Source organism: Carcharodon carcharias, chromosome 15, assembly GCF_017639515.1.
Source record: "Carcharodon carcharias isolate sCarCar2 chromosome 15, sCarCar2.pri, whole genome shotgun sequence".
NCBI lineage: Eukaryota > Metazoa > Chordata > Chondrichthyes > Lamniformes > Lamnidae > Carcharodon > Carcharodon carcharias.
Genome location: NC_054481.1, coordinates 6996921 through 8150353, shown reverse-complemented (window position 1 = coordinate 8150353; position 1153433 = coordinate 6996921). Strand labels below are relative to the sequence as shown.

Here is a 1153433-nt window from a genome sequence, read left to right as displayed (position 1 = left end):
TAAGAAATTATCCCAAAAACATTCTATGAATTCATCTATGCTACCTTTGCCCCATCAGACTTTCCCAGCCTTTTTTTTTTATTCGTTCATGGGATGTGGGCATCACTTGCTAGGCCAGCATTTACTGCCCATCCCTAATTGCCCTTGTTCAGAGGGCATATAAGAGTCAACCACATTGCTGTGGGTCTGGAGTCACGTGTAAGCCAGAGGACAGCAGATTTCCTTCCCTAAACGATAATTGGCAATGGTTTCATAGCCATCATTAGACTTTTAATTTCAGATATTTATTGAATTCAATTTTTAGGACAGGGTAAAAGGTAGAGATAATGGGAGCTTGTCAGAAATATAATCATGGGGGATTTTAATCTACATATAGAAGGCAGTGGAGTAGTGGTATTGTCACTAGACCAGTGTTCCAGAGACCCAGAGTAATGCTCTGGGGACCCGGGTTCGGGCTTTCCACTGGTTGGAGTCATACCTAGCACAAAGGAAGATAGTTGTGATTGTTGGAGGTCAGTCATCTCAGCTCCAGGACATCACTGCAAGAGTTCCCCAGGGTAGTGTCCTTGGCCCAACCATCTTCAGCTGCTTCATCAATGACCTTCCTTCCAAAATAAGGCCAGAAATGGGGATGTTCGCTGATGATTGCACAATATTCAGTACCATTCATGGCTCCTCAGATTCTGAAGCAGTCCATGTCCAAATGCAGCAAGACCTGGACAATATCCAGGCTTGGGCTGACAAGTGGCAAGTAACATTCACGCTACACAAGTGCCAGGCAATGACCACCTCCAACAAGAGAGAATCTAACCATCACCCCTTGATGTTCAATGGCATTACCATCACTAAAATCCCCCACTATCAACATCCTGGGGGTTACCTTTGACCAGAAACTGAACTGGACTAGCCATATAAATACGGTGGCTTCAAGAGCAGGTTGGAGGCGAGGAATCCTGTGACGAGTAACTCACCTCCTGACTCCCCAAAGCCTGTCCACCATCTACAAGGCACAAGTGGAGTGTGATGGAATACTCCCCATTTGCCTGGATGAGTGCAGCTCCCACAACACTCAAGAAGCTTGACACCTTCCAGGACAAAGCAGCCACTTGATTGGCACCACATCCACAAACATTCACTCTCTCCTCCACTGTTGCACAGTAGTAGCAGTGTGCACCATCTACAAGATGCACTGCAGCAACTCACCAAGGCTCCTTCAACAGCACCTTCCAAATCCCACAACCACTGCCACCTAGAAGGATAAGGGCAGCAGGTAGATGGGAACACCACCACCTGGAAGTTCCCCTCCAAGTTACTCACCATCCTGTCTTTGAAATATATCACCGTTCCTTCACTGTCACTGGGTCAAAATCTTGGAACTCCCTTCCTAACAGCACTGTGGGTGTACCTACACCACATGGACTGCAACAGTACAGGAAGGCAGCTCACCACCACCTTCTCAAGGGCAATTAGGGATGGGCAATAAATGTTGGCCCAGACAGCAAAGCCCATACCCCATGAATGAATGAAAAGAAGGTAAGGGAGAACCAGTAGATGTGGTGTATTTGGATTTTCCGAAAGCTTTTGATTAAGTCCCACATAAGAGGTTAGTGTTAAAAATTTAAAGCACATGGGATTGGGGGTAATATATTGGCATGGATCAAGAATTGGTTAGCAGACAGGAAACAGAGAGTAGGAATAAATGGGTCTTTTTCAGATTGACAGGCGGTGACTAGTGGGGTACCGCAGGGATCAGTGCTTGGGCTCCAGCTATTCACAATATATATCAATGATTTGGATGAGGGAACCAAATATAACATTTCCAAGTTTGCTTATGACACAAAACTAGTTGGGAACGTGAGTGATGAGTAGGATATTAAGAGGCTTCAACGTGACTTAGACAAGTTGAGTGAGTGGTCAAATACATGGCAGATGCAATATAATGTGGATAAATGTGAAGTTATCCACTTCAGTCGGAAAAACAGGAAGGCAGAGAATGATTTAAATGGTGATAGGTTGAGAGATGTTGATGTATAAAGGGACCTGGGTGTCCCTGTACACCAGTCACTGAAAGCAAGCATGCAGGTGCAGCAAGCAGTTAAGAAGGCAAATGGTATGTTGGCCTTCATTGTGAGAGGACTTGAGCACAGGAGCAAGGGTGTCTTTACTGCAGTTGTACAGGGCCTTGGTGAGACCACACCTGGCGTACTGTGTGCACCTTTGGTCTCCTTACCTAATAAAGGATATACTTGCCATAGAGGGAGTGAGCAAAGGTTCACCAGACTGATTCCTGGGATGGCAGGATTGTTGTATGAGGAGAGATTGAGGGGAACTGGGCCTGTATTCACTGGAGTTTAGAACAATGAGAGAGGATCTCATTGAATCGTGTAAAATTCTGACAGGGATGGACAGACCGGATGCAGGTATGATGTTTCCTCTGGCTGGAGGAGCCTAGAACAAGGGGTCACAGTCTCAGGACAGGAGGTAGACCATTTAGGACCGAGATGAGGAGAAACCTCTTCACTCAGAGGGTGATGAACCTATGGAATTCTCCACCACAGAAGCTGTGGAGGCCAAGTCACTGAATATATTTAAGAAGGAAATAGATTTCTAGACTCTAAAGGCATCAAGGGTATGGGGAGGGAGTACGGCATTGAAATAAAGGATCAGCCATGATCATATTGAATGGCGGAGCAGGCTTGAAGGGCCAAATGACCTACTCCTGCTTCTATTTTACTATGTTTCTATGTTTCTTAATTTGATGCCTAGCTCCTCATACTGACTATGCAGTATCCTTCCTCATCCTGCCTATGTCCTTGGCACCTACATGGACCATGAACCATTGGATCCTCCCCCCCTCAATGCAAGTTCCTCTCCAGCACTGAGCAGATGAACCAAATCCTGGCACTGGGCAGGCAACACAGCTGTCTGGACTCTCGCTCTTTGCTGAAGAGAACAGTGTCAATCTCCTGCACTATACTGTCCCCCACTGTCCTTTTTGCTTCCCCTGCTTGGATGGATTCCTGTACCACAGTGTCATGGTCAGTCAGCTCATCCACCCTGTAGCCCCCACTCTCATCCAAACAAGCTGAAAGAACCTCAAACCTACTGGACAATTGCAGAGGCTCACACACTCCAGCCCTCTGGGTCCCTGTACATCCCTCAGCTACAGTCACACCCTCTTGTCCCTGACCACCTTCCAAATAAGAAGACCCTATCCTAAGGGGTGTGGCCGCCTCCTGGTAACTTTCCCCCTCCCTGATGTGTCGCAGTGTCTGCAGCTCAGCCTCCAGCTCAATGACTCTGAGCCGCAGCTCCTCAAGCCGCAGGCACTGACTGCAGACGTGTTTGTCCTGGATCAAACTGGTGTCTAGGAGCTCCCACATGCTGCAGCCATGACACGTGACCTGTCCTGCCATCCTTATGTGGTTTAATCAACTACTTCATTATACTATACAATTATTTATATTATTTTATGTATTCCATTAATCTTACTACAAATTCCTGTACTATTTTAAACCTTAGGAATAGAATAGACCTTAAGCACTCATCAGACACTTATCAAATACTCACCAAACAGTTAGCTTCTCCCCCTATGTAGAGCAAAAAAAAATTTCCTACAGGGTGAAATAGTTAGAAAAAGCGAAGAAACACCTCTCATCCCTCCTCACCTAACTCTCCCAACTCACCAAACTCCCAGCACTCTGTTGAGGCCACACTCAGTGTTAGGTCGCACTCTCCTTATTTGGATCAGTGAGCATTTTTATTCGTTTGTCATTCTGTGAAGCACCTGCGGACGTTTTTCAAAGTTAGGGTCTTGAGATGTTACCTATAGCCCCAAAAGGTCACAGAAATACATGTAGCTACATTAAAACTTGTGAAAATATGAAATCACTAGGATTGTATTCACTCATAATGGCTTATATTATAGATGCGCATGCAAAGCACACAGCCTTGTCCACTGAGGGGAGTGGGGGTTTGATATTAATGCACAGAAAAATCGGCATGCCCCCCCCCCCCCCCCACAACCTTCTGTCTGAGTGGATAGCTGGACGCAAGATCATAAAAATGTATAAGGAGAGATTACACTGTCTACAACGTCCCTTCCAGAAATATATAGGGCACAACAAACAGATTGAAATGTCTTTTATCATGTTGCATACTGTGCATGTGGCATACATTCTCTTGATGTGATGTTACTTCAAACAGAAGCTATTCTTCGAATAAACAAGAGCCTATGAAATCCAATGATGATTCTGCTACAACTGTTTATTTAGTCTCTCATCCATAAGATACATTCTATATTTATTTATTTCCCAAAAAGGTAACTTCCATTTCAAACATACTGTCCTTCAAAATACCACAGTAACAACTATTGCTATGGGTCAGTTATCAATTAAGCACACGTTATTTCTATAACGTTAGAATAGAAATATAAACAGAAAATGCTGGAAATACTCAGCAGCTCTGGCAGCATCTGGAGAGAGAGAGAGAGAGAGAGAGAAACAGAGTTAATGTTTTAGTTCTGACAAAAGGTCGTCGATTTATAAAGTTAACCGATTCTCTCTCCACAGTTGCTGCCTGGCCTGCTGAGTATTTCCAGAAATTTCTGTTTCTATTTTAGATTTCCAGGATCTGCAATCTTTTGCTTGTGCTGCATTGGAACAGAGCAGGTTTCACACTATTGTGTGTTTCCATAAATGGACTAAATACAAACCAGATAAATTATTCAAAACAGAAATGCAATTTAATCATCTGAAGACAGAGGTACTTTCTATATCTGCAATAATCACCAACAATAATAATCTTCACACAGATCCTGTTGCATTATGTGGAACAGGAATTGCAAAATGATTGGTTACACAGCTCTGTGCCTTGCAGCAGGAGACAACATCATTTCAGCCGGTTATGTGTGACATCCTATTCAAGTCAGTTTAGTTTGGAAGAACATTTAAGTGCTGTGAGTCGCTATAATAAAGGCAGAATATTACTGGAAGATGTATGTCTTCATTCCTGTGCGAGGAAGAGTATCTGAAGCCACTGAATGGGGCAGTTGAGCATGTTCCTTTTTATGAACATATAAACAGTCAGTGTGCCATTCAGTTTTCTTTTGGTTAACCAGATATTGGGAACATGAGGAAGTGCACCAAGACCTAGCCCTGCCTGCTGAGACAGAGAGCTGAGCCATGGGTCGACAGAGTCGAATTTAAGGGCTCTGAAGTGTGCACAGAGCTGTTCCTGGACAGGAACAGGCTATAATACTGCACAGCTTACTAGCACAGACCACTGACAAGTCTCCTGCCACTTGTCCAACTAGGACCACCAGGATGATCAGGGCATTGGCCTTTAGGGTTAACTGAGGTCGAGCAGAAAAATTCCAGCCCGACCTAGTGATGGACCAGGCTCAATGGGCCATGTGGTCCACTCCTGCTCCTACTTCTTATGTTCTTTTCAGAGCCTACCATTCCAGATTACTTTCATGTCTTCAGAAAGAGAAAACGGTCCCTGGTTTAACGCCCAACCCGAAGTTCAGCACCTCCGACAGCGCAGCTCTCTCTGTGTAGAGCACTGAAGCACCAAGCTGGGTAATGTGCTCAAGTTTCTGGATGGGACTTGGATGTACTTTCTGACTTAAAACTAAAAGTGCTGCCACTGAGCTAAAAGGACTAACTTGCCTGCAAGCCTCCATCGGCAGGTACGTCAGCTTGGAGCCACTGTGATCCCAAAAAGGCTTTACATATCTGCTCCCAACCACAAGAGAGATATTTGCGAGTTGGTCATTAGACAACCACCCTGGGCAGCTTTCAGTCTACAATCAGCAGGAAGCAGCTACCAGGAACTGTTCACGACAGTACAACTCACCACAGAATGGGTGAACGCACTGTCAAAATCCACCTGACCACACCAAAGAGACACAGGAATGGGAACTGGGTGCTGTTAGAGTCTGTTCCTCCAGTCCATAGACCATAGCTCATTTGTACCTGAACTCCAGTAACCTGCCCTTGCTCCCAATAGCTTGATATCCATATGGAACAAAAATCTACTGATCTCAGTCTTCAAATATCAATAGACCCAGGTTATAAAGCTTTGAGTAGAGTGTTCCATGTTGCCACTGCACTGTGTGTGAAAAAGTGCTTCATCTACAAACATTCACTCCCTCCACCACTGACGCACAGTAGCAGCAGTGTGTCCAATCTACAAGATGCACTGCACAAACTCACCAAGGCTCCTTCAACAGCACCTTCCAAACCCACGACCACTACCATCTAGAAGGACAAGGAAGTTGGACAAGGACAAGGAACCACCTGGAAGTTCTCTCCAAGCCACTCAGAACTTGGAAACATATCGCTGTTCCTTCACTGTCAATGGGTCAAAATCCTGGAACTCCCTTCCTAACAGCACTGTGGGTGTACCTACACCACAGGGACTGCGCAGTTCAAGAAGGCAGCTCACCACCACCTTCTCAAGGGCAACTAGGGATGGGCAATAAATGCTGGCCCAGCCAGCGAAGCCCACATCCCATGAATGAATGAAAAAAAATTCACTCTTTAAATGTAAGATTAACCTTCCCCCCCACATCAACTGAAATAATTTCTCAATATCTAATCGATTGAACCCCTCTACCATTTAAAAGGCCTCACTTATATTGCCCCTTGACCTTCTGAACTTAACCACACCATACCCCTTTAAATCTCTAATGCGTTTGGAAGATGCAATTTTTTTTTTTATAAGTGACTGCTTTTGCCTTCACAACTAAACCATGACAGACCAAGGAACAGAGACATACGGTTTTATACTCTCAGTCCTTCATGTAACATCTCAGATGTTGTCGTGAGAGTTGCCCCTTCAGTTACCCAGCATTGAGGGATGATCTGTATGGGGCACAGCTTGAGAGACCAGCCACCTTGGTGTTCCTGACATTCAGATTCAATACCATTTACAAGGCTGGTTTGTTACCAACTTTGCAAAGAGACCTGGCTGTCACGAGGCCAACTTTCCCTCCAGAACACACAGCGACAGCGGTTCAGCCCACAATAACCTCTCTCTCTCACTGGTCGTTATTTCTTCCATTTGCCAGAGGCTAGATCAGAAGTGGCTTCGTAGCGAGAGCTCCGAGCAGAGACTCGGTTGTGGGTTAAGTTTATTTGCTGGCCGTAACTCTCAAAGGATCTATCCTGAGGCAGCAGGCCCAACATTGCAGACGCTTCATCAAGGCCGATGTCTCTGTGAATGTTTGCCCTTCAGTAGCAGCCACTTCCCTCCCACTGCAGGTGCCTCCATGGAGCTCTGCTGTCACCCCTGCTGAAGACCTGGCAAAGGAAGAAGGGGCACAACAGACCTCCCGACTCTGGGGCCTGGCTGCTGTCCCTAACTGGGCAGGGCTGCTGGGTGAGGCTTTTTAATTGGCCGCCTCCAGAAAAATTGCATCATATGCCCCCACCAAAGCCACTTCAGGGTTTTCGAACCGGAATTCATCCCGACACCAGGATCGGCAAAATTCAGCCCAACATTTCAGGTCAATGATCTTTCATCGGAACCCAGGTCATCGGCCTGAAACATTAACTCTGTTTCTCTCTCCGCAGATGCTGCCAGACCTGCTGACTACTTCCAGCATTTTCTGTTTTGTTTTAATTGCCACTGTTATCACTAAGGTTCCTCTAATAGTTTCTCAGCTAGCTGGAATTCCAAATCACATGGTTACAAATCATCTCGGTGCTGTGGCACACGTAGGGTGTGCAGAATTTTATTTAATACTATAAAAAGGGTGCATTGAGGGCAAATCAATTGCTGCTAATTCTGTTGCCTAAAGAGGCTTTTAGGAACTTGGCATGAATAATACCCACACCTGCAGTCCCACTGCAAGCAAGGTGATTTAGAGTAGAGTCAACCTCCTCGAATTAACTGGTTTCACCAAGGCCTTCTACGAATTAGCATTTCATAATTGCTTTCCCAGTTAGCTGGTTGATGGGTCTACGCAAGGTTAGTATCGTGCCCTACCCAAACCCCAAGGGTTTGTCAGTGCCAGGAATGCATGGAATGGGTACTAGTCCAGAGGAACTTTCTTACAGTCATGATTTATGACAGACGTTGGCCAACAAAAAAATGATTGAGGATCACTTTTGTGCAACTGCAGACCTTGCAAATGGACACAATCCACTGATTTCACCTCATCTCCCTAACAACGATTCTAGCCTCACAACACATTGCACTGCAATCTAATCTTACAGCAGGGCTTCATTTTCCCACAGAGGCTTTGAGTGTCACTTACAAAGCTATCTCTTTTGTCTAGAAACATTTATGCCCTTTTACAGTGACCTCAACAGCATTCTGTTTAGTGGATGCATGATTAGCAGACTCTCTAGCTGCAGCTTTTTATTAATAACTCCAACTGCAAAGGAAAGGAAATTGTATGTGTCATTCCTGGTTAATGCAGTTGCAGAATAAATAAATAAACATCGACAGGTGTAGAATTATTTTAGTGCAGGTTTGGGTTATAAAACTAAAGTTGTGTGTCCATGGATAAAATTAATTGTGGGAAATTGATTTTTTTTTTAATTTATTTGTTCATGGGATGTGGGCATTACTGAGAAGGCCAGCATTTATTACCCATACTTAATTGCCCTTGAGAAGGTGATGGTGAGCTGCCTCTTTAAATCACTGCAGCCCATGCGTAAGTACTCCCACAGTGCTGCTAGGGAGAGAGCTCCAGGACTATGATGCTGTGATGATGAACAAACAGTGATATATTTCCAAGTCAAGATGGTGAATGACTTGGAGGGGAACTTGCAGGTGGCGATGTTCCCATGACCTGCCCTTGTCCTAGGTGGTAGAGGTCATGAATTTGGGAGGTTCTACTGAAGGATCCTTGGTGAGTTACTGCAATGCATCTTGTAGATGGTACAACACTGCTGCTACTGTGTGTCAGTGGTGGAGGGAGTGAATGTTTAAGGTGGTGGATAGAGTGCCAAACAAGCAGGCTGCTTTGTCCCTGATGGTGTCGAGCTTCCTGAGTGTTGTGGGAGTTGCACTCATCCAGGCAAGTGGGGAGTGATCCATCACACTCCGGGCTTGTACCTTGTAGATGGTGGACAGATTTTGGGGAGTCAGGAGGTGAGTTACTCAGCACAGAAATCCCAGCCTCCGACCTGCTCTTGTGACCATTGTATTTACGTACTGGTCCAATTAAGTTTTCTGGTTTGAGGTTGGTGGTGGGGGTTTCAGCGATGGTAATACCATTGAATGTCAAGGAGGCAAAATTCAGATTCTTCCTTGTTGGAGGTCATTGCCTTGTGCTTGTGCAGCATGAATGTTACTTGCCCCTTACCAACCCTAGCTTGAATGCTGCCCAGGTCTTGCTGCATGTGGTCACAAATTAATGCATTGTCTGAATGGAACTGAACACAGCAATCAACAGCGAACATCCCCACTTCTGACCTTATGATGGAAGGAAGGTCATTGGTGAAGCAGCTGAAGATGGTTGGGCCGAGGACACTACCCTGAGGAACTCCTGCAGTGATGTCCTGGAACTGAGATGTCTGACCTCCAACAACCACAACCATCTTCCGTTGTGCTAGGTATGACTCCAACCAGTAGAGAGTTTTCCCCCCGATTCCCATTGGCTCCAGTTTTGCTGAGACTCTTTGATGCCACATTCAGTCAATGCTGCCTTGATGTCCAAGAGAAGTCACTCTCGCCTCACCTCTGGAATTCAGCTCTTTTGTTTGTGATTGGACCAAGGCTGTAACGAGGTCTGGCACTGAGTAAACTTGGCAGAACCCAAAGTGAGCATCAGTGAGCAGTTTATTGGTAAGTGCCATTAGATAGCACTGTTGATGACTTCTTCAATCACTTTGCTGCTGATTGAGAGCAGACTGATGGGGCAGTAATTGGACAGCTTGGATTTATCCTGCTTTCTGCGAAGGGTATGACTGGGCATTTTTCCACATAGCCGGGTAGATGCCAGTGTTGTAGCTGTACTGGAACAGCTTGGCTAGTTGTGGAGCACAAGTCTTCAGTACTATTGCCAGAATGTTGTCAGGGCTCATATTCTTTTCTGTATCCAGCACCTTCAGCTATTTCAACATCACAGAGTGAATTGAATTGGTTGAAGGCTAACATTTGGTGTTGGTGAAGTCCTCAGAACGTAGCCAAGATGGATCATCCACTTGGCACTTTGGCTGAAGGTGGTTGCAAATGATTAAGACTTATCTATTTCTGGGCTCCCCCATCATTGAGGATGGGGATGTTCATGAAGCCTCCTCCTCCAGTCAGTTGTTTAATTGTCCTTCACCATTCACGACTGGGTGTGGCAGGACTGCGGAGCTTAGATCTGATTTGTTGCTTTTGGGAGCCCTTGGCTCTGTCTCTAACATGATGCTTCCACGGTTTGGCTGCCAGTAAGTCCTGTATTTCAGCTTTACCAGGATGACACCTCATTTTTTATGTGTGCCCGGTGCAGCTCCTGCACGCCCTCCTGCACTCTTCATTGAACCAGGGTCGATTCCCCCAGCTTGGTGGTAATGGTAGAGCGGGGAATGTGCTGGGCTGTGCGGTTACTGCTTGTGTCGAGTACAATTCTGCTCATGCCGATGGCCCACAGCCTTATGGATGGTCAGTTTTGTGCTGCCAGGTCAATACTGAATCGACCCTATTTAACGCGGTGGTAGTGCCACACAACACGATGGAGGGTGAGCCTAGTGTTAAGACAAGACTTTGTCTTCACAAGGCCTGTGGGGTGGTCACTCCTAGCAATAGTGTCATGGACGAATACATCTGCAGCAGGTAGATTAGTGAGGACCACAACAAGTAGGTTTTTCCCTTGTGTTGTTGGTTCTATCATCTCCTGACACAGGTTTGGCAAATGCATCCCTCAGAGGTTACCCAGCTCAGTCGGTTGTGTTGCTACCGAGCCACTCTTGGTTATGAACATCGTTGCCCTCCACCCAGGCAACAATATGCCTTTGCCACCCTCCAAGCTTCTTCCGAGTGACATTGAACATGGAGAAGCACTGATTCATCTGCTGAGAGAGTGGGGGTGGGGGTGATAATCAGCAGGAAGTTTCCTTGCCCATGTCTGACCTGATGCTATGATATTTCATAGGACCTGAAATCAATATTAAAGATTCTAAGGGCCACTCCCGCCGACTGTATACCACTGCACCCACCACCTCTGCTGGGACAGCCCTGCCGGTGGGACAGGACATACCCAGTGATGGCGATGGAGGAGAATAGGGTGTTGACTTTAGTGTAAGGTATGATTCCATGAGTATGAGTGTATCAGGCTGTTGCTTGACTGCCTGTGGGACAACTCTCCCAATTTTGTTTCAAGTCTCTAAATGTTAGTGAGAAGGACTTTGAGGGGTCCCGTGGGCTGGGTGTGTCTTTGTCATGGTCAGTGTCTATTGATTCCAATGATCTATCTAGTTTTATTCTTATTACACTTCTTTGCACAGGAAGATCTGTTATTGAGCATGCTCCAGGAGTGTGAGGTACCCGCTAATTAAGAATGCAGTTAACTGGGATGGAAGGTGAGTTCTGCGTTTTAACCCAATCAAAAAGCTCACGGGTGTTCACACAGGTCTTCAGGTCTTGTGAGAGGTGCAAGAGTGTGCAACATGAGTGAGCGACGCTAAGGGAAGATGTCACTGCAGAACACGGGAGGCTGAGATAAGAGTGAGGACAGGCCGCTGATGACTATTACCGATGAGTTTGACATCCCCCTTCAAAAAACAGACCCGACTCCAGAATTCCGGTTGGTAGAATGCCGGATAACAGAAATGTTACTGTATTGATAAAATAACCAGTTATCATTGCCCACAGAATGTTCGGATGGAGGAGCATGCCAGCGCTCTCTCATACATTAGGTTTGTGATCATAGCTACCAAGTTGAAGGCATGAATTAGAAAGTGATAGTTCCCTGTAGGAATGTACCAAAAAGCTTAAAATCAAATTCCTCAGGTTTTGTGGAGATGGATAGTTATAGTTACCAGGGCCTAGGAGAGCACAATGCTTTTTAATCAGGAAGACGTGGACTGCATGGGAGACTCAAAGAAAAGAAACTAGTCAAGGTAATATGTTACAGTTCCAAATGCAATTGATGTGAGGAGTAGAGTCTTATAGAGTCAGTTCAAAACATAAAACACAAAGCAGGCTGAAGTGGCTTTGTACCTTTAATGAATCAGAGTATTTCAGTCCATTGGAACCAGAAGGTCCACAGTTTTGACAGGATATCAAGTTATCTCAAGCTTAAAGCACAGAAATGAGTCATTCGGTCTAACTGGAGTGTGCTGCTGTTTATGCTGCACAAAAACCTCCTCCAAAAAAGAAACCCCAATCCGAATGGTTAAAGGAGAAAACTTGAAGCATGTAAGATGTACTGAAACGTTTAAGTTGCATTCTATACCTTACCGTTTGATGGTAAATTAAAACGTCAGAATTAACGTGTGTGCAGTACAGTTAAAAGTTTCATTTGCCAATTTGGTTTAATGTCTATTGAGGTCAACCTAGTTTTTGAAAGAGGGCGACATTGTACAGCTCTCCAAATTAATAAATGCAATCATGCAATTTGTTCCCTTAGTTGATCACCCCTCAGTATAATGAAGTGCCTACAGGGTCACTGGCTTCTGAAGATGATTGCAGTTTCTCTGCTTTAGTGGTTCCTCAATACTCATAATGAAAAGGTACTGTGCATTATTATATTCAAAAAGCCTGGCCTTTGGAATAGTGCAATTACCTTGGAAAATGGCCTGAAGGCTCTTAGACTCTTAGGCCAGAGTTTTCATTAGTGTGGGCATTATGGTGGGCAGGAGGGTGGGGGGGGGGGGGGGGGGGGGGGGGGGGGGGGTGGGTGGGTGGGGGGGTGTGGTGGGAAGAACATATGGCGAGAAGGCCAAAGATCAGTTTCACCTTGGTGTGAAATCATCTGATGGTGTCCACCATGACAGAGCGCCAATCCCGCTGGAGGCCAGCGTGAACCTGCTTTGCATCCCACTAAATCCTGCCAACCCAGAACACCCTCTGGACAAATGTGACATTCGGAAGCCGGGACTTACTGTTAGGGCATTGCTCAGATCATGAACATCCGAGGAACAGGAGATGCTGGGAGCCCTACAGCTACCGGACCCTGGAGGAACATGTGCGTTGCACGCCAGGTGTTTTCTCACCATGAAGCAGCTCACGGAAGGTGGGAGGTCTCCGGTGATGTCTCAGGTCTGCCTTGGAACATCACAGACGCACCGGGCAGGGGGTGAGACAGTGCGAAAAGCCGCTCTGCCACCACACCTTGTGCAAATCTGAGACAGTTCCACCTTTAGCCTACAGGGTATTATAAATACAACCTAACATATCTAAGCATCTTCATTCTTTAGCAGCTGCTTTCCTGTTTGAGGGCCTTGTTTAGCAAATTCATGGTTGCATTGGAACAGAATGAAACAAAGAGCAGAGAGAGAGAGTCAGACAGATAGCAAGACAAGAGATTTAAAGCAGAGGGAAAGCCAAAGACCAAATAAAAAGCAGAAAGCCAATTAGCAGACAGGGGATAAAGCACACTGTCTGGTAAAGTGATGATGCCAACTGACCCCATTCCTTCAAAAAGCTGTTTCTCATCACAGATGGGGGCTGTTTTGAAATTTTAAAAAAAGTATCTTTGGCTTTGCACAGTTGGTGGCAAAATTAATGGAAAACAATTTTGGTCTTTCATTTTTACACCATTTTCTCCCTTTCTGGCCTTACTGAGCTGCCCATCACTTCTGACCAGTCTAAGGAGCCCTTCCCTACAACTATGACCAACATGCTCTCAACTGAAATGAAATCCCACTCTTTCATCCTTTCCCTCTTTCACCTCCGCTGCTACCCAATGAAAAGCCTTTTCTTTAGGTTTTCACCTCCCTTCACAATCTGTACATGGGGCCTCAAGTTAAGTGGAGGAAGCAATTTAGCACCATCGCTGCAGCACCACAATCCTAGCGAAAGCAGTTTTAAAACTACACTTTGGTTTTGAATTGAAAGCCTGTGTGTGTCAGGACACATGTTTTCTAAAATCTTTAAATACATACAATTCCTTTCAAAATACTAAGATTGCTTCCATCAAATTCGGTATTGGAGAAAACAAAGTTTGGTTGGATTGTAGGTTCATATGGGTAAGCCTCAAGAATGTCGAACGGTGAAATCCACTTCTCAACTCCCACTGATGCCTGATATTGTGTAATTTATATAACTCCAGTAATATTTAGAAATTAACACCTTATGAGAGGGTGGTGACCGATGATACTTTCCTCAAGATGATTGCTGATGCAATACTGCATTGCCCTGGTCTGTTGGGTGGTGCCATCGCACCAGGGGACTGACTGACTGTGCGATGCAAAGTGACCCCATTGCCAAGGCGACGGGATGCAGATTTGGGTAGGGCGTTTGTGAGCTCAGCTCATCCAAATAATCCGAATCCAATCTCTATGGACTTTGGCCTGAGCACAAGGAGCGATTGATGAGTGGGTAGGTCATCCAGTCTGACCCAACAGGCCTTCCTTAACTTGAACATGTAGAAGTGGGCACCCATCCAAAGGGAAGTGATTCGAAGGGATTTCAGCTTCTACATGTTTTCCATTTTACCATAGGCTGTATGGGGGACAGATGTAGCAAGCTAAAAGCAAAGGAAGACAAATCACACAAAATGGAGTCTGTGGGCATAGATTGACTGAAGCACAGGGGGAAGCCATTCAGCCTGTTGAGCCCATGCCGAGAGCAACTTAGCTAGTCCCACGTCCCCACCCTTTCCCTGTAGCCCTGCAAATCCTTTCCCCTTCAGGTACTTATCCAGTTCCTTATCAAAAGCCATGATTAAATCTGCCTCCAGCCCTTTCAGGCACTGCATTCCAGATTGCAACCATTGCTGCTGCCCAAAAAAGTTTCTCCTCATGTTGCCATTGCTTCTTTTGCCAATCACTTTAAATCTGTATCCAAGTGTTAGGGCAAAACTACGTCCAATTTCATCTTGGTTAGATGTTATACTGTGTCTGTCAATGCTGGAAGTGGGTGTAAGGAACGTTGCCCTCTTTGGCACTTCAGGCCATCCTCCTTACAAGAACGCCTGGCACAGTGTACCACGCCTGATACAGTGTACCATGCCTGGCACAGTGTACCACGCCTGATACAGTGTACCACGCCTGATACAGTGTACCACGCCTGGCACAGTGTACCATGCCTGATACAGTGTACCACGCCTGGCACAGTGTACCACGCCTGGCACAGTGTACCACGCCTGGCACAGTGTACCACGCCTGGCACAGTGTACCACGCCTGGCACAAGCCAACCAGACTCAACAAAGTGCACATACCTTCAGGAGCTGTGAACAAATGCAGGAGCAGACAGCATATTGTAAAGAACCTGGCGTGGTGAAACTATTCAACAGTACTCTGCGCCAAAGCACTGCCATAAAGTGTTGCCTGGCAACTTGTTCCACATTTGACCACCTATGCCAAGCTGTCAGCAACCTCACTGCTCATTAGCAGAATCGAATGCACACTCTTTCCTCAGTGGGGCTCACATTCAAATTGTAATTTACAACCGAAAGCCTTTACACGTTGACATTTCCCAAGAGCTTCATACGTTAGATCATCGTAACACACTGTGTGAGATCAATAACAGACATTAAAATGGGCAGTAATGTAGTTAACACATTCCTGTTAACTTATATCTCAAATTACCACTCTGCTTGCACAAGGTGGCACATAATTAAAAAGGAAGATACAAAAGGGCTCAGGAATCACAAGTCCATGATGCTGTTACACTTAACACCTTGGGTATTCTTGTCTTGAACAGCAAGGTGCACCAAGGGATATTGGAGTAATAGGCATCCGCTTGGCGGTAGCACTATTTTCTTCTTATGTCTTGTCCCCTCTCACATCCATTGCTACACAAGGATACACACACCACACAAACGTCACTTAGCTGAGATGTTCTTGCAGAGAGTCGACGTAGACACAATGGGCCAAATTTCCTCCTCCTGTCCTGTAACCATTCTTATGATCCTATCACACACTGCATTTTGCAAGGAGTGTTCAGTTTGAAGCTATCTTTCATACTCAACATTCCTTTTCAATGTTATTCTTCTTTCACTGTAAGCCTGGAAACTTCCAGGCACTGCCAACAATATAGTTCCAGGAACCACCCTGCACCCTAGATCCCTACAATGTCAGCTACAGCTCAGTGGCAACATTCTCACCTCAAGTCACACTCCAGACACTTGGGCACATATTGCACACAAACACTTGCAGTACTGAGGAGATGCTGCACTGTCGGAGGTGCCGTATTTCAGATGAGGCGTTAAACCAACAGGCTGCTCAGTTGAATATAAAATATCCCATGATACTATTTTGGAGAGGAGCACAGAAGATCTCTCCAGCATCCTGGTCAATATTTATCCCTCAAACATCATTGAAAATTTAGTTATCTGATCAGTTGCTCAAAGTTGTTTCTGGGAGCTTGCTGTGTACAAATTGACTGCCATGTTTCTTAAATTACAATGACTGCATTTCAAAAGTACTTAATTATCTGCTATGCTTGGGGAGTCCTATGGTCATGAAAGGTGCTATAGAAATGAAAGTCTTTTGTTCTCCCTTCTCTCAAATGTTTGTAAGCACCAGCACAATGAGTTTCAAGCCAGTCACAAGTGAGGAACCTCAAGTGGTGGTTCCAGAAGGGGAGCTAAATTCATCTGGCTAGACGGCCATGGAGTTACCACCAATAATCCCCAATACCACCAATAATCCCCAATACCACCAATAATCCCCAATACTATTAATAATCCCCAATACCATCAATAATCCCCAATACCATTAATAATCCCCAATACCATTAATAATCCCCAATATTATTAATAATCCCCAATACCACCAATAATCCCCAATACCATTAATAATCCCCAATTACACCGATAATGCCCAATACCATTAATAACCCCCAATACCATTAATAATCCCCAATACCATTAATAACCCCCAATAGACCAATAATCCCCAATACTTTCCCAACGGTAGCTGCAGGGTGAACTTGGGCTCCTGGTGCTCTTCAATGGCAAAGGGAAAGAAAGTGCTGCCATGTTGACTGATACACCAGTTATTTGTTTGATATGCCCGCCCAGCATATTAGCTAACGTAGCACAACTAGCCTGAAATATTGAGCAGGTTGAAACGCTGAGGGAGTTGGTAACTTAGGCAGGCACGCCTGTGTTACAGGTTGTCTACAGGTGTGCTTGCAAAAGACAGTAAAGCTCTGCAGCTAACGCCCAGTGAGCTATTGCATGTGGTTGTCCTCAGTGATTGACACCAGGGCCTATACATCTGGTTGGCAGCAGAATGGCAGATGTGGTTGGGGTAGCTCAGATCCCTGCTGGCCTCCCTTCTTTCATCTTGTTCCACTTCAACTATGAAATGCTGCATTTGGCACATAGCCAATCTCCATCATAAACTTTACCTTCATTTCATACCCAACATAGGAGCTGCCTATATGCACCACTAAACTTTCCCCTGTACCAAGACCCAGTGATAGCCAACACTGGAAGGAATTCTCTTCACACGCCCTCTATCTTTTCCTATTTTGCTGAAGCTTTGGAAATGATTCACAGACAACCTGCCTTTACAGGGACTTAACAGGCAATTATGGACAACTGTTGTTCTGAGGGCATTGAAAAAAAAATTATGAGTAACTAAAATTAATCCTAAAATATATGTTCATAAAAGCATTAGAAATATTTCAGAAATTTGTACTAAATGCACAAAACAAAATGGTCTGTAAAAGCCACACAAAAATAAAAACGCCTAAATTCTACTTCCCAGTGTCAGCTCCAACACACCAGGAGCCCCCATTGCACTCGTTAAAATGGGTTTTGAGGTAAAAAGCACAAATCTGGCACAAAAACCAGGGAAATGGGCCAGGTTGTATTATGAATATTTTTGCATGCAATCTGTGACCCTAATGAGGCTATGGAATGAAAGAATTGGGCCCAGAACCTGCCTACTTGTCCAATTCTCTCATCCCTTGGTGTCATACTGCCCATGCACAGATGAGCACAAAATTGGCCCCTAATTTACATAGCAAGCATCAAGCCGTGCAATGGGAGTCAATGTATCAAGTATTCATACAAGTATCACAAATAAATCACACATAAATTATTATCTGTAACCAAAACGACTCAACCTTTAAAACTTTATCACTTCACCTTGCAGCTGCAACTCTTAAAATAAGGGAGTCCACCCAGTCTCTTGTATCAATTGAATTCAAGGAGACAAAGCTGACAAAATGCTGGAGTGATCATGATTGACTACGGTATCTTCAGTGTGCTTATAAGTATTCTTTGACAGAGATTTATTAAATGTGTTACTGGCACCTAGAAGCAGATAGTTACATTTTAATTTTATCTTTATCTTAGGGTTGGCCTGGGCCATTCTATAAGGTTTAGCTGGAATGTAAGACAATTGAAAATTTAATTTGGACTTGCGATGACAGCTGGGTACACCTTCAGAGGTAGTAATGCCCAACTTATGACATAAATGAGAATTTTCAATTGTTTACCATCATTAGAAAAAAAATCGTAAAAAACGAATTTTGAAAAATGACCATTCCATTTTTCAATAAAATTATCTTTACCCCACTTTTCAGAAAGAATAATGAACTTATCACTGTGAAGAATTCCATTTATACTCATTGTAAAGGAAGACATCTAACTCATTTATGCTTTTGTCCTTCAAGTTGTGGAATGAACTGTTTAATCCCTCTTCACTCGTCTAACACTCCGTATATACCAATGAAAATCTAGGAGTGTGCATTCCCTACATGGACCCTTGTCTGCCGGAAACATATATTGCCAAGTTGCAGATGCTGTCCACATATTTTGCACCCATTAATTTTACACATTGGGGTCAATTTGATGGATGAGAAACAGATGAAGGATTATGAGGGGCATATCTTTGATTTCCCATTAAGTTATTCTGGCAGTAAGGCTCCCACTGGGAGGGGTATTCATAAATCACCCCAAGACGACAGTTTGAAACTTTGCTTTGGTCTAGATTTGGCCTAGATGTTATGGGTAAGATACAAAGAAAAGCTAGCACTGGCATAGCCATCTGAATGTCATCCCACACCCCACCCACCTTGTTGTAGGTTTCTGAGAAATCCAGACTCACCGATGGTTTGCATACTTCAGAATGTGCATAAATGGAGGTGACAGAGAAAATAAATGGTTTGCTCCTTTACATTGCATTATGTTTAAGGGGTGATACTTTTATTTGATTTGAACACTAACATAGATTCTAACAGTGCCTTTCCAATCCGTTCAATTATCTGCTGAAATCAGGTTCCTAAGGATATGATAGAATGTCTTTAGCTGAGATATGAATCGTGAATAATTAACTAAGTCATCAGCAGGAGAGTTGTGCAAATCAGTTGTAATTCTATTATGACCGATCAAGACAGTGAAGGATAAAAGGGAGGTCAAATCAGATTGTATAATGGCCTATAAATGTTAGCAGCTTCTGCCTTAATCCATTTATTTAGTGATTGACCATGTTATGTCTACACTGCAAATACATATCTCCCCAAACTAAATGGTGTAGGGCTGGTGTGCAAATGCGACGTGTTCAGACACATGGTCCAGGTCAATACCAGGGCACATATATTCATTCTGGTGAATCTAGTAGAAGAATTTTTACTCTTTTCATTAATTTTTCATTATCGCATTTAAGAGGAAGCTTAAAGCTTGGAGCTTGGGGAAAGGTGAAGGTTGTTGTATTCCACATTCCTTTTCAGCAATAGCTCATGGAGATAGGAGCAGAAAAGAATCAAATTACCCCTGGCGAAGGACAACTATTTCTACTTTAATTAATACACAGAAAGCATGATGTATCCCAGTTAATCAGGCAAATCCTCTTGACCATATTGTACAAGTGGATCCTAAAGTTAAATTACGACTGCCTCCAGTTTAAAAGCAACATGTATCAAGTTGAACAGTCACACAGAGAGGGCCTGAAGTTAGCTGAGGTCAGTTAATGGGTCAGAACACTAGAGCCTCTCTTCAAATTTGTTACCTGTTGCCACCCTGTATTTTGAGGTGGTGCTTGCTGAAATGATCTCAATAACACTAAAGCAGAACAAATAAAAAAGATTTCACGACAAAATTGAACTGTAGGACTTGTAAATTTTGAAAGCAGCAATCCTGACATCCCACCATCTATTATGGCAGTGTCAAAGAGTGTCCCAGTTTCAAACGGTCTGTGGAGCTTTTTCACTTCAACGTATGGAACAAAAACGTGTTTACAACTCCAACAAACTCAAGCTTTGCAATGGTTTACGCTAACAAAAGAGTGGAACTCCAAAATAAATCAAGGCATTCATAAGCAAGTTTCTTCTTTGTAGACAGTTAAAAGAGGATTCTGGAAACATTTGAACAAATTGTCGACGTTTCCAGAGGAGAATCTTTCAGCTATTCCTTATTTCCCAAGAAAAGCCTGCAGTGTCCATGAACCTAAGTCTAATGCTCTGAAACCAGTTCTGGCAACTTGAGAAAATCAGAAAGGAGGCCCACAATATGGCCTGTAAGAATTATGCAAACAGTAGCCTGGCCATAAGATGGAAAATGGACTGTACTTGGTTCTGTATCTCTACTCAGGGTAATCTGTTTGCTTTTAGTGTAAGCACATCATTTTAATTTGTATTGAACGTAACATCCTGCTAAGTTAGCTTTTTTTTTAAGAAATGTGTATTTATACAGTGCCTTTCACAGCCATTGGATGCTTCAAACTGCTTTATCGTAGCGTCCTCACCTCCGAGTCAGAAACTTGGGCTTCGAGCCCTGCTTCAGCACTTCACAGGAGCTACTTTTCAGATGAGACGGTAAACCACAGCCCTGCCTGCTCTCTCTCAGGTGGACGTAAAAGATTCCGCGGGCCAGGATTTTACAGCCCTGCCGCAGCGCGTCTCCACCCCCAGCGAGGCATTTAAATCTCCGTTCAACTCAGCTCTTTTGTTGGTGCAAACCATTGCAAAGTTTGAGCTTGTTGGAGTTGTAAACAACAGTTTTGTTCCAGACATTGAAGTGAAAAAGAGCTCCACAGGCCATTCAAAACCGGGACACTTTTTGACATTGCTAAAATAGATGGAGGGATGTCAGAATTGCTGCTTTCAAAATTGATAAGTCCCACAGTTGTTGTGAAATGTAGTCACTGTTACAAATGTAGGAAAAGCAGCCAATTTGCATACAGTAAAACTCCCACAAACAGCAATGTGATAATAACCTGATAATCTGCTTTTGTGGGGTTGAGTGAGCAGGACACCAGGGATAACGCCCTTACTCACGGGCCAGGATTTTACAGCTCCTCCAGCCCAACTGGATATTATAGTCCCGCCGAGCTGAATGGAGATTTAAATGGGTCACCACATATGCCAGGGTGGGGGAGGTACACACACACACACACACGCTGTGGCAGGGCCATAAAATCCTGGCCTATGGAATCTTTTACATCCACCTGAGAGAGAGCAGGCAGGGCTGTGGTTTAATGTCTCATCTGAAAGGTAGCTCCTATGAAGTGCTAAAGTGGGGCTCGAAGCCCAACCTTCTGACGCTGAGGCGAGGGCGCTACAAACCGAGTCACGGCTTTGAGAGAAAATAGTTAAATAGGTTGGAAGATGAAGGTAATACATCAGTTCTGGTTCCTGAACTTCAGGTTTTAGGGTTTTCAGACCATTACAATCCAATCTCAAGCTTCACCACTCAGCATTATTACTGAGCTGGAATGAGGATGTGGCCTTAAAGTGAACAGAAATGAACAGGAAAAAAAAAAATCAAGGAATTTTTTTATCCCCCACCCGAAATGCATTAACCAAGCAGTGATTCAACACTGAGCAATGTGAAAAGATAAAGATGGAACAGTGAGCTGCAGAGACACTGTGAGACAGTGATTCTTTTCCCTAAACAGGCATATTTAGTGAAAATGAAAATACATGTTTATGAAGTTGAAAAGATCAAGGCTCACAGAAGCAACCGTCTCCAAAAAGGCAACTCATGTGCAGCTTATAAATCATTAGGATCAGATCAATGACAATTGTTTTGTGGTATCCTGAGTATTGCAACAACTCATTGTGAGCTCCTGAAGAATTGACTGAACACACTTGTTTCAAAAAGGATGTCAAAATTACAACCTGGTCTCTTTGTTTATCAAAACGTTTCACTCCTAAAAGGATTTTGCTCCACTAACTAAGGACAGCCACTTCAACGAGTCTTAACAACTTCAACGGAAATGTTGATCCTCTGCATTTTTTAAAGACATGATGGCATGAGCTTGTGGTATAATAATCTTCAGACTGTGTTTCATGTTATTACTGCCAAGAAGGGTTTTATCACCTGTTTTCATGCCACACTCATTTATAACCTTGAAATTCTTCTCGTGGAAAGTAACTAGCCTATTAACAATGTCATGACTGGGGAGGACACGTGTCAGGACCCACCCATCCTTTTGCACTCTTTGATTGATCATAACGGGTGGGTTTTTTTTTGTAACTTACAAGGATGAAGGTCTTAATTCAATGTCTGTGCATAATCATTCATGTGCTGATTGCAAAGCACTCAGTCTGACAGGCTTCAAATTTGAAGACAAAAGGGACACACTCACACGCAAATGATATGGTAGGCAGTTACTTTCTGGCCAAAGTAAAATTCAATAATAAAAGGCAAAAAAATAGGGAGTTCACTGTTCGAGTCTTTCACTGGTGTCCATGGCTGAGGTAGTGTTGTTTCCACGGTGGTCTTGAAATTCTAGTGGAGTTGAGGCCGGTGTGAGCTGCAATTTCTGGAGATAGTCTCTTTTTATCTGTCATTTCCAAAAGTTTATGATATTGCACCTGACTCTCACTTGGATGGAAATTCTCTATTATTGTAGTGGATTTCAAACCGTAACAAAGATAGGGTCCTGAACTTGAGAGAGAAGGGGAGAGAGATGGTGTTACTGCTTCACTGGCAGATTTGCTCTTTGTTCTGTTTTTAGCAGCTTGGGTGGTGTACTAAAAGACATTTTAAAAATGATTATTTTCAGGTCACATGACCTGTCCTCCCATCATGATTTCAGAAGGCAATCGATTAGTTCATGTCTGGATAGACCATGGCTATTGTTTTATGGCCTAGGTGATCAGATTCTGTAACTTTGCAGCTATACTTCTGAATGGGCCACCCTTCTCTGTGATCAGCTAGGAAGAACACCTTCAGCATAGCCATTGTCCTGGTAGGCAGTCTCTGCCTGAAATGCAAATGGTAAAAGCCAGTACATTTTCAGTTCATCTTTTGTAGCAGTTTGGTAGTGCAGGACTTGAGCATTGCTGAAAAAAAGAGGCATGTCTTGCACTCATCAGGACACTTCACAAGAATACCATTATAAGGGGAAAACAACAATTTGTACTGTATGTGAAGAGAGTGCTGATTGGTTGGCAAGTGGTGTAGCTATGGAGAATGCACCAGTGATGGTGACTGACAACTTCCAAGCAGTGTTTGAAATTTAAACCAGGCAGCTTGACTCTAATTGGTCAAGGCATTGCCCTGGGGAATAAGTCAGCAAATGGCTGTCATTTATTTTGTTTAGCTGGATCAGGCGCAATGTTCTTTCTGTCTGAAAAGAACAGGGCCCTTTGTATTAATATATGTAGCTTCCAGTACACACAAATGCGCCACACAGAGAGCATGACTGACAATCTTAAATTGGTTGTCAGCGTAATTCTTAACACACTGAGGATTATTTAGCAAATGTTGTAAAATCACGGAATCACATCTAATGTTGGACACTGCAGGATAATGGCTATTCTGATCATTTCATTCTGTGCTGTATATCACACAAACTCATGAACAGGCCTAAGACCGTCACTTTCGGCCCTGCAAAGTGCCCAGTCTACCTCAGGTTGCCCTGGAAGGGCAAGGCATCTCGAAAGTTTGAGCAACAGGTGAAGCTAGCTGTTTCACGCTGCTACTATGTAGTAGCAACACAATTGGTATCCACCACTAACAGGATGCTGCTGTCAAGCCAAAATGTCATTCTGCTTACCACACAAATGAGTGATGTGGTATATGAATTTCAGGACCAGGGTGATGCCGTATGTCCCAGGGACTGGTGGATTGTATCAAACAGCAAGTCCCAGCTGCTGTTTGCAACGGGCAGGGTACGTGGCCGTAACCAACCAGCCTGTGCTTGCAAAACTCAGAACACAGTGTCCAACATTAGATGTGATTCTGCGATTGGACAACAGTTGCTAAATAATCCTCAGTGCGCTAAGAATTACGCTGAAAACCAGTTTAAGATTGTCAGTCAGCCTCGCAGTGTTGCGCTTTTGTGTGTACTGGAAGCTGCACATATTAATACACAGGGCCCTGTTCTTTGTAGACAGAAAGAACATGTACACAAACTGTGCCTGTTTCAGCTAAACAAAATAAGTGACAGCCGTTCGTTGACTCATTCCTCAGGGAATGCCTTTACCTACCAGGGTCAAACTGCCTGGTTTAAATTTCAAAATGCTTGACAGTAAACAGTCAGTCACCACCATTGGCGCATTCTCCATGGCAATGCCAGTTGCCATCCAATCAGCACTCTCTTAATGTACAGAATAAATTGCCATTATATTGCTAAGTGTCCTGATGAGTACAAGATGAAAAGCTTAGACATCTCTTTCATCTGCAATACTTTGTAGTAGTTCTTGACATCAGGAGGTGTAAATTTCCGTAAGTAGTTGTTTTGGCACGTCTTAACTGTAACTCACATTGGAAATTTCCAGAAACTGGCCAACTTATAATACTAGACATTAGGTGGCCTGTGGCAGCCATCTTAAGTCAGTGTCTGTGCTTGCTAGCAGTCCTTTCAAAGCAGTTGAATATATATTTAACTGGTTGATGGAATTAAAGATTAACATCGCACATGCACACATTGTATCATCGTGACAAACAGTGTCATCTAAATCTGACAAAAAATGGCCCTGATATTTATGATTATACTTTCATTACAAAATTAAAATATAACCTAATCTGTAATTTATTACTGAAAATAATTGATGGAAAAAGTCCGTTTCGGCTTGCAGACTTATCAGTTCATCAAAACACCTGCCAGTTCAAAGATGCTCTCCAAAGTTGCGCTGAATTATCCATTTTGGTCTATCCTTGAGTATTTAATTTTGTTTCTTGTCCTAAAAAAACTGGCAATAGTTTGAATTAAACATAAACAACATAGAAAAGTGAAAATTTAGTGTTTTTTTTATTATCAAATAATTGGAATTAATCAACTGTGAGCTGGAAGTAGAAGACTGTTTTCTATTTCCATCAGCAAGAGACTGCAGAGCTTTAGTTTCATTACATACGAATCAGCAACTCACATCCAGAAATTTTCACTTCTTTGCTATTTATCAGATCTACCACCAGTAATCAAATCAGTGGACTTCAGTTCAGCCTATCTATATAACTAGTCATAGATTGACAGGGTTATTTTAATACATTTGTTTTCATAAGTTAAATAAAATAAATGGTGCAGCGATAACCGATTTCATTTTATTTCCAGGACATCCAGAATTGACCTTCAAAAGAATGACAAAGATATAAAACAGACGCTGAATTGCTAAAATGTACTCACTCCCATCAGGGGGCTGTGGAGTGCTCGCTCAGCTGTATGTAAGTAGCAAATGTAACATCTCCCCCCTCAGACTTACAAAGTGAAAATAATTTTCTCCAAGAATGGGCTTTGGTAACAGCTAAAAAAAAACACCATTAAGAAATTTAGTAACTTACAATAACATAGTAAAAAAAAATAACCATGGCTGGCCTCAGGGCTTTCACTTTCAGAAGCAATCACGGAATTGCACCAAGCTTAGAAAACGTTGACAGTGCCTTCTCGTTTACATGAAGGTAACTTACATGAAATGTGCTTTGTTGTACTAGGTTTCAAACTGAATATGGACTTAATTCTTCCCCGAGTTTGTCTGCAGGGCTTTGACTCCAGGCTACAAAGCCAATGTCAACTATTAATGAGGGATCTTCATCCCTTACCTACAATTACAGACAATTGTTTTAACTGGTTTTAGTATTATACTTGAACGTTTTACTTTTCTAGTAGCTGGCAAAGGATATCTAAAATAACCTTTCAGTAAAATCTAGACTTTTTTTGTGTTGAATCATTTTCTAAAGCTTTCCATCATAAACTTTTGATAACATAACTGCCCCAGGTGTCTAATAAAGGTTCACATTTAACATCTAAATGAGAACGAGCATCTTGCACTGCTCCTTTTTACAGTTATGGAATATACAGGAAAATGCATCCCTTCCAAAGTACACCACAATCCCCATCCAAAGGGCCATTCTAAGAGCTCTAGTAGACATGGATCTGTCCTCTACCAACAGTTAGTTCTGTACCAATGTTTCCTTCAATAGCAGGCAAAGCAATAAGAAATGCCTTATTGAGAAGCTCGCTAAAGCAATGTTTTGGACAGTTTGCTCAGTTCAGGCTTGAACTGAGAAATATTTTTATCATCTCCTTGCCTCCTTTAGTTAAACGTGAACCATCCAGCAATGGTTTTGGGCTGAGATGTTCTTGGGCCACGTGGAGAAAGGTCTTACACATTTTGTCTTTATGTTGGGCAGACGCGATCAGCTCCTTCATCACGGTGTATGCTGCAGATCCACAGAAAGGAAGCAAAGGCAACTTCTCTTGGGCATCTACTGCAAATTCATTGGTGTCAAGATCAAAAAAGTCTTTCTGCATAGTCACTTCAGTTCCACCCCATTCAATACTCTTGGACTTTCTCAACTAAAACTGACATGACTAACAAATGTGACAATGTAGACCATTAAGTAACTAAAATGTCCAATATTAAATCCTAATACATAGTTCTTTATCCTGATCATCACTGTTAAATCCAAATAAACACTCAAACTGGTTGGAAAATAACTGACTGTGTTTATTTTAGACCCCCTGAAATCTCACATCCCAAAATTACTAAGAAATACAAGAGAAATGCAATTGCTACCACACGCATACTCCCAACAAGGGGCCAACTCGTGTTAACAAAATGCAAACACCAAACTATCATCCCTCACCTTCAGCATTGCTCCATTCCTGGTGCTGGTCATTTCAATATGTGGAAGGGGCAGTTGCAAATAACATTCAGATATAATGTGCGCAGACACTGGCAGATCTGCCACCGATTGCAACTCATTACTCTTAACCCAAAGGAGAACCCAGGTCACACCATGGGGTTCAGCTGCCACAAGTTACAGAAAGCTTACAGAAAAAAAATCTAAATGAAATACAAATATTTAGTTATCTTTTTCTGGTAAGGTGGTGTTGCAAATAGCAATTGACACTGCTGCATTTTGGCAGTCCTGTCTTAATGTTTTCCCAGTGTATTGGGAACAGAGAGAAACAAAACCTATCAAAAAACCTTATCAAATTTTAAGTTACTATAAATTAACTCCTTATCAGGTGTTCTCGCACTGTACTTCTGCTGCCGTGGGTTACGTTTATTACATTTTGTTACTCACAACAGTCTCCTAAATTTACAAACTCATAAGCATGCCTGAACACAACACAATGCAACAGAAATTTCACTAGTTACGCCAATAATCTATATGGATACTATTTGCATATAGATTTCATGCATAATGAGGCTTCGTATTAGACGGCAGTGGGAATCACAAATGCTTTGGGCAGAATATTAGCTGCCAAGGAGAGGTGGGCTCAATCCTCAAAAAGTGATGCTAGGTTGCGAACCTGATAGGCCACCCTCCAGGTTTGCAGGCAAGTAGGGAACACCCATGCATTTGTCAGGAAAGCCATTGAAATATGTAAAACAAGTGATTAATTCCTAATTGAATCCTGCCTTCTGGCTTTAAAGAGCCAACACACGGGTTTCGTGAGCTGTATGGAACTTACCAGGGTCAACAAGGGGACAGCACAGCAGGGAGTGCTTCTTCGGTAAAACTGACAGGCTAGGAAGCCTTCAAATAGTGGCCCAGGTTTTCGCTCCTGCGTCGGGTGCACAGTGATGGGAGGATTCATGGCTCTGCAAACCCTACCTTTAAAAATTGGCCGCCTGGGCATCAGATTTTCAGACGGGTTGCGGGGTGGGGGGGGGGGGTGGTCGGCGGTGGTTGGAATGCCGGATTAGAAGTTGGGGGAAGCCACCTCAGAAGAACTGAGGAGGCTGCCACTTGCGGATACAGATTGGGTGGTAGGCCTGTATTTGTGTCCCAATTTTTAAAATAAATAAAAGATAAAACATCCCTCTATCCCTCACCTCTCACACACCACCAACTCCGCCCCCCCCCCCCACCAAGCAAATTTTGGAAAATTAACACCAGCGCATCGACTACCTTATTAGACACCTCTTTCCAGACCCTAGGATGTAGTCCATCAGAACCCGGAGACTTGTCAACCCCTAGCTCCCTTACTTACTTACTTTCCCACTTATGCTCAATTTTCTCGCCTTTTCTTCTGAAGACACTGTGACTAATCTGCACCTTCACCACATGAACGATAATCTGGTGGAGTGAATCACTTGCGTTGTAAAATGAGCTTCGTTTTCATTCCAATTAAATGAAAATTGGCCAGGTTCTACTGTGAATGGTAATTTGACGAATCAGATTACAGCCCAGACAGCAAAAGGTGAAAATAATTCCACTAACTCTTATTCTGAAACTTTGGTCAAGTGGCCATTTTAATGGGTTTGTCAACATAGCTTTGATTTGTTTCTACATGTTGAGATGGAATATAAATGATGTGACTAATACACCAAGTTTTCATATAGTGATGATCTGCAATTCAATGCTCTCACTGAGGAGCGGCACTCTCAGGTCAGCAGGTTACAATCTGCCTCTTATGACTTTCTAGCTACACAGGATCCAGCACGTGCAATTTCTGCGAATTCCATTTCGCATTGTGGAGTGTCTGATCATGGAATCACCGCAAAAATGTTGTGCACTAAAATAAGGAGATATAGCTCACAATTTTATTTGTCTCCCCTTCCTTGATACATAATAATTCCCTGATTGACAGGCGCCTTCTGATACCTCACCTAACTGATCATTATTCATGAGCAAGCCTTGAGAGTAATGCCTGAAGATTATTTGAAAGCAGGGGGTAATTTCTGACCATTGTGTGATAATGATTTGATTTTCTTGTTCCAGGACTTGTTCTGTTCTGATCCAATCAACAGGGGCATTATACCAATACACGTCACTACAAGTGATCAGGAGTAGGAACTCGGGTCAATTTCCCCTTCTATGGCCAAGAGTGCTGAGTTGAATTGTGGACACCCTTCACTGTCATCTGTATGTGATCACATCAGGGAGGGGATTGTGCCCATGAATATCCTAATGTAATGATGATGTCCTGCTCATAAAACTAAAAAGTAAGGTGTCCATTGCCTAATTAAATTAAAGAAGAGAGCGACATGAAATATTAACACCATACCGTCACAAAATAGACTCCAGAAAATCAGGTGACTTCTGTTGTGCTTTCTGGATGGACAGATAAAGACAATATGTCTGGAAAGTTACTTAAGAATGCATATGGCTTTCCCAGATGCTAATTGACTACCCCTCACCGTTTCAGTGGAAGAGCTTTAAAATGACAATTGGCCTCATGAAGATGGTATTTCAAATAAACTCAGTGAGATTATCACATCTGGAATATCTGATGGGATAGCAAACGTTTCCCCATTGTTTGTCAAGTACATTGGAATACATTGATACCACCATCAAATGACTGAAACTGGCTGGAGAGGGAGCCGATACTTTATTAATTCACAAGGGAGCCCAGTAAGGCAGTCTGGAACCAGTATCTCAGACAGAAACATCATACCCAGCTAAAGGAAAAAACTCACCTTGAAAAGCCAGTCATCCCAAATAGTGAAAAAGGGGCTACCTTGTTTTACCTACAAGATTATAACTCTTCACTACAGAGGCTCATACACAATTTCGACAGAAAAGCCAGAAACTTCCAACTTCCATTTGTTCTTTAAGAACCAGGAGAGAATCCTTCAGGCCTACAACATTTTCAGCCACCATCTTAAGGACCATAAACAAGTGACCTATTTCTTGTTCTTCTGATAGTAATCTAAGTGCATGTTACATCCCTGCTAATCACCTTTTCTTGTGCGTGTGTGTGTGCGTGCGTGCATTTGGGGCGAGTCTTATTGTGTTTATATTTAAGGTGTTGTGAAAATAGATATTTATCTTTTCTTTTAATTTAAACGTACAAGAAAGCCTGTTAGTGTCTATTCTTTTATAATAACAACACTCAAAACAGTTAAAACACTTCTCAGAAATACATCTTGTTATGGCCTGGCAAGAGGTGAGGAAAGGGCAAGAAATACCCCACATCTCTCCCTGTCAGTAACACTAACCACTCCATGGTTCATGTACTTAAGGAATAAATTCACTAAGCCACCCATCAGGGCAATTTACATTCATTGTTTAATTATATATAACATGGCTACCATTTCAATCACAGTCTTTATTCCTACAGTTAATTTTTGAGATGATAGTTAAAGTGAGAAAAGCACTGAAACAGTTCAGTCACAAGGCTTAACTATTACTAATCCTTTGGTGGTAAATGTTAAAAAAAAAGGCTGACTATTTGACTACCTCGACAACAACTCTGCCAATGATCTGAAGAATGGCAAAAGCTCCAGCTATGCTTACAATCTGTTTGACATATTATTGTCTTTGAAACTGAGAGGTCCTGATTGATCTGTCAGGCTGCAGGACCAAGGACAGTGCCACTAAAATCACCAGTGTTGACAGAAAACATGTCCTGGCTGAATCAACCTCTGCATTTAACTACTGTCAACCAGCATGTAGAAAGTGATCATCAACATTTGGAGTGATCTTCTATAGTGAATATTTCACAATGGATTTGATAATAGTGCACTCCTGTTTAATCTGTAGAGGGGGAAAGGGCGAGATGTCGAACTTGTTAGTCAAAAGCAGACAGCAGAATGTTTTCAGATGTGAATAATAGACAAATTAACAATCCTTTAAAAGAAATAACTAGTGTCTATAATGCATTATTAACCAAACAATGCTGGACTTACGGTACCCAGTTTAAAAACATGTAAATCTTCCAATACAAAACCAGCCTGGGATCTCTGGAGATATTTTATCCGTAACATTGTTCAATGAAGAAAGAAATAAAGGCTTGAATTGTCCATAAACAACAGGTTGAAATGTGCAAGGAAGCTATTCCCAATAATAAGTAGAAAATTACCCTTCCAACTCAATCATGCAATAAAAGAGTATAATTGTCACCACAATTATGCAGATTCCTTTACTAATTGTTAGAAGCAATAGAAGCTTTTACCTGCCATTAGTTTAAGCACCAGACTAGCTAAACATTATTCTGCACAACAGCTAAGAGGCTGAGCGACGCAGCTAAGGACTTTCAAATGTATTTCTTCCCTATTTATAGCAAGCCTTTAAGTACACCCTATTTCAGAAGTCAATTACTTGCAGGATTGTTTCAGATGGTAAGTACAGATGCCTTTCAGTTTGCAGACAGTGATGCAACTGTTGTAATTCGATTCAGGAGAAGCACATGTAATTATCCTAAACAAAAGACAAGTTGTCAGATGTTTATTAGCCTGCAAGGCACACCAGTTAATAAATTAGCAATTTACTGAGGCGAGAAACATGAAAAGTCCAAAATATATAAAGGTTCTTTTTAATCCAGTCCACCTACTTCAGATCAATCCTGTGAAACTGGTACTGTTGAGTGCTGCATCTCGACTTCTATTATCAGATGTAAATCACAAGCTTCTAAGTCCTCTTGCAGATGCTACAAATTTGATTCAGGTGTTAATGACAATTGCTTCTGATCTTAAAAAGAAATTACGAATGCTGTCACTGTCTGGTTGGCCCCCCCAATGAATTCAAGTAGGAAATACCTGCCTCGACTGTCTGATTAGCTGCAAGCTTCTTGTCAAGAAGACAGCTGTATCCATACATACTTATTTATTCATATGCACAGAGCTCCCTTCCCAGTGGGTAACTTTTAATGACAGGAACATGCATGAATGTTTGCACTCCAAACATTGAAGTCAGTGCTCAGCATACCTTAAAAAAGGTATTCATGAGGGTCAAGTACTTTTGAATCCAGGTTTGACATTAACCTGGAGTTTTACTTTACTCCATGTATTGTTGACAAGCCTACTTCCCTGGGGGGTGGGGGGCTAATACTACATTGCCCCAGAGTCAGTTAGGGTCACTTCATAGTGATTCAATACTAGATATTGCATAGAATCTAAAGCACTGAAACAGGCCACTTGGCCCAATTGATCTTATTTTATTTTACTTCATCTTAGCACTTATCAGCATATCCTTCTATTCTCACTTAAATATTCACTTAGCTCCTCCTTAAATTTCTCATTTAAGGTTGAGCAGAAGTGATGACAACTGTGACAAAGATAGGCTGCATTAAACAGATGAGCACACATCATTTGCCACTTGTGTGCTAATGTCTCTTGCTGCAGAACTGCAGACTGCTCAAATGACAGTCATTCTGAAGCTCTCAATGTTGTTTTTCCTCCAAATCAACCGAGGCCACAGAGGCAGGAATGTCCACATGCAGGCAGAGTTCTTCTGGGCACAGCAGGCTACAACTATTTGGGAGAATGTGCACTATGTGGAGGCCCTCCTGGCCGATCAAGGTCACAAAAGCACCTTTTTGAGATCCCAATGGTCCTTTCACTGACAGAATTTGATAGAGGCGTGTACCTCGTTGTGGTGCTCCTCAGCTGCTGTACATGCTACTCTTACAGAGGTCATTACTTATTACAGCAAGGCAGTCTCAAACCCTCTACACACAGTTGATCTTGTGTGAAGTGTTCAGGGAGGGTAGAATTGCTAAAGACGAATGCTACCATACAACATGGAGCAAAATCTTGTTGTTACCATGGCAGATCCTTTGCACACTTTCTCACCTAGACAAGACATTAAGGGGATGGTTGCCCTTTTGGCTTGAGAAGTTGAGTAGGTTCGCAACACGAGTGCCACCCATTGCTCTTCAGGAAACCCAGCAGCCTAGCTGGATGGTCCCTGTCTGCCACCATCTTGTTCAGATGCCAAACCAAATGAATTCCTCAGCATTCCTAAAAGCTGTGACCGTTGTTTGGTAAATATATGCCCGCGTGGCACCCTGGCAGACACTGCCCAGATCTCTCAAGTAACCTGGAGATATAAAAATGGTGTGAAGCTGTAACCATGGCAACCACAGATGACCATGGCAGCAGCATCATCATCATGCAACAACTGGCATAGATTTCCTGTTGCTTCTTTGGTAAAGGACACTTATTGAACACAGTGCTCTTTGTTAATTTCCAATAGCTGTTTAAAAAAGACTGAAACCAAGACAGACTCCTTCAGACAGAGTTTTATTGCTCTTTATAAGACTCTCCACAGTCTCAGCTGTCATCCCTTTTACACAACCAGATGGGTACTTAGTTAAACAACCTAATAATTAGCAATTGAACTTCTTTAACTGTTTCCTTCCCTAATGATCCTCGCTAAAGGTCTTCATAGGACCTGTGTGGTCTGTAGCTGCTTTGCAGGAGTATTACCTTGAGGACAAATCACCATTGTATGCTGCCACACCACCTTTCCTCCAACCAGTCCTGCTGATCCTCTATTAGAATGGCAAACAAAACAATATCCATTGGGAATTTCACATCTCTTCCTTGGAATCATTCACAGCGGATGCGAACAAAAATGATCCCAGCAGTCTCAGTCCCCCGGGCAGTCAGAACCAACTCCTGAACTGTCCAGGTGTAAAGCCAAAACAAAACGCTCAAAAAACTCTTTCTCAGGCCCAGTAACTTATAGGCAAAGCTTGCTCATTCATCAAACTCAACAGATCCTCACTTCCACTAGCCTCAGCTGTTACTGGCCTTTACATATCTCATTCTAAGTTACCCTGGTGCATTGTGAGTGCGATCTCCTGGATTTTGGCCTGCCAGTGATGTTGGTAAGCTTTGTGGAGACTTGGTGAAAGCTAAAATGAGCGCTGCGGACTCAGCTGCTTCAACTTGGAATGGAAAAATAATGGAAATGGCAATTGTCTTTATTTTCAGACCTTAGAAAAAAATCAGGTTATTGTGTGCCACAGAAAAAACAAAAACAATTACATTCAAGGCTTTGTGTTTATTGATAGTCAGCAGTTTTAGTGGCTTTCCCTCAAGAGCAGTTGATTTTCCCTTTCCCCAAAGAATACTACAGTATTCTTTTCAAGTTACACAAAGGGGAAGGCAAAAAACTCAACAGCAATTTATGTTAAAAGAACATTTTAACGATAATTCTAGATTGCTCTTATGGGGACTAGCCTCTATTAAAACCCACGCATGCAAAAATCAAAGATAATAGATCTATTCCAATGGCTTAATACATACACAAAGCATTTAATTTGTTAATAGAAAGCAACTACTCATCATTAATCAGCGTTTTCCTGTAAATTATACTTTTCTCTTTTTACAAGTTACCTGTTCCTTTATACATATATCATGCACACAAGGATGTACATGAGAGTACAGTACACAAGTAGAAGTAGGGAATGAACTGAACTGTCCATACATCTTGATCTACGATATATTCATACAGGAAGGTCACCAAGGAATTAACAGGGATGTGTGCACACCACACAAGGAAAGTTAATCATGGAAACTTAACTAAAGTTCACTTTAGGAATTACTGACTACACTTACCAGATTGGTATCATCATTGATCCAATTCTCTTTCCTAGTTCTCTGCCTCTCCTTTCCTTCTTCAGCACCTGCTTCGCTTTCCTACACCCCTAACCCAAAGTGCAACGTGAGACGCGAGTCTGATTCAGAGCAGAATCATAATCCATTCGGACTGGGGACAAGTAGTGAGGCTGCCAAGATTGTCAGAGACTGGAGAACCTCAGTCAATATTCAATGAGCTTCTGACCTGCCTGGCTGAATGTCAGATTTTGACAGCAGACATTTTGCAAATGAGAACTGGATAACCTTAGAGCAAAACCCAGCAAAATTGTATATTATGCCATTTTACAAAATGAGGAACCTCTTAACACTTGAAATATTGTCAAGCCTAAAGTATTAATTATTATTTCTAAAGTATATCTCAGGAAAGTCGTCACCAAAAAAGATTAAACAATAATGCCAATAATTCATTGAGTTCCACTGCTCCACACCAGCCTGTCAAATCGTGCTACTTACCAAAGTTGTTCCTTGAGCTTGTCGGTTGCATGGTTTCATGTTGCACGTGAATCGCAACCTTCCCATCTCTTTCCACGTGATTGCTGGTAGACTGACCCTGCTGTTTCAGAACATCAGTCAGAGCCCTGGAAAGGGAGAAAGAAAGTGTTTCAGAAATAAACGGAGCCTCTCACTATCCAGGCTGGTCTGTGGACAGAGTGCCCTCCAGCTACTTTGTGTTTCTAACATTAGTGCAGTGCAACTCATATTGTTATTGGAGCTGTTGCAGGATAATTTTATTTTAATGAGGTGCTAGCTACAGAGTGAACACCTGCTTCCACCTGAAATGCCGGGCACGCTTAAGCAAGGTGTAGGCGCAGACTTTGTAAGTGACTATGTAGGAAATGCAAATCATTAGTGACATTTCCCGCCCCCCACCCCCATTTAAACAATTGCCCAATTTAAACACGGGATGTTTTAAGTACTGGGGACTGTACTTAAAACTACCAGAAAGGAGGTTGTAAGTGGTGCCTCATGCTGCAAGATTACTTGCAGTCAAGTTTGTAGTCAGTGGATAGTCTGCATAGATGAATAAAGCAAATTACCAATGCATTGATTGCTCAAGCGAGCAATTTCATCTTGTTCTCCATGGACATCTGGCAGCAACATAAGGGGATATACAATTTTATTGAATGGCAAGAATTCCGTAGACACGGGGAATTGTAGATTGCACCACGTGGCCTTACATGCTCTGTTGCACAAAGCCACGAGCTATATGAATCAGAAAGGATTCCACTTGCTTGATGTTCAACTCATTTGCAATTATCAACGCTGAATTACACAAATCAATGGGTGCTTTGCGGACAGCTCATCACAAAGCCTTCATTTAAGGTAGACCATGGTTCCACAAATAATCAAACCACAAAAGAAATCTCAGTGACTCCTGCATGATCAAGGCTCAAGGATCTCAGGATACCAGTAGAATGGTGTACATGTAGGGGAGATGGTGGCATAATGGTAATGTCACTGGACTAGTAATCCAGAGTCCCAGGTTAATGCTCTAGGGGCATGGGCTCAAATTAATAAAAATCTGGAATTATAAAGCTAGTCTCGGTAATGGGCTGTTATAAAAACCCATCTGGTTCACTAATGTCCTTTAGGGAAGGAAGTCTGCCACCCTTGCCTGGTCTGGTCTACATGTGACTCCAGGCCACAGCAGTGTGGTTGACTCTTAACTGCCGTCTGAAATGGCCTAGCGAGGCACTCAGTTCAAGGGCAATTAGGGACGGTCAACAAATGCTGAACTTGTCAGTGACGTCCACACCCCATGAAAGAATAAATTTTAAAAATTTAGAAGCAATGCTTCAGTGCATTTCAGATCTGGCAATGCGTGTCAGACCAGACTATCAAGGGATGTGGTCCATGCATTGCATGATTCAAAACTCTGCCCGGCTGCACAGTGTATAATCACGGAAGCACAAAAAGAGGAAAGCCCCCAGATGCAGGAGGAGTCAGTTTAGGTTAGTGACCCGTAAACATGAGTTCAAATCCTACCATGGCAGCTGCAGAATTTAAACCCAATTAATTCAAACCTGGAATAAAAAAGCCAGCATCAATAATGGTGACCACGAAACTACCAGATTGTTGTAAGAACTAATTTACATTTACTAACGCCCTTTAAGGAAGGAAATCTGCCATCCTTACTCGGCCTGACCTATATGTGATACTTACACCCACGGCTGTGCCTCTTAACTGCCCTGGTAATCCATTCAATTGTATTCAAGAAGGCTGCTCACCACCATCTTCTCAAGGGCAATTAGAGAGAGGCAATAAATTCGAGCCTTGCCAGCGATGCCCACATCTCATGAACGAATAAATAAAAAGGGGCTGTAACAGAACTCGAGAGCTCTCATACACAAGACCATCTCTTAACTTTGAGAAGATCTCGCCAGTGTGAGGAGCTGGAAAATTCCTGCCTTTAAATCTATTTTCTTTGGTTCTTAACCCCTCCACCAATGGGAACTATTTTTCTCTATCTAGTCTGTCTGGACCCGTCGTGATTTTGAATACCTTTATCAAATCTCCTTTCAACCTCCTCTTCTCTAAGGAATTCAACCCCAGCTCTCCAATCTATCCACATAAATGAAGTTCCTCATCCCTGGAACCATTCTTGTAAATCTTTTCTGTCCCCTTTCTAATGCCTTAAATGTGGTACCCAGAACTGGACACAATACTCCAGCTGAGACCAAACCACTGTTTTATAAAGGTTCATCATAACTTCCTTGCTTTTGTACTAAATGTCTCTATTTATAAAGCTCAGAATCCCATATGTCTTATTAACTGCTCCCTCAATCTGCCCTTTGCGCACATTAATCCTAGCATTCTCTGTTCCAGCACCAGCTTTTAGAATTGTACCCTTTATTTTATATTTATATACTCTTCATTCTTCCTGCCAAAATGCACCACTTCACACTCCTTTGCATTGAAGTTCATCTGTCGTGTGAATTTTTTTCATATTTGTTCATGGGGTGTGGATGTCACTGTCTAGGCCAGCATTTATTGACCATCCCTAATTGCAGAGGGAACTTTTAAAAGTCAACCACATTGCTGGGGGTCTGGAGTCACATGTAGGCCAGACCAGGTGAGGACAGCAGATTTCCTTCCCTAAAAGACATTAGTGAACCAGATGGGTTTTTACGACAATGGTTTCATTAGACTTTTAATTCCAGATGTTTATTGAATTCAAATTCCACCATCTGCCGCAGTGGGATTTGAGCCCAGGTCTCTGGGTTACCAGTCCAGTGACATTACGACTGTGCCACCGCCTCCCCATTCCATGCCCATTCCACCAACCTGTCTACGTCCGCTTGAGGTCTATCACTATCTTTCTCAGTTTGCAATACTTCCAACTTTTGTGTCACCTGCAAATTTTGAAATTATGTCCTGCACACCCAAGTCAAGGACAATAATAAATAACAAGAAACAGTGATGCTCATACTGATCCCTGATACTGTATACCTTCCTCCAATTTGATAAATAACCCTTTACCACTGCTCTCTGTTGCTGTCACTCAGCCAACTTCGTATTCATGCTCCCAATGTCCATTTTTATTCCATGGGCTTCAACATTGCTGACAAGCCTAATATGTGGCACTTCCTCAAGCACTTTGTGGAAGTCCATACACAGTGCATCAACCGCCTTACCTGCATCAACCACCTTCCCTCATCAATCCTCTTGCTACCTCATCAAAAAACTCGATCAAGTTAGTTAAACGTAATTTGCCTTTAACAAATCCATATGAACTTTCTTTAATTAATCCATTTTTGTCCAGGTGACTTAACTTTGTGCCAGTTTTATCATTTCTAAAAACCTTCCCACGACAAGGTTATACTGGCCGGCTTGTAGTTGCTGGGCTTATCCTTACACCCTATTTTAGAAAAAGGGTGTAACATTTGCAATTCTCCAGTCCCCTGGCACCACCCCCATTTGTTCGGAGAATTAGAAGTTTATGGCCAGTATTTCTGCAATTTCCACCCTAACATCCCATAGCAATCTTCCGATGCCTCTGATCCAGTCCAGGTGATTTAACAACTGTAAACCCGCTTTTCTAATACTTCCTCTATCAATGTTTAGCCCACCAGTATCTCAATTAACTCATCCTTCATGATGATTTTGGCAGCATCTTCCTCCTTGGTAAGGGCAGGTGCAAAGTGCTTATTTACTTCCTCGGCCAGGCCCTCTGCTTCCATATGTAGATCCTCTTTTAGGTCCCCAGACAGCACCACTGCTCCTCTTATCACGTATATATCTAGAGAAGACTTTTGTTTTCTCCTTTATGTTAGTTCCTCTCTTATTCCTACATTTAGCCTGGTTCTTACTTGTATTATCTACCTGGAATCGATCATATGGCCCTTTGTATTCTCTCTTTTGCCATCCAGAAGCCCTGGCTTTGGCTTCCCTGCCTTCCCCTCCTTGTGAGAATGTACCTCAACTGTACCCAAACTATCTCCTCCTTAAGGCAACCCATTGTTCCGTTATAGCTTTGCCTACCAATATTTCATTCCAATTTACCTGGACAGGTCAATTTTCAACCCTGCAGTTGGCCCTCCTCTAATTAAGGATTTACTTTACATTGTTCCTTGTCTTTTTCCATGGTGTGATACTATGATCATTGATCCCTAAATGCACTTGATCCACTTAACCTACCTCATACCACAGAACCAGATCCAGCTTCCTCATTGGGTCAGAAACATACCCACCCAGTAAGTTCACCTGAACACACTTCTGAAACTTTTTCCCTTCTTTTTCCTGTACACTATTGCTGTCCCAGTTTATATTAGGATAAGAGAAGTTCCACATTACCAATACCCTATAATTCTTGCAATTCGCTGATTTCCCTGCAATTTTAAAGCAAAATGTATTTGTACAAATCAAAAAAGGTGATTAAAATACTAATTTACATGGTTTTGAATTTGTTTCCCTGAAGATTATAAACAATGAGCAATTTGTTAGCTTGCCTCCATAATCACTAAATACCTAACAACCATTGTGCTGGAAGATCTCTCATCCTGGGCACCCAGCAGGGGTTGTTTGGCATAGGCTATTCTTTCTTGTAAGCACAAAAAGATTAAAAAACAGAGGCAGAGGCCTAAGCAGACAGTCAAGTTTTAAATGGAAAGACAGGTTTTCAGCAAGCTCACGGCAGTTATTTTGTTCAAGTCACGCAAGATGATCCACTGATACTGGGAGAGGTAGCCTGTTCATTATTTTGTAATTATTTGTAAAAACAGTTTGTACTGACAGAGTTAAGTAACTCCACTCATAACTATTCCTCTCTAGGTTCAATTACTGTGAAACAAAGTAGCTTAAAGTTTGTAATTGACCGCATCCTCCGCATCTCGCTCCACTTTGAGTTTGGGAGGGTATTTGGGAATATATGCAAAAGACACATCACAAAGGTGTGCAATTGTTACACCCTGGATCATAGTATCATATAGTGAGGAACTGGACATTCTGGACACACTGAGATGCAGGATGCTTAAATGGTTTATGGGACGTAACAAGCATTTGTTGTATCCAGGAAAATACCGCGACATGATCTGAATTCGTAACATGCAGATAATGGATAAACCGGTGTCCATTACCCACGTGTGCAGGCACCTTCTTTCCTCAGTTGTCTATTGTCAATTGCGAGTATGGACAATGGATGTCAGTGTGCTGATTGACAGAGAGAGCCATCAGTTACGACTGACATCAACCAGAAATTGTATTTCTGTAATTTCTGCTGGAGTCTAAGGTTATCAAGTTGTGAGACAGCTGTGCAACTAGTGTAAAAAACGACCAGGAGAGAAATTCAACAAATAAATCTGGAATTATAAAGCTTGTCCCAGTAATAGTGGCCATGGGAACTATCAATTGTTGTAAAAATCCATCTGGTTCACTAATGTCCTTTAGGGGAGGAAATCTGGTGTCCTTACCTGGTCTGGCCTGCATGTGATTCCAGACCCACAGCAATGTGGTTGGCTCTTAACTGCCCTCTGAAATGGCCTAGCAAGCCACTCAGTTCAAGGGCAATTATGGATGGGCAACAAATGCTGGCCTTGCCAGAGATGCCCACATCCCAGGAGACAATAATAAAAAGACATGGCCGAGCATAAATAAAGAGGATCCTGTGCTGACAAATGAGGGATTAGTTTCAGGGAAAACACAGACTTATGGAGGAAGGTAATACTCTAAAAACAGCCTATTGGATCTTTTTATTAGTATTTTGTGTTGAAAGCTATTCAAATACAATCCTAAAACAATAAGGTGGTATAAGTTTGTTAAAAGAATCAACTGGAGGTGGTGGAAAACCAAAGACAGATCAATGGGTGCTAAAAGTCACAGGAAAAAGAAGGCATAAGTATCAGTAAGAGTGGAAACAGTTTAAAAATTCAGAAATCCAATTTCATGCAAAAGATAAATGTCATTACAGAATGCCACACTAATGGTCGAACTAAATAAAGCAGGCTGAAAGGTTTAAAATTACTCTGCATTTAGATAAATATGTAATCTGAATCAGGATAACACATTGATATATTTAAAGAAAGAGGAGCCTAAAGATATTGACTTCCTTCAAATGGTTTGCAGGGGGATTTATAAAACAGCACTGGACAGATGGGAAAGCATAGAAGCCTGATTATGAATAATAAAACTTCAACCGAAAGAAAGCAGAAAGACAGGGGGGGATTGGCACAATGTTTTGTTACAGCTCAAAACTGTTGGGCTCAACGCAATGGATGCAGTTCTTTGTGTGATGGGATAACTCATGCTCATATTGGAACAATGAGATTGGAGACTGTCAGAGGCTGCAATTAGATAACTCAGCAGAGACCAGCTGAAGTTAGTAAGAAGGATAAATGAAGGACGGGGAGCAATATTAGCCAATTGAAAATGTGGGGGAGATTACTACAGAGTGGAAAAGAATCCCAGGCCAAAGAATAATCCTAAATAAAGCTACAGGAGAGAAGAGAGAAAGGTCCTAAGAAACACGATCCACAATAAGAAGTGGAAGATTCTGAATACATGCCAGACATTTATGCCTGGTAGAGGCGCAAGTCACCATTTTATCAGGAGAGAACTTCAAAACTGCGTGTCATAAAGGGAAGGTGGTCGCAGAAACAAAAATGCTTTTCGAAAGCTCGTAGACAGTGGAGCTGAATTGTCGGAAAAGCCCACTTTGCTTTTCAAATTGACACAAGGATAGCTGAAACAAAAACAGAATTACCTGGAAAAACTCAGCAGGTCTGGCAGCATCGGCGGAGAAGAAAAGAGTTGACGTTTCGAGTCCTCATGACCCTTCGACAGAACTTGAGTTCGAGTCCAAGAAAGAGTTGAAATATAAGCTGGTTTAAGGTGTGTGTGTGGGGGGCAGAGAGATAGAGAGAGAGAGGTTGGGGGGGGTGTGGTTGTAGGGACAAACAAGCAGTGATAGAAGCAGATCATCAAAAGATGTCAACGACAATAGTACAATAGAACACATAGGTGTTAAAGTTAAAGTTGGTGATATTATCTAAACGAATGTGCTAATTAAGAATGGATGGTAGGGCACTCAAGGTATAGCTCTAGTGGGGGTTTTTTTTTAAATAATGGAAATAGGTGGGAAAAGGAAAATCTTTATAATTTATTGGAAAAAAAAGGAAGGGGGAAACAGAAAGGGGGTGGGGATGGGGGAGGGAGCTCACGACCTAAAGTTGTTGAATTCAATATTCAGTCCGGAAGGCTGTAAAGTGCCTAGTCGGAAGATGAGGTGTTGTTCCTCCAGTTTGCGTTGGGCTTCACTGGAACAATGCAGCAAGCCAAGGACAGACATGTGGGCAAGAGAGCAGGGTGGAGTGTTAAAATGGCAAGCGACAGGGAGGTTTGGGTCATTCTTGCAGACAGACAGGATAGCTGTCTCTCTATTAGCCAATTTGCAACATGTTTAAAAGGCCATCTCAAAAAACAATAAAAATAAATAAAGCTGGGTACAATGCTTTTGTGTACAAATTGAGTTTGTGGCCTCCTAGCTTCAAGAAAAAAAATACAGAGAAAAACATATGCCATTCCAGAGCTGAGAGATGCTCTGCTAAAGTGCCCTGCAACACAAACCCTTGAACTTCCATCCCAGGTGGACACAATCGAAACCGAACAGGCGTTTCCGAAGCTTTTCGAAGACCAGGGTGAACTCACAGGTGAACAGCGCATTAAATTAAGCTTGATGAAAAACCTTTTCTGTAGCAGTTCTTAGAAAACTCTCTGTTTCAATTTTCTTCATAATGGAACAAGAAAGAATCAGGATGGGGAAACTGGATATATCAAGAGTGGGGGGGAAACTACAGGCTGTTGTGCAGTAATAGTTGTCATCCAGACAGCCAGCTTTGTACAATGTGATTTTGACCAAGAATTGTGCACTTGTCTATTGGAAAAAGAGGTGATGCACTCACTCAGTCAGACTCCAGCACCTTTTGGAGGAAAAGAGAACACTTCTTGTCCTATAATTAGTTAACAATTCTGGATTCTGACGAATCCACCTTTTGAAAGGATCCGCTCTGGTAACAACATCTATCATATCAAATGCAGAACATTTCCAGACGCATATGTCAATGTTCACAGAAGGCTGCCAAGAGGTTGCATGTCAGACAGATAATATTCTAGTAAAAAGAAAGGTCCAATCGGAGCACAATGTGTTGAAGGAAATATAAACAGAAAAATTAACTTGAATGATTCGTTTAGGTTTCAAAGAGCAGAATCAAATTCCTGGAACACATAATTGTTTCTATAGGTATTAAAGTGGGTCTCGACTATGCTCAAGAAGTCTGGCTAATGAACATGAAAGACTGTTCCTTACTGGGATAGTGAATTAGTTAAGCATGATTTCTCCCCATCTTCAAAGGGACTTTCTAAGCAAAACCAAATCATAAATATGGATTAGTAATTGATTGAGATAGCCTTTTCTTTAAGTCTCTTTGAACTAAGTACCTCACAGATAGTTATGCGACAGGAATCTATCATTGGGGATATATTTTCATCTGGACTAGGAATCGTCCAACTACAAAAATCTCAGCAATGAATATCACAGACTTTTCAGTACGAGGAAATAGAACCGATCAAAACTTCCAAAGATAAATTCATATGTAGATGTTATTTTACAAGCATTGCAGTGACAGCAAAATTGGTTACATGAATCAAGCAATAAGCTTGAAGATGAGTCAATCTGATTGAAGTCAACAACATTGGTGGAAATAGAATCAGGGTTAGGCAGCAGGTGATTAGCGGATTGGACCTTAATAGAAAAACCAATAGTTCAAGATGAGTTGCTTTAGCAGGCATCTATTTGGTTATTCCTGCATCGTGCACTCTGAAGTGTTTAACTCTATAGGAAAGCAAGGGATCCAAAAAATGCAGAAAAATTACTCGAGAAGTATCGATGGTGACCAGATTTGAGCAAGCGACTTGGGCAAATCATCAGGAACCACACAAATTTCACAAAAGTACATCAAAAATGTAGTTCCGCTCATGATACTTTCTGTCCTACCAGATCCACAAAAGATCAAAACTAATCCATTCAAACTACAAACTGTTACCTATCTTCAGACTGTAGATTGCTTCTCAATGTATCGGAATCATTGTAATAACCAAAGTGGCAGCTCAGGCAGGAGTGACAAAGCTGAAATCTATATTTTCTTGCAATGGGATGTCTGAGCAAGTACTTTTGGAGAATGGACAGTTCTCATGGAAGGATTTGTTCATTTCCAGAAGGAGTTTGGTTTTACTCAGCTTAGAAATAGCCTTAAATATCCACAAAGTAGAAGAAGTAAAAATGGAGGGAAAACTATAAAGGATCTAAGAAAATGAAAAATTCTATATTTAGCTCTGCTCAATTATGATGACCCATAATTGGCAAATAATGTAACCATGCTACCATGCTTAACTGCAAATGGGAAGGCAACCCAAAGTAACCTTAACGATTCTGCCAGAAATCTATACACAATTTTCTCAAAAGAGCATTTATTGGAATAATTCTTTGAATGGAGAATGTAGGGGATTATTGGGTAACTGATGATATCAGTTGTATATGATTTAATAAATACCAGAAAATGTATTTATGGAGTGAGCATAACTAGAGACTGTGCAGACTGGTTATTGGGAGAAGAACATCATGTTGAAAAGAGGTTAGACACCATAAGAGAAACTTTTTGGCATAAAAATCATACCCAATGGCTGGATGCGATGTAACGACCTCACAGATTTTATGTTTACCCACCTTACCCCTAGCACACTGAATGAAGCCAGTCGCATTGTGCCTACTCTGTGCAGGCTGAGATCAGCCCTTGAGGCATATTGGACCGTGGGGTTTGTAGACGGACAATTCAGTGCCACATTAGACACTGAATAGTTCACATGGAGGTAGTGTATATTGCTATTGTGATACGGTATTTATATTTTGCGGATTAGCACATAGACCCCATCTAGTGGATGATGTGTGAGGAGTGATTTCCTTTTCATGAATATTGACGCTGACAAGGGACCATCATAAACAAGACTATTGAAAATGCTGCCCTCTGTCTGCTGGTGGCACAGTATTTGGTTTTCTGTGGAGGGGCAGAACTTGCACCATGTGCTGGAGGCTCTTGTAATGATCATCAAACTAACCTGGAGGGGTTACTGGTCTGCATGTGGACAATCTATAGGACGAGGGTCACAAAGGTTCAACCTAATTAAACAATAGCTTTAATACAGCCAAGAAGCTCTTCCTCCACATAAAATGGGACCAACAGGTGCAATGGGTTTACAGGACGGAGCAGTGGAGTAGAAAACCCGCAAAACAATTCAAGAAGCAATTAGATGGGCGTTAAGGGCTGGGGGAATTGTCGGGTCTTTCATGCAGAATGGAGCCAATAGTCTTCTTCAGCTGCAGTTACCTCTCGTGGCCAAACCGGCAAGTTAAAGAAAAGCTTGGCGGGGGGTGAGGAAGGCAGTTGGGGGTAAAACAGCGCGGAGGAGCAATTGCTGGTTCACTAATCCCGATGTGAGCGACACCTTCGTGAAGAGACGAGGCTCCTGAGCAAAGCAGCGCCTTCTAGCGAGCTGCCATTGGATTAACCCATTAAACTGATGGAGATGGGAGGAAGAGCTGACCAGGAAGGGGGAATTGAGAGAGATGTGAAGCGGTGACTCAGTGTGACAGTCAGGCCCTGGTCTGATTAAGGTTCAGCTGGCTGTTACATGTTGTGACGGGCTGTTGCACATCGCCCTGGGCAGAAAGTTTGTTTGTTTGTCTGTTGTCGATTAACCTCCTCCGTTACTTCCTCAGTGATTGGCTGCAGCAAATCCTACCCCCCACCCCCCTCTCTCTCTGGCGTTAAGAGAGTTTCCCAGGTAACAGACCCACCATGTCCACACACACACACACACACACACACACCCATGTGCATTCTGTTTGTCTCTGAGTATCAGGACCATCGTGCGGTCCAGTTGCACCGATTAAGAATCGTGGAAAGCACCCGGCTTCGTGCCTCCTAAACCCCAGCTCTCTCCATCCGAGGCAACCGTTAGAACTAAGTCGAAAGTGTAAACTATCTGCGTCCAGCTGCGGCTGACGGGTATCGCCCAGGGGAAAAATCAAATGGCTTTTCCAGATCTCGCTAAATTGGACAGGTTTTATCCTTCGAGATGATACTGTAGGGAGACGGCGGGAAGTGATGCTCTGGGTTAAAGCCATTGTGGCTTAAACAGATAACTTAAAACATTGTGAATTTTGGGAGGAAGGTGCGGTGGAGTCGGCAACTCGAGGGGAGTCAAAGGGCAAGTCTTTATTTGGGTTCCTGCGGGACGGGAAACGTATTATCCGTCTGATTAGTCATTTGGGATAGGAATAGCTCGGAGACTGGGAGGGTTTTGATATTTCTTTGTGGGCACATTTCTTGGGGAGGCGCGGTTTGGTGGTTGGGGGGGTGGTGGTGAAGCGGGACACTGAGCGGCTCTCACACCTTTACCAAGCCGCCCTGGAGCCGCTAATTCCGGACTCAAAACCCTGCCCAGGGGTTGGTGGGGGGGTGGGGGGTCTTTGCACAGGTACAGATGGTGAGAGAAGCTCCTCAGAGCAACAAGTCTGCCTCTCTCCCTGTGCAGGGGCAGCACTAACAACACCTACAATTCCAGAACCTCTCCAAGGCTGAGATGCCTTTGTTTTGGTGCAAGATTTGGAAACAACCCCCTGCCGCCTCAAAAATAAAGTTAAGTTTCGTTGCGTGACCTTTAACCTGGTTGGCTAATTTTGGAAAACCGCTAGTTTATCATTCCCGTTATTCCAACCACACATCCCCCCAACCCCCCCCCCCCCCCCCACCCAAAAAAAAACAGGTCTTTCCTGCGACAACAATCTCCAACATGAAAGAGGTTTGAGATAGTGTTTGTCTTCAAGGGGAAGATTGTAGGGAGACGATTTCAAACGCAGCGGCCGAAGAACAAATCGAAGAACAGGCTGGGGTTTTTTTATATCTATAAACTGTTAAACAGCCAGGTACAAATGCAGGAGAAATCCGACCAGATATTTCACCCCCCCACCCACAAGTTCTGTTCTCGGGCCTTTTAACACACCAGGTTCCCAGTCTCTCATCACTGCTGCTCTCCTTCATCAGAGAGGCTTCATAACAGGCTCCGTTCACGCAAGACTCCTCTTCACAAGAGGAGGGAAGGAGAGGACTCGTGAACCCTTGATGCCGAGCCGCGGTCAAAGCCAGGGAGAGAGAATTGGGGGGTGGTGAGGGAGAAAGGGGGATGAGGGAGGGAGGGAGAAAGGGGGGTGAGGGAGGGAGGGGGTGAGGGGGGTGAGGGAGGGAGGGGGTGAGGGAGGGAGGGAGGGAAAAACGGGGGTGAGGGAGGGAGGGAGGGAAAAACGGGGGTGAGGGAGGGAGGGAAAAACGGGGGTGAGGGAGGGAGGGAAAAACGGGGGTGAGGGAGGGAGGGAGGGAAAAACGGGGGTGAGGGAGGGAGGGAGGGAGAAAGGGGGGTTGAGGGAGGGAGGGAGAAAGGGGGGTTGAGGGAGGGAGGGAGAAAGGGGGTTGAGGGAGGGAGGGAGAAAGGGGGGAGGGAGGAAGGGGGGAGGGAGGGAGAAAGGGGGGAGGGAGGGAGAAAGGGGGGATGATGAGGGAGGGAGGGAGAAAGGGGGGTTGAGGGAGGGAGGGAGAAAGGGGGGTTGAGGGAGGGAGGAAGGGGGGTTGAGGGAGGGAGAAGGGGGGTTGAGGGAGGGAGAAGGGGGATGAGGGAGGGAGGGAGAAAGGGGGTGAGGGAGGGAGGGAGAAAGGGGGTGAGGGAGGGAGGGAGAAAGGCGGGGGTGAGGGGTGGGGGAGAAAGGCGGGGGTGAGGGGTGGGGGAGAAAGGGATGGATGAGAATGGTCCGGCAGGAGCCTTACCTGGACACGTTCAGCTCCCGCTGAGGCCTCTGCGATTTCTCCAGCCCAAGTTTGGTGAAGATACCGACCAGAACCATGACGGCCACCACGCCGCAAATGAAATAAACGATTAAGTTTGTTTTATCCCGGGTGTGATCAAAAGCCGTCTCATCGGGTCTCTGGGGCGGTTTGCCCACGTTGGCCCAGTTCGGGGTGTCATAGTTGGAGCAGATGCTTTGGTCCAGCCTGGACTCCTTGAACTGGCAGCAGTATCTGTAACCGCATGTCCCACAGCAGTACTGGTAAATACTTGTGTTGCAATTGAAGGCTGCGTCGAACTGGCCCATCACGTCGAAGTAGCCCCGGCAGCGGTCCGGAGTGGCCGGGAGCTCGGGGCTGCCGGGTCCTTTCGACGTGTTCTGGCCGGAGACCACCTGGACGCCCCCGAGCCGCTGCCCGGCTTTGCCCGGGGCCACGCAGTCCAGCGCCGGACACCACAAACCCAACAGGTCCAGCAACAAGTAGCGCATGAGACGGAGGCTCATCGCCTTCCTCGGCGGCATCGTTTGTGTGTGTGTGTGTGGGTTGGGGGGGGGGGCGGTGTGTGGAGACAGAGAGAGAAGCCGGCTCTGGACTCTTCAGGGTTCAGGCACTAGCCCTGGGCTGGAAGGGGGGGCGGGGGAAGCAGACGCATCGCCGCCTGGTACGCAACCCGGAGCCTCCTCAAGTTGCGGCTTGACCCCGCACCCTCCTCCCTCCCTCTCTACCTCTGCTTGGGCGTCCGTCTTCCAGTTTACACATGTAAAGTGGGGGGGGGGGGGGGGTTGGAGGGTTGGGAGAGGGTTAGGGTTGGGGGTTGGGTTTGGGGAGAGGGTTGGGAAGAGGGTTGGGGTTAGGGTTGCGGTTGGGTTTGGGGAGAGGGTTGCGGTTGGGTTTGGGGAGAGGGTTGCGGTTGGGTTTGGGGAGAGGGTTGGGGGTTGGGTTTGGGGAGAGGGTTGGAAAGAGGGTTGGGGTTAGGGGGAGGGTTGGGTTTGGGGAGAGGGTTGGGGGTTGGGTTTGGGGAGAGGGTTGGGAAGAGGGTTGGGGTTAGGGGGAGGGTTGGGTTTGGGGAGAGGGTTGGGGGTTGGGTTTGGGAAGAGGGTTGGGGTTAGGGGGAGGGTTGGGTTTGGGGAGAGGGTTGGGAAGAGGGTTGGGGTTAGGGGGAGGGTTGGGTTTGGGGAGAGGGTTGGGGGTTGGGTTTGGGGAGAGGGTTGGGAAGAGGGTTGGGGTTAGGGGGAGGGTTGGGTTTGGGGAGAGGGTTGGGGTTGGGGTTGGGTTTGGGGGAGGGTTGGGGTTGGGAAGAGGGTTGGAGTTTGGACGGAATGGCTTCTGAGGTGGGAGCTGGCCGAGGGGTGGTCAGTGCCTGGTCACTCCACTCCCGGCGGGGGGACTGGGCACACCCTGGCGTCCGACCGAGGTGGGTAGGTAGGTTGGGGGGGGGGGGGGTGGGGTCATCCAGAAACCCCCCTCAGCCTCAGGTTAAAGCCGAGCCAAGACCATCCGGACCGCTAACGCCTGCTCCACATTCCCAAAGCGCCTCCGTCCAGTTGCAGCCGATCAGTCGCTGCCGGTCATCGTCTTAAAGTTACAGCCCTTCCTCCCGTCCCTTCGCCTTGTGTCCAGGGCGAGGTTTAAAATCCTTCACCGTGGCACCAGTCCATCCATCTCCCCCTCCCCGCTTTCCCCCTTCTCCTGCGGGCTAATATCCTCCAGGTCTTCAGACGGTGAACAGGGAGTTGAGAGCAGCTTCGCTGGAGATGCTGCTGGATCGTTACTGCCGTGTGAGAAAAGGGCATCGAGTAAGTAACTCGCCGCGGTTCCTCTTAGCTCCAGACAGGAGACTGGAGCTCCCGGGACTCAATTAAAGGGGCAATGCCTGTGTTGCTCTCCATCCGTCACATTTAGCAGCCAGCGAATCAACCAAGATGTTCACACGGCGGAGTGGCTTCGTCTTGTTTATTTACACACACACACACACACACACACACAAAATGAACTTTTAAAAAGTTGTCCCCGTGCCTTTAGAAAAGGGCTCGGTTCTCCCCCACCCCACCCTTGAGGTGCTGGGACCTACAATGGACTGATGCCACTTTTAGAGAGGAAGGTAAACAAACATCCGCAACTATACACCCCACTGGCACTGAAACTACAAACTAAAAGGTATTGGATCCCACTTATTTTTAATCCGGAGGGTCTGCGCGTGGATTCGGAGCTGGTTAAAATGATTGCGAAAAACTGCCCCCCCCAACTTATTTTTTTGATCATTCTGCTGACTTGAAAGTTTCTGGGTGCCCCACGGCTTTGACCTTGTTCCGCACACACTTGTCAACACTTACAGATAGAGAGAGAGAGAGAGAGAGAGAGAGAGTCATCATTAGGAGCATTTCCTAATTAAGAAAAAAGGAGGTGGGTGGGGGGGGGGGGAGTTGGAGTCACAGATTTTTCGGTATCATTCCAACAATCAGCAGAGATTCAGCATCAACCCGTATCTGAATTTCTGTTTTACACGGGTGACCAGGAGCTGAGCACCAGTGACTGACCCCGGGATCCCAAACACTGGCCAGAATGGCAGTGAATGTGCGTGAGCAAATAAAATGTGTAAAATGTGGAAGTGGTCACGTTATTTGGAGATCGTAAATTCGCCGAATCAAATCCGGAAGAAAGTGGCTCCTGGATTCCTGCGGTGACTTCGTATAATCATCGTGCGATGGAGAATAATAACCTCCAATCCGCAAAAAGGTTTGTCAAGTTCTGGGGGTGGGGGGGGGGGGGGGGAAATGTTATTTCAGAAACACTTTTGAAGCTAAACGATTGAAATGCAGTCATCAGGACGGTTTGGGTGGTGTGGGTTTTGTTTTGCTAGTTGCTCAGACAGCAAATAACTGGAGCCCTAAACATGTTATGTAAATTTCATCCTGAATACTGAGCTTTCCACTTCCTCTCAAACACCAGTCTCACTGGGCTGGTGTTGAAAAATCGGACAGGTGGGCAATGTCTCAATAATAGCGTCTTAGCAACCACACTCTGAGCTAACAAAAACCCAGGGCGGGCGATTTCACAGTGGAAAATTTCACCTGATCGGCTAGAATTGCGCCAGACATCCCGCCTCTCGCTTTGCTCTATGCCGGGCAAGAGGAGTTTGCACAAATCACGCCCCGTGTTGTTTTAAAATGCCGTGAAACTTATTGCAGCTATAATGAGTTCTCTGCAGGGGGAGGTGGTGACATGATGATATTCCCACCGTTCTGGAAATCCAGGGTAATTCAGGGCAGACGATGGAATTTGAATTCAATAAAAATCTGGAATTAAAAGTCTAATGATGACCATGACAATCCACCATTGTGGATTGTCATAAAAACCACATCTGGTTCACTAATGTCCTTTAGGGAAGGAAATCTGCTGCCCTTACCTGGTCTGGCCTACATGTGACTCCAGACCCATAGCAATGTGGTTCAGTCTTTAAAATGCCCTCAGAAATGGCACCACCACCTTCTCAAGGGCAGTTAGGGATGGTTAGTAAATGTTGGCCTGGGCAGTGATGACCACATCCTCCAATGAATGAATACAGAAAAAATTGAGATGTACAAGTTCATAACTGAGAGGTTTGACTGAAGTATACCAGTGTTGAAATGATGTTTCTAATATCAAAATGCAGCAGCGAAGTCTTGTTTATCTAGTAGGAACTAGAAGTCTTGTTTGTCAATAGTCTTGAAGCCAACAGTGAACCTTTCGAACCTGGCTGATAGCTGCAATTTTTCATTTATTTAAACTAATGTTTTGAAAGTTCCCCTTAGTGCAAAAATATTTAAATTGACAGGCTGAGATGTGGGGTTGTGAACAGTCAAGTAAATACAGACACACAGAGCTCTCTTCTGACTGAGGATCCAATTCAGTCATACAGGATGAATCAGGTGTTGCAGCTTTGCATTAATTGGTGACACAATATAACCTCAGCCAATCCAACACTGAGCAGTCCTGACTTGGCAAATCAGTGCCTTGTTAACAGGGATTCCTATTATTCACTCCTTTTCCAGGGGTTTGCCAATTCACAGCCATAGACCACACAATCTTTACAATTCTTTGAATTAATTTCTGAATGTTCCCCCATTATTTACCAAACTAACCTTGTGTGTCTGCTGAATAACTGCGCGTGTGAGGCACTGCTGATTATGAACAGTAATCCAGTGGACTAGTTCAAATATCACAAATCATAACTGTCTATCTTCCACCATCCGCCACTGTTTCTTCGGCAAAGCTTCAGATCAGCTTCCAGGCTTCTGCTAGTGTTAGTGTCGCCCTGTAATTAGCTGCCAGTATCCTGAGTCAGTTGGCAACTGATGTTCCTTTGCTTTGTGGAACAGCACCTTGCATCAGTTCAGTGCCTGATCTGAGAGACTGCAAACTCACTGTTTGAAGAATCAGTGAAGTAAGAAAAAAGCACCATGCATTTATATGGCACTTTTCGTGGCATCAGGATGTCTTGAAGTGTTTTGCACTCAACAATATTCTCAAAGTACTGGCACCATTGCAATGTAGGGAGGTGCAGCAGCCAATGTGGGCACAGCAAGGACCAACAACAACAAAAGATAAATGAACATATGATTTCTTTTAATGACTGATTGAAGGTAAATGTTGGCCCAGTTCACTGGGTGAACTCTCCGACATGGTCTTCTTCATCCTTTGAGGCTATCATTTTGGTTGTTTGGCAGTGTTCCAGTGGGTACAATGTGTGCCAGGAAGGTTCTGCTGTAAATAGGACAGGGTACTGCAGATGATTGAGTTTTGGATGAGTTGCTGGCTCACGTTCTCCTCTCTTTGTGTTTTCCCTCTGCCTTTGATATGTATTTGTTTTCAAAGGAGGAAGCAGTTGCAGCAAAATGGGTGAGCTTCTCCCAGGATTCACGGTCAATCTCAAAACTCCTAAATGAAGCCTTCAGAGTGTCCTTGTAGCACTTCCTTTGACTGTTATGAGACTCAATCTCTCTGCAAAAAAAATGTGCTTTGATAAGCAAGTGTCAGGCATTCTGGCTACATGACCAGCCCAACTCATTTGTGACTGTCTCAAAATGGCATGGGTGCTTCGCATGCCAGCTCGGAGTGCACCTTGGTGTCTGATATTTTGTCCTGTCCTCTGATCTTCAGAAGCTTCTGAAGGCAACTCAAGTGAAAGTGATTGAGCTTCTTGGCTTGACACAATCCTGTTCATCCCCAGACAGATATTCAAAGACTGCCAAAGGCTACACTTGCTTTGGCATTTGTTCCATGTATCTTGTCATCGAAATAGACAGCTAGAGAGAGTGTGCTGCTGAGATAGAGGCCACAATCAGATCAGCCATGATCTTATTAAGCGGTGGAGCATGTGGCAAGAGGCCAAATGGCCGACTCCTGCTTCTAATTCGTCTGTTTGATTGAGATAATTGGACTTCTCTGCTGCTGACAGGTTCTGGTGGTAGACTGAAAGCTTGGGCTTGAGATAGGGCTTCCCTGGACCAGGTTGGTACATTACATCGGTTTTCTTCATGCTGATTTCATAAGGCTGTAGTTGTCATGTGCACCGAAGAATAAGTCCATGTTATGTTGCATGTCCGGCTCCAATACAGCAGCTAGACCCTCCAGACCCACAGTAATGTGGTTGACTCTTAAATGCCCTGTGAACTGGCCTAGCAAACCACTCAGTTGTATCAAACCATTGTACCCTTACAGCTCACTGAGTTGAAGGCCTTGGTCAACATATGTGGTTCTTGGCATTTCACTTGGAGCTGTCTAACTGCAAATACCCTATTAATGGTTCCTCAACCTTTTCTGAAACTGCACTGTCTCCCTGGCAGCAGATCCTGGTCAAGATGTTGCACTAAGAGGTTCAAAAGGAACTTGGTGAAGATTTTGCCTGCAATGAAGAGGAGTGAGATTTCTCTATGATTGTCACAAGATTGTCAAATTCCATTTCACTTGTACAGGTGGACACTGGAGGCATCTTTATATTCTTACAGGATGGCTCTTTGCTCCCACATAGACTGAAAGAGTTCAGTGAGCTCCTTGACCAGGCACTGAACCTTGCTGGGCTCAGCTGGGATAACATCAGCTCCTGGAAATTTGCCTCTAGACAGGAGTATGAGTACTTTTGTCATTTCTAACAGCATGGGAGGGTCATCAAGAGAACAGTTAATGGCAAATTGTGGCAGCCGGTTGATAGGTTCTTTATGTTGCATTTCTGGGTCCTTTCCACAAACTCACCAGTCACACACACTGGATTGGTAAACTATAAGTGGGTGTGATTTATTTGAATGTTCCAGCTGATATATATACACATTGCAGGGTAGCTCAGCAGACAGATCTACTCTTGGGATTCAGCAACCATTACTCACAGCACCAGCTGCAACTCCTGCACTACTAACTGGCTTCTGGTCACATACTGCTTTGCATCCTGGTTCCTTGATCATTTGCATATTCTCTTAAAAATGATAACACAACAATCCCACTTTTTTCTAAGATACCATTACACACATTAAGAGTAAAAATGCATACACAGGAAGGGGTTGCAGAAATTACATAAATGATGAACAGAGATCTATCTTTTAAAAGCTTAAGAGTCCATATAACGTATAGGTGTCTTTCCAATCTTCCCAGATCTTGTGATGATATCACCTTCCTGAGATCTAGACTTATCACTTAGGTGTTCTTGACTTGCAGGTGCATTGGCATTCTGTGTATTACTGGAGTGCTGATCATTTTCATGGCGATCTTCCACAATTTCACTTTCCAAGTTCATCTTATGCTGCGTTTTAGACACAGCTGGAGTATTGGGTGTTATGCTGTTGTACAGTTCCCTTAGCTAGCTACTGTTTCTCCTGAACATCACTGTAACACCTCCTTAACCTCACAGGATCTAGGCTCACTGCACACTTTGGATACTTCCACAGGGAGCCAGGTTGCCTGGGTAGGACGTATGACCCGAACATTTGTCCTACACCCAGCCTAGGCAGTCCTGCACCTGCCTGCGGGTCACATGCTGTCTTTATTCTCCTTTGCTTTTCAAGAAGTTTCTCCAGTATTCCTGAGAATTTGGGCTGCTGTTGGCTTGGCAATGTTGTCCTAACCTGCCTGCCAAACATGATTTCCACTGGTGATGGTAAGCCCATATCTAAAGGCGTCACTCTCAAGTGTAACATGGCAACATGAAGATCTTGCTTTGTTTCTCTTCACTTCACAGTTAATGCTTTAATGGTGCAAACCATTCGCTTGGCAAGACCACTAGATCTGGGATGGTATGGTGAGGTGTCACATGGTTTATGCCTCATTTAGCTCACATGTCCCAAAAATGTCTGCCAGGACATTGTGTGGCCCCTTGTCCAATATAATCTCTTCAGCTGTACCAAACAAACCAAATATTGCACTTATTGTATCTGCCACAGAAGCACTCGAGGTATCCTTCAATTGTCAGATGATTGGAAACTTGGAAAAGTAGTCAGTGAGTAGGAGAACGTTGTCACCATGGATAGTGAGTAAACCTATTCCAATTTTGGACCAAGGATAAGATGGAACCTTCTAAGGGTGTAGCAATTCTTTGCGTTGATGTGGTTGGTGATTCTGGCATGCTTCACATATCCCCATTACCTTCTCATTGTCATTGTTGATTCTTGGCCACACAGTTTCCCTTTCCAGGTGCCTCACCTGCTCTGCGCCCATATGCTCCTGGTGTAACTGGTGAAGAGCTTCAGGTACAAGCACCTGTTTTTCTTTGAAAATCACACCTCTTGAAATACCTAGTTCATCTCTGTATAGCCAGAAACATCTTAGGGTGTCTGGCACTTCTTATAGCTTATCAGGCCATTCTTCTACAATAACATTCCATAGTGCCTTCAGTCATGGATCATTTACTGTTTCCTCCTGAGGTTAGCTGTATTTGCATTGACCAATACTCATCAGATCAACACTGAGTACATCTTCAACATCTACACCATCTACTTGTAGGTCTAGCAAAACATCTGCACTTTTTTTTTGGATTCGGTAACCTGCTCAGTGTCTGATCTAACCATTTTGCTACCTGGTTTATAACAAAGTTCGAAGTTGTATCCCTGTATTTTTAGTAGAAGTCACTGTAGTCTGTGTGGTGCACTCATCAGTGGCTTACAACAAATCATCTCCAGTAATTTGTGGTCGGTTTCCACAATGAATCATTTACCAAAACATGTGGAATCTTGTGATACCGAATGCCAGGGTGAGTGTCTCACTCTCTATGTTTGAATAATTGGATTGCACTTGCAATAGATTTTTGAAACCAAATGCAATTGGTTTTCCATCTTACATAATGCATGCTCCCAATCCTTTCTGAGATGTGTGACCTCCAAAAGCATCTTTTTTCTTGGATCTTAGTATTGTAGAACACATATCTCTTCTGACAACGCCTGTGTAGGTGACTCAAACACACGCTGATGGTCCTCCTGCCATACATATGGAACATCCTTCCTAACAGCTCTCTAAGCGATGATGCTCCAACGATAAAGTTGGGTATGAACGGCACTAATAAGGTAAAGAATACTGTCCCGTCTGTCCAGGGGAGTAGGCATATGCCGTACATCTCCAAGTCTGCCAGGGTCAGGGTGGGTCCTAGAACTTGACTAAATAGAGCCACAAATGTTAATCTGACCCATGTTCACCTGGTATTTCTTGCTGTTGAAGATGAGTCCTTCACAATGAGCTGTTGCTATCAGTGAGTGTAGATTTCGGTCTTGCTCTTCAGCAATATCTTCAGCACTGGGTACGCATCCAGGAACACTTTCTGTAATTCTGCCCATGTGCTGCTGCAACAAATCCTGACTTATGGATAAACCAGAAGGTAGTCACTGGAAGCAGCATCTTCCGATTGGTGCCCTGAAAATAGTGATTTCATGAGATCCCTCTGCCAAATGAACCAACAATATGGCATCCAGCTTGGAGAAAACCTTTGCTGCTGTGAATTTGGGATTCAATTCCTCTGATGTTGGAATCTTGTGTGGGCATCTCTTTAGAGTGAGATGTAGATGGGTCCAAGCTTACCCAGATTGTGCCATCTTTTTTCAGTACGCTTGTGAAAGAGCTAATCAGTCAGCATGCTGATGCACACAGCCGATAATGTCAACACGCTCTAGCTCTTCCTAAATGTGGGCACTGCACTGCCTAGGAGGGTTGATTGACGGAATTGCATCTTCTCTGGGGTGTGATATAACGCTACCTTTGAAGATATCTATGGCGTCAAATCTGTCTGGGTTCTTCTCTTGGACTGACTCAATGTAACTATTTTTGGCCTCTCCTGCTGCAATTGATGATCTTGTGTATGTGCACAATGCACAATGTTGAGTTCCAAATGCACTGGTAACCCTGCTACTGTTGGCCCGCTCGTGTCTACCAGGTAGAATATTGTGGTCTCCATACAGACATACATAGCTGTATTTCAATGCCAGTGTAACAATGCAATGCATGGGTGACCCACTGTACGCAGTTAGTTTGGCTGTCATAGGTTGTATCATTGACTCCCACTGATCTAGATACATATCCTTCAGTATTCTGACTGGTAAGATATCTGTGCTCACCCCCGTGTCGACTTTGGCTGAGAGCATGTGTTCACCGCTCTTCCTCAGGAATATAATGCTAACTTCATCCACATGTTGTGTCACATTTACAAAGTGGAAAGCTGCTCACTTTTGGATAGAAGATTTCTCCACTCTGAAGCTTCACCCTAGTCTGTCTTGCCACTAACCTTGTTTAAGTGCTTGCGTTTATGCAGGTTTCTGGTGCACTCCTTATTGTTGCTGCCAGTATCCTGTACGTACTTTTTGTTTGGTTGTATGGCCTTCCAATTCATGCTGGGGAAATTGGTAGTCATCTTCCTAATGTTCCCTGCCTTTTACAGATGCTCACGATTTATAATGGACATGTAACCTCTCTAAAACAAAAACAGAATTACCTGGAAAAACTCAGCAGGTCTGGCAGCATCGGCGGAGAAGAAAAGAGTTGACGTTTCGAGTCCTCATGACCCTTCGACAGAACTTGCGTTCGAGTCCAAGAAAGAGTTGAAATATAAGCTGGTTTAAGGTGTGTGTGTGGGGGGCAGAGAGATAGAGAGACAAAGAGGTGGAGGGGGGGGTGGTGGTTGTAGGGACAAACAAGCAGTGATAGAAGCAGATCATCAAAAGATGTCAACGACAATAGTACAATAGAACACATAGGTGTTAAAATTAAAGTTGGTGATATTATCTAAACGAATGTGCTAATTAAGAATGGATGGTAGGGCACTCAAGGTATAGCTCTAGTGGGGTTTTTTTTTATATAATGGAAATAGGTGGGAAAAGGAAAATCTTTATAATTTATTGGAAAAAAAAGGGAAGGGGGAAACAGAAAGGGGGTGGGGATGGGGGAGGGAGCTTACGACCTAAAGTTGTTGAATTCAATATTCAGTCCGAAAGGCTGTAAAGTCCCTAGTCGGAAGATGAGGTGTTGTTCCTCCAGTTTGCGTTGGGCTTCACTGGAACAATGCAGCAAGCCAAGGACAGACATGTGGGCAAGAGAGCAGGGTGGAGTGTTGAAATGGCAAGCGACAGGGAGATTTGGGTCATTCTTGCGGACAGACCGCAGGTGTTCTGCAAAGCGGTCGCCCAGTTTACGTTTGGTCTCTCCAATGTAGAGGAGCCCTCTATATGGGGAGAAAGCGGGAGCAAGCTGTTGATTTGGATGATCAGCCATGACCATAATGAATGGCAGAGCAGGCTTGAAGGGCCGAATGGCCTACTCCTGCTCTTAGTTTCTATGTTTACACTGTGGAGAGACTCAGCCTTGCAGCCTCTGGTTTTTTTATTGTAATCTCTTGTCACATCTCCAGAATCAAATCTCCTGCATTGGCAAGCCCAATGTCCTCTTATGGCACATTCCTTGCAAGGGTCTTGGAATGCAGGACAGCTTTGCGGTTGGTACAGCGGACTACACTTCCCACACGGCTTGCTTACTTTCTGCATCCTGGCTGCTGTGCCAATGCTGATAGCTGCAGCCAATGTTTGCAGGTGTTGTTGCCCAGCCACAATAGCTTCATATTTTCTGCCAGATTTTAGCAGTGTGTCAATATCATGACCTTTTTCTCCAAAAGGTCTTTTTGGAAGGCTTCGATGGGTGTTGAAGCTGTAACTAGCTCCATTACCCTTTCAGAAAGTTCAGCTTCCAAAAAATCACAGTCCTTGCCCTTATCACGGCACCTACTGACGAACTGATCAATTGATTCTCGTGGCTGTTGTCAATAAGCCACCAGCTGCAATCAGTGTATTCTGAAGTTCACCTTTACACAAAACTGATCCTCCAGTGTGTTCCACAGCTTAACAAGGTCCTTCTGATCCTCCTTAGACAGGCTTGAAGTACTGACTCAATGCAACCCCTCGTTTCCAATAGCTATCTTTATTACCACTGCCTGGTTATCCGGTTCTGTCAGATAAAGCTCAAAAGCATAATTCCATCCTTTGTTAAAAGAGCCTAAATTTGGATAGTACATTATGGCCTTCCAATTCATGCTGGGGAAATTGGAGATCATCTCTCTGACATACCCTGCCTTTACAGATGCTCATGATTTATAGGGGATATGTAACCTCTTTACTCCATGGAGAGATTCAGCAATACAGTCTCTGCTTTTTTAATTCTCTTCCCTCTCTTTTTTGGCTGCAGTTCAGATTTCTGCCACACACATCCCAGTGGCACTGTTTTCCAATTTTGCACTTTTTTCATCTTTTGGGTAGGAATGGCACTCAAGGATGACTCAATGTCCCTGCAGATTTGCTGCCCAATTCAAAACCAGCTGCAGTGTGACTCTGGGCTGACTCATTGCTCCCATTCACCACCGATTTGGCAATCTCACAAACCAGGTACTCACTGTTCTGCAAACTACCATAGGGGGACTCTGTCTCCTGGGGTTTCAATGCACAAATAGCCTCTGCATTGTCCTGAATTGTGTTTCTGGCTTTTCCTGTGGTCTTCAAATTCACACCGCTGCCACCCTGTTGCATTCCTGGCTTCTTTACAAAAACCCACCAGTCACACACACTGGATTGGTAAACTATAAGTAAGTTTGATTTATTCGAAGACTCCAAGTGATATATATATATCATTACAGGATAGCTCAGCAAACAGGTCTATTGTAGAGGTTCAACAACTATTACTCACAGCAACAGCTACAACTCCTACACTACTACAAGCTGCTGGTCACGTGCTACTTTACATCCAGGTTCCTTGATTATTTGTATATTCTCTTAAAGTGATATCGCAACACTTTATTGATGGATGAAGGCTGATTGTGGATGTGATTAAAGTGCTCTACCAATCTTTCTAGAATTGGATTTAGAATATGAACATAAAAAAATAGAAGCAGGCCTAAGCCATGTGATTCCTGCTCTGCCATTCAATCAGATTGAGCCTGACCTTCTACCTAAATTCCACTTTCCCACCCTATCGTCATGTTCCTTGATTCCCTTGGCATCCAAAAATCTACCAACCTCAGTCTTGAGCATATTCAACAACTGAGCATCCAAAGCTCTCTGGGATAGAGTATTCCAAAGATTCACAAACCTCTGAGTAAGAAATTTCTCCTCCTCCCTACCGAAATGGCTGTCCCCTTATCCAGGACATTGACCTCTGGTTCTAGACTCCCCAACCAGGTGAAACATTCTCTCAACAACCCTGTCGTGTATTCTAAGAATTTTATACTTTTCAATAAGATCACCTTTCATTCTTCTAAATAAGAAAATATAGGCCCAGTCTACTCAATCTTTCCTCATAGACAATCATTCACGTCCACCTGAGCAAGCCGTGGGGCCTTGGTTTAATGTCTCACCCAAAAGACTGCACCTCTAACAGTGCAGCACCCACTCAGTACCACACTGAAGTATCAGCTGATTTGATGTGTTCCGGACTCTGGAGTGGGGCCTAAACCTACAACCTTCTGAGGTACAGGCAAGAGTATAAAATCCCAAGTTTCTTGAACAGCACATTCATGCGTCAATCCATGAGGCTGTTGGATTGCCTCCCTCACTTATTATTTATAATTGACCGTGGGCATTGCTGCTTTGTCATTAAAATTGGCATCTTACCACTGATACTGATATTTTCAGCCAGCAGTGAACAGATACTAACCTGAAAATGCAACATTAATGCTTGTTACAATAGTGGCTATGTGTCCAGTGAACTGTGCTCCCTGTGTGATTAATCTATGTCAGTAGTGTATGGATGGCATAGTACTTAATCTGTTTTTAAAATTCAGAAGGAACTCATTGAACTATCCAGACTTTTATAAAACATGCTTTGGATAAAGCTGGAGATGGGTTTTATATTGGTTATAGTTCAAGTAGTTTGAGTACTCATTGCTAGTTGCTTCACATTCCCTAGGCACTGACGTATCAGATCGCCAACCTGAGTCCTAAATTGTACACAAATGGGTCAATATGCACCCAGAATCATGTCACATGAATGTAAAAGCAAGGGTATAAGAAAATCCAGAGCCAGAGAAAGCCATTTATCCCATTCAGCCCTCTCCATTCACAGTCCATGTATGCTATCATGAATTCCCCTCCCACAATGACCATTGATCTCCTACTTCAGAGAAGAATAAAAATCCTTGCACAGCCTCCCTGATAAAAATGGCATCAAAGCAAATGAAAATGAAGAACAGGCAAAGATCAACTGTCCATTAATCCTACCCAAGGGTCTGGAGAATCATGGTGAGACACTTCGTATTCCTCAGAAACCACATCATCTCCTGGGAGAGACAAACAAAGGGCACAAAATGCGAGGGCCGAAAGAGGGGGGGAAGTCCAAAATATTCCTCTCTAACCTCCTCACAAGCAATCAAAAACAGTTCTGGAGTCTTGTTATGATTTGGTAGAGACCAGTAACCTTTTGTTTAGAGTTGACAAAGTGTGAAATCCCAGCTACCCACTAGAAGAATGAAGCACAAGATTCCAGTTTTAAACAACAAAATAAATTTTACCATACAAAGTCAGGAAAGTGAAATAATTTACAATATCTATCTTATACTCTAACATTTAGAATTAACATGAGGTAAATATAAGTTAATAGGCAAACTGTGGTCAAACACACCACACTGCACAGTAAATGGCAGATGTGACCAAGACAGATCCCATAGATTTCTCTGCAATCCACCCAGACATTAGTGACCACTGTGAGTCACAAAATCTCATTAAAATTCTGTCTCCCTCATGAGGGATTTTAACTCTTCACTTTCAAAGATTTAGGCTCTGAACTCCCTCAAAAACCATTCCTCAACCTTCCTCAATGATTGATCACATCACAATGGTACAATCTCTTCTCCTGAGACTGTGTTCCACAGGATTCACAATGCTACACTCCCTCCTTGAATTACCAATTCACTTCCAACTCTTTCATAGACCAATAGTTTCCCTAAGCTGGAACTACCCCTGGGTTTCTCCAAACTCCAGTCTCCCAGCTGCATTGAGTTATAAATGGCCTGAAGGCCTCTTTTGAGCCCCAACTGCTTGGCATGGAACCAGTGACCTTCAGCCACCTTCTCAGCTCCCCAGTGCTTCTCTTGAGCCCTCACTGCCTGGAACCTGCTAACAGCTCTCAGCGCTTCTCTGTGAACTGCAAATCACGCAAGGTCCAAACTGCAACCAACCCCTCTCCCAGCGAACAGATACATTGAAACCAGAGAACTTTCTTGATCTCGACCCATCTCCATGACTTCAGCATCCACTGGATGCTTTTATTCTCATTTAGCTCTAACTCCCAAAATCTGTCTCTGGACTGCACATGTTTGCAAGTGGTATACACATCACATCTCCAATGTCCCCAGCTAACTAAGCCCACCTACTGTTTTATGGCTCCATCTCTTCTATTCTGACATTATTAAACAAACATGGGTAACTTCTGAACTGCCATTTTCTTTTAGGTGCTCAATCTCTAAAACCCAGCATTTTAGTTACTTTAACAGCTGTTGGACTGGGTCTGCGGCAGGTGGTGAGGGAACCAACAAAAGGGAAAAACACACTTGACCTCATCCTCACCAACCTGCCTGCTACAGATGCATCTGTCCATGACAGTATTGATAGGAGTGACCACTGCACAGTCGTTGTGGAGACAAAGTCCTGCCTTCACATTAAGGATACCATCCATCATGTTGTGTGGCACTACCACCGTGCTAAATGAGATAGATTTCAAACAGATCTAGCAACTCAAGACTAGGGATCCATGAGGCACTGTGGGCCATCAGCAGCAGCAGAATTATACTCAAACACAATCTGTAACCTCATGGCCCGGCATACCCCCCACTCTACCATTACCATCAAGTCAGGGGATCAACCCTGTTTCAATGAAGAGTGCAGGAGAACATGCCAGGAGCACCACTAGGCATACCTAAAATGAGGTGTCAACCTGGTGAAGCTATAACACAGGACTACTTGCCAAACAGCATAAGCAGCAAGTGATAGACAGAGCTCAGCGATCCCACAATCAATGGATCAGATCTAAGCTCTGCAGCCCTGCTACATCCAGTCGTGAATGGTGGTGGGCAATTAAACAACTCACTGGAGGAGGAGGCTCCACAAGTATCCCCATCCTCAATGTTGGGGGAGCCCAGCACATCAGTGCAAAAGATAAGGCTGAAGCATTTATTACAACCTACAGCCAGAAGTGCAGAGTGGATGATCCATCTTGGCCTCCTCTGGAGGTCCCCAGCATCACAGATGCCAATCTTCAGCCAATTCGATTCACTCCACGTGATATCAAGAAATGGCTGAAGGCACTGGATACTGCAAAGGCTATAGGCCCTCACAGTATTCCAGTAATAGTACTAAAGACTTGTGCTCCAGAACTTGCTGCGCCCCTAGCCAAGCTGTTCCAGTACAGCTACAACACCTGTATCTACCCAGCTATGTGGAAAATTGCTCAGATATGCCCTGTACACAAAAAGCAGGAAAGCAGGATAAATCCAACTCAGCCAATTACCGTCCCATTAATCTACTCTCGAACATCAGTAAGGTAATGAAAGGGGTCACCAAAAGTGCTATCAAGCAGCACTTGTTTAGCAATAACCTGCTCACTGGCACCCAGTTTGGGTTCCAACAGGGCCACTCAGCTCCTGACCTCATAACAGCCTTGGTTCAAACATGGGCAAAAGAGCTGAACTCCTAAGGTGAAGTGAGAGTGACTGCCCTTGACATTAAGGCCACATTTTACTAACTGCGGCATCAAGGAGCCCTAGCAAAACTGGAGTCAATAGGAATCAGGGGGAAAACTCTACACTGGCTGATGTCATACCTAGCACAAAGGTTGTGGTTGTTGGAGGTCAGTCATCTCAGCTCCAGGACATCACTGCAGGAATTCCCCAGGATAGTGTCCTCGGCCCAACCATCTTCAGCTATTTCATCAATGACCTTCCTTCCATCATAAGGTCAGAAGTGGGGATGTTCGCTGATGTTTGCATAATGTTCAGCACCAATCGTGACTCCTCAGATACTGAAGCAGTCCGTGTCCAAATGCAGCAAGACCTGGACAATATCCAGGTTGGGCTGACAAGTGGCAAGAAACATTTGTGCCACAGAACTGCCAGGCAATGACCATCTCCAACAAGAGAGAACCTAACCATCACCCCTTGACATTCAATGGCATTAACAACACTGAATCCCCCATTATCAACATCTTGGGGTTACCATTGACCAGAAACTAAACCAGACAAATACTATGGCTACAAGAGCTAGACAGAGGCTAGGAATCCTGTGACAGGTAACTCACCTCCTGACTCCACAAAGCCTATCCACCATCTACAAGGCACAAGTCAGGAGTGTGATGGAATACTCCCCACTTGCCTGGATGAGTGCAGCTCCCACAACACTGAAGAAACTCAACACCATCCAGGACAAAGCAGCCCGCTTGATTGGCACCCCATCCACAAACATTCACTCCCTCCACCATGACACACAGTAGCAGCAGTGTGTACCATCTACAAAACGCACTGCAGGAATTCACCAAGGCTCTTTAGACAGCACCTTCCAAACCCACAACCACTACCATCTAGAAGGACAAGGGCAGTAGATAGATGGGAACACCACCACCTGGAAATTCCCCTTCAAGTCACTCAGCATCCTGACTTGGAAATATATTTGGCATTCCTTCACTGTTGCAGTGTCAAAATCCTGGAACTCTCTTCCTAACAGCACTGTGGGTGTACCTACACCACATGGACTGCAGCGATTCAAGAAGGCAGCTCACCACCAGCTTCTCAAGGGCAACTAGGGATGGGCAATAAATGCTGGCCCAGCCAGCGAAGCCCACATCGCATGAATGTTTAGAAAAGAAAATTCCATAAGGTCACAGGTCTCTGTGATGACCTCTTGGTAAAGCAAAGCCTTGTCATACACTGGTCTTGGGTGTGTGAATGTAGGAATAGTGTTAGCTGAAGACCCTGTGTGGATAGGGCATCCTGCCAACAGTTCTCCTCTCTCTTGCAAGAGCTGGTGCTGCTCTGCCTAGCATCACCTCCTCCTTTGGTTCATCGTTCAGAGCAAAGAGAGCCTCTAGAAAGGTGTCCATGACCAAACATTCCCTTTCTCCTGGTGATTCCTGAAGTGCAGCACAGCACGCCCTCTCTTTACATGTAGTCCCGAGAGACCTTCCAGGAGAAATGTCGATAGAGTGTTGGTGAGCTTTGACAAGGTATCCAAGAAAGACTCCCATTGTGTCTCAAAATTCTTCTTCAAATACAATCGTCAGTCGATCTCCATCAACAAGTGAACATTGAGCGTTGAGCACAGCTCCATGTAATGCTCAAGATCCTCAGTGACAATCCTGTTCAGCTGCTCTCTGTCAGGCAAGGTCATTAAATGAAATGTTACTCACTGTACGGCCTCTTTAATGCATTCTTTCGGCAGTCTAATTATCTAACATGCCCCTTAATGAGCCTTTGAGCAGCAATGCCTAGTACATGCTTTAAGTTCTCTACCAAGATGTCATCTTGCACTAAACATGGGCTGGAATTGCAGCTGAACTATCTTAGTGCCTAAAATATCCAGAAAAATTGCCTCCTGGGAAAAGGAGAGCCACCTTACATCTCACCTGTTCATCTTCTTCATCCACTTAATAGCTTGATCCCTGTCCTCCCAAACATTACTATTAAATATCTTGACAACTCTCAATCTTAATTCTCAACAAATACCTATCCAATTCCTTTCTAAAAGTGTAAAATGGCCCCGATTTAATTACCTTCCCAGAGAGTTTGATTATATTCACTGTCCCATTGAAAATAAATCTTTTCTTGTCTTGCTGAAGGTTTGTGAATTCGTATTTGTGTTCTATTATCCTATTGTCATGTCCCTAAGACATGAAAGAGATCATAAACTGTTTTAAATCAAACCTTGCTTTCTGTTTAAAAAATGGACTTTGCTGGACCAAAAACATGGCTGCTACAGGTCACATGATTTAAAAGTTGGCTACATATCTGGAAACCTCCAACAGTAATTACAAGACAAAGCTCAACCCTCCTCCTTGTGAAATCTCACACCTGTCATTGTGTGTGTGAGCCTTTTACAATCAATGAAACAAGGGAGTAGTAGATAGACTGTCTCCCCAGCCTGGTCTTATACCAAAGAGAGAGCCATCGAAAGATGTTATACCTGCAGAGGTGCTAATAACCACCACCTATCCTCCTAAGATGAACAATGGATTTTAACCAGAGGCATAGAAACTGATTGTTACCCTGAAACTGATTCATCAATGGGAAACACTACATGACATAAGCTCCTTTGGCTTTGGAAAGTTTTAATGTTACATTCCTGGACTCCCAGGGTAGTCTTTTGTTAAACATTCAGCCTATCAACACCAAGCTGGACTCCAGGCTGACAGCAAAGCCTGCCTCAAGTCTAAACTTCTTCGAGACCTGGTTCTCTGGAAGACTCCTGCCATTGCCTGTAGAGTGGACCAAGTCTCTGGATACCAACCTCACCTTGCTGCACCATCACCAACTTTGAAGGGATTCAGCAAACTCCTGCTTTCGGCTAGCTGAACCCACCTGAACTTTAACTCCAACGTGAATGAGCACTCACTGGACTCTAACATTCATATCAATATTTTTGGGGCTTTTTTGTTTTAAGTTATTCCTAGTTACAAAACTCTTTTCTTTCCTATCTGCTTCTTCTGTGTGTGCATGTAATTGTGACAACCATCCCCAAGGTTTGAATGTATGAATAAACTATACTTCTGATTCAATCCTAAAGAGTGTTTGCTGTGAGCCACTTTAAAATTGACTTTACAAACAGAGGGTTTGGGGGAAAATCGCCACAGCCTATTTCAGAAATTGAAACACCTCTGCTTATGGGCAGATGGCGAGGAAAAATAAAGGAGTTCAGCTTGTCTCTCTCCCCTGTCTGTAACACTGAGTGGGATTTCCCAGTAAGTTCCTGCCTAAAGTCAATGGACCTTTGGCTCATCCGTCAAGTTTTCCATCCCACTCGCGACAACTCCCGCGGGAGGTGGGACCGGAAAATTCCGCCTGCTATGTTGATTGCTTGTTGTTTACTGCAACCTTCTATCATTTGGAAAATCTGTTTCATGTCTCCCCTCAATCTTTACTCCAGGTTTTTTTTTCTGTTTGTCAATTGTTAAGAAGAAATCATGCATGCGCCTATAAGGCCTGGAATCATTTTGGCCTCTCCTCTCTGAATCTTTTTTTCTTACTGCACCATGTGTTTTCTGGAGGTATGGTGAGTGCCAGTCCATACAATATTCTAGAACTGACCTCACATAGATCTGTGCAGCATCAATATAATTGGCTTTGATCTGCAATCTGATCAGCACCTTTTTATCCTCAATAACCATCGCACACGAAACCAGGGTGCTTTCGCACCATAATCAGCCATCACTCCCAAATCCCCAAGGAAATGAGTAAGCAAATTATAGCACTGCCTGAGGTGAAGAAGTTGCAGAGAAGTTTATTTTGGCAATGGATTAAAAAAAAGTTGCAGCACTTCTGCTGGGGAATAAAAATACCGTATTTATTTTCCTGTGTTACACCAAGGCAGCAAGAAGAGGCAAAAGCCAACAGTCCTTTACATATTATTTTAATTAAACAGTTTTTGGAAAAACTCCTTTTTAAAATTATCTTACTTGGTTTTTACCTATTTACAGCAGGTTGCACTGAAATAATCTCCAGATGGATACCGGGAAATAACCTTTGATGTATATTGTAGCACAATTTTACAGATGAACACAATATTTACTCTGTAACAGTTGCTTTCTTACTGACCCCAGCATGGTCGCCTGCTATCTCCTGAAACACTGACAGTGCAGAGCTTCAGCAGCACCTGCTTGCTCTCCCCTACCCGATCATGGTAGCTACCAGACTCTGCATTTGTGAGTGTATCTTCTCATGCCTAGGCTCCTGCCTTCCTTCTTGCAGCAGTTGTGCCAGGTTTCAGTGCATGCATCATCCACTCTAGGATGGGCGTCTCTCTTTAGCATGAAGGAAGAACCTGTATAGGACAGCTGGCATTATGCCAACCACCTTGATGTTCTAAACATCAAAGTCTAATTCTGCATGAAGAGCTTTGATACCTACTGGTCATCGAGTGACATCTGTGATTGTCATTTGTATAATGACTCATTCATGACTGTTCTTCTCTGTAGCAGCTCCAATGATACTGTGGATTTGGAAGCTGAGAGTTATGCCAGCCCCATGTGATAGACTCAGTAATCCAATGCCTGAACTAAGAGAGCCAGTAGCACTCCAGAAAACTATGGATAATTAGCCAACTGACCCAGCTCATTATTGGAACCTGGAGGGGTAGATCTATCACTTGGAATGGGATTCTTACTGCTTCCTAATACCACAGCCAATGTATTAATGTATAGAATGATCCAAGTTAGACAAACAACAGGAAACCTATCAGTACTGACAAGCTGCATGGTTTTAGATAGTTCATCAAAGGTTTTTGGGGTTAGATGGGAATGTGGAAATCGAAACACAAGAAAATCAGCCATGATCTTATTGAATGGCGGAGTAGGCTCGAGGGGTGAATGGTCTACTCCTGTTCCTATTTCTTATGTTCTTAAACATTCCCCATGATATTAACATGACTTGACTGCTGCAAGTGGTGCATTGTAAAACCATACCAGGTTGTAGCAAAGAAACAACAATAACTTGCATTTATATAGCACCTTTAATGTAGTAAAATGTCCTGAGGTGCCTTACAGTAGCATAATCAGACAAAAACCTGACACCAAGCTGCATAACCAGATCTTAACCTGGTGGCCAAAAGCTTGGACAAAGAATGGGTTTTAAGGAGAGTATTAAAGGAGGAGAGAGAGGTAGAGAGGCAGACAGAGTTAGAGAAGTATTTCCAGAGTTTAGGGCATATGCAGCTAAGACACAGTCACCAATGTGGGAGCAAGGAAAATCCGGTATGCGAAAGGTCAGAACTAGAGGAGTGCAGTGCTCTTGGAGGGTTGTAGGGCGAGAGGAGATTATAGTGACAGGAAGAGGGTGAGGCCATGGGAGAATCTGGACTTTTGATTAGTGTAGCTTGTCATTTCAGATCCCAGCTACTTTGAAAGCTAATAGCGTAATTGTCACTTCTCATTTGTTGTGGTGTATGTGGTTTTCCCTGTTGCAAAACATGAACTAATTGTCCATTTTGACCAAGAACATTCATTGTTATTGCTTTCTAAAATTAACAGAAACAACTCAGAAATGTTTTCTATATAATAGATAATTACAGTGCCTTTGCTGCTGCTCAAATGCCATTGCTTTTATTCCAAATGAGCAATGCATACTCATTAGTTGGAATCCATCAGCACAATCTGGGCAGCTTAAAGTTTATACAGTCCCCATCACTCATGAAGCTGAGATAAGTGGCAGTAAGCACCACTTCTGTTTGAATGTCACCTTCGTATGGATTTTTAGTTTTGATATATAGAAAAACTGGAATTTTGTTACTGAATTGGTAAATACTAGGGATTAACATGGAACATAGAACCTAGTGAACTGTTTTAAATAGCTGGTATACTTAATACATGTGCCACCTTTGTAAATATACACAATTCTCATACAATCTATGGTTAGTGATGGTTAGTGTCCCTTGGTTTAAACTGAATGTTCAGCCTGATACTAAAAGAACCTAGTCATGAAAGTAGAGTATCCTGCTAAAATGTTACCTTATTTAGAAATAACTGGTTCAAGACAATACAACGATCTTGTAACAATGCACCACTGATTGTATCTGCTGCTATTTATTTTGCTGAACTTTTTGTGGGGACTGTATAAACTTTCAGAGTGAGATTTTAACACATTGAAAACACGGAGTTAAAATCAGCCCTGAAAGGTCAGCCATAGCTCTCTTGGTAGCACTTTTGCCTCTGAGTGAAAAGGTTGTGGGATCAAGTCCCAATCAAGGCCGGTGCCGTACTGAGGGAATGCTGCACTGCCGGAAGTGCTGTTTCTTGGGTGAGACATTGGGCAGAAATTTGCGCTAAGTGGGTGGGCAGGTGCACGCCCGACACACTCGAGCGTAGAGTGATGCCCGATGAGGTTGGGCGAGTATCCCGACATCATCGCGCACTCGTGCAATATTTCGGTTGGCGGGATGAGGTTTCTAAGACCAATTGAATGTTGAATAAAAATCTTTACATTTCATTTATTACCTTTCCCTGCTCACGTGACAGAGTCACATGAGGGGACATGTTTTTTAAGAAAGCGAAGTTATCTATTTCTGATTTTTAAAATCTTCAGCTCCCTGAGGCAGCTCCGTGCCTCAAGGAGCTTTCATTGTATGCACTCGTACGCATGTGTGAACTCCCACGTTCGCCCTCCTCCTGCTACCACCCCGGCAGCGCTGTAGCGCGCCTTTCACACTGGCTGGCTGTTAATTGGCCAGCCAGCATGAAATCGATGTTGGGGCCCAATCGGGGGCAGGGGGGTCAGCTTCACAACCGCTCCTGGGCCCGCTTGACATGCCCACCCAACATGGTCAAAATCCTGGCCATTAAATCAAGGCCCTCTCCAGCCTCTCAGGTAGGTATATAAGACCCTATGACCATGTTATGAGGAAGAGAGGGTGTAATGACCTGATGTGCCCGACATGTTTCTTACTCAGAACAATCGCGTGACCCCTAACATGCAGTAGGAAAGGTTATACCTTCCATCACTACATTTCCTCCCCCTTTAGTTTTTTTTTATATTTCCTATTTACAAAGAATGTTTTAATCCACAACATATACATATATACACAGGTCAGGCGATTAAAGATTAAGTCTCTGAGGTGTTTTTTTAACTCTAAGGTCAGAAGTGGGGATGTTCGCTGATGTTTGCACAGATACTAAAACAGCCCAAGTCCAAATGCAGCAAGTCCTGGACAATATCCAGGCTTGGGCTGACAAGCGGCAAGTAATATTCGTGCCATACAAGTGCCAGGCAATGACCATCTCCAATAAGAGAGAATCCAACCATTGCCCCCTTGATGTTCAATGGCATTACCATCACTGAATCCCTCACTATCAACATCCTGGGGGTTACCATTGACCAGAAACTGAACTGGACCAGCTATATAAATACTATGGCTACAAGAGCAGGTCAGAGACTAGGAATCGTGTGACGAGTAACTCAGCTCCTGACTCCCCAAAACCCGTCCACCGTCTACAAGGCACAAGTCAGGAGTGTGATGGAATACTCCCCACTTGCCTGGATGAGTGCAGCTCCGACAACACTGAAGAAGCTTGACACCATCCAGGCAAAGCAACCCGTTTGATTGGCACCATATCCACAAACATTCACTTCCTCCACTACTGACGCACAGTGTGTACCATCTACAAGATGTACTGCAGAAATTCACCAAGGCTCCTTAGACAGCATCTTCCAAACCGATGACCACCACCATCTAGAAGGACTAGGGCAGCAGATGCAAGGGAACACCACCACCTGCAAGTTCCCCTTCAAGTCACTCAGTATGACTTGGAAATATATTTGGCATTCCTTCACTATTGCAGTGTCAAAATCCTGGAACTCCCTCTCTAACAGTACTGTGGGTGTACCTACACCACATGGACTGCAGAAGTTCAAGAAGGCAGCTCACCACCACCTTCTCAAGGGCAACTAGGGATGGGCAATAAATAGCCCACAACCCATTAATGAATTTTTTAAAATTAGCTGGAACAGCATAGCTCTACCACTTGAGATTCTCCCACTGGATCGACATGACCAGGAACTGTAGAATCGGGTACATCATCAGAAAGTGGCAGTTCAGGATTAGACAATTTAACAGAGTCATCAGGTATGTCTGTTCTCATTGATCTGTCACCTCAGAGGTTAATGGTTCAACATTAATTGCAGGCAGAATAGCTGGTTGTTGGAATGTCCCTCTACTCCTAAGATGATCCACATATTTTTGAACAATCCGGTCTTCCACTTCCACTTGGAATGACAAGGGTCCAGTTTCTGAGACAATTATACCAGGAACCCAAGTAGGTCCATTTCCAAATTTCCTCACAAAAGCTGTATTTCCCACAGTGAATCTTCGAGCTTTGCTATGAATATTGTGATTCAATTTTTGATTACTCTGATTCTTTTCTACCATCCCCCCTAAGTTTGGAAACACCAGACTTAACCCTGTACGAAGGTGGCGTTTCATCAGTAATTCAGACGGAGTTGAAACCATAGTTGCACGAGGAGTCATACTTAAAATGTGAAGGAAGGGTGAAAGTCGAGTTTCTAATAACCTGTTCATCCTTGATTTGAAAGTTTGCACGGCTCTTTCAGCTAACCCATTGGATGAGGGATGATATGGTGATGTTTTAATATGTTTGATTCCATTTAAACTCATGAATCTCTGGAATTCTGTGCTAGTGAAGACTGTACCATTAAACGAAACACTCCCGGTCGGCCATATACGCTAAAACATTGGCGCAGCTTTTCTATAGTTGCACTTGATGCTGGTGATCTAACTTCAAACACATCCATCCACTTAGAATGCGCATTGGCGATCCAATAAAAACACGGTACTAAAAATGGACCTACATAATCAATATCTGGTCTAACCCAGGATCGACGAGGCCACTGGATGCAGTGGAGCTGAAAGGGACAACCTCTTTTGTTGCTGACAGTGGAGACAGTGCTTGACCGTGCTTTCAATCTCACTATTTATGCCTGGCCACCAGACATAGCTTCATGCAAGCTTCTCCATCTTCGAGATGCCGGGATGCGGACAGTGAAGCTCTGTCGAGAGTTGGTTCTCTTCCTTGCAAAGGGGTGACAGCTCTTGATCCCCACAATGAGATTCCATCTTGACAACTTAACTCTCTCTTACAGGCCTGGAATGGTCTTATCTCTTCAGACACTGGTGAATTTGACAACCCCTTACAATATCAGGTCTCAGACTTTTGACAAAATTGGATCCCTGTTTGTCCGATTCCTTATTTGCTTAACACACACAGGCAAAGAGTCCAAGAAATTCAGCACAAGCACAACTTCTTGTGGCACTGCAGCATGTACAATGTACAACAGGCCCTTGTGCGTGTTGATGGTTACATCCCCTCTAGACCTGCTGTCCAGCTCTAGCTATTGGTATGCATGGCTCATGTCCAGTTTGGAGTAGGATTTGCCTCCAGCTAGCTTGGCATACAAGTCTTCTATCCTTGGGATAGGATATATATCTAGCTTAGCTGCCTTGTTCATGGTTAATTTGTAGTCCCCACAAATGCAAATAGTTTCATCATAGGGACTATGGGGATTCATGCCGAAAATTGGACTGGTTGGTTGATGCCTAGCACAATTCTGCATCCACCTTCTCTTTTAAGGCATAAGGCACAGGTCTGGCCTTAAAGAACCGGGGTGTTGCCTCCGAATCTATATATATTTATATCTTTTCCAAATCATCACAAAATACACTGTTGTATTTTCTTAACAACTCAGGGATTCCTCCTTTTTTTAATTATTAATTCATGTGGGTGTCACTGGCTAGGTCAGCATTTATTGCCCATCCCCAACTGCCCTTGTTCAGAGGCATTTAAGAGTCAACCACATTGCTTTGAGGCGAGAGTCACATGTAGGCCAGACCAAGTAAAAACAGCAGATTTCCTTCTCTAATGGACACTAGTGAACCAGATGGGTTTTTATGACAATGGTTTCATGGTCATCATTAGACTTTTAATTCCAGATTTTTACTGAATTCAAGTTCCACCGTCTGCCATGGTGGGATTCGAATCCCGGCCCCTAGAGGATGACCCCTGGGTCTCTGGATTACTAGTCCAGCGACAATACCACATTGAGATCACCTCCCCTGTTCTCACTTGAAATACTTCTGACCAATTGACCTTAATTTTTTGTAACCAGTCTCGGCCCAGAAGACTAGGTGCTTCACCTGTCACTATGATCACTGGAAGCTGGGCTGTCTGTTGCCTATAGGACACAGGTACTGTGGCGATGCCCTTTACCTGTATGGACTCTCCAGTGTATGTCTTCAACTGAGCCGCGGTTTACTCCAGATTCAGTGGCTGAGTACCTTCATTTAGGTATCTAAATGTGTGTTCTCCCACTACTGTGGTTGATGCTCCCCTATCTAACCTCATGACTAATGGCTTCCCATTCACTTCAATGGTGATGGTTATTGGTTTTGTTTTTACTGCTTTGACATTATACAGGAAATAGATATTAGTATCAGCAGCTTCATGTTCTGTTATATTATTCACTTCATTCATTTTGGTTTGCTGTCCTATGGGCTGTCTTGATTATGCCCTGCATTGCTTTGTTACCTGCCCTTTCTTGTGGCAGTAATGGCATTCTGCCTCCTTGAATCTGCAGGTTTCCGGTGTGTGTTTACCCCCATATCTGTAACAGGTTAACTTTGGAATCGCTGCTGAAATGCTTCCAGTAGTTCTTTTCGTTTATTGAGCAGCAGGGGCTGACTCTCTGGTTTTCACGCCATGCCCGACAGTAGGTTCCCTCCCCAACTGAAGAGCGGCGTCTCTGTAAGGCCTGAGTGTCCCTCTCGTCACTTTCCATCGCCAGCGCTATTTCCGTGCGCGCGTCAAATCTTTGTTAACTTCTGCGAGTAAACGGCTCTGAATGGTGTTGTCATGAACACCACAAACCAACCCGTCCCACAACATGTCATTGAGTGTATCTCCGAGGTCACAGTGCTTAGTCAACTGCTTCAGCTTCACTATATAAGTTGCGATGAACTCTCCCGTGGTCCTTACTCTGGAGTTATACTTAAACCTCTGCACTATTACCGACGGCTTCAATTGAAAATATGTCTTCATGAGGTCTACCAATTCGTTAAAAGATTTAGAGTTGGGCGCATTCAAGGCTGTCAGACTGTGGATGAGGTTAGATGTCTTGCTACCACAGACGCATAAAAGAATTGCTTTCTGCTCCTCCTCCATGGTTATTTCATTCACCACAAAATAAAAACCAAGGCACTCCACATACTGGCTCTAGTCTTCCATGGACACATCATAAGGGTCGATTCTGCAGAAAAGCGGCATGACTGGTGAGTATACTTTTCTTTTCTCCTTACAAACTGATGCACTCACATTCACAAGGTGAGGTGCAGCGTTGGAGCTATCTTACCCTCATCACCAAATGTAATGACTTGATGTACTGGACAGGTTTCTTACTTGAAACAGATAGCTTTATGACAGAATTCTTTTAGAAGCTACATGCTTGAACCAGGTCCATGACTAGAAAGCTCCACTCTTCCCGGATTACCCGTGCTTTGGGCTCATTCGTCAGAACAATCACGTGACCCCCAGTATGCAGTGGGAAAGCTTGTACCCTCAATCACTACAGCAGGGGAGTTAGTGTCCTGGCCGATATTTATCCCTTAATCAACATCACAAAACCAGATTATCTGGTCATGATAGTATTGCTGTTTGTGGGAGCTTGCTGTGTGCATATTGGCTGCCATGTTTTCTACATTACAGCAATTATTACACTTCAAAAGTATTTAATTGGCTGTAAAGCACCTTGGAACATTCTGAGGTTGTGAAAGGCGCTACATAAATGCAAGTCTTTTTTAATAAAGAGACATTAACCCTTAAAAGAACTAAGATTAAAATAAATGAAAGAAGTTTGCCCTGTGCAGGCACTGACCACAGTGACTGACAGAGGAGGACAGTGGGAATTTTCAAAGCAATGAAACGCGTGAACCAAACCAAAACTTTTACTTTTCTACAGAACTTTTGAGGTATTAAAACATTGCAAGGCTGATAAAGGCAAAACTCTTAAGAAACAAACTGAGTGCATTCAGAATGTAAATACCTGTTGATGAGAAACCTCCCAGTGCTAGATTATTGAAGATGGAAAACTAAACTTTCAACTCTTGCTTTCATTTAAAGTATTTATATCTGGTAATCCAGAATCCAACTAGTTCCAGTGCTACTGAAGGGTCATGCATATGAACTGTTGCTATCAAGGCAGTGACTTATACAATTAATCTGCACTCAGGCCAGAATTCCGTAAACTGCCTGTTCATGTCAGCCAGCATGAATTATGCAAGTAATTGGAACCAGTAAGTCAAGTAAGCCACATTTATAGAAAGACACTATTTCCAGCCACAATTTTGAATGTCATTCTTCCACAAGATATGATGATGATGGGCACATTAGCACAAGGTTGCCTCCAGCATGTCAGTTACACTAATAGGCTTCAGCATCAGATCAAGCCTCCATGGCAGCAAGCTATAAATAGATGCATCCAACACCTCAATGTTAATTGTTCTGCCAATAAAAGATACAGGAAACGTAGAGCAGTGCAGCATGGAATGTAAATTGGTATGAAAATTAATTTGCTTATGGAATTATTTGGGAAAGTGATATTAGAATTAATAGAAACAACAAAACCAGAAAATCCTAAGGGAGGTTCTTTAAAAAATAACTACGTGCTGAGGCAGCCTCATTCAAAACATTCTAGGTGCTTGTGAAACTTAAAAGATCTGACACCGTGAATTCAGAACAAAAGGTGAAGAATTAACATGCAAACGAGAAGTAGAAATACCAGGAAAGTGCAAAACCAATATGAATATTCCCAATGGCTTCTTGAGAGAAATAATGGAAGAATACACCAAAGGAAATATATTGTCCAAACCTAATGAAATAATTTGTACTTTCATTCCAGAAGAAATCTAAAGGAAAAGGTCTTGCCTTAAGGCTGTCAAGCTAACAATTCTCCTGATGATGTCCAATAACCCTATGTAGCACAATTGTCCTTCGGGGACCCCAGACTCTCCTATTACCTGGGATCAAGTTTACAGAACCTGGTTCTACAATAGTCCTGCTTCAAATTCAAAGAGATTGGGAATAATAAACTGGATAATATAATTAAAACAAGGCATTGTGAGAGGAGGAAGACATCTAAGACACCACAGTGTAGGAGACCCGGCCTCCACTGCTGCCCCAGGGAAGAGAATTCCACAGACTAACAACCCCCCTGAGAGAGAGAAAAAATCCTCCTCACCTGAGTCTTAAATGGGAGGCCCTTTCATTTTAAACAGTGTTCCCTAGTTCTAAAACAAAAACAGAATTACCTGGAAAAACCCAGCAGGTCTGGCAGCATCGGCGGAGAAGAAAAGAGTTGACGTTTCGAGTCCTCATGACCCTTCGACAGAACTCCCTAGTTCTAGTCTCTCCCACAAGGGGATACATCCTCTCAGCATCCACCCTGTGAACCACTCAAATCACTCAAACATTCCACCAAAAATAAGTTCTGAAAGTGAATACCTGGCCTACAATCGGTAAAAAGCAAAGGCAAACAAATCAACATAATACTGCAACTGATAATATATCAACTTACCAATGTTGCAAAGTCAGCTGTACACCTGCTATAACTAATTCTCACTATTGAAAGGCTGATATTTGTGTTTTAATTTTTCATTATGAGTAAGAGCTACCCGGTCCAGCAGCAAATTGAAAACTGAGTGGACAAAATATAAAAGCAACCTTCAAATATTTTTCAAGACTTGCCTCCCAAGAGCCATCCAAACATACAGCGGAAGTGTTACACTAATGAGACCCTTACTCCAAATGTGTCAGGGGCCACTACAACTAAAAAGAAACAAAGCATTTGTAGTGCTGAATTTGAGTTATTCGTCTCCTCATCACTGATGTTTATCAAAAATTCAAAGTCGTAGTAAATAGTAATCAGCTCGTCATCGGTAATAGGAAAGGGTCTGGAATCTGTGCTAAAAGAAGTTATAGGAGAGCATCTAGAGACAGAAAATACAACAAAAACAGTCAACACGGATCTCAAAAGGCTCAGTCATGCGTGACTAATCTGATAAAATTATTTGAACAGAAGGAGTGGAAAAGAGTAATGTAGATGATATCATATAGTTGGATTTTCAGAAGGCCTTCTACAAGGTACCAACCATCTGGTAGATTCATGACAAAGGTCAGTGCATGTGGAGCCAGGAGAAACCGATAAAAAATATAGAAAGCAAAGTGTAGGGTGAAAGGGTAGTCACTCAGCTTGGAGGATGATTGACAGCAGTGCTCCATAAGGATTAGCGCTGGCACCACTGTTACTCATAATTTACATTAATGATTTAGACTTAGAAGCAGGTAACTCAAAATCAAAATTTGCAGACGATAAGAAAGTGGAGGGATAGCTAACAGTGAGGAAAAGTGCAACATAATACAGGAAGGTCATAGATGGGTGACAAATGGACATTTACATAGATAAACATGAGGTGATGCACTTAGGAAAAATAGAAACATCACCTACACCTTAGAACATAACTACATAGGATTACATGGAATATACAGCACAGAAACAGGCCATTTGGCCCAATCAGTCCATGCAGATGTTTGTACTCCACTTGAGTCTCCTCCCATCTTTTCTCATCTAAATCTGACATTGTAACCATCTATTCCCTTCTCCCCGCTAAATGCTTCTATTCTACTCATTTCAGCCACTCCCTGTGGTAGCAAGTTACACATTCTCACCATTCCTTGAATAAAGAAATTTCTTCTGTAACACAATGAATGACATGGAAGAGCAAAGGGAGCTAGGGAGGAGACTCGAGTGGAGCATAAACATCTACATGGGCTGAATGGCCTGTATACCCTATGTAATCCTATGTAATTATGTTCTAAGGTGTCGGTAATGTTTCTATTTTTCCTAAGTGCATCATCTCATCATCTCACCTCAACTAAGGATACAAAAAAAACTGTTTGGGAGTCGACCAAATAAACTAAATTAACAAAATGAGGGGTAAAGTAAACACAGCCCCTAACTTAGGGTAGCTGTAAAACCCAAGACAAAGTTTAAAGTAAACTTACAAACATCAAATCAAAATGTGGTTAAGGGGGTCGATAAAACACCCCAGACCCCACGGTGCCCACCAGGCATGGAAGGCCTCGACGGTGCCGGCAGACACCGCGTGCTCCCTCTCCAGGGACACCCGGGCACGAACGTAGCCGCGGGAGAGGGGCAGACAGTCGGGTGGGACGACCCCCTCGATCGCCTGCTGCCTGGGCCTGTTAATGACCAACTTGGCCAGGCCCTGTAGCAGGTTCACGAGGAGGTCCTCCCCACCCCCCCCCCCCACCCCCCCACCCACCCCCCGCACCGGGTGTCCGTAGATCAGGAGCGTGGGGCTGAAGTGCAAACAAAACAGTAATAAAAGGTTCTTTAAATAACCGAAAAGGGAGTGCAGCCTACAACAACCTACGTAAACGTGGTCCATGGACTCCGCAAGACCGCAAATAGGGCAGGTATCTTGGGAGTCCATGAACCGACACATTCGATGATTATATGGGACTGCTGCATGCAACACCCTCCACCCCAGGTCCCCGATGGAAAGCGGGAGGACATGACGCACCCCACCCCCCCCCCCCCGCCCCCGCCCAAATGGGGACCTCCGCCACCGGATAGCAACAAGGCACACCAGGGTGTGTCCAGGCGACGGGCAAGGGCAAGGAAGTGAAGGGTATGCAGCAACAGCCCATACTGGAAACCCCTCTGCGCCGTGCTAAAGGGATACAACTAGGGATACAGGTGAACAAATCCTTAAAAGCAGCATTGCATTTCAACAAAGATATTTAAAAATGCTAACAAAGCACTGGGATTTATCTCTTGGGGCAAAGAATTGGAAAGTAGTGAATTAGGATAAACTTGTATAAGGCTCTGGCCAGGCTGTACTTAGAACACGCTGCTCAGTTTTGGCTTCCTTACTATAAAAATGACTTAGAAGCATCAGTAAAAGTGTATAAAAGTGGTGCCAGCACCAATCCTTATGGAGCACTGCTTTCAATCATCCTCCGGACTGAATAAATTCTGACTTTTTTTTTTACTTAGAAAAGAGAATACCTTAGCGAAGAGTCCCAGATTTGCACTAAGTGTGGTAACAGGTGTAAAAAAAGGGTGTTTTACACACCGGCCGCAATGGCAGGGTCGTTGCACCTTCCCACCATTACCGGTCTCATCAATAATGCATTCATGGGAAACATGCTGGATTGCTGGCAGGTAGACCATGACCACAGTGCTTCCTTGCTCCGGGTCCCATGGTTAAAGCGTGCCAGAGGGCATCCCTACTTCATCTCTCCAGACCAGGGCTGCTCCAGGTGACAGGTGACCTTGAAAGCCAGGAAGACAGCAGCCCCCACCACCCCCCCCCCCCACCCCCCCCAATTTAGTGACGCCTCTCTGGGGCGCCTGCTGGACACAGTGGAAGGCCGCTCTGATGCCCTCTACTCCCACTCTGGCTACACGAGGTCCGCCAGAGTCACCAATCCGGCCTGGGAGGCTGTGGTCAGCGCCGCCGGAGCACAGAGGAGGTCAGCCATCCAGTGCAGGAAGAAGATGAATGGTCTCATCTGTTCCGCCAGAGTAAGTCGACCACCTCATCACTCCCAACTCACACACTCACAAAGCCATCACACCACAAGGGACAACACCACTAACTCTCACACTCACACCCTCACATCTCCATCAGGCCCTTATCCTCTGAAGCTTGCATCCTCATCCCATCCAAACACTCCACACATCCTTATTACCCACCACGCCATGTCCTGCTCACCCTCTCTCTATCTGTTTTCATGCTGGAGAAGCTGGCTTACAACAGCAGGAAGATGTCCCAGACTTGGCGGAGGGGTGGGGGGGGGGGGGGGGTGGTGGTGGAATGGCCCACATTAGACCCCTTACTCACTCAGAGGAACCTGCCATTGCGTTGACTGGTGAGGATGTGCACCGTGCCCGCAGTGACAGTGAGGTCAGTGGTGAACACCCGCATGAGCATCCTGCACCACATCATCCCTCTCTCAACACAACTGCAAGTGCTTTCTGCCTGCTTTTGACTCTGCTACCATGCACCAATTATCTCTACTTTGGGTCACAGGAAACTCTGTCAAGTGACTGATACCCTCAGCCAGCCAGTCCCTCAAATCCATCCAGGTCCTCACCTCCAGCCAAGAGGACACCTCCTCCATTGAAGAACTAGAGGACCCATCACAGCGCTTACCCACACCCTCCACCAGCGCAGAGACACACACCTCAGTGGGACCTAGATCTAGAGCAGGCTCAGGTTCACAATCTGGTGGTCACCACATGGACACATGTCTGCAGCAGGAGGAGGCAGCTCAGCTGAGCTCCACAGCACTCGGAGGACTGCTGGAGAAGAGGCATCTGCGAGGTCCGGATCAGGTGATGAGCCTCTGGATTCAGCCTTCCAACTCATCATCGAGAGTCAGCGGAAGGCAGGGGAACATCACGTAGAGCTGTTGGAAGCCCTCAACAGCGAGACACATGAGTTGGAGGAGTGTGTCCGCCTGCTCTCTGATGAAGTGGCGCCCACATGTTTGTGTATGGTGGTCTCCATGGGAAGGATGGTGGATGCCATGGAGATCCAGCAGAACACGGAGATGCGCTTGGACCTACACTCTATCGCAGAAGCTATGGGTAAGTTCCTGCAGTGGCAATGCAGGGGGGGAGGGAAATGGGGCACCTCAACATCCCTCCAGGTGTTCCTTCCCCTCAAGGAGTCAGGCCAAAGCCCTCAGGCACCCAAAGGGAGGAGGAGCGGCAGCTGGACACCCCTGGGTCATCCACTCAGGAATCTCAGAGGCTGTCCTTTCCCTCCGAGTCCCCTTTGCCTGTGACCCCCTCACCCCCTCAACCTCATCCTCTGTCACCGCAGAAGGAGCAGCTGACACACAGGAGGACAGCCAAAGCAAGCCGGGGCCCCCAAGGCCTCAGCTCTCCAGAGGACAAACGCCAAAGTCATCAGAGGCAACAGGGCCAACCATTGCACAGGTTGTCTCCACCCCTGCTGCAGATGTCAGGGCAGCACCTAGAAGAAGTGGTAGGCTGGAAAAATTAAATTCTGATCACAAGTGGTTGCACGGGTGAACGCGTTTTGTCATTTTATAATCTGAAGATATATTCACTTCACTGAGTAATGTGTAACAGTGTCTTTCAGCTTCATTGGCAAGCTTCACGAGTCCTCCCACTGCTATCCCACCCCGCCACGAGTAGATCAACTGCGTGCAGCCTGACCATGAGTGATTCTGGAGGGTGAAGTGTGTGTGTGGCAGTGCCTATCAGAGCCTTGTGCAAGCATTCTCCCACGCACACAGATCCTTGCTCCATCACACTCATCCCAATGTCCCGAGCATTTTCAATGTTGGCTGCTGGGGTTCACTTTCAGTTGTCCATCTGAGCTGACCTGCATCTCCGTCCACCCACTGATCACACTCCCATGCAGCTCCACTCACTTTTGATTTGAAAATCATAGCTGTAGCCAAGTTTTTGATTAGCTTCCCCGTCCTTTCCACTCTGCCAGTCACCCATGTACTTTCCCCCATCACTGTGGAGCCCCCTGGCATCACCTTCCACCGCCCCACCATCACCTAACAACCCGAACCCTTGTCATTCCAGAATATCCAGGTGAACATGCACATTCCCTACCTCCCGGAGAACCCCACCCCCTCTCCCCAACCTCCTCCCACATACCCACAGAGTCCGTGTCTGCCTCCATGTCTCCACCAATCACCCTCACTTTCTGTTAAACCATGACCAACGCACCCTCAGCCCCCTCCCCCCCCCCCCCGCCATCTTACCGGCTCCCTCTGCCCCCTCTCACACTCACCATTTCCTCCTACCATGCCCACCCTCAATTTGCTCCCCAGGACGCAGTCATTGACCCCACAAACCCCTCCTTTGCACGTTCACCTGGACATCCCCTCCTTACTCCCTCCTCCATCCTTACTCCCTCCTCCGCCCTTACTCCCCCCCTCCCCACCCATGCCCGGACACCTTCCCCTCTCCGAACTCCCTCCTCCCCTGGACACCTTCCCCTCTCCAAACTCCCTCCTTTACACCTTCCTCCCCTCTTATACCTTCCTCACCCTTACACTTACCTCTCCACTTGCAGCATTCTCCTCCATTAGACACCATCCTGCCCCCAGTACTCCCTCCTCACGCAGACATGTTCGACCACCCCCCATTCCAACCTCAACGCCCCCCCCGACACTTTCATTCCCCCCAACCTCAACCCCTCGACTACTTTGTTGCCCTCCCTCCCAACCTCACCAGCGCCCGCCCCCCCCCCACCCTCCCTGCCACCACCCCAGCACATCTTCCTGTCCCACTCACAGCTGGACCTTCATCTCCCTCACTCGCCGATCACCCATAGCAGTCCATGGCCAAGGCCCGGAGCATCAGCTGAGACATCCTGCCTTCCGTGAGCTGCTTCGTGGCAGGACTATGTGAATTCGGATCCACCCAGCATGCAGTGCACGTGTTCCTCCTCGGTCCAGTAGCCGTAGGCCTCCAGCATCTTCTTCTCCTTGGATGCCTGCGATCTAAGCAAGGCCCTAACGGTAAGCCCTGACTTCTGCACACCACGCTTGTCCAGCCGTGTTCTGGACCTGCGTGTTTTCCTGCCGGTGTCACGGTAAACCAGGCATGGGGAGGGACAAGTCAGGTTGGGCCTTATTTTTCACCCCATTAGCAGGATGTGTATCGTGTTCACACTGGCCTCCAGTGGGATTCGCATCCCATCATCGGACGATGCCTCTATGATTTCACACCGGCCTGAAACTGATTTCTGCCCTTCACGCCAAGTTCTAACCCCACCGTCGCCATGATGTCTGCTGCCAAAGGGACCAGGTGATTCCTCCCTTAGAGTTTACCGATTACACAATGTTCGGTGCCATTTGTGGCTCCTCGGATAATGAAACAGACATGTCTGCGCACAGCAAGACCTGGACAACATTCAAGCTTGGGCTGATAGTTGGCAAAAAACTCACCACACAAGTGCCAGGTAAGGACTGTCTTCAACAAGAGAGAATCTGACTACTTCCCCTTGACGCGCAATGGCATTACCTTCGCTGAATCACCCACCACCATCCTGGGGGGTTATCATTGACCATAAACTTAACTGGACCAACCATATAAATACTGTGACTACGGGAGCAGAACAGAGGCTGGTAATACTGTGGCGAGTAACTCCTGACTCTTCAAAGCCTGTCCACCATCTACAAGGGACAAATCAGGAGAATAATGGAGTAGTCCCCACTTGCCTGGATGAGTTCAGCTCCAACAACATGCAAGAAGTTCTAAACCATCCAGGAACTGGTACAAGGGCAGTAGGTGCATCGGCAGACGACGACCTGCAAGTTCCCCTCCAAGCCACACATCATCTTGACTTGGAAATATATCACTGTCCCTTCTCTGTCGCTGGGTCAAAACCCTGGAACTCCCTCCCTAACAGCACTGTGGGTGTACCTATAGCAGGTGGACTGCAGCGGTTCAAGAAGGTGGCTCACCACTACCTGCTCAAGGGCAAATAGAGATGGGCAACAAATGCTGGCCTAGCCAGCGATGCCCACATCCTAAGAACGAATAAAAAAAAAACTTGACAAATAAAAATAGCAAGGACAAAAGCACCTGGATTCGGATTTCATGGCAACAACAGTCAGCAATCCCTACTGTGTTTATATTGTCTCCGTGCTTGGTGGTCTGAGTGTTACATGTTGAGTGGGGCTACTTCCTAAAATCATTACGCATACTCTAATCTCCACTTATGCCTCATAGCTGACCTTGTGCAATAATCTCTCAGTTTCTTAAAAGTCAGTTATGATATACCTCCAAGCAAGTTCAGAAATGTGGACTTCTCTCTGCCTTTCCTCTTATTTGCGGTGGCTTGTTTCTTTATCCAAGCTGTTGTTTCCTGCTATAGCTCGTAATTATTTGATAAATGACATAATAAAATGAATTAGCATCTGAACTGTATATTCACTTTTGTGTTTGAATTATAGCAATAGTTTTCTGTAAGAATTTTATATCATACATAAATAAGAGATTTTATTGCGCTGTTTTAGCATCCTGTCTTACATGGGATACTGGGACTACTTACACTGGAGAAGAGAAGAAGATTGAATTGAAGATTTTATAATTAGCAAGGCCTTTGATAATGAGAATGGGGGAAGACGATTTTGTCTGGTTGCTCAGTCGGTGACAAGAGATCATCAATTTAATATTGTCACTGCATCTAAGGAACAAAGTTAGGATTTTTTTAAATACAGAGTTGTTGGAGCAGCAGGTGCTTTTGCAAAGGGAATAGATGAGACAGAGATCATTATGTCTTTTAAATGAAAAATGGATAAAGCAAAGCAAGATACAAGGCTGTGGGAAAGAGCAGAACAGTGGGATTGATACTGGACTTAAATAAAAACAGAAAGTGCTGGAAATACTCAGCAGGTCTGAGAGCATCTGTGGAGAGAGAAACAGAATTAATGTTTTGAGTTGAATATGACTCTTCTTTGGACTCTTCTGTTCCAAAGAAGAACCATAGTTGACTCGAAATGTTAACTCTGTTTCTCTCTCCACAGATGCTGCCAAACCTCAGTATTTCTAGCATTTTCTGTTTTTACTTCAGATTTCCAGCATTCACAGTATTTTGTTTTTATTATACTATTGGACTGTTCTAACAAAAAGCTGGCACAGACATAATGGGCTGAGTAGCTTCTTTCTGTGTTGTAAAATTAAATAGTTGTATACTTGGGGATGAAGGAGTAAAATAAAGAAGCTTACAGTGAGTATAACCTGGCTGACTCACTTTTTAAAAAATATTCAGATGTGTTGGTTTTGCTGCACAAGTTCAACCATTACAATAATATTTTTAATGCTTTCATAGAAAATAAAGTCATGTCAAGCTTTGGACCATTTGTTTGTGTTTCAGTCATTTATATAACAATAGAACACAAGGCAAATGGCTTCTGGTATTTCTTGCTCAGATAGTTGCAAAAGTCTTTATGTACATGTAATGACTGGTTTTTCATTTTTTCAATGATCAACAAGAGTGTTGCAGATGTATCAAAAACAACACTGCCATTCATCTCACACTAGTGTTAATACTAACTGTACAAATTGTGATTCTACAATTTTATACTTGTCTGTTTTGAAGTAAAATATAATTACAGTACATCACTATACTAATTGATCTTTAATCCAGCTTTTCGTGTTTTATCCACTGTTATCTGCTCAAACTACTCCTAGTCAATTCCTTGACTCAGTTTAAATAAAAATACTTAATCACTTCAAATTGTAACAGCAAAGGAAAATTAACACTAATTTGTTTCATTTTTAGCAAATAGCAATGTTGGGATGATTTGTTTCAGTGCAATGCATCCTACAATCTCTACAGAGGTGCTGTGTAAGGGTCGTATAATCCACTGTGCGATAAAATGATTGGACACAGATTCGTAACGGTGATTCTCCTGTTGTGAGCCTTTGATTTTGTCCGAACCAGCAGGGAAATTCAACAAACAGAGGCTAGGCACTTTGCCATAGGTAGGGAAGCTCAAGGGCAATATTGACAGAAGCCTTTACCTGCCATTCCCTGAGCCATGAAAATATGTGGCATTCCTAAAGAGAAAAAGACAAAATGAACACAAGCAAAACCCATCAGCCACTCAGTACTTTTGAAGTACAAACCCCTTAATTATGAGCGCCAATTATTCATTTTGAGAATAATGCCCGAGTTCGCTTTAGAAGGTTTAAAATTGAGAGATTTGCCAAAACTAATTCAAACCAAATGGGCTTCATTCACCTTTTTCGAATTGAATTTGACAGATGTGATGAACAAATCATTTTCTGGATGCCAGCTCTGCAGTAAGATCTCAGGGTTCGGAAAGCTGTGGAAGGCATCCTGTTTATCTTTTGGATGTTTTTTTGCAACAGTCAAACTGGAAAATCTACAGCAGATGTACCAAGAAAATATCTGTTTTCAATGGCTGAGATTGATAGATTTTTATTTATGTTGCACTGCTGTTTGGAATAGCAGAGCCTCAAGTAGCATTGATGAAAAATTTGGGAGCTTGCCAAACCTCCAGAGGTATTAGCACTTTCTCATTTAACTTACCATCCAACTGACACACACTCAAAGCCCTTTATGAAGTTCCAGCATAAAACAGTTCTTATTTTTTGAATAATGGTTTTATCTTTTTATAAACTTTTCTCAACTGCTTGCTTCTAATAAGGTAATATAAAATGAAGGGGGGTCAATTATACACTTAACTGTACTCTATGGATTTTCTGTTCTGCTCCATGTGAAAGGTTGCAAATAAATTGAATCTTATAAGCTTCGTTCAAGTCATTACTCTTTATGGTTTCCATCATCCTAATAGTCACAATTGACTGCTCATGCATTATTCAAATATAGTTACATCTGAATCACGAAACGATTTGAATACTTGTTTATACAAAATTTAAAGTAACAAACTGAATAAAAGTTTTAAATGGTTAAATTATAGGAACAGGTTGCTTGGATTAGGCTTGTATCCCCTTGAGAATAGAAGATTAAGGGGTGATCTAATTGAGATGTGAAGGTGATTAAAGAATTTGATGGGGGAGATAGAGAGAAATTATTTCCTCTGGTGAACAAGGAGGCATTCCCTTAAAATAAGAGCTAAGCCATTCAGGGGTGATATCAGGAAGCATTTCCACGGAAAGTGTAATGGAAAGCTGGATCTCCCTGTTCCAGCTACAACTTTTTGGAGGAGTCATTGAAAATTTTAAAAATCCAGATCGATAGATTTTTGATAAGCAAGGATTTTGGGACGAAGACAGGTAAATAGAATTAAGATAAAGATCAACCATGATCTAACAAATGGGGAAACAGACTGAAGGAGCTGAATGGACAATTCCCTTTTGTCCAACAAAAATTAATAGTGCTGGACTGACATCTTAAAATGAGATATTTTCACCTTTCCCATTGGAGTATACTAATTTAACGTTCTGTAAGGCAGTACTTTATGTGAATACTACTAACTCCTGCCTCATCTACTTTAACCCACTGATAGTAGGCAAAATACCATCTTCATTCCTTATGTTAACAGACTGAACTTGTTAATCGCACCATCATCCTATTACTGGGCAGCAACATCTTGGGATAAGATTTTTATTTAAAAGCAAAATACTGTGGATGCTGGAAATCTGAAACAAAAGCAGAAAATGCTGGAAAAACTCAGCAGGTCTGGCAGCGTCTGTGGAGAGAGAAAAACAGAGTTACCATTTCGAGTCCGTGTGACTCTTCTTCAGAGCTCAGTCATTATTTTCCTAGATCCATGGTTGTCCCTAAGAGAAGCTACAGCTATTGATGCAGTGGCAGCCTGGGCATGTATGCTTTATAGCCCATTTATTTGAGCATGGCGACGAGGTGTTACGAATGTGACATTGCCTTGAGGATCAGTTCCACTTTTTCTGCACATTTCCTCTGCTGGTCATTTGCTCCACACGTAAAGGGATCTGCAATGGCACCTAACTTCAGATTCAGGGCTCTAATGTGGCAGATAAGCATTGCTAATAGCAAAATACTGCAGATGCTGGAAATCTGAAAAATGCTGGAAAAACTCAGCAGATCTGACAGCATCTGTGCAGAGAAAGACAGAGGTTACATTTCGAGTCTGTATGATTCTTCCTCAGACTCTTCTTCTTCAAACATTGCTGTTGGTTTTAACCATGCCCACCTGACTTCCATGTTTAACGCAGATTGAGATTGAGAGACACAGAGATTGATTTTGAGATCAAGGTTGATAGAGTGAGAGTGTAGAGGGAGGAAAAGAAGCTTTATCAGGTTGCCCAGCACTTAAAACATATACATTCCTCTCTGTAGTATCTCCTGTAGAAACCCCACCGAAGCAACAACTAGAATGGTGTTCTGCCATTGTACTTGGCTTGTTGTGTTCCAAATTTAAAAACTGGTGGCTTTTAAGAACCCACTGGTGCCAGGTAACCCAACCCTGATCTTTGTGTGTTCCCAGTGCATTATAGCCAGGGTTGCCAAAAATGTTGTACAAAGTTAGCTCATCGGAGTGCAGAAGCATATAGCAGCTAAAGACCGGAGGTTCCAGCATCGTGACACAAGCACTTCATTATTACTCCTTGTTTCGATGCCTTTGAACTGAAGTCTTAAACAATTCTTTCCAAATTCTTTCACAGGAGATGCACAATTCTCCCTCACATCCACAACCCCTGCCACCTTCTTTCAACGATGAAATCACTGTCCCTCTATAATTGGAAATTTTTCATCCAGCATTCACCTGACATGTCTATCTGGCATCATCATATTTTAGAGTGTCACTTTTGAAGCTGTTGCACAACCTAGAGCAAAACTTAGGGACTAGCTGAAATAGGGACTTAGCTATTAATCATCAGTCAAATATTTGATTAATTAAACATGAACAGATTGAAAGCATTCAATTCAGTTGATAAATATCAATGAGGAATAGAGGTCTTGTGATGCAGTGGTAGTGTCTCTATCTCTGGGCCAGAAGCACCAGGTTCAAGTCTGACACAAGGGACTTACTGGATGCAGAAGAAGCATTTGTGACACGGTTCAACAGGCTGATAATCAGTCTGGGAATCCTTCACCCTCTCTCCTCACCCTACCACTATTTCCCAAAGGATTAAGAAGTGTGTGTAGATAGGTGAAAATTGATTATTTCTTTTCCCCAAAGCTGCCATCGACTTAGTAGAAATACCTCAGAATGATAAAAAATCTTCAAATAATTTCTTAAAATGGTTCTTTCCTACCATTTTTCTTCTTAATGATGTGAGCCTAAAGCTATTTATAATCTAACAACTGTATCAAAACTTAGAAAATTATGAAAAGGAAATGACTAAACTTGGTTAATTGGAAATGACTGAAGGACAGTTGTCTCGAATAGGTCTATTCTTGTGTCTGAAGCCTGGGAATGAGTTAGATATTTCACTTCAGGTGTCATGAAATTTTTCAGCTGCTTTTCTCAGTTCATTTTGCTTTGACCCATTACCATGTGCCTTTCTCAAAAATGGCCCCTATTTTGGTGCTCGCCAATTAGAAAATCCTTTCAATATTGAGTGTCCATAGTAGCTTTTTTAAAAAACCTTTGCTTCTTCCTCTATAGTTTATTCATCAAATCTAGTCTGTCTATGCTGGTAACTCTTTGAAATGTAAATGTCATGCTCTAAGTAAAAAATATGTAATTAAATGGTTTGCTCTGAGAATAAAGAGGGCTATTTTGAATCTACATTTCATATAAGGATTCTTACCATCAGTCTTTCTGCCAACATGAGAAACATTAGAAGTAAAATTAGGATTAGCTTTCATATTCTTTGTTTAATCACAATTACTGATTACATGAGGTGAAATGTCTCAATGGAGATACTGAGACTGACAGCATGGGGACGTGAATTAACAAAATTGGAATTAAAGGATCAATTCGCTGATCCTAACTCCCAACAGAGAGCAATGCTTGAAGGGAGGATAAGTTGGAGAATCAGGACTACCATGTTACAGTCCTATGTCCAATCAGCACTCCTACTGGGCATGGAACACACTCAGTGAAGTTTCATGTCAGCACTGCTAGACCTTGGGCCGTAACCTCCGAGCTCCCCAAAGACATGCTGGGGAACCCCTCTCGGAACTTCAAGGTTCAGGGTTTGCACAGCAATTGCGCAAACTCCCTCCAGGCAATTGCCTTGCTCTGGGAACCATCCAAATATGTGATTTAAATCACTAACTTTGGATGGTTCTGGCTCTGTTACACTCAGAAAAAGTTAGAAAAATTAAAACCTCTTTGAACTTCTGGATAACAATTGTAAAGGCTGGAGACTGGACCCCACGCAGCTCCCCCCAACCACCCCCCACCCTGCCCCCCAGGGGATTCTCCCACATACCCGACCCCCTGAGGTCTCCACCCATCCCCCAACTAACACACCTCTGCATGGTATTCCCCAACCTGCACCGACTCCCCATGGGATACCCCTGGCCCAATCTGACTCGATCCCCTCACCTGGAGGCCAGAACCCCCCTCCAACCTCCTCCCTGCAGTACCGACACCCACCCGACCCCTCAGGCCTGACCACCCCCCTCCCAACCCGACAACCAGCTCCCCCGCCGTCCCGACACCCTCGACCTGACCTGACCCAACCGGACCTCCATTGCCTCCCCACTCCGAACTTCCCCACCGATGTCTGTCACTCTACTCCCCACAACCCCAATGTCTAGCCCACCACAAACCACCCCCCATGTCCGATCTACCCCCCCAGCCCCCCACCTCCCTGATGTCCAGCACCCCTCATCCCTTTGATGTTTGACCCCCAACCCTCCACCAATGTCCCGCACCCCCACCGATGTCCAACTCCCTCACCCCTGATGTCCGACCACCATCGCCACCCCCCCCCCCCCCCCCCCCGCCGCCCCCCCCCACCCCCCAATCCAATTACTTAGAGCCTTACCTTCTCCCTGGCCTGCCAATTTCAATCAGACCTTTAAACTTACCCGGTTTATGGTAGCTAGTGCTTCTTCAATCCAACGGAGCTGGACTGTGATCCTGGGCTTCAGAGACAGCTGCGCTGCCTGGATCTTGCCTGGCCTGTGTCAGAAGGTCAGGCCAGATGGCATGGAAGAAATTTTGCATCAGTAATTGGGCACAGAGTGGCAATCCAGCACTGACCGCTGCTCCAAGGAAGTTAGGGCACATTGCCTTCACGACCACATCTCAACCAACACTCGTTCAGCATTTGCACTGTTGGATTCAGTAACTGGGCTAAGTTAGCTCTCAATGAGGCTGTCAGCGCTAAATGTGCAAACCAAAACAAAAAATGAATAGGGATAATTATTTTCTAAAGCTGATTCTGATTGCAAGGTGCCTGCTTAGATATCCTTGAGCATACCTTACCTCATACTTTATGTTTGGAATTCCACAGCTATTTCCTCATTTATGTTATAATAATAATTATTTGGATAAACTGTGTCTGGTTATTGTGTATATGATTGATAGTAATTCCTTTCCTTTAGTGATCTGATATGCACATAATTAAAAGTGATTAGAAATAGAATACTTTCAAGTTGATCAATAAATGCCACCAGGGGTATTAATTGAGCAAAACAAAGATTATTCTTGCTCATTTAAATTGCTTATTTATTCAATATTCTTTTATAGAATCATTGGATGGTTACAGCATAGGAGGCCATTCAGCCCATTATGTTAGTTTTACAGTTCATGGAGTGCAGCCGATTATGATATGAGGTTATGAAGGCTGTACATGTGTGGTGAAAATAGTCTTTGATGGCAATGCAAAATGGGTGATGGCAAAGCAGTGGTTCTTTGAAATTCCACCCAACTTTCTTTTCCATTAACTGCTGCATTACCACTGCAGGTTCATGGGCAGCTTGGTTTTATATCCTTGCACCTACATGACCAGGCATCTGAGCAAGCTGGCTGGAAAAGTAACATGAGTTGTCAGTTGGAAGAAGCAGGGCATATCTGTCAGGGGGAGTGGTTGGGCAAGGGTTACCACCCACCAAATATTACGTTAAATTAATTTATTCATTTTGGATATTTGCATTGAGCATGGTGTGGGACTCAGCTGTGGACCCCCCCCGCCCCCCCCCCACAATATAGATCTCAGTTTCTGCAAGATGGTACTCAGTACCTCCAAATGACTATGGGCAGAATTTTGCCATCGGCGAGCAGGGGGCAGAACCCCCTGATGTCACCCCACCCCATTTAAATTTTCAGGAAGGCAAGGGCGCAGCAAAATCAGCTGCGGGCCCACCAACCTGTCAATGGCCAATTGAGGCCATTGAGAGGATCATTGAAACAATTAAAGGACCCGCCCGTCCGACCTTAAGGTTGCTGGGCAGGCCAGGAGCCCCGGCGGGCAATAGAGAAAACATGAAACCTCATCCACCGGCGGATTGAGGTTTCATGCAGGGTTTTTAAAAAGTTTAATAAAGTTATAGTGTAAATTATGAACATGTCCCATCTCATGTGACATTGTCACATAAGGGGGACATGTTAGGGAATTTTTTTTTCTATTTTTAATCTTTTTCAAAGTGGAAGCGATCTCCCTGAGGCAGCACTTAGCCTCAGGGAGATGTGCGCTCTTTCGTGCGCATGTGTGAAAGAGCTCAGTCTCGCTTTTGGGGAATCCCTCCCGGCTCGCACATGAAGTGCACAGCGCTTCCCCGTGGACGTCACGCTGGGTGGGCCTTAATTGCCCGCCCACTTAAAATGGCAGTGGGGCCCGCTTCTCTGGCAGGGATCGGCTCCCCACCCGCCGGAGATTGGGTCAGGCCCGCCCGCCTGACAGGCAGATAATTCTGCCCTGTGATTCAACCTCTTTCCTTTTGCTGCAGGAGCCTAGAGAGGTGAGTTCACAGGTTCTGCAGCCTGCTGAAGATTGCTGTCAGGGGAAAAAAAACACTTACAAAAATGCAAGTATACTGGGCTGGACAGTTTCTGCAGCTACCAAAGGACAAATATGTTGATATAGAAATAAAGGGGTATTTTAACCTAAAAGATTATTAATGCTTCCACAGCATAAAATAGTGCTAGTTCTTCACAAAAAATATAATGATTTCTGAAGGCACTCTAAAAGCACACTGTCCTCATTAAAATTGTGCTGTACAATAGGCTTCCTTTATGAGATTCTCCAAATTGCTCACGGTCACACAATTAGAGTTAAATGTGGAAGTGAAGGCAACATTTAGGTGTGAGCTGTGGAAAGGATTGTTTACATGGCAGCAATTGAAGTCACAACAAATCAACCCCAAACTCACCCAGAAGGACACCTCCAAATCTGCCCTGAGTTCATTAGGGCTCACTTACGCGGCGAAATGATTAAGTTTGCATGATGACATCACGCCAGCATGACACTGGTATAAAAGTTATATCAGTTTGCGAGGCATTAAAAATATTCAGGAATTCAAGAGAAGCAACGCATGGCGTCATTTATTTTAACAACATGCAGAAAATTAAAAAGGTCTAAGCTTAAGTAGAATATTTTAATCAGGTTGGCAATAAGGAACCCTAAAAGCTTAGAGCAAAATTTTAATTCCAGATTTTTCTTGCAGCAAAACTCAGCACAGCTTGCAAAAGTTGGGTTAAAGTAAACTCAGATTCAGGGACATCAAAGGAATCTAATTAGCAGGCTTTATTCATATATTATACTTAATTTCCTTTGAGTTTCATAAAAATATGGTTTGCAGTGTCTGCATTAAAGTCTATTTTCTAATTAATATAATCTGATAATGTAAATTAGTTTTAATATGCATAATTTAATGCTATATTAATTCTAATAGCACACTGGTTACAGGACATTGACCCAGATTCACACTGGAGTGTGCATCAAACAATAGAATTGTAAGTAATTCTAAGTAATGCAAATAGAAATGCAAAACATTTTTGAAGAGACTGAACACTGCATACTGTCATTTTGCCTCCCATCAGTAATGTAGGAGGCCCTTTGGTCGTTTCCCTGTAATCTATGGCCACTGATATATAGTACATTCTTTTTCTGTAGATTGACAGTAACTTGTATTTCCATAGTGCTTCTCTTAGTCATAGGGCCAGATTTTTGTGAAATCTGCCTGACTCCGGACACCTTTAAGAAAGGCGGGCAGGACCCAGATGCATAGTCCAGCCCCCACTTCCGACAGGTCCAAGTTGGCTGACAGGGGCAAGGCAGGGGTGGGGGTTGCGGTGCTGGGTGGTGGTCTCAATCACACAGGAGGGAAACCCAAACTCAGCAGAGCCATTTGAAATTAATGCTGAGTTCAAACGGACCCCATTTTTGCTGTTCCGAGGGCCTTAACCTGCAGTGTGGGAACCACAAATTTATGGAGTAGATTTAAACGTTCTTGAAGGGTGGCCTAGATCTATTTTTTGTCTCAAGATCTGAAGTTATTTAAATTCCCAGCCCTTTAAACAGTAAATAATAAGTAAATTGATACTTTAATAATTTTACTTTAATAGGTAAATTGGGATTATATTCTCTGGCATTTAGAAGAATGAAAGACAATCTCATCGAAATCTACAAAATTCTGAAGGGGTTTGATCGGGTAGACACTGAGCGATTGTTTCCGCTGGTTAGGGAATCGAAAACATGGGGGCACAGTCTCAGGATAAGGGGCCGACCATTTAGGACTGTATGAAGAGAAATTTCTTCACTCAAAGGGTTGTGAATCTTTGGAATTCTCTACCCCAGAGGGTTTGGATACTCCATTGTTGAATACATTTAAGGCTGGGATAGACAGATTTTTGGTCTCTTGGGGAATTAAAGGTTTTGAGGAGCAGGCGGGAAAATGGAGTTGAAGATCAAGATCAGCCATGACCATATTGAATGGCAGAGCAGGCTCAACAGGCCATATAGTCTACTCCTGCTCCTATTTCTTTTGTTTAAAATTACAGCTACAGTAATACTGAAGACTTGTGCTTCAGAACTTGCCGCATCCCTAGCCAAGCTGTTTCTGCACAACTACAACACTGACATCTATGTGACAATGTGGAAAATTGCCTAGGTATGTTTTTTTATTTATTCTTTCATGGGATGTGGGTGTCACTGGCTAGGCCAACATTTATTGCTCATCCCTAATTGCCCTTGAGAAGGTGATGGTTAGCTGCCTCCTTGAACCTTTGCTGTCCATTTGGCATAGGTACACCCACAGTGCTGTTCGGGAGGGTGTTCCAGGATTTTGACCCAGCAACAGTGAAGGAACTGCGATATAGCTCCCAGTCAGTTTGGTGTGTGGCTTGGAAGGGAACTTGCAGGTGGTGGTGTTCCCACGCATCAGCGGCCCTTGTCCTGTTGGTAAAGGTCATGGGTTTGGAAGGTGCTGCCAAAGGAGTCTTAATGAGTTGCTGCAGGGAATCTTGTAGATGGTACACACTGCTGCCACTCTGCATCGGTGGTGGAGGGTGAGAATGTTTATAGTGGTGGATGGGGTGCCAATCAAATGGGCTGATTTGTCCTGTTAGAAGAGTTATGCTACAGGCGACTGCGTTTTTTATTTTGTATTAAGTACTCCATTTTGTGGTTAAAAATAGTTTCAGCAGAAATTACGGAAACAATTGCGGAAAACGTCAATCAGCGTATTCAAAACACCATGTGAGGTTGATACAAGCTGGCTTCATAATTTTCTGTTCTTTGTGTATTCTGACCTCCTTGTGTTATACCGATCCGTCTTACAACTATATACTTAATCTTTTCTGTAGATGTAGGTAGGCAAACAACTTATGTGATATCTTAATCCTATCACTGACGTGGTAAGTAATGGAGCTTTCACCCATTTCACCCAGGGATGGCAAATCTCTGGGTTACTGAGCTGAGCCAAGTTAACTTAAACAGGGAGGAAAGTTCATGGAATGAAAGACATAGGGCAGAATTTTCCATTCTGGAGTCCAGTGGCTGGCAGGAAAGTTGATGTGATTCCTGCTGGGCAGCAGGGCAGGTGAACACGTGCAATCTTCTGCTTTTGAGCACATTAATTATACATCAGCGAGGAGCTTGGCAAATCTCGTGGAGAAGCGGGCAAGAAGTTGCCTGCCCTGCCGTCACTTCATGGGGTCAAAGGTCCTGGCACTATTTTTAAAGGGCACCCGAACACTTGTTCAGTCAGTGCAGGTCAGGAGCTCCGCACTACTCCCCCAGTGTCCTTGCAGCCACAGCTCGTACTGGAGAAGCTGGCAGATGTGAGTAACCACATCCCGGGACAAACAAGAACGCCTCCAGCATCGCCTTTTGCTCATTGCTAGATTAGAGCAGCGCCATGGTTGTGCCAATGCTCACCATTGCAGTGGCCCATATTCACCAGCATCTTCACCTTCCTGAGGCCCTGCTAGCTCTTGCTGCTCAGGCTCTTGCTCCTCCTGGCCCTGTACCAACCAGCAATGGGCCCTCCTTCTCCTCATCTGGATGAGAGCCAGTACTAAGGTAGTTTTGCCTACAGTGTGCATCAATGACGCCTCAGTGGACTTGTGAACAAACTGAAGTGATACATTAAGTGAGCATGTCAGTTACAGGTTTCCCTCCATCTCAAAGCCAGCAGGCAAGTGTTGAGTGCTTCATCTGGCCTCTGTCTAGATATGACATTCCCACCCCACCCCTTCCAGGTAAAGGACATCCTGGAGGAGCAGAGATGGGTGTTCCTCCTGTTCATACATGACTACGTATGGAGACATTGCATTTTGATCAGAGTGATGAGAAATATGCACAAGAAACCTCACTCTGACATTTTTCTGCTTGTCTCCATTATCCTCAAAACTCCATAAAGAGACCATTGCCTTGGCAGCATAGAAAGACTAACCGCATCATCCCTTGTTGGCCATATCCATTCACCTGGGAGGATGGAGGTTTGGAGTCGCTAGTTGGCTTCCCTCCACAGCCATGCCCCTTGGAGACATCCACCTCCCTCACTTGCTTCATCCCTGTCTCCGAGTGCAGTCAATGGCAAATGGCACAGAATGAACGACAACTCCACACCTTGCAGATCTTGATGTTATGAGACCTATGAGTCAGGAACAAACCTGCTGCAACATGGGCTTTAAAGAATAGGACACAGCTGAGCACGGTTGACATCCAATTGCCTCATAATTATTAGTGTGTCCCTTTAGACGGCCATGTGCTGACCTTGAACTCCACCCAAAAAAGACTTTCCTCTCAGCTTGCGGGATCTCACTGCCTGACTAACTGCATAGTCAAGGTTGGTTTGGAAAAATAGTGCGTTTCAACTTTCAAACCCACTCCACCACTTTCTTTCCTCCCCCTGACATCCACCAACTTCCCCACATCATAGGCCCACCCAATATCACCATTCCTCCCCCCTCTGTCACCTTTAAATCTCCCCCGTTACAAGTCACCTCCTTCATGCCTTTCCTCCTCTCAGAGCTAAAACCGTCCCTATGCTCACTCTGACACTGCCCCCCCCCCCCCCCATTATTCAAGCCACCTGTCTTGTCCCCCTCCATGACCCACCTGATGAGCCCTTCACCTACCAGATGCTCACCCTGAACCTGCCACCCTGCTGCATCCCACTCCCCTCTCTGACTGTGTGTTCCCCCCCTATCACCACTACTCTTCCCCCAGGACCCTGCCGATGACACCACCGACCCTGCTCTCTAGGATACTTTCCCCAACCTTCCCAAACACTCTCCCCTCCTTCTCCGGTAAGCCTGTGCATTCACCTGTCTCCCACGTCTAGGATCGGGGCACTCGCGTGACGTAATGTGAGGTCCCCAAGAAAGAGAAAGCAACATCTATGGACCTCAGTTGTGGAAGAGGTTGTGCTCGCCAGGTACACACCACTTACATAGAGCCGTAAAACTGAACGTTCTAAATTCTCGCTGGCGGGGAACTTAATTTGAAAGGAGAACTTAATTCCGGCGAGGTGGCCTTTTAATTAGCATGCATAAGCATGCACAGGAAAGTGGGGTTTCCAAAATTGTCAGGAAACTTGATCCACCTTGAAAGTCAGAAGAACAAAATTCCAACAATTTATCCCGCCGTTGGGAAACAATTCGCTAAATTAAGTGCCCCCGCTTGCCATGATTCCTGCTGCTGGAGGGAGTGGAAAATTCCACCCATAATATAACAGGGCAGCTAAGGAATAGAAGTGAAACTCTGTAGGTGCAAAGTTATCAAGACCTGAGGTGATGATCCTGCTACTAAATTTATTAACTGTAACGTGAAATCTCCACAGCCTCTTCACAACATGGCTTCAAGTATCATTTCCTGTAGCAAATCTGTAAGCAAAAGACTCTGCATCTATATCTCATTCCTAGCACAGAGCTTGCTTCTCTCGAATCTATTGAGAGCGTGGGAAATTGGGCCTCAGGCCTCATCTCTATAAACCCAAGTGCTAAAAGCAAATGGCGGCCCGATGAAGCCTGCCAGTCAGGCCGTCAGGAAGATTGACCTGCTCTGGCACTGTGCTGGCCCACAAGAAGTAGGTCTGCAAAGGTGGAGAGGTGGGGCTGAATCGGAGAGTGGAGCGAGCCTGGGCTGATGGTGACTTGTGGTGCTGTTGTGAAGCTAGAAGGAGCAAGTCAAAAATATAAAACAGTGCTTTTAGCCAACAGCATCCAGTGGTTTCCATAACTACTGCCGTTCAAGCCACCTAGCCAATACTAAACTTGGGAGCGGGGTCTTAAAACCTGTGTTAGAACCCTAGCTCTCAACTGTTTCAAATGGGTGCCCTGGATGCTTGGCATTTGGTAGTTCCAGTTTGGCAGTTGCTGCACTTTCAGAAGGGATTGGGAGCAAGAGAACTCTCAACTTGTCCAAAAAACAGGCACAACAGAGACTTAAGAAATTTTGGAAGAGACCACTTTTATCATGGAGCATCATCGATGGTAGTAGAACCATAAACTATCTGTGAAACATCACTTAATCAGTGCAAAAACACTTTATACTTACCATTGAATCCTTATCTAAGCTATTTGATGTGATGTCAGACAAATAAGACTTGAGTTTGCTCCTATTCTTAAATCAGGCACTTTGAAAGAATATTTTAATGCTGGTTTGAATAGGCAGGTCTGGAAAAGAAGAGACATTGCGTTAGGGTTAGGATTAGGGTTACATTTACATGCCGATTAACTTCATTGTGCAACAGGAATTCAGATCCACGGACATTTCTGCCTTAATATCCAACAATTCTCAATGTTATTTGTTTCACTAGGGTTTGGTCTGGACTAATGACTTTTTGATGCCCACTTCCTATGTAGGAACTGGATTATCACACTTGCAAACCACTATGTTTTTGTTTATCTGGCTTGAAACACTTCATGGCTATAATTAGTTTTAATAATTAAAAGACATGATTCATCCTTTTTGCATGAAAGTTTGGCATTTCACAGCAAAGTAGTTTCGATATGGATTCAGTGGTAACTGTATGGTGCTTCTATAGTGATCGAGTGCTGTTATGAATCTGATTTATGGTACTTCTGTCACTGGAATTGCATATATACTTGAAAAGGAAAAATTTGCAGGGCTGTGGGGAAAGAGCATGGGAGTGGGATTAATTGGATAGCTCTTTCAAAGAACTGGCCCAGGCACAACAGGCCAAGCTACCTCCTTCTGTGCTGTGAGATTCTATGATTCTACTTTTTCAAGGACAACAGCTATGTGTAGCCTGTAAAACAGAAGAAATTATACGATGTTCGTAGTGCGGGTAAAACTTAAAAAAAAAACATACTTATCTCACAGCCATATAGCAGCTGTGATTTACAATATAAAGAAGTCATCTCTCAGCGTAAAGTAGTTATTGCAACACATACAATGTGAAGCTGTTACCATTTTGTCTTCGTTCCAGCAGAACATTTTCAAAATATCATCAATATGATACAACAGCAATAATATCACTCAAAATTGATCACGTTGAATTGGCAGGAGACATGGCAATTATTAATATAACAAATATAATTAACAGTTGACTAGGCTGAATTAATGTACAGTACATATTCGTGATAATTGCTGCGGCACTTTGGGTTAATGAGTCTAAGTTAATTCTACTCCCCCATGTTAACAGACTCAGTCACCATTTCAAGCCAATTTGATCACCAATGATTTTAACATTTGAAAATTCAATTTTGAAAAGGAGATTTTTTTCAAAGAAAACATTACTCATAATTCTTTGAGGGAAAAAAAATGGTTTCCATGGTGAACATTAAGGAATAAGTCAGCACATTCTTATAGCCTGCTACTGCTGAGGGAGTTCAAAGCCGTGGTCCAGTTTCTGGGTTGTAAGCTTAGTCAGAATTCAAATTGATCAATCTGTTCACAGATGACTAGCCCAGGTTCTGTAGCATTTTTTTTTTTGGACACTTAGGCTTGAATTTTGGTATGGGCACTCCAATGTCAGGGTGAAAAGGGGGAAACAGGGCTGCAGTGGTAAAGTCACTGGACTAGCAATCCAGAGGCACAGGCTAATTCTCTGGGGACATGGCTTCAAATCCCACCCTGGCAACTTCAAAAAAGGAGAAAATATGAAATCGAAAGCTAACCTCAGTAATGGTGACCATGACAACTATCATCGATTGTTGCAAAAAAACCCACTAATGCCCCTTTTAGGAAAGGAAATCTGCCGTGCTTACCCAATCTGGCCTACACGTGACTTCAGGCCCACAGCAATGTGGGTTGACTCTTAATTGCCCCGTGAAATGGACCAGTAAGCCACTTGGTTCATGGGCTATTAAGGACGGGCAACAAAAGCTGGTCTTGGCTGCGATGCCCACATCTCATCAAAGAATTTTTTTAAAAGTGGGTCCCAAGCTCACATTTGTCAGCAGCGGAACTGTCTCAGCAATTTTACACCAGGCGGCTTCCTAATTGGCCATGTGTGGGCCAGCCCGCAGTCCAATTAAGGATGCCAGACAGGCCTCTGATGTTGCCAACCCAATCAGAGGGCTAGCCGTGCCACTGCGGGGACACGGTCACTGCTGAGGAAAGAAGGAGACCTCAGGAGCTGTGCCAGGTAAGTTTAAAATGAATAAAAAAATTCAGGGGCCCAAGGGTCAAAGGGGAAACCCTTCTGGGAAGACCACTGGGGCCAAGGGGGTACTCTCTTCCCTACTCATAGCAATCTCATTGGGCTTCTGATGGCCTTCCCACCCCCATTTAAGCTGCTGGCCTCTCCACGGATGAATAATCACCCCCACCATCAGCTAAATGCCAGCTGCCCCATAAAATGACCCCTAATTGGGCCTTTAATTATGCTAATTAGCTGCCCACCATCTTGGAGCGGGGAACTCCTCCGCAACTGGTCCTGCTGCTGGGAAAATGACCCACTTAAGGGAGCCACGCCCCACCTCACCTCACAGCCCACCTCCCCGGGCAAGGAAAATTCTGCCCTTAGCGAGTGCATGGAAGTGAGGAAGAGGCGGAACAGTCATTTGCCTCAATTTAATTTTTTTTCCAGATTTTTGTTTTTCTGATTTGTATATCATTTCTCAATAAACAATGTCACAGAAAAAAAAAATTCTGCTTCAGATTTTATTTCCCGGCTGAGAACTAACGATCAAAACGTAAGGAAGAAAAAGAAATTAAATTTTAAAAAAAGTTCCCACCTGTTTGATGTACTCTAACCTGTTTGTCCCTGATTTTCTTCTTCCACATCTCCAGAATTTGTATATTGATATATTCACTCGCCCTCTCCTGGCATCTCACCAAATTAGCCATGCTTGGATGGTGAGCATTAGGTGCTTTTGACTTGGCAAGATTTACAGCCTACCTTATAACTGTTCACACCTATAGAAATACCAATGGTTGTTGCCATCCTTGATAATATAACTTAAGTAGATAACACTGAGCTCAGATCAGTGAATTTCAACTTTCACTCAAAATGGGCATGGGATTGGCAAAGCAACCATATTGCATGCCCATTGCTATTGGCATGAGGCTCCATCTATTTGAGGCCTTGGCTGCAGAAGGTTGGGAAATTGGCCAGTTCCCAGAATGAGCTAACCATTGGGAGAAGCACCGCTTGACATAGGATCATAGAGATACTGATATCCAATAATAGACCACCTATTTAACACCAGAGCTCCATTTCTTGGGAATAGAAATTATAGCCGATGCATCAGGGCCCCAGTTACTGGCTATGGTAACCATGTATTAATAGGAGAGTTTAATTGTTGTTGCCTGAGGGAGATGTTATTCTGAGGGTGCCTTGAGCAGGCTGGCAGAGTGCTGGACTTTGTATCCCACACAAAAAAAAAATAACTTCCAGGGCAGTTTTGTGAGCAGCCTCCAGAGGTCCTTTAAAGGGTCACTGGTTAGATGCTTAATATCTGGTACAAATGTGTGGAGCACACATGGTACCCATTTGTTTCTCTTACCTCTGCTTTTGAATTCCTGGCCACAAACTTTTCAAGTGTGAAATGGACATCTGTGGTTGAAAAGTGCCTCCAGGATAACCAAAGGACCTCTTGTATTATTGACGTGAGCCTCGTGATATTCACAAACACTTTTCAGGAGAAACCACTCGATAGCAATCAACAACACTGGCTGATCTTGTTTTCTGCCACTCCTTAGCTAAGGTGAACTAACCTTTACATTCAGCTTCCCACCACATGGAAGCATGCCACTTTCAACCTCCTCTCTCTGCAAGGATACTTCAATAACAAAGCTTGTTTGCATATGCTGGAAATTCTAAAGATTGCCATCTGGACTAGGCCAGGGATCAAGGTCCCTGTTCTTGGTGATGCGCCACACCATTAATACTGGAAGAGATTAGTGGGTGTTAGTGTGACTGCGATAAATATTGCTGCATAAATTATTCCTCTCTTCACTCCTGCTAACATAAAAATAGCCAATGAGTAAGTAGGTTGTTTGGCACCTCTTACTAATCCTAATAACTGACAAAGAAGCAGTAATCAAAACTGGATGTTTGAAAATTCTCATGGAAGCAAGATATATGAGGAAAATATCACTTAGAGACCATGCTGTTTCAGTCTGGGTGGATACAATGCTGCAGTGACAATGAGCCGTCTCAGGTCTGCGGGTTATATTACTGCAAAGGCTCACGCACTTTATTCCTTTGAAGAGGTCATCCAGAGAATCAATGCAGTGTCCTCGACCAGGCTAACATTAGAGGATTTGGTAAGAATAAATGACTTGAATGGGGAGTAAAAAGTGCTCTGTGTCGTATTACATAATAGGGGGAGATATCTGCTTTGTGATCAGTCAATAGAATTCAGAGTATCCTGTTGCTATAGCCACAGTTGGTAAATATGATGTGTCTTAAAGGGGAAAAAAAAAACAAGGGAGTGAAGCTACCATATTACCATATGTAAGGCTTTATAGTTATGAATGGATGAACACATACCAAACAAACCTGCCACATAAACAATCTAAGGATTTCTCGAATATTTTGGAAGATTATGTCAATCAGAAAAGGCAGTTATTCTATTCATACCTACCTGATGGTAGGGAATTCTACCTGGTAAAATTAAACTTTTGAAGATGTTTCAGGTTAGCTTATCTGAATAGTAGACATATAACTAAATATATGCAAATATATATACACTTACTGGGGCCCGTTAGCTCAGTCGACTAGTGTGTGGTTCAGAATAACACCAACAACATGGGTTTGATTTCCATTCCGGCTGAGGTGAACTTGGGACCTGCCTCCTTGTCCTGTCCCTGAAAGTGGAAGGCACTGACAAACTATTGCCAACAAAAACTGCCAAAAATTCAGGGCGAAGCATCAACAGACAATGAGTCAAGGACCTGCCTTTGGGCAGAGTACACATGGCAAGACACGCACCTTCTATCATCATTTCAGGCACTACAGCATGATAAAAACATGCCTGCTTATGGTTAATGGTATCTACCACCTTGGCAATATACGGTGTTTTTGCTGTCATTCTGCTTGCTGTGGGCCATGGTTATAAACAATGCCAAGGTACAAATAAAAATGTGTGGTGACTGCTAAAATAAGGGCCAGCCTCTGGGTTGGTGGTTACTATAATATTATTGTATAATATTATTGTATATTATTGTATACAATTGTACTCACCCACTAAGAACTCCATGTTTACCAAAGAAAATTTTCCACAAACGCACAGCAAAGTAGACATTATCCACTATATCCATTTCTGATGAAAACAAATTATTTCCTCCCCCCCACCTCCCATTTTAATAAAGAAGAAGACCATTAAAATGCTAATGTTCAAAAATTGTTATAGAGACCAAAGAAATTGGAGACCTGGATTTTTTGCCAATGCAGAAAAGCATTCTAGAGTCTAGAGATGAAAGCCATGTTAAGACGTTTTTAGCATTTCTCTGCTAATAGGTTTTGAACAGGAAATAACTTTGAAGTGACAGTCACAAAATAAGCAGGGGTTCTCCTATGGCAGTACATTCAAGAGGTTTTATAAAGGAAAGCATATTGCTATGATGGTATGTGACTGGGTCACAAAGACACCACTTACCTAATTTCCCATTCCCTCTCAGGCCCTCTTAAAATACTACCATTATGTTGATAGAAAAGGCAGATGTGGGATAAACTATATATTTTTCAAGCAGCTATTTTCGGAGTATTTTATGGATTTCAATGTGGTTACTTGCAATTCCATCACTAGTATTTTGCAGATGTCTAGAGTGCAAAAGGCCTGAGACAAATGTAATAGTTTGGAAAAATTAAGAGCATAAGAAATATCAAATTACAGGGTACAATGTTAAGTTTACAAAAAGAAAATAAATTTTCATTGAGCTTACTGGTGTTTGAAAATAAAAGAAATACAGTGTCTTTCACAATCTCAGGATGTCTCAAAACATTTTGCAGCTGATGAGGTACTTTTGGAGCGTAGTAACTGTTTTAATGTAGGAAATACAGCAGCCAATATGAATACAAACAGAAACGTGATAATGACCAGATAATCTATTTTTGTGATGTTGATTGAGGGATGAATTAGCCAGTACATCTGGGATAATTCTGCTTCTCTTCTTTGAAATAGTGTAATGGAATCTTCTATATATCCATCTGAAAGGGCAGACAGGGACCTCAGTATAGCAGCTCGTCTGCTGGGGGCGGGGGGTGGGGAGGGGGGGGGGGGGTAAGGGATCGAAATTGGCTAAAAGGTAGAGATGAAACAATGTATGGAAATACATTTAAAAATAATGGAAATAGGTGGGAAAAGAAAAATCTATATGAATTACTGGGAAAAAAAGGGGGATCGGAAAGGGGTGGGGATAGAGGAGAGAGTTCATGACCTAAAATTGTTGAACTCAATATTCAGTCCGGAAGGTTGTAAAGTGCCTAGTCGGAAGATGAGGTGCTGTTCCTCCAGTTTGCATTGAGCTTCACTGGAACAATGCAGCAGGCTAAGGATGGACATGTGGGCATGAGAGCAGGGTGGAGTGTTAAAATGGCAAGCCACAGGGAGGTCTGGATTATGCTTGCGGACAGACCAAAGGTGTTCTGCAAAGCAGTCACCCGGTCTGCGTTTGGTCTCTCCAATGTAGAGGAAACCGCATTGGGAGCAACGAATGCAGTAGACTAAATTGAGGGCAGTGCAAGTGAAATGCTGCTTCACTTGAAAGGAGTGTTTGGGCCCTTGGACGGTGAGGAGAGAGGAAGTAAAGGGGCAGGTGTTGCACCTTCTGTGGTTGAATGGGAAGGTGCCATGGGAGGGGGTTGAGGTTTAAGGGGTGATGATAGAGTGGACCAAGGTGTCCCGGAGAGAACGATCCCTGTGGAATGCCACTGGGGGGGATGAAGGGAAGATGTGTTTGGTGGTGGCATCATGCTGGAGTTGGCGGAAATGTTGGAGGATGATCCTTTGAATGCGAAGGCTGGTGGGGTGATAAGTGAGGACAAGGGGAACCCTATCATGGTTCTGGGAGGGAGAGGAAGGTGTGAGGGCGGATGCACAGGAGATGGGCCGGACATGGTTGAGGGCCCTGTCAACCACCGTGCGTGGAAAACCTAAATTAAGGAAGAAGGAAGACATGTCAGAGGAACTGTTTTTGAAAGTGGCATCATCAGAACAGATGCGACGGAGGCGAAGGAACTGAGAGAATGGGATGGAGTCCTTACAGGAAGCGGGGTGTGAGGAGCTGTAGTCGAGGTAGCTGTGGGAGTTGGTAGGCTTGCAATAGATATTGGTGGACAGTCTAACACCAGAAATTGAGACAGAGAGGTCAGGGAAGGGAAGTGTCAGAGATGGACCATGTGAAAATGATGGAGGGGTGGAGATTGGAAGCAAAATTAATAAATTTTTCCAGGTCCAGACGAGAGCATGAAGCAGCACTGAAGAAATCACCAAAGTACCGGAGTTGTGGGACAGAGTTGTATCCCTAGTTAGCTAGGCTTGCCAAAGTTGCAGCGCACTAGGCTGATTAAAGCATTATAGAATTAGGAACAATGTATAGCTTTAAGTTTAAGTTATTTTTGTATGTGTGTTAAGAAAGGTGGAACATAGTTTCAGTTTCATTGAGGTGTTTTTTTTTGTGAGCTTGGTGCCAGGAAGTCTGGAGGGCCTCCTAGCAAAAAGATCAGGTTTTCTGGAATTCTTTTTATACATGCATTTTAAATGAGATTTTACAACCCCTAAAGTGAAGAGCTGGTTACAAAGGGTTTAGTAGTTTAGTGATTTGGGGTAAAAACACAAGGTAGAAAAAAAACTGTGCTGTTGTCTAACGATAGGGGTCTAGTGAAACACACAGTAACAGGGAAAAACAAAAAAGTAGTTCAGAGTGTGTACGTCAGAGAGAGAAGACAGGAGTTCTAAGCACTCTGATAAATACTGCAAAGTTGCTGTGGAACTGAGTTTTGGGAACTCATGTTTGCTCTGCAGTGGAAGTAATAGTGAGTTTAGAGTGTGGTTTTGGGTGTCTCAGGGAGAGATCCCAGCTGCGGAAAGAGCATCTAGTGAATACTCAGAAATCCACCAGAAGAACTCTTGGTGTTAAGATAGTGGTAAATCTTTACTGGGTTTTTGTGTCTGTAAGAGTTGGGATAAAAGAAATAATGTGAGATTGAATCATTTCAAACCAGGTTTCGTTCTGGGATCTGACTTGTCCAGTATTAACATCAGCTGGGATCATAACAATAGTGAAATAATATATGTACTAGAGATCAAAATAGAACGTCTTTTTTAAAATAATGGCATTTAATCTTTCCTTCCTCTCTCTTCTCTATCCTAAATGATCTCTCTATTAATCTTATACTATTATCCAATTCGTCCATTTTATTGCTCTCTCAATGAGCCAGATCTTCTGGTGCCAACAGTGGCGAATGTTGAGATGGCCACCACTGTTGCACTTTAGGACCCATCAGAAGCCCTGGTCCATAGACATGTGTGGTAATTGTGAGGGAACTTTAAACTTTTGATGGGCAGGTTTATACTGCCTCAGACCCTCCAGGAATATTTCCAACACTTAGATCAACGTTGGATACTTGGGCTAGACACACGCAACTTACCTGAATATGCACGCTAGAACTTTTACACTGTTTAAACTCTGGTTTAATTCAGTGATTAAAAGCGTAACTCAACTTACCACCCTCCACACATAACAAAACCCCCAACCAACCCTCCCCAACTCAGCTACCCACCCTACCAACCTGACTACTCCCCCCAACTACCCACACCCCAACCCACTACCCAAACCCTTGATGTCCCTGACCCAATTACCCACATCCCTGGACCAGACCACCCACCCTCCCAACGCAACTACCCAACCCCCAACCTGACTGCCAACTCTCAACTACCCCCCACACGCTCACCCACCCGCATAGCCACCTAATCACCCACTTACTCACCCGTCCAGACATTCTTCTACTCATCCATCCACTCACCCACCCACACACACATCCACCCACTCACCAACTTACTCACTCCCCAACATATACACCCACTCGCTCACTTACTCACCCACTCACTAATCCACCTATTCACTAACCCATTCATTCTCTCACCCATTCACTCACTAACCCACGGTAAACCTTATTGAGAACTTTAAAGACTTAACTGAATACGGCAGCTGATGTCATAAAAAGTGGGTGTGTCCTTTGCGCTGACGCTCTTTTGCCAGTTTTCTCTGTGGGTGGTTACACTGCAGCATCACTGCTTTAGCTGGGAAAGGGAGTTCTGGCTCCAAGGATGCAAAAAGGTTAGGACTCAGCAATCGTCACAGTGAGCAATCGCCTCAGCATCACTGCTGACTGGAGGATCTGGACCAGTGACTTTTTCCAGCTGTGAATACTATTATCTTGACTGTTAAAGCATTTGAGGTCTCCCGAGGTGGTGAAGGCTCTGTATAAATGCAAGTTATTTCTTTAATTTCCTTCTTTCATTGTATCGTTTCCACCTTGACTCTTTACCAGTCTTAACTCAATATCCCTTGATACATAGGTGCAAAAATCTATTAATCTCAATCTTGAAAGCTGCAATTGACCTGATATGCACAGCCTTTGGTGATTGAGAATTCCAGATATCTACTATCCTTTGGCTTGACCAGGGAGGTCAAAAGTTCGGCACCTGGAGGTGCTGTATTTAATGATTAGGGAGAGAGGAGGGCAAAATTATCAGTGTCCCTGCTGCCTGATCATTGTACCATGAACCCTTTTTGGAAGTGTGTGGATGTGAGACCAGGACAGAATAATGCTCAGCTGTGATCACCACAACCAACTAACATGTCAACGTTCATTGTTAAGCTTGTACATAAACAATCACCTGAGCGAGGTGCTGGAGCACTGATGACACTTACGTAACCATACCCCAGCATGAGTCATTGTCTTCAGAAGAGAAGTAGTAAAATTAGGACAAAAGGCGTAATGTTTCTATCAGACTGCTGCAATGAAATATAAAAAAAATCAGATTTTCTTTTACATGTAACAAAATCTTTAACCCCAAGCACGTAGCAAAACAATCTCCCGATAACTGACAGCATATTCAAGAAGGGTATATCCAACAGGAAGTCTGTCTATTTTAATTAAAGAGCATTTCAATAAACAAGTATTATGGAACTGACAAAATGCACAAAATTAAGAATCAGATCAACTTTTAGCAACCGCCTTTCTTTAAACTTAAATTCTATTGTTTTTACAAATGCCTCCTGGTGACCTTTTACAAATCCTGGAAAATATTTCCCACAAGCTGTCCTCACTCCTTCTCCCTTATCCTCCAGCACGACTCTCACCAAGTCAAGGTACCTGTATTATATTCCTTCATTTTTCAGCCCACAGTTTTACAATGTCAAGACAGAACAACACTGGTATTTTACCAGGGTTGTTTCTACAGGAGCAGGCCAGGATTAGAAACATTTCTATTTGTAATTCGGGGAAATCTATAAATTGAAACATTGAATTAGCATGCAAACATTAATAGAGACATAGGTTTGAGTTACTGAAGAATGTTTTCTTGCCAATTTAATTTTAATATACAGATTAAGCCTATCTTGCTTAAATGTTGACTTCGTGGGTGCTTATAACAAATACACCAAAGAGTAACCCTCAATTACCTATATGGTGTGGTGAAAGTGAAAAGATCCCTTCACTTCACAGATAAGTAAAGGGAAAACAAATGCCAAATCAGGAAGGGGTGAATGAAATAGATGTTGCAAAGGCTTTTAGAAGTATTATGGCACAGCCAATGATAAAGGCTGAGTTGATCAAATCCCAGTGGGAAACTTGAAACAACTGTCATAACCCATTTTTGCAATTTGCATGTTTCGAGATGCAGACTTTGAATTCAGTAGTAATAAGACCACCAAGTCTCAAGAGGTTTTTTATAAAACTAAATTAAACATTTATTAATATAAGAAAAACTGTAAGCACGTACATATTTCTACAAAATTTCTGCTATAATATCTACAAAAGTCCCCTAATTAATCTGACTGTCAGTTACAATCCCATTAAGGCAACAGTAAATTCATAGATTTAAGGATACACCTGGCCGAGCACACCCTGGACTGTCGCATTCAAACTGAGTTTCTTTTAATCCTGGGTCCTTGCAGATAGACTTGAGGTTTACAGGCTGGAGGCTTCTCACACTTGAAGGATTTTAAAATGCCTCTACCTTACACACAATCTCCTTTCTCCTTTACACATATCTTTCTCTTTGTAATTTTTCCATTGTATTGCTAGGTTTTTAATTTTACCTCTTCTAATAATAACATCCTTTGATTCCACCAATTCTGTTAGTAAGCTGAAAAAAATAAACACATTGCTTGGCATCTTCTAGCTAGGTGCAAGATTTCGCTCATTCTTTTGAATGCTTTATTTAAAAATGCAAATTGTCTACTTGACACCTATGTTTCTAAACGTCTCCATGGGCAGAATTTTCTGCCTGTCAGGCGGGCAGAGCAGGAGCGTGGGTGTGGACCCGATCAGCGCCCGCGATTGGGGCCGCGCTGCCATTTTGCACGGGCAGGCCAATTAAGGCCTGCCCAGCGTATTTCCAACTCCCGTGAATAGCGGGAGTGTGCAGGCTGTGGCGGGGGTGCACAGACCGCCGGGTCCAATGGTGACCTGGCGGTCTGTTTAAAGGAAGGCCTGGCAGCCTCTTATAGGCTGCTCACAATGGCCACCTCGATGTCACACCGCAGGGTGTCTGCTGAGCAGGGAACGCTGGAGGGAAGGGCACAGGAGCAGGGCAGGCTGCAGGGTAGCACAGCGGGGGGGCCAATGTGCCCCTCGCTTTTCTGATGACTGCCTATCTGCTCTCCTCGAGGAGGTGGCAGCACGGCGGGAGGTGTTGGTCTGCCAGGGTGGGAAGAGGAGGCCCTCCCACTTGACCAATGCCTGGGAGGAGGTGGTGAGCTCCCACGATGTGGTGTGGTGCACCTGGATCCAATGTCGCAAGCACTTCAACGATTTGTTGCGCTCTGTAAGGGTGAGTACCATGTTGGCATTGGTCACTTAACCCAGCAGGTAGCCGTAGCCTTTGAGGGCACTCCCCCCCCGACCCCCCAAGTCTTACTGTTGTGACCGCATTGAATCATGTTGGGCATTTCTCGTACACTGGGTGGGCAAGCAGATAGTGACCATGCTTACATCAGACTGAGTGGTTCATGAGGAGATGAGTTCTCCCCTGCACCATGTGCTGCTCTTAGTTGCACATGACTAGTCTGGGGGCAACCTGCAGGAGATGCATCTAGGCATGTATTCAGAACTCCAACACATGTCCTATTCACGGTGATGAGATTGCGGAAAGGGAACCTCAAGGTCATGTGGCCGAGAGCCATCTGCTGCCCTTGATGCTGCATGTAGTTGCGCCTCCTTGCTATGGAAGCTAAGACCGTGTGTTTCCTAAAGTGATGGACGCAGAATGTGTCTAAGAGGCCGTTGTGGGGGGTTGGGAGCAGGCATACTATCTTTGTGTGACTGATCAGCAGTAGCAGGGAGAGGAGGCACTGGAGGCCTGAGACAGGCCACTGTGGTTGGGGTGCGGCGTGCACGTGCAGAGTACATGCGCGATTAGTCATGATGAATGGTCTTCTCTGTTTTTCAGGAGAAGAATGCTCACAGTGCCTGTGAGTGTTTGCAGACTGGAGGCAGTCAGGCCCAGCTCACGATTTTAAGCTGTTTTGAGCAGGAGGCCCTGGAGCTTGAGAGGTGCCATGTGCCCAGGTTCACAGGTGTCGGTGAGGCTTGGGTGGAGCGGCCAGGTATTTGAGGTCAACAGTGACATCCACTCTATCTTCCCACCATCCATAGCACCGATGATTGTTTAATTTGTTATTGTTGCAACATTGCTCATTCACAGACTGATAGAGTCAGAGGTGTGGATCATAGACAAAGGTCGCTCGGCCCTTCGAGGATGCGTGTGTCCAGCACCTTCCAAAGTCGCCTTATCCCATTTCTGACCACTATCCCCATGGCCTTGTATGCAATGGCATCGCTACTGTACATCCAAATGCTTATTACATGTTAGGAGGGTTTCTGCGTCCACCACCACCAGCGCGTCCCACATTACTGTGTGCAAAAGTTGCTTATCACCTCACCTGTCAACCTCATGCCCCTTACCTTAAATCAATGCCACCAGGTTACTCATCCCTCTGCCAAGGGGAAAAGTTCCTTTCTGTCGACCCTATCTATGCCCCTCATAGTGTTATAAACCTCAATAATGTCACCCCTCAATCTCCTCTGCTCCAAGGGAAATAACCCCAGTCTCTTCTCATAAGTCAAATTCTCCAGCCCAGCCAGCATCCTGGTCAACGACCTCTGCACTCTCTCCACTCAAATCACATACCTCCTGTGAAGCACATATCACAACTGCACGCAGAACTATAGCTGTGGCCTAGGCAGCATTTTCTGCACTTGCAACATGGCCTTCCTGTTCCTATATTCTATTCCTCGGTTAATGAAGGCAAGTACGGCATTTACCTTCTTAAACGCCTTATGTACCTGTCCCACTACCTTAACGGGTCTGTCAACATGCCCAGCAAGGTCCCTCTGATGACTTTCCATGCTCCTACTATTCCTCGTGTATTCCCGTATCTTGTTTCTCATGCCCAAGTGCATCACCTCACACTTATCCACATAACATTCCGTTTGGTATTCCTTAGGCCATCTGACCAGCCCATCTGTATCCGCCTGTAATGTCAGGGTATCCTCTTGACTATTTGCCACCCCATCAATATTCATCTCCATAAGTTCTGGAAGGTTGAGCGCATAATGGGCCAGGGAGAAAGGGATTAAGTGTGTCACTGTGTGCACGCTAACTGATCCACTGTCCTTGTTGTTAATTCCAGCATCATCAGACCCTGTCCGCCAGGAGCAATTCCAGATGCTCCCTCTCACACCTGAGGGTCCTCATCTGTCACCTGCATCACACCATTTCTGCGAGGCAGGCACCAGCGCAGATATTAGCACCTCGGGTGGGCATTGTAACATCAGCTGGTGTCCCGGGGCACAGTGGACAGGGCACTTCACAAACACTGGAGGAACTGGCAGAGACAGAGTGTGCCAATGGCGCCAGCAGTCGGAGGACTGCAGGGGACCAGGCATATGCTTAGTTGGTGTGTGATGATGTGCCTCTGGAATCGTCTGTGATGCAACAGCTGCAGGAAATGTGGCTGGGTGTGCGGGAGCATCTGGGAGTGTTACATGAGACTATGCTTCGTTTGGTATCTGTGGTGGAAGAGTCCACGCAAAGCATGAGTGATGCAATGAGCCTCATGGCAGAGCGTCATGCTTCATCCGTGGAGAGAGTGGTGACTCACGTGGAGAGGGGCTTCCAGGAGAACAAGCAACTTCTCCTGGGGTTACGCTCGGACTTGCAAGCCCTCACAGCACCAGTGGCCACAGCTGGTCCTTGCCAATGTGGGAGATGGTGTTGGCTTCAAGCTTCCTAGCTCATTGCCATCCATCGACGGTGAGCAGAGAGGTCTGGAGTGACCTCACGTTGGCGGAGCAGCTGCCTGTCGTATCTGCGGGCTCCTCTCAGGGCGCTCCGGATGAGGGCAACAGCTGCTCCACCCCTCTCCCAGTGACCGCTTCATCGGGTGAGGCTGCGACGACTGGGGAGATGCCAGCTGTGGACCTGGTAGCTCCCTCCCAGGCAGGACCAGCACAGGCTCCACGGGCCAGAGGACGGCCGCCAAGGTCATCGAGGCCAACAGGACAGCAGAGTCAGCAAGCTGTCTCAGATGCCACTCCAAGCGATGGGGCGGCACCAAGACGTAGCACCTGTAAACGTAAGCATAAGGCACCTTAGGCACACCACGGGTTTCTCACTGGTGTTTTTTTGTTGGCCCGAGATTAGGGAATTATTATTTGTTTATGCTTGGAAAACATTTTAGTTTGACTTTGTGTGACCTTATGATGGTAAAAATTAAAACCAGATGTGTTGCCATGGCTGAGAGTGGCTCCTTTGTTCTGCATTTGTATGTTTCACATACATGTTATGAGTATTTGAGTGGACATTGCAGTTTATGTCCAAAGCCCTTAGTTGTAGCTGATGAAGTGGCAGATTTAGCACTTAAGTGCTAAGTGTGGAATCGCCAGGCAAGGCTGGTCCTCCTGATCCATTTGTGTGGAGCTAGGTGAAGGTTCATTGGATTAAAGTCTCCCGGATGTCCCTGCCTCCTTGGTGTAATCCCGGGTCAGCGTCTACCCCCTCATCATTCCCTTGTGCTTCCTCGTCGTCAGAATCAGTGCTGGACTCGTGTGCAGCCGCATCCACTGCGTCAACGTCTTCATCGTCCACTGCGTCCCCCCTTTCCAGCGCAAGATTGTGCAGAGCGCAGCACGCAACCACTATCACCGAGGTACGATCTGGGGGGTACTGGAGCGTGCCCAGTGCCGTCTGGGCATCAGAAGTGCATCTTGAGAAGACCGATGGTTCTCTCCGCCAAAGCCTTGTGGAGCCGTGGCTCCTATTGTACCGCTGCTCAGCTTCTGTTCTTGGATGGTGGAGAGGCATCATGAGCCACCTTCTGAGGGGTTGGCCTTGTCACCCAGCAGCCATCCATCCAGCCGGGCTGGAGCACTGAAGAGCCCCAGCATCTGGGAGTGTCTGAGGATGTGGGCGTCGTGGGAGCTGCCTGGGTACCTTGCACAGACTTGTAGAATCAGCATCCTGTGGTCACATACTATCTGCACGTTCATAGAGTGGAAGCCTTTCCTGTTGATGAAGGCACTGGGCTCACCTGCTGGCACCTTGATGGCCACATGTGTACAGTCTATAGCACCCTGGACACAGGGGAAGCCAGCAATGGCTGCAAAGCCTCTGGCTCACTGTGTCTAGCTTGCCTGGTCACAGCGGAAGTGGATGAAGGTCAATGCACGCCTGAACAGAGCATCTGTAACCTGACTGAGATGAGTGTGCACAGCTGATTGAGAGTCACTGCAAAAATCATCCACCTGAGCCCTGGAAGGAGCCAGGGGCAGAGAAGTTGAGGGCAGCTGTGACCTTCAGAGCCACTGGCATGGGGTGTCCACCCACACAGTTAGGAGAGATCTCAGGGCCAATCATCTGACAGATGTAGCTGACTGTCTCCCTTGACAGTCAGAGCCTCCTTCGGCACTGCACCTCAGACATATTGGGGTAGCTGCTTCACTGCCTGTATACTCTGGCAGCAGGATAGTGGCGTCTTCTGCAGCTCCTTCCACCTTGGACTACCTCTTGGCCCTGTGCCCCTTGTGCCTGCGTCTGTCCTCCCAAAGGTGGCTCCCCCGGAGGCTGATTGTGCACTGCTGGCCTCCTTATTCTATCCCTCCCTTCCTCCTCAGAGAAGCTGCCTCCAGTGGACATGTCAGAACTCATAACCAAGCTAAAGGGAGGCCTCCGGAAAGCTCAGACCCAATAATGATTACTGACTGCAGAGTGCTGAGCTGAAGGTTCAAAGTACACAGAAAGCTGCTGGAATTCGTTCTGAACTGCTACAGATCACACATGCCAGTTTAAAAACCTTTCTGCGATAAATACTCACAGACCAGACTGACAACCCCACTGAGCCCTCTTATCCCGCCCGTGGATGAGTTTTATTAAAAAGTCTCTTACTGCCTGCCCATCACGCCCGTGCACCGACCTGAAGATCGCACAGCGCCTGAAAATCGGCGTCGGTTGACGATTTAAGGGCCTTAAGTAGCCCATTAATTAAAGGCGGGCACGGGTCGAACTTCATCCCACGGCTGCCCAGCGAAATGGTGCGTGGTGATGTCGAGACGCTCCCCCGATGTCACTGCACGTCAGGCAGAAAATTCTGCCCCATGTTTATCTAATTACCATTTCAAACATATTTCTTTTTATACATCAAAGCCTCTAGACCAGCTGGCTTTAATCCAATTAAGACATACACACCATTAAACTCTATCTTTTAAAAAATAATTTCCAATAACATTATAAACATTAATCTCTTCATGACAAGAAGAGCTTTAGGAAGGGAATTTCAGTGAATAGGAACCTTGGCTCTTCTACCAGTGAGAGGGCCTGGATGTATTGAGGCCGAAGAGGTGGGGGAGAGATGGTGCATGGGAGAAGATTCTGAGTCAGAGAAGCAGAATGTTTGGGACAGCTCAAGGCTGAACGAGATTGTGGAGGTCGGGTGGGGCAAGGCCATGAGAGAAAAAGAGATGAGATTTTAAACTTAATTTAGGTCAACAATGACTGGGTGATGAACTTAGTGTGGGACAGGGTATATTTTGCATGGTTTCGATATGGAGTTCATAGAGATGGAAGGTGGGAAGCCAGCAAGAAGGCTGTTGGAGTCTTCAGGATTGACAGTGATGAAGAGACTTACCAAGGATTTAGCAAACTAATGGCTGAGGTAGGCAATGTGACAGAGGTGGATGTCTGCAGCCAGGTTTGAGTTGGGGTTAATGTCCACTGGGCACAATCACAGAGGATGCTATTCGTGACTTAAATATTTTTAGAACTAGTTTTGGACATCCCAAAAGTAACAAAGTAATTTCACACATAGTTCTGGTTCCAAAATTGAAGAAATTATTTGGCAGGGTACACTATGGGTTGGATTTTGCTGTCACTGGCAAAGAAATGGTACTTGCCACTGACCTTGAAGAAAACTGCCCATAAAGATCTAGCAACTTCTTGGTGGTACAGAATTTGGATAATGCTGAAAAGAAGCAACATACATTCATACACAGAGGCCTGTTCTCTTCAAACAAAGGAATATGTTCAAGCCTTGTGGCTTTGTTGAATTACACGCGGGCTCGGATAGCCTATAGTTCCCCATTACTTTCTCCATGGCAATGCCTCAGTCAACTAAGAGTTGCCTTGACAACCAATCAGCACCTTTTTCTCCTGTAGTATAAATAGTTGTGATCATTTGAAGTTTGACGTTCTTGCATTTGTCCTGATGAGTGCAAGATGAAAATCTTCGGCAACTTGTCTCTCTTTTCAGCGATACTTGATTAAGATTCTTTGAATAGTATTTCAGAACGGACTTTTCATAGTAGACTTTTCCTGGTAGCACTGTAATCCCTGCCAGTTGTAATAAGCGTTCCTGCTTATGGAGTTTATATCTTACTTCCACTTTGGTCAAAATCATAAGCAAAGATCTAGAGCTTATACTTTCAGCACTCTTGAAATGCAGTTTGTAAAAGGGAAATTATGTTTACTCAACTTGTTGAAGTTTTTGATGAGGTAACAGAGAGGGTTGATGAAGGCAATGCATTTGCTGTGTTGTATAGATGCTTCCAAAGGCTTTTGACAAAGTGCCCCATAATGAACTTGAGTGTACTCGGGAATCCAGGGAAACAGAATCTCGGAAGACAAGATTGAAACCCTGCAAAGTGGGCTGTTGTTGAAACCATCCGAGTGGGAGCAACTTTTGGAGGGAATTCCAAGGTGAGATGTTTGAAGGTGAAGTTTGGAAACCCTTGTGAGAAAGACTAAGTTTCAGTGAGATTAATTGGCTCACAATGTAACAGACCTGAGAAAGATAGAGATAAACTTCAAGAGGATGTAGACAAGCTGGTAAAATGGGCATGTAGCAGATGAACTTTAATGCAGTGAATGATACATTTGAGTAGGAAGAACAAGGAGAGGCAATGTAAAGGATACAGTTCTAAAAGGGAAACAAGAGCAGAGGGCTATGGGGAAATGTGGCTGAGTGGGACTGGCTGAGTTTCTCTTGCAGGCTGCCAGCTTAACCACAACAGGCCAAATGGCCTACTTATGTGCTCTAACCTTTCAATAGCTATGAAAACTGTGTGAAGTTCTGGTTGCTAAACCTGTATTATAAAAAGGATATATAGTGTGAGAGAGAGAGAGAGAGAGGCAGGGTACAGTTAAAATTTACAAGGATGATACCAGAAATGCCTGGGTATACATATCAGGAAAGGGTTAACAAGATGGGTCTCTTTTCTCTTGAAAAAAGGCTGAGGGGTGACCTAATGGGGGTCTTCAAAATGATGAAATGTTTTGATTGAGTGGATAGAGGGAAAATGTTTCCTCTTGTGAGGAAGAGCATAAATAAAGGTCTTCAATATAAGATGGTCACCAAGAAATCCAACAGGGAATTCAGAAACTTCTTTACCCGAAGAGTAGTAAGAATGTGAACTCATTACCACAGGGAGTGGTTGAAACTAATGGTATTGACCATTTAAGGGGAAGCTAGACAAGGATTTGGGGGAGAAGGGGATAGACGGTTAGGATGGTAGATGTTGATGAGAAAAGATGGGAGGAGGCTCGAATGGAGAAATATGTAATGGTGGAAAGCGGAGCAAGGAACGTGTCACTGCTATGGTTGGCGCCAACATGGTCGCGCTGAAAAACTGCTGCTTCTTGTGGTAGGAAAGTCCCAGAAGCCACATGGCTTTGCAAATGTCACAACACTACCCACACTGTATAAGGCTAACAAAACCACTTGGATGTACCCTAGCATTTTTCAATGCAAAGCCCTAGCCTTTTGCAAGGCCAGGTCACTGGAAGGTGTGAACAAATTGAATAAGGATTTTTTTCACACATTTAAAGCTTTACTGTTTCTTCATTTGGCATCTGAATCTGTTGTTTTTGACATAGACCGTGTTTGTTGGCATATCAGGTTACATAGGGCCGCATTCATGTGGGAATGGGGCCTCCTCAGCTATCACGAAGCTCCACTTAACATGAATTTGGAGGTGGCACCCCTGGGGTTCACCTCATCGAGATTTTACTGTATATCCCATTAAGGAGGCCTGTCAACGACCATCTTAGAGGGGATGGCAGGGGGACTGTTGGATGAGGAGTACATAAACTAAAGTTGTCCTAAGAAGATTGTGGAATTAATTATGTGCCATTCGATATATGCTAAATGTTGCTGGGGATGGATCACTGTTTTTCCTCAGCATTATATCTCTTTGATTTGGCTTCTTTCTGGAGTGTTTTGAGTGAGGCCAAAGAAAATTAGTTAATTTCCACAAAAGCAGTTGTGGAAACCATTTGAGGGTGGCACCTTCTCAAGAAAATCTGTTTACCAAATAGCGCTACATTCTGCACAAAAAAGACCTACAAATACTTCTGTCACTGACCATTTCCTGTACACACCCATCTCAAAATGAAGTGGCCAGAAAATAACCTTCTCCTTCCAGGACCTTCTCTTTCACTGAAAAGCAAAATTAGGCGGGTAGGTAATTAACCACGGTCCATGAGGGACTCTCTCTCTCAATTAGAGAGCAACAATTGGTCACATGGCTTGAGGAGCCCCATTCCATACCAAGCGTGGAATGGGTGAGGCGGCAGGTCCCAAGTCTACTTCAGCCGGAACAGGAATTGAACCCACGCTGTTGGTGTTATCCCTGGACCACACGCTAGCCAACCGAGCTAACCAGCCCCCTACAATAATTACTGCGCTTCAAAATACTCAACAACACTGAGATTTTGATAGATACAGTGCTAAGTCAATTCAATTGTCATTTTCTTCTTTACAAAAAGCAGCAATTTTCCTCACATGCCATAGGTGGCAGTGGAATAACTGACACTGTTTTGTGAATTAAATTAAAACATTTTTCAAGCTGCCAGCTCTTCTACCACCTTGCCAAAGTCCAATTTCTCTTAATCTCTAGTTTGATCAAAGGGTACACATACCCAAAATGGGTTATGACCTGACTTTGCTCTTTATGGTTACTGACAGAACTGCTGGGTATTACCAACATTTTGGGATCTTATTTCCCAATTCCCCATGCCCCTTTTTTGCCTTTTCTCACTCAAAGAAACGGACTCTCAGTGGGAGCACAGGACACCCCATGGGTACCAGTGTAACTCCATTTAACCAAAAGCGTGCAATGTTGGCTGAGGGCGAGTCTACAGTCCACCTTTATTTACATTGATAAAACACAGAAATGCATATCTTGCCTGAAGACAAGATAATTTCAGATGAGGAAGACCATTCAGCTCATCTTAGTTTATCATTCGAGCGATCCTATTATTCCCTCCCCATTTAGGGAATTCAACTGTTTCTGATATAATTGCACCTTTAACTTAGAAAAGATGCTTAAGAGTGCTTGACAGAGGTACAATCAGAAAAAATAGCCACAGCCCATTAAGTGGGTTTTGCAAAAACTTTGGTCTTTAAGGAGAATCATAAAGAAGTGGTTTGAGTGATTTAGGGAGGGAATTCCAGAACTTGGAATCCAAGTGACTACAGGTATGGCCACCAATGTTGGGCAAATATTGGGCCAAAGTTATATGATTGAAGAGTTCAATAGGAGGGAGGGAGTTTCTTGAAATAATGAGGACCATAAGATGTAGGTGCAGAAGTAGGAAATTCGGCCCAATGAGTCTGCTCCGCCGTTCAATAGGATCATAGCTGATGTGATAATCCTTAACTCCACTTTCCTGCCTTTTCCCCATAACCCTTGATTCCCTTACTGATTAAAATTCTGTCTATCTCAGCCTTGAATATACTTAATGACCCAACGTCTACAGCCCTCTGCGGTAAAGAATTCCACAGATTCACTACCCTCTGAGAGAAGAAATTCCTCCTCATCTCTGTTTTAAATGAGTGACCCCTTACTTTGAGATTATGTCCTCTGGTCTTAGACTCTCCCAGAAGGGGAAACAATCTCTCAGCATCTACCCTGTCAAGCCCCCTAAGAATCTTATGTTTCAATAATGTCATCTCTCATTCTTCTAAATTCCAAAGAGTACTGATCCAACCTACTCAACCTCTCCTCACAAGAAACTCCCTAGTGAACCTTCTCTGGACTCCATTCAATGCCAGTATATCTTTCCTTAGATAAGGGGACCAAAACTGTTCACAGTATTCTAAGTGTGGTCTAACTAGTGCCTTGTATAGTTTTAGCAAGACTTCCCTATTTTTATACTCCATTCTCTTTGAAATAAAGGCCAACATTCAATTTGCCTTCCCTATTGCCTGCTGAACTTGTATGTTAGCTTTTTGGGATTCATGCATAAGGACTCCCAAATCCTTCTGTGCTGCAGGTTTCTGCAGTATTTCTCCATTTGAATAATATTCAGCTCCTCTATTTTTCCTGCCAAAGTGCATAACCTCATATTTTCCCACATTATATTCCATCTGCCAAGTTTTTGTCCACTCACTCTGTAGACTCTGTGTCATCCTCACCACTTGCCTTTCCACCTATTTTTGTGTCATCCACAATCTTGGCGATAGCACATTCACTTCCCTTATCCAAGTCATTAATATATATTGTAAATAATTGAGGCCCCAGCAATGATCCCTGTGGCACTCCACTAGTTACAGGTTGCCATCCTGAAATTCCAACTCTCTGTCTTCTATTAGTTAGCCAATCCTCAATCCATGCAAATATACTACACCCAACACCATGGACTCATCTTATTAAGTAGCCTATTTGCGATACCTTATCAAACACCTTTTGGAAATCCAAATATATTACATCTACTGGTTCCCTTTTATCTATCCAGCTTGCTACCTCCTCAAAGAATTCTAATAAATTTGTTAGGCATGATTTCCCCTTCATGAAGCCATGCTGACTCTGCTTGATTATATTATGCATTTCTAAATGTCATGATGATGCAGGGCGTTAGACACATGGATGAGAATTTTAAATTTGATGTTACAAGGGTTTAGAGACAGTAGAGTCAATGCAGTTCAAGTCTGAGGGGGATGACTGAGTGGGACCTGATGCTGGACAGATACGGGCAGGGATCTGGAGAGCCCAATGCTCACAGGAATGGAGGATGGGAGGTTGGTTGGGGGAGCATGGAAATCGTCGAGTTTGGAGGAGACAAAGATACACATCATCTCCTAGAAACCTCCAATCTGAAAAGCCCTGGTTCTCCAGCTTTTTCACATAGCAAAGTCCGACACTGGCGGTCAGCCTGCCATCTCTCTACTGCACTACCTCCAGCTCTTGTACTGTATTTCTTAAGTGACTAGAACTGAATGCATATTCAACAAATGGCATGACCAGAACACTGTAATATTTGATCATTACCTTCTCTGACATGTTCTATTGTTTTGGTTATATAGTTCCACGTCCTGTTAGCTTTGTTGATTTCGGTTCTGCATTGGTTGAGTATATTTAGTATCAAAACCACCAAAACCCCTAGGTTTACTTCAGCTTGTTGCTTAACAATTTCAACAACATTCATGAAGTACACATATCATCTATATTTCCATCCACTACATTTAATTTGCTATTGTGCTGCCCACTTACACATCTTGCATAACTCACTCTGTAATTTCTGAGCTGCCTCCTCCAATTCCATCGCCCCTCCTATAAGAACGTAGAAACAGGAAAAAGGCCATTCAGTCCCTCCAGCTGATTCAACCATTCAATTAGATCATGGCTGTTCTGTACTTAATCCTGGCTTTGCTCCGTATCCCTTACCCATCTAAAGTTTGGTTTCACCTGTAGATGTTTATAGAATTTAAGAGTACAAAAACTGGCCAATTGACCCAACTGGTTGGTCTCTGCCAGCGTTCATGTTCCACATGAGCTTCCTCCCACCTTATTCCATCTAACCCTGACCACATAATCCATTTCCCCCCCACCACCCCCACTTCACATACTTATTCAACAGTTGCCTAGAGTTTGTGAATCCAGGTCATTTATAAATGTTGGCAACCATGACGTTTCCAGCTCTGAGCCCTGAGATAACCCACTCATTCTGATGTGTCACACAGCTCGCAATAACCGACTGTTTTCCTGTACTTAACTAGTCTTTAAACAAAAAAAACCCCAGCAAAACCATAAACAGTTCTGGGGTGTCTCCAGTTTAGTTCAGTGCATTAATAGAATACGGGACATCCGATCTATTTCACGTATTTCATATGAAGACACTTTTTTTGTTATATAAAAGTACAGGGAGTACGAAACATTTTGTGGGGGCAGCATTGACGATGTAATCTGGGGGTGGAAAGGGTTCAGGACCAGGAACAGTGAAAGCAATTCCAAATCCAAATCCCGATTGCAATCCAATCCCAAATCCAAATCCCAATCCCAAATCCCAATTCCCATTCCAAATCCCAATTCCAAATCCCAATTTCAAATCCCAATCCCAATTCCAAATCCAATTCCAATCCGAAATCCAAATCCCAAATCCCAATTCCAAATCTCAATTCAAATCCAATTCCAAATCCAATTCCAATCCCAAATCCCAATTCCAAATCCCAATTCCAAATCCAAATCCAATTCCAAATCCAAATCCAAATCCAAATCCAATTCCAATTCCAATTCCAAATGACAACAGCTTGGGTGGGAGGAAGGCCAGCTTCAGCCAGTGAGCAGGAGAGTTTCTTTAAAACTCTGGAAAGTGAGTGAGGGGAGGGTTTGACCTGCAGACATTCCCATTGCTCCCCGCGCCTCCTCCCCAGTCGGACCGATTGAGGGAAGTCAGGTTCAAGAGAAGTCGCTCGTTACGGAACCGGTTTCACTCTGGATCAGCGGATATAGAGCGGGTGGTGTCAGCAGGAGGAGGAAGTGCAAATTAAAAGAAAGCGACGATGGCGGCACAGGCGGAGGAGTCCATTTTCCACAGAGCCCACTGCCGGCGCTTCGAGGAGCTGAGGGAAGGTGAGAGCGCGCGCGCCCGACCACCCGCGCGCGCGCGCGCGCGCGCACACACCTACCCACCCCGCGACCTAGAACCCGCCGGCGGCTCTTTCTCGCGCGGGGCGGGGCGGGGGTTGCAGAACCCGGTGACGTCTCGCGCCCCCTCCCCGCGTTCTAGAACCCGCTGACGTGCATTCCCGCGCGCTCTCCGCCCAGGTGTTGTCCGTTGGGTTTTGAGGAGAGAGGAGAGAGGAGGAGGAGGAGGAGGAGGGGGGGGGACAATTACCTCAGAGCGGCCGCCGGGTGGTGGAACCTCTCGTCAGCTTATACATATATATTATATATGATTTTTCTATATGAGGGAGGGCAGGACCGGCGCCAGTCGGCATAAAAACGTCGGCCTACAAACTTGTTGACGAGCAGAAACTTCCCGCCGAGTGTGGGTCAGCGAACAGCTGTGAGTGAGTGAGTGAGCGTCCGTCCCGGCCCGTCCGACCATCCGAATAGCTGCATCTTAGTGCGCCAGCCTTGTTGGGGAAATTTACTTTAACGCGAATTGATAAGTTTAAATTAATCACATTTTTTTTTGGGGGGGGGGGGGGGGTTGGGGGAGAAGGTGTTTGGAGGTTTGATCACGTGACATCGGTCACCTGACACCTGCAGATGTCTATTGCATTTCACTTTATAAAGATTTTATTGCGTTTATAGGTTTTAAAGGTTGGGGACCCACCCCCCCCCCCCGCCCCTTCCCCCGCCCCGTTGTGATTCGCTATTTTTTTTTTGGTTTTGCTGGGAAGGAAAAATTGGTTCAAGGTTGAACTGGCAGGAGCTGGTTTTGAACCGGGATAACTGGATCCTACTGGAGCCAACTGGAGAACACTGTAATTCTACTGGCGAACACTAATTCTACTGGTAAACACTGTAATTCTACTGGTAAACACTGTAATTCAACTGGTAAACACTGTAATTCAACTGGTAAACACTAATTCTATTGGTAAACACTGTAATTCAACTGGCGAACACTAATTCAACTGGTAAACACTGTAATTCAACAACTGGTAAACACTGTAATTCAACTGGCGAACACTAATTCTATTGGTAAACACTGTAATTCAACTGGCGAACACTAATTCTATTGGTAAACACTAATTCAACTGGTAAACACTGTAATTCAACTGGCGAACACTAATTCTATTGGTAAACACTAATTCAACTGGTAAACACTGTAATTCAACTGGCGAACACTAATTCTATTGGTAAACACTGTAATTCAACTGGCGAACACTGTAATTCAACTGGCGAACACTGTAATTCAACTGGCGAACACTGTAATTCTACTGGCGAACACTGTAATTCTACTGGCAAACACTGTAATTCAACTGGCAAACACTGTAATTCAACTGGCAAACACTGTAATTCAACTGGTAAACACTGTAATTCAACTGGCGAACACTAATTCTACTGGTAAACACTGTAATTCTACTGGAATCAGGCTCCCAGTTGCACCTGTTGGCACCTGCACTTTTCAGCGGACTTCAGCTGGGACCAGTTTGTTCACCTGTTGTCAGTTTTTTACTAAAACCAGTGAAAACATCTCTCCGTCATCCCTTCCACCTTTCCCTCTCCCTCTCCCTCAGTGACCCTCTGCCAGCAGCAGTTGTGTGAGAGCTTCTGATAGTCGGGAGGACACTGGCCAAACTGAAGGTGGGAGGAACTTGCATTCCATGAGTAAACACACTTGAGGGTCGCACCAATAACTAATAGCAAAAGAACCCGAAAGAAAATGAGTACTTTAAACTTAATGAGTTGTCATGATCTGCCATACGCTACCTGAAAGGCGATGGGAGCAGAATCAGTTGTAATTTTCAAAAGGGCGTTGAATGTATACTCCTCACATATTTAAAGCAAAAATTGCAGATTATGGGGTAACTTCATATCCAATTGGATCGATTTCTGTAAAAGCCAGTGTAGGCATGAGGGACCCAATGGCAGTCTCCTGTGCTATGATCTGAGCTGCTGACTGCAGTGTCTAAATGTATTTCCCATTCTGGGAAACTACTTAAGAATGAAAAACACATCTTATAAAAAAAAGTTGGAAAAATATCTTTCCTTCCTGTCTCTTTTCTCTTTGTTAATCCAATCTTTTTTTATTTCTGTTTCTATACATGATGTGATTTAATTCACCCACTCAGTCACCCTCTTTCCTGGCCTTGCCTATTTATTTCTGAGTCCTTTAATTTTATTAATTTAAAGAGATAGACAATTGTGCACTATGCCGCTCTGTTGCCCTTGCTGTGCTTGATCGGCTCGCAATTTCAACAATTTACCAGGCAAAATGTTTTTGAAGCTGAAGAGTTCAGGAAAAATCTTAACTGGGTGTACTGTGAGATGCCCTGTTCCAGCAAATTGCACCTCATTCATTGAAATTTGTACACAGCTAAGGCAAATGCTCTGGAATGACATCTTTAACTTATTGGACTGACAGTTCACAGTCCATAATAACAAAAGGTCATGTTGGGAATGCAGCACATGCTCTGCAGGAATTCGCCAAGGCTCCTTAGACAGCACCTTCCAAACCCACGGCCACTACCATCTAGAAGGACACAGGCAGCAGATACATGGGAACGCCACTACCTGGAAGTTCCCCTCTAAGCCACTCACCATCCTGACTTGGCAATAAATTGCTGTTCCTGGGTCAAAATCCTGGAACTCCCTCCCTAACAGCAATGTGTGTGTATCTATGCCATATGGACTGCAGCGGTTCAAAAAGACAGCTCATCAACACCTTCTCTAGGGCAATTAGGGATGGGCAAAGCCCACATCCCATGGGTGAATAACAAAAAAGGCATGAATGAGGGTTTAAGCAGCAGATGAGCGGAAAAGGGCAAAGTCAGGCAATGTTACAGAGGAAATAGGCAGCCTTAGTGATTGCATGAATATGAGGTTGGTAGTACACCTTGGGATAAAATGTGACTCAAGGTTGTGAGCAGACTAGTTTAATCTCAGACTGTTGCCAGGGAGGGGGCTGGAATTGGTAGCCAAGAAATAGAGTTTGGAGCAGGGACTGAAAAAAAATGGCTCCCACTTCCCAATTTAATTGGAGGAACTTTCTGCCCATCCCTCACTGGAATTTATTATTACTTTTGTTTAATTTGTTGCATATTTAGTGTTTTGGTGCTCTTTGTTTCAAAAGCAGACAATTTTGTGCATAAAATGCCCCCAATAAATATTTGTAAAGCTACCCTGTATCTTACAATTCAAATAATTTACAATAATGTGAGTCCCGTGAGTAGTAAGCTATTGTGGTTTTGGGATGTGAGAACAATTCCATTCTTGGTTGCAGCAAAAATTGCCGGGGAGAATATTATTTGATACAGTAATTCCTCATTTAGCGTTGTAGTTGCATTCCTGAAAAGTGCAACTTCAAATGAAACAACATTAAGCGAATCACATTTCTCATTACAACCAATGTAAAAGCTTTAGTTAAATTCTGAGGGACCTTTTCTGTCAGAAAAAAATCTTTAAAACTTTATACCCTGTAAGTTTAAATATTATATACTGTTGCTAAATTACTACATTTGTGGACAAAATAACTTTTAAATTAAAATATATTTTAAAATATAGAAGAAACATGCAAAGCATTTCTACTTGCCCCCCCCACTCCCTGTCACTCCTGTCAGTCGTGCTCCCTGACTCTTTTGCTGGCTGCCTCTCCTCCTGTTGGCTGACCCTGCTGTTCGCTGCTTCCCTCTCCCGAACCCTTGCTGTGAGTGAGGGCTTGGAAGATGAGGAGTGAGACGCAGGATGCAACCTATGGAGTGAGAATGGCTTTTGAGTTGCAGGGTCACGGGGGTGAGCCACAAGTTTGAGAGGTGACGAGTGGGAATGTTGGCAGCAAGCAGGAGGCTTGATTTGGAACTGGAGGGTCGGCGAGTGGGAGAGGCTTCTCCAAAATGGTACTGATTGGGCTCCGTGACCCTGCATCTCTCCTGGCGTGAAACAACATTAATGCGAACCCACAACGGTAAATGCAAATACCAGCTTCATTAAAAACACAATGTTAAATCGAAATGACTTAAAACGGTCAACTTAAAGCAAAGACTTACTGTATTTTAATAACTTAATATAATTCTTACTTAAATGAAATAAAAGCATATGGGGAAAGAACAGGGAAATGGGAGTGGAGTCAACAAACTTTTATGAATAGTGAGTACTGACACAGGCATGATGAATTGTATGGCTACCACCTGTGGTTACATCGATTTTATGATTGTTATCTTTAGTTCACAAACAATCATTCTGAGCGGTTGGGATCCATCTGTAAAAGTGGAATTGGAATATCAGATCAACGATGAGCTGTAAGTGTTTCCACTAAGGGACTGGAGTAATGAGTGGGTTATAGTCAGCCTCAGAATGGTAATATATTTATTTTTTTCTCAGTGTCATGATTTGTCCTACATGTATCAATTGTATGTTGGTACTTTGGTTAGTCTTTTTCATATTCGTGAATTTCATATTAATGATTAAAAAAAATGGGACTTGCACATGGAGGCAGAAGAAATAGCGGAGGTATTAAACGAGCACTTTGAATCTATCTTTGCAAAGGGAGAAGATGCTGTCTCCAAGGTGGGAGAGGAAGTAATTGGTACACTAGAAGAATTTACAATTGAGAAGGAGGTGTTAGAAAGGCTATCTTTACTTAAAATAGATAAGGTACGAGAACCGGACGAGGTGCATCTAAGGATACTGAGGGAAGTAGGGTGGAAATTGCAGAGGCATGAGTGATAATCTTCCAGACTTCCTTAGACACAGGGGTGGTGTCAGAGTACTGGAGAATTGCAAATGTTACACCGTTGTTCAAAAAGGGGTGCAAGGATAAAGCTGGCAACTGCAATCCGGTCAGTTTGACTTCAGTGGTAGGGAAACTTCTAGAAACTATAGTTCGGGACAAAAGTCAACAGTCAATTAGACAAGTGCAGGATAGTTAAGGGAAGCCAGCATAGATTCATCAAGGGAAAATCGTATTTAACTAACTTGCTGGAGTTTTTAAGGAGCTAACAGAGAAGATTGATAAGGGAAATGCTGTTGATGTGGAGTATATGGATTTTCAGAAGGCATTTGATATAGTGCCACACAACAGACTTATGAGCAAAATTCTAGATCATTGAATAAAAGGGAAAGTAGGCACTTGGAAAAAATAAATGGCTCAGTAGCAGGAAGAATAACAAAGAGTAGTGATAAATGGCTGTCTTTCAGATTGGAAGGTTTGTAGTGGAGTTCCTCAGGGGTCAGTGTTCTTTCTGATATATATTAATGATCTACCCTGTTCTGTTTAGGGCATGATTTCAAAATTTGCAGATGATACGAAGATTGGAAATGTTGTTAACTGTGATAAGAATAGTTTTGAACTTCAAAAGGACGTAGACATATTGATGGATTGGGCAGGCAAGTGGCAGATGAAGTTCAATGCAGAGAAACGTGCAGTGATTAATTTTGGCAGGAAAAATATGGAGACAGTATAAGATAAAGGGAGAAACTCTAAAGGAGGTGCAGGAACAGAGGGACCTCGCTATATATGTACATTAGTCATTGAAGATGGCAGGGGATGTTGAGAAATAAGTAAATAAAGCATATAATATCTTAGGCTGTTCTGGGCACCACACTTGAGGAAGGATGTGAAGGCATTGGAGAGAGTACAGAGGAGATTCACGAGAATGATTCCAGGGATAAAGAACTGTAGCTATGAGGATAAATTGGAGAGATTGAATCTGTTTCCCTTAAAGAAAAGAAGGCAGATAGAGGTGTTCAAGATCCTGAGAAGTATGGACAGGGTAAATAGTGAGAAATTGTTCCCATCAAGAGAGCATCAAGAACTAGAGAAAACAGATTCAAAATAATTGGCAAAAGGAGTAAAAGTGAGGTGAGGAAAAGTTTTTTCACCCAGAGGGTAATTGGAGTCTGGAACGAACTTCCTAAGAGAGTGTTGGAGGCAGGTTCGATCGAGGTATTCAAAAGGGAATTGGACTGCTACCTGAAAAGAGCAAATGTTTAAGGTTACGTGGATAAGGCAGGGGAGTGGGACTTGGTAGGATGCTCTTTCAGAGAACCAGTGCAGACTTGATGGGCTGAATGGCATCTTTCTGCACTGTAAAGTTTCTGTGATGCTAATTTGTTGTCACATCTGTAGAAATAAACAAAAACTTGATTAACTTAAACCACAAACTGTGAGAAGAGAAACAAACAAGTATTTATTGGTCAAGTAAGGATTATGCCTTGCTGTGGGAATTCAGTTGAACCATGCATAGAATTGTGGTGTATCATTCTCATTTACTATCATTAAATTAGAATCGGTATGTTTGTTTTATAGCGTTAGCCAAGCTGAAAAGGTTTGGCCAATATTTTGTCCTATATAGTTCTCCCTTAACAAGGGAATGTTTTCAGAAACTTGCTATTTGTTGTTACTGTGTTGTCAGCTTGGCAGCTGCTAATGCTCTCGCCTCTGAGTCAGATGATTGTGATTTCAAACCCCACCATGTTTATAAGCCCTTGGTTTAAGCAGCCACTTAAGTGCAGTACTGAGAGAATGCTGCGCGGTGGTGGAATTCTTTGAATGAGACAGCGTGCCACAACTTATTACCCTTTTTGGGTAAATATAACCAGTCTTGCAGTACTATTAGAAGAACAGGAGGTTCCTCTGGCATCAACATTCCTCCTTCAACCAACAACTCCAGTAGCATTATCTGATCATTCATAACCATCATGTTGGAGGAGGGATGTTTAATATTGACCCCAAAATTCCTCCAACCTCTGGTTACTCTGCCCTCAGTTTACCTGCTTTCCTGGTTAGCTTTGAGTTTCTTGGAACTTTTTTGCACAACGGCTGCTGTTAGAAAACCACGAGCAAAGATACTCACCCGTTTGGAGGGGTGTGGTGGGGGAGGCAACTTTTATAAGGAAAATGCATTAACATTTGTAGATGTCAAATGGTCAGAATGTCTTGTGATCAAACTTCTAGAAATTCCATATACATAAATGATTATTCCTTCACTGGTTTCTTACAATTGTTCCTGTTGAAACTATTCCGGACAAGTTTATTAATGACATTTTGTAATTGAACTGAGATTCTGGATTAGTGCCAGAAACAACATGAAAATCTTTACATAAGAAGTAATCTAAATTATTTGAACAAAATAAACCCACTGGATATTTCACTAGACAATAACTACAGCTATGCAGGCACTTAAATAATTTTTCTAGCATTTAATATGTTTACAATTTGCCAATTTTAACTATTCCTTGTACATAATTCACTTCATGTACTATAACTAATCTTAGCAAACCTATGTGTATTGCATAAAGAAGCCATATTTATATTCGATTCTAATCCTGCAAGAGTAAGTGTATTTTCCTTTATAAGTGGAGAATGAAGCAATGGTGGAAGTACTGTGTGTTTTTTGTTACAGTTTGTCAGAGAGGTCTGGTACTGGAAATGCTGCAGGAGGTAAAGATGCAGGAGTTAGTTAGGTTAGCTGTAGATAAAGATGTAGTGCTGGAAAAATTGGTAGACCCCAAAGCGGAAAAGACACTAGGGTCTGATGTATTTTCCTTCCAGAGAGGGAATAGCAAAGGCTCTGACTACAATCTTTTCAAGCATCCTTGGATATGAAGTTTGTGGCAGATGACTGTAGGGTTGTCAATGTAAAACCTCTGCTCAAATGTGAAGAAAGAGATAAAGAAAGTAACTTTAAACCAAGAAACCTAATATTAGTTATGGGCAAGCTTCAAGAAGCGATGATAATATAGGATAAAATTAATGCTCCCATAGAAAAAGGGAAGTTAATTGAGGCTACTCAATATGGATCTGTAAAAGCTAACTCATGCCTGAAAAAGATCTTTGAAGAAATAAGTGAGCTTATTGATAAAGCAGAAGTTTTGATTTTAAAATTCTCATCTTGTTTTCAAACCCCTCCATGGCCTCACCCCTTCCTTTCTCTTATACCACCTCCAGCCCTGCAACCCTTAGATATCTATGCTCCTCCAAATCTGGCCTCTTTGTGCACCACCAATTTTAATCGCTTTGTCATTGACATTCATGACTTCAGCTGCCAAGACCCTAAGCTCTGGAATTTCCTCCCTAAACTTCCCAGATCTCCACGATTCCTCTTTTAATAAATTCCTTAAAACCTACTTCTTTCACCAAGCTTCTGGTTACCTGTCTTAATATTTTAACAATGCTCCTGTGAAGCACCGTGGGACATTTTACTGTTTTACTGTATTAAAGGAACTATGTAAACACTTGTGTTGTGCTTCATTCTCCACTTATAAAGGAAAATACACTTATTCTTGCAGGATTAGAATCGAATATAAATTTGGCTTCTTTATGCAGTACACATAGGTTTGCTAAGATTAGTTATAGTACTTGATGTGAATTATGTACAAGGAATAGTTAAGATTGGCAAATGGTAAACATATTAAATGCTTCTAGAAAAATTTCTTAAGTGCCTGCATGGCTGTAGTTATTGTCTAGTGAAATATCCAGTGGGTTTATTTTGTTCAAGTAATTTAGATCACTTCTTATGTAAAGATTTTCATGTTGTTTCTGGCACTAGTCCAGAATCTCAGTTCAATTACAAAATGTCATTAATAAACCTGTCCAGAATAATTTCAACAGGAACAATTGTAAGAAGCCAGTGAAGAATTTATGTTTATGGAATTTCTAGAAGTTTGATCACAAGACATTCTGACCATTTCACATCTACAAATGTTATTGCTATGTTGGAAGGTTGAACATTTGAAAAGGTGCTATGTTATAGGTTTGTCAATTTAAAATTAAGGCACAAGGATTAAAGGGAATGTGATGCCATGCATAGACAGTTGGTTAAAGATCAGAAAACTGAGAGGGGTGATTACTGAATATATTTGGACTGGAGGGATCTGAACAGTGGTGTCCATGAAGTGATTATTGCCACCTCTTCTCTATATAAATGATCTGAAATATCAATTTGTAGGCAAAGACTGAGTTTTGTTAACAGTGAAGACAGACAAATTAGTAAATTGGGATGATAGCTGCCTATAGCGATAATACAGAAATGTGATGGGATGCGTTCCACAAGGATGAACAAGGAGGGGAAATGTACCCAATAGTAGTATTTAAAAGTGGAAGAACAGAGAGACTTAGTGATTCTGATACAATTCTTTAAAAGCGGGAGGACACATTGATTCCGTAAAATACATGGTATCCTAGGTTAGACCAGGGTACAAAAGGATAGAGGTAATGCTGAATCTATACAAATCATTGGTAGACTGAAGATAAACCAATGGATGGGAATTTCCTCATGGTTGCCTCTGCCCCATGTTTTTAATATTGTGGGATAAATTTCTGCTAAGGTAGATGGAATGGTGCGGGGGTGGGATGGGGGCCGTAGGTTGCTGTCTGAAGTGATCATGCACGTCCAGGGTGCAGTGGCCCAACAATTTCTTGTTGGGCACTAGTGTTATTCCTGCCCATAGAAATATTTTTAAACAAAGTAATTAAGAAGCTTACCTTTCTGGCCCTTTTCTGCTTGCTAAGTTTTCCTGGGAAGGCTGGCACTCTGCACTGACTTCACAGCTACAGGTTAAAATATAGTCAGAAGCTGATTTACATCAGATTGTGGTGTTTGAGTGACAGTGAGGTCATCAACAGCTTCATAGTATTAAAAACAATGATGGTAATTTTAACCTTCAGTGGTGCAAAGTGAGTGATATAAGATCAGCCACTAATTATATCCCTTGCACAATTTTGCTATCAACTTTAATCAGGCAGGATGTGTAATAGGGCGGGGTGTATAATGGACAGCTGTTCTGTTTTCACCTATTTTGCGCATCAGTTCATTCCAATAAGTGATGCTCCAGAAAGCCAGTTGATCTAGGATAGTAACTCTTTCGAGTACAAACACGTTTCCATCTGTTCCTATTCAGATGAAGTTACATTGTTTCATAGTTTGCCATTGTGAGATTTGAACTCTTGATGAAGTTACATTGTTTCATAGTTTGCCATTGTGAGATTTGAACTCTTGATAATCTTTTAAATCTAGATGTAACTCTTTCGAGTACAAACCCGTTTCCATCTGTTTCAGATGAAGTTACATTGTTTCATAGTTTGCCATTGTGAGATTTGAACTTTTGATAATCTTTTAAATGAACGAATGTGTATTCCGCAGCTGCAGAAATGGCGAGTGCAAATCTGAGCACTCTTCAGATCAGCAGGTTTTCACTTATAACTCTTTCCAGTACAAACACGTTTCCATCTGTTCCTATTCAGATGAAATTACATTGTTTCATAATTTGCCATGGTGAGATTTGAACTCTTGATAGTTTTGCCATTGTGAGATTTGAACTCTTGATCTTAGGGTTACAAACCCAGTACCATAACCACTTGGCTATTTAGGCCAATCTTTACTCAATCTTCCATTTATTTACAAAGTGAAACATTCCAAACATATGCTTCCTAACTCAACCACATAGTTTAGTAAGTGTATCTTTATGTATGCTCAAGTGAAACCCAATTAATGTCCTCCACCTGCATATAATTAAACAGAATTGATATACAATTAACACTTTTTAAAGTATGGGATGACCTTTAAAGGCACCCTGATCATTCAGCAGGAAGCATAATTTTTGTGATTTTTTTTGAAAAATATACTTTATTCATAAAATATCTGGAAGAACATTACAAAGCATTTCTAAATCGACATCACAAAAAGTGCAATCGGATTCAACTTTTACACATGGATCACGAGGTGCATCAATACAATCAATGAATATTACAATCATTTCAATATGGTCATTACAAACAGTCAGACAACTTCAGTACCATTGCACTATCAACATATATCATACATTTATTGTGAGCCATACAGCTCGAGGAGCCTATACCTTTCCCAGCCCCTCGGTGCACTGTGGCAGAAAGGTCTTAGACAGCAACCTTTCCCCATTGTGCCTTTGCGGTGGCTGCCCCAAACTTTACTGCGTCCCTCAGCACGTAGTCCTGGACCTTGGAATGTGCCAGTCTGCAACACTTGGTCGGGGATGACTCTATGCACTGGAAGAGCAACAAGTTTCGGGCAGACTAAAGAGCGTCTTTTACCGAGTTGATGATCCTCCAGCTGCAGTTGATGTTTGTCTCAGTGTGTGCACCTGGGAACAGCCCATACAGCACAGTCTTGTATCACAGCACTCCTCAGGATGAACCTCGACAAAAACCACTGCGTTTCTCTCCATACCTTCTTTGCAAAGGCACATTCCACAAGGAGGTGAACAACGGTCTCTTCCCCACCACAGCCACCTTGAGGGCAATGTGCAGAGAAGGTGAGACTCCTGGCGCATTGGAATGATCTGACAGGGAGGGCCTTTCTCACCACCAGCCAAGCTACGTCTTGGTGCTTGTTGGACAGTTCTGGTGATGAGGCATTCTGCCAAATGACTTTGACAGTCTGCTCGGGGAACCATCCGACAGGATCCACCCTCTCCTTTTCCCTCAGGGCCTCTAAGACGTTACGTGCCAACTGCTGCCTGATGGACTTGTGGTCAAAGGTGTTTCTCTGCATAAATTTTTCCATGAGGGACAGGTGGTACGGCACGGTCCAACTACTTGGAGCGTTCTGCGGCAGCGTGGCCAGACCCATCCTTCGCAACACCAGGGACAGGTAGAACCTCAGCACGTAGTGACACTTGGTGTTTGTGTACCGAGGGTCTACGCACAGCTTGATGCAGCCGCACACATGGGTGGCCATCAGGATGAGGGCAATGTTGGGCACGTTTTTTTCTCCCCTTTATCTAGAGGCTTGTACATCGCATCGCTGCAGACACGATCCATTTTCGACCTCCAGCTGAGGCGAAAGATGGCTTGGGTGATCACCATGGTGCAGGAGTGAGGAATGGCCCAGACCTGCGCCACGTACAGCAACACCGAGAGTGCCTCACACCTGATGATGAGGTTCTTACCCTCAATAGAGAGGGAGTGTTGCTCCCACATGCCCAGTTTTCTTTCCACCATAGCCACTTGCTCATTCCAGTTTCTAACGCATGCCCTGGTCCCTCTGAACCATATCCCCAGCAGCTTCAGGCCGTCTGACCTGACGGTGAAGGGGACAAAGGATCGGTCAGCCCAGTTCCCAAAGAACATGGCCTCGCTCTTCCCATGATTTACCTTGGTTCCCGAGGCCAGTTTGAACTGGCCGCAGATGTGGATCAGTCTGCGCACCAACGGCGGATCCGAGCAGAAGACAGTGACGTCGCCCATGTACAGGGAGGCTTTGACTTGAGTGCCTCCACTGCCTGGATCGCCACTCCTCTTATGCCTGTATCCTTCCTGATTAGCTCAGCAAAGGGTTCTATGCAACACACAAACAGGACAGGGGAGAGAGGGCAGCCCTGCCTGACTCCAGATTTAATTGGAAAGCTTTCTGATTCCCACTCATTGATTGAGACTGCGCTACTGATGTTAGTGTGGAGTAGTTGGATCCAGTTGCGGATTCCCTCTCCAAACCCCATTTTGGAGAGCACATCCACCATGCAGGTGTGTGATATTCTGTCAAAGGTTTTTGTGATTAGTCATGAAATATTATTGCCGCCTTTTGCCCAACAGTCCTCCCCAGTCAGGCCCATTTGAGAATCAATAAACTGCCTTCAAGTGATGGTTGTTGAATATTCTCAATGTTATGTTGTTATGAATAGATTTATATTTTGGCTTTTATCACAGTTTTATTTCATTTCTTTGTTCTCCTTCCTTTTGGTTTTCTGCACTACCCACTTTGCCCAGACAGCAACCCAGGTCTTAGTCATTGTCATCTTGTAATCTGCCAGATGGAGGGATACTAAAGAGGCCCAGGATGACCATGCTCATCCTAGCCTTATGTGCTGATGGTATCTAGAATTTGGTTTGTGCAGAATTGCAGATCTTTAAGTTGCATGTCTGTGGGTCTCAGTATACTGGAGAACCAATTTGCTTTGCCACTCTCCTTTTCGTATAAAAGCAGTTTTATATAAAAAAAATAATAATTCCACTGCACCTGTTGTGAGGCAGATTGATCCTCAGTATTGGTACTGTCTCATCCAATTCTGTTTCTAATCAATTTGTTTTGTCAGCAATCCTCTTGCACAAAAAGTGATTTGATGACATTTCGGTTTTATTGCTTTCATCTCTTTCTAGTTCAATCGCTGATTGATTTTTTTTTCAGTGTATAAGTGGAGATGTATCTGAAGGGATTTGGTGGTTTTTATAAAACTTCTGAAGTAGCAAAAATTTAGTAGAAATGCAGATTGGTCTTGATAGCTTTAGTTTCAATGGGGATGATTTTGTAAATGGGACAAGTTCTTTTGTATTTAAGTGTCCCAGGTGATGGGTTTCAGTTGTCTGGTTTGCTTCTATATGATGAAATAATTATTGATTAAGATAAGTGGGTATCACATTTGATTGTGATGTTCTTAAAAGACTTGGGATAGAGTTTAAATCAAGAATGAACTCTAGGGTCATAATTGTAATGAATTAGTCGGAGGGTGCTAGCACTGAGCATTGAAAATATTGTAGTGCACCCAACTGCTTTGGTCCATAAAATATTCTACTCCTTGATCTCCTGTAACACCGTGCATAGTTAGTGTGGAGTCTGAAGCATAATTGTGATATTTCACTGCTAACACGGCCTGTCATTTGTAGTGCAGCTGGCTAGTTACTCTGTGTGGGAACCTAGGAAATCATAGCAGCTTATAAATCCCTAGGATGATTTAGTCAGTGCACCGCTTGTAACCTTCAGATTCTATGTCTGAGCTCAGAATGAATTGCTTGGCTTTCTTCCCCTCATTAAGGTTGCTTTGCACCTATGCATAAATAGGCTATCAAGTGTGTCACAAATCCATGCTGAACACCAGGAATGTTTAAATATGATGTTGGATGTCCTGCGACATTGTTTGCGATGAGTGGGAGGGACATGCTTGTTTTATACCAGTTGGGTATATTATGCCATTGTAATGTACATCTTAATCAAGGCAACTGATGTACAGTGCCTCACCAAGTAAAATTTCATATTTATTATTTGGTATTCTGAAAATTATACTCGTACTTTCAGGATCAAACTGTTCATTTTTCTGTGAAAATTGTAAATGAATGACCTTGATTATTTATTGTAAGACTCTTTAACCATGCATTCAATTTTTACTTCTTGCCTTATCTAAACCATGTTGGTAAACATTGCTCAGGATGATGTTTGTAATCTAGTTTATTACTCTAAGGAGGGGGAGCTTGTGAAATTTAGTTCTATTGGGAGGGGTGGGGGGGGGGGTTGGTGGTGGTGTGGGGCGGGGCGGTGACATAGCAGAAATCTGTGGCCCTGCGGTTTTGCATCAATGTAGTGGGAATCAATTGTAGTTTTTAATCTGAAAAATTTCTTCAGGAGATTTAAACATTCCCTTATCCCCACCGTTCCATGAATTAGAATATTTTTATGTTAAAAGTTTAAACTAGGCACAGGCTGCTTGGTCTTTGTGGAACCTTCTAATGAAAAACTTTCAGAATTCGGTTTTGGTTTGCTTCTTGTTTGAAGGAGAAGCTCGCAGCATGAGGAAAGGATGATTAAAATATTTTCATTAACAGCCATTGATTTTAAATTTAACTACTTTTTAATCCACTTGAAAGTGGAATACGAAATAGACAGGCTTTTCTGAAGTTCCATTGCACAACCTGTTTTAATTCACAATTATTTTAGACAATTTGCAAGAACAACAATGCCTTAAAACATTTACTTTTAAAATCTGTCTTTTAGATGCCTTTTTATCTGAAGGCCCACCCTTTCCACCAGATTTCTTGGATATGCTAGAAACTTGGCTACCTTCAAGTTCTCCCTTCCCCTGTTTAATGCAACATTGGGACCACAGAAATTATCTGAGTTTTCTTTGTATCTGCTGCTGAAACTCCTGCATTCTCCGATGGGTGGGTGCATCCAACAAGCAACCCAGGTCCTACTGTGAAAAGGACTGGCATTGAAAATTGTCATTAACCAAAAGAACTCCTTTCTTTCTATGACATTCCACAGAGCAGTATACCTTATATGCATACCAGACACTAAAAGCAACTCCTTAATGTTGGTAATCAATATAGTGGAAAGAAATAGGTCACCTTTTTCGAGTTTCTTCCCTTAAATCTCGGTGACATACCTTGGGATTTATTTTTCCTATGCTAGAGGCACTCTATAAATGCAAGCTGTTGATTAAGTGTTTTTGGAGTTGTTAACCATTTTTTAAAATTCATTATATGGATCACTGCTTCATGAAAGATTATATTAGGATTAGTATTTACAACTGGGAGGCAGGACATTGATTTAGCACTTACAATTTATTCTAATTTCTCAGAAAATAAGTAGAACATTGTAAGCCTTTCAAAATGAGGAACATGCGTTAGAAGATTCAGGATTATATCATTAAAGGGTTTCAAGGAAGAGATCATACTCTGTTTAGAGATTTAGAACACGAGTACAGAATTTAAATCTGAGCATTTGCACCATTAAAAGGTGACTATTAAAAACCTGGTACAAGTTGTGTAAATGGATCTTTCAATTTAAACTCTTGTGGAGGCGTATCCCATGGATGAAATTCTGATCCATAATGTTAAACAAGATAAAGCACCAGGATATGAATCTAATATTACAATCTGTTATGAGAAAACCTTGATCATTTCAAGAATGACATTTCTATGCTCCCAGTAGTGCAGTAACCATAATTAAAGCAATCAAAATAAACATTTGGATTACAACTGGTGTGTGTAATGTTATTCTACTATTTACCGTTTGTATCCAGATCATAAATGTACATTTAAAAAGGTTATTTTGATAACTTTAGATTTGATTTTAGCTTCATGAAGCCTAATTACTGGATTCCAAATTAACCCTTTTAAACAATTAGTTTGACAGAGATATAACCATCAGGCAAAGACACTGAATTAACAAATAATACCATGATTTATTAAAAATTAGCAAAATAAAACAATATACTTATGAACTAAAGACTAATCAATTAAGTATAATTTTGTTTTCTTTTTTATTACTTATCAACCAAATCCTACAGACAACCCCCAGGATGAGAGGAAACTTCCTCTGTCTCCCAGGATATCAATTATCTCAACATGTCACATGGACAGATATTCACATCTGCCGCTAAAGGAGGCTGCTCTATCTGGGATCCACGCTGACAGAAATTCCACCTCTGTCCTTGAAGATCTTCACCTGGTGTACACACCAAGGTGGTTAATTAATACTTAATTGATAAGTCTTTAGTTCATAAGTGTATAACAGAAGGGTGTTGTCACTGCACTTTAGCCCATGTTGCAGGAAAAATGGCTAATTGGTCAATAATGTTGTAAAGGCTAATTTAATTGATTGTAGCTAATTGTGCAAATTGCCTTAAATTTAAGACAATAGCTTGCTTCAAGCTGTGTCCCTTATCTTTGTTTTGGATTTCCAGCATCCGCAGTTTTTTGTTTTTATCCCTTATCTTAAGACTTACAGACAACCCATTAATCAAACTAAGACTGAGTCAGTCAAGGCCAAAACAAAAACAGAATTACCTGGAAAAACTCAGCAGGTCTGGCAGCATCGGCGGAGAAGAAAAGAGTTGACGTTTCGAGTCCTCATGACCCTTCAGCAGAACTCGAAAGGACTCGAAACATCAACTCTTTTCTTCTCCGCCGATGCTGCCAGACCTGCTGAGTTTTTCCAGGTAATTCTGTATTTGTTTTGGATTTCCAGCATCCGCAGTTTTTTGTTTTTATCAGTCAAGGCCAATGTGTTCTGGATATGTGAGAGTTCCATGGATCTTTCTTTCCCAGATCCTGTGACAGCACTTTTAATCCTTACTTGGGGTGTTAATGGAAAAATACAGAAATCCAATTTATTTGATCATTAATCACTTATCCTTCAATTAAAGGGTAATTGAGGTATTTCCTCTTAATAAAGTTATCTGCTGCTAGTCGGTGACTACTTTACAGTACTATATTAAGTTAGCTTGTTGTAAAAAGCAACATCAACTTGGTTTCTTCGGTGCGGAAGGGGGTCGGGAAGGAGGAGGACCTCCTCGTGAACCTGCTCCTGGGCCTGGCCAAGTTGGCCATTAACAGGTCCAGGCAGCGGGCGATCGACGGGGGAGTCCCGCCCGATTGTTTGTCCCTCTTCCGCGGCTACGTTCGCTGCCGGATGTCCCTGGAGAAGGAGCACGCGGTGTCTGCTGGCACTCTCGAGGCCTTCCGTGCTCGGTGGGCACCGCGGGGACTGGGGTGTTTTGTTGACCCCTTTAATCACATTTTGATTTAAAGTTTGTAAGTTTCCTTTAAAACTTTGTTCTTGGTTTTACAGCTGACCTGAATTAGGGGCTGTGCCTGATTTATCCCAATTTTGTTGATTTGGTTTTCATTTAAAAGATTATCAACTTGGTTTCTTTTCCTGTTCTTGTTAGTACAAAATGGTCATTTTTTTTAGCAAGCACAGTAAATTCTACTAAAATAAAATATAAAATCTAGGCCACTTACCTTCCCAGATGAAGGTGAAATGTATCACCAATATATTGATTGCTCACTACTTAATTATTCTTCTTCAAAATGGAAAAATAGTTTTCCAACTCCCAATATTAGGCAGTTCTTTTGTGATGTTCACATTTTGTTGTTGCATAGTATGAAAGTGTTTGTTGAAGGAATCAATCCTTTCCATCAATTCAGTCAGGTGTTCAGGCACTGAGAGAACATGATATCTAAATCTAGTAACGTACTCGTGCAGCTGTTCCTTCATATCATCCCTGGTTAAATTGTTGGTGATCGTACATACTGTGTAGAATGTGTGAGTTTATCTGAACTAGTGAGGTAGGGGTAAAGCAAATGTATCTGAATGAATGGGGCAGGTCACATTTCCAAATTGATGTTCTTTATGACCATTTATATGGGAAATTCTCTTCCTCCAGTGACTAATAGTACAATAAGGTCCTTGTTGATCTCAGGTAAAACCATATGTTGGTTTTGTGCATTCAGTTACGTTGTAAGGGCAGACCAAGGTGTGACCTCCTGCAGGTACAAGCTTTCAAGTCAGACGCCACCCACATTGTTCCATTTATCAGGGTTATGTACTCTGGGTGTTGATGGTACTGAAGTATGTGATCTTTGTTTTCTATTCCAATCTTCTCAATCCTAAACAGGGGACTGATTCTTTCATTTTCTTTCAATATGGAGTAATACAATTAAAATATGCTAACTTCTCACTGTGGCTTTTGTGCCTCTTAGTTTAAATTAACAACATTCCATAACAAACTTTCAAGCATTTACTCTACTATTTAATGCTAATCAGTATAAAAAATTGAATAAATTATTAGAATACCATTCACTGTCCTCAGATGTGACATCTGTATTTTTGAGCTCCTGAAGACAATCATCAAAGCTTCACGTATTTCCCTGGTCAGGAGCAAGCCTTTGGCTTAATGATAATATTGCAGCCTCTTAGTCAGGAGGAACATGCTCCAACCAGTCCTAGTGAGTGGACAGCAAAGTTCCAGTGCTGAATTCTAGATTATTTTTTAGCGTTCACATAGTCACAGAGCCAAGCAATAGCCTGTCAGTGGCTAGATGAAGTTCTTTTATCCTGCCTTCAAGTTTAGTCAGCAAACACTCCTCAACAACGTGAGTCATTGTTTGGACTGCACCACAGCCTGGATGGTCTGGGTGACCCCACTGATGTTGGGTGGCTGCACAGAGGCCGTGGCCAGCCTGGAGATGGTTTTAAAAGTGTCCACTGTCGCCGTGGGAAATCAAAGTCAGGTGGATGAGCAGTGGGGTTTAAAATGAGACAGTGGTTTCTTGTATTGAGTTCTTGTGGACAAAACTCCCACCACTGTTTTTTTGCAATGTTAGCCCACAACTCCCTTTCTCTTGTTCCCAGGCCTCAAGATTCTCCTCAGTGCTACTCCTCCCACCTTCCCCTGTTCCTATGGTCTCTGCCACCAGAATTTCAGTGCTCCCTCAGCTGAAAAACAATCTGCTGACATCAACTAACCACATGCCCCTCTTACTCCTGCAGTATCTATAAACTGCTGGCTATCTACATACCTCCATTGTGAAACATTTTTCCTAACATCATCTTTTCAAACCTAAACAAGTGGCTATGATTAGCTATATATTTACATGAAACACCTAGTAATAATCAAGGCCACTGACCTGAAAATACCATTAACATTTGCACCATACTGTGTAGTAATACAAAATTGAACTTCATCAATCACTAAAACTCAGTGGTACTGTTAACTTATACTTTATGTGGAATAAAACAGAATAACATCTGACTGAGCAATGCTTTGGGGGATACTCAATACAAAAAAAAATTCATGAACCAATTGGTCTCAATGGTGCTATTTATGAACAATTAACTTGAAGTTTTTGTGACTTGTTTCCTCTATAATTTTTCTACCCTTTCCCAATCTGGTATTTAATGCTCTATTCACTTTGCATATAGCTACAATTTGCTTGCAATTTACAATCTCTCTTTCTATTAATTGTTTCTTATACTTATTTTAATTATTTTCAACTGGCTTTTGTATTAATTATGATTCAACAGCAACTTGCATTTATACAGCACCCATTAACATAGCCAAACATCACAAGGCACTTCACAGGTGTACGGTCAGATAGAAACAAATACTGAGGCAAAGAATACAGATTAGGACAGGTCACCCAATATTTAATCAGAGAGGGCCTTAAAGGAGAAGCGAGAGGCAAAGAAGTTTAGAAAGGAAATTCCAGAGCATGAAGCCTAAGCCCCTGAGGATTGCAGGGGTTGAGGCAGGGTGCAGGAAACAGTGGGAGAGATATAGCAATTAGGGGTGGAATGGGGAAGGGAAAGAGACCAAAAGAGAAAGGAGCAGAAATTAGGCCATTCAATCATGGCGGATAAGTTTCTCAGCCCCATTCTTCCGCCTTCTCCCTGTAACCTTTGATCCCCTTACCAATCAAGAACCTATCTATCTCGGTCTTAAATACACTCAATGACCTGGCCTCTACAGCCTTCTGTGGCAATGAATTTCATAGATTCATCACTCTCTGGCTAAATAAGTTTCTCCTCATCTCTGTTCTAAAAGGTCTTCCCTTTACTCTGAGGCTGTGCCCTTGAATCCTAGTTTCTCCTATTAATGGAAACATCTTCCCCACGTCCAATCTGTCCAGGCCTTTGAAACTTACAGCATACTGAATCAGATCCCCCTCATCCTTCTAAACTCCATCGAGTATAGACCCAGGGTCCTCAAATGTTCCTCATATGTTAAGCCTTTCATTCCTGGGATCGTTCTCGTGAACTTCCTCTGGACCCTCTCCAGGGCCAGAACATCCTTCCTGAGATACGGGGCCCAAAATTGCTCACAATATTCTAAATGTGGTCTGACCAGAGCCTTATAAAGCCTCAGCAGCACATCCCTCTTTTATATTCTACTCTTCTCGAAATAAATGCCAACATTGCATTTGCCTTCCTAACTACCGACTCAACCTGCAAGTTAACCTCAAGAGAATCCTGGACTAGGACTCCCAAGTCCCTTTGCACTCCATATTTCTGAATTCTCTCTCCATTTACAAAATAGTCTATGCCTCCATTCTTCCTACCAAAGTGCATGACCTCACATTTGTCCACGTTGTATTCCATCTGCCACTTCTTTGCCCATTCTCCCAACCTGTCCAAATCCTTCTGCAGCCTCCCCGCCTCCTCAATGCTACCTGTCCCTCCACCTATCTTTGTATCATCTGCAAACTTAGCCAGGATTCCCTCAGTTCCTTCATCTAGATCATTAACGTATAAAGTGAAAAGTTGTGGTCCCAACACTGACCCCTGCGGAACTCCACTAGTCACCGGCCGCCATCCTGAGAAGGACCCCCTTAAGCCCACTCTCTGCCTCCTGCCAGACAGCCAATCTTCTATCCATGTTAGTACCTTGCCTCTAAAACCATGGGCTCTTATCTTACTGAGCAGCCTCCTGTGCGGCACCTTGTCAAAGGCCTTCTGGAAGTCCAAGTAGATAACATCCATTGGCTCTCCTTTGTCTAACCTACTCGTTACCTCCTCAAAGAATTCTAACAGATTTGTCAGGCATGACCTCCCCTTGATGAAACCGTGCTGACTTTGCCCTATTTTACCATGCACTTCCAAGTATTCTGAAATCTCATCCTTAATAATGGACTCTAAAATCTTACCAACGACCGAGGTCAGGCTAATCGGCCTGTAATTTCTCGTCTTTTGCCTCACTCCCTTCTTATACAGGGGGGTTACATTTGCGATTTTCCAGTCCTCTGGGACCCTCCCTGACTCCAGTGATTCCTGAAAGATCACCACTAACGCCTCCACTATCTCTTCAGCTATCTCCTTCAGAACTCTGGGGTGTAATCCATCTGGTCCAGGTGATTTATCCACCTTCAGATCTTTCAGTTTTCTTAGCATCTTCTCCTTGGTAATGGCCACCATGCCCACCTCTGCCCCCCAACTCTCTTGAACTTTGGGGACGTTACTTGTGTCTTCCACCTTGAAGACTGACACAAAGTACCTATTCAGTTCCTCCACCATTTCTTTGTCCCCCACTACTACTTCTCCAGTGTCATTTTCCAGTGGCCCAATGTCCACTTTTGCCTCTCTCTTACCCTTTATATATCTTATAAAAGAAGATTGCAAGAGTTTTTTAAATTACTGGCTAGTTTACCCTCATATTTAATCTTCTCCCTCCTTATTTCTTTTTTAGTTGTTCTCTGTTGTTCTTTGTAGGCTTCCCAATCCCCTGGTTTCCCACTGCTCTTCGCTGCATTGTATGCTTTCTCTTTAGCTTTTATGCGGTCCCTAACTTCCCTTGTCAGCCATGGTTGCCTCGTCCTCCCTTTAGTATGCTTCTTCTTCCGAGGGATGAATTTTTGCTGTGTCTCCCAAATTACTCCCAGAAACTCCTGCCATTGCTGTTCCACTGTCTTTCCTGCTAGGCTCATCTCCCAGTCAATTCTGGCCAGCTCCTCCCTCATGCCTCTGTAGTTGCCTTTATTCAACTGTAAAACCGTTACATCTGATTCCAGCTTTTTCCTCTCAAATTGCAGGGTAAATTCTATCATATTATGGTCACTTCCTCCTAAGGGTTCCTTCATCTTAAGCTCCTTTATCAAATCTGCCTCATTACACATCACTAAATCTAGAATTGCCTGTTCCCTAGTGGGTTCCACCACAAGCTGCTCCAAAAAGCCATTTCGTAGACATTCCACAAATTCCTTTTCTTGGCATCCACTACCAACCTGATTTTCCCAGTCTACCTGCATATTGAAATCCCCCATGATCTCCTTGCCTTTCTTACACACTTTTTCTATCTCCTGGTGTATCTTGTGCCCCACATCCTGACTACTGTTCGGAGGTCTGTACATAACTTCCATTATGGTTTTTTTACCTTTGCGGTTCCCCAACTCTACCCACACAGATTCTACATCATCTGACCTTACGGCATTTTTTGCTATCGATTTAATTTAATTTCTTACTAACAAAGCAACCCCACCCCCTCTGCCAACCTGCCTATCTTTTTGATAGGATGTATATCCTTGGTTATTTAGCTCCCAGTCCTGATCCCCTTGCAGCCATGTCTCTGTGATGCCCACCACATCATACCTGCCAATTTCAATCTGTGCCACAAGCTCATTTACCTTATTTCGTATACTGCGTGCATTCAGATAGAACACCATCAGTCCTGTATTTTCCGTCCCCTTTCTCATTGTCGTCCCTTTATCTGATGTGCTTGAAGTTAGATTCCCAGCTCTTTCCAAACACTCTGTCCTATTTTGTGTTCTGGGGACTTTAATAGCTTCTCCTGGGCTCTCCTTTCTTTTCAGTTTTTTCATAATTTTCCATGAAGTTGAATCCACCCCCCCCCACACGCTAACCTGCTGCTTTATTTCCCATCAGTCATACTTCTTGGAGTTTTACCCTTCCCTCCTCCTCCTCCTCCTCCTCTCCCCCCCCCCCCCCCCCCCCCCCACCCCCCACCTTTTTGGTTTAAAGTCCTGTTGACCACCCTATTTATCCTTTTCGCTAGAACAGTGGTCCCAGATCGGTTCAGGTGGAGACCGTCCCAACGGTACAGATCCCTCCTGTTCCTCCTGGCACTGATGCCAGTGCCCCACAAAATGGAACCCCTCTTTCCCACACCACTCCTTTAGCCACATGTTTGCTTCCCTTATTCGCACGTCCCTATGCCAATTTGCAAATGGCTTGGATAGTAATCCGAGGATTATGACCCTTGAGGACCTGTTCTTTAATTTAGTTCCTAGTTCCTGATAATCCCCAAAAAGGTCCTCTTTCCTAGTCTTACCTATGTTATTTGTCCCGACGTGAACCACAACAACTGGATCCTCCCCCTCTCTCTCCAATATCCTTTAAAGCCGGTCAGAGATGTCCCTCACCCTGACACCAGGCAGGCAACATACCATCCGGGACTCTCAATCCTGCTTACAAAGGATGCTATCAAAGAGAAATGGTGGGGAGCGAGGGAGAGATGGTAAGCGGGGGAGAGATGCTGGGGAAGGGAGGAAAGGTGTGGGGTCGATTGGTCACTGGGGTGGGGCAGGGAGGGAGAGATTGCAGCGGGGAGAAATTGCCTGTTGGCACCAGATTGGCTGTGGTGAGATATCAGATTGCTTGGGGCCCCTGTGAGGTGCTTGGAGGGGTGGTGGTGGTGGGGAGTGTTGCGGAGTGCTTCTGCTTCTCCTGGTGCATAAGCTGTGCTGGAAAATCAGGTACCTGCTTGATCTCACAGTTCCTATCTCTAGCTGCTAGCTTTCCTGAGCCCTGGGAACCCATTCTGCAGCCGCTTTGTCCACGTGGCTGTTTGAATCTGAGAAATGCAGTGTCATTTTAATATTATGATTCCTGACCTGCATCTCTCAAATGTATGATATTTGTGCAGGGTTGGAAAGAGAAGCCATTGCAGAGAATTCTTCAGCTCTGACTGGGTGGGTAAAAATGGAATCAGACAAGGACAATTCCACTCAGCTAGAAAGCTGAGAGAAGGATTGTGTGGTCAACTGAGTCAGTCTGCAAGCAGGTTTGGAAAAGTGAGGGGAGATATGAAACACTGTCATGTCACAGAGAATGGAATTTGTGATGTTGAGAGCCAAATACTGTGGCAGAAACCTGATTGGAGAGGTTCAAACATGTAGTTGTGGGAAAGACGGGCACAGATTTGGGAAGCAACAACATGTTTGGAGACTTTGAAGAGGAAAGTGAGGTTGGAGATAATTTTCAAGGACAGAAGGGTTAAGGATTTATTTTGAGGAAGGAGATTGATGATAGAATATTTGAATGGGAGGGAGACTATCCCTGAGGAATGGGAACCGTTTCCAAAAAGGTATGTGTGTGAGCACGTGTGTATTAGGTGGGCGGAGGGGTTTACACATCTCAAGGATAGACCTGTTAGGTTTGAGGTACAAGTGAATAGATTAAATTTAACATTTGCATTTTTAGATAAGTTCAGAGTTTGTTTCATTATATCAAAGAGGAGTCGGAGGTAACAAGAAACAAGTTTGCATCTTGCAGGTGTTCCATGGGTACAAAGAAGGGGGAATGTTATATCTTATTGACCCGAAAGCAAAGACGAGGTGGAAACTTTTAAGACCTTATATTTGGAAGGGTTTGAGTTTCAAAGAGATACAAGAACAATGGAAGCTGCAATGAAAGGGGGGGGAAAAGGTATTTTAGAGTTACTGTGTAGAGCCTAGGGTAGCTGTTTTGAAATGTAGCAGCTGGAGCTGTGGCCGAGTGAGGATGCAGTTTGAATCAACCATCCAGTCAAGCCAGAAAAGCCTTGGGTTGCAAAAAGCAAATTTATTCAGAAGTTTAGATTCTCACAGAGTAAAAAAGAGTTACAGGTCATGGAGTATACCTTTTATTGAAGCTACAGCAGTTTGCCTTGGGTAACATTACTGGATATTTTATAGTTAAACATCTATAAGGGAGTGTTACCTGGAAGGTGTTTATTTGTGGGTCTGACCAAGTAGAGTGTATTTTTGGGGGACTGTTTGCTAAGACTAGTTTAACTGTCTTGTGTGCTTAAGTTTTCTTTCATTCTTGTTAATAAAACTTTTATCTTTAATTTTTAAAATCCCAGAAGTGTTATTTGGACGACTTACTGTTGAGATCTGTACGTCCCCTTCTCGTTTTCAGAATGCAAAGAAACGGGAACGGCCTGTAAGACAAGTTTCCCTCCGAGATTGGTTTGCTCAGCAATTAACATCAGCTGCTGTCATAACAACAGCCAGGAAAGGAAGTTGGGTCTTCAGCAGATTAGTGGGAATAGGGTCAAGAGAGCAGGCGATGGATCTCAAGGACTAGATGACATTGGAGCGGGCATGAGGGGAGATAGGAGGTAAACTAGAATAAGTTGAACATTTGGAGCTGGAGTAGGAAAGAAGCCTGCCCTGATAAGGGGAAGGGAGAAATGTGGCACAAGCAACTGAGTGGATGATCTCAATCTTGGTGACAAAGAAATCCATGCTGGAGGTGAGGTTGAGAAGTCTTGAATGAGATGCTTTTGGAGAAAAGAAGCAAGGAGTTATCATTGCACTCCAGTATGATATTGAAGTAGTGAGAAGTTTTGCCAGAGGACAGCAGGGCCTGATGATGCTTTATATTGTCCATCCAGATGTGGCTCACTACTTTTAAGATTCCTTGTACCTTTAAAAAAAAAATAATTCTTACTTTCTAGGCTACTTTAAATCTCCTTTATTCAAATCTGTTTTCCTTGTAGGAACATACTTCCTTTGCATAGCCCTTAAAATCTTTATAAGCATGTATATTTTCATCTGTTTTATTTTCTGATTTTGTTTCCCATTTAATTACACCTAAAACTTGTCTCTTTGTCCCAAAGTCTATGTTTCTTATGTCTTGAACAGCTGTGTTGATTCTTGATATTAGCCTTTATTAGCTTGTAAAGAATCCACCTGCTCATCCACTTCTGCATCACTGCTTGCTTTGTGTGAGATACTGAACATTAAATCTAGCATTGGTTTACAAAGTGCAATATGAAGGATCATGCTTTATGTTAAACTATATGAAATGGTTGTCTAAATGAGTTAGTCCATCAAGTTGGTGTTCTTTATGTTTCCATGCGATTTGCATTCTTAAGATATTGGTTTTACTAGTGAAATGAAAGATTTGGTATAGAAATATTTTTAACCCCATTTCATTCAAGTTATGCCAAACTTGGCAAAGTTGATCCTGATTGTAATGTTAGAAAATAAGGATACATTGCAATAGATGTCAGAGAAATTTTTTGGAGTCTATTAGTTGATAGAATATTTATTAACAGCAAACTTCCCACACATTCCCATGAAATCCCATGGATAGCCATGCAGGTCTGAGTGTGAGTTAAGAGCAGAAGTCTGTGTGCCAATCACTGCTTACATTGGGAAAATTCATTGGCACAAATTGCTGAAGTGTGTCATAAGTGATTGGCTGAATGCTCTAGTACCTATTATAGTGCGATCTGATTAGTTGCAAGAATTCTATACATTACCTCATGTGCAGGCAAAACTTTTTATATTGTACGAGTCAACATCCTGTGATGTTGTGCAAGGAGGGAATCATGTTGGACAGTCATTTATCTTAAGGTTTGTAAAGAATGTGAAGGCACTGTAAAGCAGTAGCCGAAATGTCAGCAGGATGCATGCACTAATGCTTTAGGTTGCTGGTGGGTCTCTGGCCTCTGAGTGCTAAGGTTGTGCATTCAAACTGCACTCCAGCGCATAACATAGGCTGACATGTCATTTCAGTACTGGGCAAGTACTGTTTTATCATAGAGTCATTGAGGCACAGAAGGAGGCCATTCAGTCAGTTGAGTCCATGCTGGCTGTCTGTAGGACTACCCAGCCAGTCCCCTTCCCCTGCTCTATCCCTGTGGCCCTGCAGGTTTATTTTCGTCAAGTCCACTCAGTTTTCTTTTGAAATCATTGATCATTTCCACTTCCACCACCTTCATAGGCAGTGAGTTCCAGGTCATTCCCATATTCCCCCTGAATCTCTTGTCCAAAACCTTAAATCTATGACCCCAAGTCCTTGTGCCATCATCTAATGAGAATAGCTTTTCTTTGTCACCTTATCTAAACCTGTCATAATCCTGTACACCTCTACACTCATTTCTCCCTATTTACTCTATCAAAACCTTTCATGATTTTGAACACTGCTATTAAATCTCCCCTTAATCTTCTTTGCTCTAAGGAGAACAACCCCAGCTTGTCCAGTCTCTACATAACTTTCCACATTTCTGGTGCCATTCTCCTCTGCGCCCTCTCCATGATTTCTGGAATTAATTAGCCAAATGTATTGATTTAAACATGATTAATCTGAAAGAAAAACAGAATTACCTGGAAAAATCAGCAGGTCTGGCAGCATCGGCGGAGAAGGAAAGAGAGGACGTTTCGAGTCCTCATGACCCTTTTTTTATGATTAACCTGAAGTTGTGTAACTGTTCTATCAAAATTTGTCATTATTGTTTCAATTCTTGCATTGTTTTCCTTGCCTTTGTGCTTCATGTTTAGCAATCTGAGGATCCCATAGGTTTTTTAACAGTCTTCTCAATTTGTGTACATACGTTCTCAGGCCTCTCCGTTCCTACATGACTTTAAAATTGTACCATTACTTTCCCCTGCAAAAACTGTGTGTTGGGGTATTTTAAAAGAGATAGTTAGTTACACTTCCAGATTACAATTGTGTGTTAACCATTTCTTCAACTTGTTTTAAAAAGAAAGTTTGTTTTATAATAAATCAATAATTCTGAGTTTGTTGAAAGAAGCCTGGTTACAGTCTCTCTTATTCTGGGTCTAGCAGTAGCGAAGGTGAATAATTGGCTATTTTGGTGAGTGAATTAAACTTTTAAATTAGTGGTGCGCCCTGTGGAGTAGTGGGGCTAGATAATCTGCGCACTCCTCCCATCCCAGTTATAATAAATGTCAGAAGCTGGAATATTCACCCAGTGAGCGGCTCAGTGATACTATCCTGGTCGCACTTAATACTTTGCTCCAGTGTAGGTTAGGTGAGCACAGGGGTGATAGGTGAACAGGACTTGGTGCAAGTTAAGGTATGCGCAGCAGAGTTTTGAATGACCTCATGCTTACGGAGGGTAGAATGTTGGAGACCAGTCAGGAGTGCATTTGAATAGTCAAATCCAAAGATAACAAATACATGATTCAGAGTTTCAGCAACAAATGAGCAGAAATGGGGTGAAGTTGGGCAATGTTAAGGAGATTGAAATAGGCGGTCTCAGTAATGACATGAATATATGGTCGGAAGTTCGTCTTATCATCAAATATGACATCAAGGTTGCGAACAGATTTTTTTCCCAAGGGAGAGGAATGGAGTCAAATGGAGTTTGGAGCAGGGACTGAAAACAATGGCTCCAGTCTTTCCAATAGTTAGGGAGAGGAAATTTCTGCTCATCCACTACTGGATGTCAGAAAGTCTGGAGGAGTCAAGAGAGACGGTAGTATGTTTTGTCCACATACATGTGAAAACAAACACAGTGCTATTAGATGATGTTGCTAAGGGGCAACATGTGATGAGAAATAGGAAGGGTTCAAGAATTACCAGAGGTAATTGTGCAGGAGTAGGAAGAGGAGCCATTCCAAGTGATGTTCTGGCACCAGTTTGATAGATAAGAATGGAACCAGGTGGGAGCAGTCCCACTAAAGCATTGGATGACAATGAAGGGGTGTTGGAGGAGGATGGTTTGGTCAACCCAGTCAAAAGCTTGAAAAGGATGAGTCACAATAACAAGGATGTTATTTGTGACACATTTTGGTACCGTGGTAGGGCAGAAACGTGATTGAAGGAAATATGGGAACAAATTTGGGAGGCGACAACATGTTCAAGGACTTTGGAGATGAAAGAGAGGTTGGAGATGGCACAATAGTTTGCGAGGACAGTGGGGCCAACAATTGTTTTTTGAGGAGAGGAGTAATAGTGTCAGATTTCAAGGAGAGAGGGACACCCTGAAAAGAGAGAACCATTAGCAATATTGACTAATATGGAGAACAGGTAAAGAAGTTGGGTGGTCAGCCGTTTAGTGGGAATAGGGTCAAGGGATAGGGATTGGTAGGATGAGCTCAGAGGACAACTGGTGAAAGAAACCAGAGAAAGGTGCATGTTCAGTCTTAAATGGTGCAAACTGCCACTTTAAATCAGATCGTTTAATTTCACTAAACTCCGGAGAGTTTTTTTTTAAAAAAGGTTAGTTCAAACCATTGGTTACTAACCTTCTAACATGCATCATCACAGCATCATGTGCCATTTGAACTGACAGAAATAGAGCACTGTGTCAATCTCTCTGATCTTCCATTTCTTCTTGGACCGCAGGTGGGCAAAAATTAGGTTCAAAAAAGGCCCAGTGGATTTTTAAGTCTAAACTGATGGAAAAACACTTCTTCTGTCTTCCAGCTCCAAAGGCCTTATGTCAAATGAACTTGAATTATCTAAATCCAGAAATTATGTTCATTCATGGGTGTGGGTGTCGCTGGATAGAGCAACATTTGTTGCCCATACCTAATTGCCCTTTAGAAGGTGGTAGTGAGCTGCCTGCTTGAATTGCTGTAGTCACTGCGGTGTAGGAACACCCACAGTGCTGTTAGGAAGGGAGTTCTAGGATTTCCAGGAACCCAGCAACAGTGAAGGAATGGCGATTATAGTTCCAAGTCAGGATGGTGAGTGGCTTGGAGGGGACCTTGCAGGTTTCCATGCATTTGCTGCCCTTGTCCTTCTAAGTGGTAGTGGATGTGGTTTTGGAAGGTGCTGGTGAGTTGCTGCAATGGAATCTTGTAGATGGTGTACACTGCTGCCACTGTGGATCTTTGGTGGAGGGAATGAATGTTGAAGGTGGTGAATGGGGTGCAGATCAAGCGGGTTGCTTTGTTCTGGAACTGTGAAATAAAAGTAGAAAATGCTCAGCAGGTCAGGTAGCACCTGTAGAGGGGGGAAACAAAGTTAACCTTTCAGGTCAGTGACCTTTAATCAGAACTTTCTTTGGCTCAAGGGTCTGTCACTGATCAAGCAACGGAGGGAGAAGGGATGAATATTACGAACATACGAAAGAGGAGCAAAAGTAGGCCATTTGGCCCCTCGAGCCTGCTCCGCCATTCATTAAGATCAAGGCTGAGCTGTTTGTGTTTAGAATTCCACATTCCGATCTACACTTGATAACCTTTTGATTCCTTGCCTAACAAGAATCCATCTGTCTCCACCTTAAGAATATTCAATGACCCCACCTCCACCACCTTATGAGGGCAGAAGCTCCAAAGATGCCCAACCCTCATCTCTATCCTGAAAGGGTGACCCCCCCAGTTTTAAAGCAGTGCCCCCCTAGTTCTGGACTCACCCACAAGAGGAAACATCCTTTCTATGTCCACCTTATCAATACCATTCAGGATCTCAAATACTTCACTCAAGTCACCCCTCACTCTCTCTCCTAAACCCCAGTGGAAACAAGCACAGTCTGCCTAACATTTCTTCAGAAGACAATCCGCTCACTCCAGGCATAGTGTTGAAAGAGCTAGGAAGCAAGCTGGAACATATGGTGAAATTTGCAGAGGTTAGCTGAGTTGAGGTTGTGGAGGGATTTATAAATGAGGGTGAAGACTTTGAGTTAATTATATTGATGGATTGGAAGCCAATAGAGATAAACAATGAATAGTAAGTGAGCAGAGCCTTGGTATGGGATATGCTGTGGACAATGCAACTTTGAACAAATTGAAATTTATTTAGTATGGCACTCAGGAGATTGATGAGGAGAGTGTTGTGGAAGTTGGGCCTTAATATGATAAAGGTATGGATGTGATTTTTGGCAGGGATGAGGTAAGGGAGAAGATAGGCAATAGTTCAAGATGAAAATAGCACCTAGGGAGAGATAGGATATGTGGTTCATGGCTCAGTTTAGGATCAAACAAGTTGCAGATTGGACTCCACATAAACGAACATCCAGGAAAGTGAATGGATTCACAGGTGAGAATGTTGAGGTTTTTTTAACTTGGAGTTGAACAGGATTATTTTGTTTTTACCCATGTTGATTTGGAGAACGTTCTGTGTGACCATGCTTCGGTTGAACAAACAGTCAAACAGCACAAGTGATTACTCATAGACTAGGGGGCATTGATGAAGAGGTGGAGATGGTTATCATCAGTATTGGTATGGAGGCTGACTTGTAATTAATGGATAATGCTATCAAGCATCAGCATTGGAGAGGGGGCAAGGATGAAAGCTGGAGTTGATTTCATAGGCTGAGGAGTTCAAGGTGTATAATACACCATGATCGCAGTCAGAAAGGATGTCATTGGTGACTTTGACCAGTGCACAGGCCAGAAACCAGATATTAAGTTGGGGGCAGGAATGGCAGAGGTGGTGTTGAGTTATAGAGCATAGAAGTCTACAGCACAGAAAAAGGCCCTTTGGCTCACCGAGTCTGCGCCGGTCAGACAAGTACCTAGCTATTCTAATTTTTCATTTTCCAGCACTAGGCCCATAGCCTTGTATGCCATGGCATCACAAGTGCACATCCAAATAATTATTAAATATTATGAGGGTTTCTGCCTCTACCACCCTTGCAGGCAGTGAGTTCCAGATTCTGGGTAGAAAAAATTCTTCCTCACATCCCCTCTAAACCTCCTGCCCCTGACCTTAAATCTATGCCCCCTCGTTATTGATCCTTTCTGTCTATCCTATCTATGCCCCTCATAATTTTATATACCTCAATCATGTCCCCCTTCATTCTCCTCTGCTCCAGGGAAAATAACCCCAGTCTATCCAATCTCTCCTCATAACTAAAACTCTCCAGCCCAGGCAACATCCTGGTAAATCTCCTCTGCACTCTCTCTAGTGCGATAACATCCTTCCTATAATGCGGATTCCAGAACTGCACACAATACTCTAGCTGTGGCCTAACCAGCATTTTATACAGTTCCAGCATAGCCTCCCAGCTCTTATATTCTATGCCTCGACTAATAAAGGCAAGTATCCCATATGCCTTCTTAACCACCTGATCTACCTGTCCCGCTACCTTAAGGGACCGGTGGACATGCACACCAAGGTCTCTCTGATCCACGGTACTTCCCAGGGTCCTACCATTCATTGTGTATTCCTATGCCATGTTTGTCCTGCCCTAGTGCATCACTCACATTTATCTGGATTAAATTCCATTTGCCACTGATCAGCCTATCTCACCAGCCCGTCTATATCCTCCTGTAATCTAAGGCTATCCTCCTCACTATTTACCACCCCACCAATTTTTGTGTCGTCTGCGAATTGACTGATCAATCCTCCTACATTCAAGTCTAAATTGTTTATATATACCACAAACAGCAAGGGACCCAACACCGATCCCTGTGGAACCCCATTGGACACAGGCACCCCGCCACAAAAACACCCCTCAACCATCACTCTCTGCTTCTTGCCACTCAGCCAATTCTGGATCCAATTTGCCACATTGCCTTGGATCCCATGGGCTTTTACCTTCGTTATCAGTCTCCCACGCAGGACCCTATCAAAAGCCTTGCTGAAGTCCAAGTAGACTACGTCAAATGCATTGCCCTCGTCTACACACCTGGTCACGGGACATGACCTCCCCTTAACATGTGCAGCTGGGGGTGGGTATTTTACAATTCTGAATGACCACAGGTGTCTTTGTGCATTCAGTGATGTCAATCACTTCCTTAAGCAGTTTTCTGTTTTTTTTATTTGGCAGTTGACACCCATTACTCTATTTATTAGCACTGTACTAGAACTTAGGGGTATAACAATGAAGCTTCCTTATTTCTATATGTAATGCTGTTAACACTATGCAAGGTGTCATTTGGTTTGATTTGTAAACTGCTTTAAGCCACAATCGGCAAAACAATACAGAACACTGAGAAAAATAAGAAATGTTTGATGCAGTTAATACAGCTTGTATTTGCATACTATTTAATAAAGGGTGCTAGACAACTCTAGTGGGCCCTTACTTAATATAAAAAGTTATTCTCACTCTCTGCCACCTGGTCTAATGACCAAGGCAGAGGCCATCTTTCTTTAGCCGGTTGCTTCTATCCGATTCCTTTTGTGTCTTATGTTCCAATTTTCTTTTTATGAAAGGTCTTTCTCACAGCCCCCAGAGAATATCAAAAACAATTTCTAGCACCAAGGTCTGAATAACCAGACTTGGCTAACTATTGATTGTACCTCTAAGAGGAATGACTTCCAATCTGGCATTACAATACCACTTGTCTACCTACTATTAGCATGCAGCAGGGCTGAATTGAAGCTCATGTCCAAGTTACTGCATGAAAGGAACCCAAATCATGATAAAGAGGGCTTAGGCGGCAGAACAGATAGTCCGTCTTGGCAGAAAGCAAACAATGAGCTCCTCGTACTGGTTTGCACTTGGTTTGGAGCACTTGATTCTGGTACTTAAGAAGAGTTGTATTGTTATGGCAGGCAGATGGTAAATGCCAAGCTGCCCAAATCCTAGAGGGAAACTTGAAGGCGTTGCCACAACTATTTGCAATTAGCACTTATTTTGAGATGCAGGTGTTGAATTCAGTAAAAAGGCCACCAAGTCTTATAGGTTTCTTATAAAACTAAATTAAACATTTATTAATAGAAGAAATGTTTTAAGCACATACATAGATCTATAAGTTATGATAACTGATAAATATGATAACTTCTAAATCCCCTAATTAATCTTAGCCCCAGTTACACCTCCATTAGGGCAACTGTGAGACACACAGATTTTAAAAGACCCAGGCAAAGTAATACACAATACCCTGTACAGTTGAATTCAAAGTGAATATTTCCTTAGCTTCCCTTCCTTGTAGACAGCAGCTTGAGGCTTAGATGCTGGAGGCTTTTCACACTTGCGTTAGATCTTAGAATGCCTGCCCTTACACACAACCTTCGCTCCTTTAAAAATGTTTTCCCCTTTGCAAATTCCCATTGTTTCACAATGTATTTTTACTTTACCTCTCTAGTAATAAAATCCATCTAAGTACCAATTTTACCAATAATCTTTGGGAAAAATAAACACAGTTTCTTAACTTCTACTGGCTAGGTGCAACATTTCACCCCCTCTTTTGAAATCAAACTAGTCTAGTTTATTTAAAAATGCAAATGTTCCCTTTACACCTTTACATTCTAAACTTCCCCATGTTTACCTGCTTAACATTTCAAACCTAGCTTATCTTCTGATACATCAAAGTCTTCAGACCAGCTACCTTTAATTCAATTAAGTTACGCACGCGCGCACATACACACACAGACCCCACTGTTATTCTACTTTACAATAAATTCTAATAGTATTATGAAAATTATTATATCCTCTTGACAGTATGGTATTCCATTTGCTTGCACTGACATCCCTGACCTTGATAAGCATAAAATAATTCCAATGAAACGTGCTCTTTTATGATTTTTATGTTCTCTAGTTAAAAATTTTGATTTTTAAGGGAAAACACCAATACCAGGAAGCTGCATTTAAATTACTGCTACATTCACTGGGCAAACTAATCGCCAGTAATCTGTGTTTTCCCCTCTCACCTGCTCCTCCTGCCCCTTTTCTGCACTATGCTCACCTATACACGTTTCCCTCTTGCTTCCTGTCTCAGTTTAATATAGCAGCTGATGTAGCCATATTGAGGGAAACAACTTCTCTATATATGTTATGTCTGTACGCTGGTCTCATGAGTCTGAATGCAAATTGGTTTTTAACTGTTCTCTAGGGAAAGAAAGTGATTGGAAAGGACCTTTCTATTTCATACAAGGAGCCGACCCACAGCTTGGTCTTATGAAAGCATGGAAGATTGGAGATTGTGATAATGGAGGTGATGAATGGCAGGAAGAGATCAAGCTTACAGAGCAAGCAGTGCAGTCTATCAACAAGCTAACATTGAAACCCAGGTTCTTTGTCCTTTGTGGAGATCTTGTTCATGCAATGCCAGGTAATCATTGTCAACAAAATTTACAGCAGATGCCATAGTGTCTGACGATTAATATATTTACATCACTTTGAGAAATGCATTCAACTTTTCTACTCTATTTCCAAAATACAATGTACAGAGATAAAGAAATGCCTTATTGATTCTTCCAATATTCAATATTATGGCTGAAGAATACGGTGCTCAACAAACTTCTTCATGAGAAGGGGCTGAACTTTTTTTGGGGCTCTCCTTGTCCGTCTGCCAAAATTACAGCCGAAGATCCATTCAAATCACTGTTCTGTGACTCTTCTACTGAAGTTGCAGTGAAAACACACAGAATACCAGCTGTGCCCTCCCTACCACCAAAACCCACCAAAAAGATCACCATAGTGCTGCGATGCTGGGTATTTATGCTTCAGTTTACCAGAATGATAGAGAGTGTGGGTCACTCTTTACCTCCCTATTCTGATGAGTTAATCCCACCAGTGGAAAAGGTAAATATTTTCCAGGTGCTTTCTCATCAGAGGGAAGGTAGAGGGTGAGTCCGTATATATCTGCTGGTTACTGGTTACAGCCCTTCATTGATAAAGCTTTATTCATGCTTGGAAGTACATTTCAATTTGAGAAGAACTAGATGCATTTTTTTAAAAAAAGGAGGCAAGGAAAGAAGCTATTTAGTCCCGAAGGGACTGCACAACTGGTTTATTTGCCAGGTATCACTCTTAGGTTCAACTTTGGCCTTTTCCATTCAAACAATGCAAATTACCGAATAAATACTGTATCTGTCAGGTTGAAATTGGGTTAAAAAGTTTTCTTCTGTTCTTTTCTGCCAAAACCATATGACTCATCTTTTCCCCGGGTACATGTGACAGTTTGGTGGACATCTGATAGGTTGTCTTCTACTTAAAGATTTAATTGGTTATATGTAATGGTGACCTGATCTTAGGAAGAACGCACATCAAAACCAAAAACAGCTTGCTGTCAGCAACAACAAATTGTGTTTATATAGTGCCTTTAACAAAGATGCATAAACATACAAAAACTGGCTAAATAAAAGAATAAATTAATTGGAGAGGTCAGAGCCATGGTCAATGAGTTTGGTTTTAAGCATGGTCTTAAGGCAGGAGAGGAAGATAGATCCATCTTAGGCTCTAGATGGCAGAAGACACAGCTGCCAGTGTTGGGGCAAAATATATAGGAAGTCAGAGTTGGAGGAGCGTGGTTTTCTTGGAGAGTTCTAAGGCTGGAGAAGGTTACGGAGATGGGGATAGTTGAGGCCAAAAAAGGACTCAATCATGAGGATGGGAATTTTAAATTTCAGGTTTCAGGGCACTGAAAGTCAAAATAGGTTAGCGAATACAGAATGATGGATGAGTGAGATGTGGTGCGGAATAGATTATGGGTAGCAGAGTTTTAATGATCTGAAGACTATGGGGGGATGGGAGACTGGTCAGGAGCATTTTAGAATAGTCAAGCCTGGAGATGACAAAAGGTTGAGGTTGCTAGCAACAGACTGCCCATCTCTGCACCTACCTTAATCATTATCACAGAGATTGAGGATGATATGGAGGTGGAAGCAGCCCATCTTTGAAATGGTGAAGATATCAGCCACTGATGGTCAGCTGTTTGAATGAACAGAGAATTGTCCATAACATGGAGCTGACCACAAAGGAGCAAAACTAATGGTGCAACAATGTTAGAAAATCAGGGACAAAGTTCAAACTCTGAGGGAAGGCATTTGCAAGAAAACTACCCTCCTCTCCCTCAGACAAGTCACAGTAATCTACAGGGCACGACACCTTCGTATTCTGAATTTGTGGAGAATCATTAATATAACATCTCATATCCCGTGTTAGTAAACGTTAAAGCCTCCATTGCAACTAATTTATCCATGTAATTTCTATTGGATTCTTTTTAAACCACTTGATGACTCGTTGGGTAATTATTCATTTGGAAGGACAAATTTTTACTTGTAGCAAACCTCCACTTTATAAGCAGTGGGAGCTGACTGTTGCCTTTCAGTGCGATTCGTTGGGAAAGGGTTACTCCTGATTTGATTTTGCTGCAGCTGTATTGCAGTCATAACTGTCAGAAGAGAAACTAAATTACCAGTCTCTTGGTGCTTTAGAGAGCTGGCCCATTATCTCCCAACCTATCCTGTCACATTCTACATGGCATGTAAAAGATGGTGCCGGTGGTTGTTATTACCTGTGCTCAGGACATTGTTATTTTTTATCTGTTAATTTGTGTTACTGCTGCACTTAGATGCCCTACAAAAATATTTTCACAGTTGTTGGATGGGAGAGAGCTGACTGCATTTATACATTAGCTGTGCTGATAAATCCATATTAGAAGTTGAGTGAAGTACTGTGGTCTGACTCAAATGACAGAAGATGTTAATCTTCTGAATACCTAGGGTGAGGCATATTCATGTGTATTAAACTCATTTTTGTACAAAATGGAGGGAACAGCATCTTCATCGCATTTTTCTCTTGTATATGAATAACTCAAAATATTCCTGGGTATTCTATTGGATCCTTTATTGTATATTTTTATATCCACAATTAACCATAAATGGGGAAATTTCGCATTTCATAACTTAAGTCCACTTGTACTGAAATTGCAAAAGGAACAGTTGTATGAAACAGTGTTCTCACCACCTAGGACAAGTCGTGTGTGCATGTGAGAAAAAGAACATTGCAGCATTGAATAGTAATGACTGTGGGCTGGTTAGGCTCGAGTAGACTGAGATGCATGATCAATTGTACAAATTAAAAAATGCTGTTTGCCAAATCGATCACACTCAACCCACTTGATGAGCATAAGCAGTCCTTACTGCAGCCACTGTATTTCATCATTGCTGAAATGAACTTGAATATTTATTTAACCTTGACTTGTGTACTGTTTATAAGCATCTAAGTAAGTGCTATCCTAGTAGACAATAGGAAACATATAATTCACTTGCACAGCATGGCTTTGCTTTGAAGCTTTCGGATAGGTTTAAAAAAGAAACAATGGGTGGGATTTTCCAGTCCTGCCTGCAGTGGGACTGGAAATTTCCACCCGAAGTCAGTGGACCTTTTGCTGGTCCATCAAATTTTACGTCCCGTCCGTGATGATTCCCGTGGCAGGCAGGATTAGAAAATGCACCCCCCCCCCCCCACCAACAAATAAATCTGTCATATGCACCACACTATTGTTCTGGCCTATGTTGAATTTCACATTGCAACTGACATGTAATCCAAAATTACTTTCTCCCAATCTAGTGACCTTGCCAATAAATGGTATTTAAAATATATACATTGTTTATTCATGGTAGGTTGAGGGGGCACGGAGCACTTTTCTATTTAGGGCACTGTCATTCATCTCAGGTATTTCATGCTAAATCTTTCCAAAATGTGCCTTATTTAACCTCAAAGGAACATCTCTTAGTTCATTTTGTGAAATTGAACTTTTCTAGTGACAGCCGTCATTAGACTCTTCCAATGTGATTTGCAGCTGTGGGTATAAACACCGCTAGAACTTTGGTTGAGATTGACCATGTGGAACCTTTACAGCTAGCTGAGAGAGGAGATTTAATCCCATCAGTCTGGGTGGCTGGTGAAACCACATTTCAGAGGTAAAACCACAATGTTGTAACAAATTACACCACCAGCCTCAAACAGTGGCCAGCGAAGGGAATGGAGTTAATTATTAGGGCAATAAATTTAGGGCAGGGGCTGAAAACAATGGCCTCAATCTTCCCAACATTTGTCAGATGAATTGTTGGACAAGCAGTTAGGCAATTTAAGGACAGAGGAGGGGTCACGAATGATATTGGTGAGGTAGAGCCGGGTGTCTTCAACAAACATTTGGAACCTGACACTGTTTTCAGATAATATTACCAAGGGATAGTGTGTGGATGAGAATTGGAGAGGCCCAAGGATGGACCCTTGGGGGTCACCAGTGTTATGACGTGACAGGTGATCTGTGCCGGGTGGACCAAATTCACAAGCGAAACTTGGCCATGCTATTACAACATTTTTGCAATTTGTATTTATTGCGATAAGATTTGTGCAGTGAATTCAGAAGTAATGAGCCCACTAACACCTTTAGAGATTTAAAAAATTAAATTAAATCATTTATTAAAAGATTTCAAGCACATACATAAGGTTACAGTTACTTAATACTATAACAAGTGCCAAAATTCCTAATTAACCTGACTCCCAACTACACATCCTCTGTAAAGGAACAGTCCAAAATAGATTTTAAATTTAAATAGGCAACACAGCAAGTTTACCACAGCACCCACTCAACAGTGGAATTCCAAAGGCTTTTTGCCAACTTTGGTTACCGGACACAACAGACTTCTGCAAAAGTGGCCGGAGACTTTCCCCTGAGGCTGTTTTACACGGTCCTTTTAGATCTTACATGGCCCCCCGTCATAGCCTCCATCCTTTACCTGTGTTTCTCTTTTTAATCTGTAAATTCCATTGTTCTATACATCTTTGGAAATTTACATTTCCCATATATAAAAATCTTTCATGTTGCCCATCTGGTCAGTGCCTTTGGGAAAAATAAACATACTACTTGGCCTTGTTTATCTTGATGGTTGTAAATATCCTATAACCCCTTTGAAACCTAAGCAACCCCTTTGCTTATCTAAAAATGCAAATTTCCTTCACACCCTACAAGCTGCCTTCAGCCATGTTTACTCATTAGCACTTCAAATGCCTCTTACGCCTAATTTCTTTTAATAATTTTAACCTTGCAGTCTATCTGACTCCAATTCAATTAAATCACACACAACCACACACACTCACACTCTCAAACCTACTTTACAATAAACCACAATAATATAATTAAAAATATGATAGTTATCTTTGGTGTCATGAAACTATATGGGAGCAGGAAAAGAAGTCATCCCAGGTAATTCTCTGGCTGTGTTTGAATTGATAAGAATGGGACCAGGTGAGTGCAGTACCACCAGTTGGCCCACAGTGGAGAGATGTTAGATGAGGATGGTGTGGCCAACTGTGTTAAAGGCTGCAGACAGATTGAAAAGGGTGAGGTGGGATTGTTTATTTTTGTCACAGGCACATGGGATGTCATTGTGATTTTGTAAGAGGCTGTTTTGGTACTATGGCCAGGGCAGAAACCTAAATTATTGATCAGAAGGTTGATGTTGGCAGATTTGAAGGAGAGTGAGACTGTACACGAGGAGAGAGAATGGTTAACAATGTCAGCCTAGGTAGAGACTAGGAATGGAAGTTCGATGTTTAGTGGGAGTAAAGCTGAGGGAGCAGGATGTGGATCATGTGAGCAAGGTGAGCTTGCAGAGGGCATGAGGGGAGGTAGGAGAGAAACTGGATAAAAACTTGAGTTCAGGGCTAGCCAGGTCTAAGAGGGCATCTTAGAGGAAGTATGACCCAGTGGTGGGCTAGGAAAAGGGAGAGAAGCAATTGAACAAATGGCCTCAACCTTAGTGACAAAAAGTCCATGTGCTCTTTGTGCTTGTTGTTAATCCATATTGTAGGACTTCACAAATAGTGAAAAGAGTAAAAGAAAATTTGGGAACTAGCAATTAGGATTGCCAGGCTTTAAAAGCTTTAAGATGGTAGAGGAAAGTAAGAGTGAAGAAGGTAAAGACAATCCAAAGTTTCAAGGGTGAGAAAGAATGAGTTAGGTTAGAAGGCTACCATGAGACTTGATTTCAGTACTGCTGAGATGTAGAGAGGAGGAAACTGTCGTAAGACGGTAAATTTAGAGCTTAGAAAGGACAAAGGAGGAAAGTTTGATCGATTACAAAGCCAAGAGAGGTGGTGATGGAGAAAGAATGGTTAAAAGCTAGAGATAAGAGAGGGGTTGCCCATGTGATAATCCTATACTTGTATCCTGCCTTGGTGTAAAAGAGGTAGTAGAGGTGCTTTTATCAAAATTTGGAGCAACACTTAATTTTTGGATGCACTTGGGCTTTATAGAGTTAAGAAATTTTGAGAGGAAAAGAGTTAGAGACTTACTTGCTTTTCACAACTTTGGGACGTCCCAAAGCGCTTTACAGCCAATTAAGTATTTTTGAAGTGTAGTCACTATTATAATGTAAGAAATGCAGCAGCCAGTTTAACAGCAAAGTTCCACAACAGCAATGTGATGATTACCAGATAATCTGCTGTTTTTTTTTTAGTTTGGTTCAGGGATGAGAACTGGGCAGGTCACTGGGGACTTCCCTTCTCTTCAGAATAGTATTATGGAATCTTTTATGCCCGCTTGAGAGGACAGCTGGGGCTTTGGTTTAACTTCTCAACTAAAATGCAGCACATCCGACAGTCCAACACTCCTTCAATACTGCACTGGAAGTGCCAGACATGATTGTGTTGTCAGATCTCTGGAGTAGGACCTGAAGCCACAGCCTTCTGATTCAGAGGTGAAGGTGCTTTGGCTGAGTCATAGCAAACCCTGACAAGAGATGTAACTGGGAGTTAGAAAGACGCAATGAGTTCCTGGAGGCAGCATTAGCAAGAGTGGCAATGAGGTCAGATGAAATAGCAAGGCCAAGAATGTTGATAGCTGGACTGAAATGATGTCAAATATAAGGTATGAAATGATGGTTGATGTTTATACTTCTAAAATATATGAAGAAACTAACCATCTTCAAAGGAATTGATACAGGATCATCAATGCCCCATTATAGGTCATGGAGGAAATCAAGATGTAATGATTTAGCAATTGTCATGAAAATATAATAATTTTTACAATCAAAAGGCATTCTAAGATCCAACGGGTGTGAAAAGCCTCCAGCCTCTATGTACCAAGCTACTGTCTCCAGGAACCGAAGCTAAGAGAATTAATTTTAAATATCTCTGTCCAGAGTATTGTGTGCTTTGCCTGGGTCTCTTTGAAATCTATGTTGTTTTACTGTTGCCTTAACGGAGATGTAACTGGGAGTTAGCTTAATTAGGGGAGCTAGGAGTTATCACAGTAGTAATTTGTAGACCAATGTGTGTGTTTAAAATCATTTACTAATAAATGTTTAATTTAGTTTTGTAAAAAACCTCTCTAATACTCAGAGGACTTATTCCTATTGAACTCAAGGCGCGCATCTTGAAATAAAAATACAAATTGCAAAACAGTTGAGGCAGCTGTTTCAAGTTTCCCTCTGGGATTTGAGCAGCTCAGCATTTACCATCCACTGTGCCATAACACTTCTGTGACAAGTGGGTTAGATACTGTTAGAACTGATGATGTGCAATCAGAAACAGGTTAATGAATGTAGAGTGAAATCATTTCTAAAAGAATAGATAAGCTTGAACAATGAATGCAGGAGATGACTGATATAAAAAATGAATAGAGAGGATAGAGGCCTGTATTATATTAATTACATAACTGGTAATATTGATATTCGCCTGGATAGATTTATCGGTGGCAGTTTCACAGCTCAGAGCAGCTGTGGGCCAAGCTGTCAAAAAATTTAACCTATGTGTGGCTCTGGGGTATGCAGCTTGACATGTCATCTTGGATGCTTTTTGAAGGGTTTTCTCAAGCTTCCTTTTGGGCTTTTTGCAATGGTTGGTGTTTTAATGAATAATGATCTGTGCTAAACCCAGCATTGAACCGTTTCTTCATATCTGCTTGACCAGCCCACTTACCTCCATTTTATTTGCTAATTGAATGAAGGTTGAAGTTGTACGTAGTTAATAATTTCATTATACTGCTGTACACAAATGATGACAATCTTGTTCTGCAAAGGTTAAATTTGGTCTATTCAAGTGCAGCAGAGCAGAATAAATTGAAGAGTACTGAGCTATGAACTGATACAACAGCTGGTGCTTACATGAGATTCATAGCATTACAAACGGAAAGACGAAACTTAAATAGAAATGATCAACCCAGCAATTAAGGTCATTAGGATGCATTTACTAGACAAAATATATACAATCATATTGGAGTTAATGGTATGCGTTAAATTTGGCGGGAACCTCTATAGGTACAGTATCTATGGATAAACAATTTCAAGCACATTGCAAAAGCTTTTGTTTAAATTAAATGAGAGAAAGGAATCCAGGAATTCCTGCTGATCTAGAAACGATCTTGATTGTTATTGTGACTGAAGTTTGGGCAACATTGATTCACCGTTAAGAAACAAATATCATACATTGTTGTACTTGAGCTTGAAGTGCTTTAGTGGATTCAATTTAGAGCATATTTTCTACTCTGAATAAAGAATCTGACGTTCCTACCCTTTGAGCTAGCTTTGAAATGATTATTTAAGTGGATAGTCAATGAACAGCTTCTTGCCATTAATTTGAGTGGCTTTGTTTTAACTAATATACATATTCGTAATAAAGCTAAAGGAACCACAGCAATCAGCAAAAAGGTGGCCTCTCTTCACCAAACTGCAGTTCAAGTTTCTTAATTTTCTCCTTCAGGAAGATGCCTTGACACTCATGTTATGGTGGAACTGAAGGATTCAGGCAAGATAATAATTATGGATGTGAGTTACATCCTATCGGAAGAAGATAAATAGTGACACTTACATGAAGTTTCTTCAAAATTAATAAGACAGTGGGGGTAGGATGAGAAATCAGGATTTTTGGTGGATGGAAAACTTATACCTGATCAGGTTGCAAACTGTATGAAAAAGTGTACACTTCGAATTAACAGGAAAATGTATTGGAGCAGGTCAACGTGTTGAGTGTTGGTAGAGAGCCGGATAAATAACAAAGAAGAAAAGTAAACATTTTTATTGCATCATGCCCAGTGAAGGCATGTTATATTCATAACTCTAAATATGAACTCTTGCGTTCATATAAAAATTTCTGGAATTGTCTTTAATTTAAAATGGACGCTGATGAACTGTTAAGATGGCTGCCAAGGGTCAGGTGACCTTTGCAACTTTAACACAAACTATATGAAGCTCCCGGAAAGTTCTTAATTGCATCACCCTGGGTGGGGACTTCCCCCTAGAATGGATATGACAAATCACACTGATTATGGACAGTAAAGGGAATTGGAGGTTTCATCTCTCTATCTGTAACAATTGACGCAACAAACTTGGGGACAAGAAGCAATATAACATAGCTGTACTGCATCAGCTTTAAAGTATACACTTAATGGGCGGAATTCTCCCATCTGGGACTAAGTCCCATGGTGGGGCGGGAAATGTCTCTCACTGCAGAGGCCGATGGGAAACCACGCTATACTTTCCAGCCCTGAGGTCATTAATTATGCAGCTGGGGGTTTCACACTGCCTTCCATTGCAGGGCGGACCTGATGGCACGAGTCCTGCCACCATATCTGGACACCACATTTAAAAGGTGCCGGACATCCACAATGTCAGACCAAAAAAAGAGAGATGTCTTCAAGGTCGTCTGCTGGCCCATCTCTGAAATTTAGTGACGTTTCCCTGTGCATCCCCCCCCACCCCGGAACATGTCAAGGTGTGCAGGAATGTGCTGTACCCGCCTGATGGGAGGAGGCGGCCAAGCAGGTCTACCAACACTGCATGGGCGCAGATCCCCATGCCTGGGGTGCACAAAAGGTCAGCAGCACAGCGCCGAAAGAGGATAAACGTTCTTATTCATTCTGCCAAAGTGTCTCACATCAGATGGTCGCATAAAGCACAAAAACTCCAATATGTCATATTTTTAAAAATTCATTCACAGGATGTGGGCTTCGCTGGCTGGGCCAGCATTTATTGCCCATCCCTAGTTGCTCTTGAGAAGGTGGTGGTGAGCTGCCTCCTTGAACTGCTGCAGACCATATGGTGTAGGTACACCCACAGTGCTGTTAGGAAGGGAGTTCCAGGATTTTGACCCAGTGACAGTGAAGGAACGGTGAGATATTTCCAAGTCAGGTTGGTGACTGACTTGGAGGGGAACTTCCAGGTGGTGGTGTTCCCATCTACCTGCTGCCCTTGTCCTTCTAGGTAGCCGTGGGCTTGGAAGCTGTCTAAGGAGCCTTGGTGAATTCCTATTCAAGGCCCAGTGGCCTGCCTCACAGTCCCACCTCAGATCATCTGCGCTGTGGTGGAGTGCCCGCTGTCCCTTTGTCACCCTTCAGCAGACATGGAACATGGCATGGATGGTCGGGGGTGGATGGGGGGAGGAAGGTGGGAACTGGTTTTAGCCACAGCCGGAACCAGCAACCTCCGCAAATCACATGCCTGTCTGAGCTTTGCCTTTGAATGTAGATTTGCTTAGCACTCCGGTGGGAACTGGTCCACAATCCTCCCAATTCACACCAGTGATGATGTGCCACAAAAGTGGGTTATCTTACAAGGGGAAGTAGGATAAATGAACTAATTTTCACTGCTTCAATCCATGCAACATGCAACTCCTCGCAAACATGTTCTCTTCTTTGAGCAGTAGAAGCTCCATCACAGAGAACTTGAGAAGATGGGAAGGGGGATGGGGACCATTTTTCATGTCTCTGACGGAATCCAAGGAGGGGGCATGTGAGCTCGCAGGAATGGAGCAGGACAGAGCCATTGGCAATGGGGAGCTCAGTTTTGGGCATCCACCTAGTAAGGATTCATCCATTGAATGCAAACCTGAGGGTCGAATGTGTCTGCATATTGGAGGCAGCTGGTGCTGTCACTCGCACTCTTCTGCCTCACTTACAGGTGCCTCCAGGAAGAGACCAAGGCCTGAGGAAGAGGAGGACCCCAACCCCAGCTTAGATATATGCCAGGAGGGAACAAAAGGGGAGAGCCCCACAACTGTAGTGGCATCACAGCGGTCACTTGCACCCTCCACTAGGTGCTCATGAACATACATCTCGGCAGGTTATTAGTTCTAGTTTAGGAAGGGGGGTCTCAATCTGGTGCTCACTGCACAGACAAGTGTTCGCAGCAGGAGGAGGCTGCTTCAGCCGAGCTCCCTGGCTCTGAGGACTGCTGGGGAAGAGGCATCTGTGAGGTCCAACTCAGACGATGAGCCTCTGGAATTGGTCTTCCAACTCACAGTGGAGAGTCAGCAGAGGCTGTTGGAAGCCCTCAACAGAGTGGTACAGGACTCGGAGGAGTCTGGCCACCTGGTCTCTGAAGTGGTGCCCACTTGTGCGCGCATGGATGTCTCTGTGGGGAGGCTGGTGGACTCCATAGAGACCCTTTTCTAGCAGAATGTCCAGTTTCTGCCAGAGTTGTGAGCAGTCCTGCACTCCATTGCTGTTGCCATGTGTGAGTTCATGCAGTGGTAACGCGAGAGGAGAATGGGCACCTCAATGTCCTTCCAGGCTCCCCTTACCCTCAAAGAGTCAGGCTTGGACTCCCAGGAAGGGAGAGGCAGCAGCAGCTGGACAGCCCTGGGTCATCTACTCGGGACTCTCAGGGGGTTCTCTGCTTCCTCCAAATCCACTTTGCCTGTGGCCCCTTCCACCTCGTCTTCTGTAACTGCAGAGGGAGCAGCTGGGCCACAGAGGTACAGCCAAAGTAAACCGGGGCCCTCCAGGCCTCAGCCCTTCAGAGAACGGCTGCCGAAATCATCAAAGGCAACAGGGCAAACAGCTTCACAGGCTGCCTCCACCCTTGTTGAGGATGTCAGGGCAGCACCTAGAAGAAGGGGTAGGCAAAGTAAAATTAAGGAAATTTGATCTGAAGTGGTTTCACAGGTGAACACTTACTGTATTATCTGCAAATATATCCACTCTCACTAAATAATATCTACTGTTGTCATACAATATCATTATATAGGCTTCGCGAGACCCCCTACACCCCAAACGCTCTCTCTCTCTTTCCCCGCCCCCCCCAACGAGTGAATTTGGAGGGAGAAGTATCTGTGGCAGGGCCTTTCAGCGCCTTGGCAAACACTCTCCCCTGCACGCAGAGCCTTTATCATCTACCACATTCATTTTACTGTCCCGAGCACTTTCAGTGCTGCCTGTTGAGGTTCTCTTTCAGCTGTCCAGCTGAGCTGACCTGCATCTGCGCCCACCCACTGATCGCACTCCCAGCAGCACCTGTGCCCCTCCAACACAAGGCTCCGCTCACTTTCGATTATTTCAAGGATGGCGGTAGTCCGATTTCTGATGAGCTACCCCATCATTTCCCCTCCCCCAGTCACTCATGCCCTTTTCCCCCATAATAGATACCCTTGGCATAACGTTTGACCTCTCTAACATCACCTTCCAGCCTAAACCCTTCTCATTCCAGGATGTTCAGGTGAACGTACACATTCCCTACCTACCAGTGAGCCCCACTCCGGTCCACGTTGAACCCCCCAATCTCCTTCCCATCCCCAGGGTCTGTGTTTTCCCCCATGTCCCCACCAAGCACCCTCGCTGCCCCTTCTACTTCTACAGACACATCCTCACCCTCCCACCCTACTGGGTCCTCCACCGTCTGTTACGCTAACCATCCCCTCCTACCACACTCACCCTGAGTTCGCTCCCTAAGAGGAAGTCATTGACTCCACAAACCCCTCCTTTGCATGTTCACCTTGGGCATTCCACCACCACAACCACCACACACACACACAAACCCCACCGCCCCCCCCCACGGCCCCCCCACCACCCCTCACACCTTCCTTCACCTTTACTCCTCCTTCCACCATTCAACCCCTTTATTTCCACCACCTCCCAGACACCTTCACCCCCCTCCAAACTCACCTCCCCCTGCCCCATTACACCTACCTCCACACTTGCACCATTCTCCCCCATTACTTCTTCCCTCCTCCGAATTCCCTCCCCCCACTCCCACCTTCACCAGCAAACCCCCCCCCTCCCCCAAAGACCCTCCTCCACTCACACACCTGAACCTTCCTCTTTGCCCCCCCTGCCTCCCACTGCTAACCTTGCCATATCCACACCAGCCCGTGGCGAAGTTCCGAAATAGGGCTAAAGTACCAGTGAAGTCAAAGCTGTTGCGTGGAGTTTTCCCACCTTCTGGGAGCTGTTTTGTGGTGGAGCCAGATGCACAAGGATCCACCCACCATGCGATGCATGTGTTCCTTGAGGGTCTGGTAGCTGTAGGCCTCCTGCATCATCATCTCAAATGCCTGCGATCTGAGCAAAGACTTAAAGGGAAGCCCTGACTCCTGCATGTCATGCTTGTCCGGACCTGTGTTGGACCGGCTGTGGTTTCCTACTGGCATAATGGAGAATCGGGTGTGGGATCGTGATTCTGGTCAGGCCTTCATTTGCATCCATTAGTGGAATGCGAATTGGCCTCACGCCAGCTTCCAACAGCGTTCCCGATTCACCGTGGCGAAGATCCTGTATTGGAAGATCCCGCTGAAAATTCACACCGGCATGAAGCCGATTTTTGGGCCTCCGACTAAATTCTAACCCCCTGTCCCCCCTTTGCACGCCATTGATCCTGCCGCTGGGAGCATGGGGGAATTCCGCCCAATGTTTCTCCTCTTAAATAAAACTACCAACTAGATTCTTTGCAACTGATTACTTAGAAAACAAGCAAATTATTATGCATATCGGGTCTGCTGCTGAATTAGTTGTGGAGCAGGCAGTTGAACTTCATCATCAAAGTATTGTGCTTTACAAAAAATGTTCATCATCACATTAAGGCTATGTTGTTTTGCTGTTCGATTTGCTGATGTTTATTTGCTTGATAAAACTGAACGCATTTACATGCTTTTATTGAAGTGCATCTGTTTTATATTTATTGAAGAAGACCGAGACCCAGAGGGAGGTCTGGTGAGTACCTTCACTTTAGGATATCATGGTGAGTCAGTGGGATTTGTTGCAGGTTTAAATGGGCAAAATTCCAAGTGCGTTGGGAAGCTGGATCAAACCTGCTGACTTTCTGCTTTTACTGAGGTGGAATAAAGGTTGGACAGCCAACCCACTCCCAGGAGGTGGGTTGACATTTTCAGTGTGTTAATGAGGCTGGAAGCTTCGTATTTAACCTGCTTTGTAGATTTAACTGTGGCAGACTGGGTTCCCTTGGCCACAGGAAGCCTGGCAAATGTAGCAAGTGGAGGAGAACAGTTTCTGGGAGAACTATATGTGGGCCAGGAAGAGCAAGAGTATTTCAAACAACCACACCATTTCCACCTCCCTTACCTTTCCAAATCTCTGAAACATGATGACACAACCCAGATCATTATTTTCAGTTTGAATCCCTCCAAGCAAGCTTCCAGTATTTGATTTTTATTACCACTGGGCTGGCTTTGTATCGCTAGTATATGACATGCCCAGCTCACACAAATTTGGAATATAAACCCCTTGACTAGGTTGCGCTCTGGTAACAAACTTGTAATTGTCTTATATTCTTTATGGTCAGAATCTTCTGTTCGTCACCACACATCATTCTGATCTTGCGTTCGGCGGGCGCGCATTGGAGTCGGCTGTGTGCCTGCCGAACTGTCGAAGGCCTGTTAAGGCCATTAATAAACTAATTAACCCTATTGAGAAAGCTGCCCGTCCAACCTTAAGGTTGGCAGGCCGGCAAAGAGCTTAGGCGGCCTCACATTTTTCATGAAACCTCATCCATGGGCGGGATGAGGTTTCATAAAGGTTTAATTAATTAAATAAAATTTTTAATGAACATTCATAAACATGTTCCAGCTCATGTGACACTGACACATGAGGGGACTTGTTTGAATAATTTTATTTTAAAAATTTTTTCCAAGTTTAAAACTTAAGTTAATCTCCCTGAGGCAGCACCATGCCTCAGGGAGATTTCTGCGCTCTTTTGCGTGTATGTGTGAAAGAGCGCAGGCCCTGACTCTCCCTCCTCCCCCTGCACGCACAGGTAGCACTGAGCGTTTCTGGACTGATGTCACACTGGGTGGGCTTTAATTGGCCCTTCCACATAAAATGGCAGCGTGCAGCCAATCACGGGCGGCGATCAGCTCTGCGCCCGCTCCCAACCGGCCCGCCTGAAGGGGAGAAAATCCTCCCCTATATAATCTGGCAGTTGTATCAGGACATTTTAGTATCAATGTATTTCCCTCTACCATCACAATCAATGTCTTTACATGACGAGCATCCTCCTCACACAACCTCAGCATGAAGAAAATCAAACGGTCAAGGAATTATTGTCAAGTTTTGTGTGAGATCATGAATTCATAATCAGGAATAAATGTAGATGAGCTTTTTGGTTTGTGGTATTACTGTGTGACCTTTGTGCCTACGTGTTCTTTAAAATGTGCAAGTATCATCATTAAGTCAGCATATTCCTTTCCTATTTCAGAAATGGGAGCTTCTTTCTACTACAACCTATCTGGGCATCTTCACTGGTGATATCCTAAATATCACTGATTGACCATGGGAGCTATAATCCAGAAAGAAACTTGTTGCTACAGTGTGCTTGTCCAGCATAGTTAAGAATTGACAACTATCGAACAGAGTCATGTGAGTCCGAAAGGCAGGCGGACTTATGATGTGGGGCCAGATTTTTCACTTGCTGATGTGCTGGGAGAGGTGGGATCCGATAGCGTAAGGAAATCTGGGCTTCCCTATGTGTTGTGGGGTTTTAACTATGGAGCTTTCAATTTCTAGCCCTGACATGTTTCCCTGTCTGGACGTCAGGCTCACTGATGGGCTTGGGCTTAACTTCCAGTAGGTTTGGAAACAAAAGAGATAAAAAAACAAAAAACTACGGATGCTGGAAATCCAAAACAAAAACAGAAATACCTGGAAAAACTCAGCAGGTCTGGCAGCATCGGCGGAGAAGAACAAAGTTGACGTTTCGAGTCCTCATGACTCTTCAACAGAACTAAGCAAAAATAGGAGAGGGTGAAATGCTGCCAGACCTGCTGAGTTTTTGCAGGTATTTCTGTTTAGGTTGGGGAACACTCCAGAGGAGGCCGCACGATAAGGTAGGTCCAGTTTCCAGTCAAGGAGGCAGATGATGACGGCACTTTTGAAAGAGAGGGCTTGGTGGATGCTTGGAAGGAACCCAATAAAATTCTGTCTTTGCTAACTCCTTTCAGCAGGTAGTGTAATGCTGTGTTAAATTTTCAATATTGTAAAATGATATTTTAGGTCTGGTCTGTGAGGCCACTGGTATCTAGTCCCCAGAGGCTCTATAGGATCACCGTATATAGAGAAAATGTTTAGCACCCATCCTCCCCACCCCCAATTTTGTTTTTTGGAAGGGAGAAGAGTTGCGTGTAATTTTAGTCAAGATCGTGGACTGTTGTTATTTATTTACTGCACACCGCTAATTGCTCTTGCCGAGAACTGGTACAGACATTAACATAAAAGCAAAAAACTACGAATGCTGGAAATCCAAAACAAAAATAAAAATACCTGGAAAAACTCAGCAGATCTGGCAGCAGGTGCGGAGAGGAACACAGATAATGTTTCAAGTCCATATGACTCTTCAACAGAACTGAGGAAAAATAGAAAAGAGGTGAAATATAAGCTGGTTTAAGGTGGGTGGGGGGGTGGCGGGGCAGTGGGACAAGTAGAACTGGATAGAGGGCCAGTGATAGGTGGAGATAACCAAAAGATGTCACAGACAAAAGGGCAAAGAGGTGTTGAAGGTGGTGATATTATCTAAGGAATGTGCTAATTAAGGGTAGAAAGCAGGACAAACAAGGTACAGATCGCCCTAGTGGGGGTGGGGTGGGGTGAAGGAATCAAAAAAGGCTAAAAGGTAGAGATAAAACAATGGATGGAAATACATTTAAAAATAATGGAAATAGGTGGGAAAAGGAAAATCTATATAAATTATTGGAAAAAAAAGGGGGAGAATCGGAAATTGTTGAACTCAGTATTCAGTCCGGAAGGCTGTAAAGTGCCTAGTCGGAAGATGAGGTGCTGTTCCTCCAGTTTGCGTTGAGCTTCACCGGAACAATGCAGCAGGCCAAGGACAGACATGTGGGCATGAGAGCAGGGTGGAGTGTTGAAATGGCAAGCAACAGGGAGGTTTGGGTAATGCTTGTGGACAGACCGAAGGTGTTCTGCAAAGCGGTCACCCAGTCTGCGTTTGGCCTCTCCAATGTAGAGGAAACCGCATTGGGAGCAACGAATGCAGTAGACTAAATTGAGGGAAGTGCAAGTGAAATGCTGCTTCACTTGAAGGGAGTGTTTGGGCCCTTGGACGGTGAGGAGAGGGGAAGTAAAGGGGCAGGTATTGCACCTTCTGCGGTTGCATGGGAAGGTGCCTTGGGAGGGGGTTGAGGTGTAGGGGGTGATGGAGGAGTGGACCAGGGTGTCCGGGAGGGAACGATCCCTGCGGAATGCCGCCGGGGGGGATGAAGGGAAGATGTGTTTGGTGGTGGCATCATGCTGGAGTTGGCCGAAATGGCGGAGGATGATTCTTTAAATGCGGAGGCTGCTGGGGTGATAAGTGAGGACAAAGGGGACCCTATCATGTTTCTGGGAGGGAGAGGAAGGTGTGAGGGCGGATACACGAGAGATAGGCTGGAAGTGGTTGAGGGCCCTGTCAACCACCATGGGTGGAAAACCTCGGTTAAGGAAGAAGGAAGACATGTCAGAGGAACTGTTTTTGAAAGTGGCATCATCAGAACAGATGTGACGGAGGCAAAGGAACTGAGAGAATGGGATCGAGTCCTTACAGGAAACGGGGTGTGAGGAGCTGTAGTCAAGGTAGCTGTGGGAGTCGGTAGGCTTGTAATGGATATTGGTGGACAGTCTATCACCAGAAATTGAGACAGAGAGGTCAAGGAAGGGAAGGGAAGTGTCAGAGATGGACAATGTGAAAATGATGGAGGGGTGGAACTGTCCCTCTGTCCCCATCTTGTCTTCCAATCCCAGCCCCGGCCATGTATTCACCATACCCTCTGACCTTCCCCTCTCCGATATGAACATTCAGTGCTCAGCAAAGGACTTAGTTTCGTACCCTTATGCCTTCATCTCAATTAATTTCAGGCTCGGCACAATGCTGAACTCTTCTTCTGCCGCCTTCATCTCCGTGCTCACTACTTTGGGCAGGAGTCCTCTTCCTGTTCAAAGGATCCTTTTACCCACCTCCAATATTCTCCCTACACCTGGACCCCTCCCTCTGGATTCTTAACTTCTCTTGATCTTTTCATTGAGAACTGTCAGCGTGACATTAGTCGTCTCAATTTCTCTGCCCCTTTCACCCACTCTAACCTTTCTCACTCTCAACTTGCTGTACTCCGTTCTCTCAGGTCCAACCCTGACATTGTCATCAAACCCGCTGACAAGGGTGGTGCTGTTGTTGTCTGGCGCACTGACTTCTACCTTGCAGAGGCTGAGCATCAACTCGCAGACACTTCCTCCTACCTCTCCCTGGACCATGACCCCACCACTGAACATCAAGCCATTGTTTCCAGGACCGTTACTGACCTCATCTCCTCTGGAGAGCTTCCTTCCACAAATTCCAACCTGATAGTCTCCCAACCTCGAACGGCCTGCTTCTACCTCCTACCCAAAATCCACAAACAGGACTGTCCCAGCAGATGGATCGTGTCAGCCTGTTCCTGCCCCACGGAACTCATTTCTTGCTATCTTGACTCCATTCTCTCTCCCCTTGTCCAGTCCCTTCCCACTTACATCCCTGATTCCTCTGACACCCTACATCATATCAACAGTTTCCAGTTCCCTGGCCCCAACCGCCTCCCCCTCACACCTTGGATGTCCAATCCCTCTACACCTCCATCCCCTACCGGGATGGTCTGATGGCTCTCTGCTTCTTCCTCGAACAGAGTCCCGAACAATCCCCATCCACCACTACTCTCCTCCATCTGGCTGAACTTGTTCTCTCACTGAAGAATTTCTCCTTAAACTCCTCTCACTTTCTCCAAATAAAAGGTGTGGCTATGGGTACCTGCACGGGCCCCAGCTATGCCTGTCTCTTTATAGGGTATGTGGAACATTCCTTCTTCCAGTCCTATTCAGGCACTCTCCCACAACTTTCTCCAGTACATCGATGATTACTTCGGTGCTGCTTCATGCTCTTGCCTGGAGCTGGAAAAATTTATTAATTTTGCTTCCAATTTCCACCCCTCCATCATTTTCACATGGTCCATCTCTGACACTTCCCTTCCCTTCCTTGATCTCTCTGTCTCAATTTCTGGTGATAGGCTTGTAATGAATATTGGTGGACAGTCGTAATGACTCCCACAGCTACCTCGAGTACAGCTGCTCACACCCCACTTCCTGTAAGGACTCCATCCCATTCTCTCAGTTCCTTCACCTCCGTCGCATCTGTTCTGATGTTGCCACTTTCAAAAACAGTTCCTCTGACATGTCTTCCTTCTTCCTTTAACCTGTTTATTTATTCAAAAATTCAACTACCATCTTTAAGATTAGTTGCATTAAAATCAAAAGATCACAAACATGGTTGTTATGTGCATTGCAGTTCCTAATGACCTTAGCCAGCTGATTCCTTCCCCAACTTCAAAAAATGTCTACCTAGACCTAGGATTGAATAAAACCCTTGACTGCACAGGATCAGCCAGCATGATTAATATCCCTTGGTTCTGAATCGATGCAAGTCTTTTCTTTTCAAAAGATCCAGGGTGAATTCAAGAGATTCACCCTGGGCAGGCAAATGCAAAATAAATTTAACAGTGGAAAAGTACTGTCTCTAGCACCACTTTGAATGCCAGATGCAGATGCACAGGTAGGGATCTCGATTGGATGAAGCCATTGTCAGCCGTTGGAAGCGGGCATGATAGGTGGCATGCATGGACAATATGGCACGATCTGGTTCATGACGGCAGGAAGGCAAGTTGTGATCCTCTGCTCAGCCTACCAATGGCGAGCCTGCGTTTCCCGCCAACAGTCATTGGGGAGCTCATTGGAATGCATCAGCGTATCACGAAAAGGCCATCCCGCCAGGCTGTTGGACCCCAGCTGGATTGTCCGCCCACGTCGGCGGCAAAGCACGCCGGTGTGTTTCACAACGGCAGACAGGTGACTTGCACTTAGCAGCTTTCACTTTGGGGGCACTGGAGATGAGTGACGAGCATCGTTCTGCAAAGATCGTCTCTTGCTTTGCAGACTTCAGGGGCGCCGGGAGGCTGGTGTGAAGTGCTGCCCAGCCTCGGAGGTGACTGTTGTTGAGGGGTCAGGGGGGTGGCGGGGCAACTGATGCGTTGGATCTCATGCAACACACCAGAAATCGAGGTGGGGGTGGGGGCAGGGGCAGGATAGGTGAGGGAAGTGGCCACACAGTAGGGACACGTGTAAACTGACCATTCCTCTCCAACTGAGACAGTTCAGGCACAGCCACAGTGATATGATTGGGGTCGGGCTCCTAAGCTGCCCACACATGCAAACTACGCGGAGGCACCAAATTGGCACCAAGTGCTCCAGATCTTACCCCAGCCCCACCCCCCAGCACAGACTGCGAGTCTGCAACCACTTTACTGGACCACGCAGCAGTTGGACTGCACACGTTGTACAATCTCCTCACCAATGCTGGCCATGTAGGAGTCACTGCTGGAGGCACTCGCGACCTCTTGCAATCTCAACATCCCGTTTAAGAGCAGTCTTCCCCCGTGTCGCAGGCTGACAGGACAGCCATGCAGCGCACTCATCTGAGGCCAACCGAGGAGTGACCAGCACACTCCAGGAAGCATTAAGGGGTTGCCACACAGGGCCAGGAAAGGTGCTAAGTACACCCATGCTAACCACGTCTCTCTCTCTCTCTCTGCCACACGAAGACAACATCAGGAGTGGCCTACAGAGAGCGAAGGAGACTGAGAAGAGAGCGACTGAGGTTCCTGGTGGCGCAAAGGCAGGAGCAGCAACCTGAGAAAGAAGAGGCTGGTGGGGCTCCGGCACACCCTGCCCAGGAGTGACACTGAGCCGTGGCTGATTGGCACCCAGCGACACCCAAGGTCTATAGACTCCGCCTGTTATTCCTGCAGATGACCGAGAACCAGTGTCACTGACGACTGCTCATGTCTAGGGACCTGGTCACTCACATCTGCCACTTACTGCAGGACTTGACGCCAAGGGGACATGGAGGGCATCCACTGTCAGTGGCTGTGAAAGTGACCGCGGCACTCAATTTCTATGCCAGTGGCTCCCTTCAGGGCTCCACAGATGACCTCTGTGGGATATCACAAGCCGCCACCCACAAATGCATCCACGAGGTCTCGCATGCCATCTTCTCGAGGGCACACAACTTTATGCATTTTCTCCGGGACCGTGGCAGCCAGGATGCAAGGGCCATTGGATTCTCTGAGATCTTGAGATTCCCACAGGTGCAGGGTGCAATTGACTGCACCCATGTGCTGCTCAGGTTTCCATCACTGCACATGTGGACTATATCAACCGCAAGGGATTCCATTCACTGAATGTGCAGCTGCTTTGCAACCACCAGAAAAGCATCCTGTAGATGTGCGCACGGTTCCCAGAGAGTGTGCACGATGCCTACATCCTCGGTCGGTCACAGATCCCTGGAGTCTCCCAAGGTCCACAGAGGCTGCAGGGATGGCTCCTTGGGAACATGGGCGACCCTCAGAGGTCGTGGCTGATGACACCCATGCGGTGGTCTCAGACTGCAGCAGAGCAATATATAATGAGGCTCGTGCTGCAGCTCGCAACTTTGGTGAAGCAGACCACCAGGATGCTGAAGATGAGGTTCCTGTGCCTAGACCAGTCTGATGCAGCCCTGCAATACAGCCTGGAGAGGATGACACGCATCGCCTGCTGTGCCTTTTACAACTTGGCGTTCCAAGGGGGAGATGAGCTGGCTGAGGAGGAGATGGAGGAACCTCACATCCCTCTGATGAGGTGGATGCCGTTGGGGATGAGGGTGATTTGGCTCTCGGAGGCAACAATAATGGGGATGAAGCCCTTGCACTGGCTAGATGAAGCAGGCGCTCTTGGGAGGCCCTCATAGCTGCCAGATTTGTGGAGGATGATGATGACATGAAACGAGGTGACCCCATTGATCCTGAATGTTTGACTCCAGTCTGGCTTATGGCAGTGCAAATGCCCCCTGAGAATGCTCCTGTCATGACGATGCAGTGGAGACCCTAATAGTAGCGCGATTACAAGAGGATGATGACGACGTGCAGTGAGGACACTCCATAGATCTTCACACAGCCTCTGAGAATGTCTGGCCAAGGCAACTCACTTGTGCTCCGTGATCAAGGTCATACCGTGGAGATGCAGCCACGAAACTTTAGAAGCATCTGATGCTTTGCTCATCTTCAGTACCTGAGCCTTTCAGGAGCTGGAGCACAGCATCACTGGTCAGAAATGCTGAAGAGATGGCAGCCAGCCCCAGCTTAAAGGTGCTGAGAGCACATCAAGAGAATGAGAACTCTGTGGTGCCTGCCCACTACATTCTGGCAGCAATGACGAGCAGCGCCGAGGTGCAGGCATCAGTAATGTTTCCAAGGAGTGTAGGGCCGGACCAACACTTTGGCCTGAAGGCTGCACAGAGAACAGGGAAGCGGTCCTGGACTGAGACACCTGCCTTTATCTTGAGCAGAAAGGTTTCACATCCTGAGTGACACGACACTGCTCATCAGAACAAGGAGCCGTAGGCAGGAAGATATTCTTGGGAATTTATTGACAACAGTGAACAGTACGTACAAGTGATTAACACCTGTGCCCAGGTCGTGCAGCTAATTCTCCTTAACTTTTCTAACCATGCAGCTACGTCTTATTGCTCCCAGACATCCACAGTGGATGTGGAGGCAGCCTGCTGACTATGACGCCCTGTCTGTGATGACTTTGGTGGGCATCCTCTGGAGGGCCCCGGCCTGCTTTCGGGGGTCATGCTTTGGAGCAGTGGCACCCTCCTTGGCCTGTGGAGCAGTTGAGGTCACAGAAAGAGGGGAGTTGCATGGGCTGGATACTGAGTCACCTGGATGGATGGGCCCGGAGTGCGCACCTGCTGATCCTCCTCCCTATGGGTGCCCAGATGCCCCAGGCTAACTCCCTGAGGAGCAGGGGTAGCTGGAGTGAGATCGAGTTACCTGGCATCCCTCTCGCATACATACTTGGGAGGCCAACTATGGCAGCAACGATGGAATTAAGTCCTTGTAGGACTGATGTCCTGGACTATGGTCTCCATGGCGACCGCCACTCTACCAGTGTTGACTTCGGTGCGTTGGCATGCTGGCGCTATCACCTCAGCCTGAAGGCAAATGGACTGCTCCATCATGCCATGCAATCTGAGGAGTGCAGCGGGCATCCCTTCCTGATGCTCTGGAGCCTGCCTTTGCAGCTCCAGAAACTGTAACATGACCCAATCTGGAGGCTCATCATCTGCCTCCGACTCAGCAACATTCTACCCTCCAGGAGTCCTCTTGAGTGCTGGACACCTGACAAGTCCCTGCCATCACCTGCTGTGGATCAGATAGTGTGATGTGTTCACCAGATTGTGATCCCGAGGCTACTTTAAAGCTAGGTCCCACTGAGGTGTGTGTCTCTGTGCTAGTGGAGGGTATGGGTGAGCGCTGTGATGGGACTTCAGGGAGGGTGCTTCCAGATTCCTTTTCAGAGGTTTCTTTGGGGCTTGAGTCGAGGACCTGGGTCATGGATTCCGTCATTGGCTATTTGGCAGATGTGAGAGCTTCAGGCCAATCCACATCCAATAACCTGCTCTGTAAACTCTGCTCACATTCTGACAGCTGAGACAACTCAGAATATTCTGAATAATTAAAGCACTCTAGATAAAACAACCCCAACATTCTTAAAGAAGAAAGTCAATTCACCAATACCTCCCAATGTTAACGGATCCTTTAAAAAATCCAGGATCCACATCTGGATCTGCATATTCACCAAAAACTGATCAGCTTTTTAGTCCATACCCTATCTTTGTACCAATTTTTGTTGAAATCGTCCATTAGTTTTTTATATATATTGTTTACAGACTAACAGGGATGAAAACATTACCTCTGCCCATCTTCAGTGGCAGAGATAGTTAAGTGAAATGCCCATGTTTATGTTTGGAACACAAGAGTTGTTGTGAATGTGTACCTCAATGATTTTGCATCAATGGAAAAGTTTAAAATTAGCAGCAAAGATATGCAACTAGAATATGCAAGGTATTGTGTCATTATGACTATCCAAATCTCTGTTCCTGTGTATGAACATAGGATGTCCCATCGTGTCCACAATCTTGATATTTTGAGTGTGCATTAGGTTTTGAAAAATCTCCAATTTACCTACTAGCACCCAGAGCAATTTCTTCCAAGTCTTCCTACATTCAACTGCCAGGGTCAAAACCCTGAGACAGATGGAGAGATAGAGAGAAGAATTCTTTTGGATTATGATTTAAGTAAAGCATATATTTAAAATAAAAGAAAGGCCAATGGCCTCCAGTTTAGCTTGTATGTTTAGCTGGTAGAGTTATTCATAGAGATTGTCCGAAGTAATAGGAAAGTAGCCAAGAGGGATGATGAATTGAATCCTGATTAGCTAATTCAGGAAGTAATCAAACGTTGTGAACAGAATTAGCATCACTTCATTATTATTGACACTGCTCATAAAGAAGACAAATAATCTGTAATCAGGTGCTGCTTTGGTTACAGATTTGAGGTGTTCTTAATTGATTAGAAAACCAAACTTGTGCTCAATAGGACAAGTGAACGAATTGCAATTATAGTGTAGCTAATAAATTGCAGTATATATTTGGCATTACTTTAGATCAAGTCAAACCAGACATCCATCACGAGAAAATATCCTTTGAAGGAAAAACCCGACAATGTAAAAGGAACATAAATACTTTTGGCAAAATAGAAGCCTTTTTTATTATAACCACCAGACCATTTGTGGTATTGGCCATGGCAAATCAATTGAATGATTGTTTTATAAATATAAAAATGTTATGTATATAACACATGATTATATTATTAGGGAAACTTTTCTTTTATGGTAACTGAATCAGTCACAGTGTTCTATTACATGGAATTTAGGAAGTTTTTACCAGAATTTCAGGAAATAATTCTGCAATTGTGTCCTCAAAGTCACAAATGAGTGGCCTTTATTATTATAATTACCATCTGCCCCTCTACTTAGTCTTTGTTTTATCTTTTTCGGATACACAGCAATATAGCAGACAATGTGTACATTGGAAGTAGGTATGTGGGATTTAGTAACACTAGCCAGTACGAGGTTCTGAAGTGAGAAAGTTGGGGTTGCTTTGGGGATTGGCTTTCGAGTCTGGCAACAACAGCCTGCATTTATACACTTTTAATGTATTCCAAGGCACTTCACAGTAATCAGACAAAAATTGACATGGAGCCAAAGAAAGAGATATTAGGACACTTGACTTAACGCTCTGTTAAAGAGGTAGGTTTTTAAGTAATGTATTAAAGGAGGAGAGATAGAGAGGTTTAGGGAGTGAATTCCAGAATTTAGGGCCTGGATGGCTGATGGCATAGTTACCTGTGGTGAAGTAAAGAAAGCAGGGTATGTAGTGGAGAAACAGAATCCTCAGAGGGTTCTAGGACTGGATAAGGTTACAAATGGGGAAGGGTAAGGTCGTGGAGGGATTTGAACATGGAAGAAAATTTAAATTTGGGGTGTTGGTGGATCTGGAGATAGTGTAGGTCAGAGGGTACAGGAGTGATGGATGAATGGAATTTGGTATAAAGTTAGGATACAAGGAGCAAAGTTTTGAATGCACTCATGTTTACGGAGATGGAAGATGGGAGGCTACCCAGTAGAGTTGAGGCTGGAGGTAACAATAGCATGGATGACGGTTTGAGCAGCAGGTGCAGTGATGGATGTATGCAATAGTGGAAAGGATATGAGATATGTAGCTTAGCTCTAGGTCAAATAGGATGTTGAGAGTTTGATTCCATCTGAGACAGTGGCCAGGGAAGGAGATGGAATTGGTGTGTAGGGAATGGAGTTTGTGGTGGGGGTAGAAGGTAATGGTTTCATTCTTTCTAGTAAATTTTACTAGATACATTGCTTTAGATTTTTTTTAAATGTTCTATTGCATTTGGATGCTGTGGTGCAATCTGCAACAGTGGAATTTGGGGAACTACCATAGGTGATCTGAAATCCTTGTAAAGTTTAGGAGGATACAGTGACAGTGTACTCACAGTATCCAGAGATTAGTAATCTGTGTGAGTGCACTCTCCTGACTCCATCCCTACGTTTCCTCTTTGTTCCTAATGCATTGAATGTAAAATTAATTAATGTCATAATTAAATGAGTTCGTGACCTCACCCCCACCCTATCTTTGCAGCCTTATATTACCCCTCTTATCCGTCTGGTTTTTTTTTAATCAATAATTCAATATTATGCTTCAGTAAGCCAGTGGTGATGGATACTAAAGGTTTTTTTTAAACCTATAGATTGGGGCTGACCATTTAGACCACCATTGCTACCAGTAATTCATTTCGAAATAATTTACAATCCTCCTGTCAGAGCATCAGTCCTGAATTATATTTTCATTTATTTGAACCTATATGCCTTGTGCCAGCTCTCAGTAGCCCCGTTTTATGACTGAACAACCCAAGTTTATTTCTTACAATTCAAGTTACCTAAAGATCAGTATGTGATTTTTATAACAAAAACAGAATTACCTGGAAAAACTCAGCAGGTCTGGCAGCATCGGCGGAGAAGAAAAGAGTTGATGTTTCGAGTCTTCACGACCCTTCAACAGAACTGAAGGCTCATGAGGACTCGAAACATCAACTCTTTTCTTCTCCGCCGATGCTGCCAGACCTGCTGAGTTTTTCCAGGTAATTCTGATTTTGTTTTGGATTTCCAGCATCCGCAGTTTTTTGTTTTTATCTCTGTGATTTTTATATATGGAAACTGTGGTTTCCAAAGTTTATTCCAACAGTGAAGAGGACTTGAACTCCAAAACTATTTGCAACATTTTTAAAGCAGTTTTCTTTCAATGAATAAATTTTGATTTGAGTTACTCTGCCTGTGGTAAAATGAAGAAAAGAAGGAAATGAACAGTCATTCCAATTCATCTCCATCGAGAAATATTAAATGAGCAGTGGGTATCTTTCTCTGTTCCAGCAGCCTGCAGGTGTATCACTCTGCAGAAAATAATGTGTGTATTGCTTAATAACAAATGTTTTTAATTCTTGGATGTGCCAGATTCTCTTTCTCTTAGTGGAAAGAACAGTGTTGACAGGATGGAGTTGGAATAAAGTTTCATATATCTCTAACTTGTATCAGGCATATGTATGACCTCATTTTTTAAAGGGAATTTGGCTGACAGTAAACTTTCCATTCCATCTTTGATTCTATATGGCAGATAAATGCAGTTTTCATTTTTTTTCCTCTCCGCTTTGAGCCATGTCAATGAGATTAAAACCTCATTAGTTCAAAGAATGTGTCTTGTTTCCACTTGTGCCTCACCCTGTCCAGAAGTGTGAATTCACTGTAGGAAAATCATGGGGTGAACTTTTTCTCGCTCTCTCAATGTATTAATAATAACTATATCTCAAAAATGTTCTAGGAGTGGATGCTTTATTTTACAGAAAGTGACCACAAAATAACTACAAAAAATATCTTTCCACTCTTCTGAGGAAACTATTTCCGAATTTGTCTTGAGGATTTTGAAGGAATAGAATATTAGAATGTTACAGCAGAGAATTAGATTATTTAACTAGTCAATCCTGTGTTGGTGTTTTTCTCTAGATGATTCACTTGGTCCAGTCCAATTCTTCTGTCCACTTTTCATACTCTTTTACAAGCAATTGGTTGGGGTCATACCTAGCACAAAGGAAGATGGTTGTAGTTGCTGGTCAGTCATCTCAGTCCTGGGACATCGCTGCAGGAATTCCTCAGGGTGGTGTTCTAGGCCGAACCATCTTCACCTATTGCATCATAGGGTCAGAAGTGAGAATGTTCATGGCTAATTGCGCAATGTTCAGCACCATTCGCAACTTCTCAGATACTGAAGCAGACTGTGTCCATATGCAGCAAGACCTGGACAAAATGCAGGCTTGGGCTGATAAGTGACAGGTAACATTTGCAGCACACAAATGCCAGGCAATGACTATATCCAACAAGAGAGAATCTAAATATCTGCCTTGACATTCAGTGGCATTGCCATCTCTGAATCCCACACTATATACATCCTTGGAGTTACCACTGACCGGAAACTGAACTGGGCGAGCCACATAAATACTGTGGCTACAAGACCAGGTCAGAGGCTGGGAATTCTGCAGCAAGTAAGTCCCCTCCTAACTTTCCAAAGCCAGTCCACCATCTACAAGGCATAGCCAAGAGTGTGATGGAATACTCTCCACTTGATAAGTGCAGCTTCAACAATACTCAAGGAACTGGACACCATCCAGGACAAAACAGCCAGTTTGATTGACACCCCATCCACCACCACCTACATTCACTTCCTCCACCACTAACACACAGTGTTATGTACCATCTACAAGATGCACTGCAGGAACACATCAGGGCTCCTTTGACAGCATCTTGCAAACCCGCGATCTCTAGCACCTAGAAGGGCAGAGGCAGCAAATGCATGGGAACACCACCACTTGCAGATTCCCTTCCAAACCACACACCATACTGACTTGGAACTATACTGCCATTCCTTCATCTGGCTGGGTCAAAATCCTGGAACTCCCTTCCTTACTGCATTGTGGGTGTATCTATAATACATGGACTGCAGCGGTTCAAGAAGGCAGCTCACCACTGCCTTCTCAAGGTAACATAGGGATGGGCAATAAATGCTGCTGGCCTAGCCTGCAATGTCCACATCCCATGAAAAAAACGAAAAAACTAGTTTAATTTCCTTTGTAAAAAACATAAGGACGATACTTCAGCAACAGTTTGTGGCAGAGAATCTCACATTTTGACAACTCTTTGGTGTAAAGAATGTTTTTCTAACCCCCTTTCCATTGCCAAACAGTGAAATAATGTAAAACAAAAATAAAAATACCTGGAAAAACTCAGCAGGTCTGACAACATCTGTGGAGAGGAACACAGTTAACGTTTCGAGTCAGTACGACTTTTCAACAGAACTAAGGAAAAATAGAAAAGAGGTGAAATATAAGCTGGTTTAATGGGGGGTGGGACAGGTAGAGCTGGATAGAAGGCCAGTGATAGGTGGAGATGGACAAAGAGGTGTTGAAGGTTGAAGTAGGACGAGCAAGGTACAGATAGCCCTAGTGGGGGTGGGGTGAGGGGAAGAGATCGAAATAGGCTAAAAGGTAGAGATAAAACAATGGATGGAAATACATTTAAAAATAATGGAAATGGGTGGGAAAAGAAAAATCTATATAAATTATTGGAAAAAAGGGGGATCGGAAAGGGGGTGGGGATGGAGGAGAGAGTTCATGATCTAAAATTGTTGAACTCAATATTCAGTCCGGAAGGCTGTAAAGTGTCAAGTCGGAAGATGAGGTGCTGTTCCTCCAGTTTGCGTTGAGTTTCACTGGAACAATGCAGCAGGCCAATGACGGACATGTGGGCATGAGAGCAGGGTGGAGTGTTGAAAATGGCAAGCGACAGGGAGGTCTGGGTCATGCTTGTGGACAAGACCGAAGGACAGACTTCATTCGTTGCTCCCAATGTGGTTTCCTCTACATTGGAGAGACCAAACGCAGACTGGGTGACCGCTTTGTGGAACTTGTAATTTCTTCAAAGAAAGATTAGCTTAGGATGACGTGGCCTTTAAAAATCCATGCTGATTGCCTCTGACTCTGATGAACCTATGTTTCTTCAAATAATTAGTAAGCTTCATCCCATATTATAGCCTCCAGTGCCTGGAATTTCTGCAGTGTTTCTGCTGATCTCCCACTGTAGCTACTGCTGAAACTCTGCAGAAATGGCTCTTTACTCTCTTTCTCTGTTCTTTCTGCTGATCTTCCGCCAAAGTTATGGCAGGAGATTGGGAGAACTTTGCGAAAACTCCACCTTTGATAGTTTACCAACAGCTGAAGCAAAATGGGCAGCGCTATGATTTCCTGCCTTCTCCCTGTCTCCTTTATTGAAGGACCTTGTCACAATTGCCATGCTCCAGACTTCTAATGCAACTTCCCTTTTCAGTTTTTAAAAAGTTATAGTTGGCTCCCTGCTATATTTTTTTTTTAGTTTCATTCAGGGTCTTCAGACACCATCAGGTCCTTGGTATTTCCGCCCCTTAAATTTGAATAAGCCATCTCACTTCGAATAATAACTGTCACTGCATATGTTGTAGCCACCTCTGGCTCTACAATATCCATCTCCTTGTGAATCCTGAGACAATGCACTTGTTATCCTCTCACTGCCTATTACAGTTCTGTCTTTATCTCTTATGAACACTACCCCAACTTGAATGTCCTTTTATATTTGTAGAAAGACTGGCACTGCTTATATGATTTTTTTTAAAACTATGATTTCCGTGGATTGTATTTCATTGCTCTGCCTATTTGTATGTATGTAGAGAATTAAAGGAACAAAGCCAAATGGGCACAAAAATGTAATGAGATCAAATGGAATCATGATTAGATATGACAGTGATGAACCTGACATAAAGGTCATATTCCCATGATCAGTAATATATTGCAAAAACCTAAATCCTGTTATACTTAAATGGAGCCTAAACTTGAATATTCAAGGCTTAAATTTAAACTTCCACTTATTTTTGAAAACCCCCTACTCAGATTTTTTTTAAAAATTCATTCATGGGATGTGGGCTTCACTGACTGGGCCAGCATTTATTGCCCACCCCTAATTGCCCTTAAGAGGGTGGTGGTGAGCTGCCTTCTTGAACCGCTGCAGTCCAGGTGGTGTAGGTACACCCACAGTGCTGTTAGGGAGGAAGTTCCAGGATTTTGAATCAGCGACAGTGAAGGAACAGCGATATATATCCAAGTCAGGATGGTGTGTGGCTTGGAGGGGAGCTTCCAGAGGGTGGTGTTCCCATATGCCTGCTACCCTTGTCCTTCGAGATGGTAGAGACTGTGGGCTTGGAAAGTGCTGTCTAAGGAGCCTTGATGAGTTCTTGCAGTGCACCTTCCAGATGGCACACACTGCTGCTACTGTGCGTTGGTGGTGGAAGGAGTGAATGTTTGCAGACAGGGTGCCAATTAAGCGGGCTGTTTTGTCCTGGATGGTGTCGAGCTTCTTGAGTGTTGCTGGAGCTGCACTCATCCAGGCAAGATAATACATGTTCACTCACCATGCCTAAGATTTCTTCTACACGGTGAGTCCCTGTCACTGGGAAGGAATCACTGAACAGCAGACAGTCAATTCTCAGGATATCTGATGGTGCATATTACCAGGGCATTCTCTTGGCTAGAGCATATTATATGATATGAAGATAAAAGTCTCAAAAGTGTTGCAGGGCGAAAACGCCACAGACAACATTTCCTGAGCAGTAAGTTACCCTTGACGAATTACAACGAATTCCAGTGTGTTCCCATGAAGATGCTTAGCCATATGTTATATCTAAGCTTGACTGTCAGTAAGGGACACCATGGTTGTCGCTGCTCTTGCCATCATACGCATTATGGATTGATTACGTTGTTATTTAGGATGAACAGCTGGCTCTGACACCCCAGTGTATACAAATGCTGTTTTTTGTAATATTCTAAAAATCTTGCGAATAATTCTAATTTGAAAATATGATGTTTAGATTTAGAATGCAATTCCAGATGAAACTGCGACACTAAAAATTGATGGGAAATACAATTTAAAATTTTCATTGTTTTGCTTGTGCCTTGATTGTTCTGACATGTATGTTTATGGAGCATTTAATTGGGATGATTAAGTGTAATAACTTTGAATAACTATGTACTTTGTTTTCCAGTGATTCATGTAGGAGTTTTAGTGGTACAAAGGTTTGTCTTTTACTCGAGTGTAAACTGCTCAGTATGTATAGTGTGTCCAGGTGTGTTGACTCCCTGCTCTGTTCCTTTAGATTGCCCCATGGTGGCATTGGTCTCCGCAGTGTCCTCTTCATTTGGTAGGCTAAAGGCTTCTCTATGACAAGTACCATGTCCACATTTACTTTTTTGCTTCAAAGGTTCGCAATGCTTTAGACTGTTTGCTCAATATTCTCAGCCAGGTCAGTGACCTGCATCTGTAGGATTCAGGCTTTGGAACATCTGGATTGTGAACCAGTGTTAATGTTGAATGCACTGGTAGCTTATCTCTCTCCCAGTGGAACTGATGTTGTTGTAAAACTTGGGCGGAATTTTATGTGCCCTCTGGCATCGGGCATGTTCAGCGGCATGAGCGGACAATATGGTGAGAAGGCCAAAAATCGGTTTCACCACGTCACAAAACCAGTTTGTGATCGTCCACTCATCCCATCGATGGCAGGCCAAGTTTCCCACCATCCGATGTCGGGAACCTCATTGTAATACACCTGCATATCATAAGGTCAGCCTGCCAGAGTCATCCTCGCAATGCGGCTTGTCTGCCCACTTCGGCAGGAAAGTACGCCGGTGCAGAACCCATCTTGATAAATGTGACGTGCAGAAGTTGGGACTTACCACCAGGGCCTTGCTCACATCGTGGACACCTGAGGCGCAGAAGACGATGGAGCCTGACACCAACTGGAGGAACATCCATGGCATGCTGGGTGGATTCTCCTGGACATGGCTCTGCTGTGAATGAAGTGCAAATGAACTCACAGAAGTTGGAAAGTCACTGTTGAGGGTCTGTTCACGACAGATGATGGTAAAGGGGGTGGAGTGGAAGGTCCAGCTGTGTTTGGGTGAGGAAGATGTACGGTGGGGGGTGCGGGGCAGAGGTCTAGGATCGACTGGGAGAGGAAGAGGTGTCGGGGGGGATTGAAATTGGGAGGGGAGAAAGGAAGGTGTCAGGGAGTTGAGTGTGGGGGTGGGGGACCGAAGGTGTCGGTAGGGTGAGGTTGGGAAGGGGTGGAGGAGTACCGGAAGGAGGAGGTAACGGGGGATAAGGTGGTGTAAGAGGGGGTGGAAGGTTTAAGGGAAGGAGTTCGGTGGGGGGGAAATGAGTGTGGAGGGGGGGGGGCAGTCTGGGGGAGGAAGGATGTGGAGAAAGGAGGGAATGAGGGTGGAGGAAGAAGTGAGGGTGGAGGAAGGAGTCGGGAAGGAGTAAGGCTGGGGGAAGGGGTCTGGAGGGGGATGTCCAAGTTAACTTGCAAGGAGGTTCTGAGGAGTCAGTGACAGTTCGGTCCCCAGGGGGCAGAGGGTGGGCGTGGTACAAGGGAATTGTGAGAATGACCGAGGGCAGAGTGAGGCAGTAGGGTGTGAGGGTGACAGTTTGATAGTAGCATTAGAGGGGATGGTGAGGGCGATTGGTGGGGATTCAGAGGCAGACGTGGACCCTGCGGATGAGAAGGAGGATTTTCGGGAAGCAAGGGAGCGTGCACATTGACCTGGACGCCCTGGAAAAAAAGTGTTGTGACTGGTAGGTAATGGAGGGGAGGTGGAAGGTGATGCCAGGGGAGTCAACAGTGATGGGGGAAAGGAAATGGGTGACTGGGGGAGGGGAAAGGATGGGGGAGTGAATGAAACAATTGAATCACCACCTTGCTGTCATGGGAGGTGAGATCAGGTGCTGCATGGGAATGTGATCAGTGGGTAGGTGGAGATGCAGGTCAGCTCTAATGGACGACTGAAAGCGAAACCCGGCAGGCAGCAATGAAAATGCTCAGGACATTGAGGTGAGTGTCATACGCAAAGGGCCTGCATGCATGGGAGAGCACTTGCATGAGGCTCCTAAAGGCTCTGCCCCACACACTTTTCTCTCCAGAATCACTCGTTCACCAGCTGCTCCATCTGCGGTGACAGAGGACAAGGTTGGGGGGCTCACAGGCAAAGGGGACTCGGAGGGAGAGGACAGCCTCTTGAGATTCCTGAGTGGATGACCCAGGGGTGTTCAGCTGCTTCTCCTTCTCCCTACGGGTGCCCGAGTGCCCCAGTCTGACTCCTTGAGGGAAAGGAACATCTGGAGGGATGCTGAGGTGCTCCATTCCTCCCCCCCTCCATGTTGCCACTGCAGGAACTCATCCATCGCTGCTGTGATGGAGTGCAGGTCTGCACACATCTCCGTGTTCTGCTGGACCAGGGTGTCCATGGAGTCTGCCATTCTTCCAATGGAGGCCTCCATATGCGCACATGTGGGCAGTACTTCATCAGAGAGCAGGTGGACACACTCCAACTCGTGAGCCACTCGGTGAGCACTTCCAACAGCTCTGCGTAATGTTTCCACGCCTTCTGCCGACTCTGCAGGATGAGTTGGAAGGCCAAATCCAGAGGTTCATAATCTGACTCAGACCTCACAGATGCCTGTTCCCCAGCGGTCCTCCGAGTGCCGGGGATCTTCGCTGAACCTGTTTCCTCCTGCTGCGGACATGTGCCTGTACGGTGACCATCACACTGTGAACTCAAGCCAGCTCTAGATCTAGGTGCCACTGAGGTGTGTATCTGTCCACTGATGGAGGGTTTGGGTAAGAACAAAGAAATGTACGGCCCTCCAAGCCTGCGCCGATCATATTGCCCGTCAACTAAAACATTTTGCACTTCCGGAGTCTATTCCCATCCTATTCGTATATTTGTCAAGCTGCCTCTTAAACACTACTATCGTACCTGCTTCCACCACCTCTTCTGGCAGCGAATTCCAAACACTTACTACCCTCTGCATAAAAAAACTTGCCCCGCACATCACCTTTATAGTTTTCTCCTCTCACCTTAAATCTATGTCCCCTAGTAATTGACTTTTCCACCCTGGGAAAAAGCTTCTGACTAAGCGCTGTGACGGGTCTTTCATGCTGCTTATTTCCAACTTTTCAATGAAGGAAGTGACCTCATGGCTGGAGATGAGGACCTGGATGGAGCTGAGGGACTGGCTGGCTGTGGGTATCAGTTGCTTAGCAGAGCTCCCTGTGAACCAAAGTAGAGAGAAGTAGCGCATGGCAGCAGAGTCAAAAACAGGAGAGAGAGCACTCGCATTTGCATTGAGGGAGGGATCATGTGGTGCAGGATCCTCATGAGGATGTTCACCACCAACCTCACTGTCACCGCAGGCACGGTCCTTGTCCTTACCTGTCAGTGTGATGGCATGCTCCTCAATGTGAAAGAGGGACTTGATGTGGGCCACTCCACCCTGGTCTGGAACCTCTCCCTGTCAATGTGAACAGGCTTCTCATGCATGGAAACCGATGGAGAGAGTGTGAGCAAGACACTTGACACTACATGGAATGTTTGTGTGATGACTAGAGCCTTGGACAGGATGAGGATGCGAGCTCAAGAGGATATGAGCCTGATGGAGATGTGAGGGTGTGTGTGAGAGTTAGTGGTGATGTCCCTTGAGGTGAGCGATCCCTGTGGATGTGTGATGGGTTTGTGAGTTGAGAGTGATGAGAAGAGTGAGTTACCCTGGCAGAACACATGAGACCATTCAACCGGTAGTGGCACTGGGTGGCTGTCCTCTTTTGCAGGTCATTGGCACTTATCACCGCTGTCACCACCTCCCACGCTGGGCTGGTAATGCCCCTGCCCCTCCTGTGGCCAGAATGGGGATAGAGGACATCATGGTGTCTAAAATGCGCTCGAGGGAAGCGTCACTAAACAGCTGGGGGGGGGGGGGGGGGGGGGGGGGGGTGCGGGGTGATGCAGTCATTTTGCCTTTCAGGGTCATCCTATCTTCTGTGCAGTAGCCGTGGGCTAGAAGCACTGAGAGTTGTGCGTGTGGCTGCACTTCAAATGTGACGCCTGGCGTGATGAAACAGCGAGGTGATGACGTGGAGGGTGAATGAAAGCCCGTCTGCCATCAAAACAGCATGTTTCCATGGAATGCATAATTAATGTGGCGGGATTGGGATGATACGGTGTGAGAAGCCGCCATGCAGCCGGCGGGTAATACTTTGTTTCCCCCGCCAGCTACCGCACTTGGTGCAAATCTGTGTCGATTCCGCCCCTTGTTAGATTGTACAAGGTGTACTTCTGCAGAACTGCGTCTCACACTAGAGAGACTGCAGAAGAACTGCAGTGCAAAGTATATCAGGGTGACAGTTTGAAATCTCTGTCGTGGTAGGGATTGCTATTGCCTAGCAACATGGATTTAGCAAGACAATGTTGCTCAGCTGTCACCCTCGTGTAGCATTTATCTGCAAATCGGTGGTGGATCATGATGTTTGTGGCATCAGTAGGACACATTGCACTGATTTCTGAAATATAGTATAAACTGCACTGTGTTTACTCCATAACATAAAAGCAAAATACTACAAATGGTGGAAATCTCAAATACAAACAGAAAATGCTAGAAAGTACTCCATAGATCCAGCAGCATCTGAGGAGAGAGAAACAGAGTTAACATTTGATGTAGTGATTTTTCAACAAGTCATCAACCTGAAATGTTTACTTTTTCTCTCTTCATAAATGCTACCAGAGCTGTTGGGTATTTTGTGTTTGTATTTCTGGGTTTACTCCAGTCTGGTTCATGTAGCAGTCTCATGCTCAGTTTTTCTGATCCACAATCTTCTGTTAAACCCCTTCAGTGTTAAATATTATGTGTTCCATAAACATCTGAAAAATAATTGTAAATTTGCTTCATGTTATGGAATGAGCATAATAAACTGAGAGTCACTAAGCATTTCTTAACTCAGAATTTCTTTTTTTAAATGGTTGCCTTTACAGAAAATATATGACCTCGCTGACAATTTAGTACAGAAACTCCTATTAGCATTGTATTTTTTTATTTAGCACGACTGTAAGAAAACTACTTGTATATTCAGTGTTTTAAAACTTGTCATTTGGAGTAATTGAACAGCAGCTTTTATTTTCAACAATTCTGAAGGTGTCTCAGTCCAAGCCAAAGCAGAGCGTAGTTTGAAATATCTATTTGGAGATAATTCATGTAATGTTACATTTGTGCCATTAATATCTTTACTTTAATTGAAGGGTTTAATATTGTTGCAGTGGACATTTAATTACTGCAAAATTTAAGAGGTCCAGTAAAATAGTCTTGATTTCCAGCAAGATCTCTGTTCAGTTATAAGGAGGGGCAGCATAGAAACAGGGGAAGATGTGTTACGTCATGGGCCTATCGTCTAAAAGAAGAAGAAAGACCTCCAAGTGTTTGATTTTTCTTTTATCCATTCACAGGATGTGGGCTTCGCTGGCTGGGCCAGCATTTATTGCCTATCTCTAGTTGTCCTTGAGAAGGTGATGGTGAGCTGCCTTCTTAAACTGCTGCAGCCCATGTGGTGTAGGTGCACCCACAGTGCTGTTAGGAAAGGAGTTCCAGGATTTTGACCCAGTGAGTGAAGGAATGGCAATATATTTCCAAGTCAGGATAGTGAGTGGCTTGGAGGGGAACTTCCAGATAGTGGTGTTCCCGTCTATCTGCTGCCCTTGTCCTTCGAGATGGTAGTAGTTGTGGGTTTGGAAGGTGGTGTCGAAGGAGCCTTGGTGAATTCCTGCAGTGCATCTTATAGATGGTACACACTGTGCAGCGGTGGTGGAGGGAGTGAATATTTGTGGATGTGGTGCCAATCAAGCGGGCTGCTTTGCCCTGAATAGTGTCAAGCTTCTTGAGTGTTGTGGGAGCTACATTCGTCCAGGCAAGTGGGGAGTATTCCATCACACTCCTGAGTTGTGCCTTGTAGATGGTGGACAGGCTTTGGGGAGTCAGGAGGTGAATTACTCTTTGCACTATTCCTAGCCTGTGACCTGCTCCTAGTCCATAACTCTCCAGACCTCTCCCATCCATGTATCTATCTAATTTATTCTTAAAACTTAAGAGTGAGCCCGCATTTACCACGTCAGATGGTAGCTCGTTCCACACTCTCACCACTTTGAGTGAAGAAGTTCCCCTTAAACCTTTCCCCTTTCACCCTAAAGCCATGTCCTCTCATGTTAAATAGCTAGTCCAATTCAGTTTCTGGTCAATGGTAACCCCCAGGATGTTGATAGTGGGGGATTCAGTGATGATAATGGCATTGAACATCAAGCCGCGATGATTGGATTCTCTCTTGTTGGAGATGGTCATTGCCTGGCACTTGTGTGGCGCGAATGTTACTTGCCACTTGTCAGCCTAAGCCTGGATATTGTCCAGGTCTTGATGCATTTGGACATGGGCTGCTTCAGTATCTGAGGAGTCGTGATTAGAACCATAGAACACTACAGCACAGAAAACAGGCCATTCAGCCCTTCTAGTCTGTGCCGAAATATTATTCCGCTAGTCCCATTGACCTGCACCTAGTCCATAACCCTCCAGACCTCTCCCATCCATGTATCTATCTAATTTATTCTTAAAACTTAAGAGTGAGCCCGCATTTACCACGTCAGATGGTAGCTTGTTCCACACTCTCACCACTCTGAGTGAAGAAGTTCCCCCTTTCCCCTTTCACCCTAAAGCCATGTCCTCTCATGTTTATCTCTCCTAATCTAAGTGGAAAGAGCCTACTCGCATTTACTGTCTATACCCCTCATAATTTTGTAAACTTCTATCATATCTCCCCTCATTCTTCTACGCTCCAAGGAATAAAGTCCTAACTTGTTTAATCTTTCCCTGTAACTCAACTCCTTAAGACCCGGCAACATCCTAGTAAATCTTCTCTGCACTCTCTCAATCTTACTGATATCCTTCTTGTATTTAGGCGACCAGAACTGCATACAATACTCCAAAGTTGGCCTCACCAATGTCTTATACAACCTCACCATAACATCCCAACTCCTATACTCAATACTTTGATTTATGAAGGCCAGTATGCCAAAAGCTTTCTTTACAACTTTGTCTACCTGTGATGCCACTTTCAGGGAACTATGTATCTGAGCTCCCAGATTCCTTTGTTCCTCTGCACTCCTCAGTGCCCTACCATTTACTGTGTATGTCCTACCTTGGTTTGACCTTCCAAAATGTAACACCTCACACTTTTCCGCTTTAAGTTCCATCTGCCATTTTCTGGCCCATTTTTCCAGTTGGTCCAAATCCCTCTGCAAGCTTTGAAAGCCTTCCTCGCTGTCCACAACGCCTCCAATCTTAGTGTCATCAGCAAACTTGCTGATCCAATTCACCACATTATCATCCAAATCATTGATATAGACAACAAACAACAATGGTCCCAGCACAGATCCCTGAGGCACAACACTAGTCACAGACCTCCAGTCTGAGAAGCAATCAAGCACTACCACTCTCTGTCTTCTCTCACACAGCCAATTTCGAATCCAGTTTACAACCTCTCCAGGGATACCAAGTGTCTGTACCTTCTGAACTAACCTCCCATGTGGGACCTTGTCAAAAGCCTTACTAAAGTCCATGTAGACAACATCCACAGCCTTTCCTTCATCTACTTTTTTGGTAACCTCCTCGAAAAATTCTTCAAGGTTCGTTAAACACGACCTACCACACACAAAGTCATGCTGACTATCCTTAATCAGCCCTTGGCTGTCCAAATAATTACATATCCGATCTCTCAGAACACCTTCCAATAATTTACCTACTACTGATGTCAGGCTCACCGGCCTGTAATTACCTGGTTTACTTTTGGAGCCTTTTTTAAACAACGGAACAACATGAGCTACCCTCCAATTCCTCCGGCACCTGTGGCTAAGGACATTTTAAATATTTCTGCCAGGGCCCCTGCAATTTCTACACTAGTCTCCCTCAAGGTCCAAGGGAATATCATGTCAGGCCCGGGGGATTTATCTACCCTTATTCGCTGTAAGACAGCAAGCACCTCCTCCTCTTTAATCTCTATATGTTCCATGAAACTACTGCTTGTTTCCCTTCCTTCTTTATACACTATGCCAGTTTCCTGAGTAAATACTGATGCAAAAAAACTGTTTAAGATCTCCCCCATCTCGTGAGGCTCCACACATAGATGACCACTCTGATCTTCAAGGGGACCAATTGTGTCCCTTACTATCCTTTTACTCTTAATATACTTGTAGAAACCCTTCGGGTTTACCTTCACATTATCTGCCAAAGCAACCTCATGTCTTCTTTTTGCCTTCCTGACTTCCTTTTTTAGAATTTTCTTACATTTTCTTTACTCTACAAGTACCTCATTTGCTTCTTGTTGCCTATACCTGCTATACACCTCTCTCTTCTTCTTAACCAGATCGACGATATCCCTTGAAAACCAAGGTTCCCTATGCCTATTAACTTTGCCTTTAATCCTGACAAGAACATGCAAACTCTGCACTCTCAAAATTTCGCCTTTGAATACCTTCCACTTACTGAACACATCCTTGCCAGGAAACAATTTATGCCAATCCACTCTTCCTAGATCCTTTCTCATTTCCACAAAAATTGGCCTTTCTCCACTTTAGAATCTCAATTTGGGGACCAGACCTATCCTTATCCATAATTAGCTTAAAACTAATGACATTATGGTCACTGGACCCAAAATGTTCGCCTACACATACTTGTGTCACCTGACCTGTCTGGTTCCCTAATAGGAGATCAAGTATTGCATCCTCTCTCGTTGGTACCTCTATATATTGATTTAGAAAACTTTCCTGAACACATTTGACAAACTCCAAGCCATCCAGCCCTTTTACAGTATGGGAATCCCAGTCAAGATTGGTGCTAATATTGTGCAATCATCAGCGAACATCCCCACTTCTGACCTTATGATGGAAGGAAGGTCATTGATGAAGCAGCTGAAGATGGTTGGGCCTAGGACACTACCCTGAGGAACTCCTGCAGTGATGCCCTGGAGCTGAGATGATTGACCTTCAACAGCCACAACCATCTTCCTTTTGTGCTAAGTATGACTCCAACCAGTGTAGAGTTTTCCCTGTCATTTCATTGACTCCAGTTTTGCTAGGGCTCCTTGATGCCACACTGTTAAGTGTGGCCTTGATGTCAAAGGTAGTCACTCTCACCTCACCTCGGGAGTTCAGCTCTTTTGTCCATGTTTGAACCAAGGCCATAATGAGGCCAGGAGCTAAGTGGCCCTGGCGGAACCCAAACTGGGTGTCAGTGAGCAGGTTATTGCTGAGCAAGTGCCGCTTCATAGCACTGTTGATGACCCCTTCCATTACTTTACTAATGATGGTGAATAGACTGATGGGGTGGTAATTGGCCAGGTTGGATTTGTCCTGCTTTTGGTGCACAGGACATACCTGGGCAATTTTCCACATAGCCAGGTAGATGCCAGTGTTGTAGCTGTACTGAAACAGCTTGGCTAGGGTCGCGGCAAGTTCTGGAGCACAAGTCTTCAGTACTATTGCCAGAATATTGTCAGGGCCCATAGCCTTTGCAGTATCCAGTGTCTTCAGCCGTTTCTTGATATCATGTGGAGTGAATCGAATTGGCTGAAGACTGGCATCTGTGATGCTGGGGACCTCCGGAGGAGGCCGAGATGGATCATGCACTCGGCACTTCTGGCTGAAGATTGTAGCAAATGTTTCAGCCTTATCTTTTGCACTGATGTGCTGGGCTCCTTCATCATTGAGGATGGGGGTATTTGTGGAGCCTCCTCCTCCAGTGAGTTGTTTAATTATCTACCACCATTCATGACTGACTGTGGCAGGACTGCAGAGCTTAGATTTGACTGATTTTGTTGTGGAATTACTTAGCCCTGTCTATCACTTGCTGCTTATGCTGTCTGGCACGCAAGTAGTCCTGTGTTATAGTTTCACCAGGTTGACACCTCATTTTTTGGTATGCCTGGTGCTGCTCCTGGCATGTTCTCCTGCACTCTTCATTGAACCAGGGTTGATCCCCTGACTTGATGGTAATGGTAGAGTGGGGGTATACCGGACCATGAGGTCACAGATTGTGCTCGAATACAATTCTGCTGATGGCCCACGGCGCACCATGGATGCCCAGTCTTGAGTTGCTAGATCTGTTTGAAATGCATCCCATTTAGCACGGTGGTAGTGCCATACAACACGATAGAGGATATCCTCACTGTGAAGGTGGGATTTTGTCTCTGCAACGACTGTGCTGTGGTCACTCCTACCGATACTGTCATGGACAGATGCATCTGTGGCGGGCAGGTTGGTGAGGATGAAGTCAAGTATGTTTTTCCCTCTTATTGGTTCCCTCACCACCTACCACAGACCCAGTCTAGCACTATGTCCTTTAGGTTGATGTTGAGAAGATGTTTTGAGTTACTGGTGAGAGTAGAATTAGGGACCATAAATATTAGACGCCAATAAATCAATAAGGAATTCAGGAGAAACTTCTTTACCCAGGGAGTAGTTTGATTTGTGTAAATCGCTGTCACGATGAATAGTTGAGGTGAATGCCATAGATGCATTGAAGGGGAAGCTAGATCAATGCATGATAGGAATAGAAGGATATGTTGATGAGACTAGGTGAAGAAGTGTGAGAGGAGACTGATTTGGAGCATAAACACCAGCATGCACCTGTTGGGCTGAAAATTCTATTTTCTGCTGTATATATTATACAATAGAAAGTAACTAACATTGATGCAGTACCCTTCACAACCTTGGGAAGTTCTAGAATTCTTTACAGTTAAGTAGTTTTTGAAGTATAATTACTGCAAGATATCTGTACTTCTCTAATTCTGATCTCTTGAGCATCCTTGACTTCAGCAGCACCGTCATTGATAGCTGTGCTTCCAGCTGCTGAGGCCCTAAGTTCTGAAATTCCCTCCCTAAATCTCTCTGCCTGCCTACTATTCTTTCTTCCTTTAAGACATTCCTTAAAAACTACCTCTTTAACCAAGAAGCTTGGTGTCAAGTTTTGTTTGATAAAGCTCCTGTGAAAGTTTTATTACATGAAAAGTGCTATACAAATACTATTAAAATTAGTTTTTAATTAAATGGCTGCAGTTTGAAAGACATGTCCACTGGGACAAGGTGAGAGGTATGTACAATGTTACAGTCCTGGAACAGAGCGTGCCATGAAAGACAGGATGGTGCTGGAAAGGGAGTCCTGGACTAAGGGAGCTGCCTGACGACAGTGTTTTAATTGGCATCCTTACCAGGTGACCAGGGTTTTGTGTGGTCGCCGTGCAGCAGAAAGCTCATGGCCTGCAAACAGAAAACATCTGAAATCTCTTTTCCTTATATCTCTATAACCTGCTCTCTTTTTGAGGAAACCCCTGTAAAAAGGAAAAGGGGAAAACCGCTGTTAGAGACACTGAAAGGCAAGTACTCAAACAGTAAAATACTGAAAGTGCTGGAAGACCACCTTGTGTCATCAACAAGAACTGAAAGGAATTTAGAAGACATCGATCAAAATCAACCCATCGGATCCTGTACTCCGGATTGGTGCTATTGAACTGTTTTATCCCACCCTTAAAATCCATGTTGTGTGCACGCGCGTGTGCGTGCGGTTTGCAGTCGGACATTGAGGGCATTGCGGGAGCTGGCTCCGGCTCAGGATGGTGCATGTTTCGTTTTATACTGCGTGTACCGCCTTTTATCTTACCCCTGTCATCCACCAGCTTCCACCCCCCCCTCCCGCCCCATCACTGTTGATCACATTCCCCCCCCACCCCTGCCCTGATGACACCTTCACTCTCTCTGCCCCGCCCCCCAACTGGCCACCCTAGGATGAGAACTATACCTGGCAAACATGGACCCTGAACCTCCTATCCTACTGTGACCTACTCTCACAGTCACTGTCTTCTCATATCACCAGCATCCCCACTTCTTCCCCCAGGACCCCAACATCCACCCAATGGGCCTCTCCCTCTGAAGCACCCTAGCCCCACCCCACGCCCCCTCCCTCCTGCCTCCTTCCAGTTCATGCCTTCCTTCCCCCTCATGCCTCCTTTTCCTGCCCCCCCCCCCTCACTCCATCCATACCTCCTCCCTTGTTCTCACCTGGACCCTCCCCCTTCCCTCTTCTGTGGCTTCCCCTTCTCCTCTGGACCCTCCCCACCTCCTTTTTGTGTCTTCCACCTGCACCAAATCTTGACCAGCTCCAGTTACGCAACCAACTTTGACTCCAAGGTGAATGCTTAACAATTTTCCTTCACCAAGAGCACGTCACGAATGTCCTGTCGGGTACAGAGTGGCATAAATTCCCGCTGGTGGGGTGCAAGATTTGACAGCGGTGCATGATTCCAGTCGGTTGGGGTTTTAATGAGAATGCATGAAATGCAAAGTGGGTTCCCACCAAGCTTCAGCAGGAGATCCGATAGGCCACGAACATCAGGAGGGGATGATCCCGACCTGGTTTCCTGATGTAAGGAAACTGACTTTTCACTCCCCGCCATATTTTCTGCCTCTGTCCGCCACGAATCTCACTGATGGGAGTGGAAGATTCCGCCCACAATTTCTACCCTTTTTCCCCACAAGGAATGAGAGGAGCCAGCACATGAAAAGATGTAGCTTTATAGTCAACTTGCTTTGAACAAGTGTTGCCCCCTGCAGCGCACAGGCTAGTACAGCTCCAACCGCTGGATGTAAGAAGGTCCGGTCGGGTTACAGAATGGCATAAATTCCCACTGGTGGGGTGCAAGATTTGGTGGGGGTGAGCGATTCCAGTTGGTTGGGGTTTTAATGAGCACCCTGTCAAAACAAAAGTAGCGTAAGTATCTGTAGCTTCTGCCCTATGCAAAGTAGTCATCTCAGCCACTGCCTGGTATTTGGGAAATACTGAACACGCTGGAGCTTATTCAGTTGCTGATTTAACATAAACTCCCCAGCACTCAAACCACCTCATAACAGGAGGGACCATAAACCAGCAATAGTGACCAAAACAATGTAAAGTTTAGGGCAGCAAACTCAACTAACAGGACCACCATATGCCAAACTTTATATTGTCAACGTACTCTTCCTGTAAGTACCATGCAATTAAACATATTTTACTAAAAATCTTGGCCTGGAAATTCAGCAGAGCTGTACTGTTTTATACTTATTTTGATCGAATCAATAATGAGGAGCTAAGTGCCCCTTCTGAAAGAGGCACCACTGATGTATTGGAAGAAAAAGACAAAACTTAGCTAACCTTCTAAAGTGACATTCCCAGAGATGATACACTCCAATCCCCCTAATACCCACTGGTTGCAGAAGGCCTCAAGCATACTGGTGGACGCCATGCCAGGGATGTCCAAGGACACCCAGGCTCAGATGTAGCCAAGGAAATGAGGCTGGCAGCTGGGCTGAATGACCCCCTAGACTGTTTGCTGCCTGGATCTGTTGATGGCAACCTTGGCCAGGCCCAGGAGCACTCCCATAAAGAAGTCTGCCTGCTCCCCTCCGCACAGGGTAGGCAAAGATCAGGAGTATGGGACTGAAGTGCAACGAGGAATTGAGGAGCAGCGTTCTCAGATAATAATCAACCTCACACATTCTACATAAATGTGAAACATGGACTCCTCCAGGCCGCAGAAATTACAGGCGGCTCAGGAGTCCATGAATTGACTAAACAGTCATGGGACTGCCATGTGCAACATCCTCCATGCCCTGATGGATGAAGGACACCTGCACAGAGAACTTCTCACTGAGGACCCCTGCCTCCTATGGACGGTAGGATGAAATATCAGGGTGTGCTTGGATAGCCAAAGAGGGTGAGAAAGTGGAGGGTGTGCAGGAGTAACCAGTACAGGAAAACCCTCCTCGCTGAGTGCAATGGCATGGAGGGGCTTTCCGAGAGACGGTTCAGGTTGTGCATCAGAGGCTACTGAGGGAGGTTTTGAGGCCTAGCACCAATGAGAAATTCTCCCTGAGCGGAGGTCAGCTTGAACAGGAATGCTCCACGCTCCTGAGCCATCTCAAAACCTCAAGTGAAGCCAGGGCTGAGCGCCACCTTTTCAGGATTTTGAAAGGTTTGACCACGAGCTGGACACTACCCAAGGATGCATATCATGCTAGCTTGTCCAGCGACATCCAGCCCACTCCTCCATCATCCAATACACCCCTGACTCTGGTCACCTTGACAGCCAAAGTCCCCTCCTCAGCTAGCAACATGAACATCTACTGATCGAGGAGCGGATTCCTGAGCAGTGGCTCCCGGAGGATGACCACTACTCAAGATGACAGTGAGGGGGATCTCAGGGTAAAGGCTCCTCTGCAAGTACCTGGGGGGCTTTGCATTTGCAAATAGGGGGCCTAATAACAGCTTCATGTCCTCTTTGCAAAATTTGGTTTGTGACTCACCACACTATGGCGTGCAGTTTCTCCAGGCACTTGGTAGCCAAATTGGTGATCCTTAAAGGGATCCCTGGAGGCTGCTATTGGAAAAGCAAACTTTAATCTTCTTTCACAGAAATAAAAAATGCTGGAAAAACTCAGCAGAGTTTTAGCTTTGAAGAAGAGTCATACGGACTTGAAACGTTAACTCTGTCTTTCTCTCTACAGATGCTGTCAGACCTGCTGAGTTTTTCCAGCATTTTTTGTTTTTGTTTCAGATTTCCAGCATCCGCAGTATTTTGCTTTTAGCTTTAACCTCCTTTCTTTAGCTTATCGTATAACACTTGCTCTTCCTGGCTCCACATTAATTCTCGGGCCATTGATAGAAACTTCTCTTTCAACCCCCCCCTCCCAATTAGCACACCCCCCCCCCTCCCAACTCTGACTTTCTTACTGACCTCAGCTGGAATCCCAGTCGGCCAACCTTTCTGCCCCTTGGGACCAGCTTTGCCTCTAGAGCCACAACTGCTGTCAGCAGCTCGCCATTCATAAGCAAATAAGGCCAGTGGACCAATTTCCTTTGATCTTGGGTGCAAGACAGATTCACAATCTATAGGGAGGTAATAAAATTTAAAATTTATTGCAGCAGCAGCTCATGAGCTATAAAAACAATTGGATGGAGAGAATGACTGGAACTAGCACATGTTTAGAGTTTTTAAAATATATATAAGGAACTACTTTGCAGTCTGGCAATGTAGTCGTTATTCACTGTTCTTGCGTTACTGTTTTGCAAGTTAAAATTTAAAATCTGTATGCAGTTACAGTGTGGTAACGTCTTGTGTAGTTGTACACTTCTAGTTCGCATCTGCTTTTAGTATTCTGTTTTAATGAGCTCTCCTGAGATGATTCTGTGCAGCAAAAGTATTAAAGTGAATAGGCTGTATTCCTTGACTGTCACAGAAAGCACTTTCACTTGATTAAACGTTTCATGATGTCAAATTACATTTTAATGGGCTGGGATACTTTCTGGTAGCTTTTAAGACTTCAGCCGCCATTTGCACCCTTATCAATTGATCTTTAACACAGAATAATGTAAATTGCCGAGGATCAACTTTGTAATAATTTTGAATTAGCATAAATACGCCACAAATTTTGCATTTCAGTTGGCAGTGATGTTTAATTATAAAAAAAACAATGAAAGTACAATGCCAGGATGATGGCCTCCAGTGGTTGACCCTTTGATCAGAATTTCCATTTCTGTAAGATTAGGGGCAGCGGGGTGAAACATGAGGTTCTTAATCATCATGCTTCAGCTGCCCATCATTTACAACTGCTCCACTGATGCAGTTAGTGCCTAGCTTCAGAAAGCGGACCTCGGAACTTAAGGGGAACAGCTACACTGTGTGGTGAGTTGTTTTGTTGCTGAAACATATTCCAAGGTGGTGCGATAACATAATTAGCAACCTGCAGCTTAAAGATGCCCAACCTACTGAACTAAACATGATTCAGTAGATTTTTGTAGAATGAGGAGAATAGCAGGTGCCCAAACCAAGAAGCCTGGGGATTGTCTGGAATTGGTGCTCAGATTCTTGTCTACGAATTGTGATGAGTGGAGCCAATAATCGCACCTGCTTGGGGAGCAAGCCTCATAAGACAATTTTGAGCCATCTGCTCTGCCAGCAGTGACCTTTAAATTGTCTTCCACTGGTGGTGGTAGGGCCTTCTGTAGAACCCCTTTTGAAACAGGCCCGATACCAGCCCTGCTCATCAGCAACAAACTTTGTGGGGGTGGTCCTTCAACAGGTTCTTTATTAACAGTTCCAGGAGGATTAATGTCTGTTTTAGGCAGACAGCTGGAATGACTTAAAAAAAAAAGCCCACCAATATAGTGGTGAACAGCATCTATGCAGGTCGGGTGCAGGCTGTCCCAGTGCTAATACTTTGCACCTGTTTTGCACCTGAAAAATAGCCACAGCACATCCCCAATGGATTTTTAAAATATCTGTCAGAAAGAATTTGTTCTTCCTAATTATGTTATTTTGTTTAAACGTGGAAACAAACCCATTTTTTTTTCTCTCTACTTTTTAGCTGGACTTCCTAAGCCACATGCCCAGTTCTTTCCAAATGTTGCTGTGAATAGGCCTGCAAGAGACACCTAGATATTAGTTTTGACTTTCCCTGATTTTTTTTCACTCTTGTTACCTCTTCTATGATGATGATTTTGATTGAAATCAGGAATACAATGCCACACGGAAGAATTGTGTTCTTCACACAAAATACTCATAAGGCCCATTCTAAGGTGAACTTCTCACCTTCTAAGCAGAAAATGTAGTACATTTTATGTCCTCGGGATTTCCTAAAGAGCTTCTAAAACAACTAACCCCTTTTGCTTTTGAGGCGTAGACTGCATTACGAAGCAAGCGATCCTGGCAGCCATTTTTTTGGCACAGCAATATCCCACAGTCATCAAATAAGATAAATGACCAGTTCATTCGTGCTTGTGGTTTTGATTGCAGGATGAAGATTGGTCAGCACGGTGAAAGAATTCCCACAACTTGTTGTAATGGTGCCCATACTTTTGTTCACCTAAGCAGCCAGGCAGCGCCTTAGTGTAATATCTCACCTGGTAGACAAGGCAGCGCGTCTTTACCCTGCAGAATAGTGGGTGAATTTAGGTAGAGCAGTCGTGAATTTATTCCGCTCTGTGAAACAGTAAGGAAGGGGAGATTCAGAATGTGCCGTGAATGATACTCAAGATTCAAGTGATAAAATGCCAATGGAGCAAGCCTAAGTGGAAAGCATATTTTAGTTATTAATCGAAATGTGAAATGTAAAAACAAAAACAGTTTTTGAACTTAAAAGCAGAAACCACAGGGGCAGCTTTAACCTGGCCAGCACAACAATTAAAATTGCCTGAGAGACAAGACACTTGCTAGCCAATATATTATTTTCTTCCTGCAATCCTTATCTTTAACCGGCTCTTCTGTGCCAGCAGCAAAGACAGCCATAAGAAACCAGCTGAATCCTTCTCTAAAAATCAGGATCTGACTGATATTTTACATGAGAGGGAAAGCTGGCAGTATGATGCATCAAAGCCAGAGTAGGCCTAAAGAGACAAGGTTTTTTTTAAAAAAAATTTTTTAAGCTTTCTGGGGAAAGTTGAGGCCTCTGCTGTCCTCAGCTGCTTCCTATCCTGTTCATGAGGCCCCTTCTTCTAACAGAGTGCCGGGGACTGTTCCTTCACTCATTCCTGCTGTCTGACATTCCACTCCCAGTTTCCTGTCACTTTCTAAAACAAAAACAGAAGCTGAAATACCTGGAAAAACTCAGCAGGTCTGGCAGCATTGGCGGAGAAGAGCACAGTTGACATTTCGAGTCCTCATGACCCTTCAACAGAACTAAGTAAAAATAGGAAAGGGGTGAAATATAAGCTGGTTTGGGGGTGGGGGTGGCTGTTGGGACAAGAAGAGCTAGGTAAAGAGCCAGTGATAGGTGGAGATAACCAAAAGATGTCACAGACAAAAGGACAAAGAGGGTTGAAGGTTGTGATATTATCTAAAGGAATGTGCTAATTAAGGGTAGAAAGTGGGAAAAACAAGGTACAGATAGCCCTAGTGGGGGTGGGGTGAGGTGAAGGAATACTAAAATGGCTGAAAGGTAGAGATAAAACAATGGGTGGAAATACATTTAAAAATAATGGAAATAGGGGGGAAAAGAAAAATCTATCTAAATTATTGGATAAAACAAAAAGGAGGGGGAAGAAACGGAAAGGGGGTGGGGATGGAGGAGAGAGTTAATTTTGCTTCCAATTTCCACCTCTCCATCATTTTCACATGGTCCATCACTGACACTTCCCTTCCCTTCCTTGATCTCTCTGTCTCAATTTCTGGTGATAGACTGTCCACAATATTCATTACAAGCCTACTGACTCCCACAGCTACCTCGACTACAGCTCCTCACACCCCGCTTCCTGTAAGGACTCCATCCCATTCTCCCAGTTCCTTTGCCTCCGTCGCACCTGTTCTGATGACGACACTTTCAAAAACAGTTCCTCTGACATGTCCTCCTTCTTCCTTAACCGAGGTTTTCCACCCACGGTGGTTGACAGGGCCCTCAACCGTGTCCGGCCCATCTCCTGTGCATCCGCCCTCACGCCTTCTCCTCCCTCCCAGAAACAGATAGGGTCCCCCTTGTCCTCACTTATCACCCCAGCAGCCTCCTCATTCAAAGGATCATCCTCCACCATTTCCGCTAACTCCAGCATGATGCCACCACCAAACACATCTTCCCTTCACCCCCCCGTCGGCATTCTGTAGGGATTGTTCCCTCCGTGACATCCTGGTCCACTCCTCCATCACCCCCTACTCCTCAACCCCTCCCAAGGCACCTTCCCATGCAACCGCAGAAGATGCAACACCTGCTCCCTCACTTCCCCTGTCCTCACTGTCCAAGGGCCCAAACACTCCTTTCAAGTGAAGCAGCATTTCACTTGCACTTCCCTCAACTTAGTCTACTGCATTCGTCGCTCCCAATGCGGTTTCCTCTACATTGGAGAGACCAAATGCAGACTGGTTGATTGCTTTGCAGAACATCTTCGGTCTGTCCGCAAGCATTACCCAGACCTCCCTGTCGCTTGCCATTTCAGCACTCCACACTGCTCTCATGCCCACATGTCTGTCCTTGGCTTGCTGCATTGTTCCAGTGAAGCTCAATGCTAACTGGAGGAACAGCACCTCATCTTCCGACTAGGCACTTTACAGCCTTCCAGACTGAATATTGAATTCAACAATTTTAGATCATGAACTCTCTCCTCCATCCCCACCCCCTTTCCATTTCTTCCCCTCCTTTTTGTTTTTTCCAATAATTTATATAGATTTTTCTTTTCCCACCTATTTCCATTATTTTTAAATGTATTTCCATCCATTGTTTTATCTCTGCCTTTTAGCCGTTTTAGTATTCCTTCACCCCACCCCCACTAGGGCTATCTGTACCTTGTTTGTCCTGCTTTCTACCCTTAATTAGCACATTTCTTTAGATAATACCACCACCTTCAACACCTCTTTGACCTTTTGTCTGCGACATCTTTTGGTTATCTCTACCTATCACTGGCTCTTTACCTAGCTCTTCTTGTCCCAAACACACCACCCCCCCACTTAAACCAGCTTATTTTTCACCCCTTTCCTACTTTTACTTAAGTATGTTGAAGGGTGATGAAGACTCGAAACGTCAGCTGTGTTCTTCCCCACCGATGCTGCCAGACCTACTGAGTTTTTCCAGGTATTTCTGTTCTTGTTTTGGATTTCCAGCATCCGCAGTTCTTTGCTTTTATCCAGTCACTTTCTGTTGATTTGGGATGGACAACTGAATACGGGCATTCAAATGAGGCCCAGGAGTTCAAATCACCCCAGCCTCATAATGCCAAAGCCGTGGTGGAGGGGTTGGGGTGGTGGTGTGACACTCATTCATCTTGGCTCCAACTGATCTGATTCCCACGCCAAGTGAAAACTGAGCCTTGAATTTGACATAAACATATGAAGAAAAGTACTTTGAAAAAAATCAAGATGGTGCTAGAGTCACAAGTAATCCCACAGCAATACGATTGCATAATAATTGTAACAATTTAACAGAGGTGATTCCCTTTATTAATGTGGACATCATAATTTATAATGGGATAAGTTGACAAAAATATGAAGAGCAGTCAAGTGGCACAGACACATGGGGCAGAACTTTCTGCCTGCCTGGTGGGTGGGCCAGACCCAATCTCCGGCGGGTGGGGAGCAAATCCCTGCTGGAGAAGCGGGCTCCGCTGCCATTTTACGTGGGCGGCCAATTAATTGTCCGCTGGGAAGAGCTATGCGCTTCCTGTGTGGGCAGGAGGGGATTCCCCAAATGTGAGAGTGTGCTCTTTCACGTATGCGCACAAAAGAGCGCACATCTCTCAGAGGTTAAGTGCTGCCTCAGGGAGATCGCTGACAGTTTCAAAAACGTTAAAAATAGAAAAATATCCTTAACATGTCCCCTTCACGTGACAATGTCACATGAGATGGGACATGTTCATAAATTACACTAAAACTTTATTAAACTTTTAAAATCCCCACAAGAAACCTCATCCCGCCGGTGGATGAAGTTTCATGTTTTCTCTATTGCCCGCCGGAGCTCCTGGTCTGCCCAGCAACCTTAAGGTTGGACAGGCAGGTCCTATAATTGTTTCAATGATCCTGTCAATGGCCTCAATTGGCCGTTGACAGGTCGGCAGGCTGTCAGCTGATTTTGCTGCGCCCCTGCCTTCCTGAAAATTTAAATGTGGGGGATGACACCCCGCCCCCTGCTCGCCAATGGCAAAATTCAGCCCATGGAGTGAGTGAAGATGTTTATGAAATGCAATATGGTGAGAGTGAAGCAGGATCACACCCAAGTGACAGTGTCACTTAAGTTATGCATATTTCTGGATCTAAGGACACAACAATTATAAGAAGTATTGATAGAATGCAGATATGTAACTTCTGTGTTTTATAACACTGGCCAAAATTCTCTGATGTCTCATTGATTAAAACAAGAAGCTGAGCCACTCTGATCACCCTCATCCTGATGGCCACCTTTGTGTGCGGCTGCATCAAGCTGTGCATAGACCCTCGGTACGCAAACACCAAGTGTCATTACGTGCTGAGGTTCTACCTGTCCCCGGTGTTGAGATGGATGGGTCTGGCCACGCTGCTGCGGAATGCTCCAAGTAGTTGGACCTTGCAGCACCACCTGTCCCTGGTGGAAAAATTTATGCAGAGAAACACCTTTGACCACAAGTCCATCAGGCAATGGTCAGCACATAACGTCTTAGAGGTCCTGCGGGAAAAGGAGAGGGTGGATCCTGTGGGATACTTCCCTGAGCAGACTGTCAAAGTCATTTGGCAGAATGCCTCATCGCCAGAACTTTCCAACAAGCACCAAGTTGACGTAGCTTGGCTGGTGGTGAGAAAGGCCCTCCCCGTCAGATCCTGCCTACATGCCAGGAGTTTCCCCCCTCTGCGCATTGCCCTCAAGGTGGCTGTGGTGGGGAAGAGACCGTTGTTCACCTCTTTGTGGATTGTGCCTTTGCAAAGAAGGTCTGGAGAGAGATGCAGTGGTTTCTGTCGAGGTTCATCCCGAGCAGTTCTGTGACACAGGACTCTGTGCTCTACGGGCTGTTCCCAGGGACACACACCGAGACAAACATCAGCTGCAGCTGGAGGATCATCAACTCGGTAAAAGATGCTCTTTGGTCTGCCCGAAACTTGTTGGTTTTCCAGCGCAAAGAGTTGTCCCCTACCGAGTGTTGCAGACTGGCACATTCCAAGGTCCAGGACTACGTGCTGAGGGACGCACTAAAGCTTGGAGCAGCTGCCGCAAAGGTGCAATGGGGAAGGGTCGCTGCCTAAGACCTTTCTTCCACAGTGCACCGAGGGGCTGGGAACTGTTGAGAGCCCCTCGGGCTGCATAGCTCAAAATGAATGTCTGCATTGAATACTAATTGTATTATAATTGTATTGAAGCACCTCAGAGTGCAACATGATGTATGTTGATAACTCCAGTACCACTGTCTGATTGTCTGCATTGACCATATTGAAATGATTGTAATATTCATTGATTGTATTGATGCACCTCGTGATCCATGTGTAAAAGTTGAATCTGATTGCACTTTTGTGATGGTGATTTTGAAATGATTTGTAATGTTCTTCGAGATATTTTATGAATAAAGTATATTTTTCAAAAAAAAAGCTGAGCCATTCTGGCCAGGAAGGCCACAATTTTGATCATTCAATTCTGAAACAGAAGGTATATGAGCTAGTTATTGGAACGTGAGTTTGGCCGCAGGTTTGTGGTTATCTTAGTGATGTCTGTATAAGTTTGTTAGGTATGGTGTTGCTGAGCTAAGCTTTGTTGCACCAGTATGGAATGCTCCAGAATGCGCACCGGCAGTCACAGTGAGAAGTTGCCATGGTTACCTGGCCTTTGCTGACAGTGAGAGCAAATGAACCACTTTTTAATTTGAAATCAGAATAAATAACCTATGGGGGAAGTGATCCTGGTTGGATCATTACCATAGTATATTTGGGGGGAAAATTTGTAAGGAAAGAAAGATATGCATAATAACTTATAGAAACAAAGAATGATACAAATGGAGGCCATTCAGCCCATCTTACCCTTTGCAAAAGAGCCATCCAATTAGTTCTTTTTCCCCTCTCCTTTCCTTCGAGCCATGCAAATTTTCCTCTTCAATATTTATCCAGTTCTCCATTGAAAATTATTACTGAATCTGCTACTACCACCCTTTCAGACAATGTATTCCAGATTGCTGTGGTACAATAAATTTCTCCTCATTCAACAACGTGCCTCTAATTATTTTGCTAACTACTGTTAAATCTGTGCCCTCTGGTTATTGACCTTTCTGCCATTCTATTTACTCTATCAAATGTTCATGATCTTGAACATCTATTAAATCGCCCCTTAACCTTCTCTGCTCTAAGGAGAACAAACACAGGGTTTCGCTATAACTCCCGGAAATCTCCTCTGCACTCTCCCTTGCGCCTTGATATCCTTACTAGAATATATTTCCCTGAATTCAATATAGTACTTCAGTTGGTGGCAAACCAGGGTTTTATAAAGGTTTAACATTGCTTTTCTATGCTTTTGATTATAAAATCAAGGACCCCATCTCAATTTGCCCTGCCCATCAAAGATCTGTGTACACATACGTGTTCCTGCACTTCCTTCTAAATTCTACCATTTAGTTCATATTGCTTCTCCTCATTCTTCCTACTAAGATGCATCACCTAACACTTCTGTGTTAAGTTGCAACTGCCATGTGTCAGCTCATTTAATTGCTTTGTCTGTGTTCCCCTGAAATCTGTTATTTTCAAGTGTTGTGTCATCTGAGAAGTTTGGAATTATACCCAGTATACCCCAAGCCCAGGCCACTAATATATATCAAAAAGCTTCCCCAACACCAACTTCTGGGGTGGACCACACTGTAAACTTCCCTCCAGTCTTAGGAAAAAACAACTGCTCACCACTGTTCCCTGCATTCTCTCCCATATGTAATTTTGAATCCATGCTGCTGCTGCCGCTTTAATCCCATAGGTTTCAAATTTGTTAACAAGTCAAATATGTGGGCACTTTGTGAAACTTCTTTTGAAGTCCACATAAAGAACATCCGTACTGCTCTCATCAACCTTCTGTTACTTCGTCAGTGACATCGAAATGCCTTAAAGTCCTTCACACAAATAGATTACTTTGTGAATGTAACAGGTTCTGCAGTATCTATGACCAACAAAAAACATCAATGCGATGAATGACCAGTTGTTTAATCTGTATTGTTTTGGTGTCATTGGCCAGGGCACCAGGACCCTTTGTTGTTCTTTTAATAGTGCCTTCTGATCTTCAAATGCAGAACCTTCATTTATTGTGTTACCTGAAGGCTTGCACCTCCAACAAGCTTCACTCAACAGCAATATCAGCCTAGGGTATTCACTCATGGGCTTCAAATGCACACCTCTGATCCAATGGCTGCTGACGTAGCAAAGTTGACACAAACATTTCCAGCATGCATGAAATTCTGGGCATATCCCACAATTAAATCTCTCACGTTGTACAAATTGAACATGTTTGTCTGCTGGCTGTGGGGCATTCCATTTATGTCGACTTTTAAATTTCAAGCAGTTCAATGTGCAAAATAAGGTTGAAACAGAGAAGTGTTCAAAGCCTGTGCCTCAGTATTTTTTTGATGTGGGGTTTGTGGCAAGATTGAGAGTGCTAGGAAGGAAATATAGAATCTTATAGGTGCCTAGGAAGTCCCAAAGCTCTTCACAGACAGTGAAGTGCCCTTGACTTTTGGCTGCTGTTGTTATGCAGGTAAACATTGCTGAGAATGCCTCAGGCTGTATTCCAATGATTCACATTGATTCTAATAATCGTCTTATGATAAGAAATGGGTGATAATACACAAGTAACAGCTTTTTACTCACTGCTTAAAAAAATCATACCGAACGAAGCTCCTGTAATTCATACCGCAAATTCAAAGCAGAACTTTAATTGCCATTGAACTTCCCTGTGTAAAATAAGGCAACTTTTGGCCTTGCTAGATAGCTTTAAATCATTATTGCCATGGTCGTTGTAAAAAATGCACCAGAATTACCCTCTGATACAATAGTTACTATTGGAACTGCATATTCAAAATAAACTTTTATCAGGTACCATGCAATATTGTTACTACTGTCTATAGCTAATGGTATTTTTTGTGACAAGCTTAGTTGGAATGCAAATAAAATTCCAGTTTCTTTTTTGAAGTTTACATAGTTATTTAGCAATAGATTCAATGTTTATTAGGATGCACTTGCTCAGCACTGCTGGCAGAATATTACCGTCGACATGTGGGGCGGGCCCAACACACCAACTAGTAAAACGAGGCGCAATGACCTCGGGCCTGAGTCCTGACGTTCATCGCGCATCATTTCAATATTTCGTTCAACGGGTGCGCGCCGGCCAAACTGTCGACAGCCAATTAAGGTCATTAAAAAAGCTATTAAAGTTGTTAACCACACTGCCCGTCCAACCTTAAGGCTGGCGGGCAGGCAAAGAGCCCAAGTGGTCTTCGCGTTTTTTGGTGGGGGGGTGGGGGGGTGAAGTTTCCAGAAGCTTGTATAAAACAATGAATTAAAATTTAGCAAAATTCACAAACATGTCCCAGCTCATGTGACACTGTCACATGATGGGACATGTTTAAATTTTTTTTTCTTCCTTTTATTAAAAAGTTTCATTATCAACTTAATCTCCCTGAGGCAGCCCCGTGCCTCAGGGAGATTGCTGCGCTCTTTGGTGCACGTACGCGAATGAGCGTAGGCCCTGACTCTCCCTCCTCCCCGCCCGCACAGGTAGCACTGAGCACAATGGAATGCGTAGGTCGCGGGTGGTGATTGGCTCTGCGCCCGCTTCCACCCATCCCACCCGACATAGGTAAGATTCCGCCCTGTGTGTGTGTGTGAGAGAGAGGATAGTTAGCAGTGACCAACAGCTGCAGTGTCTGATTAACATGGGTGGGATTTGATGGGCAATGCAAGGTTTTGAAAATTAACATTCTTTAGTTGTTACGTCTTGTCAGACTGATAGTGATAAGCGACCATCAAATGCTGGACGATGGCAAACTTAAAGATTCAGCCATGAAGCCATTGTTACCTTAAAAAGGAGATTACCTGTTAATCTGATTTATGTCACAACAGGTTATGTTCAGTTGACCAAACCATACAAGGCAATAAAAGCAAAAAAACTGTGGATGCTGAAAATCTGAAACAAAAACAAAAATAAAAATACCTGGAAAAACTCAGCAGGTCTGACAGCATCTGTGGAGAGAAACACACTTTTGAGTCCGTATGACTCTTCAACAGAACTAAGGAAAAATAGAAGAAAGGTGAAATATAAACTGGTTTAAGGGGGAGTGGGACAAGTAGAGCTGGATAGAGAGCCAGTGATAGATGGAGATTGCCAAAAGATGTCATAGACAAAAGGACAAAGAGGTGTTGATGGTGGTGATATTAGCTAAGAAATGTACTAATAGGTGACATTAAGGGTAGACAGCAGGACGAGCAAGGTGCAGATAGCCCTAGTGGGGGTGGGTTGGGGTGGGGGGAAGGAATCAAAATAGGCTAAAAGGTAGAGATAAAACAATGGATGGAAATACATTTAAAAATAATGGAAATTGGTGGGAAAGAAAAATCTATATAAATTATTGAAAAAAGGGGGGATCGGAAAGGGGGTGGGGATGGAGGCGAGAGTTCATGATCTAAAATTGTTGAACTCAATATTCAGTCCGGAAGGCTGTAAAGTGCCTAGTCAGAAGATGAGGTGCTGTTCCTCCTGTTTGCGTTGAGCTTCACTGGAACATTGCAGCAGGCCAAGGATGGACATGTGGGCATGAGAGCAGGGTGGAGTGTTGAAATGGCAAGCAACAGGGAGGTCTGAGTCATGTTTGTCAGCAGACCGAAGGTGTTCCAGTCTGCGTTTGGTCTCTCCAATGTAGAGGAAACCGCATTGGGAGCAGCGAATGCAGTAGACTAAATTGAGGGAAGTGCAAGTGAAATGCTGCTTCACTTGAAAGGAGTGTTTGGGCCCTTGGACGGTGAGGGGAGGGGAAGTAAAGGAGCAGGTGTAGCCTTCTGTAGTTGCATGGGAAGGTGCCTTGGGAGGAGGTTGAGGTGTAGGGGGTGATGAAGGAGTGGACCAGGATGTCCCGGAGGGAACGATCCCTGCGGAATGCTGCCGGGGGGTGTAGGGAAAATGTGTTTGGTGGTGGCATCATGCTGGAGTTGGCCAAAATGGCAGAGGATGATCCTTTAAATGCAGAGGCTGGTGGGGTGATAAGTGAGGACAAGGGGGACCCTATCATGGTTCTGAGAGGGAGGGGAAGGTGTGAGGACGGATGCGCGGGAGATGGGCCGGACATGGTTGAGGGCCCTGTCAACCACTGTGGGTGGGAAAACCTCAGTTAAGGACGAAGGAGGACATGTCAGAGGAACTGTTTTTAAAAGTGGCATCATCAGAACAGATGCGACGGAGGCGAAGGAACTAAGAGAATGGAATGGAGTCCTTACAGGAACTGGGGTGTGAGGAGCTGTAGTCGAGGTAGCTGTGGGAGTCGGTAGGCTTGTACTGAATATTGGTGGGCAGTCTATCACCAGAAATTGAGACAGAGGTCAAGGAAAGGAAGGGAAGTGTCAGAGATAGACCATGTGAAAATGATAGAGGGGTAGAAATTGGAAACAAAATTAACAAATTTTTCCAGATCCAGACGAGAGCATGAAGCAACACCAAAGCAGTCATTGATGTACTGGAGAAAGAGTTGTGGGAGGGGGCCTGAGTAGGACTGGAACAAGGAATGTTCCACAAACCCCATAAAAAGACAGGCATAACTGGGGCCCATGCGGGTGCCCATAGCCACACCTTTTATTTGGAGGAAGTGAGAGGAGTTTAAGGAGAAATTGTTCAGTGAGAGAACAATTTCAGCCAGACAGAGGAGAGTAGTGGTGGATGGGGATTGTTTGGGCCTCTGTTCGAGGAAGAAGTGGAAAGCCCTCAGACCATCCCAGTGGGGGATGGAGGTGTAGAGGGATTGGACGTCCATGGTGAAGTGGCATGGGGCCAGAGAACTGGAAATTGTTGATATGATGTAGGGTGTCAGAGGAATCATGGATGTAGGTGGGAAGAGACTGGACAAGGGGAGAAAGAATGGAGTCAAGATAGCAAGAAATGAGTTCCGTGGGGCAGGTTCAGGCTGACACGATCCGTCTGCCGGGACAATCCTGTTTGTGGATTTTGGGTAGGAGATAGAAGCGGGCCATCCGAGGTTGAGAGACTGTGAGTTTGGAAGCTGTGAAAGGAAGATATCCAGGGGGAAGAGGTCAGTGACAGTGCTGGAAACAATGGTTTGATGTTCACTGGTGGGCTCAAGGTCCAGGGGGAGTTAGGAGGAAGTGTCTGCGAGATGACGCTCAGCCTGTGCGAGGTAGAGGTTAGTGCGCCAGACAACAACAGCACCACCCTTGTCAGCGGGTTTGATGACAATGTCAGGGTTGGACCTGAGAGAACGGAATGCAGCAAGTTCAGAGACAGACAGGTTAAAGTGGGTGAGAGGAGCAGAGAAATTGAGACGACTGATTTCATGCCGACAGTTCTCAATGAAAAGATCAAGAGAAGGTAATAATCCAGAGGGAGGGATCCAGGTGTAGGAAGTGTATTGAAGGGGGTAAAAGGATCCGTTGAACGGGGAGAGGACTCCTGCCAAAGAAGTGAGCCCGGAGACAAAGGCGGCGGAAGAAGAGTTCAGCATCGTGCTGAGCCCGAAATTCATTGAGATGAGGGCGTAAGGGTATGAAACTGAGTCCTTTGCTGAGCACTGCGGGTGTTGAAAACCTGAGATAAAAATAGAAAATGCTAGAAAAACTCAGCAGGCCTGGCAGCATCTAGGGATAGAGAAACAGAGTTAATGTTTTGAGTCCGTATTGCTCTTCTCCAGAGCTCAAGAGAAGTAGAAATGTGATGGAGTACTTTTTTTTGCCCCCTTCCCCAAACCCCCGACAGTCATCTGTCATTTCTTTTGATGTTCTGTTTTCAAAGAGTGCTGACCCTCGTTCTGCTATTGGCACATTTTGCTCTTACCTTTATGCTGCTATCAGCATCTTCCTTAGTCTTTAACACTACCATTTACAGCCCCTTTGTCCTGTGACATCTTTGTCAAATTTCTCCCTAGCTCCCTCTACCCCTGACCTTCTATTTCACCCCACATGCTCCACCCCCTCTTAACAATATAAAATCCATCACATTTCTACTCTTTAACTCTGAAGAGTCAGACAGACTCGAAACATTAGCTTTGTTTCTCTCTCTACAGAGTTTTCCCAGCATTTTCTGTTTTCATTTTATATTAGGGCATGCCATTAGCTTGCTTAGAGAAAAGTAAAAAAAAAAAAGCACTTGCATTTATATAGCACCTTACCACAGCATCAACTGTCCCAAATTGCTTGGTGTACATTGACTTACTCTGAAGTGTAGTCACTGTAGTTTGTATGCAAACACTGCAGCCATTTCTCACATAGCAATGTCCCATTAAAAAAAATTCGGCTAGTTTTGTGGTGCTGATCGGAAGAAGAATGTTGGCTAAAATACACCTGCAGAATTCCCTGCTCCTATTGAACCATGGAATCTTTTACTTCCACCTGGACAGGCAAATTTGGCTTTCTTTCAGTGTGTCACCTGAAATACAGCAACCCTGGCAATGCAGCATTTGCTCAGAACTGTAGTCAAATGCCAGCCAGGGTTATGTGCTCAAGTCCTGAATGCAGCTTTAACCCACCATCTTTTATTTGAAAGATGAGAGTACTACTAGTTGAGGCAAACAAACAGATGTACGTTTAACGGTGATTAAGGAGTTAACTGTCTCTATTGGCTTTTAGATTAATCTCTCATCACCAGTGCATTAAATTCAAAATCATTGTCCCTGACTATAAATTCCTTAGTAAGATACATTTACATTTATAAAGAAATGACATAAATGACCGGATAATCTGTTTTTAGTGAAGTTACTTGAGGGATAAAATTGGCTAGGACAACAGGGAGAATTCCCCTGCTGCTCTTCGAAACAGTATAATGGAATTGTTACACCCACTTGAGGGGGCAGATGGGACTTCAGTTTAGCACCCCATCTGAAGGACAGCGCTGGAATGGTGGCCTAGATTGTACACTCAAGTCTCTGGAGTGAGTTTTGAACCCACAACCTTCTGACTTGGGTACCACCACCCAAGCCACTCCATTTCTTTATTCATTAAAAATAATTGTAAAGTTTTAGGTCAATTTCAGGGTCCATGAAAAGAGTTATCCAAGAAAAAATTGCTAAGATCATTTGCATTCAAACATTATTTTCTCCTAAAGTTTCGTGTATAAGTTAGTTAGCCCCACTTACAAAAAAAAAAATTCCAGAGTCTATTCCATTTATAGTCTAGGAAATGATATTTATGAACAGAATTGTGACCCTAAACACAATCTACATGCACTCTCAGTAAAAGCTATGCATTTCTGTTTGCATGTCATGTAAATTACGGTTTTTTATTTTTCCAACAGCTGTGCCACCATCTTCCCTGATTTTTGAAGCGCTCAGCTAGGATGTGGTCTGATGCATCAGTGCGTAAGCACCAAGTAGCTGCTCCTACCCGTTCAGTTCTGCACCTGGTCCTTCCTTGCCTCTAAATATGATGTTAAACACGTGTCACCCTCTCAGACTAGAGAAGAGAAATGAAGCTGATTCTCGGCAGGAGGGCAGCAAGTTCTTAAAATGAGAAGCTATTGTGAGGAAGGAGGAGGTTCAGCATTGAAATGAGTGAAGCAGAAAATAAGTGCTCTTGGTTAGGAAAGCGTGCTAGTTCTGCTAAGGGTCTGCTTTTTATAGAGTTACCTCCTTTTGTTTTAAATTGCCAGTGCAATCGTAATTTGCAAGCTGCATAGAAAATAAATCACTGGAAAACTTGCTGAATTAAAATGAATTTAATGCATTTTCTTTTATCAAATGGATCTTTTTTCCAAAGCATGATCTACTTTTCTTGATGCAAGCTAGCAACTTAAATTATTTGGGGAAATGTACTTTTAATTTGCACTGACAGCAAGGGACTATAGCTCGCCTCCACCTCCTCAAGGGCAATTAGGGATGGGAAATAAATGCTGGCCTAGCCAGTGCCAACCACATCCCGTGAATAAATTTAAAAAAACATTGTCTAGAAATAAATTTTGCTATGACTTTTCAAAAAAATCTTAGGCCAGGGTTTTTCATTGGTCAGGTGGGTTTGACGGGAGGCAGCCATGGAGCTGATCACCAATTAAGGCCCCGCCCTGTGTGGATCGCGAGTGGTAGCGCTGAGCGCTACCTGTGCGGGCGGGGGGAGGAGGAGGAGGGAGAGTTGTGTCCAGTAGTCTTTCGTACACGCGCGCGAATGAGCGCTTCAATACCCCTGAGGCACGGAGCTGTCTCAGGGAGGTTGAAGCGCTTTTCAAAAAAATAAACGAAAACATTAAAAATTTAATGGCACCTCCCCCTCCCCCGTGATTCTGTCGCATGAGACGGGACATGTTTTTATTTTTCAAGAACCTTTTTATTTAATTTGTAAAAGCTTTAGGAAACCTCATCCTGATCGTGAATGAGATTTCCTAAAAAAAAAGTAAAGGCCGCTTGTGGCCTTTTCGCCTGCCCGCCAACTGTAAGGTTGGACGGGCGACGTAAAGTTAAGGTTAATTACCTAGTTAATGGCCTTAATAGGCCTTTCAATTATCGGTGGGCGCGCAGCCGACTCCGGCTTGCGCCCACCGATCGAAATATCGCGGGACAGTAGGACAACATTGGGACGCACGCCCGACATCATCGCGCGTCATTTCACACCCCAGCGTGAATGTAAAATTCTGCCCTCGGTATTTTTAAAAACACATGCATCATACATGATTAAATATGCCTTCACACTGACTCGTGTCTAAAGACAGTGGGAATCACATCACTGTAGGTAGATAAGTTCAAAAGTCATTGGGGTTGCAGGGAGATGTTGAGGACCCACAGAAACCTCCATCGGTGCGGACACGGAATTGGGATCAGAAAATCTTCAATCAGGATTGGGGATGGCGGTCCACGATAGGGGAGACCAGCAGTACCCTTATGAGGTCAGGAGGAGCACTCATGCCAAGAAAGAACATTTAAAACATTTTAAAAAGTAGCATCTGGATTTTCTGTGGACAGGAATCTGGCTGCCACCATTTTGCTGGCAGGTTTAAGACTATGCATGGTTAAAATGGCGTTCATGACCCAATTGTTAATTGTATATCAATTATGTTGATTATATGCAGGCAGAGGGCGTTTACTGGGGTTTTACTTGAGCACGTGTAAAGAGACACTTACTGAAACAAGGGTGGGTGGGAGTTGATTAGGAGGTATATGCTTGTGATGCTTCACTCTGTAAATAAATATAAGACTGAGTTAAGATTGGCTGTAGTAGCATCGCCAGCTGGCTTTGTGCACTGCAACACTGATTATATCACTGGGACATGACATTGCCATTTAAATTAGAACCCTGCTCCTTTGGAGTGGGCTGCTTCCCATGCCCAATTTCAAGCCAGTAGAATGGTTAAGGGGTGGGAACTAAGTGCATTGCAGGAGGGACAGCTATATTCCCTTAATTATAAATGAATAGCAGTTAACAATTATATGAAATCTAAGGCTTAAAATTAGTTTAAAATGAATTGGCAAATATTCAAACATTTTGTCATGTGAGAAACAAGCTAACTTCCATCTTCTCAAAACAATGGGTCATGTGTTCAGTTTTGCAAACAGCCCCTGAAAATGAATGTGGAGGGATTGTTCAGTCATGGACATCTTTTTCTGAGCAGCACCACAAGCCATTTGTGCCCTTTAAAGACTCTAATCCCCAAGGTGATCAGCAAGATCAGTTCAGAATTGGTTTGAAATACCAAACTGAGATGTAATCAGAAATCTGTACCCTAAAGAGGAAAGGCTCCTGGAATACGTGAGACTTTATGAAAGAACTTGAAATTATATGCTGCTTTTCACACTCTTAGGACATCTCAAAGTGCTTTACAGTCTTTTGAAGTGTAATCGCTCCTTTGTAGGCAAATGTAGCAATCATGTTGTGCAAAGCAAGGTTCTGCAAACAGTAGTAAGACACATGGCCAGTTAATTAATTTGTTTTTGATGGTGCTGGTGTTCACACTCCGTTCACACTCCCGCCCGGATTCGTTCACAAGCCCCCCCCGGACACGTTCACACTCCCCCCGGACAGTTAGGGGAACAAATTTTGGCCTTAACACCAGAGAAATCCCCTGCGCTTCTTCAGATGGTGTTATGGGATGTTACATTCCATCTATCTGGGTAGGCATACGGGGCCTCGATTTAAATGTCTTGAAAGATGTAATCTCTGATAATCAGGAATCCCTCAGTATTGTACTGAGGTATCAGCTAACATGTATTTAAATCCTGGAGTGGCAAATGAAGCCACAGCATTCTGACTCAGAGGCAAGAGTTAAGGCTGATTCCTAAATAAAAATTGGCTAAACACAGCTTTATGGCAAGTTCACTAAACAGCACAGCTAGTCTCTTTATGTTGCCTAGTATTTTACAGACAAAGCTAATTCATACAAGTTGACAGTAATAGAATCTTGGATATCCAGGGACAATACTTGGATATGGCCAGCAAAGTTGGTAACTTAAAGGGCACGGTATTCATGGAACAAGCTGTGGGCAATTTTATATTATGTGTAGAGAGGAAGAAAGTTCTTATGCCATCTTACCCAAAAATATGTCTCCAAAAAAAGAAAATATAATGAAATTTATTTTCGCGGTCAGAGCCTCTTTAAATTGGAGGTGTCGTGGTGTTCTTGCTGGTTTTGTACCTGCACTGCATAATGAAGTTTTTACCTAAGTAAAGTTTGACATGTATAATCTGTACTATTGTTATTGATGTAAAATGGGTAATCTTTTAAAGCAACTCATAATCAGGGTAACAGGAGATGCACAGAGGGCACTGGTGAGAAGTGACTGAAGCATTCTGGGAGAAGTCACCACAGCCACCACGACTCAGGAGAGAATTGAGGAGAAGGACTCCTGCACTCGACAGGAGGAAGAGCGTCCAACAGAGGGCGCTGGTGAGAAGTGACTGGAGCATTCTGGGAGACGTCACACCGCAGCCACGGCAACTGAGGACGGAATCGAGGAGAAGGACTCTTGCACTCAACAGGAGGAAGAGCATCCAACAGAGGGTGCTGGTGAGAAGTGACTGGAGCATTCTGGGAGAAGTCACACCGCAGCCACCGCAACTGAGGACGGAATCAAGGAGAAGGACTCTTGCACTCAACAAGAGGAAGAGCATCCAACAGAGGGCGCTGGTGAGAAGTGACTGAAGCATTCTGGGAGAAGTCACCGCAGCCACCGCGACACAGGAGGGAATTGAGGAGGGCCCACTGTCAAAGAAAAGAATAGCCCCAAACATTACATTGCTGTAGTGTTTCCATCCCGCCCTCCTCAAACCTAAAAAAGAGAGGAAAAGGCAGTGCCTTCAGGAGTGCACCAGTTTTGCAAGGGACACTCTTCGGAAAGTGGATTTTAAAGAAAAAGCAGCTGATTGGTGAGTAAGTCCTGGGAGCAGACTCGGAGGGAGGAGCACCGGAGAGGTGACCTCGGAGCACAGAGTAACTGAAGCCAAAGCTGAAAAAGTGACATCACAGGAAAGCTGTGACCAGATTGGTTGGTAGGAAATCTGCACCAAATTTAAAAAAATAAACACTGCAAAGCTAGTTAATAAATTAATTATCTAAGTCGAGATGACTGGGCAGGTGATTTGCTGTAGCTGTATGATGTGGGAGCTGGCAAATCCCATTGCGAGCCGCAGTGACCACATCTGCAGCAAGCGTTGGTTGCCAGAGGAACTCCGGCTCAGAATTGATGAGCTGGAGTCCGAGCTGCGGACGCTGCGGCACATCCGGGAGGAGGAGAGTTACCTGGACGCTTTGTTTTAGAAGGCAGTCACACCCGGTAGATTAAGTACCACAAGTTCGGTCAGTGGTCAGGGTCAGCAGGGTGTGACTGCAAGTGAGGCAGGCAGAGGGATCCTGTGTTCAGGAACAGAGGAGCCTCACCTCTTAACCGTGTCCAACATGTTTAAGGTACTTGCTCCCTGTGTGGATGAGGAACAGGGCTGTAGGGAGGATGAGCCAGCTGACCAGGGCACCATGGCACAGGAGGCCATCCAAAGGGAGGAGCAAAAAGATAAATGGTAGTTGTAGAGGATTCTATAATTAGGGGAATTGATAGCATACTTTGTAAGCAGGATTGAGAGTCCCGGATGGTATGTTGCCTGCCTGGTGCCAGGGTGAGGGACATCTCTGACCGGCTTGAAAGGATATTGGAGAGGGAGGGGGAGGATCCAGTTGTTGTGGTCCATTTCGGGACAAGTAACATAGGTAAGACTAGGAAAGAGGACCTGTTTGGGGTTTATCAGGAACTAGGAACTAAAGTAAAGAACAGGTCCTCAAGGGTTATAATCTCCGGATTACTACCCGACCCACGTGCAAATTGGCATAGGGAAGCGAGAATTAGGAAAGTAAACATGTGGCTAAAGGAGTGGTGTGGGAAAGAGAAATTCCATTTCGTGAGGCACTGGCATCAGTATTGGAACAGGAGGGATCTGTACCGTTGGGACGGTCTCCACCTGAACTGATCTGGGACCAATGTTCTAGCGAAAAGGGTAAATAGGGTGGTCAACAGGACTTTAAACTAGAAAGTTGGGGTGGGGGGGTGAGGGTAAAACTCCAAGAAGTATGACTAATAGGAACAAAGCAGTTTAGCATGTGGGGGGGTGGATTTAACTTCATGGAAAATTATGAAAAAACTGAAAAGAAAGGAGAGCCCAGGAAAGGCTATTAAAGTCCCCAGAACACAAAATAGGACAAAGTGTTTGGAAAGGGCTATGAATCTAACTTCAAGCACATCAGATAAAGGGACGACAATGAGAAAGGGGTCGAGAAATACAGGACTGAAGGTATCTGATTGCACGCAGTATATGAAATAAGGTAAATGAGCTTGTGGCGCAGATTGAAATTGGAAGGTATGATGTGGTGGGCATCACGGAGACACAGCTGCAAGGGGATCAGGACTGGGAGCTAAATATCTAAGGATATACATCCTATGGAAAAAATAGGCAGGTTGGCAGAGGGGGTGGGGTTGCTTTGTTAATAAGAAATTAAATTAAATCGATAGCAAGAAATGACGTAGAATCAGATGATGTAGAATCTGTGTGGGTAGAGTTCAGGAAATGCAAAGGTAAAAAAACCATAATGGGAGTTATGTACATGCCTCCGAACAGTGGTCAGGATGTGGGGTACAAGATACACCAGGAGATAGAAAAGGCGTGTAAGAAAGGCAAGATTACAGTGATCATGGGGGATTTCAATATGCAGGTAGACTGGGAGAATCAGGTTGGTAGTGGATCCCAAGAAAAGGAATTTGTGGAATGTCTACGAGATGGCTTTTTGGAGCAGTTTGTGGTGGAGCCCACTAGAGAACAGGCAATTCTAGATTTAGTGATGTGTAATGAGGCAGATTTGATAAAGGAGCTTAAGATGAAGGAACCCTTAGGAGGAAGTGACCATAATATGATAGAATTTACACTGCAATTTGAGAGGAAAAAGCTGGAATCAGAGGTAACGATATTACAGTTGAATAAAGGCAACTACAGAGGCATGAGGGAGGAGCTGGCCAGAATTGACTGGGAGATGAGCCTAGCAGGAAAGACAGTGGAACAGCAATGGCAGGAGTTTCTGGGAGTAATCTGGGAGACACAGCAAAAATTCATCCCTAGGAAGGAGAAGCATACTAAAGGGAGGACGAGGCAACCATGGCTGACAAGGGAAGTCAGGGACAGCATAAAAGCTAAAGAGAAAGCATACAATGCGGCGAAGAGCAGGGGATTGGGGAGCCTACAAAGACCAACAGAGAACAATTAAAAAAGAAATAAGGAGGGAGAAGATTAAATATGAGGGTAAACTAGTCAGTAATATAAAAGAAGATTGCAAGAGTTTTTTTAGATATATAAAGGGTAAGAGAGAGGCAAAAGTGGACATTGGGCCACTAGAAAATGACACTGGAGAAGTAGTAGTGGGGAACAAAGAAATGGCCGAGGAACTGAATAGGTACTTTGTGTCAGTTTTCACGGTGGAAGACATGAGTAACATCCCCAAAGTTCAAGAGAGTCGAGGGGGCAGAGGTGAGTATGGTGGCCATTACCAAGGAGAAGGTGCTAGGAAAACTGAAAGGTCTAAAGGTGGATAAATCACCTGGACCAGATGGATTACACCCCAGAGTTCTGAAGGAGATAGCTGAAGAGATAGTGGAGGCGTTAGTGGTGATCTTTCAGGAATCACTGGAGTCAGGGAGGGTCCCAGAGGACTGGAAAATCGCTAATGTAACCCCCCCTGTTTAAGAAGGGAGTGAGGCAAAAGACGGGAAATTACAGGCCGATTAGCCTGACCTTGGTCGTTGGTAAGATTTTAGAGTCCATTATTAAGGATGAGATTTCAGAATACTTGGAAGTGAATGGTAAAATAGGGCAAAGTCAGCATGGTTTCATCAAGGGGAGGTCATGCCTGACAAATCTGTTAGAATTCTTTGAGGAGGTAACGAGTAGGTTAGACAAAGGAGAGCCAATGGATATTATCTACTTGGACTTCCAGAAGGCCTTTGACAAGGTGCCGCACAGGAGGCTGCTCAGTAAGGTAAGAGCCCATGGTGTTAGAGGTAAGGTACTAGCATGGATAGAAGATTGGCTGTCTGGCAGGAGGCAGAGAGTGGGGATAAGGGAGTCCTTCTCAGGATGGTGGCCGGTGACTAGTGGAGTTCCAGAGGGGTCAGAGTTGGGGACCACAACTTTTCACTTTATACATTAATGATCTAGATGAAGGAACTGAGGGCATCTTGGCTAAGTTTGCAGATGATACAAAGATAGGTGGAGGGACAGGTAGTGTTGAGGAGGCGGGGAGGCTGCAGAAGGATTTGGACAGGTTGGGAGAATGGGCAAAGAAGTGGCAGATGGAATACAATGTGAGCAAGTGTGAGGTCATGCACTTTGGTAGGAAAAACAGAGGCATAGAATATTTTATAAATGGGGAGAAAATTCAGAAATCCTGAGTGCAGAGGGACTTGGGAGTCCTAGTCCAGGATTTTCTTAAGGTTAACTTGCAGGTTGAGTCTGTAGTTAGAAAGGCAAATGCAATGTTGGCATTTATTTCGAGAAGACTAGAATATAAAAGCAGGAATGTGCTGCTGAGGCTTTATAAGGCTCTGGTCAGACCACATTTAGAATATTGTGAGCAATTTTGGGCCCTGTATCTCAGGAAGGATGTTCTGGCCCAGGAATGAAAGGCTTAACATATGAGGAACGTTGAGGACTCTGGGTCTATACTCGAAGGAGTTTAGAAGGATGAGGAGGGATCTGATTGAAACTTACAGAATACTGAAAGGCCTGGATAGATTGGACTTGGGGAAGATGTTTCCATTAGTTGGAGAGACTAGGACCCAAGGGCACAGCCTCAGAGTAAAGGGAAGACCTTTTAGAACAGAGATGAGGAGAAACTTCTTTAGCCAGAGAGTGGTGAATCTATGGAATGCATCGCCACAGAAGGCTGTGGAGGCCAGGTCATTGAAAGTGTTTAGGACCGAGATAGATAGGTTCTTGATTGGTAAGGGGATCAAAGGTTACAGGGAGAAGGTGGGAGAATGGGTTTGAGAAACTTATCAGCCATGATTGAATGGCCTAAATTCTGCTCCTATGTCTTATGGTCTACAAGTAACTTGTAGACCCTGGCACCTGCTTGGATAATCAAACTGAAAACCCTGCTTGGGAAGTACCAACACTACTGGACTGTATTAAGCCTCCATAACATTTCATTTCACGTTTTGAAGTTGAAATTTAAACTGTGATGCAAATTATAGATTATTCACTTGCTCATTATTTAAATAATATGAAGTATGCCTTTTATCTCACCCCCCGAGTAGATAAAAGAATAAAAGATCCCAATTGTATGAAATAACCTAATCCTCTGCAAATACTTTTTAAATACATAGTTCTGAAAGATGGGAAAAATACCATCGCTTCTCTCATGAGATTTTCAGGCCATTTGTTTTTCTAAGGTTTCAAATGATTATCTCCCTCATGCACTTTTCCAAGTGCCAACTGGAAATCTTATGTGGATTGCCTCTGAAACCTGTTACTAAGTCTATAACCACAAACTATGTCACAGTATACCAGGATAGGCTTTGAATGAAATTTTGGTTGTTACAGACTTAACTTTCCAAAGCACGATGGAATTTTAAAGAAGCTAAATTAAACCTTGGACAACCATATATATTAGTAGTTTCTAATTCTTTGCCATTGTCCGTTATTACCTTAAAATATTGGCAATGACAAAGGATTAGAAAAGGCCTACAATTACTGAACTGTAAATAGTTTTATATTACTGCAGTGGCTTCATGTTTGTGCTAACAGCTTTGAAAGTGGAAGATAGAAGATGATTTCAGGTTTTAAAAATAAGTATAAAGTGTTTCTGAAAGAAGGTAGTTTATGGACCAACTTACAGTAACTTAATTTACCAGTACACACTGGCACTATAAGCGAAGGTGGCTGAGGTACATACATTAGGTTTAGTCACATTAGCGTATGTCAACATGGAAAAGCATGTTGAGGTTTAATAATCCTTTAACAGAAGCCAAAAGCTGTCACTGTGGGGTATTATTTAATTATTTTACTCTATATTGTATTCTTGCGATGGCTGACAGGACGAGTATGTGACAGCAACTGTACTGTTGTGACCTCCCACAGGTTTCCTTCAGTCCATGATGTAATAGGATGTAGCTATTACTGTTCTCCAAATAAGATCTTTTTTGTCTAATAATCTGGATAATCGGGAAACCTGTGGAATTTATATTGAGCTTGATTTGTAAGTGGTCTGATGATGAAAAAAAATGAGCAGGTAAACGGCTCCTCATAAATGGCCCCTTTTAACAAATGTAATTAAAAGCAAATTGTGGTGGTGCAGAACCCATTGGTGCTATATAAGCAATCAATGATGTAACAAGTGTCGCCATTTTGAGATGGTAAGACAGATCACCCCAGCATCAACACAGATGTTCATTTGAAAATATAATTGCATTTCAAAAATTAAGCGAGACAGTTGTTGGTTTTGAAGGGCACTGCAGTGCACTTTTACAGAGCAACATGAACAGCTTTTATTGTAGTAAATGGTAATTTTGCACACCACTTCTCATTAGATTCATGGTACAGAGTTAGATTTCCAATTATCAGCAGCTCCTTCTTCAAGCGTAAAGAGATTTTCTCGAATCCAAGTGGTTTATCCCTCAAACTATTAAACTTTCTCTGTCAAGTTATCGAGTTAAACTGAATGGATCAAGAGTAATACAAAAATAATACAAAAGCAAAATACTGTGGATGCTGAAAATTTGAAATAAAAACAGCAAATGCTGGAAATACTCAGTAGATCTGGTAGCATCTGTAGAGAGAGAAACAGAGTTAATATTTCAGGCCTGTGACCTTTCCTCAGAGTATCAAACCTGCTTCCAGTTCTCCATGACTGCAACTAAGAACTCCTTTAGCTTTCGTTCAAAATAGCTGTCTCCCCCTGCCTTGGAGGGCGGGATCAAGAACTGGTGACAGCAGCACGAGCAGAAATCAAAATGGTGTCAGAGATCTCAAGTACATTGATTTGATCCTGATTTACACAACTTCATCAGGTGGCCCCAGCTTCCTCCCAGTCTAAATGAAGATCTGCCCAAAACTTGGGGGAGAATTTTCTCTCCGTCGGACGGGCCAGTTAGGAGCAGGCGCGGAGCCGATTGCCGCCCGCAATCGGCTGCACACTGCCATGTGTGCGAAAGAGAGCAGAAATGCACCTGAGGCATGAGGCTGCCTCAGGGAGATTAGTTTAAGTCTTAAACGTGGGGGGAAAATAAATTATTCAGACATGTCCCCTCATGTGACACTGTCACATGAGCTGGGGCATGTTTATGAATTTTCATAAAAATTTATATTTAATTAATGAATGAAACCTTCATGAAACCTCATCCCACTCGTGGATGAAATTTCATGAAAAATGCAAAGGCCACCTGGGCTCTTTGGCTGCCTACCAACCTTAAGGTTGGATGGGCAGCTTTCTCAATAGGCTTAATTAGCTCTTTAATGGCCTTAACAGACCTTTGACAGTTCAGCGGACACGCAGCCGACTCCGCTGCGTGCCCACCAAATGGAAGATCAGAATGATGCGCAGTGACGTCAGGATGCATGCCTCGGCAAGCGGGGGCAGTCCTCGCATGCTGAACAAAAGATTCTGCCCTTGGAATGGACAAACAGTAAATGGACACTTTAATCAGCACTGTGACGGTTAAAATAAACTTCAAGAACCGATCAACAATGCAAAATTTAGTCCAACAGAGAATTTTGTGTCTCCTGTTGAGGCTCTGTACCCAGTGAGCGTTTTTGCCATTCTAAAACAGTCACACTGGGTGGGTGTCCTGGGATCCAGGTCTACTCACATAGGTTCTTAAAAGACTGTGGTTGGATTGTCACAAGTGTTGGTATGTTTGTAAATACATCTGATTCTGTAGATGGATTAGTTTTTTCTCATTTTGCTATTTCTGTTTAATTTCTTCACACTTTTCCTTCATTCTTTTTTGGTCATTGCTGCCATTTTAGTATCAGTAAAGATGAGGAAGGTACATCCTTGATGAGACAACAATTGCAGTTGTGCCAGCAACTGAGGCATTTTATCTCCATCTGTCACTACGCTGAAAACAATGCTCAGAACTCATCTCCGCAGTTACTTGGATATTTCAAAGGGGACAGGTCTGTGACAAGACAGGCTGTGTTATAAATTTAATTATGCTGTACTTACCTTTTTGGGCTCAATAGCATAAATTGCTCCCATAAGCAGATCCCACGTCCCTTATGTTCTGACAGCAAGGTAAATCATGAGGGGAGGAGTGCAGTTGGCAGCATGGAGTGGGGAGCAGCTGTCCAGATTATTTTCATGAGGTTTGGAGGACACTCGTGCTCACGTGGCCCCAAAAAATACTTTGTTCACCTAACTTTGAGAACCTCTGCTTCTCGGCTGATGGATGTTCTAACCAGTGGGCTGAAAAAATGGCTTTAGGGTCCTGTCTTTGTAATGAAATTGCAATTTAAATGTATTTGTAAGTTTGCTGCCTGACTCAGGTTAGTGCCTTGACAGTCTATTAAATGTAAAACGGACAGTGAGCTCATGCAAGTATATAAAAAGGAAGAGAGTAGCTAAAGTAAACATTGGCCCCTAGGAGGATGAGACTGGGGAATTGATAATGGGAAGCCAGGGAATGGAAGAGACTTCGAACAAGTACTTTATATCTGTCCTCACTGCAAAAAGACATTAAAAGTAACCCAGGAAAAAGAGAAAATCAAGGGACAAAGGGATGGAGAGACTTAAAACAATCACTATCTTTAGAGAAAAAGTACTAGGAAAGCTAATGGATCTAAAGGCTGACAAGTGCCCTGGACCTTATGGCCAGCATCCTAGTGTTTTATAAGAAGTCACTGCAGAGATAATGGATGCATTGGTTGGAATCTTCCAAAATGTCCTTGATTCTGGAAAGGTCCCAGTGGATTTGAAAACTGCAAATGTAATGCCCCTAATCGGAAAAGGGGGGCCATGGTTAGACATGCTAGAATTATTAGGGAAGTAGTAGCATGAGCATTTAGAAAATCATAATGCTGTCAAACAGAGTCAGCATGGTTTTATGAAGAGAAAATCATGTTTGACATATTTATTAGAGTTATTTGAGGATGTAACAAGTAGACTGGTTAAGGGGGAATCAGTAGAAATGGGGCAAGCTTTTGCCCTTGGTGGAGGTGCTTGACGGGGGCAGTTGGGAAGCCAACTGTTGCTCGCGATCGGCACCACAACCCGATTTTACACGGGTGGACCAATTAAGGCCCACCCAGTGTGGAACGTGAGCGGCAGCACTTAGTGCTGCTTGTGTAGGTGGGTGGGGTTGGGGGGGTTGTGGAGGCAGGAGGAGGGTGAGCGGGCCTAGCGTGAACTTCACACATGCGAAGCTGCTTCAGGCAGATGAGGCGCCCTTTAAAAAAACTTAATGAACAAAATAGAAATGTCATAAGACATGTCCCCTCATGTGACTCTGTCACAGGGACATGTTTTTAATTCAAGTGTAATATTTTTACTTTACTTTTTATTTGCTTTAGGCAACCTCATCCCGCCTGTGGATGAGGTTTCCTTAAAAAGTGCAAAGGCCGCTTGGCATTTTCACCTGCCCGCCAAACATAAGGTTGGACAGGCAGCATAAATTTGAATTTAAATACCTTTTTAATAGCCTTAATAGGCCATTTAATTGTCGGCTGGTGCGCTACCAACTCAGTGCGCCTGCCGAACAAAACGTTGCAGGATTGCGCGATGACATCAGGACTCTCGCCCGACATCATTGCGCATCATTTTACACTCGGCCGGGTCGGGCGTGCTTCTGCCCGCCGAGCTCAATCTTCTGCCCGTTGTATATTTGGATTTCCAAAAGACATTTGATAAGGTGTCACATGAGAGGTTACCACAAAGAGCGGATGGTGTTGTGGTGGGAAATATCTTCGCTTAAATAGTGGATTGGCTAACTAACGGAACAGAGTCGAGATGAACGGGTGATTTTCAGTTTGGCAAACTGTAACTAGTGGGCTGCCACAGGGATCAGTGCTGGGGTTTCAACTATTTATAATCTATATTAATGACTTGGATGAAGAGACAGAGTGTATTGTAGCAAATATGCTGATGCTGCAAAGGTAGGAGGACACAAAGGCCCAGGTTTTCGTCCCCGGGTTGGGTTGCACAGAGTCGGGAGAATTCCCGGCACTGTGAACCTGACCTTTAAAAATGTCTGTCTGCAGGTTGGAATTTCGGTCGGAGTGAGGGGGCGGGCAGGCTGAAATAGGAGTCAGGGCGGGCGACCCTGGAACGAGGGCAGAGGTTGCTGGGTGCAGAGGCTGGCTGAGCTGAAGGCCTGCCTCTTTCACCGGCACTGTGTTTAAATAAATAAAAGAAAAGATTAAAACGAAAAATAACCCTCACTCCCTCACCCCCACACACTAAGTTATGCCCCATCCAAGCCAACCTATTCCCCACCTAACTCCATGGTCCCTCATACCCCCATGTCCTTACCCATCACCCTTTGCTCTTACCCCCCTCCTTGCCAACTTACCTAATATCCTTGGACACTGCCTTGACAGCTTTGACACTTTATTAACAGTTTTCATTTCCTTGACAGCTGTACATCTCTTTGATAGTTCCTTGACAGCTGTATAGTTTTTGACAGCTTGACAGTTCCAATGAGTTTGCGTGTAAAAAGCACTGTCATGTTTAATGTTAGCAATCCCAAAGAGTGCCTGGCTTCTCCCAAAGGTGTCCTGGGACCCTATGCAATGAGGTAACTTAGCTCTCCAAAGGGGTAGCCTGGCTATCTAAATGAATCCATCAAGTTCAGACCTCCTCTTACCTATTGTAATCTGCACACTCTGGGTTTTACACTCCTGGTCTTCCAAGATTCCAGTTCAGTGGAGGCAGCTGGTGATTTAAATGGCCAGCTGCCACTGTGAATTGCACATACATGAACCCCGGCCCGATTCCAGTCACACCCCCCCCTCCCCCCCAAACACACACACACACACACACACACACACACACAAAGATGGGCAATGTTGGGTTTGGGGGTGGGACTTAGAATTTTTGGTCATTTCTAGGATCTTTACCATGATGGAGCGCCTCTCCATTGTGGCAAAAATCTGAGCCAAAGTGTTTACAAAAGGTTATAGACAGGTTAAGTGGGCAAAAATTTGACAGATGGAGTATAATGTGAGGGTTATCCACTTTGGTGAGAAGAATAGAAAAACAAAATATTATTTAAATGAAGGAAGACAACAGAATACTATGGTACAGAGGGATCTGGGTGTCCTCCAGCAAGTAATTAGGAAGGCAAATGGAAAGCTATGCTTTATTATAAGGGGAATGGAGTATAAAAGTAGGCAAGTCTTGGACATTGGTGAGATCACAGTCCTGTGTACAGTTTTGGTCTCCTTATTTAAGAAGAGTTGCATTAGAGGCAGTTCAGAGAAGGTTCACTAGGTCTTGAGGAATGATTGAGTAAAGTTTCAAAATCTGCCAATGATATCAAACTTGAAGGGTTGGCATACAGTGAGGATTGACTGCAACAGGACATAGGCCTGCAGAATGAGCAGACAAGTGGCAGATGGAATTTAATACAGCGAGGTATGAGGTGATGCATTTTGGCAGAAGGCATCAGGAGGCGTAATATAGGCTTGATGACACAATTATGAAGAGTGTGCAGGAACTTGGGGGTACATGTGCATAAATCTTTGAAGGTGGCAGGACATATTGAGAGAATGGTTAACAAAGTAAAAGGAATCTTAGGCTTCATAAATAAGTATCGTGTACAAAAGCAAGGAAGCTATGCTGAACCTTTTATAAAGCTGTGGTTTGGCCACAACTAAATTGTTGTGTTCAGTTCTGGTCACTGGTCCTTGAGAGGGTGTAGAGGAGATTTGCCAGAATGGCTTCATGGATGTGGGATTTTGGCTGTAAGGTTAAGTTGGCGAAGCTGGCATTTTTCTCCTTGGAGCACAGGAGATTAAAGGAAGATCTGATAGAGGTGTGCAAGATTACAACAGATGTGGATACGGTAGACAAGGAAATATCTCCCATTAGCTGATGGTATAAGGACTACTGGACACAGATATAAGGTTTGGGGCAAGAGATGCAGTGGGAATGCAAGGAAGAACTTTTCACAGAGCAAGTGATAATGACCTTGCTGTCTGCAAGGATGGTAGAATCAGAGATAATAAATGATTTCAAGAGAAAATTGGAAGGGCACTTAAAGGAAATAAACTGATAGGGCTATGGGAAAAGAGTAGGGTAATGGAACTGACTAGATTGCTCCATGGAGTGCTGACACAGGCTCAATGGGCTGAATGGCCTCAGTCTGTACTGTAAATGACTAAAAATAACGTAAAATTCTTCTTAAAAAATAGGTTGAGTATGTTGGGACTATACTCACTGGAGTTTAGAAGAATGAGAGGCGATCTTATTGAACTTTATAAGATTCTGAGGGAACTTGACAGGGTAGATACTGAGAGGATGTTTCTCCTCATGGGGGAATCTAGAACTAGGGGGCACAGTTTCAGAGTAAGGGGGCTCCCATTTAAGACTGCGATGAGTAGAAATTTCTTCTCTCAAAGGATCACTAATCTTTGAATTCTCTACCATAGGAAGCAGGGTCATTGAACATATTCAAGGCTGGGTTAGAGAGACTTTTGACCTACAAGGGAGTAAAGGGTTAAGGAGGAGCACGCAGGAAAGTGGAGTTATGGCCCTGATCAAACCAGCCATTTCTGAACGATGGAGCAGGCTTGAGGGACCTAGTGACCTACCCCTGCTCCTATTATGTTCTTATTGCAGGGACAGAAAACCAATAGCGCATTTACCATTTTGATGTTAACTTCCCTATCTTCAGGTTTCCACCATCTGGAAGAAGTTAAAATCTATCCCCCGCTCTCTAAGATGGCTTAATGTTTCATTTGTTCTCCTCTCAGTAAAGCATAGACCATTTACTTAAGTAATCAGAAGGACACGTGGGAGATACCGTTATTGAGTTTTATGTCAAGAGAGACACAGTACTCATCCCCTGACTTAGATTTGCTTTATTTGCTGGCGTAAGATGAAGCAAGTAAAACCAAGCAAAGAAAACCATCTTGGGAGACACCAGGCACCTGGAAGACACCTGACCTGGTATTGGATCTGCATGGCCGTAATGATACAGGAGTTCCTGGCGGTCAGCTAAAATGGATGTTAGGAGTCAAACATCTGTGTTGGGTCACCTGGCAGATGATGTTTTAGATGTCACTGGAAGAGAAAATAGTGCATGGTGTAAATGGGGTTGCCAGTTTACTGATTTTTGTTTTTCAGTGCTGTCCAAAACCAATTTTACCCCCAATGAGCCAAATATTGATTTATCATGGGACATCCTGCTCAAACCACCTTGATGGTATATTTAGTTTTCACTCCCCTTTAATGCTGGCTAAAATATAATTGTCAAATTATTGCTGGAAGAAAAGCTGTTCACTTTGCCAATTTTTAAAAAAAGTGATTTCAATTGTATAATAAGCTGTCACTTTCTCTCTCTGTGACTTCTCTATTGTGGATCAGCTGTTGACCAGCGCACCCCATGCTCTCCTGTCTCTTTGCATAGTCCTTGATGTTACATGCATTCCATCACTTGTCTAAGCATAATCATGTTTGTCTCCTTCAACAATTGTTTCCAGTTAATGACAATGTCAACTGGCTGCCAAACAATGGCCCACAGTTTGTCATTTTTCTCACCTATAATCAGCCTCATCTCTTCTCTTGTGCTAGTTCAAGGACCCAGTTATTATTCTTGTCCAACTTATTTTCAGCATGTCTGTAGCACCATTAATCAAATGTCTCCAGTATTAAATAAGCAATCCAAGTCCTATTTTCACATTCTTTATAAACACTTTTATCAACACACAGTTCTACTTCTTATCGCCAGCATGATTTTCTGATAGCATATAAAATCTTTTGCAATGGCTTTTTCCTGTTTAACTTTTTTATCATCTCAGACATCTGATGTTATTGTGCCTAACTAGGTCAACAATATTATCCAGTTGCTCAATTCCCATATCGTTAAATCAAAGGTCAATTTTAGGGGGTCCATCGACTTCTTAGTATTTTTCAAAGCTGTTATCACAAAAAATGCTAAATATTTACATATTCATGGTTTACAGAAATAAGAAATGCACAGCGCTGTTGTCTTCCACTTAATGTTGCCTGCAGGGACTCTAGTCTTCAAACCATTAATTCTCCCATATGGAGAAGTGTAAGGCAGTAGAAATGATACAGATCATTCTACCTGACATCAAAACTGTTCCCATATTGAAGAAAAGAAAGTAGTAAAGAGCAAATTCTAAAAAATCTGTCAATATTAAGTAAAACCACCAGGCTTGGGAGAGTTTAGGATTAGCCTGTAATCGTCAGATGTCTGGTAATCATATATGAAATGAGAACTTTGAAACAAAATTCCTGAAGCAAATTTCAGAATGGCTATTTATGTACAGCATATATTTAATGCTAAATTTTATTTAGGGTTGGTAAAATGTCGCTGTTGCTATCCTGGAATATCTTATTTTTAAACACTAAAATGAGTAATATAAGCATCGGAGATCACACTAGAATGAATGTAAATGGTAGCTTGTCACCAGTTTTTGAAGTAATGTATTGATAATTATTGTTGATCAATACATTTTAGTTGAAGATTATACACATAGGCAAACTGTTAGTACGCTCATGACATATTAAGGGCTGGTTTACTTTTACCTTGTGTTTCTCTCTTGTCTTCATCCATTTGATGCATCAAACACACTGCCTGTTCTCTATGGTTACTCCACCTGAAATAGACAGAAGCACTTACATCAAATATTAGCGCCATGGTATTGATTCCCAAATGAATGCCTCCAAGGTCGTTCTTCTGGACTTTTCGAAACTGATGGAGGCCCCAAAACTGCTGCACCCAATGAAAATGGGCCTTTGATGGTTATGTCCAACCTCACTGTTTTGAGCATTAGAAAATGGGCTCATAGAAACTTCCCTACATTTCCAAACAGGTAACTGCTTCTTTCTTGGGGCAGCAAGAAGAATTAGCAAAGTTTAAAATCTTCTAATGCTTTTGGATAGCCGCCAGCAGGACCCAAAGCTGATATCCATAAGCCTGGAACATCATTTAATTTTTCTCCTATGGTTTGGTTGTATACTCAAAAGGGTGTTCATATGCTGAGGGATGCTGAGACCATATGGGTACGTTCAGGTCCATTAAGACAGAGCACATTTCGAGTGCATGCCATCTGATGTGCCCAGGCAGGGGTGGGAGTTCAGAAAATTGGTCCAAGTGACTTTCAATCAGTTGATCTTTGTGAAATGTTTTTGGAGAAAAACTTTGGATAGAAAGGAAAACTCAAAACTGGCACCTCTTGATGAATTAATGGCTTTAGAAAGATTGTTGATGTATATGGTAGGATTAGGAGCACCTTGCCGGAGCCAATGTCGATACTAGGAATAAGATATAAATACAGTAATGGGGCACCCCTTTGGATGAAAGAGAGAAAGTCTTGTATGTTTTATTGTCCTTAAGAGGTTGCAGCACTGTTCTTAACCCATTGCAGAGCCAACATCAGCATTTGTGTTCAAGAAGTATACTGTGTAAAATTCATGCAATTTAACCAGAAACGATTTTCTGTAAAGCAGGAGATGAATGATGTTAGTTGTGATTCCGTGATAGCAGGTTGCGGGTTCAAACCCCACCAGGGACTTGAGGACAGCATCTAGACTGACACTACAGTGCAGAGGGAGTGCTGCACAGTTGGAGATACTGTCCTTCATTGAGATGTTAAGCTGAGGCCCCATCTACCTTCTCAGGTAGATATAAGAAACCTTTTGCACTATTCTGAAAAGAGCAGTAAGCTTACCCCCTGTCCTGGCTGATATTGATTTAACCCTCAACTGACTTCCTTAAAATCAATTATCTAGTCCTAGTCACATTGCTACTTGTGGGATCTTGCTGTGCACTAATTGGCTGCCACTTTTCCTACATTACAATAGTGCCTAGACTTCAGAAGGTACTTCAGTGGCTTTGAAGTGTTTTGGGATGTCCTGTGCTCGCAAAGGCACTGGGTAAATGGAAACCTCTGAACACATAGGCAATCTAATAGGTTACATCAGTTATCGTGCAAGATTTTAATTTGGGTTTTTAATCAATGCCATTTTTCCCCGTGATTCAGAGAAATTGGGGTTCTGTTGCAACATCTGTATGCCAAAAGGAATGCGTTTTTTATACAGAATGCAAAATTGTTTAGATTTGCCACTTTCAACGACATACACTGACTTGAGAATCAAATGATGAGTTCATCACAACTATATGAGTGCAAGTAAATTTGTTGTAACCTCCTCCAGTGACCGGTTACTTGTAAAGGATTAATTTATCAGTTTTTAGTTCTTTACAGAGAAATAGGCTCATTATGACTTGAGCACTAAATATACACAAATTAATCAGTAAACGAAAGTTGCCTCCTATAGTAACCGTTGCTCTATAATTAATGTGGCTGAGGTCTTGCTGAAAGCGAATATTCTGCCCTCCGCAGTTAGTTAAGGTAAGACACCGCTGAGGTGATGGGGAGATGCTGACTTAAAACTGCTTAGATGCAACACAATTATTATTATCACTGTTGAAGACTGAGGAGGAAAGTGTTGTGACGGATGGCTATATGGACACCTCTGTAGTTTGCATGGAGAAACTGGGAAGAAGTCACACAGACAGGCAAGTGCACTTATGTAATTGGAACTAGTGAATAGCTTAATGTTGATGTGGAAGCTGTTTTATATTCTCCTGTGGTGCTAAACAAGTAACAAGATCACTTGCTGGCACACACAGTGGGAAAGAAGTGGAGAGGCCACATGGCCTTACTTTTTCAAGACTAATCTGCCCTTTTCCAGAGAATCTTTTCTGCATTTGGGAGTACAATGCCTTTTTTTCCCTTTTAAAAAGTGAGCCTTAAACTTTACGCTACACGGTGCTGGGATTAGACTTCTGAAAAGAATATGGGGATACTTTGTGTCTTTGGTTGAAGCAGCAACAGCTGGTTTTCGTAGGGTTTTTAAACTTCTAAATTGAAACCTCTTTAAAACATAAATAGTTCATTAATAATGTTCAGACCATAACCTCAGCACAGCAGATTGGGAGATTTACACCTTAAAAAATTCCTAAGCAGATAGTTTGACAATCTCAGCCTTGGGGTTGGAAGGGAACATTGAGCATAATGGAGCTTCCCAAAGTGAGGAATGAAATCTGCAGCTGAGATTGTTCTCATTTATCTCCAATCGGAAATTTTTTCCACAACCTTAACTCTCAATAGGTGGTTAGAGTGGGAACTATGACTAAAAAGGGGCAGAGAAGGAGAAAAGTATTGTTAATTTTGAAAAATTATTTTAGCATTCTTAAGGTAGCATTCTATTTTTTTTTAAATCTTTGCTCTTTGATGTAGTGCTTAACCAAAGAAAAATCAATCAGGAGAAGATTCAAGAAGGTTAAAGCTACATTGTGATCACAAGCACCTGGTGGGCAGATAACCAAGGCTGGTTTAATCCTTTCAGAGATAGGTCTGTTACATCTAAATAAAGCAACTGTGCGTTTTCACCTCAGGTTAAAGTTGTCAAGACACCGGCATTTATAGCAGACTCCAAGCATGTAATAATTGAATACAATCTCAAATTGATCTACATTTCACCTTTTAGATGTCTGAATCAACAAAATATTTAAAAGCGATGATTGATGGACTTTACGCAGATACAACCCAATTTTTAAAACCTTTCAAAACTGGTGAAATTATGAAACAGACCTTATAACTGTGAACATATTATACTCATCACAGATGTTCAGATAGGTCATTCTTAAGTCTTAAACCGATACGTTGTTTGGAAATACTTTTATTTGGCTTAAAATAATAGATTTTAAATGGTCCTTGGAGATAGTGATCCAGGAAGAACCTGGAGCATAGCTAGACTCACCCAGAGGTTGAAATGCTGAGCTCTTGTGTTTTAATTTTAATTTTGATTTTCAATTGTGGACTGCACCAATGAATTCATAGAGATGTACCAAAATCCCCCACAAGTTTAAATATGAGAATTACAGTTTGGGCTCTGTTCCCAATTTACTAGATTCCTGTTTACAGTCTAAATCTTGCAACTATATCTGCGACAAGAAAGAATTATGTTTGGAAGATGTGGATGTTTTTTGAGGTAGGGCGCATTTAAGTGAGTTGTGCCGGATTTTATATTGGTGAGGACATCCAGTACATGCAGTGAACCTCTGCCGAAACATGCAGGGTAGGCAGTTCAGGATGTCAGTCCTTGTGCAACTAATTTGATGTCAACACTATCATTTTAGAGTTCAATGCTCCACCTAACACCACCTCTTAATCATGCACAGCTGAACACATCTTCACTGGTTGGAAGAACTACTCCAACACTATTTAAAGGGATTATCAAGTACTTATGGGTTAGTTGCTGGGTGATTTCTTCTGGCTGTTGCTGCAATTTGGCAAGTGTTTGATGCTTCCCATCCCTAAGCTTCTCCACCTCTTCACCTTTTTCTCCTCCTTTTAAGAGTTCCTTAAAGCCGAGCTCTTTGACCAAAATTTTAGTCCCCTATCCTCTGTCTCAATGTCCATTTTTGACTGAACCCACTTTTGTGAAGCTTTTTTGAGATAGTTGGCTGTTTTAAAGGATCTATATAAATGCAAGTTGTTCTTGAATGCAACTTGGGTGCTTTAGCATCATTGCCTCACAGGCAAAAAGGAAACTAAAACATTTTATTCCTGTCAAGTACTCCAAGGTTCAGCACTAGGACCAAAATGGTTTCTGATGTTCATTAATGAATTAGACTTGATAATGAAAATAAATGGAAAAAATAAAAAAAATTAAGAATAAAAATGAATATAGAAAAGGGGGAGTCAAAAAAAAAGGTGAAGATGGAGGAGAGTTTCCATGGCCTGAAGTTGTTGAACTTAATGTTAAATCCGGAAGGCTCTAAAGTGCCTTACTGGAAGGAGGTGCTGTTCCTCCAGTTTGCGTTGAGCTTCACTGGAACATTGCAGCAGGCCAAGGATGGACATGTGGGCGTGAGAGCAAGATGATGTGTTGAAATGGCAAGCGACAAGAAGATCTGAGTCATACCTGCACTGGCGTATTTTGCCGCTGATGTGGACGGACGGTCCGGGGGCTGATGGGAATGAGTCCGGCAGGCTAGCCGTATAACGATATGTTGATGTATTACAATGAGATTCCCGACGTCCGATGGTGGAAAACACGGCCCGTCATTGATGGGCTGAGTGTACGATCGCAAACTGGTTTCACGAGATTTTGAAACCGATTTTTGGCCTTCTCGCCATATTGTCCACTCATGCCACTAAACACGCCCGATGCCAGTGGGCACAGAAAATTCCGCCCTGTTTTGAGTTTTGCAAGCACGGGCTGATTGGGTACGGTCTGTACAGTATCCAACACGCTGTTCAACATTAGATATGATACCGCGATTTCACATTTGCTGAATAATGCTCAGTGTTAAAAATTATGTGGACAACCAATTTAAGATCGTCAGTCTGGCATGGAGTGTGGCACATTTGTGTGTACTGGAAGCTACATATATTAATACATAGGGCCCTGTTCGCTGCAGACAGAACACATACACACACATTGCGCCTGTTTCAGCTGAACAAAATAAGTAACAGCCATTCGCTGGTTCATTCCTCAGGCAATGAATTGACCAATCAGAATTAAGCTGCTTGGTCTAATTAAAATTTTAAACAATGCTTGACAGTTAACTGTCAGTCATCATTAACTGCTGTATTTTCCATGGCAGTGCCTCTACCAATCAGAGCCCACTTGCCAACCAATCAGCACCCTCTCTTATCCAGTATAGAGTTGTTGCTTCCCCTGACATTGGCATTCTTGCAATTGTCCTGATGAATGCAAGACAAAAAGCTTTAAACAAAATGTCTTTTTTCACCAATACATCTTCTCTCTTTGTTCTGTTTCTTTTCATTCATAATCCTGTTAAAGTATTGCCCCCACTTTGCTTTGATTCCATCCTCTTACAATCAAGGAGGAGTAGCCTTATTGAATGTATATTTCCCACATCTTTAGTTAACCTATCTCTGGCAGCTGCTATTCTGAAGATATCTTTTTGTCCCTCTTTGGAATCCAGACTCCCACATATTCCTTCCATGGCCAGGGACCTTCCTCCAGCAGTCACTTTATTTGCATTCTTTTTTGCATTTTGACACAGTTCTTTATCTTCTTTTCAGCCCTGACTGTTTTCACTTCTTTAACAAACCCAAACCTGTTCTCACATGATTTTATATATATTTCTGATTATTATTTTGGAAAGAAAGTCTTGAATTTATTTATGCTTTTCGCAACTTCAGGATGTCCTAAAGAGCTTTACAACCAATGAAGTACTTTTGAAGTGCAGTGTTATATTAAGGTATATGTAGAGCAGGAACTGTGGCAGTTTTCTGTCCAACTTAACCCAAGGTAACAATCCAAACGTTTTTAATATTCTACTTGCATTCCTTCATTTTCAGTTATATATTTATACAGTGTTATAATAAAATATTTGAATGGGGGTTTGAAAATATCCATTTTTATTGTAGGCTGCAATGCACCTATTCCTTATTATGGGGACATCCTTTGAATGTAAATGAGTTGATTTGTGTTTTTTTTTTGGAGTGTTTTATTGTGTAATCAAATACAGGCACCTGATAAAGTCTCACTGACTGTAGGTATTTTAATTACTAAAGTGCCATCTTCATGAATAGTATAAAGTAAATCGTTCTTGTTCTAAGAAGAGCAAAGTGTCATTTTAATTAGGGCAATAACATGTCAAAACAGTTTAAATCATTGAAGTGTTTGAAAACAAATGCAAAGAGGCTCCCCTAGTATTTTTTCTTGAAGACACTGGCCATTTAATGCAGATCTTTCTCATTGTCCAAATGCAGCACCCAATTAGCCAACTTCGGAGTTCATTACCATCTGGGAATCAAGTGTCCAGAAATATCTGTGACAAAGAAATTTGATTGGAATTATAATATTATTGCTACAACAGAGACCTGGCTCAAAGCAGGGCAGGACAGGCCGATAAATATTCCTGGGTACACGATGTTTAGGAGAGACCGGAAAGGAAGAAAAATGGGGGGTGGCAGAATTGATATAAGATGACCTTACAGTACTGGAGAGAGAGGATGTTCCAGAGGGATCAAGGATGGAGTCCCTCTGGCTAGAGGTAAGGAATGAAAAAGGTGCAAATAACATTGATCGGTGTAGCATATAGACCACCAACTAGTAGATGCTACATAGAGAAACAAATTTGCAAAGAAATTACGGAGGTGCAAGAATTATAGACCGGGATTTTCCCTGAAATCGGAAAGTCCGATATTGGGCGGGGAAATCGGTGTTGACCTGCCGACGGTAATGACGGCGTTTCACCCTGTATCGAGTGGAACATTGTGGAAAAAGATCAGAGGCACGGGTGTTATGTTGCATCACTGGCGGAGCGGCCTCAGAGTCGCCCACCCCTACCATGACCTCAGAGCTTCAATAATTCAGGCACCATATTTAAAGGCTGCCCCTAGCACTCTACAAGAGATAGGAAGCTGCTGGGAACTGATGGTTACTAAAGCTTGGAAACATGCTGCCCCCATATTTAACAACACCTCCCTCGAGCGCCTGCTAGATGCAGTGGAGGCGCACTGCGATGTCTTCTACCCCTACTCTGGGCAAAGACCAGCAAGCAAGGTCACCAATCCAGCATGGGAGGCAGCGGCAGCGGTGGTCATCACCAACACCCTCCAAAAGAGGACAGCCATCCAGTGCTGAAAGAGGATGAATAATCTCCTCTGTTCTGTCAGGGTAAGACACTCTTCTCATCACTCTCAACCCTCACACTCACAAACCCATCACACATCCACAGGGATCTTACTCACTCCCAGCTCAAGGGACATCACCATTCACTCTCTCACACACCTCACCTGCCCTGCGGTATCCTCATGCAGTCCAGGACACCACTCACCATCCAAACACCAGGCATCCTTCTCATCTGGCCGGGCAGGTGTCCTGCTTATACTCTCTCCATCTGTCTTCATGCAGGACAAGCTGGCACACAACAAAAGGAAGAGGTCCCAGACTGGTGGAGGAATTCCTGACCTCAAGTTCCTGACAGACTTTGAAAATAGAGCAACTCCTGTGCTGACAGTGAGGTCAGCGGCACTCAACTAAGTGAGGAGCCGGTGCTGCAACATCCATCAGACAGGAGTGAAGTCTCCTGTTTCACAGACCACTGCCATGCACTAATTGTGTCTCCTTTCTTTCACCGGCGGTGGCATAGTGGTATTGTCACTGGGCTAGTATTCCAGAGACCCAGGGTAATGCTCTGGAGACCCGGGTTCGAATCCCACCACGGCAGATGGTGAAATTTGAATTCAATAACAATCTGGAATTAAAAGCCTGATGACCACAGAACCATTGCCGATTGGTGCAAAAACCCGTCTGGTTCACTGCTGCCCTTTAGGGAAGGAAATCTGCCATCCTTACCTGGTCTGGCCTACATGTGACTCCAGACCCACAGCAATGTGGTTGACTCTTAAATGGCCTCTGAACAGGGCAATTAGGGATGGACAATAAATGCTGGCCTAGCCAGTGACACCCACATCCCCAGCCCTGAGAACACCACAGAAGAGGAATCCACAGACACTGAAGACCCCTCACAGTGCTCACCCCCATCCTCTATCAGCACTGTGACACACACCTCAGTGGGATCTAGTTCTTGAGCAGCCTATGGGTGACAATCTGTGAGCACAATGAACTGTCTGATCCACAGCAGGCGGATTGCTCGAGGCCAGAAATCTGTTGAATCTGAGTCAGATGACAAGCCTCTGGACACGGTCACACCTCAGTTGCTGCAAAGACAAGCTTGGGAACATCCGGAAGGGATGTCTGTTGTACTCCTAAGATTGCAAGGCACGATGGAGGAATCCATTCACCTTCAAACAGAGGTGATAGCACATGACGCAGCAAGGTTAACACTGGTAGGGTAGAGGCCGCCATGGAGACTTTGGTCCAGGCCATCGATCCTGCACTGCTGCAGGAGCTGCACTCCATCGCTGAGGCACTTGATGACATCCATCAGTGTCAACGCAAAATGGAGCTCACTCTACCTGCCCTTTCCTCTCATGGAGTCAGCCAGAGCCCTCGGATCAGCAGGTGCATGCCCTGGGGCATCCACCCAGGTGACTCCACGAGTAACTGGCCCATCTGAATCTTGTCTTCCTGTGACCCCAGCAGTTTCGGCTCCGCAGGCTGAGGAGGGTGGCACTCCACATTGCAGGACTCCGAAAACAGGTTGGGGCCCTCCAGGTCTTGGCCTTCCAGAGGATGCCTGCCAAGGTCATCACAGACAACAGGGTGTAGCAGTCAGCAGGCCACCTCCACTGTGGATGTCGGGATGCAAGGTCAAAAAGATATTGTTGCATAACGTGGGCATGGGTGTTAATCATTTATATGTAATGTTGACCATTGTAAATACACTCCCAAGAATGTCTCCTTGTCTATGGCTCCTTATTGTGTTGGACAGTGATCATGTCAGTCAGATGTGAGACCTTGGTTCCTGCACGAAATGAAGGCAAGTGTTGCAGTCCAGGGCCTCTTCCCTGTGTAGTCTGTAACCTTCTGAGCATAGTGATTGTCTGGCTTCAAAGTCAATCTCCAGATCAGTGATATCTGCACCTTGATGTGACATGTGTTTGCTGCAAGAATCTCGTACCCATGTGTCACTGGGTTCTGTGATGTTCCCTGTGTGCTCTCAGCACCTTATAGGCAGGGCTGCCCCCCCCCCCATCTCGTCAGCTTTCCTGACAGGTGAAGGTGTGGTGCTGAAGGGAACAGGTGATGAAGCCTGCCAAAGGATCAAAGTGCTGTTAAAGTCCATGTGCCAGCTGTATTTCAGCAACGTCTCCATGATATAACCCTCTTCACAGAGCATATGTGTGCTTCCCTCAGCCAGACAGATTTCAAAAGCTCCCAGATGCAATGTGAAAATCTCAGGAGTGTCCTCACTGCATCTCATCACCATCTTTCTGGAATCTTGTGGCAATGAGGGCCTCACGAGCATACCTGCCTCATCTGGCCAGTGTAATGGCCTCATTGCCTGCATCCTCCCCTTCCAGCACCTCATCACCCTCATCCCCTTTGACTTCCTCCTCATCAGAGGAGACGTGCAGCTCTTCCATCTCCTCATTATCCAGGTCCCCCTCCCTTTGCATTGCCAGGTTGTGTAGCATGCAGCATACCACACTGCTGCGTGACACCCTCTGGGGAGTGTACAGGAGTGCTCCCCCAGATCTGTTGAGGCAACAGAACCTAATTTTCAGGATCATTGTGGTGTGCTGCACCAAACTCCAGGAGGTGACATGGTCCTCGTTGTACCTTCCTTCACCAGCTGTCTGATGCTGCTGCAAGGGTATCATCTGCCACGTACTTTGTGGGTAGCCCTTGTCCCCAAGGAGCCAAACCTGAGGCCTGTGTTGTCCCTGAAAGATATCATGGATCTGGGACCTCCTGAGGATGTACAAGTCGTGGATGCTACCAGGGTATCTTACACAAACATGCACGTTCTGTTTGTTATGGTTGCAGACCAGCTGAACATTGAGAGAGTGGAAGCCTTTGCAGCTCACAGACTGGACTGCTTGTTGCCAGGAAGATTTAAAAGCCATGTGAGTCTAGTCGATGACACCCTGTACCTGTGGTAATTCGGAAGTCTCAGCAACTCCCAACGCTCCCACTTCCTGGCTCGCCTGATCTCTGTCGAATTTGACAAAGTGGTGTTCCTTGGCAAAAAGGATGGCGATGACCTCCTGGATACATTTGTGGGTGGAGGCCTGCAAGATCTTGCACGGGTCCTCATTGGAGCCCTGGAAGGAGCCACTGCTGTAGAAATTGAGCATGGTGGTTATGTTCACGGCCTCTGGCAGTTGATGCCCTCCGAGTCTCCGTGGTGCTAAATCCTGCAGAAAGTGGTATATATGAGTGATCAGTTCCCTTGACATGCGCACCACTTTTTAAAAAAAGAATCTTAAATGAAGAAATGTGATCAACTTTAGAATCACTTCTTTTGTTGGGGGGAATGAAGAAGTACTTGTATTTCAGTTAGGCCAATAGAATTAAGAAGACCCCACAGAGTGGGGCGAATATCCTTCTGACCCCGCAGACGGCAGAGCAGAGACTAAATGCCCCTCCACAGGGAAGGGAATAGAAGGAGAAGAATTGGCTTTGGCCTGGTGCAACTTTCCAAAGGATCCAGAAAATCAGAAAAGTATTTTACCAGAGAAAAGTCATTCGATGCGCCTCCAGAATAAATTAAATATCAAACTTTCGGGGGTTTTTGTCTTTACTGTAGCTAAAAATACTGGCATCGCCCTCTGAGGATTTAAATAAAGCATGCATAATATGATCATTTTGAAAGATAATTGGTGAGTGCAATCAAGGAAAGATGATAGAGAAGCATAGAGCTAAATGAAACAGGCTGCCAGCTTTAAGTTCCTGCCTGTCAGAATGATAATTGTGTACTTTTTCTACACACAGTGCACAGCATTTCAGGAGGCTGGAGTACGTTCGGAGGGATTGCTTTGGCTTTTCATTTAACTCCTTCATCCCCCTAATGTAGGTGAATGTGTTCCTGGAGGTTTCATCACGTGATCCACCTCCCCCCCCACACCACCACCCCCCCCCCCCACCCCGCCCACCCCACACACTCCCATCACTGATCCCCTGATACATCTAACTTTGAGGTGCCCTGAATTCCCATGCCAATTGGAAAATAAATAGACAGTTACCTGATTGGATGATTCTTGACTTTGTCAAACAAACTTTTTAATCCATCATCAATATTTTTATAACTAAGAAACAAAACTGTCGAACGTCATCTTCTAAACTTTGATAAGTAATTACAGATTATTTTGAACTTTATTCATTAAGAAGTATAGCTTTTAATAGTATAGCTGAATTCTAGAGATGAGATGAGAGTGGCTATCTTTGACATCAAGGCAGCATTTGACCAAGTGTGGCATCAATTTGCCCTAGCAAAACTGGAATTGATGGGAATCGGGGGAATAAACTCTGCTGGTTGGAGTCATACCTAGCACAAAGGACGATAGTTGTGGTTGTTGGAAGTCAATCACCTCCATTCCAGAACATCACTGCAGGAGTTCCTCAATGTAGTCCCTCAGTCCCACCATCTTCAGCTGCTTCATCAATGACCTTCCTTCCATCATAAGGTCAGAAGTGGGATTGTTCGTTGATGATTGCACAATGTTCAGCACCATTTGCAACTCCTCAGATACTGAAGCAGTCCATGTCCAAATGCAGCAAGACCTGGACAATATCCAGGCTTGGGCTGAAAAGTGGCAAGTAACATTCATGCCACACAAGTGCAAGGTAATGACCATCTCCGATGAGAGATTCTAACATCGACCCTTGACATTCAATGGCATTACTATCGCTGAATCTCCCACTATCAACATCCTGTGGGTTACCATTGACCAGAAACTGAACTGGACTAGCAATACAAATACTGTGGCTACAAAGGCAGGTCAGAGGCTAGGAATCCTGCAGTTAGTAACTTACCACCTAACTCCCTAAACCCGTCCACCATCTACAAAGCACAAGTCATGAGTGTGATGGAATACTCTCCACTTGCCTGGATGAGTGTAGCTCCAACAACATTTAAGAAACTCGACACCATCCAGGGCAAAGCAGCTCACTTGATTGGCACCCCATCCACAAACATTCACTCCCTCCACCACTGACGCATGGTGGCAGCAGTGTGTATCATCTACAAGATGCATTGCAGGAACTCACCAAGACTCCTTACTCAGCACCTTCCAAACCTATAACCGCTACCATCCAGAAGGGCAAGGGCAGCAGATGCATGGGAACGCCACCACCTGGAAGTTCTGCTCCAAGCCACACACCATCCTGACTTGGAAATATATCGCCATTCCTTCACTGTCGCTGGGCCAAGATTCTGGAGCTTCCTCCCTAACAACACTGTGGGTGTACCTACACCACATGTCCTGTAGCAGCTCAAGAAGACAGCTCACCACCACCTTCTCAAGTGCATTTGGGGATGGGCAATAAATGCTGGCCCAGCCAGTGACACCCACATCCTATGAATAAATAAAAGAAACATAAAACAGGTGTGTCTATTTTTTATTTGTGGTGATGGGGGGCTGCATTGAATGTAGCAGAAACGCTACCGGATGGACAAAGTTTAAAAAATTCTTATTATTGGAATGCATCTGAGTGTGGTTGGCGTTACAAGACTTATATTTAACCATTTCATGAGAACATAGGAACACATCTAGGCCTTTTAACCCATTCAGGCTGTTCTGCCATTCAGTGAAATAATGGCTGATCTGCGACCTAATTTCATATTTGCACCTTTGCCCTATATCCCTTAATACCTTTGGCTAAAAAAACTTATTAATCTCAGCTTTAAAGTTAACAATTGATCTGGCATCAATTGCTGTTTGCAGAAGAGAGTTCCAAACTTCTACCACCCTTTGTATGTTGAAGTGTTTCCTGATTTCATTTCTGAAAGGGTTGGCTCTAATATATTGACTATGCTGCCTAGTTCTAGACTTCCCACTCTATGGAAATAGTTTTTCTCTATTTCCGCTATCTGATTATCTTAATATATTTAAAATGCCAATCAAAACATCCATTAAACTTCTAAATTCCAGGGAATCCTTGTCGATTAACCCTTGAAGCCCATATTTCATTCTGGTAAACCTATCCTCCAGGGCCAATGTATCCTTTTTAAGGTACAATAATCAGAACTGCTTACAGTACTCCAGGTGTGATCTAACCAGGACTTTATCTGGTTGAAACATGACATGTACCCCTTGTATCCTAGTCCTCTAGATTTAAAGGACAGGATACTATTAGCCTTTTAGATTATTTTCTGAATCTGTTCATGATATTTGGCTGATTGATGTAACTGTCTCACCTCCCCAAAGCCTTTTTGAACCTCGAGCTTTTCACCATTTAGCTAATACCTTGTCCTAACCTTTATAGATCCAAAGTGGATGACCTCATATCTGCCTACATTGAAATCCATCTGTCACAGTTTTGCCCATTTGCTATTAGCTACAGTCTTCTTTACACTATGAAATTAATAGGTCCACCCTTATTCCCTTAAAGAAACTTTGGCTTCATGAAAGCGTATAAACAAAAATAAAAGATTGCCAAGTACAGGATGCTGGAGTCGGGAGACTACATCAAAGAACCTTGCATCAGATGCACTATGAAAATAGTGATCATCCAGCTGTTTGCTGTTCCAAGCAAACACTTTTTCATTGAGCCAATGAGGATGAAATTCAACGTCAACAGTGGCAGAAAGTGGCCAGTACTGTGTTCCAAGAAACGGGCTGAGTACATAACCGATGAGAAACCTGAGAATGCTTACTTTGCATCCCAACAAAAGGCGAATTTCATCCATGTTGTCTCTTTAAAACATGGTATTTGATACACCTCTGTATAATTTTTGTGATTCATGTACCAGGACATCTAGCTATCTATGCACCACAGTGTCCTGCAATCTCTCTCCATTTAAATAGTATACTGCTTTTCTATTCTTCCTGCCAAAGTGGACAAGTTAACAATTTTGTACATTATGCTCCATCTGTCAAATTTTTGCCCACTCAATTAACCTCTCTATATCCCTTTGTAGATTCTTTATCTTCTCTTGGCAACTTATTTTCCTACCTACCTTGGGGTCATTGGCAAATTTAGCTCTTACATTCGGTCCCCTCATCCAAGTCATTGATATAGATTGTATGTTGTTGAGGCCCCAATACTGATCCCTGTGGCACTCCATTAGTTAGAGCTTGCCAACCCAAAACTGCTTTATACGTACTCTGTGCTTCCTGTTAGCAAATCAGTTCTCTACCCATGCCAATATGTTACCCTCTGCACCATGAGCTCATATTTTGTGTAGCATCCTTTCATTTGGCACCTTATCAAATGCCTTATCAAAATCCAAGCACACCACGCCTACAGGTTCCCCTTATCCACTTTGCTTGTTATGTCGTCAAAGAACGCTAATAAATTAGTCAGACAGCATTTTCCTTTCACAAAACCATGTTGACTCTGCCTGATCCCATTATGATGATCTAAGTATCCTGCTATAACCTCCATACTAATGGATTCTAGCAATTTCCCTATGACAGGTGTTAGGCTAACTGGCCTATAGTTTCCTGCTCTTTTTGCCACCCACCTTTCTTGAAAACTGGCAATTATCCGGTGCCTTGGAAGCAGAATATAGCCTGAGACACTTTACATTGTGGGGTGACGGGGGATAGGAATGGCAGGGGAGAAAAATTAGAAATATATACAGGAATGGGCACTAAGCTGTAGATAGAGAAATTAGGAGGCTGAAAGATATGCTGAAATACTAGGTTTGAAGAAGATTCCTCAAGGTGGTGAGAAAACTGAAGTAGCAGTGTTTAGGGAGGGAGCTCTGGAAAGTAGGACTCGGGGGGGGTTTAAAGCCATGTTGGCAGTGCTGGAGCAATATGAGCGAGAGATGAGAAAAGATTGGAGTTGGAAATGCAGAAGGTGCAGGAGGAAGGAAGTTGTAGAAGTTGGGTGGGATGAGAATAAGGACGGATCTGAAAATGAAGATTTAAACAATATTCACCTTATCCTTGACACAGATTAATATTGCATCGTAATTTTGCACCTAACTTTAGGATACAAATGGTGGAAAAATATCTGAAAATAAAATCAATATTAGATGGTTAGACAGATGATAAAGATTTTTAACTGGTGAAATATTGGCCTGAAGCCCTGGGGAAGAAAAGTGTTCTTGCTAAAACAAAAGTCATTTTGGGAAATAAAGATTAAAATTACGTAATGGAAATCAGCTATATTAATGGTGTCTTTGGTTAAAATGCGAAAGTAGCAAAATCTGTAACAATAATACGGAATCCAAGAATGATACGGATTAATTTTGTCAGCAAACATAAATAAATTTTTAACAGGCACCATAATCTTTCTGCTGGGTTTAATTTTTACTTTTACAAGGTATAAATATTTTGTGTGGAAATGTAGATACACATCTGCCCTGAATATTTTATGTAACAGTTAATTGTTCACGATTAGAAGTATTTGCTATTTCTCAATGCAATATTCCAGCTCATGTGCATTTTAAAACTACTTGCTGAGTATGTAGTATTACATTTTAAAGCCATAAAAATATTTTGCATGCTTTATAATTTTATAAATGCTACAGCAGTTGTATACCATGTTCAGATTCTATACAATAGTGAACAAAATATTCTGTAAAGCAGTAGAGTGGCACAGCTTATTAGTGGTACAGCTTATAGGCAGAGTGGCATCACCAATGTTCCTTTGAAGCTGCTAATACAGAATGTACTGCGCAGGCAACAGTCAGGCTGGCACAGCAAAGAAAAATTAGTGGAAACATTGGTCATAAACCTGGTTCTCTGCTGGGCTATCACTTATGGATTCTGGATGAGGTCACATCATCTGGAGACATGATGCAGTAGATGTTACGCACGGAGGCATAAATTTTGAGTTTGTTTGGTACTGCAAAACAGGTGTTATAACTGTCAGCAGCCATTACACATCTTTGCTGATTTTAATTACCATTGAATCAATTGAAAATTGGGAGAGATGGCCCACTCACCAATTCCCTTTTTACTCTGTTGCAGAAAGTCAAGATCTACTGCATTAAGGGAGGAAAATTTGCAGCAGCGTTACTCAAACTGCACTCTCATTTATAGGTTCACAATGTATAACTACATTAGGGGAAAAAATAAGCTCACATAACTCTTAGCTTTTCTTTAATTTTCAGGTACACCTTTGCGTGATGAGCAAACGTTTGATCTCAAGCATGTTCTGAAGGGCATTGATCCTAGCATTCCATTGGTATTCGTCAGTGGCAACCATGATATAGGAAACGCCCCAACCCCAGACACTATTTCTGAATATTGCAAGAGCTGGGGAGACGATTACTTCAGTTTCTGGGTTGGGGGAGTGTTGTTCCTTGTGCTGAACTCCCAGTTTTTTCAAGATGCCTCCAATTGCCCTGAACTAAAGCAAGCCCATGACCTCTGGCTGGATAACCAACTTGCTGCCACTCAACAGTTGAAGAGCAAACATGTGATTGTGTTCCAGCACATCCCTCTATTTCTCCAGACCCCTGAAGAAGAGAATAACTATTTTAACCTGGAAAAGTCAAAACGGCTGGATCTTCTGCAGAGATTTGAGAAAGCAGGTATTGTGGGTTTTTTTCCTTCCTTCCACTTGTAGTATCTTTTAATTTATTCTTCCATGGGATGTAGGCATCGCGGACAAAGGATTTGTTGCCCATTCCTAGGCCATTTCAAGGCAGCTAAGTGTTAACCACATTGCTGTGGATCTGAAGGCACATGCAGACCAGACCAGTCAGATTTCCTTCCCTAAAGGACATTAGTGAACCAGATGAGTTTTTACAAATAACCAATGATAGTTTCATGGTCATCATTACTGAGACGAACTTTCAATTCCATTTTGATTCCAGATTTTATTCATTGAATTTAAAGTCCACCAGCTGCCACGGTGGAATTTGAACCCCAGAGCATTAGCCTGGGTCTCTGGATTACTAGTGTGGCACTATTACCACTATGCCACTGTCTCCCCCTCAAATTATTATTGCATTCATTCAGTAACAAGCTAGAAAAGACTTCAGAAGTGAAAAACCCGAATGTAGATTTTTTTCTCTTTGAGTACGCGAACTTTACACCGTTCCTGAGGTGTACTCCGTCATTTATAGATGGAGAATACTCAGGTTTCCTGTGCTAGCTCTTTGCTTGACCCAGCTGCACACATGGGCCTGGACTTGAAATGACCAAAAAATTCTAAGTCCTTTCCCTGAACCGGTATTTCCCAACTTCGTGGTGGCGGGGCTGGAGTCAGGCTGAGGTTCACAAATGCACAATTCGTGGTGGCAGCTGGCTATTTAAATCACTGGCTGCCTCAACTGAAGTGGGATTTTGGAAGAACAGGACTGTGGAATCTGGCGTGTGAGGATTGGAGCAGGTAAGAGGGTGTCTGAACTTGATGGATGCATTTGGATAAGCACCCCTTTGGAGACGTAAGATGCCCTTTGGATAGGACGCCAGGACACCTTTGGGAGAGGTAAGGCACACTTTGGGATTGTTAAAAGTGAACATGATAATGCACTTTTTATGTACAAACTCATTGCAACTGTCCAGCTGTCAAGAAACTGTCCAGCTGTTAAAGAGCAGTCCAGCTATCAAAGTTGTCCAGAGAGTGTCAAATCTACCAAAGCTATCCAGTGTTATGGTACAGCTGATGGCAAATGCTGAGCTGCTCAAATCCCAAAGGGAAACTTGAAACAACTGCCGCAACTTGTTTTGCAATTTGTATAAATTTCGAGCCTTGAATTTAGTAATAATAAAACTACTGAGTCTTATAGGTTACTTACTGAATTAAACCTTTATTAATAGAAGCAATCATTTTAAATACATACGTAGATCTACAAATTACTACTATGATAACTTCTAAATCCCCTAATTAACCTAATTCCCAGTTACACTTTCATTAGGGCAACAGTTTGACACACAGATTTTAAAAGACCCAGGCAAGGTGACACACAATACCCTGAACAGTCAAACTCAAAGTGAGTTTTCTTATCTTCAGTTCTTTTTAAACAACAGCTTGAGGCTTAGATGCTGAAGGCATTTCACACTTGTTAGTACTTAGAATGCCTACCCTTACACACAGCCTTCGCTCCTTTATACATATTTTTGCCTTTGAATGCAAATTCCCATTTTTTCACTATGTCTTTGGACTTTACCTCTCTGACGATAAAAATCTGTCATAATACTAATCTTACCAGTAATCTTTGGGGAAAAAAACCCACTTTCTTAACTTCTCCTGGCTAGGTGACACATTTCACCCCTCCTTTGAAAACAATCTAGCCTGGTTTATTTAAAAATATAAATGTTCCTTTTACATCTGTGTCTACCTACTTAACATTTGAAACCCAGCTTATCTTCTAATATATCAAAGCCTTCAGACCAGCTACCTTTAATTCAATTAAATCACACACACAGACACAGACCCCGCTATTACTCTACTTAACAATAAATTCCAATGACATTATGACAATTATTTTTTTTCACTGACACCAGGAAGTGTCAAAGCTGTCAAGGAACTGTTGAAAGGATACTAGGTGAGTTGGCATGAAGGGGGTAAGTGCAAAGGGTGGTGGGTGGGGGGCATAGGTTTGTATGAGTTGGCAACGTTGGCACTGGAGATGGAGGCAATGGTGGTGGGTCGAGAGACACAGTTGGCTTGGGGGTATGCTGCAGTGGGAGGTGAGTAGAGGGGCACTGTTAGCATAGGGGTGTGAGGGGCCATTGGGTTAGCATAGATGGGGCATAGGGAGTTTCTAGGGGATGAGGGCTGGAGGGATGTTTTTTGTTTTATTACTTTTTGTGTAGTTAAACACAGTGCCAGAGCACAGAGACAGGCCTTGCGCCCAGCCTGCCTCCACACTTGTTCCAGGATGGCCCGCCCCAACTCCTTTCCAGCCTGCCCCCACTCAGACTGAAAATCTGACTTGTGGGTGGACGTTTTGAAAGGTTGGGTTCGCCGTGCCAGGAAATCTTCCAGCTCAGCGAACCTGACCTGGGACGAAAATCTGGCCCATGGGATCTGGTTCACTCCCAACAGGGCCTTGCACTGGTATTTCAAGGCAGAGACAAGGGTGTCTATTGCCCTTCACATCCTTGTTGCCTTCTCTACTTTTTGTTGCACAACTAACTGCATTCAGCTGTCAATCAAGGAAAGGCTGCGAGTTTTGAGGGAGACTTCCTATCTTCAGCTTTCAGCATGTGGGATCATGTTTTTGCACTGTAATACTTCTGATCGCTTATAGCTAAATTCTAACAATTTCCTTTTTTTAAAGAGTTTTAAAATTTTTGTTATTAGAAGGAAACCTGTTTGTCTTTTCTAAGATATTGATTTCTTTTTTACATTACTTACTAGCCAAGCTTTCAGAAATTATCTTGCCATAGGGAGGAGTTTCCTGGTTCATCAGGCAAATGTTTTTTGAGCAGGTGCGTTGTCCAGTATCCCTCGGTAAACTGTTCTGTTTAAAATAGGCTTGGTTAAGTTCTGTGGCGAAATTGTGTGCTCTTTCTGTGAATACCATTGCAATTTTAGCAGCAGTTGCTGCCTTACTGTTTGACTGTGTTACCTTGATGAGCTAGGACAAGATTGAACTGATCTTTTGTGCAAACTGTTGGTATTTCCGTCATTTAAACAGTGGTGCCTTATCTAGTTTAACCTCTTCTGGAATGTCGTGAGCTGCAAAATGCATCTTCATCTCAGCCATGACCTCGTTCCCTTTTTTTAAGAAGTAGTTAATCAGTTTCAAAGAAATCAGAGTGATAGTCTTACTGTGGGAAATATTTTCATCCATCCACTTCTGTAATATGTTCAAACCTTGTGCCTTTTATGGATTAAATGGGAGCTTGGGGAGCCTATAGCTTCCTGTTGCTTTCTCCGTGGCAATGCCTTGGCCAGTCAGAATCAGCTTGCAAACCAGTCAGCACCCTTTTCTCCTGTAGTATAAGTTGGTCTGTTCATGTGAAATTTGACATTCTTGTGTTTGTCCTGATGAGTGCAAAATGAAAAGCATCAGCAATATTCCCATTCTTATTCTTTTCTACCAAAATGTATGGCTAAGTATACTCTGTGCTCTTGGGCCTGTGCAGTGGGGAGTGATGCAGAGCAAGGTCGAGATACATTGGAGCACACCCTCAAGCAATTTTTCACCCAACCTATATCTGCTGAAAAATAGACATGGAGACCCAAAGAAGCAAATCTCAATCAGGAATTAAACACCAAAAGATATAAAATACAATCCACAGGTCAAAAATATATCGGTCATTAATATATGATAGAACTGAATTCATGGAAGGATTTGCAAAGGGATCTGAGAATAACAATAGACTGAGTATCCACTTTCAGTATGAAAGCAATTTTAAAGAGTAATGAAATATATGCCATTAAAAGTGGGATATATATGCCATTAAAAATATAGTCAACGTTGATCCTAATTATGCATATCACCCCTGTCATACCACGCAAACAAAATAAACATACATTAGAACAGGGCATCAGAAAGCTGGAGGACTGTAAAAGGTGATGACATTTGAGGAAAGATTAGAGATACTTAAACATTAAATGCTGGAAAGAAGACCAAGGAAAAGTTCAAACTATATTACATAATAAATGATATAGATCAGGTAAAGCCCTATTATTGCACTTAACCAGTAAACTGAAGCCAGAAGGTCTAAACTGAAAATTTCCTCAGCACTACTCCTGTTTTATCATGTGTAAATGGGATTTCCATCACACTTCTGGTGAAGGTACCATTGAAGAGCTGCTGCTCCTGCTCTGAGGAAATTCCCAACTTAAGTTAACATCAGAAAGGATTTATTTACTCAGAGTGAAAAACATTTGGAATATTCTGCTGAGCGGGATATCGAAGTAAAAGTAACATTGCAGCTTTCCAACATGCAGTTGGATGCTTATGAAGGAATGAGGAATAATTATTGAACCTGTTTCAGTGAGTTTTTTGGCCTGGATTTTTGTGCTCTTAAGTTATATGCATGAAGTTACAGGACGTACAGTGGAAGAGGGAGAAAATTTGATTTTGGAGAATTTGGGAGCTTATTGTAGTCACTTTTCAATACATACCTACACACTTAATATCTAGGAATGATCTCAGCTCTCAACGGAGAGAACTGCTTCGAACAAAAAAAAGTAATTATGTGTCCAGCTTCTGACATGTTAATTTGAAAAATAAATCCTTGGGAACTGGAGACTTGTTTTTGCAACAATTTATGAAAGACAGATCGATGAAGAGAACAGATTGGGTCAGATCAGAGGCAACAAAGGGCACTGGCGAAGAATTAATTAATAGTAAATGGTTAAAATGCATGTAGACATACACTGGTGAGGCTGCTAGGTTTGTACAATGTGACGGAGCTATTGACAGCCTTGTTAGATGACAGTTGTTAGTTTAAAGAAAGGGAAGGTAAATCTGAATAAAGACTCATGACTTATGAGCAGATTCTTTAATGGATTTGGTTCCACTGGGAAGTGGAGTAACTTTAATGCTAATGTAAATTTAATAAAGTTGATGCCAGCACAATACAGCAGAAGCTATAAAAATCAATGTGTAGATGATATCAGTCCCTTCTGCTAAAGAAACAGTGGGAGGCTACAGCACACTGGTAATAAAGATTTCCCCAACTGTGCAGTATATTGATTTTTGTGGACCAGACTGTCTTTGCTAGATTCCATTTTACTTGCAGTCTTAGGATTTATTCGAGGTAGCATTTGATTATTATTCCCAAGATGACTACTTTCATCTTTTACAGCATCGGGAGCCATTCTGTCCACATCAACATACTCGGTTGTAAATTATAACAGGATTTTAATTACACAGCCTTTTGCAAGCTCACAGGAAAGGCAGATAAAGAAGTATAGTGTAGTTCTGTGGAAATCCTAATGAATTGAAGTGTAAGGTAAAAGTATCTAATACCCACTGAGTGACATGAATTATACAAGGGTCACGTTGAAGGCTGTTCACTAACTGCTGCATCAAAGTTTGAGTTATTTTAGATGATGTCAGTTCAAAAGATTAAAATGATTCGACCCTTGGATTTAATTGGCAGCATTTGTCCCTTTAAATTTGAAAAAAATGAGTTCTTCCAATAATATTCAGTGCAGATTATGTAAAGCATTCATTCCTATGACATGCTCATAGTATATTTGGAACATGTTCCCTTACAGAGCAATACATACATATGTGATATAATTTTATGCATGCCTGGAAACCTCTACTTCATAGTGCTGATAGAATTGTTGATTTTGACACCCAAAGCAAAATTGATTATGTATGTACTTACGAAATAGATGAACAAAAGGTAATACCATCCTTTGTATCAGAAGTTAACACACAGGCTTATGAGAAAACAGAACTGACAGATTTCATCCAATCAGTAGGAACGGTTGTCAGTTCAATACCATTCTTATGAAATGGCAATTAACACATTATGAATGTTATGTTCTTGGGTTGACTTGGATATTTCTGTGCCATCATTTTTGTACAATGGTATTCATTAGAAAAATAGTGAGGGCCAATTATGATATTGGAAAATTTTAATCGGGCTGCAAGTAGAATTTTTAAAATACTTTTAGATTCATTTTGATTTATTTCTTCAAAAAGGTACTTTGCTATGTAAATTTATTATAAAAGAAAAACACAATAATAACTACACAATACACCGAGCATTCTTAACTTACTAATTCTTTCTACTTAACTCCTACTCATCACCCTTCCACTCACCATCTCTCCCCCGCCACCCCCTCCCACCACTCTCCGCCTCTCCCCCTTCCCAACCTTCCCACTTGCCATTTCCCTCAATATCCTTTCCTCTTGCTCGCCACTTCCCTCTCCCGAACCCTAGCTGTGAGCGAGGGAGTGAGAAGGGCTATGAATGGGAGGGTTGGCAAGCAGGAAAGAGGTGGCAAACAGGAAGATTTGTGAGGGGAAGGGGCTATGGTCAGAAGTGAAGCAGTATATGGGAGGGAGGCAGTGAGTGGGAGGGTGGCAAGCAGGAAGGCCGGTGAGCAAGATAGGAAGAACCAGGTCATTCCCAGGTTGGTGGTCTGTGACTAGTGGGGTACTGCAAGGATCAGGGCTTGAGCCCCAGCTATTCACAATCTATATAAATGATTTGGACGTGGGGGCCAAATGTAATATTTCCAAGTTTAATGATAACTCAAAACTAGGTGGGAAAGTGAGTTGTGAGGAGGATGCAAAGAGGCTTCAAGGGGATTTGGGCTGAAAGGAACAGGCTTGTAGATCTTAAGATGTTGCCATCTCCACTTTTTAAAGGTGTACATGTTGCTGCCCTTTTCTGCTGCTGACTCTGCAGTTGTTGTTCTGTCTGCAGACAAACACTAAGGCTTTTTTAAACTGAGTGACCAACATGGCTGCCTTACCATGTGGTCTTTCACAGTTTCCTTCCAAATATGGTATTGGGCTTAAGTTAATTAACCACAACCTGAGTCTTTGTGTGCAGGCATTCACCCTGGGGGTCTGAGACAATTACTGGTTTTTCTTCTGTAAAGACCCATTCAAGTCAGGAAATCTCTTCTGGATGGTCTCAGGATATGGATAATGATAATTCTTAGCTTAGAATGTGTCCTTTTAACCTTTCGAGACAGTGCGGCAATCTGAATCCGCAGATCAAGTCAGGTGACTCTTAACAGTCATTTTTTTCAGCATTTTAATGTCCATTCTTAAAAGAAAAGTTTGTTCCAAAAAATTCCAAACTGATTTCAGTTCATAAGAACATAAGACATAGGAGCAGAAATTAGGCCATTCGGCCCATCGAGTCTGCCCCGCCATTCAATCATGGCTAAGTTTCTCAACCCCATTCTCCCACCTTCTCCCCATAACCTTTGATCCCCTTACCAATCAAGAAACTATCTATCTCGGTCTTAAATACACTCAATGACCTGGCCTCCACAGCTTCTGTGGCAATGAATTCCATAGATTCACCACTCTCTGGCTAAAGAAGTTTCTCCTCATTTCTGTTCTGAATGGTCTTCCCTTTACTCTGAGGCTGTGCCCTCGGGTCCTGGTCTCTCCTACTAATGGAAACATCTTCCCAACGTCCACTCTATCCAGGCCTTTCAGTATTCTGTAAGTTTCAATCAGATCCCCCCTCATCCTTCTAAACGCCATCGAGTACAGACCCAGAGTCCTCAAATGTTCCTCATATGTTAAGCCTTTCATTCCTGGGATCATTCTCATGAACCTCCTCTGGATCCTCTCCAGGGCCAGAACATCCTTCCTGAGATACAGGGCCCAAAATTGCTCACAATATTCTAAATGTGGTCTGACCAGAGCCTTATAAAGCCTCAGCAGCACATCCCTGCTTTTATATTCTAGTCCTCTCAAAATAAATGCCAACCTTGCATTTGCCTTCCTAACTACCAACTCAACCTGCAAGTTAACCTTAAGAGAATCCTGGACTAGGTCTTCCAAGTCCCTTTGCACTCCAGATTTCTGAATTCTCTCCTCATTTAGGAAATAGTCTATACCTCTGTTCTTCCTACCAAAGTGCATGGCCTCATACTTGCCCATGTTGTATTCCATCTGCCACTTCTTTGCCCATTCTCCCAACCTGTCCAAATCCTTCTGCAGCCTCCCCGCCTCCTCAATGCTACCTGTCCCTCCACCTATCTTTGTATCATCTGCAAACCTGGCCAGGATGCCCTCAGTTCCTTCATCTAGATCATTAACGTATAAAGTGAAAAGTTGTGGTCCCAACACTGACCCCTGCGGAACTCCACTAGTCACCGGCCGCCATCCTGAGAAGGACCCCCTTAAGCCCACTCTCTGCCTCCTGCCAGACAGCCAATCTTCTATCCATGTTAGTACCTTGTCTCTAACACCATGGCCTCTTACCTTACTGAGCAGCCTCCTGTGCGGCACCTTGTCAAAGGCCTTCTGGAAGTCCAAGTAGATAACATCCATTGGCTCTCCTTTGTCTAAACTACTCGTTACCTCCTCAAAGAATTCTAACAGATTTGTCAGGCATGACCTCCCCTTGATGAAACCATGCTGACTTTGCCCTATTTTACCATGCACTTCCAAGTATTCTGAAATCTCATCCTTAATAATGGACTCTAAAATCTTACCAACGACCAAGGTCAGGCTAATCGACCTGTAATTTCCCGTCTTTTGCCTCACTCCCTTCTTAAACATGGGGGTTACATTAACAATTTTCCAGTCTTCTGGGACCCTCCCTGACTCCAGTGATTCCTGAAAGATCACCACTAACGCCTCCACTATCTCTTCAGCTATCTCCTTCAGAACTCTGGGGTGTAATTCATCTGGTCCAGGTGATTTATCCACCTTCAGACCTTTCAGTTTTCCTATCACCTTCTCCTTGGTAATGGCCACCATACTCAGCTCTGACCCCCAACTCTCTTGAACTTTGGGGATGTTACTTGTGTCTTCCACCGTGAAAACTGACGCAAAGTACCTATTCAGTTCCTCCGCCATTTCTTTGTTCCCCACTATTACTTCTCCAGCGTCATTTTCCAGCGGCCCAATGTCCACTTTTTCCTCTCTCTTACCCTTTATATATCTAAAAAAAACTCTTTTATATTACTGGCAAGTTTACCCTCAAGTTTAATCTCCCTCCTTATTTCTTTTTTAGTTGTCCTCTGTTGGTCTTTGTAGGCTTCCCAATCCCCTGGTTTCCCACTGCTCTTCGCCGCATTGTATGCTTTCTCTTTAGCTTTTATGCTGTCCCTAACTTCCCTTGTCAGCCATGGTTGCCTCGTCCTCCCTTTAGTATGCTTTTTCCTAGGGGTGAATTTTTACTGTGTCTTCCAAATTACTCCCAGAAACTCCTGCCATTGCTGTTCCACTATCTTTCCTGCTAGGCTCATCTCCCAGTCAATTCTGGCCAGCTCCTCCCTCATGCCTCTGTAGTTGCCTTTATTCACCTGTAATACCGTTACATCTGATTCCAGCTTTTTCCTCTCAAATTGCAGGGTAAATTCTATCATATTATGGTCCCTTCCTCCTAAGGGTTCCTTCACCTTAAGCTCCCTTATCAAATCTGCCTCATTACATATCACTAAATCTAGAATTGCCTGTTCTCTAGTGGGCTCCACCACAAGCTGCTCCAAAAAGCCATTTCGTAGACATTCCACAAATTCCTTTTCTTGGGATCCACTACCAACCTGATTTTCCCAGTCTACCTGCATATTGAAAACCCCCACGATCACTGTAACCTTGCCTTTCTTACGCGCCTTTTCTATCTCCTGGTGTATCTTGTGCCCCACATCCTGACTAATGTTCGGAGGCCTGTACGTAACTCCCATTATGGTTTTTTTACCTTTGCGGCTCCTCAACTCTACCCACACAGATTCTACATCATCTGACCCTATGTCATTTCTTGCTATCGATTTAATTTCCTTTCTTACCAACATAAGCAACCCCACCCCCTCTGCCAACCTGCCTATCTTTTCAATAGGATGTATATCCTTGGATATTTAGCTCCCAGTGCTGATCCTCTTGCAGCTGTGTCTCCGTGATGCCCAGCACATCATACCTTCCAATTTCAATCTGCGCCACAAGCTCATTTACCTTATTTCGTATACTGCGTGCATTCAGATACCTTTAGTCCTGTATTTCCCGACCCCTTTCTCATTGTCGTCCCTTTATCTGATGTGCTTGAAGTTAGATTCCTAGCCCTTTCCAAACACTCTGTCCTATTTTGTGTTCTGGGAACTTTAATAGCCTCTCCTGGGCTCTCCTTTCTTTTCAGTTTTTTCTCAGTTTTCTATGAAGTTGAATCCACCCCCCCACACGCTAACCTGCTGCTTTGTTTCCTATTAGTCATACTTCTTGGAGATTTACCCTTCCCTCCCATCCCCCCCCCCCCCCACTTTTTAGTTTAAAGTCCTGTTGACCACCCTATTTACCCTTTTCGCTAGAACATTGGTCCCAGGTCGGTTCAGGTGGAGACCGTCCCAATGGTACAGATCCCTCCTGTTCCAATACTGATGCCAGTGCCCCACGAAATGGAATTTCTCTTTCCCGCACCACTCCTTTAGCCACGTGTTTACTTTCCTTATTCTCGCGTCCCTATGCCAATTTGCACGTGGCTCAGGTAGTAATCTGGAGATTATAATCCTTGAGGACCTTTAATTTAGTTCCCAGTTCCTGATAAACCCCAAACAGGTCCTCTTTCCTAGTCTTACCTATGTTACTTGTCCCGGCATGGACCACAACAACTGGATTCTCTCCCTCCCTCTTCACTATCCTTTCAAGTCGGTTAGTGATGTCTCTCAACTGGCACCAGACAGGCAACATACCATGCGGGACTCTCGATCCTGCTTACAAAGGAAGCTATCAATTCCCCTAATTATAGAATCCTCTACAACTACCACTAGTCTTTTTGCTCCCCCCTCTTGAATGGCCTCCTGTGCCACGGTGCCGTGGTCAGCTGGCTCATCCTCCCTACAGCCCTGTTCCTCATCCACACAGGGAGCTAGTACCTCATACCTGTTGGGCAAGGTCAAGAGCTGAGGCTCTTCTGTTCCTGAATACAGGATCCCTCTGCCTGCCTCACTTGTAGTCACACCCTGCTGACCCTGACCACTTAAGTACTGAGGTACTTAATCTACCGGGTGTGACCGCCTCCTGAAACAAAGCGTCCAGGTAACTCTCCCCCTCCTGGATGTGCCGCAGCGTCCGGAGCTCGGACTCCAGCTCATCAATTCTTAGCCGGAGTTTCTCCGGCAACCAACATTTGCTGCAAATGTGGTCACTGCGGCTCGCAATGGGATTTGCCAGCTCCCACATCATACAGCTACAACACATCACCTGCCCAGCTACCTCGACTTAGATAATTAATTTATTAATTAGCTTTGCAGTGTTTATTTTTTCAAATTTGGTGCAGATTTCCTACCAACCAATCAGGTCACAGCTTTCCTGTGATGTCACTTTTTCAGTTTTGGCTTCAGTTACTCTGTGCCCTGAGGTAACCACTCTGGTGCTCCTCACTCTGAGTCTGCTCCCTGGAGACAAGGTCGCGAATCCCCGAGGTAAGCTAGATTTATACTCATTTCTCCGGTGCTCCTGCCTCCGAGTCTGCTCCCAGGATTTACTCACCAATCAGCTGCTTTTTCTTTAAAATCCACTTGCAGAAGAGAGTGACCTTCACAGGTATGGTGCACTCCTGGAGGCACTGTCTCTTCCTCTCTTTTTTAGGTTTGAGGAGGAGGGAGGGATGGAAACACTACAGCAATGTAATGTTTGGGGCTATTCCGTTCTTTGACAGTGGGTCCTCTTCAATTCCCTCCTGTGTCGCGGTGTCTGCAGTGACTTCTCGCAGAATGTTTGTCACTTCTCACCAGTACCCTCTGTTGGATGCTTTTCCTACTGTTGAGTGCAAGAGTCCTTCTCCTCGATTCCCTCCTGAGTCGTGGTGGCAGCGGTGACTTTTCCCAGAATGCTTCAGTCACTTCTCACCAGCGCCCTCTGTTGGATGCTCTTCCTACTGTTGAGTGCAAGAGTCCTTCTCCTCGATTCACTCCTGAGTCGCGGTGGCTGTGGTGACTTCTCCTAGAATTTTTTTTGTTTTTTTTGAAAAATATACTTTATTCATAAAATATCTGGAAGAACATTTCAAAATCACAATCAGAAAAGTACAATCAGATTCAACTTTTACACACAGATCACAAGTTGCATCAATACAATCAATGAATATTATAATAATTTCAATATTGTCAATGCAGACAGTCAGACAATGGTATTGGAGTTATCAACATACATCATGTTGCACTCTGAGGTGCTTCAATACAATTATAATACAATTAGTATTCAATGCAGACATTCATTTTGAGCTCTGCAGCCCGAGGGGCTCTCAGCAGTTCCCAGCCCCTCAGTGCACTGTGGCAGAAAGGTCTTAGACAGCGACCCTTCCCCATTGCGCCTTTGCGTCAGCTGCCCCAAGCTTTAGTGCATCCCTCAGCACATAGTCCTGGACCTTGGAATATGCCAGCCTGCAACACTCGGTAGGGGACAACTCTCTGCTCTGGAAGACCAACAGGTTTCGGGCAGACCAAAGAGCATCTTTCACCAAGTTGATGATCCTCCAGCTGCAGCTGATGTTTTTGCGGTGTGTGTCCCTGGGAACAGCCTGTGCAGCACAGAGTCCTGTGTCACAGAACTGCTCGGGATGAACCTTGACAGAAACCACTGCATCTCTCTCCAGACCTTTTTTGCAAAGGCACAATCCACAAGGAGGTGAACAACGGTCTCGTCCCCACCACAGCCACCTTGAGGGCAACGTGCAGAGGTGGTGAGACTCCTGGTGTGTAGGAAGGATCTGATGGGGACGGCCTTTCTCACCACCAGCCAAGCTACGTCTTGGTGCTTGTTGGAAAGATCTGGCGATGAGGCATTCTGCCAAATGACTTTGACAGTCTGCTCAGGGAACCATCCCACAGGATCCACCCTCTCCTTTTCCCGCAGGGGTTCTAAGACGCTACATGCCGACCATTGCCTGATGGACTTGTGGTCAAAGGTGTTTCTCTGCATAAATTTTTCCTTGTGGTACGGCATGGTCCAACTACTTGGAGCGTTCCACAGCAGCATGGCCAGACCCATCCTTTGCAACATTGGGGACAGGTAGAACCTCAGCATGTAGTGACACTTGGTGTTTGCATACCGAGGATCTACGCACAGCTTGATGCAGCCACACACAAAGGTGGCCATCAATTTGAGGGCGATGTTGGGCACGTTTTTCCCCCTTTATCTAGAGGCTTGTACATCGTGTCCCTGCGGACACGATCCATTTTCGACCTCCAGATAAAGCGAAAGATGGCTTGGGTGATCGCCATCGCACAGTAGTCTGGAATGTGCCAGACCTGCTCCACGTATAGCAACAGCAAGAGTGCCTCACACTTAATGACCAGGTTCTTAACCGCAATGGAGAGGGGCGTCGCTCCCACATGCCCAGTTTTCTTTTCACCATAGACATTCGCTCCTTCCATTTTCTAACGCATGCCCCGGTCCCTCTGAACCATATCCCCAGCACCTTCAGGCCATCAGCCCTTATGGTGAAGGGGACAAAGAATCGGTCAGCCCAGTTCCCAAAGAACATGGCCTCGCTCTTCCCATGATTTACCTTGGCTCCCGAGGCTAATTCGAACTGATCGCAGATGTTAATCAGTCTGCGCACCAACAGTGGATCCGAACAGAAGACGGCGACATTGTCCATGCACAGGGAGGCTTTGACCTGAATGCCTCCGCTGCCTGGGATCATCACTCCTCTTATGCCTGGATCCTTCCTGATGGACTCAGCAAAGGGTTCTATGCAACACACAAACAGGACAGGGGAGAGAGGGCAGCCCTGCCTGAATCCAGATTTAATAGGAAAGCTATCTGATTCCCACCCTTTGATTGAGACTGCGCTACTGATGTTAGTGTAGAGCAGTTGATCCAATTGCGAATTCTCTCCCCAAACCCCATTTTGGAGAGCACATCCACCATGTAGGTGTGCAATATTCTGTCAAAAGCCTTCTCCTGATCCAGGCTGATGAGGCAGGTGTCCACACCCCTGTCCTGCACATAGGCAATTGTATCCCTGAGCAGCGCGAGGCTGACAGAGATCTTCCTGCCGGGTACATTGCAGGTCTGGTCAGGGTGGATCACCAATTCCAGAGCGGACTTGACCTGATTGGCGATAACCTTGGACAGAATCTTATAGTCCACATTCAACAGTGAAATGGGTCGCCAATTTCTAATTTCCTCCATTTCCCCCTTGTGCTTGGAGATGAGGGTGATGATGCCTTTCCTCATGGATTCTGACAAGCTGCCAGCCAGAAGCAAAGCCTCGTACACTTCTACCAGGTCTGGGCCCATCCAGTCCCACAGAGCCGAATACAACTCCGCCGGAAAGCCCTCGCTTCCGGGAATCTTACTCTTCTCGAAGGACTCAAGGGCCTTAGTCAGTTCGTCAGGAGTTAGCGGTTTGTCCAGGCTCTCCCGTGTACTGTCGTCTAAGACCTCCATGATAGAGGACACAAAGGACTGGGAGGCCGTGCTGTCTGTGGGCTTCATGTCATACAATATGGCATAAAAGGATTTGCTGATCCTCAAAATGTCGGACTGCGATGACTTTACTGAGCCGTCTTCTTCCTTCAGGCTGCTGATCACAGAGCTCTCTCTGTGTACCTTTTGGAAGAAGAAACGTGAGCACATCTCATCCTGCTTCACGGAGCAGACTCTGGAACGGAAGATGATCTTGGAGGCCTCCGAGGCAAAGAGCAAGGCTTGCTGGCTCTTCACCTCTTGGAGTTCCTCCTTGACATCGACCCCCATCGACTACAGCCGGAGCAGATTCTGCATGTTTTTCTGGAGTCGGGACATTTCCCTCTGTTCCTTTCTAGCTTTTTGGGCACCCTTTGAGGATGAAAAACCTCTTGATGTTCCCCTTGATCGATTCCCACCAGTATGTCAGTGACTCAAAGAGGGGTTTCACGGTTCTCCAATCTTAGTAATCCCTCTTGAGCTCCTCAATGTTCTCTGGGGTCAGCAGTTGCACGTTTAGCTTCCATGCCCCCCTGCCCACCCTCTGGTCTTCCTCTAAGTGACAGTCAGCCAGTAGGAGGCAGTGGTCAGAGAAGAACACCGGCTTGACGTCGGTAGATCTGACTGCGAACGCATGGGACACAAACAGGAAGTCTATCCTGGAACGGATGGACCCGTCTGGCCGCGACCAGGTGTATCTACGCTGCGCTCCATCTGCAGGGTTGCTGAAGACATCGTGCAGCTTGGCATCCTTAACTGTTTCCATCAGGGATCTGGACGTAGCGTCCAATCTGCTGTCGGCCCTGCCGGATTGTCCAGCTGCATCAATGATACCGTTGAAGTCACCGCCCAGAATGACCGGCCTGGAGGTCACCAACAGCACTGGGAGCTGCTGAAAAACCTGCAGCTGCTTGCCCTTTCGTAACGGGGCATACACGTTAATTAACCGGAGTGGAGCATTTTTGTACATTACGTCTGCTACGAGGAGGCGCCTGCCCATCACCTCCTTAATCTGGGAGACAGTGAAGTTGCCTCCCCGCAGCAGAATACCCAGGCCGGAGGAACGAGAGTCGTTTCCTCCCGATCAGATCGATGGCCCATGGGACCACCATCGTGACCATTGCCTGTAGGAGCTGAGGTGCGGTATCGCACACTCCTGCAGAAACAGCAGGTCAGCTCTGATCTTGGCAAGGTAGTCCAAGGTCGCAACACATCACGTAGTAAATTTAATGCTACGCACATTTATGGATACAATCTTTACACCCATTTTAAAGCATTTAGTCTCTTACCAAACCTGTTGTCTCTGAGAGTCCCAGACCTTTGGTCTGCTCCTGCATACCCCTAGTGTTCACAAATTGCCTCACTTTGGATGGGCTGACGAAACTATCCTGAAACTCCCCATTGGAGATGTTCTGCTCAGGTGGCATCTGGGGGTCCGTGCAGAGAACGGGATTTGAAATGTCCTCAGTTGGAGAAGCTTCTCCAATCCTCTCCCCCTCTGGGGCGTTGCTGCTCCCAGCTTCCCGGAGCTGGGTTGTGCTGAGTGCTTCACTGCTCCCAGATTCCTGGGGCTGGGGTGTGCTGGCCTCTTCGGGTTGTGGGCAAAGTTGGGGTGCGCTGGTCTCCTCACTGTCTCCAATGTTCTGGAGCTCGGGTGTCTTGTCCTCCAACTCCTTAGAGCTTTGCCACTTCTTTTGTAGATGCCGCCCTTTCCCTTCTTCGTCCGAAGAGCAGCTGCCCTTGTCATCCGTGTCGGATGGGAGATGCCTCTTGTCACTCATCTGGGAAGTGGCTTGGTCCCTTCTTAGCCCCTTCTTCCTTTTGGCTCTCTTCACCAGCTGCCCCTCCCCCTGCTGATTTTCCGCTGCCTCCTCCTCCTCCATTGATTTGCTGTCCTGAGGAGTGGGAGGTTCAGGGGGCAGTGTTGTTGATTGGCTGTCTGATGCCTCAATCTTTTCCTCCACCTCGTCTCTCTCTGTGTCCTCCTTTGTCCCGTTGTTCTCACTGTGGGTCATGGTGGTTGGAGTGTTGCAAGTGTCCTTGGTGGTAGTGACACGAAGCATTTCCTCTGCTTCCCCCTCGTTGGCTTTGGCTGCCTGTGCATACGTGAGGCAGCGTTTGGGGTAGGTCCTATTAGAGGTGGCCTGCCTCGCCACACAGGTTGCAGCACTTAGTCTGTTTGCAGTCCTTTGTCTGGTGCCCTTCCTGTTTGCAGTTCTTGCAGAAGGCAGCACTGCAGTTGGCCGCCACATGACCAGATTTGCCGCATGAGCGACAAAGTTTGGGCTGCCCATTGTGGACAAGGTAGCCACGGCTTCCCCCGATAGCGAAGCTGGAAGGAGGGTGGAAGACGGCTCCCTTACCGTCGGTCTTGAGCGTGACATTAACCTGACGTTTGCATGTCCAAATCTCGAAGGTGCAGCTTCCAACCTTGTCGACGTACCTGGCGAGGAAGGTGAACACAGCGGCGACAGGGACGTAGGGGTTGTAGAGATGCACATTCACCACACGGTCCCGTTACAACAGCAGAGCAAAGAGCAGCTCCATCGTCGGGATCTTCATCTCCGGCTGGTCTCTCTTCTCCTCAAACACCTTCAGGAACTTGATGCAAGCTGCCACACACTTGAAAGTCACGTCGAAACATCCAGTGCTGGGGAAGTCTTGCAGGGAGTAGATCTCCTCTGCTTCAAATCCACATGCCTTCAACAGGATCCTCTTGATGAAGAAGGCCCGATCCATGGGTGCTCCTCCTTCGCTGTCTTTCACTGTTACCCGGACGGTATTAGGTACCCCATGGTATGGGGCTCGACTGGTTATAGCCATCGCTTCACAACTACACTTGATCTTAGCCAAAAGGCCGAGAAACGATAACATAACTTCTCCCAGAATGCTTCAGTCACTTCTCACCAGCGCACTCTGTTGAATGCTCTTCCTCCTGTTGAGTGCAAGAGTCCTTCTCCTCTATTCCCTCCTGAGTTGCGGTGGCTGTGGTGACTTCTCCCAGAATGCTTAAGTCACTTCTCACCAGCGCCCTCTGTTGGATGCTCTTCCTCCTGTTGAATGCAAGAGTCCTTCTCCTCGATTCCCTCCTGAGTTGCGGTGGCTGTGGTGACTTCTCCCAGAATGCTTCAGTCACTTCTCACCAGCGCCCTCTGTTGGAGCGCCCTCTGTATATCTCCTGTTACCCTGATTATGTGTTACTTTAATGTTTTAAAAGTGATAGATAGGACATGTCTTTACTGGGCAGGACACCCTGAAATTACTGAAGTTCCACTGTGCCAGTGAAAGCAGAAAAGTGCTCCTGTCCTGGCTGCAGATCCAGTACCAGATCGCAGGGGCGAGGTCATTAACATAATTGGGATGGGTGTCCCATGCCTGTATGTGTGGCCCAAAGTTGTCTTCTCCATTCTGCTGCTGGAGGTCAGAGCTGCCCCAGTAGGAGAGACTTAAAGGCCTGGGAGCAGCCAAAGATGAACATGACAGATTTTTTTTCTTCAGTTCCTAAGCGCTTTTTTTTAATAAAAGGCAGTGAATTCCCCCTTAGGTCTATCACCTTGTCTAGCCAACTCTTGAATCCAACTAGGTCTTAGTTGGCAAGATTGCCATAAACCTTATGAGGGCATAACGAGTGAAATTCCCAGAGTGGACCAGGAGCTCCACCAGATACACCCCGCTAGGTGAATATGAAAGGATCATTTGCTCCTCAGAGCCTTATTTTGATCCAAATTGATCAGGCAATCTGTCTGATTTTCAGCCTGGCACCCCATTAGAATTTTAGGCTCAAAGCAGCCTGCACACGTGCTTGGATACAGGCATCAAATTCCACTGAACAGCAATTTACTTTTAACAATGTAGCATTGTAGGAGAGAATACCTGCTTCATCCAAACATGCAAAAATTGAAATTTTCCCATATTAAATACAAATGTTGCTTTGTGCAGGGATGGCATTTTATACTGCCATTGGTGCCGTGCAGTGTGGCACTAATTTATTTTCCCAAAAATATATTTTATTCATTAAATTTGTAAAGATACATGTGACAGTGCAATTCAAAGCACGCAATACACATAGTGCAATGTGAATCAACTTGATTAAGTACAGTACTTAGCCCTCAGGGGTGCCTAACCCCACTTAGAGTATAGATTGCATCGATATTTACCTTATTCCACATTTCATAGAGTTTCACACTGGTTCTAGCCACTTGGCATACCATTGGGCATGGTGGGGGTTGAGGTATGGGGATGACCCCAAACCGTGGTCTTTCCCCATTGAGTCTCTGTGATGACTCACCAAGCTTCGGTGCACCTCCGAGTACGTAGTCCTGGATCTTGGAATGTGTCTGCCTGCAATATTTGGTGATGGACAAATCCTTTGAATTGGATGTCCAGTTTGTTTCAGGCACACTGAAGAGCATCTTTCGCTGACTTGATGGTTTCTCGAAACACTTGATGTTTGTACCAGTGTGTGCTCCAGGGAGCAACCCGTTGAGCACAGATTCCTGTGTTAGAGAGCTGCTCGGAATGAAACTTAACAAAAACCACTGCATTTCTTTCCAGATTTTCTTTGAGAATGCACATTATTCCACATAGTTTTATATCTTTCACCCTAGAGCATTTGTGCGTCAAACTGCCAAGCCTGACTCACTAGTTGTCCTACCACATTTGCATGGATATGTCCCTGAAATTACTTTCCATTGTGGCAGTATATGGCTTTTGATAATATCATTTGGAGATTATTATGTGCTAAATTGCTGATATTTCTTCAGAACTGCTGGCAATTGATTTTTATGTTGCTTAGAGCTGAATCATTTGCAAGAGGAAATGGTGTATGGTAGTGACTTTATGAAGATATTGCATTTCCAAGGATAAGTTAATTGTTATCTTCATTAGAAGTTCAATTCTAAAACCTTATTAACTAGATTGGAAAATTATGCCTACATTCATCTAATTAATGACTAGTGTTTTTTTTGTTTTACTGATTTTTTTCAACAAATTATGTCAGCACAGTAAAAAAAAGTAGATGTTTCGAGTCCTCATGACCCTTCAACAGAACTGTTGTGTTCAACAGTTCTGTTGAAGGGTCATGAGGACTTGAAACGTCAGCTTTGCTCTTCGCCGATGCTGCCAGACCTGCTGAGTTTTTCCAGGTAATTCTGTTTTTGTTTTGGATTTCCAGCATCCGCAGTTTTTTGTTTTTATATATATTTTTTTAAAAAGTATGTCATACAAATAGATTGTCATATTGAAAATTGCATAATGGCCAACTCAGTCCCTTTTTATGTAGCTAGTGAATTGTGCAGCAATGACAGTATATTCATCACCAATTACACCTATAAAAGGTCAAAAATGAATATCCTAGGAGCAAATCTTAAACCAAATAGTGCTGCTTTGGGAATAGTATGGAGTACAGGTGTGCAAGCTCCACGAAGTGACAGCAGGTCCAGGAACATTCCAGTCTCTTTGTACAGACATAATTTTCTGCTCATGTTGTCTCCCTACATAAATGCCAATATGTTGGTAATAAAGCTAGTTGAAGCTTCAGTACTAAAGCTACTAGTAATTAAAGAGGATGTTTCAGCGTATCCATTTTAGTTCTTCATATTCTCTTCTTTCCATTCTTAGAATCGTTGAATTTTACAGGACAGATGGAACCATTTGGCCCATTCTGTCGCTGCCAGGACACCTGAAAGAGCTTTTCTCTTGTTCTTTCCTCATATCTTTTTAAATGTTTCAGTTTCAAATTCAAATATATATTCACTGCCTTAATTCAGACTCCATCACTGCCCTAACAACAAGCACAAAGCAAAATACTGCGGGTGAAATAGAGGAAACACTGGGAATACTCAGCAGGTCCAGCAGCCTCTATGGTGAGAGAAGCAGGGTTAATGGCCAGAATTTTTCCCTCGGCAGGAGCTGGGCAGGGACGGTCAGGAAGCCAGCCACCGCCCGTGATCGGCTCCGCTGCACAATTTCACGCAGGCGGGTCAATTAAGGCCCGCCCTGCACGGATCACGAGCGGCAGCGCTGAGCATCGCTTATGCGGGCGTTTGGGGGGGGGGGTGGAGGAGGGAGAGCGAGCGGTTAACTCATACGCGGGAAGGAGTGTGCCTCAAGGAGATTGAAGAGCTTTTTTAAAAAAATTAATAAATACAATAAACATTTAATGAAAAATGTTCCATCTCATTTGACTATGTCACATGAGATGGGACGTGTTCTTAATTTCAAAATAAAGTTTTTTATTTAATTTGTATTAGCTTTAGGAAACCTCATCCCCGCCTTTTCGCCTGCCCGCCAACCATCAGGTTGGACGGGTAGCGTAAACTTTAACTTAATTACCTTGTTAATGGCCTTAATAGGTCTTTCAATTATTGGCGGGCGCACAGCCGACTCCAGCGCGTCCCTCCAACCGAAATATCGGCCAAGTTATATTACGTTCATGCGTGTCGGCCGTGCACCCGCATGCCAAAGGTAAAATTCTGGCCAATGTTTCAGCTCGTGACCTTTCCATCACTATATTCACCCTGTTTTTATGTCGACTGCAAATTAATGTGTCTGCTGCACTTAGAAAGGAAGAGAGAGAGTGAGAGAGATAGAATGATAGCTCTAATATTGATCCCTGGCGGAAATCCCTCCAGTCTGAAAATATTTCCCCTGAAGTTAGTGCGGCCAATTATGGGCGACTTCTCAATCTTGCCATCCAAGTGTCCTGTGCGTCTGTGTCCACTACGTGCCCAAAAATGGACACATCTGAATTTCTAGGCCAGTGAGTTGAAAAAATATTTTTCATAATGAATCATTCTCCTGGTTTATATGTAATATTAAATATTTGCAATAAATGCAAGCAACAGTTAAATTGTGGGGCCAAATATTCCAGTCTGTGGATATTTAAAATTGTTTGGATTGTTATGTGATGCTAAATGCAGCAGCTAGAATTGTTTAAATCTACTGTCTCAACATATGCAAATGAACCCTTCTATCCTTAACAGCTCTTATGGATGGGAAGATGCTTATAGCTGTTCAGGGGGTCCTTGAAGAGTTTTACAGTGAGTTCTGGGACAAGCAACCAACTCTTTTGTGGAATTCACTACCCAGAGTGCAGTGGATGCCGGGATGCTGAATAAATTTAAGGAGGAGATAGACAGATTTTTAATTCGTAATGGGTTGAAATGTTATGGGGAGAGGGCAGGAAATTGGGTTGAGGCCAAAATGAGATCAGCCATGATCATGTTGAATGGCAGGGCAGGCTTGAGGGGCTGAATTGCCTACTCCTACTCCTGCTCCTAGTTCTTATGTTCTTATGATAGATGGATAAAGATTCAGTGGACTGCTGTTGTTCCTGTTAAACCCATTTAATGTCCTGAAAGCTGGGGAGGAAGGTAAACAGGGTCTCTTTGGTTGAGTTGCCTGTTAAGATTTGTTTGGTAATAATTATCATCTCTATGCTATCAGCCTATTACAATGCATATGTTGTAAAGTATCTACTCTTAGTCTCAGGATTGAGAGAATGTCCAAAACATGGGGCGGAATTGTCCCAGGTCTGCACTAAGTGCAGTAGCGGGCATCTGCCACAATTGCGGCTTCTTACGCTGTATCGTCCCAAACCTGCCACATTAATTATGTATTCCTGGGAAAGGCACCGTTTCCATGGCAGACAGGCTCTCATTCGTCCCCACTCCATTACCTTGCCACTTCATCAAGCCAGGCACCACATCTAAAGTGCAGAAGCGGGCATAGCTCTCAGTGCTTCCGGCCCAATACTGCCGCATGGAAAACAGTGTGGCCCCAAAAGACTGTAGCCCCCCACTTTAGTGATGTGCCCCTTGAGCTCCTTTTGAATGCCTTGGAGGCCCGCCATGATGTGTTCTACCCCTTCTCTGGCCACAGGATGGGCAGCTGCACCACCATGGGAGGCAGTAGCAGCAGTGGTCAATGGCAATGCCCTGCAAAGCCAGCCATCCAGTGACACTTCAGGGTGAATGGCCTCATCCGTTCCGTCAGGGTAACTCACTCTTCTCCTCACTCTCAACTCTCTCACCCACAAATCCATCACACATCCACAGGGATCTCACACCTCAAGGGACAACATCACTAACTCTCACACGCACACACTCACATCTCCATCAGGCTCATATCCTCCATGCATTGCCATGTGTCCCGCTCTCACACTCTCCATCTGTTTCCACGTAGGAAAAGCCTGCTCACATCAGTGGGAAGAGGTCCCAGACCCGGGGTGGAGTGACCCACATTAGGCCCCTCACTCACTTTGAGGAATGTGCCATCGCACTGACTGGCAAGGACATAGACTGTGCCTGCAGTGACAGTGAGGTTAGCAGCGAACACCCTTGTGAGGATCCTACACCACGCCATTCCTCTCTCAACGCAACTGTGAGTGCTCTCTCTCTCCTGCTTTTGACTGTGCTGCCATGCACTACCTATCTATACTTTGGTTCACAGGGAGCTCTGCCAAGCAACCAACACCTCCTCCATTGAAGAGCTGGAAATAAGCAGCCTGGAAGACCCGTCACAGCGCTTACCCACACCCTGCACCAGCGCAGAGACACACATCACGATGGAACCTAGATCTAGAGCAGGCTCGGGTTCACAATCTGGTGGTTCCCGCATGGACACGTCCGCAGGAGGAGGAGACAAGTTCGACCAAGCTCCCTGACACTCGGAGGACTGCTGGGGAAGAGGCATCTGTGAGGTCCGAATCAGATAATGAGTCTCTGGATTTGGTCTTCCAGCACATTGTGGAGAGTCAGCAGAAGGCATGAGAACATCGTGCAGAGCTGTTGGAAGCCCTCAGCAGAGTGGCACATGAGTGTGAGGAGTGCGTCCACCTGCCCTCTGATGAAGTGGTGCCCACATGTGCGTGTGCATGTGCATGTGTATGGGGTGAATGGCATGGAGACCCTGGTCCAGCAGAATGCGGAGATGTGTGCAGACCTGCACTCCATCACGGGAGCCATGGGTGAGTTCCTGCAGTGGCCATGCAAGGTGGAATCAGGATCAGGGCACCTGGACGTCCCTCCAGGTGCTCCTTCCCCTCAAGGAGTCAGGCTTGGGCCTTCGGGCACCCGAAGGGAGGAGGAAGGGCAGCTGAACACCCCTGGGTCTTCTGCTCAGGAATCTCAGAGGCTGTCCTCTCCACCTGAGTCCCCTTTGCCTGTGAGCCCCTCAACCTTGTCCTCTGTCACTGCAGAGGGAGCAGCTCGCCAACGAGTGATCCTGCCCGGAGAAGTGTGTTTGTGGCAGGTCCTTTCGGAGCCTCGTGCACGCATTCTCCTGTTCACACGGACCCTTCACATATCATTCTCCCCTCGATGTCCTGAGCATTTTCAATGCTGCCTCCTGGGGTTTGCTTTCAGTTTTCCATTAGAGCTGACTGGCATCTCCACTCACCCAATGATCACACTCTCATGCAGCACCTGATCTCACCCACAATGGCTGTTGTTTCACTTTCAATTTAGACAGAATAGTTTTGATTCAGTTTTTCATGCACTACCCTGGGGATGGAGAGGAAGGTCTCATTGTGTTTGGGAAAGATGATGTACCTGGGGTGGGAGAGGAAGGTCTAGGATCGACTGGGAGAGGAAGATGTGCCAGGATGAGGTGAGATTGGGAGGGGGTAATGAAGATGACGAGGGGAGGAGGTTTAGTTGGGAGAGGGGGAAGGAACAGGGGATACGGTGGCAACTGGGGAGATAGGTGTAGGGGAGGTGGAAGGTGCAAGGGAAAGGGTTCAAGGAAGGAAGGAGTGCGGAGCGTGGAGAGAGTAAAGCTAGAGGAAGAAGTCAGAGCGGAGGAAGGAGTCAGGAAGGGAAAAGGACTAAGGGTGGAAGAAGAAGGCGAATAGGTAGTGTCATAGCTTTGTACACAGTAAGTTTTGCTGTAAGTTTGATACCTCATTTCCTCCACAGTCTCTTGTGTAAACGGACAAATGCTGAGCAAGCAGGGCAGGTGCGTACCTGAAAACCTCCCTGAGGCGTACAGCTGCCTCAGGGAGTTGAAGAGTCATAAAAAAAAGACATTAAAAATGTAATATAACATGATCCCTCAAATGACTCTCTGAACAGGCACATGTTATTAATTAAGTTTTAAAATGTTTATTTTATTTTTATTTGCTTTAGGATACCCCATCCCGCCCATGGATGAGGTTTCCTAAAAAGTTCTAAGGCCGCTTTGCCTTTTCGCCTGCTGGCCAAACATAAGGCTGGACGGGCAACGAAAAATTTAACTTAATTGATAATTTAATGGCCTTAACACGCCTTTTAATTGTCAGCGGGCATGTTTCTGACCCGCTGACCGAAATATCGCCCAACTGCGCGTTGACATCAGGATGCGCGTCAACGCACGTCATTTCACGCTCGAGCGGGTCGGGTTTGCGCCTGCCCTAAGTGTCTTACTGTTGCCTTAATGAAAGTGTAATTGGGAGTTAGATCGATTAGGAGATTTAGAAGTTATCACAGTAGTAATTTGTAGATCTATGTATGTAGTTAAAGTCATTTCTTCTATTTATAAATGTTTAATCTAGTTTTGTAAAAATCCAAATTACTACTGAATTCAGGGCTCACATCTCAAAATTTATACAAATTGCAAAACAAGTTGTGGCAGTTGTTTCAAGTTTCCCTAAGGGATTTGAACAACTCAGCATTTACCATCGGCTGTGCCATAACATGGTGTGTGTAATATTATTGCTCTTTGTTCATTTAATACATTTGCGTCTTATTTTAAAATTAGAACTTGAAATTAAACTTCATTCTATCACTAGTCAAGGGCTAGAGGCATAAGATTAATTGCAATATCTTAAGAATAAAGGCTCAAGAATTTCTATTCATTACCTAAGGTGTGTTGCTGAATGTTATACCTAGACAGTAAGGCTCTTGAAAAAATTCTCGAAAGCATAGGCTCTTAGGATTTACTGATGAACAAGAGCACTCAAAGATACCAGATACATGAAATCTGAAGTAAAAAGGAATAGATAAGTGTGTGTGCGTGTGTGTGTGTTTACCACCCCAGGAAATGCTGGTCTTATGATTGAACTGTATCTATAAAACTGAATATTGGCCTGTTCTTTACTCCACAGAAGAAAGGGATTCTTAGAGCTGCAAATTTAGTTATTCACTTAAGCTGTCTCCTAAAGTTAACAGCCACTTTAGTTGATTTTCCAAATCTGCGCAAACTGCTTCAAAAACAAATCAGCTGAAGTAATCAGCGGAGATTTCTGTCTGTTTCAGCAGTTTGCCTGGATCAGTAGACATGAACCGTGCCAGATGGAAGCACTGCTGTATGTACTTGTTTCGTGCCTCAATTCTACCAGGATCCGCATAATAGATTACCAGAGCCCTCCACCAGTACTTGGACTTCTGCATCAACGTTTATTTTTTAAATTGCTTTTAAATTACAATAACACTTTACTTAAATCCCAGGGTTCATGTTCTTTTCATTATTGCTTCAGGTTATTAACAGTTTCCTTGTTGAATGCACGACAGCGACCAGTGCTCAGAAGCAGCCAGAAAAATAAAATGATAGAAGGAAAGGAAAAGCTTGTAATATATTCAGTGCCTTTCACAACCTGAGGGCGTCCCATGTTTTCTCAGTCAAAAGAAAGAGGAAAGTCCAGAGCAAAAGATTATGCTTTAGCTATGTAATATGCAGAATTTTAATGCAACGGGCCATGCTAATTGTGTGATTAAAGAAATGAGAAGGACCAATTCCTGTAAGGTGAAAAATTGTCAAGCATTTTGCTAATGTTTATAGGCAGATCAATAAAAGATGTGCTGTTTGCTTGATTAGACATGTTACAGGATCTTCGCAATAGCATGGGGGTTCTGTTTTATCACGAATAGGCTAAAATTGCCTTCACTTAAAAGTTAATTGTCTCATTCTGTTGAAGATATGAAATGTATCCCAGCTGTAATTGAATTTCAAGTCATAAGCTGTAGAAAGTGTGTGGGAGGGCAGTTGGATCAGGCTTGAGAAATTTGTGAAGATTTTGTCAAAGTCTGTTATTTGAAATTAGTGAGCATGATGAAAGTTGTCTTTCTGCCTTTGCTTTTTTCTATTTTGTTTTATCTGATGGGTTTTGTTTTATCTGATGACTGAGGTTCCAATCTTTAATACTACTGGATCCAGTAATGAGAAATTAATCAGAACAGATAAGAGAAATAATCATTGGAGAACATCTAGACAATGGTGATCATAACATAATAAGGTTTAAAATAATAATTGAGCAAGGTATAACTAAAACATAAAACAACTAATAGATTGGGAAAGACTAATTATAAGGGGATGAGAATGGAACTAAGGAAGGTAAACTAGAAAAAAAAGACTCAGAAATAAAACAGCAGTGGGAAGTACTTAAAACTGTGATCAGCAGAGTTCATGAGAAATATATTCTGTTAAATACAAGAAAAACTAGTAGTGAAATAGCATGGTGGTATAAAAAGATAAGGGTAAAATTGAAACTAAAGAATAAGGCATACACTAACTATGTAGTAAATGATAAGGAATTGGATGTGCACGTGAAGAGAAAACATTTCCAGGGCTACAGGGTAGGAGCAGGTAAGCAGGATTAGCCGAGTTGCTTTTGAAAAGAGCTGGCACAGGCATAACAGGTTGATTGGCCTTTTGTGTGCTGTAGCCATTCTACAATCCTGTGATATGATAAGCAAAGAGTTAGGAAAGAAGTCAAAAAATTAGCAAGGCAAAAAGGAACCATGAAACTAAATTATCAAAGAATAGAAAAATAAATAATGTATTCTACAGATGCATAAATAACAAATTTAAAAATCAGGATAGGAATAGGGCCACTAAACTCACAGATAACAGCGGAATGTTAAATATTTACTTTGCCTCAGTATCTACCAGGGCAACTAATGAGGTGGACATGACAGAAAAATAAATCAGAAAAGATATAAAGACATTTAAGAGGGAAAGGGTGAGATAATTGATCAACTAATCAAGCCTTTAGAGAGGATAAAACACCTCCTGGATGCATTGGATCCATGTGTATTAAAAGAAATAAGGGAAAAGATAGCAGAGGCACTATTACATATGCCCAGCCACTTAGTAGAAAAGGGAATATTGCCAGAGGCCTGGTGTAATTATATATAAAACCTAATGTAATTATATATAAAAATGGAGATAGAACAGTCGAGGGAACTATAAACAATTTAGCTTAATGTCAGTGGTAGGAATAATAATGGAATCTTTAGTTAAAGATATAATGGATAACATCTAGAAACTGAAATTATGATAGAGTAGTCTGCATGACTATCAAAAGAGAAGGTCACACTTGACCAATCTTATTGAATGCTTTGAAGAAACTATGAAAAGAGGAGATGGGTAATGCATTAGATGTAATACATTTGGGGCAGGATTTTCACCTCATCAGGCAGCTCGGAGATCGGCTGCAAAGCCACCCGCCAACCGCAATTTCACACTAGCTGAAGGCACAAAGCTGCCTCGGAGCCTGAAGATTTATAACATTACAAATAAAGATTTGAAAAGTATGGTAAACATGCCCCCTCATCTGACTCTGTCACATGAGCAGCGACATGTTATAAATGAGATTTAAACATTGTTATTTTATTTTTAATTAACATCAGAAACCTCATCCCACCCATGGATGAGGTTTCCTCAAAAATCCAAAGGCTGCTCGGCGTTTTTGCCCACCCGGCAACCAAACGGTTGGACAGGCAGTGAGAAGTCTGATTTAATTAATTGATTAAGGGCCTTGAAAGGCCCCTTAATCGCTGGCGGGTGCACTGCTGCCTCTCGCCTGCGCCCGCCGAGCAAAATATCATGAGAGTGCGCGATGACGTCAGGACGCTTGCCCGACGTCATTGTGCACTATTTTACTCTCTGTAAAGGCCTGCGCGACAAGGGAAAAATTCTGCCCTTGGATTTTCCAAAGACCTTTGATAAGAGCAGAGCGCATGGAGTTGGAACAGATAGCAGAATAGTTAGTAAGCCACCTACAAGACCGAAAACAGAGGGTAGGGTTAAGGGTAGCTAGTCTGACTGACAAAAAAATGTTACTCTGTAGGGATCGGTGATGGAACAACTGTAGTTCACCATTTACATTAATGATTTCAACTTGGGAATTTGAACAATAATTTCAAGATTTGCAAATGACACCAAATTGCACAGAGTAATTAATGCAAAGGGCAAATGTGACAAAATAAATGAAGATATTAATAAGCTTGTAGAATAGATGTGCAATTGGCAAAGTTAAATGTGAGATGGTGAGTCTTGGTAGGAGGAATAAGCAGGCCATATACTGCTTAGCTAATAGGAGTTTGTTTGGATAGAGGAGCAATGAGATTTAGCGATACAGATAAGCAAATCACTAAAAGTAAAGACACAGGCTAATAAGGCCATATCCCCTAGAGTGATAACATTAAAAAGCAGAGATGCTATGTTAAATTTAAATTGAGCCTTAGTTGGGCCATGTTTGAAGTACTGTGCACAGTTCTGGTTTCCATATTTTTTTTTTATTCATTCACGGGATATGGGTTTCACTGGCTGGGCCAGCATTTATTGCCCTTGAGAAGGTGGTGGTGAACTGCCTTCTTGAACCGCTGCAGTCCATGTGGTGTAGGTACACCCACAGTGCTGTTAGGAAGGGAGTTCCAGGATTTTGACCCAGCGACAGTAAAGGAACGGCGACATATTTCAAAGTCAGGATGGTGAATGACTTGGAGGGGATCTTCCAGGTGGTGGTGTTCTCATCTATCTGCTGCCCTTGTCCTTCTAGATGGTAGCAGTCATGGGTTTGGAAGGTGCTGTCTAAGGAGCCTTGGTGAATCCCTGCAATGTATCTTGTAGATGGTACACACCGCTGCTACTGTGTGATGATGTCGGAGGGAGTGAATGTTTGTTGAAGTGATGCCAATCAAGCGGGAAAGGATATAAAGCCACAGGAGAAGATGCATAAAAGATTCACAAGAATGGTACCAGAACTGAGAGAATATGCTTATGAAGAAAGGTTGAACAGACTTGGGTCTCTTATCTCTAGAAAAGAGTAGGTTGAGGGACGACCTGATAAGGTTCGTTAAGGTAATGGAAAGGCTTGATAGAGTGGATGCAGTAATAACATTTCCACATGTGGAGAAATCCTAAAATAGAGCCATAAAAAAAGATGGTCACTAATAAATTCAATTGGAGAAATTTCCATATTCGCAGAGCGGTAAGAATGTGAAACATTGTAGCACAAGTTGTGGTTAAGGCAAATAGTTTAGGTGCATTTAAGTGGAAGCTTAATAAACATGTTGTGACGGAGAAGGGGACAGAAGGATATGCTGGCAGGGTTAGATGGAAGAGGGTGGCAGGAGGTTTGAGTGGAGCATTAACAATGGCATGGACCAGTTGGGCCAAATGGCCTGTTTCTGTGCTGTGTATGCCATGTAACCCAAAGTAACACTCCAATTTTCTTTGGTGTGGATTTGGGGATGAATGTTGGCCAGGACATTGGGAAACCATTTCAACCTCATGGAATCCATTCCACAGGGCAGACATGCCTCGGTTTGCCATCTCTTCTGAACGGCTTTACTTGCAACAATACAGCACTCTCTTCATGCTCAAGTCTCTGGAGTGGGACGTGCACTCAGGACTTTCTGATTCAGATGTCTACCAAAGAACCGAGTCTATATTCCGAAAAGGGAGGATATAATCACATGATTCTAAAAGCTGTCAGAATCACTGGGAGGAGCTTGTCACCATAAGTATAGTTCTTCGCCCATAGTTCAGATTATGGGAGTTTTACATCAAGCTTAGTTCTAGTATATTTTATGCAATATGACAAAGCCTATCGTCCAACCTCCACACAAAGTGATATAATACCCAGCAGATATTTTGAAGCTTTTTGCAAAGACTTGTTGCATAATTTAATTTTGTTTCTCTGCTAATTATTCAAATGGCAGATTCAACAGCCAATATTCAAAATTATATATTTGGGAATCTCATACTTAAACATGGAGGAATAATAATGCAAAGTTCACCCTGTATTCTGTCACACTGCTGGTAAATCATCTGAACGTATTCGTTAACAAGACAAATGGAATGTGCTAATGACTGACAGAAACACAGGGATGAGCAGCTCGTGTGATTATGGGCTGCAAAATTTTAATAGGTAATTTACTCTATTGCTATGCTTCCGTACTGTTCTATTTCCTATTCCCAACAGGAGGAGACAAGAAAAATCATAAAGCCTAGGTTTATGAGCACAGTGGAAATGTGAGGTAAAAGCAGAAAATGCTGGAAATACTCCAGGTTAGACAGCATCTGTGGAGAGAGAAACAGTTAACATTTCAGGTGCATGACTCTTCACCAGAACTGGGCAAGGTTAGAAAAGTAATAGGTTTCGAGCAAGCAGTGGGTGGGACAAGGACAAAAGAGAAGGTATGTGAATTTGAGCAACAGCACCTCATCTTTCAATTCAGCACTTTACAGCTTCTGAACTCAACATTGATTTCAACAATTTCAGACCGTAATCTCTGCCCCATTTTGTTTCCTTTTCTTTGCTTGTTTCAGTTTTTCTCTCATTTTTGCTTTTCGACAGCAACGTAGCTGCTCCAGGCACATCTTCCTTTCAAAGCAAAATACTGCAGATGCAGGGAATTTGAAATAAAAGAAAGTGCTGGTAAAACTCAGCAGGCTTGGCAGCATCTTGAGGAGAGGGAAATAGAGCTAACGCTTCAAGTCGAATATGACTCTGCTTGCACTGAGGTAGAGCTCCACGTTTCTGGCCCGGTCTTCCGAACCGGGTCTCTTTAGAAATGCTGAGCGTACTGTTCGTGGAGTCCTTACTTATGGTGCAGGATCATCGGGGGAAGCCATGCCTTGCCCCTTTTTTCACAGCGGTAGCTGCCATATTTTGGTATGTCTTAATTCACTAACACGCTGAAAAGCTTTGGGATATATAAATAGCTTTCCAGGTTGTTGGTGAATGAGTATGGGTGAGGCTGGATGGTTTTGGTGGATAGGGTAAGGTGTGGGGGTTTGTAGGGTGCCAGCTGGATAGGGTGCCAGGGTTGTAAGTAGCAGGATGGAAGGGGGCAGGTGCCAGTGGGTAGAGTGGAAGGTTGCCAGCTAGTAGGGTAGTGAGGTGACAGGGTGGATAGGATGGTGAGGTGGGGTCAGGGGGGTGTTGGCGGATCGGGGGGCAGAGTCGTGGGTGGAGTCGGAGGATCAGTGGGGGTCAGGGGGTGTCAGTGGGGAGTCAGAGGGGGAGGTGTGTGGGGTAGTGTCAGTTTTATAGCTACCCAGGAGTTAAGCATGGTTTTTATCTGTCTAATATCTCCTGGGTAACTATTCAGGTAAGTAAGTCGGAATCCTCTGAAGTCTCAAACTTTAACTGAGAGTTGGAGATATTTTCGTAAGGTCCTGGCAGTTGGGGAATTACGCGTTGGAAGTTGAAACTTCCCAGGCAATTCCCTCGGAGTCAGTGCATAGGACCTTCTGTGTGGGGCCGGTAGCGCATCCTCTGGGGTACTTCTGGTCTCCCACCACCTGGGGACTAGAAGATCTGCGCCTCTGTTTTTCCCTTCACAGATGCTGCCAGACCTGCTGAGTTTTTCCAGCACTTTCTGTTTTTATTTCTTTTGTTTCTTTCCTTGCCCTTTGACCCTGGAAGACTAACTCTTCTGTCATTCACCTGTCCTGTCTTTCACCCGATCACAGACCTTCCATTTGTCCTTGTCCCACCCATTGATTCCTTGCTCAAAACCTATTACCTTTCGAACTTTCCCTAGTTCGAATTAAAAATCATCAACCTGAAATGTTAACTCTGATTCCCTCTGCACAGATGCTTCCTGACCTGCTGAGTTTTTCCAGCATTTTCTGTTTTATTTCAGATTTCCAGCATCTGCAGTATTCAACTTTTCAATTAGTGGAAATGTGAAGACCTGACTCTGAGGTAGGACTCTTATTCACTGAGCATGGGACCCTGAGTTTTTGAACATGCTCACTGATAAATAATTATATTTAAATACAATGGCCCTAAATCATTCACAAAACCTTTCTAGTAAAGTTTCCCATCTGCTGAATATGCACGAGCTTTGCAACTGCCACTTTCATTCAAAGAGAAAGCTGTATGTCAAAGAAACTAATGGAGAAGGAGTGGAGCAACCTCACAACTAACATCACCTCTTTTGACACTGATTAGGGAGTGTCTCCTTTTTGAATATCCTACATATTAAGAAAACATATGCTGTGATCTGCTTTTTGACAATTTTGTAGTCGTGCAAGCGAGCTATGTAACCTATTGCTTTCCATATGTAGCACCCTCACATTAATATTAATGTAAAATTATACCAAAGCTTCTCAGATCACGAGGTTAAATTGAGATCCTAAAACTACTGGATTCTGGCTCATGCACTGAATAGCATATGTATATTGCCACTTCTAGCTGGAAGTTAAGTGCACTCACATAGCACATGCTTAACTTCAAATAAATTTCATTAAATTTCCTGTTCATCTTGCAAGTTGTCAAAGCATTCAGATTTATTAAATGCTGCTTTGATTTAGTGATCATTAGTTGGAGCAATTGCAGTAAATTTTGGATGTGCCTGCAACAGTCATCTACATTAGAGGGAGACTTACTAATACAGAGGTTTGTGCTGATGTTCAAATTATGGTGTTGCCTTATAGGTTTGGAGGGCTTATTGCCAAGTGTGGAAACCGTATTTTGCATGATGGCAATGGCCAGTTTTGTCAAGACCACATTTTCTGGTGAGATAGCTCAGTAAAGATCAGGGTTGATCGTTTCCATGGAAGCAGAGCCTTAAATTTTCAGATGTCTTGTTCTTCCTGCACTTACCTTGTCAAATTTGCATCAAGGCGGAATTATTGTGGTGGGACAGATGCAGTGACACCAATTATTTTTGCTCTGAATTGGTGGCTGGGGGGCAATAAACTGCCACAGTCATGATCAGAGATGTTTTATATATGGGAGAGAGTGCTTTATTTATGGAAAGCTAAGAAAGCCCAGCCTTTGGAGGACAATTATCTGGATCAGCAACACATATTTGTTTTGTCTCCTTTCAATGTGCAATCTCAAAACCTTCAGAAAATTGCACATTGCAAACCGTGCTACGTTTTTGTATGGGAAGAGGTGAAACAACCAACCACTTCCCTACAAATCACCTCTTGTCATATAGTATATGAATAGCTTGGCACGAGTACTTTATTTCAGTCAGGTAAATGCATTGTAAAATGTAAGAATACTATGTGAATAAAATGCTATTTGTAATACTGTGGGACTCTAATGCTAAGATTGTTCAAATTTATATTCATGGCCATGATTTATTTACAGTCTAGGTTAAGTAATTTATTACATTTGCTTCATCCTTCCCTGATATTTACAATACAGTTACACATCAAACGAGCATCTGCCTAGACTGTACCTGGAATGCTGTGCACAAACTGACCACGATATCATTGATTGATGTTACTTCTTTGCAATGATTTTAACTTTGGTGTAAAACTGGCAATATCAAGTCGGCCACCCCGTCATACAAAATGTTATTTTCATATCCACTGCTGTAAATGAAAGGAAAAATTGGACGTGGTGTATAACGGGTGGCCAATTTGATATTGCCTGTTTTACACCATTGACCATAACTTAAGTGATTCCCCCATTAAGCATGTGCAGGAGTCTTAAAGTCTCAGAAGCAAATATGGTTCAGCTACCAGTTTGAGGCCAATAGCTGTAGTTCTATTCCAGCCAGGCAGAACCATGTTTCCATTTTTTGGGTTCTGCCTGTGTGAAACTCACTCTGACCAGGAGCGTGAGGTCTGGCCCATTTTAACTCTTGGGCCTCACTACCATATTTTAGACTCAACTACTGCTTAAACCTGATGGAAATGTTGCGGAGAAGGCAAGTGGGAATGGGCCCAGCATGGCAGGAGACTGTCATCAGGGAACCATAAGAATAGTCCCTGGAAGTCAGGTAAGCAGCAGGACTGGGAAGAAGGCAATTGCAGTCAGTGGAGTGGGAGGAAACCCAGGGCAGTGAAGGCCCCAGTTTTCCTTGTGTTTTTGCTCCTCCTTGGCGAAATCGTGCATTGTGCAACTGCTGCTAAAATTCATGTCAGAGTCCAAATGATGTAATAGGAATTTTACTTGTAAATATTGGAACACTTTTTATGATGTTAAAACCGCTATATAAATGCAAGCTGTTGTTGTAGTTTATGAGGCAATCACCCTGCCTCTGTAAAGGACCTCAAATGCTACCCAAGTGTGCTTTTAAAAGTGGCGTGAACTGTAAGTGCATTGCCCTTCCTGGTTCAGAGCTGCCTCTATTTTAACCCCCTCTGCCAGCCCCATTCTCACCAAAATGGGGGAGGCAGTTAAAATCAACCCTTAGGGACTACTCTGCACAGGCCTTGTTACATTTGTGCACAGTCTCTCTCAATGGTTATAAATTTAAATATTAAAAACTGTAGGGAGGCGACAGGAAGGTAAGGATCCTTTCTGTCTCATAAACGGGCTCTCGTCAGGTTTAAAAATTATCTGGAGGCCCATTGAACCATCTGGTCGTTTTGTAAATTAGGTTTATCACAGCTTTGAGTTTACACTGCACGTGGCACCAAACCAATGGAATGCGCAACTCCTGTCATGGAGTCTCATTCTATAGTGAGCTTCGGCCCTAACCACGGATTTACCCTGCAACTTTAGCATTGGTGCAAAGTGAAAATACTTTGCGCAGGTGTTAAACCTGCTGTGTGAATGCACCCTAAGTTACAAAGAAAAAAATTAATAAAGTTGGGCTTGTTCTCATTGGCAGTGGGAACCTCGAGGTAACTCAGTAGGTTTCCAAAATTACGAAAAGGATTCATTCTAAACTGGAATTGCATTTGAAAATTAATTTGGATGGCCTATGTTTTTTAAAAATAATGGAAAATGCTGGAAACACTCAGCACAGGCTTCCCAAACTGAGAGTAATGACCACCCCAGTGGGGCCATGAGACGAGATTTTGGGGCCATGAGCTCTGAGGCAGCAACGGCTGCCTCGGAGCTTGGACTGAGTGCTAACAGCTGAGAGGCCCCTCTAAATCCTCACTTTGTTTTCTATTGATGGTTATGGCCTAACAGACAGATCTTTGAGGCCTGATTGCTGCTGGGAAAAAAAATGCTGCAGGCGCTTGTGTTTTTAAAAAAAAACCCTGCAATTTAAACGCTTCCTACGATGCTCAACCTCACTCCTCCCCCACTCAGCAGATGGCAGCCTCTCACCACCACCCAACAACTCTTGTACTCCCAAACTTTCACTCTGGGGTGACGTGAAGCCTGGGGAGTTAAAATGGGATCACACTGGGGAAGAAGTTTGGGAAGCATTGACTTAGCAGGTCTGGCAGCATCTGTGGGAAGAGAAACAAGGCTTGAATTTTTGCTACTGAGGCGAGTAACTTGAGTCAGGAAATTTCCTTGGTTTTAAGTGCCCCATTACGCTAAATCTTTGATCTGGGGAGACCGGGGTGGGAAAGAGCTGGATCCACCGACCCCAGAAGCAGATCGTAGATGACCACGGGGACAGGCGAGTGCTAACGCAGGCTTGTTAGAAGGCCCACATTGGTTCTCTAGGACTTCATCTCAGTTGTTTTAGAAGCTGTTACACCTTTTAGCCCTTACCCCTGCCACACCCTACCCACTCCCCATGCCTGCTGCATGCCATCTTCTTGTCCTCTATGCCCTCCATGTCACCCAGTTTTTACTGCATACAGAACCAATGAGCCAAATAATAACAATGGTAAGTGTTGAAATGCTGAGGGGGAAAAAATCTTTAAAGAAACTGGTGTTCTACAACCCTAATTCACTTTAATCACATAATGATGTCAATCAAGCAAGATCAACACTCCACTCAGTTGTTAAAAACGAATCCCTGCTGAGCGAATGCATATGAGAATCCTGGAGCTCAGACAAGCATTCATAATGAGGCCATCTGGGAACTGTTTAAGTACGAACAGATGGCCAGGCATCTAGATTCTCCACCTATGCTCATTATGAATTCTTGGCTCAGCTGAGTTATTTTTTCTGTGTTCTCTTTTGTCAATGTCTGAATGTTTATTTGGACTAGATTAGGAAGTGTGAAGTGGTTAAAGCCTCTGTTACTGATACTATAATTGCCCTGTCTGATTGACACTTTTAAAGGGTTGTAGGAACAGCAGTTTTTTTTCCCAAAGCAGTTTTCTGAATGGGTGTCTTTGTTCTCAGCATTCCAACACTTGCCGTTGTTATTATATGGTTTATTGATTCTGTGCATTGTGCACACTGGATAAATTGGCATGGAGAGGGCATAGCGGCATGGGTAGGGTCTTTTGAGCTTATCTTTCAAAGGGTTCCTGAATCCAGAATAAGGTTCACCACTCCTTTGTGAACCACAAATCAGGGAAAAACTGGCCCCACTCCATGAAAAATGCGGGGAGCTATGAGATGCCTATCCCCACAGTGGAGCCAGCCGGGTTGGGAGGGAAGGGTGTAGACTTGACACCGCCACCTTTATCACATACCCGCGAAAATAGCCAGTGTCTTAGAAACATAGAAATCTCGGAATGTGCTCAATTCCATGCAAATCTGGGCCACAGAGTTAATGGGCAGAATCATCCAGATTTGCACTAATTGTGGTAGTGGGCGGGTAAAATGACGGCCATGATAGCAGGTTTTCATAGCATTTTGTCCCAAACCCACCACATTACTTATGCATTCCTGGGAAAGACGCCCTTTCCATGGCGAGTGGGCTGTCATTCACCACACCATCACCCCGCTACTTCATCACACCAGGCACCACATTTAACGTACGGTGGTGTTCAGTGCTTCCAGCCCAGGACTGCAGCAAAGAAGACATGGTCCCAAAAGGCAAGAAGACTGCAGCCCTTGAATGCCTTTGGATGCCTGGAGGCCCACTGTGATGTCTTCTACCCCCGCTCTGGCCACAGGAGGGGCAGCTACATTACCCCTCCGGCTTGGTAGACGATGGCAGTGGTGGTCAGTGCCAATGCTGCACTGAAGAGGTCAGCCATTCAATGCAGTTGGGGTATCACAACCATCTCATCATTCTAAACTCTCACACTCAAACCCATCACACATTCTCTGGCATCTTACTGCCAACTCAAGGGGCATCACCACCCATTCTCACACACATACCCTCACATGTCCATCTGGCCTCACCTCCTCTGGAGACTGCCTCCTCAGCCCTCACCAATTCGTGGCCACTTGCACAGCTCAACATGTGCCCCTGCACACACCCTGGGATACCCTCCTTCCCCAGTACAGCTTTCGTCCTGCAGCCTGAGGCCACTTCTTCCCCTTCCCCAAGCAAGACCTTACATTACCCTGCAGCCTTTGAAAAGTCACCCACATATGGTTGATCTGATAGGTAGAGACCTGCCCGTGAGCCCCCCCTAAAAGTGATGTGGTGCTGTCTGTGAAGCCTGGTGCGGATGACTGCGATTGCTGATCAAAGCAAGGCAGGCAAGCAAACCTTAAAGTCCTGAGCGAAGTGTAGCCTGCCAAGTGCATGCCTTATATATGCTGTTATGAAACACATCAACATGTTTTCAAACCAACATGGGTGGACAATCCACTGGGGTGGAGTGGCGGGGTTGGGGGGGGGGGCGGCAGTTGAGTCCGGCGGTCTGGTCATATAATGATAAGCTGACGTATTACAATGACTCTCCCGACATCTGATGGCGCCATCGGTGGACGGAACAGACAATCACAAACTGGTTTCACAAAGTTGTGAAACCAATTTTTGGCCTTCTCACCATATTGTCTGCTCATGCCACCAAACACGCCCGACACCGGTGGGCACATAAAATCCCAGCCAATGTTTCAGACCAATGACCTTTTGTCAGAATTGGAAGAAATGACAGATTTAATAGTTTGCAAGCAAGTACTGAATCAGGGAAAGAAAGGGGGAGGAAAGAACAAATGGGAAGGTCTTTGATAAGGTGGATGACAGGAGTGATTAAATAACAACAGAGTTTACAGTGCCACAGAAAAGGGGATGGTAATGGGAAGAACAAAGAAACTCTCCTGCCTTCCGTCCCATCACAGCGCTCCCCTTTTGTTCTTTTCTCATTCTCTTGCTTAAAACCTATGATATCTGTAACATTTCCCGGTTTTGATGAGAGACCGTGGAACTGAAACATTAGCTCTGTTTCTCTCTCCATAGATGCTGCCTGAACTGCTGAATATTTCCAGCGGTTTTCTGTTTTTATTTCAGATTTCAAGCATCCACAACATTTGGTTTTGAATCAGAAGCTGGATCTGAAGGAGCTGTAAATGTTAACAGCAGAAACATTACCAGTACTCGCTATCGAAAAATGGGAGTTGTAGTTATGACCTGAAGTTATTGAAGCCAGTGTCAAGCCCAGAAAGTGACTAATTTTTAAAAGTTTATTCACGGGGCATGAATGTCACTGGCTAGGCCAGCATTTTTATTGCCCATCCCCAGTTGCCCTTGAGAAACTGGTGCTGAGCCGCTACCTTGACTGCAGTCCATGTTGTGTAGGTACACCCACAGTGCTGTTTGGGAGGGAGTTCCAAGATTTTGACCCAGCGACAATATAGTTAGTAAGGCGATATAGTTCGAAGTCCACCTTCCAAACCCATGACCTCTGCCATCTAGAAGGACAAGGGCAGCAGATGCATGGGAACACCTTCACCTGCAAGTTCCCCTTCAAGCCACACACCATCCTGACTTGGAAATATCCTGGAACATCCTCCCTAACAGCACTGTGGATGTACCTACATCACATGAACTGCAGCGGATCAAGAAGGAAACTCACCACCATCCCCTCAAAGGCAGTTAGGGATGGGCAATGAAATTTTGGCCTAGCCAGCGATACCCATGTCCCATGAAAAGAAAAAAAAAAGTTGGGATGATGTGTGTCTTGGAGGGGATCTTGCACGTGGTGATGGTGTTCCCATGCATCTGCAGCTCTTGTTTTCTAGGTGGTAGAGTTCGCGGGTTTGGAAGGTGCTGTTGAAGGAACCTTGGTGAGTTGCTTCAATGCATCTTTGTAGATGGTATACACTGCTGCCACTGTACGTTGATGGTGAAGGGAGTGAATGTTGGACATGATGGATGGGGTGCATGTCAAGCGGGCTGCTTTGCCCTGGAGGGGTTGAATTGTTGGATCTGAACTCATCCAAGCAAGTGGAGAGTATTCTATCACACTCCTGACTTATGCCTTGTAGATGGTGGACAGGCTTTAGGGAGTCGGGAAGTGAGTTACTTGCTGCAGAATTCCCAGCCTCTGACCTGCTCTTGTAGCCACAGTATTTATATGGCAATCAATTTGAGTAATCAAAAGATATGGGGCTTCTCCTCAAGCCTCCATTGAGTTTCAGTGGAAAAAGTGTAAGAGGCTAAGGACAGACTAGATGTGGGACAGAGAATTAAAATAGCAAGTAACCAGAAACTCAGGGTTATGTTTGGAGGAAAGAGGATTGAGGGACATGATGAAATAGGCAGAGTTCACCCAAAAAGACACAAAATGCTTGTTAGGCCGAATGATCTTTACACAAAAATTCCTATGGGCTGAATTTTATGCCAGCGGGAATTTACATTCCCGCTGAAGTCAATGGAGTTTATAATAGCTCACTGTATTTTATGGCCCCATCCCCACCCCAATGGGACTGTAAAATTCCGGCCTATGTTTCTAACAAGCTGTTAAAAATTCTAATTAAGTGCCATTGTTATTCATTTCTACACTTGATTAACGTTGTTGGCTATAAATTCTGATTGGATACTTTTAGTGTAGGATAAGCATTCACATTAGTGATACCCTGCATACATACTCATGTTTCACATCTGCTAATATGTACAATATTAGCATACATTTTCCATATGAAATTCCATCTGCTATTTTTGACTGTTCCCTTGAATACTCTTTCCCTTCTATTTGTTTTATGATCACATAGCTTGGTATTATCAACAAATATTGTGATACAAGTGTTTATGAATAATGCAAATAGGTAACCCAGAACAGATCCTGAAATAGTGCATTCAAGGACACAGCTCACAACTTGAAGTGTATTTTATATTCTTATGAAGCATTTTGATAATGCTTACAAAATTTGAAAGTTATGCAACGATTTAAAATACCAAAACAGAAGGAAAATGACAACTAATGAAAACAGAAAATGACCTTACATTAAAAATTACAGCACAAAGGAACTGAAATATATTTTATATCAGCATAATTGCATGTGAAAAGTTGAAAACTCTTCTCTTGCAGCAATGTATTCCATTAAAATAGTGCTAAACAAACCAAACTATTAAATAAAGTACATTACTTCCATTAAAGCTTTGGTAGATAAAGGGGAACCGGTAGATGTACAATACTTGAATTTCCAAAAATAATTTGATAAGGTGCCACACAAAAGATGAATAGGCAAGATAAGGATGTTTGGAGTTGGGGTTAATATATTAGCATAGAGAGAGGATTGGTTAATGGACAGTAAGCAAAGAATGGGCATAAATGCAGCATTTTCAAGTTGGAAGGTTGTGATTAGTGGAGTGCCACAAGTATCAGCCTCAGCTATTTACAATCTACATTAATGACTTGGATGCAGAGACGGAGTAACATATCTGAGTTTGCATGATGGTACAAAACTCGGTTGAAATGTAAGCTATGAAGAGGACACAAAGAAACTGCAAAGAGGTATAGGCAAGCTAAATGAGTAGGCAACAAGATGGTAAATGGAGAATAATGTCGGTAAGTGTGAAGCTATTCACTTTGGTCATAAGATCGGACACGCAGAATGTTTTTTGAAAGGTGTGAAACTTGTAAATGCTGAGGTTCAGTGAGACTTGGGTGTGCTTGTATAAGGAATGCAGAAAGTTAGTATCTAGATATAGCAATCAATTAGGAAGGCAAATGGCATGTTGGCCTTTATTGTAAGGGCATTGGAGTACAGGAAAAAGAAGTCTTGCTGCAATTGTACAGGGCTTTGGTGAGACCACACCAGGGATACTATGTGCAGTTTTGATCTCCATGTTTAAGGAAGGATATACTTGCACTGGAGGCAGTACATTGAAGGTTCACTAGGTTGGTCCCTGGGATGAGAGGGCTGTCCTATGATGAGAGGCTAAGTAAATTGGGCCTGTATTCTCTGGAGTTTAGAAACGCACAAGATTCTGAAGGAGCTTGACAGAGTAAATACTGAGAAATTGTTACAGCTAGTCAAGAATTACTTCACTCAAAGAGGTTGTGAATCTTTGTAGTTCTCTACCTCAAAGGATTGTGGATGCTCCATTGTTTAATACTTTTAATGCTGGGATAGACAGATTTTTGGTCTCTTAGGGAATCAAGGAATATGGGGAGTGGGCGGGATTGTGGAGTTGAAGCCCGAGATCAGCCATGATCGTATTGAACAGGCTCAACAGGGGATGGTTAAATCCTACTTGCACTTATATAGATGTCACTATTTCTCAGCCTGAACTCCAATTGTTGTGCATTTTATTAGAGAATGACACAAGATATAATAAATGCTACATCCTATGCTTTCAATCAGGCCAATACTTAACTTCAATATATTGCTATGACCCAAGCAGGTGGTAAAGCGGAGTTATTTAAACATCCCAGAGGGAAACTTTAAACAACTGTCATAACCAATAATTTTAAGTGTTTTGTTTGAGATGTGACTCTAAACCCAGGAATCAGACCACTAGTTCTCGAGGTTTTACATTAACTAATTGAAACATTTTATTAATTTACACTAGTTAAAATATATGTACACATGGCTACAAATTACTACTATCATAAATTTTAACAAATTCCCAAACTAACCTCCATTAAGGCAACAACAATCCATAGACTTAACCAAAACACTAGGCAAAGCATTTTCACCTTACAAGTTCAAAATGAGGCTCTTTTCACTGTGGGACCAGTTGGAGGCCTGCAGCTGCCTTTTGATCTTACATTGCCTCTGCCTGCACACCCGAAAACTACTAAAGTTATGCCTACCAGTCCCATTGAATGTTAATTCTCATTGTATCATCAGTCTCTTTGAACTTTATCTTTTGACAATAAAACCCCATTCATTATACCAATTTTATTAGTAACATAAACATATTGCTTGTTAGCTTTTAGAAAAGTGTCAAATTTTCACCCCACTTCTTGAATGCTCCATTCAAAAAATGCAAATATGCTCGACCTCTCTGTTTACATCTCAAACTAGCAGATATCAATGCACCCAGACTAGCTGGCTTTAATCCAATTAAGACATATCCGCAGACCAAACCTCTATTTTAAAAGAAAAATATTTTCCAAAATTATATATACATTAATAGCTTCATAACATATCTTGAATTTGTTAGTGCAACAAAGAACCCAGAATTAGGAGAGAGGAGAGAGAGAATTATGTAAGATCAACAGGAATACAGAGAAACCCATTTACAAGCAGCAGATAACAAAAAATTAGTTTAATAGGAAACAAGTGAGATCTCCTGTTTTTAGAGATGCAATTTTTAATAAAAAGTATTTTAATGAAAATCTGAATTTCATTAAATGACCAATTAAGCCTGAGTAGTTTTTTTATGACCATTGTTACATGATTAATGGAAGAAAATGTCATACTGAAAACACAGATTAATGTCGAAAATGACCTGTGACCGATACGTGTGTAGGACCAAACAGCTTAATTAGAGCTATATTCAAATCCATCTGTCATCCAAACATGAATGGAGTTTTACAAATTACAATTTATGGAACATATGAGGAGTTAAGCAATGAGGTGATCAATTTCCTTAAATTAGATTTGAAAAGATTTGGCTTGCTCTGGTGGTATAGAACTTTCCTGTTGCGCTATATTACCAGCAATGAGTAGCATTTAGTTGGCAATAATTCTCATTAGGAAATTCAGTTGTGTATTGTGACAACAGATAACATATAAAACTCCAATTAAAATTCAGTAAACTGATGCTAAACCTGAATTTCTTACAAATTATATCCATGTGTTGTAACTGATTATTCAGAACCCTGCAAGATTGGAGGTGTCACTGGAAGTTGCAGAGCCATTTATGCTGTTGTTTTGAGGCTTACTTCTACAGTGCAGGAAAAGTGTAGAACCAGGTTAAGGGATCTCCCAACAACACTTGAACAATTTTTATGGCAGTTAAACTGGCTTAATTTTATTAATCATGCCTCTGGATTTTGAAATTCTGTGCTTCAAAAATCTACAAGTTTGAAGGACAGATAAATAATTAATGGTTCCCTTCACATTCACCCTGTCTATATTATACAAATGAGACATGCCCACTACCTAGCTGCCAGGACGCAGAGGAATTTATGAAGTTTACTAAAACCAGTGATGGTACTTCGAATTCAGGTAGTCTGTCACCAGTGACCTATGGTGTTGCCCATTAAACCTTTGGATCTGTTGATCCAACACGGATTTTTGGGAGGAAAGAAGGAAAATTCATTAGGGCTGAGATTAGATTTGGAGCCAGAGCACTGGAGATGAGCTTTTCTGGGTAAGAGAGGTAGAATTGCTGCTGGGAGAAATGGATTGAGGTGGCAGCCAATGTGGGAATGGAGTAAAGAGCAAAGGTGGGATAAGTTCTGAATGGAAATAACACCTGATTACAGGAACCCAAAAGACTTGCTAAAGAAAACATGGAGTGAATACATGTTCACAGTAAGATCTATGCTCATTATCAGCAACAACAACTTATATATTGTCTTTAAGGTAATATATTGTCTTTAAGGTAATAAGATGTTCCAAGGTACTTCACAAGAACATTATTAACAAAATATGACAGTGATCCACATAAGGAGATAACCAAAAACTTAGTCAAAGAGGTAGTTTTTAAGGAGTATCTTAAAGGAGGAAAAGGAGATAGAGAGGCAGAGGGGTGTGGGGAAGGAATTCTAGCATTTAAGACCGAGGGTGCAACCACTAATGGTGGAGCGATTTAAATTTGGGATGCTTAAGAGTCCAGAACCAGATGAGTTTCGATATCTTTACAGAGGACGTTTACAAGAATGTTGCCAGGGCTGGAAAACTGTAGCTATGAAGGAAGATTGAACAGGCTAGGGGTGTTTTCCTTAGAATAGAGGAGACTGGGTTGGGGGTGGGGCACGGGGGGGACATATTTGAGGTGCGCAAAATTAAGACAGGAAAGATCTGTTTCACCTAGCTGAAGGATCGAATACTAAGGGGCATAGATTTAAGGTGATTGGTAGAAGGATTAGAGTGGACATGAGGAAAATCTTTTCCACCAAAAGGGTGATGGGTGTCTGGAATTCACTGTCTAAATTGACACTTGAGGCTGAAACATCCAACTCATTTAAAAGATATCTGGATCTTCACCTGAACTACTGTAACCTGCAAGGCTATGGACCAGGTGCTGGAAAATGGGATTTAAAAAAAGTGGCTAGTTCCTGTTCTCTCTTTTTTGGCCAGCGCAGACACGATGGGCTGAATGGCCTCTTTCTGTGCCGTAACCTTTCTATGGTTCTATCCAGAAGGAGATAATGGAGATGGGGAGGCCACGGAGGGATTTAAAAACAAGGATGAAAATATCAAAATCAAGCCATTGCTTGACTGGGAGCAAATGTAGGTCAGAAAGCAGTGGGCTGTTGGGGGAATGGGACTTGGTACAAGTAAGGACATGGGTAGCAGAGTTTTGGATGACCACAAGTTTAGGGAGGGTAGAATGTGAGAGACTAGCAGGAGTGCATTAGATTAGTCAAATCTAGAGGTAACAAAATGAGGGTTTCATCAACAGATGGGCAGGGGAAAAGGTGACTGGTGTTACAGAGGTGGAAATGGGCAGTCTTTAGTGATAGTGTGAATATGTGGTCAGATAATGAAGCAGTCCATGCCCTCATGCAGCAAGGCCTGGACAGCATTCAGAGTTGGGGTGATAAATGGCAAGTACCATTTGTGCCACACAAGTGCCAGACCATAACCATCTCCAACAAGAGAGATTCTCTAACCATCTTCACTAACGTTCAACGGCATCACCATTGCTGAAACCCTCACCATTGACCAGAAACTGAACTGGACCAGCCACATAAATACTTTGGCTATAACAGCAGGTCAGAAGCTGGGCATTCTTTGGCGAATAACTTGTGTCCTGACTCCCCAAAGCCTGTTCACCATCTACAAGGCAAGATTCAGGGACATGATGGAAGACTCTCCTTTTGCCTGGAAGCATGCAGCTCCAACAACTTACAAGAAGCCCGACACCATCCAGGGCTAACCAGGCTGCTTGATTGGCACCCAATCACCTTAAACATTCGCCACTGTGGCTGCAGTGTGTTTTTTCTTATTCCTTCATGGGATGTGAGTGCCATTGGCAGAGCCAAAACTATTGCCCTTACCTTCTCACCTGTTGCGGTTCTTCTGATGAAGGTATACCTACAGTGCAGTTACGAAGGGATTTCTAGGTTTTCGGCCCAATTACAGTGAAGGATCAGCAACATAGTTCCAAGTCGTGGGGGGGGGGGGTCAGTGTCTTGGAAGGGAGCTTGCAAGTGGTTGTGTTCCCATGCATCAGCTACCCTTGTTCTTCTAGATGTGTTGGGAAGACGCTGTCAAAGAAGGCTTGGTAAGTTGCTTGTGTGCATCATGTAGATGGTACACACTGCTGCCACTATGCATCATTGGTAGAGGGAGTGAATGTTGAGGGTAGTGAATGGGGTGCCAATCAAGCAGGTGGCTTTGTCCTGAATGGTGTTGAACTTCTTCAGTGTTGTGGGAGCTGCACTCATCTAGGCAAGTGGAGAGTATTTCATCAGACTCCTGACTTGTGCCTTGTAGTTGGTGGACAGACTTTGGGGAGTTATTCACCACAGAATTCCCAACCTCTGACCTGCTGTTCTAACCACAATATTTATATTGGTGAGGACATGGGTGACTAAGGGAGCTCATAAAAAATGTCATGTCTACCATGTTGGTCAAATCGAAACTGAGAGGAACTTTGTGTTGGATGGGCACAGATGCTGCATGGGAGTGCAATCAGTGTGGGCGGAGATGCAGGACATCTCAGCTAGACAACTGAAAGGGAACCCCAGCAAGCAAAATGCTGGGTCCAGTGAAGTGAATGTGATGGACAAAGTCTCCGGGTACGCTGGAGAGTGTTTGCACAAGGCTCCGAAAGGCCCTGCCACAGACACTTCTCCCTCCAGAATCACTTGTGTTCCGGCTGCATGCAGCTGAGCTCCTAGTAGTGGTAGGAGACCTCTTGAAGCCTATATAATGACGCTGAAAGGAAACAGTAGACATTATGCAGTGAAAGTGAATATATTTGCAAATTAATTAGTGACAAAATTGTGTGCATCTGTGCAACCGCTTGTGATCAAAATTTTGTGATTTTTCTTGGCCTACCACTTCTTCTAGGTGCTGCCCTGGCATCCACAGCAGGGGTGGAGACAGCCTGTGGAGTTGTTTGCCCTGTTGCCTTTGATGACTTACACAGTCTTCCTCTGGCGCGTGGAGACCTGAAGGGCCCTGGCTTCCTTTGGCTGCCCTGTGGCCCAGCTGCTCCCTCTGCGGTGACAGAGGACGAGTTGAAGAGGTCACAGGCAATGAAGATTTTGAGGAAGCAGACAATCTCTGAGATTCCTGAGTGGATGATGCAGGGGTATCCAGCTGCATCTCCTCCTCCCTGTGGGTGCCTGAGGGCCCTACCCTGACCCTTTATGAGGAAGGAGCACCTGGAGGGAGGTCGAGGTGCCAAGTTCCCCTCCCACATTGCCACTGCAGGAACTCACGCATGGCTACTGTGATGGAGTGCAGGTCTGCGCACACCTCCATCAGCAACAAGGCAATCTGCTGGACCTGGGTCTCCATGGCATCTGCCATCCTCCCCATGGAGACCCCCATGCATGCACATGTGGGCACCACTTTATCAAAGACCAGGTGGGCACACTCCTCCGACTCATGTGCCACTCTGTTGAAGGCTTCCAACAGCTCTGCATGATGTACTCCGCCATTTGCTGACTCTCCATCATGAGTTGGAAGGACGATTCCAGAGACTCATCATCTGACATGGACCTCACAGCAGTCCTCCAAGAGCCGGGGTGCTCGGCTGAAGCTGCTTCCTCCTGCTGCAGACACGTGACAGTGCGATGACCACCAGATTGTGAGACCCTTCCTAAACCAGCACTAATAGCCACCAAGGTGTGTGGTGTCCCCGAGCTGATGGAGAGTGCAAGTGACCGCAGTGATGCCACTACAGGTGTGGAGCGCTCCTCTTCTGCTTTCTCGGCTGGGGGTTGGGCTGAAGCCTGACAGCGAGTCCTCCTCTTCCTCCTCGGGACGTGGTCTCATCCTGGAGCCACCTGTAAGTGAGAGAGGAGAGTGCAAGTGACAGCATCAGCTGCCTCCAGCTTGGAGGCACAATCGACACTCATGTTTGCATTGAATAGTTGAATCCTTACGAGATGGATGCCCAACTCCGAGCTCCCCACTGCCAACGGCTCAGTCCCACTCCACTCCTGCGAGCTCAGATGCCCTCTCCTCGAAATTTGTGAGAGACTTGAGAAATGGGCACCCTCACCCCCAATCTTCTCACGCTCTCTTTGGTTGTGTCAAACCCTTTCCTGCTCAAAGGGAACAGCGTGTTTGAGAGAAGTTGCATGTTGCGTGGTTTGGAGCTGTGGCAATTGGTTCATTTGTCATACCTCCTCTTGTAAGATAGCTCACTTTTGTGGTAGGTTATCACTGATGCGAATTGGGCAGAAGGGTTGTGGACCAGTTCTCTCCAGAGCACTGAGCACATCCACATGCAAGGGGAAGGTTCAGACAGACAGGCATGTGATTAGCAGAGTTTACTGGTACCCTCTGCACCTAAGCCGGTTCACTCCCCTCGCCCCCACCCCCTTTCCATGCAGTGTTCATGTCTGCTGAAGGATGAAGGAGGCACAATGGTCACTCCACTGCAGCGTGGATACACTGAAATGGGGCAGTGAGGCAGGATATGCCATTGCCACTGGGCCTTGGACCCTGACATATTGGAGTCTTTGTAGTTTATGCAACCATCTGATGAGACTTACTCTGGCGGAGCGAATAAGGTCGTGCATCCTCTTCTAGCACTATGTTGCCGACCTCTTGTGCACCTCCTGGGCACTGACTGCTTTGGACACCTGCACCCATGCAGTGTTGTTATCCCAGCTTGGCCTGTTCCTCCCATCAGACGGGTAGAGTACATTCCTGCGTACCTCAACATGGTCCAGGAGGATGCGCAGGGAGGCATCACTAAATTTCGGGAGCTGGGCCGGCAGATGACCTTGCAGACATCTCCCTGTTTTTGGTCCGATATTGTGGATGTTGGGCACCTTTTAAATATGGCACCTGGAAATCATTTCCAAGTTCCCCTCCAAGTCGTACACTATCCTGCCTTGGAACTATATCGCCACCCCTTCACTGTCGCTGGGTCAAGTTCCTGGAACACCCCTCTAATAGCACAGTGGGTGTACCTACACCATATGTACTGTAGTGATTCAAGTAGGTGGATAATCACCACCCTTCTCCAGGACATTAGGTATGGATAATAAGTATTGGCCTTACCAACAATGCTTACACCTTATGAATGACTAAAAGATATTTGTCCAGCAGAAACTGTATTTTTCAGAGGACAAGGTCTTAAATGTTTCAAACGCAATAGTTTTCAGTAAATCATTGCAACAGTATTTTTTAAATTCGAAAATAATGAGTTGTTGACAATTACAATGCATTTCTAATTAACATGATTAGCGAGTTATTAGCACCCGTGGACAGCCAAGAATAAAGGCAATCTCAAATAGCTGCTGCCAAACCCCAAAACTCTGTTCGATTATTCTTGTGAGATCTTCTCATTCATATAAATCCCAATGTTGATTGATTAACATCGATGTGATGATTTAGAAATATGTGTTTAATAAACATATTGTCAATAAATGGTACAATGGATTAGTGATTACCTTTTCAAATCACCTTCCAGATGTGACTTTCACTAGGTGAGTCAATACTCTTGTCTCCAATTAAGGAGATTTTTATACCATAAGCAATGCCAAGCTTTTATGTCATGGAATATTGAAGTAACAAGCTGAATGTATTCAATGAAATGTTAGGTCATGTCAAGGTTCTATTTCATAAGTAAAATTGACTTACCATTGATTTGTATATTGCATGGAATTGTGTTTCAGGAAATTCAATTGTAACCTATAGTTTTTATTAAATGTTGTAAATAACACTTCTAATTCAAAATGTTACACACAGAGGAACTATTTATGTGGGAACTAATTGCACTCCAGTTTAAACATTAAGTGAACTGCAGTGTTTCAATAATAAAAATGGAAGTTTTGGGAATACTCAGGTCAGGCAGCATTAGTAGAGAGAAACATATTTAACATTTCGAGTCGAATATGACTTCTTCAGAATCTGGCAGTGTTTTAATCTTGGTCAGACTTTTTACCCCTTCATTATACTTCAGCTAATCTATCAGAAAAATAAATTGGAAATCCGAAAGATTCCATACCTTTAATCCAGTCAAATGTGTTATAGCCAGAATCAAGCATTGAGCTAGCCAGTGAGGAACAACAGAGGTGCCGGTGAAGGTATATCATTCTGATCGATTGATAGAAAATCTGATGGATCTTCCTAGTACAATTAATATGCATCCAGCATGGAAGGATTTTAACTACATTTCTCATGGGATTTTGCACACAAACCAAATGGAGTAAACCATAAAATTTCATCAAATATTATTGTTTGAACTTGCAGTAGATACATGACAGTATTTGAGTGTTACCTGGATAGTGTTGGGCCAACTCCAATTCTTTCCGAACTCTTTAATGTGCAACTTTAAAAGAGCTAAATGTAGGTTACTTTCTTTTCATTCATTCACAGGACATGGGCTTCACTGGCTGGGCCAGCATTTAGTGCCCATCCCTAGTTGCCCTTGAGAAGGCGGTGGTGAGCTGCCTCCTTGAACCACTGCAGTCCATGTGGTATAGGTATGCCCACAGCACTGTTAGGGAGGGAATTCCAGGATTTTGACCCAGTGATAGTGAAGGAACGGCGATATATTTCCAAGTCAGGATGATGAGTGACTTGGAGGGGAACTTCTAAGTGATGGTGTTCCCATCTATCTGCTGCCCTTGTCCTTCTAGATGGTAGTGATCATGGGTTTGGAAGGTGCTGTTGAAGGAACCTTGGTGAATTCCTGCAGTTCATCTTGTAGGTGGTACACACTGCTGCTACTGTGCATCGGTGGTGCAGGGAGTGAATGTTTTGGATGTGGTGCCAATCAAGTGGGCTGCTTTGTCCTGGACAGTAACAAGCTTCTTGAGTGCTGTGGGAGATGCACTCATCCAGACGAGTGGGGAATATTCCATCGCACTCCTGACTTGTGCCTTGTAGATAGTGGGCAGGCTTTGGGGAGTCACGAGGTGAGTTACTTGTCACACAATTCCTAGCCTCTGAGCTGTTCTTGTAGCCACAGTATTTATATGGCTAGTCCAATTCAGTTTCTGGTCAATAGTAACCCCCAGGATGTGGATAGTGGGGGATTTAGTGATGGTAATACCATTGAACGGCAAGGGGCGATGGTTAGACTCTCTCTTGTTGGAGATGGACATTGCCTGACACTTGTGTGGTGTGAATGTTACATGCCACTTGTCAGCCCAAGCCTGGATATTGTCCAGACCTTGCTGCATTTGGACATGGACAGCTTCAGTATCTGAGGAGTCGCAAATGGTGCTGTACATTGTGCAATCATCAGCGAACATGCCCACTTCTGACCTTATGGTAGAAGGAAGGTAATTGATGAAGTAGCTGAAGATGTTGAGCCAAGGACACTACCCTGAGGAACTGCAGTGATGTCCTGGAACTGAGATCACTGACCTCCAGCAACCACAACCATCTTCCTTTTTGCTAGGTATGACCATTATCGTAGTCATTCTCATTTTTAAAATAAATTCTCTACCTTCCTCTTCTTTGTACTTGCTTTAAGACTGAGAGGCATAGGTGGAGATAGGAAAATAGTTTAGAAATATGAGGAATGTTTAAAATTTGTTCATTTCATTCACAAGCTGGCTATGATTTTCTATGATAAAAAACAATATTTTCTTTTAAAAAGGCATATCAAAAACACAGGTAAATCTATTTAGTACAAAAAGTATAATAGGGAGGCAGGAGCTGTGTGCTTGTAAATCAGATTAAGACTTGAGAAGTTACAATATCTGTTGTCTTTTGGCTGTTTGTCGTGGGTGTAAGAGCTCTAGCAGCTTCCGCAGGGAGCTTTGACGACATTAGCTTAGTCTTAGTACAAGCAAAACCTGTTGCATCATCATTAGTTCAGCAGTGGAAACTAGCCCATTGGGATCACTTCAGATTAGCAGCAGATTTACTGATGGTTTGTTTAACATATGCTCTGGATACTGGAGAGATGCGGCAAATCTACCATACGGAATACCATTGAAAGGGGTTTCTGTTGTTGCCATTTCAGTTTGCACTGCATTAAAACTCCAAATAATTGAAAAAAAAACCCTTTACTCTTTGGAGGTATGAGAGGTGGAACTCAACTTTTGCTGTCGTCACGAAGGAATAACAATGAGTGTGGTTTTTAACTGGAGTTGCTAACAAGTGGATAGAGGGCAGTTCATATTCCCAGGAATCAGACTGGAATTGGCCTATTCTTACAAGTCAGATTAAAACCAGCAGCATCAAAGCATGGCTAGTTTTGTTAATCAAACGCTGATGGGTCAACAATACTTCAGATACCTTCAAAAGATGATTAACTTTCCAGATGTTTTTGGAATTGATGTTTTCCACCATAAATTGATTCCAATTTCCCCTTTTAAGGTGAGAAAGGAAATATTGTGGCGCTTTATTTTGAGCAAAAAAGCCCAACGTTGAGGAGATAAATTTGAGTGTCAATCTCCTGCAGCCCATCTTTCCTGGAATGAACTGGCTGTCAAATTGTAAGTTTGAAACAGGCATGAGGCGGCTTGCAAATGCAGTTCTGGTCCCAGATGCCAATTGTAGGATCGCAATGCAAAAACTGATCACCCAATGGGCAGAGCTTGTGCCAGCCCTCAACTGCCTAAACACATGTCCAGCTGGTTGGTGCTCACAAAATCTAAGAAAGTTTGCTGGTGATAGAACAGAATGTATATGAATCGAGGGCCTAAAGCCTGTTTCAGGCCCTTGCTGCAAACTCAGCAAAGGGTTGGTGGAATGCGCTGCACATGCTCTGCTCAATTTTTTCTGGGTCAGCAGCGAACCCAAAGGGGCTACTGTACATTGCCGAAGTAGAAAAGTTTTATACTTTCTTCACGTACCTCAATGTGGCGATCGTAGGAGGAGGAGGAGTGTCCTGCAACTTCAGTGTAATCCTGAAAGCCATTGAGCAGAATTTTACGTAGTCGGGCACCGACCGATCCAATCAGGTGTAAAATTGCGTGTGATGATGTCGGGCGAGCGTCCCAACGTCATCGCGTGATATTTCACTCGGGCACGCGCGGGTGCCGGAGCAGCGCCTGCCATTAATTAAGCGGCCACTCAAGGTCCTTAAGAGTCCAACTGAGCGCGATTCTTCTTTGACCATGCAATTTCCAGCTCGCCACACAGGCAGACAGACAGCCAACATTTTCAGAAACCTCATCCACAGGCAGGATAAATAGGGTCAGCAGCATTGCCGGTGTGAGTAGTGAGGGGTTTTGGAGATAGTTTGCTCCTGGTTGTTTATTGGCACTTGGCAGCCTCATCTCTGGTCGGGGCTTCAGTCTTAGCATTTCCAGGCTTCATTTCAGGACTCATTGCTGTCTGCAAGGCTGTTGGAGGATTCAGACTGTGTGGACCCTTCCAGGAATCAGACAGCTTTCCCTTACCCTGGGAATGGGGAATATGGTCTCCGCTGGAGGCACCTCCTCTGAGGAGGAAGAGAGGGGAAGAAGGATGAAGAGGCCACGTGTCCCTATGCAACTTCCAGGGTAGGGATCTGTGGGAAGAGGGGCGCAGGGCCAGCAGATAGTCCAAGGCGAGAGGGGCCACGACAGACGCCACTATCCTGCTGCCAGGGTTTACAGGCAGCGATGCAGCTACCTCAATATTTCCAAGGTGCAGTGCCGAAGGAGGCTCCAAGGGAGAGCAAGACCTCCATTTGCCAGATGTTTGGGCCTGACATCACCTCCAACTGTGTGGGTGGACGCCCCATGCCTGTGGCCCTCAACTTCTATGCCTCCAGCTCTTTCCAGGGCTCAGTGGGGGATCTGTGTGGAGTCTCCCAATCAGCTGTCCATGTTACGTCAAGCTGGTGACAGAAGCTCTGTTCAGGCGGGTACTGACCCTTATTCTTTACCATACGGACGAGGCCAGCCAGGCAGAGTGAGCCAGAGGCTTTGTAGCGATTGCTGGGTTCCCCTGTGTTCAGGGTGACATCGACTGCACACATGTAGCCATTGAGGCACCAGCGGGTCAGCCGGGTGCCTTCATCAATAGGAAGGATTCCACTCCATGAACGTACAGATAATGTGTGATCACAGGATGCTGATTCTGCAAGTCTGTGCAAGGTACCCTGGCAGCTCCCATGATGCTTACATCCTGAGAAACTCCCAGGTGCCAAGGCTCTTCAGTGCTCCAGCCCAGCTGGATGGATGGCTGCTGGGTGACAAGGGCTATCCCTTGAAAAGGTAGCTCATGGCGTCTCTTTGCCAACCAAGGACAGAGGCAGAGAGGCATTATAATACGAGTCATGTCTCCACAAGGGCGATGATAGAGAAGACCATAGGCCTTCTCAAGATGCGCTTCTGATGCCTGGACCATTCAGGGGGAGCACTAGAATACCCTCCAGAGTGGGTGTCACTGATAGTGGTTGCATGCTGCACTCTCCACAATCTGACACTGGCAAGGGGGTCCCACTGGAGGAAGAGGATCTTAATGCAACTGCACAGGCAACAGAGGATGAATCCAGTAGTGAGTGAGAAGAGGAGCTCGGCGAGGACAATGCTGAGGGTGTGGAGCCAGACCTCGGTAACCTCCAGGGAGGCAGGGACACCAGGGACACCTTGATCCAACGCTCCTTCAGCTAGGCTGCCAAAGATCAGCTTCAAACACATGCCAGGGCTGCTGCCTCCATCCCGGATGTCTGAAAGGACCCTTTCATTTGAACACAAAGAACACTCACTGCCTGTGCAATTAAATTCAGAGCCACCAACGTCCAGCATTACATACTGGCGTTCCCCACACCAATGAAATTAAAAAGTGAAGCATACTCAGGCAGTGGCAACAAAAACACAATTTATCTCATTCTGACAGTTCAAAAATCTTAACAGAAACGTTTCTGGTATTCAGCATCAGACCTATATAGACAAAGTAAACAAAATGAACTTAAAATCACCTGTGACCTGTCCCTCTTGTACTCATGGTGCTTTAACTTACGTTTGCGAGTGCTACATCTAGGAGCTCCCCCCTCACTGGCACCGGCACTGGAGCCAGCCTGCTGACTCTGCTGTCTTGTTGGCCTTGATGACCTTGACGGTCGTCCTCTGGCCAGTGGAGCCTGTGCTGGCCCTGCCTGGGTGGGAGCGGCCAGGGCCATGGCTGGCATCTCCCCAGTCACCGCAGCCTCATCAGATACCACAGTCAGTGGTGGATGGGCAGAGGAGCTGCTGTCGTCATCCGGAGAGCCCCGAGAGGAGCCCGGAGAGACAACAGGCAGGCTCTGGACGGGCACCTAGCTGGGATACTGGGTGCCTCATCCATCCCCCACACTGACACTGACCACCTGAGGTCATTGCCTGTGTGAAGGTTTGCAGTCCAAGTGCAATCCCAGGAACCCTTATTCTGTCCTTGGAGTTGCCTCTCCATGAGAGTCGCTACTCTCTCAATGGAGGAGGCAGTGCGCTCGACTGTGGCGGTCACCGCAGTGCTCATGCTCCACATGGATTCCTCCACAAAAGGGAGCATGGCATGCAGACCTTCGTGGATCTCCACCAGATCCTCCAGCACATTCCGCTGGACATCCAGCATCTGCTGCCTAATGGACAACTCCAGAACCTCATCATCAGCCTTTGACTCAGCATCATCCTGGTCCCCAGCAGCCCTCTGACTGCCGGCACCCTGGTCACTCTCTGTCTCCGCCTGCACCTCAAGCGATTATGAAGTGCCCTCACCAATGTGCACTAGCCACTGCTCTCATGTCCACCGAGGTGCTGGTATCTGCGCTGTTGCTTGCTTCAGAGAGTGGGTACAAATGACGCCTGGTGGTCCTCCGGTGTCAGGGGGTGGCCCCTCGGAGTCTGGAGAGTGAACGCTTGCTGGCAAACCTGAATGGGAGAACAAGGGAATGTCATTAGTTAAAGTTATCACACTGTCACTGTGTATGCCAGGTACCCTGGTGAGACATTGGAGATCTGCATCACAGAGCCATCGTCTTCCAATGATCAATGGGGACTCCAGGTTCGAGGCTCACATCAATGAACAGCTACACTAGAATGGTTGCACAGTCTGAAAGTCTCTCCTCTGTGCTCTGCACTCTTACCATTGTCTGGTACCCCTGCGTCTCCACACCCGGTTGCACAAGGGACATGCTGGCTCTCGATCATTTAAGACAGAGATGTGGAGAAATTTTTTTCCCTCAGAGAATTGTGAGTTTTTGGAATTCCCTCCCTCAAAAGGTGGTTGAGGCAGAGGGCGGAATCATCCCAGATTTGCACTAAGTGTAGTAGCAGGTGGAAAAAAGAATGCTTTACCTTCTGGCTGCAATGGCAGCTTTTCATGCTGTATTGTCCCAATCCTGCCTCATTAACCATGCATTCGCAGGAAATGCGCTGTTTTATTGTCAGACAGCCTCTGATTTGCCCGCCACACTGTCACCTCGTTGCTTCCTAATGCCAGGCGTCATATTTAAAGTGCAGCCGCGCACACACCTCCCTGTGCTTTCAGCCCAGGGCTGCTGCACAGCAGACATGACTCTGAAAGGCAAGAAAACTGCAGGCCCCCCGATTCAGTGACGCTTCCCTGGAATGGCTTTTGGACACAGTGGAGGCACATCGTGATGTCCTCTACCCCCACTCTGAGTGAAGACCAGCAAGCAAGGTCACCAATCCAGCATGAGAAGCAATGGCAGCAGTGGTCAGTGCCAGCACCAATGCCTTACAAAGAGAACAGCCTTCCACTGCCGCAAGAGGATGAATGGCCTTATCTGTTCCACTAGGGTAAGTCATCCTTCTCATCACTTTCAACTCTCTCACACATACAAACTCATTACAATTCCACAGGGATCTCACACCTTAAAGGACAACACCACTAACTCTCACACACATCCTCACATCTCCATCAGGCTCATCTCCTATCAACCTTGTGTCTTCATCTCATCCATGGCTCTGCTCACTACACAAGCAGTCAATGCAGTACCATGTGTCGACGTCCCTCCAGGTGCTTCTCCCGCTCAAGGAGTCAGGCCGGGGCCCTCGGGCACCCGAAGGGAGGAGGAGCAGAAGCTGGACACTCCTAGCTCATCCACTCAGGAATCTCAGAGGCTGTCCTCTACCTTCGAGTCCCCCTTGCCTGTGACCCCCCCCCCCCCCCAAAAAAAACTCATCCTCTGTCACCAAAGAGGGAACAGGAGGAAAGCCAAGGCAAGCTGGAGCCCCCCAAGATCTCTACTCTCATGCTGAAGTCATCAAAGGCAACCATTGCACGGGCTGTCTCCACCCCCGCTGTGGATGTCAGGGCAGCACCTAGGTCGAGAAAAATTAAGAAATTGTGATCACAATTGGTTGTACAGTTGAACACATTTTGTCACTTTTTAATCTGAAAATATATTCACTTTCACTGAATAATGTGTAGTGGTGTCTTTCAGCTTCATTTATAAGTTTTGTGAGTCCTCCCACTGCATCCCACCACACACCCACCTGCCCCCTCACCACTAGCCGTCCGGTTGTATGCAGCTGGACCATGATTGACCATCACACTCTTCTCAGTGTCCTGAGCATTTTCAATGCTGCCTACTGGGGTTCTCTTTCAATTGCCCATCTGAGCTGACCTGCATCTCTGCCCACCCACTGATCACGCTCCCATGCAGACACAGACCCTAGGGGTAGGAAGGAGGAGGTCGGGGAGGTTAATGTGGATAGGGCTGGGATTTTCGGGAAGGTAGAGAATGTGCACTATCACCTGGACCTCCCTGAAAGAAAAGGGTTGTGGCTTGTAGGTGGGGGTGGGGAGATGAAAGGTCGTGCCAGGGAAACCGACAGTGATAGGGGAAGGGACGTGGGTAACTGAGGAAGGAAAGGTCGGGGGAGCTAAAGAAGAATGTTACACACCCATGCTTCTAAATGTGAAAGTGAAAGGAGACTTCCTCCCCACTTACACCTACCTCTCAGTTGCTGTATTCTTCCCATTACCCCCCTCCCCCCGCACTCCCTTACCCCCTCAACCTCTCAACCCGACACCTTTGTTCTCCCCCCAACCTCAACTCCCTGACACCATCGTTCCCTCACTCCCAACCTCACCTCCCCCCTGCCACACCCACCAGTACACCTGCCTCTCCCACTCTCAGCTGGACCTTCCTCTCCACACCCTCGATGATCATCTGTAGCAGACCATGGCTTAAGTCCCGAAGCAGATCCTGAACGCTGACTTTCCACCTTCCAGGAGCTGCTTTGCAACGGAGCCATGTCCATGAGAACCCATCCAGCATGCAATGGACATTCCTCCCAGGTTCCATCTATTGTCGGGCTCCAGCATCTTATGCACCCCTGGATGTCCGCGATGTAATGTAATGATACACAGATGTATTACAATGAAGTTCCCAACATCCAGTGGTGAGAAATGGGCTCGCCATTGACAGGCAAAGTGGATGGTTGCAAACTGGTTTCAGTGTGAAATTGATTTTTGGTCTTCCAGCCATATTGTCTTCCTCACGCCTGCCATGATGCCTGACGTCAGTAGGCACGGAAAATTCCGCCCAGAGTCTTTGAATACCTTTAAGGCAGAGGTAGATAGATTCTTGATGAGCAAGGGGTGGGGGGGTGTAAAAGGATATCGGGGGTAGGCAGGAATGTGGATTTGAGGTTAAAATTGGATCAGCTATGATCTTATTGAATGGTGGAGCTGGCTCGAGGGGGTGGGTGGCCTACTCCTGCTCCTGATTTGTACATTCGTTTGAGTTCCACATTTTTGAGTTCATTCCAAAATAGTAATTTTTAAAAAGTTGGAACTCATTTATTGGTCTTTAACTCCTTAAAATATGGTGTAGACTTGAACCATTTCAAACTGACCAAATGCTGATCTAATTTGTTTTCTCTTTACGTGTTAAATCACCCATACTATATTGATTTAATTACTTTTGTTTTTAAAGTTGCTCATGATTCATTCATATATAAAAACAAAAAAACTGCGGATGCTGGAAATCCAAAACAAAAACAGAATTACCTGGAAAAACTCAGCAGGTCTGGCAGCATCGGCGGAGAAGAACGTCAACTCTTTTCTTCTCCGCCGATGCTGCCAGACCTGCTGAGTTTTTCCAGGTAATTCCATGATTCATTCATAGCTGAGTCCATTTTGAAAGCTCGGATGATTTAACCTGTAAAGGGACAAGATCAGCATTTGTTCAGTTTAAAAAAGATTCAAGTCTATACCACATTTTAAGGACTCAATGGTTAATAAGCTAACTCCAAGTTTTTTAAAATTACAATTTTGGAATAAATTCAAAAATGTTAATCATGTTAATTTTTATGGCCAGATTATAAGAATCAGGCCATCAACCCTTTTGTAAAGCATTTGTAGTCTGCAGAGTCCAAAGTATACATACAAATAACAAAAGGGGCAATGCAAAGTGTAGAAATGCAGTGGTCTGAGAGGATTCAATAATCAAAGAGAGACGGGTGTTGCTGCAACCACCAACGTGAGTCTCACATGATACATTGCCTCTCTCATGCCAGGGTAAAGGGCATCACCGAGCAGGTGTAGAACATTTTAGGTGGGGAAGGGGAAAGCATGGTCATTGTTAGAACCAACATCATGGATAGGAAAAGGACTGAAGTCCAATATATAGAGTTTGAGCAAGTAAGCAGGAAGTTAAAGAGCAGATGCTCAAAGGTTGTAATTTCTGGATAACTCCAGTACCACAAGCTAGTGAGCATCGGAGCAGCAGTATAAAACTGGTTAACGCATGATTGAAAAAATGGTGCAGGAGGGAGGGCTTCAGAGGGGCATTGGGACCAAGAGGATCCTGTGCAAGACTTACGAGTTGCTAGGACCAATACTTGTGCAGGAAGGTTAACTAATATAGCAAGGGAGGTACACCAGGGTGAAATATTAGAGAGGAAATATAGGATGCACAAAGGTCTAGGAGAGACGAATAACATTAGAATAAAGTGTAATTAAGAAATTGGGTAGATCAGATGGGAGGGAAATATGAGGCAAACTAAGATGGTTTTAGAGTGCATGTGCGTAAGTGCACATAACATGGTCAGTAAGGTTGGTGAGCTACAGGCACAGGTAATCATGTGGAATTGATATAATGGCATCAGCTGAGACCTGGATTGAAGAAGGGGAAAAATGGGCACTTAACGTTCTTGATTGCAAAGTATTCAGGAAAGTTAGGGAAGGGAAAAAGGAGGAGGGTGGCAGTAAAGATACAGCATTAGAAAGGGATGATGTACTTGAGGATTCAAAGACAGAATCTATTTAGTTGGAATTAATGAACAAGTGAGCTGGATGTATACATAGGCCACCAAATAGAGGGAAGGTGAGATAGAAGAACTAATTTGCAAACAAATTGTAGGGAAAATGTGAGTACTTTAGAGTAGTGATCATGGAAGACCATATCCTCCTAATACAGACTCGCAAAATAACAGTGTAAAAGTGGGAAGGAATTCCTGAAATGTGTGCAAGGGGAGTTTCTTGATCAGTTTATGTTTTATGCCTAATGAGGAAGGAAAATGTGCTGGATCTAATCCTGACAAATGAAATGGAGCATGTTTCAGTGGGTGAGCATTTGGGAAACAGTGATCACAATATCATTAAGTTGAGAGTAGTTATGGAATAGGACAAGTAAAAATCAAATGTGGAAATATTCAACAGAGAGCTAATTTCAATGAGTTGAAAGAGAATGTGGCCCATGTGTATTGCAATCAAAATTTAGTTGGTAAAATGGTAAATGAGTATTAGGAGACCTTCAAAGACAAGATAATTCAGGTATTGAGTATTCAGGTACACGTTTCCTCGAGGGTGATAGAAAGGAAATCCAACGCTAGAATTACGGGCGCGACTAAAGATATGGATTAAAATTAAGAAGTGAGAATAAGCTGATGATAAATATTGGGCTTATAATTCAGTAGAAACCAAGCTGAATACAAAAAGTACAGGGAAGAACTGGAAAAGGAACTAAGGGGACAAAGAGAGTGTATGTAAATAGATAAGTGGGTAACACAAATGCCTTTTATAAATAAATAAATAGTGAAAGGGTAGTCAAAGGAAAGGGACCAAGAAGGAGAACTTATAGAGGCACAGGGCTTGGCTGAGGTACTAAATGAGTACCTGGCATTTGTCTTCACTCTAGAAGAGGATGTTACCAATCTCCCAATAAAGGAAGCGGTAGGATATGATAACAATGTGTAGAGGAGGTACTAAAAAAGTTGGCAATGCTCAGAAGTGGATAAGTCGCCTGGTCCGAATCAGATGTTTCCTAGGTTGCTGAAGGGAGAGATAGTGGAAATTGCAAAGGCTTTGATTACAATCTTCCTCCTTAGATATGGGAATGGTGCCAGAGAATTGGAGGACAGCAAATGTTACACCCCTGTTTTTTTTTAAAAAGAGAGATAAACCCAAAATTACAAGCCAATCAATCAGTGGTGCGAAACCTCTAGAGGCATAAATCCAGGACAAAATTAATCAGCAGTTGTAAAAATATGGCTTAATAAATAAGTCAGTATGGATTTGTAAAGAACAAATTGTGTTTGACTAACTTCACTCCAGTTCTTTTACAAGTCTGTGTCCTCTGGTTATAGACACTTTGAGAAGCAGCTTCCCCTGTTCTTTAATGAAGTAACAGAGAGGCTTGATGGATGTTGAGCATATGGACGTTCAAAAGATTTTTTAGTAAAGTACCTATAATAGACTTGTTAGCAAAATTGAAACCTATGGGATTCAAGGGCTTGCATGGTTATGAAATTGATAAGGGACAGAAAGCAAAGGGTCGTGATGAAAGCGTGTATTTCAGACTGGAGGAAAATGTGCAATGGTACCCTCCAAGGATTGGTGTTGGGACCACTGGTCTTTCTGATATATACTGATAACCTGGACTTAGACACACAAGGCATAAACTCAAACTCTGCAGCTGACGTGAAAGTCGAGACATGTAGTAAATGGTGAGGAGGATGGTAGAGAGACTGGGGAAATGGGCAGGCGCATGCAGATGAAATTTAACACACAAGTGTGGAATGATTCATTTTGATAGGCAGAATGAGGAGATTCAATATAAACTACATTGTTCAATTTTAAATGGGTGCAGAAACTGAGAGATCTGGGGGTGTATATACACAGATCACTGAAGCTGTTGAAGAAGTTGAGAAGGTTGTTAAAAAGGCATACAGGATTCTTGACTTTATAAATAGGGGCATTAAATACAAAAATGAGGAAGCTATGTTAAACCTTTATATAACACAGATTAGATCAGCTGAAGTATTGTACCCAATTCTGGACACCACGCTTTAGGAATAATGTTAAAATCTTGGAAAGGCTGGAGAGGAGATTTACTTGTGTGGTAGCAGGGCCGAGAGACCTCAGCTATGTGGAGATGCTAGAGAAACTGAGGTTGTTCTCCTTAGAGCATAGAAGGTTAAGAAGAGATTTGATATAGTTGTTCAAAGTCTAATAGTGTTTTAATAGAGTAAATTAGGGGAAGCTGCTTCTCAAAGTGTCTATAACCAGAGGACACAGACTTGTAAAAGAACTGGAGACAAAATGAGGAAAAAAACACTTTTTGTAGCGAGTTGTTATGATCTAGAATGTACAGTTGAAGCAGATTCACTAATAAATTTCAAAAAGGAATTGGATAAATACTTTAAAAATTGCTGGATTGTGGGAAAGGAGCAGAGGAGTGAGACAAATTGGATAGCTTTTTCAAAGATGTGGTTCAGGCACAATGGGCTGAATGGCTTCCATCAATGTTGTATCGTTCTATGACCTTTATGATTCTAGGTGGTAAATCTCCTGTGACACAATGGGCCAGAACTTCTCACACATTGTATTTGAGCAGTTCTTTTCATCAGTAAGTGCAGAATGCAATGTAATCCACAGATTGGCAACAAATTCTAGCAAAGCTGTTTGTTTTGTCAGCTACATTTATGATTTCCATATAAAGAACAGTCTTGGATCCCCCATCGAAGACTCATGCAATCTTACCGTACAGAAGGAGGATATTTTTCTTTACAAGTATTATCAAATTACCCTTTGAAAGTTACTCATCGCCATTTCAGCTAGTAAATCCCAGATCCTTTTGGTGTCCAAATGCAAAAAGCCTCTCCCATGCTTCCATAAGCAAAGTTTTGCTTCCTTTAAACTGAGAAGTGACCTTGTGTACATGATCTGTTAGTATTATATGCTTGGTGTGCACGATATAGCTTTTAATCTGCTGATAAGCCACTGGATAAACAGCATGAAGCAACTTGTACTCTCCTGATCTCTGTAACCAATGAACCCTTTGTTATCCTGTACACTGAAAATCAAGTTATTTTAAGAACTAAAATTAGCAAAAGAAAAATTTGAGCAGCAACAGTTTGATACAGTAGGAGTGGCTCACTTAACTTGGAGTCTGAGAAAAAGCTTATAGTTGAAATGACACATTCACAGTATTGCCATTCATACCAGCTCATTGATTGTGGAGCAGAAATTCACTAAAATTACAGGAAACAGTTGCACCTCTTGGCTGCTTTGAGGTCTGAATGAAGGCAAAAGAAGATCAGACAGGATACTTTCATAATAAATATGTCAATCAAAATAGAGCAAGAAAACATTAGTCAATGCTAGCCAACATTCTCTTATAAATGATTTGCAGTGCAAGACAAAGCAACCCTTACACAAGTGGGGTTAGATCCCCATCCCCAGTGAGTTCAATCTTAAAATGATTAGTACTGACTCTTCCATGCAATCTGATCATAAATATTTGCCTTCTGCCACCTAGATAAACCTAGTAAATAACTATCATCATACAGACTACCTACTAGTCTGAGATGACTAATCTTGTCCTTCAACATGACATTGACACAATTCAAATAGAGTAACACACACACAAAATGGTAAATAAATGAATGTGGGAATCATTTGGCCAAATATCAAAATTCTATCAGGGTATTTCTGCTGAGAAAAGGTAGGGATCTGTCTCATAGTGCTGCTATCAGGCAAATCAATAGGACATGAAGTGACTGTTTCTATATGTGGAATATAATAATTCACTTTTTCTGCTGTCAGGCGAATTGCTGTATGCACTGATGCCCTCTGACATTTGTAAAGAGAACTTATCTATACTAAAAAGGTATAATTCAATATTAAACTCTATCTGAGCGATTGAGCAAGTCAAAATTTTCATTTTGGAAAATGACCACCATGAAATCAAGTGTATATGTCACACCTGTATTTTTATGTATGCTTTACAGAATCATTGCTTGGATTGTAGCAAGGTGTGATGCCATGAAAATTCTGAAACAAAGTAGAATACAATCGTGGCTTTGTTCTTTCAATCTTTGATTGTGTGTGGAGAGAAGATTTTGAGCTGTAGGATACTGGATGAAGTAGAGATGATTACAGATTTACCCTTGACATAGACTGTATCGAGATCCTGCTGATGTGCTCCTCCTGCTCTATATGGGAAGCCATTTCCAGTGCCCGGGGCCAGCATGTGTGCGGGAAGTGTTCCCAGCTGCAGCTCCTGGAAGCCTGCGTTTTGGAGCTGAAGCGGATGCTGGGGACACTGTGGCGCATCCGCGAGGCAGAGAGTATCGTGGATAGCACATATAGAGGTGGTCACATTGCAGGCTGAGTCCACAGGCAGGAAGGGAATGGGTGACCACCAAGCAGAGCAAGAGGACTAGGCAGGCAGTGCAGGAATTTCCTGTGGCAATTCCCCTGCAAAACAGATATACCGCTTTGGATACTGTTGAGGGGAATGGCTTCTCAGAGGAAAGCAGCAACAGCCAAATTTGTTGCACCACAGTTGGCTCTGCTGCACAGAGGAGTAAAAAATGTGGGAATGCAATGGTTATAGGGGATTCCATTGTAAGGGGAATAGATAGGCATTTCTTTGGCTGCAAATGAGACTCCAGCATGGTATGTTGCCTCCTTGGTGCTAGGGTCAAGGATGTCTCAAAGCGGCTACAGCATATTCTGAAGGGGGCGGGTAGGGTGAACAGCCAGTGGTTGTGGTACACATTGGTACAAACGACACAGGTTAAAAAAAGGGATGAGGTCCTAAAAGCAGAATATAGGGAGTTAGAAAGTAAGTTGAAAAGTAGGACCTCAAAGGTAATGATCTCAGGATTACCACCAGTGCCACGTGCTAGTCAGAGTAGAAATAGCAGGATATATCAGATGAATATGTGGCTGAAGAGTTGGTGTGAGGGGGAGGGTTTCAGATTCCTGGGACGTTGGGACCGGTTCTGGGGGAGGTGGGATCAGTACAACCTGGACAGGTTACACCTGGGCAGGACCAGGACTGATGTCCTAGGGGGAACATTTGCTAGAGTGGTTTGGGAGGGTTTAAACAAAAATGGCAGGGGGATGGGAACCTATGCAAGGAGTCAGAGGAGGGGAATCAAGGACAAGAACAAAAGACAAAGGGAAATAAGAAAAGTGATCGTCAGAGAAATCAAGGGCAAGAGTCAAACAGGGCCTCAGTGAAAAATAGTGGGAATGGGACAAGTAATGTTAAAAAGATAAACCTTAAGGCTTTGTGTCTTAATGCAAGGAGCATTCGCAATAAAGTGGATGAATTAACCGCGCAAATAGATGTAAACAGGTATGATATAGTCGGGATTACAGAGACATGGCTGCAGGGTGACCAGGGATGGGAACTATTAGGAAGAACAAACAAAAAGGAAAAGGTGGTGGGAGTTGCACTGCTGGTTAAAGAGGAAATTAACGCAACAGTGAGGAAAGATATTAGCTCCGACGATGTGGAATCTGTATGGGTAGAGCTGAGAAACACTAAGGGGCAAAAAACATTAGAAGGGGTTGTATATAGACCCCCAAACTGTAGTGGTGATGTTGGGAATGGCATTAAAACAGGAAATTAGAGACGCATGCAATAAAGCAACATCTATAATTATGGGTGACTTTAATCTGCATGTAGATTGGGCAAATCAAATTAGTAACAATACCATAGAGCCACAGAGGAGGAATTCCTGGAGTGTGTACGGGATGTTTTTCTGGACCAATACGTTGATGAACCAACTAGAGAACAGGCCATCCTAGACTGGGTATTGTGTAATGAGAAAGGAATAATTGCAACTAGTTGTGCAAGACTCCTTGGGGATGAGCGACCATAATATGATAGAATTCTTCATCAAGATGGAGAGTGATGGCGTGGATTCTGAGACTAGGGTCCTAAATCTTAATAAAGATTATTATGATGGTATGAGGTGCAAGTTGGCTATGATGGATTGGGAAATGCTACTTAAAGGGATGACGGTGGATAGGCAATGGCAAACATTCAAAGAGTGCATGAGTGAACTGCAATAATTGTTTATTCCTGTCTGGCGCAAAACTAAAACAAGAAAAGTGGCCAAACTATGGCTTACAAGGGAAATTAGAGATAATATTAGATCCAAGGAAGAGACATACAAATTGGCCAGAAAAAAACAACAGATCTGGGGATTAGGAGCAGTTTAGAATTCAGCAAAGGAGGACTAAGGTATTGACTAAGAAGGGGAAAATAGAGTACGAGAGTAAGCTTGCGGGGAACATAAAAACTGACTGTAAAAGTTTCTAAAGGTATGTGAAGAGAAAAAGATTGAAAGAGATGAAGACAAATATAGGTCCCTTACAGTCAGAAACAGGGGAATTTATAATGGGGAACAAAAAAATGGCTGACCGACTAAATACATACTTTGGTTCTGTCTTCACAAAGGAGGACACGAATAACATACCAGAAATGTTGCGGAACACAGAGAGAGAGAGAGGAACTGAAAGAAATCAGTATTAGTAGGGAAATGGTGTTGGGGAAATTGATGGGATTGAAGGCTGATAAATCCCCAGGGCCTGATAATCTACATCCCAGAGTACTTAAGGAAGTGGCCCTAGAAATAGTGGATGCATTGATGGTCATCTTCCAAGATTCTATAGAATCTGGTACAGTTCCTACAGATTGGAAGGTAGCTAATATAACCCCACTATTTAAAAGAGGAAGCAGAGAGAAAACAGGGAATTATAGACCAGTCAGCCTGACGTCAGTAGGGGGGAGAATTCTAGAGTTGATTATAAAAGATTTAATAGTTGAGCACTTGGAAAACAGTAGCTGAATCGGACAGAGTCAGCATGGATTTACGAAAGGGAAATCATGCTTGATAAATCTACTGGAATTTTTCAAGTAGAGTAGAGTTGATGAAGGGAGCCAGCGAATGTGGTTTATTTGGACTTTCAGAAGGCTTTCGACAAAGTCTCACATAAGAGGTTAGTGTGTAAAGTTAATGCACACGGGATTGGGGGTAGTGTATTGAGGTGGATAGAAAACTGGTTGGCAGACAGAAAAAGAGTAGGAATAAACAGGTCTTTTTCCAAATGGCAGGCAGTGACTAGTGGGATACCGCAGGGATCAGTGCTGGGACCCCAGCTATTCACAATATATATTAATGATTTAGATGAGGGAACTAAATGCAATATCTCCAACTTTGCAGATGAGACAAAGCTGGGTGAGAGGGTGAGCTGTGAGGAGGATGTAGAGATGCTTCAGTGTGATTTGGACAAGCTGAGTGAGTGGAAAAATGCTTGGCAGGTGCAATATAATGTGGATAAATGTGACGTTATCCACTTTGGTAGCAAAGACAGAAAGGCAGATTATTATCTGAATGGCTATAAATTGAGAGAGAGGAATGTACAACGAGACCTGGGTGTCCTCGTACTCCAGTCACTGAAGGTAAGCATGCAGGTGCAGCAGGCAGTAAAGAAGGCAAATGGTTTGTTGGTCTTCATAGCCAGAGGATTCGAGTACAGGAGCAGGGATGTCTTGCTGCAATTACACAGGGCCTTGGTGAGACCACAACTGGAATATTGTGTGCAGTTTTGGTCTCCTTATCTGAGGAAGGATGTTCTTGCTATAGAGGGAGTGCAGCGAAGGTTTACCAGACTGAGTCCTGGGATGGCAGGACTGACATATGAGGAGAGATTGAGTCGGTTAGGATTATATTCGCTGGAGTTCAGAAGAATGAGGGGGAATTTCATAGAAACTATAAAATTCTAACATGACTAGACAGGGTAGATGCAGGAAGGATGTTCTTGATGGTGGGGGAGTCCAGAACCAAGGGTCACAGTCTGAAGATACGAGTAGACCATTTAAGACTGAGATGAAGAGAAATTTCTTCATCCAGAGAGTGGTGAGCCTGTGGATTTCGCTACCACAGAAGGTAGTTGAGGCCAAAACATTGTATGTTCTGTGAATTCGCTACCACAGAAAATAGTTGAGGCCAAAACATTGTTTTCGAGAAGGAGTTAGATATAGCTCTTAGGGCGAAAAGGATCAAAGGATATGGGAAGAAAGCGGGAGCAGGCTATGGAGTTGGATGATCAGCCATGATCATAATGAATGACAGAGCAGGCTCGAAGGGCCGAATGGCCTACTCCTGCTCCTAGTTTCTATGTTTCTATGATCCACTTGAGATAAAGAATTATGAGCATCACACAAGAAATGTCTCGCATAACATTAAGAGAGAGTCAGCTTAGCTCAGTTTATGGCATTGGTACCTCTCACCAGCATGTTATAGATTCTGGCCTTGTTCCAGGACTTTAGTGTGTCACTAAGGGACTATTGCATTGGTGGAACTGCCATCTTTCAGAGATGCTCAGCCATCTACCTGTTCCTGAATGTTAAATATCCCATGACGCTTTTTGAAGAAGAGCATGGGGCTCCTTCAGCATTCTTGCCAACAGTCCTCCCTAACCCAATGCCAAACAAAGCTGAGATTATCTGATCATTGTGGAACCTAGTTGTGCTTGTATTGACTGTTATATTTACTTACATTATTACAGCCGTTGAATTTCAATAAATAAATCATGTGAAGTGCTTTGAGACATTTCTCAGAGAAATTTTAAGGCTCTAAGTAAATAAGATCCACCCTTTCTTCCATGTTATTTTATGAGCACTTTAAACATGATGACAAGACCTAGTCCCAGTGATGTAAAATTACCAGCACATAATTCATTCCCTGATGTATGTTATGATCTGCATAGAGACTGTTAACTTTTAAAAAGAAATTCGAACTTCGAGTTGATCGCTGAAAGACACAAGAAGATTTCAGGTTTTAAGATGTTTACTGTCACAGACTAAAAACACTTGACTAAATACTGTCTTTATAGGCAACTTATGTTTTAAACATCAAATTAGAATATTCCCCTTTTTCTTTTAACACAGCTGAAAACAAACTTCACAGATATACTTTACACTGTCCTTTAAGTAGACATTCAATTCTCCCAGAACCAGTCCAAGGTGATTCTTAGCTCCCGGGGTTTTCCCCAACCTGGGAACTTTAATCTCAGATCTGTCTTTCACAGTGAGGTTTCTTCCCCCTGGCGATTCTTCCTTTAGTGCAAGCTTTTTCAATCTTAATGCGAGCTTCCACCCACATTCCTGCATGGTGAACCTCCGTGTCTTGCTGCCTATAGCTGCTCCCTCTCTCCTGGATCCCGGTAGACAACCTTATTTGTAAGTACTTGGGGATATCTTAGACCCTTTCCGTCTCAAAGACCATCTCCATGGCAACATAAATCACATGGGCCTTAAATGCCAGTAGAAATGATGATTGGCTATCCTTAATCTCCAACTCTCTTTTTATCTTGGAAATTAATGGTCCGTTTAAAGCACAACTGTTTACAACCTGACATTCTCAGCACTTCTGGGACTTTGGAGACTCACAGTCTATCCATTGTTGGCACATAGGTTGCTGTCATTGTCACCGAGCATAAACGCCTTACACCTTCTTACCAGTAAAACAATCTGGGACCCCTTTAATATCTAACGATCAAACCGCCCAGGCTTGCTGTCAGGCAGACTTCAGAACAAGTCAAGTGACCCCCTTCATTTTACCTTAAAGGCACAGACCCAGAACATAACAATCTTATAAACTTCATAATTGTAACATGTAGGGCATATAATATGCAGGTAACTGTACCACTTGCGCAGTAGATATGTATATAACTAAACCCATATTCTAAGGAGTCCAGTATTGCCAAGTTAATTCAAACCAGAACTGATCTGGTTTAGAATAAGATGCATTGATGAAAAAGAACTGAGTTTACCTTCCATGTTAGGCAACAACTCCATGAGGTACATTTATTTTGAAGCATAAAACAAAACATCACTTCCATTTAAAATATGGTCATACTTTTTTGTGCCATGAAAAAATCAGTTTAAGTTAATTTTGATGAACAGCCATTTTAAAGTGCTGATATAAGTGCAGTTAAATCACGTTGCTGCATCTTGCTTCAGCTTGTAGCTCTAAAAGCAAAACCCCACACATTGTTAGATGCAGTGATCTTAGTCTTTACATTGTACATCCATGAATGCCCAGAATTTCTCACTAGGATTTGAGTTCAGAAAAGCTTGAAGTCTGAGAGCTTATAAACTTTTCTTCCTCACAAAATCCCTGACATAGCAGTTTGCTGCTGGTTATTATAGCACAAAATCCTGTAGCTGGAAAGGACCTGCCTGAATTGTAACCTCTCATGTATATCTATAAACATTTAGAAAACACCTTGGCCATGTATTTGCACCCCCCATTTTTTGGCCTTTCTGAAACTTACCCAGGAACAGAAGAACTGGAGCAAGAGTAGGCCATTCGGCCCCTCGAGCCTGTTTCATCATTCAATAAGATCATGGTTGATTTGATTGTGGCCTCAACTCCACCCACCTCTGTCCCCATAACACCTGACTCCTTTGTTGATTAAAAAAGAAACCTACCTAATCAGCCCTGAGAGCAGCCTCTACTGCTGAGAATTCCACGGAAGAGAATTCCACAGACTAACCATACCCTGAGAAAAAGTTCTCATCTCAGTCTTAAATGGGAAACCCCTAATTTTTAAATTGTCCCCTAATTCTAGACTTACCCACAAGGGGAAATAACCTCTCAGGATCTTATGTTTCAATAAGATCACCTCTCATTCTTCTAAACCCCAATGGAATAAGCCCAACCTACTCAACCTTTCTGCATAAGCTAACTCATACCAGAAATCAGTTGAGTGAACTGTGAGAATGGATTTATAAAATATTTTGGGGAATATTGTGTTATTCTGTAAAGAAAGCTGGGTGTGTGTGTGTGTGAGATTTAATTAAGCTGGGCAAGAGGTTGATAGGAGTCAGGCTGTCTGGGTGTTTGGAAACATGAAAAAGTTAAAGATATTAAGTTTGAGGTGCAAGTAAATAGGTTAGATCTAACATTTGCATTTTTAGATAAGTTGGGAGGTTGTTGAATTTCAAAGAAAAATTAGAGGTTTCAAGGAAAATGTTTGCATCTTGCAGGAGTCCATAGATGAATAGTAGTTGGGATATTATAATTTTGTTAACCCCAGAAACAAAGACAAGATGGAAACATAAAAGATCATATATGGAGAAGGGTTTGAGTTTCAAAGGGGTTTGAGAACAATGGGACTGAGATGAAAGAGAAAAAAGGTATATTGGAGTTACTGTGGATAGCTGTTGAAGTAGAGAGAGCTAGAGATAGCTGTTGAGCTGGATAGCTGTTGAGCTGTTAAGCTGGAGATAGCTGGAGCTGTTTGAGCTGTTGAGAAGTCTTGGACTGCAGCAAATAGTTTTATTCTGAAGTGAATTCCAAAGTGGAAGCAGGTGCAGGTTATGTGACAGATCTTTATTGAAGCTACAGCAGCCTGTCCTGTGTGATGTTACTGGATTTCATATTTAAATATCTGTAAGGGAGTGTTGCCTGGAAGGTGTTTACTTGTGGGATTGCTCGAGCAGAGAGTTTTGGGGGAATGTTTTGTAAGACTAACCATAATTGTGTAACTGTAATCTCGTGTGCTTAAGTTTACTTTTTTTTTGTTAATAACGCTTTTACTTTTATTTTTAAAAAAACCAGAAGTGTTATTGGACCCCTCACTGTGATTACTGGACCCCTCTCTCTCTCTTTCTGCTGAGATTGGTACATCATCTTCTCCTTATTAGAATGCAAAAAAAAGCTTGTGGTCTATAAACCAAATTTCCCTCTGGGATTTGGTTTGGACAGCAATTAACACCGGCTGTGGTCATAACAGAACCTTCTCTGAACTGCTCCTTGTGCAATTATATCCTCTCTTAAGTAAAGGGACCAAAACTCTACACAGTACTCCAGATGGAGTTTCATGAAGCTCATGTACAGCTTTAGCACCACTTCTCTACTTTTATATCAAAAACAGAATTAGTTCTGAAAAACAGAACTAGTTCTGTCGAAGGGTCATGAGGACTCGAAACGTCAACTCTTTTCTTCTCCGCCGATGCTGCCAGACCTGCTGAGTTTTTCCAGGTAATTCTGTTTTTGTTTTGGATTTCCAGCATCCGCAGTTTTTTTGTTTTTATCCCTACTTTTATACTTGATTCCCTTTGCAATAAATGCCAAAATTCCATTTGTCTTCCTAATCACTTGCTGTATCTGCATACTAACTTTTTGTGATTCATGTAGCAGGACACCCAGATCCCTCTGCTCCGTAGTGCTCTGCGGTCTCCATTTAAATATTATGCTGATTTTCTGTTCTTATCAAAGTGGACAAATTCACATTTTGCCACATTATACACTATCTGCCAAATTTTTGCCCACTCACTTAAACTGTCTAAATCCCTTTATAGACTCTTTATGTCCCTCAGCAATTTACTTTCCCACTTATCTTTGTATGATCAGCAAATTTAGCAATCATACGTTCGGTCCCTTCATTCAAGTCACTGATGTAGATTGTAAATAGTTCAGGCCCCAGCACTGATCCACTAGTTACAGCTTGTGAACCTGAAAATCACCCATTTATCCTTATCTGCTTCCTTCTAGCTAATCAATCATCTATCCATGCTAATCCGTTACCCCCTACAGCACGAGCTCTTATTTTACATAGTAACCTTTGATGTGGCACGTTATTGAATGCCTTTTGGAAATCCAAGTTCACCACATTTACACCACCTTGCCTGTTACTTCCACAAGAACTCTAATAAATTAGTCAAACATGAATTCCCTTTCACCAAACCATGTTGACTCTGCCTGATTACATTACGATTTTCCAACTGTCCTGCTATTACCACCTTAGAGGATAAGACCGGGGAATTAATAATGAGAACGAGGTAATGGTGCCAGCGTTGAGCAGGTATTTTCTTCATCCTCTGACATAATTGAAGTAAATTGGGAGGATCACAACTGTAATAAAGCCTGTCTAATTATCATCTCTATGGTCCGCTCAGAGGAAACAGCTGAAAATCTACCCAAAAGTAATGGATTTTTACGAAAGTTAAACTGAGGAAGCTCTGCTGGAAGGAACAAGGCTTTAAACATATCAATGATGTTATCAATGATGTGACTATCCCTCATTAAGGCACAAGTATGTGTTGGGATTTGGACTATACCAAATTCCAGAGTTAATAAATTCTTGTCGAGGAAATAACCTTATTGGCAACAAGGACAATCACTAATGTAGAATGTAAACTAACAAGGTTTATTGAATAACAAAGGTTAATACTTAACAATCCAACTAGTCGAGGCATGGTGCAAGACACAAGCTCAACACGTGTCAGCCTGTATTCGCTGTGGATCCTGGGACTTCTGGGGTCGCCTGGTTCCTTGAACCTGGCTCTTGACTCTCAATGTCCTTCAATATTTCAACTTAGTCAACTTAACTCTTACGTGCGTACAAATCCCTTTACAGCTTTAAAACTTCAATTCTAGTTTCCCAGTCTACATTAACTGCTGTAGCTTTCAGCTCACCTTAACTGCTGAAGCTGCAAATTTCACAGCTGTTTGCTGAATGTTTCTTGCGCTCTCTCTCTCAAGCTTAAAGCAAATTCTTAACAAAGACTACTCACTTTCTCTTAAGGCAATTACCTTTAGCCCGAATACTGGATTCTTAAGGCAATCCCTAAGCTGTGCCAATTATTTTAGCCACTTCTGGGTTTTTTATGGTAACCTCCAACCCATGACAATTACCCGTCGACTGGCAATGTCCTCTGCAAGTGTGAACTTCCTAGCAAGTGCTCTACTTCTAACTCCTAACTCTCTGTCCCGATAAAAGCCCTCCCAGGAAGTGTCCTCTGACAAATGCTATCCCCTGGCAAGTGCAAAATGCACATTCTTCTTGCTGGTAATTTTGCAACATTTAGCCTAATTTTGTGCAACAGTGTCAACACAGCTAACAACTTGTAATCAAAATTTGCAACTCTTGACCAGTGGGAAGGGCCTAGCTCCCCCACAACAAATTGAGCCAATCAACTTTGCAGCACTGCCGTCCCTTCTAACTGCTAACTATAACTCGTATCCTTTAACAGAATATCTGGTGCTCTGACCAACTTCCTGACCATAACTTGTTTTTTTCCTTGAAGCCACATCACAGTAATTGGCACTTAAAGAGATGCCAACTTTAAGACTTCTTAACAACATACCCCAAAATTCATGAATTATCCCCCCAATAATACATACAAATTAAGACTGTTCATCCCTAAGCCTATGTACAGTATAATTTGGTTACTTAAGCCTTAATTTACATAAACACGCCAATACTCCTCTTATTTTCCATGTTATGTTTCGATGAGGTGAAGTCTAACGCACGGTTCACTTCAACATATGAATTAAGAGCAAATAGAATGAGATCATGGGGAGGGCGGACGGCTTGACCTCTGGAAGCAAAGTTGGTGTGGAACTGACCCGCTCCACGCCAGCCCACTCTGCAGCCATAGTGTGCAGCGGGTGGGCTAAATAGTGCCAGTCTGGGACCTCCAGCCCTCGGGAGTTGTCGGCCAATCCAATTGGCTGACAGCTCCATCAGTCCCAGCAGCGCCAAGAACGCATTAGTGGGCGCTGCCGGGACTGCAGGAGGAGAAGAAAGAAAGCCTATGGATCCCTGGTAAAAGGTAAATCCAGGGTTTGGGCAGGTCAAGGAGAGGAGTGGGGTTCAGTTTAAGGCTATGAGCGGGTAGGAAGTAAGGGGGGGATTCTTTCTTTGGGGGGGGTGGTGGGGAGGGCATCACCCACTCCTCCTCCCCAGCCCTAATCAGCAAATGTAGGCCCCCTGACTGGCAAAGGGCAGTCCCCGAAGATAGAACCCCCCACCCCTGCCTCCTTTCCGGCCCTTTGAAAAAATTATTTTAAAAATCGGGCTGCCCAACTGCCCATGGCTTGTTACCAAGCCAATTAACACTAATTGACCCTTGATCAGCTATTTAAATATGGTGGCTGGGCTTCCAATTTTAGCGCACACCCATTCTCCTCCCCCCCACCGTGTTATGGGGGTGAGCTTGGGGGTGGGTGGGAAGGCGGTGGGTGGGCACCAGCCCTATTATACATGCCTCCCTGCTGGCCAAACACATGCCCAGCGGGACACGTAAAATGCAGCCCAATGTATACAAATTCATAGGTGCATCTATTCATAAAGCGGAAGATGTAATGACTGAGATTTAAAGAGACATTCATCACAAATGGATTCAAACCTGGTACACACGAAAGAATAAAAAATATTCTGATGTACTGCACCATTAAAGAAACTAAGCTGTGAGATGAAGGTTCTAGGCTGCCTGCTTTTGTGAAATTTATGCATGCCTATACTAACCACAGGGACAAACAATGCTGGTTTTCCCCTGTGATTCTCCACTTGGTGCCTTCTGCATCTCAGTTGTGCCTTCAGGATGTGTTGCAGGAAAGATAGGTCTACGGAAAGAGGAATCTAAAGGCTAATAAATTTAACCATTTAAATCTCCCATACATTTCTCTAATGGTTTGACTCCATGTCAGTGACAGACAAATGGAAAAGTTAGTAGGTTGTCTGCTTTCTCAGTTGAATAACTCATTTTGGATGTAGGGAGAAATCCAGGGATGAACAGGAAATAATTAACATAAATTAGAATGGAAGGATGAGAAATATATTCTGAAAGAAATATTAATTTTCATGCCCTTGAACCATGTGTGCTATTTAGAAGGTTTAATAACAGTATAACCTGCTTTTTTAATTTGTCATTTTGATATAACCAACTATGGCACAAGAATATTCTACGTCATTTGCAATTGAATTGCAGCTAAATTTCATCCCTAAAGCAGGGCAGAAATAAAGCTAATTAAGTTTGAGCTGAAAGCAATGACCTTTCAGCTTCTTATTAATTTATTAATTTAAAATTTTTGATTTATTGAGAGAACTTAAGTCCACACTCATTGCACACAGGGATTTAAAAAGATGTGGTTTTGTTAGAGAAATAATCCAGAGCTAAATAGGCATCCGTTTACTCCTGTGATGTGATTAGGCATTGTATTATAAATATAAAGCCTGGTAGACATGAATTTACTTTGAAAGTGAGTACATGTAAGATACTAGTTGCAGTGCCTCCTGGGTAAGATTGCATAACTTCTGGTAGAGTCATTTTAGTTTAATTTGTGCTCACGTGAATGTCATTCAGTATTTGAGGATAAAACTGGATAATCAAGCAGCTTAAGCCAACAAACTTTAAGAGGATAACCACCCTCCTAACATGCCCTTGAATTATGTGTTACAATGGTTGTATATTTGGTAAATGTGCCTGGTACAAAATGTCAAAATGAGAAGCGAGATGAGTACAAATTTCAAATTGCAGAGTTTCAAATCGCAGAGGTAGTATTGTAACAGAATATTAGAATGTGGGAGGCATACGAGCCAAATGGCCTGCTTGGATTCCTATTATCTACACATCTCAGTTTTTAAAGAGCTGGATTATGTCTGCTTTCAATCGTTTTTTTTGCATTGAAAACAAAGTTACTTCTGTTGGTAAATTGCTGTTGCAAGTCCCAAAACAATCTTGGAAAAAGTTTCCAAGAATAGTCAATAATCACACACACATCCTATGCAAACAGAGGCATATTTATTGTGATTGCATGCTTTCTGTTTCAATATTTATCATCTACCTTGAAAGACAACTGCAATTACATTGTATAAATTGCCCATCTCCTTCCTAAAGCTATTAATCTCCTTTATACTAGTTGCAATGTTTGGCGTCTTAGGCAGATTTCCTGCTAATTGATGTCATTACTGAGGGGTAACCAAGAGTTGGGATGGAAGTAAACCAATAGAGGACATGTACTTAGAATCATGTACTGCATCTTAGGTTTGACTGCATTCTCAATCTTCAAGTTTCTGCCTCCATTTATTACACATTTAGGCAAATAAGACTACTTACTCATCATCATCCCTAGATTATTGAGTGTTCACCAGATCCATTTTTAGGTGTGTAGATAACTTGGGGTCCAGCCTTAGAGCCATTTCCATTAGAACTCTTGAAACTTTTCCTACGTTTCTAAACTTGACCACGTAACAGGTTTAATCTAAACATTTAGCTCACTGAGCACTTACTTCTGGGAATGTGCTAACTGATTGATTGTCTCCTTACGTCAGTTTGCCTGAAAAACTCATAGACGTTTACAACACAGAAGGAGGCCATTCGGCCCATCTGTCTGCACTGGTCAACAAGGATCTGACTACTCTAATTGCATTTTCCAGTGCTTGGCCCATAGCCCTGGAGGCTATGGCAATGCAAGTGAATATCTAAATACTTCTTAAATGTTACGAGAGTTTCTGACTCAGCCGTCCTTTCAGACAGTGAGTTCCAGCCTCCCACCACTCTCTGGGTGAAAAGATTTCTCCTCAACTCCCCTCTTAGCCTCCTACCTCTTATCTTTAATCTATGTCCCCTGGTTATTGACCCCTCTACTAATGGAAAAAGTGCCTTCCTATCTATGCCCCTCATAACCTTATACACCTCTATCAGGTCCCCTCTCAACCTTCACTGCTCCAAGGAAAACAACCCCAACCAATCCAATATTCCTCATAGCTCAGACTCTCCAGCCCAGGCAGCATCCTGGTAAATCTCCGCTGCACCCTCTCCAGTGCAATCATATCCTTCCTATCATGTGGTGACCAGAACTGCACATAGTACTCCAGCTGTGGCCTAACCAGCGTTTTATACTGTTCCAGCATAACCTCCCTGCTCTTGTCTTCTACGCCTTGGCTAATAAAGGCAAGTATCCCATATGCTTTCTTAACTGCCTTATCTACCTGCTCTGGCACCTTCAGGGATCTGTGGTTATGTACACCAAGGTCCCTCTGATCTTTAGTACTTTCCAGGGTCCTACCATTCATAGTGCAATCTCTTGCATTGTTAGCCCTCCCCAAGTGGATTACCTCGCATTTTTCCAGATTGAATTCCATTTGCCATTCCTCTGCCCACCTGACCAGTCCATTGATATCCTCCTGCACTTTATGGCTATCCTGCTCACTATTTACCACCCTACCAATTCTCGTGTCATCCACTAACTTCTTGATCATACTCTCTACATTTAAGTCCACATCTTTAATGTACACCTCAGACAGCAAGGGTCTCAGCACTGAACCCTGCAGAACCCCACTGGAAACAGACTCACAGAAATATCCCTCTACCATCACCCTTTGCTACCTGCCTCTCAGCCAATTTTGGATCTAATGTGCCACTTTGCCTTGGATCCCATGAGCTCTTACTTTCTTGACCAGTCTGCCATGAGGGACCTTATCAAAAGCCTTGCTAAAGTCCATGTAGACCACATCAACACTCCTGGTTACCTCGTCAAAAAATTCGATCAAATTTGTCAAACACGAACTTCGTTTAACAAATCCATGCAGCCCTGATTAATCTGTGTCTCTCCAAGTGCAGATATATACTGTCCCTGAGAATTCTTTCTAGCAACTTCCCCACCACCAAGGTTAGACTGACTGCCCTGTAATTCCCTGGTCTGCCCCTTCCTCCCTTTTTTAATAATGGGACAACGTTAGCAGTACTCCAGTCCTCTGGCACCTCACCTGTGGCCCAAGGATTTGAAAATTACTGCCAGTACCTCTGATATCTCTTCCCTTGCCTCCCTCAACAGCCTGGCATTCATCTCATCCAGGCCTGTGGACTTATCCCCTTTAAAGGCCACTAAACCTGCTAGTATCTCCTCTCTCTCTGTTCATTTTCTCTAATATTTCACAGTACTCCACCCTGATGTCTATACTTGCATTGTCCTTTTCTTTTGTGAAGACCGACGCAAATTATTCATTGGGGACTGTACCCACATCTTCAGGGTCCACACACAGACTATGATCTCTAATTGACCCTACTCTTCCCTAGTTACACATTTAAAAAACCTCTTTCGGTTTTCCTTTATTCTAACCACCAATGCTTTCTCATGCACTCTCTTAGCTTCCCTAATTTCCTGTTTAAGTTCCCCCCTGCACTTTTTATACTCCTCTCGGGACTCTGCCGCATTGAGCCCTTGGTATCTGCCATAAGCCTTTCTTTTTTTTTTAATCCTAACCTTTATGTCCCTTGACATCCAGGGTTCTCCGGACTTGGTCCCCCCCCCCCCGTCTTTGTATTTACGGAAACATATTTGCCCTGTACTGTTGCTATTTCCTCCTTGAATGCCTCCCACTACCCTGACGTAGTTTTATCTGCAAGTAGCTGCTCCCAGTCCACTTGGATTAAATCATATCTCACTTAGTAAAATTAGCCTTTCCCCAATTTAGAACTTTTATTCCCGGTCCAACCTTATCCTTTTCCATAACTATCTTAAATCTAACTGAGTTATGCTCACTATCTCCAAAATGCTCCCTTACTGATATGCCTTCCACCTGCCTGGGCTCATTTCCGAAAATTAGGTCCAGAACTGCCCCCTCCCTGTTGGGCTTTCTACGTACTGGCTAAAAAAAGTTCTCCTGGATGCAACTTAAGAATTTTGCTCCCTCCCTATCTTGCACACTAAAACTATCCCAGTTAATATTTGGGTAGTTAAAATCCCCATATTATTATCGCCTTATTATTCTTACAATTCTCTGAAATTTGGTTAGATATTTGATCCTCTATTTCTTCCTGACTGGGAGGTTAAAGGAAAGAAAGATTAAGGAAGACCAGAAAAAGTTTAGTGCCTAGTACCTTGTATTACAAAGGGCTGTTTCCTCAAATGGTCACTGTCTTTACGTAGTTAAGAGATTTTTATAAAATGCCCTTGTGCATATATGACACAGTAACAGAATTATAGTATTTTATGACAACAAAACTGAAACGCTTGTCCAAATCTCTTAATAAAAGGTTTAGCAAACACTTTTTCATGACGGTTACACAGACCTTTAACAAATCAGCTATCCACTCAACAGTAACATCAGAAAATCTATTACTAAGAATTGAAACCTAATGGCCTGGATTTTACAGCCAGCAGCAAAGCAAAGGTGCCCACCGCTGACCTCAAAGAAAGCCTCACTGACAGATCTAACGATCTCCGTGGTGAGAATTTTACCTCCACTTGGTGTGCAATGAATTGCAGCACTCTTTAACGGGAATTCCCAATGTGGAGCTGCAGTTGTGCCACCTCAATCGCCAAGCACCCAACCACACTGAGGAATTCTCACAGGTAGCCAACCAAGAAATGAAAAGTATTAATAATCAAATCACTTTTCAAAAAAATTTACACGAAATAAAGGTTGGGACATACACATGGGGCTAATGTGGAAAGCTGAAATATCATTAGCAAAGCTTTAAATTTATTTCAATTTAAAAAAAATTCTACTTTTAAAAATCCAGTAATTAATCCTAATAGAGGCATTTAATAAGATCCCACTATTTTTCCAGGCAGGTAGCAGAGCATGCAGTGAGTGACATACCACAAATTCAGGATTAATCTGTTAATCTGCATTTATACTAAATCCTGAAGGTCAGGTTCAGGGGGGTAACAACAGCAAATGCCGACAGTTCACCGTCTAAAAGCCCTGCAATCTCCAGGCTAGCACTTTTGTTCTTTTTTGCACTTAATACAAGAATTTACATTTATATGCTTTAATGTACTAAATTCACGATGGCTACACAGCAATTTTTTTTTATTCGTTCATGGGATGTGGGCTGCCTAGTTTTTGATCTGTAAAAGGATATTTTATATAAAAAATAAATCAGCTGCCTTCAGCACACCTCTCTGTATAAATGCAAAGTGGCTTACTGTCAAGGTGGCCATTTGTTCTGGCCAGAAGCGGTCATGTAGGATCCATGTCCTACAAAACCAGAAGTTTGACCTAAACTGCAAGGAAGTAGAATTAGTATACTAATGAAGAAGGGAAAACCTGCTTTATGGTAAATTGATGCCTGTGATCTGTCTAGTGGATTTGGAGTCACATGGAGGCCAGACCAGGCTGGATAAGATTTCCTTCCAGATTAGTGAACCAGATGGGTTTTTTATAGTCATCAACAGACTTTTAATTCCAGATTTTTACTGAATTCAAATTTCACCATCTACTGTGGTGGGATTTGAACCCAGGTCCCCAGAGAATTATCCTGGGTGTCTAGTCCAGTGCCAAAACTCTATGCCACTGCCTCCCCTGATCGAAGAACATGAGTGCATATACTGTCCATGTTTATTTGAACCTAACTGAGAGGCACTGAGAAGAATGTTTGTCATTGTAACACAGTTTTTCTCAAAGGAAAGTCTTTTTTCTGCAGTTGTTAATAAGAATCGTTACTGTGAAATAAGTGTAATAAACATTTTAACCTCTCACTGAAGCTTTGTAGGATGGTATATCCATAGCTGCATAGCCTTCCCCTCCAGTGGAAAGATAGACGACAATATTTAAAAACTAAGGAGAAATTAGATTACGTAACATTAGCTTTTTATTGGATTCTGCTTTTTTTAAAAAATGGTTTATATAATTTTATACCAAGTTGTGATAATTGTGCAACCTGAGGTATCAGTGAAACCAACTTGTCATGGGAAATATAACATGGGAAATTGGAATTTTTGGGTAGCACCAGCCCCTGAACAGAACCTGCTTGCTGACTGATTCCTGCTCCTTGCTGCCGTGACAACTATGCTGGAGGGAAAAGATTATATATCAATTGGTGTTTTTGTATAGTGTAGTAGACTAATTATATGACTTAATAAGATATTCTACATCTAATGTAAATTAACTGAATAATAAATAAGTACTTATGAAGTGCTTAACTGATGGTACTTTGTTTAGCAAAGTAGCAATCCCTACTTTTTGATGGCATTTGTCTTTTGACAAAATATCTAGGAAAGCATGTCCAGTTTTTGATCTGTAAAAGGAGATTTTATATAAAAATAAACCAGCTGCCTTCAGCACACCTTGCTGTATAAATGCAAAGTGGCTTGCTATCAAGGTGGCTATTTGTTCTGGCCACAAGTGAGTTGAGCATATGGGAAATATTCATACTCATGTCCTACAAAACCAGAAGCTTGACTTAAGTGTTGTGAACTTCTGAACTAAACTGCAAGGAAGTAGAATTTGTGGAACATTTTCCAAAGGAGATACCCAGGAGGACAGACTTGGTGCTGGAGGAAGAACAAGCAATGAAAATGGTATAATTATGAAGAAGGAAAAGTCTGCTTTATGTTAAATTGATGCCTGTGATCTCAGGGTCACCAGATTTCACGGAAGTAATTATTAACAAGAAAGGTTGCAAGAAGCAAAGGACATTGTAATCTTGTGGGAAAGTTTGTATTTTACATACGACGTATATTAAAAATTAATTTGGTGAAGGATTAAAATTAGTTAAAGAGGTAATGAGATGTGTTTAACGATAGATTACATCCCTCAGTGCCAATGCTAATTAGCTTCTTGTTGTGGGGATGGGATTAGAATGTTTGTGTTTTAAATGTTCATTTTATAGGAAAACTAATCCCATTAATTACAATGTGAGGTCACCTCCACAAAACATTTTCTGAAAATTATGCCATGATGTACAATATAAAATATTTAACAGGGAGTACAATCCTGGTATTTTTTTCTCATTTTTCGTTTGCTGTATGTTGGAAGGCAGGAGACAGGGGAAGGGACTACTAGCGGTAGATTTTCACCACCCGGGGCAGTAATTTGGCCGAAAAAATTTGCCCACCTGTTGTAGAACCTTCCCATTTTACTTCACATTGATTTCAGATTACCGTCCAGACAATGGAGACAATGACCTATCCTGGAAAGTTGCTAGGCTGAGGTAAGGAAGGTTGCTTCATCAAGGCAAAGGAAGACCGATTATTTTGCCCCACCCCTGGACTGGAGCTTTATTCACAGCTTCTAGTTGTCAGCTGACACTTCACCCATATTTCCATTACTCGAGTGAGCCTTGACAATGATGGTCACCAGGTTATTCAGTGATAGTGAATCCTAATTGAGACAGCTTCTCTTCTCAACTGATACCCATACACGTGAGCTCCCAGCAGGTTTTGATCACTAGATAGTGATCAGAGATGTGCACCTTGGTTGGTTTTCCTCTCCTTAAGCCTAGTATCACTACAATTGCCTCAGTTGAGATCAGTTAGTTACCTTTGCGTAGACCAGAAATCAATTGTAGGATTTACCTGGTCTATGTCGTTCAGCTGTTCACCAAATAGACTCATTGGGCCAGGATTTAACCTTAAAATAACGCTGAGGGTAAGAATGCTCACTATTATTGCAAATCAGACAGCAACTACAGGTGAAGGCAGATATGCAAAAATTGAAATGTGCTGTGTGCGATGCTCTATTCCTATATAAGCTCCACAAAAACGGCATCTCACCTCCCAGCTCCCCATTCATATATAATGAGCAGTATGAGGTTCCTGTTCCTGCACTGTAAGTATGGACTAAATTCACCATAGAAAGTTGGGGCTTGGCCATGTCAGTGATAAATCTTAACTACTGCCAAGCAACTCGTCTGAAAATAAACTTTTACAAGTGTGGAGGTTCTTTCTTCGACTTTTAATTTTTGTTCAAGATTTTAAAACAAAAAATTAATTCAGTTTTTTTAAATCCTTTACTTTTCATCTATTTTATTTCTCACTCTTAACTTCATCTTTCTTTTGCTCTCTGCAATTGGCTTCCCATACCTAATTTGACACTCAGTTCAATATTCTGACTACTCATTAATGATTCTTCAATCTGATTTATTAAAGAGATACGTAATCGCTTGTTCTATTCATACAGGTTCCAGTTGCCATGATGTTCCCTTTGCAGAAATTTGCCTTGCTCTTGGAAATTAAATGGGCAAGAGCATGTCTCACAAATAGCAGGCACTGTTTGTTCACTGGTCACAGTACATTTTGGCCCAGTATGTTTTTGGTGGCCAGGAAGAGGGTCTTTGACGAGGCATTTTTTCCCCCAAATTATCAGTGCCTTTTATTCGGACGCCTATTCGAAATGCTCTTTATTAATTATTGACCTTTACTTTCTCATTCTAAATTATTTTGGTGAGCACGAGGATTTCTCATTGCCACCATGCAGTGTGTCCAAGTTTCTTGGCACCGTAGTGAGAGTGGCCACACGGAATGTCAAATGCTCGAATAAGCTGATTAAACACCATAAAATGTTATCAAGCTGAATAAATTGAAATGTCAAATGGCATTACCACAGAACTGCCTTGAGTGACACTGAATTGCAGAAAGTCCCAAATTCCAAATTGTTCAGTGAAGTCCTGTTAAAATTTTCATTTTGCATTAGTTCTTTCATTTAATTCAAGTGATCAAGAATTTTTTGATCAATGATTTTCGCTGTAAACTAACCTTCAGGCTGGATATATAGACGTGTGTAATAGGCAGAAACTGAGTACGAATAGGTAAACTATTTTTCTATGTGATCCCTTTGAAATTCTCTGGTACAATGATCAATCTTGGTAGGTCAGCACAAAAGGGAAATTCAAATAAATTATAAGATTAATAATCAATTCTGGGCTAATTTTTAAAAAGAGAATAAATGATGGGCGGAATTTTCCGAGCTCGCTGGCAGCGGGCATGATGAGTGGTGTGCTTGGAAAATATGGCACGGGCCTGCTTCATGATGGCGTGAAGACAAGTCGCAATTGTCCACATGCATTTCCTACCATCTGTCAGCAGGGAGCTAATTGTAATACATCAGCATGTAATGAAAAGGCCATCCCACCAGGCTCTTGAAACTCCGCCTTATCATCCATCCGCGTTGGCGGGAAAGCACGCAGGCAACCTGCACTGGGCGACCTTCACTTTGGGAGAACTGAGGTGAGTGAGCAGCAGCGTTCTCCACAGCTCGCCCGTTGTCTACAGGCCTCGGGCGCATGGGGGCCGGGGCAAGTGCCGGCCAGCCTTGGAGGTGACCATTGTCGGTCGGGGGGTTGGGGTCAAGTGCTACCCTGGCACTGCATCCCATGCACAGGCAATTGAGGTGGAGGTTAGGGTAAGCAAGGGAAGTGCCCATGCATTAGGGACACCTGTATAAACTGGCCATACTTCTGCAACTGAGACAGATCAGGCTTAGCCACCGTGACATGATTGGAGTCGAGTTCCTAGCCTGCTCGCCCAACGCGGAGGCATCAAAGGACCACCAAGCGCTCCATACCTTACCCACCTCGGGGACAAGGGCTACCCACAGAGGACATGGCTGATGACACCCTTGCGGTGCAGCAGAGCGATGCTATAATGAGGCTCATGCAGCAGCTCGCAGTTTGGTGGAGTAAACTATTGGGGTGTTGAAGATGCGGTTCCAGTGCCTGGACCGGTCTGCTGGAGCCCTGCAATACCATCCGCAGAAGTTGTCATGCATCATCGTCATCTGCTGCGCCCTTTACAACCTGACATTCCATCGGGGACACGAGCTGGCTGAGGAGGAGCTGGAGGTCTCCTCGGATGAGGACGCTGACGGGAATGAGGATGAGGAGGTCCTCAGTGGTGATGATGACAGAGATGAGGCTGTCGTATCGGCTAGATGAGGTATGCTTTCTCAGGAGGCCCTCCTAGCTACCAGGCTTGTGAGGGATGATGATGACATGCAGTGAGGTGCCCCCATAGATACTCACATTGCAGTTGTGAGCATTTGACTCCAGTCTGGCTTATGGCAGTGCTAAAACCCTCTGTGAGAATGCTCCTGTCATGGAGATGCAGTGGAGGCCATAATAGTTGCTCAATTGCAGGAGGATGATGACAACATGCAGTGAGGACACTCCATAGATCTTCACGTAGCTTCTGTGAATGTCTGACTCCTATCTGGCCGAAGGCAGTTTGCTTGCGCTCCATGATCAGGGCCATCTCAGAGACGCAGCCATGAAACTTTAGATGCATCTGATGCTGTGTCCACTTTCAGCACATCAGTCCTTCAGGAGCTGGTGCACATCATTACTGGTCGCAGAGCTGGTGTGATGGGAGCCAGCCCCACCTTAAAGGTGCTGAGAACACACAGAGAGAATGAGAACACTCTGTGGCTCCTACCCTCTACATTCTGGCAGCAATGACAAGCACTGCCAAGGTGCAGGCATCAGTAATGTGTCCAGGGAGTGTGAGGCTGGACCATCACTTTGGGCTGAAGATTACACACTGCACAGGAAGAGGCCCTGGACTGAGACACCTGCCTTTATCTTGTGCAGAAAGGTTTCACATCTGAGTGACACGAACACTGCTCATCAGAACAAGGAGCCACAGGCAGGGAGACATTCTTGGGAGTTTATTGACAATAGTGAACAGTATGTACAAGTGATTAACACCCGTGCCCAGGCTGAGCAACTACTTTGACCTAAGGCTTGGCCTAAATAGCCAAGTGGTTATGGTACTGGGTTTGTAACCCCAAGATCAAGAGTTCAAATCTCACAATGGCAAACTATGAAACAATGTAACTTCATCTGAAACAGATGGAAACGGGTTTGTACTCGAAAGAGTTACTTTGACCTAATGCTTGGCCTAAATAGCCAAGTGGTTATGGTACTGGGTTTGTAACCCCAAGATCTAGAGTTCAAATCTCACATTGTTTCATAGTTTGCCATTGTGAGATTTGAACTCTAGATCTTGGGGTTACAAACCCAGTACCATAACCACTTGGCTATTTAGGCCAAGCAAGAAGGTGTAACTCTTTCGAGTACAAACCCGTTTCCATCTGTTTTTCAGATGAAGTTACATTGTTTCATAGTTTGCCATTGTAACTTCATCTGAAACAGATGGAAACGGTTTGTACTCGAAAGAGTTACTTTGACCTAACTTTCCTAACCCTACCGCTACGTCTTGGTGCTCCCCGGACATCCACAGCGGAGGTGGAGGCAGTCTGCTGACTGTGACGTGTCCTGCCTGTGATGATTTTGGTGGGCTTCCTCTGGAGGGCCGAGACTTGGAGGACCCTGGCCAGCTTTCGGGGTCCTGCTATGTGGCAGTGGCACCCTCCTTAGCCTGTGAAGCTCAGGCTAAGGAGGTCACAGGAATAGGGGATTCGGATGGGCCGGTCACAACCAGTCACCTGGATGGATGGCCCCAGAATGTGCACCTGCTGATCCTCCTCCCTTTGAGTACCCGAGGGCCCCTGGCTGACTCCATGAGCAGAATCACACAGTGCAGAAGAAGCCCTTCGAAGGGGTAACTGCTGTGAGATCGAGCTGCCTGGCACCCCTCTCGTGTACACACTTTTGGAGGCCAACTATGGCTTCAGCGATGAAATTAAGCCCATGCAGGAGTGACGTCCTGGACCAAGGTCTCCATGGCGGCTGCCATCCTGCCAGTATTGACCTCAGTGTGTTGCAATGCCGGCGCTATTACCTCAGCCTGAAGATGGGCGGACTCCTCCATCATGCTTGCAATCTGAGGAGTGCAGTGGACATCCCTTCCTGAAGTTCCCTAGCTTGCCTTTGCAGCTCCAGCAACTGTGACATGATTAAGTCCAGAGGCTCATCTAACTCGGACTCAGCAACGTTCTGGTCTCCAGCCGTCCTTGGAGTGCAGGGGGCCTGGGAAGTCCCTGCCTCCACCTGCTGTGGATCAGGGAGTGCAATGTGCTCACCAGATTGTGATCCCAAGGCTATTCTAAAGCTAGGTCCCACCGAGGTGTGTGGCACTGAGCTGGTGGAAAGCGTGGGTGAGCTGTGATGGATCTTCAGGGAGGGTGCCTTCAGATTCCTCTTCAGAAGTTTCTTCAGGGCTTGATTGGAGGCCCCGGGTCATGGACTCTGTCGGCTATTTGGCAGATGTGCCTGCGATAGCAAGGGGGGATAATTAGTGCACGACATGGTTGTCTGATGGACGTTGCATTGCTGGATCCTCACTTGGTAGAGCAGCGCCGACCTCACTGTCATCACAGGACCCAGTCCCAGTCATCGACAGCCAGTGTTTTCAAATTCTGTCAGAACTTTGATCTCTGGCATTCCTCCACCTGTCTGTGACCTTTCCCTCCTGTTGTGAGCCAGTTTGTCCTGTATGGACAGAGATGGGGAGAGTGTATCAGGACACCTGCCGGGCCAGATGATAAGTATGCCTGGCCTGTGTGGATGGTGAGTGTTCTCATCCCATCCATGGGACCAATGACTGTGTGTGTGAGAGAGAGAGTGAATGGTGATGTCCCTTGCACTGGCAGTGAGTGAGGGCCCTGTGGGTGTGTGATGGGTTTGTGAGTGTGAGAGTTGGGAGGGATGAAAAGAGCGACTTACCCTGGTGGAATGGAGGAGATCATTCATCCTTTGTGGCACTGGGTAGCTGTCCTCCTCTGCAGGGCATTTGCACTGACCACTGTTGCCACCGCCTCCCAAGCCAGGTTGGTGGCTTCGCTGCCCATCCTGCGGCCAAAGCAGGGGTAGAGCACATCCCGGGGGCCTCCACAGCACCCAGCAGTCGCTCACGGGACCTGTCGTTGAAGCGGTGGGGGGAGTCTGCAGTCTTTTTTCCCTTTGCTGGCCATGTCTCCCGGGCAGAGGTGGTGAACTGGTGGCGATGAGCGCTTTGCTGGCGGCTGCCTTTTAAAGATGGTGGCCAGTGTGACGATGGCGAGCGGTCGAATGAGACCCCGCTCGCCATGGGAATGGCCTGTTTCGCAGGAGTGAATAAATAACGAGGCGGGCTCTGGACGATATGGCATGAAAACCCGCCATTTTCGTCAGCGGGTAGGAGGACTCCATGATACCCGCCCGCTACCGCACTTAGTGCAACTCTGGGAAAATTCCGCCCTATGTACTTAGGAAACCATCTTTCATTCTTCTGTTATGAAATATTTAAATATGACATTTATCTGAGAGAAATGATCTGTGGTTCTCGTAGATAGAATTTCAAAGGGCAAGATGTTGATGAGTGAAGCTGTCACCTGAATATGGGAGTATCAGACTGTCTGTGCACTGACCCTTAGGTTTTCCATATCCCATTTACCTCATGCGTTTTACTTCCTTTGCTAATGGCAGGTTCTTTGTTCCATTAATGTCTTAATGTTTCTATTACTTGGCTGTGACAGTTTGATACATTATTCTTCCAATGTTTCCTCCCTGTGGTTGTTATATATTTTTTGCATATTTATAAATTTTGCCCTTTTTCAGATTTGCTTGTTCACCTCTTGCTTTTCAATTTTGAAGACGGGTACGTAGCCAAAAAGTCAATTGACTGTCCTCTGTGTTGCTGATTGGCCTCTTGCATCTTTCTGTTAATTTCTCTGTTATTATTCCTTATTGTTGCTGTATGAGTTTCCACTGATTCACTCATGGTCAAAAATTTCCAGGTAATTTTTGATACAAAGCTGTTCGACTTGAAGGGTCATCCCCCCTCTACTGCCCCATCCCTCAAAGAGAAGTGCAACTCCCAAATTGAACAAAGTTAAATACCTCTCTCAGGACTGACAAGGCGGAAGCGTTTAAAACAGTGGTGGCTGATAAAGGTAGCGGTGTGAATGGACTTTTTACAGTTTTAAAGGCACAATTTCTCCCTGCCTCAAGGCAAGCTCAGCAAATCACTGGGAGGATTAACAATGCCACAACAGGCGATCACTCTGTTCTGCTACACGGTGGCCCAGGTGATGAACTTGAAAATTGACCCCTGAATTTTTATTTATCTCCTGGATAAAACTGAGGAACTTTTTTTTTCTCAAACCAACTCTCCTTCTTCTTGCACTGAAATACCAGGATTGCAGGAGACTCCCACTTTTTCCTCACTTACATCCTGCCTCTGGGCGACATCATCTGAAAACAGCATTAGCTGACGATACCTAGCTCTATCTCACCACCACCACCACCACCTCTGTCAACGGCTCCGCTGTCTCAAAATTATCAGACTGCATGTCTGACGTCTAGCACTGGATGAGCAGAAACTTGCTCCAACTACATATTGGGAAGACCAAAGCCATAGTCCTTGACCCTGCTGCAAAATCCATTCCCTAGCCACTGACTCCATTCCTCCCACCGGAAATTGTTTGAGACTAAACCAAACTGTTCATAACTTTGTGACGAGCTTCCCTTCACACATCAATAAGGCCACCTATTTCTAAGTCAGTGATGTTGCCCGACTCCTCCCCTGCCTTAGCTCATCTGCTTGGGAAGCCTCAATTCATTCCTTTGTTACCTCTAAACTTGACTATTCCAATGCGCACCTGACTGGTCTCCTACATTCTACCCTCTGTAAGCATGATGCAATCCAAAGCTCTGTTTCTTGTGATCTTACTCACACAAAGTCCTGTTCACCCATCTCACCCATGTGCTTGCTGACTTACACTGGCTCCTGGTTAAGCAATGTCTTGACTTTAAAATTCTCATTCCTATTTTCAAATCTGTCCATGGCCTCGCCCTCCCCTATTTTTTAATCTCCTGGAGCCCTTACAACCCTCAGATATCTGCGCCCCTCTAATTCTAGCTTCTTCAGCAACCCCTATTTTAATTGCCCCACCATTGGTGGCCGTAGCTTCAGCTGCCTCGGTCCTAAGCTCTGGAATTCCCTTTCTTAACCTTTCCATCTTTCTCTTCCCCCCCTTTTACAATGCTCCTTAAAACTTGGACATCTGCTGAAATATTGCTTTACGTGACTCAATGTCAAATTTTGCATATAACACTTTTATGAAGTACCTTGGGACATTTTATTATGTTAATGATGTCCATCCATGTGCTTTCTTTAATGGCAAACATTAAAAGAAGGTAAACATTAAACAAATACTGAAGGCCTTTTGGTGCAGCCTAGGATACCACAGCATAACTCTCACATGCAGCAAGTAGCAGAAACCACTGGGATTTTCTGTCAACATAGTGAGGCCTTCCCCAGGATCCGAGCACACACTGACTTGGTTCACTCCTTCAAAAACCAAAAGAAAACATGTTGTGGAAAAGAAAGCGTCGCTTTCCCTTCAAAGAGAATGTTGCAAACTAAATTCACTGCATAGGATTCTCCACCAGCCCTTTACCTTTAAACTGCACAGCAGTTTCCATGTTGATTACAGTCACTGAAACCCAATGCAACACAGTGGCAACTAAGTGTAATTATTAACATGTGTTTTCTACATTTTACAGCCATTCTTAAGCTTCGAGAAACTAAATTCTTTGTGCGGCTGACGTAGAGACCGAACATTGTCAAGAATTTTAGCACCAGTATGACTGTCAAAGGAAATGGGATTGAGAAGTGAAATGTATCATTATGATATTACGCAGACTGATTGTTTTTATTTGTTTTATTAGGTGTAAAAGCGGTCTTTTCTTTGTTTTATTAGGTGTAAAAGCGGTCTTTTCTGGCCACTACCACCAAAACGCTGGTGGTATGTTTAACAATCTGGATATGGTGGTGACTTCAGCTATAGGCTGCCAGTTGGGAGAGGACAAGCACGGAGTGCGAGTAGTGGTGGTGACAGAGGAGAAGATCCATCACAAGTACATCAATTTGGAAGAACTAAGTGACCTTACTGTTAAGAATGTGATTTCAGACCTTTTTGAAGTAAGTGCCCCGAACCCCTGCCTTTAATGAAAAGTGGTAAGAAGAGGCCATTTAATCAGTGCACGTAAGGACCATCACAAGATGAGAGGCATAAATTTGTAAATTTGCATATCTGTTGAAGTCCATTATAGCCAGAAAGATTTGTCCTGCTGCATTAAGCTGGGAGCACCAATATATGTGAATTCTACCAAATCAACTGTACGTTTTTCTGTATATTTAGGTAGATGTCTGTTATCTCTCGAAGTTACACACACAATCTTGAAACTTTTATAGCACTATTTTTGTTACCATCTGTGGCAACATTCAACCAGCTGTCATTGCTTTCATCCATGATCTGTACTCAAGCTGTACATTATCTGAGCACGTTGAAGTACCTGAAATAATAAAAGATATGTAAACAAGAACACCAAACATGCTTTCTTTAATTAACAAAAAAATCATAATAAGGATTTTGTTTTTGAAATGTTCATGGCTGGGCTAATTAACAATTATAGCAACAGTTTTGCTGTGTAAGGCACAGTTTGCAGGATTCCACCTATGGTGAATTTTAATTATCACTTCAAAAGCTCGTCGATAGGGCAGAACCTCAGGCAGACACTTTGGTGTGTGTGTCCGACCAGGGTGTTAATTAGGTGTCACTGTGCTAACAAGACAGCTTGGACCCATCACTACTTTCACTCCTGTCATAAATGCAAAGAACAGGCATTCTCGAGAACTCCGCAATCTGCAAACCATTCTATTTGTTGGAAATTGGTGGGTACTTAAGATTCAGATCAGCACAACTTTCAAAATCTAAGCGGCTTTAACATCAATCATTTCAAAATAATCAGAATTTTTGCATTAAGAGCACTGAATGCAAAATTAACAACATCTCTAAATGATATTCCTTCATAACAGACAGACTTGGTCTTTAGTTCAATTGAATTGCACTATCGAAAGGAACACGTTTAAATTTGACTTAATGGAGCATTATCATGTTGCGATCTTGCTAATTCGTTACTGCTTCCTATCACTTGATCTCCCAGCACGTAACTATCCAGCCTGTGCCTGATCTATACAACCAACACAATATATGTAATAATATAAAAACAAAAAACAGCGGATGCTGGAAATCCAAAACAAAAACAGAATTACCTGGAAAAACTCAGCAGGTCTGGCAGCATCGGCGGAGAAGAAAAGCGTTGATGTTTCGAGTCTTCATGACCCTTCAACAGAACTGATTTTTGTAAAATCAGTTCTGTTGAAGGGTCATGAAGACTCGAAATGTCAACAATATATGTAAGCTTATAGAGGCACCTTGCTTCAGATCATTTAATCTGACAAATGGAATAGAAATCATTCAAATGGAGAAACACGATTGTTGTAATGCTTTAATCTGAGAACTGAAGGTTTATATTATTTTATGGGTAATAAAGTTTGGGAAGTAATATTGTAAATGGGGGGCACAAAGCTTTCGTTGAAGCTGACCTGATACAACAGCCCGAGACTGAATTTTACATGCTTTCTTAAACCCAGGGTTCACTGTCAGTGGAAGTGGATTCAGGTTTTAAGCTTGAATGTTATATAAATCTTGCTTGGAGTCCTATTTCTGAGGACATTGGGCTGGATATTAACCTGAGGATGGGAGTGGGTGGTGGGGGGGGTGGGGGGGGCGGTGGGGTGCTGCTTTGAGGTTGGGAAGCTCTGAATGGGCTCCCCCTACAGGTCCTGACAAATTTCACAGCAGGGAATGGTTAGCATTTTTTAAAATTTCTGTTTCCTGGCTGCAGCCAGCCAGTATGAGAGGCAGGCAAGGCAAGGCTGGCTGTCAGAGAGATGGGAAAGAGACCATAGAGGCTGAAATTGTAAGTTGGGGGGGGGTGGTGGTGGTGTGGAAAATCCCAGGCCTTGTGGGAGGGATTGGAAAGGCCTGGGAACTGGGTCAGATTTGGTGCACGTGAGAGATGAGAAGGGTCATGTTGAGGAGGATGTCTGATCATTGATGTGGAGGAGTGCGGTGTGGGGGGAGATGTGGGGGGGACACGGGGGAGATGTGGGGGGTGGGGGCGTGGGATGTGGGGGGGGGGCAGGGTGGTGCGTTGCTGAGCGGGTAACTTGGAGCCAGTATTTAAATGGAAAGGCACTGCCCTCCTTGATCCAGCAGTCCTCACCTTCCTCCAGCTGCTGGGCTTTCCAAGACCTGGTCCAGCCAAGATTAAATTTAATATAAAACAAAAATAAAAATACCTGGAAAAACTCAGCAAGTCTGGAAATTTAATATGATGGGTCAGTGTGAGACGTTCCAGTATTTAAGTTGGCCGATGCCTCCTGGGAGCAGGTTGGTTGCGCCCCACCCCCCCCCCACTAACCCTACTAATCCCACCTCCATTAACCTCCGAGCTGGGCGGGTTTGGGTCAGGTTTGGAGTTTTGATATTTTAACATCCCACCCAACCCATTAACTGTATTCCAGCTTTGCCTGTTGCACCAGGGGCTCAAGATAGCTTCTGTCGCGGCATTTTTCTGAGCCATTCTCTGTCAGTTAATGAGAAACTTAATCATGTTAAGTATTGCGCTGTGATGTGCACAAGAGATTCACATCTCTCCTGACATCTGTACCTGAAATCACAAGTATTTCAGCCCCAGCAACCAGTTTCATTTCATGAACTGGTTCGAGTATTTGGTGCTGACTGTGTCCCACTGAGATCACAGTCACCAACATTCCATAAGAATCAGGTTACAGAATTTTCACATTCATATGTTAACTCATATGACCATTATTTCATGCTGAGTTTTTTTAGCACTCATGTCATGTGTGCTGTGCCTGACAGGACCTTGGCTAATTGTCTGCTGATGCTTCTGCCTGAGCCATTTTTTTTTGGCATAGGTGGTTTGCTATTGCCTTTCACTCTCAGGGGTGGGGTGAGGATACAGGTCCCAAAGATTAACTCAACCAGAATGGGAATTGAAGCTGTTGCTGTTATTCTGAACCACATGTTAGCCAATTGAGCTAACTGCCCCCCCTCCCCACCCACTCAGTATACTTGTACTAAATTTGTACCAGCAATTTACACATGGCTTAGCATGTTAACTAATTTGTCAGCTAATGTTACTTTTTTAAAAGGTAATATTTACACCACAGAAACAGGCCATTAGTGCCACTGTTTATGCTCCAAACAAACCATATTTCACCTAACCCAGTCTGTATTCCCCTCTGTTCCTCTCTCCCTCATATATGTATCTAGCTTCCTCCTGAAGACATCTACATTGCTCACCCCAAGTACTCCATGTGGCAGAAAGTTCCACATTCTCACCACTTTCTTCATATGGAGCCTAGGGAATGAGCATTGCTTGAACATGATGTAAAAAATCAGTCAAACTTGACACTTTTTACACCATAGCCACCAAATCTCATTTTGAAATAAGAATGATAAATCATCTTCTCGCCATCCTAGACACAATGATCCAATGGTAATATCTCCATTGCAAGGATCAACCAACTCACACACCCCCCTTGCCAACCTAGAGTCTTTGCTCAGGTCTTTTACTCCACATTTTTATTCATTCACGGGACATGGGCTTTGCTGGCTGGGCCAGCATTTATTGCCCATCCCTAGTTGCCCTTGAGAAGATGGTGGCGAGCTGCCTTCTTGAATCGCTGCAGTCCATGTGGTGTAGGTACACCAACAGTGCTGTTAGGGAGGGAGTTCCAGGATTTTGACCCAGCGACAGTGAAGGAATGGTGATATATTTCCAAGTCAGTCTGGTGAGTGGCTTGGAGGTGAACCTCCAGGTGGTGGTGTTACCATCTATCTGCTGCCCTTGTCCTTCTAGATGATAGCAGTTGTGGGTTTGAAAGGTGCTGTCTAAGGAACCTTGGTAAATTCCTGCAGTGCATCTTGCAGATGGTACACACTGCTGCTACTGTGCATCGGTGATGGAGGGAATGTTTGTGGATGTGGTGCCAATCAAGCAGGCTGCTTTGTCCTGGATAGTGTCAAGTTTCTTGTGTTGTGGGAGCTGCACTCATCCAGGCAAGTAAGGAATATTCCATCACACTCCTAACTTGTGCCTTGTAGATGGTGGACAGGCTTTGGGGAATCAGGAGATGAGTTACTGGATTCCTAGCCTCTGTCCTGTTCTTGTAGCCACAGTATTTATATTTCTAGTCCAGTTCAGTTTCTGGTCAATGGTAACCCTCAGGATGTTGATAGTGGGGGATTCAGAGATGATAATGCCATTGAACATCAAGGGGTGATGGTTACATTCTCTCTTGATGGAGATGGTCCCTGGTTGCACTTGTGTGGCGTGAATTGTTACTTGCCACTTGTCAGTCCAAGCCTGGATATTGTCCAGGTCTTGCTGCATTTGGACATGGACTGCTTCAGTATCTGAGGAGTGACAAATGGTGCTGAACATTGTGCAATCATCAGCGAACATCCCCACTTCTGACCTTATGATGGAAGGAAGGTCATTGATGAAGCAGCTGAAGATGGTTGGGCTGAGGACACTACCTTGAGGAACTCCTGCAGTGATGTCCTGGAACTGAGATGACTGATCTCCAACAACCACAACCATCTTCCTTTGTGCTAGGTATGAATCCAATCAGTGGAGAGTTTTCCCCCTGATTCCCATTGACTCCAGTTTTGCTAGGGCTCCTTGATGCCACACTCGGTAAATTTGTGGCTTTGATGTCAAGGGCAGTCACTCTCACCTCACCTCGGGAGTTCAGCTCTTTTGTCCATATTTGAACCAAGGCTGTAATGAAGTCAGGAGCTGAGTTGCCCTGGCGGAACCAAACTGGGCATCAATGAGCAGGTTATTGCTAAGCAAGTGCCGCTTGATAGCACTGTTGATGACCTCTTCCATTACTTTACTGATGATGGAGAGTAGACTGATGGAGCGGTAATTGACCATGTTGAATTTGTTCTGCTTTCTGTGTACAGGACATAACCTGTGCAATTTTCCACATAGCCGGGTAGATGCCAGTATTGTAGCTGTACTGGAACAGCTTGGCTAGGGGTGCGGCAAGTTCTGGAGCACAAATCTTCAATACTATTGCTGGAATATTAACAGTGTCCATAGCCTTTGCAGTATCCAGTGCCTTCAGCCATTTCTTGATATCACATGGAGTGAATCGAATTGGCTGAAGACTGGCATCTGTGATGCTGGGGATCTCCAGAGGAGACCAAGATGGATCATCCACGCAGCACTCCTGGCTGAAGATTGTAGCAAATGCTTCAGCCTTATCTTTTGCACTGATGTGCTGGGTTCCCCCATCATTGAGGATACTTGTGGAGCCTCTTCCTCCAGTGAGTTGTTTAATTGTCCATCACCATTCAGGACTGGATGTGACAGGATGCCAGAGCTCAGATCTGATCTGTTGGTTGTGGGAGCACCTAGCTCTGTCTAACACCTGCTGTTTAGCTTCACCAGATTGATGCCTCATTTTTAGGTATGCCTGGTTCTGCTCCTGACATGCCCTCCTGCACTTTTCGTTGAGCCAGTGTTGATCCCCTGGCTTGATGGTAATGGTAGAGTGGGGGATATGTCGAACCACGAGGTTACAGATTGTGTTCGAGTACAATTCTGCTGCTGCTGATGCCCACAGCACCTCATTGCTGCCCATTCTTGAGTTGCTATATCTGTTCAAAATCTATCCCATTTAATACAGTGGTAGTGCCAAGCAACACGATGGAGGGTATCCTCAGTGTGAAAGCAGGACTTCATTTCCACAACGACTGTGCAGTGGTCACTCCTACTGACACAATCATGGACAGATCCGTCTGCGGCAGGCAGGTTGGTGAGGATGAGGTCAAGTATGTTTTTCCCTCTTGGCTCCCTTACCACCTGCTGCAGGCCCAGTCTAGCAGCTATGTCCTTTAGGACTTGCCCAGCTTGGTCAGTAGTGGTGCTACCAAGCCACTTTGGTGATGGAACATTGAAGTCCCCCACCCAGAGTACATTCTGCGCCCTTGCCACCCTCAGTGCTTCCTCCAAGTGGTGTTCAACATGGAGGAGCACTGATTCATCAGCTGAGGCGGGGCTGGTATGTGGTAATCAGCAGGAGGCTTCCTTGCCCTTGTTTGACCTGATGCCATGAGAATTGATGGGACCCGGAGTCGATGTTGAGGACTCCCAGGGCAACTCCATCCCGACTGTATACCACTATACTGCCACCTCTGCTGGTGAGGGTGGTGTCTGGGACGTTACCTGTAAGGCATGAGTGGATGACTGTGTCAGGCTGTTGCTTGACTAGTCTGTGAGACAGCTCTCCCAATTTAGGCACCAGCCAGATATTAGTAAGGAGGACTTTGCAGGATCAATAGGGCTGAGTTTGCCGTTGGCTTTTCCGGTGCCGAGATTGATGCCGGGTGATCAGCCCAGATTCATTCCTTTTTTGAGACTTTGTAGCCATTTGATACATCATTTCAGATGCCAGTTAAGAGTCAACCACATTGCTGTGGGTTGGAGTCACATGTAGGCCAGACCAGGTAAGGATGGCAGATTTCCTTCCCTAAAGGACGTTAGTGACCCAGATGGGTCTTTACACCAATCGACATTGGTTCCATGATCATCATTAGACTTTTAATTTCAGGTTTTTATGAATTCAAATTCCACCATCTGCTGTGGCGGGATTCGAATCCAGGTCCCCAGAGCATTACCTTGGGTCTCTGATTTACTCGTCCATCGCCTCCCTATGGCTCATTATCAACTCATGGTGAACTTACCAATGGGGTAATTAGGGAGGATGCAAGGAATTATTTTAATGGCATGTAGTGAGACTGAGGCCTGATGATTGTGACATCAGCACCAACTGAGGTGGGGGTGTCATTATTTGTCAGTTTGCAGCACACGGCACTGAAATAGCGGGACTGGAAAAACTGGGGCCCTGTTCAGTCACGACAAGATGGTTAAGAGGAGATCTAACGGTGATGATCAGGCACGTTGTAAAATAGCTGTTTCCACTACTAAGTTGGTACTGCAGGGGCGTTAAATTAAAGCTCATCGACACAACAAAAGGGCAGGTAGGGATTTTATTTTTACATGCAGGATTGAAGAGGAAAGAAAGATTTGTGCCTCGTTCATCATCTTTTACCACCTCAGAACATCCAAAAGTGCTTTACGACCAAGAAGTGTTTTGAAGTGCAGTTGTTGGAGAAGCGTGGACACCAGTTTGCTCACAGCACATTTCCATAAACAGCCATGTGCTAATGACCGGAGAACCTGATTCAGCGGACGTTGGTTATTAGTCAGGACACTGGGGATAACTGCTCTGCTTTTCTTCCAAATACTCACACCTGATCTTTGAAGCCTCTTTGCGAGATCAGACGGGGTATTTGAGTTTCACGATTTCCCTGTTTAACATCTTGTCCAACAAACACTTTTTAATCGCACGCAGGCCTATACATTGGATCACATCCAAAACTGGGGACATTACTTGTGCCAGGAGCAGGTTAACTGGGTGCACTGGAGTCATTGGGATAAGCGCCAGCGAGCTGTGGCCGCCGTTCACAGCCAGAGGAGCAGCTCAGCAGTGGCAGGGGAACAGCACAATTATCAGCCCCTACGCCAGCTATCAGGAGGAAGGTGAGCGGGCAAGCTGCAGGTTTAATGTCGAGATGGAGAAGTAATCCTGCTCCTCCCGGCTCCACCATAAGGTACATAATGAATGGTAAACATTCCTTTTTGAATGGCAGCTTCCGGCGGCTCTGTAAGGAATGGCAAGTTTGGTTGCTGAGCACCTGTAAAGTACTGGCCCCCATCCTCACAGCCCATGGTGTGGTCAGTCACCACTGAATTTCTCCAGGGGCCATGAACCAGGTTTTAGGCCTGATTTGAAAATGAGTCATGGCAGTTTTGCACATAAACCCTGGACCACCTATCAAGCTGCTCAATCCAAAATGGTGGGCAAGCTACTTCTGGTGTGAAATGAACACACGAATGTCACCCTCCATATTTGATCCTTGGACACCTGTAAAACGAGTAGCAGCATGAACCAATTTCTAGGCTGCAAATGCCTTGCCAGAAACAATGGTGGAAGCAGAATCCATTATAATTTTAAATGGGGAGTAAAGTGCATTTCGCAATCCCAAACAGTGCTAAAGCACTTCACAGACAGTTAGGTACTGTTGTAATGTGCAATTTGCAGATATCAAGGTCCCATAAAGTGCAATGAGATAAATGGTCAGCTAATATGTTGCTTTGGTGGTGTGGGTTCAGTGATATATGGTCAGGGGAATTTATCTGTTGTTTTCAAATAGTATCATGGAATGTTTCCATTCCTCTGAGGGGACCTCAGTTTAATGTTACATCCAGAAGCCTCAAACAGTATTAAATCATCTCAGTACTGCAGTGAAAAGCCAGCCTAGATTATGTGCTCAAGTCCTTCCGGCCTGCAGCCACAACCTTTTGACTCCAAGTCAAGAGAAGCGAGGCCATGAATAGATTGGAACAAGAAATACGTAAAAGGGTATGGGGACCAGAGGGGAAAATAAAATTGAGCGGATAACTCTGTCAAAGAGCTGGACAAGTTCAGTGAGCTGAATGGCAGCTTACAGCCGCTCTGTAAGGAATGACAAGTTTGGTTGCTGAGCACCTGGAAAATACCGGCCCCATCCTCTGCTCAAAAATTCCTCGGTTCTGTATATGCTGCACAGCTTCCCATTAATCACCTGCAAAATGTTTCTTTGCAAACTTGGCTGCAGTGAGACTAAAATACACTGGTTATACTTGTGGTATGCATCATTCACTTTTACTGCAGCTTCAGCATCGAAACCTATGTGAGATTGGTAAAAACTAAATAGCCTTGCAATAGCAACAATGGGGATTCCCAAATTTAAAGACAAATCAGAACACAGCACCGATGTCAAAAAGTGTCTAAATCTGTCGTCTAACACCAAGACTGAGCAGACAGCAATAAAAACCCACATTTGTGTCACGCCGTTAGCCCAGCAAAACATCCTGTGGCATTTCAGAGAAGCAAAAGGAGGGGAAAAAAAGTGTTTCAGCTTCACCTTTATTGTCTGTGATATAATTTGGTTAATTAAATTCCGACTGTGTAATCTATCCCACATACCCATTCGTGGTATTGTCACTCGCTAGTATTCCAGAGACCCAGGGTAATGCTTTTGGGACCCAGTATTGAATCCCATCACTGTGGATGGTGAAACTTGAATTCAATAAACGTCTGATGATGACCATGAAACGATTGGTGTAAAAAAAACCCATCTGGTTCACTGCTGCCCTTCAGGGAAGGAATTCTGCTGTCCTTACCTGGTCTGGCCTATATGTGACTCCAGACCCACAGCAATGTGGTTGACTTTTAAATGCCATCTGAACAAGGGCAATTAGGGATTGGCAGTAAGCCATCAATTTACCCGAATAAGATAAAGGACCAAAAAAGTAAGGTTTTTCCTAACAAACTCAATTTTGTTGTATTTACTCTTTTTGTTTTTTTATTTATTTTCAGGATGAAGCCGTTGCTAGCGAAGCCTCCACTTAATGCCCATCCTTTAGATTTGCTGTCAAAAATAAATGGTAAAACTTTCCATAGTAATTAAAACTTAAATGGTTTGAAATGTATTTTTAACGTTCACTCCTCTTAGACTTTGAGTGAGTTAACTATCTATCTGGCTCTTCTCTGAACAAAATCATCAGACCAATCATCTCCTTATCTGTGATACACATTAGTGGCTTATATTATTTCTTGGGCTCAGTTCCTCTACGTACTGCGTAAACTGTATGGTCACTATGTGCTCACATAGGCTTAAGATGACAAGTTGGTGGTGAAGAAGCCAGTAAAGAAAAAGACCTGCATTTATATAGTGCCTTTCACACCCTCAGAGCTTCTCAAAGTGCTTTACAGCCAATGAAGTACTTTTTGAAGTTTAGGAAATGTAACAGCACATTTACACACAGCAACCTCACAGAAACAGCAATGAAATAAATGACCAGCTCATCAGATTAAGGTGTTAGTTGAGGAATAAATGTTGGGCAGGACACAGGGAGAAATCCACTGTTGTTCTTCAATTACTGCCACAGAACCTTTTACCTTCATCTGAGATGGCAGATGGGGTTTCGTTTTAATATCTCATCCAAATGACGGCACCTTTGATAGTGAAGCTCAACGCAAGCAGGACGAACAGCACCACATCTTCCGACTAGGCACTTTGCAGCCTTCCAGACTGAATATTGAGTTTAACAATTTTAGATCATGAACTCTCTCCTCCATCCCCACCCCCTTTCTGATTTTCCCCCTCCTTTTTGTTTTTTTCCAATAATTTATATAGATTTTTCTTTTGCCACCTATTTCCATTATTTTTAAATGTATTTCCATCCATTGTTTTATCTCTACCTTTTAGCCTATTTCGATCCCTTCCCTCCACTCCACCCCCACTAGGACTATCTGTACCTTGCTCGTCCTGCTTTCTACCCTTAATTAGCACATTCCTTTAGATAATATCACCACCTTCAACACCTCTTTGTCCTTTTGTCTGTGACATCTTTTGGTTATCTCCACCTATCACTGGCCCTCTATCCAGCTCTTCTTGTCCCACTCCCCTTTAAACCAGCTTATATTTCACCCCTTTTCTATTTTTCCTTAGTTCTGTTGGAGTCATGCGGACTCGAAATGCTAACTGTGTTCCTCTCTGCAGATGCTGCCAGACCTGCTGAGTTTTTCCAGGTATTTTTGTTTTTGTTTTTGATAGTGTAACAATCCCTCAGTATTGCACTGAAGTGTTAGCCTAGATCATGTGCTAGGTCTCTGGAGTTGGTCTTGAATCCACAATCTTCTGCCTCAGAGGTGAGAGTTCCAAAGCTGCAACAGATTAGTATTTGTTAACGTGCCCTGTCTTTCATAGATAGACTATGTGTCTCAGATACAAATGGCTAGAACGTGCCATGCATTGTGGGTAATGGTGCCAACTTTCACACAGTATTGATAATGAAGTGTATCAGTGCTGATCCCTTTCAAAGAATCCACTGCTTATTATATATTTAGATGCTAAAATATGTAAGGGAACATTGTTTATATTTCTTTGTTCTTGTTCCTGTTCATTTCAGTGGAAACACCTTTTTAATGATGTGATAATTGTTCATTGTCAATCAACCTCTCTGGCAATGAAAATCAATATTACAATTGTGAAATCTCATTCCTTCACATTTTAATTGCTGCTGAAGATCTTAAAAATGTAAAGTTTAAAGTTATTTTTTTCCCTCTCAGTCCAATTTTTATTCTTCTCCCTGATGTGATGTAGAATCCACCGAGACTAATTTATACTTCCTTTTCAGTCCTTGCACTGTTAATTTCACAATCCTTCAATCTGATTGGTTGATTGTCTTGTTTACTCAGATCCCTAATACCCAGTATCCCTTTCAGCGCTGTCATCAGCTCCACTTTCAGCAACGTGAAACACAAAAAATTGAAAATCCTAAACTTGTAAAGACAAGTCTAGCAGCAGACACCGTTAGATGCAGTCCTACAACAAATTATGAGCCAAACTTTTACTCATGAAATCAATCTCTTTGCACCACTTCAAATATATTCTCTTGTTCAAGATGGTATACTGTAAATGAAATACGTTCTAACCAATGAACAAAAAATTTCACCATAGCTATCAGATTTATCCATTTATCTAGCTACATAATCTCAGTCAACATTCTTTCTGTTTTTATGTACTTATCCCCATTCTCCAAATTGAAAACCTCCCAATCCCCTTTCAAAGTCTCCAGTGCCAATTCTATGCCCTTCATCGAGTACATATTTGACTACATTTGGCCTATATGCAATAATTTTTATTTTCTGATATGGAGTTTCATTTGTCATTTGTCTGCCCAATTACATCACAGAAGTAAATCCTTCCATAGGATATTAGGGGTCGTGAACCTTTGGAATCCGCTACCCCGAGAGTTGTGGATGATCCATTGTTGAATCCATTTAAGGCTGACAGGTTCGTGGTTTCTCAGGGAATGTGATGAGTGGGTGGGAAAATGGACTTGAAGCCCAGGATCAGATATGATCACATTGAATGACTCAATGGCACGATGCTCCTGCTCATATTTCTTATCTTTTTGTATAAACTAGATCCTGGTCCTTTTCTCCTTATTTTGGTATCATCTTATTTCAGTGCAATTTTAACCAGTTTACAATCTGTGTTATTCATATAGCTGGGGAGCAAACGTTCTGAATGTATGCAGCATTTTTCAGCATATAAATAATATCATTTATTGAACATGATATCCAAATAAACGCAAGTCTGGTCCTGAAGATTTGCAGCTGCACTTAGTTTTTCTGTCTTCCTTTATAATAGCGGCCTGCATTATGTGCTATGGACATGAATATGTAATAGATCCAATTCTGTCAGCGGGCTCCACATACCAACAGTTAGGATAGCAACCATTCCTAATAATTAATGAAGCTGAAGGAAATGTAATTAAACCCTCTCATGATTCAAGGATTGTTGCCCATTAATGTTCTGATTACTTAAACTTACATTCTAAATTTATGAGACAAAACTACTAAAGCTAATATAAAGATATGGTAACATGAGCCTAGGCATCGTTAAAAAGTGTTGTATCAAAATAAAATCAGAGAAACAGAAGAAACCCTCCAGTGCCTCAACTGATAAACATGCTGTGCAACTGCAACACAGAGCCACGCAGTTCAGAAGGATCACAGATTCGATTTGTCATCTCTACGCATTAGCTGAACTTGGCTCAATGGAATGCTACAATTGATGTTCGTGTCTCAAGTTAGGGAGGAGAAAAAATCAAATGAACTAGTGACCCTTGCTGTATGTAACTAAGGACCAATAATTCAACAATTGATCATTATTTTCTCTGTGAAATTAAGGACCAGGGCTGAACTCCGCTGTGATGACCCTGTGACACAACAGTCCATTCATTGACATTCACTGATCAGGCACATACATGACGAGCAGCTGGTGGAGCAACAGGATTCACAGCCGCTGGTAGAAAGGGAAGATACACCAGATTCATGAAGACAAAACTATTCAGCGAGGAGGAAGGCTTAAACAGCACGGATAATGCACACTATACTTGGAATGTCAATTTCTAAAGATAATATTTTGGAAAGCTAACATGAAACTCACACAGATGGCTAAAAACTCAACAGAACTTCTGTTATCAAATGTTCTTGCCAAATCAGTTGGAAATTGTACGTTATCTCATTCAGATTTTTGACGCTGGTTCTATTTTTTCCAATTCTTTGTTCACACAACACTACATACAGAGCCAAGTCTATACATAGATTTTGGTTGTTTTGTTACATAAATTTAACATTTTTTTCGTACAATTACAGAGAGATTTCTACTGGAGCTGGTGAATAATGTGGAAGTCAATTTATTCGATTTCCTGAATTGTGTCATGGGGGAATTGCTTTGCACAATTTTACATTTAAAGAGCTACCACGTGTTTGTAAAATGGTATGTACAACAACATCCCTGCCTATACAACACTCTAATAGCATCATCACTCATAGCACATTAGTCATTTTGAATATAATTAAATTGTGAATAATTCCAATGGAAACAACTCAGTGGAAAGTACTTCATCCATTCTGTTAGACACAGACAGTATCTCAACATAAATTAATCCAGTTTTACGACACATATTTTCAAACACACAATCTCAATGGAAGTTCCAGGTGACAAACCAGTTCCTGTAAATCAAAAGTTTTCTCATTAAGATTAGACTTGTTAGCAATAAGTAGCTACGTAGATTGCGTCTGTAGACGCAAGGAGAGTTCCCTAATGATTAACTTGAACCAAATTAAAACATAGCACACCACTGTGTGGGAACGAGAACCAGCACACACAAGCCTCCTCATTCAAAACAAGCTTCTTTCTGTACAGTAAGCCTCGGGGTCTGTTGACATATTCATGTCATGGGCTACATTGTCAAAATCAAAATACATTGAAAGGATCTGCACTTTTTGTGACACCAAAATCAGTTTGTCAAGAACCATCAGCATTATCTGTTTAGACTTTTCAGTCATTTCTTGTTCTCAGTAATTAAGAATGAAAAATTTTCTAACTACTCTTACTTCTGGTTTGGTGTTTGGATTTTGTATAGAACGTGCTGTAATGAAAATGCAAAATAATGACTGCAATAGTTACAAGGGAGGAAGCATGCAAGCTTGCTTGCAGCGAGGGGTGAGATTAGGGGACCAGAAATACCAGGAACATGGTGGTTCTGCTGAGTTTAATCACAGGGCCTCATTACAATGTTTTTTTCCCCTACTTGCCACCTGAAAGCAGGTTGACTAGTTGATGGATGGGAAAAAGCCAGCGGTAGTGTCACAATTGGGGACAGTTCCTGGGAAAGATCAGGGTTGATGAGGTGGCGATCAGACCTGCAATCGGCAGGGAAGAGATAACAGGAAAGATCTGGGTTTGGTGGTGGTGGCGGGGGGGTGGGGGGGGGGGGGGGGGGGGGGGGGGCGGGGGGGGGGGGGGGGGTGGCGTAGTTGATTGGTCGCAGCAGAAGATTTGCTTGATGGTGGGAAGTGAAGCAGAAAGCACTCCTGCTTCTCCTGACCCACAAGCAGTGCTATAAAAAGTACTTGCTCGCTGGATCTCACAGCTGCTGGATTTTCTGAGCCGTGGGAAAACTCTTCCTTTGCTAATTTCAAATCGCTGCTAAAATATCAGGAAAGAAGTTTCATTTAAATACTCTTCCTGCACCTCCAGAGTTGTAAGCCTTCCCAACCCTCTGCTGCCCGTTGTGAGGGTGAAGGTTAAAATTCCACCCCTCCCTCCAATGTGTCACAGTTAAACAAAGTAACATAACTATGAAAATAATGCACAGGATGGAAAAGGACAGAGTGTTCTGACTGTACGTGAGATAATGTCTTAATCTTAATCTAAAAAACACAATGGAGCTGGAAAGGAGGACATGACATTCTCATGAATAAATACAATGAACTTTCGTGCCACACAAGTGTCAGGCAATGACCATCTCCAACAAGAGAGAATCTAACCATCTGCCCTTGACGTTCAATGGCACTACGATCACTGAATCCCCCACCATCAACTTCATGGGGGTTACCATTGACCAGAAACTGAACTGGACTAGCCATATAAATACTGTGGCTACAAAAGCAGGTCAGAGACTGGGAATTCTGCAGTGAGTAACTCATCTCCTGACTCCCCAAAGCCTGTCCACCATCTACAAGGCATAAGTCAGGATTATGATGTGTGTGATCTACTTTCCTGGATGACAGCAGTTCCAACAACAGTCAAGAAGCTCGACACTATCCAAGACAAAGCCACCTGATTGATCGGCACCCCATCCACCACCTTAAACACTTTCTCCCTCTACCATTGGCACACAATTTCTACCATCTATAAGAAGCATTGCAGCAACTCACCAAAGCTTCCAAATCCATGACCTCTACCACCTGGAAGGCCAAGGGCAGCAGATAGATGGGAGCACCACCACTTGCGCATACCCTCCAAGCCACACACCATCCTGGCTTGGAACCGTTCACCATTGTTGGGTCAAAAACTTGAAACTCCTAACAGCACTGTGTGTTTAACTACACCACATGGACTGCAGTGGTTCAAGGCGACAGAGTTCACCACCACCTTCTCAAGCGCATTAGTGTTGAACAACAAATCCTGGCCTTCCCAGCGACACTCACATTCCGCAAAAGAATAAAAAAAAGTTTACGAATACTACTTTTGCCGAAATGTAAACAAGCGGGTGCTGAGCGTTCAAAGGAGAGGGGTGACAAGAGGAGGCCTCAGTGGGAAGAAACGACAAGGTATGATAAGCCGGGCAAAGAATAGAAGGGCTGAAGAGCCTTTTGAGCAGAATACAGGATCTCCTGGAGGATAGCAAACAAAAAGGTTATATTATATGATGGCTCATATATTAAGGAATCACAAGTAAACTTTGAAGCAGAAGAAACCAGAATCTCTGTCTCGTTTTGTTCCGGAGTGGCACAAAAACCAAAACAAACACAGCAGCAGGTTAACTGGGATGATACAGAGATAAAGGGTCAAGGCTGGGGAATCCTGGCCTTAACCAGGGCTAATCTCGCCTTTGTCCAACAGTCAGTGATGCTGGAGGGAACGGGAATATCTCTTTCTGGGTTGCAATTTTATTCTTCAATTGTTTTTGTGGTTCTCCTCACATTGTCTAAAGCGGAAATGTTGGATTATTTGTCCCACAATACACTCCTCCAGCAAAATCGTGTGAAAAAATAAGTTTGCCCAGTTCAATGTTGGGGTGCATAAATTTCCTGATAAAGCTGCTGGCAAAGGTCATAACATCACTGGAAGCCTGAAAATAATTTGGGTGAGTTTTTGAATACCTCAAAGTTGAAGAAATCAGGGCTAGGATACCAACATTTTATATTCCAGGCAGGCATTCAGTGTCAAGTGTTTCCAGGTTAGATTGCCACAGCAATATGCGAGTGCAAGTGTTTGCATTTCCCATCCTAGCCACTATTTTTATGAAATTAGAGACAATTTTATACTTTACCTGCACAAGAGGCCAGTACTGTGCACGAACAAGGCTTCTGGAGCTAGAGAAAAATACGTCTGTAATGCACGTTTCTTGACACAGTTAAAACAAGAATTTAACAACTGCTAAAGTGGAGAAGACAGACGTGATATTCTGCTGTTTGCTTATTGGGAAACGCATTAAAATGTAATTAAGGTTTAGTGAAATTTTTCAGGTTCTACACTTCATTATGTTTTTCATTTAAATGATTAAGCAGCAATTTCTAAAACTCTGCTGTCAGAAGCTTATTAAAAATGAACTAGAACAATCAAGTACATGTAACATAGCTACCAAGAACCACTTTGCACTACTATAATCTGAATATCAATGGTCAACTGCCTAATGACCCCAATATGTTGCTTCTTAATAAAATTGTTTGCAATGGTTCCATTTGAGCAGCATGCAGTGTCTCATTTACCATTTACAACCCATCACTGCTGATATTTCACCACAGGTAGTGCCCTGCTTATTTTACTTTTTATTTCATCAAATAAAACCCATAGATACTTCCTGACTGCCTCATCAGACAAACAAACTATAGTCTTGACTGCGGTTCAGTCTCAGCAGCAGAGAGACACAAGTTCCCTTATTAATCATGCAGCTTTTCTCCTTCATCCACCCTGTGGTACTATTAGATCTAATTCTGCAATTGCACCACTTTCAGCAACAGAAGACATTTGAGCCATTTTAAGGTGGTTGGTTAACAGGCAACAAAAGTAAAATAGCAAGTCATAAAGAGAACAAGGGCACGGAGGGAACTTTATAAGTTGAACTCTCTTCAAGGACATTCATACCCACAGTAGGTGATCAGGGGAATGAAATCTGTGCACTGTATGTAGCTGTTTCACAAGGGAAATGCTTTTGCTAAATGGCCCATTTTGTGTGTACAGAATGTCTGTGTGACCCTTATTTTTATGCAGTTCAGGACTGCTGAAGAATAAGATGCATTTCTGATGCCCACTTTGCTGAACATAATTGGTGGTGATTTCCTAAAACTTGTTAGCAAACTCTGCTGAATGTTATTGGTTACAAATTAATAAAACATCTAGTCTCCAAGAAACATCAGCAGAATGTTTTAAACTGAAACAAAAGGGTGGGAGAAGGGGAAACACATAATATACATTTCCAAAATTACCAAAGGGGTCAGGAGAGATGAAAGTAAACAAGCTACTTAACATTGATCATGACCACGGACTAGAACAAAATGTACAAGCCTTGAGCTAAAAGGTTCCCCATCGCTTGGAAATGTGGAACAGCCTCCCAAAGATGGTGGTTGAGTTGGGGTAAATTGGTACTTTAGGAAAATAAACTGGGTGAATACCTGCTGATAAATGGAATTGAGAGTTAGGGAGATATTTAACAACATCATGTAATTTTCTTTTTCGGAGAAGGTCACTGAAAAAACTACACCGCCTTCCACACAACACCCCCACCCTCCCATCCACTGCACATTACCTGTTGATCCCTTAGTTACATCAACATGTATTGTGAGAGGGAAGTTTATGATAATCATTGGTGGACTGAATGGAGCAGGTTTGATTGATAAGATACATTTTGACACCACCATTCTCTGAGAAAAGTTCAACTAGAATTTTTTTTTATTTGGATGTGGTTTTATGAGTATTGTATTGTGTGAAAGTTAAACATGATAAAGTGGGTCTACTACTTCAGGTAAATCCTGCAACGCAAAATAAGTCCAGCCAAGTAACAATTTTAGAAGTAGGGGAATAAGTCCGCAAGAAATCTTAGGGCATCTTACAAATGATCATAACATCCTTGGCCAAAATTGCTGGAAATACAAATGCATTTGCAGACAGTTTTCATTAATATTGATGCCAGTGGATGTTCACTTGCTAGACTTTCTGCTAAAAACTAGTACCAGGTCCCAATAGCTTATTTTGTGAAATTTTGAGGAGATTAGTGACAGGTCAGTTTATACTGCAGGTATGTGAGTTGAGCTGAAAAATCATAGCTCAGAATGTTTCATTCATTATTCTGGTACAAATGAACACACTATTTTCATGTGGATGAGTTCCGATGGCCCTCTCAAGACTCAAATCTTCAAATGGATGTTCCAATGACCTGTATTCCCTCCCTATGACAACAATACTATGGGCCAGTCAATGGTCAGCTTGAGCAGATCCATAAATTAAGTCTTGCTTGGCCAATGCTGGATTACCACTCTCGGTACTGTCTTTTCATCTTATGAATAACCCTAGCATATGGATAAATCAGTAGAGGACTGGGAGAAATCAGATATCTTTGAAAAATAGTTGCTGCATTGGTTATAACTGGGATTTTTCTTGATTTGTGGGAATTCCAGCTTCCTAATACACTCAAGACGCCTTCTATACCGGATCCAGGACCTGTGTGAACAGGGAAAACAACAGTATGCTTCCCTGACCAATCAGATTGAAGAATCCTTAATTAGACTTGCAGAGTCTGAATCAGGAAGTGTAAATTAGAATATTGAATTTGTGGTAATCTGATGTATAATATACCTTTAAGAAGAATGTTGATCTTAGTATCCAATAGCAGAGTAGTGCAGGCTACTTTATTAGTCAGTAGACAGTAGGAGTAGTCTAGAGTTAGAATCTGTAATGTAAAGACAGGGTTTGAGTTGTAAGTACACAAGTGTAACTGCTGAGTTCCTTTGTAAATAAATAGCATGTGTTCTACATAAGAACTGTCTACTGATCTGCTCTGTCTATGGTACCAGCTCGGTCATCCTGAAACAAGAGTGCAGCCCGGATCCATTAGTCCAACTAAACTAGTGACCAAGGATCCAACAAACTGGTGATGAGAGAAAAAACAAGAAAAGGCAGGGAAGGATGAGAAAAAGCAAGAAAAACGAGGAAAGATATCAAGTGAACCAAAATCGGGCCATACCTCGCATGGTAGTTGTAAGTAGAATTTCCATCCTAATCGTTGAAGCAGTCCCCTCAAAGTGTGCCGCAGTTTGGAAGAGTTGATTCTTTCGACCCAACTGTGGACAATTGGTCTCATTGTGTTGAATGCCTCGCGTTCTATTTTCCAAGCTAATGACATTGCGGGGAAGGAGAAGAGGCGAGCAATCCTCTTACCCACATGTGGGAGTAAGACCTATGGATTGATTCAAAGTTTGACAGCACTCAGTGCCCTGGATTCAAAAAGCTTTGATGACTTTGTGAACCTCGTAAAGGGTCATTACCAGCCCAAGCCCTCAGTAATGATACAACGGTTCAAATTTAATTCAAGAAATAGAGCCCCAGGGAGACAGTTGCTTATTGTGTGGCAAGTCCAAAAGAGTTAACAGAATATTGCGAGTTTGGTACATCTTTAAATAATATGCTTAGGGATCATTTGGTGTGCGGTATAAATGAAGATACGATTCAGAAGAGATTACCGTCTGAAACAAATTTGGATTTTCAGAAGGCGCGAGAAATAGCCCTGGCTGTGGAAGGCACAGTGAGGGACTCGAAAGCCATACAGGGAGCGCAAAATGGTGCCGTTCTCCAAATTGGGCGGGGAGCCCCAGCCAAAAAAGGCTCAAAAATGCAAGGCTCTGATGAGAGCGGGAAGCAGCCACCACTTTCAGACAAATAAAAAGAAATGACTCAGCAGCGAAAACATGGAATAATGCTAACAGAGGTGGAAGCAGATAACCTCGTAATGAATGGAAATTTTTAAAAAATCGAATGTTTTTACTGTCATCGAAATGGACACCTCATGAGATATTGCAAGGATAGAATCAGGCAAACTTTTAATCAAAAGAAAAATCCCCGTGGAGATCCATAATATAGAAAAGCCTGAAGTAACAGATTCAGATATTTATTCATTGTATAATTTAAGGGTAGGGAGAACAGAACCTATGTAACAGTGATGGTGAATGATAGGCCTATCAGAATGGAGATGGACACAGGAGCATCCACTATGGTAATAGGTGAGCATACCTTCAAATACCTGAATTATGGAGAATGTAAATTAAGTTTGGAAGAAACAGATGCCAAATCGAAAACTTACACAAGAGAAGACATCAAAATCAAAGGCATAAGTAGGGTTACTGCATAGTACGGAAATCAATCAGTAAAATTACCCTTGATGGTGGTAGCAGGTGAGGGGCCAAGTCTCCAAGGGTGAAACTGGTTGAAAGAAATTAAATTGGATTGGACTGAGATCTTCCAGCTGAGAGCCAGTTGGTTACTGGAGCTACTACAAAAATACACCTCAGTTTTCCAAGATGAACTTGTGAAGATCCAGGGACTACAAGCAAAAATTCATGTGGATCCTGATGCTACCCCCTGATTTTTGAAGGCAAGACCAGTACCTTATGTAATGCGGGAAAAGGTAAGAAGCCGAATTGGACAGATTAGAGAAAATGGAAGTGATACAACCTGTGCAGTTCTCAGAATGGGCAGCACCGACAGTCCCTGTACTGAAACCTGACCAAAGCGTTTGAATTTATGGGGACTACAAATTGACTGTCAATGAAGTGGTTAAGTTGGACAGACATCCTATACCAAAAATTGAAGACCCGTAAGCTAAGCTGGTAGGTGGAACTGTGCACAGAAGCTTGACATGAGTCATGCTTATCAACAATGGAAGTTAGAGAAGGCCTCCCAGAAATTCGTCACAGTTAATACAACAAAGGGTTGTACCAATACACCCATTTGCCTTTTGGCATATCCTCAGCTCATGCCATATTCCAGAGAACAACAGAAAATTTACTGCAGGGGTTGCCTCACGTTATAGTTTACTTAGGACTCACTGAGAAGGAGCATTTGGCAAACTTGGAAGAAGTTTTGAAATGGTTCTCACAGGTGGGAGTTTTAAAAAGCTCACATTCCTAGTGAGAGAGGTAATTTTAGATCACAGGGTAGATTCACAGGGCCTCCACCCAGGTGAATAAAAAGTGAGGGGCCATTAGAGAGGCACCAGCACCAAAAAACACTTCCGAGCTCAAATCATTCTTGGGAATGATCAATTACCATGGACACTTCTTGCCTAATTTGTCTACAGAACTGGCACCCCTGTATTATCTACTCAAGGAAAACCAATGTTGGTCTCGTCAAACACCACAGAAAGAAACTTTCACAAAGGTGAAACAACTGTTACACTCATCCACCCTATTAGTACATTTTGACCAAAGAAAATAGTTTTGATATGTGATGCATCACTCTATGGGGTGGGAGCAGTGCTCTCCCATAGAATGGACGATGGATCAGAGCAACCTATAGGATATGTATCAAGAATGCTCAACACAGCGGAAAAGGGACACTCACAGATAGAAAAAGGTGGCTAATCAATCATCTTTGGTGTCAACAAATTTCACCAGTTTGTACACGGTCTTCTTTTACTATTATTTCAGACCACAAGCCTTTACTAGGATTGTTCAGCAAGGACAGGGCTATAACACCAATAGCCGCATCAAGAATACAAAGATGGGTGTTGATCCTGGCAGTGTATACTTTCATCCACAGGCCTGGAAACCAGATTGCAAACACTGATGCACTTAGTCGTTTGCCTTTGAAATAAAACGATGAGGATGTTCCAGTTCCTCAAGAGCTCATTTTATTATTGAACTTCTTAGATTCATCCCCAGTGTGTGCGAAACAAATCAGAGATTGGACAAGTCGGGACCCAGTCTTATCCAAAACAGGAGAACAAGCTCTTCACGGTTGGTCACAAGAACAGGAATCTAAGGAATTGAAACCGTATTTCCACAGAAGATATGAGAAAACCAGCCAGGATGGTATCTTATTGTGGGGAGATCGAATGATTGTTTTTCCAAAAAGACTAAAGCCTTTGTTAACTGAATTACATAGCACACATCCAGGTATTTCCCGAATGAAGACCATAGCACACAGCTATCTATGGTGACCTGGAATGGATGGAGAAATAGACAGCTTAGTGAGATGTTGTATTCAATGTCAACAAGTGCAAAGGTTACCTCCAGCAGCTCCATAACACACTTGGGAGTGGCAGGAAGGCCATGGGTGCGATTACACATTGACTATGTGGGACCTTTTACAGGAACAATGTTTCTCCTTATTGTTGTCGCTCACTCAAAATGGATGGACATATAAGAGGTGAAGTCGCCAACATCTTCTGCTACAATTGACAAGCTACGTCAAAGTTTCGCCATCAATGGACTACCAGAAGTGGTCGTATCAGATAATGGCACGGCATTTACGAGTGCTGAGTTTCAACGGTTTATCAGCCTCAACGGTATCACTCATGTAAAAACTTCACCGTACCACCCTTCTTCCTATGGACTGGCCGAGAGAGGTGTTCAAATATTCAAAACTGGCATGAAGAAATTAACTGGAGACTCCATAACGACCAAGTGAGCACATCTTCTTTTCCATTATAGAACCACCCCTCACATGACAACAGGTGTCACACCTGTGCCATCTCCGATCAAGACTGAGCTTAATAATGCCGAACTTGAGGGGGGTAAGGTGGAATCAGGGAAGTCAGAAAACTGGACATGACTGGCATAGTCGTGACAGAAAGTTTACCATAGGAGAGATGGTATATGTGAAACATTTTGGAGAAGGACCCAAGTGGTTATCAGGTGAAATAAGTGCAGTGACTGGACCTCATTCTTACCACATGAAAGTAGAAGACCAAGTCATACGGAGACAAATAGATCATATAAGGAGAGAAACAAAGTATCAGGAGTATTTCTGAGTAAAGGTGGAAGAATGTGATAACCTGATGTGTAATATACTTTTAAGAATGTTATAATGGAAGATCACATGATATTAGTATCCAATAGCAGAGTAGCATGTGCTACCTTAGTAGTCAGTAATCAGTAGCTGGTAGTCTAGAGTTAAAGTTTGTAATGTAGAGACAGGGTTTAAGTTGTGAGTACACAAGTGTAACTGCTGAGTTCCTTTGTAAATAAATAGAATGTGTTCTACATAAGAACCGTCTGCTGAGCTGCTCTGTCTATGGCACCAAATTGGTCATCCCAAAACAAGTGTGCAACCTGGATCCATTAGTCCAACTAGACCTAGGATCAGATCCAACAGGATTCAATGCCAAATCATGTACAGAAAATGAAATAAAAAGAGGGAAAGAAAGATTGATTAAGAGGGAGAGATAAAAAAAACAGAAAAGTAAAAGTTAAATTTTGTTTAAATTTCCAACAATTAAATTCTAAAGGTATGAGACTCCGGACATTAAAGTTAAATTTTGAGTGCCAGGGAGGTTGTTTGACAATACTTAAGATCTATCACACTGTTAAAAATTTTCTTACATTTGAATGCACCAGCTCTAACTTTTTCTATCATGTGTAATGGATTCCATCCCATTCCATTGAGTGCTCTGCCCAGAGGCAGGCCCTTGACTAATTGTATGCTGATGCTTCATTCTGAGCTATTTTCTTGGCAGTTTTTTTTTGTCAGTGGTGGTTTGTATTTGCCTTTCACTGTCAGGGACAAGGTAAGGAGGTAGGTCCCAAGCCTATTTCAGCTGGGGCAGGAATCAAACCTGCACTGTTGGCATTATTCTGAAGCACATGCTAGTCACCTAGTCATCTGAGCTAACCAGCCACATTCAGTCGGTATCTAGTGAGTAAGTATAACAACTTCATAACCTTACATGTCTTTGGCAAGATACTGTTATAGCGAAGTTTCTGGAGGAGCATTGTAACCTGGACAGCAACACCCTGATTTCCATGTTTAACTGCACATGTGCAGTCACCTGAAGTTATTATCTGATTTACTCTTTAATAACTGTGAACATTGATAGCCTCACTATTCATCTTACCACAAAATCTGGGCCATTAGGTCTTTTTATCTACCATTTCTGAAATATTGCAGTATAGTCATAGAAAAAAAACTGGTAATAAATCAAAGTAACACTTAAAATACCAGCCTTATGATATTTAGACATTTCCAGCATAATATTGAGTCTTGTCCCTAATAAGGTCATCTACAAAAACATTTCCTTGCATTCGAGTGCAGTACTCAACCCACCTAACCTACTGGAATCTGTACTTAAATAAAGTGTAGCTGGTAACAAGCTCCATTTCATGTGGTACTTTTCACTGAGAAGCATATCTTCAATACAAGAAAATTTTAATAGGATGCCTGGGCACCCTCCTGCTTCTACTCACCATTTTGTGTTCTCTTCGCCTGTAGCTGTTCCTTGTACCAGCTCACTCATCTGGACTGGTGGGTTTACCTCCCACCCGCTTTCTGGACTTCACTAATGTTTCATTCTTGGGTTTGAATCTCACTATTCCTCTCTCCTCAGCTGGTTTATTGGAGCCCACTACCTACCCACTGGCTAGATTCCTGGTTCATGATCAAATTTCCATCCCTCCTTTGTCCTCCTAGGCGATGTCCAACAGTGGCCCCTGAGACTCCTCCCCTCAAATGGCTCCTAGGTCCACTCACTTTCTCTAAATAAATTTCAACCTGAACATTATGTTATGGACACTCCGAGTTGACTGTATGCAATCCACAAGTTGACCTCATCCCATCACGGGGCTTCAGTCTTTAACTTTGGACTCTTTCTGAATATCTTTGCTCTCTGTTTATGACAAAGTGAAGTCTCTTCTCTGGAACAGAAAAGGCTGAGAGGGGACCTAATTGAGGTGTACAAAATTATAAGGGGCCTTGACAGAGTGGACGGGGAGGGTTTATTTCTCTCAGCAGAGAAATCAATAGCCAGGGAGCATAGATTTCAAGCAATTGGCAGGAGGATTAGAGGGGAGTTGAGGAGGATTTTTTTTCACCCAGAGAGGTGGGTCTGGAACCCACTTGTCAAAAAGGTAATAGAGGGAGACATCCTCATCAGACGGTGGTATAATGTCACTGAGGCTCTGGCTAATGCTCTGGGTTCAAATCTCACCAGGGCAGCTGGCGGAATTTAAATTCAATGAATAAAATCTGAAATTGAAGGCTAGCTTCATGGTCACGTTTACTGTCATTGGTTGTTGTAAAAACCCATTTGGTTCATTATGGTCCTTTAGGGAAGGAAATCTACTGTCCTGGTCTGGCCTACATGTGACTCCAGATCCACAGCAATGTGGTTTACTCTTAACCTCTTTCTGAAATGGCCTAGCAAGCCAAGGGCAATTAGGGACGGACAACAAACGCTGGCTTTGCCAGCGACAGCCACATCTCATGAAAGAATAAAGGAAAATAAAAACCTATTACTGGAAGAGAGCGACATGGAAAATGGGGTCGTCCGTAATCCTGTCAGTGCATGATAATGTAGAGGAGGGATCAGTATTGTCCAAGACATGTTATTTAACCAAATCAAGGCAGGTCAGTACCATCATGACTTCTGAAGTGGAAAACCGACTAACCTCCATAATGGGCATAAATACAAAAGAATGTAAACCAAAGGAAGATATATGCTTCACACAGACTGAAACTTGAAATGAGAATGGTTTACTTTCCATTAAACAATTCAATTCGTACGAGTGAAAAATAATTAAATCCAACTTAATCAGAGAAGTTACATATGTGTGTGTATATATATATATATATATATATACATATATATGTATCACAGTATATATCATGCAAACAAATATGATACAGAACTGCAAAATAAAGCAGATTCCCACAGGACTGGAGGTAATAGTAACACACAGTGCTTCCAATTTGTCGAATATAACATGTAGGTTTCCTTAAAATACATGTAATGATTCATGAAACATTGACATATTTGTATTGAAACGTACTTAAATTGCACTTATAAAAGTGAAGTGTTTCAAGCCCAGGTGTATTTTCACTCAGCAACATTCAGTTATTCAGTTAGGTACCTCTGCAAATCTGGAGAAACAAAATGTCACTGAGCTCCTCAAATCAGTTGTAGTAAATTTTAAAATTCATTTGGTCCAATTTTGAAATTCATCATATCAAACTTTCTTTCATTCAATTTAAGAAAACAAAGTAATGATACACTGAGGAAGTCCAGTTAATAAACAGTTTTAGTGTACACATCATCTAAACAACAGATGTACAGCATTTTCATCTCAGTTTGAAAACACAAAAAAATTCAAAGACAATGATTGAATAATTATTTCAGCAACCTTGCGATTTCCTTGTGAAGAAATAAAAATCTTCAACAGAATTTTATTGTTTAAATGTTTTTGATTTTGAATAAAGGCAAAAGTTTAAGTAATACACAACAATATCTAATAAAAACTATCCCAGCTGAGGCTTAACCACACAGCACCACTGTGTAGGATTTCCTGGAGGCGTGTTGGAACCATAGTTTGAAATAAATCTTCAAATGCTGGAATACAAGCAGAAAACACTAGGAATACAGAGCTGGTCAGTCACCAGCTGCCAAAAGGAAGTTAACGTTTCAACAGCACTTCTGCAAAAAATGATACGCACCTGGAACATTGACCCATCCTTTCTACTTACACAGTCAGCCTAGCCTGCCACCAACTTAAAACTAGTCACATTCTTTTATACATTTTCAGAAAAAGACATTCTTGTCTATTTAAAATGAGTTTAATGCAAAGGTAGATGGCATTATAACCTTTCAAAAACTTTGTCTTGTCCTTAAGCTCCAGCATCATTTGACAGCATGTGGGTGGAACTGGTGTTCACCGGCATATGCTCCCAATTCACCCATAATTTCACATCACTGCTAAAGACCAATTTCACCCCCACCTTCGCCCAGCTGTTGGACTGCACAGAAAGCTAAAAGAAATAAAAAAATAGAAAATAAAAACAACAAAAGCAGGAGCACTGTAACTAAATTAAAATGTGTCTGCACACTGCTTTTCTCATCCGGAGGTTTTTCTGAAGCATGTTTATTTTGTAAATAATAAATGAAATTAAATTCCATTATTACATTATAGCACAGCAACATTAACATTTCAACATACTGGCCTCAAGTTCAGAATAAATATGTACCAGGACCAACACAGCAGCCATCGGCTCATTTAGGTTTAGCCTCAGAGAAAAAAAGACCTGCTAAATATTAAGGGCCACACCAAAGAAATATTTTGTACTTGATTCATTTAGCAGCTGCAATGGCTACTAAAAGTCACTTTCCTGTATGTCAATGAGGTAAGAAATTTTAACAGGAAAAACCAGGAACAGACTAATAAGAATAATTTTTAAAAAACTTTTTGACAAAGTGGCAGAAAATGGCCCAACTCCAGACTGACAAACCTCAAAATTTCAATGCAAACAATTTTCTTTAAACTTTTTTCATGGTTAAGGAAAATGTCCCCTTAAACTTCAATCATGGAGACTGACCTTTGGCAATAAATCTCTGAAGAGGAATTTCAGCTCTCCTTGTCTGGCAGAAAAGGTGCTTTTAAGATGAAGAAATTCCGTTTATTCTTCATTTGACCTCCCCACCCCCGATTTGCAAATCGGTGGATTTGGACCCATTGAACTCCAGAAGCAGCCTTTGTAATGAATGCAAATCAGGGTTGAACAACCTACATGGGAGTCCAATGGGATTTAAACCTCCATTTAAATGTAGCCACCCATGTCAGGTAAAGCTGATGGGAATCTAATGAAGCCCTCTTGGGTAAACTTTCCTTAATGGGATTAGGAGGAGCAGGAACCCCTGTTGCAGTCATCGCCCCACTAACTTACACAATCACTATCAGTACCAGCGGGCTACCTGATCTTTGTTGACCCTTTTCCTGGCCCTCTACCCCAACCCTACTCCCATCAGCCAGTTACTCCTTGCCTTGGCAGCACTAGCATTCATGTGGGGCTCAGCAGTTTAAAATCTGTCAGGCTTCCGATGAAGGCTCCGGCAGGGGGATTACTGGCCGCTCCCATCTACTAGATAAGCGTTTGAGGGAGAAGATAATTATGATGATAGAGTTAGATGAGTAAACATGGGAGGGGGCTCAAGTGGAGCATAAACACTGGCATAGGCTGGTTAGACCAAATGGCCTGTTTCTGTGCTGTCTATCCAATGTAATTAAAATCATTACCTTAGTGCCCAGCAAGATTTAACAATTCAAAGGCCACTGCGATTAATTTTACAAGCTTCTCTTTTCATTATTAAGCTACTGATGCTTCAACATGATACGCTAATGAATATTTGTGCACTTTGCAGAAAAATCATAGAATATTCTTTCAATTTACTTAAATTTAATTTGCCTTTTTAGACATCTCTTATCTTCCATGATGTTAAATGTCTTAAAATCACGGACAAAAAATAAACAAGAGTGGGGCATTGAAAGCAGTTTTGAGCATCAAGTGGTCCCAATTGATTTTGATTTGCAATTTCCTCCAAGCATCTTTGGTTGGTCAATAGCTTGTGAAACTGCAGGCAACAAACTGAAAGCTGACGTAAACACTTGACATCGGAGTAAAGCCTGGGCTTTGTATGCAAGTTCGAGAATGTTCCAAATAGCAAGAAACGAATGAGAAATATGTGTGACATCGGTTGGGTTTCCTGAATGTAAAGTGATTGCTGCCAGAGAGCACAATGTGCAATTGGCCATGAACAATTGATTTATTTTAACACCCATTGTGACAACGGTTGTAAATCATTAGCATTAGTAAATGGAAGCTGTGCACAGTTTAATAAATCTGATTAAATGGTAACAGTACTTTTTTTTTTAAAAAAGAACCTTTATTCAAAGTAGACCCATCAATAAACTTCCCAACGCTGATGAAGCAAACAAAATGACAGACAGAATGGCCTTCTCCTGTTATTATACTCCTCGTGAGGGTGCACTTTTTCTGCCCAAAATACTCAAGTTAACCTGGTCTTAAAAAGACTTTTGCCGGAATTTTCCACACCCGGCCACCGCCACAATCTTCCGGTCCCGCCGCAAGTCAATGGAGTCCTGGCTGGGGCACCACCTCTCCCGCGGGGGGGGGGGGGGGGGGGGGGGGGGGGTCCCACCTGTGATGGGGCCGGAAAATCCCGGCCGTAGAAATAGATACATTCAACAGGGGCCAGAACAACCTGAGAGCCAACTTTCAGTGACCTGCTTCTGGAAAACTTTCCAACGTTGAAGTCTAGAGCAGCACCCAATCAACGAGCGTTTTCTTGTGATCGGGTCTCTAGATCAGTTCCCAGGTTCGTCGTTAATTTTGCTGAAGTGAACAGTTCACATCTGGGATACATAAGGTTTTTCGTCGTAACTGAATCAACCAGGGGAGTTGAGAAGTGCCAAGAAAACAAGAAATTGCAAAACTTTTCTTCTGTTAATAACTCTGTCATATTTATTATGCACTGGAAGACAGGCTGTTGGGGGTATAAATATGGTAATTGGAGTAAGAGTCTGAAGCTAAAAGTAAGTGGTTTTGATATGTTAATGAACCAAGAGGAACTTCAATCGGAGTTTTACATAAAACAATAACAGTAATAGTTTGAAATGAATTGTTTTAGTTCAAAGGGGGGGTATATGCAGGTTGTAAAAAGGTGTAAGCAAATGAGGTAAAGATAGGGCTTACCCTAAGAGCTAAAGTAGAGTCTGGGAAGAAAGCATGGTTGAAACGATAGAGAGATCAAAGGGAAGGAATGCATTTAAGGAAATACTGAAGCCTGTGAGGGGGTAGCTGTTTAGATCTCCCTGAAGACAGCAGGATAGCTGGTCAGAACTCCCAGCAGACAGTGTGAACAAGGCCAGACCTGAAGACCCAGTTGCTGTCAGCCTCAGAGAACACCAAGGGAAAAAGGCACGTGTGGTAAAAAGTACTGGAATTCTATAGATTTTGAAAATCTATAAGGATTGCTGCGGAACAGAAAAGGGGAAGGTTAGTTCAGAGGGTAATTAAGTTAAGATACTGTGGAACTATTTTAAAGTAACGTTTACTGTGGGAAGCCATATTTGTGTTTAAGTGTAATTATGTTTTTTTTTCTCTATTTTCTTTTAATAAACGTTTACTCTACTATAAAATCATCACAAGTAGCTGGGGACATCATTTCCTGATTCCAGAACCTTTCCTCAATACAAATTGCAAAAACCATTTTGGCACCTGTTTCACGTCTCCCTTTGGGATTTGGACAGCTCAGCATTTACCATCAGTCATTCCATAACAAAAGGCAGCACAAATCATCTATCTCCATGATGGCATGAAAAATGGCATGTATTTATTATTATACAGTTTATTAAGACAGGGCTAGAGGAAATATTTAGAACAGAAAGTCCACCCTTTAGATTGCCCTGGCTCTTTAATGATGCTATAGTCAGTGTTGAATTTTAGCACGGAAAATCTGTATAAGAAATGTCACAAACCAACCTCTCTAAAAGTTCCAGTAGTCCAAAAATGGAAACTTAATAAAGATGATCTACTGAAAGTATAAAACTTCAGTACCTTACACTTAATCATGATCATGCATATTTATTAATTATTCTTATGTTTGTTTGTGTGCTCCCAAAGGCAAAAAAAGCACTTTTAAACAGAATATCTCATTAATTTCTGGCAGAACTAATGTTTAACTTTTGAACTGAGAGTCCTGAATACATACACTTCCACTGTTAAAATTACATTACATTTTTTTCCCAGAACACATTTTGGTCCATGTAGCATATATCCTTTAAGCAGAAGCAGTTGTAATGAAACACTTTTCTCAATGCATTTCTAATAAAAAAAAAATAAATTTTAACAGCAGTGCTACATTCTCCACACGTTGACAGGACAGAGATTAATCTGTTTAATATCATGTCTAACCTGCATCATGTACAACTGAACAGATGCTAACACAGGAGCCAATGACTTCAACTTCTTCCTACGTAATGAATCACCAAAAGTGTGTGTAGAAAATGTCAGCACTGCTCACTTTGCTCTCTCACCATTTCTCTGTCACTAGATCTAAGCTTGTTTTCATCGAGACTGCATCCAAGTGAATGGGGAAGCGCACTCACAAACTTGTTGGATGATGAGCGTAAAATGTGACGTGATGATAGGTAGGCTTTGGTGAAAATAAATGAGAGAAGTCTGGGCAGTTACAATTCTAGGTAAATGGGTTGGCGGAAGCGGGCTGTTAGTGGGATACAGATTTGATAGCACAGAGCTGAATGGAGAACAGGAAGTCTTGCTACAGTATAAACAATGAGGCTATTAAAACAGCTTGGTTTAGGAAACTTGAGGCATTCGGGAACTGAAAAAAAGAGAATAAACAGAGGTGCAAAAAATAATTGTGGTCTGACGTTAGTCTCAGTGGCAATTCTGGCACGTACGTTACCCAAAGTGAATTGTGACTGAGTCTTGTGGGTCAGAATGTTCAAAAAACGCTCTGAAGCAGAAAGATTAAACATTTAATGTAACAGATAATATGGAATTCAAGAGGAAAAGTATTTTCTTGCGTTGCAATTCATGCTATTCACATTTACAGTGTAAACGTTAAGACAAACAGTCATTACAACCGATGTATATTTTGGTAGAATTCACGTAAGCACAATGTTGAGGAAAATCACTTTGGGCTCCAGAATTTGCTGGAGAATTACAATGGACCTTATCTACTTTAATTAAAAACATCAACCTTAAAGTATCAAGAGGTTGGATCTAAAATAACCTCAACAATCTTGTTTTCAGAAATTGATACTAGCAGATTTAATTTTTTAAGCTGTTCTTGAATGGGTTTATTTGCTTTCCAAATAATTTTATGGTTGCTGTGTCTGATTGTGGAAAACAATTTTGTTTGTTAATGGTATCAGATTGGAAAAAAGAGGATTCTACATAGGGAGATAGGAAAGTTTATCCAACTGTGTGCCTTAGTCATGCCTTCATGCACTTGGAAATGTGATTCGAGGACTGGGTGCCAGTGTTAGCTTACAGTTACTGATCTGAAACCTCTACATTACTTTTTCTGCCCTACTATAAATTTAATTATAAAGTTAATATTATCTTACAAAAAATCTTACAAAAAAATTAAGATGCTATTGTTTATATCCATATGTTAGGGTTAATCATTATTCATGTATAAGAAGCATTTTTACTGCTCTGCTCTTTACCAGGCCCACAGAAGATCTTGTGTGACTTATAATGATGCTCTCTAGTAAGATTTGATGATCTCATACTGCAGTCATTTCACAACCTATCACAATATAAATTTACAATGACCGTGAAAACTGCTTAAGGAACCAAATTTGAGAATTAAACTGTGAGATGAGGAATCAGGTAGTTATAATGCATTTCAGAGTTTGAAGATTGTGCGTACTTTACATTAAAAAAACGGTTTCTGAAGTAAATGGGTTTCCAGTTTATATTGAACATCTTGTCATCACCAAAGTAAAACTTCTCTTCAATCGTTTTTTTAAAGTGGGAGATAGAGAAATAGCACCAAGCACCTCTTAATGTCAAGAAATTAAATCTGGCTTGAAATTTTTTCTGTTTGACATTCACTGATCAAGTCTCTGGCATCTAATTGGTGTGAAATGTAATAACAGTGTTTTCATAAACTGGTGCAGGATTTTTTTTATCCCACCAGATACTGTCTACAGACAAAGAAGCAGTCATTATTCTGCTCAACAAGTGAGCACTAAGAAGCTGACATGGCTTTGATGCTTGGGGCATTAGAAATTAGTGGCTAAAAATTAACAAATAAATCTTCCAATTGTGCCATCACAATAAATAATCAATACAGACTGTAAACATTTCAAACTGTGCAAGTGAAAGGGAATCTTATCTCATATTGGTGTTTCTTTAAAGCGAATTATGCATTCCAAATTACCAACAATGCAGGACCCATGAGAACATGCCATTTTCCAAATCATTTCCCAAGAAGTGACCATGTAGCTCTATCTTCCTCTGCTTAACTCAGCTGTGTATTCAAAGGTTGTCTGATGTTTCAAATAAACGGTGGTTATGAAGTATGCTGGAATCTTGAGTCAGTTCGTGGGTCATAAGTCACCACTCTGAGGCTCTGGGTTTCGTGTCTCCCTGTGGTGAGTCCTGCTCAATCTAGAAAACTTAGAGATGGCCTTTGACTGTGCCTTACTTGCAGGTTCCCCAGTTGGCTGTACATCACTGTAGAGATAAAAACAATGAATTATTTGTCTGCTGAAAAATGACGAAGTTTTAATAATTTAAGCTCATGATGTGTTAAAGTTTAAAGTGGATGAGTGGCAACTGCAAGAAAGATATTTCTCTTTTTTAATTATTTCAGTTCAGAGCACTGACATTTTGCAGATGCTATTGTCAAAAACATTTCAGCGAGAGTTACTAATTAAAAATGTTTTCATCAGCGTTTCCTGAAGCCATGTTTGTACTCCACAAGGGACCAGTTCTATGGATAGGAGGCATCCACTTGATGTGGTCTACGTGTTGCTCTGACACAGAATCTTAAATCCAACTAGTTCGAGGCAGTGGATCTCGGTAGAATTCAGTTACGAGAAATGGTGAGAGCCTACCTCAGGGACCAGTCTTTCATTACTTTGAATCAGATGTAGTATGGTTCCAACTGACGAGCAATGTAACACGCATGAGAACATGCCAGTTTTCCAAACTATTTCCCATGAAATATGACTGCAACTCTATTTTCCTCTGCTTAAGTTGGCTTTCTTGAACTACTTCAACTGACAGCAGCAAGCTCATTATTTTCCTTGTGCTCTGAACATAGAATCCTTAGACGCTGTCCCCGATGCTTACAGGAGCTGGGAGGGTGCAGGTGAGGTCACAAATCTCAGATGTTCTCAAAAAGGCTCGGACAGGCTGGACCTCATTAACATCTTCTAGCTCCAACTCCTGCCCAGGAGATGGACAATGGGTTGGGAGGGAACACGAGCCTCAGGAAGCTGAAGCCAGGGACCCTTAAAATGACAATCTGGGAGCTGGGGGTGAAGGATGGAGGAGGGGTTGGGGGGGGGGGGGCGCTGGAAGTGGGTAGATAGGACTGTGAATGGGATGGCTGGGAAGAAGCGAGAGATCGGGGTTGGGAAGGCTGAAGGTTTCCTTGAGGAGCCTTGGGGAGAATTCCTACTACTACTGGCTCAAAAAGAGCCACTTACTTTGGGGAACTCCCCACTCTGTTTCACTTTTGTGTTTCTCAGCCGCTGCAAAACCCATGCAGTGGTCTTTGTTATCTCGAGACGTGACTTCCCTAATGCTTTCCTGCTCAGCCTCCCATCTTCCATCCTACATAAACTTCAACCTTATCCAAAACTCTGCTACCCATACCATGACTTGCAGCAACTCCTGTGCACCCATCACCCCTGAGACCACTGACCTACAGTGGCTCCAGGTCTGACAACACTTCAATTCAAAAATTCTCACCTTCATTTTCAAATCACTCCAATGGCTTCGACCCACACTATCTTGGTAACCTCCTCCACCCCTACTACCCTCTGCGATCTCCATGTCCCTCTTATTCCAGCTTCTTCTGTACCTCTGATTCTAAACGCATCCATCATTGGTGTCTGTGCCTTCAGCTGCCTTGGCCCGAAACATTGGAACATGTTTTCTTGGCCTCGCTGCTTCTCGACCTCTCTCCCCTCCCTTGAGTGGGGCTTCTCCATTATCACTGTGTGTCTTTGCATGCTTCATCCATCATGTGTACAGGTTCAGTGTGAAGTTAATCTATAGCGTTTAGTATCAACAGTGGTTCTTGGTTTTGTGATGCTTTTAAATTGGCAGTGAGCCTTAATCAAGTTCACTTGGTACTGATATAAAAAAAAAAGATTGACCTGAAAGGCTAGATGAGTAAGTACCAGTCTATTCCTATGATAAATTGCAATAATTCTATCAATTATATTTTCTCAGTAAATTTAACAAAGGCAAGTATGAATTTGAAATCATAAACATCAATCACAGCTGTGTTTTTGATATGCAAAATAAAGGAATGACTTTGATGTATTACCTTCTCTCACCTGGGACATGGGTTTAATTATGTAACTGTCAATTTAAAACAAAAGCACTTTGAACTGCACATTACTGAGATTCACAGTTCCAAATCGGGTTACTGTTTATAATGTATCCAGGACACATGGAATGGCCCAACTGTCTCTTGCAGCTGGATTGCAAGGAAATTTCTAGCAGTTTAGGGGAGCTGATTGCAATAATGTTTGCTGAGAATGGAAGATTTTAATGTTTTACACAACGACTGAAGAAATACAACTGAGGACATTAAAACCTGTAATCACCATTTTTCTGCCGATACCACTTTGCCCCAGACTACGAAGTGATTTTTGTTTTCAAGCAGAATCCATACTGCACAGCCTCCATAATAATGCCAGCTTTACAGACATTCATTCTTTTCTACACTTCAAACTCAAAGCCAGTAAATTTACAATTTAGTCCCAAGCCAATTTAGACCAACTCTTGGAACACAGGGCATCAATATTGTTATTGCTCCAACAATCTCAGAAAGTTCCTCAGCCAATGGCACATTTCAGCAAAACAACAACAACTTGCATTTACATAGGGCCTCTAACGTAGTAAAGCATCTCAAGGCACTCCGCAGACTTGATTGTCAAACAGAATTTGACACCCAGCCACCTAAGGAGGTATAAGGACAGGTGATCAAAAGCTTGGTCGAAGAGGGAAGGATTGTCTTGATGGAGGGGGGAGAGAGGTAGAGACTGACAAACAGTTATCAAAGAGCCTGTTTTTGCTGCTGAAGAGTGTTTGGCAATGGGCTGAATCTTATCCCCAAAACAGGTGGGTGGGGGTTGAGTGAGATGTTAAAAGGCAAAGAATCTCATTGGGGTTGGGACAAGAGTTGGGCAGCTAACCTGCTCTCAAGAGCCGCGTTGGCCAGTTAAGTATTTTAATGAGGCTGAACCCTCTGATTTAAATCACCTTGCAGTTTTCACCTTCGCTGGGTGTGGATTACCCAGGCCTTGGGAAACGTGACAGCCAAAGGGAGAAGCTTAGTGCTTTGCCATCACACCCCAACTACCACAGAGATCAGGAATCAGATCCCCTTTCCTGAGGTCAGGAATCTGAACCCCCTGGATCAGAACCCCAGGCAGCAAGAGGCGACACAAGCTGCAGCTGTGACCTCCTTCAGAGTGTTCCCCTCGCAGCCCGAGGCCAAGCCTGTCTGTCAAGCTGACTCGCGGCCGGAGAACCTGTTAAAGCAAAATGTTGCACGGGGGAAAGAGTCACAACATGCAGTGAAACCTGAACTGCTCCCCATCCCTATATAGTCTGCCCTGTCAAGATCGGGGGCCAATATGTTTCACTGGTATTCATAAGCATGTGGTGAAATGATGGGTTTCTGAAAAAAACAGTAAATTTAAAAAATGGCATTGTATTCCTTTAAGAGGTTGTAAAAGATTGCACCACAATAAGAGCTTTTCTGGAAGTCTGATTGGCACCTCCAAACCATAGTTTTCAGAGCTGGCTGATTCAGGAACTGAGCCCATCAAATTCCCCAAAGATCCAACACTGTCCTTTTAAACACCATCACTGAATTCACCTTCACTTGCTCTACTTTAAAATAAAACCCAAAGGAAGCCACGTGTGACTAAATGTGGTATCATTCCTGGAGTTTCAGTCACCTAGTTTTCAATTGCAAGGGTACAAAGTAGTCCATGTGACAGGTTCTCCAAATCACGGAGAGCTCACCCACTGACTATTAAAACAAAAGTATTACATGAAATGACAGTAAGAATGTGACAAGTCACAAGAAGTTCCATAACCATTTGGCGGTTTTGACTTAGTGAGCAGAATTATATTGTGCATGTCTTATTGTCAGAACAATAGAACTATTACACCTTTTTTTAAACACATATCAAATTACCTACAATTTCTGAACGTACAAAGTGAGGTGTAGCTGGTTATTACACCAACACTAACAGGCTAGAACAAATCAGAAGTAATTTTGATATTGAAGGTATTAAGTACATGGGCACTTGCAGTAATGATGTGGAGCCAAATGTCAGTCACCTTCTCACTGTTGAATCAGAAGGTTCTGGGTTGAAGCCCCACTCCAGGTCTCAAGATGGCAATATTCGAAAAGCAGAGAGTTTCTAATTAACAATATTTATCCCTCAATCCATGTTGCCAAAAACAAATTAACGGATCATTTATCACTGGGTACAAATTAGCAGCCACGTTTGCCTACAAAAGAACCAGCACTGCACTTCAAAATAATTCATTGGCTATGAGGTGCCTTGGGTAATTCTGAGGGTGTGTGAAAGACAATATATAAATGTAAGATCTTAATTTTTCTTTGAAAGTCATGCTTTTTTTTTAAGGGTTACCTAAAATCATGAAATACTTCACTCCTGATCAAAATGCCTTCTTTGTGTCTTCCCAGTTTTATTTATTGTACTTTGTTCCATGCATCATACCTCGAACACGAGGGTGGACAAACAACGTGCTGAGAGCTCCTGCTTCGGACACTGGCTTAAATAAATAAATAAGAATAAAAAAATGTTGGAAGCAAGCCTGCCAGTAACAGCAAGAAGGAAAAACAGTTTTCATGTTTTGGGTATAGTTCCTCTGTCAGAACTGGAAATAGTAAACAGGTGAAAAATAAGCTGGAAGGGAATGAAAAGTGCCAGACAAGATATGAAAACACCTTAGTTAAGCAATCAAAATGCATTAGAAACATAGAAACATGCGTACAATTAGAAACAAGCCAAACGGGATGCCAATGGAAGGAACTGCCAGGTTAATGGGGGAAACAAGCAAGGTCTGTGGTTGGAATACCAAATTGAGGCTACAACAGGTGCAGGTGGAAGCTATTGTTCCTGGTTTACTCTGCGTTTGATGATCACGCTAAAGATAGAAAGGATGGGGTAGGAATGAAGGTGAAGTTACGTGGTCAGCTAAGGGATAATAAGACAATACTTGTAGAGAGTGTAGAAATAGTCAGTTAAGCAATCAATCTGCATTTAATCTCAAAATCAAGAGTCCAGTGTGCTGGATCATACTGATTTTTCTAATCCACTGAGATTCTCAGGTCCCAAATTCCGAGCAACATTGCATAATCATTTTCTCAGCCTGTATGGCAGTACTATATGTTATATGTATTGGGCCTCAAGAACAGGACTTGTTTTAAAAGGAGAAGGATAATAATGCATTAGGTTTGAGGATGGGATGGTGATAAATCTTGCGATGGCAGGCAGAGTGGAGAGTGTTCAAAATTAGATTTCCTGTAAGATTTCTGATTTACTGTCAGCCTTGTCAATTTTTGTTACTGCCATGTGTGTAGACAGTTCTTGTTAACACAATGGATAAAAATGGATTTGAAGAAAAATAGAAACCTTTCCCGGAAACAATGGTGCTGGTGAGAAGAGTGTTGTAGAGCCTCGTGGCTTCTGTGATTATCACCTTGACTCACTGAATGAAATCAGGTTTTACTAACGTGTGATGGTCTGCCTCTTGTTGTCAGTCTCATTCTTACAAATTTCTTCTGTCTTCCTGGGATGGGCGTTAATGCTAGGAAATATTTTTTTTATTTGTTCACGAGGTGTGGGTGTTGCTGGCTGGGCCAGCATTTATTGCCCATCCCTAAATGCCCTTGAGAAGGTGGTGGTGAAATGGTGCAATCTGTCTGTCAGTCACCGATCAGCTGGTAGCGCTCTCGCCAATGTCCCCGATTCAAGGCCCATTCCTAGGCTGGAGCACAAAAATCTACGCTCCAGTGAAATACTGAGAGAGTGTTGCACTGTCATAGGTGCAGTCTTTCAGATGAGACGTTAAACCGAGGCCCCATCTGCCTGCTCGGGTAGATTTTCAAGATCCCATGGCACTATTTTGAAGAAATTAAGAGTTAATCCTGGTGTCCTGTCCACTATTCATCCCTCAACCAACGCCACAAAAACAGATCATCTGGTCATTATCACACAGCTGTTTGTGGGAATTTGCTGTGGGAAATTTAGCTGCTGTGTTGTCTACATTACAGTGACTACCAGGACCAGAGAGAGAAATCATGGGTCCTGGTGCTTCTGCTGTTTCCAGGCCCCTTAATCCCCACAATCCCCCCACTTTAACCCTCCCCTCAATCATGCATGATATTGCTTCTCCCTTTCAAGATTCACCAATCAATTCACCAGTCACAGAAAGGACCTAACAAAATGATGCTAGAAGACGATGACGACTTTCTCCTGCCTGGGTGCATGATATCATTCAATATAACTATTTCATACAAGGGGTGTGATTGGATTCTGTTTTATCAGTAATCTCACAGGGTAGAAAGATTATATGACTCCTGAACAACAAAGTGCAACGATTGAATAACACAGGCTTTCACTGTCAGTGAGAAGCATCAGAGCCCCCAGGTGCCTCTGTGCAACACAACTTTTAAGAGGCCAGAGGACAATGACTGAATGGTTCACATTTGCATCTATGTTTTCTTGATTAGCAAGTCTGAAGACTCTGCTGATTGCTGCTTCTCACGTTAATATATTTTCAATACCTACTATGCAACACAACTTTATCACGATATTTCAAAGTCTCATAAAAGCTCATAAAATCATCAAGATAGAATAGGTAAGTAGACAGAAGGACAAGATTGAAGTCGATGGAAAAGTCTCTTGAGAATCATTTGCAGTGTAAAACAGGTTGCTGATTCACGATGAGTCCATTACACACTTCTGGCCTGGCCATTTCACCTGACAAAGCCTGTTCACACTAAACCTCTATTAGCAACAAAGTAATCCACCCTCTGTTTGCAAGATAATTATGGATGACAAAGGCCATCTAGCCCAGCTCATCTCATCCATCCAGAATGACATATGAACATAAGTATTTGGGACAGGAATAGGCCATTCTGCCCCTTGAGCCTGCTCGTTATTTGATAACATTGCCTATGTTATACCAGTGACAACTCAAAAGTACTGAATTGGCTGTAAAGAGATTTGGAAGATTGTGAAAAGTGTCATATAAATGTAGGTTTTGTCTTGCTTTCATTACACTTGCGTGCACTAGGCAGAGTGGCTGCAACAATGGTGAAATTGGAGGCCCAATGCTGATTCTCTAAGGATAATTAATCACAGAGCAGTCAACTGATGTTAGGAAAGTGGCTATGAAGAAATCACTACACTTACAAAACAATTCAACTCTGTAGCTAATACAACCATACCATTCTGACTTCTATGGTGCCAACCCACAATATACCATAAATGGCATCTGCCCCTTTTACTCTAATGACACAATCCCCAGGATCCGTCAATCAGACATGTACCAGCAGCTCAGGAAATATGTAGATTGAATTGTTGAAATTTTCAAAGAAGAATGATACATGGCACAAAGATTCAGTGTGGCCTTAACTTGAGAACTGGATTGTTTCTCCTTCCCCCAGAAGCTGTCACACAAATTGTGTTGTACACTGTGAATTTACAGTATATCTGGGGTGAACCTAGGATGGAGGAACTTTTCTTTAAACAATCTCCTAGTGACAAATAGAGATTTCATTCCCAGATTATGCAAGAGTGATAAAACGGATGATAGTGAATCAATATTCTGCTTTGCATCACTCGCAGTTTTTAATTTCCTACATTTATTTTGATGAGGCCCAATATTCTCAAGCCTCTGGAACATCAAGAAAAATGCCATCAGAATTGTGCATACCGACTTTGGGGCATAATAAAAAATTAGGCTGCTATTTATGTGCCGGTTTAAATTCAAAAAGAAAATTTTGGGAAGAGTGACGCATTTAATTTTGTGGCACTAGATCTTAAAAGTGATCCCCCCACCAATCCCAGGACGATGAGAAACTCAGTTTGTAACACCAAGCCCAGCCCCACCCTCAGGCCCCAGTGTTTGACACTCTCAGCACCGCCCTCTCCTGGCCCCTGGTAACTACATTTCAAAAGTGCTTAATTGGCTGTAAAGTGCTTTGAGATGTCCAGAGGTTGTGAAAGTGCTGTATAAATGCCAGTCTATTTGTATATATTTTTTTCTTTCATGTATGTAGACCCACAGTGATGTTCAGGAGCGAATTCCAAGGTTTTGACCAAACAGCAGTGAAGGAACAGTAAGATGGCAAGTCAGGATGCTGAGTGACTTGGAGGGGGACTTGCAGGGGGTGGTGTTCCCATGTGCCTGCTGCCCTTGTCCTTCTAGCTGGTAAAGGTCTTGAGTTTGGAAGGTGCTGTCTAAGGAGCCTTTGTAAGTAGTTGCAGTGCATCTTGTAGATGGTGCATTGGAGATGGAGAGAGTGAATGCTTAAGGTGGTGGTTGGGATGATGATCAAGGGGGCTGCTTTGGCCCTGATGACTCCAACCTGCGGAGTGTTTCATCCGATTCCCAATTTTGCCAAGCTCCTTGATGCCACATCTGGCCAAATGTTGCCTTGATGTCAAGGGCAGTGACTTTCACCTCACCTCTTGTATTCAGCTCTTTTGCCCACCTTTGGACTAAGGATCATGGAATAATGGAATGCTTACAACACAGAATTCAGCCCATGGTGCCAATGCTGACTCTTTGCAAGAGCAACTCACTTAGTTCTAGTTTCCTGCCTCTTCCCCGCAGCCCTGTAATTGTTCTTTCTTCATATAATTATCCAATTCTCTTTTGAAGGTCTCGATTGAATCTGCCTCAACCACACTCTCAGGCAGCGCTTTTCAAATCCTAACCGTTTGCTGCGTAAAAAAGGTTTTCCCTCATTACCTGTTGCTTCTTTTGCCAAATCATCTTAAATAGGCATCCTCTGGTTTTCAATCATACTGCCAACAGAAGCAGTTTCTCCCCATCTACTCTGTCCACACCCCTCATGACTTTGAAGACATCTATCAAACCTTAATCTTCTCTTCTTCAAGGATAACAACCCCAGCTTCTCCAATCTATTCACGTAACTGAAGTCCCTCATGCCTGGAACCATTCCCGTAAATCTTTTCTGCACCCTCTCTAATACCTTCACATCCTTCCTAAGGTCTGGTGCCTAGAACTGATGCAATACTCCAGTTGAAACTGAACCAGTGTTTTATGCAGGTGTATCATAGCTTCTTTGCTTTTGTACTCTATGCCCCTATTGATCAAGCCCATTCCCCATAGGCTTCCTTAACCACTCTCTCAACCTGACTTGCCACTTCAATGATTTGTGCACATATATGCCCAGGTCCCTCTGCTCCTGCACCCCCTATAAAATTGCAACCTTTAGTTTACATTGCCTCTCCTCATTCTTCCTGCCACTTCACACTTCTCTGTATTAAATTTCATCTGCTACTTGTTGTCCTTTTGAAGTTCTACACTATCCTCCTCACAGTTCATTATGTTTCCAAGTTTTGATTCACTTGCACATTTTGAAATTCCACTCTGTACACCGAAGTCTAGGTCATTAATATACATCTAGAAAAGCACGGGTCCTAACATCAACCCTGGGGAACCCCACTGTAAACCTTTCTCCAGTCCAAAGAACAATAATTTGCCACTGCTCTGTTTCCTGTCACCTAGCTAATTTTGTGTCCACGTTGCTACTGTTCCTTTTATTCCATGAGCTCTAACTTTGCAGATAAGTCTGTTCTGCGGCACATCATCACACACCTTCTGGAAGTTCACATACACCATGTCAACTGCATTAACCTCATCCAACCATCCCAGTTACCTCAAAAAAGTCAAGCAAGTTGGTGAAACTCAACGGGCACATGCCAAATCTGTGCTGATTTTCCTTAATTGCCCAAGTGACATGTTAATTTTGCTCAGATTATTGTTTCTAGCGGGCTACCATGAGTTCTGATAGAGAAGCAGCCCTGGCAGAAACCAAACTGATCAGCAGTGAACAGGTTGTTGCAGAGTAAGTGCCTCTTGATAACTCTTGTGGACGACACATTCCATCACTTTGCTGATAATTGCGAGTAGAGCGATGGGGTGGTAATGGGCCAGATAGGATTTGTCCTGCTTTTTGTGGACAGGATATACCTAGGCAAATTTCCACTTTGTCGGATAGATGCCAATGTTGTCGCTGGACTGGAACAGCTTGGCGAGGGGTGCAGCTAGATTTGGAAGATAAGTCTTCCAAATGGGATGTTATCAGGGGACAAAGCCTTTTTCTGTATCCTGTGTGTTCATTCTTTCTTGATCTCATGTCTGCATTTACTGAAAAGGTGAAAGTGGAACTTCATGAGTCGCTGCAATCCTTGTGGTGATGCTGCCATCTCAAAGAAAACAAGTTAGTAATAAGCCTTTGTCTAAGATAAAATTATCTGAGCACATACATCAATGAAATTCTTTTCTGAGAATGGAGAGTTAATGATAGTTCTGAGAAACACTCAGAATGTGTTTCAGAGCAGAAACCATTTTTATGTTATCGTGTTAGCATGATGAAACTCCCACTTCAGTTGGCCATTTTCAAACATATTTCAAAGAAATGGATTTTTCCTCATTCCTTTTCTTTCCTGTTTGCTCTGTTGTCAAACCCATGTTTCTGCAGATAATGAGAAAAGATTTGTACTGTATAAAGCAAATTGAAAACTCAAACCACCCAAGAATGGATTAGTGTGTATGTATTGAAACCACCAGGGCAACAAACTGGTAATTAAAGGGAGCAGAGATTAAAGAAAAATATCACTAAACTTGAAAGAAGCATAATAAATTTACAGTAAAGATTTTTATACTCACCTTAGATAGTGAAAAATGATAATGGAATACAAAAAAAGAGTGGCTAAGGGTTTCAAATATTGACAATGAATTTTAGATCCCAATTTAAAATAGAATTTACAGAAGTTATAGCTTCAGTCCTCCCAGATTAGATGTTCTAACAACACATTCAATAACTCAGAACTAGGAATGTATTTCCTAAAAACATTGGGCACAAGTGTAAACAGTCATGAATCATGACATCCCAATCTCAAAAACTGGAAACACATTTTTTTAAATTCATTCATGGGATGTGGGTGTCGCTGGCTAGGCCAGCATTTATTGGCTATCCCTAATTGCCTTTAAGAGGCATTTAAGAGTCAACCATATTGCTGAGAGTCTAGAGACACATGCAGGCCACAAGGACAGCAGCTCTCATTCCCTGAAGGACATTAGTGAATCAGATGGGTTTTTACAACATTCAACAATGGTCTCATGGTCATCATTAGACTCTTAATTCCAGATTTTTATTGAATTAAAATTCCACCATCTGTCGCGGCGGGATTCGAACCCAGGTCCCCAGAGTATTACCCTGGGTCTCTGGAATACTAGCCCAGTGACAACACCACTACGTCACCGCCTCCCCTACAGGTACCAGACTCCTTTTCCAGGAAGCACAGAACCCTGTGCCAGATTTGGGAATTTTATGGATTTTGGGTCCTAGGCCTAGCATGTACTTATAATAAATAAAGTATGAAAAAATAAAGAATAAAAGGATTTTATTCAAATTGCTTCCTAGGTTATCAGCTTTGAATATAGCCAGTTTTCGGGTCCTTCCAGATTTTGGGAAGCCGGATAAGGGTTCCGGTGCGTTCAGATGTCAACAGAATTTATTGAGGTAATTGTAAGACATTAAGCCATTGCTTTATTAATGCGATATATCATTACGGAACCGAACCGCAAAGCATCCCTTTATGATCAACCAAATAGTACAAAGAATTTTAAAAATAGACCGTCTAGTTCTACTCATTCGCTGTTCTTACTTTATACCTTAGATTTCAATGAAATACTTATTCCTTCTCCAAATATTGAGAGTATTAACATAGGATTGAAAATGGGTAAAAGTCAGATGGTACTGAATTATGAACTGACAATTAACAGAAGGGAAGTTATGCCCAATGAATTTAATTCATTCGCTTTTTAAAAAAAACCTCAACCAGAGGAAACAAAGGAACATGTACTTCATTGGCAATGATGGTGAATGCTGGTGGGAAGACAGGACAGAAATAAAGCTGCTGATAATATTTTTTATTTGTTCATGGGATGTGAGTGTAGCTGGCCAGCATTTATTGCCCATCCCTAATTGCCCTAATTCAAAGGGCACTTAAGAGTCTGGAGTCACATGTAGGCCAGACCAAGTAAGGATGGCAGATATCCTTCCATAAAGGACATCAGTGGACCAGATGGGTTTTTTTTTTTACCACAATTGACAATGGTTTCATTTTATTGAATTCAAATTTCACCATCTGCCATGGTGGGATTTGAACCTGAGTCCCCAAAGCATTACCCTGGGTCTCTGGAATGCTGGTCCAGTGACAATACCACTATACCACCACCTTCGCCCACAACGCCCCCCCACCCCAATTTAATCAAGTACAAAAAGGATCTGAATAGATTAAGAAGCTAGGATGACAAGGGACAGGCACTCTTATAATGTGGAAAAAAAATCAACATTATGAGATTAGGAAAAGAGAATAAGCAGTGATAATATAAGCTAATTAGTATTAATTTGTAAGAGTTTGTTGTAGCTTATTGAAACCAATGGCACAGGTGTATGGCTAAAGCAAAAGAAAAGATAATTTTGGCTCTGTAGCCAGGGAGATAAAACACAAAAACCAAGGAGAAATTGCTTGAGGAGACCTCAAGAGACCTCCCTCCCTCACAGCTCTGTGGGAGCACTTACACCACACAGGCTGCAATGGTTCAAGACGCTCACCACCACCTTCTCATGGGACAATTAGGTAAGGGCAATAAATGCTGTCCTTGCCAGTGATGTTCACAGGTTCATTCCCACTTTAAGTAATATGTGAATTTTGACCATCTTGCCGCAATGGGGCATCTTGGCCCTAGTGAGAGGGTATTGCGAAAGGTAATTAAATTGATATTTTGAGTTGGGCACTGAGCAATGAGGAGATACCATGGTTACTGGATATGTTTACTTACACTGGAAAGACTTAGCTTGGGGAAGCATTTTTTACTGAGGTATTCAAGATTCTAGGGAGCATAGATAAATTGAACGCTAATAATATGCTTAATGTCACAAATTCTACAACAAAGGCATATGGACTTGAGCTCAAAGAGGGAAAGCGAGTTGAGAACAAAAATGTAACAACATTACTCATCAGGTGGAGAATATATGGAAGACATCATCTGGGTAAACAGTGGAGGAAACAATATCAGCAAATTCAAATGGGAACTGGGTAGGCATTTAGCAGAGGAAGAGGTTGAATGGTCCGAGAAGGTGAGTAGTGCAAGACATCTCCAGACTCTCATTCACACACACATAACCATAATGTGAAATCTATGCATTGGGAAATACAATGTATATTAAACAACAAGGTCACTATCCTGTGTGGTACATGATTTCACCTTATGTATAAAATATTCTAATTTTACTCAAGTAACCCATGGCTTCGTCCCAAGTGTGTTTGCTGCAAAGGTTCTTTCTCCCCCCACCTCAATGTAGGAAATATTTCCAGTTTTGGTGGATCAAGAGAACAAATCTTCCACTTGCTTAAAAATTGATCAGCTCTTTTGAGATCTTGGATCATTCTCATATGCTGCCAATATTTCATAAGGGAAGATCAGAACCTAGTAATTATAGGCCAATTGGTTGACTTCAATAGTAGGTAGGCTGTTGGAAGACAGTGTCAGAGATGCATTGTACAAACACTTAGAAAGAGTAGTAGCTATTACAGAATCTCAATACATCTTCTGGAAATGCAGGTTCTGTCTCTAACTTGGTTGAAATTTTCTGGAGCATGTTAAAGTTTATACAATCCGTGCAATATGTCAATCTGCAAAAACCCTTTGATGAAATGCTGCATCGGGGGGATTCATTCTGTGGGAATGTTGGGAAGATTTTATGCTGGATAGAAAATTCTTTACATTCTCATAGGTAAAGGCAGCAGTTAAAGGTCGCAGCTCTATGTGGGGTGCAGTCACGAGTGGAATTCTACGTGGAACATGCTGCAATGTTCACTCTTCACTGTGTTCCTCAATTATTTCAATGAAGGAAAAATTCGACATTTGCAGATGACGTGATGATGTGTGTGGGAATTAGGAATGTAAACAACATAAAGTGCAGACTGATCTAAATACTTTGGGAGAATAAACCTCATATATGCCAAATATTCATTAACTCAAATAAATGTCAGGTGATATATTTGTGTCAAGAGTCATTCTAAGATTTTAACCTTTCAAGCCACAGTGTAGGTGAGGGGGCCTGGGGAGGGTTATAGTTGATGATACATTGAAGGTTAATAGCCAGTATCATAAAGTGACAGAGAAACCAAACGTGACGTAAGAGTTTGTAGCTAGAACTGCTCAGTGTAAAACTGTAAACACAAGGCTATATCTGTCCAGTTTTGGCTCCCTCAAATTTTCTTCAATAGGTTTACATTCTTTTCTCTCTTTTTTATTCATTCAAGGGAAGTGGGCGTTGTTAGCAAAGCCAATGTTTATTACCTATGCCACTTGAGAAGGTGGTGGTGAGTCAACTTGTGGACAACTGAGTGACTTGCTAGATTACTTCAGAGGTCAGTTAAGAAACAACCACATTGCTCTGGATCTGGTATCACATGTAGGCCAGACCAGGTAAGGATGGCAGCTTTCCTTCCCTAAAGGACATTAGTGAACTAGATGGGTTTTATGACAATCCATTAGTTCCATGGTCACTATTGCTGACATTAGCTTTTTATTCCAGGTTTATTTAATTAGGTGAATTTAAATTCTTCTTGGCTGCCACGGTGGGATTTGAACTTGTGTCTCTGGATCATTAGTTTTGATCTCTGGATTACTGGTCCAGTAACGCAACATTATGCTACTGTACCTGACAATGATTTACAGAAGATTGTGTCACTGAAACCTGTTGGGAGAGAGATGCATACATGGAGGAGCGATACATTTAATTTGTATGGTGTTTGGTCATTCTAGTGTCCTTACCTTCTCAGTGATGTTGAATTTTATGTCAAAAGTGGTACAATTTGAGTGATTTCAGAACGCTTACCTACTTCACAGTTGGAAGGCTTTTAAACTAAATAAAAAAGATTTGTATCAGCGTGTGTGTGTGTGTGTGTGTTTGGTATTACAATACTTTGAATCCGACATTGAACATCAAAATGGATGAAGACACTATCAGTACGAGCAGTAACATAATACATAAGTAATGTCAAATCAAATATGATTAGTTAAATTGAATGTATCTATTTAAGTGTGACAAATTCATTCATGCACCTTTTCTATCTCCTGTCAACAATAGCATAGTAGTAACATTATTGAACGAGTAATCCGGGGACCTGGACTAACACTCCAGAGACATGAGATCTAATACCACCAAGGCTGCCAGGGAATTTAAATTCAATTAATTAACACATACGAACATACAAATTAGGAGCAATAGGCCATTTGGCCCCTCGAGCTTGCTCTGCCGTTCAATAAGTTCATGACTGATCTGACTGTGGCCGCAACTCCACATTCCACTTACCTGCGATAATCTTTGACTCCTTTGTTAGTCAAGGGTCTATCTACCTCCGCCTTAAAAATATTCAATGACTCTGCCTCTACCACTCTCTGGGGAAGACAGCTCCAAAGACTCATGACCCTCAGAGAAAAAAATGCCTTCTCATCTCCGTTTTAAATGGGAGACCCCTTATTTTTATATTGTGTCCCCTAGTTCTAGTCTCTCCCACAAGCAAAAACATCCTCTAAGCATCCACTCTGTCAAGTCCCTCAGAATCTTATAGGTAGAAAGAGGGATGAGGTCTTGCATCAAGAACTCAGGGAGTTAGGCAGTGGACTAAAAAGCAAGACCTCTCCGGTTGTAATCTCTGGATTACTCCCAGTGCCACGTGCTAGCGAGCTCAGAAATAGGAGAATAGCGCAGATGAATATGTGTCTTAACAGTTGGGGCAGGAGGGAGGGTTTTAGATTCCTGGATCATTGGGACCGTTTCTGGGGAAGGTGGGACCTGTACAAGCGGGACGGTCTACATCTGAACCAGAGCGGGACTAACATCCTTGTGGGCGGGTTTGCTAGTGCTGTTGGGAGGTGTTTAAACTAATTCGGCAGGGGGAGGGGACACAGGATGTTAGCAGAATAGGGACACAGCATAATACAGTAAAACAATCAAGTCAGAGGGAGTAAAGCTGCATTAAGTTTCAAGGGAGTAAGGCAAGGCTGGATGGCCTCTACTTTAATGCCAGGAGTATCACAGGTAAAACGGATGAGTTAAGGGTGAGGATTGACACGTGGAATTGTGATATAGTAGCCATCACTGAGACGTGGTTGAGGGAGGGGCAGGATTGGCAGCTCAATATTCCAGGATAGAGAATCTTCAGGCGAGACGAGGGGTAAAAGAGGAGGAGGCATTGCATTATTAGTTAAGTTACTGCAGTAAGGAGAGATGATACCTTGGAGGGGGCATTGAATGAAGCTTTGTGCATAGAGCTTAGGAATAAAAAAGGGGCAGCCACATTGTTAGGTGTTTATTATAAACCCTCAGATAGTCAGCGGGAAACTGAGGAGCAAATATGTGCACAATTTGCGGAGGTGTGTAAAAACAATAACAGGATAATTATATTAGGTGATTTCAACTTTCCCAACATTAATTGGGATAGACATAGCATTAAGAGCTTGGATGGAGTGGATTTCTTGAACTGTGTACAGGAGAACTTTTGAGGTCAATATGTAAAGTGTCCAACAAGGGACAACGCAGTACTGGATCTAATTCTAGGGAATGAAGCCAGACAGATGGCTGAGATGGTGGTGGGGGAGTATTTTAGTGATAGTGACCACAACATGGTACATCTTAAGCTTGTTATGGACAAAGAAATAGACAAGTTGCAAAAAAATGTTTTGGATTGGAGGACAGTGGATTTTAGTAAAATAAGACAGGATCTGGCCAAGGTAGACTGGGAACAGCTACTTGTGGGGAAATCTACAGAGGAGCAGTGGGGGGCATTCAAAGAGGAAATGGGGAGGGTACAAGCTCAACATGTTCCCGCCAGGGTGATAGGAAGGAGTAACAAGCCCAGAGAACCATGGATGACCAGAGATATTCAGGATATGATGAGAAGGAAGAGAGGCTTTTAGCAGGTACAAGGGAAGCAAATCAGCGGAGGCATTAGTGGAGTACAGACAGTGCAGGGTGGAGCTTAAGAAAGCAATTAGGAGAGCAAAGAGGGGATATGAGAAAGCCCTGGCTGGCAAAAGTAGGGAAAATCCCAAGATATTCTATGTATATCAATGGGAAGAGTTTAACCAGGGAAAGAGTAGGGCCCATTAGGGACCAAGGGGGCAATCTATGGGTGGAGCCAGAGGACATCGGCAGAGTGTTGAACGAATATTTCACATCCTTCTTCACCCAAGAGAATGAGGATGAAGGTATCGAACTCGGAGAGAGAGACTGCGAGGTTCTTGATCAAATTGATATAGGGAGTAACAAGGTATTGGAGGTGTTGGTAGGTTTAAAAGTGGACAAATCTCCAGGTCTGGATGATTTGTGTCCCAGACTGCTGAGGGAGGCAAGGGAGGAGATCGCAGGGGCTCTGACCCAAATTTTTAATTCCTCTCTGGCCATGGGGGAGGTGCCAGAGGACTGGAGAACAGCTAATGTGGTTCCGCTATTTAATAAGGGTTATAGAGATAAGCCAGGGAACTACAGGCCAGTTAGTCTCATGTCTGTGGTAGGGAAACTATTGGAGAAAATTCTGAAGGAGAGAATCTATCTCCACTTGGAGAGGCAAGTTTTGATCAGGGATAGTCGGCATGGATTTGAGGAGGTGACCAGGTGTGTAGGTGAGGGTAGTGCAGTTGATGTAGTTTATATGGATTTCAGCAAAGCCTTTGACAAGGTCTCACATGGGAGACTTATAAAGTAGGCAAATGCACGTGGGATACAGGGTAATTTGATAAATTGGATTGAAAATTGGCTTAGCTGTAGGAGGCAGAGGGTGATGACAGAAGGATGCTTTAGTGACTGGAAGCCAGTGTCCAGTGGCGTACCACAGGGATCTGTGCTGGGTTCCCTATTATTCGTCATTTATATAAATGACATAAATGACTTTGTGGGGGGTAGGATTAGTAAATTTGCGGATGACACAAAGATTGGCCGAGTGGTTAACAGTGAGATAAAAACAAAAAACTGCGGATGCTGGAAATCCAAAACAAAAACAGAAATACCTGGAAAAACTCAGCAGGTCTGGCAGCATAGGTGGAGAAGAGCAAAGTTGATTGCCACCACCAAACACATCTTCCCTTCACCCCCCCGGCGGCATTCCGTAGGGATCGTTCCCTCCGGACACCCTGGTCCACTCCTCCATCACCCCCTACTCCTCAACCCCCACCTACGGCACCTCCCCATGCCCACGCAAAACATGCAATACCTGCCCCTTCACTTCCTCTCTCCTCACCGTCCAAGGGCCCAAACACTCCTTTCAAGTGAAGCAGCATTTCACTTGCACTTCCCTCAACTTAGTCTACCACATTCGTTGCTCCCAATGCGGTTTCCTCTACATTGGAGAGACCAAACGCAGATTGGGTGACCGCTTTGCAGAACACCTTCGGTCTGTGCGCAAGCATCACCCAGACCTCCCTGTCGCTTGCCATTTTAACACTCCACCTTGCTCTCTTGCCCACATATCTGTCCTTGGCTTGCTGCATTGTTCCAGTAAAGCTCAACGCAAACTGGAGGAACAGGACCTCATCTTCTGACTAGGCACTTTACAGCCTTCCGGACTGAATATTGAATTCAACAACTTTAGATCTTGAACTCCCTCCTCCATCCCCACCCCCTTTCCGTTTCTTCCCCCTCCCTTTTGTTTTTTTGCAATAATTTATATAGATTTTTCTTTTCCCACCTATTCCCTTATTTTTAAATATATTCCACCCATCGGTTATTTCACCCCACTCCCACTAGAGCTACCTTGCCTACCTTGCTTGTACTGCTCGCCATTCTTAATTAGCACATTCTTTTAGATAATATCACCACCTTCAACACCTCTTTGTTCTTTCATCTGTGACTTCTTTTGGTTATCTCCTCTTATCACTGCTTGCTTGTCCCAACAACTCCCCCAATGTTCTTCCGCCTCCCCCCCCCCTTAAACCAGCTTATATTTCACCCTTTTCTTATTTCTACTTAGTTCTGTTGAAGGGTCATGAGGACTCGAAACGTCAACTTTGCTCTTCTCCGCCGATGCTGCCAGACCTGCTGAGTTTTTCCAGGTATTTCTGTTTTTGTTTTGGTTAACAGTGAGGTTGAGTATCTTGGGCTACAGGAAGATATGGACGGGATGGTCAAATGGGCAGATAAATGGCAGGTGGAATTTAACCCTGAAAAGTGTGAGGTGATATACTTTGGAAGGAGTAATTTGACAGGGAAGTATTCAATGAACGGCATGACACTATGAAGTTCTGAGGAACAAAGGGGCCTTAGTGTGCGTGTCCATAGATCTCTGAAGGCGGAGAGGCATGTTAGTGGGATGGCAAAAAAGGTATACAAGACACTTGCCTTTATCAATCGAGGCATAGTTTACAAAAGTAGGGAGGTCACGTTGGAGTTGTATAGAACATTGGTGAGGCCACAGCTGGAGTACTGTGCGCAGTTCTGGTCGCCACATTATAGGAACGATGTGATTGCACTGGAGGGGGTGCAGAGGAGATTCACCAGGATGTTGCCTGGGATGAAACATTCAAGTTATGAAAAGAGGTTGGATAGACTTGGGTTGTTTTTGTTGGAGCAGAGAAGACTGAGGGGCGACCTGATCACGGTGTACAAGATTGAGGGGCTTGGACAGGGTGGATAGGGAGCAGCTGTTCCCCTTAGTTGAAGAGTCAGTCACAAGGGGACATAAGTTCAAGGTGAGGGGCAGGAAGTTTAGGGGGGATGTGAGAAAGAACTTTTTTACCTAGAGGGTGGTGACGGTCTGGAATGCGCTGTCTGGCAGAGTGGTGGAGGCGGGTTGTCTCACATCCTTTAAAAAGTACCTGGATGAGGTATGGCACATCATAACATTCAAGGCTATGGGCCAAGTGCTGGTAAATGGGGTTAGGTAGGAAGGTCAGGTGTTTCTCACATGTCGGTGCCGACTCGATGGGCCGAAGGACCTCTTCTGCACTGTGTGATTCTGTTGTTCTGTGGTGTTTCAATAAGATTGTCTCTCAATCTTCTAAACTCCAACGGATACAGACCCAGCCTGTCCAACCTATCCTCATAAGATAACTAATGCGTCCTCCCCCCACCACAACCATCCCAGGTATCAGTCAGGTGAACCTTCTTTGTACTGCTCTAATGCGTTTATATCCTTTCTTAAATAAGGAGACCAAAACTATACACGGTACTCAAGGTGTGGTCTCACCAACACTCTGTATAACTACAGCAAAACATCCCTACTTATATAAAAGCAAAATACTGCGGATGCTGGAAATCTGAAACAAAAACAAAAATAGCTGGAAAAACTCAGCAGGTCTGACAGCATCTGTGGAAAGGAAGACAGAGTTAACTTTTCGAGTCCGTATGACTTTTCTTCAGAGCTTGTATTTTCCCTACTTATATATTCCATTCCCCTGGCAATAAACAACAAGATTCCATTTGCCTTCCTAATCGCTTACTGTACCAAAATCATTCAACCATTCAGTGAAATTTCAGCCAGTTTATATAGTTTAACACTTTGGGGAGACTGTGACACAGTAGTAATATCACTGCACTAGTAATCCAGAGGCTCAGGCTCTGGGTTCAAATCCCACCACTATTAATAAATCTGGAATATAAAGCTAGTCTCATGGTGACCATGATAACTTTCCTTGATTGTTGTAAAAGCCATCTTTACCTGGTCTGGCCTACATGTGACTCCAATGGCCACAGCAATCTGCTTGCCCCCATCCCATGAAAGAATAAAGAAAAAAATTACAGAGCCAATTCTACTCAGAGTTGTGGAATATTAACTATGCGTACTTTGAGGCTAGGCTCCAAGATCACATACCAACAGAAAAACTTGCTCACTCACCCAATAATGTAAAGACAGTATGATGGCAACTTGACATCTTTTAATGGTGACAATAATACCTATAGTGTAGAAAGTTTTGCAAGGTGTTTCACAGAGGAGAAAAGAATTCTGAGCAGGTGTAGAAGAATTGGGGGCATAATGGTTGGAGAGAAGGAGAAACGTTGAGCTTTTGAACGTGGGAAAACAAGTAGCAAGGACGGAAGAGCTCATGCAAAGGGTCTTTTCCCATCCATTATTGTTCATGAGTAAAATGGTCAAAGGGTATGCCACCAATGCTAAAATAGAAGAATTGGAGTTGCACAGAAAATAGGGCTGGAGATAATTGCGGATCTAACTTTAGAACGAGGCTCTGGAGGGATTTGTAACAAAGGATAAATATTTTCATTTTAATGTGCTGGAGATCTGTTAGTGCCCGAGATTATCCTTGGCAATGTTTCCTCCCCCCCCCACTGCCGTGACAACCGAACAGTCAACTCAGATAAAGATAAAAGCAAAACACTGCGGATGCTGGAAATCTGAAATAAAAACAGAAAATGCTCGAAAAGCTCAGCCAGCCTGGCAACATCTGTGGAGAGAGAAACAGAGTTAACGTTTCGAGTCCGCTCTGAAAAAGGGTCAAATGGGCTCGGTGTTAATTCTGTTTCTCTCAGCTGTCAGACCTGCTGAGTTTTTCCAGCATTTTCTGTTCTTCTTCAACTCAGTCTTTTTGGATCTGGAAACTTGATCTTGATAAACGTCTGGCTCATGAGGGAAGTCTTGCACCGTCAGCCATGACCATAGGAGCAGGAACAGGAATGGTTTACATTTCATGGAAGGTCCACATTGCCTACCTGCTTTGCTTGCCCCATTTGCTATTGTTTTGTTTATGCTGAGGGGGAAAAGAGGGAGGAACATTTCCACATTGTGGGGAGCAGATGGTGGGCAAACAGACCTACTTGAGGAGTTTGGCAGAGGAAGAGGAACAAAACTGAGAAAACAGCAGAAAGCACAGGCGGAAGAAACCCGTTAGTCTCAGCTTGAGGCTTATTTTGACACAAAGTGTAACTTTTTTTGATACACAGGATATTCACCATAACTTCATATAAGCTGATCTCATTCCTTTTTGATTATAAAATCTCTCACGTTCAATGTTGACAACTGTGTAAGCGCCTCATGAAGATAAGAAAATGTGAATAATAAAACAAACTGAGGGAAAAGTGTTAGGGAGGCAAGTAAAGCGGAAAGATGTGAGTGAGGACAAAAGTGATGGTTTGAAAAGAACAGACTTGAGGGAGAGGTCGGGAAATGTAGAGGTCAAGCCAAACAGATATAATGACTCCACTGATAAAGATGTTAATTGAGTGAAGCATTTTGAAATGTTTCAGTCGAATATGGTCCTACAATATAATTTTCTTATTACTAGCTTGAGTCAATCACCTTGCTTTCCTGCTGGAGTCAGAAGTAGGCTAAACCAAGTAAGAACAGCAGATTTCTATGCCTAAAGGACATTCATGAGCCAGATGGGTTTTTGTGACAATCTGACAGTTTCATGATCATCGTAATTTTATTATTTATTATATTATATTATTTATTGCAGAAGAATCTATAGAGGAATCTGGATGTCCCGGTACATGAATTACAAGAAGTTAGTGGTGGGATTTGAACCCGAGTCCCCAAAGCGTTAGCCTGAGCCTCTGGATTACTAGTCCAGTGACATTACCAGTATGCAACCATCTCCCCAAAGTCGTAAACTGGCTGAAATTGTACTGAATGGTTGAATGATTTTGAATTCCGTCCTTTACTACATGTACCTCTAGGCTGGCCTATCAGCAGCTTAATTGCTCACAAAAATCATAGAATTCTAGAGCACAGATGGAGGTCAAATGGGTCCACTCCGCCTGATTAAAAAGATCTGTTGAATTAGTCCTCCTCCTTTGCTGTTTCCAACAAGCCCTGGATTTTTTTCCTTTTCAAGTATAAATACCATCTCCTTTTGAAAGTTATCATTGAATCTGCTTCCACCACTCATTCAGGGAGTGGATTCCAGATCGTAACAAGTCGCTGTGTAAAAAAACACGTCTTCTCATCTCTGGTTCTATTGCCAATTATTTTACATCTGTGACCTCTGGCTATTAAGCCTCATGCTGATTTGTAAGAAATAAAAGCAGTAGGTGGCAAATTGTCCCATTGAGCCTGCTCCGCCATTCAATAAGATTGTGGCTGATCTGAGTGTGGCCTTAATGACACTTTCTTGCCAGTCCCTGGTAACCCTTGACTCTCTTGTCAATCAAAACATGTCTAACTCAGCCTGGAATATATTTAATGACCCTCTCTCCATTGTTTTCTGTGGAAGAGAATTCCAAAGACTAATGACCCACAGAGAAAAGAAATTCTTCTTCATCTTTGTCCTAAATGGGAGACCACTTATCTCCAAACTGTACCCGCTAGTTCTAGATTCCTCCACAAGAGGAAACATCTTCTCAGTGTCCACTCTGTCAAGCCCTCTGCGAAGTCTCTCCCTATTTACTCTCACCAAAACTCCCTATCAATTTTAAACTTCTTTATTAAATTAACCTATACCTTCTCTGCTCCAAGGAAAACGTTTCCAGCTTCTTTAGTCTCTCTACATAACTTAAGTTGCTCATTCTTGCAATGACGTGCTGGTGGGGTGGGGTGGGATGGGGTGGGTAACATTGAACAGACATACAGATGTGTGTTTGTGTGTCTGCGCTGGTCAAAGGAAGAGTACACACATGTCATTTCAATATTCTTTTCTCAAAAGAACTATCTTGAATTTCCCCCTAAGCCATAAGGAAATAACTTCTAAAATGACCTTGCTTTTATAAAGGCACTTTCTGAATGATAGCATATTGGTATAGTCACTGGAATAGTATTCCAGAGACCCAGGGTAATGCTCTGGGGAGCTGGGTTCAAATCCCACCATGGCAGATGGTGGAATTTGAATTCAATAAAAATCTGTAATTAAAAGTCTAACGATGACCATGAAACCATGGCTGATTGTCGTAAAAACCCATCAGGTTCACTAATGTCTTTTAGGGAAGGAAATCTGCTGCCCTTACCTGGTCTGGCCTACATGTGACTCCAGACCCACAGCAGTGTGGTTGACTCCTAAGTGCCCTCTGAACAAAGGCAATTTGGGATGGGCAGTAAATGCTGGCCTAGCCAGCGACGCCCACATCCCACGAACGAATAAAAAAAAAACAGGAGTTGTAAATGTGACATATTTTGTAGAAGGAGAACTAGTTTCAGCTTTGATCAGCTTAGCACCTAAGTCATACAGTGAGGAAGGCTGAGGCATTATTTAGGTGTGAGAGTGTCATGACAGAATTGGGAATTCACAGCTGAGCCACTGCACACACAAACTAGCAGGGATGCAGGGTGAACCACATTATATAATGATAGAATATAAAACTGAGGGGAGTGCAACTTTTAAGAATAGGTTGTTCCCCTCTTAAGTATCAACTATAGTTTACTGGGCTTCACCCTGGCCTCCAGTTGGAAGGTTGTCAATTCAAGACCCACACAAGAGATTTGAACACGTTCTCGGCTGACACTCCAGTGCAGTACTAAGGGGCTGCTGCACTGTCAAAGGAGGTACTGTTATTTGGATCAGAGGTGAAACCAACGTCCTGTCTTCCGTCATATGTGGATGTAAAAGATCCCATGGTACTTTTCAAAAAACAGCAGGGGAATTCCCCATAATGTCCTCACCAATGTTTTATTCCATAACCAAAATCACAAAATAAAAAGATTATCTGGTTATTATCTCATTGTTGCTTGTGGGAACTCACTGTGCACAAATTAGCTGATACGTTTTTTTTTTATTCTCCATGAGTTCTGGGTGTGACTGGCAAGGCCAGCATTTGTTACCCATCTCTAATTGCCCTTGAACTGAGTGGCTTGCTCAGCCATTTCAGAGGGCACTGAGAGTCAACCAGTTCAGAAGAAGAGTCATATTGGGCATGAAACGTTAACTCTGCTTTTCTCTCCACAAATGCTGCCAGACTTACTGACTTTCTTAAATATTTGTGTTACATTTGCGATTTGCTAAACCTCTGGGGCCTTGCCTGAATCTAGGGAATTTTGGAAGATCACAACTAACGCATCCACTATCTCTGCAGCCGCTTATTTATGACCCTAGGATGCAGGCCAGTGGGTCCAGGGGACTTGTCAGTCTTCAGTTCTTATTTTTCCCAGTGCCCTTGTGATTGTTTTAAGTTCCTCTCTCCCTTTTACCCTTTGATTTTCAAGCATTCTTAGGATGTTTGTTGTCTTCTACAGTCAAGGCAGTCACAAAATCGAGTGTCAGCAACAAGTTCATTAATGGGATATATTGGCATTGAAGATCCTAAATCAAAAGCAAAATAATTTTGTGCCACAGGAGAAGGATTTTGCCTAATTGAACACTCTCTTACCTACGATAGATACTGACGTGATGCATTTACTGGAGCCTACTCCCACTGATACATCTTCCAATGGAATTTTGACTCTTACTGAGCTACACTTACCATGTATAAATATTAATAATTTAAATAGTTTGATGCTAAGCTATGCTGTACGATATATCAAAGATGAATAATTAAACAGGAATCACAGAATCTGTTTAAAGCAGTTGTCAGCTTGCTATATATTCAGAAACATCCTCCAGTGAACTAGTGTTTTAGTTAACACTTCAGGGATTCCAGTCACATTTCAGCAGCAAAATCCTGCATACTCTATTTTCAATTTTTTAACAATAATTTTATAAAAAACACAAGTGAAAAATTTCCCTTTGGTTCAGGACATTTCCCCAGTCATACTTTATAATACTTGTGATAATAAATGTGCTGAAAATTAATATTGAGGCGTTGTAAGAAAATGAAAATGTACACATTTTAAAAGGCCGAAATACATTTCAACAGAAAAAGGAAATGAGGTTTAAAATCATATTTCTTTTTCTGTAGAAATGAACACAGTGATGTGAGATTTCAAGCAAAGGATACATTAATCCAGCAAATGGAGAAAATGTTCACTTTTTAGATTGCAGTAATGAAAATAAATAAAAACTCTAAAATCCTACAACTTGAGGTTAAAGTGTCCCAAGATCTATTCATTTCCCTGAATTGCAAGTGTCATTTAGTCAAATTCCCACATTTTTTTCAATTAATAGCATACTGAGAGCTGAGAACCTGCAAGGATACTCAATTAGAATTCTGTGAACTCGCATGCTGTCTATACTTTGACAGGTTTTAAACTCTCAGGTACTCCAGGGTCTGCAGGGTTAATAGGTAATAAATAAGGAAAAAAAATGCACATAAAGCAGCTTAAACAGGATCAAAACCTGCTGTGCAGCTAGTATGTACAGTTCTTTTTTAAGAAGTCGCACCTATAATTCTTAGAGCTCTTGCCTGCAGTTCACTGTGACATTGTGTGGAATTTATAACCATGACTAATTTCTACCATATGACGTTAAAGTACCATTATTTGTGCTACGAGAAATAGCAGCTGAAACAGTAAGCTTAGAAGATGCACTTCTATGTCTATATTTAGTAAATTGTTAAAAGAGAGCTTAAACGTCATAAGCATAACAATCTAGTGTTTCTAATCCTTCTTGAAGTTGGCGCACACTTCTGATTACATACAGGACTCTCATATAACTGTTATCAAATTGCAGGTGAAACACTAGCATGAGTGTTAAACATGCTCATCACCGTTTCCCTTTACCAGTTAAAATTTCAACTTCCAGGGCAAGCTTGTAGCCTGGATGGGCTGGTGATGGGCAGAAAATGGGAATGGAAAGAGGTAAGGATTAGAAAATGTAGGTTAGTGAGAGAAAGAAATGTTAAAAGAAAAGGACTAAGTTAAAAATAGATGAAGGAATTTTAAAAGAAAATTTAAGGGTGAACAATTATGCTTTTGTAATGTGTAATTCCATAAACTGTACTTACTGAAGGACCACAGCAAAGGAAGCTAAATGCATATCAAAACATGAAAATTTAACCAATCATCCTCAAGAAAACTAAAAGTACATTGTGCTGAATAACATACTGTATTTAAGGAAGGATATACTTGCATTGGAGGTGGTACAGAGAAGGTTCACTAAATTGGTCCCTGGGATGAGGGGTTTCTCCTATGATGACAGACTGAGTAGATTAGGCTTATATTCTCTGGAGTTTCGATCTCATTGAAACATACAAGATTCTGAAGGGGCTTTGTTAGGGTAGATGCTAAGAGATTATTTCCACTGGTCAGAGAATCTAAAACACAGGGGCACGGTCACAAGATAAGGGGCTGATCATTTGGGACTGAGGTGAGGGGAAATTACTTCACTGAAAGGGTTGCGAATCTTTAGAATTTTCTACCTTAGAGGGTTGTGGATACTCCATTCCGTTGAATGCATTTAAGGCTGGGATAGGTAGATTTTTAGTCTCTCAGGGCATTGAGGGATATGGGGAGTTGGCAGAAAAGTGGAGTTGAAGCCCCAGATCAGCCATGGTTGTACTGAATGGTGGAGCAGGCTTAACAGGCTATATGGTTTATTCCTATATATATATATATATATATATATATATATATATGTATATATATGTATATACACAACATTCAAAATTTCTATATCACGCTTTGAAAGAAAGCATAAACAGGCAATTATTTATAAAAAATAACAAACCCACAGCAAATGGAAATAGTTCAACACAGCAGGAAGATTATTTGTAATATGTGAGTTTTTTTTGCCAATCATACATTAAAACAATTAACAAAGTGGTGATCTGAAACCCAAATAACAATTAAGCATTGATTGACCTCATCCAGTGTTACATTAACGGCTTTTAGACTCTCCTTAAAGGGTCAAAGCATTATTTTAACAACAGAAAAATGATATAAATTTATATCTCATCATATCAAGTGCAGCTCTAATGTAAAGTCGATGGTTGGGAGGCAGATGACCTTTGGCCGGGAAACACAGAAGGGTACAGCAATTAACAGGCTTGTCTGAATGGCAGGCAAGGAAGGCTTCAGAAAAGGCCGCAGTTGAAGATTAGTTAAATTTCATGGTTCTTGTGGGTAGGGATCCTGGGCTCATAGGTAGGGGGAAGAGGGAAGATGTATGGCATTAAACGTGTGATTCCAGGTCAGGGGAGATCGCAGAGGAGAGTGGGGGGGGGGCATTGCGGGGCAAGAGTCGGGAACAGAGAGGCAGAGATTGTGGGGGAGATCATGGAGATAGATTTAACAGATAAGTGATTTAACAGATAAGTGATTTAACAGATAAGTGATTTAACAGATAAGCTTATTGGCTGGGAGGAATCATTCCTACTCTTCCAAGCCCACAAGCAGTGCTGTAAAGGGACTTGATGGATACAGTCCTTCTCTCCCACCTTTTACCTGACGACGGATTTGAGATGAGTTTGAGATTTTACAAAAGTTTCTCACCTGATCCCAACTCACTTGCTCTCTTAGTTACAATGAAAAGTTCTCCATGATGGTTTGTGCTCAAAATTGCAAACACTAGACAAACAACTTCCTATTCAAACAGCAGTTGGGACTGTGGTCAGTGATAATGGATGCATGCCCATTTTACAATGGGGAATTAAAGATAGCCAATGAAATCAGACTGACCTACCTATCCTTAGTTGATTAGCTCATCACTACTAAAACACATACAATTAACGGGCGATGGGACAATAATTAATAACACATAGATAACAAGAGAAAAAAAATACACATTTCTTTTTTAAAGTAATCTGCAACATGTATTTTCTATGTTGCTCCTCATGTAGAGAAAACATTTCAGAAAGCTTGAGAAGGGTGATACAAAAACAGGCAACATTAAACATGAGCAGAATGGGGAACAGATAGGGTGGGTGTAGCAAAAGCTCTTGGAAGGCTTTTGAAAGAAGGGATGGCAGTGGGAAGGTGGAGTTAAAGGAAAGAGTTTGCAAGGGCAGTGGCACGGTGACCAAAGAAGTACTACAGTGGTGGACATGAGAGAAAGGGAGTCAGGAATCTGAGGTGAAATGGTACCTGCAGGGACATTTGGCTAGAGGGTGAAACGAAGCAAGGAAGGTGATGGGGTAACTGAAGATCAGGTCAAAGGCCTTGAAATTAATTAATTTGTGATTGGATCTGGGCAAGGGCAGGGTTAAAGGGGAGTGCAGGTGAGGGTGTAAATCATAAGAGACCCAACTTGTCAACAGTGATGGCTGACACAGGGGCTGAGCGGATGTTTGGAGATAAAAGATTCTGGCCAAACTGAGCGGCAGTGAGGAGATAAAAAGAAAGACTTGCATTTATAAAGAACATTTTCCAACTACTGGATGTCTCAAAGTACTTTACAGTGAACAAAGAACTTTTTGAAGTGTAGTCACTGTTGGAATGTAGGAAACGCAGCAGCCAATTTGCCCACAGCAAGTTCCCACAAATGGGAGAATGATAATGACCTGTTTTTGTGATGTTGACTCAGGGATAAATATTGACCAACAGACCATAAGACCAGAAGACATAGGAGCAGAAATTAGGGCATTTGGCCCATGGAGTCTGTTCCGCCATTCAATCATGGCTAATAAATTTCTCAACCCCATTCTCCTGTCTTCTCCCCGTAACCTTTGATCCCCTTACCAATCAAGAACCTATCTCGGTCTTAAATACATTCAATGACCTGGCCTCCACAGCCTTCTGTGGCAATGAATTCCATAGATTCACCACTCTCTGGCTAAAGAAGTTTCTCCTCATCTCTGTTCTAAAAGGTCTTCCCTTTACTCTGAGGCTGTGCCCTCGGGTCCTAGTCTCTCCAACTAATGGGAACATCTTCCCCACGTCCAATCTGTCCAGGCCTTTCAGTATTCTGTAAGTTTCAATCGGATCCCCCCTCATCCTTCTAAACTCCATCAAGTATAGACCCAGAGTCCTCAAACATTCCTCATATGTTAAGCCTTTCATTCCTGGGATCGTTCTCGAGAACCTCCTCTGGACCCTCTCCAGGGCCAGAACATCCTTCCTGAGATACGGGGCCCAAAATTGCTCACAATATTCTAAATGTGGTCTGACCAGAGCCTTATAAAGCCTCAGCAGCACATCCCTGTTTTTATATTCTAGTCCTCTCAAAATAAATGCCAACATTGCATTTGCCTTCCTAACTATCGACTCAACCTGCAAGTTAACCTTAAGAGAATCCTGTACTAGGACTTCCAAGTCCCTTTGCACTCCAGATTTCTGGATTCTCTCCGCATTTAGAAAATAGTCTATGCTTCTAGTCTTCCTACCAAAGTGCATGATTTTACACTTCCGCCACGTTGTATTCCATCTGCCACCTCTTTGCTCATTCTCCTAACCTGTCCAAATCCTTCTGCAGCCTCCCCGCCTCCTCAATACTACCTGTCCCTCCACCTATCTTTGTATCATCTGCAAACTTAGCCAGGATGCTCTCAGTTCCTTCATCTAGATCATTAATGTTAAAAGTGAAAAGTTGTGGTCCCAACACTGACCCCTGCGGAACTCCACTAGTCAGGCCACCATCCTGATAAGGACCCCCTTATCCCCACTCTCTGCCTCCTGCCAGACAGCCAATCTTCTATCCATGCTAGTACCTTGTCTCTAACACCATGGGCTCTTATCTTACTGAGCAGCCTCCTGTGCCGCACCTTGTCAAAGGCCTTCTGGAAGTCCAAGTAGATAACATCCATTGGCTCTCCTTTGCCTAACCTACTCGTTACCTCCTCAAAGAATTCTAACAGATTTGTCAGGCATGACCTCCCCTTGATGAAACCATGCTGACTTTGCCCTATTTTACCACGCACTTCCAAATATTCTGAAATCTCATCCTTAATAATGGACTCTAAAATCTTAGCAATGACCGAGGTCAGGCTAATCGGCCTGTAATTTCCTGTCTTTTGCCTCATTCCCATCTTAAACAGGGGGGTTACATTAGTGATTTTCCAGTCCTCTGGGACCCTCCCTGACTCCAGTGATTCCTGAAAGATCACCACTAACGCCTCCACTATCTCTTCAGCTATCTCCTTCAGAACTCTGGGGTGTAATCCATCTGGTCCAGGTGATTTATCCACCTTCAGACCTTTCAGTTTTCCTAGCACCTTCTCCTTGGTAATGGCCACCATACTCACCTCTGCCTCCCGACTCTCTTGAACTTTGGGGATGTTACTCATGTCTTCCACTGTGAAGACTGACACAAAGTACCTATTCAGTTCCTCTGCCATTTCTTTGTCCCCCACTACTACTTCTCCAGCGTCATTTTCTAGCGGTCCAATGTCCACTTTTGCCTCTCTCTTATCCTTTATATATCCAAAAAAACTCTTGCAATCTTCTTTTATATTACTGACTAGTTTACCCTCATATTTAATCTTCTCCCTCCTTATTTCTTTTTTAGTTGTCCTCTGTTGGTCTTTGTAGACTTCCCAATCCCCTGGTTTCCCACTGCTCTTCGCCGCATTCTATGCTTTCTCTTTAGCTTTTATGCTGTCCCTAACTTCCCTTGTCAGCCATGGTTGCCTCATCCTCCCTTTGGTATGTTTGTTCTTCCTAGGGATGAATTTTTGCTGTGTCTCCCAAATTACTCCCAGAAACTCCTGCCATTGCTGTTCCATTGTCTTTCCTGCTAGGCTCATCTCCCAGTCAATTCTGGCCAGCTCCTCCCTCATGCCTCTGTAGTTGCCTTTATTCAACTGTAATACCGTTACATCTGATTCCAGCTTTTTCCTCTCAAATTGCAGGGTAAATTCTATCATATTGTGGTCACTTCCTCCTAAGGGTTCCTTCACCTTAGGCTCCCTTATCAAGTCTGCCTCATTACACATCACTAAATCTAGAATTGCCTGTTCCGTAGTGGGCTCCACCACAAGCTGCTCCAAAAAGCATCTCGTAGACATTCCACAAATTCCTTTTCTTGGGATCCACTACCAACCTGATTTTCCCAGTCTACCTGCATATTGAAATCCCCCATGATCACTGTAACCTTGCCTTTCTTACACACCTTTTCTATCTCCTGGTGGATCTTGTGCCTCACATCCTGACTACTGTTTGGAGGCCTGTACGTAACTCCCATTATGGTTTTTTTACCTTTGCGGTTCCTTAACTCTACCCACACAGATTCTACATCATCTGACCCTACGTCATTTCTTGCTATCGATTTAATTTCATTTGTTACGAACAAAGCAACCCCACCCCCTCTGCCAACCTGCCTATCTTTTCGATAGGATGTATATCCTTGGATATTTAGCTCCCAGTCCTGATCCCCTTGCAGCCATGTCTCTGTGATGCCCACCACATCATACCTGCCAATTTCAATCTGCACCACAAACTCATTTACTTTCTTTCATATACTGCATGCATTCAGATACAACACCTTCAGTCCTGTATTTCCTGGCCCCTTTCTCGTTCTTGTCCCTTTATCTGATGTGCTTGAAATTAGATTCCTAACCCTCTCCAAACACTCTGTCCTATTTTGTGTTCTGGGGACTTTAATAGCCTCTCGTGGGCTCTCCTTTCTTTTCAGTTTTTTCATAATTTTCCACTGAAGGTACTCCCCTGCTCTTCTTCGAAATAGTGCCATGGGTTCTTTTGCATCCACCAGATAGGGGAGACAGGGCTGCTCTGAAGAAGAGTTGTCCAGACTCGAAACATTAACTTTGTTTCTCTCTCACAGATGCTGTCAAACCTGCTGAGATTTTCCAGCATTTTATGCTTTTATTTCATATTTCCAGTGTCTGCAGTATTTTGCTTTTATATAGGGGAGGTAGGGCCTCAGTATGTCTCATCCAAAAGATGACATCTCTGACAGTGCAGAGCTCCCTCAGTACTGCACTAGAGCGTCCATCTTGATTTTTGTGTACAAGTCCTGGAGTGGGACTTGAACCCAAAATCTTCTGACTCAGGACAAGTGGGCTACCAACTGAGTCACAGCTGATACCTAAAGTTTGTTAGTGAGTAAGCTTTGCTTGGTAACGCTGTGGATGACTCCTTCCATCGCTTTGCTTATAGTTTTAAAGTCATAGAGGTCTACAGCACCGGTAAAGGCCCTTCGGCCCATTGAGTCTGCGCCGGTCAAACAAGTACTTAACTATTCTAATCCCATTTTCCAGCACTAGACCCGTAGCCTTATATACCATGGCATCACAAGTGCACATCCAAATACTTCTTAAATGTTATGAGGGTTTCTGCCTCTACCACCCTTTCAGGCAGTGAGTTCCAGATTCCCACCACCCTCTGGGTGAAAAAATTCTTCCTCACATCCCCTCTAAACCTCCAGCCCCTGACCTTAAATCTATGCCCCCTGGTTATTGGTCCCTCCACCAAGGGGAAATGTTCTCTCCTGGCTATCCTATCTATGCCCCTCATAATTTTATACACTTCAATCATGTCCCCCCTCAATCTCTTCTGCTCCAGGGAAAAAAACCCCAGTCTATCCAATCTCTCCTCATAACTAAAACTCTCCAGCCCAGGCAACATCCTGGTAAACTCCTCTGCACTCTCTCTAGTGCAATCACATCCTTCCTATAATGCGGATTCCAGAACTGCACACAATACTCTATCTGTAGCCTAACCAGCGTTTTATACAGTTCCAGCATAACCTCCCTGCTCTTATATTCTATACCTCGGCTAATAAAAGCAAGTATCCCATATGCCTTCTTAACCACCTTATCTACATGTCCCGCTACCTTAAGGGACCGGTGGACATGCACACCAAGGTCCCTCTGATCTTCGGTACTTCCCAGGGTCCTACCATTCATCGTGTATTCCCGTGCCTTGTTTGTCCTGCCCAAGTGCATCACCTCACACTTATCTGGATTAAATTCCATTTGCCATTGATCAGCCCATCTCACCAGCCCGTCTATATCCTCCTGTAATCTAAGGCTATCCTCTTCACTATTTACCACCCCACCAATTTTCGTGCCATCCGCGAACTTACTAATCAACCCTCCTACATTCAAGTCTAAATCGTTTATATATACCACAAACAGCAAGGGGCCAAACACCGATCCCTGCGGAACCCTACTGGACACAGGCATCCAGTCACAAAAACACACCTCAACCATCACCCTCTGCTTCCTGCCACTCAGCCAATTCTGGATCCAATTTGCCAAATTGCCTTGGACCCCATGGACTCTTACCTTCGTTATCAGTCTCCCATGTGGGACCTAGAACCATAGAACACTGCAGCACAGAAAACAGGCCATTCAGCCCTTCTAGTATGTGCCATTGACCTGCACCTAGTCCATAACCCTCCAGACCTCTCCCATCCATGTATCTATCTAATTTATTCTTAAAACTTAAGAGTGAGCCCGCATTTACCACGTCAGATGGTAGCTCGTTCCACACTCTCACCACTCTCTGAATGAAGAAGTTCCCCCTAATGTTCCCCCTAAACCTTTCCCCTTTCACCCTAAAGCCATGTCCTCTCATGTTTATCTCTCCTAATCTATGTGGAAAGAGCCTACTCACATTTACTCTGTCTATACCCCTTATAATTTTGTAAACTTCTATCAAATCTCCCCTCATTCTTCTATGCTCCAAGGAATAAAGTCCTAACCTGTTTAATCATTCCCTGTAACTCAACTCCTTGAGACCCGGCAACATCCTAGTAAAGCCTTGCTGAAGTCCAAGTAGACTACGTCAAATGCATTGCCCTCATTCACACACCTGGTCACCTCTTCGAAAAATTCAATCAAATTGATCAGGCACGCCCTCCCCTTAACAAAACCATGCTGACTGTCCTTGATTAATCCCTGCCTCTCCAAGTGTAGATTAATTCTGACCCTCAGAACGGTATCCAATAGTTTCCTCACCACTGAGGTTAGACTGACTGGCCTGTAGTTCCCTGGTTTATCACTTCCTCCCTTCTTGAATAACGGTACCACACTGGCTGTCCTCCAGTCCTCTGGCACCTCTCCTGTGTCCAGCGAGGTATTGAAAATTTACCTAAAAGTAGCTGCTCCCATTCCACTCTGGCCAAATCATATCTGATCTTATCAAAATTGGCCTTCCCCCAATTTAGAACTCTGATTTCTGCCCATCCTTGTCTTTTTCCATAACAACGTTGAATCTAACAGAGTTATGATCACTATCTGCAAAATGCTCCCCCACTGATACCTCTACTACTTGCCCGGCTTCATTCCCTAAAATTAAGTCCAAGACCGCCCCCCCTCTCTTGTAGGACCTTCTACATACTGACTTAAAAAGCTCTCCTGGATGCATTTTAAGAATTTCACTCCGTCTAAACCTATCACACTATGACTAATCCAGTTAATGTTGGGGAAGTTGAAATCCCCCACTATTACTACTCTGTTATTTTTAAACTTCTCTGAAATTTGCCTACATATCTGCTCTTCTATTTCTCTCTGACTGTTTGGGGGTCTATAGTACACTCCCAGCAATGTGATTGCTCTGTTTTTGTTTTTCAGTTCTACCCATATGGTTTCATTTGAGGACCCTTCTAAGATGTCATCCCTCCTTACTGCTGTAATTGATTCCTTGATCAATATTGCGATACCACCTCCTCTTGTACCTCCTTCCCTGTCTTGTCTGAAGACCCTATATCCTGGAATATTGAGCTGCCAATCCTGCCCCTCTCTCAATCATGTCTCTGTGAAAGCAATGACATCATATTTCCATATGTTAATTTGTGCCCCCAACTCATCTACCTTATTTGTCAGACTCCTTGTATTAAAATAAATACCATCCTACCTTGCCAAACTCCCTTGTGCATTAACTGGCCTATAATTTCTATGCCTTCCAGATTCACTTGCTCTCTATTCTAATTTTGGTTGTGCATACATCTCCCCCTGCTGAACCTCCTCTCAGGATCCCATCCTGCTGCCAAATTGTTTTAAACCCTCCCCAAAAGTATTAGCAAGCCTCCCCGCAAGGATGTTGGCCCCATTCCGGTTCAGGTGCAACCCATCTGCCTTGTACAGGTCCCACAGCCCCCAGAAACGGTCCCAATGTCCCTGAAATCTAAAGCCCTCCCTCCTGCACCATCTCTTTAGCCACGCATTCATCTGGACTAACCTCCTATTTCTATACTCAGTAGCGCGTGGCACCAGAAGTAATCCAGAGATTACTATCTTTGAGGTCCTGTTTTTTTAATCTGTTTCCTAGTTCCCAAAATTCTGCTTGCAGGGCCTCATCCCTCTTTCTCCCTATGTCGATGGTACCAATACGTACCACGGTCTCTGTCTGTTTGCCCTCCCCCTTCAGAATGCCCTGCAGCCATTCAGTGACATCCTTGACCCTGGCACCAGGGAGGCAAACACACCATCCTGGAGTCATGTCTACGGCCACAGAAACGCCTGTCTGTTCCCCTTACTATCGAGTCTCCTACCACTATTGCTCTTCCGCTCTTTTTCCTCCCCCCCCTGTATAGCTGAGCCACTCACAGGGCCATGAGTTGGCTGCACTCCCCAGATGAACCGTCACTCTCACCGTTTTCCAATGCAGAAAAATAGTTCTCATGCGAGATACACCCTGGGGATTTCCTGACTACCTGCCTGACACTTTTTTTCTGACTGATGGTCACCCATTCCCTCTCTGTCTGCACTTCCATAAGCTGTGGGGTGACCACATCTAAAAACGTGCTAGCCATGAAACTCTCAGCCTCACAGATGCACCTCAGTGCCTCCAGCTGCCGCTCAAGCTCTGAAATGTGGAGCTCAAGTAACTGCAGCTGGTGGCAATTCCTGCGCGCGTGGTCGGTCAGAGCGCAAGGAGCGTCTAGGACTTCCCACATGTTGCAGGTGGTACATAACAATGGGACTGAGCTGCACTGCCATGCCTTTAGTTGAAAAAAAACCTTACTTTAAGTTAAATACAGTAAAAGTTAAATTATTTATGCACTTTAAATAAAAACTAGAACCCTTACCTTTCGTTAGCTTAATCTATTTTAAACTGGAGAAACAAACTGGAGAAAAACACTTACCCACTACTCACCAATCAGTTCTCACCTTTGTGCTGATGTCACTTTTTGAAGCTTCCCCGCACTCGTACTGGTTCTGATCTCTCCACCGTTCTCTTGTGATGTCACTCTTGTTATTTTCAACAAGAACTGACTGCAGGACACTCTTCCCAGACTGCTTCACCGCGATGTTGACTGTAGGACAATCTTCCCAAACTGCTTCAACTCGATGCTGACTGCAGGACACACTTCCCAGACTGCTTCACTGCGATGTTGACCGTAGGACACTCTTCCCAAACTGCTTGAACTCGATGCTGACTGCAGGACACACTTCCCAGACTGCTTCACCGCAATGCTGACTGCAGGACACACTTCCCAGACTGCTTCACCGCAATGCTGACTGCAGGACACACTTCCCAGACTGCTTCACCGCAATGCTGACTGCAGGACACTCTTCCCAGACTGCTTCACCGCGATGCTGATTGCAGGAACTCTCTCCCAGACTGGGAGGAGAATGATAGGACAGTAATTTCAGATTAGATTTGTCCTCTTTTTAATCGCTAAGCCATACCTGGGAAAATTTTTACCTTATCAGGTAGATGCAAGTTTCATACTTGTACAGGAATGGCTCAGTGAGTGGAATGGATAATTCGAGTGCATAAGTTCGAAGCACTATAACAGATGTTGATATGGCTAATAGCCTTCACTGTATCCAATGCCTACCGCTCCTTCTTAATATCACATTGAATGAAATATGGGCTGAACACCTGCATCCATGAGTGGGGATTTGGGAGAGGCCGAACGGGATTTTCCATTTGGCACTTTTGGTTGAAGATGTTTATGAACAATTGAGCTTTGTTTCTTGAATCCAAGTGTTGGGCTCTGCCATAGCTGAGTATGGTGAAGTTAAAGGAGACTTCTCCTCCCATTAGTTGCTAATGGCAATATAAAATATTAACTAGCTTTGCTGTTTTACTTATTCAGCATATTTATAAAGATATCTACATATTTTGCCTTTGGTGTGCAGAATTCTTTGAAGACTGATTCAGCTTTCAATTTGGATGTATTTTCTTGACAACTATACCGTAAACATGTTTCAAGAAACAATATCAAATACCACATAGCAAATCTTGCTTGTTTGCTGTAACATTCTGTTCCTGTATCCTGCTCCCTGACCTATCTATAATCTATGAGCCAAAACTCCCTGGGCAACCAGATCACTAATTAACAAATTCATGCTTCACCTATTAAAAGGATATGAAAAGAATTCTTGATGAAAACACAAGCAGCAGGGCACACACTAGAATAAAGACAAGCCAGGTGATGCAGTGACACAGTGGGAAGGAGCACCAATAACTGGAGTGCTGGGGGATAGATTTCATTACGCACTCTGTTGAGTTTCTGTTTGCAAGATGGGAACAATAATTCCCGGGCTACTTTGGTGTACCACCTGGCAGGAAGCTTAGAGCAGCACGTGTGAGGCATTTAAATGCACAGTGAAACAGACAGACTAGCGGGGTCACAAACAAGAGGATGCATCTTAAAAAATACGTTCCAGGATGCTGATATCTATCAGAATTGTTTTAAACCAATTTAAATTAATTTAGCTAAATTAAATAAAGCTAATGATCAGCTTTATGGAGGACTGCAACATTTTTATAGCAAGATTCAAAAAAACAGTAAAGTTGTGCATTTTTCTGGTTTATGGAGAAAATGCAGAGATTGCTAAAGTCATACAGAATTTCAATCTGTTCCTTTCAGAATTAAAATTGCAATAATTTATGACACTGGCATGAGAGGAAAATGCACAAATTTTAAAAGTCAAAAGGTAATTAAATGCACTTAAGCATTGCATACGAAGGATAATTCAAGTTCTGGTGGTGCAGGGCGCTGTTGTAATGATGGGTTGTTGAATATCATGCAAGGTGATATTTGAACTACCATTGTCTGGATTTGGCACATCTAGGAGAGAACAGCAAATACCTATTGCTAAAAGTGGAGGGAAACAAACCTATGCTGCATCTGTGCTTCTTTCAGTGAAGGAGTTTCTCCTTGTCTCAGTTCAAAATGGCCGCTCCCTTATTCTGAGACCATAAATTGGGTTTTCACTACCGAGGTGAGTAGCGCATGGCAGTCCCACCATGATTTAAAGGGCCCCATTAAACCCAATCCCTGCTCTGGGGAGGTGGAGGCAGGGTAGAGTCAAGCTGGCTGACCCTGGAAGCAGATCCTAGTTGGCCACATGTGAATGACAAGGCAGACTGTTTAGAAGACCAGCCTTGTTTTTCTGGAACGTCATCCCTGTTGTTTTATAAGCTGTTAGGCACTCCAGCCCTCACCTCTCACACCACCTCTCCTCCACCCCCCACACCATCCCCCCATGCCAACTCATGCCCTATACCTGCATGCTCCCTAATACTCCCATTCCACCTCTTTAGCCACTCACCCAGTATCCACCATGGCCAGACCTCAGGAGCCACGTGGAGATGAAAAAAAAATCTTCTAACAATTTAATACAGCTCTCACTCATACACACTTGATGGTGAAAAAAACTCCCTTTCATGAAACCCATTCAAAACTTTTAAATCTCATGTGGTTAATCTCTTATAAAAACAAACAAATCTCTATTCAGAACCAACAAAAACAGCTAGTCCTTTAATAGAATATTTAAACTGCTGTTAATCAAACTGTGAACTCAGAACTCCCTTCTGAGATAATAGATTTTGAAACTCAGCTAAGCATTCATCATGTGATAATATTAATAGTCCTTGGGAAATGTCAGTAAAGAACTTTATCGAAACTGCACAAATAGATGGTAATTTATTTTCTAACTCACACCAGATGGCCTGTCAATCAAAGCAATCCAGCAGATGGTGCTTTTTTTTTTTTAACTCCCACTGATAGTTTCTGCCTTTTTTTGTCATGTTTAAAAAGTGAGGGATTTTTAAAAAAAAACTTCTGGTCATAACACTTAAATAGGCCTGATCCATTTTTCAAAAATGATTACATTAACTCCATCAATTCATGACTCCTACACTGTGGGCTGAGGCCCTTGGAACAGCCAAAATGGGGCCTGTTTGAACTTAGCACTAAGTTCAAATGGCCCTGCTACGTTTGGGTTTCCCCCATGTGTGAATCACGCCTGCCCCATTCACTCGTCGGCAAAACTTAGATCTGTTGGAAATGGTGTGCGACTTCCGCATCTGGGTCCTACCTGCCATTTTTAAAGGTTTGCGGCGCCTTCTTGCATAAGCAGGAGGAAGAGTACCTGACACCAATGGGGGAGTTGGCCACTAACATCATTGTCAGAGACATGGCACACAGCACTGGAGGTGTTCATGTAAAACAGGGCCCTTGGAAATCTTCCTTTCCATTTCCTTTTCTTCTTAATTCTCATTCATGCATAGCATGACAAGACAATGACGCATTGTGCTACCATTCATCTGTTACCCCTTGCCACTACATGCTAACCCTTGTTACTCTTCCTTTTTTCTAGTGTTCATAACCTGCCTCAGATCTTGTACAAGCGTAGACGGAGGGGGTGGGCCATCCCGAAGAGGTACCATTATTTGCTCTCATCTTTCCAATCAACCGCATAGAAATTGCGCCCTCTGTAAGTTAGGAGGGTGGTCAGCATCGGATGACTTACACGTGAGCAGAAGCAATTGCAGTTGGAAAGGATGGCCCAGGAAACAGCTCTCGGTGTCAAATGTCTTCCTAGTTCTGCTGAAGAGAGATGCAGACTTCAGGGACCCAGTCTTTAAATAAATGATGGCTGCTCGACACCTGCAACTTCTCAACGTATCCTTGGCCTGCCAAGGAGTTTCAAAACATGGCAGACAACATGGAGCAGTTGGCACTGACATCTTTCAGGCAACTATGAAGCACTGGGGTTTCCTTCCAGGAATCTGTGTCAATGATGCTCATGAAGTCATGCATTCGGTGGGCTTAACCATATCCTTCATTTTGGATGAGCTAGGAGGAAAAATGACAGGGGCCTTCAACTGGATCATATTTTATTCTTTCGCAGATTAGTACCGAGTGCTGAGCCACAGCTTGATGGCAGGGACAGGAAAGGGAATATGTTGCCATCCTCAGGAGGACAACACAACCAGAAGCTGGCTACAGGCAATGCCAGCACTGGTGTCTTAAAGCCAGTTGGGCCAGACTGCCCTGACCAGCTGCCAAGTTGCTGCAGTCTACAGCCAGGCTCACTCTGGCCCATGATCCTACAGCTCAACAGCCACAAGCATTTGACTGAGTCACAACAGCACTGCACCTCACATGCTTGCAGCAACTGGTGAAACACTGGAGTGGGTAAGAGAGCAGCTGAGACACTGCTAGGGGCTCACAGCAGTGTGATATATACTGTTACATGTTAGAAAGTTACCCTTTTAAAAATATTTGTGTGCAGAGTTTGTTCCTGTAGGATATGGGTTCATTTTTATTCCCGGAACATTCCCTGATTCCTACTCTGTGCTTCTGCTTCTCGGTTCCCCACCGTACAAGGTCCATATTTTTGGGATAAAAATGTTGCCAAACCCCTGCAACATTTGGTGTTCTTTTTAAGTTACTTATCAATGTATTTTCCTTCATCAGTTTGGTTCTAATAATTAGCTCAGTGTCTGTGTATATAACTGGACATTCAGCAAAGACTCTGGACATTCAGCAAAGACTAAGTAAATTCTGAAATCGCACCTAGGCTCAACTGAAATGATACAATGTGCACATACAACACAATTCTATCAAGCACAATGATCATCATAGCACATCCATACTCACTGCAATTTACAAGGTTCAGTGCTTATACTGACATGGCACAAAATGTTACAGCCTTGCTCAATGATCCCTTATCTATTATGGATGATGAATTACTCAACGTGCAAAGCAGAAAGACTTTGGAAATAAAAACAGGAAATGCTGGAAATACTCAGCAGGTCCAGGCAGCAACTGTGGAGAGAGAAACAGCTAATGTTTTACACCAAGTCTTTCATCAAGTCTTGAAAACGAGAAGCAACAGGTTTTAAGCGAGTACGGAGGCCGGAAAAGGATGGTTAGTGGGGTGGAGCGGGTTGGTGGTGGGGGAGTCTGTAATAGGGTGGACAGCAGGAGATTAAATGACAAAAGGGAAACTGGAGCAAATAAAAGGAGGTTTTAATAGGAGTAAAGAAACAAAAGACTGGTCTAGTAGCAATGTAAATGGGAAAACCAGAATTATTGCTAACAGTTGCTGTCTGACACAATGGAGACAGAAATTATGGTCTGAAATTTTTGTACTCAATCTTAAGTCCAGAAAGCTGTAAAGTGTCAAGTGAAAAGGTGAGTTGCTGTTTCTTGAGGTTATGTTGAGCTTCATTGTAAAAGTCTAGGAGACCAAGAACATATGGTCAAAGATGAAAGTGGGGTGGAGAATTGATACGCAGCCAAGTGGAGGCTCAGGGTCATGCTTCTACAGTGAACTGAGGACTTTTTAAATGTGCATCTTACCTGTCAGATAGGCCTTGATTTAACGTCTGACAGTGCAGCACTTCTTCAGTAGCGGACAATGAAACAACAAGCATTGAGTCTTTAAGCCCAATGAAATATCTGATATAAACAAAAAGCAGAAAACTATGGAAATCTGGAACTAAAACAGGAAATGCTGGAAATGTTCAGGTCAGTGAGTATCTGAGCAGAATTTCTGTTTCTGCTTCAGAGCAAGTGGGACCTTGAATTCCCTTGCTTACCAGTTCTATTACCAATTCCACTTTGACTTCTGTTTTTGGTTTTTGATATTGTTTCAGTGAATCTCAACACAAGGCCTAAGAATAGCACCTTGTCTTTTTGTTAAACGTTTTGGAATCCTCTGTCTGACCTGAAGACTGACTTTCACAATTTCAGAACTTAACCTTAGCTCCCATCTTCCTTATGGCAAGGATGTTGGTCATGTCTGATGGACGTGTCTATATTTTGGCCGGGGAAGTGGGGGGTGCTGCTGGGGGAGGAGAGAGGCATTCCACTGAAACACCACTGTGCAGGGGCAGTCTACATTCTTGCTTTCAACCTATTTTGTTCCTCTTGTAGGCTGCTGGATTCAGTTTCAGCTTTTCTTGGTTGCATTTCAGACCTGCTTTACAAACCATGTGCCCGCTCCCATCCCCAACTCAAGGCTACTGTTGTAATATGATGTATCTGTACCTTTAAGGAGACGTATCTTAAACTGCTGTCAATCACTACTACCTCGACAGGATGTGATGTATTCGTCCCATGACTTGTATTCAGTCTGCAAGCAGTCAAGATTAGAGACTCTACATAGTCTCCCAGTTAACATAATTTGTATATAGTCATATCTTCAAATAAAAAACCCACAATATTGTTTCACCAATCCTTGTCGTGTGATTGGTACATTTAAATCTAAGGGAAGAACGTAACAGCCACCACCTCAGCTATTGACATTTTCTCTGCATCTTCTAGATGCCTTGAATTTCTTTCATTATGCTTTGCTCTATTGTCTCATATTAATATCACTTCAATCATCAGTTTTCCATTTATGGGCTGTGCAGGTCATTTTACTTTAGTTATTTTTTACTCTTCATTGCCTTTGATCCACTTATTTCAAAATATTATTCATCTATAATCTTTTTCAGTCCTAACGAACGCCCAAAATGTTAATTTACCTTTCTCTCCTCATATGCTAACAGACCTATTGAGTATTTGCAGCATTTTCTGCTTTTGTTTAGGTATTTTGTATAAACAGAACACAGAGCATTAGTTTTTTAGCATTTATTCCTCTTAAATATAAACAGATTATTTAATGATACCCAATTCATCTGACATAATTCCACTCATATGCATCGTCTCTAACAATTTTGAATACTCATTGATAAAGCCATTGCATTTCATTGCTAACTGCCGCAGACAGCTTAAGAGGATTTAAGACAGTTTAGTTTTATAATGTGGTGTTTCACATTGTCCTGACACAGCAGCAGCAAAATAACTCTGCAGATGAACAATCACTTGGGACATTTTTAACACACACTGGGGGAGGTATAACTGTAGCTGTAACTGCTGGATGAGGATCCAGTCTAAACCTTGACGATCTTCTACGTATTGCTCATTGGAGACTCAGCCACTGTACGAATGTTGGTGTTACTCAGCTTTATTGGTTTATCATTTCCCTCGGCCCCACAATCACTCCCTGCTGTCAGATTTCTAGTCCAAAATTAAGTCATGGATGAGTCAAACCTTTCTCCAGACACATCAAAGACATCCATTTTGACTCCAACTAGAAATTCCATTCACCTGGGACCGACTCTATCACCCTTTTGGGCCAGTGACTCTGTCTGAACCAGACTGTGGAAAACCTTGGCATCTTATCCAACTCAGAATCAAACTTCAAACCCTGCAAGGTGATATCCATCACCAAGAACATTTATATCCCCTGCAACACTGCCATCTCTACCCCACTTGATTTCTTTCTCATGCTTTTGTCATTGTTAAACTTCAGCTCTTAAATGTCCTTTTCGCTTATCGTCCGTGTCTCCTCACAAATTCCAAATTACAGTATCAAAAACTCAGGTGCTCACATTCTGTCTGCACTACCATCAAATTGAGATAGCGGCCAATTTTTTAACAACTTTTAAAGGATTCCCCAAGATACCTATTAGCACATTTTACTGTTGCTGATGACTGAAAAGAAGCAATTATCCAACAGATTCTATTGCCTAAAATTTAACCAGTAGTTAGAATTCACTGAGTAAATTCCATGTGTATTGTTTATACTAATAGCTTTGCTTTTCTCCAGTAAGCAAATAGTCAATGGGGAATGGATATGACTGTAAATGCAACTTGCCTGTTCACAACAATGACGATACCTTACTTGCTGTAGCATTGTAGATAGGATGCATGACCATAAGGCAAAGCCCAAAAGCTGCTGATAAAAGAACTTGACTTTATATGGCTTCTTTCACAGCCTCAGGTGTTGCGAAGCCCTTACAGCCAATGACGTCCTTTTTTCAAAGTGTAGTTGTAATGTAGGGGAATGAGCCAGCCACATAATATGACAATGACACGAAAGAAAGTGACAATGACCAGGTTATCTGTTTTAACATTGTTGTTTGAGGGATAAATATTAGTCAGCGCTCAAGGGAGAACGCTACTGCTCTTCTTTGAATAGTGCCATGGGCTCTTTTATATTCAATCGAGAGGGCAGATGCAGCTTCAGTCCAAAGTCTTAATTTTTCAAAAGACAGTATTTCAGCAGCGCACCATTCCATCAGTGCTGCACTCGAGTGTCAGCCTAGATCCTGTGCTCAAGTCACTAGAGTGGGGCTTAAATCCACAACCTTCTGACTCAGGGAAATGTGCAATCCACTGAGCTGCAGCTGAGTTACATATCAATGTTGCTGAGGTAATTTTGATGTATAATTTGTTGTGATACAATCCAAAGACTTGATTCTTTCCCCTTCCTGTTTATGCAGAAAATCAAAACTGCTCAGGCCTGCAAATGAGCCCTACAACAGAACTATTGAATATCCTCCTGAATTCTCAATAAATAAATACTATTGTTCTGACAAGGCAGGTATATGTGTAAACAGAATTTTAGTCCTGGTTATGTCATTCATGCAATAACCTACATTGCTTATAATTACAAGTTATTTAATTTAATGGGTTTACTTTTAACCCGACCGAATCTTTTCCCTAAATAATATATGACCACAGCTGATGTTAATTGCTGTGCAAACCAAATCCCAGAGGGAAACTTTGCTTATGGGTCTTCTTTTTGGAATCTGAAAATGAGAAAGGCACCTACTGATCTCAGCAGTAAGAAGTCCAGTAACACTTGTGGGATTTTAAAAATTAAACATACAAGTTTTATTGACAAGAATAAAAGAAAACTTAAGCATGCAAGATTACAGATACACAGTTAAACTTAGTCGCACAAAACATTCCCCTAAAAAGACACTACTTGATCAGACCCACAAGTAAACACCTTCCAGGCAACTCCCTTTTAGATGTTTAACGATAAAAAAATCCAGTAATATTACCCAAGGCAAACTGCTGCTGCTTCAATAAAGGCATACTACATGACCTGTAACGCTCTTCCACTCTGCTGTGAAAATCCAACCTTCAGAATAAAACTGCTTTTAACAGCCCAAGACTTTTCTGGCTTGACTGGATGGTTGATTCAAACTGTATCCTCTCTCAGCCACAGCTCCAGCTACAGCTCCAACTGCTGCATCTCACACCTCCAGCTCAATAGCCAACAGCTCAAATAGCTACCCTAAGCTCTACACAGTAACTCTAAAATACTATTTTTTCTTTCATCTCAGGTTCCATCATTCTCACACCTCTTTGAAGCCCAAATCCTTCCAAATATAAGGTCTTTCATGTTTCCATCTTGTTTTTGCTTTCGAGACAAAAAAATATAATACACCCCCCCCTTCTATTTATTTATGGAACTCCTGCAAAATGCAAACATGGTTCTTGTTACCTTTGATTCCACTTTGATATTCAAACCAACTCTCAACTTATCTAAAATGCAAATGTTAGATCCAACCTGTTTTTACCTGTACCTCAAACCTAACAATATCCTTTTCATGTTTCAACCCCACCCCCCCCACCCAGAGAACCTGTCTCTTATTAATCTCTGCCCAGCTTAAATCATACACCCACAGCCTTTTCACAGAATAACACATTATTCTCCAAAAATATTTTTTAAAGGAACTTCCAATACTCACAGTACTGTCTCTCAAATCCGGTTATCTGAAAACCGGAGTTGTCCAAAATCTGGATATTTTTATAAGCTGCCATGCACCAATTTTAATTGTTATTAAATGAGCAAAGTAGTTAACTGAGCCAATTTGACTAAGTGCTGTATAGGCATGGTAGTGCACCAAATTCGTTGTTGGCTTTGCGCACCAGTCTTTTCCCACGCTCCGAGTGGTTCGAGCGACCGTTAGCCCCACTCATTAGCCTGATTTCATGTGTCTCCAATTAATTAAATTGAGTTTCTGATTTTTTTTTAAAGCCGAAAATCGGCAAACTCTGAACTCGGTCCCAAGGTTGCCGATTTTGAGACACTGCACCTGTACCATATTTTTAGTCCTTAGACTGTTAGCATCTCCATAGCATTTCATAACCCCTGGGAATAGCTATTCTTTGCAAAGATTTCATTATAATTGCACAGTAAATCTTAATATTGATTAATGATTAATATTGATCCAACACAATGTACATAGTTTTAGAAAGTCTGTAATGAGGTGATTCATGTGATAATATTTGTTCTAAATCCACCAGAGATTAAACATATGACACAGAACAGGTGATTCTGGGGAAAAAAGGATAAACTACCATAAATTACAAATCAATCACATGTCATGATAGTAATAAACTGAAGTTGTGTTTATCATGATTTATATTACATTTAATTTGCTATCAACCTATCCTGTCTAAATGTCAAGATTATAATGATTAAGGCAACATAAGAATAAGGACACATCTTTAATCTTTCTGAATAAACCAAGCTTTAGTTTAAAAAAAATTAATTATTAAGAATACTATGATCACACTGCTACAACACATTGCTGAGAAGGAGATTGAGGATTATATGCACTCTCAGGGGAGGCAGATGAAAGAAATTAATTTTCCACAAGGTAGAGGTTCAAGAGTTGGTGACATTGGGAAGGAATGGGGGAAAGTCACAATAAAGTCTAGATAGAACAGTCTCTTGAAATAATGGGAGTAAGACCTCTAAGGAATTTGCAACTTATCCTGCAATGTAACCAAAATGGCTGTTTTGCAGAAATAAATGAAGTTGTTAAATTAAAACTTGTAATCATCAGCTTTGTAATGGGCACTTTTAAAGGACCAGGATTCATTTTCTCTGAATCACAAAACCCTCCCCGGAAAACAATACTGTAAATTGAGCTTTTCTATTGTTTTATCTTTCTTAATCATGTGAAATCTGAGATCCTTGGTCCCAATGAATGAAGAAAGAATCTACACCCTTTCCTGGCATCCTACACATTCACAGGACATCCAAAGGTGCTTCAAAGAAAATTAATCTGTTTTGCAATGAACTGCACTACTGTTATGTAGTCAAATGTAAAAACCAATTTGTGCGCAAGGCCACAAAACAGTTACTAAGATATATGACAGATTAATTTCTTTTTGGTGATTTTGGCTGGGGGACAACACAAGGAGAGAGCTCCCCTGCTCTTCATCGAATTGTGCCAGGGAATCTACTTCGTCCCACAGGCGGGACCTCAATTTGATATCTCAGTTGAAGGATGGCACCTCAACAATGCAGCAATCTGTCAGTACTCTACTAGATTTTGTACTCAGGTCCTGGAATGGGACTTGAATCCATGACCTCTGACTAAGAGGCAAGCAGAATACCAACATTGAGCCAATCTAACACCGACCAGTCTAGACATAACAGTACAACAAGTTGCCTATAGACTTAGTAGTGATAAATATCACAGCCTTAAGTTTGGTTTTTTTATTAATAACTGCTTCCTATTTATAAACTAAAAATATGCAATTTTTGTCAACTGGAGTTAGCACGATATTTAAGTAATAAGACTTCTTCAGTATTTCTTCTCATCAGAAGCTTTGGTGAACTTTTTAAAAGTCACCCTATGCTATAGATTGCTGTTTGTACTTGCTTATAGATTATGTAATTGCACTGCATGAACATTTGACTTGAACATTGCTGAAAAAAAGAGACAAGCTGTCAAAGTTTTTATCTAGCATGCATCAGGACAGATGCAAGAATGCCAAATTTCAAAGGGAGCAAAAATTTATACATGACAAAAAGGTACTGATTGATTGGCAAGTCAACAGAGTGGGGGACAATAGTTCCCTGGTGTATTTGGCATGACAACACCAACCAGAGTTGACTTGGCAACCAACCAACAACCTTTTCTCATGCAGTATAAATTATTACTCCCTTTGAAATTTGGTATTCTTACATCTGTCCTGATGAAAAGCTTTGACAGCATGGCTTTTTTTTCCAGCAATACTCAAGTTCTGTACTACCTAGCGAACTTTTGACTTATTGTAGATATGAGCCTTTACACAACAATATAGGGCATATGTGGTTTACATTAAACAATCAACACAATACATTTATGGAATCAATAAGCAGAACCATTTTAAATCCAACCTCTCCGAACAAGTATTCTATTTAATTAAAATATTCATGGCTCTAAAGAAAAGGTTAAAAGAAATTAATAAGGTACTCAACATCAATAAATCTACATGACTGGATTACTCAATGATTAATTTTACTAAGAAAATATCAGTCTCCAACATATATCCTCTATTAGTTTAGTGAACCGATAAGGTACTTCAGTGATAAGAAGAGAGAAAAGTAAAATGAAATATTTATTTTCAAAAGGGCTTGGTTATTTTAAATTATTTATAATGTAAACTACAGCGCATAAACCAAACTCTCATGCAGATTTTTAAATACTTATAATTAGTGTATAGTGCCTGCTTTTTGGCTGGCCAGTGAAAAATCATGGATGAATTACCTATTCTGTGATAGTCAACACATTGGATTTTATGGAAGAAATAAAACCTCTGTAAGGCTAAAAGCAAAACATATAACCTGACAGGCTGAGATAATGGGCATGACTTCAATGTTAAACGCCACAGTCCTCAACAGTTATTACTAAAGGTGATAAAGAATGTTTCAGCACACTTATTTCTAGTTTATGCTTTAGTCAAAATATCTAAAAAAAAATGCATAGGCATTCATTATCATCACTATTTAATACTCAGTTGTTAACTGCTTTAAATGTTATTTATTACTTTAGGAACAATTTGTATAATACATGCAGCAAACTGGGACTTTAGTAGGAACAGACACTGTTAATAGTATGAGCTTCATTTTAGGTAATAACATGTGATAAATAAGAAGATGGAATCCACCACTGCAGGTGAGACAAGTAGGACAAGCCAAGTGCTTTGCGTTGCCAGGTGAATCCAAATTAGCATAACTGCTACACCTCTTTAATTGGTTTTGTGAAACTTGCAGAAAGATGCTAGTCATGTGAATAAGTGGGATAAAACCATACCCTTTCTACGGAGGAAATAGAAACATAACTGACATTGGAGAGGACCAGTGAAAACAGAATGTGTATCCCAATCTAATACCCAACTATTATATAGTCTGCAAATGAGGTAGATATATGTTCTGTCAAAACAAGCATTACATACTTACACACAAAATGGCAGCAGACGCATAAGAGTCTCTTTTTTAGGACTGGATGTAAACTCTGGGAGCGTTTGTATAATTTTGTTCATTATGCTCCTCAGGTACTCCTGGAGTTGTTTACGACGTTCCTCCACAAACTTTGCATCCTTAAAAACATGTTAAAAAAATAATAAAATTCCATACAATCTTGACTCTATTTCAACACAGCCATGCTACAAGGCTGGAAGTCAGCTTATACAGGCAAAGATACTTTGCAGCACAATACATCTCAACTGTACAGACCAGCAGCTATTATTGCACCTTCTTCCTCGCTGTATTAACCTGTGTAATAAGGAACACCTCCGTGACGGTGCTGAGAGGGAAAATATTCTTGAATGTTTTCCTTCGTTTACCACCTAATTTTCGACATACACTTCGTTGTCAATAAAACTTAGTATTATCTGTGTGCTTGTAAAATAGCTGAGAAATAATTTAATCTAAGACTGAAATGCTGAAGCTTACAAAGACAAAAGGCAGATGCTGCCTCCTATAGCACCAAATCTAAGGATTCGAATCAGAAAGAAGAGAAGCTAAAACTAACTAAACTCCACTGAAGAATCAAGATTTACTGTGTAAGGTTCTAATGTTTCCACTAACAGTTGAAAAACTGGTACAACATTGAGCCTGATTTTAACTCTAAGTGAATGGGTTTTGAGTGGGTTAAAATCAGGCCCATAAATATTTTGCTATTAAATTATACTTTGGAAAACACACAAGTATCATCCAACGCTATACATAGTGTTTTCATTACAATATAAAGTCTTCACCTAACAATTCAAATTTGTTTGCCAAGAAAAAATGTAACATTCAAACATTTCAATTAACCAACTTTGATCTTAACAGTAGATTGTGTACTAAAGTGGCGAAGTCTGCATCTTCTCTGATTTAAAACATATTTTTGACAGCGTGTGTCTGTGGGTGTGCGTCCTTCTGTTGTAGACAAAAGTCCACCTCAGCTCTTCTGGGGAAGCACTGTAAAACCACTACTGGTAGGAAAGTAGTGGAATTCTCCTGATATTCTTGCCAACATGAATCCCTCAGCTAATACCACCAAAACAGATTAAGTAGCCATTTTCTCAAGGTTGTTGAATAAGTGACTCCATTTGAAAAGTAACCCACTATTGTGACGTAGTTTGGGAAACCTTGATAGAATAAAACCCGCTATATAAATATAGGGTCTTCCTTCTTTAAGGTCAAGAAAAGCGACCGCACAAAATTTTAGCATCCAACATGCTAGAAGGTTTACAAAGGTCTTTGCAGCACCGACTCACCCTATCTCGAAGCTGCCCGTGCCCCCAGTTTCATTTTATTCTTCGTCTCATCTGACGCCTCAACAAGAAACTTTGTCTCTTTCTTTCAGGTGCAAAGGAACGCAAGCTCCAACAACTCATCGACACCAATGCCCATCCAGGACGCTCTACCCCTGCCCGTCCCCCTGATTTCATTCTGTCTTCCAATCCCAGCCCCGGCCGTGTATTCACTATACCCCCTGTCCTTCCCCTCTCCGACGCTGAACATTCAGTGCTCAGCAGAGGACTCAGTTTCATACCCTTACGCTCTCACCTCAATGAATTTCGGGCTCGGCACGATGCTGAACTCTCCTTCCGCCGTCTTCGTCTCCGGGCTCACTTCTTTGGGCAGGAGTCCTCTCCCCATTCAACAGATCCTTTTACCCCCTTCAATATTCTCCCTCTACCGGGACCCTTCCCTCTGGATTCTTACCTGCTTTTGATCTTTTCATTGAGAACTGTCGGCATGACATCAGTCGTCTCAATTTCTCTGCTCCTCTCACCCACTCTAACCTGTCTCTTTCTGAACTTGCCGCACTCCGTTCTCTCAGGTCCAACCCTGACTTTGTCATCAAACCTGCTGACAAGGGTGGTGCTGTTGTTGTCTGGCGCACTGACCTCTACCTTGCAGAGGCTGAGCGTCAACTCGCAGACACTTCCTCCTACCTCCACCTGGACCATGACCCCACCACTGAACATCAAGCCATTGTTTCCAGGACTGTCACTGACCTCATCTCCTCTGGAGATCTTCCCTCCACAGCTTCCAACCTCACACTCTCCCAACCTCGGACGGCCTGCTTCTACCTCCTACCCAAAATCCACAAACAGGACTGTCCCAGCAGACCGATCATGTCAGCCTGTTCCTGCCCCACGGAACTCATTTCTTGCTTTCTTGACTCCATTCTCTCTCCCCTTGTCCAGTTTCTTCCCATTTACATCTACGATTCCTCTCACGCCCTACATCATATCAACAATTTCCAGTTCCCTGGCCCCAACCGCCTCCTCTTCACCATGGACGTCCAATCCCTCTACACCTCCATCCACCACTGGGATGGTCTGAGGGTTCTCTGCTTCTTCCTCGAACAGAGGCCTGAACAATCCCCATCCATCACTACTCTCCTCCATCTGGCTGAACTTGTTCTCTCGCTGAACAATTTCTCCTGAAACTCCTCTCACTTCCTCCAAATAAAAGGTGCGGCTATGGGTACCCGCATGGGCCCCAGTTATGCCTGTCTCTTCATGGGGTATGTGGAACATTCCTTGTTCCAGTCCTACTCTGGCCCACTCCCACAACTCTTTCTCTGGTGCATCAATGACTGCTTCGGTGCCGCTTCATGCTCTTGTCTGGATCTGGAAAAATTTATTAATTTTGCTTCCAATTTCCACTCCATCATTTTCACATGGTCCATCACTGACACCTCCCTTCCCTTCCTTGATCTCTCTGTCTCAATTTCTGGTGATAGACAGTCCACCAATATCCATTACAAGCCTACCGACTCCCACAGCTACCTCGACTACAGCTCCTCACACCCCGCTTCCTGTAAGGACTCCATCCCTTACTCTCAGTTCCTTCGCCTCCGTCGCATCTGTTCTGATGATACCACTTTCCAAAACAGTTCCTCTGACATGTCTTCCTTCTTCCTTAACCAAGGCTTTCCACCCACAGTGGTTGACAGGGCCCTCAACCGTGTCCGGCCCATCTCCCGCGCATCTGCCCTCACACCTTCCTCTCCCTCCCAGAACCATGATAGGGTCCCCCTTGTCCTCACTTATCACCCCACCAGCCTCCGCATTCAAAGGATCATCCTCCGCCATTTCTATCAACTCCAGCATGATGTCACCACCAAACACATCTTCCCCTCACCCCCCTGGCGGCATTCAGCAAGGATTGTTCCCTCTGGGACACCCTGGTCCACTTCTCCATCACCCCCTACACCTCAACCCCCTCCCACGGCACCTTCCCATGCAACCGCAGAAGGTGCAACACCTGCCCCTTTACTTCCCCCCTCCTCACCGTCCAAGGGCCCAAATGCTCCTTTCAAGTGATGCAGCATTTCACTTGCACTTCCCTCAATTTAGTCTTCTGTAATCGCTGCTCCCAATGTGGCTTCCTCTACATTGAAAAGACCAAACGCAGATTGGGTGACCGCTTTGCGGATCACCTTCGGTCTGTCCGCAAGCATGACCCAGACTTCCCTGTTGCTTGCCATTTCAACACTCCACCCTGCTCTCATGCCCACATGTCCATCCTTGGCCTGCTGCATTGTTCCAGTGAAGCTCAACGCAAACTGGAGGAACAGCACTTCACCTTCCAACTAGGCACTTTACAGCCTTCCGGACTTAATATTGAGTTCAACAACTTCAGATCATGAACTCTCTCCTCCATCCCCACCCCCTTTTTCCAATAATTTATCATTTTTTAAAAATATATTTTGCTTTTCCCACCTGTTTTTAAATGGATTTCGATCTATTATTTTATCTCCATCTTTTAGCCCATTTTGCTCCCTTCCTCCCAACCCCACCCCCACTTGGGCCATCTGTCACTAGCTTGTCCTGCTTGCTACCGTTAATGTCCCCATTAGCACATTCCTTAGATAATATCACCACCATCAATACCCCTTTGTCCTTTTGTTCATCACATCTTTGGCAATCTCTACTTTGCCTCCACCTATCACTGGCCCTCTATCCAGCTCTGTCTGTCCTACCCCCCTCTACCAGCTTATATTTCACCTCATTTCTCTATTTCTTTAGTTCTGATGAAGAGTCATACAGACTCAAAACGTCAAATGTGCTCCTCTCCGCAGATGCTTTCAGAACCTCTGAGTTTTTCCAGCTATTTTTGTTTTTGTTTCAGATTTCCAGCATCCGCAGTATTTTGCTTTTATCTTAGTACGTTCGCGTTAACTTTTTTTTTGAACCTGTTTGTTTTTGTTCAGGTAAATAGTTAAGTCAAATAATGGGTTTTGTAACTAGATGATAAATGGATTTGGGCTAATGTTTACTTAGACAGGAACTGCAGAATTCTGTGTGTTTTTTAAAGTGTCAGTGTGATTGGCAGCTTTATTTGTTCTTTAAAGCTAAATTTCCTCTGTTGCTCTAAAAGCAAAGGTTGCTCTGTTGCTGTTTGAACTTCAAAGGATTTGTCTTGAAGCATTCACCCAACAGACCAGTTTTCTTCTTAACTCGTCAAGAAGTCAGTTGGAAACTGATGAGCCTTACAAAATGCCACTTAAAATTCTTGTAAGGGACGCTGTCCCCATTCCAGTTTTATTTTGAGTTTTAGTGCAATGGCAATTTTATTATGTTATTCCCCATATTCAAGGAGGAACATTTTGCTGTAAACACACTGTTTTTGCTATTGCTTATTTGTTTCAGAACCATGGAAGATTACAGCACAGAAGGAAAGCATTTGGCTTAGCATGTCTGCGCTAGATCTTTAACAGAACATTACATCTTCCCCTTGGTTATGTATCTACCGTTTCCTCTATCTATCCAGTTTTCACTTCAGAGGTGCAACAGTCTCAGATCTAATTACCTCCTGTGAATAAGCCTGCCATTTCAAGCAACTTGCTAAATAAAGACATTTCTCCCACATTCCTAATGATAGCATTCAATTGATGACCCATTGTCGCTGACTCTCCTATCAGAGGAAACAATCTTCCTTTATTCACCCTATCAACATACTTCATAATTTTAAATCATCTCTATTATTAGAAATTATTTAGCCTTCTCTACTCCAATGGAAGTAGTTCCAGTGTCTCAGTCTCCTTTCGTAACTATAACTTCTCAACTCTGATATGTTGTACACACTCTATGGCTTTCTCTAATGGGACATCCACAATTGTCCCAATAGCTGCATGTAGCAAAAATCATTGCCACTTTACTCATACACTGTGGCTGGGGTTTTCTGAAGACCACCTGAGCAGTCTAAGTGGCGGGTGGGCCAAGATAATCGTGGGGGCAGCTTGTGGTGGGAAAACTGACCCCTGTGTAGTCAGCACCAAGATTGGGCCAATGAGGGGTATCAGCCTGCCAACTAATTAGGCTCATTGTTGATCGAGCCCCTTAAAGGCCATTATCCTAGAGCCCACAATGATTTACTGGTGGGCTCTGGGATTTTCCCAAACTCAAATAGGTCTCCTGTGCCTCCCGTAAGGTTTTGCCAGCAAAACCGGGGGGCTATGGAGACCCTCTTTCAGAGGAACTTAGTGCCCTTCAAGGGACCCAGCAGCAGGAAGAGGTGCCCACTGAGAGCTACCCTCTACCCTTGCCTGCGAACTACTCCCCCCACCTCATTGGCAACCCCCTCCCCGCAACCCATAACCTGCTCAGACTCACCTGCCTCCTGGAATCCAGCGATGGTCCCTGGTGAGGGCCTCAGAGCATTCCTGGCAGCAGCCACTGCTCCTGGTGGCACGGCCGGCAAGGGAAAGCTGCCAGCTTCTGATTGGTCAGCAGCTATTGGGGCCAGGATATCCACCACACCGGACACTTAATTCTGTGGGAGGCTCGATGCTGCCCACTTGAGTGCCTGGTTGCACTTAAGTAGCATTGGGTGATCCTTGGAAAAGTGCCATGCGTTTCCCAGTAGTGGGCTGAAACATGTCGCCGACACAAAATTCTGCCTTATGTCCCCTATTTATAAATCCCAAAATAATATTGGACTTTACGGCTTGATTTTACCTGTTCTCTCATTCTCAAAGAATTATGTATTATTACACGAACATCTCAGTGTTCATCCACCTCCTTCGATTCCTCTGAAAACATACTGCATTACACCTCACTACAACAAATTGCATCGCTATATGTCTGCCTATTCTGTTAACCTGTCCATGCTCACCTTTCACAGACATTGTGAAATCCTTGTTGTTTGCCATTTATTCATTTATACCTTAAGCCAAGGTCTGAAGGAGTGTATACTTTATTGCTTTCCAAAGTCTAGGAGATCACATGGGCTTTTGATAGACCCAGCAAGCTGTACATAGTTAGAAGGGATTCTGTTGAATCCCTGGCATGCTATACCAGCTCTTGTGCATTTAGAGTCACACCCTGGTTCTTATGGGGAACCTTGCATATGGGGGTGATCTTTGGTGCTGAGCATGATGAAAGTATCCAAGAAATAAACCAAGATCATAACACAAGCAGAGCAAAAACAGTGTGCAGTGTAAAGTTTTTCTCTGTGCTCTCCAAACAACATGCCTTAAACTTAGCTTCATAAAAGCACTCTCACTGTGAATTATTTTATTTGCAATGGGCAATTTAGGTGACAAATTAGGGACCGTTCTTTGCTGTGGAATTAAACCTATTAAGCGCTTGCTTTTGAGTTCCCAAAATCATTTCACACAGAGCTCTTATGGGGAACAGACAAAAAATACTTCCACCTCATTAATCTGAACTGAATTTGAACCCGCTTTGTCCAATTGTCCCCTCACTGATTAATATCAACTGCAACATTTTTAATACTTGTATAACTCAAAATAAATTACAGTACATACATTAGCCATTGCTAAAAAATATATTTTTCTCATAGGTATTCCAGTAATTGATGATTTCAGTGTTGAAATGTAGCATACCAAGCAGAAATAACCCACATGCTTTTGGAACAAATTGCAAATGTCATATTGACATTATTTCAATGTGAATGCCCAGGTACACAGCAGGTTTCCATCACATTTCAACTTTATGTAAAAAAGGCACAAAATTCATAATTAGAATCTTCGAGCTCAGAGAATGCTTTATGTACACTACAGTTCATTTTATAACAATTCAGATGCTAATATTCTACTTTTAACTCGCAATATATAGAAATTAATACTTTACTGGTATTGTATTCTATGTCTTAGATGAAATATTATTACATTTTAAGCCCAAAATGCAATTTAAACTTGGAAATGGTTTAGAGGTGACACATGCTAATTATCACACCAATGCCAAGATCCATCTAGAAATTGCATATCATTAAGGTATTATCAGAGGCTTCTTGACATTCTATCAAAAGAAAGTTAATTAAGCTAACTTAGATGAGATTTCCTAAAACAAATTAGAAGGTTAAAATTCTTATTATTACTAAGGAAGACAAGACCATTTGAGAGCTAGCCAGCTATCTCTAAGGGAGTCTTTTACTACACTATGTGCAGCATCTGCAGAGTAGGCAAAGTAGACCCCACATTCAGTGATTAGTTTACAATTTGATTTTATAAATGTATTCTTAAGATGAAGTATTTGAACAGGATTCAAATTTTTCCAACTCCTATTGTAAAAATTGGTAATTAGGTATAAACGTCTCTATTCATGATGTTCTAAGTATGATGGTGCTGTACTTATTCCTATCCAACAACGTAATGGGGTTCTCAAACACAATTCAGAACATAGATGCACCTGTACTGAATACTGGAAAATTATAGAACAGAAATTATATTTCAGGCCAACACTTGAAATAGGCAGAACAACAAAAAAAATTGATTTACTCCCACGAGCTTTAGGCAAAGCAACATTTGGGAGAAAAGATTAGAGAATAACTTTTGGAATAACATAAATCACAAATAAACTGGAGATCAACCCAAGTTCATAAGTAAAGGGGCAGCAGGATCAGCACTAGACATATCTGGGAAAGAGCTACCAAACTTGTGATGCTACAACACAGGGCTTTCTGCATACTAAGAACCAAAAGTAGCAGGCTAGAGATCAAACTGAGGGTCCCACAATCAACAGATTAGAGAGAAGTTCTGAGTCATACCACAACTAGCCAAGAATTGTAGTGGATGGTCAGGTAACCAACAGGAGGGGGAGACTCTATGACATCTTGATCCTAAACCATGCACTGACCAGCATGTAAACACAACAGACATTGCAAACATCTTCAATCAGAAGTACTGAGTAGACAATCCCATTCAGCCTCCTCCAGTGGTCCCCAATCAAGGATAACAGCCAATTTAGTTCACATCACATGACATTCAGAAGCCACGGGTTTCACTGGACACAGCAAAAGGTCCAGGCAGGCCCTTACTATTCCCCCCAGCTGTTATACTGAAGACCTATTCACTGCAATTATCCACTCATTCCCAAACAAGCTATTACAGTGCAGTTAAAACGATGTCACCTACCCAACAATTTGGCTTGGCCTATATAGCCAAGTGGTTATGATACTGGGCTTGTAACCCCAAGATCAAGGGTTCAAATCTCACAGTGGCAAACTATGAAACAATGTAATTTCATCTGAAACAGATGGGAACAGGTTTGTACTCGAAAGGGTTACCCAACAATTTGGCTTGGCCTAAATAGCCAAGTGGTTATGATACTGGGCTTGTAACCCCAAGATCAAGGGTTCAAATCTCACAATGGCAAACTATGAAACAATGTAACCTCATCTGAATGGGAACAGATGGAAACGTGTTTGTACTCGAAAGAGTTACATAATATTGGCCTAAATAGCCAAGTGGTTATAGTACTGGGTTTGTAACCTTAAGATCAAGAGTTCAAATCTCACAATGGCAAAACTATGAAACAATGTAACTTCATCTGAAACAGATGAAAGTGGATTTTGGGAGAGGGGTACGTCAGGGCTGCCCCCTGTCTGGCCAGTTGTATTCTATCTGCGTGGAGCCTTTCCTGCGCCTCTTGCGGAGGAGGTTGTCGGGATTGGTTCTGCGCAGGCCGGGCATCGGGGTGGTCCTTTCGGCTTACGCCGATGACGTGCTCCTTATGTTTAGTGACCCGGCTGACCTGCGGAGGATGCGCGAGTGCCAGGAGGTCTACTCTGCCGCTTCTTCTGCCAGGATCAACTGGGGTAAATGTTCTGGACTCCTGGTCGGTCAGTGGCAGATGGATCCCCTACCCGAGGAGCTCAGGCCTTTCACCTGGAGCAGGACCAGCCTCCTCTACCTGGGGGTCCATCTCTGCCCCGCTGAGGAATCCTGGCCGGCAAACTGGCAGGAACTGGAGACGAAAGTCACCGCTCGCCTGCGGCGCTGGACAGGACTGCTCCGAGTGCTATCTTACCGAGGTCGAGTTCTGGTCATAAACCAGCTGATCGCCGCCATGTTGTGGTATCGGCTGGTCACTTTGACCCCTCCCCCGGACTTTGTCACAAGAATCCAGAGATTGTTAGTCGACTTCTTCTGGGACAAAAGATTGCACTGGGTCGCTGCCGAGGTTCTGAGTCTCCCGCTTAGGGAGGGTGGTCAGGCGCTAGTGTGCCTACGCACACAGGTGGCGACTTTCCGCCTTCAGACCCTGCAGCGATACCTCTACGTCGAGCCTCCTCCTAGATGGTGTGCCCTGATGACGTATTTCCTCCGTCAGGTGCACGGCCTGAATTATGACGTGCAGCTCCTGTTTATAGAACAGCTGGGCCTCGGTGGCTCCTTGCAGGCATTGCCCGTCTTTTACCAGGACCTGATCAAAGTCTGGAAAGTGGTCGCCTCGCAACGCAGCTCTCCCCCGTCAGGAGTAGCGGCTATCGTCAGAGAGCCGCTGCTCAGGAATCCGCCCCTCCGTCCTTTTCAGTGGTTGGCGGAGAGGAGGGCTGTGGCCGCAGGGGTGACCAGAATCGGGGACGTGCTGGGTGGCGGAGGACTGGGCTGGATGCTCCCGCAGGAGTTGGCGCAACGCGCGTCTGTGAGTGTCCAGGTCGCAGCCGATGCCATCCAAGACCTGAGAACGGTCGTGCTCGGACCCGACGTTATTTTGGGTCTTGAGGCGGCCCAGGTGCGCGGTGGTCTTCCGTCTGAGCGTTCCCCTGTTCGGACGGAATTCCACATTGGCCCCAAGCCCCGAACCCTCCCTCGGGTGCTGGTGCCCCGCAATATGAGCCGCCTCGGGGACATGCCCTCTGTGCCTTTTGGCACGGCAAAGAGGAGCTTTTTGTACGGACTGCTGCTGCACACCTTCCATTTTCTCGCCCTTGTCCGTCGACCGGACACGCCCTGGCGTGCCTTGTTGCCGTCCGGCGGCGGAAGCCCCCGATGGGAGGCCCTCTACGGAGGTGTCCTCCCCCTTTCTATCGGAGACCTGGGTTGGAGGGTGTTGCATGCAGCAGTCCCTTATAATAAGAGGATGCATTGGTTCGCGGACTCTCAGGACACGTGCCCTTTTTGCGGTCTTGTGGAGTCCGTGGACCATGTATACATAGGGTGTTGTAGGCTGCACTCCCTTTTTAGTTATTTGAAAAACCTTTTATTGATGTTTTGTTTGCACTTCAACCCCACGCTCCTGATCTATGGGCACCCGGTGCGGAAGGGGGTCGGGAAGGAGGAGGACCTCCTCGTGAACCTGCTCCTGGGCCTGGCCAAGTTGGCCATTAACAGGTCCAGGCAGCGGGCGATCGACGGGGGAGTCCCGCCCGATTGTTTGTCCCTCTTCCGCGGCTACGTTCGCTGCCGGATGTCCCTGGAGAAGGAGCACGCGGTGTCTGCTGGCACTCTCGAGGCCTTCCGTGCTCGGTGGGCACCGCGGGGACTGAGGTGTTTTGTTGACCCCTTTAATCACATTTTGATTTAAAGTTTGTAAGTTTCCTTTAAACTTTGTTCTTGGTTTTACAGCTGACCTGAATTAGGGGCTGTGCCTGATTTATCCCAATTTTGTTGATTTGGTTTTCATTTAAAAGATTATCAAGTGTTCAAATCTCACAATGGCAAACTATGGAACAATGTGACTTCATCTGAAACAGATGGAAACGGGTTTGTACTCGAAAGAGTTACATTAGAAATTATGCTTGGCCTAAATAGCCAAGTGGTTATGGTACTGGGTTTGTAACCCCAAGATCAAGAGTTCAAATCTCACAATGGCAAACTATGAAACAATGTAACTTCATCTGAAACAGATGGAAATGGGTTTGTACTCGAAAGAGTTCAGCATAACTTCCCTGCTAATTTAAAAGATTATCAAGAGTTCAAATCTCACAATGGCAAACTATGTAACTTCATCTGAAACAGATGGAAACGGGTTTGTACTCGAAAGAGTTACATTAGAAATTATGCTTGGCCTAAATAGCCAAGTGGTTATGGTACTGGGTTTGTAACCCCAAGATCAAGAGTTCAAATCTCACAATGGCAAACTATGAAACAATGTAACTTCATCTGAAACAGATGGAAATGGGTTCTTAGGCTTGGCCTAAATGGCCAAGTGGTTATGGTACTGGGTTGGTAACCCCAAGATCAAGAGTTCAAATCTCACAATGGCAAACTATGAAACAATGTAACTTCATCTGAAACAGATGGAAACGGGTTTGTACTCGAAAGAGTTACCCAACAATTTGGAGGCAAATTGGTTACCAGTCTCTGTGGCGCAAGCTGTTACCGCATTTGGCTACTAACTGAAAGGTTGGTGTTTCGAGACCACCCAGGGGCAAAGTCGTCTCTGTTTTGGCTTGGCCGAAATAGCCAAGTGGTTATGGTACTGGGTTTGTAACCCCAAGATCAAGAGTTCAAATCTCACTATGGCAAACTATGAAACAATGTAACTTCATCTGAAACAGATGGAAACGGATTTGTACTCGAAAGAGTTACTAGCATTTAAGGCTTGGCCTAAATAGCCAAGTGGTTATGGTACTGGGTTTGTAACCCCAAGATCAAAAGTTCAAATCTCACAATGGCAAACTATGAAACAAAGTAACTTCATCTGAAACAGATGGAAATGTGTTTGTACTCGAAAGAGTTACCCAACAATTTGGCTTGGCCTAAATAGCCAAGTGGTTATGGTATTGGGTTTGTAACCCCCAGATCAAGTGTTCAAATCTCACAATGGCAAACTATGGAACAATGTGACTTCATCTGAAACAGATGGAAACAGGTTTGTACTCGAAAGAGTATCAAGAGTTCAAATCTCACAATGGCAAACTATGAAACAATGTAACTTCATCTGAAACAGATGGAAATGGGTTTATACTTGAAAGAGTTACCCAACAATTTGGCTTGGCCTAAATAGCCAAGTGGTTATGGTACTGGGTTTGTAACCCCAAGATCAAGAGTTCAAATCTCACAATGGCAAACTATGAAACAATGTAACTTCATCTGAAACAGATGGAAATGGGTTTGTACTCAAAAGAGTTCAGCATAACTTCCCTGCTAATTTAAAAGATTATCAAGAGTTCAAATCTCACAATGGCAAACTATGTAACTTCATCTGAAACAGATGGAAACGGGTTTGTACTCGAAAGAGTTACATTAGAAATTATGCTTGGCCTAAATAGCCAAGTGGTTATGGTACTGGGTTTGTAACCCCAAGATCAAGAGTTCAAATCTCACAATGGCAAACTGTGAAACATGTAACTTCATCTGAAACAGATGGAAACAGGTTTGTACTCGAAAGAGTATCAAGAGTTCAAATCTCACAATGGCAAACTATGAAACAATGTAACTTCATCTGAAACAGATGGAAACGGGTTTGTACTCGAAAGAGTTACCCAACAATTTGGAGGCAAATTGGTTACCAGTCTCTGTGGCGCAAGCTGTTACCGCATTTGGCTACTAACTGAAAGGTTGGTGTTTCGAGACCACCCAGGGGCAAAGTCGTCTCTGTTTTGGCTTGGCCGAAATAGCCAAGTGGTTATGGTACTGGGTTTGTAACCCCAAGATCAAGAGTTCAAATCTCACTATGGCAAACTATGAAACAATGTAACTTCATCTGAAACAGATGGAAATGGGTTTATACTCGAAAGAGTTACCCAACAATTTGGGCTTGGCCTAAATAGCCAAGTGGTTATGGTACTGGGTTTGTAACCCCAAGATCAAGAGTTCAAATCTCACAATGGCAAACTATGAAACGATGTAACTTCATCTGAAACAGATGGAAACGGGTTTGTACTCGAAAGAGCTACCCAACAATTTGGCTTGGCCGAAATAGCCAAGTGGTTATGGTACTGGGTTTGTAACCCCAAGATCAAGAGTTCAAATCTCACAATGGCAAACTATGAAACAATGTAACTTCATCTGAAACAGATGGAAATGGGTTTATACTTGAAAGAGTTACCCAACAATTTGCTTGGCCTAAATAGCCCAGTGGTTATGGTACTGGGTTTGTAACCCCAAGATCAAGAGTTCAAATCTCACAATGGCAAAACTATGAAACAATGTAACTTCATCTGAAACAGATGGAAATGGGTTTATACTTGAAAGAGTTACCCAACAATTTGCTTGGCCTAAATAGCCAAGTGGTTATGGTACTGGGTTTGTAACCCCAAGATCAAGAGTTCAAATCTCACAATGGCAAACTATGAAACAATGTAACTTCATCTGAAACAGATGGAAATGGGTTTATACTTGAAAGAGTTACCCAACAATTTGCTTGGCCTAAATAGCCAAGTGGTTATGGTACTGGGTTTGTAACCCCAAGATCAAGAATTCAAATCTCACAATGGCAAACTATGAAACAATGTAACTTCATCTGAAACAGATGGAAACAGGTTTGTACTTGAAAGAGTTACCCAACAATTTTTTTTAAAAATGCTCAGCTATGTGCTATCCACAAAAAGCAGAATAAATCAAACCAACCGTTAACAGCCTGTTAGTCTTCTTCCAATAATCAGCAAATCTCAATACTGTATTCACTGATAAGCTGCTTGCCAACGCTCAGTGCAGGTTCACTTAGCTCATCATTCCTCTGATCTAAGCACAGGAGTGACAGATGGGTGCCAAAGGTAAGGTGACACTAACGGCACGTGATATCAAGGCAGCTTTTAGCTGAGCATGGTACCAAGAAGCCCTTCCAATACTGAGGTCAATAATAGACAAGGTAAGAGCTGTTCAGCTGCTGGAGTCATTTTTAATTCTTTCATGGGATATTGGCATCACTGGCAAGGCCAGCATTTGTTGCCCACCTCTAATTATCCTTGAGAATTGGTGGTGGTGAGCTGCCTTCTGACAGAAAAGAAGCTGGTCAGAATATTTGAAGATCAATCATTTCTATTCCAGGTCATCGCTTGAGGACTTCCTCAGGGCAGTGACTATTAACCCAACAACCTTCAGCTTCTTCCATATTGTCTGCTTTCCATCGTAAGATCAAAGGGGGGCCTGGTCACTGGTTCTTCTTATCGTGTCCACGGACAGTGTATATATGGCCCAGCCAGAACTGGACACATTTTTGCGCCTTGTTGTTGAATTCGACAAGATCTGCAACAATGCAGGGTTCCTCTAGCGATAGACATTGCAGGAGATGTTACATAGTCTGTCACTGGTGATCCTCCACTATTCAGCTCTATTCACAGCTCCTGCTACACAACTCAACAGTCCAGGGGGCACAGAATTAAAATTGGGATTAAATTAACAATTTCAAACAGTACAAGAAAGAGAACATCTTATGCTGGTAGTGGCTGCTGAGTTGGCCTTAAGACATATTGTTGGAGCAGAATAATAAGAATTTCACTGCATCTGCTGAGTAATGTCGAACTGGGGAACTTTGACTCTTGGTACAAGTGACCAAAATGCAAATATACTCCACAGCTCAGTGCCAACATCTCTTGTGCAAAAATAGGTAATGAAATCTTAAGCACTAACAGAATATTGACCTACATCTGCAGAAAACAAAACAGAATAAGTATTTTCTACCACATTCATGTATGGATGATAGAAGCAAAAGACGAGGCAAATCTGCACTCTGTTTAGAAATGATTTTTCTCTATTATTACTGTATTTGAAATCCAGTCACTAATGGACAAATCCCATGTTTGTGTGCCTTATGGCTATCTAAATTTTGAAGCAGAATAACCTTTATTTCCATACATATTCTCCCCAAGGAAAGTCAATCACTCAAATAAATCTTTTAAACCATTCCTTTTTTTGGATCAGCCTGTATTAACACGTTACACATTCAGTGGAGAGTATGAAGCCATAAACTCCTGCATAAAATGAAAGGATTACATTGTAGTTTCTGGCTAATAACCATGATAATCCTTCAGGATGACCATTATCACACTGATTAATCTCCTGTGCCATACCTTGAAAGTGTGACTGCTTCCCCACTGCTTCAGGCAAATTTTAAATACCAAAAAACTGCTGGAGAATGGCTGACTAAATTTCAACACTAAATATTCCAAGCAAATATATATTGTATAAAGTGTAATTATATAGAATGCCTGAGGAAGATGGAAAGCTAGAATACAATCTCCAGCATTCTGACGCCACAAGGAAAAACAATCACTAAATAATTTTATACAATGGCCCTTGGATTCAGTTACAGCCTGAGAAACCCTCATATTTGGATCTCTGACCTATAAGTTTTCTGATGGTGTGCTACTCATTGAAACTTTTCTATCCTATGAAGTCATTTGGTGACTACTGATATTCAGTGTGCCAAGTAACTGACTCGCATTCCTCTCCTCTCTACAGCTACGAACAAGACATGTTCTCAGAATTCAACACACCTCAGAGACCCACTATCTGAATGTGTTGCTTTTTCAAATTAACCTATCCTATCACATACACTTAAGGCAGCTCTTTTTCAAAAAATACACCATCTCAACTCTATTCCATCAATTTTGCTGCTGATATAAACCTTTGGTGTTTTATTGGATTTTAAAGTCGCACTTGTTAATAGTACTTTTACTCAAGGGTACAAGGTAGTGCTTGAATGAAACCAAAACCAAACCTAATTTGCCTTTATCTCTGCTGAGGATATAATAGTCAATGACTGTAAGTAAAAAGGGACTTGGGAGTTTTGTTATGGTCATTCATCCATGATAGAAGTCAGCAATTTTGCCATGTTCTTAAAAGTGCTGCAGAGCAAGCAGCTCGTAACAGCAAGAAATGATTCCTCTTTACCTACCCCTTATCCAACCCTACAAATGAGATTTAAGATTAACATTATCCTCCATTCATTGCTAGCACTGCAAGAGCATGATAGAGCAGGATAGAACTATTACCACACGATGAGAGCAATATCCATATCACACACCAACATTCAGCTTCACTCTTTAGAAATAACATTTTTTTTTGTTCCTTTCCTGACAAACCTCAGCAAGATGAAAGATGGCAATGTTTGAAAGTTGAGCATTGTGTCTCTGTCTCTCTGTGCAAGCACTCTCTGACCAGGTAGCTGGAGCTTAAAGTTTAGCATACGAAAGCACTCGTTCTTTTATTCGTTCATAGGATGTGGGCGTTGCCAGCCAGGCCAACGTTTGTTGCCCATCCCTTGAGAACAGTTAAGAGTCAATCACGTTGCTGTGGGTCTGGAGTCACATGTAGGCCAGACCAGATAAGGGTGGCAGATTTACTTCCCTAAAGGGCATTAGTGAACCAGATGGTTTTTTATGACATCAATGATAGTTTCATGGTCACCATTACTGAGACTAGCTTTCAATTCCAGATTTTTTAATGAATTGAATTTAAATTCCACCAGTCGCCATGGATTACTAGTCCAGTGACATCACCACAACTGTGCCACTGTCTCCCCACTCAAGAATGTCTAACACTAAGCTTGGGATTGCAGCTCTGTCACTGTTTTAAAAAAATATCAAAATGACAATGTCATGTTAGTGCCTGCTACTGACAGAGCAGGAAAATCTTGGAGGGGCGGATAACTCAACTATCCTACCTTATTCCTTTCTGTCAGTAAATTGGTATCACATTGAAAAACAGATTTAATGCACAGTTCCTGAAATTATTGCTCTGGATTGAATAATGTTATCTTTGAGCACTGACTGCGCTATACACACGCCATGGTGTGCATAGCACATTGCAGGGTTTATTTGGAAACAACTGAGAGCCCTTTCGATGAATATTATTTTGTAAAGTAAATTAGCATTATTTGGACCTGCTGGGCTTTGAATCTAATATCTCTATACACACTTGCACATAACTGCTCATTGCTTTAGGTCATTGATGAAACAGATCACAATCTCTAAAAACTTTAAGGGGTGAAGTTAGTCCTTGCATGCCTGATTATTGGGCAAAGAATAGCATTGGGTGACCAATTTATGGGTGCAATCCTCCATGTCTGATTCCCCGCTAAGTGTACCTGCTGTCAATTGCTATGTCTGGGATGGGAGGAGTGCACAGATTATCTGGCCCCACTACTCTGCAGGTCACACCATTATTGTAAATGTTTAATTCACTCACCAAAATGGTCAATTATTTACCTTCGCTACTGTTGGACTGTTATGGCACAGCAGTTGGTAAAGGCTCAGTTTTTCAAAATCCCAGAGGGAAACTTTAAACAACTGTCATAACCTATATTTTCAATTGGTATGCTTGAGATGCAGCTCTGAATTCAGGAATAAGACCACCAGTGTTTGAGACTTTTTATATCAAATTAAATGAAACCTTTATTAATTTACAACAAATTAAGCATATACACATGGCTACAATTTACTGCTATCATAACTTCTGACAAATCCCCAAATTAAACTCCACTATGGCAACAATAACCCATAGACTTTAAGCAGACACCAGGAAAAGCATTTTCACCTTATAAATTCAAAATAAGGTTCCTTTCAATTTGATTCCTTTGCAGGCAGCTGTAGGTTTACAGCTGCTTAGATGTTACATGCCTTTGCTCTGCACACACAAACTCCCTTCTGATATACCTAGCAGTTCTCTTTGAACGAAAATTCTCATTGTATCACCAGGCCCTTTGAACTCCTTTCATAGTACCAATTTTACATATTGCTTGGTGTCTCCTAGCTAGGTGCAAGATTTCACTCCCCTTCTTGAGTACTCTATTCAACAAAATGCAAATGTACCTCTACCTCTGTTTACTTCTCAAAACTACCACACACCAAAGCACCCAGACTCGCTGGCTTTAATCCAATTAACACACACAGACTAAACAAAAACAGAAAATGCTGGAAAAACTCAACAGGTCTGACAGCATCTGTAGAGAGAGAAACAGAGCTGACGTTTCAAGTATGTATGACTCTTCTGTTTCTCTCTCCACAGATGCTGTCAGACCCGCTGAGTTTTTCCAGCATTTTCTGTTTTTGTTTCAGATTTCCAGCATTTTCTGTTTTTGTTTCAGATTTCCAGCATCTGCAGTATTTTGCTTTTACACACGGACTAAACCCCTATTTAAAAAAAATAATTTCCAATAACATTATATACATTAATAGCTTCATGACGTGGACCCAGACTAAAAGAGACTTTAACCAGGCTTCTTTCAATAAAGTCAGAATGATTGATTTATTATAAAATGAAGCTTCTTTTTGAAACAAGTTGCAAGAACTGGTTGACACACAATTTTTAATCTGGAAGTGTACACGTACGTAGGCACACACAAACACACACACACACACACACACAGTCACACACACAAAGAACAAACAGATGGGGTCTCTGCAAAGAAGGGTTGTCGAAGAAAAAACTTTATAAGAAGGATAAAGTTCTCAGGGTTCTGAAGTTGCCGATCTGGTGCTCCCTCGTGATGATGGGCTGCTAGTCCCAGTAGATGCCTGGTGAAACAGGAGAATAGAGCCGGACCAATCCTTCCCCTCTCAGTCTCTCGGGTTTCCAAATACAGGTAAGTCCCACTGAGATAAGGATCCTTACTGGATACTGATAATCACTTTATTTCAGGCAAAGCAAGGAGAATACGAGCTGCGTAGCTTTTCACTTTCTCAGTTCAACTGAGTTTAAAAAAAAAACAAGTTCAAAACTTGAAGCTCAATTGTCAGGTGATTTCCAGTAAATCACCCGGTCTTTTACCTTTAAAACAGTTTTTACCAGCAATTAAAGTAATTACTGTTCAAATAAGCAAATAGCTCTCCTCTTAAAGTACTATGCTGGCCAGGTGATTTCTTGGAAAAGGTATGCTTGCTCCCAGTCCAAAGATGAATTTATGACTTTTTTAAAAAAAATTCGGTGCCCAAATAATGCACTGTCATTCCAAACTTTAAAAGGAAATACAGTTCCTGAAGATATGGTTTTCTCAACACACGTCAACAGCCGGTTGCTTCCAAATATCTCGTGCGCCCACCAAAAGCAGGCGGCTTAAATATGCTAAGCAGAGGTGATGGGTTTCCCTTCCCTGAGGGACATTTGCAAACCAGTTACGTTTTTACAAGAATCCAGAAACTTTCGTGATCATTTTCCTGGTGCTAACCCACCAATGACCAAATTCATTTTATTCCATTTCACCTCTTCCCATGATAAAATTTGAATTTATGACGGCTGGGTTTTAATTCAGTCCTTTAAACATGTAGATTACTGCATACAATAGCAAATGTGAGGAGTTTTGATTTTTGACACAATGGACATTCTTGTAATCAAGGCGTTAAAACAACAAAAATTTTGAAAAAGCTTTTTCCTTCTATGTTCCACTTGTAAAGGTTCCTGAAAATGCAATATATCTGAGCTTCTGGAAGTCTGGAGTTGGTGCTGTAATTTGTTTTGTTTTAAGAGCAATCTATGAAGCATACTTAAGCTGATGACTATGAGTAGCAAACATTCTTTCGATCTGTTCTCAGTACAGAATTAAAACACAAGTCAAAGAGTTAAATGGGAAAATGCTAACATTACCCAGAGCTTAGAATGAAGGCCAAATATTCCACTGGAACGTCAATCTACTGGAAGAAGGAACTAAACAAGAAATTATAGCTCTGAATTGAATAATATGTTACCTTTGAGCACTGACTGGTGTGTATAGCACTTTACAGAGCTTGTTTGAAAACACCAGTGAGCCCTTTCAATTAATATTACTTTGTAAATGAAATTTGAGTTATTAAGCCTCCGTGAGTTTCAATCTACTATCTCTCGACACACACTTGCACAAACATACATGCACAGACAAGCAGCAGCATAATAATGGATCTACTGTGGCATTGCTCTGTGAGAATTAAAATATGTAGTTGTATCATGCCAACTGCATTATGCCATGTAATATATAATGGATTACAGGTATTTTGCTGCTAAACTAAATCTGCATCTAATTGATAAGAACATATGGAAAAGGTAATTAAACATCAATTCAGGCTGGAGATCAAAATGAATGGTGGACTTGCACTAATACAGGGCCTTTCACAACTATAGAACATCCCAAAGTGCTTTACAGCCAATGAGTTACTGTTGTAATGTGGAAATGTGGAAGCTAACTTGTGCACAGCAAGCTCCCACATCCAGCAATGTGATAATCACCAGATAATCTTTGTCTGTGATGTTGATTGACGGATAAATATAGACCAGGTGACTGGGCATAACTCCCCTGCTCTTCTTCAATATAATGCCTTGGGATCTTTTACATCCACCAGAGAGGGAAGACAGGGTCTCAATTTAATGCCTCATCCAAAAGACTGCACCTCAGACAGTGCATTATTCCCTTATTACTGCACTGGAATGTCCGTTTTGACTTTTGTGCTCAAGCTATCCCCTAGTTGTCTTGAACACACAATCTTTGGACTCAGAGGTTAGAGTGCAGCGACTGAATCATGGCTGGCACTTTGGCTTTAAATGTGGGTCGTTAATTAAGAGCGTGCAGCTACTGTGCTTCTTGAATGCTCTGGTTCTGGTTCTGGACAGTTTTTATAAATATTCCAATGCCTGCCTTTACTTCCTTTTTTTTTTTGCAGACATTAATGTGAAGTCAAATGTGGCAGACAGTGCACACGCACAAAATTTTTACAATATTAGAAAATCTCCCCACTAGGTGCAAGGATGTGCTGTTTTACAAGAATAAGATCATTATATTAGGCAAAACACAACGTATTATTCTGCTTTTAAAGTTTAGGTGTGCACCTTTTTCATGCTATAAAGTCTAACTGAAGGGAGAATTAATACAAAGTTTAATTAAAAGTCTGTAGATTTTATGCTTGTGGCACGGTGGGTCATGTCCTTACTTGTGAGCCAGAAGCTCTGGCTTCGAGTCCCACTTCAGCACTTGATGGCCAAGGAAGGTGCGTTCATAACGTGGCAAAACAGGTTGAGTATCAATACATCTGACGGCAGGTGGTAAGAGCAGGAGAATTTCCTGGTCAACCATATTGCTGAAGGCAACAACAAACCACTGCGGTACCTTGCCAAGCATAATCATGGACCAACATAAATCAAAAATGGAAGTCCATGGTTGCCAGCACCCTGTTAGGGCTTGGTACACGTGAGATATTGCGCTCCACATAATGTCTGTGGATTACAAATGATTGTCTTTATTTTGTCTCTCATTTCTAAATACATATAACACAACTGCGCAACATACAGTGTGTGACATCTAGAGTAAATGCATATGGAATGTTCTTTTTGCTTTCTCTCTCTCCCTCTCGGTACCATGCGCCAAGATGGCATTTGTGACCATGGACTGCCATGTGTGGAAGTGCAACAAAACACCCTCTTTTTTTAGATACATGCTAAAAAGGCATTCCCCATTACAGTTTCTTAGTGATGGTTATAAAGATTGTCTAGATTTATTTACATCATAAATCAAAGCTTCTGGATGCATAATTTATACATTTGTGTTAATTCTCCGCTTAATATTGGTATTCTTTATCCAGCTGCTTGCCTGAGTTGCAGAATCTGTCTTCAATTTTTTTCTGAAATGAAGTCAATGCTACATTCAGTTGGTTAATTATGGTTAACATTTTGAGCACTTTGAACAGCATAAGAGCTGAGAGTGCCTAAGACTGTACTTACTGTCTTCTGATAAACAGTAAAAAGATGGATTGCTGATGCTAGAAATTTGAGGACAGCATCTTGTGCCCTCTGCTGTGGCGAGTTTGGTGGTGGGGGTGGTGCATTTAATCAGATGGGATGGTCCATTCTGACTTTGTCTGTGATGGGAAGGCCAGTGCACAGCCTTTCTGCACTGCCATCTATTCAGACCCTTAAGCAGGAAATTAATGCCTACATAAGGACCTTATCCCCCTATCTCTGGTATTAACCCAGTGGTGGCTATGCAGGGATCATGGAAGGCAAACCCATGTGGGGTTGCTTGCAGGTTCCCAGGTGGTTTCCTCATTCAAAGGCACTCAGCGCCTGATAGAGGTACCCAGCATCAGGAAGGGGGACCTGCTCAGAGCACGTCCCCCACTTGCCATCACTCACATCTGGCCTGAAATCCATCCACTGTCCTAGGCCTCAGGTGGGTGTTGTACCTGCAGCAGCCATGACCTCCCCAGTGGTGCAGCCATTCGACAGAGCTGCCAGCTTCTGATTGGTCAGCAGCTCTCGGCAGGTGGGACTTCCACCCTCTGCGTCCTCGACCACTGGTCTGTCAAGTGCCTGAATGGAACAAGATGCACCAGGCGGGCCTTCACTAAACAAGGCAATAAGAGGCCCTCACTGGCTCTCCAGCCAGTGGCCAAGGCCCACATCACCTCCACAAGATTCCACCTGATGTTACTGGTCAGTTGCGGCCTTAGCACCATTAACCAGTTTGACTGGGAATCACCCTTTCTGTTATTCTTTCACAGGGTGTGGGCATCGCTGGCTGGGCCAGCATTTATTGCCCACCCCTTACTACCCTTGGGAAGGTGGTGATGAGCCACCTTCTTGAACTGTTGACATGTGATGTAGCCACACCCACAGTGCTGTTAGGAAGGAGGTTCCAGGATTTTGACCCAGTGACAGTGTGGGAATGGCAATATAGTTCCAAGTTAGAATGGTGTGTGGGTTGGAGGGAAACTTGCAGGTAGTGGTGTTCCCATCTATCTGCTGCCCTTGTCCTTCAAGGTGGTAGAGGTTGTGAGTTGGGAAGGTGCTGTCTAAGGAGCCTTGGTGAATTCCTGCAGTGCATCTTGTAGATGGTACACACTGCTGCTACTGTGCGTCGGTGGTGGAGGGAGTGAATGTTTGTGGATGTGGTGCCAATCAAACGGGCTGCTTTGTCCTGGATGGTGTTGAGCTTCTTGAGTGTTGTTGGAGCTGCAACTCATCCAGGCAAGTGGAGAGTATTCCATCACACTCCTGACTTGTGCCTTGTTGATGGTGGACAGGCTTTGGGGAGTCAGGAGGTCAATTACTCGTTGCAGGGTTCCTAGTCTCTGACCTGCTCTTGTAGCCACAGTATTTATATAGCTGGTTCCAGCTCAGTTTCTGGTCAATGGTAACTTCCAAGATGTCGACAGTGGGGGATTCAGCGATGCTAATGCCATTGAACGTCATGGGGCAATGGTTACTTTCTCTCTTGTTGGACTAGATGGTTACATTTTCTCTAGCTAACATAACACTGCTGGATTAAGGTCCTTATTTACTGATACAGCTTCCAAATTATAGGAGAAGACATTCACACAGGTGAAGACATTTTCTTTACAAGGAGGAAATGAATCCTCAGCCAACCATGCCACCACAGGCCCCCTCCCTCCCTCCCCCCAATTTTCCCTCCTGTCCACAGTCCATTCAGACCACCAGTCTCTGCCATGGAGGGGGGTAGATCTACATCTTTTGTAGATCTCTGCTAACATTACTTGTTGGCCAGCTATTCACTGACAAGTGACTGCAGTCCATCAAAGTGCCCATGCTGCCTCAAAGAGGGCATTTAAAACTGCTCTGCAGAGAGTGGCTCTGAGTAAAGTAGGGTGCAGATCTAGCACCGCAGAATTTTACATCCTATCACCCTGTTGACAGTTCTGTAAAAGGGCTACCCCAATTGGTCTTATTTTCTTCCCCTCCATTTGCTCACACACTTCTTTATCTGTCTGCTTCATGGATTTGCTCGATCAAATGCATCCTGCATGTTACTCTGGTGTAATATCTGTTTCAACAGCACCTGACATTTTAGTAATTTGCAACAATGAAGCACACGTATTGAAAGTACAGATGTGGGAGTTAATTACCACAATGCTATTTGCTCTTGCACAGTTTTACAAGTAGATTATCCAAGGTGTCAGAGCGTGATAACAATTTATCCAATTTGTTACCACCCATCTGTATTACCACAGAAATAACTTCTTAGCTGTGTTGCAGGACAAAACAACAGGTTCTGCTTTAATGTTTCGTTCAGTCAGTATTTCCCTTACTCAATATCCCCAAAAATTTCATCCTGGAATTATAAAGAGTATTAATGCAAAACCATAGAAATGTTGGTAGTATTTCCTTCAACTATACTGATGAACATATAACACCATCACTCCATTAACATCATGATAATATCACAATGATGTGTGACATTGCTATGATGTAATTGACTCCAATCTCTTTCAAATTTTGCTCTCTTTGTCTGCCCTTCTAAAATGGCAATGATTCCCTTCCAGATGTATTCATCGTGACTGGTAGCAAAATATTGCACAAGAACAACTCCTATCGCCTATTAATTGTGTAATTTTATCGCCTATTAATTATGCTCGTGGAAGAATGAGTACCAAAAAACACACATTTCAACAAAAGAATTCAAACCTAATACAAAAATTAGCATCCTGGCAAGAAGCTATTTTCCTATTTCTGTTTAAAAGCTCCTATCATTTCCACATTAATTTAAGCATGCTGCAAATCTAATACATGAGTTTTACCTACAATAGAAAAGTTACGCTGAAAACCTAAGTTTGTGAATGAGCCGTTCTAATGATAGCACAGATTGTGGAAGATCAGCAATGTTCATTTCTTTAAATAGTGAAATGCGAGTATTTTGACAAAATCTATAGAAGTACCTTGTTTCCAATAGCTTTTTTAGGTGGGAAATGAAAGGTGTTCACTGAGGGGAACTTGGCCCGTAGCCTGGTGTGCAGTGCTCTGAATTCAGTGTATCTCCTGTAGACGTTCCATTCATCATCTTTGATCCGGATGTAAACCTGCCATTACACAAAACAAAATGTTTAACACTCACGTTGATGCTTATGGGAATAATTTTTTGCTACCCAACTGCAAATGGTCTGTAAAAGCCTGAAGTTCTTGTCTTCAATCATGAAGAACCTGAGCACAAGGGATTATGGATAATTCATCACTTTACACTGCATGCATCGCCAAGCTGTTATCAAGGAAAACAGTCTACACTCTCTATAATGACGTACAATCTTGTTGAAGATAATGAAAGTCGACGCACAGTGTACAGGACAAATTTAAAGGCTTAACAGCATCTTACACACAACACTTAAAGATACTGACACTTACATAAAAAAGGTATTGTGTGTTTAACAGTTCTAAAGAAGTACTTTTCAATTTCATGGAACTACTAAATGGTACTGCATTTCAAAATATTAAATCTCAGCTTTCTCCAGTAAGATTGATTATATAGATGCATTTTTGTGAACACTCCCCTTAACAATTCTCTTTTTTTATTCATATGGCTGATGTCAAGCTTAACAATCCATTCAATGGCTTCAGTTTACACAGTGTGAATGATTGGGATGCTGCCAGGAACAGATCTCTCAGGGCAGAAGTTCAGTAAATGGGTGATAGTCTGTCTTGGATGGCCATGGTCACAATCTGATCTGTTCCCCATGTGCAGCAAGCGGCCATGTGTTCCCTGGCCCATCCTCAAATGGCTGCGGGTTGCCCAGATTTTCCATGGAAGGTTGAAAGCTAGGACTTCACCACTGGGAGTCACTTGACAAGTTGGGGTTGGGGTTGGTGATGTTTGCAGTCAACCTGGGGGTGCGCCATCAAGGGGTGAGGCTATCGTTAGTTAGTGAGGAGTGGAGTGTGTTCCGGAAGGGACAATGGGATTTCAGACAAGTGTGTGAGGTTATTTTTTGAGGTCCTGTGTCAATGGGAGTGGTTTGTTAGCTGTCAGCTGGTGGTATCCTTTCAGCAGGCACAGCACATATTGTTTTTAATAAACAGATTCCCTGTCCGGAAGCCAGCCTGATCGACAAAGAGAGGAGTTTAGGAAATGGGAGGAGCTGTTGATGGGGGCGGGGAGGTCGTGGAGGTGGGGGAAGGATATTTAAGTTTTGCTTAATGGGTTCTTGTGAGCCACAAACATTGCTGTGAAGATACTTTTGATGGATACAACGCCTCTCTGCTCCATTTGACTGTCGGGTTTGCCTAGGGCCAGAAAACTGATCCACAGTGTCCAAAAGTAGAAACCTTGCTAAAATGAAGGCAAGCAGCCTCTTTAAAAGGCTTCAACGAACGACCGGTTTCCTGAGAGGAGATCGGATACCTTGTCTTGCCTCTGTTGCAACCGAAGTGAATTGCCACACATTCTGAACACGTCACGTTCTGCTCCAACATGGAGCATTCTGCCACTGCAGCCTGCCTGCTTCACCATCACCAAAACAAAGTTATTGCCAAAATAAGAACTGCTTTTCAGACCTCTACCATTTACAATGCATTTTGATCTTAATGTACTGCTGCTCCTCGTTAGATTAATTTGACTCCGAAGGCAATTCTGGACCAATTTGCTGTTTTCAAACTCCATCAGACAGAGATTATTTCTAGCCAGCCTCATGCAGCAAAATGTTCCCTCAGTACCGGACACGTTCATTAACCTAAATAAGCCTAAAGACAGCTGACTGGTGTAGTTAGGATTATACTTCTAAAAGTTAGCTCAAAATTTTAGTGCAGTGAAGATGCTTCTTTCTCTTACTGTTTTTGATAAATGGAACAACTTATTCACACAAGCATGAAGCGGGGGCAAAAATTGGTTCTCATCGCACCCATTTTCCGGGTGGAAAATGAAGGAAAAGAGCCAATTATGAGGCGCAAAGGCCCGTGCCCAATCTACCCTTGCATTAGGTTCTCTATCATATTGATAAAGGAGGCTCTCTTGTGTCCCTGCCACCAACTGAAACAGTTTTAAGGATCCTCACAGGCGTCCAACACATGCTTGAGAATAAAAACAAAAAAAAACTGCGGACGCTGGAAATCCAAAACAAAAACAGAATTACCTGGAAAAACTCAGCAGGTCTGGCAGCATCGGCGGAGAAGAAGAGTTGACGTTTTGAGTCCTCATGAACCTTCGACAGAACTTGAGTGAATCCAAGAAAGGGGTGAAATATAAGCTGGTTTAAGGTGTGTGGGGGTGGGGGGGGTGTTTCTTCCCCCTTCCTTTTGTTTTTTCCAATAAATTACATAGATTTTTCTTTTCCCAACTATTTCCATTATTTTTAAATATTTTTAAATCTTTTATGCTCCCCCCACCCCCACTAGAGCTATACCTTGAGTGCCCTACCATCCATTCTTAATTAGCACATTCGTTTAGATAATATCACCAACTTTAACACCTATGTGTTCTTTTGTTTTGTTGTCTGTGACATCTTTTGATGATCTGCTTCTATTACTGCTTGTTTGTCCCTACAACCACACCAACCCCCTCCACTTCTCTCCCTCCACCCAAACCCCACCCCCACCCACACTCCTTAAACCAGCTTATATTTCACCCCTTTCTTGGATTTACTCAAGTTCTGTCGAAGGGTCATGAGGACTCGAAACGTCAACTCTTTTCTTCTCCGCCGATGCTGCCAGACCTGCTGAGTTTTTCCAGGTAATTCTGTTTTTGTTTTACATGCTTGAGAATCCCTGCCAGATATTTGTCTGTCCAGAGTTGAACTGATGTTGGGGCTGTTGCGCTCAGAATTAACATTTCCACATGTGGTCAAGCCAGCGGTGATTAAACATAAGGCAGGAGGTTCTGAAAAAAGGCAATCATTTTCTACTCTTACCTCCATGTGAGGTCAGGCTCTATAACAATACTAATGGTCACTGCTGGTCACACGAGCCTCCATCCTGTTCTCACCACCAGCCACCCAGGAGTTACCTGAGCCAGGCAGCCCAAACTGTGCACAGTGGCAAGCTAGCAGCTTCTGGAGGTATGATAAGCACCAGCCGCTCACTGTCATTGTTAAAATGAAACAAAAGGCTCAATTTTGGACAAGCCTCAAATTTCCAGGTTCTGGTGCATGCCGAAAAGAAGTGGAGACCAACACTTATCCCAAAGCCTTTTTTTTCATCCGTTCATGTGGACATCGCTGGCTTGGCCAGCATTTATTATCCATCCCCAATTGCCCTTGTTCAGAGGGCATTTAGTCAACCACATTGCTGTGGGTCTGGTGTTACATGCAGGCCACACCAGGCCAGGTAAGGACCCTAATGGACATTTGTGAACCAGGTGGATTCTTATGACAATCGACAATATTTTCACAGTTATCATTAGACTTTTAATTCCAGATTTTTACTGGATTCAAATTCCACCAACTGCCACGGTGGGATTCGAACCTGAGTCCCCAGAGCATTACCCCGGGTTTCCTGATTACCAGTCTAATGGCAATACCACTACGCCACCACTTCCCCCTATGGTGAAGTTTCAGGCAAATCTACTTGAATCCATAACCTGTGTTGTCATCCAGTACCTGGAAACTCTTTTGACGGGTATTTTACAAGGAGCTTTACACAGATGTTTAAATTATTACTTTTACATCTCTTTTTAAGCACTTCAGGGGCTGGGAATTCTGTGGAGAATAGCTCACTTCCTGACTCCCCAAACACTGCCCACCATCTACAAGGCACAAATCAGGAGTGTGATGGAATACTCTCCACTTGCCTGGATGAGTGCAGCTCCAACAACACTCAAGAAGCTCGACACCATCCAGGACAAAGCAGCCTGCTTGATTGGCACCCCATCCACCACCTTCAACATTCAATCTCTCCACCAATGGCACACGGTAGCAGCAGTGTGTACCATATACAAGATGCACTTGTACACTCACCAAGGCTCCTTTGACAGCCCCTTCCAAACCCGTGACCGCTACCACCTGGAAGGACAAGGGCAGCAGATAGTTGGGAACACCACCACCTGGAAGTTCCCCTCCAAGCCACACACCATCCTGACTTGGAAATATATCGCCGTTCCTTCACTGTCGCTGGGTCAAAATCCTGGAACTCCCTCCCTAACAGCACTGTGGGTGTACCTACACCACATGGACTGCAGCGGTTCAAGAAGGCAGCTCATCACCACCTTCTCAAGGGGAATTAGGATGGGCAATAAATGCTGGCCCAGCCAGCGACGCCCACATCCCATGAATGAATAAAAAAAACTGCACCTATTTCTATCGATGTAAAATGGCCTGACTCTGCATTGTTTCAGCCTATCTGCTGCTGAAACTGTCATCCACGTTTTTGTTGCCTCTTGGCTTGAATGTTCCTACACACTCTTGGTTGGCCACCCTCCAAAACTCTGTTGCCTGTGCTCTAACCCACAACATGTCTCATTCACCCATCACCCTGTGCTTGCTGACCTATTGTAGCTTCCAGTTAAGCAACATCCCGATATTAAAATTCTCAGTCTTGTTTTCAAATTACCCAATCATCCTTCCCCATCTCTGTGACCTCATCCAGCCCTACAACCTCAGATAGCTCTGCCCCTCCAATTTTGGCCTTTGTACATTGCTAATTTTAATAATTCCACCATTGGTGGCCATGCCTTCTGCTGCTAAGGCCCCAAGATCTGAAATTCCCACCCTAAAATCCTTCCACCTCTCTACCTTGCTTTCCTCAAGATGCTCCTCAAAGCCCACCTCTTCGAGTAAACCTTTGGTCCTAGCCAAGCCTAATCTTGCATGCATCTGATGTCTAAATAGGTAAACTTCCAAGCAGGGCTTACTGGAAAGTAATGCATGTTAGAAAATCTCCTTGATGTCTTTTGCCCTTGGCTGGAGACGGTATGTCTAATTTTTGGTGCCCCACTTGAGGTTTACTATGTGTTTGAAATTTTATCACAAGTGAATTGGAGAACCAAATAAAAGGAGAAAACATTGCATTCTCAGCAGCAGAATATATATATTTCTTCATGGGGAAATAGAAAAATATTGATACAGCATGTCCATGAATCATAACAAAATCTTGTGAAAAGCAGTTAGAGATTGAAGATTTCAACATCTTTGATCTTATTACAACTATTATTAGTTGTACAGTAGATACCTTTCATTGATTTTTCTTCTCCCCAGATAAACTAAGAAAAGATGATAAAACAAAAGGGATTACACTAATCTATTCCCTCCTTCCAAAATCTAATATCCTCTCTCCAAGCCCTAGCAATCATTTGATAAATGAAGAATGACTCTCAGGCTAAACTACAGAAAATAAAAGAAGAACTCATATTAACAATGCACCTTTCATTTCCTCAGCATGTCTCAAAGTAGTTCAAAGCCAATAAAGTATTTTCAAAGTGTGGTCGCTATTATTTTATAAGCTGAGATAGTCCGCTTGCACACAACCAGGTCCCACCAATGAGATCAATGGCCAGAGACTGTGTCTATGTTTGCTGATGTTGGTTAAGGAATACATGTTGGCTAGGACACAGGGAGAACTTCCCTGTTCTTAAAATAGTGCAGTGAGATTGTTTACATACATCTGAACGGACAGATATGTGGACTCGCTTATTTGGGTAATAATGAGTTTGTGTAATCTGTTTGAAGTACAGAAGGATCTCTTTCGGGGAATTCCTCGGTAATATCTCCTTGTCCTCTAGAGGTGCAAGAGGAGCACCATACCAGCTTGGGCTTTTGAAATTCCCCCAAAGCAAGCAGTAAAAAGAAAAATTGAATTAAATTATGAAGGAGAGAGTGGAATGCACCTAAACGAATACCAAAACAAACCAAAATGCAAAAGAAACAATACTACCACTTGTAAATGATACAACCAAGGAATGTACACTTTAAAAAGACAAGAGGTCAGTTCCCTCTAGTAGTGTACAGATGCACTCCACCACATTGGGGGAGTGAACAAAAGGGAAATGAAGAGCAAAGTTTTTAGTTGCAGAAGTTTTTTAAGGTTTAATGGCGCTTGCACACTCTCACAGCACAATCCCCCTGCTTCCCAATGCTGCTTGGTCAGAGAACAGAGAGAGCAATCATTCTTTTATACTCCCTCCCCACCACCCCCACAAAATTTCAAAGAGGTTTGAAAGCCTGAGCTATGAAATGGCACAGGGCTGTTTAAAACAGCCTTTATGCTTTATTTGCCTTAGTTGATAAACAGCTCATGATTCAATGGCAGGAAAGCCATTAGCCCCCTCCATTGGTATTTGCCAGAAAGGTCACACTGCCATGTTTCTGGGCTGTGGCCTGAGGACTCGATTCAAGTCCTTTGAAGTGCTTGGCTGCGGTCACTGACCTTCGAAACAGAGATAGTTTCAGAGTGAAGAAAGAACATGAAAAGACAGTGGGAGTTCAGGCCAGGTGAGAAGCCTGATCTCAGGTGGGGAATGTTGAGAACAGATTACCCGCAGCAGGAAGATAAAAATCGACAGCTGGGAGAATCAGAACTGGAGTGAGTCACTTGGGAAGAATAAGTCAATTAGAGGAAAGTTTACGAAATGGTGTTAAAAACAGGAAGTTTAGATGGAGAGAAGAACATGACAGACACATATGATGGAATAAGAGGCAGGAAAATGCCTTGAGCAGTTAATGTTACAATTAAAGGAAGAGTCTGCTTTGTGCGATGATATGAATATAGATTTATGTAACAACTTAAGTCTTGCATACCCCATGCATTTAATTTTCTTCAAATTAACTTAATCTTGTATAAACTGACCTCAGAGATAGAGCTGGGTTGGGGGGGGGGGGCTGCTGAAAGGTAGGTGGCACTGTTCTCATGTCTGAAACTTCAGGTTTACCTCCAATATACATTCACAGATTGTTCTGTTGGTCAGTGTCATGTGTCTCAGAGCTGTGAAACTGAGACGCTTGATGGATACCGCTTCAGTACTTTTCCCCACCTCACTGCTGCCTTTCCCAGTCTCATGCTGAAGCTTTTACGGCCCTGTTTCAGCTGTCTCATTTCCCATAGCCAGCAGAACCCCAGACCCACCCTCAGACCCTCTTCCACACCTTCCAGGCACAGAATCTATCCTATTGGAGATTCCCCTCTCCCACTCCTATTATGTTATGGGTATGGTAACATAGCTATTATGTTACGGGGCTAGTAATCCAGAGGCCTGGACTAACGATCTGGAGAACACACTGCTGGGGAATTTAAATTCAGTTAAGTAAATAAATCTGGGATTAAAAAGCTAGCATCAATAATTGTAATTATAAAACTAGTGGATTGTCGTAAATGTCCATTTGGTTCACTCGTGCCTTGAGAGAAGGCATAATGTTGACCTCACTTTGTCTGACCTATATCTGACTTCAGATGCACAGCAACGTTGTTGACTCCTTTCTGCTCTCTGCAATGGCTGAGCTAGACACTAAGTTGTATCAAACTGCTATGAAGACAATAAGAATAAAATCGGACAAATTACCCAGCATCTACTGAGGCACCAGATTCAGACATGACAAAGGCACACATAGCTCAGTCAACACTGCAAAGTCCTCCTCATTTACATCTGGGGTCTTGATTGAGAGAGCTGTCTTACAAACTAGTTAATCAACAGACTGACATATTCATTCTCACCGAATTCTATCTTGCAGCCAATTCCCAGACTCCTCCATCACTATTTCTGGGTATGTCCTGTATCACCAGCAGGACAGACCCACCAGAAGCAATGCTGGATTCCATGAAGTCCTATGGGATCATGTCAAACATGGATAAGGAAATCTCCAGCTTGTTACCACCTACAGCCCTCCCTCAGCTGATGAAGCAGTACTCCAACATTTGAATGCCACTTGGAAAAAGCACGGAGGGCTCTCTGGGTGGGGGACTTCAACATCCATTACCAAAAGTGGCTCAGTCACCATGTAGCACCATGACTGACCGAGTTGGCCATGTCCTGAAGGATATGGCTGCCAGACTGGGCTTGTGGCAGGTGAGAAAACCAACATGAGGGAAAAACCTAGTTGGCGTCTTCCTCACAAATCTAATGGTTGTAGAAATGTGTCAATGGCTGTATTGGTGGCATTGATCACAATGGACTCCTTGTGGAGATGAAGTTCCGTCTTCACATTGAAGATATCCTCCATCGTGCTGTGTCACACTACCACTGTGATGAATGGAATAAATACAGGACAGAGCTCCCTCGTCATAACTGGGCATCCATGAAGTGCTGTGGACATCAGTGGCAGAAATATATTCCACCACATTCTGCAACCTCTAGGTCTGATATGTCGTCCTCTCTACCATTACCATCAAGCCATACGAACAACCCTGGTTCAATGAAGAATGCAGGAGAACATGACAGGAGCAGCACCGGGCATACCTAAAATTGAGGTGTCAACATGATGAAGTTCAACACAGGGCTACATGCATGTCAAATAGCAAAGCAGCATGCTTTAAACAGAGCTAAGCAATCCAACAACCAGTGGATCAGATCAAGACCTTACACTCACATGTGAATGATGGTGAACATTACACAATCAATGGGGGAAGGGCTCTCCAAGAACATCCCCTTTCTCAATGATTCTGGAGCCCAACACACGAATAAAAAACACAAGACTGAAGCATTTGCAGCTATCCAGCCAGAAGTGCTGAATGGATGAACCATTTTGTTTCCTCCTGAGATCTCCAGCATCGCAAATGTCAATCTTTAGCCAATTCATTTCATTCCACATGAAATCAAGAAATGGCTGAACACACTGATTACAGCACAGGCTATGGGCCCTGACAACATCTTGATGCCACGCTTGGTCAAATGCTGCCTTGATGCCAAGGGCAGTCACTCTCCCATCACCTCTGAAATTTACCTCTTTTGTTTGTGTTAGGATTGAGCCTGAGGTCCGAAGCCAAGTGATCTTGATGGAATCCAAACTGAGCATCGGTGAGCAGCTTATTGGCACATAAGTGCTGCTTGATAGCCCTGTCAATTACTCTTCCATCACTATGCTGATGTTTAAGAGTAGGCTAATAAGGTTGGAATTGGCCAGGTTGGATTTGGCCTCGTTTTTGTGGACAGGGCATTTTTAGGGAATTTTCCATATTGTCGGATCGTTGCCAGTGTTGTAGCTGAATTGGAACAGCTTGTTCTGAAGCCTGTCTGCAGCATTACAGCCAGGGAGTCCTAACAGAACTGAATTCAATTAGAATCAAGAGAAAGCTTTCTACTGGCTCACATCAATGGAGCAAGCACAAAGGAAGATGGTTGCAGTTGCTGGAGGTCAATCCCAGTCTCAGGACCTCACTGCAAGAGTTCCTTGGGTTAGTGTCCTAGGCCCAACCATCTTCAGCTGCTTCATCAATGACCTTCGCTCCATCATAATGTCAGAAGTGGGGATGTTGCTGATGATTGCACCATGTTCAGTTCTATTTACAATATCCCAGATAATAAGCAATCTGTGCCCCCTTGCCGCAAGATTATATGACATTCAGGCTTGGGCTGAAAAGTGGCAAGAGCATTCGCACCACACAAATACCAGGCAATGACTATTTGCAACAAGAGTTTAACCACCTCCCCTTGACATTCAACAGTACTCCCATTGTCAAAACCACTACCATCAACACCATGGGGAGCACCACTGACCAGAAACTTTATTGGAACAGCTATATAAGTACCAGAGTAGGTCAGAGGCAAGAAATTCTGTGACAAGTAACTCATCTCTTAGCTCCCCTTGCTTGCCCATCATCTGCAAGGCAAAAGTCAGGAGAGTGATGGAATACTCTCCACTTACCAGGATGAGTGCAGCTCCAACAATTCTCAAGAAGCTCGACACCATCCAGGACAAAACAGCCCATTAGATTGGCACCCTGCCCACCACCTTAAACATTCACTCCCTCCACCACTGATGCACAATGACAGTAGTGTGTACCACCTACAAGGTGCACTGCAGCAACTCACTAAGCCTCCTTCAAAGGCACCTTCCAAACCCGCGACCTCTATCGCCTAGAGGGACAAGTGCAGCAGGAATATGGAAACATTGGGAGAATTGGGAAACAGTATTGTATTGTATTGGTGTAGGAGAAGACCCTGGGTACTGCAAGTTCCCCTCCACTTCACACACCATCCTGACTTAGAAATACATCACCATTTCTTCATCGGCACCAGGTCAAAATCCTGGAATCACCTACCTAATGGTACTGTAGCTGTACATGCACAACACAGACTGCAGTAGCTGAAGAAGACAGCTCACCACCACCTTCTCAAGGGAATTAGTGATGGCTTTGCCAGAGACACCCACATTCTGTGAATTAATAAAAATAAATCCTGGTACCTCCATCCAAGTGCTTTAAACATCAGGACTCTGTCCATTAGTCCTAGGATTTAGAACTCACCCACTTCCAGTTCTTGGACTTCACCTACTGACCCTGCTTCCAATGTTCTCAGATCTCAGTTTTTCCAGTACCCAGGGTCTTCTCCCACACCAATACAATAACCGTGTTTCCCAATTCTCCCACATCAAGCACCTTAACTCTTCTCTAAACTACCTCCAGAACCTTGCCATCTATTCCAATGTATAATACTCGCAACCTATTTCCTGCCTTCAGCCTGGAACATCTTCCTTCATATCTTCCTGTGTACCACATGCTTTAGAAAAATTGCAGATAAAATTAACTACCTAGTTAAACAAAGTTATAATAATAATGGCCACTGATTTATAGGTTCCATGAAAATATCAACATAATTGCCAAAAATACCTCTGACACATCAAATATTAACAAAACTGCACATTGACTTACTCACCGTTAATCATCCTCTGATAGATTACCCAAGATAAAATAGCAGAATCACTAAATGATCATAAATAATTCCAAAGGAATTCCATGATATATATGTATATAAGTAAATGCGTGCATATAATATACATATATATCTGTGTTTCCAACAATGTCACACTTTTGCTACATTTAGTCCACGATATCTTGTTGATTGGTTCAAAGTGAAGTAGCAGCACATCAGATGAGGTAATTGGGAATATATAAAATCAAAGCAAGAACAGTAGCTAGAAAACTGCTAATGAATAGCTACAGAAGATATATGAAAATAATGAATCCTGAAAAAATACTAACGAGAAGCACTAAGTTCGTAGGGCAATTTTGCTTTCAGTAACTGAAAATTCTAATGTCCAAACTTTTTAGACAAAATAAAAACATAAAAAATTACACATCTTACAATAACATGATTACATTTAATCATTGATCATTTTAAATCTGAAATCTAAGAGTGCTAGATTTTTGTTGGACATCAGGTGTAAAAGGATACTGAGCTAAGAATGGAGTTAAGATACAGATCAGCCATGATTTCAGTGAATGGCAGAACAGGTTCAAAAGACTGACCGGCCTATACCTGTTTCTTTGTTCCTTTTTCTTTCTTTTAATACTGTACATTAAAGCTTTTACTTCAAAGCCTCAGCCTGTAGCAAAAATCAAGACTTTATTAGATATTCTTTCTCCAAAGCAGCTGAGGGGCATTAGAACCCACATCCATTCATTTCTCAACATGCAACAGTAGCTGTCTCACAGTCGAAGCAGAGGAAATCTTCCACGTCGAGTGAAGATTTGGGCTTTTGGCCTTTTTCTAAAGTATTCTGAACCAAATTGGTAGTTTAGATTTTCAAAACTTTACTTCAGGTTTTACATTTAAGATATTAACAGCTCCTCCTCTTCTATCCTGAACTGCTAAATTTTACCTCACAGGCAGTCAGGTAACACCTGTGATTCATCAAACCTGTGATTCCTTTTATTGACATCTAAAAAAGCAGAAAAAAAAGAGGTTTTTTTTAATTAAGAATGACTTTTCTTAGCAGAAAAATTCAAACGGAACATTTTTAAAATTCGCAAGTGATTTACATCTAGCTGGACGATGAACCTGACTTATTAGCTTCCTTCTGAGTATGCGCCTGTCCGCTTATTTTCACTCAAAATTCTGTTAAAAAAGCATTTTTTTTTTCTTCTGAGAAAGGCAGAAAGTGACTTTTAGGATATAAAAGGTATGAGGCAGGACATTCTCAGGCCCATGCCAGTAGAATGGCATTGCATGTAACACATGTCACAAAATCGCACGTCTATGATTTTCAGGCCATTTGCATTATTGAACAGAAAATAATGGGCAATGTGCAGGAGCTCAATGCTCCAGCCAAATGTCTTCTTAGATAAGAATGCAGAAATTGGAAATGCTGGACTTTTTAGTATTTAATGGCTTATGGAAATCTCTGTTTACTAAAGACTGAGAGTTGGTAAACACACTAATAGTGCACCAATATTTTAAGCTCGGCACTTCTGGAAAATAATTATCACCAGGGAAAGCAAGAGGGAGGAGGGTTGCTTATGATCTAAAATGTACCACAGATAGGTTCGGGGAGGAGGAAAATCAGTAAGTGAAGTTTTACACTGGATTGTCCCAAGGTTTCCTGTATCTTCTGGGACCACTTCACAATTCCATGGGCTGGTCTTCAGAACCCAAGGGCTACCCCCTACTCATAGACCTTGTGATCGTCCTCCAGCAAAACGCTTCCAGATCCCAGGAATTTGTCAGAGTACTTCCAGTTCAAGAGACCCCACTCCACCTATGCCAAACCCTATGTTCCCTTGCTATCATTCCTAAATCCAAGCTCTTCTCAATATTGGTACAGCAGTGTATTTATAAAACCTCTGGCTCAAGATGCAGCAATGCATATTGTGCTGTGCCTGGTAGATTTTGTTTGACATTTTGCACATTTATGTGTCTTCTTTAACTGATTGGTTCAATGTTCATATACATGAAATAGTAACAAATCATGGTTGAGCAGAGAGAGAATAATCAATCAGAAAGTTGCAAGCAAAAATTAAAACCGTCAATTAGCAAGTTAAGAAGGAAAATAACAAGTGGGAAGCCAGCAAAGTTAAGAATTTAAGAGGTAAACCAAGCAAATTATTCAAAAAATATTTTAATTTTTAACGTTTTATAATAAAATGAACATTTATTCCTGGAAATGTGTTTTGTAACATAAGAGAGTACAAGAATTAGGAGAAAAACATTAAACTCACCTGTGCAATAATCCAGTATTGAATGAGGAGACATTTCCTCCAATTGTGGGTGTACCTACACCACATGGACTGCAGCGGTTCAAGAAGGCAGCTCACCACCACCTTCTCAAGGGCAACTAGGGATGGGCAATAAATGCTGGCCCAGCCAGCAAGTCCACATCCCGTGAACGAATTTTTTAAAAAAACTAAATATTGGGAAGACCGAAGCCATTGTATTCAGTCTCTGTCACAAACTCTGTCCTTAGCCACCAACTCCATCCCTTTCTCTGGCTAGTGTCTGAAGCTGAACCAAACCATTCACAACCTTGGCACTCTATTTGATTCCAGGATGAGCTTCTGACCCCACATCTGATCCAAATCGGGGTCAGGCAGGAATGCAGAGTTGAGACCACAATCAAATCAGCCATGATCTTATCGAATGAAGCAGGCTCAAAGGACCGAATGGCCTACTCCTCTATCACCAAGAATGCCTACTTCCACTTCTGTAACATTACCAGCCTCAGTTCATCTGCTGTTGAAAACCTCATTCATGATTTTGTTACCTGCAACTTGTCTGTTCTAAAATAGCCCCAATTAAAATTAATGGACCTTATGCTCTTTAAAACATAAAAATCCAGGTAAAAAGCATGAGCTCCTCGAAATTTTCTGGCATAACTTCCCTGAATTGGGCTACTATATTCAAGGGGTGCTTGTAACAAGTTATATGTATGACAAATGAAAGTTTAAGCAAAGACAAATTTCAAAGTGCAATTTTTATGTTTTAATCCATTTTAGATGCTTATGTTTCTTTGATTTGCTCAAAAGTAATGATTATTCATATATTCTTTCCACCTTTCATTTATACCATCCACTCTTAATCATCATATCTATCAATGTCAGCATTTATGTAACTTACTATAACATCAATACATAACAGACTAACTATTCATCGAGTGCAATATACCATCAAAATAGGTCAAACTGCAATTTTACTTCACTCCTATCTCCCTTTTCATTCGCTCTCTAAATATCAACTGTATACATGAAGTACCAATGATCCAAGTAAAATGAATATGAAATATAAAAATATCAAAGCAATTTCCTTTATTATTTCATTTTGAAGAAACCGTGCAAGATTATTAGTAGGTCAAAGTGATAAACACCACCTAGGCTTTTATTAAACACCTCAGTCTGAGGTCTTGGCACTTAAATAAGCACAGCTGTTGTTTAGCACATCTTATGTTTGTGACAAATGGTAGCGTAATCCTAAATCTTATATCAAGCCCTTGCCCTCTTGGTGGTGGGAGAGATAGGAAGTGAGAGTGAGAGAGAGAGAGAGAAAGAGAGATGGGAAGGAAAAGAAGAGAGAGAAGCTTTGTATTCTGTGTGCCGCATTACCTGTTTCTTTTTGCTCTTTGATAGCAAAATAGAGATTTCAGAATCAAAACCAATACTTTATTTCTCTTACATGGTGACCATGCATATAAGTAGAGCATATTAAAAGTTTTACACTTTCTTGTCACTCTGTTGACTTCAACATAACAGATCAAGAGTGACTGAATTCAGCCTCCTATACTGGGGTTTAAAACAATTACAGCTGAGCAGATTTGCTTTCCCCGGCTCAAACTGTATTGCTTATATTAGCATGATATTCTACTGCATAAAGGCAAGCTGGATGAGTAGTTTGTCCCTGGGCCTCAAGGTGAATATAAATTAAAAATGACCACATGCCTCCTGAAGGATTAGGATCCAGTGTCATGCCAAACACATGGCACAGTTAAACTACTTCATGCCAAGAATTAAGAATTTCTGGTGAATTGTACACTTCTGATAAATGACTGCATCTATTACTTCCTGAACATACTGCTCTTAAGATCATTGTGAATTCTAATTTAGGTGTTGTTATCAATAATACTAAATAATCTATTTTCTATAAATTAAGATAATGCCAGAGAAAAACCACATTATTATGTAGGCCGTACAAAATATGATAAAACCTGTATTTTTCAAACAGATAAAATAGACAATTCCAACAATTAAGGAAAAGATAATGTTTTTCAATATCATTTTGCCCTTAAGTCATTTCTGAAAGACTGCCAAAGTCACAATGGCTTTCTAAGCCTCAGTGGCAAAGCTTTAACAGGTTGAGATAGTACTATCGTAATCTGAATGGCAGTTACAAACTGTCAGACAAAATTATGAATCTGTTAACTTGTGATAATCACTGTTATATAAATAGGGTTCCAACACTAAGCTTCACTGAATCCTTAACACACCTAAATCCCTCAGGTTGGATTTGGTATTCCAGTTTTTTTGCAGATTTTTCATTTTATGCAGACTTAAAACAGTGTGCTTTTCTTTACAGTAAACATAATTTCGGTATCGTAAGCCAACATTTTAAATTTTTACTGGACTTTTGCCATGAAGGTACTTCAAAATCCGACATTTATTGTCTCCGATCAAAATATGACTGTTTCAACACAGAAAATTGTAAGTTATTGCCTCCCACCCCCTCAAGGGTTCATCTCACCTTGATATGTGATGATCATTATTGGTCCTGGTAAAGGTCACAATAAAATCAGATGCCAGCAAATTTTGCCAATCTCAGGATAATGAGAGTGTAGCATGAAAGCTTCTCAGCACAGGGTAGGAACATGTTGGAAAAATGCACTTAGTTGAGACAGATACCAGAAAATGTACAGTTGTTCCAATTAAATCCAACCATTTCCATGTATAGCTGAGATAATGTAAGGTCTATAAACACATAAAACCAGTTAAGCAGATCAAAGCAGTGATCTCTATTCACACACAGTGATCTCTATTATCTGACTCCCGCAGAACAGGCCTGACTTCGGCTTGTGCTCTTTGAAGTTGAAGAAATTCAAGCTCAAGGTACTTGTCCCAGCGATATACATCTGTACTTCTTTAGGCATATTTTGTTTAGCTAGGATAAATAGATAAGCAGATATTTCTGTGCCTGCAGCATGGAGATATAAAGGTACAGGAAAAAACAATCTGAAATGTTGAAAGGGAATGCACTCTCTCAAACCTGGATATTGAGCTGAATTGTTACTTCAGTGTCAAAAATACCTAATGTTGATATCATACTCTCTGGAACAAAAACAGTATACCACCATATAGATGAAAGATGATCATAGTTCCAGGTTTGAAAGCCTTTACTAACTATACAGAATTAGGATCTGAAATTTTCCCTATGAAGGTCAACAAATAGATGATTATAGATCTGGATGGAATAAGCAAATGCAAATTTGCCTATTTCAGTAGCTCCACTGGATTCACAGTCTCAAATGCAATGCAAAAAAAAGTTTCATAGAGAGAGATTACTGTCAAAGCTCCGTTGTCAAAAAAGCCAATGTTGCATTATACCCAAATCTCAACACATTCTCCACAATCACGTGTATTATATAGTGTTATTCTCAAAAATTCAACCTACTAAACACCAATGTGCAGGATGGAAGTGATGATACTAGAGGTCACCATCTCTGACTCAACATTAAAAATTAGTGCAATCTATCTCCTTGTCCTGGGAAAATATTGAGTGGAAGCCAATCTCAGAAGAGTTTTCTTTTCAAGACTTAGCCATAAATGAAAGCTCATGGTGGTGCTGAAGAAATTAAGCGAGCAATAACAATTTTTAATATAGCCTCTTGAATCTCCATTTGAAGCTAAAGCGAAAAACATTGAGAGTTGTGGAGTGACAATTAGTGGAAAGAAATGCCTGTCATCACAGGAAAGATAGTTTGAGGATTAAAACTGGGCACACAATTCTGCTTCTAGTTGAAAAAAAATATAGAATTAAAATTTTAACTTGTGAGCAGTAAAGTAATAATATAGACCTTTGGTGAAGTTAATGGCACTGCAGCAGCCAGTGAGGGAATAACATTTGACAAGCATTTCAGCTGTGGTAAAAGAAAAGCATTTCATTAGGTTCATTCAGAGAAAAAAAAGGGATTTGCCTTGGATCAAAAATACATTTAAGTTTCCTCCAAAAACTTGGATATGAATTGGTATCAAGGGTGGAAAGGAAAACCTGGTAGATCTACCACTTCAAGAAATGATTCATGACGAATGACATTACACAGGATAAAATCAATTATTTCGCTTTTGATAAATAAGCCGTAGATCCACCTGCCTAAATTCTAATAGTTTAAGGTGTCACTGCACCATTATTGGACTCTATGGCAAAATTTAATTGCCATCTCTGGGTGCATTTGGAGGTGACGGAGCCATGTGATCAGGTAATAAGGTGCGGGGTGCAGATTTCGCCACCCTCTAACCTCCCTCCAATCAAGTCTGGGTGGGAAGCCTTGTGGGCAGTCTTCATCGCTGCTAGTATTCAACCAGCAGTGAGCGGGATACCCTCCATCTGGGGAGGCCATCCAACAAACCCTGTTCGATTTGCCAGCGGCCTACCGGGTGTAGGGTGGGGGTTCCTCTGTGCCCAATCATGGAACCTGGCATCAGCGGGGGGGGGTGGTCTCCCACAGGAAGCCACCCCTCTACCCTTGCTTCCTTCTGACCCTCCTCCCCACAATCCCCATCCTGCCCACACTCGCCTCTATCTGGGGAATCCATCAGCTTTCCTCAAGGTTGGCCCCACTGTAGTACCAGCAGTGGCCCCCGTTCCCGGTAAAATAATCCAGCATTTACCATCGCATTGACGGAAGACATTCTTGCACTTCTTTCAGGACTAGAGGAAAGGCACAGTGAGCTACCACTGAAATGATCAGCCCAGGGTCTGAGGCTGCTACTCCTGGAATACAGCTGTGTAACTGGATAATTTGCTGACTGATGCCAACAATAAAAACATTAGAAAAAGCATAGAACTATATAGTCCTTAAACAAATGTGACCAGCAGTCCAACTGCAAAGTTTCAAGGAGTCCTGCATCCCTTGGAATTATTCCCCAACCCATATAGTACTGGAAACAAAATCTGCGGAACTCATGTTGTTATGCACATCTGTAACTGGGGTGTGATTTTAGAAGAAAGATATTTTACATTTAATCAAACTTTTGCTACCCTTTACCTTTAAAAGATTAAATGAAACAGAGCGTGGGGAAAGTGTACAGAGAAGATCGGAGTAAGACATAGAAAAGGAAAATTGATTACTTCAATTACTATTTTACTCAGAAATAGTCAACAGCATGTAGGCAAAAGCTAATTTAAAATGTAATTATCTTTCATTATTTTACTCTCGTCTAGATTTTTTTTATTTACTTGTTCCTGAGATGTGGGTGTTGCTGGCTGGGCCAGCATTTAATGCCCATTCCTAGTTACCCTTGAGAAGGTGGTGGTGACCTGCCTTCTTGAACCACTACAGTCCATGTAGTGTAGGTACACCCACAGTGCTGCTAGGGAGGGATTTCCAGGATTTTCACCCAGCCACAGTGAAGGAATGGCGATATATTCCCGAGTCAGGATGGTGTGTAGCTTGGACGAGAACTTGCAGTGCTGGTGTTCCCATGCATCTGCTGCCCTTGCCCTATTAGGTGGTGGACATTATGGGTTTGGAAGGTGCTGCTGAAGGAGACTTGGTGAGTTGCTGCAGTGCATCTTGAAGATGGTACACACTGCTGCCTCTGTGCGTTGGTGGTGGAGGGAGTGAAAGGTGGTGGATGAGGTGCCAATCAAGCGGGCTGCTTTGTCTTGGATGGTGTCGAGCTTTTTGAGTGTTAATGGAGCTGCACTCAACCAGACAAGTGCAGAGTATTTCATCACACTCCTGGCTTGAGTCTTGCAGATGGTGGACAGGTTCTGGGGAGTCAGGAGGTGAGTTATTCTTGGCAGGGTATATTGTCTGCTGAAGAATGGAATCGCACAGTCCTAAAGATAACATTCTACAAAATTCCTTTCAATAGTTTACTTTCCTCCATTATACATAAGCCGAAAGTTGAGTAAATTACATTTTATGACTGAGGAAAGCCCTCTTTAGCAGGCAATCATCATGTAACATGTTAAGCAAGTCAATCTTTAAAGCTTCTCATGTTGGTGACATTTCACTAAACACATCACGTTTTTGGAAACCAGATAAAGGAAAAGTATTTGTATTACCTGTTACCAGTAAAAGAACCGAATGTAATCTCAAAGTGAACGAAGTGTTTGGATAAAAATCTAGACCGAAATCCTCCATACTTCCTGCACACTCTGCTCGAGCTCTAGTCAGAGTGCAGAACAAGTGTCAGAATACTACAGGCTGGACTTCAGCATGCAAGATTCTAACCTTGCTCAGTGCTTCCCTGAGTGGAACACCCACCAGCACCAATAAGGCCATTAAAACAGCAGACCAGGGTGAGACCTCCAGTTCCCACTTACATGGCCCAAGAATGGGTCAGACAGGGATTGATGGTTGGAATGGGAGTGGGGAGAAAAAAAATTGTTATAAGGAAATCTTCTTTAGTGTGTTACCATCTTACAAAGGGGACAAGTAAAAAATAATTCTGGTAAAGGGAATTTTCCAACTGGATCAACAGTGGCCAGTCAATTTTGTGGCTTCTTGAAGTAATTAGGTGCTTTAAATTCACCCCAAGTGGCATTGACACCCATAGGGATATTCAGACCAAGTAGCCATTCCCCGACCTTGCATTCATTGTGTGCTCAGGCCAATGGTGCGCATAATCCCAGCACAATTGTCAGGATTGCCGACCTATGGGTTTCCTTGGCCAATATTTTTTTCCATATTCTGATGTGCAAAACGTATATTATAGCGTAGCCATTTTCAAAATAAACGAAAAGACTGACTAAAACAAGGAGACGTTCAACAAGTTTGGCGAGAATGTAGTTAATTTTCGATGGTCCAACTGATGTTTGTTCTGTCCATTCTCGTGCAATGGCAGGACAAAAATTAATGGGTTTGTGTGGGAGGATTCGCCACGTAAGAAACTAAAATGACCAGAGTGCATGTGAATATGCAGGCCACCCAAAGCGATCCAGTATCGTGTAGAAAATATAGAAAGGGGAAAACCAATCAAAATAATTGTTTGGAAGAGGATGTGATTTGTTTTTTTTAAAAGTGCAATCACTTCTATGAAAAAATTTAATGGCAGTAAGTGGAAGATTAATTAATATGAATAATATATTGGAGACCTTTCTCTCTGTGTGATCCAGACTGTTTCCTATTTGTGTCAGTGGGATAGGCAAATCAATTATTTTATTACTCCACTGAACCAACCCATTCATCATCACTTTGAATTGGCTGCAGAAAGAAAGTTAATCACAATTATAGCACAGTTTTGTCATCCCACAAAAACAAAGGTTTGGACAAACTAGTCTACCTGACAGCATCTTTATCACTGAATGTCAAAGGTTTTCCTTTCCCCTGTGCTGGCTAAACAGCATTGACTCTGGGTTTAGCTGAGCTTTGATTTTAAAATTCTCACCTTGTTTTCAAATGACCCTGTGACCTCATCCGTGACTATCCACGTAACTTCCTAGAGTCCTACAACCCTCCAAGATCTCTCCATTACTGGTCTCCAGCGCATCCCCAATTTCCAATCACTTTGTCAATGCCTTCGTCTTCCTCAGCCCTAAGCTCTGGAATTCCTTCCCTGAAACTCTGTGCCTCAGTACCATTCTCCTCAAAACCTCTCTCCTCAAAACCTCTCTCTTTGATCAAGCTTTTAGTCAGAGTGGTTCAGTGTCAATTTGATAACAGTCCTGTGAAGCACTTTGGGATGTTTTACTATGTTAAAACTGCTATATAAATGTAAGTAGTAGTTGTTGTAAATACTCAATACCATGCAGTGGAAAATAATTGAAAGTTTTTATTTCCTGCTGATGCAGAAATGAACTTGAAAAGAAATTGATCAGTACCAACATTCTTTGTCTTCCTATTAATAAATATTCCATTCAAAGGTTAAGTGATTACTTGCATTCTATCTTCTAAAACATTTCCTATACTCTACTTCTAAATAGTATGTGCTTGTTTTTAAACACAAAGTTTAGAAATGTATTGGTTGTCAAAAGTTATAAACATTAGCTCTACTGTCCAGTAAGGATAGATAGCAACATGAAGTCTCATTCAAACTTATTGCTTTTCACACAATGCAACAAGATTTAAATCCCATTACATCAAAAGTATAATGATGTCCTTTTTTTTGCTTCATCACAGAACCATTCCAGTTTTCTCCATTTCAATTTTATGCTATAATTTAAAATTATTTTCATACGATACAATAATTACAGGCATTGAAATGGTTTCCAATCTTCTGATCTTTATTGAAAAACAGCATTCAGAAAGGCCTAGAAAGTGAAACCTGTGAAAGCATTACCAACAGAGAAGATAAAAGCAGTTCACAAACTATGCTCCCTATTTGATGGGTCCAATAAATACAATAGCTCTTTGTTCCCATTCATGTACTGTTATTAATCACAACTCAGGGAACCTATTATTGCAATTTATTTTTTGGATAGCCTAATGGGTTACATTCAGTCCTGCATTTAAACAAATGCTAGCTATTATTTAGGCCAGCTAGCCATTCTGTCCCACTGAGCAGTTATTAAAATATGTTTCTTATCAGAGCTCAGCAACCTCAGCAAGGTATTCATTCCACAAAAATTAAGTTTGAATACAGAGAAGTCTTTGAATAACATGTCAAACTGATAGGTTGGTTCTCAGCTGATGATACAGAGCTTCTTGATTTGTACAAACTGTTTGCAGGTTGAAATGATCACAAGGAACATTTCAATCCAAACCAGTGTTGATTCAGTTATGTTGCATGAATATTAAGAATTGGTTGGAACAGAAAACTAAAGCAATTGTCACAAATGCCAAAACTCGTGCAAGAAGGAGCTAATATTAAAGATACACAATGGTGTCTTTGATTTGTGGATGATAATCTTTTGTTAGACTTTCAGTAAATAAATAAATACCGATATTTTAGAATTTTAAAGAATTAATAAATGTGGCTAGAGTAGAAGCATTTAAGGGGAAGCCAAATATGCACGAGAGCGAGAAAAGAACAAAAGAATATTCTAATAGGGTTATATGAATTCATGTGATAGGAGGCTTGTATGGAGCACAAACATTACAACAGATCATATGGGCTGAATGGTGTATTTTTCTGCAGTAAGTGCTTTGTATTGTGACAGTTCTCAAATCAGTGATTCACTAAAAGAGCATTTTTGGCTTATGAAGTTGAGCATTAATATTTAAAATATTGAAAATATTACTTGTGTAGAAATGGTCGACTTCTAGCCTTGAATTTCAGGCTAGTATCACGGTAGCAATTTGCAGGACACTTGAGTCAGGCTTGTGATCTACCTATGGCTGCGAGATTACTAAAACTGGAAATGGCTAAATGAAAGACTACAAAATTCACAGCGAGTATTTATAGTAACCATGTGAGATGACTAGCAAAATGATCACAGTGCAGGAGGCTGTCATTCAGCCCATCAAGTCTGCGCTGACTCTCTGAAAGAGCATTCCACCTAGTCCCACTCCTCTGCCTTACCCCCATAACCTTGCACATTCTCTCTTTTCAGGTAGCAATCCAATTCCCTTTTGAATATACCTCGATCGAACCTGCCTCCACCACCCTTTCAGAAAGCTTATTCCAGACTCCAACCACCCACTGGATGAAAAGATTTTCCTCACATCACATTTACTCCTTTTGCCAATTATTTTGAATCTGTGCCCTCTAGTTCTTGATGTTCTCTTAAGAGGGAACAGTTTCTCACTATTTATCCTGTCCATACCCCTCAGGATTTTGAATACCTCTATCAAGTCTCCTCTCAGCCTTCTTTTCTCCAGGGAAAAACAGTTCTAATCTCTCCAACCTATCCTCACTGCTACAGTTCTTTATCCCGGGAATCATTCTTGTGAATCTCCTCTGTACTCTCTCCAATGCCTTCACATCCTTCCTCAAGTATGGCATCCAGAACTGGATGCAGTACTCCGGATGAGGCCTAACTAGTGTTTTATACAAGTTCAACATGACATCCTTACACTTCTACTCAATGTCCCTATTAATAAAGCCTAAGATGCTATATGCTTTATTAACTGCTCTCTCAACATGCCCTGCCATCTTCAATGACCTAAGTACATATACACCGAGTTCCCTCTGTTCCTGCACCTCCTCTAAAGGCTCTCCCTTTGTTTTACACTGTCCCACCATATTTTTCCTGCCAAAGTAAATCACCCCACTCTTCTCTGAATTGAACTTCATCTGTCACTTGTCAGCCCAATCCACCAACATGTCTATGTCCTTTTGAAGTTCAAGACTATCCCCATCACAGTTGACAACATTTCCAATCTTCATATTATTTGCAAATTTTGAAACTATGCCCTGCACACCACAGCCTATGTCATTAATATATATCAGGAAGAGCAAGGGTCCACTGACCGCTGGGGAACTCCACTACAAACCTTCCACCAATCTGAAAAACAATCATTTATCATTACTCTCTGTTTCCTGTTACTCAACTGATTTCATATCCAAGTGCCAACTTTCCCTTTTATTCCATTACCTAGAATTTCGCTCACAAGTCTGTTGTGTGGCACAGTATCAAATGTCTTTTGAAAATCCATATACACTACATCAACAGCATTTCTGCTGTCAACTTTCTTTGTTACCTCCTCAAAAAACTCCAGCAAGTTAGTTAAACATGATTTTCTCTTGTTGAATCCACACTGGCTTTCCTTAATTATCCTGCACTTGTCTAAGTGACTATTGATTTTATCCCGTACAATAGTTTCCAGAAGTTTCCCTACCACTGAGGTCAAACTGACTGGTCTGTAGTTGCCAGCTTTTGAACAAGGGTGTAACATCGCAATTCTCCAGTCCTCTGGCACCTCCCCTGTGACTAAGGAAGTCTGTCAGATTATCCCTAGTGCCTCTCCAATTGCCACGCTCACTTCCCTGAATATGATGATTTTTTTTTTAGCATTGTTAGAATATTAGAACACTGCAACCAATCACATGCACTGTTTATACCGATTACACTTCCCGATGGTATTTTATTGTCAAGTAAGTTTGAAAAGCAAATGCTGTCAGTGATTTTGAAGCAGCTGGAGGCAGCACCTAAAAGGAAGGAACCATTTATAATGTCAGCTCAAAAACAGAAACACCTGGAAAAACTCAGCAGGTCTGGCAGCTTCGGCGGAGAAGAGCAAGGTTGACGTTTTGAGTCCTCATGACCCTTCAACATCTTCTCCGCCGATGCTGCCGGACCTGCTGAGTTTTTCCAGGTATTTTTGTTTCTGTTTTTGTTTTGGATTTCCAGCATCCATGGTTTTTTGGTATTTATTATAATGTCAGCTGGCAGGGGGGCCAGAAGGGAAAGGAGAAGTCAGCAGTTTTGCGTAAATGGAATCAAAGCACCAGGTGGTGGCAGATCAAGACATAGGCCAGGATTTGCCCCTCGGCGATTTGGGGGCGGGGCCTGGTCACCGAGGGGAAAATGACGCGGGACGATGCTGGGAGAAATCCCCGATGTCATCCCGGGCCATTTAAATATTCAGGAAGGCGGGCAGGACAGCGAAATCAGCTGTCCGTTCGCCGACCTGTCAATGGCCAACTGGGGCCATTGACAGGCTAGTTAAAGTACTTAAAGACCTGCCTGTCCGACCTTAAGGCTGGTGGGCAGGCCAGAGGAGCCCCAGCGGGCTTCTGATAATACATGAAACCTCATCCATTGGCGGGATGAAGTTTTATGTCCGTTTTGCACAAAAATAATAACGTTTATGTGGTCATTATCAACATGTCCCATCTCGTGTGACATTGTCACATGAGGGGGACATGTTAATAATTTTTTAATGTTTCTATTTTTAAAGTTTTTACCACTGTCAGTAATCTCCCTGAGACAGGACTTTGCCTCAGGGAGCAGTGCGCTCTTTCATGCGCATGCGCCAGAGAGCGCACTTTGACAGATGGGGAATCTCCCCCCCCCAACCCCACCGCCCCGCACAGGAAGCACATAGCACTTCCCGTCAGGCAGGCCGCTGGGTGGGCTTCAATTGGGTCGGCGGCCTGCCCACTGCCAAGCTGGTGGGGCCCACCCACCATCCATGGGCAAGATTCTGCCCATAGTTCCCAATCTCTAACAGAATCAGTATCTTTGAGTACGTGAACTGTGCGCAACAACATTGTCGTGTAATGGGCATTCATTTTACCCTGTATTCACGATTGGAACAACAAATCTCGCTCTTTTCCTTCCTATCTGGTTACAGATGAAGTAAGGTGAGACGAGACCCCGCATGGGGAATAAGCACTGGATGGGCTGAATGGCCTGTTTCAGTGCAGTAAAGCCTATGGCTTGATTTTCAAACCATGCTCGGGAACCCAATGCCCAGATACTTTCCACCTCCCCACCCTCCACCACGTCTGTGTGGCTCATGCAATGCAATCGCCCAATGTTAATGCCCTAATCGGGCGGGGCAGTGAGTGTGGCACCCAATCAGTGGCGCCCAGCTCTGTGAGGAGGCGGGAGATGCCGACTGCAGCAGGAGCAACAAAGGCAGGTGGAAGCTATGGCAGAACCTGCAGCTGACTTGCACAAGAGAGAAAGCAGAAACTCGCAGGGCCGGGAGCATCAGGGCTCAGAAAACTGGTCGAACGGACAGGCATGCGGTACTGTGACTGATCTCACAGCGACATCCCTGGAGGCAAACATGTTTCAAGTGAATCAAATGTCAGTCGGGGAACATTTAGGGGGCAGTGATATAGTATCACAAGGTTTAGGTTATCCATGGAAAAGGAGCAAGGCAGAGTAAAAATAATTAAAAGAGAAGCGGGGGTGATGGAGGGCAATGTCAATGGGGGATGTGAATGAACCAGCTCAGGTAAACTAGAATCAAAGATTGGCATGACAGAACCATAATGGAACAAAGGGCTACCTTTAAAGAGGTAATAGTTTGGATACAGTTGAGGTACATTGTCATACAGGGAAAAGGTAGGGCAAAGTCAGAGTTGTCTGGATGAGGAAACATACAGTAAGGTGAAGCAGAAAAAGGTGCATATGATAGATGTCAGGTTGATAATTCTACTGAGAACCTGGCTGAGTATAGAAAGCTCAGTGGGGAAGTGAAAAAAAGAAATGAGAAGCAAAGTGAGAGTATGAGAAAAGGCTGCCAGCTAACGTAAAAGGGAATCCAAAAGTCATCGATAGGCATATAAATAGTAAAAGGATGGTAAAAGGAGATGTGTGGCTGATTTACGACCAAAAAGGGGATTCACTCAAGAATGCAGAGGGACTGAACACACTCTGCACCTGTCTTTACCAAGAAAGAAGATGCCAAAGTTATAGTGAAAGGGGAGCTAGTTGAGGCACTGGATGGGCTAAAGGTTGATAAAGAGGAGCTACTGGAAAGGCTAGCTGGGCTTACAGTTGTTAAATCACCAGCACCTGATCAGGTGCATCACAGGAGACTGAGGGAAATGAGAGCGGAAATTGTGGAGGCATTGACCATAATCTTCCAGGGATAGTGCAACTGGCTGGTGAACTGCAAATGGTACGCCCTTGTTCAAAGAAATAGTATATGGATAAGCCCGGCAATTACAAGCCAGTCAGTTGAACTTCATTAGTGAGAGGACTTTTAGCAACGATAATCCGGGACAAAATTAACAGTCATATGGACAAGTGTGGGTTAATTAAGGAAAGCCAGCGTGATTTGTTAAGGGAAAATTGTGTTTCATTAACTTGCTTGAGTTTTTGGAAGAGGTAACAAAGACGGTTGATGTGGTGTACATGGACTTCCAAAAGACATTTGATGGAGTGCCACATAATAGGTTTATCAGCAAAGTCCAAGCCCATGGAATAAAAGGGATAGCGGCAGAATGGGTATGAAGTTGCCTGAGTGACAAGAAACAAGAGAGTTGCAGTCAATGGTTGTTTTTCAGAAGAAGGTATATAGTTGGGTTCTCCAGGGGTGGGTATTTGGACCACTGCTTTTTGTGGTCTATATTATGAGTAAGAGGCATAGCGTAGCAAGGATGTTATGGTGAATCTTTATAAACACTGGTTCGATGTCAACTAGAGTATTGTGTCTAGTTCTAAGCCACACTTTAGGAAGGACGTGAGGCATTAGAGAGAGTGCAGAAAAGATTTATGAGAATGGTTCCATGTATGAGGCACTTCAGTTACCTGAATGCATTGGAGAAGCTGGGGTTGTTGTTCTTGGAGAAGAAAAGGTTTAGAGGAGATGTGATGGAAGTTTAAAATCATGAGGCATGTAGACAGATTCAAAAGGGAGAAACTGTTCCCATTGGCAGAAGGATTGAGAACCAGGGGACACCAATTTAAGATGTATGGTAAAATAACTAATGGCAACATGAGGAAACTTTTTTAACTCAGCACGTGGTTAGGATCTGGAATACACTGCCTGAGTGTGGTGGAAGCAGATTCAATCATGGCTTTCAAAAAGAAACTGGATAATTACCTGAAGAGAAAAACTTTGCAGAGAACTGGCATGGGCATGATGGGCTGAATGGCTTCCTTCTGTGCTGTAACCATTCTATGGTTTCTGGCACTGCACTGATGTGTAGATTATATGCTCAATGCTAGAACAGACAATTTGCAGAATCAGAAGTAACAGTGCTGCCAAGTGAGATTTGGATCATAGCAACCAAACGATATAAAGAATAACAACTGAAATTAGTTTTGCAGGAAATATTATGTGAAAAGTCATAATTCATGTTGACATCTCTGTTTGAATTGGCAGCTCTTAAAGCATCATTGATCCAACAACAATTCCAATAATCATTGGATTATCTGAAAGGTTTGCAAACGTAAATGACATATTAGTGAAAATATTAGTGAAACAAACCCTTGATGCAGCCTTAAATATAATTTTAAGTCTCGTTATTTCTGATTGCATGAGCCTTTTGTAAATGTGTCTGTATTGTTGTTTTAAAGTTGCACTTTCCTCTTATACTTACACCTGGTGGTGGGCTGGTATTCAACGAGGATAAAAATTTTTACCTACAGATCGATCAATTAAAAAAAATAATTTTGTAACCAACAGAAATACACTGTACTTCTTTGTGTTCACTGAAATGCAAAGAATGAATTTCCCAGATGCAACTAATTAGGTTTGTCTGTGAGGGGAGTCTGGTTTTATTGTACCTACATGCAGCAAATAATAACTGATTGTTTCTCCAAAAGATCAATACATTTTTAACTCTTAAACATATTGGAAAAGGCTTTTGTTAATTAAGCAGAACATGCTAACCAAAAAAGACATCACATGAAGGGGAGTTTAATTTATATTTAAAGTATAGTAATGATCACTACACTTGAAGGTTTTTCTACACTAGAATTAGTCATAGAGTTATAGAGTTTTACAGCACAGAGAGGATCTTCAGCCCGTATCCGCGCCAGTCATCAAGCCCCTATCTACTCTAATCCCATTTTCCAGCATGTGGCCTGTAGCCCTATGTGCTAGGGTGTTTCAAGTGTTCATCTAAATATTTCTTAAATGTTGTGAGGGTTCCCTTTCAAGGTAGCGAGTTCCAGATACCCACCACCTCTGGATGAAAAAAATTCTCCCTCACATCCCCTCTAAACCTCCTGCCCCTTACCTTAAATCTATGCCCCCTGGTTACTGACCCTTCCACTAAGGGGAAAAGTTTCTTCCTATCTACCCTACCTATGCCCCTCATAATTTTGAGCACCTCAATCAGGTCCCCTCTCAGCCTTCTCTGCTCTAAGGAAAAAACCCCAGCCTATCTAGTCTCTCTTCATAGCTGAAAAGCTCCAGCCCAGGCAACATCCTGGTGAATCTCCTCTGCACCCTCTCCAATGCAATCACATCCTTCCTATAGTGCAGCGACCAGAACTGCACACAGTACTCCAGTAACTAACACTTTATACAGCTCCATCATAACCTCCCTGTTCTTGAATTCAATGCCTCGGCTAATAAAGGCAGGTATCCCATAAGCCTTCTTAACCACCTTATCTACCTGTCCTGCTACATTCAAGGATCCATGTGCCCTCATGCCTTTTTCATTATCTGTGGCAGAATAACGCTGCACTAGACTGTGACATATGCAATAGTTTCCCAACTAATGTCTTAAAAGCAAAAAGCTGGACCATAAATTCTAGTGGAGTGCCAATTAAGTCGGATTGCCGCTCCGCTTGAAATTACTTACCTGGAAATCCAGGCGATCCTATCTCGCTCGACCTTGCAACTCAGGCCAGGGGAGATCCGTGCAGTGCAGCATGCTCCCAGGGCCTACTGCCAAGGACAGCTCCGTGGAAGGTAAGTAAGGCACGCCCCTTTTTTTTTACAGCAGCAGCTGCTGTAAACCAGGGAGGAGGTAGGTCTATAAGCTAAGAGGGTAGGATTTGTGGTAGGGGGATGTATTGAGCCTGGGAGGTGGGGCGTTGGGGTGGGGGGTGCTGTTTCGGTGTTGGGTTGGGCCTGGGTGGAGGGGTTTGGTGGTCGGGCCTGCTGGGGGGCGGTCAGGGGGGGTGTCGAGAGTCGAACCTTAGGTGAGGGAAAGAGAGTCGGGCCTGGAGAAAGAGTCGGGAGCCGGGCATATTGGGGGGGGGGGGGAGGTTTAAGTCTCGTTTAGGGGATTAGTGGTGGGAGGTCAGTGCAATAGTTATGCAGAAGCTAGAACTAGATTTAATTCTTCTTTGATTGTGTGACAGAAGTATAATAATTTTCATAATATTTCTCTGGTTTAGTATGAAGTAGGTTTGTGGGAGTAAGTCTATGATTTAATTATATTTGGAGTCAAGTAGGCCGCAAGCTTGAAACTAGGTGTAGAAATGTGCTTGAAATGCTAATGAATAAACGTGGATGCTGGCTTAGTATGTAAGGTGTGAAGGAATTTGCACTTTTAGATAAATGAAGTGATTGTTTGGATTTCAAAGGCATGTTAGTCTGTTTACAGCTAGCCAGGTAAGCAAGGTGAAGGAGTGTATTTAGTTCTCCCAAAGGTTACTGACAATATTGGCAACATGAAAGTTTTTATATTATGAGGAAGATACAGTTTCAAAGACATATGGAACTATAGAACTTAAATATTAAAGAGAGAGAAATATATAAAGGGGAATGGAGGCTATGTGAGGAGAGGGCCATGTAACAGGAGAGTGTGAAACAGCCTTCACAAAGCCTTCAGCCATTTGTGCATAAGTCTGCTATATAAAATATCTTAAGTCAGAGAAGGTATTTGGAAGTCCACTGTCAAGTGGGTATTGTGTTAACTTGCTGGTTTTGTTTTAAACCTAAAATCTATTTTGGACTGTTGCCTTAAAGGGGGTGTGTGACTGGGAGTCAGGTTAATTAGGAATTTTAGGAGTTGTTATAGTAGTAATTTGTAGTCTTATCTATGAGTTTGAAATCTTTTATTTTGTTATTAGATATTCTAATTTAATTTTTAGAACATCTAAAGATCTTGGTGGGCTTATTACTTCTGAATTCAATGCCGAAATCTTCTCATAATAAATACAAATTGCAAACCCATTGTAACAGCACGACCAAGTTTCCCTTGAGGATTTGGTCCAGCTGGCACACCTCTGGGGTACCGCCAGATGCAGTGCTTTGGAGCTCAAAAGTTACGGCTCAATAAGTCACCGATAGTTCGCACTAGATTTTACAGTAGTTTTTAACAATTATCCAGCAAGTAGAAAATAACAGTTAATATTCTACTGCATCATTCCTTTTTTCCTCTTGCTCAGGGCGGAATCTTTCACTCTCAGGTTGAAGTTTGATGGTGGGTGCAGAACTGGGAGTGATTCCTGCTGGTGGGTGGTTGGGGGGGGGGGGATGCGCAGGTGGTGTGGGGGGGGGGTGTGGCGACTGGCCACATGCAATCCTGTGCTGGTCAGCTCATTAAATATGCATCCGCAAGGAGCTCGCTGATTCTCATGGCGGGGCAGACAGGAAGTCGTCATTGTCAGGAAGATATAATAATTCTCATAATGTTATTGGAATTTATTGTAAAATAGTAGTGTGTGTTTGTGAGAGAGAGAAACTAATTGGATCAAAGGCAGCTGGTCTGAAGGCTTTGATGTAAACATGGTACACTTAGGGAAGTTTAGAATGTAAGGTGTAAAAGGGCATTTGTATTTTCAAATTAACCAGACTAAATTGTTTTCAAAGGAGGGGTGAAATGTGTCATCTAGCCAGGTGAAGTTTAGAAACAGTGTGTTTATTTTTCCCAAAGATTACTGGTAAAACTTAGTGCTATGAGAGATTTTTATTATCAGGAAGGTAAAGTCCAAAGACATAGTGAAACAATGGGTATTTGCATTCAAAGGGGAAAATATGTATAAAGGAGCAAAGGCTGTGTGTAAGGAAAAGCAGTCTATGATTCAACAAACGTGAAACACCTTCAGCCTGTACGTACCGAACTGCTGCCTCCAGGGACTGAAGCTAAGAGGACTCACTTTGAATCTGACTGCTCAGATTATTGTTTCCTTTGCCTGGGTTTTTAAAAATCTGTGTGTTTTACTGTTGCCTTAATGAAGATGCAACTGGGAATCAGATTAACTAGGTGATTTAGAAGTTACTGTAGTAGTAATTTGTAGACGTATGTATGTGCATCCAAAATTTTCTTTTATTAATAAATGTTTAATTTAGTTTAATAAAAACATCTTAAGACCCAGTAGTCTTATTATTACTGAATTCAAAGCTTGTATCTTGAAACATACAAATTGAAAATTAGTTGTGACAGTTGTTTCAAGCTTCCCTCTGGGATTTGAACAGCTCAGCACTTACCATCAGCTGTAACAGCTGTTCTCGCCGTTATCTCACGGGCTTAAAGGAGCAGGTGCCATATTCAAAACCTGTGACTGCTACCACCAAGAAAGACAAGGGCAGCAGAAACATGGGAACACCACCAGCTGCAAGCTCCCCTCCAAGCCATTCACCATACTGACTTGGAACTATATCACTGTTTCTTCACTGTTGCTGTGTCAAAATCCTGGAACTCACTTCCTTACAGCACTGTAGATGTTCCTACACCACATGGACTGCAGTGTTTCAAGAGGCAGACCATCACCACCACCTTCTGAAGGGCAATTAGGGATGGGCATTTTGTGACATAGCAGGATGAGGCTTCTTTCTTCCCTTGCACAAGCAATTTGTCTTAGTACAGCCTCACTTTCTGTAGCAATGACAAATATATTAAGAGGTTATTAAACTAATGGAACACCCCTGTTTCTGATATGTTTCGCCTCAAGCACATAGGCCTTGAAATTACAACAAGGGATACTTGTACATGAATGCTTAATGTGTTCACCTGAAACCCTTCACTCCATTACTTTCAGCAGAAGCATTAACCCGTTCAAAATAAATGGGCTAATGCCGTCACTAAAATAGTGAGGGAGCAATTTTGGAGAAATGTATTAAGCATTTGCACACTAAAATACCACAATTACATTGAGGGTGAGGGGGTTAAAATAACGAAGAGTACATCAAGGAAGTTTTTAAAAAAAAAATATAATGTTTGTAGTTCGCTTTAAAGCTTGTTTAAAAGGAGTAGGATATTTGAATCACAACGCAGCGAGCTGCAGCAAAGAGCACACAGAATGAACGAAACATAATAAAAATCATCTAGAGACATTCAATTTACTATGCGCTGAGGTTTCATTCCAAGATTGAAGCATTGTCTATTCATTTATTGCTCATAGGGAACAGAAAGTAACAGCACCATGTTTGCAATGAGTGGTAATCCATTCTGCAGGCTTTACTGTTACTTGTTTTTTGCCTTGCTTGGTGCACCTCATTAAAAAAACAACCCATTACCCATTTGGTAAAAATTGATTTATCAATCTTATTTGCGAAATACTGCTCATCCATTGTCATCATTTATGCATCTCTACATATTACCATAACATAAACTCTGAGAAATAGTTATGTATTTTCCAAAATAAATGAATGGGCATGCCATGTTATTAAAAACAAAGCTTCATGGTTTTCAAACAAGGAGAAATAATTTAACTGCTAACGTTAATAAAATCTGAATAGTTAGAAATACACTTTCCTTTGCATATTGTCAGTTTGTCATTGCACACAATCGATTTTCTCTCTGCACTGCAATGTACCATGTATTTTGGGTCATGCTTTTATTGTCTTAAACTCCACAGCTTTTCCACTTCATAGCATCATGCTTCAGGTCAGCTGCGTCAGTTCATATTATTATGCTATGCTTATTCCATTTGCTTTATGTCAGGGAATAAAAGTGGTCATTTTGCAACTATATTACCCGTGTTAAGCATTGTATTCAAATGCACCATATCAAATGAGCATCAGTTTCTGAGGAAAGTTCTCTGTTGGCCAAGAACTCTTTTATTTGCCACTAATCACAAAATCAAATTCCTCCAATTTGTTGGATATTTGTGACCAAATATAGTGAGCTTTGCACGTTGGCTGATACTTAAAATCTGCCACATCCCTAACTCAATCTTCAATAGCTTTGTACAATTCAATTGTTTTGAGGTATCTTCCCACACACACAGTCTGCAAAAGCTCCTATCACAATGCACACCAGAATTAACATTTGAGAGGGATAATGAACTATTAGTAGCACCCAGGGGACAGCACCCGAGTAATAAGCATCATCATAGCAGAGACAGTGAGAAGGCCGAGGAGAATTGCAGGAATTTGTGGTGCAGTCCATTGACTCAGTAATGGTTATTCAATGGGCCATAAAATTGTGTACTTGCACTTGTGATTCCTGATCTACAAGTCTCCAATCTCAACCATGGAAGAAGCAGTAAATCGAAGAAAGGCACTTCTAAAGAAAAAGGAAAGCAAGAAGAATTGACATAGCCAACTCTTCTGCACCTCTAGGTTTCCAGATACAGAACGTATTTAGAAAAGGCCCAAAAGCAAGTTTATCTAGTTTCTTGGTCAAGATAGTGGGGAGAAAGGAAGAAAGAAAACCATTTTTTTTTAAATGGGAGGACACCAATAAATAGTAAATATTGCAGCAGTGACTGGAAGATACCAGAGTTAAATGAAGTTAATTGAATAGGTCAAAGAAGGTAGATATCAGAAAAACAACCTTTTCTTATGTAACTAGCAACGAGATGATGAATATGAAATGCCCATTTTCCTCCACCTCCACATCATTTCTGATTTGGATAGTAATACCAAATGTTATAGTGACCAAGTCTATCAAACCATCAAGGTTTCATCTATACTGTCAGCAAAAAGCCTTTCAGACTCTAGAATCAACCATCTGAAAATGTAATTATTTGTTTCCGTATTTTCATTCCTGTATTTGTTCAGTCTGATACTGAATGAATGCAGTTTTCTTTGATTTTCACACTGCAAAGCCTTTGTTTGGCATTGTTCAATTTTACCTAATAACAAACTTTTACAGCTTGCCTGAAATATATAAATTTAGATTGTGCATTGTTTTGAATCTGTGTGATCTATGAAGTCCTTTTCAACCTCAAAATGCCACCACAGTGAGCTGCAATAACTCTAAATCACTTGAGACAAGGTCACTGTGAGCTGCAGGACACAGATAAGAACCCAAAACATCTACAGGGAATGGATAGCTCTAACTTTTGCCACTGAGCTCTGCAACTTGGAAGCTAAGGTTTAGCATCTTACAGATGCAGATTCAGGATCATAAACAAAATGCACTTTCAATGGGGAGGAGGAAAGGGAAGCAATTTTGTAAGCAATTATTAAATAAGTAAAGACCTGTGAAATAATTTACAAATAACATATATATGAATGAACGCTACAAATTTAAAGGGCCAAAAGAAAAATTACATTTTGCACTATTTAACATATTTGAGTTTTTCAGCTTGACTTGTAACATAACAAACATATTTTAAACTATAAGGAAACATTTATTGGGAGTGCATGCAATAAAATCCTGAAAATTTATCTATATCAAGTTTTTTTTAAAACAATCTGGTTTGACCATATGCCAGTTTTTGGCTAAAGTGGCAAAATGTTGAATGTGACCAAGAAATGCCAACATGCCAGAACAAAATTCACACATTTTGTCTTTTGGTCATTTTTTTCTTGACTTTGGCTTGAATGGAGAAATGTAAATTTAAAAAAAAACAGCTCAATCAACAGCCAGTTCAGTTTAGCTACTTTATTAAAGGTTGCTGGCAAGTATTCTATTTGTATTAAAAAGTGAGATACAACTTCTAAATACATTATCCCTTCAGGCTGGAGCTCACATCTGTTTCTAACTGATAACATTCTTAGTAAAATCGCTTAGGCTTCATTTTCCCTTTGACCATTACTCTATGGAATGGGATTTACTTGATAGCATTTTTATACAAGTCTATGAAGAGGTTTACACCAAAACAGGTGAGTTATTATTCGTCTATACGAATCATGTGTACTTCTCACCTTACAATACTGTTCTTTCTGAATAGATTTTCAGTCCCCAATTCATGATCTAAATTTTCAATATAATTATTACGCCACAACTGATTTCCAAAGTTACAATTGATAAACCCTTGGGGCAATCTTTTGTGCTAGAAGGTAACATTTACATGTTTGCACATGCTACTTCATTGCAATGCTTTTCAAAAACACTGGGAAATTTAAAACAATATCGACTTTTTTGTGTGTCCTGGGGGGTTGGTGTGGGGTGTGGTGCGAGGAGTATACCCTTGGATGTTGCTACATAAATAATTAAATTAAATGGATGTGGCTTAAAATTTATACATTTCATGTAAAAAGACATTGAGAACAAAGGTTCAAACAAGTTTCTTACAAGATATTATTAGTTATTCAAAAATGCAGAGATGTCAGTCTCTGTCACTTGCTCTGCTAAATGCAGACATGATCAAAAAGTGATTAGGTAAAATTGAACAAGAAAATGAATAGCAAAGTGGAGATATAAAGGTACTTGCTCTCCACCGATTTTATAAATGAAGGTATTTTAGCAATATTACAGTTTCTTCACTAACAGTACAAAAAATGTTTAATGTTCTTACTGCTGAAGATAATCTCTCCGTGTTGCTTTCTCTAGAAAAAGACTGCTGTAGCCACAATGTATTTTGTGTTTTTATGCTTACACTCAAATTGTTTGTCGTTTGTTTCGACTTCTTTGTTTCACTCTTTCTCAAAAGTTTTAAATAACTGCTGCTTATTTAAACCTTAATTACTTGAACCGTGCAATAGCTGCGTGTTACAGAGCTCAGACATGCTCCAGGATGTCACAGGATGTCAAACAGAAAGAGCTATGCTTTGTAAGTCAAATCACAAGACTATGCAACAAGTTCACAACACTTGGTTTGAAAGTAATATTCCAGCTTCAAACATTTACAACATTTTTTTTTAATGTTTCCCCCTGCCTGCCCGAGTTAGATTGCATGTTTTCTTTGTGCAACAACATTAGGGTGCACTGATCATCAAGACAATGATAAAATTGGTATATGAGACATTTACATTACATGGGAAGGATATTCACTGGGTCTCCTGAACAATGCAGGCAGCGGAAGTGTTGCTTGCGCACAGTCTCCATAAAAATACGCCTGGTAGCAGCATGTCTCTCCCAGTAGGCCAGCTCTGCAGCTGTGCCCAGGTTTCTGACAGGAGTCATGAGCTATATCAGGAGGGGATATCCCTTGCTGCCCAGGTGCCAGCCTGTGATCTGACAGCCTGGTTGCAATTAAGCCGGCACAGTAGACTGGGTGAGATGAATCATCCATGATTGCTACCAGGAAATGGGACACAGACTGGCATGATAAGCTGCCTGTGGTTGCAAACAAGGCGGGTATTCAGCAAGTGTATCCCTTCCCCTTGGGAAAGATGTCAGGATGGTGACGAACAGTACACAAGGCAATTTAGATGCAGTCTATGGCATCTTGAACCCTGAAGAATAGTGCAATGCAAGGTAATCTAGTCCAGTGCTTCTCAAACTTTTTCTTGCTGTGACCCCATTTTAATACCGCAGACCGGGTGTGACCCCAGAGTTGGTGAGCAGGGGGGTGGGTGGCACCAAAATAAGACCAAATAGCAGGATAGTAACCTTTACTATTGCATCAAAGCGCCAAAATAAAAGCAAACAGCAGGATAATAACTTTCACTACTGTATCGTTAAAGGACATTGGGCCTACCCTAATGAGACACGACAAGGGCCTGCATGTTGCACCACAGTCCCTCAAAATCTGGCAGTGCGGTTGATAGTGCACATTACTTGCAAAGCAGTCAGAAAGCTTGCTGCTGGAGGTGGAAGCGCTGCGAGTATTTATCAAATCACTTTCAGCCTGTTCGGCTGCAGATTAGAGAAACACATTGCCAAGAGGAGTTCACAAGTTTTATGCATGCGGAGGTTACTTCCCATCCCACCGCTCATCACAGCCCTCCAATCGCAGCATGCCACCCCTCCCCCACTTACAGTTCCTCCAATCAGGGGACCTGTTGAGGCTGCCGGCGGGAAACTTGGTAACCCCCCCTCCTGCAGGCTGTGAGGCAGGGGGAAAAAAAAAATCAGCTGCATGTATCATGAAACCTCGCAGCCAGTCCCAGGACAGAGTCTCATCTCCACAACTGCCATTACGCTCTTGGACACTGCAGCCTCAAAATTTCATCCTGCCACCCCATTGGGGGTCGCTACTCACGGTTTGGGAAGCCCTGGCCTGGTGTCTCTCCATTTGGAAAGGAAAGTAGATGTTCACCGTGTGTAGAGTGCCTCTGTGACTTCTCAGATACAGCCCTGCATTACAAACTGGGTGATGTTGTTGATGTCACCTACTGCAGCCTGAAAGAAGTCCATTGAGTAAACGTTAGAGACCACAGTGACGTTGACAGCCATGGAAAATGTTGTCCATGCCTTGGTGTGAAGCTCTGGCTGTAGCTGCAGTAGCTGACACAGCTGGGTGACAGAATTCTTGGTAAAGCACAGACACCTCACATATTGTGTGCCTTAACTTCACTGAGGAGCAAAGTGCTCCCTGAAGACCCACTTTGGGTAAGGTTTCCAGCACTGTAACACCCATCTTCTCCCAGCTGCTCCAGCTCCCCCATGTCTTCTTTGTTACCCTCCATATTCTTCAGCTCCAAAGGCAGACTTACCAAACCATCAAAGAATAGACTAAAACTGTTGTCAAGGTAGACAACACTAGTCTAGCACAGAAAAAGATTATTAGAAATTAGAATGGAGTTGCTGAACATAGAAAATACCCAACATAAAGGTTCAGCAGCCTAAAGAAGCAACTCAGCAAATAATCTATATGAAGTGGATGAGTCATTTAAATAGCAGCCCTCCATGGTCCTTGCTGCCTGTTTGCACTATGATTTGCTCTTCAAGTTTATTACATGGCAAGTCAGGTGCTGGGACAGCCCAATTTTTATTTAAATATTAGAGTGAGCATTTTAAATATTTCTGCTGCCCGCCTGGATGCTAATGGATAAACTTGGTCCAATATGGCAGAAGGCTGTCTTCCAGCATGGAATGCGATCTAAGCAACTTGTCCCAAAACCTCCAGAACTTTTTGCTGTATTCCAAGAACTGTGCACAGTATTCTAGGTGGAGTCCCACCAATGATTCATAAAATGCCCAGGCAGCTTCGTTATTTTGACTTAAATTGAACATAATTACTCCTTAATTTCTGATATTTAAAAAGCACTACAGTGTCTTTTTTACTTCAAGAATATATTGAGTATGCTCAAAAGAATATTATCAGCTATACTCTCAAAAGTGGGTTATGCAAGCCTTCCTCATGAGTTGGATTCCCATTCAAGGTTCTATTAATACTACTTTTGACCTATAAAATGTTATATTTTAATTTAATTTTGATGTGTTGAGATGTACTATTTAGAGTAAAAAACAAACTATGCATGTTGGTGCTGCTAGGAAGGTCATTTAGGGCAAGAAATGTGGAATTATGGCTATTTCCAGAAAACTGTGGGTGAGTGCAGCTGGAAGGGTTGTCAGAGGGCTGAACAACTTCTGTAGGCTGCTGTGTTTGAGGAATTGTATTTCAGACAATGTCAAGAAAATAATTTGGAATTTGACAATCAGATTGTGATTTTCTTGCCCGAAAGACAACTAGGCCTTAAGGCACTAGAATTTCAGCTCTAGGCGCTGCACTGCTGGAAACCCTTTCTTCTCAAAATAAAGTGTGGACCAAGGTATGTGGCTACGAAATTGATAATGGTATCAGTGAGCTTAATCAGAATCATTATTTTTCACATTATAGGACTTACTATAGGACATTTTTGGTTTAATATTATTTTGAAAATAAATGAATAGCTTTGAAGGCGGTGTTATATTCATTGCTATGCATTAGACTAATTATAGTAATTTTTGAACAGCTGTTTGTTACAATTGTTGCATATTGTGTAATATTTTAATACATTTAAGAGTTAGTGATAATTTAAAAAAAAATATATTAATCTGAATCACCACATAATTCTTAATTAGTATTAAAGGGTACAAAAACTAATGTCTCTCAGTCTTCCTCTGTTCCAGGATTTTATGCTTTGAGTCCACTGGTAAGAGGCAGTGTGTTTCCATCTTGTTGGATGTACCTTTTTCAGACAGTGTTAGATTGCTGGGCTAACTCAAGCCATTGCTGGAGATCATGCAGAGACCGATGGTGGGGGGCATTGTAAGATTGGCTGTGCTACTAAGAATCACACAGCAATCCAGAATTAGGCAGCAAGTTATTCCATAAAAAGTATTTTATATTTGTTCAAATTATTATTTTTTGGGTGAGGTGGGCATAGGAAATATTAGGAATAGCTTAACGGGATAATCCAGAAGGAGCTTTACACCACTTCATTTAGTTTTCACTCCAATCCATTAGTTTAAACGAAGAACATCATGTAAAATTCATGGTGTAACATACATTTAGAATCTGTTTAAAGGAGCACAGATTTCACAGAAAGACAGTGCAATCACAATGCATGACATTATATGGCACATTACTATTCTGACTCTTCCCAAATGGGTTTGCCAAGCACTTTTTGTGAAGACTGTGCCCTTTGAAAAACAGCCTGTGCAGGCAAATGCAAACTTATGCTCAAAATCAAATCCTCAACACTTTGAGAGGTTAGAATACAGGACTCACAAAATTCAAGACAATTCATTTGATTATTCAAAGCACTGTAGCCACAATAATACATTAAAGTGTAGATATTGTCAGTAATAATTAACCAATGCTGCTCAGCAATTCAGCGGTTCTGAAGTTCACATGATTCCCACCTGCTAATGCCCATTCAGTAACTGCTATAAAGCTTTTAAGCCAGGATGCACTGTAGCATGCAGCAAGATCGTTATGTCATGTCACGTGTGCTCTTTCCAAAGGCCGGTCCTCAACTCAATGTCTGCCATTGACGCTTTATCCTGAGCTGCTTTCTTGGCAGTTTGTGTCAGTGGTGGTTTGCTATTGCCTTCCACTCTCAGACTCCAAGTCTACCTCAGCTGGAGGTTACAGCAATCTGCTATCTGCTGGCAGAAAACCTTCAGGCAGCCTTGAATCTAGAGATGGCAATGCCAGTGGCCTTCAACTCTGGATCCTTCCAGGCAAGTGGCAAGAGCGGTATCATTCATTTTGATGAGCAATGTATCAAACTGGTAGCTGATACCTTATTCAGCAGTCCAACACCTTGACCTCCTTTTCCACTAACCTGCAACACCAGCATGACAGCGCTGCCGAGTTTCAACACTGGAAACCAGGAGCATGGGCGTGATTGATGGCACTCGTGAGGCCATCCAGCTGCAAACATTTTTACTGCTGTAAAGCTTTTGAGCTGGAATGCACTGACATCCACATCCCATCGATGAGTTAAAAAAAAGCAAGACTGTCATGTTATGTGCACTCTATCCAAAGGCAGGTCCTCGACTCAATGTCTGCTATTGATGCCTAATCCTGAGCCATTTTCTTGGCAGTTTTTGGCAGTGGTGGTTTGCTATTGTCTTCCACTCTCAGACCCCAAGTCTTCCGCAGTTGGAGGAACAGAACTGCCCATTGATGTACAGTTAGTCAGTGATAACCAGCACCACACCTGGCAGATTACTGTCTGTTTGTTGAGTTTAAGAGGTTCAGAGACTAGACAGTAAATTTTGGATGCGGAGACACTTGATGTAGTGGTATTAGGACAATAAAAATATAGGAAGTTTAAAAAGGTCCACATTTCCTACATGGTCAGCAGCCATGTTGCATCAATCAACTGTGCCAAGTGAAGGGAGACCAGAAAGATGATCTATTCAACAACCACATGATCAATACTGAACATATTGTTGAACCTAAAAGCTGTAGTTCACAAATCTGAATGGATGGAACACTCCACAGTCCAGACCCGATGCCCCACAGCAAACTTCAAAAATCATCGTCTAATGCCAGATACTTCACTACATAAAAGAATAAGTCCGACCATGGAGGAAGAGTATCATTCAGAAACATGGCTAGAACAGGGTGCAGCCATAATGACATAGCTCAAGATACTCCAACACAGGAATGAAGACTGCTGCTGCAGAGATTCTTTCAAGTTCGCCTTTGAAAGAATATCCCTGTCCACTAATAAAATAAATCAAAATGCCCATTACAATTTGATTGCTTGGCAGACACCTTTATCTTGCACCCAAAGCAAAAATCCTTCTACGGACAAACCCACATTTCATCTGAACTGTGACTGAATGTATAAAGCAATTTGAAAGGTGGTATGTCTCAGGCGAACAAAAAATATCAAGTTATCTTCAAATGTTTAGTCAAAACAGTAACTATTCAATTGATAGACAAGTAATACTCAGACAGACTATTCCCACTCAGACCTCTCCGACTCTTGTCCCGTGAAGCTCAATGCCGGATTGAGAAAAGCATCTCTGGTCTCTGGCTTACTGCAGCCCTCTGGCATTAATAGCGATTTCAGAGTTAAATCCTCCATTTTCTTCACAGCGGTGGATATTCATGATTCAGGGCGAGTCTGTCCATGTACAATAAGAGGAGGTGGGATGGGGAGGCTGACATTTGAACATTGTACACGCTGCACTCTAAACTCACGGTGGAGATCCTTTTTTTGCTTTTCACAGTTAGCACACTTGTTTCGTTTTGCTCAAACTTGGTGTTTTAGCTTCGTACCCAAAGTATTTGTTGTTTTTCAGCGCATGAATATCTCATGTCTTTTCAAACCACCCTATTATTTTATTCACATCTTCTGCTTTCTCCATATGTCTGCTTGACCTCCCTGATGATCTTTCATATCAACAAACTGTTTTCTATTAAGCAGTGTGCAGATCATTTAACACAATAACTTATTGGTTGATGTAACTTGTGGTTCTCCCTAACCCCTTCTATATTTCCAATATTACTAAAATGCCTGCTTTCTCTCTCATCCTTCAGTTCCGATGAAGGCTGCATACCCAAATTATCATAATTTGCCTTTTCTCTTTTGATATGCTGACTGACCTGTCATGTAGTTACAGCTTATTACTGCCTTCGTTGCAGAATCCCAATATTTTTAGTTTCTTTTTTATTTCACTCTGGTAGACCTTGTATCCCATGGCAAAAAACCCCACAAAATCAGGTTCACTAAGAATTAAAATTAAATGTGACCAAGAAGGGCAGAGAAAACATAGCTTTCAGTTAAAGACTGACTGCATGATTCCTCGCCAGCGTATCAAGATATTAAACGTCCCAGAACTTCAATATTTGTAACTTGGAAAAACTTAAGACACAAAATGTGCCCAGTTTTCATGCAGCTCATGTTCTTTAGTATTAGATACTAGTTATATCCAAGCCTTTGAATTCCAATTTGTGGCAGAGGAGTATCAAATGGTATCCTCAAGAATTAGTCAAAACTGTGTTAAAAGAACCGAGGCAGATATTACTGAGAATGAATCAGCACTCCTTCATGGTAAAACACTCCCTATGGTAACAGAAATCCAAAATGCTGGAAATCTGAAAAAAAACCCTGAAGATGCCAGAGATACTCAGCATGTCAGGCAGCATCATGGGATGTGGGCGTTGCTAGCAAGACCAGAATTTTTGCCCATCCCTAACTGCCCCTTGAATTGAGTGGCCTGCATGGGATGCGAGGCCATTTCAGTGGGCAGTTAAGGGGCAACCACATTGCTTTGGGTCTGGAGTTACATGGAGGCCAGACCAGGTAAGGACGGCAGATTTCTTTCCCTAGAGGTCATTAGTGAACCAGATGGGTTTTTTTCAACAATCGATGATAGTTGTCATGGTCACGATTCCTGAGGCTAGCTTTATATTCCGGATTTATTGTTTGAATTCAAATTCCATGAGCTGCCCTGGTGGGATTTGAACCCATGCCCCCAGAGCATTAGCCTGGGTCTCTGGATCACTCACTTCTTGTAGTTAATAGGCCTGTTAATGAAAATATGTTTCACAGGTACTAAGGAACTGGATCAGTTACCAGCCCAAGGCATTCGTCACCTACAGGACAGAATAGAGCAGAGTGACTGGTAAGAAGGGCCCCTCCCCCAGTTTAGAACAATCACAGTTAACGGCAATTAGAAGGTGTGATAACATCGGCCATGAACTGGATTACGAGATAAGGTCAGTTCACAGCCTAGTGATTGACTGTGATTATTTCTGTCACCTGGATGGGCAGAGAGACAATCTGAATAGAACGCAGCCATCTGCATTAGAAACACCAGTGTGCACAGCAGCCAACAATATGGAAATCCTCCCCCAAAAAATTGATTTAGCAGAGAATCTACCCAAAAACGTAGTTGGCAAAAGCCTGTGGGTGGAATTTTTTAAGCTCCTCCCCCCATCCTGGGGGGAGTGGGGGAGGCATCTGATCTGGCAGGAGGGTGGAGGATAGAGACCCCGGCACCTTCCTTACTCCCCCGATAAAGCTCCGGGAGGGAAAATGGAGGGTAGCCTTCCAACCCGGAGGCCGGTCTAGGCCCTTAGGGGCCTCATCCCGCTGCCATTGGAATTCTACCGGCAGCCTCTGGGAAACTCATCTTGCTGGACAACCGTGCAGCAAATTCCATCGGGAAAGTAGGAGGTGTGGGTGCCTGCGGGAAGCCATGCCCTTGCCCACTCCTGGGGGCACTGCCAGTACTGGAGGGCTGCTAGCCTCTTATTGGCTGGCAGTTCTCAAGGCGGGTGGGAGGCTTGCCCTGCTTGGGCTTAACTCAATGGGTGGTCTGACACTGCCCACGCAAGTACCTGATTGCCACAAAATACCATCGGGTCTTCTGAAAAAGTGCGATGGGGGATTCCCACCTGTTGTCCAGCCGATCAACGGCTCCTCCCTGCTGCTAACGTTAAATCCCGTCCATTTTCTTTTAAATAAACACAACTGGTAACCAAGATGAAACATGACATACGCACACTAAAATTATATTAATTATGAGACAGATTTTCCTCTTCTGAACTTGAGTAAAAATAACCACTTTGGCCAGGCGCACAAGGGAAAAGAATCAAATGAGGTCGACGCTAGCAAAAGCCAATCAACTTTCAACGCATTATCAATTAATGCGCGGAAAATCAGGCCAAAGCCCCTCAGGACTTATGAGATCTTCCCAGCCCAATTTTTCTCTGCCAAAGCAATTATGTATACCCAAGCAACAGAGGAAAATCCGCCCTATTGCGTTTTATGACTGGAAGCAAGACAGTTCTCAAACCCATTACTACTCCTGCGGTGTCCTGAGGTTTCTCACTTAACTGGAACGCCCAACATTCACTGTGCCAATACCTCATGCTATGCGGGAAAAAAAAGGATTATCCCACCCGTGGCGGGTATCTCGGGAAATGTCCCGACTGCCTTGGAAAAAAATGTCCCCGAAAATAGTGATCCTCACTCTGGGAGAGTGAGCATGGGGTGGGGGTCGGGCTTGCTGGTCCTGGAAGCAGAGTGAAAGCTGCCAGGAGGATGTACAATTGCCAAAGCAGGCTGGTTAGAAGGCCCCCTCGATTCTCCGCGACTACGACCCAGTTGTGTTACAAAATTTTAGACCTTCTAGCTCTCACCCCTCCTCATCCCCCATCCATCCTTCATAGCTCCTTATATCCTTCATGCCAACTCATGTCCTCCCACCCATCATGGCCCCTTATGCCCCCCATGTCAACCATGCCCCCATAAACCCCCATGGACCTTTATACCTCCCATGCCAACTCACCCTGGGCAGACCTCAGGAGCCATGTGGAAATGAAATAAAATTAAGTTCTAAAAATCTAACTCAACTCTCACTATACAGACTTTATGATAAACACTCTCATTCATGAAAGCCCAAAGATTTTTCTTTAATCTCAAGTGCTTAATCTCTTATAAAAAAAAACAACTTTCTATTTGTACCTCATATTGGCTAATCCTTTACTAGGCTCTTTAACCTGTCAATCAAACTGAGAATTCAGGACCCCCATTCTGAGATAACTTCAGCTTTTGGAAATCAACCAAGCATTCATAAAGAGCCCTTAGGGAAATGTCAACAAACACCTGACCTGTCAATCAAAACCATACAGTAGAGTTTTCTTAACTCTTAACACCTGAAGCCTGTTCTTTTCTCATGTTTAAAGGGCTGGGGATTTAAATGACTTCAGATCATGAGAGTTAAACAAACTTTATCCGCTCTTCAAGAACATTTATGTCCGCTCCATAAATTCGTGACCCTCTCAGTGTGTGTTAAGACCCTTGCAATGGTCAAAATGGGGTCTGTTGAACTCAGCACTGGGTTCAAATGGCCCTGTGGAGTTCGAGTTTTCCTCATCTGATTCACACCCTACCTCCTTTCCCCTACTGGCAAAAATTGGACCGGTTGGAAATAGGTGGCAGGAGGGGGGAACTTCCACATCTGGGTCTGGCCTGTCATTTCTGAAGGTCCGCAGAGCCTTCCTGACTTCGTGAAAATCCAGCCCAAACTCTCTGGATACAGTCCAACTAATTTAACTCTAATTTCTCTCATATAAAACAGAGGTCAATGAGTTTAACATGATGTTGTCCCTACAGCTGATGTGTCTGACCCTTAACTTATTAACTTGTAGATTGCAAGGTTTCAGTTTGCATTCAAGGGTCCTTTAAATTTCTTTTACAAGCTTTTTCTTTATTTCCTGTCAACTGATCAGACACAATTTTGTTTTTGCAGTCTAACAATTCCTTTCTCACTTGCAGTTTGATATGACCTCACTGGATTAGAGACTAAATAAACATGAGTCATGCTGCAAGGTTTACTGTAGCAAGTCCCTTTTAGATTCCTGTCTGATAATGGCTTCAATTCTACATTGCAGTTTTGTACTTGTACCATGATACAATATGGACTTGCCTGGTCAGCATTCAATAAGCAATTTCTCTCCTGTTTGACAACATAGCTTAAGTTTGTGTAAATGCTCAGGAAGGAAAACAAAATGAATGATGAGTTAATGCAGGATCTTGACGTAAAAAATGGTTATTTTACCTCACCCTAGTACCTGTGTTCAAATCAAATGTTTTTGACCCATATCAGATTTTGTATACAGCATTGAGTCAGATTGCAATCCATTTCCCAGTCTTCTGCCATGAAGGGCAACCTTGGTTTTACTACATTTCGTGGAATAAGAACTTCAGCATTGCATCATTAAAGCAAATGCTTATTGTTCAGGAAGCTACCATCAGCTACTATTCTCTACTGCCCTTGCCTGCTCTCCTGTACATAAATGCATGGTTTAAATGGTCACTTAAGCTATTTAAACGGAGATTGGCTGCCTGATTCTAGGCAGGTCACACAATTTGCTTAAAAGTAGGCTGGATGTTTCCAGCCCCACCCCCACCCCCCCCATACCAGCATAATCTTCCGGTCCCCTCAAAGTGAACGGAGATTTCAATGGCTCATCAGACCGGCCAAAGGGGTACCTGCAGCAGTGGGGCTGGAAAATTCGGGATGTCAATGAGAGGACAGGATTCCTCCCAAACGTATTGGATAATCCACCGTTTATTCCTTTGTAGTACAGCAAGAGGGATTTCCAAGCTTGTGTGTTCATTAAACAAATAATTTTTGCGAACAGTAATGGTGCGCGGGAATTTCCGGTCCTGCCAGTGGTGGGCATCGTCGTGGGGGGGGGAGGGACCAGAAAATCTCGGCCAGCGTTTTAAATGAACGGAGGCAGAAGGAACTTAGGAAAATAGGAGCAGGAGTTGGCCAAACATGGTTAAAGTAAAGTTGCATCTCGGGCAAAGCACCAGCCTTGGAAGGCAGGTACAATTTGTGGTTTGTGTTTTCTTGTACTTCTCTTTGTCTACTGCCTGAAAATTGGCTGCAATCCAACTAAAAATAAAAGCAAATTTATCGCGAGTGTCTAACTCTATGGGCAGAACTTTCTGCTTGTCGGGTGAGCGGGCCCGACCCAATCTCCGGTGGGGGGGGGGGCGATCCCAGCCGGAGAAGTGGGCCCCACCGCCATTTTTCGTGGGCGGGCCAATTAAGGCCCGCCCAGTGTGACATCCGGTGGGAAGTGTTACGCACTTCCTGGGCGGGCGGGGATTCCCCAAATACGAGAGTGAGCTCTTTTGCGCATGCGCATGATAGAGCGCATATCTCCCTGAGGTTAAGTGCTGCCTCAGGGAGATCGCTGACAGCTTTAAAGATATTAAAAATAGAAAAAAAAAATTCCCTAACATGTCCTCCTCATGTGACAGGTCCTTTAATTGTTGAATTGATCCTGTCAATGGCCTCAATTGGCGTCATCTCGCATAATTTTACCCGTCGGCGAGCTGGCCCCGCCCCCTGCTCGCTGACGGCAAAATTCTGCCCGATGTCTTTTACTGTGACTAGATTTATTCACTTTATTTTTTGTGAGCTTACAGCTGTCTGAGACAAGAATGGCATCTTTCAGGGTACATGCCACAAGCAGATGGCCTGGAGTGAGAAGGCCACTCTAGTGTAAATGCCAGTGCACCTATGAATGTATCAGTAACTGTAACATTAGAGATTAATAGACCTTCACTATGGCCCATCACCTTAAACTAATGTTTAAGTTATCAGTAACTACACTGAAAATGAGGCTGTTTATTTAGATGTGCATTCCAGTCACACACACAATAGGAAGGTGAAAAAAATCTGCATGTATCTGAATTGAAAACTATACAATAGCAATATGCCTATATTTATAAGTTAAATGAAAGTTGTGCTTATTTTACCGTAAATTAGAGCTTCTGTTACGTGTAGTTTATAATCCACGTACCGCATGAGAGGTCTAAACCTAAATATAAAGCTTTCCTATAACCACACAAACTAGAACAGCATAAAAATCACATCTCTACACCTTTAAAATTCAGCAAAGCTATGACTAATATTACAGTGGTTTTCTATCCATAGAATGGACTTATTTTGTAGCTACAACTAGGTCTGCAGTACATTAAAAGTAGTTGGGTTTAGCAGGGTCAGCTTCTTCTGTAAATTTTCTTTCCTAACCCCTTGAGGAGGATAGTTCATTTTGCAATGGCCACATTTGTTGGAGGGCAATTTTACCTGGAGAGTGAAGACAGTTCAGCCCAGTCCTGTCTCCATCTGACATCTATCCATCTACAATTTCCACAAGAGGGCCACTTTTTGGTGATCAGGAGAAGGATCCTCATGTGATTTTATCCACGACCCAGTTCAAAGGCATCAAGCATCAAGTGCTTAAAACTGGCTCAGCTAATACCAGCTAACTTGACATGAACCAGGGCTTGTTGAATTCAAGACCTTCTTAACCTGTATAGCACCAGGCTGTGCAGTCACAATGACCAGTGGCAGAACTCTGTAAGATTGATTTCTTTTAATTTAATTTAGTGTTTGCTATATATACATATATATTATATGTATGAACGAGGAGGGAAAGGGGCATCTCAATTCCTACCAGTTAGGTTTTTCTAAGACAATGGAATCATGCGTTTATCCTCCAGGTGAAAGCAAATACAGTAAGAAACTAAACGTTCCAACATTTTCATACTTGTATGAAAACAGAATAAAAATATGCACTAATATTGCTGGTATGTGAATTATTCTGGATTCCTGCAATATTCTCTTTAAGGGTAAGCAAGACGTAAAAATTTCCCTAGCAAAACACTGCATTCTTTCATGGTCAACAAATTCCAAAAAGACTACAGCAAATCAATGCAGGGTTTTTCATTACTGATTAAATATTTGCTAAATACAAAGTTTGGAATTTTACGTTTAAGAAAGATACATTTATATAATAAAAAAAAGGTGCGTGAGACAAATAATTCCTTGAATTAGCTAAATGAATAACTGTCAAGCAAAACGGTTGAGCTTAGTCAACTGACTAGCGGAAATATTCATCCTATCATAATCATTTGTTGTTCCAGTTATATGCATAAAATATTTTTGGTCTTATTATTTCAATACAGATAACAGTTTGCAAATCCAGTATTAAATTCACTGGCATAGCTCAGCCATAAATACATTTCTACTGAGTCACGAAACATGGACTCAATAAGAAGTCTTTACACTGAAGCTCAATATAAGATAAACAGAAAAATTTTCACCAGTCACGTTACAAATATATGGACAACTGTTCTGCTTCCATATGTCATACAAAGACAGCTCTGCCACAAGCATTTAATTATGGCAGTAGTGGAGCCTACCAAATGGAAATGAAGTGGTAATGATGAACTTCAGTCCATGACAGCAGCCACTGGTAACTCCGAATGGGCTTTACAATGCTGATTAACTTAATTAATTAAACATAAAGATAATGTTAGCTCTCTGAATCACTGACGAAGTTAGTCTCATTTGAGACAGTATGTCCCTTATTGAGTATAGGTCCTATGAGGCACAGCAACAGAGGAAAATCCTTCAGTTGTGTGGGATAAGTGACTGATAGGAAAGCAGTGGCAGAAAAAAAATCATGGTAACAAGAGTAGGCCCTTCAGCTCTTTGAGCCTGTCCTGCCATTCAATCAGATTGTGGCTGATCAGTATCTCAGTATAAAGTAAAGGGATAGCCTCTAAAGGAGGTGCAGGAACAAAGGGACCTTGGTGTATACATACATAGGTTATTGAAAATGGCAGGGCACATTAAGAGAGCAGTTAATAAAGCATATAGTATCTTAGGCTTTAATAATCGGGGCAGAGTACAAGAGTAAGGAGGTCATGTTGAACTTGTATAAGACACTAGTTAGGCCTCATCTGGAGTACTGCGTCCAGTTCTGGGAGCCATACTTGAGGAAGGATATGAAAGCATTAGAGAGAGTACAGAGGAGGTTCACAAGAATGATTCCAGGGATAAAGTAGTAGCTATGAGGATAGGTTGGAGAGATTAGGACTGTTTTCTTTGGAGAAAAGAAGGCTGAGAGGAGTCTTGATAGAGGTACTCAAGATCCTGAGAGGTATGGACAAGGTAAATAGTGACAAACTGTTCCCTTTCAAGAGAACATCAAGAACCAGGGGGCACAGATTCAAAATAATTGGCAAAAGGAGTAAATGTGATGTGAGGGAAATTTTTTTCATCCAGAGGATGGTTGGAGTCTGGAACAAACTTCCAGAAAGGGTGGTGGAAGCAGTTTTAATCGAGGCATTCAGAAAGGAATTAGATTGCTAACTGAAAAGAAAAAAATGTGCAAGGTCATGGGGATAAGGCAAGGGAGTGGGGCTAGACGGAATGCTCTTTCAGAGAGCCAATGCAGACTTGATGGGCTGAATGGCCTCCTTCTGTACTGTAAAGATACTGTATTTACCAGCCTTTGCTCCAAAATGTTCATACCCTTGCCTAATAAAAATCTGTCACTGTCAGTCTCAAAAATTTCAATTGGCCCAGTAGCTGCAGCCCTTTGGGGGACAGAATTATAGATTTCCATCACTCTTTGTGAGAAGAAGTACTTCTTGATTTCACTCCAGAATGGTCTAGTTTTCATTTTAAGATTAAGCCCTCTTCCTTTGATTCCCTCAGTAGAAAAAATAGCTACTCTGTGCCTACACTTCAAACACCTCAAATAGATCACCCTCAACTTTCTAAATGCAACGTAGAAACCAAGTTTACGCAGAACCCTTTATGGCTTGGCATCATTCTTGTGGATCTACCATGTACCCTTTCCAAGGTCAATATATCCTTCCCGAGTAGGGTTGGCCAAAACTGTTCGAAATCCAGATGTGGTGTGGGGAAGGCTTTGAACAAATGGAACATCACTTATTCCCCTTTGTATTCAGTGCCCTTGAGATAAAGGCAAACATTCTATTGGAGATGTTGATTATTCTTGTGGCCAGAATCTTCGAGTCGGCGAGCGGTGGGGCGGGGCCCACTCGCCAACACGTAACATTACGCGCAGTGAAGTCGGGAGTGCATCCCAACGTCACCGGGCGTCATTCAGATCTTGAGTTCAGCGGGTGTGCACCGGAGTTGGCTGTGCGCCCCCCCAGAAATGCCAAAGGCCTATTAAGGCCATTTAAACGGCAAATAAACTAATTAACTGAGCTACCTATCCAACCTTAAGGGCAGGCGAAGAGCCCAGGCAGCCTTCGCATTAATCATGAAACCTAATCCACGGGCAGGATGAGGTTTCATGAAGGTTTTATAATTTAATAAAAATTTTTAATGAAATTCATAGACATGTCCCAGCTCATGTGACACTGTCACATGAGGAGACATGTCTTAAAAAAAAAATTTTCCCTTTATTAACATTTTCAAACATTAAACTAATCCCTGAGGCAGCTCTGTGTCTCAGGGAGATTTCTGCGCTCTTTCGTGCGCATGCATGAAAGAGCACAGGCCCCAATTCAGGCTACTCCACCCACCCGCACAGGGAGTGCACACATAATTGGCCTGCCCACATAAAATGGCGGCGCGCAGCTAATCGCAGGCGGCGATCAGTTATGTGCCCACTCCTGTCCAACACCCCCCCACCCCCTCCCCAACAGGGAGAAAATTCCCCCCCTTGTTTCTATGCACTAGCCTAGTCCCTAGTCTCTCACCATTAAAAAAAAATTCTGATTTTACTTTCTTGGACCCAAAGTGAATGATCTCACACATTGAACTTTATCTGCCATTGTTTTGCCACTGATTTCTGTCTCCGTCCCTTTGTAACTTCCTATTCCCATTTACACAGCTCTTTGTGCCTCCTAGCTTTGTATTTATTATCTGCAAACTTGGAAGTACAACTCCCTGTTCCTTTGTGTGTCATTTATATACAGTGAAACATTGAGGCCCCAAGAGTTAATTCCCTTTATCTCTATTTCCTGTGTCCTACTGAAAAAAGGTACGTTTAACACATCTGGCATTTCATTATTATCCACTATAGTATCACCTCCACCTGTCTTTAATAGGCCCACTTTCCCCTTACTGCTCTCTTCCCTTAATATATTTATTAAAATGTTTACTGTTGGCTTAGATACTTCATGGAACTTTGTGTCCATACCACCTTTTTAAACAATCTATTACTTTCTTTGTACCTCTTGTTATTACAGCTCTCCCAGTCTGCTGTACTTCCATTTATGTAAAACTCTTTTTGTAGTTTAATATTGCCTCTTATATAACTTGTTGACCATGGAGCTGTTGCCTATTAGTCCTGTTTTTTTTAATTGTACCAAAAATTTCCTCAAAAATTTCCCACTGTTTATCTGTAGATTTACTCATTAACAAATCTGCCCAGTGGTCAATTTACTTTTCTTCCCTTTGAAATTAGTCTTGATTAAATTTAAAATATTGGTTTATGGCTCTGCCTTTTCCTTCTTAAACCTAAAACTGTATTTAATCCAATCATATTTTAGTCACTATTTGCAAGGTGCTCTCTTATTGCGCGATTGTCAACCAATTCTGACTTATCACTAAATCCAGTATGGCCCCATTGTGGGGCTATGAACCTTGTCACATCTAAAATCTTGTTTCAGAAAATGATTCCAAATACCTTCTGGAAATTATACACTTAAATATGCAGAAATACAATAAAAATATTCAGCTGCAATAACACAAGTATGGCATGATGTGGATTAATGGTGACTATGCCTCAAAACTATTTCAATAAATTTATGATTTAATGATATGCCACAATTTAAGTACCACAAGTATTTAATGCCAATTTCTCTTCCACTACTATTAAACTAAATAGCAACCGTCTCACTTACCTATGACAATAATTTTTTTGCATGCATTAGAAATCACAGCAGGGTGGGTGACTGTTACACACCACGGGACTAATGAATTTCCTAGTCCAACACATGCAAGCCTTTTAACTGACAACATACAATGAAGTAATAACTGCAATCAGAGAATAAAGGGTTATTTCATTACAACTGAAACACAGTCTTGATTATTATCATCATTTTTATGCTTTAAAACAATGTTGGGCTCAAATTCCAAACATCATATTTTTGTCATTTCCTTTTCCCTTACATGTATTTTATACATCAATACAAATTAATTAGCAGTTGGTCAGAATCTTGCTTATTTTAGAATATATGGCAAAAGCTCAAAGTTCAAAGTTATGGCTTTCAGGGGGATGAGGGGATGCGGGGCAAGAGGAGCAACTGTGGGTAAATGCATCCTGACGCTGGAATATGTGATGAAGCCTAAATTCAAATACTTACCTTCTTTAGTTCGTAGGTCGGGAACTCCAGTTCCCAACGATCCTTGGGCCTCTCACGCATGTGCTGACCGGGAAATGGCCACACGTGCGCAGTTCGGGCTTTTTGCATTCTTCAGGCCAGAGATCGGTCCTGCGCGTCTGTGCAGAAGGAGCAAAACAGCACAATGCAAAAAGGCAGGTCAGATGATTTGAGACAAAGCCTCATTATCTTGTCGGTGTCCCAGGGAGCAGGACACGGGAATGGGACATGGAGGAGATCCCAAATCAGGGAGGGGGACAGGGAAAGGTCCCAAAAACAAGTCCTGGTAAGGGACAAACCCAGGGGACGGAAATAGTTCCCTTAAGTGAAGTTAAAGAAAGGAGCAGAGTAATAGGCTCTGAATTCAAGAAAGAGCTATAGGGAGCATACTTTGAGCAAAGTAAGCAGGAGAGGAGCCCTGAAGATCCAAGAATGCAGCCGAAGGTTGGTGACTCCATGCTGCGGGCCGTTGGGGCTGAGGTATCCCTTTGGTGCACTGGTCTTCTGCTTGACACAACCAAAGATCTAAGGTTGTACGTGGAGGGTGAAGCTGGAGTGTGCTTGGAGACCCGGGGAGAAGAATCCCGGAAGGTGAGATTGAAACCCTGTGAGGTGGGCCATTGTTGAAGGCGTCTGAACGGGTGTGGTTTTTGAAGAGAATTCCAAGATGAGATCTACAAATGTGGAAAATGGAAACCCCTGTAAGAAAGCCCCGAGTTTCAGTGAGGTTGGTTGGCTCACAATGTGACGAGTGTCTGGGTGGGTTATTGAGAAATCCATGGAATCTGCTCTCTTCTGTCGCTTCTGTCAGCTATTGTGTAGTGTGGTGAGTCTGACCACAGTCTGCCTGTCAATTCACATATATCTCATGTTTACCTTGAATGTTAGAGTATAAGATACATTTGTAAATTGTTTTATCTTTCTTAACTTGTTTGGAAGTTTATTTTGTGGCTTTATTCACTTAGTAAGCGTATTGAATCTCAAACTTTATCTACTTGAAACAAAACATTATTGGTCCCTGACTGGATCTCCCCCCCTCCACATCCTGGGGTCTGACCAAGGATCATAACAAGTCGATGCCCTATTCCTACTCTAGTTAATTAAGTAAATAAATGCCTAACCAAAAGCCATGCAAAGAGCTTTGTGGGAATATTTTACAGGATAAAACATGTTTCATAAACAACAGCACAAGAAAACAGTGTGGTAATAAAAATAGAAAATGCTGGAAAAACTCAGCAGGTCTGACAGCGTCTGTGAAGAGAGAAACAGGGTTAGAGTCCGTATGACCAGTCTTCAGAGCTGGATTGGTAGGTATGGTATTGTTGCATGTAGGGGGACCAATCAAAAGCTATTGCTCAAACTCATGTTCGACTGCTTTACAGTTAACATTAGCTGATGTCAAGTTTCCATATTCTTTTAGCTGTAGATAATGCATGTCTGCAGTCAAAAAATTATGCATTTTTGTCAAGGTTTGGTTTGATGACTGCCATCTTTAAACTCAGTCACAATACATAAGCAGGCCAATTTTCCAGCCAAGTGGTGTTTGCAAATGTGTACTGCACCCAGAGCAAAACTGGAGCACCTGGACCTTCTAAATCCACTTGTTTGTAAAGACAGGACAGACTTTGTGCTCCCGTGGAGGTGTAGAATAGAACAAGCCAACCAGGTGAAAGAAACTTCAGACACATTTTGGGCTGAAAAGCCTGGAGGCAAGGAACAAGAGAAAGCTAGATGAAGAAAATGCAGAATCGGGCTAGAAGTTTTTTTTTGCAAGAAGGTAAATTGCAGCCTTGGTTTTTGAATACTTTAAAAATATATTGCACTGAGTCTACCCTGGAATTTAACTTCTGTTTGCTACTTCTAAAATTCTTTCTCTTCATTAACATTTTTCTGGTTCACTGACAGAATAGGGCATCAGCATGAAGACATAAGGCTCTGCAGTTTGATGAGGTTTCATACCCTTGCCTCGGGCAGAGAAATCTTCCAAACAGCTGGATGCAATGTGCAGTGGAAAGTAACAGAGGAACTGATCTCTGACTGTATTGTACCATCTAATGCACGGCGAGGGGTGGGGGGGAGTGGAAAAAGTTGACTGATCTCATCAAAAGGAATAAGGCAAGGCACTGTATGGCTTTGCTTCTCATCATGAAGGAGGCAATTGTTGTTTACACCTCACAATATCTCTTTTGTGCATGTCCTGAAAATATTCTGCCTTCACTCCTTTTAAATCATCTTTCAGCACTGCTCACTCCCACAGCAGAAGCAAGTCCACTGCTGGAAGCTTCCAACCTTTAATGCCTCCTCATTCTATGTGACATAATTCTTCCTCTTACCAGTCTCCTTCTGGCATTGGATTCTTGAATATCACTTTTCATTATTATCTCTTAGAACCATACAGTACAGAACGAGGCTATTTGGCTCATCGTGTGTGGGCTGACACTTTGCTAGAGCTGTCCACTCCATTTCGCTTTCCCTGCAGCTCTGAATTTTTTTTTCCCTTGAAGTATGTATCCCAATCGTTTCTGTTACTATTGAATCTGCTTCCGTCATCCTATCAGGCAGTGCATTCAAGATCACAAAGACTCTCTGTATAAAAATAAATTCCTCATGTTGTCTACGGTTCTTTTCCCAACTCCTTAAATGTAAGCTCTCTAGTGACTGATGTTTCTCCTACGGGGAACAGTTTCTCCTTATTTAACCCACCAAAACCATTTGCGACTTAGAAGACCTCTATCAAATTTCTTAATCTTCTCTGCTCTAAGGAGTGCAGCCCCAGTCTATCCACATAACTAATGTCCCTCATCGCTGTTACCATTCAAGTAAATCTCTTCTGCACCCTCTCCAAGGCATTGACATCCTCCTTAAAATATGCCCAGAGTTGAACCCCAGCTGGGGCCTAACCAATGGTTCAGCATTAACTTCCTTTTGTACTCTATTCCTCTATTTATAAAACCAAGGGTCCCTAACTCTTTTTTTGAAACAGCCTTTTCAACTTGTCCTACCGCCTTCAAAGATTTATATCCCATTTTGTTTATATTGCGGTTTCTCATTCTCCCTACCAAAATACATCACCTCACACTTGGCCGTGTTAAATTTCATCTGCTATAGATCTGCCCATTTTACTGATCTATCAATATCTTCTTGAAGTCTGTTTCTATCCTTCTCATTATTTGCTACATTGCCAAATTTTGTATCAATTTCAATCTTTAAAGTTACACCTCATGTGCCCAGGGTTATTTGTATGTGTCAATAAGAACAGTGGTCCCAACACTGACCCACTGGGAAATACCATTGTATACTTCCCACCACTCTGAAAAAATATATTTAATGGTACATCTTTAGCCAGTTTTGCACCCACACTGTCCCTGTCCCTTAATCCCATTAGCTGTATTTCTGCTAACATGTCTATTATGTGATACTTCATCAAACACCTTTTAAATTTCATTTACACCATTTCAACCACGCTATCCTCATTCACCCTCTTTGTTTCTCCATCAAAGAATGGAATTAAGTTAATCAAATACAAATTGCCTCTCATAAATCCATTCTGATTTTCGTTTATTAGCCCATACTTAGCAAAAAACTAATTAATCTTGCCCCTGATTGTTGTCTCCAGAAGCATCCTCATCACCGACATTGAGTTGACTGGCCGGTATATCCCTCTCCCCTTTTGTAAACATGGGTATGTCATTTGTGAACTTCTAGTCTTCTGGCATTACCTCCATATCTAAGGAGGACTGTGACCAGACACTCTGCTGTTTCAAACATACATTCCTCAGTGACTTAGGATGCATCCCATTCAGGCCTGGTGACCTTTCTGTCTTGAGAAGTCCCATAAAGAACCTCATGTCCTTTGATAAGTAGGTCATCTTCACCCCTGTTGATATCAAGACCATCAAATCCGTGCACCTTCAAATTCAGTGAGTGGTCCTAAGTTGGGATATTATGGGTGTGGGCATGAAAGATAATGCTCTTTCTCAAGGAAACAGTACTTCCATGCTCTTCCACTGATCCATCAACCCTGACTGCGAATGAGTCAGAAGGCTGGCTTTAACAAGCTGCCATTACAAGTATGTGCTCAAGAAGGCTAAAGGTCACCTTGGTCACAGCATCACATCCCAGAGCTACAACATAGCCCCGTCTCCCTGTAGGCTGTCAATGGGAGTTCACTGAACAGGAGCACTGACATAGGTAGCCTTGTACTCATATTATTGCCATGGAAAAAGTGGGTAAGAGAGAAGCGCTATGGTAATAAAGCTTAAACAAGTGATTTTGAATTCAATCACTGTATCATTCTATGATCCTATTTGTGCATACGCCGCAAGTGTCTTGTGTACACGCTGTAGATTTGGGGATAAGACAGTGCAAAGTTGACTGTGAGGACTGAGCTACTGTGTAGAAAGAGGATTCCTGCTCTTTGCAGCTGATGCCTTAGGAGAGGGCTAGATGAATATCTTTATCAGCTCTCAGAGACTTTTCCAACTAAGCACCTCACAAAAAGAGAGGAAATATTATACAAACACACCAATGATCATTCAGTTAAAGAGTTCTGACGTTGCAAATCTATTTTTTGTGCAGAAGTCCAAAAATAAAGATTTTTTTGTGAGGAAGTGCCTATCCCTTTAAGACAGCTGGCATCTAATGCTGGAAGCTGCAGTGCCAGGTTTTTGGAAGCAGTTTTCCCCTGAAATGCATATGCCAAAGGAGCAGAACATCTGAGTGCACAGATATCTGACACTCATTTTTATGCAATTTACATTAGTGCACCCTCTTTGCAAGTAGTCAGGAGCAACCACTTGAAACACCACACAATAAGTTCAGATGCTGTGCTATTCAGGCAAAAAAAATGATGTCAAAGGATTAGCATCCAGTTTTCCCATGCATAGCATCCAGATTTGGGTATTAAACCCAGCAACTAAGTCAGAAATCTTGTACCAATTCTATCTTGATACAATGTTGTAAATTGGAGAAGAACAATTTAAACTTAATTATGTAACTGCTTCAGATGGTAATTGATCAGCATTCTGTTTTGGATTTGAAGGATAAGTCATTCCAAATTCAAAAAGTTCTCTTATCTCCTTTTTTTTCCAGGATATTGGACTGATTCTGTTTGGCATTGAGGAACAGTTGGAAGATCCCATGAATAGAGGCAGCTAAAATCACAAAAGTAGCGACCACCCAATATTAGTCAGTTTGACGTTCAAGAAAGACAGAAAGACATGCATTTATATAGCACCTTTCATGGCCACAGGACATTCCAGAGCACTTTACAGCCAATTAAGTACTTTTGAAGTGTATTTTTTGACAAGGGAAAATCTTACAAAATACCAATTTAATGTCGAAAATGCTGTAATCAATTTATGCACAGCCAGCTATCACAAACAGCAGTGTGATAATGGCCAGATAATCTGTTTTTGTGTTTTTCATTGAAGGATAAATACTGGCCAGGACACTGGGATTAAATCCTCTGATCTTCATCGAAACAGTGCCATGGGATCTTTTACATCCACCAGAGAGAGCAGAAAAGGCCTCGGTTTAACAACTCATTCAAAAGATTGTAGGGAAGTCCATGTTTAATAATTAGTTTTAGTTTAGTTATGTGCAATTATCAAGGAATCAAAGTGTATTAATCAATTAACGCAGTATGTAGGGAAATAATATGTATGTGTTTGTCTTTTAGGTGTATTCTTCCTTGACAAGTGTAACGTAACGTACCATGTTGCCTTAGGCCAAAGTAAGGTTATGTTTTACGGTTTTACTACAGGACTAGTGATGGAGGAAGCCCATTGTGACCTTTTATGGCTTGATTACAGGACAAATGTAAGGTCACTTGTAGTTTAATTGTCAAAGCAAATGCTGCAGATATTAGATCTGGGAAGTGGTTTGGCACTAAGCATGCTGTATTCTTCTTAAAAGCCGATTGTGTGAAATAAAATAGTTTTAGGTCTCACACTACAGTTCTATGCCTTAAATTGTTTTAGCTTTTTGTCTTGAAGTGTCTTAAAGAGAAACAGTCACTTTCTTTTAAAGTATATAACAGACGTATGCATTACTGTGGTTTTTGTAACTTTGCAATCAGTTCCTGTAATCACTGTTGTACTTATGTAGCTTTTATGACTTATATTTCTGATGAACATATACTAATTGAATGTTATTTTGCTATATATATCTTGCTACTTCAACTTTAATGCACCAATCACCTCTATGCACTGATTTTATATGTACTGTAGCAATTTTGTAATTGCTATATTAATTTAAGATTGTATACCTCTTGGACTTTGTTATTTTTTAAGAAAATTGCTTCAGCCATCAGCAGTCACTAGGAAGTTACTGGAGGAACAGCACCTCATCTTCCGACTAGGTACTTTACAGCCTTCCTGACTGAATATTGAGTTCAACAACTTTAGATCATGAACTCTTTCCTCCATCCTCACCCCCTTTCCGATCCCCCCCTTTTTCCAATAATTTATGTATATTTTTCTTTTCCCACCTATTTCCATTATTTTTAAATGTATTTCCATCCATTGTTTTATCTCTACCTTTTAGCCTATTTCGATCCTCCCCCACCCCACCCCCACTAGGGCTATCTGTACCTTGCTCATCCTGCTTTCTACCATTAATGTTCCCATTAGTAAATTTCTTAGCTAATATCACCACCATCAACACCTCTTTGTCCTTCTGTCTATGACATCTTTTGGCAATCTCCACCTATCACTGGCCCTCTATCCAGCTCTAACCTGTCCCACCACCACCCCCCTCCTTAAGCAAGCTTATATTTCACCTCTTTTCTATTTTTCCTTAGTTCTGATGAAGAGTCATTCGGACTCGAAACATTAACTGTATTCATCTCCGCAGATGCTGTCAGACCTGCTGAGTTTTCCAGGTATTTTGTTTTTGTACTAGGAAGTTACATATAGGTGTTTGAACTTTCCAGAACACCCAAGGTGTACCAATTAGGTCTTTTGAGACCATGAGTCCAGAGCACCAATCATTAGGAAGTGACACCACACCTCTTCTTATCACAAATAAGCAGACACACAAATTATCTTGTGGTGCCTTGTTATCTTAGTGAAAAGCTAGAAACTTCATAAAGTAACAGGGAAAAACTATAATGAGAAGGATGTTCCCACAAGTGACTGACATCTTAGGGAACCAGTCAGGAGGTAATGGAAAGTGACATCAGTAAAGTGACCCTTAACAAACCAATCACACATTGATTATGTGGTGCATGATCAATCAGGTCTGATCATGTGTTGCCTGGGCCAATCAGAACTAAGGGATACTATCAACCATGCACAGAGGTCATAGGTAGCAAGGGTTAATAAGCAACAACTTTCAGTAGCTAGGTGTGCAGCAGAAAGAGAAGACAGAAGATAGATGTTGATCATCAAGAGACAGCACTGGAATTCATGAGCTGGTGTATCAGAGAACTGATTGTTCCACTGCCTTTGTTAAGTATTTTACAAGTTTGTACCTATTGCAACTAACTTAATAAATTCTGTGAAACTTGTGGCAACATACTCACACCCAAGTGGTCTGTGGCTAGTCAGAACTGCAGGTTCCTTTTAGATAACTCCCCTAACTTACTCTAGCAATTATAATCAACTTAAGTCTTACAAATGAGATTGGAGTGAACCCCAGCTCTAACAAAATGACACTTCACACAGTGCACCAGCTGTGATTTGATGCTCAAGTCCTGGTGTAAGAGTTCCAATTGGGCCTCAGTTTATACTAAAAGAAATAAAACAGAAACACTGCAAATTTAAAAATGATTTCCTAAGGGTTAGCTTACTGCCTAAAATGTTCTTTTTATTACTTGTTTGATATGAAGAGTTGGGTGAAAGATTATGTACCATGAATAAAATGTTCTGTTATATGGCTGTTGCTTATGTGTGTAAAATAAATTTACTTGATATCTTAAAATTAAAATCTGATCTCACCTGACAACCTTGAAGATCAGAGTGAGAATTCATGATGGATTAAGGATCAGAGTGAGAATTCATGATTAATTAAGATACTGGGTAGCTAAAGGCAATCGTTAGACAAGGCTTGTTGGACATGTTACAAAAAAACCTACCTAGATCTTAAGGATAGAAACTCATGAAAGTAAGGGATCAGGACTCAGCCAAAACAAAATATGCAAAAACGTAACAGTGACCCAAGGAGGTTTAGTAAAACAGGCATAACATAGTTGAGAAGTATTCTCAGTCTAGAACCTTAAAGAAAATGAAAGGGACAAAGCACTTCTCCTGTGCAAATCAGGCATAGTGTCATGACTCTCTGGGGATAGTGTGCTGTAATAGCTGCTGACCATACCAATTTTGCATGTTTTTTTTAAATTGGTGAGAGGTACAGCTATTGTGGTGAAGTTAGGCACAACCAGGTCCTTCTCCAGGAAAGGAATTTGAGTAGCTCCTGTGTCCCTTAATATAGTTATGGGTTGAGCTGCATCATTCGATGAAAAAGGGGTTATCTTTCCTTTAGACAAAAACCCTTTATATCTCTCATCTACCTTATTCACTTCACCTACATTCACAGTAGTGTTTATCTCCAGACCCTTAACTGTAGTCCAAGCTACAATTTGGTCCATGGCATTTTCTTTGAATTCCCTTTTTGGTCTCACTCTTACAAACTCCAATAAGTCTCATGGACTTCCCTTGCACTCTCCAGCATTCTGAGCAAATGTGTCCCACTTTTTTACAATGGAAACACTTAGGCCTTTTGAGTTTCATCTCCAACCGCAGTGCCTTCCTTCCTGATCTGGGGAGGAGATCCCAAGGTATTCCCAGCTATCTATTCTTTACCCTGGCAACTTGCCTTCCTTTCATTCTCCCACTTTCTATCCTTTTCAAATTTATGAGGCTGATGGAAGAAAGGTTTAGTTTTATGAATCAGCTCAATCGTCAGCCATTACTGCTGCCTGTCTAGCAGTTGCAACCAAAACCAGAACAGAAAACGCTGGAAAAACTCAGCAGGTCTGACAGCATCTGTGGAGGGAGAAACACAATTGCCGTTTCGAGTCTATATGACCCTTCTTCAGAGCTACAGAGAAGTAGAAACGTGAAGAAATTTCATCACATTTCTACTTCTCTATAGCTCTGAAGAAGGGTCATATGGACTTGAAATGTTAACTCTGTTTCTCCTTCCACAGATGCTGTCAGACCTCCTGAGTTTTTACAGCATTTTCTGTTTTTGTTTCAGATTTCCAGCATCTGCAGTATTTTCCTTTTATTATAGCAGTTGCAACCCTTTGGTCTTCAACATGGATTTTTATGATAGAAGGTAGGGAGTTTTTAAATTCTTCCAAGAGAATAATTTCTCCGAGAACTTCATAGGTAGTTTCAACTCCTAATGTTTGTATCCACCTGTCAAAACTACTTTGCTTAATTCTTTCAAATTCAATGTAACTTTGCCCAAGCTTTTTCCTTAAATTTCAAAACTTTTGTCTATGCTTCAGGGACCAACTCATATGCACTCAAAATGGCCTCTTTCACCACATCATAATCCCTAGAAACCTCCTTTGAGCATGAAGCACAAATTTCTTGTGCTCTACCGGTAAATTTGCTCTGCATGGGCAATGTCCAGTTTTCCTTTGGCCAGTTCACCTGTTTGGCTAGCTTCACAAATGAAATAAAGAATGCTTCAACATCCCTTTCCTCAAACTTTGGAAGAGCTTGTACAAATTTAAACCTCTCCCCACTGGATTCTGATCTGGAAATAAGTCCTGCCTCACCTACTAGTGTCTCTTTTTAACTGTCAGCATTTTAAATTGGAATTCTCTCTCTTTTTCGCTTTCCTTTTCTAATTTCACCATTTCTAACTCCCTTTGAAATGTCCTGTCTCTTTCCTTTTCTGCTGCCTCGAGTTCCATTTTTTTTTTATTTGCAACTGAATTTGAGCCCAGTCCAATGAACCACCCCTTGGAAAATTCAGTCTCAGGTATTCCTTCCAATTTCAAATGCTGTGCCATCTCTTCGATTATATTTGCCTTCTTAGCTTTGGCAGGCTACCCTACCCTTAACTTACTTGCCAATTTGATTAACCTGGCTTTTGGAATCCGTCGTAAAATCGTCAGGGACATCTCTTCCACTTTCAGGAAAGGTTTAGCAGTTTCCAATGCCACCTTGTTTTTGACAGTACAAACCTGGCATTTCCTTTTAGCTTTTATTACTTACTAAATCCACACCCAAATCGTCATTGCCTTTTGTTCCAAAATATCCCGGACCCAAGCCCCCAAACTTTGTCACAACTCCACTGGGGATAGTGCGCTGTGATATCAAGCCCCACTGCTCCCTGAGCCATGACCAATGTGAAAAGGTTTGATCAAACCACCAGATTGCCATAATTCTACCTAACTGTATAACTTAAATTAACAGAATGCGAGCACCAGGTTTGTAAACTTAATAAGTAAATAACTGCGTATTGAACCAACTGTCATTAACCAGTGGCAAAAGAAAAGAAATATGAACGGCTAATTTCTAACTCTATAACCTAAACTCTATACACTCTTAAATCCACATACACACACATACAACACACATAAGACACACGAAAACATGGATTTTAATGGTGGGATGTAACAGTTCAATAGCACCAATTCCGTAGTACAGGATTCGATCAGTTGATTTTGATTGATGTCTTCCAAATTCCTTTTAGTTCTTGTTGAAGACACAAGGTGCTCTTCTGCACTTCCAGTATTTAGTTCACTGGTTGAGCACTTGCCTTTCAATATCTCTGTGATTTTCCCCTTTGCCTCTTAACAGGGGTTTTCAGAGAGAGAGCAGGTTATAGAGATATGAGGATAAAAAGCCAGCTAGCTATTATTGTGGAATTACTGGAATCTTCCACACATAGGAGAAAGTAGTTTTAGGTCTTGTTCCTTTCAGGCTAGGAACAATTCTGCTGCACTGCCCTCATACAAAACCTGGTCAGGAGCCAATTAAGAGATTGTTGCCAGGTAGCTTCCATGGTCCAGGACTTCCTTCTGGCACCATCCTGTCTTTCATGGCACACTTTGTTCCAGGACTGCAACATTGTCTATATCTCTCATCCTGTTGTCTTTCAAACTGCAACCATTGTAATTTTAACCCATAGTCTAACAGAAATAAAAAGATATTTTCCTTACGATAGATATTTATCAAAGTGCTAGTTAAGATAATAGTTTTTTGTTTCAGGCGAAAGCTGAGCTGACTTCTAAAAGGATTTCAGCCTGAGCGACTGCTGCACTGTTGGATGTGCCACCTTTCAGTTGAAATGTTAAACCGAGGCACTGTCTCCACTCTCAATCTGATGTAAAAGATCCTCTGGTAAAATTGAGGAAGAGCAAGGGAGTTGCAAAGATGTACTACCAAGAGGCTTCTTTAGTTGAACAACGAACTTTATTTACAGAGCTGCTGGATTAGTTGCAGGCCTCTAGCAAGGCCACCATACACACTCTAGTCTAGGAAAATTCCACCTCTCACGATCTTCCCTGTGCTCAGTACTGATTGGCTGTTCTGACCACGTGACCGTTACTCAGTAAGGCTGGCCTTAAAGCAACAATCACCACATCCCTCCCGCTTTAATTACCTGTTTTATATTCCTATCTTTATTTTCTGTTGGACTGTGGATTAAAATTACAATGGCTGCAATTTGAAAGACATGTCGACTGGAACAGGGTGAGAGATGTATAAAATATTGCAGTCCTGGAACAGAGTGTGCCATGAAAGACAGGATGGTGGCTGGAAAGGAGTCCTGGACCAAGGGAGCTGCCTGGCAACAATGTTTTAATTGGCTCCTGACCAGGTTGCATGTGAGAGAGCAGTGCAGCAGAGTAGCTCTTAGCCTGAAAGGAACAAGACCTGAAACCATTTTACATAAATTACTTCATAAAGGTGAGTAGAAAACAATGTCAAAATTCTTAGAAATAATCACACTGGCACGAATTCACTTATGTATATAGGTCCAGTAATTACACATCAAGTTGTTGAGAGGGCATTCTGTTCCGCGGCGTAATTTTATACCCTGAGGTTCTCCTACAGGATTGACACTAACAGGAAGTGCGATAATGGTTTTATTTCAATTCGTTTACAGGATGTGGGTGTCGCTGGCTAGGCCAGCATTTGTTGTCCATCCCAGTTCACAGGGCATTTATGACATTGCTGATTGCTATCACATGTAGGCCAGCCCAGGGAAGGATGGCAGATTAGTGAACCAGATGGGCTTTTACGCCAATCGACAATGGTTTTGTCTTTTAACACCAGATTTTTATTGAATTCAAATTTCACCATCTGCCGTGGTGGGATTTGAACCCTGGTCCCCAGACCATTATCCTTGGTCTTTGGAATACTAGTCCAGTGACAATACCACTACGCCACCACCTCCCTGGGAGGCAGTTCATTACTGTTTGATTCAACAGAACCATCAGTTACGTCTATAACAGATCGATCAGGTACTTCGGTGCTTACGGGTTTAGTAACATTCCTTGGTGGCGACACTGACTATGGAAGCATCTCCCTGCTCCTCAGGTGGTCCACAATCCAGCCTTCCATGTCTACTTGGTATGAAAGGGGTCCGGTCTCTCAGACAATAATCCCTGGTATCCAACTTGGACCACTACCAAGGTTTCTTACATATACGGCTTCAACTACTATAAATTTCCAGGCTCTACTATGCAAATCATGGCTTGTTTTCAGATTACCTTGGTTCTTCTCTACGTTCTCTGGCAAATTTTGAAATACAAGGCTCAGGCTCGGTCAGAGCCGACGCTTGATAAGCAGTTCTGCTGGTAGAACTCCCACTGTTGCACGTGGAGCAGCTAAGAAGGAAGCGTGAGATTTTGGTTTCTAAGGTTCCCCCTGACAAATTTATTTAGGCCTGACTGGAAAGTTTGGACGGCTCTCTCAGCTAGTCCGTTTGACGCTGGGTGGTAGGACACAGTTCGGATGCGTTTAATGTCGTTTAGATTGGTGAAGTTTTGAAATTCAGCACTTGTAAATACGGCTCCGTTGTCTGATACAATGGCTTCGGGCAATCAATGAGTCGAAAAGTATTGGCGTAGCCTTTCGATGGTAGCACGCAACTGAGGTGATTTCACCTCAAATTGTTGATTGTGAACAAAAACATTGTGCCTAGGAACGGACCCATGTCGTCTACATGGGTCTGCAACCATGGTCGGCCAAGCCATTCCCAAGGGTGCAATGGGGCTGCGGCTGACAACTTTTCTTGCAGTTGGTACTGTTAACAGTGCTTTACTAACTTCTCAATATCTGCATCTATACCAGGCCACCACCCATGACTTCATGTGAGCATTTTCATTTTAGAAATTTTTAAAAATTTGTTTTTGGTATGTGGGCATCGCAGGCTAGGCCAGCATTTATTGCCCATTCCTAATTGCACTTGAGGGCATTTAAGAGACAACCACATTGCTGTGGGTCTGCAGTCACGTGTAGACCAGATCAGGTAAGGACAGACAGCAGATTTCCTTCCCGTAAGGACAGACAGCAGATTTCCTTCCCTAAAGGACATTGGTGAACCAGTTGGGTTTTTACACCATTGATAATGGTTTCATGGTCATCATTAGATTTTTAATTACAGATTCTTATTGAATGCCAGGATGAGTGCTGTGTAATTCAGTTGGGAGCAGTTTCCTGCCTGGTACAGGAACGACTCCTCTTGTTCCCCAGAGTATGACGCTAGCCTGACAACTAAATTCATATTTGCGGATAAAAAATGGTTTCATTTGCTTGGAGACTGGCTCATTTAACCATCCTGTAAGTATCTGATATCTGACTTTGGACAGAAGTGGATCTTCACTGGTCCAGTTCCTGATCTGCTTCACGCAGATGTTTCTAAAAAATTCAATGCAAGGATAGTTTCCTAGGGAGCTGCTTTCTTGCAAGGGTAGGTGGTTAAGGGTGTCCGCTATATGTATCCCAGGTTGATGCTTGAAAGTGTATTCAGAGGCGGACAGAATTAACGCCCATCGCTGAATTCTTGCCAAGGCTATAGGTGGGATAGCCTTGTCTTCTTTGAACATAAGAATTAGGAGTAGGCCACTCGAGCCTGCTCCACCATTCAATAAGATCGTGGCTGATCCTAATGTAACCTCAACCCCACATTCCTGCCTACCCCCGATAACCTTTCACCCCCTTGTTATTCAAGAATCTATCTAGCTCTGCCTTAAAAATATTCAAACACTCTGCTTCCACTGCCTTTTGAGGAAGAGAGTTCCAAAGATTCTCAATCCTCTGAGAGAAACAATTTCTCCTCATCTTTGTCTTCAATGAGTGACCCCTAGTTCTAGATTCCCCTACAAGAGGGAACATCTTCTAAATTCCAGTGGATACAAGCCTAACCTGTCCAGCCTTTCCTCATAAGACAACCTTGTTCATTCCTGGCATTAGTCCAGTAAACCTTCTCTGAACTGCTTCTAATGTATTTACATCTTTCCTTAAATAAAGAGATCAGTACCGTACATACTACTCCTGATGTGGTCTCACCAATGCCCTGTACAACTGAAGCTTAACATCACTACTTTTGTAATCAATTCCCCCCACAATAAGTGATAACATTCTATTAGGTTTCCTAATGAGCTGCATACTAACCTTTTGTCATTCATGCACTAGGACACCCAGATCCCTCTGAATCTCAGAGCTCTGCAATCTCACCATTTAGATAATAAGCTTCTTTTTTATTCTTCCTGCCAAAATGAACTGTTTCACATTTACCCATATTATATTCCATTTGCCAGTTCTTTGCCCATTCACTTAACCTATCTATGTTACTTTGTTGACTTCTTGCATCCTCTTCATAATTTACTTTCCTACCCATCTTTGTGTCGTCAGTAAATTTAGCCACCATTCTTTCAGTCCCTTCATCCAAGTCATTTATATAAATTGTAAAAAGCTGAGGCCCCAGTACTGATCCCTGTGGCACACCACTCGTCACATCCTGAAAAGACCCAAAAGCGGCTTATGATCACAGACGATAGTGAAGTGCCCTGGCATGTAGGTACTGGTCAAAAAAATTTCACTCCAAAGAATATTACAGTCCCTCCTACTTGATTTGCGAATAACCTTTCTCGGCCACTGAGACAGTTCTTGATCTGTAACCTATTGGCCTCTCAGAGTCATCGTCCATTTCATGGGACAACTGCACTGCACCTACGCCATATGGAGAGGTGTTGATATGAATTCTTTAGATCAGTTGAAGTGCACTAACAAGGTTGAGGATTGTAGTAGTTGTTTTATCCTGTTGAAGTGGGCCCCCTGTGGAGCCTTCCAGGACCAACGATGGTGTTTCTTAAGCAGCATGTGCAAGGGGTCCAGTACAGTCGATAGGTGGGGTAAAAATTGCCCATAGTAGTTTACCATCCCTAAAAATGATGCGGGTTGGGTGGTATTTGTGGGGGAAAGCACCTTCCTTATCGCCTTAACCTTTTCTTCCACGGGATGTAATTCTTGTGCATCTACACAGTGCCCCAGATAGTTAACGTTGGCAGCTTGGAAAGTGCATTTCTCCTTGTTTTTGGGAGGACTCCAGCTTCCAGAAATTACTTTAGTATCTCCTCTAAATTTGCTAAGTGCTCGGCCTCCGTCGATCCAGTTATGAGGACATCGTCAAGGTATACTACAACCTGTGGTAATCCCTGTAGCAAACTCTACATTGTCCTTTGAAATATTGCATATGCTGAGGACTTGCCAAAAGGGAGGCATGTACATTGGAATAGGCCTTTGTGTGTGTTTATTGTGACATACCCTCGGGCATGTGTTATCTAACTCGAGTTTCTGGTACGTGTGGCTCATATCCAACTTAGTGTAGGATTGGCCTCCTGCCAGCTTGGTGTATAAGTCTTCAATTCTTGGAACCGGATAGTTATCCAACTTGGCGGCCCGATTAACTGTTTACTTACGATGGCCGCAAATGCGGACTGTCTTATCCAGTTTCAGTACGGGTATGATAGGTGCTGCCGTTCTGAAAATTAAACCGGCTGTACGATACCGAGTTCCTCCAACCAGTTTAACTCAGCATCCACTTTTTCTCTTAAGGTATATGGTACCGGGCTAGCCTTAAAATATTGGGAGTTGTCACTGGATCAACATAAATCTTGCCTTGCAAGTCTTTGATTTTTCCTAAATCGTTGTGAAAGACACTGTTGTATATTTTTAAACAATTCTAGCAGTCCTCCTATCTGCACTTGGAAAAATTTCAGACCAATTTACCTTGATTTCTTTTAGCCAGTCACAGCCCAGAAGGCTTGGTCTTTCCCCAGTCACTATTATTACTGAGAGCTGGGCTGACTGCTGCCCATAGCTCACAGGTACCATGGCGGTGCCTTTTACTTTTATGGCTTCTCCTATGTAAGTCTTCAACTAGGCAGATGTTCTCTCCAGGCTCAAGGGTCGGGTACCTTCTCTTAGGTACTGAAATGTGCGCCCACTCAGCACTGTGGCTGATGCCCCTATATCCACCTCCATAACTAGAGGCTTCCCATTTACGTGAAGTGTGATAGTAATAAGGTTTGCCTTGACTGCTTTAAGATTTAAAAGAGAGCGAATATCAGAACCTTATATTTCAGGCTCTTTCACATTATCTAACATATTTGCTGGCTAGTTATTTGGCAGTCTGGACTTAGTTCTGCACTGCTTTATCAAATGTCCACTTATGTGACAGTAATAGCACTTGGCCTCCTTAAATCTATGTTTCAAGAGTGCGGATACCCCCACATCGGTAACATTTAAACTTCAGGATTGCTGTCTGATTGCCTCTGATATATTTTTTTTATTTCTGGCAGACTGCTCAGGAATGATTCCTGCTTCACAGCTGCTTCTGCAGTTTTAGCACCACGCGTGGCTGCAGGTTCCCACCCTAACTGGTAAACAGCACCATTTTGCAAGCTCTGTAGCTCCTGCAAATCTTTTTCAGCGCTTTCCACAGCCAGCGCTATCTTTATGGCTCATTTTAAATTTATATCAAATTCTGCCAGCAATCGACGCTGAATGGCATTGTTGTACATGCCACAAACTAACCGATCCCATAGCACGTTGTTCAAGGTCACTCCGAAATCACAATGCTCTGACAATTGCTTCAACTTAGCAATATAAGTCGCGATCGATTCACCTTGGGCCCTCACCCTTGCATTAAATTTGAATCTTTGCACAACGACTGATGGTTTGGGCTGCAAATGGCCCTTCACTAGATCCACGAGCTCACTGAACGATTTGGAGATCGTGCTTGGGGCTGTGAGACTGTGAATAAGGTTGTAGGTTGACTCCCATATTCGCTCAAGAGAATTGCTTTGCCTCGTCCCCTATTTTGTTGGCCTGGAAATAAAACCCAAGGCACTCGTATTGAGTCCAGTCCTCCGTGGAGGAGTCAAATAGGTTGATCCTCCCAAAGATAAGCATACTGGGGAGTATATTTTTTTCCTTCTTTAAAATGAGATACTCACAGTTGTAGGATGTGGGGCAGCAGCAGGATCATTTATCCTCACCGCCAGGTGTAGAGATGTACCACCAAGAGGCTTCTTCAGTTGAACAACAAACTTTATTTACAGAGGTTCTGGGTTAACTACAGGCCTCCAGCAAGGCGACAATACACACTCTAGACTAGGAAAACTCCACCCCTTGTAAGCTTCTTAACACTCGGTACTGATTGGCTGTTCTAAGTATGTGACCCTTACTCAGTAAGGCTGGCCTTAAAGCAACAATCACCACATGTCAATCACCACAGGAGTTATCCTCAATATTCTGGCCAATATTTATCCCTCGATCAACATTACAAAAACAGGTTATCCTTATCACATTGCTATTTGTGGGAGCTTGCTGTCTGCAAATTGGCTGCTGCATTTTCTATATTACAACAGTGATTACAATTCCAAAGTACTTCATTGGGTGTAGAGTGATTTGAGATGTCTGGTGGTCGTGAAAAGGGCAATATAAATGCAAGTTTTTCTTTTGTGTTTGAGACCTACAGGATGGGTGTTTAACCTTTTATTAGCGTTTCATGTACTTGTGTTCGCAGTATTGTGCCTTTGATCATGAATGATAGAGCTACATTCAAAGGGATTAAGCTGTGTAAGACAGGAGACTCTGCTCTGGAGCTAATGCATTCTACACCTAACATCTTACCTTGACACCTCTCCTCATCTCATTTTACTTGACTGATGTCTTATCACTGCATCAAACAATGCTTTCCAGCCCCACCTCATTTCACTCAAAACAAGGGGGTTCAAACTCAAGTGTGCCTGGCACACAACAGGCCTACTCATTAATTGTCAAATCTGGCTCAATCATACCAAACTCTGCATGCTTTGATTTCCACACTGAAAGGTACCTACTATTCCCTGTCTCCTTGAGGAAAAAGAACCGTATGCCCTTTTTTTCCCTTGATTAAACATCTTCTTCTACGTTTATCTCCCTGACAAACTCGCTTCCTCTCAAGTACCAGGTACAAAGGGCTCAGGGGTTCTTTATTTCTACAATCAGAATCACCTGGTTAACTGCCAATCACTTTCTCTTCCACTTGCCCTCAGCCCCAACCTCTCCTGGTACCTACTCATTCTAATTGTACACTTCTGTATATTTTTATTACAGCTTACCCTCACTCTTTCAAAATAATCACTTTGATGAGACCTACATCTTTCTCCATCAATCCCTTCCTATTTGACTCTTAATCTTGGTACAGGGTACAATATAGGGTTTTGGGTTGTACCGAACAACCCTCTGCCAGTGAATTCCTTTTACATGCCTTTGGCACTTTCAGACTTAACCGTCCCAGTTCCTTAGGCTAGTTTCTCATTCTCCTCCCTCCATAATCCCCAAACATCCAAAACTCACTACTTCTGTCTTAAACTAATTACCATCATTTCCATTCCCATCCATTTGTTGGATCCCAACCCATCAAATTTAAAATTCTCCATGATCCTCCACAGTCTTTCCCTTCCCAACTTGTCCTAGTTCCTCCAGTTCTATAGCGCTTCTCAAATGCCATCAGGAACTGTGGTCCGATCCCCTGGGGATAATCCCTCCCTAAATCTTGCCGCCTCTCTCCCCATCTTTAAACATCTTTTTAAAACCCATCTCTTTAACTGTTTTTTAGTCACTCCTGCCAATTTCTTCCTTTCTCTTTTGGGATCCTATACCTTGCTCAAATATTTCATTATATTAAAGGTTTTTTTTTTAATTCATTCATGGGATGTGGGCTTTGCTGGCTGGGCCAGCATTTATTGCCCATCCTTAATTGCCCTTGAAGGTGGTAGTGAGCCACTTGAACCACTGCAGTCCATGTGGTATAGTTACACCCACAGTGCCATAAGGGAGTTCCAGGATTTTGACCCAGCGACAGTGAAGGATATATTTCCAAGTCAGGAGGTGAGTGATGTGGAGGGGAGCTTCCAGGTAGGGGTGGTTCCCATCTATCTGCTGCTCTTGCCCTTCTAGGTGGTAGTGGTCGTGGTTGCAAATTCAAGTTATTGCTACTGAAACATTACATATCAAAGAAAGGGAAACATCCTGGTAATTTGGCCCAATTAACAGTTATGTTCCGAAGCTGTAAAGAGAAAGGTATATTTCCCCATGTGGACTGCTATGCCAAGAGGTGTCATCAATGACTTAAATAACATCTTGAAGTCCAAAAGCATTGACAGGAAGATGAAAAAAAAATCTTGTACAGTCACTAGTGTGGAGTATTGCACTCTACGGGTGTGAGAGTTGGATTCTGAAGAAAGATGATGGGAGGAGGAGAACAGCTATTGAAATATGGGTATGGCAGAGGCTATGCTTAGAATCAGCTGGATGGACAGAAAGACAAATGAGTGAGTAGAAGTTCAGGAATCAAAATGATTGCTAAGTACAGTTAAAGAGAGGAAGATAGCCAAGTACAGACATTGGAAATGAAGACCTGACAGCCTTGTCCTGGCAACAACTGCAGGAGAAATGGAGGGCAAAAACAGAAGAAAAATCAGGATGAGTGGATAACATTGAGACATGGAGGTTTAAAGAAAACCAGAGAAGAAGCAAGACATTGTCAATGGCCCCACTAAGACCACGGTGACAACAACGAAAGTGGACTGCTCCCAGTTCTCTTATTAAATATTTTGCTGCACAAGTTCTTGCCTATGGCTTTTATTTCTATGTATAGGTTTACTTTTTTTAAAAAAAAATTCAGCCTATAAATAGTGATGTGCTATTTTCTGTAGTTTGAGGTAATGGGAGGTGAAGTGAGTATGCTACACATTCTCCAGTGAACATCATATCATGATCTGACTTAATTGTTCAACCTTGGCCAATCACAGATGGCAGAAAATAAAGATAGAGGACTCAGTTCATTGCAGATTGGTCTGCAAATGGAAACTGTTCTCAAGCCATTTACAAAAGCACAAACCGTTTGGAAAACATTTGGCTGAAGTGAAAGAATTGGGGGGTGGGGAATCTATATCACAAAGGTGTGAGATACCATATAGCACAATTCATGTGATTGCACCCAAACTTCAGAGGTAATCCTGCAAACGTACAGTGAACTATAGCAAAATACACCAAAAATGGAAACTTCCCCGCACACAGGAAGTAACACCTAATAATTCACAAAATAAGAATTAGAGGAAGAATTATAGTTAATTTCGTTTGGGAGCAGCTATCTCAAAAGGTAACTAAGCTCATTGAATTTTACACAGAATTATCGAACCATATCACATCATAAGTCAGCCCTACGCTTTAGCATTATTTATTATACCCAAATAAAGTGAAACCTCTATTCTAATCCTATAGCATGAGGCAGTAACTGAACACCAGACTTCAACATTAATCCGCAATCACTGAATCCAAACTTAGTACAACACATTTCTCCAGAACCTAGAGTCTGAAAAAACAAATATGTTGCCTTTTCCAATTCCATCTCTTCTTCACTAAAATGGGCCCTTTTCAGCAGATGCTGCTTACATATGGTTGCTGCACGTTTTAGTCAACACTCAAAAAGGTCCGTAATGTGTTGTTGCACTGCTGAGCAGCTCTGAGTCTTATAATGATCTACAGTGTAAATTAGATTGGGTGAGGGTGAAGAGACAGAACTGCATAGTGTACTTGAGTCATGTGGTGAACTTTGGAAAAATTAGTGCCATGTGTAATTTGAAATGGAAGCAAGGTCTAGGGTAATGATCTTTATTCAAAGTGTGCTTACATATGAAACTATGGACGTCAGCTAAGTTCTGATAAGACTTATTACCCTTAAAAATAGCAGTTTTCTGAACATCATGGCGCCCTTGAATCAGAATGTAAGGAATCAACTAATGACCATTTGATTATTCCTTGATCAACTGTTCATTCTAAAACATTCTGAAAATAGAATCGTTTGCTAAACAAGGAATGATCATCAAAAATGACCTATTACCTGCAACAAAATTAGTCACCACAAAATGGATATTTCATACATTTGGCTTACTGACAAAGGAATACATTAATCTAGATATAAAGGCCTGGATTTTTCAGGGGGTTTTGATGGCAAAGTGTAGGTGGTCACTGTTGTCATCCCTCTGAAAATGACTGTGACATCAGGATCTAGCGCAAGCACAAGTTAATGCAAGAATTCTTAAATTGCATTACGTCACTTCCTGATACCCCCCCAGGCTGCACAGTGGACATCCTGCACCCCTCCCTCCCCCCACCAATCCAATGCCAGGAATCTTTGAAATCCCTTCAGGTGGTGAGAGCTTCCTTTTTTCTACTCATACATCAATTAGAAAGACCAACTTATTCAATGAATTGTTTTTAATGGAATTCTGAGCAAAAACTATTGCTGAACAACATTCAGGACCTGAAAAAATAATTTTATATTTCTGGATTGTTGCTAAATGTCCCATTAAAATTAAGTGCTAGATTTTTTTTTTAAAGTTACTTTTTAAATACTTTTAAAGAAGTTCTTTAATGATTTTTTTTATTCATTCATGGGATGTGGTCTTCGCTGGCTGGGCCAGCATTTGTTGCTGATCCCTAGTTGCCCTTGAGAAGGTGGTGGTGAGCTGCCTTCTTGAACCACTGCAGTCCATGTGGTGTAGGTACACCCACAGTGCTGTTAGGGACGGAGTTCCAGGATTTTAACCCAGTTATAGTGAGGGAACGATGATATATTTCCAAGTCAGGATGGTGAGTGACTTGGAGGGGAACTTCCAGGTGGTGGTGTTCCCATCTGTCTGCTGCCCTTGTCCTTCTCGATGGTAGTGGTCGTGGGTTTGGAAGGTGCTGTCGAAAGAACCTTGGTGAATTCCTACATCTTGTAGATAGTGCACACTGCTGCTACTTTGCGTCAGTGGTGGAGAGAGTAAATGTTTGTGGATGTGGTGTCAATCAAGCAGGGCTGCTTTGTCCTGGACAGTGTCAAGCTGCTTGAGTGTTGTGGGAGCTGTACTCATCCAGGCAAGTAGGGAGTAATCCATCAAACTCCTGACTTCTGCCTTGTAGATGGGACATGCTTTGGGGAGTCAGGAGATGGGTTATTTGTCACACGATTCCTAGCCTCTGACCTGCTTTTGTAGCCGCAGTATTTATATGGCGAGTTCAGTTCAGTTTCTGGTGAATGGTAACCCCCAAGATGTTGATAGTGGGGGATGGTAGTGCCATTGAACATCAAAGGGCGATGGTTGGATACTCTTTTGTTGGAGATGGTCATTGCATGACGAGGGTGGCGTGAATGTTACTTGCCACTTGTCAGCCCAAGCCGGGATATTGTCCAGCTTTTGCTGCATTTGGATATGGACTGCTTCAATATCTGAGGAGTCGCGAATGGTGCTTAATATTGTGCAATCATCAGCGAACATCCCCACTTCTGACCTTATGATGGAAGGGAAGGTCATTGATAAAGCAGCTGAAGATGGTTGGGCCGAGGACACTACCCTGAGGAACTCCTGCAGTGATGACCTCGAGCTGAGATGACTAACAACAACCACAACCATCTTCCTTTGTGCTAGGTATGAATCCAATCAGTGGAGGGTTTTCCTCCTCATTCGCACGAACGCCAGTTTTGCTCGGGCTCCTTGAGGCCACACTCGGTCAAATGCGGCCTTGATGTCAAGGACAGTCACTCTCACCTCACGAGTTCAGCTCTTTTGTCCATGTTTGATCCAAGGCTGTAATGAGGTCAGGAGCTGAATGGTCCTGGCGGAACCCAAACTGTGAGCAGATTATTGGTAAGCAAGTGCCGCTTCATAGCACTGTTGATGACCCCTTCCATTGCTTTATTGATGATGGAGAGTAGACTGATGGGGCAGTAATTGGCTGGTTTGGATTTGTCCTGTTTTTTTTTGAGTGCAGGACATACCTGGGGAATTTTCCACATAGCTGGGTAGATGCCAGCGCTGCAGTTGTACTGGAACAGCTTGGATAGGGGCACGGCAGGTTTTGGAGCACAGGGCTTCAGTACTATTGCCAGAATATTGTCAGGGCCCAGAGCCTTTGCACTATCCAGTGCAATCAGCTGTTTCTTTATATCATGTGGAGTCAATCGAATTGGCTGAAAACTGGCATCTGCGATGCTGGGGACCTCTGGAGGAGGCTGAGATGGATCATCCACATTGGTGGTGGGATCACTCAGCTCTGTCTATCACTAGCTGCTTATGCTGTCTGGCATGCAAGCAGTCCCGTGTTATAGTTTCATCAGGTTGACACCTCATTTTTAGGTATGTCTGGTGCTGCTCCTGGCATGCCCTCCTGCACTCTTCATTGAACCAGGGTTGATCCCCTGGCTTGATGGTAATGGTATAGTGGGGGATATGCCAGGTCATGAGGTTACAGATTGTGATTGTATTCAGTTCTGCTGCTGTTGATAGCCCACAGAGCCTCATGGATATCCAGTCTTAAGTTGCTAGATGTTCAAAATCCATTTAGCATGGTGGTAGTGCCACACAACACGATGTATCCTCAATGTGAAGATGGGACTTCGTCTCCACAATGACTGTGCGGTGGTCACTCCTACCGATATTATCATGGATAGATGCATCTTCAGCAGGCAGGTTATTGAGGATGAGGTCAAGAATGTTTTTTCCTCTTGTTGGTTCCTTCACCACCTGCCGCAGACCCAGCTTAGCAGCTATGTCATTTAGGACTCAGCCAGCTTGGTCAGTAGTGGTGCTACTGAGCCACTCTTGGTGTTGGAAATTGAAGTCCCCCACCCAGAGTACATTCCCTTGCCACCCTCAGTGCTTCCTCCATGTGGTGTTCAACATGGAGGAGCACTGATTCATCAGTTGAGGTATGTGGTAATCAGGAGATTTCCTTGCCCATGTTTGACCAGATGCCATTAGACTTCATGGGGTCTGGAGTCGATGTTGAGGACTCCCAGGGCAATTCCCTCCTGACTGTATACCACTGTGCTGTCACCTCTCCTGGGCCTGGCACAGGGATGGTGAGGTGGTGTTTGGGACATTATCTGTAAAGTATGATTCCATGAGGATGACTATGTCAGGCTGTTGCTTGACTTGTCTGTGAGACAGCTCTCCCAAATTCTGACACCAGGTGTTAGTAAGGACAACTTTGCAGGGTTGACAGGGCTGAGATTGCTGTTGTCGTTTCCAGTGCCTAGGTCAATGCTCCTTTTTTGTGATACAACTGAATGGCTTGCTAGGCCATTTCAGAGCGCATTTAAGAGTCAACCACATTGCTGTGGGTCTGGAGTCACGTGTAGGCCAGACCAGGGAAGGACGACCGAGTTCTTTCCCTAAAAGGCATTAGGCAACTTTTAAATCCAGATTTTTATTGATTTCTAATTCCACCATCTGCCATAGCAAGATTTGAACCCAGCTCCCCAGAGCATTCTGCTCGGTCTCTGAATTACTAGTCCAGCGACAATACCACTATGCTATCACCTCCCCCTGGTATTTCAGCTTCTACCTTCACCCCATGTGTATGCCCCAATTCTTTGTTTTGCTTTTTGTAAAATGTTTCTAAAATTATTTGAATTTAGTGCTTTTCATTTCCTGGTTGGCTGTCTGTTTGAATCCTTTAATGTGATTGGCTGCTTCGGCTGCTTGATGACATCCCTGCAACTCCAGGCTGAGAATCCCCTTTAAAGAATGCTGCAATTTATTCCAGGGCAATGTAACAATTGTTGACAAATATTTAGCATAACCAAAACTAAACATATGTTGTACTTTTTGAAATCCTTAAAAGAAAAGACCATGGTTGATTTTTCAAACTGGTATTGCAAGGACCTTAAATCATTGACCAATGTCATGTGTCATGTCAACTGCATAGCTGATGTTTCACTTGAATTAAGCCCCTGGAATGCGTGAATCCCACACAGCATTTTTTAATGAAATTAGAATTTCAAGGCACTTGCAATTCAGGAAATTAATCAGTATTGGGATGGGTAAAAATGTAAAAGCAATAATTCTGTAAAAGTTTTTTTTTACATAAAACACTGGGAGGGGGTTAGAAATATTTAAAATCTGAAATAAAAGCATTAATCATACAAAGTGCAACAATTACAGGTGTTAAATAAGTAAATTTGCCACGTCATATTTTATTTTAAGGCCTCTGTGAAGCCCCTTGCGATATTTTATTACATTAAAGGTGCTATATAAATACAACTTCTTGTAGTTCGATGGCATTCCACATGATCGATCAGTTTTAAAATAATATAATAGGGACTTTAGAAACTTAGCTAATAGAGGGTAAAATCGGCTGGAATGTAAAATGGAAATCCAACCCAAATCCACCCACTGGGTGAGCTTAAAATTATCACTAATCTCTGGAGTTTGCAACCAGGTTATGACAGTTGGCTTCGCAATTTATCATGGCTAAAAACACTTACATAAAAGAGAGCAACAAAATCATTAAAATAGGAAATTAAATTTGTGGACAGGAAGTGTGTACACAACATAGGATTTTTAACACAGAAGCAAAAATACAGTTATCGCTGGTTTTAACGAAAGGTCATCGGCCTGAAACATGGGGCTGGATTTTATGGAGTCCGCTGCAGTGGACAGGATGGTGGGCAGGCACAGAGAATTGTGTGGGAGGCCCTGCGTACGGCTCATAGTGCTGGGAAAACTACAAGTGATCAGTCAGAGGCAGGAAGGTAATAAAATGGTCAACTTGCCTGTCAGCAGTTGGGAATTCACTGATAGGCTTAACTGCCCACTTGTATATTAATTAAATGTAATCTGACACAATTTAATCCCACCTCCCCGATTTAGTGAAACTCACATGTCTCTCGCGCCTTCAGTAACCCGCCCAGTGAAAGCTGTGACTTATGTGGCTTCGTTGACTCAGTGAGAGTCATCGGGCACTGGGTGGACCTTGAAGAAGTTTTCTTTGTGCAAAATCTTGCTGAGCTGGTACTCTGAGGGGCAGAGCCTCAGGCAGGGAATTCAGAACCCAGAAGTACTGGGCCCATAATTCAAAGGGGAAAGCGTCCGACTGCAGTGCAGATGGGCCATCCCTTAAAGTGGCATCGCACAGATCTGAGTCCCTAAGGGGCAGGCAATGAGGCAAGCTGCCTGCAAGGAAAGGGAGGCAATGGCAGCACGGGAATCATCTGCCCTGTCCTCCTGCATCCTCAAGCACTGGAAGAGATGAGCTGGAAGGACTGAGACATCTCGGACCACAAATGAACCTGTGGATGCCACTGAATGATCTTGTGTGCCAGCAGAGGAATCTTCGCCCCCCCCCCTCCCCCCGGACTTTGGAACATCTTTTTTGTGCTGAAGCGACAGAAATTCAGCTGCTGGAGATTTTTTAAACAGCAGAATTTTCTTAAAAAGCTCACAAGATAATTTCCAACTCTAACACAGGGCTGGCTGTCCTTTGAACACGGCCCACCTCATGCACAGCCAAGAGGTGATGCGGACCCCCGAGGTCAGAGCCAATCCCGGACATGTGATCCGACAGCAAGTCCACGTCACCCGCATTCCTAAGCTTGCCGACCCGTAATCGAGTTCAGCTGACCACCGTGGACTCCCACCAGATCTCCACCGGCATCTGGGCCGGCCAATGGGTGCCACGATACTAGGACTAAATCCAGCCCATTAACTTGAGTCAACACCCATTCATTAAAATAATGGATAGATAGAACAATGTCAGGCTGACAAATTAGACACTCATCAGTATTAGTGCCAACAATGTTTCCTTCCCCAATTTGCTTTTTTGATTTAGTAATTTTCTTCCATTGGAAGTAAAATAGTTCCATGCTATCATTTAACAATGATATAAATCCAAGTAGTTGTCGTACAATCATTTAAAAAAATTGAAGAGCACAAAATTCTGGTCTTCAGGAATAGGCATGCTGAATTGTGTGCTCCCAGGTGCACCAGAGTTTCTTCAGCATAAAACTGGCAATCTATTGTATTCTTATTGATCATTAGTGTCCCTCCTCATATGGATGCCAGCTGCTCTAATATAGGTTTACAGCCTCACTCTCCCCAGTTACTCTTCAAGAACAAGATCTCAAAGATGCGTGCATTAAATGATTGAAAACAACTAGATTACAGAATGTAACTGGACGTTACAACTCATACGAACAAGGAGTAGGCCATTCAGCCCCTCGAGCTTGCTCCGCCATTTAATAAGCTCATGGCTGATCTGACAGTAACCTGAGATCTGCATCCCACCTACCCCCAGTAACCTATCACCCCCTCGCTTACCAAGAATCTATCGACCTCTGTCTTAAAAATATTCAAAGACTCACATGTAAACATGCCAATGGTCCACATCACAGATCTGAGAGCTAAATTTAATCCTAAATATGGGAACCTCGTTGCACTTTAAATTAAGTAAAGCTCATCATTTCTAACCAACTCTTCATTTTACTAAGCCCAGCAGAAACAGGAGTGCTCAATAATGCCAATTGAAGAATTCGCCCCAGAAAAAAAACATCTTTATTCAAAAAAGCAGGTGTTCCATGTCTTTAAGCAAAATAATCTTTTGCATAAAACAACAGCTGGGCATGTCCATAAGGACTAGGAGCAGGAGTAGGCAATTCAGCCCCTCGAGCCTGCCCTGCCATCATTACGATCATGGCTGATCTCATTTCAGCCTCAACTCCAATTTCCCACCCTCTCCTCATAACTTTTCAACCCGTTACTAATTAAAAATCTGTCTATCTCCTCCTTAAATTTATTCAGCATCCCGGCATCCACTGCACTCTGAGGTAGTGAATTCAACAGAGTCATGACCCTTTGAGAAAAGTAATTCCTCCCCATCTCTGATTTAAATCTACCACGCCTTAGTTTAAAACTATGGCCTCTCATTCTAGAATGCCCCACAAGGGAAAACATCTGCTCCACGTCTACTTTGTCTATCCCCTTTAGTATCTTATATACCTCAATTGATTTGCTCTCATCCTTCTAAACTCTAGCTAGTATAGGCCTAAACTGCTCAATCTCTCCTCACAAGACAAGCCCCACATCTCTGGAATCAATCTAGTGAACCTCCTCTGAACCGCCTCCAATGCAACTACATCCTTCCTCAAGTAAGGAGACCAAAACTGTGCACAGTACTCCAGGTGCGGTCTCACCAATGCCTTGTACAGTTGCAACAACACTTCCCTATTTTTATACTCTATTCCTTTAGCAATAAATGCCAAAATTCCATTTGCCTTCCTTATTACCTGCTGTATCTGCATACTAGCTTTCAGCAATTTATGCACGAGGACACCCAGATCCCTCTGCACTGAAGCATTCTGAAGTTTCTCCCCATTTAAATAATAAGTCACACTTATCCACGTGAAACTCCATCTGCCAAATTTTGGCCCATTCACCTAACATGTCCATATCCATTTTTAAATTTCTTACTTCTTCATTGCAACTTACTTTCCCACCTATTTCGGTGTCATCTGCAAATTTAGCCATAGTACCTTCTATCCCTGAATCCAGGTCTGATGGATTGCATTTTGACTTTCTAAATGCCCCATTACTACTTCCTTAATAATGGATTCCAATACTTTCCCAATGACAGACATTAAACTAACTGGTCTATAGTTTCCAACTTTCTGCCTTCCCCCCCTTTTTTAAATAAGGGTGTTAAATAGATTGTAAATAGTTGTGGCCCTAGGACCGAACCCTGTGGCACACCACTAATTACAGCTTGCCATCCAGAAAAAGACCTATTTATCCCGATTCTCTGCTTTCTGTTGGTTAGCCAATCCTCTACCTAAGCTAATATATTACCCCTAACTCTGTGTGATCTTATCTTATGTATTAATCTTTTGTACGGCATCTTATCAAAGGCCTTCTGGAAGTCCAGATATACTACATCTACAGGATCTCCATTATCCACTTTGCTTGTCACATCTTCAAAGAACTCTAGCAAATTAGTCAAAACACAATTTACTCTTCATAAAACCATGCTGACTCTGATGGATTGCATTTTGACTTTCTAAATGCCCCATTACTACTTCCTTAATAATGGATTCCAATACTTTCCCAATGACAGACATTAAACTAACTGGTCTATAGTTTCCAACTTTCTGCCTTCCCCCCCTTTTTTAAATAAGGGTGTTATATTAGCATTTTTCCAATCCACTGGAACCGTTCCAGAATCCAGGGAATTTTGGAATATTATAGCCACTGCATCCACTATCTCCGCTGCCACTTCCTTGAAGACCCTGGGGATGTAGGCCATCAGGTCCTGGGGACTTGTCATAAGGGTCTTATTGAGGAAGATTGAACATTCATGTAAGCTGTGCAGCTTATCAGCAGATTTCAAGAGTTCTCTCTATGATTTTTTTTTAGCTATTGAAATTAATGAATGCAAAATTCCATCGATGCATCTGCAAGGCTTTGCTGATGACATGGGTACAGCAAAGTGAACCCAAGAAAATAATTAAAGATTTCCCAAATTAATATTACTTCCGTTATTGATTCTTTTCTTCAAATTCCCATTTGTACAATATCCTCCTCCAGCCAACAGGGTGAGGTTGTTCAGGCAATTGAGTTTTTGGTTGATATTGGCCAGCATCCCTTAATAAATTTTTCATTCTCTCATTTGGAGAAGTGGGATATGTGAATACGTAGAATGTCAAGGCTTCAGCCTTCTCTGCAATCCTCTGAGTCAAAATCAATGGGACAGTCACCAGGTCATGTCATTAAAACATTTGACAGAGCTGAAGTTACATGTGACTGGCCATGAGGACTGCAAAGAGTCAAATTTCTGTTCCATAAAATTGCAACTTGCACAAGAACAAATAACCTTATTTTAAAAAACGGCCAGAGGGATTGTGTGAACCCCATCAGAATACAAAAGGTGTCTCCCCTCAAGAAGGAGGGGGCATCAGTAATTGATCATGGGGGAACTGCCCATCAAAATAGAAACATAGAAATTAGGAGCAGGAGTAGGCCATTCAGCCCTTCAAGCCTGCTCCGCCATTCATTATGATCATGGCTGATCATCCAACTCAATAGCCTGCTCCCGCTTTCTCCCCATATCCTTTGATCCCTTTCACCCCAAGAGCTATATCTAACTGCTTCTTGAAAGTATACAATGTTTTGGTCTCAACTACTTTCTGTGGTAACAAGTTCCGCAGGTCACCACTCTCTGGGATTTTAAAAAAACAAAAAAAATGAAAACAACAAAATTAAATCAAAACAGTAAGGTCCACAGAAATATCCATTTACAAAGATAGAATTGTCAAAGGATTTGTGCGTAATTATCTATCATTCACTCTAGATAATGTGAAATGGTCATCAACAAAACAAATCAAATATTAGGATCCATGACAAAGGTATTTCATTTTAACTTAAAACAACTTTTTCAATTTTCTATATAATATAGGTGAGACCACGTTGAGAATAGTGGCCAATTGTATTCTCAGCAGACTACGCCCCGTTGTTCACCTGAGAATACTGTCTCAAGTGTACACTCGACTGCCAGTCTGAAGAGAGATAACAAATTATTTATTGTGCCTGTCATCGTGGTAAACAGTGAGGACAGTTGGCTCATTAAAATATCCATTCGCTTTTCATGTCAGTGGCTGTAACGAGGAAGATTTAACCATTTAAGAGTTCACAATTTAAAAAAAAAACACATACATAATCTTTTTCAGTGAACAGAAATGCTGAAATGTGCAAGAGCAATAGATAAATATTCAATGAATAATATTAAAAGGTGCAGAGAAATTGGATTGATGTGGGTCACTCCAAAAGCCAGCACTAACAGTGATAAAATGGGCTAAATGACATGCCTCAATATTAAAATTTATATAATTCTATAAAAAGAACATAGGTGTATTGGACAAAGCTCAGAAAAGAGGCATGGAGATGATTCCCAGACCTCTGAGCTCTAATTTATAGCACAGATTCACAGTGGTGAACTTGCTTCAATCTGATTCAAGTCCTGAAAAACGCTATTAGCATAAATTGTCATTGTTGGCTGTCCCTTAATTCGATGACGACTCAGAGTCACAAGTTTCTGCCATGGGTCTTCATGTGACTGAACAATCTGATTCTCAAACCATAGATCTTTGGGCACATGGGGCAGTATGTCCCACAAAATAGAAGGATCTGGAGTGCAGGATATGTTTTCTTTCCATCTCCACCGCTGCTCTGCCTCATCATTAAGGTGTGTGGACTCAAAACATGATGCAGCTTGATGGACAAATTGTCACCAATCTGAATGTTTGATATCAAGCTTCTCCCACTCGTTAATGTCAATGCTGCCGCACTTCAGGGAGAGCTTCAGTGTCTTTAAGTGCTTTATTTGTCCTTCCCTAGAATGCTGGGCATTTGAGAGTTGAGTAAATAGGGCCTGATGGGGAGATGGTTTTTGGCCATCTGGACACAATGTCCAGTCCATCGAAGCTGATTTTGCAGGAGTTTTGCCTGAATGCTTCTGTAGCTGGCTTCAAGAAAGACATTAGCTTCTGTTCAACAGCCCTCCAACTGAATCCGGAGGATGCAACAGAGGCATCCTGATGGAATTTTTCTAGTGCTCTTATGTGTCACTGATACACAATTCAGCTCTTACTGCAGTAGACGAGTGTAGATTAGGACTTTTGTTGACTTATGAAGGTCTTTGTTGTCAAACACTCGCTGCCAAACTTTGTACAAGGCTGATCTGGCGTAGTTGATTCGGCCTTGGATTTCTTTGTCAATGGTGGGCTTTGGAGAGATGGCCGCCAAGGTATGGGAAGTGCTCAACACTTCCAGAGGGGTCTTTGGCATGGTCTTTGCTGCTTGACCAACCCAAGAAAATGTCAAGAACACCACCAGGAACTGTTCATTGCATTCATCAACCTGGCCAAAGCATTTAACTCAGTACGGTGGGGTCTTCAATGTCCATCACCAAGAGTGGCTCGGTGGCACCACTACTGACTGAACTGGAGGAGTCCTAAATGACACAGCTGCTAGACTGGGTCTGTGGAAGGTGGTGAGGGAACCAACAAGACGGAAAAACATACTTGACCTCATCCTCACCAACCTGCCTGCCGCAGATGCATCTGTCCATGACAGTATCAGTATGAGAGACCACCACACAGTCATTGTGGAGATGAAGTCCCAGATTCACATTGAGGATACCCTACCACCATGCTAAATGGGATAGATTTCGAGCAGATATAGCAACTCAAGTCTGGGCATCCATGAGACACTGTGGGCCATCAGCAGCAGCAGAATTGTACTCTAACACAATCTGTAACCTCATGGCCCGGCATATTCCCCCACTCTACCATTACCATCACGCCAGGGGATCAACTCTGGTTCAATGAAGAGTGCAGGAGAACATGCCAGGAGCAGCACCAGGCATACGTAGAAATGAGGTGTCAACCTGGTGAAGCTATGAACCAGGACTACTTACGTGCCAAACAGCATAAGCAGCAAGTGATAGACAGAGCTCAGGATCCCACAACTAACAGATCGGATCTAAGTTCTGCAGTCCTGCCACATCCAATCGTGAATGGTGGTGGACAATTAAACAACTCACTGGAGGAGGAGGCTCTACAAATATCTCCATCCTCAAAGATGGAGGAGCCCAGCACATCAGTGTAAAAGATAAGGCTGAAGCATTCGCAACAACCTTCAGTCAGGTGGGCCGAGTAGATGATCCATCTTGACCTCCTCCAGAGGTCCCCAGTATGACAGATGCCCGTCTTCAGCCAATTCAATTCACTCCACGTGATGTCAAGAAACAGCTGAAGGCACTGGATACTGCAAAGGCTATGGGCCCTGACAATATTCCAGCAATAGTGCTGAAGACTTGTGCTCCAGAACCTGCCACACCCCTAGCTAAGCTGTTCCAGTACAGCTACAACACTGGCATCTACCCAGCTATGTGGAAAATGGCCCAGGTATGTCCTGTGTACAAAACGCAGGACAAATCCAACCCGGACCAATTACCACCCCATCAGTCTACTCTCCATCATCAGTAAAGTAACGGAAGGGCTCATCAACAGTGCTATCAAGTGACACTTGTTTAGCAACAACCTGCTCACTGATGCCCAGTTTAGGTTCTGCCAGGGCAACTCAGCTCCTGACCTCATTACAGCCTTGGTTCAAACATGGACAAAAGAGCTGAACTCCCGAGGTGAGGTGAGAGTGACTGCCCTTGACATCAAGGCCACATTTGACTGAGTGTGGCATCAAGGAGCCCTAGCAAAACTGGAATCAATGGGAATCAGGGGGAAAACTCTCCACTGGTTGGAGTCATATTCAGCACAAAGGAAGATGGTTGTGGCTGTTGGAGGTCAGTCATCTCAGCTCCAGGACATCACTGCAGGAGTTCCTCAGGGTAGTGTCCTAGGCCCAACCATCTTCATCAAAGACCTTCCTTCCATCATTAGGTCAGAAGTGGGGATGTTCGCTGATGATTGCACAATGTTCAGTACCATTTGCAACTCCTCAGATACTAAAGCAGTCCATGTCCAAATGCAGCAGGATCTGGACAATATCCAGGTTGGGCTGACAAGTTGCAAGTAACATTCGCGCCACACAAGTGTCAGGCAATGACCATCTCCAACAAGAGAGAACCCAGCCATCACCCCTTGATGCTCAATGGCATTACTATCACTCAATCCCCCATTATCAACATCCTGGGGGTTACCAATGACCAGATACTGAACCGGACTAGCCATATAAATACTATGGACATAAGAGCAGGTCAGAGGCTAGGAATCGTGCGATGAGTAACTCACCTCCTGACTTCTCAAAGCCTGTCCACCATCTACAAGGCACAATTCAGGAATGTGATGGAATACTCCCCACTAGCCTGGATGAGTGCAGCTCCCACAACACTCAAGAAGCTTGACACCGTCCAGGGCAAAGAAGTCCACTTGATTGGCACCACATCCATAAACATTCACTCCCTCCACCGCTGACGCAAAGTAGCAGCAATGTGTACCATCTACAAGATGCACTGCAGGAATTCACCAAGGCTCCTTAGACAGCACCTTCCAAACACACAACCACTACTACCTAGAAGGACAAGGGCAGCAGATAAATGGGAACAGCACCACCTGGAAGTTACCCTCCAAGTCACTCACCATCCTGACTTGAAAATATATCACTGTTCCTTCACTGTTGCTGGGTCAAAATCCTGGAACTCCCTTCCTAACAGCACTGTGGGTGTACCTACACCACATGGACTGCAGCAGCCAGCGAAGCCCACTTCCCGTGAATGAATAAAAAATAAATAAATCACAAAACTCTGTGGATCATACTCCAAAGATTGGGATGTCCAAGAAACTTCACCACAATCCTGCAGTTGTTTCAGGACGATATGACTGCAACTGTCTTGAGTGGGAGATCTGAAACAGGTGCCTTCAAAATCCAGACTGGGGTTAAGTAAGGACAAGTAAGGCTATGTGATAGCCCCCATTCATTATTTTTATTTATTCATTCTTGGGATGTGGATGTCACTGGCTGAGTCAGCGTTTATTGCCCATCCCTAATTGGCCTTGAGAAGGTGAGCCACCTTCTTGAACCACTGCAGTCAGTATGTCATAGGTATATATACCCACAGTGCTGTTAGAAAGGTCAGTTCCGGGACTTTGACCCAGAAACAGTGAAGGAACAGCAAAATACTTCCAAGTCAAGACGGTGTGTAGCTTGGAGGGAAACTTGCAGGCGGTGGTGTTCCCATGCATCTGCTGCCCTTGTCCTTCTAGGTGGTAGAAGTTGTGGGTTTGGAAGGTGCTGTCGATTAAATGCTACTTACAATCTACCTGACAGTGGCTATTCACCTCATCAAAGCTCAAGTGTCCTCTGGTGTGAATATTAAATATCATCTAGATGGAAAACTCTTTAACCCAGTCACCTCTGTGCCAAAACTAAATTGACAATCACAGGCATACAGGAGCTACAGATTGCAGATGACTGCTGTGTCATTGCCCACCCTGTACCAGGTTTGCAGGCCACTCTTGATCTCTTCAATTCTGAATACAAGAGACACAACCTGTCCTTGAATGTTGCCAAAACAAAATCCACATATCAACCTATACCTAGTCAGCCAAATATTCCCCGCCCGCACATATGTTGAAGAGGAGACTCTGGAATATGTTGAGCACTTTCCATTCACATAAATTATATAGATATTAGCAAGATCTTCACTAAGCACTAAAGCACAAAGGTTTAAAATTAACTAGTGGGAGCTGGAGAAAAATCTTGTGAACAGAACTGGTTATAATACCGAGATAGTGTAAGATTAGCAAACTCTAGATGTCACATTGTTTCCTGTGCTTCTAAAGCTGGAGAGCAGCAACTCAAGGTTGAACAAGGAGATGTGCATATGGATGAATAGCCTTCAATTTTTCCTGATGCAAGACACATTTTTAAATAACTTTCCTTCCAGAATGCATGAAAGGAGAGATTACATATGGTCTGTGGAAGCAAAAGCCTAATGAACCAAATTGTTTACCTTACATACATTATCATCATCATCATCATCATCACACAACTTCCACTGACAAGGTGAAACATTTTGGATTCAGAGAACATTTTGTTTTTAAAGGGGGGGTGGTGGGAGGTTTTTGGGGATGTTAAAGGGACACTTTGGGGAAATGCAGCATTATGAACATTCTTCTGTAGATCTTAGAAATTTGGCAAGCAACATACAAAGTTAAGATATAACATTTCATTTTGGTTAGTGCCTGAATCTTTGATTCATACCTGGTAAACATGAAAAGCATTAGCAGCTCGTCCTCGCAGAAACACTGTTGGAATCCACACATTTATCAGCGCACAGTGAGCCCTAACAGAAACAAAGTAATCCACAGTGAATTTCAAGGGAAAACGTTGAATTTACAAAACAATTTACAGGCCAGGTAATCAAAGGACGTAATTAATTTAGAACGATTTAAGAGAACCTCTAAATAAGAGGACAAGGATATATGGCACGACAGCTGGCAAAGTAGAACAGCCTCAACAACACTTTCCCCACTTCATTCAGAAACTAATTTATTTGCAAAATTTCTAACTTGGCACTTTCAGCAAGTAACGAAAAATGTTGCACATTACACAGCTGACATTAAAACATTCTGTCAGAGGCCTAAATATTACAAATGGTGCTAATACTGCTAAAAGAATAAGGGATCTTCATATCACTTGAATTTAAGATTTGGAAGGAATCAATTAATGAAAGCAAACGTCAGGAGACCCCTACAGTTTAAATCTCACAAAAGTGGGCCAATTTCAATAGTTCACACTTCATATATAATAAAAAAAAGCATGCTTGTAGTGGAAATTGCTGTTCATTTCTCATAACATTTCATTTAAAGCAGCTTGCAGGCATTCCATATTCATGATTTCAGAATAGAAACGTTGCCTGAAGTGCCAGCTATGCAATTTTTCAGTTGTCTTAAGTGCATCCATTGTTTCCAAATATGTTCAACATGTTACTTATTGCAAGGAGGATTTCTGAGATTGACAGAAGATGTAACCCTACTGCGAGAGATACTGGAGGTAGATGAAGTCAACATTGTAATAAACTTCCAGAATGTGATTGGTTGTCCTTCTGTCACAGTAGGAACAGAAGTAGATTTGAAAAGCAGTTACATCCTTAAGTATGGATATTAACAGTCACGCTGAATAATAGACATCTTCCCACTGATAATGTAAAACAACTCTGTGATAATACTGCAGTTAACATGCATTTTAACTCAGCCACGGCTGGAGTATTATCTTTAAACAAAATTGTTGTACCACTGTACAATTCTAACATAAACATTCTGTACTGATATTTTTGAACTGTGTGTCACTTTGGTTTTCAGAAAATGGCTGCAATAATAGGCAACATGCAGTTGTTACTTCGATGATGGGACATGCATTTGATTCTCTATGCCACTGCTCTCAAACACAGCTTTATTTCTGAGGGGTGCTGACAACACCCAAAGTGATCTTCCAAAGAAGGGGAAAAGAAAACCAAAAGCTGAATCTGTGAACTCTGTAGAATTGTGCAGTCAGCAGCAAAGTGATGTGGCACACCTTGACCTCCAAGAAAACTGTCAACATAGATCGAGGGATCTTTGCGGTGTGGATTTCACTTTTCCCCCAATATTAATTTGTGTCTGCCACCAAGTCAAGGAGATCACCAGGCTTCCAGCAAAGGTGGTGTCGTAATGCAGGTTAAGCAACAAATCACACTGAAGAATTCCCACAGACAGCAAACTAATAAGTAAACTATAATGATTATACATAATCATTTCTCATAAATTTTACAGGGGATTAAATAAAGATTGGGACATACGTATTAGAAGCTAAGATATCATAAGCTTAAAAGAAATATTGAATAGCTATGGAGTTTTTACCATTACAGAAAGATCTGGCTTTACACAAATAGAAAAATAGTTTTCCAGGTTCAGAAGGGATTGCTCAGTTGTCGTTAGTACTTAGTACACCACTGAAAAGTCAGCTTTACCTCATTAACAAGCCATATTTGGGTGGGAGGGGTGTGTGGTTGGGGAGGGGGTTTGACAGCCATATTTTGGCTTAAAAAGAAATCTTGTCAGTTCACTGATTTCTAAAGATTGCCATCAGCAGGGATTTCTAACAGTGCACCCTGTGGAACTGTAGGGAATCACTGACAGCAACCTTTGGATTTCCCATCTACCTGTGGAGGCGAGAAGTTGCTATTGGTTGCACAGGGTAATGAGAGCAGCCGCTAACAGTAGGGTCACCATTACAATTGCAAAATCCAAACCTGCTGTGCCAGGTACAGATGCTGCCAGTCTGGTGATATTTTGCCTTATTCTCTCTGCTACGGTCGATCTTAAACAGGGGGAAATCAAAGTAGGGCAAGAGTAAAATGCAGGAATCTCAACTCAAATTTGAGCAGGAGGAAAAGCGACAGTTTGACACCATAAAAATAAGTGAGAAGCACTGAATGAAGTAATGGGCACTGAAGCAGCCAGATATTATGAAAAGTGGATGCATTGCATATGGCCCTAGCGTATGAAAAGTGAGATATTCTCTCAGTGTCAATGCAATTCCATAAATAGTGCTGCAATGCAACCAATACAATGTGATGAATACATCATCCTTGGTTTGCAGCAATTCATTAGGATGACAAATGATCTGGTGCAATAGGACTGGGGAGAAAAGCTATACATAATGAGAAAAGCATGTAATTGGATGAATTGAATACAATCCAATACTTTGATCAATTGTATAGGGTACTTGAGCTAATATGTCCAGTACAGTGAGAAGCGATGCAATGCAGTAGCACTGCAAGAATCCTACATTAGAAGGGAAATAGGGAAATATTGGATCACCTGGCCAAATACAATGAAAATTGGTGCAAATCGTTCATACTAATGTAACTCAACACAATACAATCAGGCTGTTGTAATAAAATTTCATGAGTCACAAGCCACCGAAGCAATTGCAATGTAAATGACAAGTGCTACGAATAAAGAATTTAAATATGAAAGGATGTGAATAACAAGATGCAAAACAAGAACTTCTGACAAGATTTGAAGTGACGAGCCGGAGCAGAAGAAAGCTGCAACTGAGATGAGATGCTACACAATGGGCTTCAAAGGAAGCTTCATAAGTGATGAGATGCAAAGAGAGCTGGAATGCAAATAGGATAGAGGCTGAAAATGTGATAATTACAGACAGACTAATAATGAGTTCGGCCAGCAAGGGGAACTCACAACAATGAGAACAATATCACGTATTATAAAGTGGCAAATATACATTTGCTGCAAAACAGCTCATAGACAACCAAACAGAGAAAATATTTTCCAGGTTAGTTTATGCATTACTGTTTAATCAGTCCAGGGTATGTTGTTACTGGATATACGGATTAATTAATTACTTCTCAAAGAAATACTGTTAGTTCTTTGTTATTGACAATAGAATTTAACAAATGCTAAGAGACAGAATGCTGTCAAAACCAAGATACTTATCACGTTAGGGAGTAAAAGCTCAGTCACCAATTTTGATACCGAATGAAGATGTTAGAAACAGTAAAGTAGGTCAAAAAGTTATGATATATGCTCAAGTATGCTGCTGTCTACTGCCGTAAGTTCTATAGCTTGCATGACTGACAACCTGAAAGATGAAAATAGATTAAGAAATAAGATTCAGACTAGCAGTCAATCAAATATTGAAAGTGGTGAAAAATCCTAACAGGTATTAATTCAAAAATAAATGGAAAGTGAATAACACCTATTGCAGAATAAACAAAAATAAATAATAAAGTAAAGCTCAAGTAACAACTACAGAAAATAACATGTTAGATTGAGGAAGGAATAAATCACCATTATTGTGAAAACAATTAAATACTCAGAACAATTAAAAGAGAACAAGGAACTACAAGAGGATAGACAAACATGGCATAAATGTAAAGGATAGGAATTCAGCAACAACAAATAAATGAGAAGGGAAATGCAGAGAAAAGCTCTAGGAGTTTTGGCCAAGCTGATCTTCCACAAAAATGAATTCACTCAAAACGTGTCAATTATTCCAGCTGATGAAAAGATTTCCAACAGATTTTGAAATTAAAACCAGAAACCTTGAGTTATTTAATGTGACAAGCTCGTAAATTGGCAGCAATTACCCAAAATAACTGGAGTCCAGAAATACTGAGGCCAAAAAAATGCTGAGCTTCAACACACGCACTTTAATTAATACTGAGCAAAGAAATTACTGAAGAAAGTATCTGACCTGAAAGCAAAACACCAATTGAAACAGAAAAGACGTTGTGAGATATGCTAGACGACTGATTACCAAATTTGTAAATCCAAATAAAATTTACTGCAGAATTTAATGTTAATTTTTTACTAATAAATTGTGTGCCATTGTGTTACTGATACAGATCGCAAAATGTCACTTTGAATCCTATTTGTACAGTGTGATACACAGCTGGCAGATCTGAATAATACAGCTAATGTCACAAAACAAATCTACTGGGGAATGAGTAAAGAGCGTATCTGCTCTGCCAGCTTGAAGTTAGCTTTTCACTCTCCTACGAAATAAACTTGTACTAAAGTTTTGCCTATTACATTTCCTATATCATACACAAAGTAGGTGATGGTGAATTTGATGAAATATAGTATATTTGGTAGAAATTAGGATATTGTGTGGGGTCAGTATGCTCAGGTGTCAGACAACATTCCCAAATTATAAAACACTCGCATTGATGCACATCCAAAATCACTTTGTACTGATACAAGGCAGCAGTTCAATGATACTGCTAGAGGAGCAGTACGTTGTTGCAATTATACCATCAATGTGCCACAAATTTCCTTTAAAATGGTTATACTGGGGTATAAATGACAAAAACAAAAATCAAGCAAGATTCTGAAGTAAAAATCACTTTTTTAAATGAACTTCAAAAAAGGGCTACTGGTATTAATATTTTGGACATCCTTTTGGCTGATTTCATATGCATTATTTCATACGATGTTTTTTAGTAACAGTTAGATGCTGAAAGATATTGGCTGGAATTTTACAGCCCCCCCCATGGGCAGTTTGGCAGGTTGGGGGGTGTAAAATCAGGCACCATGGCAGCAGTGCTGTGCCCATCACTATCCCCCTTCCACTGTGATATAACCTAAGGCAGGTGAGGCATCCAGGGCTCACTCATCTATTTGCCAATTGAAGCCCTTGAATAGCCAATTAATGAAGACACCAAGCAATATGTTCATATTACCAATAAACATTGGCACTATGAAAGGGATTTTATTGTTAGAAGAGGTGGTGTTCAAAGGGCTGGTGATACAATGAGAATTTGCATTCAAAGGGAAAGGCTGGGTATAACAGAAAGGAGTTTGTGTGTGCAGGGCAGAGGCATCTAAGATCTAAGCCTACCACTGTGTCTGCGAAGGAACAAATTGAAAAGGAACTTCATTTTGAATTTGTGAGGTAAAAAATGCTTTGCCTGGTGTCTGACTAAGTCTATTGGTTATTGTTGCCATAGTGGAGGTTAATTTGGGAATTTGCTAAAAGTTATGATAGCAATTTGTAGCCATGTCTATGTGTTTAATTTGTTGTAAATGAATAAATGTTTCATTTAGCTTGATATAAAAACCTCTTGAAAACTGGTCATCATATTCCTGAATTTAGAGCTGCAACTCAAAACATACCAATTGAAAAAAAGGTTATGAAAGTTGTTTAAAGTTTCCGTCTGGGATTTTAAATAGCAGCGTTCATCAACTGCTGTGTCACAACACTGCACCTGCATACTAACTTTTTGTGACTCATGCATGAGAACGCCTAGATCCTTCTGTGCCCCAGAATTCTGAAGTCATTCTCTATTTAAGTAATACTCTGCTTTTTTATTCTTCCTGCCAAAGTGAACAACTTCACATTTCCCACATTATATTCCATCTGCAGAATTTTGCCACTCGCTCAAGTTACCTACATGCGTCTCCAAACTCCTTACATCTTCTTCCCCACACACTTTCCTACCTATCATCATGTTGTTTGCAAATTTAGCTACCATGTCTTTGCTCCCCTCATCTAATTCATTGATGTAAATTGTAAAAAGTTGAGGCCCCATTACTCTGTTGTTCTCACTCAGCTATAATTAGAGACATGGTTGCAAGATGACTAAGGCTCAGACCTGAATATTGAAGGGTTTTGACATTTCAAAAGGACAGGAGGCTAGGAAAAGATAGGGTAGCTCTGTTATTAAGTATGTCATTAGTACAGTTGTGAGAGATTACCTTAGCTCAAACGAGCAAGATATAGAATCAGTTTGGGTAGAGATAAGAAATAGAAAGGTAAGAGATCACTTGTGGAAGTAGCTTTTAGGCCCCTTACAGTAGTTGTACTGTAGGACAGAGTATATAGAAAGAAATAAATGGGGTGGGTAAGAAACAATCATGGGTGACTTTAATCTTAATGTATATTGAGCGAATCAGATTGGCAAGTCTGATTCTAATTCACAGCCTGGAAACTAAGTTCATAGAGTATATTCAGGACAATTTCTTAGAGTAGTACATTCTGGAGCCAACCAGGGAGCAGGCTATTCTGGACCTCGTAATAAGCAAGCAGACAGAATTAATCAATAACCTCACAGTAAAGGAGCCTCTAGGTAACAGTGATCATAACAAGGTTAAGTTTCATGTTCAGTTTGAAGGGGATGATCGTGGATCTAAGACTAATATTTTAAACCTGAATAAAGGTAATTATACAGGTATGAAGGCAGAGCTAGCTAAAGTGAACTGGGAAACTAGGTTAAAAGATAGGACAGTATAAATGCAATGGCGGACTTTTAAGGCAGGCTTATATTAAATAACTCTCAGCAAAAATGTATCCCATTGAGAAAGAAAAATTCTCGGAGAAGGATGCAGCATCTGTGGCTAACAAAGGAATTTAAGCATGGTATCAAATTGAAAAATCACTGTACAAATCTGCAAAGATTAGTAGTAGGTCAGAAGATTGGTCAAATTTTAAGAACCAGCAAAGAATGACTTAAAAAGAGAGGGAGAAGGTGGTGCATGAAAGAAAGCTAGCTAGTAATATAAAACAGATAGTAAGAATTACTACAATTATTTAAATAAGAAAAGAGTAACCAAAACTAGTGTTGGTCCTCTACAGAGTGTGTCTGGGGAAATTGATAATGGAAAACAAGAAAGTGGCAGAGGTGTTGAACAAGTATTTGAACAAGTGTTTGCCTTGACTGTAGAAGATAGCAGGATATTTGAAAATCAAAATGCAATCAGGCAGAGTCAACGTGGTTTTGTGGGAAGGAAATCATGTTTAACTAATTTATTAGAGTTCATTGAGGAATTAACAAGCAAGGTGGATAAAGGGGAACCTGTAGATGTAGTATACTTGGATTTCTAGAAGAGATTTGATGAGGTTACTAGACAAGACAAGGGCACATGGTGTAGAGGCAATGTATTAGTATGGATAAAGGATTGGTTAACTGACAGGAATCAGAGAGTAAGAATAAATGGGTCTTTTTCAGGTTGGCAAGCTGTGATTAGTAGAGTGCCACAGGGAACAGTGCTGGGGCCACAACTACATACAATTTATGTCAATGACTTGGATGAGGGGACCAGATGTATGGTAGCTAAATTTGCCAATGACACCAAGATAGGTAGAAAAGTAATTTGTCAAGAGGAGGCAAAGAGTCTACAAAGGGATATAGATAGACTAAGTGAATGGGCAAACATTTGGCAGATGGTCTATAACGTGGAAAATGTGAACTTATCCACTTTGACAGGATGAATAGAAAAGCAGTATACTATTTAAATGGGGAGAGACTGCTGAACTCTGTGGTACAGAGGGATCTGGATGTCCTGGTACATTAATCACAAAAAGTTAGTATGCAGGTACAGCAAGTGATTAGGAAGGCAAATGGAAAGTTGGAATGAAATATTAAAGTAGGGAAGTTTTACTGTAGCTGTACAGGGTGTTGGTGAGACCACATCTGGAGTACTGTGTACAGTTTTGGTCTCCTTATTTGAAAAATGATAGAATTGCATTAAAAGCAATTCATAGTCGGTTCACTCAGCTCATTCCTGGGAGGAAGGGCTTACCTTATGAAGAAAGATTGAACAGATTGGGCCTATACCCACTGGAGTTCAGGAGAATGAGCGGTATCTTACTGATTGAGAGGACTGTGAGGGGACTTGATAGGGTGGATACTGGGAGGATGTTTCCTCTTGTGTGGGAGACTAGAACTAGGGGACACAGTTTAAGATTAAGGGATCTCCCATTGAAGACAGAGATGAGGATATCTTCTCTTACAGGATCTTTCGTATGTGGATTTCTCTTCCCAAAAAACAGGAGAGGCTGGGTTATTGAATTCTTTCAAGGCTGAGTTCGATAGGTTTTGATAGACAAGGAAGTCAATGGTTATGGGAGGCAAACATGAAGGTGGAATTGAAACCACAACTAGATCAGCCATCGATTTATCAAATAGCACAAATGGCCAAATCACCTACTCCTGCTCCTAAGTCCTATGTTCCTACAGCTTCTCTCTCAGGAAACTACTACTTTCATCATACAACTAAAATTTTGCTGTCCTGTAATAGCTCAACCATTCTGTCGAAACCTGCAATAATCAACACATAGATCTAAGAAGTTTCAAATTCCAAACGATGGTACATCTTTAACACTATGAGGGCCAAAATGCTAGTAGGACAAATTTTAGTTAGGACACCAGATGACTGAATGTACTTGATTATTCTTTATCACTGAGACACCAAAATGAATGCCTAAACAAAATTTATATTGATGGCTAAGGTGGCAAGATGAATTTGAATCAAAACAACCTTAATCTTTTCACAATTATTTCTATGAAAAAGATTTACAAGGATTATAAGTTAAGAAAGAGCCAACTTACATTTCAAAATCTGACAAACTTTGGTCTTCGGAGGTTTGACTTAAATCACCGGGGACCTGTTAAAGGAAGAAGATTATGTTCAACTGGAGTATTTAAAACATCGCAAACTGAAAATGGGACGATATGTAGACATATGTTTTCACTCTAATGCAAAAAGAAAGAAGGCAAAAGTCCTGAATATACATGACTTTAGAATATTATAAATTACAATATAGAAAGAAAATCTTACGTGCAGAATAACAAATATGAACTTTGCAATAAAAAATCTTTATCTGTCACCGAATATCAAAGTAATTTACTGAGGTTTGAAGGTTTTGCTGCAAGGTTTAATGATGGTTCCAACCATGCTAATGAATTTTTTTTGTGGGCCCCATTCAGGGAAACTTGGGTTTTAATCTCAATCTCAATAGATAATGAAAAGTGGCTACTCTTTGAAACTGAATCTTTCCCACAGTTCAAAAAATTAATCATTAGAGCTATTTTGGCCAAAATACTTGTGATGAGCCCTCCAAAGGTGAACTAATGGCAGCAATAAAATCATCCAGGCCCAAACCCACCTACGCTACTTAGTATAGAAGAGCTTGGGGATGGAAAGGAGATTGAAAAGGACTTTTTTTTCTAGCTACGTACACTTAGTGCTTGGAAACTCATCACCATAAAAGTCTCTAAACCAAAATAATGAGAAATATACATGTGTAAGATATCTGTTTACCCCACACAGAGGTGCACACTTCCCCCAGAGGAAGACAATGCACTTACCTATGTCCAAGAAGCTTAAACATAAGCTGGCAGAGCCAAGGCTCAGGGGTCTGTAGGTATGCCCTGGTTACCACTGAAGTTTTACTAGCTTACCAGCAGAAAGCTTCCCACTGCTGGTCTTGCTAGAGTAACAATATCAATAAGGACTCTGGCTTGCAGAGTTAACAACAGCCAAATGTAAGACAGAATACACAAACATTCAAACTTACGAATTAGAAGCAGTAGGCCATTTGGCCCCTCGAGCCTACTCTGTCATTCAATAAGATCAGGCTGATATAATTGCGGCCTCAAGTCCACATTCTGCCTATCCCCTATAACCTTTGACTGCCTTGCTAGTCAAGAATACACGATGTATTGTAGTGTATAATATAATAGTCAACAGTTTAGCCTAGGTGCAGAACATCAATGGATAGTTAGCAGAGAGGGGTACAGTAAAGGAGGAAGTGCAGAAGTGAAAGGGGTATAGTGTGTGTGACTGATACAGCATTTGGTGCAAAATGAGAAATAACTCAAGACAGAAATCAGGACACATACTTGTGTACTTTGCGAATTTAGTGTGTGATAGAAACAAACATAGCTTTAGATTAAGTTGTTAGGATTTGGCAAGCCAAACAAGACAAGAAGTGGACATGTAAAGTTTAACGTAATTTAGGAAAGGCCGGGTTCATAAACGGTCTGGTGTAAAGAATTATGGCTTAGTTTGGAGATAGTGAAGACAAAAATTGGGATTGCATCTGAAAATGGGTTCGGGATCGCACTGTACAATTAGCCCATGCCCATTCGATGTGACACGAATTATGTGCTGCCTGCTCGTTAACATGAATGCTATCAGCAGCTACATTATTACTTGCTAACACTACTTAAAGCGAGTCTACAGCTCTTTGAGCTGATATGCATCCTGCCTGCTGTAGTTGTGGACATTATTTGGGGCCAACCTCCTGGCTTTTAACTCCACAGCTCTCTGCCCCATTGCCTTCTCATCATGTGTCAGGAGGGCCTCCTGCAGATCAGGATTTTTCTCCTCATTTCCATCAAGATCTCCATTGCCGTGTTGGAAAACCTTGGATATTTTTATCCCATGGGCAACTATTGTCCTCTGTTGCACAACACTATTCCAAATGACGTCAGTAACCACAGCAGCCACGATGCATGTTTGCCAAGTCAAAGTCCTTGGAAAAAAGGGACAGTGGCGGCACAGGTACTAAGTTAGCTGAGTGACATGAAACACTAGTGGCGAACAGTTGCTTTTTGGACTGGAAGAAGGTATGTAGTGGGATTCCCCAGGGGTCGATACGAGGAGCACTGCTTTTTTATATCAATGACCTAGGCTTGGGTGTACAGGACATCATTTAAAAATTTCAGATCACATCAAACTTAGAAGTGTTATGAACAATGAGGAGGGTAGTGATAAACATCAAGAGGATATAAACATTAATGGAATGGGTGGACACGTGTCAGATGAAATTTAATGCAGAGAAGTGTGAAATGACACATTTTGGTCAGAACAACATGGAAAAGCAATATTAAATAAAGGATATAATTCTAAAAGGAGCTGCAAGAGCAGAGGACCTGGGCGTATATGTGTACAAATCACAGCATAATAAAGGCTGAAGATAAAGTTAGCATTGGATTGAAAAATGTTTCAAGCTTACAATTTCAAAACGTACTGAAGACACATGTACAAATGTACAGGACACTACCCTGAGGAACTCCTGCACTGATGTCCTGGAGCTGAGATGACTGACCTTCAACAACCACAACCATCTTCATTTGTGCTAGGTATGACTCTGACTAGTGGAGAATTTTGCCCGATTCCCATTGGCTCCAGTTTTGCTAGGGCTCCTTGATGCCACACTCGGTCAAATGCTGCCTTGATGTCAAGGGCAGTGACTCTCACCTTACCTCGGGAGTTCAACTCTTTTGTCCATGTTTGAACCAAGGCTGGAATCAGGTCAGGAGCTGAGTGGCCCTGACGGAACCCAAACTGGGCATCAGTGAGCAGGTTATTGCTAAGCAAGTGTCGCTTGATAGCACTGTTGATGACCCTTTCCATGACTTTAATGATGATGCAGAGTAGGCTGATGGAGAGGTAATTGGCGGGTTGGATTTGTCCTGCTTTTTGTATACAGGACCTACCTGGGTAATTTTCCACATAGCTGGATAGATGCCAGTGTTGTAGCTGTACTGGAACAGCTTGGCCAGGGATACTGCAAGTTCTGGAACACAAGTCTTCAGTGCTATTGCCAGAATATTGTCAGGGCTCATAGCCTTTGCACTATCCAGTGCTTTCAGCTGTTTCTTGATATCACGTGGAGTGAATTGAATTGGCTGAAAACTGGCATCTGTGATGCTGGAGACCTCCAGAGGAGGCCGAGATGGATCATCCACTCAACACTTCTGGCTGAAGATTGTAGCAAATGCTTCAGCCTTATCTTAGTCTGAAATATTGTGATCTGTAATGTACAATAAGTGATGCCAGCATGTGGGGAATGCTAAGAATTCATATCTCTGATTTTAAATTTCATACTTCCAAAGCTGTCAGGTTGCTGATACCCTGCAGCTGTGGTTTGCTAACAACTTTATTTCTCAAGTATTTCTTAATTAAATACATGGATTAATGCACATAAAACATGTCAAAATATGTCTAAAATGTTCATACTTAAATCCATCTTTATGGTTGACTAAAGTGTTTTCATTGAAAGAAGATTTGCTCTGTTGTGATGCTTGATCCGGCAACTCCTTCCATCCATATAGTTTGAAGCAAGTTTCAATGTTTATCAGGTGCTACCACAGCAAACAGGTGCCCATGACCAAGCTGAAATGTACATCAGCCAACAAAATTACACATCAGAACTCACGGATTCCAGCAATAAAAATGATGGATCCCTGCAAGTGACACACATTGTTTAAGCTTTTTCCTAAGGCATGTTGTATCACATGGCCTGGTTGAGAGGAAACAGCTGAGATTTGCTTAACAACTTTATTTATCAAGTATTCCTTAATTAAGTACATGGACTAATGCACATAAAACCTGCTTAAATGTGTCTGAAAATGCTCCAATTTCAATCTATCTAAATGTGCTGCAGTTACAGAAGCTTTGGCCTTTCATGAAATTAAATGACAATATACCACAGTTTTTGTGAATGAGAGGAAGAGCTTGAACAGGATGTCAGAGCAGATTCAGGTTAACTGGCGTTTCACTAAACCGATGCTTTGTTTGACCAAGCTTATGGTTAACTTACATTTTTAAAAGGTGAACTTCCAACAATCAGCTTTTGTAACTCAGCATTCATGAGATTAAAGCCAGATTTGACGTTTTTGTCCCCCTTTCTCTCAAGCAATAATTCACTTTATTCACATTAAGTAATTCAATTTCTCCTCACAATGTTACCAATATTGCTGTAAAAAGACTGACTGTGGGACACTAAGTTTATCTCAGAATGTAAGAATTTATCTTGAAACTGCGTAACAAAGTACTTTTATATTTAAAAAATCTGTGGGGCAACGAAAGCATTCGATTACTTAGTGATATCAAAAGGGTTTTCAGCTAAGTCTCAGTAGGCAGCAATATAAAAGTCTAAAAGTTACTGCCCTCTAATGTTAGAAAATTAAAATCATAATTAGCTGCTCCTTGTATTTGGAATAGTATCCCCCGAGAAAGCTACATTGGTTTCTGATTTGTATGCAAAAGGTTCAAGCTGCCAACTCGCTGGGCAGCATTTTACACTCGGAGTGCGGGCGCGCGCCCGACACGCTGGAAGCTAAAATGGCACGTGATGACATCGGGCTTGCGTCCTGACATCACCATGCACCATCGCGATATTTCACTAGGCGGGTGCTATGAGAGCAGAGGCGCCCCCGCCATTAATTAACGGGCCAGTTAAGGCCCTTGAGGCAGTAATTGTCTGTGATTTTACGCAGCCCGTGTGATGTTCAGGGCGTCGCACAGGCGCAACGGGCAGGCGACATTTTCAAAACCCTCAAAGAGGGGTGAGTGGACTCGCTAATGCAGGTTGTTAGTACTTTGGATTATAACTTACTGCTACTTGCTTGTGTGAACAGGACAACTTCATTTCACTTCAGAGCTGCTTTTACAGAAATAACAGGCTTCAGTTCAGGACTCTGGAGAAGTCATAACACATGGGGTCTTCCAGGTATCAGACAGCCTTCCCTGACCCTGGGAATAGGGATTGTGGTCTCCGCTAGAGGCACCTCCTCTGAGGAGGAACAGTGGGGCAGAAGGGGTTGGAGGCCAGGTGTCCCTATTCAGCCTCCAGGGGAGCGACCTGTGGGAGGACAGACACAGGCCCAAGGGGCACAGGGCCAACAGGAAGGCCAAGGTGGAAGGGGCCACAGAAGACGCCACTATCCTGTCGCCAGGGTTTACAGGCGGTGATGCAGCGACCTCAATATGTCCGAGGTGCAATGCCAAAGGAGGATCTGCCTCACAAGGGAGACTATGGCCTCCATCTGTCACATGATTGGCCCTGAGATCAGCTCCAACATCCATGGACATCCCATGCCAGAGGCACTGATGGTTACAGTGGCCCTCAACCTCTATGCCTCCAGCTCTTTCCAGGGGTCGGTGGGTGATCTTTGCAGAGCCTCCCAATCAGCTGTCCACAGTTGTGTCAGGCCGATGACAGACGCTCTGTTCAGGCTGGTATTGACTTTCATTCACTACCACATGGACAAGGCCAGCCAGGCAGAACGAGCCAGAGGCTTTGCCAGGATTGCTAGGTGCATCCAGGGTGGAATCGACTGTACACATGTGGCCATCAAGGCGCCAGTGGGTGAGCCTGGTGCCTTCGTCAACAGGAAGGGCTTCCACTCCATGAACGTGCAGATAGTGTGTGATCACAGGATGCTGATTCTGAAAGGTACCCAGGCAGCTTCCACGACGCCTACATCCTCAGACACTCCCAGATGCTGGGGCTCTTCAGTGCTCCAGCTCGGCTGGATGGATGGCTGCTGGGTGACAAGAGCTATCCCCTCAGAAAGTGGCTCATGGTGCCTCTCCACCATCCAAGAACAGAAGCTGACAAGCGGTACAATGGGAGCCACGCCTCCACAAGGGCTGTGGCAGAGAGAACCATCGGTCTTCTCAAGATGTGCTTCCAATGCTTGGGCTGTTCAGGGGGAACAAGACAATACCCCACCAGACCGTGTGTCACCGATAGTGGTTGCATGCTGCTCTCTCCACAATCTGGCGCTGGAAAGCGGGGACACAGTGGAGGAAGAAGATGTTGATGCAGCTGCTCTGGCAGCAGATGCTGAGTCCAGTAGTGAGTCCGAGGACGAACACGCACAGGAGAAAGTGGGAGGAAAAAATAGCACTAGTGATAAACCCGTGTTGTGCTGAAGGTGCTTTAAGTTTTCAATTGCAGGTGCTACGTCTTGGCACTGCCCCCTCGCTGGCACTGAAATTGGAGACATCCTGCTCATTCTGCTGTCCTATTGGCCTTGATGACCTTGGCGGGCGTCCTCTGGCCAGTGGAGCCTGTGCTGGCCCCGCCTGGGAGGGAGCGGTCAGTGCCATAGCTGGCACCTCCCCAATCGACACAGCCTCATCAGATACCACGGTCACTGGCAGAGGGGCGGAGGAGCTGCTGCCATCATCTGGAGCGCCCTGAGAGGGGCCCACAGAGAGGACGAGCAGCTCATGCACCAACGTGAGGTTGCTTTGGACCTCCCTGCTCACCATTGATGGACTGGCACCGAGCTGGGATACCGGGTGCACCATCCATCCCCCACACGGACACTGACCATCTGAGGTCATTGCCGGTGTGAGGGCTTGCAGGTCCGAGAGCATCCCCAGGAACTCTAGACTGTTCCCCTGGAGCAGCCTCTCCATGAGAGTTGCCACTATCTCCATGGAGGAGGCAGTGCTCTCGGCCATGAGGGTCACTGCATTGCTCATGCACCACATGGACTCCTCCATCACAGAGACCACGGCACACATTCCCTCATGTATCTCCGCCAGATCCTCCTGCACACCCTGCTGGACTTCCAGCATCTGTTGCCTCAGGGACGACTCCAGAAGCTCATCATCAGCCACCAACTGAGCATGTTCCTGGTCCCCAGCATTCCTCCGACTGCCGATGCCCCGAGCACTCTCGGCCTCTGCCTGCACCTCAAGCGAGTGTGAAGTGCCCTCACCGCTGTGCACCGAGATACTATTCGACGATCTAATGCCCACTGAGGTGCTGGTATCTGTGCTGGTGCCTGCCTGGATAAGAGATTGTGATGCTGGTGCGTTTCTATGGTTGGCGTCCTCTGGGGTGAGCGGTGGGCTTTCAGGCTCCTGACCCCGAGGGTTTTCTGGTGAGTCTGAAAGGAAGAACAAGGACGTCATTAGTTGAAGTCATTACACCGTTACTGTGCATGCCTAGCGCCCGGATCAGGGTGCCCTTGTCTTTCCACTATCAATGTTCGAGGCTCACATCAATATAGACACAACAGTGGGATGGTTGTTATTACAGACATTCTGACCTCAATGCACTGCCCTCTTACCTCCCTGTGGTACCCCTCACCGCGGCCGGTTGGTCTGGGTGGATGGCACCTCTCCAGCTCCAGGGCCACCTGCTCATATCTACTCAAGGTTAGAAGGTGGGGTTGTGCTCCGCCAGTCCGCAATCTCTCAGCGTTATTGTGGGCTGTCTTCTCCTGAAAGGAGACAGGAGCGTTGATTAGTCCACCCTGTACCTGCATTGCCACTGCAGCCTGGCCAGCCCCACCTGAGGAAGACCTCGCAGGATTCAGACAATTCGTGACCCTGGAGCTGCAAAAAAACTCATTCCAAGCAGCCAGGGTTCACCCCCTTGTCCAGAAGCTGCCTCATTGACATTTGCCACTCACACTCTAGGAACTCTGAGGTCCGGGGGGGGGGTGGGACGCTCCTAACTGCTGTGCTGAGTGACCCAGGCCAACACGGCACTGACCCTTCCCGATCACGGAGATCACTGAAGCGCTTACGGCACTGCACCCATGTGCGCCTCACCACCTCGTGGGAGCTCACCCTGGATGCCACCTCCTCCCAGGCATATTTGGTGAGGTGGGGGGGGGCCTCATCCTCCTGTTCCTGGGGACAAGGATATCCCAGCGTCCTGCCACCTCCTCCAGGAGGGCAGCGAGTCACTGGTCGGAAAAACGCGGGGCCGACTGCCCCACCGACCTGCCCTCCCGCCTGCCGTGTTCATCACTGACGTTCTCCATAATTAAGGTCCTCCAAGTCAACGGCAGCCTTTGGACCCAGCAGACATTGAGTTCCCACCCCTTCCCACTGATGCCGCTGTTGCATATTACACTGGTTGGGCCTTAATCGGCCTGCCCATGTAAAACGGCGATGCAGAGCCGATCGTAGGCGGCAGTTGGATTCCTGACCCCCACGCTCCCCACCCGCTCCTGCCGAATACAAAATCCTGGCCACTGTTTTAGCTGTGAATGCTGGTGCGTAGTGGAACGGTGTTTCAAAACGTGCTGCCCAATACAAACTGTTTCCATCAGAATACCGAACTAAAACATTATGTTTTGACATGTATTTTATGCATTTTTTTTTTACAAATAGAAATCCATTTTTGGACAGAAATATTCACAGAATCACAGAATCTCACAGTGCAGGAGAGGCCCTTCGGCCCATCGAGTCTGCACCGACACGAGAGAAACACCTGACCTACCTACCTAATCCCATTTACCAGCACTTGGCCCATAGCCTTGAATGTTATGAAATTAGTCCCCATAACTATACTGTATGTTTCTGGGTTCATTTTAGATTTTGCAAAGGAGCTTAACTGGGATATTTCACAATTCACATGTGTGACATGAACCATAATTAATTTTCATATTGTTTCTGAATTATTGCTTTGAGTACTTGCCCATTTTGCTAAGAATCAGAACTATTTACAATGCAGTCTATCTAGACAAGTAAAGTCATCCAGCGCGAGGATCAAAACACAAAACCGCTGAGAATTTAAATACATTGAGATCATCAGGACACAAAGAGAATAAAGATAAAAGTGAACATTATGCTTCTCTCTCTATATGATTGAAATAGTCTAGGGAAAATAATAAGTAAGATATGAATCAGATCGCAAATGGATTTTAAAACAATCATGTAGAGAGAGCCAGCGATCAAAGCAAGAATGTGCAAATAACATGGCTAAGTTCATTTAACTGACGGCTAACATAAGATTGTCCATGAGGTACAACTATCATCTTACAAAAATATGAAAGTTCTAAGGCAGATAGATAGATCTATTGCCTTTGAATCTATTTGAAAAGCATAAAACTGAATTCTGTAGAACAGCTTTGTAAACTCGAATTTTAAATTCAGCATGGAAGATGAAAAAACAATAATTGATGATCAGAAGTTCTTGGTGTGACAATGATTTGGTCCCTGTTGAATTATCCAGGGCTTCATTACTTTAACTGTATTAACAACTTGAGAAACAAACTGTCATGATTTTCTTGTGCAGGAGCTGTCCTGCATTTTTGAGGTGCCTACCACTGCCAAAGTTCTTATTGATAATCCAGTCAGGTTCATTTACCAAATAAAGACCCATACATACTTTATGATTCAAAAGCATTCAGAATTAGATGACTCTTCATATACTTACTAATGAACTTTTGCAATCAACCACTGTATTCAAATATTTTTGCAGCTACTAAGAATGTTATTTTACATCAAAAAATACAATTTTCTTTTATTTGAATTTTTAAAGGCATCAAACTTAAACTGTTGTGAGTACTGTGTTAATATACAAGGCAGCAAATAATTATGGAAAGACAAGACATGAAGGATAAAACTTGATAAATGGAAAATTAAGATATCCAACAGAATATATGCAAATGAATATGTTGTTCATGGAATTGTGTGGAACTCTTATTCCCAACAACTATTTCCAATTACCGTTATAACATTAAGAGCATTTCAATTTAAATTAATTTTAACATAGAACATCTGCAGCCCTTGAAGAATGAAAAATGTTTTTCAGGTGTCAAGTTGTATTAACGTTTTCCTTTACTTGAACAAAAGACAAAAATTTCATTTGATTTTATTAATTCTCGAGCTAGATCCTCAAAGTAGTTTATAGACTGAGGGAAGAATGTTCATGAGGGAAAAAAATGTTTGATTTTCACCAACTGATTTCAGTGGGCTGAAATGGGACCTCACCATGCGTATATGGTTGAAAATTATGGCCCAATAAGAGAGGGCCACCAGCGGGAGCTGTTTAAATACTTGGGGGTAGAGGTTTGTGTTATGGTTCAAAGGCAGCCATATTGGATCAGCTAAATGTTATACCCCACAGCTGACGCTCAATTCCTTTGCCTGAAATGGGACTGGCTATTGAGTGAGACATATAACAAGTGGCCAATGTCATAACGTCAAGATATTGGTAGGAAAAACAAGAGGCAACATGAACCTAAATGGGACAATTCCAAAGGAGGTGCAGGAAGAGAGAGATTTGAGATGTCTGTACACAAATCTTTGAAGGTGGCAGGACAAGTCAAGAAGGCTGTTGAAAAAGCATAAGGAACACCTAGCTCGAAATTGAGGTACAGCACAAAAGCAAGGAAGTTATGCTAAACCTTTAAAAAAAACAATGATTAGGGCCAACTGGTGTATTGTGGCCAATTTTTGGCACACCACTTTAGGAAGGATGTCAAGTTCCTTGAGAGGAAATGGTATCAGTTATGAAGGACTTCAGTTACATGGAGAGATACAAACCAACATTTCCAGCAGCACCCCCCCACCCACCCCCGATCACTCTCCTCACGGTAGAGAAGGTTATGAGTAGTTTTGACAAAGGTGTTCAACAACATGAAGGGTTTAGATGCAGTAAATAAGGAGAAATTGTTTCCAGTGGCAGAAGGGTCGATAACCAGAGCACACGGATCTAAGCTAACTGGGAAAAACAACCCAGTGGTGACATGAGGAAAAACAAATTTACACAGTGAATTCTTATAGTCTGGAATGCACTGCATGAAGACAGTTTCAATAATAACCCTTTAAAGGGAACTGAAAAAATACTTGAAGGGGCATAATTTACAGGGCAATGGGAAAGAGCATGGAAATGAGACTAACGGATAAATCTTTCAAAGGGCCAGCACAGACACATTGGGCTGAATGGTCTCCTGTTCTGTATCGTTGTGTGATTCCATAATTGAAATGGTTCTCTTACATCCTCCAAAGAGGAGTAATAACAAGTGGGCTGCCGTCTCCTGTTTACCTCTGGTACAGAATGTCAATCAAGTCAGACTAAAGATACAATGGAGCATAAATATTGAATCTCTTGATGATCAGTTCATATTGCACCCTGATCTCATACCCAAGAAATGTTTTACTGAGGCACAATCAAGTTAACCATAATCTGCCCTAAAAATAACTAGCATGTGCCCTCCAGAACCAAACTTACTTTGATTGCTCAGCCCTTAGAGATTTCTATTGGACAAATACTTTGGTCAGCTCTCAACTGCTCAAAGTTATACGGACAGGAGAGAATTTTTATTTCAGATGATATCTGTTCATTTGGCTCTACCACCCTGATGTAAAATGCTCCTAAAAACAAGCCTCTTTGGTGTAGCTTTTGGTTACCTTTCCTGATTTCTCCTTCTGCGCTTCAGTGTCAAAAAACGTCAAACACATTTTTATTCATATTGCTCTTGTTAAACACCTTGGGACATTTTTACTATGTTAAATGTGCAAAATTAATGCTGTTTAACAGCATTCCAAGTTAAGCTCGCAATTCTCTGCCCACCTAAACTGTCGTTTAAAAAAAACTGGAATTTTATGGAATGAATCTGGATGGAGCTCTGCTCCAGCCAAAAATGTAATTTCCCAAGTAATCTGCTTCTGCATTATTCAAGTGGCATAAAGGTAAAAACACTTATTTGAAGACCTGCTGGACACAAGCCAATTACAAAACAGAATATGGATTTGTTAATTATTAACAAATGTAAAACCCAAGTAGATTTAAACCTTTAATTTTGAAAAGCACATCAGTGATAATATTGTTGGTGGGAAAATAAACAGTATAAATGACGACTGCCTTCACACACCCCTATCTAAAGGCCATATCATTTGAAAAAATTGGCTTCAATCATAAAGAAGATCAGGCATAGAGCAAAACAAGCTTGCAATTCGCTATCGCTTGTTCTACCCTACCACCCACGGTAAATTTCAGCCCCGTATATTTCTGTGCAGAATTTAAATCTCATCCATGGTGATTTTTGAGAAATCCTAAAACTACTTACCAAGTTTTTAAAAACCTGATTAAAAATATCACCCTATACTTGTTCAATAAAAATATTGTCTCCATCCATTCAATGAATTCAACAAGTGTTCTGTGATTCCTAATTACAGTTTATAGTAATTAGCAGATGCAGCTCCAAGCAGATAATTTTAGTGGGATTCATTTGGTGGTTTACTATTTTGAAAGCTGAAATTATGTGCCAAGGGCTGGTATTTGGAACTCTGTCTTCATTTTATATTCATCTTTATCTTCTTTCCAATCTTCAATGTGGTTAATTTGCTCTTTATGCTTTTTTCTAGCTGCCTACTTGACCACTGTTCAGTTGTGAACCTTTTCAGTTAATCACTTCTGATTTCTTAGCAGTTATCACATTGTTCTCAATTTTTCCTTATTCCTCATTTCTCTAACATTTTCTAATAATACTATCACTGTTGTACTATTTATTTTCAAAATTAAAGGTTTAACTCGACTTGGGTTTTACATTCCTTAATTCAATTATTAGGAACTACCCCCAACAATATTTTAAATCCAACAACACACTCTCTCCCTCCTTCCCAAATTGTAATATATTCTCCACGTTAAGTTTCATGGTTGTGATGCCGAGAACTGGTGGATTTCATTTAATTCTTTGATCAAATCTTCTGACAAATTTGCCTTCAGCCTAGAACTAAATGCTGAGATTTTTTTTATTTGGGTCTTTACCAGCACTGAGCATTCAGGAGCCATACCAATACAACAGAAATTAGCTTTGCGTCACAACATCAACTGTAGATCTTTCATTTTAACACTGATCTTGTAAAGTGCAGGCTTTAAAAATAATGTAATAAACTCTGAATATATTCTATTTTTATGATCTGTTGTGTCTAAATATTGTTAATCCCAGATATTTGGTCATTTGAACTCTAAAATTCTAAATCCACGAAAAGGGATCAGTCATTTTCTCAATGCACCGACACATTAAATTGCCTATCATCAACATTTTTCACCTTTTTTTAATAAAAGAAGCTTTACTGGTTTGAGCACTAGAGCCAACCCAAACTGTCTTCACAAGCTTAACTCAGCATATTAATCAGCTCATAATACACTGAATGATAATGGTAGCGAATACTCCAGTAATATTAACTGACATTCAGGACCTGTATAAAAAGTGTATCTTCATTTTCTCACAGCCCGAAAGTGAATTGGATATTGTCCGCTAAGGTGTGAAAAGACAGCGGGCCAAAACTTGCCAGAAATGCCAGTCACAGTCCAGTTGCCACACCACTCCTTTTTACTTAGCCAGGTTGCGAGCTGCACATTTCTCGTCCACTCTTCCATCCCTGACCCTGGTGAGAAATGTGCAGCGTATCTGGTTCCCACAGCCTTCCATTGCAGGTCAGCAGCGTTGTGTTGAGTGAAACCACACCCCCTTTTTTATGGCACTAGCTGCCGTAAAGCAGGTAAGTTTAAAGGTCCCTGTGTTTAAATGCATTTTGAGAAACCAGACAGAGAGAAAGCGTATGAGGTAAAAGGGTCAGATGGGGGGTTGGGGGGGTGGGGGGTGGCGGTGGCAGGGCAAGTTAAGCAGGGTGGTTTGGGGTGTAGTCGGGGGTGGGAGTGGGGAGATGTGCGGGCAGTCAGGGGGGTCGGGGACGGGGTCAGTACCTTAGTTACCAAGGTGTTGGAAGTGGTTCTAATCCTTCCAACGTTTCCTGGATAACTATTCTGCTAAGCGAGTTGGAATCATTTGAAGCCTGCAATTTAAATCAAAGTATCAGACGGTTCCCTGTACAGGGTAATTGCCCATCGAAAGTTTAAACTTCCTGGGCAATTGCTGTGCATTCCTTGTGTGGGGGCTTCCTGGGGGTCCTCCAGCTTGTCTTCTGGGGTACCGCCAGGGAAATCGTAAGTTCTGGGCCAGCAAGTTTTAAACCAATTCAGGGGAAAGTACAACCTACAAATCAATAGTAATTTTAACATTCCACTTCCAACAATTTACACAATAGATCACTAAAAATTATTTATATAATCTATGGCATGCAATTTAATAATGGCTTTATGGTCTATTCTTTTACCAGTCTGCACTACCATTAGTTTTGAAAAGTCTGAGTAAATTTATGATCATATAATTCAGAGTGGCTTTTTTACACAATACAACATTAGTCTTTCAAAGCAAGTTATTCATATGCTGCTATAAAGCCATGGAACCTGAAGCCATCTTGGTCCCATGTGCCACTTAAGTAATTTAAGTAACATTTACTGAATGTTTTATCACTGAGATATAAAATAAACAGCTCAACGCAGTATTTTCCAACAAATAAGTGAAAATTAACGAAAATTGTTCATAAGAAAATTATTTAACTCAAAATATTTTCAAAGGGGCTTCATTGTGAAAAATCTCAACCAGCATCTAGTTTATTACTGTAGCAGCCCATTGTTCCAGAAATACATTAATCAACTGCTAGTGAAAAAGAGCCCTTTTTTACCTAACTCTTTGATAAGCCATCAGTCCAGCTGGTGACTACTTTTAATTTGTATGCAAACTGGCACAAAGATGACACCTGTGAACTGTTGAAAATCTATCAAATATTTACATAATTAAATCAAAATAAGAACCACCCCTTAAATTGTACATTGGCTGAACATGACCACATATTCATTCATTCTGTAACAGGTATATTTTTCAGGAGTTTTTTTTGGTCTAATCTTACAAAATGTACAGCCTGAGTTATCGTTTTCAAGTTTATGAAACAAGTAATATGGCATTTTTCTATTTAATGCTCATTCCATATCTTGTCACATTGGATTGTGAGCCTACAATACATGTGACATACCAATCACAATAGGGCAATCATAAGAAAATTGGTTCTTTTCCCACAGGAAAAGTTTAACAATCATCTCAGAATATTCTTGTGAACCTCTCAGTTATATAGTGGCAAGGGCTGAGACTGAAGAGAAGCTACCTGTTCATCACCATTTCATCTGGTGATGGTGTATAGCTCAGGGAGACAAAAAGATTAGAAAAAGTGCGGGAGAATATCTGATGAGGACAGCTACAACGCCCAGACAGGTAAATATCTGTTAATATTCAGCATAGATAAGAAATATTGAAGTTTGGAAAAGGAGTAAAGTGCTTTTAAAGCCCTAGCCACCAACGTCAAGGGAGAAAATATTTAGAGGTAGAATCAATGAAAAATAACAAGTTGTTCCTCAAATTAACAAACTGTTCTTAAGTTAGCTCTGTTGTCATCAAGCTTACTGGTATTAATACACTATGAGAAAAATAGAATTGCACTCTTAGCCAATTTTCTTCAAAACTGTACAGTACTCAAGAACTCAACATTAATCTGTCACAGCTATTAAGTGACTTCAGCAGCATATCATAGGATATACAAATGATGAACAGTTTTGCGCAAAGAAAACAAAATAAGTCAAGCTAAACAGAATGCGCAACAAACCCTGATTATAATCCAAAAGTATTCAGTGAGCTGGTACTGAAAAGGATTTAATATCCAATTAGATCTCACAAAATATATTAGAAATAGCTCAAATCCAAATCTCACATTGAAAATTCATGGCAAAAGGCTTTACGCCAATTTGAATAACCTTTCAAACTTTTGTATTTTTATATGTTAGTTTTATCATTCAAATATTTCAAAGAGTGCACATTTTAGAAAACAAAGCATTAACTGGGGCACATTAAAATGTATTATACATATATGTATGAGCTTGCCTAAACTAACAGACAAAACCTAAGGCCCTTTCCTATTTGAGACAAATTGCATGAAGATATGAAGTACAAAGAATACATCAGTGCATGTACCAATAATAATTAATCTTAATTCAGTTGATCATTCAAGGCACATCTGAAACATGACCAAGGATGAGAAGAGGATTGAAATATGATCAAAAACCAAAGCACAGACCAAAGGATAGGTGGAAAAATAAATCCTTAAATAAAACCAAACATAAATAGAGTATGAAAACAAACAGCATTAGTACTGGTTCTGTGCCATACAAAAACTAGTATGATGAAACAATCAGGGCTGAACACTGTGCTCTTCTCTGTAAACCTGTCAGTTTAACTATGCATTTTTACCTTCTTTCTTAATGTTGCTTTTTAGTTTTTACAAATTTATTTCAAGCGGCATAAAATGAGGCGGAGTCAGTTCTTCAAAACCTCCACCATTTTAGGCACTCATAGCAAAATGTTCTAAATACCAAACACTGCACATTGTAAGGCTAAAAAAAAAAGACACAATTTTTAAGCTGCAAAAATAAGTCAATCGTAGAGTTAATGAAAATACAGGCATTACATCTGTATTATGGTGGGAAGGGGACAACCTGAAGCCTAAAACTACCGTTGACAATAATAGCAGAGGAAAAGCTTGTATGATATTCTTTTGTACACCTACTACTCATTTAAAATAAATGGCTAATAACAGACAAAACCTTAATGTGCTCATATAACAATCGTCTGTCTGTTATTTTAACACTGGTCAACCGAAATAAAATAGACACATTAGGCCGAATTTTTCTTTCAGTGGTGAACGAGCAAGGTTCATCATTCATTGCAGTTAGACTCGCCCACAGACTTTTCAGCAATTGTAATAATTATAGAGTTAAAAGAATGCAGAACCCACTATAGGGGATCGGGAACTTGTGTGAACAAGGTAAGGAACTGTGTATCACTTTAACCAATCAGACTGAATACTTGACTAGCTGAGACGCGCAGAATATAAGCCAGGAAATGTCAGTTCTAATTTTGAATTCAATGTAAAATCATGTTACAGAAAGCAAGATAGAGAGGGAAAGAAAGATGGGGGTTAAGATCAAGCCAGTGAAAGAGACAGAAAGAAAAAGTGTTTAAAAAGTTTTTGTTTTAAATCTATGACAATCACTAAAATCTGAAGAATTCCACACTTATAAAAGTTAATTTTCAGGGACAGAAAGGTTGTTTAGTGGTAATTAAAATTTATCGCACCATTAAACATTCATTTGCACTTGAATGGAAAGCCCTGTCCTTTCTGGCAAATTTTCTGGCACTACCACTGAGCTAAATGGGATACATTTCGAACAGATCTAGCAACTCCAGACTGGGCATCCATAAGGCACTATGGGCCATCAGCAGCAGCAGGATTGTACTCGAACACTATCTGTAACCTCATGGCCCGGCATATCCCCCCCTCTACCATTACGATCAAGCCAGGGGATCAACCCTGGTTCAATTAAGAGTGCAGGAGGGCATGCCAGGAGCGGCACCAGGCATAGCTAGAAACGAGGTGTCAACCTGGTGAAGCTAAAACACAGGACTACTTGAGTGCCAAACAGCATAAGCAGCAAGTGACAGACAGAGCTAAGCAATCCCACAGCCAATAGATCAGATTTAAGCTCTGCAGTCCTGCCACATCTAGTTGTGAATGCTGGTGGACAATTAAACAACTCACTGGAGGAACAGGCTTCACAAATATCCCCATCCTCAATGATTGAGGAGCCCAACACATCAGTGCAAAAGATAAGGCTGAAGCATTTGCAACAATCTTCAGCAAGAAGTGTCAAGTGGATGATCCATCTCAGCTTCCTCCGGAGGTCCCCAGCATCACAGATGCCAGCCTTCAGCCAATTCGATTCACTTCATAGTCTTCAGCGGCTGAAGGCACTGGATACTGCAAAGGCTATAGGCCCTGACAATATTCCAGCAATTGTACTGAAGACTTGCTGCCTCCTTAGCCAAGCTGTTCCAGTACAGCTACAACACTGGCATCTACCCAGCTATGCGGGAGATTGCCCAGGTATGTCCTGTACACAAAAAGCAGGAGAAATCCAACCCGGCCAATTACCGCCCCATCAGTCTCCTCTCCATCATCAGTAAAGTAATGGAAGGGGTCATCAACAGTGCTAGCAAGTGGCACATGCTTAGCAATAACCTGCTCACTGACGCCCAGTTTGGGTTCCGCCAGGGTCATTCAACTCCTGACCTCATTACAGCCTTGGTTCAAATATGGACAAAAGGGCTGAACTCCCCAGGTGAGGTGAGAATGACCGCCCTTGACATCAAGTGCTCAACTGACAGAGTGTGGCATCAAGTAGCCCCAGCAAAACTGGAGTCAACGGGAATTGGGGGCAAAACTCCGCTGGTTGGAGTCATACCTGGCAGAAAGGAAGATGGTTGTGGTTGTTGGAGATCAGTCATCTCAGCTCCAGGACATCACCACAGGAGTTCATCAGAGAGTTGTCCTCAGCCCAACCAAGTTCAGCTGCTTCATCAATGACCTTCCTTCCATCATAAGGTCAGAAGTAGGGATGTTCGCTGATGATTGCACAATGTTCAGCACCATTCATGACTCCTCAGATACTGAATCAGTCCATGTCCAAATGCAGCAAGAGCTGGGCAATATCCAGGCTTGGGCTGACAAGTGGTAAATCACATTCACACCAAACAAGTGTCAGGCAATGACCATCTCCACCAAGAGAGAATCCAACCATCACCCCCTTGATGTTCAATGGCAGTACCATCACTGAATCCCCCACTATCAACAACCTGGGGGCTGCCATTGACCAGAAACTGAACTGGACTAGTCATATAAATAGAATAGTTACAAGACCAGGTCAGAGGCTAGGAATCGTATGACGAGTAACTTACCGCCTGACTCCCCAAAGCCTGTCCACCATCTACAAGACATAAGTTAGGAGTACAATCAAATACTCCCCACTTGCCTGGATGAGTGCAGTTCCCACAACACTCAAGAAGCTTGACACCATCCAGTACAAAGCAGCCTGCTTGATTGGCACCACATCCACAAACATTCACTCCCTCCACCACCGACGCACTGTAGCATCAGTGTGTACCACCTACAGGATGCACGCAGGAATTCACCAAGGCTTCTTCAACAGCATCTTCCAAACCCATGGCCACTATCATCTAGAAGGACAAGGACAGCAAGTAAATGGGAACACCACCACCCGGAAGTTCCCCTCCAAGTCACTCGTCTTCACTGTCGCTGGGTCAAAATCCTGGAACTCCCTTTCTAACAGCACTGTGGGTGTACCTACCCCACATGGACTGCAGCGGTTCAAGAAAGCAGCTCACCACCACCTTCTCAAGGGCAACTAGGGATGGGCAATAAATGCTGGCCCAGCCAGCGAAGCCCACATCCCATGAATGAATAAAAGAGTTGCCAATTACCATAACTTTAGATCGTTCCATGTGTCTGAATGCTAAGTCTCTGTGCAAGATTCTATTGTAATAAGTTTTTGAATGCGCAAGGCAACTTGGACAGCAAATTTTTAATTTCTATGTACAACTGCAAATATGCAGGTACTGGAAGGTGTGGTCTGATTTACTACCTGATAACAGCCTCACTGTTATTCTTACTGCATCAACCTAGCCTTGTGTTAAAATAGCAGATAAATTTCCAGAATGTCACATGAACACATTAAAGCTTTGTTAACATCTTCAGCACGCTTTTTGGTCTCACATTCTTTTTCTTTTAAAATACATCTATTTCTGAACCATTATTCAGCAACAAAAAAGTTTTCAGCTGATCTTTTACCCATAATTGGTGCTGTCACAAACACTGCTATTTAACTCAGGGGGAGCCAAATACTGCTGAAGAAAGGGAGAGACTCCTTTCACATGATCAGGTAACATAACAGTGGAGCAATCTTAAATTTAAACAGTGTTTGACAACCATTTTATCATTTGTTTGCATGAACACATGATGATAATGCAAATTACGTTGAAGCCCATCACAGTGTTACTTAACACAGTTCACCTGGGTCTTACCTGCCTCGAATACATCATGAAGATAATACCCATTAAAACTGTCTATTGTTCTTACAACAATCCAAAAATTAAGTGCATGCATACATATACAGTAAAACTTTTTTCAAAAAATTCATGAATGTTTTGAGTACTCGGGAAGCAGTTTTACACAATTCACAAGGAAATCTTCTCAACTCTGTTTCTTAGTCTCTGTGCTGGTTATCACTCACTGGACAAAGTTATATACTGTTATCTGCTGATAATTCTTGCTGAACATTTTTATGCTTTTACTTCTGTAGCTTTCATATAAATTCAGCTACTATGTTATTCAGTTTTCTTCAACTCCAGCTTTTAACTATTGTTCCATACCAATTTTGAATTATGCAGAATCTACCGCATAATAACAGGCTACTTGGTTTAACTTGGTGTTATGTGCCACAGGAGCCTCCACCCACTCTAGTTATTTCCTCCCACCCTGCTCCCACATCTTTCCATTCTCTTCTCCTTCATGAATGCATCAATCCTCCCTGAAAACACATCAAAGCTATTTGCTTCAATCACTCCATGTGGTTGTGTGTGCCACATTTGGCCACAGATCAAAGACAGTACAAAGTCTTCTTTACGGTCAAAGGTATAAGTGAGTGCATTCAGTCCTTCATCTTCCCTCAGAATGTTCTGCTGAATCCTGCAATTAACTCCACATGCAATATAATGCAACATGCTTACAATGTGCGATGTTTAAAGGTATTGTAGCTTAATTGTCAGTATCTGGGGATAGCGAATTACTGTGACTTTCAACAGGTAACAATTAACATCAGGTTCATACTGCTAGCATTTTCAATGAGTTTGCACTGTGGCTCAGGGTTCAAAAAAGGGCTGCTAAAGTGAAAATATGTTAGAGTGGGGGATATCACATCTTAGTATAACTCAAGGGTTTCTCTGCAGGGGTGCAGAAACAGATGAAACCAGAATATATGTTTCTAAAACATACATTTTGTCTTAAAAATACTGCAGAAATTGATGGCTGCCATTCTGCAATCATTTTTCATCAGTGGTGAAACATAATGCTATAGAAGTGACAGCTCCTTTCAGCTCCCCATTTTTCAATTGGCAAATCCTGAACAAAATTGTCATTAATCATTTCCTTCTCAGTGCACAGGGTCACATCCTCTTGTTGGTTAAATTCCAATATTCAGCTAACCTTTCATATCCAAAAGAGAATAAATTGACAAATGACAAAAACTTCCTGCTGGGTTGTGAAAGGAGGTCATAAATTAAGACTGTGGAAATGAAACCAAACAGTGAAATGAATACATATTGATGTCACAGATGAAGAGATACAGTCATAATGTTAGCCAATAAAAGAAAGAATGACATAATACATATTGAAGCAATTGAGACATCTACATTAAAAAAAAATCACTGGAAAACTTATATAATTCTGAATGTTAAAGAGCTGACACACACTTTATAATACAAACAGATTTACAGAAGTCACCTGAGACTGTTGCAACCTTTTGAAAGCATCTTTTCAGAACCATAATCAATGCTGACAATAAGTAGTTTATTGTATTCTTTAATTTGAAACACAGTTATGTTTTTACTTTTTTGCAACTATAAAGCTTTAAAAGCAATATGATATCTCAAGAGTCAGATCCCAACCTGACTCCAGAACACAGCGGTGTGATTGGTTCTGCTCCAAGTTTAGCATTGGGAGGAACATAACTCCAAAGCTGTATGATCCATTGTCACGGCATCCTTTCATTTACATAAGATAACGAACAAGCAGCAAATCAAATCCATTGGGAAAGCGGTAGCTTCATATGGTGCACTTTTGCTGATGGCTGAAGACACCAATCCATGAGAGGCAGGTTCAGCAACAAGTTTTCTTTTTACTTATTCTTTTCATGGAATGTGGGTGTCGCTGGCAAGACCAGCATTTGTTGCTCATCGCTCAATGCCCTTGAACTGAATGGCTTGCCAGGCCATTTCAGAGGGTAGTTAAGAGTCAAGTGCATTACTATGGAGTCACATGTCGGCTAGACCAGAAAAGGGAGGCAGATTTCCTTCCTTAAAGGACATTAATGAACAAATTTTTTGAATGACAACAGATGATAGTTTCATGGTCGCCATGACTGAGACTCACTTTTAAATTTCAGGTTTTATTAATTGAATTTAAATTCCACTAGCTGCCGTGGTGAGATTTGAACCCATGTTTCAAGAGAATAGCCTGATCCTCTGCGGTACTAGTCCACTGGCATTACCTCCATGCCACCATCTGCCATATATGAAGTGGTTATCAGGTGTAGTTGTGGGTTATTGTTTTTGGCTGTAGCCACTAATCATCAAGGTGGTGTGCACCAGCCCACTGTACAGAGATGGCGAGGAAATCCAGTGACTCCTCCAGGATCATGCACATATACCCAAACCTGACAAGGCTGGATTCGGTTAAATTATTACACCTTCGCTTATTCGATGTTCTGCCAATACTCACTGCCCAGCTTGCACAAGACTGCAATGGAGAGTTGCTAAAAATTTAGGGAACTAGGAAGTATGTCAAAGCTTCAGGAGCTTTCCCAATATGTCACCAAGTTTACTCAGTGAAAAACTAAACTGTGCCGACCTGGAAAGCTCCAGATTCAAACATGAATCTGAGTTAAATTTGATGATCTCAGCCAAAGGAAGGAAGGGGATTTGTAACCCAATGGTTTCATATAAAATTAACAGAAAATGGTGCTAAATCCTATTGGAAAAAAAATCAATGGAATCAATTAAGCATATTCTATTAGTAGTGCAGTAAACAGAATGCAGATTGATAGATTCAATGTATTGCATCGAGAAACCAGTTGGGATTAAGAGGCATACATCAAACAAATTTCATGTGGCTAGTAATTGATTCAGTTATGTTGACCAGCGCTCTTCTTGAATTAATTTTACATTAAACCACCAGGAAGCAAGCCTTATTAGTATCAAGTTGTTCTGTGATTTGACAAAGCTTGCTCATGTTAAATTGTAATGCATTTATTTTGCTTGCTCTATTGTGCATTTTCTCCTGTATTTCCCTTTTCTAAAATGCCTTCGCAGAGCAACTGCCTTGATTTGACTATAAAATCATAGAGCACTCCATAGGAATGCTCTTTATTCTCACTTCTTAGATCCAAGCGCTCCAAATATTCTCAGCAGCTCCACTTCTTTTTCTCTCTATCTCTATTTCAAATTTTTGATCTATTTCTTTCCAAATTCTGTCAGCAGCAAACCACTGGTTTTCTTTTATCACAGTTTTCATATGGAACTTTTGATGTATTTTGGCAATCTTTCTCTATTTTACCTGCTTCATAACTAGACTTTATTCAAATGCAGATTTTTCTGTAAATATGTCCATGGGCTTTTTGCGCACACAGACAATTATCTACTTGAAGCTCGCAGTCCACAATTATCCACTATTTCTGAGCAGTCTGTACATAGCTACTTACTGGCCCTCGTAAGTCAATAAGTTCCTGCCTCATCTGTGAGATAAGGGCTTCCTTGGCCATCAGTGATCTGTGTAGTCTCTCGTTGAATTCTATGAGTTCACCATGCATCTCTGCCACCTGAAAACAAAAGAAACAGAACATTATAAATAAAATGTAGTCTACAGGGATCAAACTCTCAGTCGTTTAGATTTCAACCACCCTATACCTTTTAAAAGGATCAACAACATAAAGATTCTCAAATAATCATAATTGCCAGTTAAACGTTCTGGAAAGAAATAATGACCGAAATGCCAATCAAGTACTTCAGTTACATAGATAGATTGGAGAAGCTGGCACTGTTCTCCTTGGGGAGAACGTTGAAAGGAGATTTGATAGAGGTATTCAAAATCGTGAGGGGTCTGGACAGAGTATATAGGGAGAAACTGGCCATTAGTGGAAGGACCGATAACCAGAAAGCACAGATTTAAGCTAAGTGGAAAAAGAAACAACGGCAACATAAAGAGGGAGAAAATAAACTTTGAGGGTAAACTAGCAAGTAATATAAAAATGGACAGTAAGAGCTTCTTTAAATATTTAAAAAGGAAGAGAGAGACCAAAGTGAACATAGGGTCCTTACAGAATGAGAGTGGGGAAATAATAATGGGGAACCAGGAAATGGCAGGGGAGTTGAATAAATACTTTGCTTCGGTCTTCACGGTAGAAGACAGTAATAGTATTCCAACGCTAAATAATCAAAGGGCAAAAGAGGGGGAGGAAATAAATATAATAACTATCACTAGAGAAAAAGTACTGGAGAAACTAATAGGGCTAAAGGCCACTAAGTCCCCTGGATCTGATGGGTTGCATCCTAGGATATTAAAGGAAGTAGCTGCAGAGATAGTGGATGCGCTGGAGGTAATCTTTCAAGAATTCTTAAAGTCTGGAAATGTCCCAGAGGATTGGAAAACTACCAATGTAACACCCTTATTCAAAAAGGGAGGGAGACAAAAAACAGGTAACCATAGGCCAGTTAGCTTAACATTTGTCATAGGGAAAATGTTAGCATTTATTATAAAGGATGTAATAACAGAGCATTTAGCATTACATAATCTAATCAAGCAGAGTCAGCATGGCTTCATGAAGGGGAAATCATGCCTAACAAATATAATAGAATTCTTTGAGGAGGTAACAAGCAGGACAGATAAAGGGGAACCAATAGGTGGAATATATTTGGATTTCCAAAAGATGTTCGATAAGGTAGCGCATGTAAGGCTACTCAATAAGATGAGAGCCCATGGTTTCGGAATAGTATATTAGCATGGATAGAGGATTGGCTAACTAATAGAAGACAGAGAGTTGGGATAAGGAGGTGGGGGGGGGTATTTTCGGGATGGCAACCTGTAGCTAGTGGAGTTCCACAGGGATCAGTGCTGGGGCCTCAATTATTTACAATATATATTAATTCATATTAATAACTTGGATGAGGGAAGTGAATGTACTATTGCTAAGTTTGCAGATGATACAAAAATAAATGGGAAGGCAAGTGGCCAAGATGACACAAGGAGTTTGTAAGGGGAGATAGAGAGGTTAAGTTAGTGGGCAAAAAAGTGGCAGGTGGAACATAATGTGGGAAAATGGGAGGTTATGCACTTTGGCAGGAAGAATAGAGAAGCTGAATATTATTTAAATGGAGAAAGACTGCAGAAGACTGCAGCACAGAGGGATTTGGGAGTCCTTGTGCATGAATTCCAAAAAGCTAGCATACACGTTCAGCAGGTAACAGGGAACGCAAATGGAATGTTGGCCTTTATTTCAAAGGAAATGAAGTATAAAATAGGGGAGTCTTGCTAAAACTATACAAGGCACTAGTTAGACCACACCTAGAACACGGTGAACAATTTTGGTCCCATGATCTAAGAAAGGATATACTGGCATTGGTGGCAGTCCAGACAAGGTTCACTAGGTTGATTCCAAGTATGGAGGGATTTTCTTATGAGGAGAGGTTGAGTAGGTTGGGCCTGTACTGATTGGAGTTTAGAAGAATGAGAGGTGACCTTATTGAAGCATATAAGATTCTTAGAGGGTTTGACAGGGTAGATGCTGAAAGATTGTATCCCCTTGTGGGAGTTTAGGGCCAGAGGGCATAATCTTAGAGTACGAGGTCTCCCATTTAAAACAGAGATGAGGAGGAATTTCTTCTCTCATAGGGTGATTAATCTGTGGAATCCTTTACTGCTGAGGGCTTTAGAAGCTGGGTTGTTAAGTATATTCAAGGCAGAGATAGACAGATTTTTAATCAAGAAGGGAATCAAGGGTTATGGGGAAAAGGCAGGAAAGTGGAGTTGAGGATTACCAGATCAGCCATGATTTTATTGAATGGCGGAGCAGGCTCAATGGGCTGAATGGCCTACTTCTGCTCCTATGTCTTATGGTCTTGGGGTAAAACCTTTTCACCCAGTGAGTCGTTAGGATCTGGAATATATTGCTAAGAGCGTGCTGGAGCCAGGTTCAATTGAGGCTTTCAAAAGGGAACTGGATCATTATCTGAAAAGGAAAAATGTGCAGGGCTATGGGGAAAAAGCAGGGGAGTGGCATGAAGTGCAATGTTTCTGCAAGGGGCCAGTACAACTTGTTGGGCTGAATGGCCTCCCTCTGTACGGCAACAATTCTATGAAGTGCATGATAAGACGTGTTATGGCACAGCCGATGGCAAATGTTGAGTTGTTCAAATCCCAATGGGAAACTTGAAACAATTTCCAGATGCGTGTGTTGAATTCAATTGTAATAAGACCACCAAGTCTTATAGGTTTTTACAAACTAGATTAAACATTTATTAATAAGAAAAATGATTTTAAACACACACATAGATCTACAAATTACAAGTATAATAACTTCTAAATCCTCTATTTAATCTGACTCCCAGTTACACTTTAAGGCAACAGTCAGACACAGATTTTAATAGATCCAGGAATGGTGACACACAAAACCCTAAACCAGTCGAATTCAAAGTGAGTTTTAAGTTCAGTTCTTTGAAAATGGCAGCTTGAGGCATAGATGCTAAAGGCTTTTCACACTTGTTAGATCTTAAAAATGCCTATCCTTACACACAGCCTTTGCTCCTTTATACATATTTTCCCCTTTGAATGCAAATTCCCATTGTTTCACTGTGTCTTTGGACTTTATCTTTCTGATAATAAAAATCTCGCATAGCACTAAGTCTTACAAGTAATATTTGAGAAAAATAAACACACTGATGCTGAACTTCACCTGATTAGGTGCCACATTTCACCCCTCCTTTGAAAACAATCTAGTCTGGTTTATTTAAAAATGCAAATGTCCTTTTACACCTTACATTCTAAACTTGCCCCAAGTTTACATTAAAGCCTTCAGACCAGCTGCCTTTAATCCAGTTAAATCACACACACACCACTACTTGACAATAAATTCCAATAACATTATGAGAATTATTTTATCATGACAAGAAGGTGTCGAGGGAAATCACTTCAGTGACAAAGCATGTTGTTTACTGAATCGGAAAGTGCTTCTTGATACACAAGATATATTCCACAAAAAGGTTAGTACCTTGATAGGTACAATCATTCCAACCACCAATTCACTTGGCAGATGGATGGATATCTTTCACAATCTCACATTATATTTCATTTTCTTGCTTCTCCCGAATATCGCAACATTAAAGGAAAACATTCCACATTATGGTCCTCAGGTATCTTTTTTACCAAGGCCTTATTCTAAAGTATATTAAAATGTTTTAATACTTTATAGCTTGGTTTCCAGCAATACCACTAAATCTAACTGCTCACTGATACAATGTCTGACATCCAGTGCTGGATGAGCAGAAATTTCCTCCAATTAAATATTAGGAAAACAAAGGCCATTGTCTTCCATCTCCATCACAAAATCTGTTCCCTCATGATCAACTTCATACCTCTCCTGGCAACAGTCTGAGGCTGAACTAGACTCACAACCCAATTGTTACATCTGACTCCGAGATGAGCTTTCTACTACACATTCGCAACATCACTAAGATTGCCTATTTCCACCTGCATAATAACATCTAACTTTGTTTATCATCTGCGGTTGTTTTTATAAAAGAATCATGTCAACTAATTCAAAAGTAGGATATATTACAATAAATGCTTTGAACATTGACAGGTCATGTTCACTTTTTGTCCTTAAACACCTGAAGCTGGTAAAGGGTTACCTTCTATACTGACACCAACATTTGAAGAATAGATATTAAGATATATTTCCTCTCCACAGGTTAACATGCGATTACTCAAAGAAGCTGGAAACATATTTGCTTCTCTGTGACTGAGCAAATGTTTGAGACAAAACAGTGATTCATCTGTCACTCCTTTAAAGCTGAATGAGTCACCTATATGGGCAAATTTCATTTGTAATAAATGGCCTAAAAGGCCTCTTTAACTTTACTTATTATTTAGTTACCTTTTTCCATTATGTCAAAGCAATCCCCACTAACAAGCTCTAATAGGCAGTGAAAGGCACCATCATGTTAATGCACCAACTTGTGATAGACAAAGGGAAAAAAATTGGCTAAATGGCTCGGTAAGACAGAATGTGGTGCATTCATCCATGAGTCACACGCTGCAGAGAGCTATATGTATCAGTAGTGGAGCCTCTACTATAACTGAGAAACTTTGCAGGAGTCAGAAGATCAATAGACTACATTGGAGCGAGCAGCGACAGTGTCAAGCACACTGATCTGGTGCTTAGGGAAGTGGAGAAATTTCTTAAACATCTTTAGTCAGCTCAAGTACAACATAATGAAAGATTTTAAAGCCATTGAAGGTAAAGAGAAACATATATAGGAATTTCATCCACACCTTCAAACAATATCGCTCTCCTCTACTAACATTGACACTATTGGCTACTTATGAAATCATAGAACGTTTGCAGCACAGAAAGAGAAGCCATTGCCCGTCATGCTGGGTCTCCTCGAGTAATTTTGTCCAACTATGATGAATACATTTTAAGAACAGTTCTCCTATGGTACTTCTTTTCAAATGTTCCAACTACTCAATAAAATATTTGAAAAGAAACAGAATTTAAGGAGGCTCCTGTACAAAAAATCAAAGTGTTGATTATTGCTTTCCAGTGGAATCTTGAGTATCCACTAGTCTCTATTTTCTTCAATGTGATGGCTCCTCTTCATTGTGGTGGATATGAGATTCCATCTCTGTAACAATGTCAATAGCCAAATCACTAATCTTCCAAATAAAGATAATTCTTTGAGTCCCAGTTTTCAGATATAACACTCTGCAATGATGATAATTGGCCAGAATTTGCTGTCAAAGTAACAGTGAGGATAAATGGTACATCAACTTCAAGCCAGGAACAGACATGCTGTTAAATATTTAAAAGTTTGCTGTCCAAGTTAGCCTTGTGAATGCAGCATTTTGCTGTCTTCCACACTACTGACTTGCACTGAATTTTATGAAGTTGCTATATTTATGCAGTAGATAGAAAATAAACCCGCCGCACATATTTAGAGTTAGTAATTAGTACCATAACCATCCTCAAAGGCAATTAGAGATGGGCAACAAATGCTGGCCTAGTCAGCGATGCCCATATTCCATGAAAAAAATTAAAAACCCTTTTAACATGTGTTAATGACAAAAGGCATCAAAAATTAACTATTATAAGTGTGAAGTTTCATTACTTCAGGTTTTGAATTTTTGGGGGCAATTTTAAAAATGTCCATGGCAACGCCTTAGCCAAATGGAATCGACTTGCCAACCAATCAGGACCTTTCAGTCTTGTAGTATAAGTTTTCTAATTGTTTGAGATTTGGTATTTTTGACCCCGATGATCAATATCAAAAATTAGGCAACATATCTCTCTTCTCAGCAACATTCAAAGTTTTAAGAAGTTAAATTTTCAATTTTCCTACTTTTCTATTTTATTTTGTCTCTTGCTTTTAATCAAATTTTTCTTTCCCTCCTTTTATTTCTCTTCCTGTACCTGATATGACATTGAGCTCATGGCCTTTAATTCATCCTTTTTCTCAAGCCTTCTGCTGCTTGTTTTTGAATCCTTAAATTTTATTGGTTAAGGAGATGTCCTGTTGGTTGTCCTCTGGTGCCAGCTGTTGTGCCTCACTAACAGCGCTGTTAGCAGCTCATATGTTCAGCAACTTCATCAGCAAAATTGTTCTGAGCTGAAGGCTGCAGGAGCTAGTCTAAATAACAGCTGATGCCATTAGATGCCCTGCTACAGCAAAATCTGGCCCAATAAAACACAAACAATTCCTGAAACTGAACACACAAAATGAAATAGGAAAAGAAAACTGACATTTAATGAAAAATAATTTGATTTAAATGTCAAAGTTGCATCGTTTGTTCCATTTGTACAAACTAATATCGCTCCTAATTACCAAAGGGGAACATTTATTTTAACGCATCAATGAAGACTATCATAATCTAACTGCTGGATTAATGTCATTCTAACTCTCATTGTCACTATAACTGCAGCTTTAGGGAGCAAACATTTTGTATGTTATACTGAGTGTCCCATAACACAGCATGAAGATTCCCTGCCAAGACAGGAACAAAACCTCAAACCAAGCACCGTGCTGATGCACAGAGTTTGAAACAAGGAGAAGAAAGGCAAGGAGGGGACAATTTTTGGCAATACTTAGATGTTAAAAAGGCTCAGAAGTGGCCAGTATGGGGGGGTCTTGAGCTGCAACATCAGATTAGGCCAGTGTTACAGAAAGGGGGGGCTGGGGTGGGGGTCAGTTCACACAGCACAAACTTTTCCTCTCATCACCCATACATAACAGAAGGTGTTTTGAATAGTTTTTTTCCTTAATAAGGGGTGGTGTATTTCCCCTCGCTTTCTACTGATCCACTTTCTACTAATACCCTGTCAGCAAACTCGAGGCAGGATTAACCTATGAGTGCTCGTTAAAGAGGCTGCACAGAATTTGGCTAGTGCTTCAACAAATGGCCTAGCAGTGACCAGCTGTTTGGGGATAAACGTGACACTGGCATCAATTTCAGGCGCTACTTAAAGGGGGTCCTCGTCACCAGAAGTAAGGGAGTGCTTGGGTCATCAGTATCTTGCTGGACTCCTTTTTGATCTGGGCGAGGAACAGGAGGAGGACATGAGGCCAGGCAGAGTAGCACCAGCAGAGAGTGGAACAGGAGGGCGGGGTGCCAACCTCCCCCCCACACCCTCACAGGTACAGGGCATCCTTTCTCCTCTGAATCTTCTCTGCTAGCACCTCTAGTGCCATATCCGGGAGCCTGCGTATCCTTGCCCCTTTGAGCCATCCTGCAACATCTTGCTGTATGCCAGGCAGCGCACTGCACACCTTCAGCAGAACTGGGTACAAGTTGTCCACACACAATGCTCCAAGAAAATTGTCTAATCAGCATTTGAGCGGTAAACCTGCAGGTTTCTGGTTTTGCACCTCAAGGCAAGTTCAATTAGAATCAAAATTACGTGCTAAAATCCAAACTTTCAAACAGGCATATCTTATTAGCACTGCAGCCATTTAGCACCTGTTACCTTGTGGCCAAAATAACTCCTGGAGAGTTTCGATGGACAGGCCATTCCATTCAGAAGTATTATGTTGCATACATTATCTATACTTCCTCTATATATTGTTTAGTAACGTTGCTATTAAAATTTTCTAAAGAATACAGATCGCTTATTTTGTAGGGCTTAGGTCTGACATCTGAAGTTAGATCCTTGCTCTCAGATAGATTGAACCAACACTGGTCTACTTCCTTTCAGCCAGATTGACAGACATCATTAGCTATGGTCGTCAATCTTGTCCCACTGTTACAGCACGAAGAAAGAAATTTATTTCTCTTCCACATGCTCTTGTTTAAATTCTTTTCTTGAAGGACAATTGGCAGAACTGATAAAATGGCTGCCGTTGACCACATGGTGGTAGTTCTGGAAGTTTCTAAGCAACTTAAAAATGGACAAAGGCTAACATCTCAAACCCCTGAATGCAACACTCCTTGCATTCCAGCCAAGCCAACACAAAGGATAGTAGACGAGATGTCTACACCAGCCAGCTATGGACAAAGGCAGAGCTATTTGTGAGTCCTCATCTCTAACATTGCGCTAATGGTTTTAGTTACTTGCTCAAAACATAATGGGTTTTAATAAGGAGCCCCGTTAGCTGAATAGCTCAACCTGAAACCACCCTGACACATGACAGAGACTTGAGCTGCTTGAATCACTTAAATTATACAGTTTTTGGGTTTTATCTTCGGTCTGCTTTTAACATCCAACTGGCAGGCCACACAGCAGCAAGCTCTGGCCAGGTTGGACAACTGGCCCCCATCTAACCTGACTCTGCTGGAAGATTTTGTATTATCGCCTACAGAACTGATTCAATCTCTACAGAACTGATTCAATCTCTACATGCCTTCTCCCATCACAGAAGTCATCACTTCTGGAAAAGTGGATCACCCTGCAACAGTTTCAACCTACTAGCCCTTCAATGAATGCACCATCAGACATTTTGATTCTGGACTCAAGTGAAACCATAATTCTTATTTTTATCGTGGTCTTTGCCCTGAACCATTTTCTTTGCCTTGTCCCTCTTTTATTGTATGAATACAAAAAGGGGCGGACATCGCGAAACTCCTTCTCACTTTTTGTGTGCGCAAAATAATCTACTCCTCTTACTTTACCTAATCTTGAGTTTGCTGTGGAGTTATTAATAGAGGATTCGATCACTCCAAAACCGAAGGGTTGGGGAAAATATGCAACCACTTATAAAGGGGAAAATCAAAAACACCTTTCTGTTTACGGACAGGTAGTGAGTGAATAAATCAGGGCTGTTTAAATTAAACCTGATGTCCTTAACAATCTGAAACAGCCAAACATTAAAATATTTTTACCAGCTGATTTCTGCTGTTTACAAGACTTCATTTGATTGTCAATAGTAATTTCCTAAAAGGTACACATACAGTTTTCAGCTCACATGTTTGACACATAACATTGAAAGAATATTCTGTATTTGGAGAGTCTGATAGCTCCAGCATCAATTTGAGGCACTGCCTTGTGATAATGACAACAATGATATACCTAAAACACAGCACAGATGTAAGGCTTATTAAATAGGCACACTCAACAAGCCTTGTTTTTTCTATGTTTACAGATTGCAAGAAGTCAAAGCAGATATGGTGTAATGAAGCTTTTAAAGATCATATTTTACTTTTAGAGAAAGTTAAGACACATTTCCTTTCACAGGTTTAGGTGGTGAGCATAGGTACCATAACATAGCTGGTGAGCTCTACCAGGGGAAACTTTACACTGAATTATTTGAGAAAATCCTGAAGCCACTGAGAATAACGATGTTGGATTTCTAATCAGACAACCAGTAACTGAACATATTAATCATATATTGCATGATTTGCATTATATATCAGTACATCTATTCTTACCAATTATGCATAAATGCTTATAAGTAATGAAAGTAAAGTACCCACATGCTTTATTTTAGCTACTTTATTTATTTCCAATTTATATCTCATCTGTTCTCTTTACAGGGCAAGAAGCCTTCACTCTGTGATAGAAAGGAACATCTGAACACCAATCATCATGATTCACAATTCTGTTAAGCTCCATAACAGTTAACTTTGTGACAATTGTGACAATTGTGAATGAGGGTGAGGAATGAGGTTGTGCAACACGGATAGTGAAGAGGTAACAGAAACAGGGGTGGGTATAACCGATGAGCAGGTTCAGGGCAGAGGTGCAGCATATTGACCCTCCCTCCTGAGTTGACTGTGGATCTCCATGGAAATACTGCAGGCAGCTGGCTGCACAGACTTGCCCCCCAATTCATGGGGATTGACTCCCATTTACCCTCTCCCGTCTCAGAATTTATCTGTGGACCGACTTGGCATTGAGCTGACCATATTTCTCAAGGCCCCAACAGGCAGGTGACATCGCAGATGCCCACTTGATGATTGCAACCTGCATGTTTATGAAGGGATCAAATCGTCCCATTTTCCAGTTAGCCATGGGCTGAGGTTTTCAGAATCACGTCCCAGGTACAACACCAGTTTCGTGAGTGTCCAGCAATACAGGGCTTTGCCCCTTGGTTCAAAACAACAATTATGGTGTTATGATTTTGGACCAGGCCCTAATTTTTTGGTATGATCCGGTTAGGCACCAGTAACTTATTGTTTAAAGCAGTCAAGGTTTGAGGTCCCAGGTACTTACTAAGAGAATAAAGCCACAAGAATCCAGTTATTGAACAAACAAATTTTACTATACAAAGTCAGAAAAGTAAAATAATTTACAATATCTATCTTATACTTTAACAGTCAGGGTTAATATGAGGTACTTTACATGTGAATTAACATGTATCCCTCAAAAATCGCTCCAACTTGGACTGCCTCAATGACTGCTCACCTCCCAGTTTCAATCTTGTCTCCCAAGACTATGTTCCCCTGGTTTCCCAAGTGTGCACTCCAGCACCAACTCAAAGGCACAACTTCAGATTTTCAGCCACGCAGAACAGAACACCACCGCTCCATAAGGTTACCTTTGCCCCAGCAGTCTGCAGCACGGAGTCAACAACTTTCTGCTGCCTTTTCAGCTCTCCATGGGCTTCTCCTGTGCCTTCATTACTTGAAGCCCGCCAACTGCAGCACTCTTGCTACTTGGAGCCTCTTCCTTTGCTACTCTCCCCAGTGGTTTCTCTCCCCAGTGGTTCCTACCGGTGGTCTCTCTCCCTACATCCTTTCCCTGGGTTCCCCCCACTCTCAGTCCCTGGAATCTGTGTTATGGCATCAATCCTGGGTTTCTTCAAACTCCAGTGGCCCGGCTGCACCGAGCTGTAAATGGCTCCCAGGGTTTCTTCTGAGCCCCAACCCTCTCCAGCACAAAATCAACAACCTTCTGCCACCCTCTCAGCTCCTCAGGACTTCTCCCAAGCCCTGATTGCTTTCAGACTGCTAACCATAGCACCTCTACTGCCTAGAGCCACTTCCTCCTGCTTCTGAACACACCCAGTCACGTGGGCTTTCTTGAACCCCAACTCTTGGCTGCACCAAACAAGCAACAGCTTCCAAAGCTTCTTCTAAGCTTGAACTCTCTCAACAGCATGGAACAAGCAATTAGCTACTGGGGCTTCTTCTGAACCCCAACTGCATGGAGATACCAGGTATCTCCCAGGGCTTTACTGAGACCCCAACCCAGCTCCTCATAACTAACAGCAGCATTTCATAGACTCATAGACATTTACAGCACAGAAGGAGGCTATTCGGCCCATCATGTCCACAGCGGTCAACAAAGATCTGACTACACTAATCCCATTTTCCAGCGTTTGGCCCATAGCCCTGGAGGCTGTGGCAATGCAAGTGAATATCTAAATACTTCTTAAATGTTAGGAGAGTTTCTGACTCAACCACCTTTTCAGGCAGTGAGTTCCAGACTCCCGTTACCTACTGGGTGAAAAAATGTCTCCTCAACTCCCCTCTTAGCCTTCTACTGCATACCTTAAATCTATGCCCCCGGGTTATTGACCCCTATACTAATGGAAAAAGTGCCTTCCTATCCACTCTATGCCCCTCATAATCTTACACACCTCTATCAGGTCCCCCCTCAACCTTCGATGCTCCAAGGAAAAACAACCCCAGCCTATCCAATCTTTCCTCATAGCTCAAACCCTCCAGCCCAGGCAACATCCTGGTAAATCTCCTCTGCACCCTCCCCAGTGCAGTCACATCCTTCCTATAAGGTGGTGACCAGAACCGCACACAGTACTCCAGCTGTGGCCTGGCCAGCCTTTTATACAGTTTCAACATAACCTCCCTACTCTTGTATTCTATGCCTTGGCTAATAAAGGCAAGTATCCCATATGCCTCTTTAACCACCTTATCAACCTGCCCTGCTACCCTTTAGCTGCCCGGAGCTTCCTCTCCTGCTTCTGACTGACTAAAACTGACTGACCCTTGAACTGAATTGGGTAACCTATCAAAATACTCCAAGAGGGTCATGCCCCTGTTACTATGCAGGATCTAATTTAACAAATATTGGAACATCCTGTGTGCTGAATGTTACAAACTCTGAAGGCGTTGTTCACAAAGCATACAGGGGCAAAAAATTATTTCATGACAATGAATATTGGCGGGCTCCACGATTGAGATTTATAAGTGCTTTCTTGAGAAGACTTAATGTGTATACAATGATCTCTTGATGATTGTTATACATATTTGAGTAAAATTATTGTGCATTGACACAATGGTTCCAACAGTGTTATACAGAGCCTAGGGCAGACTCTGGAGTGCTATGTTCAAATTTGGGCACTGAAAATGTATATTTGCCTTGGAAGTGGTGTTGTGCAAGCCCAGCGTCAAGCTTGACCTTCACCTGACCTTTTATCCTTGTTCAGCTAGAAATGATAGTTTTAGGTGAGCTATAAACGTAGTGGACAAAGTTCAAAATTACTTACCCTTCCGAAGCATATGTTTTGTTTCTGTTATTTAATTCTCATCAGAATTAGGATTTGTCTGGTACAAAATACTATTCAGTATTCATAGCGCCCAGAAATTGAAGTCAGCAGCATAAACCTTTGTTGGCAACTTACAGGCTCAGAATAAAGAATTAATTACATTATGCTAATGACAAAATTTTGAGGTTGCGTTTATACTGATGTTGTTGTTAAATACAATGATGGGTCACAGGTAGTGGTAGCTCATTCATATTCCTTACCATGCTTCAGTTAAGAAACCTGCAATATTCACACAGAAGCTTCATCCCTCTCTCAATACCACCCCCAAAACAAGGTGCAAAGTTAACTGGTCTTAATTTGTATCTAAATTCAGTTTCTTTCTTCTGTTGGTAATGGAAATATTTGAACTATATATTTGTGGCTACAGCTACATATCAGTAAAAAAATTTCTGTAAATCTACATGAAAGTAACAGAGATAAACAGCTCTCCCTCCTTTCAAAGAAAGTCACCATTACTTCTGTATTTTGTGTGTGTTTAGGAAACTTAAATCCTCAGTTGTCGGGTGGACCAAAAGGTACAGACATACATATGAGCATATGAATTAGAAGCAGGAGTAGGCCATTCGGCCCCTTGAGCCTGCTCGGCCATTCACTAATAGCATGGATGATCTGATTGTGGTCTCAACTCAACATTCTGCCTTCACCCAATAATCTTTGACTCCCTTGTTAGTCAAGAATCTATCTACCACTGCCTTAAAAATATTCAATGACCCTGCCTCCACTGCTCTCCAAAGAGTTCCAAAGATTCACAACCCTCAGAGAAAAAATTTCTCCTCATCTCCATCTTAAATAGGAGACCCCTTATTTATAAATTGTGTCCTCCATTCTAGTCTCTCCCACAAGGGGAAAGAAACATCCTTTTGGCATCTACTCTGTCAAATCCCTCAGGATCTTATATGTCCCAATAAGGTCACCTTTCAATCTTCTAAAATCCTATGGATACAGGCCTAGCCTGCCCAACCTTTCCTCATAAGATAAAGCCCCCACCCCCACAATCCTAGGTATCAGTCGTGTGAACCTTCTCTGAACTGCTTCTAATGCTTTTATATCAATTGTTAAATAAGGAGACCAAAACTGTACACAGTACTCTAGATGTGGTCTCACAACGCCCTGTACAACTGTAGCAAAACATCCCTACTTTCATATTTCATTCCCCTTGCAATAAGTGACAACATTCCATTTGCCTTCCTAATCACTTGCTGTACCTGCAGACTAACTTTTTGTGATCCATGTACCAGGTCACCCAGATCCCTCTGTACCTCAGTGTTTTGCAATCTTTTTTCTTATTTATTCGTGGGGGCTGGCTAGGCCAGCACTTATTATCTCTCCCTATTTAAATAATTTGCTGCTTTTCTATTTTTCCTACCAAAGTGGACAAGTTCACATTCTCCTACATTATACTCCATCTGCCAAAATTTTGCTCACTCGCTTGATCTATCTATGTCAGACGAGGTTTAATTTTCTCTCCCCATTAAGTGAAACTGTGTATACATTCTCCTCAGCTGCTTTATGCCAGCAACTCCAGCCAAGAAGCCAACTAAGAGCATCTTACTGCACTGGCTAACAGACACAGGAGAGGGGAGATGGGAGAATGAAAGTAACAATCTAGAAGTAAATGCAATTTTGCACACCTCTGCTTTGGAAAGTAACCCCATTATAAGCAACTGTCACTGCTGCAACAGTACAGCCAAGAAAATACACTCATATCTCAAATCTGTGAAAAATAACACGTCATCAGTGCGGAAATATCAGCACAATCTGCCACATGCAGACCATCATCTTTAGGGAAAACCCGTTTAATTGACGGTCTCTAAAAGTCACTATTCAGGCCCACAGATAAAAGGACAGATAGAAATTTTTCAAGACATAGCAAATTCAGAAACATTAGACACAATGAGTTATTTCAAATGCAGTGACCATTATGTAAGTGAATTTATATTGTGTGTTTGACTGTGATATGGTAAAACCATTGAACGAAAGTAAACAACCTAATCTGCAATATGGTCATTCAGCAGTTTTTATTATCTTGAAGACTTGAGTTTTGAGGGGGCAAACCCAATGCAATGCTCTCTCAACCTCTCATTGGTGCAGCTCCTCTTCAAGATAACTGCATGTCTTAATATTTTGTGCATGCATAGACTTTCTGTAACAGTTTGGTCCATGTGTATTTGCAAAGTACTGGTGGGCATGACATTGCAACAATAATATCACTCTAATATGTGGAATTATTGGAAATGTGTGTCAAAACCCACATCATGCTACCGTCATTGGGACAGAACAATTTTGGCAGCACCCAGAAGACACAATAAAAAAAATCTGCCAGTCGGTCACTCTTAAATCTTGGCTGCTTTCACCTATGTGTGTCAGCAGTCAATGGCAAACAAACTATATAAAAGCAGTTAGCAAGAAATGTTCTAATAAGGAAAACTCTTGAGCCTCCTTCAGTTTTAAACGACACATCAGATTCACTTTAGACTCCAACACCCCTATGTCTACCAGCTGTAAAAACTGCTTTTTTATACTTGGTGGTTTTAGTAAAGCGTTAACTCTAATACCACTCTAGTAATAGCCACTGAACATGTGTGTAAGGAGCTGTGTCATAATGATAGTTCTGTAATCTTTTATTTACATAAAAGTACTTGTATATTGTTAGTTAAGAAAAGATCTTTGCCTCCAGCCAGATCTCTTAGTAAGACACCCAATACCTTCCAAGACAACCCAACAATAGCAGAGATAAAAACAAAAAACAAAAAAACTGCGGATGCTGGAAATCCAAAACAAAAACAGAATTACCTGGAAAAACTCAGCAGGTCTGGCAGCATCGGCGGAGAAGAAAAGAGTTGACGTTTCGAGTCCTCATGACCCTTCGACAGAACTGTTGAAGGGTCATGAGGACTCGAAACGTCAACTCTTTTCTTCTCCGCCGATGCTGCCAGACCTGCTGAGTTTTTCCAGGTAATTCTGTTTTTGTTTTGCCAACAATAGCAGATGCTGGCAGCAGTGAAACAGTAAAAAAAACCCTGTGGAAAACAGTCTGAAGGGAAGCCCAGCAGCAGCAGCAGCAGAGAGCAGTGGGTGAAAGACTTCAGGGCCAAACCGTTAGTCATACCAGGGAGGGAAATCTCAAGGGCAGCCCAGCGACTAGCACAGAAAGGCAGCATGAAAAACTGGAATTTCAACCCAGGGTGAACAATAACTTCTACCCTACCTCTCCCAGACTTGTTCCAGGACGTATAGGGCCCCAGACAGGCTGAGCAATGGTAAAACTGGAGAAGACACTTCACTCAGTATTGCAATACTCCAGGTCTTGTGAGCAAGAATAACAAGGACCAGGTTAGCACCTTGTTAAACACCGCTGGTAGCATCACAGACGATGTGCAGGCCAAGCAGATGGTTAACGTCTCCTATGAAGATGTTATTGGAGCCTTTGACTCATACTTTAGTCTCCACCGAAACATCACAATAGAGAGGGCAAAGTTTAACCAACTAAGCCAAAGACCAGGTGAAAGAATCAATCAAATAAATGATCTCTACCATTTCACTGACAATTGTGAGTACAGAACAGTACAGAAAAGATGACTTAAGTAGAGATAGGATAGTGGTCAGTGTTTTAAAAGAAATTCTGTCAGACTTTCTACAATCTCGGGAAGATTTGGCTCGAAGTAAGGCTGTACAAGTTATCTGAAAACCCTCAACTCCTTTCCTGCCTTTTCTGAGTGGCTGCAAAAATTTACTGCGCGTCCTTCATCAATCCAACTCCAAGGTCCAGGAGGGATCAAGCTAAATGTCAAAGGTCAGCTTGCTGCAACATTAAAATACAGAGGCAGAAAAATCTCTGAGACACTGTATGTCATCCAGAACCAGGAATGCTCTTTGTTGAGCAGAAAAGCCGGTACAGGTCTGAACCTAATCCTTAAAGTCGGTGAAGTCAACAAATAAGATGATAAAACTCCCACTGAGGAAGTCAAGACCTTTGTGACCTTAACCACTCAATACTTGCCGGCAACAAAGCAGAAGTTCAAGAATTTCAAGAGGCTCAACGGCGGGATGAAGAACGTTTGCAGATTTGGACATATTGCCTTAATGGATGGCCACAGTATATTCCCAGTAACACCATCTTGAGGCAATACTTTGAACCACATTACCACTTCAGCATCATAGGTGACCTCGGTCTAAGATGAGCGATTTGTGGTACCATGAACTCTGATTGGAAGACCTCCAGAAGATTCACCAAGGATATTTTGGTATTACAAGTGTCGAGTCAGGGTACAACAGTCTACATGGTGGCCAGGTATCTCACGCTCTATCGAACTCATGGTCCTCAACTGCGCCATTCACAGGCAGGAGCAGAAAGACCCACTTCTGCCCTCTTCTTTCGCATCCAGAACTTAGGAGCACCTTGGTATGGACCTATTTGAAATCAAATCTCACCATTGTGAATTATTATTCCCACTGGATAGAGGTTCAAAAGCTACATGAACCTCTGAAGCTCATATAGCCTCTCTACACACATCATTCTGGACATTATCACCTCTGACAACGAACCACAATTCACCGATTGTTTCCAATCCTTTGCAGCACCAGATAGATTTGTCCACACCACAAGTTCGCCAAAGTACCCTCAGGCTGGCCAAAGGACAGGCTGAGAGAGGGGTACGTGCCATAAAAGACCTACTTAGAAAAAATGAAGATTTTGAGCTAGCCCTGTTCAGTTATCGCTCTACATCGTTGCAGAACGGTTTCACCCCATGCAACTTTGTGATGGGCTGCAGGCTAAGGACCCAACTTCCTTCCCTTCCCCACACACTGATACCAAATGTCACAGTAGAAGGCCATGGCAGTGAAGAGTGTTACAGAGCAGGTTAAGCCTGTACTTTCAACCAATGCCACAGGGCTCACAGCCTTCCCACTCTCCAAAAGGGAGAGATGGTGTGGACTAGAAACCAGCAGGAGCAAGGAGGCATTGTAATGGAGAAGTTGCAACAACCAAGATCGTGTCCGGTCCAGACAGAAACAGGTATCATCCCAAAGGAACAGGAGTGCCTTGATTTCGATAAACAGGAAACGATAAGCAGAATGAGCTACATACCCTGATCTTTAGGGGGATATCATGCCTGCAGAACTGCTAATGAGGGAAACAAGGAGTGACAGCTCTCAGGGAATGAGTTTCGAGCAAACAGATGCGCAACAACCTCCAAAAGGATGCCACACACATTCAGGAAAATTGGTGAAACCGCCAAGGAGACTATCCCTTTAAAAATAGAGATTTTGTGGGGAGGTGTAGGAGGATGTATAATAATGTAGGGGTAAAGACTTGGGGGCAGATGTAAAGCATTAACTCTAACACTACTCTAATAATAGCTACTGAACATGAGTGTAAGGAGCTATGTCATAATGATGTCACTCAGAGAGAGATGAGTGAGAAGGACCACCTGAGAGGGCAGTAGCGGCTCTGCCCTGATGCTCTGTAATCTTAAATATAGTTAGTCATATAAATACAAGTACTTTGAAGGAAAGATCTTTGCCTCCAGCCAGATCTCTTACTAGAGCAGGATCCCGATGTCTTTGGAGATAACCCAACAATAATAGTTTTCATGGCCAACAGCTTGTGATATCACAGCTGATACCATCCAGACCAGTACTGAGGTCCGGATGTATGTGTGTTAGTGAAGGGAGGGCTCTTCAGTCCAACCCGCTTTATCGCACTGTCAGAATTTTGAAGAATTGCTTTTCTGACCCTATGGCCTAGTGAAAATGTAGAAGTTGCTACACTGAATATCACATGGATTAACTTCTTGAAGTAAGTATAGGTCAAACCCCTCCTGTAAATCTTGCAGTAAACATGGGATTGCCCAATGTGGGCAGAATCTTATGCCCTCTCCCTTGGCGAGTTTCGTGATGGGGGAAGCATTTAATTGGGTGGGAGGCTGGCAGGTGGAGATCCTGCTATCTTCTTGACTCCACCCTGATTATGTCTGTGGTGGGAAGGCCCATGGGGGGCCTTCCTGCCTTGGCGCCCCCACTGGGGCCCTTAAATGGGCAATTAATGTGGATTCTTGCAGGCTGACCCTGTATGAGAGGTTCATGATATTTTTAGGACAGTCTGTAACCCGATTCTACAATGGCTTCATGTGGACTCTTCCCCCCCTCAAAGCTCATCTCCATGGAAATCTGAATTACATGGGCTTTGTATCCAAGTAGAAATGTTAGTTAGCTATCCTCTAAGCCCACAACTCTATTCCACCTTTGAGTTAAATAGGCAGTTTAATGTATAACCATTTACAAAACCTGAAATCCCTAACACCCCCTTGTGACTTTGAGATTAAGGCCTGGATTTTCATGGAGTCGTGGAGACTCTGTGGACCTTTAAGAAAGGTGGGTGGTACCTGGATTTGGAAGTTCCGCTCCTATTTCCAACAGATCACATTTTCACTACCAGGCAAAGGGATGGGACATGACTCACATGAGGGAAACACGATCTCAACAGGTTGGCACAGGGGCTATAAGAAGTCATGGGGAGGGGGTGGCAGGGTGCATGGGCTGACATTAAGTTGGCATGGGGGCATGGAGGTGGCACGGGAAGTGGGTGGGGGTAATGGGGTGTGAGGAGGAGGGCCCAAAATTTAACAGAATAACCAGAGAACCAGTGTGGGCCTTTTAAACAGCCCGTCTCAGCACTCAGCAACCCATGTGGCCGCCTCCAATCTGTGTCCAGAGGCAGCAGTCCTGAATCCATCCAGCAGCTGTCCCTACCCCCATCCCAGAGTGAAGATTTAGGGGAAATTTTCCGACTTGCGCTACCAGTCTCGGGAGCACATTCAAGGCCAGTCTGCACAGCTGCTCAGGTCACTGTTTACAGATGTGAGTACCTTTCATCTGCTTCCCAGTAAAACAACCTTCTTCCCAACCCACTTTAACTACCAAGCCAACTAGGCTTGGTATCAACAGAAGTCAAAACAGGTCACATGACCCCCTTTGTCACTCCATTTTACCCTAAATTAATGACACAGTCCCAAAACATAACAATCTAAAAAATCTGGTAATTTGTAACCATATGTCCTAATCAATTACTTTTCATGGCTTTTCAACTGAGCTGCCTGGGGGGTTAGAAATTACAAGCGGCCCATTTTTAAATGTTGTCTGCTACTCAGCAGTCACGCTGTGCAAGATATTTAGATTGCTGTCACTAGCTGTCAGATTTGAAATGCTGAGCATTTATCAACAATATGTCAACAGTTTATCCAAATTCACAGAGAGCTGTGATAGAACATTGTGACATTATTGTACCGATACACCACTGTGATCCACTGGGTCTTAAATATTTCTAAGAGCAACCGAGCAAACTGAGTTGGGAAAACAACCATCCTAATGGAGCAGACAATAAAAATAACATTGTTACTGCCTTTTCATCTAGCTAATTAGATAGTTTATGTTTGGACAATGTGTCACCTTCCAAAAGTAACTGCTTAACATTGACTACATCTGGCTTCATGTCTCCATAATTCACAGTCTGACTTATTCTATTGCGATCACGCTGAACTACAGATAATGAGAAAGCAGACAGGCAATACAAAATAAAAGGCATAATTCTAAACGGGTTGCAGAAGCAGGAGGACCTCGGGGTGTAGGTACATAAATCACTGAATGTGGGAGGACAGGTTGAGAAAGCGGACAATAAAGCATACGGCATCCTGGGCCTTATCATTTGGGACATAGAGTATAAAAGCAAAGAAGTCATCTTAAAACTGTATAAAGCTCTGGGTCAGCCTCAACTAGATTGTCGCATACAGTTCTGGGCACCACACTTTAGGAAAGATGTGAAGGCATTAAAAGAAGGTGAAGAAAAGGTTCACAAGAATAGTTCAGGGGTGAGGAACTTCAGTTACGTAGAAGGATTGGAGAAGTTGCGACTATTCTCCTCGGAGCAGAGAAGGCTGAGAGGGGATTTGATTCAAAATCATGAGAGATCTGGACAGAGTAGAAAGGGAGAAACTGTTCCCATTGGTGGAAGGATCAAGAACTAGAGGGCGCAGATTTAAGGTAACTGGCAATGGCGACATGAGGAAATTTTTTTCATGCAGCAAGTGGTTAGGATCTGGAATGCACTCAGTGTGGTGGAGGCAGATTAATCTGAAGCTTTCAAAAGGAAATTGGATCATCTGAAAAGCAAAGATTTGCATAGCTACAGGGAAAAGGCAGGAGTGGCACCAAGTGAATTGCTCCTTCAGAGGGCCAACACAGACATGACAGGTCAAATGGTCTTTATGATTCTATGTAGCCAAACAATTGAGAGCAAATCAGGGAATGCTTTGCTTAAACTGTACAGTGGGTTGATCAGATCACACCCTGACCATCACGTTCAGTTCTGGTGGAACTGCTCTTTGTGGGCAGTACTGAGAATAATTACAAAACTGAGTTATCTCATAGTGGATTATAACACACTGAATGCGAGGTAAATCTGACCCGCTCTGGCAAGCAGCACACTACCTCAAGTTTGCAACACTGAAGCGTAATATGATGAGCAGTGTCCCTGGCATCTTGGTCACTGTTTATTCCTCAAGCAACAGCCCAAAAGCTGTCTTTATTTCACTGTTTTTGGGAGCCACAAGTTGGCGGCCACATTTTCTACATCAAAACAATGATTACACTTCAAGAAGCTCGTCACTGACTGTGAAGCACTTTCAGCAGTCCTGGGGTTCTGAAAGGCACAATATGAACGCAAGTCTTTCCTTAGTACTGAAGCATCAAGTGTCTGCATTGGGAATTGAACCTACCACCTTCTGACTCAGAAGTGAGAGGGTTACTGCTGAGCCATGACTGACACCCAGAAAGTCAGAGTTATTTAAAACTACAATTGTGCAGGTGCTTGTACACCTCTCTACAATTTAAAGGTGAGACTGCAGCCTGCATCTGTAAAAATGGAACACTTGACATTTTATTTTAAGTGTTCTGTCACAAAGAAACCGCTTGAATACAAATAAGGGAAACTTGAAAGCTGCTGCATTCTAAGGAATGAAAGCAATTTGAATAGTTGTGTTCAAGTTCATAGTGTGGCTATTTTAGAAAAGCTTCGCCAATAAAGCAGAGTTACCCACTGAGGCGATTTCAGTTCTTTGAATAGTTTACTTTAATAACTCCGTTTCATAGTCTGCAATGTTGGCCACCGGAAAACATTGTGGTGCACGAGATATAATGGGGTTCCTTTTTAATACACACATGATTCTTCATGTAATCACACCATTGCTTGTTTTTGTTCATAGGCATCTGATAAACGATGTGGTTATTAGTTCACAAGGGCATTAATGACTTTGTTTAAACAATGATGGGGAACGGATGCTTTTGCCATACATATGAAGAGTCAATTGTATGTCGTCTGGCTGGTTTGAAAATCTCATCAACAGTGGGACATTTCGCTAACAATGTGTTACTTGACTGTCCTTTCATCTCTTATTGTGGCATTCGCACTTATACACATGGCATCCACAGCCCAGATTTTATGGTCAGCAGCAAAGCAATGACCTTCGTCACTGGCTACAACCAGAAATATGAACTTAGCCGGTTCCTTAGGTGCAGGAAAAATTCTTGCTCCACTGACGAAACAATCTGTGAGGCCTGGAAGCAGGGTGCGTTCCAGGTGAAATTTCACTTCTTAATGGCATTAGAAGCTGAATGCACATCCCTCGATGTCAGTCTTCAGCTCAATACAGGTGAATGTTTTACGATTTTAAGTACATTTAAGTGCTCTAAACATTTCTCAAATTGTTTATCAACTTTTAAATAGTGAGACACATGGAAAAGGGAAGAGAGACAGAGAGGGAGGGGGAATAGATACAGACAGGAACAGAAAGGGAATCACAGAGACTGAGGAGGGACACTGAGATAGGTACAGAGAGGGAGAGAAACTGGGTTGGAGACCCTAGAAACTGAGACAAAGGGGCAGAAACAGAGACAGATATGAGACCCATAAAGAGAAATACAATGAGGGGGTGAGTGGATTGAGGCACACAGAGGGACAGACAAACATATGCACAAAGTGGGAGAAAGAGGGAGAGACTTGAACATCCAGCACGGATGAAGAATCAATCCTGTCTGATTCAGACAGTCTCTGCCATAACAAGGGAGGTGGATTCAGGATTATTTGTGTACAGGTGCTCAGGAGGTAGTTGCACAAAACTGTTTGATTACATACAGAATAGTTAATTTGTTTTAAAGCTATTTTGACATCAGTTCCAACCCCACCTGATTGCCAAATCAATTATCCAGTAATGTGTCTATGTTTTACAGCAGAGTTTGCTACAATGCAAAAGCTCTTTTCATTGCATTTTTAAAAAAATAGATGCTTCAAAACAAAAATGCCCAATAAATAGGGATGTTTACACTGCAAAAGATCCTGCTGTTTGGAATAAGTTTGCACATTTAGCTGTATTTGTGGAGAGCTGCTTTAAGTTCAGAAGCTTGTTATCTTATATGGTGGAATCTTCTGAGCACACTCGACACCTGCCAATATCAGCTTTAGAAAATAGCACGAAAATCATTGTAATTCACGGGCAATCAGCCCAAATTGTTGAATTACAGGTCCCTGCTGCTGTACAGGGCAAGTTAGCAGGACCATCATTGCACGCTACTTGAGAGCCCATTGAGGCTCACCACAACTTCAGTCTTCAATGAAGTTATTAGCTATTGCTCAAAGTGACGAATGTCTCAATGTCCACAGGTGCTCGGACCACAAAATCCAGGCCTATATGCCCTTGCGGAAAATAAAGTTAGCAAATGTAAGTGAAAGATAGGGCATTGTGCATTTTCAGTAGGTTTAGGAATGAAGTTTTATGTATTGCCCAGCGGGAATGTAAATTCTGACCAGGTTTCAGGTGTTTTGCACATTTCTCTTTGTCCAACTGGAAAAATTGAATTAATTCTGATATCAGGTTGGCTTTGAAGCTCATTCCTGGTATCACAGAGGCAGTGGCATAGTGGCAATGTCACTGGACTCGCAGTCCAGAGGCCCAGGCAAATGTGTGGTGACACGGTTTCAAATCTGACCACGGCAGCTGGTGGAATTTAAATTCAATTAATAAATCTGGGATTAAAAGCTGGTCTCCATCATGGTGACCACGAAACTACCATCAATTGCTTTAAAAAGCCAAATGGTTCACTAATATCCTTTAGGGAGGGAAATCTGCCGTCCTTACCTGGTCTGGCCTACATGCGACTCCAAACCCACAGCAATGTGGTTGACTCTTAAATGCCCTCTAAAGTGGCCTAGCAAACCGCAACCAAGTCTAGAAGACCAGATGGGCCATTTGGCATTGACCTAGACACTGGTACTGATGATGGTACAGCCAACCCTTTTGGCCCTGCAAAGTCCTCCTTACTGGGGGCTTGTGCCAAAATTGTGAGAGCTGCACCACAGACTAGTCAAGCAACAGCTCGACATAGTCATATTCACAGAATAATACCTGAACAGACAATGTCCCAGACACCACCCACAGATCAGACCCAGGTGGTGGCAGAGTGATATACAGTCAGGAAGGAGTTACCCTGGGAGCCCTCAACATTGACTTTGGAATCCATGAAGTCTCACGGCATCAGGTCAAACATAGGCAAAGAAACTTCTTATTGGTTATTGTTGTAGGGGGTTGGGCATAATTCAGCAGGTCCTAAGGTATTTGCAGTCTTAGGTAGTTCAACAGTAAGTATTTATTAATTACCAGAAAGGATAGACATAGGTACAGTAAAGATCCAAAGGAGCTGTCTCCATGCTTGCTTCTACATACTGCTCTGTCTGCGCTGATGCAGGTCATGTGTTCTCTTGCATCACTGTGTGGGTAGTACTGTATTCAGTCCCACATTAACCCTTTATGTGCCAGATCCTTATACCACAGTTACCACCTACTGCCTGCAGCACCCCCACTCCCCCATCCACACAGCTGATGAATCAGTGCTCCTCCACGTTGAACGCCATTTGGAAGTTGCACTGAGGGTGGCAAGGGCACAGAATGTACTCCAGGTGGGTGGGGCTTCAATATCCATCACCAAGTGTGGCTCGGTAGCACCACTACTGAACAAACTGGCCAAATCCTAAAGGACATAGCTGCTAGACTGTGTCAGTGGCAGGTGGTGAGGGAACCAACAAGAGGGAAAAACCTACTTGACCATGTCCTCATCAACCTACCTGTCGCAGATTATCTGTCCATGATTGAATCGGTGGGCGTCACCACTGTAGACAAAGTCCCACCTTCACATTGAAGGTACTCTTCATCATGTTGTGTGGCACTACCACCGTGCTCTACAAATATCCCCATCCTCAAAGAGGGGCGAGCCCAGCACATTCAGTGCAAGAGACAAAGTTGAAGCATTTATAGTCATCTTCAGCCAGAAGCACCAAGTGGATGATCCATCTCAGCCAAGAGCCCCAGCATCATAGATGCCAATATTAAGCCAAGATTCACTTCATGTGATATCAAAAAACGGCTATTCTCGATCATCAGCAAAGCGATGGAGGCTGTCATCGACAGTGCTATCATGCAGCATTTATTCAGCAATAACTTACTCACTGACGCTCAATTTGGGTTTCGTCAGGGCCACTGAACTCTCGACCTCATTATAGCCTTAGTCTAAACATGGACAAAATAGCTGATTTCAAGAGGTGAAGTGAGAGTGATTGCCCTTGATATCAAGGTGGCATTTGCCCGTGTGGTATCACAAAGCCCGAGCAAAATTTGGGTCAATGGGAATCGGGGGGAAACTCTCCACTGGTTGAAGTCATACCTAGCACAAAGGAAGATGGTTGTGATTGGTGGAGGTCAACCATCACAGTCCCAGGACATTAGTGCAGGAGCTCCTAAGCCCAACCATCTTCAGCTGCTTCATCAATGACCTTCCCTCCATCATGAGGTGAGAAGTGGGGATATTAGCTGATGATTAGCAATATGTTCAGCACCATTCATGACTCCTCAGATAATGAAGCAATCCGTGCCTGTATACAGCAAGATCTGGATAACATTTGGGCTTGGGCGGACAAGTGGCAAGTAACATTCGTGCCACACAGGTGCCAGGCAACGACCATCTCCAACAAGAGAGAATCTCACCATCTCCTCTTGACATTCAATGGCATTACCATTGCTGAATCCCCTACTATCAACATCCTAAAGGGTATCATTGACCAGAAATTGAACTGGACCAGCCATATAAATACTGTGGCTACAAGAACAGGTCAGAGGCTGGGAATTCTGTGTAGAATAACTCACCTCCCGAGTCCCCAAAGCCTATACACCATTTACAAAGCGCAAGTTAGGAGTGCAATGGAATGCTCTCCACGTGCCTGGATGACTGAAGCTCCAACAACACTCGAGAAGCTCGACATCATCCAGGACAAAGCAGGCCACTTGAATGGCACCCCATCCAACACCTTCAACATTCACTCCCTCCACCATCAACATACAATGGCAGCAGTGTGTACCATCCACAAGATGCACTTCAGCAACTCACCAAGGCTGTTTTGACAGCACCTTCCAAACCCATGACCTCTACAGCCTCGAACACAAGGGCAGCAGATGTATAGGAACAGCACCATCTGCAAATTCCCCTTCAAGCTGCACACAATCCCGATTTGGAACTAAATTGCCGTTCCTTCACTGTAGCTGTGCCAAAATCCTGGAATTCCCTTTCTAACAGGTGTACATGGATTGCAGTAGTTCAAGGCGGCAGCTCAGAACATACTTCTCAAGGGCAGTTAGAGATGGGCAATAAATGCTGGCCTAGCCAGCAATGCCCACATCCCGTGAAAGAATTTTTAAAAACCTGTCAGATATATCATTGTTATTTGGGCATGTTCAGTCATTTCACGGCTTGCAACATGGTTGCGCAACACTTGAGGAAGTCAAAAAGTAATCAGTGTATAGAAATCCTTCAGAATCAGGAATGATTTTTGAGAACCTATATATTTAAAGAACTTCTAAGATTGCACTGAGAGTTGCACTTTCGCAGTATAAACAGTGCCTTAAATACAATAGCAAGTTACAGACAATTTTTTCAGTCAAGGGAAGATGATAATTTGCTCGCACCTGCTGCTTTTGTGAATTATGATTTGTTCACACATGAAAAGCCGTCCCTATCTCAGTCACCACCCTCTGATGTTCTTTCAGCAATCTGTGATACATTTATAGAGATGAGAAACAAAAAGTGGATGATTTTTATCCTTTGTTACCTATTACATAGACCAATTGGTTGACGTTAGTGTTTACGCTCCACACAAATCTCCTCCCAGCCGATTTTATCCAACCCTATCAGTATGTCATTTTATCTATTCTTCTCTTGCAAATTTTCTAGCTTCCCCTTAAATGCATCTATGTTATCCACTTCAGTTATCCCATGTCGTAGCAAGTTAAACAATGCCTGGGTAGTTTCTCCTGAATTTCTTCTTGTGTCCCTCAACCCAAAACACTGCTCCACAAATATCTGAACATGCAAAACATTTCCAAACAGCGGGATCGTGTCCCTGGTTTTGGATTTCCATGACCACCCTATCAAATTCCTTCATAATTTTAAGGACCTCTATTGGGTCACCCCTCACCATTCTCTTTCCTTTCCCTGTATCGTCTGTGCACTACAGCCATCCTTTAGATCTGAACTTTTGGGTTTTAAGATTTTGAGGTATGCAGTAGTGCAAATGTTATATCTACACCTGAAGTGAAAGCACTGATCGTCTTGGGTGGCTCTCACCAATTTTTTTTTTTACCTTTCAGTCTTTATTCAGTTATCCTTGAGTCTCAACCATTGTGATGCTTTAGGTTAAGGCTTAAGGTAAATGCTGCTCTCTCTCTCTCTTTCTGGCAAATAGTAAAGCAAAGAAGGAATACATTTATTGTTAGCAACAAAAAAGGGAATAGCACAGAAGTGGAAACTAAGATAGCATAAAACTTTATGACTTTGAATCCCTTTGTACATAACCTGATCTACAAGGTTTGAGGGCAATTGTCAAGAAACACTGATATTTGATATTATTAAATTTGATGAAGTCTGATGTATTAAATGAGCCATACAGAAGAAGGAGACCTTAGCTATAATTCCTCATTTGTGCCAAATCAACTGGAGTAGCATTGGGATGCTACAATTAGCTTCCCCAGGCTAGGGAGAGAAAAAACAGTCTGTGTTTTCACTCCTGATTGTTATCCAATGGCTTATGCTGTATGTGCACATTGAGTCAATTCCACATGACTTGATTCTTCAGAACAGCAGGTGGGGAAATCTGAGGAAGGTGCCTAAGTTTTGTTTGAAAAGAAAAAACAGAAGTTTATTTAGTCGTTTGGTAGTACAGAACTAGAGTATTGTTGATTAAGAGAGATATTTTTTGTTGAAGCTTATCATCTTGCACTCATCAGGACAATTTGCAAGAAAATGCCAATGTCAGTGGAACAACAAATTTATGCTGTATGAGAGGAGTGTGCTGATTGGTTGGCAAGTGGACTCTGACTGGTAGAGGCATTGCCATGGAGAATGCACCAGTTGATGGTGGCTGACAGTTAATTGCCAAGCATTGTTTGAAATTTAAACTTGACTCTGATTGGTCAAGTCATTGCCCTATGGCATGAACCAGTGAATGGTTGTCACTTACTTTATTAGGCTGAAACAGGCACAACGTGTGTGCATATTCCATCTGTCTGCAAAGCCCCTGTGCATTCATACATGTAGCTTCCAGTACATACAACTGTGCCACACTGCGAGCCCAACTGACATTCTTAAATTGGTTATTAGTGTTCTTCTTAGTACAATGAGGATTATTTTGCAGATGCTAATTGGACACTATGTTTTGAGTTTTGCAAGCACAGGCTGGTTGAGTATGGCCTGTACCCTGCCCAATGAGAACAGTGGAAGGGACATGCTGTTTGAAACAATCCGCCAGTCTTTGGGGCACTCAAACTACACTGGCACTGAAATTCATTTACCACATTACTCATTTGTGTGACAGGCAGAACATCTTCTTAGCTTGATGGCAGCATCATATTATATAGATTTTTATTTTCCCATCTACTTCCATTATTTTTAAATGTATTTCCATCCATTGTTTTATCTCTACCTTTTAGCCTTTTTTGATTCCTTCACCCCATCCCACCCCAACTAGGGCTATCTGTACCTTGTCTTGCTTTCTACCCTTAATTAGCACATTCCTTAGATAACATCACCACCTTCAACACCTCTTTGTCCTTTTGTCTGTGACATCTTTTGGTTACCTCTACCTATCACTGGCCCTCTATCCAGCTCTACTTGTCCCACCCTAACCCCCCCCCACCAATCCCCCACCACCCCCCCAACACCCCACCCCCCGCCTTAAACCAGCTTATATTTCTCCTCTCTTCTATTTTTACTTAGCTCTGTTGAAGGGTCATTCGGACTCGAAATGTTAACTGTGCTCCCCTCCGCAGATGCTGCCAGACCTGCTGAGTTTTTCTAGGTATTTTTGTTTTTGTTTTGGATTTCCAGCATCCGCAATTTTTTGCTTTTATCTAAGTGACAGCCATTCATTGGTTTGTTCCCCAGCACAATGACTTGAACAGAGTCAAGCTGCCTGGTTTAAATTTCAAATGATGCTTGACAGTTAACCATTAGTCAACATCAACTGGTGCATTCTCCATGGCAATGCCTCTCTCAGAGTCCACTCGCCAACCAATCAGCACTCTCCTCTCATACAATATAAATTTGTTGCTTCCTCTGCCATTGGCATTTTCTCGTGAATTGCCCTGATGAGTGCAAGACTAAAAGCTTTGACAATAATGTCTCTTTTTTTCAGCCACACAGAAGTTTAATTGAAGAAGTGGATAGAGCATCGGGCATCCATTCAGATGATACAGTTTGAATACCAGCCTTGACTAAAATTAATTTCTAATTACTCAAGTTATGTGAATTTCACTCACTTTTGGATAAAGAATGACCCATATGGCAAGTATTATAAATTATGGAAAGGTAATTTTCTTTGCGGGTATTATGATCTGCCATTGGTGAAAGCCATGGCAATGCCCCCGGTCCAAACTATCTCACATTCCCAGCTGAAAATAATAAAAGAATGGAGACGAAAATTGCAAATTCAAAGAGGAGTTGGGAAGTTATGTACGTCCTTTCCATGTTTTGCAATAGATTTTATTTACTAACTGTCTGCTATAGGGAATGTTCAAAGCAATAGCTGAATTACTGAACACAAACAATCTACTTGAGTTGTCTTAAACACAGGTCCTTTATTCACAGTGGGAGAATTTATTTATAAAGTTAAAAATAGAGTGCTTGAGAAACTATAATTTTTTCCTAGCTGGATGTTGGATCACTTACCCATTGAGCATAATGCAGTTAAATTTTGCCTTTATTTTCCAAGACAATGAACAGGAAAATTATAGGAAAAAATTAGATTAGCTTGACCAAAAAACAAGTGATCTGCTGAAATGATAGAACAGACATGATTTTCAGTACCAACCTTAACTGATACTTTCATCCTGTTACTCAATTATGTGAGTATTACTTATTTTTGATATATATTAAAGCAGTCACGTTTAGCATAAGACTGTCTCTTACTATTTAAGAAATAGAGATATATTAAGTAAGTTATATTGGTATTTGTGGGTGTTAGGAATGAGTTTTAGCTTTAATGTTTAAGTTTGGTTTGTATTTCTGTACCTGTGTGTTAAGAAAAGGTCAAGTTGAGCTTTTTTTCACTTTAAAAGGTGCCTGCACTTCAAATGAGAGTTTATGACTGTAAGAGGAGTTAAGCAAACAAGAGTAGAAAAAATGGGTTGTTGCTGAACAACAGGGGACCAGGGAGGCACGTCGCTACCACAGACACACACACAGAAGAAACTAGAAACAGCAGTTTTTGAGTTCAGTTTTGGAGACAGCTGCCAGGCCGAAGCAGCCTAGAAAGCTCAGATAACCAATTCCAAGCTAAAGTTGGTTGAAAATAGCTGCCAGGGAAAGACTGGAGCAAAGGGGACAGATAGCCAGTCCCAAGCTAAAGAAGAAAGTCCCCAAGAATCCAGGGGATTGGAGCAGGAGAAAGACCCAAGTAGACCTTCTAGTCAAAGGAAGGACAGGTACCTGGAAAAGGTCCTGCTAAGTGAAGTTGAGGGGCAGAGAAAGATTCCAAGCTTCAAGCTTACAGCTCCAAGCTGCAGGAAGAAGAGTCAAAGCGATATAAAGACTTGGGAAAAGTCAGAAGGTCAAAGAGATGGCTGAAGTCTGTAACTTCTCGCTATGGACATGTGAAAGTGGTGTACTGTTGATGGCTGAGTCAGTGAGAGACAGTGCATGAAAGACAGCTTGAGGAGGAGTTGAGGAGAAATTTTTTCACCCAGAGTGGTGGGAATCTAGAACTCACTGCCTGAAAGGGTAGTTGAGTCAGAAACTCTCATAACATTTAAGAAGTATTTATTTTCACTTATATTGCCATAGCCTCCAGGGCTATGGGCCAAGCACTGGAAAACAGGATTAGTGTTGTCAGATCTTTGTTGAGTGGCGTGGACATGATGGGCCAAATGGCCTACTTGTGTGCTGTAAACATCTATAAGAGTTCAAAATCCTGGAGGTGAACCCTTGCAGAAGGTGTCTGAGAGAAAGCGTCGGATTGGGAGAAGGTTCCAAGGCGAGTTCTTGGAAACTGGAGATTGGAAACCCTCATGTGAAAGACAGAGTTCAGTGAAACTGGTTGGCTCACGGTGTAACAAGTGTCTGGGTGGGTGGGTAGGGGTGGAGTTGAGGCGAGATCCATAGCATCTGTCTGGGGTGGCATCTGTCACTTGGTTTCAGGGTGTGTTGTGTCTGATCACAGGTTACTAATTGGTTTACGTGGATTGTACGTTACTGTGAAGATTGAGTACAAGATAGCTTTTGTAACTTGTATTATCCCTACAAATCTGTATCTATCTTTAAAGGTATAGTTGTGGGTGAAATGGTATTGTAAGATAGTTCATCTTTTTTTGTTTAATAAATGTTTAATAAATCTTTCCTCAACTTCGCCCCCACCCACCCAGACATTTGTTACACCGTGAGCCAACCAGTCTCACTGAACTCTGTCTTTCACATGAGGGTTTCCAATCTCCAGTTTCCAAGAACTCGCCTTGGAACCTTCTCCCAATCCGATGCTTTCTCTCAGACGCCTTCTGCAAGGGTTCACCTCCAGGGTTTCGAACTCTTATAGACGTTTACAGCACACAAGTAGGCCATTCGGCCCATCATGTCCACGCCATTCAACAAAGATCTGACAACACTAATCCTTTTTTCCAGTGCTTGGCCAATAGCCCTGGAGGCTATGGCAACATAAGTGAAAATAAATACTTCTTAAATGTTATGAGAGTTTCTGACTCAACTACCCTTTCAGGCAGTGAGTTCTAGATTCCCACCACTCTGGGTGAAAAAATTTCTCCTCAACTCCCCTCTTAGCCTTCTACCTCTTACCTTAAATCTATGCCTTCTGGCTATTGATCCCTCTACTAATAAATGTTTTATGCTTTTGTTAAAAGTTCATTAGCTGACCACAGTGACTCTGTTCAGTAGCCACTCCCCATGTATCTAAGCAAACAAATAAAAGTTAGGACCTATCAAGAGGGTTCCACTCTGGGATCAGGCTTGCCCAGTGGTAACCCCAGCTGGGGATCATAATACTATAAACTGTTCTGAAACAAAATTTTACTGTAACCCTTCTCATTGTGCCCATTAGAAATTAACTTGCACTGAGTTCCTTGATTCAATTTAGCAAACAAATTAACCAATCCATTGCCTTTATTACATCAAGCCAAAGTCATTTTGAGATGGCTGAAATAAGTATATGCCAGTAGATCTTTTTTGAGACAATCAGTCAATTTCCCATGACATCAGATCTGATAAATTGGAGGGTACTGTTTATTTACTGTCTTTGTGCTAATATTTCTCCCTCTATTCTTCCTCTTCTGTTTCTCTCTCTCTTCTCCCCCATCTTCCTATTTTGTTTCTTTGCCTCTCTCCTTGAGGGGGAGAGAGAGAGAGAGAGAGAAAAACAGACGGTTGGAAGATGCACCTCATTTCAACTAGAGGGACGGATCTCAAATTCATCCCTCATCGTGGAAGTCAGTTCAGAGAATAGAAGTTATTCGACTGGAATAGGAAAAAGGAGCTAAAAATAGCTTTGGGCTGGTTCCTGGAGAATGAAATGTCTACTTAAGGGACAGAGCAAAGTATAACCATGGCAGGGGATATTTGGTTGTTGCAAAAATTAAATGGGGATCTTTCCTGTAGTTTAGAGTATGTGTTGCTTACTGAAATAGTGTTTAGTCACATTGCTGTTAGTTTCTTTGTTACAGTAAAAGTCTTAAAACTTGAAATATTGTCATGTGATCCTTTCAGTCATTCAATTAAAGTTTGAATTTCTTTTTAAAATTTACCAACCTCAATTGTGGAAGATACAAGGAACAATGCAGGTAGAAGATGACAAGGATATAGCTTGTAGCTGTGCCCTGAATGAGAAGGGGGATATAATTTGGGCTGTAGTTGGTAGAGTGGGAGGTGGAAGTAAGCAAAGGACGTGGCTGGGATTGAACCCGTTCAAAGTGGCTGCAAAGGGGAGGGGAAACTCAACAGCCCAGGTGCTGTGCTTGAGAGACCCAGACACCTGCAGTGGCAAATTTAAAAAATAAGTTGCAAGGTGAGCAAAGGGATAATTACTTTGTATAGTTTACTTAATAAAAGAGATTCTGGCAATGATAAAAATTTAAAATGTATACATAAAATATAGAAATATTGAGCCAAATAAAAGAAGTCCAAAGTTACATATTTCACAATAACATGATGATATGAATCCATTGCATGGACTTCTGTGTTGTTCGATACTTTGATTTTACCTGCAGACTTCACCATCCCCCAAAAGCCTGTGCCTTATATTTTTTGTCAGTATCTTTGAGCTGTTCAGCCTGAACGTGTGGAGTACCTAGTTTTCCAGAAAGTATACTTGGGATTTTGCTTCATATTTTATCACTTAATTTCAAATCATTTTGAAAAACAACACGACGAATTTTAAAAGCTTTATTGAAGCGGACTTTATATTTTGAAAAAGAGTCTGAAGAAGAGTCATACAGACTCGAAATGTTAACTATGTCTCTCTCTCCACAGATGCTGTCAGACTGCTGAGTTTTTCCAGCATTTCTTGTTTTTGTTTCAGATTTCCAGTATCCGCAGTATTTTGTCTTTATCTTATATTTTCAGTGAGTGGCTAAATATCATTGTGTAGGGAAAGAAATTATAGCAGCCTGATTACAAAGCTGCTATGGTTTTTTTCCAGGTTTTTTTTGGCTGCTATGGGTTTTGTTTTGAGTTGTGCAAACTTTAACAGCAAAGGTAAGGGGAGGGGGAATCACTGGACAATGCAGTAATGAACTGGCCAACATATTTTAAGTGTTATGATCCTGTTAGGGATCATTAACATTTTAAGAGAAATTGAACACCTCATTTTAACTAATAGAACTATGCCACAAGATTTCACTTTTTTTTAAACAAAATCATAATCTTTATTGCATATAAAAGACTTATACAAAACAAGCACTATTAACTTAACAATAAGGTTTATAACTATGTATGTTATGCACTCAAATTTACTTCTTACTTCTCCAAAGAAATCTCTTATAAGACACATCTAAGTTATTTACTTCTGTAGAGACCACCCGTTCGTATGCCACAGTCCTCTGGCTAATTCTCCTCAGCTCCAGCTATTCTCAGAGGCAAAACTTTCATTTACCATCTCTTGACTGTGGATGCCTCCGTCTCTCGCTCTGGTTAATTTTCAATACTTCTAAGCTAATCTGCTGGTTGCTTTCTTTGGCACAGGACTACGTAGAGGTCCACTGTAGATACTGCCATTTGTTTCAAGCTGGGCAAACTTCCAGCTTCTGTTCCCTCGCAAAGTTCAAATTGAGATTAAGTCTCACCCGCATTCCACTCGGTCAATGAAGAATTTTGTCTAACTGTCATTTACTTCAGCTATCTCTTAGTGAGCTGCAAACTGCACACACCAGTTCCAAGCTACAGCTCACTCTCTCAGAAAAAACATCAGATAAACTGAAACCAGAGCACCCATCTCCAGTAGCATGCTCACGGCTGTCCTCAACCGACCTTTAGGTTAATTATCCCTCAATTACAATTTCTTCTTTGGTCTGATGATGGGTATTACAACTTTCTGGGTTCAATGAATGCTTTTAAACTAATTTTGCTCCATCTCCCAAAATGAAACATCTTCTAAACTGCCCTTATTCTCGCAAGGATGGCAGATGTCATATCTCCAGCTCTTTAGCTAAATAAACCTGCCTGCTGTTTTATACTTCTATCTCTTCTATTATGTCTTTATGAAACAAACATGGGTCACCTTTTGAACTGCCACTTCTTTAGGTATTCTGGCAATCTCTAAAACCCTACTTTTTAATTGCCTTACCTTTACAACTTTAATCTTCCCAGAACTAAAAACCATCTCAAAAATATTAACCTGAATTATCTGCAACATAAGACATTTTCTTTTCTTTCAGATAGCAGCACACCAGCTCTAAGCAAATGATTTGTTTCTTTTTTTTTGCCCCATCTCCATTCCCTTTTCTCATTCAATCACTCCTATATTTCACCCTATCACAGATCTTCCTTTGTCCCACCTGCCCCTTGCTCAAAAACTATTACATTTCTAACTTATCCCAGTTCTGATGGATGGTCACAGAGCTAAAATGTTCACGGATGCTGCCAAACCTGTTGAGTTTTTCCAGCATTTTCTGTTTTTATAAGACAGCGTGCTGAGTTCAGCACAAAACAGTGACATGAAAACAGAAAATGTTGGAAATACTCAGGAAGTCAAACAACATCTGTGGAAAGAGAAAGAGAATTCATGTTTCAGGTCAACGTGAACTTTCCTTCCCTCACCACAGAAGCTGCCTGACCTGCTCAGTACTTCCAACATTTTCCGTCTTTATATTCATGTATGGGAGAGAGGGTTGAATAAGATCACCTTCTGACGCTCCAAAGTCTCTCCATCACCAACAAGGCACAATCCAGGACTGTGATGGAATACTCTCCACTAACTTGGGTGGATGCAGCTGCAAGAAACACTGTAACTTGAACAAAGTAGTCCGTTTGATTGGCAACCCATCTTCCACCTTAAATATCTACTCCCTCCATCACCAGTGTACCGTGGCAGGTGTGTACTATCTACAAGATACGGTGCAGCAAGTCACCCAGGTTCATTCAGTTGCACCTTCTAAATCTCCACTACCTAGAAGGACAGGGCAGCAGGTGCATGGGAACACCATCAACTCCAAGCTCTCCTCCAAGCCATGCATTGTTCTGACTTGGACATAAATCACCAGTCCTCCATCGTCACTAGGTCAAAATCCGAGAACTCCCCTGCTAGCAGCATTACAGAAATACCACACAGATTGCAGCATTTCAAGAAGTAGGTTCACCAGCTCCTTCCCAAGGGCAAATGGGATGGCCAATAAATGCTGATCTAGCCAGTGACACCCATATCCTGAGAATGAAAAAAAAGCCCCAGTAGGTAAGCGAGTGCTTATTTTCTGCATTTAATGTTACTTCAATCTTAAAAAAACAAAGTTTAATTCTGAAGCTAATCATTTTCATCTTATAGTTAGAAAACGTCAATGCTAATTGTTTACACCCATGAGAGACAGGTTCTGATTTCTAATGAGACATTCATAGAAAGAGAGAAAAGCAAAGGCGTGATTTTTGTCCTAATCTAATTTCATTTAAAAAAGTCAGAAAACAACCAAAGCCTCTTTGAATTAAGCAAATAGGAGTGGGTTAGGGGTAATGGGTTTTGAGAGAAGGCAAGGTGGTCAACCATGAGGGCCCCCTAAGATTTCACATCTGGGGGAGTATTTGGGTATGTTGGGGTAGAATAGATTTAAAGGGTTTGGTGAGTGACAGTGAAGCAAGAGGGAAGGAGGGTGCAGGAATTGAACAACTGATCCCAAGGAAAAGGAGGAAGAATATGATGGAAAAATGGGTGGTGGCAAAGTGAAGAAATAGGGGCACAATATGAGTGAGCAATGCACAAGTGATTGGGAGAGGAAATGGGACGGGAGCCTCCAAGTGTCAGATTCCATCTGCAACACAGCCCAAATGCAGGGTGCAGGCAACTCCTATCCCTTCGAACCCTCCCACCGTCTACGACCAAAAGGAAAGAAAACAGAAAAAGAAAGAGTGAGAAGCAGCTTAGGACAAAGACAGAAGCAAACATGGATGAAGGGAGTGAAGCCAAAGAGAGGAGAAAGACAGAAGTTGAAGAGAGACTTGATACACAGCAATATGAAGACATCCGAGACAGATAAGAACGTGAGTGTATTCTCTGATCAATCATGCGGAACGCCACGGGAATTGACTAGGAATACATTTAAAATCCTCTGTAAGTGCTTCCTGTCAATTCTTCTCATTATGAATTCCTAGACCCACATTTATATCTTGATATATGTGTAAAGATGTCATGGCGCAGGTATATTCATACCCTCCCCCGGACCATGGCATTGCAGCACCAGACTGATTAGTAATACTGAATATAATAGGTGCATAATTGTCACCTATTTTAATGATAAATTGTTCAATCTGGAAGCTTCCATAAGTTTTTGTAAAGTGCATACTTCAGCCTTTATTTTCAAAACAGCATTTGTGATTCTGCAGAAACTTTATAAAATAACATTTCAATTTGGGCTATTTGGTTGATCATCACATGTTGAAAATTGAAATATTTTAAAATCTTGCTAAAATTCCCATTGAATTGCATCTATCTTGTGTGTGCATGTTTCACTGAATTGTGTCAGTTGTGAAGTTTTCTGATCTGCAAAAATGTGATCTCAAACAAACAGAAAAAATATAATTATAACTAGAATACCTCTGGTTCAAATCTAAGTATAGGTTATGCCAAGAAACAGGGTTAATGTTCTCATTGAGAATTACACTGCCATTTGGCAATGCAATAGCTCAAAATCTTGACAATTGGTGCAAAATAATGAAGTGAAATTATCTTTGTGCTTGGGAGGGATTTTTTGGACTGCCCCCTTCCTATTTGGTCCATTCCACTTTGAAGGTTATGTAAACTATGTAAACTGGGCTATGTAAACTGGGGTATGATTTCATTGGCATTCGATGACTTCTAGTACTTTGCATGGGTGAGCATTCTACATGTGCAAGACTCAATTGTGTATGTGGACCTGGAGAGGAAGTGCAGGATCATACCTAAGCTAATTGTGCCTTTTGCCTGATCCTATTGCACAGGATCACCAGCTTGCACACTTGTCAAGCAAGAGGTCACTGAAAAACAATCAGAAATGGAAGTGCTCTCTGGGTGTGAATGTACGGGATTTTGTTGCAAACATGCTAACTGTCGTGGGCTTAATATACTTTGTTTACTTTTATTCTGCGAATCCTCTCCCACACAGATTTCTCCTAAAGTCACTGACTTATGCTGCTGTATGGTTCCATGAGCAATGGGCGCTCTCCAATATTTTGTATAAATGGCTTTATCTCAACTGCAAACCTTCTCACTGAGCATCTGCAGGTGACCAGAATATAATGTTTAACGGCTGAGCCCAAATCTGGTATCCACACACTCTTTCAATAAGGGTCATTGGGTAGTAGTCACGAGCAAATTTCCTGAGTTTCCCCTTCCAATTAATTTTCAATTGTACTACCCAACCATCATCCCAACTGAGGTCAGCTAATTCAGTTCCGCCCTAACAGCCTAAAAGAATTGCAACTAACACATCTGCCATGGTGTGTAGTTATGATGTTACAGATTCTGCAAAAAAAAATCTGTACTTTCTTTAAAAGTGGACACAGTGGGCCTGAAAATGGTTGCCAAGAGTCACCTGACTTTAAATATTGTCAAGATTCCGGAATGCACTGAGCAGATTACAGGCAGACATACCCAGACCTGAAAAGGCTTTTGAAATTCATTGAATGGACAATGGCTTTACCTGAGGGTGTGAACAGCCCCTTCCAATCCCATCAAATATGGAAGAATTGCACCATTCAAGTTAATGGCTGGGACATTTAAAATTTAATTACCTCAGCTAAAAGAAAATGGCTAAGGTAAGTCCCAGACATGGGTTAACCAGTTTCCTTTTTTGGAACATGATTTGGCATTTTGAAACAACAATTTGATACAATGGCCATCTTGGTTTACCTACCAAAAGTATAAAAAAGGCAAAGCAACAGATCTAGCTTGAAGCATCTTGAAACAGCTTCAAAGTAGCAAAGAAATGGCTTGCAACAAGATCAGAGAAAGGCATCCAGAAACAGCCAAATGGTTCTGCTATAAAGTAACTAGGCAGCTAAAAATGCCATGCCTGCAGAACCAGAAGCAAGGAGCCTTTCTCCTCTTCCAGTAAACCTGATTCGACCTACCAAGCTTACCTGTTAAAGCAACCTCCGGCAATTCAACAGTGGAATCCTTTGCAGCTGCAGTGACAATTCTACAACCTCGAAACCTTCACTTCATGCAACACAACATCTTGACTTCTTATAACATATCAGGCCTGCACCAAACAATACAGACCAAGCTTGATTCAAGTTTGTAAATATTGATTTATTTTCATCTGTAACTAATCTGTGTGTGTATATGTTAGCAACTAAATCTTAGGTGACTTCCAGAGAGATAGTATGAAATAAACTAACCTTTACTTTTTAACTAAAAAAGGCTTTTTGCCTGGGCTATTGTTAAATAGAGTTTACTCACTGCAAGGGTAAAACATACATGCTCACATACAAATACATTGCCCATGAGCGGCTTTGGGGAAACACCTTTAAATGCCTCCATGACACATCTATCACACTTAAAAGTATCACACTTGGATAATATGTGTCACACTTGCATCCATTAGGTCAAGTATCATATTTACAAAGAAACAATCATACCAGAACAGGTAGGGACCCTAACAATAAACAAGCAGCATCTTTTTTTGAACATCAAAGCTAACCAGGCTTCCCTCTGCTTTGTCTCCCTATCTCTCTGGAAGTCACCTAAGATTTAGTTGCTAACACATACACACACAGATTAGTTACAGATGAAAATAAATCAATATTTACAAACTTGAATCAAGCTTGGTCTGTATTGTTTGGTGCAGGCCTGATATGTTATAAGAAGTCAAGATGTTGTGTTGCATGAAGTGAAGGTTTCGATGTTACCAGTTACAACATTTAAACATTGTAGCCTTAAACAATCATGCTCTGCCTTAACGGCAGAATGTAAACTGTGTTATATGATCTAGTTTTCCCCATTGTTAGAAAATAGTGTATCCTTTAATTTACCACAAACATCACGACAGGACATCAATTAATCAATTTATTATTTAAGGAAAAGTTCTTCATGTGTAGGAAAATAGATAAAATCACAAGTTTAATAATAATTTTCATAATCTCTGGCTGGGTTTTATCACTGCTGACAACTTGGAAATGAGATATGGGGCAGATTGTAGATTTAAAAACAAGATAATACATTTTGAAGCTGATGTGACAGAAAACGCAAGTCTGTCTTTTGCACTGTCTCCCAGCTTCAATCGCCAAATCTTGGTATGAGTTTTAGGACAGCACAGCAGGTTCATGAATTAGAAAATTATTAATGATATGGTTAACAAAATGATAGATGAGACAACTCAACTGGGGATAAAGCAGGTTTCATAAGAATATTAATTTTTTCATATTTTAAAGGACTTTATAACTATGTCAAAACAGAAAATTTACATTTTAAAATTCAGTTTTTAATGATTTTAAAGAGATCGCAACAAGATAGTCACATTCTGTTTAAACCTCTGCCCTTAACCAAAAAGAAAAACTTACATCAAAGCCAACAGCTTTTTTTGAAGAATCTTAAATGTGAACGAAGGTTAAATGTTTTTCAGATTGAAAGTGCTTTATGTATGATATGAAATTGTCTTCATTATTCCGAGCGTACGGTATCGTACTGAGAAAGAAGTGTGGGTATTTGATAGAATACTTCCTTTGGGGAATTGAGCTGGAATTGGTTTGTGCTGATGACTGATGTCCTTTCTTTTTTAAGTAAAAGACCTTGCACATTTTGTAGCACGCTGCTGAAAGGAAATGCTCATACAGGTCGAGTGTCCTTTACCCATGCATCCAAAAACTGAACACATCCAAAATCCGAACGATTTTTGCGTGTGAAGGCTGTGACCCGAGGCAATATGAACCTTGCCGATCGGACCCAACCTTCAGCGTGGGAAGTCTAATTGTTTGCCTTACCTTGTACCCAGCTACTGTGAGAGTTTTTGCTTTTGACCCAAACCCCCTATCATGGCAACCAAGTTCAACTAAGAAAATGCTTCTTTTTGAGATATCTGATCCAAATGGAATCAGCAAGTCTGTGGAAGTACAGATCTGGGTGCCTGGGTCTGGGCTGCCAGAGGCTGCTTTCCCTTGCTTCACAAACTGTTTTAACATACCACCGAGGGACACAAAACCTTCTCTACAACTCCTCATTACTAGCTAGGTTCCAGAAGTCACTACTTATTCATTCTAACTATATCCAATACGGTAGGCAAATCACATCTGAAAACCGAAAATAACTAAATACCGAAACGCAATCGGCCCCAATTTATCCAATTCGGATAAAGGATACTCGAGCTGTAATGGCAAGGAACACAATCTGTAATTGTGAGTACTTTACATTATAAGTTAATAGTTTAGCAGAGGCGCATGTTTATAATGTTTACATTATAAGTTAATAGTTTAGCAGAGGCGCATGTTTATAATGTTTACATTATAAGTTAATAGTTTAGCAGAGGCGCATGTTTATAATGTTTACATTATAAGTTAATAGCTTAGCAGAGGAGCATGTTTATAATGTTTACATTATAAGTTAATAGTTTAGCAGAGGCGCATGTTTAAGCGGGAGCTGTTTGGCTGACATATCAGCAAAACTGAAAACTGTTTCTGATTGTTGTATAGTCTTTAGTTTTCTGACAATTAGGTCAAATCTAGGAATAAGGTTTGCAACCTTCATCAGCGTAATACAAGCCCACGGTTTTCTAAAGGATGGAGTGGTAAATCTTTTTTTCAGGCAGAAGAAGCTTGAAGCACAAATTTATTGCAGAAAGTATACCAACCGTGGTTACCAGACCTTAAAAGCTGCTTACCCACCTGTCAGATCCTGACCCTGGCTGCTGACAGGCACCAGGGCCTAGAAATTCAGCTGTTTTACAGGCATAAGACAGATACCTAATGACCCAATATGGCAGATGCTCATTCCATACTGGTACTGCGCGCCCTCCGATTGGAATCAGGCGCCTCTGTTTAAGTCCAAAGCACACGCCAGAAGCATTTAAAAGCCTCATTATCATTTTAAGTATCAGTTCTACACTTGTTGTAAGACCCATTTGTGAACTTGGTCTGTCCTTGTACCTGACAGTAACTTGGTTATCAGTTTGTCGTTTAGGCTGCTTGGTTGACTTCTGGGTGTTTTTATTTTCATATTTTCTGTTTTTTTATAACCGATTTCTGACCCACAGGAGCTAACATTGTCTGCCTCACAGTAGTTTTAATGCAGTTATAAAGTGGACGTGGGGAAGATGTTTCCATTAGTAGGAGAGATTAGACCCCGAAGACCTTTTAGAACAGAGATGAGGCGAAACTTCTTTAGACAGAGAGTGGTGAATCTATGGAATTCATTGCCACAGAAGGCTGTGGAGGCCAGGTCATTGAGTGTATTTAAGACCGAGATAGATAGGCTCTTGATTGGTATGGGGATCAAAGGTTACGGGGAGAAGGCAGGAGAATGGGTTTGAGAAACGTATCAGCCATGATTGAATGGCGGAGCAGAATCAATGGGCCGAATGGCCTAATTTCTGCTCCTATGTCTTATGGTCTTATAGTTATGGGTGGCTATCAGTCTGTGCTCGGATTCCTGGGAGATGTATTCATCTTGGGTCAGTCCCATATGGTATCTTTATTTCAAACTAGCCACAGGTTGGCTGCTGGGTGACAGGAGCTAACCTCTTCCAACATTGCTCATGTATCAGGAACCCGGCACACCCGAAGAGCTGGCAAGAACCATACCGCCATTAGAAACAGCAGCGTGTAGAATGTCAACGTGCACAAGAAAGGCTTCCGCTACATGTAGTAGTATTCAGAATGAGCTTTGCAGAACAATCCTCATCAACTATCCAGATTTTTGATCTGCTGCGTAGCTTTGTGGTAATGACTGACCAGTCCTTACTAACACTTGGGCAGCGAGAAGTGCAGCTGGAGGAAGAAGAACAGCATGAAGAAAAGGAACAAAACAAGCAAGACTCACTATCAGTGGCCCTGGCTTATTTTCATTAATTTATCAGTTTCCTAGAATGATGGACAAATACAATGACTTTGGTCCCAAAGCCCTACTAAAAATCTTAGCATACCATCTAGTAAAAGCAAAATTTGATTTATTCAGTCACTGTGAATTATTGGTCCTGATATTCCTTCAGAGCATAAGCACCCTACTGTTAAAACAGCATGCCTTCTGCTTCAAGAGGCTAAATCGTGCAGGTGACAGGGGTCTCGGCCATCAGCGAGAGAGCCAGCGAGAACCCTGCGGAAAGGCGGGAAACAGACGCCATTAACAGACCAGCAAAATGCAATGGCTTAACAGATAAGAAAGGCCCACTGCATCCTGTGCCACTCGGCACTTGACAGGCCAGTAGTGGGACATCCCCCAGGATCAAGGACCTTGGGGCAGAAGTCCTGCCTGCTGAGAGCTGGTGGCCAGAGGCAGAAAATAACATAAAAATAAAACAGAAGATAAAAGGAAAGACCATACTTAAGAAAAGAGTGTAAGTGAAAAGATCGAAATGCTGGGAAAGGTAACAGCATTACAGAGAAATTAGTGAAAGAGAGACAGATGAAAGTAGGGGAAGTATGAAACAGAAGTCAGAGAATGCAAAAAACCGAAGTGAGGGAAAAAAGAGCAACAGCAAAACAAAAAGTGAAGGCCGAAGAAAGGAGTGCAAAAATAAAAATGGAGTAGGAAAGAGTAAATCAAATTGTTGGGATAGCAGGAAAGAGAAAGTGGAACAGAAATTAAATACTAATGATTCTGGAAGCTGTTTCAATATGACCACTCTGAACTCATTAAAGCCTACTATGCACTGTTGAAGACAGTCGTAAATGAATGTCTAATAGATTCATGTGATATTCCTCTATTATTTTAGTGGAGGTGTTAACCTAACTAAATTATGGTTAACACATGCATTAAAATGGCACAGGAGCATAATGTTAACAGATTCATCTTTTGTCTACAATTGTACTGACAATAATTTTCACCCTAAGTTTTCTGTAACACAGAGGATAGATTAATTGCATTGTGTCCCAACTGAGGTGCACCTAGAAATAGTGTAAGTTCCCTTTGAGAAATAGGACAACAGTCTAGCCATTGACCCAGCTGTTTTCCAAACCATATCTGGGCACTGTCACTTTACAAATTAAAAATAGCTTTTAAAGCACATTGGGCTTCAAAAGGTATTTTGAGAAAGCAGCATTTGAATGCTTAATAAACTAGTGTGCAACTCTTTTCTATTTTAACAGGTGCGTTGACCCATTTACTTAATGTTAAACTTCCATTAAAGGGGTAAATTTCAGAAGCAGGTTCTGATATGGCCCATGATATTGCACATGACCTGGAAATTGTGTACCATCGAGACACTCAAACAGATTACCCGGTGGTCGGCACAATAACTTCTTATTTTACTGAGTTAAATCCAATCAGAATTATTAAAGATAAAAAAGTTGAACATCACACAAACTAACATACATAACTGACATCAACAGGTGAGACATTTCTTGGCGGTCCATCCACTAGTATTCAGCCAGGCGATCCTCTCTCACTCTTTAAGCACCTCATGATTGAGGACACCCAAGCTCAAGCATAGGCTTTAGTGCCTCCTCGCTTAGTCTACAGTTCCTGGCAGCTTTCGCGCTCTGCCAATTTCCAAGCTGTTCCAGATGCAGACATAAACTGCCTGTGTCGGTGAGAAAACACACAGATAAATCTAAAACAAAAAAAACTCTTCAAACCTATTCTCACCGCAAGGTGGTACACCTGGGCTATGCCAGATAGAGATTCAAACCAATCATCCAAGATTCCCAAATCTGTCCTTTGATTTGAAAAGCATATGGATACTTTAAGACCCTCCCTTGTTTATTAGTTGCTTTTCCATATTTCTTCGTTCTGGGAAAATTAGATGAATAATTTATACTTCTAATGGAAACAATTGCAATTTTAACAGACTTACTAGCTCCATTCCCAAGCTCAGAGAAGACCACCTGTAGTTTATTGTTTCGCACTTCTAACTCCAGCCTCTTTAAGAACGGACCATCCTCTGAATGGCAATTATCTTAGGGGTGTTTACCATTTTCTCAAACCCAGGAGCTTCCGTTATCTCACTTTAAAAAACTTCAATCCCCAAACTAAATGTCTTATTCCTATAACGTATGAATTATGAAATCAGACATTTTTGCAACAACCTTTGTCCATGTCACTTCAGTTACATCTTAAATGAAACGTATAAGTCAAATTGCATTTAAATTGTGCAATACTGGTTGTTGTAAACACAATCACATTGAAAGAATCTATATACAGGCCACTGTCCTGATTACTGATAGAACACGTGGTTAAGGAAACAATTTAAAGTGCCTGTCGTGGATGCTTATATCTAGATTGGCCTTCATTTTCCCTAGCATTATTCTGCCAGGCTGAGCTATCTGGGAAGGGGCTCATTTTCTCCCAGGAAGGTTTGATCAAAATGATAACAATAAAAAGGAAAAATTGTGAATTCTGGAAATATGAAAAGCCCACAGAAAAGCCTGGGTAAAAATGACTGGGGAGTCAGTTAGGCAATAAACAAGATGGTACAAGTGAACACATTTCATATCGTCAAGGTAATCCAAATAAAATATGGGATCAATGGTCTAGCTTTTAAACTGCCCAGTCTTATTTAATTTAATCCATGGGATCTTCCTTGGACTTAATCTTAGGCCAAAAAATTCACTGCTTATTTCATATTGTAAGACGCTATTCCATGCATAGAACAGTGTTCACTCTATTCTATTATTCCTAGGTCAGGTGGAAAAATGTGCTACGTATGCTGGAAATGTGAAATAAAATTGCTTGGAAACACACATCTGTAAAGGGAAAAGACAGATCAACATCGAGGGTGCGTGCTGAAAGATGAGCAAGTTCCTTTGTAGGGTGGAAGAAAAAAAGGGCGACAAAAGAACAGAAAACACACGACAGAAACCCCAGTCACTTAGGGGTAGCGAAAGGTTTGAAGAGGGTCACAAAAAGCTTTACAGAAAACCATTAATCTACTAAATAATATAAAATGTTGCCGATGTATTGAAAAGACTTTAAAAGAGCAAAAGAATATGCAAATGGTTATGAAGGTGAAAAGCACAGGTAAAGCATTAAGTCTTAAATGAATGCAGCAAACACTAAACACAATTCCATTCATGTCAAAAAGCATGCCAATATGGGAACATGGAATCTTTTGCATAATCTTTAAGATAGGAATTACTGAGGATTCCACAGCACCACCTTTCATCTGGAACAACTGATAAACAGGTGTCAAACAGAATGAGAATATGTTCAATCAACCGAAAGGGGGAGAAGGCAATGGATGGGGCCATTGTTCAAGAGGAAATAATGGGCCTGGAGATTACCTTGGAGAGGGATGGAGGTGCAGAGAAGTCAATTAGAGTAAAAGAAGCTGAAGTCAGAGCATCAGGCACCATCAAAAGAGTTTGATGTAAGTGCTTAGGGACTGGACAAGGGACCAAAGTCTTATACCAATAATGGAATTGGTGCAGAAATCTTTCAAGGCAAATTAGTACTGCCAGAACTCTAAAAGAAGCATTTCTGAAAGCCAACTTTGGAACAACAACTGCTACAAAGATCCTGTGGCTGAAAGTGATATAATTTCAAGTAAAAATTACATTTTGAGAATCAGAATTTAATAGCTAGGATGAAATAATCATGCAGCTGTACTCTCTGAGCTACCTATAGACTTTTTGATTCCTTATCATAAGTAGGTTTTCAAAGCATTACAACATGATATTGTAAATTATACAATGGGCTATCCTGGAATTATTTTCATTTAATATGAAACAATATTTTGTCAGTGGGAGTGAAGTTGTGATTTTCTTTACACCGGAAGAGGTTATGAGCAGGAGGATACGTGCGGTCATGCAAAATTAGCTGTGGCACTGACATTATAAAATAAATCCAGAGGTACTTATTGTATGTTTGATAGAAATGACATTAAACAACTTATATGGGGATAGAATTGCTAAACATACTGCCTGAGGCACCACACCAATTTATTGGCCAATGCACATCTCCATCAGCTTGGAAGGAGAAGTGATCTGGATGGGTTCTAATGTGGCTTTTATTGCAGTCACTTTTAATAAGACAGATGGTACAAAAGTAATTTGCTTTAGTTCAATAACATAGCCAATATAAATGATGACAAAAATGCACAGCTCTTTGTTCTCTACTTTTTTTCCAATACAATTACCTGCAGCCACCAAATCCAATTCATGTGTTTGCCAAGCTAATTATAAATAGATCAATGTAATTACAGTTAAAAAATATACAGCTAAACAGAAAAGCCATGAATGCGGAAAATCTGAAATTAAACTATAATTGAAAGAAAAGCACAGAAAACGATAGGTTAACAGGTCATCAAACCAAGTGAGATTCTCATGAAATGCTACAGCCAAACATTAACCAAATTTCTTTCAGATCCCAATTGGTCTGCTTATATAAGGTACACAGACTTCTGTTTAGCAGTCACACTTTTTAAAAAGATGTTATATCCCGAGGAAGCTTACATACTTCATATTAATGTGTGTTGAAAATGCTCTCACTATGACTAGATACATGTGGGTAACTACAAACGTTAAACTCTGATGCTACACACAGTCATCGCAAGTGCATCGCCTCAATGAATCATAATGCAATAAGAACTCTTGACAAGTGTAGTTCTTAAATGTTTCCTAATGTACAAATGCCTCTTCTGTACCCAGCTGGTGCTCCATAGGTCTGTTATGTTGAAACTTCAAACTTGTTCAAAAACAAAACCTTCTGTCTCAATGGCATTTTCCCCTGCATCATTGGCAATTCCTTTGATTACAAAATGTTTTGTAGCAACTACTTTTATCATTTGAAGGAAGTGTCTAGATCACCTAATCCACCCATACACGGTATCTGTTGTATGTGACAAAATTGAACCGAGATGACTTAAAATGCTCTGACTTATTGAAGGATTGAGATGACATCAAATTACATTAATGAGCAATTTATATTTCACAACTTTGAAGTAGCTTTCTAAAACAAAAACCTCAAAACACAAGATTGACGTACATGCAACTGGTCAGCGCAACAGTGAGCAGGAATTGAGAGACAGGGGTCACAACAACCTGTACGTAGTTGCGTGGGAGAAGACTGATGGTCACAGAATGGTGACATTTTATCCAGTCTGACATGGTATAACATAACTCATGCTGGGGTGTTTAGTGTGTCAGATTGATTCTGGAATCTAATACTGAGGAGCAGTATCTTGTGTGTATTACCATTTGAAATTTCCTTTAAACAAAAGAACAATCATATTAGCCCAGAATTTTCTGGATAATTAATGGCACGTTCACAACGTGCACATTGTGTTAAAAAGCAGTAATTTGTGGTGAGAGAGAGACAGGGCGTGAGTTGAGAATCGTTAGAAATTGCCAAACAATTTGCACCACTCTGTTGTTAATCCCACAAACATGGAAGCTCCTCATCAATCTCACCATGAGTGTCAAATAGTTGCTGGATTTGTACCACAAAATATAAATTAAATTTGCCACTGAAAGTTAGGTCAGCTATTTCACAGTGCATGGTCCTGACATGAAACTCAACCTTGGAGGACCATAAAAAGAACTGCTGAAATTGTGGAGTCTCACACCTGCAGGCACTTCCTTGAAAAAATATTCCTCTATGGGATGTAGGTATCACTGGCAAGGCAACATTTGTTGCCCATCCCTAATTGCCCTTGAACTGAGTGGCTTACTAGGCCACTTCAGAGGGCAGTTAAGAGCCAAGCACATGGCTGTGGGTCTGGAGTCACACATAGAATAGACTAGTTAAGGAAGGCATAGTTTCTTCCCTAAAATACATTAGTGAACTAGATAGTTTTTTACAACAATCGATGATAGTTTTATGGTCACCATTTATTGAGACTAGCTTTCAATTCTAGAGTTTAGTATTTGAATTCCTCCAGCTGCCACGGTGAGATTTGAACCCATGTTCCCAGTGCATTAATCTGGGCCTCTGGATTAGTAGTCCGGTGGCATTAATATCACAGCACTGTCTTCCCAATTATTCTCAAGTAAATTACCCTAAAGGTTTTTAAATTAAAAATAATATTTTCCTTTGTGCCTTTACCAATCTTTCATCTCTCTCCTTATTTCTCTTTATGTATACAAATTGACTCTAATTCATACTATTTCAATCTCAGCCCATTCTGTTTCCTTCTTTACCTTTAAACTAATTGGTTAAGGAGAATGACTGTCGGTCCCGTCATTCACCAAGGTCCTAGATTCCCGGTGACCTTGCCCCACCATTATTACCAAATTGCACGTCCAGCAATTTGTGGTGCAAAAACAATACAATATGTTTCTCTGTCCAGGGGAGGGAGCAGATAATCAGGGCTTGCATGGCCAGACTGACTGCATCATTCTGCCAGTGTGCAATACCCTGGCAAGTAAATAATGCCGTCAAATTTCAGCCTCAGCTATGCTTCACAAGTAACCTTAAAATCTCAATGTGAGCAGGTACTGCCTCTCTACAAGCATTACTGAAAAAAATCAAGCTAAGAAATACAACTAATTTTAGTTTCACAGTAAAGTTAGAGACATTTCAACTTTCAAGTACCCGGAAGACAATTTGTTCCAATGAATAAATTCACACCAGGCAACATTTATCTCATATTCTTGTAAATGGATAATTAGGTGAGTCAATTCAAATAGACAGGATTCATACTCCCTACAGGTGAAGCAAGTCGCATTTATATAGCATTTTTTAATGTAGTAAAATGTCCCAAGATGCTTAATGAGATTGTTAACAAACTAAAGATGACACTGCGTCATAAGATGTAGGTTTTCAGGAGCAATTTGAAGAAAGAGATAAAGAGGCAAAGAGTTTTAGGGAAGGAATTGTAGGGCTTAGAGCAACTGAAGGCATGGCACCAATGGTGGACAAATTAAAATCAGGAACGTGCATGAGGCTGGAATTAGAAAGGTGCAGTTATCTCAGTTGAGAGGCTGGAGAAGATTACAAAGATATGGAAGGGCAAGGCCATGAAGGGATTTGAAAACAAAGGATGACATTTGCAAAATCAAGGCTTTGCTTAACTGGGAGCCATTGTAGATCAGCGAGCACGGGAGTGATGGGTGAATGGGACTTGGTGCAAGTGTCAAGGAACTATCATATTTTTCCAAATGTTATTCTTGGATACTTTAAAGCAGCCGTGTGTGCATGCACGCATGCATGTGTGCATGTATGGCTCCGTGAGAGGCTCATTTAATTAATTTCATTAAACTAGAGACGATTAGACTGCAAGGTTTAATTATCGAAGGAGTTAGGTGTAAAACCAAACATTTGAAATGGCGATGAGTAAAGCTAGGGTGAGGTCAGCAGATAAGGTGCAAATGAAATTTGCATTTTTAGATAAGCGGAGGAATGTTTGATTTTCAAAGGGGCATAGAAAATGTTTGGAACTGTCAAGATAAATAAGGCAAGATTATGATGTTGATTCTTCCCAAAAGTGCTGGCCATAATGATAACACGAAAGATTTTTATATTCTGGGAAAAGTAACTTCTAAAGGTAAGTTTAAACAATGGGATTCACAGATCAAAAAGGGGGAAATATATTTGAAGAAGGATGGAAGGCTGTATGAGGTGTGACTATGTGAGATCTTGAAAGGTGACTGCGAATCAGGCTTGGAGAAAAAGCCTCTAGCCACCCTGCAGAAGTTTGCTGTTCCAGTAACCAAAGTTGTATTAAAAACTTTTGGAATTCCATTGTCCAGTGGATGCTTGTGGTAATATTGCTGGATGACTTTTACAAGTTTGGAATCTAATGGACTGTTCTTGTAAAGAGGGTGTGCAGTTAGGAGTCTGGTTAAGTAAAAATTTTGGGAACTGTAATAACTGTATAACTGTAATCGTGTATGTGTTTAAGTTTGTTCTTCTTTTGTTAACAAATGTTTTAATTTAATCTTTAAAATTTCTAAAGGTGGTAGCGGACTCGTTACTTCTGACTTCAGTGCACAAGCCTTCTTGTAATAAATACAAATTGTAAAATCGTTGTGGTAACATGGTCAAGTTTCTCTTGTGGATTTGGTCAACCTAGCAAATACCACCTCCCATATCATAACACAAGCTAAAAAAAATGGGCAGCAGAGTTTTGGATGAGCTTAAGTTTATAGAGGTTTACATGAGGTTGGCCAGGAGCACTTGGAATAGTCAAGCCTAAAGTAACAAAAACATGGATGAAGGTTTCAGCAGCAGATGAGCTCAGGCAAGAGTGGAGTCAAGCAATGTTACAGAGGCAGAAGCAGCCGATCTGAGTGATGAAGCAGATATGTGGTCAGAAAGCACCTCAGGATTAAATACAACACCAAGGTTGTGAACAAAGCAAAATATATTAAAGTTTTTCACTACCAGCTATGATGTAATATTAACCAAATCAACCTAATTGGCAATCATGAGCTAAAAAGAAATAAAATCCCATCAACCTCTAAGTGCTTTTATGTTAATGTTTTTCTATTTGAACATTTAGCATGTGCGAATTACTAATGTATCAGTGAATCGAGATTCTTCAATGTCAGAAAACTTGTGTATTTTACCTTAAAACATTACTTGAAGAAATTTAAATGTTAAGCTGTCCAAGAATAAAAACAAATTATTCAAGCACCCTGAGTTTCTGCTATCAAATCATTTCCCAAAGTGCAAATCATGATGAAAACCATTAGCCTTTCCGATGCCCTCTAATTATCTGTATGTAGTGGTGCTGGTAACAGTAATACTGAGGGGAAATTGCTGCTTCTTATTCAATTCATCCCAGGGCTACATTCCTATAGATCTCTTACCATACTACATACATCATATGTAGCCTCATATCAATTTATTAAAAACTAGACAGTGATGGAAAATGTATTAGTTTGTGGAGGTATGCACAAGGTATTATTGGCTCCCGGTACAAGTTCCATGTGAGCAGACAACACAGACAATGTATTTAAATTCAGCAACAATGATTTCTGCATACTTATCTGAATGTTAATCTTCATATTTAAATTAAAATGTTGATGTTTCTGCTTATTTTTGTTTGACAGTCGAAAAGTACAGTCTGAACCTACTCTAATATTTTTATCCTGCAGAAAAATTGCTCTGAAATAATGGTACCGCAGTGAATTTTTTTTATTTGTTGATGGGATGTGGGCATTGCTGACAAGGCCAGCATTTATTGCCCATCCCCAATGGCCCTTGGATCAGAGGGCATTTTAAGATCCAACTGCATTGCTGAGAGTCTGGGCTCACATGTGGGCCTGGAGTCACATGTAGTCCAGACCAGGTAAGGACGACAGATTTCCTTCCCTAAAGGGCATTAGTGAACCAGATGGGTTTTTACAACAATCAACAATGGATTTTTATTGAATCCAAATTTCACGATCTGCCATGGTGGGATTTGAACCCTGGTCCCCAGAACATTACCCTGGGTTTCTAGAATAGAAGTCCAGTGACAATACCACTATGCCACTGCCTCCCCGGCACTGCAATTTCTCCTTTCCTTTTGTGTTAAGAGACAAAAAGAGACTCCATCAGTCTTGAGAAGGGAGATAAAAGTACAGTCTAGATCAAAAGTGACACTGATAGAATCTAGGAAGAGGAAATCTGCTCTCTCCACAGTGAGAGCAAGTTATATGTTGCGAGCAAACTAAACTACAAAATGAAGGAGGTGGAACAAATGCTGACTTGCATTTATATTGTGCCTTTCTTGTTCCCAAAGCTTGCCTAGGCATTTCACAACCAATTAATTCTTGAAGTGTGAAACAAAAACAAAAATACCTGGAAAAACTCAGCAAGTCTGACAGCATCTGCGGACAGGAATACAGTTGACGTTTCGAGTCCGTATGACTCTTCATCAGAATTAAGGAAATAGAGAAATGAGGTGAAATATAAGTTGGTGGGGGGGGGACAGGAAGAGCTGGATAGGGGGCCAGTGATAGGTGGAGGCAAAGAAGAGATGTCATAGACAAAAGGACAAAGGGGTGTTGATGGTGGTGATGTTACCTAAAGGATGTGCTAATGGGGACATTAAGGGTAGAAAGCAGGACAAGCTAGTGGCAGATGGCCCTAGTGGGGATGGGGTGGGGGGAAGGGATCGAAATGGGCTAAAAGGTGGAGATAAGACAATAGATCGAAATAAGTTTTAAAATAAAAGGGAAAAGAAAGATTTTTTTTTCAATTATAAATTATTGGAAAAGGGGGGATCGGAAAGGGGGTGGGGATGGAGGAGAGAGTTCATGGTCTGAAATTGTTGAATTCAATATTAAGTTTGGAAGGCTGTAAAGTGCCTAGTCAGAAGACTTTAATTCTTTAAATTCTTGAAGTGTAGTCACTTTTGTTTTGCAGGTAAACACGGTAGCCAATCTATGCACAAGCAAGGTTTGGCAAACAGTGTAATGAACAATTAATCTGTTCTGTGCCACAGAATTTTGTTTTTACAGCATGTGTCCATTTGAACAGCCCTCAATTTAACAACTCAGCTGAGAAACAGCAGCCTGGATTTGCATCCCAGAGGCAGTTAGGGGGAGTTGGGAAAATGCCCGGCTCAGCGCCCACCTCAGGGGAAAGTGCCTGCAGAGGCAGGATTTTCAGTCCTGGGGGTTGGGCGCAGGCTGGAATCAGGCCAACCAACACAGGAAAAAGTTCGAAGACAGCCACGGGAGCTGCCAGGTGTGGAGACAGGCTGTTTAAAAGACTCGCCTTGGTGCTGTGGCACTTCCACATCCATTCATCCACTATATACTGTATAGAAGGAATGAACTCTATAGTAACAGTGGGATGTGTATAAAAAGCTTTAAAAATGTCCTTCGTTAATAACTTTCCACTTTCTTATGGAAAACTCCTTTTCACTACAGGCCGATAAAAGTGTCCATCGTCCAGATCCTTTAAAGTTTCAATAGCTGAAACGACAGGCATTTGAAACCTCAATCTTGTGTAAATAAACAAAACGAAATTGACAGCATAGATCAGAGAGTCAGAGCCATCAATCAAGCAATGTTTTCTCAACTCAGGTGTTTTAAAACTCTGATGGATCTCTGGGCTCTCAGTCAAGAATATATCATGAGGCTTGGCTGAGAACCCTGAAATCCATTACCTTGTTGAAAGCAGCCCCAGAGTTGACATTGTTTGATTGACAAGCCTGGCTCCCAATTCTGCTGCCAATTTCACAATATTTATTTACACAAGATTAAGTGGTTTCAAGGGCCTGCAGTTTCAGGTCTGATGTTGACACTTTTAATGGCTGTAGTGAAAATTAGGCTTTTTTTTATGAAAGTAGAAAGTTGCCAATTAATGATTTTTAAAGCTTTTTTGAACATTCTACAGTCACTGTGGGGTTCATTGCTTCTCTGCAGTATATAGTGGGTGAATGGGCATGGAAACACTATACCTTGACATGGGGGGTCATGGGGGGCCATGGGGGCATTTGGAAGGCATACCTTGATGGCTGCATGAGGGGCCATAGGGACTGGGCAGAGGTGCATACCATAGCATGGGGAGCATGAAACGCTATATGGGAGGTTTAGGGCATACTTTGGCATGGGAGGGCATGAGGAGGATCTTTTGAACTTACCTTTTAAAAGATCTACTCCTGCAGACTATGGTTCATGGGGTGCCATGAACTATGACGCTTTGAAAACCTGGCCCGACACCACTAACTCATGGAGGACAAAGGCATGACTATCTTTGCAATAGAGCCAGCCAGGTTGGGAGTGTAGGTCGCGGATTTCTGACTTGAACCAGTATACACCCTTAAAAGGCCCTGTTGAAAATTGGAAACCCCAGGAATAAGGTTGGGAATCCTGGGATCAGGTCCTGGCTGCCATTTTTAAAGGGCTCTGGGACATCCCAATTCAGTGAAAACCTAGGCCAGCATCTCCAACAATTCAGCAGCCCCTCAGGACTGCACTGAAGTCTCAGCTTAGGCCAATGCCCAAGTCCTACAGGGCAACAGGAAGTTACAAACGTCGGATTCAAAGGTGAAATGCAACAGTTGAGCCAAGCTGACACCTTTACAGAGAATTTGGGCAGCAGAGACTTTGGTTCTGAATTACAATGGTGCCATGTATAAATATCAAAACTTTACAGTAAAACATTGGATATAAATGTATTTAAATTTCTGTTCAGAACAGTCTCATTTCTAAACATACCAACAGACAATAAATAATGGAACCTTTATCTTCTCAAATCCTGCACTTACTAGCATTGTCGTCCTTCCTAGTTACAACAAATATTCACAGCCATAGCAACAGGGAAAGAACAAGACGACAATAAGTTGCACTCTAATTATAAAGGAAACTTTTAAGCTGAACAACAGGTGATCAGATAGGGCACATCCCTTCGAATTCATGCTAACTGCACTGTTCATTGACAGGATGCAGCAGACGGGGCTAATTTCATTGAGAGAAATCCACCACTTGAGGCTAGTCTGCGCCCCTTAAAGGGGAGGTAAATTGTGGCTGCAGCAAATGCCGGGAGACATTGTTAAAGAGAATCTGATCTGGGAAAGGGTGAGGAATGACACAGCAGAGGCAGGAGCAGGTTCTAAGGATCTTGGATGTTGATTTTGGGAGGTCTTGGTACAGGAGATGGAAAGAAAACAAGAGGTCTTGTACCACAGTGAAGGAAGAGGCTCTCCAGACACACAGTCAAAAGGTAGAGGCAGCAGCTAGCTAGAATTTTACAAGTGTCAGGAGTCAGTGACCTCATGAGTGATCAAGTTCAATGAATGCATCTTCAAATGTCACATTCTATCAACTGCGCTAGTGGCCTCAGCCATTGCTCAACTCACCATTCCCCAGCACTCATCTACAACAACAATAAATTGTATTTATATGGCACCTGTAATGTAATGAAACATCCAAGCACTTCAGAGGAACATCATAAAGCAAAATTTGACACCAAGTCACGTCAGGTGATATTAGGACAGTTGGCCAAATGTTTGATCAAAATTTTAAGGAGCACCTTAAGGGAGAAAAGAGATGTAGAGAAGTGGAACGGATGAGGGAAGGCATTCCAGAGCTTAGGGCCTAGGCAGCTGAAGTCACAGCCATCCATGCGTAATTTTTAAAATCAGGAATGCTCAAGCGGCAAGAATTAGATAAGTGCAGAGGTCTTGGAGGGTTGTGGGGCTGGAGGAGATTACAGAGGTACGAAGGGGAGAAAAGGGAGGTGTTAGAAAAGAAGGATGAGAATTTTACAAGTAAGGCTTTGCTTGACTGGGGGCCAATATAGGTTAGCGAGCATAGGGGTGATGGGTAAGTGGGACTTGGTGAAGTAAGGGCAAGGCAGCAAAGTTTTGGATGATCTCACGCTGGTGATGGGTAGAGTGTAGGAGGCCAGCCAGCAGTGCATTGGCATAGTCAAGTCTCATATTCAATGAAAACAGGAGGATAAAAAGCTATTCATGAGACAGATTCTAAAATCCATTTTGAATGCAATTCTGATACAGCATCATTCCTCAGGATAGTTTTTATATTTGCTATTAGAGAGCTGACCTTATAGTACTTCAAATGATATGTGATGATGTAGGAGTGTTGGATGAAGAGTTGCCATAACATTTTATGTTTAAAACACTTGGACACTTTTCTAAAGGTGAAGAATGCAAAAGTACTGCTCACTGGAAGCACAATGCATTTTTATAAAGACATGTGATCGCAAATCAGTAATTGGCCCAGGGATGAAATCAAGGATTGCTGGACATCAACATCTTGCATCATTTGAAAGCACAAGAAAGAAATATAGAAACAGCCATAACCATTCTAATAAATAGCTCAGTCATAAGAAAACTGAAATTAAATCAAATTGTATTTTAAAATGTTACCTCTAACTGGCATCCAGTTCAGAGGGGAAGGATCATAAATTTGAATCTGTAAGCCTTTTCTACAGAACATATTTAAATTGCTTAATTCATTCAGCAGAGTTTAACAGATTAGTGATTCTACTAGCAACAACGAAAGCTAATAGCCCACAAGTGACAAATTACTGATCACTTAACAAGTCATCCTTTGACGTGGAATAGTATCTATATTCTACATTTCCAGCTGACTACGTTATTAATATGCATGCAAAACATATGTAAAACTGCAAAATTATTTCCTTATTTTCATTTGTTAAAATCAATGTTAAAAGATGCGTTTTGTATCACGAATAGACACCACCATTAATTTTCTGTTCACACCATATATGTTCAGGATTTAGGAAATTTTTCTCTTTATTGAACTATACATAGGACTTCAGAAACTAAACAAATTGCCAAAAGGTTGACCAGTAAAATATCATGTTACTTTTAGAATACGAATGTGGATTATTTAATAAAACATATTACCAAGCTATACGGTCAACAGTTCTCATTTTGAACTGTCATTGAGGTTGCTGTAGACCAGTGTTGATCACTTATAGCTTTTAAACATGTTACAATTCACTAATAAATGATTTTTTAAAATTGTAATACTTTCAAATGGTATGTAATGCACGCTACTTTCCAAAGGTTGAAGTGGGAGAAGGCAAAGGAGAATGCTGGTGAAAAACGTTTTCCCATATTTCGTGCTTTGTCCCTCCACACCTCCTAAAGATACCAGGGTCCTGCTAGGGGTATAATTCTATAATTCTATCAGAGCAAGATCCCTTCGACAGTAAATTGAACACAAACTTTGGTCTAGTTTCAATGCTAAATTCAGCTTCAGAATACAAAATTGAGTCATTGTTCCTACTCCATCACAAACTTAAAACCAAATGTAGATAAAAATTAAATACTCCAGTTGTGCACAATATTTAAGTACATGGTTCATCTTGTTTCGAATCTGCACCTTTAAGTGAAACTGACTATTTAAATAATGAATATTTCACCCTCGAAGAGAATTATAAAGCAGTCTTGACTCTTATAATTCACCGCTCTTTGAAAATGTCTGTTTAATATTCTACATGTGAAATATACTGTGGGATAACATAATATCTAGTTGACACAATACACAATTCACATTCCGTTCTTGATCAAGAAAAAGAATAAGTCTCCCTCTGTTACACATTACAAGATTTTAAGCATGAACCAAACTTGGTAAGCCTATTAACATTACAGCACTCTGCAAAAACTGTACTGAATATGCCAACTTGGGACAGTAAAAGATTCCAAGGTGGATGTAGACTTAAAATGACCACAAATAATGATCACAGAAAAAAAAGGAGGTAAAATAATTCTGCGAGTAGTGTGCAACAAGTGTTTGATTAACAACAATGCTGGGACAATGTTATGCTCAAGTCAATGGATGGGCAATTGCATACAACAGTCTATATATTTGTCGATTTAGTCAAGAAAGTAGAGTGGATGGAGCTGATAATAATTTGCTGAAAATGCCTAACTGTGCACATATTAAACACTTAGCAAACATCAGAAAACTTCCACCTCAAAATAGTTTATTTTTCAATTAAATTCCAAGATTCAACCACACATCAGTTCAAGGCTGCAATATGGCACAGAAAAACTGTTTCATTGTGGATCATTAGAACCATATTGCACAATTATACCTTTTTTTCTCTCCATGCCTCTGATCCTTCCTCTTGCTAAATTTCTGCTTCCAGTTCATAGTCCTGTTCTCATTTGTGAAAACTGCTTACTATTCTAAAATCATGCTGAGTGCAAAAGGTAACCCCTGGCTTCTTATCTCTACTGTAAGCCATCTCTTAAACCTTTTTCCCCTGCCTTCTCCACCATCACCCCCAATATGCATGAGAAGCTTATAGATTTATTTGTCCCCGAGACTGGGATCATCCAATCAGCTGCCTCTGTCATTTCCTTCTCTTACCTGGCCCACTGGGGGCCAGGTAATTTTCTCTAAGGCTCCCCCTGTCCTGGTGCTGAACTTGTATTTCTCTAGATTCTCTCCTATTTAGCCTCATGTTCTCTTCTAGCTCATCTCATCCATGAGATCCACTTCCTGCTCTCTCAGATTATTCTCACTAACCTATTGGCAACCCAACTTCCCTTCCTGGCTCCCATTTTAGCTCAACTGTGCTCTCTCCTTAATTTCTGTCCCTCTCTCCTTCAAATCTGCTTTCATCATCACTCTCCTCAAAAAAATAACTCTTGTCCCATCCTTGTGAACTACCATCACATCTCAAATCTCCCTTTCTTCTCCAAAGTCCTTGCGTATGTTGGTGTCTCCCAAATTCATGGCGATCTTTCCTGTAACACCATGTCTAAATCCCTACAATCAGGTTACTGTCTTGCCACAGTACCAAAATGGCCATTGTCAAAGTCATGAATGGCATCCTATGCCACTGTAACAAAGGTCCATCCTTGACCTGTCTGCAACTTTTGATCATACCATTCTCCTCCAACATCTCTCCACCAGTGGTCCAGCTGGCTGGGACTGCACTTGTCTGCTTTCATTAACATCTATCTAATCATGGCCAGAGTATCACCAACAATGGCTTCTCTTCCAGTTCCCAAATGGTTACTTCTGGTGTTCCTCCCTTTCCTATTGCTATACCCACGGTGCCCTTCGGTGACATCATCTGAAAACATAACATCAGTTTCCACACGTACGCTGACACCACCCAGCTTTACTTTGCCGACATCTCTCTCGACCCCTACACAATTACTAAGTTGTCAGACTACTTAACCAACATCCAATACCGAATGAGCAGAAATTTCCTCCAATTAAATAGGGAAGACCAAAGCAATTGTCATCTGTCCCCGCAACAAATTTCACTCCTATGCCAACTCTATCCCTCTGACAACTTTTTGAGGCTGAACCAGACTGTTCACAACCTGGTGTCATACTTGATCCCAGGATGAGCTTTCAATCGCATATTCATGTCGTTACAAAAAGTGCCTACATCCACCTCTGTACCATCACCCAACTCCAACCCGTTCTCAGCTCTTTTGTAGTTGAAAAACTCATCCATGTCTTTGTTACCGCCTGACTTGACTATTCCAATGCATCCGTGGCCAACCTCCCACATTCTGCCTTCCATAAACTTGAGATCGTCCAAACTTCTGCTGCTCATGTCCTAACTCACACCAAATCCTGGTGGAATATGGGTATTGTCACTAGACTAGTATTCCAGGGACCCAGGTTCAAATCCCACCATGGCAGATGATGAAATCTGAATAAAAACCCATCTAGTTTACTAATCTGCTGCCCTTATCTGGTCTAGCTTACATGTGAATCCAGACCCACAGCAATGTGGTTGAATCTTAAAGGCCCTCTGAACAAGAACAATTAGGGCTGGCAATAAATGCTGGCCTAGCCAGTGATGCCACATCCCATGAACAAAAAAAAAATCACCGCTACTCTCACTGTCATCATACACTGGCACTTACAACACCTACAGTGTCATCCTTGTTTTCAAATGCCTCCATGGCTTGGCCCTTCCTGAAATCTATAATCTCCTGCAGTCCTAATCCTTCAGAGATGTCTACGCTCATCTAATTGAGCATTCCCAATTTTAATCGCTCTGACATTTTAATTGCTGTTCCTTCAACTGCCTAGGCTCTAAGATGTACAGGATGTTAGTGAGACCACATCTGGAGCAAAAATAAAAACAAAAAACTACGGATGCTGGAAGTCCAAATCAGAATTACCTGGAAAAACTCAGCAGGTCTGGCAGCATCGGCGGAGAAGAAAAGAGTTGACGTTTCGAGTCCTCATGACCCTTCGACAGACAGTGTACAGTTTAGGTTCACCCAACTGATTAACAGCAATGTTGGGACAACGTTGTGCTCAATGTTGTGCTCGTGGGATGAAGCAGTTATCTTAAGAGGAAAGGTTGAGCAGATTGGGCCTGTATCCATTGCAGTTTAGAAGAATAAGAGGTGATCTTATTGAAACTTATAAGATCCTGAGGGGACTTGACAGAGTGGATGCTGAGAGGATGTTTCCCCTTGTGGGGGAGTCTAGGCTTGGAGAGACAGCTTAAAAATTAGGGGTCACCATTTAATACTGAGATAAGGAGATTTTTTTTTCTCTCAGAGGGTCGTTAGTCTGTGGAATTCTGTTCTGCACAGAGCTGTACAGGCTGGGTCACCGACCATGTTCAAGGCTGAGTTTGATTGACAGGGGGAGTCAAGGGTTGCGGGGGGCAGACAGGAGAGCGGAGAGAGGCCACAATCAAATCAGTCATAATCTTATCGAATGGCAGAGCAGGCTAGAGGGGCCAAATGGACTAGTCCTGCTCCTAATTCTTGTGTTCTTGTATGAATTTCCTTCTGTATACCTCTCTTGCCTCTCAACCTCACTTCCTTCTTTAAGACACACCTTAAAGCCTATCTCAGAGCAAGTTTTTGCTCAGCTGTTTTAACAACTCCTTATGTGGCTCAGAGTCATATTTTGTTTTACCATGCCTCTGTGAAACACGTCTAGGATAAATGTGCTATATAAATACAACTTGTTGCTGTTGTTTATACCAGACTGATCTGTGTCCCTAATATATTTCTGCTTATTAGTTTGATGCGTCTTCATCCCTCTGCTTGCCATCACTGTCTGACATAAAGCTCCTTCCTGTTCTTAAATGTGTTTCAGGAAATACTGTTAGGATGATCTCAGGTTCTTGAATGCTATGAGATCAAACTATTAGCAGAAAAGAATGGACTATTTTGAAACAAGCAAGAGGCTGTACTCATCCCACTTTGCAGCAACATCCCTCAGTTCTGCTGAAGGGTCATGAGGACTCGAATCGTCAACTCTTTTCTTCTCCGCCGATGCTGCCAGACCTGCTGAGTTTTTCCAGGTAATTCTGTTTTTGTTTTGGATTTCCAGCATCCGCAGTTTTTTGTTTTTATTCCTTTTCTTATGGTGACTCCTGTGACAGCCAGGGTAGTTAGGGAGCTAAGATGGTTTATACTGGGCAGGAGGGACATTCAGAAGCTACTTTATGACTAAAAAAAAAGCTTGGTTGCCGAGCGATTTTGAGGCTTTGTGCCGTAATACAGGTGCTCTTATGGCATAATGATCAAAATATAAATCAAAAGGGATCCAAAACTGGAAACCGTATTAACCAGTGTTTGTATTCAAGCTTAATGCAATATATGTACAATGTGAATATGCAAGTACTATAATCTAGAGTTTAATAGAGTTTACATGTCAAACACAGATCTAACATGCCTGTGTGTGCAAAATAAAAACATCAAAGTTGCAACACAGTCATGTACGTATGATATCGTGCAGCTAGAAGAACAACTGGAAGGAAAGTTCACTTTGGATTAAAAAAAAAAGCAGGGAATACACGTAACAGGAAGAAAAGTCAATTTTGAACTATGGGACAAGGGAGTCACTTAACTAAAAATATTAGGGGGAGCAAGTTTTATACCACTATGTTATTGGAAAAATGCATTAAAATATTTATTTCACTTAGCATGGATCCACAATCATACCATTCTAATTAAATTAATACTTCAGGCCATCAGGAATGAAGCTAAAATAATATCTGAAAATAAATACATCGTGACTAAGTACCAATGTATTTCTGGTTACATTAAGCATTTGTTCTCATTGCCTGGAGGTCTTCCTTAATGAAAGTTTTAGCACTAGCCATTTTTAGTATGTAAGTCAGTTGTCAATGATGCACATTAAAAAACATCGATCACACACACAGTCTGGATGATTCCTTTGGAACCATAATTAGTCACTAAATTTTCTTTGAAAGAATAGAAAACATAATGAAGTAAAACAGAATGTCTTTGTCAAATATTATATACTTTTGTAGGTATGATGCTCTATCTTAATTGCTGCAAGTCAACCAGAATAAACATTACTTTCAAATATTTTTTTCACATTATGACATTGATCTCAGCATTTCTTTACCATACACAAAAAAATCTATTTTTGTCTATTCACCTAAGAATTAGTATGCATAATTGGAGATCCCAATTAGAAAACACACATCTAGGTAAACGATAAATGAAAAACATTCTTTTGGATGTACACGAGTTTTTTTAAATTTTGTTTTGCTGCCATGGTGAAACATAAAAGAATGAAATTTTCCTAATTCCCAAAAGTGCAGATTTTAAAAAAACATAAAATCTCCTACTTCTTTGGTGAAAGCTTTGGTTTTAGTCCAGCGCTGTCAGAGGTGGATGGGGTGGGGTGGTGTGGTTGCTTGAGGGATGGTAGAAATTTATTTGTGCAGCACAGCTTGCGCAGACTACATGGATTCCCCAGGGCAGACTGTGCATGAGTCCTTGCCTGCACAGCCCAGGCAGGTCTCTCCAATGTCCATGAAGAAACCTGCATGGGTAACACAAGTAGCGACTTATGAAACTGTCCAACCCTGGAGAATCGACGCAAGTCTGCATATGAACCAGTGCTTTGTGAATGAATTTCAGCCCCTGGCTGTCCTGCATCAGGTGTAAGCAGTAACTCTTGCTCAGCTGATGTCAGAACACTCTAGAGTCAGTGAACAGCTGGTCTAAACAAATGTAGGTTTGCATTTGCTCCTTTCTGGAGAGGACAATGATTCCATTATCTGTTATCATCCAAGAACAATTTTTTTTGTCAGCCACTTCAACAATCTTTGTAAAAGTTAATGTGGCATTGGTGACACAGTGGGCCTTAGGAAAGTTTCCCTTCACTATTGGGGCCTGGGTTCCTTTCTTATCCCAGCCAATGAGATGAAAGTTTGCTCTCTCTGCCACCTCATAAAATGTGTTCAGTCACTCAACCAATGCTAGTTTGCAGGAGTTAAAACTACAATGTTGCAGGTAATTAGGTAAACGCTGATAATGAACCTCACAGAAGCTGGTGTGAGAAGCAAAAAAGTTCATGTTCTTTTAGTGCAGATCCCCTTTTGGAGATTGGAGTTAAGGGTCATTACAAAAAGAATGCAGAAACGCTGGAGATAGTGCAAACAATATTTACAAAGATGATACAAGAACTGAGATAGGAGACTGAAAGATGACCTAATTGAGATCTTTAAAAATAGGAAAGGTTTGATCGATGCATTTAAGGGGATGCTAGCAAAGTACAAGGGGAAAAGGAATAAAGGGGAATGTTAATAAGGTGAGATGAAGCAAGATGGTAGGAGGCTCCTATGGAGCATCAACACTGGCATAAATCTGTTGCGACAAGAAATCCATTTCTGTGATGTTAAATTCTATGTAAGTCGGGGCACCATGGAAGAAACTGTATCCAGCCACACACCGTCTCATCTGGATCCAACAGCTACTGTCATTGAATGCTAAAATGAAAAAATCTTTCATGCCCATCAGCTCATGCTGACAACTGTGAACTTAGATGACAAAACATAAAAAAGTAAAACTTCAACTTCCAGACATTTGACAAAATTCAGTGTATTTGACTATCACTCAAATGGTTTTTAACTGTCAGCTCCATAGCTGGCAAATAGTTACAGTGTGCAGGCATTGAAAAGCCAAATGCTTCACAGAAGTGGGGGCAGGGATGGGGTGATCAGAGACCAACAGTAGATGCTAAAATTGCATACGGCTGATTTGCCTCTGGTGTGCACCCAGTTTTCACATGTAAAACATTGAATGTCTGCACAAAAGATTTTTTCCAATATGTTTCAGTGTCTGCTAGCTGCTGCAACAGTTCTTCTTCAGGGAACCCTATGGCAGAAGCCATAATGGTGGCATAGCTGCATCTCCAGTTTTGAGGAGGTTCTCAATCTCTGCCAGCTTAACACTGAGCACTTTCCCTGCATGTTCAGCTTCACCTAATCAGGTTTCTGAACCCTATGTAGTCCTCTGGGGTGGGGTGTGCGCGGGGGTGGGGGGGGGTGGCAGTGGGGGGGTCGTTGGCAGCAATGAGTAAAAGCATTTCCATTGTGAGGAGAGCATCATCCTTCTGATCGCTCCAAAGTTCTGTCATGCTTCTGCTGGAAAGGTACACTTAATTCGTGATCTGTGGATGACCTCAGGCTAGAAGCACCTATCAATAGCTCCCTCCAATCATCCAGTTGATCACATAATCTATTTAAGGAGGAGGTAACTGCAGGATAAAGCCCATATGGCAAAAGTCTCAGCATTCAGAAGGAATACAAAGACTGACATGAAGTCTTGTGCATTGAAGATACCCTTTGCTCAAGATGTCCAACAGTCTGTCTTCTCTGCCAGGAATGTATCACAGGATCTTTACAGTGCAGAAGGAGACCATTCAGCCCATCCAGTCTGCACTGGCTCTCTGAAAGAGAGCATTCCACCTAGTCCCACTCCTCTGCCTTATCCCCGTAACCTTGCACATTCTCTCTTTTCAGGTAGCAATCCAATTCCCTTTTGAATACCTTGATTGAACCTGCCTCCACCACCTTTTCAGGAAGTTTGTTCCAGGCTCCAACCACCGTCTAAGTGAAAAAAAAATTTCCTCACATCACATTTACTCCTTTTGCCAATTATTTTGAATCTGTGCCCCCTGGTTCTTGATGTTCTCTTGAAAGGGAACAGTTTGTCACTATTTACCCTGTCCATACCCCTCAGGATCTTGAATACCTCTATCAAGACTCCTCTCAGCCTTCTTTTCTCCAAAGAAAACAGTCCTAATCTCTCCAATCTATCCTCATTGCTACAGTCCTTCATCCCCAGAATCATTCTTGTGAATCTCCTCTGTACTCTCTCCAGTGCCTTCACATCCTTCCTCAAGTATGTGTCTGCGTAGTGCAGGGATGGGAAGACTATAAGGGAAGCACAAAATAAATTTTCAGAAGGAACACTGAAAAGAAGCCTATTTTAGGGCCAGATCATGCAGCACTCCCAAGTTTGACAGGAGTTAATGCCATAAAGTTTGCTTAACAATTGAAAAAAGTGACACCAGAGGTTTAAAGAAAACTATATTTTTTAGTATTCCCAATTAAAAAAGAGCCTAAATATACTGACAATAATTGCCACCAACAGGTTTAATCTAAATGGGAAATGGTTAGCAGCATTTTTAAGTAAAACGTTAGCCTTCAAGCAACAGTTCGCAAATGGGGAGGATCATTTATGAAGTGAAATAGTCTATCAAGTTAGAAGATGGACTAACAAATAAACTAAGAGATTTACAGCTTCATTAAACACAGGCCAAGCTAACTGTTTGCTGTGACCATTACAATGCTACATTTTGCTTGAAAGCAATATAAAAATGATCAACATGTAACATCAAGATTTTATCAGGGGAATGTCAGCTGGATTTGACAAAACCAAATTTAACCTGGAAAACTGAATTCAAAAAATGGGTTTCATAAACATTACACATCTCAGTTATCTAGAAACAAAGATTTAAACAATACATGCAAGCATATTCCTGGAATACTATAAAATGGCAGAGACTGTGCAGTTGCTTAAGGGTTTGGTTAGCAAATGCATTATATAATGTGGAACTAAGCTGTAGAGCACGGTCTGAAGTTCAATGCTCAATGTGCTGCTTTACTTGATTTCAACTCGGGCAGCAATAAGGGTGTTGCACAGTGTGATTTAAGGAAAAGGGCACAATACAATGAGCAAGGTGCCCTCCTTGCAATCAAGAGAGTGACTTATGCTGAAAGTTACAAGTATACGGACATCAGGCAAGAACAGAACAAGGCTTGGAAGAGATCCCAACAGTCTGATAGATTGGTTTGCCAACATATACTATCGAGGTCAGGCATGAAGAGCAAGTCTATTAGATGAAGACAGCAGCAGTTCGAGCACGAGTTGCCACCTTCAAGTGAGGAGTTGATAAGAAAAATCTCTTTAAATCCCTTGAATGTTGTCACCACCCAAATTAGTGCCCATTTGTCCAACAATTCCACGTCTGAAACTCTTCAATCAGGTTTCCTCCCCTGCTACAGGTTTGAAATGTCCCCTATCAAAGTCAAAAATGATATCCTCAGTGCCTGTAATTTTGCTGTACTAGTCCTTCTCATCCACTCTGCAGCTTTTGACATGGGTGACCTCTTCTAACACTTCTCTTTGTCTAGCTCAGTGAGAGTCCCCAAACTTAGTTCCACTTTTACCTATTGGATTATAGCTAGAGTACCACTATAAAAGGCTTCTCTTCCCACCATTGTTCTGTTAGCTCAGGAGTACCCAAAGGTTCTACCCTTAATTCTCGCCTCTTCTGCTGCTGCCCTTCATCTACATTATTCGAAGGGTCAGGATCCACTAGTACGAAGATAACATCCACCTCTATCTCTCCACCATCGATCTCAACCAGTCCACTGCCTTTGTGTTGTCAGGTTACTTGCCTGATAAGCTGCAACCTCCTTCTGTCATTGGGAAAACCAAAGTTGTCATCTTCAACTCCTGCCACAGAATCTGGACCCACGCCACTGATTCCAACTCTCTTTTAAGTTACTGTTTCAGATTGAACCAGGCCTTGACTTCATATGTGATCTCTAGCTGGACTTCATTAGTCATATCCCCTCTGTCCCAAAGTCCATCTACTTCCATCTCTGTAATATTACCCGTAAAAACTCATTTGCTGCTGAAATCCACACCTCTGCCTTTGTTGCCTCTGGATTCGTCTACAACAGCAACTTATAGTTACATAGCACATTTAATGTAATGAAACATCCCTAGGCGCTTCACAGGAGCATCATAAAACAAAGTGTGATACAGAGCCACAAAAGAAGAGGTCAGATGATCAAAAGCCTGTTTAAAGAGATAGCTTTTAAAGACTGTTTTAAAGGAGAAAAGAGAGGTAGACGGGGGGAGGTGCAGGAAGGGTAATCCAGAGCTTGGGGCCTAGCCAACTGAAGGCATGGCCACTAATTGTGGTGCAATTAAAACCAGGGATGAAGAAGAGACCAGAGTTAGAAGAGTGTAGGTATCACAGAAGGTTTTGAGGTTGGAGGAGATTACAGGAATAGGGAGGGGTGAGGGCATGGAGAGATTTGAAAACAAGGATGAGAATTTTAAAATCAAGACTTGCTTGACTGGGAGCCAATGTAGGTCAGTGAGCACGGGGTGATGGACTTGGTGTGTGTCAAGGCATGGGCAGCAGAATTTTGGTTGACCTCAAGTATGGAGGGTGGAATGTGGGATGCCAGCCAGGACTGCATTGGAAGAGTCAGGGCTAGAATTAACTAAGATATGAGTAAGGGCTTCAGCAACAGATGAGCTGAGACAGGGGCAAAATCAGGCAATGTTACAGAGGTGGAAATAGGTTATCTTAGTGAAGGCACAAATATTAGGTCAGAAGCTCATCTCAGAGCCAAGTGTGGCACCAAGGTTACGCACAGCCTGACTTAATCTCAGACAGTGGCCAGGCAGAAGGATGGAGTTGGTAGTTAGAGAATGGGGTTTGGAGTGGGAAACAAAAATAATGGTCTCAGTCTTTGCAAAATTTAATTGAAAGAACTTTTTGCTCGTCTAAGCTTTCGGATAAGCAGTCTGATCATTTGCAAATACCTCAATGTTCTCTGACCTGGCCTCTCATTTTCTACCCTCTTTAAACCTTGGCTCATCCAAAACTCTGCTGCCCATATTCTAATCCATACAAAGTCCTGCTCACCTATTATGTCTATATGCAGTGACTTACACTGGCTCCTAGTCCATCAACGCCACAAATTAAACATTCTCATCCTCATGTTTAAGTCCCTTGTCCTTCCTTTTCTCTGTACTTTCTTAAGTCCTACAAACTTCCAAGAACTCTGCATTCCTCCAAACCTGGACACTTGTGCATCTCCACTTCCTTTGTACCACCTTCAGCCATCTAAGGCCTTACACTCCAGAATTGCATCCCTAAAATGCTCTGTATCTCCCATTTCCCTCTTATCCTTTAAGACCCTCATTTGTCCAAGATTTTAGTCAGCCTTCCTAGTACCTCTTTTGGCTCAGCATTGATTTTTTATTAGCTTTTGCGAAGCTTTATGGCAGATTTTCCACATCAAAAGGTGCTTCATATATGCAAGTTGTTGTTGACGTTAAGAAGGAGAAGGTAGCATACAATTGATGAAAACAGTCTGTTAACCACACACTATATAAACAGTAACAGCAATATTTTAAGTTATGGTTTAGAGAAAATCATAAAATAGGTTTGGTTCACAATACAGTTTAGCCAAAGTAAACATGAAATATTCTGCTTTATTTAGAGGTGCAATGGTTAAAAGTTCACTTGTGAGTATACACTTGGTAAGTATTTGAACTTACCCTCCTCTCCATACTGTTGGGCTACTGCTGCCTTACTGCACTAGCTCTCCTTGCTTGCTTCAGGTTTGGGGAAAGTTCGCTATGCTAATCTATTGGTGAGTCTGTTGCATAGAATGATATAAGAACATAAGAGCTAGGAGCAGGAGTAGGTAATTCAGCCCCTCGTGCCTGCCCCGCCATTCAATACGATTATGGCTGATCTCATTTCGGCCTCAACCCAATTTCCCACCCTTTCCCCTTAACCTTTCAACCTGTTACTAATTAAAAATCTGTCTATCTCCTTCTTAAATTTATTCAGCATCCCGGCATCCAATGCACTCTGAGGTAGTGAATTCCACAGATTCACGACCCTTTGAGAAAAGTATTTCCTCCTCATCTCTCATTTAAATCTACCACCCCTTAGCCTAAAACTATGGCCTCTCGTTCTAGAATGCCCCACAAGGGGAAACATCTTTGTCTATCCCCTTTAGCATCTTATATACCTCAATTAGATCTCCTCTCATCCTTCTAAACTCTAGCGAGTATAGACCTAAACTGCTCAATATCTCCTCATAAGACAAGCCCCGCATCTCTGGAATCAATCTAGTGAACTGCCTCCAATGCAACTACATCCTCCCTGAAGTAAGGGGACCAAAACTGTGCACAGTACTCCAGATGCGGTCTCACCAATGCCTTGTACAGTTGCAACAACACTACCCTATTTTTATACTATATTCCTTTAGCAATAAATGCCAAAATTCCATTTGCCTTCCTTATTACCTGCTGTACCTGCATACCAGCTTTCAGCAATTTATGCACGAGGATACCCAGGTCCCTCTGCACTGAAGCAATCTGAAGTTTCTCCCCACTTAAATAATAAGTCACCTTTTTATTCTTCCAACCAAAATGGATAACCTCACACTTATCCACGTTAAACTCCATCTGCCAAATTTTGGCCCATTCACCAGGTCCATTTCCATTTGTAAATTTCTTATTTTTTCATTGCAACCTACTTTCCCACCTATTTCAGTGTCATCTGCAAATTTAGCTATAGTACCTTCTATCCCTGAGTCCAAGTCACTAATATAGATTGTAAATAGTGTATGATTTATGGAAACATTCAACCCAACAAGTCTATGCTGCTCCACATGAGCCTCCTCCCACCCTACTTCATCTAACTATCAGCATATCCACCTACTCTTTTCTTACCCGTCCACTTATCTAGCCTCCCCTTAAATGCATCTATACTAATCACTTCAACATTTTCAATTTTCACATTCTAGGTATGACTGAAGAGAATCACAGCCACACTCAAGGGCTATATTTGGTTAATCAGGGATTATATTTGGTTATTTAGGCCATGAATGATGTTGTCACAAGAAATGCCTCCCATTCCGATGGATTTATAAATTATGAAAGAATCATTGTGCTGCAGATGTTTTACAGTTTGTTATAATTGATGTGAATACCACAAATTCATTTTGTAAATTCCTGAAGAACACCTCAGGGTAAATAATTACATTACCACCAACTATGACAACTAACATGATTAACAAATATTGAAAAAACAAAACTGATATACCAAAGGTGAAATACAAACGATTGCAAAAAGTATATTTTTGATTAGTTAAACAGGAATCATTTTCAGTCACAAGACTCCCACTGAGAGAGCATCAATGATTAAAATCTCCGATACACATTCATTTTGTTCTGAATTTAGAACAGTAACAATCAGAGCACTGATTTTCAGCCTTCCTTTGTCTCGACTGAAGAGATGTTTCATCATTAATTGCTCTGAAGTATTTTAGCCAATCTGAGAGACAAATTGGACATCTCTGGAACAGCCATCAGCAATTGGCGTCAACTCTATTGAAAAGGGATCATTCTGTCACCAGCAAAAGTAGAACGTGTTCAATCAATAAGACCACACTGTCACTGTAGCTGGCGGTCTATTGTTAATCTTCTTAAGTAAACAACAAGGGCATCAGGAAACAAAACTTTCAAAAGCAGCATACAACTAAAACAAATTCTGGGGTGAATTTTATGGCCTCCTGGTATGAATGTTAGTGAAAAGGGATGCAATACTTTTAATTTTTGGTAGTGTCAACATCAAGCACCCTTAGATCACGCATAACATTAACCTGATGCCAAGTATCAGAACTTGGGTTCTGATGAAGAGTTATACGGGTGCAAAACGTTAATTCTGTGTTCCTCTCCACAGATACTGTCAGACCTGCTGAGTTTTTCCAGCTATTTTTGTTTTTGTTTCAGATTTCCAGCATCCGCAGTATTTTGCTTTTAGATAAAACCACTTGTGCTCTGTCCAAACAAAAGAGCATAAGAAATAAGGACAAGCATAGACCATACAGCCTTTTCTCCTTCCCTTTCATTCTTTCCTGTCTGTCTTTCATCTCTCTCCCCTGAAATCCAAGCCACTTTTCTCCCACTCCTTTGTGACTCCCTTTCTCATCCATTGATATTGCTCTCCTCTGTCCTCACTTTTATCTCTTCGTCCCCTCCTTCCATTCAGCTTCTCTCTCATCCTCCCTCACATTATTCTTTTTCTCTTTTACTCTTCAGTTTTACTTTTTCTCCTTTTACCTCTTCAATGCTTTTTTAAAAATTTTATTTTCTACAACACTGGTACTGTCACTGAGAAAGAGATGAAGAGCAACCAGGCAGATCTATGAATTTCTTGTTCCTATAGTCGGTGTGCAGGAAACGTGTGCAGGCACGTGATGGAGGAAATGCGTGAGAAAGTGAGAAGAAGGAAAGATAATTCATATAGTTTATAATTTTCACCCAGTGGAATTGCAATGGCCATGGTTCACCATGACAATCCACATCTCATGTCACTCAGATAGAAAATGACAAAGGAGCTGTGTCTCTGTGGGGAAATTGTGCACGGCAGAGGAATGCAACATGGAAATTAATGGCTCCCTTCCTGCTTCTGTGGATCTGTACTGTTATAATCCAGGCAGAACATTTAGACAACAACTGTGAGGCATCAGCTTGAAAATTTTGTACAGTTTAAACTATTAAACAAACAGTATTGTTCCGAATCAGCTTTTTTTTTGTGTTATGGAGCAAGACTGAATGGATTTAGCAGACATTTCGATGTTAGTCTCAGATAATGGGCTCAGAGTCAATCAAGCTGACAGCCCTGAACCATGACAAATAATCATCAAATTCTGCTTGGTCACTGGGGATTCAACAATGGGTAAAACCTGAATAAAGACACAGCTCTGGGAGAAGCTCAGCACCTTTTCATTACCACAGAACTGAAGCCAAAGGACAAGTTTTCAATTTTGATAGCTGCTTCACCTGGTATTCCAACTAGACATCCCAAGTAACCTCCCTAATAGTTTGTGTCCATCAGGCAATTAATCCTTTGTGAATGAAACGTAACATTATAACACATCATAATGTAAATTAAACTAGAACCATTTCCTGGCTACTTAAGATAAAGATAACATATTACAAGTAGTTACTGATATGAAAATAAGAGTCTTAATTTCGTTCCATAATTAAACTGTGACATGATCAAGTGGCATGGGCAGCTTAAAACGAGCAAAGACATGCACAGACATTAAATGGCAACATCAAAACACAGAGTAAGTGTATATAAATCATGCCTTTTTAATGCAGTTAAAAATAGTTGTACGCTTGCTGTAATCTGGCCAGTGAAAGCTATCATTCTGAAGCAGTTTCATCTTAGATTGCTGATAGGACATATATCTTTCCAATCAGGTACCACCAATGAGAGATAACATCGCTTGTCTTTGGAATCGTGGGAGAGCAGGCATTTTCAGAGAGGTTTTTCTGGAAATGCAATGTAGTTTTTTTGGAATTTAGGACAAGGCACAGTGGGGAATTTAACCCAATCATGTCAAAAAGAAAGGCTGCAAGTTTCAGTCAAGATCAAAGTTTCTTAAGACAAAACTAAAACCCAGTGATTATTTTCTTTAAACTCATTATTTCTATCTTTTCCCCATCACATTAATTCCAATAGCTATAATAGCATAATTGTGATACAGACAAACTGCTTTCATCTAAGCTTTTGCATAATTTAAGCAGAAGTGATGTTTTGGATTTTGAAACTGCAAAAGGTCTAGATTGTTTCTGTGAAAATACAACTGCAACACAGGACAACAGCAGCCTGAGGGTTTCAAGCTACTGGGACATCTCAAGAACTTTCTTTTAAAAAGAATGAGCTGCATACCGGCACATTTTTCATTTCAGATCCACTGAGACACAAGAAAGCAAGTTGGTCTGATTTAAAACTGAACTTTTTTCAAATACTGCACTTTGGGGAGAAGGTTACAGCTGACAGTAAAGAATATTTGAGTTGGAAGTGAATGCTGTAAGTCTACAAGCCATCAATCAAAAGCAATAACAGGTTATAGGTTTTCCTACCTCTTGAGTTCTTCAGCTATATAACATTTTTGAAAGAGTCTTCCTCACCCCACCCGACTTACTGAATGGCATAATCTGCATATTTATTGAACCTACTAAAGAGAATAATCTTTCATTTTAAAATATATTGACAGCAAGGAAAATACCAATTCACACAGATCTACAAAGACCTAGATTTAGGTTATAGTCCATCATGAGTTGATTTATTTCTGACAACTTAGCAGCAGGGGTGCAGCAATTGGCCTTTGTGCATAGGTCAGGAAAGGGAAAGATCAGTCATATTTCCTGCTCTTGATTACTGTCTGGTGGCCCATGCTGGAAAAGGCTTTGGGCGAGACTCCTTCTTAGACAGTCTTTAAAAACAAACTTCTATTCAGGTCCCACATCTTTAATAGTATCGTTAAACTGTCAATCAAACTGTGAACTCAGAACCCCTGGCAGAGATAATTGTAACTTTTGAAACTCAGTCTAGCATTCATAATGACATAATACTAGCCAGGGGGAAATGTCAACAAAGAACTCTATTGAAACTGCACCAACAGACGGTAATTTTTTTTTCTAACCGACACCAGATGACCTGTCAATCAAAGCAGTCCAGCAGAGAGTTTTTTTAAACTCTCACTGACTGCTTAAGCCTGTTTTACTTCCTTAAAGAGCAGGGGATTTTTAAAAAAACTTCAGATCATGAGACTTAAAAAAGATCTTATCTACTCTTCAAGAATGTTTACATCTATGCCATCAACTGGTTAGGGGTTAAGGCCCTTGCAGCAGCCAATATAGGGTTTGTTTGAACTCAGTACTAAGTTCAAATGGTCCTGCTGAGTTTGGGTTTCCCTTCTGTGTGAGTCATGCCCCACCCCTACCCCCGCCGGCATAAATGGGATTGATCGGAAATGAAGGTGGGACTTCCAGTATCCAGGTCCCGCATGGCAATTTTAAAAATCGGAGGAGTCATCCCAACCCTACGAAAATCGAGCCCAGAGTCTGTCATGTTTCCGTTGGTTAGGACCACGGCTTGCACGTCATTGTGGAGCTGGGTGAGTGATGTTCCTATGGTTGATTAGTTTGATGACACTGGCTGCCTATGTATTTTGGTAGAGCACCAGGGGGCAACGAGCACTTAGGAAACTCTATCTCACATGGCAGTACCTCAGGAGAGGAGGGGATAAAATTGGGCAAACCTTTACTAGAGCAGCTCTTTTTTCTGATGCATTATAAAATAGCTCGCCTTCAGAGCAATTTTAAGTTTGTACTTAGCTCACAAATAATTGTCCAAGCAATATTTTTTTGAAAAAAAAATCAAGTATTAGACATAGCTATGCAAATTATACAGTGTCTATTCAACAGTATATAGAATGTAGCTGAGCATTAAAAGTTCAGCAATGTGAGCATGTAACTCCTGTGTTGGCTCCCAATCTGACTCTGGAGTATATGCAACCACATGAAGTGTAAACCACTGCATGGTGCAATGTCAAAACAGTGTGCTGGTCCAACCAACAAGGTTGGAAGTTCAGCAGCGCTACTGACAGCTACAGACTCGGGGGTGGCCAATGTTATCGGGGGCCCCTGCCCGGTCCTATGAAGCACCTATTAAGCAGCACCACCCCCATCCCCCACCCCCACCCTCCCCTCCCCCACCACCAAACCTCCTGAATCAGCTGGAGGCCACGAGGGTTTCCCTGGCAGTCTCCCTACGTGGCAGTGGGCCCTTCTGACGTGCAAAGGATACTCGCGGGATCAGGAAGTGTGCCTTAATTGGGCTATGAAGTGGCTCTACTGGTCAGTGAGTGGCCAGATAGGCCACTGGGCTTCCTGCCACTGGCAATATACTATGACAGTGGCAAGATGTCAGGCTACCCGCGCCCCCAGCCCCACCGACCACTGCCTTCCCTTGCTACCTTGCCAGCTTTTCCCCCTCCCAGCTGTCTCCAACAGATCAGGAAAATTCAGCTCAAAGTCCGCAGCACTCAACTGAAAAAGCTGAAAAGAACAGCTTTGTGATTGTTAAACCATTCTGAAAGCTACAAGGCCCTTTTATCAGAATCAATGAGACCTGGTAGATGAATAATTTAGGACTGGGATAGAGAGAATCCCAACTGCACTTCAGGTGGCATAAAAGGATGGACAGGAAGGACAAATAGGAAGAGCTACTTTAATTTCTTGGACGAAAACAAGTGAACGTGAAAGTTTGTTCCTTTGGTCGGAGGAACCAGATTCAGTTTCGTAATTATTTGATTTGGTGAGACAAGCAAAGGGAAAATATTTGAACTGGGAATATGAGAATTCTTTCAGACTTGTAAATATTCTAAATCCATTTCAACTTTTGGGTAGGGAACATGTTAATTTGAAAACAGTTTATAAGAACTGAAGTAATTGTTTTGTGTGAAGAGTAACTTATTTAGCAGATGATGTTTGGGAGTTTGAATTTACAATTCATCAGTGAGGCTGCCAGAGCAACATCACCATTCATTAACATTAAATTTCATCAATTTAGTTTAGAAGCTAAGCATTTACAAAAATTCTAACAACCAACGTTTTTAACCTAAAGTTGATTTGAACAATAAATGCTGTGACGAATGAATTTTCTAAAAATGAAGCTACTTGCCCTCATACAAACAAAGGAAAAGCTAAAAAGTTTCAGAGATTTCCTTCTATTTTGAAATCAAACCTGTCCATTATCTACATGGCACAAGTCAGGAGTGCGACGGAATGCTCCCCAGGTGCCTCAATGAGTGCAGCCCCAACAACATTCAAGAAACCTGAACCTATCCAGGACAAAACTGAAGCATTTGTCGCCACAAATGCCCAGTGCATGATTCAGCTCTGCCTCCTCACGAGGTCCACAGCCTCACAGGTTCCAGGCTTCAGCCAGTTCGATTCACTCCACGAGATATGAAGAACGCACAGCAAAGGCTATGAACCCTGATAACATCTAGTCTGTAGTACCGAAGACTTCTGCTCCAGAATTAGCCATGCTCTTGGCCAAGCTGTTCCACTACATACACAACACTGGCATCTGCCTGGCAATGTGGAAAATTACCTAAGTATGTCATGTCCACACAAAGCAGGACAAATCCAATCAGCCAATTACTGCCCCATCAGTCTACTCTCAATCATCAGCAAAGTGATGGAAGGTGTCATCGACATTTCTATCAAGGGGCAATAACTTGCTCATTGGTGCTCAGTTTGGGTCCCACCATGGCCAAGCATCAATAGCCTCACCAGAAGGACAGCAAAATTTGACTCAATACTTGTTCCATGAATGCACACCGAACAACTTATGAATGGCTAGTCCATGAGTTTAACATACAGGCCTTCCTTATAACGCATAAACAAACACTGTATTCAATAGCATCCCATGCGGTGAATGATTTACATCATCGGGGTACTGACTGCAACATTTCAATTTTGTGTTGAAAATTTGAAACAAGCTTGCATGCAACAACAGGGTAATGGGCTGGTGTGGTATTGTGGTCTTCGTTCTCACGCAAAGATTAAGGGTTATTAAGCAGCACTCTAAAATTCTTAGTGGGAATCATTATGGTGATCATCACATCACCAGTTAGTGATGATCATTCCTAAAGACAATTTAAATTACTTTGTGGCAGCATGGTGGCTTTGTTTGAGATACCGCAACCACAGAGAGCTCACCTATAATTATGGGGCAAGAACTGATACACTTATAACTTGTGCTTGATGAGGCTGGAAGTAAAGTACATGTCAATTTGTTTTTCTTTTATGGGTCCACAAGTTTACCATAGGATGAGGGAACCAGATAAAGTAGCACAAATGAAAACAGCCAGCTCATGGATGTTAGTCTCCAAGAAGTTAACATAAAACAGCATGAGTATAAAAGCAAAAACAGAATTACCTGGAAAAACTCAGCAGGTCTGGCAGCATCGGCGGAGAAGAAAAGAGTTGACGTTTCGAGTCCTCATGACCCTTCAACAGAACTGAGTGAATCTTAGGAAAGAGGTGAAATATAAGCATTTTTTTTTCCAGGAGAGAAATGGAAAGCAATGAAGGTGAACAAGGCAAAAGAGAGATACGGAAATCTTGTCGCAGAGAGGAACAGAACTTCATCAAGGTAGGCATTCCTTGAAGAGGAGTGGTAGTCAATTAAACAAAGAGATAAAAACAAAAAACTGTGGATGCTGGAAATCCAAAACAAAAACAGAATTACCTGGAAAAACTCAGCAGGTCTGGCAGCATCAGCGGAGAAGAAAAGAATTGACGTTTCGAGTCCTCATGACCCTTCAACAGAACTGAGTGAATCTTAGGAAAGGGGTGAAATATAATATATGAGTATAAAAGCGGTTAGGAAGTACAGACATAAACAGTCCTTTGAGACCAAGAAATGTCATTTGTGAAATAAAATCAGAATTGAGTAAAGCAGATTACAATATTAGAATGATAGTGTCTGCAGTCTTCACTTGTGTTAGGCTTCACCTGATTCATACATTTGTGTAATTAATAAGGCTTAAGTTATCAAATTGTACTGTATATTAGCTTAGTGATAAAAAGCCTTAATTTGTATGTATTAGTGGAATGTTGTTATGCAAGTCTTTAAGTTGGCACCTCTAAGTTCCAAAGTACTGTAGTGTAGCTTTGAGAAAGAACATGTGGACTTTTAGCTAGAACACATTTGTGCTCCAGTGAGTCGAGCATTAGCAGTAAACAAAAACCAAGACTGCAATAATATTGGCTAATAAAATGGTCTGAAGATGGGTCTCTGATCAAAAGGGTACAAGTTGAAGTTAGATTGCTATGGGGAAGCCACAAGTGCTCTTCCCATTGGCCAAGAATTGCAAATATTTGGTTTGACTTTGTTAGTTGTGTTGACACAGATGCACACACTTGGGGTGAATGTTGCAAAAGCTGACCGCAAAAAGAATATAAAAATAGGGAAACATCACGGCAGGGAGGGGCATGGTTTGCACTTGCCAGGGGATAGCATTCATCTCCGAACACTTGCTTGGGGCATTTGTTGGGAGAGAAAATTAGGAGTTAGTAGTCAAGCCCTTGCTCGGAAGTTAGCACTTGTGTGGGACATTACCAGTTGATGGGTAACTTTCATAGCTTGAGGGCTGTTGTGGAGATCCAGATCAGTATTGGAATGAAGTATCAGGGCTAAAGATAATTGCCTTAAGAGAAAGTGAATTGTCTTTATTTGAAAACTGTCTCCACCAAAGAGATGGACAGAAAGGATCCACTCATGTTGAAGTCTTAAAGCTGCAAGGGATTTCTATGTATGTTAGAGGTAAGTTGGCGAAGTTAAAATCACGAAGGGCATCATGAGTCAAGAGACCAGTTCAAGGAACCAAGAAGGGATGACTCCAGAAGTCCCAGGATCAATGGAAAGACAGGCCAACATGCATTGAACTTGTGTTTTGTGCCATGTCTTGACTAGCAGAATGTTAAGAAATAATCTTTGTTACTACAAACCTTGTTAGTTTGCATTCTAAATTAGGGATTGTCCTTTTTGGCCAATAAGGTTATTCTTTGTCAAGAATTTTTTTACCTTGGGGTTTCCAAATCCCTATACTTGTTTACCTTCAGGGCTCAAGAAAATATCTTATAAATTTCGTCTTATAAGATCCATTCTTATTTTTTCCCTTCATTCTGTCAAATATTAAGAGATGGTCTTAACTGTGAAAACTGTATGCAGTTCTTTGGCAAGACTGGTTTGGATGAATATTCCATGAACTAGTTATTCCATGTTCAGTCAAGGTGGACAAAGTAAAAATGCAAATTGTCATTTGTTAAAAATGTGCTGGTTACACAATGGTATCAAAAGATACTCACAACCATACTCTACACCAACAATTTAACTTTGGGCCAGGAAGTGAGTATACTAAATATTCAAACAGGGACTGGCAACCATAATAACATGAGGAGCCATTTTTAAAATTTAGTCAAAAACGCAATATCTTAAAAGCCGCACTGCTATAAGTCAAATACCAACAATAATGCGGAACAAGACAGAAACACGTGTGGATTTCTAAGCAAAATCTTTTTACCGACATTCATATCAATGAAAGAGGACGTTTGATGAGCAACATTTTAAAGGTTTTTACAAAAGGCTGCTAATTGAATGATATTTTCCCACAAGTACAATGTTAAAAGTTTAAAGAATCAAAACAAGCCATTTAACCCTCATCACCCCTTCAAGTTTACTGAGATCACTGACCAATATGTATTTGAGAGTCACGGATGTAAACATCTCTTATTTTTGCATCCCACTCCCATTTCTTGAAAATTTTTAAACTAATTGATCAAGGTCGAGGGCTGCATATGGCTCCGGAGCTGCAGGTTGTTGACCCTCTGCACTAGAACAAGAACACAAATTACATTGTTCTCTGAGGTATTCTGCCCTTTCTCGAATACTCAGAGCTACTGCAGCACCACAGCAATCACCAGGAGCAGTTATTGTTTCGATGGTTGGGGGTGCAGGGGCTGGTCTGAAATACGCCAGAGCAGCACAATTGTCATCAAGGAATAGAACTCTACCAGTAGCAGAGTCAGTGTTACTCAAATTATCGCACTTCGTGACTTAATTTGAAATCTTCAGTCGGAATTCTCCATGATATTGTTCATGGTGAGTGACAGGCTATGCTCATACAGTTTTTGTGATTTCTCGTGCAACAAATAATTAGTTTCTGTTCCCCACTTACCTTTGCCCACTTAAAGTTATACATTTAATCGATCTATTTTAAAAATTAAATGAAAACTTACTTAAATTCATCATCCAGTTTGTAGTGAAATAATTTTTAATAATGTACAAAGTGAAATGCTATTAGATACAAAAGCATAAATTGACCTTTCCATTGACAAAAATATTTAAGAGGATTTTGTGTGCTTGTTTGTGTGTGAATGTGAGACAGAGAGAGACAGAGAGAGAGAGAGACAGAGACAGAGAGAGACAGTGAGAGAGAGAGAGAAGAGAGGGAGCCACTGAATGAGTGTGGTGTGTGCCAGTGAATGAGACTGAGAGAAAAAAACAGAAATGGAGACCCACTTCATTTCTTAGCAGCTTCTCACTGCTAGTTTTTAAGGAACTTTCCTTACTTTTGATTTTTGTATTCTCTGTCTCAATTTTGCTTTGCTGCTGCCTCATTTTGACCTAATCAATAATTTGACAGCTGAAGTGCGACAGAAAGCAAATGTGATGCTTACAGGAAGTATGCGCTATCTGAGAGACTTTCAATATATTGCAGATTACGTTTGAAGTGATACGCTTTGCCAAAGGGTGAAAACATACAAAAAAAATCCCACAAATGAAATACAGAAACATTGTATTAAACCCAAATATTGGAGAAATAAGGCAACATTTCCGAGGATTAGGAGAGCCACACATGCTTTAATGAACCAAAAAAATTCATCTGTTAACACAGCAGCTCACAGGTCCAAGATCTATGGAAATTTCATAACTTCAAGATGTGAACTATTTATGCTTCTCAAATAAAGGATATATTTATGCCAGTGAGCGAGATCTCCTTGCATTATCTAGATCGCATTAGTAAATATCGACAAGTGAAAGTTCAAACATTCAGTCCAGCAAGGTAAAGACATGAATAATTGTGGCACAATGTTATTTAAGAGTGTAACACATAGCTGCTAATGTTATATTCTGCCTGCCCCATAACTGATGCACAGAAAATTGAGTGCTTTTATTGTTTAATATTCACAAAGGAGAGATTGCTTTTTAAAAGTCATACGGCTGAAAGGTCGCTTGGAGACATTTCAGGATTTCTATTTAAAGGCCCATTCCAATGCCACATTTCCTGACAATACATCCACATCGTGCTTGCTTACCACCAGAGAATCATAAAAAAAAACATTTATACAATGATATAATGTAGGACACAAGTTAATACACTGTTCTTTCATGCTCCCAACCTTTGAGTCCCACTCAGTCAAATAGGGTAATAAGAGTCCCAAGTACAAGCTGTAAGCTGAGTTTCAATTTAGTTCCTAGCAGGTGTACGGGCAAGTATAAACTCACTGCATTTGGCACAAAATGGTATTAAATTAGCAACTTCACTCAAACAAGCCTAGGAATGGGTGTGGTGCAGAACAAAGAAAGGGGAAGGCGGTGGTGTAGTGATATCATCACTGGACGAGCAACCCAGGGACCTGGGTTCGAATGGTGGAATTTGAACTCAGTAAAAAAAATCTGGAAAAATCTTTTAAAAAATTTCTAATAATGACCACGAAACCATTAATGTCCTTTAGGGAAGGAAATCTACTGTCCTTAGCTAGTCTGGCCTACATGTGACTCCAGGCTCAAAGCAATGTAGTTGACTCTCAAATGCCCCCATGAAATGGCCAAGTCAGCCACTCAGTTGTGCCAAACCACTAAAGAGTCTAAAAGGAACGAAACCAGACAGACCACCCGGCATCGAACTAGGCACCGAAAACGACAATGCCAAATTCAGCCCTGTCAACCCTGAAAGTCCTCCTAACTAACACCTGGGGGCTTGTGCCAAAATTGAGATATCTATCTCAGCAGCTTGACACAATAATACTCACGGGATCATACCTTACAGATAATGTCCCAGATACCACCATCACCATCCCTGGGAATGTCCTGTCCCATTGGCAGGACAGACCCAGCAGAGGTGGCGGCACAGTGGTGTACAGTTGGGAGGGAGTTGCCCTGGGAATCCTCAACATCAACTGCGGACCCCATGAAGTCTCATGGCATCAGGTCAAACATGGGCAAGGAAACCTCCTGCTGATTGCAGCACACCCCCCCCAATCCCCCCACACCCCACCCCCCTCAGCTGATGAATCAGTGCTCCTCCATGTTGGAGGAAGCACTGAGGGTGGCAAGGGCACAGAATGTACTCTGGGTGGGTGACTTCAATGTCCCTCACCAAGAATGGCTTCTTAGCACCAGCAGAGACCAAGCTGGCTAAGTCCTAAATAACTTGCTTGCTAGGCTGGGTCTGCGGCAGGTGGTGAGGGAACCAGCAAGAGGGAAAACCACACTTGACCTCATCCTCACCAACCTACCTACCACAGATGCATCTGTCCTTGACAACATCAGTAGGAGAGACCACCACACAGTCTTTGTGGAGGCAATGGCCCATCTTCACATTGAGGATCCCCCCTGTCATGCTGTGTGCCACTACTACCAAGTTAAATGGGATAGATTTTGAACGGATCTAGCAACTCAAGACTAGGAAACCATGAGGTGTTGCGGGCCATCAGCAACAGCCGAATAGTACTCCACCACAATCTGTAACCTTATGGTCTTGGCATATCCTCCACTCGACCATTACCACCAAGCCAAAGCATCAGCCCTGGTTCAACAAAGAGTGCAGGAGGCTATGCCAGCAGCAACACCAGGCATACCTAAAAATGCGACATCAACCTAGTGAAGCTACAAGAAAAGGCTGCTTGCGCGCCAAACAACATATGCAGCAAGCAATAAACAGAGCTACAACCAAAAGATCAGATCTAAGCTCTGCAGTCCTGCCACATCCAGACATGAACGGTGGTGGACAATTAAACAACTCACTGGGGGAGGAGGCTCCACAAATATCCACATCCTTAAAGTTGGAGGAGCCAAGCACATCAGTGCGAAAAATAAAGCTGAAGCATTTACAACAGTCTTCAGCCAGAAGTACCGACTGGGTGATCCACCTTGGCCTCCTCCAGAGGTCCCCAGCATCACAGATGCCAGTCTTCAGCCAATTCGATTCACTCCAAGTGATATCAGGAAACGGCTGAAGGCACAGGATACTGCAAAGGCTATGGGCCCTGACAACATTCCAGCAATAGTACTGAATATGTGCTCCAGAACTTGCTGCGCCCCTAGCCAAGCTGTTCCAGTACAGTTACAACACTTAGCATCTACCTGGCAATGTGTAAAATTGCCCAGCTATGTCCTGTACACAAAAAGCAGGACAAAACCAACCTGGCCGATTACCGCCCCATCAGTCTACTCTCCATCATCAGTATAATGATGGAAGGAGTCATGGACAGTGCTATCAAGCAGCACTTGTTTAGCAATAACCTGCTAACTGACGCTCAGTTTGGGGTCCGCCAGGGTCACTCAGCTCCTGACCTCATTACAGCCTTGGTTCAAACATAGATAAAAGAGCTGAACTCCCGAGGTGAGGTGAGAGTGACTGCCCTTGACATCAAGGCAACATTTAACCGAGTGTGGCATCAAAGAGCCCTAGCAAAACTGGAGTCTATGGGAATCAGGGGGAAAACGCTCCACTGGTTGGAGTCATACCTCGCACAAAGGAAGATGGTTGTGGTTGTTGGAGATCAATCATAGTTCCAGGACATCACTGCAGGAGCTCCTCAGGGTAATGTCCTAGACCCAACCATCTTCAGCTGCTTCATCCTAAGGTCAGAAGTGGGGATGTTTGCTGATGATTGCACAATGTTCAGCAACATTCCCAATTCCTTGGATACTGAAGCAGTCCATGTCCAAATGCAGCAAGACCTAGACAATATCCACGCTTGGACTGGCAAGTGGCAAGTAACATTCACGCCACACAAGTGCTGAGCAATAGCTATCTCCAACAAGAGAGAATCTAACCATTGCCCCTTGACATTCAATGGCATGACCATCGCAGAATCCCTCACCATCAACATTCTGGGAGTTACCATTGACCAGAAACTGTGGCTCATCTCAATACTGTGGCTACAAGAGCAGGTCAGAGGTTGGGAATTCTGTGGTGAGTAACTCACCTCCTGACTCCCCAAAGCCTGTCCACCATCTACAAGGCACAAGTCAGGAGTTTAATAGAATTCTCTCCACTTGCCTGGATGAGTGCAGCTCCTACAACACTCAAGAAGCTTGACACTATCAGTCCACTTGATTGGCAACTCATCCACAGACATTCACTCCCTCCACCACCAACGCACAGTAGCAGCAGTATGTACCATCCACAAGATGCACTGCAGAAACTCACCAAGGCTCCACTGACAGCACCTTCCAAACCCATGGCCACTACCATCTAGTAGGGCAAGGGCAGCAGACACATGGGAACACCACCACCTGTAAGCTCCCTTCCAAGCCTCTCACCATCCTGACTTGGAAATATATCGCAGTTCCTTCACTATCGCTGGGTCAAAATCCAGGAACACAGCACTGTGGGTGTACCTATACCACATGGACTGCAGCAGTTCAAGAAGGCAGCTCACCACCACCTTCTCAAAGGCATTTAGGGGTGGGCAATAAATATGGCCTAGCCAGCAATGCCCATATCCCATGAATGAATAAATAAAGATTTGCACGGTAGCCAGAAGAATACAGGGAATGCTTGCTGATACCATGTACAAAAGTGAAAGCGAGCTCTACTTCCATGCACTAAATACTTTGAAGACTCTCGAAATGGCAAGCAAACCTGGAAGCTTCACAAAAAATGGTACAATTTTGACAAGAGGCATACCATGCTTTAAAAAATTACATAATTTAATTGGAAGGATTATTAAAGTCAACTTTATTGCCAATTTAAGAGGGAGGCAGTAGCATGGTGGCATTGCCACGAGACTATTATTCCAGGGACCCAGGGTAATGCTCTGACGATCTGGGTTCAAATCCCACCATGGCAGATGGTGAAATTTGAATTCAGTAAAAAGAATTTGGAATTAAAAGTCTAATGATGATCATGAAACCATTGCTGATTATCATAAAAACCCATCTGACTCACTAATGTCCTTTAGGGAAGGGAATCTGCTGTCCTTAGCTGGTCTGGCCTACATGTGACTCCAGACCCACAGCAATGTGGTCGACTTTTAAGTGCCTTCTGAACAAGGACAATTATGGATGAGCAATAAATGCTGACCTAGCCAGCAATGCCCACAGCCCACAGACAAATGAAAAGAAATGAAAAACTTTTGGATATTATACAAGTTATGATCCCCTGCTGAGGTTTACCATTGGATAAGCCAGGTTGGAAACCAGTTTGATTGTTCCTAACTTTTAGTTGTTTGTTTAGATATGTGGAGAGGGGCTACTGAACAGAGTCACCTGAGTCCGCTTTTAACAAAAACATAAACAGTAATTAAACCAAGAAAAGATTAACTACATTACAATACCCCTTCACCCACAACTATACCTTTACAGATATATACAGGTTTGTACAGATAACATAAGTTACAAAAGCTAACTTATATTCTAATGTTCACAGTAAATACACCATTACATACATAAGTAAAGGCGACCTGTGGTCAGACACACCATACTCTGAAACCAAGTGACAGATGCCACCTCAGCCAGATGCAGTGCATCTCTCCTCAACTCCCTTCCAGGTACTTGTCACACCATGAGCCAACTAGTCTCATTGCACTCCAACTTTCACATGAGGGTTTCCAATCTCCACTCTCAAAGGACTTGCTTTGGAACCTTCTCCCAAACTGGCGCTTTCTCTTAGGCACTTTCCACAAGAGTTCACCTCCAAGGTTTCGGATTCTCCTTCTTGTGTTCCTCTTCCCTGGGTCGCCACATGCATTCAAGCTTCATTCCATGCACTCTCTCTCACCAACTCAGCTGTCAACAGTACTGCCTCACTTGCCCATAACAGAGAGTTATAGACCTTCAGCCTTTCACTTTAAATCTGCTTCCTTTAAACTTGAAGCTTGGAGCCTTCTCTCTGTTCCTTACTTTCACTTCCACATAACAGGACCTTTTACAGGTTCCTGTCCTTCCTTACTTAGAAGGTCTGTTTGGGACTTTCTCCTGTTCCGCTCCCCTAGATTTTGGGGTTTTTTTTTAGCTTGGGATTAGCTATCTGTCTCCTTTTCCAGTCAAACTGCTGTTATTTTTTTGTTTTTTTTTCCCCCACAGGTGTCTATTGACCCCTGTAGCTAGACAACAGCACTGTTTTCCTCTACTCTTGTGTTTGCTTAACTTCTTAAAAGGCTCAATTTCATCTTTTTTAATACAGATACAGAAATACAAATCAAACTTAAACATTAAAACTAAAACTCATTCCTAACACCCACAAATACAAATATAACTTGCATAAACTACCTCTATTTCCTAACAAAGTTTAATTTTTTCAGATAAAAATTGGGAGAAAATCGGTTGGTAAAATTGGTCAAAAAAAATCATACAGTTAAAGATGATCAGGATCAAATCAGTTTCTATTTGGAGCATTCTTAGGTCAAGAAAACCAAGAGCAGACCAGTAAAAGGCACCTTTCAGCAGAATGACAACCTGTCATTACTTACACAATTCATGGATGTTATTCATGGGCCTCAATAGCAGATCCAAAATTCTGGCGAGTGCACGCAGAGGGTCTTATCCAGATTAAAACAAGCTTTTAGCTCAGTATGTTTTAACAATGCGGTAGTTTTTCCTACAAGGTATTTTTGGGCACTTTGTTCTCCGATTTATTATGCTGTCAGTTACTAGAAAAATCATGGCTGGTAGCCAGTAATTGTAACATTTCACACTTATAGAGAAATGGATTCTTGCACCCAAAAGATCTCCAGCACACTGACACCGGTCTGATCAGAACCATTATCTCATATATTAACCACTAAGAAAGAACAATCACCCTTTAAACACAGAACTTACGACAATTTTCTGTTGTATTTGGCAATGTAACTCAGACACAAAGTTGTGTGTCATATTACTGACCTAGTTCTGCATGGTAAGCAAGACCCTGACTGTACATGACTACCTACATCTTACCATGTTCATGGTGATGCTACTAATGTGACCACATGAAACTTGGGATCTCATTTTCACTACATAAAGAGTTTTTCAATTTTAATGGCAAAATTAATTACTAATCCACCAATCTGAAAGAATCTAGGAATTTATGGCTGAAAATTAGCAAAAAAATGGACTGATTATCCTGAAATAATTGACATAAGTTTGTTAAAAAGTGACTCCTAATCTAAGATGTTAGATAACATTTCTAAATCACAGTTTATATCACTTAAATTCTGATTAAAATACAATGTTGTAAATGACTCTCGTTTTGCAACATACATATATTTTGTTTTCCTTGATTGAGCATTTGTATGAAAAGTCTTACAAATTTTGTTTGCAATTTTTAAAAATCTTCACCACTGTCCAACAGATGCAAAGTTTCCACATAACCTCTCAGTATTGCCCACAATACTGTCCATGGTGAGTTACAAAGCATTCTGGCTATTTTTTTTTAGTGTGCCCTCCAAGTCAAATTCAGAAATTCTGTTTTCCATGAAGCTGGGGGGGAGTGGGGGGCTGGAGGCAAGAGAGAGAGAGGGTATGACATTCTGGCAGAACGAGGGAAAGGGAGGTCAAGGATGACTGAACCAACCCAACCACCCCAGCCGGTTATATTATCTCTTCTTGCCATAGTGTTGCACCCCGCACCAGTCAGCAAGTACGACATAAGTGTGTCCAGTGCTGAAAAAACTGACTTCAAACTGACAAAAAGCCATTAGGAGAACAGAAATGGGTGGGGGACAGTTATGCCAAAAGTGAGGTAGCAGGTTAGAGGATGGACGAGAATATGAATCAAAAATAGGGTTGACAGGTGGAAAACATGGGTGACCAGGAGTGTGGGGTGGAGACTTGGCATCAGCAGTTCAATTTGGGTCAGAAGCTCTTCCCTCCTAACAGAGGCTGGGACTCAGGGAACAAAGCTTGAACACATTGCAGACTTTGGTCAGGAGATTATATGGGCAAGTCACAATTGCTTTGTGTTATATGATATAGATTGTATTTTATTATACCCTATGTGAAGATGAGCAGGGTGAGGGAAAAATTGCTGAAGGAAAGTTTTGAAAAAACAGCTTTGAAAATTTCAATTGGTTTAGTGTCTGTTTTTATCGTTGAAAATTTTTCACTTGTCTAGTTACAAAATCTGGTTTATTGCAACTATAACCATTTTGTTGTTTTTTGAATGATGGTAGATTGAGAGCTACCATTGCTGGATTAGCACCGCATGACTGATCCACAACTTCCCACTATCACAGTAGAGTGCCTTCCATTTCACAGTTTGATTGACAGCTCCAACTGGTTATAACTCTGAAGTGGGACTATGAATTCCAATAATTGTTTTTATAACGGATAAACACGGAATGAAATGAAGATGTAAACGCCGTGAGTTGGGCTTTATTAATGAAAATGTTTTTTTTAAAAAACATAGTCTACAAGAGACACTCGGAATTTTATTTTATTTAATCTCCACACGGGCTCTGAGGTTTGCCCATGATGGATACTGGGTGAGTTGGCATGGTAGGTCTAAGGGCAAAGGGTGGATTGGGGGGGGGGGGGGAGCAGGGTGGTTTGCATTGGCACTAAGTTGGTACAGGGGCTATGAAGGGCCATTAGGGGTGGGGAGAGGAACACAGGTTGGCATGGAGGGTATAAGGGGGTATGGGAGTGGGTAAAGGGGCATAGGTTGCCATAGGGGCTATAAAGGGCCAGGGGTAGAGTGGCATAGGCTGGCAATGAGGGTATGAGGGGCATAAGGTGACATGGGTAGGCATGGTGGGTCATGGGAATATTGAGGGGGGGGGGGGCGGTGGTGAGGAGGGGTTAATTTTTGTTTATTTGCTTTTTTCTAAATCTTAGACAGTGCCAGCGCAGAGGCAGGCCTTCCGCCCAGCCCACCTCTCTTCCCGGCAGACTGCGCACTCAGTTTGAGGGTGACAAGGCCAACTCCCAAAGAGTCCCATCACCCCAGAATGAAAATCCGAACTTCCACGGCACCTTATTCCAGATTGGGTTGGGGGAGCCAGGAAATGTCCCGACTCTGCGCTCCTGACCCAGGAGCAAAATTCATGAGCTTCTCAAACTCATTATTGGAGGGAGGGTGGAAGAGCTGAGGAGAGGGGTTTAAGAAGAGATATGGCTCTAGAGATGTTGAGTGTTAGTTTTGCATTCCCAGATGATCCTTGAATAGCAAGCAGCTATGGCAGGTGAGATTATGACCTGATAGCTTCCTTCTGTGGTCCAGCCACATGTGGCAGTGCATGACTAAACCAGTTGTCCGCCAAACTGGTTCAAGCCTAAATCCCTTGGATTTCAGGAGATGGAGATGAGGGCCATCCTGGGGAACTGCTTCAAGTCATGAATCTTTCCATCCTTCTTATTGAATGGGATCAATGGCCTACTCCTGCACCAATATCTTATGATCTTATATCAACAACCTATCAGTCATCTCTTTTCTAGATTGAAAATCTTATTTCCATCAGCCTTTCCTCAAAACTTAAGCCATCTGACACCAGGTATCAGTCTTGTGCCTTTTCTCATGAAATGTCTGCAGAGTTTTGATACTTCCCTGTGACTTGATGGCCTGGCTTGGACATAACTCAAAAAACCCAAACAGATCTGATCATTTTTTTCAGTATATGCTTTCAAACAAGACTTTGCCTGATTCCAGAGCTATGGATGTGAGAAATACACTGCTGGTTTCTTGTACCACATAAGATCACTTCAGATATTGGGTAATTTGGTATACTAGAATTGAGGGATTAAATGCATGTTAATATGCATAATAATTAAACTGTGGAGAAAACTTGAACAAACAGAATCACAGGAAAGCTCAGAAATTAAAGGATCATTATCTCACATGACATAGCACACAGTGCGTTGGAAGATTGCACAGTGATAGTATATCATTCTTTAAATAAACGAATGAATCTTCAAGTACTTTCACATTAACTGAGCACCTGTGTTAGATACACCACCAGAGAAAGACAGGGACATGGACAGATAATTGCTGTGTCGGCAGGCATTAATCTCAGGTGGCAACCAATCTAATAGAATTTTCAATTAAGGACTTTAGGTTTTTTTGCTGACCTGCTAAATCCATGCCTCTGGTGTACCATCTGTTCTAAACAGTCTTCACTCAATGGCAAGTTTCATGAAGGGTTATTTTACAGTTTCAAGCCAGAGACATGTTTCAGTCATATAGTCCAACTTAGTTCTCATTATAACCTTTCTGCCAACATTACCAACATGCTCCAGAATGCAGGACATAAGGTCAACAAAAGCAACATGCTAAAAACAAGGAAAGCTAATGGCTCATTACTATAGGACTACATGGACAGAGGATAAAGCCCTTAATTTACAATATGTAGTATGTGGCATTCCATTGATAGCACATACACATTTATAATTAATATGTCTGTCTCAATTCTCACATTACGAAAAGGTTCTTATTTGTGAAAAGCCAAGAGCCTCAACAGCTGATTCCTAGATTTCTTATGGGTTGTTCATATTGAGTTAAGAGACAGGAACAATGACTTATAAATGCTAAGGATGACTTTGAGATTGGGATGCACCAGGATGGGGCTTCAGGTTCTAGCAATACTTTCAGGTATATTCCTAGGGTCAACAACATTATAAGAGGCTCCAAACTTTCCAGGAAGAGTGCTGAGCTATAAAACACAGTGGCAGGTGCTGACATTTGGCATTGCTGGAAGAGGTTTCCTGGAGTCATTAGCGATGAAGTTCACAAGGTCTGGGAGCTTTTGGAGTTGTGATGGATTCAGGGAGCACTAGGATGTAGCAGTGTTGTACGTGTCACAAACTGCGACAGGGGACTGTGAGAGGTTTAACACTAAAAATAGCTATCACAAGTTAACCTATAGGAGTAACAGATAGTTCAGGTAAAACAATGATTGACACGTCAGCTACCATATTTCATATATCTACCATATAATATAAATAATGAGCAAGTCATCACAATCCATCTCAAAATGCATTAGAGCTCTTATGTCAGGCTTTGTCAATGAGAAAGCCAATTTAAAAGGTGTCAACACTATTTTGTAGTGCCTGCTATATGTGTAATTAGCTCTGTAATTAGTATTTACAATATTAAAAATCCTGTTAGCTAATATTACTTGTGTTACCCTTCAAAGTCACCATAATGGCAAGGGATTGAAGCTAAGCTATTAGCCCTAACTATAGGCTCTCTGGGCCAAAGGTAACTTGCATCCTGTGAGCACATAAACGTAATATAAAAATGTAGATGTTTATAAGTAACATTTTTCCTGACTGTAGTGGAATATTAAACATGAGAATCCTGACCTTTCAATCAAGTGCTGGAACACTGTCCATAGCTGTATGAAGAGGCCTGCCACAACAAAGTTGTATTGGTTCTGTTCCTAATTCTTCTTCAGTGTGGAATACCAAGCCTTCAACCAGCTCATAAGGAACCCCAGAACTGGTGATTGGCTGGGGTAGAGGGTGGGAGGGAGGAGAGGGAGATGAGGCCACAAATTTAGCCAACAAAGGATGGGAACATGAATGAAGTTCAATCCACGTTTTACTCCTCATTGCAGGGAGATCTTCAGTTCATGCTCACATTTGGCGGGGGGGGGGAATTGGGGGACAAATGAATGTGGTTTGAAAAATTGCTATTCTGGCAAGTTCAGCTATTTTTTTTGCAGCAGTAGCAGTGTGGAAAATTATATGATTTCTCAGCACTTTGGGCAGATTTTGAGGAGTTTTATTTAACTCACTGCTCTAAGTTAAAAAATCAAATCCATGCTCAGTCTTTGAGGAGAAGCTGAAGTGTTCAAATAAGAATTTTCTGAAGGGACTAAAATACACAAAAATATTGACTGGCTAATTCTAATGATGTAATGGTCAAAATATAATATCTGCTTTTTAACTTCTGCTTGAAACCTTAAAATTCCATCAGCACAACCCTCTAATCCCTTCTCCCTCATATGCTTATCTCGCCTTAAATGCATCTATACTTATCACCACACCACTTCTTAGGAAAATGAGGTACCTCACACATAACTGTATTGTAATTCATTTACCAATTAAAGGTCCATTATGCAAGTCCATTAGTACCTTTTAATTTGTTGTCGCATTTCCATACTGACTACCCAAGCCACTCCTGACAATTCAACGCCATCTACAAATTTAGAAATGGTGCTTTTGATTCCAAAGTCATTTAGACAAATTGTTTAGTCAAATGGGAACCTGGACATTTTCAAATAAGCTTGATTTTCAAACCAACTTGTCATCGTTTTGCCACGCAAATAGAAGGACAACTGATCCTTCCCATTTCACTTAAACTGTTTAAAGGTTGATTAGGCTACATTTCAAAGCCGTTGAGCATTTCTTTCATTGTTCAAAGTCCGACGGAGGCCTAGGTGAGTTTACTACTTTACTGGTATCTGGTTCTCCAATACTGGCTTTATCTCAATTAGTCTTCCATTATGCTATGTGAAAGAGCACTTTTTTGACTTTATATTGGCAAGAGAAGTAGATCAATATAGTATCACTATGGCTGCTTTATATTAAATTACTTTTGCTGATAAATGGCATAATGCCATGAAACACAAAATTATATCTCTAAAAAGCAGGCATTTATTGACTTTGCAATGAGCAACCATACCCAGCTCTTGCACATTGAGGCAGATGGCAGATTCGGCATGGAATTACTTCTGTTCTATTTTTAAAACGTGGATTAATTCTAGAGCAAAACATCTCTATGAGTCCACAAGGGAGGTTTCAGAATACACTAGTGCAGTGAATTGAATCTCAATGTTTTATTCCTTTCCTGTACATGTTCCTGATAGGATTAGGCTTGAACATAAATCACCATCAGTTATTAGAGGCAAACTGTTTATCCTGCTTCTAACACATACTATAGGTTAAAACAAAATAAATAAAGTACTCTAAGCATACTAGATTTGAACATTTTTTTTAAAATCATACACGAACAAAAACAAACAGAACATTGCTTTTACAGTTCTGGCAAACCATGCTGCAGAGAAGTGCATCACTTGATTCCTTAAGTGGACCTTCACATTATCTCTTCAACTTAGTTTTTTAATTAAGAATCAGTTATCTGCAAGCAGCAAGAACGTCATACCCTCTCTTCATAGACCAAACTAAATGTTTTTCTTTGGAAGATCACAGAGATAATATTCTCAATTGCTTTAGGATTGCAAAAACCTAGCTGCAAAAATTCAATTGCTTAGCACATTGAATGAGAATTTACACTCCAATAACTATAGACCAGTTAACCTACAACTAAACCTGGCTTTGTTTCTGGAATCCATTGTAAATGACAAGCTCTCAACATAATCACAACTGAGCTGTTATTTACTTATCAATTTGGCTTTCGCTTTCTCACTAATTAAAATAAGTTAAATTCTGAGACTCTTGCTCATTACTTTAGAATTATAGCACAGAAAAAAAGACACTTGGCCCAACAGAACCATGTCAGAATTAATGTTCCACATGAGCCTCCTCCCACCTGACCTCATCTCATCCCGATGAACATATCCTTCTATTCCTTTCTCCCTCACATCCTTATGTTACTAATTTCTTCATCTGTGAATCCCTTCCAATGCATCAATGTCACGTTGAAGTTTGAGTGGTCACTGAGGAATATATATACTGAGGAAGCACTGAATTTTACTCTAATGAAAGGAGGGAAAAATAAGAGTGAATGTCACTCCAGGGAGCACTCAACCACTCCCAGCTATCATTTTACATTTCCATTTGTTTTATTCTTTCACAGGATGTGGGCATCACTGGCTAGGATAGCATTTATTGCCCTTGACAAGGTGCTGGTGAGCCCTATTCTTGAACCACTGCAGTCTATGTGGTGTACATAAGCCCACAGTGGCATTAAAAAGGGAGTTCAAGAATTTTGATCCACTGACAGTGAAGGAACGGCAATATGGTTACAAGTCAGGCTGATGTGTGGCTTGCAAAGGAACTTGCAGGTGGTGGTGTTCCCATGTATCTGCTCCTTTTGTCCTTCAAAGTGGTAGATGTTGCAGGCTTGGAAGGTACTGCCGAAGGAGCCTTGGTGAGTTGCTGCAGTGCATCTTCTGAATGGTACACACTGCTGCCACTGTGTGTTGGCGGTGGAGAGAGTGATTGTTTGTGGATGGGGTGCCAATCAAGCGGGCTGCTTTGTCATGGATGTTCAAGCTGCACTCATCCAGTCGTGCAGAGTATTCCATCACACTTCTGACTTGTGCCTTGTAGATGGTGGACAGGTATGGGGAGAGGGTTGGATTTTCTCTTGTTGGAGATGGTCATTGCCTTGTGTGGCGCGAATGCATGAAGTGTTAGTCACATGCTTTCTTGTTTATAGCTGACAGGCAGTCAGGAAAACCAGGAAAGATATATAAACAAAAATAGCTTTCCCAGGAATTTTATTTTAAATGCCTAAATAAACTGAAGAGATGCCGTAACCAAGAATTGTCCTTACCTCTATTAATTTCCGTTCATAGGTGTTGGCCAGCTCATCATTATCAACCACAGGTTTAGGTTCTGGGATCATAATATCTGTATCACCACTCCGCAGGTTTGGAAGGACTAAATAAGATGAGATAGCAAGACAAGTTTAAAATTATGCATTTATTTTTGTTATTTTGTGCAAAGAAATTTATAGCTTTTAATGCTGATATATTATTGCACCTCAAAAAATATTTCCAATTATCAAGATTATTATGCTATCTTTATCTATTGTCCTGTGGGGACAACTAGATTATTTTTAAAACTAAATAATTCACTTAGTGTCTTTCCAGTGATGTAACCATGTTACATCTCAGACTCACATACAAAAGCCAAACAAAAATAGAAAGGATTAATTAACTTTGATGGTGCCAATAACAGGTCACTTTCAATGGGAAACATACAATAAAAACACAAAATATCCAAACACAAATACTTGTTTCCATCACTTAGAATGTAACTCTTTCGAGTACAAACATGTTTCCATCCGTTTCAGATGAAGTTACATTGTTTCATAGTTTGCCATTGTGAGATTTGAACTCTTGATCTTGGGGTTACAAACCCAGTACCATAACCACTTGGCTATTTAGGCCAAGCAAAATAGTAGACAATTCAGTATTACTCACAATACAATGTATTTCAAATGTAGCCACTTTCCAATATCATGTAGCTTGATAGCAGTGTTTTTTTAAAATCAAATTATCATTCAAATCCAAATGGACCTAAGCACAGTGCATCATACAAACATACAAATTAAGAGCAGGAGTAGACCATTGGCCCCTTGACCCTACTTTGCCATCTGATAAGATCATGGCTGACCGAATTGTGGCCTTAACTCTACTTTCCTGTCTACCGCTGTAACCTTTTACTCCTCAAGAGCCTATCGAACTCAGCCTTAAAATATTCAACGACTCGGCTTCTACTGCTCTCTGGGGAAGAGAAAGCCACATACTAACGACCCTCAGAAAAAAATTTCTCCTCATCTCCATCTTAAATGGGAGCCCCCATTTAAACTGCGTCCCCCAGTTCTGGTATCTCCCATAAGGGGAAAAAACCCTCTCGGCATCCACCCTGTCAAATCCCATCAGGATCTTATATGTTTCAATGGGATGTCCTCTCCTTCTTCAAAACTCCAATGGGTATAGGCCCAAATTGCTCAACTTTCCTCATAAGATAATCCCTTGATCCCAGGAATCAATCAAGTGAACCTTCTCTGAACTGCTTCTAATGCAATTATATCCTTTCTTAAGTAAGGAAACCAAAACTGTACACAGTGCTCCAGATGCAGCCTCACTAAGGCCCTGTTCAACTGTTGCAACACTTCCCTATTTTTATATTTGATTCCCCTTGCAGCAAACGCCCCAAAGTTGCCTTTCTAATCACGTGCTATAGCTGCAAACTGACCTTTTGTGATTCATATACCAGAACAGCCAGATCCCTCTGCACCGCAGAGCTCTGCAAATTCTCCCCATTTAAGTAAAATATTGCTTTTCTATGCTTCCTGACAAAGTGGAGAAGTTCACATTTTCCCACAGGATATTCCATGTTATAATAACCCTTGTGGTTCATTAATGTCCTTTGGGGAAGGAAATCTATCATCCTTACCTGGTCTGACCCACGTGTAACTCCACGCCAAGAAAAATTGGTTGACTCTTAACTGCCCTCTGAAAAGGCCAGGGCAAGCCATTCAGTTCAAGGGCAATTATGGAGGAGCAACTAGTGCTGGCTTTGCCAGAGACGCTCACATCCCATGGAAGAATAAAGAAAAAAATTGCCAAATTTTTGCCCATTCAGCCTGGCTATACCCCTTTGCAGACTCTCTACAACTTACGTTCCTACCTTTCTTGGTGTCATTTGCAAATTTAGCTACCATATATTCGTTTGTTATGGCACAGCGGACGGTAAATGCTGAACTGTTCAAATCTCAGAGGGAAACTTGAAACAGCTGCCACAACTATCTTATAATTCGTATTCATTTCAAGATGCGTGTCTTGAATTCAGTAGGTTTCTTACAAAACTAAACTAAACCTTTATTAATTTTTTAAAGATGATTTTAAGCACATACATAGGTTTACAAATTACTACTATGATAACTCCTAGTACCCCTAGCTAATCTAACTCCCAGTTACACCTCCGTTGAGGCAACAATAAAACACATATATTTTAAAAGACCCAGGCAAAGTAACAGGATACCCTGAACAGTCGAATTCAAAATGAGTTTTCTTCATTTCAGTTCATGTAGACAGCAACTTGAGGCTTAGAGGCTGAAGGCTTTTCACACTTCCTAGATCTTAGAATGCCTTGCTTTTATACGTAACCTCATCTCCTTCATACAGGTCTCTCCCTTTTTAGTGTAAATCCCATTGTTCCAAAATGTCTTTTCAACTCTACTTTTCCAGTAATAAAAATCTTCCATAGTATCAGTAAAATCAACAGTATGTGGCTTCTTCTGGCTAAGTGTAATATTTCACCATCTCTTTTGAAATTCAAATTACTCTGGTTTATCTAAAAAATGCAAATTTTCCCTTTACAACTCACATTTGAAAACTCCAGCCATGTTTACCTGTTTAACATTTTAAACCTAGCCTCTCTTATGATACATCAAAGCCTTCAGGTCAACTGTCTTTAATTCAGTTAAGTGTCTCCCCCCCCCACCACCGCCCCCCACTCCACAACACCACCACCACCACCACACACACACACAAACATACACTGCAGCCCTTATCAAATGCCTTCTGGGAATCCAAGTGCAACACATCTACAGGTTCCCCTTTATCCACGTTGCTTGGTATTTCCTCAAAGAACTCTAATAAATTAGTCAAACACAATTTCCCTTTTCACAAAATGTGACAAACCCTAAAGAAAAAGGAAAAAAAACTTATCTTTTGAAAATGGCGATCGGCCTTGGAGTTTGGGAACCACAGCTCCCATAGGGCCCCAGCGGTCTCTGCGCATGCACGGGCCATAGAATAGCCGCACATGCGCAGATCTGTTTTAATTTTCAGCTTCTGCACATGTGCCAGCCAGTTACAGGCCGTTAAACAGCCTTGCACACAAGCGCAGTTTGTTTCTTTTGCTTTTCCAGCTGGAAACTATTCCTGCACGCCTGCACAGAAGGTAAAACCAAGGAAAAATGTGCAACAGTGAGAAAAGAGGGTCAGGTGATCTAGAAGGGTATGCCATTCCACAGAAAATGCCAGAAGCAGCACAATGGGAGCTGTAGGCAGCAGGTCCCAAAGTAAAGGAGAAAGTCCCAAAGACCAGGGAGTAGGCCAGAAGGAGGTCTCGAGAAGACAGTCAAGTTAAGGGACAAGGACAGTAATTTGAAACAGGTCCTGTAAGTGGGATTGAAAGTAAGGAGCTGAAGAAAAGATTCTGAATTAGAGACAGAGCTGTACGGAGCAGACTTGAAATGAGGTGGGCTTGAGACAAGCCAGGAGATCCAAGGAGGTAGCCAAAGGTTGGTGACTCTTTACTACAGGTCTTTGGAGCAGTGGTGCTTTACTTGGCATGGCTAAATATCTGAGTGTGTGCATGGAAGATACAGCTTGAATGCATGTAAAGATCCAGGGAAGGGAACCTTGGAAAGAGAGGTTGAAGCCTTGGAGGTGAAGACATCCAAGTAAAAGAATCATTTGGGAGAGAATTCTAAAGCAAGTTCTTTGAGTGTGGAGATTGGAAACCTTTGTGAGAAAGACAGAGTTCCAGTGAGACAAGTTGGCTCACAGCATAACAAGCACCTGAAGGGTTGATGAGAAATCCACTGAAACTTGGTTTTGGAGTATGGTGTGTCTGGCTGTAGTTCGCCTGTTAGTAAGGATACAGTCCATGTAAGCTGCGAACATTAGAGTATAAGATACAGTTCGTAACTTGTGTAATCTTTAAGAATTTGGATATATTTCTGTAAAGGTATGGTTGGGGTGAAGGAGTAGTGTAATATCGTTCATCTTTTCTTGTTTAGTAAATGTTTTTTTTTGTTAAAAGTTCACCAGCCGACTCCTGTGACTTTGTTCAGTAGCCACCCTCCATGTTTCTAAACAAAAAATAAATAAAAGTTAGGATCTATCAAGCCAAGTTCCATACTGATTTGTCCAGTTGTAACATCAGCTGTAACATCATAATGCAATCATGGTTTTTGTTAAGATTTTCTGAGTGCCCTGCTTTCATCTCCTTAAAAACAGGTTCTATCATTTTCCCTATGACAGATGTTAGGCTAGCTAGCCTGTAGTTTCCTGCTTGCTGTCTCCTTCCTTTCTTGAATAGAGGAGTTACATTCACTATTTTCCAATCTGATGTGGCCTTTCCATAAACTAGGGAGATTTGGAAAGTTAAAAACAATGCATCTACTATCTCCACAACGTATCCTGGATCCTCGGATGCAGCCATCAGGTCCTGGGGATCTGTCAAACTTTAATTCTAATAGTTTTATCAGTACCCCTTCGCTGGTGATGTGATTGTTTCGAGTTGCTCTCTCCCTTTCACCTCTTGATTGACAAGTATTTCTGGGATGTTATTGGCATCTTCTACAGTGAAGACAGACTGTTCAACAAAATATTTGTTCAATGCTTCCAACATTTCCTTACTTCGAATTATTAATTCCCCATTTTCACTCTCCAGAGGACTAACGCTCCCTTTCAATACTCTCGCCCTTTCAATACTCTCTCCCTTTTTAAGAACTTATCGCCTTCAAGGTCACATGCTGGCAAACGTGTGGCAAACTGGCCAAGCCAAGTTCTCCACTTTGCAATTAGATTGCCTGGTGTGCAAACTACAGAGCCTTTCCAATCTAATGGCACCTCAACAAGATATATAGTAGTTCAAATTGCCACCAAGTAACTAATTTATCCTGATTCAGTGTATCTCTGGCGTCTGTTGAATTATATGAGCGTATATTATTATATTAACTTCAAAGGAATATTTAATGTACTGCTTCATTCACATGACCCCAAGTCATAACACACGACTTAAATATTTAAATTCTCAAGACTGGAATACAAAATTAATAAAACAACCTCCAATTTAATTGCTTTATTGAAGTATCCTAATGTAAAATCTGGAGATATTTTTCTAAAAAAATAAAATTCAACATTAAATAGGTGCAACAAGGTCTGAAATTATGATTAAAAAATTTAATTTGTTCTCACAAATTCACTTGAGGGACAGCATGAACAATATTTGTATAAATCTGCATCCAGTAGAAATTCTGACCATATTTTATGTAGTAATTCATTCTGTTTTTAACCAGGTCATTATCCAAAGACAAAATACCAGAGTGCTCCATGCCTTGCTGTTGCTCAACATTCACACAAGAGAACTAACAATATACAAACATAAGAAACAAACATGAGTAGCCCACACTGGCCCCTGACTCTGCTCTGCCATTCAATGAAATCATGGCTGGTCTTTTACCTCAATTTTGACCCTATCACAACATTCTTTGATTCCCAGTTTGTCTAATATAACAAATTGACCAGAAAATAATGCACCCCATTTTGGGGTAATTAAACAAGATTGCAGGGAAAGTGTATTGTAGGATGTATCCATCAATTTATTACTTCCCTCTCGTGTATGACACAAGTTCCACAGAGGTCTTTTTATATTGCACTAATACCACCAGGTTCCCAAATAGCTAAAAATGGGTCTTTCTAGCTGCCAGTGTTGGGGAGATTATTTTGGACAAAGGGTGAAAACAGGCACAAAATGGGTGCTGTGCTGATAAGAAATTCCTGTATTAAAGTATGTATTTAGCACTTCAGTTTCAGACTGACAACTGCAGGTTTAACACTCAAGCACTGACTGAATACATCTTTCTGAGAGCTGTATATTTAGCCTGCAATCTCTCACTTACACAAAAGGTGCGGTTGGTGCTGGCTGGAACAAAACCCAACATGGAAGTATGTCTCAAGAGTTATATAGGGGGTCTCCTATGTGGTACAGGGGATCCTGGTACAGAAGGCAGAGAAGGTGAGGGACGTTCTCCATTGCAGCAAAAAATTTAATGACTTGACAAGAATAATCAAGGTAAGATCCCATCTCATAAATACGCTTTTCAATAACCACACCATCCCCAGCATCATAACCTAAACACACTTCACCTATAATCTAACTGTACACTGACGTTCACACACCCCACACTATTGTACCCTTCACAGGTGCTACACGCACCTCAGACATAACTCACAGCTCTTCAGCCATATGAGGCGTCACACACACGCACAACTCACTCTCTCTTTCTCGCTCTCTCGCACTCTCACATTCAGAATCACCCCCACTTCTTTTCCAGGACAAGCTAGCACATAATAGATAGCAGCAGCAGCAGCAGCAGCAGCAGGACCTGATCCCAGGAGTTCACCATAACATCTTTCCCCTTGAGAAAACAGTGCTGGCCAGGAGGGGAGTGAGAGATGCTGTGGCTGGAGACAGAGAAGCGGGAATCTCACATAGGAGGTATGTGGCCACTCTAACTTCCTTACAGATGAATGATTATTCCTGATTCCTTATCACCTGAAGCTATCCATACTCCCATGTTCCATATCATCTCATCACACACATCCTCCTACAGTGGTCAGTCAATTTCAGTCAGTAAATTAACTTTGAAAGCTGAGCATGTCTTTAAGTAGCACTCAAAATCCTCAGCATTGACTTGTTTACTCCTGTCCAGCCGGTCACTGGCAGGCCAGATCAATAAATGAAGCATTACCCACCAAAATGCCAAGCAACGGTCTGCATGAGAGCTAGCAGTCAATCAGCTCCTTACAGATCCTCAAACTCGCTTTCAAACCTTTACCAAAGTGTCCTCTTGCACTAAACCAGCACTGCACGCTTGAGACAAAAACAGAAGATGCTGGAAAAACTCAGCCGGTCTAACAACATCTGTGGAGAGAGAAAAAAAAAGTGTTGGCGTTTCGAGTCCATTTAACTCTTCTTCAGAACTAAAGAGAAGAAAAGTAAAGTGCAATGAAATTTATACTGTTTAAGGGGGGGTGGAGCAGGTGAAGCTGGATAGAAGGCCAGTGGTAAAGGAGGCAAAGGAGAGATTGCCAGAGATGTCATGGACAAAAGGACAATGGGGTGCTAATGATAGTGGTGCTGGCTAAAGGAGGTGCTGATGGTGGCATTCAGGTCAGAAAGCAGAATGTGGTAATAGCAGGACCAGGGTAAGCACTCTGGAAAGAACATGAACAAGTGACAGATAGCCCTTGTGGGGGTGGGGTGAGGGGAGGGGACAGTTGTGGGAAAAAAAGATTGAAAGTAGGTGGGGATAAAACAATGAGTAAAAATGAGAACAAATGAAAATTAAAATAAATGGATAAAAAATAAAAATTAAGAAAGGAAAAAAAAATTTTTCAATGAAAATAAATATTGAAAAAAAGAGGATTAAAAAGGGGGTGAGGACGGAGGAGAGAGTTCATGGTTTGAAGTTGTTGAACTCAAGTGTTAAGTCCGGAAGGCTGTAAAGTGTCTAATCGGAAGATGAGGTGCTGTTCCTCCAGATGGTGTTGGGCTTCACTGGAACATTGCAGCAGGCCAAGGATGGACGCGTAGGCATGAGAGCAGGATGCTGTGTTGAAATGGCTAGCGACAGGAAGGTCTGGGTCATGTTTGCGGACAGACCGAAGGTGTTCTGCAAAGCGGTCATCCAGTCTGCGTTTGGTCTCTCCGATGTAGAGGAGACCGCATTGGGAGCAGCGAATGCAGAAGACCAAACTGAGGGATTTTGATTCTTGCCTCCTTGTGGCTTCTGGCCTGCCTGAGCAGTGCCGACTTTGTCCAAGGAGGCTGCCAAGGCTCCAGAGGCTCCTGACCCTCTGGTTGGCCCCGCAGCATCAGGAGCCAAGCTGCTGTCCTTGAGAGCATGCCGAGATTGGAGACGGCCTTCTCACAAGATCGCGCCCCCAGTCTTGCTGCTGGCAAGTGTGCACTCAGGCCCCAAATTTGGTTCCGACATCAGGATCCTGAGCCGGTGGAACATTCTGCCCATGGTTCCCAAACTACCATCATTGAAGAGTTTTCCTTATCCTGTGTCATGGGTAATTGTACTCTGGTTTTTAAAAAAAATATATTCTTTCCTTTAAGGGATGTGTGCATCACTGACATCCCTAATTGCCCTTGAACTGAATGGCTTGCTAGGCCATTTCAGAGGGCAGTTAAGAGTCAACCACATTGTTGTGGGTCTGGAGTCACATGTAGGCCAGACCAGGTAAGGATGGCAGATTTCCTTCCCTAAAGGACATGAATGAACCAGTTAAGTTTTTACAACAATCAATGATTGATTTTCTTTTTTTTTTAACTCTTTCCATGGGATATGAGTGTCGCTGGCCAGTATTTATTGCCCATCCCTATTTGCCCTTGAACCGCTGCAGTCCACATGGTGTAGGTACACCCACAGTGAGGTTAGGGAGGGAGATCCAGGATTTTGACCCAGCAACAGTGAAGGAATGGCAACATTGTTCCAAGTCAGGATGATGTGTGACTTGAAGGGGAACTTGCAGATCATAGTGTTCCCATGCATCTACTACCTTTGTCCTTCTAGGTGGTAGAGATAATAAATTTGGAAGGTGCTGTCGAAGAAGACTTGGTGAGTTGCTGTGGTGCAAACTTGCAGGTGGTACAAGTGGTGGCGGGAGGGAATGTTGAAGGTGGTGGATGGGGTGCCATCAAGCAGCCAGCTTTGTCCTGGATGGTGTTCAGCTCTTCAAGTGTTGTTGGAGCTGCACACATCCAGGCAAGCGGAGAGTATTCCATCACACCTCTGACTTTTGCCTTGGACATGGTGGACAGGCTTTGGGGAGTCAGGAGACAAGTTACTTGCTGCAGTATTTCCAGCCTCTGACCTGCTCTTGTAGCCACAGTATTCATATGGCTAGTCCAGTTCAGTTTCTGGTGAATGGTAACCCCCAGAATGCTGATAATGGGAAAGTCAATGATGGTAATACCACTGAATATCAAGAGGGGATGGTTAGATTCTCTCTTCTTGGAGATGGTCATTGCCTGGTACTTGTGTGGTGTGAATATTACTTTCCACTTAACAGCCCAAGCCTGAATGTTGTCGAGGTCTTTCTGCAGATGGGCATGTACTGTTTCTCCCTTTTCTGATGCCTATTATTTGTTTCGGGGAAGGCTTCTAAAAAACATCAACAACTTGTATTTGTACAACACTTTTAACGCAATAAAGCATCCCAAAATGCTTCTGGGGACATTATAAAACAAAATATGGCACATAGATGGGTTTCTTGAAGCGCAAGAACATCAGACATCTGTGTTCTAAATTTCCTTGACAAAATCTCACATTTCACTCGAGATAGACTATCAGCGCTGAAATGATAAATGCAGAATGCTGGGTCTTGGTTGATTGGGCCCTAAAGGAACCTTTGGTCAACATGTTTGATGCTTTTACGCTTTTCAGAACAAGCGGCCACTTAGAGGCACACAGTTGTTTTCCTGATAAGTTAGCTGGCAAGTTCCTGATAAACCAGCACACACATGGGGACCACATGCAGGTATTTTCAACTCCTTCACATTCTAATTAAACAATATAGATTCTGCATCAATACTTAAGATAACTCTCCAATTCAACAATGCAACACCGGCTTAAACGGTTCCTGATTAAAGTTAATGTTTAGAAAATAAAAACTGAAAATTTCCTGCAACATGTTGTGACGCCTCCTTTTCAAATTTTCTAGATAATGTGTAATTTGTTACAAGTCGGGGCAAGGCTGAAATGCAACTCCATGGCCTGAATTTCAAGCTTGGTAAGCGGCCAAGTGGGTGGAGTCCGCTCCCAGCCACGGTCGCATTGCAAACACGACTTCATGCTGGATGGTCAATTGAGGTCCGCCCTGCACAAAACACGTCTTCTCAATGGTTGGGAGGGGGGGACGGGACCCTGTCAGGCGCCACATCCAATGACGGCCCGGTAGGCACTTTAAAACCCGCAGAGGCAGCTCCCTGAAGGCTGCCAGGGGAGAATTTTTGCAATCTGTCCGGGAAGCCGTTTCATTTGAACGATGGCCTCACCCAGCAGCTGGAGATGTCAGGTGGGAAGGCGTCAGGTGGGCACTTGACCCCAACGTTTCTCAGGCAAGTGCCTCGCGGTCCTTGTGGAGGAGGGTGATGTCAGGCAGGGCACTTGAGTACCCAGGGATGGCAGGAGGAGGCCACCGCCACTGACCAAAAAAGCCTGGGAGGAGGTGGTAGCCGAGGTCAGCGGCCATGGCATTGTATGGCACACATGAGTGCAGTGCCACAAAAGGTTCAATAATCTACTGTGTTTAGCAAGGGTGACTACCGAGTTGGCATGGATCAGCGTGTTGAAGTGTTAAGGGCTGGCCATCTCCCCTTGGAGCTCAGGCCTGCTAAGAGTCAGAGTGCCAACTGTCACTGACACCGGCGCCAGCCAAGGAGGTGGGTGCTGGCTGTTTGGCCTGAGTGCCTTGCGGGTCAAGGGCCATGAATCAGATGCAGCACTCGCAAACGTAAGTTTAAAGCAGCGTAAGCACAAGAGTGATCTTCTGTTCTGCCATGTTTTGTTAATACGCTTACTGGTGTAACCATTAACACCACATATTGTTATGTTCATTTGATGTGAGTGCCAACATGATATAGATTTTGCTTTTGTCTTAATATTCCGGGTATGCTTCACTTGTTTTGTAGGTGCTGGGCACGCCAGCATCTCATGCTGGGCGTGAGTGGCTCTAAACTTTATTGCACAGGCACTGAATGGATACTGGGTTCAAAGGAAAGAGTCATTTCACACATCCGGGATGGAGGCAGCACCTCCGGCATAAATGGAAGTAGTTCTTTGGCAGCCTAGCTGAAGGAGCATTGGATCAAGGCATTCCTGATGTCCCTGCGCCCCCCCCCGAAGCTTACAGAGATCTCCCTCCACATCCTCAATGTGCTCCTCACCAAGCTCCTCTTCTGACTCGCTGCTGGATTCATCCTCTGTGGCGTTTTGAGCTGCCTCAAGTTCCCCTTCCTCCAGTGGGTCCCCCCCTTGCCAGAGCCAGATTGTGGAGAACAGAACATGCAACCACTGTCAGTGACACCCACTAGGGAAGGTATTGTAGTGCTCCCCCTGAACAGTCCAGGCATCGAAACGGCATCTTCAGAAGACCTATGGTCCTCTCTATCACCGCACTTGTGGGGATATGACTCCTATTATAACACTACTCTGCCTCTGTTCTTGGGTGGTGGAGAGGTGTCATAAGCCACCTTTTCAACGGATAGTAGCTATCCATCCAGTTGGACTGGAGCGCCTGGCAGTGTCTCAGGGTGTAAGCATCATGGGAGCTGCCAGGGTACCTTGCAGAATCTGTGTCTTGTGGTCACAAACTACCTGGATGTTCCTGTTGACAAAGGCACGCAGCTGACCCGCTGGTGTCTTGATGGCTACATGTTTGCAGTCGATTGCACCCTGGATGTGGGGGAACAGGGGAACCCAGCAATTGCTGCAAACCCTCTGGCTCATTCAGCCTGGCTGGCCTCGTCCATACGGAAATGAATAAATGCCATTACCCACCTGAACAGAGCTTCTGTCACCAGTTTGACGCAAATGTGGACAGCTGATTGGGACACTCCACAAAGATCCCCACTTACCCCTGGAAAGAATCAGAGGCATAGAAGTTGACTTTCACAGCCACTGGCATAGGGTGTCCACCCACACAGTTGGAGGTGATCTCAGGGCCAATCATCTGACAAATGGAGGTCACAGTCGCCCTGGAGAGGTGGAGCCTCCTTCAGCATTGCACCTCGGACATGTTGAGGTAGCTGCATCGCTGCCTGTAAACCCTGGCAGCACGATAGTGGTGTCTTGCAGATTCCTTATATCCTTATCACATGCCCTCCCACCTAATTTTGTATAGTCAGCAAATTTGGATCCATTACACCTGCCTCCTCCTCCAAGTCATCAATATAGATAGTAAATAATTGAGGCCTTAGAGCTGATCCTTGTGACACTCTTATCTTGTGCAGTAACCTTTTATGTGGCACCTTACTGAATGCCTTCTGGAAATCTAAATACACTACATCTACCAGTTCCCCTTAATCAACTGGGCGTGTTATCTCCTCAAAGAACTCTAGCAAATTTGTCAAACATGATTTCCCTTTCACAAAACCATGATAACTCTGTTTGATTGCGTTAAGCTTTTCTAAATGTCCTGCTATTTCTTCCTTAATAATGGACTCTAGCATTTTCCCAACGCCTGTTGCTAGGTTGACTGGCCTATGGTTTACTTTTTGTCTCCCTCCTTTCTTGAACAGGGGTGTCACATTAGCGGTTTTCCAATCTTCTGGGGCCCTCCCAGAATCCAGTGAGTTCTGGGATATTTCAACCAATGCCTCCACCATCTCTGCAGCCACTTCCTTTAAAACCCTTGGATGCAGGCCATAAGGTCTGGTGACTTGTCTGCCTTTAGTCCCATTAGTTTCTCAAATACTTTGTCCCTCGTGATAGAGACTATTACAAGGTCTTTCCTCCCATTAGCTCCTTGTTTATCTGATATCTTTGGAATATTTATAGTGAAGACCGATGCAAAATATTGGTTTAAATTATCTGCCACAGTTCCCCACTATCAATTCTCCAGTCGCACACTCACTTTAGCTACTTTCTTCCTTTTTATACCCATAGAGGCTCTTGCTGTTTGTTTTTATATTTCTTGCAAATTTACCTTAATAATCAATTTTTCCCCTCTATTAGCTTTTTAGACATCCACTGCTGGTTCCTAAAAAATTCCCAATCCTCTGGCCTACCATTTGTTTTCACCGCTTTGTACACCTTTGTTTTTGATTGGATACTTTCCTTGACCGCCTTTGTTAACTACAGGCGGTTCATCCCTCTCATCGAGTCCTTCCTTTTGACCGGGATAAATTTTTGCTGAGCGTTATGAAATACCTGTTTAAATGTCTGCCACTGCTCATCCATTGACCTTCCCCTTATTCTATTTTCCCAACCCACTTCTGACAATTCTTTCTTCATACCTCTATAATTGCCCTTATTTAAGTTGAGGACACTAGGTTGAGATCCGAGTTGCTGAATTTGAAATTCTACCATGTTGTGATCGCTTCCCCCGAGGGGATCCTTAACAACAAGATCTCTTATTAAACCTACCTCATTACACATTATTAAATCTAGAAGAGCCTGTTCCCGCATAGGTTCTGCAACGTATTGCTCTAAGAAACAATCCCTGATGCACTCTACAAATTTGTCTTCCATGTTGCCCTTGCCAATCTGATTTGTCCAGTCAATATGCAGATTAAGATCACCTATGACAAGGGCAAGGACAAGGACACCTCCATTATTTCCCAATTTCTACTTTGTCCTACAGTGAAGCAACTCTTCAGGGGCCTATAGGCAACTCCCACCTGTGACTTCTTCCCCTTGCTATTCCTTATTTCCATCCAAACTGATTCCACGTGACAATCTATTGCACCTATATTATGATTCACCACCGCACTAATATCTTCCTTTATTAACAAAGCTACCCCAACTCCTTTTCCTTTTTGCTTATTTTTCTGGAATGTTGAATACCCTTGAATACTGTGTTCCCAGTCTTGGTCACCCTGCAACTACAGCTATTAGCTGTAATAGCTAACAAGTCATATCCATTTATTTCTACTTGTGCCATAAACTCAACTATCTTGTTACAAATGCTGTGTGCATTCAAACAAAGAGCCTTAAGCTTTGACTTTTATCGTTATTACTCATTTTGGTTATAATTTCTGCTGCGCTCTTCTGATTATATTTTCTGCCCCTTCCTATTATACTTTGATTATCATTCGTCTCTTCACTACCCTGCACCTCAGCTCTCTTGTTTATTTTTGATTTTCTAAACTTCCCTTCAATTGAACCCTCCCCCCGGTTAATTAGTTTAAAGCCCTATCGACAACCCTAGTTATACGATTTGCTAGGACACTGGGCCCAGCATGGTTCAAATGAAGCCCATCCCAACAGAATAGCTCTCTCCTTCCCCAGTACTGGTGCCAGTGCCTCATGAATCGGAACCCATTTCTCCCACACCAATCTTTGAGCCATGCATTCACCTCTCCAATTTTATTTATCCAATGCCAATTTGCACATGACTCAGGTAGTAATCTGTAGATTATCACCTTTGTGGTTCTGCTTTTTAATTTAGCCCCGAGCTGCTTGTAGTCCCTCAGCAGAACTTCTTAGTCCTACCTATGTCATTGGTACCTACATGGACCACGACAACTGGGTCCTTCCCCTCACACTCCAAGTTCCTCTCCAGCCCAGAAGAGATGTCCTTAACCTTGGCACCAGGTATGCAACACAGCCTTCAGGACTCTGTCTTTGCTGCAAAAAACAGTATCCATTCCCCTAACTATGCTATCCCCTAGATATTTTTATATTTCATTTTTAATGGCCTTAAGTAGCCCTTTAATTGTTGGCGGGAGCGGCTACAGCACCCACGTGCACCCGACGGCCTGAAGATTGCTCGCATATGGATTGACATCAGGGCACTCACCCCGTCTAAGTTGGTTGTACGCCCACCCGCGAGATGTAAAATTATGGCCCATATTACAGATGAGGATTTTACTCAGGATTTTAAACTTCAGATTATTTCACTACCTGCTCACATTGAAATTATTTTCCTCTGGTAAACTGATCTGAGGATTTACATTCAGCAGTCAGAATATCTGCCAACTTATTTAGACAGTATAATTTTGCTGACATATTCATATATCTTATGCAAGGCATAACATAATTTAACATTCTCCTCAATGTAATTCTGAAACAGTCACTGCCTACCACTCAGATGAGTAGTTGATCTCAAATTGTTTGAGTATTAATCCACAAAATAGTAACCTTAACTGGATTTATATTTAAAATAAATCATAATTTGCTTATTCTCCTGAGTTGGCAATATGAGAATATCAAAATATTTCACTACAAAAACAGTACTGTCACAAATCATGAAATTTTTTGCTGATTTTTTTTAAACTGTGTATTCAAAAAATGACAGCTGTATTATGAGATGGGGAAGTGATTTGAAAAGCTGCAAAAATTAAGCTCTGAGGTCCGCTGAGTATTAACTCTGCGCATCTAAAAAATACTAGGACTGTCAATATTCCCAGATTAGTCATTGTTCATCACTGGTAATCAGAATATTTAAATGTACGTGGATACATAATCTCTAACAATTACGTTAAATCAAAATTATCAGGGCACATTTATTTTACAGTGAGTTGACAAAACCAAAACATCAATAATATTTCTCAAGGAAGCATAAAGTTTTAACTTTGAGAACATTTCTAAGTTCACCATAACTTCAGTCCCACCCAGACAAGGAAATGAGATATGTCTTAACATGCAACTCAGTAACCCAATAGAAAGTCTACCCTTCCAATAAGCATCAAGATACAAAATTAACCATAAGGTTTAGGCAATTTCAGTGATGTTAAAAAGAACAACTTTGGTGCTATGTATTGAGTAACTGCCTTTCATTTGCCATAAAATATAATTTGCCTCATGTATTTACCCTCATATGCGTAAAACAATTTAAGAATTTATTGCAGCAGCAAAAAGTAAAGCCATTTTAAAGAAATGCAATTATAAAAAAAGGTCAACAAGAAATGGATTATATCAAAGACGCTACAGTTTTCTTTAGGAAAGATTTAGATTGCCAATTTCACATGGATGCAATGTGATATCAGGTGTGCATCAACAGAAGCTGGTAGTACAAAACATAGGCATGGTACCGGTGTGATTTCTGAATAAACATAATGTCAGCCCCACTAACTTAAGCTGCTTCATCAATGACCTTCCTTCTATCATAATGTCAGAAGTGGGGATGGTCGCTGATGATTGCACAATGTTTAGCACCATTTGCGACTCCTCAGATACTGAAGCAGTCAATGTCCAATGCAGCAAAATCCAGGGTTGGGCTGACAAGTGGCAATTAACATTCGCGCCACACAAGTGCCATGCAATGACCATCTCCAACAAGAGAGAATCCAACCATCGCTCCTTGACGTTCAATGGCATTATTGAATCCTCCACTATCAACATCCGGGAGTTACCATTGACCAGAAACTGAACTGGACTAGCCATATAAATACTGTGGTTACAACAGCAGGTCAGATGCTAGGAATCCTGCAACAAGTAACTCACTTCCTGACTCCCCAAAGCCTGTCCACCATCTACAAGGCACAAGTCAGGAGTATGATGGAACACTCTCTACTTGCCTGGATGAGTGCAGCTCCCATAGCACTCAAGAAGCTTGACACTGTCCAGGACAAAGCAGCCCGCTTGATTGGTACCACATCCACAAACATTCACTCCCTTCAGCACCGATGCACAGTAGCAGCAGTGTGTACCATCTACAAAATGCACTGCAGGAATTCACCAAGGCTCCTTAGACAGCACCTTCCAAACCCACGACCATTAGCATCTAGAAGGACAAGGGCAGCAGACACATGGGAACACCACCACCTGGAAGTTCCCCTCCAAGTCACTCAGCATCCTGACTTGGAAATACACCGCAGTTCCTTCACTGTCTCTGGGTCAAAATCCTGAATCTCCTTCTCTAACAGCACTGTGGATGTACCTACACCACAGCGACTGTAGTGGTTCAAGGGCAACTAGGGATGGGCAATAAATGCTGGTCCAGCCAGTGAAGCCCACATCCCATGAATGAATAAAACAAAAAGCTAGTGTGAGATCACCTCCAGGAGTATATTAGACTGTCATTCCAGTTTAATTATATTTCAAATCCAGTTTATAATATCAGTAGGGAGCTAAGAAACTCCTCACACGCTCCTCAGAATAGAAAGTTAAACACTCGAAAAGCAGAGCTATGTACCTGCACCCCTGACGCACCTCAATGCAGCCTGCAGCTAAAGCACTGTCAGCAATCTAACTCTGGACAACTGCATAGTGGCCTCAGACCATTTGCTGTAATGCAAATGCTATTGACCATCCCTACTGCCATGTCTTGCTGATGTGCCTGTTTTAAAGTGAAGGTCCATACATTGAAAATAATGCTGCGTTCAGTTCACAGTTATCTACAAACTTGTGCTCAGCTGCATACATCCCGAGCAGCTTTGCAGAATGATGATAATGTTGAAGATGATAGTGATGATTCTTAATCAATGTTTGATGAACCCTCAGTGGAGCCCGGTTGCAGTGTTCCTCAATGTTGGATAACTGTAACAGATTCAAGCTCTTTTTAAAACACATCTGGAATAACGTAACCTAAGTTTGTTTGAGATGATGATGCTCAGCCACAAGTGCCCTCGCTTAGGCACCTTTAAAAAAAAAGTTTGTTTTTCATTTCTGCAAAAAGGTTTCCATCTTCTAAAGAAATCAACACTCAAATGTTAACAAGGGAATTCTGTTCAGCTATCCCTTGATGTGCTTCCTTGAAAATAAATTGTACCTCATTAGACAGGATTTGAAAATTCAACACAGCCAACTGCACCATCTGCTAGAAGCCTGATAGTCCTTTCTGCTTTAGCTTCACATCCACATGTTTAAGTTCTGGATCGGCTCGTGTTATGGCAGTCATTACCTCCTAAGTTTCTGTCCAAGAGCCAAAGGTGGTAACTCAGATAACAGAGCACTATGCCATCTACACCAAATTACATTACCATACTTCCCTCTGTATAAAAAGCTCTGCTGTATAATGACAATTTTGCTTCAAAATACACTTACGTTTCAAAGTAACATACCTATGTAATAAACGGAATATTACCACCATATAGTAATAGACTTAACGTCTTTCATATTCTTTGCCCTATATCAGCTTCAAACAAAGCATAAATACTGCAAGTAATTCAGATCTAGAAGACATCTAACTTCCTAAACAAAATTAACCAAAGCATAATAAATCCAAACATATACAGAGGTGTAAGTGAATCTCAATATTCCAAACATTAAATAATCAGCTCAAGATTTTATTTATGATTGAAAATCTAAACGAGCAAAAGCAATTGCTGTCTTATACCTTACTGCTACATAGCTGAGAGGGCAGCAAAGATGGAGATTAAAATAAGGCAGCAAGGAAATATACAATAGGATGAGTTAGAGATCGATGGAGTGAGGAAAAGGGAAGCTACTGAAATGGGATAGGGCAGATAAGGATTGGAGGTCCGTGGGGTGGATTATGTAGTGAGGTTGGAGGCTACAGGAAGTGGATGCACTGTTGGATCAAATACTGTAGATGTCATCGTATAAGCCAACCTTCGAAGCCTCGAAAAATCCCTCCGAAAACACGGGTAAGACTTACATGCCGAGTAAAGAAAGTGAACTGCCGGCATGGGTGTGGTCGCCATCTTTGTCGCTCGCCATGTGGGGTCTGCTCTCTGACATGTCACATGCTCTCTGACATGTCACATGCTCTCTGACATGTCACATGCTCTCTGACATGTCACAAGCTCACACGCATCTCGCAACACAGCTTGCATCACCTGCTTGCTCCCTTGCGTCCAGTTACCAGGCACTGGTCAGCAAAACATCCATTTGTGGGGCGAAAAGTTGAGGCTGACTATTAATGCCAGTATAGCATGCTGTGTCTAAAAAGTGGGGTGACTTATACACTGAGTATATGCAAAAACATAATTTTTGGGGCTAAAAAAAAAGGTGCCGCTTTATATGCCAGGTCAAAATATATATTTTTTTAATCCATTCACAGGATGTGGGCTTCGCTGGCTGGGCCAGCATTTATTGCCCATCCCTAGTTGTCCTTGAGAAGGTGGTGGTGAGCTGCCTTCTTGAACCGCTGCAGTTCATGTGGTGTAGGTACACCCACAGTACTGTTATGCCGCGATTTACGGTATTATGAATATTTTAAATTGAGGAAGAGGGAAGGGGAGGTAGGGTAGGGGTATATGAGGGGAGGAAGAGATGTGAAGAAAAAGAAAAGGTGATCAGCGAGAGGGGGAAAAGATTAAGAGAGGTAGCAGGTCAGGCACAAAGGGGAAAAGAGACTAGAGAAGAGAGAGGGAGAGGGAAAACAACACAGAAAGGGAAGAGGAGATATTATGAGGGGCAAGGAGAGGTTGGTGGAGAGAAGGGGAAGGGGACAGGAAAAGAACACAGGCAGGGGGGTTGGAGGAAAGGACAGAGAAGCAGAAGAGGTGAAAGAAGCAAAGGTTTGGGGGGGGGGGTGGTGGAGAGGAGGCGGCGGGGAGACAGTGGGACGAGTACTGACTAGTCAAAAACAAAAATGGAACTGGGAATAATTAATAACATGAAATGGGTGATTCATGAATTTAAATGGCATGGAATGCAAAGAAACTGCATAAATAAATAAATAAAGCTAGAAATGTTCAGGATAAATGAATTAAGCAAAGCGGGGACAAGGTTCTCAAAATTAAAGATGTGGCAGTGGTAAATTGAAAGGCCCTTTATTGTCAATGCTCATTAAATCAACAAAATTCAAAATTGAGACTTCAATGGGGAATAAAGTTATTAAAAGTCAGGCTATCTTTCAGGAAAAAAATACAAAGTCTCTCAGCTTGACAATTCTATTGGTCTACTGACAATTCTACTGGTCTACTGACAATTCTCCCAATTGGGCACATCTCCCAATTATGCCCTGCATAAACTTGAGCTCATCCAAAATTCTGCTCAAAGTATCCTAATTCATACCAAATCCCACTCACCCATCATCCACACTCACTGCTCAGCTTTGACTCTCGATCCAACAATGCTCCAATTTTAAAATTCTGATCCTGGTTTTCAAATCCCTCCATGGCCTGATCTGCTCCCTATATCAGCAACCTTGTCCAGCACTACAACCCTCAGAGATCTCTGCCCCTCCTCTAATTTTTATCCCTTGCACATCCCTGATTGTCTTTGCTTCACCACTGGCAGACATACATTCAGCTGCCTAGGCTTTAAGTTCTGGAATTCCCCCCTTAAATCTCTCTGCCTCTCTCTCCTTCTTTAGGACACTGCTTAAAACCTATCCCTTTGACCAAGCTTTTAATATCTGTCCTCATAACTCCTTATGTGGCTCAGTGTCAAATCTTGTTTGGTAATCGTTCCTATGAAACAAGCTGGAGCACTTTGCTATTTAAAAACTGCTACACAAACGCAAATATTTGTTGTTGGTTCTTGAATGAAATGTCCATGTCAACTATGAATTTCCCCGCATACGTTGTTCAACTTACCAATGTAAATGGAAGACAGCAAAAGAAAAATGGTCTAAATGTCTCATAATGTGGGCTAAAATAATATTTCTCACTCTATCACAGCAAAGTATAATTTTACTTTTTTTAAATTCTGTCATGTGGTGTGGGCGTCAATGGCAGGGCCAGCATTTGTTGCCCAAATTGCTGCCCTGGAACTCAATGGCTTGTTAAGCCATTTCAGACGGCAGTCAAGAGTCAACCACATTGCTGTGGGTCTGGAATCACATGTAAGCAGACCAGGTAAGAAGGATGGCAGATAGATGGGTTTTTACCCAACAACTGACAACAGTTTCATGGTCACTTTTACTGAGACAAGCTTTCAATCCCAGATGTTATTCATTCCACCAGTTCCCATGGTGGGGTGTGAACACATGTCCCCAGGGCATTAGTTTGGGCCTCTGGATTACTAGCTAGTCACATTACCATTACAAAAACAGAATTACCTGGAAAAACTCAGCAGGTCTGGCAGCATCGGCGGAGAAGAAAAGAGTTGACGTTTTGAGTCCTCATGACCCTTCAACAGAACTAGGTGAATCCAAGGAGAGGGGTGAAATATAAGCTGGATTAAGGTGTAGGGGGGGTGGGGGGGAGAGAAGTGAAGGTGTGGTTGTAGGGATAAGCAAGCAGTGATAGAAGCAGATCATCAAAAGATGTCACAGACAACAGAACAAAAGAACACAGAGGTGTTGAAGTTGGTGATATTATCTAAACGAATGTGCTAATTAAGAATGGATGGTAGGGCACTCAAGGTATTGCTCTAGTGGGGGTGGGGGGAGCATAAAAGATTTAAAAATAATGGAAATAGGTGGGAAAAGAAAAATCTATGTAAATTATTGGAAAAAACAAAAGGAAGGGGGAAGAAACGGAAAGGGGGTGGGGATGGAGGAGGGAGCTCAAGACCTAAAGTTGTTGAATTCAATATTCAGTCCGGAAGGCTGTAAAGTGCCTAGTCAGAAGATGAGGTGCTGTTCCTCCAGTTTGCGTTGGGCTTCACTGGAACAATGCAGCAAGCCAAGGACAGATATGTGGGCAAGACAGCAAGGTGGAGTGTTAAAATGGCAAGCGACAGGGAGGTTTGGGTCATTCTTGCGGACAGACCGCAGGTGTTCTGCAAAGCGGTCGCCCAGTTTATGTTTGGTCTCTCCAATGTAGAGGAGACTGCATTGGGAGCAACGAACACTGTAGACTAAGTTGGGGGAAATGCAAGTGAAATGCTGCTTCACTTGAAAGGAGTGTTTGGGCTCTTGGACGGAGGAGAGAGGAAGTGAAGGAGCAGGTGTTACATCTTTTGCGTGGGCATGGGGTGGTGCCATAGGTGGGGGTTGAGGAGTAGGGGGTGATGGAGGAGTGGACCAGGGTGTCCCGGAGGGAACGATCCCTACAGAATGTGAAGGGAAGATGTGTTTGGTGGTGACATCATGCTGGAGTTGGCGGAAATGGCGGAGGATGATCCTTTGAATGCGGAGGCTGGTGGGGTGATAAGTGAGGACAAGGGGGACCCTATCATGTTTCTGGGAGGGAGGAGAAGGCGTGAGGGCGAATGTGCGGGAGATGGGCCAGACACGGTTGAGGACCCTGTCAACGACCGTGGGTGGAAAACCTCGGTTGAGGAAGAAGAAGGACATGTCAGAGGAACTGTTTTTGAAGGTAGCATCATCGGAACAGATGCGACGGAGGCAAAGGAACTGAGAGAATGGGATCGAGTCCTTACAGGAAGCGGGGTGTGAGGAGCTGTAGTCGAGGTAGCTGTGGGAGTCGGTAGGCTTGTAATGGATATTGGTGGACAGTCGATCACCAGAGATTGAGACAGAGAGGTCAAGGAAGCGAAGGGAAGTGTCAGAGATGGACCACATGAAAATGATGGAGGGATGGACATTGGAAGCAAAATTAATAAATTTTTCCAAGTCCCGACGAGAGCATGAAGCAGCACTGAAGTAATCATCGATGTACCAGAGAATGAGTTGTGGAAGGGGGCCGGAGTAGGACTGGATCAAGGAATGTTCCACATACCCCATAAAGAGACAGGCATAGCTGGGGCCCATTCGGGTACCCATAGCCACACCTTTTATTTGGAGGAAGTGAGAGGAGTTGAAGGAGAAATTGTTCAGTGTGAGAACAAGTTCAGCCAGACGGAGGAGAGTAGTGGTGGATGGGGATTTTTCGGGCCTCTGTTTGAGGAAGAAGCTAAGGGTTCTCAGACCATCCTGGTGGGGGATGGAGGTGTAGAGGGATTGGACGTCCATGGTGAAGAGGAAGCGGTTGGGGCCAGGGAACTGGAAATTGTTGATGTGACGTAAGGTGTCAGAGGGATCACGGATGCAGGTGGGAAGGGACTGGACAAGGGGAGAGAGAAGGGAGTCAAGATAACGAGAAATGAGTTCCGTGGGGCAGGAGCAAGCTGACACAATCGGTCTACCGGGACAGTTCTGTTTGTGGATTTTGGGTAGGAGGTAGAAGCAGGCCGTCCAAGGTTGGACGACTATCAGGTTGGAAGCTGTGGGAAGAAGATCCCCAGAGGAGATGAGGTCAGTGACGGTCCTGGAAACAATGGCTTGATGTTCAGTGGTGGGGTCATGGTCCAGGGAGAGGTAGGAGGAAGTATCTGCAAGTTGACACTCAGCCTCCGCGAGGTAAAGGTGCGCCAGACAACAACAGCACCACCCTTGTCAGCAGGTTTGATGACAATGTCAGGGTTGGACCTGAGAGAACGGAGTGCAGTAAGTTCAGAGAGAGAGAGATTAGAATGGGTGAGAGGAGCAGAGAAATTGAGACGACTAATGTCGCGCCGACAGTTCTCAATGAAAAGTTCAAGAGAAGGTAAGAATCCAGAGGGAGGGGCCCAGGTGGAGGGAGAATATTACCACTAAGCCATCGTCTCCCCAATGTATGTGATCACCATTTTTTTCAGCTCAGCTTTTGTTTACATTTCATTCGTCATTCTAGTCCTCATTTAAAATTTTTGAATAACATAATCCAGAACAATCCCTGCCAATATTCAAATATTGAGGCCTCTGGAAGTTACATAAGCACAGCATAGCTAGAGATTACAATCAGTGATGCAGAATAAAACACTTAATACAATACATATTTACATGTTGATTCCTCCACTAAATCAGTTCCTTTCAAACTGTCTGAATAAAAGTAATTGGATATCTCATAAACCACCTGCTTCCAATATGTAGTCTGTTTATTTACTGGAATTAGAATTTTTTCCAGTGAGAATTAGGATGAATTTTTACCAGATTTTTTTTCCATTTTCAGATATTAGTTGCAGTGCATGTCACCCACAACACTTCACCTACCAAAAATTCACCAACAATCAAAAATTCCACCAGCCTCCTAACTTGTCTGGCGTGTTTAGTTGGATAAGTACAGTAACTTATCAAGCTCTTCCCATGTAATCCACAGCATCACTACTATTTCTAGTGCAATATCTGGGTCATTACTTACTGCCGTTGCACATGCGCACCATGATGGGTTAAAAATATCACTAATTTCTCAATTCACTCGATAGTTCTTAGGATCATTTTATTGTTAAACCTGGACCCCAGTACACTTGTGAAGTATTTTCTTTTTGAAGGGTGACAAAAACGTTCCATTTACAGTGGTAAGGAAAGTGTCCACAACACGATGAAAAGTAGCTGCAGTGTGAAGAAGGGACTTCGTCAATGCAGTGGTGAATCTTACCACAATATCACTAACAGATGCAACTGCAGCACGTAGATCGGTGAGGACGAGGTTTTTCCCTTTTGTTGGGTCTATCACGACCAGGCCCTGTCTTGAACAAATGTCCTTCAGGATTCAGGCCAGCTCAATTGGTAGTGGTGCTACTGAGCCACTCTTGGTGATGGACATTGAAGTTCTCCACCCAGCATACATTGTGCCTTTGCTACCCTCAACGCTTCTTCCAAATGGTGTTTATAATGGAGCAGCACTGATTCGTCTGCTGAAGGAGGTTAGTCAATGGAAATCAGCAGGAGGTTTCCTTGCCCGTTTGACCTGATGAAACAGCGTGGGTTCTGGAGTCAATGTTGAGGTCTCCCAGGGTCACTCCCTCCAACAGTATACCAATGCCACGATCTCTGGCATACTACCCAGGGATTGTGATGGAGAAGCCTGGGATATTCTATAAGATATGATTCGATGAGTATGGCTATGTCAAGCTGTTGTCTAATTTGTCTGTGGGTTAGTTCTCCCACTTTTGGCACAAATCCCTAGAGGTGAGTGAGGGCGACTTTGCAGAGTCGATTGGGCATGGTGTGCCTTGTGGTTTCCGGGGCCAAGGTCAATGCTGGGTAATCTGTCTGGTTTTATTCTTACTTAAATTTTCTGTTGCTGGTTGATACAACTGAGTGATTTGCTGGACTATTTCCGTGGCCCTAAAGTGAATCCGATGGAGTTTTTACAACAATCGGTAGCTTCATTATTACTAAGGCCAGCTTTTCATTGCTGATTAATTAACTGAACTTAAATTTCCCCAGCTACCATGGTGGGATTTGAACTCATGACCCCAAGCATTCTAGATCATGAGTTCAATAACATTATCAATTATGCTACCATCCCTCTGACTCCACATATAGAAAAAAGGGCTTGCATTTATATAGCACTTTTCATAACCAGAGGACGTCTCAAAGTACTTCATATCCAATTAAGTACTTTTTAATTAGTCACTGTTGTAAATCAAAGCTGGCACTCAGTGCAATATTGAGGGAATGCTGCATTGTTGGAGATGCTGAATTTTAAATGAAAAGTTAAGCCAAGGCCTCATAGATGTAAAAGATCCCAAAGCACTATTTTGAATAAGAACAGGGGAGCTATCTCCATTGTATTGTCCAAAACTTATCCCTAAATCAACATCACCAAACACACCAGCCAATTTTTCACAGCAAGCTTCCAAAAACATCAATGTGATAACCACTGGATAATCTGTTTTCTGTGATGTTGATTTAAGGGGTGACCGACGCAAGGAGATAAATTCCCTGTTCTTCTTCAAAATAGTGCATGGGATCTTTTAAATCCACCTGAGAGGGCAGCTGAGGCCTCAGACTAAACTCTCATCTGAAACTCTCATCCAACAATGCAGCATTCCCTCAGTACTGCACTGGAATGCCTGCCTTGATTTTTGTGCTCAAGTCCTGCAGTGGGACTTGAACCCACAACAGCTCCCCCCCTTGTTCTTCAACTGAAGTCAAACAGATTTAGTCCTAGAACAATCTATTATATCCTATTTAGAACTATAATATCATCCTTAATCAATACTGCCTCCTCTTTTTCCTTCTCTATCATTCCTGAATACTTGGGTCACCAGGATTACTAAGAACCCATTCCTCGCCTTCTTTGAGCCATGTCTCTATTAATGTAACTACGTCAAAATCCCATGTAGCTACATCATTGACATTTTTACAAAATGATACATTTAAAAATGACTCATTTTGAATTACATGACTCATCTGCGTTTTGTAATATTTTAAATCAGATCATAGGAAATTCAAATCCAACATTACTTTTACCTGGAAATTGGTCTGACATACAATGTCTGCCAATAAATTAAAGAAGAATTAAATCCCAGCAGTGAAATTACTCTTTTTGCATTAATCATTTAGATACCGTGACTTTTTCTCAGCTGCTTCTCATTCTTCTGGTCAGAGTACTCAATGCTCATTTAGTTAGGTCTCCTAGGTTGGCATGAGTTTCATTCCTCATTAAGAATTATTGGTAATTTATGCTACAATCACCTCATTCTCATTTAATTGGTGAAACTGGCATCAAGAAAACTGCAGCTTTCTACACAAACAATATCTACATGATTATATTTATTCAATTTTTTAATGATTTCACCTCAGATATGCTGCAGAAACAAACCAACTTCTACATTAAATAATAAAGGATGATTAGGAATGCATTATAGGATTCTAAAATACTCTGCAGGTTTGGTTGACAACATGGAATAAAAACAATACTTAAATATTTACATAGTGCTATCAACAGCTTGCATTACTGGGTCGCAATTATGCTTCTAAATTAAAAATATGCAGAGTTTTTGTTTTCTTAGCGTTTGGGGTTTTTTTTTTAGTGTTTGGGGTTTTCGTATACAGTTCAGCTTCTACCAGCAGGGCAAGCAGGTACAGCTCAAACTTCAGACAACACGTCCGAACCAGCACCCTCGAGAAAATTAATGATAATTTGACATTCCAGTGATTGTTCACATTCGTTGCTGCTGCAAAATCCTTTGCACTTAAACCTACCACAATTCATTGCCAAGTAACGTTGATAGGTTCTGCTCATGGTGGGAAGGCATAGCGAATTTTCACGAAAAATTGTCACTCAGGTTTGGGCTTTCAGTAAACAAAGAGATGTAAAAGGTGATATAGTCGAGCAACAAATAGCTAAGAGAAGGCAGGAGATTACAGCAAGAGAAGGTGCTGCTCTGGGTTTCAAGATAGAAGGCAGAGGAGTTACTCTATTCAAGTCAAGTAAAACAGCACACTGACCTGGGGTGACATAGTGTATTCATTATTTAACAGTATTACATGAAGATAACTGAACTTGTGAATCTTATCCGAATAGTTTCTCTGTTTTTTCTCTCACTGTGAAATAAAGAAGCTCAGAGATTTATATCTGGTTTTGTCTTGCCAAGTGGTAATTCAGTCTGTCAGAGAGAATACAAGCACCAAATATCACAGAGCCAGAGAAGGCAGATGCAACAGGGATTCATGGTATATCTACAATTTTACAACATATATAATGAATACAATATTTTCAAAATATCTATATTTTGAAGGCAGCATGGTAAGGAAATAAAGTGAAAATCAACAAGTTGTTGATATTCTCTCTTTCAGTTGACTGTCACAAATTATCAGAACTTGGCAGGGCCAATTGACAGCCTTTTGTGAAGAAGCATGGAATATGTCCCAGACTGAGCATCAGATAGGAAGTGGACAGATCTGGAAAGGTGACAGTGAGCTAACTGAGATGAGGCTGGAAGAGAAATTGACACAGAACTACTAGATCAACAATGGGAAATTGAAAAGCTGCAGAATAAATATATATTATATAATTGAAAATGGAGACAACTTCAAGTTTCAGAATGTCATTAATAGGTAGTGATTGGAAATAAAATTGAAGAATATGGCATTGGTATTAAAAGTTAGAAACTGAAGAAACCATATGAAAATAGGGGAAAAAGGGATAAGAAAGAAAGGAATAAAGAAAACAGGGAAGTGTAAGGAGAGATTTGTTTTAAATATTAAGAGCACTAAAAATCTTTGCCTAGTGATGGCACTTCCATCTCTGAGGTACTATGTTATGGGTTTGAACCCCACTCCAGGCAGCTCCAACAAGCATAGATAAGAATTAAGAACTCTGATTATTGAGTTGGTAACCAGTGACATAGCAGACTACCCCCCACCATAGCATCCTCAGCAAGCAAGAGACCAGAGCTCCAGCCTCTGAATACTGGCTTGACATCCAACAAGTTGTTTGCATCCAATGGGAATGGAGTGGTGTCTACCCAGTGGAACTAATAGGTCGCCTCATATCGCTATGCACGGAAGAGAAAATGATGACAACAAATCAATGAGTGAAGCAGGGGCTGTTGTCCTTGGAGAAGGAACAGTCAAGAGGAGATCTGATAGAGGTATTCAAAATCATAAGAGTAGATAAGGAGAAATTGTTCCTATTGGTGGAAGGATCAAGAACCAGAGGATATTGATTTAAGATGATTGACAAAAGAAGCAATGGCAAGGTGAGAAAAGGCTTTGTTACGCAGCGAGTGGTTATGATCTATCAATGCACTTCCTGAAAGCGTGGTGGAGACAGGTTCGACTTGTGGCTTTCAAAAGTGAATGGAATGTTTGTCAGAAGAGGAAAAAAATTGCAGAGCTTCAGGAAAAAGCAGGGGAATGGCACTAGGTGAATTGCTCTGGCAGACAACTGGCACAGACGCAAGCCGAATGGCCTCCTTCTGTGCTGTAACCATTCTAAGATTTCATTCCATGAAAAGGGACATTTTAAATGTGAGCTGACACTTCTGAAATGAGGCTGGTGATTTAGTGGAGGGTGTGGGAATTGGTAGATATACATAATGAGTACTTTCCTCCAGTGCTTACAAAAAGAATACTGGGATGGAGGTAAATACTGAAAGGTGAAATTAGAGAAATATTAGAGAATTCAGTTAAGCTAAATGAGGACAAAATGCTGTTACAAAAGAGCAATATGCCTGATGGATATACCTGGGGAGATAGCAATGGCCCTAGGAATTATATTTCAGGGTTCTTTTGAGACTGCTGATATAATGCCCATTTTCAAAAATGAAGATAGATCCAGCCTAGGGGATAATAGGCTATGTAATTTATAGCCTGTGGCAGAGAAATTTTGGAACCTTTAATTATAAAAATAAGATTAGAAAGATTTATATGATGCAAAAACAATTAGATGTAGCCAATCCAAATTCAGAAAGGAAGGTTGTGATTGGCAAATCTGATAAGAGGGTGCAACAGATATGGTGCATGCAGGAAGTGAAGAGCATGTGGTGCAGATCGACTTCCAGAAAAACTTTGATATCGTACCACACAAGAAACTAGCAGAGAATTTGAAAGGTTTGGAAGTAAGGACTAAGTAGCAAAGTAGATGGATAGAAGGATGGAAACAGGAGAGTAAAAGTTAAGCACAGTTAGTCACAATGGCTGCTGTACCAAAGGATTCTGTTCTGGACTGATTCTGTACTCTGTTTGCAGCTATGAATTTAATATCGGGCTTAATTGATTAGTGCCCAAATTTGCAGGCAATACTGAAATGAGAGGCATAATAAATAATTCTGAGCACCAAAGAAAGCTGCAAAAGAATATCGTCTAAGTGTGTGAGGGTGCGCTAAAGCATATGAATTGGAGGGTTGAGTAACGATCAATAGAGATTGTTGGTTGGTGGGCAATGGGGCTGTAGAGAATCAAGCAGTGGATAAGGGCAACAGTGCAGTTGGTAGAATATATCATTTGAAATTTGAACTCACTCACCTTGACAACTCGTGTCAGATCGTTAACCTTCTTCCTGCACCGCACCCATGTTTTTAGAGCTACACTGCTGGCAATGACTTCTGCTACCATTTCTTTCCATTGCCTCCTGAGCACATGTCTGGAGGGTCTGAAGAGGTGCAGCTGCATTTAAGTCATGCTAACAACTCACAATATCAGTACCCTGCTGCTAAATGCAGCCAATGAACCATGCAATTAAGTTGTATATACAGCACAGAAACAGGCCATTAGGCCGTACTAATCCATGTCGGCATTTGTGCTCCACTTGAGTCCCCTCCTATCATGCCTCATCTAACTCTATCAGCATAACTCTCCCCTTCTCCCTCATATGCTTATCTAATTGCTCTTTTATTTTGCATGATTCATAACTGATGCAAAAATCAATGAAAATCATGCATTAGAATTAATCTTCAGTATAAACTCAATTTGTTCACTTCAATTTAATCCATAACTGTATAATGGCAACTGGTTTTGAGAAACATTGTTAATTCTGATTACCACTCAACATTGGAAAATGGTTATTTATTTACTGGACATTGGGCATTATACCGATTCTGGTGATGCACCAAAACCTAACACTTGCACCAACTTATTTCAGGCATCATCATTGTACGAAAGGGCTTGCTCGGTAAAATAAACTAGTAAATATTTAAGGTGCCTCAAAGCTTTTGCCTTCCCAAAAATCTTGCCAAAATTGAGATTAATTTAGCTGGCTAGAAGCTATCCAAGTTAATATGCATGCATAGCCCAGGTGTTCCACCTGCCAAATATCTGAGTAAATCAAGATAGATGAAGTTGTCTTCTGGACAGTAAGCCTGCTCATTTTGTTCATTTTCTGGGCACATAATTGAAAAACTTAACAAAATTGCAACTTTAAAGTATTCTGAAAACAAGAATACATAGTAAAAATCAACAATATAGTAAATCGTCATGGTAAACAGCAGCCCTAAGTCAAAGCAGAAAAATTACATGACTTACAAATACAGCATTATACATGTAACTTGCAAAAGGTTCTGTTGAAAAGTCACTAAGGAATATTGCGAAATGGAACAGATGGCACATTAAATCACTACTGAGCAATGAAGAAGTTATTGCCTGTGAATTCAAGTTTGACTTGCAAGTAATTTGCCCATTTGGAGAAGGCATCATAAATTAACTGCATAAAAAATCTAATCTAAAACTCTGAAAAGAAATACTTGCATTTAAATGTGCCTCATCACCATCACTGAAACATTGTAAAGCGCTTCACGCAATTAAATATTTCCTTTGGAGTTCAATGATCATATATATGCAATTGTACTCAGTGTAAGGATCTCAGTACCTTAAGAAGGTTAAGAAATCAAGACAGAGATTACAAAAAGAGAAGGCAACCATACATGCAGTTTAACAGAAATAATAAATAGTGATTGCTCCTTATTTCATGAAAGGAGGAAATATTGAACTGCTATGTTAGGCTTAGTACTGAGCAGTCCATGAGAAATTAACATGTTAGTAGGTGAACACTATATTTTAGCAGAGTAAAATTTGATGCAGTATTAAAGATTTATGGTTTTTACTCATTCTGTTATTCTTGTTTCAAAATTCTTTTGTCTTTTAATCCTTTCCTTCTCGCTTATCTCTCATAACTGAACACAGCAAAACAACCTGGAAACAAACTCAACTTCAGAAACAGGATCTGAACCACTAGGGTGTACTACTGCACACGGTTCCTCAGTCATTATGCCAAATCTTTTCTGAAAACGCAATACCTCAAACAACATTATACATCATAATAAGGGATTATATTTTAATTGTGCATCATAAATTCTATAAATATACCTTATGGTTCAATTTATCTAAATAGAATTCTCACAGTCCATAAAATGCAAATTCTTGCAAAGCTTTATCATTTTTGCTTGCCTTTAATGCGAGAATAAAATCCTTTAGACACAATATAAACAGACCTTCTGTACATCCGACAGATACTGCATTATTTTTGTGCAGATAACAGATCTTTGAGTTGATTATTCTATAAAGAATATGGGGCCAATGGGGGTTAAGAATCATAAACAGTACTTCCAAAATATAAAAACAAGTAGAGGTAAATCTCACATAGAAAAAATGCCCCTTTGCTATCCCTCAGTACTGCATTAGAGTGTCTAGGCAGAAATAATGAAGTAGTAGAGAGCCTGAGAGAAGTTCACAGATGATCACACCATTGCCCTCCAGTTCATCTTCTCTGCTATCCATCTCAGTGGGGCAATGGTCACTTGGCACCGCTTTTGCTTATTCAATCATAGCCAGAGCATCTCTAGCCATGGTTTTTCTTCCCATCCAACATAGCTATCTTGGAGTTTACTCATGATCTATCACTCCTCCACTTCACATTTGTGCTGTCATTTGGCAACATCATCAACTGACATGGAATCCACTTTCAAATTAATGTTAATGACTCCCAACTTTACCTATCTTCCTTCTCAATCTATGCACTGTGTGTCATCAGGCTGTCCAACAACCAGTCTTGAACAAACTGCAATTTCTTCCAATTAAACACTGGGAAGGCGAAAGCCATTGTCTTCAGTCCCTGCCACAAACTACGCCCCTTCACCCCCGATTCCACTTCTTTTCCGCCACTGTTTCAGGTTAAAAAAGACTTATTGCCATCATGGCGTTCTACTCAACCCCGACTGAGCTTTCAACCCCTTGTCCTCACCATCTCCATATCATTTTCTGCTTCCACCTCAGCCCATTTGCTGCTGAAATCTTAATCGATATCTTTGCCAATTTTGGGCTCAACTATTCCAATGTTCTCCTAACTGGCTTCCCATTCTCTACACTCCATTAACTTAATTTGATTCATACTCTGCTCTCTGTATTTTATTCCACTCACCAATCACCGCTGTCCTTGCTATTGAAGATTAGCACTTGGCCCTTCAAAATTATAAATTCAGAATTTTCATCTGCATATATAGACCTTTTTAATAGCTTCGCTCCCCCTCTCTCTGTAACTCCCACCAGCCCTACAAGCAGACCTCACCCGACTCTCTGAACCTCCAACTCTAGCCTCTTATCTTCCCTGTCTCCCTTCACCCCACTATGGCACCACACCCTGAATTCAAATGTACAGATAAATATACAAAAATGATAACCAGGAAAAAAGAACATATTGTTCCATTAAGTCTGTTCCTCACAATCATGATGCGTGAAGTATCACGATTAGGCCTCCTGAACCCCACCAGCAACATGCATTACCCTGGGAGAGGCAAGTAGATATATATCCATGCTGGAAGAGGTTTGGAGGGGGGCGGCGGATGAGAACTTCTCTCCAACTCTCTTAGGTTGTCAAAAAAATTAGACCAGGACACTACATTGGTTCTGCTTACATTGCCTGATATTTCACTTTGCTTTCTCCTCCCCACCCAGGAACTGGTCCAGCTCTCTTCTGAAGATTTGCAAAGAGTCAGCACGCACTGTATGGCCTTATTTGAAAGGTCACCTATCTGCTGTGAAAAAGAACTACCTAACATCCAAATCCTAACCCTGCTCTTGCGCAGCAAATACAAACTGAAGCAATGTGGCAACTGGAGAGTCGAAAAGAGAAGGGGGTAAGAAAAAGGAAGTGGGAAGGGGCAAGAAAGGTGGTTAAACAGTTAGGGGGTAAGGCAAAGATAGGGTGAGAAAGATGAAGAACAAGTCTGTCGTCTGGTCAGCATCAAAATTTATTTAGAGTTATATTGTTTACTGTGCATGAGGATTAAATCACTTGTAATCATCATTTCAGCTTGTGGCTATAATGGCTAGGAATCCTACAGTGAGTAACTCACCTTCTGACTCCCCAAAGCCTGTCCACCATCTACAAGGCACAAGTCAGGAGTGTGATGGAATACTCCCCACTTGCCTGGATGAGTGCAGCTCACACAACACTCAAGAAGTTGACACCATCCAGGACAAAGCAGCCCGCTTGATTGGCACCCCATCCACAAACATTCACTCCCTTCACCACTGACACACAGTAGCAGCAGTGTGTACTATCTACAAGATGCACTGCAGGAATTCACCAAGGCCTCTTCGACAGCACCTTCCAAACACACGACCACTACCACACTATCTAGAAGGACAAGGGTAGCAGATAGATGGGAACACCACCACCTGGAAGTTCCCCTCCAAGTCACTCACCATCCTGACTTGGAAATATATCGTCGTTCCTTTACTGTCGCTGGGTCAAAATCCTGGAACTCCCTCCCTAACAGCACTGTGGGTGTACCTACACCACATGGACTGCAGCGGTTCCTGAAGGCAGCTCACCACCACCTTCTCAAGGGCAATTAGGGATGGGAAAAAATGCTGGCCCAGCCAGCGAAATCCACTTGCCGTGAATGAATAATTTCAAACAAATGGCCCAGGCCTTCCAAGCAGCAGCAACGATGGTCGGGTGGCCACTGCGTTTGAAAATCCCTCTGACTCCATGCTGCTGCAGATTTCTTCTGGGGTCTTATGCTGCTGACTTTAAAGAAATGCATCAGAGCCGAGTAGAGTTGGGAGAAGACAGAACACATGCTCTTTTTATGGTACCAGCTGCCGTATGAGAAGTTTGAAGATCCTGTCTTTGAATGTTAGTGAACGGGTGAATGAGTGAATGGGTAAGGCGGATAATTAGGTTGGTGGTTAAAGTCAGTAGGTAAATGGGTATGTGAGGTGGGTTAAGTGGGTAGATGGGTAAGTTCGGTAAGTAGGAGGTGGTTGATATGGGTGAGGTAGGTAAGTGGGTTAGGCGGGTAGATGTGAGAGGTGGGGAGGTGAACAAGGTGGGTCAGGGGTAATTAGTTCAGGTCAGGGCATGCTTGGGTCAAGTCAGGGGGCACACGGGTCAGGTCGGTGGGGGTGGCAAGTGGGCGGGGGGATTGGTCGTGTTAGGGGATAGTCAAGTCATGTCAGACAGTAGTCAAGTCAGGTCGGAAGGTAGTTGGGTCAGGGATGGTAGTCTCATCGAGGATTGGGGCGGGAGGTTAATCGGGATGTTCCACCAGGGTGAGGGAGGATCAGTTGTCTCATTTCCCAGATGTTGGACTAGATTTTTTCTAACAGTTCCTGGGTAAGTGCCACTCAACTGTCCGAAGCCCCCCAGACTAATTCAGTCAGAGGCATTCACGGAAGGTCCCAGGGAGTAGGGTAATTGCCCGTTGGAAGGTGAAATTCCCCAGGCAATTCCCACATAGGTCCGAACATCAGGGCTTGCATAGGGTCCCGATACGCATCTTCAGTCGTATGTCTGATTTCGACGATCCGGAAACTGGGAGATTTAGCCCAATGTGATTGTTATTTTAAAGTAATCAGTCTGGCTGAATATTTGACAACATTCAGAGAGGCCGCCAGTAGACACTTACAAGGACTGACTGAAATTAACAATTTGTAGTTGCATTAAAATCAGCAGTACAAAGTTATTTGTACTTTCTAGTAGAGGTGGAGTTTAAAATGAGTCCTAGTGTTTACAAAGTACATTTTAATGTAAAAACAGCTGCAAATTCATCATGAAATCAAATTAGCATTGCTGTGTAAATGGGTTCCATGACTATAAAAGACCAATGATGTATGACTAATGGCTGAGTCCAGTTTGAAACTAATACCCAGAGACTGGGCACTGGGAGAACGAGCTGCAGATTTCCCTAAAGAACCAAAAGGCCCGAAGGCCAAAGCAGTGAGGCAGAAGAAGGGAAAAGTACCAAGCAAACCTTCTAGTCAAAGGAAGGATAGGAACCTGGAAAAGGACTTGTTAAGTGAAGTTAAGAGTGAGAGGCAGAGAGGAAGGCTCCAAGTTTCAGATTTAAAGAGACAAAAGCTGTTGAAAGCAGATTTAAGGCAAGAACAGCTTGTAAAAGGCAAGAAAGGCCAAAGAGGCAATTGAAGGTCTGTAACTCTTTGCTATGGGCATGGGATACAGTGGTGTACCGTTGATAGCTGAGTCAGCGGATGAGTGCGTGGAAGACAGCTGGAACGCATGTGGTGAACCAGGGAAAGGGAACATCAGAAAGAACCCTGGAAGTGAACCCTTGCAGAAGGTGTCTGCGAGAAAGTGTCAATTTGGGCCAAGGTCCCAAGGTGAGGTCTTGGAGAGTGAAGATTGGAAATCCTCGTGTGAAAGACGGAGTGCAGTGAGACAGGTTGGCTCATGGTATGACAAGCGTCTGGGGGAGTTGAGGAGAGATCCATAGCATCAGGTTGAGGTGGCATCTGTCACTTGGCTTCAGAGAGTGGTGTGCCTGACCACCGGTCGCCATAGGTTTACATGAACTGGGTATTTACTGTGAACATTAAAGCATAAGATAGCTTTTGTAACTTATGTTATTCTCACAAATCTGTATACATCTGTAAAGGTATAGCTGTGGGTGAAGGAGTGTTGTAATATAGTTCATCTTTTCATGTTAAATAAATGTTTTATTCTTTTGTTAAAAGTTCATCAGCTGACTCCTGTGCCTCTGTTCAGTAGCTGCTCTCCACATATCTAAACAAACAAATAAAACTCAAGCTGGGTTCCACACTGGGATCAGGCTTGTCCAGGGGTAACCTCAGCTAGGGATCATAATAAGCACAGAACGAGTCCATTTGTCCTGCTCTGTTCATGTCAGCTCTCTGCAAGAACAAATCAGCTAGTTCCATTTTCTGTCCTCTGGTGCATATCTAATTCTCTTTTGAAAGCCACAATTGAATCTGCCTCCACCACACACTCAGGTAGCGCATTCCACACCACTCACTGCGTAAAAAAGCTTTTCCTCAAGTCACAGAATCACACAGTGCAGAAGAGGCCTTTCAGCCCATCGAGTCTGCACCAACATGTGAGAAACACGTTCTTTTGCCAAATAACCTTAAATTGGTATCCTTTGGTTCTCAATTCTTCCACCAATGGGAAATGTGAACTTTGTCCAGACCGCTCATGATTTTGAACACCTCTATCAAATCTTCTCTCAACCTTCTCTTCTCTAAGGAGAACAGCCCCAGTTTCTCCAATCTATCCATGCAACTTAGATAAAGAATATTAAAAATTTGATTGAAGTTAACAAGTTGGGTACTCTGCAAAACAATGCCTTAAAGCAACAACCTGAAGAGATGAGTCTTATGTCCAGAATAATGGATAGGAAACAATAACTGACAAATTATGGTTTTCCATCACTGATGTGCTTACTCAATGCTATAAGTATCAGAGATAAAAGAATGTCTAAATAAATATTTTTCTTTCCTAACCACACAGTCTTCTGAATCTCGATTTGATTATTGCTCTCCCAGAATCAGGTATTGCACAGATGCCAACACTTCACAAGAAAGACAAGGGATGACCTGCTTCAAAGCTCTCTCTTAATGATGCAGTGTAGCAGCGCACAGATGCAATTCCTCAATGTGGCTGACCTTCAGTGAAACAAAACATTTTACGATCTGCTCCACAATAAATAACATCCAACTGATATTCAGGCATGAAGGCTGATTGGGAATTTACTGTGTGTGAAATTGTAAATACAGCCAGGTCCTACCAATCCACAGTACAATATACAGTCAGTTAGACATTCTCATGAGCCTCCATCCTGGCCTCAGCCTCCACTCCAAGCACATCTCTGCATCAACTTATTCCTTGTGTCCTGTTCCTCTTTCCCACCAACTTCTTTGAGCTGACTGCTCTATTTTCTACTTGACAGCTTCATTCCCTGCTACTTCATTCCACACCGAACTGAGAGATCCACTGGTGCTGTGGTAATCATCTTTGGAGTTAAATTTGAGAAAACAAAATATGATATTTCTAGATAAAAACAAAAAAACTGCGGATGCTGGAAATCCAAAACAAAAACAGAATTACCTGGAAAAACTCAGCAGGTCTGGCAGCATCGGCGGAGAAGAAAAGAGTTGACTCGAATTCAAGTTCTGTCGAAGGGTCATGAGGACTCGAAACGTCAACTCTTTTCTTCTCCGCCGACGCTGCCAGACCTGCTGAGTTTTTATGATATTTCTATGTCATATAAATGGTGACTAGAGGTGAGTTGTTCCTAAGTGTAGGGTTCTTTTATTTCTGGCAATTGAACAACATGTAAATTTCAGGATCGTTATGTATCACATTTTCAATGCAAAATAATGGTGCTTTGCTTCCCTGCACGGTATCAAAGTGTATATATGCCATATATACACTTGTGAATGTCTGATGACTTTAGTTGACTCAGGAGATCATATTGGTAGACAATTTTTTCTCTCCTTTTCTTCGCTCCTTTACTCATGATTTCAATTCATGCTGAGATACAGGAACACCTCTCCAAAATACCATTCTTTGCATACAAGCTTGGAAGTGAGAAAAGCAGGCTATTCCACTGTGGAGGGCATCACAGCTCATCCTAAACTTAACTCTGATCCTCACCTAATGCTTACACACACAGACATCCCAGCAAGGATCACTGTTTGTTAACTAAGAATGAGAATTCTGGTTGATGTTTCAACTTTCATTCTCAAGTGCACTGAAATTAAGTGCAGCACTCCCAAATGCAGTCGTGGAGAAGATTAAGCAATTCAAGGATCTATAACCTCTTTGTGATCTCTGTGGTACAGCACAACATTATGCAATACAAGTCCAATGAGCTTGAGGAGTCGTCCTTGGCAGAATTACATGGATATTTTTAAGTTATTTTGATAGACATGTATATATAATAAAACTTGATTTCTTCTTTCTTTAAAATTATTAAGCAGGCTTCGAGTCTAAATTCCTCAAGTTTAGCTGGCAAATTATATTCAGCTAAATCAAAAATCCTTGAAGCAATTGAGAGGCGTACATGTGATGCTACGTCCAACTAACCACTTTCAAGCAATTCTGGTCAATTAAGACACATTTGTAGTATAATGAACACAATACGAAAACATTGTACCCATTATGCAAAACATACATTTTAACATCAGTCCTTTTTAAATGCAAATAAGGTAATCAATGTAAGTTCTCAATTAAAATTACTTCATCAATCCTCTCATTTTTGTGAGCACTTTCTCATTATAGTCAGCCTTATGGGTGGGCGACATGGGTGACTGCCCAGTACGCCAAAGCCAAGGTGGTGGTGGGGGGAGGGGGTAGTGGTTGCCTTGACCAAGCAGGAAGAATATGATGTCAGGGGTGCAGAACAGAAAACAAAAAGCTCAGTTAATAACTGCAATGAAGAGGCAACCACGATGGAAAAACACTTGAAATGTGCAAAGAGTTTCTTAAGATGAAGCTCATAAAAACATATTTGTGATCAGCCATGGAAGAGGACAGGTTATCTTCACTGACAGTCCTGAATGACGTGCACCAAAACATAAACCTGTCACAAGCAATATCAGAGTGTGTAGCATCAAAGGTACACAGTCACCTTCTGAGTCTTGGAATCTTTAACAAAGGCTCTTTTTTATTTGTTATTGTTTTGATTAGCTTAATGTTTAATTTAATGTTTAGTTTATTTGTCACTTAGCTATTTTGTAATTCAGGGGTTACATCATTTATTGTTTGACACAATTGAATTAAATTTTCTCTCTTTTTGAAGTAAATTACAAAAGGCTTTTGAGATTACGGCTTTACTTCTGAGACTTTTTCAAATGCTACTACAACATCTATGAACTTAAATAAAGGGTGACAAATACAAGTTCACCCAGGGCACACTTTCCTGCTCATTAGTTATGGCTCAGTTGGTAGCACTCTCGTTGCTGAGATAGAAGCTGGAGGCTTTACCTCCCACTCTAGGACTGGAGCGCAAGAATCAAAGTTGATACTCCAATGCAGTACTGAGGCTGTCCTGCAATGTGAGGGGTGCTATCTTCCCAATGAGAGATTAAACTGAGGCCCATCGGCACTCTCAGGCAGAAATGAGAGTTCCCCTGGCAGTTTTCGAAGAACATTAGGGGAGTGTCCTGGCCAATATTTATCCCTCAAGCAACATCATAAAAACAGATTACTGCTCATTATCACATTGCTGTTTGTCCGGGAGCTTGCTGCGTGTAAATTAACTGCCATATTTCCTACGTTACAACAGTGAAGACATTTCAAAAAGTACTTAATTGGCTGCAAAGTGCTTTGGGACATCCTGTGGTTGTGAAACACTAAATAAGTGCAAGTCTGTCTTTCTTTTCATCTTCTAACAATACTTAGTGCACTTGGAGTGTGGCTATCATTAATGCAATATAATGTCACAGCTTAAACAAAGCTGATCATCTAATTAAAACTAAGCTCCAGCTCAAGAATGCACAGCGCATTTTTCCATCAATTTTATTTCTCTTTGTTGAGGTATTTTCAAAGTTTTATCAGTTAAAGCCTCACTTCTCCCTTCGCCGTAATAAATATACTTTTTAATTTAGTGGGTCATCTTTATCGATATCTTCAGAATTATTTAACAGTGTAATTACAAAGTATTTAACAACATGTCTTATGACAAAGCCATTACCAATCCAATCTAGTAAATATACAAGTGCTGTAGATATGAAAACAAAAACAGAAAAAGCTGGAAATACACAGCAGGCCAGACAGCGTGCTACTTGAGTGTTGCTTGGCGATTAAGAAATCAGCATGACAACTGATGAGTGAAGGAGGAGACAGAGCAAACAAAGTTAAGGATGATATGTACAAACCTTTTTATTCTGCAGTTTTACCACTACAATTGTAGAACACAGGAGTAAAGAAAGTAAGAAAGCCAGGCTTACATTTAAGTAGCACCTTTCACAACCTCAGAACATCCGAAAGTGCTTTAAAGCCAACAAAGTACTTTTAAAAACAAAAAACTGTGGATGCTGGAAATCCAAAACAAAAACAGAATTACCTGGAAAAACTCAGCAGGTCTGGCAGCATCGGCGGAGAAGAAAAGAGTTGACGTTTCTCGAACGTCAACTCTTTTCTTCTCTGCCGATGCTGCCAGACCTGCTGAGTTTTTCCAGGTAATTCTGTTTTTGTAAAGTAATTTTAAAGTCTGATCACTGTTGTCACCCAGAAAACGTGACAACCAATTTGTGAGCAACAAAGTCCCACAAATAGCAATGTAATAATGAACATATGATCTGTTTTAATGATGATCATTCACCAGGTTGCTTCCAAGGACGAGAAACTATAGACCATAGGACCATAATATATAGGAGCAGAAATTAGGCCTTTCGGCCCATCGAGTCTGCTCCACCATTCAATCATGGCTGATAAGTTTCTCAACCCCATTCTCCCACCTTTAACCCGTAACCTTTAATCCCCTTACCAATCAAGAAACTATCTATCTCGGTCTTAAATACACTCAATGACCTGGCCTCCACAGCCTTCTGTGGCAATGAATTCCATAGATTCACCACTCTGGCTAAAGAAGTTTCGCCTCATCTCTGTTCTAAAAGGTCTTCCCTTTACTCTGAGCCTGTGCCCTCGGGTCATGGTCTGTCCTACTAATGGAAACATCTTCCCCACGTCCACTCTATCCAGGCCTTTTAATATTCTGTAAGTTTCAATCAGATCCTCCCTCATCCTTCTAAACTCCATCGAGTATAGACCCAGAGTCCTCAAACGTTCCTCATATGTTAAGCCTTTCATTCCTGAGATCATTCTTGTGAACCTCCTTTGGACCCTCTCCAGGGCCGGCACATCCTTCCTGAGATACGGGGCCCAAAATTGCTCACAATATTCTAAATGTGGTCTGACCAGAGCCTTATAAAGCCTCAGCAGCACATCCCTGCTTTTATATTCTAGTCCTCTCAAAATAAATGCCAACATTGCATTTGCCTTCCTAACTACCAACTCAACCTGCAAGTTAACCTTAAGAGAATCCTGGACTAGGACTCCCAAGTCCCTTTGCACTCCAGATTTCTGAATTCTCTCCCCATTTAGAAAATAGTCTATGCCTCTATTCTTCCTACCAAAGTGCATGACCTCACACTTCCCCACATTGTATTCCATCTGCCACTTCTTTGCCCATTCTCCGAACCTGTCCAAATCCTTCTGCGGCCTCCCCGCCTCCTCAATACTACCTGTCCCTCCACCTATCTTTGTATCATCTGCAAACTTAGCCAGGATGCCTTCAGTTCCTTGATCTAGATCATTAATGTACAAAGTGAAAACTATAGCTAAGAGATTTACTTGAGGAAAGATGGGAGAAGGCTGGAATGCAGCATAAACACCAGCATGGACAGGTTGGGATGAATGGCCTATTTCTGTGCCGTACATCTTATGTAATCCTACGTATAATCCGTGGAAAAGCAGCAACAGTCATCATTTTTGGGCTTCAGTGCCCACGCACTCCTGAAGAAAACAAATCATTGAACATTGTTCACTCTACAAATAACTTAATCTACTATTTCTATAACAAAAAAGTAACTTTTCCTAAGTGTTAATAGCTCGGCATAAATCTGTCTTTTTAATTAAGCATGAGTAGGCTAACCACAAATATGTCAGCTTCAATCTGGTAATATGTCAAGATTGTCACATGATCTCAGCAGTGCTGCAACTTCATCTTAAACTTCAGCTTGCTCTCAGATCGGAAAGAGCAGAGCATGCAGCCTCCACATCTGAAAGAAGATCTGAATCTTGCTATCAGGGTACCGGAGGCAAATTAATCAGCCAACAAACAACTGAGGCCGCCAGTCCAGATTTTGAAATAGACATGATGTCTCAATGCTACAAAATGATGTCAATAATAATTTGATATTAGATTTCACAGAGAGAAGGGAGGTGAACGCAAACTTTGAAAGGATGATAACATGCAATTAACAAATGAGTTTTTGCAAAATTTGTTTCCGACTTAACAATGGAATAGGATGACAAAATATCAATATCAACAGTACATAGGGCGTAAAAATAAGTCAAGAGGAAGAACAGAGTAAATTTACTTTTCATCTTTGAAACTAATATTGAGAAGATAATGGGCCCGAAAATATACGAATCTCCACAAGTTTTGTATCCATCACAGGGTATTCAATCAAATTCTAAAGCTTTCTAATTTCAGAGAAAGTGCCTTTGGATTCGAAAGTGGCAAATTACACTTCATCATTTAAGAGGGAGAAGGGAAGAGAGAAACCAGTTGACTACAGACTAGCAGTTTGACATCAATTATGAGCAAGTTACTGGAATCTATAATCAGAGACCAAGGCCCCAGTATGTAGGGGGAGGAAGCAGAGGAGCTTGCTTTCAGGGGTGTATCTTGGAAACAATCCCAGAGGGAAATCGGGGATGATTATGGGGAAGAACAAGGTGTGGTCAGAAGGGCAATTGGGAGGGAGGGAATGCGCATGGGACAGAGGGGTTTGGGGTGGGGGGGAGTGGCTGACTGTAGATCCTACGTGCTTTTTACTCCTTTCGGTCTGAGAGGAACAGACCCTCAAGGAAACCTGGTGATTGTGGCCTCTCCTCACTACTGTGATTGGCTGACCCCACTCCCACACTCCTGTGATCAGCCAATCACAGTAGTGAGGAGAGGCCGCAATCATCAGGTTTCCTTGAGGGTCTGTTCCTCTCAGACCGAAAGGAGTAAAAAGCACGTAGGATCTACCGCCAGCTGCTCCTGTCTCCATTTAACTACTGGGTTTCCCAAGCCCTTGGAAACCCAGCCCACAGCTGTTAAATTTAAGTCAGGGTCCCAACTGCGCTGTTGGAGCCTGATTTAGATATTAAAATGAAGCATCCTGGCTCTCGAGAGGGGGACACCGACATGCCAACTTAAAAATAGCGGCAGTCGAAAACATGGAAAGTTGATGTTGGGTCTGAGATTTTGACATTTTAACCCAATCCCCAACCATCACTGGAGGAGTAATATAAACCCCAGAGCGACAGAACATTTGGACAAGTATCAGATCCAAGACAGTCAGCATGGAGTTATGAACGGTAGGTCACCTCTGACTAATCCAGTTGAAATTTTCAAGGAGTCACTGGGATGGTGGATAGGGGTACGTCTATGGATATTGCCCATCTGAAATTCAGGAAGGCTTTAGACAATATGCTGCACAACAAAATATTAACAAATATCAAGAGTGCATAGAATTGGAGATAACCTAGGTCAGCAACTGGTTGAGAGGTAGGAAACATAGGCCGGAATTTTCCAGTTCCACCGATGTGAATTGAGATTTCGATGGCTCACAGGCCCCACCGCGGGGGTGCTGGAAAATTCCGGCCAAATAGTGGGAAAAAGAGCTCACTCTCTCATTGAAGGGATGTGACAATTTGTGTTCCTTGAGGATCTATATAAAGGCCCTTTAGCTTTACATCATATATATAAATGACTTGGATTAAGGAAGAGATTGCTGTTTATCCAAGTTTGCAGATAAATGGAAATCTTTTTTTTGACAAAGTTCGGAGGCAAAGTAAGTTGCATGAATGGGGGCAGGAAGTTACCAAGGTGTGTAACATAGATTACGAGAGTAGGAAAAAATGGTAGATGTAATTCATAACAACACAAAAGATCAGACCATAAGACAAAGGAACAGAAGTAGGCCATTCAGCCCATGAAGTCTGCTCCTCCATTCAATGAGATCATGGCTGATCTGATAATCCTCAACACTACTTTCCTGCCCTTTCCCCATAACCCTTGATTCCCTTCCTGATTAAAACTCTGTCTATCTCAGCCTTGAATATACTTAATGACCCAGCCTCTACAGCCCTCTGTTGTAAAGAATTCCACAGATTAACTACCCTTAGAGAAGAAATTCCTCCTCATCTCTTTTAAATGGGCAACCCCTTACTCTGAGATTATGCCCTCTGGTCCTAGACTCTCCCACAAGGGAAACAACCTCTCAGCATCTACCCTGTCAAGCCCCCAAAGAATCTTATATGTTTTAATAAAGTCACCTTTCATTCTTCTACACTCCAAAGAGCCCAGCCTATTCAACCACTCCTCATAAGAAAATTCCTCCATCCCCGGAGTCAACTTAGTGAAACTTCTCTAGACTGCCTCCAATGCCAGCTCATCTTTCCTTAGATAAGCGGACCAAAACTGTTCACAGTATTCTAGGTGTGATCTAACTAGTACAAAAACAAAAATACCTGCAAATACTCAGCAGGTCTGACAGCATCTGCGGAGAGGGATACAGTTGACGTTTTGTGTCCGTATGACCCTTCATCAGAACTCAAAAATATAGAAATGAGATGAAATATAAGCTGGTAGAGGGGGGTGGGACAGGTAGAGCTTGATAGGGGGCCAGTGATAGGTGGAGGCCAAGAAGAGACTGCCAAAGATGTCATAGATAAAAGGACAAAGGGATGTTGATGGTGGTGATGTTATATAAAGAATTTGCTAATGGGGACATTAAGGGTAGCGAGCAGGACAAGCTAGTGGCAGATGGCCCTAGTGTGGAGTGGGGTGGGGTGGGGGGAAAGGGATCGAAATGGGCTAAAAGGTGGAGGTGAAACAATAGATCGAAATAAATTTAAAAATAGGTGGGAAAAGAAAAATATATTTGTAAAAAAAAAATTATAAATTATTGGAAAAGGGGGGAACGGAAAGGGGGTGGGAATGAAGGAGAGAGTTCATGATCTAAAATCGTTGAACTCAATATTCAGTCCGGAAGGCTGTAAAGTGCCTAGTCGGAAGATGAGGTGCTGTTCTTCCAGTTTGCGTTGAGCTTCACTGGAACATTGCAGTCGGCCAAGGACTGGCATGTGGGCATGAGAGCAGGGTGGTGTGTTGAAATGGCAAGCAACAGGGAGGTCTGGGTCATGCTTGTGGACAGACTAAAGGTGTTCCGCAAAGCGGTCACCCAATCTGCGTTTGGTCTCTCCAATGTAGAGGAAACCGCATTGGGAGCTGCGAATGCAGTAGACTAAATTGAGGGAAGTGCAAGTGAAATGCTGCTTCACTTGAAAGGAGTGTTTGGGCCTTTGGACGGTGAGGAGGGGGGAAGTAAAGGGGCAGGTGTTGCAACTTCTGCGGTTGCATGGGAAGGTGCCGTGGGAGGGGGTTGAGGTGTAGGGGGTGATGGAGAAGTGGACCAGGGTGTCCCGGAGGGAACGATACCTGCGGAAAGCCTTTGGGGGGATGAAGGGAAGATGTGTTTGGTGGTGGTATCATGCTGGAGTTGGCGGAAATGGCTGAGGATGATCCTTTGAATGCGGAGGCTGGTGGGGTGATAAGTGAGGACAAGGGGGACCGCATCATGGTTCTGGGAGGGAGGAGAAGGCGTGAGGGCGGATGCGCGGGAGATGGGCCGGACACAGTTGAGGGCCCTGTCAACCACAGTGGGTGGAAAACCTCAGTTAAGGAAGAAGGAAGATATGTCAGAGGAACTGTTTTGGAAAGTGGCATCATCAGAACAGATGCAACGGAGGTGAAGGAACTGAGAGAATTGGATGGAGTCCTTACAGGAAGCGGGGTGTGAGGAGCTGTAGTGGAGGTAGCTATGGGAGTCAGTAGGCTTGTAATGGATATTGCTGGACAGTCTATCACCAGAAATTGAGACTGAGAGGTCCAGGAAGGGAAGGGAAGTATCAGTGATGGACCACATGAAAACGATGGAGGGGTGGAAATTGGAAGCAAAATTAATAAATTTTTCCAGATCCAGATGAGCGCATGAAGCAGCACCAAAGTAGTCATCGATGTACCGGAGAAAGAGTTGTGGGAGGGGACCTGAGTAGGACTGGAACAAGGAATGTTCCACATACCATATAAAGAGACAGGCATAACTGGGGCCCATGTGGGTATCCATAGCCACACCTTTTATTTGGAGGAAGTGAGAGGAGTTTAAGGAGAAATTGTTCAGTGAGAGAACAAGTTCAGCCAGACGGAGAAGAGTAGTGGTGGATAGGGATTGTTCGGGCCTCTGTTCGAGGAAGAAGTGGAGAGCCATCAGACCATCCCGGTGGGGGACGGAGATGTAGAGGGATTGGACGTCCATGGTGAAGAGGAGGCAGTTGGGGCCAGGGAACTGGAAATTGTTGATATGATGTTGGGTGTGAGAGGAATCGTGGATGTAGGTGGGAAGAGACTGGACAAGGGAAGAAAGACTGGAGTCAAGATAGGAAGAAATGAGTTCTATGGGGCAGGAACAGGCTGACACGATCGGTCTGCTGGGACAGTCCTGTTTGTGGATTTTGGGTAGGAGGTAGAAGTGGGCTGTCCAAGGTTGGGAGACTATGAGGTTGGAAGCTGTGGAGGGAAGATCTCCAGAGGATAGTACATTCACTTCCCTCATCTAAGTGAATATATTGTCAATAATTGTGGCCCCAGCACTGATCCCTGTGGCACTCCACTAGTTACAGGTTGCCATCCTAAAATTGCCCCAGGAGTACATGTCATGAAGCTATTAGTGTATATAATATTTTGTAGAATATTTTTCTTTTAAAATAGAAGTTTGGTCTGCAGGTATATCTTAATTGGATTAAAGCCAGCTAGTCTGGGTACTTTGATATTAGTATTAGTTTGATATGGAAGAGAGATAGCATGCATTTACATTTTTTCAATACAGCATTCAAGTAGTGGGGTGAAAACTTGACGCTTTTCTAACAGTTGCCAAGCAATATGTTTATATTATTAATAAAATTGGTACAATGAATGGGGTTTCATTGTTAAAAGGTGAAGTTCAAAGGGTTTGTTTATACAATGAGAATTAACATTCAATGGGGCTGGTGGGTATAAATTCAGTAGTTTTCGGGTGTACAGGGAGAGGCAATGTAAGATCAAAACGCAGCTGCAAGCCTCCAACTGGCTCCACAGTGAAAAGAACCTCATTTTGAATTTGTAAGGTGAAAATGCTTTGCCTGGTGTTTTGGTTAAGTCTATGGGTTGTTGTTGCCTTAATGGAGGTTAGTTTGGGAATTTATTAAAAGTTATGATAGTAGTAATTTGTAGCCACGTGTACATATATTTTAACCTGTGTAAATTAATAAAATGTTTCATTTAGTTAATGTAAAACCTTGAGAACTAGTGGTCTGATTCCTGAGTTTAGAGTCGCATCTCAAATATAATACTTAACATGATTGGTTATGACAGTTGTTTAATATTTCCCTCTGGGATTTTTAAATAACTCCGCTTTACCAACTGCATCAGTCATAACAGTAGACCCATATGAACTTGCGGGTCTGCTCCACCACTCAACATGATCATGGCTGATCTTCTGCCTCAACTCCACTTTCCCACCCATTCCCATTAGCCCTCAACTCCCCGAGTCACAAAATATCTTCCTACCTCAGCCCTGAATAGACTTCACGATGGGGCATCCACAAATCTCTAGGGTACACAATTCCAAAGATTCAAAACCTTCTAAATGAAGAAATTTCTCCTCATCTCAGTCCAAAATGCTTGACCCCTTATCCTGAGGCATGCTCCCATGTTCTGGATTCCCCAGCCAAGGAAACAACCTTTCAGTTTCTACCTGTCAAGTCTCTTCATAGTCTCAAATGTTTCAGAGATAAAAACAAAAAAACTGCGGATGCTGGGAATCCAAAACAAAAACAGAATTACCTGGAAAAACTCAGCAGGTCTGGCAGCATCGGCGGAGAAGAAAAGAGTTGACGTTTCGAGTCCTCATGACCCTTCGACAGAACTTGAGTTCGAGTCCAGGAAAGAGCTGAAATATAAGCTGGTTTAAGGTGTGTGTGTGGGGGGCGGAGAGATAGAGAGACAGAGAGGTGGAGGGGGTTGGTGTGGTTGTAGGGACAAACAAGCAGTGATAGAAGCAGATCATCAAAAGATGTCAACGACAATAGTACAATAGAACACATAGGTGTTAAAATTAAAGTTGGTGATATTATCTAAACGAATGTGCTAATTAAGAATGGATGGTAGGGCACTCAAGGTATAGCTCTAGTGGGTTTTTTTTTATATAATGGAAATAGGTGGGAAAAGGAAAATCTTTATAATTTATTGGGAAAAAAAAAAGGAAGGGGGAAACAGAAAGGGGGTGGGGATGGGGGAGGGAGCTCACGACCTAAAGTTGTTGAATTCAATATTCAGTCCGGAAGGCTGTAAAGTCCCTAGTCGGAAGATGAGGTGTTGTTCCTCCAGTTTGCGTTGGGCTTCACTGGAACAATGCAGCAAGCCAAGGACAGACATGTGGGCAAGAGAGCAGGGTGGAGTGTTAAAATGGCAAGCGACAGGGAGGTTTGGGTCATTCTTGCGGACAGACCGCAGGTGTTCTGCAAAGCGGTCGCCCAGTTTACGTTTGGTCTCTCCAATGTAGAGGAGACCACATTGGGAGCAACGAATGCAGTAGACTAAGTTGGGGGAAATGCAAGTGAAATGCTGCTTCACTTGAAAGGAGTGTTTGGGTCCTTGGACGGGGAGGAGAGAGGAAGTGAAGGGGCAGGTGTTGCATCTTTTGCGTGGGCAAGGGGTTGTGCCATAGGAGGGGGTTGAGGAGTAGGGGGTGAGCAGAGGTCGCCTCTCATTCTTATAAACTCCAGAGAATATAGACTCAGCCTCTCATCATAGGACAACCCTTTCATCCAGGAACGGATGGTGTGAACCTTTGCCGTACTTCCTCCAATGCAAGTATGTCCTTCCTTAAATATGGAGATCAAACTGTACTCCAGGTGTGGCTTCACCAAAGCAACTGAAGCAAGGTTGCCTTGTTCTTGTACTCCGGGTCATCGAAATATTGCCAAGATGCCCTTCGTATTCCTAAAGCTTCCTAACTTTTTGCGTTCCTTGCATAAGTACATCCAAGACTCTCTGAACATGAACATTTAAAAGTCTCAAGCCATTTAAATAAGTATTCTGCTTGATTGTGGCGAAGTGTGAAGACATCCACTTTGGATCTGTGAAAGACTTTTTTTTTTAAATGATGAGAGATTAGGAATATGGAAGAACATTGGGAGTTGGGTGTCCATGAACACAATTCACTCAAGCTAGTGCACAGGAATTAAAAAGCAATCAAAGGGAGGATGAAAGGTTGGCCTTTATCTGAATGACATTGCTTAAACCTGAGGAAGTGACGCAGGTAGCCTTCATAACAGGGCTAATGGGTTAAATTATCAGTTGTATAAACTTGACTTGTATTCCCTTGACTTTGGAAGGTAGAAGGGTGATTTTGAAGTGTTTGAAATGACAAAGGAATTCAATGTGCTAGATACAGAGAAACTATTCCCTCTGGTGGAGAAATCCAGACTAAGAAGGCATGATCTTAAAAACAGAGCAAGATCACTGAGGAGTGAAATCAAGAAGCACTTTTTCACACAAAGACCAAGGGAAATCCCTTCATTTCTCCAAAAGGTTGTCAATGCTGGGTCAATTGAAATTTTCATGACTGAAACATGTAGATTTTGCTTGGTAAGGGTATCAGGGGATGTGGAGCAAAGACGAAAAAAGAGTTGAAAAATAGGTGAACCATGGGTTAATTGAATGGAGAAACAAGCTGTTCTTAATTTCTTAGTCCAAGTAGTCTGCTCTGGCAGTTGCTGCAAGTCACAAAGAGATTACACGCAGAATTCCAGATTCCAAAAAGCTACTCCTGTTTTCTTCTCTTCCTCTCTCTACTTCTCAATCACCCCAAAATCTCTCTTCCTCCCAATCAATGGAAACTTGGAATTATTATACCCTGCAGTTTAAAATGTTGAAACCATGGAAACTCCCCTTCCTTCCAATCACGAAGCAACCAATTTATCCCATTTTTCCATTCGTTTCCCCCTTTTTCTTGCTCCTCAGTCCAAAATTCTACCACTACTACAGTACTACAGACCCCTCTCCCCTCAACACTACACAAATGGATTTCTAGTTGTTCCAAACTGAGACAGGAATTCCTGTTTTTGTGTGTATTCCTGACTACATTATACAGCAGGTGGAATCCCTTCCATTAGAGCTATGAGCAGAAGGCAAAGAGAGAGATCCACTCTGCTTTACTGCATTAGCAGGAAAACTCAGGTACAGAAGAGGTCAAGGGGAGGGGCACCCCATCTCTACTGGTTTTTGTTAGCAAAAGCTGAGCACCAAATTCTGTTGGCAGGAGACAATGGCATAGATGATAGATTAGCCACTGTTTCTATTAAATAAAAGGTGTGATTTCTGTATGAATAGAATTTTAACTTTGAAACTTATTTAACAATATTTTTTCATGGGTTTGTGAACAGTTTTACATGAGTAGAGCCACTCAGCAAGAATATAATGGCTCCTGTGAATTCATAAATAATGTATTAAATTTTTTCAATCTAACTTGTCCTTTAACAATTCTCTCCCTTTAACCCCTACTCCCCACCCTCTCAATCTGTTGTTCAAATTCCAAACACTAAACAGCAGAATTCAAATAATAAAGGCTGATGCATGATAAATCAAAGTTTTTTTTTCCCTCAGTCATCAGCATCTCAATAAAGGGATTAAGAAATGTATTTTCATGCAAAGAAAATCATCACATAATCCTGGCTGCTTTTTGAGGGAAAATAGCTTACAAAATTAGATTACCGTGAGCAATCCAAAGCAATAGGTTGCAGATTGACCTTAAAATCTCAATGCTGTACATCAAGAATATGATGGCAATCCCAGAAATCCCTTGTAACGAAAGCAGGATCAGTTCAATGTAAGAACGGAAGAGGATAGATTTAAGTAGGCCAGTAGATAACTGTGGAAGTCTAAGAATATTCTGCAAAGCTGTATTCAAGAAATTTCACATGGAAACACCAGTCAATTTAAAAAGCTCTGGGAATGATACCAGCTACCTTCTTTAATTTACAGAAATCAATGCAAAAATCATATCAAAATCGATAAACCACTACAGATGTGCATTGCATTACTGTATATATAATTTCATGGCATGGAGAACAGCATTAGCAATTAATAAGTAGAAGAAATCTACAATGATTGAAATTTCAGTTTTATCCAAAATACTATAAAATAATTCCACCTGCCCATCGTTTGGTTGTTTCATAAGAAACATTGTTTTGCCTCTGCATAGTGATCATAATGTCATTTTATTAAAATCACAAATTTACAGTAAATGCTTTAGCTTTGAAACTACCATTTTCTTACTGTGTCTGTCTGTCTCAGTCTTAGCACTTCTTACCCCTTCCTCTATTTCCACCAGCCCCTATCTGCCTTTTGTATAAAACAAGGCGGCTTGAATTTTTCATGATCTAAGATATAGACAACCAAGCAAATACACAGTACAAATTTCATCATTTCTACAAGTCATTTTTTCCTATATTTCCTGAAACACAAACATACAATCAAACATATTTTAAAGTCTGGATCTTATATTGCATAATAGACATTGCAGTGTATGGAAAATACTTTAAATTTTTTTTTATTCTTTCACAGGATGTGGGCTTTTCTGACTGGGCCAGGTTTTATTGCCCATCCCTAGTTGCCTTTGGGAAGGTGGTGGCGAGCTGCCTTATTGAACCACTGCAGTCCATGTGGTGTGGTTACACCCACAGTGCTGTTAGGAAGGAAGTTCCAGGATTTTGACCCAGCGACAGTGAAGGAACAGTGATATATTTCCAAGTCAGGATGGTGCATGACTTGGAGGGGAACTTCCAGCTGCTGCCCTTCTCCTTCAAGACAGTAGCAGTTGTGGGTTTGAAAGGTGTTATCTAAAGAGCCTTGGTGAATTCCTGCAGTGCATCTTGTAGATGGTACACACTGCTGCTACCTGTGCATCAGTATTAGAGGGAGTGAATGTTTGTGGATGAGGTGCCAATCAAGCAGGCTGCTTTGTCCTGTATGGTGTCAAGCTTCTTGAGTATTGTGGAAGGTGCACTCATCCAGGTAAATGGGAAGTATTCCATCACACTCCTGACTTGTGTCTTGTAGATGGTGGACAAGCTTTGGGGAGTCAGGTGGTGAGTTACTCGTCGCACGATTCCTAGCCTCTGACCTGCTTTTGTAGCCACAGTATTTATATGGCTAGTCCAGTTCAGTTTCTGGTCAATGGTAACCCCCCAGGATGTTGATAGTGGAAGATTCAGTGATCGTAATGTCATTGACCATCAAGGGGCGATGGTTAGATTCTCTCTTGTTGGAGATGGTCATTTCCTGGCACTTGTGTGGCACGAATGTTACTTGCCATTTGTCAGTCCAAATCTGGATATTGTCCAGGTGCTACATTAGCAAGTCAATACACATCTTTCTTCAAATCTTTTTTAGACAATAACTTAGATTTCTGCTCTGCTTCACCACAGGGAAATGTCTCAAGACACCTGATGTCAATGTATCAGCAATTACATTGTTTATCTTTATCATCATCATCTTGAGCTCTATGCCTGAAGGAAGATTTTTGGCGATTATGTTCTGAACCACAGCAAGTGTCATGATTTATGCGATTGGTAGGATGAAGAGACAGGCCCAAATCTACTCAGCCAGATTGCAAATTGAATCCCATGCTGTTGGCACTAGTCTGATCAGCACACTATCCATCTAACCAACTGAGCTAACCAGCTCCCCCAGAGGGAATGTCAGGAGTAGGATTGTGTTTTTTTGCCTTTTCATTGAACATTTTATTAAGAAGTTTGAAGACACACAAAACTCTAGAAGGAGTCAGACTCGACTGATCCTTCAACTCCCGCAGACAGCGAAATGCAGACTTTACTGTATTGGTGGAGGCAGTGGTGTCAGCTCAAGCTCCTCCAGCCACTGTTTTCGTGCAAAATCCACAATGCCAGATACTGACTGCCCTCCGCTTCATCATTGTTTTCCCACAGAAGGAGCAGGTATATTTGGCGTGTTAGGTGATCTCAATCTTATTCATTATCTTACAGAGTGAGGCTCCATAACGGGTTCCATATTTCCCCACAATCCCCACCTTCTTGGTGTGCTTCGCCATCTTCCCGGATTGGACCTTGAACTGGATCTTGTTGACTGGCAATCACGTTGCTAAGACAGGTGATGAGCACTGGCTCACCCGTAAATAGGTGCAGCTGTAACACTCGGTGGGGGGGGTGGGGGGTACTGGGAGTCCGTCAATCCTTTGAGCTGGCTGAAGAATAAACCTGCTTGAGGCAAAAGACCAACTTCAGAATCCTTTGAGCTGGCTAAAGAATAAACCTGCTTGAGGTAAAAGACCAACTTCAGACTCGTTCTTTCTTTGTATACAATTATTAGAGTTAACACCTGGCAGAATGTTAATTGCGAATGAACTCCTAAGCAAGAATGAAAAGTTTAGGAAATGGGTTGGAAAGTTTGACTCAAGAAATTGGTTTCGAGAGGAAATGCTGAGAAAGGATGGGGTTATGGGAGAAAGCTCCAGATTGCTGTTCCCATGCAACTGAAGGCTTTACCACCAATGGGACAAAAAGAGGAGTGGTTATTGGAGACCAATCATCTGTCCCAGGATACCGCTGCATAAGTTCCTCAGGGCATTGCCCTAGGCCATATTCCTTACTTCATCAATGACCCTTCCTCTACCGTAAGATCAGAAGGGAAGTTGTTCGTTGTTTACTGTACAGTGTTCTGCTCCAGTTAGTGATGACAGCTCAGAGTTCAGCTCCATCTGCAACTCCTCATAATGAAGCAGCCAATGCTCACATGTAGCGAGCCTAAGATAACAGCCAAGCTTCAGCTGACAAGAAACTCAACGAGGACAACCACAAAAATGCCACAGTCTTTACAGGTGGTCACAAACTGGGCATTCTGCAGTGGGTGGCTCACATACAAAGCCTCTGAACTGCCCACAAGTTACAAGCCAGGAGTGTGATGGAGTGCTTTCCAATTCCCTTGATGTGTGCAGCTGCAACAATAACAATAACTTGCATTTATATGGCACCATTATTGTGGTAAAACATACCAAAGGGCCTCACAAGACCATTGGGAAACAAAATTTGAGTTTGTGGTGGGGACAGAAGAAAATTGCTTTGGTCTTCCAATATTCATTTAGAGAATATTACTGCTCAACCAATACTGGATGTTGGACAAACAGTTTGAGAAATCAGAGGCAGTGAAAGAGAAGTGATGGTGAGGGACAGCTCAATAAAGCAACATTAAAGAAGCTTAATAACATTCCAAATAAAACAGTTTTTTTGATCTGCACTTCATCCACTAGACTAAACATCCATTCCTTCCACCACTGGCTTACTGTGGATGCAGTGTGTACACTGTCAATAGGACACACAATAGCGACCCACTAAGGGTTTTTGAGTTACCTGCAATCTGCACCATTAAGATTGACAACGGCAGCAAGTATGTAGGAACACTATCACTTCAAAGTTCTACTCCAAACCAAACACCATCATGAGGGCCAACATTATTGTTCCTTCATTATCAGTGGATCAAATTCCTAAAACTTCACGATGAACAAAATTCTGAAGCACCTTTACCACAGAGACTGCAACAGTTTAAAAAAGCCACCAATTTTTCAAGGACATCTAAGGATGGCAGTGGCACCTACATTATGACAATGAATAAATAAAAGACATCATTTAATATTGTGCCAAGTCGACAAAGTTGTCAAAGACTGTCTGGACAACTAGAAGCTGAAAATTTCAGTTAGGTTTTGCCATTTAAAAATTGATGGCTGTCTTCCTTCAAATAATGGGGTAAATTTTCCTTTACATATCTTCGTCAGCTTTAAATGGTTTAAAGCTATTGGAAACGCTGCCTGAAAAATAACATGTAAATAGCATTTAATTCTTCCGTCTAAGCTAATTTTCATGAATCATTCAGAACAACAGATGCAGTTCCAGATGAGTCAACAGAGGACAGCACTAGATTGCACTAGAGAGAGTGCAGAGGAGATTTACCAGGATGTTGCCTGGGCTGGAGAGTTTTAGTTATGAGGAGACATTGGATAGACTGGGGTTATTTTCCTTGCAGCAGAGGAGATCAAGGGGGGACATGATTGAGGTATATAAAATTATGAGGGGCATAGATAGAGTAGACAGGGAGGAACTTTTCCCCTTGGTGGAGGGATCAATAACCAGGGGGCATAGATTTAAAGTAAGGAGCAAGAGGTTTAGAGGGGATGTGAGAAAGACATTTTTTTTACCCAGAGGGTGGTGGTGGGAATCTGGAACTCACTGCCTGAAAGGATGGTAGAGGCAGAAACCCTCCTAACATTTAATAAGTATTTGGATATGCACTTGCGATGCCAAGGCATACAAGACTATGGGCCTAGTGCTGGAAAATGGGATTAGAATAGATAAGTACTTGTTTGACTGGCACAGACTCGAAGGGCTGAAGGACCTTTTTCTGTGTGGTAGACCTCAATGACTCTATGATAGAAAAAAAGGCAGAGATGAGCAAACTAAATCTTAATGAAATGGGGCTTATTATATGGGAATGTTACCACGAAAGGACAAAATGTCTGATTTTGGTAGCCTTAAACAAGATTGAAGGAGTAAAGGAATTAGGCTGTAAAGATGTGATGGCATATCTAAGTGTAGGCATGACTCTGTAGACAGCTGAAGAGTAGCCCAGCAATACCCAGCCCTTGCTCTAATATTTACTGAAGTCACAATGATGCTGTTTGAGGTTATTTTCTACAGCATTCCATGGTCCATCACGGTAGGTTAGCATTACAGTATACCTGCATGGAGATACAAGCAAGTTTCAGCAAATAGCTCATCATTACTATCTCTGCATGTGCCAATTCTATAAAGGCCAGTCCAGCTGCAAAGTAACAGCAGACATCCTCTAACACTTGGTGGTATTGGGGCATCTTTCCAAATGTAGTAAATCAGCCAAGGCTGTCTGCTCAACACCTTAGCTTGCTTTCTTTCACACAATACCACCTAATATATCCTACAATCAGCAAGCAGAAGAGGCACTTATCCATCAGCCCCAATCAGATTCGAACCCATGCTTCAGACGAAAAAGTCTGCTTTGTACCATCAGTCTAGAAATCCAGATATCATGGCAAGTTGCGAAATTTAATTCTATAGATCTGGCATTGTAGCTTGGCCCCAAAAAACACTAACATGAAACCCACGGGATTGTCTTAAAAACCCAATTGATTCACTGATGCCCAACAGAGAAAGGACCCTGTCACCCCTATCTCATCTGGTCTACACACTATATTACGTAGTTAACCATTAATACTCTCTGAACCACTGAGTCATTGCTAAAGACGAAAATTAACTTGGAACGAACAATACAACCACATCAATGTCACCCACATGCCAAAAGTAAATTTTATTATGTAGCTTGCATATATCTCACTCATATGGATTTCACATTTAATCTTAAATTTAACAGCTATGATATTCTCCATCGTCTGAAACAAATGGCAATAGTTCTCCTTGGTTGATTTGTTTAAGTGAGCGCAAAAAACAATATTGTTAAACTATCTGATCACTTTGCAACTCAAAATTCTGTCCAATAGCATACTTTTTAACAAAAACAGAAACATGATGGTGTGCTCCTTCAGAATTTTCTTCACATCACCACAAAAATTCCTCTTCAATATACGCTTGTCTCCTGAGCTCAGTAGTGTGGCCCATCAAGCTACAGGCCATATTTCAAATCTAATGTTGTGGGATAAATGAAAAGGAAATTCTTTTCATTTAAGTATATTTCTCTCTAAAGGGCCTTCTCTTTTAATTCTATTTCAGTACATGTTTACATGTGCAGGTTATGCACAATGATGCTGTACGAGAACACCGAAACACTCTAGAGTCATGAACAAATTCTGCACTTTCGTTCCTTCCAATTGTTAAGAGATAATCCAAATTAGTGGAAGAGCAGCTGGAAACACTAGTTCAATTGTGAAAATAACATTCGTATGAATGAAGTGAAAATTAAAAATCTTATTTGTTTCAGCTGCCATAATAAAGAAATAAAAGATTATTTTGCATTTAACATTAAGTTAAAAACATGGCTCATACTGAGAATATGTGCCTTCTTTTTAATTTTATTTGCTGACATGATATGCGCCTCTGTGACATCTCCTCTGAAAAAAAGACATCAATCCCTCAGCGTGCAGCATGAAAGGACACATTAATTTTCTTTGATTTGTGTTTTATACTTTCTCCAACAACAAAACACTGCCCCTTCAGGTCTTCTGTTAATACAGCTATCAGAAAAGATTACAAACTTTCAATTCCATTTGAGTGCTAATTCAAAAACTAGATCAACGGCTGCACAAGTGCAATTGGGTCTCACCTTTTCTAAGTGATAAATTAACAACATCCCAGTCAAAGTGGCAGGAGGTTATTTGGCCAAATCATTATTTCTCATTGATATTCAGGCTGAGCATTTCCTACCCTCAAATTATAAGTTAAAATAAGCTGATCTCCGGCGCAAATACAGCTACAGTTATGGTCATATGTAAGGGTAGATTTTAGCTATCAAGCAGCTGGCAGGTGGAGATAGTGGGCCCAGCTGCCTGATCCCTCTGGCAGAAGGCCCGGCACATTAAAAAGCGGGCCTCATTAACATGCTTTTTGAAAAAAACACCAACCATTTCTGGGACTCCAATGCACTGACTGCTAGAACTTATCAGGAAGAAACCGTAACATTTGAATCAACTTACTGTTAGACTTTTCAAGAATTTTAAATACCTAAGCAGAATTCTGCTTCAAAATAATGAATTAGGCTTATTAGTTGAATTACTATTTCTAGGTATTCACAGTATAAGCATAGACAGTAATATTGAAGGAACAAATGTGAGAAGCTAGGATAAACGTAAAAAGCTTTTAATTTCAAGAAATTCTGTTACAGAAACCACAAGCATCTCAAGGAAATGGTGAAGTATCAAACTTATGCCATGAATGAGGAAAAATGACAACGCACAAATGATAAATCAAATGCGAATCATGTGTATAATCGATAGCAATCATATAAATTTATCTCCTTAACACCCTATAATGTAGGCTATACAAGCACAATGAGTGATTTTCTGCTCCTAAGTAAATCACATGAGGTGCCATTAACTCACTCAAGACGGGTAACTGGTTAAAGCATTAAATTTACAGATATTATCTTGGACTGAAATAGAATCTAGTACAGAGATGAGATATTACCTCAAACTCAAACAAAAAATTTTGTTCAACTGCTCTGAACTGGGTAGATGTCAGATGGAAAATTGTAAACGAAGGTGCAGAAAAAGTGCAACTTCAGATTTTTTTTATATAAAATTGTTTCACTATTTCTTGTGTAACTTCAATTTGGTATATTCCACCTGGGAAATTTCATAGCATCACAGTGTTGTAGCACATGGGTTCTCTAGGGCAGTGCATTAATAGAATTTATAGATAGAATTTATAATCTTGTTTCCAAGCATAGTAGTTGCCTTAGTGCAAAGACCATATCGATTGATGATAGGAGCATACAAAATAGGAACAGAACCAGGCCATTCAGCCCCTTGAGCCTGCTCCGTCAATAAGATCATGGCTGATCTGTTTGTGTTTCAAATTCCACATTCCCATCTACCCCGATAACCTTTGATTCCCTTTCCTAACAAGAATCTATCTACCTTAGTCTTAAAAATATTCAATGACCCCGCCTCCACCACCTTCTGAGGGAGAGAATTCCAAATTCACACAATCTTCAGAGAAAAACTTTCTCCCCATCTCTGTCCTAAAAGGGCAACACCTAATTTTAAAAGTGCCACAAGCACAGAAGCCAGGCTATCTCCCTTGATAAACACTTTCAGCATGTATTTAAGAATAACCCACGCCATGGCCTTACCAGCAACACTAAAGAAAGAAATTCACCTATAGATATTGTAATCATATTGGTTTTGTATAATGCAATGATGTAAGTATCCTTCATGTCCTGTGGTACCCCTCCTTCAGCAACATGCAAGCGAGCAAGACGTTGTGCAAAAGTACAAGAATAACCAGTCTTCTACTTTTCACTACTTCTACTGGGATTCCATCTTTTCCTGCAGCCTTTCCTGATTCTAGGGAGGTGACTGGCTTTCCAAACTCATTTATAGATGGCTCTATATCAAGCTCTTCGCTATGCAACATTGCATCTGTTGTCTTCATCAATGATCTTCTTTACACTGTGAGGTTTGAGTATGCGATCTTTTAGACATAAAGACATATCTCTTTCTTTATTCCATCATTTATACCTTTTAAATATCCAAAGGGTCATCGATTCTTGTATCTTCTGGCACAGATCTAGCCAATATCATTGCCTATATTTCCTTGCTGTTCATTATATTTTGCTTTTGACCATCCGAAATTAGCATATCTCAGAAAAGGTACTCATTCAACGCAACCAGAGTGATGAGGGAGGCAATGAGGAGCAACCATCAGGGGAAAGATGAATACTAAACGTAAAAAAAACTCATCTAAATGGATCTAACAGCAATCTTGTCTTAACATTAACAGGCATTATTTGTTGCATTACCGAAGGTAGAATCTTTGTGGGCCCAGTTTGAAGGCAGAGTCGGAATTAAGGTCGGGTGTTGGGCCAGTGGCCTGACATGTTCCACCAATTTTGCTGGTGGCCGATGAACAACGACAGTGACAGGGAGCCAATGATGATCAATTAAGTGCCTAAATCGGGAAATGGTGAGGACTCCCCCAAGAGCTTGGCAACATCAGAGGGGGCCCCCACTGAATGTGGAGCCTGGCACCTTCGTAGAGAAGGCCTCCAGGCAACAGGTCAGGGAGTCTCTGATCCATGACGGGGCCATGGGATGACAGGCCACATCCTCAGCTGAAACAAAGCCTCTGCAGGGGTTTCCCATCCATTCTGAAGGCCCTACTAGATTCGGCTTTCTTGACTTGAGGAATTTTATTCACATTACTGACAGTGCCTCCATGTTGAGGTGCCCTTGTGCTCGCCTTTCTGCCTCAGCAGCGCCCACCTCTCCTGGTGGGGCTGCCAGCCATCCCCAACCTCAAATCTTCTGATTGATCACACAGCCTCAGGAACCTGCCTACCATCCTTAATTGTACGGTGGATAAGATCACACTGGAGAGCACAATGCAGAGCCTTGCAGTGTCAGTACCTGGAAATGATCCGAATGCCTGAAAATATTCTAACAGCAGAAGCTTCCAACGCTAGTGTCAAGAGAACCAAGAGTAAATACAATAGTTAGTCTCCCTCTTACAGTTCAAAGTAATACACTTGCATGATCCCAAGCTGTGACACACAAGTAAATGTGAAGTAAGAAACCCGCGCTAGATTTAAAGCTTTTAATATTATAGATAAATATTTTAGTACATAGCCTATGCGCCAGCAAATTTTTGAAGCAATATTAAGCTATACTAGAGATTTTAAAAATGGATTTTGCTTCAGTTCACAACCTTATTTTTTTCTGGGTACACAACTGGGATTGAAAAATAATTGAAGTCTGCGTTTTTGACAATCCAGTAAGTCTGTCACTCATTTACTTTTTATAAGCCATCTTTACCATACCAATGGCATAAAACATTCTAGGCTGACTGAAAGCCTCTCAAGTGCCAGTTTGATCATTTTTCTGCATAAAAATTAAAAGCTACAAATTACGAGCTGTTGTATTTAAGAACCTTAGAATACTTCAACCATTTTTACAACATATTTTTCTAAAGGTAAAAGCAAAATACTGCGGATGCTGGAAATCTGAAACGAAAACAAAAATTGCTGGAAAAACTCAGCAGGTCTGACAGCATCTGTGGAGAGAAAGGCAGAGTTAATGTTTTGAGTCCGTATGACTCTTCTTCAGAATTAAAGAGAAATAGAAATGTGGTGAAATATATACTCTTTAAGGGGCGTGGGACAGGTGAAGCTGGATAGAAGGCCAGTGATAGGTGGAGGCAAAGGAGAGGTTGCAAAAGATATCATAAACAAAAGGTCAAAGGGGTGTTGATGGTGGTGATACTGTCTAAAGGAGGTACTAATGGGACATTAAGAATGGAAAGCAGGATGAGCAAGTAGCAGATGGCCCCAGTGGGGTGGGGTGGGGGGAGGGGAAAGTGTGGGGGAAAAAATCAAAATGGGCTAAAAGATGGGGATAAAACAATGAACGGAAATAAATTTTAAAAATAATTATAGAAATAGATGGGAAAAAAAATATATATATATATAAAAATTAAAAAATAAATGTTGAAAAGAAAGGGATCAAAAATGGGGTGAGGATGGAGGAGACAGTTCACAATCTGAAGTTGTTGAACTCAGTATTAAGTCCGGAAGGCTGTAAAGTGCCTAATCGGAAGATTTTCTTCAAAGGCATTTGAGAGGGTTGATCATAGAGTTGTGGTTCAGAAGTTGATAAAGTTAAATGTACATGAGATTCTTGTCCAATGGATTGTTGGCTTCCTCAATGGCCACACCCTGACCGTATGTCAAATATCAGAGCTGACTATCCGCAAGTCTTCAATTAATAGGTGTGCCTCAGGGCACTCGGCCAATTCTTTTCCTAACCCTTTTTAATTATGCCCTCACCTCTTCTGGTTTCAAAAACTGTAAATAGGTGCACCATATAAAAGCTGTGGCATCGAGGCTACGGGGTGTAGTCAGTGAGGTTCAGGAAACTCTTGACGCACTCAATGAATGACGTGGGGGAAACAGTCTGCAGTTAAAGTAAATGTAATGCCACACAGGCTGGCTTCGGTAGACATGAGCACATGTCCCTTGACGTCAAGTTAGGCAATTACACCCTGACAGGGGTAAAAGCCTTTAAAATCCTAGTCATCCACATTTAAGCTGACTTGAAGTGGGATTCCCAAGTGGACAGTATGATTAAAAAAAAACAAACAGATATTCATTCTCAAATCCCTCAACCGTTTCAGACCCCCTGTCCATGACCTGTTGTTGAGATATACTGGCTACATCAGTCTCTTGACCAAATACGCTGTGCTTTTATGGCACCCTGGCCTTGCACACACACAAATAGCCCAGGTCAAAAGAATACAGTAGCACACGTTGAGATTGATCTTAGGCCCTGACTACCAGCCATACAATAGACGCCCTTCATGTCACAAAGCTTGAAACCCTACAAACAAGAAGATGCAAAGGTACCGATGTAGCACTATTCCCTACATGGTTTGAGTCTTCAATGAAGTACTTAAATGATTAAATTTATATGTAATTCAGTGTAATGTAGGAAAGGTGTACAGATCTGTAATTCTAATATTATTCTAATTTAACATTGCCCTTTCTTTAATATCCCATCCACCACTTCCCTGTTGCCTGATGAATTTGTCTATTTTGGTTACTACATGATTGTTACATGTTTGCATGTTTTTAGCCTGATTGTTTAGTCTATATATGAAGTTGAAAGTTACACTGCAATTCAGCCTTCAGGCTGCGAATGTGTACCTTGAATAACATACAATTATTATAACAACAGAAAATGCCAGAAAAGCTCAGTAGGCCTGGCAGCATCTGTGGAGAAAGAAACAGAGTTAACGTTTCAAGTGAATATGACTCTTCTTCACAGCTTGAAGAGCTCTGAAGAAGAATCATACAGACCCGAAATGTTAACTCTGTTTATCTCTCCGCAGATATGCCAGACCATCTGAGTTTTTCCAGCATTTTCTGTTTTTATTTCAGATTGCCGGCATCAGCAGTATTTTGCTTTTACCATTATTATAGCACTTAACTTCAGAGAGTATTTTCTACATGCATGGTTATAACACCACCTGCAAGTGTCCCTTCAAGACACACACCATCCTGACTTGGAACTATAACACTATTCCTTCACTGTCACTGGATGGATACAGTTTTAGAGACAATCATCAGGTAAACAATTAACAGGCACTTGGAGAGGTTTGACTTAATTAATGTGAGCCAGCATGGTTCGTAAATGGCAGATCATTCTTGACTAATCAAATTGATTTTTTTTGATTAAGTAACTGAGAAGGTTCTTGAAGGGAATGCAATGGATGTTATCTATGTGGATTTTAAGAAAGTGTTTGACAAAGTACCACATGAAAGTCTGGTTAACAAAATTGAGGCTCATGGAGCAGGAGGGTCAATATCTGCTGAGATAAAAAGTTGGCTGAAGGGCAGAGAATAGCAAATCATGGTAAGTGACGTTTTTTCACAGAGGAGGATGGTAGGCTGTGGCACTCCCATAGATCAGTGCTAGGACCGCTACTTTCCTTTATTTATAGATGTGGAAAACAGAGAAAAAGATTCAAAATTTGCCAAAGATACTGAACTTGGAGGTCTAGTAAACAGTGAGCGTGGTACAAACTGACTGCAACAGGACATAGATAAACTAGCATAATGGACAGACAAGTGGCAGATATTTTAAAAATTCATTCTTGGGATGTGGGCATCGCTGGCAAGCCCAGCATTTATTGCCCATCCCTAATTGCCCTTGAGAAAGTGATACATTGAAAATTTAATACAGAGAAGTGTGAGGTGATGCATGTTGGTCGAAGGGATAGGGAGAGGCAATACAAACTTAATGGCAAAGTTCTAAAGATTGTGCAGGGTCAGATACACCTTGGGATTTATGTGCACGGACCCTTGAAGATGGCAGGACTTGTTGAGAGAGTAGTTAGCAAAGCACATGGGATACATTCAATTTTATAAATCAATATTCTACATATACCTTCATAAACAAAGATATTGGGTATTAAAGCAAGGAAATTATGATGAAACTTTATAAGGCACTTCAGCAGCTACCAATTAAAGGCAAGTCTTTTGAAAAAGTTGTTTCTTTTTAAAATTTTGCTGTGGACCAAGAGAAGCAAGACTATTGCTTCTAATCCATAGTCATTGTGACCTTACCTTCACCTTTAGCTTGATGTTCTTTGAGGTAAATTGGTCTGTGAAGGTTCTAAAGGCACTGGCAGCTCATAATAACCTATTTTATGAGGCCCTGGGCCCAATTTCTGGGCATCCAGCTCAAACATGAACAAACAGCTGGACTCCCAAGGTGAGGTGAAAGTGACTACCCTTGGCATCAAGGTCGCATTTGACTGAGTGTGGCATTAAGGAGCCCGAGCAAAACTGGAGTCAATGGGAATCAGGGGAAAAGCTCTCTGCTAGTTGGAGTCATACCTCGCACAAAGGAAGATGGCTGTGATTATTGGAGGTCAGTCATCTCAGCTCCAGAACATCCCTGTAGCATTTCCTCAGGATAGTGTCCTTGGCCCAACCATCTTCAGCTGCATCATCAATAACCTTTCTTCCATCATAAGATCAGAAGTGGGGACGGTCACTGATGATTGTATAATGCTCAACACCATTCACAACTCCTCAGATACTGAAGCAGTCCATATCCAAATGCAGCAAGACCTGGACAATATCCAGGCTTGGGCTGATAAGCGGCAAGTGACATTTGCGGCACACAAGTGCCAGGCAATGACCATCTCCAACAAGAGAGAATCTAACCATCGCCCCTTGACGTTCAATGGCATTACCATCACTGAATCCCCAACTATCAACATCCTGAGGGTTACCATTGACCAGAAACTGAACTGGACTAGCCATATAAATACTGTGGCTACAAGAACAGGTCAGAGGCTAGGAATCCTGCCAAGAGTAACTGACCTCCTGACTCCCCAAAGCCTGTCCACCATTTACAAGGCACAAGTCAGAAGTGTGATGGAATACTCCCCACTTGCCTGTATCAGTGCACCTCCCACAACACTCAAGAAGCTTGACACTGTCCATGAGAAAGCAGCCTGCTTGATTGGCACCACATCCGCAAACATTCACTCCCTCCACAGTAGCAGCAGTGTGTACCATCTACAAGGTGCACTGCAGGAATTCACTAAGGCTCCTTAGATAGCACCTTCCAAACCCACGACCACTGCCATCTAGAAGGACAAGGGCAGCAAATAGATGGGAACACCACTACCTGGAAGTTCCCCTCCAAGTCACTCATCATCCTGACTTGGAAATATATCGCTGTTCCTTCACTGTCACTGGATCAAAATTCTGGTACTCCCCTTCTAACAGCCCTGTGGGTGTACCTACACCAGATGGACTGCAATGGTTCAAGAAGACAGCTCACCACTACCTTCTCAAGGGCAACTAGGGATAGGCAATAAATGCTGGGCCAGCACATCCCGTGAATGAATTTTTTTTTAAAAATCTCAAGCCTCCCAATTAGGGCACAAACTGTCCGAAAATGGATCCAGGTGAATTTCCGCCCAATCATGTTTTAATAAAGTTAATTATTAAATTAAATGCAACTTGAATGTAAAGAACTTTCTGAGTGTAGAAAAATGGCCCGAGCAACATCAGAGTCGCAAACAGAAAAGAAATGAACACCAAGCCAAAGAAAGAGTTCCAAGGAGAGCTAATCAAAAGCTTGGTCAAAGAAGTGGGGATTTAAGATGGGTGCTAAAAGATAGAATAGGATTAAAAGTATATGTGTTCGTACATTGCTATATTGTAACAATAACAAAGTGAGAGGTGCAAATGGCATTGCAAGACCAAAACATAACATCTTAATCATAATATATTACTGCTTTTTAGCACAACCGAACATGCATTAACTTATGCAGCACACGTAAGTGGAGTTCATACAGAAAAGTTTTATTCAGCTGAGTTTTTTTTTTGCCTGGGTGGAGGTCAGTAATAGTTGGCAGGCTAACCTGACTGAAAAGTATAATTTGATATGAACTGAAATACTGCTATACCTCATCACTGGAAGTGAAACTATAGTGGTTTTATTTCACTAACTAATACAATGAAATAGTGTACTTTTAGATAAGCATAAAACTTTAACACTATAATGGTGAACATCTTATCTAAGATACTTATGATGTGCAAATATACCAGCAATACAAGAAGTATCACCAGTATCTGTGTGCTACTGTTATGTTTTTACAAGTGAGCAATGAAGAGCTTCCTCAGAAATGAAATAAACAGTTCACCCCATTTCCCACCTCAATAAGCTTTTAATCTATAAGTTTTACTGTTGGCTGGGACTTAAAATTCTTTCGGACTGCTAAAACAATAATTTCCACAAACAAAACAAAGAAATGGTCTTCTCGAGGATTATTAGTTATGGCAGCCCTCTTATGCAGTTGGTGAGCTTAGATTTCATCAGCACCAAGTTAAAATGGCCTTTGGTGCAAAATGACAGAACTCGAATTCATCACTTATTCTATGGACAGGCCTCAGCCAGCACTTAAAATAAATTCTTTAACACCACATACTGGTGCCAAACATCAGCTATATTTTTCACACATCTGAAAAAGCATTGTTGATTTTCACACTACATCAATATATCCTGGGGCAGTGAAATTACAATCATATCCGTGGAGCAAATTACCTTATATCACTGGCGGGATAACACTTCTGAGTAACTAATCTACACCAGTTAACAACATCTGATAAATAATAACATGAAAATTAAAACTAATTCTACAATACATTGCAGAAAGTGATTTTTAATTACTAAATCACAGAGATTTAGATAGGAGAGGGTCATCATGCTGACAACCCTAACCTACAAAGTCATCAGTCCTGCTCCTTATGAAATAATATTGGTTATAAATGTCTCAACAAAAAGTGTTACCTTAAAGATGATTTGATAAATAATCCATAAAACCCACAGGAAACACTGAGTATGTCAAGATCCAAGACAATATACACATTCTAGTTCTTCAATGATTTGCATTTTTCTGCATTTACAAGCACTGAAACATTTCAAATCATACAATCTTAGCAATGATTTTGCAATGGTTGGTTTATTATTGATTTTTGTGCCTTTCAAATGTTTAAGATTTATGTGTGTCCAAGGTTTTGAAAAGCACAGTTAGGATATTTTGGATGCTGACATTTCAGTTACAATAAATGACAGTAAATTGCTGTACTAAATAAACACTAACACCAACAACATGATTTTGATCATTAATATTTAGACATTTAAGATGAATGAACCACCATCTCTGCATCCTTTTAGCATTAACTATATGTCAGATCCTAATCATTTAAGTCTGCTAGAATTACTTCACTCTGGAACAAAATTGCTTCAGAAATCATTACAGCAGGCTGAGTTTGATAGAATACAATAAAAAGATCTGGAACAAACATTTTAAAGGCACAAATGGCAATGCTGCTATGACAAATGACCTAAATGAAGTGTACACCACATTATTAACGCATGCAAAGCAACAATATTAGTAATAATGCATCAATAATACTATCCACTGCTGCCACAAACTATTAACAAACAAGGCAAGATTTTTTTCCTTAGAAATCGCTGTTTTAAAGGGTAAAACTTAGTTATAAGAAAAGTACTCTAAAAGATTAAACAGTAGATATAGCATCACAATAATAGCTGAAACCAGGTTTATTCAATTACAGGAGAATTTAACTAAAAAGCTCAATTGCACAGAGATTTTTATTTTGCAATAAAACTTGCAGAAACGGAAAAGCCTTGCAAATAACTTAAGGGTTGAAGTTTCCTTTTTTTTAAAGAAAAAAGGAAAAAATATTGCTATTTTCCTTGCATTCTGAAATATTATAAAGCCAATCATTTTTGCCTACTAGAAATGTTGTATCACAAGGATGTGTTACAGAGATGGCATTTAGCGTTATTTCCTTAGTGGGAGCTGTATAGATGTCACCATTGAATGCTTATTTCAGAAATGGAAGGGATCCAAGAAATTAAAATCTTAATTAATATTTTGGCTAGCTGAGCATCATGTATCACAAGTAACTCAATTAAAATTCATTGAAAATAGAAATGAATAATTAAAACAGTAGAGGTATTAAAAGCACCAAAATTGTTGTGAAGGCTTTGGTGGATGTCTCTCAACTATCAAACAACCTAATTGTTTGCCACTATCCAGCCCCAGTTCTTCCAGACTCCAGAGGGTTCTGTCCTTTCTGGATTCAGTTCTTCAGTCTCATTAACTCTATTGTGATGCATCAGCATTATTCCTATTCCATTCCTTCCGGGTTCTATTCACCTAACATTCAGGCAGATTCAATCTCCTCATTCATAGTTGCACCAATCTTTTATTTTGAGCAAATAAAATTTAAAACCCGATGACCTCTTTATCTTTGCATCATAATTTTGCAGAAGTGAAACCCAAAATATGCAAAGCATATGAATAAAAGGAATAAAAACAGGAAACACTGGGCAAACTCAGGAGGTCTGGCAGCATCTGTGGAGAGAGAAACAGTGTTAACATTTCAAGTCCAAAATGACTCTTCTTCAGATGACTTTGTTTCTCTCTCCACAGATGCTAACAGACCTGCTGAGTTTTTTCAGGATTTCCTGTTTTTATTTCAGATTTCCAGCATCTGCATTAGTTTGCTTTCATTTTAGTGAATAAAATGAACAGATTGTTACACCACCGTGTTGCACTGCTTTACCTGGCGCAAATCCCCCAATATCATTGTAGCCAGTGCAAAAGATCACAAGATTTTAAGCGTAATGTCCATTCAGCATAAATAGAGTTACCACAATCTTCTGCACCAGTTTTGAAAGTACCATGCTGGAAGCAGACCCCACCTATCAAACTGGTCATGTCTCAGGGTGAATTAATCACCACAGGGTTTTTAAAATTGCACTTATTTTCACACCTTCAATAAGACTCCAAAGGTTAAGCTGGAACTTTGGGCGCAGGGGCTAATCATAAATTTGACTATGATTAAGGGTGCCGGAGGGCATGACAGGGAGGAATGTGACAATTACTGTACAGCAACATCACATCACACAGCTGAAAGAAGGATATCAGGAGGCATTAGAGCGAGAGTCACACACTGCGGGTTTAATTTTATGCAGTTTATAAAGGGGAGCCAAATCTCTTAGTTACCAGGAGTTGCGCATGCTGTGCAGATACATTTTTAAAGATTTTGAGTGATTTCTATTTAAATTCACTGAGAGGTCCACTGGTATACCCCAATCTAACCACAGAATAGTTTTCTATATTTTTTACAAGTTATCTTCAGTTGTGTAAAATGGGGTTATTCACAGGTGGTGAATTGACAGTACAATTTAAAATGTCTTTTTGGTGGTAAACCCATTCTGAGCTGTCTTAATCAAAATTTACCAAGTTACCACCCGTAAACATATCAAGGAATACTTTTAAGGCAAAATATTTCCTGAGGAAAATGTTAAATTGCAGTTCAAGTACATGATTGACTCATCACGTGATCTGCAGTTAAAATGTCAGAAGTTTTGGGCCCTTAATCATCATCCAGACAGAAAAGACCACTTGAAGATTACCCCTCTCTACTCCATACAGCAATTATTCTGTATTCTCTATACTAGTGTTCATGATTGACCATATACATTCAATTAAAACAATAACATATTGATATAATGCTTTTAATGTAATAGAACATCCCATGGCGCAGAGGAGTATTATAAAACAAAATATGACCTAGTCACTTAGGGAGATATTAGGTCAGGAATCAAAAGTTGTTTAAAGTGGTAGGTTTTAAGTAGTGTCTTAAAGAAGGAAAATGAGGTAGAAAGGCGGATGGGTGTTACGGAATTTCTTTTCAAGATCTCAATATGAGAGAAATTACACTTTTACTCTTGAAGCAAAATCCTGATAAATTATACTGGCCAGGTTTTTGTGGCCAGCAGCGAAGCAACATCCCCTCACTGCCGATCTCAAAGAGTTTGAGAATCTCTATGGTGTGGGTTTCACCTTTCCTGTCATCAGTTTGAACCTGACACCAAGTCACGGGGTTCTCCAGGCATGCCCCTTGACATTCAATGACATTACCATTGCTGAATCCCCCGATATCAACATCCTGGGGGTTACCACTGACCAGGAACTATACTGGACCAGCCATATAAATACTGTGGCTACAAGAACAGGTCACAGGCTAGGAATCCTGCGGCAAGTAACTCACCTCCCAATTTCCTAAAGCCTGTCCACCATCTACAAGGCACAAGTCAGGAGTGTGATGAAATACGCCCCACTTGCCTGGATGAGTGCAGCTCCAGGAACACCCAAGAAGCTTAACACCTTCCAGGAAAAAGCAGCCCGCTTGATTGGCACCCCATCCACAAACACACTCCCTCCACCACCGACACACAGTGGCAGCAGTGTCCACCATGTGCAAAATGCACTGCAGGAACTCACCAAGCCTCCTCAGACAGCAGCTTCCAAACTCACAATCACTGCTGTCTAGAAGGACAAGAGCAGCAGACACATGGGAACATGACCAACTGGAAGTTCCCATCCAAGCCACTCACCATCCTGACTTGGAAATATATCGCCGTTCCTTCACTGTCACTGGTCAAAATCCTGGAACTCCCTCCCTAACAGCACTGTGGGTGTACCTACACCACATGGACCGCAGCGATTCAAGGCGGCAGCTCACCACCACCTTCTCAAGGGCAATTAGGGGATGGACAATAAATGCTGGCTTGGCCAGCAACGCCCACATCCCATGAACAAATAAAAAAAACTCTAGATAACCAGATGGTGAAGGATAGAAGTGAAGCCTAATCTTTACACACTAATAAGATTTTATTTACGGGCACACACACTACAAACATGCACCTCCAAACTGAACAGCTTCTGTCTACTCCTATATACGGAAACACGTGAATTCCCAGTTAATGCCCACTGACTGAATACAATTAAACACTCAATTACTATACAATTAACATCCCATAAGTAATGTATGTCATGAAACAGGGAAAGCAGCCAATCACAGTGAAATATTCTCACAGACAGCAAACCGAGAAGTAAAATGCACCGATTATGCTTGACATTAAATTTTACAGGCAGCGAAATAAATAATTGGGATATGCAAATTAAAAGCCCTAATATCGTAAACTTAAAAAAATTACTACATTGAAAATCTTGCAATTTTTAATCAGAGACCCATAAAAAAACCAAAATACTGTAGATGCTGGAAATCTGAAATAAAAACAAAAAATTGCTATAAACACTCAACAGATCAGGCAACATCTGTGGCGAGAAACAGAGTTAACTTTCAGATTCAGAATCAGTTCTGATGAAATATCATCTCGACCTGAAATGTTAACTCCTGTTTCTACCCATAGATGCTGCCCGATCTGAGTGCTTCCAACATTTTTTGTTCTATAACAGAAGAATCTGATATTGCACAACATATAAAATTAGTTTTCAAGGGCCGGAGATGCTCCTCAGCAGTCGTTTTGACTTGGTGCACCGTTAATAAGCCAGTTATACCACATTGTCAAGCTGTATCTTTTTCTGGGGTTTCAAAAATAATATTACAGCATAAAAGGGGAAGTTCTTTGTCAGTTTAATAACTTCCAATTGGTTGCAGCCTGCACAGTCTTCAACAGTGGAGGAGCAGGAAATCACTGGCAGCAACTTTTGTATTTCCACATTTAACTGTGCATGTTCGAATGCCAGAAGTCGCCGTTGGTTCCAGAGAGGCATCAACAACAACAAACGCTGACAGTGTTGTCATCATTACTACTGCAAAATCTGAACCAATTGTACCCCTGGTCCTCACTGTTTCAATTCATAAATTAATTTAATACACCACCTCTCCAAAGGCTAGTGCTACATCCTTACCATCATTCACTTGTCCTCCTTCTCGCTTTAACATTTGGACAGCTCCTACATACTTCTTCAACTGCACCTTTAACACTTCGTTTTCCCTGCAGGCACCAGAGAAGTCTGTTAGTTTATCAAAATAACATGAATTTAAATGAAAAACAATTACACAGTAGCACAATAGGACTCGATGACTTAAACAGTATATTTGCAATATACTCAGCATTTATCTACTGCAAGACTGTTATTTTAAAAGTATATTTCACTAAAATAGTTTTAACATATTTGATTATTGAATTAACAAAATGGTCCTGCATAACTGATGTACATTTCTCGAATGAAACTGAAATTAAATCTGCATTTAATACTGAGCATAAATGAAATTACGGAAACATACTGGCACATCATGGCTGTCAAAGAACTTGAGATCATTCAAAACTCTGCTGCCCGTGACCTACTTGCACCAAGTCCGGTCCCACCAACACCTCTGTGCTCGCGGACTTGGCTTCCGGGTAAGCACTGCCTTGAATCAAAAATTCTCACTCTTGTTTTCAAAACCCTCCATGGCCTCACCCCCTCCCTACCTCAGCAATCTCCTCAAGCTGCAAAACCCTGAGATGTCTCTGCTCCTCTAACTCTGGCCTCTTAAGCGTCCCTGATGTTAGTCACTCCACCACTGGCAGCTGTGTCATCAGCTGCCAAGGTCCTTGAGCAGGATTTAATGGCTGCAGCGAGGGCCCATCCACTGGCTCAAAAACCGTGACAACCCTGCTGTTGTCATTTCCAGGAGATTTAATCCCAATCAAGCGCCAACCTGCCTACCATCAGGCTTCCCGGCTTCTGAGAGGGAAATTTCCCCCCGGAAATCTTGGTGTGAGGCCGGCAATTCTCCAGTAATGGGAGTGCCACTGGAAGTAGTTGCCACTGCCAATACTGCAGTGCAGCCTACACCAGGGATCGATGCTGGTGCCCCAGAAGAAAGATGAGTGGGGCAAGCTCACCAGGGCCTGACAGGGAAGTCCCAGAAAGGTGAGGTGTGTAGGGTTATTTTAAAAGGCAAGGGGGGGGGGGGGTGTCTTACTCTAGGTCCCTTCATTCCTGTCAGTGGATGCTTCCATCATGTACAGATTTTCGAACATGGCGGGGATTCCCCATAATAGGCCTACATGGCATGGTCTCCCACGCAGTGCTGATTAAGGGTAGAATGAGGCTCTTAAGTGACCCTTAAAGGTCTCAAGGCCTCCAGGGGGTAGGTTGTCCTCAAGCCTTCCTGCCCTGGACTTCGTCAGAGGGAGGTGCAATCTTCACCCTGCACCATCCCACCCAATCATACAACAACCCCCCAAATCCACTTTGGAGAAGGGGGGTGTCACTGCGGGGGGGCTGCTGTGGTCAGAGACTGTTAGAATCGTATTGCTGTAGACTGAAGTTTTCTTCTATAAAATGGACCTGGCATGATCTGGTCATCCGGATGCTAACATGGCTTTTTATTTTCGAAAAACGTCATAAGTTCACCTTGGAACTGTCAACAAGCAGGCCTCTTTCAAGAAATCACCTGACCTATATGGTACCTGAAGAGTTTTTTTTTGTGTTAGACTGCAAAGCACTTTAGTTAATGAAGCTGGGAGACAAAAAATGTCGTCACATGGGAGAGAGAGAAAAAAAACTCAAGTTTTGCAAGCAGTTTTAATGGAGAACAAGCAGAGGAAAGGCAGCTACCTTGACTGGCTCCCTTTCTCTACCTCACCTAAAATTGTGTTTAGCTATCAACCTGTAGCCAGAGAACCCTTCTCCAAGTGTAACTGGTCTGCATTTGGACCTGCAAAGCCGAGACTAGTAGTGGGAACTTCCAGACATCCACCGGGACCAGCAACCTATCTTCACATGACAGAGCGTTCCAATTCGACAGCTTCGAGACCCTGTGGACTTTATCCTTTATTTTATAATGCCCATCCTCCAAAGCCCATCGCCGCAGAGAGACTCTGTTTGTCTGTGTGTATGTGTGTTTGTGTGTGTGTGTGTGTGTCTGCTGGAGAAAGTCTTTAGGAAGAGATCGATAGTTATACTTCCCGATTACAAATGTGTGTTAACCAGTACTTACAACTTGTTAAAAGAAGTTTTGTTTTAAAAATAAATTAATCATTGATTTTTAGAGGTTTAGGTACACAATTGGCCATTTTGGTGAGAAAATTCAACATTTAAATTAAATAGTATAGCCTGCAGAGCAGCCTACCCATCTGGAGGCCAGTTGAAGCCCTTAAGGGTCACTTAAGATGCTCAGCCCACCCTTAATCAGTGCACATTCCTCCCATACCAGTCATAACAAGACATTAAATGCCATCCCTAGACTTCCCTCCCTAAACCCTCGCTACCCTCCTCTTAGATGCAACATCTGCCCTTTTAAGTCCTCACTTTCCATTGTCCAGTGCCTGAAACACTCATTCCAGGTGGGACAATGATTTACTCATTTTTTTCATTATAGTGCACCATGTTCACTGCTACAATGCAGTCCCTTCTAAACTGGGGAGACCGAATGTTGATTGGCTGATCGCTTTGCAGAACGCCTTCACCCAGGCTGTAAGCGTGGCCCTGAACTTCCAGTCAGCTGTTAATTTATTTCTACATTCCATTCCAACCTCTCAATCCTCAACCTTCTACAATGTTCCAATCAAGCCCAATGCAAGCTTGAGTAACAGCGCCTCACTTTTTGAATAGGCACTTTACAGCTTTCCAAACTCAATATTGAGTTCAATCATTTTAGGTCATAACCACCACTCCCATTTTCTCAGACAGCTGCTATTTGTTTTTACTTGTTCTGGTGTTGTGGGAGTTGCTGGCTAGACCAGCATTTATTGCCCATCCCTAATTTCCCTTGAGAAGATGGTGGTGAGCTGCCTTCCTGAACCACTGCAGTCCATGTGGTGCAGGTAATGTCCACAGTGTTGTTAGGAAGGGAGTTCCAAGAATTTGACCCAACTATTGCGAAGGAATGGCGATATACTTCCAAGTCAGGACGTTATGTGACTCAGAGCGGAAATTGAAGGTGTTGCTGTTCCCATGTCAAGATTCTACTCGAAACGTCAACTCTTTTCTTCTCCGCCGATGCTGCCAGACCTGCTGAGTTTTTCCAGGTAATTCTGTTTTTGTTCAAGATTCTACTATCCCATTTACACCTCTGGATACGTATTTTATTTCTTTATTTGGCCAGTTATTAAACCCTTTTTGCCTTTTAATGTCTCCCACCTTTCATTCTATAACAGACCTTCCCTTTTGTTCTTTCCTCCCATTCTGTCTCCTTACAATCTCAAATTTCTTAAATCTCAAAATTTTACTTTCCAATGAAAGAATATAGACTTAAAACACTTTCTCTCTCCACAGATGCTGAGTATATCAGCATTGTCAGCTTTCACTACAAATTCTGAGCATCCAATATTTTGTTTTTATAAAGCAGGTAAAAGAAAAGAATAATTTCGATGGCGTGATGCTGTCTGAGTCCAACTGATTAGTCTCCTAATTGCACAATTGAAAGAAAATCATACATGACACCCTGCATAGGTGAAAAGCCATCAAAAATAAGTGGACGACATTAAACTCAACTTGCCAAACAGGGAAACAAATTCTCTACTGCTCTTGCCCTCCCTGAAGTTTTACTTTGAAATTAAAACAGGTTGGGCATATCAGGCACATTCAAGTCCTCATCATTATGCTCCGTTCCTCTTTGCCACATTCACCCTAATGAAGGCACCCACAAAGATCAAAAGATAGCCCCTGTTACAATCTCATCACAATTACTTCTCAGTACTGAGGGACTGTTGCAGTGTTACAGGTACTGTCTTTCAGATCAAAATTAAATTGGGGTTACACCTGCTCCCTCATGTGGACTTGAAAGATTCTTTTGCACTATTCTAGGGAGAGCAGGGGTTTCCCCTGGTGTCCTGGCCAACATTTATTCCTCAATCAAAACCATTGAAACAAATTATTTGGTCATTAGCGCATTGCTGCTTGTGGGGCCTTGTGCACAAACTGGCAAGCATGTTTTCCTTCCTTAAAACAATGACTACACTCCATTAGCTGTGAAGTGCTTTGGAACATTCAAAAGTTAATAAAGGTGCCATACCCTTGCTGGTGTGCAAAATCAACCGAAACAATTAAAAATGGAAAAAAAAATCAGCTTGTATGAACGCAACATGGTACTGAAGTCAGGTGTGAAATTTATACACGTTCCTTGAGCATGGCCAACTCGAGTCACAGTCCTTGGTGAATTATCAGCACTGTATCACTCAGAAATTAATTTAATATCTTAACATCTCCCATGACACAATTATTTTTCAAGCTCAACTAATTTACTCAGCAATAATTACAGGGCTGAATATTTAAACAACAGTTGCATCATACACCGCTCATTTGACCCACACAGGTACAGAACGATTATTCCCAGAAGAATAATGACGAGCATTTAAACAGCATGTGAAGGAAGATATAGATATTGAAATTATTAGCCAACTATATAGAAAGGGGGTGACACATGGCTGTAGGCATCAAAAGGGGTCGAGACATACTTAACTGAGACCTCCTTAAATTAACACAAAGAGGACATGGCCACTGTAATATATGTAAACCAGAAACTCGTTTAACTTTAAAATGAAATTATTGCTGTAAACAGATTGAGTGGAAACCTGTTTTAAAACACAAAGAAACGTGACCACTGTAAATTCCTCAACCAGAGACTCATCTAGTTTCACAAAGAAGTGCAAAGTACTGCAATAGTTCTACATAGCTTGTAGCCATATGATAATCAGAACACCCAAGCAACCGACATGATTGATAAGTGTCTAAACGTGTGAAACGAACTACAATCGGGGAGGCAGTCTCTCCATGAGCTGTGTCCCCTGCGTGCACACTTGCAATAAAGCCGTCGTCTTGTTCAGACCTCCATCGTCTCAGTGTCTAGTGTCAGAGTTCTGATGAAGAGTCATATGGACTTGAAAAGTTAACTCTGTCTTCCTCTCCACAGATGCTGTCAAACCTGCTGAGCTTTTCCAGCTACTTTTGTTTTTGTCTCAGTGTCTAGTGTCACTTGAACACGACAGCAGCATATTAACATAGAAAAACAACACAAAGTGCTCAACTCTCAAATGGCCAACTTTCCAGGGGGACAAAGAAAATGCTTCAAAGACACGGTGAAGCTCTCCTTGAAGGGCACCAGTATTGGCCTAAATGACTGGGAAGAGTTTGCTATCAATTGTACAAAGTGGTGACGACTTATCCATCAAGCTGCATCACGTTGAGTCCCAACACCTTAATGATGGAGCAAAACAATGGCAGAGAAGGAAGCATATCTCACACTCCTGATCCGAATACCTTGTGGGATGTCCTGCCCTATGTGACCAAAGATCTACCTACCAGTCAAGAATCAGTCTGTTCAGCCATGTGAAGACCCTTGGCAGAAACTCAAGGCCCAAGTAGACATCATCCTTATATCTAGGTACAGTCAACGACAAAATCCTTCTTTCACCTATTGTGATTTTCATCAACATTATTCAGCCTCTTTTCTCAATTTCCCTGACCTTTCTAAAGACCTGATAGCCTGGAACATTTAGGTCACAGTCGTGCCCAGCTTGTAGCCAGGACCCTGCTTTTTGGTTACAGCTAAAGCGGTACTTCAAATTGGCTTGCTTTATTCCTTATGCAATGTAAATTTGTGTACAAAACTCTCATTTGGCTAACAATTCTCACTCTGATAAAAGCAAAATACTGCGGATGCTGGAAATCTGAAACAAAAACAAAAATAGCTGGAAAAACTCAGCAGGTCTGACAGCATCTGCAGAGAGGAATACAGTTAACGTTTTGAGTCCGAATGACTCTTCATCAGAACTAAAGAAATATAGAAATGTGGTGAAACGTAAGCTGGTAGAAGGGGCTGGGACAGGTAGAGCTCGATAGGGGGCCACTGATAGGTGAAGGCAAAGAGATTGCCAAAGATGTCATAGACAAAAGGACAAAGGGGTGTTGACGGTGGTGATATTATCTAAGGAATGTGCTAATGGTGACCTTAAGGGTCGAAAGCAGGACAAACAAGTGGCAGATGACCCTAGTGGGGCCATCTCATTCTGATGGTGTTTTACTCATGCTTTTTGACTTATCACACATTTCCTAATTTTTCATCACCCCTGTTATTTATATCAGGTAGTCTTGCCTTTAAAGCATTTTAATTTTTACTCAGTCTCCTAGGTTGTCAATGTGTCATGTGCAGTTCATCTATATTTCATCTGTCAAGAATTATACTATCATTTAGAAAGACCAATGTATCATTGAATATGCAGTTTCTGCTTATTTTTGAATTAAATTCTCTTCTACCCAGTATACAAACCCCACTGTAATTTTGTGTCGGTAAGCCTTCAGACCCTCCATGAAGAGTCTACATGATTGCAACGAGCTTTTGAACTCTATTACCATGGAATATACAAATTTGAGATGGTGATCCCCCAATTGATTCTTTAGCTAGGATTGCATGTCGAATAATTGCATCGCTGCCAAAGGTCAAGAAATGTTTGTTTAAATAATTTGAATAATTCCTCCTGCGCCTACCCTCCCATTGACAATATGCAATACGACTGGTGAGCTTTCCTTCCAGTTAACAAGAGATTTGTGAAATTATTCAGGTCTCATTACTCCTTGAACATTCCTTACACACTGACATCTGATTCAGCCAGTCAAGAAAAACTTGCATTTAAACAGCGCCCTTTTGCTAACTCAACACATTCAAAGAAGCACTTTGAAGTGCAGGCACCATTGTAATTCAGGAAACACAACAGCCAATCTTTGCACTGAAATGTGTCACCAACAGCAATGAAATAAGTGACCAGATTATCTGCTTTAGCTGTTGGTTGAGGGATAAATGCTGGCCAGGACACTAGAAGTCACCAAATCTCATATGTGGTGTGGGGTCTTTTAACTCCATCTGAAAGGGCATACAAGGCCTCGGGCTACCATCTCATCCAAAAGTAGCACCTTTGTCTGTGCTGCATTCCCTTGGGTACTTCACGGCAGAGTGAAATTAGCTCATGTGAAGTCCCTGCAGGGAGTTGAAACCACAACCATCTGACTTAGAAAACAGAATGCCACCACTATGTCAAACCTGACAACCAAAGCAGCCACTTGGAGACTGTGCTCCATTGATGGTAAACACAGACAGCTTCTTATCCTTTCCTATAATTATATCCCATTCAGCAGCAATTCCCACAGGGATAATTTTCATTTCTAACAACCGCTTTCTATCAGCAGCTAATACCGGTAAGTGTTTGGTTTTATGTATTAAGTTGATCCTGTCTACCAGCAGTGCCTGCTGTCATGATTAAACTTCCCCATCTACTTTGAATGTAGCCTTGCTCCAAACCACTTAAAAGTTATTCCTTGGGGTTCTTTTAAAACTTCATTCGCAGATGTCAGCATTACTGCCAAAGTTGGCTTTTACTGTCTGTCCCCAACTAACTGGCTTGCCAAGCTATGTCAGAGGGAACAAAAAATCAACCTCACTGATATGCGATTAGAATCACAAACAGGCCAGAAAAAGTAATGACAGCATGAGGACTCGAAACGTCAACTTTGTTCTTCTCCGCCGATGCTGCCAGACCTGCTGAGTTTTTCCAGGTAATTCTGTTTTTGTTTTGGATTTCCAGCATCCGCAGTTTTTTGCTTTTATAGCAGAAACCCTTCCCTAAACGACATTAGTGAACAAGTTGGACGTTTGCAACAATCCAACAGCTTCACGGGTCACTTTTCCCGACACCAGCCTTATCTTTTTTGACACTTTCAAATGAATTCAAATTCTCTATCTTCCATGGTGTGACTACAGTTCAATAGCATAAACTACTAGACTATCGTACCCATAATAACTTAAAAGGGATGAAAATCAGGTGGCTTTTGCAATGCGCAGGCAATCTGCTGCCCCAGGTTATCAGCCAGGCAATGCAGGTAAAAACCACTTCCCCCATCCTATGTTTCCATATCAGAATTGGGACCGTGGCAAATCAGGAAGCTCTGAAGTATTAGTTTACTCAATGACGATGCTACCATCACTTTAAAAAGTTATCCAATTTAAGATGCTCACAGTTTAGTGATAATTTGATATCCAATATGCGATTGTCTCCTCACTTGTGATAACCTGTTTCAAACAACCGTAGGTTGTGGTGTATAAGTCCACCTGGCATATAAGACGACCCCATTTTGTGGAGCCAAAAATCATGTCTAGGCCATATCGACCGACCTTTTCTGCTAAGAAATGCGATGCTCGCATTAAGAGTGAGCCTTAATTTTTCATCACAGAAATGCATGTTTTATTCACTTTATATGCTGGCACATGGGATGAAGCAGGCGATACAGGCCACGTAGCCAAGAAGATGCGCTGGAGTTTAAGACACATCCACACAGAGTAGACTGCACACAGTAAACGATGAACAGAAATGGTTCCTCCAGCCAAAAGTATGAAGTATGAAGCTAGTTTCGAACTAAAATTTGTAACATTTGCTAACTAGTCAAATAACTGTGCTGCAGCAAGGGAATATAGTGTTATTGGAAAACTGGTGGGAGAATGGAAGGAGGGTGAATCTGCCCAGAAAAAGGTGCCCGAGGTCAAATGCACCATTGAGAACAGGGACCACCCACTGACCTGATCTGAAGAAGCATGTATTGGAATGGACCCTTGAAAACAGAATGGCTACATTATCACCAAAAATGCAAGCCTACACATGTACTTAACGGGGTCAATTCAAACCCTGAGTCTAGCAAAGACTTCTGAGCAACAGCTAACTGGTGTATCTGCTTTGAGGAACGAAAGTGTCTAACGTTGCAGCAGAAGGTCAAGTTCGCTCAGTGACTGCCAAAAGCCCTCAATGCCAAAATTACCAGTTTCCAGCCATTCATCATCACAGCGGCAAAAGCATGAGTGCCCATCATGTCACATTGCCAGCATGGATGAAATGCCCATGAATTTGAATATGGCCAGCAACTGAACTGTGGGGTAGAAAGGTTTGAAAACAGCTCCAGTGAAAATCACAGGACAGGAGAAGGCAAGATTCACAGTGGCACCAGCTGGAAGTAAATTAAAGCATATAGTAATCTTGAAACATAAAAAACCATGCCAAAAATCAAGTTCCCTGCAGGGGTTTTTGAGCGCATCCATAGCAATGATTGGATGATTGAGGACGGAGCAAAGTTATGAATTGATAATCACAAAGAACGATCAATAATCACATTCACAAAGAACATAGCTTATTAGTGTGGAACATGTTCAGATCCCATACAACAGATGATACCAAGCAGCTCTTGCCAAGAAATAACATCCACATTGTCACTATACTGGGGGCCTAACGTCCTTGGTTCAACTTTTGGATGTCTGCCTCAACAAGCCATTCAAGGATCATGTTGGTGCCCAATGGAATAGGTGGATGGTTGATGGGAGAAAAAAACCTTCTCAAAGAATGGAAATACGCGTGCTGCCTGCTTGATATTTTGAGTTGTTTCATCATCAAATTGTGGGAGGCTATTTGTGAACAAGCTGTCAACAGATCATTCAAAAAATGCAGAATGTCTAATTCAATGGATGGAGACACGATCCCAGAACCAAAAGCACTAAATCTGATCTATAGTGGGATTATTATATTGATGCCGTAGCTGAAGTGGCTTATAATGAATGCGATAGACATTTTGCACCAGATGCCAAAGACAATGAATATGATGATTTTTTAAAATGTTCTGCTTGTGGTTAAAGGTATCCTTGCAGAATTAATTAATTCAATAAAACGTGACACATTGATTTAATTTGAATTACTGGTGATTTTTTTAACATTTCAAAATGGCAACCACTTACACCAACAGTTCATATTTTATACTTGATAAAAAAATCAACCTCTGGTTTTGGAAGGATTTTGAGTCTTCAAAAGCAGACTTATAGGTAAATGTTAAAAAAATATTTAAGCACTTTGTGAATATCTGAAATATTCGAAGCAAGCTGTGTATGATTAGTTTACTCACTGACATCGGCTACAAGTAATTGCTCTCACTGGTCATTCTTACTCATTACAACAGGCAGTTATATGAGGGGACAAATGAGTTGACACTCGTTTCTATACCTAGAAGTAACCGTTGCAATTATTTGAGCCCACAGCCCTTTTTTTAAGTGCTTCTCCATGTGACGAGAAAGCTAACACAAACCCAGGCAATTCACAATTGCCACTGCTTTGAACAAGAGCTTGCATAACCAGATTTTCAGGGATGCAGTCAAAGTTTTGCGGGTTTGATGACATTGCAAGTAGACTGGTCACTGATTAAAGACATAATTTCCTTGGATTTTTGTGGCTATAGTAATACTGTTTGTAATAATTTTAGCATTATTTTGGCATTACAGTCCAGCAAATAACGACAGCCAGAAAATGCAACTTTTTATGCCATATAGTGAGGAATAGACTTTTGATGTCGTGTTGGGAGCGCAAAGTCAGGACATTTTCCGGCTCCACAAACCTGACCTGGGAGAAAGTGGCCCGGAAGGTTGGATTTTCGTTCCTAGGTAGCGTGGTACCCTGGGTGTCCAGAACAAGCGTAGAGGAGGGCTGGTAGGAAGGCCTACACCCACAGTAAAACATAATAGTCCTCCAGCCCTCACCTCTCACAGCACCCCAACACTCCCCATGTCCCATCCATGCCAACCCATGCCATCTGATGCCCCCATGCCAACCTATGCACCTCTGCCCAAACCCATTGCCATTCATACCCTCCATGCTAACCTATGTCCCCCAGCCACCACCCTTTGCCCTTATACCTTACACATGCCAAATCACCCAGTATCCACCAGGGGCAGACCTCAGGACCCATGCAGAGGTAAGATAAAATGAAGTTCTATAAATGTGTCGATTGCAGATTTTATTTATAAAAAACACACTCATTCATAAACCCATTTACTACATTTACATTATCTCTCATAACAACAAACATTTCATTCAGTTGCATAATCCCTTATAAAGGCAGGCATTGGAATTCATAGTCCCGCTTCAAAGAGTCCAGAAACACTTGCAGCCGTCAAACTGTGAAATGGCAGGCACCTGATTGTGATAATGGACGTTGTGAAATTAGTCATGCAGCATGAATCCAGTAATGGTTGCCCAAAGGCTTATGTCTGCAGGCAGGGTGAAATAACAAGCAATCATAGTTTTTAAACATTTCTGACAGTGTTTTTCAAAGAGTTAAGGGCAGGAGTGTTACATGCCTCAACAGTTTGACAGTTCCTGGAGTCAGTGCATCATGACACTTTTGACAATTCCAATTAGCTTCACAGTTCCAATTAGTTAATGCACTTTTTAGTCACATTCATGCCTACTTTCAACAATCCCAAAGGACACCTGACTTCCCCCAAAGGTGGCACGGGACCACATCCAAAGGGGTATCTTGGCTCTCCGTAAGGGTACTCTGGTTATCCAAATGAATCCACAAAGTTCAGACCTACTCCTACCAGGTCTATTCTACGCCCATCAGGTTTCAGACACCTCTCACACCAAAATCACACGTCTGGAGGCAGCTGATTTCTGTGGGCAGCTGCTTCCGCAAAATGTGCATGTGCAAATCCCAATCCAGGCCCATTCCCAACCCTGCAAAAATGGTAGGTCCCCTGACTTGCAGATTTGGACCTTCTCTGCTATTTTCGCAACAGCAGAGAGGCTCTCCATCGTGGCGAAAATCCAGGCCTAAGTCTGAAACATGCTTCAAAGAAGCACTTTTACATACCTTGACCATAATCCAAAGCATGCTATTTCTTGCCACTGGAAGGCAGCTCACCACCACCTTCTCAAGGACAACTAGGGATGAGCAATAAATGCTGGCCCAGCCAACGAAGCCCACATTCCGTGAATGAATTAAAAAAAGGCATATTATGTGAAAGGTAAAAGCTCCAAAGACCTATGGGCACAATGGAATTTACATGTTAAAGAGGGTGGAACATATATAAAGGAGAATGAGGCTGTGTATCAGAGGAAGGCATTGTAAGACCTAACAGAAGTGTGTGAAGCCTCCAGTATTTGTGCATATGCCTGCTGCCTACTGAAACCAAGGCTGGAGAAAGCCATTCTGAATTCTACTGTCCAGGGTATTGTGTTAACTTGCTGGATCTGTTTAAAATCTATTTTGGACCGTTGTCTTAAAGGGGGTGTAACTAGGAGCCAGGTTAATTAGGGATTTTAGGAGTTATTATAGTAATGACTTGTCAGACCTATGGAGTTGCTCAAAATCTTTTTGTTAATAAATATTTTAATTTTATTTTTTTTTTAAATCTCCAAAGTTTTGGTGGACTTATTACTTCTGAATTCAGGGCACGCATCTCAAAATAGATACAAATGGCAAAATGGTTACGATAGCGCAATCAAGTTCCCTTGTGGATTTTATCCACTTGGCACACACCATCTGCCATATCATAACAACTACCTACGAGGAAGGAAGAATGAACTTACATTAATGCAGCAACTTAAAATGTCTCTCAATGCTTTACAAATGGATTACTTCTCATGTGTACTCGCTGTTGCCCTGCAGTCAAACATGGCACAATTTTTTTTTTTATTTGTTCATGGGCTGTGGGCATCGCTGGCTAGGCCAGCATTTATTCCCCATCCCTTTTTCTGAGGGCATTTTACAAGTCAACCACATTGCTGTGGGTCTGGAGTCACATATAGGCCAGACCAGGTAACAATGGCAGATTTCCTTCCCTTAAGGACATTAGTGAACCAGATGGGTTCTTACAACAATTGGCAATAGTTTTATGGTCATAATCAGACTTTTAATGAATTCAAATTTCACCATCTACCATGGTGGGATTCAAACCCGTGTACCAGGAGTATTACTCCAGTTAACACCGCTGGGTTAAAGACTGAATAATCAACCGAGGTTTCTGGTCTTAATCCAAAAGAGGCAACCACATCTGCAAGTACATGTCTGTGAGCTCCCGGTGGTGGCCATCTCTCTCTATTTTGAGTTTGCCCCACAGTCAAACAGTCTGCTAACTTTTTTATACTTGGAGTAGCATACTTAAGACATTTACTGGATTCCTGCCAGATTAAAGATTATTTTCAACATCTCTTATCTCCAGGTTAAAAAATATGGATTTTCAGCCTGACTTGTCATGGCCCATCCCACTGCTCTGTGATCTCACAAATCTCTTGGCATTCTGATTTACATCTGCTTTTATATTAAAAGTACAAATACAAAATTGTGATGACAGCACAAAATAAGGTCAAAGATAATTGAATTCAGTTGGATTTGCAACAAAAATTGTACAAAGCTTCGGCCCTTGAGTGTTCTTCTGCCCAGAAAGATAAGAGTTGTTGACTGCATGATATGAAGGTCAGGAGCCCTTCCTCCCCAGAAACAGCAACAATAACCCAAATACATTATGCATTATATTTACTGGCAAAAATATATTAACCATTGAAGCCTAGGCTTTGAAAAAAACTCAATTCATTCCAAGGTCACAAAGGGATATTCTGGTACCACAGTCATAATTATTCAGGGCACATTATTTCATCATATTTCTATCTTCCAATTGAAGCAGTTCATAAACCATATTAGCACAGAGTGTGCCACATTTTTGCTCCAGATGGTCATTTGGAGAATCCTACGACCATATTGATTGTTGTAGAATACTATAATATAATGCAGTTCAATTTTGCCACTTATCTAGCTATTAAACACTTCATCTGTCAGGTACATAAATACTGCATACAAAGTGTCCATTTGTTAGTAATATGTAAATAAAGTTAAGATATGATAATGACTGCTGTTATTATGCGTAGTTATAACTTAATTACTCTTCATGACACTTGCAAGAGAACAGACAGGCTGCTGTGTACTGCTGGGATAAATCCTTTCAATGCCCAGGTGTCAAAACAGAACTTCAAAAAGGAAACAACAAAAACATTTTACTGAATTATGCTCATCAAAATGAGAGCAATCAGTACAAGAGAACGAAGTAAGTTTTCCCTTTCCACCACTGAGTATCATCATCAAGCCTTTCTGGGCCACATCTCCCACATTCCAGGTGCAGAGCAAATCTCTCCACTATGTACTGACGTGCATCAGTCTCATGGCGTCAGCTTGATATTTTTTTAATTATGCACATTTAATATCTTCGTGCTCCATCTGAATAATATCATAATCACTTTTATGTTGTTCATTTATACCAACCACCAATTGGATGGCACCTGTCCAAATTAATTTACGCAGAATTCTTGCAGCCAGAGGAGCAGAGGGAATGTTGTATTATGTTGCCACAAATATAGATAGAAACAATAAAAAGATATTCATGAAAATTATAAAAATTAACAAAAAATGCGTTTTAGTAGCAGACAACATAGAACTTACTGTGCAACTGTTTCTCTTTTTCAATGCACTCTTTATGGAATACTTTCTCATTTACCCTTTTTTATCCTTAGTAAAATTTCTAAGGTCCAAAACAAAATATTAAAAATATACATATTTCACACAAAAAACATGGTGGGATAATAGCAGAGGATATGAAGAAAGTGTTTTTCATTGTACTAGATTTGGTGTGTGCCACAAGACTGGGGTGCAGTCAATTAATCCATTTTCAAAAAGAGAGCCAGAATTAGCTTATTACAGGCCAGTTAGCTTAACATTTTTGGCAGGGTAAGATGTGAATCTTTAATTAGACATGAAATTATTATGGAGGAAATGCAGCAAACGTGGTATATGTGGAATTTCAAAAAGCCTTTAACAAGGTCTCACATAAGAGACTACTGGGAAAGCTTGAGAGACACTGAATTAGAAGGAAGGTAGCAAATTTGAATAAGAACTATTTAGGAGGAGAAAACTGAGAGAAGGGGTTAAAGGTAGATTCTCCGAGCACCTGAAGGAGTAGTGGTGTCTATTCCTGGATTGCTTCTGTTCACAATATACATCAATGATTTGCATATATAACTAGAGGGAGTGGTATTGCAGAAAATTCTGAAATGGGAGCCCGAGTAAATAATTATGAGCATTAAAACACTGCAAGGGAATAATAGGAAGAGGATAAAATTGGCAAAAGGGAGCAGATGGAACTCAATGTCAGAAAATGGGAGGTAGTGCATTTTGGTGAAAAAAAAGTAATAATTCTACTTTGAATGGAAAACTTGACAACATGAGGAGCAGTAGGCTCATAGATCAGCTCAATATCCAAAACCATTAGAAAAATCAAACGAATGCTAAATTTCATGGCAAAAGGTATAAAATATAAAAATCCATATGTAATGGGGGATATATGAAAAACATTCAAGATTGCAGTTGGCTTACTGTGTCCAGGTTTGGGCTACATGGCATAGGAAGGTTGTTGAGGCAAGAAGGTGGATGTGCAGATCACATGAGGAAAGACAAATATGAAGCAAGACATGAAAAAATTGGCTTTTTATTATAACAGAGGAGATTATGGGAAATTTGATAGATGTTTCAAATTATGAAGGAGTGGGATAGGGGTTTCCATTGATTAAGCAGTTGAGGACAAGGGGATAAAGAAGAGGCGTCATACAGACTCGAAACGTTAACTCTTTTTTTTTCTCCACAGATGCCGTTAGACCTGCTAAGTTTTTGCGACATTTTCTGAGAACAAAGGGATGTAGATATAACAACAGATTTGCAGATTTAAGGCACACAGAAGGAGAAATATGTTTATGCAGAGGAATGAGAGACGGTACAGCACAATACCCAAGATAGTGTTTGAAGAAGCGATCACATCAACATTTAAGAGGAGGTACAATCAAAACAAAACAAAAAAAATGAAGATGGCTACAAAGCATTATTAATTATGGGGAATTGCCTTAGTCAAATTCAACTGTTTCTGTGCTGAAACTTAGTTGTAAATCCATTTGAAATTTATCCACTGAATTGTCTTCTCTATCTTGGCAGACCTTGACTCATTTTTATTTGAAACTTCAGCACCTCCCGAAAGCTTGGACTTCGACTTATTACTGCCCAGAAGTGTGACTCTATAGGCTGAGTTTAGATTATCCAGTCCCAGCATAAACCTATTTTTCTTGAATTAATCAGTAGTGTTCAGTCAATGATATTGATGGAATATTGTTCCTTCTTTTTTCACACTTCCAACAATAGCTCATCTTCTTGTTTTTCAAAATTACCTGATGATAAATTTCAAAGCTTCCTTAAGATAAAATGCACATTGAGAGGTTTTTTTTTTACTAAGAGGAGAGAACCAGGCTTAAATAATTGTTCTAACTTATTTTTTCCATCAATTTCAGAAAATTCATTAAGCTGGAGAAAAAAGAGAGAGAGAGAGAAGCCTTTTTCCTAATGCTAATTTGATCATTTAAAAGAAAAATAAACTAAATTTTGAAATTTTTTTTAGGGAATGAGATCTAAAAAGGCACAGAACGAGGAGAGGAGAAGGAAGTGAATGAGAAGATAAAGAGGGGAAAATGGAGGATTGGGGAATGAAGGGGATGAGGGTTTTGGGGAGCTTGGAAAAGAGGGGGAGCATAGGACATAGGGGCTTGAAGAAGGGAGCAAAAAGATAGGCTTGAACAGAAGGGAGGAAATAGAGGAGTAGAGGGGATGGTGGGAAGAAATGGAAGAGAAGGATAAAACGGAAAAGAGAGAAGAAAGGGAAGAGAATGACAAAATGGAAAGGGAGGAAGGTTGGAGAGAAAATGGGAGTGCAGCTAAGAGAAGTGAAGGGGAAACAGGTTTCAGGTGACAAACCTCTTATCACTTATCCTTATAAGCAGCTTGGTATGCTGTAGAGAAGGCATGTGGAGGTGAGGTACAATGCTGCAAGGTGAAGTGGAGAACACAGCTGAGTAATTCAAAGGAAAAGAAGTGGGGCTGTGATGGGACAAATGGATGAAAGAAAAGGGAAGAAATAATGGGAAGGTATAGGTTAGAGGTTACAAAGTGCTCAAAAGGGTGATGTGGTTCCTTGGGGGAAGGGATGTGAAGGAAGCCACAGAAGACAGTTTTTTTTCTGCAGCCAATGGTGTTTCTTTTCGAGGGCACCCCACCCATTAGATCCTACCTTAAAGATAAAGTCATACAGAAGCAGTAGAGTGCATAAATAGAAGGGCAGAGGCAAAAGAGGAGCATAATTGTAGAGAAATAACAACATGAAGATATGAGGGGCAAGTAAAAGAGCTACTATTGTCCCCAACTTTTTGTGTGTAATGCTACATTAGACCAACTGGTACAAAATTAAACCTCTAAACATGTTATAATCGGTACAATAATCAGCATAAAAACAAATAAGTTCAGCCACGTTGCTATGAACTTTTATTAAAATAATCTTATTGCAATTCAACTCATAGTCACTATTCCAACATGAATCCAAGGCAAGAGCGACGTAAGATGATCAGTGTGGAGGAGTGTATAAAGCTCTCCCCAATATAAATTCACAATGTAGTAATTTTCTCACAGCTTTTCAAATATTGAAATCCCAAACTTGATAATTATTTTTGGAGCTGCCAATCATCAAAGCAACCAGGTGCTCTTTCTGACCTTGCACACTCTTATCACAGTTTGTAGTCATTGGACAGGTGAAAGGCTCCACCAAACCAATAATGAAGCTAGTGCACTAATACTAAAGAAACTTTCCCAATATTTTTTGAGCCAAAGTAACTTCTGCACCAAACCTAGCACCAGTGTATACTATTTTTTGTGGAACCAGTGCATGCCAGATCTTCAAGGAAGTCTAACCATAGCAATTATTGTTCCAGCTGAAACTCCACAACATAAATGATCTCATCAACCCATTTACTGACAGAAGTTGAGCTCCCTTCATGCCAGGAAATCTATTCTAATAACGAAGCCAAATATGTGTACAGTTAAGCCAACATGAGCTACTGAACCCGGGCAATGCTATATTTTTCAAAACTTTGAAAACCATTTCATGCACACAGGCTGTTATGCATAATGAATTTCAAGTTTTGAAGGAAACCAAAACATCAGTCACAAGAGTACAATGAGTGGCGTTATCCAGCATTGTTCATGAATAATAGAAACTGACAGCATAGGAAGATGACATCTGGTCCATCAAAACTGCATTGCAATCAGTCAGTCTCACACTATCATTTCTTCTCCCTGTAAGTTCTTCATTCTCAAGTGCTTCTAACTTCCTTTTAAAATCATTTATGGAATCAGCTTCCACCGCCTTTTCAAGGTAGAACATTCCATATCTCAACAACTATGGGTGAAAGAATTATCCCTTGTCTCTCCTTGAGGTCTTTCACCAATGAATTTTAATCTATAACCTCGCGATATTGATCCTCTCCTCCCTGGCACTGAGTCAATTCTATTTACATGCCACCACTTGCCCCTTAACTACATAGGCTTTCATCTTCTTATCCCCTCTCATGTAACGCTTTGTTGAACGCCCTCCAAAACTCTATACATGCAACATCTCCTACATTATCTTGATCAATCTTCTCGGTTACCTTATTAAAGAATTCAATAAATTAGTCAGACACAATTTTTCTCTAACAGATCCAATGCTAGGTCCTTCTTGATTACCCATGCCTATCCAAATCAAAGTTTATTTTGTCCCTGATAATTGTTTCTAATAACTTATTGATGACTGACATTAGGCTGACTGCTCTGTAGTTTCCTGATTTATACCTCTTCCCTCTCTTGACTGGTGGTATAACATTAGCAAGCTCTAGTCCTCTGGCACTACTCCAGTATTCAACTAGGATTGAAAGATTGCTTTCAATGCTGCTGCTATTTCTAAGTTTGGTTCCTAAGATACATTGCATCTATACCAGGTGACTTACCAAGTCTCAGTAACGCTAATCTTTTTATTATGTCTCCTCTATCTATTACTATCTTGTACATAGCATCTCTCTCCTCCTTTAGGGTAACTTTTATGTCATCTGCTTCCTTGGTGAAGACAGATCAAAGTACTCATTTAATACTTTAGCCTTGTCCTTTGCTTAACTTTGTTTCTAAAACGTTAATGAACTTCTTTGTCACTCATGTTGAAATCGTTCATTCAGCTACCTCTAAAGCTTCCCCACCCCACTTGCTCACCAAGTCAAACTTGAGACTCCCCCACTCAAGCTTTGAACTGACTTCTCTAATTTCTTCTGCACCTCTCCTTTGGTCCTTTTTGAGCTCATCTTACCATGAGGCACACCTCCTCATCAAAACCACCATCTCACTCCCCAAATAAAAAAACACCATCAACCCCTCTGTCTTGGCAAACTACCACTCTATCTCCGAACATTCTTTCCTTGAGAATTCCAAAAATCTATTCTTGGTCCCCCTCTTCTTCCTTACTTAGAAGCTGCCAATTGGTAACAGCATCTACAAACACAAGATCAGCTTCCACAAATACACTAATGCCGCCCAACACTCTACCTCTGTGTTGTAAGACTATTTGTCAAAAATTCAGTCTTTAATAAACCCCACTTTTCTCCAGCTAAACTTTAAGAAGTTTTGGGTCCTACCATAAGCTTCATGTTCTTGTTAATTTCATCCCTTGCCCACTGTCTCATGGCATTCTCAACCTTAGAATCCAATTTATCCCCGAGGTGAATTTCCAACTCCACATCCTCCCCATCACAAAAAGTTGATCTGTAGCATTACCAACCTCCAGCCCTAACTGCACAACTGTTGCTGGAATCCTTACTCATGATTTCATCACCTCCAAACTCCAGCCAGCTTCTCATCCTCAACCATCTAAACTTCAACTCATTCAAAACTTGATTCCCCATATCCCATCCCCAGACAAGTTGCACATATCCATCACTCATATCTTTCCCTTGGGTTTCACCCCCATACCTCCAACTTAAAATTCTGACTGTCATGTTCCCTCAAGTCCCTTTTATTGCCTTGTCACTCCTCCAGCTCTGCAACCTTCTCCATACCTACTTATTTCTTTAAAAATGATCCATTTGATCATTAAAGCAAATTTCTTCTTACTATTAGGCATGGTATTCTTCATTCTTTGCATCATATTATCATCCATAAAGCATGGGCAACGTAAGCAATCCAATCAAGTAAACAATTACATCTTTTAAAACACGACAGCATTATCTCCGTTTCGTCGCTCATGTTTGAATCAAGTTTGGGGAGTTCATGATCAAAGGAATCCAACTAAAAATCTTAGCTTAAAAAGAACTATGAAACGATGACCACAATGCATTGTATGCTAATTAACCAGTCAGTCCTATATGACAATATTTTTTCTAACCCTACCCCTTCCAACACTAAAATATTAAACTAAACCAACTATAACCAGGCCTCTCAATGTTTTTTTTTTAAATAGCTAGCTCAAAATAGCAGTTGGTATAACAATGAGGTCGGACATGTTGGATAAGATGACACCCAAGTAGAAAATCGATTTGACTTTTATTTCTGCATCAGTTCAGTGTCAAACAAATGCAACAGTTCAGCAGAATGTCATACTTATCAGTTCTTGAATGACATCCTTGAATAGTGCATGCACAGATTTAATCAGTCATCCTTTGTTTGAGTCAATTGATGGTATTCATATTTAACAATTTTAGGACCAAATATATGAGAAATTAAATTGATAAGGCATTCACCTTGTTAAGATCTGATCAATCTCAATCTATTTATGAAGGAGATCTACCCAACATTAAGGTTCTAATATAAGACAAAAGCAATAACACAATCAAAGGCCAGTCATTATTAATGCAGATCGATATTTATTGAGAGCTGTTTTATGAAACCTATTTACAAGAACTTCTGAATCTAAGCAAGCCTATGGAAATGACATGTAAAAGAAGAATGATAACAGGAACAGTCAAACATTCCAACAGAATTGGCAATAAAAAAAAAACTCCTGATCAGAGAAGAAGTCTACCCTCAAAATCATGCCAATAATAGAAAGAAGCCTGGACATAAAGGGAAAAAGTCTTGCAAGTGGCATATGAAAAAATGGATTAAAAAGCTGAGCTGTACAAGTATATCCAGATCATGTAAAAAATATTATGCAAAATGTTATTCACCATGATGTCTTTAGTAACTTAAGCTATGCAAACAAAGTATAAGTCTGATCTTAGTTTTGTAATTTCTTTTCAATTTTCCCCCATTTCCAAGGCATTGACTCCCTGCTGAGGTGCAGCTTCACGACAGCCATTCCTCATGTACAAGCCAGAATATTAAGCATCAGCAAGCTATTCAGCCACAAGATGGGTGTTCACCTAATGTTCACATCAATGTAGTTCCAGCAAGGGGAAGCTGGTTACCTATCAGGAGTAGAGAATCTGGCCATTTTCCCTTCCTAACTGTGAGGCACAAGGCTAATTGTTAGCACTCTTAACATAGCCCTGGCTTAGATCAGGTAACTGAGCAGGGGCTAAAGATCAATTGCTCATTTCTTATCTGTATGATGCACGCAGTCACTCACCTGATTAACTTGCTGAGCCCGCCAACTAGTGCTGCAATGAGCAAAATAACATGCATTTACATTTTCCTGGCAATTCAAATGAGTTCTGTACACCTTGTGTGTTTCAAAAGTTCGCCTAAGAATACTGTTCAGTATTATATTTCATTCTGTTTTCATATACTTCAGTAGTGCCACCTACTTTGTATAAGAAGGTGGTAGAAATAATTGGTTAAAGCATGGAATAAAATTCTGAGAACTGAAGTCTCCTAGAAGTTGACAATACCTAAATGGCACAAAATAATTTTTTCAATTCAGTTAGAAACATTTGGAGGCTGCAGTCAGGTAAAAATTTACAACTCTAAAAACATTAGGAAGGAGCAAGGAAATGGATATGTTTTACTAGACCAAAAATACATTTTGCTTCTTAAAAATGTTCCTTAAACAAGATTACATTACATGGGACCCATCCAATCCCTCTCAAAAAATAGTAAATGGTGCACATTTTATTCCTCATCAATAACCTTGCAGACAAATAGTTGGTTAAGCAATACACCATATCCATATAAAACACCACAACTGATCTTATGTTCTAGCCACAGCTGATGGAATACACGAATTTCTTTCCAGGAGAGAAACAGAGAGACAGATACAGACAGACAGACAAACAGGTCAGGGAAATAATTCCACCTTCGAAGAAAGCTGCACCAATGCTATTTCTAATGCAGATTTCAATAGTTTTTTTTTTATATAGATACACATACATGTTTAAAAGAATTTAATTTGTGCAAGTAGCTGAGCAATTAAAAATTCTGACAATCCTTTTACAGCATTACATTACTGAAAAACTGTCATTTTACCAAGATCATAGCAACAGTTTCACCAACTGTGCAACATCTTCCAGTTTTTATTTTGACCAAGGTTTTTTCAGAATACTTTGACTTGGTGTTAATAGAAATCACGACAAAATTAGCAGGACTAATTAACAGCTCTGATGAATAACACTTTTTTCCCCTAATTTGAAAATCCTACATTTTAAAACTACTAATTGCACTAGTTAAGTAGCTGAAACAAATTCACAGATAGTGATTATTTTTCAAAAAGAAAAAAAATCAACACTGCTCAACTGTTAAATAACAGAAATGTAAAAATAAATCTCACATCTGTACACATTACTGTACTACTTGACTTCTTGTTGTCACTAAATTTGTGTCAGCATTTTCCATTATCGATTCTAATATCCATATTTATGATAGGGAATGTTTATGTTAACTTGGTATTCTAGTTTCACAATTCTCTCAAAATAACTGCTGAATTTCTTTCAATGACCTATTACAATTATGAGGTTCATAAGATAGTTATGTTTTTTGGGACTGTGTCTTTAATATAAGGCAAAGTGAAGGGTATCATGTGACCTGTTCTGAAATGTGTCTGACAGCCAGCCTGGCTGCTGTGATTGTTAGAGATTAAAGGAGGCCCAGATTGTTTTACTGGGAACAAGGTTTAATTGTTTATGCTTGGAGACGATGGCAGCAGCTTGAGTGCTAACAGTGGACAGACTGCAAGACTCCAAAAACACATTAAAGTACTCAGAATATTGAGTTGTAAACAGTTGTGCTTTAAACTGTTCATTTAGAGTCATAGTCATGGAGTCATATCGCACAGAAACAGGCCCTTCGGCCCAGCATGTCCATGCCGGCTATCAAGCACCTACCTATTCTAATCCCATTTTCCAGCACTGTATGCTGTGGCGTTTCAAGTGCTTGTCTAAATACTTCTTAAATGTTGTGAAAATTGACACCTCCGCAAGGGGAAAAGTTTAGTTCCAAGGTGAGAGAGAGTTGGGCTCTCAAGGATTGCTAATCAGCATCTCTACCTGGATACAAGGCTCATGTGAATCACAAAGCCATGGGGATCAGCTTTGAGATGGGAAGCAGACAGAGGAAGCCACTGATAAGTCGGGTTTCAGGTTTTCCTAAAACATCACTGATTATTACAGACTAGTTTGTCTGCCATGGTCAAAAAGAGGCGCGAGGTAAAGAGAGGCAGGGCGTGGGCGAGGCAGAGAGAGAGCAAGCACGTGAGGCAGAGAGAGAGAGCGCGAGCACGAGGCAGAGCGAGGAAGAGAGAGAGCACATGAAGCAGAGCAAAAGAGGGAGAGAGAGCGCGTGTGCTAGGCAAAGAGAGAGAGCGCATGTGAGGCAGAGAGCATGAGAGGCACAGAGAGAGAGAGCGAGCACACGAGGCACAGAGAGAGCGAGCACGCGAGGCACAGAGAGAGAGAGAGCGAGCACGCGAGGCAGAGAGAGAGCACGCAAGGCACAGAGAGAGAGTGCGAGCACGCAAGGCACAGAGAGAGCGAGCACACAAGGCACAGAGAGAGAGAGAGCGAGCACGTGAGGCACAGAGAGAGAGAGAGCAAGCACGCGAGGCACAGAGAGAGAGAGAGCAAGCACGCGAGGCACAGAGAGAGAGAGAGCGAGCACGTGAGGCACAGAAAGAGGGAGAGAGCGCGCGAGGCACAGAGAGAGCAAGCACGCGAGGCACAGAGAGAGAGAGCGAGCACGCGAGTCACAGAGAGAGCGAGCACGCGAGGCACAGAGAGAGAGAGAGCACACGAGGCACAGAGAGAGGGAGAGAGCGCGCGCCAGGCAGAGAGGGAGAGTGCGCGCCAGGCAGAGGGGGAGAGTGCGCGCCAGGCAGAGAGAGCTCGCGCCAGGCAGAGAGAGAGGGAGAGCGCATGCCAGGTAGAGAGAGAGGGAGAGCACGCGCCAGGCAGAGAGAGGGAGAGAGAGAGAGAGAGTGCCCCAGGCAGAGAGAGAGAGAGAGAGAGAGTGCCCCAGGCAGAGAGAGAGAGAGAGAGAGCGCAGGCCAGGCAGAGAGAGGGCGAGCGCGCCAGGCAGAGAGAGGGCGAGCGTGCCAGGCAGAGAGAGGGCGAGCGTGCCAGGCAGAGAGAGGGCGAGCGCGCCAGGCAGAGAGAGGGCGAGCGCGCCAGGCAGAGAGAGGGCGAGCGCGCCAGGCAGAGAGAGGGCGAGCGCGCCAGGCAGAGAGAGGGCGAGCGCGCCAGGCAGAGAGAGGGCGAGCGCGCCAGGCAGAGAGAGGGCGAGCGCGCCAGGCAGAGAGAGGGCGAGCGCGCCAGGCAGAGAGAGGGCGAGCGTGCCAGGCAGAGAGAGGGCGAGCGTGCCAGGCAGAGAGAGGGCGAGCGCGCCAGAGAGAGGGCGAGCGCGCCAGGCAGAGAGAGGGCGAGCGCGCCAGGCAGAGAGAGGGCGAGCGCGCCAGAGAGAGGGCGAGCACAGGCCAGGCAGAGAGAGGGCGAGAACAGGCCAGGCAGAGAGAGGGCGAGCACAGGCCAGGCAGAGAGAGGGCGAGCGTGCCAGGCAGAGAGAGGGCGAGCGCACCAGACAGAGAGAGGGCGAGTGCGCCAGGCAAAGAGAGGGCGAGCACAGGCCAGGCAGAGAGAGGGCGAGTGCGCCAGGCAGAGAGAGGGCGAGCACAGGCCAGGCAGAGAGAGGGCGAGCGCGCCAGGCAGAGAGAGGGCGAGCGCGCCAGGCAGAGAGAGAGAGAGCGCAGGCCAGGCAGAGAGAGGGCGAGCGCGCCAGGCAGAGAGAGGGCGAGCACAGGCCAGGCAGAGAGAGGGCGAGCACAGGCCAGGCAGAGAGAGGGCGAGCGCGCCAGGCAGAGAGAGGGCGAGCGCGCCAGGCAGAGAGAGGGCGAGCGCGCCAGGCAGAGAGAGGGCGAGTGCGCCAGGCAGAGAGAGGGCGAGCGCGCCAGGCAGAGAGAGGGCGAGCGCGCCAGGCAGAGAGAGGGCGAGCACAGGCCAGGCAGAGAGAGGGCGACCGCGCCAGGCAGAGAGAGGGCGAGCACAGGCCAGGCAGAGAGAGGGCGAGCGCGCCAGGCAGAGAGAGGGCGAGCGCGCCAGGCAGAGAGAGGGCGAGTGCGCCAGGCAGAGAGAGGGCGAGCGCGCCAGGCAGAGAGAGGGCGAGTGCGCCAGGCAGAGAGAGGGCGAGCACAGGCCAGGCAGAGAGAGGGCAAGCGCGCCAGGCAGAGAGAGGGCGAACGCGCCAGGCAGAGAGAGGGCGAGCGCGCCAGGCAGAGAGAGGGCGAGTGCGCCAGGCAGAGAGAGGGCGAGCACAGGCCAGGCAGAGAGAGGGCGAGCGCGCCAGGCAGAGAGAGGGCGAGTGCGCCAGGCAGAGAGAGGGCGAGCGCGCCAGGCAGAGAGAGGGCGAGTGCGCCAGGCAGAGAGAGGGCGAGCACAGGCCAGGCAGAGAGAGGGCGAGTGCGCCAGGCAGAGAGAGGGCGAACGTGCCAGGCAGAGAGAGGGCGAGCGCGCCAGGCAGAGAGAGGACGAGCGCGCCAGGCAGAGAGAGGGCGAGTGCGCCAGGCAGAGAGAGGGCGAGCACAGGCCAGGCAGAGAGAGGGCGAGCGCGCCAGGCAGAGAGAGGGCGAACGCGCCAGGCAGAGAGAGGGCGAGCGCGCCAGGCAGAGAGAGGGCGAGTGCGCCAGGCAGAGAGAGGGCGAGCACAGGCCAGGCACCGAGAGGGCGAGCGCGCCAGGCAGAGAGAGGGCGAGTGCGCCAGGCAGAGAGAGGGCGAGCGCGCCAGGCAGAGAGAGGGCGAGCGCGCCAGGCAGAGAGAGGGCGAGTGCGCCAGGCAGAGAGAGGGCGAGCACAGGCCAGGCAGAGAGAGGGCGAGTGCGCCAGGCAGAGAGAGGGCGAACGTGCCAGGCAGAGAGAGGGCGAGCGCGCCAGGCAGAGAGAGGGCGAGTGCGCCAGGCAGAGAGAGGGCGAGTGAGCCAGGCAGAGAGAGGGCGAGCGCGCCAGGCAGAGAGAGGGCGAGCACGCCAGGCAGAGAGAGGGCGAGTGCGCCAGGCAGAGAGAGGGCGAGTGCGCCAGGCAGAGAGAGGGCGAGCACAGGCCAGGCAGAGAGAGGGCGAGTGCGCCAGGCAGAGAGAGGGCGAGCGCGCCAGGCAGAGAGAGGGCGAGCGCGCCAGGCAGAGAGAGGGCGAGCGCGCCAGGCAGAGAGAGGGCGAGCGCGCCAGGCAGAGAGAGGGCGAGCACAGGCCAGGCAGAGAAAGGGCGAGTGCGCCAGGCAGAGAGAGGGCGAGTGCGCCAGGCAGAGAGAGGGCGAGTGCGCCAGGCAGAGAGAGGGCGAGTGTGCCAGGCAGAGAGAGGGCGAGCACAGGCCAGGCAGAGAGAGGGCGAGCATAGGCCAGGCAGAGAGAGGGCGAGCATAGGCCAGGCAGAGAGAGGGCGAGCGCGCCAGGCAGAGAGAGGGCGAGTGCGCCAGGCAGAGAGAGGGCGAGCACAGGCCAGGCAGAGAGAGGGCGAGTGCGCCAGGCAGAGAGAGGGCAAGCACAGGCCAGGCAGAGAGAGGGCGAGTGCACCAGGCAGAGAGAGGGCGAGTGCGCCAGGCAGAGAGAGGGAGAGAGAGAGCGCAGGCCAGGCAGAGAGAGAGAGAGAGAGCGCGCAGGCCAGGCAGAGAGAGAGGGCGAGCACAGGCCAGGCAGAGAGAGAGAGAGAGAGAGCGCAGGCCAGGCAGAGAGAGAGGGAGAGCGCCAGGCTGAGAGAGCGAGAGCAAGCAGCTCAATCCAAAGGTGTCCATGGTTAACCGCGCAGTAGGCCTGTGCTAGAATTGGAAATCCCAAATTTGTGAGGAGTTAAAACAGGGCTGGAAGATTTTTTTTTATCATTAGCTAGAGGGAAAAATCTCTAGGAAAACTTCCACAATGAATGACAGGTCTGAAGTTAGAAGTTTCCAGGCTTGGAAAGGAAACGATAGGATGTAAACCTTGGGGAGCTAAGAATCAGTTTGGCCTGGTTCTAGGAGAATTGAATGTCTACTTAAAGGGTAGTCTAACATATACCTGATAGTAGGTTTTCTCAGTTGTATTATAAGTTTTGGCCTGTTGTTTAAAGTATAAGTTGCCTACAAAAATAGAGGTTAGTAAATAGTGCTTTTAATCTGTTTGTTGTAGTTAACGACTTAAAACATGAAATTTTGCTATGTTATCCATTCAGTTATTAGCTAGAAGTTCGAATTGCTTTCTAAAAGTCATCAGTCACTACCCGGTTCATAACAGATCATTTTGTCCTCTGTAACTGAAATGTAAATGTTCAAACTAAGAGCTTAAACAAAGTAAAACCAAAAAAAACCCAACAAAATTTGCTATTTCACAATTAAATTGTCTTTAGCACCTCTAATACCTTGGTTAAAGATTTTATATGAAGACCTCAGCTTCCATCAAATGCCTGGACTTGAAGCTATTTTTGCCCAGTTTTGACAGCGACGAATTTGGATTATACATTTGGCGCATCTGCAATGTATCTAATTTTTTAGGATGCCTCAGTGCCAGCCAGAAAAAATGACAATATATTGTTCCTAGCTTCTAACGGTTCCTGCTCAAATGGTTTTCAAAAGTACTTGAAGGTCAAATTTCAAAATCTTTAACGCAATAAACCATGTTGAGCCTTTGTTTTGTGTTCCATAAACTTTAAAAGAGAGGGGGGTGAGAGAGGGATATAATCTGTTTCTTCATATAACTTTACCTGAGTTTTCAAGAAAAAATGTGATTTAACATTAACCAATTGGCTCACTTGTGCATTGTTGTCAGTTAGAAAAAGGTTAATGCTTATACCTGGAGACAAACATTCTAATTTTTGATTGTAACCAAGACTGGGAAATTGTGGATCTGACGTTGACAGGTGCAGGGGAGAAGGTAAGTGCCTTTACAGGACTGCTTGTGGGCCAGGAGCAGAAGTGCTTCCCCCAAGCAGCAGAACTGTACCCATCGCCTGGGTCATGGATCAAACCTACTGTGGCCTGCTCGAAAGTCCTGCCCACCCAACTGGAAGCCAAGTCTATAATAATAAAAACAAAAAAACTGCGGATGCTGGAAATCCAAAACAAAAACAGAATTACCTGGAAAAACTCAGCAGGTCTGGCAGCATCGGCGGAGAAGAAAAGAGTTGACGTTTCGAGTCCTCATGACCCTTCGACAGAACTTGAGTTCGAGTCCAGGAAAGAGCTGAAATATAAGCTGGTTTAAGGTGTGTGTGTGGGGGGGCGGAGAGATAGAGAGACAGAGAGGTGGAGGGGGTTGGTGTGGTTGTAGGGACAAACAAGCAGTGATAGAAGCAGATCATCAAAAGATGTCAACGACAATAGTACAATAGAACACATAGGTGTTAAAGTTAAAGTTGGTGATATTATCTAAACAAATGTGCTAATTAAGAATGGATGGTAGGGCACTCAAGGTATAGCTCTAGTGGGTTTTTTTTAATAGTGGAAATAGGTGGGAAAAGGAAAATCTTTATAATTTATTGGAAAAAAAAGAAGGGGGAAACAGAAAGGGGGTGGGGATGGGGGAGGGAGCTCACGACCTAAAGTTGTTGAATTCAATATTCAGTCCGGAAGGCTGTAAAGTCCCTAGTCGGAAGATGAGGTGTTGTTCCTCCAGTTTGCGTTGGGCTTCACTGGAACAATGCAGCAAGCCAAGGACAGACATGTGGGCAAGAGAGCAGGGTGGAGTGTTAAAATGGCAAGCGACAGGGAGGTTTGGGTCATTCTTGCAGACAGACCGCAGGTGTTCTGCAAAGCGGTCGCCCAGCTTACGTTTGGTCTCTCCAATGTAGAGGAGACCACATTGGGAGCAACGAATGCAGTAGACTAAGTTGGGGGAAATGCAAGTGAAATGCTGCTTCACTTGAAAGGAGTGTTTGGGTCCTTGGACGGTGAGGAGAGAGGAAGTGAAGGGGCAGGTGTTGCATCTTTTGCGTGGGCATGGGGTTGTGCCATAGGAGGGGGTTGAGGAGTAGGGGGTGATGGAGGAGTGGACCAGGGTGTCCCGGAGGGAGCGATCCCTACGGAATGCCGATAAGGGGGGTGAAGGGAAGATGTGTTTGGTGGTGGCATCATGCTGGAGTTGGCGGAAATGGCGGAGGATGATCCTTTGAATGCGGAGGCTAGTGGGGTGATAAGTGAGGACAAGGGGGACCCTATCATGTTTCAGGGAGGGAGGAGAAGGAGTGAGGGCGGATGCGCGGGAGATGGGCCGGACACGGTTGAGGGCCCTGTCAACGACCGCGGGTGGAAAACCTCGGTTAAGGAAGAAGGAGGACATGTCAGAGGAACTGTTTTTGAATGTAGCATCATCGGAACAGATGCGACGGAGGCGAAGGAACTGAGAGAATGGGATGGAGTCCTTACAGGAAGTGGGGTGTGAGGAGCTGTAGTCGAGTTGCTCCCAATGTGGTCTCCTCTACATTGGAGAGACCAAACGTAAGCTGGGCGACCGCTTTGCAGAACACCTGCGGTCTGTCCGCAAGAATGACCCAAACCTCCCTGTCGCTTGCCATTTTAACACTCCACCCTGCTCTCTTGCCCACATGTCTGTCCTTGGCTTGCTGCATTGTTCCAGTGAAGCCCAACGCAAACTGGAGGAACAACACCTCATCTTCCGACTAGGGACTTTACAGCCTTCCGGACTGAATATTGAATTCAACAACTTTAGGTCGTGAGCTCCCTCCCCCATCCCCACCCCCTTTCTGTTTCCCCCTTCTTTTTTTTCCAATAAATTATAAAGATTTTCCTTTTCCCACCTATTTCCATTATTAAAAAAACCACTAGAGCTATACCTTGAGTGCCCTACCATCCATTCTTAATTAGCACATTCGTTTAGATAATATCACCAACTTTAACTTTAACACCTATGTGTTCTATTGTACTATTGTCGTTGACATCTTTTGATGATCTGCTTCTATCACTGCTTGTTTGTCCCTACAACCACACCAACCCCCTCCACCTCTCTGTCTCTCTATCTCTCCGCCCCCCACACACACACCTTAAACCAGCTTATATCTCAGCTCTTTCCTGGACTCGAACTCAAGTTCTGTCGAAGGGTCATGAGGACTCGAAACGTCAACTCTTTTCTTCTCCGCCGATGGAAGCCAAGTCTGTCAATCAAGCTGAGTGTGGGCTCCTGTCACATACAAAGGGTGCATGCTAGCCAGTTAAAACTTCCCATCAAGTGGGAAAACGTGGACTTCCAGGTTTCCCGTTCAAATCTCCATAACTTGCCCTTATTAACATCCAGGCCTCCATGTTTGAGAGTGTGTATGTAAGTCTCCTTGATTTACTTTTTGAACTTTGCAGAATATTTATAATTCAATTATGAACAAAAACTAAAGTAACTACGTAATAAGTATAATCTATCATATTTGAAATTGGTATGTATTTTCTCTCTCACAAAAATGTGATAAATAGGAAGTATGATGAAGAAGACAGTATGCAGTAGACCTGCACAGATATTTTGCAGATCAAAAAATATTTGGCAGAATTCAGTATTCTGTCAAATATGCTTTTATGTAACTCCTTCAATTAATGTCATTTAACTTATAAATAAATTTGCTAAAAGGCAACTCTTGTTCTTTCCCACCTTTTACATTTAACAAAAATCCATATGTACATGCCACACACTGGAAAAGTAAAATGCAATCTCAAAAGAAACTTTCTGGCATTTACCATGATACCCTTCATAGAATGATGCAGCATCTGATTGATGCACACGTCCCTCCTCCCTTTCCTTAAGTACTCTCCCAGGTTGGTTCACCTCTCCTACCTTGCCAATGCCTGAACCTTAGCAGCATGTCGTTCTTCCTGCTCTGCCAATTTTTTTTTCTGGTTGTCAAATTCTTGTCTGAGCGCTGCAGAATGTTCCATCTCACCATCAAGTAAGTTTCGCAGTGATCTGGAAAAAAAGGAGTACCATCTGTTACACCAGACCATCAAAGGAATCTGGTGCAGCAAGTGCAAAGATTTTGAAGTTTAAAAATACCATGCAACGTATCCAAATGTTGGAACTCCTCAGCATTATGGCATTAACATTTGTAGTAAAACTATACATTTTACTGTAATGATACTACTTAAGATAACACATCTTACAGAAGTATTATCCACAGGCTGGAGGAATAACACTAAGTTGGTATGATTGCTACACCAGGCTTTTTTTGGGGTGGGTAAATAAAATTTAAAATTATTTATTTGGAGATCTGCAGCAGCATTTCTTCCACAAAATTGTAAATTACATTTATCATCTATCAAGAGAAAATGCCACCTTGTCATCTAGCACCCCTCAAACTTCACCCAAATTCCTCCCCCAGATAACCTCTCTTCCCTCAGTCTCCAAATTGTGTGGCTCTTAATCCTTGGCAAGTTCAATCCACCTCAACTGACGAATCTTTCTACTCTGAATTCACCAACCTCCTATCCCCTGTAACCTTTCCCGCCATATAAATTTTCCGACCCTTCAATTATGCCATCTCCAGTACGCTCTCTAATCCTGTAGTCTTGATCAATGACCAGGTTTTCTCCAGCCACCTCTTTGTAGCCCTCATCACTCATATCCCCTGCCCTCCTTCAACCTTATTTATTTCGATGTTCAGCCATGGTAGAAGTTCCTCCCCAATTCACTTGCAGCTGAACTTTCAAATTGCTGACGGTCTAGACTTTGGCCACAGTATCTTTGCAGTTGTTAATTTGCTCAAACATTTCCTTGCCTTGGGCTTTTTCTGCCACTGTTCCCAGTAAAATATTCATAAACTTCCATCGCCATTGCACCCTAATATTGCTTCTATCTTTATCCTCTAAAGTCTGTGTGCTGTGGTGCAAACTTAAGCATACCAGACACAATTGGCTTAATCATCCATTGCCAGATGCAGCTTGACAATCAAGTTCTCCTTCGCAAAAATTGTACAATATTCTTCGATCATCCTGGAGGAAAGGAAAACCCTGGCTCCTCTACCCTAGGGCAGGATGGTTCCTTAAAACTCCCTCCAGTGCTCCTTCCACCCTCATCTCTAACAATTATAAGTAACTCATAGATTTCTTTGTCACCAATTTGAAATAACTCACTCAGCTACAATCGCCAGTTTACCACCCAAAGCCAAATTTCACTGTCTGCCCTCCATTCTAGCCCTATTTTCCCATCTCTCAATTGCCCCCATCTGCCTTCTCCCACCTCATCCATCCATGAGAACTACTTTCTGCTTCATCCAACCATTTCCACTGAATTCAATACCACCCGAGTTCCATTTCTGAACATACTGTCATTTAATAAAGGCACTATATTAAACAATCAGCATTTAAATAGCACCTTTATCACAGTAAGATATCCCAAGATGCTCATGAGGAACCTAATCAAACAAAAACTGACACCAAGCCAAAGAAGGGGAAAATGGAACAGCTGGCTAAATGCTTAGTCAAAGAAACAGATTTTAAACAGCCACTTTAAAGCAGGACAGAGAGATAGAATGGCAAGGAGGTTCAAGGCACGGATGGCTGAAGGCACAATCACCCAAGGTGGGGCAAAAAAGTGGACGCACAAGAGGCCAGAGCTATAGGAATGCAGAGTTCTCAAATGGACATCGGGCTGGAGGAGATAGAGAAGGCACCGATGGACCTTGAGTCAGTATAGGTCAGCAATTAAAGGAATGATATGAGAATGGGAACTGGTGTGAGTCAGGGCATGGGCAGCAGAGTTTTGCATAAGCATAAGTTTATGAAGGGTGGAAGATGGGAGGCCAGCCAGGGGAGCATTGGACTATCACAGTCTGGAGTTAAGAAAAGTTGCCGTGAAATAAAAATTATTGTTGTCAAAGTTCTATGTGCTCGTTAATTTTTGCCCATACTAGGCATAAGAAATAAAATTAGCGTTTTCTAAAGGCATGAAGTGCCACAAAATAAATACGAGTTGGAGAACAAGATATTAATACTCAGAGTGAAAGGGACTATATAGGCAAAAACTGTTCATTTGGATCCAACCTAAATTACCTGTAGTTTTACATTAAATCACACTGTGCAATTCGGCAGCACATCTCAATTTAAACCCGACTTTCCATCAGCATGTCTGACACTATTTTTCAATACAGTCTAAATAACATTCTGCCTGTGTAAATGTGTAATTTAAATTTAAATCTGTTTCAGCAGGCCATTGTCTTTGCCTGACTTTTGCATCTAACATACTGATGCATAGCTACATAGGACTGGATATGCTTAATCTAAATTTCAAAGCCCTCTCCCATGTGTAACCAGTAGTGTGAATAGTATAGGAAAGCAGAAAGCAAGCAAGAATTAAGGTTCTATTTCCCAGTTTGGGTCAAAGTACATAATATTTGAAACTTGTTTAATAGAAATGAGCTGAAAGTGTTTTATGTTTTCACAGTGAAAATGTAATAAATAACAGATTTTACAAAAAATATCATGCATATCAAGATGGTAACAGGAAGCAAGTGCCAAAGCCGCAACAAAACTTGCGTGCGATCCAGCTAAAAAGAGATATGAAACATTTTTCTGACATTTGCAAATTACACAAATAATATGATCTTATCACATTGTAGAGGCTCTGAACACTCAGCAGGTACATGCAAGTTAATTTTCACTGAGTAAAACCAAACAAAAATGTAGCACACCCCTCATGGTTCAGTGCTGATATAGTGTAGTAATGGTCCACATAGACCAGGAAAGTCACAGTTTGAACCTTTGCCTGCACGAAATTAGGTAATCTCATCATAGATGGCAGTGGGTAAGTACAACTGTCCTCACTGACTCCGAGCTCACGAGGCAACAAGAAAAATAACCAATGTTCCAACTCTGTTACTGTCCAGTAACCCCTGCCTAAAAAAAAAATCACATTGGGTTACACAGGCTTACAGGGAGTCCACAGATTAGAAACAAGCCATCCAGCTCAACCAAACTGTGCCAGCATTAGCGCACCACATGTGCCTCTTCTCTTTCAGCATAACCTTCTAATCTTTTTTCCCCTCGTGTTTATCCAGATTTCACTCAAAAGCATCTATGCTATTCGCCTCAACTATCCCTTATGGCAGCAAGTTCTGCATTCTTATCCCTCTTTAGACAAATATGTTTCTCCTGAATTTCCTATTGCATTTATCAGAGACTATCTGATGTTTACAGCAGGGCTAGGACAGTATTAAGTTAGAGTTAAAAATGTTAGTTATCCCCATGCCTTCAGTGGCTATATTTGTTGACAATTAAGATAGCACCACAGAAACAGCAGTGAACCAATCAGCTGCTCAAGCCTGTTCCACCATTCAATGACATCATGGCTGATCTGCACATTAACTTCATCCATCTACCTTGGCACCATATCTTTTTATACTCTTCTCTAGCAAAAATCTAACAATTTCAGATTTAAAATTATTAATTGAATATCAACTATTGTTTTTTTTTGTGGGAGAGTGCTTTACTTTTCCACCATATTTCTGTTTGAAGAAGTGTTTCCAAACTTCTCTTCTGAATGGCCTGGTTCTGATCTTATATCGCCTTGTCCTTGACACTATCTACCCGATCATTTCCTTTCAAGATCCTTTTAACCTCAATCTAATCACCTTCTACATTCCAGGGAATACAAGTCTGTTTTACGTAATCTTTCCTCAATGTAACCTGGGCTCCCAGACTCAATGGAACTCCTAGTAACATTCTGGAGAATCTGCACTGCACTCTTTACAAAATCAGTGCAGTATAATCTTTATATCTGGCATGCAGGGAGAATGGGTTAATCAAAAATGCCGGTTAACAGAGAGTTTCATTTACCAATGGAATACAGCACAATACTTGTAGCATGAATTAATATGCAAGCACTCAAGAAGTAAAGAACAGTATCCTTTTTACTTCTAATCTTCAACAGTACATTTAAAACATAAATTGAAGTATAAAACAATACAGTATACAGGTGCAGGTTCCGGATAACTTCGCAATTGCTTCTAGTTGGTAAAGTGATGATTTGTACTAACAGATCACCAGAAATTTTGGTTAGTAGAAAATTCCAGTTGGTAGAATGCTGGTCTAACACAATATACTGGATATCCTTCGTGAGGTGCAGTGCTCAGAACTGTAAATCGCACTCCAGATGTGATCTAACCATGGCTTTGCATGGCTGTCGCAAAACTTCCTCCCTTTTATATTCTAGTCCTCTAGTTGTAAAGGCTAACATTCCCATTGTCCTTTTTGAATTTGTTTTATGCCTGGGTATCACAATTTAATGATCTGGACACCGAAATCTTTTTGGGCCTCCACTGTTCCTAGCTTTTCACCCGTTAAATAGTGCTCAGCTCTATCCCTTTTTTGGTCCAAAATGAATAACCTCACACGTAACTGTGAGATCCGTCTGCCACAGTTTGGCCCACTCATTTTATATGTGGGCTGAGGGGTGGTGGTGGGAAGGGGGAAGAGAGGCACTTCTCATACCTGTATAAGCATCTCACCCAGGTAATTCACTTGCCAATAGCCTCACTCTTCTACATAAGGTTTTCTTTACATTTACTCATTGGATTTTACCTCCTCCCGTAAATTGAAGGAAGTGCTCAGCTTTTTACAAACTTTAAACATTTCTGTAGCAGCTGAGCAGATATATAATTAGATAATTTATTATGTAAAACAGACGAGTTCACCAATTGAAGCAACAGATCCCAGACTCATGTACATAAAACGTGACTTCATTGTAGAATGGCAAAATAACTTAACCGTTGGATCACAAAATTTAAGCAAAATAATTAGATTTGGTGACACATTCTACAAGTCCTCAGCTAACATGGTTTAAATAAAGAGTACAAAAGCCATATTATGTTATTTCTCTTATCGGAGAAAGTATAATTTTATGAGCATAAGAAGAGAATGGAAAATGAGATTTGTACTTAATATCTTACCAAAGTCTCCACTATTTCAGTTCATTTGCGAAAACCAGCAATTACTGCAAACTAGGCTCTGATCCATCTATCACTCAATATGTGCTTAACTTACAGCTTGGAGAGATTTCATCTTCAAACGATACCTGTTTTGCTCTTCCAATTCGTCTTTTCTGTTCATCATGGCTACGATGGCTTGACGTAGTTCATCTGAGGAAGCAAACCTTAGGTTAACAGGCATTCTGACAATATAACAAATGCAAAAATAATTATTTTCCCACACCACACGTTCCTGAACCAGAAATGCTGGTGTTTCATTTGTCTAATTATATTTTAAGATTCTACTAAGAATGAATGTATGCTGGAGGACTGCAAGGGGGCTGAGGTAATATCCATTTTCAAAAAGAGAAACAAAACTACTCTGGGGAGATCAAGGTCAACTACTCGAACATCTTGTGGTGGGTGGAGGGAAATGCAGTGGATGTTGTGTCTGTGAACTTTCAGGAAGTCTTTGACAAGTTTTAACACTGGGGATTGAAGGCTGGTGAAAATTAAGGCGTATGGATTGAGCAGCAGAGTAGAAAATTGAATTGAAACCAGTTAGAAGGCAGGAAACAGAACAGAAGGGCAGATCCTCAGAGTGGTTGGAAGTAGGTAGCAGTATTCCACAATGTTTTGTTCAGGGGTCACTTCTGCTCCCTGCATACACCAGTGATATAGATTTTGGCTAGACAGAAAGGTGTCCAAATTCGCAGAGAATAATAAAATAGGAGAAAGAGTGAATGATTCCAAGAACTAAAGGAACTGCAAGGGAACAAGCTGATGGAATTAGTAAAAAAAAGAATGGCATAATGTCAGTTAATGCGAGACCTTATCCTTTGGTTAAAAAAAAAAGCTTTGAATGGAGTTGGGGGGGCGCAGAGAGATTTCAGGGCTCAGGTTAACAAAACATTAAAAGCATTTCCCCAGTGCAAGATGTCAATCAAAATGGAATATTCAGTTTTATGATAAAATTATAAATTATAAGACCCCGGTTGGAATATTGTGTACAGTTTTGGGTTTCATTGTACAGGAAGCATGTTGAGACAATGAAAAAGGTACAATGCAGATTCACCAGAATGCCATTTGGTTTGAGGAAATACATATATAAAGATTTGAAAAAAAGGGGACTGTATTTGTTAGAATAGGAGTGATCACAGGGTGATTGATAGAGGTGTTTCAAACTACGAAAGGATAGGACAGAGTAGATAGAACCTGACTAGATTCAATGATAGAGGGGTCTCAAAAATGAGCGTTAAATTCACTGTTCATACATTGACCGAAGGAGCCTTAACACCAGTTTATTCACAAAACCACAGAGCACAGGCACAGATTCCCCTTTTCCTTCCCCCACACCAATGTAAACCAGCTCTTATATACACTCAAGAGTAACTCCCTAATCTTTCCTCAATTACTAACAACTATTCTCATTTACAAACTAAAGCATGCACTTCATTGTAACAAGATTCCAACATTAACAAAGGTGACATGGGTATAACACTAAGTGTAAGCTGATAACAGAGAGCAAGAGAAGCCCTTTCTCACCAGGGCTGGTGATCGAGCACCCAAGTTAGTGTTTGAAACAGACACCATATCAACATTTAAGAATAGTTAACTAAGCAATGGAAGGAAAGGAGAATAAGGGGCATGGAAACAATGAGAAACATGGAATTAAGCCTACTTCTTATTTAGGGGATAAAAACCAACATGGAGTGGTGGGGACAAAGTGCCTTTTTGCCATGTTGTCATTTTAAATAAAAGGATATTATAAAACGAAATGTCTCTTCTTTTACATCAGGAATGAAATCTTAGCTTGTCCACTACACATATACTTCCCTAATTATTGATATTTGTTTGTAAATTGTGGACCACTAGGGACTGTTATTTAATGTGCATCTTCTCTAATTTTATAGAATGCTGCATAATTTCAGGATAATTTCCAGTCTCACAGGGCTGTGCAATACAGGAGCCTGGAAGAAATTATATTAACACAAGAGAAAAGGCAACACTAAAGATGCAAATTGATAAAGGATTAAGATATGTACATGCACACACAAGTGTAAGGAAAAATATATTATGAGCATTAATGAACAGGACTTCAATTTCAAACTACTTTTTCAACAAAAGTCTCCTTGGTTTTGAGGTATGCTAATTAGGTCACAAGCTTAGAAGAGATTGTAAATAGTATCAGAAGACAGGAACTACTACCTTGAAGAGAAAACAACAGCAAGAGAAAAAAAACATTTCTTGCAAGATTATTAATTTGCTTTAACAAGGCCTTATATATGGGATCAAATATGTGTCAATATCAACAAAAGCCCAAGTTTAACATTACTTACAATACCTTATTTTGCTTGTAACAGTTACTGCAGGCGGAGACAGGTGTCTTTCTCAAGTATCCTGTAATTTGGTTATGCTAAGTTTAGGTTATGCAGAGAATCAAGCCAACAATCACTATGGAACCTCAAAAGTACTTTAAGACTCGGGAAGCAAGAACTGTGGTTCTCCAAAGAGAATGAATGGCAGCAACTGATATCACCTCCAACTGCATTCTAATGAGGAGTCACCCTTCCACAGGATTGGGAGATTTTGTTATGGCACAGCGGATGGTAAATGCCGAGCTGCTCAAATCCCAGAGGGAAACTTGAAACAGCTGCCACAACTGTTTTGCAATTTGTATTTTATTTCAAGATGCATGCTTTGAATTCAGTAGTAATAAGTCCACTGAGATTAAGAGGTTTTTTACTGAATTAAATTAAACATTTATTAATAGAAGAAATGATTTTAAGTACATACATAGGTCTACAAATTACTACTAAAATAACCTCCAACTCCCCTAATTAATCTGGCTCCCAGTCACATCTCCGTTAAGGCAACAGAAACAACAAATAAATTTCAACAAACCCAGGCAAAGCACATAATACTCTGGACAGTGATACTCAAAGTGAGTTTTTTTAGCCTTGGTTCCTGTAGACAGCAACTGGATGCACAGAGGCTGGAGGCTTTTCATGCCTGTGTTAGATCTTAGAATGCCTTCTCCCTTACACATAAACTCATCTCCTTTAAGCATGTTTCTTACTTTTTAATGTAAATTCCATTGTTCCAATATGTCTTTGCAACTTTGGTTTTCTCATAATATAAATCTTTCATAGTATTCATATTACCAGTAAACTCTGGGAAAAATAAACACACTGTTTGGCTTAGCTTCTTTTAGCTAGGTGTAACTCCTACCATCTCTTTGAAATTCAAACTACTCTGGTTTATCTAAAAATGCAAATGATCCTCACACCTCACATTCTAAAACTTCAGCCATGTTTACGTATTTAGCATTTCAAACCTAGCTTCCCTTTTGATAGCTCAAAAGCTCCAGACCAGCTGTCTCCAATTCAATTAAGTCCCCCACACACACGCACATCCACACAGAGAAACTAATCCAAACCCCACTATTAACCTACCCTTACAATAAACCAGAATAATATTGTGAAAATTATTATACTTTCATGACAATATCTTGAGTCATGGAGATAGTTTCTTTGATTGATGCCTGAATGATGGGCTACCCAAGTAGGTCAATGTTAGGATTGGTTACTCAGTCGTTTTTGGTATTGGTTTGGGAACCTGGGTTCCAACCTCTAGCGGCAGATCTGGTCCTCAGATCTGCAGTTTACATGCATTTATAATTCAGACCCATTTGATTAGTTTTGTTTATTGTCTTACTTTAAATTTTGTTTAAACAGGACTATTTGAAAGACACAAGTTCAAGCGTACTGTGAAACCAGTGTCTTTGTCAACAGTTTTGCATTAGTTCCTGAAAGTGACTTTTCCTTCATGATCTGGAAGCTGTCTCTTTTCAGTAATGATACTTGAGGCTGGATTAGGAAATGTCCTATATAATGGATTATGGGTTAATCACTTGAAGAAATGTGTTTACTGGATTAAATTTAATTTTTGCACATCATCTTTGACAGCAAGGGAATAGGAAACAGATTAAATAGGCTATAATAGTAGATCAGGGAAACTATCAAGCATACAGCAGTGTAATAAATAACCAAGTATAAACGTGTGCCCATCAGGTCCACTTGATGTGTGGGTGGAGAGAGTTAGCATGCTTTCCACTTTTGTATGCTCGCTTGCTTCTCAGTTTCAGTCTACAACGCTGGATGGCAGCAATGCACAAGAGAGCCAAATGTGCAAAGTCTTTCCTTGTCAGTACACAGCCTCTCTGTGGGAAATCTTCAGCTGTGCCTCCTCATGGCAGCACACAGAAACTGGGGTCCCTCGCTGCCCCAGGCTATAGCTTCAGAGGAACGCAGAGGAGGTTTGGCTCCCAGACCTGCAGGCCAACCAGCATGTGGACACTCCCTGGCACTCATGAATCGAATTCCCAAACATGGGTGAACAGCTCCACTGCCTTGCAGATACCTCAGGAGAGTTGAAGGCTAAAGGGATAAACCCTGACAAAAAAAAAACTGAAGTGGAGCCCAAAGGCGGACTGACGTCTAAACTGTCTGCCAACTCCTGCAACCAAGCTGGAGTCAAATGTATTGCTTTGCATTCCTTTGGACTCAACCAGGTGGTTGCAAAGGAAACGCTGACATTTGAGCAGCTCAGGGTCTCCATACATCTTGCTCAGGCTCACACCCAGGAAAGGGCACCCCAGTTTTGCTGCAGAGCCTTAACACAATTCGAGAGACAGGAGTAACAAGTTGATAGGCCCAACTCGATTTGCATAGAGAACATATGTTCCACACTGTCTCTGATAATGTGAGGGAACGTTGTGTCCCATTGGTCAGCTACCATCCACCTCAAACCGGGCACTAATAACGTGCTGACCCACCATGGTCCATCTGCTTCACTGGGGGCTTGGAGCTTAAAGTTTCTGTTCAACAAGTGGATGGAATCCACCGTACCAGGCAAAAACAAACAAAAATGAAAATAAATAAGATGCCAACTCTTCGATTGGCAAGCTGGAATGCCAGGATCATGTGCATGATTGACAGCCGACTTGCAGCTGGTCGATAACATGCGCAAAACAGCCTGATCAATATGGAACTTGATAGGCAAAACACTGACACAGCTTCCCTACAAGAGGCCAGGTTCGCTGAGAGAGGATCTCTCTGGCAGAGAAAGAGTTCAGAGGAAACACATGAGCAAGGTGTAGGCTTTGCTGTAAGGAATTCATTACCCTCAATGATAGAACCCCCCCACCAATGGTTCAGAATGCATTCTCTCCAACTGTCTCTCAACTCAAACAAGGTCAGTTAAACTTATGAGTAACTATGCTCCAACATTGTGGTCCACTACAGGCGAAAGATCTACGAGGAGCTTGACATTGCAGAATACCTAAGTCAGAACAACTTGACCGACCAGGGGATTTCAACGCATGAGTGGAAGCAAACCATGAGGCATGGTCCTCCTGCCTCGAACATCATAGCCTGCGAAAGATAAATGAGAACAGAGACTAGTTGAGCTTTGCTACTACCAGGAGTCTTCTTTCAGAACAATTCATGCCACAAGGTATCCTGGAGACATCCAAGATCAGGGCATTGATATGACTGATGTGACTCTCCGAATAGTGTTTTCAACACATGCTATCACATCGCTGACTGTGATGCAGCTCACTTTCTGGTGTGCACCAGGGTCATATCAAAATCCATCTGGTTTAAATATTGCAATGAAGTGTTTATATAAGTTAATATAAGTTTTGTCATATAAAGCAGAAATACCATCCTCATATCAATGTCATACATACTGCCTACCCAGATGAAAACCAACAGTTCTTCAACTTGATTGAAAAGGTGCTCTCCAGTATTCTCACACAGATTGCAGAAGCAAAATAAAGCATTGTAATACCATGTACAGTACTGCACCCTCAAAATACAAGAAGCAAGAGAAAAATGTTGATTGGTTCGAGGCTAACATCACTATGATAGAACGTATTATTGGAGCCAAACAGTCCACTCTCTTTGAGCACAACAGAGATCCGTGTGAGAACAGTGAATGCACTAGAAGCCAATCAAAGTCAAGTCTAATAGACTGTGCGTCAATGGCTATTGGTGTCGGGAAGATAATTTTCATAATGTTATTGGAATTTATTGTACAGTAGAGTAATAGTGGGGTCTGTGTCTATGGGTTTATGTCTGTGTATGTGCGCATGCGTGTCTTAATTGAATTAAAGACAGCTGGATTTAAGACTTTGATGTAACAGAAGACAAAGCTAGGTTTGAAATGTTAAATAGGTAAACACAGGTGTAAAGGGGACATTTACATTTTTAAATAAACCAGACTAGATTGAATTCAAAAGAGGAAGTGAAATATTACACCTAGCCAGGAGAAAAAGTTAAGAAACAGTGTGTTTATTTTTCCCAAAGATTACTGGTAAAATTGGTACTCTGATAGATTTTATTATTAGGGAGATAAAAGTCCAAAGACACAGTAAAACAATGGGAATGTGCATTCAAAGGGGAAAGTATGTATAAAAGAGCAAAGGCCGCGTGAAAGGGCATTCTAAGGTCAAACAAGTGTGAAAAACCTCCAGAATCTCAGTCTCATGCTTCAAGAGAACTGAAGTTAAGAAAACTCACTTTGAATTGGATTGTTCAGGGTATTGTGTTTCTTTTGCCTGAGTCTTTTAAAACCTGTGTGCCTTAACGAAAGTGTAACTGGGAGTTGGATTTAGAAGTTATCATAGTCGTAATTTTTAGATGTGTATGTGTACTTAAAATTATTTTCTTCTATTAATAAAAATTTAATTTAGTTTTGTAAGAAACCTAAAAGACTCAGTGGTCTTATTACTACTGAATTCAAGGCGCACATCTCGAAATTCATGCAAACTGCAACTGTTTTGCAATTTGTAACAGTTGTGGCAGTTTCAAGTTTCCTTTTGGAATTTGAGCAGCTCAGCATTTACCATCAGTTGTGCCATAACAAATTTGGGGGCACTTTGCAGGATATATCTGAAATTCCTTGATTGGGTTGGAGTTGATGAATCTCAAGGTTATGAGTACAAGAAGCGCTTTGAATTCAGGAGTCGTGTGAGATTTTATTTTAAGTAACAAGACTGCAAAGTGGCTTTGGCAGTTGCTAAGACTTTGTCTGGGAGTTGAAGCTATAACTTTGGCTGGTTTACAAAAGGTAAATAAAGTTAAGTTAATGGATTTGTTGGACTCATTACAATTTGGATTACCTGCAGAGGATAAGAAAGCAGACATAATTGAAGGTATAGCACAGCATTTAAAGTTGGAAGTGATACCTGACACTAGTGAGTCACAGCTGAAGGTAGTGAGACTTCAGTTAGAAAAAAAGAAGCTTGAACTTGAACAAGCAAAGGAAATGAAAAAAATGTGAGCTAGAGGCAGCAGAAAAATAAAGGGCAAGGAAAGAGAAAGAAAAGGAAAAAGTGCATTCCAAAGGGAACAGGTTGAAAGGCTGGAAAGATAAGGAATGAGAAAGGGTATACCAGCTTAAAAGACTGGAAGTTAAAAAAGAGATCTCAGAGGAAAGTTTTGATGATGAAAAAACCTTTAGCCTAAAACCCAGAGGGGAGTTGTTTAAATTTGTACAAGCTCTTCCAAAGTTTGAGGAAAAAGATGTTGAAGTATTCATTAATTCATTTGAGAAGATAGCGAAACAGTTAAAATGGCCACAGGAAAACTGGACATTGTTGTTATAATCCAGGTTGGTGGGTAGAGCACGAGGTTTATGCTTCACTGTCAGAAGAAATGTCAGTGAACTGTGATGTGTTAAAAAAGGCTATATCGAGTGCATACGAGTTGGTTCCTGAGGCACACAGGCAGAAATTTAGGAATATGAGAAAACAGCCTAGGCAATCTTATATTGAGTTTGAAAGATTAAAACAAAGTAATTTTGGCCAATGGATACAGGCATTAAAGATAAAGATAACATACGTAGCTCTTAGAGACGTAATTCTTTTGGAAGGATTTAAAGATTAAATTCCTTCGGTCGTGAGAACTCATGTGGAAGGACAGAGGGTTCAAACGATAAGACAAGCAGCAGAAATAGCTGATGACTATGAGTTAGTTCATAGACCTAAACCTTTTTTTTAAGTCACCCTTTTAAATCAGAAAAAGATAGAAAGTGGGAAGGTGGAAAGAAGGTGGGTAGTCATGGAAGAGAAGGAGAAGGTGGAAATTCTCAGGAAGTTTTTTCTCAAAATAAAAAGGAAGGTGCTGAGGGCAGATGTGACACTCGAACATTGAGGTGTTTTCATTGTAATAAAGTTAGAAATATGAAGTCAGTGTATTGGAAATTGCAGGAAAAATCTGTTAGAATTACAGGGGTACAGAAAAATTCTGGAAGTAAAAGAACTGTGGGTTCTGAGGTTCAAGCACAGGAAAATCGAGTGGTTTGTCTGCAGGTAAAACAGGAAGAATCAGTGATAGGTAAAAAAGTGGGAATGTGTTCACAATTTACTCAAGGGAGTTCTGAGGAACAGGTTGCAGGAATGTTTAAAGATTTTGTATGAAGGGAAAGTCTTTCCATGTGTATAGGGTGGAGTGGGTAAAGATGTTAAAATTTTAAGAGAAACAGGGGCTTGTCAATCTTTAATTTTGTGGGATAGTGACATTTGTTGTTCAGAGGCAATATTGCAGGGACAGGTTATAATAAGTAAAGTTCATGGAAATGCTAAACCTATTCCAATGTGGAAGCTAAATTTAAAGAGTAAGTGGAAAACGGGCGAGATGATTGTTGGAATTGTGAAAAAATTGCCCATTGCAGGGGTTCAATTTATTCTGCGTAATGATATAGCTGGGTCCCAGATGTGGGTGATGCCTATGTTAGTTGAGCAGCCTGTTGAAGTGTTTTCAATAAAGGTGTTATTTCCAGATTGTGAGATAATGAGATCACAGGCCCATAGGCTGAATAAAGGGGGTCAGGAAGTTCAAAGACATATAGAAGGTGTGGATTCCAATTAGCTGACAGTGTTTGATAAGGTTGTTCAGGAAGACAGACCGGAAGACAATGCAGCTGAAGTGTTTAACTCAAGGCAGTGAGTGGAGTTACAGAAAAAGGATTCACAAATAAAACATTTATATCAGACAGCTTACTCAGAAACAGAGGCAAAATGTATTCCAGAACATTATTACCTTAAGGTAACGTTTTAATGAGAAAATAAAGTTCTTATCATGCCTCAGCAAATGAAAGCTGGAGGGAGGTGCATCAGATTGTAATACCATTTGGATATAGAAATGAGATTCTGAAGATAGCTCATGAAATTCTAATGGGGGGACATTTAGGAATCAGAAAGACACAGGCGATGACACAAAAACACTTTTTTTGGCCTGGAGTGCATAGGGACGTAGTCAAATCCTTTAGAACAGGTCAGGTGATAGGGAAACCGCGAGCAGTGATTAAGCTGGCATCTTTAATTCCCATTCCAGCATTTGAAGAACTTTTTACTAGGATCACATTTGATTGTGTAGGACCCCTCCCTAAGACCAAAAGTGGAAATCAGTACTTACTGACAATAATGGATGTGTCTATCAGGCTTCATGAAGCGATACCTTTGAGAAGTATTATTTTCCAAAAAAGAAAATTTTGGAAGAGCTGCCCTATCAGCATTGACAATGTGATGCGGAGGTTGGTGCCACAATCACCAGCAATCTGTCACTTGATGTTGAAATCAACATATACATCACAAAAGCAGCAGCTGGCATGTCCAAGTTGAGTGAGAGTGTGTGGAACTTCATTGAGAACACCAAACTGAGAGTCTACCAAGCCTGCGTCTTCTGCGCACTCCTCTACAGTGGTGAGGCCTGGACAACATGTGCTAGGCAGGTGAAAAGGCTGAAGAGTTTCCACTTTTCCTGTTTCATAAGTATCTTTGGCATCTTTTGGCAGGGCAAGGTCACCAACTCAGAGGACCTGGAGTGTGCCAATTCCATCAGCCACATTCACTGCCAAGCCAGTGACATCCATGTTGGCTAGGCCATATTCATTGAAAGGATGACAGCTGTACACCCAAAGATCTTCTGTACAAGGAACTGGTCACAGGGTGACGTCTTCCTTGATGTCCATTCCTCTGCTACAAGGACACCTGCAAGCGAGATATGAAGATAGCAGACACTGACACTGATAACTGGGGGACAGTCGCTGACAGTCATGATCTCTGCAGGTGAACTGCTTGGAAAAGCATTGGAAAAGGCAAACAAAAACAAAAAGCTCAACTGGCCAAGAACAAGGCCCAGAGACTGCCATGCCACAGTGGAGCTCCTGAGCCACACCTGGAGATTCTTAACACAGAGTTGGCCACCACGACACAAACCATCGCCTTATGAGACAAAAGGATGCTATTGTAATAATTGTAATGGGAATAGTTGATAAGGTATAATTTCCCTTTTTGAGAAACGTTCCTGTTTAATGGTCCTTGGTTTGACAAATTCTGCCCTCCTCTGACCTATCACCCTACTTCCATCACAGTGTCTGTTGTGAAATTGTATGAATGCCAATGCAGACAATGACATGTACCTTTAACAAGCTGCATAATGACATCACGATGGTATTACCAAGTGTAAGGCTGGAGGATAAAAGGTATGGCCTCCATGTTAGATGTTCACTGTTGTATGTGACTCTGTATCAGCATGACTTTGGGGAGGTGGTGGCATAGAGGTATTGTCACTGGGCTGGTAATCCAGGGACCCAGAGTAATGCTCTGGGGACCTGGGTTCAAATCCCACCACCAGCAGTTGGTGGAATTTGAATTCAATAAAAATCTGGAATTAAAAGTCTGATCATGACGATGAAACCATTACCGACTGTCATAAAAACCCATTTGGTTCACTAAAGCCCTGTGGGGAAATCTGCTGTCCCTGCCTGGTCTGGTCTACATGTGACTCCAGACTCACATCAATGTGGTTGACTCATAAACAAGGGCAATTAGGGATGGGGTAATAAATGTTGGCCTAGCCGGTGATACCCACATCCCCTGAACAAATAAAAAAAATCGTATGAGTCATACACAGTCAAGTAATCAGCCTATATGTTGTTAGCAATAAACTACAAGAACCCTCATCAGTCTCAATATCTTGTTTAGATAGCATTGAGACAGATCCCTTGAGGTCTACACTGAGACCCTCAACATATATGGTGGCAGCAGACCACAAGAGACCACTAATAGTGTCGAACTGAATGACAGCACATGTAATGCAAGCATTAGCAAACAAGTGTCCTGGCTAATTGCAGAAAAAAACCCGAATTAAAAAAAACTGAATTCACTGGGGGAAATTGGAGCTATCATTCTAGGAAATCACAAATGTGCCACTTCCGGCATAAGCCTACTATCTGTTTTATATCTGAGATTCTTTTTTGCATTCTTATAGATTGGTCTCCAGGAAAACAAAGTTAATCCATTTTACAGTTCCAAGATACAGCTAAATACAAAATTCAGAAACAGAGCTTTACAGAAGCTAAAATACAATTACATTTGCAAAACTTCCTCCATTTTCAGACTAGCAAACCAACGCAATGGATTCCTCATTACTTTGAATAGGATATTTTGCTATTTCCATCACGCAGCCATTAGCAAATTAAATTGGTAACCATCTGAACAATATTTTAAACTGTCAAAAGCAAATTCACATATTTATGACAATGACAAATGAATAGGTACACGCGAACATATACAATGAATTCCATTCGCAAGTTTTCAAGTTTCCTGACATTATTTTTCCAAAGCAATTCTTTTTAGTGCATGCTCATTAATTTATCTGATAGTTGAAATTTACGAAAAGTGACTGTCAGTCTACATGCAATTTCCATCCACAACTACATTCCATCACTCTGTTCTTGCTGCATCAGACAGATGGAAGTGTTTGCAGCTCCCTTCAAATGGGCAATATAATCAACATTTCTACAAAATTGCAGCAGCCATCACTCCAGAAAGTGACAGCCTTATTTTGCAATTGTACTGTGAAAAGAATATCTTGAACACTTCCTGAAACAAACTATGCTTCTGTTGTGAAACTCTGGCAATTGGCAGTTTCTTGGACTTAATTCATCACATTGAGAGGAGAAGAGGACCTGGCAGATAAACAGGGGCATTTCTCTACTATAATAAACAAATATTCTAATCTCATTATCACGGCTACAGCTATAATTCTCAGTAACAAGTTTTTCAGGACAATATCACATAGTCATTTGGTAGTACAGAACTTGAGTATTGCTGAAAAAAACAGACCTCTTGTCAAAGCTTTGCGTCTTGCACTCATCAGGACAATTCGCAATACCACCAAATGCAAAGGTAACAATGACTTATATTGCATGAGAAGAGAATGCTGATTTGTTGACAAGTGGGTAGAGGCATTGGCATGGAGAATGCACCAGTTGATTGTGACTGACAGTTAACCATTGTTTGAAATTTAAACCAGGCAGCATGCCTGATTGGTCAAGGCATTACCCTGAGGAATGAACCAGCAAATGGCTGTCACTTATTTTGTTTTGTTGAAACAGGTGCAATGTGCATACATGCCCTTTTTATCTACAAAGAACAGGATCCTGTGTATTAATATGTCGCTTCCAGTACACGCAATTGCGACATACTGCAAGCCCGACTGACAATCTTAAATTGGTTATCAGCGTTATTTTTAGCACACTGAGGATTATTTCGCAAATGTTATACAATTATGGAATTACTTCTAATGTTGGACACTGTGTTTTGAATTTTGCAAACACGGGCTGGTTGGATGCGGTCTGTACCTTGCCCGTTGCGAACGGTGGAAAGGATACGCTGTTTGACATAATCCGCCGATCTTCAGTAAGTACAGGCTACATATCGAGTATCACACTAGCACTGAAATTCGTATGTCACATGATTCATTTGAGAGAGGCGCAGAATGCCCTTTTGGTTTGATGGCAGCATCCTGTTAGTGGCAAATACCGCTCGTGTTGCTACTGCATAGTAGCAATGTGAAACAGCTAGCTTCACCTGTTGCTCAAATTTTTGAGATACCTTGCCCTTCGAGGGTAATCTGAGGTAGACTGGGCACTTTTCGGGGCCGACAGTAATGGCCTTAGGCCCATTCATGAGTTTGCGTGATATACAGCGCAAAATGATCTGATCAGGGTAGCCATTATCCTGCAGGATGGCTTTGATGTACCCAATTTCGGTATCAAGTTTACGCGGTGAGCAAATGGCTTTGGCCCAATTTATGAGGTTGCCAATAAGGCCAATCTTTTAGCACGTGGAACCGTAAGAATCTCAATGCATGCATTGACCAGTGAAGGCAGGCTTGCATTGACCATGGTAGAGAATCCCCTGGCAGATTTCTCAACGATTAGATCAAGGAAAGTGAGTTAGTTTGACTGCTCCATTTCAAAAGTGAATTTGAGCACTGGGTGAAGCCCAGTAAGACATGCAAAGAAATTATTACATGCAGCTGCAGATTTAAACATAGCAAACGTATCATCCACATATCGGAAGCTTGCAAGGGATAGGAGGTTGGGTGTCATTCCATCAAAGATATTTTTCTCATGGAACCCAACAAAGATGTCTGAGAGAGCTGGGCCTAAGGGGGGTCCCATGGCAACACAGTTATTTGGGCATACATGGTGTGGTTAAAACTGAACTCAACTGCCAATTTCATAAGTTCGATGAATACTGATTCATGCAATGGTGGCAGGTCCATAATACAATGCTGCAGCACAAATATCGATGGCTTCCTTAAGTGGATATTGATGAATAGGCTAGCAATATCAAATGAGCACATGGACACAGCATTGCTATCAATATGCAAGTCCTGTATAGTCTTCGCAAATGTGAAGGATTCCTTCACTGTGTATGTGAAAATCTTGCTCAAAACTGGTTGTAGCAATTCATCCAACCATCTGGCCAATTCATGTTGTGCAAAACTGGTCATTGTTAAGATAGGGCATAAAATACACTTTTGTGTATTTTGGGCAACTGATACTTAAGCGGATACAGCAAGCCATGAGGATGAACCCTGCCATATATATCATGTGGAAGCTCATCACTCTTAGACAAGTCCAGCAAGCATTTTTTTTAAGCTTACTTCTGAGCAAAAACACTGTTCAACATTAGATGTGATTCTGCAATCGGACATTTGCTAAGTAACCTCAATGTGCTAAGAATTAAACTAACAACTGATTTAAGATTGTCAGTCGGACTCGCAGCGTGGCATATTTGCATGTGCTGGAAGCTACATATATTGATACACAAGGTCCTGTTTTTTGCAGACAGAAAGAACCTGTATACACATTGCACCTGTTTCAGCTAAACAAAATAACTGACAGCCATTCGCTGGTTCATTCCTCAGGGCAATGCCTTGACTAGAGTCAAGCTGACTGGTTTAAATTTCAAACAATGCTTGGCAGTTAACCGTCAGTCACTATCAGCTGGTGCATTCACCATGGCAACACCTCAACCAATCACAGTCCACTTGCCAGCCAATCAGCACTCTCTTCTCATGCAGTATAAATTTATGTTCCCTTTACATCTAGTATTCTTGCGCATTGTCCTGATGAGTGCAAGGTGAAAAGCTTTGACAAAAAAACCCTCTCTTTTCAACAATATCACAATGAGGATAAGGCACACAGGATGATTACATTGCTAAATTAACTTGCAAATATTTTGCTAAGTTTTGAAGTCAAAAGAAAATGTTCAAAAAAGGCAGAGAAAATTTAACTGGATTACTGAACAGAGAAGATTAAAAATTGCAAGCCCATAGGATTTGGCAGAGATTTTTCCAGATACTGTTTAATTTGTAAAGCTGATCTGCCTTCTTCTGACCAGAGATAGACTGTTGAGCTCCACAGAATGAATTTTATATATATTTCCCTTTGTACATTCCTGAATTCAATCCATCATTGTATCTGCCATACATCTCACCACAAAGTTAAATGAAATTAGGATGGTTTCAAATATTTGTGTCCTGCTGCATCTTCAGTTTATTTAAATCTACGTTTGCCGTAGAAGAAGCCATTACTGTGGAAAAGATCCTCTGGAACTAGGAAGTCAGATTCAACAGTTCCTTTAGTGGGACACTCACTAAGTCACTATTTTCATCAGAAAGCGGAGGTCAGGGGATTTAGTCAAAAGTTTACATTAATTTTCATGCTGTTAACAGACTAATTATAATTTAAGTAGCCTTTGCATCTCATTAGAGGGTTTCACTGTCATAATTTTCTCCTACTTTTTCTCCTTTGTATTTGGAATCTATTTAGGGGATGCCCAAGAAACAACAAGAACTCAAAAATCTGTTGTTTCCAAGAATCATTCACGCAAATTGATTACTACCATTCTTCTGAACTCCAGAATACAAGTCCAATTTACTTAGTCTCTCATCAAAGGACAACCCTTTCATCCCAACAAACAATCGAGTGAACCTTTGCTGTACCACTTCCATGTGAGTATAACATTCATGAAATGTGGAGAACAAAACTGCATAAGGTACACCAGCTGTATTCTCACCAACGCCTTGTACAATTGTAGCAAGACTTCCATATTCTTGTACTCTAATCCCCATACGATAAAGGCCAACATGTCATTTGCGTTCCTATGTGCTTGCTGTACCTGCATGCTAACTTAGTGTTCCTTGTACAAGTACACACAAGTCTCTCTGAACATCAACATTTACAAGGTTCATGCTTTTTAAAAAATATTCTGCGTTTCTGTTCTTACCACCAAAGTGAATTATTTCACAATTCTTCACATTATACTCCATCTGTCACCTTGTTTCCCATTTGCTCAACTTGTCCATATCTCTTTGCAGCCTCTTTATGCCCTCCTCATAGCTTATAATTCCAACTAAGCAAACAAAGTCAGCAAAATTAGATGCATTACTCAGGGTCTCTTTGTCTCTGTCATTAATACATATTGTGAAGGGTTGAGACCCCAGCACTGATCTTTGCAGCAACCCATGATTTACAACCTGTCAACTTGAAAATGCCCCATTTATCCCAACTCTCTGCTTGTTGTTGATTAACCAATCCTCTTATCCATGCCAATATATCAACCCTGATCCCCATGCTCTCTTATCTTGCATATTAGCCTTTTGTGTGGCACCTTATCAAATGCATTTTGGAAACAGAAATATACCACATCTACTGGTTCCCCTGTATGTATTCTACTTGTTACATCTTCTGAAAATTCTAATAAATTTGTCAAACTGGGTTTCCCTTTTGTAAAGCCATGTTGATTTTTGCTTGTTACTAAGCTAATTTAGTGGTTAGAAGGGACATACATTTATTCAGAGACCTGTTCTCTACAAAAAAAAAAGGAATATGTTCAAGCATTGCACCTTTCTTGAATTATCCAGGAGCTTAGTTCCCTGTTGCTTTCTCCATGGCAATGCCTCAGCCAGAGTAAAATTCCCAACTAATCAGCAGCCTTTCCTCCTGTAGTATAAATTGTGATCGTTTTAAATTTGGCATTCTCGCATTTGTCCTGATGAGTGCAAGATGAAAAGCTTCAGCAACATGTCTCTTTTTTCAGCAATATTCAAAGTCTTAAGTTATTTACTTGATATGTTAATGACTATCTGATTTTTATTTCCCCTTGTTCTGGACTCAACAAGTGGAAACAGTTTTTCCACAACCTTCCTTTAAAAACCCTTCTTAACTTTAAAAACCTCTATAAGGTTTCCTCTCAGTCTTCATTTTTCCAAAGAACAGATCCCAACCTGCTTAATCTTTTCTATTAGTTGCATTTGCTTAATTCTGGTATCAAACTTGTAAATCTTTTCTGCATTGCCCTAGCCCTAGAAGTGCCCTCTCCGGCTCGTGAAATGTCAAGTGGCTACCTCTCAACAGCCATTACTTGCTTTTTAAAAAAAGTAATCTGGTATATTTTTCATCATTTTTATGCGAACCTTGCATTTAATTTCCCATTTGCACTGTTGGTAGAAATGTGTTGCTTTGCAACAAGATATCCAACTTACTGTCATCTTCAATCAGTTCCCTCTTAGCATGTCCAATGTAAAATAAACTGAAATGAGCAACCGCATGGTTGATGAATGCGTTTGCTCCACTTTTGACTTGCCTCTCTGTTAAACCTCTCTCAAAATTACACGTAAAGTTAGTCTGGAATATAGCAGTTTTCCAACAAAGCCAGACACATTTTGAATAGGCTACGCAATGATTTGTCGCTTTCGTAATTCTCATTGTCAGAAGAGAGGGGATAGCAAAAGAAATATTTCAGAAAATATCAACGCTGATTTTCAGAATTAAATAAGTTTTTTTTAAAGTAGTATTCACAAGATCATAGGTTTGACACAATTAAACTTTACTGTGAAAAGCCTATATTAGAATTTAAAGTTGTGAATGACAGAGAATCATGACCACAGACCTGCTCCCTGCTACTCCATGACTCGGACTTCATAGAAATACATTACATAAGATATTTAGCACAGAAACAGGTCCATCACATCCCTGCTGGAGTTAATGCTCTACTTGAGCATCCTCCCATTCTTCTGCATTCAACTCTATCAAAATAACCTTCTACTCTCTTCTCCTTCATACACTTATTAAGCTTCCCCTTAAATGCATCCATGCTATTCACCTCAACAACTCCTGTGATACTGAGGTCCACATTCTCACCACTCTCTCAAAATAAGTTTGTTCTGAATTCCCTGTTTCACATTATGCAAAGTATTTATTTTCCTGCCCAGTAAGGGAAATCAAAAATATTCTACTTAAACTATAGAATACTTCTATGAAATACACTCCTTGGCTTTACAGAATTTTAAAACTTCAGAGAAAACGATACTCCATGCAAAAACAGCTTATCCAATAAAACACACAATTGAGAGATGAAGCACAGTTGCATGCCGGATTCCCTAGATAGTGAGCTACCAATCTCAGGCATGAAGTCTCGGGGAAGTATTTAATTGTTACAAAATGCTTCATCATGGGTGAGACAAAAGAAAAATTAAATCAAAGGCAGCGTGATCAAAAGACGCTCTTCTGCATTTCTAACTGGCTTGTCAACAGCACCAGAAGCAGATGATTGGGAAGTGGCCTACCTAATTTTTCAGTCAAGGGCCACATACAACTAATGTACACAGGGGAAGAGAAGCAAACAAAAAATACAAGCACCTTAAAAACGTGGAGATAAAAACAAAGAATGAAGGGGACCGGAGAGGAAAGAAAAATAATAAATGCTCTACAGGGTAGATATGTTGCCAGTTGTATGAATATTGAAAACACTATATGATTCTGCAGCAGCATCAAAGACGCTGGATTCATATCGCCTATGTGCCCGAAGAGGTCATATTTCAGCTTTTTGGTTATGTACACTAAGTTTCGCATGGAGGGCTGGTAATGGCCCAGCCATCATGGGTTATTCTTACATATATCCAAATGATCAGTACTGGAGTATACTCTTAAAGGCCTGGAGGCTGCTTGCATGTCTCATGTGTCTGTGATACAAGAGACATAGCTTAAAGCAATTAATAAAAGCACCAGTAATTTCTACAAGTTGGCAGGTGATGATTGATTGCATCTGTACCATTGGGTCTATTGCTGGTATAATTCCCATTTTAATGCTTTGTGATTGAATTCTAGCTTCACTCAGCAAGTAGTTCTTACCCAGTCTCATATACACTTAATCTGGGTTCAGTTGGGAATTGTTTAAGTATATATAAAAAAAGCATCCTGGTTGCTGATGCATAATATTTACACCAGCTACTAGAGAATTCCACAGCTTTACTATCATGCTTATTGGAACAAAATGGCCTAATGGCATAAAAGTGAATAAAAATTGAATTGAATTCACACCAAAGAAGCACATTCTTAAATTTACACACATTGATAATACATGGCAATGTATATACTATATAATTTCTATATCATTATCACATATATATATCATTTCATTAAGCTTTAACATAGTCTGTTCAAAGCCCTTCTAAATGAACATAATGTGAAGGCAGAATATTCCTGCAATTATTTTCACTGAACACCAAGGTCTGAAACTACAAAAATCTAGCATGAATCTGGTGCCACTGCTGCAAATACAAACAAAATACAATTGCACCACCTAGTGGATTTTCTTGCCACAACCTTCAACACTTGACGCCATCAATTAGAATTTCATCTCAAGATTGCCACCCATCCCAGATAATGTGACAGCAAGTTTTGTAAAACAAACTAGATACAAAAATTCCACAAGCTAATTTTAGGGGAATTTTTGCACAAATTGACAACTCTAATTTCCTCCGGCTTTCAAATAAATTCTCAGTCAAAAAACTCAAGGACTGTAGTGTCAAATATAAACTAGTGAGGCAATTGCACTTTGACTTTTCAAAAACAATACTTGACAACAGCCTAGAAGTAGATTTTAGTTGGTGCCACGTTTCAAGTTTTCTTTTAAAAATTATCAACTTTTTCTCTTTAGATGAATTTCAAGGGTACAAATTTAAGTTCTGCAGGGTATTTTCCCAAATTTTGCACCAGTGTCAGCTTCAAGTAGTCGTTACTTCTGGGTAAACTCTATACTTCTCAACAGCATGCCTCAGGACATCCCTGCTGCATCAATACGACATTTCAATTCCCTACACTTGTCTCGCTTATGTAGTGAGGTGAGAGCAGGTATGGGCACAAGAGAGGTCCATAGGGGAGGTAACTTTTATTTTTAAAACAACAATTAAAATGGACCCTGATAACTATGAGAAATGTTTTACTGACATCCATTATATTTCTTGGAATAAGTCTGAAAATATTAAACCAATCTACCTTCTCCTGCATTGCTCAGAACTCCAGAACAGCACAAAGGATAAGTTTTTCCACCATCATTATACTTAGCATGGTATTCAAGTGATTATTCAGTTTAATCAGGAGCCTCAGCCATTGACATTGTCCAACAAGGTTTGAAGTTCTTTCAGCTTGTTTGAATGAAAGTGTACAGGGCAGATGAGCTGACTGGCCATGGTACAGGAAGCCATTGAAGTGGGGAGGGAGCAAAAAGGAATGTAGTGATAGTAGGGGACAGTATAAAGAGGTGGAATGACACAACAAAGAGCGAGAGTCCAGAAGGCTGCATTACCTGATCGGTGCCAAAGTTCAGGACATACGCTCAGGTTTAGAGAGGAACTTGCGATGGGAGGGGGAGGGTCCAGTCATCGTGGCCCATGTAGATATCAACACCACAACAGATTATCTTTAATCTGAACTATTTACCAGACAGAAATATGTAGAAGATAGTGGCCTGACATTTGCAGTTATAATGACGGAGAAACTGTCAGTGTTCACTATTATTACTATGCAAAATTTACAGCAATTTCTGGCATCCACATATGGACAATTAAATGCAGAAATCTGGAAGCTGCTTTCAGTGATACTCTGTTCCTCCAGAGGGGTGCGCTATTACACTCTTCACAGATGCAATCATCCCAGAATCAGTGAATTAATAAATCAACTTTTTACACAATATTCTCACTCCAAAAATCATGGAAGAAATAGGCTTGATGAATGAGGTGTATCTGAATTTTTAAATGGGTGTTAAGTCATAATTACTAATGAACAACCTATCTAGCCCTGAAAAAAAAAATTTAGAGGTAGTCATTTAGTAGTACAGAGCATGAGTATTGCTGAAAAAGAAAACAATTTTTATTGAAGCTTTTCATCTTGCATTCATCAAGAGAATTCACAAGAATACCAAATGTAAAGGGAACAACAATTTATACTATATGAGAAAAGAGTGCTCAATGGTTGGTAAGTGGACTCTGATGGAGAAGCACCAGTTGATGGTTAATGACAGCTGCCTGGCTTAAATTTCAAACAATGCTTGGCAGTTAACCGACAGTCACCATCAACTTGTGCATTTTCCATGGCAATGCCTCTACCAATCAGGGTCCACTTGTCAACCAATCAGCGCTCTCTTCTCATTCAATATAAATTGTTCCCTTTACGTTTGCTATCCTTGCGTATAGTCCTGACAAGTGCAAGGCGAAAAGCTTCAACAAAAAAAATATTTTCTCAAAGTGTGGAAAGTCCATCACTTCATTCCATGAGCAAGATTCTATAATTTCTGAAATTAAAATATTATTTTAAAGATTGTTTATGATACTTCAGCTTCTACCTTGATCCCATGCACATAGAATCGTATGTCCCCATCTTTATTTTGCTTTCTGCAAAATGATTATATAATCCGTGTTTTCCAGTATGCTGTCTGAAGAACTTTCACAATCTGATTGGCTACACAGCCTGCTTGATGATTTAATAAAATATATAAAAAGGAAAACAATTAATTGAATAAAATATTAAGTAATTAATTAAAAGACATTAAGGATGTCAGGACATAATGTGTCAAGGCTGCCGCATGTGGATGCTCCTGGATGCCACTATGACACCCCGAGCAAGCGCTTCTGCAGTAAGTGTTTGCATTTGGAGGAGCGACGGCTCAGAGTTACTGAGCTGGAGGCTGAGCTGCAGAGACCACGATGCATCAGAGAGGGGAAAAGTTACCTGGACACTTTGTACCAGGAGGCGGTCACATCTGTTGGGATAGCGTCTTCTGACTTGAGTCAGTGGTCAGGGACTGGAAGGTGTGAGTGTGAGTGAGGCAGGTAAGGGGACTCAGAGAGCGGGAGCCCCAGCCATTGACATTGTCCGACAGGTATGAGGTTCTTTCAGCTTGTTTGGATGAGAGTGGGGGCTGCAGCGTGAGTGAGCTGACTGGCATGGTACAGGAAGCCACTCAGGTGGGGGGAGCAAAAAGGAATGTAGTGGTAGTAAGGGGCAGTATAGTAAGGGAGAATTGACACTGTTCTCTGCAGCAAAGAGCAAGACTCCAGAAGGCTGCGTTGCCTGACAGGGTTCAGGACATCTGCTCAGGCCAAGAGAGGAACTTGCAGTGGGAGGGGGAGGATCCAGTCACTGTGGTCCATGAAGGTACCAATGACATAAGCAGCAAAAGCAAAGAGGTTCTGCATAGTCAGTATGAGGAGTTAGGCATCAAATTAAGAAGCAGAACCTCAAAGGTAATCATTTCTGGATTATTACCAGAGCCTCGAGCAAATTGGCAAAGGGCAAATAATATTAGAGAAATGAATGTGTGGCTCAAAAACTGGCATGATAGAAGTGGATTCCGGTTTGTGGGGCACTGGCACCAGAACTGGGGAAAGTGGGAGCGGTACCAGCGGGAAGGTTTACACCTGAAGTGCGCTGGGGCTAGTGTTCCAGCGAGCTGCATAACTAGGGAAGGAGAGAGGATTTTAAACTAAATAGTGGGGCAAGGGATCAAATTTGGAAAGATGTGGTAAATCAAAGAGTAGAGACAAAGCAAGAGAGAAAGGTACTAATATGGGAAATGATAAACAGTCCGTGACAGGAAGAGATAGAGAGTGCAAATCTAAGAGTAAATCAGCAGATAAAGCTAGAGGTTATAAAAATAATAAAAGTACAAAACTAAAGGCTCTGAATGCATATAACATTCAAAACAAATGTACTCAAATCAGAGCAGTAAACAAATGATAAGCTCAAATAGAAGTAAATAAATACAATCTGATAGCCATCACAGAGACATGGCTGTAGGATGATATAGATTGGGACATGAATATTGAAGGGTACATGACATTTAGGGAGGATAGGGTAACTCTGTTAATGAATCATGGTAATAGCACAATGGAGAGGGATGACCTAAGCTCAGGAAACCAGGATGTAGAACAGGTTTGGGGAGAGATGAGAAATGATAAAGGCAAGAAGTCACTTGTGGGAGTGGTGCTCAGACCCCCTAACAGTACCCACACAGTAGGATGGAGTATAAAGAAGAAATAATGGGAGCTTGTCAGAAAGGTGCAGCGATAATCCTGAGGGATGCTAATCTACAAATAGACTGGAAAAATCACATGGGCAAAGGTAGCCTAGATGAGGAATTCAGAGAATATTTTCAGGATAGTTTCTTAAAAGAACATTTTACAGTATCGTTACAGTACAGAAGAAGGCCATTTGGCCCATCATGTCTGCACTGGCTCTCTGAACACGTTTTGAAGCCAACCATAGAGCAGGCTATGTTAGACCTAGTATTGTGCAATGAAATAGGATTAATGACCTCACAGTGTAGACACCCCTCGGTAGCAGCCACCATAATATGATTGAATTTTACATTTTACATTCAGTGCGGGGGAGAAAAGAGTGGGTCCAAGACTAATATTTTAAGCTTAAATGAGGATAATTATAAGGGCATGAAATCAGCTAAAGTGAAATGACAAATTAGGTAAGGGATAGGTCAACGGAAATGCAGTGGCAGACATTTAAGGGGATATTTCAGAATACAAAGAATAGATACATTCTAATGAGAAAGAAAAATTCCAGGGAGTGGGACCACTATCCGTGGTTAACTAAAAAAGTTAAAGATATATCAAATTTGAAGAAAAAACATAGCATTGTGCAAAGACGGTTGGTGTGTCAGGAGACTGGACAAAATATAAAAAGCAAACAGTGGCTAAAAGATTAATAGGGTGAGAAAAATTATAGTACAAGAGAAAGCTAGCTAGAAATATAAAAGACAGATAGCAAGAGTTTCCACAGATTTTTAAAAAGAAGAGTTAACAAAGTGAGCATTGGTCCTATAGAAAGGGAGCCTGGGGAATTAATCATGGAAAGTAAGGAGATGGCAGATGCACTGAACAGGCCTTTTGCATCGGTCTTCACTATGGAGGATACAAGTAACACCCTAGAAATAGTAAATGTAAATCAGAAAATGGAAGGAAGGGAGGAATTCAGGGAAATTACAATCACCAGGGAAGTGGTACTGAGCAAACTGCAGGAGCTGTGGGCTAACAAGTCCCCGGGTCCTGATGGATTTCATCTTAGGGTCTTAAAAGTGAGATGGTTGATGCGTTGGTTTTAATGTTCCAAAATTGCCTAGATTCGGGAAAGGTTCCATTAGACTGGAAAATAGTGAACGTAATTCCTTCATTCAAAAAGAAATGGAGACAGAAAGCAGGAAACTACAGGCCATATGGCTTAACATCTGTCATAGGGAAAATAGCCATTATAACAAGGCACTTAGATAAATTCAAGGTAATCAGGCAGATTCAACATTGTTTTGAAGGAGGGAAATCATGTTTAACCTATTTATTGGAGTTCTCTGAAGAAGTAACATGTGCTTTGGATAAAGCCTAGGCTTGTGTCCGCTGGAGTTTAGATGTGTAAGAGGGGATTTGATTGAAACATGCAAGATCTGAGGGGTCTTGACAAGGTGGATATGGAAAGGATGTTTCCTCTTCTGGGAGAATCTAGAACTAGGGGTCACTATTTAAAAATAAGGGGTCACCCATTTAAGGCAAAGATTAGGAGATTTTTTTTTCCTCACGGGGTCGCGAGACTTTGGAACACTCCTCCTCAAAAGGCGGTGGAAGCAGAGTCTTTCAATATTTTTAAGACAGAACTAGATAGGTTTTTGGGGGTAGGTGGGAATGTGGAGTTGAGGTTACAATCAAATCAGCCATGATCTTGCTGAATGCAGGCTCGAGGGGCCAAATGGCCTACACCTGCTCATAATTCGTATGTTCACATGTTTGTATGTTCTCTAATGTTGAACACCACAGATCCCCTATTGATGGCACTAGATTGAAAGTCAATTGGCACAGTGATAACATTACTGGACTAGTAATTCAGAGGCTAATGGTCTTGGGACATTGGTTCAAATCCCACCACAGAAGCTGGTGGAATTTAAATTCAAATAATAAATATGGAATTAAAAGCTAGCCTGAGTCATGGTGACAATGAAACTATTGGATTGTTGGAAAATCCCATCTCGTTCACTAAATCCATTGGGGAAGGAAATTTGCCATCCTTTACCCGGTCAGCCTACACGTGACTCCAAACCCACGGCAATGTGTTTGACTCGTAACTGCCCCCTGAATTGGCCTGGCCCAGCAAGCCACTTAATTGTACCAAATCACCAAAGATAAGTTGAAAGGACTGCAGCTCACCACCACCTTCTCAAGGGCAATTAGGGATGGGTAACAAATGCTGGCCTAGCCAGCAACACTTACATCCCATGAAAGTAATTTTGAAAAACAGGAATTTCAATGCTCTGGAGCCCACTAAATTTTTGCAAGCAATTTTCTTTGGGATCTGTGGTGAATGCCATCCCTTCAGTGCTGACCACAAAGTCTGTAACAACGAACATTTATTGGGAACGACAACATAAAAATTTAAATCGAGTTGTTCAAATAACTTTCTGAACCATAGCCTCAAAGTTTCAATAGATAATAATTAATTCACAGCCAAATAGTATATCACCTTGAAATATTGGAAGAACTATCAATCTGTCAAACCTTTTCATGTCCAGGTCTGGTGAATTCTTCCATTTAGGATCAAATGAAGCCATTCATGGTGATGCCCTTCAGTCAATCCTTTAAGTTTCAGTTGTGTAACCATATCCACCCCCCCATACCACAGAGCCCAAAGGCTTCGGTTTCCCAGAATTGCTTAGTGGGTCATATCTTTGAACTTGTTCCTTGCTATGCATTATTAATCATGTACCTGTGATTATGCTCCTTGTGAGTCAGAAGATAGGCTCACAACAAAAGGCTCAGCGAGTCTCAACAGAAATCTCTCTCCAGCTGGGTCAGAGATGCCTGACACCCACAAAAGGATTTCTCTCCTTTTCTGTTCTCCCAACCCACAATCCAAACAACCACTCTCCCTACTCCCCATCATTGTCCCATACAGCAGATGGTTCTCTCTCTCTCTTTCCTGTACTCCAACAGAGCATATTTTCTTTTTCTACCTCTGCCCAACACCCCCCCCCCCCCCCACCCCCCACCCACTTTCATTGGGGCTCTTGGACCTTTCCTTTTCTTCACTCACCCTTCCTTTCCTCAAAATAATCTTCCTTGCCTAGCTCTAACACTTCAGTGCCCAACGCTCACTCACTCTCTTTTCTCCCCATTGGGACAGCTCCAGCATTACTGAAATAACAATATTGCCTCTGACACAAGCATGTGTTGGACCCATCAGTTATATGAACAGGGAAACATTTTTATCCACATGCTTTGGAGCCCCAAACACAAGCAGACGCCAAGGAATTACTATAAATTTAATAAAAAACAGGCTCCTTCACTTGCATTTTGTGCCGTAACATTGAGTGTTTAAGTTTGGAAAGAGAGTAAACGGGGTTGGAACTATGAAACAAATAGAAAGAGAGAGAGTGCATTATAGTCAAGCGCATCAGGATGTGTTGTGCTGTTCATCGAGGAGGGATAAAAATTGTTAAAACTAAACATATGGGCAAGTTTATGATTTTGTTTGGCGAATTTGTTTGTTACATGTTACTTTAGGATTACATACTGGGATACAAGAAGTGTAATGGTGCATGCAACTTAGAACATTTTGTTTTATGAACTGTGAAAAAGAATTTTTCTTCTGTAAGATGCAACTAGAAATAAAGTTGAACAGAAGGACTTTACTTAATATGACAAATAAACATGGAGGTGACCAATTAATAGTGAGAAAATCAAAGTTAACCTATGAAAAAGAAAAAGCTATTTAACTAATGATGAGAAAGACAACTGAAAGGTTCACCAGACATTAGAGACATTACTGCAAAAGAAATTACGACCACAGGTGCTTTTATCCAGTTTTGGCACTCTTTAAAAAAGAAACCAGCAATCTCATTTGATTCAGGTGCTTAAGCCAGCACACTTCATGTTCACAGATGACGACACACAAACTGCAGGACTAATGATGGTAATGCTACCCATGCTTGTTTCACCAGAAGCTGATTAAAATATACATTGGCTCTATTATTTCCAGGTAAAATGCTTGATTATCTTTCTTTGTTTTCACATGTAGGGATACCCTAAAAAAAATGAGCACCTCTGGCTAGTTGATGGGACAATATAAAGAAAAATATGGTCACAATTGAGGTTTGACAATATCCATAATCACTTTGCCATAAAATGAATTGAGCAATAAGGTAATAAAGCTGACAATTCCCATGCTAAAGGTTTTCCAAACAGACTGTCATTAAGAATAGCAGATCAATTCATCAGTAGTAAGCACTTCATTTCTACAGGGTAATATCAGCTTCTAAAACAAAAATTAAGGTTTTTTTTTATTTGACAACCAATCAAAACATTGATCCTAATTTCAGAATTAAAAATACATACAATAATAATAGCAATCATTGCCACAATATTCAATACGCACACTTTGGAAACGAAAAGATAGGGCAAAGTAGTTGAAAAGGAATACCTTATTTCATTCTTTGTTAGCTTCTGGTTTGTACATTTCAGGATAAAATTAAACAAATAAGACCAACATCACTAATGAAAGGTAATTTTCACCGAGAATATTCTTCAAAACATAATTTATGTTATTCTTAGAAATAGGTCTTTTCACAAAAATACAAATAAATCGACTCATGGTACTATCCAATCCACAAAAAAATATATTGCTATGTCAATGGTTCTGCAGCCTGCTGTATATTTGAATGGATAGTCCTCCACGAAAGTAATTTTTAAACTGGCATGTAATATTTCCTGGACTGCAGTTCTGCTGCAAAAGTAGTACATAAGCCAAGACCTTGCTTCACATCATGTGATTTAGGATCTCATCACCAGGCAACAGCTGAATTCACTGACAATTTTCACTCAGTGCCAGCTTGGTCATTATGCACAGCAGCCCACCTGATAAATAAAACTACATGATTCACTCAGTGAAAGTACACCACCTGCCTGCTGAGTCACAAAGCTTCTCAGAAGGCATTGATTACTCATCTACCTGTTCATCTTGGAGGGCATCCTGTTATTCAGCTACCAAAGTGGAAAAACTCAGAGCACTGAATGTACCTATTGAAGAGCAACCCAATTCTAATATTGTCCCATAAGGCACAACACATCATCCGTCATTCCAGAAAAAAACATATCTATCGGTATTGCACATCAGCCATTTGAACACAAGAGGGCTTTTTCATTACTGCATCACTTTTTCTGGCAATAGTTACAACTACATTTTGCCCATGTTTTGTTCCCAGGTGTTCCAATCCCGGCTGTTACGACCCCAGCTGATGTTATAACCGGACAAGCCAGGTACTAGATCCTAACTTTTATTTTTTTGTTAAAGTACATGGAGAGTGGCTACTCAGGACCACAGGAGTCAGCTGATGAACTTTTAACAAAAGAATAAAACATTTATTAAACAAGAAAAGATTAACTATATCACAATACTCCTTCACACACAACTGAACCTTCCCAGGTATATACAGATTTGTAAGGACAACACAAGTTACAAAAGCTGATACTCTAATGTTATCAGTAAGTACACAGTCCATGTAAACTAATAGGTGACCTGTGGTCAGGTACACCTCAGTCTGAAACCAAGTGACAGATGCCACCTCAAACAGATGCTATTGTTCTGTCCTCAACTCCCCCCAGATTCTTGTCACACCGTGAGCCAACAGGTCTCACTGAACTCTTTCACACAAGGGCTTCCAATCTCCACTCTCAAAGAACTCACTCTTGAATCTTCCCTCAAACGACGCTTTCTCTCAGAATCCTTCGACATCGGTCCATGTCCAGGGTTTCAAACTCTCCTCCTGATGTTCCTCTCCCCAGGATCACCACATGCATTCAAGCTTCCTTCCACGCACTCTCTCTCACTGACTCAGCCGTGGCAACAGAACACCACTGCTTCAAATGGCCATAGTGAAGAGTTACAAACCTTCGGCTGTCACCTTGGATCTTCCGGCTTCTTGCTTTACATCTCCTTCCTGCAGATTTCTTCTCTTTAAACCTGAAGCTTGGAGCCTTCCTCTCTGCTCCTTACTTGCATTTTCACAGAGCAGAACCTTTTCCAGGTTCCTGTCCTTGCCCTTCGACTAGACTGTCCTCTTGGGACCTTTCTTGTTTGGGGACTTTCTTCTTAGCTTCTGGAACCTGCTCCTGCAGTTTCCTCTCCTGTCCTGCTTCTCCTGGCAGCTGGCTTCAACTTAAGTTTGGGACTTGCAATCTGTTCCTCTGCTGTCCAGCCTCTGTGGAACGCTGGCTTCAACTGAACTGAAACTGCTTTTCTAGTTCTCTGTCCCTGTGTGTGGGTCTCTCTCTCTGAGCCCCTGTTGCTAGGCAACAGCATAGTCTTTTTTGAACCGTTTTAACTTTTCCAAGCCACTACCCGCCACCCCTGCCCACCACTTGAAAACACAGCTCTCCACTTCAAGGGTCATAAAGCTCATTAGAAATGCACTCAACTCTCCACTCAAAAATGAATCTGGTTCCCAGGTTTTACCTTTTAACCCACAAATGGAAAAAAATATTAATTGAACTTAAACTTAAAGATATATCTTATTCCTAACACACCCAAATACACATATAACTTACTTAAACTATCTCTACTTTTTAAACTTAACCAACCAGGCGATAAAAAAGCAATAATCAAAAATGAAAACCTAAATTTTTTGCCTGTCAAATATTAGGACAGCTCTACTGAAAATTACTCCCTTGTAACTGCGACCTTAACCAAGTTTTTTGCAAAACTTTAGCATTAACAGTTACTTTTTTTTATTCATTCACAAAATGTCAGCTTCGCTGGCTGGGCCAGCATTTATTGCCCAGCCCTCAAATTTAAATATATTTATTTCTAAATATACAACCACATCTATCAATATGTCTATCTTCGACCAATAGATTATCCAAAAAATATCTTGCATCCAGTATGTTCTTCTTGCCCACAAAGTTTTTCTCGGTCGCAGTTCAGGTTCGCGATTTATGCATCAATGTTTAAGATTGAAACTGTCTGGCTGGAACCTGCAGGCTCTGCGCTACTGGCAAGACATCACATGCAACTGATGGCATCTCAGAAAATGACAAGCGCAGTTCCAACAATTTTCACCCATTATATCAATAGTCAGAAAATCACAAACCAAGGAGTTGCAATATTTGCACTAGTTGCCCACTGCACAAAAAGCCCTGCCAGTGGCACCGAGCCTCAAAGAGTGCCAAGGTCCATGAGAGTGCCAAGGTCCACAGAGCCTCAAAGAATGCCAAGGTCCATGAGAGTGCCAAGGTCCACAAAGCCTCAAAGAGTGCCAAAGTCCATGCCAATTTTTTTTTTTAAAGAATGGTGGGAAAATTCTCTTTCATCATGTCAACTTATTGCTGGACCACCACAATTCGATGCTTTTCCAATCACATCTGATTTCTAGATCAAGTGAAGCAATAGAAAAGCTCCACTAGCTTTTCCAATGCAAGCTTCGACACCTGACATGCATCTCTCTCCAACATCTTAAACAAGACTGCCTAAATTAAATGAAAATGCTGCTGCTTACAGTCAATTATCTTCAAAATGTACTTGTTTGTCAGAATTTTCCACTGTTGATGTATAATACAACTTTGGTGGCTGTATCTGCAATATTGTTTATCTTCCTTTGCATGACTTCTATTTTCAATTATTCATGAGTCTGATAACATCTTCAAAACCTAGGTCCCCAATTTCTCCACAGGTCCATGCAATGCCTGATTTTGTAAGAGATTGATCTCATAATGAGACAATCTGATAATAAGACAATCACAATGCCAAAAAATATAGCGGACACGACGCAGCTGTCTGTCACCAGTTGTTAAATTGAAGCAGTAGGATAACTCATTGCTAGTTCTTACTACACACTGTGCTCCTTCGTACAGGATCCCCCCAATGCTAACGACTTCTCTAGTTTACCTAGTGTGCCTTGAAAACCTGCCATAATGAATTTTTGTAAATACTATCAACTGCCTTCTGAAAGTCAATAAAATTCAGCACAAGTTACTGTAACATTACTGAGCAAAGCACAGAATAGCAGAGTAGAGGCCTGTCTGACAAAAATCGGCTTGCACCTCTCAGAACCTGCCATCAGTAGCTGTCCAAATTTTGTTGAGGATAATGGTACAGGACTTGCCACACAGAAAAATGTAATACCACAGCAGTTGCCACAATCAATTCCGTCCCCCAGCTTGGGAAGCTCGATGTTCGATCCTTTGGTCCAAACACTTTTGCTGTTATTTCTTTTCCCCCCCACCTCACCAAAGAAATAGGTATAAGATGCTAGCCAAATTTTAATCTCCACTTTCTTTGACCAATCCCACACAAACGTAATCAACTATGGATAACATTTTGTTCTTTAAGTTAGCTATGGTGGAACTCAGCTCCTACATTGGAATTTTCACAATTGACATCCAGTTCAGCCATTTTTCAACAGAGCTCAAGTCAATCCTAATGTATGAAGCTGCTTCATTCAAGATTTCATGAAAAGTGGTCTTGCCCACGACCTCTTCATATCTTCTGTTTCAGTGGCAAGTAAATCAGCTTGTTTCTGACAGAGCCTTCATCGTAGTGTTCAAGGCATCTTGCATGTTCCTTTATAATCTGATAGAATATTTTCATAACTCCCACTATCGCAGCCATTGCTTGTTTGCCAATGTAATTTCTTTTGTCTTCATGTGCTGGGCATTTAACTGCCTTGTATTTTTCTTTAAATTCTTTTTTCTTCCACATTTTAGCATCTGGCATAGGTAGAATCAAATCACAATCTTCCGATTGTGCCTGTGCCAAGATTTTTAAAGAACGATCTGATTAATCCCACTGCACTCTCCTGCTCTTTCCTTAGAACAACTTATCTCATAATACTGCAAATCTTTCTTTTTCGTGCATTTAACCAATTCTCTTTTGAAAATTACTATTGAGACTGCTTCCTCCAACACTTCTGGGAGTGCATTCCCCATCACAACAACTCACTGCATAAAACTACTTCTCCTTCAGAGTCTTCAGCCAATTATCTTAAATCTGTATCCTCTGGAGAATGGGGCCAAGCATGGATGAGGAGAAAGATCTTGAAGCTAATGCAGTGGATAGACTGTAGAGGCTGACAATAGCAGAAGCAATAGCTGAATGGACCTTTATGTTGGATCGGATGCAGGTAGCAAAGTTCCAAATGATTTGGAGTTTATGAGTGGTGGATCTTAGGAGTTTGGCAGCAGGATGTTTGAAAAGTCTTAAACACCCAGTATATGCAAAAACATGACTTTGGGGGCCAGAAAATGGGGCCGTCTCATACACTGGGTCAACTTATTTGCCACAATCTATCCTATGTCAATATTGGAAGGCCAGGACAAAAAGAGGGACTATCGCCAACTACCAAGTGTTTTTACTTTAAACTGAGCAATCCAGCTTCTCTTCCCATTCCCACATCATTACCTCTGGTGGCCTCCAAGGATCTATCTTCGGATCCTTCTATTATTCACCTACATGCTTCCCATTAGTGACATCATCTGAAAACACCACCTCAGTTACCACACGCTGAGAGCATCCAGCTCAACCTCATCAACAACTCCCTCAACTCCTCCACTGCATCAGATTGCTTCTTTGAGCAGAAATTTCCTCCATTTAAATATCGGGAAGACCAAAACCATTGTCTTCAGTCCTAGCCACAAACTCGCTCTTTCACCACCATTTACATCATCTACCTGGCAATTGGCTCAGGCCAGGCTGAACCAAACTGTTCACAACCTCAATGTCATATTTGACCACGAGATGAGCTTTCAACTACGTCCGTTTTTTCGCTAAGACCATCTATTGCCACCTCCATAAGATCACCCATTTCCAACCCTGTCTCAGACTTGAGTGCTTTAAAGCACTCCAGACCAGCCTCCACATTCTACTCTCTGCAAACTTGAGGTCACCCAAACCTCTGCTACCACCATTGCTTGCCCATATTGGCTCCCTGCTAAACAACTTCTCAACTTTAAAATTCTCAACAAAAAAACAGAAACATAAATACCTGGAAAAACTCAGCAGGTCTGGCAGCATCTTTCCTTGGTTTCAAATCCCTCCATAGCTTGGCCATTCCCTACTTGCTCCAAGATATCTCTGCTCCTCTAATTCAGGCCCCAATTTTAATCCTTCCACCACTGGCGACTGTGCCTTTAGTGCCTGGGTCCTAAGTTTTGGAATTCCCTCCCTATGCCTCTCCTTATCTTGCCTTCCTCCTTTAAAAAGCTCCGTAAAAGCTACCTCTTTGATCAAGTTTTTGGTCAACTGCACTTAGGTGGCTCAGCATCATATTTTGTCTTAAAATGCCTCTGTGAAGTGCTATGGGGTGCTTTTTTATGTTAAAGAGGCTATAGAAATTCAAGTTGTTGGTGAAATCTGCACAATTATGAATCAACCAGGCTAAAGTACATAAGTGAAACATCGGCATTTATTTAAGGTTGATGAATACAACGTATAATAGTGAGAAGTCCAGCTTTCTTCCTCACTGATGAATATCAGCATACAATCCAGGAGAGTTAGTCAGTTTTATCCACCTTCAGACAGTTGCCATCCTAATCTGTCTATAGATTAGAACACAAAGATAACAACAGCATCTTCAACTAGCTCCAGCTCTGGGCTTATAACCATAATTGCAGCTTTTACAATTACAATGACATTGCAGTTTCTAAGCTTTCCTCCTACTTATATTTTTGCTATGTGAAGTGCAACAACCAAGCTAAATTTTAAGTCTCATTTGTTGACGGTTGATGAAGACTGCATACTATAAACCCGCATCTAATACCGATCATGAATACATTCACAATAAATGTGAAGCAGTCTTTTCTTCTGTTGAAAAATTGCCAATAACAAAAGAAAAACAGAAAGCTGGTATCAAACTACATCCAGTAAACAGTGCATCAAAGCATCCAATATCAAATGCTGAATTAAATGCCATTACAAACTTCACCTATCTGAGAAGTATGCTGTTCAGCATTGTGTTTAAGAAATAAACTCTCGCTCAATTCATAAAGACCGTTCGCTCCTTTTGGGAACTGGAAGAGCAAGTCTGAGATCACCATAGTATCAGCTTGCATACCATAAAGAAAGGCTGAGACACAGTTGTGATCTTAACTCTCCTGCTGAATTATTACATTTAGTTAAATTACAACCATTACTTTCAACAGAATAACACGTTTCATCTCCATCACCATGGATCTATTATGCATATCAAACAAAAGAACCAGGGTGTGAATTATAAGGTGAAAAAAATAATAGTGTTGACACAATGTGAAGAAAGATACAGACTCACTGGTGGTGCATGTTTCTGGACAAATGATCAGAATGAAGGATGACAAGCTTCTCTTGACACATTTAACAGGCTAGACAGGAGAAGCATTTTGAAAACATACTGAAGCTTTGTAGCACTGACAGAGACAAATGGGAGATGCAGTATACCAACTGGGATGACATTCAATGATACAAAGTGAACAACTGTTAAATCTAATGCCATTAGCATTGTCTTATTACAGAAATAACAGTAGCAGCAAAAGCTAAGTGCCAAACAGGGTTTTGGGTCGACACACAGAAAAATTACTGTGTTTCATGAATTGAATGACAGAGCCACAAGGAGCTCCATAAGTAATGAACAACTCTCAAACATTTGATCAAAGGTCTAGCAACCACATGACTTCAAGCAACTAAATAAATTGATCTTTTAAATTACCAAAATATCCATCTCTATATTCCCCTGCCTCAACACAACACTGCAATCATGTAACTCCAAAACACTCTCACATGCCCTTTTTCCTTCACTATACCAATTATGGCAGAGCCATTAGCAACTGGGTGCTTCTCCCTACAATTCCTTCCATAAACTTCCCTGCCCTTCTTTCTTTTCCTCGATCTCTTTCATTTTTCTCTGTCTCCTTGTTTTCTCTCTCTCCCTTTTGCTCCGTAGTGGAAAACTGCTCGAATCCTTGCCTTAAAGCAGCCCACAACTAAGTGATTAGATCAAGAACTCAATCTTCAAAAACTGTTATAGAATCCAGATACAGCATACAGAGTTGGTCAAAGGACAAAAATTAACAAGGGAATTGTTTTTAGATCCAATTAAATGTAACCAATAAATATTTTGTAAAGACACTCACCTACAGTCATTGATTCTGGGACAGCAGAAACTGGCAAAAGACCACCAACAATATCAGCCTGAAGCGGAGTAGCAGCTTCAGCACTGTGCAAAGAAGACAAAGCAAAGTTCAGGAAAACAGCATTGTTCATGAACTATGAATGTGAAATAAATTATTTGTCTCCTCAGTATCAACACAATTCATAAACTACAGAAGTTTTGTTACATATGACTTGGTATTATTAGAATTAACTTGAATATTTCTGGGGAAGGAAAGACAATATAATCAGTGACAAGTGTTATTTACTCCACACCTGTAGTGTTGCTGGGATCCTTTCTGGGCTAGTTCAACAGCCAGAGGGACATTTTCATGTTCATCACAGTACACCAGGTTTTCAGAAGTGGCATCTGCAACACAATGTAATTTACATTATTTAGATCAACAAACTAATCTGGCACACAGAAACTACAAATAGCTCAACATTTGACAGCTGTTAAAGGGTCACATTCTTCCAAAAATATGTGCAATTACAGTTATATTTACTAAAACCACCAGAAACTTTGTGGTGATTTTGGGAAATGTAGCTTTAACCCTTCTGTTGATTAGTTATGGTTATTCACATCTTTCAGTGTGATCCCTATTCCAAATTTACCTACATAAGTAAGCCTCTTTTGTTAATTACTTATGATTCTACAAAGATCTTGTAGAATTGCAACTGAAAATATTATGTGCATTTCACCAGTTCATTTTCTACAGATACAAGTTTGATTCCCAGTTGTCATCCAGACAAACTAGTTTAATTTCTGGTGCCAGAAACGTGTTTAGATTTCCACCCATTCACCAGCCCGATGTTATTCAAACTGTCACTGGTATGTTATGGGGTCTCAAAGCAATTTAAACCCATTGCGGGCAGGCACAGGAAGTACCGGCCATCGAACGCGTTCAGTGACGAGAGCGGACAAAATGGCGCGATCGGTTTCACGACGGTGTGAAATCAGCTTGCGATCGTCCGCTCAGCCCACCAATGGCAGGCTGCGTTTCCCTACATCGGACTTCGGGAACCGCGTTTTAATACATCTGCATATCATTATCCGTCCATGTCGATGGGAAAGCACACTGATGTGTTTCACAAAAGCATATAAAAGCCGTGCATTTGGCGGGCTGCACTTTGAGGGGAACTCGGAGCTAAGAACGCAGCAACCATGTGCAGCGCTCACCAGGGTCGCCTGTTGGGACTTCAAGCTTGTGGCGCGTTGGGAGGGGATGTTAAGGGCTGCCTTGCGGTTGAGGCAACTTGTTGCGGGGAGGGGGGGGGCAGTTCTGCCATTGAGGTGACTTGTAGGGGCATGGAGCAGTCACTGGTGGAGGTGCTCACAGCCCCTTGCAATGTCAGCATCCCGGGTTGGGCCAGTCTCCCCCATGGTTCAAGCTAACAGTGCCCCCTTGCAGCGCGGGTTAGGAGAATGCCTGTGCCTGAGCTGAGAGCGCAGCATGCAGTCCAACAGGCAAAGCTGCTGCCAGTCGGTCGGGGGAGTGGGGCGGAGGTGGGTGGGGTCTCGGGCAGTCATGCAGCGCACTAATCTCTGGCCATCCAAGTGGTGGTCAGCAGTCTCCAGGAAGCATTAAGGGGCCTTCAGACTTAACCAGGGCAGGTTCTTGGTACACCCATGCTAGCCCACATGTCTCTCCCTTTCATCCTGCAGGAGTACAACATCAGGAACATGGAGCCTGGTGAATTAGCTGTAAGCCTAATGGCTTACAGAGAGCGAAGACGATGGAGGAAAGAGCAACGGAGGCTCCCGGCTGCACAGAGGGAGGAGCTGCACCCTCTGGCTGGGGCTCCCGCACATACGGCGGGAGAGCCACAGTAAGCCATCGCTGCTCAGCATCCAGGGTCTACAGACCCTTTCATTCCTGCAGATGACCAAGAACCAGTGTCGCCGAAGACTGCATATGTCTTGAGAACTGGTCGATCACATCTGCTACCTGCTGCAGAATTTGGCGCCATGGGGATATGGAGGGCATCCACTGCCAGTGGCCATGAAAGTCACAACGGCACTTGATTTCTACGTCAGTGGCTCCTTTCAGGGCTCCATAGGTGACCTCTGTGGGATATCACAAGCCTCCACTCACAAATCTATCCACGAGGTCACAGATGCCACTTTACAAGGGCACACAACTTTACACATTTCGACCAGGACCAGAGCTGCCAGGATGCAAGAGTGATTCGATTCGCCCAGATCTCTAGTTTCCCACAGGTGCAGGGTGCGATCAACTGCACTCACATGGCGCTCAGTCACAACACACAGTCAACTACAACAACCACAAGGGATTCCATTCGCTGAATGTGCAGCTGGTGTGCAACCACCAGAAATGCATTCTGCAGGTGTGTGCAGTTTCCAGGGAGTGTGCATGACTGCTACATCCTCAGCCAGTCACAGATCCCTGAAGTCTTCCAAGGTCCACAGAAGCTTCAAAGATGGCTCCTCGGGAACAAGAGCTACCCACAGAGACCGAGTCTGATGACACCCGTGCGGCAGCCTCAGACTGCAGCAGAGCCCGGTATAATGGGGCTCATGCTGCAGCCTGCACCTTGGTGGGGCAGGCCATCGGGATGCTGAAAATAAGGTTCCAGTGCCTGGACTGGTCTGGTGGAGCCCTGCAATATAGTCCACAGAGAGTGTCACAAATCGTCGTCGTCTGCTGTGCTCTTTACAGCCTGGTGCTGCAATGGGAAGAGGAGCTGGTTGTGGAGGGGATGGAGGAGCTGGAGGTCTCCTTTAATGACGATGCCAACGACAGGGATGAGAGCGAGAGAGTCCTTGAAGGTGGCGACGATGGGGATGAGGCTCTCGCACTGGCTAGATGAGGCAGGCGCACTTGGGAGGCCCTGATAGCTGCTAGATTTTTGGACATGTACTGAGGAGACCCCATAGATCTTCAAATTGCATCCGTGAACGTTTGATGCCAGTCTGGTTTATGGCAGTGTGTATACCGTCTGTGAGAATGCTCCAGTCATGGAGACGCAGTGGAGGCCCTAACAGCAGCTCAATTGCAGGAAGATGATGATGATGACATGCAGTGAGGACACCCCATAGATCTTCACATAGTCTCTGAGTATATCTGACAGAGGACAGCTCACTTGCACTCTGTGATCAAGGTCATATATCATAGAGGAGCAGCCATGAAACTTTAGAAACACCTGATCCTTTGTCCACCTTCAGCACCTGAGCCCTTCAGGAGTACAGCATTACTGGTCACAGATGCTGAAGGGATGGAGGCCAGTCCCACCTTAAAGGTGCTGAGAGCACACCGAGAGAATGAGAGAACTCTGTGATGCCTGTCCACGACATTCTGGCAGCAATGACCAGCACCATCAGAGTGCAGGTATCAGTAATGTGTTCTGGGAGTGTGAAGCTGAACCATCACTGTGGTTCGGAGGCTGCACAGAGCACAGGGAAGAGGCCCTGGACTGAGACACCTGCCTTTATCTTGTGCAGAAAGGTTTCACATCTGAGTGACATGAACACTGCTCATCAGAACAAGGAGCCATAGGCAGGGAGGCATTCTTGGCAGTTTATTGACAATAGTGAACAGTATGTACAAGTGATTAACACCTGTGCCCAGGCTGTGCAACTACATCATGTTAACTCCGCGGCTACATTCGCGGCTGGGTGTCCCTGGAGAGGGAGCACGCGGTGTCTGCTGGCATACTTGAGGCCTTCCGTGCTTGGTGGGCACCGCGGGGACTGGGGTGTTTTATTGACCCCTTTAATCACATTTTAATTTAAAGTTTGTAAGTTTCCTTTAAACTTTGTTCTTGGTTTTACAGCTGACCTGAATTAGGGGCTGTGCCTGATTTATCCCAATTTTGTTAATTTAGTTCGATTGTTTTAACTCAATAAGAGTTACATCAAGTTAACTCCGCGGCTACATTCGCGTTCGCGGCCGGGTGTCCCGAGAGAGGGAGCACACGGTGTCTGCCGGCACACTCGAGGCCTTCCGTGCTCGGTGGGCACAGTGGGGACTGGGGTGTTTTGAAGTTTGTAAGTTTCCTTTAACCTTTGTCCTTGGTTTTACAGCTGACCTGAATTAGGGGCTGTGCTTGATTTGTCCTTCATTTTGTTAATTTAGTTTAATTGTTTTAACTCAGAAGAGTTACATCATGTTAACTTTCCTAACCCTGCTGCTATGTCTTGGTGCTCCCCGTACATCCACAGCGGAGGTGGAGGCAGCCTGCTGACTGCGATGTCCTGTCTGTGGTGACCTTGGCAGGCGTCCTCTGGAGGGCCAAGACCTGGAAGGCCCCAGCCCACTTTCGGAGTCCTGCTGTGTGGCAGGGGCACTCTCCCCGGCCTGTGGAGCTAGGGCTGCTGAGGTCACAGGAAGAGGAGATTTGGATGGGCCGGACACTCCCGGGGTCACCTGGATGGATGGCCCTAGGGTGTGCACCTGCTTTTCCTCTTCCCTATGTGTGCCCAAGGCCCCAGGCTGACTCCTTGCAGAGAAGGGATAGCTGGAGTGAGATCAAACTGCCCGGTGCCTCTCTCGTGTACACACTGTTGAAAGCCAACTAAAGCATCAGCAATGGAGTTGAGCCCTCACAGCAATGCAGGAGCAAAGTCCTGGGCCAAAGTCTCCATGGCAGCCACCATCCTACCAGCATTGGCCTCAGTGCGTCGGCATGCCAGCAGTATCGCCTCACAGTGAAGGCGGAGGGACTCTTCCGTCATGCCTTGCAATGTGATGACTCAGCGGACATCCCTTCCTGATGTTGCTGAGCTTGCCTCTGCAGCTCCAGAAACTGTGACATGACCGAGTCCAGAGGCTTGTCGTCTGATTCAGACTCAGCAGATTTCTGGCCTCCAGCAGTCTTCTGAGTGCCAGACATTTGGGAAGTTCCTGCCACCACTTGCTGTGGATCAGGCAGTGCTTTGTGCTCACCAGGTTGTGATCCTGAGACTATTCTAAAGTTAAGTCCCACTGAGGTGTGTGTCTCTCTGCACTGATGGAGGGTGTGGGTGAACACTGTGACAGGACTTCAAGCAAGGTGCCTCCAGGTTCCACTTCAGAGGTTTCTTCAGGGCTTGACAGGAAGCCCCTGGTCATGGGCTCTGTCGTCTGTTTTCCAGATGTGCCTGCGGAAGGAAGAGGAGGTAATTAGTGCACGGTAGTGGCCCGCGAATTAGGACACATCACTCACAGCATGGTTGTCTGATGGATGTTGCACTGCTGGACCCACACTTGGCAGAGCACGGTCAGCACAGAACCGGTCCAGGTCCTCGCCGGCCAGCTGGATGACTCTCTTTTCAAAGTCTGTGAGGACCTGGGTTTCAGGCATTCACCCACCAGCCTGCGACCTCTCCCTCCTGTTGTCTGCCAGCTTGTCCTGCATGAATAGAGATGGAGAGAACGTAAGCAGCACGCCTGCCAGGCCAGGTGATAACTATAATCTGGCATGTGTGGATGGTGGTGAGTGGTCCCATGGAGTGAATGGTAATGTCCCTTGAACTGGCAGTGAATGAGATCCCTGTGGATTTGTGATAGGTTCGAGAGTGTTTGAGTTGAGTGATCAGAAGAGTGACTTACTCTGGCGGAACAGTGGAGATCATTCATCCTCTTGCGGCACTGGGTGGCTGTCCTCTACTGAAGGGCATTGGCGCTGACCACCGCTGCCAATGCCTCCCAAGCCTGGTTGGTCACACCGCCGCCCATCCTACAGTCAAAGCGGGAGTAGAGGGCATCCCGTAAGGTCTCCAGGGCATCCAAAAGGCGTTCCCGTGACGCATCACTATGTCTGGGGGCTGCAGTCCTCTTGCCTTTTGTGGAGATCTTCCCTGCAGCAGTCAAGGGCTGGAAGCGGTGGGCACGGCTGGGCCTTAAGTACGGCGCCCGGTGTGATGAAGCGGCGAGGTGATGGCGGGTGGGTGAAGGGTAGCCCACCCGCCATGGAAACGGCATGTTTCCCTGGGAATATATAAATAATGTGGTGGGTTTGGGACAATACAGTGTGAAAACCCACCATCGCGGCCGGCAGGTAAAACATCATTTTACCCGCCTGATACAGCACTTAGCACAAATCTGAGACGATTCCGCCCATTGTCCCTAAACTGTCCCTTTTTAGTACATTTTTGTTCAATTCTGTGAACACATTCTATGTCCTATTCTATAGCAAACTAACAAATTTTGGTCCAAGAATGGGAAGTTAATGCATCCTATCGTTGATACAGATCTCACATCATTAAGATAAATATATTACTGAATATGTTTATTAGCACACTGAGCAACAGAAACCGTGGACATATTTGTTGATTGCCAACAAGCAAGCTTAGATGTATCGTAGTAATGTGAAGGAAGCAGAAGAAATGAAAAGACAGTGTTCCTTTTCAATTATAAGGCACAGTTGTATGATGAAAACATAGAAAGATTTTTCTTCCTGAAAAACTTGAACTTTGCAAATTGATAGTTATCCTAAGAATTATGCCCTCAATTAGAAGGCCATTTTCATTTTCTTCCAATACATACAAATATTTGCGGCTGCTTCGTGTTTTCTGAGCATCACACCTGAACAAGAGGATAAAAGGCACATTGCAACTCACCAACCAAGCATACATGGCTTCAGTAAACTGAGTGTGTTGCAGTATTTCAGTTAAGCTGATGAAGGCAACTATTGGCAAGAGGCTTCTAGTAAACAAAATAATGAGGATATAAGAAAAATAACATGAAAAAATTTTGAAAAGCCCAATAACTCTGATCTGCAAAAAGAACAATGTATCATAAAAAGAAAAACTAGGTTTAGCTTGTTTTTAAAAGGGATATCATACTTTTAATCAGGCACCAGAGGGAGCTAGAGGTCAAGAAAGAATAAGCATCAATCGTTGAAGCTTCCATGTACCTACCAGACTGAGAGTAGGAACCAGCTGCAATGAATGGAAAAAGAATGTCAGAACTGTCATTGTCATTCAGAACTTGAAGGGTATTCCAGCTGGACATTTGAGAGATGGAAAGGTTCTGCACAAGAGATCTGAAAGAGTTAAAAATGTGATCGTTAAAAATGTGATGACCACATAGAATTATATAGGATTAATAGGACATACAGAACAGAAACAGGCCATTTGGCCCAGCCAATCCATGCCAGTGTTTATGCTCCACTCGATCGTCCTCCTATCTTTTCTCATCTAAATTTACCATCATAGCCATCCTTTCCCTCATATGTTTATCTAGTTTCACCTCAAATGCCTGGCTAAAATCCTCGAAATTCCATGAAGTTTTTCTGCATAGCAAAATGAGGTTTATTTTGATTGTTAGTTGCTCGATGACATTGCTCGCAAACAAAATTAAAAACTGAATAACTGTCCCCCTGTTCATTTCGCTCTTTAATTCTTTCACATGTACTCTTCAGCATATCATAGTAACCACTGGATAATAAGCATTCATTTTGAATCTGAACCTTGATATTTAGATGTGCAACTTTTACAAGGATGATGCCAAAAGTGCAAGGCTATACCCATCAGGAAAAGCTATACAGGCAGGGCGTGATTTCTCTTGAAAATGAAAAATCTCTTTAAAATTACCAAAGATTTTAGCAGAGTTGGCAGAGACAGAGTGTTTTCACTTGTGGAGAAGAGCAAATCTGGAGGTTACTCATAAAATAGTCAGCAAGAAATCATATAGAGAATTCATAAGAAACTTTTTTAATCAGGGTGTTTGTCTGTCCCATGATTCAAGATTGACATCTACGCAGGGTCATGAGTTTCTGCCATGAGTCTTCATGTGAACGGGACTATTCTCGACCCGCTGTTCTCTGGGCACACGGGGCAGGAGGTCCCATGAGGTCGTGGGATTCAGAGTGAAGGATTTGCTTCCCTTTCTTTCCTGCTCTGCTGCTGCACATCATTAAGACACTGGCACTCATAATATGAATGGCAAAAATATGGAAATTGCTACCGCAGGGTAGTGGTTGAGATGAATTGTATCGACACATTTAAGCATAAGCTAGATAAGCATATGAGGGAGAAGGAAAGAGACAGTTATGCTGATAGAGTTTGATGAGGGAGGATGGAAGGAGGCTCCAGTTACAGCGAAATGGACTAGTTGCTTAATAAGCCGTGTTTCTTTCCTGTATGTTCTATGTAATTCTATGTAATGCCCCCTTTTAGCTGAAATGGTTAAGTGTATTAAAATCAGTTGGTTTCAATATATCAAAGATACTCTCCGAAGATGTTATACTTAATTCACTTGCAAGGAATGCAGGTTCACACTAATTATATTGAAAAGTAAAAATGTTAGCAGCTCCCATTAACTATAAGTCTTATCTGAAAATGTTCCAACTAGTTACAGAATAAGATCGGTAACAACTTTTTAAAGTCTTGAGAATGCGTTCATTCTGCTGAGATTGGATATTGAAATTCCACTTCCCAAGCCTCTATCTCATTTTCTCTGGCATAATTCTGATCCCCGTTAATTGTATAAATTAAGGTTAAGTATTTACAGGTGGGAGGGGGCACTCATTGAATACCGACTTGTGCACTGTAGATCATTTTTGTTTAATCGATTTCTTCAAAAGAGTATAAAGAAATACTTATTGACATTGGTGGTGGTAGTAGTGTTATTTTGTAACGTCCCACTGTGAATAAATGTAAAAAACTGAGTAAGGATTGATTACTGGCCTCGTCCTTCAACTGTCTGCAATAAGTTTAAGAATCCCCTGTCATCCGACGTTCAGGTCCACAATGATGGCTATAACATTGTAGTTTTCACATCAAACGCAACAGAATTTGAAAGTTCACAAACCCATTTTCATTCAAAAAAAATAAACCAAACTTGGTTTTTATCCAACAGTAACATAACTGCAAGTCAATCTTACATACAAGTTGTTAATGTTGTATTATTCATCACAAGTAATTTACAACTTCAATGTGCAGTATCAACAAAATGTCATGTAAAAATTTAAAATTCTCGAATTATGTCATCAGTTCAAATAAATATGTTGAATTTTTGTTCACATTTATCTATTTTGGAATGTCTTTCACAAGCCTATATAAATGAAGAACGTGACAGGCTCCAAGAAAAATCAAACCCACTGTGGAGGAAGAAAAATATAAATGCTGTTTCATATGAATAATAAATTTCAATGTGAAGCAACATTTGTTGTTCCTTCAAATGAAAAACATAAAGATACTTTTAGTGATAGTGCTAATAACAATTAAATTAACAGAAATCCAAAGACTGGCAAGTAGCTGCACAGTGCTATAGATACATTTCATGTACCCTCCATATTCTGTACAACATATTGCAGTAAATAGAACAAATTGTGAAAGTCATTTTTGTTGGTATTCACAATTATTAAGGGAAAATATCAGAAAAACAAACTGATATATTTAAAAATTGCAACAAAAACTACATCTGAAATAATTTATGGGTGACACATCCCAATTCCAACAACCTTAATTCTCTCTCAACAGGCAGTTTATCACTAACAATCTGACATTTCGAATGTGTCCTCCTCACAACAGAAAGGCCAGAAACAAAATGTCATAGCGAATACTTTTAACGGTTACAATTCTGACTGCAAATACTTAGTACAGCTAAAGTTTTAAAATGTCACGTTTTAATACATATTCTTAAAGGTTAACTTTTTTTCACAAAAATTTGAAGCTCAGTATTGTGAACTCATTTCAAGGGCGTTACAATGCACAAGGTTTTAGCATGCTGTGCCATGCAGCGCAGGATATTGTTTTGCGCCCATGACAAAAGGCATGGGAAGACTGGAAGAAGAGTAGACTATTCAGCCCCATGAGCCTGTTCATGACCCCTACTCTCCATCTCTCACTTCTCAACCTTTTCCTTACTCATGCCAATAGGATACCCAGATTTTTGCTAACAGCCACTTGTGTGGAACCTTATTGAATGCCTTCTGGAGGTGAATATAAATAACACCTATAGACATATTCTTATCTACCATGTTAGTTACATATAGCTCATCAGACATAACTTACCCTTTACAAATCCACATGGACTTTCTCTGATTAATTCATACTTGTTCAACTGCACAGTCACTCTGTCCCTAACAACAGACTCCAGTAACTTCCCCACAGCAGGTGTTAGACAAATAGATCTATACTTATAAAAACAAAAAAACTGCGGATGCTGGAAATCCAAAACAAAAACAGAATTACCTGGAAAAACTCAGCAGGTCTGGCAGCATCGGCGGAGAAGAAAAGAGTTGACGTTTCGAATCCTCATGACCCTTCGACAGAACTTGAGTTCGAGTCCAAGAAAGAGTTGAAATATAAGCTGGTTTAAGGTGTGTGTGTGGGGGGCGGAGAGATAGAGAGACAGAGAGGTGGAGGTGGGGGGGGGGGGTGTGGTTGTAGGGACAAACAAGCAGTGATAGAAGCAGATCATCAAAAGATGTCAACGACAATAGTACAATAGAACACATAGGTGTTAAAGTTAAAGTTGGTGATATTATCTAGACGAATGTGCTAATTAAGAATGGATGGTAGGGCACTCAAGGTATAGCTCTAGTGGGGGTTTTTTTTTTAAATAATGGAAATAGGTGGGAAAAGGAAAATCTTTATAATTTATTGGAAAAAAAAAGGAAGGGGGAAACAGAAAGGGGGTGGGGATGGGGGAGGGAGCTCACGACCTAAAGTTGTTGAATTCAATATTCAGTCCGGATGGCTGTAAAGTGCCTAGTCGGAAGATGAGGTGTTGTTCCTCCAGTTTGCGTTGGGCTTCACTGGAACAATGCAGCAAGCCAAGGACAGACATGTGGGCAAGAGAGCAGGGTGGAGTGTTAAAATGGCAAGCGACAGGGAGGTTTGGGTCATTCTTGCGGACAGACCGCAGGTGTTCTGCAAAGCGGTCGCCCAGTTTACGTTTGGTCTCTCCAATGTAGAGGAGACCACATTGGGAGCAACGAATGCAGTAGACTAAGTTGGGGGAAATGCAAGTGAAATGCTGCTTCACTTGAAAGGAGTGTTTGGGTCCTTGGACGGTGAGGAGAGAGGAAGTGAAGGGGCAGGTGTTGCATCTTTTGCGTGGGCATGGGGTGGTGCCATAGGAGGGGGTTGAGGAGTAGGGGGTGATGGAGGAGTGGACCAGGGTGTCCCGGAGGGAGCGATCCCTGCGGAATGCCGATAAGGGGGGTGAAAGGAAGATGTGTTTGGTGGTGGCATCATGCTGGAATTGGCGGAAATGGCGGAGGATGATCCTTTGAATGCGGAGGCTGGTGGGGTGATAAGTGAGGACAAGGGGGACCCTATCATGTTTCTGGGAGGGAGGAGAAGGCGTGAGGGCGGATGCGCGGGAGATGGGCCGGACACGGTTGAGGGCCGTGTCAACGACCGTGGGTGGAAAACCTCGGCTAAGGAAGAAGGAGGACATGTCAGAGGAACTGTTTTTGAATGTAGCATCATCGGAACAGATGCGACGGAGGCGAAGGAACTGAGAGAATCGGATGGAGTCCTTACAGGAAGCGAGGTGTGAGGAGCTGTAGTCGAGATAACTGTGGGAGTCGGTGGGTTTGTAATGGATATTGCTGGACAGTCTATCACCAGAGATTGAGACAGAGAGGTCAAGGAAGGGAAGGGAAGTGTCAGAGATGGACCACGTGAAAATGATGGAGGGGTGGAGATTGGAAGCAAAATTAATAAATTTTTCCAAGTCCTGACGAGAGCATGAAGCGGCACCGAAGTAATCATCGATGTACCGGAGAAAGAGTTGTGGAAGGGGGCCGGAGTAGGACTGGAACAAGGAATGTTCCACATACCCCATAAAGAGACAGGCATAGCTGGGGCCCATGCGGGTACCCATAGCCACACCTTTTATTTGGAGGAAGTGAGAGGAGTTGAAGGAGAAATTGTTCAGCGTGAGAACAAGTTCAGCCAAACGGAGGAGAGTAGTGGTGGATGGGGATTGTTCGGGCCTCTGTTCGAGGAAGAAGCTAAGGGCCCTCAGACCGTCCTGGTGGGGGATGGAGGTGTAGAGGGATTGGACGTCCATGGTGAAGAGGAAGCGGTTGGGGCCAGGGAACTGGAAATTGTTGATGTGACGTAAGGTGTCAGAGGAATCACGGATGTAGGTGGGAAGGGACTGGACAAGGGGAGAGAGAAGGGAGCCAAGATAACGAGAAATGAGTTCTGTGGGGCAGGAGCAAGCTGAGACGATCGGTCTACCGGGGCAGTTCTGTTTGTGGATTTTGGTTAGGAGATAGAAGTGGGCCGTCCGAGGTTGGGCGACTATCAGGTTGGAAGCTGTGGGAGGGAGATCCCCTATACTTTTCTGGTTTCTCTCTCCCACCCTTCCAAAATAATGCACTAACATTGCAATTTTCCAACCCAAAGGGACAATTCCTAAATCAAAGAAGTTATGGAAGATCATAACTAAGGTATTTGCAATTTCCTCACCTTTATTTTTAATAGGGCGGGAAAGAAACATTGACTGGACCTAACTTGTCCGCCTCCGAACAGCCAATTATGGGGAAACGCTGTCAATAGCCTTGAAGGAGGTTGCCTGCCATTTCAGTAAAAGATGGTGAGTGATATTAATAAAAAATATTTATGGCCTCAGATTCCAAACTTGATTGCTCCATACATTCCATACATTTCCATTGTGCAAAAGCAGAGAGACCTGGGTGTATATGTACATAAGTCATTAAAGGTGACAGGACAGGTAGAGAAAACTGTTTCTAAAGCATACAGTATTCTAGGCTTCATTAATAGGGGCATAGAGTACAAGAGCAGGGAGGCCTTGATGAACTTATATAAGACACTGATTAGGCTTCAGCTGGAGTATTGTGTAAAATTCTGGATGCCACACTATAGGAAGGATGTGATCGCATTGGAGAGAGTGCAGAAGAGGTTTACGAGAATGATCTCAGGGATGAGACACTTCAGTTATGAGGAATGGAGAGGAGAAGGCTAAGAAGAGACGCTTGATAGGAGTTTTCAAAATCATGAGGGGGTTGGGCAGAGTAGGTAGGGAAAAACTCTTCCCACTCGTAAATGGATTGAGAACCAGGGGGCATAATTTTAAAGTGGTTTGCAAAAGAAGCTAACGTGAGGTGAGAAAAAACTTTTTCACACAGCGAGTAGTTAGGGTTTGGAATGCACTGCCTGGAAATGTGGTAGAGGCAGGTTCAATTGAGGCATTCAAGAGGGCATTGGATGATTATTTAAATAGAAACAAGGTACAGGGTTACAGGGAAAAGGCAGGAGATTGGCACTAAGTTAAAATGCTCAGATAGCCGGTGCAGACACGATGGGCTGAATGGCCTCCTGCACTGTAACAATTCTGTGATTCTGATTCTGTGATTCATACCCACATTCATCTACTGTTCATCCCAATGAAACAAAATGAAAAAATATAACTGCAAATGTAAACAACTCATTTGGACGGTGTTTAATTTGGGCTGCATTTAAATTGTTTTGTAATTTGCACTTCATATTTCATTGACCTCTTTTTCTCTTTGGATTTGTTCTTCCCATTGAGATTTAGAAAATATTCCAAAATGTTATGTATAAAATCTGCCCTGAAGAAGTAATATTGTTGTCAGTATTTCCTTAAAATTTTGATCTGCTCTTTTCAGGCCTCATTTTACACTATATATCTTTGTTTGAAATTCCTTTTGAGTTTATTCACTGAAAATACAAATGGTGAAGCACATGTACAGAAACAACAGTCTCTGTGAAAGTGTACACTGTAATTACTAACAATACTGACCACTAACAAATTATAAACCTCATGATGTCTCAAATTTTCTTTACCAGCTTCATAACAATCTGCATTTGTGTATCACCTTTAATGAATAAAGGGTCTCAAAGATCTTCACAGAGGTATAATTCTAGTCTGTAGGGCCTAAACTGCTAAAAACACATCTGCTAATGGCGGGGCGAAGGGTGTTCCCATGCTCCCAAACACTGGCCTGACTTTATAAAAATAATTCTGAACCCTGACAGCCCATCCCATCAATGCCAGACCACAGCCCTCTTTCCTGTATTCCCAGCGTCACCTCGAATGCTGATAAGCCAGTGTTCCAGATAATACTCCTCCACTATTTCCTCCAACTCCAGTATGATGCCACCACCAAACACATCTTCCCCTCACCTCCCTGTCAGCATTCCATAGGGGCCAGGACACCCTAGTCCACTCCCCCATCATCCCCAACACCTCACCCCTTTCCCACGGCAACTTCCCATGTAATCGCAGAAGGTGCAACACCTGCCCCTTTACCTCCTCACTGTCCGAAGGCCCAAACACTCCTTTCAGGTGAAGCAGCATTTCACTTGCACCTCCTTCAATTTGGTCTACTGCATTTGCTGCTCCCAATGCAGCGCCTCTACATTGGAGGCACCAAACGCAGACAGGGTGACCGCTTTGCGGGACACCTTTGGTCTGTCCGCAAGCATGACCCAGACCTTCCTGTCACTTGCCATTTCAAACACAACCCTGCTCTCATGCCCACATGTCCATCCTTCGCCTGCTGAAATGTTCCAGTGAGGCCCAATGCAAACCGGAGGGACCTCATCTTCCGATTAGACACTTTACTGTTCAACAACTTCAGACCGTGTACTTGTCTCCTCTATCTTCATCCCTTTTTAAAAATTTATTTTTATTTTTTATTCACTGTTTTATCTCATTTTCTTATCCCTTTTTCATCCCTTTTTCTATCCTTTTTTCCCCAAGTACCTCCCCCTCCCCCCACCCCACTCCCAAAAGGGCCATCTGTTACTTATTCTATGTTGTTCTTTCAGAGTGCTGACCCTTGTTCTGCTATTCACACATTCTGCTTTCTTACCTTATGCCACTATCAGCACCTTCTTTAGCTATTACCACTACCATTAACACTCCCTTTGTCTTGTATCCATTATATCCTTGTCAATCTCTCCTTAGCCCCCACCTATCACTGACCTTCTATCTAGCTTCACCTGCTCCATCCCCTTTCAAGAGTATCACATTTCTACTTCTCTTTAGCTCTGAAGAAAAGTCATATGGACTCAAAATGTTTTGTTAACTTTGTTTCTCTCTCCACAGATGCTGCTAGACCTGGAGTTTTTCCAGAATTTTCTGTTTTTATTTTAGATTTCCAGCATCCACAGTATTTTGCTTTTATTCCACATAATACTTTTGATTCACAAGCAAAAGCAAATAAGATCTACAAGCAGTTTACATAATTATAGAAACACTTGGTAAAAGTGGATTCTTTTTAAAAAAAAACCCTAAACTCCAAGATTAGAATGAAGGAGGTAAAAATTCAAGAGCTTTGTCAAAGGAAGTAACCAATTATTAAAAACTAACAGAACTAGCTCTGTAGGTCTCAGGAGAGAAAAACATGTGAAAACTAAATACCTATGTTGTTAATGTATAAACATGGATAAAAGATCATCTGATTACTATGTTTAGCCATCAATTATTTTCCTGTTTATGAACAGTATGTCAATCCAGCAGAACTTAAGGGATAAGTGAAAGTGTCCCAGTGCCTTTTATTTATTTTTCTTTGGGATGTGGGTGTCACTTGCAAGGCCAGCATTTGTTGCCCACCCCTAATTGCCCTTGAACTGAGTGGCTTGGTGAGCCGATTCAGAAGTCAACCACATGGTTGTAGATCTGGAGTCAAACGTAGGCCAGACCAGGTAAGGGTGGCAGGTTTCCTTCCCTAAAGGATATCAGTGAACCAGATGGGTGCTTACAACAATCAATGATCGTTCCATGGTCATCATTATTGAGGCTAGCTTTCAATTCCAGATTTTAATAATGGAATTCAAATTCCACCAGCTGCCATGGTGGAATTCAAACCCATGTCCCCAGAGCATTACAAAAACAAAAATACTTGGAAAAACTCAGCAGGTGTGGCAGCATCTGCGGAGAGGAGCACAGTTAACGTTTCAAGTCCGAATGACCCTTCAATAGAACAAAGATAGAAAAGAGGTGAAATATAAGCTGGTGTAAGTGGAGGGGTGGGGGTGGGGGTGGGGGGCAGGGGACACAAGTAGAGCTGGATAAAGGGCCAGTGATAGGTGGAGATAACCAAAAGATGTCACAGACAAAAGGTCAAAGAGGTGTTGAAGGTGGTGATACGATCTAAATGAATGTGTTAATTAAGGGTAGAAAGCAGGACAAGCAAGGTACAGATAGCCCTAGTGGGGATGGGGTGGGGTGAAGGAATCGAAAAAGGCTAAAAGGTAGAGATAAAACAATGGATGGAAATACATTTAAAAATATTGGAAATAGGTGGGAAAAGAAAAATCTATATAAATTATTGGAAAATAAAAGGAAGGAAATCGGAAAGGGGGTGGGGATGGAGGAGAGAGTTCATGATCTAAAATTGTTGAACTCAATATTCAGTCCGGAAGGCTGTAAAAGTGCCTAGTCGGAAGATGAGGTGCTGTTCCTCCAGTTTGCGTTCAGCTTCACTAGAACAATGCAGCAGGCCAAGGACGGACATGTGGGCATGAGAGCAGGGTGGAGTGTTGAAATGGCAAGTGACAGGGAGGTCTGGGTAATGCTTGCGGACAGAGCTCCCTGTCACTTGCCATTTCAACACTGCACCTTGCTCTCATGCCCACATGTCCGTCCTTGGCCTGCTGCATTGTTCCAGTGAAGCTCAACGCAAACTGGAGGAACAGCACCTCATCTTCCGACTAGGCACTTTACAGCCTTCCGGACTGAATACTGAGTTCAACAATTTTAGATCATGAACTCTCTTCTCCATCTCCACCCCCTTTCCGATACCCCCCACCTTTTTTTTTCCAATAATTTATATAGATTTTTCTTTTCCCACCTATTTCCATTATTTTTAAATATATTTCCATCTATTGTTTTATCTCTACCTTTTAGCCTTTTTCGATTCCTTCACCCCACCCAACCCCATTAGGGCTATCTGTATCTTGCTTGTCCTGCTTTCTACCCTTAATTAGCACATTCCTTAGATAATATCACCAACTTCAACATCTCTTTGTCCTTTTGTCTGTGACACCTTTTGGTTATCTCCACCTATTACTGGCCCTTTATCCAGCTCTACTTGTGTCCCCCCACCACCCCCCCTTAAATCAGCTTATATTTCACCTCTTTTCTATTTTTCCTTAGTTCTGTTGAAGGGTCATTCGGACTCGAAATGTTAACTGTGTTCCTCTCCGGAGATGCTGCCAGACCTGCTGAGTTTTTCCAGGTATTTTTGTTTTTGTTTTGGATTTCCAGCATCCGCAGTTTTTTGCTTTTATCCCCAGAGCATTAGCCTGGTCCTCTGGATTATAGTTCAGTGACATTACCACGACATCACAATCACCCCAATCTGTTGCATCTACGTCCGTGTTTTTAGGTATTATTCTGTCTTAGAGAAACTGTTTACAAGTTAAAATGTTTTTGAGGATAGGTACAAATATTTCTCTTAAATAATTTTTGCCTCATCAATTACATTCACGGTGACAGTTGAGAAAGTAAGTAGCAACCTGAACCCAGGCCTCCAACAGTGCCATGCAAAACAGCACAGGAGAAGCATCAACTCTGATCAACGGTTCTCTTTGCAAAAGAAAAGCAGCGTCATTTTTAGCTTTAGAATTAACTGGCAAAAGAGGCATTCCAATTTTAGACACTCACTGTTCTGAAACAAGCCTGTCCTCCTCAATCTCTTTACTTTGAGAGATCTTTTGATATATGTGTTCTCCATCCACATCTTCATCATCATCTTCATCATCATCATCATCATCAATACTTTTCATGTCTAGCTTCTTGTGATTAGAATCACCATTTAGGCATACGTCCACAGTTTTCAAGATACTGCTGTTGAATTCTTTTCCATCAGAATCTGGTTTTCCATTCAAATCTGGACTAAAAGAAGCTAATATCATGGAAGAATCGATGGCTGAACAAACAGCTGAAGATCTTTCTGAATTTTCCTCAGAGCTTGTTAAATCCGAACTTTTCACTTGCTCAGTAGAGCCTTGTTCCTCCTCCTCATTGTCACCATCAAATGAGATGATATTTGGCACCATTTTCTTTTTCTTTTTTTCTCTTTTATTCTTTCCATCTATCATTGAAAAAAAAAAGCCAAAATGAATTGGCACGTTTTACCAGTCCAAGGAATAAATACCGGACATGGCTAAAGTATAGCACTAAAGGACGTGCTGTGGTTGATTAGTTTATCACTCACAGTATTTTTTTACTCCACTAAATATCTCAGGAATTCTTCAGTAAAAATTGGATCAAAATTTTGGGCTAACCCATATAAACATTTTACTGCAATACAGATACATTAACATGAAATGCTTGCAAGTGCACTGATCATGCTCAGATGAATTCAACTAAACTGATAAAATGAGCTCAATGATTGAAACTGTGCATCAGCTTAAGTAAAAATCCACCCACTTGCAGAAATAAAGCTGTGACACCATTTTCTGACCTAGACAGTAACCAGGGCTGGTGCCTCAATTTAACACATCCCTTTTCTAAGTTATTTACATACAAACATACAAATTAGGAGGAGCAGGTCACTTGGCCCCTCAAGCCTGTCCACCAGTCAATAGGGTCATGGTTGATATGATAAATTTAAAATTATCTTCGGAAGAAGCAAGGGTTCTGTCTTCTGCAGCTGCCAAAGGATCAAAAGTACTAAAAATAGTTTGCACAAATGCATCCCATGCTTCGAAGAGAAATATGGCCATCATTTTCCAATCTACTCTAGCTACAGATGTGGTTCTGGAGCACTGGAAGATTGTTAATGTTGTGCCAATGTTGAAACAAGGAGGAAGGGATAGCCACTCAGCCACACCTTGGTGATGGCCAAATTATTGCAAAAAATTCTGACAGTATAAATTGTAATTTAGAAAGGCACAGATTAATCAAGGATAGTCAGCATAGATTTGTTAAGAGGTCACGTCCAGCTGATGGTATTTTTTGAGGAGATAACAAGGAAGATCACCGAGTGTAGCAATTTGACGTATTCTACGTGGATTTTAGCAAGGCTTTTACAAGGTCCCACATGGCAAAGTGGTCACAAAATTAAAAATTTCTGGGAGCTAAGGGAAAATGGCAAGGTGTGTTAATGGTTCATTGATTGTGTTGTTAAAGATACACGAGTGATGGATATTGGCTCAGGGCTGAGTGCACATATAAAGAGAATCTGTTGGGACGCTAAGTAGTTAGGAGGCAGAGATCTGTAATGCTGCACCCTGTGAATAAACCTACAATCAAGGAAAAGATCTGTGAATGCTTCATTCTTCACCATTTGGCTTAGATACAGTTAACAACTTGGACCCAAAATTGGCTCAGTGCTAGGAAGCAAAGAATAATGTTCAGTGAACTGGACTAGAAGGTGTGACTAGAAGACTGTTCCGCAGATGTCAGTACTGGGTCCCTTGTTGCTCATGATGTATATCAATAACTTGGATGAAAATATAAGGGGCACAGTTAAGGAGTTTGTAAATTATATGAAAATAGGATGTGGGGTTGATAGGGGAAAATATCAATGGATTGGTCAGGTGGACAGAAAAGTTGCAAATGGAATTCAATCTGAATAAGTGTGAGGTAATGCATTTTAGACAGCAAGCAAAGCAAGGGAATACACAATAAATGGTAAGACACTGATTAATGTGGAGAAACAGCGAGACCTTTGAGTCTATGTCCACAGGTCCCTGAAGATAGCAGGACAGATAGATAAGGTGGTTAAGAAAGCATACAAGATGCTTGCCATAACTGGCTGAGGGATGGATTAAAAGAAAAGGCTAAGTTATGCTGAAACTGTATAAAACACTAGCTAGATCACAGCTAGAGTACTATATACAGTTCTGGCCACTACATTAAGGGGAGGAATGATCGCACTGGAGTGGAAGAGCAGCTTCACAAGAATGTTGCCAGGAATGGAGAATTTTAGCTGTGAGGCAAGATTAGATAGGCTGGGATTGTTTTCTCTGGAACAGAGAAGGCTAAGGAGAGATTTAATTGAAGGGTATGAAATTATTTGGAATCTAGACAATGGCCCATTTTCTGATTGCACAGACATGATGGACTGAATGGCCTTCTTCTGTGCCGTTAATATTTCTGCGTTAACCTATCACTTTACAAAACTTGCTTAAGATAAAAGTAAGCCTGTCCTTCCCTTACCAAAACCTCTAATTCCCAGTTATGATTAAGATGCAAGTACTACATTCATTCCTCTTTGAAATCTTGCTTGTTCCGTAAGTCGTTTTTTTAATAAGTTGATATATTTTTCCTTCCCATGGAGGTCTTATACTCTGTGCTTGTGTTGTCTTTGTTGAACATATCAAGAGAGATTTTTCCTCCCTACCACATCTTCAAACATTAGCACTGACCAAGTGATCATTTGCTATGGTCCTGGCCGGGATGACTGCTCCCAGACACAACATCCTGGGTCAGCAAAACACCAGGAACTTCCCTTCTAAGCCCAACATAAACATAAGTCCTATCCACCAATATTAGAAACAAATCCTCGTCCTAACTCCAAATCTTACTTAATGCCTTAAACTATAAAAGGTTTAAAAACACTTTAGCCTCTGCTATTTGAGAAAGTTTTGCCAAAGTAGTGTAGACCCACAGAAGCATGGTGAAAAGAGTGATGTGCATCAGACACACTAATTTATACATGTACCCTTGCTAAGCAGTTAAGGGGTTATGTTGTCAGACTCAGAATCTAGAATTCACAAAGGCTCCTTAGACAGCATCTTCCAAACCCACTACCTCCTAGAAGGACAAGGGCAGCAGATAAATGGGAACACCACTACCTGGAAGTTCCCCTCCAAGTCACTCACCATCCTGACTTGGAAATAGATCGCCATTCCTTCACTGTCGCTGGGTCAAAATCCTGGAGCTCCATTCCTAACAGCACTGTGGGTGTACCTACACCACATGGACTGCAGCGGTTCAAGAAGGCCGCTCACCACCATCTTCTCAAGGGCAACTAGGGATGGGCAATAAATGCTGGCCCAGCCAGCGAAGCCCACATCCCGTGAATGAATTTTTAAAAAGTATGTTCAAATCCCATCAGGACAGTCAGTTTAAGGGTGAGAAGCCTTTACAGCAGGTGCAAGGGTGTGAGGCTTTAGAGAAGGTGCAGAAAAGATTTATAAGAATGATTCCAGGGATAAGGGACATCAGTTACGTGGCCTGTCAGGATTTATGGCTGCAAGTGAAGATCACAGGGCACTACTTGAAGAGCAGAGAAGTACTGCCAGTGTTGTGGGCAACATTTATCTCTCACCATCAAAATCCCCCAAAACATGCTGCATGTCCATTATTAGAGTCCATTATTAAGGATGAGATTTCAGAATACTTGGAAGTGCATGGTAAAATAGGGCAAAATCAGCATGGTTTCATCAAGGGGAGGTCATGCCTGACAAAGCTGTTGGAATTCTTTGAGGAGGTAACAAATAGGTTAGACAAAGGAGACCCAATGGATGTTATCTACTTGGACTTCCAAAAGGCCTTTGACAAGGTGCTGCACAGGAGGCTGCTCAGTAAGATAAGAGCCCATGGTGCTAGAGGCAAGGTACTAGCATGGATAGAAGATTGGCTGTCTGGCAGGAGGCAGAGAGTGGGGATAAGGGGTCCTTCTCAGGATGGCGGCCGGTGACTAGTGGAGTTCCGCAGGGGTCAGTGTTGGGACCACAACTTTTCACTTTATACATTAATAATCTAGATGAAGGAACTGAGGGCATCCTGGCTAAGTTTGCAGATGTTACAAAGATAGGTGGAGGGACAGGTAGTATTGAGGAGGCGGGGAGGCTGCAGAAGGATTTGGACAGGTTAGGAGAATGAGCAAAGAAGTGGCAGATGGAATACAACGTGGAGAAGTGTGAGGTCATGCACTTTGGTAGGAGAATAGAGGCATAGACTATTTTCTAAATGGGGAGAGAATTCAGAAATCTGGAGTGCAAAGGGACTTGGGAGTCCTAGTCCAGGATTCTCTTAAGATTAACTTGCAGGTTGAGTCGGTAGTTAGGAAAGCAAATGCAATGTTAGCATTTATTTCGAGTGGACTAGAATATAAAAGCAGGGATGTGCTGCTGAGGATTTATAAGGCTCTGGTCAGACCACATTTAGAATATTGTGAGCAATTTTGGGCCCCATATCTCAGGAAGGATGTTCTGGCCCTGGAGGGGGTCCAGAGGAGGTTCACGAGAACGATCCCAGGAATGAAAGGCTTAACATATGAGATATGTTTGAGGACTCTGGGTCGCTTCTCGATGGAGTTTAGAAGGATATGGGGAGATCTGATTGAAACTTACAGAATACTGAAAGGCCTGGATAGAGTGGACGTGGGGAAGATGTTTCCATTAGTAGGAGTGACTAGGACCCGAGGGCACAGCCTCAGAGTAAAGGGAAGACCTTTTAGAACAGAGATTAGGAGAAGCTTCTTTAGCCAGAGAGTGGTGAATGTATGGAATTCATTGCCACAGAAGGCTGTGGAGGCCAGGCCATTGAGTGTATTTAAGACCGAGATAGATAGGTTCTGGATTGGTAAGGGGATCAAAGATTACGGGGAGAAGGCGGGAGAATGGGGTTGAGAAACTTATCGTCAAGATTGAATGGTGGAGCAGACTTGTTGGGCCGAATGGCCTCATTTCTGCTCCTCTGTCTTATGGTCTTATATACCTACATAACAGTAACTATACCTGAAAATAATTCATTGGTGTGAAACATTTTTTAATGTCATAAGAATGTGAAAAGTGCAAATTTACACATATCTTTCCTTGTTTCTTTAAATCACAGGCAGCAATACCTGAATGGGATTATTAAGCATTATCATTATTAATAAAATTGTAGCAAATATTTCACGCAAACATTATTCTATATTTTATTAAAATATTTTTTAAACCAGTCACAGGATGTGGGCATTGCTGGCAACCAGCATTTATTGCCCATCCCTTAACTGAGCGATTTGTTGGACCATTTTAGCAGGTAATTAAAATTCAACCACACTGCTGTAGGTTTGGCGTTATATATAGGCCAGACCAGTAAGAACAGCAAATTCCCTTCCCTGAAATGGCATTAGTGAAACAGATGGGTACTTTTGACAATCAGGTAGTTTCATGGGCACCATTAGCGATATTTGTTTTTTTATCCCTGCTGTGGTGAGATTTTAAATCAACTTCTTATCAATGGTCCAGGCTTTTAGATTGCCAGTCCCGTAACAGAACCACCAATCTACTATTCCTATTAGTTCCTATTTAAATATTCATATCCACAACAATATCGGTCTCCAAAAATACTTGAAACCTGAGCAGTATTAGTCTACTATCCTAGAAATGTTATTCTTCATTCCACTACCTGATAAGAGAATGCAATGCCAGGGTACGGAGCCATTTTTACTGCTTTTTTTATATTATGCAGTCACTTTAGCCTTACTCATTCTTACCACATTTGAGAGCTTATCTTGGCCATTTACTTTAGTTCTTTGGCAAAAGCGTCCTGCACTGAAACACCAAAAATATGGGTGGAGCCATAAAACATACACACATAATAAGCAACTCCAAGCAATTTCAAGAAGGAAGTAACACTAGGGATAGGATTAAATCTGGACAGAGCTTTTTATTGCAGAGAATAAATTTCTTCTAACGAATAAAAGTCATTCTACAGTTTCATTGCTTTGGTTGGATTGAATACAAGAGGAAGACCATTGAGTTAAGTACTTATTTTATTCATTCTGTTATGATGTGGCAGATGATGTGTGCCAGACAGACCATATCCACAAGGGAAACTTGGTCATGCTATCACAAGAGTTTTGCAATTAGTATTTATTACCAGAATGTGTGTGCATCAGAAGTAATGAGTCCACCAAGGCATTTAGAGAATTTAAAAATATTAAAACATTTATTAAAATAAAAGATTTCAAACACATACATTAGACTACAATTACAATATAACTACTGTAGCAAATCCTTAAATTCCAAATTGACCTGACTCCCAGTTATAGCCTCTTTAAATCTAAAATCTATTTTGGACTGTTGCCTTAAAATAGAATCAGAAAGTTAACACAATACCCACTTGGGAGTGGAATTCCAAATGGCTTTTCCCCAACTTCAGTTTTGTTACATAGCAGACTTATAGCTGGAGGCTTCTTAAAGGCTGTTTCACACACTCTTGTTAGATCTTACATGGCCTTCTCTCACATAGCCCTTCATTTTTCTTTATGTTTCTCCCTCATTAATATGTAAATTCTACTGTTCCACATGTCTTTAAAACTGTATCTTCCTCATAATATAAAAACTTTCATGTTTCCAATATTGTCAGTAACCTTTGGGAAAAATAAACACACTCCTTAGCCCTGTTTATCTGGCTAGTTGTAAACAGACCAGCATCTCTTTGAAATCCAACAATCCCTTCATTTATCTAAAAATGCAAATTCCCTTCACACCTTACATGCTAAGCCAGCATCCACGTTTATTCATTAGCATGTCAAGCACATCTCTATACCTAGCTTCTTTTGATGATTTCAAGCTTGCAGTCTACTCAACTCCAAATGTAATTAAAATCACACAGGCATACCCAACTACAATCACAAACCCATAAACCTACTTCACAATAAACTAGAAAAATATGAAAATTTTATACTTTCGCACAATTCATGGGATTTGGACATCACTGGCTAGGCCAGCATTTATTGTCCATCCCTAATTGTCCTCAAGAAGCTCACCACCACCTTCTTAAGGGTAATTAGGGATGGGCAATAAATGCTGACCTAGGCAGTGATGCCTACATCCCATGAATGAAAAGTACTTAGCTTCTCAGTCTTCCTCTTGCATTCAGTCCAACCAAAGCAATGAAATTCGAAAGTCAGAACTCTTGAACCTCAAAAGAGGAGGCTGACAGCAACAGATTTAACATCTAGAGCAACTTACCGTGATTTACAGTTTTAGACAGAACTGGCAGTCGGTCAGATTCAGGCTCAGGCCGCATGAAACTTGGCACTGCAGAAACTGTTGTGATTTCTTTCAGGAGTGTGCTGACCCCCTGTGTGGACTCCTTTAACAGGGATGTGACATTTTGTGTTGACTCCTTTAACAGGTTCGCAACCGCAGATACAGGCTTGTTTGGTCCATTTAGATCCTCATTGTCAATGTTGATTGCAAAAAGGATAGAGTTTAACCCTTGAAATAAATAAACAGATTAATTTACAAAAGTAATTTTCTACTGGATTTATTTAATTCCTTTTACCCAAAACAATACTTCTGGTACAAAGCTACTTGTAACTTCCAGGTTAAGGCATAATTGTGTTAGATACAATCACTGAGCTGAAGTTTTGGGAAGTAAAATATTTGTTAACTGTTCAGCTAATGAATCACTGTACATAGTGACCAGCACCTCTGTCCCTTTTAGGAACAGTGGGGTGTTTAACAAATGATTTGTTCTCTGTCAATATGCAAGAGACCTCCTGACCTCAAGTAACTCTAAATTTCCTGGAAATGGAAATAACAGCAGCAAATCTAAGGTGACATGACCAGGCTAACTTACATCACCTGAAAATAAGTAATCTGCTCTGAATGGGGATGCATCTTGAAAATGGTGTCAGCTTTCACACAACAAATTAGTGCCTAAAAGACTAAACAGAACTGAAGTACATTTCTGAAATATTAAGTAAAAAATTGAGCATCTTCTGCTGCACTTCCTGTAACTAAGAAAAAAGTGCCTGATATCAGAATGAAATTATTTTCCATGGAAGCATATATCAATGCACAATTACTTGAAGCATTTCTATTCTCTAGAACAATGCAGTTTAGAAAAAACATACAGAATCTAAACAAAAAAATACAAACAGCTCAATGTACAAATCTTACACGAAGGAATGAGCATAATGGATTTTAAAATTAGTTCCAAACTATAATTTAAATATAATTTTAAGAACAAATAAAATAGCTATTCTTTTTACAACTTAGCAATTTCAAAAGAGCGTAAGAAATAGCAGCAGAAGATGGCAAATGGACCCTCGAGCCAGCTCTGCCATTTAATGAGATCATGGCTGATCTTCAAACTCAACCGCCATTTCCCGCCTGATCCATATAATCCTCGATTCCCTTAGAATCCAAAAATCTATTGATCTCAGCCTTGAATGTACTCCATGACTGAGCAATTATAGCTCTCTAGGATAGGGGATTCCAAAGATTCACAGCCCAACTAATGACATCAAGGGATATGGAGATGGTGGGGGAAAATGGTGTAGAGGTAGATTATCAGTTGTGAACTGTTTGACTGGCGGAGCAGACTCAATGGGCTGAAAGGCCTATTCCTGCTCCTATTTTCTATGTTTCTCTGAGTGAAGAAATGTCCCGTCACCTTAGTCCAAAATGGTCATCCCCTTACCCTGAGACCAAGTTCCCACGAAGATTGTTGCAGAAGTTAAGGGCTCATGAGATTGAGGATAATATATTAGCATGGATAGAAGGTTGTTTAAATGACAGAAAAAAAAAGAATAAACAGATCATTTTCAGGTTGACAGGCTATTACTACTGAGGTATTGCCAGGATCAGTGCTGGGGCTTTGGCTATTGACAATCTATGTTAATAACTTGCCCTCAGTTCTGGACTCTCCAGCCAAGGAAAACAGCCTCTCAAGCACCTACTTTGTCAAGCCCTCTCAATCTTATACGTTTCAATGAGATCAACTTTCATTCCTCTATGCTCCAGACAAACTCAGCCCATTCTACTCAAACTCTCTTCATAGGAGGAAATTCGCATCCAAGGAACCAATCTAGTGAACCTTTATTGCACCCCCTCAAAGAAAAGTATGTCTTTCCTTAGATCTTGAGACCAAAACTGCTCACAGTACTCAAAGTGTGGTCTCACCAAAGCTCTGTACAATTGCAGCAAAACTTCCTTATTCTTCAACTCCAAACCTCTCTTGCAATAAAGACCAACTTAACATTTGCTTTCCTAATTGCTTGCAAATTAACTTTGTGTTCCTTGTGCAGGAACACTTGAATCCCACTAAACACTAACTTTGAATAGCTTTTCACCATTTAAATGGGAATTTTTTTTTATTATTGTTATCAAAGTGAAAAACCTTATTTCCCCACATCATACTCCTTCTATGACCTTCTTGCCCACTCACTTATCTATATCTCTTTGCAGGCTCTGTATCCTCTTGACAGCTTTACAGTCCCACCTTACTTTGTGTGATCAGAAAACTTGGATACCTTATACTCAGTGCCTTCATCTAAGCTATTAACAGATTGTCAACAGCCAAAGCCCCAGCACCGAGCCTGGTGATACATTAGTAATAACAGCCTGCCAACCTGAAAATGACCTGTTTATTCCCACTTTTTTTGTCATTTAACCAATCTTCTATCCATGCTAATATATTATCCTCAATCCTATGAGCCCTTATCTTCTGCAACAATCTTCATGGGAACATGATAATGCATTTTGAAAATCCAAATGTACTACAGCTACTAGTTCACCTACTGTCTAGCCTATTAGTTAAAACCTCAAAATACTCCAATAGGTTCATGAAACATTTCCCCTTCACGAAACCATGTTGAATCTGCCTAATCATATTATGAGCATTGCTGAAAAAAGACACTGTCACACCTTTTTGTATCTTGCACTCATCAGGACAATCTCAAGAGTGGCAATGTCGGGGGAGCGACAAGAGAAACTTTAACCAATCCCCCTTGACATTCAATGGCATTACCATCGCTGAATTCTTCACCATCAATATCCTGGGGGGGTTACCATTGAAACTGAACTGGACCATCCATGTAACAGCAGGTCAGAGACTAGATACTGAAGTGAGTAACTAACTGCCTGACTCACCAAAATCTGCGTGCCATCTACAAGGCACAGGTCAGAAGTGCGATGGAATACTAGCCGCTTGCCTGGATGAATGCAGCTCCAACAACACTCAAGAAGCTCGGCACCATCCAGAACAAAACAGCCCACTTGATCGACACCCCACCTATCACCTTAAACATTCAATCCCTCCACCACCAATGCACAAAAGCAGCACTATATGCCGTCTACAAGATGTACTGCCGTGACTCCCCAAGGATCCTTCGACAAAACCTTCCAAAGCCTCAACCTCTACCATCTAGAAAGACAAGGGCAGCAGGCGCATGCAACACCACCACCTGCAAGAGCTTCTTCAAGCCACAATAATCCTGACTTGAAAATATATCGCTGTTCCTTCACTGTCACTGAATCAAAATCTTGGAACTCGCTCCCTAATAGCACTGAAATATATCGCTATTCCTTCACTGTCACTGGATCAAAATCTTCGAATTCCCTCCCTAACAGCATTGTGGGTGTACGTGCACCAGATGGATTGCAGCAGTTCAGTAAAGAGGCTTACCACCACCTTCTCAAGAGCAATTAGGAATGGGCAACAAATAGCAGGCTTTGCCAAAAATGCCCACATCCCAAGAAAGAATAAAGAAACTTCTCATTCTTAAAGAAAGATACGAGCATCAGTCTCCAACATAAGTTGCAACAGAAAGCAGGCTGGTTTTGCCTAAAACCAGGGTTCCCAAATTGTGACATGCACATATCTCTGGGAAGTACACAGGAAAAATTGTCTATTTGTAGATTTTATGAATTACTTTATTTTTTATGGCATTTTTATGATGGGTTATTTAGATGAAGCCTTAAAACTCTGCTGGAATTTGTTATGTGCGGTGCTTAATTTATTTTAAGATGCCCCAATGAAAATAAAAATACACAAAGACAATGACACACAGACCCTCACCGCACACAGTAAATAGCACAGTTTCAGTCGCCCACCAACTGTTGAGTCTAACTGATATCAGAACTAAGTCAAGTTTTTATTCACTCCTCTACGTCGTACTACATCTGCTGGGATGTAACAGTGAAAAGTCACCAAATGGTTAAAGACAGGCAGTGTTAAGAACACAGTGATGAGAAGTAATGAAATTTGTCTTTCCAGTACTAGTGCACTTGCTGAAATCACTGGTGAGACAATGACTATTGACTCAATATACAAATCTCACCTTGTGAAACAAAACACTGACACCAGATGCAAAACAGGATCTAAATCAAAGAGATGTAAATATGACAAAAATACACTAAAATGGGATTTACTTGGACTGAACTAGCTGAATAGTATGTATTACGCGGTGAAGTCCTGTCAATAACAGCTGAAAACTATTTCTTGTACGCAGACACTTGGAAACAATACATGAACAGCACAAGGATAAATCACCAAATTTTTGACATGGGCACAGTTAATGGTGAATATGACAATTTTACACTGTGCTGCTGCTGCTGACAATATTCTGGTCTTTGGAGCCTTTTACTTGGTGAGTTACAGAGTTGCAAAGTTCAGGGAACCTCACACCACAGCAGAGGAACTAATACTACCTGTAGCTGTAGACAAAGTAAGCACTATGCTTGGAGAGAAGACCCAAAAATTAATGCCATTATCAAACAACACAATATCACATCAAATTAATGGCATGGCCAATGACATCTTAACTCACATAATGAACCGTATCATTAGCAGCTAGTACTTTGTTCCGCAGACAGACTAATCCATAGGCATGACAGATTTAGCTCACCTTCTGGTGTATGTGGGGTGCATTTTTAAAGGCACAATACAGGAGGATGCCAGGTGTTGCCTACCAGAACAATGGCTATTTGGGCCAAAATCTCAACCAACTTTTATTGGAGCTCAATCTGGGTCTGTTGTTAGTTGAAATATCCAAGAGATTCTCTTGTTCTTTAATTCACAATTTATGTGGCATTAATACTGCAGAAAAATTTGTGAAAGGGTACAGTTTAACACTTCATTGATCAACATGATATTGTTTGGTCACAGTGTATGGGCACTTCCTCTGATCGAGCAAAGTCAATGACTAATTGTCACAGTGAGTAATGGCGTGCAGAACAGTTGATCCCAAAGCGATGTTGGTACATTAAAGTATATATATGGAATCACTCGCTTCCAAAAGCAAATCTACCAACTTGAAGGAAGTCCTGGACAATGCTGTGAAGATGGTAAACTTTATAAAAGCTCAATCTTTGAATTCCAGAATATTTCCGGCTCCATGTAATGAGATGGGAAGCGAGCACATCAATCTATTGCTCCATGTGGAGATTTGATGGTAGTCATATGGGAAGGTCCAGGCACATCTTTTTGAACTTCAATCAGAGGTCAAGTTATTCTTTGCAGACCACGCATTTCCACTCTCTTACTGTCTGCATGACACAAGCTGGGTTTATTGTCAGATACAGTCTATCACTGAATGAGCTAATTCAAAGGTTTTAAAGGGCTAAGTGCAATATCGTTAACGCCCAAGACAAAACTGAGTCAATGTCAAAATAGTTGGGAATCTAGTGAGATATGCTCATCTTCAGCAATGGGCCCCAAATACGATATTATGACTTTCTAACTTTCAAGGAGGGTATTCATAAGTTACAGTTTAGAAGACAGATCTATCATAGCTGTTGATTATCGCTTGCTGGGGTACTGGTAGATGTCAACTTTAATTTAAATGTAGTCCTTTAGGAAGGTGCATTGATAAAAGTCTTTTTTAAAGCAAAATTTCCTTTAAGATGGTGGAGGACATGTACCCTGTACTATCTGGGATATAAATTTCACATTTTCAATGCTCAAACTCCCTTCAAAAATGTTAGCTCCAACACTGCAAAGTCTGAACTGCAGATTCTAGACGTTCCCAAGTTTTTTTTTTAAATCTCACCTCTCCCCCACCATCTCTCTTGAAGCCTTCTCTAAGAGCATTAGCGACCTTCCATTACCATGAAAGACCATCATAGCCAAGTTCCTTCATTACTCAATGTCTACAGGCATGAACTTTTTAGTAGGAGTGAATGGAAAACAAAATAGAAATGGTAACATAGCTGATTTATTCCAACACCCTAGCCCAAAGATACTAAGGCCAACTGTATTACTACACCAGTGCAAACATTAGAATGACATTAATTCAACTTTCTCTCATGAGTCAAGTAATCACACGTCTCAGAACCCAGAGATGCTGGTGTGATGCAGCTTTAACAAAAACTTTAATAGGGATATTGCTCATTCTACCAAGGCCAAATATTCCATCGCTAACATGACAGGGTAACTCTAAAAGACCTATGGGGAAAAGTTAAAGTGCATTTGACAAGAATCGATGTTATGCCCTCAAAGAGGGTAGGTGACCAACAAATTACACACTGATATTTGCAAGTGCTTAAATCTATACCTAATCTGAAAGATGCCTGAACTGGCACCTGGAAAAAAACATTACACTTTGAGAAATGCCTTTTATGTTGAGTAAATGCAAAGCACTAATGGGCAATCACCATGTAAAATCTTTAATGTGATCCTTTCTTTAATTCCATTGCCTAACAAGAATTTAACTACCTCTGTCTTAAAGATGTTCAATGACCCCGCCTCCACCACCTTCTCAGGCAGAGTGTTCCAAAGTCGCACAACCCTCAAAAAATTTCTCATGTCTGTCCTAAATGGGCACACCCTAATTTTAAAACAGTGCCCCCCCAGTTCTGGACTCACCCACAAGAGGAGATATCATTTCCACTTCTGCCTTGTCAAGACTGTTCAGGAACTTATATACTTCAATCAAGTCACCCCTCACTCTTCTAAATTCCAGTAGAAACAAGCCCAGTCTGTCCAACCTATTTCCATAAGACAATCCACTCATTCCAGGTATCAATCTAGTAAACCTCCTCTGAACCGCCTCTAATGCTAATGTCCTTCATTAAAAAGGAAACCAAAACTGCACACAGTATTGAAGGTGTGGTCTCCCCAATGTCCTGTATGACTGAGGCATAATATCCTTACTTCTGTGTTCAATTCCTCTTATATTAAAGAATAGCATTCCATTAGCCTTCTTAATTACATGTTGTACCTGCATACTAACTTTTTGTGACTCATGTCCCAGAACACCTAGATACCTCTGCGCCTCAGAATTATGCAGCCATTCTCCATTTAAGTAATACTCCACTTTTTTACTCTTCCAGCCAAAGTGAACAACTTCACATTTTCATACATTGTACTCCATCTGCCAGATCGTTGCCTACTCACAACCTATATTCATCTGCAACCTCCTTATGTCTTCTTCATAACATACTTTCCTACACCATCTGCAAATTTAGCTACCATGCCTTCGCTACCCTCATCTAAGTCATTGATATAAATTGTAAAAAAAGTTGAAGCCCCAGCATAGATCCTTGCGGGACACTGTTCATTACATCCTGCCAAACAGAAAACGACCCATTTTTGCATACTCTCCGTTTTCTCCCAGCCAGCCAAACTTCTATCCATGCTAATATGTTACCCCTTACACCTTGAGTTTTTATTTTCCGCAATAAGCTTCGATGTTACACTTTATCAAATGCCTTATGGAAATCCAAGTACAGTACATCTACAGGCTCCCCTTTATCCATGACGCAAGTTACTCATGACTTCCCTTTCCCAAAACCATGCTGACTCTTCCCCATGACCATAAGTGCCCAGCTATAACCTCCTTAATGGTCGATTCTAGCACCTTCCCCCACGACAGACGTCAGGCTAACTGACTTATAGTTTCCTGTTTTCTGCCTCCCTCCCTTCTTGAGTAGAGAGGTTATATTTGCTACTTTCCAGTCTGATGGAACCTTTACAGAATCTAGCAAATTTTGGAAAATTAACACCAATGCGTCTATGACCTCATTAGCCATCTCTTTTAAGACCCTAGGATGAAGTCCATCAGCTCCATCAGTTTGCTCAGTGAGGCTTCCCTAGTGATTGTAATTTCACCAAGTTCCCCTCTCCCTTCCACCTCTTGATTTACTTCCAATACTGGAATGGTTTTTGTATCTTCTGTCTTGAATACAGAAGCAAAATATTTGTTCATTTCCTTATTATCTGCTATTAACTCCCCATTGTCACTCTGTAGAGGACTCACACTCGCTCTATTTTACATTTCTAGCTAGCTTCCTGTCATTTCTTTCTCCTGATTAACCTTTTAGTCATTCTCTGCCGCTCTTTTATATTCTGACCAATTGCCTGGCCTACCATTCATCTTTGCGCAGTTATATGCTTTTTCCTTAAGTTTGATGCTTTCCTTAATTTCTTTTGTTAACCAAGGATGGTGGGTCCTCTGCTTAGAATATTCCTTTATAGAAGGAATATTCTTATTCTGAAATAATCTCCTAAATGTCTCCCACTGCTCCTCTATTGACCTTTCCCCTAGCCTAGTATCCCAATTCACTTCAGCTAGCTCAGGTCTCACACCCACATAGTTGCCCTTATTCAAGTTTAAAATGCTCGTCCTATAACCACTCTTTTCTCCTTCAAACTGCCTGTAAAATTAAATCATATTGTGGTCGCTGCTACCTAGGGGTGCCTTTACTCTGAGGTCATTAATTAATCCTGTCACGTTACATCAATACCAATTCAAATATAACCTGCTCTCTGTTGGTTCCAGAACATGCTGCTCTAAGAAACTGTCTCGAAAACATTCTGTGAACTCCTCATCCAGGCTACTACTGCCAATCTGGTGTTTCCAGTTTATATCTAGATTAAAATCACCCATGATTATTTCCATCCCTTTATAACAACCCAATATTTTTTCTTGTATACATTGTGGTTACTGGTAGGGGTCCTGTAGACCACTCCCACCAGTGACTTCTTTCCCCTACTATTCCTCATCTCCACCCAAACCGATTCTACATCCTGATCTCCTGAACCAAGGTCATCTCTACCTATTGCACAAATGCTATCTTTGATTAACAGTGCTAACCCTCTACCTTCACCTAGCTTCCTATTCTTCTTGAATGTCATGTGCCCCTCAATATTCAGGATCCAATCCTTCTCATCCTGCAGCTACGTCTCTGTAATGGCGATCAGGTCATATTTATTTACTTCAATGTGTGCTATCAATTTATTAACTTTGTTATGAATGCTACACGCATTCAGATACAGAGCCTTTAGTTTTGCCTTTTTGTTATCTTTGTAAAATCTAGTCTTGGACTGTTGGTACATGCTTAGATTTTTTTCTCTCTGTCCCTTCCTGCTACTCACTGATCCTCATTTTCCATATTACTATTTTGCTCTCCTGCTTCGACTCTATCCAATGATTTGCAACATCTACCAAAGCTTGATCCATCACTCAGACTAGTTTAGTTTAAACTCCCTAGTTATGCGGCTCGCGAGAACAATGGTCCCTGCATGGTTCAGGTGTAGGCCATCCCACCAGTATGGCCCCGACTTTCCCCAGTACTTATGCCAGTGCCCCATGAACCGGAACCCACTTCTCCCCCATCAGTCTTGAGCCACCCATTCATCTCTCAACTCTTATTTGTCCTATGTCAATTTGCACTTGGCTTAGGTAATAATCCAAAGATTATTACCTAGGAGGTTCTGCTTCTTCGTTTGATGCCTGGTTCCTCATACTGACTATGCAGAACTTCTTTCCTAGTTCTACCCATGTCATTGGTACCCACATGGACCCTCCCCCTCCAAGTTCCTCTCCAGCCCCGAGATGTCCTCAGCCCTGGCACTAGGCAGGCAACACAGCCGTCTGGACTCTCACTCTTTGCTGCAGAGAACAGTGTCAAGCCCCCTCATTACCACTACACTCCTACTTGCTCCCCACCGACCTGGGAGTTTGGTGCGGGGGGTGGGGGAAGGCGGGGGGCATTTAAAGCTCATTGTATCGCAAACGAGTTTTTTATACAACCATTCTTCAGCTACCAACACAGCCTGCTAACATTTGCATATAAATCACAGAACCATTAACAGGTTGTTTATCCTTCCATAATCTGCACTAAAGACCACATATACTACCTACAAAACAATTTTAATCTTATGTGTGAATATCATTGATGCGAAACTATTTTAGTCATGGCCACTAGAAATGAAAACTCTTAACTGATAGCATATCTTACCTGCTGCCATCGTAGGAAGCATGCTTGCACGCTCTTCCTCTCTCATAAAAGACCAGTCTTCATAGAAGACACTAATAATTACATGATTGAAAAAAAAAATCATTTCTATATTCATAAAATACAAGTCAGAACAAAGTTGTACCTTAAAAACAACTAGTTTGTTTTCAGTACGAAGTAGTATTAATCTGAAGTGGATTCTGACTTCCTCAACTGCCCAGTCAGGACAAGTTACTCTTCGGATAAGCAAGACAAAAATGTTTATCTGCTTTAGCTAAGATTACATTTTAGACATCTAATCACTGTCAGTAAAATGCAACATTTTAAGGGAAACTGCTTTGACATAGCTAAAAATTAGAGATATACAAGATAATGAATGCCCTGGGAAACAAATAGTTAAGCAATATCAAAAATATATATTCAAAACTAATCCCCAATACCAGAGTACGATAGCATCCAAATAGCTTAACAGAAACGCATTACTGACAGCACTGCAACATTCTCCATTTGTATTATTAGCAACAGATCAGACTTTCACGGTTTCCCACATAGAGGTTTCAATTTTAGCCTGCTTGGCTAAGGAGCACAAACTGGAGTTGCATTTCCCAACAAGTGAAGAGCAATTGGGGAGGGTGGGGGGCGGGGGGGGTTGAAAAAAGTAGCACCAGCTCCAACACCTGAGCTCCAATGTATTTTTAAGAAAATAATTTGCAAAGACCTGGAACCATCCCTCTACCTTAAACCAATAAACAGGTGCTTTATTCTTTTTAAATAATTCTGTATGTTTCATCATGCAACTTCAAATGGGAGCACAGATACAATATACTGATGTGCATGATGTCAAATTTCATACAGATTAACTGAATTTGCAAGGCATCGAGAAGGGGCATTCTCAACCAAGTGCACTAAGAAGATCAAATAGAGTCAGGCAGCAGGGAATAATTAACCCCAGGCAGGAGAGGACAAAGAGGAAAGGAGATGGAGGAGAAGGAACAGGAGGAAGAGAGGGTGGAGAAGGAGGAAGAGAGGGGGCAAGAGGGGGAAAAGGAGATACAAGAAGAGGAAAAGGAAAAACGGGAAGAGGAGGAGGAAGGAGCAGAGGGAAGAGGAGGAGGAAGGAAAAGAACGAGAGGAAGAAAATAGCAACAAAAAGCATTTCTGTAGCACAGATATGGAGAAACAGGAAGTAGAGGTAGAGAAACTATCTCAACAGGGAGAAAGGAAAATTGGAGCTATGGGGAGGTCAGATTAGTTACCCTTACTTCTTGCTATGTGAGAATATTATCTCTATAGGAAGGTGCATGCAACTCTGTGGCCCACCTTGCATTTTTAATATTTAAATATTTGATCTCCTGTGACACTGCACACAGGAAATAAAGACCAAGTGTTGCTTTCAGGTGAAGCAGGGTTCGAGGACTAGGAATAATTTGGTCAGGGTGGAAAGTGGGGAATTCAATATTTTATACATAGAAATTATGCACCATCAAAAATACCTAAAGGTAAAAATTGATACAGCAGACAACTGTGCCCAGCAACACGGTGAGGAACTGCGAATGTATACCCAAGTGGATGAGTGGAAGGCATATGCATAGAAGGATCAGGATGCCAATTTACTTATTAATTAAAAAGGAGAGGGTGCTTAAAGGGGGTTGAAAAAGCCTACAAAAGGGAGAAAATTTTCTTTTAAAAATCCAAAATGTAATAAAAAGGTGAAGAAGGTAGGATCCAAAACCAAACATTACATGCAGGTAAAACAAGCTAGTGGCTGGTGGTTCTTTACATTTTAAGAGACACCAAAGATGTCCAGACTAGACACAAAGCCATCTGTAGCTAGATTGTAAACTTGTCACGAAATAATTACACAATGTCATTTTTCATTGCAAATGTGGGCACAATAATTTACAATGGAGACAACTGACATAAGTAGCGTGACAAGTACATGACAGCATAAGTGGTGTATACAAGAAATGCAATAATTAGGATTTTTAAAAATATATTACAGATATTGTTGGAAAAAAACTTAACCCACTGTCCAATTTTCTGGGCACCAGGTGTAGATGAATTAACTGACGTAAGGAAATAACCATTACTATCTACTAAAGCATAAAAACAACCTAAAATCATTGGACATGGTACTTCAAACAAAAAGGTATGAATAATCACGTCGGAGCAATGTTTTTAAAATAACTTGGTTAGTAAATATACAGCCAAATGAAAAGCAGAAATTCTAGGTCTGATCCCTGGTCTCTACTAAGTTAGTTGATCACAGAGAGTCAGCAGCATTGGCCTTGACGGTGAGAAGAGGGAAGGAGTAAAATTAGCTCCTGATTGTCCCGTCATGTAATTTGCTGGAAAGTATACTGTCTAAAATATGAATTTCTAATTTTTGATTTTGTAGAGTTTCAACTAATAGGCTTTAAATGGAGGGTCCTTCAGCAAGTCCAAAATGGGGAACCAGAGGAGCAAAGAGAGTTGATGCTTAAAAATTAATAAAGGGTTTCCTTTGAATGGGGCAGGGGAAAGAAAGATGGAGCAAGATTAAAATGTTAATATATGCAGCATCTCCAGATTAATCTATGATTTGCTCTACTAGCATCGTCTGGTTAAACTACAGGAAAGGAAATTGTTATAGTCTCGAGGAACAAATGAACCAATGTCTAGTTAATTTGTTTTGGCTGCTGGTGGTTTAGGGAGGAACGCTGACGAAGAAAAGGAGAACACGGCAATTCTTTTAAACTGTGTCAACCCCAACAAACAAGGCCTCAATTTAATGTTTCAACCTACAGAGGCTCCTCCAACAATGCAGCTCTCCCTCACTACTGCAATAAAGTACTAGCCTAGAAAATAAGCTAAAATGCATGATGGAAATGAAACCGACAACCTTGTGACTCAGTGATAGAAGTGCTAACCACTCAGCCCACTCGTCGACCTCATTTACTGATTCATTTGAACAAAGATCAGCCCCAATAGCCAACAGACAGTTTAGAGGATATCAAAACTTCAGAGAATACACTTATGTTCTAAGCAACAACTTATCTATCACTTGTTACCTTAGGAGGTTTCCATCACCAAGAAGCATGTGCATATATCGCTCAAGTGAATGTTCATTGAGTGCAGACCGGAGCCAGGCTCTACCCCGTCCTATATCTGTTGTGATATTCTTTAAAGAGTAGTATCGCTGTAGTTCATGTTTGTTCAGGTGTTCTTTAACATAATACCAAAACACAGGCTCTGAAAAGAAAAAAAATATCTTCACTTATAATAATAATTGAGATAATGCGGAACAATGTTGAAATAACAAAGTTTAGGGGATTCTCTCTGATTGCACACAGCATTCGCAACAAGGTAGATGACTTGAAGGTGCAAATAGAGATCAACAGGTATGATTTAATTGCCTTTGCAGAGATGTGGTTACAGAGTGGCAGCTCTGGGAATTGAATATTCAAGGATATTTGTCATTTAGGGAGGATAGGCAGGAGGGGAAGAGGAGGTGGACTGATACTGTTCATAAGGGACGCAATCAGCACATTCATGAGAAAAGATCTTAGATCAAAGGACCAAGATGTAGAATCAGTTTGGGAGGAGCTAAGAAATAGCAAGGGGCAACAAAACATTGGTGGGAGTTATCTACAGGCCACCAAACTGTAGTTGAATGTTGGGAATGGTATTAATCAGGAAATTAGAGCTGCATTTTACATGGATAATACATTAATAATGGGTGACTTCAATTTATATACAGACTGGGTAAACCTAACTAGGACTAATGCTTTGTAGGATGACTTCCTGGAGCATGTACAAGATGGGTTTCTGGAGCAGTACTTTGAGGAATCAACTTGAAATTGGGATATTGTAGATTTAGTATGAAAGGACTAATCAATAACCTTACTGTAAAGGAGCCTTAAGGAAATAATGAAAAACTCTATCTTATTATGGTCACGAAGTTTGGAAGTAATATAGTTCATTCTGAAACTCATTTCCTAAATCTGAACAAAGGAAATTATAATGGTATGAGGGGTAAGTTGGCTATGGTGGATTGAGAAAATATATCAAAAGATTCGACAGTAGACAGGCAGTGGCTAGTATTTAAAGAAGTATTACATGATCTACAGTAAATATGCATTCCTCTTAGACACAAAAAACCCAATAGGAAAGGTGAAGCCGTGGATAACAAAAGTAATTAAAGACTGCATTAGATCAATGGAAGTGGATTGTAAGGTTGCCAGCAAAAGTGGCAAGCCTGAGGATTGGGAGCAATTCAGAATCCAACAAACTATGACCAAGAAACTGATCAAGAGAAAAGAGAATATGAGTGCAAACCAGCGAGTAACAAAGAATCTTTTACAGTCTGCCTTTAAATACATGAAAAGGAAAAATGTGGGTCCATTACAAGTGGAGACAGCAGAATTTAATGGAGAATAGGGATATGGCGGAGAAATTAAATAATTAGTTTGAGTCTGTCTTCACGGAGAAAGGTACAGAAAATCTCCCAGAAATACTAGGGAACCAAGGGACAAGTGAAAATGAGGAACTGAAAGAAATTAGTATTAATAAAGAGATAGTTCTTGAAAATGTAATTGAATTAAAGTTTAATAAATCCCCTGAGCCAGATGAGCTGCATCCCAGAGGGTTGAAGGAGGTGGCTACAGCAATAGCAATAGCAAATGCATTGGTGGTTATCTTTCAAAATTCTATAGATGCTGGAAAGGTTTCTGAAGGCTAAAGAGTAGCAAATGTAATCCCACTATTTAAGGGAGGAAAAGAGAAAACCAAGAACTACAGACCTGTTAGTTTGACATCAATAGTAGGGAAAATGGTAGAATCTATTATAAAGGATGTGGTAACTAGACACTTGGAAAATAATGATATGACTGGGCATTGTCAACATGGATCTGTGAAGGGGAAATCACGTTTGACTAACCTGTTGGGAGTTTTTTTGAGGATGTTACTTGTAACATTGATAAAGGAGAATCAGTGATGTGGTGTATTTGGATTTTCAAAAGGCTTTTTATAAGGTCCCACCCAGGAAGTTAGTGAACACATGTAGAGAACATGGGATTGGGGGTAATATACTGCTATGGATTGAGAATTGGATAACAGACAAAAAACAGAGAGCAGGAATAAAAGGGTAATTCTCAGGATGGCAGGCTGTCATTAATGGGGTACTGCAAGGATCAGTGCTTGAGCCAGAGCTGTTCACAATCTATATAAATGATTTGGATGCGGGGACCAAATGTTCAAAAAAGGCTGTAAAGATTGGTACAGGATTTCTTAATGCTATAATTGTCCAGTAAATATGTTTAAAAATTAAGGAAGCAAATATTCTATAGATTACTCCACGTTAATTGCTTTATTGGAGGAAAACGCTATTAACAATAGAGAGCATTATATGATGTAATGTACAATGCATTAAAATAAAAAGAGTTGCATTTTCATAAGCACCTTTTATAGCCTCAGGATATCCCAAAGCACTTCTGCACTTTTATCAAAGTGCAACATTCTGAAGTGTCCTACACTCAAAATTTTTATATCTCGTACACACAACACACACAAAATTAGATCTCCCATGGCAATGCTCACCGTAATTTGTGACCCAAAATGTGAATTTTGATATTTATAGTGGTTTGGATGCAGTATAAATCCAGCACAGCTTGACCATCAAGGTAACAAATTTACTGCCTCAAGGTAAAAGTTTCTTGTCGTTAGTTGATAATCAAAGTAACAGGCTCACATTTCACAAATATAACACTTGTAAGACTATTTATCTGATGCTTTACAAATTCTTTCGATGCAAGTAATATTGTTCTTCATTCCAGATCTCATTCCCAGTCATTCACTTCAGAAAAGATAGTGTTTAACTCTACGACTATGGTAGATTTACAGTATCTTAAGGTGCAAGTACTTAATTCATTTGTTTATTCTTTCTTGAAACTTCCGTTCTTATGAGTTAGTTAGGATAAAAATTCTCCCCTTACTTCCAAGGGAAGTTTTTCTCTTGACAACACCTGACCAGATGGTCCTTTGCTATGGTCGAGACTTGGCTGACTGCTTCCAGCCACAACCTGTGTTTAGCTGAGCTCAACATAAACATCAGTCCATTTAAGTAAATTCAAAAATTCTCTGTTAGAAACATCAATAGCTTTGAATCTTACTAAACAGCTTAAACTATCTGAAAAATTCAAGCAAAAATTAATTTTTATTTTTCACGGCAGCACTCACTTCAGTTATTTGTGTATTTTCTTCCTGTATAGTGTAATTCCAGAGGAGCAGGATAGAAACTGAAATCCCAATATGTATTCATCACACACATACACTAGATGGAATATGCATGCAGTCATCTCTAAAATTAACCAGTTGCGCCGATAAATTTGGTGGTTCTTCTCAAATTTATGTTTGCAATATTACTTTAATTCTAGCAGTATACTCCCACCTCAGGGAAGAAGAAAATTAGTACACAAACATTGGCTGAAAAGCCTTTTGGAGCAACCGATTGGTTCCGCGGAGTTGTTACTTAGTGAATTGTAGTTTTGAGGGAAAAGAGAGCATTGAGTGCTCAGTATGCTCCCTAATTACTTATTTTTTTCATTGGTGGTTATCCACAACATGAATCTGCTTTTTATTTGTTGACATTTAGTTTATTTGATCAGTAATACAGTAATAGAGCAGTGACTACAATTCAAAAAGTACTTCATTAGTACTGTGAAGCACTTTAGGATGTTCTCAGGTGATGAATTGCACTCTCTTAATTTAAGTTCTTCATTTCTAATTTAGCAGATAAGACCTCATTTCAGCAAATTGCTCATTTTCACTTAGCATGTCAAGTCTAAATGCTGAAGTGAGATAGTTTCAGATGCAAAATGACAAAAACCTGCCAGGTGCAAAATTTTCAATTAAAGAAATGAGTTAAACTAGAAGAGTTGATTCCAGTCACGTCATGCTGTACTTTCCTCCACTTCCTTTCATTTGTTGTTAATGACAGGTTGCTCAAGGCTGAACAAATGGTCACCCAGCCACTAACCACCTCTTTTTATTCCTGCATTTCACTGCATTATCCTTGGAAGGATAAAAAATAAAACTAGCAGAAAACATCAGATATTTCTATCCTCACTCCAACCAAAAACATGCTTCCTGACTGATTTCAGTTCCCTTTTTGGTTTAAACTTTTTTACTCTGAACCTGCACAGTGTAAACAGACACTAAGAAAGCTAAGAATGTATTGCAAAAAAGCAATGACTTTAAAATTAAATTTGTAGAGTGGCAAATTGCACTCACTTGCAGCACTCTCAAAACGGAGGAACACAAGACAATCTCCACATCCATCAAGTGTCAAATGCTGCCAGTCCAAAGTCAAACACATCCGAGAAATGGTGCTAGTGAACACTGAGAAGTCCAATGCTGACTTTCAGTCACGTGTGCTAATTTTGCAGGAAATGCATTCCACACTGGACAGGCAAATGTATTTCAAATATATCGTTATTTAACAAACACCTACCACCTATCAGTATGAAACTTGGCTGTCTTTCTTTTTCACCAAAGCTTGGAACTCTGGCATGAATTTATCAGGCAAAGCACATCTTAACACATCTTGGAGGCTTTTGCTCGGCAATTGAAAGGGGTGCTTTGACTTCATCAGGGTGATTGCTGAGACACACAAATCTGATACATCAGAACCACTGCTGCTCTCTACCCAGAATGCAGTTAGATGCTACTGACACTTTCCATGGTGAATTATTGATTGAGCATGCTTTCTCTGCCACTGATTTTAGCAGATGGAAACCAATAGGTAACCAAGGAAGTGTGCACAGTCTGCTTTTTAGTTTACCATTTTACCAAAACCACACAAATAGGTTGATGTACACATAACACGCACCAGGCAGGAATCTTAATTGAGATCATATGTTCAGCAATCATGTCTGCTACTTTCTTCTAATCAGAAATGCAATCTGCCATACTATGGATTCCAAATTAACCAAATGCCCTGGAGAAAATGGCAGAGAACTGCCTCCATGAACCATTGAAATCCATGTAAGGTAGGTCACTCACAGTGCTATTAGGGAGGTATTCTCAGGATTTTGATCTAGTGACAGTAAAGGAACAGTGATATAGATCCAAATCAGGATAGTGTGTGATTTGGAGGGTAACTTTCAGATGGTGGTGTTCACACTGCTGTCCTGGCTCTACAACATGGGTGAGGTCCTGGGCCTGAGACGCTGTTGAAGGAGCCTTTCTGAGTTGCTGTAATGTATCTTGTAGATGGTATATGGTGCAGCTGTAGTGAATGTTTATTTTGGTGGATGGGGCGTCAATCAAGCAGACCACGTTGCCTTGGAGAGTGTAGGGCTTTACGTGTGTTGTTGGTGTTGCACTCATTGAGGCAAGTGGAGAGTATTCCATCACACTCCTGACTTGTGCTTTGCAGAAGATGGACAGGCTTTGGGGAGTCAGGAAGTGTGTTACTCGCTGCAGAATTTCCAACCTCTAACTTGCTCTTGTAGCCACAGCATTTCTACTGCTGGTCCAGTTAAGTTTCTGGTGGTAACAGTCGGCCAGTTGGTGGTGGGGATTCAGCAATGATGATGCCGTTGAATGTCAAGGGGAGTTGATTAAATTGTCTCTTGTTGGAGATGGTGATTGCCAGGCATTTGTGTGGTGTGAATGTTAACTGCCACCCATCAGCCCAAGCTTGAATGTTGTCCAGGTCTTGCTGCATGTGGGCACCAACTGCTTCAGCATCTAAGGGATTGCAAATGGTACACAAGACTGTGCAATCTTCAGCAAACATGCTTCCTACTGCCCCTGTTGGAGGGAATGCCACTGATGAAGCAGCTGAAGATGGTTGGACGTAAGAAGCTACATTAAAGAACTCATGCAACCATGTCCTGGGGCCGAGATGATTGGCCTCCAACAACCACAACCATCTTCCTTTGCGTTAGGCATAACTACAACCAGTAGAGAGTTTTCCCTCGGTTCCCAGAAATGCAATATAAGTACTTTTTAAATTTGTTTTTGTGCTCATCAAGATGATGGGTGTTGATTTGTTTTTAATTATTTCATTGGATCTGAGAGTTGCTGGCAAGGTGAACATTTATTGCCCATCCCTAATTATTCCAAATAGCCCCTTTAACTTAAATTGTGATAAATGGACACATTATTTTGAACAAACACAAGGCAGTACATAAACATTTTCAGAGAAGTATAGGTAACTGTTCCAGCTTGTAACACGTAAGGCACGACCATATGCACAAAAGGCCAGTAAGCAGTGAGTAACAAATCAACAGCTGTAGAAAGTCTAAATATACACACACACACACGCGCACACACGCAATCAAAAAGGTGTTTTCAATCATTTGCAAACCTGGCCGCAGAGGAAGTAGGGCTTTCATATGCCAATTATGCTATAGATATGTGTGTGTCATCCCAACATGTGTTACAATTATGAGGTACATAAGATAACTTGGATGAAGGAGGTGAACATACTATCGCCAAGTTTGTGGATGACACAAAAATAGGGGGGAAGCCAAGTGGCGAGGGTGACATGAGAATACAGAGGGATATAGAAAGGTTAAGTGAGTGGCCAAAAACTTGGCAGACGGAATATAATGTGGGAAATATGAGGTTGTGCACTTTGGCAGAAGAAAAGAGGAGCTGAGTATTATTTAAATGGGCTAGAACTGCAGAAGGCTGCAGCACAGGGGGATTTGGGGGTCCTCATGCATGAATCACAAAAAGCTAGCACGCAAGTTCAGCAGGTAATAGGGAAGGCTAATGCAATGTTTGTCTTTATTTCAAAGGGAGTGGGGTATAAAAATAGGGAAGTCTTGCTAAAACCATACAAGGCATTAGTTAGACCACACCTAGAATACAGGGAACAGTTTTGGTCCCCTTATCTAAGGAAAGATATACTGGCATTGGAGGCAGCCCAGAGAACGTTCACTAGGTTGATCCCAGGAATGGAAGGACTTTCTTATGAGGAGAGGTTGAGTCGGTTGAGCCTGCACTCATTGGAGTTTAGCAGAATAAGAGGCGACCTCATTGAAACATGTAAGATTCTTAGCAGGCTTGAAAGGGTAAATGCTGAGAGGTTGTTTCCCCTTGTGGGAGAGTCTAGGACAAGTAGGCATAATCTCAGGGTGGGGGTTGCCTATTTAAGACAGAGATGAGGAGCAATTTTTTTCCCTCAGAGGACAGTGAATCTGTGGAATTCTTTACCGCAGAGGGCTGTAGAGGCTGGGTCATTCAGTATATTCAAGGCTGAGATAGATTTTTGATCAGTAAGGGAATCACAGGTTATGGGGAAAAGGCAGGAAAGTGGAATTGAGGATCATCAGATCAGCCACGATCACATTGAATGGCAGAGCAGACTCAATGGGCCGAATGGCCTACTTCTGCTCCTACGCCATATGGTCTTATTATTATATTTTGAGTACCTTAAAATTTAGGGCATACAAAGAGGTTTTTGTGATCTGTCCTGCAATTGCCTTTCGGTAAACCTGGGTGGTAGGATTCTTAAGAGATCAAAGGAAGGTTCAGTTTTAGTTCAGATTGTTTTACTGAGAAGGTGCAAGGTACTTACACTAGAAGACAATGCCCAGTCTCTGTGTTTACCATGCATTGACTTTGAGTCTCCCAAAGTCCCAGGAAGGTGTTGTTGGCAGCCAGTTGTAAATTTTTTTAAAAATTCTTTCACTGGACGTGGGCATCGCTGGCTAGGCCAGCATCTGATACCGATCCCTAATTGCCCTGGAGGTGGTGGTGGTGGTGAGCCGCTTTTTTGAACTGCTGCAGTCCATGTGATGTCGGTACACCCACAGTGCTGTCAAGGAGGGAGCTGTGCTGTAGTCTGTCTGTTTACTTCCAAGATGAAAGGGAGCTGGGATCAAAGATGGCTAATTAGCATTTCTACCAGGATACAAGGTTAGTGCATTTCACGTTGCCATGGGGAAGAGGGCAGAGAAAACCATTTTTGAGTGCAGGTTACAGGCCTCCCTACAAATTGATGAATTTTACATACAGCAGAAGTTCTGTGTGGTCAGTGGAGAAATCTCAGTCTTGATGGACGCATTACGACTGAATTCAAGGCACGCATCTCAAAATAAAATACAAATTGCAAAATGGATGTGGCAGCTGTTTCAAGTTTCCGTCTGGGATTTGAGCAGCTTGGCATTTACCATCCGCTATGCCATAACAGGAGACAGTCTCTAATTGAAGAGATGCATCTTGCAGCCATCTAAGGATTCCTGATTTGACCTTGCATGACCAGGAGGAAGAAGAATCATTGGGACAGGCGTTACTGCCGGTGGTGGATTTAAGGAATTCTCTGAAAACTGAGGAAAGCACCTGGAGATGGTCACTTGAAGTTACTACTCAGTAAATCGTAGATATGGGAACCCACTGAAAGCTGAGAGCAACTATGGACTGTTTATGAGAAGGACTGTAAATCTGTGGAGAGTGCGGTAGGTGATAAGCATACAAGAAGAATGTCACTTTCTGTAGTTAAAAGAGTAAGTTGCCCACTAAAACGTGTTGAGTTAATTGTGCTTTTTAGTCATTTGTTGCAGTAAAAAGTTTCAAAATGTGAAATCTCATCAGGTCATTCTTTCAGCTAATAACTGGAAGTTCAAATTATCAGCCTCTACGGAAATTGTAACGCTTTGCAGTCTCACATCACATGATGCAGGGAAAAAATCTTATTTTGGCAGAATGCTTTATCACTCAATTTTTTCTACATTTATGATGGGAAAGTTATTTTGAAAAAAAATTCTTCTAATGCGTCTCAATGCACATATGAAAAATTTTCTGTTCTATAAGGCATAATTTTTCATATAAAATTAAATAAATTACGGAATTGAGTCTTGGGCTTAATTATTGGTTCTCAAAATGTATTTTTTACTGACACATTTAACATACCACCACCTGTGGTTAACTAAAAAAGTTAAGGAAAACATCAAACTTAAGGAAAACCATACAACTCTGCAAAGATGAGTAGTAGGGCAGACGACTGGACAAAAAATAAAGAACAACAGAGAATGACTAAAAGGTTAATCTGGAGAAAGAAATTAGAGTATGAGAGGACGCTAGCTAGAAATGTAAAAACAGATAACAAGAGTTTCTACAGGTATTTAAAAAGGAAAAGACTAAGTAAAGTGAGTGTTGGTCCGCTAGAGAGTGACAGTGGCCAGTTAATAGTAGGTAATAAGGAAATGGAGAAAGAAATGAACAAATATTTCACTTCTGTGTTTACTTTAGAGGATACAAAGAACAATAGCTGCAAATCAGGAGGTGAAAGGGAGAGGAAAACTTGGTGAAGTTGAAATCACCAGGGAAATGGTACTGAGTAAATTGACGGAGCTTCAGGTTGGCAAGTCTCCGGGTCCCAATGGATTATATCCTAGAGTCTTAAAAAGAGATGGCTAATGAGGTAGTCAACGTGCTGGTGTTAATTTTTCAAAATTCGCTAGATCCTGGAAAGTTTCCATCATACTGGAATGTAGCAAATATAACCCCTGTGTTCAAGAGGGAAGGGAGGCAGAAAACAGAAAGCTATTGGCCAGTTAGCTTTACGTATGTCTTAGGGAAGCTGTTCAAATCGACCATTAAGGGGGAAATGACTGGGCACTTAGAAGAGCTCAAGGCAATCGGAAAGAGTCAGCATGGTTTCGTGAAAGGAAAATCATGTTTCACCAATTTATTGGAAATTTTTGAAGGAGTAACATGCACAGTGGGTAAAGGGGAGCCTGTGGGCGTACTATACTTGGATTTCCAGAAGGCATTTGGTAAGATGCCACATCAAAGGTTATCACAGAAAATAAAGCACGTGGTGTAGGGGGTAACATATTAGCATGGATAGAAGATTGGCTGGCTGGCAGAAAACAGAGATAGGTCTTTTTCAGATTGGCAGGATGTGACGAGTGGAGTCCCACAGGGGTCTGTACTGGGGCCTCAACCTTTTATGATTTACATTAATAACTTAGATGAGGGGAGTGAAGACATAGTAGTGAAATTTGCAGATGACACAAAGATAGGTAGGGAAGTATGTTGTGAAGAGTGCATGAGGAGGTTGCAGATGAATATAAGATAGGTTGAGCGAGTGGGCAAAGATCTGGCAAATGGAGTTTAATGTGGGAAAATGTGAAGTTGTTCACTTTGGCAGGAAGAACAAAAAAGCAGAGTATCGCTTGAATAGAGAATGGCTGCATAATTCTGAGGTGCAGAGGGATCTAGGTGTTCTAGTACATGAGTCATAAAAAGTTAGTATGCAGACACAGCAAGTAATTAAGAAGGCTAATGGAATGCTATCGTTTATCACAAGAGGGATTGAACATAAAAGTCAGGATGTTATGCTTCAGTTACACAGGGTGTTGGTGAGACTGCACCTCGAATACTGCGTGCAGTTTTGGTCTCGTTATTTAAGGAAGGATGTAAATGCATTGGAGGCAGTTCAAAGGAGGTTTACTAGATTGATACATGGAATAAGTGGGTTGTCTTATGAGGAAAGGTTGGACAGACTGGGCGTGTTTCCACTGGGGTTTAGAAGAGTGAGGGGTGATTTGATTTAAGTATACAAGATCCTGAACGGCCTTGACAAGGTGGACATCGAAAGGATGTTTCCTCTTTTGGGTGAGTCCAGAGCTAAGGGACAATGTTTTAAAATTAGGGGTCGCCCTTTTAAGACAGAGATGGGGAGAAATTTTTTTCTCTGAAGGTTGTTTGACTTTGGAGCTAGCTCTCTGCCTGAGAAGGTGGTGGAAGCAGGCTCATTGAATATTTTTAAGGCAGAGGGAGATTGATTCTTGTTAGGCAAGGGAAATCAAAGGTTATCAGAGTTAGATGGCAATGTAGAAATCAAAACACAAGATCATCAGCCATGATCTTATTGAATGGCAGAGCAGGCTCGAGGGGCCGAATGGTCTATTCCTGTTCCTATTTCTTATGTAATGTCCTTATAGTGTTTCAGATCTAAAATATGTTCATATTATGATTGTTATTAATCTTTCATTTTATATTTTAGCTTTCAATATTGAGTACAGAACATCCCAGTGAGCCAAATACAAATTCTCATTTCTGTGAGTATTTCTGTAGATCAAACCCAAGTTCATCTGATTCTTGGTTCTGTGAAGTACACGTTGGCATGGCACACACCCATTCTCAACCCAGTGCACAAACCTTGAGTCAGTTTTTCATTAGCGTAATTATGAAGACAATAATCTCAGTCATATGAAAGCACAACCCACGCTAACCCACCTTAGTTTCCTGGAAATGCTGGCTCATACTGAACATAAAAATGCTCAACTAAGAATTACTTAGCATTGTCTTCAGCTATGCTGCCTTCCAACAACTCAAAGAATTGTTACAGACAAAATTTGTTTCCTTTTACTGCCTGTGATCAGTATTTTTGTATATAAGTGGTGGGTGTTTTCTTACCCACAAGAGTGATTTTCCCAATTTATGAATTGAAAAATAAGGAAGGTTATTTATTATTACATAATTGTCCAGAGCTTTAAAACACGACATCTCACTCACTTGACTCACCCACACTATCACTCACTCAAAGATTAGAAACAGGTGATTTAAAAAAGCATACAATTAACATTTATGATAATCTCAGTCTCTTTCGTGGCAGTCCTGTTGTTTCTTAGATAAAAGGTTGCGCTTTAATTGAGGTGGAGGTCTTGTAAGCTAAGGGATTTTCAGCAAGCTGCATGGTTTTTAATGGCTGAGTTTCCAGGAGGCTGGTACTCATATGAACTGAAAGTTAGAACAGGTTGAAGAAAGTACTCCTCTTTGTTAGGAATCTCCCACTTTTAAGACATTGCTGTTTATTACCTTGGCTGCTTTGATGTCTTGCAGCTGGTTCATATCTTTCGGTGGAATCTGTCTGAAGAACAGCTTCCTGTTGTTATTTTAAAAGCAGGCAACAAACATCATCATCTCGCCATGTAACCTGTTAAAAGTCCAAAATCTTTTTCCAAATACGATGGGTGGCTAGGTCAATTGTACATCCTGGGTGGTAGCTTTCACACTGAGAGTTTGAAACAGCCATTGTCTTTGTACCCAAATGACCTAATCAATTTGAAATTACCCTTTTGAATTAGTTTCAGGAAAAGGCACTGAGTCAACTTAAGTCTGGAAAGTTCTTTTTGTTCCCTCGAGACAGTGGGGGGTATTTCAATCCACAAGAGAAGTTGGGTGATCCTCAGGTGGCCATCATTTTGTTTTAAGAAGGAGTGAGGAAGAAAACAGCAAACTACAGACCGGTTAACCTAGCATCAGTAGTAGGGAAACTATTATAAAGGATGTGATAATAGGACACTTAGAAAATATCAATGGGATTAGACAAAGTCAACATGGATTTATGAAAGGGAAATCATGTTCAACAAATCTACTGTAGTTTTTTTAAGGACGTAACTAGCAGAATGGATCAGGGAGAACCAGTGGATGTGGTGTATTTAGATTTTCAGAAAGCTTCTGATAAAGTCCCACATAAGAGGTTAGTGTGTAAAATTAAAGCACATGGGATTGGGAGTAATATATTGCCATAGACGAAGATTTGGCTAGCCGACAGGAAACAGAGAGCACGAGTAAATGGGTCTTTCGCTGAATGGCAGGTCATGGCTATTGGGGTACTGCACAGATCAGTGCTTGGGCCCAAGCTATTCACAATATACATCGATGATTTGGATGAGAGAACCAAATGTAATATTTCCAAGTTTGCAGACGATACAAAACTTGGTGGAAATGTGACCAATGAAGAGGGTGTTAAGAGGTTTCAAGGTGATTTAGACAGGTTGAGTGAGTGGGCAAATACATGGCAAATCCAGTAAAACATGGATAGGTGTGAAGTTATCCACCTTGGCAGGAAAAACAGAATGGCAGAGAATTATTTAAATGGTGAATGACTGGGAAATGTTGATGTACAAAGGGACCTGGGTATCCTCCTCATCAATCACTGAAAGCAAAAATGCAGTTAAGGCGGCAAATGGTATTTTGGCCTTCATTGCGAGAGGACTTGAGCACAAGAGCAAGGATGTCTTACTGCAGCTGTACAGGGCCTTGGTGAGGCCACAGTTGGAGTACTGTATGCAATTTTTGTCTCCTTACCTAAGAAAGGATATACTTGCTATAGACAGAGTGCAGCGAAGGTTCACCAGATTAATTACTGGGGTGGCAGGATTGTCCTGTGAGGTGAGACTGGGCCGACTAGGCCTGTATTCATTGGAGTACTGAAGACGTGCTCCAGAACTTGCTGCACCCCTAGGCAAGCTGTTCCATTACAGCTACAACACTGGCTTCTAGCCAGCTATGTGGAAAATTGCCCACGTATGTCCTGCACACAAAAAGCAGGATAAATCCAACCCGCCAATTACCATCCTATCAGTCGACTCTCGGTCATCAGTGAAGTGATGGAAGAGGTTATCAACAGTGCTATCAAGCGGCACTTGCTTAGCAATAACCTGCTCACCGGCACCCAGTTTGGGTTCTGCTAGGAACACTCAGCTCCTGACCTCTTTACAGCCTTGGTTCAAACATGGCCATAGGAGCTGAACTCCCGAGGTGAGGTGAGAGTGACTGCCCTTGACATCAAGGCAGCATTTGACCGAGTGTGGCATCAAGGAGCCCTAGCAAAACTGGAGTCAATGGGAATGAGGAGGAAAACTCCCCACTGGTTGGAGTCATACCTAGCACAAAGGAAGATAGTTGTGGTTGTTGGAGGTCAGTCATCTCAGCTCCAGGACATCACTGCAGGGGTTCTTCAGGGTAGTGTCCTCTGCCCAACCATCTTCAGCTGCTTCATCAATGACCTTCCTTCCATCATAAGGTCAGAAGTGGGGATGTTCGCTGATGATTGCACAATGTTCAGCACCATTTGCGACTCCTCAGATACTGAAGCAGTCCACGTCCAAATGCAGCAAGACCTGGACAATATCTAGGTTTAGGCTGACAAGTGGCAAGTAACATTCGCACCACACAAGTGCCAAGCGATGACCATCTCCAACAAAAGAGAATCTAACCATCGCCCCTTGACATTCAATGGCACTACCATCACTGAATCCCCCACTATCAGCATCCTGGGGGTTACCGTTGATCAGAAACTGAACTGACTAGCCATATAAATACTGTGACTACAAGATCAGGTCAGAGGCTAGGAATCCTGCGATAAGTAACTCACCTCCTGACTCCCCAAAGCCCGTCCACCATCTATAAGGTACAAGTCAGGAGTGTGTTAGAATACTCTCCACTTCCCTGGATGAGTGCAGCTCCCACAACACGCAAGAAGCTTGACACGGTCCAGGACAAAGCAGCCCACTTGAGTGGCACCACATCCACAAACGTTCACTCCCTCCACCACTGACGCACAGTAGCAGCAGTGTGTAACATCTACAAGATGCACTGCAGGAATTCACCAAGGCTCTTTAGACAACATCTTCCAAACCCACAACCACTGCCATCTAGAAATGTAAGAGAAGCAGACACATGGGAACATCACTACCAGGAAGTTCCCAAGTCACTCGCCATCCTAACTCGGAAATATATCACCGTTCCTTCACTGTCACTGAGTCACAACCCTGGAACTCCCTTCCTAACAGCACTGTGGGTAGGGTTGTGCAATACTTGTAACTCTGTTGACCTGCAAGATTACCTTTTTTTTATACTAGTCTGAATCACAAGATGGGGAGATGGTGGTATAGTGGTAATGTCATTGAACTAATAATCTAATGACCCAGGTTAAAGCTCTGGGGACAAGGGTTCAAATCACACCATGGCAGCTGGTGGAATTTAAATTCAGTTAATAAAATCTGGAATATAAAGCTAATCTCAGTATAGTGACCATGAAACTATTAATTGTCAAACCTATCTTGTTCATTAATGTCTTTTAGGGAAGGAAATATGCCATCCTTATCTGGTCTGGCCTACGTGTGACTCCAGGTCCACAGCAATGTGGTTCACTCTAAACTGCCCCCTGAAATGGCCTAGCAATCCACTCAGTTCAATTAGGGATGGACATCAAATGCTGGCTTTGCCAGTGATGCCCACCTCTCACAAAATAATTTTTTAAAAAAGATACTACTAGCTAAAGTTGAGGCACTTGTTAATGGAAATAGTCTTGTGACATGAATAGGAAACAGGATGGGAGTTTGAGTTGGGATTAAACGGACATTTTTAGATTGCTGGGAGATGTTCCTCAAAGACTTGGGGCAGCATTTTCCCCCCGTCGGGGGGGGTTATGTGGGGGCGGGCGCAAACCTGATCGGCAACCCCGATTGGGGACTCGCCATTTTACATGGGCAAGCCAATTAAGGCCCGCGAAAGAGCGCAGAGTTAAGGTTTAAAGGTTTCAAAATTTAAATCAAAGAAAAAAAACCTTTTAAAACGTGTCCCCTCATGTGGCAGTGTCACATGAGCTGGGACATGTCAATGAATTTTTAAAATAACTTTTACTGAATGTTATAACACTTCATGAAACCTCATCCCGCCCGTGGATGAGGCTTCATGAAAAATGCGAAGGTCGCCTGGGCTCTTCGCCTGCCCCCCCGCCAACCTTAAGGTTGGACGGGGAGCTCCTTTAACTGTTCTAATTAAGTGGCTTTAACAGGCCTTTAACAGTTCGGCAGGTGAGCAGCCAACTTGGCTGCGCGCCTGCCAAACTGAAAATCTAAATGACGTTCAGTGACGTCGGGACACCTGCCCAACGTCACCGCACGTCATTTTACGGTGTCGGCAAGCGGGCCCGCAAAATGCTGCCCTTGGGTTTTTTCAATCTAGATTTAGGAGTAGAGTGAGCAATACAAAATTAAGATGTGAAAAAATAAGCAGAAAATTGCAACAAGGATTGATAAAGCAAGTGTACAGAACTACGGTAGATATGGTTCAATGCAATAAAGTATAAGATAGTACACTTTGGGCATAACAGTGTCAAACGATTAATATAATGTAAATCGTGAAATGGGGAGAAGGTGCGGGCAACGGTGAAGATGGATAAAGAGATTTAGAGGCTCAGGTACACAAGTCATAAGACAGCTCGCAGATAAAAAAAAACTAATAAAATGTTGGGCTTCCCAACAAGAATTACAATATCTTCAAAGAGAAGAGACAATACAATGAGATTATTGCGGAGAAAAATAAAGAAATTAAGAATGAAAAGACAGATACTTTGCCTCAAACAAGCTGTTAAATAACTTGACTGAGCAAAGAAAAATGAACAGTTTGAACATTTTCTTATTTCACTACCTCATATTGGTATGCAAATTATGAAGTTAATGACACAAGAAGGGCACTGAATCCATTTTTTTTAATTACTTGGCACAACCTAGAACTAAGTCCATGTATAGGACTAATTTAAGCTCTGCAGCAGCATTTTAAAAATACCTATTGCTGTTAAGCCAGGTACCTCAAAATTCATCATGAGCAACAAGCTGACAGTGAAGCGAAAATCAACGATAACCAATCGCTCACCACTTTGATGCTCCTGACTTAACAGTGCTGTCAAAATATCAAGTTGCCTGCTGTTCTCTTCAGAAAATCCGAGTCCCCACTCCTGAATCTTGATCCCTTAAAATGGTGCTTGCCACTCACAAATCAGAGGATGCTGGAGTTCAGGATACATGACTGTACCTGCCCAAATAACCGCCCCAAATAAAACCCCACTCAAAAGGTAAAAGAGGTGCAATCAAGATATTAAAGAGCCAGATGTGGCTCACAGACATGCGTTAACAATTGACCTATTAGCTTCCTGGTGCATCCGTAAACAAAAATAATTTGGACCTCATCGCACTCACACCTGTGTGAAGAAATCTAATCTCTTTAGCTGTTATATCACAAAATCTTTTGCTATTTAATGTCTCCTGCTCTCCCCGCTATTACAGACCTTACCTTTTGTTACTCCTGCCCCCCCTCACCCATTCCACTGCCTTAAAAACGTTTATATTTCGATCTATCTTCAGTACTGATAAAGGTCATCTCGACTTGAAATGTTACCTTAGTTTCTCTCCATAGATGCTGATCATAATATTACCAGCATTTTTGTTTTTGTTTCAGATTTCCAGCATCAGCAGTATTTTACTTTTTTAACAGTGAACAAATCTAATTCTGACAAAGCAAATTCTTGCTTATAAATTATTTGACAAGTATTCATGAAGAGGTACATTCAGAATTCCTAATAAAAAACATTATATTCTAAAGCTTAAATAGTCCATAATGACCACAGCAATTCAATATCGAAAACTGTTTAGTTTAATAACGTAAAAACGAGACCTACAGATAGCTTTTTATTCAATGATTACCTGTTTCAGTTTTATTAGCGAATCCTGCTGCTTGTTTGATAGCAGCTGCTGTGAGTGCTAATCCTCTGCTTCTTCTTAAGCCGTGCTGTAACACAGTCTCAAACTGAGCGCACAGACAGATCACCCTGTTAACAGAACAAGTGAAATGCATGATAAAATACTTTGTTCACGAGCCATGCCTTTAAAAGTTCCACCTTTATAAAATACCTGACACCTCTGAAACTTGAGATGCAAAAGTAATTTGCTAAGAAATGTCTTTCTGGACATGTAGCTGAAAAACATCAATACAGATGTTTTGGAAAATATTTAAATACTTAGCCCAAATTTGAGTAGCTAGCAGAACACATGATTGTTATTCAGGTATAAATTCAGATATGAAAAAAACATGTAAAAAGAAATAAAGGTTTTAATTAATATCAATTTATCTTCTAGAATTTCAAACAACATACTATAATTTTATTGCAAGATGTTTAATTGCACTTAATCAGGCTTACAACTGCCTGCACTATGCTAGCACTAAGGACGGTTTAATTCTATACATTAAAGACCTGCAAATATTTTCAACAAATATATCAGACAATTATTTTCTGATGAAGTTTGAAAATAGTGATGCCTGCATCAATAAAAAGTCAGTTTTAAATCAAATAAGAATTATTACATTCGTTAACACTAAGCTTTTGATTTGTTCTTTATAAAAGGATTATGATCAGCTTTTGTTAGTTTTTTAGATCTCTGGTGTAGTAAGGTAGATAGAGGTCAATAATTTGTTTAGAAATATGCCATACAAAATATTTCAAAAGTGGATAATGGGACTAAGGAGGCAAGGAAAACAGTTTGGCACTTAAAACTCTTTCTTTTTGCATGCACAGTGCTTCCTTCCTTTCTTTCCCTGATTTTCAAAGACATACAGCCAGGAAGGAGGCCCACAAGACCTCCACTAGAAGTAATTAGCCTGTGTAAAGTTTGTTCATGTCTTTCGGCTCTCGAACGTCTGAAGATCATTGTATGTGGCTCTTTTGTTCACTAAGTTTGGCCACCCCTGGTACTAAATCTGAAATTCAACAAGCTGCCTTCAGCCAACAACCAAAATTCTTCCAGTGCAAGTACAGCCATAATGAGAAACCTGGATGTATCACTGTTTTGCTCTTTCAAGCACTGTGCAGTTTAAAATGCACAATGGTTTCAAAAATACATGATAATACTTTGAGAATCCAACTAAGAAATATTTTATTTTCCTGAGAAGTGGTGTAGAATAGTTACAATAGATCTTAGAATGTTCCCTTTTATAGTGGACACAGGATTATCTGAACAAACACAAACTGAGAGAGCCATATCTGCTAAACCAAGTATGGTAACACAAATACATGTCAGTTTGTTCAGACTGAACTATCACCTTTCCTGGACAAATCTTGTCCATAACCTCCCACCTCAGCAGCACTGGTCAAAGCCCTTTCTTTTGTTACAATTCTGTAAAGCAGCTAATTTTCTTTTGAACTGGTTTTTAAGAATCATATTTATCCAAAAGCACTAAATGGGCTATGTAATGCAACAATAAGATGGGGTATCTCCCAAGAAATTAAATGTGATGGTAAACATGTTCCAATCTAAGAACCATCACACAATGAAATGAGGCTGGCAGAGATGGTAACACTAGGATTGGAGGTTGTGTTTTGAAAAGTCATGTCAAGAAGGATTGGAATATGGATTCATTTCATTTCATATCCAGCTTGAAGGCTGGCTTGATTTGTTCAGCTCCTAAGGACACTGTGAAGTTGAAAGAAATTAGGTCCACAAATTTCAGTCCACTGTAAATGAACACATTGTACTAGTTATAAATATGGTCATAATTAAAGCTAGGAAGGAAAGAAAGAACTTGAATTTATATCGTGCCCTTCATAACCTCAAGTTACCCCAAAGCACTTTGCACCAATGAAGTGCTTTTGAAGTGTAGTCACTCTTGTAATGCAGGGAAACATGGTATATAACTTCAATAAGATCAATGCAATTAATTACCAAATGTTGGTTGAGGGATGAACATTGGGCAGGACACTGGGAGGATGCCCATGCTCTTCTTCAAACAGATTATGCCAGATTACGCCCACCTGACAGGACAGATGGGCCCTCGGTGACTGTCTTATTTGAAAGACAACATCCGCAACAGTACAGCATTCTCTTAACACTGCACTAAAGTATCAGACTAGACCATGTGCTTAAGCCCTGCACGTTAAACCCATGATCTTTGGACTCATGGTCAAATGTGTTACCATTGAGCCAAGACCAGGTTGGGGAAAGGAGTATTTTGAAGTTCATTTACTAAGTTACAAATAAATTAACAATTTTAAAAGTACTCCATATATCGGAAAATATATTTTTTCAATATTGATTAAAAACAATAAACTAAATTCCAGAAATCTGAAATGAAAACAAAAATAACAATATGTTACACAAACAAAGCAATAAACAAATAAATCACAAGTCAGGAACAAATTGGTATTTCTCTCACCGACTGTCAGTGTCTGATGCAATTTCTTTTCTTCCTCCAAAGCGAATTTGGCACTATAGGGAAGGGGATGAGCAACAATGAATGCAAAGAAAATGCTACAGAGGATCAAAACAGATTACTTTAAATTCTCAAAAGGCCAATAATACAATAGTAGAAATTAACAGTCATTCATCTTGTTTCAATATCTGAGAGTTTGGTTTTGGTCGTATTGCATTCAGCCAAAATACATCACCAAACTGACTGAAGGCAGCTTTATGCAAGACATGCCATCACTGCTAGGAATACATAAACATGCAAATAAGAGAACCCTCTACACATTATACAGTCAATGCCCCCTAGAAAAAGCAACAGACCATGTGATACTATACATTGAATTAAACTTATTAATTTCAACACGTGGCCTTTCTACCAAACTTCCCCATAATAGGTTGAAACTGCATATGTGAATTTCCAACATCCAAATACAGAAGCAGAAGAAAGAAAACAATGACGAGGAGGAAAGAAGAAACATCTCTTGATGCAGGTACGTTATGAATAACAAAAATAGAAAAACATGATCTTACTGTTCCCAAAGTCTGCAATGACATTTGAAGGACTAGCAGCCTTATTTGACAAGATTTGAAACCTGAATTTTCTGTGGTCTCATCATAAATAAAAGAGTGATGTGACAGAATAAATTGTTTGGAGGTTTAAGCAATGCATCAATAAACAATGACAATAATTTTTACCATGACAAAAGGTCAGTTGGTTTAGCAACAATTCCAAAGTCAATTCAGCTGAAACAAGGAGGTGCTCTCAAATGACTCACTATTTAAGCTGTGTTCCAAATAAGTGCGTACAATGAACTGACTGGAAGGCTAAGTGAAAGTACACAAAAAACAACTTTGGCAGCCATAAATTAAACACATCAAAAATAAGGTTTACAATAATTGAGAATGGTAATATAATGGGCAAAGCAATAATCAATTATTGTGGTAACATTTCTGTGCCGTTGAGCTGCCACAGGCAATACAAACATACCTAGGAAATCACAGATCAGTGAAGCGAAAAGGCAGAACAACAGCACTGGAAGAACAAGGGTAAAACTCTGGGGAAAGGCATAAAGGGAAATTAGGTACTTGAATTATATTTTAAAAATACTGAAAAGGGGAGGAAAAGCAATAGCTGAATATAAGGGAAGGAACTCCAAAGACAAGAAATATGTGCCAGGTATGTGCCAGCAACAAAAAGCAGGACAAATCCTATCCAGCCAATTAGTGCCGTTATCAGAATCCTCTCGACCATCACCAAAGTGATGGAAGGGATCATCAACACTGCTATTAAGTAGCACTTACAAGCAATAATCTGCTCACTGATGCATTTGAGTTTGGGTTCTGCAGGGCCACTCAGCTCTTGACCTCTTCGTAGCCTTGGTCCAAACATGAACAAAACAGCTCTATACAAGAGAGGATGCGAGAGTGAATGTACACAACATCAAGGCAGCATTTGACCAAGTGCAGCATCAAGGAGCCTTGGCAAAATTGAAGTCAATGGAATTGGGGGGAAAACTCTCCACTGGTTAAGGAAGAGGTAGCTGTTGGAGGGCAGAGTTTCTCAAAGTAGCGTCCTAGGCTCAAACACCTTCAGTTGCTTCATCAATGACCTTCTTTCCACCAGAAATGGGGATGTTTGCTGATGATTGCACAATATTCAGTACCGATTGCAACTCCTCAGATATTGAAGCAGTCCATGTCCATATGCAGCAAGGCCTGGAAATTATTCAGGCTTGGGCTGACAAGTGGCAAGTAACATTTGCACCACACAAGTGCCAGGCAATGACCATCTCCAACAAGGCAGAATCTAACCATCAACCTTAAGACACACAATGGATTTTTTCTTATTCTTTAAAGGATAGGGGCGTCACTGGCCATATTTGCCAATCCAGAATTGCCCTTGAGAAGGGGGTGGTGAGCTGCCTTCTTGAACCACTGCTGTCCCTGTGGTGTAGGTACACCCACAGTGCTGTTAGGGAGGGGGTTCCAGGATTTTGACCCAGCAACAGGGAAGGAGCGGTGATATATTTCCAAGTGAGGATGATGAATAGCTTGGAGGGGAACTACAGATGGTGGTTTTCCCATCTATCTGCTGCCCTTGCCCTTCCAGATGGTAGCCGTCATGGGCTTGGAAGGTGCTGCCTAAGGAGCCTTGGTGAATTTCTGCAGTGCATCTTGTAGAAGGTACACACTGCTGCCACTGTTCTCCTGTGGTGCAGGGAATGATGTTTGTGGATGGGGTGCCAATCAAGCAGGCTGCTTTGTCCTGGATGGTGTCAAGCTTCTTAAGTGTTGTTGAAACTGCACTCACCCAGGCAAGTGGAGAATATTCCATTACGCTCCTGACTTGTGTCGTGTAGATGGTGAATAAGGTTTGGGGAGTCAGGGAGTGAGTTATTCACCGCAGGATTCCTAGCCTCTGACCTACTCTTGTAGCCACAGTCATCAATATTTTGGGTTACCATTGACCAAAAACTGAACTAGGTCAGCCATATAAGTACTGAGATCACAAGAGCTGGTCAGCAGCTGGGAATTCCAAGGCGAGTAACTCACCTCCTGACTCCCCAAAGCCTGTCCACCATCAACAAGGCACAAGTCAGGAATGCAATGGAATACTCTCTTCTTGCTTGGTTGAGTGCAGCTCCAACTACACTCAAGAAGCTCAATGCCATCCAGGACAAATTAACCCACTTGATTAGAGCCACATTCACCACCTTAAACATTCACGCCCTTCACCACAGTGGGAGCAGTGTGTACCACATACAAAATGCAGCAACTTACCAGGCCTCCTTCAACAGTACCTTCCAAACCCACAGCCTCTGCCACCTAGCAGGGCAAGGACAGCAGATGCATGGGAACATCACCATCTGCAAGTTCCCCTCTAAGACATACACCATCCTGACTTCGAACTATATCAGTATTCCTCCATTATCACAGGATCAAAATCCTGGAACTGCCTTCCAGCGGCTCACTACCACCTCCTCAAGGGCAATTAGAGATGAGTAATAAATGTTGGCCTTGCCAGCAACACCCACATCCCAGGAACAAATAAAAAAAAATCATCTTATTTTTGTATAAAAATAAGAATGAAATACTAAAAAATTACTCCAAAAAGGACTAGGATTAAGGAAACACTCCACAAAAGTGTTGTCTTCTCAGGGGTCCCTTTGATACAGCCTGAAACTACAACAACTTTTAAAAAAAAAGCTAACATGTACCTCCATTCTATATAACAATAACACTTCAGATCAAGGCAATTGCTGTACAGATGGATAATTTAGAAATATTTCCTGCTTCTGCTCCTGAAGTGAGCAGATTCTTGAGCTTCCTGCATGCATTACGAGACATGGAAAATAGTGGCACACAAGGAGAAATGGGACAAAATTAAGAAAATAAGAGGTAAATTAGAAAAAGTGATAGAAATGGTTTTTATATTCTATGATACTTTTTCCACATTCTATTTGATAAATGTGTCCTCTTTTTGACTTGTCATCTGCTACTGAATAAATTACCTCTAGAGAGACCCATTACTCTGGAAACTTTATTTAGATTATATGACTGAAGGTATGCCGTTAGGCAGGAAATTGTAGTTTGACTCTGGTTCTTTTTCATATGCAAACTTGAGCTGAACATTTTTTCGGTTATGAAGTAGGATTGGGTAGTTGTATTTTTTTTATGCAAGACAAGATCGTAAGTCATTTGGCCCATTGAGCCTGCTCTGCTACTCAATAAGATCATGGCTGATCTGATTGTGGTCTTAACTCCATCTTCCTGCCTGCCCTCAACTTTTGATTCCCTAATAAAACAAGAAGCTAAACTGAAACTATTAAAATATATATATATATATAAAATATATTATTGGAAAATATTTTTCTTTCAAAATAGAGGTTTAGTCTGTGGGTGTGTCTCAATTGGATTAAAGCCAGCTAGTCTGGGTGCTTTGATGTGTACTGGTTTTGATATGTAAGAGAGATAGGGTGCATTTGCATTGTTTGAATCGAGCATTCAAGAAGTGGGGTGAAAACTACCACTTAGCTAGCAGATACCAAGCAATATATTACTAATAAAATTGGTACTATGAAAGGGGTTTTGTTGTTAAAAGGGGGAATTCAAAGAGGCTGGTGATACAATGAGAATTTACATTCAATGAGTGGTGCTAGGTATAACTTCAGCAGTTGTGTGTGTGCAGGGCAGAGGCAATGTAACATCAAAGCAGCTGTGAGCCTACCACTATCTCCACAGGAACCAAAGTGAAAAGAACCTTATTTTGAATTCATAAGGCGAAAATGCTTTGCCTGGTGTCTGGTTAAGTCTATGGGCTGCTGTTGCCTTGATGGAGATTAGTTTGGGATTTTGTTAAAAGTTATGATAGTAGTAATTTGTAACCATGTGTATATATATTTTAACTTGTGTAAATTAATAAAATGTTTTATTTGGTTTAATGTAAAGCCTCAAGAACTGGTGGTCTGATTCCAGAATTTAGAGTCACATCTCAAACATAACACTTAAAATTATAGGCTATGACAGTTGTTTAAAGTTTCCCTCTGGAATTTTTAATAACTCAGCTCTACCAACTGCATTGGTCATAACAGTTATTGAGAGAGTAGAATGGGGCAGTTGGGGTTGCGATTAGGAGGCAGCAATAAGTGCCTCAATAGGCCCTTCAGAAAATGTAAAGAAGCACAGAGATGATTCAAGCCAGGCATCGTGACAGGAATGGGAAAAAGCCAAGGGCTAGTGAGGCATTAGAGTTGGGACTGGAGAAGAGAGAAAGAAGGAATCAAAGATGGCATAATTGCATGTCAGTATGGGTAAGAGACTAGAGAAATTGGGGTTGTTCTCCTTTGAGCAGAGAAGGCGAAGTGAAGATTTAATAATGTTCAAAATCATAAATAAGGAGAAACTCTTTCCAATGGCAGATGGTTCAGTAAACAGAGGACATAGGTTTAAGGCAATTGGCAAAAGAACCAGAGTCAAGATGAGGAATTCTTTTCTTACACAGCAAGCATGATGATCTGAAACATCCTTCTTGAAAGGGTGGAGGAAGCAGACTTCAATAAATACTTGAAGGGGAAACATTTGCAGGGCTATAAGAAAATGGGATTAAGTGGATAACTCTTTCAAAGAGCCATTTTTAGGATCAAAAGGCCCTTTCTGTGCTATATCATTCTATGGCATATACAGAAAGAAAAGAGACATAATGGGATGGAGTCCAGATTGGCAGCTGAAATGCGCACATAACAAAGATATTGCTCATTGTTTGCTTGTTGCCATTATCACCCGCACCACTTTTTCTTTCAGCAATCTCAACTGTCATCTTCTACCCATGGAAATTGCTACAGCCCTGGTTTCCTTGCCAACATTCTCTTAAGTTTCCTCTCTCTGGTCTTGCAACTGCCTTAATACAGCAGCTACACTCACCCTGTTGTACAGCTCCCTTGTCGCTGCTTACTAACCCAAACACACAGTAAACCCCCTCTTGGCCGCATGTCCACCAAACTATTCATTGCCTCCCTCTCCTCAAACTCAATCCTTCCTTCAGGACCAGTGCCATAATGCCACATCTTGAAAATACACCTTCAATATTTTCACTCTCCCCTAGTGAGTTGTCAAACCTTACCCTGCCCCTCTAGCATAACTGAATATTAATTGTATGTCAATTGTTGTTAAATATATACAAGCAGAGGGCATTTAATGGGTTGTTACTGGAGCACATTTGAAGTGGCACTTGGTGTAGTTATGAGGTCTAACTTGTAATGTTTCACTCTGTGAATAAACCTAAACTGAGTAAAGTCATCACTAGCCAACTGGCTATCAGGAGTTAACAATAAACTTCTTCATCACCCAACTCAGAGTCCAACTTTCTGAACCGTTTCAATCTAGTTACTGTCTTGCCCACAGCATGGACTTCCTCAGTCAAAGTCTAACCACTGGACTATCCTTCATTGCTTGACTTGACCACTCGCCTTCAAAACGTTCAATACAAACCAACCACTGCATCTGTCTCCACCATCTCTCCTCTTGTGATCCATCTGTTTCACCTGCTTAGTTTGGTTCCACTCCATATCACAACAAAGCTAGTAAATTCTGTGTTGGCTTCCCCTTTTGCCCACTCCACTACAATGGATGTGATATGATCATAGAAAAACTAAGACAAAAACGGACCTACCAGCCTGTCTCATATAGCTATGAAAACTAATGCATTACAATGCAGACAGATTCCCCACCCCATCTGGAATCATGTGGTCTCGTGAGATGAAAAAAAGATAAAAACCCAGGCTAATTAGGGAGGAAAACAAATCTGGGAATTTCCTCCCTGATCTCTTTAGACAATCAAAAGTAGTCCAGGAGGCCAACCTGGCCCTGATTAACGTTACAAAGTACCTAACTCTTATACAAGGTGACCTCCGCCCTAACCAGAAACAGGCCCAGTCTTCGCTTTAAGAAATTCAGCAAATCAGCACGTACTGCACAAAGCAGCACATTGTTCCACAGATCTACTATTCTGAGGGGAAAAAAAACCTCCCAACATGTAATTCAGCCCATATATAACTTGTAAGAGTGACCCCATCCATCCTAACCTATTTAATTTGAAACTATGTGTCTACAATGAGCACAATATAGGCTAATGCATTGATTTGGTCTTCTTCAACAAATCCCTACGTGGCCTCATCCCTCTCTAATCACTGCAAAATCCAACATGACTGTGCTTCAGCATGCACAATTCCACATCAGCCTAACACTTCTTAAACTTTCTCTGTAAATCATCTCACCTTGCAACCTCTCCTCCTTCATCCAACAGATTTCCCAGAAAGTATCTCTTCCATCATGTTTCTGGTTGCCATTACTAACCATTCTCCCTTTACTCATTGTTGCCTCCCTGGAGCCCTTTGAGGTTTTTTACTATATTAGTGGCATAGTATAAATGTCAAAATTGTTGGTGTCTTTCACAGCTTTGATGTGACAATCTGTTCTATCTTTGATACAACATGACAGTGATTCAGAAGTAAATTTGGTAACACTGCATGGCTGTTCCAAAAAAGTTTAAGTACTTAGAATGAAGAAAATCAAGATCCATACTGTACCCCAAATCTGACTGGAAACCCAATTCTTACCGATTTTTCACATTCATGAAAGAACACAAATAAATTAATCCAATACTCAATGAATAGCACACTCTGTGGAGAATCATAAAAATGCAACAATACTCTCACAAGAGAGGGTGACCCAATAATTTAATTAGAAAATTATCTTTGTATCCATATGTAAATAGTATATTATAAATAGTGCCAAATTAAACTATCTTTTGTAAACACACAGAAGTTAACTTAATACAACAAATATGCTATATTTCAATGTGGAAATTGTGAAACACTTAGTTACTGTATCAGGAAGGCAGCATTTCACAGAAAATACTTAGCACTTGCAAGACAAATAATCACGTACATTTTAAAACTCATTACCACTGCCCTAATATTGCAAAAAAAAAATGCCTCCAACACATTTTCTATGAGCTGGTTGAAACATTCCATAATTTTCTGCAGCATTAGAATTAGGGGTTACACAGTAAATATGCACTAAAGTTCTGAAAAGTGCTTGTCTCATTTAAAGTTAAAGCAGATATTAACACAACTCTATGGAGAGTCAACTAAGCAGGGAGATTTCAAAATTCTGCATCAGACATCCTTGGATCAGCTTCTTCTAACTAAAACAGTCAAAGCACCTGTGAAAAGGTTAAGGTGACATCTGGGCTTTTATTGAAAATGATTTAGGAGAATGTGCCTGCATGTTTGCAAATGTGGAAGCTTTAATCTAATCAACTGCATGACTCTGATAAGATAATTTAACAGCTTGTTGTTTTATCCACTTATATGGAAGGTGGTGTTGAAATTGATCACTGATTTTGTTAAGGATCCTGCCCAAGAGTTTCCACTTTGGCATTAATCAGTGATCCGGACATAAATTGCACTAGCTTTGAAAAGTGGATTTTGGGTTGAAGTTTCCACTAAAATTTATTTGCATATTGCCCTATGTAAAATCTTCAATGAATCAGCATTTTAGAACTTGGCACAGTCTGCAGCCTTGGGAGTAGGTCTAATTTTTCCCTCGTGAAATATTAACTTTTGTGTTTTCACCAGAGATACTGGCTGACCTACCTAACATTGCCAGCATTTTCTCTTCTTATTAACCTGTAAAGTTCCTTCTGGCTTATAAACGAACTTTATTGCAAAATAAAGTTTAATTTACCTGCTTAACAGCATCGAGAAGTCTTTCAAGCAGAGACTGCCTCCTACCGTCATTTTGTTGGGACACTGAAATCAAATTAAATGTTCAGAATTAGATGCAAACTATATTATGGTCATTGAGTTATAGAATCATAGGATGGTTACATTCCAGGAGACGCAAGAAAGCTTTTCCTCATCACCATTGCTTCTTCTGTTAATCACCTTAAATCAGTGTCGCCTGGTTCTCGATCCTTCCATCTAACTCTTTCCATACACCTCATGGTTTTGAACACATCTATCAAATCTCCTCCCAACCTTCTCTTCTCTAAGGAGAACAGGCCTAACTTCCCCAATTTATTCATGTGACTGAAGTTCCTCATTTTTGGAACCATTCACATGAATCCTTTCTGCACCCTCCATAATGCCTTCACATCCTTCCAAAAGTGTGATGCTCAGGACTGGACACAATACTCCAGTTGGGGCTGAACCAAAGGTTTTATACAGATTTACCATATCTTCCTTGCTGTTGTACTCTATGCTCCTATTTATAAAGCCCAGGATCCATTATTATCCATTTTCTCAACCTGCCCAGCCACCTTCAATGATTTCTACCCATAAACCCCCAGGCTCCGCTGCTCTTGGAACCCATTTAGAATTGTACCCTTAATTTTATAATGCGTCTCTTTGTTCTTCCTGCCAAAATGAGCAACTTCACAATTCTCTGCATTAAATTTCATCTGTCACTTGTCTGTCCATTTCACCAGCCTGTCTATGTTCTTTTGAGGTTTAACCCCCCCTCTTCTTCGTCCCTCGGGACTAAGGATGACTTGCTTCTATTCTGCTCTGATGGGTTCTTAGATGGCTACTAAGTCCAATGAGTTATCTACAGAATCTGCCACACATGGGGCAGGTGGTGCTTGAAGTGCCAGGCACATTCGGAGGTACGTGCGCTCTCTCTAGCGCCTCGACTTCGCCTTTGTGCCCCTGACAAAGCCTCTCAATGTGTTTTTGTTTGGTGCCTTCCTAAATAAATCTCCACTATCTTGGATGCTCACATGCCAGCGACTCCCATGAGTCGGCGGGGATGTTTAATCTCTTCAGGGATGCTTTGAAGACATCCCTAAAGCATTTCCACCGTCTTCCTGGGAGTCTCCTGCTGCAACTGAATAGAACAGTTGCTTTGGTTATCAGGCATACAAATGACATGTCCCAACCAGCAAAGCTGGTTTTGAGTGATTAGCACCTCTATTCATGTTGATTTGGGAGAGGACACTGCTATTGGGCCACCTTTCTTGACAATGGGTTTGGAGGAACTTGTGAATGCACCACTGATGGTACTTCTCCAATGCATACAGGAGCACAAGGATCACTGCTGCCCAGTAAACCATGACCTTAGTGACAGACTTGAGATCCTGGTCCTGAAATACTCTTTTCCTCAGTTTAAGCCAATATATCCCACAGTTCAACATAATTGAGTTTTGCATCATTTGCAAATTTTGAAATTGTGTCCTGTACGCTGAAGTCTGAGTCATCAATATATACCAAGATGTTAATTTATATATAATAAAATCATCATGAAAACCAGGCTACTTTCTCATTCACCTTTTTTCTTTACAGAACACACTGCATGCTACTTTTGCCTGCATAACACTAACTACAATTTAAATAAGTTCATGGCGCAGCCGATGGTAAATGCTGAGTTGTTCAAATTCCAAAGGGAGACTTGAAACAACTGCCATGACTTGTTTTGCAATTTGTATAAATTTCCGAGATGCATGCCTTGAATTCAGTAGTAATAAGACCACCAAGTCTTACAGGTTTCTTTCAAAAGTAAATTAAGCATTTATTAATAACAGAAATGATTTTAAAGCACATACATAGATCTACAAATTACCATGATAATTTCTAAATCCCCGAATTAATCTGACTCCCACTTACACTTTCGTTAAGGCAACAATAAGCCACAGATTTTAAAAGACCCAGGCAAGGTGACACACAATGCCCTGAACCAGCCAAATTCAAGGTGAATTTTCTTAACTTCCGTTCTGTGAAAACAGCAGCTTGAGGGATAGATACTGAAGGCTTTTCAGATCTTAAAAATGCCTACCCTTACACACACTTTCGGTCCTTTATACATATTTTCCCCTTTGAATGCAAATTCCCATTGTTTCACCATGTCTTTGGACTTCACCTTACTGATAATAAAAATCTCTCATAGCACTAAGTTTTACCAGTAAACTTTGGGAAAAATAAACACACTGTTTCTAAACTTCACCTGGCTAGGTGACATATTTCACCTCTCCTTTGAAAACAAGCCAATCTGGTTTATTTAAAAATGCAAACATCCTTTTACACCTTACATTCTAAACTTGCCCCACGTTTACCATGTTTACATCAAAGCCTTCAGACCATCTGCCTTTAATCCAAGTAAGTCTCTCTCACAGAGACAGACACAGATACCATTACTTTACAATAAATTCCAATAACAGTGAGATTTATTATATCTTCCTGACAATAATTAATGTCATATGAAGCTCTTATTTTCAGACATCACTAAGGTGCTAAATAAATACAAGTCTTTCTTTTCTATCAGACTTTATGGAATTTAAGCAATATTTCTGGCATAGGTGACGATGGATGTTATTTTTAAACTATGTTTGGGAATATGGTAGTATTCTCTAAAGAAAGCTCTGTGCATGTGTGTGTATGTATGTATATATATATATATGTGCTTGCATGTCCATAATTAATTAAACCGGCAGTGGGGAGGGTTAGTAAAGACAGCTTATTTGTGGGAACTGAGAGATGGAAGGTAAAGGTGTTAGGTTCATGCATTTGTACTGAGGTTGGATTTACAAGTATATAGGTTCAGTAAAATTTCCATTATGAGTTAAGAAGGGACCTGACTTTTCAGCTGTTAAATTTCAAAGGCAGGTTTAGTGTTTAATAGGTGGATATCCATTTACCAAATCAGGCAGAAGACATTCTGAGAATCACAACTGTTTTGTGAAGCTATGTAGTTCAGTACAAATACCAGTTTCCACTCTTCCCTTCTGGATCCTTTCCCTATCCAGAAGCAAAAACCCTCTGACTAGGGAAAAACCTAGCTCTTAAGTACAGGTTGCCTTGAGCATCACCTGCTTTCAATTCACTCTGAAGCGTGTCCCAATTTACTCTTAAAGGGTCCTGCATTTCTAACATTGTCATTGAGAAGTGACATTGAACTTTCACAACTTACAAAAGTTTCATAAGTAAACAAGGGAAGGTTATTAAATTTTATTTGATCCAAAATTGGAGGCAATAGAAAAACGTGAAAGATTTTTATATTTTGGAAAAGTTGAGTTCAAAGAGGTGCTTAGGACAATGGAATTTCAGATGAAAGGGGAAAAAGATATTTAAGCCGAGCTGTGTGGCTGTGTGGGGGCCTTGTCCCAAGACCAGATCTGTGCTGAGAAAAGGTGTGAAAGTTGTGAATTTGAAGCAGCCATCGGGTTTTCAAGCCAGGAAAGTCTTTGTTTTCAGAAAACAGTCTGTTTCTGAACCTTTCTTTTCAATTTCCACAGCAGAGTGGAAGAGAGTGATATAGCTTTACTAAAGTGACAGCAGTTTTTGCCTTGGGTAGCATTACTGGATTTTTATGGTTAAAAAATCTATAGGAGAGCCGTTGTCAAGTTTACTCATGTGTTCTGACCGAGTGAGTCTTTTGGGGGCATGTTTTGTGAGACTGTTTAACTGTGCAATTTTAATCTTACATGTTTAAATTTTTATCTTATTATTAATAAATCTTTTAATGTTAAAATCTTAAAAGTGTTACTGGGATTCAATGTTTCTGGGATCAGTAGGTTTCCCCTCATTGTCAAAATATAATAAAAAATGTTATGATCAATACGACAAGTTTCCCTCTGGGACTTGGCTTGCTCAGCGAATAACATTGGTTGTGGTCATAACATACATCCTTTGGCTCACAGCAGGCAATGCTTTGGAATCACTGCAAGTTACATATTTCAGCATCAACAGTTCAGTAACATAGAACAAGCAAATATTATAGTAACAGAATTAAGTAAACAGAATACTTGTTTCCAGGTTTCTGCCAATAGCTTAGGGACCAAAGTCAAGATGAATTATCCATTCCACTTTCTTCTCCTCAACCACTCCACTGATTACTTTACAAAAATGATGCAAAAACATTGGTGTGAGTATCTCAATGATTCACTATTATCTGAATATATACAATAAGATGGTCAACCAGTATATCTGATTTAAGTGGAGTCATGACACAATTCTATCAAATTGTTTCAAATACATTCCTGTTGATGATCTTCCCATGCAGTAAATTCCAATTCTCAAACATGCTGTGGTGGAAGTAGGATGGGCAACCAAGTGCTTCACCACAATGATCGAATCACCTCCAACAACTCTTGCACAACTTTTAATCAATTCTTACAGCAGAGTCTAAGTCAGCTCATCACATGTTCAGCCAGAGGCCTCACAAAAATGCAATGAAAATATTCTTACACTAAGAATTCTGACTTTTAAATCCCTGCTTATGTTGCAAATAAACCATGCATGAATTGATATACAGAGCTGTCAAAGATCAAAAGTTTCATTAGGAGAGTTGAGACAGCTGGAGCAAAACACAATTTAACCAGTTTCTTCAACCGCAACTTCTCTGAAGCTCACCATTCCTCTAATTTGTCTCTTGTGTGTCACCCCAACAGTAGAGGTAACCAGCCACATGCTATGGAATTCCTTACCTAACAGAATGTAGGGTATTTCTTAAATGGTAAGATCACAGAATCACAGTGCCCTTCAGCCCATCGGGTCTGCACCGACACGTGAGAAACACCTGACCTATCTACCTAATCCCATTTACCAGCACTTGGCCCATAGCCTTGAATGTTATGACGTGCCAAGTGCTCATCCAGGTACTTTTTAAAGGATGTGAGGCAACCTGCCTCCATCACCCTTCCAGGCAGTGCATTCCAGACCGTCACCACCCTTTGGGTAAAAAAGTTTTTCCTCACATCCCCCCTAAACCTCCTGCCCCTCACCTTGAACTTATGCCCCCTTGTGACTGATCCTTCAACTAAGGGGAACAGCTGCTCCCATCCACCCTGTCCATGCCCCTCAATCTTGTACACCTTGATCAGGTCGTCCCTCAGTCTTCTTTGCTCCAATGAAAACAACCCAAGTCTATCCAACCTCTTTTCATAACTTAAATGTTTCATCCCAGGCAACATCCTGGTGAATCTCCTCTGCACCCCCTCCAGTGCAATCACATCCTTCCTAAAATGTGGCAACCAGAACCGCACACAGTACTCCAGCTGTGGCCTCACCAAGGTTCTACACAACTCCAACATGACCTCCCTACTTTTGTAATCTATGCCTCGATTGATAAAGGCAAGTGTCCCATATGTCTTTTTCACCAACCCATTAACATGCCCCTTTGCCTTCAGAGATCTATGGACACACACACCAAGGTCCCTTTGTTCCTCAGAACTTCCTAGTGTCATGCCGTTCAGTGAATACTTCCTTGTCAAATTACTCCTTCCAAAGTATATCACCTCACACTTTTCAGGGTTAAATGCCATCTGCCACTTATCTGCCCATTTGGCCATGCCATCTATATCTTCCTTCAGCCCAAGACACTCAATCTCACAGTTAATCACCCAGCCAATCTTTGTGTCACCTGCAAACTTACTAATACCACCCCCCACATAGTCATCCACGTCGCTTATATAAATTATGAATAATAGGGGACCCAGATCCCTGTGGTATGCCACTGGACACTGGCTTCCAGTCACTAAGCATCCTTCTGTCATCACCTTCTGCCTCCTATAACTAAGCCAATTTTGAATCCACCAATCAGATATGGGGATAGTGTGGGAAAAAGGCATTGAAGTAGATGATCCGCCAGGATCATATTGAATGGCAGAGCAGGATCGACGGGCTGAATGGTCAAATCCTGCTCCTATGTTCCTAACCTCCAATATCCCAAGACCACTCCATCTCCCTCTCCTCCTTTAAAAAGATCCTAAAACCAATCCTTTGACCAAGCTTTGAGCTCTCTCCTCCTAATCGCTCTTGAGTTTAACATCCATTTTTTTCCTTACACATCTGTGGAATGTTTTTCAACTTTAAAGGTGCTATGTAAATACAAGTTGTTGCTGTTTCTGGAAAATGGGTTTGGCAGCTCAATACAATGCCCAACTGGTCCAAGCTTTTAATCTTGACTGGGCTTCAGTCAAACAAAGTGGCACAACAGAATGCTGCAATTAAGAAATTAACTTTGGAACACCAGAGAGTTCCTAACCCCAGAAATATCACAGGAAAACTAATGGAAACATGGAAAACCCCAAAAAGACACAAGAGATTTCAGACTCTTGCACAATTTACCAAAACTAGATTGAAAATGTCAATTATGGAAATAAGTTGAATGGCTGGAACCGCAAACTTCTGTAGCGTACCGAAGAACAGGAGAGAGACTTCAGGAATTAAGAGTTGTTCTTTTCTTGCCGGCAAATTTTTATTTACACTGTCAACTAAATGTCGATTTCAAACTCCAAACCAACCCACAATGAAACTAACTACATTATCAAGGTAAAATCCAGATCTAATAGGGTCACGGGAAAGCTAATGCAGACATTTTTAGTTAGTTCCAGTTTAAAGTACATTTAGTCCTAAGGTAGACCTCAAAATAAAGCCACAGCAGGCCAAATAAGGTACAATGTACACATTGTACCTCATCGACACATCCACTCAAATATTGCTCATCATAAACAACTTATAAACAACGTCCAACTCAAAACGAAGGTAGTCTTGAAAAACATTTATGAACACATGTTGACCCATTGAGAGACAGTGGAAATTTCACATACTCCACCGAATCCAGAGGATAGATTGCAGGACCATGTCTCAGTTTACATTCTTGCTTAGTCCCAGCCAGGCCAGTAAAATCTCGCCAGAAGCAAAGTTTACATGGAACAGCATTTGTGTCATGAATATAGGAAGACTTAAGTGATGTGCACAACTGCACACAAATTCATGTCAATATTGTCTCAGCAGCAGTGGGTAGGGATCTGAGTGTTGCTGGTTCATCACCGTTCTGCTCTTTTACACTGATCCAGGAGGGAACAAGCACATATAGAATGTCCACACTGAAAACCCAGAGATGTTAAAACTGGGAGGATAGCAGATTAGCTTTATGCTACAAATTTAGAACTGCTGGTCACAGCTCTGATTTAAATGCAGTAAATATACTTTCATCCTTTGAATCAGTTGCTATTAAATATATTTGTTGCCAGGTTTTACTTGTGTTTAAAACTTATTTCTTGGAAAGACAGAACTGAGATTATGGGGTCCCTGAAGAAAAACATACAAAGTTTAAATTCAAGATGGTGAGTTCCCCTGTTTTCAACTCACCAAAACAAAGTTAGATCGAATGCCCCACACTCGCCGATCAGTTGCTAAGTGAATATTTCAAGATTGCTTTGGGTTCAGCTAGTACTAAAGTAACCCTTGCCCTGAACTTCTTTGCTCCACATCAAAAGAGGTGGATTACTTTGTGTGCAATGTGATGTTACTTAGATGGAAAATAGCACCCCATCTTATTTCCTGGGAAAGATGTTTTCTTCAAAAATGCAGACATTTCAAATAAGAAACTATGCAACTCATCATATCGAAGAAAGAATCATCATAAAGAAGAGTAAAACTCTAAAGCAAAACCTTGCTTTCATCATCAAATTTTGTTCCACTGAAATTCTACATGCTATGATACAAGTAACTTTTGCACCTCAAGTGCCAGGCAATGACCATCTCCAGGAAGGGAGAATCTAACCATCGACCTTTGATGTTCAATGGCATTACCATTGCTGAATCTCCCACTGTCAACATCCTGGGAGTTACCATTGACCAGAAACTGAACTGGACTAGCCATATGAATACTGTAGCTACAAGAGCAGGTCAGAGGCTAGGAATCCTGTGATGATTCTGGCTTTCCAAAGCCTGTCCAGAATCTACAAGGCATAAGTCAGGAGTGTGATGGAATACTCCCCACTTGCCTGGATGAATGCAGCTCACACAACACTCAAGGAGCTTGACACTGTCAAGGACAAAACAGCCCCTCTTGATTGGCACCCCATACACCACCTTCAACATTCACTTCCTCCACCACTGACATACAGTGGCATCAGTGCATACAGAAGCACTGCAGCAACTCACCAAGGGTCCTTTGACAGCACCTTCCAAACCCTCAACCTCTACCACCTAGAAGGACAAAGGCAACAGAAGCATGGGAATGCCACCGCCTGCAAATTCCCTGCCAAGCTATATACCATCCTGGAAAAACTCAGCAGGTCTGGCAGCATCGGCGGGTCCCCAACCCCTTTCTGTTTCCCCCTTCTCTTTTTTTTTCCCAATAAATTATAAAGATTTTCCTTTTCCCACCTATTTCCATTATATAAAATAAAAAAAAAACCCACTAGAGCTATACCTTGAGTGCCCTACCATCCATTCTTAATTAGCACATTCGTTTAGATAATATCACCAACTTTATCTTTAACACCTATGTGTTCTATTGTACTATTGTTGTTGACATCTTTTGATATTCTGCTTCTATCACTGCTTGTTTGTCGCTACAACCACACCAACCCCCTCCACCTCTCTGTCTCTCTATCTCTCCGCCCCCCACACACACACCTTAAACCAGCTTATATTTCAGCTCTTTCCTGGACTCGAACTCAAGTTCTGTCGAAGGGTCATGAGGACTCGAAACGTCAACTCTTTTCTTCTCCGCCGATGCTGCCAGACCTGCTGAGTTTTTCCAGGTAATTCTGTTTTTGTTTTGGATTTCCAGCATCCGCAGTTTTTTTGTTTTTATATACCATCCTGATTTGGAGCTATGTCGCTATTTCTTCACTGTCACTGGGTCAAAGTCCTGGAACTCCCTCCCAAACCGCACTGTGGGTCTAACTACACTACATGGACTGACTGTTTCACCACCAACTTCTCAAGAGCAATTAGGGATTGGGAATAAAAATGCTGGCCTAGTCAGTGACGCCCACATCCAGTAAAAGAATTTTTTTTAAAAATGAATAATATTTATTCAAGTCATTGACCTGCAACAAACATCAAGATAAATCCATTGACTGCTAAGTTCAAGACAACAGAACTAGTTCTGATGAAAGATCGTTCTACCAAAACATTGACCTGGGTCCTGCCATCAACAGCAAAGCAGAGGGGCCTGCCACTGACTACCTTCAGAAAACTTTTTTGTAGGCTGCAGCAAGGGGGAGGAGTTTGGGGGATTAAAAACCTCCTCAGAACAGATCTCTTGAATTAAACTTTCATTTATCCAGACATGAAGCAATAGCATCATTTTCTTTATATTTATTTGTGAAGTACCTTGGGAAATGTGTTTGTTACTACCATCATTGTCCTTGTCACTTGTCTGGGAATGCTGAGAATGGCCTGTCAATAGATCACAGTTGCTAGAAATGGGTCCTTACATGCGGTAATAGGATAGTGGTCATGAGTTATGGCATCATTCTAAGGAGCAGGGTGGATCCAAGGTGATTGAGCACTGGATGCAGTGTTAGGGTGCAGTGGTGGGAGAGCCAAAATGCACCAATTGATTAGAAAGTGGTCATATGGTCTGGGAACAGTAGAAAGAGGAAAGGGTCCCATGTTGCAAGGGAACTAGGATGGAGGAGCCCAGTGTGGAACACTGTGCTGGGGGTGGAACTGATCGTCTGAAAAGAGTGGAGAAGAAACATTTTGGGATCCTGGAGCCTTAAGGAAGAGAAACTAATTGAGAGATTTGGGTGTCTGGCTGTCCATCATCTGAAGAGTGGATGGAAGGATGCCAACGACAGAGGATGGGGGGGCAGCATCTACCCTTATTTTGAGCAATGACTTCACCTTCGCCCTTGTAGATGTTTCAAAGGAATCATAAGCCAAATGTTCTACACTGGCTTGGGACCAAATGTTAATTCTTTGAAGTGCTTACGTGTACGTACATTGTATTTGACTGTATGGAAAATCAATACAGTTTGGTGTACTTTCAAAAACTAAGAAATTGTTCCAAGCTCAGTGCTGAGAAAGCAATTGGTGGCCACTCCCAGAAAAGGTCAAATTGCCACATTACCAGCATTAGCTTGTAAATCATCTTTAAAGTGCTGATTGCAGTTTTTATTCTCAATTCCAAGGTCACACATTAATTCTGTCTCTTTAGCTATATTAACAACCAATTTGAGATAATCAGTCGATTTCATAACATGGCTCATTTACGTTTGGTAGAAGCAACATACATTCATATACAGACACCCGTTGTTTGCAAACAACAGGAATATCTTCAAGTCCTTTTTGAATTAACCAGGAGCTTGGAGAGCCTATAATTCCCCATTGCTTTCTCTGTGGTAACACCTCAGTCACAGTCAGCTTGCCAACCGATCAGCACTCTTCTCCTGCAGTATATATTGTTGTGATCATTTGAAATTTGGCATTCTTGCAATTATCATGATGAGCGCAAAGCAAAAAGCTTCTGCGCTGTAAAATGACTTTTACTCTATGACTACAAGCGTCTTTATTTTTAACAATACTCAAATTCAGCATTAGTTGTTTGGGAATAAGATGTCAAAAATGGAGAGGACTGCCTTTGGAGCAGATAAGGGATGGACTCCAGAGTGGAGTGATGCATAGTGGAACCCAGTACAAGCACTAGAACTGCAGGATGAATGAGGCCTGGTATTCAGGGAAGAATGAAGCTACGTTAGTAACAATAACTGCAGCTCAGAGATGTAAATCCACAACTTGGAGAATCAGATCTGGAGGCAGTCACTTGGGATGAAGTACAAGAAATAAAGTTAAAAATGGGCAAGTTTTATATCCGACAGAAAAGTATCCCAGATAAGCATGGCAAAAACATCATAGAAGAGTACCATGTTCACAAATCATAATAGCAAAGAAATACTTGAATTTATGTGGCACACTCAATTCATGCCCAGCATGTTACTGTCTATGAAATAGTTTTGAAGTGTGAACACTGTTGTAATGCAAGAAAAATTGCATCAATTTGTGGACAACAAGATCCCACAAACAGCAATGAGCTATGGGCCAGATAATCTGTTTCAATTATGTTGGTTGAGGAATGAAATAATGGTCAGGACTCCAGAAAGAACTATCCCACTCTTCTTCAAATTAGTGCCATGGAATATATTAATACTGATATATTTTATACTCTGCCAAAACCAAACAAAAATATTAAAATGCATCCAAAGTGTTCTCCTATAGTCGTAAAATGGCTCATCTTATCAAGTCACACAAAACCCAGACGTGTTACAGGACCGCAATAATAAATAAATTAAGTTGAATAGGTTTTCCACTCAGGATGTCCTAATTAACTCACTCTTGTGGTGTCCAGCACTCATGAAAACAACAATTACACAATGAGCTTTTCATTATCTGCCATGGTGGAGGTGCACCCCAATACCTTGGGTAGATAATGGAAATTGTCAGATGATCAATGATTGCAATGCTTTCAGCATACACTTCTACTCTACTAATACACCAGGAAAAACAAACAAGTATTAAAGTCACTGTTCATACATTGAGGAAAGGGTGAATCTGAAGCCAGTCTTTTCCTTAATCCAGGTTTATTTCCAAGACTACAAAGTAAAGGCACAGGCTCCTCTTGGTTCCCCTTACATCCATTGTGAACTAGTATTTATACACTTGCAATAATTCCCTAATCTTTCTCCAATTGGTGGCAGCTGCACTCAATTACAAACTTAAAGTATGCACTCCATTACAGCATGATTCCAACATTAACAACAAGCATAATAAGCATCGAGCAGAGTTTGATCTTATAAAATTGTTGTTTACTTTAGACAGGGGATCAGCATTATTGGCCTCTACAATGAGGTGACATCTTATGCAAAACTTTATTCCATGCGCATTCTGGAAGATAATTGCAGAATGAGTAGGAGCACTGATAATTGGAGTATAGATTCATTAATTTCACATGGAAATGGAACACCTAAAACTGCATCGAGTATTTTAAATTTTGTCTAACCACTGTCTAAAAATGTAGGTATTAGTTGTGACTTAGTGGTAATACTCTCACCTCTAAGTCACAAGATTGTGAGTTGAGTCCTACTACAGAGTGCATTAATAACTTAAGTTAAATTTCTAAGCTAGTGTAACTCTTTCGAGTACAAACCCGTTTCCATCTGTTTCAGATGAAGTTACGTTGTTTCATAGTTTGCCATTGTGAGATTTGAACTCTTGATCCATGTTCCACAGCAACTCAGGCTCCCTGAGTAACTAACTGTAACTCTTTCAAGTACAAATCTGTTTCAGATGAAGTTACATTGTTTGCCATTGTGAGATTTGAACTCTCAATTTTGGGGTTACAAACCCAGTACCATAACCACTTGGCTATTTAGGCCAAGCATAAAAGATCCACAAACACCTTTTCAGGACAACAGATGTAACTCTTTCGAGTACAAACACGTTTCCATCTGTTCCTATTCAGATGAAGTTACATTGTTTCATAGTTTGCCATTGTGAGATTTGAACTCTTGATCTTGGGGTTACAAGCCCAGTACCATAACCACTTGGCTATTTAGGCCTAAGTCTATGTAACTCTTTCGAGTACAAACCCGTTTCCATCTGTTTCAGATGAAGTTACATTGTTTCATAGTTTGCCATTGTGAGATTTGAACTCTCGATTTTGGGGTTACAAACCCAGTACCATAACCACTTGGCTATTTAGGCCAAGCTCTAAGCTAGTGTAACCGTACTGGGAAATAATATATATATGCAAGGTAATGCTAAGACAATACGACAACACTGAAAGAAAGACAACAACAATTCACCGCAATAGAAGCAAAGCTCAAACAGTCTGAGAAAGGCAGAATAGCTCAATGCCATAGCAGCCAATCTACTAATGACACTGTATATCTTTTCCTTATTGCACAAAAGAAGAGACCGAAACCTGGAATCTACCAATAATACATTAAATGCCAACTTTGAGTACAATCTTGGATATCAAAAGTAGCTGTTATTATAAAAACCCAGTTAATGCAACAATATTGTACATTTATATTATGGTCAGACATACGATGGTTTAGGTGCTTCTGAGTGGATACTTAACATTGATCCTTTTTTTGTAATATGGTGCTTTTAAATAATTTTGTGGTAATTAATGTTTCACAATGTCTGGCACCACATTTAATGGCTTTAGTAAGCTGGGGTTGTTATACTCTAGTCAATGTAGTATTGTAGTTCTGGTATTGAATTAGCTTGGTTAATTATGACTGTCCCTAATACCTCAGTCCAAACAGCAATCTAAAAAAGAAGCTAATTTAATATATATCAGCATTAAAGGTAAATCTCAATACTGTACAATTTTCCTATATACACCTGTCAGGGAGGAGCAGGTTAAGCTGATTAATTAATCTAGGTCAAATATTGGATTTTTTAATAATTACTGGATCTCGCATTACATTGCCTACAGAACTTCTGAGGAAATAGTATTGTACAGGAAAGTGGATATGGATTTTCAGATAGTGACAAAAAGAAAGCAAACAAATATTTGTTAATAAAAACAAAAAAATGCGGATGCTGGAAATCCAAAACAAAAACAGAATTACCTGGAAAAACTCAGCAGGTCTGGCAGCATCGGCAGAGAAGAAAAGAGTTGACGTTTCGAGTCCTCATGACCCTTCGACAGAACTAGGTGAATCCCAGGAAGGGTTGAAATATAAGCTGGTTTAAGGTGGTGGTGGGGGGGAGTGGTGTGGTTGTAGGCAAAAGCAGTGATAGAAGCAGATCATCAAAAGATGTCACAGACGGCAGAACAAAAGAACACATAGCTATCGAAGTTGGTGATATTATCTAAACAAATGTGCTAATTAAGAATGGATGGTAGGGCACTCAAGGTATAGCTCTAGTGGGGGTGGGGAGAGCATAAAAGATTTAAAAATATTTAAAAATAATGGAAATAGGAGGGAAAAAGAAAAATCTATACAATTTATTGGAAAAAAACAAAAGGAAGGGGGAAGAAACAGAGGGGGCGGGGTGGGGATGGAGGAGGGAGATCAAGACCTAAAGTTGTTGAATTCAATATTCAGTCCGGAAGGCTGTAAAGTGCCTAGTCAGAAGATGAGGTGTTGTTCCTCCAGTTTGCGTTGGGCTTCACTGGAACAATGCAGCAAGCCAAGGACAGACATGTGGGCAAGAGAGCAGGGTGGAGTGTTGAAATGGCAAGCGACAGGGAGGTTTGGGTCATTCTTGCGGACAGACCGCAGGTGTTCTGCAAAGTGGTCGCCCAGTTTACGTTTGGTCTCTCCAATGTAGAGGAGACCGCATTGGGAGCAACGAATGCAGTAGACTAAGTTGGGGGAAATGCAAGTGAAATGTTGCTTCACTTGAAAGGAGTGTTTGGGCCCTTGGACGGTGAGGAGAGAGGAAGTGAAGGGACAGGTGTTACATCTTTTGTGTGGGCATGGGGTGGTGCCATAGGTGGGGGTTGGGGAGTAGGGGGTGATGGAGGAGTGGACCAGGGTGTCCCGGAGGGAACGATCCCTATGGAATGCCGACAGTGGGGGTGAAGGGAAGATGTGTTTGGTAGTGGCATCATGCTGGAGTTGGCGGAAATGGCGGAGGATGATCCTTTGAATGCGGAGGCTGGTGGAATGATAAGTGAGGACAAAGGCAGTCACTGACCTCATCTTCTCTGGGGATCTTCCTCCCACAGCTTCCAACCTGATAGTCACCCAAGCTCGGACGGCCCGCTTCTACCTCCTACCCAAAATCCACAAACAGAACTGTCCCGGTAGACCGATCGTGTCAGCTTGCTCCTGCCCCACAGAACTCATCTCTCGTTATCTTGACTCCCTTCTCTCTCCCCTTGTCCAGTCCCTTCCCACCTACATCCGTGATTCCTCTGACACCTTACGTCACATCGATAATTTCCAGTTCCCTGGCCCCAACCGCTTCCTCTTCACCATGGACGTCCAATCCCTCTACACCTCCATCCCCCACCAGGATGGTCTGAGGGCCCTTAGCTTCTTCCTCGAACAGAAGCCCGAACAATCCCCATCCACCACTACTCTCCTCCGTCTGGCTGAACTTGTTCTCACACTGAACAATTTCTCCTTCAATTCCTCTTACTTCCTCCAAATAAAAGGTGTGGCTATGGGTACCCGCATGGGCCCCAGCTATGCCTGTCTCTTTATGGGGTATGTGGAACATTCCTTGTTCCAGTCCTACTCCGGCCCCCTTCCACAACTCTTTCTCCGGTACATCGATGATTACTTCAGTGCTGCTTCGTGCTCTCGTCGGGACTTGGAAAAATTTATTAATTTTGCTTCCAATCTCCACCCCTCCATCATTTTCACGTGGTCCATCTCTGACACTTCCCTTCCTTGACCTCGCTGTCTCAATCTCTGGTGATAGACTGTCCACCAATATCCGTTACAAGCCTACCGAATCCCACAGCTACCTTGACTACAGCTCCTCACACCCCGCTTCCTGTAAGGACTCCATCCCATTCTCTCAGTTCCTTCGCCTCCGTCGCATCTGTTCCGATGATGCTACATTCAAAAACAGTTCCTCTGACATGTCCTCCTTCTTCCTTAGCCGAGGTTTTCCACCCACGGTCGTTGACAGGGCCCTCAACCGTGTCCGGCCCATCTCCCGTGCATCCGTCCTCATGCCTCCTCCCTCCCTGAAACATGATAGGGTCCCCCTTGTCCTCACTTATCACCCCACCAGCCTCTGCATTCAAAGGATCATCCTCCGCCATTTCCGCCAACTCCAGCATGATGCCACTACCAAACACATCTTCCCTTCACCCCCACTGTCGGCATTCCGTAGGGATTGTTCCCTCCGGGACACCCTGGTCCACTCCTCCATCACCCCCTACTCCCCAACCCCCACCTATGGCACCACCCCATGCCCACACAAAAGATGAAACACCTGTCCCTTCACTTCCTCTCTCCTCACCGTCCAAGGGCCCAAACACTCCTTTCAAGTGAAGCAACATTTCACTTGCATTTCTCCCAACTTAGTCTACTGCATTCGTTGCTCCCAATGCGGTCTCCTCTACATTGGAGAGACCAAACGTAAACTGGGCGACCACTTTGCAGAACACCTGCAGTCTATCCGCAAGAATGACCCAAACCTCCCTGTCGCTTGCCATTTCAACACTCCACCCTGCTCTCTTGCCCACATGTCTGTCCTTGGCTTGCTGCATTGTTCCAGTGAAGCCCAACACAAACTGGAGGAACAACACCTCATCTTCTGACTAGGCACTTTACAGCCTTCCGGACTGAATATTGAATTCAACAACTTTAGGTCTTGATCTCCCTCCTCCATCCCCACCCCCCCCGTCTGTTTCTTCCCCCCTTCCTTTTGTTTTTTTCCAATAAATTGTACAGATTTTTCTTTTTCCCTATTTCCATTATTTTTAAATATTTTTAAATCACACTCATGAACCCATCACACATCGATAGGGCCCTCACTCACTGCCAATGCAAGGGACATCATCATTCACTCTTTCACACACACTGTCATTGTCCTCATCCTGTCTGTAAAGACTCATTAAAAATGCATGTGTACAAACAAGCTTCCACCCCCACTAGAGCTATACCTTGAGTGCCCTACCATCCATTCTTAATTAGCACATTCGTTTAGATAATATCACCAACTTCGACAGCTATGTGTTCTTTTGTTCTGCCGTCTGTGACATCTTTTGATGATCTGCTTCTATCACTGCTTTTGCCTACAACCACACCACCCCCCTCCACTTCTCCCCCCCACCACCACCTTAAACCAGCTTATATTTCAACCCTTCCTGGGATTCACCTAGTTCTGTCGAAGGGTCATGAGGACTCGAAACGTCAACTCTTTTCTTCTCCGCCGATGCTGCCAGACCTGCTGAGTTTTTCCAGGTAATTCTGTTTTTGTTTTAAATATTTGATAATGTCCGACTCTCCCCAAAGTCTGAATGCATCTATTAGGTAGTGATTTAGTTAATTCATTAACTTGTAGTTGACAGGCCAGCTGGTACCTAAACCAACGAATGAATCATGACAAACTTAGGGAGGATCAAGTCAGTCAGTAATTTTGTCTGATTACAATATTACAAGGCAACTAACTCACCTCCTGACTCTCCAAAGCCTGTTCACAACTAGAAGGCACAATCAGGAGTATGATGGAATACTCTCCAATTGCCTGGAGAGTGCAGCTCCAACAACACTCACGAAGACTGACACCATCCAGGACAAATAAACCCACTTGATTGGCACTCCACCAACCACCTTAAATATTCACTCCCTCCACCACTGACGCACAGTGGCAGCAGTATGTACCATCTACAAGATGCACTGCAGCAACTGGCTAAGGCTCCTTCAACAGCACCTTCTAAACCTGCAACCTCCACCACCTGGAAGGGCAAGGGCAGCAGATGCATGGGAATACGCCATCCTGAACTTGGAACAATACCACTGTTCCTTCACTGTCACTGGATAAAAATCCAAGAACTCTTTTCATTACAGCGCTGTGGGTGTACATGCACCAGATGGACTGCAACGATTTAAGGAGGCCCACCACCCATTCTGAAGGGCAATTAGGGATGGGCAACAAATGCTGGCCTTGCCAGCAACGCCCACATCATATGAAAAGAATAAAAACATGATCCTGCTTTTTTTAAAATTCATTCACAGGATGTGGGCTTCGTTAACTGGGCCAGCATTTATTGCCCAGGTTTTAATTGAATTCACATTTCACTATCTACCATGGCGAGATTCAAACCCAGGTCCCCTGGATCTCTGGATTACTAATCCAGTGACAATACCGCTATGCCATCGCCTCCCCCCACTGCAGCCCAATGGATAAATCAATGGGTAGTACTTATTAATTGATGGTTGGCCCAGCGCCATGAAGCCTGACTACATTTCTTAAGATCACACTTATCTAATTTCCTGACTGACTTGTTACTCCCAACGTTCATATTAAGGACTGAATTATTTGTTTAGCTACTAGGTGGGGTGCAGCCACAAAGAATGATTCCTGGCCTTTTCCCACCAAAGACTGATGAATTTATTGAGGCTGCTCTGGGAGAAGATAGAGCTTTAGGTTGGGGGTAGAAACACCAGCTAGACACAATGGTAGATGGATCTGGATGAGTCACAGTCACATCACCTAGTGGTGAAAGGTCAATGTGGGCTAGAATCACACAGAGTTGCAAGATTCTTAACATATTATACATTTCTTATTTGTTGGGAAAGGTTCCATGTTAATTTATCTCAATAACAAGCTAACATTAGATTAACTGCAGTTAAACCACACATTTGGCACATAGTAATATAAGCAGTGCAATGTGGCACACTTTTTTTAATTTTTCAGGTGAATACAAGAGTCTAAATGGAGCTTAAGGATCTTGGGCCACAGATACATAAATTAGTAGAGAAAATTATGTAGATTAATAAGGTCATAAAAGAAGCAGACAAAGCTCTGCGGTTTGTCTTGAGAAGAATAGAATGGAAAAGCAGAGAAGTTATGTTAAGCTTACAAAGGGCCTTGATTAGACCACATGGAGTACTGTGCACAGTTCTGGTCTCCACATTATTCAAAGGCACTGGAAAGGGGGCAAAAAACATTTACAAACATGATGGGTTTAGCACCTCAGTCCTGATCTCAGGAAAGACCGAACAGGCTGGGGCCCTCTCGAAAAAAGAAGGTTGAGTGGTGATCTGATAGACCTTTAAGTTCATAAAGTAGTTTGATATGGGAGATGTAGTGATGTTTCCATTTGGGGTGGAGACCAAAACTGGGGACATATAAATCCAACAGGGAATTCAGGAGACACTTCTTTACCCAACGGGTAATTAGAATGTAGATCTCGCTACCACCAGGAGTAATTGAGGGGATGAGCATAGATACATTTAAGAAGATGCTAGATGACAACAGAAGAGTGAAAAGAACAGAAGATTATGCTTAAAGAGTTAGATGACAAGGGTTGGGAGGAGACTATTGTGGTGCATAAATGTCAGTTGGATTGAATGGCCTGTTTCTGTGCTATACATTCTATGTCATATTAGTCATGTCACCCTGCTCCCTTTTAATCAACATATATTACTTCAAACTTGTACATTCAGAATACAGGGTAGTTCTTAAAAAGACTGAATTTTCTTCAGGCATTCCAAACAACATCATGCTGCTACTCAAGTCACACAGTTCATCAGGATGTTATACTGCTATAAAAGTAATAATCTGAAGTCTGGTGCATAAAGTAAGGAGTTCTTTGAATATACAGGGAAAGCTTGCACTTCAGTACAACATTCTGAACAGCATTTATTCCCCAAACTCAATACAAACATTGAACAAACAATTGCTCACTGTCAAAATTTTTGGGAACAAAACTTATCCACAATTCAAAGAAGTTTTGTACAAGGAAAGAGGCCGAAAATAGATTGAGGCTTTGGTTAATGTTCTGGGATAAACTGATTGTCATTAAGTACCAACAAATGGCAAAAACTAATGCATAAACTGCTGTTACATTTTTGGGTTTCTAGACCAGATATTCTTTGAAACTTCAGCAACACCAACCTCTTCCATAAGCAGACCTCCCATCCCCTACAAACTAGATGATGCCCAACAATTCAATATCTAGATAAATGCTGTGAGAAGCTTTGTCACTGAAGCAAAAACAAAAAATGCTGGAAAAACTCAGCAGGTCTGACAGCATCGGTGGGGAGAAAGACAGAATTAATGTTTCGAGTCCATGTGACTCTTCTTCAGAGCATCCACAGTACTTTGCCTTTGTCACTGAAGTCCAGTTTACAGGAATGAATTCTGTGTTACCAGATAATCTCATCTTCACTGGGAAAGAACATAAGCTTCATCAAACTGTGGCTCAGGCTATAGTAGAACAAGTTGTTTAACATTAAACATGTAAACTAGCAGTATTCAGTCCAAACAGTATATTTATACCAGTATGACCGTTACCATTTCACCTCCAAATGTCCAAACAAAGTGACTTCTGCGCTCTCAGCATTGTTAAATTCCAATAGTTGTTTAGAAATGAAGGCCTAAACCAAGACAGACTCCTTCAGAGTTTTATTGCTCGTCATAAAACTCTCCACAGACAGCACAAGTCTCAATTGTTATCCTTTTTATACAACCAAATTAGTACTTAGTTAAACAGCCTAATAATTAGCAACTGAACTTCTTTGACTGTTTTCTTCCTTAACAAGCACAAAATTGATTCTTGAAGCACAGTTGCCAACTTATTACATGGTGAAATGTGACCAAGGTATTAATTTAGCCGAGTCCCTCTGCTGGCTTCAGCCTGACTACTAACTGTGTGAAAGTAAACAAATCCTCTGAAGGTGTCCCAAAACAAAGGACATTTTTTAAAACTGTATTCTTCATAACTATATTAGGTACTCAGCCATTCACAGCACAGACAATGCTGCGGACCTAAAGGCACCATAACAAAAGAGGAGAAAGCAATATTACAACAGAAGGGCAAAGACATTTCATTTGTCACATTAAACTCAAAACACTGGACGTTATGTGACATTCAACAAATTCCGCATTGTCATTTTCAATATTAGAAACTAGATTGTGAACTTAATGATGCAGCAATCATCAAAACCAACCATATGCACAGTAGTCTTTTAATATGGAAATACAAGTTCTACTCTCATTTAACATGCTTAATTGAAATTTTCCTCAGCTCCATTATCTTCCATTCCTTCATGTCCTAGCAGAAAAAGCGAACAGTGACCAGCTTTTAGTCTTCTGCCAACGTTGCTCTATAACCAGCCACAGCCTGACTAATGATTGACGATGATGGGGAGGCAGCCTCAGTACTTTGATGAGGTCTGCACTCCTTTTAATGCTGAACAAGCCGATTCTAAAAAGGCAAAGTCTGCCATAAGTGTCACACAGCCGGTGGTGCAGGATGATCTCTGCTGACACCTTGCTTGCAGGGCTGTCTGACTAACAAAATATGAGTAAATAGCAACCTGCTAAGTGTCACTCATTTTGATTTAAAAATATTACCAGTCATTCTTATTCTTAACAACACCGTATGTTGAAATAGACAGATCTCATTTTCTCCAATGTTGACAACTCAAAGAGCTTAGTCTACATTCAACAGCTCTCCAGAAACATCCTAACTGATGATCATGTGGGAAACCTTCAGCACAAAATTATCAGCTTTATGTAATGCAAGTAAAGAATATCCATCTATATTTAGAATAGGCTCTTTCTAGGTCACAAACATGGTATATGTTCCTTTAATAAAATGTAAATAATTTAATTTATTAATAATGCACTTTAAACAGAAACAGAACTCAGGTTTAACAAACAAATGGTTGGTTACCTGTAGAATTTTCTGAGTACTTTGTCCTTTCTAAAAGAAAAATGTAGGATCCTGTAGTGTTATACTAAATTCGTGATAGGATAATCTACCATTTTGTATAACAATTCCAAAATGCTAATCTTGACTAAGTCACGGAAAAGATCACATCAATAAATATCTGAAATTTAAAACAAATACAGAATGTTCCGATTTTCAGCCCCATTCAGGTGTGACCAAAAAACAAAATAAATTATACCTCTCTTCCACGCTATTAGACGTCAAGCACAAAAAGTAATGAGCAAAATTTCCATTTATTAGAAATAGTGTAGTTTCTGTTCATGTACATCATTTATACATTAAGTATTTTTCAGAAAAATGCATTCAATATCAGTGTAGGTCACTCATTGCATTATATGTAAAGGAAAAGTAACTGTTTTCATCCCTAGCATTAACCACAATTGAGAGCAATGTGCAGCTATTGAAGCTTTCATTAACAGGTAAATAAACAGAATTTCCATCTTTCAAACACTGCTCAAATTCCTGGTACGTTAGTTACAACGAACAGTGATTCCAAAAGCTGATGGTTTTTTTAATTACAGGGCAGGAGACATGTTACCATCCTGTGTCACTATAAACAAAATCAGGACAAACAAACAAACACTGTTGAGTAGGTTTAGTTTTTTTTCTCAACTGTCAAAATACTTAGTTACCTCGAGTATCGATTATAACAAACTCAGCAGTACAACACTGAACAATACACAACTAGATTATCCCTGTATAAAGCCGGAGTTTCACTAAAATTAGATAATTTTCTTAAACAGGAAAAAAATGCATATCCCAACAAGCTGCACGGAAAAAGTTCCTTAATTTATTTTACTTTGCTGTGAGCTCAAAGTGAAAATCCCGCGGAAAACTGGCAAAAAAAAGCAGCGATTGTGAAGGAAGCAGTTATATATCCGTAGCAAATCAAATCTTTTCTTTAATCGCATTAAACGGCTGCAAAGGAGTCGTTCATGCAACGACTTGTACTCCTCAAATCTCATGGCTTTGAAACTTTCTAACCAACTGAGCCAACAGCTTGTCTTTCCTTCTTGGCAAAAGCCCCGAATTTGTGATTAGGAAAAAAAAACAAAAGAAACGGTTCCGGGTTTCTACAGTAAACAGCTCTTAAAGTGCTTTGCCCTGGTTATGTAACTAGCGTCAGCAACTCTGGCATCTGAGTTGGCATCTGAGTTGCCAAGTGTGTGTGTGTGTGTGTGTGTGTGTGTGTTCTCTCATTTCCTGCAAGAGTGGTCTTGGTCACCCCACCAAACCCTCCGGCTGACACAGCTTTTCACGTCATGTCCTCAAGCTTTGCTATTTCGATCACGATCTCCACTTGCAGGAAGTGAGTGGATTGGAAACACCGAAAAGGTTTTTTTTTTTGGCGTGGGGGGGGGGGAGGGGGGGGGAAATAAATTTTGCAAAAAAGAAGAATAATCACAACCAAGTCAAATAGCGTTTTATTGAAAGGGGGAGGAGGGGAGGGATGGACATGGTGCGGATGAAGGGTCAGATTTATAAGTAGAAACTCAGCAGTTCTGCTTTTCCTATGATGAATTTAATAAGAATGATGATGATGATGATGATGGAAAGCAATCCCCAGCACAGCCTCTGTCAAACCCTGAACCCCCAACCCCCACCCCGTCCCCGTCCCCGTCCCCGTCCCCCTGGCGACCGCCGCGCTCAGCCTGACAACCGAGCCGAGCCCAAAGCAAGCGAGAGAGAGAGAGACAGCAAAAAAAAAGCACTTTGATCAACATGCTGCACATATTTACCGCTCATTTTTGCTGCCGTTTATCCCCAGACAGCGCACATCAGGCGGCGACGGGCTGACGCGTCAATAACATCCTGGCGGTGACGCCGACCCTCCACCATTTTCCGGCGCCGTCCTGCCGGCACGCATGCGTCACCTCGCCGGAGAACGGTGGGGGGGTGGTGGGGGGGGGGGGGGGGGGGGGGGAGAATCCGCGCATGCTCAAACCCAGCAGAGCAAACCCCGCCCCCCCCCCCCCCCCCCCCGAGGTGTTCAAAGGAGAAGAGTCCCACTCCACAGATGTTGCCAGCTGTGCTGACTTTTTCCAGCATATTTAATTTCAACGGTGCAGTGCAGATTGATAAGACACAAGTGTGGCATTCTTATTAATTGCTTTACTGAAAGCAAAATAAAAGTTCAACTTGAGAATCTTAAAAGTTATTCACAATATTTATGTATTTCCCTTTTAAAGGTATTGCAAGCAATAGCATGGTTATCAGAAAATGATTAGCAACTTCCGAAAGGATGTTTCCTTCAAAGCTTTACAGGTTATTGGGTTGCACAAAATAACGTATACTTAAAAAACCTATCATAAACGCTTGTGAATAGATTCTGTACTGTATCCTAAATATTTGTCTGATCAGTACTTGCTGTGTCTTTCTCTTGTGCATGAATAATTTTGATTATTAATTTTAGCCTGAATAAAAGTTTCTGGTGACAAAAGGAGAGGGAAACAGAAACGTAAACATAGAGCAAAGGAGGAGAGAGAAACCAAGCATGAAAGAGTGATGTAAATTAAGTGTGAGGGACTGCAAGTTTGTACAAATACTGAAACGGCTTAAAACAGATGCAGAGGCAAATGAAATAATTGTACGTCCAAGGAAATAGAGGCCCAAAGAGTTGTTACAAAACTTTTTAATCCATGAGAAAAATATAGCTTTGAGATGTTTAAATAGTGAAGATGTATAAATGTAGTCTCAATAAGTAAAAATAAAATTAAGGCAGAAAATGAATAAAGTGTGTTTAGATGAGGCAGACGTAGATAAATGTCAGGAATGGGAGACCAGAAGACATGATAATAAGCTGAAGAAGCCACATGCTAATTTAACCTTAGGCAGAATTTCTCACATTTAAGCATTGGGCATTCAATCCATGCAGCAGTTCAAGTTGGACAAGACTTCAAATGACAAAAACAAAAAACTGCGGATGCTGGAAATCCAAAACAAAAACAGAATTACTTGGAAAAACTCAACAGGTCTGGCAGCATTGGCGGAGAAGACTCTTTTCTTCTCTGCCGATGCTGCCAGACCTGCTGAGTTTTTCCAGGTAATTCTGTTTTTGTTTAAGACTTCAAATGACCCTGGAAACTCCCCAAGTCTATTTTCAGCCTGTTTACATTTGGAAGGTTGGTTTTCAGGCCTCCACTGAGGAGTTGCAGTATAACTTAGGGACACAGACTTGGTAGAGCTTAAGAAACAGATAGTTGCCAAGCAGTTTAAATATTTTTTCTGGCAGAAATCCTCATGCACAGCAGTGCTCTGAGATTACTTAAGCAATGTAAGATGTCCCAATGCCCTACCACACCTACCCCCATCACCACCAAATTTCAAACTCTGGCTCTTGCACCCAGGATTTAATTAGATGAATGGTGGGAAACATGCCAGAGTTCTGTGTAATTTGTGTATACGAGCTCATACTTTGTGCTTCTGTGATTGCCCTTTGGAGAAAAAGGGAGGTAGTGACGAGCTGGGTGCTTCTGTGAGCATGTTTCTCATTCTGCCTGCCCCAGGTTTTTCAGAAAACCAATAGGACAGGACATGAGAGCCAAGATCTGTGAATTGGAAATTACACTGATTATGTGTTAGTGTACCAATCATCAATATGAAATACCTTTGCCCAGCATTTTTACAGACACATCAATCCATTCATTTTAAATCAGTTAACACCTCAGTTCAAACAGCATACAATTGCTTTTCATGTTTGTACATGATTATTCATACAGTGAAATTTTAAGGACGTGGATTGACTGATGCATAGAATAAACAGTACACACCAACAGGAAAGAAGACTAAGACCTGGACTAATCAAAGCATTTACAAGACAAAATGAGTTTTAGAGAAAAAAATAATCAGTTCATCTCCTGAGGAAAGAATTGCAGAAATAAAGAATGCACATAACCTCTCTTTGTTCCTACATTACTAGGTTCTTTAAAAAAATCTTAAAAACTACCTAGAATTACATTACATAGAATCTCTAACCCAGAAGCAGGCTGGTCTAGGTTAGTATCTGTGTTCCATATCAGCCTCCTGCCACTTTAATTGGTTCTTCCCTCCCTGCCCTCTAGCCTTCTATTCCCTTATTCCTCTTGAATGCATCAGACTTCCTATTAAATAAATCAGTGCTATCTGCTTCAACCACTCCCTGTGTCAGCATATTGCACATTCTCACCATTCTCTGCGCAAAGAGATTCCTTGTAATTTTATTTGATCTGTCAGTGATTATCTTAAATTTATGCCCCATGTTCAGGACTCACCCACACAAGGAAACAGTTTCCCCACATCCACATTTTCAAATCCCTTCATAATTTTCAAGAGCTCTGTCAAATCTCCTCTTAGTCTTCTCCATTCTAGGGAAAGCACCCCAGGCTGTGCAATCTTTCCTGATAGGTGTTAATTCCATTACCATCTGTGTAAATCTTTTCTGTAGTTTCTTCAATGCTTCAATATCCTCCTTGTGGGACCAAAGCTGCACACAGTACTCAAAAGCTGGAATTTAATGCCACCCCATGACCCCCACCCCACAATCGGCAGCAGACTGGCGGGCAGGGACGGAGTAACATGGCTGAAGTGCTGAGCCACACTGGAATTTTACCAGCAGTGGGGTAGGAATCCGGCCCTTAAGTGGCGAACTAAAGGTCACTTCAGGGACTCCATCTGCCGTTGCTGGTAATTTACCAGCAGTAAGGATGCCCATGTCACATGGCAAGGCTGCAAGATAATCCCTGGCATCCTGTATGTGGCGTCATTGGACTGGAGGGTCCCGCCTTTTCTGGCACCCTGTGCCCGATGGAGGGCCCCCCAACACCCAGCAGAGATTGTCTCTCCACACTTGTTCTACCCCTGCAGCCTCCTGGTCACAACCCCGCCCCCCCCAACCACCAACCCCGCTGCCGGTCTCACTGGGGCCTGCCTGACTGGCCCCACCAAAATCGCTCTGCTTACTTTGCAGTCCACTCCTCATGGGTCCCAGCAGTGACCACCAATCCCAATGGCACCGCTTCAGACTGGCCACGTGATTGGCTGACAGCTCTCAGAGGCAGGACATCCTCCCAGAACGGGGCAGAGGTCAAAACCTGAACCACTTACCAGCCTTTTAGCCATAGAATTAGGTTGTGGCTTCCTGGCCCAGTGAAGGTGGGCTTGCCCCTGATGTTTCAGCCAGGTGTTGGGGCTACAGCCTCCACGTAAAATTCCAGGCAGTGTGTGGTCTAACAAAACTTCTATATAAATTTAGCAGTAGCTCCTTGCTCTTCTATTCTATTCCTCCAGTAAGAAGCCCCAATACTTTTTATTCTACTCATTATGGCCTGATCACCTTATGTTGCTACTGATAGCAATTTTATTATCTGTATTCTGCCTCACATTTTGATCTATTAAATTTAATTTACCATTATCCACTTGTTGTGCAAGCCAGTTAGTATCACACTGTATTTTGGTAAAGTCCTCCATGTTAATAGCATTTCCCTCCAATTTAGTATCATTTGCAAATTTTACATCATAACTCTAATTTGTGAATCCGAAACATCTACATTTTGGTGCCAACGATGGTCCCAGGGCAAGGTCTCCACTAACCATTACCTGCTAGTCTGAGAAACATCCCTTAACTTTTACCCACCGTTTGCTTGGTTGTACTCATATTTCAACCCATTCTGCTACATGAGCCCTGACCTCACACACCCTGACATATGTCATGAGCCTATTATGCCGCACTTTATGGAAGGCCTTGTGAATACTATCTCCACTGCATTGCCCTTTCCTACTCCTATTATTGCTGCATCTAGGAATTCAGTACAGTTACTTAAATATGGTCTTCTTTTTAGGGAATCCATGCTCACTATTTTTAGGTTGGAAAAGAATCTCCTCGACACTCTATGGGCTGCATATTACGGGGAACCATTTGGGCACACCTCAGCCTCCCCATCCACGCCACGCCTCCACCCCCCACCCCCCTCCACACCCAGAAGCAAACTGCACACCAGCCTGCTCCACAGACATGACGCTCTGCAGGCAGGCTAAATTGCCTGCCAATGGAACCTCCGCTCCTCACTGGGGTGGAAGTCCCGCCCTCAGGAGCTGATTGGCTGGCAGCTCCAGCAGTCCTGGCAGTGCCAACATCTCATTAATGGGCACTGGCAGGACTGCCACCAGTCCCAAGAAGAAGGCCCAATGGATCCCGGAGTAAGGGAAGTCCAGGGTATTGGGCAAGGAGGGTTTGGCCCAGTTAGGGGGGGGGGGGGGGGGGGGGGGGGGGGGGGGGGGGGGGGGGGGGGGGGGGGGAGTGGTGAGTTTCAGAGAGCAAGCAGCTAGGAAGAAAGCGGGGAGCACTATCTTGTACAAAGAGCATCCCCCCCAAAGATAGTACCCGCCTTCCATCCTGCCCTTTTAAAAACTTAACCAAAACAGCCTGCCCACTCCCACCTGACTGTCCACACCATCCATATTATGCCATGGACAGCATATTATCAAGGTCCATTGGCTTGTTAACTAGCTCAATTGACTCTTGATTATTTATTTAAATATGGCGGCCAATTTCGGCACCTGCCCACCTACCATGTTATGGGGGTGAACTTGAGTATGGGCAGGAAGGTGCCCTTCTGCAATGGTACATAAAATCTAGCCCTATATCTCCATTTAAAAGAAAGTATTGCTGCACTGGGAAAAATGGTATGTATAAGTTTCATGCCTCTACTCGAGGAATGTAGGATTACAGTTTGACTAACACCAAACTACTATGTAATATTGTCATTTATACCAATTAAATTTGTCAACAAGTTAGTATCAAAAGGTCAGCTTACATTTACAATAATTTCCTGTCACTTGGTTCTTCAGATGTGGCTTCAGATTCACTGAAATATCTCTCAGTAACAATTCTGCAAAGACCTATTTGTCAGATAATCTACGGTTTTGAAATTCTTTGAGATTTTGAAATTTGAAGTTCTTAATGCTGTGATTGCTATATCTTTTGATAGCCACACCATTCTACAGTTTTGGTCGTGACAAGAATAGTTGCTCCTTCTTCAGTGGCTGGTAAAGGAAGTGAACTATCACAGTCACAGTTTTCCTGAGCACCTGTCACCAACTTCCTACTTTCATTTTCTCGAGACATGCAATTGGAAACTTCACACTCCAGTTCAGATTGTTGGTTCCTTGCAGAAGAGAATTCCTGCACATCTTCAGCCAGAGGGTTTTCCTTGAAACTTGAAGCAACAACATTGCCATCAAATGTAACTTCTGCAAATAGAATATAAATAATAATTCAGAATAATGACCTTGTAGTGTAAATTGGGAAAGAATACAAGCAAATGCCTACAGTCCCACCTTTTTACAAACAAGTCATTGAATATATTCAAGGCTGAGTTAGACAGAATTTTTGACCTAGGAGGGAGTCAAAGGTCACAGAGGGCAGGCAGGAAAATGGGGTTAAAGCCACAGTCAGATCAGCCGTGAGCTTATTGAATGGCAAGGTTGGTTCAAGAGGCCAAATGACTTACTCCTGCTCTGGCTCCTATTTCTTATGTTTTTATTCAGCCAGTGTCAAGAAGAGGGTCAGGGGGTTAATAGACATCTTCAAAATCCTTATTTGAAAGAGGTTCAGAGACTTGGGTATTTTTATTTGAGAAAATCAAAGACTTTGAGGTGATTTTATTGAAACATTTAAAATGGAGGGACTATGCCATGTCCATGGAATTAGTTGAGCCAAATATTTTAGGGAGAATTAGGGAATGTGAAGGAATGCAGCTATAAATACAGACATCAGATTAAAAAGAGTGAGTCTCCTATGAAGTGGGGATTAAAAATTAAAAGCAGAGTTCATCTGCTGGACAAAGTTTATAAAGTTTATAAACATGCCTGGGCATAATTGTGCACTCAAGGACAATGACATCCTGTGACATAGGATACGGCATATTCTCTAACATAAGGCAGTTCCTGAAAAGCCTCTACATCACCCCAGCAAGGTATTGATAAATTGTAAAATACCACAATTTAACAATGGAAAACCTTAAGGATACCCCTAAAACACTTGTCAACTGAATGGTGGAAACTTGATTCTAGCAAGAAAGTGTCTATTATCTGAAACTCTCAGTATTCTATTTGTTTGAAGGTTGCTGACTAAAATGAAGAATATTCACTAAAACAAAGGAAGTTGTCCAGCAAGAGTGCTCAACATGGTTCCTGCTCGTTCAACTCTTTAATGGTATAAATATTGGAACACACAGTGAGATTTTAAGATTTGTCAGATTCAATCCAGCATCTCTCAAAGTAAAGGCATGGCTGCTGTGGTGTAGCAATGATTATTCTCCCTTTAATTGGAATAGCAGTATCGTGCTAGCTGGGGGATTTAAGGTACCTATGATTTTAAATATTATTGGATCTCTTAAATATCTCTCTATAACATTATTAAGACCTGGATTCTCTAATAGAAACACGATGATACTTACTTTTAATAGAACTATCAATGTTGCGATTACCATCAAAAGTCAATTGTATGCTTGGTTATTTAATAAACTTTTACATAATTTGAAAAATATATTGTCTCATGTAGCCTTCTGTTTCCAAACTCAAAAACCCAATCTCTTTACACTCTTCAGTTTGAAGTTACATTGTTGAGGAAAGTGCCCAGACCCATATAATATAATATCCGGGTTATTTTAATCTGGCTAAAACTTATTAAAAAGGCTATCTGGAGGACAGTGATATTCTCTGGTGGTTCATTTCCTTCAGGGAGAGTTAGGTCAGTTCTTCAGAACCATTTAAGCATCTATGAGGTCTGTCTTTCTCAAGTGAGAGTGATCATCCAAGGAGTACACCTGATCCAGTATCATCCAAAAAAGGGCTAGGATTATAACCCATTTCAAGAAAACATGTAAAAGTTATTCAAGCACAGAACCAGGTTGGATGTCAGGATTTTGCATTGACACAGAGAATCACAGACCTTTGAAATAAGTTACCAGTATGTACAGTGAATGCTAATCTACTGAAAACATTCAAAACAAAGTAAAATGAGTTTTTGGAGGCTATTATCACTGTGCACAAAAGAAGAGTGGAATATTGGATGAATTGCTTCATGGTCAATGTTATCTTCTGCCATTCTATTTTCTCTGAATTGACCTTGGGTTTTTTAATAAATCTGTTTTATTTTGCTCTCTCCCGAAAGATAACATGACTGGGGAGTGACAGAGCATTGAATTCCATGGTACTTAGTTGCAAATTTAGTGTTTGGGATAAGCTTAATGCACTAACTCATCTTTCATTTAATCCCCTCTTTTTTGTATGTTTCTAAGAAAAGTTCACATGGTGCCATTGATGTGGGAAAATGCCAATTTACATCACTGTAACAGGTCAGATAAGTGATAACTTAATTATTCAAGATCTACTGGTTACTCATTTATGTCTCATCACTGATGATTATCACCTTCCCATGCACAAATCAGTACTGTATATGCAGAATATATGGAATAGCACAACACAGAAGGCGGCATTTGGCCCATTGGGTCTGTGTCAACTCTTTTGAAGAACAATCCGGTTAGTCCCACTTCCCTGCTCTTTCCCCAAAATCCTGACTTTTTTTCTCCTTCAAAAATTTATCCAATTACCTTAGAAGGCTACTATTGAGTCTGTATTCACCATCCTCTCTGGCAGTGCATTTCAAATCCTGCCAAATTATTGCTTAAAAATAGGTTTACTCATGTCACTTCTGGTTCTTTTCCCAACCACCTAAGTCCACAGGCCTTTCATTGCATCAGTAAAGGAGAATTAGGTCTGTTGAAAAAGGCAGTGACATTTCTCTATTTGACAAAATTAGGCAAGAAAAAATGGTGAAAGGTTTTTCAGGTTTGGCATCTTATATAAACTCAGCAATTTCTAAAATTGCAATATTTGTATCTAATATGTTTGATGATGGCAATAGTCTGGTCCAACTAAGATCAACTTTCTGATCATGTACTATACAGTTCACTTTTATTCCAACATTGTAGATATGCAATATTTCAAACTTGGATTCCAAACAAAGAAGTGACTCAAGTAGATCTAATATTTTATCTAATCTTTATTAAATTTGAATACTTTAACATTATAGCACATAATTCAAATTTTGAAGTCAGAAGCATTTTTCAGCTAGTTTCCCAATCTGATTGTCAATGCTGTTATTAACAAGTTTCAAAAAGCACTTATGAATCATCAACAAAAAAAATCTGAAGATTTTACCATCACCTGTAGGTTGAAGTGACATACTTGCTTTCCTTTGATGTAATTTTCGAAGCACAAGAATGAATACAGACAATATTACAATTAGAAGTGGGAGTAATCCAATAACAATCCAAGAGTTTCTAATTGTCTCGTTACTCCAAGTAGACAAGGAAGATACTTGAGCTTCTGTGAGTAAAACAAAACACAGTTACAAGTTACATTTGAATGCAGGTGCCCATTGTTTCTTTACTATCCAGGAATACTGCAATGATAATTTCACATTCCAGCCAATTAAATGAAACACAAAGCAATTTCAAATTCCACCCATGAGAATAATTTCCAAAAATTATTATCCAAACAGTTTCCTATGTCTTTCATTGAAAATTATTGAATTCCACTTAAAGGTATTCTCCTGTCATTCTCCTTCTATCAGGCCTCTGTAAGAACCTCTGCTGTTTGGAGGTGTCCAAAAGTGACCAATTCCCCCAAAATAGAAGTGATCCATTCTGCTAATTCTCTTGTTCTGTTGGCATGGTCAAGATTTAGAACTCAGTCAGGTCAATCCCCACCACTTGTACCCTTCGCTTTTATCACAGACAGCTGCCTATATTGTTCAAATGCTGCTTAACCATTGGTCATCTCCAGAGTCATCAATTACAAAGGTGTAATTCATAATGCATTGAACACACCAGCAATTTCATACAGTTCAGGATTTAGTCATTGAAAAGCTCCAAGGTTTTTTTGATAAAGTTAGGTCTTCAGGTCTTCAATCAGCTGTTTGCAGTAGTAGCAGCATAGGAAGGAGATCAGAAAGTGGAGATTGTGGGCAGCTTCATTTAGATGGTTTTATCATCCACTGTGTAGAGTGGGCAAATTGTGTTGGCACAAACAGACCTACTATATGCAGTGAAAGCGGTACAGTGTTGAAATGCTCTGATCACTACGTGGTCTGACATTTTAAATGCATTGAGAAATAAGCTCTCTGGTGCTGCCAGTCAAATCCAAACTATATGTTGAAATAATTTACAACCTTGCTGAATAGAGGAAACCTTCATAGCATCACTGAATATTGTCTTATTTCATTAACTTACATTTATATACAGGAAACAGTGTGGAGAATGACATATGTAATGCTGGTCCACTGCATACCATGTGTTGAACAATCAGTATGGTCACCACTAGAAATTAACATTTGTTTGTTTTCCTGCATGATTCTTGTTGATTTATTCAGCTGGATTTGGGGTTAATGGCAAAGCAATGGTGCTTGCTGCTGATCTTAAAAAAGATCTAGTGGTCTCTGTGGTGTGGATTTCAACTTTCCGACATTAGTTTGAATCTGGTGCCAAGTCAACAGGACTTTGAGGTGTCCAGCAACATTAATGTCATCAAACGTGGTAAACAACCAATCACATTGAAGTATTCTCACAGATAGCAAACCAGGAAGTAAAATGGACTTATTATCCTAAATATTTCACAGAGTGCAAAATAAATGATTGGAATATACTCATAGTATTAACATAGAAGCCGAAATTTCATAAATAAAGTGTAAAAATGTTCTACAACATTGAATTTATCATCATGGAGAAATTTGACATTCCAGAAATAACATTTTTTCAGAGCCAGAGAAGTTTTTCAGCAATAGTTATGAACTTGGTACACTGTTAAAAACCCAGTTACACCTCATTCAACAAGGTATAAGCCTTTTAAAAGTATTGCAGGAAGCCCAATCACTTAAAAATGCAAGTTTTTGTTATTTCAATGATTTCTGCAGTTTCTGGAGACTTCAACAATGCACCCTATGGGGATGCATGGAATCAGTGACACCTTCTGGATTTTAATGTTTAACTGTGCTGATGTGCACTCCAGAAGTTACTGTCAGTTTCAGAAGAGTAACAACTTGAAGACCAACAGTTTTTCCATTGTTACTATGGAAAAACCAAACCATCTAGACCAAAAATAAACTGCAAGCGCTACCAGCATGTGAGAAGAATTGACTGAAAGGGATTGTTAACTCAGGTAGTGTGAGGGATATAGTTTAATACAGAAGGACATAAGAAATAAGACCAGGAGTCCACAGCCTTCTGGGATAGAGAATTCGAAAGGTTTATAATCTTTTGAGTGAACAAAGTTTTTCTCATCTTTGTCCTAAATGGCCAACCCTTTATTCCGAGATGGCAAACCCAAGTTCTCTACTCTCCAGCCAGGGGAAACATCCTCCCAGCACCTACCCTGTCAAGCCTATGACACAAGATTGTTGAATGTTTCAACTTACAGGAACAGCAATGCCCACTGAAGCTAATTCAACCTATCACACTGATGGGTTCAAACATTCCTTCCAAATACTTCTCCAAAGTTGTCATCAAGACTCAAAACATACAAATTATTCAATTAGGAAATCAGCAGAGACAGAAAAAAATATATACTTTAATATCTTTCTTGAAGAACAGTTTTGATTCTACAGGTGGCCATATAAAGAGAATTTGCCTTTAAAAAGCTATCTGTTTGAATAATGGCATATATATTTATTTCCCCTGAGGCACAAAACATCATTGGAAGGGCTCCCGAAAAATATTTATCAGAAAAATGAAGGAAGAATTTAAACAGATGAATTGAAGAAGAACATTTGTCAATATTTCAGTAGAAGACAAAGGAAATACGTGTTAAATGCTGGAAAAGCACACATAAAAGTTTTGCAAGGTTAGACTAACAAAATATGATTTTAAATGGACTAACGAACAAATTAAAAGTGAGCACAAAGGCTGCAGCTTATCCGAAACGTTGAAGCCCATGCCTGACACCACACCAAGACTCGCTCAACCATCAACCCTTATCCTACCTGACCTAAATTGGCTCTTAGTTCCCTAATTCTTCCAATTTAAAATTCTCATCCTGGCATTTAAATGCCTTCATGGCCTTGCCCTTCCAATCTATGTGACCTCCTCCATCCTTACAAAATCCTCCAGAGCTCTGTGTTCCTCTGAATCTGGTCTTTTGTGCTCCCACTCACCTGCTGTGGCAAGCATGTCACAAGGTGTTTGGTCTCCTGTTCTAAAATTCCTTCCCTAAACCCCCCTGCCTTTCCACCTCTTTCCAATCTTTGAGGATCCTGTTTAAAAGCAATCTCTTTGGCTAAGCTTTTGGACAGCCCTCCTCCTATTTCCTTCTTTGAACTGACACCAATTTTTGTTTGAGTAGACCTAAGCAAAGCTTCTTGGGGTGTTTTACTACACTAAGGGTGTAATAGAAATGCATGCTGTTTCTATTGTCAGCAAGAAATCACAAATATTTTGAATGCTTCTTTTAAACTGTTCATGACAGAAGGCATAAAAAGTATAGCCTCCCCTAAAGAGAACTAAGACAAAATTCCAGACTTCAATCTAAAGGAGAGCTAAGAAAAGCTGAAAGGATTTAAATCATACATATCCCCAGAGTGAGATAGTGTTGATCTCAGAGTGTTGAAAAAGGCTAGCAAAGAGATTTGTAATTATTTGAGGGTGTCAATCAGTAGACTAGAAAAAGGCTATGTCAATCTTGGCTCAGTAATAGCACCCTTACCAAGTCAGAAGTTTGTGGATTCAAGCAATGCTCAAGGGCTTCAGCACATAGTCCACGCCTACACTGCAACACAATACTGAAAGATTGCTGCACTGACAAAGGTGCTATCTTTAAGCTGAGATGTTCAACCAGCCAATGTCTACCCTCTCAGGTGGATGTAAACAAAATTCCATGGCACGATTTGAAGAAGAGCAAGGGAGCTTTCCAAGACAGCAGCATTTATCCTTCAACCAGCATCAAACAAAACAAACAAAAGTGAACTCATCATTGACTCATTGATGTTTGGGTTGCCTTGCTTTACACAAATCGGCTGCTGCATTTGCCTACAGAACAATAGTAACGATAATTCAGAACTAATTCTTTGACTGTACCACACATTGTGACATTTTGAAGATATGAAAGATGCTATATAAATGCAGCGGGGTCCCATATTTGGCCAGATGCTGTAGGCTGATTCGTGATTCTGCCTCTGGTTGTGATAAAACTGTCCAGTATTTTTGTCAGGCTACTCAGAAGGAGGCCATTCGGTCCATTGTGTCTGCACTAGCTCTCTGAATGAGCATTTCATCTAGTGCCATTTTTCTGCCATCTCCTCGTAACACTGCACTGTCTCTTTTCAAGTAATCATTGAATTCCCTCTTGAATGCCTCAATTAAATTTGCCTCCATCACACTCTCAGACACTGAATTCCAGACCCTAACCACATGCTGTGTGAAAACGTTTTTTCTCATATAATTTTTGCTTCTTTTATCAATTGCCTTAAATCTGTACCCTCTGGTTCTCAATCCTTCTGCCAACGGGAACAATTTCTCCCTATCTATTCTGTCCAGGCCCCTCGTGCTTTTGAATACTTCTACCAAATCTCTCATAAACCTCTTCTACATCCTCTCCAAACCTTCACACCCTTCTTAAGATGCGGCGCTCAGGACTGTACACAATACTTCAGCTGAGGTTTAACTAGTTTCTTATACAAGATCAACTATATCCCTATTAATAATGCCCTAGATACTGTCTGCTTTATTAACTGTTCTCTCAACCTGTCCTGCCACATTTAATGACTTACACACATACACTCAAGTCCCTCTGCTTCTGCACCCCTTTAGAATTGTACCCTTTATTTGATACTGTCTCTACATGTTCTTGCTACCAAAATGTATCACCTCACATTTCTCCACATTGAACTTCATCTGCCACCTATTCGTCCATTCCACCAACTTGTCTATGTCCTTTTGAAGTTCTACATTGTCCTCCTTGCAGTTCACAATACTTCCAGATTTTGTATCATCTGCAAATTTTTAAATTCTTCCCTGTAATAACCAATGTCATTAATATATATCAGGAAAAGCAAGAGTCCTAATACTGACCCCTGGGGAACTCCACTACAAACCTTCCTGCAGCCCAAAAAACATCCATTAACCATTGCTGTCCATTTTCTGTCCCTCAGCCAATTCTGTATCCATATTGCTACTGTCCCTTTTGTTCCATGAGCTATAACTTTTCTCACAAGTCTGTTGTGTGGCACTACGTCTTTTGGAAGCACATGTACACCACATCAGCAGAATTGCCCTAATCAACCTTCTCTGTTATCTCTTCAAAAAACTCCAGCAAGTTAGTTAACCAAGATTTTCCCTTAAGAAATCCATGCTGACTCTCCTTAATTAATCTGCATTTGTCCATGTGACTATTAATTCTGTCCCAAATTATAGTTTCTAGAAGTTTCCCTACCACCAAAGTTAAACTGACTGGTCTAGAATTGTTGGGCTTATCCTTATCCCCTTTTTGTGAACAAGAGCTGATGAGTACTGTGTCTATTTCTAGCCCTGGGAAATAAGAAAGTCATTTAAATGCTGGAGGCAGAGTAGACAAGAACCACAAGAATGGCCCCAAATGTCAGCGATCTGAGTTAGAATGAAATACTGAAGGGACACGAGAAATAGATGATCTTATACATAGTAAATATTTGGAAAAGGTAAATCCAAAACATTAATTTAAATTGAGCAGTGGGAGTTGGGTAGAGGGAGCCAAGTTCAAACATGTGACAGGTAATTTTAGGATTATCACCATGTCCTTTTTCAGTGTACTCCAAGTGGTGAAAGTAAAAATTTTGGAGTCATTTGAGTAACATTTGGATGCAGGAATAGTGGAGGGGAAGCTAATTCCACATAGATGGATTAGGATGGGCTGAATGACCCTCCTTATCTGAGACTCTCCAGCAACCTTGTAAGGACGCAAAAGCATTTAGCTACTCAAACTCACCACACATTTTTCAGTTTGAGATATATTTATGTACTAATTTCGGATTGTAGTTTTGTTTTTGAATTCCGTTCTTCTAAAAAGATGTTCTAGCTCAAAGTGGTAAAATAAAAATAGATCAAAGAGCCAAATTGCAGAGCCAGTTACACTTCTGCTATGATAGCAGTTCCACTTCACATTTCATTGCATCCAAAAACATCCTCAGACCCCTCTACTTCAATCTTGGCAAGATTGCCAAAATCATTTTCCAGGTTCTTGCAAATTTTATCTTAATTGTAAGGTGCTCTTGAATCCAAGTCAATTTATTCACAGAAAAAGTATTGGGAAAGAGTTGTGTAGTGGATTTGCACATTATTCATTGACATCTGTGTCCGAATTCAGCCCAAGCTAATAGAGTCAAAGTTTTCTCTCTTTCTGACAGAAGTCCTAATTGAGTTCCTTCAACAGCATAGGGTTGCAGTGCCCTCAGTTGAACACAAATATTACACTAAATTGGCAAACTCACTGAAATCCCTTACAAACTCTTTGTATGGGAATTGGAAACAAAAATTACATTGATGTTCTCCCAAGGTCAATGAAATGCTCTGTCGAAGTACGGGAGGATTTATTCTGCATCCTTCCATGTTGTTCATTATGTGAGAGCATTTTAACTTGACTCTGGGCGGTAATTTTAACTTAGCCCACCTGGTGAGAAACTAACACCATAAGAGCAGTCATTTCATTGACTGCCTGATTTTATATTCCATTCATAGGAACAGGAGTAGGCCATTTGGCCCAACGAGCCTGCTCCCCCATTCAATTAGATCAAGGCTGATCATCTACTAAGATGAAAGCAAAATCCTGCAGATGCTGGAAATCTGAAATAAAAACAAAAAAATGCTGAAAAAACTCAGCAGGTCTGGCCGCATCGGTAGACTCGAAATGTTAACTCTGTTTCTCACTCCACAGATGCTGCCACACCTGCTGAGTTTTTCCAGCATTTTTTATCGTTATGACTGATCATCCACCTCAACACCACTTTCCCGCACTATCTCCATATCCATTGATGTCATTAGTATCCAGAAATCTATCCATTTCTGTCAACTCCCACAGCCCTCTGGGATAAGGAATTCCAAAGATTCACCATCATCAATGAAGAAATTCCTCCTCATCTCAGTCTTAAATGGCATACCCCTTAATTCTGAGACTGTGGCCCCCAGTTGTAGACTCACCAGCCAGAGGAAACAGCCTATCTTCCCTGTCACGCCCTATAAGAATTTTGGTGTTTCAATGAGATCATCTCTCATTCTTCAAAACGTTAGAGAATACAATTCACTGCAGAATAACCCATACAGCGCGACAATCAAAAGGTGTCCTTGTTTAACTCATCAGTAACCAGTAATTAAAGAAATAAAATAAATAAAAAATGTTCAGGTCACAACAAAGTTTTGGCTTGCAAGCTCAAAATTCACGTACAAAATTTATGATTTGAAGTAATCCCTTGGAGGGGTTTAGTTTTGAATTACATACCCTGATTAGGTGAGATGCTTTTAATAGTGGTGTGCAAAATTATTTATAAATTCCATCAATATTTTCTTCTTAATTAGCATAGCCTGATAAATGAGCCATTTGCTTTTCCAAAAAACTACATATTCTGGAACATTGAATCAAAACAATAAACTCTCAGAAGGTCAGACAGCATCTGTAAAAAGAATAGATAAGTTAACGTTTCAGATGTAGACTTTTATTTTCCACTATGTTTTCCAACTTACAGGCCTCACATGAATTAATCTCAGTAACTTTTGAATTAATTTGCCAGCAGGATTTGTAATAACTTGATGGAACAGTAGGTTTGGTGAAGAAAAGGCTAAACTTTATTTAGGAGACATGTAGAGATGCTTGCATGCTAGATGTGATCTCTCTATCGGAAGCCCCGCCCACAGGACCACCCGCACAATAAGCTTATTGGTCGAAACCCCTGTAATCGCATCACACGATGAGTGATTAACAGGATAGAGGGACAATACATCTAATTACTACAAGAATTATCAATGATGTACCAAGTTAAACAATGCTTGAATGCACTTAAACCTTATTATCATGCAGTTCCACTTGCAATTAAAAATAAATCATTGGAGAATAGAGGCCTCCAGATAATTGTGTAGGTTGAAGACACTGCACCTTGATGAAGCTTGCATGATTGAAGCATGAGATTGCCTTGATTTAATAATACAACAGAGAGGAATGGGTTTAGGATCCAACTATACATTTGCATGAAATGCTACAGTGTACAAAATTATTACTTGGATTAGAGTTGCATATGCTTGGCTGAGGCTTTTGCTTTTGCACTCGTCAGCCTGCAATTTTCCTGACCATCTAAATGACTGGTTGGCCAAAAAAACAGTGGCCGCAGCAAGCACACAAGCAAAGAGCCTGGGTCATCATGACAAACATGTTTATTGAAATATTATAGGGTCATGATGGTGCAGCATCTAGTGACATGTTATGTAATTTGTTGCATTTCTAATATTCCAATGTATATTTGACTGCAGTTGTCAATGTAGTTTCATAACATGAATGTTTTTGCACTACATATGATCAAAAGTATTTTCATAATGCACCCAGAGAGAGAGATTGACAGCCCACAAGGAATTTTTTTTCTGGTCTCTTTGTGGGGAGATATGTTGGCTATACCTCATGAAATTATAATAATCTTCTAAAAGAAATAAAATTGGAGGAATCAGAAGAAATTTTACTGCATGTTGTTTCTTTGGAAGTGTTGGTATATAGGATTAGTACATGTAGAGATCAGATTTATACCCCTCCACATCTCTACCTCACATTCCACCTTTATAACGCTCCATAATACCTACCTCTTTGATCAAACCTTTGATCATTTGACGTAATATCTCCTTATGTGGCATCTTCTCAGCATCATATTTTGTTTTATATCACTTCTCTGAAGCATCTTGGGACATTTTATTAAGAGTGCTATATAAAAGTTTTATATAAATAGCAACAATATAATAAATATGTAAGCTATTATATAGCTGCTATTAGTTTCAGCTGATGGCAACAGACCATGCATTTCACTTTTGTTAAAGAAAAATCAAACATTCTTTATGCACACTTTTGAAATTTTGTTATAAACAGCGGACAGCAGAAGTCTTCCTGGGTCTGCATTGAAATTAGTTATCTCTGCTAAAATTATGGCATTCCACATGGAGAGACATGGGTAGAAAACAGTTACTAGATAATTTAAAAAACTGAAAATCCCATTGCTTTGGAAATCTCTGTTTACCATGTTTGAGACTTATAGAGAAGCCACACAGTAGACCAGATTTGGGTGAAGGAGCAGGCGTAAGGAAGACTTTGGGCCGCAGGAGGTTGCAGAGGGAGGAAAGAGTGAAGGAACTAACCCGTAGAAACTTAACTGGAGGTGATCGGACAACCTTGGGAAGAATAGGTCTGAGGAAACGGAGGAAAATTGTGTGGTGAAATGCGGAATCATCATCACCCATGTCAATCAATGGAGATATTGTAGGTAACCCATGTCTCACTACTAAGCTGAATTCAAAGTCTGCATCTCAAAACACACAAATTGCAAAAATGGGTTATGACGATTATTTCAAGTTTCCCTCTAAGGTTTGAATAACTCAGCCTTTACCATCGGCTGTGTCATAATAATAACTACTATACATCAAAGCACCCAGACTAGTTGGTTTTAATCTAATTAAGACACACACACACACACATACAGACACCACTAAACTCTATTTTAAAAAATAATTTCCAATAACATTATAGACGTTAACCTCTTCATGACAAGCCACATCACTTGCATTTAAATTATATTGCATGGCAATCCAATCTAGATTCCACAGCTTAGGGTGCTAGACATAGCAATTAGAATATTTGTTCCAAGAGTGATCTTATTAGTGCAGTTTCCCATCTGTGGATAAGGAATGAAGCTCAGAAAGGTGTAAAAAAGCAGCAAATAGGAATTTAGACATTTGAGCTCAAGGACTGTATCACACGATAGAATTTAAGCTCCTGAATCAGATTCCCAGGGTTTGTAAATACTTCACCGTATTTCGCAGATTAAATTTTGAATAGGCGAAACTTTGTGAGCATTAATTTCCACCTTCAAAGGAACTCATATAAAGGCAACTATACTCATATAAAGACAACTATCAACTTAACACACTTGAATGTCTGACTTAACTAGTTTCATTCTAATGATGCTTGCCACTCTTGTAACAAACATTCTAATTGCTTTGTCTAGCACACTAAACTGTGCAATCTAGATTTGATTGCCATGCAATATAATTTAAATGCAAATGATGTGGCTTGCCATGAAGAGATTAATGTCGAGAATGTTATTGGAAATTATTTTTTAAAATAGAGTTTAGTGGTGTCTGTGTCTATGTGTATGTGTGTATGTGTGTGTGTCTTAAAACCAGCTAGTTTGGGTGCTTTGAGGTATAGTAGCTATTGTTATGACACAGCCAAGGTTAACCCAGAGGGAAACTTGAAACAACTGTCATAATCCATTTTTGCAATTTGTATGTTTTGAGATGCAGGTTTTGAATTCAGTAGCAGTAAGACCACCGAGTCTCAAGAGGTTTTTATAAAATGAAATTAAACATTTATTAATACAAGAAAGATTGTAAAGATATACATATGTCTACAAAATCACCACTATAGTAACTACAAAAATCCCCTGATTAATCTGACTCTCAGTCATCCCCCTCCCCCTCCACAGGCAACAGTAAATCTCATAGATTTAAAGGGACACCTGGAAAAGCACAACCTGGGCAGTCGCATTCAAAGTGAGTTTCGTTCAACTCTGGGTCCTTGCAGACAGACTTGAGGCTTCTCACACTTGTTGAATCTTAAAATGACTCTCTCTCACACACACACACACTCTCTCTCTCTCTCTCTCTCCTTTATAAATATCTTTCTCTTGAAATGTAAATTTTCCATTGTATCACTAGGCTTTTTACTTTACCTCTTCAAACAATAATATCCTTTCATCTCACCAATAACAATTTCCAATAACATTATAGACATTAATCTCTTCATGACAGTGGCTTCCTTTTGGTGGTGAATGTAAATTTCAACACCTGCCACATGATTGATTAAATCTCAATGACATACAAAATTCAACTTTCTGCAGCTCAGTAATTGGTCAGATTAAATCGATCCTATTTGCTCCCAACCTGAAACACTTCACCTCAGCCCTGATTTCATCATTCTTGCTGAATGTCCAGTGGAGCTCAACCCCATACTATAACTTTGCTAACCTGCTAGAACCTGGTCTCAGTCCCTCCTGTCTGTACCTGTAGTATACAGGCATCTGGTATAGTAAGGGTTAATATGGGATTGGTTACAGTAGTACCCACAGTGTGATGTAAAGAGTCACATGACTGGAGTCTAGAAAGAGTTGTGGGCTCAACAGAGACCCATTAGAAGCCAGCATGAAGTCAGCTCCAAGCTTGGACTATGCACTGTAAATATGTGCATAGTTATGTGTAATCAATAGACAGTTAGTGTTTAACCATACAAGACTCAGAACCTCTACTTGAGACCTACTGAATAAACAACATACAACATGGTGTAAGCTCTTGGAAAAACCCAGAGCCTCAGAGAAGCTGGAGCAGAAATTCAAATGCTGGAAAATTAAAGGACCAGCTTTCTGACCTGACTGAAAGCACCTAAAGTGAAGACACAGAGGGAGATCACCTGAGAGAAGCTCTATAACAAAATTGGAAGCAGAGGGTGGAAGAAAAACTCTAGTACACAGCCGAGGACTCCAAAACATCTTGTGGAGGTCCAGTTTGAATACCAATAGACTGCAGAGTCAAAGGACCGAATAGGGGCTTGCTAAAAAGTTAAATTCTTGGCCAGCACCAGTTTACAAATCTTTTGAGTCTTTTAAAAGTTAGAGCAGCCCATTTCTGAAAGCATCGTCATCTGCCTGACTCCAGAGTCAGTGTCACCGCTGCCTGCCTGACTCCAGAGCCGGCATCACCACCACCTGCCTGGTTCCAGAGTTGGCATCACCGCCACCTGCCCGACTCGAGTCGGCATCATTCCAATTGGCAGCCGAGCTCAGTTGCAAACAGCAAAAAAAACTCCACAGTTTAAAAAACCTAGCCAATGCAGGGAAACAATGTTAAAACAGCTGAAAATCCAACAATAGTTGGGGGAAGGTTCGGAACAGTCCAATAAGTGAATTGCTGCACAACATCTATCCAACTATGGGGACTTGTGATTTTGAATGCTTTTAGCCTGGCAAGGACTTTGATCTCATTTATATCATTAATGTAGCCTTGGTTCTGTCTGCTGGAGAGGACATTGCTTATGCCTTCCCTTCTTAACACTTTGAGATGTTAACCACTCAATGTTTATTATCTTGAACTTACTGTTTTGTTCCTGTTATGCCATTTTTAACTACCCTCTTACTGTTGAAGTAATGAAAGAATTTCCTACCATTCTGCAGCTCTATTCTTTGCATGTTCTCTGCTCTCTGAGCCATTTTACTTATTCTGTATAGTAATCCAATCATTCTTGTTTAATCTGACTTTACTAGTTCTAGGTTTTTCATGCATGATCAACATTATACCCTGAAATTTGTAATGCTAGCCCTCTACTGAGAAAGCTCAGCTATCTCCTCTAATTATTTTGATTAATACCTGCTCACAGACACTTAGTTTGGGTTCTGCCAGGAGCATTTGGCTCCAGGCTGCATTACAGCCTTGCTCGTGGACAAAAGAGCTGAATTTCAGAGGTGAGATATCGAGGTAGCCTTTGACCGAGTGTGGCGTTATGATCTCGGTAGAGACCACGAACATGTTTTTGGAAATCTGAAATCCAGGTATTTAGTAAAAGAATGAAACATGCTTTCATTGTTTTTAAAAATTTTACTACACAGAAGTCAAACATGAATTCTAATAACGACAGTCTATCTGAAATAGTCAAGTACGTTAAAGATATAAAACGTAAAATTAACACAGATACTTTTGCTCTAAACCGAACTTATTAACTCGGCTTTCCTTCTACACCCATTTCACTTAGACCCTCAAGAACTCAAGTGAGATACTCATCAGAAATTAAAGTTTAACCACTTGGTCTGAGGACTGTTTCAAAGATTCGCATAAGGGCTGAAATTTCTTGGGCCTTCCACTTAATTCCAGTAAGGTTGTCCCTTCAGATCACCTCCAACCGTCCCACAGTTGTAGATTGCCCTTTTACAGAGGCATCATTAGCGCCTTGAGCGTGGCTACCTCATGTCAGAACTCTGGTTCCCAGAAATTCAATTTGCTATTAGTAGAGTCCTTCAATTACACTCTTTTAGCCAGTGCACAGAATTTCACCTGAACTCTGCGTGGAAGAGGTGTTTCCTGCAACAACCTTGTTCTAGACTTAAAAACTAAAACCCTGCTTGAGACCAGAGCACCATGCTCAATCTACTCCCCCTAAATTAACTTCATGTTGACCTTTTTTCTATTATTTATCTTCCAGACAACATGGTCACAGGATAAGTTGTTGGAAGGAGGTGCTATACCAGAAATCACCTAAAGAAACCTAATTCTTAAAGGGTCCATCACCCTATGATATAGGTTTTTCTCAAAAGCACATGAGGACTGGTCAGGTGGGCAAAGCAGCGGCAAATGGAACTCAGCCAAGAAAAGTGTGAGGTAACGCACTTGGGGAGGGTTAACAAGGCAAGGGGTTACACTATGAATGTTGGGACCTTGGAAAGCACTGAAGGTCAGAGGGACCTTGGTTTGCATATCCACAGATCCCTGAAGGTAGCAGGGCAGGTGGATAATGTGGTTAAGAAGCCATATGGAATACTTGCCTTTATTAGCTGGGGCATAGAATACAAGAGCAGGGAGGTTATGCTGGAACTGTATAAAATGCTGGTTAGGGCACAACCGGAGTACTGTGTGCAGTTCTGGTCACCACACTATAGGAAGGATGTGATTGCACTGGAGAGGGTGCAAAGGAGATTTACCAGGATGCTGCCTGGGCTGGAGGGTCTGAGCTATGAGGAAAGATTGCATAGGCTGGGGTTGTTTTCCTTGGAGCAGCGAAGGCTGAGAGGGGACCTGATAGATGTGTATAAGATTTTGAAGTGCATTGACAGGATGGTTAGGAAGGCACTTTTTCTATTAGTAGAGTGGTCAATAGCCAGGGTGCATAGATTTAAGGTAAGAGGTAGAAGGCTGAGGGGAGTTGAGGAGAAATCTTTTTACCTAGAGGGTGGTGGGAGTCTGGAACTCACTGTCTGAAAGGTTGGTTGAGTTAGAAACTCTTGCAACATTTAAGAAATATGTATATGTTCACTTGTGTTACCATAGCCTCCAGGGCTATGGGCCATGTGCTGGAAAATGGGATTAGTGTAGTCAGATTTTTGTTGACTGGCATGGACACAATGGGCCGAATGGCCTCCTTCTGTGCTGTAAAAACCTATGAGTTTATGAGTGTATAAAGTGAGAGACAGAGGTCAGGACCACCATCACAGCAGGAGCCCACCAAAACCCAACAAGCGAAGGAGGAGTCTTTAAAAAAACACTTACTGTGGCACCATCTTTGAAACCTGCACAGCTTTTAAAGCTATACCCGCAAAACCTTTTAAACAACCATGGATTTTTTTAAAAATCGACTTTACCAGGCCAATTTGGACTCACCCAAGGGCAAACCTGAAACAAAATTGGGCATGTTGAGAAGACAATTTTTAAGTCACTGGAGTACATCAGAACTAAGTAGGAAATCAGAGGAAGTCCAGGTTAATATGTTTTTATACTTGTTTGGTGAACTTGCTGATGAAGCTATCTTAATGCAATGCATTGATGAATCCTCAACCAGCTTTGCTGAAATATTAAAAGTCTTTGACAAATATTTTAACCTTCAAGTTGTGGAGCATGCACAGTTAAAAGGAGGTGTAGAAAACCCCCAATAAAGCTACAAAAGGGAAAAAAACAATCACCAAGCAAACAGAAAGGCTGCAGACAGGCAAGTCTTAAAAATAAACCTTTTTGAAAATGCCGACACATTTCCTAAATTGCAACAGCAGGTGGCAGTGCTGAGCCACTTGACTGTGATCAAAGGGAAAGTGAAAGAGAGTGCCAGGTTGCATGTGGACAGTGAAGCCACGAGTAGCACCATTACAGAACTGCGACACGTTAAGACTTCATCGGAGTCAGACCTGGTTAACAGCGAAACCAAAATGAAAGACAAGGAGAAAGCTCTGCAGCAGGCGGAGGAAGAGAAAGAAGAAATAAGGTCAGAAAATGTTTGTATCAAAACTGAATTGGAAGATTTGAAACACAAGATTCAAACCGAACATGTACCTTTGCATGATAAACGAAAGTCTTCAATGAACAAAAGTTGTTCAGGATCTGAACAAACAAATTGCTGAAGTCTCACAAGGGCACACAGAGGCTTTGAAAGAAACAGGGGTGGAATGTTGAAAAGGAATTGCTGACGAATCAGAACAGTTGCTTGAATACAGAATTAATAACCAAAACTGATTAAATTCTCGAACTTCGCTCCAATCTGAAGAACATGAAACAGGGGATGCGCAGAATGGATAAGTAAATCCAGACTGTCAAAGTAGATAAGGAAAATTCTAAGGAACAGATTAAAAATCCAATGAGTGAATCGACAGAGTCCAAGGAGCAGTCAGGGACTGTGGAAGAAAAATCCTAAAAACAACTGAATGCCCAGGCGAAGTTGGTAAATTTATATAAGAGATCCATAGATAACTCTGAAACAAAGACAACAGAACTTACCAGAGTAATTGCTGGGCTGAATGAAAAGATTCTTGAGATCAAAAAACAATGGGAACATGAGAGACTAATCAAATATTTGGGTAACATTGTGAAAAAGTGGGACTGAAGGTTCCGCTTTTGAAACTCCCACAAAGATCATGGTTGTCCACACAGCACGAGAAACACCAGGTTAGTGCAATGAATGAACAGAGTGAACACACTCTCTAGAAAGAATGGCATAAGCTGGTGGCCCTCCGAGATCAAATGGGGAGTTGATGAGGAACAGTTCAACTCCAAGGGATGGAAAAAGAGAATTAGAAGAAGAAACCAAGTTCCAGAAAGGCAACCTGCAATGGAACCTCTGAATCAACAAGGTTTACCCAAAATAACAGAGCGTACCACTCCTCCAAATATTACCAGAGCAAGATCTGGAAGAATCGGCAAGCATCTAGACTGCCTGAATCTGTAAAGCCAAAGACTTGAGAGGGGGCAGAAGGGGTAGCATAATGGACTTGTAAATATATTGGGTAAACACAATTGTACTGTAAATACATTGGGTAAAGACTTGGGGGTGGTGGGAGGTGTAGTTTCTGGGTTCTGGCATAGTAAGGGTTAATGTGGAACTGGGTACAATACTACCCACAGTGTGATGTAAAGAGTCACATTCTCTACAAGGCTCTCCATGACCTCACCCTTTCCTCCCTCTGCCACCTCCTACAGCCTTATGATTTCCTTACATCTACTTTTCTTCCAACACTGCTTTGTTGTGTTTTATGATTACTTCCGTCAGTAGCAGGGTTTCAGCTACCTTACCCCATATTCTAGAGTTTCCTTCCTTCATTCCCCCTGCCCCACCTTCAGAAGTCTTTTTCAAAATGATCTCTGGCCTATGCTTTTGGTCTCTTGCTCTGTTTCCCACCTTTGGATCTGATCCAGAACTTGAGAATGCTTTGGGAAGCATTGATCTGTTAAAGGACAGTCACCACGGGCCAATCTCCTGTCCCTCCTACTGCATAACTCCAGCATTGGCAACAGGCTGTGGGGCAAACAACCAGTCCTTTAGATTATGGATGGAGCGTTAGATGGCGAAGTCAGTGAAGGGAAAGAAAATAAAATTATGCATTTTTTAAATATCTTTTCACAAATCTGAATTTTAAAAAACTTCTCGTTAGCCTTTCCACTAAAACAAAAATGGTGGTGTGTGGCAGCACAGTGGTTATGTTATTGGACAATAACCTAGAGGACTAGCCTAATGAGCCAGAGACATGAGTTTAAATTCCTCCAGGGCCTGGGACATTAAAATTCAATTACTTGAATAAAATCTGGAATTTAGAAAAGGAAGTTATATTCATGAAAATGAGACTGTCAATTGTCATAAAAGCACATCTGGTTCACTATTGTCCTGTCGGGAAGGAAATCTGTGATGTGTATCTAGTCTGGCCTGTATGTGACCCCAGATTCACTGCAATGTGGTTCACTCTTAACTGCCCCCTGAACTGACCCACCAAGCCAATCAGTTACTTACAAGCTGGTGGCTCACCGCCATTTAGAATGGGCAATAAATGCTGGCCTCACCAGCAATGCCCACGACCTGCGAATCAATTAAAAAAACTAACTCACAGCTTTGTCACACATTAACAAACAGTACAGTTGAAATGATTTTTGTGAAAATCATTGAATGTATTTTGTACATCCAAGTGATAATGCTGATGTTAACTGACCACTGATCAACCACAAATCCTTTCTGCTGAAAGCCAACAGAAGTGGATTTCTTAGCAATTAGAATTATAAATTTTGGGCTATTGTTAATGCTGACATTGACCGGCAGTAATAACGTTGGCCTATTGCTAGCAGACAACTGTTGAAAAACAATCAAATATTATATTGTGTGATGGAGGAAATACATAAAAAGCAGACAAGAAATTTAGTTTCATAAAGGAAGCAAACTGCTATTTTTAACCAGCTTTTTTGGCTTTGAGACTTCTCACCTTTGGCAGTCGATGTTCATGTATGTCTGTAAAAGATTAGTTTGTCATACTTTACTGAAGTACAATGTTTTGGAGGTATTCTTCTGTGTGTCATTTTAATGTTTAATATCTTCAACGCACCAAAGGAAACAACAGTCACCCTCTTTAATAGTCTGGAAATTCCAGTGTAAGTCGCAATTATGGATGTCAGAACAGAAAAAAGTTAAGAAACCTTTAATTTGCTTATTTTCCTCTGTTACGGCCATGTGAGGAAGGGTAAAACTTTATCCCCTAAGATATCACTCCAAAGCTGACAGTAACAGGATTGGTTGTGAATATCGAAGGATGAAGGAATTTTCTCAAGGTCTGTGTTTAACCATTTAGGTACTGATTTTGTTTTTATTCATTCATAGGATGTGGGCTTCGCTGGCTGGGCCAGCATTTATTGCCCATCCCTAGTTGCCCTTGAGAAGGTGGTGGTGAGCTGCCTTCTTGAACTGCTGCAGTAGGTACACCCACAGTGCTGTTAGGAAGGGAGTTCCAGGATTTTGACCCACCGACAGTGAAGGAACGGCGATATATTTGCAAGTCAGGATGGTGAGTGGCTTGGAGGGAAACTTCCAGGTGGCAGTGTTTCCATCTATCTGCTACCCTAGTTCTTCTAGAAGATAGAGGTCGTGGGTTTTGAAGGTGCTGCCTAAGGAGCCTTGGTGAATTCCTGCAGTGCATCTTGTAGATGGTATATGCTGCTACTGTGCATCGGTGGTGGAGGGTGTGAATGTTTGTGGATGAGGTACCGTCAAGCTTTCTTCTGGATAGTGTCAAGCTTCTTGAGTGTTGTTGGAGCTGCACTCATCCAGGCAAGTGGAGAGTATTCCATCACACTCCTGACTAGTGCCTTGTAGATGGTGGACAGGCTTTGAGGAGTAAGGAGGTGAGCTACTCGCTACAGGATTCCTAGCCTCTGACCTGCTCTTGTAGCCACAGTATTTATATGGCTAGTCCAGTTCAGTTTCTGGTCAATGGTAACCCCCAGGATGTTGATTGTAGGGGGTTCAGCAATAGTAATGCCTTGAACTTCAAGGGACAATGGTTAGATTCTCTCTTGTTGAAGATAGTCATTGGCTGGCATTTGTGTAGCATAAATGTTACTTGCCACTTGTCATCCCAAGCCTGTAAATTGTGCAGGTTTTGCAGCATTTGGACATGGACTACAAATAGTGCAGAACATTTTGCAATCATCAGCAAACATCTTCACTTCTGACCTTATGATGGAAGGAAGGTCATTGATGAAGCAGCTGCAGATAGTTGGACTTAGGATGCTATCCTGAGGAACTCCTGCAGTGATGTCCAGGAGCTGAGATGACTGACCTCCAACAACCACAACCATCTACCTTTGTGCTAGGCATGAGTCCATGCAGCGGAGACTATTCCCCGATTCCCATTGACCCCAGTTTTGCTAGGGCTCCTTGATGCCACACTCGGTCAAATGCTGCCTTGATGTTAAGGGCTGTCACTCTCACCTCACCTCAGGAATTCAGCTCTTTTGTCCATGTTTGAACCAAAGCTGTAATGAGGTTAGGAGCTGAGTGGCCCTGGCAGAACCCAAACTGATCATCATTGAGCAGGTTATTGCTAAGCAAGTGCCGCTTGACAGCACTGTTGATGATGCCTTCCATCACTTTACTGATGGAGCAGACAGATGGGGTGTTAATTGGCTGAGTTGGATTTGTCCTGCTTTTTGTGGCCAGTTGTAGCTGTGTTGGAACAGCTTGGCTAGGGGCGCGGCAAGTTCTGGAGTACAAGTCTTCAGCACTTGTCAGGGAAATGTCAGGGCCCAGAGCCTTTGCAGTTTCCAGTGCCTTCAGCTATTTCTTGATATCATGTGGAGTGAATTGAATTGGCTGAAGACTGGCATCTGTGATGCTGGGGACCTCCGGAGGAGGCAGAGATGGATCATCCACTCGGCACTTCTGGCTGAAGATTGTATCTTTTGCACTGATGTGCTGGGCTCCTCAATCATTGAGGATGGGGATATTTGTGGACCCTCCTCCTCCAGCGAGTTGTTTAATTGTCTCCCACCATTCGCAACTGGATGTGGAAGGACTGCAGAGCTTAGATCTGATCCATTGGTTGTGGAATCTCTTAGCTCTGTCTATCACTTGCTGCTGATTTTGTTTGGCATACAAGTAACCTTGTATTGTAACTTCACCAGGTTGACACCTCATTTTCAGGTATGCCTGCTGCTGATCCTGGCATGCCCTCCTGCATGCTACATTGAACCAGGGTTGATCCCTTGGTTTGGTGGTAATGGTAGAGTGGGGGATATGCCAGGCCATGAGGTTACAGATTGTGGCTGAGTACAATTCTGCTGCTGCTAATGGCCCACAGCGCCTCATGGATGCCCAGTCTCGAGTTGCTAGATCTTTTCGAAATCTATGCCATTTAGCACAGTGGTCATGTCACAAAACACAATGGAGGGTATCCTCAACGTGAAGACAGGACTTTGTCTCCACAAGGGCAGTCACTCTCACCTCATCTCGGGAGTTCAGCTCTTTTGTCCACGTTTGAACAATGGATGTAATGAGTTCATGAGCTGTGCAGCCCTTGCAGAACTACTACCGATACTGTCATGGACAAATGCATCTGCAGCAGGCAGATTGGTGAGGATGAGGTCAAGTGTGTTTTTCCCTCTTGTTGGTTCCCTCAGCACCTGCCGCAGACCCAGTCTAGCAGCTATATCATTTAGGACTCAGCCAGCTCGGTCAGTAGTGGTGCTACCAAGCTATTCCTGGTGATGGACATTGACGTCCCCCACCCAGAGTACATTCTGCACCCTTGCCACTCTCAGTGCTTCCTCCAAGTGATGTTCAACATGGAGGAGCACTGATTTATCCACTGAGGGGGGTTGTTATGTGGTAATAAGCAGGGGGTTTCCTTGCCCATGTTTGACCTCATGCTACAAGACCTCATGGTGTTGAGAACTCCCAGAGCAACTCCCTCCCGACTGTATACCACTGTGCCACCACCTCTGCAGGGATGGTGACAGCCATGTCTGGGGCATTGACTGTAAGGAATGATTCTGTGAGTATGACCATGTCAGGCTGTTGTTTGAGACAGCTCTCCCAGTTTTGGCACTAGCCCCCAGATGTTCATATGGAGGAGTTTGCAGGGAGGACAGGGCTGAGTTTGCCATTTCTGGTGCCTAGGTTGAAGCTGGGTGGTCCATCTGGTTTCATTCCTTTTAGACTTTTTAGCAGTTTGACACAGTTAATTGGCTTGCTAGACTATTTCAGCATTTAAGAATTAACCACATTGCTGTGGATCTGGAGGCACATGCATGCCAGACCAGGTAAGGACAGCAGAATTCCTTCCCTTGAAGGACATTAGTGGATCAGATGTGTTTTTACGACAATCGTCAATAGTTTCATGGTCATCATTAGATTTTTAATTCCAGATATTTATGGAATTTCTAATTTCACCACCTGCCTTGGTGGGATTCGAACCCAAGTCTCTAGAGGATTACCCTAGATCTCCAGATTACTAGTCCATTGACAACACCACGACACCACTGCCTCTCCTTATTTCAAAGAAACGAGGCTGACAGGCTTCATTGAGATTTAAAACAAAAAGGGGTTACTTTACATTGAGTTAGAACCCAAACAGGTAAAAATAGCAAAGTATTTGAAAGGTAAACCTGCGCTTCTTGACACACACACACATACACACACACACACACACACACAGCAAAGTTGAAGTTCAATGCCAAAAGATAAAGAAATCGAAAGTTCACTGTTTAAGAATCCTTGGCTGCTTCACTATGGCTGGGGGCAGAAATTTTTCAAAGTTCCTTTAGATTCCAGATGTTCAGTTGAAGCTCATGTAACAACAATTGCTGGAAACAGTTTCTTTTTCATCTGTAACCCATCTCTTCCGGAAATTGATGAGTTTTGCACCGAAGGTTCCTTTTGATGGAAAACTCACTATCTCTGTGCTGGATGTTTAAACTGTAAGAGATCGCATCTTAACTTGGGGGAAGAGAGAAGGAAGCTCCTTACTGCTCTATTGGCAGCTTTTCCAAACTCATCAACATGTTTGCAGCTTGCATACATGTATTAAAGAGATTTCAAATGGATACCTCTCTCTCCCCCCATTATAATTTCAAAAGGTGTTTGTTTATCTGATGTCTGAACCAATGCTGCTTTTGTTTCTTGGGACGGGCAGGGGTGGGGGCTGAGCAGATTCTGTGATGTCCCAGCCATTAACCCCTGAATGAGTCAGTATCCATCTCGATGAGATAGGAAGACATATGTCCATATAACCATTGTTCTAGAAGACTCTGTCTCCATTGGAGCGTTAGTCTTATAGAAATATAAATGCTATGCCCAGACATTTCAGTAGATCCTTTTGAAGTGGTTCCTGACATCCTCATGTGTCAAATTCCAGGGAAGGATGCATGTCTGAATTGTCTTCCACATTGGAACTTTCCAGAAACTGGTCACTTGCAATACCAAACATCCAATGATTTATGGCAGCCAACTTTAGTCAGTATCTTTTCTTGTCTTTAAAAAGTCCCTTTTAACCAATTCAGTATATGTCTGGTCAGCCAGTGAGATTACATATTAATATCATTTATGCACAAGTCACATCATCATGACAACTCCCACCAAGCAATTTATTTTTTTGTATTGTTTCCCTGCCTGCAGGACATACTATCACACAGAGTGTAAATAACATTTGGGCCATACAAGTGCTAGGCAATGACCATCTCCAACAAGAGAGAATCTAACCATCTTCCCTAGATATTGTATTACCATCGCTGAATCCCTCACCATCAACATCCTGGGCATTACCATTGACCAGAAACTGAACTGGAGCAACCATGTAAATACTGTGGCTACCAGAGCAGGTCAGATGCTGGGAATTTTGTGGTGAGTAACTCACCGCCTGACTCCTCAAAGCCTTTCCACCATCTACAAGGCGCAAGTCAGGAATGTGATGACATATCCTCCCCGCTTGCCTGGATCAGGGTGGCTCCAACAACACTCATGGAGCCTGACACTAATCAGGCCAAAGCAGCCCACTTGATCAACACCCCATCCACCACCTTAAATATTCATTCCCTCCACCGCAGACACACAGCAGCAGCAGTAACACATGCAAGATGCACTGCAGCAACTTACCTAATTTCCTTCAACAGTACCATCCAAACCCGCCACCTCTCCCACAAGAGCAGATGTATGGAAACACCACTACCCTCCAAGCCACACACCATCCTGATTTGGAACTATGCTGCTGTTCCTTCACTGTTGCTGGGTCAAAATCCTGGAACCTCATTCCCAACAGCACTGTGGGTGTATCTGTGACAGATGGACTGCAGCAGTTCAAGGAGGCACCTCAAGGGCAACTATGAATGGGCAATAAATGCTGACCCAGCCAGCGATGCTTACATCCCGTGAAAGAATTTTAAAAAGTGCACAGATTTCATTACCAACACAAAGCTGTATTGCACATTACTTAAGGAATAGGAACAATATTTCCTGTTACTATGCATCCAGTGCGTAGCGTGCACATCTCTATCATTTTACACGGATGTTAAAAGGCCATTCTAGTTCCTACACATGAACAATTGATTCCTTAAAGTTGTATTGTTAATACTTCTCTTTGTTGGCACACATGATGGGAATTGCTTTCAGTGCAAATCTTAATTGATTTAATGGAAAGGAGCAAAAGAGTGCCAGGGATATCAGGTGATACCAAAGGTCCAGTCATTAATGCCCCACCCCGTGTACAAATCCAGGCACAGCTACCAGGCAATGATGGAGGCACACTGCCTCTGTTGGTTCAGATTCAGTTGGGAAGCAGTTTACTGGACCATGCTACCTGCTTCAAAGAGACCAGCAGTCAGCCTCCACCATCTGGTCAGTGCCACCATTGGTAGTCAAGACTGGCACAACACTCCGCCTTTGAGCCACTGGTTCCCTCCAGGAGGACAGCGGAGACATTAGCAAGATCTTCCAGTTTTCTATGCATAGATATCATGTATATCTAATGCTGAACGCACTATTCAGATGTACCAATATCTTCATCTCCTTTTTCATTGAATAGTAAGAGCAGCACGAAAGGATTGCACAGTTTCACTGCAATGTTGCATTCCCTAAAATAAAGATGGTCATTAATGGTGCCTCTATGAACATCCAGGCCACGTGGGCATAATGCAATCGTCTACATGAAGAGAAAGGAGTTAAGTAGAGTGCAGATACAGTTCGGTCCTACTACCACTATAGAGCATAATAATGTAGCATCTTCATTTTTAATTAAATATGGAGGGTGCCTTGCTGTACAGGTACCCACCCCATGCCTTCACCCCAGGATTTCCAAGATCATTCATTTTTTGCAATACAAAGATGCCTAATTTTGAAGAGGTGCAACAGCAGACACAGGCCAAAAAGATGCAACTGTAGAAATGCCATTGTCACCTAAAAGGTTACATTAGGTTTGAAACCAAACTTTATTTAGTTGAGATGTGAGCTGCCCCATTAAGGAGCCCTCGCTCCTACACAGTACCAGATAGTAGCTCCAAGCATGTTTTGCAACACTGGCTTCCGCACTTTTACAACATTAATGGCTGTCATATGTTATTATTGTGTTCTCCACAATCAGAAAGAAACTCTTCAGACAACTTCAGAGAAGTTGCAACCAATTTATTCTCCCTTCTTCTCAAGGGCAATTAGAGATGGGCAATAAATGCTAGCCTAGCCAGCGATGCCCACATCCTGTGAACAAATAAATAAAAAGGACAGGTTGAGAGCATGGTTAATAAACCACACAGTATCCTGGGCTTTACTCATAGAGACATAGATTATAAGAGCAAGGGTGTTATACTGATCGTATATGAAGCTGACTCAGCCTCAGCTGGAGTATTGCATCCAGTTCTGGGCATTGCACTTTGGGAAGGATGTGAAGGCATTAGAGTGTGTGCAGAAAAAAAATCATGAGAATTAAGTTCCTTATCCCTGGAACCAGTTATGAAGATATATTGGAAAAGTTAGGACTGTTTTCCTTAGAGAAAAGGGGGCTGAAAGGAGATTTGACAGAGGTATTCAAAATCATGATGGATCCAGACAGAGTAGATAGGGATGCTACAGTGTTCTGCTCTATAATGGTAGTAGAGCCTAACTGTATCTGCGCTCTACTTGTGATTTGAAAGGATAGGTTTAAAGTAATTGGCACAAGAAGCAAAAGCGACATAGGGAAAAACTTTTTCACACAGCGAGTGGTTAAGGTTTGGAATGCACTGCCTGAGAGTGTGCTAGGCAGGCTCAAGTGAAGCATTCAAAAGGGAATTAGATTAATCTGACAAGGAAGAATGTACAGAGCAATGGGGAGAAGGTGGGGCAATGGCACTAAGCGAATTGCTTATTTGGAGAGCCCATGCAGACATGATTGCCCAAATGGTCTCCTTCTGTGTTGTAGCAATTCTGTGATTTTGTGAAATGAGTATGCACTACGCAGCTGGGCTGCACTGGAAGGATTTTCTGTATGAAGACTCTTTAAGTTTTCAGAGTGACAAGAGTTTTAAATCTAAAACGATAGCATATATTTGTGCTCTACCACAATATGGTCACACATGGTGTGCATTCAAAGGGCTGTAAAGTTGAAGGAGTGGTTTGAATCAGGAAGCAGGAAATGAGAAACAAGCTGTGACATAACAGCTCGTGATATTTGGAGCAACCACTTAACAGAAATCTTCCTGCAGCCTTTCTTTCTCAGTTCTGCTATATTCTTCTGTGGCAATAATTATCGCTTGCTGCACTGCGCTTGCAGACTGCCTTTCAAGAACTAAAAGAACAGTCCTGAGTTCTACTTCCTTCATTACCATCTAGATTTGTGGCTGGACATGGAAAATTTTAAATGAACCTTAATTGCTTTCAAGATCTGATTGCACATCTGTAATTTAGAACAATGAGCATTGAATGATGAGATTGCTGCACCCCTCCTCTCTCCCACACCCCACCCAACCCCCAAGAACCCCGCACCCCAAACACTAATTGCTTTTTTTAGTCCTTCACAGGATGTGGGCTTCGAATTTTATTGCCCATACCTAGTTACCCTTGAGAAGGTGGTGGTGAGCTGCTTTCTAGAACCGCTGCAGTCCATGTGGTGTAGGTACACCCACTGTGCTGTTAGGGAGAGAGTTCCAGGATTTTGACCCAGTGACAGTGAAAGAACGGCGATATATTTCCAAGTCAAGATGGTGAGCGGCCTGGAAGGGAACTTCCAGCTGGTGGTGTTCCCATGTGTCTGCTGCCCTTGTCCTTCTAGATAGTAGTGGTCGTGGGTTTGGAAGGTGCTGTCGAAAGAGCCTTGGTGAATTCCTGCAGTGCATCTTGTAGATGGTACACACTGCTGCCACTGTGCGTCAATGGTGGAGGGAGTGAATGTTTGTGGATGGGGTGCCAATCAAGCTTTCTCCTGGATGGTGTCAAGCTTCTTGAGTGTTGTGGGAACTGCACTTATCCAGGCAAGTGGGAATTATTCCAACACACTCCTGATTTGTGCCTTGTAGATGGTGGACAGGCTTTGGGGAGTCAGGAGGTGAGTTACTTGCCACAGGATTCCTAGCCTCTGACCTGCTCTTGTAGCCACAGTATTTATATGGCTAGTCCAGTTCAGTTTCTGGTCAATGGTAACCCCCAGTATGTTGATAATGGGGGATTCAGTGGTGGTAATGCCATTGAATGTCAAGAGGAGATGGTTAGATTCTCTCTTGTTTGAGATGGTCATTGCCTGGCATTTGTGTGGCATGAATGTTACTTGCCACTTGTCAGCCCAACCTGGATATTGTCCAGGTGTTGCAGCATTTGGACATAGACTGCTTCAGTATGTGAATGGTGCTGAACATTGTGCAATCATCAGTGAACATCCCCACTTCTGACCTTATGATGGAAGGAAGGTCATTGATGAAGCAGCTGAAGATGGTTGGGTCTAGGACACTACCCTGAGGAACTCCTGCAGTGATGTCCTGGAACTGATGTCATTGACTTCCAACAACTACAACCATCTTCCTTTCTGCTAGGTATGACTCCAACCAGTGGAGAGTTTTTCCCCTGATTCCCATTGACTCCAGTTTTGCTGGAGCTCCTTGATGCCACACTCGATCAAATGCTGCCTTGATGTCAAGGGCAGTCACTCTTACCTTACCTCGGGAGTTCAGCTCTTTTGTCCATGTTTGAACCAAGGCTGTAACGAGGTCAGGAGCTGAGTGGCCCTGGCGGAACCCAAACTGGGCATCAGTGAGCAGGTTATTGCTAGGCAAGTGCCGCTTGAGAGCACTGTTGCTGACCCCTTCCATCAATTTACTGATGACCGAGAGTAGACAGCGGCAATTGGCCAGGTTGGATTTGTCCCGCTTTTTGTGTACAGGACATACCTGGGCAATTTTCCACATAGCCGGGTAGATGCCAGTGTTGTAGCTGTACTGAAACAGCTTGGCTAGGGACGTGGCAAGTTCTGGAGTACAAGTCTTCAGTACTATTGCCAGAATATTGCCAGGGCCCATAGCCTTTGCAGTATCCAGTGCCTTCAGTTGCTTCTTAATGTCACATGGAGTGAATCGAATGGGCTGAAGATTGGCATCTGTGATACTGGGGACATCTGGAGAAGGCCGAGATGGATCATCCACTCGGTACTTCTGGCTGAAGATTGCTGAAAATGCTTCACCCCTATCTTTCACACTGATGTGCTGGGGTCCCCCATGATTGGGGATGTGGATATTTACGCAGCCTCCTCCTCCAGTGAGTCATTGAATTGTCCACAACCATTCATGACTGGATGTGCCAGGACTGCAGAGCTTAGATCTGATCCGTTGGTTATGGAATCGCTTAGCTCTGTCTATAGTTTGTTGCTTATGCTGTTTGGCAAGTAGTCCCGTGTTGTAGCTTCACCAGGTTGGCACCTCATTTTTAGGAATGCCTGGTGCTGCTCCTGGCATGCCCTCCTGCACTCTTCATTGAGCTAGGGTTGATCCCCTGGCTTTTTGGTAATGGTAGAGTGGAGGATATGCTGGGCCATGAGGTTACAGATTGTGTTCGAGTACAATTCTGCTGCTGCTGATGACCCACAGTACCTCATGGATGCCCAGACTTGCGTTGCTAGATCTGTTCGAAATCTATCGCATTTAGCACAGTGGTAATGCCACACAACACGATGGAGGGAATCCTCAGCTTGAAGATAGGACATTGTCTCCACAATGACTGTGCAGTGATCACTCCTTTCGATACTGTTATGGACAGATGCATCTCCAGCAGGCAGGTTGGTGAGGATGAGGTCAAGTATGTTTTCCCTTGTCGGTTCCCTCACACCTGCTGCAGGCCCAGTCTATGTATTTTAGGACTCGGCCTGCAGTGGTGTTACTGAGCCACTCGGTGATGGACATTGAAGTCTCCCCCCACCCAGAGTACATTCTGCACCCTTGCCATCCTCAGTGATTCCTCCAAGTGGTGTTCAACATTGGGGAGTACTGATGGGAGTGCAGCTGAAGTTGGGGGGTGGGGAGCAGCAGTATGCAGTAATCAGCAGGAGGTTTCCTTGCCCATGTTTGGCCTGATGCCATGAGGCTTCATGGGGCCCAGGGCAACTCCCTCTTGACTGTATACCACTGTGCTGCCAGTGGGTCAGGACATACCCAGTGATGGTGGTGTTTGGGACATTGTCTGTCAGGTATATTTCCATGAGTATGGATATGTCAGGCTGTTACTGACTCTGAGACAACTCTCCCACTTATGGCACTAGCCCCCAGATGTGAGCAAGGAGGATTTTGCAGGGTTGACAGGGCTGAGTTTGCCGTTATCGTTTCCTGTCCCTAAGTTGATGCCAGGTGGTTCTTTCCGGTTTCATTCCTTTTAGCAGATTGATACAACTGAGTGGCTTGGCTTGCTAGGCTATTTCAAGAGTCACCCATCTGCCAGACCAGGTAAGGATGGCTGAATTCCTTCCCTAAAGGGCATCAGACTTTGAATTCCAGATTTTTATTGGATTCAAATTTCACCATCTACTGTGGTGGGATTTGAACCCAGGTCCCCAGAGGATTACCATGGGTCTCTGTATTACTAGTCAGTCCGGTGACAGTGCCACTATACTGCTAAGCCACTGCTCTACCACATCACCCACCCAAGAGTAAAATCAAAGTCAATCACTCTGAATATTCTTTCCACAACAGTCACAATAGTGCTTCAGTAAGAACAATATGTTTAAAAACTATTTTTTAAAAGCTTTTTTCTCCTTCCTTGTTTTCTCTTCCTTATCAAGAGGACAGAGAAAACAGCAGAACAAAAACAGAATTACCTGGAAAAACTCAGCAGGTCTGGCAGCATCGGCGGAGAAGAAAAGAGTTGACGTTTCGAGTCCCCATGACCCTTCGACAGAACTGGAGAAAACAGCAGGTTGCTCGAGGTCTGCCAGTGCTGCTCTATAACCAGCCACCAGATGGTGTGCTAGGTCAGGCAGGCATGAGTTGCCTATCCATTTTCTCCTTGTCCATCGCCAGTGGAGCTACTGAGATATGGAAGTGATCTTTTTTGAACTTGCTCATAATTACACTTCCAAATGTTCCAATTGTTGGTTTGTTTTGACTAAACTGACCATGGAACACAAGTACAGTGTAATAGTAACACGATAACCAAAGCAGGAAGATTTCCTTCACTCACCACTATTTCTGGAACAATTGTCAAAAAAATTTGAAGGCTTTCCTGGTTTTGCAAACAATATAAATCTGAGGAAATTTTCCTGTTGTATTTATGATACCATTGAGATAAAGTAGCAAGAGCACATGTTCCCCCTTCACTGTAACCTGCTACAAAATTGCAATCACACTCTAATCTGGTCAAAAAAATTAATTTTGTGAAAAAACACATTCTTACATTTTTTAAAGTTATCTTCTAATAATATTAATAATGTGTCAACCAGCCTCTCAAATAAAATGAACAACACCAAGAAGAAAGAAAATGACTTTAACACGGTGTCACTTTGAATTGAACTGATCTCGGAAGATACTGACTGATGTTGATCAGCATCTATGATCAAGATAATCTGATATAACTTGAAGGGCATGAATCATGTCTTGAACACCAAGAACATTTTGACTTTTATGTTTAATTAAGAGAGAATAAATGTGTTTTTCATGCAGGAAATGTATTCAACACTAAATGAGCATTAAAATTGAAGAGAATGCATGTGGATTACAATCATTAGTAGTTTCACTCTTTCAATGGCTGAAAGATGTCCTTCTAATCCACAAGTGTCTTCGTTTGATGTTGGTTCTTCCTTGAAGGGAGGAGAGGTAAAAATTGTAATTATTGGGGAAGATAATTGGGGAACGTTGTGATAATGTCACTGGCCTAGTAATCCAGAGGCCCAGGCTCATGTTCTGGGGGCACGGGTTCAAATCCCACCACAGCAGCTGGTGGAATTTAATAATAATAATTTAATGTATTAATAATAATAATTAACAATCTGGAATTGTAACAAGCTTGTCTTAGTAATGATGACCATGAAACCATTGTCAATTGCTGTAAAAACCCATCTGGTTCACTAATATCCTTTAGGGAAGAAAATCTGCTGTCCTTATCTGGTCTGCCCTACATATGACTCCATACCCACAACAATGTGGTTGACTCCTAACTGCAATGGTGTGGCAAGCCACTCAGTTCAAGGGCAATTAGGGATGCCTTGCCAGCAACATCCATATCCCATGAAAGGATAAAAAAATAGTGGAAGTCTAGCAATTGATATGATACTTATGCTGTGAATAATAGTGTTACTGAATTTAATAATCAATATAACTCCTAATTTCAGGACCAATGTCTTCAATTACTTCCCAGAGGAGAAAATGAACAGGTGCTGAAATATTATGGAAATGTTAGGGCACGTGACAAAAGATCAGAAGGAATGTGTTTTTAGAAGGCTGGTTGGCAAGGTGATTGGCAGGCTTTATATCTAAAGGTCATATTGAAATGATTGGCAGAGAGGCTGAGATAAAGACGAAAGTAGTGTGATAGAAGTGGAAGTGGTTTTGGTAATAGATCGGGTGTAGCATTTGAAGATCAGTATGAACAATTCAGTTTGAACAGAGGGTGAGATATAATCAATAGTAAGCGTGTAGAGATGCGGTGGGGAATTCTGGCTCATTCACAACTTAATGTCAACAAGCAGCCCGTCAGGTTGAGGGAACCAGTGGAGAGGTAGAGTTGAGTGTTGTCAGCAATTAAACACAAACAATTATTCAAGGAATGGCTGGAATTGTCAGTATTTTCTTTTGATCAAATGGTGAATGATTTTACATTTTATTTAAATGTCAATAAAAACGAATGTTTTTCACTCAGGAAAGTGATTTCTGACATTCATACATGACTTCATGCATTCTACCTGAACCCATACCTGTTCCAGGGTTTACAGGTGATTATCATCGTTTAGGAGACCTGTTGATTTTATGTTTCTTTCTCAATCTCTGACATAAATACATAAAAAGAAAATCTAGGAAAAGAAAAAACTCTGTTCGTTATTTCTGTTGCAAAATCATTTTAGAAAAATATCCATTTCCACTCCTCTCCTGCAAATCAATCACCACAGTCCTCAGCAAGTAAAAAAAATCACTCCACTCATTGCTCTGTACTTTTTCTCTGAATCACTTCCAATGAATGATTCCTTTCCTGTCAACTGAAGACTAACTGAAAACAATTCTAGATATTTCTTTAAATTGAAAATCACCATCTCACGGACATCCGGTTATTTTCCTACAAAGCTGAGACTGGGGAACAATGTTACACGATACTGAAACAAGTTAATTTCTTTCACAAGAAATATTTTCTAATTGCGCCAATTATTCATATTTGCTGTTAGTGCAACATACTATTCAAATAATCATAATACGATACAGCGCAGAAAGAGGCTGCATGGTCCATCATGCCAATGCTGGTCCTTTGATAGAGTTATCCGATCTGTTCCACTTCCCTGTTCCTTCCTCTTATCCAATTTGTTCCACTTCCCACTAGCCTTGTAAATGTTCTGCTCCAAGTATATAACCAATTCCATTTTTGAAAGGTAACCAGTGAATCTGCTTCCACTACCCTTTTATGCAGTGCATTCTGTATCACAACAACTCGTTGTGTACAAAAAAACCCTCATCTCCCCTCTGGTTCTTTTGCCACTTATCTTAAATCTCACTCTCCTGGTTACTGACCTGTCTGCCAATGGACACAATTTCTCCTTACTTACTCTAACAAAATCCTCCATAATTTGAAGACCACCTTAAGATTAAATCTCACCTTAAGCTTCTGTGCTGTAAGGAAAGCAATTCCAGCTTCCTTTCTCTTGTCCCCAACATGAGTTGAGGCTCTTATCCCTGTTATGTGTTAGACATATTATATGGGAAATAATGTTAACTCTGCTTGCTGGAGGATTGAGAGAGGGAGAGACACAGTTAGACATATAGACGGAGACAGGCAGAAGAACAGAATACTGCCGCACACAAAAATATTGAAGCACAGGGATAAACAATGAACAGCAAGGAGCATCAGCACACATTAAACTCAAACAAGTGAAAAATTGTTTACCAGACTAGCAGGAGTATAAGACAGAGAATATGATTTTTTTAAATTCAATCATGGCATGTGGGCTTCGCTGGCTGGGCCAGCATGTATTGCCCATCCCTAGTTGCCCTTGAGAAAGTGGTGGTGAGCTGCCTTCTTGAACCGCTGCAGTCCATGTAGTGTAGGTACACCCACAGTGCTGTTAGGAAGGGAGTTCCAGGACTTTGACCCAGCGACAGTTATATATTTCCAAGTCAGGATGGTGAGTGACTTGGAAAGGAAATTCCAGGTGGCAGTGTTCCCATCTATCTGCTGCCCTTGTCACTCTAGACGGTAGTGGTCGTGGGTTTGGAAGGTGCTGTTGAAGGAGTCTTGGGTGAATTCCTGCAGTGCATCTTGTAGATGGTACACACTGCTGCTGCTACTGTGCGTCGGTGGTGGAGGGAGTGAATGTTTGTGGATGTAGTGCCAATCAAACTGGCTGCTTTGTCCTGGACTGTGTCAAGCTCCTTGTGTGTTGTGGGAGCTGCACTCATCCAGGCAAGTGGTGAGTATTCCATCACACTCCTGATTTTGCTTTGTGAACAGGTTTGGGGAGAACAGGGGAGTTACTCGTCGCATGATTCCTAGCCTCTGGCCTGCTCTTATAGCCGCAGTATTTATATGGCTAGTCTAGTTCAGATGTGGTCAATGTTAATCCCTCCCCAGGATGTTGATAGTGGGGGATTCAGTGCTGGTAACACCTTTGAAAATAAAGGTGGCAATGGCTGGATTCTCTTTTGTTGGAGATGGTCATTGCGTGACAGTTGTGTAGCGCAAATGTTACTTGCTATTTGTGAGACCAAGCCTGGATGTTGTCCAGGTCTTGCTGCATTTGGACATGGACTGCTTCAGTATCTGAGGAGTCGTGATTGGTGCTGAACATTGTGTAGACATCAGTGAACATCCCCACTTCTGACCTTATGATGGAAGGAAGGTCATTGATGAAGCAGCTGAAAATGGTTGGACCGAGGACACTACCATAAGGAACTCCTGCAGCAATGTCCTGGAGCTGAGATGACTGACCTCCAACAGCTACAACCATCTTCCTTTGTGCTAGGTATGACTCCAACCAACGGAGAGTTTTCCCCCAATTTGCATTGACTCCAGTTTTGTTAGGGCTCTTTGATGCCACACTCAGTCAAATGCTGCCTTGATGTCAAGGGCAGTCACTCTCACCTCACCTCAGGAGTTCAGCTCTTTTGTCCATGTTTGAACCAAGGCTATAAAGAGGTCAGGAGCTGAGTGGACTTGGCAGAACCCAAACTGGGCGTCTGTTCACTTACAAATTATGATGAGTTCTTAACAAATGGACACAAGGATAACGGAACAGAAGCACTTCGCAAAGCCCTTTGCAGCATTATGGAAAATAGCATGTGCCAAACAGAAAGGAAAAGTGAAGAAGTTAATGTCCAGCAGAACTTCTTAAACTCTTATTGAAAAAAAAGTACCTTGAATAAGCAAGAGTGGAAAAAGTCCCCGAACTTTCAATAGGAGGATTCTGTAGTATAAGGGTCTGACACATATAGGGTTAATGTGGAACTGAATACAGTACCACCCACAATGATTAAGAAAGCACATGACCCACACTCAGTTGAATGTTGGACGTGTGTACCAGCAAGCACGGAGACAGCTCCTAGGTTGTATCCTTTACTGTAAATTTGCAAATAGTTCTAAGAGTCAATAAAGGCTTACAGTTGATCTCCTTTGACTTCTTCAGACTGACCGAACTGTAACCAACACCCTACAACAGGTTCTGGGTTCAAAACTGTTGATAAAAGTCCTGAGATAAATCTCAAGGGTATTTTATCAAAAAGTGATGTAAATCCATTGGTAACATCATATTGTGAATATTCTGTGCAGCATTTAGAACTCCACCATTAAAAAGACAATGCACTAGAGATAGGATTTAGGACACTCGTGTCATAAACACAGACTGGCAGGGTTAAACAATTTATATTGGTGAGTATTAAGAGAAGACATCATCATTGTGATCGATGTAGACAACGAAATAAAGTTACTCAATTTATTTCCAGACTGAAATGTTCAGAATATTAGTATAACAGCAATAGGTTGCAAATATGACCAAAGTTTAAAAGTGGGTCTTCCCTAGCATTTCTAATGGTAAGTCAGAGAATACATTGTTTTATGAGGACGAAAGCAGGAGGTCATGCAACAATACGTTATTCTGCTGCAGGGTGCAGCAATGCATGACTGTTATGTCTCGCTAAGCTCACAGGTCTATTTGCTGCCAAGGCACATCCTAAAATCAATCTGAGTCTAATTAATGGATATTATCTATTGCTGTAGAAGTTTCCTTGTAGACTGGCATAGGTTGGCAAATCTCCCCATGAAGAAACGAACAGAATTTCTTTCCTATGACTTAAAAAAAATGAAATTTGCATGTATGACAGACTTGTCTCAAAATATAATAGAATTTTCCAAGAAAAAGAAACTATTTGCATTTACACAGCATCATTCGAGACTTCAGGGTGTCCCAAAATGGTTTACAGCTAATGAATAATATTTGAAACAAAAATAAAAATACCTGGAAAAACTCAGCAGGTCTGGCAGCATCTGCGGAGAGGAACACAGTTAACATTTCGAGTCCGAAAGACTCTTCAACAGAACTAAGTAAAAATAGAAAAGAGGTGAAATATAAGCTGGTTTAAGGGGGTGGGGGGTGGTGGTGGTGGTAGAGGATAGAGGGCCAGTGATTTCCGCAGATGCTGCCAGACCTGCTGAGTTTTTCCAGGTATTTTTATTTTTGTTTTGGATTTCCAGCATCTGCAGTTTTTTGCTTTTATCTGAGTGAATAATATTTGAAGTGTGGTCACTTGTACTTTGGTTAAATGTGACAGCCAAGGTGCGCACAAGATTATATCCCAAACAATGACATGAATAACCAGATAATTTGGTTTTGGTGGTGTTATTTAAAAGATAAATGTTGGCCAGGGTTCTGGAAAAACTCCCATCCATGTTCATCTGAGAAGGCAAACTTGGTTCAACATCTCATTCGATAAAACAACACCTTCAACAAAGCAGCACCCCCACAACGCTTCATTGAAGTATGGATTATGTACTCAAGTCTCTGGAATAGGAAAGTACTACCACTGAGCCAAAGCTGACATCATCTGAAGTTGAAGCAGATTGTTCAGCTCATCAAGTCCATGCTAGAGTTTTCCTCTCTTATTTCTAACTATAGTATGTTTATTAAAAAAAAACTCAGTTCTTGTCATCACACTTTTTTTCATAGTTTCTGATGACCAGATTCTGCATTCTGGCTCCCATAATTCTCGCAATACTTCCTAATTTTTAATTCACTAAGTGAAACTTGTCGTGCCCAAAATAATGCTATAAAAAAACTATAGAAAGAAAACATGCATTTCACAATAATATGATTAAATGTGTCTTAGAATTTGTCTTTTAGAAAGGTTAGAAAATGGGATAAAAAGGGGGTACCCTTTTTCCCCAGCAATGTCACCCACTCCACCCCAAAAGGGCCATCTGTTACTTGGTCCATGTTGTTCTTTCAGAAAGTGCTTACCCTTGTTCTGCTATTATCACATTCTACTTTCTTACCTTTTTGCCACTATCAGTATCTTTTTAGCCCTTACCACTATCATCAACACTCCCTTTGTCCTTTTGTTTATGACATCTTCGTCACTCTCTCCTTTGCCCCCACCTATTGCTAGCCTTCTATCCAGCTTTACCTGCTCCACTGCAGCACCACCTCCCCCCCTTAAACAGTATATATTTCACCACATTTCTATTTCTCTTTAGCTCTGAAGAAGGGTCATACGGATTCGAAATGTTAACTCTGTTTCTCTCTCCACAGATATTGCTAGACTTGAGCTTTACCAGCATTTTCTGTTTTTATTTCAGATTTCCGGCATTCGCAGTACCTTGCTTTTATCTAAGAGGGAAACTGGGTAAGTGTGAGGGGGCTTCTGGCCTCTTGTCATCTACCCTCTTGTCATCTACCCTTATGGAGAGTGAGTGGGAACAGGGAAATGAATGCACAGTTAGGAGTGAAGTGAGTCTCAGATGGTTTAAAGTGGGGGAGGTTGAGATAGGCAGGAGTTGGACCATATTCCCTGTTCCTGCTTCCTCTGAACTATATCATGTTATATTAGGTAGATACAATGGTGCCATGGATTTGGCAATAAGTGTGCACATTTTGCATCACCAATATGGCTGAAGAATATAAAGCTTATTCTGAAACTTGCAAAATGGGCAAAAATAAATCAAAAATGTTAGTTGTAAATCGAAGGGAATACATATTGGAAGTTGATAAAAGGTTGTGTGCATCCATTCTCGGGGGACTGTGTGTGGATCTTTAAGAAAATTCCATGAAAAATGAATGCATAATATTCAAAAACAAAAACGATGAACAGACAATCCACGACACGTAACACTTGCTAACTCAAAACAAAAACAAAAACAGAATTACCTGGAAAAACTCAGCAGGTCTGGCAGCATCGGCGGAGAAGAAAAGAGTTGACGTTTCGAGTCCTCATGACCCTTCGACAGAACTTGCTAACTCAAGTTGGACATATTTCTGAAGATTTCATCACATGACCTCCCGCCCGGTCAAGCAGCCTTTGCTCCCTATTTCCAATGCTTTAATAACTAAAAGCAATAACCCAATTTTGCTAGGGTGTATGGGTGGTGGAACTGTCAGGGTTTGCCCTACTCCACAGAAACGGACTGCAACTCCTGGAGTCTGCGCCTGTGCAGAATAATGGGGAAGTGCAGGAGCTGCTGGCCCTGAGGGTGCCCCAAAACTGTCATCATTAGAAAGCAGTGACCACATCTTCCACTCTTCACCGTAAAATTCCGAGTAAAAAAGTTACACCTTGTCGAATGAAGTGTAACTGAGTTTTTTTTTAAATGGACATACTATCATAATTACTACTGAAACCCTCAAAAGCTTTTTATTCTATTTGTGGAATATCAATTTAATAAGTTCATCTTTATTTTAGCCTCCATCTCAATCCAATCGTGACCATTTATTTCAATTTCTGAAAATTTGAAGGAAAAGTGATGGATATTAAGCTCTTTTAGCTTCCTGGTCCACGCATACTTCAATATGATCAACTGATCACCCGCTTGCTGACATGCCCGGAGATCCCTCGATTCGGTCGGTGGCAGATCGAAACTGCTCTTGGGAAAGTGGAGAACGACGAGAGAGAGAGAGAGAGAGAGAGAGAGATCACTAGATGTTAGTGGGCAGCTTCCTTCTGAGGTCAACTAACTCTACGCCCCTGCTTTCCCGCCGTGTTTAAAATCCAGGCACAAGTAAATGTTTCGGGGAGGGCGGAACGAGGAAAGTATTTAATATTCCTGTGATTTCCTCCGCCTCTCTCCAGTGTGCAGGTGCAGACACCAGGACAACCCTGGAGAGTTGGCGACACTTAACTGCATGCAACTCGCTTACATGATACTTTACACTGGGGAATAAAATGCGCATTACATTCCGCACATTTCACCGAACCGTCAGAACGGCTTTACAGTCTAGTGGGGCTGCGTGTCCTCACGATCGCTTTAGCTCTGAAGAAGGATCATCCAGACTCGAAACGTTAACTACTTCTCTCTCTCTCTCTCCACAGATGCTGTCAGACCTGCTGAGTTGTTCCAGCATTTTCTGTGTTTCGTTTATAATTGTCGACCGTGTGAATCCAAGATTGTTACCGTACAGTATGTGAACGGAAAAGCAACTGGGTTCGATTACAGTCTCTTCCAGCATGGGTAGATTTTAGAGATTACATTACTTACATTGTATGTTGGGATTTTTCTTACGCGTCACTGGCGCTGTCTATAAAACCCGCACATACACCAAGAAATCTTCTTCCACTCTGACATTTCTCCAGCAAAGTAACAAAATATGCCAGCAACACACATATACGATATACATTATCGTGTTTAAAAAAATCTAACCTACTGGTGAAGAAGTCAGAAAACAAAAATATTTCAGTGAAATGGGGACAAATGCTGAGTTTTGGAGATTAAGGCGGTTCAGATTTGAGGAGTTTTAAAGCTTCGCGGGCGATTACAGAACCCAAGGTGCGCGCTGCGGTGTCCGAACGAGAGCTTTAAAAATAACTACAAGCGTATTAAATCTTTGATCTCATAAAGCTCAAAACGAAATAACTTCCAAAAAAAAATAATAATTCATAGGTGGCAATGGAAAGTTGAGCAGCTGCTCTCGACTGAACCTTTGCGCTCTCCTCGGTTCTCTCCAATTCTGGTTAATCAATCAATTAGGATAATCCAGCCATCAATCGGAAACATTTTAACCACAAGTGACCCCTTTTCTAAAGGGACACAAACAGTGAGTTCCAAATAATAAACACAAGGACACAATTTGTTTCAAAATTGTAGATGTACCCGCTGCTCAGTCCAGTTGGGGAGGTCGCCTGAAGCCTATCTCGGCTGCTGTAAAGACATTGGAAAATTCTCCTGTCTTGTCAAGAGGCGACAGGCTGGCTACTATTGGTGCACGAATTTTTTTCCCCACTCCAGATCCAAAGATCATGTGCAAGCAGGATTGCACGCTGGCTTGCGGTCTGCTCACAAGAAACCGGTACCCGTACCCACCCCGCCTCGCCCGTGTAAAAACGCACCCACACTCACTGTTACAGATGTAATCCGCACACACGGTGGGTCGGGTTTTGGAACTGCTGCACCGGAGCCGACAGGGTTTACAAGCTATTGTCAGCTCGTCGTAGTAAAATGACTTGGAGCACCTTGGGGCCATTGGATGGATGGAAGAAATCTGTTGCTTCCCCTCTGAGAGATACACACAGGTTCTTCTGTGATGTGCATGGGGCACCGAGTGTACTCATCAGACAAGCCAACGGAATAGATACCCAGACTAAAGACGAACCAGAGTTGGTCTCGAAAGAGCAGCGGGATTTCCCCCTCGTGCTCCCTGGGGATTTTATTTTCCGTTTTAAGAGTATACCATCATAAATATAAATTCGTCATCATGTTGAGTAACGTCCGCACTTATTACTAAAAATATTTTTCAAGTCATAGACAAACTGGAAAACTTCAGGAGGTGCAGGCGTTTCACCTGACGTCTCATTCCTTTTGCAGGCTGACCCGCTATAAATATCAGGGATGCTCTCAGGCACATTAATCAAGCTTGACCAAGAAAGGTACTTGTGTTATTTTAGCTGTTGCAGGGTTTGGGGGACGATGCGCTTCCCCTTCTACATTTCTCAGATCCAGCGGGTGGTGTGGCCCAGGAATTGAATGCCGAGTTAGTTCCACACAGATGTTTCTCTCTTTTTTTTGCACTCTATTTAAGACAATAAATATGAAGAGTGAAGCGTGGACCATAAGTCGCCATCTGGTGCTGAGATTGCAGGGACCCTGTACAATACAGATTCTGCTATCAAACAGGCAGCGCCCTCTGCTGAGTTCACATCAGGCACACCGATGGAGCGATCCTTCGATCAAAAATAGAAACACCTGGAAAAACTCAGCAGGTCTGGCAGCATCGGCGGAGAAGAGTACGGTTGACGTTTCGAGTACTAATGACCCTTCAACAGAACTAAGTAAAAATAAGAGAAGGGTGAAATATAAACTGGTTTGTGGGGGTGGGGGGTGGTTGGAACAAGCAGGCAGTGATAGGTGGAGATAACCAAATGATGTCACAGACAAAAGAACAAAGAGGTGTTGAAGGTGGTGATATTATCTAAAAGAATGTGTTAATTAAGGGTAGAAAGCAGGACAAGCAAGGTACAGATAGCCCTAGTGGGGGTGGGGTGAAATAAGACTAAAAGGGCATAAAAGGTATAGATCGTGTTACTGATGTGTCGAATTGTCAGTACAGATTAATAACAATCATTAAAGCATGTGTGGTTTTTCTTTCTTTTTGGCCTTGGTTGAACAATCCCGATTTGGGAATATATCGCCGTTCCTTCCCCATTGCTGGGTCAAAATCCTCAAACTCCCTTCCCTAACAGCATCATGGCTGTACCTGCACCACATGGACTGCAAGCGGTTCAAGGTGGCAGCTCACCACCATCTTCTCGAAGGCAACTAGGGATGGGCAATAAATGCTGACCCAGGCAGCAAAGCCCACATCACACAAATGAATGAATTTAAATAAAGAAAGAGAAAAAAAACTAGCCTAATTGGTCCAGAATTAAATGTCCCTAATCTAAGTTTAAATTGGAATAAATCCTCTAGTAAATGTTGGAAATGCTCAGCACTTACAGACAGAAAAACCAGAGTTAATGTTACACGTGACTTTTCATCAGAATTGGGAAATGGCGCAAATGTCATAAATTAAGTAAATGCAGAGGCAGTTGGGGTAGGGATAACAAAAGGGACTGTCCCTGAAAGGCAAGAGTGATGAAAGGACTTAAGCGATGACATTATGTTATGATCCTGTTTGGGGCTTTAACATTTAACCCTCAGTGAACGATTAACTGACAGACCACAGCATTTCACACTTCTAAACAAAAACATATTATATTGTTTATAAAAATTAAGCAAAAACACACTACAAACTTAACAATACAGTTTATAACTTGCTACGCTCTGAAGTTATTTTTACTTTGCCCCGAGAATTCTCCTATATGTCGAATGTTCATTCAATTTGAGGGACAACCGGACGGTATGCCACAGCTTACCAGAATTCACTTTAATTCTGAGTGTTCCAGCTATTCTCTGTAGTAAGACTTCATGACTGTGGATGCCTCAGTCCCTTGTCCTGGTTGCTGGCAGATACCAAACTGCTTTATTGAAGCTTCCAAGTTAACTCTGCTGACCACTTTCTGCCACTAGGCTCTGTGGGAACCACTGTAGATTTCTCCTTCCAGCTTCAAACTAGGTAAATTTTCCAGCTTCTTTCCCCCTCAAATTCCAAACTGAAGAGGAGCCCCAGTTGCATTCCATACGGTGAACAATGTAGTAAGTAATTTCTCTGCTTAAGTGCAGGCTTAACTAATAGAACCATAGAACACTACAGCACAGAAAACAGGCCATTTGGCCCTTCTAGTCTGTACCAAAATAATAATCATCTTAGTTGACTCTCTCAACTCAGTGAGCTGAAAACTACACAAAATTTAAGCAGCAACTGCCTTCTGTGAGGAAACACCCAGCTAAATTAAACAAAAGAACCTAATAATTCCCACAGCCCATCTCAATGACAATGTGGCATACTTTAGGATGTTGTCAAACAGAAATGTAAACAAATTATTTTACCTTCAATGCTTCTTTGATTCAGTAACACACATATATAATTTATACTGCAAATGGATGCAAATGCCCTTTATCCAGACTTCCCCGCAGCCAAGAAACCCCCGTGTTTACAAAGCTGTTTCTGGTTTTCTTTCATCTGGAAACTACAAGAATAATTTCAGTCCCTTTCCCAAATCATTGTAGACATTATGGCTCTACCCAAGGTTTAAAGGTGGGTCATCCATGGTTTGTGTTTACATCTCTCCCTCTGACCTTGTAAATATAATTAACTTGAAGCTTGTTTGAATTGCATTGACATCAGAAATGTGTTTACCAGTTCCTCAACCAGATTCTCCCAATTGTCTGCAGCTTGAATGGGAGGGGATGGTGAATTAAAATTGCAAACAACCAGAAGTTCAGGGTCATGCTTGTAGACTGACCAGAGGTGTTCAATAAAGTAGTCACTAATCTGCATTTGGGCATTACAGTCGACTAAGAAAGAGTTAGAAGTAATCACTGTTTCAAATGGAAGGATTGTTTGGAACCCTGGACAGTGGGAAAGGAGGTGGTGAAAGGGCATGTAATGCATATCCATGCTTGTGCAGGTAGGTGTCCTAGTAGTTGAAGGGTGTGCTGGAGGTAACTGAAGAGTGAATCAGGGTATTATAGAGGGAATAGTCCCATCAGAATTCTGAAAGGGGAGAAGAAGCTGTGTTTGGTGATGGCATAAACTCATTCAAAACTCTGTTGCAAATATCCTATTATAGACCTTTGCCCATCATACTGTGCATGCCAACTTGCATTGGCTTGCTGCCCAACAGTATCTCAGTTTTAAAATTCTCATCCTTGTTTTCAAATGACTACATGGCATCACCTCTCATCTGTAACCTCCACTGGCCCTACAACCTTCATACCTGTACTCCTCCAATACTGGTCTTCTGTATTGCTAATTTTAATCATTCCAGGATTGGCAGCTGTGCCTTCAGCTACCTAGACCTAAACTCCCTCAGAACACCTCATTGCTCCTCCCTGCTCCTTTAAGACAATCCTTAATCTACCTCTTATCAAACTTTTAATTATTTGTCTGAATATCTCCTTCTGCAGCTTTGGTGTCAAATTCTGTTTGATAATGCTCTTATGAAGTGCCTTGGGTGATTGACTATGTTAAAGGTGCTGCATAAATGCAAGCTGTTGTTGTAAGTGACTGAAATGGCAGAGAATAATCAGTTGAACATGAAGGTTGGTGTAGTGGAAGGTGAAGACAAGAGGAACCTGATCATGGTTCTGGGAGGAAAAGGAAGGTTTGAAGGCAGATGCTCTGGAATGGGACAAACATGGTGAAGAGCCTTGTCAACCAGTGGTATCCTTAGTGGAGATAAAAGGAAGACCTATCAGAAGCACTGGTGTTAAAGGGTATGGAATCAGACAGATGGAGAAACCAGGAGAATGGATAAGAGTCCTTGCAGGAAGGTGGATAGAGGAGGTGTAATCAAGGTTGCTGTGGGAGTTTTTGGGGTGATGGTAGATATTGATTGTGTTATGACACAGCAGTTGTTAAATGCTGAGTTATTTAAAATCCCCCAGAAGGAGACTTTAAACAACTGTCATAACCTGTATTTTCAACTGGTAGGTTTTGAGTTGCAGCTCTGAATTCAGGAATAAGACCACCAGTTCAAGAGATTTTATCAGACTAAAATGAAATATTTATTAATTTTACAACAAATTAAACATATACATGGCTACAGATTACTACCATCTTAACTTTTTAAAAAATTCCCAGATTAATCTCCACCAAGGCAACAATAACCAATAGGCTTAAACAGACACCAGGCAAAGCATTTTTCACCTTACGAATTCAAAATTACATTCCTTTCAATTTGATTCCTTTGCAGACAGACAGTGATAGGGCTTACAGGCTTAGCTCACCCATGCCTCTGACCTGCACACAAACTCCTCTTGGAATGTAAACTCTCATTATATCACCAGGTCCCTTGAACTCCACTTGTCTTAATAAAACTCCTTTCATACTACCAATTTTATGAGTAATATAAACATATTGCTTGGCGTCTCCTGGCCAGGTGCAAGGCTTATTCAACAAAACTCCAATGTACCCTTTACCTTACTGTTTACATCTCAAAACTACTATACATCAAAGTACCCCCACTAGCTGGCTTTAATCCAATCAACACACACATAGAAAAAATAATTTCCACTAACATTGTATACATTAAATATCTCTTCCTGACAGCTGACAGCCTCTGTCCAGAACTGCATCCATAATTGGATGCACATTGAGATGAGTAAAAGGAAAAGTTATTCAATCTAAGAAAAGGTTCAGTCTGGTGGAAGAAGGATGCTGGTGGATCAAGACTGGTTGCATAGCTGTATCAAGGAAGAAGTGAAGGACTAGGAAACTGTTCTGATTGGCTATTGTGGTATGGAGGGACTGGTTATCCATGGTAAAAATGAATGGTACAAAATAAATTGAAGCCTGATGTTTCATTAGCAGAATTTACATGCCAGTAAAATAATCATGGTAAAATTATTATAGAAAAAGTATTGATGAACACAAGCCTGGTGTTACTCAAGATAAGTTGAAGGATCTGATGCTTTATAATTACAGTAGCATTATTCTATGTAACTCTCAATGGATTGTTTTGTTGTTAAGATGCATATGAATTTAGACTTGCTTTTGAGCCAAAGTTCAATTACTATAAATAGGCATTTTGGAGATTTGTTGAAGGACATTAACGGTGTCCGTTGCTGGCACAAAAAATCCTGCGTAAGGCAATTTCCTTTTTAAACACTTGACAAATTGAAGAATTAATGGGCACTTCGGTCTACCCCCAGCCTCCACTGCCGCTGGGATTTTTCCCAGGTTGGCGGGGGGCGGCCTATGCTAAGTGTTCAGGCTTCCAGGTGAAACCTGGCAGCCTTGTGGTCAGGCCAGCAGGGTGGGGGTGGGGGGGGGGGGGGGGGGGGGTGTGTGTGTGTGTGTGTGCGCAGGGGATGTACCTCCTGTTCGGGTACCCCTTGCCCATCAGAACCACCCACAAAATGTATTCCCAGCCCAGTGTTTCACCCACCGTCAATCCTGCCTCCCCGCCAGTCCTTTGCCAGGGCCTGGTAAGACATCTGTGTCTCCTCTTCAGGATTGCCTGCAGTCCAGCAGTGGCCATCATTCCAAGAGGCTGCCACCCATTTTATTTGTCAGCAGTTCTCCAGGGGTGGAAAGTCCTTGCCTCAAACCAATTAAAGGCCCAACAGTTATTAAGTGGCTGTGGTGCAAGCTGGCCAATCACAGGTGGGCTCACCCCAATTTTTACGCTGGGAGTGGTGGCAGGAACCCCACCCCTCCTGTGAAATTGAACCCTGAGTGACACTTAGATTTTTCTATAAAGGGCCAGTGTAGTCACAATTTAGCTTCTAACTTTTGACATTCGGTCCTTGTTGTCGTCACTTTGACAAACCGACCACAGGAGGCTCAGGTACAGGTCACAATTGTTTATTGGAGCAATTGCAAGGAGAGAACCATCTCAAGTCAGTACTCTGCTAAAGTACAAGTGTTCATCATAGTTATATATTATTGGTCACGTACAAGAACAGTTTCCAGATTTCGATCTTGTCAACATAGAGGTTTACATTAAACTGACAAGTCCAGTGACAAGTACATGTATTGTATGTCCCTATTTGTTTCTCACCTAGGCAGAGAACCCTCCCTCGTACCTAAACTAAGACCACCTGTTCTTTCCCTATCTGCTGTAAACAGGCTCAATCTTAGTTAGTTTCCAGCCTAAGGCTCCAGTCTGTCTCCCAAAACACCCAATCTAGCAATTGCATTCTTCTTCATCCAATATGGCCTTGCTGATACTCACAAGCCCTGAGAATGTGCAAGGTTTAGATTTCTCTGTCCAGCCTGGCCTTTAACTGTTAACTGTTTATGCAGACAGGTTTTGCCTGCTTGGATATTTTAAGTATTGATTCCCTTCAATAAGTTCTTACCGTATCCCTATACTGTATCCCTTTATTTCCCCACCAACAGTCCCCCCTTTTGGCCCTTGGCTTAGCCCAAGGTAGCCAACTATAGTGGTGTTGTCCACTCCCCCCTTTACGCACCGCCACCCATTGATGCTGGCCAGTCATCCAGCTTTGGCACGTAAAGGGTACAGATACTGGTCAACCATCTGTATCATCTGGTCCTTTAATGCAAACCTCTGGCTTACCAGATTCCTGCTCCACCTACTAAAACTCCCCCGACGCCATCTTTTTTGTGACCTCTGGGTGCGGTACATCAAGTATGTTAGATACATAATCAATATCAGCTGAAGTATGACTAGGGCATGGGAGATAATCCAAATCCAGGGGTGTATCTTTACATTCGAGCCCCAATTCCATAGATCCTCCCACCAGGTGGAAGCATCTATTTGTTCAATATCCTTCCTTAAGACTCTAACCTGTTGCTGCAGTGTATAGTAAGTTCTGTATATCTGCTGAGTTTGTCCCCGAATCACGGTAAGATGCTCTGGTAATAGGGGAATTTCATAGAACTAGTTCAAATACTGTGTCAGGTTATCCTTAAGGCTTTCCTTGACCTGAATAGTAGTCGTTCCTGTTCCTGTCTTGTATATTTCAACCAGTTCCACCTTCCCCACCCTTGCTGGCACCAGTGAGCGTAGGCACACTGAATGATTTCAGGTGGGGCATATCTGGTTACCCCCACACTGGATTCCTTCCTGCCACGTGGTGATACAAATCTCCCATTCCCTGTATATACAACATGTGTTGGTTCTTTTGCAGCCCGTATAGTTTCCATTGTATTGTTTGAGGCTGCTTTAAATCCACACTTCGCTTCCTCCATCTCATATCGGATGTGCACATACTACTGTAGTGGCTTCTATGCTACACCCTTCTAATGTGGTGCTAACTATATTTCCTTCTGTGTCTTCTGCATATGGCGGAATATCGTCATACTGAATATAGTAATCCCCCTGTATAACCCCAATATTTTCTAATCTATATAATGTCCTGCCAGGTGTTGACATAGATATGACAGGTATTACTAATACAATGCCTATTAGTATATTACTATTCACTATACATTCAACATTCATTCTATATATGCGGGTGAAACATCTGAGCTAGCAACCGGTCAAGTCATGATTCTTGTGTCGTGAAAGATTCAATAAATGCTCATTAGTTACCCATAAGGGAACTACTCCTTCATTAATCTGTCTTAAATTCTCTGATGCCCAAGATCCATATGTGCTGCAAACATCATTTCTCCTGGCTTCGTCTGAAATATCTTTCCCTATTTCAATTAATTTATTGATAGTCCCCGCATGACTTTCGAGTGCGGTAGCCAGGCTTTGGATTAACTGTGTCATGTCCTGGTCTGTGTTTAATTGGATGTTATGAATTCCCTGTCCCCGCTCTAGAATCTCCTTAAGCTTAAAGGTCAGAGTCCGGACCTTCTGGTCAACAGTTGCCAGGTTCTGAATTAGCCACTGATGTCCCTATATTGAATATCGTAGCGGCATCATTTATCAGGCTGTGCTTAATGCAGTCCCCTCCCAAACCTGATTGCATCTCGCCGTTGAGCTGAGATGCTTCAGGCATCAGCTGGCCCATTCAAGCCGTATATAGTGCTCGAATATGGGTTGAGCACCACTAGGGCAGGGCAATCTGGATATGTTCTAGACTACAGGTACCAGCTCGTGATGTGCACTATCATACAAAACTTCTGATTAACCAGTACCAAACTATTTGTCGGCCCTGGATGCATAGCCGGACAAGATGGGTCAGTCAGTGGGGTTTGAGGGGCTTCAATTATCTCTACTCGGACTGTGGAAGTAGATGTGGAAGGTGGCTAGTCAGTGGCAGACCTCCCATGCCCGATCTGAAGCAAACTCTTACTACAATTCGAAAGCACTTGTTCTCCTACTGTTACATATGTCATTCCCCATTGTGTGTCACATTCAGCACTGTCCATGCTGTACCAAAGCTCCTCTTGCAGTGCAGGATGAGCAGTGATGATCCCCGACCTTGTTGCCAGTACTGATACGCCCACAACCAGGATTGTAGATCTGTGGAAACATTAACATCAGCTCCCGTTCTCTGGGTTACTGCTTGGTCAATTGTCAAGTATCTTTAACTGTGTGGAATGCCACCATTTACTTCCTGTTCTCATATCTACAAGTGCACATGTATCACCTGTCATAATTACCTCGTATGGTCCGTGCCTGTTTGCTCCAAGCTCACCTTGACAATCACCTTATTCCCCACTTGGTCCATTGTTGCTCTTTGGATTTGCCTGCTTCCATATCCTTAATCATCTGTCGGTCTCTGACTTCCTTCCTTAACTCATGCAATTGCTTACTTATTTCCCTCACATAGTCTTGCATCCTTCCTTTTAGTGGTCCTACATCTCCCATTCCTACTATGATTCCCTCAGGTCACTGCATTGCTCTCCTTGTCATTATTTCAAATGGGATGAGCCTGGTGGTCCTGCTTAGGGTAGTCCTAAGGCGCATTAGAACATTGGGCTATTCCCTGTCTCTTGAATTTGTTATTGAGGTTTTTTTTGAGTTCGGTTCATCCTTTCCACCATCCCAGAGCTCTGTGGCTGGTAGGGAATGTGGAATTTCTGTTTAAATTTAAATTTATACATTTCTTTAATGACTCTTCCTGTGAAATGAGTTCCCTGATCTGAGTCCATCTGGATAGGCACCCCCCCACTCCGTCCAGTCTACTGTCTCCTGCTGCTGTCCCATGTCGGACCTCAATTCCTTAAACTGCCAACACAACTCTACAGTGCAACTTCTTATCCTATCTTTCAATGGCTCAGTATCTTTGCTTAGTGACAGTTCTCTCTGGGAGCTGCTTAACTGTCTGGCATCATAGTGTTAATCCTGTATCCATCTTGTGGTAAATTTTTGTGAAGTATAATTTCTTCTTTCATTTCAATTCCTGAACTACAGATTCCACAAAGTTTTACCTCTAAGTTTTTTTTCCCTTACAATGATCATTCTAAGATTCTCTTGATGTCAATTTCTCTATTGTCTTGATCGTTTATAATGTTTCCTTGCTCTTTAGGCTGTATTAACTATGCCGTGCCAATGAAGATCTTTGTCTCTAGATCTTTGCTATCTCCCCCTGTGCGTTTCCCATGTCTCCGTTGATGGCCAGATTATCAAATTCAGTTCCCTTAAAACAGTTTGTATATGGTGTCCTCTTTCCCTAACTCTTTCTCCTACTTGCCTCATGCCATTTTACACATGCATCATATCTTGTTCAGGTTGCCTGGAGAGACTTTAAAATAAATAAAATATTCTCGTAACAGTTTTAAAAACAGAAATCAGGCATTGCCATGTTCCTTATCTTCTCAAACATTTTAGTGGGTTACTTTTAAGACAATAAATTGTGTCTGACCCATTTCTTTTAGAATTATCCCAGATTCATTAACTCAGCCAAAAATTGGATTTCTGCCAAACTTTGTCAAGGTCTTGAGCTTAGCTTCATATTTTGGGAACAGACTTACAAATACAAAAGCTTGCAGCATTTGAATTGGTGCCAATTGTTGTCAAATCTTTTAAAATGAAAATTCCCTTTTGAGAAATGATCAGGAACCAAACCTCAAATTTTAAACTTTGTAAGAAATGTAATTTAAGCTATCAAAATTAAAACTATCTCTTACTTATGTGTATTGATTTGTATCCAAGTTATAATTCCCTTATGTTTATCGACATATTCTCTCTCTTAGATAGCATCCTAGTGATTCAAAAGTAACCTGTTAAATTACACTGCACTTCAGATCTCAAGGTTGTCCCAAACTCAAATTACAGTACTGTTGGGATGCGGATTTCCTTTCATATTTAATTCATTTCATCAAAAGAAACCCCTTTTTGTCCATTGGAACCACCTGGACCATGTGTTTATTCTTTTTGGTTTTCCTAGAATCCCTTGAACTTCAGATAATCTTATTTTCCCCCTCAGAACTTTAGAATACTAAATCATATGAGTTAATGTAACTCATATGTATCAATCCCAATCAGCTTGGAAGCTGGTGATACTAGTCCGCAAGGGGGTGGTACAAAGGTTGGTTCATCTCACCCTGTCTAACGACTTAAGACTCTCTTATTCTAAACAAAACTTCAAACAGCAGTGGGGGAAATAAAGGGATCTTGAAGCCTCCACCTTTAGGGACAATCAAACTAACGAAAGCTACATTTCCGCAGCTCCTGCCAGTTAGTGCTTATTAACTCCCTAGGGGTACCCCACCACCTCTCTCCCCCTCTTCAGCACAAGCAGCTCTTGTAACTTACATCAATTAATTTTTTTTAAGTTACAGAAAATTCAGTAGCTGACCTTTCGGGTCCCAATCATCCTTCCACATTTTCAGGAAATTCTCGTTATCCCGCACGGGATGTGGTTTCCCTGAAAACTGTACATACGTCTCCCACTTCCGCTCTGCATAATCCATTACGGACTCACCTTTCTTCTGTACTACGGACGTTATACACCCCCAAATCATCTCTCCCTCCCCCAAGGCTTCCTTAACTCCTCAAAGTCCCTGTGCAGGGCTGTCACCTTCTCCCGATCTGGGACATCCCTAGGTTTCGCCCAGTCTCCACTTCTAAACTGCAGGGGTAATCTGCCCCAGATATCCCCTGGGCATTTAACCTTCACTAGTATATGGGTGTCAAGGGGGTGCATTCCACAGAAATCTTGCATTTTTTGCAGTTTGGTCCAAAGTCTGGGTTGCTTTGCCAAGTTTTAAGTCTCAGCAGTTGTTTAAGCAAAACCTGCTTCTTCCCCCCCGGGCTGAATGGTACCAGCTTAACTTTCTCCGCAACCCTCTCAATCTCCTCATCCTCCCCCTGTTCCTCAGCCCCCTTTCTTCCTTCGGGTATTAATTTGCCTTTCCTGACTTTACTTTTCCTAACAGTTGCCATAGGGGCCATGGGATTCCACGGGCACAGTGGGGCGGTTTTGTCCCAGCTCCGTCATAGGTTTCTCCTTCGGAGCTCTCCTCCTCTTGATCAGTGTCACTACAAGCTACCGCCACTGCTCTGATCTGTCCTGAATCTGGCTTTGTCTCAATTCAAATTGCAGTGCTGTTGGAATGCAGATTTCCTTTCATATTTAATTCATTTCATCAAAAGAAACCCCTTTTTGTCCATTGGAACCACCTGGACCATGTGTTTATTCCTTTTGGTTTTCCTAGAATCCCTTGAACTTCAGGTAATCTTATTTTCCCCCTCAGAACTTTAGAATACTAACTCGTCTGAGTTAATGTAACTCGTATGTATCAATCCCAATCAGCTTGGAAGCTGGTGATACTAGTCTGCAAGGGGGTGGTACAAAGGTTGGTTCATCTAACCCTGTCTAACGACTTAAGACTCTCTTATTCTAAACAAAACTTCAAATAGCAGTGGGGGAAATAAAGGGATCTTGAAGGTTCCACCGAAAGGGACAATCAAACTAATGAAAGCTACATTTCCCCAGCTTTCTCTTTAAATCGACTGGAACTTAGTATTAACCCGTCTGCACAACTGCAGGTACAAGATAATAATAACCATCATCCCTTTCTTTTCCTTATCCTTTTTCTGCTCTGTCCACCACTGTTTTTGTTCTCCGGGGATTCCCTGTGGATTCTACCCCTCCTTCTGCATTTTTAGTGATTAGTTTTGACTGCTGTTCCACTATGAACCTCATAATAGAGACTGCGGTTCCCCAGTTGAGTTCCATAGCACTATTGTTTCCCTGACGGCATTCTATTCCTATTTTCCGTCTATTACTTTATCTGAAATTATAAGAGTGGGCAGAAAATGTCAGGGCTGGTGGTGTGCAGTGACTGCTGTCTGTGGGAATCTGTGGAATGCACTGCATTCCCAGCCATATCTGCAAAAAGTATCTGCAGCTTCTGCAACTTCAAAGTTGCTGAGGTGGAGTCTGAGTTGTGGACATTGTGGGGCAAAGAGTTATCTGGACACTTTGTTCCAGGAGGCAGTCACACCCCTTAGTTAGGCAGAGCTTTGGAGTTGGTCAATCAGGGACAGGAGGGTGTGACTGCAAGTCAGGCAGGTTAAGGAAAACAAGCATGTAGTGATTGAGGAGCCTTGGCCCCCAACTTTGTCCAACAGATACAAGGTGCTCGCTACCTGCTTGGATAAGCAGCCTGACCATGGCACCATGGGTAAAGATGCTCCTCGAATGGTCGGGGGGGGGTGGTAGTGAAGATGAATGTGGTAGTGATAGGAGACAGTATAGCCAGGGGGTTGGATACTGTTCTCTGCAGCCATGACTGGGAGCTCTAAAGGCTGTGTTGCCAGCCCAGTGCCAGGGTTAAAGCCATCTCCTTAAAGTTGGAGGGGAACTTGGGAGTGGGAGGATCCTGTTGTCATGATCCATGTGGGAACCAACAACATAGGTAGAACCAGGAATGATGTAAGAGAAATTGAGGAGTTAGGGACTGAATTAAAATGAAGATCAAATTTAATCATCTCAGGATTGTTACCTCAGCCATGAGCAAATTGGCATAGGGCCACACAGAGTAGAGAATTAAACATGTGGCTCAAAAGAGTGGTGTGGGAAGGAGGAGCTTTGATTCATGGGGCACTGACATCAGTACTTAGGGAATAGTGAGCTATTCTATTGAGATGGGCTCCACTTGAACCAGGCTGGGACCAATGTCCTGGCCAATCGTATAGCTAGAGCTGTACACAGGGCTTAAGACTAACAGGGTCAGGTGTTTAGAGGAGGACTTGGGTGAAGGGAGATTCAGAAAGATGGCAAATAAGGTTATTGCAGGGAACAGAAGTAAAACATTGAAATTAAAGGTTCGGTATTTGAATGCATGAAGCATCTGCAATAAGATAGATTAACAGTGGCATAAGTAGAGATAAACGATTTAGATGGAATCACCATGACAGATACAGTTACAACGTGATCAAGGGTGGGAAATAAACATTACAGGGTACACAATATTTAGGAAAGACAGAATGACAAAGGAGGAGGGGTGGCCCTGATAGTAAAAGATAACACAAGGACAATGACATAAGGACAATAGTGACAAAGGATCTGGCCTCAGATCATGAAGTAGAGTCAGTGCAGTTGGTAATTAGGAATAGCAAGAGTCAGAAAACACTGGTGGGAGTATTATATAGGCCCCCCAAAAGCAATGGTTATACTGTTGGACAGAGCATGAAACAAGAAATTACTGGAGCTTGTAACAAAGACAACGCAATAATTATGGGGGACGTTAATCTTCATATAGACCAGGACAAATTGGCAGGAGTGGTCTAGATGATGCGTTTAGGAGCAATACCTGCTTGACAATAAGATGACGACTAAGGCTTCTTCAGAGTTTTATTTTTGGTGCATAAAACTCAGCAGGATCCTAGTCTCACATGTTTTCCCTGTTTATACATACCAAATGGATACTTCACAGAATCAGAATCATAGAATTGTTATGGTGTAGAAAGAGGCCATTTGACACACGGTGTCTGTACCGGCTGCGCATTTTAAACTTAGGGCCAACCTGCCTTTTCCCCTGTAACCCTGCACATTTATTGTTTCTATTTAATTAATCACCCAATAGCCTCTTGAATGCCTTAATTGAACCTACCTCCACCACACTTCCAGGCAGTGTATTCCAAACCCAAACTACTCAGTGAAAAAGCTCTCACCTCGCATTTGCTTCTTTTGCAAAACACCTAAAAACTGTGCCCTCTGGTTCTCCATCCATTTACGAGCAGAAACCGTTTCTCCCTATCTATTCTATCCAGACCCCTCATGATTTTCTCCTCTCAGCCTTCTCCTCTCCAAGGAAAACAGTCCCAACATCTCCAAAGTGTCTCATCCCTGGAACCATTCTTGTAAACCTCTTCTGCACTCTCTCCTATGCGTTCACATCCTTCCTATAAATGCTTAGCTTGTTAACTAATAATGATCAGTTGAACTCCTTGCAAGTTAGCTGTTTCCTTCCCCAACAGATTTTCCTCTTAAGACGACAGAACCCTTAAGTATATAGTCAAAAATAATAAAGATGGATCTTTTCCATGATCCAAACATCAATGTCTTTTTCCATTCATTAAATCCTCCTTATTCCCCCTTTAGGAGAAACATGTATAGAAATGTCCACACAAAATATTTTTTGTCTTCTCAAAAGGAAAAGATGTCCCTCTGAGGATCTCCAATAACTTTTTGGAGCTCACTCCTCTGTGAAGTAGTTGGACAATTTGTAAATGCTATCAATCAATTTGATCTTGGCAATCTCCTTGGCCAAAATTTTATGGCAACACCAGGGTGGGGCAAGGCTGTAAAATGTAGCAAGCTGTTCTGAACTTCATTCACTTTGGCAGGAACGTAAAATCGCACTGGCGTAACATTCAGCCCCTTGTTCTCCAGCGTCTGTTTTAAGCTTGCAATGTCAATTCGCAATCTGTTAAAACACTTCGTAGAGTGAACATTTTCCCCCCAGTGATTTATTGTCCATAGGACATTCGATAGGCACCCGTTCCTGAATGCCCTTTTCCATTCAAAATCTGCCAGCATCTTTTTGATTAATAAAAACCATATCCACCGACTCAAGAACGAGTCTCTGCTGCCAATGTATTTTTTGCAACTCTTCATACCTTTTTAGCTTCCTATGCCAAAGGGCAACATTTACCTTGACCTCCCAACCATGAAAAGCATTAAACCAACCTGCACTTGAAAACCCAACATAGATTTGCATAAGACACGTCACCAAACAGTTTCATTTTTCTAACATCACCCAAAGATGGGAATTTCAAAACAGTGACAAAATTAAACATGGAGCCATGTTTTGATTGCTCAAATAATTTCAACCTGGAAATCGTTCATTTTAGTGTTCAATTCTAAAAAGGTTAAAACTGATGTCTGACTCCGTAGGTTTGCCAAGCCAACCGACTTGCCCAATTAGACTTGAGTTCCTCTTTTTCCATTCTAGAAGCCACTGTATCTTTCTGGGAGGCCCGACCATGACTATTTGCAATGGGATTGACATTCTCCAATTTGGATTACTGATGAAAAGTGACATGTGATCCACTCTGCATAATTTCCAATCCAATGTATTTAAACGCACCAAAAACCTGACTTCCAATCATGAACTCTGTTCTGAGCCCACTAATGACAACCGTTTCAAATTCACTACGACACTCCACAAAAAATTGTCTACATGCATCATAAAGATGCCTGCAAGTTTCCCTCCATGTTGCCAACAAAACATTGCTGGGTCTGCTTTCATCTGAAAACAGCCCAACTTTAACAAAACAGACCTCACTGAGATATGCCAAACTCTAGAAGGGTCATTTAAACCATATACACATTTATCTAACTTCTGAGTGTCCCTCTTGCATTTGGCACCTCTTTGTGGATGGAGAAGAACATTGCTTTGAAGTTGGTGTCCCTGCAAAAATGCAGCTTTACTATCAATTGACTTGCATTGCCAGGCATTTGTAGCTAACCAAGCCAAGAAGATCTTCAGAGTAACTTTTCCTGCCATAAGTCAATCTACTCATATCCTGGTCACCAAATTTTTCCCTCAAATCCTCATGCCACTAGCCTGGCTTTAGCTTTTTAAGTCCCATCTGGAAACACTTTTTCCCGTGCATATCCATCTATGATATAGAGCTGGTTGTCCTTTATCTGGCACCAGTGTATACTGCAAAATGCTTCCCAACTTGCTGTTTGGCAAAAGCAAAAAACTGCGGATGCTGGAAATCCAAAACATAAAAATAAAAATAAAAATACCTGGAAAAACTCAGCAGGTCTGGCAGCATCTGCAGAGAGGAACACAGTTAACGTTTCGAATCCATATGACTCTTCAACAGAACATCCTTTATTAATTTGTCTAATTTGTTTGAAGCTACTAAGACTTCAATCACATGGGCTTCTGCTCCTGTAGCATTTCTAGCCTGTGCCATATTCCTTGACCTTGTTAAGCTACATCCTCTATCCTGCTTTCTATTCACTCCGGATTGTTACTATTTGATCTCCCTCTCCTATTAATGGATATTTTCAGTCACTTGCGATCTCTTCCTAGAGGCACATTCACTCCCAGACCCATCATCTGAACTGATACTACATTTCTGTGCCTCTCATTTTTGTACTTTATGTTCCCAATCCATAGGCCTAACCTCCTGTTCTTTACCTCGTACATTTAACCAGTTTTTATATTTTCCAGTGGCCTTCCCTGCCTTACCTTCAATCATCACATCCCACCATTGACTGGCCCCTTCTGGCAAGTAGCCAACTTTAGTGCCAGCTTTTGGCAGTTATTCTCTAGAAGAAATTGCCTCATCTTGTTCATCCAAATTACCATATCCATCTTCAGGTACCCTGTCAACCTCAGCAACCTGGTCCTCACACTTATGCAACATAGGATATGAGGCATACCAGGTTTCTCATCACTTTCTATAACCCTTTCTAAACATGCAAATTTGTAGCCTGCACCAACTAACTTCAATGAGTGTATCCAAATAGTCTGGTTCCCATGCTGTAAAATGACTGTTTGGCCATCTTTACCCGTGACCTTTCCAGGGTCTTTCCAATCATTAAGTCCTCCTCTTTTATAGTATACCATGCCTCCCTAATTAAAAATAGTCTGATGGGCATACATAATATCTTAGGGCTTGCTGAATTCTGAAATTTCCAGCTTTAAGGGAACACTTCTACCCATGTAGAGTGCATTTTAATTCTCAGAAAAGGTAGAACTAACTGTAGTTCTGTCCCAAGCTGGGGAACGATCACTCAGAACTGAAGGAATTTTGGGTTTCTACCAAAAACCAACTGATATGGACTATAGCCCCCAACCATCTGCAGTGAATTGTCGACATGGACAGCCTATGCTCGAGCTGATGTTAATTTACATCTTGGTCTATCTGTCAAAACCTTAGGCAGCATCTCAACTATCACCGCGTGATTCAATTCTCACACTCCGTTACTAAAAAGGCTTTTGACTGCCGTATTCATAACTACTAAATCCATGTTTTCGCACATATCCCAAAACTCATTGTTAGCAAATTCCCCATTAACAGCAAGGAACTTTGTCTGTGGCCCCAATCCAGTCACTACCCACTTTTCCATTACCTGATACACAGTAAAGATAATTAAATAAATGGGGATGATTATCAACTGGCTAAACCTGGTGGCCAAATCTAAGAAATGCAAAATAAAAATGTTCTTTTCTTTATCCCACACCTTTAAATCTATAGCCACAACTCCATTGAAATCCCTCACTTAAGGGTAGACTCACTATGGGCCACGATGGTGTCTTTCTGTATTTCTTACATTTATCGCTGGTCTCCTCTAAGTTTAATTTACTCTCCATCCCTTTGCAAAATTTTTAATCTTTGGGAAGAAGAGTGGACAAACTGCAAATGCAATTTTAACACAATTAGCTTTTTGTCTTCTAAATTTTTTAATTCCCTTGACACTAATAGCACCCTTTTAATCTCTTTTGTAGAAAAGAGAGGTTTAATTAAAGGAATACAATATAGCGTCCAGATTGCATAAACTGGAAAGCCACAGGTTTCTCAAATACAATGGCCTTGTCATTTTCCATGTCCAGCTCCATTTGCTCTCTTCATTGATTATCTGCTCAACAGTAATGGTATTTCGCTGGACACTATACTATGTCCATACTGATGAAATATAGACTCCAGCTATCTTATAGAGAATCACTACCCTTTTTAAAGATTTTCGGGTATTATCATCTCCAAACCTAAAACTGGTGGAACTCTCAAATTCCTTAACCTTATTCCGGTCCTTGTCATTTAAGGAGTCCAGGTAGCATTTTAACCAGTCCATTCCCACACACAGTAGACATGCATCCACTGTCTAGTGCCACACAGTTCAAGGATTCTGAAACCAAGACATTCATCACCGGATTGAAACCTCTTGTAACTAATACAATGCCCACTCTTTGGTCAATATCTCCATTTTCTTCTTCCGAGTCTTCTGTCTCATGTTTAATTTCGAACACCTTATTAGACAGTTTTTGTATAATGGTATTTTGAATCGCTTCCAAAATATCGATTGACCACACGATGGGCATTTCTGGGGTTCGTTCTTTTGTTGCTATTCCCTAATTCTTTTCTCCTGCCATAATTATCAAAGGTGTTTCTGTCCTCATTGTTTCCAGTTACAAATCTCCTTTTGTGCTGACACCTGCATCCTATTTCTCGATGATCTTGCCATCCCATTAACATTGTATCCTGTATTTTCAGCCTTTCCTCTGAATGGCCCATTGGCACCATGATTGGTGGGAAAGGAATGTTTTCCAAGGATTTTTTTTTAAAAAAAATATACAAAAAGAGCTTCGGATATCTGTTCTAGCAGCGTGTGTCTTTCCGCAAATTTAACCCCTGTCAAAACTAGAAGTCTGTCCATGTTTGATAATTTGGCACAGTCTAATTAAATGCCAGCAATGCTTCCAAAAATTCCATCAAGAATTCCCTAATCTTGCATACAGTCTACTGAAATCCGTTATGTAATCTTTTACAGAACAATGCTCCAACTTTCTAAATCTATTAAAATCTGATCAAGCTTCATAAGCATTAAAGTCATCCTTCTGATAGATCTTATCCATAAGATCTAACAATGTTTCCAAAATTTCATCAGTGTTCAAATGCTCAGGCTCTAACTCCAAAAATAGTTCACATCTTATTTTGCTTTTCTATGGTAACCAAAGTGCCAAGGCCATTCCTTGTTTTTTCTTTAACAATGACATAACCAGTATCCACATAGTCACTTCATTCTTCCATTGCTCATAGGGTTCAATCTCAGAAAACATTGGTGGGTCATCATACTCTGAAACTCTACAGTTTGATTCAGTCATTCTCCAAAGTTACTCCAAACCACCTCTCTTCAAAGTTTACTCCAAATACAGTCTTTTGTCTGAAGAAAGCATGGTTTTCAATCATTCACTTACAAGCAGGATCTACCCTCTGCTACCACTGATAAAGTCCCAACATCTGTTTGACAATCAGACCCCAAGACTGGCTTCTTCAAACAGAGTTTTATTTTCAGTGCACAAAACTCAATAAGGTCCTTGTTTTACCTGTTTTCCCTTTTTATACATACCAAATGGGTACTTAGCTTGTTAACTAATAATTATCAATTGAACTCCTTGTGACAATACATTGTGGAGCTGATGAGGGATAAAGCAATCTTAGACCTAGCACTCTGTAATGAAGCAGGGTTAATTAATGTTGTAGTAAAATATCCTCTGGGAAATAGTGATCATAATGCCATTGAATTCCACATTAAGTTTGAAAGTGACATATTCCAATCACAAACAAGAATCTTAAACTTAAACAAAGCCAATTACATAGATATGAGGGGACAACTAGCTAAGGTTGATTGGGTAAATAAACTAAAAGGTTTGGAGGTATATGAACAATGGGAAACATTTAAAGAAACAATTCAAAATCTTCAACAAAAATACATTCCATTGAAAAACAATAACTTCGTGATAGTATTAGATGAAAAGAAGAGGCTTGTAATGTTGCAAAAAAACAGCAGCAAGTTTGAGGATTGGGAGTGTTTCAGAAACTAGCAGAGGGTCACCAAAAAGTTGATAAAAAAGGAAAAAATAGAATTTGAGAGTAAACTAGCCTGGAATATAAAAACAGATTGTAAGAGCTTCTATAAGTATATAAAGAGGAAGAGTGTGGCTAAACTAAACATTGGCCCCTTAGAAGCAGAGACAGGAGAAATAATCATGGGGAGTGAGGAAATGTCAGAGACATTGAACAAGTATTTTGTGTCTGTCTTCACAATAGTTTCATACCAGAAAAAGAGGGTAACCTAGCGGCTAAAAAGAGTGAAGAAATTAATATCAGCATGGAAAAGGATTGACGAAACTTGAGGGACTAAAATACAACAAGTCCCTGGGACTTAATGGCCTACACCCTAGAGTTCTAGAAGAGATAGCTGCAGAGATAGTGGATGCGCTGCCTATGATTTTCCAAAATTCCTTAGATTTGGGAACGGTCCCATTAGATTGGAAGTTGGCAAATGTTACACCACTTTTCAAGAAAGAAGGGAGAGAGAAAACAGTGAACAACAGACTGGTTAGCCAAACATCAGTTGTTGGGAAATGCTGAAATCTATTATTAAGGTAATCTTAACAATGCACTGAAAAAGGCATTCCATGATTAGAACAAGTCAACATGGTTTTACTAAGGGGAAAATCCTGTTTGACAAATTTATTAGAGTTTTTTGAGGATGTAACAAGGAGGCTAGATAAAGGGGAACCAGTAGATGTAGTATACCTGGATTTCCAAAAGGCATTCAATAAGGTGCCATGCAAAAGGTTTATAGACAAGGTAAGGGCTCATGGAGGGGGGGTAGTATTTTAACATGGATAGAGGATTGGTTAAAGGATAGAAAGCAGAGAGTGGACATAAACAGGGCTTTTTCAAGTTGGCTAGCAGTGAATAGTGGAGTGCTACAAGGATCAGTCAAAGGGCCTCAGCTATATTCAATCTATATTAATGACTTAGATGAAGAGACAGAGAGTAATGCATATATGTTTGTTGATGACACCAAGCTAGGTGGGAAGGTAAGCTGTGAGGAGGACACAGAAAGGCTGCAAAGAATATAGACAGGTTAAGTGAATGGGCAACAAGATGGCAGATGGAGTATAATATAGGGAAGCATAAAGTTGGCCATGAGAATAGAAAAGCAGAATATTTTTTAAAAGGTGTGAAACTTGTAAGTGTTGATGTTCAAAGAAACTTGGGTGCGTTTATATAAAGAACACAAAAAGTTAGCATGTAGATGCAGCAAGCAACTAGGAAGGTAAATGTCATGTTGGCCTTTCTTGCAAGGGGATTGGAATGCAAGAATAAAGAAGTCTTGCAACAATTGCACAGGGTTTTGGTGAGACTACACCTGGAATTCTGTGTGCAGTTTTGGTCTCCATGTTTAAGAAAGGGTACTTGAATTGGAGGTGGTACAGTGAAGTTTCACTAGGTTGCTTCCTGGGGTGAGGGGTTTGTCCTATGATGAAAGTCTAAGTAAATTGGGCTCACATTCTCTGGAGTTTAGAAGCATGAGAGGCAACTTCATTGAAACCTACAAAATTCTGAAGGGGTTTGATTGGGTAAACACTGAGAGATTGTTTCTGCCCGTTGGAGAATCTAAAACACAGACACTGTCTCAGGATAAGGGACCAATCATTTAGGACTGAGGTGATGAGTAATTCTGGATGCTCCATCATTGAATACGCTTAAGGCTGGGATGGATGGACTTTTGGTCTCGCAGGGATTTAAGGGATATGGGGAGCGGATGAGAGGATGGAGTAGAGGCCCAAGATCAGCCACAAACCTATTGAATGGTGGAGCAGGCTTGATGGGCCACTTGGTCTACTCCTGCTCCTGTTTCTTGTGATATGTTTGCGGGGTTATTCCTTCATTTCCTTTTCTCTCGAGAGTAACTGTTTGGGCAATTTTACTGTTTTAACATCGCCTCCCCCCCATTCCACCGCCCCCACCCCCCATCAATCCCTACCCCCTTAGAAGGGGTGGGGATGGGGAATCAAACATCTTCTTACAAAGAGAGTGCCAATAGCACAATAACATTACACTCAACTTTGAATAGTTAACAAAATTGACACATCTATACTGGCTATAAAGGAGCAAGTTTTAAACTCAGCCCTTTGGGAAATTCCTGGGGCATTGCTCTTAGAGCAAGCAGTTCTGAGCACCCCATTAGAGCCATGGAACAGGTATATTAAAAACTTATGCGAATACTAAATGAGTTAGAAGTGAAATGCTGGAAAATGTGTTTTTTTTTACTGAAATAGATATGGCTGATTTTGTGCTTGATTAATTTAGTTGTTTTTTTTCAGGAATTCACAGCTTATAGATAAGGGGAATTAAGTGAGTGTTTTATTCATATTTACAAAAGGCTTTCAGGGATGTTTGGTAAGATGCCCCATAAAAAAACTTGGTCGGAAAATTGAAGAACATCATATTAAAGGTAGTTGCATGGCTGCAAGAATAGCAACGGGGACAGGAAGAAAGCAATAGGGTTTTGGATATGTTTGGATGTATTTTGGATTGGTGTGATGTGGTGCGATGGTATACCTGAGGGATCAGTCACAAGGGAACAAAGACTCAGGATTAGCATGAGAAAAACAGAGGGAAGTCCAAAGATGTGTCTTCACATGTAGAGTTATTAGAGCGTGGAATGCTATACCACTGTTGGCACTGAGCCAGGCGTTTACACTTCATTTCAAATTGAATTGCATAAGTATTTGAAAATAAAAACATAAAATGATATTAGTATTAACAAGGGATTTGAAGGTGAAGAGCTTGGACTAACATTATGCTGTCATTTCTATGATTCTATGCTTTGTGGTCGTCACCTCAACAAGCAGTCATGGCCAACTTCAACATGTTTGCACAAAACTTAGTCAACACACAAGAAATACCTTCAGAGAGCTATCGGCACACAATGTTCTGTCTTGTAAATCTGTGGAGATTGTGAATACAAGCCTCAAGCAATGCTATGTGTGGAAACACAAATAGTGGCCAGATGACCTGCCTGTATGTCGCCTTGTATAAGTCATTGGAAATATTATGTAGAAAAATAATGAGCCCACACTGAATCCAGGAAAGGAAACTCCTGCTTCAGATATAATAGTATTCGTCATAGATAAAGTTACATGCTTGTACTCAAACACAACTGTAACCTCATGGTCCGGTATATCCCCCACTGTCCCATTACCATCAAGCCAGGAGATCAACCCTGGTTCAATAAGGAGTGCAGGAGAACATGCCAGGAGCGGCACCAGGCATACCCTAAAAATGATGTGTCAACCTGGTGAAGCTATAACACAGGACTACTTGTGTGCAAAACAGCATAAGCAGCAAGTGATAGACAGAGCTAAGCAACCCCACAACCAAAGGATCAAATCTAAGCTCTGCAGTCCTGCCACATCCAGTCACGAATGGTGGTGGACAATTAAACAACTCACTGGGGGAGGAGGCTCCACAAATATCCCCATCCTCAATGATGGAGGAGCCCAGCACATCAGTGCAAAAGATAAGGCTGAAGCATTTGCAACAATCTACAGCCAGAAGTATTGAGTGGATGATCCATCTCAGCATTCTCCGGAGGTCCCCAGCATCACAGATGCCAGCCTTCAGCCAGTTCAATTCAATCCACATAATATCAAGAAACTGCTGAAAGTACTGAATACTGCAAAGGCTATGGTCCCTGACAATATTACAACAATAGTACTTAAGACATGTGCTCCAGAACTTGCCACGCCCCTAGCCAAGCTATTCCCCTCAGTCTACTCTTGGTTATCAGTAAAGTAATGGAAGGGGTCATGAAAAGTACTATCAAGCGGCACTTGCTTAGCAATAACCTGCTCACTGATACCCAGTTTGGGTTCTGCCAGGGCCACTCAGCTCCTGACCTCATTACAGCCTTGGTTCAAACATGGACATAAGAGCTGAGCTCCAGAGGTGAGGTGAGAGTGACTGCCCTTGACATCAAGTCTGCATTTGTTGGAGTGTGGCATCAAGGAGCCCTAGCAAAACTGGAGTCAATGGGAATGAGGAGGAAAACTCTCCATTGGTTGGAATCATCATCCCTAGCACAAAGGAAGATGGTTTTGGTTGTTGGAGGTCAACCATCTCAGCTCCAGGACATCACTGCATGAGTTCCTCAGGGTAATGTCCTTGGCCCAATCATCTTCAGCTGCTTCATCAATAACCTTCCTTCCATCATAAGGTCAGAAGTGGGGATGTTCACTGACGATTACACAATGTTTAGCACCAGTCATGACTCCTCAGATATTGAAGCAGTCCATGTCCAAATGCAGCAAGACCTGGATAATATCCAGGCTTGGGCTGACAAGTGGCAAGTAACATTTGCACCACACAAGTGCCAGGCAATGATAATCTCCAATGGAGAGATTCTAATCATTGCCCCTTGACATTCAATGGCATTACCATTACTGAATCCCCCACTATCAACATCCTGGGGGTTACCATTGACCAGAAACTGAACTGGACTAGCCATATAAATACTGTGGCTACAAGTGCAGCTCAGAGGCTAGGAATCCTGTGAGGAGTAACTCACCTCCTGACTCTCCAAAACCTGTCCACCATCTACAAGGCACAAATCAGGAGTGTGATGGAATATTCTTCACTTGCCTGGATGAGTGCAGCTCCCACAACACTCAAGAAGCTTGACACCATCCAGGACAAAGCAGCCCACTTAATTGGTACCACATCCACAAACATTCACTCCCTCCACCACTGACACACAGTAACAGCAGTGTGTACCATCTACACGATGCACTGCAGGAATTCACCAAGGCTCCTTAGGCTGCACCTTCTAAACCCATGACCTCTACCATCTAGAAGGATAAAGGTAGCAGATAGATAGGAACACAACCACCTGGAAGTTCCTCTCCAAGTCACTCACCATCCTGACTTGGAGATATATCACCATTCCTTCACTGTCGCTGGGAACTCCCTCCCTAACAACACTGTGGGTGTACCTACTCCACGTGGACTGTAGCCGTTCAAGAAGGCAGCTCACCACCACCCCCTTCTCAAGGGCAGCTAGTGATGGGCAATAAATGTTGGCCCAGCCAGCGAAGCCCACATCCCGTGAATGAATTTAAAAAATGCCTTTTGTATCCCTTACACCTTGTCACTTAGCTGAGTAGCCATTCACCACTGTTATTCCCTCAGTTGAAAAGGCACTTTGGAGTAATAACTAGTCTCTATCTCATAGGGACTAGCTGTGCATCCTTCTCATTCAAGGAGCTATTCCATTCTTGCCTCCAAATAACTCTACAGGAAACTTGCATTGATATGCATTATTTTCTCATAAAATTTCTAATAAAATTTTTATAAAATTATAACCCTTTTTATTTAATTACAGGTTTGTTCATAGCTATACAATTTACTGGAAGTGCAGAATCCATGATGCCTCTTCAGTACATGGAAGTATTGTGTGGAGTGTTCCCTCTGATTTCTAATAGCTGCGGGTGGCCTATTTGTTCTACTGGATGGTCCCTAAAAGATTGTTGGGCATGCATGCATCTTAAAGAGAACATTTGTGCATGGCCTGCTTGTTCCCAGTGTGATGTATTGCAGATTACTTTGGGACCACACACCCACACAGCTTAGGGTGAATATTGTTAAGTATGTGACAAAATAAGGCATCTGTCATTTCTTAATAGAGCAATTGATGAAAAGTGAAAGTCACCATCATCTGCTCTCTTCAGAGAGAGGCAATGGCAGTAAACTTAACCTGAGGGTCACCACACCTCAGGTGAGGGTCAAGGTTGAGAAGGCAGGGCCTTCATGGATGACCTCAGCTGGGCCAGGAATTGAACCAGTGCTGTTGGGGTCACAAACCAACTGTCCAGCCAATTGAGCTAACCGACAAAACATACAAAGCTGAAATGTATGACTCAAGGTGTGTGCAACAGGACCCCACAGAGGACGCACTGACCTCCGTGGGAATTACCTGGGAAGTTTCAATTTTTGACAGATTATTTCCCTGTGCCACATCACCCTCTATGAAAGTCTCCGACTGAGTTGGAGTCAGAGAGTTTGGATAGCTCCATGGGATTTAGCTGAATAGTTACCCAGGAAATGTTAGACAGATTAAAATCTGGAGTATCTCCTAGATAACCCCCAATCACTCACACTGATACCCTCGACTACCCCCTGACTTCCCGACTAACCCCCCAACCCTTTGACTACCCCCCAATCCCCTGGCCTGATCCAATTACCCCACCCGATCCAATCCAACTAACCCTTAACCAGACCTCACTACCCCCAAACACCTGACCTGACTACCCCTCCTGACCCGACCCAACAACCCCCCAACCCATAACCTTACATCAAACCCAACGATGCTAATAGGAAATTCCCAACGCCAAAAGTGAACATGGGCCCTGTTAATTGTCCGACATTAAAGCGGAATGACTTAAAATGGGGCAACTAAAAACAGGAACTTACTGTGTAGCCCAAACTTGGCCAACCAGTGGAATACATCAAGATGGGCTACTGCATGACAGTGTTCCGCCCTAGAAAGATTAACAGCTATCTGCCTGAGCTGTCAGTCTTCTTCAAGTTGACCACAGCAGTATAAGGAAAGTTGCTATAGCACATAGTTAGACCTGCATGCCAGAAGCACAGTGAATGCATCCGCCTTTAATGTTGGGTAACAATCCAAAAAACCTGCATAGAAAAGCTTCACCCAGCTGCCTGGAATTCTACTCTTTGTATGCGAGTGTTGAACTACAAAGTTAATCATCTCTTGCGAAAGCAGGGTTGTTGATGCATGCATTGGATTAAGTGGGATCTGCAACTTACCCTTTGGCACCATAGTAACATTTTTGCAGATGATTACTGTGCACCCAAAATGTCATGAGGCATCTGTTCTTTTCATAATTGTGTTCTGCTGCAGTCTGTTGCCACTGAATAAAACCAACAGAAAAAGAGACAACAGCTAAACCCTAACGCCACAATTGTAGCAGTATCACTGGGGATCTTCTCATGCAGTTTTTCACTTTTTAAAATCTGTTTATTTAATTTAATACCCCCTTCCATTACAAATTAAATTTAAATGGTATCCCAATGTTACAGCTGATCCCCGGGCGAGGTCCCCCAGTTTGTTAACCTCTTGAACGGAGCCCCAATTTTGTTATGCTCCCAGGTGAAAAGGAGTGAGCTGGCTCCCCTTCTTTATTCAACCCCTTTGGTCAGCCACAACAAGGTTAATTTAGAAGTGACCCCTTTCCCCGTAGATATCTTTTCCCAGTCCAAATGTGTTTAGTTTTTTAGAAGGAGTCTATTTAACCAGGCTTTCATGAGTCAAAGAAAGAGTAAGTTTATTAGTTACTAAAAACTCAAGAAAAATAATAAAAATGCAACACACATACCCACAGATCATAAATGGGAAGTTAGGAGTCCAAATAAAAGTTTAAAAAGATATGAAAATCAGCCTTTGGCTTGGTCCATGAGGAAAAGATGGCAAAATGTTGTGGCCATTAAGTTGGGTGATTCTGGTGGGGTTGACTTTGGCAGTTTCACAGTTGAATTGGAGATTGAATAGGATAGCTGAAGAAGCTGTCCTATTTCCTTTTTGATTGTGGCTTCTGCTGATCCTTGCCTCCAGCAACAGAGGGTGACAGAGTGAGAGAGAGCGAGAGAGAGAGACTTCACCTGCAACTGCAGGGGTGACTACTTGGTCTTCTTCTTGCTGTCATACACACAGCACACCAGCAAACACTGCACTGCTCTGCAGATAGCTCCGTGCCCCTTTTTACCCTGTGTATTCCTTTAAGGGAAAAAAAGCCATGTCTTGCCCTCAGAGAATGTTTTTTTTCATCTCCAACCATTTGACACATTCTGAGATATAAATCAATGGGAGATGGATTTTAGATGACTGGTGAGACGTGGTAATCGGTACTCAGTCTCTTGGCTCTGCAGCCACAGGAGATTAAAATTCAGTCTTGTGCACCTTTCCTATCTCCCTTTCAAGTGTCTCTGCTTGAAGAAGATCATGACACCTTTTCAGGTGCAACATTCCATGTTCTCTCAGGACAGCTCTGAAAGTATAATCCATGTAGGAATTACCCACATTATTAGCCATCTTTTGCTCAGTGTCCTTGCTTGTATTTCTTTCAAAACACAAATGTTTTCTTTAAGAAGTTCAACATGTCCGTAAGTAATTTGTGGCTGCAATCGGCTTTTCATGACACCATCAAGGCACAATTGGGAAATAAAGAAGAATGCTTTGCTTTATTTTCCATTCAACTGAATTAATTGAATGATGATCCATCGGCAACAAGTTGTGCATACATAGATTTCACCACGCCAGCTATTGTTCTGGCAGAAGCTGCAGCTGACTGCTAAACCATTGCTATTGTTTTAAAGCCTGCAAAGCACTTGTGCTTCATCATCATTCCAGCCATTAGGTAAGAAGGTTGTCATATTAAGACACAATAGAGATTCCCCAAACATTGCCCAGCCAATAAACTTTAAAATTTGACCTACTTACAGTGAAGCTTTGTGCTGAAAGCTGGTGAACATGAGGAGAGATTGTGCTTATCTAGTGAGGTGTTCCACACCAGCTCTACACCAATTCTTTTTGAAATATGAAAAATGGTGCTTGGCTGCCATCAGAAGGCAATTTTCAAACACCATGACTTTGAAATGTTTTTCTTGTTAATTTTTAAAACATATGGTTGATTTTTAAAAGAAATAGGAAACTCTAGGGTAAGGCTTCCTAAGTACTGATGGTGTAATTTAAATGGCAGAAATTTAGCTACTTTAATCATCATTCCTACATAATTTATCAACGTGTTCCTCAGTTATTTTGTTTGTGATACCGTGCATACTCTTCCAAATTATTATTTTTGGGAACAACTTAATAACTTAACAAGAAACTTGGGATTAATCTAACATTTTCCACATGATCCCAAGAAGCAATCATCTACTGTGACTTAAAACTCTTTGAGTACCATTGAAAAGGGAATGTCCCCATTATTGAAAAGGGAACAGCTTAGCTCGGTATTTTTCATGCTAAAACCAAATAAGTTGGATGTGTTGTGACAGTGAGAAGTGCATTGGGAGCAGGGATCAGCAGAGAGGCTGTGAAACTTGTTTAAAATGTTCTCCCTTATGTTTCAATTGGACAAATTATGTCCCAGGCTCACATTTTTACATTTGTAATTTAACTGAATGGAAGTAAGCTTGGTGGTGTGGAAGGGCAGTGGGATTGGGGCTGGGAGTATAGTTTCCCAAACAAAAACAGAATTACCTGGAAAAACTCAGCAGGTCTGGCAGCATCGGCGGAGAAGAAAAGAGTTGACGTTTCGAGTCCTCATGACCCTTCGACAGAACTTAGGTTGACGTTTCGAGTCCTCATGACCCTTCGACAGAACTTCCCATATCATTAAAGTGAGCGCCTCGGGTTGCTAAAGCTGTTTTTATTTTTTTTTAAAAGCTGGTAAAACCTAGAATTCTATCTCAAGGGGTGCAGAAGATAAAAGTCAAGAAGTAATGATAAACCTAATAAAAATACCCCCGTTAGAGATTACTGCTGCCTCGTTTAAGGAAATACAAATATGAAGACAACTTGAAAAGGTTTTTTATCGAAGAGTGCAAATTTAATAACGTCTGTGATTCTGAAAGAATGGAACGGGGTAGATATGTTTCCAGTAATTGAGTGGTCAAGAACGAGGAGCCATTGATAGAAAATTAAATGTTAGTGACCTGGTACAAAGGACAGGAGCAACCTCTATCTAAACACAGACGGAGTTGTTAGGCTGTAGAATACATTTCCAGGGCTCGTGAGGCAGAAACTATGTCAACATTCATGATTAGATTGGATAGGCAGATGAAGTGACATAGGAAATGGGTAGCTGTTTGGTCTGATTTGCTCATGTTGAGGGTAAGTGCTGACATGAACTGGTTTGGGCTGAATGCCCTGTTTTTATATTGTGTGTTTAGTTGCTTTCACTGTGTTGGTATTCTTTAGTATGTTATTATTTTACTGTGTTTTGTGTTTTCCTGCCTTTTTTCTTTGTTTCCATAGGGTTTCTCTCTTGTTTTCATTCTTTTCTCCATCCTGAGGGGTCTTGACAGAGTGGGTGTGGAAAGGTTGCTTCCTCTTGTGGGAGAATTTAGAACTAGGGGTCACTGTTTATAAAATAAAGGGTTGCCCATTTAAGACAGAGATGACAAAATTTTTTTCTCAGAGGGTCGTGAGTCTTTGGAACTCTCTTCCTCAAAAGGTGGTGGAAGCAGAGACTTTGAATATTCTTAAGGCAGAGATAGATAGATTCTTGATAAGCAGCGGGGTGAAAGGTTATTGGGGGTAGGTGATGAGGTTACAGTCAGATCAGCCATAATTTTATTGAATGGTGGAACAGGATCGAGGGGGTGAATGGCCTACTTCTGCTCCTAATTCATATGTTTTTTTACTTGCTCTGTATCAAAGTGTCTTGGAGTTTACAGCACGGAAAGAGGCCCTTCGGTCCATTGTGTCTACGCCAGTCATCAAGCTGCTATCTTCTCTAATCCCATTTTTCAGCATTTGGCCCATAGCGTTGTACGCTATGGTGTTTCAAATGTTCATCCAAATACTTTTAAATGTTGTGAGGGTTCCCACCTCTACCACTCTTTCAGGCAGTGAGTTCCAGATAACACCCACCCTCTGGGTGAAAAACCTTTTCCTCAAATCCTCTCTAAACCTCCTGCCCCTTACCTTGAATCTATGCTGCCAGTTATAGACTCCTCCACTAAAGGGAAAAGTTTCTTTCTATCTACCCTGTCTATGCCCCTCAATTTTGTACACCTCATCAACCTGAGGAATGTACAACTGCTCAGCCAACAGAGCATATAACTTAAGATAAAAACAAAAAACTGCGGATTCTGGAAATCCAAAACAAAAACAGAAATTACCTGGAAAAACTCAGCAGGTCTGGCAGCATCAGATGCTGCCAGACCTGCTGAGTTTTTCCAGGTAATTCTGTTTTTGTACAGCATATAACCTAGGATGCTGCAAGAAAATGGCCATTGGGCATTTCTGAGATTCTCAGAGAAAATTTAAGATTTAGTATTTTCCCTTAGAATATCAGCATCTATTTGTGAAGCTTGCTTGTCCCTGCTCTTTACTTGTCCATAGCAGTTAATTAAATTGTGCTTCTTCTGCAGGTTACAAACTTTTATTTCATATTTCTATTGTTATTTTCTTGGTATTCACCTTTGTATGCAAAGAAAATATATAAATAATACACTGATACAATACTTTGCTTACTTGGAAAGAAATAGCTCCTATTGGAAAAGAATGGCAAGTTAAAACAGAAAATGCAGGAAAAACTTGGCAGGTCTGACAGCATCTGTGGGAAGAGAAACAAAGGTCATGTTTCGAGTCGGCATGACTCTTATTCAGAGCTAAAGAGAAGTAGAAATGTGATGGATTTTATATTGCTTAAGGAGAGAGAGCAAACTAGAAGGTCAGGGATAGGTGGGGACTAAGGAGAGATTGACAAAGATGTTATGGACACAAGGCAAAGGGAATGTTACTGGTGGTGTTAAAGAGTAGATAGTGATAGTGGCATAAAGGTAAGATAGCAAAATATGCTCTGTGAAAGCACGACACAGAAACAAGTGTCAGATGGCCTTTTGCGGGGTTGGGGAGTGGTTGGGAAAAAAGGATGAAAATTTTTTTAAATATAAAAAATGAATAAATATATAAAATAAATAAAATGAACAAGTAAAAATAAATAAATTGGATTAAAGAAGGAGGAGAGAGCTCATAGTCTGAAGTTGTTGAACTCAATGTTAAGTCCGGAAGGCTGTAAAGTGCCTAGTCGGAAGATGAGGTGTTGTTCCTCCAGTTTGCGTTGAGCTTCACTGGAACATTGCAGCAAGCCAAGGATGGACATGTAGGCAAGAGAGCAGGATGGAGTGTTGAAATGACAAGTGACAGGAAGGTCTGGGTCATGCTTGCGGACTGAGCGAAGGCGTTTTGCAAAGTGGTCACCCAGTCTCCCCAGTGTAGAGAAGACCACATTGGGGGCAGTGAATACATTGGACCAAATAGAAGGAGATGCAAGTGAAGCACTGCTTCACTTGAAAGGAGTGTTTGGGGCCTTGGACCGTGAGGAGGGTGAAGATAAAAGGGTAGGTGTTGCACCTTCTGCAGTTGCATGGGAAGGGGATAAGGAGTTGGGGATGATGGAGGAGTGGACCACGGTAACGAAGGGAATGGTCCCTACGGAATGCTGACAGGAGGTTGAGGGGAAGATGTGTTTGGTGGTGGCATCACGCTGGAGTTGTGGAAATGGCGGAGGATGATCCTTTGAATGCGGAGGCTGATGGGGTGATAAGTGAGGACAAGGGGGATCCTATCATGGTCCTGGGAAGGAGGGGAAGGAATGAGGATAGAGGTGCGGAAGATGGGTCGGACATAGTTGAGGGCCCTGTCGACCACAGGCAGGGGGAAACCCTCAGTTAAGGTAAAAGGAAGAGCTGTCAGACACGCCATATATCTGTTGCCCTTAGACAATGGAAAACAGCTATCAAAAACAAAGTTTTGTGAAATCTGCCTGCATTTCCAGAGTGAATACATATATCTTATAATATCACATTGTTAAAATTATTACAATAATATAACAAACTATTTGTGAACATCAGGAGAAATATTGCCTCACATTCTTCTTTCCCTTTAATTTATAGGGCAGAATTTTCTGCCTGTCGGGCGAGCAGAGCAGGAGAGAGCGTGGGTGGGTGGGAGGAGGTGGCAGCACGGCAGGAGGTCCTCGTACCCCAGGACGGGAGGAGGAGGCCCCCCCCCACCCCAACATGATGAAACATGCCTGGGAGGAGGTGGAGCGGGAGGTAAGCTCCCGAGATGTGGTGCGACGCACCCGGATCCAGTGTCGCAAGTGCTTCAACGACCTGCTGTGCTCAGGAAGGGTGAGCACCATGTTGGCATTGGTCACTTAGCCCAGCAGGTAGGCTTACCACACTGGTGCCCCTCCCGAGTCTGATGTAGGGACTGCATTGAAGCATTGATGGAATGTGTCCTTCGCTGGGTGGACCGGCAGATATTGCCCATGCCGAGGTCACCCTGAGAGGATGGTGAAGAGATGGGTTTTGCCCCCGCAGGTTGTGGTACACTGACACCCACATTACTCTTTTGGGGGCAACCTGGAGGAGCTGCACCTAGGCTGGAACTCCAAGACATGTCGAAGTCAGGGTGATAACATGCTGGGAGGAGACATTCAAGGTGGCGTGGCACCGATCAATCTGCTGTCTTCTGCGTTCCACGTGCTTGCGCCTCCTTGCTATGGAAGGTGAGACCATGTGGTGCCTAATGTGATGTAGGCAGCATATGGCCAAGGGGGTGAGGTGGGGGGAGGGAGGGGGTTGGGGACAGGCCTTTCATCTTTGTGTGAGTGTTCAGTAGCAGTGGGGTGAGGAGACACTGGAGCCCTGATATGTCCCACTCTGGTTGGGGTGGGCCGTCCGTGAAGAGAGTCCAGGTACAAGTAGCACTAATTAATGCTCTTCTTTCCTTTTCAGGAGAAGAATGCACATAATGCAGCCGAGCGGGTGAGGACTGGCGGAGGGCTGGCACAGTTGGCAATTCTCAGCCGCTTCGAGCAGGAGGCCCTAGATTTGGAGAGGCACCATGCACCCAGGTGCACCGGTGTCGGTGAGGCTGGGGTGCCACAGGCAGGTATGTTCGCCCAGCAGTGAGGTCACCATTGTTCTCCCAACAGCCATGGTAGTGCTGAATGTTCAATGATTGAAGTCTGCAACATTTCTTGACCATTGCTTATGGAAGGATGAGCACATAATGATCCGGGGGACAGGAATGTACTTTGTCATTGTCTCCACGTTAACTGATCCAATGTCCTTGTTCTTCCTTTCAGCATCATCAGAGCAGGGCCGGGAGGAGCAGCAGATGCCCCCTCTCACACGTGAGGGCCCTGAAGTCTCACCAGCATCACACCATCTCTGCCAGGTAGGCACCAATGCAGATACTACCATCTCGGTGGGAATTAGAACATCGGCTAGTTTCCTGGGGCACAGTGGTGAAGGCACTTCCCAATCGCTGGAGGTGCTGGCAGAGACAGAGAGTACCCATGGTGCCAGAAGTCGGAGGACTGCAGGGGACCAGGCACATGCTCAGTTGGTGCCTGATGATGAGCCTCTGGAGTCGTCTGCGATGCAGCAAACGCAGGAAATGCAGCCGGGTGTACGGGAGCATCTGGGGGAGATACATGAGGCTATGCTTGGCTTGGTCTTCGTGGTGGAGGAGTCTACGTGGACTATCGCCGAAGCAATGAGCCACACAGCTGAGTGCCAAGCATCCTTCATAGAGAGAGTGACGACTCTCGTGGAGAGGCTCCTCCAGGAGACCAATCAGGGCTTCCTGGGGATGTGCTCTGACCAGCAAGCCCTCACATCGGCATTGACCTCAGCTGGTCATTGCCAGTGTGGGAGATGGTCTGGGCACCAAGTTTCCCAGCTTGGTCCCCATCCATCCACGGTGAGCAGGGAGGTCCGAGGCAACCTCACATTGGCGCAGCAGCTATCTGTCGTCTCTGCGGGCTCCTCTCAGGGCACCACGGATGAGGGCGGCAGCACCTCTGACCCTCTGCCAGTGACCGTTGGTGAGGCTGCAATGATCGGGGAGATGCCAGTTGTGGAATTGGCAGATCCTTCCCAGGTGGGGCCAGCACAGGCTCCACGGGCCAGAGGACGACCGCCAAGGTCATCGATGCCAACAGGACAGCAGAGTCAGCAGGCTGGCTCAGATACCACTCCCAGTGATGGGGCAGCACCAAGACATAGCACCCGGAAACGTAAACATAAGGCACCTTAGGCACACCACGGGTTTCTCACTGGTGCATTTGTGTTAGCCCAGGATGAGGTCTTTATGAGTTGGTGTGATTTTTAACATCTTTTTCATTTTCCTTAAGTTTCGTTGCCTGTGATATTAAATTCAGAAATGTCACCATGGCTGAGGGTGCCTCTTTTCTTCTGCAGGTGCATGGTTTCCAAAAATGTTAGGAGTGTTTTGTGAGACATTCAGCTTTATTAACAAGGCCCTTAGTTAATGTTCCTAACCAGGCAGATCTTGCACTTAGGTATCGACTATGGAGCCTACAGCCCAGGCTTGTCCTGGAGGTCCATCTGTGGTGTGCTAGCTGAAGATTCGTTGGATTAAAGCCCTCCCAGGTGTCCCTGCCCCCCGGAGTATGCCCAGGTCAGCATCTACCCCCTCAGCATTTCCCTTTGTGTGCTCATCCTCGGACTCACTGCTGGATCATCGTGTGCAGCCGCAGACACTGTGTCGACATCTTCATCGTCCACTGCATCCCCCTTTCCAGTGCTAGATTGTGGAGAGCGCAGCATGCAACCACTATCAGTGACACACGATCTGGGGGATACTGGAGTGCACCTCCTGACCGGTCCAGGCATCGGAAGCGCATCTTGAGAAGACCAATGGCTCTCTCCACCACAACCCTTGTGGAGCCGTGGCTCCTATTGTACCGCTGCTCAGCTTCTGTTCTTGGATGGCGGAGAGGCGTCATGAGCCACCTTCTGAGGGGATAGCCCTTGTCACCCAGCAGCCATCCATCCAGCCGGGCTGGAGCACTGAAGAGCCCCGGCACCTGGGAGTGTCTGAGGATGTAGGCGTCGTGGGAGCTGCCTGGGTTCCTTGCACAGACTTGTAGAATCAGCATCCTGTGGTCACACACTATCTGCACGTTCATGGAGTGGAAGCCCTTCCTGTTGACGAAGGCACCGGGCTCACCTGCTGGCACCTTGATGGCCACATGTGTACAGTCTATAGCACCCTGGACACAGGGGAAGCCAGCAATGGCCGTGAAGCCTCTGGCTCACTGTGTCTGGCTTGCCTGGTCCCAACAGAAGTGGATGAAGGTCAATGCACGCCTGAACAGAGCATCTGTGACCTGCTTGACACAGCTGTGGGCAGCTGATTGGGAGACAGCAAAGATCACCCACCGACCCTTGGAAGGAGCCAGAGGCATAGAGGTTGAGGGCAGCTGTGACCTTAGAGCCACTGGCGTGGGGTGTCCACCCACACAGTTAGCGGAGATCTCAGGCCCAATCATCTGACGGATATAGTTGACTGTCTCCATTGAGTGACTGAGCCTCCTTTGACACTGCACCTCATATTGCCACTATCCTGCTGCTTCACCGCCTGTACACCCTGGCAGCAGGATAGTGGCATCTTCTGCGGCCTCTTCCACCTTGGACTACCTCTTGGCCCTGTGCCCCTTGTGCCTGCACCTGTCCTTGCAAAGGTGGCTCCCCCGGAGCCTGAATGTGCACTGCTGGCCTCCTCCCCCTTCTAGCCCTCCCTTCCTACTCAGAGGAGGTGCCTCCAGTGGACAGTGCAGCTCCCATTCCCAGGCTAAGGGAAGGCTTCCTGAAACCTGCAGGCCCAGAAAAGATTCCTCACTGCAGAGTGCTGACCTGAAGGTTGTGAGTCCAGTCCAAGCAGCTGGGATGCATTTTGAAGTATTGCAGATCACACAGGCAAGTATCAGTAACTTTTAAAAATCAAAATTTGAGTACATTCACGACCCCACTGAGCCCTCTTATCCTGCCCGTGGATGAGGTTTATACAAATGTGTCCTACCCGCCTGCTGGTTGCGCCTACCTGAACATTGCACGGGCGCCGAAAAATTGCCATCGATCGGTGCCTCAAGGGCCTTAAGTGGCCGGTTAATTAATGGCGGGCGCGTGTTGGAGATCAACACGTGCGCCCACCCAACGAAATAACGCAATGGCGCGCCAACAGGAAAATTTTGCCCATAAAGTTTTTTCTCGGACTTCTGTACACAGGCCATTTTTCCTGACAAATGCAAGAATTCCTGTAGATATGGATCCATGCCCTCCTGCAGGTGGTGCCATAAAGTGGTACCACATTGGAAATAGTAATGGCTATTCTAAGTTTTGCACACAACATATTAATGGTGCATGTGCTTTGTTTTCACGTGATAACACGAGACAGTAACTGATCCACGATGGTAACTAATCTGACACTGGATTCAAATGCCATTGATGACTCATTTGTTGGACTGGAGACAGAAGCCTAATAACCAAAAACGGGAATAAAATAAAAAGTTTCTGGGAATGCTTGTGAAAATGGGAAGTTCCATACCAAAAATAACTTGTGTGACAACTTTTGGCCTAGTAATATTAACAGTAAGGAAATTTTGTAACTAAAATGAATCTGTAATTGTTTTTTAAAAATGCTTGAATAGGAGTTTTACGAATTTGAATTGTTTGTAAAGGGATCAATTGTAAGTTCTGGATATCAGGAAATACTGGTCTATTTGACCTGGTGACCGTTGACATAGAAGCAGTACCAACAGGGAGAAAGCTAAAATATGGAGGCCATGTGGGTTCAGTGCTGCAGCAGTGGGGGGAGAATAGAGAGGCACATTTATAATGAGCTATGTGTATGTAATACAGAAGGACAGAAAGCTCAAGACAGGGTTTGAGCAGCGATTGTGAATTGGACAACTGCTTCTGCTTTAGTTTTGCCAGGGCTGACCAGATTGACTAACTGGGTTTATTCAAGGGTTCAGGTAAATGAGGTAAAAACAAAAAACTGTGGATGCTGGAAATCCAAAACAAAAACAGAATTACCTGGAAAAACTCAGCAGGTCTGGCAGCATCGGCGGAGAAGAAAAGAGTTGACGTTTCGAGTCCTCATGACCCTTCAACAGAACTAGGTGAATCCAAGGAGAGGGGTGAAATATAAATTGGTTTAAGGTGGTGGGGGGGCGGCGGTTGGGTGGGATTGAGAAGTCGGGGGGGTGGTGTGGTTGTAGGGACAAGCAAGCAATGATAGGAGCAGATAATCAAAAGATGTCAAAGACAAAAGAACAAAAGAACACAGAGGCGTTGAAGGTGGTGATATTATCTAAACAAATGTACTAATTAAGAATGGATGGTAGGGCACTCAAGGTACAGCTCTAGTGAGGGTGGGGTGGAAAGGCTAGCAGGGCATAAAAGATTTAAAAATAATCGAAATAGGTGGGAAAAGAAAAATCTATATAATTTATTGCAAAAAACAAAAGGAAGGGGGAAGAAACAGAAAGGGGGTGGGGATGGAGGAGGGAGTTCAAGATCTAAAGTTGTTGAATTCAATATTCAGTCTGGAAGGCTGTAAAGTGCCTAGTCGGAAGATGAGGTGCTGTTCCTCCAGTTTGCGTTGGGCTTCACTGGAACAATGCAGCAAGCCAAGGATAGACATGTAGACAAGAGAGCAGGGTGGAGTGTTAAAATGGCAAGCGACAGGGAGGTTTGGGTCATGCTTGCGGACAGACCACAGGTGTTCTGCAAAGTGGTCGCCCAGTTTGCGTTTGGTCTCTCCAATATAGGGGAGACTGCATTGGGAGCAACTAATGCAGTAGACTAAGTTGGAGGAAATGCAAGTGAAATGCTGCTTCACTTGAAAGGAGTATTTGGGCCCTTGGACGGTGAGGAGAGAGGAAGTGAAAGGGGAAGGTATTGCATTTTTTGCGTGGGCATGGGGAGGTGCCATAGGTGAGGGTTGAGGAGTAGGGAACGATCCCTACGGAATACCACCGGGGGGGGGGGGCGGGTGTAGGGAAGATGTGTTTGGTGGTGGCATCATGCTGGAGTTAGCGGAAATGGTGGAGGATGATCCTTTGAATGTGGAGGCTGGTGGAATGATAAGTGAGGACAAGGGGGACCCTATCATGGTCCTGGGAGGGAGGAGAAGGCGTGAGGGCGGATGCGCGGGAGATGGGCCGGACACGGTTGAGGGCCCTGTCAATGACCGTGGGTGGAAAACCTCGGTTAAGGAAGAAGGAGGACATGTCAGAGGAACTGTTTTTGAATGTAGCATCATCAGAATAGATGAGACGGAGGCGAAGGAACTGAGAGAATGGGATGGAGTCCTTACAGGAAGCGGGGTGTGAGGAGCTGTAGTCGAGGTAGCTGTGGGAGTCGGTAGGCTTGTAATGGATATTGGTGGACAGTCTATCACCAGAGATTGAGACAGAGAGGTCAAGGAAGGGAAGGGAAGTGTCAGAGATGGACCATGTGAAAATGATGGAGGGGTAGAGATTGGAAGCAAAATTAATAAATTTTTCCAAGTCCCGACGAGAGCATGAAGCTGCACTGAAGTAATCATCGATGTACCAGAGAAAGAGTTGTGGAAGGGGGCTGGAGTAGGACTGGAACAAGGAATGTTCCACATACCCCATAAAGATACAGGCATAGCTGGGGCCCATGCGGGTACCCATAGCCACACCTTTTATTTGGAGGAAGTGAGAGGAGTTGAAGGAGAAATTGTTCAGTGTGAGAACAAGTTCAGCCAGACGGAGGAGAGTAGTGGTGGATGGGGATTGTTCGGGCTTCTGTTCGAGGAAGAAGCTAAGGGCCCTCAGACCATCCTGGTGGGGGATGGAGGTGTAGAGGGATTGGACGTCCATGGTGAAGAGGAAGCGGTTGGGGCCAGGGAACTGGAAATTGTCGATGTGACGTAAGGTGTCAGAGGAATCACGGATGTAGGTGGGAAGGGACTGGACAAGGGGAGAGAGAAGGGAGTCAAGATAACGAGAAATGAGTTCCGTGGGGCAGGAGCAAGCTGACACGATCGGTCTACCGGGACAGTTCTGTTTGTGGATTTTGGGTAGGAGGTAGAAGCGGGCCGTCCGAGGTTGGGCGACTATTAGGTTGGAAGCTGTGGGAGGAAGATCACCAGAGGAGATGAGGTCAGTGACAGTCCTGGAAACAATCGCTCCTCCATCACCCCCTATGCCTCAACCCCCACCTATGGCACTTCCCCATGCCCACGCAAAAGATGCAACACCTTCCCCTTTCACTTCCTCTCTCCTCACCGTCCAAGGGCCCAAACACTCCTTTCAAGTGAAGCAGCATTTCACTTGCATTTCCCCCAACTTAGTCTATGCATTCATTGCTCCCAATGCGGTCTCTTCTACATTGGAGAGACCAAACATAAACTGGGTGACCGCTTTGCAGAACACCTGCGGTCTGTCCGCATGAATGACCCAAACCTCCCTGTCGCTTGCCATTTTAACACTCCACCCTGCTCTTTCGCCCACATGTCTGTCCTTGGCTTGCTGCATTGTTCCAGTGAAGCCCAACGCAAACTGGAGGAACAGCACCTCATCTTCTGACTAGGCACTTTACAGCCTTCCAGACTGAATATTGAATTCAACAACTTTAGATCTTGAACTCCCTCCTCCATCCATACCTGTTTCTTCCCCCTTCCTTTTGTTTTTTCCAATAATTTATATATATTTTTCTTTTCCCACCTATTTCGATTATTTTTAAATCTTTTATGCCCTGCTAGCCTTTCCACCCCACCCCCACTAGATCTGTACCTTGAGTGCCCTGCCATCCATTCTTAATTAGCATATTTGTTTAGATAATATCACCACCTTCAACGCCTCTGTGTTCTTTTGTTCTTTTGTCTGTGACATCTTTTGATTATCTGCTCCTATCACTGCTTGCTTGTCCCTACAACCACACCACCCCCCCACTTCTCAACCGCACCCAACCGCACCCGCCCCCCCCCCCCACCTTAAACCAACTTATATTTCACCCCTCTCCTTAGATTCACTCAATTCTGTTGAAGGGTCATGAGGACTCGAAATGTCAACTCTTTTCTTCTCCGCCAATGCTGCCAGACCTGCTGAGTTTTTCCAGGTAATTCTGTTTTTGTTCAGGTAAATGAGGCTCTGGGAAATCAGTGCCATCAAGACTGTTGTGAACCTAGTTAAGGAAGTTCTGCAGGAGTGCGCCATTTGGGTGAAGACCATCTCCAGAGATCTCGGAGCTACTGTTGCAGGTGAATCAAGGACCAAATCCATTGAGTGGAGAAATCCTACATACTGGACACTGAGATGGAAAGACTATGGTGCACATGGTGCCACATTTGTGTAGAGATTAATGTGAATACTTGCAATTTTGTGAGGTATATCTTTCTTGTATCGACTATTTAAAGTGAAATTCATGTGGTTTTTGATTGAAATCCATTTGTTTGTTAATTAATGTTTAATTTACATTGATTTGATTGAATTAAATTACAAAAACTGAAATCTCCCTGGTAATTTCTTCATTTGAGGGTAACTCGGTAACTTTTTTTTGTTCAAACACCAATCTTGCAAATGGATGTAAGAAAGTTTCTCAGTAATGGAAAATGATCACACCCAAGTGTGAGTCTGTTCTCAAAGAAACACCTCCATCAAGTGTAGCTGGATAGCAATCATTAGCGAGAACCCTACAATTAATTTCCCATTTCCTAAGGAGGGGTATTGAGTCGATTTCGGAGCTCTTTTAGTACCCTAGCTGAGATCATTGACTCAGTACAGAATAGGAATTATTCCAAAACCTTTTTATGAGCTTGGCCACAGGTTTCTTTTTTGCTTCCCTATATAGTTTGCATGCTTATCGGGATGGCTATTGGTATGCAAGGTTACACTTTTAACCAAATGGGAGAGGTGTGATGGACCTGATGGTCTTTTGTGATCCTTCTCTTCATTATCCTAACTTGCACCAAGTCCTGTTCATGCATCATTCTTATGTTCGCAGACCTATATTTGCTCACAGACAGATATTGGCTTCATGTTCACCATTGACCTTGTTTTAAAATTCTCATCTTTGTGTTAAATGCCTGCATAGCCTCACCCCTCCCTATCGCTAACCATCTTCAGCCCTACAGTTCTTCAAGAACTTAGCATTCCTCCAACTATGACAATTAAGAGTGTTATTCTAAATGTGAATCTGCTGGTATTCACTCTCTGGGTTCATGTATCAAGAATGGCCACAAGTTTGAGGTACTGTGGTCCATGCTTCTGTACAGCAGCATGAGTCAATGGCTCAGAAATTCTGTACCATATTTGTGGAGGAATAAAATATGTTTATAATTGTGAATGAAATAAAATACATGTATAATTGGGAAAGGAAATTAAAATCCATGTATAATGAGATTACTGTAGAATGTCCCCAAACAGTTGCGCAGCCAGCACATAAAGAAGCAAATCAAAGGGCCAGCGCTACCTTCCCAGACTAAGGGGCTCCGGATGTCAGATACGGTGGCAAAATCTAAGAGGAAAGAAACTATTATGTGTGCATTGCCCAGGATATGTAACCATTAACACTCTCTATTTGCTGACCATTGACATTGTCCTGTCTAATTGTTAAATCATTAAACACTGATCGCTATCCTTTGAAGCCATTTGAAACTATTGTAATTACCCAAGTTTCTGTCACGAACCTTTTCCTATATCTATGTGTGTAAAGAGGTGTTAAGTCAGAGACTGGTTCGCTCCGTTGGATGCGACTAGGCTCTCCGTGATATCACGAGTTTAATAAAGACAAGCCTCCAGAGTCTGAGTGTTCACTTCGTTTTTCCGCGACAGATGGCGACGAAGGTGGGATCCGACTGAAGTCCAGTGCCCTCTTAAGTTGGAGAGGTAATTGAAAACCTGGACCATCAGATCTCTGAAAAAGAACCCTCGCGGAGAAAGGGAGAGACTCTCCTAAGTTGGGGAGAGTACAAACTGCATCCTAGCTGAAAAGGGGACTGCTTGAAAAAGAGTAGCTACCAACCAGACTCAAAAGACCCAAGGAACTGGAGGACTTGTTAAGGAACTCTTAAACACCGGTGAGCACATAGAGTAGGAAATGCTGTCAATTGAGTTTTTTTTTGCAAAAATATACTTTATTTATAAAATATCTTCAACCACATTCCAAATCATTTCAAAATCACCATTACAAAGGTACAATCAGGTTCAACTTTTACAACATGTATCACAAGGTGTATCAGTACAAACAATGAATATTACAATCATTTGCAGACATTCATTTTGAGCTCTGCAGCCCGAAGGGCTCTCAACAGTTCCCAGCCCCTTGGTGCACTGTGGCAGAAAGGTCTTAGGCAGCGACCCTTCCCCATTGCGCCTTTGCGGTGGCTGCCCCAAGCTTTTGTGCGTCCCTCAACACGTAGTCCTGGACCTTGGAATGTGCCAGTCTGCAACACTTGGTCGGGGACAATGCTTTGCGCTGAAAGACCAACAAGTTTCGGGCAGATCAAAGAGCGTCTTTCACCGAGTTGATGATCCTCTAGCTGCAGCTGATGTTTGTCTCGGTGTGTGTCCCTGGGAACAGCCCGTAGAGCACAGAGTCCTCTGTCACAGAACTGCTCGGGATGAACTTCGACAGAAACCACTGCATCTCTCTCCAGACCTTCTTTGCAAAGGCACAATCCACAAGGAGGTGAACAACGGTCTCTTCCCCACCAGAGCCACCTCGAGGGCAACGTGCAGAGGGGGTGAGACTCCTGGCATGTAGGAAGGATCTGACGGGGAGAGCCTTTCTCACCACCAGCCAAGCTACAAGTTGGTGCTTGTTGGAAAGTTCTGGCGATGAGGCATTCTGCCAAATGACTGACAGTCTGCTCAGGGAACCATCCCACAGGATCCACCATCTCCTTTTCTCTCAGGGCCTCTAAGATGTTAGGTGCCGACCACTGCCTGATGGACTTGTGGTCAAAGGTGTTTCTCTGCATAAATTTTTCCACGAGGGACAGGTGGTACGGCACGGTCCAACTACTTGGAGCATTCCGCGGCAGCGTGGCCAGACCCATCCTTCGCAACACCGGAGACAGGTAGAACCTCAGCACGTAGTGACACTTGGTGTTTGCGTACTGAGGATCCATGCACAGCTTGATGCAGCCACACACAAAGGTAGCCATCAGTATGAGGGCGATGTTGGGCATGTTTTCTCCCCCTTTATCTAGAGGCTTGTACATTGCATCGCTGCGGACACGATCCATTTTCGACCTCCAGATAAAGCGGAAGATGGCTCGGGTGATCGCCACCACGCAGGAGTATGGAATGGGCCAGACCTGCGCCACGTACAGCAACAGCAAGAGTGCCTCACACCTGATGACCAGGTTCTTACCCGCAGTGGAGAGGGAGCATCGCTCCCACATACCTAGTTTCCTTTTCAGCATAGACACTCGCTCCTTCCAGTTTCTAACGCACGCTCTGGTCCCTCCGAACCATATCCCTAGCACCTTCAGGCCATCAGCCCTGACAGTGAAGGGGACAAAGGATCGGTCAGCCCAGTTCCCAAAGAACATGACCTCGCTCTTCCCACGATTTACCTTGGCTCCCAAGGCCAGTTTGAACTGGTCGCAGATGTGGATCATTCTGTGCAGATCCGAGCAGAAGACAGCGACATCATCCATGTACAGGGAGGCTTTGACCTGAGTGCCTCCACTGCCTGGGATTGTCACTCCTCTTATGCCTGGATCCTTCCTGGTGGACTCAGCAAAGGGTTCTATGCAACACATGAAAAGAACAGGCAAGAGAGGACAGCCCTGCCTGACTCCAGATTTAATCAGAAAGCTATCTGATTCCCACCCATTGATTGAGACTGCGCTACTGATGTTAGTGTAGAGCAGTTGGATCCAATTGCGAATTCCCTCCCCAAACCCCATTTTGGAGACCACATCCACCATGTAGGTGTGCAATATTCTGTCAAAGGCCTTCTCCTGATCCAGGATGATGAGGCAGGAGTCCACACCCCTGTCCTGCACATAGGCAATCGTATCCCTGAGCAGTGCGAGGCTGTCAGAAATCTTCCTGCCCGGCACAGTGCAGGTCTGGTCAGGGTGGATCACCAATTCTAGAGTGGATTTGACCCAATTGACGATGACCTTGGACAGGATCTTATAGTCCACATTCAACAGTGAAATGGGTCACCAATTTCTAATTTCCTCCCTTCCCTCCTTGAAAATGCCTTTCCTCATGGATTCTGACATACTGCCGGCCAGGAGCATATTCTCGTACACTTCTAGCAGGTCTGGGCCGATTTAGTTCCACAGAGCCGAATACAACTCAGCCGGCAAGCCGTCGCTTCCAGGAGTTTTACTCTTCTCGAAGGACTCAAGGGCCTTATTCAGTTCGTCAGGGGTTAGCGGTTTGTCCCAGTGTACTGTCATCTAAGACCTCCGTGATAGAGGACAGGAAGGACTGGGAGGCCGTGCTGTCTGTCGGCTTCACGTCATGCAATCCGGCATAAAAGGATTTGCTGATCCTCAAAATGTCAGACTGCGATGACTTTACTGAGCCGTCTTCTTCCTTCAGGCTGCTGATCACAGAGCTCTCTCTGTGTACCTTTTGGAAGAAGAAACGTGAGCACGTCTCATCCTGCTCCACGGAGCGGACTCTGGAACGGAAGATGATCTTGAAGGCCTCCGAGGCAATGAGCGAGGCTTGCTGGCTCTTCACCTCTTGGAGTTCCTCCTTGACATTGACCCCCATCGACTGCAGCTGGAGCAGATTCTGCATGTTTTTCTGGAGTCGGGACATTTCCCTCTATTCCTTTCTAGCTTTCTGGGTGCCTTTGAGGATGAAAAACCTCTTGATGTTTCCCTTGATCGCTTCCCACCAATGTGTCAGGGACTCAAAGAGGGGTTTCACGGTTCTCCAACCTTAATAATCCCTCTTGAGCTCCTCAATGTTCTCTGGGGTCAGCAGTTGCACGTTTAGCTTCAATGCCCCCCTGCCTACCCTCTGGTCCTTCTCAAAGTGGCAGTCAGCCATAGGATGCAGTGGTCAGAGAAAAACACTGGCTTGACGTTGGTGGATCTGACTGTGAATGCACGGGACACAAACAGGAAGTCTATCCTGGAACAGATGGACCCGTCTGGCCGTGACCAGGTGTATCTACGCTGCGCTCCGTCTGCAGGGTTGCTGAAGATGTCGTGCAGCTTAGCATCCTTTACTGTTTCCATCAGGGATCTGGACGTAGTGTCAAATCTGCTGTCGGCCCTGCTGGATCGTCCAGCCACATCGATGATGCAGTTGAAGTCACCACCCAGAATGACCGGCCTGGAGGACACCAGCAGCAGTGGGAGCTGCTGAAAAACTTCCAGCCGCTCAGCCCCTTGTGACGGGGCATACACGTTAATTACCCGGAGTGGAGCGTTCTTGTACATTACGTCTGCTATGAGGAGGTGCCCACCCACCACCTTCTTAACCTGGGAGACGGTGAAGCTGCCTCCCCGTAGCAGAATACCCAGGCTGGAGGAGCGAGAGTCGTTTCCTCCCGACCATATCGATGGCCCATGGGACCACTATCGTGACCATTGCCTGTAGGAGCTGAGGTGCGGTATCGCACACTCCTGCAGAAACAACAGGTCAGCTTTGACCTTGGCAAGGTAGTCCAAGGTCACAACACATCGCGTAGTAAATTTAATGCTACGCACATTTATGGATACAATCTTTAAACCCATTTTAAAGCATTTATTCTCTTACCCAACCTGTTGTCTCTGAGAGTCCCAGACCTTTAGTCTGCTCCTTCATACCCGTAGTGTGCTCAAATTGCCTCACTTTGGATGGGCTGAGTAAATCCCCATTGGCGGTGTTCTGCTTGGGTGGCATCTGGGGGTCCGTGCAGAGAGTGGGGTTTGAAATGACCTTTGTTGGAGAAACTTCTCCAATCCTCTCCCCCTCTGGGGCGTTGCTGCTCCTGGCTTCCTGGAGCTGGGGTGCGCTGAGCGCCTCACTGCTCCCAGATTCCTGGGGCTGTGGTGCACTGGCCTCTTCGGGTTGCAGGCAAAGTTGGGGTGTGCTGGTCTCCTCATTGTCTCCAATGTTCTGGAGCTCGGGTGTCTTGTCCTCCAACTCCCTAGAGCTTTGTCGCTTCTTCTGTAGGTGCCGCCCTGGCACTTCTTCGTCCGAAGAGCTGCTGCCCTTGTCATCCAAGTGGGATGGGTGACGCCTCTTGCCACCTGTCTGGGAAATGGTTGGCTCCTTCTTAGCCCCTTCTTCCTTTTAGCTCTCTTCACCAGCTGCCACTTGCTGTTAATTGTGTTTTCTTTTCAGAAAAATGGGAGGTCGCAACAGCAGAGCGGGCTCTGCCACTCCCCCCGCTTCGCAAAGTACTAAGAACAAACTGAAACCAGCGAAACCGGAGCTTAAAACAGGAACTTTGAAGATGGGTAAGAAAACAGAAAAAAAAGTAGTTGATGTATACCCAGGGGTTCGAGTCCCCTGGAGGTGAAAAGTAAGTAATTTCTTTGTTTTCTTTTGTGTCCATTACGGTCCTGAAATTGTCCAATATGTTTCTGATTGGGTTAAATGGACTCAAAGTAAAGGAGAGAACTTCCCACCAGCTGGAACTTTTAATCGGGACAGAATTGAGCTTTTATAATATGTTTTAAGGGAGGTAGATAGTCCGCTACTGAATTTTCTGTAACTTAAAAAAAAATAAATTGATCTAAGTTACAAGAGCTGTTTGTGCTGAAGAGAGAGAGAGAGAGAGAGAGAGAGAAAGGGTGCCCCTAGGGGGTTAATGAGCAATTGACAAGAAGCAGTAGAGAAAATGTGAGCTTTTGTCAGTTTAAAGGTCCCTTTCGGTGGTGCCTTCAAGATTCCTTTATTCCCCCAATACTCGAAGATTCATTTAGTTAGGTTCAATATTATAGGAGTATCGATACATACCTTTATCTATGTGTTTGTTTGTGTGCATTGAAGCTTTAATGTGTTTTATTCCCTGAATTGTTTTTTGTGTGTGTAGTTGAGCATTTTAGAGTCGAAAGCCCCATATTAGATTAAAGGAAAAGTTTATTCAAATATTCCAAAGTTTTGAGTATAAGGTTTGAGTTGAGATTTCTGGCAAAGATCGTAATTTGAAGGTAGTGTAAAGATAAAACAGGACTTGCCTTTGTTTGAGATGAACCAACCCTTGTACCACCCCCTTTTAGACTAGTAGGGAATAACCCTCATCATAATCTTCCAAGCTGATTGGGATTAATACATACGAGTTAGTATTCTAAAATTCTGAGAAAAATAAATTACTTGAAATTCAGAAGGATTCTAGGAAAACGAAGACATAAACACAAGGTCTAGATGGTTCCAATGGATAAAAAGGGGATTCTTATGAAGAGATGAATAAATTTTTAAGTAAATCTGCTTTCCAAAAGCACTGGAATTTGAATTGGGAACAATCTTGAGATGTAAAGTGCAGTGTAATTTAACAGGTTACTTTTGAATCACTAGGATGCTATCTAAGATAAAGAATGTGTCGATAAACATACAGAAATTATAACTTGGATACAAATCATTACACATGAAAAAGAGATTGTTTTAATTTTGATAGTGTAAATTACAGTTCTTACAAAGTTTAAAAATTTGAGGTTTGGTTCTTGATAAAGTTCTCAAAAGGGAATTTTCATTTTAAAAGGTCTGACAACAATTGGCACTAATTCAAATGCTGCAAGCTTTTGTGTTTGTAAGTCTGTTCCCAAAATATGAAGCTAAGCTCAAGACCTTGGCAAAGTTTGGCAGAAATCCAATTTTTGGCCGAGTTAATGAATCTGGGATAATTCTAAAAGGGTCAGACACAATTTAGTGGGTTACTTTTAAGACAATAAAATCTTTGAGAAGAAGAAAAGGAAGCAAAACATGTCAATACCTGATTTCTGTTTTAAAACTGTCATGAGAATACTTTTCTTCCCCCTTCCTTTTGTTTTTTTCCAATAATGTATATAGATTTTTCTTTTCCCACCTATTTCCATTATTTTTAAATCTATACCTTTTATGCCCTGTTAGTCTTTCCACCCCAACCCCACTAGAGCTGTACCCTGGGTGTCCTGCCATCCATTCTTAATTAGCATATTTGTTCAGATAATATCACCACCTTCAACACCTCTTTGTTCTTTTGTCTGTGACATCTTTTGATTATCTGCTCCTATCACTGCTTGCTTGTCCTCACAACCACCACCCCCCCCACCACCCCCCCAACCCACCTTAAACCAGCTTATATTTCACCCCTCTCCTAATATTACTCAGTTCTGCTGAAGGGTCATGAGGACTCGAAACATCAACTCTTTTCTTCTCCGCCGATGCTGCCAGACCTGCTGAGTTTCTCAAGGTAATTCTGTTTTTGTATGAGAATACTTTATTGGATTGTAAAGTCTCTCCAAACAACCTGAACAAGATAAGATGGTAGCTGTTACAAGTGTAAACTAGTATGAGGAAAGTAGGAGAATGAGTCAGGGAAAGAGGACATAATGTACAAACTGTTTTAAGGGAAATGAATTTGATAATCTGGCCATCACTGAGGCATTGGAACTGCACAGGGGGAGATAAGCAAAGATCTAGAGACAGAGATCCCCATTGAAATGGAATAGTTAATATGGCCTAAAGAGTAAGGAAACATTTTAAACAATCAAGACAATAGAGAAACTGAACTCAAGAAAACCTTAGGATGACCATGGTCAGGAAAGAAAACTTAGAGGTAAAACTATGAGGAATCTGTAGTTCAGGAATTGAAATGTAAGGAGAAATAACACTTAACAACAATTTACCACAAGATGGATACAGTTAAAGGGAAAGCTGGCAAAAGGCTAAATAGACGTATTACTGATTATATTAATATGCTTGTGAGCTACAAAAAGTAAAACCATAGGATTAACACCTTGATGACAGGCAGAGTTAAGCGATTCCCAGAGAGAACCATCACTGGAAGTGAAAATACTGAGCCATTGAAAGAAAGGATAAGAAGATGCATTGTAGAGTTGTTTAAGGAATTGAGGTCTGACATGAGACAGCAGCAGGAGGGAGTAAACTGGAAGGAGTGGGGGGTGCCTACCCAAATGGATTCAGAACAGGGAACTAATTTCACAGGGAGAGTCATTAAAGAAGTGTGTAATCTTATGGAGATTAAACAGAAATTCCATATTCCTTACCACCCCCAGAGTCCAGGGATGGTGGAAAGGATGAACTGAACTTTAAAAAAAAACATCAATCAAGAGACAGGGAACAGCCCAATATTCTAATGCGCTGTGGGCTACCCCAAGCAGGACCGCCAGGTTCACCCCATTTGAAATGATAACAGGTAAGGGCCATGCAATTACCTGAAGGTATTATAGTAGGAGGTATAGGGCCACAGATAGGAAAAATACAGGACAATGAAAGGGAATTAAGTGGGCAACTACATAAATTGTGAGAGGAAGTTAGAGACTGACAGATGATTATGGAAACAGGCAAATCCAAAGAGCAACAATGGACCATACCAGGTAATTATGACTGGTGATACATGCGCACTTGTAGATATGAGAACGGGAAGTAAATGGAGGCATTACACACAGTTAAAGATACATGACAATTGACCAAACGGTAACCCAGAGAACAGGAGCCGATATTAATGTCTCCACAGATCTACGATCCTGGTTGTGGGCCTATCAGTACTGGCAACAAGGTCGGGGATCATCACTGCTCATCCCGCACTGCAGGAGGAACTTTGGTACAGTATGGACAGTGCCTAATGCGACACGCAACAGGGAACGATAAATGTAACAGTAAGAGAACAAGTACTTTCAAATTGTAGTAAGGATTGCTTCTGATCGGGCATGGGAGGTCTGCCACTACCCAGCCACCTCCCACCACTGCTTTCACAGTCTGACTAGAGATAATTGAAGCCCCTCAAACCAGACCAACTGATCCATCTTGTCCGACTATGCGTCCAGGGCCGACGAATGGTTTGGTACTGGTTAATCAGAAGTTTTGTATGATAGTGTACACCACGAGCTGGTATCCATAGTCTTGAATGTATCCGGTGTCGTCCTGCCCCAATGGTGCTCAACCCATACCCAAGCACTCTATACGGCTCTGACACGCCAATTGATGACTGAAGCAGTTCAGTTCAGTGGCGAGATGCAATCAGGCTTGGGAGGGAACCTCGTTAAGCGCAGCCTGATAAATGATGCCACTATGATATTCAATATAGGGACATCATTGGTTAATCCAAAGTCTGGCTGCCGTGCTCGAAAGCCATGCGGGGACCATCAATAAATTAATTGAAATAGGGAAAAATATTTCAGATGAAGCGAGCAGAAATGATGTATGCAACACCTATGGATCTTGGGCACTGGAACAAGCCCGAGAAAATTTAAGACAGACTAAAGAAGGGGTAGTCCCTTTATGGGTAACTAATGAGCATTTATTGAATCTCTCACGACACAGGAATCATGACTTGACCGGTTGCCAGCTCAGGGGTTTAACACGTGTATGTAGAATGAATGTTGAATGTATAGTGAATAGTAATATGCTAATAGGCATTGTATTTGTAATACCTGTCATACCTATGTCAATGACATAACCCAGGCAAGACGCCCACAGTGACTGCTGGTATGGGACCCCAGCCATGGGGCCCATTTGTGCACCTACAAATGGACTTTATACAAATGCCTAAATGTATGGGATATAATTATATTTTAGTTCCAGTATGTTTGTTCTCGCAATGGGTGGAGGTGTATCCCACCTAACAAAATGATGCTGTTGTTGTTGTAAAATTGTTGTTCATTTTGCTGCTAAAGTGATAAAGGAACTGTTGAAGGCCTTACAATGCAACCATCACCCCTTTCCTGCCCATACCACCCCCAGTCTACTGGGGCGGTGGAAAGACAAAATAGTATTCTGAAAAACAAACTAGCTAAATTATGTGAAGACACCAGTTTGAAAGGGCCTGAAGCTCTACCCTTGGTGCTCACGGCTATGCGCTCTCACCCTAACTGTCTCAAGAGCTCGCATATACAGGTAGTAGAAGCTCAGAAAAAGCCCACCATTGAAGATTGCCATCAATACCAGCCCGGGGACCTAGTCCTAGTAAAGACCTTAAGGAGAAAGAACTGTTTGGATCCTCGATGGGAAGGGCCTTTCCAAGTCCTACTCACCACCCAGATGCCTGTAAAGGTTGAAGGATGCCCTTGTGGATCCATGCATCGCACGTCAAACAGACGCTGACCTCGGACAGAAATGCTTGTGCAAGAACTTTAACTGAGCCGTCAGAATGCTGACTCTGATTTGGATCCTGTCCTGCGTGGTCCTTGTGGGGGCACGGACTACCAATTCTGCGGTTCAATGAACGCAGGCCATAGCCTCGCAAGTTAATCGGACTAAATGTTAGATTTGTACTCATTTTCCTCTATGCAAAACAGCAGCTGAATTGCATGAGAGGGTGGAAAGGACCCTACCTTGTGCTGCTAACAATTCGAACGGCCCTGAAGATTAAAGGGAAGGAAGACTGGGTCTATGCCACTCGTTGTAAAAAAATATTGTCCGGCAGTCCTTTAACCGTCGTTATCAGTGAACTAATTTGCATTATGTATCGGATACTGCTTTTTGCTATATTCTGTCTTTTTGCTATATTTTGTGGGGTGTACCCAAAGGATTCTCACCCCAACATCTTTTTGTCTTTATGCCATGCCTATACTAGACAAGTAGGACAGGGCGCCTGTTGGATATGCGCCCAGACTCCCCAACATGGGGGAGAGATGGGTAATTGGCGTGCTGTTCCTCTAAATGACACTGAGTATACTGACGTTTGAACTTTTAATATTGTAACACCGCAGCACAATATGTTTAGGGGTTGGTTCCGTCGCTCTCCACCTGCCAATGGGTGGAACTATACAGAACATGGGATTAGAATTAGACCCCCACAAAAGCCAGTAAACGCCACCTGTTGGTGTTCCAACCTTATACTCAGCACTTATGATCTGGGACGAAGCTCCTGTCATACTACAGTATCATACATCTTTGACCTATCTGTCCGAAAGCCCGCCGGTACTGAACATCCACCAGACCCTCTTAATGGTACATACTAGGTTTGTGGAGATAAAGCTTACCTCCGGTTGCCTGGGATGCCTCAACTATCCCTTTTCTCTAATGTCCCTGTAGGAAATTCGGAAAAGAACGAAACCACTCCCACCTGGGGTGGCTGTTGCTACCTAGCAGACTTAAATACCTATCTTCGCCATATAGGTAAATCAGATATGCACCCACATCGGTGCCTACATCGCCGTAGCATCTCGGAATCTGAACGGTTCTGGATGATTGCTTTGCCCCCTTATGGATCGGCTCGTAATTCATGTGAAATTATCAACCTGGCAGCCGCACTTGAAAAAGTCACTAATTCAACGGCTGATGCTCTGATTAAAACACAGAAGCAGATATCAGCTAACACCACTGAAATGATAGCATTACGCCTAACCCTATTACAAAACAGGATGGCCCTTGACTTCCTTCTAGCTGAAAAAGATGGCACTTGTGCTATGATAGGCTGCATTTATGTACCCGATGTCTCTGAAAATATCACTGACTTGGGACAGCATGTCATGGACAAGGTACAAGAAATAAAGAAGGCTGGGAAAATTTCGAGCAATTTTTATAAAAATGATTTTCAGTGGTCTACAATACTAGGTTGGTTTTCTGGTTGGGGAAGTTGGTTGTTATACTTTTTAATTGGGATAGTCGTAGCATGTATCATAGGGTGCTGTGTGTGTGTTACTTTACAGATTTGCTGCTCCCAGATTATCAATAGTGTCTCTACTGGATTAGGGGGTGCCTCAATCATTCCCCAAATGATGCACACTGGCCCCAGCGAAACCCAATGGTGGGAGAGAAAGTTTACCCTGCCAGGGACCGGCCTTTTCCTCATGGTTATGAACCCCCGTATGATGATGAAGATATTATTCCTCACTGGTGTTAATCTAAAAGAAAAGATTAACAAGGAGGGACTGTGGAGGAATAGAATACGTGTATAACTGTGAATGAAATAAAATACACATATAATTGTGAATGAAATAAAATACACGTATAATTGGGAAAGGAAATTAAAATACATGTATAATGAAATTACTGTAGAATGTCCCCAAACAGTCACGCAGCCAGCACATAAATTAGCAAATCAAAGGGCCAGTGCTAGCTTCCCAGACTAAGGGGCTCCAGATGTCAGATACGGTGGCAAAATCTAAGAGAAAAAAAACTATTGTGTGTGCATTGCCCAGGATATGTAACCATTAACACTCTCTATTTGCTGAACCTGTCCTGTCTTTTTTGCTAAACCATTGACATTGTCCTGTCTTAATTGTTAAATCATTAACACTAATCACTATCCTTTGAAGACATTTAAAACTATTGTGATTGCCCAAGTGTCTGTCACGAACCTTTTGCTATATCTATGTGTGCAAAGAGGTGTTAAGTCAGAAAACAAAAACAGAATTACCTGGAAAAACTCAGCAGGTCTGGCAGCATCGGCGGAGAAGAAAAGAGTTGACGTTTCGAGTCCTCATGACCCTTCGACAGAACTTGAGTTCGAGTCCAAGAAAGAGCTGAAATATAAGTTGGTTTAAGGTGTGTGTGTGGGGGGCGGAGAGATAGAGAGACAGAGAGGTGGAGGGGGGGATGTGGTTGTAGGGACAAACAAGCAGTGATAGAAGCAGATCATCAAAAGGTGTCAACGACAATAGTACAATAGAACACATAGGTGTTAAAGTTAAAGTTGGTGATATTATCTAAACAAATGTGCTAATTAAGAATGGATGGTAGGGCACTCAAGGTATAGCTCTAGTGGGGTTTTTTTTTATTATAATGGAAATAGGTGGGAAAAGGAAAATCTTTATAATTTATTGGAAAAAAAAGGAAGGGGGAAACAGAAAGGGGGTGGGGATGGGGGAGGGAGCTCACGACCTAAAGTTGTTGAATTCAATATTCAGTCCGGAAGGCTGTAAAGTCCCTAGTCGGAAGATGAGGTGTTGTTCCTCCAGTTTGCGTTGGGCTTCACTGGAACAATGCAGCAAGCCAAGGACAGACATGTGGGCAAGAGAGCAGGGTGGAGTGTTAAAATGGCAAGCGACAGGGAGGTTTGGGTCATTCTTGCGGACAGACCGCAGGTGTTCTGCAAAGCGGTCGCCCAGTTTACGTTTGGTCTCTCCAATGTAGAGGAGACCACATTGGGAGCAACGAATGCAGTAGACTAAGTTGGGGGAAATGCAAGTGAAATGCTGCTTCACTTGAAAGGAGTGTTTGAGTCCTTGGACGGTGAGGAGAGAGGAAGTGAAGGGGCAGGTGTTGCATCTTTTGCGTGGGCATGGGGTTGTGCCATAGGAGGGGGTTGAGGAGTAGGGGGTGATGGAGGAGTGGACCAGGGTGTCCCGGAGGGAGCGATCCCTACGGAATGCCGATAAGGGGGGTGAAGGGAAGATGTGTTTGGTGGTGGCATCATGCTGGAGTTGGCGGAAATGGCGGAGGATGATCCTTTGAATGCGGAGGCTGGTGGGGTGATAAGTGAGGACAAGGGGGACCCTATCATGTTTCTGGGAGGGAGGAGAAGGCGTGAGGACGGATGCGCGGGAGATGGGCCGGACACGGTTGAGGGCCCTGTCAACGACCGTGGGTGGAAAACCTCGGTTAAGGAAGAAGGAGGACATGTCAGAGGAACTGTTTTTGAATGTAGCATCATCGGAACAGATGCGACGGAGGCGAAGGAACTGAGAGAATGGGATGGAGTCCTTACAGGAAGCGGGGTGTGAGGAGCTGTAGTCGAGATAGCTGTGGGAGTCGGTGGGTTTGTAATGGATATTGGTGGACAGTCTATCACCAGAGATTGAGACAGAGAGGTCAAGGAAGGGAAGGGAAGTGTCAGAGATGGACCACGTGAAAATGATGGCGGGGTGGAGATTGGAAGCAAAATTAATAAATTTTTCCAAGTCCTGACGAGAGCATGAAGCGGCACCGAAGTAATCATCGATGTACCGGAGAAAGAGTTGTGGAAGGGGGCCGGAGTAGGACTGCAACAAGGAATGTTCCACATACCCCATAAAGAGACAGGCATAGCTGGGGCCCATGCGGGTACCCATAGCCACACCTTTTATTTGGAGGAAGTGACAGGAGTTGAAGGAGAAATTGTTCAGCGTGAGAACAAGTTCAGCCAGACGGAGGAGAGTAGTGGTGGATGGGGATTGTTCGGGCCTCTGTTCGAGGAAGAAGCTAAGGGCCCTCAGACCATCCTGGTGGGGGATGGAGGTGTAGAGGGATTGGACGTCCATGGTGAAGAGGAAGCGGTAGGGGCCAGGGAACTGGAAATTGTTGATGTGACGTAAGGTGTCAGAGGAATCACGGATGTAGTTGGGAAGGGACTGGACAAGGGGAGAGAGAAGGGAGTCAAGATAACGAGAAATTATCTTGACTCCCTTCTCTCTCCCCTTGTCCAGTCCCTTCCCACCTACATCCGTGATTCCTCTGACACCTTACATCACATCAACAATTTCCAGTTCCCTGGCCCCTACCGCTTCCTCTTCACCATGGACGTCCAATCCCTCTACACCTCCATCCCCCACCAGGATGGTCTTAGGGCCCTTAGCTTCTTCCTCGAACAGAGGCCCGAACAATCCCCATCCACCACTACTCTCCTCCGTCTGGCTGAACTTGTTCTCACACTGAACAATTTCTCCTTCAACTCCTCTCACTTCCTCCAAATAAAAGGTGTGGCTGTGGGTACCCGCATGGGCCCCAGCTATGCCTGTATCTTTATGGGGTATGTGGAACATTCCTTGTTCCAGTCCTACTCCAGCCCCCTTCCACAACTCTTTCTCTGGTACATCGATGATTACTTCAGTGCAGCTTCATGCTCTCGTCGGGACTTGGAAAAATTTATTAATTTTGCTTCCAATCTCTACCCCTCCATCATTTTCACATGGTCCATCTCTGACACTTCCCTTCCCTTCCTTGACCTCGCTGTCTCAATCTCTGGTGATAGACTGTCCACCAATATCCATTACAAGCCTACCGACTCCCACAGCTACCTCGACTACAGCTCCTCACACCCCGCTTCCTGTAAGGACTCCATCCCATTCTCTCAGTTCCTTCGCCTCCGTCTCATCTATTCTGATGATGCTACATTCAAAAACAGTTCCTCTGACATGTCCTCCTTCTTCCTTAGCCGAGGTTTTCCACCCACGGTCGTTGACAGGGCCCTCAACCGTGTCCGGCCCATCTCCCGCGCATCCGCCCTCACGCCTTCTCCTCCCTCCCAGAAACATGATAGGGTCCCCCTTGTCCTCACTTATCACCCCACCAGCCTCCGCATTCAAAGGATCATCCTCCGCCATTTCCGCCAACTCCAGTATGATGCCACCACCAAACACATCTTCCCTTCACCCCCCTTATCGGCATTCCGTAGGGATCGCTCCCTCCGGGACACCCTGGTCCACTCCTCCATCACCCCCTACTCCTCAACCCCCTCCTATGGCACAACCCCATGCCCACGCAAAAGATGCAACACCTGCCCCTTCACTTCCTCTCTCCTCACCGTCCAAGGACCCAAACACTCCTTTCAAGTGAAGCCGCATTTCACTTGCATTTCCCCCAACTTAGTCTACTGCATTCGTTGCTCCCAATGTGGTCTCCTCTACATTGGAGAGACCAAACGTAAACTGGGCGACCGCTTTGCAGAACACCTGTGGTCTGTCCGCAAGAATGACCCAAACCTCCCTGTCGCTTGCCATTTTAACACTCCACCCTGCTCTCTTGCCCACATGTCTGTCCTTGGCTTGCTGCATTGTTCCAGTGAAGCCCAACGCAAACTGGAGGAACAACACCTCATCTTCCGACTAGGGACTTTACAGCCTTCCGGACTGAATATTGAATTCAACAACTTTAGGTCGTGAGCTCCCTCCCCCATTCCCACCCCCTTTCTGTTTCCCCCTTCCTTTTTTTTCCAATAAATTATAAAGATTTTCCTTTTCCCACCTATTTCCATTATAATATAAAAAAAACCCCACTAGAGCTATACCTTGAGTGCCCTACCATTCATTCTTAATTAGCACATTCGTTTAGATAATATCACCAACTTTAACTTTAACACCTATGTGTTCTATTGTACTATTGTCGTTGACATCTTTTGATGATCTGCTTCTATCACTGCTTGTTTGTCCCTACAACCACACCCCCCCCTCCACCTCTCTGTCTCTCTATCTCTCCGCCCCCCACACACACACCTTAAACCAACTTATATTTCAGCTCTTTCTTGGACTCGAACTCAAGTTCTGTCGAAGGGTCATGAGGACTCGAAACGTCAACTCTTTTCTTCTCCGCCAATGCTGCCAGACCTGCTGAATTTTTCCAGGTAATTCTGTTTTTGTTTTGGATTTCCAGCATCCGCAATTTTTTTGTTTTTATCTCGGTGTTAAGTCAGAGACTGGTTGCTCTATTGTATGCGTCTAGGCTCTCCGTGATATCACGACTTTAATAAAGACTTCCTAGACAAGCCTCCAGGGTCTGAGTGTTCACTCCGTTTCTCCGCGACAATATTTGACATCATTTTAATGTATTATCAGGGTAACTAACATTTTCACAGCAAAATGCGAACAAGGCTTCTTATGCCAGTTTTCTATCTTAAAATTGAACCCCTCCACACTTCTTCATACTTCTTGGTCCTCCCCATAATTTGCCTGCCTAGTCCCATGAGAGTTCATTTACACACAATACAATCAGGAATTATGGCGTTGCATTTCTGAGTTTTCTATTCTTATGTCTAATGCAACAGGAATAAGTTAGAATTATAAAACACAATTTTAGACATAGATCATCTGAGACAGGCAGAGCTGAGAAGTTTAATAAGGCACTCCTGCCCAATGACTTGTTTTCATGCTTCCCAGACAGACAAAAATGGCCTGGACTTGGACATTGCTGGGGAGGTGCCCCCAGCTGTTTTGGAGGAAGAAGTAAACGGACCAGAGCAGGGGGAGGTCCGGCAGCCATGGCTCAGCTGCTAGCATTCCTGCCTTTGAGTTAGGAAGTTGTGGGTTCATATCCTGCTCTAGGACTTGCATCCAACAATCCAGGCTGACACTCCAGTGTAGTACTGAGGGAGAGCTGCACTGACTGAGGTGTCAGCTTTCAAATGAGATGTTAAACAAGGGTCCCCATTCTGCCCTGGTCGTGAAAGATTCCATGGCACAATTTCGAAGAAAAGCATGGAAGTTATCCCTGGTGTCCTGGCCACTTTCTCCCTTAATGAACATCACAAAATCAGATTTTCTGGTCATTATCACATCGCTGTTTGTAACACCATGGTTGTGAACAGTCTAGTTGGGTCTCAGACAGATGCCAAGGAAAGGGATGGCATCAGTAGCTCGCGAGTAGGGACCAAAGGTAATAACCTCAGTCTCCCCAATATTTAATTGGAGGAAATTTCTGTTCATCCAGTCATGGATGTCAGATCAGCAGTGTGATAATTTAGCAACAGTGCAGGAGTCGAGAGAGGTGGTGGTGAATTAGAGCTGGGTGTTGTCAACATACATAAGAATGAACTGTGCTTTAGGATGAAATAGCTGAAGGACAGCATGAGAAGTTGGAGGGGGTTACGGATAAATACTAATGGGATACAAGAGGTTTTGGTCCAGAAATGGGCTGAGAAGCCAATCCAAGTGATACTCTTATATGATTCGATAGATAAGAATGGAACTAGGCAAATCCTGTCCCACCCAGCTGGATGACAGTGGAGAGGCATTGTGGTTGGTTGTTGTGGTCAAACATGTCAAAGACTGCAGAGAGGCTGAGAAGAATGAGGTGGAATAGTTTATCTTTGTCACATGGCATGTCAGTTGTGACTTTGGTAAGAGTTGTTTCAGCACTGTGGCAGGAGTCGAAACCTGATTGGAGGGATTCATACATGGAGTCCCAGAAAAGATGGGATGGATTTGGGAAACGACAACACATTCCAGGACTTTGGAAAGGGAGGTTGGAGATGGGATAGTAGTTTGGGAGGTGGGGTCCAGTTTTGAGAAGAGGGGTGATAGCAGCAGATTTGAAGGAGGGAAGGACAGCAGCTGAAGAGAGAGATCTGTTCACAATACCAGTTAACATGGGGACCAGGAGGGGAATTTAGGTGGTTAGCAATTTAGTGGAAATAGAATTGAGATGCAGGAGATGGGTCTCATGGGCAAGATGAGCTCAGAAAGGACATGAGATTAGATTGAAGAGAAACTAGAGAAAAAAGTATTAAAAATTACTTTATGAATAGGAACAGTTATACCAGCAGACCATGTGATGTCAATATATGCCCCTGTAGAAGTCATCAAATTTTCAATTTTCTTTGTACATGTTTTAAATTATTTCAAAAATCCTGCCATTGACAGAACTATGGAAAGAAAGACAGGCAAACAAAGAAAAGAAATGCACAACAAAATAAAGTTAGCTAGAGCTGTGACCAAGATTTGACAATAAACTTAAGTTAGAAACTTAAATTATGGTGTTAGATCAATTTGTTTATCTTGTATTTTATCATTTCATTACCTTATATCTTTACTGTACATTGGTTTTAAAGATTGAAATTAAAGGGAAACAAGAAAATGTAACAATATACAGATAATTGAGATCACAAGATTGATGCACTGGAGCATGTTATGGAAGTTAATTTACTTGTTGCAGGGATGGTATATTAGGTAACTATAAACCTGGCAGCTTATTGGCCAATGTCAAGTACATTACATTCTAAACTTCCCCCATGTTTACCTACTTAACATTTCAAACCCAGCTTATCTTCTAATGCATCAAAGCCTTCAGACCAGTTGCCTTTAAGTCACACACACACACACACACACACACTCAGACACATAGGGCAGAATTTTACATTTGGCATGCAGGGGCGGGCCTGACACGCCGGAACGTAAAATGACATGTGATGATGTTGGGCGTGTGTCCTGACATCATTGCGCTGTCTCACGATGTTTCGTTCGGCGGGTGCGTGCCAGAGTCAGCTGCGTGCCGACTAATAATTGAAAGGCCTATTAAGGCCATTAATGAACTAATTAATTTCAAATTTACGCGCCTGTCCAACACAGTCACATGAGGGGATATGGTTCATTAAATTTTTGCTGTATTTATTTATTTTTTTTAACAATCCCTTCAATCTCCCTGAGGCAGCTCTGTGCCTCAGGGAGATTGAAGCGCTCTTTCGTGCACATGCACAAAAAAGCCTTGACCTGACCCTCCCTCCTCCCCTAGCCTGCATGGGTAGCACTCAGCTCCTGCCGAGCCCACCCGACCAATGAAAAATCCTGGCCATATAGACACAGACATCATTACTTTACAATAAATTCCAATAACACTATTATATCTTCCTGACACACAGCCAATGGTAAATGCTGAGCTGCTCAAGTCCCAAATGGAAACTTAAAACAGCAGCCACAACTGTTTTGCAGTTTTGAGATGCGTGCCTTGAATTCAGCAGTAATACGACCACCGAGCTATAGGTTTCTTCCAAAACTAAATTGTACCTTTATTAATAGAACAAATGATTTTAAGTACACACATAGATCTACAAATTACTACTATGATAACTTCTAAATCCCCTAGTTAATCTAACTCCAGTTATACTTTCGTTGAGGCAACTGTAACACACACAGATTTTAAAAGACCCAGGCAAAGAAAAATGATACCCTGAACAATCCAATTCAAAGTGAGTTTTCTTAACTTCAGTTGTTTGTAGACAGAAGCTTGAGGCTTAGAGGCTTGTTAGATCTTAGAATTCCTTCCCTTGCACACAGCCCTTTCTCCTTTATACGTATTTTTCCCTTTGAATGCAAATTCCCATTGTTTCACTATGTCTTTGGACTTTACCTCTCTGACAATAAAAATCCATCAAAGTACAAATTTTACCAATAATCTTTGGGAAAAATAAACACACTGTTTCTTAACTTCCCCTGGCTAGGTGCAACATTTCACTCCCTCCCTCCTCCACATCCCCCCCCCCGCCTTTGAATTCCAGCTAATCTGGTTTATTTAAAATGCAAATGTTCCCTTTCCACCTTACATTCTAATACTTTCCCCATGTTTACCTACTTAACATTTCAAACCAAACTTATCTTCTTATTCCCTATAGCCTTCAGACCAGCTTGCCTTTAATTCAGTTTAGACACACACACCCATACACACACACACACACACACACACACACACACACACACACACAAACACACATAGTCACAGACTCCACTATTACTCTACTTTACAATAAATTCCAATAACATTATGAAAATGAATATATCTTCCTGACAGTGTACAACAGGTATGTTTCAAGTAGTGCAAAAATCTTCGCTGGAATTATGCTGCTTAACTTTTTACATTGATTTGAACTATATATATTTATATGAGATCAGGTAATTGTGATGTTAATGCCAGTCATACTATGTATTTACCCTAAGTAGAATGATGAAAGAACAATTGCTTCACCTATTAATGGAAAACTTTTGTGTTAGGTTAAAAAGCTGAGGGCTCGGTGGGCACCACGGGGACTGGGGTACTTTATCACAGAATCACACATTGCAGAAGAGACCCTTTGCCCTGAGTCGACACCAACATGTGAGAAACACCTAACCTACCTACTTAATCCCATTTACCAGCACTTGGCCAATAGCCTCACATTTTGATTTAATGTTGGTAAGTGTCTTTAAATTTTTGTCTTTTGTTTTTGCAATTTCCCTTTAAGGGGCTGTGTTTACTTTGTCCTTGATTTTGTTAATTTTATTTATTTGGTTGACTCAAAAGAGTTAAAAAGCTGAAGGCGGAATTTTCTGTGCACACTGGCGGTGGGTGTGATAGGTGGCATGAGTGGACAATATGGCACAATCAGTTTCACGATGATGGGAAGGCAGGTCACAATTGTCCGCTCAGCCTGCTAATGGCGGGCTGTGTTTCCCACCATTGGTCATTGGGAACATCATTGTAATACATCAGCATATCATTATCAGGCCATCCCACCAGGCTCTTGCACCCCATCTGGATCGTCTGTCCATGTCGGCGGGAAAGCATGCTGACGTGTTTGACAACAGCACAGAGGCAATGTGCACTTGGTGTCCTGCACTTTGGGTGAACTGGAGGTGAGTGCACAGCAACGTTCTTCAGAGCTCACTAGGGTCACCTGTTGCTTTGCAGGCTTCAGGGGCACCAGGGGGTCAGGGTTAAGTGCTGCCCTACCTCGCTGGTGACTTTTAAGGGTGGGGCCAGGTGCCACCTCTGAGGCAACTTGTGAGGGTGAGGGGGAGCAGGGGACAAGTGCAGCCCTGCCTCTGAGGCAACCTTTGAAGGTGAGGAGGAGCAGGGGACAAGTGCGGCCCTGCCAATGAGGCGACTGATGGTGGGAGTGCAAGGGCAGCCCTGCCATTGAATATAGCGCACAGCATTCAGGTTGCTGGGTAGGGTGGGCGAGGAAAGTGTCCATGCATTCGGGAAACCAGTAGAAAGTGACCATTCCTCTGTAACTGGGACAGTTCAGTTGCAGCCACATTTATATGATTGGGGTCTGGCTCCTCTCTTATCTGCCCACTCAAGCAACACAGAGGCTGTGAAAGTGGTAGCAGTGCACAATTTTTTGCCAGTGGCTCCTTTCAGATGACCTCTGTGGGATCTCTCAAGCCTCCAGTCACAAAGGCATCCATGAGGTCACAGATGCCACCTTCGTGAGGGCACACGACTTTGTGTATTTTGCCCAGGATCAGGACAGCCAGAATGCAAGAGAGATTGGATTCACCCAGAACTTGGGTTTCCCACAGGTGCAGGGTGCAATTGACTGCACTCATGTGGTGCTCAGATCTCCGTCGCAACGCACAGTGGACTACATCAACTGCAAGGCATTCCATTCGTTGAATGTACAGCTGATACGCAACCACCAGAAACACATCCTGCAGGTGGCGCATGGCTTCCAGGGAGTGGGCACGAAGCCTACATACTCAGTCGGTCACAGATCCCTGGAGTCTTCCAGCGTCCAAAGAAGCCGCAGGGTTGGCTCCTCAGGGACAAGGCCGTGGCTGATGACACCTGTGTGGCAGCTTCAGACTGCAGCAGAGCCATGCTGCAACTCGCACCTTGGTGGGGCAGATCATCAGGATGCTGAAGATGAGGTTCCGGTGTCTGGACCAGTCAGGTGGAGCCCTGCAATATAGTCCGCAGAGGATGTCACGCATCGTCGTCATCTGCTGTGCCCTTTACAACCTGAATCTGCAACGGGGAGACAAGCTAGCTGAGGAGAAGATAAAGGAGTTGCGCGTCTCCTCTGATGAGGAGGACACCGACGGGAATGAGGCCGAGGAGGTTCTCGGAGGCAATGATTACGAGGATGAGGCCCTCGCACTGGCTAGATGAGGCAGGCAAACTCAGGAGGCCCTCATATCTGCTAGATTTGTGGAGGATGATGACGACATGCAGTGAGGTGACCCCATAATTCCTCACCTCGTGTTTGTGAATGTTTGACTCCAGTCTGGCTTATGGCAGCATGAATACCCTCTGTGAAAATGCTCCTGTCGTGGGAGAGGCGGTGGAGGCCCTAATAGTCGCTCAGTTGCAGGAAGATGATGAGGACATACATTGAGGACACTCCATAAATCTTCAGACAGCCTCTGAGAATGTCGGACTCCTGTCTGGCTGAGCGCAGCTCGCTTGAGCTCTCTGATCAGGGTCATATCACAGAGACATAGTCATGAAACTTTAGAAGCAGCTGATACTTTGTCCACCTTCAGCACCTGAGCCTTTCGGGAGCTGGAGCACAGCATCAATGGTCACAGATGTTGAAGAGATGGGGGCCAGCCCCTCCTTAAAGGTGCTGAGAACACGTCAAGAGAATGACAGAACTCTGTGTCACCTGCCCACTACATTCTGGCAGCATGGAGGTGCAGGCATCAGTAATGTGTCCAGGGAATGTGAGGCCAGACTATTACTTTGGTCTGAAGGCTGCACAGAGCACAGGAAAGAGGCCCTGAACTGAGACACCTGCCTTTATCTTGTGCAGAAAGGTTTCACATCTGAGTGACAAGAACATGGGTCATCGGAACAAGGAGCCATAGGCAAGGAGATATTCTTGGGAGTTTATTGCCAATTGTGAATAGAATATACAAGTGATTAACACCTGCGCCCAGGCTGTGTAACTAATTCTCCTCAACTGTCCTAACCCTGCCGCTATGCCTTGGTGCTCCTTGAACATCCAGAGCGGAGGTGGAGGCAGCCTGCTGACTGTGACGCCCTGTGATGACCTTGGCGGGCGCGCTCTGGAGGGCTGAGACTTGGCTGGCCTCGGCCTGTTTTCAGGGTCCTGCTGTGTGGCAGTGGCACCCTCCTTGGCCTGTAGAGCTAGAGCTGTTGAGGTCACAAGAAGAGGGGAGTCAGAAGGGGCTGGACACTCTGAGTCACCTGGGTGGATTGGCCTGGAGTGTGCACCTGCAGATCCTCCTCCCTATGAGTGCCCGGGGGCCCCAGGCTGACTCCTTGAGGAGCAGGGTTAGCTGGAGTGAGATAGAGCTGCCCGGCAACCCTCTCAATTACACACTATTGGAGGCCAACTCTGGTATCAGCGATGGAGTTGAGCCCACGCAGCAGTGCAGGAGCGACATCCTGGACCGAGGTCTCCATGGCGGCCACCATCCTACCAGTGTTGACCTTGGTGTATTGACATGCCAACATTATTCCCTCAGACTGAAGGTGGACGGACTCCTCCATCGTGCCTTGCAATCTGAGGAGTGCAGTGGACATCCCTTCCTGATGTTCCAGAGCTTGCCTTTGCAGCTCCAGCAACTGTGACATGACCGAGCCCAGAGGCTCGTCATCTGACTTGGACTCAGCAAATTTCTGGCCTCCAGCAGTCCTTCGAGTGCCAGACACCTGGGAAGTCCCTGCTGCCACCTGCTGTGGATCAGACGGTGGGATGTGCTCACAAGATTGTGATCCTGGGGCTACTCTAAAGCTAGGTCCCACTGAGGTGTGTGTCTTTGCGCTGGTGGAGGGTGTGGTTGAGTGTTCTGGTGAGACTTCAGGGAGGATGCTCTAGATTCCTCTTCAGAGGTTTCTTCAGGGCTTGACTACAGGCCCTGGGTCATGGGCTCTGTCGGCTGTTTGGCAGATGTGCCTGCGAAGGCAAGAAGAGATAATTAGTGCATGGCAGTGGCCTGTGAACGAGGACACACCACTCACAGCATGGTTGTCTGATGGATGTTGCACTGCTGGATCCTCACTTGGTAGAGCAGCACCAACGTCACCGTTAGCACAGGACCGGTCCAGATCCTTGCCAGCCAGCTGGAGATAGCTCTGTTTTCAAAGTCTGTGAGGACGTTGATTTCAGGCATTCCGCCACTGGTCTGCGATCTCTCTCTTGTTGTGCATCAGCTTGTCCTGCATGGATAGAGAGGGAGAAAGTGTAAGCAGGATGCCTACTGGGCCATATGATAAATGTGCCTGGCCTGTGCAGGTGGTGACTGGTCACATGGATGGGATGAGGACAATGATGGTGAGTGTGAGGGATTGAGTGGTGATGTCCCTTGAAGTGGCAGTGAGAGCCCTGTGGGTGAGTGATGGGTTTGTGAGTGTGTACGTTGAGAGTGATGAAAAGAATTACTTACCCTGGCAGAGCGGAGATCATTCATCCTCTTGCGGCACTGGGTGACTTACCTCTTCCGAAGAGAGTTGGCACTGACCACTGCTGCCACTGCCTCCCAAGCCAGATTGGTCACACTGCTGCCCATCCTGCGGCCAGAGCTGGGGTACAGAACATCCCGGCGGGCCTCCACGGCATCCAGTACTGGCTCGCGGGACCCGCCATTAAACCGGGGGCAGGGAGCTGCAGTCTTCTTGCGTTTGAGGGCCATGTCTCCCAGACAGCAGTGGAGAGCTGGAAGCAATGGGCCCTGCGCTTGCGGCTGGCCTTTAAACATGGCACCCAGCATGATGCAACAGCGGGTGATGGCAAACGAGCGAATGAGGAGCATGTTACCTGGGAGTGCATAAATAATGAGGTGGGCTTGGTAAGATATGGCGTCAAAACCCGCCATCGCCATTGGCAGGCAGCACGCCGTTTTACCCACCCGCTACCATACTTAGTGAAAATTTGGCAAAATTCCACCCTGAATCTTTGAACCTGGTTGGATAATGCAAATCAAATGAGGTTGTGATGGTTTCACACACCTACACTTGGCAGCTTAGTGCAGGAATTTTTTTCAAACCAAGGTTTTTTTCATTTTAGCTGTGAGTTCAGACTAATGATAAACCTCCTCACTTAGCAGAACCCAAAGGCAAACCAGAGGCATTTTATACAAAAAGTCATGACAGGTGGTCCATCAGATATCAAAGTACAAATTAGTTTTAATTTCAGCTTTTTATTGCTTCCAATATTTTTTCTTTGTGTTACTTTGCAGTAGATAATTCAAGAGTAACTTGCAGAAAAATTCACATATACAGCTCCTTTATTTGTAAACTAATGTATGTATTTTATAACATGCTGAGTTCAAAAATGGTACTGAACAAAGGGCACTATTTACCATATACATTTTTTAAAAAATTACCTGGAATCAAATATTGTTTATTAGAGAAAAAAGAACATTTATCCCATGATCAGGCACATATGAAATGCCTAACAGGTTGCAAAAATTTGGAGTGTTTCCCTCTCCAGAATGAAGCATATTGGGCTGGGTATTGCAGCATATCCAAAGGCAGAGTTTTCCAGTCAGTACTGGATTGTATTTCTCACTGGTTCAAAGTGCCAGCTCTACTGAAATGAAAAGAGCAACTCTGAGATGTATGCAGTTCTGCTCTGTAATTAATGCCACTGGATTATCTCTGGAGGGAAACAGACCTAAAGCTGCAGATTGTGAAGAGGCAGCAAAATTAATCTATCTTAATTTATCTTTTAAAAAAGGTAACTTTTAACCCAAATAATACATTTATTATTTTCAGAAAGATATTGGGGGATGAAATGTGCACTTTAAACTTTCTGCTCTTTGACCTGTACAATATTATCTAATAACTAACTTTCATGCTGTCTGCAGGTAATCTGCACAAGAATCTCATGCACTGCAGAGCTCATTAAGTTGTCTGCTGCAAATTTTCAAAGCACAGGTTATATGAAGTTCAACCATAAAGACCCTGAAGAACAGTTTCAGCTTGCTGCTAATGGGATACAAATTCCTCTGCACACTGTATGTCTTTTTCAGTTCTCTGCCTGGAGGCAGATCCAACCCACAGCACCACAATCACCATCACAGGTAGGACAAGGAGGTAGATCCCAAATCCACTCATGACAATACATGCTCCTGGCACCAATTTGATTCACACCAGCTATGCAGCCAACTGGCCCCCCAAGGAGTCCGAGATGATGTGGCAACATACACTTTGACATGCATGTTGTAGTCCAGAACTATGAACTGTGATGGTAAAGGCTCCAATTTTCTTTCCATCTCCTGACTAACCAGGAAACTCTCCTGCTCTTACTGTCGACCATTGGCGAATTTGCAGGGTTTGTTGGAAGGATTTGCAACTTGATATGCAACCTGTTTGACTGTGTTGTGAATTCACCTTCCTTGGCCACCAAGTCCTGGAGTGGGACCTGAATCTGGAGCTTCTGGCTCCGAGGCAGGAACGCTACTCACTGTGCCATATAATATCCTCCTACATCTTGAATGCATTTTGAAGATTTCTTATATTTGAAATCATCAATACTTAGTAGACATACTGAACAGTGGAAATCTCAACAGATGCTTTGGTGATGTTGTTACACATAGGAACTAGCGGGATTTTCAGACTGTGAAGTATTGAAATATTGCAAGTCTAATCCTAAAATTGACAGATGAGTGTTCAGCATGGAGACCAATTGTTCACTATCTAGGATGGTGTCATCTCATTTTTTTAGTCATTCACGGGTTGTGGGCTTCGCTGCCTGGGCCAGCATTTATTGCCCAACTCTAGTTGCCCTTGAGAAGGTGATGGTGAGCTGCCTTCCTGAACTGCTGCAGTCCATGTGGTGTAGGTACACCCACTGTGCTGTCAGGGAGGGAGTTCCAGGATTTTGACCCAGTGACAGTGAAGGAACAGCGATAAAGTTCCAAGTCAGGATGGTGAGTGACTTGGAAGGGAACCTCCAGATGGTGATGTTCCCATCTATCTGTTGCCCTTGTCCTTCTAGGTGGTAGCGGTCATGGGTTTGGAAGGTGCTGTTGAAGGAGATTTGGTGAATTGCTGCAGTGCATCTTGTAGATGATACACACTGCTACTACTGTGCGAAGGTGGTGGAGAGAGTGAATGTTTGTGGAAGTGGTGCCAATCAAGTGGGCTGCTTTGTCCTGGATGGTGTCAAGCTTTGTGAGTGTTGTGGGAGCTGCACTCATCCAAGCAAGTGGGAAGTATTCCATCATACTTCTGACTTGCGCCTTGTAGATGGTGGACAGGCTTTGGGGAGTCAGGAGGTGAGTTACTCATTGCAGGATTCCTAGCCTCTGACCTGCTGTTATAGCCACAGTATTTATATGGCTCGTCCAGTTCATTTTCTGGTCAACGGTAACCTCCAGGATGTGGATAGTGGGCGATTCAGTAATGTTAATGTCATTGAACATCAAGGGCGATAGTTGGATTCTCTCTTGCTGGAGATGGTCATTGCCTGACACTTGTGTGGTGCAAATGTTACTTGCCACTTGTCATCTCAAGTCTGGATACTGACCAGGTTTTGCTGCATTTGGACACGGACTGCTTCAGTATCTGAGGAGTCGCAATTGGTGCTGAACATTGTGCAATCATCAGCGAACATCCCCACTTCTGACCTTATGACAGAAGGAAGGTCATTGATGAAGCAGCTGAAGAGGTTTGGGCCTAGAACACTATCCTGAGGAACTCCCACAGCTGGAGTTGAGATGACTGACCTCCAACAACCACAACCAGCTTCCTTTGTGCTAGGTATGACTCCAACCAGTGGAACGTTTTCTCCCTGATTCCCACTCACTCCCGTTTTGCTGGGGCTCTTTGATGCCACACTCGGTCAAATGCTGCCTGGATGTCAAGGGCATTATGCGATGTTAAGCCAAATCTTGATTTGCAGATCCAATTGCAAACATTACACACAAAATCACTGCGGGAGGGGTGGATGAATGTTTGGCTTTGCAGTGTGCCCACTTGTCCTGTAGGGACCTCACTCTATTCTCCGCAAAGGTTGATGTTGCTTTCGAGACAGAGACTTTGGATTTCTCCGGGGTTGTTACCAACCCCACCCCCCAAAGTGTAGTGGGTTCCAACTTAAAGCCTCTGAGATTGGTTTTCAGAATATCTCTGCATCTGATCCTAAAACACCAAACAATCCCATGTATCTAAAATACCTCCTATAACTGATTCCCCTGGATGTGTAAAACCACAGTCCATGCATGTTCCCTTTTTTTTTTGAAATGCAGTCCTTTTTGAAATGTCATTTACATGTCATCTTACAGGATGAGGTATTTACTGCGCCCTGCAAGTCACCCATCTACATAATACTCTGCTGAAAAAAAACAGTATTACGTGTCAGGCGACATTGCAACAAATTTTAAGGGGTAAAACTGCTGAATAAGTTGCAGAGCGTCTTTAAATAAACGACATGTATGCAATTAGTGTGAAGCCCAGGGAAAGTTCCCCGGTCACGCAAACCTCGACTTCTGGAGTGTGGCCACTCGAGCTCAGTCGCCGCTCTGAAGAAGTATCTGCGTATTTAAAGCCTCACACTGCGTTCTGCCTGATCGATTCGCTGCTGCTGCTGCTGCTGCTGCTGCTCCTCCTCCTCCCCGCGACACGACACGACACGACCCGACCCGACCCGACCAAAAGCGCTGATTCTTCAAACTCCATCCAGGCGGCAAAACCGCTCGACAGTTGGAGCTCCGGAGGAGCGGGGTCACACATCCGGGGCCTGGGGGCGGGGCGCGCGCGGGGTCGGAAGGGGTGGGAGTGGGAGGGAGCTTGGTGTGTGGTTGATGGGGGAAGGGACTGTGGGTAATGTAGTCCGCGGGGGCGGGTTAGCCAGCGGCGTGAGGCGGGCAGCGGGACTCCAACTCCCGGCCGGCCAAGCGGGCGGCGCCGAGCGCACATGCGCAGAGGCCGCCGTTTATCTCCAGTCTCTGGCGTCAAACGCGCGTCAGTCCGATCGGGAGGTACACGAGGAGCGGAGCTGGAGGCCGGCCTCTCGGCTTCTTTCAACCGGCGGCGTCTCTTGTCCCTTAACTTGCCCCCCCCCCCTCCCCCCAACCCTAACACCCCCCTCCCCTACCCCCCGCTCCTCCTTTACCCCCATCACCCGGCCTCCATTCGGACTCGAACCGGCGGAGAGAATTGGAAAAAAAAAGGGAGAGAGAGAGAGAGAGAGAGAAGGAGGAGGAGGAGGAGGAGGAGGAGGGGAGGTGGAGAGAGAGAGAGAGAGAGAAAAAAAGGGCGACGTTATTTTTGAATCCGGTGACATTCTGAGCGCGGCCATGGATTCGAAAGACGTGGCGGATTACGCCCCTGATTCCTGGGAGCTGGCGGCCGACACGGATGTCGAGGCCCAGATGCACAACTCCTTCTCCAAGCTCAACGTGAACGCCAAGCCCTTCGTCCCCAATGTCCACGCAGCAGAATTCGTCCCCTCCTTCCTCAGGAGCTCGGACGAGCCGGGTGAGACGCCAGAAGGTAATGAGCCGGGGTGGGGGGAGGAGGAGGGGAGAGGGGAGGAGGAGGAGGGGGTGGTGGTTGGTGGGTGGGTGGATGGATGGATGGGTGGGTGGGGGGGGTGGGGAAGAAAGAGAGATAAATATATAAATAAATGCAGAACTTCAAATAAACCCCCCCCCCCCCCCCCCCCGAGGTTGGGGGAGGAGGGGTGGGGGGGGGGGAGATGTCGGCTCTTCGAGGCCTTTGTTCGGTAGCGGCTGGGTTGTTTGGGGAGGGAGGGGAGGGGAGGGGGTTGTTGGCGGGTGGGGGGGGGAGGAGGTGAGTCTCATGTTGTCCTTCCTTTCCCTCTCTCTTCTCTCCCCCCCCCCCCCCCCCCCCCCCTATTGTATCGTTTTTGTTTTGTCCAAGATGGGGCGAACCGTCCGCCCAATTCGTGCCCGGGTGGGGTGACAAGCTGGGGAGAGGAAAGGGAGGAAATTAGCTTGAAAAGGACTCCCCCTCCCCCCCCCCTCCACCGTTTCGACTTCAAGCGCCAGTGTTTTTCAACGCAAATTGCGTCTAACTCCCCAACTTTGAGCCTAATGCAATATGCGTGTGTGCATGTTATTTTTTTTCCTTTCTCTCTCTACCCCCCCCCCCCCTTCTCTCTTGTGAAATGCTCCATATGGTGGAGGGAATGAATTCGTGCTGCATCTGCGGTGGCTTGAGGCCCAGACGTGAAAACCGACCTCTTGCGGAATTTTGCACTTGTGAAATTCCTGCTTAACATCGAAATGCCCGGCACTGAACAGGCATCTCGCTCTGTCTGTGCCGCATCTTTTAGCGTTTTAGGCAGCGCTGAAGTGTTGAATTACAAGAAAACTTGAAGAAAGCCGCGTAGGTTATTTTCGCTTATGATTTCATTTATTTATAGTAAACGGCCCCAAGTAGGGTTTAAAGCGGAAAAATTTGTCACCACTTGTGGAAAAAATGGATTAACTTTGCAGATGCAATTGCAGCCACTTTTTTGAATTGCTATAAGCTTAATTGGCATGGGGTGGAATTATTAGGAGGTTGCACTTATACGGTGTAATATGCAATCACCAAGTTAAATTACGTACTGGCATTTCTTTCATGTTGACTACTCCACTTTTAAAAAAATACACCCATGCTACAAACAACGATATTTAATGCTCATAGATTTATTAGATACTATGTATTTTTACTGTAGTTATGACAATTCTAGTGGCCAGTCTGATAATAACAAGTAAAGCTGCAGTGCAATGGCCGGAGCTAAATATAAAAGGCCACTAGGGTTTTGTATTGAATATGTTTCCTGAAGCACTATTTGCTTTAAATATTAGATTTTCTCATATTTGGCTGAATTGGGCGGAGCTGGAAGTTATTTTCAGCTTTTGGCTCTAAGGTGGTTGCTTGTATTTGCACAGCAGTGTCTTGGGGATAACTGTACAGGTGTGCGTTGTGAATAGCCATTAGGAAGAGCTCCTTGCATTCCTTTCACGTCGGTCCTATTAACATTGGCAGATTTGGAGGGTTTTGTTCCCAGTCCGTTTTGCAGAGATAATCCAACCCAGTTTCTCCACCACTGTTGGCATTTGATGCTCCCAATATAACCAAAACTTGGACTTGCAGTTTGTTTTTAAGTCTTATTATTGGACACTGGAATAACTTACTCAGATCTTTACAGCACAGAGGAGGCCATTCGACCCATCGTATCTGCATCGGTCAACAAAGATCTGACTACACTAATCCCATTTTTCAGCACTTAGTCTATCCTGACGTATAAGAAGTTATGGAGAAGTTATTGTTTTGTTGCCTGATGTTGGGTCGTGCCCTTAACAAACAATTGTTAAACTAGAAAACAAAGCAAATAGGGTTCTGATGAGCTGGGGTGGTAGCTAACTAGAATTGTAATAGTGCGTTCATTTTTATGTGCCCTGCAACTTAGATCCTGGTTTTTAAAGAAACTTAACCCTTTTATAACCACTCCTCCCCATTTATCGACTAAAGAGTGTCCAGAATGATACCAGTTTCGAAATAAGCAACCTGAGAGTTAACAATAACTGGCACGGTGATGTGGCATGATACAGGTTGCTAACCGTGCGTTTTGGTGTAGAATTTAAGATTCTTAATTGCCAGGCCGTGCAATCCTGGACAGAAGGGATAATTGCATTGAACTGTACAGTCATAACTCCAGATTATGGAGTTACAGAAAAACCCAGGACACAATTTTCCAGACCATTCTGTTGGCCAAAAAAAAACATGTAGTATGGCAATGTTCTATTGAAAGAGAAAATCAAACAGACAAAACTGTAAAATTAACTATGATGGAAAAAGAGGAGTAGGATTTTTTCCTGTCCTTTGATTTTAGTTCCCAGTTCCTTGTACATCTCATCATCCAAGATCTGTGCAGGTGAATGAATTCTTGTATAAAGATTTCAAGCAATGAGACATGAATAAATGTTGACATTTTACCCATAGACATCAATTCATTAAAATGTTACCTTTGGAGATCCTGCTTTGTGGTATTAGTTTCCTGTTTATTTCAGCCAGCAGAAACAATTAGCCCCTTACATTGGTTGGCAGCAATCTCTCCAAAGCAGGTAAATGGCTTTTTCAGGTAAGTGAAACACTGACTTTTCCATGTTTTATAGTCAAAAGTTTCAAAGAATGCAACTGACCTGGTGTTGGAAAAGTACTGTAAAAATAGTCTGCATATTAAATAATCTGGAACCCAGCTTAGTTAATTTCAGCCAGCTGGCAACTGGATTTGTAAGAAGAAAAATCTCAACTGCTCTCTAAACTTACAAGTAATTTAGATAGTTTCCGCTGTGGAAGTTCTGGAGGTAGAGTGCACCCATAATTGATCTCGATTGACAGTTTTGTTCCTTAGTTGGACAGCAGAAGTATTTCAGCAGTGTGCACATGCCAGGCCAATGCTCCCTATTATTTGGGCTTGACGACCGGTATTCACTATGTAAGTTGATGCACAAGAGTTACTTCTGAAGAAGACTTAAATTTCTATAGCATGTTTAACATGAAATATCTCTAAGTGCTTCGTAAGAGGTCAGGGTCAGCCAAGCAGAACTTAAGGGTGGGGATGGATGACCTATTTCACAAGGTAAGTTCGGCAGAGATTTCTAAAGGTAGGGAGAGCTGCAACGAGGCAGTGCATTTCAGTGTAAGGGACGTTTGACCACTTCTCTGAAGTAGGGAGAGCACACCATCAGGAGAGTCCGGCGTTAGAGCCTGCAGGTACAAGGGCATAATGCTGTGGAAAATGTATAAGTGAAGATAAATTTTTTCTGGGTAATGACAGCTTTATTTATTGTTGCTGTTATATCTGAATATCTTCACCAGGAACATATCTCAGAACCTGTTTATGCATCATCCCCAGCAGCAGCAGGTGCATATCTTTCCATGGCAATTTGTGTATAGTTAATCTATGTTTTGTTTGCACACCAGCTTGATTATGCTTTCTGAAAGTTCCTCGAGGGCAGCAAGTGGAGATTGCTGAAGGCAGAGTTCACAGCCAAGGTCAGTTTGATTATAGGAGAACAGTGGCAGAATTACTGATAGTTTGTGCGGTATGGAGCATTGTTGCCAGTGATGTGCTTGTTGGAAGATTCAAATCTAGAGGTGAAATAGAATTGGAAAGTGGGGTAGGATATAGAGGTGGAGGCAGAGTATTAGATTTAGTAGCGTGTTCCTGGTCATGAATTGGATCTGGGGTTTGTACCATAACTGGAATGAGGATGGAACTGGAAGCTTAAGGTGCAAAGGTTCTGGCAAGAAACATACAGGGTGGCTATATTGGACTGAAGAAAGCTCTGCTTCACTTGCTACTTGATGCCAGATAGGTAGACAGTATCACAACAGCTCTTGACCTGAAATCTGGTGCCAGGCAAAGGTTTTATGCTGCTAATAATTGTTCAAAAAATTGCTTCAAACTGTAGGTGGATTTCCAAAAAGCATGAATTTGCCTTCCAAACTTGTTTGGTCATTGCATGCAAAGTAAGTAAGCAAGCAGTTTGTTTGGCTATTTGCTACAAAGAATTGCCTGAGAAGGGTAAATTTGTGTGACCACAGATTACAACCCAGAGCTAAATCAAAAATAAGATATCATTCAGCTACGTTTGTTATAAACATTATTCTAATGCAGCATTGTTGGGACTAACTTGCAAAATTAACAGATGAAGTATGCATCACATTTTCACATGAGTGCTAAGACATGTTGCTATAAACCTACTGGCATCAGCTTGTTTTCCTTGATGTAGCATTCGAAACAAAATAGATGAACTGAGAGCAAATAAAAATAAATAAGTATGATCTGATCGCCATCACAGAGACGTGGCTACAGGATAACATGGATTGGGACCTGAATATTGAAGGATACGTGACATTTAGGAAGGACAGGAAGTTAGGAAAAGGTGGAGGGATGGCTGTCTATTAATTAATGTTGGTATTAGCCCATTTGAGAGGGATGACCTAAGTTCAGGAAACCAGGATGTAGAAGCGGTTTCGGTTGAGATGAAGAATGATAAAGGCAAGTTGTTACTTGTGGGAGTGGTGTGTAGGCCTCCTAACTGTAACTACTCAATAGGGTAGAGTATAAAAGAAGAGAAAATGGGAGCTTGCCAGAAAGGTACCGCAATAATCATGAGGGATTTTAATCTACATATAGACTGGAAAAATGAGATGGACAAAGGTAGTGCAGATATACTCATAGAGAATGTTTTCAGGATAGTTTATCAGAACAGTGCACTCTAGAGCCAACCAGAGAGCAGGCTATACTAGATCTGGTATTGAGCAACAAGGCAGGATTAATTGACAACTTCCTAGTGAAGACACCCCTAGGTAGCAGCATCATAATATGGTTGAATCTTACATTAATTTTGAGGGAGAAATGAATGTGTTCAAGACTAGTATCTTAAATAAGGGCAATTATGGGGGCATGAAAGCAGAGCTAGCTAAAGTGGACTGGCAAATGAGGTTAAGGGATATGTCAATCGAAGTTCAGTGGCAGACCTTTAAAGGGATATTTCCGAATACACTATGTATACATTCCAATGAGAGAGAGAAATTCCAAGGGGAGGACCCACCATCCATGGTTAACTAAAAAAAAGTTAAAGATTGTATGACATTTAAAGAAAAAGCATAATTACACAAAGACAGGTGGCAGGTCAGAAGATTGGAAAGAATATGAAGAACAGAGAAGAATGATAAAAAGGTTAATAAGGAGAGAAATATTAGAGTATGAGAAAGCTAGCTAGTAGTATAAAGACAGATAGTAAGAGTTTATCGATATTTAAATAAGATAAGTTAACAAAGTGAGCATTGGTCCTATGGAGAGTGCGTCTGGGAAATTGATGGTGGAAAGTAGTGAGATGGTGGATGAATTAAACAGGATATTTTGCTTCAGTCTTCACTATAGACGGCACGAGTAACATCCTGGAAAGAGCTGTAAATCGGGAAATGGAAGGAGGGAGGAACTCAGGAAAATAACAATCACTAGGGAAGTGGTAATGAGCAAATTGTTGGAGCTGCAGGCTGACAAATCCCTGGGTCCAGATAGACTTCAGCCTAAGCTCTTGAAAGAAGTGGCTAGTGAGAGAGTTGATGCACTGGTTTTAATTTCCCAAAATTCCCTGGATTTGGGGAAGGTTCCGTTCGATTGGAAAGCAGCAAATAAAGCCTCTGTTCAAAAAGGGAGGAAGACAGAAAGCAGGAAACTATAGGCCAGTTAGCTTAATAACTCTGTCATTGGGGAAAATGTTGAAGCTATTAGTAAACATGTTATAGGAGGGCATTAGAAAAATTCAAGGCAATCAGGCAGAGTCAACATAGTTTTGTTAAAGGGAAATCATGTTTAACCAATTTATTGAAGTTCTTTGAAGGAGTCACGTGCTGTGGATAAAGAGCAACTGGTGGATGTTTGTACTTAGATTTCCAAACAGCATTTGATAAACTGCCATATCAAAGACTATTGCAGAAAATAAAAGCTCATGGTGTAGGAGGTAGCATATCAGCATGGATAGAAGATTGATTAGCTGATAGGAAGCAGAGAATTGTCATAAATGGCTCTTTTTTTTTTCTGGTCGGCAGGACGAGATGAGTGGTGTACCACAGGGATCAGTGCTGGGGCCTCAAACTTTTTACAATTTGTATAAATGACTTGGATAGAGAGACCGAAGGATTGGTGGCTAAATTTGCTGATGACAAAGATAGGTAGGAAAGTAATTTGTGAACAGAATGTAAGGAGGTTACAATGTTACATAGGTTAAGTGAGTGGACAAAAATCTGGCAAATGAAGTATAATTTGGATAAATGTGAAATTGTTCATTTTGGCGGGAAAAATAAAAAGGAAGCTTATTTAAATGGTGAGAAATTGAAAAGCTCTTAGATTCAGAGGGATCTGGGAGTTCTAGTGCATGAACGAAAAGGCTAGTATGCAGTTACAGAAAGCTAATAGAATGTTATCATTTATTGTGAGGGGAAAAGTGTACATGCATTAGAAGCAGTTCGGAAAAGGTTTAGTAGACAAATACCAGGAATGGGGTGGGTTGCCTTATGAGGACTGGTTAGCTTGTATCCACTGGAATTTAGAAGGGAAAGGTGACTTACTTGAAACCTTAAAGGTTCTGAGGGGCCTTGACAGGGTGGATGTGGAAAGGATGTTTCCTCTTATGGGAGAATCTAGAACTAAGGATTACTGTTTAAAAATGAGTTGCTCGTTGAAGACATATGAGGGTAGTGAGTCTTTGGAACTCTGCTTCCAATGATTTTTGAGGAAAAGAGTCTTTGAATGTTTTTAAGGCAGAGCTAGGTTGACTCTTGATTAACAAGGGGGTGAAAGGTTATTGGGGGCAGGCAGCAATGTGTAGTTGAGGTTACATTCAGATCAGCCTTGATCTTATTGAGGGGCCGATTGGGACACTTGCTCCCAGTTCATATGAGAGGCTGAGTGGTCTACTGCTAATTCTATGTTATGTATAGGTAGGAGCAGAAGTAGGCCATTTGGCTCCTCCAGTCTGCTCCACCATTCAATGAGATCATGGCTGATCTGACAATCCTCAACTCCACTTTCCTTCCTTTTCCCCATAACCCTTGATTCCCTTACTGATTAAAAATCTGTGTATCTCAGCCTTGAATATACTTAACAACCCAGCCTGTACTGCCCTCTGCGGTATAGAATTCCACAGATTCACTACCCGCAGAAGAAATTCCTCCTCATCTATGTCTTAAATGGGCAGCCCCTTACTCTGAGATTATGCCTTCTGGTCCTAAACTCTCCCGCAAGGGGAGGCAATGGCATCATGTTGCTGGACTAGTAATCCAGAGACCCAGGGTAATGCTCTGAGGATCCTGGTTTGAATCCCACCATGGTAGATGGAATTTGAATTCAGTAGAAATCTAATGACCATGAAACCATTTTTTAATTGTTGTAAAAACCCATCTGATTCACTAATGTCCTTTAGGGAAAGAAATCTGCTGTCCTTACCTGGCCTATATGTGACTCCAATGTGGTTGACTCTTAAATGCCTTCTGGCAATTAGGGATGGGCAAGACCTAGCCAGTGACGTCCACATTCAATAAATAAAATAAAACCTCTCAATGTCTAACCTGTCAAGCCTCCAAAGAATCTTATGCTTTGATAAGGTCACCTCTCTTTCTTCTAAACTCTTGAGTACAAACCGAATCTACTCAACCTCGTAAAATCCCTCCATACCCGGGATCAATCTCGACAATCGTTTCATGATCATCATTACACTTTTCATTCCAGATTTTTATTGAATTTGAACCTTGGTCCCCAGAGCATTACACTGGTTCTCTGCATTACTAGTCCAGCGACAACGCCACTATGCCATCACTTCCCCATTTTAGGTTGTAGGATTAGAGGTTACAGAAATAGGGAGGGGAATATACATTGCTTATTTGATTGCTCCACTTTAAACAAACATAAGTAAAACATTTAGCCTCTCAAACCTACTCTGCTATTGAGTGAGATGATCGCTAACCTGTTACCTAACTCTCTCTCTGCTCACTTTGCCTCATATCCACTTTTGATTCACAGAAATATCAATCTCATCTACCTCCTTTTCTGAGTAGAAGTGTCTCTTAGCTCCTGAAATTTCTCCAACGTTGACAATTATCAGACTTTAAAGAATTGGAGGATTGGAGACATCTTGGAGGGTTATAAAGGCAGAGGAAGTTGCAGATGTAGGTTTGAGGAAGAGTGAGAGATTTGAAAAGAATGGATGAGAATTTCAAAATTGAGGTGTTGCTAGGCCTGAAGCCAACATAGGTCAGCAAGTACAGTGATGATGGGTGTAATTTTTGGACCCCGTATCTCGGTGCAATTTTTGGGCCCCGTATCTCAGGAAGGATGTTCTGGCCCTGGAGAGGGTCCAGAGGACGTTCACGAGAACGATCCCAGGAATGAAAGGCTTAACATATGAAGAACGTTTGAGGACTCTGGGTCTATACTTGATGGAGTTTAGAAGGATGAGGGGGGATCTGATTGAAACTTACAGAATACTGAAAGGCCAGGATAGATTGGACGTGAGGAAGATGTTCCCATTAGTAGGAGAGACTAGGACCCGAGGGTACAGTCTCAGAGTAAAGGGAAGACCTTTTAGAACAGAGATGAGGAGAACTTCTTTAGCCAGAGAGTGGTGAATCTATGGAATTCATTGCCACAGAAGGCTGTGGAGGCCAGGTCATTGAGTGTATTTAAGAATGAGATAGATAGGTTCTTGATTGGTAAGGGGATCAAAGGTTACGGGGAGAAGATGGGAGCATGGGGTTGAAAAACTTATCAGCCATGATTGAATGGCGGAGCAGACTCGATGGGCCAAATGGCCTAATTTCTGCTCATATGTCTTATGGTCTAATTTAGGATACAGGTAGCAGAGTTGTGGATGAGGTCACGTTTGTGGAGGTTGGAAGGCTGGCTCGGATAGTGTAAGTCTAGTTAAGTAGAAGTGACAAAAGGCATGGATGCATGATTCAACAGCAGGTGAGCTGAAGAATGTATGAATAGCTTTTTAAATTTATTAAGGGGGCGAAAAGAACAATGACTGGTAAATAGAGTTGAGGTGCAGATAAGCAGTGATCTAACTGTATAGCAGGAGCTAAATGTGCTACTGCTGCTCCTCTTCTGTCTCACTCTCATGTTTTATGCTTGAAGTCTGTATGTTCGTACACATCTTTTGTGTTTAGATTCCCTTCGTCTCTCGGAGCTCTGTTAGAATTTGGCATTTGTTTTGTCTCACACACACTCCATGCAGTAGAATGTTTTTCCCGTGTGCCTAAAATCTACATTTTAAAGTTCTTTTTTATCATGTGTGCTCTGCCTGAAGGCAGGGCCTTGGCTTATAGTGAGTCATTCTATGTCTCTATCCTGTGCCAGTCATTTCATTTACCAAGAACTTCTTCAATTTTCAAGCCATCCAGCATTGATATTCTCTTCCTCAATCTTTCCTCACAACATATCTTACAAGTTGTTGCCTCTTAAGATGCACATTGCACAGAATCTACTTATAATTAAGCTCAGTAAATTTTTGCTCATTCACTCTCCTGAGCTCTTCAATTATTTTTCTGTCTAACTTATCCTTTCCATTCTCCAAAATTCACATTTCAAAACAGTTTAGCATGTTGGTCTCCTCTTACCCATACAAAGCAAGACTCAAAATCATGCTGTTCACAAGTTGCTTTTTGAACCTTGAACCACTGCAGTCCATGTGGTGTAGGTAGGGAGTGAGTTCCAGGATTTTGACCCAGTGACAATGAAGGAACGGCGGTATATTTCCAAGTCAGGTTGGTGAGTGGCTTGGAGGGGAACTTTCAGGTAGTGTTCCCATGTGTTTGCTGCCCTTGTCCTTCTAGGTGGTAGCAGTTGTGGGTTTGGAAGGTGCTGTCTAAGGATTTGTGCGGTACATCTTGCAGATAGCACACAGTGCTGCCTCTGCATGGTGGTGGATCGAGTGAATATTCGTGGATGTGATGCCAATCAAGTGGGCTACTTTCTCCTGGATGTTGTCAAGCTTCTTGAGTGTTTGAGCTGCACTCATCCAGGCAAGTGGAGAGTATTCCATCACACTCCTGACTTGTGCCTTGTAGATGGTAGACAGGCTTTGGGGGTTCAGGAGATGTTACTTGTTGCAGGATTCCTGGCTCCTGACCTGCTCTTGTGGCCACGGTATTGATATGGCTAGTCAAGTTCAGTTTCTGGTCAATGGTAACCTCCAAAATGATTTTCATGGGGGAATTCAGTGCTGGTATTGCCATTAAATGTTATGGGGCGATGGTTAGATTCTCTCATTGGAGACAGTCATTGGCACTTGTGTGCTGCACATGTTACTTGCCACTTGTCAGCCCAAGTCTGGATATTGTGCAGGTCTTGCTGCATCTGGACATGGACTGCTTCAGTGTCTGAGAAGTAATGAATGGTGCTGTACATTGTCGAACCATCAGCGACCACCCCCACCTCTGACCTTAAGATGAAGGAAGGCCATTGATGAAGCAGCTGAAGATGGTTGAACCTAGGGCACTACCCTGAGGAACACTTGCAGTGATGTCCTGGAACTGATGATTCCCCTCCAACAAAAAGGATCACCTTCCTTTTGTGCTAGCTATCACTCCAGCCAGCAGAGTTTTCTCCCGATTCCTATTGATTCCAGTTTTGCTAGTGCTCCCTGATGCCATACTTGGTCAAGGGCAGTCATTCCCACCTTGCCTCAGGAGTTCGCCTCTTTTGTCCATGTTTGAACCAAGACTGTAATGAGGTAAGAAGCTGTGAGACCCTGGCAGAACCCAAACTGAGCATCAGGTTATTCCTGAGCATGTCCTTCTGTCACTTTACTGATGACGGAGAGTAGACTGATGGGGTGTTAATTGGCCAGTTTGGATTTGTCCTGCTTGTGTGCATTTTCCACATGGCTGTGTAGATGCCAGTGTTGTAACTCTTGTGTTACATACATATAAACTAAATTGGCAAAATCAGGGATAAATTAAAAGGCAGCCCCTTAAAGGAAAACTGCAAGAGCAAAAGACAGAATTGAAGGGAAGCTTATAAACATTAAACCAAAATGCGATTGAGGATCTATAAAGCACCCCAGTCCCCGTGGTGCCCACCAAGCATGGAAGGCTTCAACAGTACCACCGGACACCACATGCTCCCTCTCCAAAGACACCTGGTTGTGAACGGAGTTGCCGAAGAGGAACAAATAGTCAGGCCATGTGACGCCCTCAATTGCCCGCTGCTTGGACCTGTTAATGGCCAACTTGGCCAGGAGCAGTTTCTTGAGGAGATCCTCCTTCCTCCCCGCTCCCTCCGCATTGGGTGCCTGTAATCGGGAGCGTGGGACTGAAGTGCAAACTAAACAGGAAATTCCTCCGCACTGTGCTGAAGGGTACTGAGGGAGAGTTCGGGCTTTGGGGCCAATATGGAAATCTATCCAGTTGGGTGGGCTCGGATGGAAGACCACCGCGCACCTGTGCCACAAAGTTCTAGTATGACGTTGGGGCCGAGCACGACCATTCATGAGTGGCATTGGCCATGAACTGGACATCCATTGTGCAATGCACCAACTTCTGTGGAATCATCCAGCCGACTCCCTCGGCAGCCACAGCCCCCCTCTCTGCCGACGATCGGAAGTGGCGAAGGTGTGGATTCTTGAGCAGCGCCTTTGATAGCTGCTACTCCTGACGGCGGAGAGCTGCATCGTGAAGGGACCATGTTCTAGACTGACAACGGGCGCAAGGAGCCCCAAAGGCCCCTTGGCTCTTCAGGCAGGAGCTGTATCAGAATTCAAGCTGAGCACCTGGCGGAAGAATACATTGCCAAGGCACACCATCTCTGGGAGTGGGGGGTAGGGTCTGGATGTAAAGGTATCGTTGCAGGGCCTGAAGGTGGAAAGTCGCCACCTGGGTGCATAGGCACACCAACCCCTGACTGCCCTCCCTAAGCAGGAGATTCAGAACCTCAGCAGTGACCAAGTGCGGCCTTTTGTCCCAGAAGAAATCAGTGAGCATTCTCTGGAGTTTTGTGACAAAATCTGGGGGAGGGGTCAAAGTGACCAGCTGGTACCACAACATGGCGGATACCAGTATTGTAACTGTACTGTAACAGCTTGGCTTAGGGGCATGGTTGTTTAGTTGTCCACCACTATTCATGATGGAATGTGGCAGGGCTGCAGAGCTTGGATTTAATCAGTTGGTTATGGAATCGATCAGCTCTGCCTATCACTTGTTTATGCTGTTTGGCATGCAAGGAGTCCTGTGTTGCAGTTTCAGTGGGTTGACACCTCATGTTCAGTATGCCTGTTGCTGCTCCTGATATGCTGTCCTGCACTGATCATTTGAACCAGGATTGATCTCCTGGCTGGGTGGTAATGGTAGAGTGGGGGGTATGTCAGGCCGTGAGGTTGTAGATTATGGTTGTGTACAATGCTGCTGATGGCCTACAGAGCCTCATTCATGCCCAGTCTGGAGTTGCTAGCTCTGTTGGAAATCTATCCCATGTGGCATGGTAGTAGCGCCACACAACATGAGGGCATCCTTAATGTGAAGATGGGACATTGTCTCCACAAGGACTGTGCGGTGGTCACTCCTACCGATACTGTCATTGACAGATGCTTCTGTAGCAGGCAGGTTGGTGAAGATGAGGTCAGTATGTTTTTCCAACTTTTATAAAAAAAACAAAAAACTGCGGATGCTGTAAATCCAAAACAAAAACAGAAATACCTGGAAAAACTCAGCAGGTCTGGCAGCGTCGGCGGAGAAGAACAAAGTTGACGTTTCGAGTCCTCATGACCCTTCCACAGAACTAACTACAAATATATTTCAGACCTGCTGAGATTTTCCAGGTATTTTTGTTTTGTTTTTCCAACTTGTTGGTTCCCTCACTACTTGTTGCAAACCTAGTTTAGCAGTTATGTCCTTTAGGGCTCAGCCTGTGGTGGTGCTTTCGAGCCACTCTTGGTGAGGGACATTGAAGTCCCCATCCAGAATGGCTCACCGTAAAAACTCTGTAAAAAAAAAAAAAACCCAGTCATTCTGAGTTTGAGCGGTGATTTAGAGATGTCTGTTAGCCAAGAGACTGGGTGTACTCTGCTCCTCTGAATTGCATCATGTTTGTAACACGGAAACAAACCATTTATACTGGTGTTTGTATTCTGCATCACAAATCTCATATTTTTTAGTTTTTTTATCCCAACCGAATTTGTGCAAAACAAACCACCTTTTGAAAAGGTTGAAAATTAATTGCAGATCAATTTTAATTCTGGTCATATTTACATCTAGCTTTCATTTACATGGCAGGCTTCACACAAAATTGCTATTAGCCACCTCCTCACCCACCCCCATCAAAGTGGGATTAAGTGAGAAGTCCATACTCCCCATGCTGATAGCAACAGAAGGCCATGCTATGTGTAGAATATGCCAATTAGAAGCAAAAAAAAGTACTTTGCAGAAAGTATACCAAATGTAAAATAAGTAATTTCTTGAGATTCTTAATAGTCAGAAGTGGGTAACAAAAAAATTACTTTATCACAACACCATTGTAACATGCTCTTCACCATAAAGATGTCACCTTTACTTAGTTGGTACCACTCTCTCAATTCAGAAGTTGTGGGCTCAAGCTCCACTCTGACTTTAGTAGATAACCTATGATGACACTTCGGTGCAGTTTAAGCAATCATACATTGGAGGTGCCAATTTTCTTGATTTTAAATTAAACACCATGCCTGAGATGCCATGGCACTATTCCCTTGCAAGGGAGATCAAGAATACCAACACCCACTCTACTACATGATTATCAACATGCTGAAGTGATGGGCCACAAATATATTAAGATTTCTGGAGAATACATTGGGCCAGTCTCAACTTCACTAAGTGGGGTAGGTCTACATGGCAAAGGCCTGAGGAGCAGCAGTAAATGTCTAGAAGGTGTAAAAGAGTGTGGTTGAATGCTGTCCAATAATTAGATTTTAATTCTGTATGTCATATGCTGTTCAATGAAGAGTGCAGGAGGGCATGCTAGGATCAGCACCAGGCATACGTAAGCATGAGGTGTCAATATGGTGAAACTCTGACACGGGACTACTTGTGTGCGAAACAGCATAAGCAGCAAGTAATAAATCTAAACAATTCCACAACCAACGAATCAAATCCAAGCTCTGCAGTCTTGCCGCATCCACTTGTGAATGGTGGTAGACAATTAAACAACTCCCTGGAGGAGGAGGCTCCACAAATATCCCCATCCTCAATGCTGGGGGAAGCCCAGCACCTCACTGCAAAAGATAAGGCTGAAGCATTGGTAACAGTTTTCATCCAGAATTGCTGAGTGGAATATCCATCTCTGCCCCCTCTGGAGGACCCCAGCATCATAGATGGCAGTCTTAAGCCAATTCGATTCACTCCATCTGATATCAAGAAATGGCTGAAACGTAGAAACTAGGAGCAGGAGTAGGCCATACAGCCCTTCGAGCCTGCCCTGCCATCCTTTATCTCAATGCCATAATCCTGCTTTCTCTCCATACCCTTGATGCTCCTAATATCCAAAAAATTATCAATTCCTTTCTTGGAGACCAGGTCACTGAGTATATTCCTCAGCCTTATGTGGTAAAGAATTCCATAGTTGACCACCCTATCCTGAGACTGTGGCCCCTAGTTCTTGACTCCCCAACCAGAGGAAACATCCTGCCTGCATCTTGTCTGTCTAGCCCTGTTAGAATTTTGTACGTTTCAATCAGGGCCTCTTTCATTCTTCTAAACTCTAGTGAATACAGGCCCAGCCAAATCAATCTGTCCCCATACAGCAGTCCTGCCATCTCTGGTATCAGCCTATTGAACCTTCGCTGCACTCTCTATGGCAAGTACATCCTTATGTAAAGAGACCAAACTGTACACAATACTCCAGGTGTGGCCTCACCAGGGTCCTGCATAGCTGCAGTAAGACATCCTTGCTCCTGTACTCAAATCATCTTGCAATGAAGGCCAACATATCATTTGCCTTCCTAATTGCTTGCTGCACCTGCCTGTTTACTTTCATTGACTGGTGTATAAGGACACCCAGATCCCTTTGTACATCACATCTCCCAATATATCACCATTTAAATAACACTGTTTTTCTGTTTATCACACCGAAGTGTATGACTTCACTTTTATCCACGTTACACTGCATCTGCTTCAGCCATGTGTTTGCCTACACACACAACTTGTCTAAATCGCCCTGAAGCCTCCTTGCATCATCCTCACAACCCTGCCCAGTTTTGTGTCATCAGCAAACTTAGAAATATTGCATTAGGTTTCCTCATCCTAGTCATTTTTATATTGTGAATAGCTGGGGCCCAACCACTGATTTGTGCGATACACCACTAGTCACTGCCTGCCATCTGGAAAAAGACCCATTTATTCCCACTCTCTCTCCCCAATTATCAATCCATGCCAGTATAATACCCCGGATCCCATGTGCTTTAATTTTGCCCGCTAGCCTCTTTTGTGGGACTTTATCAAAAGCCTTCTTGAAATCCAAATACTCCACATCTACTGGTTCTCCCTTAACTATTCTACTAGTTACATCCTCAAAAAAAACTCCAGTAGATTAGCTAAGCATGATTTCCCTTTCATAAACCCATGCTGACTTTGTCTAATCCTGTTAATGCTTTCCAAGTGTTCTGTTACCACGTCTTTCATAATAAACTCTAGCATTTTCCCCACTACTGATGTTAGGCTAACTGGTCTGTAATTCTGTTTTTTTTCTCTCCCTCCTGTTTTAAATAGTGGTGTTACATTTGCCTGCCTCCAATCTGTAGGAACTGTTCCAGAGTCTATAGAATTTTGGAAGATGACCACCAATACATCCAATATTTCCAGGGCCATTTCCTTTAGTACTCTGGGATGTAGATTGTCAGTCCCTGGAGATTTTTCAGGCATTAGCCCCATTAATTTCTCTACTACCATTTTCTTTTTTACTAAAACTGATTTTCTTCAATCCCTCCCTCTCACTAGACCCTTGGTTCCCTAAAATTTCTGGGAAATTGTGTCCTCTTTGTGAAGACAGAACCAAAATGCGTGTTCAATTCTTCTGCCATTTCTTTGTTCCCCATTACAATTTCCCCCCATTAATGACTGTAAGGGGCTGACATTTGTCTTTGCTAATCTTTTTCTCTTCACATATTTAAAAAAGTTTTTATTGTCAGTTCTTATGTTCCTTGCAAGCTTACTCTCATACTCCATTTTCCCCTTGATCAATCTTTTTGCCCACTTTTGCTGAATTCTAAACTCCCAATCCTCAGGCTTACTGCTTTTTCTGGCAATTTTATATGTCGTCTCTTTGGATCTAATACTATCCCTAATTTCTTTTGTAATCCATAGTTGAGCCACCTTTCCTATTTTATTTTATTTTTACGCCAGACAGGAATAAAATAATTTTTTGTCATTCCATTCATACGTTGCTTGAATATTAACCATTGCCTATCCACCGTCAACCCTTTTCAACTTCTTCACACACCATCTTAATGGGCAATTCTATCATTTTATGGTTGCTCTTCCCAAAGGGACCCCACACATAAAAAATTATTAATTAATCTTTTCTCGTTGCACAGTACCCAGTCTAGGATAGCCTGCTCCCTAGTTGGTTCCTCAACGTATTGGTCTAAAAAAACCATCACGTGTATACTCCAGGAAATCCTCCTCCACGGTATTATTGCTAGTTTGGTTTGTCCAATCTATATATAGATTAAAGCCACCCTTGATTACAATTGTACCCTTATTGCATGTGTGTCTAATTTCCTGTTTAGTGCCTTCCCTTACAACTCTGTTACTGTCTGGGGGTCTTTGGACAACCTCCTCCAATGTTTTCTTTCCCTTGGTGGAGAACACTGGATACTGAAAAGGCTATGGGCCCTGACAATATTCCAGCAATAGTTCTGAAGACTTGTCCCTCCAGAGCTTGCCACGCCCTAGCTAAGCTGTTTCAGTACAGCTCCAACACTGGCATCTACTCAGCAATGTGGAAAATTGCTCGGGTATGTGCTATAAACAAAAAGCAGAACAAATCTAGCCCAGCCAATTGACACCCCATCAGTCTACTCTCGACCATCAGTAAAGTGATGGAAGGTGTCCTTAACAGTGCTATCCAAGTGGTGCTTGCTTAATAATAACCTGTTCACTGATGCTCAGTTTGGATTCCTGGAAGGCCACTTGGCTCCTGGCATCGTTACAAAGAGCTAAACTCCAGAGGTGAGGTGAGTGACTGCCCTTAACATCAAGGCAGCATTTGACCGAGTGTGGTGTCAAGGAGTCCTAGCAAAACTAGAGTCAGTGGGTATTGGGGAAAACACTCCCCCGGTTGGAGTTATACCTAGCAAAAAGGAAGATGGTCGTGGCTGTTGAAGGTTCATCTCTGTTCCAGGACATCACTGCAGGAGTTTCTTAGGCTGGTGTCCTAGGCCCAACCATCTTCAGTTGCTTCAGTGACCTTTCTTCCATAAGGCCAGAACTGGGGATGCCTGCTGGTGATAGCACAATGTGCTGCGCCATTCACTGCTCCTCAGATACTGAAGCAGTCCATGTCAAAATGCAGCAAGACCTGGACAATATTCAGCAACATTTGTGCCACACGTGCCAAGCAATGACCATCATCAACAAGAGAGAATCTAACCGTTGCCCCATGACATTGATTGGCATTACCATCATTGAATTCCCCCACTATCAACATTGTGGGGGTTAGCATTGACCAGAAACTGAACTTGGCATATAAATATTGCAGCTGCCAGAGCAGGTCAGAGGCTAGGAATCCTGTGGCGAGTAACTCGCCACCTGTCTCCCCTAAGCCTCTCCAGCATCTACAAGGCCAGAGTGTGATGGAATATATGGAACTCTTCATTTGCCTGGATGAGTGCAACTCCAACAACACTCGAAGCTTGGTGCCACTCTCCTTGAAATATAATGCCATTCCTTCACTGTTGCCGAGTCAAAATTCTGGAACCCCCTAACATCACTGTGGGTGTACCTTCACCATATGGACTTCAGTTCAAGAAGGCAGCTCTCCACCACCTTCTCAAGGGCAATTAAGTATGGGCAATAAATGCTGGCCTAGCCAGTGATGTCCACATGCCATTAATGGTAAAATGTCTGCCTGAACAGATGTTTGATGCAACAGTGTACAGAGAACTTTACTCTGGATGCATCCCCATGCTGTACTGCACAGGGATTGTGTCTTTGGGGCATTGTGGAGGGAGCTTTACTCTACCCCCATATTAACCTAGGGGCACTAGGTTAGTTGCTCATTTGGAGAACCAGTACAGACATCAGGGGCTGAGAGGCCTCCTTATGCACTGTAACAATTATGATTGTGAAGTCTCTACCCAGCGGTTTGAATATGGTATTCATTCCCAAGTGGGGTGAGTGAGGGGAAAAATATCGATGCATTTAACAGAAGCTGGAGAAGTGCTGAGGAAGAAGGAATAGATGGAAAACAAAAACAGAATTACCTGGAAAAACTCAGCAGGTCTGGCAGCATCGGCGGAGAAGAAAAGAGTTGACACTTAGAGTCCTCATGACCCATGCTGAGTTTTTCCAGGTAATTCTGTTTGTGTTTTGGATTTCCATCATCCGCAGTTTTTTTGTTTTTATATAAGGAATAGATGGATGTTGATGAGAAAAAGATTAGGTAAATAGAATGGGACAAGACTCTGGCCAAGCATAAACACCAGCGTACGTTGTTTCTGTACTACAAATTAGACGCAGTTCCGAGTACTCCCAAGTCCGCTGGCGAGCAAATACCCCACAAAACACATTACTGCACAGGAGACGGCTATTTGGCCCATTGAATCAGAGTTGATTCAACACAAGGACAAATTAGTTGGTTCCACTGACCTGCCCTTTCCCTGTAGCCTAGCAATTGTTTTGCTTCAAATAATTTTTCAGATGATCCAATTCACCTTTGAAAGCTATTGTGCCTCAACCACACATAGGCAGTGAATTCCAGATCATAACCACTTGCTGCATAAAAAAGATTTCCTTCGTGTTGCCTTTGATTTTTTTTAACCTATCTGCCAGTTCTCCACCCTTCTGCCAATGGGAATAGTTTCTATCTATTCTGTCTAGATGCCTCATGATTTTGAACACATCTCCAATATATCCACAAAGAAATCATAGAAATTTTATGGCACAAAGAGGCCAATTGGCTCATCATGTCTGCACCAGCTGAAAAAGCGAGCCACCCAGCCTCATCCCATTTTCCAGCATTTGGTCCATAAGCCTGCGGTTTACAGCATTTGAGGTGCATATCCAGACAACCTTTTTAACGATTGAGGGTTTCTCCCTTTGCTACCCTTTCAGGCAGCGAATTCCAGACCTCCCCTGAGTGAGAACATTTTTTCCTTATCTCTGCTTTAATCTCACTACCAATCACTTTATCTCTGCCCCCCAGCCACTGATTTCTCTGCTAAAGTAATTAGACCTTTCCCATCCACTGTATTAAGGCCCCTTGCAATTTTGTACACCTCAATCAAATCTCCCCTCAGCCGCCTCTGTTCCAAGGAGAACAACCCCAGCCTGTCCGATCTTTCCTCGTAGCTGCAATTTTTCAGTCCTGGCAACATCCTCGTAAATCTCTTCCATACCTTCTCTTGTACAGTTGCATCCTTTCTGCAATGAGGTGACCAGAACTGCGCACTCTACTCAAGTTGTGGCCTATCTAATGATTTATACAGTTTCAGCATAACCACCCTGCTATTATATTCTATGCCTTGGCTGATAAAAAAAGGATTCTCTATGCTGTCTTCACCACCTTATTAATCTGTCCTGCTAGGACAGGGATCTGTGGATATTCACTCCATGGTCCCTCACCTCTTCTACAGTCTCTCAGAATTGTCCCATTAATTGCGTGTATGCCTTTGTCTTGTTTAGCCTCCCCAAATTTCTCCTTTGTCTCGGGAACCATTCTCATAAATCTTCTTGCATCCTCTGTAATTCCTTCACGCCCTTGCTAAAGTGAGGTGCCCAGAATTGGAAACGATACCAAAGTTGAGGCCAAACCAGTGTTTCATAATTCAGCATAACTTCCTTGTTTTTATATTCTGTCTCTATTTGTAAAGCTCTGGATCTGAGATGCCCTGAAACAGATTAACTAGTCATACATTCATTTGGTGTTTGCTGGACGTTATTCTGTGCAGACCGGATTCTGCATTAGCTTAAATAACGATTACAACTCAAAAGTAGTTAATTGGCTGTGAAAAATTTTCTGAAACCTCAGACACAAAAGTATTTTATAAAATATGATCTTACTGATCAAACTTACTCCCTCACTGCTTCCAAATCTTGCTATTCCATTAATTTTCTCTTGGGTTAATCAATCTTGTGCTACACAGTTTTAGTTTTAGTTGACGGGCAATATGATCGGCGCAGGCTTGGAGGGCCGAAGGGCCTGTTCCTGCACTGTACTTTTCTTTGTTCTTTGTACACAGCTGGACCAGCAATGCTACTTATGGCAGACAACATTCCTTTCTCCCTACACCTAACCAGTGAGGTTCCTGTCAGAGTGTTGGTCTCTGGATTACATATTTAGAGATGGAGTAGTACTTTAGCCAGTTACGATCCTGATATTTTCTACCCCAGCGGTGAGTGGATCCCTCTTCCTGTAAATTAGGTATGGCCAGGACCACTTGAGCTCATCACAAGCGTATGGTGGCAGTGTTTGGTTGTCAGGTACACTTGCATCAGTCCTTTTGGTAAATAAGGAGCAATTTCCACCAAAAGAGATCCAGTCCAGCACTTCTGCTCTGTGGAGTTGGGCTAGATTGTGCTAGACTTTTCCCACCAACCATGTGCCATAGTCTGTGCATACATGATCCCTGCCTATGCATGTGGAGGCCTGATGTTGGGATGCTGAGACCTGGTTAATGGTGTGGGCATGATCTTCTAGAACCTGCATAGATCCTAATAAAGTTCCAGCCAGAATTTCTCTTGCCTGTCCATGTTGCATGTTGTCTTTGCAGTTCGTTACAGGAGCTTTAGTTAAGAGGTCAGGTGATTAACTCCCTGGACATAGGAGGTTAATGGTGGGCATCCCTGCACCATAAGAGATGGCAATTAAGTCTCATTTACAACAGGGCATATTCAACCATTCTCACGCTCTGAGCATGTTGGAGAGTACTATATCAAGGAGTCGGTGATAGAAGGGCATTTGGGTGTCTCACCATTCGGTAGTTCCATCTGACTAATGTTAAGTACAATTGAGACTATCTTGTAATGTACATTCAAGTTCTGACCAGAGCCTGGTTCCACAAGCCCACTCTGGGGTCCAGGGCAGATTTGGGGGCACCTTAAGGGCTCCCTAGGTTTTGTAGTCATAGCCCTAAGGGTTGATACTGAGAGTGGCTGTGGTTGTGAGAGTCCCTTAGACACACCCTCCATCTGCCATACTTAATCCACATTTCCCCTGTGTCATTCCTGAATATATACATACAATATCAAAATATTCATTCCTGGCACTAGATGTGCTGCTGTTGAAAGTCAGAAAGACATTTTTCCTGTCCCTTTTACTCAGAAGCTCCCGGGGTACTTACTGTGCCTCTGTTCTCCCATTCCCAACTGTCCTGGGCTACATCCTAGGCTTACTAGTTTGTCAGCAGTGATATTTAAGTGCTCCTGATCAGTTTGCATTGCCCGAGTTCTTGTAGAACAGACCTGGCTGGGGGCCTCTGTTGACTGTTCCTCCTATGATGAGGCTAATCGTGGTCACCGAATATATTATCAGTATCACAGTCGTGTCCCTATAAAGCGAGGACATAATGGACGCAGATTGTTACCAGTTAGATCTCCTTATTCTTTGCGCTCCCATACATCTCACCTGGTCATTAGTTTGAGTGGGGTTAGGCTGGTCACTTGGTTAAGCATTGCCCGCAGTCTCATCAGAATACTGGGCAGCAGATTGGCCTAGCCCTTGCCAGTTCCAGCAATGGCCTTTGAGAGAGATGCTTTGAGGGCCATATTTTATTCTTTCTACCCTACCCAAGCTCTCTGGGTGTTAAGGTATATGGAACTTCCCGGTTAACTCCCAACAGGGTACATGCCTGTTTGGTTATTGTACCTGTAAAGTGTGCTCCCTGATCTGACTCTATCTGCAGGGTTGTTCCCCATCAGGATATAGTTTCCTCAGCGAAAATTCTCTCAACAGTATTGGCAGAACAATCTCTTGTCATGAGTGTTTCTACCCATTGGGTGAACTGGGCAATTACAGATTAGCTGTACGTCTTGCCTTGGCTATGGGGCAATGATCCGGTAAAGTCTATCTGGATGTGTTCCCGAGACCCCTTGGGTCTGGGCTGGTGGGCCATTTTGATTTTTACAGTTTTACCAGCATTAAACCAGGCACATCATTGAAACATCATCAACAATGCTTCGCTACTTCTATGTCCATTCCTGGCCACCACCAACACTGCTCCAGACACCAAAGCATGGTGTTCCTTGCAGCATGTTGACTTCCATGATAAGTCTTGAGCAGGTTTTGTCTCATACATTCAGGGCCTACCACTCACCCATCCTTCCTCCAGATTCTGTACTCATCTTTGCTTGTACCCTCTCTGTCTCAATCTTCCTTTGTTTTGGGCCTCTTGTAAGGTATTTTCTGCACATTTAACTCCTTCGGGCCAGTAGTGCAGGCTGGTTCTGGGGTCCCCACTTCTGCCACTCGTTACCTCATTTGCCCACTGAATTCTCATCTGGATAGGGTCCTGAATCTCCTGGTGTGCCTTAATTTTTATCACAGTGGCTTGTTGGGCTAATCGTGCTGCTTCTGCCAATTCTCGTGCAGTATCGGCCCCCCATTGGAGTTCACACACCCTTATATTCCAAGCAGTCATATAGTCACGTATGACCCTGAAAGCATACCTGCTGTCGGTATAGATATTTGAGGTATGCTCTTCGACGAGCTTGAGGCCTTCAGTGAAGGCCATTGGTTTGGCAACCTGTGGGAGACTTCTCTGAGCCACCGTGACATGACGCCTCCGCTGCCTATCCTGTCCTAAGAGTTCCGTTCACATACTTTCGTGACCCGTCCACAAATAGGATAAGGTCTGCAGCTTCCAGGGATTTCTCGCTGATCCTGTCGGGGTCTTCTGAGGCAATAGTTCCCTTGCACTCGTGTGCCCCCTTCCCCCCCCCACCCCAATGTCCAAAATGCCTTCTGAGGCTTTGGTACCCATATCTCTAGCTATTTGTACTGACTTATTTATCCCTTTGCAGCAACACTGCTTACATTTAGTCCTCCAGCTGTCTGAGACTGTCTTTAATCTTCCAGTGTTTAACAGTTCCACCAATGTATGCCTGGTATGTAAGATGATCTCCCTGGTCATCGCTGTGGGTTTGCTAACTTTTATAGACCAGGTGGCACAATTGGTTTCGAGTACATATTGGGGCATTTTGGTAAAGACAGGTGATTGTTTTGCAAAAAGATATGCTACGGGTCTCATATAGTCAGTGTTTCTGCATTACTTTTGCACTATAGTCTCCATTGTCATTGTTCGTGTAAATGGCTCTCTGATTCCTGTATAGGAGCGGCGATGTTTTGGGAGAAACTCTCTATAAAGTCATGGCAGTAGTTACAGGGCCCCAAGACCTTTTGCACATGTCGTATGTTAATTGGTTGCGAAATCTTGTTAGTGTGTTCCTTCCAATTGGTCAGCATTGATTGCATCCCAGATACTGTACTTTTATGTGACCTATTTGGGCTTTTTTGAGGTTTACCTTTAAACCCTGCCTCTATCAGGACCTCCAGAATGGCAACAACTGCTTCCACATTTTCCCCTGGGGTTATCGAGGCTATGAGAACATCATCTACATTTTGTGGAATAGTGCTTTTGTATTGTTAGATATAGGGGTTCTCAGGCCAAACTCATGATGTGATGAAATATCACTGGTCTGTTGTGGAATCTTTGGAGGACCTGTGTCCAGGTGATTGTCAATTCCCTACCGTGAATGAACTTCAGGGATGACTCAGCCAAAGGATTCTGGTCGATTTCATTGGCGATCTTTAGGATGGTGAATATTCGATATTCCGGCATAAGACTGTTAAATATTGTGAGCCTAGCTATGATTGGCACTCCCTAGGGTTAACCCAATTTAACGCAATATAGTGGATTGTCTGGTTTCTTCACTAGCCATTTGTGAGAGTTGGTGGTCAAAGTGGTCAGTCGGTTAGACCACGTTACTCTCCAGTTGTTAGACAGTTTACACAAATCCCCGTTGGACTTTGGGTTTTATTGGATACTGCTTGTGAGGCTTGTGCACTGGCCTCCCGCTTGGTTACAGGCTTCACTTTCATTAGTCCACAATCCTGTTTGACTTTTGCCCGTACCTTGGAAATCTGTTGACAAATTAGTCCCCAGGTCCCATGCTCCTCAGTCTATTTCTATAACTTTGGCTATGCACGCTGTCTAGGATGTCCTGATGCCACTTGGGGTAGGCCAAATTGTTTGTCTCCCTTTGCGATCCATCAGTCCTCCCAGCTTTCCAAGTATATTGATGCCTAAAACTGCATCTTCTGTAGTCGGGGGACACCTATAGGTGTGTTAGGATCATGAAGTCTCCCTCTGGCCACCTCTAATATAATTCTCATTACGCTGTACCCATAGAGGTCGTCTGCCTATCCCTGCTGTTATGGACAGGAGGGTGTTTAATTTAGAATAGAAGAACATAAGAACTATGAGTAGGCAATTCAGCCCCTCGAGTTTGCCCCGTCATTCATACAATCATGGCTGATCTCATTTTGGCCTTAACTCCAATTTTCCGCCCTCTCCCCATAATCTTTTAAGCCGTTACTAATTAAAAATCTGTCTACTCCTCAAATTTATTCAGCGTCCTGGCATCCACTGCACTTTGAGGTAGTGAACTCCACAGATTCACGACCCTTTGAGAAAAGTAATTCCTCTTCATCTCTGATTTAAATCTACCACCCCTTAGCCTAAAACTATGGCCTCTTGTTCTAGAATGCCCCACAAGGGGAAACTTCCGCTCCATGTCTACTTTGTCTATCCCCTTTAGCATCTTATACCTCAACTAGATCTCCTCTCATCCTTCTAAACTCTAGCGAGTATAAGCCTAAATCGCTCAATCTTTCCTCATAAGACAAGCTCCGCATCTCTGGAATCAATCTAGTGAACTTCCTCCAGTGCAACTACATCCTCCCTGAAGTAAGGGGACCAAAATTGTGCACAGTACTCAAGATGCGGTCTCACCAATGTCTTGTACAGTTGCAACAACAGTTCTCCATTTTTATACTCTCTTCCTTTAGCAATAAATGCCAAAATTCCATTTGCCTTCCTTATTAACTGCTGTGCCTGCATACCAGCTTTCAGCAATTCATGCATGAGGACACCCAGATCCCTCTGCACTGAAGCATTTAAACAGCTTTGATTTCTCCTCTCCACCTGTCTGTAAAACAGGTAGGCATTTGATTTTGATTTCCTCCTTTATTAGTGGTGGTGTATTTCCCGACCCCTCAGTTTTAGTGCGATCCAATTTCTATCAATAACCCCACATCAAATTTGCGATAGATCAAACTCAGTGAGTTAGTTTATTCTCTCTCTCAAAATGTGGGAGAGGGTGTGGCTACATAGCCACTGGTGCATTCATACAATAAACGAAGGATAGAGAAAAAAAGATCTACAGGGCAAAGACCACAGAGCAAAGAATTAGTGTTTCGCGTGAGTCCAGAATCAAAGCCCAATGGTGTGTTCCTTTGCAAAGGTTGGCAGGCAGAAAACTGATGCTGGGTAATTCACTTTTCCAGTAGATGACTTGCACGATGAGAGTGGCACATAGAGATGAATTAGCATATGTGATGGTATAGAAGTTCCAGTAGAAAGCGTAAAAAGCGAATATCCCCGGACAAGAGGGTAGCCGCGGTAACCAGCACACAAAATTGCTACACATGCAGCAAAACAGAGCATGTGGCCCAGGAACACAAGACAGGTAGTGGAAGTAAGGCCCTGAGGTACAGCAACTGGAGGAAGTTTGTTCATAGTTGTATAGACTGTTTGGCAAAGGAGGGCAGTAGAGAGGGGCAATGGCTGAAATAAGGACCCAATCAATCCAAAACATCTCTAACGTGGGAAGATGTCAGAAGTGATTAAGTTGGCCTCCAAAAAGTAGGTCACCTCAGCCAGGCATTCAAACTGCACAGAGCCCCTTTTCTGTGCTGCTGCTTGGTGGATGGAAGATTGCAGACTGATTTGCAGTACAGCAAGATAGTATAATTGGTTCTCCCACCTAAGAGGTCATGTCATATGACTCCCACCTCTCCACTTTGGCTTTGACCAAGAGTGTATATGCCTTTGTCTGGGTTCATGACATTGTTCATGTTCCAACCATTAAGAATTTAGATGGAAGATTGCAGGCTAGTGGACTCTCTAGTGGCCAGGCCTGGCTCATGAAATGTAGACAGCCTTTTAATAATTCTCTTTGAATTTGGTCTCTGCAGCCCACAGGGGTTGTTAGTGTGTCTTCAGAAATAACAAGGTTTTCTTCAACACTGCTAGATTAGTTGCCATTGTTTAAAGCCAGTCGTTTTAAACGGTCGTGGCCCAGTTTTAAAATTTTAGTAATTAGCCATGCTATAAAAAATAGTGTGAGGTCTTAGCTCTGTTGCATTGCCATGATGTGTTGTCGAGTGGTTGGGGGGGGTGTGTGTAAATCTGTTATGGATACGGAGACACCTGTGTATATTAACATTGTGCACTGCCCCCCACCCCTTTGAACAATGTGCCAATAAACATTCTACGGTCCTTGGTCCTAGCCGTCCTGGGGGCTGGTGTGACCTACTTTTTGGAGGCCAGCTTAATCATTTCTGTCATCTTCCTTTGTTAGGGATATTTTGGATTGATTGGGTCCTTTTTCAGCCGTTTCCCCTCTCTACTGCCCTCCTTTGCCGAACAGTCTATGCAACTGTGACCAAACTTCCTCCAGTTGCTGCACCTCAGTCTTTCCTCCACTACCTGTCTTGCATTCCTGGGCCATATGCCCTGTTTTGCATGTGTAGCAATTTTTTGTGCTGGTTACTGCAGCTACCCTCTTGTCTGTGGGTATTTGCTTTGTATCTACCTCAGCAGCCCACTCCACTATCTCATTGTAACCTGTCCCTACTAATATTCTCAACTCGACTTTCTGATATTGAGGACTTAGCCCTTTTGACATTATCAGAAACATTGGATCGTCCCTGTCTGGGTTATCCATGCTGGAGCAATCCCAATTGGCAGTATGTCTTTTCGATGTAGTCATAGGCACCTTTGTCTTTTTTTTTGTTGTGCATACAACCGCTGACCTGTAATGTCAGGCATTTCTCAATCATTCCTTGACCTGTCTCTTGAATCAATTATATCTATCCACTCAGGTTAAACTCTGAATGTTTGTCCATTTCCCATTGGTAACTAAATTATTCATTTGTAGCCAAATTTGGTGGGACACCTCGGATGTCACCAAGACTTGTATGTCCCTAGGTTGGAGTGAGTGGATACCGATCCTTTCCTCCAATTTGTTTCAGGAATCAGTATTTGCGTGGTTTTGTTTAGGGGTAGGTTGGTCCCTAGCCATCTTTTGTCTCGGCAAGGATAAAAGGGACATGCGTTACTGTTGTGTGGGTATTACCCTGACCGTCATGCAGTTCTGGTGTATAGTGGGGGGCCAGGTGGAGCTGAGGGGACCATGGCATTATATTCTGGTGGCTGTTCCCAGTCCCAGTCATCGCCCTGGCTGCCACATTTGATAGTTTCTTTTACCAGCTCTCCCTGGTAAATGTAGTCATTCTTGTCTCGGGTTGTAAGCCTCAGGCCTAGTGTCTGTACCACACATTATTTTGTTTCTTCTCACTCTGATTTTTTTTATGCGTTTACTGCATCCAAAATAGCTATTGATAATTATTATTGAGCCTTTTTTCTTCATTGTTCTGAGCATCAACCGCCCCTCAGTTTAGCTGGGGATCCTCTGAATCCTGTCCTTAGTTTCTCTAGTTTTCTGTTCAATTTAGTTATCACCCCTTCTGAACCCCACTCATTCTCATCTCGTCCACATATGTTATACTGTATATCCACCTCTGACCTTTGCTCTGATGGCTCTGACCTTTGCTCTGATGGCTCTGACCTTTGCTCTGATGGCTCTGACCTTTGCTCTGATGGCTCTGACCTTTGCTCTGATGGCTCTGACCTTTGCTCTGATGGCTCTGACCTTTGCTCTGATGGCTCTGACCTTTGCTCTGATGGCTCTGACCTTTGCTCTGATGGCTCTGACCTTTGCTCTGATGGCTCTGACCTTTGCTCTGATGGCTCTGACCTTTGCTCTGATGGCTCTGACCTTTGCTCTGATGGCTCTGACCTTTGCTCTGATGGCTCTGACCTTTGCTCTGATGGCTCTGACCTTTGCTCTGATGGCTCTGACCTTTGCTCTGATGGCTCTGACCTTTGCTCTGATGGCTCTGACCTTTGCTCTGATGGCTCTGACCTTTGCTCTGATGGCTCTGACCTCCCTGTCTCTTGGTGCAGCTCTACCAAGCTTGTCACCGAGGGACAGTTCTGACCTATCTACTGGCGGCTCTCAGCTGACTGCGCAGCTCCTGTTTCCTCCTCAGCCAACTCTCAGATTTATGTCTCCATGAACTGTATTACACGACTGCCAGACTTGCACCCAAATCATTGCACTGTAATCATATACCCTGGTAAATGATTTAGATGTTAATCACCATTACAGTGACATGGTTACAAGCTGATCAAGGATGGGAAATAAATATACTTTGGAAAGACAGTGGCAGAGGAGTAAGGGTAGCCCTGAGATACGAGGATGCCATAAGGACATTAGTGAGAAAGGATCTGGCCTCAGAAGCCCATTAAGTAGAGTCCTTATGGGTGGAAATTAGGAATAGCAAGAGCCAGAAAACACTGATGGTAATAGTTTATAGGCCCCTAACAGTAGTTATATCTTTGGGTAGAGCATTTTATAAGAAATTATTGGAGCTTGTAACAAAGGAAATGAAATAATTGTGGGGACTTTAATCTTCACCTGGACCACTCTTGCCACAGCCTGGAAGATGAGTTTGTAGAATGTTTTCTTGACAGCTTCTTGGTGCAATACATTGTGGAATTGACTAAAGCTAATGTTTTCTTAGATCTAGTATTCTGTAATGAAGCATGTTTAATTAATAGTTCAGGTAGGAACTTTCCCATCTAAACCCATGTTGACAACTGTTTATTGTATAATGGTGTAGGTAATCAAATTTACTCCTGATTGATAAAAGCAAAAAACTGCGGATGCTGGAAATCCGAAACAAAAACAAAAATACCTGGAAAAACTCAGCAGGTCTGGCAGCATCTGCGGAGAGGAGCACAGTTAACGTTTCAAGTCCGAATGACCCTTCAACAGAACTAAGGAAAAATAGAAGAGAGGAGAAATATAAACTAGTTTAAGGGGGGGTGGGACAATTAGAGCTGAATAAAGGGCCAGTAATAGGTGGAGATAACCAAAAGATGTCACAGACAAAAGGACAAAGAGGTGTTGAAGGTGGTGATATTATCTAAAGGAATGTGCTAATTAAGGGTAGAAAGCAGGACAAGCAAGGTACAGATAGCCCTAGTGGGGGTGGGTGGGGGTGGGGTGAAGGGATCGAAATAGGCTAAAAGGTAGAGATAAAACAATGGATGGAAATATGTTTAAAAATAATGGAAATAGGTGGGAAAAGAAAAATCTATATAAATTATTGGAAAAAAGGGGGGATGGAATTGGAAAGGGGGTGGGGATGGAGGAGAGAGTTCATGATCTAAAATTATTGAACTCAATATTCAGTCTGGAAAGCTGTAAAGTGCCTAGTCGCAAGATGAGGTGCTGTTCCTCCAGTTTGCGTTGAGCTTCACCGGAACAATGCAGCAGGCCAAGGATGGACATGTGGACATGAGAGCAGGGTGGAGTGTTGAAATGGCTAGCGACAGGGAGGTCTGGGTAATGCTTGCAAACAGACCGAAGGTGTTCTGCAAAGCGGTCACCCAGTCTGCGTTTGGTCTCTCCAATGTGGAGGAAGCCGCTCTTGGAGCAACTCCTGTGCATCCATCCTCACACCCTCTCCCTCCCAGAAACATGATAGGGTCCCCCTTGTCCTCACTTATCACCCCACCAGCCTCCGCATTCAAAGGATCATCCTCCGCCAACTCCAACATGATGCCACCACCAAACACATCTTCCCTTCACCACCACCACCACCCCCCCTGCGGCATTCCGCAGGGATCGTTCCCTCTGGGGCACCCTGGTCCATCACCCCCTACACCTCAACCCCCTCCCAGTCTGTCCGCAAACATTACCCAGACCTCCCTGTCACTTGCCATTTGAACACTGCACCCTGCTCTCATGCCCACATGTCCGTCCTTGGCCTGCTGTAATGTTCTAGTGAAGCTCAATGCAAACTGGAGGAACAGCACCTCGTCTTCCAACTAGGCATTTTATAGCCTTCTGGTCTGAATATTGAGTTCAACAATTTTAGATCATGAACTCTCTCCTCCATTCCCAACCCCTTTCCGATTCCCCCCACCCCCCCACTTTTTTTCCAATAATTTATATAGATTTTTTTCCCACCTATTTCCATTATTTTTAAATGTATTTCCATCCATTGTTTTATCTCTACCTTTTAGCCTTTTTTGATTCCTTCACCCCAGTCCACCCCCACTAGGGCTATCTGTACCTTGCTCATCCTGCTTTCTACCCTTAATTAGCACATTCCTTAGATAATATCACCACCTTCAACACCTCTTTGTCCTTTTGTCTATGACATCTTTTGGTTATCTCCACCTATCACTAGCCCTTTATCCAGCTCTACTTGTCCCACCCCCTTAACCAGCTTATATTTTACCTGTTTTCTATTTTTCCTTAGTTCTGTTGAAGGGTCATTCGGACTCGAAATGTTAACTGTGCTCCTCTCCACAGATGCTGCCAGACCTGCTCAGATTTTCCAGGTAATTTTGTTCTTGTTTTACTCCTGATTGTTACTTTACATGGATTTTAGTGTCTTATCTCTGATTTATTACCCATTTTGGGTACAGGTGGATGTAAAATATTCAATCTGTTGTTAGCTCCAATATCCAGTGACTACCACTAATTGTCAACACCTCAAAGTTATCCTCCCTCGTCTTTCTCATAAATACAGAATGCCACCTATCTATAGGGACTTGTGGTTTTGAATGCTTTTAGCCTGACAAGGACTTTGATCTCATTTATATCATTAACATAGCCTTGGTTCTGTCTGCTGGAGAGGACATTGCTTATGCCTTCCCCTCTTAACGCTTTGAGATGGTAACCATTCAACGTTTACTATCTTGAACTTACTGTTTTGTTCCTATTATGCCATTTTTAACTACCCTCTTCCTACCATTCTGCAGCTCTGTTCTTTGCATGTTCTCTGCTCTCTGATCCATTTTACTTATTCTGTATAGTATAAACATTCTTTAATCTGACTTTACTGGTTCTAGGTTTATCATGCATGATCAACATTATGCCCTGAAATTTGTAATGTTAGCCCTCTACCGAGAGAGCTCAACTATCTCCTCAAATTATTTTGATTAATACCTGCTCACAGACACTTAGTTTGGGTTCTGCCAGGAGCATTTGGCTCCAGGCTGCATTACAGCCTTGCTCGTGGACAAAAGAGCTAAATTCCAGAGGTGAGATATCAAGGTAGCCTTTGACCGAGTGTGGCGTTATGATCTCAGTAGAGACCACTAACATGTTTTTGGAAACCTGAAACCCAGGTGTTTGGTAAAAGAATGAAGTAACATGCTTCACTGTTTTAAAAAATTTTAATACACAAAAATCAAACGTGAATGCTAATAACAGCAGTCTATCTTAAATAGTTACATTAAAGATATTAAAAGTACAATGAACACATACTTTTACTCTAAACTGAACTTATTAACTTGGCTTTCCGTCTACGACCATTTGACTTAGAAATCAAGTGAGATACTCATCAGAAATTAAAGTTTAACTACTTGGTCTGAGGATTGTTTTCAATGATTTGCATAAGGGCTGAGATTTCTTGGGCCTATCACTTAATTCCAGCAAAGTTGTCCATCAGATCACCTCTAACCGCCCCACAGTTGTAGACTACCCTCTGATACAGGCGTCGTTAGCGCCTTGAGCGTGGCCACCTCATGTCAGAACTCTGGTTCCCAGAGTCCTTCAGTTCTTGAGTGTTATGAGAGCTGCACTCATTCAAACAAGTGGAGGGTATTCCATTACACTTTTGACTTGTGCCTTGTGGATGGTGGAACAGCTTTGGGGGTGAGGAAGTGAGCACTCTTCGCAGTGCTCACCTGGGTACCATTCAGGCAATTGCAATTTCTAACAAGAGATGGTATCCATCTCCATTTTATGTTCAATGGCCTTATTGGGAGAAGGCAGGAGAATGGGTTTGAGAAACTTATTAGCCATGATTGAATGGTGGAGCAGACCTGATGGGCCGAATGGCCTAATTTCTGCTCCTATGTCTTATGGTCTAAACCCTCCAATATCCAATGTGTCACCATCGACAAAAAACTGAACCAAGCAGCCATATAAATAGTAACTAAGAGCAGTTCAGAGGCTGGAATTCTGCTTAGTGCTCACTTCCTCACCCCCAAAGCTGTTCCACCATCCACAAGGCACAAGTCAAGAGTGTGATGGAATACCCCCTGTTTGCCTGAATGAGTGCAGCTCTCATAACACTCAAGAAGCTCGACACCATCTAGGACAAAGCAGCCTGCTTGATTGGCACCCCATCCATCACCTTCAGCATTCACTCCTTCCACCACCAGTGCACACTGGCAGCAGTGTACACCATCTACAAGATACAATGCATCAGGTCACCAAGGCTCCTTTGACTGCATCTTCCAAACCTGTGACCTACCACCTAGGCACAGGTGAAAAACAAGGACAACCGATAGATGGGAACACCACCACCTTCAAATTCCACTTCAAGCCACACACCATCTTGACTTGGAACTGTATTGCTGTTCCTTGACTGTTGCTGCGTCAAAATCCTGGAATCCTCTCACCAATAGCAGTCTGGTTGTGCCAACACTACAGACTAAAGCAGTTGAAGGTGGTTCACCACCACTTGTAGGGTAATTAGGGGTCACCAATAAATGTTGCCTTTGCCAATGATGCCCACATCAAAAAAGAAACTAAATATAAGTTAAATTTATATCTGTCATTTAAATTTCTTGCTATTTGGAAAAGGTAATTTATAACAAGATAGGCAGTTGTTTCTGATGCATGGAGAAATGCCCTCATCGACTAAAATTCACATCTAATTGCTTTCCGGGAATAGCCTTTTGACCGCAAATGGACCTGAGGATCTGGCTAAGAAGGCAGTCTCAAATTTCAGAAATGCACTGCAATTGCTTTTTGTATATTAATGGTACATGAGTTGTACACAATTGCATTTTAACAGACTTGCATCTTGTATGCTGCATGCTTTTATTCCTGCGTACACCCTTTCATATTCTTAGTGCGGTAACAAATCAGAAACCAAAAGGAATGAAACTAGTAATCAGTGGCTGTGAAGGGTATCTAAAAATTACCAATCAGTGAAACAAGTAACAAGATAGATAACATCAGTGCAGTTGGTCAAAATGTTAGTTTGGTTATTAACGTGAGAAACATAGCCTTGCAAGATGCAGCGTACCTGGTATCAAGTGTGTGCTCATCAGTGCTCAGCTTCACTTGGTTGGCCATGTAATTTATACACAGGATTCCTCCAGACCAAAGACAGTATCCTACAGCAAGCTGAGCACAGGAACCCGCACAATAGGACATCCCAAACTGAGATACACTGGCTATCAGAATATCATTGTAAGTTGGACCCCACTACACGGGGAAAAGACAACTCCTGACAGATCCAAATGAAGAAGTCTGTCATTAAGCAATCTCAACATTTTGAAGAGAACAGAGTTAGGTCCCTACAAGACAAGTGAGCACAATATAAAGCCAGTACCTTCACCCACCCCTCCAACAGTGTCTTCATGTGTAATATTTGTGTTTGGAACTGCAAATGAAGATTTGGTTTAATATCTCTTATGAGACCACATCAACCTAGACGGTGAACTATTGGTCTCCTTGCTAACACTCATCCATTGGATTCTCCCATTGATTCAACATAACTAGAAGTAAGATGTTTTGCATGGTAAATCTAAAAATATTCATAATTCATAGAAGAATCATAAAGTATCCAAGTCTGCATAAAAGGATACATTCTCAGACTTTTTGTTCTGACATGTTGCATATGATTCAACAGTCTTTTTCCATTTTTCTCCCATTGCATGTCCTTTAATTTACAGTAAGCAACACAATGTTGTACAAGGAACGGTGCATTACACTGAGGCACTACTATAGTGCTGCTAAGAGAGAGCTGTGTAAACCTCTCTGACTTCTGGAAGCTATTTTCAAAAAACCTTCTGTTTCCAACTTGGAATGTGATGGAATACCCGCCACTAGCTTGGGCTGTTGCAATTGCAACAGTGCTCAAGAATCCCCTTAACAAATACTAGTACTTTCACTGTATAAAGATTAGTTATAAAGTTCAAACATTTTTTGTTTTAATTAACGTGAAAATTGTTGCTGGCGCTGAGCAACAACTCTGTCAAGACATGGCAGCTTCAGCAAGCACAAGTGGGCTGTCATGCTCAGTTTATCCTAGCTTGTTTATACTTGTTAGCCTACCCACCACTTCTGCAATAGCCTGTCAGTGGAGCTGATAATGGCCTCACCAGCACATTCATGTTGACAGCCATACCAGGTCTTGCTTCTCCTTGTCTTTTACCAATGAACAAAGCAGAATGTACCTTGAGTACGTACAATCTTTCCTTGACAACACAGCACTAAACGGATGACAGTGGGCCTCTAGGACTAAGTGGGAGTTTCCAGTTCCTTATTTCCTGTCCGGGATTGGGGATGAAAATGATATCGTGTTGGTGTCAATTGGTGCCTTGGGGCTGAAAGGTAAAATGCTGGATAGTATATGTAATCTTCAAGGATTGGCAATAAATTTAGTCGATTTGTCTGCATGGTGGAGTCAGGGAGCCACCTTACCCAGACCTCTAGTTAAAAGCCCCTGTTCTTTAAGCCTAGATAGATGTTTACAGCACAGGAGACCATTCATTCCCATGTCCACTGTTGGGATTATTTCTTTGTGTATCCTATCCACACCTGGTTAATTGTTGAAAAGATGATTGGACAGCAATTAAGGGAGATAAATCCAACTGATCTCCTGAACCTCCTACCCAGGGTCGCTAACCACAGACCACTGGAGGATTCATCATATCAGTTGCTCACCACTGTACAAGGCAACCAGTTGAGGGCTTTGAAGTTATTGGGTAAATTTTGAAAGTACTGCTAACATGGAGCCATGTATCATGCTCACGGCTTCTCCAAAGGACTTCCTGTCAGTGGAAGGCATTTCCAAATATTGGCCCTGATATGCTGCTAGCTCTTAATGCTTTAGCAACCTCCTGTAAATTCATTGTTTGCTGCAAATTCTTTGTATTTCAGCAAGAAGTGATGTTTCAACCAATGCAGATTCTTGGATGGCAGATGTAAAACATAGCTGTCATTTTGTTCAAGTCAGTGAAACATCAAGGTGCAAAGGATCTACTCCAATGAAACATTTCCATGCCATTTACTGGGGTCTAATGCACCTGTATCCTTATTGAATGGTGACTTACAATTGTAGGAGTTATAGCTGGTCCGATGTTCTTTATAGCCCATCTTTCTAGATCTAACTGTAGTTGTCCTCCTTGGCCTGTAAATTTTCGTGTATGTGTTTGGCCTTGATAAGATACCTATGTATGTTCAATATTTAGCAAGCATTGGCCAAGCAAGTTGATTATGCTACCATGTTTTTTCTACCATGCACTTTCTACCAGGGAGGAAACACTTAAAGAAAACTAATTTCTGACCCATTCAAAATGCCTGGTTAGCAGCGAAAACAAAATATTGCTTTGCTGTTCAGTCTCAAAGTTGTGTCAGATGATTTTAGTATGTGTCAGCAAATAGTTTTCAATGTACTATGAGCTGACTCTAGAACTGGGCTGATTTTCAAGTTGTCTTAATCCCTCAATACAAAAATGAAAGATGATGGGAGCCGATGGCTGTCAGCTCAGTATCCTCGTTTATCCTTTCCTCACCCTCCTGCTGTGCGCTGGGATGCAGATGTACAGTCGGCAGCTGGCATCCTCGGAGTGGCTGACCATCCTCGGAGGATTCCTGGGATCGATTTTCTTCCTCTTCTACTTAACAGCCTTTAACAACTTGGAAAGTGTGGTAATTGAAAAAGCATTCCAGGCCAAGATATTCCCAGAGATCACGGTGTGCTTACTGCTGTCTCTCTTTGCATTGGCATTAACCCACCAGGTGTGCGTCACAACCTGCTTCATCTTTTCCATAATTGGACTGTATTATGTTAACAAGCTCTCTGCTGCCCTGTACCAGGCAGGCCCCCTTGCGATCAGAACCCTCCCAAGAAGAATTGAAGCTGATAAGCCTCGCTCACTGCGGGTCTCTGAGGGGAGACTCAGCCCTATTTCTGAGGGTAGGGAAGACTTGCCCTTACACGTATGAAGTTCTGTGCCTGCTGGTCCACATTACTGGAATAAAGTTCAGTTTTAATTTTTCTTAAAAAAAAACATGCAAGTAAATCATTAGGAAATAAAATTTAAGAGCCACGGGAAGAAATCCGAATTCTGTGTCTGGTACTTCGGAGATTCTTAATTCAAAAGTCAAGATAAGCTGAAAGTAAATTTTTTGCTTATTTATCAAAACAGCTTCAAATAATATAAGAAATGAAGCATCAAGGTTCATGAATTTGAAACGAATGGTAGAACTTGTGTCAATGTCTGTTTAACTTGAGACATAGAGATCAAACTTTGAGCACCAAGAACTTTAAATCCAAAAAATGATTCTGCAAAAGGAGAACAAACTTTTTTAAGGTAACAGATACTGTTCTCCCCCCACAAATCCCTCCATCCTTTCCCCTGGAAAGGAGCTGACTCCTTTCCTCTTCACTTCATTGACCATACAGACGCCCAATGCATCGTGCCATCACCGTTCAGCATTAACAAGCAAGAAAAATAAATAATCTCACTGCATGTATAAAATAACTTACCAATTTCCTGTCATGTGCACAGGGAGTGAAAACCAAAGACAGCCTTCAGGTGAAGTGTGGTTAGAGACTAGCTGTTGGGCACAGGCATAATGAACTATTACTATCAAGTTCCTATTTTGTATGTCATCTTTTAAATGTGCTTGTACCACATTTATTTTGTAATTACACCCTGCTAGTTGTGGTGCTGCAGTGCCTCTGAAGAAGAATGATTACATCAAGTTTACATAGGCAGTTCCCATTGTCAATCCCAATGGCTACACTATAATGTATTAGTGTATTTAAGATCGAGATAGATAGGTTCTTGATTGGTAAGGGGATCAAAGGTTACGGGGAGAAGGCGGGAGAATGGGGTTGAGAAACCTATCAGCCATGATTGAATGGTGGAGCAGACTCGATGGGCCAAATGGCCTAATTTCTGCGCCTATTTCTTATATTTGTAATCCATTTTCTAAATTTTTGAAATCAGTTTCAACATCATGTTGCAAAGGATTTTGCACTTGTAACTTTGTCCAATTTTCTGAATTTTTTTGTTACTTTAGAAGTTGAGCTGCCTTGCTACAATGTCACCTTCCTTTATAACCTTGATGTCTTTTTTTTGCTCATCCGTAACCTCTAATAATTTAAGCCTGACCTATCCAGGTCTTTTTTTCTTAATTCATGTGTAGTCACATTCAGTGAATCTACTCTACCTTTTCCATTTCCTATTTCCTTCCTGCACTGGGTTGTTCAAAATGGCACATGGTTTGATAGGGCTTACTGAATTGAGCCCTATCACTATGGTTTTGCATGAGTTCTTCATTACCTCTTTGCCTAGGCTTCTGCGCTTCTAGATATACCTATGATTGTATTCACTCCTTCTGTGGCTTTAAGTTTTTGCACGCTCCTAATGACCTCTGTGTCTCACCAAAGTGCCCTTGCTCCTCTACTGCATATAAAATGTGACCGGTATTTTCTTTCCCTGTGAAATGCAATGCATGTCTGTACCATGGGACATGGAATCCAAGTTAGTTAATGAATTTGGATTGGTTCTAGTTGCTGTTCCTAACAAATAATTCTGTTTCTCTCCTTCAGGGCCAGATGCTACAGATGCCAGCATGGAGGTTTCAGAGCCAGCTGGTAAGACACTTTCAATAGAATTTTGACCTTAAACATGGTGCATGTTGCCACATTATACTGTCAATTACTGACAATTTGCCTATATTTTTAGCTTCAGGTACATTCTTTGCACTTATAGCATGTAACCATTAAAACAGGTTTTTCCCAACAACCCTTTTTAAATTTATTTATATGCATGTATGCATATACACATGTGCTATTATATTTTTTACAATTTATAAACAGTTTCAGATTTAAGCGAATTGTTTACTTGCAGGAGCTGAGTATTATATGCCTTCCTTGATTGTTCTCGTTTCCGAAGTTTGGTGTAATTTATTTGGACAAAATTAACAATGTACTTTCAGTGTGGATTCACCAGCATATAACCATGTGGTTCCATGCTGGTTTTGTATTTAGTGAACAGATTTCATGTAGTAAAATACTGTCTTGCAGATGCAGCTTAGCTATGCAGCTTAGCTTTACAGATAATGGTTTGCTGTTTGAACATCAGCTAATTTTTAATTCATTTGTCTGAATGAACAACTACTGAGATCCTAACTATATCAATTTTACAGCACCAGTAGAAAATGGCGATACAGAAGCTGGATCTGATGAATCATGGGAACAAAAAGCAGAGCCAAGTGAAGCAGAGCCAGGAGGTGGTCCTGCTGGCGATGGAGGGCCACCTTTGGCAGCTCCAGTAGGAATGGAAGAGGAGGAGGACGTGTCTGTGCCAAAGGTTGCTGTGGTCGAACCAGGTGCCCCCAGGAAGGAACATGTAAATGTTGTATTCATTGGTCATGTAGGTAGGTTAATAAGTAAAATGACATGGTTGTGTGCCTCACTTAAAACCCAGATTTGATGAATTGCTGATCCTGTTTAAAAAGTCACATTTCCAATAATTGCCACATTTGAAAATTGCCAGGCAGCAACAGAACTTTGCTGAAAGAAATATTCTCATTTTTAAATAATTTTTCTCAAGCTGAAACTTGTTCATATTTTTGTGTAATAATATTGTTTCCCTTTTCCCTTAGATGCTGGAAAATCCACTATTGGTGGACAGATAATGTAAGTTAATGCTTCTGTTCTGAAAGATGTAGAGCTGGAGTGAGGAAAACTCCTTTGTAATCAAAGTTCCCAATTTGTTGTTTGGCTCAGTGTTGCATTCTATTTGGTAACCAATCTTCATAATAACCTTGGTGTGTAAGTGAGAATGCTTCATTCAAGCCCTGTCACTTGAATCAGTAGTATGTGGGATTGAGACCCACGACAGGTTTTAAGATCATAATTTGTGTTGAGGCTTTGGTTGTTCAGGCCAGACATTGAGATTCTGTAGACTTATTCACAGTTCATCATCATGTCATCCTCCTTGTTTCCTGCACAGCATTGCACTTTCATCTGATATTGTTCAAAAGAAAAGTCAACGAATTGCATTTTGTGTTTTAAGATAGCATAGAATGGGTGGCTATTTAACGAGGATAATGGTTCCTCTATTCCAGAAGTTTATTAATTTGATTTGAAATATCTGAAGGTGATGGGATGCAATTTTTTGCAACCTTAATTTGGTTTAATTTCATGTCTGTTGCAGTAAGTTCTCTAATACTTTTGTCCTGTTTGATCTTTTACATTCTTTGCCATAGTTCTGAGCACGAATAGATTTAATTCAGACTACAATTGCAGTAGTTTCTTAGTCAAACTATTCTCAAACCTTTTTTGAAGCATTTTTGAAAAATAAACCTTTGAACCCTTAAAATGTTTCTTCAGCTATCTGAGAAAAAGTTAGTTCCTCAATTATACCAGCTATGAAGATCAGTATTGTAGTGTCAGTCACAGGATATGTTTCAAAAGAAACTTGTTTCTTTAAGTGATAACCATGTTGGAATGGAACTGAAGTCATTTCTTGACCATTGGAAGTGAGCATAAAAGGATTCCACTGCACAAGAATGTGTAGAAAAATAATCTTTTTCATACAAAGGGCTTTGAAAGTCTTCAGGCATGTGTAACATTGTATATATTGTCACATTCTAAAATAACTTGAGGCATGTATTTAACTCTGGCTTTACGATGATCAACACAAAAAATTGAAGTAGAATGTTTAACCTGAATCAAATATTGATCAAAACATGAGTAGAAATGTGTTCACCTTTTACTGGTAATTTTTTTAAAGGTACCTCACAGGTATGGTTGACAAACGAACACTGGAAAAGTATGAGAGGGAGGCCAAGGAAAAAAATAGAGAAACATGGTAAGGTTATGTTTGTATGTTAAGTACTGAAAATTAAACGGCATCAAGATTCCTAAATTAAAACTTTATTTTAGGATCTATTTCTAAATTTTCAATCTCATTTTATGTTTAAAATTACTTGGCAGTTGAGTGAATTTGTCTATTGACAAATTGACCAGGCGGTCCTTTAGTTTAGAACAGATTGGAACAATAGTCTGGGTTAAGCTAGCCGGTTTCTACTTGATGCTCGAGCCAGTATTATTGGCTTAAGTACCTCAGCCTAGGAAGAGCGAGTTTGGTTGAAGTTCTGTACCCGTGATCTACTTGAAAGTAGTTGGTCTTTTCCCTACCCCCTTGCTTGATTGCTAACTTTGATTAGTTGTTAGGAACTTGCTGTATGCGGAGTGAATGTGTATTCTTCCGAATTTGTGGCCCTGTTTAACATGTGTAGATTTCTTTTCATTGTGTTTTGTTAACTTGTTGGATGAAAAAACATGAAATGACCAGTTTTTTTTGTTCTTGCAAAATATTACAAAATCTAATTATTTTTAGGTACCTTTCCTGGGCCTTGGACACAAATCAGGAGGAGAGAGATAAGGGCAAAACAGTAGAAGTGGGCCGTGCATATTTTGAGACACAAAAGAAGCACTTCACCATTTTAGATGCTCCAGGCCACAAAAGCTTTGTACCGAATATGATTGGTGGGGCATCTCAAGCTGATCTTGCTGTCTTGGTAAGAAATCAAGTCTTCTGGTTTCTTGGGCATTAAACTGATTCAGGAACTACTTTAATAGTAGACCAGAAAAGAGGCAATGGTGAAATCAAAACAAAATGCTGGACTTAATCAGGACATCTGTGGAGAGAGAAACAGTGTTAAACATTTCAGGCCGATGACCTTTCATCAATGTTCTCAGCATTCCAGATGCTGCCACACCTGAGTGTTTCCAATATTTTCTGTTCCAGTTTCAGCTTTCCAATTTACACAATATTTTGCTTTTGTAAGAGACAAATGGTGGTTTTCCACATAGCACAAAACATATACAGTTGGATTCATGTTTATTGCAATGTAGCTTTGAAAATAATGTGATAGTTTAACTAATGACACTATTATGGCAATCGTTCTTGTTTTTGTGACCAAATGCGTGATGTACAAAATCTGTTGTTCAATCAGTTCATCTAACCTAATAGAAGCTGGAGTTCATCAAGAAGGAATATTTTTTTGATGTCTTAAAGATATTAACTACAGGTTTAGGTTATATTCAGAATGTTGAATCTCAGTGCAAGACCTGAGTTGGTATCTTGCTTTTGTCTTGTAATTGCACTCCCCCTTTATCTGGAATGGTAAAGCAGGCCATTGCGCATTTCTTCTTGCTGTTCAAATGTACCTCTCCCAAGTTGAATAAAATTGCCATTCATGGCACATGTACAGTAATTGTACAGCCATTCTTGCATGTGAGAAAAGCCCCCATGATCTCTCCTTCCTACTGTGTCACTTTAGGTTATATCAGCCAGAAAAGGTGAATTTGAAACAGGCTTTGAAAAAGGAGGTCAGACACGAGAACATGCTATGTTAGCAAAAACAGCAGGAGTGAAACACCTGATCGTTCTCATCAACAAAATGGATGACCCAACAGTAAGCTGGAGCCAAGATAGGTATGATTTCCACATTATACTATGTTCTTTGAGTGATGATTATTTTAGAAGCCTCATAATTAAAAACAAAACTTGACATAGTATTAGCATCCTATTTTGGTGGAACAAAGGCACATGATTAAATGCTGAATAATTGAAACAATGTGACTGTTTCCAGTGTAGTTGTCATGCAAGGGGAACAATTTATAAGATCTCTCTCCCTTTCAGTATTCCCTACAAAGAATGTTTAATGTTGGTCTTAACCAACATGCATTGTGCTACATTTATCCAAGTTAAATGCCATTTGCTGTTGTATGGCCCATTTCCCTTCACATGTGAATCTTTTCACATTTGATTACAACTCTTTCCTGTCATAACCCTTACTCAGATTTTGGTATCATCTGCCAACTTCTTGACCATACTCAGAACCTGACTGCCCAAGTCAATAAGAGACAATAAACCGTAGCAGGCTGGACTGATCTCTGGGAGCCAGTGCTAATAATGTGCATCCAAGCTGAACCGTGTGTTAATTACTATGCTTTGGCTTTGGGATTGGAGCCAATTCATAATCCAGTGTATCAGATTCCATCTTGTGACGACAATTGCATCATTATTTTAAAATATTTAAGGTGGCAGCATCATTATGATAAGACATTTTTGTGTATTTGAATTAGGGGATAGATGGGAACCAGGTGTTGCTGTGGGATTGGCACTGACCTTTTACTCTGCAAACTAAGTTCAGATTCCATTTCTACTGAGAGGATGAAAGTCTTCTCTGACACCGATTCTGTAAATTAGTCTGAGCAATGTTTTCATTTCCTACTGCTTTGGATCCCACAGCGCAAAAACTGATCCTAAATTTATCATTTCACTCAGACTGCATAATGACAAATGTGCAAAAATGGAAAACCTTTTGCACATCAAAGGGAAGTGCTCATTTTACCCTGGAACTCAGGTGTATTTTTGAACCAGGACAGTGGGAACCTTCATCTAACTCTTCATCTACTGTGCTATTCCTGACCTTGGAGCGATTGTTGGCGTTGGGCACTAGAAATGAGTAACATTGTTTTGCCCAACAGTTCACCTAATAAAAAAATTATTGAAATGGCAGCATGTTGACATGCCAAGAACGTGCTGCAGAATGGAAATTTACATGGGTCCTCTGAATACATGTTTAGATTTCTTGTCATTTTTTCCCTGAATAATAACCATGATTCTCCATGGAAAAAATTTGAGTAAATTGACCACAGTTAGATCAGAGCATCTTTCGGTAGTAAGTGAGCAAAGCATTTGGGAGCAAGATTTTTCATGCTGGGGAATTGCATAAGTGAAGAAAGGCAAATGCTCTCATTCCCCTTCGAATTTTCGAATTTAACTAGTTGCAAATCAGTGAATTTCATTTTTATTGAACAATAAAGATTAGAAATAAAAACAAAATGTTGGAAGTACTCAGGACAGGCAGCATCAGTGGAGAGAAATAGTATTAACATTTCAGGTTGAGTTGACCTGTTGTCATTATCATTCTGATGAAAGGCCATCTGAACCTGAAACCTTAACTTTGTTTCTTTCTGACAGATGCTGCGTGACCTGCTGAGTACTACTTGTTTTTTTTTATTTCGGATTTCCAATATCTGCAATATTTTCCTTTGTTTGAAAATTTGCAACTAGTTGGAACTAATAATAATGAGCTTGTTCCACATCTGGTCTGACTGTCCCATCTGACATTTTCTTCCAATTTTTCATTTTTGACTAAAATCATAGATGGTATGCAAAGACAGTGCTTGCAATAATGAATTACCACTACTTCCTTTATTTATCCTTGGTTCCCTCTTATTTCTCATCTACACATTGCCCTTCAGCAATGACATCCAACAACACAGCATTAGTTTCCATATGCACACAGATGACACCCAGCTCTGCTTCACTTCCAATTCTCTTGACCCCCTCCACTGTCTCTTAAATTGTCACGTTGCTTGTCAGATGACAAACCTGATAGTCTTTGGTCCCCAACACATACTCTGTTCCGTGTTCCCCAATTCTACCCCTCTACCTGGCAACTGTGTCTATGGCAAAACCAGACTTTGCAATCTTGGTGTCATATTTGACTGAGATGAGCTTCTGACCATATACCATTCCGTCACTCCTCTGAACAACATTTGATTCTGCTGAAACCCCCTCATCCGTGCCTTCATTCCCCCTAGATTTGAAAGCTCCGGTGTACTCCTGGCAGCCTCCCATTTTCTACTGTCCATAAACTTGACATAATCCAAAGCTTTGCCCATGTTCTTCCTTGCATCACATACTGTTCACTCATCACTCTCTGGCCTACATTGGCTTCTGGTTAAGCAATGTCTCGATTTTAAAATCCTTGTCCTTGTTTCCAAATCCACCTATGGCCTCACTGCTCCCTGTTTCTATTAACTTTAGCCTGATAAGCCAGACTGTGCTGTTCAAGTCCTAACCTCTTGAGCATCCAGATTTTTAATTGCTCCCACAGCTACCAAGCCCTAAGCTGTTGAATTCCCTCCCTGCCCCTCTACCCCTCTTTCCTCCTTGAAGACTCAGCTTAAGATCTTGGCTCTGACCAAGCTTTTGTTCACCTGCCCTGAAATCTTTGTGGCTCAAATTTTGGTTGCTGACGTTTCTATGATACGCTTTGGGACATTTTACTTTTTAAAAGGTGCTGTATAAATGCAAGTCGTTTGATCAGATTTTACTGTACAGTTTTAAATCATTTTGTATGCTACATTATATTTATGTAGTCAAGCAGATGTTGGATATTTTTTCTTAACCTTAGTTTGAGCCCTTTTTCAACTTATGACATTCCTACGTGAAGTTGAGAAAATTGATTGGAAGGCTAAGTACAGTGAAAAGCCCTAATTAGCCAAAACATTACTTTTCTTGGGCTGGGCGAATCTTGTTATTTTTACCCTGGCAGAATAATATAAATATTTACTATTTTTATTATCATATACTGATATAAGAAGTCCTTTTGGGTTAGTAAAAGCCAATCTTCAAAGCCCACTGTGGTACTCTGTTGGGTTGAAGAAAAGAATGATAGACATGGTGGTTTAACCATTTTCATACACAATGAATAGAATTAGAGTTTAATCTCTAATCAGTGCCAATCCTAGAATCTTCCTTCATAAAAATGGGATTTAACTTAAGCTGTAAGTTGATGGCTCTAATTGTGGGGTGGAAAACCTTTTACATACTTATGAACTAGGAGCAGGAATAGGTCACTCAGTTCTTCACACCTCCTCCACCATTTAATAAGATCGTGGCTGATCTGATTGTAACTGCCTGTCTCCTTCTGATAATCTTTCACTCCCTTGTTAATCAAGAATCTATCTAGCTCTGCCTTAAAAATATTTCAAGACCCTGAGACATTCGGAAAAAATTTCTCCTCACCTCTGTCTTAAATGAGCGACCTGTTGTTTTTAAACCATGACCCCTAGTTCTAGATGCTCCCACAAGAGGAAACATTCTCTCCACATCCACTCTGTCAAGTCCCCTCAGGATCTTAAAGGTTTCGATCAAATCACCTCTTACTTGTCTAAGTTCCAGTTGGTACAAGCCTAACTTGTGCAACCTTTCCTCGTAAGGCATCACTGCCTATTCCTGCTATTAGCCTAGTATATTTTCTCTGAACTGCTTCTAAAGCATCTACATCTTTAGTAAAATAAGGAGACCAGTACTGTACACTACTCCAGATATGGGCTCACCAGCGTCCTGCACAACTGGAGCATAACCTCCCTAGTTTTGTATTCAATTCCCCTCACAATAAATGATAACATTCTATTAGCTTTCCTAATTAATTGCTGTATCTGCATACTAGCCTTTTGTGATTCACACACTAGGGCACCCAGATCCCTCTGAATCTCAGAGCTCTGCAATCTCTTGACATTTCGATAATATGCTGCTTTTTAATTCTTCCTGCCAAAATAGACTATTTCATATTTGCCCACGTTATACTCCATTTACCAGGTCTTTGTCCACTCACTTAACCTGTGTCACTTTGTAGCCTCGTTGTGTCCTTCTCACAACTTACTTTCCTACTTATCTTTGTTGTCAGCAAATTTAGCAACCGTACCATCTGTCCCTCTTCCAAGTTATTTCTATAAATTGTAAAAAGTTGAGGCCCCCAGCGCTGATCCCTGTGGCACACCACTCGTTACATCCCACCAACCAGTAAAAGACCCATTTGTGGTTACCCACTATTATTTGTTAGCAAGCCAATCTTCTATCCACGCCAATATATTACTTACGACACCAAAGCTTTTATTTTCTGCTGTAACCTTTGATGTAGCATCTTATCAAATGCCTTCTAGAAATCTATACATTACATCCACTGGCTCCCCTTTATTCACAGCACATGTGACTCTCTCAATTCAAATTAGTAAAACATGATTTCCCTTTCACAAAATGTTGTTGACTCTACCGGATTGCGTTGAATTTTTCTAAGTGCCCTGCTATAACATCTTTAATAGCTTTTCCTATGCCAGAAGTTAAGCTAGCTGGTTTCCTGTTTTGTCTCCCTCCCCCTTTTTTAATAAAGGAATTACATTTGCTATATCCTAATCTGATGGAGCCTTCCCCGAATATAGGGAATTCTGGAAGATTAAAACCAACACATCAACTATTTCACTAGCCACTTGTTTCAAGACCCTAGGATGTAGTCCATCAGGACCCAAGGATTTGTCAGCTCGCAGCTCCAACAATTTGCTCAGAACCACTTCTGGTGATTGAAATTTTCTTGAGTTCCTCCCTCCCATTTTCTGATTTACAGCTATTTCTGGAATGCTAACTCTCATCCACTAGAGTGAAAAGCAATGCAAAATACCTGTTCAATTCTCCTTACTTTCCATCATTAATTAGGTGATGAGACATCTGTTTAACATGAGCCACGCTGCTGTTACTTCTACAATTTAGTCATCACTACATTTTAATAAGTAAAATAAATTAGAATTGCTTGTATTGTAATTAAATGTTTGTCGTAATGTTTTATAAAGGCTCGCTAATTAGAAGCAACAAATACTTTACTGCACCAAGGCAGCCATTTTGAAAGTTTCTACCTTCCTAGCCTAGACAATATCTAATAGTGTTAGAAAAGGAAATAGGCACTAATCTGCCTGAAAATTGCTACTCAATTGAATTTCAAAGTGAAGCAAAATGTTTTGCCACTTTTAAACAGTGGCATTGTCCTGCTGTGAATCAGACTGTCTCAAATGATTTTTCTCTCTCTCAGGTATGAGGAATGTAAAGAAAAACTTGTGCCCTTTTTGAAGAAAGTTGGTTTCAATCCTAAGAAGGATATTCACTTTATGCCTTGTTCTGGACTAACTGGCGCAAACCTAAAAGAACGAGCTGAGAACTGCTCTTGGTACACGTAAGTATATATCATAGAAAAGAGATTAGCAATTAAAAGTGGGCAGAAACTAATCCAAGTTGTTAACTGTTTGTCATAACCTGATAGAGAAAGAAGCAATAATGTCAGTGATGCTCAAATGTGAGTTTAGGGGAGGCTGAAGTGAAATTTTAGAATCCTTTTCTAAATTCTCAAATGGAGTTAACATCTCCCCTTCAGTGCACAAACATTATACCCTTGGTTGTGCAATCCAAGTTCTTGGCTCTAGGGCTGTCATACGAATTACGAGCAGAAGTAGGTCATTTGGCCCATCGAGCCTGCTCTGCTATTCGATAAGGTCATGGCTGATCATCTATCTCAATGCAATTTTCCCCCACTATCTCCATATCCCTTGATGTCATTAGTATCCTGAAATCTCTCGATTTCTGTCCTGAACATGCTCAGTGATTGAGCTTGCACAGCCCTCTGGTGCAGAGAATTTCAAAGATTCACCACCCTTTTGAGAGAAGAAATTCCTCCCCGATCTTAAATGGACTACCCCTTATTCTGAAACTGCCTTCTGGCTTTAGACATCACCAGCCAAGGGAAAACCCTATCTGCATCTACCCTGTTACTCCATGTAAGAACTTTGTAAGTTTCAATGAGATCACCTTTCGTTCTGCTAAACTAGAGAATGCAGGCCCAGTTTCCTCAAACTCTCAAGACAATCCTGACCCCTCAGGGATCAGTCTGGTGAACCTCCGTTGCACTCCCTCCATGATAAATACATCTTCCTCAGATAAGCAGACCAAAACTACGCAATACTCCCAGGGGCAGCCTCACCAAGGCTATATACAACTGCAGCAAACATCTTTACTCCTGTTCTCATCCCCTTGCAATGAAGGCCAGCATATTATTTGCCTTCCTTATTGATTGTTGCATGCTAGCTTTTAGTGACTCGTGAACAAGGACACCCAGGTTCCTTTGGGCATCAACACTTGCCTACCTCACCACTTAAGAAATACACTGCTTTTCTTTTCCTCTACCGAAGTAGATTACTTCACATTTATTCACATTATATTCCATCTGCCTTGTTCTAGCCCTTTCACTTAGCCTATCCAAATCCCCTTGAAACCTCCTTGCATCCCCCTCACACCCTTAGGTGGAAATGCTGTTTGGCCCCCATAAGCAAATTATTTATATAGATTCTGAATAGCTGTGACCCAAGCACAGATCTTTGTGGGTATCCCACAAGTAACAACCTGCCATTCTGAAAATGATCCATTTATTCCTCTTTTCTGTCTGCTAACCAACTCTCAGTCCATAACAGTATATTACCCCAAGCCCACGTGCTCTAATTTTGTTTCCTAACCTCATTTGTGGGACCTTATCAAAAGCCTTCTGAAAATCTAAATACACCCCATCTCCCTTATCTATGCTACAGGTGACATCCTCAAAAAATAAACTCCTAACAGGTTGGTCAAACATGATTTCCCTTTCATAAATCCATGTTGACTCTGCCCAATCATGTTGTCATTTTCCAAGTCTCCAGTTCTCATTTTTTCTAATAGATTCTAACATTTTCCCTACTACTGATGTCAAACTAACAGTCTACGGTTCTCTTTTTTTCTCTCTCTCACTCCTTTTTTAAATAGTGGGGTTACAGTTACTACTTTCCAGTCTGCAGGAACCCTTCCAGAATCTATAATTTTGCAAGATAACTACCATTATCTCCATAGCCATCTCCTTCAGCACTCTGGAATGTAGCTCATCGGGTCCAAGGGATTTATCAACCTTCAATCCAATTAAGAGTACTGCTTTATAAATTCCAACTACTTTCAGTTCCTTATTTTCACAAGCTCCTTGGTTCCCTTGTATTTTTGGGTGATTTCAGTATCTTTATGAAGGCAGACACAAAGTAATTGCTTAGTTTCTCTACTATTTCCCTGTTCTTCGTTATAAATTCTCCTGTCTCCACCAGTAATGGACCCACATTTGTCCTTGTTAATCTTTTCATTTCCACATAACTAAAGAAGCTTTTACAGTCTGCCTTTGTTTCTTGCTAGCTTGCATTCATGTTCTCTTTTTCCTTTCTTTCAGTTCCTTTGTCTTCCTTTTCTGGATTCTAAATTGCTCCCAATCCTCGGTCTTAACACTTTTTCTGGCAATCTTATAATCCACTTTCTTCGATCTACTGCAATCTTGGACTTGTTTTGTCATCCACAGTTGAATCACCTTTTCTGTTGGTTTTTTGTGTCAAAGAGGAACGTATATTTGTTGTAGACCACGTAATACTACTTTAAAAACTAGCCATTGCTTGTATACTATCAATTTTGTTTTTTCCCAATCCACCATAGCCAATGTGTCCCTCATACCTTGAGTTTCCTTTGTTCAGAGTTAAAAGCTGGTTTCAGGATGAACTATATCACTTTCAAACATAATATAAAATTCTATCATATTATAGTCACCATTTCCTAAAGGCTCCTTAACAGCAAGCTTATTAATTAGCTCTTTCTCATCACATAGTACTGAATCTAAAATAGCCTGATCCATAGTTGGTTCTTCAACTTACTGCTCCAGAAACCTATCTCAGGAATTCATTCTCCAAAGCTAATTAGGCTTACCCAGTCTGTATGTAAATTGAAGTTTCCCATTATTGCCGTATTTCCCATGTTATATGTAGCTCTTAATTTATACTGTGCCCAATGTTACCATACAATTTATGGCCTACAAGCAACTCCCACAATGTTTGCTATCCCGGCTGTTTCTTAGCTCCAAAACTGATTCTACATCTTGATCCTTCGTCTAAGATCCTCTCCCACTAATGTACTCATCTCATCCCCTATTAACAGCACTGCCCCATCCCTCCTCTTTATGCCTATCCTTCCTAAATGACAACTATCCTTGAAAGTTCAATTCCCAGTCTTGGTCACCCTGTAATCATGGCTGCATAATAATAATTAAATGATACCCAATCATCTACTTGTGCCTTCAAATCATCTACCTTATTGCTAATGCTACGGCCATTATAGAGTACCTCTTTTAATATTTCACATAATATTCTGTTTGATGCTTGCCTTTGCTTTGTCTGCTTTCTGGTTTCACTTATTACTTTTCTACATCCTATTACCATTCTTGCTCCGCTCAAATCTGAGCTTTGTCTCAGCTTCCCGTCCTTTTCCCAATCTAGTTTAAACCCTCCCCAACAGCACTAGTAAATCTCCCCGTGAGGACGTTAGTCCCAGCCCTGCTAAGATGCAATCCGTCCATCTTTACAGATCCCACCTATTCCACAACCAGTCCCAATCCCTCAAAAATGTGATGCCCTCCCTCCTACACCAATTCTCCAGCCATGTGTTAAATTGGTCAGTCCTCATTCCTGTGCTCACTAGCACGTAGCACTAGGAGTAATTCTGACATTACCGCTTTTGAGGTTCTACTTTTCAATTTCTTTCCTAACACCCTAAAATCTGCTTTCAAAGCCTCTTCCTACCTATGTCGTTGGTATCAATGTGGACTATGACCTCTGGCTGTGAAACCACCCCCCCCCCGGCCCCCCAAGGAGAGGAATGTCCTGCAGCTGCTCTGGAATCAGGGAGGCAACATACTATTCTGAAGTCATGCCTATGACTGCACAAACACCTGTCTGTTCCTGTAACTAATCAATCACCTATCACTATTGCTTTTCCACTCTTCTTTCACCCCCTCCTTTGCAGCTGAGCTACCTGTAGTGCCATGGACTTGACTTTTGCTGCATTCCTCTGAGGAACCATTCCCTCACCAGTATCCAAAATGGAAAACCAGTTAGTGAGCAAGATCAATTCGGGGGACTCCACTGCTGGCTGGTTTTTTTAGACTATCTGGCGGTCACTCATTCCCTCTCTGTCTGCATTGGTGTAACTGGGGATGTGTGAAGTAAAACCAAATGGTCCAATGATTTGTAGCTACAGGAAAAGGAATCTCATTCATGCACAAGATTTCTTGGCTTCTGCTTTTCTCCCTTTTCTGATGTCGTCTTCTCCCCATGCCAGCCAAATACCTTTGCTTAGCCCCACGTTGATGTTACATTTGACTTGGTACCCCCCCATGCTTAAACACCTTTAAGCGCAGCATACTGAAGCTGCATGAAAGCTGATTTATGATGTTTAGTTACAACTCCTGTTTTAAAGAACCAGTATTCTTTTTTGACTGCTTACATGCTGCAGAGTTTTTTGGCTCATTGAAAGATGTCATTTAAGATATCCAATGATTGTTGTTGGAAAATGTGTACTGGCATTATTATCAATGACATTTTTTATATATTCATGGGATGTGGGCATCACTGGCTAGGCCAGCATTTATTGCCCATCCCCTAAATGCCCTTAAGGTGGTGGTGAGCTGTCGGTGAACTGCTGTAGTCCATGTGGTGTTGGTACACAGTGCTGTTAAGGAGGGAGTTCCAGGATTTTGACCCAGTGACACTGAAGGAATGGTGATTCGTTTCCAAGTTAGGATGGTGAGTGGCTTGGAGGGGAACTTCCAGGTGGTGGTGTTCCCATGTGTCTGCTCCCCTTATCCTTCTAGATGGTAGAGGTCATGGGTTTGGAAGGTGCTGTCTAAGGAGCCTTAGGTGAGTTCCTGCAGTGCTGCTTGTAGATGGCGTACACTGCTGCCACTGTACGCTGTGGTGGGGGGAGTGAATGTTTGTGGATGGAGTGCTAATCAAGTGGGTTGCTTTGTTCTGTATGGTGTTGGAGCTGTACTCATCCAGGCAAGTGGAGAGTATTGCATCACACTCCTGACTTTTGTCTTTTAGATGGTGGGCAAGTTTTAGTGAGTCAGAAGGTGAGTTACTTGCCGCACGATTCCTTGCCTCTGACCTGCTCTTGTAGCCTCAGTATTTATATGGCTAGTCCAGTTCAGTTCCTGGTCAATAGCAATCCCCAGGATGATAGTGGGGGATTCAGTGATAGTAATTCCATTGAATGTCAAGAAGTAAGGGTTAGATTCTCTCTTGCTGGAGATGGTCACTGCTTGGTATGTGTGAGGCACAAATGTTACTTGCCACATGTCAGCCCAAGCCTGAATGTTGTCCAGGTCTTGATGCATTTGGAAATGGGCTGCTTCAGTATCTGAGGAGTCATGAATGGTGCTGAACATTGTGCCGTCACCAGCGAACATCCCCACTTCTGACCTTTGATGGAAGGAAGATCATTGATGAAGCAACTGAAGATGGCTGGGTCGAGGACATGACCCTGAGGAACTCCTGCAGTGATGTACTGGAGCTTAGGTGATTGACTGCCAACAGCCACAACCATCTTCCTTTGCGCTAGGTATGTCTCCCCCCAGTGGAGAGTTTTCTCCCGATTTCCATTAAATCCAGTCATTCAAGGATCCTTGATGCCAAACTTTGTCAAATCTGGCCTTGTCCTTGAGGGCAGTCGCTCTCACCTCACCTCAGGAGTTCAGCTCTTTTGCCCATGCTTGAACCAAGACTCTAATGAGGTCAAGAGCTGAGTGTCCCTGGCAGAACCCAAACTGAGCATCAGTGAGCAAGTTATTGCTAAGCAGGGTCGCTTGTTAGCACTTGATGACCCCTTCCATAATTTCACTGATGATTGAGAGTAGACTGATGCGGTGGATTTGTCCTGTTTTAGCCAGTGTTTAGCTGTACTGGAACAGCTTGGCTAGGGGTGCAGCAAGTTCTGGAGCACCCGTTCAGTACTATTGTCAGAATGTTGTCAGGGCCCATAGCCTTTGCAGTATCCAGTGCCTTCAGCTGTTTCTTGATATCACTTGTAGTGAATTGAATTAGCTGAAGAGGAGGCTGAGATGGGTCATTCGCTCGGCACTTCTGGCTGAAGATTGTTGCAGATGATTGAGCGTTATCTTTTGCATTAATGTGCTGGGCACCCCCACCATTGAGGATGGAGATCTTTATGGAGCCTCCTCCAGTGACTTGCTTAATTGCCCTCCACCACTTATGACTGGATATGGCAGGACTGCAGAGCTTGGATCAGATCTGTTGGCTGTGGGTCGCTTAGCTCTGTCTGACTTGCTGGTTATGCTGTTTGGCAATGCAATGTGGTGTAGCTTCACCAGGTTGACACCTCATTTTTAGGTATGCCTGGTGCTGCTCCTGGCATGCCCTCCACTCTTGAGTCATGGTTGATCCCCTGGCTTGGTGATAATGGTTGAATGGGGGTTATGCCAGGCCATGAGGTTCCAGATCATGGTTGAGTAGAATGCTGCTGCTAATGGCCCACAGCGCCTCATGGCTGCTGAGTCTGGAGTTGCTAGTTCTGTCTATCCCATTTAGCACAGTGGTAATGCCACACAACATGATTAAGGGTATCCTCAGCGGGAGGACGGGACCTCGTCACCGCATTGACTGTGCAGTGGTCACTCCTACCGATGGTGTGATGGACAGATGTACCTGTGACAGGCAAGTTGGTGAGGATGAAGTCAAGTATATTTTTCCCTCTTGGTTCCCTCCCACCTGCTGCAGACCCAGCCTCTCCCTTGTCCCCAGATGTTAGTAAGGAGGACTTACAGGGTTGACAGGGCTCAGTTTGCCGTTGCTGTTTATGGTGCCTAGGTCGATGCCGGATGGTCCGTCCGGTTTCATTGTTTTTAGGGCCTTTTAGTGGATTGATGCAATTTAAGAGTCAGCCACTGCTGTGGATCTGGAGTCACATAGGCCAGACGAGGTAAGGACAACAGATTTCCTTCTGGACGTTAATGAACCAGCTGGGTATATAAGTCGTTAGATTTAATTCCGGAAGCTTATTGAATTCAAACCTGGGTCCCCGTTACCCTGGTTCTCTGGATTACTCATCCAGTGACAGTACCACTATGCCACCGCCATGGGGTAGGGGTGTGAGCTGGCAGTTTTTGAGAACATTGGCCTATAAACATTTCTGTACAAAGTTTAGCTAAATACATAAAATGTAATTTCCAATATCTGCATTGTTCATTTGAGAATGTATTTTATTTATTAGAGATGCAATTCCTGGCGTCAAATTCAAATAGGCACTTTTTAGTGTTAATACATGTACAAGTACACAGAAAATATTGGAAATTAGATGATATGTAGAGGTGAATAAAATGCTAAGTAAGGCATTTTCAAGACTTTAGATTGGGACAGAAAGTTGAATTAATTTTAATTTGTTCATGTTCATGGACAAATCATTGGCAAATAATCAGTGGAGCCTGTTATTGCATTTGTTTCGGAAAAGTTACCATGAAGTGCAGTTTTGCAAAGACCAGCAAAATGTTTATGCAAGTCATTTCTGCCTGCCTATTCATTTCATGAATGATCTGCAGCTGATTCATTTGAAATGTAGAAGTGGAATAAGGATAATGAAGCAAAACTTGCTTAAAATTTGGCTGCTGTAATTAACGTGTGTTTTATTTCTCCCAGTGGATTACCATTTATTCCCTATCTGGACAATTTGCCACACTTCAGTAGGGCATCTACTGGACCTGTGCGAGTACCAATTGTAGATAAATATAAGGTAAGCTAGTAGCCCTGTCATGGGCTGTTTTATTAAATTCTAAATACTTGGCATGTCTTTCAACCTGCGTTTTATTACTGATGAGACCAACAGCTAATCAGGGAGGAGTTGTGATTGTAATTTCATGTGGCCTAAACCCCAAACTATTGAGAATTAATTTTCCCCACCCCTCCTGAGACTTGCTGGTGCCGAAACAAGTTCCAGAGAAGGCCCTTCTGATAACCTGGCTGAACTGGCCATTCTTTGTTGGGAAATTGCACAAATTCCATGATTTACATAACCTCTGAAAATATGGGTGCAAAATTACATATATTTCCTCCTTTCTACCTAAGTGACCGTAAGTTTATCTATCCTGAAAGGATCCTGAGATTGACCACCTCAATGTTGTGGCATGGTAATAACTTCAATGACATGCATGTTTTTCAGAGATGCAGTTCATGAAGTCTCTAATCCCAGCCAGTGTTATAGTGCATTAATTAAGATGAGTAGCAGCCACATCTGTCACTCAGTTTACTCTGGAAGCAAGCTTACTCTACGCAAAATTGGCCAGGCCAGCTCCTTCAAATGTGCAGCCCAAGAAATTGATATTTCTGTCCTGCAAATTCTGTTGCCTGAGAGATTTAGTTTATACTAAGGCTGTGGTTAGCCAGCATTGAATCTGTATTTAGGGGATTTCCAAAGCTTCCAATAGACTGTGAACTTCAGTAGAAATTTCTACCATTTCTAGGTGTGTTATCACCCCTGTGTTCACTGAGCTACATTGGCTCCTGGTCAAGCAACATCTTGGTTTTCAAATTCTCATTCTTGTTTTCAAACCCCTCCACCCCCTTGCTCTTCCCGATCTTTGTGATTTTCCTCCAACTCCACCATCTTCCTCCTCTGATTTTGGCCTCTTGTGATATCACAATTATTTTCTCCACCATTTTCTCAACTGTGCCTTCAGTTGCCCAACTGCTGGAATTTCCCCCCTCCACCTCTCTAACGCTGTCCCACACTTTCCTCCTTTAAGACACTTCTTAAAACTTACCTCTGATCAAGCTTTTGACCATCTGACCTAATATCTGCTTAGTGGCTTGGTCATACTTTGTTTATAATGCTCCTGTGAAGCGCCTTGAAACGTCTCACTTCGTTAAAAGGTGCTTAATAACTATGTTTTTAATATGGACTTGGAATTGCAATACAGCAATTATATTTTTTTATGGTGAAGTTTAGTGGCCTTGTCAGTGCATATGCATCCTGGCAGGTGTATGATCAATCTTTGGTCAGCTAATGAAATGGCACCTTAAGAAGTTGGAGTTAACTTAGTACACCTTGGTTCAGAAACTCATAGCTGTGATAGGAAAGATGTTTTTTTTTAAAAAGGCAATTTTTTTTTGTTTGGATCTTAGTCTATAGTCAGAGCAGAAAAATATCTTCAGTTGTAGCTAAAAGTGGATTTTCCAGAAACATCTTGGATCTCAAAACAGCTCTTTTAATGTGGAATGTTGAGAAAAGGCAGCTTAAGTTAGGGATGACAAATTTAGTCGATGACATGAGCAACTAATGTATGGTAATTTGTACTTTAAATGATTCTCTAGCTGAATAACTAATTTGTGTAATGAAATATTTTTTCATAGGATATGGGTACTGTGGTTTTAGGGAAATTAGAATCTGGATTAATTGGAAAAGGACACCAACTTGTCATGATGCCAAACAAAGTAAGTAAACTTAGATATTGCACACGTATCTGAAAAATGACATTGACGTATTTGAAAATTCAGTTTGAAGTTGCATGCCTCATTCAATTTAATTGCCAGTGTCTGCTGGGCTCATAACATGGTACATGTTGCAGGCAAAATATTTTTCAGAGAACCAAAATTACTCTTCAAGCCAAAAAATTGCACTTTCTTCAAGATGTGGGTGTTTCTTGCAAGGCTGAATTTTTGCTTGCCCCTGGTTTCCCTAAGAATATGGAAATCTGCTTTCAGTTGCTGCAATGTTCAGTGGCTCTTTAGTGATGAACAATAACAATTTATTGTATTGTTTAAAATCCTAATCCATATTAGGACCTCAGGCTTGTTTTTCTTCACTACCTACCCAAAAAGAGGTAAATTGTGAGATTCTATGCAGTTCAGAGGCAGATAATGCAACACCAAGATGAGGGGTCAAGCAGGGAAGTTTGCTAGACTGCTCACTGTTGCACTTCAGAGTATATTTATATCCTGAGCAATGGAAAAGGCACTCAATTCTTTTGTATTCAGGTTCTTTTATTGTACTCAATCAAACCGAAACATTTTTTTTTACTTATGAACATTTACTTGCATTATAATTTGCTAGTTACTTCTTGGTTTCTTAAATCGCACAACTTAATTGACTAGCCAATGCAAGCTTAAATGTTAGTTTTGGATCAAATCGGCCTGCTGTTTCGGGGAGGAAACTTAACATTGTTTTTTCATGTTTAATATTTAATATTCTGTTTGCAGCACAATGTTGAAGTTCTGGGCCTACTGTCTGATGATGTAGAGACTGAGACTGCAGACCCAGGTGAAAATCTAAAGATACGACTGAAAGGAATCGAAGAGGAGGAGATACTGCCGGGATTCATCCTGTGTGATCATGGCAGCCTTTGTCACTCAGGGCGTACTTTTGATGCTCAGGTAAAGTTGTTTTTTTTTTGGTTACAAGACTACAGCAAAATAAATATTTGCAGTATTGCATACCTTCAGTACATAAGTTTTTCTTTCTTCGGTCAAGTTGATTTAAGAAAATGATCTGAAAATGTACGAAGAAGCTGGGCCATTCAGTCCATCCTTATTGTTATAATCTAATTTCATAATCTGGTGCCAGTTTCTTAACTAATTTCTAATTCAGCAAAAATACAGTTTCATTATGAATGCTTCAACTAAGTCAGTACTCCATTGTGTTTTATGATTTCCTCACTTTGAATGCTTTCTGGCAGTCTTGTTTTTGCACACACTACCTTGCTGCAATAAATGTCATTGAATATGACTGCCAAATCTGGATGCAATTCTCCTGACCTCACTAGATTTGTAGGCATTACAGCACAGGAAGAGGCCATTTAGCCCATTGAGTCCATTTCAACTCTCTGGAACAATCCAGTCAATCCTGCTCCACTAGTCTAAACCTATGACCATGCAAGTTTATTTCCCTCAAATGCCCATACAGTTTCCTTTTGAAATCATTGATCATCTCCACTCCCACCACCCACAGAGGCAGCAAATTCCAGGTCATTACTACTCGCTGCTTTTAAAAATAACAAGTTCTTCCTTGCATCCTCCCCAGCATCTTTTGCCCCAAAGCTGAAATTTATATTCCCTAGTCCCTGTACAATCAGTTAACAGTTCAGGGAACAACTTTTCTTTATCTACCTTATATAAAACTGTCATAATCCTGATGTTTTATAGTCTCCTTTTATTTTCAGTGGACCTGCTTCAAACTTTCAATATTCAGATTTAGGCCTTGGCTTCCTTAATCATATACGATTCAAATTATAATCATTCCACTATCTTTAACATCAACACTGTACATTTATTTAAGTAATATTTGTGATTTTCCTCCTACCAGCGCTCGATTTTGTCCCTCCCCTTAGATTCCTGCTTTTTACACGTTGTAATCCTGAATTTTATTTTTGTGCCTGTGATGTATCTTTGTATTTAAAAACATTTACTTTGTGGTGGAGAGGGAATAAGTTCACTAACTCTGTAGATTATGGTGCTTCGCAATAGTTAAATCGAGGATATCATTTTACTTCATGGGATGTGGGTGTCGCTGTTACTGTTAACCTTCCATATGTTTTTCAACTTTCAAAATTTAGTTTGAGTTGGTTTGAAAAACAATATACTAAACTAGAACACTTGCATTTATTCTGTCAAGTATGGACCCTGCCTCAAAAGTCCTTCTGCTTGGAACCTACCACCTCACTTCTGACACCTTCTTCCTCTAAGTCCCTGTTGTTATTGCCTCCCAAATTGGTGTCCATTTTTTTCTGCCATTGTACACTCCTTTCTCGACTCCCCCCCTCTCCCCCGCTTCAAGCTCCTCCATAGTGAAACTGGGGCAGCAACTCACTTGGTTCCATTCTCAACAATAGAATTTTAGCTTGAGCATCTCAATGATAGTTTGTTTTTGTGCTCCTGTACCATTTCCTGGCTCCCTCCAGTTCCTCATTAACATGCTGATCCTTGCATTAGTTTGTCTGAAGAGGTCGGTTCAGGACTTCTGAACCCATCCACCACCTGCTTGTCAAATGTTGATTGTTTGTGAACATACAAACAAACTAGGAGCAGTAGACCATATGGCACTTTGAGCCTGCTCTGCCGTTTGATAAGATCATGGCTGATCTGATTGTGATCTCAACTCTCCTGTCTACCCCCAAACCCTTTGACTTTCTTGTCAATCAAGAATCTTTCTAACTCTCCCTTAAGCAACAGTTTATTCTAGTTGTATTTTTTTGAAGACCAAACCCCTGTCACAAACTCTAAACTCATCACTGATTCCATCCTCCTCCCTGGCCATTCTCCTATTGAGCCAGACTGTTCACATCTTCAGTGTTCTATTTGTTTCTGAGCAAAGTTTCTGGCACCATATCCTTGCCATCACCAGGACACTCTACTTGCACCTTTAAAGCATCACCTATATCAGCCCATTTTTGCTGAAATCCTCATTCACTGTTTTGTCAGCTCCAGACTCACCCATTCCAATGCTTTGAACAAAAAGCAAAATACTGAGGTGCTTTTAAACCTGAAATGAAATTTTAAAATTGGAGACACTTAGGTCAGTCAAAATTTGCCAAAAGCACAAATAATTGACATTTCAAGCATAAACCCCTGATATTGAAAGATGTTACACATGAACAGAACAAGGCAAGGGCAATGGAGTAAAACACATTGTCCACACAAATAAGAAGTAGAATTGCGACATGTCAGGTGTTATGGTGACGATGGAGTGTTAAAGGGCAGAAGTGAAACAAGCAATGGGTAGGAGGAGGCATATGAGAGATAAAAATATATATTCCAAGACACTGAAGTTCTAAAGGAAGATGGCAACAAATATAGGCACCAGAACTGCAGCAATGTTTCAATAGTTTTTTTGAATCTCCAGTCATCCATTACCCTTATGCTCACTAGTTCCATTTGCTGAATTTTCCAACACTGCAAGTTTACAATGCCCACCTTGTTGAGACCCCTTCACATCCTTAGCCCTTGTATATCTGAAACCTCCTATGATCCCCTGCATTTCTTTGACCCTGGTATCTTGTGCTGTCCTCAGTTGCTTTGCCTGACCATTTACAGCTATCTATGCCCTAAACCTGGCATTTCATTATAAAACCTCTCTGCACCATCCTTTTGAAACTACCTGAAAACCCACAACTTTGGCAATGCTTTTGGCCACTCTTCCTTTGTCGCGGGACCCTTTCTGTCTGATTTAGTGAAGAATATTGATTTTTTTTTACTAGATTATAAATGCTTATTTTACCTTGGGCATCAAATCACTTTAATTCATGCTCTTTTAATTTTGTCCCTGGCTTGCTTTCTGTGCCAATTCAATATTTGTATTTGTGTGGAAATTGTTCTGAAATTGTTCTAGTAATTTCATTTTTATCAGGGTTTGATCTGTTTAGCAAAGGCAGAGCCTTGAATGGTGGTGAAAACTACAGAAAAATATTTTATTTTTGGTCATGTTACATTATTTTCCAACTTTTTGCCAATTGTTCAGTGTTCAGAACTATTTGCAATTCCTCATTATGAAGCAGTCCCATATCTGTGCAACCCAACCTGAACAACATCCAGTCTTGAGTTGATAAGTGGTAATTGGCAATTGCACCATGCAAGTGCCAATATTGACCATCTCAATTTAAGGACCTCTGCTTGACTTTCAGTGACAGCACCATTGCCATATCCCCTTCTGTCAACATCCTGGGAGTCACTATTCACCAAAAACTGTTCAACCAATCTCTCAGGTGGTTATTGGAGTAGGGCAGAGGCTGGGTATGCTGCAGCAGATGATTTACCTCCTGGTTCCCCAAAACCTCCAAGTCAGGAGTGTGATGAAATATTTTCCATGTTCTTTGACAGTTGTCATCCAGGAAAAGGCCTCCTGCTTGATTGGCACCTCATCAACTAACTTCCACTCCTCCACCACTGGTGTACCATCTACAGAAACCTTCTGGGAATACCTTCACTACACAGACTGCTGCAACAAAACCTAGGAATACAACCTGGGCAATAAATGCCAGCTTTGCCAGCAACACTCATTCTGTGAATATGTTTAAAAAATTTCTTGTGATGTCCAGCTTACTGTGTAGCACTTTAAATCTTTTGTAATACATTGAAGCTAATCATATTATGATATGCATTTTTGGCTCTTGGCATATTTTGCTGTGTGTACCTTTTCCAAAATTTAGTAAAATTTTTAATTTTTATTGCAGATAGTTATAATTGAGCACAAATCCATCATCTGCCCAGGTTACAATGCAGTGCTGCACATCCATACTTGCATTGAAGAAGTGCAGATCGCGGTAAGTCTGGAAGTTGAGGCAATTGTCTGTTTGATTTCATTGAATAAATATCTGCATAGTTTACTGTGTTTGATGCTGCAACTTGACTGATTAGGTTCACATAAATCTAATAAACACTTTTATTTATACACCTATGTACATGTTTTTAACAATGACTGTTGCTACTTGGGTTGTATGTGGAAACGAATAAGGTTTGCCTTGGAAATGTCTGACAGCCAAGGAGAAGCAAAGTCTTCCTTGGTCTTTTTCCAGTGAGAGTGCTGATTTGTGTTTCCTTCAGTCCCACTTCATGACCACGGTTTATTACAGAGGTATTTAGGTGGAGTATTTTGCTTTGTGGATGGACACTGAAAAATTATAAGCCTAATTCAGGAACATCCCCTGAAGATACTCCACATTTTAGGGTGATATTAAAAGTATATACAACATGTTATGATCCAGTTAAGGTCCAATTACTTTTCTGTAGACAAAATTTGAAATCCCACACTTTTTTAAGACAATAAAGCCACAGAATTCCATTGTTTTAAGCGAACATAACTTTTACTATACAAAACTCAGCAAAGCAAACAGTCCACACTATCTATCCAGTATTCTCAATACCTAGAATTAAACACTTTTTTTAAAAAGTGCAAGCAAAATACTACGGATGCTGGAAACCTGAAATAAAAACAGAAAATGCTGGAAAAAAACTCTCAAGAAGGGTCATACAGGCTTGAAATGTTAACTGTTACTCTGTAAGTGCTGCCAGACCTGAATTTTTCCAACATTTTCTCTCTCTATCCAGAATTAACATGAGGTAAACATGAATTAACAGGCAAACTGTGGCTGAACACAAACCACAAACTGCACACCAAATGACAGGTCCTGTGAATTTCTCAGCAACTCACCCAGATATAAGTTATCATTGAGTCACCAAAATCTCTCAAACTTGGTCGTCTAAATGAGGGATTTCAGTTCCTCTCCTTGAAAGAGCTAGCCTGGTCCCCAACCAACAGCAGTTCAACTCCACCTGAGTTCCACAGGTAAAGTCCTCACTAAAAGGCACACTATTCTAGATCTCTGTCATATCTGCTCCCAGATTCAGCTGCCTTGGTTGTCATTTCCAGATGAGCTGACTTGCTTCCAAGGCTGCGTCCCACAATGTTGGCCAGGCTATACCCCAGTGTCTAAACACTGGCACAGTCCCTGCCCTTCAGCTATGTTGCTGCCAACAACAGCCCTTCATGAAGCAGACAATTGCACTTCAGTTTCACTGAGCTGACATCTGCTCCTAGGCTTCTGAGCCCAACTCTTCAGCACTGGGCTGAAGGACTAAGACTTGTTCATGTGGGCCCAGTTTTCCTGCTGCCCAAAAACATGGTCACCTGGTCACTCTTTTCATGCCAAAACCCCAGTCCTGTGCTTGGGTTTAAAAAAAAAAGCACTTTAAGCCATCTTACACGAATTGTGGCCGATCCCTCCTACTGTTGCCCTGTGCTTGCACCAGAGCTCCCAGGCAGGCTGGGAGTTTTAGTTCTCAGCCTCCACCCGGAAAACAAGTAAAATAACCACGAACATAGATTCCTTCTTAAACTCTAATGACTGCCAGTCGTGGAGGTGTGTGTGTCTTCAACTCACCAATTATAATGACACAAATAATATCCGGAGTTGAAGTAAGGGCTTGGTGGCATAGTAGTAATGTCACTGGACTGGTAATCCAGAGAGCCAGGCTAGTGCTGTGGGGACATGAGTTCTAGTCCCACCAAAATTTAAATTCTGTTAATAAAGCTAGCCCCAGTGTTGGGGGGCCATGAAACTATCATCAATTGCTGTAAAAACCCATCTGGTTCACTAATGTCCTTTCAGGAAGGAAATCTGTCATCTTTACGTGGCCTGGCCTACATATGGCTCCAAACCCACAGCAATGTGGTTGACTCTTAACTGCCCTAGCTCTGAAATGGCCTAGCAAGGTCAGTACAAGGACAATTAGGGATAGGCAGAAAATGCTTACCTTGCAAGCAACGCCCACACCCCATGAAAGAATAAAGGAGTAGTGTTATAACCAATACTTCCTTTGTATGTCAGCTTGGTATGGTATCCACTGTTACACCACAGGAGTCCAATATGAGAAAATTTGTACTTTTTTTTTCCTGATTTTAAACAGACCCGTGGGGAGATTTTTCTTGTCGGGTGCAGGAAGGTCATAAAGTTTTGGTTCAAGTCTTAAAACAGGTATCTCTTGTGACTTCCCTTGAATTCTGACTTAAGTTACCCTCCATTTACAGTGGTTAAGTCACAATGTTAGGAATAATGTACCTAGAAGGTGAATAGGAATTTTCCTTTCCCCAGTGTCAAAGTAAAATATAATCCTGTTTGATTTTTGGCAATGCTCATGCAACTTTAAATGTAAATGATGTTGAATAATTCCTGTGCAACTGTTCTTTTTCTAGGCCTTAATCTGTCTGGTGGATAAGAAGTCTGGAGAAAAGAGCAAGACGCGGCCTCGTTTTGTTAAACAGGATCAGGTTTGCATTGCTCGTTTAAGAACAGCTGGAACTATCTGCCTTGAGACCTTCAAAGATTTTCCTCAAATGGGGCGTTTTACCTTGAGAGATGAAGGTTAGCCACAGATTTTTGCAAAAGCCCACACTTAAATGCCTAAATGTGATCTGTTCCATGGATTTTTTTAATCTTGAATTCTCTAGTTCTGTTGTCCAACTTTGTTCACGATCATATGGTCTGATTCAATATTTGCCAGTACAGTAACTTGACTAGAAAGCTTGTGAAAAACTTGATTCACATTTAGTAATTGAACAAAAAGAGCTCAGTGCAAGCCACCTTTGGAATATGTCCTATACAATCTTTAATGATTGTGCACCTGGATCTTTTGTAGAAAAAAGTCAACTTTGAAGCAAATAAGTTTGGAGTTACCAGTAGAGAGAAACAGAATTATTTTCTCCTTTCCCAAATTTATGCTTTGTAAAATTCCTTCTTACTAATTTTTAAAAGGAGCTTCAGTCTCTTTATGTAACTGAGAATTATGAACTGAGTTGATTCTCCATTTGTGCAGAGATATGAATCAATCTGGCAATTGCATTAAGTAGTTTAGATAAGGGCCATAACTTCCAAGCTCCAGAGCATTGTGTTAGGGGGCATCCCAAAGATAGAATTACCTGGAAAAACTCAGCAGGTCTGGCAGCATCGGCGGAGAAGAAAAGACTTGACGTTTCAAGTCCTCATGAGAACTCGAGGGGTCATGAAGACTCGAAAAGTCAACTCTTTTCTTCTCCGCCGATGCTGCCAGACCTGCTGAGTTTTTCCAGGTAATTCTGTTTTTGTTTTGGATTTCCAGCATCCGCAGTTTTTTTTGTTTTTATTTTTTTCACCCCAAAGATATGCTGGGGAATCCCCTTTGGAAGGCCCAGGTAAGGTTTGCACATGTTGGGACCACGTCAGATGTTATTTGCTGAGCAAACCAATTCCAGAGGGGCAAATTCGTCTTACTGATCATAACTTTCTTTGTATTCTGAAAACAAGGAGAAACCTCCTGATTCCAGAACATAGAATTCCAGGCACACCTTTAGGATTTTAAAAATTAACGGCTTACTAACAAGAAAAGAAAACTTAAGCACTCAAATTACAAAATACCACCCCTTGGAAAAAAAAGCACACTTGTCAGAACACAAGTAAACTACTTGGCAACATCTTCCTTATAGATTTTAACTACAAAAATCCAGTTAAGATCTCCCATGGCAAAAACTGCTGTCACTTTAGTGAAAGGTGTACCATACAACTTCTCTCTCTCTCTCTCTCTCTCCCACTCTGCTGTGGAAACCCAAAAGAAAGAAACAGACTCTTTTCTGAAAGTAATGACTTCTCTGACTTGAAAACTTGATGACTGCTTCAAATTCACAAGGTTCAGACCTTCTCCTAGCACTGATCTGGTCTCAGGACATCTCCCCCTCACAGCCACACAACTGCGCTCGACATCTTTCCTTAAATATCCCTTTTCCCTTTCATTTGAGATTCCATTGTCCTAAGCACCTCTTTGAACTCAACTTTTCCAAAACACAAAAATCTTTCATGTTTTCCTATTGCCTCCACTTTCAGGTCAAATAAAATTTAATAACCTTCCCTTGTTTACTTACCTTAAGTTGTAAAAGAGCCTTTGAAATTTACCTATATAAAATAACAGCAAGTGCATACTTCCCCTGGGCAATTGCCCTGCACTGGGAACCATCCAAAAATGCAATTTTAAATCACAAACTTCAGATGGTTCTACTGTGTTACACCAATAGTTACTCAGAAAAAGTTAGAATTAAAACCCCTTCTAACTTCTGGTTAACTATTGCACAAAACCACACATCAAGCCCCTGATCCCCACAGGGGACTCCTCCTTCCCCCAAGGGACCACATCCCTGACAGGAAGTCCCCAATCCATGGGATTCCCCCCACCCCCATGGGGACTCTACCTTTTCCTCCCAAATCCTATCCACTTGCCTTATGCTTTTACCTTCCCCCTGGCCTGTCAAGGACCATAAAACTTCACTGGACCTTTAACTTACCTGCTTTACAGCAGCTAGTACCGTAAAAAAGGGGCATATGTTTTCCTTCCCTTTGACAGAGCTGCACTTTGACACTAGGCCCCAGCGTCATGCTGCACTGCTTGGATCTCGCCTGGCCTGAGACGGAAGGTCAGGTGAGATAGGATTTTGGGTAAGAAACTGGAAGCAAAGTGGCAATCTGATGCTGATTGCCACTCCAAGGAAGTTCAGGCGCATGGTCATTTCTGTAGACAATTTTGTTGACATTTTCAGAGAAGTTCTGTCAAACAGTTGAGGAATTGGGTAATGAAATTTAGGACTTGGCATTGGTTTGGCAGATTTCAGTGAGTTGAAAGTGTGGTTTAACCGTCGTTCTTGATCTTTTTTGCTTCTGAGGTCCCACCAATGTGTTATAAAATTTAGCTATACACTTAAACATATATTAATTAATTTTGTTTTACTTAATGTGCAATTGTACTAAGCAGCAATTCTCTCTCGATGTGGAGGTATTATGCTCATGTTCATCCTGATTTGTTTATGCAGAAGTCAGTCTGTTGTGAAGTTACTTGCTCGGGATGATGGCATTCTCCTCGCTGACTCTTTTGATGGTGTGGAAGTCTCACTGATTCTATTTAAGTTGGCAAGCTGCTGCTTGATAGCTGTCCTGATTCTCATTTCTCCTCTTAGATGTTGCTATTGAATCAAGAATGTGCCCACTGAGCTCCATACTGTCTCCATAAGACATAGCAGAATTTAGGCCATTTTGCCCATCGAGTCTTCTCCGCCATTCAATCATGGCTGATAAGTTTCTCAACCCCATTCTCCTGCCTTCTCCCCGTAACCTTTGATCCCCATACCAACCAAGAACCCAGCTATCTCAGTCTTAAATGCACTCAATGACCTGGCCTCCACAGCCTTCTGTGGCAATGAATTCCATAGATTCACCACTCTCTGGCTAAAGAGTGTTTTAAAAGGTCTTCCTTTTACTCTGAGGCTGTGCCCTCAGGTCCTAGTCTCTCCTACTAATGGAAACATCTTCCCCGTATCCACTTTATCCAGGCCTTTCAATATTCTCTAAGTTACAATCAGATCCCCCCTCATCCTTCTAAACTCCATCGAGTATAGACCCAGAGTCCTCAAACGTTCCTCATATGTTAAGCCTTTCATTCCTGGGATCGTTGTCGTGAACCTCCCCTGCACTCTCTCCAGGGCCAGCACATCCTTCCTGAGATATGTGGCCCAAAATTGCTCACAATATTCTAAATGTGGTCTGACCAGAGCCTTATAAAGCCTCAGCAGCACATCCCTGCTTTTATATTCTAGTCCTCTCGAAACAAATGCCAACATTGCATTTGCCTTCCTAACTACCTGCAAGTTAACCTTAAGAGAATCCTGGACTAGGACCCCAAGTCCCTTTGCACTCCAGATTTCTGAATTCTCTCCCCATTTAGAAAATAGTCTGTGCCTCAATTCTTCCTACCAAAGTGCATGACCTCACACTTCCCCACATTGTATTCCATCTGCCACATCTTTGATCATTCTCCTAACCTGTCCAAATCCTTCTGCAGCCTCCCCGCCTCCTCAATACTACCTGTCCCTCCACCTATCTTTGTGTCATCTGCAAACTTAGCCAGGATGCCCTCAGTTCCTTCATCTAGATCAGTGTGGTCCCAACACTGACCCCTGTGGAACTCCACTAGTCACCGGCCGCCATCCTGAAAAGGACCCCCTTACCCCCACTCTGTGCCTCCTGCCAGACGGCCAGTCTTCTATCCATGCTAGTACCTTGCCTCTAACACCATGGGCTCTTATCTTAATGAGCAGCCTCCAGTGCAGCGCCTTGTCAAAGGCCTTCTGGAAGTCCAAGTAGATAACATCCATTGGCTCTCCTTTGTCTAACCTACTCGTTACCTCCTCAAAGAATTCTAACAGATTTGTCAGGCATGACCGCCCCTTGATGAATCCATGCTGACTTTGCCCTATTTTACCATGCACCTTCAAGTATTCTGAATCTCATCCTTAATAATGGACTCTAAAATCTTACCAACGACCGAGGTCAGGCTAATCGGCCTGTAATTTCCTGTCTTTTGTCTCACTCCCTTTTTCAACAGGGGGGGTTACATTAGCGATTTTCCAGTCCTCTGGGACCCTTCCTGACTCCAGTGATTCCTAAAAGATCACCACTAATGCCTTCAGCTATCTCCTTCAGAACTCTGGGGTGTAATCCATCTGATCCAGGTGATTTATCCACCTTCAGACCTTTCAGTTTTCCTAGCACCTTCTCCTTGGTAATGACCACCATACTCACCTCTGACCCCCAACTCTCTTGAACTTTGGGGATGTTACTCGTGTCTTCCACTGTGAAGACTGATGCAAAGTACCTATTCAGTTCCTCTGCCATTTCTTTGTTCCCCACTACTACTTCTGCAGTCATTTTTCAGCGGCCCAATGTCCACTTTTGCCTCTCTCTTACCCTTTATATATCTTAACAAACTCTTGCAATCTTCTTTTATATTACTGGCTAGTTTACCCTCATATTTAATCTTCTCCGTCGTTTCCTTTTTAGTTGTCCTCTGTTGGTCTTTTTAGGCTTCCCAATCCCCTGGCTTCCCACTGCTCTTCGCCACATTGTATGCTTTCGCTTTAGCTTTTATGCTGTCCCTGACTTCCCTTGTCAGCCATGGTTGCCTCATCCTCCCTTGAGTATGCTTCTTCTTTCTAGGGATGAATTTTTGCAGTGTCTCCCAAATTACTCCCAGATCTAAAACTCCTGCCATTGCTGTTCCACTGTCTTTCCTGCAAGGCTCATCTCCCAGTCAGTTCTGGCCAGCTCCTCCCTCATGCCTCTGGAGTTGCCTTTATTTAACTGTAATACCGTTACATCTGATTCCAGCTTTTTCCCCTCAAATTGCAGGGTAAATTCTATCATATTATGGTTACTTCCTCCTAAGGGTTCCTTCACCTTAAGCTCCCTTATCAAATTTGCCTCATTACACATCACTAAATCTAGAATTGCCTGTTCCCTAGTGGGCTCCACCACAAGCTGCTCCAAAAAGCCATCTCGTAGACATTCCACAAATTCCTTTTCTTGGGATCCACTACCAACCTGATTTTCCCAGTCTACCTGCATATTGAAATCCCCCATGATCACTGTAACCTTGCCTTTCTTATTCGGAGGCCTGTACATAACTCCCATTATGGTTTTTTAACCTTTGCGGTTCCTCAACTCTACCCACACAGATGCTACATCATCTGACCCTAAGTCATTTCTTGCTATCGATTTAATTTCATTTCTTACTAACAAAGCAACCCCACCCCCTCTACCAACCTATCTTTTCGATAAGGTGTATATCCTTGGATATTTAGCTCCCAGTCCTGATCCCCTTGCAGCCATGTCTCTGTAATGCCTACCATATCATACCTGCCAATTTCAGTCTGCACCACAAGCTCATTTACCTTATTTCGTATACTGCGTGCATTCAGGTACAGCACCTTCAGTCCTGTATTTCCTGTCCCCTTTTTCATTGTCGTCTCTTTATCTGGTGTGCTTGAAGTTAGATTCCTAGCCCTTTCCAAACACACTGTCCTATTTTGTGTTCTGGAGACTTTTATAACCTCTCCTGGGCTCTCCTTGCTTTTCAGTTTTTTATTTTCCATGAAGCTGAATCTGTTGTCTCCTTGACAACATGAGCTGCTGGGGTCAGGCAGCAGTTTTTGGTTCCTCGTATTCTCCACAGGGCTGTTGGCCAAGTGTGATACTGTTGTTAATTGGTGACTCAGGGCTGGAAGGTAAAACTGTATGTCCTGGATGCCATAACTTTTGGGGATTGATGCTCAATCAAGTTTAAATTGCCTGCAGTTTGGAGACGGAGCCACTTCTGTGCACCGCATGAAACCATGCAGCGGACTTCAGTTGAGAACTCGGTTAAATGATCCTTTTGCAAGCTTATTACAAACTGTTTTGTGTAGCATAAGTTGAATTTACCAACACGCATTTCTTTTGTTTTCCCCCACAAAAGGTAAAACTATTGCAATTGGGAAGGTCCTGAAGCTGATCCCGGAGAAGGACTGAATATCCACTATCTAATGCTGCACAATACTGTGATGAAAAAGGACTCAGCAACAGCCTACTTCACGCCTTCCTTTCCTGGTTTTCATTGTCCCTCTGCCCATCAATATCTTTATCTTCCCATAAACTGCAAATTGCTGTAAACATGTCCACATTTTACGTCAGCTTTCTCATATTGAGAGCTCTGCTATGCCATTGTTAAAGTTACCATTTTAAATCCTTCTCTTCTGAAATCTGCTTCCTTAGAAATACAGCAATAGCTACCTAACTGATGTGGACAGAATTGCCTGCAAAAATAAAATTAAACCAAAAAAGTTTATTTTATTCTGGCATCATTCTCTTTTGTGCGCATTCTTGCTCACCTGCTTTTTCCAACTAGATCAGGTTATTCAACAGATCAGCGTGTGTTCACATGTTAGAAATGCATCTGTAGATATAATAAAATTGATTTGAAATATTTCTGGCATTTGAGTTACTTTGGGAAGGATTCTTGTGAGATGAACCTTTCACCAGCTTGTCAGCTGGTGCCCCAGCAAATTATTTCTTGATTTAAATTTTACTTCCTGTCCTAAATATGTTTCATAACCGTCCGCCATGTATGGCGTTTGTGGTTTTCCAACTTTTACGAAAGCATGATGCATTTTATTGTAAACTTTGTATGTGCTGGGAAACAACTCATTATTCCAGTACTGTAAAAAATGTAATGAAAGTTAATTTTGTAGCTACTGTTTCCCTTCAATTTATGCAGCATCCAAAAGAATCAAATCTTTTTTTTTTCAAAAAAGTACACAACCGCAATTAAATTAGATGTGAATTGCTTGGTAAGATCCTCGGGGGGGAAACAAATAAGAACAAATAACTGCTGCATGGTGTTGAGCAAGCAGCGTATTAACATGGGTATCTATCTAGGTTTGATTCTTTTGACTTGAAATGCTATTTAACAAACAGATTGGAATATCTGTAGCTGAGTTTTTATTTTCTTGCTTATAAGCACATTACATGATAGACCAGTTAGTATATGTGGGCGCACATGTAACAACTTTGCTACTTTGGTTGGGGGATTTTAACACTTGCTACAAGTTACATATCAAACTCTTAATTTTTCAGTGTATTGATTTTATAAGGGGAGTGGATATTAGATGAGTAATGAAGAAAAAAATCAGCTGAAATAGAACCTGTGTGGTTGGTATACAAAATGAGAAAATATAGTTCTTGTACATATTTGAAAACCTTGTATTTGAGACACAGCAGTTATTTAATATAATGGTAAGTTTATTACCGTTAAAGGGTCATGATGAGGATTTTTTTTTTAAATTCCCTCGCCTAGCAATGTTACTATTCCAGTTAATGAAAGGGATTTATCAAAGAATGATGGGACTTGCCCTAAAGTACAGAACAATAAACAATGGTATGAATGGGCCTATTCTGAAAAACTGCAATTACGTGTCATTTTGTTGTAAAGCAGCAAATTACATTCAGACTTTGGACAAAGATCTACCTGAACACTAATCTAGAGCAAATTCTGGTGACGCACAGGGCCACTAGTAGTGTGAACTGTGTACTGCCTGTGAAATTGAGTGATACAATCCCACAAAGCCTAATCACATTATTTCATCTATTTTAGTGAATCAGATGTTTTGGCAGCAGCCGATTTTCCCCTTAATTTTCTTTTGCTTTTATTTCGTTCCAGTTGTGCTTGGAAATGAAAATACCATTGTTTTGTCAGCTTGTTTTCAAAACAAAATAATCTGGGAATTTGCTGCTCTTGAGGAAAAGTTGGTGCTTCAGTATATTAATGGCAATATTTCCCATGGTTTCTGCTATTGCAGTGTTTTTTTTAATTGGTTAGTCGGTAAGTGTGTAAAGAAAATGCTAATTGCTGCTGTATGAAACGCCCTTACTTTTAATTGGGCAAATGTTGGCTTTGTCTTGGTGATCCCACTTGAAGTTGTCTGTTTTATAATGAAGTATCATTGACACTGCACAAGCCTGGTGTAAGACAGCACAGCTGTTAAATATGACCACAGTATTGTATAGTATACAAGTTTCTTGTATGCATTCTTAATCTCGCAAAATAAAATTTGATTTCATTTCCATTGGCATATTGTCTCTAACTGGAGATGTAGCTAAAGAGTGCTAGTTTGGGGTTTGGTTTTTCATCATGTAAATGTATTCATTTAATTATGTTAACTAAGTTGAGCAGAGGGGACAGTGCAAAGTTTTCATTGAAGAGGCTTGCTGTGTTACTATCCTTTCCTAAAAAATACATTGGTATGCTGAAAAGGTTTCATACAGGCTACTTTTCCCAGGTTGTGGAAGGACCTTCATTTGTAAAGCATACATTGCTAAAGATTTATACAGAGTATTAATGGCAAAACCTTTGATAATCGAACTTGGTGTGTTTGCAACAATTCTGCTTTAAAGTAAAATTTTCTATCCTTATTGGGTATTGAAGTCTATATTGATCAATGCATTGTTTATGGTATGTGCAGTAATGAGTTTGTTTTAGCTAAGTTTATGGGGGATTAGCATCATTACATCCATATGCCCAAAATTTATGACTACCTTTATACAAGTGTACATACAAGGCTCTCCTTTCTTAAAAGATGCTTATGATCTAATGGTGACCAGGCTATACGAATAACCAGGTGATTTAACATATTACCTTTCACAGTGCAGGATATTGTTTGCTAAAATGCATGGGATTCAATATCTGTTGAAAGCTAGGAGCAGAAAGTTGTATCAACTTGCTGAATTTCTCTGTTTAACTGAACTTCAGCTGTAAGTTGCTATAAGTGATTTTTTTTGTCCACTGTACTGTGCTTAAAAGTGCAAATTGCACTTGCCCATGTATGTTATGATTCATTTCATTAACCAAACTACAGAAGGGTAAATAAAAGTGATCATAAAATGGTTGTATTATGGACAATTTCATTACAAATAAATCGTGTGCAATGGAACATTATTATCTCAGTGAATTCCTAAGGAATAGTCTTGTGGCAAATGGGTTATTTAACCAGAATTGACTGTATAGAAAAGTCATTCATTTGTTTTTAAGTGCTGGCTCTTCACGTATGTATGCACATTTTATCAAACCTAAATTGGCTGAGCTAACCTTGGTTGCCAAGATGAAGTTGCGTGTTGTGAAATTGTATGTGGGATAGTGTTTAAATTACAATAAAGTTTTGTTGAAGGTATTTACATGCAATCATTTATTTGTATTCACAGGGTAAGACCAGAGATGCAAGTAAACAAGAAAGTAGTCATTTTCTTCCCTTCCTTCAATAGCTGAACATCTTTAGCCAGTGAATGAATAGCTATGTCATGCAGACCAGGAGAATCCCAGGTGTACTTGGGTCTGTGCTGATTTAGTTGACCTCGGGCCTTGATGGAAATGGAAGCTCTGAAATTGGGTGCAGTTTTCTGGCTGGAAAGAGGAAAATCAGATGGCATTTGCTCTCCAGTCATTATCCAATGATCTCTGCTGAAAATGTCTCTAAATACCCACTTTGGTGTAACTTGATGCATAAACACAGCACTTATTCATCTGTGCACACCTGCAAAGATTTGCCTTTCAGGAGGAGTAGGGAAGGGAGAAAATTGAAGATAGGAAGAATTCACAGGGATGTGTTTTATTCAAAATAAATATTGATATCCTCCAATTGTGCTGCACCAGATCAGCTTTTATTAAATCCATATATCGGTTATAGTCTAACTGCTGTAGACATGCATTTTTGTACAATTAAATATCATTGGAAATTTTATTAAATAACTATATGCAATTTATGCCATATGATCTCCACTAACTTCAAGTCATTATACTACATTGTTGGGCAATTTTTAAAAAAAAAATGTTTTGTACTCAAGCTGGATTTTTACAAAAACAATGGAGTGTCCCTGTGCTATTTTGCTTCAGTTAAATGGATGGAAGGGCTAACCACATTTCAGTTGGGAACATTGAAATTAAGGGAAAAGTGCTTCATCTATCAGAGTCTGAAGAACCAAAATGAATTTGTATAACTTTGAAGATGTTATGTACAAATATCAAAGCAATAGATGGGTTTTTGTGGTAGAGATTTGAAAAAAGTTTTCCTTAAAAGAAAATATTAGAGCAATGTGGCAACATTTCAAAAGATTGAATACTCTGCACTTGACTGAAGTAAAAGAAAAAGCCTATGATAGCACTTTCAAAAAAAAAGTGCTTGTGAAGGCACAGAAGAATTGTGCAGAAGCAATTGTTCTGAGATCTGTGAACATTGTGCCACTCTTCATTTTGCAAGTTGCTGTTTTGCATGCTGCTTCTACAGCATTACTGTAAACAAGAGCTAAGGAGGGTAAACTTTAAGGATGGTACTTAAGGAAGAAAGTAGTAGAGTCAGGGAATTGGCCAGGAAATCCCAGAGGTTAGGGCCTAGGCAACTGGAAGGACAGCAACCAAATGGTGGAGCATTAAAATGGAATACTTGAGGTCATAATTAGATGAGTGCAGATAGCCTACCAAGCTGAGAGGCTGAAAGATTAGAGATGGTGAGGGTTGAGGTCATGGAGTGGTTTGAAAATACAGCTGAATGTTTTAAAATTAAGGTATTGCTTGATAGGTGAATGGGATTGAGTGCAAGTAAGGACACTGGCAACAGATTTAGGATTACAGAGGGAAGAACCTTGGGACCAGCCAGGAGTGTGTTGGAATAGTTGAGCCTAAAGGCGGTAATGAGCTAGGGTTTCAGCAGCAGGTTAGCTGAGGCAGTGAAATCGGGTGATGTTACAGAGGTGAAAAAGCTGTCTGATTGATGTGCATAAAATTCCAACCTACAATTCTGCCTGTTTAAAAAGAAACTCATTTGGCAGTTTGTGGAACTCAAGAGTTTCTGCTGCCGTTGGAGCAGGATTGTTAAGCCATTGTTTACAAGTATAGCTTATGACAGAGCAGTGTGCTTGCCATCAGCTGCAAGTGAACGAAAGTCTATTAAAACACATTTTTGTCATTCTAAATCTAAGACCAGCCAGGCACTATCATTGATGTGGTCAAGGTCGCTCCTTGGTATTATTTAGTTAAAACCAAAGAAATCATCTGGGCAAATTGGTAAATAATTGAGCTAGGTAAATCTGATATTACTTTAGGAAACTTGATTGACTTGCTCCCTGATGAGAATATGGAGCACAAATCCTGTCTGCTTTTAAGATTCTTTCTACTTTACTCCAAGTAACTCTGAGCAAATGCTCTAATTGGATGAGTGGATGATGGTTGTGAGGTGGGTTGGTGGGGGATAGTGGTAGCCTGACTTGAAAGTAGTAGGAAGCGCAGTAATAAAAACAAACTGCTGACAATACAAGCAACATTTGTGCCACGCAAGTGTCAGGTAATGACCATCTCTAACAATCTTTCCTTGATGTTCAATAGCATTGCCATCGCTGAATCTGATGCTCTATCAGCATCCTGGAGTTGCTGTTGACCAGAAACTCAACTGCCATATAAATACTGGTAAATAAATAGATTCTTTGGTGAGTAGCTCACCTAATTGCCCAAAGCCTGTCCACCATCTACAAATCAGGACTGATGGAATACACTCCAATTACCTGAATGAGTGCAACTCCAACAACACTCGGGAAGCTTAACACTATCTAGGACAAAGCAACCTGCTTGATCAGGACCCCATTCACCACCTTCAACATTCACTCCCTCCACCACTGACACAGAGTGGCTGTAGTGTAGACTATCCACAAAATGCACAGCAGCAACTTGCCAAGGTTCCTTTGACTGGGCTGAAATCCTAGAACTCCCTCCCTAACAGTACTCTGGGTGTACCTATACCAGGGGCAGGGAGAGAAATTATGGGCCCTGGTGTGTCTGTGTAACAGAACTTTTAAGAAGCCAGAAAACAAAAGAATGAATGATTCACAATTGTATCTGTTTTGTGGTCAAGTCTGATTTCTGCTGCTCATTACAATATATTTTCAATATCTTTGCAACACAACTTCCTTGTGATATTTGAAATAGGACATAGATATTGAAAATAGGACTGTGTGTTTGGAAAGGGCTAGGAATCTAACTTCAAGCACATCAGATAAGGGGACGGGAAATACAGGACTGAAGGTGTATCTGAATGCACGCAGTATCCGAAATAAGGTAAATGAGCTTGTGGTGCAGATTGAAATTGGCAGGTATGATATGGTAGGCATTATAGAGACATGGCTGCAAGGGGATCAGGACTGGGAGCTAAATATCCAAGGATATACATCCTCTTGAAAAGATAGGTTGGCAGAGGGGGTGGGGTTGCTTTGTTAGTAAGAACTGAAATTAAATCAATAGCAAGAAGTGATCTAGGGTCAGATGATGTAGAATCTGTGTGAGTAGAGTTGAAGCGCAAAGGTAAAAAAACCATAATGGGAGTTATGTACAGGCCTCCGAACAGTAGTCAGGATGTGTGGCACAAGATACACCAGAAGATGGAAAAGGTGTGTAAGAAAGGCAGTGATCATGGGGGGATTTCAATATGCAGGTAGACTGGGAAAATCAGGTTGGTAGTGGATCCCAAGAAAAGGATTTTGTAGAATATCTACAAGATGGCTTTTTGGAGCAGCTTGTGGTGGAGCCCACTAGGGAACAGGCAATTCTAGATTTAATGATGTGTAATGAGGGAAATTTGATAAGGGAACTTAAGGTGAAGGAACCCTTAGCAGGAAGTAACCATAATATGATAGAATTTACCCTGCAATTTGAGAGGGAAAAAGCTGGAATCAGATGTAATGGTATTACAGTTGGATAAAGGCAACTACAGAGGCATGAGGGAGGAGCTGGCCAGAATTGACCAGGAGATGAGCCTAGCAGGAAAGACAGTGGAACAGCAATGGCAGGAGTTTCTGGGAGTAATTTGCGAGACACTGTAAAAATTCATCCCTAGGAAGAAGAAGCATACTAAAGGGATGATGAGGCAACCATGGCTGACAAGGGAAGTCAGGGACAGCATAAAAGCTAAAGAGAAAGCATACAATGCGGCGAAGAGCAGGGGATTGGGGAGCCTACAAAGACCAACAGAGGGCAACTAAAAACGAAATAAGGAGGGAGAAGATTAAATATGAGAGTAAACTAGCCAGTAATATAAAAGAAGATGGCAAGAGTTTTTTTTCAATATATAAAGGGTAAGAGAGAGGCAAAAGTGGACATTGGGCCGCTGGAAAATGACGCTGGAGAAGTAGTAGTGGGGAACAAAGAAATGGCAGAGGAACTGAATAGGTACTTTGCGTCAGTCTTCACAGTAGAAGACATGAGTGACATCCCCAAAGTTCAAGAGAGTCGGGGGTCATAGGTGAGTATGGTGGCCATTACCAAGAAGAAGGTGCTAGGAAAACTGAAAGGTCTGAAGGTGCATAAATCTCCTGGACCAGATGGATTACACCCCAGAGTTCTGAAGAGATAGTGGAGGCGTTAGTGGTGATCTTTCAGGAATCACTGGAGTCAGAGAAGGTTCCAGAGGACTGGAAAATCGCTAATGTAACCCCTTTGTTTAAGAAAGGAGTGAGGCAAAAGACAGGAAATTACAGGCTGATTAGCCTGACCTCGGTCGTTGGTAAGATTTTAGAGTCCATTGTTAAGGGTGAGATTTCAGAATACTTGGAAGTGCATGGTAAAATAGGGCAAAGTCAGCATGGTTTCATCAAGGGGCAGTCATGCCTGACAAATCTGTTAGAATTCTTTGAGGAGGTAACGAGTAGGTTAGACAAAGGAGAGCCAATGGATGTTATCTACTTGGACTTCCAGAAGGCCTTTGACAAGGTGCCGCACAGGAGGCTGCTCAGTAAGATAAGAGCCCATGGTGTTAGAGGCAAGGTATTAGCATGGATAGAAGATTGGCTGTCTGGCAGGAGGCAGAGAGTGGGGATAAGGGGGTCCTCAGGATGGTGGCCGGTGACTAGTGGAGTCCCGCAGGGCTCAGTGTTGGGACCACAACTTTTCACTTTATACATTAATGATCTAGATGAAGGAACTGAGGGCATCCTGGCTAAGTTTGCAGATGATACAAAGATAGGCGGAGGGACAGGTAGTATTGAGGAGGCGGGGAGGCTGCAGAAGGATTTGGACAGGTTAGGAGAATGGTCAAAGAAGTGGCAGATGGAATACAACGTGGGCAAGTGTGAGGTCATGCACTTTGGTAGGAAGAATAGAGGCATGGACTATTTTCTAAATGCGAGAGAACTCAGAAATCTGGATGGCAAAGGGACTTGGAAGTCCTAGTCCAGGATTTTCTTAAGGTTAACTTGCAGGTTGAGTCGGTAGTTTGGAAGGCACATGCAAAGTTGGCATTTATTTTGAGAGGATTAGAATATAAAAACAGGGATGTGCTGCTGAGGCTTTATAAGGCTCTGGTCAGACCACATTTAGAATATTGTGAGCAATTTTGGGCCCCATATCTCAGGAAGGATGTGCTGGCCCTGGAGAGGATCCAGAGGTGGTACACGAGAATGATCCCAGGAATGAAAGGCTTAACGTATGAGGAACGTTTGAGGACTCTGGGTCTACACTCGATGGAGTTTAGAAGGATGAGGGGGGATCTGATTGAAGCTTACAGAATACTGAAAGGCCTGGATAGAGTGGACATGGGGAAGATGTTTCCATTAGTAGGAGAGACTAGGACCCGAGGGCACAGCCTCAGAGTAAAGGGAAGACCTTTTAGAACAGAGATGAGGAGAAACTTCTTTAGCCAGAAAGTGGTGAATCTATGGAATTCATTGCCACAGAAGGCTGTGGAGACCAGGTCATTGAGTGTATTTAAGACTAAGATAGATAGGTTCTTGATTGGTAAGGGGATCAAAGGTTACGGGGAGAAGGCGGGAGAATGGGGTTGAGAAACTTATCAGCCATGATTGAATGGTGGAGCAGACTTGATGGGCCGATTGGCCTAATTTCTGCTTCTATGTCTTATTTCAATACCTCATAAAACTCAAAAAAAAGTACCAGGATAGTGTGGGATAACAGGTAAGTAGACAAAAGGACAAGACGCTTGAGAATCATGTGTAGTACAAAACCAGTTACTGATTCACTATGAGCCCATTATGCTCTCCTGGCCTGCTATTCTCACCCCACCAAGCCCATTCACAAACTCTCATTAGCAACAAAATAAACAGAATTCCGGCCATGATTCCACTCTCTTTTCGCAAGATAATTATGGATGATAAAGGTCATCCAGTCCATCTCATCTCATCCATCCTAGAATGACATAGGAACATACGTGTTAGGTGCAGGAGTCAGCCATTTCACCCCTCAAGCCTGTTCTGTCATTTGACAACATTGCCTACGTTATACCAGTGACTCCAAATCGAAAATACTTAATTGGCTGTAAAGCGATTTGGGAGATTGTGCAAGATGCTGTATAATGTAGGCTTTGACTTTCATTACACTTGCATGCAGAGGTAGAGTGACTGTGGCAATAGTGAAATTGGAGGTCCAATGCTGATTCTCCAAGGATAGCTAATCACAGAGCAATCAACTGATGCTAGGAAAGTGGCTAAGAAATCACTACATTTATAAAAACAATTCAAATCTGTAGCTAATCTCCCCCAACCCCCACTCCAACCTCTCCCTAATGCCACCCCAAACCCTCTAATAAAAACAAAAAAACTGCGGATGCTGGAAATCCAAAACAAAAACAGAAATTACCTGGAAAAACTCAGCAAACTGAAAAACTCAGCTGGTATACCAGCTTATATTTCAACTCTTTCTTGGACTCGAACTCAAGTTCTGTCGAAGGGTCATGAGGACTCAAAACTTCAACTCTTTTCTTCTCCGCCGATGCTGCCAGACCTGCTGAGTTTTTCCAGGTAATTCTGTTCCTCCAAACCTTCTCCCTAATCCCCCTCCAACATTCCCCCCAACATCCCCACCCCGCACAGCATCCAATTGGTTGTAAAAATGGTTAGTCAAATCCCATATTTCATTTTATTTGCATTTATACTAATCAAACTGCATCTTTATTTTTCTTGTTTACACATTGCACAATACATAAATAATGCAATGAATCATCTTCATATTTACAAGTAATAAAAAATATATATAACATAAAATGGAAGGTTCAGGCAGCTTCGTGGTTTTCTGGTAGGCTTTCCAAAAAAAATCAGAATTACGAAACTGCCCATAGGTTGGAAGGAGTAGCAACAGCAACTAATGAAATTGACCTGACACTGATAGTCTGGCTTAAAAAAATATCCAAACTCTCAGCTTGACAGATCCGTTTTTTTACACCGGTCTTTTAGGTCTGCAGTTCTGGCTGCTCAGCGTGGACACTGAGAAACTAAAACACCGAGGCCAGGCCCGCGCAACCCCCCCAGACCCCAGGCATCAGTGTTTGGCACCATCTGCATCCCCTCTCCCAGGCCCTGATCTACACCACATGGACTGCAGTGGTTCAAGAAGACAGCTTACCACCAGCTTCTCAAGGGCAATTAGGGATGAGCAATAAATGCTGACCTTGCCAGTGACACCCACATTCATGAAAGAAAAAAATAGCCAAACATAGAACTGTCTGATTCAATTTTACAGGGTCTTCAGGGCAGTCTTTTGAAAGGTCCAGCAGTTTTATTGTGCAGGAACCATGCAATTGGAACATAGTGGTACACGCATAATATGAAAAAAAAACATATTTAAACATGGTGGATATTGGGATCATTTGAACCTGTTTCTTGGGCATTCTGAGTGCCCTTAGAGCTCCATAATGGCATCCAGGGCTTGCATGCACTTATGCAAATCACACTAGATGCCACATTTGATGAGAACATTAGTGCACACCGTGAACATTTGCAAGGAGAATGCAGAGCAGGTACATGTCAAGCTGATTTGACACCAGTAGTGTTATTTTGAAGCTCATTGCTCTAGCAACACCCTCTCAATCTCTCATGGCTGAACAAGCGTTCAGCAGTAGGAAGAACCTCCTCCCCCCAGCGGTATTTGAAGGCATCATCTGACCATCCACTTACAGGTTCGATGCTGACTGATTTTTTTTTGGGACTTGCTATGATTCCGCTAGTCCTGAATATTGCTGAAAAGAGAGACATGCTGCCGAATCTCTTCATCTTGCACTCATCAGGACAAACACAAGAATGTCAAATTTCAAACGATCACAACAATTTATACTACACGAGAAAAGGGTGCTAACTGGTTGGCAAGTTTACTCTGGCTGAGGCATTGCCATTTACTGTCTGCCTTCCATGTTTTTTCGCCTGTCCTAGTGCTCCTATACCTTGCTACCTTGGGAGCTGCAGCCTTCAATGATGTTAGCATGTATGAAGGACTAGCAGAAAGTAAAATACTACAGCTGCTGGAAATCTGAAATAAAACCAGAAAATATTGTAAATACTCAGCAGATCCGGCAGCATCTGTGGAGAAAAACAGCTATCTTTCAGGCTATGACCTTTCATCGGATGAGATTCATTAAAGAGTTCAACTTCAAGGGCAATTGGAGTGCAAAATCCTGGAACTCCCTTCCTAACAGCACTGTGGGTGTACCTACACCACATGGACTGCAGCGGTTCAAGGAGGCAGCTCACCACCACCTTCTCAAGGGCAACTAAGGATGGGCAATAACTGCTGGCCCAGCCAGCGAAGCCCACATCCCGTGAATGAATTTTTTTAGAAATTCAGAGTGATGAAGGGACAAAGTGAAGAAGGGGAATACTGGACAAGGTGACTACAGGGTTGTAATGGCAAAGGCAGCTACAGATCAACTCAAGTTATGAATCATTTGTACTTGGAATTGAAGGAAAGTGTGGAAGGTCAGGCAGAAAGTTATGAGGCAGAGATCTGTCAGGAAGAGAAGCCTTAGATTATTTTGCCCTCCAAAGTAGAAAGTGATGTAAAGAATAAAGTAACTGGAACGTTTTTTATTCTCTGGAACAGAATGCCGCTGTGATGTCCAATGCATTACCAATTTTGACTTTCTAACATTTGGATTTCCTCCTCCAGGTTTTATGTAAAAGCTAAATAGGTCACTGATCTCAAAGGTTACCATCAGTAGAGAAAGTTAATTTCCAGCATTTTCTGTTTATATTTTGTACAATGTTTTGTCCTCCCCCCACTCCCCACCCAACCCCAACTGCACCACAAAGGGAAGGAGTTTACATTACACAACCTATTTTCTTACTTCAGGTCCTTTACTGTGTTGTCATAACTTTCTTGAAACTAGTAGAAATCTTTAGCTACTCCTGTTGGTTAATGTGTTGGTCAATCCAGAAGCTGGATGTAGCATCTGACCCCTGCCAGGCCTGACTGACTAATTCAATACTAATTCAACGGCTTGTGCCGTTCAGAAAGACTGAGACGGTTGCAGGCTCAATTTTTAAGTGGACGGGAGCGGTGCTTTGTTCTTTAATGTGGAGGAAAAACCCTGAGGCGCTGTGAAGCTGTGGGGATGCAGCTCCTCACTCTGTCTCTGTCACTGTCTCTCCCCGGGCTGCTGATAAAGTTCGCTTCTTGAAGTTTGTGCGGCTGCGCAGTCGGAAGCGGTTCTCCACACATGGGCAAGATGGCGGCGCTGGATTCCGAGCAGGTACCGAGTGCGGGGCCCCCTGGGGCTGGGAGAGACGGGTAAGGGGGGGTCCGCTCTCTCTCTCTCTGGGTTTTCAGAGCCGGGTGTCACGGGTCCAAATTGACCGTTCTCCCTTTCGGCTCGGCTGGGGAGGCGGTTACTCGGTGCCCGGGAGGAGGAGGAGGAGGAGGAGGAGGAGGAGGAGAGGGGCCCATGTGTCTGCTCCAGCCCTCCTAGAAATCCCAGCTTACGGCCCACCCAGAGGAGCAACGCACATAGGGCCATTCCCCCGCCTTCTCCCCACAACCCTGCACGATCTTCCTTTTCCGGGTAATGGGGTTGAGAAACTTATCAGCCATGATTGAATGGCGGAGTAGACTCGATGGGCCGAATGGCCTGATTTCTGCTCCTATGTCTTATGGTCTTATAATAAACTAATTCCCCCTTGAATGTCTCAGTTGACCCTGCCTCCACCACGCTCTCAGGCAATGCATTCTAGATGCTAAACACTTGCTGCGTAAAAAAAATTTTCCCTCATATCTGTGATGCTTCTTTTGCTTATTTCTTAAATCTGTGCCCTCTTGTTCTCAATCCTTACACCAAATGGGAACAGTTTCTGCCTAGCTATTCTCTCCGGACCCCTCTTGAACATTCCTTCTCTTCTCAAAGGAAAACAGTCCCAGCCTCCCCAATCTTTCTAAGTAACTGAAGTTCCTCATCCTTGGAGCCACTCTCATGAATGTCTATATCACTTCACTGTATACATGGAGGGTATATGTGCACAAATCATTGAAGGTGACAGGGCAGGTTGAGAAAGCAGCTAATAAGGCAAACAGGGCCCTGGGCTTTATAAGTAGAGGCTTAGAGTACCAAAGCAAGGAAGTTAGGATGAATGCTTATAAAACATTAGTTTGGCCTCAACTGGAATATTGCATTCTAGCAAAAATATAGAAAGCAAAATACTGCTGTGCTGGAAATCTGAAATAAAAACAGAAAATACTGGAAAAACTCAGCAGGCCTGGCAGCATCTATGGAGAGAGAAACAGAGTTAACGTTTCGAGTCCGTATGACTCTTCCTCTAGGAAGGATGTTAAGGCGTGAGAGAGGACGCAGAAAAGATTCACCAGAATGGTTCCAAGAATGAGGAACTTCAACTATGTAGATGGATTGGAGAAGTTGGGGCTGTTTTTCTTCGAAAAGAGATTTGATGAAGATGTTCAAAATCATGAGGGGTCTGGACAGAGTAGATAGGGAGAAACTGTTCCTGTTGGCAGAAGCATCGAGAGCCTTAGGATACCGATTTTTAAGGTGATTGGTGAAAGAAGCAATAGTGATATATGTAAAATAAAACTTCTTTTTATGCAGCAAGTGATTAGGATCTGGAATGCGCTGCTTGAGAGTGTGATGGAGGCAGATTCAATTGAGACATTGGAAAAAAAAGAATTAGATAATTACTTGAAGATAAAATTTGCAGGGCTCCAGGGAAAATACGAGGGAGTGGAACTAGGTGAGCTGCTGTTCCACAGAGCTGGCACAGACACAATGGACCAAATGGCCACCTCCTGAGTTAACTATTTTATAATTATTCCTCTAGTAAAGCAATGTCTCTTTAGAAACATTAACTTTTGTTCTTGATTTTGTTATAATTGTGCTATGCTGGTGAATAACATTAGTATTGTATAGGTACAGAATTGGAAAGAAAATGTATGGAACTGAGATCAAAAGATTGTTGAATAGTTGGAATAGTTCCAAAGCGGAAATCTCTATTAGGAACTTGAGACATTCGTAAAGGATGGAGGGGAAATATTGTGATTGTAATTATCTGAACTACAAGATAATATTGCAGTTTTGAACTTGTTCCTCTGTATCCTATTTATACTTTTAATAGCTTATGTCACAAAGCTTGTCTGAGCCAGAAGGTATAGTGGATAACTGCACTATATAGTATCCAACTCACCATGAGATGAGAAGGCTCTAGTTTGATTAATTGGTTGGGGTGCCACAGGTTTTTGGGATAAAAAGAGAAGTAAAGGCCCTGGCTCCTGATTGCTATTGTGCAATTCCTTTTACAAGTATAAAGGGAATAAAAGTGGTACATGGTGAAAATCTGAAATAAAAGAAATGCTGAAAATGCACAGCTCAGCCTACACCTGTAAAAAGAGAAGGCAAGTTAATGCTTCAGGTGTGTAGCCTTCAAAAATAGTTCCATGAAGGACAAACACCTGAAATATTAACCTGATTTTTTTTACAAATGGTGCATCTCAGTTGAGGACGGAATCTGACTTGATGAGGATGCTGTCTGTCGTCAAGCAGCCTGCGAAAGTCTCGCTGCCGCCCATGCTTGCATGGAAGCTGCCCACCTGGACTGGTCGTCTGCATCTGTCCATGAAACATTCACACCTTCAGATGCAGATAGAAGAAAATTGGAAGAATACTACAATACAAAAGTGATTTTGGTATTGTTGCTAAGAATTGAAGCAATATAGTAAATTATTAGGGAATAAAGAGCTGTACTTCATTCAATCCACTGTCCATCCAATCCATAGCCCATCCAAATGCACAGCTTTATGTTTATGTATGTTCTAAATTGAAATGCTAAGGATCAGTTTTGAAACAGCTAGAGAAAACAGCACTATAATCAGTTCTTGTATCTTTCTTATTACAAGACAATTAATGGAAGACTTAATTGTGTATTTTATCCAAAGTGAGTTTGTACGTTTGTGTTGACTTCCTCCTCACACCTCATTTCAACAGGTAGCTAAGGCTGTGAAGGCCCTACAGGCATATGTGAAGAAAAGTAAAAATGACACAAAGCTATTTCTGAATGAAGATGAGAACATTATGCTGAATGTTACAGTGTGGAAGATTCCAAATCGGGAGCAAACCATAAAAATGTAAGTGAACCAATATGAAACTGGATGCAAAAGACGCGCTGAGATACTTGTGGGTTCCATGACCTGCAGCAAGATTTTGTAAAGACTGAAGAATTTTTGTTTGTGGCTAATTTTGAACTCTGATGCTGAAAAGACTTTATTTTTTATTTTCACAGAACTCTACCTCATTCAATTCGATCAGAGACAATGGAAGTTTGTCTCTTCACTAAAGATGAACCAAACATGACCACAGATCAGACAGAGAGATTCTATAAAAGGCTTCTCAGCAAGCATGGCATTGAGAATGTAACACAGGTAGGCTTCTAGTTTGGACAAACAATAGAATTGCATTTAAAACTGCATTTAAGATTCGTGCGTTTACTTTCAAAGTGTTCACTGTTGATTTCTTGTGACATGATTCTCTGCAGTAGTAATGACCGATTGAGATCGGTGGCACAGCACATTAGCATTCTCGGACATCGGAGAGGGAAAATGAAAACAATTGTCTACTTAATCAGTTTTTGTCACACCCCTTCCCATGCAGATATGCATTTTTACAGTACAGAATACTAGGAGATATATCCAGGAGTAGGAAAAATTCGAATTCTGACTATGAATCACAAACGACAAGTCGTGAATCAGTTTGATACGTAGTCTGATTTGTTTTTTTTTAGCTCCTCAAGATGAGGAATACAGTTTTTCTGGATTTACCTGTCAGCTCTGAGAACTCCCAGAGTTGGTTGTGTGTTATCAGATGCAATTTGAAGCAAATTAAAAAGAAATTCGGGCAATACCACTTTTAAATTGTAGGGGTGGGTTACTTCCACTGGTCAAGGGAAAATGCCAGCATGGTTGAGCCGAATGGTTTCTTTTATGTATCTTTGTTGGAAACGGTATCCTGCTGCAACAAAGTCAAGACTTGAAGAACACACACAACTGTGCCTGTCGGAAGGTTTGTTTTCCGCACTCCTTACTTTCTCTGAAATTATAAAATGATGCTGAATTTGTTCAGTTGCCCCTTTTGTTTGTTTTTAACCTTGTGTGCAATTTTTATAACCCAATTAAAATCATAATTTCCAGGTAATTTAATCTGCTTTTATTGCAACGTTTCATTCTAATGGCCTTTGAAGGTGGCTTTTGTTCAAATATGACAGCAAACAAAAGGGAACTTATTGAAATAAAGGGTCTTAAAGCAATGAACGCCCCTGGCTGAGGGGTTGATGAGTTTGTGTGTTAATAATTATAACCTCCCATTTCAGGGCTAGTGATCCAGAGAAAGTACAACAGTTTTGTTTTAACTAGAATATGGTTGAGCAGTATATTTTAAATGACTTCTTCATTGGCAAAATAGTGCAATGTTAATATAAGTTTTATTTTGTTAGGTCATTCCATATAAGACACTGAAGACTGAATATAAACCATTTGAAGCAAAGCGACGTTTGTTGAGCAGATTCGACCTGTTCCTAGCTGATGACCGAATCAGACGATTTTTACCCTCTCATTTAGGCAAACATTTTTACAAATCCAAAAAGTAAGTAATCTAAATTTATTATCATGAACTATTTTTTTGGTGCTTAAACAAATGCTTCAAGGACAAATTTCATTGTATTTTTGAGTCTTTTCCAATCCTCGGGTTGCTACATATAAATAAGTACTTAAAATAATCTAAATTCTGACTCTAACATTAGTTGACCTACTTCCGAATGGCCCCAACCACTTCTAAGTAATGGGATGGGTGAGTTGGGCACCTATTTCAGCACTGAATCACAAATAATTATTAAAGTAATATACTGACATCCCAGCAGGGCATACTTTTGAGTTTTTAATGAGACCAAATACTGTTCATTGGATGTGTGGTTACCCCAATGCAGTAAGATTTTATTCCCAAGAAAGAAGGAACGAGAACAAAGGAAGATGGTTGTGGTTGTTGGAGGTCAATTATCTCAGCCCCAGGGCATCACTGTAGGAGCTCCTCAAGTTTGTGCCTTAGGCCCAATCATCTTCAGCTGCTCCATCAATGACCTTTCCTCAAGAGCTCAGAAGTAGGATTGTGCTCTGGCAATTGCACAGCTTTTCAGTACTATTCACAACTTCTCAGATACTGAAGCAGTCTGTGACCATACGCAACAGCACCTGAACAACATTCAGGCTTAGGCTGCTAAGTTACAAGTAGCATTTGTGCCACTCACCTGCCAGACATTTACCATCTCCAACAAGCAATAATCTAACAATCTCCCCTTGACGTTTAATGGCATTAGCATCACTGAATCCCTCACCATCAACATCCTGGCGGTTGCCATTGACCAGAAATTTAACTGGACCAGCTATATAAATACTGTGGCTACAAGAGCAGGTCAGAGGCTGGGAATTCTGCAGTGAGTGACTCACCTCCTGACTCTCCAAAGCCTGCCCACCATCTACAAGGCACAGGTCAGGAGTGTGATGGAATACTCTCCACTTGCCTGGATGAATGAGGCTCCACCAATACTCAAGAAGCTGGACACCATTCAAGGCAAAGCAGCCTGTTTGATTGGCACTCCATCCACCACCTTCAACATTCACTCTCTGCACCACAGGTATACAGTGGCAGCAGTGTACCATGTACAAGATGCACTGGACCAGCTCAACAGCATCTTCCAAACCCATGTCCTCTACCACCTAGAAGGCCAAGGAGAGTGGATGCATGGGAACACCAACACCTGCAAGTTCCTCTCCAAGCCACTCACTGTCCTGACTTGGAAATATGTCGCAGTTCCTTCACTGTTGCTGAGCGAAAATCCTGGAACTCCCTTCCTAACAGCACTGTGGGTGTACCTACTTCACATGACCTGCAGCAGTTCACCACCACCTTGTCAAGGATCAATAGTGAAGTGCAACAAATGCTGGCTTTGTCAGTGACGCTCGCACATTCCCCCACCACCCGCACCACCGTGAACAAATAGTGCCGTGTCTTTCACGATCTTGGGCAATTTCAGTGCTTTTTATAGCCAATGCATTTTGAAGTCCAGTTGCTGAAATAATATGGTGAAATGAAGCAACCAATCTGCACCCCACAAGATAAAGGAATAGTTTTTAGTGAGGTTGGTTGAGGGACCCTGGCCGAGTGACTGGGAGATCTCCCCCTACTCCTTTTTGAGTAGCACCATGTGATATTTTACATCAAGGGCGGGCAAGGCAATAACTTTTCATCTGAAATACAGCACCACTTGCAGTGCAGCAATCGCTCAGCATCATATTGAAGTGTCAATCTAGATTATTCATTCAGTCTCATGTGAGGGTTGTGTCCCCTTCTTTTAGACTCTGAGGTGATATTGCTACCACTGAGCCAAGTCTGGCTCAAGTTAAGTGCTCATTCTGTGGAGAAGAAAAGAGTTGACGTTTCGAGTCCTCATGACCCTTCAACAGATCATGTTCAGTTCTGCTGAAGGACTCGAAACGTCAACTCTTTTCTTCTCCGCCGATGCTGCCAGACCTGCTGAGTTTTTCCAGGTAATTCTGTTTTTGTTTTGGATTTCCAGCATCTGCAGTTTTTTGTTTTTATCTAAGTGCTCATTCTGTGTTGAAGTTGGAGCCAGACAAGGGGTTGAATTTTTTGTGCCCCTGATTGGTGTGTTTCCTGAGGGGGCGTCATGTAAAATGGGGTGGTGGCGCACATAAAATGGGCGGGGTGGGCGCACGTAAATCCCCCTCTCCTAAACCCCACCCCAATCCCCCTCTCCCTAACCCTCTTGGGCCATGACCGGATGTAACTGCTCCGGGGAATCTTGGGCTCCACTCCTCACCTGCAGTCCCAGCAGTTGCTCCAGTGAGGTGCAGAAGTCCCACTTGGCCCTCATTAATAAACCCCACAGAGTTTTGCTAGGGTGGGTAGGCATGGAGCATGCTGGCTCCATGCCAACACGGTTTCTGGGTTGGTGTTATGACACAGCAGTTGGTAAAGGCTGAGTTGTTTAAATCCCAGAGGGAAACTTGAACAACTGTCTAATCCCATATTTTTGATTGGCATGTTTGAGGTGCAGCTCTGAATTCGGAAATGAAACCACCGAACCTCGAGAGTTTTCTTTAACTTAAATTAAATTAAATATTTATTAATTTAACGAGAAACTAAAACATACTTATATCTACAAATTACTACCATAATAACCTTTAAACAAATCCCCAAATTAATCACTCCCAACTAAATCTTCACCAAGGCAACAATAGCCCAAGGACTTTAAACAGACACCCGGCAAAGCACATTTAACCTTACAAATTCAAAATTAGGCCCCTTGTAATTTGGTTCCTTTGCAGACACAGTTGTAGGGCTTACAGGCTGCTTAGATCTTACATGCCTCTGACCTGCACATATAAAACTCTTTTCTGTTTATACCTAGGCTTCCCTTTGAATGTAAGCTCTCATGTTATCCCAGGGTCTTTGAACTCCACCTCTTCTTACAATAAAACACCTTTCATAGCACAATTGTATTAGTAATATAAACACGTTGCTTGGTGTCTCCCAGCTAGATGTAAGATTTTACTCCCTTTTGAATGGTTTATTCAACAAATGCAAATACACTCCTTACCTTCTAGCCTTTCGTTTGCCTAAGTAACATCTCAAACTACTATACATCAAAGCAGCCAGACTAGCTGGCTTTAATCCAATTAAGCCATACACACACACACACCCACAGACACAGACCCCACTACAAGTCCAATTTAAAAATAATTTCCATTAACATTATATACATTAATATCTTCATGACAGTTGGTTAAATGGAGATCCGACCATTTACCCATTTCAGGTTAAACATCGGGCTTCCTGCTACCACCCTGCTGCCCACGGCAATCGTATTATGGTGCGGGCAGTGTATTAGCAGGATTTATAGGCTTGATAACAAGCTTAATTGGGCCTTAATTGTCGATTTAAATATGGTGGGAAGGCTGCTGAGTTCAGCACCTGCTGACCCCTGCCCCCCCCCCCGTATTATGGGGGTGAGCAGGAAGGTGGTGGGATGGGGGCCCACCTCATATTATATGCCCCTCCCTAAAGAAACAGACCCACCAGGGGCATGTAAAATTCAGCCCCTTGTCTGGGTCCAACTTCAACACAGAACGAGCACTGAACTTGAGCCAGACTTGGATCAGTGGTAGCAATATCACCTCGGAGTCTAAAAGAACCCTCATGAGACTTAATGAGTGTCCACCCCTGTAGGCTCAGGATAACAATAGTTGTTGTCATCCTGCTTATATGGGCAGCCACACAGATAAATGTGCAGGTTAATTTGTGGTGAAGTTCTTGGAAGCCTCCCATCCAAAATTCAGGAGATCTGTGCTCCCATTGCAGAAAATGTTTTTTCTTAAGTTAATATAAATCAGCAAATGCTCAAAAATACAGAAATCCAGTGGCCTCGTGAGCTCAGTTTGAAAACCTGTAGGCAATCGTATAGCTTGGCAGTTCTTACAAACTCAAATATAACAGTTGTGAGCAGTGTAGTATTGTAATTCTTTCAAGCATTTTCTTGTGTGTAATCTCATTTTATTTGATTTCTGATTTCAGAGCGCCTCTGTCTGTAAAGCTGTCTTCAAAGAGTCTTGCAAAAGATCTGAACAAACGAATCCAGGGCACAATCCTTCCTGTCAACAAGAAGGGCAGCTGTTAGTGAGTATTGAGGATTTGGTTCATTGAGTTTGGGAGGATCTAACCCTCTGTCTTTCACCTAACACTGAAAATTTATTTTTCATTTGCAAATCAATTCTGAATGGGGCTACAAATAAAATAACAAAAGTGCCTGTAGAAGCCTAAATGATTTCGAGTTGCAAATTGGTATGCAAAAAGCCCAGGTTCTCTCATAAGTAGATCTGATATGTCTAATTTTGCATAAGGCCCAGCTTTTCCTATTAATTTTACTTTGGGAGTCTATCTTTCTAAATTCCTGAGCACAGAAGATGCTGGGTATTCCCAATGGCTGCTTACACCTTGAGTACTAATGTTCCCAAAACTTCCTCGACCAGTATCTGTACTCACTGCACCGCATGTTTAATCATGAACATGTTTGAATGCCAGTGCCTTGTTTATCTGTACATGACAGTGAACAAAGTAACCAACTGATCTTGTAGTTGACACATGCTCTTCTCCGCTTGCCAGCAATTTAAAATTAGACCCTTGAAATGAAATGTCAGTGAACAGAGCAGCATGCTAACCAATTAAAAGTCCAGCTTTAGGACCAACTGTTAGGTGAGTAGAGATGCCGGACTAGGAAAAATATGCCTGATTTAATGTTTTTGAAAAGTAACAGAGTGGAGAAACTGACTGGAGATGCCTTTGAAGCATTCCCCTTATCAAAGTCACAGATGACATTCTTTGTGACTGACAAAAATAAACTATCCTCCTCACCCTTCTGGACCTGCCTGCAGCTTTTGACACTGTTGACCACACAATCTTCCTCCAGTGCCTCTTGACTGTCATCTAGCTGGGTGAGACTGCACTGGCCTGGTTCCATTCTTATAGCCAGAGTATCACTTGCAATGTTGAAGGGTCATGAGGACTCGAAACGTCAACTGTGCTCTTCTCCCCCATGTTGCCAGACCTGCTGCGTTTTTCCAGTTATTTTTGTTTTTGTTTTGGATTTCCAGCATCCGCAGTTCTTTGCTTTTATCACTTGCAATGGTTTCTCTTCCTTCTCCCATAACATTACCTCTAGTGTCCCCCAAGGATCTACCCTTGGCCCCCTCTCATTTCTCAGCTACATGCTGCCCCCTCGGCGACATCATCCAAAATCACTGTTAGTTGATATCACCTAGCTCTACCTCACCATCACTTTTCTCAACTCCTCCACTAAATTATCAGGCTGCTTATCTAACATCCAATACTGGGTGAACAGAAATTTTCCCCAACTAAAGACTGGAAGATCAAAGCTGTTGTTTTCGCTCCGCTCTTCAAATTCCATTCCCTTGCCATTGGCTCTGTCCCTCTACCTGGCAACTGTCCGAGGCTGAGCCAGCCTCCTTTTTGTACCCTTGGTGTCATACTTGGCCCTGAGATGAGCTTCTGACCACATATCTGCACGAAGACTGCCCGTTTTAATCTCCATAACATCGCTCAAATCCATCACCCCTTGGGTCATTTGCTGAAATCTTCATCCCTGCCTTTGTTACCTTTAGACTTGACTACTCCATCACACTACTGGCTGGCCTCCCACAGTCTACCTCCTATAAATTTGATGTCATCCAAAACTCTGCTGCCTGTGTCCTTACTCACACTTCCCACCACTGCTGTGCTTGCTTACCTAGATTGGCTCCCTTGTAGCATTCAGTTGGTTCTTGAATGGGCCCGTGGATTTCACTACCCTGTGATTGAGTCTATTCCGTGTACAGATAATGTTTTGTTTGAAAATGTCCTAATGTAGGTTCCAAATTTGCCCTTTAAATCTAATGCCCCTTGACCTACTCTGTCAAATTAATTTTAATTAACATTCTGAATTTACCTTTTTCTATATTATTTGCAATCTATTCCTTTGAAAGATCACATCTTAGATGGCTCATTTTAAAACCAAAAAGCCCAAGAACTAGAAATTTTACAGATATAAAACAAGCAGCTAAGTGTCCAATAATGTTCAAGTGGTGCATGTACAAGCAATCCACACCTGAGGTGCGCAGTCCACCATATTGGTTAAAGCTGAAGTATAGTTGCCTGGGGCTCATGGAAGCAGACAGCAGGTTTTATGCATAAGCAAATAGGAGGCCTAAGCTCTCATTAAGTCTCCATCCAGACCCTGTGAACACAGCCAACAGTGAATGGATAACTAGATCTGCATGGCTCAGCTAGCAATCCTAAAAAGAACTTATCTTGAATGTGGTGAGGTGCCAGAGTGCTGCTCCCAGCACCACAGCTGGTCGGCTCACTCAATTGCTTCCCTTCCTCTTGATCGTGTTACCCCCCACCAACAGGATCTGCCCAAGGGTTGCTGCCCGAAATCCACGTCCACTTTGTGTCCCCAGGCAGCTCGCCGGCCTAATTTAAGTGATATCCAGGGTGCACTATCGAGTGTGCCAGCACACAGATTGTTCCCTATGTTAGCAGCCTGGTCTCATTCAATTTCGACCCCCAAGTTTCTCCAGTCTTTTTTCATAACTGAATATCTCATACTGGGGATTAGTCTTGTGTTTCTGCTCCATATTGTTCCCAATGCTTGAATATCTCTGCTGTGTCTCAATGACCAGAACTGAGCACAGTATTCAAGGTTTGCCTGAAGATATGGTCACTGTTTGGTGCTCTGGGCCCTTGAGCACCAAACAGTGACCGTATACGAACATACGAATGAAGAGCAGGAGTAGGTACTTGGCCCCTTGAGCCTGCACCACCATTCAGTAAGAACATAGCTGATCTGATTGTAACCTTGACTCCACATTCCTGCCTACCCCCAATAATCTTTCACCCCCTTGCTCATCAAGAATCTGTCTAGCTCTGCCTTAAAAATATTCGAAGACTCTGCTTCCACCGCCTTTTGAGGAAGAGAGTTCCAAAGACTGAAGACCTTCTGAGAGATAAAATTTCTCTTCATCTGTCTTAAGTGGGTGACCTCGTAACAGTGACTAGAACTGGGCACAGTAGTCAAGGTTTGCCCAGAGAACCATATAAATTGATCATGATTTCCTTTAACTTGCAATCTTTCACTCTGAAAAAGTAACTCAATATTCTGTTGTTTGATTTTATGGCTGCACATGTAAAGCATCAAGTCAAATAAGACTTCTAGGGGTTTTTCAACTTCTTCGTTAAACTTGCCTCTCTTTACAATGGATAAGAAACTGACTAAAGTCCACCTGGTAATGTATTAAGAGGAGGTTGTGTGGTGCAGTGGGTAGTGTCCCTGCCTCTGAGCCAGAAGCTTCAGGTTAAAGTCCAGGACTTGATGGCCAAGGGAGGTGCGTTCATAATGCGGCCAAACAGATTGAGTATCAACTTGTAAATCCTTCCTGCATATGCCGATAAGAGGACAGATTTTTGGTCAGCCATGTGATGGAAAGAATGCTAGAGCCTCTACCATCATTGTTCATAGCTCCAGGCTAGAAGTGCATGTTTCTGCAGCAGCTCGAACTCCTTGAGGGGGCAGGGGTTGGGGTGGTTAGACCAGTTGGCTGGATGGTTTGTGTGGAGCAGATTCGTGCCAACAGCAGAGGAATCGATCCCCGTTCTGGCTGGAGTGGACTCGAGTTCTGCTTCCGTGCCCTACCTGTGGTGGAAGCTGTGGCATTGTGGGTTGGACCTGCCTTAAGGTAGAGAACTCGAGGAGATGAAGAAGGAAAAGAAGAGTGTATTAAGATCTGTTTGAGTAATTCAGCTGCATTATGAGGAAAGTTCTCTCCAGCTTTTTATAACACTCAATATTTTGCTGCAGCTTGTTATAAATGCATAATTACCAGCCTCCTAACTGAAGGCTATCATACTCATAACTGAACCATGCACTAATTCTGTATATATTCGAAGATAATGCCTGGAAAAAGGAGGAGGATAAGCAGGTAAAAAGGGACATATGCAAAAAAGGATGAAGCGAAGCAGGCTCCAGCAGCTCGAGAGCCTGATTGAAAAGACAAAGTTGCATAACGTCAAGGGTGCAGCCAGCACAGTCTCTTAAAGGAAGGTCTCTGCCCCAAGCACCAATACACTCATTCTCCCAAAGTCAAGATGCCCTGGCTATGAACATACCAGTATTTTGGGATTAAAAAATACACCAGTAATTCAGCTTCATAAATTGATGCAGGAGCACCCAGGCGGCAACACACTGAAGCATTTACATCAGTTTACGTATGCAATCAAAAGGCTGTTACGGAGGAGAACTCACTGAGGTCTAAATGAGCAGAATAGCTTGCACTATAGTAAAAAGCTTACATGTAAATAAAATGCCTTACTGGGTATAAAGCTATTATTTGTAGTTATCTCCAGTAAACCTGAAGTGGTAATTTGGAATATATAGAGGACATTTGCAATGATAAATTTTTGCAGTGTGTATAATGCCACAGCACTTCTGTGCTGGTCACTAGTATGTGTAAAAAACTAAACTGTGGCAAAGCGCTAATATTGTGATATCAACATCTGTAAGTTTATCCAATTGCAAAGTTAAAACATGATTGATCCTCTTGAAGCTTCACAGCAATTAGACAATCTGTTGAAGGATGAAATGATCCTCTGGCTTGGTGTGGTGGGAGTGCTGTGGTAGGGAGGGATAATGTTGGGGGGATGGAGTGTGGAAGGGCAGTAGGAACTGAGCCACGAAAGGATTAGTTGCTTGTCCCAGAATTCTCTGAAAAGGCCTTCAGAGGATTCAAGGAACCTCTGGCTGCAACTATCTTCCCATCCACAAGTAATCCTCAATTTTAAAATTCTTATCCTTCTTTTCAAACCCCTTCATGACCCTGCCCCTTTCTATTGCTGTAATTTCCTCCAGCCCCACAACTCTCCAAGATATTTGTGCTTATCCAATTCAGGACCCTTGAGCATTCCCAATTTTAATCACTCCACCATCAGCTGCCGTGTCAAAGCCTTAATCTCTGGAATTCACGCTAAATATCTTTATTCTTCAAAGTCACTCCTGAAAGCCTACCTCTTTGATCAAGCTTTTTTTCATCAGCCCTAATATTCCCTAACATAGCCTAGTGGCCAATCTTCCTTGATAATATTCCTGTAAAGCACCTTGGGATGTTCTGTTAAGTTAAAGGCACTATATAAATGCAAATCGTTATAGTGACTTGGGCAATCTTCATAACAGCAGAGATGGTACTACATATTTAGACTGATGAATGAACAATGCTTTACATCCATTTCTATAAAATTATAATGCCAAAGTAGTTTATCTATCTAAAACACAATTGTCCAATTCCACTGAGTTCCGAGTGTATACCATGGTAAATATGCATTCTGTCTCATGAGTTTGGAAAACCTGCTGAATAATGTTCACATTGTTTACTATCAAAGCGAATTTTCCACACTTTCCTATTTAGTATTGTGTGTCTGTAATGTGACTGCTATTTAATCCATGGAATTGTAATACAGTTACAAGTACATGGAGTCAGTGGCCCAGTCATTGTGGTCAGCAGAAACTGCTCATAATGATCAAGTGATCTCTGTGGCATAGATTTCCCTTTTCCTGATGTCAATTTGAATCTGGCACCCTGGGGATTTTCAGATCTCCAATAAAAGTGATCTCATCAAGCAGGGTAAGCAGCCAATCATGTTGAAGTACTCTTGACAGACTGACAACCAAGAATTCAAAAAGCACTTTATCCTTCATTTTTATCATATTAGAGGACAAAATAAAGATTAGGACATAGACATGGGATTGAGATGAAAACTGAAATAACAAACTAAAAAAAAAATTCTCCATTGATAATTTTAAAATAATTAATTTTTCAGGACTATTGAGGTTATTCAGCAGTAATTATGAACTTAATATGACATTAAAACCCAGTTACACCTCGTTCAGCAAGGTGTAACTTTTTCACGGGATTTTACAACAAGGTTAATACCTTTAAAAGGAAAAGTTCTCAGTTCACAGATTTCTAATTGATTGCCGACTTGGGGAACTTCAACAGCATATCCTGTGTAGAAATGTTAGAATCACCAAGAGCAACTTCTGGATTTCCGTGTTTGACTGTACCTGTGCAGATTCCAGAAGTTGCAATTGGTTTCAGAGTAGTAAAGACAGTGAATGCTGAGGGTTTTGACGTCATCACAACTAGAAAAACCGGACCAAACTCATATTTGTATTTCCTCTGAAGTGATTGACAGACTGTTAGTTTGACAGTTTTTAAAATTCATTCATGCGATGTGGGCTTCGCTGGCTAGGCCAGCATTTATTGCCCATCCCTACTTGCCCTTGAGAAAGTGGTGGTGAGCTGCCTGGTGGAAATTATTTTAAATTCGGTAAACCATTTCAGTCTACAATAGCACATGATACTAATCACCACTGGGATTATCACAATGTTTAACTATCTCAATTACCTATTTCTTTTTAAAATCTCTCCACTAGTTACCTCTCAGTCTGTCTATTTCTCAACATGTGTTTTATCTGTGGAGCCACAGAAGTACTGTATCTTGCATGCTATTAGTTAGTGCTATCTATATAACTGTTATCCTGATGCCTCCAGCCTGTCTGTCTATCTCTCTCTGCAGCCTGGCCTTATGCTTCACTATTCCATGCTGACATGATGGCCCTGAACTTCACTCTATCCTGAGACAGCTTCTCTGGACTTTGTTGCTCACTTCTGGTCAACATGAGCCCCTGGGTTCCTGGAAATTTAAACAGATAATGGATGTTGAGTGAATTATCTAATGGTAATTTCAGAAATGCTAATTGCTGATTATTGGTTCTCTGTAAATTTACAAAACTGAAAATCTAAATTGTCTGACTAGGAAGTAGATTACATTAAGTAATGATAGAGGATATGGAGTTTGTGGATATTCTAGATGTCATTATTCATTATCCTTTGTTTGAATGATACGTGTGTGGTGTAATTTCTTGGCATATTTTCTTTTTCAGTGCTTCCCGTGTAGCTCATACAGGAATGAAGTTGCAGGACACAGTGGAAAATGTTATTGCTGCTGTTAGCGTTATTACAAAGAAGTTGCCCAAGGTATATAAAAAAAAAACTGTACCATTGGTGGGAATATAGACAGTCATATATATGGATGTACCTTCCCTCTTCTTTGCACTTTATGAACTACCCACCCAGGATGATTTTGACTTATTACTTCAATTCTCATCTTCAGCTCTGCTTTATCCTTCCTCCAACTCCCATCTTTTGCAGTAATGTGCATTTTTTTTTTGTTCTCTTTGCGGAGGGTATGTAGATTTTTGCAAGCGACAGAAAGTTGTAGTGTGTTTAGAGAAGATTCCAGTTCAATGGTGTGAACAATAAATTGCTGAATTAAATGTGTTACATTCCCCATAGCAACCAATAACCTGAAAAGAAAGGAATCCCCAAACAATTCCTGCAAAATGAATCGAGGGACAGGATTTCACTTTTTAAAAATTTATTGTTACAATCAAGCCCAAAATCAACATAAAATTAAGCATGAACAGGCAAATGGTATTTCACTAGAAAAGATGGATTTCATTTTAAATAGTTGATGCAAGAAAAGATGCACCTCACAAAATTACAAGCATTCCCATCACTCCCTGAACCCATGTGGCTCCACATACAATCCCACAGCCTTTCAAACTCTGCCTCCGGTGCACAGGAACTCTCACTTTCCCACATTGGATCTGGCCCTTGAATCACTTTCACTAGCAGCCACCTTCTAGTTAAAGTCTCCCGATATGGTTAATGCCCAAACTGCACACGCCTGAAAAACCTACTTAGCTAGGTTCATGACGGTCTTAATGGCACAGATTCCCCAGAGCCTCCTTTATCTGAGCCCTTTAATAAACCCCATTAAACGGCCTGGTCAGCTACAATTCTTGGTATCTACCCAGCAATGTGGAAAATTGGCCAGCCACGTCCTGTATGCAAAAAGCAGGACAAATCCAACCTGGTCAATTACCACCTCATCAATCTATCTCAAACATCAGTAAAGTGATAGAAGGGTTCATCAACAGTGCTATCAAGCAACACTTGCTCAGCAATGCCCCGCTCATTGATGCTCAGTTTGGATTCTGCCAGGGTCACTCAGCTCCTGACCTCATTACAGCCTTGGTTCAAGCATGGACAAAAGAGCTGAACTCCAGAGGTGAGGTGAGAGTGACTGCCCTTGACATCAAGGCAGCATTTGGCCGAGTGTGGCATCAAGGAGACCAAGCAAAACTGGAGTCGATGGGAATTGGGGGGAAAACTCTCCACTGGTTGGGAGTCTGACCTAGCACATAGGAAGATGGTTGTGGTTGTTGCAGGTTAATCATCTCAGCTCCAGGACATCACTGCAGGAGTTCCTTGGGGTAGTGTCCTAGACCCAGCAATCTTCAGCTGCTTCATCAATGACCTTCCTTCCATCATAAGGTCAGAAGTGGGGAGGTTTGCTGATGATTGCACAACGTTCAGCAGTCATGACTCCTTAGGTACTGAAGCAGTCCTTGTCCAAATGCAGCAAGATCTGGATGATATCCAGGTTTGGGCTGACAAGTGGCAAGTAACATTCGCATCATACAAATGCCAGGCAATGACCATCTCCAACAAGAGAGAATCGCACCATTGCCCCTTGGCATTCAATGACATCACCATGGCTGAATCCCCCACTGTCAACATTCTGGGCTTATCACTGACCAGAAACTGAACTGGACCAGCTACATAAATACTGTGACTACAAGAGCAGGCCAGAGGCTCAGTTTCCTGCTGTGAGTAACTCGCCTCTTGACTCCCCAAAGCCTGTCCACCATTTACAAGGCACAAGTCAGGGGTGTGATGGAATGCTCTCCACTTGCCTGGATGAGTGCAGCTCCCACAACACTCAAGAAGCTTGACAGTGTCCAGGACAAAGTAGCCTGCTTGATTGGCAGCCCATCCACAAACATTCACTCCCTCCACCACTTATGTACAGTGGCAGCAGTGTGTACCATCTACAAGATGCATTGCAGGATTGCACCAAGGGTCCTTCAACAGCATCTTCCAAACCCATGACCACTACCATCCAGAAGGTCAAGCACAGCAGACACATGGGAACACCACCACCTGGAAGTTCCCCTCCAAGCCACTCACCATCTTGACTTGGAAATATATCACCGTCCCTTCACTGTCACTGGGTCAAAATCCTTGAACTTCCTCTCTAACAGCACTGTGGGTGCACCTACACCACATGGACTGCAGCCGTTCAAGAAGGCAGCTTTCCACGAACTTCTCAATGGCAATTAGGGATGGGTAATAAATGCTGGCCCAGCCAGTGACACCCACATCTCATGAATGAATTCAAACAAAAGCAGTAAAATTGTCCAATTCGCAATCTCTATTCTTCAGCTTTCTGTCCTTTTAACAATATTAAATGTTCACAGCTCCTTGTACAAGTGCCTCTTTGGTTCTTCCCTTTGCTGAAGAACTGAATCCACACCTAGAGTTCTGTCTGTGTGTGTTGCACACAATTGTTAGTCCAATTATCAGCCATTTGTCCTTTCTGGTTAGCAATCTCCCATCTCCATATCAATGTTAACAGCCATGCTCATGGCTTTGCCCCTTAACTGAACCCTGTCTCCCTGGCAACCCCGAGTCAGGATAATTTCTCAGAAATCTAATAACCTCATAGCCAGGAATTCCGATTATCCCTCTTTCCAGCATTATCCTTGTTTCATTTTGGATTTAAAGGGATATCTCATAGTTACAAGCTTTAGCAAAGCACCAAATCCATCACCCATGTTTCCATTTATAAATGTGTAATGTTACTATTTCCTTTTTCAGTTGTTTTGCAGTACAGAGGAAGAAATGTAAGAACACCAAGAGTTAGTAATGTTCTTGACAATTACAACTTTGGGAACAAACATTGCTAAAGCTGAAAAAACAAGGGTGCTACTGATGCTAGAGAAAGGAGTAGCTTTCCATTTTGGACACCTTGCATGTGTCTGTATTCCACACATCCAATTGGTCATAAAGCATATCTAGAAGCAATATAAAACAATTTCTAAGCAGCTCGAACCAGCCTTTGGCCATATCTCAGAAGAGCACCTTGATTTGCTTCAGTGTGTATTTTATTTTTCCTATGCCAGTGATCCCTTTGGCATCTGGCATTGAAAATTTGTACAAAAGCTACAATTTATATTGCTAAATATATTTACATCTAACAATGTGTGGAAATCTTCACTTGATCTCAAGGGCAATTAGGGATGCCAGCGATGCTTGCACTGCACATCCCATGAAGGAATTTTTTAAAATACAAGGATGAAGAGAGTTTATTTAACCTCTGTCATGAATTTGTTGTGATATTTCAGAGGTGTAGAAAGCAGACCAGATCTGTCCATTGTCCCATCTTGTCCCACACGTTTGGAAGACTTTTTCAGAAACAATTTCTTATACTCCTTAAATTAAAGTTTCAGCTTTTAAGATTTATTTTGTCATTAATGAGAAGTAGAGTTGAATGGGTTATGGATTTAGGGCAAATTAAGGAAAACCGATCAGAAAGAAAGGCCTAAGTTAATATGAGGGTAAACTAGCCAGTAATATAAAAGAAGATTGCAAGAGTTTTTTTTAGAAATATGAAGGGTAAGAGAGAGGCAAAAGTGGACATTGGGCCGCTGGAAAATGACGCTGGAGAAGTAGTAGTGGGGAACAAAGAAATGGCGGAGGAACTGAATAGGTACTTTGCGTCAGTCTTCACAGTGGAAGACACAAGTGACATCCCCAAAGTTCAAGAGAGTCGGGGGGCATAGGTGAGTATGGTGGCCATTACCAAGGAGAAGGTGCTAGGAAAACTGAAACATCTGAAGGTGGATAAATCACCTGGACCAGATGCATTACACCCCAGAGTTCTGAAGGAGATAACTGAAGAGATAGTGCAGGCGTTAGTGATGATCTTTCAGGAATCACTGGAGTCAGGGAGGGTCCCAGAGGACTGGAAAATCGCTAATGTAACCCCCTTGTTTAAGAAGGGAGTGAGGCAAAAGACGGGAAATTACAGGCCAATTAGCCTGACCTTGGTCATTGGTAAGATTTTAGACTCCATTATTAAGGATGAGATTTCAGAATACTTGGAAGTGCATTGTAAAATTGGGTAAAGTCAGCATGGTTTCATCAAGGGGAGGTCATGCCTAACAAATCTGTTAGAATTCTTTGAGGAGGTAATGAGTAGGTTAGACAAAGGAGAGCCAATGGATGTTATCTATTTGGACTTCCAGAAGGCCTTTGACAAGGTGCTGCACAGGAGGCTGCTCAGTAAGATAAGAGCCCATGGTGTTAGAGGCAAGGTACTAGCATGGATAGAAGATTGGCTGTCTGGCAGGAGGCAGAGATTGGGGATGAGGAGGTCCTTGTCAGGATGGCAGCCGATGACTAGTGGAGTTCTGCAAGGGTCAGTGTTGGGACCACAACTTTTCACTTTATACATTAATGATCTAGATGAAGGAACTGAGGGCATCCTGGCTAAGTTTGCAGATGATACAAAGATAGGTGGAGGGACAGGTAGTATTGAGGAGGCAGGGAGGCTGCAGAAGGATTTGGACAGGTTAGGAGAATGGGCAAAGAAGTGGCAGATGGAATACAACGTGGGCAAGTGTAAGGTCATGCACTTTGGTAGGAAGAATAGAGGCCTAGACTATTTTCTAAATGGGGAGAGAATTCAGAAATCTGGAGTGCAAAGGGACTTGGGAGTCCTAGTCCAGGATTTTCTTAAGGTTAACTTGCAGGTTGAGTCGGTAGTTAGGAAGGCAAATGAAATGTTGGCATTTATTTTGAGAGGACTAGAATATAAAAGCAGGGATGGGCTGCTGAGGCTTTACAAGGCTCTGGTCAGACCACATTTAGAATATTGTGAGCAATTTTGGGCCCCATATCTCAGGAAGTATGTGCTGGCCCTGGAGAGGGTCCAGAGGAGATTTACAAGAATGATCCCAGGAATGAAAGGCTTAACATATGAGGAACGTTTGAGGACTCTGGGTCTATACTCGATGGAGTTTAGAAGGATGAGGGGGGATCTGATTGAAACTTACAGAATACTGAAATTCCTGGATAGAGTGGACGTGGGGAAGATGTTTCCATTAGTAGGAGAGACTAGGACCCGAGGGCACAGCCTCAGAGTAAAGGGAAGACCTTTTAGAACAGAGATGAGGAGAAACTTCTTTAGCCAGAGAGTGGTGAGTCTATGGAATTCATTGCCACAGAAGGCTGTGGAGGCCAGGTCATTGAGTGTATTTAAGACGGAGATAGATAGGTTCTTGATTGGTAAGGGGATCAAAGGTTACGGGGAGAAGGCGGGAGAATGGGGTTGAGAAACTTATCAGCCATGATTGAATGACGGAGCAGACTTGATGGGCCGATTGGCCTAATTTCTGCTCCTATGTCTTATGGTCTTATGACTAGAGCAGCTTAGGATGATTAGTGTTTTTGAGTATTGAAAACTCTAATCCTTAGTTGTTTGAATTTGAGTTTCAAACACAGGACTCGAGTATTTGAACATGTTTCCACCATGCACCACTTGGTTTGGGAGAACTCATAATTCAGGGATAGTGCTCCTGGCTTGTATTACCTACCCTATTTATCTTTATGATTAATAATTTGCAATGGTGCTTTTGTGAACTTGTTAAACCTAATGGCACAGAAAAATATGGGAAATGTATCATATGTATATTTGTTTGGGGGAAATGAGTGATTTTATTTATCTTCCCAATGTAGGATCTGCTGTAAATGTAGTAATATTCTATCTAATTTATTTCATGAAATTGGCTTAATAATGTTTTTTTTTATGCTAGCAGCAATGGAAAAATGTAAAAATTCTTCACTTGAAAACCACAACTTCTGTTGCTCTGCCCATATATGCATCTGGTATGGAGAACCTTCAGGAGTTAGAGGAAAGTCTTCCAAAGACTCCCAAGAAAAAGCAGAAAGCAGTAAGTAAATGATTTTTAAATAAAATTTAAAAATAGACCTGGTACAGTATATGCTTATTTACAGTATAGTAAAGAAAGGGTTTAGCATAACAAGAATTTGCAATGATATAGCATCTTCAACAGAGATAAACATCCTGGCACTTCACAGGAGCATGGGGGAGGGCTGTGGTGGAGCTGGATGCCAAGCCAAAGAGCAAAGGGACTTGCATTGGTACAATGCTTTTTACAATCTTAATCCTTCCCAAAGCTTTACTGCCAATGAAATACATCAAGTCACAGTTGTATGAACATTTTGCAGATAATTTGCACAGAGAGAGATTCCCACAAACAGGTGTGAAATAAATGATCATACAATCTGTTATGTTGATTTTGACTGAGTGATAAGTATTGTTCAAGACACTGGAAGAACTCCTGTACTCCTCTTCAAATGGTGGCATAGGGTGTTTTATGTTCACTTGAGAGGGCAGACAGGACCTCAGTTTAATATCTCATCTGAAAGGCAGCACCTTTGACAGTGCCACATTTCCTTAGTGAAGCAGAGCTTAGAGCCTAGATTATGTGCTATTTGCTGCTGTGGCATGCATTGTCTCCAAAGAGAACATTGGCACATTGCATTCTTTTGCCTCTTCTTGTCCCCTTTTAGTTTTTAACTGACATAAAGTGATACTGACCTTTCATAAACCTGTCCTCATGAAGTCATGGCTGTGCATGATGTGAAGCTTTTGGTGCTAAAAATCATTGTGAGGAGTTCAACGTCTTAACTCGCAGAATGAATTGCATTTGATTGTGAATGTTATAGGAACTTTACACAAGATTGAAACTTGGAATAATGTACCCTGTATTCAATTGTCTGAAGTCCAGCTACGTAAATCAGCAAATCTCAATTGTTGATTTTATCACATGTAAGCAAAGGCCAACTAATGAGATGCAGCTCAATTTAAAGAGTGCTACAGTAAAATCCCGATGCGTCAAATCCCAGGGAATTCGCCCACAAATTTGTGTTAAGCAGAGTTTTGTGATAGCCACAGAGGGTCCATTTCCAGATGAATTCATCTCTATATAACCTGATGTGCCTACAAACACAGTCTATGTCGAAAACAGCAGATGCAAATGCAGAATGAAAACACAGTAAAGCAATAGGTGTGTGAAAAAGTCTTTATTCAATTTGTTCACGCCTTACAATGGCCTTACCTGGCATTGAAAAATGTCAGCAGTTAGCTCTGGAAAAACCCTGGAACCCTTTTCTGAGTCGTCCATGTCATCAACGCAGTGAAACATTTTTTCAGTGTTTTCATGCTGCATTGTGAAATCCCGGACATCTCTATAGCCTTTGCAGCATCAGCTAGGGAAGCAGGTGGACGTTCATGGAACTGTTTAGAGTCATTGGCTTACTTGGGTTCCTCTAACTCCACTCTGGTTGGCATGTCATACGACGAGCTTCGACAAGTCAGCTAATCTGGAGTTATCGATTTGGAATTTCGATTTATCATGGGCATTGTTATATGGAATTTGCTATTCTGTCAGAATGAATGGTTGACGGCTTGGACATAACTGGAATTTCGTGTCATTGGAGCTTAACTCTTCATGATTTCATTGTACATTTAAAGTAATTTTATGTCAATCCTTCTAAAATATTTGTTTGAGACCGTTTACCTTGACGAGTTGATCAATTAATTGTATGATGTGTTTCACTTTAATACTGGGCAATAAAACTGCAGTTTTGTTTCTGAGGTTATTTCTGAGAAATAGCCTTAGCTGGACCATCTTCAGTTGACAGAAGAAGTCATCAAGTTGTACGGAAGAACAAGAAAATAAGGGGGAAAAGTAACTTTTATTTCATGCTGCATTTGTACATGGGAAATGTTCACCTTACACAGCAGTGAAAGGTTTCATGTTTTAAAAAAAGCCACACCTTGATTTTTTTTTTCTCAGAATAAGCAGAAGAAAGCAACAAAAGTTGGAAATTCAGAAATTGCAACAGAAGTACCATCATCGACTGAGGTTACGAGTGTTCTTGTTGAGGCAGTCAAGGCGAAGGCAAAAAAACCAAAGTCTCCTGTTGCCAATAAACATGCCACAGAAGAAGAAATACCACAGCTCGTTCCCATTGAAGAGCAAACACCCACAAAGAAGGCAAAATTGCAAGTAAGTTCGATGGTTGATATGGTTCCTTTTTTCTTATTTTACTTCCCTCCCCACTGTGAAACCTACTGTTATCGTAACCTGACATTGTTGTGTGTAAAAACAAAAAAACTGCGGATGCTGGAAATCCAAAACAAAAACAGAATTACCTGGAAAAACTCAGCAGGTCTGGCAGCATCGGCGGAGAAGAAAAGAGTTGACGTTTCGAGTCCTAATGACCCTTCGTTGTGTGTAAATTACATCAAGGATCACTGGGTAGTCATCAGGAGAGCCTTGGTTCCACAATGAAGTTGTTGTGTCCCTTTTGAGATCTGCAAACTTGGCATAGACTGATCAAATCTGGAAACTTCACCGGATGATGCATTTATCTTCTTGATCTCTTTATCTCTCTTTCTTCCCACAGCTGTTCAGTTTTCAGGTCACAACTATTTGATCATTTTTTTTATTTTGAACTACCAACTTAAAAACGTTTACCATTTTGAGGAACAGATCCTTTTTTCACAGTTTATTTTCTGCTAAAGAATTAAATTTCTGTGCCTAGGTGTTTATGCAAATTGGACTCCCATCACAGCCATTAGGGCATAGAAAGAGGCCATTCAGCCCAGCATTCCATGTTGGCTGTCTGTACAACGATCCAGTCAGTGCTGTTCCCCTGCTTTATCCCTGTAGCCCTGCAAGTTGTTTTTCCCCCAATGCCTATCGGATTCCCTTTTGAACTCATTGATTGTTTCCACTTCCGATACCCTAGTAGGCACACCTGCAAAATATAACTAATTTTCAACATCCTCAGTTCTGAGTGCCTCTAATGTTCCAAAAACATATAAATTTTAAAATTATCATTGTGTCGCCTTAAGTTTCTACCCCATTGGTGCTAAATATAGCATAGGATTGGTGGTCCTGGAAGACACTGGGTAATTCTCAGAGCTGCACTTTGAAAGGTTGGAGAAGATTTATGGTTTTCTGTTGTTTTTAAATCATCTATTGTATGACAAATGCACTTGGTCTCACTTGACTGTTTGTGGTTGGCAGAGACCAAGGGAATTTTTAGTTGAGGTTATACCTGCAATGAAGAGTAGAAAGTTGAAAGGATTTTAATTGATTCTTCCTTATATGAGCATGTGATTTTGTGTGCAAGAGAGACACTTAACTATGGAACTTTATTCATTTAAAGTGAACCACTCACCATTTATGGTATTGCAAATTGAATACTCTTGCAAATCTGGTCAAATGGTGCATTTTAGTCTACTTAAGATTGTGTTTGTTAGATGTCCATACTTATTTATTTATTTATTTTCTGAGCAGGGACTGAATAGAAAAAAGAGCACCACACCAAAGGCAGCTGATGGAAATGAGACTCCTGTTGGTGAGAAACTACAGCAAGAAAAATGCAAAAAAACACCACAAACACCTAAGCAGAATCCAGAAAGCCTCAGACTGCAGACTCCGGTCACGGGAGGAAAATGCCTTCAAACACCAAAACAGGAAGTGGGAAAAAAAGATTTCTTACTTGAGAGTAGCACACAAAAGAAAACTGCTAAGAACCCTCAGCAGAAGTCAGTAGGAGCCCCCAAAACCAAGAAATTAGTAAAATCGGCAACGAAAACCCCCAGACAGAAACAAAAGCGAACAATTCCACAGTCTGTTTGAACTTTGTCCGAGGCTTTTTAAACAGCGTGGATCTCTTGTTCAAAAGCTGGCTGTAAATTCTTTGCCACTTCGTGGTCTGTCAAATACACATTGTGTTGATTACGTTTGTTTAATACATATGGCATTGTTTAATAATTCAAATGAGATCTTTGGTTGATGTTGATCACTGTGGTAACAGCTTGAAAAAAAATCTCTTGTCCTCAGCTGAATAGATATAGTCATTGGTGCTTCAGTCATCGGAATTGGAGAATAAAATGCCAAGTTTAACAGACTCAGAACTTTATTCTTATTCTTGTTCATGTTAGTATAATCATATATTTGTGACTAAAATTAATCTGAGTTAATAGGTTCTTCATTTCTCCACAAACTGTCGCCATTTATCTCTATCTCCAGCATGATATTTTATTCTCCTCCATGAACTTTCCACCATTTTCTAGCTAGAGGACTGGGCATTGACCTGTTTGTAGGTGTGATCCTGGAGCTGGATGTGGATACTTGGTTGCAGAAGCAAAATACTCCAGATGCTGGAAATGTGAAATAAAAACAGAAATTGCTGGAAATAGCAGACCATGCAGCATCTGTGGAATGAAACGGGATTACCATTAAAAAGAGTCATCACGACCTGAAATGTTAACTCTGTTTCCACAGATGCTATCTGACCTGATAAATCTTTTTGGCTTGACTTTGTCCTCAATTTTGATTTTCCCCCTCCCTGCCTTATTGTGCCGTAAAAAAGCAGCTCACATCAACGTTGACATGCTTACTGATGATTCAGCGATGGCAGGTGCTCAGGTGTGTTTTTTTTTCATTCTTTCATGGGATGTGGGCTTCGCTGGCTGGGCCAGCATTTATTGCCCGTCCCTAATTGCCCTGGAGAAGGTGGTGGTGAGCTGCCTTCTTGAATCGCTGCAGTCCATGTGGTGTAGGTACACCCACAGCGCTGTTAGGGAGGGAGCTCCAGGATTTTGACCCAGTGACAGTGAAGGAACGGTGACATATTTCCACGTCAGGATAGTGAATGGCTTGGAGGAGACCTTCTAGGCGGTGGTGTTCCCATGTTTCTGCTGCCCTTGGCCTTCTAGATGGTAGTGGTTGTGAGTTTTGAAGGTGCTGCCGAAGGAGCCTTGATGAGTTCCTGCAATGCATCTTGTAGGTGGTACACGCTGCTGTTACCGTGCGTCGGTGGTGGAGGGAGTGAATGTTTGTGGATGTGGTGCTAATCAAGCAGCTGCTTTGACTTGGATGGTGTCAAGCTTCTTCAGTGTTGTGGGGGTTGCACTCATCCAGGCAAGTGGGGAGTATTCCCTCACACTCCTGACTTGTGCCTTGTAGTTGGCGGACAGGCTTTGGGGAGTGAGGAGGTGGTTTATTCACAGCAGAATTCCTAGCCTCTGACCTGCTGTTGTAGCCACAGTATTTATGTGACTAGTCCAGTTCAGTTTCTGGTCAATGGTAACACCCTCCCAGGATGTTGATAGCAGGGAATTCAGCAATGGTAATGCCATTGAATGTCAAGAGCCGATGGTCAGATTCTCTCGTTGGAGTTGGTCATTTCCTGGCATTTGTGTGGCACGACTGTTGCTTGCCACTTGTCAGCCCAAGCCTGGATATTGTCCAGGTCTTGCTGCATTTGGACATGGACTGCTCCAGTATCTGAGGAGTCGCGAATGGTGCTGAACATTGTGCAATCATCAGGGAACATCCCCACTTCTGATCTTATGATAGAAGGAAGGTCATTGATGAAGCAGCTGAAAATGTTTGGGCCCAGGATGCTACCCTGAGGAACTCCTGCAGTGATGTCCTGGAACTAAGATGATTGACCAACAACCACAACCATCTTCCTTTATGCTAGGTATGACTGCAACCAGTGGAGAGTTTTCCCCCCGATTCCTGTTGACTCCAGTTTTGCTAGGGCCCCTTGATGCCACACTCGGTCAAATGCTGCCTTGATGTCAAGGGCAGTCACTCTCATCTCACCTCGGGAGTTCAATTCTTTTGTCCATGCTTGATCCAAAGCTGTAATGAAGAAGCTGAGTGACCCTAGTGAGCCATTACATGGAATGAATTTTGCAGCAATTAACATGGATGAAAGAAAATTATGCACTGGCTGAAAAGTAACCACAGAAATGGCCAGCATTTTTCTCAATCTTAACTGCCTGTGTCCCGTTGGTACTCGATTACGACACTTAAGCAGAAGCTTTTCTGTTAATGCATCTGTGTGGAGTGCCATTAAGACAAGGCAGACTGTTAAACTTTAATGATGTTTTGGTGTCTTGGGGAAAATCTATTGCAGAGTTTATATTAAGCTTCTAGTGCTTCAGAATTTGTTCCAGTGCTAATAACTGTGCCCATATATGTGCTGAACATGGCTCATTCTCGTTTATGCTTACCCTGCGTGAAACATTTCTCATGAGATCTGTCAATTGAAATGTAAGCTCAAGTCATGCTTTGTTTATTAACAGTATATTAGGCTTCCAGAAATGAAATAAAACATTCTACCCTATTTTCTTCTCTTTAAGGAATGCATACCTTGAAGAAGTTATGCATTTCTCTCCGTCAGGATTTTCGTATCTCTCTTTTGCCTTGTTCACCTTCGTTGCTTTCCATTTCTCTCCTGGTGTTTGACAAGTTGTTTACTAAAACCCGCTTTCACAGCCATATCTCCTTTCTCAGTGACTGTCTCCGTCTCCGACTTACCCCACGTGGATTTCAACTGAAATTCCATCCCTCAGGTTTCGAACCCACCCAGGATTACAGGTATCTTCGGGACATACAATGCTCCTCGGACTGCTATTCTCATCGCATTCTGAGATCCACACTCAGTGCCATGTTTTGCCATCTGAACACACTCGACCTCTCCCTCCAGCAGCACCGCCGTACCCTTTTTCAAAGCTGCGCATGCCCCCAGTTTCATTTTATTCTTCGTCTCATCCGACGCCTCAACAAGAAATTTTTTCTTTCTCTCAATGCTAAGGAACGCAAGCTCCAACAACTCATCGACACCAACACCCATCTAGGACCCTCCACCCCTGCCTGTCCCTATGTCCCCACCCCATCTTCCAATCCCAGCCCTGGCCATGTATTCACCATACCCCCTGACCTTCCCCTCTCCAACACTGAACATTCAGTGCTCAGCAAAGGACTCAGTCTCATACCTTTATGCCCTCATCTCAATGAATTTCGGGCTCAGCACGATGCTGAAGTCTTCTTCCGCCGCCTTCACCTCCGTGCTCACTTCTTTGGGCAGGAGTCCTCTCCCCGTTCAACGGATCCTTTTACCCACCTCCAATATTCTCCCTCCACCTGGACCCCTTCCTCTGGATTCTTACCTTCTCTTGATCTTTGCATTGAGAACTGTCGGCGCGACATTAGTCGTCTCAATTTCTCTGCACCTCTCACCCATTCTAACCTGTCTCTCTCTGAACTTGCTGCACTCCGTTCTCTCAGGTCCAACCCTGACATTGTCATCAAACCCACTGACAAGGGTGGTGCTGTTGTCTGGCGCACTGACTCTACCTCGCAGAGGCTGAGCATTAACTCGCAGACACTTCCTCCTACCTCTCCCTGGACCATGACCCCACCACTGAACATCAAGCCATTGTTTCCAGCTCTGTCACTGACCTCATCTCCTCTGGAGATCTTCCTTCCACAGCTTCCAACCTGATAGTTGCCCAACCTCGGACGGCCCGCTTCTACCTCCTACCCAAAATCCACAAATAGGACTGTCCCGGCAGACCGATTGTGTCAGCCTGTTCCTGCCCCACGGAACTCATTTCTCGCTATCTTGTCTTCCTTCTGTCTCCCCTTGTCCAGTCCCTTCCCACCTACATCTACGATTCGTCTGACACCCTACAGCACATCAACAATTTCCAGTTCCCTGGCCCCAACCGCCTCCTCTTCACCATGGACGTCCAATCCCTCTACACCTCCATCCCCCACCAGGATGGTCTGAGGGCCCTCAGCTTCTTCCTTGAACAGAGGCCCGAACAATCCCCATCCACCCTTACTCTCCTCTGGCTGAACTTGTTCTCTCACTGAACAATTTCTCCTTAAACTCCTCTCACTTCCTCCAAATAAAAGGTGTGGCTATGGGCACCTACATGGGCCCCAGCTATGCCTATCTCTTTATGGGGTATGTGGAACATTCCTTGATCCAGTCCTACTCCGGCCCCCTCCCACAACTCTTTCTCCGGTACATCGATGATTACTTCGGTGCTGCCTCATGCTCTCGTTGGAACCTGGAAAAATTTATTAATTTTGCTTCCAATTTCCATCCCTCCATCATTTTCACATGGTCCATCTCTGACACTTCCCTTCCCTTCCTTGACCTCTCTGTCTCAATCTCTGGTGACAGACTGTCCACCAATATCCATTACAAACCCACCGACTCCCACAGCTACCTCGACTACAGCTCCTCACACCCCGCTTCCTGTAAGGACTCCATCCCATTCTCTCAGTTCCTTCGCCTCCGTAGCATCTGTTCTGATGATGCCACTTTCAAAAACAGTTCCTCTGACATGTCCTTCTTCTTCCTTAACCAAGGTTTTCTAACCACGGTGGTTTACAGGGCCCTCAACCGTGTCCAGCCCATCTCCTGCGCATCCGCCCTCACGCCTTCTCCTCCCTCCCAGAAACATGATAGGGTCCCCCTTGTCCTCACTTATCACCCCACCAGCCTCCGCATTCAAAGGACCATCCTCCACCAATTCCAGCATGATGCCACCACCAAACACATCTCTTCTTCACCACCCCCCCCCGCCCCGGCGGCATTCCATAGGGATCGTTCCCTCCGTGACATCCTGGTCCACTCATCCATCACCCCCTACTCCTCAACCCACTCACATGGCACCTTCCCATGCAATCGCAGAAGATGCAACACCTTCCCTTTCACTTCCCCTCTCCTCACTGTCCAAGGGCCCAAACACTCCTTTCAAGTGAAGCAACATTTCACTTGCATTTTCCTCAATTTAGTCTACTGCATTCGTTGCTCCCAATGTGGTTTCCTCTACATTGGAGAGACCAAACGCAGACTGGGTGACCGCTTTGCAGAACACCTTTGGTCTGTACGCAAGCAGTACCCAGACCTCCCTGTTGCTTGCCATTTCAACACTCCACACTGCTCTCAAGCCCACATGTCCGTCTTTGGCTTGCTGCATTATTCCAGTGAAGCTCAACGCAAACTGGAGGAACAGCACCTCATCTTCCGACTATGCACTTTACAGCCTTCCAGACTGAATATTGGGTTCAACAACTTTAGATAATGAACTCTCTCCTCCATCCCCACCCCCTTTCCGTTTCTTCCCCCTCCTTTTTGTTTTTTCCAATAATTTATATAGATTTTTCTTTTCCCACCTATTTCCATTATTTTTAAATGTGTTTCCATCCATTGTTTTAGCCTATTTCGATCCCTTCGCCCCACCCCACCCCCACTAGGGCTATCTGTACCTTGTTTGTCCTGCTTTCTACCCTTAATTAGCACATTCCTTTAGATAATATCACCACCTTCAACACCTCTTTGTCCTTTTGTCTGTGACATCTTTTGGTTATCTCCACCTATCACTGGCCCTTTACCTAGCTCTTCTTGTCCCAACCCTCCCCCCCCATACCAGCTTATATTTCACCCCTTTCCTATTTTTACTCAGTTCTGTTGAAGGGTCATGAGGACTCGAAACATCAGCTGTGCTCTTCTCCGCCGATGCTGCCAGACCTGCTGAGATTTTCCAGGTATTTTTGTTTTTGTTTTTGTTTTCGATTTCCAGCATCCACAGTTTTTTGCTTTTAATTCTACCCTATTGTAGCTTTATATTTGCAAATGTATGTTTTGTGTTACCTTTGATTTTTTTGAGTCACTAGATTGTAGATACGTGGTGTTTTGCCCTAATGCTTGATTATGGCTTGTATTTTTAACTTACACTATTTAAAATTAGAATAGGTGAATGTAAATCTAGTTTATGGCTGGGGAATTTAAATTCCATTTTTTAAAATTAAGACTATCATTCATGACCGTGAAACTCCCGGATTGGTGTAAAAACCCTTTTGGTCACTAATGTCCTTCAGGGAAGGAAATCTGCTGCCCTTACCTGGTCTGGACTATGCTGTAGGTCTGAAGTTTCAATGTGTTTGACACTTAATCTCCTTCTGAAATGGTCTAGCAAACTGCTCAGTTGTATCAAACTGCTTCAAAAACGTCAAATAAGTATAAAATTGGACAAATCGCCTGGCAAATCACCACCCAGGTGGTGGCACAATCGTATACAGTTGGGAAAGAGTGGCCCTGGGAGTCCGCAACATTGACTCCTGATCCCCCATGAAGTCTCATGGCATCAGGTCAAACATAGGCCAGGAAACCTCTTGCTGAGTACTACCTACCACTCAGCTGATGAATCACTGCTTTTCTATTGAACACAAGGGCACAGAATGTACTGTGGGTGGGAGATTTAATTGTCCATCACCAAGAATGGTTTGGTAGCTCTGTTGCTGGCTGAGTCTGAAGGATGTAGCTGAAATGGGGCCTACAGCAGGTGTTGAAGAGAACCAACACAAAGGAAAGACCTATTTGACTTTGTCCTCTCCAATGTACCTGTTGCAGATGAATCTATCCATGATTGGTAGGAATAACCACACAGTTCTTGGGGCAAAGTCCCATCTTCACTCTGAGAACACCATCCATAGTTGTGTTGGACTACCACAGTGTTAAATAGGATAGATTCAGAACTTAGCACGACAGTTTTGAGCTGCTATATATGGGCCATCAGCTGCAGCAGAATTGTAATCCACACAACCTTTAAATTCATGGCCCACTGTATCCCTCATGCTACCATTACCATTAAGCCAGGGGACCAGCCCTGGATCAATAAGCAGTGTCAGAGAGAATGCATTCCTAAACTCAGGTGCCACACTGACTACAACATCATGTATTTTAAACAGTGGGACCAGAATGCTATAGACAGCTAAGGGATCAGAGATCAAATAAAAGCTACTGTCATGCCACATGTAGATATGAATGGTGGTGGACAATTAAACAACAAAAAGAAGGGTCTGTGAACATCCTCATTCTCGTTGATGGCAGACCCAAGCACATGAATGCATAAGACAAGGCTGGTTTGCAACCATCTTCAACCAGAAGTGCCAAGTAGATGATCCATCTCAGCCTCCGCTTCCTGAGATCACAATCATTATTAGATGTCAGTCTTCAGCGGATCAAATTAACTCTCCACGATATCAAGAAATGATTGAGGCCACTGGACACAGCAAATGCTATGGCCTCAACAACATCCCAGCTGTGGTGTTGAAACCTTGCATTCCAGCCTAGCCATTCCCTTAGCGTTATGACTGGGATGGGAAGACTGCACAGTTGATGTAGCCCCGCTACTCCACAGGGTGCATCATTAGTTTAAAAGTTTGAATTGCTTACCAAAATGGCCAATCATTTATCTTCACTATTGTTAACCAGAATAAAAGAGACTTTAACATGGTTTCTTCCAATAAACAACTAGCTTATTAGTTTATTATAAAGCCAGTCTTGTTGAATAGGAAGGCAAAGCTTATTAACATACAGTATGGAATATGAAAGTATACAAATTACTCATTCAAGATATCCTAAGTGACACACACACACACACACACACATACACACACACAAAATAATAAAATAAAAATAGAGGGACTCTGCCAAAGGTTAAAAGTCAATGGTTCAAGGGAAAAGGAAAGATGGTGGAGTCCTTGGAATGGTGTCTGGGTAATGGTATCTGGGTTATACGGTTGGTCTCTTAGCGCTGATCTGTGAAACAGTCGATGAGCCTGGCACTGCTTTTTAGGCGGATTTGAAGAACACCTGCAGTTACCCTATCCCAGCGCATAGCAACTTAGGAGCAACTTATATTCACTTCTGGCTGTAGGCTGGCTCTGGATTGCAATAAGGCTGCTGTCTTCCTTTCACAAGCAGGTGGCCCTTTCTCTTCTCAAAGCAAAACAAAATCAACTTTTAAAAACAGTTTTTCCAGGCATGGCTTTTTTTTCAGAGCCATAAGCTACTATGTGACCTCTTTCTGTACACAGTCCACCAGGGTCAAGAGGTTTCCAGCTTCTTTAAAACTGCTTAATTATCTTTTCTTGTAAAAGGATGTTTTTCAGGAACAGCAGTCAGTGTCCTGCATTAACCCTTTAAGGGAGAGTGTCTTATAAAACACAAATTCTTCCAGAATGTTCTTAGTCCTTGAGATGAACTATTTCCTGTGATTAAAGTTTTTATGACACTAGCCAAGCTTTCCAAGTACAACTTTGGCATCTACCGATAATGTGAAAAATTGCCCAGATATGGCCTGTCCATAAAAAGTAGGACAAATCCAAACCAGCCAATTACTGCCTCATCAGTATACTCTCTTCATCAGCAAAGTGATGGAAGGCGTGATCCTTGGAGAAGAGAAGGTTGAGAGGAGATTCGATTGAGGTATTCAAAATCATGAGGGGCCTGGACAAATTAGATGGGGAGAAAATGTTCCATTGTGGAAGGATTGAGAACCAGAGAGCACAGATTTAAGGTAATTGTCAAAAGAAGTAATGGCAACATGAAAAACATTTTCAGGCAGCAAGAGGTTGGGACCTGGGATGTACTGCCTGTTGGAGGCAGGGTCAATTGAGGCTTTCAAAGGGGAGGTCAGTCATTATCTGAAAAGGAAAAATTTGCAGGGCTCTGGGGAAAAGGCAATGGGTGAATTGGGGTGAGGTGGTGGTGTGGTGTTATTGTTGCTGGACTAGTATTCCAGAAACCCAGAGTAATACTCTGGGGAGCCAGGTTCAAATCCCACCAAGGCAGATGGTGAAATTTGATTCAAGGAAAATATCTGGAATTAAAAATCTAATGATGACAATGAAACCGTTGTCAATTGTTGCAAAAACCCATCTGGTTCACTAATGTCCTTTAGGAAAGGAAATCTGCCATCCTTACCTGGTCTGGCCTACATGTGACTCCAGACCCACAGCAATGTAGTTGACTCTTAACTACCCTCTGAAATAGCCTAACAAGCCACTCAGTTCAAGGGCAATTAGGGATGGGCAATAAACGTTGGCCTAGCCAGCAACGCCCACTTCCCATGAATGGATATTTTAAAAAAGGCCAATGGGCTGAACCATTCTATGATTCTATGATCAACAGTGCCATCAAGTGACACTTATTCACCAATATCCTGTTTACACATGCACAGTTTGGTTTCCACCAGGATGATACATCTCCAGGCCTCATTACAGCCTTTGTCCAAACATGGACAAAAGAGCTGAATTCCAAAGTGTTTTTGATGATGTGACATGGAGGCAGCGTTTGACAGTGGGTGACATCAATAAACCTTAGTAAAACTGAAGTCAATGGGAATCAGGGAATACTGGTGGAGTTGTATCCAGTGCAAAGGAACACAGATACGGTTGTTTAGAGGCTGATCAATTCAGTCCCAGGACTTTGCTGAGGAAGTTGCTCAGGGCAGTATCCGAGGCCCAAACATTTACATCCATCAGTGATCTTTCCTCCATCATAAGGTTAGAAACGAGGATGTTCACTGGTGATTGTACAGGGTTGATTTCCATTTGCAACTCCTCGAACAAAGAAGCAGTCTGTGTCTGCATGCAGCAAGACCTGGACAATATTCAGGCTTGGGCTACGAAATGGCAAGTAACATTAATGTCACACAAGTGTCAGGTAATAACCATTTCCAACAAGAGAGGGTGAAAGCACATCCCCTTGTCATTCACCACCATTACCATTGCTGAGTCCCCCACCAACAACATCTTGAAGGTTACAATTGGCTACAAGAGCAAGTCAGGGGCTGGGTAATCTGCGATGAGCATTTCCACCATCTACAAGGCACAAATCAGGAGTATGATGGAATACTCTCCAATTGCCTGGATGAGTGCAACTCTACCAAAATTCAAAAAGATTGGCACCATCCCAGACAAAGCAGCCCACTTGATTGGCACCCCATCCACCACCTTCAACATTCACTCCCTCCACCAGCAGCACAATGTGGCTGAAGTATGTACCATCTACAAGATGCATTACAGCAACTCACCAAGGATTCTTCCACAGCACCTTCTAAACCAGGAAACTCTGCAAACATATGAACATATGAACTAAGAGCAAGAGTAGGCCACTCGGACCCTCAAGTTTGCTTGCCATTCAATAAGATCATGGCTGATCTGATTGTAACCCCAACTCCACATTCCTGCCTAAAATACACTTCTAATTATCCCATAGTTTATTAAATGTTCTTATGCTCTCTGTCCAAAGGCAGGTCCAACACATGGTGCCACAACTCCCTCCATGAGTAGGGCAAGGAGACAGGTCCTGAATCCACCCCAGCCAGAACAGGGATCAAACCCATCCACACAAGCCAACCAGCCAACAGCATCCCCACCCCCTGGTCCCGCATAGAGTTTGAGTTGCTGTGGTAACATATACTTTTACATGCATGTTGTAGCCTTGAGCTATGGATATGATGGTAGAAGATCCAATTTATTTCCATCACCTTGGAAATAGACCTCTGTTCGTCGATCATTACTGGGTCAAGATCCTGGAACTACCTAACCGACTGCAGTCGTTCAGGAAGGGGGCACCACCATGTTCTCAAGGGATGGGTATTAAATGCTGCCCTTGCCAGATCAACCACATACCACGAACAAATAAAATAACGAACATTAAAAGTGATGATTTAAACAATGTTAGCAAATGGAAATGAAAACTTTAATTACCCTGAATATTTAGCATGAACACCTGGATTTATCTCCTCTTTGGAATAATTTTACTATTGTCAATATTAACAAAAGTTTTAGATCCTAAAGCTTCATTTGTCTTTTTTTTCCTTCAAGTTATTGTTGTTCAGAAGCAAAGCAAAATACAAAATGTGTTTTTAGGTCCCTGAGTTTGTCAGAGGCATTATGATTTGGATTCCATTCCTGTTCCTGCTGTCCACTAGCCATTCTGGATAGAGCAAGTCTTTGCAGCATTTCTTGTACTAATGAGAGATGTTCAGAACAGGGCGAGAACTGTTATTAAGCCCCACACTTCTCTGCATTCCAAGTAAGGTTAGATATGCCTGCTCATTCTATGTGGAGCTAGAACTAATGATCTCTTCACATAACATAAACAATTATTCAAACACACAAAGACTGCTTTGTACAACTAGCTGTCACTAATGAATAATTCCTTGTATGCAACAGTGAGCATTGACCCCGCATCTTGGAGACGAAGACATCAAACTTTAGTAGCAACTACACAAAGTGCATGAAGAGAATTATTCAGAGATCGATAAACTGTCACAGAAATGCTGAACAATTCTCTCTTGAATTTTGACATCAGCCCCTTAGAAGTTATGTATATTTACAACATGCGAGCAAATACAGCTCACCTATCTGCAGAGGATCTAAAGTTATCACATGAACTGAACCAACTAAAACATTAGGTCAACAAACGATAGTGGCTTCAAATAGTGAATGAATATAATATCGGCCTAAGCTTGTTCATGTTATGCCAGCTGTTATGGTTACTTCTGTAGCTCAGTGTAAACTAGTTAATTCACAGATGATACCAAACAGGGCAGGATAGTTGAATCTGAAGAGGCAGCCAAGGATGTGCAGATATATGTAAATTATAGTACAAAAATGGAAAAAAAATGACACATTACATGAATGGTGTGGAAATAGTTGTGACTGAAGTTGGAAGAGTTTTAGAGGTATTCACATGTAGAAACACTGTGAAGCAACACTCAATAAAGTAAATGGAGCACTGAATTTTAACAAACCAAGAAAGAAAATACAATGCATATGTAAAACAATAATGTTCTTATCGCATGGCACTTCCCTGTCCAGTTTTATCACCAAGACACAAGACAATCATGTCCTGGAGGGGAACCATGAGGCTGATTCCCTGTTGGAATACTTAGAAATTAGAACTAAATAGAGAAGCTTGAGCTGTTTTAGCCTGAAATAAATATGTAGGGCAGTAAATCGTGTGAAAATGTAATATAAAAGCAAAATCCTTCAGATGCTGGAAATCTGAAATGCAAACAGAAAATGCTGGAAATACTCAAGTCGGACAGTGTTTGGGGAGAGAGAAATAGAGTTAATGTTTTAGGTCAATGACCTTCTATCAGAGTTCAATATGAAAAAGTAAATCCAGAATACTGCTTCAAATTAAATTATAAAAGTAGGACATGGATAACAGGCAAACACTGGCAAAGGCAATGGATTGACATAGGAGGTTCTTGACATAAAGAGTGAACAATGGGCGGAATTGAACTTCTGGAGGCAAAATCCTTCAGCCAAGAAACAGCTAGGATGAGAACATAAGAAAGAGGAGTAGGAGTGGCCCTTTAACCCCTCAAGCCTGCCCCACCATTCAATAAGATCATGGCTGATCTGTCCCAGGCTTCAGATCCTTTTTTGTGCCAGCTCCTCATAGCCCTCAACTCCCCTATATTTCAAAAATCTATCTACCTCCTCTTTAAACACTTTCAGTGATCTAGCCTCCACAACTCCCTGGGGTAGAGAATTCCAGACATTCACTACCCTCTGAGAGAGCAAATTCCTTCACATCTCAGTTCTAAATGAGTGTCCCCTTATTCTGTAACTATGCCCCTAGTTTGAGATTCCCCCACATCTTCTCAATATCTACCCTGTCAAGCCCCTCAGAATCTTGTACATTTCAATAAGATCATCCCTCATTCTTCTAAACTCTAATGAATAAAGGCCTAACCTGTTTAGCTGTTCTTGATAAATCAACCCCTTCATCCCAGGAATCCCTAGTGAATCTCTTTTGAACTGCCTCCAATGCCAGTATATCCTTTCTTAAATACGGGGACCAAAACTGTACACAGTACTCCAGGTGTGGCCTCACCAACACCCTGTACAATTGTAACAAGACTTCCCTATTTTTAAACTCTAACCCCCTCGCAATATAGGCCAAAATTCAATTTGCCTTCTTAATTATTTGCTGCACCAGCATGCTAACTTTTTGTGTCTCATGCACAAGAACACCCAGATCCTTCTGTGTTGCATTTTTTGGAGTCTCTCTCCATTTAAATATAGTCTGCCTTTTGATTCTTTCTATCAAAGTGCATGACCTCACACTTTCCTACATTAAACTCCATCTGCCAATTTTTTGCCCACTCACTCAAACTATCTATATCCCCTTGCAGGTTCCTTTTGTCCTCATCACAACATAGCCTCCCACCTGTTTTTGTATCATCAGCAAATTTGGATACATTACACTCTGCCCCCTCCTCCAAATAAATAATTGAGGTCCTAGGACTGAACCTTGTGGCACTCCACTAGTTACATCTTTCCAACCTGAAAAGGACCCATTAATCCCGACTCTCTGTCTTCTGTATGTTAATCAATCCTCAATCCATGCTAATTCATTATCCCCAATACTGTGAGCAATTCATTTCTTGTGCAAAAGACTTTCATGTAGCACCTTAACGAATGTGATGGGAATACTGTAGATTGTGCAGTACCAAACACTACCACAAATAAAAGCAAAATTTAAACTAATGTGATGAGCTCGGATAGACAGAATAGCCTTCGTTATCCATATCTGAATTATGAGCTACTACTCTCCCCTCCATCCAAAAGTCCTGTTTTCTCTTCCTAGCCATGTATGTTGATAAAATATGTTTGCACATTTTGACATTAATCTCAAGCCTGCTTTCACAGAGCGGCACAGAGAGCATGGGTCGTAAGGAGTAAATCAATCTAGGCTGCCCTGGTACGACCAGCTTCTTGAGCACTGGGTTGCTTGAGTTTCTCCATAGGAGCAGAAGCAGGGAAAATAATATGTCCAAAAGACCCATTCAACTTAAAAAAAACTCTGTTAATGCTATTATGTATCCTTTAATTTGTTATGCTTCAGGTTGAAAGAGCTAAGCATGTTGCATTGGAGTATATAATTACTTCCCTACTCTGATCCAAGATTTAAATTCTGATAATTTGCTAATATTGTATCAAATGTCATGTACATTTTGCCAAACATCAACATTCACGTTTATATTACAGCTTTTACATGGGAAATAGCCCGAGGTGTTTTCCACTGGGATGTGGGGTGGGGGAGGGGTGCTGCTGCCGCCCATTTCCCTCGTGGGTAAAAACACGGCTCGGTGCAGAACTGATCAGCAATACTGAACAAGTTTCCCGGTTTGATTCCCAGCTGATGCTGAATTGACTGGTTTCAGTGCCGCTGTTAGTCCTCAGGGAGACGGAGAGATATCCAGGGTTCCTGCTCCAACTTGGCTCCAAAGGGCAGTGCTTACGTAGAGATCCCAAGTAAATATGGGATAAAAACTGGTTGCAGCCAGACAGCCTGTTGATACACACCTAAAGGATGGTTATTCAGGCAAGACATAGGAGGGTTACCATCGCCCTGAGCGACCACTGTTTATATTAACGCTTATCTGTAGTTTCAGTTGTGGGAAATAAAGTGGGAGGACATTGGGGGGGTGGGAATGTTAAACCAGGATGGTTGGAAATTGTGGTGCACACTTGCGCCAGTTCAACTGCACCTGGTACAAGGTAAACCTCCTCTCACTTACTGCAATAACTTCAGTTTAATAGCGCTTTGTTACCAAAGGTGCAGTAGAAAGAGACATTCACGTGAATGATTACCGATGTTCAGCGAGAGGTGGGTTGGGGGTTGGTGGGGGCTGTTTTGACGGTTGACCGCCTGATAAGCATTTCATTTATACACTTGTCTGTCACTCACTCGCGGTCAGCCCAACTTTAGTGTCATTGCGAAACCTAAAGACTTAGTCTAAACGTGATCTACCATTCAATGGAAACTGGAGTTTAGATGAATTGTGGAAAATTGTATATATGTGTTCTTCATATGGTCTTTGGCTGTAATTTGGGATTCCATCATGTTTCACAAATAGCTCTGATCCTTCCCATCTTGTCATCAGCCTATGTCTGTACTCAGATCCACTGTTACTTGCCTGCCCGGTGTAATAACTATTCACATGGTGTTTATATGTCACTGCTCTGATACTTTCCCATGTTGCCTTTCTGGTGCATTATAATTATCATTTCGAATGAGAGACAGAAACAATTAAAATGTTTCACTTCTGAGCGAGGACGAGGACTCGTCGTTTTGATGGTGTTGAACGCTGACTGTTAAAAAATGTATATGATCGTGGTATCATCGTGACATCTTCGACCTGCCCTTCATCAGCAATTCTCTGTGCTATGATTTTAAACATTTACTCGTGGATGAGGTAGATGCGAGATTAAAAGTGAAATGTTGTGAACTTCCTCTTAACTAAAGTAGGACATTTTATCCAGCAACGTTGTTTAACATCAAGAATTGTGCATCCATATAAAGTAGCAATAGCCTGAAATAACATCAGCATCTTACAATCTTGCCATATCTTGCCTGTTTATGAAACGTGGGAATATATTGTCGAATGTGTAATGTAAAGCCGCTTACATTACAGCAAATCTTCCGTCACATTTTATTTCGCTTCATAAAACGAATGTTTGCTGAACTAAGCTAATAACAAATAATTTACGTAGGGAAAAGATATATCAGCAGAGTGGGTGTGGAAAAAGGTTCTCTGTATCCAGATAGTGAGGTACCTGCCCGTCTCCCCCTTTAACAATAGAGCCCCAAAAAAGGTGTACCACAATTGGTGTGGGTCTCACTCCATAGGAACCTCCACACTGATATTATACATTTTTCTAACCATCGCGATCACTTCATTATGCACATAAAAGTCAACCTGCGGAATATCGGCTGACATTTACCAGTTTTGGTCTCCCTACCTAAGAGGGAATGCGGCTAAGGTTGATACTGGGGGTGGCAGGACTGTCCTATGAGGAGAGATTAGTTGGACTGGGCCTGTATTCACTAGAGTTTAGAAGAATGACAGGGGATCTGATTGAAAGGTATAAAATTCTAACAGGGCTAGACAGACTGGATGCAGGGAGAATGTTTCCCCTGGTTGGGAGTCTAGAACCAAGGGCTACAGTCTCGGGATAAGGGGCAGGTCATTTAGGGCTGAGATGAGGAAACATTTCTTCACTCAGAGGGTGGTCAACCTGTGGAATTGTCTACCACAGAAAGTTGTGGCGGCCAGGTCACTGAGTATCTTCAAGAAAGAATGTTTTTTGGATACTGGGGGCATCAAGGAGTATGGAGAGAATGTGGGAATATGGCCTTGAGATAGATAGAGGATCAGCCATGGTGATATTGAATGGCTCCATGTGTCGAATGACCCCCTCCTGCTCCTAGTTTCTATGTTTCTAGAACGCTTCCCTTTCTGAAGTGATTGAAGGATTGTAATTGTCTTTACCTTTTTGTGCAGGGTTTACACAGACTGTGACCGGTATTTACATTCCATGCTCACTATGTACCAAGCTGGACAAGGAGCCCGATAGCAGCAGCTGAGATGTTAATTTGCAGATAACGCCGCAATATTGAATCAATGGCATTTAACCGAATGTTAGTGAATGAATAGTGATCAGCTCATCCGGATAATTACACATGACTCACAGTTTTAACTAAATCACGACTAAACCCTATCTTCTCCGCAGCGAGAATCCATTCTTTCCGTTAAGGGTATCTTATTCGCAGGTTTCTATTTATGCTCCGTATTATTCCCCCCCCCCCCCCGAAACTGGACAGTAAGACACCGCAAGCGTTTCCCATTTGGAATATTAATAACAAGGGGGAAAATGTCATCTTTAGTCGCAGGAAACAAAATGAGGGATTGGGAAGAATTCTAAGGGCCATTTTATGCATTAAAAAAATAACGTCTTGGAGTGACTTTGGGTGTTACTAAGGGAGAAGCTTGGCATTGAATGTTTTTAACGAGAGTATGAGGCGACCGATAAAAGCTTGGATTAGGAAAACTCCTTTTGATGGTTTAAATAAAAAAAAATTGGCAGTGGTGTAACCTTGGTACTTCTCATTGAGACAGCTGAGTGCTCCAGGGGTGAGTGATGTGTGAAATTCTGGGTTTCAGAAAAGAGCCTTTGGGTGGCTCTTTTGCTGTTTCAGTCCCGCAGCCAATGGTGTTTGTGGAAAACCTAATAGCGTTTTCTCCCTTTTTTTTATATCCCTCCAGCTCCCGGTTCAGCTGAATAAACAACAGGCATGAGGCGTCTGGTTGGACACTGTCTCACCTCGACAACAACCAGATTGCCAAGTAAGTACAGCACCCACCCAACCCCCCATCTCCTTAACGAGAAAACCACAGGACGCCTGGTTTCACCCTCCCTCCCTCCCTCCCTCCCTCTCTCTCTCCCATTTCTTTAAAACAAAAAAAAAATCAGACAACCGGTCGTTGCGAGCAGCGGTTTTACCAGCCTCTGTTATCCGGGAGCAGCTTTCCGAGTCCAGGGCTATCGTGCGACCAACATTTCAGACTTTAAGAACGGGGCATTCCAAAAACAAAAAAGGGGGGTAGGTTACATTCGAGTGCAGAAACTAGTTTTAAGACAAAAAAATAAAAAATACCTGGTAAAACTCAGCAGGTCTGGCAGCCTCGGCGGAGAGGAGGACAGAGTCAACACTTCGAGTCCGTATGACTCTTCAGCAGAAGTTGTAAGAGTTTGTTACCAAATTTCAGCGGAAGGTAATCAAGCGGCGGAAACATAGACGCTCGCGGTTCCATGAGCAGTGGGGCTGATAGGAATTGATAGGAAGCACACGGTTACTGCTGTTGGTGTTAAAATGCTGCGCTCCGCTAACACTAACATCTTGTCTTCAATAGAAAAGGAACACTCTGCCATCTGTGAGCTTCATAGAGGCCGGAGCAGTGTGGTTTCATGCAGCTTTGGGAAACTGACCAAAGTAAAACATAAGGGGGTTGGGAGAAGATTTCTGTCTGAGCAACATTACACGGTACAACCCGTCACAGACTTAGCAAATGCAACAGTTAAATTATAGCAAGTATCTAAGGCCAAAGCTCGTTCGCTTTAAATTGCTCGGTAACAAAATGTAGGATTTTAACTCCAAAAATGGATCAAATTAGCCTAGGTCATCCGGGCTGTTCCCATTTAAGCCTGGAACAGTGGGGAAATTTAATTCACATCAGTGTTGAACAGTCCTATAGCCCCTGAAACGCCCTTAAGGACAAAGGCTGTAGACAACTAAAAACAGAAAATGCTGGAAAAACTCAGCAGGTCTGACAGCATCTGTGGAGGGAGGAAAACAGAGTTAACGTTTCCAGAATTACCTGGAAAAACTCAGCAAGTCTGGCAGCATCTGTGGAGAGAGAAACAGAGTTGACAGAGTATGACTCTTCTGCAGACCAGCGGGGGATGGGGGGGCGGGGGGGGGAGCGGCAGACAGGAGAGTCTGGAATGTAAAAGTAGAAACGTGAGCTGAAGTAAAAGGACTGAGATCTGGAGTTTGGGGACGGAGTCAGTTTTTGTGTGTGTGTGTGTGTGTGTGTGTGGCTGTAGGGACGGAGCGGGCGAGAGATGGGGGACTGGTGGTGTGGTTAAGATGAGAACAGATTGTAAGCAGCAGATATTTTTTTTAATAGAATTTGATTGATTTGCGACTGAACCAGAATCTTTCTGGGCCCTAGTGACAGGACACGGTTCGTTCCTGCTTCTGCAACCTGATTGGCTGAGGTTGGACTATGGTGTCAGTTTCAGGGATCTTACTGGCCCCTGGGACGATGTATATTTCCGCATTTCTACATCTCCACATTCCAAAGTTATTGCAGCCACTACTGGATAAGGCTGTGCCTTGCACAAGTATTTGCTGATTATTGTGTTCAACGGCTTGGTTCTAGTAGGCAGAGACATTAGAACCAAAAAACTTTTATTAACAATGAATTCTGTTTGAAAGGAAAAATGAAATTTCTGCAAAAATGGTGAACGGAGAGAGTTTTGTTTGTGAAATGTGACAACACCTTAAACACTTTATAAATGGATCGATGATTTCACTGTGTCCAGTGTCCAGGTAAACTCTTCCTCTTCGTGCCCCTGTTCAGGCTAATGCCACCACATTAGAACTTTACATTTTGTATATTACTGAAAAGAGACAGATGTTACTGAAGCTTTTTCTAAATTACTCTAGAGCGTGGGAGCCTATAGTTACCCACTGCTTTCTCCATGGCAATGCCTCAGCCAATCAGAGTTGAGGTGCCAATCAGCACCCTTTTCTCCTGTAGTATAAATTGTTGTGATCCTTTGAAATTTGGCATTCTTGCATTTGTCCTGGACGAGTGCAAGATGAAAATATTCAGCAATATTTAACTTCTGTACCACTAAGGGACTTTACATTTTATTAACACAATGCAGGTAACATGCTAGAGAGGACATAAAATCAGTTTCTTCTTGTGAAACAAGAAGTATGTCTGAACATGGAAAATGATGGTTGTTCTGAGAACAAAATTCCCTCTTAATATTTTGCAACATTCAACTAATTTTAAAAGGGCCGCAGTATCATTGGACTCAGAAAGAAGCTAAATCGGTGAGGCTCCCATTACTTTATATATTCAGAGAATCATAATGAAATTTGCTCCTATGTGCATTTTGGATGATGACTGAATGGTGCCTCTTCCTAGTCAGGAAGTTGGTGTGGAAAGCTGAATGAAGCTGGAGTCATTGGAACAATATTTATGGGATTATAGGACTGGAGGAGGTTATTGAGATATAATGGGGATGGTCATGAAGGAACTTAAAAGCAATGCTGCAGAATTAAAAGCTTAAGCATGTACACAAGAATGCAAGAGTACAAAAATTAGAAGCAGGAGTAGGCCATTCAGCCCCTCAAGCCTGCTTTGCCAGTCGATAAGATCATGGCTGATCTGACTGTAGTCTCAATTCCACTTTCCTGTCTGTCCCCCATATCCCTTGACTCCCTTGTTGATCAAAAATCCATCTATCTCAGTCTTGAATATATTCAATGACCCAGCCTCCACTGCTCTCTGGGGAAGAATATTTCACAGACTAATGACCCTCTGAGAGAAAAAAAATTCTCCTTATTACAGTCTTAAATGGGGGACCCCTAATTTTTAAACTGTCTCTCCTGGTTCTAGGCTCTCCCACAAGTGGAAATATCCTCTCAGCATCCACTCTGTCCAGTTCCCTCAGGATCTTATATGTTTCAATAAGATCACCTCTCATTATTCTAAACTACAATGGGTATAGGCCCAAACTACTGAACCTTTCCTCATGAAATAATCCCTTGATTTTAGGAATCAGTCTAGTGAACCTTCCCTGAACTGCTTGTAATGCAATTATATCCTTTCTTAAGTAAGGAGACAAAACTGTACACAGTACTGCAGATGTGGTCTCACCAATGCCCTGTACAACTGTAGCATAATGTCTCTACTTTTTTATTCAATTCCCCTTGCAATAAAAACCAACATTCAGTTTTCTTTCCTAATCACTTGCTGCACCTGCATACCAACTTTTTGTGATTCAGGTACCAGGACACTCAGATCCCACTGTACTGTAGAGTTCTGCAGTCACAATCCATTCAAATAATATACTGCTGTTTTATTCTTCTATTCTTCCTGCCAAAGTAAACAAGTTCATATTTTCCCACATTATACTCCATTTGCCAAGCTGTTGTCCATTCACTTAACCTAACTCCCTCTGTAGACTCCTAAGGTCCTCCTGACTTTCCTACCTATCTTTGTGTCATCAGCAAATGTAGCTGTCATACATTGAGTCTTCATCCAAGTCACTAATATAGATTGTAAATGGTTAAGGCCCAGCACTGATTTCTGTGGCACTCCGCTAGTTAAATCTTCCCAACCCAAAAATGACCCATTAATCCCTACTGTCTGCTTCCTGTTAGTTATCCAATCCTCCATCCATGCTAACATGTTACCCCTTAGACCATGAGCTCATATTTTGTGTGGTAACCTTTTATGTGGTACCTTGTTGAATGCCTTTTGGAAATCCAAGTACACCACATCTACAGGCTCCCCTTTATCCACCTTGCTTGTTACTTCCTCAAAGAATTCTAATAAATTAGTCAAACGCTATTGCCTTTTCACAAAACCACATTAACTCAGCCTGATTGCATTATGATTTTTTAAATGTCCTGCATTGGATTCTATCATTTTTCCCGTGATGGATGTTTGGGTAACTGGCCTATAGTTTCATGCTTTCTGTATCCCTTATTTCTTGAATAGGGGTGTTACATTAATGATTTTCAAATCTGCTGGGACCTTTCCAGAATCTGGGTGTTTTTGGAAAATCACAACCAATGCACCTACTATTTCTGCAGCCACTTGTTTTAAGACTCTAGGATGAAAGCATAGAGGATGTTGAGGATGTAGATCCAATGTAGGTCAGCAAGCTCGGGGATGATGGGCCAATGGAACATATTATGAGACAGGATAGGTTCAATACAGCTAGACCCATGGAGGGTGGAATATGGGAGACTAGCCAGAATGATCATGAGTGTAGTTGAACCAGAAAGGCATACACGGGTGCTTCGTAAACTGGGGTGATGCTGAACAATGTGTTTTCCAAGGTGAAAGTAGATGTTCTTTGTGACAGAGAGGATATGGGGCCAAAATGCAGTTCAGGTTTGCCAACAGTGGGACAGTGACAGCAGGAGAGGATGGAATCAATGGTAAGGAGATGTAAGTGGAGGGACCAAAGACAATCACTTCAGCCTTCTCACTGTGATCAATTTAAATACAATAAAAATAATTGTAGTACCAGATTGGCTGCTGGTCGATTTTTCTCTTTCACGCTCTGACTGACTAGCAATGTTGGTTTATATTACTCCATTTTTGTTTTGTTTCTGATTCAGGTTGCAGTATATTACCCATTAAAGTCTTCCCTCTTCTTCAGATTCCTTCCTCTTATCGAGGGTTGGATGTAATGCTGCACCAGTCACTTCCACTGTGAGGTGTCGTCACTGTCCCCTGATAGCTCATGTTTACCCATTCTGTGATGTTGCCTGTCCAGGAAACATTTGGTCTTCCTCAGCTCCTTTTACCATTGATATGGCCTTTAAGCAGTATTCTGACTATATTGTGGCATCTTATGAGATGACCAAAATAATCCATTATCAACTTTTGATGTTGTCTATCATGCCTCTTCTGGATTTCATTCTCCTCCAGGACATTCTCAATGTTTACTCTTTCTTTCCAAGATATTCTAAACATTATTCGATATGTCCACATTTCCAAGGCTTCAAGTCTTTGATAATTTTGTTGCCTACATTCCGGGTTTCACAGTCATAGAGACCTGTTGACCAGACATAACATTTGAGCAAACGTTTCTTGTACATGGGCTTTTTAGAATACTCTGTTGTTAGAAGCGAATACCAAATACATTTTATTCAAAAATGAAAATCAGAAAACTGTCAATTTACTAGGATGGTGTGAAATGTTTTGTGGAAAATGAAATTTTAAACATTTCCCAACCTATGGACAGGAGTCCCACATATTGAATCGGGTTGCAGAAGTTTGAATCTTTCCTATAGTCTAATGACCATCTCCAACAAGAGAGAATCTAACCATTGCCCCTTGACAATCAATGGCATTATCATTACTGAGTTCCCCACTATCAACATCCTTGGGGTTACCATTGACCAGAAAACTAACTGGACCAGCCATATAAATACTCTGGCTACAAGAGCAGGTCAGAGGCTGGGAATCCTGCAGTGAGCAGCTCATCTCCTGACTCCCCAAAGCCTGTCCACCATCTACAAGGCACAAGTCAGGAGTATGATGGAATACTCCCCACTTGCCTGGATGAGTGCAGCTCTCACAACACTCAAGAAGCTTGACACCATCCAGGACAAAGCAGCCCATTGATTGGCACCCCATCGACAAACATTCACTCCCTCCACCACCGACACACAGTGGCAACAGTGTGTACCATCTACTGAATGCGCTGCAGGAACTCACCAAGTCTCCTTGGACAGCACCTTCCAAACCCACAAACATAACCACCTAGAAGGACAAGGGCAGCAGATACATGGGAACACCACCTGGAAGTTCCCTTCCAAGTCACTCACCATCCTGACCTGGAAATATTTCACTGTTCCTTCACTGTGGCTGGGTCAAAATGCTGGAACTCCTTCCCTAACAGCACTGTGGGTGTACCTACACCACAGGGACTGCAGAGATTCAAGAAGGCATCTTCTCAAGGGCAATTAGCGATAGCCAATAAATGCAGGCCTAGCCAGTGATACCCACATCCCATGAACAAATAAAAAAAAATTCCTGAGGGGTCTTGACAGGATGGATGTGGAGAGGATGTTTCCTCTTGTGGGAGAATCTAGAACTAGGGGTCACTGTTTAAAAATAAGGAGTCATTCATTTAAGATAGAGATGAGGAGAATTTTTGTTCTCTTGGAGGTTACTGAGTCTTTAGAACCCGTTCCTCAACAATCAGTGAATTAGAGTCTTCTTGATAAACAAGGGAGCAAAAGATTATCGGGTGTAGGCGAGAGGTTACAATCAGATCAGCCATGATCTTATTGAATGGTGGAGCAGGCTCGAAGGGCCGAGTGTCCTACTCCTGCTCCTAGTTCATATGTTTCCTGTACACTGGGTACTAGTGTCACCCGACTTTGAACGTTACTGAAAACTGGAAGTATTTTGTTAGAAAAATATCTAAAACAGTAACAGCCAATCACAGTCTGTGCTTCGGTCAGAATGATAAATACAATACACAACAACTGGATAGCAATTCTAAAATTACGTGGAATTCAAATTCGCTTCTTATTGATCGCACGTATTTCCCAAATATTCACATTAAATATACCATCTAACAATGCAGGATGTTTACGAAGGACAATTCTGGGACCAGATGTCTGGAATTCATCGAGAAAGATAGACTCGAACGAATGGATGGTATACAACGTGGGGAAGTGTGAGGTCATGCATTTTGGTAGGAAGAATAGAGGCATAGACTATTTTCTAAATGGGGAGAGAATTCAGAAATCTGGAGTGTACAGGGACTTGGGAGTCCTAGTCCAGGATTCTCTTAAGGTTAACTTGCAGGTTGAGTTGGTAGTTAGGAAGACAAATGCAATGTTGGCATTTATTTTGAGAGGATTAGAATATAAAAGCAGGGATGTGCTGCTGATGCTTTATAAGGCTCTGGTCAGACCACATTTAGAATATTGTGAGCAATTTTGGGCCCCGTATCTCAGGAAGGATGTGCTGACCCTGGAGAAGGTCCAGAGGAGGTTCACAAGAATGATCCCAGGAATAAAAGGCTTAACATATGAGGAACGTTTGAGGACTCTGGGTCTATACTTGATGGAGTTCAGAAGGATGAGGGAGGATCTGATTGAAACTTACAGAATACTGAAATGCCTGGATAGAGCGGACATGGGGAAGATGTTTCCATTAGTAGGAGAGACTAGGACCCGAGGGCACAGCCTCAGAGTAAAGGGAAGACCTTTTAGAACAGAGATGAGGAGAAACTTCTTTAGCCAGAGAGTGGTGAATCTATGGAATTCATTACCACAGAAGGCTGTGGAGGCCAGGTCATTGAGTGTATTTAAGAACAAGATAGATAGGTTCTTGATTGGTAAGGGGATCAAAGGTTACAGGGAGAAGGCGGGAGAATGGAGTTGAGAAACTTATCAGCCATGATTGAATGGCAGAGCAGACTCGATGGGCCAATTGGCCTAATTTCTGCTCCTATGTCTTATGATCTTATGGAATGCAACCGATACAAGAAAGCACATTTTAGCAGAGTCATGGCAAAGGGCTATGTACGAATTGTAAATAGAATGGGCTCTTTTTCAATGACACAGATGAGTAGAGACCAAAAGATACCAGCAATTAGCTTTAAAAAAACAGATCTGGGGAAGCTGTTTATGACAGGTTTGTGCGGTTTAACATCAATGGTTTGATTGTAGAGAATACAAAGTAGTTTTTTGTCAACAATCAGATGCAGGAAGGACAGACAAGCCTTGTGGATTAACTGTACGGACAAACTTAGCAATGATAAAACAGCCTCCAAGGCTGCTTGTCAT

At 42.4% G+C, this 1153433-nt stretch overlaps 6 protein-coding genes, 1 long non-coding RNA gene and 1 pseudogene across 15 annotated transcripts in view; 3 read left to right on the top strand and 5 right to left on the bottom strand.

The window, feature by feature from the left end:
- The window catches only part of shisa9a (shisa family member 9a), a 325209-nt gene extending 276691 nt beyond the window's left edge, over positions 1 to 48518 (bottom strand). Inside the window, exons 1-2 of the mRNA XM_041207299.1 lie at positions 48166 to 48518; positions 35252 to 35376 (exon numbers count right to left, since the gene is read on the bottom strand). Of these exons, the coding sequence (XP_041063233.1) occupies positions 35252 to 35376; positions 48166 to 48491 (451 nt within the window). The 5' untranslated portion in view covers positions 48492 to 48518. The remainder of the gene's footprint in view (positions 1 to 35251; positions 35377 to 48165) is intronic.
- Positions 48519 to 99964: 51446 nt separating this feature from the next.
- On the bottom strand, positions 99965 to 124673 carry LOC121287833. Its single transcript, XR_005945256.1, has 3 exons — positions 124648 to 124673; positions 109685 to 109768; positions 99965 to 100008 (listed from the first exon to the last, which is right to left on the bottom strand). It is a non-coding gene; the product is annotated as an uncharacterized LOC121287833 (long non-coding RNA).
- On the top strand, positions 124171 to 347109 carry cpped1 (calcineurin-like phosphoesterase domain containing 1). Of its 3 annotated transcripts, none has more exons than XM_041205788.1 (4): positions 124171 to 124382; positions 159151 to 159369; positions 254839 to 255261; positions 346490 to 347109. In XM_041205788.1, exons 1-4 carry the CDS (start codon positions 124313 to 124315, stop codon positions 346735 to 346737), a joined length of 960 nt encoding a protein of 319 aa, XP_041061722.1. In that variant the 5' UTR covers positions 124171 to 124312; the 3' UTR covers positions 346738 to 347109. The 3 variants fall into 3 exon arrangements, with proteins under 3 accessions (XP_041061722.1, XP_041061724.1, XP_041061723.1); XM_041205790.1 differs by lacking the exon at positions 124171 to 124382 and adding an exon at positions 124728 to 124818; XM_041205789.1 differs by lacking the exon at positions 124171 to 124382 and adding an exon at positions 125159 to 125273.
- A 31303-nt stretch (positions 347110 to 378412) lies between these two features.
- Positions 378413 to 902213, bottom strand: snx29 (sorting nexin 29). Of its 5 annotated transcripts, none has more exons than XM_041206785.1 (23): positions 902079 to 902184; positions 900283 to 900312; positions 878908 to 878972; positions 870629 to 870681; positions 868126 to 868250; positions 850900 to 851080; positions 847853 to 847923; positions 837851 to 838099; positions 830595 to 831024; positions 819893 to 820017; positions 819519 to 819557; positions 813307 to 813400; positions 813015 to 813097; positions 778269 to 778332; positions 773040 to 773168; positions 742058 to 742143; positions 670683 to 670789; positions 576187 to 576303; positions 552959 to 553014; positions 544324 to 544405; positions 454770 to 454910; positions 429954 to 430093; positions 378413 to 380137 (listed from the first exon to the last, which is right to left on the bottom strand). In XM_041206785.1, exons 1-23 carry the CDS (start codon positions 902083 to 902085, stop codon positions 380011 to 380013), a joined length of 2601 nt encoding a protein of 866 aa, XP_041062719.1. In that variant the 5' UTR covers positions 902086 to 902184; the 3' UTR covers positions 378413 to 380010. The 5 variants fall into 5 exon arrangements, with proteins under 5 accessions (XP_041062719.1, XP_041062720.1, XP_041062721.1 ...); XM_041206788.1 differs by lacking the exon at positions 378413 to 380137 and adding an exon at positions 384356 to 384456; XM_041206786.1 differs by lacking the exon at positions 900283 to 900312 and having other exon boundaries at positions 902079 to 902213.
- Positions 723163 to 723555, bottom strand: LOC121288716 (annotated as a pseudogene).
- A 5075-nt stretch (positions 902214 to 907288) lies between the features above and the next one.
- LOC121287993 (tumor necrosis factor receptor superfamily member 17-like) lies at positions 907289 to 952842 on the bottom strand. The gene is made up of 4 exons (XM_041206198.1): positions 952797 to 952842; positions 949321 to 949476; positions 910567 to 910707; positions 907289 to 907566 (listed from the first exon to the last, which is right to left on the bottom strand). Exons 1-4 carry the CDS (start codon positions 952840 to 952842, stop codon positions 907289 to 907291), a joined length of 621 nt encoding a protein of 206 aa, XP_041062132.1.
- Positions 952843 to 1020364: 67522 nt separating this feature from the next.
- LOC121288049 (eukaryotic peptide chain release factor GTP-binding subunit ERF3A) lies at positions 1020365 to 1094004 on the top strand. Its single transcript, XM_041206317.1, has 14 exons — positions 1020365 to 1020748; positions 1058976 to 1059020; positions 1059575 to 1059805; positions 1060034 to 1060067; positions 1061167 to 1061244; positions 1061776 to 1061956; positions 1062722 to 1062876; positions 1068104 to 1068244; positions 1075605 to 1075698; positions 1077315 to 1077395; positions 1078161 to 1078334; positions 1082126 to 1082215; positions 1084645 to 1084813; positions 1090758 to 1094004. The coding sequence occupies exons 1-14, from the start codon at positions 1020553 to 1020555 to the stop codon at positions 1090808 to 1090810; spliced, it is 1722 nt and encodes a 573-aa protein (XP_041062251.1). The 5' UTR covers positions 1020365 to 1020552; the 3' UTR covers positions 1090811 to 1094004.
- Positions 1094005 to 1103258: 9254 nt separating this feature from the next.
- On the top strand, positions 1103259 to 1128746 carry rsl1d1 (ribosomal L1 domain containing 1). Of its 3 annotated transcripts, none has more exons than XM_041206613.1 (9): positions 1103259 to 1103343; positions 1106077 to 1106216; positions 1106372 to 1106510; positions 1107578 to 1107726; positions 1111732 to 1111833; positions 1118708 to 1118801; positions 1124552 to 1124686; positions 1126619 to 1126831; positions 1128128 to 1128746. In XM_041206613.1, the coding sequence occupies exons 1-9, from the start codon at positions 1103311 to 1103313 to the stop codon at positions 1128473 to 1128475; spliced, it is 1353 nt and encodes a 450-aa protein (XP_041062547.1). In that variant the 5' UTR covers positions 1103259 to 1103310; the 3' UTR covers positions 1128476 to 1128746. The 3 variants fall into 3 exon arrangements, with proteins under 3 accessions (XP_041062547.1, XP_041062548.1, XP_041062546.1); XM_041206614.1 differs by having other exon boundaries at positions 1124549 to 1124686; positions 1128131 to 1128746; XM_041206612.1 differs by having other exon boundaries at positions 1124549 to 1124686.
- Positions 1128747 to 1153433: the final 24687 nt, after the last annotated feature.

Excerpts from the sequence above, each read along its gene's own strand:
- cpped1 (XM_041205788.1), top strand. The coding sequence starts at position 124,313 with ATGGCGGCACAGGCGGAGGAGTCCATTTTCCACAGAGCCCACTGCCGG. Across the intron at positions 124,383-159,150 it reads CTTCGAGGAGCTGAGGGAAG|GGAAAGAAAGTGATTGGAAA; the intron begins GTGAGAGCGCGC and ends ACTGTTCTCTAG. Across the intron at positions 255,262-346,489 it reads GCAGAGATTTGAGAAAGCAG|GTGTAAAAGCGGTCTTTTCT; the intron begins GTATTGTGGGTT and ends TTGTTTTATTAG.
- snx29 (XM_041206785.1), bottom strand. Across the intron at positions 813,401-819,518 it reads CGAAGCAGCCGCAAATATTT|ATGCCACTTCTGAAAACCTG; the intron begins GTATGTATTGGA and ends ATTGTGTTGCAG. Across the intron at positions 380,138-429,953 it reads CGTCTGCTGCCATTTTGTGT|TGATGTACAGCCAACTGGGG; the intron begins GTAAGTATGTAA and ends TTATCTCTACAG.
- LOC121287993 (XM_041206198.1), bottom strand. The coding sequence starts at position 952,842 with ATGATTAAAATTAGCAATACAGAAGACCAGTATTGGAGGAGTACAG. Across the intron at positions 949,477-952,796 it reads CCAGTATTGGAGGAGTACAG|AGGGGAAGCAACAGATTTCT; the intron begins GTATGAAGGTTG and ends TGTATCTCTCAG. Across the intron at positions 910,708-949,320 it reads TGCGGATTACATCTGTAACA|AAGCTCAAGTATCTTCCTTG; the intron begins GTGAGTGTGGGT and ends TTTTACTCACAG.
- LOC121288049 (XM_041206317.1), top strand. The coding sequence starts at position 1,020,553 with ATGGATTCGAAAGACGTGGCGGATTACGCCCCTGATTCCTGGGAGCTG. Across the intron at positions 1,059,021-1,059,574 it reads GGAGGTTTCAGAGCCAGCTG|CACCAGTAGAAAATGGCGAT; the intron begins GTAAGACACTTT and ends TCAATTTTACAG. Across the intron at positions 1,075,699-1,077,314 it reads CAATTGTAGATAAATATAAG|GATATGGGTACTGTGGTTTT; the intron begins GTAAGCTAGTAG and ends ATTTTTTCATAG.
- rsl1d1 (XM_041206612.1), top strand. The coding sequence starts at position 1,103,311 with ATGGGCAAGATGGCGGCGCTGGATTCCGAGCAG. Across the intron at positions 1,106,511-1,107,577 it reads GCATTGAGAATGTAACACAG|GTCATTCCATATAAGACACT; the intron begins GTAGGCTTCTAG and ends TTATTTTGTTAG. Across the intron at positions 1,118,802-1,124,548 it reads TTACAAAGAAGTTGCCCAAG|CAGCAATGGAAAAATGTAAA; the intron begins GTATATAAAAAA and ends TTTTTATGCTAG.